Source organism: Pelodiscus sinensis, chromosome 6 (genome assembly GCF_049634645.1).
Source record: "Pelodiscus sinensis isolate JC-2024 chromosome 6, ASM4963464v1, whole genome shotgun sequence".
Lineage (NCBI taxonomy): Eukaryota > Metazoa > Chordata > Testudines > Trionychidae > Pelodiscus > Pelodiscus sinensis.
In genome coordinates, this window is record NC_134716.1 from 88825287 (window position 1) to 89726649 (window position 901363).

The 901363-nt window shown below is 42.7% G+C and overlaps 4 protein-coding genes and 3 long non-coding RNA genes across 27 annotated transcripts; 4 read left to right on the forward strand and 3 right to left on the reverse strand.

Annotated features, from left to right (window-relative positions):
• Positions 1-48558: 48558 nt before the first annotated feature.
• Positions 48559-51560, forward strand: LOC142829762 (uncharacterized). The gene is made up of 3 exons (XR_012904508.1): positions 48559-48684; positions 50757-50917; positions 51321-51560. It is a non-coding gene; the product is annotated as an uncharacterized LOC142829762 (long non-coding RNA).
• Positions 51561-145523: 93963 nt separating this feature from the next.
• CD180 (CD180 molecule) lies at positions 145524-169112 on the forward strand. Its single transcript, XM_025182648.2, has 3 exons — positions 145524-145798; positions 154645-154811; positions 155597-169112. Exons 1-3 carry the CDS (start codon positions 145709-145711, stop codon positions 157323-157325), a joined length of 1986 nt encoding a protein of 661 aa, XP_025038433.2. The 5' UTR covers positions 145524-145708; the 3' UTR covers positions 157326-169112.
• A 629-nt stretch (positions 169113-169741) lies between these two features.
• On the reverse strand, positions 169742-613476 carry MAST4 (microtubule associated serine/threonine kinase family member 4). 8 transcript variants are annotated; one of them, XM_075932353.1, is made up of 31 exons: positions 612636-613476; positions 534384-534537; positions 506640-506761; positions 435344-435418; positions 415638-415669; positions 369085-369165; positions 291207-291295; positions 278354-278423; positions 272453-272531; positions 261331-261488; positions 259800-259875; positions 258913-259122; positions 254009-254110; positions 249639-249771; positions 236820-236881; positions 233210-233295; positions 217175-217383; positions 215367-215505; positions 213750-213882; positions 212818-212983; positions 207680-207781; positions 202546-202668; positions 202188-202300; positions 200348-200475; positions 199974-200206; positions 193883-194083; positions 187827-188056; positions 184951-185073; positions 179076-179212; positions 176607-176788; positions 169742-175087 (listed from the first exon to the last, which is right to left on the reverse strand). In XM_075932353.1, exons 1-31 carry the CDS (start codon positions 612894-612896, stop codon positions 171210-171212), a joined length of 7887 nt encoding a protein of 2628 aa, XP_075788468.1. In that variant the 5' UTR covers positions 612897-613476; the 3' UTR covers positions 169742-171209. The 8 variants fall into 8 exon arrangements, with proteins under 8 accessions (XP_075788468.1, XP_075788469.1, XP_075788470.1 ...); XM_075932354.1 differs by lacking the exon at positions 435344-435418 and having other exon boundaries at positions 612636-613475; XM_075932355.1 differs by lacking the exon at positions 369085-369165 and having other exon boundaries at positions 612636-613475.
• Positions 209588-226151, forward strand: LOC142829936 (uncharacterized). Its single transcript, XR_012904878.1, has 3 exons — positions 209588-209766; positions 212050-212148; positions 226028-226151. It is a non-coding gene; the product is annotated as an uncharacterized LOC142829936 (long non-coding RNA).
• Positions 613477-729175: 115699 nt separating the features above from the next.
• Positions 729176-733000, reverse strand: LOC142829937 (uncharacterized). The gene is made up of 3 exons (XR_012904879.1): positions 732628-733000; positions 731985-732121; positions 729176-731887 (listed from the first exon to the last, which is right to left on the reverse strand). It is a non-coding gene; the product is annotated as an uncharacterized LOC142829937 (long non-coding RNA).
• A 1746-nt stretch (positions 733001-734746) lies between these two features.
• LOC102450321 (interleukin-6 receptor subunit beta-like) lies at positions 734747-809942 on the forward strand. Of its 6 annotated transcripts, XR_012904880.1 has the most exons (20): positions 734750-735121; positions 736641-736797; positions 737854-737976; positions 740498-740535; positions 744304-744352; positions 744576-744626; positions 753971-754082; positions 760681-760847; positions 763641-763771; positions 766117-766258; positions 766410-766492; positions 770464-770674; positions 773965-774123; positions 775195-775317; positions 775918-776070; positions 780791-780934; positions 781838-781934; positions 786353-786434; positions 790387-791811; positions 809623-809942. XR_012904880.1 is itself a non-coding variant. In XM_006119165.3 (19 exons), exons 5-19 carry the CDS (start codon positions 744310-744312, stop codon positions 790867-790869), a joined length of 2181 nt encoding a protein of 726 aa, XP_006119227.2. In that variant the 5' UTR covers positions 734750-735121; positions 736641-736797; positions 737854-737976; positions 740498-740535; positions 744304-744309; the 3' UTR covers positions 790870-792264. The 6 variants fall into 6 exon arrangements, 5 of the variants coding, with proteins under 5 accessions (XP_075788486.1, XP_006119227.2, XP_075788483.1 ...); XM_006119165.3 differs by lacking the exon at positions 809623-809942 and having other exon boundaries at positions 790387-792264; XM_075932368.1 differs by lacking the exon at positions 809623-809942 and having other exon boundaries at positions 736727-736797; positions 790387-792264.
• An 8684-nt stretch (positions 809943-818626) lies between these two features.
• On the reverse strand, positions 818627-888389 carry SREK1 (splicing regulatory glutamic acid and lysine rich protein 1). 9 transcript variants are annotated; one of them, XM_075932378.1, is made up of 14 exons: positions 887656-887751; positions 868174-868201; positions 868068-868096; positions 856999-861454; positions 856591-856706; positions 849938-850102; positions 847886-848064; positions 846786-846916; positions 845575-845689; positions 836614-836733; positions 832686-833246; positions 826975-827070; positions 823298-823442; positions 818627-820955 (listed from the first exon to the last, which is right to left on the reverse strand). In XM_075932378.1, exons 5-14 carry the CDS (start codon positions 856651-856653, stop codon positions 820803-820805), a joined length of 1728 nt encoding a protein of 575 aa, XP_075788493.1. In that variant the 5' UTR covers positions 856654-856706; positions 856999-861454; positions 868068-868096; positions 868174-868201; positions 887656-887751; the 3' UTR covers positions 818627-820802. The 9 variants fall into 9 exon arrangements, 8 of the variants coding, with proteins under 8 accessions (XP_075788493.1, XP_014427036.1, XP_075788488.1 ...); XM_014571550.3 differs by lacking the exon at positions 887656-887751 and having other exon boundaries at positions 856999-857122; positions 858091-861454; positions 868068-868201; XM_075932373.1 differs by lacking the exon at positions 856999-861454 and having other exon boundaries at positions 868068-868201; positions 887656-888378.
• Between the last annotated feature and the right edge of the window lie 12974 nt (positions 888390-901363).

Sequence of the window (901363 nt, forward strand, 5' to 3'; positions counted from 1 at the left end):
GCATTCATCTAACAACCTTCTCCCCCAGATTCTGAGGAAGTTCATATTCTTATCCAAATCTGCATTTCAAACTGTTCCCTGCTCTAGTTCTGTTGTCGTGCTTTGAATCATAAAGTAGCTTGATATATTTCTTAATAGAGATGATGTATTTTATTCTGGAAGAAGACTATGGAGAAAACATTCTGGAAAAAATATAATTTTTGTAATAGAACCAAAGAAATATAAACAAGTAATAGTTATGCAATTTGTAATGCTGTTAATTTTGTGGTGCTTAGTTGTGTCTTACTGTCTACAGGTAGACACGCTGTGTACCACACTAGCCTTTTTTCTACTGGACTGGAGCTGAGAGCTGATTAAGATATGGGACTTGATATTATTTAACATCCATTAGCAGAAAGCTGTTGTTGTATTTATCACTAAATCTAAATAAAACTATGCACGCCTTGAAACACTGTAATACACCTGCACTGCTTTTGGGAACTGTTTCAGGGAAATCAGATGTAACCTCTAAACATAATTCTGCAATGTGTTACTGGACCAAAAACTCAATTTAAACAGCACGTGTTAGAATTTGGTTTGTTGATGTAATGTGGGCTGTTACAATGAGTACTAATCTGACAGGGTCTTTTTTTTCCCATGGTGAATGCAGCCTTGTGTCTCTGTGGGCTGGTTATTAGGAGTAAGGATGTTAAGAGGCAGGTAACAGGGTAATCATGTAGTCGATACAAATTGTATCAACTACATGATTACTCAATAAGGGAAGGCACAGAAACCCCAGGAGCTACCGCTGCTGCAGCTCTTACTACATTTAAACTACAGAGCTGCAGCAGCGGTAGCTCCTGGGCTTGGTGTGAACCAGGACTAAGCTGGGTTGCTCAGTCCTGGTTTGCACCAGTTAGAGCAGCCCCTGTCCAGGGGGTCCCAACTCCCCACTGGGAGCAGCCTCCCATGATCCCTCCCCCACACACTGCTGCCTCTATCAGTGTGTGTGGGGGGGGGGGAAGGGGAGACAGGTGGCACCATGGAGACAGTGCTGGGGGAACTGGCTTTTAATCCAGCTCTTCCCAGCACTGGTTCCTGCTCCTCTCCCTCCGCTGCCTCTGATATAGAGGCAGCAAGGGGGAGTGGAAACGAAAGTAGTCTACTCCGCTACCTGATAAGCCTAGGCCTATTGGATAGTTGACTAATCGACTACTCTTTTACATCCCTAATTAAGAGATGACCTATCCACATAGGCATTTGTGTAATGGAGTTATGCAGGCTACTTCTGTATGTAATATAGTAATGTGATGGGATTGAATTGGGTATTTATACAGGCTGCTACTGTATGCAGTGATGTGCGAGAAGAAGGGCCAACAGGCTTACCAGGCCCCAGTGAAATGTGGGCAGGGCCTGGCTCCACATTCCCAGAAAGGGCAGGGCCTCAGGCAGAGGAGATGGGACTGGGGGCAGCCAGCCCCCAGCACCCTTCAAAGTCAGCTGGAGTCATTCCCGACACAGCCCCTAATGCTTTCTGGAGCATGCTGCGTGGCACTCCGGTAGTGATTTAAAGGGCCCAAACCTCTAACGGTAGCAGTGGCAGCAGCCTGGAGCTCTGGGCCCTTCTGAAGTGCCAGACCCCGGGACAAGTACCCTACCCCCACCCCAGTAAGTGGGCCTGTATGAGAGTGTCATGTGATGCTGTTATGTAGGCAGTCACTGTAGGTAGCAATGTGATAACACTGGGGTGCTGTGGGATAATGCAGGCGGCATCGTATTGAGACAGTGTTGTGTTATGCAGGCTGTCACTGTATAAATTCCTAAAACCTGGGATTGGATAAGACAATAAGTTTACTTACTTTAAGAGGGAACTCCACTGACAGCACTGAACCTGATCTGTACTACTGCTACTGACATCTGGCAGAAGAGTTACATGAGTACTTATTTTCATTTGCTTTGTTTCTGGCCAAATTTTAAACAACCTTAGTTGTGTCTGTGCACATAAGTCTCTTCTGCATTGATAAATATGGAATTGTGCACACAAATTGGATGGTAGGCTCAAGATTACATAATCCCAGTCAGAATATTTGCGCACACACAAAATGAGGGTTTTTTTGGAGTCTGGCATTCAAGTTCAGACTTAAGATTTGGCCACATTTGTATGTCTAATTTGCATTTGCAACTACCAAAATTGTGAAGACAAATTAGGCCTTTGGATCTACTTGGGTGCATAAATACACAACTGTACAGCTAACCGGATGCAAATAATATAGGCCCTATGCCTCAGCATTCTGAAAAACAGGCATTCAGTGTCAAAATGAAAGAAAAAAGGGGGAAAACATGTTCCTGTAACAGTATAACAATTTCCCAATGCATCATGTGAGATCTTCTCGGCACCAAGGACTTATTTGCATTGACTACAGTGAAAAGAGCTGCACTGGAACTGAAATTATTATTACAGAATTCTATTTGATCATTCCTTACATAAGCAGGAGAGATTTTGGAGATTGTGGGCCATTGCACAGATGCAAAAGGAATGGATGCGTAAAAGTGCAAATGGACTGTCAGACCTTTCACACTCCATTAGCAGCACTAGTCACACCAAAAGGGGCAGGAAGCAAATAGAGTAGATGGAGCTATTAACTTATTCCCTACCATACTAACCAGCAAAACTTACTGACCAAAGAAGGAAGTGCCCACTATTCCTTAAAAGGGAACACCAGCAGATGTGATCCTCACGTGCTTTGGAGAATTCTGCTCCACCAGAAAGCTTGGACCTGTGCCTACAGGGCACAATGAGCCCATAAAACTCAATTAATTAGTCCTTCACATCTCATACAGAATCCCGAACCTCCTACACACAAAGAGTTGGCACACAAGTTCTTGCTGAAAATAGAGTATCCCTTAAAAACTCCTGAGAATACCCTTAGCCTGTAATGCCAAATATTTTCTGGAGTTAAAGCAGGGCAAGCAACTGTAGAGATTTATGCAGAATTTACCACAGTGTGCACAGAGAAAGAGAGAAAGAAATCAGAAACTGTCTGAAACAGACCAGAAATAATCACCCATTTACAGTGCTAAAGAGAAAGGGTGAAAGGGAACAGATCTAGTTAGCAAAGCTGCCAAGATACCAAACAAAAGGCTTAACATACTTGTCTACTCAGTGGGAAAATTCTCTCCATGCATTGCATGAACAGTACATTATGTACAATCCAGCTCTTTGCACAGTGGCACATACTCTTTGCAAAGCCTACTAAATAGTTACACATTTACAGTTTTAAACAGGACGATGAACTTGATGATAAAGACGTAACTGCTTCATTTGTAAAGCTACATCTTCAACCAATGTTTAGAACATATGTTATTCGTGTGGACGTGTCTTTCTTTAAAAGATTTCTGTTTCCAATAAAAGCCTCACAGTGTATTTTAGAGTATTTCTATTCTTAACTATTTTAGAGTACATCTATTATTTTATATATTAACATGCTCTTTAAAAATGACTAGCCCTCACATTATTAAAATATTAACATTAATAACATACAAGTATTGTATCACTTAGAAGTGTCAGGTTTGAGACTCCATCAGGTGGAAGGTTGTTAAGCAGCACAAAGCAGTCCCAAGTATGCTACAGAATCAGGGCCACATTACACCAATATAAATAAATGGCACAAGATGCAAGAGTGGAGAATCAGGCCCACAGACTTAGCATGGACGCTGATCCAAAAGCTGTTTTGAATCCTAAATCTGTTCAGATCAAATTAAATCATTGACAAGTAGTGATCCCTTTGGACTATGGGAAAGTCTGCAGCTGCCATTGCCAGCTGCTCTCTTCCTGGTGCAGCAGAGAGTATTGTTGCAGTATTGCTGAGTATATGAGAATTCACAGCCCTGTTAAGCAGCATCCTTTTAAAAGGGATATATCTTGTGCTAGTCTACAGTAGGCATTCCAAACAAGCTAATTGGGATGCAAGTTACCTCAGTGAAGGATGGACATGACTGAAGAAATAGAGCAATGGTGCTGGAACACTTTGTATAGTGGGGATGCTGAAAGCCAGCAGAACTATAAAGCAGTGATTCCCAAACTTTTTACCTTGTACTCCCCTCGTACATGGTCCATAACCACTACACCCCCTAGAGCTGAGGCCAGGAGTAAAACCATGACCCTGGGAGGGGGTGACATGGACAGGTGTAAGGAGGCCAAGGCAGGGCTACAGCTGGGGACCAAGAGCGTAAATCCACATAAAATCCACATAAAACCTAGTAGTGTTGCAGAACCCCCATATCCCCAGTTCCCACATCTGTGCTCCTGAATTCAGTACGTCTTAATTTTTAAAATCTTTTCATTAGCCTACATAATGCTGCTACTCTGGGGAACAAAGACACTCTCATAGCTTTAAATAATGCAGTGAGGTGAGCTTAACAGAGAAAGCAAGTGTGTGTAATGAAAAGTAATTTGGTGTAAAGGCAACTATCCTACCCTGAAATTCTCTTCATGGAAGGGAGTAAGATCTTTGTGTTTGAGATCCTATTTCAGCACCCAGATGCTGCCCCCAGACATAGTACATGCATGCACTTTCTGGATGTCAGCATTACTCTAAAGCAGTGTTTCTCAACCAGTGGTATGAGTACTCTTAGGGGTACTTGAGAGAAGTCTGGGGAAGGGTACATCAACACAACCAAAATTTGGAGAAAACTGAATTTTTCGTCTTACGTTTTACAGCGTTTTATTATTTTTGTACTTTTTACACCCAAAAATTTCATCTCCCACCCAGTTACGATTAAGTTATTTAAACAAATGTGTTGCAATGGTTGAAAAAAATTTGGTGTGTCTGAAAACTGCAGGTACTGGGGTAGTTATAATTTTTTTTTTAAAGGGGGTACTTAATAAAAATAGGTTGAGAAATACTGCTCTAAGGCAGGCTTTCTACAGGCTTTCTAAGTATACGAGTATTCAGGCAACAAGCCAAGAACTTGTTTCCCAAATATGAATATGGGATTAAGAAATGACAAGGGAATGCTTTTCCAGGATGAATCATAGCACTTTTGCACTGAAGATAGACTTGTGTGCAAGAGAGCTCAGAAAAAAAATGAGGGGGCTGGTGGAAAATGAAATAAGATGTTAAGGAGAGTGACATTAAACATATCCAAATGCTGTCGCAAGAAGAGAACACACAAACTCTCTCTGGAGAGGTCTTCTTAACATGCAGCAAACTTTATTACAACCAAGGTGTATGCAAAGAAAAAGACATAGTTGCAACAGACTCAAAGCTTTTGAAATGTTAGAGGATTTGAGAGAAAACTGGAAAAATAACTATAGTTCAGAGCAGAATGTGTTCTCACTATACATCTGGCTATTGTACTAGAAACTGGGGCATAAAGTGGCTCAGTCCCCAAGGTGGCACATCTGTTCAAATATCATCATCAAAAAGTCAAGATGCATTGCCAGTAATATAGTAATAAAGGTTCACATCACAGTAGTGGGGAGAGGGGTTCAAATGATCTGTCCACAGAGCAAAGGTGTACAGAGTTCTTTACTGTTAATACCATGGGAAATGGAGTTCTGAGACATGTCAAGGGAAAAGGGGTAAGACTGACAGCCTGGAGAAACTGACAGATTCTGAATGAATAGATGAGCCACATTTTGTAACATCAGTGGTTGGTCCTCCCGTAGCAAAGCTAAGGAGCCTTAGCCTTAGATATGTTTTGCTACTGTTTGACCTTAAGTTATTTGATCCAAAAACTTCTGACCTTTGGTGAGAGGTGGTAGGAGGCAAAAAGCCACCTGATTTGGACTGTCTGGTCAAACGTATGAGGGAAAGGCTATTTCCTAACACACTAGACATGTCTATCCTTTGAACTGGGGAGATCTGTTTTCCAGCTTGAAGAGACATAAATGTACCAGCTCTGATCAAAATAGAGTGTAGCCATGGTGACACAAGTAATAACAGGATCTAGTCTCCCATTTGAAACCCTAAGAACTTACTAAGGGTGGCCAGCCCCTCACTTACACTGCCACACTCTATTCCTAACATATTCACATGATCAGAGTTTCCAGGGGCTCCTTACACTGAGAATTACACCTGCAGTTCCAGGAGCAGACATGCCCATTGTCTGTCATTGGTAAGGCACACTGGCAAGTGTGATAATTGCAAAGAATGAAACAGATGAAGTAAGGGACCCATGCTTACAACTCATTAAGAAAGGTTCCCAATGAGCTACAGACCAAAACTCATATACTATTCAAAAACTTCTTTATTCCAGTTCCTTCCTTCTTAATCTCACCTCTAACTAATTTTAACTGGCATCACTGTGAAGAATGAGATGAGGGGAGCTTGTACCCTCTCTGAACATCCCAGGAATTCATTTAATTAAATTTCCTATAAGGGTTATACCCAGAGACAATGAGTCCAAGAGAGTCTCCAGGAAGTGTTGGCAGAGATCTAGGAGACCCAATGAAAAGACAGTGCGAGTTTTTTAATTAAAAAGCAGGACTTCCGTGCTGCAGTCTTTGTGTTATCTGAGCAAGAACTGGAAGAGATGAGTTAAGCCAGGAACAAGGCATTTAATTTCCAATGGTATCCATGCCTAGGGAAGGACCAAATCTTGGAACAACAGAAATGTAAGTAGCACAGGGAACATTTAGTCGGATATGATCCAGTTATTTATTTTTTCAGTTTGTTTAACTCCTCTGCACTGAGCCCATGTTCACTTTCCCCCTGTAACATTAAAATTTCCCACTGTGACTTTTAAACTGAATCCCAGGAAAGCAATTCTCTATGTTTTTAACCTGCTTTTTTCAATTGCTCTGTAACCCCTAGCAACCAAATATGCTTTACCAAGCGTGTCTTCTTTGTTTTGTTAATAAAATCACCTTTTAAGACCATGATCCTATTCCTATGTCCTAGAAGGCAGAAGGGTCTGTGTGGATGTGCCTGAGATTGAAAGGTCAGCTATTAAGAAATTACAATTTGTTTTCAAGGTCTCTCTAGATGGGAAGTTAAAGAGCTTGAGGGTACCCCACAGGGAGACATTCCCATGTGAATCTTCCTGGGTTCTTAAAAGGGTTTTTGCGTTTGGATGGTGTCAGTATACCACTCAGGGTCAGGGAATCTGTGACCTTGGGAAGTTTTTAAGCAGAAGCCTTTAGTGGCAGGATATTCTAGTCTCTTGCAGACCTCCATCTTCTGCACTTGAAGTGCCAGAGTGGGAAATAGTCTTGACAATCACTAACTTAACTCCCCCTACTGGGCCAAAATCACAAACAATATTTTTTTTTAAAAGATGTATTTTTTTATTTTTAAAGTACCATGAATACTTTTGCAGGTATATGAATAATAATAATAAAACAAACACTATAATGATTAACAACAATGCAAAAATTGCACTTGCCAACAGTTCAAATGATCACAAAATAATTGCAAAATATCGAACACGGTGACAAATTTGATGTTATTTTACCATTTTAATTGCTGTGGATATTCTAATGGAAAATGTACAGGATAAGATTCTCTGCTTATGTAATGAACTGCAGCCAGTGGATCTGCACTAGTGAGAAAAATCATGAATAGAAACAAAATTTGTGCAGAATAAGAGCAAATAGTGTTCAGGCAAGTCAGCATCAATTTTAAGCGAGGGATACATTTTTTAAAAATCCCTCTATAAAAATCCATCAGGAAACCCACTTGCAATTGTATATTCACAAATATTCTACATCAGGCACTTCTCTCTAGAGGAGAATAGCGGAAGGGGGAGTTCAACATATGTTGGAATTACTTTGTGACTGCAACCCAAGACTAAATAACAGGTAATGTTTCTCATTTAGACATGCTAATCCTCCTTACAAAAGCCAGACAAGTATGCTGTGCATTCATACCAAGTCCTTCAGCTTAGTCCACAGCAATCTTCTTATGTTGCATAGCTGAGACAACCCAGCTGTGACATGGCCTATAAGGATTCCGGATAATAAACGAAAAGTAATCCTTTTAAAATCATACAGTGAGATTATATGTATGCTTCCCAAGTTCATTTCTAGCAGGAAAAAATGGCAGAAATTACAAAACATAATAGACATTATTTTACTAAGACCAAATGAAATCTGCAGTTTGAGCAAGCTTAGCCTTTGGTAAAAAGGTAAAAACTACTTTGTAAAATCAACCTGGATAATGTCTTTTTAGCTGACTTCAGTAATGATCATATCTCCCAGGTGACAAAGCCCAAAGTGAACTGCACCCTATGCAAGTTTGCAGATATCAGCTGGGCAGGATGAAGTGCAATTCACTCTGAAACTGGGTCATACAAACCAAAGACACAGCAGGACAGTGAGCTACAGAGCCTCTCTGCCTGTCACAGAAATGTTGTAGCCTACAATACCCCTTCTAGACTGGATTGTAAGTCATTAACTCTACTACCCCCATCTTCTGACACAAAGGGCCAGACCCCCAGTGTGACTAAGATCTGTCAGTGCAGGTATGGAGTAAAAAAGCCATGATAGCCTTTCTTGAGACTTGCTGCCCCTTCAAACCTAGCTGAAGTTCAGGGCAGCCCCTCACACAAGTAACTTGTACTGCTGGAACTGTCCTCTGGAATTGGCCATTTCACCAGCCCTATGTCACCTAAGCAGAGTATATTCTGGTCACGTGGCCTCCAAAGCTTGGCGTATACCCCGAATGCCCCACCTCTGCAGGGGTGAGGACAGTGAATCTTCTTGCAAGAGGCAGTGACCAGACTGCCCTCTCCTTTAGCATTGTGGATCACCTATTCATAGGGAGGCTGAGCGTTTCCTAATTCCATTCTATTTCAAGGCTAGTCCACAACTAATCTAGACTAATCCTTTGGCATAGTGGGACTCAGGAAACCCACTGCCTCCTCCTTACACTAACATTTATTGGCACTGGGGGCTTATGCCAAAGAATGCACTTCACAGTTTTGCATCATCTCCCCTTTGGAAAAGGGTACATCCAGTACACCAAATTGTCTCCACTTCTCCCATGTGCTCTCTCCTCTGCCTCATCCTTCAGATGTTCCTGTCATGCTTTTAAAGACCATCTCATTCTAACATGAGCTCTTGTGTGCCTATCTTGCTGACATTTTGCTTCACTACACAATCAAGCTTGCCTCGAGAGTCTGAAAGGCTTTCATTAAGAGCTTTTATACCATTGGATAACTCACCAAAGTAAAATTCTCCCTTTTAAAGACATTTTGCCTGCTTGAGGATCACAGAAACAATAATCAGCATAAAAAACTGTCCTTTAAAAGACAAAGTGCAGGAAAGGATTTAAATTAAAGAAATACATTTGAAAACAGGAGGCTTGTCACTAAACAATTCAAATAAAATGAAGTTTTGAAAAAGTCATCGAACCATAATGAAATTTGTATTCTGATAAGAACAATTTTAAAAAATAAGCTTTCCCAAATCATTCTATTATGACACTTGGAACCATTTAAAAACCTTTCAATCCCATTTTACTATCATACAGATTGGTTTCCACTGGTTTCCTACAACACTGTTATATTATATAACAGGAAAATATCTAGTACCATTGTGTTATCATGTAAAGAAATGTACAGCTACCACAGAGCAATTAGCCTTTTGTATTCCCTTTATTTATGAATAAGCAGTTATTAAATGCTATAATCAACAAAATACCACACAATTAGAGAGACAATTAGAGAAACAAAGAAAATAATGATATATATGTTATTGTAAAAACTCCACAGGCCACATGAATAAACATAAGTTGAACTATAACAGTTTACACTAAATAAGGATCTGCTCCCCACGTGTTTACTATCACTGTTAAATGGTGGAAGGAACTAATTAAAAACAGCATTTTAAAAGGGGGCCTTTAGAGGATATCTTGCACGCCTTGAAAGTGAATTGCGTGTACATATAGTTGAAAGGAATGGAAAATACCTGAAGTAATGAAGTAAGAAATACAGAGCACACAGAGTCCTGATTGAGAGAACTTCAGTGTCACGTGGAACATAAAATCCTTGAGATCTAGGTCTGCATATGCAAAGCGACTACCACTGCCAACACGAAAGCACCAGTTCTTCTGGAATATAAACAAACCTCCATTAGAATTTCAGTGTGTCATTGTTTGCCTTTGTTTCTTTCTTTTTTTTTATGTGACTATTTTTGAAAATAAAAAGCTTGTTGCTGTTTACATCTTGCTAATTTTGCCAAATCTTTTAAGCTTCTGCCAAACAAATAGGATACATTGCTTAGCAAGAACAATGACTGAACATTTTGGAGTCAGCTCACAGGGAAGAAATGAGGTTCTAACAAATAAGAGAAAATAAGACGTGTACTCGTTAGAATCTTACAATAATATTTGCATTTCATTAGTGTCTTGCAGCCAAGGAGGTTTTATAAAACCCCTATGAGCTTGGTGGGATTATCTTTATTTTACTAGTGGGAAAACTCAGACAGAGAGATTATTTGGTTTCCCGGAAGGTCATACAAGCATGTGTCCCAGGCAACAGGTCCGACCTCCCAGTCCTGAGCTTTAACCACAGGACCAAATTTCCTTGTTAAATGTTTAATTATAGTAGCTACAACCACAGTACCACCAAGGGAGAAATTCAGGCCTGCTATGATAAAAGGGAACAAAGCAATTCATGGTTACTGTCATATTTATTATCCGCTCACGGAAAAACAAACTGCTGAGGGGCAAATGGTAGCTGCATTATGTTACCTTATTGTATAGCACCAGGTCCACTGACAGGGAGGTTGAAGGGGGCCACTGCCCTTGGGCCCAGAGATTCAAAAGAGCCCAGAGCTTTGACTGCCACCGCCACCACCTTTAAATCACTGCTGGAGCCCCTTACAGTGTGCTTTTGGTAGCACTGAAGGGCTGGCAAGGAGGAAGCTAGCCCCAGCCCCACGCCTTCTGCCTGAGGCCCCACCCCTTTCTAAGAGTATGGAGCTGCCACCCCACAGACACACCTGGCCAAGGGCAATTTTATAGTCCCCCTCCCCTCCGTATGCTACTTCCTTTGAAATAATAATAGTTATAACTAATACCGCCTTACTATAGCCCATACTGTTGCAGTTCCAAAGTAGTTGCAGTTTGTGAGTGGGGCTGAAGCATAACTGGACTAGTCTAGGAAGCCAGTAACATCTTAAATGACTATCTTTGAAAATAATAAAATAAGCATTTAAGTTAATGTATTTGAGGTCTGTGAGTGTGAGATCAGGTTCAAACTGGGAAGGGAACTTGTGTTACTTTTCCAAGGTCTGCCCACAAGCCAAGCTCCCACAACTTGAGATGAGACACTACTCAGAGCAGATTATGCAAACATTTCAAATCAGATCACACACCTGTGCTGGGCTGCTCAGACATGGATCTCTTTCAGTGCGGCTTGAGTGCCCACTTGGACGGGCCCAGATAAAGACAGGCCTATCCTGAAGGCCACCACAACCCGAGTTGTGGGCTGATATCAAAATCTAAGCTTTCATTTCGAAGGGTCCCTCCTGCTGGGTGCCCTTGCCTAAATAAAAGTGGTAAATGCAGAAACAGCACCCCTATGTGCACAGGATAAACAGAGGCAGTAATGCAGAACCCCATCAAGGAGATGGAATAAGACTGCTGAGCTATGCGGGAGGTGGGCTATGAATCTCATGAAGAGTAAACACAGCCTCAGGACACAGCCTGTCTTTATCAATTCAGGCTTGACTAATAGTGTGAAAAGTGACAGGGGGAAATGGAGAGATATAGAAGGGGTAATGGCAGAGAGCAGGGCAAAAACAGGCATCAGTCTGGTCTTGAATTATCAACCAGCAATTTCACAGCCCACTTCGGATGTGCATTGTCTTCTCTCTCTCGTTTAAAAGGTGATTAGCCTGAGTGAAATATAATGTAGATTATTATTATCATCAACAGAAATGTGCTTTCTGTTACTTCTGTAACTGCAACCCAAACTCCTTGGCCTTTGGCCTCAGAATTCATTGCCAGTGGATAGGGTGACCGTATTTATCACGGGGACTGGCCTGAGCTGCCTGGTGTTGCCACTTGCCAGAGGGCTCCCCCAGCTGCCCAAAGGGTTGCCCTAAGCCACCCGGCATCACCATTTGCCTGCATTCTGTCAGCCGACGGTCAGGGCAGTGTGTGTGTGTGTATGTTTCCGAGAAAAGGTTTAACGTCCGTGTCTTTACTGCTAGGACCAGGGTCCCGTCGCAGAGGGTGGCCAGCAGGCCAACAGACGCCTCGTTATATAGGAAGAGCTTATTACACCTTAGATTTTAGCTGCTAGAACACAGGGGTTCCTTCGCAGCGGGCAGCCTAGGAAAGGCTGAAAAGGTGCCCCAATGGATCTTGTCACCTAGGAGTGACACAAATCCAAACGCCCAAGTTCTCCCTATGTCTGTCCCTTTATGACCGGCTGAAGTTCTTTTAAATTGTGCTTGGTTCTATTACAGCAACTGAAGGAGTCAGGTTAAAGCTTAAGCAGTTACAGGTTTATTAAAAAGACTTATAAATCTTTTTAATGGTTACAATGGCTATTGCTCTCTTTCTTAACTGTTAGCAAATACAGATTTAAAAAAAAATGGTTACAAAGAAAATAAAGATAGAAAATAGAAATAATGGTACCAAGTGACAGCTTAATCTTTAAAGAGCTCTAACACTATGTATATATATACTTAAACAAAGGACCACATCCAGGTACAATTTTTATCCCTTTCTGTGCCTCTTGACTCCAGCGTGTCAGGCCAGGGCCGGTCTCTCAATTCCTAGGAAAGACGAATACGAGGTGGGTGTCCCCTCGGGAGATCAAACACCTAACCCGACCAGCAGATAGATGGTAGATTGACACTCAGAGAAAATGTGCTGCTGGACCCATCTATATACCTCTAGGGGCCCGTATCCTTTTTCTTATCTAAGATGCCGAATTGTACTGGTCCATTTTGTGGCGCCAGTTCTTACAAGCAAGTTTCAAGTTAATTTACACTTGCAAGAGAAATAACTAAATTGTGAGTACTGGACATTTTTTTTACTGGGTGAGAGATTCCTCCCCCCGCGGACGGCTGTGTGTTCGTATCAATATGGGTTATGTCAAGGACACTCTTTGGCAGCCTCTTGGTCAGCAATTGGCGTATCTCTGTTTACAGCCATTCACGGTCACAGCAGCCTGGGCCTTCTGTTCTGTGTGCCCTGCATGCTCCAGGCAAGCAAAAATGGATGTTACAAGGGGGGTTCCTGTCTGGCTACACACCCCTTGCTGCCCACTACTGGGGTTAACCACCCAAGCCATATGCTGTCCCATGCTGACTGCCCAAGAGCCATGCCACCCAGAACTGGGGTTGGAGCTGACCACCTGAGTTCCATGTCGCCCAGGGCTGAAAAGCCAAATCTTGCCATTCTGAGACTCATGTTGTCACTCACTGCTCCTCACTCCCAAAGTTCCTCTGGGGACTCCCATGAGGGCTCACCTTACCTTTTTGGCCAAAATGGGCATTGGCTCCATTTGCTTTTGCCAACTGATGATCAACTGTCAAGAGCAAACAGGACAAATACCCAGTTTTACTAAAAGAGTCAGGACATCTGGGACGGGGCCTAAAACGGAGACTGTCCTGGCCAAACAGGAGGTATGGTCACCCTACCAATGGACTTCTTAGCACCTGAGTAAATTCAGCCCAGCTGAATTTGTCAATGAGTCCATATAGACATTGTGACATTCTACCCTGGGGGAGGTGGGAGGGAGAGAACGGGTCTTATGGTCACCCTATCAATGGACTCCTCAGCACCCGAGTAAATTCAGCCTAGCATATAGACATTGTGACATTCTATACTGGGGGGGAGCCCTCTATTGCCCCCCATTTTCCCCTTCTGTATTTAATTGTGATATTAGATATGGAGCCATGGTGGGCAATCTATGGCCCATGGGCTGCATGCAGCCCATCAGGGTTCTACAATGCAGCCTTTGCACCTCTCCCTGTCCCCTCCTCCTGTGCTGGGGGCACCACACTTACCTACTCCTGCCCCTCCCTCTCAGCACTTCTGGAACACTATGAATTGACTGATTCATACTCTGTCCCTGCTGATTCATGACAACATTCAGCCTCTGGGAGGAAGTGGGATGAGCACTTGGCTACAAAGCCATACCTGTGTGCCATCGATTTGTCTCTAGCCCATTGTTCCACTGTGGATAAATTCTTACATATTCCTTGGGCTAGAGCAGGCCCTTTTGTCCCTGCTGGCAGAGAGGGGGGCATTGAGCTGGGGTCTCCCATACCCCAGGTGAATGCTCTAGCTAGTGACTGACAGTTTTAAGATGGACACTTGCTGTTGCTGCTGGATTTTGAGTGTGGTGCAGTCCAGTACGTGTACCCCCTTAGTGTGGTTCACTGTCTCATGTAGAGGCACTTAGACCATGTACAGCAAGAGATAAGAACACGGGAGCTCTACAGCCTAACCTGAGTGCCAGCTGGCTTTATAGCTCAAGCTGTAGAGGCTCCTACACTAAACTCTAGATGTCTGAGATTCAAATCCAGCTAGTGGTGGTTACATAAATGCATGCTTCCTGGATTAGGCCTAACACATGAGTTAGTAGGTAGCAGAATGCTCTGGAGCTTATTATTACAAAAATAACCCTGTGATAGCAAGTCTCTCAACCTGGGTCAACTCTCTCAAGCTCATGCAACAGGGCTAAAAATAGCCATGAAGAGGAAGCTCAGGATCTGTAAGCCCAGGTTCCAGAGCAGAAAGAACATTCACACTACTAACTGTAGTCCAAGCTCCACAAGCCAGAGTTAGTTGACCGGGGCTCTGAGACTTGCTCTCTTACAAACACATCCTTAGGTGCCTACAGGATTAGGCAAGAGTTCTGTGGATCACAATAGAGTCAAATCTGGGATTTAGGTACTTAAAACAGAAATGTAGGTGCCCAAGTACTTGGGCAAATCCCCTCCCTTAGTATCTCCATGAAAGCATGCATTTAACTTTTTAGTAAAATTTTTGAAGTTTTTTCATCTGGGAAAAAATAGAAAGAAAAACATTTAGCACAGTGACTTCTGTGACCACATTATTGTTAAAAGCTATATCCGCTACTTTGGATACTTTTGCTTCACCAAAGGTCATGGGTTTCCCCTGGAAAAAAAAAGGAACTTAATTGCTATTGCTCAGTGTAACTCTCCAAGAAATCTAGAAATTCCTTTTCCTTTGGGGTTCTTTGGTCATATGTTTTGCTAATTCTCTATTTTAAGTCTAGTCTATCAGTGCATTACAAGGTCTAACTAAAGTAATGAGAAAGACCATCACTACTTCAACAGCTTTTGGATTTAATCCATAAAGAACTTTACATGAGCTACATGCACTATGCACCATCCTTGGTAATAACTTACAAATAATTTATTTAAACTTTACATCACAAAATCATTATATCATAGCAAAAAGTAATGTAAAGCTATTCACTGATGGTTTTGATTGCACATTTTATTTTGGGTAAATTAATATTTTCAGTGGGTTATGACCCGGCCTTTGCTTGTTCTTGGCTCAAACTTGAAAAAATGTTTTTGGATTTTTGTTTTGCTTTGAGTTACCTAAACATAAGTTTTTTTAACCATTTCAGAGATTTAATTAATTTAGCTAGGTTAAAAGGTAGAATATGCAACTAGCAACTTGGTAAATAAATACCTCTTAGGCCTGGTCTACATTAAAGGGGAAAGTCAACTTAAGACACACAACTCCAGCTACATTAATTACGTAGCTGGAGTTGATGTATCTTAAAATTGTGTTTTCAGGTTGGCCACACAGTGGGAGGTTGACAGGAACACTCAAGTCAACTTCCCTAAGGGTATGACTACATTAGAGCATTATTTCGAAATAGCTTATTTAGAAATAATGCATCTGGACACAAAATGCATTTTGAAATAGCATTTTGCTATTTCAAAATAGTGCGTCCACACTAATTGGATGTTGAATCACATTTTAGGCCGGCTAGAACTGGTTCTGGCAGGGCATCAGGTCAGGAGTTATCTTGTGTGGCTGCTGCCTGAGGCTATCTGAGGCCTGTGTTTAAAGGGACCCCATGGACAGCCAGTTCTCAGATTTCCCTGCTTGCTTTCCTACCTCGCTGAGGGACAGCAAAGCATTTTTTTCCTCTCATTGCCCTCACTCAGGACACCACAGCACTCTGCAGCATGGAGCTGGAGCCATCCCTGGGCACTCTGGTGCTTCTCCTGGATGTGTTGCTGTGAGTCTGGCAGTATGTTCTGCAGGCAGTAACAGTCTCCCTGGTGTGTCCCACTGGGGGCTTGTGCCTCATTTCTCCCTCACATCCTTCCACTTACCCCTCCCTAACCCTTATTCCTGCTGTTCAATAAAAGACACATGTTCATTACAACAAAGCCTCTTTATTGAACAAAACTGGGAGGGGGTGAATGAAACTGAGGCGAGATTGGGGAAAGAAGGTGGGAGTAGGAAGGGTGGGAGAGGGGAGGGGGAAACCTGGGAGGAGGGAGCTGGCAGGGGGAGGCAAGGGGAGGAAGGGGGAGGAGAAGCTCAAGGTTCGGGGGTCTCGCCGGCCCAACTGACTCCCAGTCCCGTGGGTGTGGGGGCCTTAGCATCCCGGGGATGTGTGGAGGGTGTGGAGGAAGAAGCAGGAGGGGGAGAAGAAGCGGGAGGAGGAGCAGTAGCTGGGGAGGCAGCAGGGGCTGGAGTGGCAGGAGGCAGCAAACTCTGCACCAGGGTCTACAGGTGCTCGCAGATGGCACAGCCCTGGGCAAGCTCCTCCCGCCAGAGCTGCAGGTCTTCCTGCACCCAGTGGTCGAGGGTGCAGTGCAGGGCTCACAGTGTCCCTGGGTGCTCCTGCTGTTACCCCTCCACTGCATGGGTGGGCTTGCAGAGTCCTCGGGTATGGGAGGATGTCCCAGGTGGTGTGGTGCACCCTGCACTCGCAGCTGGTGTGGCTGAGGAGAAACAAAAGAAGTGGTCAGTTCTCCCTGGGGACACAGTGGGTGAAGCCTAGCTCCCCTCTGCAAGGCAAGGACGACAGTTCTCCGCACCATCAGAGCCGATGTGCTTGCACAGAGGTCATGTTCGGGATGTCCTGCTATCCCCGGGACTGCACTCAGGCTCCTGTGCTGTATATAGTGCGGGTGTGTGTGGAGGGTGGATGTCCCCTGCCACTGTGTAGAGGGGGCTTGTGGAGGTGTCCTGCTGTGTCCCACCCCACGGTCAGGAGCATGTCATGTCTCTCTTCACACACATGTGGCTAACAGGCCAAAGCCCCTGTGTGGCAGCCAGCTGGGGCCACATGCCCAGGGATGGCATGGCACATGCTCACACGTGCACAGGTTGCTGCGTGATCCGTAGTCAGCAAGGCCCATGCGCGCGGTCCCTGGTCTTCCTCCCCACCCCCCGCATAAGGAGACAGTGATGGCACTCACATGTTGTTGCCTCCCCAGATGACACCAGTGACAGGTCCGCTGAGACGGCTCGGGTGTCCTGGCTGCGTGGCAAGCTCCCTCTGGACTCCTGTGGCTCCTGACACTCCTCCTCCTCTGTGCCTGCCCCAGGGTCGATGACCACCTGGGGGGTACAGACTGTCCTGCTCCCCAAGATGCAGTCCAGGGTGTCAAAATTGGGGCAGCTCTCTGGGTCTGCCCCTGTTTGGGAGCTGCCCCCTGTGGCCCTGGCATAAGCCTGCTGCAGCTCCTTAATTTTCATCCAAACCTGCTCCCGGGTTTGGAGGTGGCCTTTGTTGGCCAGGCTGGCAGCCATCCTGCCATAGACAGACACATTCCTCCATCTAGTGTGGAGATCATGAACGTTGGAGGCATCCCCCCCCCAAACCTGAATGAGGTCCATGATCACCACACTGGACCAGGAAGGCGCCCGCCTTCTCTGGCCCCTGGCAGGCTCCTGGGAGCTGGGGGACTGGTCCTGGGGAGCGGTGGAGGGCTGGCTGGCACTGGCTGCCTGGCTTATGCAGGGGCCACTGGGTCAGGGGCAGCAACTGCTGGCTCTGGGCTGGCAGTCCTGGAGCTGACACAGGCACTGTGGCCAGACTCTACCCCTTTAAGGGCTCCAGGGAAGAAGGGAGGAGAGGAGTTTTCCTGGTTGGGGCCAGAGTGGCCAGCAGGGCACCCTGGGAAGGGCTGGAGGCCCCCTATTTCAAAATAAGCGTCTATACAGCACTTATTTCGAAATAGCTATTTCGAAATACGTGCTATTCCTTGTGGAACGAGGTTTACCAATTTCAAAATAAGCCCTCTGCTATTTCGAATTAATTTCAAAATAGTGGTTGTCTTGTGTAGATGCTAGTACAGTTATCTCGAAATAACGGCTGTTATTTGGAAATAACTTTGCTGTTTAGACATACCCTTACTCTTCATGAGGAGCAGGACTACAGTCACCAATGGGAGCGTCCTCAGTCTGAATTAGCGGGTCTTCATTAAACCCACTAATTTGAACTCAAGAAGATTGACTGTAGCAGCATCAATCTTCCTCATAGTGTAGACACAGCTTCTGGGACCGCCCAGTTAGGGCAAGATTCTTGGCTGGTATAACTTGGCATAGCTTCACTGTGCTATACTGATTTACACCAGATAAGAATCTGACACTTAATGGTTGCATAATTTTTATGAGCCTAGTAAAGCAAAAATATACACAGCTCAGTTATTACTCAGTGAAAATATGTGATATTCCAGAAAATGTCAACCTTATCCAAATGCATGGCGTAAATTAGATTTTAAAACAGTTGTTGATCCTACCAAATTGTATTTCTATGTCTTTTTAAAGTCCTGATCCTTCACTCCATACTGAGCAAAACTGCCAAAAGAACTCAGCACTTATAGTTTTGCATCTTTTTTTCTGTACTTCAAAGAGACTAATTGACATCAGAGACATAAATTGCTGTAAAAATGTGCTTGTGATTAAGGACTCAATTCAGGAAAGTTTTCTTCTTCAGGAAGGTCACTTAAACTTGTGCATTATTTTAAGCATGTATTAAAGTCCAATAGAAGTTAAAGTACTGTACTTTCCTGAATAGTGATAGAAATAAGATCAGGTTTTTAGGAGAAGATAATATTTTCAATTAATTAAATAGTCCTAATTGCCAAAGAAAAGCCTCTTGATTTGATCACAATCCAGTTCTCTCAAAAAGCTAGAGTTCTCTATGACTACTGAACAGCTGTGTTCCAGCTGTCAAAATTTAGTTAAAGTGAATAGCTACCACCTGATAAAATACACTCATTTCCCAGCATGGAAAAATTATCTAGTTTGCACAATACTGTGCTTGATGTAAATATAAAGAGTACTTTATTCCAAAACCACCTATTAATTTGCTTTAAATTGGTCTAATAAATTATAATAAACTATTATAGCAATGAAATAGCTTCTGGGGTTTGGGGTTTGTTGGATTTTTTGTTTTTTTTTCAAAACTCATGTTTGCCTCAGGTGATATTTAGATAGGTTTGGCAGCATTTTTATTTTTATAATTTCAATGAGTAGTATACATGTTAAGTTTTTTCCCCATTTTTATCCATTTAAATTGTCACTATTGTGGAGATTTTGGTGGGTCAGATAACTGCGGATCCAGATAAAGTTATTTAATAAGAACAGACATTGAGATTCAAAAATTAAATTGTCAGTAGTACACGTTAAAATATACAAAGTAAACATCCTTAAAATCATTCTTTATTACTTTCTCAAGCACCATTTTCTTACTTTACCTATATATAAGTTTCTACTATCAATTATAATGGAAATTTTTTTTCGTCGATTTGTGTGTGTGGTAAAATTGACAATTACTGATAAAAACTTAACCCTTCAAAACCTATATTTATGCCACTGTATTTTTTTCAGTAAGATCATTACCAATTAATTATGAACAGCAGCTATTTTAAAAATATTTTACCCACATAATCATGTTTTGATTGATAATTTTTTGTATCACAAGGCTCTCCTGCAGTTACCATGATATATTCTGGTTTACTATCCAGGATATAGTTACTATCTTGTCTTTCTCAAACCAGATAAAACTGGAGCTTGGTTGTCAGACTAGAAAGCATTTATTTTAGTGTTCTTATTACAGCAAATTACTATAAATCATAGGACTATATTTTAGTTCCACGGTTACAAAATGTCATGCCTGCTCACCCCTCTCACCCGTCTCATACCGTTGTAATTCAAAATTTATTCCACAGTTACCATAGCATGTATAAAATCAGAAGCAGGTTGCCCCATGTCTTACAAATATTGGTGATTTTTTTTCCAGTGCAAGATCAAAAAATGAACAAATTTAAAAAAGAAAGTGACATTTTCCAGGCAGATAACCTGTACAAAACTGATGAACCTTTCTGAAAACTTGAGGGGAGAAAAGACATTTTCATCCACATTCATAATTTTTAAATGTGAAAATTGCATATTATATATATATAATTTCATAATTTTAATATTCTAGCAAAGAAGAACATGAGACCTTAATGCTTAATGAAGTTTAATCACTTCCTATTTAGAACAATAAAATATTTTCCTGATATTAGCCTCTATGAAAGAAAATGGGAAACAAAACAGAAGCAATGGGGGTTGGCATAAATTATGTAATTTGCAAATCTCATATGAAAAACTGTTCATTCACGTGATATGTACAGTCACACAAATTAGACACAGGTCCCTTCACATATTTGCCATAAAGTTAGAAAGAAGTGCCATCTCTCCAGCTATTTGCATTTATTATATAGTACAATTCATGTTCCCTATAAAAGCGGTTCCACGACTGTGTTTGTGAACTAGTACTACGCCAGAGATGTACTTGTTCTTGGTCTACAGTAGTGGTAACCAACTTTTTTAACCACCAGATCATGTTTTCAATTTAAGTGCAATGTAATATCTACCTCAAAAGCAAATACCCTTGCCCCACTTCCTTCCCACCCCTTCTTTGAGGCCCTGCCCCTGCTCCACGTCTTCTCCGAGACCTCACCCTGCTCTCTCCACCCCCCTATCCTCACTCACTTTTACCAGGCTTGGGTAGGAGGTTGGGGTGCAGGCTCTGGTCTTGTGTCAAGGGGTTTGGAGTGTGGGAGGGACTCCGGACTTAGACCAGGCTGGGGCATTGGGATCCGGGAGGAGTTTCAGAGTGCAGGGGGGCTCATATCTGGGGCAAGGCATTGGATGTAGAAGGAAGGTGTGTGCTGGGACAGAGGTTCAGGAAGCAGGCTCTTCATGGGCACTGTTTAACTGAGATGGCTTCCAGGTGGTGGAGCAATGGGGGTAAGGCAGGCTTACTCCTGCTCTGGCCCTGCACCACTCCTGAAAACATGTACAGCAGTGGCTCCATGATGCTATTTGCTGCCACTCATCAACAGGCACTGAGGCCACAGCTTCCCATTATTCATCAATGGGAGCTGCAGTAGTGGTGTCTGCAGGCAAGGACAGCATATAGAGACTCCCTGCCCTGCCTCTCAGGGGCTGCAGGGACATGCCAGCCACTTCTAGAAGCAGCAATTATCACAGGAATAATTACTCTGGCCACAACAGGTCAGGCATTTTAGAACTCACTACTCAAAGAATTAAATGTAAGGGTAAAAGAGAAATGAAAAGTATGAAATGCACAGATCAGTCTAAACCCCACAATAAAACACTTTGCAAGGAGTAAAAGAAGTAACAACCACCCCCACATATGTGTTGGGCTGGGAGATGACTGAAGGACCGTTTATGTTTGTAAGATTGACAGAGACACACACAGTGTGTGAGAGTGACAGAGATTTGCATTGCCAAGCTCCCTCCATCCCCTTCTCTCTGTGTGTGGAGATAGGGGACAGAAGTGGGGAGAGGAGGGACACCCTGACATCAGCGATTTCTCCCCCTCCTCCATTCTTCTACCTCCCACATCCTACACAGCAAGCAGCAGGCTCCCAGGGGGCAGCTCCCAGGCGGAGGGCAGGAGCAGCATGACAGCGGGTAGAGGAGCAACTGAAGTGCCAGTGTGCTTGAGAGCTTCCTGGCCAAACTAGTCAGGATCACCTGTAAGAGCCTCCATGGTCTACCCGTAGATCCCAATCTACTGATCGGTGATCACTGGTCTACCGAGAGCTAGTTGGTTACATTGTTTTGAGAGAAGAGACAAAATAAAGATCAAAAATAGGGTGACAAAGATTTTCCATCAAGTGAAAAGTATTTATTGAAAGGAGGACAGCTAACAATACGTAAATAATTGCTTAACATTAATTGTCCATGTAAGCAATTGTTATAGTTGGAATTTTATAAGAGGTCAAGGTGATCTGTTCAATTGTGACTGTGAGATAATTCCTAAAACAAACTGTTAAAGTATGGGCTAGATTATGAAAAGTTTAACACCAACTAAATGACTTAATGGGGAGGGAGGTGTTTCTTCAGAGGGTTGTAAGTGGGTTGTGCCCACAAAAACTCATGATACCATCTACATGTTTTGTTAGTCTTTAAGGTGCTGCAAGACTACTGGTTGTTTTTTAAGTTTGTCCAGTTACAGACTAACTCAGATACCCCTCTGATCATTATTTGTTTAATTGTCCTCCCCTTTACATTATTTGAGCAGTATTATTTGGAGTTTTGATTTGCTTTAATCAAGGTTGGCTGGAATGCTCTGTTTTATGCAAAAATAATTAATTAAAACTACCTTTTAATATGAATTAAAGCAAAACTTCCTTCAGAAAAAAGGCAATGACCAACTCAATCTGTTGTACCTATGCATTGCACCATAGCCTTTCTCCTCAAAATAGTGTATGTATAGACTACACTGATCTATCAGAAAAAGGTATGCAAATTCAGAGCCCTTCTTCCTAGTGGAAGGGCTTCCGAAAGAACAAGTCTGCTCTTCCGCAAAAAAAAAATGGAAAAGCAGACACATTCCCTGGACATGGCAAAGTTTTTCTGGGATACCGTATGTCTTAGTGTGGACATAGTCTAAATGCCATAAAGTGAGCAAGATATTTTTGAATGAGAGCTCTTCCCAGATGCAGCATCTGGTTTTCAACTTTTCAACAAGATTACAGCTTGGTTTATTGCAGCACAAGGAGGTCAAGTGACTTGCCATTGGTCTCACAGTAAGTGGTTGATAGTACTTAATTTGAACCCACATTCCACCTGGCTCCAAAACCTTCACTTTATTGTTTTAGATAGTAAAATCTATTTATGCCAAAACAACAAATATAATCAGATTACATTTTAGGTTCTTAAAATTCATTTCCTCCTTCTTCACCAAAGAAAAAAATCACGATGTACAAAAGCATGTAGTGAACCCTTAGAGCAATCTAATAACAAAAGACAGGACTATGTAGCACTTTAAGACTAACAAGATGGTTTATTAGATGATGAGCTTTCATGGGCCAGACCCACTTCCTCAGATCAAATAGTCTACATAGTCCTGTATTTTGTTTCAGCTACACCAGACTAACACGGCTACATTTCTATCACTATTCTAATAACAAAGTGAGGGCTATAGTGAGGAGCTCAAGTAATTTGGAATTACTGCTGCTTCTCCCAGTGCTCCAAGGGACACTTATTATGCCTGTGCCTTGCTACTGAAAGCATAATGCCTCAGGCACAGCTGCTCAGAAACTCCTCTCCTCCTGTTAAGGCTGTGGCCCTTTGAGCTATAACTGAGCCCATCAGGGGTCTGATTCCACTCCCTTTGGAGTCCACAGCAAAACTGCTTTTGAATTCAGTGGTAGCAGACTGAGGATTAGCACACTGCACTTCACTAGGCACAGACAGAAAGGTAAAATACCCTGTGATTCTATGAGTCTGTTCCCTTGCAGTACAGTCCAGGGCATATGTTGTTAATATGGTTTGCTTGAGATTCTTGCTCAGCTCAGCCAAGCAAGTGTTTCTCTGTGAAACTGAGAAAAGGTTTGCAGCATTGCCCATAGAATAAGATCCTGAACTGCATATCAGAAAACCAAGTGTTTGATCCAAGTTCTACAATTCACCTGGTGATTGAGCCTGGGCAAGTCACATCACCTCTCTGGGCCTCCATTTTACTTTTCTGTAAAATGAGGATATTGGGACCTTTGCCCTTTAGGAAATATGGGGTTTGCTGGTTAAAAAGCACAATATAAGAACTAAGCCCCCTAATCCATTGTGAAAGTTGATAGACCGAGAAACATTTCTTCACAGAACACATTGAGTTCCCAGGTTCTTTATTTTTTTCATTTCATTAAGGCCTGGCCCAGCAAGGAGAAAAAAGTGGCTCTCTTTCAACTCAAATGTGAGCCTGGGCTACTCATGGGCACAGGAAAGGTACAATCGTCTGCACCGAACAGAAAGAAGTCTGGATGGCCTTGAGTTTGTGCGCATGAGAATTAGGTAAGGAAAGGATTTGGCCCAAGGATGGGCATGTCTTCCCACTTCACCAGTGCATACAGTCTGAATTGCATCAGTGGAGTAAAGATTCAGCCAAAGACAGATAGCCTGTGTAAAGGACATTGGTGAAATGAGCATGCACTTCAGACTAGGCAGAAATTCCCAGAGAGGAGCTACATGCCACTCAGTAGATGTGTGTAATGCCAACAGGTGGAATACAACCTGGGACTGCTGGAGCTTTGTGCATGAGCCTCTACTGCTTGAGCTAAAAGCCAGCTGCTTCTCAGCTAAGGCCATAAAGGAAACTCGTTCTTTCTCTCCCTTTTCTCTCTCTCTCTCTCTCAGTGGTCTAAGTACCACTTCATTGGACAGTGAACCATATGCAGTAGGTGTGTGGGTTACACTTGGTTAGAAAGAAATTTTCCTTTTTGTTTTGCCAAAAAAAGTTTCAATTTGAATGTGTGGGTTCATTCTGGTTTCAAATGAACTTAAAAACAAACTCAGTGGAAAGTGCAGTCTTTCACCTAGTTTCTCATCGCAATCAAAAATGGGCCTTGACTTACAAATCTCAGCTATCTTGGAGCTGGTCATGAAAACAGGTGCGGGTTTCCTACTGAAAAGTCAGAGGAGTTCTAGTTAAAAGCCTGGTAGTATCAGAGCAACATCTTGCCCAGGATGCTGAGAAAGATGAAAATCAGCTATTTTGCATTTTCCACATTCTTGCCTAGTATTAGTCTTAAACAGATAGACCTGGAGCAGACTGTTTCAGACAGGCTCATATCATGAACAAACTGTTCTAGATATAAATAAACATGCCAGGCTAACCTGTCCCTGCCTGGAGATATCTGTATCAGAGAAAGCCCCGCTTAGACAACACTATTTCAGAAAAGACCTTCTATGGGATTGTTAATGTTAAGCGTTATTTTTCTAAGTGCAAACAAATTAAACAACCCATTTTATTAACCACATTTATTTTAATTGGAAGAAAATAAATGATAAAAAAAGGACTCAAACTGGTCCATTCTCACTTACCAGCTATTTCTAGCTTCAACTGCTGCCAAATGACAGGTTTTATCAACTTTGGAATGAGCAATGTTCCAGGCCTTAAAGGAGCAGTAAATTCTAGGGTATGTCTCCAGTACAAATACTACAAAAGCGCAGCTGCAGTGTTGCAGCTATATCACTGTAGTGCTGCAGTCTAGATGCTACAGTGAAAAAAATGGTTTTTTTTCTCCTCAAGGAGCAATGTTGAAAAATTCTTCTATCAATCTATTTGGGTCTAAGGTGATTGGACAGCGAGTGTGAAAAATTGGGACAGAGAGTGGGAGGTAATAGGGATGGATATAAGAAAAAAAACTGAATATCAGGACTGGCCCTATCAAATCAAAACATCTAGTCACCTTAGCTGTGTCTACATTGGGAGTCTGCTCAACAACTATGTTACACAGGATGTGAAATTTTTTACAGCCCTGAAAAGCATAGCTAAGTCAATCTACTTTTTAAGTGTATACTATTATTGAGGGGCATGGGCCATCGTATGGAACATTCTTGCTTAGGTGCTTGGCTGGCTGACTCACATGCTCTGGGTCTAGCTGATTGCCATGTATGATGTCAAGAAAGAAATTTCCCCTAGTAACTTTGGAGGGAGGGGAGCTGCTTTCCTCTGCAATGTGTGAGTGTGTCTGTGCTGGGGTGGGATTATCTGGGCGTATCACCTTTATTCATTCCCCAGTTCTTTGGAGGCCACAAGCAGTGGTATACTTCAATCTCCCCTGTTCTCCTGTGGACTGTAATAATTTGGTCTCATTTTGGTTACTGGGTTTAACATGTGGGTGCTGGGTGGGTTTGATGCATATTTTTATACTCGATGGTCTAGTGGTGCCCTCTGGCCCTTACGGCAGGTCTACACTATACATTTACATTGGCGTAGCAGGACCGGTGCAGCTATACCTTTGTAGCACAACTGGTGAAGGTATTCTAAGCCTACAAGAGAGAGGTCTCCTCTTGGTTTAATAACTCCACCTCCACAGGAGTAATAGCTGTGTCAGCAGGAGAAGCTCTCCTGTCAACATAGCACTGTTGACATAAGGTCAGTATAACTGTGTTGCTCAGGAGTGTGAATTTTTCACAATCCAGAGTTACATAGTTATACCGGAGTAAGTATGTAGTGTAGAGCAAGGTTCAACCTCCCTAGCACACTCCGTTAAGATCTTATTAGTGTCTTGCTATCATATGGGAACCAGCCTCATTCTGGTCATGCTCCTTGCAGATCTGCCTGAGTTATGGTGCAAAAGCCAATGTCAGGGAATTTCCTGCCCTTACAGTGTGCTCCACACAATTTAATCAGTACAAAGGGATGTGGGCTCTGGGGTCACATCAGAGAAACTTGATGGTTTTATGGCAATTGAGAGAGAATGTAGGGTGCTAGGACCCTGAAGAGTAAGGCAGTGATGGCCCGCTGATTCATGTGCCCTCCGGCTGATAGCTAAGCCAGATGGGTCTCATTAGTTTCAATGCAGAGTGAAAAACGTTTTGGTTTTTTTTTTTGTTCTCTCCACCCTTCTGGCAAAGGTGGGATTAATGGGTAAAATGAGATGTTTTGTAGGGCAAATCCTTGGGCACAGCCAGTTTGTGAGGAAGCGCAGACTATTGTTTGTATTTGGTTAGTCTCAAATAATGAGTAAATATAACCCCAGAAAGAGAGAGGACAGTTGGACTGTTAAATGTATGTATGTTATGTAAGGATGGACTCTGCCAATTGACAGCAACCTCAAACAGGCTTCTACAGTGCAAAAAGTATGGATACGTTTCTACTGAATCAAGCCCTTGACTTATGAATATAGTTATGAGATGAGACAGAGATTCATTCTTTTTTAAAATAAACTATATTTTTTCTGGAGGAAGTGAACACTAGCCAAAAAAGCAAAAATATAATCCACAAATTCCTGTATTTTCTGTCTCCCATCCTGAATTAATAAACAAAAGTTAATCAAATACTTACTAGCTGAGTAAATATTTTCTCTCCTATATATAAACCAACCTAGGTCAGATTCTAATGTTTTGGCTCTGTATTAAGAACTGTATTTTTGAAAAGCTACTCAAGGTTGAGAGATTCAAAATTAATTTAACTTTGTATCTTAACTCTGTATGTTTCATCCAGGAGATGAAACTTATAGCTTTATATACATACACACAGTCTGCAAGACTTTTCTTTTCTGGTAAAAGTAAAATCAGTCAATCAATTCATGCCAGTGCCCATAGCCAATCTTATAACAACAAATCAAAATGCACATGACAGTAGTCAACAGATTTCAGCAAGGTAATATATTGCAGCTTGCTACACGCTATTCTAAACACCAGATGGGGCAACAGGAGGAGCTCTTTTGTGCACATTAGGAATGTGAAAAAAATACAATATTGTTGGGGCGAGGAGGAGTTTAAAAATTATTGAAGGAGGGAGTTTTAGTTAAGAAGCAAGAGCAATCATAGAACACTGGTATCATCAAATGAAGATGTGACATCCCAGTGAGTGATAGAGCAAGAGTTTAATAAGCCTTCTCCTGTGGTGAATATTGGTGTGAATCTGACAGCACCTGAATGGAGCTGGAAGTGTTGGGATTAGACAAAAGGAAGAGACAATAGCATGGGGTGGCAAACGCTACATCAGAGCAATTTCCATGATCATGAAATTGGGATTGGGGTGCAGGAGGGAGTGAGGGCTTCAGATGGGGGTGTGGGCTCTGGAGTGGGGCCAGAAATGAGGAATTCAGGGTGCAGAAGAGGGTTCTGTGCTGGGGCAGGTGAGGGCACCAGCAGAGGTGCTAGTTCTGGAGTGAGGTGCGGCTGAGGGGTTTAGGAACCAGGAGGGTGCTCTAGGCTGGTGGTTAGGGGACTGAGCACTGGCCTAGCAGCAAGCAGTTATTTCTAATGTGTCATTGACTCAGCATCAAATCATAAACAAGGCACATGAAACCACTCTGTAGCTCATGTTCCTCAACCATAAAATGATTACAGGTGATCCCCGACTTACAGCCACCTGACTTACAACCCCCCGCATTTACAACCATTCTATTCGAGCAAGATAGCTCCCCCTCCCTCCCCATTTACATCCTCAGCTCGCATTTACAATGGCATATGATGCAGTGTCCACACATCATCCCAAAACAGGAAACATACAAAGTCAGTCAGACTCACCAGTCTGCAGCTGCTGCTTGAACTGCACGTGTCTCCACCACATCGGTCTTCACTTTTTAGTTATTTTTGTGCATTATTTGAACTATTTAGTTTAGTTTTCCTTCATTTCCATAGTCAATTTTGGTATTTTTAGGGTATGAAATGGATTTCCAGGAATGGAACCGCCATTTATAACATTGCACCTATGGGAAATAAGGGTTCGACTTACGACGGCTCGACTTACAATGGTTCTCCAGGAACCAATTAGATCGTAAGTGCGGGGGTCGCCTGTATATTTTCCTACTTCTTAGTGCCTATTTACCTTACTATGTCGAATCGTGGAAGTAAATGCATGCAAGTACAGTAGTGTTGGTGAGGGGGCTGCCTTTCTTATTGTAATATTACATATGGACAATGCAACAGGAAAGGAATGAGTGTGGCTGAGAAACAATATAAAAGCTGTAAGGGATGCAAAAATTCAAGTGCCTTTAAATGAAAAAGGAAAAAAGTTTGCAGATCTACCGCCGATTATAATGTACCAAAGACCTAGACAGACCAGGTCATTTCTGCCTTTGATACTGAATTACAGACATTGCATAGGTGTGAGGTAGCAGCTCACTAAAGGAGGATTTGTTATTTGGGGTAAAATATAAACCAAACCTTTCTGGGAGACTTAGACTAATTCTGTTATCTTTATTTCTTTGCCTGCACCTCTCTCTTTGTTTCGGATCTGACCAGATATTAAAAGCGGTGCTTTCCCATAGTATTGTCAAGCAAGTTAAAACCAAGAGGCATCAGAAAGTCACATGCAAGCTTCATTTTGTGAGATATCCAGTTTAATTTTGGGTGCTTATTCAAATCAAACCTAGAAACTCTTCGAGATTCTCCTCTTCCACGTGCTCATAAACTGAGATCTCTTAGGAGTTCCTGGCCATATTCATGAAATCACAGTGAACTGGGATTGCCAACTTTCTAATGACACAAAACTGAACACCTTTGTCCTATCCCCCCGTCCCACCTCTTGCCTGGACCCCCACCCCACTCCTCCTCCTCCCTGAGGCCCCTCTCCTCTCACTTTCACCAGGCTCAGCACAGGGGTCAGGATGCGGGAGCGGGTAAGGACTTTGGCTAGAAGTAAATTCTCCAGGGGTGGGCTAGGGATGAGGAGCTTGACATGCTGGAGAGTCTGGGCTGGGGAAGGGGGCACAGATGCAGAAGGAAGTGGGAAGGCTCCAGCTAGGGGTGTGAGCTGTGGTGTGGGGCTGGGGATGAGGGGTTTAGAGTGCAGTAAGGGGCTCAGGGCTGGAGCAGAGGGTTGACATATGGGGGAGGATACAGGCCCTGGCTTGTGGCTGAGGATGAGGAGATTGGGGTACAGGAGGTCTCAGGGTTCAAGATGCAGGAAGGAGCTCAGGACTGGGACAGAGGGGTTGGAACACAGAAGGAGTGGGGGCTCCAGGCAGCACTTACACAAGGTGGCACCCTAAAAATGGCTGGCTGGTCCCTGTGGCTCCTAGGTAGCGCCTATGAAAGTTAATTCGAACTAATGGCTGTTAGTTCGAATTAACTTTGTAGTGTAGACATAACCAAGCAGATTTAGATGGTATAGTGATGTGCATTGTAAATGTGTCTGTAAATAAATTCAAATATCATGATGCATTGACTTGGTTCTCGTTGAGTTGGTTTCAAAAATGTTAAAGAACAGAGAGTTTTAAAAATTAGCTCAGCTGAAGGTCCTGCCCCGATAAAATAAATATATTGGCGAGAAAAATGAGAAAAACGTATGTGACCATTTTGAATTTGATCATGATGTTCCATTCTCACAGAGTACAAAAAATTGCATGTTACATTATCCCTGAAGGATAAACCCTTGGAGTGGGAACTATAAATAGTGTGCCAGTTTCAAACGCTGAATGAGAAAGGCAAACCATATTGCGTGACTCAGACATACACTGTTTCCTATGAAGAATATATCAGCATTGTTATTTTAAAAACAAGTCCAGACTTCTTAAAAAAAATATAATGTAGAGCTATAACTTGTCCACGCTTCACATTAAGTTCACATTAGAGGTGGCCAGAACGAAAACCTTGGGGCAGAATTCTACCACACCTGTGGAAAGTTCCGCTTCAGATCCAAACCTGGCAGCATGCTCTTCTCTCTCCAGGACTGAGCCAAAACCTCAGATCCTAACACCCTTTGATCAGGGCTTAGTTTGGGGTTCAAACTTTGTAACTTGTGCCCATCTCCAGTTACAGGCCAAAGCTGGTGACATGAAGTAGAATTAAAAATGCAAAAAAAAATGGATGCTATGATACAAAGTAGAAAGGATGTGGCAACAAAATGGAAGATTATGGTATGACAGAAGCAGGGTCAAAGAAATTGCATGTATAAGTCCTGTGCAGACCCTCTGAGTCTGAGAATTCAGCCTATTAAGAGGCCCTTCTGTTCCTCAGTTATGCAGCAGAACCATCTGTGTGAGGAAGTTTGGTTCTGCACTCCATCCCTGCTGCGTGTGTACTCTCAGCTCAGAGATTTGATCAGGGCTGAAGGCAGCACAGACTAAAGCACTAGACTGAGCACAGATCTCTCACACTGCCAGAAAAATTTACATCGCCAAAAGAGGAACAAGAAGTGTGAGACTAAACTGGCTGCTTCTGCTCCACAAAACTATATTCCAGAACTTTCCCATAGCATGACCTTGGGATCCATGAATCATTGTGCAATGTCAAAACATCTTCCCCTATGTCCCTGGCAGCACATATTTGGCAACGTTAATCAGGGGTACCACCATATATATGTAACACTACTAGTGTAAAATTACAAGTAATGGTACATCACCATTGTTATAAATAAATAAAAGGGAAAATGAAAACTTATACCTAACTTAACAAGCATGGGTGGTTGAAGCAGCTGGGGCTAAAGAAGGCAAGCTCCCCATTTCACCTACAGCTCCGCCCCCTCTGCTGAAGCCCTGCCCCCACAGGGAGGAGGTGGAGCAGCTGACTGAGTGTGCATACACCCCCATGGGGCAGAGAAGACATGGAAGGGGTCAAGCACATGCATGCCCCCCAGCCTTCCCAGAGCACCGGGGGAGGGAGGAGGGCACGTGGCATGTGTCCCACCTCTCCTGAGCACCAGGGGGTGGAGGAGAGCGCACGGTGTGGCTCCAGCACCAGGTAGGGAGGAGGCCGCGTGGCTCCAGCCTCCCTGGCCAGGGGCACTGGGAGATCAGGTGCTGGAAGTGGCATACTCTGCCCCCACAACGCCAACAGCAAGCATTCTGGGGGCAGAGTGTGGGCGGAGCCATGCCAGGCAGTTTGGGAAGGCAGAGCCTTCCCCCACTTAGGCTACCAGATGCCTATGTTAACAAGCAGAGTGAATTCAAATTGTGTCTCTCATCACATGATTCTGTGGTCTTTAATCAAGACCCCTCAACACAGCCCTGCCTTTCCTCATACTTCAAGCAATGTGGATTGTCATGGGCAGAGAGAAAAGGGGGGTGAGACCTAAGGAGTTTTCTCCCCCTTTCTTAGAGCAGTTCTCTTCTTTGAGGTTCCTCTTCTGTTGTGGTTCGGGCAACAGTCTGTGTACATAGTCTGAGCTGTTCCATTGCCAAGATACACATTTCGTGCTCGCACATTTCTTCCTGAAAAGAATCACCTGAATTAACCAGGTGATAATTCATGTGATTATGTTGAGGCTTGGCTGAGGTATTGGCTAGTCTTCTGCCTTTGGGGAACTGATATGCAGCTGTTCCCCCAGACTTGGAACACATATGCTACAATAAAATATTATAGCTTTACATTCAATTTTGCTACATATATTTTACCAAGACAGCAGATTATGAGTTTTTAAATAATGTCTCACAAGGCATACCTTGTACAACATTTATCTTAGGCTTGTAAAAAGGCTGAAAATAAAGGTACAGACTGGCACAACATAATCTCTGGCAATGCATTGGTGGTGTGCTGCATTGTGGCTAATACCATGCTAAATATATAAATATGGGAAGCATGCACAATTTAGGCAGGTACAGTAGGCAGTAAGCAGTAGAGCCTGTGAAATTGGATAGACTGAGGAAATAGTCTCTATATTTTTTGTCTCACTTCTTCCTGTAGCAGGGAGAGAAACAGGTTTCAGGAAGGAAGAGTTTAGAGGAGGCACGCAGATACCAGTCTCTGTGCACATGACTAGAAACCTAACTGCGGCTTGCAGCATCTCTGTAAATAGAAGAGCCAGTATTGGACACTTGGAATCCTATTTGTGTTACTCTCCAGTAAGCTGCACATGAAACACTTCATCTCTAGCAGCCCATATGCCAGTCCAATTTTGGTGGGGGATATTAATAAAATACAATATTAGTAAAATAGTAAGCTAGGAAGCCTTTTGCATCTGAATAATGGAGCATCAAGAGAACTCTTCTATGGATTCCCATCAACTGACAGAATCTAAACAGGATAGAGCTAACTACAGAGCATTGCAGGGTGATGTGAGGCTTAATTAACTAATGCTTGTAAAATTGTGAGTTCTTAACGAAAAGGGACTATCTTAGTGCCCTATCATATATATAGTAGCCCAGTGACTGAGAGTCTGTAACGCTGAAATTCTGGCTGTTCCTCTTGGGGGGCTCTGTTGCCTGAAATGCTGGCTGTTCCCTCTGGGCGGCCCGTGCTGCATGGGGATTGCGGGGCCCAAACGTCTGCTTGTGCCGCTTGCTCCCCCGCAGCAGCCCAGCTGAGCGGCCCGACTGAGCAGCCGTTTGGGCTCCCCCGTGGCAGCCCAGCTGAGTGGTGCAGAAGTCAGCCGAGCACCATGGTGGGAGGCGAACGGGGGCGTAGCGGTAACGTACATGGCCAGGCCCTGCCCCCTGGCCATGTATGTTACCGCTCCGTCCCCCTCCACAGTGGGAGACGAAGGGGGGGGGGGGGAGTGGTGATGCGCGGTGTGACAGCAACTCCAGGCTCCGCCCCCTGGCTGTGAACATCACCACCCTGCCCCCCTTTGCCTTCTACTGTGGCGCTCGGCTGACTTCTGCGTCGCTCAGCCAGGCTGCCGTGTGGGAGCAAGTGGCACAAGCGACCATTTGGGCTCCATGCTCCCCATGCAGCACAGGGAGTGCAGAGCCCAAATGGCCGTTTGAGCTCCACGGTCCCTCAAGTGAGAGGCAGGAAGGGGAGGAGAAGAGAAAGAGAGAGAGGCAGGAGGCGGAGGAGAGCTGAGAGAGAGTGAGGGGGAGGCAGTAGGAGGAGGAGAGAGAGAGAGAGAGAGAGAGAGACATGGAGCGAGAGACCAGAGGCTCAGGAGAGAAGACCGACGTGGAGGAGAGACCTGAAAATCCCGTCTTATGACAGGCTAATTGGCTAGTTATAAGAATGTTATGCATCCTAGTTAGCCCTAGTCTCCTGGCATCTCCAGTTCAGTGAATATTGGTAACAACAGATATCAGCTGTCAGCAATAGTATTTAACATGTTTGCCATGTGAGTTGCAGCCTGAAAGAAAGTGTGTACTTTGAAGGATTCTTTCACAGCTAAAGAAACATTTCTCTGATTTCTAAATAAAAATATCCATATTACAATTGAAATAAACTACAGAAGCCAAATTGGCTCAAGTCAAACAATGGTTTTAGTGAGACATTTTATTCAGTTACTTTTTAAACCTTGGAAAAAGTGAATTGTCAGAAGACGTCACAGAAAGGAGACACTACCGCAGTATAAGTGAAAAATATTATGCTTACTATTAACAGAACAATATATGCCGTATTGACAATAATGCTTAAAGGGCACATTAAATTAGTAAATGCTTGTTTAAATTTAAAAAAAAACATTCAATCAGCTGTACTTGATAAACCTCATGTACTTTGTGGGCCACCCAGCATTAAAGAAGCAGTTTTATTGGATTCATTTGGCATTGCCAGTCAACCATCTGAAACTAACTAAGCTCCCAGTGAACTTTCCCACTAGGTACTGATTCTCAAGAAATGCTCCAGATGGGTTCTTTAAGTGGCTGATCTGGAAAATGGAGAGGTTAATTCCAGGACTATGTAAGCACCACAACTTTGATCAACTTTATTTTGATAGATTGGGAAACATTGCTCAGTAATTGTCAAAACTGAAGGATGGTTTCCTCTTTCATTTCATACAGCTATGCCTGGATATTAGTGTCATCTACAAATGATGAAAATAATGCAACTCAGTTGGTTCCTGACACAGAAATAGAAATAGGACTGGCTGGAAAACAACCATTTGTTTTTCAGGGTTTGAAATTAAAAAAAATAAAAACAAAAAACAAGAGAATGAGACACACCTTGAAATACTCAATAGTCTGATGGTTGTGTCACTCATCTAGTTAACCTACTGTCTGCTCTGAACCTTGGTGTCCCACTGCCTAAGTGAGTGCCCTAAGGCAGAGGTCCCCAGCGTGGTGCCCGCGGGGCATTTATGTGCAACCACCTAGCGCCACCCCCAGGAGCGCAGCGCATGCACGGCCCCCGCCCCAGGCGCACGGTGCAAGCATCGCCTGCCCCAGGTGCACAATGCGTGCACGGCCCTGCCTCCGGGCACCTGGTGCATGCACAGCCCCACCCCTGAGCGGCCCGGCAGCCCCGCCACCCAAAGAGGTTGGGGACCACTGCCTAAGGCATCCTCTACCTGACAAACCATCTGGAGCAATCCTTGATGCTGTGATGGGGCACACCAGCCTTACACTGAAGCTACCGGAATGGCCTTGGCCCAGCTGGCTGAGAAGGCTGCGCCCCCACAGCTCTGCTGGGCACGTGCCCACTGGAGACAGACTATAAAAGCCTCTGGAGCAGAGCAGACAGCTATAAGGGAAGGAGACACTGAGAGAGCTCCAGAGATGGAGGAGGGAGCAAAGCCAAACCACCCAGTGGCCACCAGACCAAGAGGAGCTACCCAAAGAGCCCCAGAACCAGAATGAGACCACGGAAAATGTAGTTACCAGGGGACAGTAGGAAGCAGTCCAGGGTGGGGAATTGTTATCCAGGCACTCAGCATGTTGCTGCAGGATTCCCCACTGAGCAGGCACTGGATTGCACCACTGCCAACAGGGCCCTGGTCTGGGACCCGGTGGTGTTGGAGGGCCTGGGTTCCCCTAACTCCTCTGTAGCTAACCCATGGGGGTGAAGTTTTTTTGACAGACCTCCGGACTAAGCCTCTAGGCCTTATTACCCCTAGTAACGGAGATCCATGTAGATACTCTGACTGCTATGCCATATTACCCTTAGTATGAAGGATTAATCTGTAGACTCCAGCTGGTAGGCCATATTACCCCCAGTAGAAAGAAGTTGTGAATGGACGAGGCTGTTGGGCCATATTGCCCCTAGTGACAGGACTTGTGGATAGACTGTTGATGAAATTAATTAATTCTTGATGAAAGTGCTAGATCAGAGAGTTTAATCACAGATCTATGTTTGCTTCATTATAGCCAGTGCTGTACAAACACATGCTAGCTAGTACAGAGGCTTGTGGTTTGCAGAAAGTACACCACAAATGACAGGAAGCCTCAGAAAAAATAATCTGGGCTAAGAGAATAAGCAGTGGTTCTTCTCAGTTTGCTAATCTTCAGAATATTTCCATTTTTAGAGTGCTTCTGACATGTCTTTTAAAATGTAATCTGAAAATCTTCATATAATTACAGCACTCAGTAACACCACTCCACTATATTTAAGATTGGGTCAATGTTTCCATAATATACTCAGTTTCTTTGGGAATTGTTATGATTAAACTCATACCATTTTCCTGTGTGCTAAAAGCTAGCAAGGATTCAGTCTGACGTAAATATATTTTAACTTAATATCTTTGAAAATGAGCTTGGTCCCTTAAGTTGATATGGATGTGACCAAGTGATGGTTTCTTGTGTACAGAACATTGTAGGGTTCTTTGGCTCTCAGGGCCAGGGATCCCCTTTGACCGCAATAGGGAACTGGTGCTTGTGCAGGAGGGTTGATCAGACTTCCTGGTTCACAGTCAAGCAGGTAGTTCAGGCCTTGTGGATGGGGGCTAAGCAGGTAAGCAGTCAGGCCTTTGAGGCAATGGCTGAGCAACCAAACAGTCAGTGGCTCAGGTCTCCTGACTGAAGAGTTGGTGCTCATCTAGTCCAAAGGTAGGAGGACATGGGTCCACCCTGTTCCATCAGGTCCCAGCCAAAGACCCTAGAAACATTCTTGCTGACACAGGGGGGGCAAAGGGGCAACTGCCCCGGGGCCCAGTGATTCAAAGGGGTTTGGAGCTCCTGGCTGCCACTACTACTGCAGCAGCACTCATACCCCTGGGCCCTTTAATCGCTGCTGAAGCCCTATGTGACATGCTCCAGGGTGGCTCTGAGGGCTGTGGGCTGTGTGGGGAGGAGAGACAGTGCAGTCCAGCTCCCCCCTTTCTGGGAGCAGGGAGCTTCTGCCCCCCACACCCTCCTTGCTCTGTGGCTCTGCAGTTCTGTTGGCCCCATTGCCTAGAAGTGATGGATGAACCCACTACAAACTTGACAGGGAATCATTGGCAGCATAGCTGAGTCAATGCCTTGCTTTCCTGAGCTACTTCTTCCTGGCATTCTCTGGGGCCTGGATCCACATCTCTGTGCTGAGCAGCTCGGTCTCTGCTTCCTCCTGCATCTGACAGCAGCTGACTTTCCAAGCCAGCTCAGGGGAGCTGTCACCCACCACAACCAATCGTGGGCACCACTGGGGGGTTGGTTCCTTGGGAAAGAGCCCTGGCTCCTCCTTTGGCCTGACTCCAACTGAGCTGCAGGCCCCTGCTCTGGCAAAAGGGGCAGCTCAACAAGCTCTCTTAACCCCATCGGTTCCAGAATGAGGCCACTCTACCTCATTTGCTTCTTTAAGTGCCCTCTCTCAATGAGACATTAATAATCTCTATCAAAAATACCCTGGGGGGTTCTGTAGACCTTCACCAGCCAGCAGGGAACTGGATCTTGAGCACAAGCTGATGGCCAAGGTGCTCCTTAACACACCCAATGTCCCAGAGAGCCCACGCTAGCCAAAACTCAAGCATGGAAGAGTTGGCATTTGTCCTCCCCCCCTCCCCATCACATTTTTATTCCCTTGGAAACAGACCGTTCTGACAGAATCCAAGCAATTTTATCTGAAAAGTGCCCACTAACTGCCTCACAACAGGGGATTCTTGGTTCAGCCCTAGAGCAGAGATGGTTTGGATTTCCCCAGCTGCCCACAATTCAAAACAAGTCCACTGATCAAGATTTTGCAGATGCTAAGGCAAAGAGCCATTTCTTTGCTTCCCTCACAGCCTCACCATACAATTAACAAAAATTATAGCCCTGTCCAAAATCAAATGTCCACCACCAACACCCAGCCATCCGCCCTTACGTCTTTATTGCTACCGGTCATCTATAACTTGTTGTGGCCCATGAAGCCACAACCAGTAAAGAGGATACTTAGCTGTGACTTTATGCATGGTGTGGGAGAAAAGAATGTCCTGGTATTCCAACAAATCATCAATAGAATGCTCAACACAAAAAGCAAAATGAATCCGGTTCACAATTTCCATTTGATCTGTGTGACACAACACTCTGCTTTCTGCACTCGTGTAACTGAGATGAATGCTCCAGAAAGTGTGCCACTGACTTAACTTTTAGAGGATGTTCTGCTCTTTAGCAGCACTAATAACAATTGGTCTTATAAATCCTCTTCATCAGGTTAAAATCTTTCCTGGGGCTGCCATGAGACCACTTCTTTCAGTGAGAATATGTCATACAACCTTCAACTTTCTTGCAATGCCAATCTTCAAAAGCTAGTGTTGTTTCAGTTGCTTGGTAGTCGATAACTAGAAACTGGTTTTACTTTTTCTGATTTGAGTTATGAGCAAAAGCACAAATGGTACAAGAAATCTGAACATGGTGGCCAGCATGTTAAATATTAGTACACTGTTGTCATGGAAATTCCAGGCATTCCATTTAGAGCCTTATCCTATCCTTAGTCAGAGAATGTTCGCTATCCTGTCCCTTCTATGGGAATTTTGGCCAAATGAAGATTGCAGGTTTAAGGCCGTTTGATTTATATATAAATGTAACTTTATGTACATGAGTAGTTACATTGATTTTTCACTTTTCCCATATGTAATGGCAAGCAAGCACGTCAATCCCTGCGGGATCAGAAGTACAATGCATGGATTTCCCAGACTGCAGCTGGCCATTGTGCACTGTGCCCACAGAGGACCTCAGAAGGTATGTCTACACAATAATTAAAAACCTATGGCCGGCCTGTCACCTGACTCAGGCTCACAGGGCTCAGGCCCAAGGGCTGTTTCATTGGGCTGGACCATGGCCTCTGGGAACTTGTGAGGGGGGGAGGATCCCAGAGCTTAGGCTCTAAGCCAAGCCCAAACATCAACATGGCTGAGTCCCCTAAGCCCTAAGCCCCTTGGCTGAGTCCCCTAAGCCCAAGTCAGCTGACACAGGCCAGCTGTGGGTTTTTAACTGCAGTGTAGACATACTCTGAGTCACAATTCAATCCCTGCTTCCCTCTTTCTCTACTGGGAAAATAAACTGCTCTAGCCATTACCCTGGTGGAGGTCACTTCTGCCCCATTGCCAGCACAGCTGTGTTGGCTGAGGCACCAGGGAGGGGAACAGAGCCAGGACTTCACCACCTGGACAGAAAGGGAAGTCGTGGCCCAATGGCTGCTTCCCCTGACTCTCCAATGGTGACTTGTGATGCATGCAGTTCAGAGAGAGGCAGAAAGGAGCAAATGGACATTGTATGAAGGAAGGGGAAAGCAACTTTGTTTTTTCCTGACTGTGAACCAGGGAACTTTTATACTTTAGATAAACGTGATAACCACTATGCCACAGAAACCAGCACTTGATGCACTCCTACTCCCCCACATGGGCACGTAGACCACTTCATAATCAAGCCTCAAAGAAATGCTATGCAATTGTCATAAGATAGTATGTTACTGCAGCCTCTTTGGAAATTATATAGAATAAAGCTATAGCTAATCAATTGCCTTTTCCTAACCTGCCACCATTTATTTATTTTATGGTTAAATCAAAATGATTTGATATAATTAGTGATAGTGAATCATTGGCAAAATAATGCAACATGGGCTTATGGCTTTAAAAGTGTATTTTAATGCATGTGCAACACAATCAAAGTAATTTTGACAGGATTTCACCTAAACCTGAAGGTTGCATGTGCAAAATTAACTGCAGCATTGCTGATTGCTAAGTATGCAGCTGGGTAACCTTAAAGTTCTCACAGCAGTTTTTTTTTTCCCTCTGACATTATAAATAGAATCAAAGACTATTAAACCACAAAAACAACAAGGAAGTAGGTTTGACTAACCCGTATGCTGTTTCTCATTCTTGCTGGAACCTCTTAAATTACTACAGGCATGGAGTTTTTTGTTCAGTTGGTTTAATGACGGTCATGACAGCACTTGGGAAAAGAACTAATTAACCTCATGTCAAGAAATCTAGTATTTTATATTGTGTCTGATATTAATAGCTGTGTGGATGTGAGAGGAACTTTGTTTTCAAGTTAATATGCAATTTTATTATTATTGCTCAAGACATGTCAAAAGATATTTGGCCTGCCTACACAGCACAATAAAATATACATTTCTGTAGACTTTTCCATACACCGTATCATCACACACTGTAACAAAGAACATTTTAAATGATACAGCATCTTGTGCATAAACACAGAAGGAAAAAACAGGCAAAGATAAACTAGAGGAAAGTAAAACAAAAGCTGGAACTTACTAACAACACGATACATCCCAGTCCTGGGTGATTACAACTATATACCCCCTCAGTGGTCCAGCTTGGGTACCCACTCTTGGCTCACAGATGTTGCTGCTCTTGAGTCAAGATGCACATCTGTCCCTCTCCCTTCTGACCAGGGTATTTCCAGGCTTCATGGTCCCCTTGCTACATTGTGTTATTCCCAGAAAAAGATTGGCTGCCTAAGCAAAATTTCATCGCTTCTCTCCTTAAAGATGGTACACAGTGTAACTGCCGCAGTTAAGTTATCACACTGCTTTTTCTTTTTTTTTACATTATTTGTAGGGCTGTCAATTGATGTGCATTAATGCCTGCAATTAACACAAGGCAGGATTAATGCATTCATTTTTTTAAACGTGTTAATCGCAAGCATTAATGCTGCACTGCCACTCCCAGCTGTTCCCGGACTCCATGCAGCGCTGCCTCTTTGAAGCGCCAGAGCGACGCTTCAAAGGGGCAATGCAAGGCAAAGCCAGGGATCAGCTGAAGTGCCCAGCTGATCCCCTGCTCCACTTTGCACTGCCCCTTTGAAGTGCTGCAGCAGTGTTTCAAAGGGGTAGCGCTGCATGGGGACTACAGCTGACCCTAGGCTCATGCGGTGCTGCCCCTTGGAAATTCCAGGGCAGCCTTTCCAAGGGGCAGTTCTGTACTGAGCCAGAGTCAGCTGGGGACTCCAGCTGATCCTGGGCTCTGTGCAAAACTGCCCCTTGGAAATGCCATCACTGGCTATATCTAGACTGGCATGATTTTCCGCAAATGCTTTTAATGGAAAAGTTTTCCGTTAAAAGCATTTGCAGAAAAGAGCATCTAGATTGGCATGGACGCTTTTCCGCAAAAGCACTTTTTGCGGAAAAGCGTCCGTGCCAATCTAGATGCGCTTTTCCACAAAAAAGCCCCGATCGCCATTTTCGCAATCGGGGCATTTTTGTGCAAAACAAATCTGAGCTGTCTACACTGGCTCTTGTGCGCAAAAGGGACTTTTGCCTGAACAGGAGTAGCATAGTATTTCCGCAAGAAGCATTGATTTCAGACAGTAGGAAGTCAGTGTTCTTGCGGAAATTCAAGCGGCCAGTGTAGACAGCTGGCAAGTTTTTCTGCAAAAACAGCTGATTTTGTGGAAAAACTTGCCAGTCTAGACACAGCCACTGTGTTTCGAAGGGGCAGCGCTAGCAGAGCCCAGGATCAGTTAGGGACTCCAACTGATCCCAAGCTCCTGCAGTGCTGCCTCTTTGAAATGCCACTGTTGCATTTCAAAGGGGCAGCTGGACTGAGTCTGGGGTCAGCTGAGTACTCCAGCTTATCCTGGGCTTCTACAGTGCTGCCCCTTTGACATGCCACCACAGTTTTTCAAAGGGGCAGTGCACCTGATTAATTGCAATTAAATTTTTTAATCATGCAATTAATTGTGATTAGTTTTTTTAATCACTTGACAGCTCTAATTATTTGTAATTTTTTTTCAAATACATCAAAACACCAGGTTCATCATAGTACAGAAAATAAACAAAGAGGGTTAGGATAAAGGGATTAGAACAGTGTTGAGCACTTGGGCGTCCACCCAGAAGAGATTCAATTGTCATACAACTGATTAGCAGAGTGCCCACAGTCAGCACCATGTGTCTCTATTGGTGATGCACACCCACACATGCCTTGGTGTACATAACAAAATTTATTCTGTACATGGATGGAAAAAAGTGAAGGGGCCCTGGAGAGGAAGTAAAATATTAGAATGGTCAGACCAATGTCCATCTAGTCCAGTATCCTATCCCTCAATAGTGGTCAATGCCAAGTGCCCCAAAAAGGAATGAGCAGAACAAGTAATTATCAAATGATCCATTCCTGTCACTCATTCCCTGCTTCTAGCTGGACACCATCACTGCACATCCTGGCTCATTGCCCTTGATGGACCTATCCTCTAGGGATGTAAAATCCTGTTTAACCAGTTAAACTATATGCTTAACTGGCCAGCTCCAGCCAGGCCAGGCACCAGTTAACTGGTTACCAGATAATCGGTAATCAGTTACGCCTTTATACCCCTACTATGAATTTATCTAGTTATTATTTGAACCCAGTTATAGTCTTGGACTTCACAACATTCTCTGCCAAGGAATTCCACAGGCTCACTGTTGTGCATTGTGTAAAGAAGTACTTCCCTTTTGTTTTAAACCTACTGCCTGTTAATTTCCTGTGGTGACCCCTGTCAGGGCTGTTCCCCACTCTGGCACTCCAAGTGTAGAATATGGGGGCCTGAAAAGAGCTCAAAAGAAAGAAAAAAAAAACCTTTGCCTCTACAGACACTGGTTACAAAAACTTCCCCCCAGAATCACAACACACAGATTTTGGGGAATCGCTGCCACCATCAAGTGAGTTTTGTCCCTAAAAAAACAGGGTGAACACTTGAACCCACCCCTAGGCTCTTTTCCCCCTAGAAGAGCTTGAAAAAACAAAAGAAGAAAACAAGCTGCAGTCTCTAGTAGCTGACCTCTCAGTCTGAGGCATGCAGATACTGACAGACCTTCCAGGACACCTTCCAGGACACAAGAATCAAATCATGACCTTAAAAAAGTGATTTTTATTACAAAACAAAAGATAAACTTGATAAAGCATACTTGGTTGCTAGATGTTACAGAGCAACTAAGGAAAACAAATTAAAACACAGAGAAAAGTCTCTGGGCACCGTGCTAGATGGTAAATGGGGAGGGGAGGTGTAGATTCACACAGAGCCATACAAACCAAACCACAAAATAAGGAAAAAATACCCTGAACACAGCTAGATTCACTTTTTTCCCCTTTACTTACTTCCAATCTTCTCTTGATTCAGTCCACTTCTATGCCCTGAATTCTCTGGAGACATAGTAGTCCTGCCTGGGTTTAAATCATTCTGTGTGTCTCAACTCCTGGTTTTTCTCTCCCACGCAAAGAAAGCAGGCAAGGAATCTATATCCAATTCAAATTTCAACACTCTATCTTGATTGGTTCTCCTGGCCCCCTGGCCAACACCTTTGCTAGCTACCTCAGTTTAACCCATTAGTCACCTGGTGCTGGTCAGCACTCCTCCTGTCCATTACAACCCCAAATTCTTGAATTATGAGGAGTAAATAGCACTTCCTTATTTACTTTCTCCATATCATTCATGATTTTTTAGATCTCAATCATATCCCCATTTAGTTGTCTGTTTTCCAAAGTTTTCAAGAAAAGGGAAACCCATCAGGACATACAAAATTCTGGGAAAGACATTCATTTTCAGTGTATTAATTTTTACCCCACAAACTGATTATTAATAAACTCCATCTCCCCAAATCAGTAGCCATTTGGGTAATAAAAAAAAACATAATAGAGACTCAAATATCTTCCCCTCCCCCAATAAAAATAATAGGATAAAAAATGCCACCATGACTAACTAAGGGTATGTCTACACTACCCTCCTAGTTTGAACTAGGAGGGTAATGTAGGCATACTGCACTTGCAAATGAAGCCCGGGATTTGAATTTCCCGGGCTTCATTTGCATAAGCGGGGAGCCGCCATTTTTAAAACCCCGCTGGTTCGAACCCCGTGCAGCGCGGCTACACGGGGCTCAAACTAGGTAGTTCGGACTAGGCTTCCTATTCCGAACTACCGGTACACCTCGTTCCACTACCTAGTTCGAGCCCCGTGTAGCCGCGCTGCACGGGGTTCGAACCAGCGGGGTTTTAAAAATGGTGGCTCCCCGCTTATGCAAATGAAGCCCGGGAAATTCAAATCCCGGGCTTCATTTGCAAGTGTGGTATGCCTACATTACCCTGCTAGTTCAAACTAGCGGGGTAGTGTAGACATACCCTAAGAGAAAATCAGACAGTTGGAGGCAAAAAGGCATCTTTTAAGAATTAAAACTCACATCCTATGGAGAAAAATAGCAAGAAACATGTACTCTGACAAGTCAAGTGTAAAAGTATAATTAGGCATGCCAAAAAACAATGTGAAGAATAACTAGCAAAAAAACAAAATGAACAACAAAATGTAATGTAAGCAGGGGCTGAACTGCTGCTTGCTTTCAGCCAGCTAAAAGGAGAGAGCTACTCTAGAGTGGGTGTGCCCACTACAATTGTTTAGCTCTGCAAGATAATTAACTGTTAACTGTTGATATGTAAATACAGCTCATGCCAGGATGGGGAGAGAATATGAGATATGGCTATGTAAATCCAATTCAGCCAGGGCTGATGGAGAATCAGTGTTGGAATGGAATGTGATGTATTGTAAATAATTTGGGGCTGTTGGGGGGGGGGGGGTTACAAATCATGCTACCCGTAAATGTGGGAACTGTAAAAAATGCCACCAGTGCTTGCAGGAGAGACTCCACCATCATTATAAGAGGTCTCTAAGGATCAAGCCTCCCCCCTTCCAGAGTTGAGTGAGCTGAGCTGGGGGGAAGGGTTAAAGGGCTTGAGTCATTCTGGGTCCCACCTGCCAGGTGTGAACTGTAAGACTGGCCCAACCTGCCCCTTTCCCCTTTGAAGTCATGAGGGCTGTGTCTACATTGACATGCTGCCTGTCTACACTGGCGGGGAGTTCTAGAACACTGACGTTCTAATGTGTGAAATCAGTGCTTCTTGCGCAAGAACTATGATGCTCCCGCTCAGGAAAAAGCCCTCTTGCACAACTGTTCTTGCGCAAGAGGCCAGTGTGGACAGGCAACATGAATTTCTTGCGCAAGAAAGCCCGATGGCTAAAATGGCCATCGAAGCTTTCTTGCGCAAGAGAGCATCTACACTGGCACAGATGCTTTTGCGCATGCCAATGTAGACACTCTCTTGTACAAATACTTTAACGCAAAAACTCTTGCGTTAAAAATATTTGTGCAAAATCTTGCCAATGTAGACGTAGCCTAAGAGCTGAAATCACTGGTTTGGCTGGGAGCCAAACCCATTGTAGCCAGCGAAGCGGTGGTGGCCAGCAGAGTGGCTGGTGGGAATCACTGGCCAGTAGGAGCGGCAGCAGGTGAGGAGTGGCAGCAGACGAGGAGCAGCAACCAGCGGCATGGAGCGGCGGCAGGCGAGGAGTGGCAACCAGCAGTGTGGAGCAGTGACAGGCGAGGAGCAGTGACCAGCAGTGTGGTGCGGCTGGTAGGAGCAGCGGCAGGTGAGGAGCGGCAGCCAGCGGCGTGGAGTGGTGGCAGGCGAGGAGCAGTGACCAATGGCGTGGCGCGGCGTGGCTGGTAGGAGCAGCGGCAGGCAAGAAGCGGTGCAGCACGGCTGGTAGAAGCAGCGGTAGGTGACCAGCAGAGTGTCCGGTGGCATGGAACGAGACAGCTGGTGGAGCGTGGCGTATTGGCTCATAAGGTGCCCTCTATCTATTCCCCTATCCCATTTCTACCCAGCTTGGGAGGTGAAACCCTGCGGGTGAACCTTTGGACTCTGGATGGCACTGACCAGGGACAGAGACTTTTGGGGTGTCGGACTTTGGGACTTTGGGTGATTCTTGGCTGGGGGGGGCTTAGTTCATGTTTGGGTTATGAACTCTGTATGTGGTATTTTCCCAAGTTAATGCTGTATGACTTCTGTTTCATTAAATGTTTCTTTCCTACATTCAGACTCTGCTTGCAAGTGGGGAAAGCATTGCCTCTCAGAGGCACCCAGGGGTGTGTGAATTTCCCAGGTTACTGGGTGGGGGCTCGAGCCGGTTCTGTGTGAGATGGGCCCCAAGATATTGAACCTGGTCCTGGTTGCTGCCAGGCCTACCCGGCAGAAGGATTACAGTTTTTAACTAGAAGATTTACCCAGCATTGTTCAAATCCTTCAAGGCAAGGGATCTGTGGGGGTGGAGGGGTAGGAGTCAGGGCAAGCATGAGAGGTGTGGGGGAATCAGGGCAGGAGGTTGGGTACAGGAGTCACGATAGGGAGCTGGGAGGTGTGGGGTTGCAGAAGTCAGGGCAGAGTATAAGGGCAGCCAGGAGCTGCTCCCCAGACCTGGCCCGGAGTGGCAGGGATCATGCTGCATGCCAGAGGTTGCTCCCCAGGGCTGGTCCAGGGAAGCAGGGGCTGTGATGCCTGTCCAGTGGTTGCTGCTTTGAGCCAGCCTGAGGTGACAGGGGCCAGGCTGCCCAGCTAGCAGCTGCTCTGGGACTGTCGTGGTGGCTGGGACAAACTTGCTGTCCCCCAGTGATCATTCTGGAATGTTACTGTCTCCCATGCCTGGTGCAACCCTGTGGTCATTCTGCAGTATAACTATCCCTGCTATCACAGACTTCCCTTTCCATTTGAGGAGAAAGAATTGCATTCCACACACATCCTATTGTCCTGGTGCAAACAACCCCTAACTGTTCTAAGTCAGGGGTGGGGAACCATTTTTGGGTCAGGATCCATTAACCCATAGAAAAATCAGAGCAACTGTTTTTTCCTTGTGAAGATGTCTGATTTGTGGGCATTAATTCTTTGGCAAAGTGTATGAGAAGTCTGTCCAATATACATATCAGAAGGACACTGTTGGCACATGATGGCACGAATTAGATTTCTGGTTGAACAGGAATATGTGTTCTTGATCATAGAACTGACATGGTTAGGTCCAGTGATGGTGTCAGCATAGTAAATATGTGGACAAAGTTGTCAACGGGGTTTGTTGCAAGGGAAAGTTCCAGGGTTGGTATTAATACAGAACACACACATTCCTCCCAATGGGAGTGGTATGTGTATAGGGAAAGAACAATAAACTCCTTGGATAACAGTTATTAACTTATTGTACAATAAGCAATGTCCCTGCACAACTGTACCACATTATTAACATTTAATAACTAATCAAATAATGTGATCCATACAAAAGAATCCTCATGGATTCAGAAGGGCAAAATGTCTTAGACAAACAATTGGTTACTAAGGTCCCTGAATAGTCCCTAATCACATCAAATGTTTAGTCCTTGTGTCATAATTTCCAACATACTAATGTACACAAAAGACTAAGTATCCTTGAATGCCAGAACAGTATACAGTGCCACAATTCTGACAAAGGAAGTCCTTTGCAACCTAGATATATTTTCTTATAATCCATCATATTAATCAGGTGTTAATCACTACCAACTATCATTACACTGCCTAATGCACTTAACTGCTAAGCTAGCTACAGCAGTCTCCTTATCCTGAGCATTATAGCTCTAAAATTAAAACAGAGTGGGACTGCTGACTGCTAGTTGCGTCAGAAACCCAGAAGGCTCTGAGTTCCTTCCTGATGAAAAGTCTATAACACTATTAGAGACTAATCCTATTATTTTATATTTAATTAAGGAACCTTGCAAGTGAGGTGCCCATCTAATTGAGATGTGCATTGACTGAACTTAATTGTTGAAAAACAACTTTCAAATGGTGGCAAAAAAAAAAAAAAAAAACCTAGAAGGCCCATTCTGGCACAGCCTTCCTCACATGAGCAGCTGACTTTTTAAGGACTATTAGTTGGAGCATCCATGTTGAAAACGCAACAGCCCCTCCAAACTCTTCTCCTTCCCCCAGCACCATCAGCTGTTCCACAGTGTGCAAAAAGTGCTGGTGAGGAGTAAGGACAGGGCACCTTGGGGGAAGTGGACAGAATAATGCAAGAAAAGGTGGAGCGGGGGCAGGACTTTGGGTGAGGGTAGGACCTTGGGAGAAAGGGTGGAGCAGGAGTGGGGTCTGGGGAAAAGTAGAAAGTGGGCACCTTGGGAGAGCATCTGGGGCCAGTCCAGCAGGTGGTGGTGGGGAGCTCGAGCTAGCAGCTGGGGCCAACCCCATAGGTGGTTATGGTAAGTTCAGACAAGTGTCTGAGGACATCCCTGCATAGTGGTGGTGAACACAGGTGAGGAGCTGGGGACTCAAAAGTGGCAGTGGTGAGCTCGGACAAGCAGGTGAAGCCAGCCCCGCAGGTGGTGGTGGGAAGCTTGGGCAGGTAAGTAGGGCCATCCCCATGAAGTGTCCCATTTTTCCTTTGTGAAATATCATCACCCTACCCCTGAGGGCAGTGATTTAGCACAGTTGCAAGTTGGCTGAGCCTTTCTGCCAAACTGGACTCAGGTCTTGCCCATAACTTGGACCAGGTCTACACTCAAAAGTGAAGTTGACCCACCTAAATTACTTGAGGGTGTGAAAGAACCACACCTTGAGCCAATCTAAATCCTGGGGTAGACAATGGTAAGTCAATGGGAGAATTCTTCTTTTGCCTTAGCTGCCACCTCCTCCTGGGGAGAAAGATTAACTAACAGCAATGAGAGAATCACTCATGTTGCTGTAGCGAGTGCCTTAGCTGCAGTACCACCACTGTGTCATAATCAGGAGTGCTGACCAGCACCTGGTAACTAAGGGGTTAACCCTATAGCTAGCCAGATATTGGGTGGTCAGCCAATTACTATGCAGGTAGGAATTTCAAACTGGAAAAGAAAAGTTTTTCTCTCTGTTTCTTTGTTTGAGATTCAGAATGGTTTCTTCCAAGACTGAGGGAGATGAGAGACACTTCTCTCTCCAAGGACGGACTTATTACAATGTGTAAGTAGGGAAAAGTTTAGATAGTCCATCGGGATTTGTTGTTTTCCTGGTTTGGGGATTTGGAAATAATGTCTAAGTTGTTAATAGTGTTTTTTCTCTTTGTAAGTTTTTAGCCCAGGGGCTTCCCTTGAGTATCTAGATCAATTGGTGGCTCTTCCCATCCAGCCACTTTACTATGCTTGCAACTGTAGTTTGGTTCTCATAATAAATGATTATTTCTTTTTATAATTAACTGGTATTGGTTGATTTTTGTGTCCTGGAAGGTCTGTCTGTGTGTGTATCTGCATGCCTCTGACTGAGGGGTCAACTTACAGAGATTACAGCTCATTTTTTCTCCTTTCTTTTTCAAGATCTTTTGGGGAAAAAGAGCTTGGGGTACCCCTGGGGTTGGTTTCAAGTGTCCACCCTGTTTGTGGATTCAAAAGCACTTGATGGTGGCAGCAGATCCCCCAAAATCTGGGCATTAGGATTTGGGGGAGGGGAGCGTTTTGCACTAGAGCTGTAGAGGCAAGGGTTTGGAGTGCTCGTGCAGGCCCCCACTTCTGCATTCATCATGCCAGAGTGGGGAACAGCCTTGACAGTGCTGCTGTAGTGTTTCAAGGGCAGACAAGCCCTTAGCAGCTATCCCTCAGCCTGACTGGCATAACTAATAAAATATTAAGTGAAATCTGTACAGTAGGGAATAGGCCTGCAATTTCAAAGAGCTGGATTAGTGGACCTGATTGGTCTTTTCCTTTTGTAATCTTTTTAATTACTACAACACCTAACTTACAGCATTCTTTAAAGAAAATGAAATATTGGACTAACCTGAACTCTCACCATTAATATTGAAAGTGAGCTTGCATCATCTCAATGCCACTTCTAATAATCCAAACCTCATGGATAAATTTGAGCAATGCCAGAACATGGCCCTTTAAACTAGAGACACTGGACAAATTAAAAAGGGAGAGCAGTTAAAAAAATAGGGATGCTGGTTCAGTGAAAGGAGAGCAGAGAAGCCGAGTAAATGAGCCTCCCAAAGAGTAACAAATCACAATGTACTCAGGCAGTAGGGAGAACATTTCATTCCCCTTTTTAATATTCTGATCTGTCAGGCAGGCATAAAAATGACCTTTCTTGCATGCATATTTTCATCAACCTGTTTCAAACTAACGCTTATTTTATTTGACTGGAATTCTATTGGTCCATGGAATAGCTGATAGCAGATGTTGTCTATTTTAGGATTGTGTGCCTGAGAGTTAAGGTCAGGGCATCACAGCAGATGTCTAGGTGTACATGTGTTATCTTGTGTGCCCATAGTATTGTTATATGTTTCATGGCTTTGATAAAGGATACCAGAGAGTAGTTTGGTTGTGTTCTGTTTTAATTATGTGAATGGCTGTTATGAAGAGTATAATAAAACATTGCATCTCATCTAGGATGACCTCATGTTCCTGAAAACTGGAATTGGGCCAGTTTTCAAGGTTTGTTTGTCCTGTGGGCTTTCCAAAAACTAGTGTTTTGTCCCATTTAAATGCTGTAGACTGGCAAAGTGAAGGAGCCATCTGTCAGCCGATTTGGAAAGAGACAGCAGCCTGCCTGAGTGCATGTGCACTACAAGAACACAGAATTAATAACAGAGGACTCTTCTAGAAAGTATAACAAGAGTAAATTCAGGGTAAAAATAAGAAGCATTTTTAACAGTAGAGCAATTAACCATTGGGACAACTTACCAAAGGTTGTGGTAGATTTGCCATCAATGGAAATTTTAAAAATAAGATAGGGGGACTTTTTAGAAAACAGGCTGTAGTTCAAACATGAATTAGTTCAGAAAGTCCTGTGGCATGTGTTATGCAGGAGTTCAGACTAGATGATCACAGTGGTCTCTTCTGACTTTGGAATCTGCGTGTACTTGCAGAAAGGTTGCTCAACAGAGCAAGGAGGAGTATGAATCCTTTCCTCCACACCCATAAAAACCTTCTTCTGGGCACCTTCCTCATCATCCTATCACTGGTGCCTGTAATAGAAACTGGTATGACAATGTTGTGAAAGGGAGAAAAACATCACTATTTGCTTGTTGCTATTTATCTTAGCCAGCAGGTGATACTAGACTGGAGGCTTTTATGTCACAAAGGGAAGGGAAGAAACATCAAGAAATAGACTCAGCCTGATCTGTAACATGGTCTTGGTTCTAATCTTACCCAGGCAGCTGTAAGGAAGAGAAAAATTTTTTTTATTACAACATCTGCTCAAAGTAAGTAAAAAAGCCAGAGTGGGGGGTTTTTTTGGTTGTTGTTTTTTAGTTGGGGGGAGGGGGTTGTTGTTTTCTAACCTGTTTGCCTCCAAACATCATTTTAACAGAGGGAACTTCCTATCTTCCCAGCTCACCTTTTTTGGAAAGAGATAGCACATTGTTTGGGAAGTTGTTTTTTCTAGTATTGCTGGAATTGCGGTAGAGAAATGCAAAAGACCACAAAGTGGGGCGAGGTGTCATTTTTTTTTAAATAGGGCTAATGAATTGGTCAAAGGAGAAAGAGAAAATAAACCTCCTAAAGTTTGTCTGTAATCCAGACTTGTGACAAAAGGGTGTAGTCAAACCATGACTTAATTTATTCTTGTAATGACTACTACTTACTGTAACTTTCTGTAAAACCCAGGTGACAAAAGGCTGAAGTGAAAGAGAAGCTGCAGTGACCTTCTGATAAAGGAGTGAAATATGACCACAGTGGGACAGCTGCTATTCCTAATCCATTTAACAATCAGGATTTTGACTCTAAGCTTTCCTGGTCTGCCCCAGACAGAGGAAAGTGAAAAAGAATTAAAAATATTTGCTTAATTGCTTCTGTGTGAATTTTAATGGCACTGAGACCTTTCAAAAGTAATGTTCTCAGGCTGCTCCTGGAACAGAGGCCATGTTTCAAGGTAACAGGATAGTTGCTTTTAAGTTTACTTCCATTTATTAGACATCAGGTTGCATGACAAGATCATTTTGGTTAATTAATAATATTTAAGTGTTTTCCCCTCATGACCTGCATCAACCTAACATGACGACTCATAACTTTCATTTTTTGTCAATATCTGCAACTTCTGCTACCTTATGGCTATCCATGCTCAGAGGCCCACAAGCCCTTTTCTCTTATATGCCTCGATAATCTTACGACTATCTATTGGTTCTTGCATCTCTAGGCTTCAAGGACAGATTGTGGCCAGCACTAGGCATTCTAAAAAGCCAGGTCTTCTCTTGCTAGGGAAGTTGGGCCAACACAGAGAGGAATGTGGGCTTCAGTGACTACTCCAGAAACATTCTAGATACATTCATGGAGGATAGGTCTATCAGTGCTTATTAGCCAGGGTGGATAGGAAGGTGTCCCTACCCTCTGTCAGAGGCTGGAAATGGATGACAGGATGTTCTCTCCCTCTGGAGTACCTGGCATTGGCCACTGTTGGAAGACAGGATACTGGGCTAGATGAACCTTTGGTCTAACCCAGTGTGGCTGTTCTTATGCTCTTATTCCGATTTGGTCCACAATGTTTGGGGCAGCTGCCTCTTCCTCCTGCAAAATGGGCTCTGGTCAAATTAAAGCCTTCTAATACCTGTTTGTGTTTCCAGTACAGGCAGTCCCCGGGTTACACGGATCCGACTTGACCGCGGCGCGTCTGGGCGGTCCCCCCGCTTGGGTCCTTTGCGGCTTGCTCTGCGTCCCCCTGGTCTGCTGGGGGGGGGCCCCAAGCAGACCAGGGAGACGCGGAGCAAAGCCGCGGAGGACCCAGGCGGGGGGACCGCCCAGACGCGCCGCGGTCCCGCGGGGTCCTCCGCGGCTCCCTGGTCTGCTGGGGGGGGGGGCAGCAGACCAGGGAGATGCGGAGGACCCGGGCGGCAGGACCAGGGTGCGTCTCGGTCCCACCGCCCGCGTCTCCCTGGTCTGCTGGGGGGGGCGCACTAGCTGTGCCCCCCCCCCAGCAGACCAGGCTTTTCTCGGGACGCCTGTGGTAGAGCAGCTGGGGCGCTGCTGGTTCCCGCAGCACCGCTCTCAGCACTACTGGACCAACCCGGCAGCACCCCAGCTGCTCTGCCCCAGCTGTCCTGATTCAGCCGCTGCTGGTCAGTTTCAGCAGCGGCTGAATCAGGGCGCCTGGGGCAGAGCAGCTTGGGTGCTGCTGGGTTGGTCGAGTAGTGCCAAGAGCGGCGCTGCGGGACCAACTGGCAGCGCCCCAGCTGCTCTGCCCCAGGCGTCCCCAAGTCAGCCGCTGCTTAAACTGACCAGCAGCTGACTACAGGAAGCCCGAGGCAGAGTTGCTCTGCCCCGGGCTTCCTGGAATCAGCCGCTGATCAGTTTCAGAAGCACCTGACTTGGGGACACCTGGGGTAGAGCAGCTGGGGCGCTGCCGGTTGGTCCCGCAGCGTCGCTCTCGGCGCTACTGGACCAACCCAGCAGTACCCAAGCTGCTCTGCTCCAGGCGCCCTGATTCAGCCGCTGTTTAAACTGATCAGCGGCTGATTCCAGGAAGCCCGGGGCAGAGCAACTCTGCCTCGGGCTTCCTGTAGTCAGCCACTGGTCAGTTTCAGCAGCGGCTAAATCTGGACGCCAGTTCCGACTTACATACAGATTCAACTTAAGAACAGCCTACAGTCCCTATCTTGTACGTAACCCAGGGACTGCCTGTACTAGAGGGAATCTGTTGTCAAGGACTGGACTGCTTGAACGTTCTGGGCATTTTCTTCTATCAGATGGGGGTGGGAGGGGCACAGATAAAAGACAGTACAAAGGTTTAATTGAATTTAATATAATGTTCTGTTCAAAGGGACCTGCTGATAGCTATAGGTATGTAGACAAAACTGAGCATGTCAAGGACTCAGAGCCAGTTCACAGCAGTGGGGAAGAAAGAGAAAACTATAGGAGGGTATGTTTACACAGCAGAGGTTTTTTGGGAAAACCTTCAGTTATGTCCACACTGCAATCGCGTTCTTTCGAAAAAAAAACAAAAGAACTGAGGGTATGTCTACACTACAACGTTAATTCGAACTAAGCTAATTTGAACTAACAGATCCAGACTAAAAAACTAGTTCGAATTAGCGTTTTGCTAATTCGAACTAGCATGTCCACATTAAGTGGACCCTGAACCGGGCTTAAGGATGGCCGGAAGCAGTGCCGGCAGGGCATCAGAGGAGGACTTAGAGCGTGGAGCTGCTGTCTCAGGCTAGCCGAGGGCTGTGCTTAAAGGGTCCCAACCCCCACCCCGGACAGACAGTTCTCAGGGGTGCCCCGCTTGCAAAGCAGTCCTGGCTTGGATTGCCCGGACTACCCACACTGGGCACATCACACCACTCGGCCATCAGCCCGGCTGCACTTGCCGCAGGCTGCCATCTGGGGAGAGGGGACAATTGGGGGGCTGCAGGAGAGCTTCCACCCCCAGAAGCCTGCAGAGCCAGCCCAGTCCTCCCCATCGGGGACTCGTACCCCATTCCTCCCTCACCTCCTTCCACTTACCCTTCCCTAGCCCCTCTTCTTGATGTACAAAATAAAGATAACGTGTCTTCCAAAATGGAATCTGTCTTTATTGAACAAAACTGGGGGAGACTGGGAAAAGGAGGTGGGAGAGGGGAAGAGAGAGGGTGGGAGAGGGGAGGGCAACTAAAATGATCAGGGGTTGGGAACAGGTCCCATATGAAGAGAGGCTAAAGAGACTGGGACTTTTCAGCTTAGAAAAGAGGAGACGGAGGGAGGACAGGATAGAGGTCTCTAAAATCAGGAGTGGGGTGGAGAGGGTGCATACAGAAAAGTTCTTCATTAGTTCCCATAAAGAAGGATTAGAGGACACCAAAGGAAAGGAATGGGTAGCAGGCTTCAAAGTAGTAACAGAAAGTTGTTCTTCACAAAGCAAAGAGTCAACTTGTGGAACTCCTTGCTGCAGGAGGCTGTGAAGGCTAGAACTAGAACAGAGTTTAAAGGGAAGTGAGATCAAGTCATGGAGGTTGGGTCCATGGAGTGCTATTAGCCAGGGGGTAGGAGTGGTGTCCCTGCCCACGGATTGTGGAAGGCTGGAGAGGGATGGCACGAGACAAATGGCTTGGTCACTGTCTTCGGTCCATCCCCTCCAGGGTCCCTAGGGTCGGCCGCTTTCAGCAGACAGGCTACTGGGCTAGATGGACCTTTGGTCTGACCCAGGACGGCCATTGTAAGCTCAGGGCTCAGGGTCAGGAGTCTCAGTGGACCCCCTTGATTCTCTTGCACACCTGCTCCTGTGTGGCCAGGCTGGCAGCTATCCTGCCCTAGCCGGCCACTTTCCTGTGCCTAGTGCGGAGATCGTGGACAAGGTCCACGATGTCCGCACTAGCCCAGGTGGGTGCCCGCCTCTTGCGGTCCTGGGCAAGCTCCCGGGAGCCGCCAGCCTGGTCCCGGGAAGAGGGGGAGGGCTGGGGGGCATCGGGTGGGTGGCTCGATCCGTGCCAGGTGCAGGGTCTGTTGGCTGGGTGCTGGCAGGCTTGCACCTGGCACGGGCTCCGTAGCCAGCCCGTGGCCCTTTAAGGGGTCCGGGACCGGGAAGGGGGCATACGAGTTTCCCTGGTGTTGGCCAGAGTGGCCACCAGGGAAACCTGGGGAGGGCTAGCCTCCCACTAGTTCGAATTAAGGGGCTACACACCCCTTAATTCGAACTACCTAGTTCAAACTAGGCTTAATCCTCATGGAATGAGGTTTTCCTAGTTCGAACTAAGTGCTCCGTTAGTTCGAATTAAATTCGAACTAGCGGAGCGCTAGTGTAGCGCCTATGAAAGTTAGTTCGAACTAACGTCCGTTAGTTTGAACTAACTTTGTAGTGTAGACATAGCCTGAGGGGTTTTTCCAACAGCGGTAAACCTGTTTCTATGAGGTAGAACGTCTTTTCTGAAAGAGCTCTTTTAGAAAAAGGCATATGTGGACGGGGAAGAGGGTTTTTTTTTTTTCAAAAGAAGAGGCCTCCAGGAAATAACACGGGTGCCTTGGTGGCCACTCTGTCCAAAGTAACCACAACTCTATAGTTCCTGTTTCCTGGCCCCTCTTAAAGCTGCAAGCACCCTGGACAACCTTGTGGCAGGAAGCCAGCCCTGGAGCAGCACCCTGACCGCGTAGCTCTCCCTGCCACAGGCCTGCTGACCCATGGCACAGCCACAAGCCCCTGAGACTCTTCAGGCCCTCGCCGGGAGCATGACCAAGGCTCCCAGGACCCACCGAGGGGTACCAAGTGGCAGGCACCCTCGTGGTCTGGAGTGGAGATCCTGTCCCTCCTCGAGCTGTAGGGGGAGGAGAAGACCCTATAGGATCTCTGCTCCAAACGCCACAATGTGGACATTTATTGCCAGATGGCCAAGACACTGCAGAGCGGGGACACCCACCCCAAACCTTAGGACAGGTCCAGAGTAAGATGAAGGCGCTCTGCCACAGGTATGTGAGGGCCAGAGAGCAAAGCTCACACTGCGGGGCCGGACCCCACACTTGCCCCTATTACGCAGAAGTGCATCAGATCCTGGGGCATGGAGAAGCCCTTTCCCTACCCGTTGTCATCAACTCCAGGCTAGAGACGCCCGTTGTCACCCGACTGGAGGTCACGGAGGAGGAGGACGATAACAGACAGCAGTGGCAGGAGGAGGATGACGACGACATGGCCACAACTGTGATGCTGTCCCTGGATCTGGTTGCTGTGAGCCTGGACGAGTCACTGGCATCGTCTGACACCATGGAGTCATCTCAGTTTGTCACACGCACAGGGCGGGGGAGGCAGGCTCAGAAGGGATGGGGTGCAAGCGTCACTCAGTCTGCTCGGGCTGGACATTGTGCTGCAGTCCATGCATATGGAACCATGTGCAGCATTATTGTGTGCCACATGGTCTCAGCAGGCAGCTCCTGAGCACCCCCAGACTCCTGTTCCCAAGCTCAGGAGAGGCCACACACACACATCTGGCCCCAGCGGGGGGGAGGGATGGCCTCCCACCACATGCCATGGCTGGAGGTAGGCTATCCACAAGGGCACAGGCATGACCCCCGACACACCGAGAAGTACTGCTTACAACACAAGGGCATGCTTGCACATGCAAAGCCCCACCTGCTCCAGCAGACAGCGCTGCGAGGCACAGGTGTGTGTGTGAGAGCAAGGGAGGGCCAGGCTGCTCTAGGCTCCTCTGCCACCCATGGGATCCCACTGTGGCCGGACACTTCCCTTACCTGCTTGTCCATGGATGGAGGGTAGCAGGCAGCATGGTTCCCTGGACACCTGGGGCCCCTGTGAGGCCTTGCTCCCGAGACATCCTCGTTCTCTGGCCTGAGAACTGTTGCTTGCTGCTCACAGCCTCAGCAACAGTGTCTGCATGGATGACTGACCGCCTCTCCCTCTTTGTATTCTCCACGGCTGGACCAGCCGGGACTGAGGGGTGAGCCACGATACCAGAGCCAGCCGCCCGACCTCAGGGGACCTGAAAGCATTCCAGACCTCCCAAGGCAGCATGAGGGCGTCCTGCATGACATGCAGCAGACCTTGGCATAGATGGTTCAGGAGGACACAGAGTGGTGGATCCGCATATGGGACTAGCTCATGTGGCAGGGTGATAACATGTGTGCCATCGTGCGGGAAATGATGGCGCATTCAGCTGCTGTTGCTGCTCCTGCCTACCATCCTCTGCCTCTGCCCCCCCCCAAGCAATGCCTCTGCTCCCTCCCCAAGTGATGCCCATGCCCCCTACTCAAGTGATGCCCATGCCTCCTCCCCCACATTAAGGCAGGTCAGGAGACATATGAACCATGCCTTCAGGCAGCCAAAGGTGCACTCCACCTGAATCCTTGCCCAGCAGAGGTGGGAGTAACATTGGTCCTGCTGGGATCCAGGTGGCCATTATAGGGTTTCATTAACCACAGCATCAGGGGGTAGGCCACATCCCCCACAATGCACAGTGACATCTACACATCCCCAACTGCAAAGTCATGACAGGGGAAGAATGTGCCCGCCTCAAGCTTGCCATTGAGGCTTGAGTTTCAAAAGACGCAGGCATCGTGTGACCTGCCCAACCACCCAACAAAAATGTCAGTAAAATGTCCATAGTGGTCAACCAGGGCCTGCAGCACCATTGAAAAATAGTCCTTGCGGTTGATATACTGGGCCGCTCAATGTAGAGGTGCACGGATTGGGATGTGGGTCCTATCTATGGCTCCACCACAGTTCAGGAACCCAAGGGCAGTAAATCCGGCCACAGTCGGGTCCAGGTCTCCCAGGCAGATGACCCTGCTCAACAGAGTGGAGTTGATGGCCCTCACAACCTGCAGAAGGGACCAAAAACCACACAAAACAGAGAATGAGAGGGAGTGCCTAAGCCCTTGGGAGGTGCCCGCCCTCCTCTCCTCTCCTCCCCCCAAACACCCCATGAGCTACCCCCATGAGGCTCCCCCCCCCCCCCGCAGAAGCAGGGCTGTGTGAGGGCGGGATGGCATAACCCCCGGGGATGGGGCTTCCCCCCCCACCCTCAGCCCCTTCCAACCCCTCCGCTTCCTGAGGGTCCCCCTTTTCCAGGCAGCAGAAGCCTCCTCCTCCCTCCCATGGCAGGGACTGCAGCTCGAGAGTGCCTTACCTCCAAGAGGAGGGCCCCGACAGTGGACTTCCCCAGGCCGAACTAGTTGTTCACTGACTGGTATCTGTTAGGGGTGGCAAGCTTCCAGACGGCAATTGTGACCCACTTCTCCAGGAGGATGGCGGGCCACAGGTGGGTGTCACGTCATAGGAGGGCAGGAGCGAGCCAGGCACACAGCTCCAAAAAGGTGGCCTCCTGCATGAGGACGTTTTGGAGCCACTGCTGGTCGTTCCTCAGCTCCCACTGGTGTCTAGCCTCCAAAAACCTCTCTCGATTGTGGTATGCGGTTGCATGGGTCTTGCTCCCACACACGGAGAGAGTCTCAAGAATGAGTTCCATGTCCAGCTTATGCAGGGCCAGGAAGGCAGCGTGCACAAACTGCTGCAGAACTGCTGCATGGCCGTGTGGGTCCATCACATGCCCAGGGACAACTCCAGCTCCATGGCACAAAGAAAAATGCTGTGGCATCCAAAAAAGCTGAGCAACCAGAGCACGCACTGCAAGAGCTTTTCTGTCCCTTGAAGAGGTAGGCAAGCAGGCAGCAGAAGCAGAGAAACGGCTGTCCAAGGGGGTCCCTTTAAGCATGTGTCTCAGGTTGGCTTCAGCAACAGCACGCGGAAGCAACTGGTGACCTAAAGCACTGGCTGAACTGGTTCTGGGTGGCCTTATATGCAAGATAGCGTCCAATCAGTCTGGACACTTTCTTTCAAAAAAGTAGATCGCTTTTTCATGGTGCTTTTTCTGTGTGGATGTTCTCTTTCGGAAAAAGTTTTCCAGAAGATCTCTTCCGGAAAAGCTTCTTCTGAAAGAAGCCTGCAGTCTAGACGAAACCTCAGACACATAACAGATAGGCAAAGCCAACCACCAAAATCCTCCACTGTTAGCTGTAGAAGCCCCCTGTAAAATCTAGCTAGTTTTAAACAAGATCTTTTTCATCTTATAAGTGGGGATTCAGATGCACCCTGAAAAATGGACCATTGGAGAGTCATCATTCCCTGTCCAGTTCTGGATAAAATGATTATTAAAGGGCTATAACTTCTGAGCTAAAAGAAAATAATTCATTTTACAGTCTGGTGGAGGGTTAATATCAATATTACCTGTCATCAGATCTAGTTTAAATGCAGTGAAAAAAATCTTTCCGGCATATAGAGAACAAAAAATGTGCAACAATGCTAACTAATATTCAGCACTCAGTGACCTGATATCAAATCCTGATATATATTACTTTAATAATCCGTCTGAAAAACTATTCTAAAAATCATAGCTGATAAAAATGAAAGCAAAGAAGCTAATTTATAATCTTAATAACTGCTAAGAAAATAATCCAAATGCTGTTTTCAAAAAATTTCTGTGAAATTACTAGATTTGCAACATACTGCTGGAATTACCAATTCCAGAAAGGAACCAGACACCACACCATTACCTACATTAAAATAACTGGGGCTATTGCATAATAGTTGACCTGGTATATAGAAAGATGCTATTACAACTTGATCTGCTGTCACTGTTTCCCATTTGTTAAAGGTGTTTTTTCTCCCATAATGTTTTCCTCATACATTTCTGAGTAAGCATGTATATAAAAGGTACCCGATTGACAGTCCTGGATACAGTAATCCTCTCTCTACAGAGATAGCACAATATGGGCTCATTTCTTCATGCCCTCGCTCAATTATAGGGATGATGCAGGAACCACTTGGTTAAATTTTATGGTCTGTGTTATATCGAAGGTTAGGCTATGATGACCATAGGAATGTAGAGATGAAGGGTAGTTCCATAAATTATCTAATCCATCCAGCATGCATAGAAAGGATACACACTTACAATCACTATAATTCTTTCTGGCCACAAGAGCTATGATTCTATAAGTGGGCGAATGTAATTCAGCTTTCTTGACTTATCTAAACTTGTTGTTTTTGTGACGCATACCAACTAGCACCAGTTTGTTATATGCACATTCAGCTGCTAAAAACTAGGCTAAGAGAACCCACTTTCTTCACACAAGCTACAAAAGAGCATTCTTTGTTCATGATTTTTATCCACCATCAACATGGTCCAGATTTCAACGAGTTATGAGCTAAAGATGAAACGGCCTGCAACATATTTTCAGTTCAAGTTCCCCATAACTTTATTTATTGACTTTTAATTAATACTTGATGAATGAAGATGCTGCACTACCTACAGGAGGGGTGTGACTGTCTTATCTTTTATGAATTGCAGTTAGTGTCTCATGCAGCTAAGGTCCGCAGACTAAATTTCATTAAGAAGTTTTATACCAGAAGTCTGATCAGTTAATAGAATCAGGAAATTACTTAAAGCACATTATGAACCATAACAAAAAAAGTCAGATTTTTAAGAGCTCTTTTAAACAATGTTATAAATTATTTTTAAGGATTTAAAAGAGAATTAAACCTCAAAACCTGTATGCCATGGAACTGGTCAGTTTTAGTTTTAAAAAACCTAATTTACTAAATCCATGAATGCGTCTTGAAAGGCTCTGAAAGTGGAGCAGTAATCTCTGGTAATCCCTAGGTATTTAAGATTATCATGGTATAATACTAGAAATAGCTTAGCAAAAGATTTAAGAATACTTCAGACTGTATGTGCAGATAAAGGACCCTAGATAAAACTTTCTTAATATGGTTTGAAGTGTATAAAACAGTAACAGCCCTATTCTGGGGCCCTTCTAATCCCATTTTACATAATTTGGATGGAAAAGTAGCAGCATGCTGCCCTCCAGGTTAGGTTATATGTAATCAGTATCTTGCTATTAGAATATTTGCATGGAACAGAGAGGCTGTGTCTACATTGGTGCGATCTTGCACAAAAGCAGCCGCTTTTGCGCCAAAACTTGCTGCCTGTCTACACTGGCCATGAGTTCTTGCGCAAGAACACTGACGTTCTAATGTATGAAATCAGGGCTTCTTGCGCAAGAACTATGATGCTCCCGCTCAGGAATAAGCCCTCTTGCGCAACTGTTCTTGCGCGAGAGGCCAGTGTAGATAGACAACAGGAATTACTTGCGCAAGAAAGCCCTATGGTTAAAATGGCCATCAGAGCTTTCTTGCACAAGAGAGCGTCTAAACTGGCAAGAATGCTCTTGCGCAAAAGCACATCTGTTGCGCAAAGGCACATGCCAGTGTAGACGCTCTCTTCTGGAACAGTTTTTGCACAAGAACTCTTCCACAAAAGAGTTCTTGCGCAAAATCATGCCAGCGTAGACGTAGCCTAAGATACACAGGAAGTGTGTGAAAAAAGGGTCAAGAAGAAAAGCACAAGTTTGTACAGAACAAAGGAGCAAAAGCCATTCTGAATAATTTGCACCCATTTGCCAAATGAAGAAAATAGACATTCTATAAAAAGTCAATATGCATAAATTCTTCTACCTCTTCTTGATAGCCATTTTTTTGAAATGTTTTCTTTTGACCAGTGTCCCACTATTAAGCCCTACCTCAATGCTTGGTCTTCTAAGACATCTCACCATTCAGGCACAATCCATTGGAAACCAAGTTGGAAACAAAGACAAGAGAACCATTCCTTTTACAAAGGGAGAGCGTGGCTAAGAACTGAACAGGCACTCAATCAGGAATCAAAGTCCAAATCTGCCAAAGACTTGTGAGGTGACCATGGATAAATCAATCTGTACCTCAGTCACCTATCTGTTGAAATGGAGATAATAATGTCCCCTTTGTCTCTCTCATGGAATGAGAGCTGTCTCTGGTTATTTGTACAATGTCAGACACAAGGGGCCACTAATCTAGGCTGGTGCTTCTCAATGCTACCATAGAAGTTCAAACTGAAGGTACATCTACACTACAGAGAAGATTGACACTGCCGCTGTTGATCTTCCAGGGTTCGAATTAGCGGGTCTAGTTAAGACAGCTAATTTGAACTGAGAGGGGCACTCTGGTCGATGCTGGTAGCCCTGCTTTCATTGAAGGTCGAGTGTTCCACCTTTGACTTCTTGCAGTATAGACAGCGCTAAAAGCCAAGTTAAGGTACTTTGATTTCAGCTACACAATTAACGTATCTGAAGTTGCATATTTTAATTTGACTTTGTCCCATAGTGTAGACCAGTGGTCCCCAATGCGGTGTCCATGGGAACCATAGCGCCCACTGGGGCATTTATGTGCGCCCGCTGAACAATCTGGGCCGGCCCCGCCCCTGAGCGCCCCCTGCCCCGGGCGAGTGGCACATGGCAGTGCCGGGCCCGGGCACGAGGCGCATGGGTGGCCCCTGCCCCGGGCACGTGGCACATGCCGGTGCCAGCCCCGGGCACAAGGTGCATGGGCAGCCCCGCCCCCGGGCACACGGCGTGTCAGCGGGCCCACCCCCAGGTGCCCGGCAGCCCCAAAAGGTTGGAGACCACTGGTGTAGATGTGCCCTAACAGATTTATTAGGACATAAGCTTTCATGGGTAAAACCCACTTCATCAGATGAATTGGAGTGGAAATTATAGGAGCTGACATGTATATATAAGGGAGAAGTTGCTTTTGTTAATTAAGCTAATCAAGTCAGGGTTGACGTGGGTCATTCACAGCCTTTGGTGAATATCCAGAAAGGGAAAATTTCCTTTGTAATGTATTAACCAGTTGAGATCCTCATTCAATCTTAAGTTGTTAGTGTTGAATTTGCCACTCCAATTCATCTGATGGAGTGAATTTTAACCACAAAAGCTTATGTCCTAATAAAACTGTAAGTCTCTAAGGTGTCACAGAACTCCTAATTGTTTTTGCAGATACAGACTAACATGGCTCCCTTCTGCTGAATTAGTGGTCACCATGAATCAACAACATGTGCAAGGTCACTGATGAGACTGCATTGCTTTTTCCTTTAGATGGTAGCCACTACTACAGCTGAGTAAACACAGCAGAAAACAAAGTGTACACAAACTTTCAGCTTCAAGAAGATTACTCAATTCTACCATGTTCATGTCTCTTTTCCTTTGCTATTAGAGGAATGTTCTTCACTGGCCATGTTGCAATTGCCATCCTATGTCCTCTTAGTAGCCCAGCAAGGAAACCACTCTCAGGCTTCCAGCTTCCCTGGCTGTCATCGCTCATGAATGGAAACATCTCTCTCATTTCCTTCTGACAAGTGATATTTTCAAGCTGCAGAATCCTCAAATCCCTGCCTTCACAAAGGGTTCCCAGCAGTGACAGACTGTCCAAGAAGGCCTGCTTCTGTAACTCCCACATGTATTGGGCATGGTTTACTGTCTTATGTAGTGGCACACAGACCATTTATAGAGAGAAATAATCAGCTTGCGCTATAGCCTTAGCTGAGAATCAGGTGGCTTTTAGCTCAAGTGGTAGAGGCTCATGCACTAAGCCCCAAAGGTTGCAGGTTCAGTTCTGCCTGTTGGTGTTATAAGTCAGGTCTCATCTGAATCTTGGATGCACTTCCTCAGAAAAGAAAATTTCGCCCCAAGGGCAGACTGACAGATAGCATGAGGTTGGGAGGTTGAGACTAAACTTCACTGAGTGGTGGATTTCTTTGCACCTTGAAGTCTTTAAAACACTCTTTGAGAACTTCAGTAGCTCAACCGGAGGTTTTGGATCTTTTACAGGAGTGGCTGAGTGAAGTTCTGTGGCCTGCAATGTGCTGGAGGTTAAACTAGATAATCACAATGGTATCTTCTTTAAAGTCCATGAGAACCCTATGCCTATCCTCCCAGAAGAGTTTAACATCCTGGATTACTTCTCTCCCAGGCAAGAATCAGCATCATGGGAAGGGGAAATGGGAGGCAAGCATAGGGGATTGCACAGAGCACCAGGAATATGGGGACAAAGGAGCCAACAGCACCACTAGCATCAGGGGAAGGAAGTAAAGAGGGGAATGAGGGACTCTGGAATGTGGGAGAGGGTGCCACAGAAACCCTGACATTGTGCGGAATGGAGGGCAGTCAGGGCCCCTGTCATGGGGTAACAAGGGTTCTCACAGACTCACTGCCACAGGGGGGAAATGGGACACAAAAAATGCCTGCCACAAAAAGGACAATATAGGGGACCTGGTCAGAGTGGCCAAGAATCTGGCTGAACCAGAACACCCAGTCAAAAAGGAATCCTGGCATCTCCAGTCAGCATCGCACCAGAGCTAAGGCAGGCTCTCTACCTGCCCTGGCACCACATGGCTTCCAGGAAACAGATAGCAGGTCCCTGCAGTTCCTACATGTATAGGGGGCCATGGAGGTGCTGTGCGCTGCCCCACCCCCTCCCCCCACGAGCACCAGCGCTGCAGCTCCCATTGGTTGGGAACCTGCAGGAGAGGCATGGAGTGCATTTAGCCATAGGGACCAGCCAGACATTTCCTAGGAGCCACTTGGACCCCACACCTCATCCCATACCCCAATCCACTGTTCCAACCCCTATGTTTCAGCCTCAAGCCCTTCCCATACCCTAAACCCATTGTTCACAGTAAGGACCCACTTCATGCATTCCAAACCCTCATCCCCAGTCCCAACTCAGAGTCCACACCCCCCATAGAGCCCTAATCCCCTCTACACATGATAACCCCTTGCCCCAGTCCAGCAAAAGTGAGGAAAGTGGAAGGAGACTGGAGTGAGGCTATGGGATCTTGGGGAAGAGACAGGCCAGGGCTAGGACAAAAGTGTTCAGTTTTGTGCCATTAGAAAGCTGGCAACCTTAGACCTGGTAGAGGAGGAGGGCTGGGGGCAAACAGAACACAGGATGGGGAGGTGAAATGGGTTGGGGAGTTGCAGTTAGCAGTTAATCCACGCAATAGCGTGAGGTGCAAAAATGTCTCACAGGGAACTTAGAAGGCAGGGACTGGAGGGATACAAGGAGCCCATAGCATGTGCAATAAGCCTGGTCTAAAGAAGTTTAGAATTGTGCAACCCCCTTAGTGCAAATATCTGTGTTAGCATGCAAACAAGGTATTCACTACCTGTTAGCAGTTATTTGCTATTCATCGTTCATTTATTCTGCTGTTTGTGAAGTTTAATAATCCAATCAGCGACCAAAAGAATCACTATGTGTTTTAGGTGGCCACTCACACGCACCACACAAATAACAAATAGTCAACCTGAAACACTTGCAAACAACTCAGACAAACATTTATTTGAACAAGAAAATAACAGGTAATGCATGGACCAGAAAATCTATTTGAGAACAGAAAAATAGGCTACATTAAAAGGCTGTTTTGTACACAGCAAATAATTTGGCTAGTTTTGGCCACTAGAACAAACCCATTATCTAGGTGATCAAGATTCAGAAAGTAACTATAGTTATATCACATACACAAGGTCTCTCTACAATTATATCACCAGTTTTACTGCTCAATAGTTGAATTAGGGAACAGAAGTCCAGGAGAAGAGGTATAGCCATAGATTTATGCAAAGAATTCTATAATGAAACTAACACTCAAGACTTGCCTATTTTCAAGTCTGCTTATTTTCCAGTGGAGCTGCCATGAACATATGGAGTTGTTCAGAAAAATATAACAAAGTAATATGGATTTATTATAAAGAAAATAATTCATTATAATAAAAATAATGTTTTGAGAAATTACATGTAAATTATATTTCACCAGGAAGCAAAAACTGACAATCAAATAAAAATGCTCTGAAAGGTCATTATGGCAACACAGATGTGCTTCTGTCACATTTCACTTCAACTCGTCCTACTCAAGTTGCTCTAAAATAGATAATCAAATCAGAACATTTAGCAGCAGGATATTGGCCTTCTAACCGGCCTGGTCCACAAAACATTTGTTATTAAAAAATATTTCTTGGAAACTGAAAGAGCTGAACACAGTTTCAAAGAAATTTGTTTGCTCGGATTGAAGCCAAGTGAAACTATTTATGTGCATTTTCTGGTGGGAGTTGATCAACTACCCTACTGCCAACAAATCAGGTTTTTTTCTTTTTGACAAGCCCTCTGTATTGGTTGCCATTCGCATTTCATGGAATTCGACTGGAGTTCAAAGTCAGGGCAGAATGTGCAGTTCTCAGAATATAAAATAATTTGTCTACGGGGAGAGATCAAGTGCTCCAACCCAACCTATTGCTTTAAAAACTGTGTGGAAAGTGCTTCTGTAAAGGCAAACTTTTGATTTATTTCAATGAATGTGTATGCAGTAATGACTTCTGTGCATGTTAGACACAACGAATTATTTCCAAAGGATCTGAGGGAGTAGGCACCCAGCTCCTTTTGAATGCCAATGTGAATTTGGTGCCCAAACTTACTCAAGGCCCTTTGCAAATACTAGCCTAAAATTCTGGATCTCTGGAGGCATTGCCATTATAACCTTATTTTGGAGTAGCTTTATCAGAGTTCACCCATAAAAATTGCTTCAGCCTGAAATAAAAAATAAACTACATTTATTTTAAATTGATTTACAGGTTTCAGAAGCTTTTTGTCAATTGCAAAATGGTTTTTGCCCTGCTACTGTACAACATTTTGCAAGATGTGTTAGGGTGTTATGCTCTAGTGCTGGAGAGTAGTACATGTTACCAGAGTAAAGGCACCTATGCCTCTCCACAGCTCATATGGATAGATTCTAGCTGAACTGCAGACAGGCTTGACTGGGGTCTTGTGAGCATGACTCATGGCCACCGTGAATGAAATACTTAGCTATGCTAATACCTAGCTTAGCTAAATATTCTTTAACCTATTTTGTTTCCTTTTTGACTTGCAGTTCTGCTCTTCCTGTTAATATTGTTGATGGTTGCAATTAACTTTTCCAGTGGAAACTGAATCAAAATAGTTATTAAATACCTGAACCTTTTTTATGTTGTCAGTTATTAGCTCCCCCTCCCTGTTAAATTAGACAACCTATGTTTTCCTTCATCTTTTTCTTGCTCCTCCTCTTATTGACTTTTTTATCCTTTGCTAGGTATAATTCATTTTGTGTTTTAGCCTTTCAAGTTTTTTCCCTTTGTGCTTGTGCTATTCTTTCGTACTCTTCCTTAGCAATTTGTCCATGTTTTCACTTCTTTGTCATATTCCCTTTTTATGTTCAGGTTATTAACGAACTCCTGCAGGAGTCATATCAGTAACTGGTTAAAAGATAGGAATCAAAGGGTAGGAATAAATGGTCAGTTTTCAGAATGGAGAGAGGTAAGCTGTGGTGTGCGTAGGCATCTGAAGTGGGACCAGTGCTGCTTGACATATTCAGAAAAAGGGATGAGGAGGTAAAATTTGCAAATGATACAGAATTACTCAAGAGAGCTAAGACCAAAGCAGACTGCAGAGTTACAAAGGGATCTCCCAAAACTGGGTGATTGGCAGGGCCAGCTCACGACATTTTGGCAGCTGAGGCGGGGAGCTCAAATGGTGCCCTCATGCCCCCTCGCCTGCCTGTTATGTCTCTTGTGCCCTCCTTCCTCCAGCACAGCACTCCACCATCTCTGTGCATCTAGAGCAGAGAGAATACATATGCACCAGCAGCAGACACTATTTTCTACACTCTGGGTCCTACTGACACCCCCGCTCCTCCCCCAGTCTAGCACCTGAGGCAGCCACTTCAGTTCACCTCATGGTAAGGCCAGCCCTGGTGATTGGGCAACAAAATGGCAAATGAAATTCAATGCTGCTAAGCGCAAAGTAATGCACATTGGAAAACAAGACATATGAAATGATGGGATTTAAATTAGCTGATATCACTTAAGAAAAAGGTGGAAAGGTAGCTGGATACTGTACAATGAGTGAGGTTTATTGTAGATAGCTCTCTGAAAGCCTCACTCAATGTATAGTAGCAGTCAAAACCGCTAATAGAATGTTACTAACCATTAGGACAGGAATGCCTAATTAGACAGAAAATATCATAATGCCACTATATAAATCCATGGTATGCCCACACCTTGAATACTGTGTGCAGTTCTGGTTGTCCCATTACAAGAAAAGATATATTAGAATTGGAGAAGGGACAGAAAAGGGAAACAAAAATTATCAAGAGTATGGAACAGCTTCTGTATGAGGCAAGATTTAAAATATAGGAGCTACTGTCGACAAAGATACTGTCGAAAAAGAGCATCTAGATTATCATCAGTATTGTCAACAAAGCAAGCCGCTTTTTCGAAAGAGAGTCTATACACTTTCTTTCAAAAAAGCACAGTTTGCATGCAATAGCGCCTTTTTTCGAAAGAGTACTTTCGAAAAAAGGTGTTATTTCTTGTAAAGTGAGGTTTACCGCTGTCGACAAAACTGCCACGTTGTGTCGACTTACTGTCGACAGAACACGGCGGTAGTGTAAACACAGGTATAGTTTTGTCAACAAAAGCCAACTTCTGTTGACAAGACCCTGTAGTCTAGACATACCCAGGGACTTTTCAGTGTGGAAAAGAGAGGAATAAGGGGAAAGATTATAAAGGTCTATAGAGTCATACATGATATGGAGAAAATTAATAGGGAAGTTTATTTACTCCTTTACATAACACGAGAACCAGGAGTTACCCAGTTGAATTAATAGGCAGCAGGTTGAAAATGAACATAAGTACCTCTTCACACAACACAGTCAACTTGTGGAACTCTTTGCCAATGGATGTTGTGAAGGCCAGAAATATAATTAAATTTTAAAAAGAGGTAGATGAGTTCATGAAAGATATGCCCATCAATGGCTATTAGCCAAGATGGTCAGGGATGCAACCCAATGAATTGGGTGTCCCTAGTCTCTGCTTGCCAGAGCTGGGAATGGGCTACAGGGGATAGATCACTTGATGATTACCTATTCTGTTCATTCCCTTTGAAATACCTGTCATTGGCCACTGGACTAGATAGATCATTGGTCTGACCAATATCATCATTCTTACATTCTTAAAAGGATGAAAAAAGTAGAACTACATCACCAATTGTTTTATGGAGAAAGGATTACATACTATCACATTTCCCTGCTTCACCCCTCATTCCCAAACACATTCTATGAACACTGTTAGGATTTAAATCCACATCTATCTAAAAAAAGGAGTTTTGAGCATTGTCCCATCATACCTGGTAGTTTGATATTGTATTTTGCAAAGTTTCACTAGTAGTTGCTCAACAGGATTTCATTGGCCCACTAATGAACACTTCCTAACCTAGTGTTACATACGAGTATAGACACTAGCGGCCTAGGTTGTTAACAACCTAGAATCTGCTATCTTGAATACCAACCCAGAGCTTATACTGCAGTGTGACAAGTGATCTATCCCCTGCAGCCCATCTCAATCTGCACACAATAACATCAAAGATGACTTTTTTGTTCATAGGTCACAATTGAAATTCCTTCACTCATTTACATTCTGCACCTTTTAAGAGAATTCTAGAGGACTAGACATGCAACGTGTAAGAGATTTATCTAAGATCTATCCATGCCAAAATCCAATATTATATATGCAGCCTGGTTTTTCCTCCTCATTGAATACATTAGTTTTCTGTTCAATTTTCACCATTTTTCTTTTTTTCATTGTAAAAGGATTCATGTGCAGATACTCAAAGCAGGTTTATGTGATGAGAATAAATTGGAGTCCTAATCAAAAAGTATCTCTACTTCTATTAACATAACTGAAGGGTTTTTTTCTGACATATCATTTAAAGGCACATATTATAAAATACCTGGCTGAAGGAGGATTTCTTTAATTTCTTCCTGGGGTTTTATGCTTATTAATTTACAATATTTTGCTTTATTATGCAAACACAGTTAATCAATATTGCTTCCTTTTCTAACAGACTTTTTTGATAACCCTGCAAGTCACTGGAACACACAACTCACAGGCATTCCTGCTTCCCAGATCACCAACCATGAGTACAAATGAAATTAGAGATTTCTACTTTCTTAAAAGTAGGGTGGTGCCATCTACTGATGGAGGCATTATCTGCATTTGTCATTACAATGTGTATATCCAGTTTCCACAAAGGCTCTCTTTGAAAGTAACTCTTTCTTCCTAGTGGAAGTACTTGGTTTAGATGAGACAAATATTAATTACATACATTTGTATGAAAACTGTTATTTATTGTTCATAACCAAGTTGCTTACACAGTTATTAGTCTGCCCGTAAACAGATCTCTTCATAATTTCGTCTCAGAGTGGATTATTGAGCAGATTGACAAATTGAGGAAGGAGCAGCAAATGTAAGTTACTGTGAGTTGTTATACTGGCACAGAAAATATGCATCTTTAAAAGCTGTAAAAAACCAGGAACCCTTCACTTGATGCATTACACAAATAGTAATCATGGCCATGCCTAGGTTGTCACACATACCCACACTCTTCACTTGTAATCTGAATTTAAATCCTGTACCTCCTACCCTCAAGCAGCTTAATTTACAATGTGTTCATGTGTCAGACTCCTGAAATCAGAATGATACACCCAGATTGCATATTTCCCCTATTTTATAGACCCATCAAAAAAGAGACGTATGTAATTCTTAGGAACAAAGTATTTATTTTTTCTTAAAATAAATAAAAAGAAAACCCCTCATTCACCTCCCACTGATAAGCAACTATGTCTGTGAATTTTATCTAACATTGACATCATATCTAATAAGATGAGAGCAACACTGTTAAGGTCATATATTAAAAGGCTGAAATTAACATCACTGATTGTGAGTTTAAAAAACAACAAATAGTTTAGTAGCACATTAAAGACTAACAAAACATGTAGATGGTATCATGAGCTTTCGTGGGCACAGCCCACTTCTTGAGATGACTGGAGTGTTGGAAGTCCAGAACCAAGAATAAATAAGGGAAGAGGGGGAGGAGGGGAGTAAAAAATTGGAGTGGTGGTGGGGAAACAGTGGGTAGATAAGTTTCAAAGCAATAGCCAAGCCAGTGTGTAACAGGAAAAACTTAAAACCTATAGACTATTCTTGGTTCTGGACTTGCAACACTCTATTCATCTGAAGAAGTGGGCTGTGCCCAGGAAAGCTTATGATACCATCTACATGTTTTAGTGATAGAAATGTAGCCGTGTTAGTCTGGGGTAGCTGAAGCAAAATGCAGGACAATAAGTGCTACATTGTCCTGCATTTTGCTTCTACATGTTTTGTTAGTCTTTAAGGTGCTACTACTCTATTTATTGTTTTTTAAGTTTTTCCTGTTACAGTCTAACTTGGCAACCCCTCTGAAACTTTTGATTGTGAGTTGATAGTTATGTCTATATATGTTTGTTTTGCCTGAATTTTTCAAACACACACAGACATACACACACACACACACACCCCCCTAAACACCTAAAAATCTAAACTACATCAGGAATTAAACCTTAACTCATATATATGTAATCAGCATTCTCAGACTACCTTACAAATGATGACAGGAGACAGACTGAAAACTGTGAGGTCTCTACATGATCAAAAAGCACTCTAAGAGTGTGAATATCTGATCGGTAGAACTGATAAGTGACCACTGTGCTATTTTAATACATTTTGTTTCCCACCTCTCTTGATACCACAGTTCTCTAGCATTGTTTCTGTTCAAGAAACACAGATAACTGTGGCCCTTACCAAACTGTTCTTGAATATAATAAGCAATACTCCTATCTAATATTCAATTAAAGGGGACCAGAGCAGACCAAATTAATCTCTAGTATAAATCCAATCAAGTTAGTGGTATTACCAGTAATAAATTTGATTCAGAATGTTTGGAGCTTTGTTTTCTGTCTCCTTTTCTTCCTCCCACTGTGACTTGCCCTTATCATCACAGTCACATACGTGTAAATTTGCCTTCCTATTGTGACGCTGAATGTAATTCCCCAACTGGGATTCAGCAGCAGAGAACAGTGAGACCGTGCATTTTCTTCTCTACCTTTCCTATTGTGAGCCCCCAGCCTGTTTCAGGATAGATCCAAAAAAATGAAGTTTACAGGATCTTTTGAAAAAGCACCCCGTTTTCAAAAGGACCGCATCTAGACCGCGGTTTTACTTTCGAAATGGCGCTTTTTCGAAAGAATGCCATTATGTGATTATGCAAATGAATGAAGGACGGGATATTTAAATCCCTGCTTCATTTGCACTTTTGAAGTGCTTCATTTACTTTCCTCTGCCGACAGAGGGATATAGTCTAGACATAGCCCTAATGATCAATGACAGTCCAGAAATTTAAGTACTAAAATGCATATAAACAGAAGACCATTATATTGACTACTTTTTTGTTTTGGCTCCCACCTGTGGGCTGTGTATTGAGCCCTGAGTAAACCCAAACCGCACTGCAGGCCACAAACAAACGGGTCGTGAGCCACAAGTTGAGTAACCCTGCTCTAATCACTAGTGTTTACATTCTTTTTAATTCTGATCTGTTTACACAGAGCTTCTAATTATTAAATTATCACAGTTGGAAAGACTCCTGATACTCTGAGCTCATCTCAAATGTGTGGAACTACTTGCATGGTAAGGAGTATGCCTAAAGTATGTCTGTTGGCCCCTACAGAGTAAACATCTCTAGGAACAGATTTCCCAGAAATCTGCATTCCTTGGTAGCCACCAAAATAAATGGGCAGATCTTCCAAAAATCTTGGTACATTGGATATGAAGCTCTTTAGAAATCTGGATAGAACTTCTGGAAAATTGGCCCATTTTAGGCCCTTAGCAGGAAGCAAAGGGCCTTGCAAAACCAGGCCCCAACTCTGGGTGCTGGGAATTTGCTAATCTGGCCCCGAGTTGTTTTGAAATGTGGTGTATAAAGAAATTGACACCAAACTTGAAATATAACAGCACCTCTGGGGTAGAAGATGACAGCCGTACAACTGCAACAGTAACATTACACCACAGTTTCAGGACACCAAGTAAAGAATACTATACCCAGCTAAAATACAAGGGAATTTAATTAGGTAGAGTGCAATTAGGAGGCACGCCTGCTCTTATGAAAGTTATCATGGGATCTTTATTTCAAAATTTGCGTTTGGAACCAAGCTTTGCACCTAGTAATCCAGGTTTTTTTTAGTTTCTGTTTGTTCTTGTAGTAAAGCCAAAAGTATTATTATTGCCTTCATTTATTGTCATGGAAATGATTGACATCAGCAACTCAGCACTGTTTTACGGCAAGATCAAGTAAGATGAGATGACTTGATTAAGTAAGGAAAAAACATTTAAGTTAGATACACATTCCTTACTAGTAGCAAACTGGTACAATAAGTGTTAAAAATGTGTGCTTGGTGAATAGATTGAAGGGACAGGTGAAATACTGTATATGTTTTCCAAAAGGTGAGTGCACCTCTTTGGGTGCTGTCTATGCAACCTGCGGCAGTAAGCTTTCCAGCCCTAGTCAACAGATTCACACTTGAGGGGCTCGCTCTAGCTTTCTAAATGTAGTAATGTAGAATGCCCTTTGAAGTTGTGGCTTAGCCTGCAGCTCTGAAGCCAAGGGAGGGAGTGGGCTTCATAGCCTGAGCTGCAGCTTCAAAGCGGTATTTACAAAACGATTTTTAGAGCACTGGCACAAGACTGAATCTGCCAACACTGGTTGGGAGACTGGCTACCATGAGCTGGGTAGACATAATACTGCTGCAGACCTGACAAATGGGTGTAACAGCTAAAGTGTCTGTCCCTACATGCCCTACTTTAACACAGGTTCTTGGATCACTTTGTGTTTGCAGTTAAATTTCAGATCGTTCCACCATTGTAAAAGTTCCAGCCAGGAACTCTGCCCTCATACTCTGCCGCTGAATTAAATATTTGAGATAATATTGTTCCACTAACTCTAACTTCAAGCAATAAGTGCAACATTTGGTATGGATAAGATAGCTCTCACACATGACTTACGTTTGTTTATTAGGTCCCAAATAAAGTTATGACAGGATGCAAATTGTAAGGGGGAGAAAAGTGATTACTCTTCTGGTCAGACACCCACCATTAATTCAAAGAGTGATAATAAATAAGATAGATGTGTGTTAATTAGAGATAGCCACTCTTCAGAGTTTGTATTCATACCCAGCGGTATGCAGGGGAAAGAGGACTTTCACTCATGTTAATAGGCTAGGAGCTATAAATCCCAGTTATAAACCTTTGGATCCTGGCTTTTGATTTGGGTCCAAGCTAGTATCAGTGTTTCTTGATTTAGACGTTTTCCTTAATACGCTCATCAAAAACCCAGCTAGAACACCAGGTAGAGAATTTCAAGTCCTGAACACAGAGGTAATCTCTCTGTCTGCTTTACAATACATATACACTAGAAACTCTTTAAATATTTTCTAGCTTTTCAGAGCACAGCAACACAGATAGATCTGCTAATATGGCCTGTAACAACACCAGCAAACGGAGGTGATGTAAATGCTTGAGTGTCCGGGAAATGGAGAAGGTGAATAGCACAGTCTACTGATTCATAACCATGCTAGGGGACCTTACTAAACTTTTTTAAATTACATGTTAGTTTAGGCTAATCTCAGCCTGTCTCTGGGCCAAAATGTTCTCTAAGGATGACAGGACTACATAGACTATTTACTACTGTTTTGTTCTCAGTGACTTGTTCAGAGTCAGTCTCATGTGCTAACTAATAATGTGTTTATCTGAAACCATAAATTTCTGGGGATAGCAAAGAAATAAACACAAAGTACTCACAATTCTGTATCATCTTCCAGCAAGCGATCTCAATGCACTTTTAGAACTAATGAATTGAACTTCAGATTGCCCCTGTAAGACTGATAAAAACTGCTGTCGATGCTCACCATTCACACATAACTACAATGCCCTCATAAAAATCAATATTTCTCACCTATACTCTAGCATGACAGGCCTCATAATTAATTTAAACTGATTCACAACAAGATCATTTTTAGCACTTGCCAGTCTTTAGCATGTCTCCCCTACATTGCCTTGATTTTTTTCATATATATTGTTAGAGTAGTAATATATTTTTTTCATATATATTACTACCCTAGCACTAGGCTAGGGTTTCTATCACAGGAGAGGTTTTAACTTACTCATCACACAACCCCTGAAGCCACTGTGTGTGGCATAATCTGACATGAACCAGTGCACATACCATAATCCTTTAGTAATTACAATTAAAATGGCCTCTTTCTTCAAAGAAGAATTCCAGCTCTGCTATCCATGGGTCAGTGCACATCTTAAACTTCTTGATACCTGAACTGTGAGTGCTCTTGTTCAGCAACAAATCTCTGTTGGGAGTTGTTCTCCCTCCAGGAGACAGCTGAGGGAGATTTAAATCACTCCCACCAACATGATCAGTATTCCATATGACATTTTGTGAAGGAACTAGAGAAAAGCAATTTCCCACAGACCTCCCCATTTCTGTGCTTTTTTTATGAGTCAGTGACAGCAAGTGTCTGCATTCTTAATGAGCTCTTTCAGCACATAATACCTCAAACACCACACACAGTTCTCTTGGGATGGAGAAAACAAACTTACAAGTTCCAACTCTCTGACTCCATGAAGAGAAGTTGAAGACTTCTGGAGAGGAGTAGGAAACTCAGTTGCACTACACATAATACATACATGTAATAAAAGGTTATTACAAAGAGGAGGGAGAAAAATATTCTCCATAACCTCGGAAGATGGGTCAAGAAGCAATGAGCTTTAATTGCAGCAAGGGAGGTTTAGGTTGGACATTAGGAAAAACTTTGTAACTCTCAGAGTGGTTAAGCACTGGAATAAATTGCTTGGGGAGATTGTGAATCTCCATCATTGGAGATATTTTAGGCAACCACTCGACAGGGACAGTTTTGATGGTGCTTGGACCTGCCATGCGTGCAGGGGACTGAACTTGATGACCTCTCTCTCGAGGTTCCTTCCAGTTCTATGATTCTTTGTTTTAACTGGATTCTTTAATACTTTTTGGTAAGTCTTCAAGCCTAACTGTATTCAGAAAAAATAACTCTGATTTTGTAGGAATCAAGAAAAATGAGCCATGAGACCTTTTCATAAGTATGGGTTGCAGAATCTGTCTCAAAAAAAGAAGTGCTTGGTCCTTTAAAAACTCTCTGTGACACACACAGTGCTTTACCGTGTGCTCTTGTTTCTCAAGGAGATAGTGGCAGGTCATTGAGCAAATTCATTTCATCTGAAGATTGGAGAGGCTGGACTGATCAAACACATGCTCTTCCACAGTCTAGTTACAAGAAGTCTGATATTGGCTGCGAGTGTTGTTATGTAAATTAGCAATGTCCTGAACTGAACCATCCATGCTTTCAGAAGCATGAGACGAGGTCCTCAGATTAAGTTTACCACTAAACAGAACTCAGCACAAGTCTGTTAGGGCTTATTCACCATACTGTTACATCAGTTTTTCAGCAGGGTTACATACCCTGGTGTAACAGTGATGAATCAGGTCCTGTTCAATCAAATTATATGAAGTAGTGCTAAGGGCACATGGCCTCCAATCAGTGTTTTGTGTTCATGTTATTGACTGTGGGAATTGCTTCTCTTAAACCACAAAGTGAACAAATATTTGCACTGATCCCTTCCTGCATTGAGGGAACTGCTGTACTCCAAACCACAGAGTGTCCCAGGAAGAATGGCACCTAGCAATCAACAATAGTTTTATGCTTTAGATAGTGGAAGAGAAATGTTTAAGAACATACCCTTGATTGCTGATGCATGAGCAAGTTTTACTATAACATTCTGACCACCCCATTAATTGGTTAGAGGATGCAGTCATTAAAATAAATGATCTCTGCTTTTGCAGTGCTTGCAGTTCAGCAACTCGAGCAACCCTATTATTTTATAGTAAATAACAGACTGTAATAATACAGACATCTAATTAAACCAACTAAACATTACAAAGAAAAAAGTCCAAGGATTCCCTTCTTTGTTTCTCTCCTTCTCCCCCCAAGCTCAGTTATCTATCAGACATTCCATGTACTCCCAGTCAGCCCTCCAGACTAAGTCGGCTGAAAAAAAAGGATCTTTCAAACCTTGTAATTAGTTAGATTAAAGGTTTTAATGTCCTTTTTCATGAAACAACTAAATTAAATGCCAGTCGGAGGGAAAGTAGCTATTTAGGTATATGGGCTTTGCAGTGTGTTAATCATTTGAAGGCTGTTGTTTGTTGTAAAGGAAGGTGGGTTAGATGCTTATGATATAATATGTGAGTATTAGGGCCAAGACATAGGGGGCATTTTTCATCTAGCTTTATAATAAATCCTAATGTGTGAATGTACAAATTCAACAGGACTCAAATTCCACTCTTGCATGGAAAATTGGCCAAGACGTTGCATTGTACACGGAGTTAAGGCTCAATTCTTATGATTCTTCTCTTTTTCAAGAAGAAATCAAATAAAATGTGTGTTTCTCAGTTTGTTGAAGAAGTTGTGTAACTTATACTATGCACTTCTCTGTTTGGTAAGGCCGCAGATCTCTCACACATCTGCACGTATATGGCTGCTTGCACAGGATTTCCATATCTGTGCTTCTTGTGCAGAGGTTCAGTCTTCAGATCTTCATTTACAGGTTGATAATTTGCAAGGCTGGCAGTATCAACAGGTGAGCATGACTCTCTATGATGGGATACACCACATCTCACTGACAGTAAATCTAACTAGCATCCCTGCACTTGGGCAGTGCCAGGCAGGTGTAATTTTCTTGGGGAAATTTTGCACAAGAAGAAAAGTTGCTAAAGACTTCTAGGAAGCCCAGTACAAGGCTGTGACTATCCTTGTCTCTCTCCCTCCCCCTCCCCCACCCTCATTCTTGTTTAGGGCAGAGAGATGCTGCAGACCTGAAAGAGGCCATGGTCATCTACCAGTGGCCTGTAGCTGGACCTAAGAAGTAGTGCCAGGAACTATTGATAATTTGAGTCAGAAAAGACCCTGGGAGTGAGCCAAATTCCTGTAGAGAAGAGGACAGGAGTTCTGGAGCAAATCTAGGGGCAAGAGACAGAGAGACAACAACCGAACATATGCTGAGAGTTACCTGACCAAGCCCACACAATAGCATCCCCAAGGACAAGCTGCATCTCGTCACGTAAGGGTATACCTGAAAATATCATGCCCAGTAATTTTGCACTTGCCTTCAAGAGACAGGAAGAACATGATCCCAACACACATTGTTCAGCCTAGTGTACCTCCAGCAGTGAGGGACACCAGATGGAACTCAGTAAAAGACCAGTGAGCATTCATTCCCTTGAGCCTTCCACCACAGAGTCTGACAGCTATGGCTGAATCACAACAATGTTTTGGGCAAAGTAACATGATCACAGTGAAAGAAAACCTAGCCAAGCAAAGGCAACCCAGTTTAAAGAAGTGCTGTCAACCTGCAACAGTTCAGATGTTCAGAATTTTGTTGGTACTGTGATGCAGTGAGAACAAGATTCGGACCCTTCTGGGTAATCATGGTTCATTAATTCTGAACTTATTTATGCTGCAGTTCATCAGACTCAGGAATACCCTAATCACCTTCTCCCCCGCCCCCTTTTACTTGGTCCATCACAAAAAATTTGTAAAACCATTCATTAATTAGCTTTCATTAATCTCGGCGGAAACAGCATTTTAAAAGCTCCAATGGGAAAAAGTGTCCTGTGGGTTGTACCCATGAAAGCTCATGATCCTAGCTACATGTTTTGTTAGTCTCTAAGGTGCTGCAAGACTATTCATTGTTTTTTAAGTTTTACCAAAGCCAGGTAATCATCAGCCCATGGCAAGGATCTGACTTCCATTTCCCAAACTCTAATCCCTGTCTTAATTTAGATCCAGATTGCATCCAACAATTTCACTTGAGCCAAAACCCAACAGTGGAAGTCATAGCAATGAATGACATTTAGAGCTAATCTCAAAGAATTTACTTATGCAGGGAAAACATTCCCTGTCGCCCCTTGGGAAGGAATATAGGTTGTTATAGCTCCACGGCTACCTCTGCGTGATCATGCTTAGTCTCAGAGTAGTGTAGCATACGGGCCAAAGTCGATATGGCTGCCCTCTCCTCTCTATGGGATGTGTTGCTCAATGGCCAGAGCCAATAAGGCTGCCCTCCTCAACTCCCCACCTCAGGAACTCCACCAGATAGCTGGATGAACTCCATCTGATAGCTGGATGCTCAACCCTGTTATCATAACCCAAACCTGGTCTCTCACACATATACTCAATCAAATCTAGTTTTAGGGAGATAACCTCCTGCATTTAAGGTCCTGTGTAGTTTCATCACTTCCCCAGCTTTCAGTCAGCTCTGTCTCCTCATGCCAGCTTGAAGGCAACTTGATCAACGCGGATCCTGCAGCATCATCCAGTCAAATCTAGATTATACTTTGAAAAGCAGAGACTTCATCCTTAATCGAGTAATATAGATGAGTATAACTTTATTAGCTGCAGAAATTGTATTAAACAGCAAGGATACTGATCAGTTTATTCTAGAGTCCACTTCTGTTCCACCTGCGTCTTACACATCTCAAAAATCCCACTAATTTAATTGAGTAAGATTGTCAGATTGCAAGGTTGGAAAGCACCACTATGATCATCTAGTCCAGAGGTTCTCAAACTTTTTGGGCTCTGGAGCCCTTTACATGTGTAAAAATTTATACAGAGCCCCAGCGGTCCACTGATTGTATGTGTTGTACCTATCGATGTTTCCAGTTTGTCAACCTCGCAGAGCCCCTGGAGATGTTTCGCGGAGCCCTGGGGCTCCACGGAGCACAATTTGAAAAACACTGATCTAGTCTGACCATCTGTATAACAGGCCCCACAGTGTTCCTAGAGTGTATCTTTTAGAAAATCATCCAAACTTAATTTAAAAATCGTCAGTGACACAGACTCTGCTACCACGCTTGGTAAAGTGGTCCAATGGTATTCTCACCATCAAGACATAATTTTTATTTCCAGTTTGAATTTGTCTAGCTTCAGCCTCCAACCATTGGGTTTTTCCTCTGCTCGGCCACATTCACTAAATCTCAATTTAGATGCAGACCACCAGAAAATGTCTCATATTTGTAGGAGTAAGGTAAGGACAGCTCAAAGTAATTCCATGGTTTCCGATTCCCCATAAAATCTGAGAAACACTGATGGAGAAGGTAACATTAGCAGGACAAGGAGTCAAGAGTGCCCACAGGAATTTAAAGAAAGAGCAGCCATTTGATTTGCTACAGAAACAGGCAGGTTGGTTTGCAGGAAGCCCTTCAGAGGGACTGATTTTAGAATCTGTTTAAAATGTTACTGCATACGTGGGTTTAACCTTTTTGCACCATGATACCTGACGCCGGCCAAGGTCTCATAATCCAGAATAAATTTTGTATTTGTTTATTTTTTTTATGAGGCATTACACAGATCTGTGAGACAGATGTTATCTGTGAAATAAAAATATCTTTGGATAGCACTTCATGCACCATGTGTGTAACAAGAAAATTAGGCAGGTTTATAAAGTGTGTGTCTATGTGTAGTATTTCTTACTCCAGTCTCACATCCTATTCCCATCCTATTGCATCTTATTTTTACAAGAAAAAAAGTCATATATACCAGTGATAGTGTTTATACTGCATTACTTTTCAATATCTCTTCCATTCTGTACAAGGAATATCCATTCTGTGTTCTGACACATATAATATTCCAAAGCAGTTAAAAAGCAAGAAGTGTATTTTAAATTATATTAGTACTAACCTGTACTGAAATCTTCCTCAATCTCTTAATAAACACAGTCTATACATAGACTATCTACCACAAATGAAAAAAAGCCTATTCATAGTAATTGATGAATGTTGTATACTTGTTGATTTATGGATATAAAGACCTCTAGAGAGTCTCACAAATATACAATACAGGTTGAACCACTCTACTCCAGCACCCTCTCAATCTGACAGTGCAGAGCCAGAGAATTTGCCAAACCACGGGAGGTCAATGTTGTCTAGCAGCATTATCAACACTTCCACTGCTTACTGGACTCTTAGAAGACATTTAGAGGTAAATTAGAGCTAAATAACAGCACAGACCACTGAGAGCCAGGACTGGTGGCTGTAAACAAATGTTATGGGAAACTTGGCCACACCCATGATAAATGGACATCCAGCTAACTAAAATCATGTTGGACCATGAATGTTGCCAGACCAAAGTGCTATACTAGAGAGGTTCAACTTGTACCTCACTTTTGCTGAAAGTTTCTTTAAAACTACATAGAGATATATGGCTTAGTAAAAGGCATTTGAAGAGGTCTGTGTGATTCTTTTGTTCCAGAAAAAATAAAAAATCAATTAAGCCAAAAGAGTTGTTTCTGATCTGCTCATTTTATAGCATAAGAATAGTTTGCATGAAGAGCTCAAACTTTCCACTTTTGGTCAAAGCAACCCCATTTTCAGATTTTTAATCACGGACAAATTAGACAAGCCGCTCCCTCCTAATATGCCTTCTGGAAAGGCAGCAATATCCTGGAGGCTGTCCAAGGTTTTATGCAATGTGTGATGATCAACTCTTCAAACGCAGAGAGTATGCCAATTTTGAAAACCTCATGCTAAAAGGTATTAATGGCTGCCAGCAGGGTTGTCTTGGAACTAAAGCCAACTACAGACCTCGTTAAAGAAATGGGTATGCTAAGCACTCAGGCCTGAAAGGAGGAGCAAACAAGTCCTTTTATGTACTAAAGAATCAGCGAACTAGAAAGCTACCACCCATGGCCTAAGATGAATGACAGGTCACAGGTAAGCTATGTGGACTGAGGGGTTTCCATCTTTGGTTGACACAGAAGCTAGGAGATCAGTTTTGCAATCTGTGCACGGGAAGCAGAATGCCAGTGGAAAGAGATGTGAGTGTGACCTGGGAGGAATGGAACTTCTTGTGCACGGAATTCATTGGAGTGACAGAACTGGGGATTTTTTGCTTGTTTGTTAATACAGCTTTCAAAGAAGCAGGACATTTGTATACATTTTTGTAAATAAACAAGACTACACTGGGAAGGTACATGACTCAAATCATTGTCTTTTCATCCCTGAGGGGACCCCAAATTTGTCTATGCACTCAGTCTAATGGACCAATAATAAAATGTTTGTGTATAACAATTAAGTCCTTCAGCTGTAATTAAAAGAGACTATTTGAAGAATAATGTAAGAGTATCTGGTATTCTTTTCCTTGGTAATTCATTTGTCTCAGCATCTTCCTATATCTGTCATATTTGATTTAAATATTATTCAGGGTTATATATGCTTTTTCCCTTCATGATTTTTTGAAAATGTCCATCTGGATATTTTTGCAATTGGAGATGTCATATAGTGAAACAAAATGAATTCAAAATCTGTAACTGCACCAATAATCATTTTAGGGATTTATTTTTGTAACAATTGTAAATATTTATTTAAACACTTGGGTTTGTCTCCATTGCCTATCATAGATGTATCTAAACTGTCTAATCCTAGATACTGTTATTACGATGGACCCCACAAACAAGTACTTTTAAAAATACTTTTGAGTAATTTATATTTCAGATAGCTAAGTCTGATAAACACCTCATTTATTTTAAGTTTTCTATTTGCTTCACTTCCTCCATTAGGAAGGCTAGGTCTGTCTCTGTGCTAGTACTTCAGTGCTAAGGACATGGTTTTGGTCAAATACGTGTCTTAAATTTGGAGAATTTTTAATATTCCTATACGCACTTCCCAGAGTACTTCTTTGGCTCTATTCTGCACTGATTAGGCCTTAGTTGGAATACTGTGTCCAGTTCTGGGCACCACATTCCAAGAAAGATGTGGAAAAATTGGAGAAGGTCCAGAGAAGAGCAACAAAAACACAGAAAGGTCTAGAAAACATGACCTATGAGGGAAGACTAAAAGAATTGGGCTTGTTTAGTTTAGAAAAGAGAAGATTGAAAGGGGACAAGACGGCAGTTTTAAGGGTATTACAAGAAGGAGGGAGAAAAATTGTTCTCCTTGGCCTCTGATGATAGGACAAGAAGCAATGGGCTTAAACTGAGCAAGAGAGGTTTAGGTTCAACATTAGGGAAAGCCTCCTAACTGTCAAGGTGCTTAAACACTGGAATAAATCTCCATCACACACACACACACACACACACACACACACACACAGAAAAGACTGTCTAGGAAGGAGCAGGGGCATTGGAATGGGGGTGGCCATAATAAGGCCATGGCCCACATCACTTTCTACCTGCAGCAAGAGTGAGCAATGGAGGAGAGCAAGCAGAGAAAAGTAAGTTGGGGCAGAGTCTTGAGGAGAAGAGGTGGCACAGGAATGGGGTACTGAGAGAAGAGGCAATGGGGGGGGGGAGGGGGCGGACAGGGCTGCAGGAGGAAGGATGGTGTGAGGGCAGAGATTCCCGTGGAAGAGGTGGCACTGGAGTGAAACCCTTAGGGTGGGTGGTATGATGGTGGGATGGGCCACAGGATTCAGGCAACAATGGCTTCACACATACTTGTAGAGAGCTTCTGCCACTCCTGGGAAGAAGCACTGCAGAAAGAGACATGGGTGTCATAGAGGATCACATTGTGTAACACTGTTTCAAAAAACTATAGTAAACATCATTCTGGGATGTATTGACAGGAGTGTTACAAGTAAGACACAAGGAATAATTCTTCCACTTAACTCCATACTGATATGTCCTTAACTGGAATAGTGTGTTCACTTCTGGAGAAAGGTAGCACATTTCAGGAAAGATGTGGACAAGCTGGAGTAGGCCATAAAAGAGCAACAAAAATAATTAAAGGTCTAGGTAGAAAATATGACCTATGAGGGAAGATTGAAAGTACTGTATTTGTTTAGTCTGGAGAAGAGAAAACTGAGGGGGGACATAACTGATTTCAAGTTACAAAGAGGAGGGAGAAAAAATGCTCTCCTTAACCTCTCAGGATAGGACAAGCAGCACTGGGCTTTTATTGCAGCAAGGAACCTTTAGGTTGTGCATTAGAAAAACACTGCCTAGGGCAGCTGTCCCCACCCAGTTGATTGCAATCAACTGGTCCATCAGGGAGGCCCATCTCAGTCCCATATCTCCCCCTCCTCCTTTGTTGTCCAGTAGCAGACTGCCCTTGAACAAAGCAGCTGAACTCACAGTACAGTAGCCCCAGACTGATTTGCAGGATGCCTTCTCACTGGGGGTTGTTTTATTTTCTTTGAAAGGTGTTTTAAGGGAGGTGTTGACAGAGGGGTGGGCTGGACTCACTTCTTTGAATTGTTGGTAAGGTCCCTCCTCTGATCCTGAAGAAGCGTGAGCAGAAAACTGATCTGGGCAGGAGCTGTGTTTGCCTCACAGAACAAGTTCCAGAAGTGCCCAATGGCTCAGGGTGCATCCTTTCCACAGCCAGTCAGAAGAGACTACAGTGGAGGTGGGGGAGGAGAGAAAAATCCTATACAGCCTCCTAGTCCATGCAGGATCCACAGCTGCAGCAGCAGATGGGGGTGGGAAAGAGCTGCCAGGGACAAGGCTGCACTAACTTCAGACAGAGGAGGGAAAGTGTCTGTGTCTTCCCAAAGAAAATCCAGTCACTTCCTGGAGTGCTCAGGAAGGAGAGCAGGGGACTGAGATGGTTATTCTGTGGACAGTCATGTGCATGTTTGTACCATAGTGAACTGTCTATGGGACCATCACAACCAGCATGTTTATCAGCATATCTCAGCAGAATAAGCTATATTGTCAAACCGCACATTCCCCTCCCTTCCACTCCCAGCCCCACTCCTATCCCTCTGTTCCACATGATCCCTGCTTTCCTTCCACTCCCAGCATTCACCTCACCTGCTCTTCATCATCTCCTTCCTCTCCCCTAGGAGCCTGGCTCCCCATCTTCCACTCCCTGCAGTGAACCTTCCCTTCACTGACTCTACACTCCATCTAATTCTCCCTCCCCCACCCTCATAACCTAGCCCACACTTCCGTTCTAAACTTCAGAAGAGCCATTTTCCCTGTAGAACTGGTTTGGGTTTCTTTACAATGTGGCACATGCAGAAGTTTCTTTTTCCTGCAGTGTGATTGGTAGGCGGTAGGCACGATATACTCTGAACCTCCCCCCACATAAACCAGGAACCTCTCCTTCCTCCTTTCATGGAGCCCCAAGAGAGACTCTGCACTGGGACTCGAGTGATCAGGAAGCGATGTCAGAGCTGTTCACATTTCTCCAGCAGGGAGAAGGGCCATGGCAATGACCAGGCTGAGCGAGTGAGGGCCTGGACAGCCAGGTCTCAGCTGAGCTCCTTTGGGCACTAGATGACACACTGATCTCATAGACACTTGCTGGAAGTATCATCTTTGTCATTTGCTAGAATTGCTTTCTTCTCCTGCCCCATTACCTTCCGGTTATGGTTGTCCGTTCCCCATGCTCTTGGCTCCTGTTTCCTGCTACCTCTCACCCACTTATTCCTCTATTTTTGCTACTCTTCTCCTCCCTGCTTCTATTGAGACCCCTCTAATTTTCATCCTTCCTGCTATTGCTGCCTCCAACGTGCAAGTGACGTTTTTTCAGCCAGGTCTTTTCAATGTTGACATACTATCTTAAATTTAAATCATGTCTGGAGATGAAATGGTAGGACAGATCCAGTCTTTTCATCCTCCATTTCACCTTTTCACCCCGGGACAGTTATCTTCAAGAAAAAAAATCCATCACCATTATTCTAGTTCCCCAAATCCCTTTCACCGGTGCTTTCTCCCCCTCTTTGCTGTCCCTACCATCAACTCACTTCTTCCTATTGCAACTACCCCCAGACACCTTCCTATTGCCTCCTCCCCTGCTGCTTGGGGGGACAGGACAGGGAGAGGGGAGGCACAAAATTGGGATCTGATAAGAGTTGGTCCAGCTGCTGTGGCAAGTGGTGGATCTAGCCAGTAAGAAGGTATTCCTCTGAGTACAGTGCCCACAGCCTCAGGTGGAGAGGCAAGGCTGCTTGCATGGACTCCCCCTGTGCATTCAGCAGGGAGTTCTGCAGGAGTGGGATTATAAAAAATTGGCTAACCAGCTTCCAAGGGGAGTTGGTGCTGGTGGCTGTGAGCATCGAGGAGAAGGCACTGCCATGGCTAGGAATGCAGATGGAATTCGGCAAAAGCCCAGACCACACCAGTACAGGGCTAGTGATTAAGCAAACTCTACCAATCCCTCTAGTATGCCTACCCACATGGGCTTTTCCCATGGAACTTCAGCCTGGAAGGCAGCCATCCTGCATGTGAGGGGTGTTGAGGGGGGAAGTTCAAAGCCCTGTTTCCTACAAGCATTCAAGGGCTTTCTCCTTGGCCTGGGAGAAACTCACACCCCTACCTGCACCCCACCACTCTGCCCAGCCTGGAGCCCCTTTCCAGAGCCAGCATCCTGAACCAACTCCTACACCCCAACACAGAGTCTCTTACACCTCTCATTTCTTCCTGCACCCAAATCCCTCAGTCCCAGCCCAGAGCACACACCCCTTTCCCAGCCCAGTGAAAGTGAGTGAGAACAAGTGATGGAGAGAGGAGGAAATGGAATCGGCAGGCCTCAGGGAAGGGGCAGGCTAGATCCTGGGTTGCCCTAACATTTTAAAAGTGATTTTGGGCGTAAAAGGGTTGGAGACTTAGGGAGATTTTGGAAATTGTAACTAGAAATTTTTAAGAGCAGACTGGACAAACACCCACCTTGGAGATGGTCTACATAGTCCTGCCATGAATGCAGGTGACTGGACTAGATGACCTCCTCTCTACCCACTTATTCCATGTTCCCTGTTCTATTAGGCTTGAGAGATGCAGTGCCATTTTGGCTGTTTTCAGATAGCCCATTAGCTCATTCTGACTTTTGTAAAGTATTTTTAATGTAGGTGGAGTATGAAGTAAAGTATCCATTTGACATTTTCATATGCATTACAAATCTTCCATCTTCCCCTTTTTTATTTCCCAAACAAATCATTTATTCTTCTTACGATTCCATTTCTAAATTGGTGCCCGGCAGTTCTGTAATCACCAATCCGTGTTTTGTAATCCTCCGAGTTTTTTTTTTTAAGTTTGAAATGCAGCTGGGTTTGTGTATGTGTTCAGGTTTGAGTTTGTGTGTGTGTGCAGCACACACACACACACATGGAATGCAGCCATTTTTTTGTTCTGAGTATTTATGTTGCCTGCCTCAGGGGCATTCTCTCTCTCATTTGTTGAAATAAAATGAACATGACATCAGTGTTCCCCTCAGATACCCTTAAGGGTATATTACATCACCAGCATATTGCAGGTGATGTAACAGACAGCAGGACTAATTAATTTCTGTTAGTTCCAAACCATTGTTAAAGAAGTTGATTGCCAAAGATCCAGAATCCTTCTGTTTTCTCGAACTGGTATTTCTGCTTTCTTTATGTTCTACTGATGTAAAAGTGAACTGAGCAATATAGGCTAATGTTCTGTTTTTGGAGTTTGTCTATTGTAGTTCTGGATGCTATGAGCAAGAAAGCTACAATGAGAGTACACTTATTTTATTAGCATATAATTCCATCCAGGTGCTTTATAGCAATTAAATGGAACCATCTATGTACCTTTAATGAGACTCTCCTACCCAACAATAACTCTAGCAAAATCCTTGTGTGAATGCTTCCTTTCACATAGCAGTGAAGTTCAGTTCTTTTAGATATTGCGTATTAATTTGGCAGATGATAAAGGGGTGTAAGTAGAACTAATTTTGCTAACCCAGGACCTAAAAATACAGCAAGTCTTGAACCCATATAAGATGTGCAATGCACGGGTTGCTTCTGTTATGCTTGTCATCAATACATTGCTTACATGCCACTTTGACAGAACATTGTCTCTCTCTCCATAATTCATGCACATCTCAGAAAATCTCTAGGACCTGCTCTCCCTTAAAAAAAAAAAAAAAAAAAAAAAAAAAAGCATTTAAGTCCCCTGCCAGATCAGTTCTGGAAATTGCACCTTTGCCAAGAAAATGCAGTGGTGAGATGAAATGACTCCACATGTTTAGACTATGGAGTAATTATGAGTTCTAATGGGGGGTACCATTTTTAAAATGCCAAAATGTACTCCTTCTTGGTCATTATGGGGCTATGGTAGCTCCTATTTGAGGTCTAAAAAAGACCAGTTATACGAGTTACTTAGAAAGAAGCATTAATGTTGAGTTTTAATGGTGCCCATTCTAAAGCAGAGGGTCTGTGACCACAGTGAAATTAATAAAGATCCTCTCTGTGATTAAGAGAACACATGCAGTGCTCTGCACTAGAGTTGGCTAAATGCTGGGGGGGGAGAGGCAAATAATACCACGAATAAGTATCAAGTCTGATCCACTGTGATTAAGGAAATGATATTCTTTGCTCATATTTGAGTGGTCACAAAAATCTTCCCAAATCCTAAAAGTTATGCACTTTTCAACACAAGGAATTATCTCTCTGCAAATCTACAAAAGCAGTATGCTACCAGATAGTCCTGATTCTATCTGTACTGATTTTGTTAGCAGATGAGGCAATAGCTACTGTTTTAGATGTCCAGTCACACACTCTGGATAGCTGAATAGAAACATTTACTGACATTTCACAAGAAGCAAGTTACCCAGTGAGCATTAAAAAAGAAAATCAGGATCACCTCATAGGTGACATGAACAGGTAGCAAGAGGTAATAACAAGGCAGAAAGTGCCCAACAGCTTAGAAGCAGTTCTGCTCCTTCTTTCTTCCAGTCCTGTAAAAATGTCAGCGAAGCCTGCTCCATCCTCGCCCTTTTCTGATCCAAAACCCACTGTTGGCTCTTGGGTAGTAGAGGTCTCAGAGCCATCCAAAGCTTCTATTTTTTAACCCCACCACCTTCTCAGTCTCCCACACACCCTGAGAATGCAATGCAGTGGGAGAGGGTAGCATCACGTGCTACACTACAGTACATACTGTACAATCCAGAACACTTGAGAGTTCTGAATTTAAAACAGGTTATACAGTCTATACAAACATGCCTTGTTATGCTTTTATTTCACTGGCCTCATGATTTAGACTTACAGCATGTAACAAACTGTGCAGTATAAGAGTCTCAGTAGAAATCACCTGGCAGGCTAATCTAGTTATCAAAAGTGAATGACAAAGGAAGAAGACTGCTGTAGCATCAATGGGAATGTCAGAGAGACCTAGAGCAGCTCAAAAATCAAGATCAGAGCTGCCAGGGAGCAATCACATAAATCTGAGAAACTGGGAGACAGAGGTAGCTCAGCGTATATGTGGCAGAATAGATCAAAGGGAGGCTGTGTGGATGAAAAAGATCAGATCTAAAACTAAATTCGCAAAGCACAAATAAAAGAGCTGAAACAAAAACCTGAGCACACTATTTACTAAGACACTAAGCCAGTGGCTCTCAGTCTTTCCAGACTACTGTATCTTTCAGGAGTCTGATTTGTCTTGCGCAACCCCAAGCTTTAGCTCATTTTAAAATAACGTGCTTGCAGAATGAGACATAAAAATACAAAAATGTCACAGCACACGGTTACTGAAATATTGCTAATCTTCTCATTTCTGCCATACAATTATAAAATCAATCAATTGGAATATAAATATGTTACTTACATTTTAGTGTATATAGAGCAGAGTAAATACAGGCAGTCCCCGGGTTACGTACAAGATAGGGACTATAGGTTTGTTCTTAAGTTGAATTTGTATGCAAGTCGGAACCGGCTCCAGATTCAGCTGCTGCCACTGAAACTGACCAGGGGCTGACTACAGGAAGCGGGAGGCAGAGTTGCTCTGCCCCCAGCTTCCTGGAATCAGCCTGATCAGTTTCAACAGCTGCTGAATCTGGAGCCTGGGACAGAACAGCTAGGGCGCTGCCCGGTAGGTTCCCACAGGACCAACCCAGCAGCACCCCAGCTGCTCTACCCGAGGTGACCCGCAACAAAAGCCTGGTCTGCTGGGGGGGGCGCACTAGCTGCGCCCCCTCCCCCCCCCAGCAGACCAGGGAGACCCGAGCAAAGCCACACAGGCGGAGGGACCCCGCCGCCCATGTGGCTTTGCTCCTTTGCCCCTGAGCAAAGCCGCACAGGCGGCAGGATGCCGCCTGTGCGGCTTTGCTCCTGTCTCCCTGGTCTGCTAGGGGGGGTCCAGCAAAGCCGCCGGACCCCCCAGCAGACCAGGGGGACAGGAGCAAAGCCGCCCAGGCGGCGGGGGTCCCGCTGCCTGGGCGGCTTTGCTCCCGGGCAAACGAGCAAAGCCGCCCAGGCGGCGGCTTTGCTCGGGTGTCCCTGGTCTGCTGGGGGGGTCCAGCGGCTTTGCTGGACCCCCTCCCAGCAGACCAGGGAGACTGGGAGAAGCTTTTCTCGCCCCGGAGGACACGGGTGGCTACCCGCCGCTCGTGAGCTCCGGGGCGAGAAAAGCCCCGTTCATAAGTGCGGATCCGACGTAAGTCGGATCTGCGTAAGTTGGGGACTGCCTGTAAGTCATTGGCTGTATGAAAGTTTAGTTTGCACTAACTTCGCTAGTGCTTTTTATGTAGTCTGTTGTAAAACTAAGCAAATAGCCAGATAAATTGATGTACCCCCTGGAAGACCTCTGAATAACCCTAGGAGTACATGTTCCTCTGGTTGAGAACTACTGCACTAAGCAAACTTTTTTGACACTACCCAATTTGTCTCCCAACATAGGCTCTGCTTTTCACTCTTACACTAGTATCATTAATGCCTTTCTCTGTCTTTGCAAAGAGAGTTATGGAGGAGACTTAGGAGTTATAAATACATAGCATTATAAGCTAGATCAGGGCTACTCAACTTTGGAAGCACCGGGAGCCACAGTGATACTCACAGCACATGCTGAGGGCCACAACTTAAGCATGGTTGCATATTCATGCAAATATATATGCAAATATATGCAAATAGCTCTTTCACATTGACGGACACAAATACAAAGATTAAGGCAAGATTACACAACATGAAGGCCCCAGTTAAGTCAGATCTGCAGATATTTGCACTTTTAATGAGCAATGACAGTCCAGAAATTTAACTACTAAAATGCATATCAACAGAAGACCATTATATTGACTTGCCATTGTGGAAAGTGTTCCCAGTGGAGGCCATGATCAAAAGATCCCACCCTTGGGCTGTGTGTTGAGCCCTGTGTCAACCCAAACTGCACCACAGGCCCTGAGTAGCTCTGAGCTAGATTGTGATCTGGAGGTAGTTTGTTAGACTGAACAGTCGAATATACAATTAAAACTGTTCCACTTTAATTTATACTTCCATGTTTTACCTCCTTTCCTTATTCAAGCAGGTCTCTAATAAGGATTCTAGGAGTCAGCAGGACATTTGAAGTTGAAGTATGTGTGTTCTGTGGCTCTCAGGTTGAAAGGATCCCACTGTGTGCTTTCAAAGGAAGATGTCCCATGGAAGGGCAAGCTGGAAAATGTCCCAGGACAATTCCAGAAACTTGAAAACATAAAATTGTCTATAAGACTGACACCACTGAGAAGTGGTCTGTGTGCAAGTGACGTTCTTTCAGCCAGGTCTTTTCAATGTTGACACACTATCTGAAATTTAAATCATGTCTGGAGATGAAATGGTAGGCCAGATCCAGTCTCTTCATCCTCCATTTCATCTTTTCACCCCAGGACAGTTATCTTCAAGAAAAAAAAAATCCATCACCATTATTCTAGTTCCCCAAATCATCTTTCTTAGTGACAGATGATCTTGCTTAAAGGTACATGCTCTAGCACTCTATTGTCCACCATCCTACAAGTGATACTTAGATCTAGGCTTTTTAATTTAACTCGTAGAAAAAAATATTTTAAACTTGTGGAACAAGGAGTTTAGAAAACAGTGATAAACTGGTGACATTGGACTGAAATAGTTGAAAAACCCCTACATTAGGCAATACTTTGGCCAGGATAAGTGTGCCCTTGTAGAATGCCTTGTCCGTGCACAAGGAGCACTAAGCTGTGGCTCCCACCAGCAAGAACAGTTTTCAGAAAGAAAATAGGTCCCCCAACTACCAGAACATCTTAGAGTGTGAGAAGCTGACAAATGAGGAGAGTCCTGACGGAACAGCTCTAAGACCTGATGTACCAAGGTACTTAAATGCTTGCCTAATTTAAATGGACTGGAATGGGATACTCAATGGCAGCTCACTAGAGTCTGAGGTAACAATGCCTCTTTGCCAGATGTTCAGTTAATAATCATTTCCAGTATTAAATGACTTACAGGGCAATATATTTTTGCTCCTTCAAGGGCAGTGGGGAGGAGAACTGTAGATAATACTTTCAAAGAGGGATTTAGCAGCAGGGGTTCACTTTGATGTATTCTAAACCCTGATCAGCTTTGCTGTTCAATACTGTTCTAACTCCCCTCACACCCAGGTGAGCAGACAAATGCTGCAACAGGCAGAAAAGCTGAGTTTTCTTCAGAATTCCCTTTATAGTGAATCAATATTGCTGCCCCCCATAAGGTGGTGTGAAAGAAGATTAAGGAGTGTCAATGGGTAATTAGAAAGCTAGGCAATTTTTTTCCCCATTAATTAAAAAATAAGAGGACTCTCAAATACAGCCAAAGGAGCAGAAAGGCATACAGGGAGACACTGGGAAAAAGCAGCAGATGTTGTAAAAGATCTACTTTCATGTTCCCTGTGCATCAGAAATGTGCGGACGTATGCTGGCAGAGCTACAGTCGCAATCCACAGTGAGGCTATATCTTACACATCTGGAAGCTATTTGACAGAGGGTAGAGTTCAAATGCTTTCTATTTCAGCTGGATTCAGACATACCTTTTCAGTGCAGCGGCTGAGCTCAGGGCGTCCAATGCACAGACTCATTAATTGGGAGTCGCTATAGCTTTAGCATAGCAGGTGCCAGCTCTTTTCGCAGGTATGTATGGGGGGGGGGACAGGGAGTTCTACTAAATCGTGTCAGTAACACCAAGAAATGGGATGCTGATGATAAAGAACAAGGAGGAGAGCAGAGGAAGGGAGGGGAGAGAGGGAGAAGGAACGGCACTGCAACTGAGTGCAGCCTGGCCCTATATCAAGAAACAAAATGTTCTTGGACAAAATCCAGTGCATGAGTTAACTTAAGTGCAAAGCAAACCATTCAGGAAATAAACGACTGTGCTGCACAGTAACATGGAGGGGTCACACTCCTAAACTGTTTATTCTCCACAGAAATCCACCACATTCTGCCTCTCTTTTAAAAATGAGAATGCAGAGGCTTACTTTACCCTGGGAGCCTTGGCCATTTTACATCAGCTGTATGAACTGTATCATTCTGCAGAAAGGATGGCTGGGATCAGGCTGAAAACCATTATGCAGCTTTGATATGCAAGCTATGGGCCTCCCCAGATGTGCAGCTCTTGTAGGAGGCAAACTCATCTTTGAAAATGAATGTCTCCCTGCAGAGTAGTGCTTCTGAGACTGCCCCTAGTTTTCATCTTACAAGCCTAAAGATATAAATTGGATTTAAATAGTGTCCTACAGAAATCAACAGCAATATGTCTGGATAGAACCCAAAATAAATTACAAGTACCCAGCTTCCCTCATTTGCGTATAGGACCTATGGATCTCATTATGGCTGAGCAGTTCCGGGGTGCATTGCTATGTCATGGTTCAACATTGCCAGCTAGTTGTGCATGTGATGAATTCTCTTTTATATCTATTAGTATTCCTATGATAGCGGTGGCAATACCTAGCCATTAAATTAATAAACTCAGGCAATGTAAGGTTTTTCCCCATGTTTTAATATCAACCCCACCCCTCCACACACACACTCACAGCACTATGCTGACAGGCTAAATTTGCAGATGGATGAGTTTGATCATTAAATATGTACAACTGTACAAGAGGCGATAGAAAAACTCCCACTCAGACTGATATTAAATGGACTGATATTAAATGGAACCTAATCATCTTGAGTTAACTGCTTTTGATATAGTATAAAATCACCAATCTGATGTTTTCCCCACAGATTAATTATATTTTCTCTGTTTTACCTGGGATGAGTCCCAAACATTCAGGTCTTTGACACATTGAACCCTTGAGTGGCATAATAAACTGCTATAGCTTTCCAAATTCTTATGCCTGTCTAGTTGAGTTATCCTACTGTATTCCACCAGTTCCACTTCCCAGACCTCTAGCTAGAAGAACCCCTTGTTTAAAATGGAGTGGATAAATGATCTATAGGAATTCCTAGCACTTGAAGTTGCATACTATGCTATCAACTTCACTACATGCAGACTCATTAGCAGGCCAGGTTTTGCAGCAGGAAGGGTGATACATCTTTGTTGGTGGTTTGCTGGAGAATAAGTCTACCCTGCATTCATCCAACAGTGATTGGCTCCCCACTCTGGGTACTGCAGCCTGCACGTGGGATTCTTATTTGTACTCTGCATGCCTATTAAAAACCTTTTGTCCTCAGCATATGAGAGTTTATGTGCTGAGCTCCAGTTCCCACTTGCCATCTTGTTTTATTATTTTTTCAACCTACTTTTATGGGTGCAGGTTTCGCTGGCCAATTCGTCCGCCAAATATCTGGGCCTTCCCTGTAATACTTCAGAATGAAAGAAAAGCTGTGAAGAGCAAAGGAACCAAGGTGAGCAGAGAGCCTTCTGCTCCGTCCACTGTTTACCTAGCCAGTGCTCATAACCTGTAAAAGCACCTGCCTAATACACATACATGCCTGACTCCTTTTCGGAAAACAGTCATGGTAGTTTCTGCTAATTCTCTACTTCCAGTGTGGGAGGAGATTGTAGAGGTGCTGTGTGCTGAACATTATGTGGGGCCATAAGGAGGCATCACAGGGCTTTTATTGGATAAGTCAAGTCTCCTATATTGAATGTTTTCCAAAACCTAAAAATATTTTGAGTTCAGGCACATTCTAACCAATCCATCCATCTCTATCCATTAGCCTCTAAACACTTTTTGTGGTAGCCACACTTCACTCCCATCAGCTTTCTCTGTTTCCACAAATACAGGAGTAATTTTACTAATCTCACCTCATAACCTTTGATATCTATTGTTCTCTTCATAGCTCCCCCCCGCTCTGTTCTTCCAACAATCTTACTGTAACATGGTGCCTACAAATCATGCACAATATTTTGGGTGTGGTCTCCCCAGCAGACCTTTGAACAGTCCTATCAATTATTTCCTTGTATTTATGATCTGTTTCATGAGTGACACAGCCCAGTATTGTGTTTACTTTTCTAATTGCTGCCAGACATTGGCTGATGGTTTTAAATTTGTATCGCTATGATTGCCAGATCATTTTCCTTTTAGCAACATGCAGCCTGTTTCCATTTAATCCATAATTCCTTTTGCCATTGTTTAACCCAGTTCTCAGCTCTCCACATTTTTCCACATTAAACAACAACATAACATCCTTCTGGATAAAATCTTGCTATTTTGCCCCAGGTTCTGCTCACTCTTCCAGCTCCAGAAGACTGGATGTGATTTGCTTTGGAGATGGCTAACCCTGCCAAAGAAGCCAGAGAAATTGGTATAGAATTACCTGGGGCATTCTCTTGCTCATCGCTCATTCCCTGTGCTGCTCCCACCCCCACCCTCCTCACCTCCCTCAATAATCCCACATTCCAGCTAAGGAGCCAGAAGAAGGGCAATGAGCACTGATTATCACCGGCAGGGCTCTCCTGAGCAAAGCTATCACTTAAGGCCCCAAGATGGCCTAGAAAATAATCTGTATCTATTTATAGTTTATCTACAATGAATATCCAATTGCTATGTAAACAAATTTCACCCCTAGGGACAGAGGGTAAAGGTCACCCTGGAGGAGGCTAGCTCCCCAGCCTGTGTCCCCACCTATATTCCACCCCTGTTTTGCCCCCAGACCATGCTTCCCACTCTGGCCAGGTCCCACCCCCTTCCCACTGTCTCACTCCTGCTCCCTGCTCACCACTTTCCAGGCAAATCCCTGAACCAAATGAAGCAAATGACGTTCGGGGAAAAAACGACTGCTACAATTTTTTTTTTTTTTTAAGAAAATGAAGCATGTTTTCCACTGCATGCCAGCTGGTGAAGAATGGATATGTGGAAGGTACCTAATTAAAAGCACTAAACTTGGGAATAAAAATTACCAGTCACAGGCTTTAGTTTATCTAACATGAAGCCTGTCAGAGATTTTATTTGCAAAAACTCTGTAGTAAGGGCAAGTCCGCTGTCCTCTAAGTAGAACATTATGGAATACATGAGGTCGCTCCTCACTGCTTTCCATTTTCTTAGTATTTCTAAGATTATGTTATATTTTAAATGTCCTCGTAAGCCTTCATAAAGTAAGAATTCCAGGTTATTACATATTTAACTCACTGAAACAAAGACATTATTTTAAATTAATCAGTCATATTGTTCATTGCTTTTAGGAAAAGGGGACACCCTTTTATTTTGTGCGTTCTTCATAATCTAATTTGAAACAAGACACCGCAAATGAGGCTTCCGAGTTCCTGTGAAGAACCACAAGCGAAACAAAACTAAGGTTGAGAGCCAAATATTTCAGACCAGTTTGAATATTTAATACCTTGCTTCAGCCTGTGTATGCACTGGAATGAAATCCTAAGACAAATAGCTCAGAAAAATAATGAGCAGTCCTGTGGCACTTTCAAGACTAACAAATATAATACATCATGGGTTTTTGTGGGTAAAATCCACTTATTCCTGAAAGAAATAGCTACTTCAGTAAGAGTATAAACAAAGAAGCCTTTCGTGATCAAAAACCAGCAACCACTGTGTGCACACACCCAGCAAATTGGGTACCACACTACGATAGCCAAGCTGGACTTATAAAACTCATCATCTCCTCCTTGTTCTTTACAGGGTTAGATCTTGCTAATGTATCTTTTTACTGAGAAAAACCACCAAAGCCAAATTCTTCCTAGCGTCGTTGTCTGCCTCCTCTCCCAGCAGCATCATGTCATGTTATATTTTATCAGAAAATAGACTCACAGAGGACTAATTGCCAAACCAAGAAGTAGCACACATCAGGTTACCAAGAAGTACTGATAGCTACCTTTATTGGGCCATTCTGCACACCACACAACCTGATACTGCATCCTTCAACAGCTACCCTAAATATAGCACATAATTAAACAACAAACAACAGCCAAGTTCAAAAGTGGATGGTAAAAGCCTCTAAGGTTGTAAGATTCCAATCCCTGATCTTACTCTGGCCCTGTGTGGCTGGCTGCAGCAGCATTACCTCAGTCTGTTACACTAGCTTCACTTTTCATTGCCATTGTGTAGCCAGAGGCCCAGAGAAGGACCTGTGAGAACAGTTGTTCTAAGAAGGCTATGGGTGTCATGGGCCAGCTGAGAGTTTTAGCCTTGGTAAATCCCAGTTCAGGGACTGTGGCTGAATTTGTTTTACTTACGATAAATGATCTCAAGGAATCCTGTGAAAGATTTGCTTCTGCTGGGCAATCCTGCTGATTCCTGAGAGTTCATTTCTGCTGAGTTGGTGATTTTGATTTTCATTGCTCTGTGGAGTGGGAGAGCTAAAACGAAAAGATAATACTGAGGCAGAAATGGAACAGAGATTGGCTCCAAACTCTCCGAGTTCACCTTGCACAATTGGACAGCTGCTGAGTATCATGCCCAAGAACCTATCAACCTGAATCTAGTAAGAAGCCAAAAAACTCACATTAAATATCAATTACTATTTCAAAGGTTTTAGCTGGCTGAGCAGGGGCATTTCACAATAATTCATTTTCTGATGCTCTTAGGAAGTAACGTGCTAAGGCACCAGCAAAGATCTTTGCAGAGCAAGTTTCAGATACAGAAATCAATTAGGAGGAAGGTAAACTGAGAGGACTGGGACTATGGTTATCCTCCTAACACAAGTCCAGAGATTAGCATATGTAGTCTTCACGACAACAACCATTTCAAAGATAAGGTGCGTAGAGACTTATCTTTTATTGGACCAACTTCTGCTGGTGAGAGAATCGAGCTTTCAAGTGACAAAGAGCTCTTCTTCAGAATTCAGAAAGATATTCAGGGCATGACTATAAAATGAAGTCAACTTAAATTAATTTGACTTACAGCCACCACAGTAATTAAATCGGTACTTCCTGTCCACACTAGGCCCCTTCTATCAGTGGTGTGCATCCTTACCAAAAGTTCTCACAGAGACTACATGGGGCATTGTGGAGCACTGACAGCTGGCACTATATCAGGCTGACACCTGCCCCCCGCCCCCCCTCCCCACCACCATGGGCTGACAGCTCTCAAGCCATGCAGGCTCTGATGGTCAGCCATCAGCCGGGGGGGGAGGGGAGAGGAGAGTTCAGGGCTCTGGCTGTCAGCCCAGGGTGATGGGAGTCTAGCAGTGAGCATGGCAGGACTCCAGCTGACAGTTCTGGACAGTAACAGACAATGTAAGCACTGTATCAACATAACTGCATGGACTTGGACACTATGCCAATGTGACAGACTCCAATCACCTAAGAAGATGTTCTGTTGAGGACAAGAGAACTAACATGAGCTATTGGTTGCCTGCTTCTTCCTATTCAGGGCATTGATTCCCCAGATGATCTGTGGAACTACACTGATAGCACCTTTTGGGCTCCTCTGCTCTTGTGGGAGATTTGGGATGCGAGTTAGAGGAATGGTTTTGGGGAGGTGAGTGCCCAACCGCCCTGCTGCCCTTCCTCTTGCTAGGGATAAAATAGAATCCCCCCTCTCCACCAAGTTTAAACCCCTGTTTCTGTAGTTTGCTTTGAATAAATAGATACCATCTCATCCACAGACTTTATATCTTTGTTCCATAGATCTGCTTTACATCTGCCTGAAAATGCTCTTGAGCAACAAGATCAAACATTCCCTCAAAGCTTGTAACACCTTTTCCCCTCTTCTATTTTCCTATCATATCTTTCATTTCATTCACATATTCCCCATTACTCATATCAATATCCCTCTTAAAATTCCTAAATTTAACTCTATGTTTTTTCAGGGATAATATGAAACCTTTGCAAAACAGCATATTTCAATTTACAATAGTCTAAAGCATCCTCATTTTGCATTTCATCGAATACATTCAGAGCTTCAGAGCTTTATCTGTTAATTCTGCAATCAGGGTAGGAACTGTCTTGGCATCAAGGAGCTCATGCACTGCACGCAGCCTTTCAAAGGTGGACAAATATTCAGCAATATCATCTGCTTCACTGTAGGCATAAATGGTCCCAGTTATAGATTTTTGACATGAAAGGAATTGCTGGAGTCGGGGGACTCTGATTCTCATAGCTCCGCTCTGTTTTCACTCACTCACTCTTTCCTCCTGCTCTCTCTTATTCTCTCTTTTTCCTTTAGCTCCAGTTCTTTCCATTCCAATAGGCTCTGGTGTGCTCTCTCCTTTTCTGCAATTTTCAGTATAAAATGTTCTAACTTCACAATAGCTTCACCACTTTCACTCATTTTCCTGATTTGCTGTCCCTACTTCCCTTTCCTGAAATAAGAAAAAAGAAAACAACAAACTGGCAGTGAGCTCCTGACTGTCCTTAGCCACCATACTTAATGCCTCACTTAAAATCCCTACACCAATGTAAGAAAAACTGAAGACAAAAAGCATGTAGGTCAAACTAAACATTTCAAAATGACATTTCAAAATTAAATAGTGTCAACAGAGCTTGTCATAGAACATTTCAGGACAACCAGACACATCGCTCAGGGTAGGGGATTTGGGGGAAAGTGTTGGAGCCATTCCCATACTTACCAGCAGTCGGAAGTGGAGCAATACAGCTGAGAGCTGGAGGAGTGGAGCAGGCTTGCGGTGTCACTCCACTTTCCACAGCAGCCATTGAGTGGAAGTGTGGCCTCCACCCCTGCTGCCAGTGCAAGGCCACCAGTAGTCCCCCAGACCACTCTGCTCAGGGGAGAGGTTTTGGGGAAAAGGGGTGGAATGGAGGCCGGGCAGGGTGGAGCGGAGGCAGGGCAGGGTTGAGGCTTGGGGGCAGGGGTTGAGTAGGCGTGGGGTAGAAGGGCCTAGTGAGGGGTGGGGGATTGTCCCTGGCCTCACAGCCCCTAGAGATGTCCCAGAGTGTCAAAACATATCAAAATGTTTTTTCTGAAAATGTAGGAAAAAATATTTTGCTCTCTTCCCAAAAAAATCTTGTTTTTCATTCAGCCAAACTCATATGCCAAGTTCAACCTGAATCCGAAATAGTTTGTCACCTTCAAACTCCATTTTTCATGAATTTACTGTTTGACCAAAAATTTTCTCCAGCTGTACTGAAGTAAAAAAGCTTGAATTTGATGTTTTGGCAAAGAGATGCCATGGACCAGTTCCAAGCAGATTGATATGGTCAGTGTGACTGGCTATAATAATTAATGATAATTGGAGTAAATGACATAAAAAATGAAATGTTACAAAGGAATGAGGTTAGAGAAGCTGTAAATTGATCAGATTTCATGACACACTATTCAAGAAAATTAAAGATTTAGCCTTTTTCATGGTTCCCTGTAGCTAATCCACTAAAGTCTAATTGAGAGATTCAAATATCTCAAGTCAGCTTTTCTGAAGAGCTCACTGAACCATTAGTGTTGATTTTCAAATAAGCCTTGAAAAAATGGGGATGTCCCATATCACAGGGAAAAAAGATAATATTGTACCAATATTCAAAAAAAAAAAAAAGAAAATGGAATGACCCAGATAATTATAGACCTGTCAGTCTGACAGCATTCCTGGACAAAATAATACAGTGGAGTCCTGTAGAGATAGGCTTAACCCTACGCTGTTTAAACATTTTTTATTAATTACCTGGAAGAAAACAAAATCACCACAAACACTGAGGAGTGATAAATAATGAAGAGGCCAGGTCACTGATACAGAGCAATCTGGATTACTTACTAAAGTGAATATAAGCAAACTATTTGCCTTTTAATACAGCTAACTTTAAATGTCTGCATCTAAGAACAAAGCATGCAGGCCACACTTACAGGATGAGGGACTGTATCCTGGGAAGCAGTGACTCTGAAAAAGATTTATGTCATCGTTGATAACCATCCTTGAGGTTCATAAATAGGGGAAGATTTGTATTCAGCACTGGCTGCTGGTCTACTGCACCCAGTTCGTGTGTCCACAGTTCAAGGAGGGTTTAGAGACAAGCCATGAGAATGGCTAAAGGATTAGAAAATATGCCTGACAGTGACAGACTCAGGGAGCTTCATCTATTTAGTTTAACAAAGAGGAGATTAAGAGGTGACTTGATCACAGTCCATAAGTACCTGGAAAGAGAACAAATACTTAATAAAGGGCTCTTATATCAGGCAAAGATAGGTGTATGGCATGATCCAATGGCTAGAAGCCAAAACTAGACAAATGTAGCCTAGAAATAAGGTGAAAATTATTAACAATGATGACAATTAATCACTGCAACAGGTTACCAAGGGCTGCAGTACATTCTCCATTGCTGGCAATTTTTTAATCAAGAGGGGATTTTTTTTTTTTTTTTTTAAAGAAGACCTGCTTTTCGGGAACCTCTACAGCCTGTGTTAGACGAAATAATCACAATGCTGTCTTCTGGCCTCGGAGTCAATGATAAACTAGGTCTTATTTTTGTTTCTGCTATGAAATCATTGTTCCAAACCTTTGGCTCTATTACTATTTGAGACGGATGGCTGTTGTTATGGTGCATTTTATACACACATACATACACCTTTTTTTTCTGATCTTCATCTTCTAGATTTTCTCCCATTATTTCCATCAGCCATAAACATGCTAGGAACTCTACCATGTGATTTATTCTGTTCAATTTGATTATTCTCAAAAAGTATTTTACATTCACTTGAGGGGAAAAAATGGAGTGCTTGCATTTACACACCATTTGGTGAGACTCTGTTCCTGATGGTTTGACACCAGTTTTATTGTTATTTATATGGCAATACATGTTTATAGCAGTGTAAGAAGCAAGGTTATCAATATTGCTGTAGTTTAAACATAACTAACTATGTCATTATGCTTCCTTGTCATGGTGGCATACCATCAGTAGTACTGGCATTTATCTGTACAGATGAAATAAATCCCATCGTCCCAAAACCTTCGTACCAATGTACAATAAGTGTTTGTAATACAATCTGGACCTACAATTGCCCTCCAAACCTAGGAGTTCTCAATCCACATATGCTCCTGGAGGATGCTAGGGTGCTATTTCAATATCCATGTGATTTTGTTCCTCACTTTAAGTATGAGGATATTACTCTGACAGGATGCTGTCCAATTAGATGCTGTCCAATTAGTGTTGAAGTCAAAAACTTCTTCTTGTGAAGGTGATGGAACTCAGCCCAAAACAGCTGAGCTATGTTTTAAAGGCCATGAGTGAGGGTCCATAATTGTGCCTCATACATCTATACGTTTGAAAAAGATACTCTTGAAAAAGCCTCTTTTGAAAAAGAGCTTCTAGATTGCATTAAGCGGATCAAAAAAGCGATCCGCTTTTTCGAAAAAGTGTCCCCAAACTGCCTGGATGCTCTGTTGAAAAAAGGGCACCTGGAAGCACTTCTGCCAGGACATGGGGGCAGCCTTTACTTCCGGGTCCTGCAGCCTGCTCTTTGCAGAGACAGGTGCTTTAAGAGACCTCCCTGAACAGCCGTTCCTCTGCTCCTGCAGCTGGCTTGCCTACCTCCTAGAGGGACAGCAAAGCTTCTTCAGTGTTTTCTTTGAGTGCCCTGCTTTCTGGGACACCACAGCATTTTTTTTCCTGGTTGGTTTTTGTGCTTTGAATTGTTTTTTTGCCATGGAGCCGGAGCTGCTCCTGGGCAGGCGATGGCCCCTCTCTATAGTGCTTCAATTTCTGCTGTAACTTCATGAGACCTTCATGGTGTTCATGCCCGGTCTGGATTCTGAACCCAGCCTTCAGCCCCTCATTCGGGCTGCAGCAACACTGTTCTTGCCACCAAACTTCTTCCACGAGAGGCAATTTTGGTGGCTGGAGATAAGTTCAGATTGGTGGGACTGGCTTGTCATAGAGCAGTGGGATGACCAGGCTTGGCTCTGAAACTTCAGGATGCGTAAGGCCACCTTTCAGGAGCTGTGCACCTGGCTCGCCCCCACCCTGCAACGAAGGATACCCACACCTGTGCCCTGCCATCCCCCTGAAGAAGAGGGTGGCTATTTGCCCTCTGGAAGCTGGCCACCCCCAACAGCTACCGTTTGGTAGGACACCAGCTTGGCGTGGGGAGATCTACTGTTGGCACCATGTTGATGGAGGTAAGTCTCTCTGGGGGGAAAGTCCATGTGGGGTAGGGGGAGTGTAACAGAAAAAGGCAGGGAGGCAATGGAGTGGGAGTGGGGGAGGGTTCCTGGGGTCTTTGGGGGGCGAGTGAGAGGGGACAGCTCCAAAGGACTCGGGCAACCCCTCTAACTTCCTATTCTGTGTGTTTCTATGTGTCTATTTCTGCAAGTGGTGAGGGCCATCAACTCGGAGCTGCTGAACAGGATTGTCCGCCTCAGAGACCTGGACACCATCATGGCTGGTTTTGCTGGGCTGGGATTCCCAAACTGCGGAGGAGCGCTCGATGGAACTCACATCCCGATCCATGCACCGCCCCATCAAGCAGCCCGGTATATCAACAGAAAAGGCTACTTCTCCATGGTGCGGCAGGCCCTGGTTGAGCACCGTAAACAATTCACTGACATTTGTGTGGGGTGGTCGGGCAGGGCACATGATGCTCGGATTTTCAGAAATTCATACCGTTACCGCAGGCTGGAACATTCTTCTGACAGCGAACTTTGCTATTGGGGACGAGGAGATGCCAATCTGCATCGTGGCCGAAGCGGTGTACCCCTCATCCCCTGGCTCATCTTCAGCTGTACAGGCAGTCCCCGAGTTACGCGGATCCGACTTATGTCGGATCCGCAGTTACGAACGGGGCCCTCTCCCTGGTCTCCAGCAGACCAGGGAGAGGAAGCAAAGCGGCGGAGCACGCGGACAGCGGACAGCCCAGACGCGTCTGGGCTGTCCGCTGCCCGCGTGTTCCGCCGCTTTGCTCCCCGTCCCCCTGGTCTGCAGACCAGGGGGACGGGGAGCAAAGCAGAGCAAAGCCGCAGAGCCCGAGGGCAGCAGGACAGCCACGGCGCGTCTGGGCTGTCCCGCTGCCCCCGTGCTCCGCGGCTTTGCTCCAGACGCCTGTGGTACAGCAGCTGGTCAGTTTCAGCAGTGGCTGAATCAGAACGCCTGGGGCAGAGCAGCTTGGGTGCTGCTGGGTTGGTCCAGTAGCGCCGAGGAGCGGCGGCGCTACTAGACCAACCCAGCAGCACCCCAGCTGCTCTGCCCCAGGCATCCCCAAGTCAGCCGCTGCTGAAACTGACCAGTGGCTGACTACAGGAAGCCCCTGCCCCGGGGCTTCCTGGAATCAGCCGCTGATCAGTTTCAGCAGCAGCTGACTTGGGGATGCCTGGGGTTTTTAAGTTGAATCTGTATGTAAGTCAGAACTGGCGTCCAGATTCAGCCGCTGTTGAAACTGATCAGTTTCAGCAGCGGCTGAATCTGGACGCCAGTTCCGACTTACATACAGATTCAACTTAAGAACAAACCTACAGTCCCAATCTTGTACGTAACCCGGGGACTGCCTGTACATTGAACATGAGCAGGGAACAATTTAACGTGCACCTGACACTGGCATGCTTACAGGTGGAATGTGCCTTTGGCTGGCTGAAGGGAAGGTTTAGGTGCCTGCTCACTCGCCTTGACATGGGGGAACACAATATCCATGAAGTGGTGGCTGCGTGTTGCATGCTCCACGCTCCACAACCTGGTGGAGAGCAAAGGGGAGGCCTTCCTCCCAAGGTGGAGGACACAGGATGTGGAAGGAAGGTGGTTCGAGCAGCCCCGGACAGCTGCCATCCACCAAGCCCATCAGGTGGCGGTCCGCATCCAGGAGGCTCTGCATGAGAGATTCTCAGCAGGAGCTCAATGACTCTCCACAGGGTCTTCCCGATGGGACCTGTTGGCCTGGGCCCCCCTCCCCAAGACCTTTCCTCCCACAAGCCATCCCTGCACCAGTCACCAGAGAGTTAACACACACACACACACACCAGGTTTTATATAAAAAATGTTATGTTTATTAACAAACAATGTGCAAAGAAATAACTTTTTGTAACAAAATAAAAATGTGTGCAAAATGTTTTCAAAAATAAACTTTCTTGTTAAACTAGCAAAGTCTTTTTAAAACTAGGGAGGAAGGGGGATGTAAACCTGGAGGAGGGAGGGAAGGCCGGCGGTTTAGGTCTGAGGGTGTCACCTGGCCCACAAAAATCTGCTGCCTCAGGTCCATGGCCCTAAACGTCCTGGGGGTCGAGTGGGGCCTGGGACAGTGTGTGTGTGGGGGGGGGGAGAGAGGCTGCAGCTGGGTCTGCACTAGCAAGGTCTGGGGGGGCAGGGAGTGACAGGGAGAAAGTGGGGGCGGGGCTGAGAGGGAGCAAGAGGTTGCAGAGGGGGCTGGAGCACATTGAGCAGGAGGAGTGACAATGGGGACAGAACCTGGGACACCCAGGGCCTCCCAGATACTCCCACACATTGTCGTCCACTGCGGGAGGAAATCCTCTAGCAAGCGGTTGTGCCCTGAGCCTCTTCCCATGCCCTTTCAGCCATGGTCCCCTCCATCCTTTTGAGGGCCTCTACATGCTTCCGCATGAGGTCACTGTAGACCCACCACTACCTGAGGCTTCTGTGGGACCGGGTGGGTGGTGGCATGGGTGTCGCACGGCGCTCTGATCCGGCAGGTCTGGCTGTGGAAGAGAAGAGGGAGAAGTGATCAGTTTTATGAATGCACACACTGTCCCTGCTTGCGATCAGCAAGTAAGTCCTTAGAACAAGGGATGGGAAAGTTCTCACTGCAAGCCCATGTCTGGCCTGGCCAGCAGCACCAGCATCACAGGGGCCCCAAGGTGGCTAGGGCAACATCCCTCCCCCCTTCCCGTCCAACACACACACCCCCACCATGGACATACAGCCCAGGGAAGTGTCCAGCCACAGTGGGTCACAAGATGTAGGACAGGTGCCTGGTGCAGCTTGGGTCTCCCAGGGCCCCCACCCATACACCCACCACCTGCCCATGGCAGCACTGTCTGCGGGAGAGATTGTTGTGTCACTTGTGCATACATGCCCAAGTGCTAGGTATGACACTTGCGGTGGTCTATGTGCTGTTGTGCGTGTGCCCTTGTGACCAGCCTGCTTCCCACAGTTCCTGGCGGGGGGGAGGACAGCCCTCCCTGGGGTCAGACATACGTGGGACCATCCCCGAGCTGTGAGCAGCTGCCCACGTGTGCCCTGGGAATGAACATGCTTGCACATGCACAGAAAGGTGCAAGCTTTCCAGGAACAGCATGACATGTGCAGATGCGCATCCCCTGTGCTCTCACCTCCACCGTTGTGTGTGTGACCCTGACCGCACTCACCGGATGTTCCCACACCAGTGTCAGAGGATGCCTGCGAGGCCTCCTGGGTCTGAGGGACCAGCTCCAGGGTCCAGACTCTGGTTGGGGTCCTCCTCCTCTTCCTCCTCTTCATCCTGCAGCTGTTCCTCAAGGTTGTCCTCAGCTCCCTCCTGGCACTGCTGCACCAGTATCTGCAACCTGGACTGGACAAGAACTGGGGCAGAGAGGGATTCCCCACCACCCAAGATTCTGTCCAGCTCCTGGAAATATGGGCAGTGGTGAGGTGCTTCCCTCAAGGTGGAGCTGCATTCACAGGCCCTGGCATAGCCATGCCTCAATTCCTTTACCTTGGCCTGCACCTGGTCCAAGGTTCTGGGATGGTGTCCTTTTTTGGCCAGCCCCTCAGCCATGCGGCCATAATTGTCTGCATTGTGGTGTCAGGAATGCAGAGCCCGGAGCAATTCCTCCTCTCCCCAAAGTTCTAACAGTGTCAGGACCTCTGGCCCTGACCAGGCTGGAACTCACCTCTTGGTGCCCCTAGAAGCCTCATGGGATGACTCCCTGGAAGGTCCTTGGGGGCCTCGGGTGTCTTGGGCTTGTGCCATGCTTCTTTGGCAGACAGGCAGGGAGAGCCATGTGGTCAGAGGCTTCCTCTGGCTGCCTTCCTGCCACAATGGCGGCCCAGGGTGCCTGTGCCTTTAAGACATGGCTACAGACAGGAACACTGGAGGTTTTTCCTGCAGATGGAGTGTCCACTAGGGCTTTTCCCTGGAGGTCTGTTTTTTCGGGGGGGGGGGGGGGGGGGGGGGGGGGGGAAACCCCGCATCCATAAATGCCTTTTTTTTTTTTTTGGTATATACGGTTGTGACTACTTTCTTCCACTATTTGATCTGAGGAAGTGGGTCTGGCCCACGAAAGCTCATCATCTAATAAACCATCTTGTTAGTCTTTAAAGTGCTACATTGTCCTGCATTTTGCTTCAAAAAAAAGTGTTATTTCTCATAAAATGAGGTTTACCGCTGTCGACAAAACTGCAGCGTTCTTTCGATTTACTGTCAAAAGAATGCGGTGATAGTGTAGATGCGGTGAAGTTTTTTCAAAAAAAAGGCAACTTTTTTTGAAAAAACTGTGTAGTCTAGGTACACCCTTACGACAGAACTCGGAGTCTTGGTTGGGGAGAGTAAGGCCACAGTGGTTTTAACACTTCCTGAATGATCCTTGCATGTTACAGAGAATACTCCTAGGGAAGTTAGACAGTCCCTCTGGCTAGTTACCTTGCTTCCAGGAGTTGCCCTATGCAATGTTGCCTTCCGTCTTTGAATTCTGTATGCTGAGGCCTCACCTTAATCTACCCCTCTTGCCCAGAGCCCACACCTACAGCACACCACATGTCTAAGTTTCTGAGAGGGAATGAGAAAGCAGACATTCAGCTGTTTTCTATGGTGACAATACAATGCTTTCAGATCCTATTTGCACTACTCCAGTCATTTCACATGATGTACAGGGTTGCAGTAGAGGTGAGGATCACATACATACATACACAGATCTTTAACATATTTAAGTAAATAACTGTCTCTGGAGATATCTAAATTGTGCTAGACTGGGCTGAAAATGCAGTCCTAAGATATCTCATCACCAGTCCATCTATAATATCTTGTGATTTTGTACATAAAACTAGAATTTATAGGTCCTTTTCTGAATGGAAGAGGAGAGCTAACTGATGGCACCCCCCAAAGGGGAGGGGTTTAATGCCCAATTTGATTCAGTCTTCCCTAAAAATGTTAGTGGTAATCAGATACACTACATAAATAACATTAACAGGAGGGAAGGAAAATAAGTCAAAACTGGGAAAACAGCTTACAGCACATTTAGATAGATTTGATGTATTCATATCAACGGGCCTGATTAAGTTCACCCTAGGGTACTTAAAAGCAACCTAAAACAATCTCAGAACTGTTCGCAATTACCTTTAGAATTATCAAGGATTGTAAGGTTCCAGGAGAAAGGCAAACATAGTACTGATCATTAAAAGGGAGCAGAGGGAGAGGATCTAGGGAGTTATAGATAAATCAATCTAACTTCAATACCTGGGCAGATACTTAAACTAATTATTAAACAATCAATTTGTAAGCACCTAGAAGACAAAAGGGTGATAAGGAATAGCAACATGGATTGTCATGAACCAATCATGCCAACCCAACTTAATTCCTTTCTTTGACAGGTTTTCTGGCCTACAGGATAGGCAGAACCCTATAGACATGATACATATTTTGATTTTACTAAGGCTGTTGACAAAGTCCCTGTGACGGAGTGACTCCGCCCCGCTCCAGCGGTGCAAGATTGCCCCGTACCGAAGCCACGCCGATCCCCATGCTGTCCGGTTAGGCGGCTATAAAAACCCTCAGCTGCGCCGCTTGCTCTTGTGCCACGGCACAGTTGAGCCGCAGCAGCGTCAGGAGCACAGGAGGATGTCTGGCCCCCACAACGTGGAGCAGGAGGGACGGAGACACGGTGGACGCAAGGGATGGGACTAAAGGGTGACGTGAGGTCAGAGGGAGAGGGGCGAGAGGGAGAATTCAAAAGGGAGAGGAGGGACGCCCGGGGGGGGGGAGGGGGTTTGGGAAGGGAAGGAGAGGACGGCTAACGGACTCCCCTGCGACCATAAACCAGACTCGAGGGGGGTGGGTAGGAAGTAGCCCAGGGTAGGGCTTCCTGCATAATGCCCATTGGCTGGTAAGTTTCGGCAGGTGCCCCACCGACCAGACCAGACCGTGGCATGATGGTCCTTAGGGCCCTGGGCTGGGACCCATGAGAGAGGGTGGGCCCCAGTCCCTCTCCCCCTCCTCCACATGAGAGAGTGGTCCTGAAAGGGGGCGCAACTGTGAGAGAGAAAGGGTGCAGCTAAGAACCCTCTTACAGTCCCACATAAGTAAACTAAGGAAAGAGAGTCTAGGTGAAATTTCTATTCTATTGATGCAAAACTAATTGAAAGATTGTCCTCAGATAGTAGCTATCAATTCCCTGTCAAACTGGGGAGGGACATACCTAGTGGGGTTCAGTAGTAGTCTGTCCTAGGGCCAATACTATTCAGAATTTTAATTAATGACTGGGATAATAGAGCAGGAAATATGCTTACCAAATTTGTAGATGATGCCAAGCTATGAGGGTTTGCAAGCACTTTGGATTAGAATTCAAAACAACCTTGACAAATTGGTCTGACATTAACAAGATGAAATTCAGTAACAACAAATGCAACCTGGAACAGTTAGGAAAGAAAACTCAAATGTACAACTACAAAACAGGGAACTACTATCTAGGCAGTGGCACAGCTGAAGAGGATCTGATGGTTATGGTATATCAGAAGCTGAGTGAGCCACCAAAGTGATGTGTTTGCAAAAAAAGGGCTAATATTCCTGGGTGTATTAACAGAAGGGTCATATGTAAGACATGGGAGTTACATACTGTCCCCACTCTACTCAGCACCTCATTTGTAGTACTGCACTGAGCATCTCACTATAATAGAAGTTGATAAGTTAGGAGATAAAAAAAATATAAAAAGTTTCAAAAGTCGTTAATCTATAAAAGGAATGTTCAAAGACCTGGGAATGTTTAGTCTTGAAAAAAAAGACTGGGGAATGATGAAGGGGAGAGATGACACCAGAGAACAGTCACCAAATAAGATAAGGGCTCTGATAAAGAGCCTAGTGATTAATTGTTCTCCCTGTCCCCTGAAGGTAGGACAGCAGAAATCTGCTTAATCTTCAGCAAGAGAGATATAGATTGATGTTAGTTATAAAATAGTTACGTTCCAGAATGGGCTTCCAAGGGATGTTGTGGAATCCCCATTACTGCAGGTTTTGAAAACAGGTTACACAAACACCTTTCAGGGATGGTTTAAGTTTACTTGGTCTAGTAGTGCAGATGTTGGCTTACACGACCTTTGGTAGTCCCTTCCAGCTCTACATTTCCATGATCTCAGCAAAACAAGCTGCTATTATAATGAGTACAAAAGCCCTATGGGGGCTGTTCTCATCTCACACACAAACACTCTTTAGTGCCAGGTAAATAGGTAGCTGTGATTAGCTACAAATGTATTTAGACAACAAGAGGAAGATTTTTAAAGATATAAAAGGTCCTGGTCTCATTGACTTTCAATGGGAGTTAGGCACTTAGGTGCCATTTATGCCTTTGAGAATCCCTCTCAAACGGTGTATTGCTGACTCAGCTAATGCTATATAACAATATATGCAATATATGCATTCCAGCTCATTTCATACTATACCCATCATTGCGTCCATAGCACAGGTTAAGCAGGGTTTTCTGTTTAATGTGACCTAAGCTGCATATTTTTAGATTACAAGCTCTTTGGGGTAGATATTATGTCTCTGTAATTATTAAATGGCAGTACAGACCCAAGAAAACAGATGATTTTATAAAAACACTAAATACAGCTTTTACCCAGTTATTATGCAGGGACAAGCTAAAATGAATGGAGCATCTGGTTCTGAAACACCATCATTCGTTAAACTCAAAAAAATTAAAGTCTGGCAGCTCAGACAGTCAAGTAACAATTGACATTCTCTAGTCTAGGCAAAGCTTTTCAAACTAAAGGGGGTGACCCACTTGAGAGCATAGAAAAATTTCAGGAAGTGAACAGCAATGCCTGTAGGAGCTTCAGCCAGGGGCAGCAGTGGCACCTCTATGCCCTGAATCACCTCTACCACCTGGATTCACCTCAGCGGGCTACCCAGCCTGAGATGGGTTAGTATCAATGTCAGCTACAGCTGTGCTGATTTCCATCCCAGCAGCCTCCCTGCCCACTGCTGACTCTACGCCCAAGAGGCCATCACAAGTGCCTTCCCTTCCCCTGAAAACCCAAGTGGGGGAGGGGCAGATACTGTGTCTATTATTATCTGGATTGGGAAGGGGACATGCAACCCAAAATTGTAACTCAATGTGGGGGAGGCTCAGCTCAAAAAGGTTGAAAACTGCTGCTCTAGACACTGCAAACCAGGCAACATTGCCCTGATTTGAACTCAAAACACCATTAAAAGCAGTGGGGTGTTCCATAGATTATATCCACCATGTCAATCTCAGACATCCCAACAATACACTAATGACATACCACTATCTGTTCTGGTAGGCAGGAACTGAGAAACCTCTATGCCAATCTTCATATTCTTATCCTTCAGAAATTTCCTCAACCACCTTCTTTTCCAGCTTTACTGCACTCCACTCAGATTCTCTCTGTAGTGTATGAGAATCAAGTACCTAACAATGAGAAGAAGGGGTGTTTTATAGATTCACTACACTGGTTACTGCCGAAAAGAAAGAGGTCACACAGGCTTCAAACAACACCTCTCTGATTCAGGCAAGGTTCCCTACCAAATTCAATGGGGCCTAAGCAGGAGATTAACATTATGTGCTTTCTTGAATAGAGATGGACTTAAATAAGCCTTTATTTGCTTTTCTGAATCAGAGCCAGAGTCTCCAATTCCTTGATAGAAATCCAACATGTGCAAAATTCAACTAATCCTTAACTATGGAGCTGTGGCTGGCATTTCAATGGGAATACAAAACTTTAATATACATAGGACCACACTGACCTCAGAAATTGATGCCATGGAGACTAAAGAGGGCGCTTATGTACTACAGAGCAAAATGAAGGTAACACAAACTGTTACAAAATACAGCAAGTATTTGCCCATTTTAAAGTGTAACTTTCTCTAAAAACCACCCTACCAGGAGCATTTGTTTAAAAGAATTCATGCAAATTAGCTTTAAAAAAATGCTATATGTCTGAAATACTTTCCGCATTCTACAAAGTAAGTGGTGATTTTATACATTCTGAACATATGAAACTCCATTTTTCTATGAAATATGTGCAATTGTCACATTCCATAGCAAGTGTCACATTCTATAGACTAAATTTAAATACTGCCATAATAGTAACATTTTTAAAAGCAGATACTTCTGCAAAGCCATATGAACATGCACAATTTTTAGATGAGTCTAGAGAAATATTTATGTATTGATCAAATGGCACCAATATTTTCTCTTCATAGGCTCTTCCAGCACAATTTTATGATTTTCTTTTTAAAAACCCTATGATTACATCATAAGGGGTATGTCTACACAGTAGCATTTTTCCAGAAAAAACTATACTTAGTCCACACTGCTATTGAGTTCTTTTAAAAGAAAGTCGAAAGAATGGAAGGGTTTTTCTAACAGAGGTAAACCTCTTTCTATGAGGAAGAAGCCTTTTTCTGAAAAAAGAGACATGTGGATGAGGAAGAGGGTTTTTGGGGGTTTTTTTTCCCCGAAAGAAGAGACCTCCAGGAAATAACACAGGTGCCCTGGTGGCCACTCCATCCAAAGTAATCAGAACTCTATAGTTCCTGTCTCCTGCCAGCGCTTAAAGCTGCAGGCACCCTGGACAAGCCTTGTGGCAGGAAGCTGGGCCTGGGAGCTACACCTCACCACTGGCTCTGACTGCCACACAAGTTTGGAGTGACGGCCACCCTCAAGCCCCCCAAGACTATCCTGGCCCTCACAGGGAGCAACACCAGGACTGCCAGGACCCAGCCAGGGGCAGCAAATGCCGTGTGCCCTCCTGGTGCAGAGTGGAGATCCTCGAGCTGTGGGGGGAAGAGGAGACCCTGCAGGATCGCCGTTTCTGGCAAAGAAACACCGACATCTATGGCCGGATGGCCAAGACCCTGGCAGAGAGGGGACACTCCCACCCCCGACTCTGGAGCAAGTGAGGAGTAAGGTGAAGGGGCTATGCCAGGGCCAGAGAACACAGCTCTTTCTCCGGGGCAGAACCCCACTCCTGCCCCTATTTCCAGGAGCTCCACCAGATCCTGGGGGGCGGGAAAGCCCTTTCCCCACTCATGGTGATGAACTCAAGGCGCCTATTGTTGCCTGCCTAAGCTCCCTGCAGAGGAGGACGACGAGGAACAGCAGGTGCAGGAGGAGGAAGCGACGGCCAGCACCATGACTCTGACCCTCAAGCTGGTACTCCAGGGCCTGGCTATGTATCAGGCATCCTCTCACAACAGGAAGGGATCATCAGGTGAGTGCTCTCAGTTTTCCACACATACAGGGTGGGGAAGACGGGCACAGAGGGGATGTGGTGTAGTCATCGCTCAGCCTTCTTGTCCTGGACATTATGTTGCAGTTGGTGCATGTGGAAGAACATGCAGTGCCAGTCTGCACAATGTGGCCTCAGGAGGCAGCCCCAGAGCACCCCCAGGCTCCTGCTCACAGGCCCACACACGTCTGACCCCTGTGGGGGATGTCCTCCCACCACCAGACACCACTGGAAGCAGGCTGGGCACAGGGGTGTATGCACAACAGTGCCTCATGCAGTATATGGACACGCCTGCATGTGCAAGGCAACACCTGCTCCCGTGGATGTGTGTATGTGGGCCCCATGGAAGGCCAGGCTGCTCAAGGCCCCTCTCCAAGCCATGGGATCCCACTGTAGCTGGACACTTCCCTTGCCTGATCGTCTGTGGGAGGGGAGGAAGCAGGAAGCATGGTCCCCTGGGCACCTCGGGGCCCCTGTGAGGCAAGACCTGCTGTGTAGGTCACACATGGCCTTGCTCCTGAGATATCCCCGTTCTCTGTCCCGAGGTCTGTGGGTCACTGCTCACAGAGAAGGGCACAGCCTCATAGACAACGTCTTCATGGATGACTGACTGCCTCTTCCTCTTCATTCTCCACAGCCAGACCAGCCATCACTGAGGGGTGATTCACTCCATCAGCAGCAGCCGCCTGACCCCAGAGGAGCTGCAAGTGCACAAGGGTCCAGGAAGACCTCCAGAGGCAGTATGTGAGCATCCTGCGTGACATGCAGCAAATCTGGCCCGGGAGGATGCCGAGTGGCAGAACCACATGTGGGACCAGCTTGTGGCAGGGTGACAACATGTGTTCATTCATGTGGGAAATGATTGCTCACCCGGCTGCTGTCCCTGCTCTTGCCCATTCCCCCTTTCCCTGCCCCCCCAAGCAATGCCTCTGTCCCCTTCTCCTGCCCCCCTGCCATCCCTGACCCTGCTCCACCCCCCTGCCCTATCCACCCTCCTGTTGTCCTAGGCCCCACCCAAACCCAAGTTCGCTGAGGTCCCCAGACTCAATGTTGTGGAAGACACAATATGAGGAGATCACCTCAAGGATGTTGTGCTCCCACACAATGAGGTGGGTCAAGAGGCACCTGAACCTCACCTTCAGGCGCCAGAAGGCGCATACCACCTGCATGCGGGCCCAGCTGAGGTGGGCACTTCCAGCCACCCCACATGCCACTCCCAGACCTGAGCCCCCCTTCTCCCTCCCATATCCAGGTTTTCAGCCTTCCTCTTCCCTCCCACATCCAGGTTCTCAGCCCCCCTCCTCCTCCCCAGTTTATTTTATTATAAAAATAATACAAAGTTTGTTTTGTTCAAATCAAAACAGATGTGTTTATTGAGATTTCAAGGAAGGGGGGAAGGAAGGAGTTGTGATGGGAAAAAGATAGTGGAGCAAGGCACCGGCTCCTAGTGGGGAGGCCCTGGGGAGAGTTACTGGGGTCCTTGAGAGAAACTCTCCCTCAGGGCCTCCCAGATGCACACCCCCAACTGACAGGCCTGGCAGATGGCAGCTGTGTGAAGCTGCTTGAAGGCTCTCCCTTTTGTGGCCTGCCTCTGCCCCACACCCCGGTAGAAAGGCTCCCCCTTTTTCTCCACAATGTTGTGGAAGACACAATATGAGGAGATCACCTCAAGGATGTTGTGCTCCCACACAATGAGGTGGGTCAAGAGGCACCTGAACCTCACCTTCAGGTGCCAGAAGGCGCATACCACCTGCATGCGGGCCCAGCTGAGGTGGGCATTGAATTGGCTCCTGCTGGGGTCCAGATGGCCGGTGTACAGCTTCATGAAGGGGTAGGCCACATCCCACAGGGTGCATAGTGGTATCTGCAATTTCTCAACCCCCAAAGTCATGCTGGGGGAAGAACGTGCCTACCTCTAGCTTCTGATAGAGACTGGAGTTTCTAAATACACAGACATTGTATACCCTGATAGATCACCTAACAAAAATGTCTATAAACTATACACAATGGTTGACCAGGGCCTGCAGCACCATCGAGAAATAGCTCTTCCTGTTGATATACTGGGTGGAGTTGATGGCCCTCACAATCTGCAGAAGGAGACAAACACACACACAAAACAGAAAATGAGAGGGAGTGCCTGATCCCGTGGGAGGTACTTGGCCCCCTTCCTTTCCATTCCCCTTCCTTCCTATGCCCTATGAGGCCCCCCGCCCCAGCAGCAGGGCTGTGTGAGGGCAGGACAGCACAGTCTCCAGTGGACAGGGCTTCTTCCCACCCCCAGCCCACCACCGCACCCCTCACCTCTCTTTCCTGAGGGTTCACCTTTCCAGGACTCCCCTGCCCCCTGCAGGGACTGCAGCCCGAGAGTGCCTTACCTCCATGAGGAGAGTCAAAACGGTGGACTTTCCCACACTGAACTGGTTGCCCACCGACAGGTAGCTATCTGGGGTGATGAGCTTCCAGACAGCAATGGTGACCTGCTTCTCCAGGGGGATAGTGGGCCACACGTGGGTGTCGCACCATGGGAGGGCAAGGGTGAGCTAGGCACACAGCTCCATAAAGGTGGCCTTCCTTGTGCGGAAGTCTTGGAGCCACTGCTGGTCATCCCACCACTCTATCACCAGCCGATCCCACCAGTCGGAACTAGTGTTCAGCCTCCAAAATCATCTCTCCACTGTGGGTTGCAGTTGCAAGGGCCTTGCTTCCATGAACAGGGGGAGGGTGTCAATGATGAACTCCGTGTCAAGCTTATGCAGGGCCAGGGAGGCAGCCTGCAGAAACTGCAGCATGGTAGTGTGGGGCCATCACATGCCCAGAGACCGCTCCAGCTCCATGGCTAGGAGTATGCTGTGGTGTCCAAAATCTGAGCATGCACTGCAAGAGCTTTGCTGTTCCTCAGAAAGGTAGCAGTAGAAGCAGAGAAATGGCGGTCCGGGGGCAGGTCCTTTTAAGCACGTTTCAGGTAGCCTTAGGCAACAGCACTCGGAAGAAACTGCTGACCTAATGTCCTACCTGAACTGGTTCCATGTGGCCTTATATATGAGATAGCATCCAAAGAATGTGGACCCCTATCTTTTGAAAAAGCAGATCGCTTTTCGTTGCGCTTCGGCCATGTAGACGCTCTCTTTCAAAAAAAGTTTTTCCTGGAAGATCTCTTCCGGAAAAGCTTCTTCTGAAAGAAGCTTGCAGTCTAGACGTAGCCAAGGGGTAGTCCTCTGGCACCTTAGAGACTAACAAAAATAAGTGGGTAAGAACCACTTCAGCAGATGAGTTTGAGTGGAAACAACAGAATCCAAGATATACATAAAAGCAAACGAAGTACCTGTCAATTGTAGGACCCATGTTAATGAAGCTAATAAAGTCCCACAGCTTGTGATATGAAAATGTGGATGTCAAAGGCAGAGGAAATTGGTTTTATAATGCATTAACCAGTTACCCTGGGCTTGAATAAAGATGCTAACAGTGTCAAATTTGTAGATGAATTCCAATTCTGCAATCTCCCTCTGTAATTGTGGCAGCAGCCATGGTTAGACCCCTGGGCCCTTTAAGTCTTCACAGCAGTACTACGCCATATGCTCTGTCAGCTCTGGGGGAGGGAGAGGGGCATAATTGTGCAGAGCACTAGCTGCTCCCAGCCCCACCCCTTCCACCACCTTGCACTCTGAGTCCTGGTGTACACTAAACTAGGAAGGTCAGCTTAAAGTTTGCATCTTCAGCTAGGAAGGATGCATAGCTGGAGTTGTCTTACCTTAAGCTGAGCCTTGGCAGTATCCGCAGGAGGCTGAAGGGAGTAAATGTTCCCACCTGCTTCCCTTACTCCTCACAAAAGGAGAAATAACGGATGCTGGTGGGAGCTGCCCTCAGCATTCCATTTAGAGGTCTACACTAGACCTACTAAATCGAATGCCAGAAGATCGACCTTCAGAACACCAATCTTCTGGTAAGTATAGACATGCCCTGGGAGCAGAGAGCCCACACACACACACACACACACACACCCATCTTGCCTAGGGACCTCTGGAGGCTGCTGGGGTATGTCTACACTACCCCGCTAGTTCGAACTAGCAGGGTAATGTAGGCATACCGCACTTGCAAATGAAGCCCGGGATTTGATTTCCCCGGGCTTCATTTGCATAAGCGGGGAGCCGCCATTTTTAAAACCCCGCTGGTTCGAACCCCGTGCAGCGCGGCTACACGGGGCACGAACTAGGTAGTTCGAACTAGGCTTCGTGAAATGAGGAGTAACGGTAGTTCGAACCAGGAAGCCTAGTTCGAACTACCTAGTTCGTGCCCCATGTAGCCGCGCTGCACGGGGTTCGAACCAGTGGGGTTTTAAAAATGGCGGCTCCCCGCTTATGCAAATGAAGCCCAGGAAATTCAAATCCCGGGCTTCATTTGCAAGTGTGGTATGCCTACATTACCCTCCTAGTTCGAACTAGGAGGGTAGTGTAGACATACCCCTGGTGGGTACAACCAAGGAAGACATTGAGCCTGTCACAACACATGAAACACCTGCTTCACAAATGAAGGTAATCCTCTTGGACCCTGAAAATCAATCCTATCCCCCTCCCTTGCATATGCATGAACTTAAGACTCATACCCTATCATGTAATCATTGGAAATCCAAGCAGTCTCCAGCACAGATCTTTCAAACCATTACATCATTTGTATTGTAATTTACAGATTTTTTTTCTTATCTTCTGATATAACATCTTTTTCTTATCTTCGTGTCTCAGCTTCTCAATAATGACTTATGTGAAAGAGCTGCATATTGTTAGGGTATTACAAGGAGTGGGGGGGAAATTGCCCCCCTTGGCCTCTGATAAGATAAGAAGCAATGGGCTTAAATTGCAGCAAGGAAGGTTTAGGTTCTATGTTAGGAAAAACTTCCTGTCAGGGTGGTTAAACTCTGGAATAAATTGCCTAGGGAGATTGTGGAATCTCCATCACTGGATATGTTTCAGAACAGGTTAGACAGACATCTATCAGGGACCATCTAGATTGTCTTGGTCCTGCCATGAGGGCAGGGGACTGGACTTGATGACCTCCCATGGTCCCTTCCAGTTCTAGTATTCTATGATTGTCCCTTATACTCTGCGGCAACGAACAAGGCTGCAAGTCTTTCATGGATACCACTGAAGTCATGGATTCCATGACTTCCCAGGACTTCTGTGACTTTTGCAGCATCCAGTGTGGCTATCTGAGCAGCTGGGTTGATCCCTGGGCCAGCCAAACCAGCCACTGCTTTGGCTGGACCAGGCAGCTGGCCTCAAAGACTATTTGAAAAGCAGCAATTCTAGGCATTGTCCTGGAGCAGCAATGGGTCCCCTAAACCACCACCCTTCCACTCCCACCAGAGCAGCAGTTGCAGGATTCCAAGCTTGCTCTCCACCCCAGAGCTGCATCAGTGGGTCCTTGGGCAGCCCCCACTCTCTGCCAGAGCAGTGGCAGCAGGTTCTCAGAGTGGCAGAGCACCCGCCCACAGAGCACCTGCAGCACCCAGAGCATTTAAGATTTAGTCTGGAGTGTTTAAAGTACAAGTAATGGTCAGGTAACCGCCCATGAATTTTTGTTTATTGCCCATAACTTGATTTTACTAAAATATCTGTGACTAAATTGGAGTCTTAGCCATTAACAATCTCCCTTTACCATTCTTTTTGTGGTTGTCTCTCTCAGGAGCCTATTTAAGAGCTGCTACCTACCTTGCTGGTTTTGCTTTGGTCACCTGCATGGAGGCAGGTATCTGTGTTGAAAGAAAAGTATCAGTTTTTTACCCAACCCTTCAAACTTTAGCAAGCATTCTCTGTATCTCACTCCCACACAAAGTAATCAGTTTGTTCCCTCTTGCCATCTGGGTTGCTCTCCCAGAGGCAGATTAGGCAGGTGCCTTTGGCTCTGGGCTAGAGAGCCAGAGGGAATTTGTGCCATAGAAAATCAAGGAAACGCTAAGGGCCCTTTTCCCACAATCACACTCATATCTACAAAATGTATGCGCAATCTTGAATCTAATTTTCATATGCAATTGCACATGCAAATGTGTGTGCAGACAGGAAGCTTGCCATTATGCATCTACACAGTCATTTGTATTTGTATTATGCCTGATCCATATGTACACTTGTGCTAGTACTATATATTAGATTCAATTCATATACAAGTATGCACATTGGTGCACACATGTTTCTAAGAAAATCAGGCTCTTCGTAGGGAAGCTAAATAGAAGAATTTGAAAGAGTCTGTTGGCAAGTGAGGTGGCATAGGTGGGAAAATTCCGTCCAGGGGAGGAGCTCAGAGAAAAAGTCCATTTAAAGGCTTGACAAAGGGAGATCAAGGAGTTCAGGTGAGTGAGACAGCTGGGGGAAACAGGTTGGAGTGGTTGTGACATTGTAGTACTCAGTTTGAGCTCCATTTAGCCTGTAGGGACTCTGCAACATTCTTCAGGTACTACAGGTGGCATGCATTAAACCTCTAGCCAGCCTACCATTTTCCCACTAAGAAGCAGGAGCCAAAGGTAGCTGCTGAGCATAGATCTATGTGGCTAAAACAAGATGCACCTCCCCCCCCCCTTTTAGAAAAGGCAAGAATAAATGAGGTCATTTATTGTGTCTTGGAGCTGTATCTCACCAGAGAATTACATTTCCACAATAGTCTTCTATCATCTGCCACTAGTTTTTTATTTTTTTATGGAAAAACACAACAATTATGGGCTGGGCATTTAAGACAACTTGAAAAAAATGTTTATGGACAAATTAAAGCTCTTGCAAGCTAAGATTTAAAATGAAAACTCTGGCAGATGTTGCTATGATTACACACTGTCCTAAATACCAGCCCCATTTATCCCCAGTGATATCTTACATACAACTTTCTGCAGCAAAATGGCATGAGTAGCTGTGACCAACTTTACTGCTGCTAGCAGAGAAGGTGAGGCAAGGAGCCAATAACCTTCCACCCTCTTGGCCTTTCCTCTAGCAGGAAACCTTCTGTCCCACCTCTCAATCCACTTACTGTATTATCACCACAGGAGCACAGCCAAAGGCAGTTACGCATTTGCAGTATCAGCAGTTTACCCTGATAAGTGTTTATCCTCTGGCAAATGTAGCTGCTGTTTTCGGACGATATTAGCTCCTTGTGACAGTGTCAGCACCACACCAAACAGAGCACAATACAAACCATGAGTAACACATTTCTAGTGAAGCCCTTTTACAGCATCATTGATATTAAATATTTCCATTACAATAGTGCCCAATAGCCTATTAAGCTGGGCCTTGGGGAAATCCCCAAGGGACAGTTTCTACCCCAACAAACTTGCAGGCTAATTCAATACAAGAAACACCCAGTACTAACCAATAGACATGGAGCAGAAGAGGAACAGCTACAAGAAGCTGTGGTTACACACATGACTTGATGGTTCCAGATGATTCAAAAGGGTTCTTAAAATATGTATAAAGGAAATGTCATTTTAAATGTTTTGCTGTTGTTGTAACTATTAATAATGAAGCTGAGAATGGGTATGGGGAGAGAAAATGGATAGAGGAGGGGCTGGGAGATGGGGAGGGTGGTCGAAAACAAAAGATAGGGAAAAGGATGACTTGTCAAATAAGTACAGAAGGGAGGTGCTATCTGAGAAATGTATCCGTGACATGAGCAGCGCAGGTTTAGGAAGGCAAAGGTCCCGGAATGGTAAGGACTGTGGTCACTAACCAGTGGATCAGCAGATACTATTATATCTTGATGTCTCTGACACACGACCTGATAGCTGAGAGGCTATCAAGTGCAGGCATTTCAGCTTCTCCTGCCCTCTGCCTTACAGCTGCCCCCTGGAATTTCCTACTTGCTGTGCAGGGTGGAAGAGGCTAAGGACGGGGGAGTTGATGACAGAGTATTTCCTTCCCCCCAACTCCTGAACCCCTGGGTGGTGGGGTAATGTATGCAAGGAAGGCATAGCCTTCCCAAAACTGCCCACATGGCTGGCCACCAAAGGTTGCAGCTGCGGTGCAGCAGCCCGGCTTCCCCAGACACCAACAAGGCTGGGGCTGCTGCATAGCAGCCCGGCCACCAGGGTGGGATGGGCCTCAGTGCAGCATCCTGGCTCCCCAGCCACCAGGGAGAGATGAGGTCATGGTGTGGCAGCCTGGCTCGCCAGTCACAGGGCAGGGCTCTGGCAATGGCCTGGCAGCCCTGCTCCCTGGCCACCAGGGAGGTGCAGCACAGCAACCCCAGCCCTCCAGGTTGCCAGGAAGGATCAGGCTGGGATGGGAGGGGCTTGGCTCCAGGGGCAGGGCCTCAGGCAGAATGGGCGGAGCTGGAGCCTGCCTTTCCCCGCTGGGCCTTCCACTTTACCGCCCATGCCTGAACCTCCACAGAGAGGGGGCACATGATGGGGCTCAGGACAGAGGGAGCTTGCTAGCAGCTGCTCCTACGTCTGAATGTGCTCAGCATACTTAAAGGGACAATGTGAATCTCTGTCACACTCACACTGTGTGTCTGTCACTCATAGAAACACATTCTGTCTTTCACACTCACCTCCTGACCCAACTCCTATTTGTGGGGTTATTTCTTTTACTTTATTCAAAGTGTGGTTTTGACTGGTCTGTGCATTTCATAATTTTTATTTCTCTCTTATTCTTACATTTAATTCTTTGAGTAGTGAGTTCTAAAATGCCTGACCTGTCCTGGCTGGAGTAATTATCTGTATGGTAATTTTTAAAAAAATATTATATTATATCTCGGTTTTTGGTTTCTACTAGTGGTGCACATCTGCACAGTATCGCGATAACGGTGCACATAACACAATTCGTTCCCAATCATTTTTTTCCACCTATGTGTGTGTGTGTGATGGGGGGGACTCGCTCCCGCACTCCCGGCCTCGGGAGCTGAGGCCCTGCGCCCCACGCGGAGGGTCAGCTGGTGCCGGGCTGCGGAGCCGGAGGAAACCGGCGCGGGCTGCACGCAGGTGGCCCGGGTGCTAGCTGGCGGGCGCTAGGACCCAGGAGTCTGGGGGCGGCCCAAGGAGGGGTGGGTACTGGCCAGACGCCGAACGGGGAATTCAATAGGGCGGAGGGAGGAGTAGGCCAGGGGAGATCAGGGGAGATTCTGCTCTCAGCCTCCTCCGCAGGACCCAAGAGGCACCCCGCCGGAGGCAGTGCTGCGCCAAGAGCTGGAGGAGAGGCAACCGACATGGGCAGCCAACCCGCAGAGGCAGGGGACGGAGCGGCGAGACCCAGTGGTGGTGGCGGTCAGCAGACGGACAGTGGGGAACGGCGGCCCGGAGATCCGGGCTCCAACCGAAGCGGCCAACGGGGCCGGTGACCTCGTTGGGAGTCGACCGCAGAGAGTGGACCGTGGGAACGGAGAGGTAGAGGCCGGGACCAGGGGCCCACAAATTGGGGGCGCCCCGTGACCCCTGATGGACAACCCGGCTACAGTGTGGAACAAGGGCCAGGAGAGTCCTGGAATCAGGCTCGATCTCCTGAAGGCTCCTGCAGCCAAAGCAAGAGATCGGCCACCAACAGTTCAGCAGCGCAGTGGGGCTAAGGAAGACTTCCCCTTTCCTGCCCCTGTGCCACTCCTGCAAGTGGCTGGCATGTCCCTGCAGCCCCTGAGAAAGGCAGAGCAGGGGGTCTCCACATGCTGCCCTTGCTTGCGGGCACTGCTCCTGCAGTTCCATTGGATGGGAATGGGGAACTACATCCAATGGGAGGTTTGGGGGCAGTGCTGCCATAGCTCTTCTGCTTCACTGCCTGGGAGTCACCTGTGATAAGTGGTGCCCAGCCAAAGCCTGCCTCCCAAACCCCTGCCTCAGCCCAGAAACCCCTGCTGCACCCCAACCCCTCCCAGTCCTAGCCTCTCCTGCACCCAATTCCCTCCCAGAGCCTGCACCCTGAACCCCTTCCTGCAGCCCAATCCTTTGCCCCAGGCTCAGCCCAGAGCCCTTCCCACACACTGATTTCCTCAGCCCAAGACCAGAGCCTGCATCTCCCTGAACTCCATCCCCCTGACCCCAGCCTGGTGAAAGTGAATGAGATGGAAGAGGGAGGGAGGATGGAGTGAGCAGGGCCAGCCCTCAGAGAAAGGGTGGGGCAGGCAGAGAAGGAGATGGGCAAGGGTAGCTCCTGGATTTCAGTTACCTTCAAAAGTCATCTAATCTGCTTACAAAGGTTAGAGACCAATGGGCTAGAGGAGAGGCACACTGCTAGAGCCTGCAACATTGCCTCTAGGTGGCTCTACTCTGGGCAGGCAAAGCAAACACACAGTCTGTCAGGGGAGCACAGGTTCTAGCTGTGGCAGGGTGGAATGTAAGCAACCCACATTCCCCCTCCCCACTTCTATAACTATTAGTAGTGGTGCTACAGTGAAACTCAAACATCTCAATCACCCTCAGGGCCCCATTGTGCTAGAATCTGTGACTACAGCAACAGCTGGACACCAGCTTCCCCACAGACATGGGCCATTCAGTCACATTTCTTGTAGGACCAAGATCCAAAACTCCAGTCCCTGTCAAGTTTTCTCCTATGCACAACTAGGGCCTTAAGCATTTTTGAGCAAAACTAGGTGTTTCTCTTTTGAACTGAGTCTCAAAGTGGATTGCATGTGACAGACTTTACCAATCACTCTGAGGTCAGGAAGAGAGTACTGCTCAGCTGCTCCCAAGAGATCTGGCTGGCATTCGGACTGCTAGTGGTTTCAGAAATGGATGGTTGATTTCATTCATTAGGAAACCTCTTTACAATGCTTCCTTTAAAAAGAAAGCTTGCCTAATGCTATATTGTTGTTCTGGATAATTATTTTTGGTGGAAGCAGGCCCACTGAAATATCACTTTAGAAACAGAATATATAATAGTGTCAACACTAGTTTTCATCACTCTTTGATCTTGTTTAGGGAAAACAGACATCTAATGTTAGAATAGCACCACCTTGTGGAAATAAATTGCAGAAGTCGGGGTCATCAACTAGAATTATGTCTGCACAAAAACTTGGCAATTTTGCTTGTAATGCAATTGTGCTGATATCTGATCTGGTTTCTGTCCCTGGGAGTTTGAACAGCCCCTTTCTTCCCAGAGTTTCACTCTGAGTTACATGTTTGAATTAAGTCAAAAGAAGCTCAAGGCAGCGTCCCACTAAACAGCAAATGTTCTGCAGTTTCAACATGTAACCCTGAAATTGAGCATGTTCACTCTGTGAACTTGCCTAGAGTTTTGGACAAAGATTTAAGAGTGGGCATATTTCAGGTTCAAGACAGAATATTCTACACAACTCTCCCTGGCAAAACCCAACCACCACCACAGCGCCTAGCTGCCTTCTCAGTTAATTTAACAGCTGCATCCTGTACCCCATTTGGCCGACTTCCCGTGTTTGCAGTTTGCTGAGCTTGATGGATAAGTGTTAAAAAGGAGTTCTTAATCACAGACACAAGCCTCTGAGCCTCTCCCCCCTCCTTCTTCCCCCACAGGCATCGCCCATAAGGCCACATTACATAATGTAAATGACTGAAAGGAATTCCTCACACAGCCTTAGGACATGCATAACACTTTAACACAATAATTTAGCCCCAACTTTGTAACAAATAGCTTCATTGCCAACCGAAGACTCTGTTCTTCCATCTATCCCTAGCTTCTTCCCTTACTTCTGAGAGCAGCTGGTAACATGGTGATTCACACAAGACCTATTTCATCCATGTTCTGTTGGACAGGGGAGAGGAGCAAGATCCAGGGAGAAGGAACTCGCCCTTCTTCTCTCCTTCAGCCAAGGGGTTATTAGATCAAACACCTCTATTGATCAGAGCTCTGCAGAATCCCCTATTTTGGGATTTTTAAGCCAAAACTCAACCCTGTAAATTGTTCCAGGCAATCAACTGGCAGTCATGGTAAGTCAGTGGTGGGTAACCTGCAGTCCAAGGGCTGCATGCAGCCCATCAGGGTTCTATGTGTGGCCTGCTAGACATTTTGTTTACTATTGACCATGTTCAGGGTTGCCAGATTCTGCAGGTTTCCAGCTGTGTAGTTTTGTCATGCCAGTATTACTAAAGTGACACACATGGAAAGCAAGGGCACATGAAGCGAGGTGTGTATTAATTACACACAACACTGACTGTGAGCGCCAAGCATTCCCTCTGCATCCAATCAAAGCACTGCTATGGTTCTATCGGCACACCCTGCAAATTCTACACTATCACGGGAGACTGTCTTGGTAACAACAATGTTGCGGCCCACCAAGAGGAAGGAGAGCCACTCATGTGGCCCACTCCCTAGCCTAGGTTGCCCATTGTTGGTGTGGGCCACTCAGCAGAGATGTAACAAGCACCGTGTGTGAAATTTCTTTCAGTCTCTGAGTCAGCAAGACACTTAAGCACCTGCATAGCTATGCACCTGAATTGCTCCCCAGACTTCAATGGAACTACTCATGGGCTTGAAGCTGCCAGTCACTCGCTGGGAATACCTTCATGAATCTGAGCCTCAATGAGGGGACAGCAGCATTTTGCATGACCTTTCATTTCTGAATGGTCTTGAGGTGTAACCCCCCAAGGCAGCAAAGCCATAAAGCCTTGAGGTACCAATGACACGGCTGACTGGGATGAGCTCCATATTCTCATATACTAAGAAATTATAATGTCTCCTTGCCCAGTGCAAATAGCCATGCTGCTATTTGCATATCCAGCAGCAGCTAAGGATCCAACCAGACTCCCATGTGGTGAGTCCCTTAGCACCTACCAAACCTATTCCTACAACAATAGGCAATACTACTTGCCTGTCTTACCCATGGTCAGCTTTAGCAAGTGAGCCCTCCTCCAGACCGCGCTTGTGGCTAGATGCTGTAAAAGTCACCCAGATACTCTATGCAATTCAGAATTCGGGCCACCTACCAGAGAACATGTTGCCATTCGTACTACTCCCACAGCTGAAAACAAAAGAGCAGTTAGTGAAAATAAACAACAGGCTGGAAGGGTAATGTATGTGCAGCGTGTGGGAAAGCTCATCTGCAACACAGGCATTTCTTTTTGTACTTTATTTTTCAAACTGCTATTAATCACTTTAACTTCCACCTGTGTGGAAAAGCTTCCCCCTGTGGGGCTATTGTCCCTTTCTTCATTTAGTCATGGCAAGCAAACCCTGAGCGGCAAACGCTTACCGCTCACAAACAATGGCATATTAAAAGGCATTGATATTCCATTCACATCAGCACCAGACAGCACATAGGTGCTCAAGGAATTGTTTGCTTGTTTATTAAATGAGATGTCCATCCCCCTAGCTCCTCATGTATTACCTAAAGAGCCACTTTTCATGCGATGTAGTTCTGGTGCCAACATGGATTCAAATGGAGCTCTGCAGATTGACAGTCACTTGTGTATATTTGACTCAGCTCCCCAGTTCTGGCTTCTCTCCAGCTCTTCTGAGAATCAAGATAAGGCTTGTATTTGGTGAGCACTCATGCCTGACAATGTGTGCGCCCAGCTAATCAGCGTGACAATGGAGCAAAATACAATTAATGCACCTGCTGGAGGACACTGTTATAAGCATCATTTTTCTTCTGTGAGTTGGAACAGATAAAAAAAACCTGAATATGTAAAATCTTGAAAAATACAGCTGATGGGGAAAGGGCCATGGTAATGACAGTACAAATACTTTACAGGATGTAACTCAGAGGAAAAGGTCAACTGGTCTCACTAGTCAAGGATGACAGAACAAAAAAAAATAACAGAATTAAACTGGAAGCAAAGAAAATTTAGTTTAACCAAATAGGAAAAAAATTTTAGTTGACTGCAAGTGTGATTAGGCGATGGAACACACAGCCAAAGGAAATGCTGACATCAACAGACACCATTCAGGCTAGACTTCATAATGATTTTGTTATAGGCTATTGGAGGCCTGCCACAGCACAGCCAGATGAACTACATGACCCATTAATAACCCCTTCCCCTTTTTGACTGTGGAGATTATCCACATAAGGAGGGTTGCCAGGACTTCCCTGCAATTCTGTATAATGTTCCAAATAGCACATCCATTGTATAACTACTATACATTCTGTAAAAGGAGAGATCTTGTGCAAAATTTCTTGGGCATTCATGGGAGATGGTTTCAGTTATTCTGCAAGTTGCTTCAAAATCATTACACAAAACCAAAAGGAAGAAAACAAAGTTGCTTGCTTGGTGCTGTAATTCAAAATGGACATTAAATAAATTTTTCATCCTATTTTTGATAGTCCATTTGATTATCACTGGTTAAGTAATATTCATAAATGAATAAAATCTTATTGAAAACCAAAGGTTTTTTTTTTTCAGAACACTTTGGGTACATCTAGAATGCGGCATTATTTCAGTATCTCAAAACAACTATTTCGTGTCTTTTGAACAAGTCCATTATTTTGAAATATAACAAGTTCACTATTCCAACATCCCTGTAAACCTTGTTCCATGAGGACTAAGAGACGTTTTGGAATAGCGGTTTGTTTTGAAATTTCACACAGTATAGGCAGCACCAAATTACAAAATAAGCTATTTCGAAAATAACTCGAAATAAGCTACGCAATTTGCTTATAGCTTATTTTGAGCTAAGCGTGCAGTGTAGATACCCCTTTAATGGCTATGGTTTCTTAGTCATGGAATTTCCTGTTTAGATGCACCTTTGTCATCTCAAGGGATCTGTGCCAAGCATATTTTAAATTGTTGTAATTTTCTGTTGAGTTTCCATGCATTATTGTCAACCAATGGCACAACAAAGGAAAACAGGATGCTCCTCTTTCACAAACATACCTTTCCTCAAGCTGCACCTACCAAGTGGGAAATTTTGTGACTACTCCTTTTTTTTCTTGTGGCAGATGCTCACGTATCAGCAGACAGAGAGATGAGACTACCAAGCTTTCTTCTTGTCCTGCCCAAATTACACTGTGCAAGACTGGAGAAATCCTGCTGTTAGAACCTGTGTATCCAGTTCCACCGGCCCTGATTAGTAATAATAAAAATCCCCATTTTATTACCGTTTTGCCATGTCAGAACATTGTGTGTAATTCAGCTACTGCTGCCTCTTACTTTGGAACAAGGGAGAGTCCCTCACACAATCCATAGCAGAATCCCATTCCAAAGACTGTGATAATCCAAACATTTTAAATGTGATTTTTTGAAAAGCAACCCAGATTCCCCTTGTTGTCTCTCCTGAGCAACCCAGCAGCTATCATTAATAATAATTAAGAAGAAATAGTATTTGCAGAAAGAATAAAATAAGGAATGTATGAGTTTCTAGATGAAATTTGGATGTTTAAGGTGCCAGTAATGGTGTGGCCATTAATTCCTATCAGCAGTTCCCTCCCAACACACCAGTTTTATCCTGGCTAGTCTCAGTTCCCTTTTTACAATTCACATGTCAGTTCCTGTTGTTTGTTATTAGGTCTTTCACTTCCCCGACCATGGTGCGCTCTGACTTCCTGACGACACACAGTACAGGATATGTGCTTGGCTGCCTTTGGATATAACATCTCCAGAGCTTCTGGCAAACTGCAAGTGCTATCTGTAATTTCTATTTTTTTTTTCGCTTTGGCTAGCTAATTGTATCAATTCCTCCACCTTCCCCGCGCCTCATTTATAGCTGTCATTTATATTTTGACAACTATAAATCCACATCAAAGCTGTCACTAAGTGAAGCTGAGCAATCCTGCAAGGTCAAAAAAGAGCTTGTGTTTATTATTTTGGAATTATTATATGCCATATTACTCCCTGTGGTGTTAATCCCACACAGGGAAGAAGAAACTCTTGTGGGTTTGGACCATTATTCCAAGGTGGGTGAGAACCATTCCCTCTCCAACACCCCCCATCACTCCATCGGGCAGACAGGAGTTAGCCTGCAGAAACTGCAGATCCATGCAGAAGAACTGAGAATATGCCCTACATTAATCATCCCTCAATGTCACTGTGGTGCCAAAGAAATCCCACATCCATCAGTTTCTGCCCCAGAACATCTACTCAAGCAAGGAGACGAAAAAGAAGGAATCCTTGGGTATAGGAAAGGATGATCCAAAGAGCCTTCCAGGCCTGTCCCTCCCATCCTGCAGATTCCAACCACTAGAGTGTTTGTGAAGGGGCCTCCACAGGAGTCAAGTGGATATGTACTGATTTCAGCCCTGATAGCTACAGATAAAGGATCAAAAAGCAAAAGGGAAAAGAGACAAATCTGTTATTTTAATATAATCTCATTATTTCAAAACCAATCTCATGATTTTTGAACATTTGAAGTTGGCATCCATTGTTGGGTTCAAACTAAAATTGCATCTCTCTTGCTGTTAATACTCTCCCTTTCTTTGAACTTAAAACAAGCCAAAGGCTGCAGTTTAAAGCATTTGGGTTACACTGACTTAAATTTCAAGTAAGTATCTCTCTGTTTCTTAAAAAGTGCAGGTCACAGAATGACTTTAGTATATTTTGCTTTCCCTAGTCTGGTTTACATCAGCAGTGCCTCAGATTGTATTTTAAATGTTTGCATAGCAGTATCGTAATGTGTCACTTTCTATAGCATAGCACATATGTTGTTTCTTTATATTTGTTGTTTGTTTACTTTATGACAAGATGATAGATGTTCCCAACACAGTACAGGGAAAGACTAGTTGATCACATAAACGCAACATGACTGTAATTTTCCTGCCTTCTGCTATTTTAACTCGACACCGGAGGGCAGTATTGTATGAACGTTAGCGTCCATAAATTGTCACCTCTGTATTTAAAGAAATGCATTGGTACATGAAATCAAAAGCAAGTTTTTAGCTTGATAATCCTGTTTCCTGGGGTGCTGGCTAATTCACCAAAGAAAACAGTCACAAATTATTTCAGTTTCTGGATGCTGCAGTTGTACACAGCATTGCTGTAGTCCTGTTGGTCCCAATGTATTAAAGAGTCAAGGTGGCTGAGGTTATATCTTGCAAAACAACCTTTCAAGCTTACGCAGAGCTCTGCTTTAGGTCTGGGAAAGGTAATCAGAGTGTCACAGCTAAATACAAGGTGGAACAAACTGTTCAGGATATTTCCAAAGATAGATGAAGCGGCCTCTGTTATCAGCCCTCCTGTGGGGGCCAGAGATGGAGGAAGTGATTATTACATCGATTGCTTCAGGACTGGGAAATTCCTAACATCACATCAATCACAATATCTCCATAGTGGAGAGGACAAATACACCATTAATGAAATTCAGCCACTAGGAAGTGATCATTAGAAGGAGTGGCATTGTAATCCTCAACTGTAATTACTACTTTAATGAGAGCAACCAACAGCTCTCCAACACTACCTATTGTAAAGTATTCAAAGAAGACACCCCTCCAAACCACAATATACCTAGAAATGTAAAGATATCATCAAATCTTTCCTCAAACAATTCTAAAAGAAACTCTACACGTTGAAACTCTCTAGTCTAGCACCCTGGGGACTTGACAAGTGCCGAACCAGAGAATTTGCCAAACAGTGGAAGGTCAATATTGTCTAACAGTTTTATCAATACTTCCACTAAGCCAACACTGGGCTCTTCGAAGATATTTAGAGGTAAATTAGAGATAAAGAACAGCACAGAGCACTGAGAGCCAAGACTGGTGGCTATAAACAAACTTTACAGGACTGCAGGAAGCTTTGCTTCATCCATGATAAGTGGACATCCCACTAACTAAAATCATACTGGACCACCCATATTGTCAGATGAGAGAATGTTTGACTAGAGAGATTCAACCTGTAATTCTTCCACTCTACTTTGCATTCATTAGGCCTCAACTGGAGTCCATTTCTGGGCATCATACTTCAGGAAATATGTGGACAAATTGGAGAAGGTCCAGAGAAAAGCACCAAAAATAATTAATAAAACCATAAGAAGTGGAGTGTTTTGAAGTGGGTGAGCTGTCACCATGTCACACTGTGCTGGCACCTGAAACGATGTCAGACTTCCTCCTAAGAATCCAAAGGCAGTTTGGTCCCACCACTGGCAGATTTGGACAAATACCCCTTCTGCCTGGGTAGAATTAGGGAAGGATGCAGAAAAAAGGTTGATGCTCCTTTTCCTCCACAACAGGTTCCAGCTCCTCGGAGTGGTGGGAATTCCCCAATATTCCCAGGCCAGCTGGGAAATCTTCTCTCTCCAGAAAGTGGTGGGTCATCAGCCTCCAGGCCACCGCCAAGTGGGACTCGCCCAGTAGAGTTCCAAAGGAAGCCTCCGAGGAGGAATCATTATCAGATGTCAAAACCATTTCATCTGGCTCCTCACTGAGAAGTAGTGGCTCTAGTCTGAGGCTCTTCCATATAGCCAAGCTATTTTTATCTAGTTATGTTACTATAACCCTTCCGCCAGGTAGCGCAGGCAGCAGTCAGGGCCGGCTCCAATATCTAGGGGTTCCTTTCCATCCATCCAACACAGAACTGGCTCAAGCCCTCACCCAGTAACCTGGGAAATTCACACATAACCCTGGGTGTTTCTGAGAGGCAATGCTTCCCACTCGCAAGCACAGAGTCTGAGCATAGAAAAAAAAACTTGAATCAAAAGAGGGAGAGAAGTAACATGGGATTAACTTGGGAAAACACCACGAACAGAGTTCATAACCAAACCACAAGTAAACATCTTAGCTCAAGTAGGTTGGGCAATGTCCTTTGTGTCTCAGGCTCACAAGTCCAGCAATGTAAGTGTCCTATTGATATGTCCAACCCTTCTCTGTACCTCACTCACACCTGCCCTTGGTCAGGGCAGGCCAAAGTTCATAGGCGATTGGCAGAATTCACCTCTCATAATGAGGCTGGGGGGAGGAGAGGGTGAGAGGGAAGGAGGCATCTCACGCACTCCACTGGTCACTCACCATCCACCTGCTCGCTGCTCTCTGGTGCCGCTTGGGCCCTCCTGCAGCTGCTTCCACCAGCAGCTTGCCACTGCTCCCTCCAGATGCCTGCTAGATGCTCTTGCCTGCCGGCTGCTTGCTCCTGAAAACCAATCTGCAGCCACTTGCCGCTGCTCCCACCAGCCACCTGCCAGTGGCCTTCTGTGGCTCCCACTGGCTGCTTGTGATGGATTTGGCTTTAGGCCAAACCTTGTGATTTCAGCTGTCTGATGTCAGTTTCTCAGTGATTTCAGCTCTTGGCCCACAACACTGTCCAGCCAAAGGATTCCAGCATCCACTGCCCTATCCCCTAAACCGCTCCAGAACCAACCCCACCATCCTATCTCCAGTGGGTCCCTTATCCCGCTTTCCAGAAGCCAGTGCCATCCCTGGGAAGCCTGTATTGGCTGTTCAGCTGCTTCTCAAGTGGGCAGGACTCAAACCCACCACTCTGTGCTCCCTGGAATAACATTTTAAAATAATAAAGAGACTCCTTATGGAGTGAGTTTTATTTCTATCATTAGAAGGGGGGTGGAGAGAGATACAGGTTGAACCAGTCTTACAGCTCACACCTGAAGGGCATGTAGCCTGCTGGTTCAGAGCTCTGTCCTTCCCCACAATTGATGTCACAGAGTTTGGAAGAGAAAGCCTTGTCCATCTGAGATTCTTTACAAAGACAGTGTCTCTCCTTTGAACTGAGCTAAACAGTCTGCTTTTCTGCATTCCCAATAACTGCAAGCATTGGTGGTCATATTTTACAATTCCCACATTTAGGGTTAACATGGTTTGTGACTCCACAACAGCCAAATTGGTTACAATGGGCAAAAAAACATTCTAACAATTGAATATCTGTCAGAACTAAGCAACGGGGTGAACCAGTGTTTCTTAAACTTTTTAAGATCGAGAAACACCAAACAATTTTTTTGATGGGGGAACACCAAGGATTTGCCCCCATGGAAAAGTTGTGAAGCGCGCGCACACACAAAAAAAGGAGGCTTGCCCCTTGAAGGGTGGCCATTCCCTAGGGAAAAGTTGTTGACACCCCCCCCCCCCAAAAAAAAAAGAAAAAGAAAAAAAAAGCTCCCAAATAAAAGTTGTTGAGCAAAAACAAAAACAAAAAAAAAACAAAAAAGGAGGCTTGTCCCTTTAAATTCTGTTCTTTCTGCAGCACACCGGTGTGCCATGGAACACACTTTAAGAAATACTGAGGTGAACTGTATTTACATAACCACACCCAGGATTTCTTTCCCATTCCAGCTGGCTGCAATGGAAGCATTGATTCAGACCCTGTTTACATTACAAAATGTTGAAGCTAATCAAAGATATTTCAGAAAGTTTCTACTTCTATCTCCTGTGAACAAAAAAATCTAAGACAGACAGACGCTGTCAAACATTTCTGTTTTAAGTAGAAGCCTAATTGTAAAAAGGGAGCATAGGGGTGTTACCAGAGCCAAATATCTAGACAAAATGGGCTCTACCATCCACTTGCAAAATACCTGCCTGTGTTCTTAAAAGCTATGTAAAAATCTTAAACATTTATTTCTTAAATATTGACTTGACAAATACCTTTGTGAAATGCAAACTTGCAAATATGTTAGCTAAATGAAAAGGTCCTAACGTCTTTGATGTGTAATGGTAAAATGCTTTATGTGGCTACATGAAATATAATGACTTTGCTAAACTAATGTAAGAAGCCAATTAAGTATAAAATATTTATATTAATGGACAATTAATTAAGTGCTAGCCATGCACAAGCAAACCCTCAACTTACTCTAGAAGACAAGAATCATCTCTACAGTGTAAACTACTTTTAATTACTGAAGCTAAAGACATGTAAGACTTACTTTTAAAAAACTATTTTGAGAACTAAATCCTTTTTGCATAAAGAACAGGAGTGTTTGGAGATTTTGAAAACAGAATTTCATTTCCTGTCAAATCCTAAAAAAATTAAATCGCACAGAAACTATACTGAATAAAAAGAAAATGCGACAGCTAACTTTAAAAGTTATTTTGGACCATTCCTGACACAAAGAACAAAGGCAATTTTTAAATGTTGCATGTTCATTAATCTGATTGCATAATCAAGAACTGAGCATGTCGCTTAAGCCAGCATTGAGAGGGAACAACACAATTTTGAATATAAACAAGCCTGAACAATGCATATTTTCCTGTAATTTCATAACCATAGGAAGAAGGGCATTAAAATTCTGAAACGAGCCCCCTCACATTCAGTTTCTGATATATTCCACAAGCATGCTGTCACAGATAGATAAGAGATGCAGCAAACATTCAAGAAGAAACCTACCAATGGAAAGAAAACCTTACCAACTCAGAGAGAGGATTTGGGGAAATGAAGTCAACTAAAACACTGGCAGGGGATAGGATTTAAAACTCTTATATGATTTTGCTGAAATATTGAAATGCTATTGTAATTTAACAGTCTAAAAATTTCTTCTGTTAATCAGCAAGTGGTTAAACCATATATTCTTGGAAAGGAGACAGGGGCTAAACGTTGGTAGACAGGGAACTAGTGTGATAACTGGATTTAAAATTTTTAATATTTGTGATTGGCCTGTCTTAGGACAGTTCCTTAAATGCCTCTAAGAGTTTGTCTCCACTACTGCAGGGATCAATGCTGTGGAGATTGATCCTTCAGGGGTCAATTTAGCAGGTCTAATGAAGACCCACTAAGTGGACTGCTGATCACTCAGACATTGACTCTGGTATTCCACTGTAATGAGATGAGTAAGGGGAGTCAACAGGAGACTTTCTCCCATTGACCCAGAATGGTGCAGACTTACAGTAAGTAGATCTAAGCTACCTTGACTCAAATTGTGTATCTTAGATAGACTTGAACCTGTCTTCCTCTATTTCACAGGGTTTAGTTAAGATTGCTTTCTTTGCCCATCTATAAATGTTTATAATATTATTAATAACTAGAGAGGCTTCATTGCCTTTAAATACATTATTTTGCTGATATATAAACAGTTTCAAGTATCTAACAAGACACTAAAACTGAATTTACAACAGTCTTGGAAAATATTGTATTTTGGCCTTAACTTCCGATAAGAAAATGGCCCTCAGAGCTCACTCTCAAAGATGTAATCTCTATTAAGAACTCTCCACTGAGACAGAAGAAGAGGTTGACATTTATCATTTTGTTTGGTCATTTGTGTTGTTTTATTTAATATTTTCTCTTCCTTTCATTAATAATAAAAGAGTGCAACTAATAATTGTGATTATTTGGCTGGATCATTGTGTTTTCCTAATGCAGGTAAAAGAATCCCTCTGATTAAATAGTGGTAGCTACACCGTTGTTTTGACAGTATGAACACCACCAATTAGTAAGAGCTGACCTACCCTTTTTCATATCTCTAAACTAAACATTTTAGGGTTTTTTGTTTTGTTTTGTTTTTAAATAAAACTAGCTGTGTCCAACAATTTAAAACTAACTCGCTCCAGCCCTCATATGGCACCAACAGCAAATAGCAACCAGGCTTGAAACAAGCTATCATCTAAAATTTGATCACACACAAACTGTTCAAACAGTGAACAACTCATACAAATCACGACTGGCCCATGGATAATTTGTGAAAACAAAATTAATCAGAGAAATATATGTAGTGAATAATTCAAAGACCTCTAATTATGGCATAGTTTTACTAAACTCAGCTTTTACTCGTGCTTATCTATAGATCAGTCTTGTGAATGTAATAGATCTTCAATTATCCAACAGCCGTTCATATTGTAATTTACATTAGCCAAAACTAGGCAGTCCCTGGAATGCATAATTTGCATTGTAAAGTTCCCCTTTTCCTCAAAAATCCATTTGGCTAGATAAATTCCATTAGCTCTCTCCTTGGATTAATAGGATTCTATTATATTGTCTGTAATAAATCCAATGTTGGAATGTAACAGCCTATTTGGGATATATAAATGGGTAGAATGGCCTCAGTCTCACATTGCTCACTCATTTAAAAGCCACTATTTACAAAAACAAACTTGTTTTCCACTCAGAGATCCAAGTTTTCAAATTGGCATGGCCCCAGAGCAGGAAGGAAGGCACGCAGCCCCAGCCTCCCAGACTCCAGAGTACAGCGAGGGCAGGCACAGAGAACAGTTCAGGCTCCTGGACTCCAGAGCACAGTTCAGGGCATCTGCTTCTATATCCTCCCTCTGTGGTCCCTACAGGACTTCCAGGGCCTCACCTGTCATTTTCTCTTCAGTAGACTCCCATATCTCTCTCCTTCCTGACTTTGTTTTTTTCCAGCTGCATGGCTCCGGTGACATCCCCACAAGCCAGCCTGCCTAAACAGAGCAGCGTCTGCACTTCACTTTCTCTCTGAAGGCTCTGATCAGTTTCATTGCTCACACCAGTTATAAATAATCAAACAGCTTTGTCTGGCAAGCTCATTTATTATCGTGAAAGCAGTACAGAGAAAACACACTAAAAACAGAAAAAGGACCTACACACGTGCTAAAACGCTTACCAGATGTCACCCCAACTCCAACCACAGGCTCTGGAAGATCTTGGTCCTGCCAAGCCCACAATTAAAGTTTTCTCTGTGATTACAAGTTCAAAACAGTCTCAGATTCAAAACCAGAACAACTTTGAATAATTCAGTCATTTCTTCATAGACCTTGGCTCTTTGATCTTGAGACTGTGGGAAGAGGCAATCAGTACATAAGCCTATCCCCAGGGTATACCTTCACAAGGATAGGTTGTTATATAACCAGAGATAGGAATTTGCATTCACCTTCCCCAGAGATTTCTCCAGGCAAACCAACTGACACCGTTCTGCCCCAAAAGTCCATTCTTGCCTGGCATATTGTTCTGTGGAGGCCTTGGCAGGCTTCACACCACCCCCTCAGAGGTAACAGACAAAGCCAGCCCACAATAATATATAAGCTTTGCATTTAATACAGCAGCCTCAAGAGATACTCAAACTGAATTGAGTAAGATTCCCAACATTATAGCAATTTCCTGCCATATCTGTCACAGATGCCTCTTCAATCTAAAAAAGACCCAACAAAAATCAGTGAGTAAATCCTGAAGCTGAAACAATTTACCAAGGGATGCAGAGGAATCTTCATCACCTGAAGTTTTAAAAATCAAGACTGGGTAGCTCAAACTGAAGTTATGGGTTAGCTGCAACAATTGCTGGGTGAGAATCCATGGCCTTTATTGTACAGGAGGCCAGACCAGATGATCACAGTAGATCCTATTCTAACTTAAAATGTATTAATAAGGTCCCTGTGGAGAACAGGCAAATGAGACAGGTGAGACAGACAATGGAGTGAGAGATAAAAATTGAGATGGAAAGACAGAAATTGAATAGTGGGGAAAAGTTTACAGAAAAAAAATGAGGTGAAAGGAATAGAGAGAAAAATTTCCCTTGGCAGAAGCAGCAAACATTATCAGGGAACATAATTATTTTTGCCTAAGACTGTCTCTACACAACACTCCTTACAACAGCAGCCATCCCACGGTAAGGTGCGCAATACAGCTGCTCTTAGTCAGTGGGAGACAACTTTCCAGTGTCAAAATAAAAATCACCACAAGTGAGAGGTGGTAGCTTCGTGGCCCAGAGCGTATCTCACACCAATGAAAGGCTGTCCACACGGGCACTTTTCGTCATTAAAACTTCTGTCATTTGGGGGAGGAAGGTAAAGAGCAGGGTAGACACAGGCTGAGTTTACAGAATGATTGGGTGTTATTGTAAATAAGACCCTTTACAGTCCTTTCATGTGATGTAAATATACAAAGACATACACCTGAAAATGTAAGGACTCGTATAACGATGATCTATATCTTCCCAGGAAACAGCTGAATAAAGGTTGTAAATCCGACCAATCATTCCTTTCCAGCTAAATCTTTTTGAGAGAGAATGTTAGTTTCTTGCTTTTTATGTACATAAGGATAAAAAACAAACCAACCAAGTCAGAAAAGCACAAATCCATCCCAGTAACAAAAATAATAGAGCCGCAAGTCTAAGGTTTCCTGCTCCCAGGCTACTTTTCAATATGTTTGGAACTCCCAAGATCCTGCAAGTGTTTTAGGCTGTGTTGGGTTTTAAATCTTAGCTGTGGCACATTAACCACTCTTCCTTCCCCCATTAATTTTTGTGTACTACGGCTTGTGCTGCAGGCAGCCGTCCAATTGACTTGTCCAGCTCCAGTTAATGGAGCAGTGAAATGATGTAATCCAGAGACGGAGAATATAAAAGGGACTAGCAGCAACACACTGTAGGGCCATTAATCAAGAAGAGAGATGTTCAGTCTACTAGCTGCTTTGTCATCATTTGGGGTTACCCTCCTCCTTACTGAATCTAAAACCTAAGAAGCTGATTGTGATGAAGGGAAACCAAACTGAGCAGACTTTTCCCCAGTATGTGAAATGTAACGCCTCAAGCCTTTAGCAACAGAGTTCAGCACCATATATTCTGTCTAATTAAGATAACCATATCTGTGTGTGGCTGGCTGCAGCCTCTAGGCCCAGGATCTAAGTATGCATGCCCTTGGCATTTAGAAAGTCCAGATGTCTTTATCTTCTTGGGCATCGAGTTAGAGTTTGTCCAGATGGCATCTTGATTGCTGGAAGCTCAACCGATTGAATTTCTGGGGCCGTTATTTGCATAGCACTTTAGATACCTACTGCTCTCACCATCATGTTAAAATGAGTTTGCCAAGTGCCAGGAGGGAGGCCAGCTCACTATCTAACAAGTCAGTGGCATTTCTTAGCATGTGCAGTTAACATCCCAGCCCAGGTCCATATTCATATTGCTTCCACTGAACCAGAACGTAGGCTCTGGGTTAGTCTTTATTGGAATTCCCCCTCCCTCAGGAGCAAACCTTAGAGACTGGCCAGCTGACTCAGGCTCCCACCACAGCAATGCAGCTGTTCCTACTTGCCTAGAGCTTAGACTCTGAAGCCCAGCAAGTCGGGGTGTATCTGAGAGTCTGGGCCCAGCCCCATTGGGGATCTCTACACTGCTGTATTTAGTTCCATGGAAGTCTGAGTCAGCTGAGCCAGGTTCTGAGACTTGCCAATGCTTTGGGTTGTCTTTGAGCAGTGTAGATGTCACCAGTGTCTGCTCTGGATTTCAGCTGCACTTAGCTAAGCCCCGTGTGTGGAACATCTAGTAGTATTATCCCCATGGCCACTGAATGGGATCCCTCAGTGTTAACAAAGAAACAGCTTGGTCTATTACTGAGCACAGCTAACAGGTCAAAGTAGGCAGCATGGCGGCATTTTTAAAAGGGTGCAGCATTGGCCTAACCTTGCTTCCATTGAAATAATTTCTTAATTAAGCCAAACTGTCCATCTTGGGTTTGTTTTTACAGTACCCTGCTCCCAGTCTCTTGAGTATGGCTGGAATTCTCTTCCCAGGTACAGCATCCACCCTCTCTACATTCACATCCCTCTTCAAAGCTCAAATACACCAACATCATGTCAGCAAAACTACTGCCACCTGTTAACAAAGAAAGGCCCTTCTTGTTTAGATCTCCGTGTTCTGTGCTGTCCATTTATTTAGAAGCAGCAAGCTCATCCTCCATGTTTTGTGAATCACCAACTGCACTGTTGTTACCCTGCGGAACTCTTTGCCAGAGGTCAAAACTATAACAGAGCTCCAAGAAGAACTAGATAAATCAAGCCAGGATGTTGTCCCTAGACCATGGGTGGGCTGCAAATGGAAGGGGTGAGGCCAGGATGCTTTCAGGCATCCCCACCCCCAGACCATGATTGGTCTGGGGGTGGGGGAGCCCCTTTGCCCCCCCCCAGGTTATCCCTAGGCACCCATGTCCCTGGCAGTGGGAGGAGACTTCCCACACTCCCCCACCCCAGGTCAATCAGGGCTGGTGGGAGAGGGAGCATGCAAAGTCTCCGCCCACCGTGCCAGGAACTTGTGGTGCTTCTAAGTGCCATGCACTCCTCACAGGGCGGGGGCAGGGCGGAGGAAACCTTCCATGCTCTCCGTGCCTCCAGGCCAATTAGGGCTTGGGGGGAGAGAGTGCACAAAGTGTCCTCCTGCCCTGTCAGGAGTCCGTGATGCTTCAAAGCCCCGCGTTCTCCTGGCAGGGCAGAGGAAACTTCATGTGCTTTCCTCTGCCCCCGGGCCCTAATTGGCCTGGGAGCGGAGGAGCAGCAGGGCCTCCACAGATTGGATCAACCTGCTTGGCGGGCTGGATCTGGCCCACGGAGGCTCTTTTGCCCACTCCTGCCCTAGACTCTTTTTGCCCGAAGCTGGGAATGGGATACAGGTTGGGAACACCTGGCATTGGCCACTCTGTTGGAAACCAGGATACTGAGCTAGATGGACCAGTGGTTTGGCACAGTATGACTGTTCCTACATTCTCAACACAGACATAAGCATTTCAGAAGGAGGAAAGATTCCCTTTTAGGAGGCTGTCTTATACACAGCCTGCTCATTTTTGTCACGCAGCTCCTCTGATACTGTAGCTTTCCCCGATCAGAGGCCCTTCACCTCTTCATCCTTCCCATTGTAACAGGTTTTGATCACATCTTTCTTGGGCTGACTGCTAATGGAACATGGCCCACAGTTCTCTTGAATGCCTGCTCAGTTTCTTCTTTAAGAACAATGGGGAACATATTCTAGTTCTAATTGAGCATAACCACAATCGGGTAAAATGGCAAAATAGCAATTCAAAGCATCTCAATTCCTTTTGCTAAAATAGGGAACTTGTCACAAACATTCTGTTCGTGTTTAACCTGAACAGGACAATTTGGATATAAAGATTAGAGCCAAGGGATCTAAGGGGAAGGGCAGATTCAGCAACAGTTAACTGGACTGAATCCTGCCCTCACACACAATGTAACCTCAGTGAAAGACATGTGTCCAAGTCAGCTATGGAGTAAGTAAGCAGAATTCCATTAAAGACAGAGGAATTGACTACACTTGTGTGAACAAAGTCAATTTGACCCAATGGGGTTTCACAGAGTGTAAAGCCAGAAGATCAGGCAATGTAGCAGTGACTAATGCCAGTTAGTGTGGGGTATTTTTCCTATTTTCATTCTTGCATTTTTATATGCAAGCCCTGCCCCTTTGTTTCCATCTGTGACTGTGCAGTGAGAAACATGATTGAAAGGGCAAATACTTTTGCTTTTCAGCGCATCAGCAAGCAACAGACGAGGACAGCTTTGGGTCTGTCTGCTGGTTCAGCAACAGTAAAATGTGAAAAATCTAAGTTTCGAGATATAGGCTCTGAAGTTGTTAAGTTCTTCTTCCTTTTTCTTGGTGCGGTGCAGTTTCAATTTCAACAGCAAAATTCAATACTGGCCAGTGTTGTTTGAAGCTGTACTTTGAATTTTCAATTTAATTGCAGCCACACTTGCCCTTCTGCCAATGAATTTCAGCCCCACTTTCCTCCTTCACCCATCTTTATCTCTTCTTCCAAAATGCCCCAGACCCCTGGAGCTCTCTTTCAGTACCACTGAGCCAGCCACTTGTAGTGCCCCTCAGAGAGAGGAGATTAGATTAGGCCTGGTTGTACTAAATGCAAAGTGGATTGTTAACTGTAGACGCTGCTCTATGGCACTCTCTGGCCTGCCTAGTAGTAACAGGCAGCATCTGCCTACTGTGTGTAGTCATGGAAGAAATTGCTGACGACAGTACAGAAGTCACTCTTGTTTGGCAATGCTTCCTCAAATTCATTTCTGCAATACCCAACGCTATTGCACAACCAGCCGCTCTTTATAAGACAGTTACAAAACTGTTCTCAGATAAAGCCTTCTGCTGGCTCTCTCAGTGCATTCAGGCCTGATGCATGTTATCTGGCTGGTTAGACTGTAAATGCCTTGGTAGCAACCTGTCTCCTTCTCTACCTTGTACAGGGTGTCTTGTACAGGGATGAATATTGTTCTCTAAACAAAGAGCAGCGGTCTGTCATTCAATCTACCAGCTCAGTCCTGTGCCACTCAGATTGAAGATCATTCTTTCCAGAGTCACAGGTTTTGAGCCTCTAAAATCTAAGGGGCTTTGGATGCTCAATTTCTTTCCAAATTTACTGTGAATTGGGTCTTCAAATCCTGTGTGCCCCTTTCAGTAATTTCAGCCATATTCTACAAAGAGGCTGAACGTACAATAAATATATCCACTACCTAATGCAATAGTCCTCTGGTCTGTTGTCCCTGTTTGCAGATCAGGGATAATCTGCTTACATGAAGTGATGATGGGTAACTACAGCATCAGGAGCGAAGATGAAAATTCCTATAAAAGACAATGGTGGGGCAGGAATAAGGAATTTGGAATAGAATTACAAGGCAAAATTACAGTATGCAAAAGCTCTCTTAGTTGTCCAGTGCGTGGCTGAGTACAACCATATTGCTTTGGCTGGTGAATTCTGCATGGCTAGATGTCACATGGCTAAAGTATCATAGTTTTTTGGAAGATACACATCATGGCTAATTTATCCTCCCATGTAGCACAACTGCCACAGCACCCCATTGTCAATCACAGCTCTGCTTTCATTTCCTCAGATGTATGACCACTTCACTCTGCCCTTATTTTAGGAGGCAGTCGGATAGTCTTATCTCAGAGCACCCTCCATAACAAGAGTCAGCATTGTAGCTACACTGCCACACACTCCTTCTTGGGATATCCATGTCGTGCTGTGGTGTGTTGGCCCATTCCTTCTAGGGTGTCCAAAGTCAGAATTAAGCACAAAGGAATGTAATGTCTTTTTGAGCTCAGCCTGTGACAGACTCTTCGTCTCCTCCTGTGTTCTGCACTGCTTTTATCCCCTAAGACTTTCTCCCTAGATGTCTGGCTCCTGCCATGCCACCGACCTTCAGGTCTTCTCCCCTGCAGCCCTTCCTAGAGTGATTCTCCTCAGTCTGGGTCTGATGAGGCTGTCTGCTGTCCATTTGGTCTTCCCCCAGGCCTGCTTCGAGAGCATCCTTTGTCCCTGCTACCTTCCCACCTCTGGGTCAGTTCCAAGATCTAAGCCACCTCCCCCCAGCTCCTCCATGGTGTATTTCCAAGGGAGGAAGCAGAGATTCCAAAACTACCTCTCTCCTGGGTTGGCTCCTCATTTGCCCTAGCCTCTCTCTGGAAAGATCCTGATGCCCCTTCTTCTTCTTAAACCCTTGCACTCCAAGTGGAGCATAGGTCATCTAGAAGTCTCCTCCACTTCAGTCTGTCTTGAGACAAAACTTCTAGATGACTCCAGGAGTACCCCAGTTGTTGTTTTTCAATCTCAGTAGATCTTCTCCATGTTGTCCAAGGTCTTCCTCTTTTGTGTATTCCTTGTGGGTTCCATGTGACAGCTTGATGGTCTATGCTAGATGATGGTGTTCCTAAAGTGTGGACTAGCCACCCTCACTTTCTTCTCTTGAGTTGAACGTCAAGTGGTTCTTGTCCTGCTCTGTTCCAAAGCTCCTCATTTGTGACAAAGTCTTGCCATTTGATGTGAAGAACGTACCTCAGGTATCTGTTTAGGAATGTTGGTAGCTTGTGATTTGAAGACTTTTTAGTATGCCAGGTCTCATATCCATACAAGAACACACTCTTCACATTTGTGTTGAAGAGTCGCAGTTTCATCTTCATAGATATTTTTTGTGAACTCCATATTGGATGAAGAGTCTTGAATGCAGCTGTTGCTTTCCCTATCTTAGCATTGATATCCTTGTCTGTTCCTCCATCTCTGCCCATAATACTCCCCAAGTAGATAAATTGTCCACATCTTCCAGGTCATCCCCTTCCAGTATGATGGTGTTGTTGTTGGACTGGTTGATTCTCATTGTCTTGGTCTTTCCTTTGTTAATGCTCAGTCCAATCACTGAGGCAGATTTTTCTGGTGTTACAATCTTTTCTTCCATGCTTTCATGTTGGTGTGAAAGGAGGGTGACATCATCAGCAAAATCAATGTCCTCTAGCTGTTTGAAAAGTGTCCACTGAATGCCCCGTTGATGGCCATCTCTTGTCCTGCTCATAATCCAGTCCATTGTGATCAAGAACAGGAAAGGTGACAATAGGTACCCTTGTCGCACTCCTGAGAGCATGCTGAAGGATTCTGTCAAGACATGCTTTTCATTAAAAGCTTTTCAACTGCTAACACCTCCGAAAGGCATTTAAACAACAATTATGTGAATGTCGAAGATGCTGTGCACCTGCAGCTGTCCAGTGATTTCAGCGCTGAGTGTGTTGCACAGTAGAACTGACTGGAAAATTTGGGGGAGGTAGGGTTTATGCAGAAAGTGTGTGTATGGGAAAAGGGGAGGTGGAGTTAAATTTAAATACCAAACACTTTCATCCCTTCATAGACTTCTGTGCCCTACATAAGTGGTACAGCACCCTTTATCTGACATGGAAAAGACATAAGGTCTCAGAAAAGCTCAAATAAAAAAACCTCACTCAGATTATTTATTGGTGAAAAACATACTCCTAAGCCACCTGATTCATTTTTCTAGGAGACTATTTCTGCTCTGACTCCCACTTCTCATTAGTGTAACACTTCTGACTTCAGTGTAACTATGCCTGATTTACTGTATGGGCTTGTGGACAGCACACTGGTCTGGGAATTGGAACATCTGGGTTCTAACTGCCACTGGCCTGGTGTGCAACCATGGGCAGTCACTCCCCTGTGCCTCAGTTTCCTCCTCTATAAAAGCAATATCTGTAAAGTGTTCCATGCTCTGCTGATGCAAAGTACTCTATAAAAGCTAGTTATTATTTATACCAGGGCTACTCAACTTTGGAAGCCTTGGGGACCACAATGATACTCATAGCACATGCTAAGGGCAACAACTTAAGTGTGGTTGCATATACATGCAAATATATATGTGCAAATAGCTTCCTTTACACTGACGGGCATGAATACAAAGATTAAGGCAAGACTACACAACACGCAGGCCCCATTTAAGTCAGTTCTGCTGATATCAATAAAATGCAATATTTACCTGATTTCTACCCATGAGAGCACTTTTAATGAGCAATGACAGTCCAGGAATTTAACTACTAAAATGCATATCAACAGAAGCCCATTATATTGACTACTGTTTTGTTTTGGCTCTCATTCATGAGCAGCGTGTTGAGCCCCATGTAAACCCAAACTACACCGTGGGCCACAAACAAACGTGCTGTGGGCCGCATGTGGCCCACGGGCCGCATGGTGAGTAGCCCTGATTTACACCAATATAAACAAGATCAGTATCAGTCATTGGCATGCCCTGAATAGATCCCTCCATTTTCATTTTCTAGATCAGCTCTGAGTCCACTAGACATCACTTCTATACTAGCCATTTGAAGGACTGTATTTAAAAGTGGGAACTTCCCCTTTTGAACTGTGACTAGGATTTCACTACACTAAGCCTGAGAGGTTTATCGCACTTTCTTTTTCTGCCTTCACCGTTTAATTCATTTCTAGCAGACTGTTTCAGCTTATCTTGGTTTTGCTGTTCTGTTTTGCTTTCATGAAGAGTAGATACCACAAGATCGTCTGAGTTGAGGAGCCTTAATGGCTTACCATAGATATTGGTTGATTTTGATGGGGCTTTTCTGTGTTAGCTGTGAAGTGTCTGAGCCCGTAGCTACGAGGTGCACTGAGGTGAGTGATAGTTATTTCTTTCTCTTGAGGCAAGCGGGTTGTATAAGTAGAAAATCAATAATGAATCTTAGGTGATTATTTGCATGTTAACATCTGAGTGCTTTGAAGTGCAGAGATGGGGTTTTTTTGTTTGTTTTTGCTCGGGGGTGTCCATAAGCCTTTAACTAGGAACGTAAGGCAGGTCTTTCAAAACACTCTCGATGACACCGCTCAGGCACAAATATATAGGACCCTTCAATATGGGAGTCTTCTGAAGTGAGAATATAAATCTGAGATTTCATATTGTTTTGAGGACAATGAAATCTCATATGCATGTCTACAACAAGACATCGGAGCTGAAAAGAGAACAGGTTTATACAGGGTTTGTTTCCTACTATTTGGGTCTAAGAATATGCACACTTCAGTACCAATGGGCGGGATGAGATTCTCCACATGTAGTGTGCATGTGTAGTTTAGCAGATATACAATTCCTCACCAGAGCAATAAAAAAAAGAAATACCAGGCCCTCCTTAGCTCTTTTTGTCTGGTCTGTACTGGTTCCTTTTTAATTAAAAGGGCAGGGAAAGCGGGTGGAGAGGAAGATTTATGGCAAGATGCTTCTCTGTTTTGATTTTTTTTTGTTTCAGAGAGTTTTGAGGGGAGACTCAGGAATTACCCTCATATTGTATGTGCCACAGAGCCCTATCATAGATCCTTTGCTTTACTGAAGTACAACTCCCATAATCCTCCTAATTGTGCAAAACTGTAATATACAGGGAATTTCTTCCTCTGCTATATCTGGAGACTGGTTTTGGCCCTAAAGCATAAGGGTTGATCGCTCTGGTAATTTTATTTGAGATGGCATAATGCAGGTACTCTTCTCACTCACATCAGCAGCCAAACCTCTCTTGTCTTCATCTTCCTAAGCTATTTGCTTCAATAACAATCAATGACAGCAAGTGCCACAAGTTCATTATAAATTGTACAAAAGCAGTGTTTTTCACTCACCAGTCTGGTATGGGATGGTTTTTCTTAGGTCAATATTTGACATTTCATTTAAGTGATCTTCACTGTAGTATCTACAAGCTTCTAAATTAGAACTGTCATCTTTGTTATTTAAGTTGGGGATAGAATACATGGGAGCTACTGATTTGCTGGCACTCTGCAGTTATTTTGTATATATTTTTTCTATCTCCTATTTTTCATAGCCCCTGTTTGTGGTTCTAGCGTCTGTATTTACATTACTTGCAAAATACCTACTCAGTAATAAACATTTAAACTCAGTAATGAACATGGAACCCTCTACTTGTAAAGAAACTTGTTACAAGCCAGTTTGCATCCAATAGCTTTTGGTCACACATCCCAGGGAGTACACCCTGTCGGCGACTCACTGGGACTACTGAGAGAGGAGTATAAGTCTTTGTTAAGCTTTTAGTGCCCAGGAAATGTGGTAGAGGCCAACGGAGGAACCAGTGCAATAGCCTACCAAGGCTTCTCAGAATTGGGTCTCCTCATCCCACCTAGTCTAGAGGCCCCCATGACCAGCATTGACCCCCTAGATAGCCCTATTACTCAATCACACTCCTCTCCCAGAACTCTACCCCAAAGGTGCAACTCTTCTATTCTACTGCTTACCACTCCCAGGGGCACGTAGTAGACACACTTTGCTCAGAATCTGTCACCTCTATTCCCTGTTACAATCAGGTAAAGCACAAGAGAAAACAGATAATATCAAAACAAGCACTGAATAAGTGTCCCTGCCCAGTGGTGTCAGAACTGGCAGTTCTAGGGGTGCAGCAACCCCCCCAGCTTGAAGTAGTAATATACACTTCCATCCCCAGGACCCCCACTATATAAAAATTGTTTCAGCATCCCAGTCCTGGCTACTTCCATTTCCTCATCATGCCAGAACATTCTTTATGTCAGGTCCAAATCCCTTCAGTTGTCCCGAGTCCCTTGACCCATATGGGCTCAGAAAAGCAGGCAGAATCTCCCAGTCCCATAAGACTGCTATATTGCTGGCTGACCTCTTCTTCCTAAATCACTCACCCTGTTTCTGTAACCAGGCTCTTTCCTGCCTCACGTTTCCTTTTCCTGTCTGCTCTCCTTCTCTGTGAGGGTATGTCTACACTGCATTCCTCTTTCGAGAGAGGAATGCAAATGCAGACGAATGAAATTGCAAATGAAGTGTGGATTTGAATTTCCCATGCTTCATTTGCATAATCGCATCCAGGCACTATTTCGAAATACCCTATTTTGAAAAAAAGAAACGCTGTCTAGACGTGGTTATTTCGAAAGAAAACTCTTCTTTCAAAATAACCCTTACTCCTTATAAAATGAAGTTTAAAGGTTATTTCAAAAGAAGAGTTTTCTTTCGAAATAACCACGTCTAGACAGTGTTTCTTTTTTTGAAATAGGGTATTTCAAAATAGCACCCAGACGTGATTATGCAAATGAAGGACGAGAAATTCAAATCCATGCTTCATTTTCAATTTTGTTAATCTGCATTTACAGTCCTCTCTCGAAAGAGGAATGCAAAGCAGACATACCCTGAGATTCTTCATCTAAACTGCTGCGGGTCATCTGGACTCTACTACACCTACCATCTCCCGTGCCTTCAGAGGAAACAGCTAAACAGTTAAGGAGTCAGCTGCTTTATTAGCATAAGCTTGGTGAGGTCTAAGTCTCATTGATATCCACAAGTTTTTCCCATTGTCTCTGCCGAGGATGTATCTGCTGTGGGCCAGTCAGTACTACCGGATGGTCAGACAGACACATTGGATACAGCAGTTTTTCTTAGTATAACTTCATATCAATCAGAATTTATACATGGAACAGACAAGCTACATTCATCACGCCTTCCCAATTTCTGCTGTAAGCCTCTGTTTGAGATAAGAGCTGGTCTCCACTAGGGACTTACATTTGTATAGCTACATCTCTCAGGGGTGTGAAAAATCCACAGCCCTGACAGACATAGCTATAGGCACCAATTCCGTGGGTGTTCCAAGGCTGGAGCACCCACAGAAAAAAATTAGCAGGGGTTTAGCACCCGCAGGCAGCCAGCTCCCATCTCTTCCAAGCAGCTCCCACCACTGATCAACTCTTCCCCCTCCCTCTCCCTCCCAGTGCCTCCACCTGCCACAAAGAGCCATTTCACAGTGCACAGGCAGTTCTGTGAGGGAGGGGAAGCAGTGGAAATGGGGCAAGCTTAGGGCAGGAGGCGGAAAAGGGAGGAAGAGGCAGGACAGGGTGTAGAAAGAGATGGGATGGAGACTTGAGAGAAGTAGTGAAATGGGGGCAGGGCTAGGGCAGAGCAGAGACAGAATGAGATGTGGGCTTCAGGGAGGAATCAGGTTGGGACAGGGCAAGGGGCTGAACATCCCTGGCCCAGACAAAGCCAGCGCCTATGCCTGCCTAACTCGTGATGTAGACAAAACTAGGATGATAGTGGAATTTTTCCATCAGCCTAGCTACTGTTTCTTGGGGAGGTGGCTTACCTGCACCGATGGGAAGGACCTTACTAAAAAATGCATATGAGACTGTGAAATCTGGTCTTTCCTTATGATGTTTGTCCTCTCTCCCCCCCCATAATATCTGGTGTTTACTATCCAGATTTTAGGGGGGGAGAAGAGGGGGAAATCAGTATTTCTCAAATTGGAGGGTCTGACCCAAACAGGAGTCACTAGTGGGTCAAAAGGATATTTTCGAGGAGTTGTGCTGGTCATCTGGAGAGTGGCTGCTGCAGGCCAGGAGCCCAGCTCTGAAGGCAAAGTCGTCACCAGCAGCGGTGAAGAAGTGTGGATGGCATCCTGTGGTATTTCCACACTTACTTCTGCGCTGCTGCCTGCAGAGCTGGGCAGCTGGACAGTGGCAGCTGCTGACTGAAGACCCAACTCTTGGGCAGAAGCATAGAAGTAAGGGCTAGAGATACCATACAATGCCATCCTTACTTTGGGCAGCTTTGCCTTCGGAGCGGGACTCCTGGCCAGCAGCTGCTACTCTCCAGCTGCCCAGCTCTGAAGGTAGGGCTGCCACCAGCAGCAGCACAGAAGTATGGGTAGCAATATTGCAACCCTTCTAAAATAACTTGCAATTTCCCCCTCCACACCCACACAAAAAGCTCATTTTTGGATTGGTGCCCTTACTATTGCAACACTGCGATATTTCAGATTCAAATAGCTGAAATAATGAAATTAACCATTTTTAAAATTGTGTGACTGTGAAACTGACCAAAATGGACTGTAAATGTGGTAGGGCCCATGAGCATCCGGTATGCCAGGCAGGGGAAGGCTTTGCCTTCCCAAACTGCCAAGGTGTAGCCCCACCCACACTATGCTCCCAGAATGCCTGCTATAGGCACTCTGGAGGCAGCATGTTGCTGTCCCCAGCACCTGCCCTCATGCTACTCTGGGGCTGGGCCATGACGTGCAGCATGCCCACCTCATTCCCTGGTGCTCTGGAGCTAGAGAGTCTGGGCCGGGCCACATGGCGTACCGTGCCTTCCCCAGTACTCCGGCGCTGGATAGGTTGGGCTGTACTGGACCAGGCCACATCATACGCCCTCCTCTGGAGCTGGGAAGGCTGGGGCCATGCCATGCGCCCTCCACCCTCCTTCCTCCCTGGAGCTGGGGAGGCTGAGATGAATGTGCGCCTGCCTGCTTGCTCCCCTCTCCATGGTTGGGAGAGGAAGCATGTGCAACGCACACTGCCCCACCTCCTTGTGGGGTGCAGGGAAGGGGTGGGGGCCTCAGCAGAAGGGGCAAGGCTGGAGGTGGGGCTGAGGGTTTGCCTCCCCCAGCCCTGCCTTCAACAACTGCTCAAGGTAGGGCCTTACCAATAGGAGAAGACTTCCTGTTGGTGTAGACAGTGCCTACACCAGTCCTGGGCAAAATACGGCTCACGGACCAGATCAAGTCTGCAATGCCACTGGATCAAGTCTGTGGATGCCGTGGGGAGCCCCAGGCAGGCTCCCCTGCTTGCCCCACAGTCCCACGCTCTGCTCAGTAAAGCGGCTGTGGGGTCGTTTCTCTTTAGAAACTGCAAGCCCAGAGGGGAGGGAGGAAGGCTTCAGGCATAACTCCCACCCCCAGCACAATTCCATTGGCTGGGTTCTGTCCAGAAACTGGCCAATGGGAGCTGCCTTCTTGATTAACAGACAGCACACAAAGTAACCCCCCGCCCCCCCCCCCCCGGCTCAGTTATTCCCACAAGTACAAGACTGTGCAGCCTGTGCAGGTGCAGGGCAGGCAGGCTGGCTGAGAAATGTTTTAAGCTCTGCAGGCATGCAGGCTGGTTGGGCTGCTGGCTGGTAAGTCTCCTGGCCAGAGCCTGCATCTGGCACCCCAGCCCTTCTCTTCCTCAACCCTCTGCCCCCCACCCCCCAAAATACCCATACCTTCCCAGAGCTGGCACCCATACCCCTGCCCCAGATCACAATCCTCTCCTACCCTAGGTTACAACCCAAACTCTTACACCACAGTCTCCTCCCCTAGGTCACATTCCAAAACCTTGCACCCCTGTCTCCTGCCCTAGGTAACAACTGCTTCCTTCACCCAAACTCCCTCCTAGATCCCACTCTCCCTTCTGCATCCCAACCCCTTACCCTAAATTCCATCCCAGACCCCGCACCTCCTGCATTAATATCATGGAAGAATGTAGCCCTCGACCACTTTCCAAAATCTTGGAGTAGCCCCACCCATCAAAAATTATTGCCCACCCCATGCCCCTACACTGAAGTGCAGTGACACAGCTGTGCCACTGTAGCATTTTAAATGTAGATGTGCCCTGAGGTAATCAAGTCATCATTTTGGTTGTACATTGAGGCTCTGCTCTTTTCGACACAAAGGACTGAAGTAATGTTCCTCCTAGTTAGTAAGCCAGTAACATTAGGAAATTCTGTGGCCAGTCTGGCACATTTTGGAACCACTGCTAGTAGGTTAAGTAAATAAATATAATTCCATCTCAGAGCCTCCTGCCAGGACCTCCCAGGGGCTGCTAGCTAGTCAAAACACAGGACAAACTTTTCACCCCTGCTCCGCTTCCTTCAAAAAGAGGCAAAGTGGCATAAAGGGGCTCTCAAATTCCAGGATCTGGCTGGGGCACCATTCTCCCATTTCAGGAACTGTGAAAGAGAGGCTTTCACAAACTCCGGTTTTGAGGGCAGAAAGGAGCATAGCTGCAGTAGGTGAAAGTCAGGGCTGCAGCAAGGAAGGCCCTTGAGTGTAGAGGAGTAGTCGACTAGTCAACTACCCGATAAGCAGGAGCTTATCTGGGAGCACTATCAACTACTCACTCATTGCCCCCCCCCCCTCACATTTTTAAAGGGAAGCCGGCAAGAGAGGACTCTGGTTGAATCCCTGGTCCCGGGTCTCATCACAAACACATACTCCCACTCACTGCCGCTCTGCATTTTTAAACGGAAGCTGGCACAAGTGCTGAAACTCAGGACGAGGGACTCAGACAGTGTCCTCTCCTGCCGGCTTCCTTTTAAAAATGCAGCGGCAGGAGGAGCGGTGAGGTGTTATGCTGAGACCCTGAAACAGGAATTCAGCCAGCATCCTCTCCTGCTGGCGTTCATTTAAAAATGCAGAGAGGCAGCAGGAGGTTGTGCTGAATGAGCACTGATGCTTCTCTTCCTTATCCACTAATCGAGTAGTTGATGGAAATTTCACCGACTTCTCAATTAGCCAATTAACCACTACAGTACTTAATATCCCTACTCGGGACTATATAAATTAGGCTAGGCTCCCAGAACAGCCAGGACCAAGGGAGCACCTTAGTTCCCCCTCATTTGTGCATTCTGTGCTACACCTCTCAGAGACCTGCTCACTTGGACTGGCCGTAAATGTTTTGTCACCCATCGCAGAAAATATTTTTGGCATATCCCATGCAGCTACATAAAATATTGAAGCAAAACACACACATTCCCCTCTAAAAAACCCTCAACCACCAGAAAGTGGGGATTTGGCACACAATGTTGGCACCCTGAGCACCCATTCACCCTGCTCCACCTAGTTTTGTAATCAAATTTAATAAAAAAAGTGTTAGTTTAGTTCTCCATTTGGCAAAGTTGTGAAATTCTCAGCTACCATGCCTAGCAACACAACAGTCTCTGGTTTACTAGAGGATACCGTAACAATTATTCACATCCCGATAGCAAATGTTAGGTGAAACCCAAATACTGCTAGCATCACCCATCCTTGGTATGCCTGAAAAACAGTAATGGTTTATAAATGGAATCGTGTAGATGGAACTACTAATAGACTGATATCTGCTCTTAAGTCTAGTTGCCTTCTTTTGAAGTCTGGTTGTTACATTAATGACAGTTTCCAATTAACTTATTACTGTCCAATAAAGACATGTCACTTACTCTATTGAAGAGAACAGGGTTGGTCCAAATATTTTTATATCCAAAATTTCAACAAAAAACTGTGAAAAAATTCCTTCAAAGCTTAGCTGTGTTTTAGATAGCAAGTTGCAAGTTATTTAAGCCTTTAGACAATGCCAGTTATTTGAGAATCTGTACAATAGGAGAATCTTCGAAGGATTTCTTCTCTCCTTGGAGCTCATTTCAACAATAAGTAAGAGTCTTTGAGGTTACAACGTAGTGCTTTTCTGAAGTATCCTTTAAGAAACAAGGCCTAGTCTTTCTTAAAAGAAGGCTTGAACTCCTCTAGTGCATGGCTGCCCCTTCTCTGTGGGCGCTCTAATTCCATTGTTTCTGATTGGCAGCCATTCCTTGGGCATTGATTCCACTGAACTTGTGAACGTCAGCCTGTTTGCTTTGGTAGCAATCTTGGGTTTGAAGCCTGAACTGAAGTTGGACTTTTCATACATCTCTTTTTCACAGTCACACAGATCAGCTTACTCAGGGCTGTGCTATAGAGTGCATAACATTCTTGTGTTTAGATTGACAACATAGTTTCCCATAGACTCAGAGGCAGGTCTGGTAAGCTAATAAACCCCAGTTTTAACATCAGAGAGGTGACTATATTTGCATAAGACACAGATTCTACTTCCACTAAGATTAAAAAGGCTTTAAAAAAATTTAAAAATCTCAAGTTTCTCAGATAATTTTTGTTCTGTTTCAGCTAAATGTGCTGAGCAGTCCCTTGCTGTGACTCTCACAAACTCAACTCCACTCCTTTTTATTTGAGCAGACATTTTCAGTTCTAAAAATACATTTTAGCACTCTGAGCCAAGCTCTTTTTGTAAGAACTTTGTAACTCCCTAAGATTTATTTTAGGGTGAGCATTGTTACAAGACCCACAAATTATTTATTGGGGATGAATTATTCATGCTGCCCTACTTATTTTAACTAATTTATGAAATACAGAATGAGGTGCGCTTAATATTAGCACAAAAGATCCAAGCCTATGGTTTAAAGACTGCATTCCACGAAATCCCATGATTGCATATTTCAAGTCTGTATTAAGATTTCAAAAAATACTTTCGGATGCTGCCAATAGGCTCCCAATCTGCTTTCCTGCTGTCCTGCCCCCACCCTCCATTTTTACAAAATTCAGCATTTTAAAAAAAATTTAAACTCAATTTCCTCACCATTAGGCATCTGCATCTCTATTGATTAATGGCTCTTCCCCACTCACTTCATTGCAATGCAGGCATTTAATTTTGGAGTGCCGGGAGACTGTTTGCTTTTAAATACAGTATTACCTTAGGTTTTTGCATTGTTCCTGTTTAAGGTTTAGGAATACAGTGAGATGTGTCAGGTATTGCAAGTGCTCTATGGTTATGTTCTGAATTGATTTTTAAGGCAGTTGTTCTGTAGAATGTGCATCTCAGATCTCCATGTTTACATACACAGTATGCCTGTATCTGTGTCATCATTAACATATATAATTTCACAGGTTACAGCCAACAAAAACTACAGATGTGAAAATTTAGGACTGAGAGAGATTCCTGAGAGCCTTCCAGACACAACAGAAATCCTTGACTTTGGATTTAACTTGCTTTCTTCTCTTCACAATTCAACCTTCAGCAAGCTAAAGAATCTGGTCTATTTAGACTTAACAAGGTACTGGAAATCTTTGTCACTTCCACTGGTCACACAACAAGTCAGAACATATTTTGAATCTGCCATTACTTAGATGCCCTTGTTTCAACCTTTTGCAATTCTAATAAACTAAAAGTCCCACCCCCCCCACAGTTATGAATTGCACAAAGTGGTTACAAAATAAAACCATGGCAACCATCCTCATAGCAGAACCTTCAGAGGCCCTTGCAGACAACTGATGGATGCATTGTCTTGCCAATCAAGAAAGCCGAGCTGTTTGGAAATAGCTTGTTTCTGGGCTCTCTCCTTTTGAAGCCTAGAGTCACTGAAACCCTACACTAGCACTTTGCTGTAGGAAACATCTCACCTGCTTTTTCTATTAATGTCATTTGTGACGTGGGGAGGAGGCAATTCTAGGTTTGTAAGTAGTATTTTTATTATAGGGACAAGATATTTGTGTTCATCAGGGAAGGCAACGGGAAAACCCCCTTATTTAGCATGCCTCTGTGGGACTTTCATGAACAACGTCACAGTTGGGACCTCCGCATCCAATCATCTCTAGATAGTTTTTGCTTCCCATTATGTCCTCTTCTTACCTGAGTTTGAAAAACAGGGGCTTCTGAATATCAGCTATGTACTTCCAGCAAAGAAAATAATAGCTTGTAACTCAAAGAACATAGTTTATCAGGTTTTTATTTGTACTTGAGATTGCATTTAGAATATTGTTTTTAAATGATCATGTAATCACAGGAAATTTTTATCCCGTTGATTTATTACTAATGTCAGGTTATTTTGTTTTTTTCAAGATGTCAAATCAATTGGGTGTATGAGGGTGCCTTTCAAAGCAATATTCATCTGAACACGATCATTTTGACTGGAAATCTGTTCATGTTTTTGGCTGACACGGCATTTCTTGGTCCGCAGTCTCTGAAGCATCTTGTCTTAACTCAGACAGGTATAACCAGCTTGACATTTATTCCAATGCAGAACCTGGATAATTTAGAGACTTTTGACTTGGGCAGCAATCACATCTCTTCACTGCAGCTCCCTCCCAACTTCCCAACCAGAAACCTCAAATATCTTAATTTGCAAATGAACAACATACAAAGAATAGCAGCAAAAGACATCGATATTCTTCAGCAGAAAAAGAATTTAACGCTGATCTTGAAGGGTAATGATATTACACACATTGAAGCTGGGGCATTCCAGTCCAACTTCTTTTACAGCTTGGACTTTGGAGGTTGCATTGATATTTCTGTAGTCTTAGCTGGGATCCAGGGTACCAAAACCTATTCTCTTTGGCTGGAGACATTTGAGGATGCAGCAGATGGGCTTCCTATAAACTCTACTATGCTACAGAATCTGTGCAATATTTCTGTGGTGGAGCTCAGTTTGCAACTGCGGCATTTCCTTCTCCTGACTGCTGCCACGTTTCAGTGTTTGAGCAAACTCCAAAGGCTGGATCTGACTCACACCCACATCAGCATGTTACCTCCTGACATCAGCGGAATGAACACACTGGAAGAATTAATTCTCAACAGGAATGCCTTCAAGCACATTTGTAACATTAGCTCTGCTGCTTTCCCCTCCCTCACCCATCTCCATATCAGAGAAAATGGTGAGAAACTGGACTTAGGCAATGGCTGTTTAGAAACGCTGTCAAAGCTTCAACACCTGGACTTAAGCCAGAGTCTCATAGAAAATGTAGACTGCTGCAGCAAGCAGCTGAAAGGCCTGAGCGGATTACAGCACCTGAATCTGAGCCACAACATGAAGCTTCAGCTCCAAGATGTGGCCTTTAAGGAATGTGCTAACCTGGAGCTCCTTGATTTAGCTTTTACGAGTCTTTACCTTAATACTTCCCAGGGTCCTTTCTGCAATCTGCACCGTTTGCATGTCCTGAATATGTCTTACTCCAGTGTCAATACCAGCAGCCAGAACCTCTTACAGGGGCTGCAAAGCCTTTTCCTGTTGAACCTGAGGGGGAATATCTTCCAGGCAGGGATCATTCAGAATGACAATCTCTTTCACCAGGTACCAAGTTTAGAGGAGTTAATTTTATCATTCTGTGATCTGACTGCTATCCAAAACCAGGCATTTCACACCCTCAAGAAGCTAAAGCGTGTTGATTTGAGCCACAACAAGCTTATTGCATTCAGCACAAGTGCATTTTCCAATCTCAAAGGCATCTATCTCAATTTTGCCAATAACAGGATCCATATTATATCACGTGACATGTTAACTAACTTATCTGGCCAGAGTGTAATCAATTTAAGTTACAATCCACTGGAATGCACCTGCTCTAATATTGGTTTATTAACCTGGTACAAGCAGAATCTGGATAAAATTGAAGACCCTAAAGAGACACTGTGTTCTGAGCCCAAGTCTCTAGCAGGTGCTAAGCTGTCCACTGTAACACTATCCTGTCAGATCAGTGTTGCTGAAATTGTTTGCATTATGCTGGCTTTGATATTGCTTGTTATTATCTTGGTTTATATGACACGCTTTTTGAAGAGAAATTACCAACAAATCTAAATGAATGAGGGCCCTAAAGGAAGAAATCAGTTTCTAGACAGATTCTGAAGGTAAGTATTCCTACTTGTTGTTTTGCTCCTGGGCAGTATTCCTTTTAACATTACCCTGATGGACTGGACCCCCCCCCTTCTAGGGTTGTCACCTAATGTGCTGGGGTCCCTCTGAGACCACCTGTTCCATCCACCTGGGTGACTTTCTTCACTGTTTCCTGCTGCACACGGGTGCACACAGACACAAATGTAGGAATGCACCCAGCTATAAAAATCACACCAATTCTGCCATCGGCTGCATGTGGGAAGCCTCTGCTTGGAGTCCAGCACTCGGGTGCACACATCCTCTGGAATGTATGCCCAAAATTATATTGTCTTGCACTATCTAAAGATCTATACAGCATAAACTCATGGAATTTTCCCCCTTCCCTCCTGAGGAGAAAACTATGCACAGCTTTCACTCCCCCACCCTCAGTTATGAATTGCACAAAGTGCTTACAAAATAAAATATTTTATTAACTAAAGGTTGTACTTTTACAAACCGGAACTCTCTGATCTGGCAATATCCATGGTCTGGCAGGACCACAAATATTCCAGGATCAGAGTGTCTTGGCGTGCTGAGAGAGGTGGGGAGGCCAGGAGCCTGGCGCAATGTGAGGGGAGGGTGTGGCTCAGCTGGGCTGTGGGGGTCTGGGAGCCGGGAAGGCCAGCACAGAGCTCAGGGCAGTGGAAACTTAGCTGGGATGCTGGGAGTTGGGGGGAGGCCAGGAAACCTGGTTGGGGGATAGGGAGGGAGTGGAGCCAGCAGCAGGGGGACCAGAAATGACCTCCTTTGGTCTGGCAAAATCGTTCATCCAGTCCTGAGAATGCTGGACCAGGAAGGTCCAATCTGTACAAAAGAGTAACTGAGTAATTATAAATATCATACAGATGAAAGATCACTGAGCAAATAACACACACAAACTAGGCTTAACATGTTAAAGAAATTATCTACAAATAGTATTTTCTCACCTTAAATGTTACTTTATGCAGGTTGCAGAGTTTCTTGAAAGTAAATTGCACAGCTCGAAGATTAAGTCTCCAAGAATATCCTTCAGAGGCTGATCTTTTCCCACTGGGCTCAGCCCCTGCTCCTCTCCAACCTATCTTAGTTCCTTCCTTTCTTCAGGTTCTCTCAACAGTGTTCCTTCTTGGGCAGGAAGGCAGTGGAGAAGAGCCAAGATTAATCCACACCCTCCCTGCAGCCATAAATAAGATTTGTATATAATGGGAATCCTGTGTTTCCTAGTCTGACCCCAACCCTTTTCAATGGAAAAATACCAGCAGAACAAGATGGTATTCAGTACCAGGTAACAGGATCCGCCTGACTTTGCGGTGTCAAAGCAGAAACCGAGGATGCTTCACTAGAAGAAGGGAGATTAGCATTTTCAAAGTCCTATTGTCCTTGAAGTCACACAGGGTGAACTGCAAAGAATGGGGAAGCCACTTCCCAAAGCTGGTGGCTATTCCAATTCTTAGATTTACCAAGACATGAGAAAACAGTTCTATAATACCTTACTGGTTTCCCAGAAACCAACACCACAGTTCTCTTAAAGTTATGCAGCCTGAGGCCTCCACGATCACTGAAGATCTTATTCGTCATATAAAAACAGTTCTACCAATCTCTAAGGACTGGTCATTTTACCTCCCAGGTTAATGAATATTTCAGATCTTACCCCAAAGAGACACTACAGCCAACGCTTATTAATTAAACTAAAATTAAGGAGACCATATTGTTTAAAAGAGATCAGCACACATAGACATGAGTGAAGTTCTGAGATCACATTCATGGTAGAGATGTTAAGATTTGTAGCTGCAGAGAGCTCTTACAGAATTAGTCTGCAGGTTATAGTCCAATGTCCATATTCAGGGAGAATCCAAACAGGCTTGCAGATCTCAGGTCTTGCAACTTAAACTTCCTTTGATGGAGCTTAAGAAGATCTGAGATTACAAAAGAGTCTTCACAGTTCAGAGTCTTTAGGCAAACAATAGACAGTCACTGAGACTTCCAAACTGACCTACCTCCCCAGCATTGCCTGTAATTAGTTATATGGATTAACATAAGGAAATCGTTTCTGCCATTCACAGATGCTATACACTTCAAAGAGAAATAAATATAGTATAGACAGGAACCATCTGATTACATTGATCATACATTGTTAGAGGTTGACACAAACACAAAACTACAAACATTATCTACCAGTATGTCCCTAAAGATTGAATTTGGGTAATTTATTTCTGCAAGATGCTTAGCCCATGCATCACGCCTTCCTAATGATCCATCCAGGATGAGTGCATGCTGTCTGGTGGGCATTCTCCAAGTGTAAACCACAGTTGTGATTGTTGCAGTGTCAATATTTCTAACTTCAGACACATAAATGATACACGCATATAAAAAGGGTAATTCTATTCAGTGATCCCAGTAAGCTGTGTGTGTGCACAACCATTCAGGAGAAATTCAAATGCTACTTGACTAATTTGCAAAGCACCCATAGCTAGGTTTTGTGGCGTTTGCACATGCCTCAGTGCATGCACATGGATGGAAAGGTTAGAGGGAATGTTGATCATATTCATAAATCATAATATTTCCAATGATATCTCACATGATCCATCTTGCATAAAAATTCTTAGTTGTGCCATATTCATATAGCAAGACTCCTATGAAAAATATGGGGTGTAGTGTCACCATTACTATTACATGTTCCATTCTCATTCTAATTTTAGCAATTCATTTAAGAACAATTACTATGAAAAAAAGAGACCAGACTCTATGAATATTTTAGCCATGCAAATAATACAGTGAGGTCCTGATCTATGACAAGGCCTCCTCAGCAAAATGGTAATACAGATAATAATTCATCCCCCTGAAGTCTGCCAATCATCTTCAACAAACTAGCACTGGGGCCTCAGGAAATGGAGTGGGGTGAGGAATGTCACCTAGGAGGAAAGGGGTGAAAAGTGAAGTGGAAATATGGGTTGCCTGAAATGTATGCACTGTTCTGAGATCAGAATTTATGAAATGGTGCTATCTGAATAGATGATGCTCACATCCTTCAAACATGGGTGCTCTAAAAGAAAATTAGATTGGCCTCTTACTCAATCATTCTTTATTGAACCACTGGGCATAGGTGGGGAGATGCAGGCAGTGTTCCTTGTAAGGTGTGCGCTTGGGCAGCCACTCATGAGAAATTCAAATGCTGCCCAGCTGATTAACACAGTGCCCACAGCTATACACAGCAGGGGTTTCTACTGGTGCGCACACAACATTTATTTTGCACATGGAGGGGGAAAAAACAGAGGGAACATTGGATGCAAGGCCTTATTTCTTGCCCTCAGAGTAGGGTTGCAAGGGTTTGTGGGGAATCAGGGGAAGCTTGTGAGGGAATTAAGGGAACTAGGGCAGTCTGAGGAACTTTGCAGTCAGGATCAGAAAGGAATATCTTATCAGGGAGTATCCAGATCAAGTAGTAGTAATCTTCTCTGCTGGCCTATCATCCCAGTCTGTTCCATATCAACCCTTCTTTCCCCTGAACTCCTGTTTACTTTCTTTCCTACAAGTAGCTCTTCACCTTTTTCCTCAATAGCTCCTGTTATCTTCTCTTCACCCTACCATTTCCTCCTCCCTCTCCCCGCCTATAGTTCCTGGTATCCACATTGGTGCCTCAAGCCTGCTGCTGGGGCACTGACCATGCTCCAGCCAGCTCCTCCTTTCTGCTGGGCCTGGAGAAGCAGGAGGAATAGAGAGCAGGCAGAGAGGCTGCAGGAACATGTACGTGCCAGCATGTGTGGGTGTGTCTCCCAGGAGCTGTATGCATTTTGTAGTGTTGAATATGCTGTGATGATTTAAGGAGTAAATATGGTTGATTTTCTTTCATGTGGAGTGTTTGTAACAGCGGATGTGACAATGACAACTCCTCTTTACGGCTGGTTTTGTTTGGGGGGAAATAGCTGAGTGAACAATGCAGCTGTCACTTGTGAAATGTAGTAACGATGGCAGCCCAGGCCAGGCATTTCCTGATATTTACAGCCAGCTGTTTTCAATTCCTCCAACTTTCAAGAAGTGCCCAGGAAGTGCTCGAGGTTATCACCTTTCAAAGAAGACACTCTCCTGAGAGCAGAGAAGTCCTGTGGATCCTTGTCTATAATGCCCTGTATTGAGGGGTAGGGAGGACTCAGTCTCTCACATGTTAATTACTAGCCCAGCAGGAGACCCATCCCCCTTCCTGGCTCCTGTTTCTTCTCCCCAGGCAAGTGGCAACCCTCCCTTTTATGGGGAGTAGGGAGAGCTAAGCACGTTCACCTGGGGCTCAAACCTTCCCTAAATTTCCCTGCTGCTGGCAGGTTGCAGGTTATCCTAATTCAACATGCCTCCTGTCTGATGGCTCATAGACTGATGGAGGAGTCAGGAATATGCAGCAAAGGGAGGGCCAGATCAAGAGGTCAGGACTAGTGAAGAGGGAGGGAGATTGCTGTGTGCCGACCCTCTCCACCCAAACTTCACCGTGCCAGTCAAGCTGCCAGAAATTCTTCCTATTTCCCAGAACAACCCTTCAGCTGAATGGTCATGGATATCACAGTTTGAGGTTGCACTTGCACAGCACAGGAACTTGGAGCTCTTTGCAAAGGTGGGTTAGAATCACCACCCGTTGGCAGAAGCAGGAACAGAGATAGAGATTAAACAACTGGCCTCGGGTCATATCACACGTCAGTGGTGGCGGTAGGGAAAGCACCCAGATATCATTATTCTCAGTTTTGGTTCAATGCTCTGCAGCTGCAGCAGCATGGGCAGTGGGATGACTGATTGCTCAAGTACTTGGGCTCCAGACCAGAATTGCCCTCGGGGCACCATCGGAACGTGCACTGCAGTGGTGATTTCAAGGGCCTGGGGCTCTGGCCGCTGCCTCTCCCATGGAATTCATGGTGAGGGCTGGGAGCCTTTTGAGGGGAATAGCCAGCTCCGTTGGTGGGCCTGATTTTCCCACCTTCAGCTTTGAATGTTTCACATCTTTGGCCAGATGGTTGGCAGTCTGTGTGCTAGCTGTGCTGGTAAATGTCAATATCCCTTTGTGGAACTGCAGAGAAAGAAAGAAAAGGTTGCAAGCAAACTGAGATGCCTGGTAGGTTCATGTGCATTCAAATACCCTGAATGCCCATGGAGCTGATAGCTATTTCATAGTGGGGCTAGGGTCTGCTTCTGGACCAAAGTTTTTGGTAGATGCCCTTGTCTAGCAAGCTCTGCAATGTTCAGAAAAGACATAGCATTACTTGTGTTGACCTAGAGAGTTTCTGCTTTACTTTAATCAGGCTACTAAATCCAAACAGTAATAATCTAGAGTTAATAGTTATACTCAGCCCAAACCTGACAAGTATTTGGTGTGTCTATTAGCCTGTCTTTTCTGGACAGAACGCAAGTTTTTGCACCAGTGTTTCCATAACAATTCAACACTGAGGTAAGGAGCTAATTCCCTCTAAGGCTGCACATCATTATCTTCCCACAGAACTGTATATACACTGTACGGAGTAAAAGCTGTCAACTTTGATGAATGGAATGTTGCATTTACATAAGGATGCAAGTTCTCTTTCCATTCTACTTCAGCTATCATACCACAGGCTTTTCCTTGAAAGTTCCCCCTATAAAATCTAAGCTAGTTAATTTATATAAGATCACCACTGAGTTAAGTTTTCACTTTGTAAGACTTGAGAGAAATATTTATCAATATTTTCTCTTATTTTTCTCCTTTGTAGCAGATGCCAAGTTTGGCTAGTGTCAGTCTACAAAATGGAGGCTCTTGTAAAGCTTTAAAATGTTTGCATTTCACAAACAATTTGACTCACAAGTCAATTGGAGACAAAAATCAATATTATAATAGTGAATGAGAGATAAGATAGGGTGGCTATATAGACTATGAAGGCCTTGAAATTGAAGATAAATAGCTTATGTTTGATGTTCTAATAAATGCACCATCTGAAGATACAACTTAACATTGGAGAAAAAGGAAAATTGTACCTAAAAGAATCTGTCCAGTGGTGTAACACTGTAAAACACCCAAAATCTTGTATGGCTTTCTTTTCTAGTGTCTTAAGTTTCTATTTGTGTAGCATGGATTTGTCTCCAGTGTTTCCATCCGGGCTTGACATGTTCTCTACAACCGTATGCTAGGAAAGTGATAGACAGCTAGTGGAGTCAAAAGTCAGAGCACTATTATAGCATGTGAAAGCACTGTGCCAAACTTCTCTAAACATCTCTGCCAACATACATCAGTTGTCTTCTGCAGCTACTAACTACTCATACTTTCCTGGGACCCAAAAATTGTAGCATCAGCACTCTTATTCCAGCATGTCTCACCATGCCTTCTGCAACACCTCAGAAGAGGCACTTGAGGCTCAAACCTTGCACTCAGACAAAATCTCCAACATGAACTGATTTGTAGCTACAGAAACCTGACCTAGTCCCCTAGGGCCAGGTACAGATGTAAATTTCAACCCTTTACAAGTCAACTAAAAAAAGTCAACAAAGAAGGTAATAAGCTGAAAATGAGCAAAAATAATGTAACAAGAATTGCGCATACAAAGTGCTTAGAGAGCCTGGTGCCTAGTGGATGGTGCACGTGACTTCCAGCCCCTTGTTTTCGTGGATCAAGGCGCCTCACGCTTTCAGGCAATATGGGTAGAAGGACCTGGGATTTCTCACTCTACCCAGGCCAGGGCCTTGTGTGATACAAGAGGGCCTGAACCTGATGCACTCCAAGCAAAGAGGCAATGCAGTACTCTGGGCTGTTTCTGACCCGCGTATCTTCAGTTTGGGGTATGGCCCCTATAATTCAATTCAGTGGAGTGGCTCATGGATCCTGGGTAGCAACCTGGTTTGTTCCCAAGCTCCTTCAGGCAGGATAGCTATAAGTTTGGTACAGCCAAACCCCACGTCTCTGGGCTGCAGTCACATAGTTACCTAAGTTGCCAGAGGCTGCTAGTTCTTCATAGTCTCCCTTGACTGGGAGACAGACCTTGCTCCCCGGGGGCTGCTTTGACTGACAGGCAGACTAGTGCTTCTTCCTTTCAGACAGTTAGCTCCTGCCTCTTCCCTAGTCAACCCTAAACTAGCCCAGGCTGTCACCTGTTCTCTCCCCTCCAGGCCTGGCACTGGCTGCAACTATAATGAGATGGGAGTTAACTGGGCCCAAACCTGTTCTCATTAACCTGTTCTGAGCTGTCAAGCAGTTTCTCCACTTTATCACGAGTAAATAAAATTTGCTCTCTCCGGCAGATCTGTGCTTCTCCGAGTACAATACAATGGTTGCACTGTCTCCTACAATTCTCCGCTATTTTACCATCGCAGTTTTTATTTTTATCCCACCTTGGCCTGTGGTCATTATTGTCTTCTCCTTTATTTAGTTTAGAATGTGAACTCTTTCTGAGCAGGCCCTTTTTTTATTTGACTGCCAAGAACTACTGACACCTAAAAGTTACACAAATAATAACACAAATCCTGAATGTAGAGCCTAGACTCCCCCTTCTGAAGGAATACTTAAAAATGAATGCAGGGCATCACCGTGCACAGATTATATACCTGCGAAATTCAAAGTCTAAAGATTTAGTTTTTTGGGGAGTACTTAGTGAAGATATAAGCCAACAGAAAGTGACTTTGTATTTATTTTTCCTTATACGATTTATTTATCCAGTCGAGCACTGATCTGATGCACCACTTGGTTTATAGTCAGGTTTTGCTTTTCTCTCTTATTTTGAATTGCCTGAGGTGAATGATGGCTGATGGATTTTAACTAAGGATCACCCTGGCTCCTAGCCCACTCATGTAAAACAAAATTACAACACAGTACAAATGTCACTGATGTTTAAAAACCTCCACAGTATTTAAGCAGAGAAGGAACCCAACCTGATTGTAAATTATGTTTGAGGAGATTAGGGAGTAAATTGTTAGATTTGAAGTAGCACTTACCTTTACTCCACACTGAAAACCAGAAGTGCTCAAAGCACAGTTCTTTCTTCCTCATCTTTGGCTAGGAAAAGACTGATGCTCTAACCAGACTGCAGACTTTCATGGCGAGATGCAGGCCAATTTCTAATTGGTTAACTTAAATTCCTTTTGCAAAAGGATCTTGATGTTTGTGTTCACCCCTTTTCTTCCATCCCAAAATCTGCCCAGGCCTGGGATTGAAACCCACCTTGACCAGTCACGCTCCTGATTCTGTGCCAGCCATTCACACCACAGTATTTCCCAGTCTGAATCCTTCCACTAGTTTCCTCAACTCTTTTGTATCAAGTACAAACTTCAAGCCCACATATTACCATTCCTACCTGCATCTCTGCTTGTTTCTTCCTACTCCTCCCTAATCCTGCCGGAGCCTCCCATCTTGTCCCTGTAAACGCCTCCAGTCATCTTGTGCTTTTCACCTTCACATCTTTTTTCACTTGACTTCTACATTCTGGTGTCATCTCTAAACTTCCTTTTATTCAAATACCTGAGCTTATCAGTGAAAACCTGTCCACAGCCTGGAAGAAATGCCGTTACGCGCCCATTAAAATGTGCCCTCCTCCTGGTTATCAGGGGCAGGTTATCTGCTCATTTACTCACTGCCAAATTCTCTGCAGCTCCAATTATCACACCTGTACAAATCATTTTATTTGCTAACTTATTACCCACCATTTGCATATGGGGCTAAGTTGCTGTTTTGAAAACACTGTGTGTATTTGAGTCTGGTGAACAGTGTTGACTAGAGGCTAATATCCCTTTCACACTTTTCCAGAGCTCCCCTGAGCACTGGAGGTGTAGGGAAGAAGGAGAGTCCTTAGCTTAGCTCCTCTCTACTGGACCATGAGCCTACCCCATCCTTGCATTTTTTTTTATTTTTTTATTTTTTTTGGTGAGCAGAAACCTATGATTCCCATTCTCCTCCCTTCAGCTGCTCACCTGACATTGCATGGTTACCTCCTCCTCTCTACTGGCTTGGAGCACTGGAGACAATACAGGGGGAGGCAGAGAACAGCCTGCTTGAAAGGTGCAACCACGACCTGAGGTGGCAACAGGTTTGAACGGTAGCCTATACCCTTCTGCTTGCCTAGAGCTGGCATGGCATTCAGTGTGGGCCAGGAAAAGCAGGAGGGGTGACTAGGCTGACCAGATGTCCCAACATTAGGGTCGGAGTCTTATATAGGACTCTAACACCCCACTCCCCTTTTTTCATGCTTGCTATCTGATCACTCTATGAGTGGCCTGCACAAGTGTTTCATCCAAGATGCTAGATACTTGGCAATTCTGTCATTTAGTCAAAGAGCTGTAGATCAGCACCTGTCTTCCTAGATATTTTGTTCAGTGCTGGTTTAACCAGAAAGTGCTGTTGTAAAAACAATGGCAACACTTCTCCGTAGCTGGTTTAATAGGGGGAAATAACTGTGGAATCAATGAAGTTTTAACTTGTGAACAGCGGCAATAATGAGGGTCAGGCATTTCCTGACAATGGATGATCCGCTGGGTTCAACCTATCCCACAGCTAGTTAGTATCCAAACCTGGAGATTATCATTGTCCCAATGAATCACTTAAGTGTGCCACTGCCTGGAATGCCCTTTACTGAGGGGCTACAAAGGATTGGATCACTCCGGCTATGTCTACACTCGTGGCTTCTTGCGCGAGTAATATGCAAATGAGGCTAAGAGTGGAATATCGCCGAGCCTCATTTGCATACCTAATGAGCCACCATTTTTTTCAGAAGAGGCTCTTGCACAAGGCTGTTCTTCCTGAAAAGTAACAGGTGTAATGGTGTTGCGCAAGAGGATTTTTGACGTAGCGCTCTTACATGCAAATGAGGCTCGGCGATATTCCACGATTAGCCTCATTTGCATATTACTCATGCAAGAAGCCGTGAGCGTAGACATAGCCTCCCAGTTCAAGGAGTCAGGCTAAGGGCAGCCTCACCTGCTTTCATTGGGTCTGGCTCCAGTACAGTAACTCAATTTTATGTTCCAAAAGGTTATTCCAATTTGACCAGCCTCCTACCTGCCGGTTCATGAATTGTGGGGAAGGAAGAGGTTGGGAACATGTAGCAACAAGAGCTTAGTCATATCAAAACGTTGGGAAAAATGAGGCAGGTGGGAGACACCTATGTAGAGAATCCTCCCAAACCTGACCTTGCCTTTCAACACCTATGTCCATACAACAGCTTATGTTGGCATAACTTGTGTCGTTCATGGGTGTGAATAAATCACCCCCAAGTGACAGAAGCTACACTGATCTAAGTATTGGTTAGTACAGTGCTATGTTGCGAGAGAGCCTCTCCAGATGATACAGCTTCTACCACTCACAGAGACTGAAGCAGATAAGCCGATGGGAGAGCTCTTTCCCTTCAGCTTAGAGCAGGTACGTCAGAGAGCTTACAGCTTATTCCTCCTTCCTCAGCTGAGTCCTTATAGGTATTTCCAACACCCTTGGCACTTACATAGCACCTTTCATCTGAGAAACTCAAAGAACTTTGAAAAGGTGGGTTAATATCAGTGTTGCCAAACCTTGTCATTGGAAAATCATCAGTCCAGCTCCCAAAAATAATGAGACTGGCTTAAAAATCATGAGGTTTTTTTAATGAAACGTGTGCTATTTCCCGTCTGGTTTTCAGCCTTTCAGGAGCTCTCAGGTCACAATTTTCAACATTTCATCTACAACCAGGCAGGCCAGCTAGAAACTTACTTTTCTAGTACAGCTGGAAGTCCCCCCTCCACCTTGCCTAGTGCAGGCTGGCTGACAGCGGGAACTCCTGCCAACCAGGCTGTTGAACAATGGGAGTCTCTCCTTGCAGTGGCTGGGACTCTTACTGCCAGCCTGTCCTGTGAGGAGAGGCATCTGCTATCACCTCTGGGTGGCTGTGGCTCCCACTGTCAGCTCTGGTGCTGACTAATAGTGGAAGTCTGGCTGCCAGGGGCACTGACAGCGGAAGCTCAAGCAGGCTGGGGCTGCTGAGAACCAGAGGAGAAAAAAAATCCTGACATTTGAGATCATGAGTCAGACTTAATTTTACTAGAAACCGAATCTCTTGTGTTTAATTCACAAGAGTTGGCATGTCTGATATCAGATCCACACTGAGGCAAGGTGGTTACCTAATGAACCATGGGTCACACAGCGTATCAGTGGCACAGTTAGGGAGAGCACCCAGAGAAATGGAATCCTAAGCCCATTCTCTGACCACTAGACCATGCTGCCCCCACGTAAAATACTTGGTTAGTTTGGTCCTAAATGTTACTCAACTGACTTGACAATAAGAAAAACCAAACAACAGAAACACATTTTGATCATAACAGAGGTTAAAAAACTAGAGCATGATCCATCAAACCACATGCAAATGCATTACAGAATGATATTTAGTAACAGGAGAAAAAAGGATAAGAGAAACCTAATGACTATCTTTTCATGCTCAATTTTTATTTCAGTTTTATGCAACTGCATAAGTATAAATATTTTGTTCAATATACAACAATTATGACATCCATTGGGAGTTTCTCAAAGAAAGTAAGTCTGCAAACACTGTATTGCACAGACCCTAACTGGTTTTGTAAGCAGATAAATCTACAGCAGGAAGTCTACAAAGGAGCACGTCAAAACCTACAATCTCACAAAGATAGACCATCTAGTACACAGGTAAGAGGATCTCTAACAGCTCATTGGTAAGGCAAACACCAACAAACAGGTACTACATGAACACGAGCTTAAGCACTGTTACGCTTCCAAAATGCAAAAAAACAAACAAAAAACAAAAACAAACCAAAACAAAACCCAACAAAAACAAAAACACAAAACAAAACAAAACCCAACAACCCATATTTGGCAGAAGTGAGAATGCACTATACAAAATATACATAAAAGATACATTTGTAAACAAATAGTTAGATGTGTTTTAAAGGAAACAAGAGGACAGTTTAAAAATGTAAAAGACTGTAAACTAGGAAATACCTCCCACCAGAAATGTCATGATACATAAGTGCATTAGTGTTTGGTTATAACAACTGCCAAAGCACAGATATACTGTAAATGCTGAGACAATTTTCTCTTCAAAGCTTTTCAAAAATATTTTCTCCAATTGTCATATTGTGTGAGCGCACAAAAGGAAAAATTAATGTAAGAGCGCTACGTCAAAAACTGGAAGACTTGCTAGCAATTTTATCTTTTAATCACAGATTCATTGGAATAAATCCAAACCCAACTAATCAGTGGGGGGAAAATTTGCATAGTACGTGCCTTACAAATCTCCAAGCCACAATTACATTGTGCTTTGAGGAAAAATTGTATACCTCTAGAAACAGAAAGGAACGGCAGAGGAAAATGATAAGTAGATTGGATCTTATATGGATATTTATAACACAAATAAGCAAAAATACCATTTTATTGATACCAATAATTTAAAAGTACTCATCGGTGTGGATATTTCTGTAGTGCTTCTGTACATGTTTCAAACTTTACCTTTTGTCCTTCAAAACAAACCAAATACTCCACACTAAAACGATCAGACAAATTCAACATGTTCCACAGTATACAAAATTTAAATAAGGCTTAGCAAAAGTAATAAGGACAGTCACATTCTAGCACCAAATAGCTCCAACTGGTCCCTTTGTTACAAAAATGCTGCTTTTTTAAAATTACAGTATTTACTTTTTAATATTTTTTTGCATACAAATAAAGATATCATGTTATGAAATGCCCGGAGCTACTTAATGCATTTAGAAATGAATGTGAAACCCAGGGATTACTTGCTAAAAACAGCAAGTTTAATCTACAACATAAGGCCCCAGCTATGTATTAAAATGTATCAGAGTCCTGATCTTTTCTGAAGATATGATAATGAAATAACTTTTTTCCTTTTTACTGTATTTGTCATAAAAAGAGAAAAAAGCTAAACTGCGTGAAGCTAGTTACTCAACCCTATATACCATGATAATTGATATTCTTTAAATTCATTAAAAAACAGGGATGGGAATAGTACTGCAAGTCATTTGCTTCTACTTATGCACCTCACCTCTATAAAGGCCTAAATTTAAAAGCGCTAAAAGGGAACCAGGACAGGATTGCAGCAGAAACTAAGCACATATGCTTCGAGTTTCAGCCTTGTCTGAAGTGAAGGTCCCAGGTAGCCTCCTTAAAGACAAGATGATCTGTTTCATCAGATAATGCTACTTAACTGGATGTAGTGATAATGGAGGCTTCTCCCTTCACGGTAATTATGCCTATTCTAAATGAGAGGTGGACTGTACACTAGGCAGATCCGATTAGATCTTACATTCGATTTAGTGAAGCAGCTAGCCAGATACAGTACTATCAAAATCTATGGTTATTAAAAATATACATAAAAACTCATCCTATTTTTTCTATTGTTTTTAACACTATCTAGAATTTTTAAGAAGTAAAAATGTGGCTTATTTGCTTTCCCTTTACATTAGATCATATTTGCATGTGTTTATCCTACATCTGAGTTTCAGTAATTCTGCTTCCTATTTGATTATGGCATATAAGTGGCAAAGCAACTATCTTAAAAAAAAAAAAGGTAATAGTAAACAATGCAATCAGCAGCAATGTATATACGCTACATTCAAAACCAAACACGGCATGAGATATTTACAGAGAACATCTTTTTCTCAACAGCTCTCAACTGTAAAGGTACTTTTGTACAAATACTCTATGGAAACAGTTTTACCGGTTACATTTGGGAAGGCATTTTGAAAAAGGTCCTCTCTTTATACAACCTGCCACCTGCTGGAGCGGCATGAAAGCTGTGCTGCCTGAAGATACCACACAGTGCTGGTTTCAGAAGGTAGTCAAGACACATCAACAATTGTCCTTAAGTCATACCTGCCAAGTTACTGCTATTGAGAGGACTTTTTGTGAGGACTGCTCCGAGAAGCATCCTTTCCTCGCCTCTGGCGCACTGAGTCTTTATCAGATAAAAGTGCATTAGGACGGTCAGAGGTGGTTACTGACCTGGATAAATCTTTACCTACGTTCTGTTTTTTTATAGAAGGAGGCTGAGCTTGATTGGGATCTTTTCCCTTTACATCCACAGTGCTGCTAGCAGAAAGGGGCTTTTCTTGATTTCCAGATTTACTCCCAAGGTTTGAAGCAGGAAGAAGGGCTTCTACTGGAATAGCAGAGCTATGCAATGTCAACAGTGAAACACTCTTTGTGATTTCTCTTTTACAATCCCCTGCAGAAGAGGTGGCTTGCTTTTTTAGTTCCTTGCAGCTGGTGACAGGAAGCTCTGGTGAGTCTGCTTTAATCTTTGTTGAAGACAGATCATTGTTTGTTGAAGACAATCCAGAGGCTTCTTGCCTACATTCAGGGAAGCTGGGTGGACAATTCAGGTGTTTTGATGGAGTTACAGCTGAACGACATGAACTCTGCACAGTGGCAGCTGATAAAAGCTTTGCTGTAATCTGCTTGTTTGCATCTGTTAACTGTTTTTGATTAGCTTGCCCCTTCCCTTTTGAATCTGGTGAGCCTTTGCTAACTATTGCTGCCTTTTCTGCTACTTTCCCCCTAGCATCACAGTTTGTAAAGGAAAGGCAGGGTTCCAATTTCCCACTGTCCTTCTGAACATAAAGTGCTTCAGTGCATTTTTGTCCTTCTGGTTTTTTGTCTGCAGTGATGGCCTGATTACTTGGGCCCTTGTCTGCTTGTTTGTTCAACAAGAGAGACTCTTTCACAGTGGAAAACTTTGGAGGCATGTTTTGCTTCTCACTTTTATAGAGTTGCTTTTGATCAGCAGCCTCACTGAAGCCTGCTGTTTCCTGCCCTAGAAAAAGCTTGGAGTTTTCTGGGCCTGCTGGTGCATGGCCATTACAAGAGGATTTAGGTTTGGTTTCAAGAGTGTTGCTATTGATTTGGATTGAAGGTGCTGACCCATCTTCCAGATCCACTGGCTTTTCTACCTGAATGTGTTCATTGTTTAGTTTTCTCTGAGAAACTGGAACAAAAGAAAGAGAATCCTGCACATTTTTATTGGCATATTTCCCATCTTTCCGAGAGCCAGTGGAGAGTTGAATAACATTTTCTTTTTCTTTTATGTATGCAGGGGACTGTTTCTGTGCAAATGTGAATTTGTCAGAATGCTTAGATTTAGAGGAACACGTTTCAGTTACTTGCCTGGATCTATTATTACTGTTTTCCATGTAAACTGAAGTAGCTTTGACTGGCTCTTGTATACTTAAATGCACATGAGCATCTATTACAGAGTTCCTGTTTACAATCTCTCTTCCACAAGGAGAACTTGAAGAGCTAGACTGCTGCCTAGTAATCAAGTTCGGTAGCTCTCGCTCCATAGTTTGAAACTGTGTTGCGCTAGACTGTTTCTGATCCTTCTTTCTCAGATCTTTGGAGTTGTCCTTCTGCACGGAGGAACTCATCAGTGATTTCTCATTTTTAGTGTTAGACTCAACTGGTGGTTGTACAGGCCTTTTTGGCAAAGACATTTCACTCTTTGAGTCCATCACTTTCTGCTTGCTCATTTCCCTTTCTACAGAAGTATTAGCAGGGATAATGTCATCTTTAGCAACTTGTTTTGGAAGATCTCGGTCATCTTTAGACTCTACCTTAGAGCCAGCTGCCTGCATTCTCGTTGCTCCATGTGTCTGAAGGGGAATGGCAAAGTCAGCAGCGTTTCTCTGAACAATTTTGGAGTCACTTGTTTTAAAAGCATCTGGGATACATTTTTTCATAGATGAATCTCTGATCCCTTCAGCTTTCACAGGGAAAGATTCATAATTTCTTTGTGACACTGGGTACCTGACAGGCAACTCCATTTGGATTTGCCTCTCTTTCCCTGCAGTTTTTTCAGGGGTGCTTTGGGCTGTGGAAGGTGTGGCAGATGCTAGGGCAGTGTGGACACATTGATTTTGGACAATATGTAATTTTGCCTCAGTCGGATGGTCCTTCTGTTTTGAATGAGAATCCTCTCTCTTTTGATCAACTTCCTTGACAGAAACATTGCATGTAGCACTTAGGCTGGAAATCTTTTTTTCTGTTTCTAGTTCTGTGGTCATAGGGGTTGCTAGTGCACTTTGAAAAATCTTGTTTGATTGTGAAAACTGGGGCTGTAGTAGATGAGATTTACTCGACTTTGAACAGGGTAACAACACTTCTTTCTGATAGGATGCCTCCCTCTTTACACCTTTGCTTTGAGATAACAGAGGCATGGAAAAGCCCACCTCATTGCTGGTGTTTTGACTTTCTGGTAGCATGCATGAATGCAGTTCTGTCTTTGAAGCCTGAGGCCCAGACAGTAAGGCAATGTCTAAAGTGCCTTCAATTGGTTTCAAACAAGAAACCGATCTCCCTTCTAGCTTATACTCTGATGGACTCTTTCTGACAGGAGACTCAGTAGAAATCAGGGCTGATTTTTCCATGCCAGTTTCTACTCGGCCATTCAGAGCTTTGAGAGGAACAAAAGAAACTGAGCTAATCTGAGCAGTGTGCGCATTACTGATAAATGCTCTGCTATCAGCAACTGTAGAGGAATCCTGTTGTATATTGATGGGTCTTGCTGTATTAAGTTGAAGGCATTCATGAACATTTGATGTCATTTTGGGCTTTAGCACTGGGCAGAGGCTATCATCTTTTTCTTCAAAGGACATTTTCTTTCTTAGATAATCAATATTTGCAAGCTTACCGTCTATTCTTTCAAATTTGACAAATTCTTTTGTTGGTGCATTTTTATCTGGGTTTTCTCCCTTTCCATTTAGCAGCCTGTCAGATGAGTGAGGTAGCACATCTTGCAATGTACTTGGAGGGGAAATTCTTTTGAAGTCATAAGAGATATGACTGAATTCATTAAGTGGAGGCCCATGACACAGCATGTGCGTATCTAAAGGAGTGCAGTCACCTGGTCTCATGTTTGCAGTCTTGTGAAAGGTGTCTTTGAGTATGCTGCTTACTAACGGAGTCTCCAGAGCTGGAATTTTAGTTTCAAAATGATGTGATCTTTCCAAAGCTTTCTGAAATGTTTTTTTGTCTCTGTCTTCTACTCTTACGGTAGTTGGATTTTCTGACTCACAACTAGGCTCATGTATAGTGCTTGCTTTCTCAACAAGATCTTGCTTTTTCATAACTATCTTGGCCTTCAATTTCTCTCGATCCAGCTCATCGATGGACTCTTGCCTACCCAACTTTCTGCAAACAGGGCGTTTCAGGCAGCCTTGCTCTGCAGGCCTGACTCGAGTGAGTGATGGCACATCACACACATTCTCCTCCAGGCTCTGAAGCATTACTTCTCTTTGGGACAATTCCCTATTCACCTCTTCTTGAGTCACTTCCAGGCTGTGTTTGCGTGAACATAAGTGTTTCTTGTCACAGCCATAAGAAGGAGCAAGTTTCTCTTCAGACTGGACCCTCTTTAGCAGTGGAGACCTGGGTGGCTCTGCACTCTTTGGCCTCACTATATGTCTTACGATAGTTGGAGGGGAGTGCATCTTGCTAGGGAATGCCTGAGCTATTTTTGAATTTCCAATTGAATGTCCCAGTAAAGGTGATGGAGATCTTTGAGGGGATGTTGGCTGGGGTGTTGGAGAAGGTGTTCGTGCCAAAGGGGAGAGAGGAATGCTGCCAGCTGACTTGCGCCTTCCTGACCGGTATCTTTGTCCACCAAGCTTTGGACCCAAGCCATGAAGAGTGCTGGGTCTTATGTGACCTGAGCCAGCTGGAGAATTGGGTGCGCTTGAGCTAGGGGAGCTACTCTGGGAGGAATTGGTACCTAAAAAAGAAAAAAAAATATAGAGCTAGCAAAGTTCTTCAGCTCTGGTCTCTAATAACTAAAGTAGAAGCAGCAACACAAAACACATACTGATAACCAGGGCTCGACAATTAGGGCAATCTACTCGCCCCTGGTGAGTAGATTTTAGCCTGGAGTGGCCGCATAGCGCGGTCAGCACATGCGCAGCATACCAAACCGCATGGCTGGCGAGCGGGGCTTGCCACTGCTTGTCAAGCCCTGCTGATAAGCATTTGCGTTATCTGCCAAAGCATTCCATGGCTTGGTAGGCTGCACATTATTGGATGCTAAAATAACATCATCCTTATTATATATTAAAGAAGACTTTTCCTGTGGGACAACTGAGTGACGTCATGTGTCACTCTGTGTCCTGAAGCCCTTCTCTCCGTCCTGCCCTGAGTGTGGGGGAGCAGCGAGCCATGCGGCTTGCAGCCTACTCCCTGCCCCTCCCCTCTGCTTGGAGGCTGGGGTGGGCAGAGCCAGGCCGCACGCAGCTTCAGCTTGGCCCAACTGCCCAGCAGCTCTTGGGGATGGGGATAGAGTGGAAGGGCTGGGCTGATGGTCAGCACAGAGGGGTTTCGGTTCAGGAGGGAGAAGGGGTCCAGGACTGGCAAGGTGGGGAAAGGAAAGGGGGCTTGGGCTGGCAGGGGGAGGAGGGAGAAGGGGGGCCCGGGCTGGTGCAGTGGGAGAGGGGAAAGTGCCCGGGCTGGTGTGGCCCCAGCCTGGCTCTTCCCAGTTGTTGCGGGGAGCCAGGGTTGACAGTCCCCCACAAGAGTGAGGCTGGTGAGCACAGGGCGCAGCCCCCAGTTCTTATAAACATACTTTCACTGTACATTTAAATTAGCAATTATTTTTTAACAGGATTTAGAAGCTAATATTTTCTGCCATTTGAAAGAAAGGTTCCAAGTTTTATATGGTTTATATCTTCAGCAAGGAATAGTAAGCAACAACATTAATTTTTATAGCTAGTAAAATCATGAGAATTAAAATGTGGCTGGGGCAGGTGAAGCAATCTAGAAATCAGAATGATGTGACATTTAAAGTCTACTGTAGTTGTACCCTCACCCAGCTTTCGACTGGCAATCCATATTTATTAAACCTCAGACTGGTCCCGAGCTAGAAATGCTTTTTCCAAGGTAATTTTCTTTCCTTTACTCTTTATATTCTCTCAACTAGTTCTAATTTTTCCCTAGGTAATAGCTATACTTGATTTATTCATTCGTGACGTTTTATTTTCTATTAATTTTAGATTTAAAACCCCCCTGAATACTACAATTTTGGAGACAAAGCAAACAGACAGTTTCCCTTTAAGTGCTTCTGTGCCAGCCCCAAAACCTTTGACTTAGTACCATGTTTTTTTCTTAATCCAAATGAAATCAAACTATTCCAATTAACTTGGATTTCACATAGGCGACCATTCCAAGTGGAATTTAGTATAGCCTAAGCTTCATGAAGGCAACACGGATTTTGATCTCCCTTAATTTTCTCCCTAACAACTCACCAGATGGGAAATCAGGAGTAGAGCGGTAGCTTGGGGTAGGAGATCTGGGAGACAAGCTGTGAGTCGGGGAGCCAGGCAAGCTCTCTCCTGATGAAAGGGACCGGTTCAAGCAGGAGAAACTTCGGCTGGTATGAAGAAGGGGAGAGGGCTGCTTGGCAAGCTTTTTGAAGAGAGACCTCCTCCTAACATGAGAACAAGAGGGAATTCATCAGGAGAGACACTACACAAATACATCATCCCAGAAAGAGCTCTTAATGCTGGCTTTTAATAACATCCCCATAACCTCCTCAAAAGTGAATAGTGGGCGAATTGCAGACAGATGGGATAGAAAATGTGCCCACAGTCTATCATCTCCAAAAATTATGCACTACACTTCCAGAGAAAGTTTGAGTGATATATAAATGAATCTCAGAGGGGTAGCCATGTTAGTCTAACTTTAAAAACAATGAGAAGTTCAGTGGCACGTTAGGAGACTAAAAAATATATTGTATCATGAGAATTCGAGGGGGGATTTTACTCACAAATGTTCCTGATACAATGAATTTGTTAATCTCTAAAGTGCCGCAAGATTGCTCATTGTATATAAATAAGTGTAAAATTTGGTACCTTATTCCTTTGTTTAAGACCATAACAAAATTTATAGAATAGTTTAGTACCAGTGCAGGAGGTAAAAGTTCCCTCCAGCCCCTCTTTAGATCCTTACACCGTCCTTCCTTGTCTCCTACAACTTGACCAATGCCTAAAGAGGGTTCTTGGAACAAACAAACAAAAAGTCCTTTTCCTTCTTTCCTCCCTTATGAGAGAAGGCAGTGCACTGGAAAATAAAGTGAGGTAAGGGTGACTTGGAACTCAGGCAGGATGGTGCAATTTTCAGTACTATTCTCTCAACTACTACACCACTGTCTGGGGTCTCACACCCACGGGATAGCTCTCAGTTCTAAATTGTCGACAGTGGGTCTCCTTGGAGATACTCAAGTGGTATAAAATAAAGGTCTTTAGCTGTTTGTTATCTATTGCCCTTTCCAAGTCCAATTACAATGGGCTGCCAGGGCCAGGCCCAGCAAGCATGGGGCCAGGATCAGAGGCCATCGTCGGGGGGGAAAGGGGGATGGGGGAGGTGTCACTGAGCTGCTAGCACCATCCTCTAAGATAAATAGGAAGGATTCAGGGTCATCGTCCAGCCCCAGCTTGGTTAGCTTTCCTGGTTCTGAAAAGGGAATACCTTTGCATGATCTAGTGGGACTTCCTGAGGGGATAGCGCTGGCACTATATGGTGCATCGTCTCCTTTTGATAATGCTGGTGCTGGGCCAACAGTTTCCTCAGTAGGTGTTACTGTTGTTGTATGGTCTGAATTTGCTACTGGGGTCCCACTATTGCAGAAACTGCTGTTGGAATTGATGTTGCTAAGCAGCTTGCTGCTGCTGCTGCATTCTACTAACTACTCATGCCACTGCTCCAGTTCCATCTTTCATGGCTTTTTTATAACCCCTTGTATCAGGTGTGGTTATGCCCACATTCTCCACCATTTGTGCAGGGCAGGAGTCCCAGCCCACTCTTCAGGTCCTTACATTGTCTTCCTCTCTCTCCTATCCCCATCCCTCCTGGCAGATTCCCAAGCAGGTTCTTGAAACAAACAAACAAAAGAAAAGAAAAGAAAAGTCCTCTCCTCTCTTTCCTCTCTTATGGGAGAGAGGAGTCCATGGGAAAATAAATGGAATTCAGGATGACAAGGCACACAGGCAGTCTTTCAGGGTCTTCTTTGGACTTGCTCCAAATGGAGTCTCCTTCCAGCCCCTCCTCATGTGTGCATCGCTCTGCAGCTGGATCTTGCAGTTTTGGAAGAGGTAAGGCATGTTGTTGTCTGCCTCTTAGCAAGCCTGTCAGTGCTGTCTGGGGTGGGACAGCCTGCTTCCTGATGAACACCTCTTCCTGTAGCAGGCTTTCCCTTTGAAGCTTTACATCCTCCCCTTCCCTCATAGGCAGGACAGGCCTTCCAGGTAAACCTCACTGGTACTGAATAGGCCCAGAGGAGTTTGTTAGTCTTCTCTCAGCTACTATGAAAGCATGTCCCTTCACAGCCAGCAATACGTTTAAAGCTTTGAGACACACACATCAGGACAACCCTAGTCTCAAAGAGGTTATTTAAAACAAAGATGCACTGGAAAACCTATAAGAAAAGGCAGCTACAGTTACTCACACTTACATTTCTGTTTCTGTTTGTGTGCCTTGCAGCAACAGCTCATCTTCAGGAGTGATTTAAATAAGGATAAATTGGGGGGCATTCTGGCATAATAGGATGAGTAGTAGATTTCATGAGTATGGGATAACATGGATGAAGGTAAAATATGGGTGTGGAACAGAAAGTAATGGTATAACAGTGTTTTTCAGATGTGATTGCACATATATAAACACATGACTACACACATGCAAAAGCAATATATCTGCCTTAAAACAAAACTATCACTCACCTTTCTAGACTCTCTTTCTTTTTGGTTTTCTTACTGCGTCTAACCATTCGGCTCCTGTAGCTATTCCTCCTGGCTGGACCTGTTTTGATTGAAGTGTTCTCAAAGGGAGTTGTGGTAATGGACACTTTGTTTCCACTCTGGCAAAATTATTAGAATGTTTCAGAGTGAGTAAGACAGAATCACTTTCCTATAAACTGGAAGTTCCATTACATTTCAAATGCAGCAAAACACAAATTCAGCTTGGGAGTAGGAATTGACAACATACGCAAGCACTCTATATGCCTATGAATCAATTATGTTGTAGGGAGCAATCACCAGGAACCAAAATAAACACAAATCGTCAGGTTACCATATTCACCCACTTACACATTCAAATCATATGTCTGCTATTAAACATGAGCACAGACAAACTGTCAGTCAAACTTTAGCAAAAGTAGTCACATTGTGAGGTAGTCGAACCTTATAAATTTCCTTCATGCCCAGACTGATAATTTTCTGGCCTAGTGTAGCTTTTTAATTATTTTAATTAGTTAGAAGGATACTATGGGTTGGCCAAAATTGCAAACTATAAAAGAATGTAATTACATTTTTTTAAACACCCCCACCCCTTTTTCCCACATCAAAAATATAATTGTCATTTTATCTTGAATAAACACGCAAACACACTCTCTCAAGAAACTAACCTCTGCAACTGTGAAACTGAGCTGGAGAATCCACCTCCATGCCAGTTCCAAACAAGAAGTAGCAAAGATATTTGTTGCTTACACAAGCAATGCCTATTTATTTTAAGCTAAAAGCTTCTCAGAAATGTGTACCTGAACTGCCATGGGCTGCTCTATAATTCCATTTGAATATAAGATTGACTGGAAATAAGTAAGAATCTATAGTTCTATGTTAATACCAAAACCACTTGCTAAGAATAGTATAGCATCAGGATAAAGTTTTCCTTTGTAACAAGTCTATCTTTTTGTATGAATGTATATCATAACATGCTCAATTTACTCTCATGAATATTATAAATACCATCAGATAATTATTTTTCTTTAATCTTTGTAATTTCTTATTAGCTTTAAAAATCCTATTTTGCTAATAAAGCTCAAATTTAAGTTAATTCTTTAGACAAGAAACACATCCATAGAATAGTGAACTGGCTGCCTAAAATTATTTAACCAGTGAGTGTTTTATAATAGATCTTTCTCACATAATATATTAATTTGAGTGTTCCTATTGCTTCAGAAGAGAAAAAAAATCTCAGCAAAACATATATTTTGACCTTTTTATTATCTTTATACTATATTTTAGAAATATTTTTCTTCCAAATCCACTTTTGTGACTGATTATTCATTTCGACAGGCAAAGTTATTCATACACCACCATGAAATTATTAATAATGTAAGAAGCAAATGTACAGCTGTCAAAAATAATGCCGACCTACAAATATTATAGAAGAACGGCAACATAATGAGGTACAGTGAAGCAATGTGTGCTGCAAATATTATAGAAGAACGGCAACATAATGAGGTACAGTGAAGCAATGTGTAAGAGAATATTGAACACTGAAAAAAAATAAACCATGTTTTAAAATCTATACAAGAAAAACAAATATAAAATTATCTAGTAAGACAAGCCCCTGGTCTGCCCTTGCAGAACCCCAATGGAGCTGTGTACTGGTCAGCTGGATTTGTGATGACTGGAAGAACTGTATGGCGATTTGGCTGCCTGAGAAGGAGCCGGTGGTCGTAGTACACGTACATACCTAAGACATAAGGAAGGGTAGAAGAGAGGTTATGGAGGCCAAATTTAGGTTGCTAGGAAAGAGATTGAAATCCAGGACCTCTATGGTACTGTTCTCTGAAATGCTTCCAGTTCTACACGCAGTGCTGGGTAAGCAGGCAGAGCTTCAGAGGCTCAATGGATGGATGAGATGATGGTGTAGAGAGGAGGGGTTTAGATTTATCAGGAACTGGGGAAACTTATGGGAAATGGGGAGCCTATATAGGAAGGACTGGCTCGAACTAACCCACAATGGAACCAGATTGCTGGCACTTAACATTAGAAAGGTCATAGAGCAGTTTTTAAACTATGGGCTGGGGGAAAGCCGACAGGTGCATAGGAGCACATGGATCAGACAGAGACATCTCTTAGGGGAGAGTCTATTAATAGAGACTGTGTATGTTCTAGTAAAGAGGAGATGCTGGAAGATGATGAAATATGGGTAAGATCAGATGAGAAAATCAAGTGGAAAAGGGTCTAACATCAGGAAATGACAGATAAATAGTGACAAATTTTTCAAGTGCTTATACACAAATGCTAGTAGTATAAATAATAAGATGGGTGAACTAGAGTGATTCATATTAAAGGAGGATTATTGCTATAATAGGCATCACAGAAACTTGGTGGAATGAAGATAATCAATGAGACACAGTCATACCAGCGTACAAAATATATCGGAAGTACAGAACAGGTTGTGGGGGAGTGGAACTACACATGAAAGAAAATGTAGAATCAAATGAACTAAAAATCTTAAATGAATAAGAATATAGCAGCAGGGATATATTATCAACCACCTGACCAGGATATGATAGTGACTATGAAATGCTAAGGAGATTAGAAAGGCTATCAAAATAAAAAACTCAATAATAGTAGGGGATTTCAATGATCCCCATAGTGACTGGGTACATGTGACCTCAGGACGGGATGCAGAGATAAAATTTCTTGATACTTTAAATGACTGCTTCTTGGAGCAGCTGGTTCTGGAACCCACAAGGGGAGAGGCAATTCTTGATTTAGTCCTAAGTGGAACACAGGAGCTAATCCAAGGGTTAAATATAACTGGATCGCTTGAAATAATGACCATAATGTAATAAAATTTAACATTCCCTGTGTTGGGAAAAACACCTCAGCAGCCCAACACTGTGGCATTTAGTTTCAGAAAGGGAAACTACAAAAAATGGGGAGGTTAGTGAAACAGAAATCAAAGGATACAATGAGAAAAAGTAAAATCCCTGCAAGCTACATGGAAACTTCTCAAAGATACCATAATAGGGGCCAAACTTACATGTATACCCAAATTAAAACCACATAAGAGAACCAAAAAAGTGCCACCATGGCTTAACAACCAAGTAAAAGAAGCAGTGAAAGATAAAAAGGCATCTTTTAAAAAGTGGAAGTTAAATCCTAGCGAGAAAAATAAAAAGGACCATAAACTTTGTCCAATTAAGTGTAAAAATATAAGAAAAGCCAAAAAGGAGTTTGAAGAACAGCTAGCCAAAAAATCACAAAGTAATAGCAAAATGTTTTTTAAGCACATCAGAAGCAGGAAAACCTTCTAAACAACCAGTGGGACCCCAGATGATCGAGATGCCAAAGGAGCACTTAAAGAAAAGGATAAGGTCATTGCAGAGAACTAAATCAATTCTTTGCTTCAGTCTTCATGGCTGAGGATGTTAGGGAGATTCCCAAAACTCAAGACATTATTTTTAAAGTGACAAATCTGAGGAATTGTCCCAGATTGAAATGTCATTAGAGGGGGTTTTGGAACAAAATGATAAATTTAACAGTAACAAGTCACCGGGACGAGATGGCATTCACCCAAGAATTCTGAAAGAACTCAAATGTGAAATTATAGAACTATTAACTATGGTTTGTAACCTATCCTTTAAATCGGCTTCTGTACCTAATGACTAGAAGATAGCTAATGTGATGCTAACATTTTAAAAAGCCTCTAGAGATGATCCTGGCAATTACAGACTGGTAAATCTAATGTCAATACCGGGCAAATTAGTTGAAACTATAGTAAAGAATAAAATTGTCAGACACATAGATGAACATAATTTGTTGGGAAAAAGTCAACATGGTTTCTGTAAAGGGAAATCAAGCCTCACTAATCTAATAAAGTTCTTTGAAGGAGGGAGGGTCAACAAACATGTGGACAAGGGGAGCCAGTAGATATAGTGTACTTAGATTTCCAGAAAGCCTTTGACAAGGTCCCTCACCAAAGGCTCTTAAGTAAGCTGTCATGGGATAAAAGGGATGGTCCTCTCATGGTCTGATACTGGTTAAAAGACAGGAAACAAAGGGTAGGAATAAGTAATAAGTCACTTATAACTGGTCCCTTTTCAGAATGGAGAGAAGTAACTACTGGTGTCCCCCAAGTGTCCGTACTGGGACCAATCCTATTCAATCTATTTATAAATGATCTGGAGAAAAGGATAAACAGTGAGGTGGCAAAATTTGCAGATAATATTAAACTGCTTAAGATAGTTAAGATCAAAGCAGACTGTGAATTACTTCAAAAAGATCTCACCAAACTAAGTGATTGGGCAACAAAATGGCAAATTACATTTAATATAGGTAAATGTAAAGTAATGCATATTTGAAAAATTAATCCCAACTATACATACAATATGAAGGGGACTAATTTAACTATAACTACTCAAGAGAGAGATCTTGGAGTCATTGTGGATAGCTCTCTGAAAGGATCTACTCAAAAAAAGCAGTCAAAAAAGCAAACAATGTCAGGAATCATTAAAAAAGGGATGGAGAGTATGACAGAGAATATCTTATTGCCTCTATATAAAACCATGGTACACCCACATCTGGAATACTGAGTACAGATGTGATCGACTCATCTCAAAAAAGATATAATGGCATTAGAAAAGATTCACAAAAGGGCAACAAAAATGATTAGGGGTTTGGAATAGGTTCCGTATGACGAGAGATTTAAAAAACTGGGACTTTTCATTTTAGAAAAGAGGAGACTGGGGGGGGGGGGGGGGGGGAATATGATAGAGGTCTATAAAATCATGACTGGTGTGGAAAAAGTGAATAAGGAAAAAGTTATTTACTTGTTCCCATAACATAAGAACAAGGGGTCACCAAAGAAAGTTAATAGGTAGCAAGTTCGAAACAAACAAAAGGAAGTTTTTTTTCACTCCGCACATGGTCGGTCTGTGGAACTCCTCACCAGAGGAGGTTGTGAAGACTAGGACTAACAGGGTTCAAGAAAGAACTAGACAAATTAATGGAGGTTAATCAACGGCTATTAGTCAGGATAGGTAGGAATGGTTTCCCTAGCCTCTCTCAGAAGCTTGGAATGGGTAATGGGAGAGGGATTGCTTGAAGATTTCCTGTTGTTGATCGCTGGGGTATTTGGTATTGGTCACTGTCAGCAGACAGTATACAGGGCTAGATGGACCTTCAGTCTGACCCAGTATGGCCGTTCCTATGTTCCACATGGATCCAACTGCAGGATCAGGGCCTTAGAAGCTCAGTTGACTTGCATGGTATATCAGGATATAAGAGCAAATCTACTTTTTGAGATTTCTGAAATTTGAGATTTAACGGTCCCCACTTTCCTTTATCTTAAAGAACAGGAGAAGATTTTTATTTAATTCTTTTGGAGGTCTCTACAGATTCCATTTTAAAACTGGCACATTCTAAACAAAGTTATCACCGATAGACTGAAATACACACATACACACACAGAGAGAGAGGAGAGAGAGAGAGAGAGAACCCTGCTATGAATAGAAAGAAATTGTAATTAACGGCATTAGAGGAGCTACACTTTCCAGTTTCCCCAATAAATTCTACCTTCACTTTCTGAAGGAGAATGGGATACTTTCTGTCAGTATCCTGAATGTACTTGTAGTAGCATTGTCAAGCACTAGCACAGAAATGAAAGGCTTGGTTGTACTTATGGATTCGGTGGCTTTTTTTCCAGATCTGCCGAAATATCATTTTAGGATCTGTACAGGCACTAAATATATTTTTTTGATAACCACTAAACTTTGAAGGAAAGCTATACATAAACCAGACAGGTAGAGTGTAAAATATGAACTAAGAGACAATGCTGATCTAAAAAGTAACATTTTACCTTCAACAACAGCTCTATCACTTCTGTATGAACAAGACCATGAACTGGCTCTCCATTGATCTGTGTGATCAGATCCCCAGCCTTTAAGCCTGCTTGAAAAGCTGGGCTTCCTTCTTCAACATTCTGGAGTTAAGGGAAGAAGAGAAGACGTCTTTGAAGAAAACAGGCTTGTGGTAATCCTCAGCATTCCAAACAATGCTCTGTTTTAATAAACTAATTATCTGAAAACAAGCTTTAGACTTTCAAATAGTAGATCACATTGAAATAGCCTCATGGCTTAATGCAATATCAGAAAAAGAAATTCAGACTGTCAATTCCATTCCATCTTCAAGTATTCATTTATGTCCATGTTTTACAACTCACACTGGTGCATAATCTACTAAAATCTACCCTCTGATTTTAGTGGGTTTTGGATCAGGCACGTTATTCCTGGCATAAGTTTGGGTTTTTTAAGTGTTTTTTTTAATTTGCTCACTAACGCTGAGAAATCAGAACCAGATTTTCAATATCCCAAAGTTTAGAGAAGCTCAAGTCTAAGATAGATGGTTGAAACCATAATAATGATAGTGATTATTTGCATATTCAGATCCAGTCTTGAGTTTCATGCCTCCTTCTTCCATCGCAAAAAGAAAAAGTTCAGGAAGGTTCATATCTGGCATTTTGGTACAGACAGTGCAACATCAAATCACTGAATCCAAATGGTGAGCTATAAACTTAGTGTTTTTAAAAAAAAGATGCTGCTGTATCAACATTGTGGCTATTTTCAGAGTTAAAACACTGCAATAATTTAAAATAAAGTATTGGACTAAAAATGCCATTTCAATTAAAAACTGCTGAAAAATGTCATAAAAACTTGTAGTTAATTCATTTTTTTACAATGAAAAGAAATCAATTTCCAAGAAAGTAAATGAATGTCAACGAATAAAGAAAAACTTAAAAAAACTACAGTCTGGTAGCACCTCGAAGACTAACAAAACATGTAGATGGTATCATGAGCTTTTGATGACCACAGTGTTGGCTGTCCAGGACCAAAATAAACAGGGGAGACAGGAGGGTGGAAGAAGGAAAAAATGGGATGGGGGAAGAACAAGAAGAGGCAGTGGGTAAAAAATATCAAGGGGAAAGCTGAGCTGGAATATAATAGGAAAAACAAATAGTTTCTAAGTACCTAAAGGCTGGATAGTCAAAAGAGGCAGATAAGAACTATTAATTAGCAACCAATATCCCATTCCTTGACTGAGTTCAGCAGTGACCAGAACACATAAACCAACAAATAATTATGTATTAAATTAGTTTAATCTTTTTTCCTATTCCATGAACAGTAAGTATTATACACAGACTAATTCATTTTCCAAATTATTTGCAAACTTCTCCAACATTCTTCTTTAAATTATTCTAATTGTGGCTATTACAATCAACTATACAATTTGTGCCTTGACATGCACTTAATACAGCTATGTAACTTATACAACTAATACATCTTAAGCAACTAACATACACACATAAATTTCCCATACATCGTGAATTTTGATTTGTATATGGAATTTTCATAAGCATAATTCACTTAGTCATTCACACCATGTTAATTCAATATAGAGCTCATCTAATCAGAAAACAAAAAAAATATCACGTGGCTTACGAAACTAACCGACACAGTACAAATAGCAAAATCTATAACTGACTATATAGTTTGTTCACATTATTTTCAGTCAAACATTCTGATTAAATATTTACTTTTCTTGCGTATTCATGTTAGTAAAGCTCAAGGCCTCCACCAGTCATGGAGACCAAAAATAGAATTGTGAACAGTGAAACTGAAATTCACTTATGAATGTGAATAAATACTTGTCAGGAAAAAAATAATCCACCGCTCACTGAGTAACTTGCTACCAGAGCTAACTACTTGCTGTGTTTGGAATTCAATGGGAAGTTGGTTATCTCAAAGATTCAGAAATTCTACTGCCAAAAGACACCGTTGTGATTATCTAGTGTAGGGTGATCCCTTATGTAGCACAGACCACAGAACTTCCCCAGAATAATTTCTAGGGCAGGTCATTTAGAAGACCATCCAATCCTGGAGAATCCACTATGAGCATTTATAACTGGTGATAATGATTAATTACTCTCAAATTAATTACAAATGTACACCTTATTTCCACTTTGAATTTATCTAGCTTCAACTTCTAGCCACTGGATTGCCTTATAATTTTGTCTGGTAAACTGAAGAATCCTGATGGATGGGCTTGTACATTAATAAAACTTCTATTACTATGCATAGGAAAGGTGAAGGAAGGAACGGTTGTACAGGTTTAGCCAAGCCTCCATTGCTTGGTAGTTCATAGGTAGTGTGATAGTATGTCATATTTCTATTCTCTGAATATTCAAATGACCTTTCATGAGTGTTAAGTCTAGTAAGGGTGAAATTCACCATGTAGAAGATAAGGCTCAACCACCATTTAAGAACTATTTAAATAACAAGTGACCTCATATGTGAGTCAGGCAGTATCTAGGTTTCGTGGTAGCCCTTCACACAAGGATGAATGCAGAGGTGAAAGTAACTTAAAATTCTTACAGGGACTATCCTATTACAAACCAGGTCTCTACCAGTTCTTTAAATAGCTCACCGTTGGCTTTTGCTGCAGCTCAGGCAGCTCTTGCCAAAGCTATGCACCAGGGTGCACCTGCATACTTTCACCTCTGGATGAATTTCATCCTAAGAAAATAATTTGCCAGACATTCTTTAAATAGTTACAACATGCAAGTGGACACACTGTCTATGAGATAGCATCTGATTCAGCTTGGAAAAGACCTTAAATGCAAATATATCAACTTCAAACTTCTGCTGTGAGAACCACTGAGGAAAATTTTATTCTTACCCAAACAATGTGGTGCACTGTATAGATATCACTGTCACCCACGTAGACCCTGATTGCTCGGATGGTGAAGCCATACTTTTTTCCTGAACTGTGAATTAATATAGGTTGATGAGGAGTTGCAGAAGCAATTGAGGAATCGCGGCTAGGAGAAGAATCTCTGGAGGATGAAAGATCTGAAGAAAGGGAATGTGGAGACATAGGACTTCCCAAAGGAGAAACACCAAATACATCTGAAACAGATAAAATTTCCTGTTAGAGCACATTCTGACTATACATAAACACACCAGATCAAAGCAATGCCAATTTTAACTTTAGGAAACTAGATAAAGATTTATAGCATAAAGAGGAACTTATTTAACAATGCCTGAATTGGTAAGAACACAAAACTTCACTTTCATGACCACCATTAAAATGACACACACAAGATTTATAAATTCCACTTTGTATTTAGTCTTTATAATTTCTCATCAGAAGCTTGAAATGACAATCTACTATTGGAACAGATACTTCCATAAAATGCAGTGTTCTGTTATTCATTGGCTCTTAACGCTCAAGGTGTAAACTATTCTTTTTTTATATGGAAAAAGTTAATCAAAGACTTTGTTAAGAAAAACAAGTCTCCAGTCTATTTCCAAACACAGACACAGAAGGTATGCTGTGAACTTTGCTAATACAAGTTGAAACTCTTTAGTCCAGCACCCTCAGGACCTGACTGGTGCTGAACCAGAGAATTTGCAAGACCATATGAGGTAAATATTGTCTAGCACTTCCAATGCTTACTGGGCTCTTAGAAGACATTCAAGGGTAAATTAGAGCTAAATAACAACACAGAACACAAAGAGCCAAGACTGATGGCTGTAAACAAACATTATGGGACTCCGGGAAAATTGGCCACACCCATGGTAAGTGGACGTCTGGCTCACTAAAAACATGCCAGACTGCAGATGGCGCCAGACTGGAGAAGTTCAATCTGTAAATATGTCACCCAGACACACTAACTTGCCGGCCCCAAATAATGAAACTGTCCACTAGGAAATATAAAATAAAATAAAATAAAATAAAATAAAATAAAATAAAATAAAAAACCCAAACATTTTCATGGAGCTGGATTTTAGGCAACTTTTCTGGTCATCCCAAGTTTAATTTTGTAACAAATATTGTAATTAAATCCATTAATTTTAGTTCCGACTTAAAATAATAACTCGACATTGTCCTAGTAAACCACTATTACTTTTGCCATTATTTTAATTAAGGTCACATACTTAGGCTTGTCAGTCTAGCAATGCTGTTTGGGGTGAAACTTTTTGGCACAAGTTTTATGCTGACAAAAGCTCTAGTGTGGACTCAGAGGGTATGTCTACACTACAAAGTTAATTCGAACTAACAGATGTTAGCTCGAATTAACTTTGATAGGCGCTACACATACAAACCGCTAGTTTGAACTTAATTCGAACTAGCGGAGCGCTTAATTCGAACTAGGTAAACCTCATTCTACGAGGACTAACGCCTAGTTCGAATTAAGTAGTTCGAATTAAGGGTGTGTAGCCACTTAATTCGAACTAGTGGGAGGCTAGCCCTCCCCAGCTTTCCCTGGTGGCCACTCTGGGCACCACCAGGGAAACTCTTCTGCCCCCCTTCCGGCCCCGGAGCCCTTAGAGGGGCACGGTCTGGCTATGGTGCCCGTGCCAGGTGCAAGCCTGCCAGCACCCAGCCAGCAGACCTTGCACCTGGCATGGCTTGAGCCAGCCACCCGCTGCCACCCAGCCCTCCACCTCTTCCCGGGACCAGGCTGGAGGCTCCCGGGAGCCTACCCAGGTCCGCAAGAGGCGGGCGCCCACCTGGTCTAGTTCGGACATCGTGGACCTCATCCACGACCTCCACACTAGGCACAGGAAAGTGGCCATCTAGGGCAGGATAGCTGCCAGCCTGGCCACCTAGGAACAGGTCTGCATGAAAATCAGGGTGGTCCAGTGAGACCCCCGACCCTGAGCTTAGAATGGCCGTACTGGGTCAGACCAAAGGTCCATCTAGCCTAGTAGCCTGTCTGCCGACAGCGGCCAACACTAGGGACCCTGGAGGGGATGGACCGAAGACAGTGACCAAGCCATTTGTCTCGTGCCATCCATCTCCAGCCTTCCACAAACAGAGGCCAGGGACACCATTTCTACCCCCTGGCTAATACCACTCCATGGACCCAGCCTCCATGAATTTATCTAAATTTTCTTTAAACTCTGTTCTAGTTCTAGCCTTCACAGCCTCCTGCAGCAAGGAGTTCCACAGGTTGACTATTTGCTTTGTGAAGAAGAACTTTCTTTTATTAGTTGAAGCCTGCTACCCATTCATTTCATTTGGTGTCCTCTAGTCCTTCTATTATGGGAACTAATGAAGAACTTTTCTTTATTCACCCTCTCCACACCACTTGTGCTTTTATAGACCCCTATTATATCCCCCCTCAGTCTCCTCTCTTCTAAACTGAAAACTCCCAGTCTCTTTAGCCTCTCTTCATATGGGACCTGTTCCAAACCCCTGATCAATTTTGTTGCCCTCCCCTCTCCCACCCTCTCTCTTCCCCTCTCCCACTTCCTTTTGCCAGTCTCCCCGAGTTTTGTTCAATAAAAAGAGTTTCTATTTTTGAACACACGTGTCCCTTATTTTGTACATCAGGAAGGGGGGGCTAGGAAGGGGTAAGTGGAAGGAGGTGAGGGAGGAATGGGGTACGAGCCCCCAATGGGGAGGACTGGGGTGGCTCTGCGGGCTCTTCGGGGTGGAAGCTCTCCTGCAGCCCCCGACTGACCCCCCCCTCGAATGGCAGCCTGCGGCAAGTGCAGCCGGGCTGATGACCAAGTGCTGTGATGTGCTGAGTGTGGGCACTCAGGGCACTCCAAGCCAGGACTGCTTTGCAAGCGGGAAACCCCTGAGAACTGTCTGTCCGGGGTGGGGGTCGGGTCCCTTTAAGCACAGCCCTCGGCTAGCCTGAGGCAGCAGCTCCATGCTCCAAGTCCTAATCTGATGCCCTGCCGGCACTGCTTCTGGTCATCCTTAACCTCGGTTCAGGGTCCACTCAATGTGGACATGCTAGTTCGAATTAGCAAAATGCTAATTCGAACTAGTTTTTAGGTCTAGATGCACTAGTTCGAATTAGCTTAGTTCGAATTAACTAATTCGAATTAAGTGAGTTCGAATTAGTGCTGTAGTGTAGACATACCCAGATATATTGAGATTGTTGGCACAGATATATTGCTTTTGCTGGCACAGATTATTTCATTCATGAATTTGTACAGTCTTGAAGAAGCACTTTTATGCCAGTAAAACCTGCACCCAACGAGGATTTTGTATATAGTTAAATTGACAAAATTTTTAAAGTACATTATGCCTAAACTCTGAATACAATGTGATATCATTCCCATTTAAAATGAAAGAAAATTGGGCTAATGCTTTTGAGTAGTAACAAATCAACCGGCGCCATCTTGGAACATTAAAACTCTTTTGTGATCTGAGTTACAAAATGCCCAATATAAAACTACTGTGCAACTGGATTTGCAGCACAAATAATGAAGATTACAGCCACTCCTCAAAAACAAAATCTGAAACACAGTACAAACTCTAGGTTTACTGGTAAAGAATTCCCCCTGGTACACATGTAGAACATATTACATAAAGACCTTATCTGGAAGAGGCAGCATATGCACAGGATCAGCAAGGAATTATGTATCAGGACACTCCTGATTTTTAATCCTAATTCTGACACAGACTTGGGTTTATCATACTGTCTCTGTTGCTCCAACTGCAAAATAAGGATAATGTCCCTTTCCTCACAAATAAGGATTAATTATTGTTAATATTTACGCAGCACGACAAATGCTAAATTTTCATTCTATTCCCAATTGGTTGGCCTGCAGGCATTAAAGAACAGGCAATCATTCTTCAGACTTTCCCTCTGATTTCCCTCTCATTTGACACTACTCATGACCAGTGGGTGATGCATGAGACAGGAAAGTTGCCAGACTGTGAGGGCTCCTTTAGTTGTCTAGGGCGGTGGTTCTCAAACTTTTTGGCCTGTGGCCTACCCGGCTCAACGCAAACCTTTTCATGGACCACCAGCTGCTAATGGAAACTCGATGTTAATTATATAATTACACCTAAGCCATTTGGCTAGTGCTGTTACTAGGGAGAATGGTTTGATTTATCAGTAAGAAAGGAAATATTCAGATTAAGCACTTTAACTTTCTCATGTTTATTTAAAATGAAGTTTGGTAAATGAAGTAAAATATTAATTTATGTCCAACACAAGAGGTTCCCTTTTTTATTTATGGCAGGTGGGGAGGGGGGACCACTGACACACAGAAAAGTCAGTCAGGGACCACACAAATGAAAAGCAAAAACCAAACAAAAAACTCCCAACCCTTACCGATGTGCCCCCAACTCACTCCCCTGGTGCCCCATGGGTGGGGGAGGACAGGGAAGACTGAGTTTCAGGGCTACCCAGAGGCCAGATTAACTTTTCTGGGGTTCAGGGTTTAGTGGATTTTGTGGACCCTCTGGGCTCTGAGGTGGGGCCAAAAAGAGGGGTTCAGTGTGTGGGACAGGGCTGCCAGTGAATGGATTGAGGGTGCAGGATCTGGGAAGGAGGTGGGATGCAGGAGGAAGTGAGAGTGCAAGGTCTGGGTGGGAGACAGGGTACAGGAGCAGGCTGGGTGTAAGGTGTCTGGACAGAGGGGAAAGTGTAGTAGTGGGCTGGGGGTAGAATGTGTGGCCAAAGGAGAGAGAAAGCAGGCACAAGGTGGGGATAGGGCATCTGGCCAGGGAGGAGAGTGCAGGAGCTGACGATGCAGGGTCTTGGTGGGGGGGGGGGGAATGCATGAGGGGCTTGGGGTGTGGGTTCTAGCCATAAGGTGAAGGGGGCAGACTTATCTGCCTTCATGCCCCCCGCTGCTCCCAGCCATCATGTAACACGGTCTCCTGCTGCTCCTATTGGCTGGATTCTGGCCAATGAGAGCAGCAGGGAAATCCTCCAGGCAGTGCATCCATGCATTGCTGTTTCCTCCAGCTAGGAGAGGGGAGCAGCAGTGTATGGAGCTGCTTCTTCCCCACAAGATGGATTGCACAATGAGGTTCGGGGCTCCTCCCCCCCCAGCAGGAAGCCGGCACTGGCACTCCAACCTTGAGGGAGGGGAGGGTGCAAGGCTGGAGCACCAGCATGGGCTCCCTGCTGCGGGGGCAGGAAGGGGGGGTGGGGTTCAGCTCGAGCTGCAGACCCCTGCATGGACTTTGCTTTGAGAACCACTGGTCCAGGGAGTAAGTAGAGAAGAAAATGAAGTGATGCATGGGAACCCTTTGCAGTGGGTGTGGGTGGGTTTGGTCTTCCTTCATTTGTATGCAAGCACTGTGGTATCATAGGTTATTTTTACCACCTTTTTACCAGTCTTTTATTTACAGCCCTTACTGGACAAGGAGGGCATTTTTCCCCCCTTAGAAGACCAACCATAACATTTTACCAATGTACAATGCTCTCTACTAGCTTGATGACTAGGGTCCCTGATGAAGCTACTATCAAATCCATCTCTTCATGTTCACAGTACACGCATTCAAATATCATGCTTGTTATACTGGTTAAACAGACAGGTGTTCAGGCTAAAAAAAAGTTGAGAACCAGTCCTACATGGAAAAAATCTGTCCCTCAAAGTAGAGGGTTGCTTTGAGGTTGAATTTGGCCTATTACACAGAGAGGGACTAACTAAGCAATTTTTATCTGGATTCTGTACTTGTCAAAAGTCTGGGGAGCTTCAATTCAGCTTTTATTTTTACTCTAGTATAAAAACAGAATATCGACATTTATAAAATACACGTTATTTCTTCTTTCTTCCTGGAGAATAAAGGAAAATAAAAAAGACAAACATATGACACACAGTGACCTTTGAGAATAACCATTGGATTGTATGTAAAGAAGAGAAACAAAAGGAAGTCCAGTTTGGACTCAAGAAATCTTGTATTTAGATCATGTTCTACATAGATTATGCACAAATCACAAAATTTCATACTAATAGATTTATCTCTACCTCCTGGAATCATGAGGGACAGAGCGCTGGCAGAGAGGGACTTTGTGACTTTTCCAGATATTTTCTTTTTCTCTGTGCTTTCTAATCGCTGACGAGCCATATGAGAAGCAGGTTCACTGGATGGCTTTGAGGAATTATCTGTACTGTCCATACTCTCGCTTCTTCCATTTATCTGATCTAAATGCTCTGAAAAACTGCCAACTGTATAAAGAAGAAGGGATAAACACATTGAGGGAAACTGGGGGTCAGGAAAGGAAAACAATACAACTGCAAGGTGGAAATATGTATTTCTGCTCACAAGTTCACACAATAGTAAAGGTAAAATAAAAAGGACAACAAAGTAGTACAGGTTTTACAAAGGTTAACAGGTAAGGTTAACAGGGTAAGGTGAAATAAGAGTAGCTGACATGGTTTTACATCAGTGACATAATTAAATTTAAATAAACTCTGAACTTGTTGGTAGCATAGACAGGCAACACACACCTTCTAGGACTTAATTGTACGCTCGTTCTGCATGTAAAACTCCCACTAGGGTCAATAGGAGATTTGAGTGTGGGTCTACCTCAGCATCCGACTCTCCCAACAATAAAAGAAAACACCCCCTGTGAAAGCATTGAGCACCAAGAAGAATTCCATTTCTAAGTTTGGGGTATTTTTTCTGGAGAAGGGAGGGAGTTTCAAGCCCAATACCACAAACATAAGAGAGGCCAATTTAAGACTCCAAAGCATAATGATGTATTTCGTTATTTGAGACAAAACGAGACTCTTGGACACTATGGATTGCGGAGAAAGACCACCACTTAAAATACTAAAAATGGAGAAAAACCTTATACCAGCTGATCCACCTGCAAAGGATCTGTTCAGATGTACAGTGATGGATACAGGAGAATTCAGCAACCTTACGGGATGAACGCCTAGAAAAGCTCAGCCATTTTATTTACGCAGATGACAATAAGAACCAAGCAATCTCACAAAGAACATCCCTTCTCTGGCACGCTGTAGAGCAAATAATAATATATTCTCTAATTTAACTAACATTTGCATATCTTAATGCAGTGGTTCCCAACCATCGGTCCGCAGACCAATGCTGGACTGCAAACTTCTAGGTGCCAGGCTGCGGCAGCTCTGGGGGCTAGGATACACCACTCAGCACCTCTCTTTCTGTTGCAGCTGTTGAGAGATGCATGTCCTGCCCTGCCTCTCAGCCAACCAGTGCTGGGCAGGGGTGGGATCTCCCCCTGGCTGCGGAAGAGCGGTTCACTGTGCAGTGGGCGGGCCACGTGGAGCCCAGCACGGCAGCCTTAGAGCAGCCCTGACCTGGATGGCAGTGCTCAACCGGAGGCTGGGATGCAGAACAGGGCTAGGTGAAGGGGGCGGAATAGGCACCAGGAACTTCGGGGGCAGGGCTAATGCTGGGGGGCTCTGAGGGTGGGGAGCACTGGGGCATCCAGGGCGGGGAGCTGGCACTGGGGAGGCTCTGGCAGTGCAGCTAGTAGTCAGGGGTCTATGGGGAGAGGGTTGGCACTGGGAATGGGGCTAATATTGGGGACTGGGGGCTGGCACTGAGGGGGCTCTGGGAGGTAGGGTGTAGTGGGGCTCTGCAAACAGGAGGTGGGTACTAGGGGGGGTCTGGTGGTGGGAGGGCTGGAAGCTGGCACTGGGGGAGTTGGGTGCAGGGACTCTGGGGTCAGTTCCTGGTGTTGGGAGATAGTGGAGGGGTGGGGAGTTCCATGGGTTAGGATAGGCACTGAGGGGCCCTGTACATTTTATTTGTACACTTGAATATTCATTATCTGCACGATGAAAATGCAAATAAAATGTTACCTGTCCGTCAAAAATTTGTGAATGGGTTTGCCGGTCCATGGTATAAAAAAAGATTGGGAATCACTGTTTTAAAATCACCAGGGTTGGATGAAATGTATCCTAAGATACTTAAGGAGTTGATTGAGGAGATACATGAGTCCTTAGATATTATCTTTGAAAAGCTATGGAAGACAGGAAAGATTCCAGAAGACTGGAAAAGGGTAAATATAGCACCCATCTATAAAAAGGGAAATAAGGACAACCTAGAAAATTACAGGCTAGTCAGCTTAACTTCTGTGCCAGGAAAGATAATGAAGCAAATAATTAAGGAACCAATTTGCAAACATCTGGAAGATAATAAGGTGATAAGTAACAATCAGCATGGATTCGTAAAGAACCAATCATGTCAAACCAAACTGATAGCTTTCTTTGATAGGATAACAAACTTTATGGATAAGCGAAAGCAGTAGGTAGGGTATACCTGGACTTTAGTAAAGCATCTGATAGAGTCTCACATGGTCTTCTTATAAACAAACTGTGGAAATACAACCTTGGTGGGGGCTACTATAAGGTGGATGCACAATTGTTTGGATATCCATTCCCAGAGAGTAGTTATTGATGTTTCAGTCATGATGGAATGGCATAAAAGTGGGGTTCCTCAGGGATTCGTTTTGGGACTGGCTCTATTAAATATCTTCATCAACGATTTAGATCAAGGGTGGAAAATAATTTTTGATGGGGGCCACGCCAAGATTTTGCTAAGTGGTCAAGGGCCGCAATTTTCTATGGAGAGACTGCGGGAGTCTGGGATGGAGGTTGGGTACAGAAGGGAGCTCAGGATTGGGGTGCAGCTGTGGGGTCTTAGAGGGAGTTTGGGTGAAGGAGGAGGTTGTGACCTCAGACAGGGGACTGAGGTGCATGGTCTGGAGGGAGGAGGAGTACAGGAGGAAATTCTGACTGGAGAAGGGATGTAGTAGGGGATGCAAGGTGTAGCCAGACAGACCAACCCCCCATATCATCCATCTTATTTGCCTCTCTGAAGCATATAGGGCAGAGAAGGAGCAGTAAAATCAGTATAGTCTATGCTGGCTCATCTGATCCTGAGAAGCTGAAAAAACAGATATGTGAAGAGAGAGCGATTAAGTCAATAAGCTGGCCTCGAAGCTGCGAGAACTGCCCCGGCTGGCACCCATGTTGATTCGAACACACACACAGTCCCTGGGAGAGGAATTTCCCACTGAGAAAAGAATCCCCAGTAATTCCAATTTAGTTATCTCTCTTACAAGTATAAATTAAGTTCACAACTCCCTTGTAAGAACTGGTCTCACAAAAGACAGACTAGCCCCATTTGGCATGACAGACAAGAAAGAGAAATACGTGACCCCATGAGTATAAAGGTGGTACACAAGCACACTCTCTTTTGAGTGTCATTCTACCCTCTACCTGCTGGTCGGGTTAGGTGTTTGACCTCCCGAGGTTCTATGGGGACGCCCACCTCGTATTTTCCTAGGAATTGAGGGACCGGCCCTGGCCTGACATGCTGGAGTCGAGAGGCACAGAAGGGGGTAAAAATTGTACCTGGATGTGGTCCTCTGTCTTAAGTGTACACATAGAAAGAGTAAGCTGTTACTTGGTACTATTATTTCTATTTTTCTATCTTTATCTTCTTTGTAACCATTTTTAAGATCTATATTTTGCTAGTAGTTAAGAAATAGAGCAATAGCCATTGTAACCATATGATTTATAAGCTTCTTTAATAAACCTGTAACTGTTTAAGCTTTAACCTGACTCCTTCAGTTGTTGTAACAGAACCAAGCACAATTTAAAAGAACTTCAGCCGGTCTTAGGGACAGATATAGGGAGAGCTTGGGCGTTTGGATTTGTGTCACACCCAGGTGGCAGAATCCACTGGAGCACCTTTCAGTCTTTCCCCAAGGCTGCCCGCTGTGAAGGAATTACGAATTCTAGCAGCTGAAATCTAAGGTGTAATAAGCTCTTCCTATAAACTCGGGGCGTCTGAGAGCCTGTTGGCCGCCCTCTGTGACGGGACCCCGGTCCTAGCAGTAAAGTCACAGATGTTAAACTATTTTTCAGGGCGCCCTCCAGCCTCCTAGGCTGCCCACTGCAACGAGACTTTGTGTCTCAGCAGTTGAAGACTTGGGTGTAACACACACGCACACACTGCCCTGACCATCGGCTGACACAAGGTCTGGGATGGAGTTCTGACATAGGATGGAATGCGGGGTGCAGAATAGTTAGGTGGTGACTTGAGACAGGAAGTTGGGGGGAGTGGGTGGGATGTAGGTAGGCTGTGCCTGTAAGTCACTTACCTCGGTGGCTCCCAGCCAGCAACCCAGCGGGACCATCAGGCAGGTTCCCTATCTGTGCCACATGTCTCTCTGTGAAGGTGGGGAGGGGTCTTCACGTGCCAGAATCAGCCAATGAGAGCTGAGAGATTATGCTGAGGGATGGGGCAGCCAATGAGAATTGGCCAATGAAAGGTTTTGCTGGGGGTGGGGGTAGCATGCAAAGCTTCTCCCTTTCCCCCAATATAGAGAGGCAGATGGAGCAGCCAGCTGTTCTGAGCCCTGGGACTGCTCCCTGGTGAGGGTTCGGTGGGGCAGCTGTGGGACGCACTGAAAGGCTTGGCAGGCTGGATGCAGCCTGTGGGCCGGATCTTACCCACTCCCAAATTAGATAATGGCATAGAGAGTATGTTTATAAAGTTTGTGGATGATACCATGGTGGGAGGGATTACAAGTGCTTTGGGGATAGGATTATAATTCAAAATAACCTGGACAAACTGGAAATGGTCTGAGGTAAATAGGATGAAATTCAATTAGGACAAATCCAAAGCACACCATTTAGGGAGGAACAATCAGTTTCATACATCCAAAAATGGGAAATGACTGTCTAGGAAGGAGTAAAGCAGAAAGGAAATTAGGGGTGTTAATGGACCAAAAGCTACATATGAGTCCACAATGTGACACCGTTGAGAAAAAAAGCAAACATAATTCTGGGATACATTAGACAGAATGTTGTAAGTGAGATACGAGAAGTACAGGTTGAACTTCTCTAGTCCAGTGCCCTTGGTTCCTGACCGGTGCCAAACCAGAGAATTTGCTGAATGACAGGAGGTCAATATTGTCTAGTGGTATTACCAACACTTCCACTGCTTACTGGACTCTTAGAAGCCATTTAGAGATAAATTAGAGCTAAATATCAGCACAGAACATTGAGAGCCAGGATTGGTAGCTGTAAACAAACTTTAGTGGACCACAGGCAATTTGGCCACATGCATGATAAATGGACATCTAGCTCACTAAAATCATTCTGGACCACAGACGTTGCCAGACCAGAGATTGCTGGACTAGACAGGTTTGACCTGTAATTCTTCCGCTCAGGCCTCAAGTGGAGCAGTATGTCCAGTTCTGGGCACTGCATTTCAGGAAAGATGTGGGCAAATTGGAGAAGGTCCAGAAAAGAGCACCAAAAATTATTAAGTCACAGCTTTCAAGTATCTAAAAGGTAATGAGGAGGAGGAAGAAAAAAAAATTATCCTTAATCTTGGATGATGGGACAAGAAGCAATAAGGTTAAATTGCAGAATGATAGGTTTAGGCTAAAAATTATGAAAAACTTCCTATCAGAGTAGATAAGTACTGGAATGAATGGCCTATGGATAGAGACTCCACAACATCACTGGAGATTTTAAAGAGCAGGTTAGATAACTGTCAGGGATAGTCTTGATTGTGCTTGGTCCTGCCGTCAGTGCAGGGGACTGGACTTGATGACCTTTTGAGTTACAGTATTCTATGATCCTTTGAAAAAAGCCCCAAGCAAACAATTTAAAAATGCCTAGTATTGGTCTGTATACTGCCACCAACCGTGCACATGCAACTTGATTTTAACCTCTGTGATCTAGAACTCCTGAACCTGCATTACAAGGAAAAGGAGGTGGTAAAGGCAATTTCATAACCAAGTAAGAAAACCTGAGAAGATCTGAGCTGAAGCAGCTCAAGAGAAATATATGGAGGAAAAACTGATGTTCAGCATCTAACAGTAGTAATATGCGAATTTAATGTGTCTAGTTTAACTGCATGCAGGACGACACCTTACTGGAGAGACCTGAGGGTAAGCTGGAGAAGTCCTGGCACACTACACTTAAGAATTTTAGTAACAAATGGAAGGAGGGAGATAAAATCATAGCTAGAGAGGTAGATGGGTGTGTGGAGAGGAGTCTTATCAGTCTTCCCTGCCCCTTCAGTATAGTAAATTAAGATCCTTACCTGAGAGTGTTGAGCTGCTGATGGTACTTGCTGGAGTGGTGACCTCAGGCTCATCTTGAACAACTTCCTCATTTAAAGAAACAGCCTTTTCTTGCTCCTCCCGGGATCCTCCTGAGCAGGTGGTTTCATCTTGATCGCCCTCAGATGATATGGCCAGTTTTGGAAGCAAACCTGAACTATGCCGCTGCCTGGTACTTTCAGTATCAGATGAGTTGGAGGTAGATAGCTGTTGCCTGCATTTAAAACAGCATTTACACACATCATGTTTAATGATACTTTTTAAGGGAAGGCCAATTGTAGTGGGCTTGACTGGCTACAAAACAATCACTAATGGCTGTTAACTTGAGCTCCCTTTAATCATTATTTCTACTCACATTTCAGAATATTCTGAACTCCAGCTCAAAGATTCCACAGATGGCAACGTCACATTTTTTGTTTTGTCTCCTGTATCTTCCTTTTCTTCACCTAGATTTCGAGTTATTCGATCTATGCTACTAAAAACCTGTTAGAGAAAAGAAAATGGTATCATTAACACACATTTGATATAAAGAGATCTTCAGGAAAACACATCTAGATACTGCATAAGCATTTAGAGTGTCTTGGAGCTTAAAAAGACTGAGATGGTTTACATTTAAATTCTAGGGGTTTGTGTTCTTGAAGTGCTTTTCAATTTTATTCTCTTAGTTCCTCTGCTACAGGGTCATGAATAACATCTTTTAGTTATGAATCCATCAGTTTTCTCTCACCATTTCACTATGTGAACTCCAAGTTAGCAAACAAAATCCATAGATGCTCCTGGGCTTTTAGGTCAAAGGATCAATGCACATTCTTAGATTACTTCTTAACCATAAAGTCAATCAAAAGAACAACCCCCCCAAGCTACTGATTCAATGGCTCCCAATCTGGAGTGGGAAGTAGAAAAATGAGTTGGAATTGACTGTGAAGATGAGAATAAATTACTTGGCTAAAAGATTTAGAAAAAATAAATTCTGGTCATAAAAAGCTAGTTGTTCAGCTGACAAACTGCCTATAGAGAGTGTCAGCTGTGTTTCTTACAGCCTGTAAGCCACAGCTACAGATACAAACAATGACATACTGGCAGGTTTTAAGATATACAGCTACTCTTGTAGGTTCACTCCTTACAAAAGGATAAAAAATACCTCTAAAGAGGAGATTAAGAACTCTGAATCATTCCTGTCTCTTTGAATTGGGCTCCTGTTGCTAAGTCAGGTCAGAGTTCACATACTAGGATAGTGAGACTTTGAGATGACTACTGCCCTCACTCCTCCAGTCTCACATGGTGTCTACAGCATAGTGGAGTGATATAACTAAGTGTACATTAACATCACCCCCCCCCCCCCGCCCCCTGATGAATTGAACATCCTTTCCTTCTCTTGCTTTGGCTTTTAATTAAATTTTTTTGGGGTAAAACAGCAGTATCTGAAGAAGGTGCACAGTAAATACCTATTAATGAAAGCTTTTGAGACTCAGTGCTAACTGCCAGTTACGATAAAAATCCCACTATATAAGAATTTCAAAAGTCTGTTTATTCTTGCAAAACATCTCCAAAGTCTGCTCCGTTTCCAATTTTCAATCTTTGTACAGGTCCTAATAATTGTTCCTTTGATTATTGCAATCTCCTCTTTTATTTCCCAAGTCTGTCTTGTTCAGGCCATCCGAAATGTACCACAAAAATCCATATAATACAGAAAACAAAAATTGTGAAACAAGATGTGCTAACCAGTCTCAGTCAATCACTATGCTTTTTTTATTGTATCTGCTACCTCGTAGCTCATCTCTGTATTACTGTTTCAATCACATGATCAACTAGGAAGGCTCCTTCTCTATATAATTTTGCCTGTCAGACACTTAAACTGCTAGCACAAAATACAGTAAAAATTAACACTTATGAAAAAGTCTTTTAAAAGTAAACTTTTAAAAATAGGTCTTTTGAACCATCCTGTTAGTTCTTTAGGATAGTTCAAAAATTATAAAACTATACCATTTTCTATGACATTTTCTAGTGTTTTAGTGCTTTCACAAATGCCACATTAAATTTTGATTTGAACCGTCTTGGTTTCATACCTATTAAATTCCACAGGATTGATCCACGGGGGAATAAAATACCACATACACACACTATTGGCCCTTTCCAAGCCCCACAGAAGTAACTGAGTGTGTACACACACACAAACATACAAATACTTTACTTACTTTTGAAAACCTATGTGAACATGAGGAAAACTGCCTTATCTCCAGATTAAAGTCTTCATCATTTGTGTCATCTTCTTCTTCAGTTTCCATATGATGGTATTTCTCAGAACGAGCTACAAAGAAGGGGGGAAAATGAGTTAAACTATAATGAAGTTTCAGAGTCCAAGTCTTAATGTTAATTAATAGGGTAATTTTATTTTCAAAAACTGGTTTTCCTGAAGTGGCAGACTGGCAGTCAGAAGCTCCAGTTTTCATTAGTTTTAATAAGCAGGATTTTCAACCCATGCTGAGAAAAGGTAAATTATTTTACCTTAAGTAATGTCCCCCCAAATTCAATCATATTTTATACAATACATACTGTCAAAATAACTTGTGTCATCCTCAGATTCCAGCTGTGGAATGAATTCGGCTTTCTGTCTCAGCAGACTGTTCCAATCTAAAGTACGAAAAAACTGGTGTTGTTTTACTTCATATGCACCACCTGGGGGAGCCAGAGAAAAAAAAAGTGGGTGATTTTTAACAAAAAAATTTCAGTTAATTCAAAACAAACTCCTGATAAAAGAAAATGCTAATTAGCATGGAGAGGTACAATCACCATTTCAGGCTGACATGTTGAAGCCTAGCCAACTAGCTGTATAATTGTGGGTAAACATATTTCTTCAGCATTCTTTTGTTCAGAGAGACATTTATGCTCTTGTGGCACTCCTATTGTTATGTGAGCTTTTCCATCAAAAACTTGGTTTTTAGGAGTTTAATTACTACATATGAAAAATGCATATTAAACTGAAACTTGAAACTCAGTGTTGTTAGCCAAGATATAAATCTCTTCAAATACAAAAGTTTATTCGGCAGCACTTTGGAACAAGTAGGGGACTGTTTTGATTTTATTATCCATTTATTGAAATAAGATACCTCGTTAAGAATTGTTTGGCATTTATGGGATGGTAACAGGGAGTTCCTCTGGAATATCTTTATAATTTAGCTTACTATGGGTTAATGTCCATTTATTATAAAGTGATTTGAATATTTAAATACATTCATCTATTTTTTATCATCTATGTATGGATGATTTGCAGCTTGTGCCTTTTCTCAAGGAAACTTGCTGACTGCCATAACAAAAATGATTTCAAAAACAAAATAGAACAGTGACAACAAGGCTCTTGCCCTCTGTTGTACAGTATATTGTGTAACTATTAGAAGTGCTGCAATTAGTTAGTGCTTCAAAAGAATGAATCGCTTCAGCAATTTTGAAACAAATATAGCACATTAAAAAAACAACAACAAACATCTGTGAAACAGACAAATGAAAAATAACCTGCAGGAATTTATGAACAACTTTTTTTTTTCCAGTTCTTCAATCATTGTAATCTGTTATAGTCTCTTTTTTTTGTTTTGTTTTGTTTGTTTATGATTTTGTTGAGAATTTTAGCAGTACAATGTGGAAATAATGAAAAACAAAATAACGGAAGTATTATTTTACAGGCTCACCAGCATTAATGCATGCACTGCTGTCAAAGCCAAGTAATATCCTGACAGATCTGTTGGGTTCATAGCATTATGCTATATACTATACAACACAATATCCTCATATTTCTGAACTGGGCTGGTAAAGTTACAGCAAAGTGTAATAATCTTGCAACCTAGAATGCCTTCCTAAAGAAAACATCAGACACTATTCTTTTTACAGTAATTGACATAGCAGTACTAATACTGGGAAATATTGTTACAATGCGTGCAATTAAGTAACCCTGTATGTAACCACTGAAAATTTCAGCAGTTACACACAGGGCAGCGTCAGCTCCTTGGGAGCTGGCATGCGTGGGGAGCTGGTTTTTAAGCCAACTCCTCACATGTACTAGCTCCCGCACAGACAGCAGAGCGATGTGGGAGGCAGCTCCCCAGGAGCCGGTGTGCTGGAGAGAGCAGGCTTTTAAGCTGGCTCCCTGCATATACCAGCTTCCACCAGCAGCGTGAGGTAGCAAACAGCTCCCTTGGAGCCAGTGCATGCTGAGAGTCAGCTTTTAAGTCAGCACCCCATGAATACCGAAAGCTTGCACGTAACCGTGAATGTTAACCAATTATGTTTTCACATCTCTTGTTATATCTGTAGAAATTGGACAACAAAGATTTTTATACTATGTTGGCTACCTTTGTCTCATCTAAAATGGTCTATCATCCCAAGAAAGTTTATAAAAGCTAACAAGTATAGCACATTCACGGGCATGCTTTCCTAGGTTCAGAATGCCTTCAACGGGCATTTTAACCAAATTATGGCATATTCACACTGGTGGAAAAATTATTAGGAGAAACAGTTTTTAAAACAACTTAAACAATGAATGATCCTGTAGCACCTAGGGTACATCTTCACAGCAACATTATTAAAAAAAACCGAGCATTATTTCAAAATAACTTAGTCCACCTCTACACTGCAGGCAGTTATTTTGAAATAACGTCAAAACACTGTCAAGCTAAAGGACGACTTATTCTGACTCCTGTAACCTTCACTGTATGAGGAGTAAGGGAAGTCGGAAGGAGAGTGCTCTATTTCGAAATAAGTGCTGTGTAGACACTCCCAATTTCAAAATAAGCTATTTCGAAATAAGTTATGCAATTGACGAAGCTCAATTTGTGCAGCTTATTTCAAGTTAAGCTCTGCTGTGTAGAAGCACCCTTAGAGACTAACACAAAAATTTAGATGATATGAGCTTTCATGGGCACAATCCACCTCTTCAGATGAACAGAGCAAGGGGTAAAGGAGTACAAATATATAGCAGAAAGACAGGGGAAAAATCTGTCAATTAAAGTGTCCATGCTAAAAGAGGCTAATAGAGTGGGTTGTAAGTGCCTGGTATTTATCTTCTGATGTCATTTGGGTAAAACCAGATTTTTTAAAATCATTGTCTTTGAACTTGTTGGCTTTTTTCCAATATACCTGGGTCTTCAAAAGATTCCCCTTCTTTCAGTATTTCTGGCATGAGATAAGGCTCCTAAACAGAATCTAGTAAGATGACTTGGGGTAGGGTAGGGAAGATGGCCTGCAGAAATTTTAAACAGTGTTTGCTTGTTTGAGTCTGGGATGGGAAAGAGACCAAAGAAACAACCCAACTCCAACTTGTTGTTAGTTAAGCAAGGGTGTATTTTTAAAAAATGTGGTGATTTGGGTTCTCTCGGATTTCTAAAGAGGGTGTTTAAATCAAAGCACTGTTTTATGGAAAGTTAAAAAAATCTAAAATAAAACAATAAAACCAAAACAGGACTAATGTCAAGAAACTAGTCCAGATAGTCCAGAGAGGGAGAACTGCAACAATAGAATCCATCTGTTTTTTTTTTAAACTGCAATGGGCAAGAGTACAATGATTTAATTCCAACACTGATCTTGAAGCTATATGATTATGTTGTGCCATGTTTTAGAATTAATAAAATGTTCTTATATTTCTGTTATTTTTATTTTCTTTATGGAAGTAGTTTAAAAAAATCTATTCATTTCATTACAATCTGACCAAGCCACTCCAATCTCTTGAGTAAATATGTAATTATATATTTTCATGGAACATTGTTCAGCCAGTTAAATATGTATTATATACACAAGGCTGTTGTATGAAACGTGTGGCAGAACAGTATTTTCCAGTGCCCCTATGGGACCCATCACATTGTAGCCGCTATTTTTGTGAGCTGATTTTGACACTTTAAAAGCTTTGCTTTAGTTTTTAAATACCCCTCTGAGCTTCAAAGTGGCTGCAGGATTCCCCTTCTCAGATTGCCATCTCTTAAGACACCAAGAACAGTTGAAGAAATAAACTAGTAAATAAATATAGCAGATGTTACATTTGGAACATGGACCATTGGAACTTGAGAAAGCATGCATGTATGTGTTGGGGGAAGGGACACAGACTCTACCAGTGACTCAGTCTCCCTCTGATAGAATAGCAACATAGGCAGGAAATGACATTTATTATGAAGGATCAGGCAATAAAGTGACGGAGTCTACAATTAACATGTTTAAATCTTCCACCAAGTCCAGAGCCAACTCTAGCTCTTCAGACATGTACTTATGGTAATGCCTTATGCTTGGGGTGGAGCAAAGCTGTGCTGCCTCAGAACACAGTAGCGACTACTACCTTGGTCTTTGGGACCATGACATGGGGGGGGGGGGGGAGAGGGAGTCATTTGACAGAGCTGTCTACAGGGTGTGGCATACTGCACTCTAACAAGTGACCTGGAGGTGGGGAAGGGGTCCATGGAAAGTTGGAACCAAAGCTCTTCCTACTCCCTGCCCAGCTATTTGGGGTCACTGGCATGCAGCCACTTTCCTGCTCCCCTTTCACCTCTTTCCATACCAGCTTTCAAGGCCTGGGGAACTTAATGTGGCCACAAAGGCACCGCAGATCGGTCACATTCGTATACCTCTGCCTGACTATGACTGAATAGTTGTCCTTACTATTCAATTGTCTGTATTTTCAAATTATCTTTGTAAAAATGCACATCACTGAAAATTTAAAAACTCACGGACAACGGACGTAACCTCTGCAATAGTTTTGTGACTCCTGCTCCTCTCCCAAACTTACAATTCCCAAAATAAGCTGATCTGTATGTGAGCTCAACACATTCAGATCTTAATATGTACTGATACATTATGGGGACTAAGCAGGTCTTATCTGCAGCTGACTTCACATTAGGCTCTCTACCTAGATTGTCTTGGGAGCAGCACCGATTAGGGCCTGAATCCCCACAGCACAGTAAGCAGCAGCTTATTGACGTAGATTCTAAGAGAAGATGGGATCATTATGCCCATCTAGTCCAACCTCCTGTACAACCATATCACTTTCCCCCAAATTATCCCTAGAGCATCCCATCTTGCTTTTACAAAGATCAGTGATGGAGAATTCACTACTGCTCTCCATTTACTTCCTTAGCTTCCCACGCTTTTGATTTTATTCTATTTTGTACAAAGGCAAGTAGCACTGAATAAGTAATAAGAAAGTTCGTGATCCAACCTCAGGCAGTCATTTTAAAGTAATTAGTTCAAGTAGCAATCATGTGTCCTGAGGCCAATGGGCGCTCATTGGCCAGGTCAGGTTTGTAGCCCATGAAGTGGCTCTTGTATGTTGATTCTCTGCTATTTCTGCAACTAAGCTATTTAGCAGTCTTCATTTTCTTGAGGTTAACAATTCCATGCAGACTGCCTTCAAGAGAAGTTTATCTTTTATTTATTGAAACAAGATAAGAGGAAATGAGAACAACTGTATAAGATAAGAACTGTATAAGATGACAACTGCACTGATATTTGTCCCCCTACAGTGTTACTGCTCTGAATCAGCAAAAGAAAAACCCAATCAGCAAAACACACTCGTGCACATATGAGCTGGCATCATGTTGTACACATACACAGATGTTTTCTGGCCACAACAAAAAAGAAAATAAAAGCCTCAGCATGTTCAACATATATACTATTTCTAGCACATTTGCAAAATTTAAAATAACGTCCCCCTAACCTGTTCCCAGTCTCTCCAGAGGGTTTTGCCTGAGCAGTAGTGTAATCAGATCCTGGGCATCTGGAGGTGGGGCTTCATCCTTTTCAGGCCAGTTGATCTCATCTAGTATGAAAGAAAGTTGCTTGTGAATTTATTTTAGTCCCATTTCAGTACCATAAAGGATGCTGGGTAACTGCTGGTCAGCTTAGTCAAAATGAAACAGACTTTTCTACATAGCATATTAATCACATTGTTTTTATAAGATGTTAATTGCTTTTAAATACAACACAATCTGCGCCTATTCTTCAAAATTCATTCATTCATTCATATATTTTGCAACGAAGTGTTATTTAAACAGCTCTTAATAACAACATGGAGAAGTGCTTAACTGTGTTTACAAAATATTTGTGCTTAGCACTGTTGGCCATTCTTCCCTTCAAAGATTGTTGTGGTTTAAATACTAGTTCTGTTCGTGGCATCTACTGACATCTACCCTGTTCCTACAACCATTGCTCACATCTGCAATCCTTACGGATGCTAGTCATTTCACTGAAGTCATTATTCACAGGAGTTATTTTTTCCCTAGGTGCTCCAGAGTTAGAGTAATATAAGTCAAGATGGTATTCTTTTCCCCCTTGGTCTCTTCTACTTAAGAGAAAAAAAGCCCCATGTATTTCAGTTAACCCTATTACAAAGATCTTTTGTACTTTGTGAGAAGATTGACTTAATTTCTGTGGCAAGGCTCCTGGAGTCTGCTGCACCTTGGTCATGGCAGACAGGAAATTCTGCTCAACTCTCCTTTACCTTAAATAACAGGAATCTGTAATTTGGTGATATGAAACTGACCACCAAAACCATGAGTAAGGATGGTCCAGCGATTTCAGAATTAGCCTACTACTGAGTTCAGGGCCTGCTCTGTCATAGTCTTCCTGTGTGACCTTGGGCACATCACTTAGCATCTCTGTAAAATAAAAAAACCCCGTAGCTTCCTAACCCACAGGGACTCTGTAAAGATAAATACGTGAAAGATTCTGAGGTGCTCAGATAGGAGGGTTCCACTTTCACATTAAATTAATACGTTTCTGATTTTCCATATATTTTCAATAGGTCAGATTTGTTTTCCTCTACACATAGGAGGAACCTCACCGTACAAGCTGTCAGAGAGAAAGATTATGTTGGCAGCTTGATTAGAACATTAGGCACCTGGGGAGACCTGGGTGGCAGATTGGGAGTTTGCATTAAGCATAAAAGAGAAGTGGATTTTTCTATTAAAACAATCGAAGATGCAAAATAATTAGCAAAAATTATATTGATTAGATTTCGGGAGAATATAAGACATTGAGAGGATGGAGGGGGAGGGTCAGGAGTGTCATGCCTATTGTTTCAGGCCTTCTGAAGTCTAATGCAGAAAATATTACACAGGTTAACATTTGTTTCATGTTCTCAAGGGCTTTACCCACAACCCTAACGGCTAAAAGACCTCTTTCTTTTACAATGAATACTTAGCTAGATATTTTGCTTCTAATGTCATTGAGAGTCAGTTAATGCCAATTTCCTGGAGCTAGCTTTGGTAACCTGACACGCCAAAACATTTCTTTCAGACAGCGCCAAGGGGACACTAGAAATGAACATGGAGCATCTAGCTCACCAGATACACAAATCTTAACTCTTTCAAGTTAACAAGTAATCAATTAGCACAACTACAACAGGAGCAAAAACTAGTCAAGATATACTCAGAGAGAATTCTGAACTATGAGGCATGCCCTGAGGTCATAAGCGGAGCCTGAGAACCTGTTGGGCCATGCTGAAGGGGCAGGATCAGGAGGGGCTGTCTCTGGCAGGAGCAGCAGACAGTGCTCTTCACGGAACGTCTTGACTGCAAGGACCAGGCTTCTTGCCCATCTCAATTCCCATTCCTGCAGTTGTGCTCCTCTGCTGGGCGTGCTGGCATGGATTCTGCCAGAGAGGAGCAGAAGTCTGCACCTCAGAAGTACTTATTTGCTAGAGGGAGGCCCTATCTGACTCCACCCTTTCACTGCAGTCCTAGTGCACTGAGTCACATTCAATTCGCCTGATGGACAGAGCCAGAGCCGTGCTGAATGGCTGGGGTAAAGACAGAGTTGAATCTGGCAGCTTGATGTGGGGGAGATATACATGGGGAGAATGGGGAGGGTAAGGAGTGTCATACCTATTGTTTCAGGCCTTCTGCAGACTGGGGTTGCCAGGTGTCTGGTAAAAAAAATTCAGAAAATACCGGACACCTAAAATGTCTGGTACTTTCTGATTTTTCCCCAGCCAGGAGGCGAAAATCCCGGGCTGTCCGGCTCAATACGGAGGCAGTCTGGCAACCCTAGTGCTTACCGGGGAGCTGTCTGGTCTGGCGCAGGAAGGCAAGATGGCAGGTGGCCGCTGCAGCCTATTAGGGCCAAAAAGCCTCATCACACATTTTTTAAAGGGGCCATGCATTTTTTGGGGGGGGGGGGGCTTAACAATTCTCAGGGTCCTTTTTTATTCGGTATTTTTTCAGAAATCATCTGGCAACCCTACCTCATGCAGAAAATACTGGTAGGGTTAATATTTTATTAATGAGGTGCAGCCTTCCGCTCCCCTTCTGACCTCCCCTCCATTTGCTTGCTGCACGGGAGGCAGATAAGACTGCCCACCTGGAAAGTGGAAGGCTTCCTGAACTTCCATATAATGAATACCCCCACCTCATCCATGCGTACTGGCTATCCCTCCCCCCCGCATGGCAAAAGGGAGGAGGGCATGAAGTGTTCCCCTACAGGTTTTTGTATGTTGCCATTCCTAATATCTGATTTGTGTCCATTGATTCTTTTACGTAGGGACTGTCCAGTTTGGCCGATGTATATAGCAGTGGGGCATTGTTGCCACATGATGGCATATATTACGTTAGTAGATGTGCCATGCAACAAACCTCGGTGCCAACTCTGCCCACATATATACACCAGCAACACCTGGTTAGGTCCTGTGATGGTGTTGCTGGTGTATATATGTGGGCAGAGTTGGAACCAAGGTTTGTTGCATGGCACATCTACTAACGTAATATAGTAGATATACTATACTGCCAACAATGCCCCACTGCTATATACATCGGCCAAACTGGACAGTCCCTACGTAAAAGAATCAATGGACACAAATCAGATATTAGGAATGGCAACATACAAAAACCTGTAGGGGAACACTTCAACCTTCCTGGACACACGATTGCAGATCTAAAACTAGCCATCCTACAGCAAAAAAACTTCAGGACCAGACTTTAAAGAGAAACTGCTGAGCTACAGTTCATCTTCAAGTTTGACACAATCCACTCTGGATTAAACAAAGACTGCGAATGGCTCGCTAATTACAAAAGCAGCTTCTCCTCTCTTGGAATTTACACCTCCAGATCAGCTACTAGAAGTGGGCCTCATCCTTCTTGATTGGATCCACCTCATCATCTCCAGCCTGATCCTGGCCTGCATATTTATACCTGCCTCTGGAAATTTCCACTACCTGCATCTGACGAAGTGGGTCTTTGCCCACGAAAGCTTATGCTCCTACACTTCAGTTAGTCTATAAGGTGCCACAGGACTCCTCGCCGCTTTTGCAGATTCAGACTAACACGACTACCCCTCTGATACTTCAATAAAATAATTACTATCAAAGGAAACATATGACATAGGTAAAAAAAACCCCAAAATCTGAATCGATCGATGGATAGAATAATGAATCTATCAATACTTCTAGGAATCACCCACGTAAGGTCAATGGGAGTGACCACACACAGAAAGTTATTCACAGGCTTGTATATCTACTGGATGAGTGCCTCAGATTTAAAAGGGGGAAGTTAAATGGACAAAAAAGAAAACATGGACTATGAAATTCCAAAATACATATTTTTAAATTGATATAAAATTAAAATCTCTCTTCTTCCCCCTCACAATTGAAGAGAGCAGCCTAAACGGGGGGGGGGGGGGGGGGGGGGTGTGGGGGGGGGGGTGTGTGTGTAATAAAAATCATGAGTTATCTCCATGTTCTCCTGCCTGCAGCTTCTACCGCAGTTTAAATCGGATTTGGATAAAATAAAACATGAATATACATTTCAGCCGTAAGGCATTGAGAACAAAGCCAGCATTTGCTGCTTGTGTTAATTAAACAGTTGATTCCCCTTGCCACTCAGGCCTTGGTGTATCACATCAGAAAACAGCATGGTTATAAATCTATAAACAGCTAGGATATTGTATAAAGAGGTCATATACTGCAGGCAATTCACAAATCCACTTCATAAAAGTTTACAAACATGCCTGGCTTGCAAAGGTAGAGATGGAGAATTGTGATGATAACAGAACATCTCCCTACTTACCAAATTGGATTTTTTCTCTCTTTTTTAGCTAGTACATTCAGTAAAAGAGATGTCATTCCGATAAACTTTTGGCATAAAACAGAGGCCATCTACATCGATACATTTGGGAAATGCATGGAAACAGCAGGTAGGACAGTGAGAGATTCTGTTTAATTATCATTTAGTTTCGCCACAAGCTGCATGACAATACTTAGGGTCAGCTTGCAGGTTAGGATCTAAAAGGTTATTGAATTTTAAATGAAAGAAGAACAGCTGTTACAGAAATAACATTACAATATAACAACCACCAATGAAATCATTAACAATCTGTGAATTGAATTAATTTCCCTCTCTTTTTCATTTCATTATTTATTATTTGGGAGACATTTGTTTTAGGGGTTTATTACATTTTTGTTAATTTCTTCATTGTGCCATTAGGCAATTTTCCATTTCTGCAAATACAGTCCGCATTAACCTTTTATTATCTGTAACAAATCCTGAAAATACTGTGACGGTGACAAATTATTTGACTGTCCAACCATAAACAGTTTAAACAATGCACTTTTAAAACATTGTACTTATAAACACTACCAACAATTTTACTGCATTTCTAAACTAATTTCTGATGTATAATACAAGTTCCATTTTTTAGATCAAATTTCATCCTTTGTTTTGATGGCTGTTGTTATGGTAACATGAGTGATTTTTTTTCCTTTCAGGAACAGCTAGTTGAAAAAAGCTAATTTTAGTAAAAATTCTTAAATATATCTTTTTGATTATGTGGGTTAAAATTTCAGTTTTTCATGGTGATATTTACCACTGATAACTTGTCCAAATAGCTCTTCTGGTGTATCTCCAAAGAATGGCACACATCCAACAAGAAATTCATATAGGATAATTCCCATGGCCCACCAATCCACTGGCTTGCCATAACCCTGCCTCAATATCACTTCAGGTGCTATATATTCAGGTGTGCCACAGACCTGAAGAAGAAAAAGAAAATGTTTAGACAAGTGAAGAAAGAAAATAAGAAAAAGGAAATGTTTAAACAAGTGAAGTTTAACAACATTAGTTACTGTGCTTAAATTTTCCCAGTAATTCTCATGCTGTAGCAAAATCTTACAAAAATTGATAATTTTAAACTTCCTTTTCTGCAGGATTTATATTGTTGAGCTCACAATACATTTAATATTTTACATGAATTCACTGTCATGTATGTGAAAAACGCATTTTATGAAAAATACAGTATTAAAATAATTAGGTTTTATACACAAGAGTCAATTAAAGACAATTGTTTTATTTATCTAAAAGATATTTTTATTTTGACATGAAAGTTGTGATGGTTTTATCTTAAGTAACTTTTAGAGTGAACAGATTGTGGGCAAATGGTAATGAGGCATGCTTAAAAGGGAAATGGGCCATAACTAGGATTTTAGCACCCTTGATTGTACAATGCATCATGAGTTCTGCAAATACTCTGCTGAGACTCCTGAATTCCTTATAAAACCAGATTTCCATTTGTCTCTCTCGCCATCTCACTTCCATACAATTAGATCGTCCATCTTACTAATAGACCATAATGTAGGGGCGGGAAAAAGCATGGAACACTCTGCAGTGAACCAGTAATACATCTGAAATACCAATGCAGAAACAATAATAGCAGCTTATATAATATTATGGCATTATCTCATTGGTAAATATGGCTTTTTGTAATCTTCCAGTGTAGAAATGAAAAAAAGCATCTCTTACCTGTTTGTCAAGGAACTCTCTAGCATCCTTCTCAATGTGACCCTCATAAAGATTGGTAGTCATGCTCATTAGCCCCACCTTAGAAAGTCCAAAATCTGTAAGTTTTATATGTCCCATGGATGTTACCAATAAACTGCAAATCAGAACAACACTCTATTACAATATAAACCTAAATTGTAGTCACAGGATTATGCATTAACAGTACTGTGTAACTGTTTCAAAAACAATGTAGGAAGCTACTAGGCTAGACACAGAGGCACTGTAGAAGTCATCAAATGCATCATCATTTATATCTGCTTAAACACCTAATAGCCAAAGGATCTTAAAAGGCTCCATCATAATGGCCACCAAAAAAAAAAAAAAAAAAACCCTAGCTTAGTCAGCACAAGGAAAAATGGCAATAATTCCAGCAGACACATGAACAGACTCTAACTTAAAAAGAAAAAGGAGGAATTAGTTTTTTCTACCTTTAACTGACTGTATCACCTCATTTCAATAGGGGAGAATGGGGTGGGGGAGGGGAGAAACAGATATCAAATTGGCAGGCAGCGGATACACAGTACAGGTGGGCATTTTGACTTATTTGGGATTCAAACAGTTTTGAAACAGGAGACAATGAAATTTATTAAGAGTTGTGTCAGATTCAGTCTTAATTTTAGCAACCTACCGTAACACAGTTTAGACTTATAAAAGACAGGAAGTACAGTAAAACTCCAGTTGTTCAGCATCCAGTGGTCCGCCACTCCTGATGGTCCGGCACCAACTGGATCCCGGAAGTGCTCTGGCCAGCCGAACAATTGGAGCTGCTCTGCCTCCAGTTTCCCCAAGTCCGGCACTGCTGAAACTGACGAGCGGCAGACTTGGGGAAGCCAAGGGAAGAGCAGCTGGGGTGCTGCCGAGTTGGTCCCGCAGCACCGCCCCTCACCTGAGCAGCGCTGCGGGACCAACCCGGCAACACTCCAGATGCTCTGATCCCCAGCTTCCCCAAGTCTGCTGCTGCTGAAACTAACGAGCAGAGGACTTGGGGAAGCCGTGGGGCAGAGCACCTGGAGTGCTGCCCACTCTGCGCAGTTCCCCGCCGAATCCCCCCACCCCCTCAGACCCTTCATAGCCCCTCTTCCGGTACTCCGGCATATCCAATAATCTGGCACCCCCTAATCTAATAAAGTGCCAGATTGTTAGAAGTTTACTGTAGTATAATTCCAAATAGTGTAGATATGTGACAAAGGGGCAAAATCTTTCATTTAACACTGACCATAAAGGAGTTTGCAGGTGCTATCTTTTCATACTCAGCATTAAATAAGGTACAAAACATATGTAGAGAGAGCGTGTTCTTATTAGCCAGACTTTATTATCCTTCATTTCAGCCACATGGATAAATGTATTTCTCTTGTGCTAATCTTACAGCTTCCCGTAGCCTAAAAGGATTGTAAAAATCAACACATCCTCTATAATTATGGCTAAATCACCCTACTCATATTATAAATCTATTATGTGAAATTCTAAATGTATGGGAAAATATTCATAACAAAACATCCATTTTCTGCAGAGCAAAATTACATCTTTCATATCTGAATAATTCTGAGACTTTTTTGTGTTTATATTCTATACACTTACTTGTCTGGCTTCAAATCCCTGTGTACAATTCCATAATTATGCAGATATTCCAAGGCTAGAACAGTCTCAGCAAAATACATCCTTGCCATATCTACAGGTAAAGGACCCATATTCTTCATTAAAGTAGCACAATCTCCACCTGCAAATACAGAAAAAAAAGTTCTAGGGGGTATCATATTTTGGGTGCACAGACTAAGGCATGTTGCACATGCAGGCATAAGTTGACCTCCATATATTTACCAATTGCACAAGGATTCTGAATGTTCACCATTTGAATATTGCCTTTTAGGTTTATTCTGAAAAATACTTTCATATAAGCAATTTTGACTGAGAGGAAAAGGAAATAGAAACTGATGCCAAAGCAGCAGAAAGATATCTTAAATACCTGATTGCGGTATTTAAAAAAAGTTTTTTCCTTAATTCTGATTCACTACCACAAATGCCATGATTAAGTCTTAGGGTTGGCCTATGCTACGTGACAGTTACACCGCTACATCGGTGTAACTATGCTGTTCAAAACTGTTGAAAATTCACACCCTCTCTGCAAATCAGTTATACTGACCTAATGCCCAGCGTAGACAGCAGTAGCTCAATGGAAGGGCTTTTTCCAGCAACATAGCTATCCTCTCAGGAAGATGAAGTACCTACATAGACAGGAGAAGCTCTCCCATTGGCACAGGTAGCATCTTCACCAAGAGCTGCTCTTTGGGTGTGTCTAGACTACATGCCTCCGTCGACGGAGGCATGTAGATTAGCCAGATCGGGAGAGGGAAATGAAGCCGCGATTAAAATAATCGCGGCTTCATTTAAATTTAAATGGCTGCCCAGCTCTGCCGATCAGCTGTTTGTCGGCAGATCGGGGCAGTCTGGACGCGCCGCGCAGACAAAGAAGCCTTTCTTGATCAGCACAGGTAAACCTGGTTTCACGAGGCTTACCTGTGCTGATCAAGAAAGGCTTCTTTGTCAGCGCGTCGCGTCCAGACTGCCCCGATCTGCCGACAAACAGCTGATCGGCAGAGCGGGGCAGCCATTTAAATTTAAATGAAGCCGCGATTATTTTAATCGCGGCTTCATTTCCCTCTGCCGATCTGGCTAATCTACATGCCTCCGTCGACGGAGGCATGTAGTTTAGACATACCCTTTAAGTCTAGGCAAGCCCTTAATCTATTTACTCACATAAGATATTTATATGGCCCCATCAACATACAATCTGCATCTCTCTTACTCTTTATTGTATTTATTTATAATATCACTGTGCGGTAGAGAAGTATTGTGATGCCCATTTTACAGAGGGTGAAATGACATCTAGAAAGGCTAATCAAGATTACACAGTATATATCTTTTCTTTCACAGCTCAGAATAACAGCTTAACCATTGGATTTTCTTTTCTCTCGAGGTCAGGGTCCCCTAGAAAGTTTCTCTTTGAGGTTTCAAGCTTATTACTGTATGCTTTCAGATTCTATTATCATTTTCATGACGGTGAAAATTTCAAAAGCAGAGGAAAACATCTTAACTTCATTTCCTTATGAATTTCCAATGTTACAGGACACTATGATCATAAATTATAACATACTCATTCAAAGGGCATTATTTCACTTTAGAACTTCAACACAAGTATTTTACAGGTAATCACCAAAAGATAATGATTGAGAGTGAAGCAAACTCATTGCTGGATTTAGGTGTACATGCCTAGTGTACAGAGAACAAACAAGGGAGCTTCTGTAATCTAAATATGGTATGGGTTGATTTTCCTTTTCTAATGCTTCAAGACACAGTTTTTCCCACTGAAAAGAGCATAAATACTTTACCTTCCACATACTCCATGACCATACATAAATGGCGTCTAGTTTCAAAGGAGCAGTACATGCTGACGACAAATGGATTTTCTGCAAATGTCAGGATATCGCGCTCAACAAAGGCCTGCTGGATCTGGTTTCGGAGGATGAGATTCTGTTTGTTAATTTTCTTCATGGCAAATCTCTGTCTGGTTTCTTTATGTCGCACAAAATAAACAGCACTGAAACAGCCCAAACAACAGAAGGATAAAAGGATCAGTGACTAGATACATTTATGTGTCTCTCTCTCTCCATACTACCAAACAAACATGCTAGTGAGTAGTCTTTCACATGAGCTCCCAAATGCAGTATTGTTTCATGATCAAGATGCATCATCAATTGATACATCAATTACACCCAATTAAAAAACCTAAACAAAGCATGCAAATGCTCAGCTCAGATGGATTCTGGCCACTTCCACCTGCAAAGGATTTATATAGAAAACACAACTATGGCCAATATTATAAATCATTCTGACAAGTGCCTATTCTGCAAGAGTGTGTCATAATTATGATTCAGCCTCCATTTCGGGGGATTTTCAAGTTAAGTCATAGACTTCTCCTGAGATTTCACATATGAAATGCCTGGAAGGGCAAAAGCTGCTCAGTGGGGTGGCTCCCTTTTTGCCAGCTGCAAAGTGCCTCATCTGTTATACTCACCCTGTTTCTGACATCAGCATTTACCACTACCAAGGGCAGATCAGCAGCGGCTGATTCCATCAAAATGCATCACTGTGTCAGCTTCCCTATTAATTTGGGATTTAGCGTTGACCCAGAGGTGTAGAAATTCCACTGGGGATAGCACTGAGTGGACTTCCCCAGTGATTTGAAGGTGAGGAGGGGAGGGGAGAAGCGGAGTGAAAGCAAAACAGGATCTGAGCACCAGGATTTGGTAAAATGACCTCTGCACTGGAGTACAGACACAGGATGTAAATTACCACATTTCCTACAAACCCTGAAAATGTTTATATTACGTGAGATTACCTCAATTTTGTAATATTTATTGCTTAGGGCATTTTAGTATGTAATTATCATAGTAGTTCCGGTATATGGTAAAGAAAATATAAATAGGAGATGGAGAAAGCAGAGAATAAAGAAGTTGATTATGTAGTTTCTAATTCAATTTGTGGCCCCCGGAGGCCCAAATAGCCACATAATTATTGAAATAAAAAAGGCAGCTCAGCATTTACTTCCTCATAATCACTAATCTTGATAAAAGTATTCTAAGCCCACAGTAGACTAATTTGTAAACCTTTCCAAACAGCTAAAGCCTGATTTTCCTGGTGTTTTCTCTGATTGAAAGGGGTGTCATTAATTCTTTCCATTGTCTCTGTAAGTACAGTCCCCAATCAAGGGTGGGGCAGCTGAAATACATGATCTCATAATGACTAGGTAGAAAACACCTTGGGCATAAAGTGAGTCAAACCCCACCCTTTGTAGAAGACACACTCCTATTTCATGCTCCTACCCACCCAGATGGAATTTAAAAAAAAAAAAAGGGAGTTACTCAACTTCACAGATCAGTTCAGTACTCCTCCCTGTTGGCTGCTTACCTCCTTTTCCCACCCCTCCCTGATATTGGTTTTCCAATTTGCTCCCACATTCCATTTCATTTGGTTTCTAATCCTCCTCTTTTCCCCTTTGCCCTTTCTTTCCCCCTCCTCTTTGCTCCCATTTCTTTTCATCCTCTCCTCTCTTTTCCTACTTCAGCACTCTTATTTTTGTTACCTTCCTGACTTGTTCATATGGAAAAGTGACCCCTTTACATGCCTGAATCCTTAATCCTTCAAGGAACTCTTATGCCAATAAACAGTTCCACTGAACTCTGCAAGACTGTGGGCAGAAACTCCCTTTTCAGGAGGAGACCTCTGAAGCACTGCTGAAGGACTCCAAAAGCTGACCTTCAGCCAGGTATAGCAAGAAGAGCCCTTAACAATGTAGTAACAGACATTAATTGCGTCTATTAACATTGAATCTTAATAAATATGATTCCTATTATGCAATCATAGTACTGCACAGTTAGTATTACCAAATTAAAGACAACATCACAGGAACTAGTAAGATCAAACTTATCTGACCTGACAAATAAATTATCACCATGATTAATATTAAATATTTCACTTTGTCAAGCCACAACCTCGGCCTTTAATGACACAGGCAGGCACCCACATAAGCTTCCAGGTAAACAGGGATCGGCCATACACATTTTTCCAGAAATATCTGTCAATTTCAAGCAGTATCAAACTAAACAGCAAGCAGAACACAGTAAGTGTATATAAACACATGCCCACATTGATTATATTGTATAATGTTTTACATTTCCCATGTGCCTAACAAAAGAAAAGAAACTCATCCCACAGAACTGAATAGTGAATGGTGTGATCTCAGATTGTCACGTTCACTCAGGCAACCAGAAACTGAGTTTTTTGAGTTTCCTGTTAGTTGGTGCCAAAGGAGCACAATTCAACTTTGCAGCAGATGAATACTTTATTTCTGACCCCTTGTCCTTTTGTTTGTATCTGAAGTTATGCCCTGTGTCAACATGGCTTGACACACTGGTAAACAAAGGTTGTTTTTAATCGTAAAGCACCTTGTATCTATAACATATTTGTGTTTGCAGAAATGAAGAAAGTGACTCCAGATACATTTGTGTTGTAGATACCCTTTCTTCCTCTGAGATTACACTGAATTCATGGTAGTTATGCCACTTTTCTAACCCCTCCCCCCCCCAACCTGCCAATATCCTGAGCTTACCTGAAACAACTCTATACCACAAAATATTGAGATTAAAGGGCCAAATCCTGAGAGAGTTTTAAATTCCCATTGAATTAAATATTGGTAGTTATATGTACTAACTGGTCACGGAAGTGGTTGTTGAAAAGCTACACTTCCCAGAGGAAAAAAGTAAATAAAAAGGTACAAAAATTGTTGCGGTTTCAAAAAATGGGGAAAAAATTAAATGTGAATTGCTATCTATATACATCATCAGGTACACAGGTGCTTATCTTTTAGACTAACTGCTTTGCAAGTCTTTGTATATATTGCACTTTAAATGGAAGGGTGGACTGGGAAGAATATACAGTCATAAACACTTGATGGAGGAGCTGAAAGTATCACAACTTCATTGCTATAAGATTGAAAAAAAAAATAGAGAAACTTCTCGTTGCTGCATCTTACCATTCTTAGGCAGACCTGTTTTCTGTACCATGCCGTTTTGGACTATGACTGCCCCAAATCATTGAACTTCCAGAACTGTACAATAGCTTACCAAATAAAGGGTGCAAAAATATGGTCTCATTATTTCATGACATCTGTGGAGATGTTACTGCTACAGATAGGAAAAGATGGAGCATACTACAGATTATCCTTCATCTTCAGTGAGACCCATTTCAAACTCACAATTTCTACTTTCCTTGAATGCTTGCTAGTAGCATATTTCTGTCTTGGATAGGTGTTTCTGATCTGCAGGCTAGTACCTGAAATGTACAGCCCTGCAGCTGAAATAATATTGTCCCCAGCATACTGGGTGAAGCGCCACTGTGCAAAATTAACAACTGATTGAACGTGGGATATGGCATCACAACGGATGGGATTGGTGAAGATAGAGTGGAGAACAAAGTTGGCCTTCAGCCTCTTAGTGGATATCTGCCCAGTTGACTTTGATAAGATAATTGACCTTCTCTTCCAGCTCTTTCCTCATTTTTTTTAAAGAAGGTCACAAAGATTTAGTAACATGAGAACAGTCCCTTATAAGCCCATGGTAGCATCGCAGGAAATCCCTTCACTTTTGTAATTAACTGAACAATTTATTTTCCTTTTGCTTCCATTTTGCATGCTGGCCAATATTTTAAAAGGTCAGACCAAAGAACTTCACTTGATATTAATCTTCTCAGGTGTCAGATTTCTTTTAGAGAGACTACATTTATAGGTTTTAATTTTACTCCACAGATACATAATCATTTTTCCATATGTTGTTCAAAATCCTTGCTGCAGACCATGATAACACATAGAACGGGGGCATATTTATAGAAACCTGCAAATCTGCAGATATTTGCTTTATATCTGTGGGTATTTGTATTCACAGATGTGAATGTGGCTATCTATGGCTCATTTTTGCAGATACAGATGCGGATACCAATTTTGTATCTACAACCCTGAAAATTTGTGGATAGCTGCTCAATATCCAAGGTTATCTACATCCACAGATGTGGATGCACATATCTGCAGATTATTTTTGCAGATCCACATTTTGTATCCGTGCAGGGCTCTATATATTTAATCCCAAAGGTCCCTCAAAACAGTCCTCGGGAAAACATGGAAAAGCTGCCAGTGTAATAGTCAATCTGAAGGGAATACAAAGTCACTAAGAATCCACATGATTTTACAAATATGATCAGATTCTGGGAACCCTCCACCCTCTCAAATCCCTGGTGATAAGATTTGCAACCAAGTCAGCAAGGCATTCACTTCTTCCATAAGTAAACTATTTTTCTAGGATTCTGGAAGTTCTTGAATTGTACCTGGTCCCATTAATGTAAGTATGTAATTAAGTAATGCACATTGGAAAAAATAATCCCAACTACACATACAATATGATGGAGACTAATTTAGCTACAACTACTCAAGAGAGATCTTGGAGTCATTGTGGATAGTTCTCTGAAAACATCCACTCAGGGTACAGCAGCAGCCAAAAAAGCAAATAGAATGTTAGGAATCATTAAAAAGGGGATACAGAATAAGACAGGGTATGTCTACACTACAGAGTTAGTTCGAACTAACTTAGTTCGAATTAGTTAATTCGAACTAAGCTAATTTGAACTAACGCGTCTAGAACTAAAAACTAGTTCAAATTAGCGTTTTGCTAACTCGAACTAGCATGTCCACATTAAGTGGACCCTGAACAGGGCTTAAGGATGGCCGGAAGCAGTGCCGGCAGGGCATCAGAGGAGGACCTAGAGCGTGGAGATGCTGTCTCAGGCTAGCCGAGGGCTGCGCTTAAAGGGACCCGACCCCCACCCCGGACAGACAGTTCTCAGGGGTTCCCCGCTTGAAAACCAGTCCTTGCTTGGAGTGCCCGGAGTGCCCACACTGGGCACATCACACCACTCGGCCATCAGCCCAGCTGCACTTGCCGCAGGCTGCCATCTGGGGAGAGGGGGCAATTGGGGGGCTGCAGGAGAGCTTCCACCCCCAGAAGCCTGCAGAGCCAGCCCAGTCCTCCCCATCAGGGGCTCGTACCCCATTCCTTCCTCACCTCCTTCCACTTACCCTTCCCTAGCCCCTTTTCTTGATGTACAAAATAAAGGACAATTGTGTTCAAAAATGGAATCTGTCTTTATTGAACAAAACTGGGGGAGACTGGGAAAAGGAGGTGGGAAAGGGGAAGAGAGAGGCTGGGAGAGAGGAGGGCAACTACAATGATATGGGGTTGGGAACAGGTCCCATATGAAGAGAGGCTAAAGAGACTGGGACTTCTCAGCTTAGAAAAGAGGAGACGGAGGGGGGGACAGGATAGAGGTCTCTAAAAGCAGGAGTTGGGTGTAGAGGGTGCATACAGAAAAGTTCTTCATTAGTTCCCATAAAGAAGGACTAGAGGACACCAAAGGAAAGGAATGGGTAGCAGGCTTCAAACTAGTAACAGAAAGTTCTTCTTCACAAAGCAAAAAGTCAACCTGTGGAACTCCTTGCTGCAGGAGGCTGTGAAGGATAGAACTAGAACAGATTTTAAAGGGAAGTGAGATCAAGTCATGGAGGTTGGGTCCATAGAGTGGTATTAGCCAGGGGGTAGGAGTGGTGTCCCTGCCCAAGGTTTGTGGAAGGCTGGAGAGGGATGGCACGAGATAAATGGCTTGGTCACTGTCTTCGGTCCATCCCCTCCAGGGTCCCTAGGGTTGGCCGCTGTTGGCAGACAGACTACTGGGCTAGATGGACCTTTGGTCTGACCCAGGACGGCCATTGTAAGCTCAGGGCTCAGGGTCAGGGGTCTCACTGGACCCCCTTGATTTTCATGCACACCTGCTCCTGGGTGGCCAGGCTGGCAGCTCTCCTGCCCAAGCTGGCCACTTTCCTGTGCCTAGTGCGGAGGTCGTGGACGAGATCCACGATGTCCGCACTAGCCCAGGCGGGTGCCCGCCTCTTGCGGTCCCGGGCAAGCTCCCGGGAGCCGCCAGCCTGGTCCTGGGAAGAGGGGGAGGGCTGGGGGGCATTGGGTGGCTGGCTCGATCCGTGCCAGGTGCAGGGTCTGCTGGCTGGGTGCTGGCAGGCTTGCACCTGGAACGGGCACCGTAGCCAGCCCGTGCCCCTTTAAGGGGTCCGGGGCAGGGAGGGGGGCATAGAGTTTCCCTGGTGTTGGCCAGAGTGGCCACCAGGGAAACCTGGGGAGGGCTAGCCTCCCACTAGTTCGAATTAAGGGTCTACACAGCCCTTAATTCGAACTAGCTAGTTCGAACTAGGCTTAATCCTCGTAAAATGAGGTTTACCTAGTTCGAACTAAGCGCTCCGCTAGTTCGAATTAAGTTCGAACTAGCGGAGTGCTAGTGTAGCGCCTATCAAAGTTAGTTCGAACTAACCTCCGTTAGTTCGAACTAACTCTGTAGTGTAGACATACCCACAGAAAATATCTTATTGCCTCTATATAAAACCATGGGACGCCCACATCTTGAATACTGCATACAGATGTGGTCACCTCATCTCAAAAGAGATATGTTGGCTTTGGAAAAGGATCAGAAAAGGGAAACAAAAATGATTAGGGGGGGTTGGAATGGGTCCCATATGAAGTGAGATTAAAAAGACTGGGACTTTTGGGCTTAGAAAAGAGGAGACTAAGGGGGGGATATGACAGAGGTCTATAAAATCATGAGTGATATGGAAAAAGTGAATAAGGAAAAGTTATTTACTTATTCCCCCAATATAAGAACTAGGGGTCACTAAATGAAATTAATAGGCAGCAGGTTTAAAACAAACAAAATGAAGTTTTTCTTCACTCAGCGCACAGTCAACCTGTGAAAATTCTTGCCAGGGGATGTTGTGAAGACTATGACTTTAACAGGGTTCAAAAAAGAGCTACATAGATTCATGGAGGTTAGGTCCATCAATGGCTATTAGCCAGAATGGGCAGGAATGGTGTCCGTAGCCTCTGTTTATCTGGAAATGGATGACAGGAGAGGGATCATGTGATGATTGCCTGTTGTGTTCCTCCCTCTGGGGCATCTGGTATTGGCCACTGTCGGTAGACAAGATACTGGGCTATATGGATCTTTGATCTGACCCAGCCATTCATATGTTCCATTCACTAAATATTCCTCAGTGATCAGAAACTCAGTAAGTGGGCACAATTGCAGAGACAGTAAATACTTTTTCACCCAAACTACATATAGGAGACTCTTTGAGGCATCTGTTTCTCACACTGCACTTGTTTTTGTATCCTCCAAGTAGCATTCAACTAGGATTTTGTCTCAATTAGCTGGACAACCCACAGTTCCTGGTTCCAAAGTGGGTTTTCCTTTGTAGACTTTAAATGTGAGTGAGAATATATTTCTCATAAAAACAGAACATTAATGGAGATCGTCATTGATCCCACTGTTGAGGCAGTTTTGATGGTGAATCACTCTAAGTCCCATGCTAATGGTCACTCATTTCTCAGCTCATGATTTTCAGTACCTTGTTCCAGACCTTTTAAGATAACTCTGTGACACCAACATATACTATCAACAATTGCAGTGGTGTCCAGGATAATTTTGAGTGCAAAAACAACAACGCTACGTCTTTGCCAGGTTCTGCAAGGTTTTTCTGTCATCCCCTTTGTGCCAGATCATGCTTGGTCATCTTTACCAGTGATGCCATCTAAGGCCAGGTCTACGCTGGCAGAGAAAATTGATGTAAGATACGCAGCTCCAGAGAGAGAGAGAGAGAGAGAGAGAGAGAGAGGAAATTCTCCCATTGACTTCCCTTACTCATCATAATTCCAAGGGGAATCAGTTCATAGGGGTGCCCCTTAGTGTTCAATTACTAAAGGTCCTTACTAGATTTGTTAAATTGAACCCTGGAACATTGATTTCTGGAGCGTCAATCCTCTAGTAAGTATAGAGAAGGTCTAAGTGCTCATCTTCTGAATTATACTATTTTAATCCTCTAGTTTCTGAAACTGTAGGTTTGGGGTATTTTACCTTTCTTTCTTGGCACAGAAGCTGGAATTTGCTTGAGGGATCTGTCTCATTTTGCTGAATAGCATTTATAGTTAGGAAAAAGCTTCACATGAGTGCCCTGTATTTTTCTGTTGTCATATTTAATCATAATGAGCAAAGTTTATCCCTCCAAAATAGTCTCATTACTGATGTAGGGATCTGTCAAATATTGCCTCATTTCAGCTCTAATATGAATTATTTCTGTCATTATTGCATGAAACATTGGAGCTGATTTGGCTGGGTTGGATACAGAGGATAATATAGTCCCACAGATCAAGGAGATTTAAAAACAAAATCTCAAAGGTCAAATGCAGATGTTAATTGTGGATTTTTTTTCCCCTATACAAAGAAACCTCAAAATCTGCCACAGGAGGAATGGCATGTGGTTTTCCTTAAATAATACAATCCTTGATTTAAAGTTATTTTTACAACTTCCACAATCTCGGTTACATTAGAGCCATTTAATAAACTGGTCTAGATTTGGTGCTTGAGGCTAGAGAAGCTGAATTAATCTCTTTGACCTAGTTCTCTAATTTATCAAAAACCTTGAACTCCTTATGGGGAAAGGTGCACCTTGCTATATTTGAAGTTTGAAAGCTACAGTATTTATTTTTTTTAATGCTAGCTGCTTTGTTTTCAAGTAGAGTTTCATGAGACAAGATTTGTGAATTCTGCGTCACTCCAGAATTGAAGCTTTGTCATCTATGACGAAGAGAATCCATCCAAGCAACTGTGACCGATAGTTTGTCAATGTGATAAATGTACAGGTAATAATTTAAGATCAGGACTATCTTCAGTTAGCTGATGCCCAAACACTGAGGGTGTGTCTAGACTACAGGAATTTTTTGAAAAAAGTGGACTTTTTTTTTAAAAATCTTTACCTGCGTCAAGACTGCTGCTGTGTTCTTTCGAAGGTAAATCGAAAGAACGTGGCAGTTTTTTCGACCGTGGAAAACCTTGTTTTACGAGGAAGAACACCTTTTTTCAAAAGTGCTCTTTCAAAAAAAGGCTCTAGTAATGCAAACTGTGCTTTTACGAAAGAGAGCATCCAGACTGCCTGTGTGATCTCTACCGAAAAAGCAGCTTGCTTTTTCGAAAGTACTGATTGTAGTCTAGACACGCTTTTTCGAAAGTATCTTTGGAAAAAGGCACGTAGTCTAGACATAGCCTTAGTGATCAACTACCCAGATGATAAACCATAATAATTTTGTTTTCTTCCTGCTGCTACTCAAAGTTTTTGTCTCTTTCATGTAGATTTTGATATTTAAGCTGAAAAAAGCATCTCTCAACCTTTTAGGATAGGCTTACACTACTGCTTAAATTTACCTAACTTATGTCACTCAGAAGTGTGAAAAAGACACCCTCATGAGCTTACAGTGACCCAAGTGCTGTCCACACTGGCGCTATGTCAGTGGGAGATGCTCTCCTGCCAATATAGCTTCTGCTTCTCACAGAGGTGGCAGCTAATTATGCCCATGAGGGAGAGTGTTCGCCTGTCATCATAGAGCATCTTCACCAGATGTGCTACAGTGACACCCTTGCATCAGTGCAGTTGGGCTGATATAGCACTTTTACTAGAGAACTCCATAAGAATAAGTAACTCCTCCCACTTTTAATACTGCTTGTAAACGTCAGTGTAAAACAATGAAGTTTCTTATTAAATGAATCAACTCAGTAATTTGATGCTCAATTTGTAGCATTCCAAATATAAGGGAGAGCTGTGAATAATTGTAAGACCCCTAGAGTCAGCAGTAATTGAAAATGGCACCTTGAGCACCAAAAATATCTGCCTCTACAAGTTGGAATAACTCCATTAGCTGTTACCATTAAAAGGATCTTATTCCTTTATGTACTAGCTACTGGAAAGAAGCAAGACACTTAACTAATGTTACTCCCTTTATTAGGGGATGTTCATCCTGAGCATTGGAAGGGCACAAGCATTCTCAAGCATTCAAATCGTCAGATGGTCCACTGTTTCGTTACAACTCCACCATGCACAGGCCCTCAGTAGGAACTGAACCCAAGATCTTGAACACCAAAAAAAAAAAAAAAAATCTAGCATTTACCATTTGATTGAAAGAAATTACTGGATCAGCTAGTTGAAATATTAGCCTTGTTACTTTACATGGACCAAACACGAATGAGAGATGAGAGATGCTTAGCCAGTATGTTTCAAGTACACAACCAAAATATTCAATTCACCACCATTTTCCAACTGAAAACATTCTAGACAGCTTTGTAATTGGCACCACATAATTGCATAAAGCAGGCACTATTATGTAAAACTATATCAACTGCCTAACAAATTTAAATGGGAATTTCACACCCACAATAAAACTATTAGATATAATTGATTGAACTTGTCTAGGCAGGCATGCTGACAACAGCTGCAAAGTGGACCAATGAGTTCCTGTATGTCACCGTTTGAAATTTCAAAGAACAGGCAGAAAATCTGCTTGAACCATAATGAAAATTAAAAATTTGGGGAGCATTAAAGGAAAACCTTTTGGCGGGGTGAGAGAGTTTAGGAGACAGCTTGCAAAACCATTAATGATTTGGCCTGCGTCCTACATGTTTACTGATTCACAGCTTGTTTAACTTCTTGTATATTCCCAACCATTCCCAAAAGCCTGATATACTTCATCTACTATACAGTCATTTAATTACACTACAAATGAGTTTACTCAATTGGTTACAAAGAGGAATACTGCTAAAATATCTACTCAAACTTTCAGAAACACAATGGTTCAAATTTAAACTAATGAAGTTTAACGTATCTGACAAATCTTTGCTACAATATGCTAAATCCAAGAATTACACTGTCAAACCATCAAAGTTAATGAAGGCACAAACTTTCATAGCAAAACCAAAAACAAACAAAAACACTGCATTGGATAACATTTTCTTCTCATTTGTTTCAGGAGGAATCCATTCATTATATCCCTGAAAGAAATAAAATATTACAACAACATAATCAAGTATTAACAAGCCCCATCACAAAATTTGACTAGTGACAGGTTACTGAGAATAAATCAGTGAAGCACAGACAGAATGCATATTTATTTAGATTACTTCACAAAGTTAATGAAGTGGAAAAATACTGGAAGAGAAAAAAATCCAAGTAGCATAAAAACAATAATGTTAATTTCAGATGCTTATACTTGTAATAAACAGTAATAAATGCCTAGGAAGAAGTTTATTGCTTTGTATTCACAGATGCAACAGACACTATTGCTCAATTATATTCCATTTCTTAGATAGAAAAAAGGAATTCAAGTACTAATGCTATGTTACCCTTTAAACATGCTGATCATAAATGTACAGTAAATCAACCAATCACATGCTGCCAAATCAATTAACCAAATGCCTGAAAAATGTCAAAGCAAATTAATCTACCTCCTACCTTGAAAAAGTGGAATGGAATCTAACCACATAGAGTATCATTTTCATAAGCACCTAAGTAAGTTAGGCATCCAAGGCTAATTTTCAAAAGTGACCTGTTGAAAGCTGAGAAGACTTCAAGCTCTTTTAAGTGTTGACCTTACTTTTGAAAATAAGCATTAGGCATTTTTGAAAATTTTACCCACAGCCCTATTTACCAAAACGGCATCCATTTCTCCTCCGTTAAACTTAGGTGTTTGGGCTTTTTATTCTTTAAAAATAGCACTTATTTGTAATAAAATATTTCTATAATATTATGTAGTTAAACACATACAGAAAAATAGGACTTTGAGAAGCTTTCAAAATGTAATAATTTCCTCTTAACATTTCACAATGTAAAGCCCACTTTATATTTAATACTGAGGCAGAAGTTGATTACATGGAGTTCAGATCCAGTTCAATAACTATCCCCCCGTCCTGCCAAGAAATCAAATTCCTCCTTGCCCACAAACTTGTTAGCGCTTCCTACATGATTCTTTATTTCCCCACTTTGTTTAACTTTAATTTGTATTTAGTATACAGCCATTTATGTCACATCAATTTTTTCCCTGCAAACACACTATATATAGTGTACACAAGAAGCAAATGATGACATTCATCCTTCCTCCACTTCCTGCCCAAGGCCTGAAGGGGCCATTTCTCCTCTTCTATATTCTTTCCATGAGCCCTGAAAGCCAACCTTTCTTGTGCATGATCTCCCACTTCTGAGTCCTAGGGACATTGTTTCTGCTCTAAGCTCTGTGATTTCCTTCCTCTCTGACCCTCCCTTTCCAGTCCTTACTCTTTTGGTAATGCCATTGTCTGTTATCGCTACCCATTCAAGTGTAACCAGAAATGCCTCTGGGTCATCTTCTGGTCCCACCTTTGTAAGTTTCACAGGCATTAGAGGAGCTGGGAGCTCTTGTGTGTGTATCATCTGTTACGGTCCCCAATGATTGCACTAGCATCAACATCTGTCCAGCCAGGTCCTCTTGTTGCTCCTGTGGATGCGCAGCCAGTTCTCTTACAAGCTGTTGAGCTTGTATTTGCTAACATGTTTTTCACCATAGCAAATGGAGGGGGGGAAGGGGAAGAGGGCCTGTTTCTGCTGCTGCATAGCCTGCTGCTGCTGACTGCCCATCACCTCATTTAACAGCTTCTCCACCTGTATTTTTTCAATAGCCTATCTAGTGCTGACTGACCAGATGAAATTCAACTAGAAGGGTGGCTGACCTCCCTGGCCTTTTATCATCATCCTCTTTTAGCAGGGCTGGGATGAGATGCCTACCTTCTCTACCAGTGGTTAAGAAGATTGCTCACTGAAGGTGCTTTCTTGTGGTTGGGCTCAGGTCTAGCAGTCACTTCTCTAGAGCTTCCCCTGGTAACAACTACTCCAGTCTTGCAATGGTATGCCCCTTCTCATGCCTCGCCCCTCCAGCTAGGTGGTGCCCTTCTGTGTACCCCTTAGGGTTGCCAGAGGAACCCAGGCCTGCCCGCTCTACTGGGTTCTGTTGCAGGGTCCAATGGTAGGCAGCTAAGCCCTGTGCCTGAAAGTGAGGATGTCAAAATGCAATTTGTATCGACTATATGATTAGTCGATAAACGCCTTTGCAGAGCTGCAGTGGGAGTTCTTCCAGAGGAGCCGACTCGAGCCAGAACTGAGCAGTCTTGGCTCATGACGGCTCCAGAGCCACCTGTGCTCTAACTAAGAGCCACTGGGCTCTTACTACATTTAAAATGAAGAGGCGCAGCGATCAACGTAAGCTTGGACTGCTGGGTCCCAGTTTGCGCTGAGTCCAGCGGCCCCTATTTGCTGCAGACAGGGTCTGGTGCTGGAGCAGCCCTTGTTCATGGCGGCCGGGGCTGGCCGAGGCCAGGGGCTGCTCAGGCAGTACCCACTGTCCACAGCCAGCCTTGGCCGCTATGTACAGGGGCTGGTGCTGAGGCTTTACCAGTTCCCCCTAGCTCCGGTTCCTGCTCTCCTGCCCTTGCTGTCTCTGCCCAACAGAGGCAGCAAGAGAAGGGGAAGCAACTAGTCTTGTATCCGATAAGCTTTTCCTACCCAAAAGTGTTATTTACTGCTGCCCCTCTGGCTTACTTCCTTACCAGTCCCCTCTTTCCCATCAGGTAAAGCAATAAACATGAAATAACTGAAACCCAAAGTAAAGTCTCAGACGTTCCGAGTATTATAAGTCCTCCCCCTCCTCAGTGAGCCATCGTCGTCTCTATATCCAAAGCCTCAGGAAGCAGGGCTTTTTGCAGTGCTCTTTCCAGAAGTCCAGAGTCCATCTGCCCTCATTCTGAGCTTACTGAATTCCTCTTACAAGCCATGAATGCTTTACAGATATGGCAGAGTGAGTCCACCGGGGCCCAGTGTAGCTATTTGATGCCTCCCTTACCAGAGAGTCATTGGTGTATTTCATCACCAATACTCTATTTTATACTGGTTCTTACACCTGCACATACTACAGAACTCAATACTCATTTCTCCTCACTTGCTATGCAAGTTTGTGTGGGATCCCAATTATTTACAGGGTGAGAACATTTCAAAACACCTGTGGATCCCAAAGGTTTCACATATTTCAGCCTGAGTTTGTTTGAAATCACAGGTTATTGGGCTTGCTTCAAACTACTGAGTGAAATTCAGTTCATGTTATGCAGAAGGCCAGACAGATTGATCATAAATATCCCTTCTGGCTTTACAAATTCATGATACTTTGTCTCCTCTGGTGTAGAGGTGGCTCTCTGCACTATGTTGTTCTATAACTGTCTAAGCCTCTAATGTAAGAAGCTGAGGCAGACAGACTTGTCTAACCTTTGTCTGGAGTTTAAGGGCTCCTGGCTCCATCTCTCCCTGCCCCTCCCCTCGCTCCTCTCCCCATCAGGAATCCCTCCAAAGTTGGGTGGGTTCAGTGGCTACAATTCTCTTTTGTCCTTCACTGGCTGCCAACTTGGTGCCCTCCCTATTCACTCTTTCCTCCAATGAGAAAGTTGGGGACAAGATGAAAGGAAGTAGCAGCTGTCGGGAGAAGAAGGAAGAGACACATGCCCCACTAAAGCAGCAGCAGCTGCTACCTACTGACAAGAGGACCTTTTTGAAGTACTGGGGCAACAGAGAGAATGAAATACGTGGTGATGAAGTGCCTAGGGGAAAATCTCTGCGGGGATGATTTGTGTGAAGTTGTATAATGAAAGCTGTGTTTGCATTTGCTACTTTTTCTTCAGGCTTTTTCTTTTTCTTCAGCCATGCAAGCAAGTCTGGACACAGGCAATTGCCCCTGCATGCACTGTAGTAACTGACTGTCACAGGTATGCAGGGTAGAGTAGCTGCAGCCTTCTCCTTTGGTCATGGATCACAACAAAGAAATAACTAACTGTGACCAGAGAGCGCATTAACTATGTGGCCATTAAAAGCGAGCATGAGGTTCCACTGGATCGGGCAGGAAGGTGGACTGTCGCTATTTTCTCTTTTACATTCAGGGACTCTGCAGCAAGCACTCAGCCCTATAATGCAGCTGTCACATTCTGGCTGAGAGCAGAAAGGCTAGAATCAGCAGGACAAAGTCAGGTCAAGGAAGCAGCTCTTCATCCCATAGCACAGCCAACCTTTCTTGGGTAGCTGACTCCTCAACCACTGGGCATAGCATGCAATGTCTGATCTTGATTTGTGCAGCACAGTATTGCCAAGATAGAGCACTGCATGCTGGGACATTTCCAAATGAAAAATGAGTGGTCTCATTTTTATCTCGGTATGCGTGGCCCTAAAGCTCACCACCTGTCAATGAAGCACTCAGTATGACATCATTCAGACATCTTTGGTTTAAACAGACTGTCATCAATGTATTTTCAATGTGGAAAAAATATTGTATATAACTGATTTAAAACAGCATCTATGTTTTCTTCAACTTACGCTTTTCTTCAACTTCTTAGGGCAGGACAACTAATTTTTAACAGTGTACTCTACAAATTCAATTATACTCCATTTCAAAATTTGAAAAAAATCTGCTAAAGCTTTTTACATATTCTTCAAAACTCCATTTTATCATTTCAGCTTTAGCTTCCTTCAGTATCTTGTTCCACAGTGTTTCAATTGCCTGTTTTTCAATGCGTCTATACATTATTTTAATTCACAAAACTGCAGCATGCTGGCAATCCTGGATTTTGTTACGGACTAGGACCAGTTTGCAGAAAGCTCAATTGTTTCTTGTATATCACCACTGTCAGTAATAATATGGGAATGCATTTGGTATAGAAATCAGAATTTGAAAAACACACAGCCCACACGTATGTGCATGCACATATGCACGCACATTCACACACCTATCTCTGCTGTTTACAGTAAGAAATTATGGGAAATTATGCAGAAACAAAATGCAGAAGAGCTGTTACACTCATGGATTACTCACCCATAAGCTCCATTACTAATCAATTTAATTGTTTCAAAATCACTTTCACGAGGTTTTCTCCGGAGCTTCACTGATTTATTAGAGTTCTTTTAAGTACAAAAGGGAGAGAGAACAAAGTTAACACTCTACAGACATATAGAAAACAGAAAATATTCTTTACTGCCCTCAGGCTTGCAACATGTTCATCAAAACCATGGTAGAGTATTTTTATGTCTCTGGTCAATCAGCCACAGCTCAACTGGTCAGGGGTCAGAGAAGTCTCTGAAACAAGCTGTCATTCCATCAGAAACGTATATACTATTCTGTCTCTGTTCATCTACTCACCTCTGTGGTGAGGTGCTGGCAGGTGGGGCCAGATTTAAAAAAAATATTCAGCCATCTCAGGATGCAGATAGGCACCAAGTCTGCTTAAGCATTTTTGTAAGTACTGCTGAACACCCAGCTGCCTCTCTAGGTGACTGAACACTTTTGTAAAGTTCTAACAAGGATGGATGAACTTGTTGTCTAATATGGAGGAGAGAGGGCAGAGAGAGTCAGAGCTGGGGGGAACAATGTGAAGAGGTATTGAAGCAGCACACAGGGGTAGTGGGGTGAAAAGGAGAAGGCCAGAGCTATGCAGTGAAGCATAATATGAACCTTCCATTCTGTCCCCCAAAATTCCTAATATCAATGCTGCCCGGTGGTACATAGAGAGCTGAGAATTAAGTGCTTGAAATCTTAATACTGTAGAGAGTTAAGGTTGCCCAATGGTGCATCGTGTCCTTCTAGAATGTCAAATCTGAAAATCAGGAAATATAAAGTCTTGCCACTCCCACAACACAATCTTAACTTCCCCACTTTGGAACTAGCAACAGCCAGTAAGCATGGTTCAGTACATGGGGGTGGGCAGGATTTACTACAGTAGACAGAAGGAAGGACTAAGATAACGTGTCATTTGTGCTGCACTCCACAGATTTGAATTCTAGCATTTACTAACGTACACTCCCAACAGTGTCAGTCTAGTTGTACTGCATAGTGGAGGGACTGAATGTTTGGAGCATATTAGCACATCTATTACAAGACATGCACAAGGATTTCAAAGAGATCAAATGTGCCTTATTTCAGCACCAAGTTCTGCAGGATATGCCAGCAATGATGCACAGAACTGTAGTTGTCATGGGAATTATCATCAATGTGGTGGTATACATAAGAATGATTTCTGGGGGACAGTATGGGATCAGTGAAGGTACTTTCTTGGAAGAAAGTAGGCAAAGAAGAGTTGCATTTTACAAGTCTGCAGTGGTTTGCATGGAGAAAACACAATGCTTGAGTGTAGATAGCTCCCTTTCTCTATGCTTGACCTAAACCCAGTTCTGCCTTAGCAAAGGGAAGTGGTTAAGCCTGTGTCATGCACTCTATCCCCAGAGTGTTTTGTAGAAAATAAATGGACTAGTATGCACAGATGAGAAGTTAAGGTTACAGCGTAGGGGAGATTTACAGCTCAACTCTTTGTACCTTGGTTGCCAAAGTTTGGAGTTTAGCTGACTGTAACATTCTGGAAAGGTACGATGCACCTGTGGGAAACCTTCACTCTTAATTAGGTGTGAGGATACTTAATGACATAACACTTTCCTGTACATATGGCAAAGAAATCCTCTTCCTACTTTGTCACGTATGTGCTCAGCACCCTTTTCATTTCCTGCAGAACCAGTTTAAATAAATATTGAACTCTGGTGAAGCCACTCAATTGGGCCCCAAGACTTACTCAAGAACTTTCTTTCCTACATCCAGCCTCAAAATAGATCTGGTCTGCCACATAGAAAGGAGATTTTAGTTCCAGAGAATATGTCTGAATTGATGTATATATTCCATCACAGAGGGTTCAGGATATTTTCAGAGAGCTCTCAAGCAGCACATACCGTCCACAGCTAGTAGCACTGGGGGATGGAGTGGTAAACTTCTAATTATTTTAATCTATTCCTAGCAGGAAGACCCAGTGTGGCAGCATTAATTAGCCTTACTTTCCTGTTCTGCCAACTTGCAACTTTAAGGTGTTCAGAACTTCTGAGGATATCCCTATACAAAAAGGAAGGGACCAACACTGGTGTCAGGCTGGGCATTTGGAAAAGGACAGGAGGCAGTTGGGGAAAAAATTATTCTGCAGCCAACCATTTTGCACAAATGGGGTATATTTATATAACAATACAGTACATGAAAGCAAGTGCTAGTAGAATGATATCATCTGGAGCTGGAAGTGAAGCTCATTAAGTCATTTAGTTCACTTGCTTGCCACTACAAGACTGTTCCTAATTACACATTTATGAGTGTTTTGGACAGTCTAGTTTTACACTTGCTAAGCAACGTGGTTTCCAGAGACTAACACAATACATTATCATGAAGTGTTTCCTGATATGTAGCCTGATATCTAGACTTATGACCCCCTAGTCATTGCTTATCCAAGCCATACATATTTAACTGTCAGTTTCTCTGCATAATTCAATAACTTCAGCTCCCTAATCTTTTTTGTTGTTCCCCTCTAATCTCTGACCAGTTTGTCAGTATATTTCTGACAATTAAGTGCCAATATTTTAGAGACAGACGGATCAAAGCTGCATAAAAGGTACAATTACCTCCCTCTCATAGCACCTGAACCCTTTGCAGACAGCATCCTGCCACCAAATCAGGAGCGATCATAAGATGATAAAACCGCAGACACATTCTGAGGTCTTTTCCCAGAATACTAGAAGTATTTTCATCAGATACCTATGTATTCTATTTTATATGGTAGCAATTCTTGTAAAGCTTGTCATAACAATTAACTATTGCTGAACTGAATTATATATGCAGCCCAAAGGCATTTTTGTTGTTGCAAAGCTGCACTGAAATCCTACCTCTATTTGTTTAGAAGAAAAATTGATAGGTTTGTTTTTTATTATAATGGGCCAAATTCTGGCCTTAAGCACACCAGTAATTCCAGTTACCTCCCTGGACCTTATTCTACCTTAAGCAATTTAAACAAATGACTCCAAGGGATTACTGTATATTACTCATTACTACAGCCCTAATATAATATCTTCACAATATGTATCTTCAAGGTGCAGTAAAACAGCTTTTAAATGCAATGCACAATCTTCCTACTTACAAAGTTTAATTTCCAAGTCTAGAATTACTACTTAAATCTGTTGATTCTTATCTATTCAGTGCATTGCACTCTCTTAAATTTTGGATCATTATGTACATGGAGCACTTAAATGTCCGTGCAAACATTTTTAGTTTTAATTTTGGGGGGATTTTTAAACCCTTTTCAGAAAGAGAAAATAATACTGTGTTTAAGTTGTATTAAATGTAATAGAAAGAAAATAAGTGAGTCTCTGGTAATAGCTAACTCTATACACACAAGTAAATATTTATGAAAATTACAAGTTCCTGAAACAGAAGGCATAGCTGGGCTATTGCTTATTGCTATCTTTAATCAGTGTTGCACATTAGCATTAGTCTGAAAGTCAGCCTATATTCTGTTTGGCCTGCCATGTACAAAATCTTCTAGAGAACGTAATGAAACAATGTGTTTTAAAGCTGATGTACGAAAAACATTAGCCACCACCACTGAAATAGGCAGATTTACACTTACCGCTTCATCAGTTTCTGGAGTTTCTGCTGTGCCACTGTCATAGCTAGCTAGCTGAGCTATTTCTAAAAACAAAGGATAGAAACTTCATTTTAGATATAGCAAACAGAAGTGCCAAACTAAAACATGAAAAAGTCACTTCTCAGGCACAAAGAGTTAACAATAGTACTGTATTATATGAGTGGTTGAATGACCTTTAAAATTCAATTAATTCCTCCAGTTTTGGAGGATAATCTCCTTTGAGAAATCCTGACCTGTTGTCCAATGCCTTCTGTAACAGAAATGGAGTTGTTATGAACACTGAGATGTAACAATTTCATGAACCTTGTATATGCTGAGAACTGTGAGGAAAAGTTACTGTACACTGGGGTTATAAGACTTCCCTGTATGAATGTATTGATCTAGCAGCAGAGGGCTGTGGGAACACAATACAAGGAAGCAACACAATGCCTACGTAAATACAATCATTTCTGTAGCTACTGGAAAGACAATGAGACAAACTGTTGGCTTAAAAGATCCTATATCCTGTCTCTAGTTCCAGTATGCTGTAAACTTTGTTTTGCCAGAGATGGGAGTTACCAGTTCTAAGGGATAAAACAATTAAAAAGTGACTCCTGTGAAGGGAGGTGAGTCACCAGGGACTGTCAAGAAACAGTGAGCTCTGACAGAGAGACCCACTGGGAAAAGTCTATAGGAAGGAACACCCTGTGTTGATAATGTTAACAAAGGATTGAGGGACACAAATGACAAAGGATTAAGGGACACAAATCAGATATTTGAAAGGGCAATGCACAGAAATCTGTTAGGGAACATTAACTTGCCCAGGTACTTATTAATAGATCTAAAAGTGACTGTCTTCTTCCAAAGCAACTTCAAAAAACAGCTAGAGAGAGAAACTGTAGAACTTGCCTTCATATGCAAATTTGACACATTTAAGGTTTGAATAAAGACTTGAACTGGATCGGCTGTTATATTCAACACCCATATGACCTACAGCCCACTCTATTAGCCTCAGTTAGCACAGACACTGTAATTGACAAAATTGCCCCCCCTTCCTTGTTCTTTATTTGTTCTTCTGAACCCATTGCTCAAAGCATCTGAAGAAGTGGGTTGTACCCATGAAAGCTCATGATACCATCTACATTTTTTGCTAGTCTCTAAGGTGCTGCTGGACCATTTGTTGTTTTTTAAGTTTTTACAAACTAGACATTCACATAGTGTGTTTTATTGTTATTAAGATATGTTTGCTCTGTAATAGTTGTGCTCTACATAAATGATACTTTGCTTTAACAATGCTGACTGGTCATTGATCATCACTGTCACTTCCCCCAAAGTAATAGTTCTGCAGGGCTGAGCCTAAATCAGACCAACTGAGGCAATCACAGTTAATCCAAAACTGAAGAAAAGCTCTGTGCAAGCTTGAAAACTTCTCTCACCAGTGGTTTGTTCAATAAAAAATATTACCTTCCCTGCTTTGTGTCTCTAGTATCCAACTGTTTCCACCATGATTGACAATGGAGAAAAATATACTGAATCAATTCACTTGTCTTAGCTTTCACTACTCTGCAGAAATTGAGGTTACTTATCTGTAACAGGAGGTTCTTCAAGATGTGCGCCTCCCCTCCCACCTGTCCATACTCCACACACTGGTACGTATGTACACCACACTCCTGAGTCTGAATATTTCTAGCAAGCAGTCCACTAGTCTGTGCCATTGCTCTGAAAAGCACTTCCTTCTCTTACTGCAATCTGTTAAGATCTGAAGTAGGAAGGAAGGAGTTGAATTCTGATAGGGAACTCAAAGAGCTTCCAGTTATTGATTAGTAGCATCCATTTCTTCCACATGAAACTGATTGGCGAGCAGTAGTCATGCAGGAATGGGGGCGGTGCAAGAATGTAGTTAATATAGATGTCAAAATACTGATGTTCCAACACTGCATCTACAGAAGAGGCCTAGATTGAGGCATAACGTTTCATGAAGGTATCACTGGAGCTCCAGGTAGCTGCCCTACAAACATCTAGCATAGGCGCTTCTCAGAAAGATGCTGATGAGGTTGCATGTGCTCTAATAGAATGGAACCATCGGGAGGAAGACATGCCAACTGATAAAGAATCAGGGAGCCAGAGATCGATTTAGAGAGTTTAAGCAAATGACGCTGACCTTGAGATAGCTCTGCTCAGTGACACAAAAACTTGGCAGTTTTCTAATTGGTTTTGTTCTTTGCAAGTAGAAAGCCAAAGCCTAACTGATATAGAGAGTGTAAAGTCTCCTCTTTCCACTGGAAGTCTGAGCTTTCAAAAAAGAATTACAGTAAGTGAATACGTTGATTCATGTGAAAGTCAGAAATTACCTTGAGGATGAATTTCAGGTGAAGTGGATATCTGGCTCTGTTGCATCCAAGTAAAGAAATACCTTCACATGGTTAGAAAGCATTTTCTAAAGTACTCTTTTCTACTTTGTCTGGGGACAGACTGAATGGCCTTTGAACATGAATGCCCTATGTCTGATATTCATGCAAACACCAGAACATAAAGGCTGTGTCTAGACTGGCAAGTTTTTCCGCAAAATCAAAACTTGCCAGCTGTCTACACTGGCCGTTTGAATTTCCGCAAGAACACTGACGTTCTCATGTAAGATCGTCAGTGTTCTTGCGGAAATACTGTGCTGCTCCCGTTCGGGCAAAAGCCCTCTTGCGCAACTCATTTGCGAAAATGGCGATCAGGGCTTTTTTGCGGAAAACCGCGTCTAGATTGGCCACGGACGCTTTTCCGCAAAAAGTGCTTTTGTGGAAAAGCATCCTGCCAATCTAGACATGCTTTTCCGAAAATGCTTTTAATGGAAAACTTTTCCGTTAAAAGCATTTTCGGAAAATCGTGCCAGTGTAGACTTAGCCAAAGTGAAGAGGGTGCAGGTTGGGATGTTTGAGCTTGACATTCTCGAGTTAACAGATCTGGGAACGGACGGATGTTTACAGGACAGGTTGACATTCATAAGACGACTAGAAACCAGAATTATCTGAGTTAGTTGGTTGTGACGAAAATTCAAGCTTTGTCATGATGAATCTTTAACAGAACCTGTGATAGCCGTAGGACAGGAGGAAAGGTGTACCTCAGCTCCTCTGTTCAGGACAATAGGAAGGCAAAGCCCTGAATTCCTGGCTTACTGCTGTTCTAGAGCAGTAACAGATGGAATTCTTTGTTCATCTGGATCCCAGGATGGCATTCACAACCAAGAGGGTACATAGTTTAGGACAGAATTGCATATCTCCTATTCATAGTCCATAGCAAATGCCTGTTGAGAGTGTCTGTTAAAGTTCTGTGTACCTGGAAGGTATGTGGTTCCTGATGCTCCTCTTATAAAAGTGAATACCTCTATACAGAGAGGAAGAGATTTTGCTCTGCCTTGTTTATGTAGAAGACTGTCATCATGTTGTCCAATGTTACCTGAATGCGATCATAGAGTACTAGAACTGGAAGAGACCTCAAGAGGTCATCAAGTCCAGTCCCCCACCTTCATGGCAGGACCAAGCACTTTCTAGACCATCCCTGATACATGTATGTCTAACCTGCTTTTAAATATCTCCAATGATGGAGATTCCACAACCTCTCAATTTACTCCAGTGCTTAACCACCCTGACAGGAAGTTTTCCCTAATTTCCAACCAAAGCCTCCCTTGCTGCAATTTAAGCCCGCTGCTTCTTGTCCTATCATCAAAGGCTCCTCCTTGTGACACTCTTTTAGGTACTTAAAAGTTGCTATCATGTCCCCTCTTACGTCTTCTCTTTTCCAAAGTAAACAAACCCAATTGTTTCATTCTTCCCTCATAGGTCACATTTTCTAGATCTTTAATCATTTTTGTAGCACTTCCTTGGGCCCTCTCTGGTTTATCCACATCTTTTCTGAAATGTGGTACCCACAACTGGACACAAAACTCCAACTGAGGCCTAATCAGAGCAGATTAGAGCTGCAGAATTACTTCTTGTGTCTCTCTCACAATGCTCCTGTTAATGTGTCCCAGAATGATGTTTGCTTTTTTTTTTGCGCAACAGTTTCACACAGTTGACTCATATTTAGCTGGTGATCTACTATGACTCCTAGATCGCTTTTTGCAGTACTCCTTCCTAGATAGTCATTGCCCATTCTGTATATGTGAACTGATTGTTCCTTCCTGAGTACTTCGCATTTCTCTTGGTTAAACTTCATCCTATTTATCTCAGATCATTTCTCCAGTTTGTCCAGATAATTTTGAATGATGACCCTATCCTCCAAGAAACTTGCAACCCCTCCCAGTTTGGTATAATCTGCAAACTTTGTAAGTGTACTCTCTATGCCACTGTCTAAAATGTTGATGAAGATATTGAACAGAACTGATCCCAAAACTGATCCCTGTGGAAACCCCACTTGTTAGGCCCTTTCAGCATGATTCTGAACCATTAATAACTACTCTCTGAGAATGGTTATCTAGCCAGTTCTGAAGACAGTTTATAGTAATCCCATCTAGGTGTTATTTCCCTAATTTACTGATAAGAAGAATGATAGACCATGTTCGTGAAAAAAATGTACTGAAACCTAAACAGACTGCCCTTAGCTCCAGTAGATTGATATGAATCCTGCCCTTTCTCCACTGAGGAAACCATGCATCTTGTACAGTGTGGGCTCCCTATCCTAGAAAGAATGTGTCCATGATTATGGTCATATTGGGTGTGGGTGGAAAGACAGACATACTTGCATTCAGTTGTTCCAGGTTTGTCTAACATGGCAGATCAGTTGTGACCTTAGTATAGATTGTTATCTTGGTATTCATATTGTTTCTGTCTGGTAAGTCAAACAGAGACAGGCCTTCTGGCAACAGAAGTCTGGTGAACAGGGTTATGTAGATATGTAATAGGTCACATGGCCTAATAGAGAAAGACAGCCCTTGACTGCAGGAGGTCTTAGAGAAACTGGGCACATCAGCTGTTCGTGGTCTAGAATATGTCCATAGGAAGATAGGCCTCCACTGAGATTAAGTCGAGGGTTGCACCTAAACAGATGAAGTTTTTGTGGGAACTGAAGCAGACTTTTCCTTGTTTATGCAGAACCCCAAGGATGGCAGAAGATGGAGTAAGAATATGGTCAGTAACTGGACTCAACTGATTTTGCCTGTCAGTAGCTAATTGTTTTGGCAGAGGAAGATGATGTAGCTGTTTACTCTCATCAGGGCCATCACTTCTGAGAAGAACTTTGCAACGATTGTATGGGACAGGAGTATTCTGACCTGAAAGTACTTAGAAATCTGAGGAATCTTCTGTGTGATGGAGAAATGTTCATATGAAAATAAGCATTTTTCATGTCAAGAGCCAAGAACAATATGCCCTCCTCCAGAAAGGGCATTATTAATGTCAGTGTGACCACAATTTTTTTTTTTTTACTTTCAAATAAAAATATTTAGCTGGCATAAAACCAGAATTGATCCTCATTCCATTTTTCTTGGGAACTATTAAATATGGGGAGTAAAATCCTTTCCCTTAATTTGAGTGGGCATTTGCTATAAAGTCCCTCACTGCTGAAGAGTACGTTTCCTTATGGCATGACAATGGTCCCTAAAGAGGAACCTGGAAAGGGGACTGTGCGGGTGGGGGATGGGAGAAAAACTAAATTATATAGTTGGAGTTGATGATCTGTAGTACCCACTTGTTCTTTATTTCCCTCCAGTTGTTGGACAAAAGGGTGAGGAGACCACCAAAGTTTGGGGGAAGGAGCAGCAGGAAACAACATCAATAAGGGGATGTATTTCTCAAGCATCTTGTCAAAAGAAAACCCTGGTTGGAGGGCTGGCTTGAGCAGCAGTGGCTGAAGTGGAGAAAGCTGCATACCTCATCTTTATAATGGTGCCGTTAGTAAAACAGCTCAGGGAGCAGTTTGAGCTCCTTTACCTGCCTCTGAAGTTTTCTCTTTGGGGCCAGAGTGTAAATGCCCAGGGAGCAGAGGGCTATCCTGGAATGCATTGGCAAGTACAATGTCTCACCAGGTCTTTCACTCAAGAGACTGGACTCAAAGGGCAAGTCCTTGATTATATTCTCAAAAGAATATTTTGAGCACCAAAGAATGAAGCCATGACTATGGCTGTAGCTAGAGCTCTATGGATCTTGGCTATGTTCACTGATGTCCGGAACCAGGTTTTAGTCACCAGCTTACACTCCTCTATGAGAGCTTGTGACTGAGCTCTGGGAAACTCTGTCCCTGAACTTCAGGTATTTAGACTAATTAGCAAAATTATATTATGCTAACAAGGCCTGGTTGTTAGCAATTCTGAAACCAAGGGTAGGTGATGAAAACACCTTCCCTCCCAAGAATCTGAGGGTCTTGCTGTAGGGTGCTGCAGCCCGGATCTCTGTGGCTGCCTGTATCACTAGGGAGTTGGGTACTGGGTGAGTAAACAGAAACCGTGCCCCTTTAGCTGCTACAAAATATCCCAATTCAGGCATTTTTAGGGTGGGGGCACCAGATGCAAGGATATGCTATACCGTCCTGGATGATTCCATAAATGGCTGCCTTGATTGGGCGGGACAAGCAACAAGAACCAGAGTGTTGTTAGATGTCCAGAAGCCATTGCTGTGTGTCTTGGATCTCCTGTTACAGAAGCTGCATCTTGGGCACCACCTTCTTTATCAGCTCCTGGCATTGTCTGTGATTATTAGTAAGGCTAAGATTTTGACAAGTATTTTTATCAAAAATCCAAGGTAGGACACAGGCAACAAACAATAAAACCATCAAAATGCACTCAGAGGATAAGGGCTAGCAAGCCCAAACCCTGCTGCCCAGGGCCGAATTAGTGGGATTTTGTGGAAGTTGCGGAGGTCTCATAAAAATCACAGTATCTGTGATCTCCATGACTGACTTGTAGCCTTAACTATCAGTTGGGTATGGCAATGATGGAGAAATTGCCTTATCAAACAAGGAGGATGTCTGTTAGAACCACACGTATTTCTGGATCCAGTTTAAGTTTTTACATTGCACACTGAAACGGAGCTGGGTGGTGCTGGCTAGGATGAGAGGAGCAGTGTGAATCATGCACAGACCCAAAGAGGCTAGCATAAGGATCCCATGTCGAGGGCCTCAGTGTGACTGGTATTGTTTGTACAGTTGGGGAGAGCCCAATGGTACTGAGTGCCAACAGTCATAGCTGGGAGCATGGGGGCTGGAAGATCTTATGGAGTTTCCATCAGAGGCAATGTGTTGTCTAGAGGTGCGGTTCAGGTTCTATTGGCACTGCCATGGATATCTGTGAATACCAATTCTGACTTGTAGAAAGGATAAAGGACAATCCCTTTCTCCGGGAGGTAGTTTCTTCATCCAGAGTTGAGATATTCCTGAGGAGGAGCAGAGATTGAGAGTAGGGAAAGGCAAAAGTATTCCTTAGAAAGGTAGGTGTCAGAACTTTGTGATCCAGACTATGAGAAGTTCCAGACATGGCAAACAATGGATCAAGTGCATCCAAGGGCGTGGTGATTTGTAGCTCCTTCTTGGAGCATGGCAGTATCATTGTAGGGGAGTCCAAAGTGAAGCTTCCAGTTGCTGCTGGCAGATGGCAATCCTTTGGCTTATAAACTGGAGCAGGTGTTGGCCCTTTCCTCTTCACACCTTACCCTCTTGGTCAGGATTATACATAGCTAAGTATTTAGGACCCATGCATGAGGACTCTGATGACCTAGAGAGAGTCAGGGAGCAATCCTTTCTCTTCAGTGCAAATCTGAAAGGGGATCATTCCCTATGCCCCTTACTCTTATGAGAGACCCGAGGGAGTGATTTCCTTTTCCTACGGTTAATAATTCTGGCCAGTGCTCTCGTGGTGCACTACTTGCAGCCATTATATAAGGGGGAGGAGGAATCTCTGTATTCTGGATCCAACTAGGGTCTCATGGCCCTCTCCATGAGATGTTTCCTTAAATAGAGCTGACCTTGAGACAGTAAAGACGTGCTGGTATTTGTCACTGACACAGAAGACAAAGCAGCAGGGGAGACATTTCTTAAACCCTGGAACTTGAGGGGAGAGTACAGTAGAGTAGGGTCCTTGGGCCAGGGAAGAAATGATTATTTAGTGACTAACTACTAGAAAATCCCTGCCTTCCTAGACTGAGGTACTCTCCACGAGAGTGAAAAATTGAGGGAAGCAACCAAGCTGCTAAAAATCCTGTGGAGCTTTGGACTTCCTTGGGACACCACTGGTAAGAGCAGTCACTTTTCTCATTGGACTCCTTAACGTCTCATAGTAGTAGACTAACTGACTAACAGGCTTCTAGTTTATCCAGATAAGGGCTTCAATGCTTTAAATGTCCTGCCAACAAAAGAAGTGCCTACAAGATCAGTTAAGAGCCATTTTCTTTCCAGAATTTTAAGGAATGTAATAGCGTCTTTGCCTACCCCGTATCTACTACCCTGGGGAAGATTCCCAGGGTATCCAGGTTACTTGGTTGTTCCTCATAGCTTCAAACAGGAGCCCCAGATTATGCTCTGTGGATCCAGACACAGGCATTCCTTAAGGTATGTAGTAGCAAATGGGAACAGTGGTAACTGAAAGACCTTGGGAAACTTAGTCCTACTTCATTCATATACATAGTTAATTAGATAATGAATACAACTGAAGATATACATTTTACTTCACAAATATATGTTGAAAGAGTTGAGCATATGTGCTATGGATCAGAAATGTGTATGGTTAAATTTTAAAAGTTAAAACTGTCAACTGTATATAAATTCTAAAGATAATGGAATATTCATATAAATTAACTTAACTGGACATTTTCATGATTTTAATATTTAGGGGATTTCATAACTGTAATATTATTATTCTGATGTTTGTACAGGGCTTGTTTTATTCATCAGAACAAATGTAAGTACACAGGTTTTAGTGAGGGACTTACTACAGGTTTTTAAAAGTTACTCCCGCGTGTGACTGATGTGTTTTAAATGTTGATAAGTCTGTTGTTTAAGAATTAAAAACAAAACCCAAAAGGCACAAGTTAATAAAATAAATGAACTAGAGGCCTGTAAAATGTCATGTTAAAAAAACCAAAGGTTTTTTAGCCTTACCGAAGTACAAGAAAATCATTCAAGGAAAAAAAGTCAATAACTATACATTTTTCATTAAGGATTCCAATTATTTTAAAAAATTAAGCAGAAAAAAATTATCCTGGGTTAAGACTTCTTATACCAACAACATTCAAGCTGCAGAGAATTCTACCACCAAGTTATAAAGCTGTGAATCGGGTGGAGTGGCAGGGGGTTATAATGGAAGTGTTGATGCAGCCTTTATTGGATGGGTGAGAACCAAGCCAGTATAATGTACTTTGACAGCCTTCTCAGCCCAAATTGCTTTCATAAATGGCAAATTAAAAATGGTTCTGTTTTAAACAGAACGTTTGCAAAATAACCATTATCTGAGAAATACATATTATTTGCAAACAGTAGGTAGTAATGGAATGGAACCAAGAGTCAGCTTCTGAAGCAGGGAACTAAGGAACCATTTTGCAATGCCTGAAGAGATTTTTAAAACTCATCTAAATACCATTAAACATCTGCCCTTTTTATTTCATTGATTTAAACCATTTCTGAAGATTCATGATTCAAAAAGGTAAAGATGGTAATTTAAAAGCCACAGGGAAAAATCTCTCCCCAGGGAACTTTTCAGAAATGCAGCAACCAGTCTCTGATAAGTGATGAATCTGTTGTGGTATTGCTTTCAGTATAGTAGACGTTTATCTGGCATTATCTCCAAGTAATGCTCAAACCATTTCACTTACAGAAAAGAAAGTATGGTCATAGCAGCAAACAAAGGTGGAAAAAGTAGAGAATGGTTTACATTGGCAGTTTCCCTTGCAAGGAAAAGGGAATCCTTTCTTGTGACCATTTACCAACGTTGTATACACATTTCAATGAACTGTTTGGAAATCCAATCAGGGTGATATTTCTGATGGATAACAACTATTATTGCTTTTTAGATCTTTTCTCCATGCACATTTTAAAGAGTTTTCATAGGATTATCTCAGTATAATGCTCTGACAGAGAGACAGACTGGTGTTTCCAAGCATCCCTATATTGAAATGCATAAGTCTACAAATGTCTATTTTCTAGCCTCTTCTTCTGAACTAAAATGCTGGGTGAAAATTATTTATTTTTAAAAATAATTATTTATTCAGAGACAAAAATAGATTTTTGCCAACACAATAAGCAGCTCATGGTATTTATAGCTGTTACTTTTCTGTGGGGAGCAGAAAGAGTATTAGTATGAATGAGATGATCTGAATTATTTGATAATAAATTTACAGAGCGCACTAACCTTTAAAAGATACACAGTTATGTTCTTATTTTCATGGAGGTTAGGTCCATAAAAGGCTATTAGCCAGGGGATAGAAATGGTGTCCCTAGCCTCTGTTTATCAGAGGCTGGAGAAGGAGACAAATCGCTTGATCATTGTCTTCGGTCCACCCTCTCTGGGGTACCTGGTGCTGGCCACTGTCGGCAGACAGGCTACTGGGCTAGATGGACCTTTGGTCTGACCCAGTACGGCCATTCTTATGTATATTCTATGTAACCCATTTCTCTGAATCTCCCATTTGACCAAAGGTCAGTATTCTCCCTTCTCCAACAACTCACGCTATATATATTACAGCCAATTTACTCAATACTGTATTTTGACAGATTTGGATAACTCTGAGACCCCAACTGAAGTTGTCTTTTATATTATTTAATATATAAAAATGATCTATTGCAATTAATCCTTCTGTTTGACAAAAAATAATTTTAATTTATTTTGTTTATTTATCAATGATGTTCTCCTTTTCTCAGAATTACCAGATGTTTACAGAGAGACAAATCCCTCACTCATATTGAGTACCACACTTCGAGTGATTTCTTGAGTGAAAATTAGCAAGGCTGGCAGAATTGGGCTCATAACATTCACAAGATACAGACTCTCAGCATCTCACAGAAAATCATACCCTACTAATTCAACCCACCCATTTGTAGAGAAGGAACATAAGCATAGCCATACCGGGTCAAACCAAAGGCTCATCTGTCCCAAACATCTCTGAGCTACAGTAAGCTAAGCAAACTCTATTATTCTTTCACAGTGAGTTCTGGGCACAAGGGGGAGAATGACAGGACTGTCAACACTTGAGTTACTTAACCTCTGCCCCCACTGCAAAGTAGGCAGGTTATCACCCAAGTGAAAGCAGCACCCAACTTCTAACCCATGCCACCAGCTGGGCCAACAAGCCCATCTTTAAAACAGCACTAAACTTAGATGAAAAGATTGCGTATATGGACAGAAAGGAAGCTGGGGCAAAATCTGCATAAGAGGTTGATTTAATCTGCATAAGAAGCTGCCCACACATAGCTTCTTCCTAACTTCCATTCCTTAGAAACTGGAATACTATACTGCCTTTCAAAACTTGAGGGTTTTTTTAATCCCATCAGTAGTCTTATATAAAGTTTTATCAATATATATGTCCAGCCCTTTTATGAATCCTGCTAAGCGTTTGATCCCAGTAACATTTTGTAAACTACGTATGTTCTATGTGAAAAAAATATTTTCTTGTGTTCGTTTTAAATTCACTCCCAATTCATGTTCTCTTGTTCTTTGATTATAAGAAACGGTGAAGAAAAGCAGTCATCCATTTTTGCTATATTATTCATTTTTATATATGCCCTCTTATATTGCTCCTTTTCTTTGGTATTCTCATAATGAGTCTCTAACCATTGCCATGACCAGTCTCTGAACCCCTTTGGTCCTGGATCATTACTGTAAAAGGCTGACAGACCAGCAGGTGGGTAAAACTGTATATTATACTCTGCTTTTATTATGAACGTCTTCTTCCCTACTCCCAGCCAGAAGTGCTTATGCATGGACCCTCAGCCAACTTCTTCAGAGCACTGTGATACCTAAACACTTCCATTAATCCCCAACGATGAATAAAGCAAGTCAACCAATGGTAGACTGGCTTCAAAATGGAGGAGGAAACTGCCTCATTAAGAAACAGGTGCAATTCTAATTTGCTCTGGCATGGTCTGTAAAGCAAGATGCGAGAGGATGAGATTTTTATACTGAACTAGCAACGAATGGGATCTTGAGTCCACCTAGTTAAGTCATCTTCATGGACACAGAAACCACCCAGGACATTGTAATTTGAATGCCAGCAGAAGAAAGTCAATGAATACCATTGGAGAATCGGAGATGTACCAGGGCTTCTCACACATCACAGAGTTCTAATCCTATCATGTGACTCTCTAACAAACCAGATACACATAAATACAGGTTGAGAACAGGAAACCTCCTGTATGTAAGGACAGACAACCTCCTCGATTTTCTTTTCACTCATAGTGAACAGAGCATTCCCTTGGGGGACAGCAGATCTAATAGAAAAACTCTGCTTTCTCCAGCCAAGTCTCAGTTACACATGCAGACCCTGAAGACTTATCTATGATCAAATTGTGGACAGTTAGCATCTTATTAGCCACAGAGGGCACATGCAGATTTGAATTGCTAGCTTAGAGAGATGGAGAGTTATAGATTGTTTGGCTGAATTTCTACTAACAACTCAGGGCAATCTTCAGGAATAAAACCAGGAAACTGTGATGGAAGCCCATTCCAGAAAGTTAAAGGATGCTAATAATGTTCAGAACTAGTTTCCAAGCAGATTAATATTTGTATTTACCCCACTGAGCACTCCAGCCTTGGATTTATTATTGGATACACATAAAGACCAGAGAACATACTGAAATAATTGAATTGCTTATCATCTTGATTTGGTAATTGCTGGTTAGACCATGATATGTGCTTACCTTCCAGGGGATCCTTATTCAGGCCCAGCTGGCTTATAATATACCTAGGGATGTCAGTTTTAATCCCTTGGCCCTCTTTAGCATGTCCTTCTGCAGCTTCCAAGAGGTAGTAAAATTCTTCAGGATCAAATTCCTGGAAGAGAAGAAAAAATAACTATCAAAATGGAGGAAGAAACTGCCTCATTAAGAAATAGGCACTACTCTAATTTTCTCTGGTGTTGTATGTAAAACAAGATGCCAAGGCATGAGATTTCTGTATTGAACCAGCAACTGATGGGATCTTGAGTCAACCTAGTTAAGTCATCTTTACCAAGCAAAATAAGGTTTTATAATTTGAATGCCACTGTAAGAAAATCAATAAACCCCTTGCAAGAAACCGTGCTCCTGAACTCTCACACCAGAGCTTCCTTTACTTCTCCAAGCCTCTTATTATTTACCTAATTAAAAGCAATACTACATCATTCTATTACTAGCGATCCAAGACACTGTAGCAACATTCTGTAAACAGCAATGTCTTAGACTATTACTACCATAGGCTATGGAGGCCAAGGGACAGCCCGGAGCATAGCCTGACCATTTTTAAGCGTGTAGGGTTGCCATGTGTCTGGTTTCTGACCAACCTGGCTGGTTTTTCTACTGCCTCTCCTGTTAACAGTTGCAATGTGCCGGGCAATTTTTTAATTTTACAAATGAAAAGCAAAATCAAAATACCCTGGCATATTGCAACCAGCTACTGTAAACTGTGCAGAGTCACAGCAGTGGCTGTGCTGCCATCTTCTAACTACAGTATGCAGGTTATGTGATTGGGATTGCTACTAGCACAAGCACCCAGGTCCTCCTCTGCGTGCCAGGCTCTCATTGTGCCAAAACTCTAGCAGCTGAGACTCCCGTTCCTCTTCGTGTCAGGGACTGGGAAGTGAGATAGTTGGATCAGAGGCTCACTAGCAGAGAGAACTGGGATGGGGAAGGCAAAAGGTCCTGGGAAGGGATGATAGAGGGGCTCCCTTGATGGGATGAGTCATGGGTTTAGGGGCTCGTGGAGTGAAAGGCAGGGAGCTCTTGTGTCTGTAACCGTGGGTCTTGTATCCTCCTCCCCTGAGGGCTAATGGAGGCTCTTAGAATGAGATGAGTATAAGTCCTCAAGGGAAGGTAGTAGGCAAAAAGGACTTAATCTGCCTCCAGTCTCCACTTGCACTGCTGCTTGTCTGAAGGAGAAAAGGATAGAATCACCTCCTAAAGCCTTGTCTACACTAAAAGGAAGATTGCTGCTGCTGCAATTGATCTTCCGGAGTTAGATTTATCAGAGGGCACCTCCGCTGGCGCCTGGTGGTACTCCTTTTGTGAAGAGTAAGGGAAGATAATGGGAGCATTTGTTCCCATTGGCCTGTTGCTGAGGGGACGCTGTCAAGCGTCGCTTAAGATAAGCTAACTCCGGCGATGTATTTTATATAGCTGGAGTTGTGTACCTTAAGCCGAGCTGCTGGGTCTAGTGTACACCTAGCCTAAGAGAGAAAGGGGAAGGTTGAGAAGGCATACTGTTTAAATCTTTGGCTTCTCTATCCTTTAAATGGCACTACACAGCTAAAGTTGATACACAACTCTTTAGTAAGTCATAAAAGGCAGGGAGTAATTTTGTCAGCATTTCACACTTCTACCGGTTGAATACTCTATGATCATTAACACGTCATATATAGTGTTTAGAATTCACATGTGGAAGATGTTCTATACTCTCATTCTTACATAGGCATGTAGTAAAAGAACTTGCTATTCATATAAACAGGTACATATCTCCCAGAGACCTGATTTTCTGTGATTTTAAGGTACTTCTAATAAATCAATATGTATTGCATTTTAAGAAAATTATATTAAAAAACTATCATCTACTCTAGATCTAAACCACAAGGGCAAGAATATTACTGGAATATTACTTTGCAAGAGACTTCACATTTGAAAATTAAAACCATCTCACAAAACCGACAATATTACTATTATTATTATTATTATTAATAATGTCTGAAAGAGCTGCAGAGAATCCAAAAGAAACCCCCCCTCCCTACCCCTAGATCCTTAAACGTAAGCTCTGTATCTTACAATTTAAATAGACCTTTCATACGAGGAAGCACAGGAATGAATAAGGCAAGTTATCAGTCGCAGCTTTCTTATTTTCTTTTGTGTTAAAAAATACAGTTGTATTAATCTCATGCTCTCCCAAACAGCAATTTTCCCAATGTTAGGTCATGTCTGGCATGAGCTATTTTACATATCTCTTACATTCTTCATCTGTCTCCCTACCCACCATTAACTTAGATGAGAGCAACTGCATGAGAACTAGGGATGGTTGAAAACATTATGACAAAACACTTTCCACCTTACATCCCAGTTATAAACTGTTAATTCAGCAGAACTGAATCATTCTGCACAAATGCATCAAAGCTTTTGATGGAAACCTGACAAGTCCAGCTCCCCAGTACTCCTACAGTCCATTTGGTGAAGCGGCTGTGAGCTGTCTTCCCCCACTGACTGGGAGCTGGGCAACCTGAGACTGCAGGAGGCACACTTCATTTCAAAACATCAAAATGCTGGGCAGCAGGAACATTTTAGTATTTCCTAAATGAATTTGGAATTTTCATTCCTGTGAAAAAATTCTGAGGTTTTTACTTTTCATCCCAACTGAAGATGATTTTTTGGGAGGGAGAAGGAGTTAAGTACAGTAAAACTCCAATAGTCCGGCACTCCTGATAGTCCGGCATCAAAACGGCAAGAGCCTACTGTGTGAGCTTCGGAAAAAAATGAGTCACAAGGTAACAGTGGCAGCAGCTAAACTGAGTGAAAAGGGTAAAAAAGGGTTAAAAAACTAAAACATTACAGTATACTGTATACAGTATGTACAATAAAAAGGGTTAAGAACACTTTATATACAATATATACTGTATACAGTATATACATAACCAGCTTATAGTACCTCCTGATACTCCGGCATATCTGATAATCCGGCACCACCTAGGTCCCATAGGTTCCGGATTATCGGAAGTCTACTGTACGTAGTTTCCTTTTTCCTGCATTTTCTTGTCAGAACACTAGCTAGGCAGAAAAAAAAATCCCCAACAATTCAAAAAACTCCAAACTAGTCTAAAATTTCAGAAGTAGACGACTCTCTTGACAAAAGGTCCACATACACCTGAAGGAAGCCAGGAGCAAGCTCAGAATGTCCATTTTCTGAGACAGAGAACATAACAACCATGAGGTGAGATAAGCAACCTATATGTTTGGGTGAAGCTGAAGACAATACTATCATATGAATATATATTTTAAGTTAGAAAAAACATTCATTGAAGTTTCTACACATTTAATATTTTAAAAATAAACATAATTTACTGATCAACAATGTGGAGTCCTGTGGCACCTTACAGACTAACAGATTTATTAGGGCATAAGCTTTCATGGGTAAAACCCACTTCATCAGATGAATTGGAGTGGAAGTTACAAAAAGCAGGAGTGTATATAAGGAACAAGTTGCTTGTGTTAATGATGCTAATCAAGTTGGGGGGGAAGGGGGAGTGGACTATTCTTCCCACAGTGGTCTAGAGTTGTGAATATTCAGAGAGGTGAAATTGCCTTTGCAATGCATTAACCAATTGAGATTCTTAGTCAATCCTAAATTGATAGTACTAAATTTGCAAATGAATTCCAGTTCTGATATCTCTCTAGGTAACCGGTTTCTGAATTTTTTTGGTAGAAGGATGGCTACTTTCAAATCCATTACTGAACATCTAGGGAGGTTAAAGTGTTCCCCTACAGGTTTGTGTGTGTTACCATTCTTGATGTCTGAATGGTGTTCATTTATCCTTTGGCATAGAGACTGTCCGCATTAACCAATATAGATAGCAGAGGGGCACAGCTGGTACACATGACATTAGTGGATGTGCAGGTGGATGAGCTAATCATGCCAAGTACTCTTAAAAAAGCAAGTCCTAACTGTCTCAAATTGGGCATCTAAAATTAAGGAATAATTTTACCCTAAACTCCCCGTGCCTCAGTTTTTCCATCTGTATCAAAATGGTAAGATTAATGTTGCCTAGTATTTCCTATCTGGATTGTTGGACTTAATCTTTGATAAAGTTATTGCAATATGATATATAGAGCATTCAGATAAAAAGGAATTCAGAATGGTAAGCACTAATAAAAGTTAACCGCATTCTAATGGATAGTTCTCATACTAAAAACAATTTTGGAATTGCCAAAGAATACATAACATTTTCACAAACTATGAAGTCTACTTTTATACTGTTATGCCTTTATTAACAGCCCAAGTAGTCAAGCTTTCCACCAGTAACAATTTAGAATCCTATTTACAATAATCATCAGCTTACCAGGCATTCCAATAAGCGAGCAGGACGAGCAATGACTATAAGAATCTTTCGGACAAGTTGTTTAATAAATGCTAGTTCTCCACTTTCTGACCGCTCTTGAGCCTAAGAAAGTGAAAGGAAAAGGATGATTAAAAACCAGCCTAAAAGACGGATGATTGATGATTAAAAACCAGCCTAAAAGATTGTTAATAGGATGACCAGAAATACAGTCAGCGGTATTAAATATAGTTTGTAACTACAGTGTTTAACCTCCATTTGAAATCCTTGCAACATAGCTCAGACAGTCAAAATTTCTACAACATGGAATAGGATGTCTTCAATTTCTACAACATGGACTATAGAGGCCACCCCAAATGATTTGAACAAGTTAAGACATTTTATCATTGCACAGTGGCTAAAGCCTAACCTGAATATATTTTACAATGATCTAATGAAGTCTAGCCCCTAACTCCAGTATCATTAAGAATGACATTTTATATCTTAACTTTATAATGTGGGTTATGCATTTGAAATAGCCAACTGATCTTATCTTAAAAAATACTTATAAAAATGAACAGTGATTCACTTTCAGAAAACCTGCTGTAAGAGCAAAGATTCTATGTTCGTTTTAGTAACACTTAGCATCTTTACTCTAACCTCAAAACAAAATTAGTGCAAATCTTCCCTTATAATATGACATTATCAAAATAAAAGGTGATTGCATTTTTGGATGGATAGGATATGAGTTTTTTCCAATGTATTCTTGTGCACTCTTATAGTTCCTGTATTACTAGAGGCTCCTGCATTTTGCCATGAGATATGTCTATTTCTACAGTTTTTTCTATATCAGGTTTTTTTGTGGGGGGAGGGGTGGATATTTTAGGATCCTTTACAATAAAAGATACAACATGTATTAATAAGCATAACTAGCATTCATGTGGTATGGAAAATGATTTCCTATGATTAAATGAAGGCCATACAATTGTAAAATGACAACACCGAGCTGTACAAATATAATGAAACTATGGTAATTCACATAATAGAAATTGAGCACAGGTATGTACAGTAAAGGAAGCAAATGGGAAATTGAGTTCTCCAAAGAATAAGATGATGAAAGGAAAATAATGATGTTTAAAGAATCTGCACAAAAGAAAGTATTCTTCCGGAGAGCTTAAAAGAGAATTTTCACAAGGTTCTGAATTGCATTTCAAATTTCTCTCAAACTTTATCTCGCAACAAAGAATAGACTTTATGATACCTAATGAAGCCATCTGTTCTTTCTTCTGGATGAAAGATATTGATGGTCTTTCAGGCATATCAAAAAGGCATTTCTTTGCTTCAAATAATAGAAGCTGCAGGATAAATCTGAAATCTCATCTATGGCATATTCTGCGCTATGTGCCATATATTCAAGCATACAACAAAAACTCAAACTAAAACCTTACACGAAGTACTTTTCAATTAAAATCATATTTGCCATTAAAAAAAAATCAATGAAAAAATAACAGTCTTATGCTTAATACCATAATTAAAAAGTAATGGAAGAAAACGTAATGTAATTGTGAAGTTTCAAAGGAAATCGAACAAACTTCACTATAGCACTCCTATCATTAGTTTTGAGAAAATGCTAATGAGAGGCAAACATTTGTATTCTATATGCTGTCTGCTCATCCATGAGGAAAATATTAATGGGCTGAGCATACTTCTCTTTTAATCATTGGCCAAAATAAATGTAATACTACACAATTCTGCATCCAGCTAGGTAGGAATAGGTACAGAAGATCCCATGCAAGTGAAAGAAAGGAGAGAGGAAAATATTCAACTCAAGTTGACCTTACCACTAAAAGAAAGTTAGTTAAATCAAGCTGCTCAAACCTTAAGGGACTCTTTCTCTGGTTATGCAAAGCAACCGCAAGGTGACAAATAGCAGTAGAAGCCACAGCTTCCCAATGAATATCACAGCTGGGAGCTGACAACAAATGCATCCTTAGAAACTGTAAGTATGTTCCCACAGTTCAGTTCAACATGAGGTAAATTTTCCTACAATTATTTTATGCTTTTGGCTTTTGATGAATATTGTTAAATTTGCTCAGACAATAGCTATAGTTCTTTGAAAAGAAATAGGTTGAAAAGTTTATAAATGAAGTAACACACTGTTAGGAAATAATACACAAGCTTATGTTCTTTGAACAATTGCCATTATACAGGCAGTCCCCGAGTTACGCGGATCCGACTTACATCGGATCCGCAGTTACGAACAGGGCCCTTCCTCTCCCTGGTCTCCAGCAGACCAGGGAGAGGAAGCAAAGCGGCGGAACACGCGGGCAGCGGACAGGGTTGTCCGCTGCCCACGTGCTCCGCGGCTTGGCTCTGCTTTGCTCTGTTTTGCTCCCCCCCCCCCGTTCCCCTGGTCTGCAGACCAGGGGGACGGGAGGGGGGGGCAAAGCAGAGCCAAGCAGCGGAGCACGCGGGCAGCGGACAGCTCAGACACGTCTGGGCTGTCCGCTGCCCACGTGTTCCGCCGCTTTGCTCCCCGTTCCCCTGGTCTGCAGACCAGGGGGACAGGGAGCAAAGCAGAGCAAAGCCACGGAGCCCAAGGGCAGCAGGACAGCCACGGCGTGTCTGGTCTGTCCCGCTGCCCCCGTGCTCCGTGGCTTTGCTCCGGACACCTGTGGTACAGCAGCTGGGGCGCTGCCAGTTGGTCCCGTAGCGCCGCTCTGGGTGCTACTGGACCAACCGGGCAGCACCCCAGCTGCTCTGCCACAGGCGTCCTGATTCAGCCACTGCTGGTCAGTTTCAGCAGCGGCTGAATCAGGACGCCTGGGGCAGAGCAGCTTGGGTGCTGCTGGGTTGGTCCAGTAGCGCTGAGGAGCGGCAGCGCTACTGGACCAACCCAGCAGCACCCCAGCTGCTCTGCCCCAGGCGTCCCCAAGTCAGCCGCTGCTGAAACTGACCAGTGGCTGACTACAGGAAGCCCCTGCCCCGGGCTTCCTGGAATCAGCCGCTGATCAGTTTCAGCAGCAGCTGACTTCGGGATGCCTGGGGTTCTTAAGTAGAATCTGTATGTAAGTCAGAACTGGCGTCCAGATTCAGCCGCTGTTGAAACTGATCAGTTTCAGCAGCGGCTGAATCTGGACGCCAGTTCCGACTTACATACAGATTCAACTTAAGAACAAACCTACAGTCCCTATCTTGTACGTAACCTGGGGACTGCCTGAATAGTAAACCACATGGCTTAGAAAAGAGCAGAGAGCTATGAACAGGGACAATTTATATCACAGCCAAAGAAGGCAATATTAAAACTGTCAATGAATACAATCAAGTAAGCCTTAACTCAAAAGACATTTCTTCATACTGTACTAATATCCTCGTGCTGTAGTACAAAGTCAAGCAGGTATCTGTAACCAATTATTAAACAATTTACCTGCACATTGGCATCATAAAACCATACAATAATGTTTAAATGTACATTAGGTTTTCATGAATCTTCCCTGTTTGTTTTCAATGATAAGGACAGAACAACAATACAGTAATATAGAAATGATACACTGTTGTCCAGTTTTTGCATTGTTTTAAGAGGGAAGGGGAAAGCCCCACAAGGAAATTTAGTGACAGCAGAAAGTAGTGTAAGAGAAATGTTTTTTGACATAACTTAACCAGGTTTTGCCCCATAACCAGTATCATCTGAAAATAGGCAAACTATTAAGATACAAACTTGCATTTTTGTGTATCTAAAACAAAAGCAAAACAAAACAATAAAATCTTAACAAAATCTATGTTGCTGTATTTCCCTGTGTTGAATCCATGTATCTACCAGATTAACTCTGAGGCACATTGACCCATCAGGCCAAATGCATGATTTCCAGACAAGGACATAGTATGTTCCTTTGTTTTTAAAAAGATACATTTATATATTTGATGAGTTTCAAGTCAGAGCATAGGTCCTACCTATTTGTTAATTAGGGCTTCAGATTTCTCTTATCAACTGATTATTTTTAAGAAGTTTCTTATTAATGTTTATGTGTTGAAATTAATTGTTTTGAATTACTAATGGTTGGTCTTAAAGTTATAAGGAGATATTACACATCTCTAAATAAATAACATGCTGATTATGAAAGACTGAGGCTGTGTCTACACTGGTGTGATCTTGCGCAAAAGCAGTCACTCTTGTGCAAAAACTTGCTGACTGTCTACACTGGCCGCGTGTTCTTGCGCAAGTAAACTGACGTTCTAATGGATGAAATCAGGACTTCTTGTGCCAGAACTCTGATGCTCCCGCTCAGGAATAAGCCCTTTTGCGCAACTGTTCTGGCGCAAGGGGCCAGTATAGACAGGCAACGTGAATTTCTTGTGCAAGAAAACCCTATGGTTAAAATGGCCATCAGAGCTTTCTTGCGCAAGAAAGCGTCTACACTGGCATGGATGCTCTTGCGCAAAAGCACATGCCAGTGTAGACACTCTCTTCTGGAAGAGTTTTTGCGTGAGAACGCGCCAGTGTAGACATAGCCTAAGGGTTGTTGTTTGCTGCCCCAACTCCTGCTAAGAATTAGTAGGTTACATCACCTGAAAGGAGTATTTATCCACAACAGATGAAAGTAGCGGGTTGCCTCATTTTGGAGTGCATATACACATCGACATAGGCAATTTATAACTTGCAGCGTATTACAAAATGTTCCCAAGTCTCAATATCTTTATAATCCATTTATCCCTGGGTCATATTCCATAAGGCCCAATGGGTCCCATACAGGTCATTTAATTGAATAAGCCCACTACGAATTTACAGTATTTCAGCCAGCCAGAAAAATTTATACTACTTCAAATCAGCAGAGGTGCCATAATTATTTCACAGCAACTAATGTTAAGCAAACATATTTGAACAATTTTTAACAAAAGATAATTATCTTTGCATAGTGTATGGTTCATACCTCCTGTAGTAATTTGTCTAATTTGTGCTGTAATTCAAAGAAGTATCGTGATGTGATGAGGCCCTCGTGGGATTTATCCAAGCAATCTCGAGCCAGCTCAATGATCTGATGGTGGGTAAAACTGAGCACTCCATCTGCCAGGGGAAGAACGTTATCAGGAGACTGGCTGGTGATAATCTCCTGAAGCCGTTCTTCCATTTGAGCTGTGGCCTAAAAAAACAGACAAATTAAAATCAGTATTTCCTGAAACTTTTTAAATACATTTCTGAATAGTTTAAAATGTCTTTTAACACTGAATGAAAATGAGTGATCATGAAAGGGAACAACCAAAAAACACTGATCAAAGCTAAATAAAGAATGGGCAAACACAAAACATTTTCCCCACATTATTTTAGTAACTTCCCTCCTGTTATTTTACTCGATGCCTCTAACTGGGACTGCCAAGTCATGCTGATTTTCATAATGAAAAAAATATATAATGAATATTAGGAAACAAGAGAAATATCTGAAAGGGATTGAAACGTGTTTCTGGTTGCTATACAACATTCTGAGTGCAGGACACTCTGTTTGGTAAGTTGCAACTGACTGCATACTAGTTACAGCAACTGTACAACTACAAACTACTGTAACCTTTCCAGACAATCATCTATGTATATTATCAGCAAGATTCATTTCAAAATCAGTTCAGCAGCTTTGTTTAGCGTATGTCCAGTTCTCAGCAGGGATTTTTTTTATTGTGATTTTATCTTTCTAATAAGCGTTTGGTGATGCTTTATGAAAGCCATTACTGGCTTAGATCGTTAGCTCCCATAACAAAAACATAATTTATTTAAAACCTATGCTGCTTATTAGTTTAGAAACTGAGTATCTTAAATATAATCCATTACCTTTGGGAACCTTTCTTTGTAGACATGGTTCATCATAATTATTTCATGGTCACAGCAGGCGGGAGAACGTCCAGGGCTGTAAGTAAAGCAAATCATCCCTTTAAACTTGTCTCAGCATGAACTGAAAGCAGTTTTTATATTTCTATACAATTTTCTTGCATCAAAAGACACTGCAGCCTTCATTAAATAGGTATATTTACTAACTAACTATAAAATCATACTACATACCAGCAGGGTCTAAAAGTTGCCTTCAAAAAGTGTTGGGCCTTTTACCGCCAACACCACAACTTCTTTAGCTTGTAACTATATTTTAGAGTGCAGACGGTTTGCTATGTTTATGATGCTACCACTTTCTTAGACATGGCATGTGAGTATATTTTAAATCTTACATAATCAAAGCTACTTATTCGTAGAGTCAAAGTCAAAAATAGCCCTTCTGATAATCTAGGCACAAGCCATAGAACTTCCTTTGCATAATTCCCAGAACATAGTTTCAGAAAAAACATTTGATCACAATTTAAACATTTCTCCAGTGATGGAGAATCCTTCACAGCCATTGGGAAATTGTTCCAACAATTAATCACCCTTATTATTAAAAGTGTATGCCTTATTTCTGGTATGAATTAATTTTGCTTCAACTTCCCACCACTGGATTATGTTACACCTTGCTCCACTAGAGTGAAGCCTCCATTATTACATGTGTTTTCTTTATGTAGGTACTTATACACTAATCAAGTCACCTTTAACCACTTTGTTAAACTAAACAGACTGAGCTCCTTGAGTCTATCACTCAAGGAAGGCATATCTTCTAATCCTTTAATGATTCTCCTGGTTCTTCTTGGAACCCTGTCCAATTTACCAACATCCAGCAGCAGTTGCACCACTGACACTCAAAAGTAAAATAACCTTTACACTCCTACTTGAGATTTCCCTATTTATGCATTCTAAGATTCTAGGTGTTGCACTAGGACCTCATGCTCAGGTGATTATCCCTCAAGACTGCTGGTTAACCTTTCACCTCCCTTGCTTGCATTCAGTTTACCAATCAATCCAGATTGCCTTAAAGCAGTTAAAAACTGATCTACTAATCAAGTTTATCTTCTTTAATATTTCAATACTTCTCTGTTTAGTTTATACATAAGACACCTAAAATATTAAAAGTATTTGCAATTAATCTTGCAAAAATAGGCTGAATCCTATGAATACTTGTGCACAGAAGTAGAATAAAAGCCAGAGCTAATTTTGCAATAATTAGCTCATCATCAGCTAAGGGGGCCATAATTTACTACTTTAGTTCCCTTAAAACTTAAATTCCACATTTAAGTCAATGAAAGAATTAACCAATGACGATCTAAGAAACAATTTATTATTATCAGGGAGTTAGGTTCAACCTAAGACACAATCAACATTAACTTTTATTACATTTCAAGAATTATTGAAGTATTGCAAATTGGTTAATGTCCCACATTTTTAAAACTCTGGCAGTGTACAGATTCAGATTTAGCTACTATTTTCAGACAGCTGAACTCACCTGAGACTTCTGGATCGAGGACGCATTGGTGTGGTCCTGCATCTGTTATCACTGGCAATGCTTTCAGTGGTACAGAAATGTTTAGACAAAAAATGTAGTTCATCAGGTGTTGGCTGGTATGGTAACTGGTGTAACTTCTCTTGGGAGGAACAGGATGACTGCAATGAGCAAGCAGGAGATTAGTTATTATCATAGGAAAAAAAGGCATTTCCAAGATTATATTCATTGCCTATACTTGATTGAACCACTTCAATTAAGAATTACAGGCAGTCCCCGACTTACGCGGATCCGACTTATGTCGGATCCACACTTACGAACGGGGCTTTTCCTCGCCCCGGAGCGCAGCGGTCCCTCCACTGCATCCTCCGGGGCGAGAAAAGCTGCTCTGGGTCTCTCTGGTGTGCTGGGGGGGAGACTCCCCAGCACAACAGGGAGACCCAAGCAAAGCCGCACAGGCGGCAGACCCCGCTGCCCGTGCGGCTTTGCTCCTGTCTCCCTGCTGTGCTGGGGGGGGACTCCTCTGTAAGAAAACGCCTACATTCTTGAAGTAGAAGCTATGAAGTAGACGCTCCCAGCACAGCAGGGAGACAGGAGCAAAGCCACAGAGGCGCGGGACTCTGCCGCCTCTGCGGCTTTGCTCCGGGTCTCCCTTGCCGGCGGGGGGGGGGGGGGGGGGGCAGCTAGTGCGCTCCCCCCGCCCAGCAGACCAGGCTTTTGTTGTGGACGCCTGGGGTAGAGCAGCTGGGGTGCTGCCGGGTTGGTCCTGGGGGGACCTACTCGGCAGCGCCCCAGCTGTTCTGTCCCAGTCTCCAGATTCAGCCGCTGTTGAAACTGATCAGTGGCTGATTCCTTTATTCACCTACCAATTTTTGGAGCACTTTGGAGCAAATATTTGACTTTATGAGCTAGATACACAATAAATATAATAAAATTGGTAATATTAAAATTGAAAATGCATCCACAGACACAGTGACTGCACTTAAATTTTCTTCTAGTTTGAAAGATTCCTGTTCCTTGAGAGCACTTCCCTACACTTAATATGGGAGTGCTAGAAAGAACAACATCCATCAAAAGAGAAGAAACATTTAAAATGGAGTCTGCTAAATATTCATTATTTCAAGCAGTATTAGACACATACCACTGGTAGGGATAATCTATGATTTACTGCCACAAAAGAAAACCCATAATTTTACATGCTGCAGTCACCAAAGTGCCTGAGTACCCTACATTTTTGGTGCCCATTACTTGTTTAAAAACACACTATTTTGGTACCAGAAAGTCATTATCAACATTTCTAATACTGTTTATCAATTATGACCTGAATTCTCATTCAACACCTTGTACATACCATTTTTTACAAAATTTGTACATCTAAACTGGAATGTAAGATCTTCATACAATAATGAGTTCCAAAGACTATAAACACTCAAGAGACATCATCAAACCATCCTCTTAATGATTCAAAACTGTTAGGATCTAGATATTTAGCCCTGCATTTTATAGCTTCTACTTCAAGAATGTAGGCGCTTTCTTACAGAGGTAAGAAAACAAAGAATCAAAATCCCAGTCTATCTGTATATGATGGTCTGAGGTTTGTTCTTGAACTAAGGCTTTTGGTGATGCAGCAAGGGCAGCCATAAGCTGGGAAACCAGTCTGGGCACATTCCAAAACCAATCATATTGAAAAGATGAAGGAAAGAGCCTAGAAACTTAGGTTGATAACTTTTTGCCTGGCAAGGACCCTCTTATCAATAGCTGGTGTTGTAAAACCTGCATTCCTTTATTGCTTTGTCATTATCAATGGCAAGTGGGGGGAGGGGCAGATGCCCCCGGGGCACCATGCTGGGGGGGGGGGTGGCAATTTAGTCCCCCTCCATTCCCCGTCATTCCTCAGCTTGCCTGCTCCTCCTCCACCAGCAGATGCCAGCTGGAGCTTCCCCTCTCCCAGCCCAACCCTCCCCATCTCTGCCAGTAGGTTAGTGCATGCAGGGGCCCAGCCCCAAACTGGAAGGAGCAGGAAAAGACACGGTACAAGCTTCCCCCCAGGGTCGGACTCAGCTGTGCACCAGGTTTGGGGCACTGACACGCGGCTCTGGTGGCGGGGCGCAAATTTTTCCTTTTCCCCGCGGCACATAACACTCTTGCTACGCCTTTGGTCATTATGCTCCCCCATCTCTCTATTGTTTATCTGTACGGCTCTGTCTGGTTCTTTGATTGTTTCTGTCTCCTGTATAATTAATTTTGCTGGCTGTAAACAAATTAAGGTGGTGGAATTATAATTGGCCAGATAATCATGTTAAAATGTTAAAATTGGTTAGTTGAATTTCAGTAAAATGACTGGTTAAAGAATATCTGAAAATAATACTATGTATATTAGGAATAAACAGGAAGTAAATGGGGGAAAAACAAGGGGAAAGGGAAAGAAAACTAGATTCATGCTTGCTGGAAGCTAACCCTAATGAACATCAAATTGTGTTTGCATCTCCGGACTTCAGCTACTGCTGTTCACGTGATAAAGACCAAGAAAGTAGGAGGGTGAACGGATAAGTCTAACAAAAGCTCTTCCAAGATATGAAGTTCTTCACTTATCATTATTTATACTGTACACATTTTGCTTGCACTTAAACAAGCACAAATACAAATGATAGCAATGCCACACACACACATATTCTACATTGTGCTGCATCTAGGCTTGTGCAAAATGTTTGCATTGAATCTTGATTCTGCTCCACTGAGACTGAATCTGAGATTCCTTATGCCTTGCCAGTATGGGAGGAAGAAGTCTATAGCATGGCAAACTCCATGAACACTACTGGGATATACTGCTTCTATACTGCTGAAATCCTTCCTTACAGTCTCCCCATAGCTTCAAAATATGAGATCATTCCTTACTGTTTTTCCACTACCTCGCACGAGTCTTCAAGGGCTATCTGCCAACCCCCTCCTCCCCACCACCACCACCCCTGCATCTTCTATTTTTTGGAGGACAAGAGACAGAGCTTCTGTACCCTCACAATCCCAAGTATTTTCTGAAGTGAGAGAGTCTCCGTCACTGCAGAGGCTCTGCACTAAGTACCATGTACAGGTAGCACTCCATGATGCTAAGCATAGTAAGCAGCTAGCCAACTTTCAGGATTTCCTGGCAGCTAAAAGCTAGAAGTGAAGATCCCCAGTTCCTAGTATATAGTTCTAGGGAACTCAAAAAGGGTGATTACACTTATTTGGCCTAGATCTTCCCAGGCATCTTCAAGCAGAACTTCTTGGGAAGGATTAACTTTCTCAGAGCATGCCTACATTGGAAAATTACATTACATTATACCATATTAAGTAGCATGGCATAATCCTAGTGTAGACCCTTCTACATTGAAAAAGTGCCTGACACTGTGTTGGTCAAAAGGTGTTCTAGTATGACAAATTTCAAATGCCAACTCATGTATGCTTGCATATTTACCACTACTTTCTACCTTCCTGACATCAGAAGAGACCTTGAAACTGGTGAGGGCAGTTATCCTATATGGTGCTTCTCTTAAAAACAACATTTTGGAAAGAACAACTTGCAAATTCAGAAGATTCAGCGATGGAGCCATGTAATCCAGACAAAACAAGAGAAGGGACAAGTCTACTGCCCCCTCCCCTAAGTAGCACATGAGGGTTTGCATGTTCTGGTGAAAGGGTGTAGGCCATTAAATGAGATATTGTAAAGGACCTTTCCAGGAAAGTTAGAATTCAATCATATGTATCCATTCTCTCAGAAAAAAAAAAATCTCTTAATGAATTGAAACTTATAGGCGCTCTTTAAATTAAGTAGCTTCAAAATTACTTCAGAATTTACAGGTCATATTTACATGTATTATATAAGGTATACTGCAACCACCTAAATGCTATTTACCAGTGATTGGGAGGCAGATCTTCAGCTAGTGCCACATGGTATACTACCAAGAAGATCAAGTCCCCACTCCATAAAACTTTCAATCTAAGAAGACAAGCAACCAGCAAAGGGTGGGAGCCCTGCATTCCTTTGCTTTACTTTCCATGTTCTCAGTTATTTTTAACAAATAGTGATGATAGTTTTTCATTTATGTTAATTGGCCCAGCAACATCTGTCTTCCCAATGATATGGCACACCAAGGACTTTGTGCCCTGAAAGCTACTTTTGCAGAAGCCCTCATCTCAAACTTTTCAAGCCAAGCAGTTGCCTAGTTTCACCTTTTCCACAGGACCAAAATATATGTCACTATAATACTCTCTTAAACTGCCACTAAACTAGTCACTTTATTCTCTTCAGTTTCAGCTTAAGAAGGTTAAGAAAATGTAGTGAGATAACAATAACAAGGTGAAATTCATTTATTTGGATATCAATGGGATGTACTACAGATTTTACCTACCTTTTCCTCTAGTTGATCTTAAAAGATCACAAGTACAGTAATTCCTCATTTAACACGCGCCCGCTTAACACGTTTTCACGATAGCACGATTTTTTTTAGGGAACGTTTTTTGAACTACATGACCGTTCCCGGAATAACACGATTTCCCCAGCTGGCCCGTTACTGGTGGCTGCGTGGGGCTTCCCCCACCTTCCTGCAAAGCGGCGGAGGATTCGTCACTCGCTGCACAATTCCCCGCTGACTCCCCCTCGCTGGATGCAGTGCAGGTCTGGCACACCAATTACATGGGCATACTCCCAACCCAATCCTCCTCCCCTCTCCTCGCCTTCCCTTCCCCAGAGCCAAACACCTTCCCTCCCTGCTGTAACCCAGTCCCCTTTCTCCCTCAACATTATGTCCCACTCCTAATAGACACCACCGCTTGAAACGCAACCCCCACCTTTTCCATTATTTTCAATGAGAAAATTGACCCCACATAGCATGTTTTCATTTAACACGATCATTTTCTGAAACATATCTATAGTGTTAAATAAGGAATTAATTTATCTTCAAAGTTTTATACTAGCTATTATGATACCATATCCCCAAACTGTAGAAGCATTCAAGGCAGAGGAGGAGATTCACAGTAACTCAGAGATGTATTTATACTTGGGTGGAAGTAAGGAGTATCACAGAAAGAATAAGCTACTGCATGTGAACCAGTCTCTCCAAGGTTCCATGAATTTCTAAAAATTTCCCAAGGAATGAGTGTGTCTAATACATGCTGTTTCAGAGCTTGACAAAACGGCTGTGTCTACATTGGCACCCCTTTCCAGAAAAGGGATGCTAAGGTAGACTTTGGAATAGGCAAATCCGCGGGGGATTTAAATATCCCCCGCGGCATTTGCATTAACATGGCTGCCGCTTTTTTCCGGCTTGGGGAAAAGCCGGAGAAAAGCGCCAGTCTAGACATTATTCTCCGGAAAATAAAGCCTTTTCCGGAGGATTTCTCCCCGGAAAGTAGGAATAAGAAATCCTCCGGAAAAGGCTTTATTTTCCGGAGAATAACGTCTAGACTGGCGCTTTTCTCCGGCTTTTCCCCAAGCCGGAAAAAAGAGGCAGCCATGTTAATGCAAATGCCGCAGGGAATATTTAAATCCCCCGTGGATTTGCCTATTCCAACGTGCTACATTAGCATCCCTTTTCCAGAAGGGATGCCAGTGTAGACGTAGCCAACATGTAAAACAAGTCAGAACAGCAGCAGTTAAAGTTTTCACTCCTTGATTCAAATATTATGTTCACTGTCTTCAGCTTGAGTGACTAATGCTAATGGAACATGTCACGTCTCAAAAGCTACGAAAGAACACCTCTATTTCTTAAAAATCAGCAGTTTTTGGTTCTTGTGCAAGCTGCATCAACAGTAGGGAATCAATAGAAAAAATCAGCCAGACAGAAGAATGTATAAAAATTCAGGGAACAATTTTTATACTGGTAGTTTACTCAAGAAAATTTGCACTTAATTATTTAAATGGCAGACTTCTTTCCACCAACTGGAAACTATTAATTCAATGTCATGTATGTGTTTAGAAGGACATCTGTTTTAATAATTATAAATAAGATATGACCTATTCATGAATTACCAAGGAACCGCTCACCATACAATCCATTATACAGTTTTAGATAGCTTAGACAATGACGACAGTGCTAGATAAGTTTCCAGAAGCTGGGAACATGCAAGATTTCACCCATTCTTGTCAGCATACAACATTGTACAACGGCAAGTGAGAAGAAGAATATAAGAAACTAAACTAGAATTACAGTAAACTTCCGATAATCCGGCACCTTTAGGACCCAAGGGGGGCTGGACTATCAGAAGGGGGGGCTATGAGGGGTCTGGAGTGGGGTGGGAGGGGATGCCACCCCAGACCCCTCATAGCCCCCCCTTACGATAGTCCGGCTCTGCCCCAGGCATCCCTGATTCAGCTGCTGCTGGTCAGTTTCAGCAGCAGCTGAATTGGGGATGCCTGCAATAGAGCAGCTGGGGTGCTGCCGGGTTGGTCCCGCAGCGCCGAGGGGTGGCGCTACAGCACCAAGCCAGCAGCACTCCAGCTGCTCTTGGGGACGCCTGGGACAGAGCAGCTGGGGTACTGCCCGGTTGGTCTCGTAGCGCTGCCCCTCGGGGCTGCGGGACCAACCCGGCAGCACCGCAGCTGCTCTGCCCCAGGGGTCCCTGATTCAGCCGCTGCTGAAACAGATCAGCGGCTGATTCCAGGAAGCCCGGGGCAGAGCTGCTCTGCCCGGGGCTTCCTGGAATCAGCCGCTGATCTGTTTCAGCAGCGGCTGACTTGGGGACCCCTAGGGGAGAGCAGCTGGGGTGCTGCCGGGTTGGTCCCGCAGCGCCGAGGGGCGGCACTATGGGACTAACCCGGCAGCACCCCAGCTGCTTTGCCCCAGGCATCGGGATTCAGCCGCTCTGCCCCGGGCTTCCAGGAATCAGCCGCTGATCTGTTTCAGCAGCGGCTGAATCGGGGACCTCTGGGGCACAGCAGCTGGGGTCCTGCCAGGTTGGTCCCGCAGCGCGGTCCCTTGGCGCTGCGGGACCAACCCGGAAGCACTCCAGCTGCTCTGCCCCAGGCATCCCCAAGAGCAGCTGGGGTGCTGCCGGGTTGGTCCCGCAGCCCCGAGGGGCAGCGCTACGAGACCAACCCGGCAGCACCCCAGCTGCTCTGCTCCCGGCTTCCCCGATTCAGCTGCTGGTCAATTTCAGCAGCAGCTGACTGGGGGAAGCCTGTCCGGCTGCCCCAGCACTTCCGGGTTCCTGATGGTGCCGGACCATCAGGAGTCCCGGAGCATTGGATAGAATCATAGAATAATAGGACTGGAAGGGACCTCAAGAGGTCATCGAGTCCAGCCCCCCGCCCTCAAGGCAGGACCAAGCTCCGTCTACACTATCCCTGACAGATGTCTATCTAACCTGTTCTTAAATATCTCCAGAGAGGGAGATTCCACCACCTCCCTTGGCAATTTATTCCAATATTTGACCACCCTGACAGTTAGGAATTTTTTCCTTATGTCCAATCTAAACCTCCCCTGCTACACTTTAAGCCCATTACTCCTTGTCCTGTCCTCAGAAACCAAGAGGAACAAATTTTCGCCTTCCTCCTTGTGACACCCTTTTAGATATTTGAAAACCGCTAGCATGTCCCCCCCTTAATCTTCTTTTTTCCAAACTAAACAAGCCCAGTTCATGAAGCCTGGCTTCATAGGTCATGTTCTCTAAACCTTTAATCATTCTTGTCGCTCTTCTCTGTACCCTTTCCAATTTCTCCACATCTTTCTTGAAATGTGGCGCCCAGAACTGGACACAGTACTCCAGCTGAGGCCTAACTAGTGCAGAGTAGAGCGGCAGAATGACTTCACGAGTTTTGCTTACAACACACCTGTTGACACAACCTAGAATCATATTTGCTTTTTTTGCAACAGCATCACACTGTTGACTCATATTCAACTTGTGGTCCACTATGACCCCTAGATCCCTTTCCGCCATGCTCCTTCCTAGACAGTCGCTTCCCATCTTGTATGTATGGAACTGATTGTTCCTTCCTAAGTGGAGCACTTTGCATTTCTCTTTATTAAACCTCATCCTGTTTACCTCTGACTATTTCTCTAACTTGCTAAGGTCATTTTGAATTATGTCCCTATCCTCCAAAGAAGTTGCAACCCCACCCAGTTTGGTATCATCTGCAAACTTAATAAGCGTACTCTCTATCCCAATATCTACATCATTGATGAAGATATTGAACAGTACGGGTCCCAAAACAGACCCTTGAGGAACTCCACTTGTTATCCCTTTCCAGCAGGATTTAGAACCGTTAACAACAACTCTCTGACTACGGTTATCCAGCCAATTATGCACCCACCTTATCGTGGCCCTATCTAAGTTATATTTGCCTAGTTTATCAATAAGAATATCATGCAAGACCGTATCAAATGCCTTACTAAAGTCTAGGTGTATGACATCCACCGCTTCTCCCTTATCCACAAGGCTCGTTATCCTATCAAAGAAAGCTATCAGATTAGTTTGGCATGACTTGTTCTTCACAAACCCATGCTGGCTATTCCCTATCACTTGATTACCTTCCAAGTGTTTGCATAGGATTTCCTTAATTACCTGCTCCATTATCTTCCCTGGGACAGACGTTAAACTGACCCGTCTGTAGTTTCCTGGGTTGTCCTTATTCCCCTTTTTATAGATGGGCACAATATTTGCCCTTTTCCAGTCTTCTGGACTCTCCCGTCTGCCATGATTTTTCAAAAATCATAGCTAAAGGCTCAGATACCTCCTCTATCAGCTCCTTGAGTATCCTGGGATGCATTTCATCAGGACCTGGTGACTTGCTGACATCTAACTTTCCTAAGTGATTTTTAACTTGTTCTTTGTGTATCCTATCTTCTAAACTTACCCTCTCTCTGCTTGTATTCACTACGTTAGGCACACCTCCAGACTTCTCGGTGAAGACCGAAAGAAAGAAGTCATTGAGCATCTCTGCCATTTCCAAGTTTCCTGTTACTGCTTCTCCCTCCTCACTGAGCAGTGGGCCTACCCTGTCCTTGGTCTTCCTCTTGCTTTTAATGTATTTATAAAAGGTCTTCTTGTTTCCCTTTATGCCTGTAGCTAGTTTGAGCTCATTTTGTGCCTTTGCCTTTCTAATCTTGCCCCTGCATTCCCGTGTTGCTTGATATATTCATCCTTTATTATTTGTCCTAGTTTCCATTTTTTATGAGACCCCTTTTTTATTTTGAGATCATGCAAGATCTCCTTGTTAAGCCAAGCTGGTCTTTTGCCATATTTTCTATCTTTCCTACACAGCGGAATTGTTTGCTTTTGGGCCCTTAACAACGTCCCTTTGAAATACTTCCAACTCTCCTCAGTTGTTTTTCCCTTCAATCTTGCTTCCCATGGGACCTTACCTACAAGTTCTCTGAGCTTATCAAAATCTGCCTTCCTGAAATCCATTACCTCAATTGTGCTGGTCTCCCTTCTACCTTTCCTTAAGATCATGAACTCTATTATTTCATGATCACTGTCCCCTATACTGTCTTCCACTTTCAAGTTCTCAACTACTTCCTCCCTATTTGTTAAAACCAAATCCAGAACAGCTTCTCCTCTGGTAGCTTTTTTAACCTTCTGAAACAGAAAGTTGTCTCCAATGCAGTCCAGAAACTTATTGGATAGCCTGTGCCCCGCTGTGTAAGTTTCCCAACATATGTCTGGATAGTTGAAGTCCCCCATCACCACCAAATCTTGGGCTTTGGATAGTTTTGTTAGTTGTTTAAAAAAGGCCTCATCCACCTCTTCCATCTGGCTAGGTGGCCTGTAGTAGACTCCTAGCATGATATCACCCTCGTTTTTTACCCCTTTTAGCTTAACCCAGAGACTCTCTACACAGCTATCTCCTACGTTCATCTCCACTTCAGTCCAAGTGTGTACATTTTTAATATACAAGGCAACCCCTCCTCCCTTTTTTCCCGGTCTGTCCTTCCTGAGCAAGCCGTACCCGTCCATACCAACATTCCAATCATGCGTCCCATCCCACCAGGTTTCTGTAATACCAATGATATCATAGTTGTATTTATTGGTTAGCAATTCCAGTTCTTCCTGCTTATTACCCATACTTCTTGCATTTGTATATAGGCATCTAAGATACTGATTTGATCTTGCCTCCCTGTTGTGCCCTGACCCTCCTTTCTCCTTGCCATTATAGGCCGCAGTCCCCCGCAACTAATGGATGCCGGACTAATGGAGTTTTACTGTAGTTTTAAAATTGTGTATATTCAAGGAAGAAAACCTTCCTATAACTAGGAATTAAAATTCTGTTTTGATAACACATTCCTGCTGTTTTTCTACATTCCAATTTTTAGGTATGTGTGTTTCTTATAATGGTGAGTGACAGAGTTGCTATAGCAATTACTTACTGGCTGACAAACTCTTTTCTGTCAAGTGCATTTTCATGGAGCACAGCAAATCACTGTTCATCTGAATTCCGAGGGAAGCGCCCATGTGCACGATGGAAAGTGGTTAAGGGAATTAATCCTAAACATGACAAGTTATTTGGTAAAAGCAAGATGTATGAGTGCAGGCGTGTGTCTAGAGGGGTGCAGTGTAGAGCAAAATCAGTGTTGTTGAGGAGTTATTTTTCAGCTATTACATTTCCTCAAACTGTTTTGAAGTCAACAAGAATAAGCTTAACCTTCATAAACCCTTTGTTCGGGGGGGGGGGGGGGGGGAGGAGGACAGACTAAGAGATGCTTATTAATGGGCACCTGTCAAAATTAGGCAGAATGTATATTGAGAAGGAAGGGCAAGGACAAGATTAGCCTAAAAAATAAACAGTCTATAGTTAAAAACAAGTGTGGGGCATAACAAGTACACAGATAACAATGCCAACTGTTGTATGTAGTATACATAATAAAGTTAGCACTATGTAAAGGGGCATATGCCATAATACGTACGGGAGTCTCAATAAATCAAACACAGTGCACATTCTACCACTACTGGGTGATTGTATAGTTTTGCATCACAAATGAAATCCCAGTTCCGAAAATGTGCATATCTTGCTTGTCCACACATCATTTAATGCATAGCTTATCTATGCTGTCAAAAGACATATGTTATATTTTATTTCTCACATGGTGGCCTGTTTGAGAAAACACTGTATGTAGCTGAAATCTATCTAGAAAATAAAGCTGACACTTACTGAAACTGTTGAGCTGGGTGTATTTGTACCATAGCCAGAAGATGGGAGAGAAGCCAAGGACCAGCGGCGTCCATCAGTCCTGTTGTGAAATTGAGGTTAATCCAACAGAACGCTGCAGAATTGTTACTCAGATATACCTGGGAAACTATTATTCTATAGCACTGCATTCTAGAAGGATGATACAATCAGGTTACTCAACAGAGAGTAAACTTTCTCAAGGGGCCATGATGAACAAATATTATGTAAGGTTGAATTTTCTAACAGAATCAATTAGATGAAATAACACGAAAGTGAATGGCCTCATCCCTAATACTGATCTTTCACTAATACAGGTTGAACCTCTCTTGTCCAAGACTCCCTGGTCCGACAACATCCCTGGTCTGGCAGGACCACAGATATTGATAGATCAGAGAGCCCATCTGCAGAGGTTGAGAGTGGCTGGGAACAGAGCCAGTTTGTTCAGTGGCAGCCTGCAGGGGCAGTGACCTGAGGGGTAGAGAACCCTGGGAGCAGCCGCTGCATGTGGGGCCAGGAAACCTCAGGAGCAACTGCCCTGCCATGCACAGGGTTGGGACTGGGGAACCTTGGGAGTAGCTGCTGCCAGGAACGGGGCTGGGGAACCTTGGAGGCAGGTGCCGCCACCACCACGTGCAGAGCCGGAGTTGGGGAACCTCAGGAGCAGCTGCTGCCCCACGCAGGGCTGGGGACAGGAAGCAGAGTGGGCTGGGGGCAGTAGACCCAGACAGAGGTGCCAGTGAGAGAGGTCAGGTCTCTGGGATCTCCCAGGGCAGCTGACAGGAGGGGAGCCCTGGGAGAGCCGAGATGCCTGACTTCCCGTGGTCCAGCAAATTCCCTTGCTTGAGACCACTCCAGTGCGGAGAGTGCCGGGACAAGCAAGGTTCAATTTGTACTCGCTGACAAAATGAATACAGGAAATAATAATAGCTGACAGATTCAGAAAATGCGAATTAATGAGGAACAAAATAAAAACATGCAACCAATACACAAACCATGATACTACGAAATGTAGTGTAACCAACAAAAACAACTTAAAAGCAAAATATAATGGGAATGGTTATTTCCATAATAGAAATGCAATCAATACAAATTACCAGTAGGTTATTATCATTAAGAGGAAAGAACAATTAGACTAGAAATTAAATTCCTAAGAGTTATGAATACATGTGGAAAAACTCACATTTTAGCTAAAATTATATCTTTGGCAGAAATCACATTTATAAGATAATAATATTCCTAACCTTTGCGCTTCATGTGACCTACATACAGACAATATGGAGCTTACACATTCAAACAGACAAGTCACAGAACAACTGTTATGGATTTTGGTTACATTTACCTGTCATTTCGGTGCCCATGACTGGAGTACAATTGTATCAAGTATGTTAAAACACAAACAAAATAACAAAATGTATAAACAGAACAAAAGAGGGTTTGTTTTTTAATACAAATCAGGTATTTTGGAAAAAATATTTTTTAAGAAAACAGTGAATTTGATATCAGGTACAAACACCCAATAGAAGTGTTATTTATAGAGCTTCAGATCTGGAAATCTCAACATTTTGATGCCACCTTCCAATCCTCTAAAAGTCTGTCTATGAACTCCACCACTACTCAAATTCCAAACTTGTCTTTCTCCTCCAATCATCAGGATGGATGTTCACTCAGTATATTGTGAATAAGGAGCTCATGACATAGCCCCACAAAACTGTAATACATATGATTATGTGTATGCTCAGGGTCACAAGTCTGTGGCAGTGTCACTGACAGTTACAATAAAATCAGGACCAGAATCCCAGGCTGTCAGTCGCCCATGCTAACTCATCTCTACACCAAGTTCTCTCATGTAAAAAAGGAATGTTGTAAGCCTGGGTTAGTGTTACAGGAGTGATTGACACTGGCCTATGCTATCCATTTACCACTGACATTTTTCCCCTTTTACATAATCCTAATCTCATATACTGTATGAGTTCTATCAGGATTAAATAACAAATGAATTAAAATAACACTGTAGAACTAGTGTTGCTCAGCACTACAGAACACCTGTCAGAACAAAGCGTATGATTTGTGGAGATTTTTTCGGTTCATTTATTAACAATGAACAAACACAGAACACACTGAAAAAATTTTGAACATCTGTCCGCCTTTGTACTTTTCTCTCAAGTATTAATGAGCATCCTTCCAATAAATGAACAATTCCAAAAGGAAGCTTGTTTCTTTTAGCTCATATATATATGAATTATATTTGTTTAGTATAGAAAAAACTGAAAGATTTAAACAAGGATTTACATCCTGTATAGTACGCATCTATGTTATGCAACTGTGAGGCAAAAATAAGTTGTTTTAGCAGGTTATTTGGGTTGAACACATTTCCTCCACTAATACACACAGACCAATCCATTTTTTTGCTGTATGGTACATGAATATAACCTTGAGATACACAGCGCCTTTCCTTAATAAAATAGCATACAAGTACCATATGGATCAGAAATTCTTAGGCTGATGTTTCATATATATAATGCTATCAATCAAATTTGCCACAGAAATTAAATAAGCTGCTCTTGAAGTTCTGAAGTTATATCCTTTATTTTGATCTGCAGAATGTGCTGGAAATTATGTTTCCTAATTAACTTCTTCTCCCGATCCCTATGAATTTGTGTTAAATCAAAAAAACAGTTTGAAAGAAGCGAGTGCAAGATGTAAAGTACGGCATCCAGAATTTACTATATGGTATTTGTAAAATGTGCTGCACCATTGCTGCTGAAGCACAGTAAAACTCCTAAGGTCCAGCACCATCAGGAACCCGGAAGTGGTCCGGGCAGCCGGACCATTGGAGCTGCTCTGCCGCTAGCTTCCCCGATTCAGCCGCTGCTAAAACTGACCAGCGGCTGAATCGGAGAAGCCGGGGGCAGAGCAGCTGGAGTGCTGCCAGGTAGGTCCTGTAGCGCTGCTCCTCGGGGCTGCGGGACCAACCCAGCAGCACCCCAGGTGTCCCCGACTCAGCCGCTACTGAAACTGACAAGCGGCTGACTCCAGGAAGCCCAAGGCAGAGAACTCTGCCCCGCCTTCCTGGAATCAGCCCCTGATCAGTTTCAGCAGCGGCTGATTTGGAGATACCTGGGACAGAGCAGCTGGGGTGCTGCCGGGTTGGTCCAGTAGCGCCACTCCTTGGCGCTGTGGGACCAACCCGGCAGCCCCCCAGCTGCTCTGCCCCAGGCGTCCTGATTCAGATGCTGCTGAAACTGACCAGCGGCTGACTCCAGGAAGCCTGGGGCAGAGCAGCTGGGGGGCTGCCGGGTTGGTCCCGTAGCACCGAGGAGCGGCGCTGCGGGACCAACCCAGTAGCACCCCAGATGCTCTTTCTCCAGGCGTCCCCAAGAACAGCTGGGATGCTGCCGGGTTGGTCTCGCCGTGCCAAGGGTCAGAACTACCTGACCATCAGGCAGCACTCCAGCTGCTCTGCCGCAGGCGTTCCCGATTCAGCCGCTGCTGAAACTGACCAGCAGCTGCTGAATCAGGGACGCCTGGGGCAGAGCCGGACTATCGGAAGGGGGGCTATGAGGGGTCTGGGGTGGCATCCCCCCCACCCCACCTCAGACCCCTCAAAGCCCCCCCTTCCGATAGTCTGGCATATTTGATAATCCGGCACCCCCTGGGTCCTAAAGGTGCCGGATTATCGGAAGATTACTGTAATACAAGATTTTACATCCTAATAAAAATGACGTACAAAGTTCCAGGTAAACTCCTCAAGGTATCCGGTATTGTGAACACTTCCATTATAGAAATAAAATGTACTTTCCCTTGTATTTCAATGATAAACCATTTAATGACAGGAATTATTTCAGATACTTTTTAAATGGTGCCAAATGCTATCACAACACCCTCATCCTAACTAACGATCAATTTCTCTAAGGAGCTATTTTAGGGGATTTATAAATGTATTATAAATGTTTTATCCTTCACAGAAAGATGCTTATTTATGTGCTATTTTACAATGAAAAATGGTTCAGCTAGTTTTAAACATAGTAGATTAAACATGAATGATATTAGACTAGAAATGTAAGCCAATTAATCTACTAGTCCTTCGACTAGTCGCTTTCGCCCCCCAGGTTGCTGCCTCTAGCCGAGGCAGTAAGGACGGGGGAGCAGGAGCGGGTGCTAGGGGGAGCCAACTTAAAAGCCGATTCCCTCCAGCAATGTCTCCATGGGAGGCAGCAGAGGCAGAGAGGTAGCAGGGACCGGACTTAAGCCAAGAATCAGCTGATTCCCGGCTTGCGCCCAGTCACAGACGCTGAGCTTCTGCTTTGTAAATGTATTAAGAACTAACCTCACTGCGGCTTAGGTATGTTAAATATCGAATAATTGAAGAGTCGTGTAATCTCATGAATTCTTATTGGATAGTAGACTATTCTAAAGTCCCCGGGGATGTGGCTGGCAGCCAGTGAGCTATGGCCTCATTCCCAAGGAGCCCTCTGCCACTCTGCGCTGCCGCCTCTGTATCAGACGCAGCAGCGCGGGGTGCCAGGCAGGAGCTGATCTGCAAGGGGAGCCAATTTAAAAATCAGGTCCCCTTGTGGACTGGCTGCCTGTCGCCCTGTGCTGCTGCCTCTCATAAAGAGGAAGGAGTGCAGGGTGGCAGTAGTCGCAGTCTAGGGAGAGTCTGAGTTCCAAGACCCAACGTGAACTGGAACTGAGCCGGGCTGCCTGCCTGCCCAACAACCTCCTAATACACTTTAAATGCAGAGCTGCAGCGGGAGTAGGTCCCGGATGCAGCATGAACCAGGACTGAGCCACGTTGCTGGCCAGCCTGCTAAAAAATTTACTTGAGGGAGATGGGGAAGGAAATGCGTCTATAGCATTAACCTGTAAGCTAGAGTATCGGTTAATTGACTAGACTATTACATCCCTACTGTGCCTCTGCAGTTTCTCTCGCTTTTCAACTGGTCAATAGAAATTCCATCGACTAGTCGCTTAGTTGATTAATCTAAATTTTACATCCCTATATCAGACACTAGTTATATTCCTCTATGAATTTCAAAACAGATTCCTATGAAACACCAGAAGTGAGAGTTGACCCACAAAACATATGTACAAATTAAGCTCTCTCCCCTGGCTTGAGCAAAGAGCCAAAGCCATTTTCATACATTAAGTGTGAGACTTATCCTTCCCTGACAATCTGTTTATCTGAAAATTCTGAAATAAAACAAAGTTGCACCAAAGAATGTTCTCTCTCTGATGAATGAAGCAGTTAATACTTAATGCATCATTTAAACAGCCATCCAATGTCATTTATTTTGCAGACACTCTTGGGTCAAGATATAAACCCTTCCAACCCTTCTAGCCTTAATGTTAATGAACATATTATCTGAAGTAAGCACAGGAGATTTTTGGAACTATGCTGGCATGAATAGGCAGTGTCCTGTGACGAGTTATTTACTCAGTTTATGGTTAATTAATTAATAATTTACTTCAAAACTATATCAACATGAATTAGTTAATTCTCAACACACCTGTAAGTCAGGTAATTATCTTAATTATAAGCAGTTTCCTTGTCTGCATGTTTGTGACTGAAGCTTTACTACTAAATGTCTCCGTTTTTACAGGATATGAATCTAACCAACTGTATGAGTCCTATTGGAATTAAATACACAATGATAATAATTCAACTGAAGATACATATTAGCAAAACTTAAATTTTAAAACTTATTTTTAAAAGGCACATTTGCATTTTATCAATCACTCAGTGTAGTTTTGTACTGTTAAAGAAGTAAAATAGTTAAATCAAGTACTTCTGAATTATCAAGATTTCCACGTGTTTTGTCCCTCTGTGCATAGCAACATTTCATCCATACAAAATGTGATTTATGCATAGCAAACTCCTACCTTCGTGCAAAAGAAAAATGAGCTGAGGCACTGGGAGAGAAATTTCGAGGGCTATCTTGAGGACTGCTTCCTGTTGTGGGGACAAAAATAAAGGAGAAAAAGAAGTCAAAAACAAAGTCAATAACTTACATTTCTAGACAGCCTAAAATGAATCCTTAGTCTGTATGGTTTCTGAAAGAATTGGACTCCTAAAATAAACTTTTATTAAAAATACATTTCAATCAAAGACTCATTAGTAATGAATAGGGATGTTAACTAATGTGTATTTGTGTAAATGTATAACCACTGGAATTTTTAGTGGTTACACCTTTACATGCAGGGAGCACATTTACACACAGAGGCAGAAGTGGGGGGAGGAGGGAGAGGAGAGGAGGGGAGAGGCAGATCCACAGGAGCTAGTTTCCCTCCTCCTCCTTCCCTGTCCTGCCTCTGATACAGAGGCAGCAAGGGAGGGGTCCATGTAGGATAAACCAATAAGCTCAGGTTTATTTGGTTAATTGTGTAAATGACTACACACTAACATCCCTAGTAATGAAGATTGAATTTAATGTCTGATAAATCCAATTCACTCCATTTTCAGAGGCAGAAATCAATACATACAACTTACAGGAATAATATTTAGTTTGCAAGAAATACAGCTTGAAAATTGGAAACAGGCTATTTGGAAGGTAATAAATTGATAGAGAATAGCCAGCATGGGTTTGTGAAGAACAAGTCATGCCAAACTAATCTGATAGCTTTCTTTGATAAGATAACGAGCCTTGTGGATAAGGGAGAAGCGGTGGATGTCATATACCTAGACTTTAGTAAGGCATTTGATACGGTCTTGCATGATATTCTTATTGATAAACTAGGCAAATATAACTTAGATAGGGCCACGATAAGGTGGGTGCATAATTGGCTGGATAACCGTAGTCAGAGAGTTGTTGTTAACGGTTCTAAATCCTGCTGGAAAGGGATAACAAGTGGAGTTCCTCAAGGGTCTGTTTTGGGACCCGTACTGTTCAATATCTTCATCAATGATGTAGATATTGGGATAGAGAGTACGCTTATTAAGTTTGCAGATGATACCAAACTGGGTGGGGTTGCAACTTCTTTGGAGGATAGGGACATAATTCAAAATGACCTTAGCAAGTTAGAGAAATAGTCAGAGGTAAACAGGATGAGGTTTAATAAAGAGAAATGCAAAGTGCTCCACTTAGGAAGGAACAATCAGTTCCATACATACAAGATGGGAAGCGACTGTCTAGGAAGGAGCATGGCGGAAAGGGATCTAGGGGTCATAGTGGACCACAAGTTGAAAATGAGTCAACAGTGTGATGCTGTTGCAAAAAAAGCAAATATGATTCTAGGTTGTGTCAACAGGTGTGTTGTAAGCAAAACTCGTGAAGTCATTCTGCCGCTCTACTCTGCACTAGTTAGGCCTCAGCTGGAGTACTGTGTCCAGTTCTGGGCGCCACATTTCAAGAAAGATGTGGAGAAATTGGAAAGGGTACAGAGAAGAGCGACAAGAATGATTAAAGGTTTAGAGAACATGACCTATGAAGCCAGGCTTCATGAACTGGGCTTGTTTAGTTTGGAAAAAAGAAGATTAAGGGGGGACATGATAGCGGTTTTCAAATATCTAAAAGGGTGTCACAAGGAGGAAGGAGAAAATTTGTTCCTCTTGGTTTCTGAGGACAGGACAAGGAGTGGCTGAGGACAAGGCTTAAAGTGCAGCAGGGGAGGTTTAGATTGGACATTAGGAAAAAATTCCTAACTGTCAGGGTGGTCAAATATTGGAATAAATTGCCAAGGGAGGTGGTGGAATCTCCCTCTCTGGAGATATTTAAGAACAGGTTAGATAGACATCTGTCAGGGATGATGTAGACGGAGCTTGATCCTGCCTTGAGGGCGGGGGGCTGGACTCGATGACCTCTCGAGGTCCCTTCCAGTCCTATTATTCTATGATTCTATTATTCTATTTTTAAAGTCACTATTAACACTTGAAAACCCAGAAAATGACTGGCATAAGAGTTGGTCCTTACACATATTTTCTCTATAGTTTTTTTTTCTTGCCAACTGTACTGTGAATTCCTATATCTCTCTAAAAACCAGTAACTACACAAAACAAATGGGATGGAAAAATTTCCCCTGGTCTGGATAGACCAAAGGCCTGCTTACAGAGAAAAACTCCTTAAGTGACGTGCAGAAGTGATTGCACATTGTGAATAGGACATCTCCTTTGGGGACTTGCTACTTTCTCATATTAGACCATGCAACCTGCTGCTGATCAGAGAGAAAACTGAATGGCAGCTGTTAAGGGGAAGTTCACCAGGGCTCTAGTTTGCCTTGGCCACTCAGCATGTGTAATTAGACCATGTGGCTTGTCAAAAGGAGAAATGTAAAGGTGACACGTGCAAAAAATGTTTTTAAAGCAGTATTGTTCTATGAGATAAATGTATATCCCATATATAAACCGATCCCGCACATTTAAAGAACAAGTGGAAAAGCAACTACTGTGTTTACTGTATTGTTGGACACCGAATGAAATCTTCAACTTTACTTAGGAGGAAGGAGAGAAAGACTTCTATGTATATATTCAAAGCAAATGTTTAAAGAGGAAGAATTACTATCCATGTTCAAAAGAAAAACTTAATCCAACAGAGAAGCTCTCAATGGCTTCCAGTGTGCTAGATTTCTACTGAAATTTTTCAATCAACCTAACATTGCACCTTTTATAGTGATGTCTTCAACAAATGCCTTTAGTTTTTATGGAAGAGTATAATAAGACATTCAGATAGTAAACGCTGTGAAACCCATTCTATTTCGGAAGTAGAATCAGGACGCATTTTCAGCTGCACTGAAATCACATCTTTGCATCTGTTCTCCCCTGGGCCCCAGAAGACAGGAATTACGCTTTAGCTGGCCAGAACCCCTGATTCTTTTTGTCCATTTATCTATCACAACTGAATTAAGTTTTCAGCTTTCTCCCCTCCCCCAGTACAACAGCTTCTTCATTACTCTTCATATACCTCTGGGGGTCTTGATAATTTCAAGGTGGCAGGGATTTTTGTTCCCTGAGGGAAAAAAAACATCTAAAACCAGACATTGTGGCACAGATTTTGATCTTTGTTTGGGGACTAGCACAATTTATTCTTGTCCTGCATGAACTGCAAACACCAAATTACTGGGAGCAACAGTTCATTTAATTTAACAGCTCCTAACTGGATTCCTCTTGCTACTAGCATAGCTTATTAAATAAAGATAAGCTTTAAAAAAAAAACATGTGCAGATAAAATGTGGCCACACATTCCAGATATCACACAAAAAAGGGAGGGGAGCTGTGTCTGAGAAAACAGTGGGCTAGATGAATGAGAAGACAAAGAATCTGTCTCAGCATTTTACAGAGAACAGAAATAGGTCATTTAAAAAATAAAGATTATAGATGATAAACACGTTCTGATAGCAAAGGGTTTGAAATATCAGCACATAAGATTGTTATATAAATCTAGACTGCTGTTTCCATAACTATTTAAGTACCTCATACTTATATTTGTTTACATTACACCTCAGCAGCACGTTTAACTGTCCATCAGTCATTTATTCAAAGCATATTCTTATTTTTTCATGAAAATAGTGTATTTTTCCACCATAGCTTGTTTTTCAAAATATTACTATTGCAGAACCTCTACCTACCTCTTTAGCATCACCTGGAGTAGCAGAGAACTACCAACTTATTACAGGTAAGATTCAATGATTCCTCTTCATACAAGAGAAGGATCAAACTTAACTAAATCATGGGGGTTATCTAGAGATGTCTGAGTAACAAAAAATTCAAACAGACAAGATTGCAAATAGGGAAGAACACCCTCTCCTGTTAGTGACTGGGGTGACTGGTACTGCTGCTGTGTTTTGAAGGTGTGGTATTTCCAGAAAAGCAAGACAGATTAGAACCAGAGTCCTATACGTGACCTTCATCCCTCACAACATTCATCCACCCATCTGCAAGTAAATACCTGAGAGGCTTTCAAATGAAAGCCAGTGCCAGTGAATTCTCTGCCCATATGTGCAGTGCTAGCTTATTATTCAAATCCTGCTGTTCCCAGGGATTTGTTGGCTGTTGTACGTTTTAGTCTTAGGTTATTTTATATACTTCTGAGATTACTGCTGCTGTTTCGGACCTGACAAAATAAGCCTGACTGGTGGCCAGGCATTAGGTAGGTAATTAACACTATCATCTCCAGGGACAAGTAACAGAGTGACAGAGTGAATAGGTAATCAACATACCAAAACAATACTTTATTTAATGGCAATACACTTAGGGTGCCTCATTCTCTCAACATTTATGGTTAAGAAAGCTATATCCAGATTAATAAAACTGTTTGATTTATTTGTAATTAACTTCAAGAAATCCTGTGTCTTCACCACAGAGGGAAGAATTGCAAATCTTTCGGAAAGACATATGTTGCACTCACTATAGATTATTAATGCATTTTTAATAGCTGCCTACTTACGAAATAAAGAGTTTCTGATGCAATGACTTTCTATTAGCACTGAGGGAATTGGAGATTAATGATAATTGCGATTATAAACTTCTGGTGGATCAGAACATTAGCCCCACTAAGAAGCCTTGTCGTCATGTGATGATCTTAAATGACTCTCAGCATTTTAACACCACAGCACCATAACATAACAACAGGTCTAATATGTATTTATATTGAGTTTACAGTCTAGCTATACAGTCATGAAATCCTGGCATAAAGCAGACAAGATCCAAGAAGCCACGGAAGGTTGCAGGTCTGTATTTTGTAATGTACCCAACAAGGCTAGTCCGTGAAACACACAGCTGGGCAAGCAGAATCATTTTCAGACAGTTATCCAGGTGCTTTCCATTGAGATTTGTGCAGCGGAAGAAGAGCTCGAGTTTTTTAAATAACTGAATTAGCCATGGTACCCGCAGATGACTGTTCCCAGTTAAAATCCAGATAGGGGAAATACTATATATTTTGCTAAATGTGTTTATGGTTGGCAGTAATTTTGCTTCTTGGATATTCCTTGTTTGTAGTCTAGATGCCAATGCAATCTCTTCACAGGTTTAGCAGTTTGCTTGATGCCATTAGAGATTAACAATGGACAGATATGCCTCTACAGAAGTAAGTGAAGAGTTAGGAGCACACGGAAAAAATTCTGTATCTATAAAGCACATTTGTTATTATTTTCTCCAAATTGGAATTAGATGTAATGATTACTGACACAGAGAGACAGGTGAGTCCTCCACTAACAGGAAATTCAGTGATGATACCATTCAACGTACAACTAGCATTGGAGACAGCAGTGGTTTCATAAAAAGAAAGTAAATATAGTTAAGCATCGGATGCTATCTCTTGCAAAACACAAAGCACGGGCATACTAGAGGCATACTCTGCAAAAGGTGACCAACTTAACTAACTCCTTTTAAAAAAAAGAAGTGGTTACAATTTTTAACTTATTTAGATCATAATGTTGGGTCACTTGAATCAGCAATTTATCATTTAAAACATTTCCCCCCTACTCCCCATATACATTATCCCTAAGGCATTACAAGGTCCACTCCTTCATAAAGTAAAATGAGTAAAAAAAATCTTTCTGGCTACAGTTAGGAACTGCCATTACTGTGGCAATAGTTAAAATTATCAAACAAAATAAATGTGTATTGTTTTCTTTCTGTAGATATCATTCTTTTAAAATACATTGGGTTTAGCTCCCTGACTTTTCTGCCACATCTTCGTATGTTACTGAAAATTAACTCATTGCTCTTTTCATTAATTCACAAATCTGATCATTTTACAACTCAATTTTAAACACAGATATAAGCCTTTTTTTTTGCAAAAATTACATGCTTAGTGTGCTTCACCATAATTAAGAAAACTAAGCTACATTTGTTAAAAAATAAAACACCACAGCCCACAATTTATAAAATTGGATGCCTGAAGTTAGGCATCTAAGTCCGGTATTTAGGCAACAAAATTGAAGTGACTTGATTTTTAGGGGGACTGGAATACTCACAGCAAGGAATATGGGGACTTCTGAAAATCAAGCCATTTTAAATTGGAATGCCTACCTTCACACCTACCTACATTGGGAAATTAAGTCAGAAGTACATTTTGAGACAATATCCTTGATTTTAAATGCCTTAGTTTGATCACAAAATCGCAGAATTCAGCTAGGCCCCCAGTTTGAATTAACAAAGTTTTACTGTTTCATCTCATTTTCTGTTTAGAAATGTGAAACATTAGCTTCTTGAAAGAGTTTTGAAATGACAAGACCCTGTGTGAGGATCTAGGGATGCATCTGCACAATTTCTGAATTGTGCCTAGCGATGTGAGGTATTACTCTGAGAACTGCTGTATCATGAATGCTTCTCATCACCACCGTATCTAGCTGCCTGAAATCATGTCCTCCTGAGACTGAGGACAATGGGAAAGTACTTAACTTTAAACAACAGGGCTTTGACCACAGTTCTTATGCAAAAGCAGGAGGAGAGCAATGGAAAATTATTAAAGCACAGAACAAAGAAAGCCAGGTATTGGATGGGAGGCACAAAGTAGGGAGAGGAACAGGAAAATTGGGGCATAAGAGAGGATTCAGGAGAGAAAAGGAAAGACTCCACGAAGGAGCAGCCCAGTGCAAAGTGCCTACCGGTGGCCCTGAACCATGATAGTCCTTCCAAGGTCCATCAAAAGAGGGGAAAGATCATTAGATGCAGTTAGGATATTTATCATTTTCTGTATCATCTTTACTCTCTTGTGCTTTATAAGATCAAGAGCTATAATGTGTTCAAAACTCTGTGCAAAGTGTCTCTGTATTATATGCTTCAGAATTACCAAGTGCCTCCTGAGACTCTTAAACAGTAAACCAGAAGAGTCTCTCACCGAGTTCTGGGAGGGGAAAAGATGTGTTTCAGTAGGAGTAAAAGGGCGGGGTGGGTCGGAGCACAGAACCAGGAGCAAGATAGCATAACAGTGGGTTCCAGCTCTCAGGGAGTCAGGCATGGAATCTGCACCCTGAGAGTGTGCCTAGGGACCACAAAACTGAGGCAACCTCTGCTCAGGCCCCAGAGACTTGCAATATCCAGGGACCCAATGGCTGGATCCTTCACAGAAGTCCCACTAGGGGGCCTTCACTAGGATCTGACACACCCTGATACTAGCACTGAGTGCTGGTGCCAAGAAAGGGTAATACTTCAAGATCATCAATCAGCACTAGTGACATGCTACTTGCATAGTGTTAGAGAAAATTAAAATGAAAAGCTATTGGAATCTCTCTGTGTTGCTGGCTAGATAAAATACCATAAGCAAAGGGAGAAGTACAAAGTAGAAATCAACTTCCTTCATTATTCCTGACATTCACCAATCTTTACTCAACATCATGCTGATATGAGACATTTAGCGAAAGTAATAAGAAAGGGTCAATGAAAAGCTAAAACATTCTCAAGAATCCATTTACGAGACATCTCAGAAGAGTGTGTGTCAATGCTGTAGCATTCTGCAAAATTGTACCCAAACTCCAATCTGACTACATCCTTAACTGCCTCACAAATACTAAAAAAGTGACCTGGTTATAGTTTGTCCCCCCTCAAATTCCATGTGTGTGTGTGTGTGATCTAACCTACTGCCTGGTTGACCATTTCCTTGAAAGCCTTAGGCGTCAAGTTGACTTCTGTGTAAGAGCACTGCATTTTTCAAAAATATGTATCTAAAAATTTGTCAATGGTTAGAATGGATGGAAAACAGTTACAATGTCCTACAAAAAATTCAATTTAAAAAGCTAATTACCATTTTGTTTCAGGACAAACCTGAGATGTTTTGAGATACTTTGGGGGGGAGAGAGGGAGCAAAGGGGAAAGAGACGAGCCATTAACTCCGTGGTTAGAACACTCAGGTCTCCCACATCACGAGTACCCTAACCCGAGGTCTGACTTATTACCCAGATCAGTGATCTCTGCACAGCTGCCCATGTATCTTCACAGAAGGCAACAAATTGGTGGACATGCAACAGAAGTTCTGTATCTGCTGTGCACTTAGGCTACGGCTACACTGTAGCCTTCTTCCAGAAAAGCTTATGCAAATGAAGCGTGGTGTGGAATATCACCATGCTTCATTTGCATAATTACTTAGCAGCCATTTTTGCCCAAGAGGCTTTTACACAAAAAGGAGTTGTGTAGATGGGCTCTATTTTGAGCAAAAAACCATTCTTGCGCAAAAACTAATGAATTATGCAAATGAAGCATGCCGATATTCCATGCCGTGCTTCATTTGCATAAGGTTTCCAGAAGAAGGCTACAGTGTAGGTGTAGCATTAGACTTTGCTCTTTGTTTCCTTCAGTCCCACACACACCCACTCCAGCCTCCTCTCCGACTCAAATTTAAGGCTATTGAGAGACCCGATGGGCAGAATCCCCTGGGATCCTAACATGAAGGGGAAAGGAGTCCAGGACAGCTGGCAGTATTTTAAAGAAGCCTTACTGGAGGCACAGAAAGAAACCATCCCGATGCATAGCAAGAAAGGCAAATGTGGTAGGAGACCGGACTGGCTTACAGTGGAAATCCTTGGTGAACTTAAGCACAAAAAGGAAGCTTACAAAAAGTGGAAACTTGGACAAATGTATAGCTTGAGAATGCTGGGGGGTTATCAGGAAGGCGAAAGTGCAATTGGAATTGTGACTGGCAAAGGATGTGAAGGATAACAAGAAAGGTTTCTACAGGCATGTTAACAAAAAGAAGGTGATCAGAGAGGGTGTGGGACCCCTACTGGATGAAGGAGGTAACCTAGTGACAGATGTTGTGGAGAAAGCTGAAGTACTCAATGCTTTCTTTGCCTCTGTATTCACGGACAAGGTCAGCTCCCGGACTAATGCGCTAAGTGACGCAAGATGGGATGAAGATGGACAGCCCTTGGTGGGTAAAGAACAGGTTAGGAACTATTTAGAAAAACTAAACGTACACAAATCCATGGGTCTGGACTTAATGCATCCGAGGGTACTGAGGGAGTTGGTAAATGTCACTAAGGAGCCTTTGGCCATTAATCTTTGAAAAGTCGTGGAGATCGGGAGAGAACCCGGATGACTGGAAAAAGTCAAATGTAGCGCCCATCTTCAAAAAAGGGAAGAAGGACGATCCAGGGAACTATAGGCCGGTCAGTCTTACCTCGGTTCCTGGAAAAATCATGGAAGGGATCCTCAAGGAATCCATTTTGAGGCACTTGGAAGAGAGGAAAGTGATCAGGAATAGTCAGCATGGATTCACCAAGGGCAAGTCATGCCTGACCAATCTGATTAGCTTCTATGATGAGGTAACTGGCTCTGTGGATATGGGAAACTCAGTGGATGTGATGTACCTCAACTTTAGCAGGTTTTTGATACAGTCTCCCACAATATTCTTGCCAGCAAGTTTAGGGAATGTGGATTGGATAAATGGACGGTAAGATGGATAGAAAGATGTCTACAAGTCCGGGCCCAGCGGGCTGTGATCAACGACTCGATGTCAGGATGGTGGTCAGTTTCTAGTGGAGTGCCCCAAGGTTCGTTTCTAGGACCGGTTTTGTTCAGTATCTTTATTCATGACCTGGATATGGGGATGGATTGCATCGTCAGCAAGTTTGCAGATGACACTAAGCTAGGGGGAAAGGTAGATAAGCTTGAGGGAAGAGATAGGGTCCAGAGTGACTTAGACAAATTGGAGGATTCGGCCACAAGAAACCTGATGAGGTTCAACAAGGACAAGGGCAGAGTCCTGCACTTGGGACGGAAGAATCCCAAGCATTGTTACAGGCTGAGGACCAACCAGCTAAGTAGTAGTTCTGCAGAAAAAGACCTGGGGCTTACAATGGATGAGAAGCTGGAAATGAGTCAACAGTGTGGCCTTGTAGCAAAGAAGGCTAATGGCATATTTGGGTGCATTAGGAGGAGCATTGCCAGCAGATCCAGAGATGTGATGATTCCCCTTTATTCGGCTCTGGTGAAGCCACATCTGGAGTAGTGTGTCCAGTTCTGGGCCCCCCACTACAAAAAGGATGTGGACGCATTGGAGAGGGTCCAGTGGAGGGCAACCAAAATGATTAGGGGGCTGGAGCATATGACCTATGAGGAGAGGCTGAGAAAGTTGGGTCTGTTTAGTCTGCAGAAGCGAAGAGTGAGGGGGGATTTGATAGCAACCTTCAACTTCCTGAAGGGAGGTTCCAAAGAGGATAGAGAAAGGCTGTTCTCAGTAGTGACAGATGGCAGAACAAGGAGCAATGGTCTCAAGTTGCGGTGGGAGAGGTCTAGGTTGGATATTAGGAAAAACTATTTCACTAGGAGAGTGGTGAAGCACCGGAATGGGTTACCTAGAGAAGTAGTGGAGTCTCCATCCCTAGAGGTGTTTAAGTCTCGGCTTGACAAAGCCCTGGCTGGGTTGATTTAGTTGGGATTGGTCCTGCCTAGAGCAGGGAGCTTGTCTTGTTAACCTTCTGAGGTCTCTTCCAGCTTTATGGTTCTATGATTCTAATGCTATGATAAGATATTACTGCAGTACCCAAGGTTGCTCCTGTCTCCCATTAGTTATCAATACATCTGGCTAATCTTTGGCTATTGTCACTCATCCAGTAATATCCATGTGCCCTGCAATGCTACTGCTTCATTAAGCTGTTTGTTCCTTCTTCACTCACTTCTCTTTCTCTCTACTTTTTATTCCTGGAAGAAATCTGCACCAAAATATGAAAAATTCTGCATATTTTATATGCCAAAATGAAACAATATAATTATGCCAAATTTGATTATTTTGGGAATTTATTTCAAAATATGCAGCAGCAAGTAATGTCTCTACAGATATAAACACCAAAAAAGATTCCCTAGGAATCGAGAGTTAAACTGTGATAACCCAGTTCTATTTCTGCTTGAAAGAAAAACCCAAATACAACAAAAAGGCTCTGCAATAATACTCAGAAGCAGCTTAAACCTTCCTCCTTTTGTTTCATCTGCATCACAGAAAGATGTACTTCCAAGCAATCATGAATTAGGGACGAAAACAATAAATATAGAGCATCTCATCTTCAAGTAATTTTAGAAGGTGTTTATTCAGTACAGCAGATTTTAAAGCCACCATTCACATCAGGGACAATTCAGATAAGCCATAAATCCCAGTATACCAAGGACTTTTCTATACTGAAATTTCCCCCTGAATCCAGCCATCAGAGATCAGCTACTTGTGTAGCTTCACTGCACCAGTGTCAACTTCCGGTATAGACAAGCAAAACCAGGATTCGCACTGGTGCAGCCTATTTCTATCTAAAACTAGGGCAAATCACAGCTTTCATGATCTACAATAGAAGCCTGAACAGGGGCAACTATATCAATATCTGGAATTATGGCAAATCTGTAATACAAACAAGGCCCCAAACTGCAAAAACAGGCAGCAAATATGTTAACTCTGGGGGTGAAATATATGAGAACATTAATAGATTCCAACAGATCATGGGGAACTAGAATAGATATTGTGACAAGTAGCCATAAGCTCCTGAAGGAGTTGCATATATTATTTAATGCGGGGGATGCCAAGTGGTTTAAAGCTCACGTTTGATCTACTTAATAATAATCAATACTAATATTTTTAATTTTAAAAGCAACTTCTCAACAGCCATATGACATCAATATTATTGTACCTATTTTAGAGATTGAGTAGCTGCAAAAGAGAGAGTAAATTATTTGGCAAAAGCCACAGATGGTTATCAGTCACAAATGTCTGATGTTTACTCATGACTTTCAGATTTTGCTCAAGCCAGTTGACTGTGCCCACTTTTTAAATGACTGCAGAGCAGTATGAAATGAGTCAGAGTCTAAGCACTGATTTATTTGTTTTTTAAAAAATGAACCAATGCTGAGTTTGAAGTTTCACCAGTCCCTGCCCTCATGAACCATTACAAAAACTCAAGCTCTTTTTACTGGTTCTGAAATGGCATTACATAAACATTTTTGTTCCTATAGCTACATTGGGCTGCCCACAATTGTGAGGACAGGCATATTTCTCACAGCATTGCTGGTCAGAGGCATGAGACAGCCTACTAATGTCTTACTGACTGAACCTACCAATGTCCTTTTAAAAATGAAGATGAAACCCATCTTTCAGCTCTCTCCTTCAACTTATAAGTTCTCAAATAGCTCTCCATAGCCACACTTTAACTATCTTTGACAGCCTGCCTGCCTATGACTAATGCCAGTTGCCACACACTCACCTTTTTATTGTAGCACTCCCAGGGATTTAATTGTGACTCAGCTGTACACACAATGTAATACAAAATACTTTTTTGTACTGCATTCTACTGTACAGGCAAGATTCTGACACAAAACAAATAATAAACAACAATAATGTTTCTTATTTACAGATTTTCATCCATAGGTCTCAAAGTGCTTTCCAAACAATGGACACCAATTTACAGATAGGGAAATGGTGGTTAAGAAACTTGAAGTGACCCCGCACATTCTCAAGCAACACGTATGAAAAGAACTGAGAACAGAACTCAAGATATCATGATGCGCTATCAAACATCTGATCCACTGGCAACATTGCCACCTTGCGCTGAACTGAAGTTGGAGAATGGGGAAAATCTACATCTGTCAATATGTAATTGGGCAAAAATAAGGTTAACCTCACATGATGATATGTTATGTGCCTACTGCCATAGTTTAGTGGTTCGGAACAGAGTAACTAGGGTTCTCATCATGATTATTTTCAAATTGTAGTTATTACAAACAATGGGGAGAAAGTTACCCTGCAGGAATATAGTGGGCTAGATAATGTTTTTTCTAAAGAATTAAAGGCATTCATACAAATGACATAAGTAACATTAAGTGGTTTACCTGCATGAGCTGAAAGCGGTGAATGAGGCCGAGGAAGAGCTGGAGATTGGCCATTGCCTATCAAGCTCTTTCGGTTACTTGTCCGACAACTGTAGGGACAAAAAAAAAAACCCTTAAAATTAGAAAATAGCATAACCTCTAAACAAGCATTAGTTACTACTCCTGCACTCACTCAGCAGCACAATCTCCCATTAAAATCATATGATTCAACAAGAGTTTGGAGTGTGCAAGAAATCTAAATCAGTTACATCATAGTAAGAAGTGTCACTTCCCATATAATTACACAAGATAATACATTACGGATAATTATCCAGCTTGCAAGACATTTACCATTCAGTTAGCTCAAAGACCTATGCACCAATTCACAGTACTTTAGTAAGTCAATGTTCTGTGTCACTAGTGTGGCTTAGGATCAAATTACAGCTTGTTTCCTAGATACAATATCTTGTAACATACTGCCTTTTATTATACACACAACATGAAAAAACGCATCAAAACAAATCTGGATTTGGAATGGTCAGGCAATGATTAAATATATTTGCATTTACATGAACTTTCTTACTCCAAATCAAATTCAATGAAGAGCAATGATTTGTCAATCTTATGATGATACACTAATTAAAAAGCTAATTATTTGGATAAATTTAACATCTGTGCCTTTTGTCAATAGAACAGATGAGACCAACAAAGAAAAACATTCCTTCACTCACACATTTCAACTCAAGTACTGCAAATCCACTGTTTCTCCCATCATAGATCATACGATATAAATAATAAATTCATACCTCTATTAAAGTAAGGAAAAAGTTGGGATCTTTTCCTTAACTGCATCTTATTATTCATTACATTTCATCGTTTACTACCTTGCAACAGTATTCAAACACAGACACTATTTAACTTAATACATGTAAGCAGCTCCATGAAGCCAATAGGGCTACTTGTGCATAACATTAAGGAGGTAGGTGTCTGCAGGAGTGAGAAAGGGGTCATAAATTTTCCCTGCAAATCTTTTAAAGAGACAATAAGATCAATTCAGGCCAAAAATGTACCCTAACTTGATTAGAAAGATTTCTAATATTATATAGAAAATTCCAATAAAAGTAGGGTTTTAATTAAACATTTTCCTGCATTATTTTGAGTCTAAACCTTACATTTTGTTTTGTATGACTGCCAGAAAAGGAAATTGACTAGTTCCCTCTTTACACAAGCTAAATATAGAAAATATAAAAAGGTGAGCAAATAGCATAAATGGTTAGCACTAAATAAGATTTTTTTTTAAATCCAAGGTATTATTAACAAGGTTGTCAATGTTTTAAAAACATTGCTTTTTAACAGCACAATATGTGCTGACTTACTCAATTCTGATTAACTGTTTGCAATGGAGCAGCAGAAAAGCCCACCAAAATGACCATTTGGTTCCAGCTGACTATAAGAACAAAGTGAGACCAACACTCAGTTGACTGGTAATGGAGAAATATCAGACTAATATTAATATAAATTTAACTGTAAATGCATAGGAAAATTTTTATTTATGATCTTTTTTAAGTTTGTGGAACATGGGCAAAAATACATCATACTAAATGACATCATCCCCTAAATTAAAAATGAAATAAAATCTCCTTAAATCCTACCTATTATCTGGATGTCGGGGAAAATTTTAATACATTTTTGTGGTATATTTTTGAGTTGTAAAGACTGACAGTTTGGGTTTCGTCAAGTGCTATTTCTTCTCCAATGAAACCAGTCACTTGCTTCATAGGATCAGGGCCCATTGAACTTATTCAATAAGACAATGTGTGAGCGATTAGAAAAACAACATCTAGCTCCTAACATCTAGCTCTACCCATTCCTCAAAGATGACATCAGCAGGGGGAGAGGGAAGGGCGTATTGCTAGAGGACATTTTGTGAAGAGAGAAACTTTGTGGGGATACAGGTCTGTAGAGCCTGCATAAACTTGGGTAACTGAAATAAGCAATCACGTTTCCCTCACAATTACTTTTATGTATTTCTACTGCTGAAGCTGTTTTATTAAATACTTCTCTATGTTGTTTCTGCGAAGTTCTGGCTATGTAACTAAGCTATTCAATAAACTTTGCTCTTGTGAAGGTGCTTTCTACTACCAATTACTTTAGTAAATAGTTGTTATATGGTAATAGCAAGGTACAAGTAAGTTTTTTTAAATTATTACCCTTGTAGTCTTAAATGTAGGGAAATTATTATATAAAGGGGGAAGAAGATTAACTGAAATAAACAGACAAAACTCTGAAAATGCATAATATTTATATATGAACTATTTTAAATAATTTCTCAAGGATACTTAATCCTTAGTATATGTGTTTTTATGTAGTCAATATCTTATTCGAAATGGTCCACATAAAATGCTTCATATTTCTACAGACCTCAAATCCAAAGTCATCTTGCCACATTCCAACTCTAAGTTTCATACAGCTGTTGTATACTGTGGCAAACCACAGCTTATCGTCTGCTGCTGCTTTTTAATGTTTTAACCACTGTTCATTTATTAATCTTCCATCCTGCAACTGTGAAGAGTGCAAGTTCTCCACATGCTTCAGCTGCACATGAAGAATAGTGAGAAGTGGTTCAGAATGCGAAGCAGATTTTCAGGACCATCCATTGCTGACACAGCTATCTTTGTGCTACAGTGGTGTACAGCTTTTGGCATTTACCCTGAAGCCCTTCTCTTTGATGAGGCACTATCGTGTCATCAAATATTACTTTCGTGTCAATATTACTGTTTTCCATACACCACTAACATGCTTCCCATATTCTTTACAGTGAAGATAGAACCATTATGCAAAGTAAAGTATCCCAAACCTCACTTTGCTCCTCCATTGTCATGTACATCTAAAACAGACTCTCCCTCTCACAGAATGTGTTTCTAAATACCTAAATGTTGATCTCAAAATTTGCCAAGCATGAAATGTGGCATGAAAGTGGCTTCTTTTCACTTTAATAACTTTTTTTTTTATTGAACACACACAATGCTTCAATATTTTATTGGTATAAAATTACTTAAAAAATGCCCTCTCTCCAACTTTGGCTTTAATTATGTCCAAGTACAGAATTCTATGATTCAATTTACAGTAAACTTCCGAAAATCCGGCACCTTTAGGACCCAGGGGATGCCGGATTATCAAATATGCCAGACCATCAGAAGAGAGAGCTATGAGGGGTCTGGGGTGGAGTGGGGGGGATGCACCCCTCAGTGCTGCGGGACCAACCCAGCAGCACCCCAGCTGCTCTGCTCCAGACTTCCCAGAGTCAGCCCTGCTGAAACTGACCAGCGGCTGACTCCGGGAAGCCCAGGGCAGAGCAGCTGGGGTGCTGCCAGGTTGGTCCCAAGTCAGCCGCTGGTCAGTTTCAGCAGCGGCTGTATCGGGGAAGCGGGGGGCAGAGCAGCTCCAATTGTCCGGCTGCCCGGAGCACTTCCGGGTTCCAGATGGTGCCGGACCATCAGGAGTGCCGGACCACTGGAGTTTTACTGTATTTAGAACTATGTAAGTAGCATCACCGAAATTTTTAGTTTAATAAGCAGTGTTGCTAAAAATTCAAATATAAACAAATGAGCACAATATTCAGTACTCAAGTATAGTCTCCAGATAAAAAGTTACCAGGGTAACATCTTTTCCACACATACAGACAGAGATCATTGACAAAAACATTTCATTCAAATGCCGTCCTCCTCCTCCCCTCCCCCCATCCCAGCTCCTTTAGGAGTTCTCATTTTTACATTTGTACAGCTAATGATGGACACTAGGGTGGCATTATTGTCATTTGGTAAAATGTATGCAATAATTTTATAAGATTTAAGCACAATTTATTTATTACCATGCTTATTTAAATGTTCTATTAACGAATAATAAGATGAAGAGAGATTGACATCTCCTTGCATTAGCTATCTTGGTAATAAGGTAAGAATCACTGCATGAAAGAGAAACTCCTACTTAGACTGTCACCATCCCTATTTTTCATTCTGTTTCATAAAGACTTTAAACCAGTGCAACCCTGAGAAGTGACACACTACTACCTTGCTAAGGCCTGCATTAAGGAGGTCCTCCGTGGGTAGAAAACATGCAGGGAATCATTAAAAGTGATTAGGGCTGTTAGAGCAAACAAATTTGAGAATTCATGGATGGAGGCAGCAAAGGATTGCCAACTATCGCAGGAATTTTCCTGTATTTGGTCGTGTAATGCCATGTCTGTTGTGTGTGCACACACGTGTATCCAAGGGATAGTTCAGATGGACAAAATAATGTATCCATTTTCTTCAATCTTCCTGTGCACGCTTTTATTATATTTCCTTTCATACCAGTTATTTCCCACAACCAAATCTGAAAGGATCAACATTAGCTGGCTAGAGGCAGCAGTGACAGCAGAAAGATTTGTCTTTCAGCAGAAAGAAGTCAGACCAGTCTACAGAGATGGCAAGTTGGGGTAGCAGAAACCTTGGTGAGAGACAGGGAACAGTGCCCACAACTGATTTTATATCCTTAGAAGGATACCTATCACAAAGAAGAGACCTGCCTATGGTGAATAAGCAGCGTGACAGCAAATGTTACTTATGATTTAGAAACTACCCATGGGGAAAAAAGCATAGAAGAAAATGAAATATACAAGCTTAACATTTCCTGTCGGTCTCTTCTTTTTCCTAGGCGCCTTCTCTTTGGGCTGTTCCTTGCCTACTGGTATGAAGCCAACTGTGCAAACCGTGTACATAAGGAGTAGTTATGAACATGGAAAGGGAATAATTATGGAATCTGATAAAAACACCACCCCCATCCAAAAGTATCGGTATAATTTTATGTTACATCATCAACATCTTGGTTCATCATCTATTCCCTACCTATCTTTGATTCCAATTCAGAATTACCTATTTGGTTTTCAAATTGATCATCAACTGGTTCCACTTTTCCTTCCTGTTCTCATATCTTCCTACTCCCTTGCCCACTCACTCTCCTCCTCTTTATCTTGTTCTCTTTTCTCAACTTCACACGGTTGGGGAACTGCTTGTTCATTTGTGCTATACACTAATAGGAACAATGACCTAACCTCCCCTCCCTCTGAGTCATTTCCTATTCTTAAAACCGAGTTTCAACCTTAGCATAGGATTCACTCTCTCAGTGAAGGGTTTTGTGATATAATGGATGATACATAAAAATAATTTGTATTGGATCACATAATTAATCTCATGGCACAATTGGACTATAACTACTGACTTATGGGATTCAGTTAAATTAATCCTAACCCTCTTGCTGCTCAAACAAAATCAGACAAAACCCATTTAGGCAGTTTGTTAAAACAGGGTCAATGAAGCAGATGACAAAACTGCTAATGTGGTTATTAAAAGAGAATAGTAGAGAGAAGTCACCATCCATAACTGCTTGGAACACAAGGGTGGGAAAAAAAGTTGGGGCATAAGCAGAGAGCTCAAGGGAAGGTAGACACCACAGAACAGACAAATATCTAATTATTGGGGTATAATGTTTCAGGGATCTTTTTGAAGATAACTGAAGAACATTCATGCAAACACCTAAAATTATAATCCCATAATTAACAACTGGCAGTTTACTATTTTCTATCATACCTGTGTTAACAAAATATTGTTTTACTTCCAAAGGGCTCTGACACAGATACTGCTTAAGTGAGGGCTCTGAATGACTTTTAAAGTAGAAAATATAATCAAGGCTACAAGAGTGGTTAAATGCTGATGGACTCCAAACCTAATCAGTGCAAGAATCTGAAAGGCAAACATGGTACAGACCTAAATAGCATAGGTGAAAATACAAATTTCTTCATTTTTTGTAATAAGGCTTATAATTAAATCATCACATCTCTATTACAATATTCAGAATAGCTTATCACAATTATACAAAAATACAGTTTCTAACAAATACTATATGTACCCTTAAATGCAGCATGTCCCATTACATCCAAAAGAAGAACCTCTGACTGCTTTTTAACTACAAAAAGTATTTTCATTCCTATACATTTGATTATTTTTATGTCCTAGATCTCCTATCAATGTTTTCCAAGCAGTATTAATCATTTGCGAGAGCTTCCAAGTTTGCTGCTCTGGAAATTGCAATTCTCTGCTTATCCATAAGACAGGGACAACATGGGACTGCAGTGAAAGCTATCTTGACCCTTGGCCTCTTGGTAAAAGACGTGCAATAAGGATACCAGCTGTGATGTTGAGAGAAGTGGACAAACGATTAACTCCCTGTATGTACCTATGAAACCACCATCATACGGAAAGGAAATTTATTCTTAACAAATCAAGGCTGTTTAAACAACCACTAAAGAAAGACAGCATTTCAGAGCTGAAATATTAAATGCTTGTTTCCTGATGAGGCAATCAAGAGAATAGCTAATGAATGACACAGCCATGTGCGATCATGGAAGTCTCTTCTGTTGTACAAGCATGCCAGCACCAATACAAGAGTAATTACTGTGAATAAAGGTTAATTGCTAAAAATAAAATGTAGGAAGCAAAGGAGGTATTGATACACTACAATCTGCCGTGCTTTCCACAGGAAATTTGGCATCTGTTTTAATCATTTATAATTATATCATTTCAACATTCTAAATTATTAATAATTCACACTTATAATGAAGATGGATAGGGGCTATAAACTCCTCTGGCACCACCTTTAGCAGTGTATTGATAACAGCACTGTGCTGCAACATAGCCCTTCATTTGTGTGTCAGTGTAACATACTGATTTAGATGCAGGTAAAGATTAAAAGGGGATCCTGTATATATGAAGAACTATTGCAAGCATAATCTTGTATTTGCTAATACAAACCTAGAGAGACTAAGCTATCATGGCAGCCAGAATACAAAGGCTGGCTATGTAGACACAAGACAGACCACTAATGTAAGAGCTGCTCTGGGGAAAGAAAAGGCAGGTGCAATTTCTGTAACATTAAAAATGTATAGCCGACAAGCACCTCAGGAGAAACAAACTGTCTCTAGTAAGATGTGGGAGGTGCCCACTTAGTTTACACTGGAAAAGTTCAATTTAAGTTATATTTAACTTGTTACAAAGAGTGCTAGTCTATGACTCCACAGTTATTTATTGTCTTTATGAACAAAGACTCCAGAGTGCACAATGCAGTGGTTTAGAGAGCAAAGTTTTTCTAGTATTTTAACTGCTATTCACAAAAGATAAGAATAAGAACTGAGCAAATTCTCTGCATTAAAGAAATAGCAATGTTTTATAAATAAAATTACTGTAAGGCATGCATTGATTTTTCTTATCCCTTTATGAAAAAGTAGTTCTTCTGTATTACTTTGGGACCCCTAAAGACTTTTGCAATACTATAAGAAGCTATCTACCCCCACACTGAGAAGCTGAAAGCCAGCCACAGCGAGAGAATGATGAGTACTCCCTATTGATGAAGCAAAGCAGTAGTCCTATACGGCACTTCTCCCCACCAAGAGCAGACAAAAGAGGGCATCCTCTGTAGACGCAAGGGGTGATGTCAGACTGTATCATTAAATGGAGTTCTCTGTTGCTTTTAAGGGGATGCAGTTTTACTGGCGGGATGTTCCACTGGGAACTCCTACAGGCTCTGGGTTGAACTAGAACCTACAGATTTCATTCAATCCTAATTATTTTCACATCACTTTAGATTAAGGCTTTAGGCTCACAGGCTTAAAAAAGTTGAGTAAGGCTGCCATCCTTCAGAATTTGGGGAAACACTTTCTCTATTTCCACTTAAAAGCTTAAGTAGGTTCAATTAGCTATAGCGATCATGATAGTCAAGCTAAAATCCAGCCACATGCCCCACTCATTCTAAGTAAACAACCCACTGCAAACTCTCATGAGCTAAAGGATTTTTTTTTAAATTTGACTGTTATAATGCAAGCATCTAAGGCTTATTTTTTAGGTCAGTTCATTTGAAAAGAGGCTGGCTGCCAATAGTCCTAGTTTGTCAGAGTGCATCCTAGATTTTTGGAAAATGATCGAGGGGGGCGGGGGTGTCAGATGCTTAGCCAGTGCTGGGGGGAATGACATGAGCAGTAAGGGATAGCTACAATCCTGTTGCAGAGAGGTGCTTCTTTAGCTTCTAATGTAGTATGATCAGCTTTCCTCTGCTGCCCTAATAGCACCTTGGTAACAACCAACCTATGGCTCCATCTCTGGCACATTAGCTAGCTAGGGCTCACATTTCAACTTAGAATAAGCAGACAACTCCTCACACCAAAATAAAAAATATGTACTGGTCTGGCAAGGTACATTCCTTGCACGTTAAGAGAAGACCAAACATGGGGGGAGTTAATAGAAAATAGGTGGGGACCTGGGGGAGGGAAGGGAAGATAATGTCTCCAGTATCCCCCCACTTGTCTAAGAGTTGCACCCCATTAATCCCTTCTCTTGCAGTCACATATAAATTTTGGTGGAGTTCAGATTCTCTATTTTTCCTCTTTCCAAAGATAAAATGACACACAAAGTAAGGTAATATATTTTATTGGGGATCAGTTTCGGTTGGTGAGAATGTGAAGCTTTCAAACTTATGCAGAGCTCTTATTCAGGGCTGGGAAAGTAGCTTATAAGAAAAACTGTAGCTTAAAATGCAAGAGAATGCACATAAGATGACCCTCTGCATAGGTCATCTGTGAATCTTTAACCTAGGAAGTTTGGTATCAAAGCACAAATTTCTCTTAATTGAGCTAGAACAGTAATTCCATTAGCAGGTAGCAGTACAGGCAGTCCCCAGGTTACGTACAAGATAGGGACTGTAGGTTTGTTCTTAAGTTGAATCTGTATGTAAGTCGGAACTGGCATCCAGATTCAGCCGCTGAATCTGGACACCAGTTCTGACTTACATACAGATTCAACTTAAGAACCCCAGGCGTCCCCAAGTCAGCTGCTGCTGAAACTGATCAGCAGCTGATTCCAGGAAGCCCGAGGCAGAGCAAATCTGCCTCGGGCTTCCTGTAGTCAGCCGCTGGTCAGTTTCAGCAGCGGCTAACTTGGGGACGCCTGGGGCAGAGCAGCTCGGGTGCTGCTGGGTTGGTCCAGTAGCGCGGCCGCTCCTCGGCGCTACTGGACCAACCCAGCAGCACCCCAGCTGCTCTGCCCCAGGCGTCCTGATTCAGCCACTGCTGAAACTGATCAGCAGCGGCTGAATCAGGACTCCTGGGGCAGAGTAGCTGGGGTGCTGCCGGGTTGGTCCAGTAGCGCCAAGGAGCGGTGCTGTGGGACCAACCAGCAGCGCCCCACCTGCACTACCACAGGCCCCGGGCTTTGCTCCACGTCTCCCTGGTCTGCTGAGGGGGGCACTAGCTGCATCCCCCCCAGCAGACCAGAGAGACGCGGAGCAAAGCGGCGGAGGACCCGGGCCGGACCCGCTGCGCTTCCAGATCAGCTGGAAGTGCCGGGGGTCCGGCCTCAGGTCCTGCGCGACTTTGTTCAGCGTCTCCCTGGTCTGCAGACCAGAGAGACGCTGAGCAAAGCGGCGCAGGACCCGGGGCCGGACCCGCGGCGCTTCCAGCTGATCTGGAAGCGGCCGCGGGTCCGGCCCCGGGTCCTGCGCCGCTTTGGTCTCCGTCTCCCTGGTCTGCTGTCTCCCGCAGCAGACCAGGGAGACGGGGAGCAGCTTTTCTCGCCCCTGGTCCCGCCGCTCCAGTCCTCCGGAGCGAGAAAATCCCCGTTCGTATCTGCGGATCCGACATAAGTCGGATCCGCGTAACTCGGGGACTGCCTGTACACCATTATCCTTCAATGGACACAACAGTTGGTGAGGCAAATGGATGTAAACAAAGGCCTCCAGTGAACAAAGGCCTTTCACATCTCCATGACACTGGCTTATTTGATAAAAGATCTCTTGAATAATAATAAAAACTCTGAAAAGAACTTAAAGCTGCGTCTAAAATATAGAACTTTTGTGATATCATTTTATTGTTCACTGTAACTAACCACAAATTATTTTTCTTTCGCATACAGCAGAGAACCCAACAAAAGAAAGGAAGCCAGGTTAGGGGAATATTTTAATAGAACTGTATCTTTCCTAAATGACTATGAGGGCAGTCTGGTCTGCTCTGCTCCATGTTATCGCTACACACATTGATTCTGAATTTAATTCTTTACAAATATTTAATTAAGTAACATAACATTTAGCTAAATAGTCTATTTTAACTCCGTAGTTGGACAATATTCATAAAATAGCTGCTTTAAAAGATAAAAATCTGTAATACATGTAAAGTGTGCAGGCAGTGGAGAGCAGACAAAATTTATATTATCTGGGCCATGCAATCGTCAATTTCATAATTCCAGTTCATTATCCAGAGAATGCAATATTCACAACTTCACATTGTACAACTGACTGAATAGATACTAGGGTGTACATTTAACCCTATTGTAGGGCTCTTTTATACCTTATTTCTCCTCTAATGTGACGAAAATGAATAGCATGCTCACTACCATAACTGAACTATTACTTTCAGCTAACTTAATTTCACAATACACAAATATTTTGCTTTCAATATTAAGATAAAAAAACTATGTCACCAGCAGAGAAATATTTGAGAAATGTAAAATGTAATAAGACTACTATTAAATCTTTATAAATCCTATAGTCAAAGCATTCCTTAGGTTCATCCTATCCCTAGCCTCTAATTATGTCTATGTTATTCTATGTTCAATTGTTTCAGGACTTAAATAAAAGGAAAACCAGCCCATTAACAAAAGAAAGCAATCCAGTCATATGCTGATAACATTTTAATAAATGTCCTCCTCAACTATTTGCTGCTATGTAAAGTCTGAAGGTTCAGAGGTTTGGAAATATTAATCAAATGACATAGTATTCTAAAGCGCATATTTTGTGAGCATGCATAAATGACTGTAAACACCCAGAATTTAGATCTATCAAGATTATAGCCAGGAATGAGCTTTAGAACTCATGAATCACTCTGCTCCTTGCTACAAACGACATCTCCTCAGGTGGATGTTCAGTAGGAATGTAAAATTCCGTTAAATCAGTTAACTGGTTAAAGATAATATTTAACATGTTCTTAAATGGGGATGTGCGGGGGCTGTACCAGCCTGGCCATGATGGCTGCACGGCAGGTGGGGAGCTGCTCCAGGCTGGCTGGTCTGGAGCACCCCCCAACCCACAGCAGGCCTGGCTTGGTCACCGGTTAACTAAAACAGGTGAGTATCACCCTTACCAGTTAACTATTTGTATCCTTAGTGTCTAGGTGATTCTGGAAAATTCTTGAGTCTCTACCTTTAGGTCACTAGCCCTTAATCCTGGCTGCTGCTCACCCTGGATAGGAGGCAAATGTGGCCCTTCCACTTCATTATATCAGCTGTGTCTGCTATTCTCTGGCTGGTACAAAGCTCCAAACATTCCTGCTCCTTGATCCCTGATGGGAGTTTGGAAGAATGGAGTATGTTTAAAACAGTTTTTTCCTGCTGCTTCCTGGTTACTGCTTGCAGGTCCATGAGGCTCAAAAAAGCTGACTAGAGCCTGCCCAGAGCTGAACTAGCCATAGACTTATGTTTTCACATCTACCTTCAAAGAAAGGGGTAAAGACTGACTAAAGAGGGCCAGCAGCCTTCAAAAGTGAACTCTGTTAACAAAAGGCACCCATTGGCTGCTTCCAGCTCAACAGCGAATCCACCTTAGCTAAAAATCAGTAACACAAGGTCAGAGACCACCCCATGCCCAATTAACTTAAACTTATTCTAAATGGTATCCACAGCTGTTTCTTTCATTAGTCTATTTCTCACCTTCTGGGAATGAGATTGGCCAAAGCAGGTCAAATTAAAAAATTAATGGCCAGGAAAAGTGGGAGCTGAAATGGAAAGATTCATGGTTGCAGATTCAACCTGTGCAATTTTCTGAATAGTTTTAATGACTAAACTAATTAATACTTACCCTACCTTTCTTAGGCAAACAAACATTGCAACACTTTGCTGATCTGGGCTGCTTTTTTCTTTCCTTATATCCTTCCCAGAGTATCCACTGATTTTGGCATCTCTCTCCCTTTCCATAATCCTCACTTGTCAGTTTCTGCTCTTTTTAATGATTGCACTGTTAAGTGTTCTTGCAAATTCACACCCTTGCCAGTTGTTCCTCCATTTACACTTCATTCTGGCAGCTCTCTTGTCCCTCAACAGTCTTTACAGACTTAATCCTCCTGCATCACGCAGTTGATATGTTGCATGAGACACAACATTGAACTAATCTACACAAATTCACCATAGCATTATATTCAGAAAACATTTGTACCTCCCCAGGTGTTCATGATAATACGAGTGTACCATAAATTTAAATATTTCCATCCTCAAAACTTCAGCAAGCATTATCACGGTGAGAACTACTTCAGGCCCATATGTAGGGGAGGGCATGTGCAAAGGGTGCGAAAGCACTCCCCCTCCACCTCTCATGGCTCCCCAAGTAAGCATGCTCTGGCCAGCCAGGGGAAGGCAGGAACAACATGCTTCTTGAGCACTCATGTTGCATGAGGCTCAGATGGTCAGATCAACTGACGGCTAATCGCCATACTCTAAATAGGGCTGAAAGATGTTGAAATAAACAAATAATGTACAGGCAGTCCCCGGGTTACGTACAAGATAGGGACTGTAGGTTTGTTCTTAAGTTGAATCTGTATGTAAGTCGGAACTGGCGTCCAGATTCAGCCACTGCTGAAACTGATCAGTTTCAACAGTGGCTGAATCTGGACGCCAGTTCTGACTTACATACAGATTCAACTTAAGAACCCCACGCATCCCCAAGTCAGCTGCTGCTGAAACTGATCAGCGGCTGATTCCAGGAAGCCCGGGGCAGGGGCTTCCTGTAGTCAGCCACTGGTCATTTTCAGCAGCTGCTGACTAGGGGACACCTGGGGCAGAGCAGCTGGGGTGCTGCTGGGTTGGTCCAGTGGCACCCAGAGCGGCGCTACGGGACCAACTGGCAGCGCCCCAGCTGCTGTACCATAGGCGTCCGGAGCAAAGCCGTGGAGCACGGGGGCAGCGGGACAGCCCAGACGCGCCGTGGCTATCCTGCTGCCCTCGGGCTCCGTGGCTTTGCTCTGCTTTGCTCCCCGTCCCCCAGGTCTGCAGACCAGGGGGACGGGGAGCAAAGCGGCGGAACACGCGGGCAGCGGGACAGCCCAGACGCACCGTGGCTATCCTGCTGCCCTCGGGCTCCGCGGCTTTGCTCTGCTCTGCTCCCCGTCCCCCAGGTCTGCAGACCAGGGGGAGGGGGAGCGGAGCGGAGCGGAGCAGAGCAGAGCGGAGCGGCAGAACGCGTGGCCAGCTGACAGCCCAGACGCGTCTGGGCTGTCAGCTGGCCACGCGTTCTGCCGCTCCGCTCTGCTCCGCTCTGCTCTGCTCTGCTCCCCCTCCCCCTGGTCTGCAGACGGGGGGGGGGGGAGCAGAGCGGAGCGCGCGGCCAGCTGACAGCCCAGACGCGTCTGGGCTGTCAGCTGGCCGCGCGTTCCGCCGCCGCTTTGCTTCCTCTCCCTGGTCTGCTCGAGACCAGGGAGAGGAAGTGCCCCGTTCGTAACTGCGGATCCAACGTAAGTCAGATCCGCGTAACTCGGGGACTGCCTGTACTATTCCTACATTGCTGATCACCAATAAAATGAATGCATTCAGTCCCAGCTTCTGCTAGAGGATACAAGTAAATGATTAACCAGGTGCGCGCACACACTTTCTGGGATTGCCCACTTAGCCACGCAGTCTTGTCCTACAAGCATGGAAGCTCACATGGAACTTTTGCTAATTTGAACTATTAATAGACACTAAGAAGTGTATTCCCTGATTACTTCTCATGAAAGAGAATCCCAAAATTGTGATTTGTTGCTTCAGACAATAAAAGAAACAAATTTCTAATCAAATCCCAGAGTCCTAAGACTAGACTGAAGAGAGGCTAAAGCAACTGGGACTTTTCAGTCTAGAAAAGAGGAGACTGAGGGGGGATATGACAGAGATATATAAAATCATGAGTGGTGTGGAGAGGGTGAATAAAGAAAAGTTATTCGTTAGTTCCCATAATATAAGTACTAGAGGACACCAAATGAAATTAATGGGTAGCAGGTTTGAAACTAATAAGCGAAAGTTCTTCTTCACACAGCGCATAGTCAACCTGTGGAACTCCTTGCCAGAGGATGCTGTAAAGGCTAGAATTATAACAGAGTTTAAAGAGATGCTAGATACATTCATGGAGGTTAGGTCCATAAAAGGCTATTAGCCAGGGGGTAGGAATGGTGTCCCTGGCCTCTGTTTGTCAGAGGCTGGAGATGGATGGCACGAGACAAATCACTTGATCATTGTCTTCGGTCCACCCCCTCTGAGGCACTTGGCACTGGCCATTGTCAGCAGACAGGCTACTGGGCTAAATGGACCTTTGGTCTGACCCAGTATGGCCATTCTTATGTTCTTATTCTTAGCACTGAAATATTCAGATTTTTGTCCCTCGTATTAAGAATAAATAAAGGTAGTAAGCTGGCTGGAATGATTTAAAAGTTTCAGAGGGGTAGCCAAGTTAGTCTGTACAGGATAAACTTAAAAAACAACAAATAATCTGGTAGTAGTTTAAAGACTAACGAAACATGTAGATGGTATCATGAGCTTTCATGGGCACAGCCTACTTCTTCAGATGACGGGATGTCCAGACATCCAACACTCCGGTCATCTGAAGAAGTGGGCTGTGCCCACGAAAGCTAATGATACCATTTACATGTTTTTTTAGTCTTTAAAGTGCTACCAGACTAGTTATTGTTTTTTAAGTTTGGAATGATTTAGTCAGGCTTGCTTTGAACAGAGGGTTAGACTAGATGACCACCTAAAATCTCTTCCAATTCTAATCTTCTATTATTGTATGCACAACTACCACCTCACAATAACATATCCATCTGGAAGAAAAATCACACACCACAGCCAATCTGACTGGAGACACAAGTACAAGGTTTTCACTGCTTGCACTTGCACGAAAAGAACACTAAACAGACTAGATTAAAGAAGGGTATAAGGCATCCCACAGGAACATTTTTCATGTTACAAAACATTGGTCTATTCTCTGTATTGGTGCAAAGTAAATCCCTGACCAAAGTACTTTTTAAAACAATCACTGTAAAATTTAATTTCCTTTTAAGAAAAATCAAAAACAGATCTATAGGATGCTAAAAAGAAAACTTATAGAAGAGCATTTAGAAAATAATCACAAAAGTGACTATCACTAGTTTATATGTAGCATTACAGTTTAATCCTTATGCATAATTACTAGAGCACTAGTGATGAATCTTTCTATTGTAGAACTGTGAGACTAGTACCTCCCCAAAGTCATGCATCTTCCGACACACATAAAATTAACCTTAATTATTTCACACCATAAAGGCCAGGATCCCAGCACATATGTAAATGAGCACTGCCAATGAGCCACCCCTTCAATTCACATGTTATCTTTCAACCAGAGTAGGCTCACCTGAGGGACACAAGAAAAATGAGTATAGGGAGATTTAAATGATAGAATTAATTATAAAAAGATTTTATAAACACCTGATTCCATAATTCAGCATTAGTGATGCATACAGTTGATAATATACAGCACAAATCACTTTTAGATAGAAAAGAGGTAAATTTCAGTTTCAAAAGAAGGAAAGGTTGAAAAAAATTTCGTAGCATGTCCACATCCCCGACCCTGAGGGCGCGGTTGGGGGAAAAAAGCGCTGGCAGAGCTTCTGGAAGAGGCTAGAGTTTCGGAAGACAGCCAACCACCCAACGTAGATGTCAGTGAACGGGACACGGTGGTCCATGAGGACCTGCAGGACCACTGAAAAGTGCCCCTGTGCTTGGGGGACTGGAAGGGGATGTGAGTGTCGTCAATAGCCCTCCCTCTCCCGCCGTCAGGGAAGCCCATGGCGGCAAAACTGGCAACAACGGGGTCCATGTCGCCCAGGTTGATGCGCAGCAAGATGGTGTTGATGGCCCGCACCACCTGCAGAAGGAGGCACACAGAGAATCACAGGGTTGCTAGAGCTCTTGGGAGGTACCCAAGCCTAACTCCCCTCCTCCATGCCACACACAGAAGCAACCCTAACTTGCCTTTTCCCCTTCCCCTTCCCCACAAGGCTTTGTGAAGATGGGACTAAAAAACTTCCCAGGGAGGAGGCTTCCACCATTACTACCTCCTCTCCGCCCCCGGGAATCCTATTCCAGCAATTCACCACCTCCTGGGAGAATAGCATGAGAGCTCCATACCTCCATTACCATGGCCCCGACAGTCAATCTCCTTGTGCTGAACTGGATCCCGACAGATCAGTAGCTGTTCGGTGTGGCAAACTTCCAGTTGGCAATGGCTACCTGCTTCTGGAGGGGGATGGCAGGTCTCATATGGGTGTTCCATTGCCTGAGGGTGGGGGACAGCCACTCTCATAGCTCCATGAAGGTGTCCTTCTGCATGCAGAAATTCTGAAGCCACTGTGGTCATCCCACCATTACATGATGACCCGGTCCCACCAGTCAGAACTGGTGTCCAGTCATCAGAAGCAGTAGTACATGGTGTGCAGGGGAGGCTGAGTGGGGTCAGACTGCATGAGCAGTGCCTAGAGAGAGGTGAGGAGGTGCCCCACAATGAGCTGTGGGTCCTGTTCCTGCTAGGGTTACCAGATGATTTCAAAAAAATACAGGACACACTTGATCTCGGGCGAGGGTGGGGTGGGGGTGGGAGACCGGCCGGGAGGGAGCAGGGCTGGCCGGGAGAGATGGGGGGAGGGGGGAAGAACAGCCGGCGGGAAGCAGGGCTGGCCAGGAGAGGATTGGGGGGAGCAGGGCTGGCTGGGGAGGAAGGGGTGGAATCGGCCGGGGGGGAGGGGGTGGCCGGGGGAAATCAGGGGAAGGAACCAGCTGGCGGGAAGCAAGGCTGGCCGGGAGGAGGTCGTGGGGAGCGGGGCTGGCCGGGGGAAGGAACCAGCCGGTGGGAAGCAAGGCTGGCCAAGAGGGGACTGGCAGGAAGCGGGGCTGGCCCGGGTACACGCAGATCCCAGGTTGCTTCCTGTCCTGCACATTGTCCCGGCGAGGCGCATGGGCGAGTTTGGCCCCGGAAATTCCATCCCGCCCCGGCTTCAGCCCCACCCCCTTCTCTCCACGAGGTATGAGTATGTCTACCAGCCAGGCAGTACGCAACTATGTACTGATACTCATGATCAGGGTTCACCAAGCGGCGGCGAGCCCTGCTTGCCAGCTGCGCAAAAGTGCACGCTGCGCATGTGCAGACCGCGCTGTGTGGCCACACCGGGCTAAAATCTGCCTGATTTGTCGAGCTCTGCTCATGATAATAATACAACTTACTTAATTAGAAAATACCAGACAGTGATATATACGGTGTTTTCTCAATTTGTTTCCTGGACAGAAAGCTCAAATACTGGACTGCCCGGTTCAAAACCAGAGACCTGGTAACCCTAGTTCCTGCAGAGCCACGAGAGTAGGCTGCAGAAACTACAGCAGGAGATGTAGCATGCAATATAAGAGCCATTGACTGCTCAGAGGCAGGTCTGTCTCCATGGCAGGAGGGCTGTGGTATCCGCAAGGGCAAAGCAGACAGAAAAAACTTTGCTGTCCTTCAAGGATGTAGGCAAAGGAGAAGAGCCTGAGACTGTATGGGGGGGTCCTTTTAAGCACAAGCCACAGAAGGCATCAGGCAACAGCTACAGGAAGTGAGTGTTGTCTGATGCCCTGCCTGAAATGCTTCCCAGTGGCCTTAAATGTGATTCAGTGTCCAATGTGTGTGGAGGCTCTATTTCAAAAGAGCTCATCACTATTTCAATGGGCATTTGCTGTGTGCACGCTCTATTTCGAAATAAGCTATTTTGGAGTATTTCTTCCGAAATAGCTTATTCTGAAATAAGTGTGCAGTGTAGACATGCCCTAATAGTAGAGACAATGTAATTCTCTTTTACAAGACTGATTAGAACCATACAGCAAAAGAGATGCTATTTGATTTTTTTACTGAATTTTTCAATATAAATCAGAATTGATTTTGCATGTTGAAACTATGCCCTTAGTCTATCTCCAAAAGTTTATGACTTATATTGATAATACTTTGCATTTAATATGCTTTACTGCTTTTCATTTGAATACAAGGACTGGATACGGCTTGTGGCTAAGGTTTAAGCTAATAGTTGACAAGTAAGAATTAAACAGAATGAGAAGGAAATATGCCTTTCATCACTATTTGTTTAGGTCTAAATGTTAGACGACCCCCTAAGGCTTCTGAAAACCATGTCCTCCTTTATTTAAGCAGTCTAAATGTGGATTTAGGAATATAGCTTTTGATTTCAGAATTGTGGCTGCTTTACTACAGACATCATTGAGAAAGCCACCATTGTACTATTTGAGTGCACTCATAACTGTCCACAATTCAAAGCTGAAATTAAGAAATCTCTTAATTGTCAACAATATTTTCCCTCATTGGAATTGTGAGATGCGAAGAAAAATTATTATAATTCATTCACATTTCAGAGTCTACGAGCACTATAGTCCTCTGTTTTTACAAAAAGGAACAGGGCTAATTCATTAACCATGCCTAGTCAGTTTGTTGGTCCCTGTTGATACTGTCTCTAAGTGAACCTAGTGTTACTGGCAATCAATCAATCAATCAATCAATATGAAACATTACCAGTCCTTTCCAGGCCACTTATTACATTTGTGTCCTGTTGTCCATTAAATCATCCTTGTGCAAAAAATTCCCTTACAATGATTATGTCTAACAAACTCTTTTCTTTTCTCACCTGCCTTTGCTAGAATGATATGTACAGTCACTCCTTTTCCCAGATAGGATGAAGTAAGTGTGGGCTACGTCATTTCCAAGAATATTGCACATGAATGTGAATTTTTAAATACAGTACCAGTTTGAGAGAAAAAGTTCGTCATTTCTAAGGCCAGAAGAGACCATCATCTAGACTGACCTCGTGTATAGGCACAGAACCTCCCCAACAGAAAATCTGAACTCTGTTAGAAAAAACATCCAATCCTGATTTGAAAATTGTCACTGATGGACATCATGACCCTTAATAAATCAGTCTCAATTACTCTCACTGTTAAAAACTACAACTCGTGTTCAGACTGAAAAAGAGAGTGTAAATTTAAAGTATGTCTCTAATGGTTTAACCACTTATTTCATTGTATCTACAGACTACAGTAAACCAAAAATTATTTTACTGACCTCCACACAATTAACAAATGCATAAGTTCATTGAACATGTGCTTGTCTCTTTGTTTGCATAGAAAAAAATGTGAACTGCTTTAACTAGACTAGTATGAAAAGCAACATAGTCCCCTAGTATGAATGAAGTTTGGCCAGTTAAAGGTTTTTAAAAAATGGTATAGTTACCAATACTGGGCAAATAAGGGATTTTTTTTTTTTGAAGTTTTGTTTCAGGTCTAACGAAAACTGTGGTGAATAAAAAAGTCAGTTTTTTTTCCCCCTGTGTTTCAACCCAACACAAAATTTCTCATTTCCATATGGTCTCCCACACTACAAGGGAATATTCTAGTCACTAGACAATGGGATACATTGGTTTGGGGTGCTTTCAGTCTCTCCTTTTGAATCGGATGTCCTAGTTGAGTGCCCTAATGACCAGGTTACAGAATCAGTCTCCCTCTTTCTGCCTGTCCCAGTGACTATAGGAATTACAATGAACAATCATTAGGCAGGGAGAGTGTGAAAATGGTTCTATAACCTTGTCAGTAGGGCATTCACCTAGGATGGGAGAGATCCAATCTCTTCTCTGTGTCAGGGGAATTGAACCAGACCAACTCTCCCACATCCCATAGGAGTATCTTGAGCAAAAAGTTTTATAATGGAGACCATCCTCTCCAAACAACCTCCCTGCAACCAGTGTTTTGTGAATCAGTCCTCATATGAAACCACAACAAAAACTGAGTCTGGTTAAAATTAAATGTTTGTTTCAACATTACCAAAGCAGTTTAGTCCAAACTATAGGTTGTACCTTCCTGAACCAGGACTCTCTGGTCCAACAAGACCATGGATGTTGCTGGACCACAGAGCTCAGGGGAATAGGGAGGTCTGGCAGAGAGGTTAAGAGTATGGCAGGGGGACGGGTGACTCAGCATGAGCCCTGGGGTGGGATGGAGTGAGGCCAGAGGATGCAGTGGGGAGCTCTTGACACACAGATCCCTGGCCAGACAAATCCCCTTGTTTGGGACCAGTCTAGTCCTAAAGGTGCTGGACCAGGGAGGTCCAACCTGTATTCTGCCAACTTCACACAAATTCGTCAATCGTTTTGGATCAACCAAACCCACGTTTAGCAAATAAATTATTTACCAAAGAAATTTCATGCAACTCTAATAGCTATTCCCAAATGGGAAAGAGAAAAAGCTTCACCAGTATAAAGGCACCTTTATACTGCATCCACATTAGGGGATGTGTCAATATAACTATATTAGTAAAAAACAAACAACAAAAAACCCAAACAAACAAACAAACAAACAAACCCCACACTACACTCAGGACAGAAATGAACTGATGCTAAAACTGATGAAGCTTTTCATTTCCATATTGAAGTACATCTACTTCAAGCAGGCAATTATACATGCAGAAGACACTGCTTTACTGCACCATCATTGTGAGGAAATTGGAAAGGTCTGAATAATCTCCAGTGAAGCAATTCAAACATCTACAGGCAGGCACAGTCAGCAGTGAGATTACAATACAAGGCTTCAGGCTTCTCAGAGGAGATTTTTTTCCCATTATGCTTAATCACCGAGTACCACACAGCAAGAAAAAAAATCAGTGAGTTTTAAGTACCCTGCAGCATGCTTGGCACTAAACATGTTCACGTATTAATGATGCTGTGGTGTGGTTAAAAAAATAACCTCACTCGAGTGAGTTTGGGATGGCTGCACTACTCAAATTGTATCAGTCATTCCAAACAAGTACTGTACCACTATATCACACCACTACATGCTCTGTTTAACTTTAAAAAAAAAAAAAAAAAAGCAGAAAAACTATTTTGGAAATTTCTGCATTAAAATGTTATGACACTGTTTTCTCTCTCCACATGGAAAGTAATCCCACTATAAAGCTTTCCGAGGCAGAAGAAAATTATAAAATACAATTTTAGAAACCTGCAAATACAGCTTTTGTGTAGACAAATGTCAATGTTATGAGACAGCATCTTCTGGGATTTAAAGCAGGTACTGTGTAATAAACTAGGAAGCTAAAATTCTCTCCTACCCCTAATATCTATTTCATAAGATTCCCAAATGTAGCTATCAGGTCATGAGACAGTGTGTCAGATTTTAAACCTGTCAGTGGTGCCAAAATACAAATGGGCCATCCTGAGATTCTTGCTAGTCAACGTTTTGACAAATTAGGGAGTGTTTTTGTTTGATTTTTTTGTTTTACGGTTTTTGGGAGGGAAAGATAGAAAATACTCCTCTGGCTGGCTTTTTCTTTCTAAACAAGGGTTGTTTGAAGTTGTTCAGAGACTTAAGAGTGTCTGAAATAGTCCAAGTGGAGACAGATTAATGGGCAGCACACAGGTGAAGTAGCCAAAGGTGCCTGATGAAAGCAATTTATCACATGGATATCACCAGCACACATATTGTGTTTATCAACACATCCTGTAATCCTCCTCCTGTCCCACAATGTTTCAAACAAAGGACTGCTAGGCCTCAAATTTAAAATCCATTAATGCAATCCAGTATCTGTCATGTCCCTTCAGTCCCTTCTTACTCTATTCCCTTCCTACCTTTCATCTACACTTTCATTCACTCTTTCCCTCTCTCATCCTTTGCCTGCATTCCCTCTCCTCAGCTAGCAGATCCATTGTCAAGCAAGACTTTGAGTCCATTCCTGAAACCTTACTAGCATCAAGGGTTGCCAGCTGCCTAGGTTTTCCCAGGTCACTCCAGGATAGGTGTCCCAGACCTGTTAGGGTGCATTACACACAGCCAGATGTCCAATGTTATGGACTCAGGATAATCCTGGATGTCATGATTTGTTGTGCCTCAGAGGAAGCAACCCTAGTAGCAGCACTGGGAGCATTCAGGGAGGTGAGAACCATGTAAAATTGCAGAGCTAAGTGCTATATTGCATTTATCATGAAGTGACAATGACCAAAACGAACAAGATAGCTATCCTGTCAGATCTCAAACTGAGCAGGTCTGGGCCTCAATAACTTTCCTCCCAGATGTATACATACATAAACACAAGAATAGGTCTAGAATAGGGTTTGATTAACTCAGATGGCACAACCCCTCAAGTTGTGGGCCGTTTGCAAATCCACCTGGAGCAGCAGTACAGTGATACAGGGTGTGTGAAAACCCTCCTCTACTGAACTCCCTTGAGGCATGTTTAGAATGCAAAAGTTGCCTGTGAAAGGAGAGGCACAGCAGAGCTCATATGGAACCCTGGCCAGAATATAAAGTTGCCTTCCTCCCCAGAGGTGAATTTCCTCTCTGAAACACATGCCTTGGCAGGCACTGGAGAATGCAAGCCTGCCTTGCCTCCCCCCGCCCCCATTAAACCTGCAGGCACTACTCACAGAAGAAGCCTAGATGATACTCTTAGAGAGTTCAGAAATTTCTAGAACTTTCACTTCTGAACAGATTCACAATCCTCTCAATCCCTTAATGGGTTAACAGTTTTATATTTTCTCATGAACATTCAAAGCACAAATTTTAAAAAAATAGGTAGGATGTTACCTTATAACATTATTAAAGTATTTCACTGGCAAGGGGGATTGATTGATTATATTAAAGTATTATTTAAAATCTATACAGCAATGATAATATAACCCATAAAATTCAAAGTTATACAAATGTCATCTTGAACACATCCTGCTGTACAACAAAGTTGTGAGATGAAGTTTGGCATATACATGTTTTCTTTCTGTAACATCTGAATCAGGATAGCTGTATGTAATTTACTAATAAAGTAATGCCTTAATTGCCTGTGAAACAGAAAAAGTAGGTCATGACTGAACAATAATCCATGACTCATAAGGTGTGTAAGAAGGGAAAAAACTCCCAAGAAATGCAATTACCTTTAGAAAAAAATATCTGGAAAAAACCCACCTCTATGAAGAGACTGCTTGAACTCGTTTTTGTTGACAGGGAATGAAAAATATTTGAAAAATATCTGAAAGGTCAAATCCATCCATTAGATGCTGTCTTTAAATAAAAATATGTAAAAGGCCCAATAAAGAAGGAAAAGATGTGAACGGTCAACTGCTTACCAGGAAACGGTTAACTGTTACCTGGAAGCAGCCCCACGCAAGGCGGCCGGCTTACATCCTGTGCTGGCTGGAAACTGGCAGCACAGTGTAGGGCTGGAGCAGGCCCTGCCCGTGGCACAGGGACTGCTCCAGCCTGGCCATGGTGCTGCTCCTATTTAACTGGTTAACCGATTAAACGGGATTTTACCTCCTTACTAGCAGTATGCTTGCAATAATAAAAAGAACCTCAGTTGTGACAAGAAACATTGCCCCCAAGTAGTAAATTACAATACATTGCAAAGGCTGTTCAAGAGTAGCAAAGCTGGAAACAAAACAAAGAGATAGAATCTCAGTGGCCAGCTTGCCAATTCTTGCAAATTAATCACAACTCAGCGTATTTGTTCCTCCTCTTAAAAGCCCTAACTCTTGGAGCAATATGATTACTCCAAATGAAAGTAAATCTCAGTTTCCATTTAAAAAAGTATTAAGCTCTCATGATTGCAGAGGAAACTTGAAAACATGAATTCTACAGACTCAAAAGCAAAACACAAATAAAATAAACTCAATGTTTTGTTTTTAAAATTTCATGGTTCTTTGGGATCTGAGTAATTAGTTTTGAGTGCTTGGGTTTGTCATTTTCAGAGAAAGAAGATATGTTAGAGCGGTAACATACAGTCCCGTAGCCACACAAATGGGAAAGGAGACACAATAGGGCATGGCACTTATCTCCAGGATCAGCAAAACTGGAGCAATGGAAAGTTGGGAGCCGAAAAGAGTTAGGGAATTTCAACTAGTTCTGAGTAGTTTTAAACTATTCACTAACCTACACAAGAGTCCAGTCTGTGACTTAAAAGGGAATAATACACCCGACTGAAACTATAAAGATAATTATATTGCAGATTTTTTAAAATTCCTCCAATTAAAATGTTCTAAGCAGGTTTCCTGCTCAAGACTGCTTCTGGAATGAGAGCTCAGAAGCCCTCCATTTGTCCTAAAAACAGTATAGCAGGATCAACAAATAGGCACATTTCCCCATTGTCTCAACTGTGGTGTAGAAGAACCACCACCTTTTCAGATTCAAGTCAAAATCAACAATTCATAATAATTATGAATTTTGGAAATGAAGCTGTTGCCTCGCTTCACATAGATCCCCATCACCAAACAGCTATTACTCAATCACTGGATCTAGGTTAGATTCACACTAGCGATATAACTGTGAATGACTTCATCCTGCATTACCAGTCATCCAAAATACCTTTAATGGGAAAGATGACATTTGATCCTAAGTCTTCAGAAGAATTTTAGTGCATTTGAATTAACTGTCTGTTCAGTAACATTTAAATTTAGGCTTCATACAATTTCAGCATACCAGCCTTTTGTTGTAATGGAGATATATTCAAGCACACTGGCTACACATAATATTCTATATTATTCTAAGCCCTCAATGGTAAATTAGAACATCCTATTAAGGCCAAGGTTTGCACATTAATCCGAAACTTCCTCTTTTTGTGCGTGTCAGACATATCCGTTAAATGTTATCAGTTTGGTAATTTAGTCAGTCAAATGTTGATGTGCCTATTGAAAAATACAACATATCCTATAATTCAGCCTTCTAAACAAAATAACTGATACTACAAATCAACTGTGTTATTACATTTTTAGAATAAGAGCACAGAAGTGGCTACTTGACCTCTTCAATTCTTGCATGGAGAGAGCAAAGTGGTTCTACTACTTGCACTATATAAGGACTCCAACTTGTGCAAAGAAATACTACTCAATTATCCTCACTCTCCTCAGCCTACAAGTTAAATGACTAGATAAAAAACTAAGAGAATAGACCCAATCGTGAATGGACAGCTGAAGGATGACCAAGCCAGATTCTGCACAGAACATTAATTGTGGGGCCAATTTGCAAACCCAACGTAACCTGCAAAATCACAAGGGCTGTTTTTAATCCATCTGCTGGTTGCTGAAGATGCTGCAAGCCAACATTTACTTCTACAGAGACTGTCAAGAATATTGAAACATAGTAACATGGTCCAGGTCAACTCCCTGCTTCAGAATGGGGCCAAGAAGGCCATTTGACTTGGCTCTCAGGAGACAAAGGGGCTTCAAATTTTGACATTTTTCTACTGAGTCATTTCCAGTTATAACAGAGAAAACAAAAGAAGTTATACATACCTGCAAAAAACTGATTTAAATCATTATCGAACCTCAGGTCTTCACCAATTTTTCGGTCACATCTGAGTGCTTATTTGTGTGACTGGAGACTGAAGTAGCTTTTGTGATTAGTGATTCTAATTCGGTTACTGTAAACTGATTTTGCTTTGTCTGAAAGTGAGTTTAACCTTTACATTAGATGTCTATCACTGCATAGGTGATTTTCGTATTCCTGTTTTCCCTTAGGCGTCTTCAAATACAATAAACATTTCAGGCTCAGCTGTGAGCTACCTCTTTGTCCAGTTTTAGATTAACCTCTAAAGGCTTTTTTGTGATAAACTTTTAATTCTAGTTGTTTAATAAACTTTATATCTAATCTGACAATTGGCCCATGTTCATATTCATAACACATGGAGTTAGAGGAATTTAAAAGAAGGCTATAAGGGCCATAGTAAATAGCACCCCAAACCATTAATATATAATATTAGTTGCGAAGTACTTAAAATTCAAATTTTGAAACAGCACCTGCCTATTTCCCTTCAAACATGTCGACAATGAGATGGTCAGCATGAATTGATGGTGTTAAACCAGTTGCACATTGTCACGTTGCTGGATCTTGAGGAGAGCAGCCGGATCACTGATGCACCCATAGGTGGCGGTGTTAGCCCCAAAAATGCTATAGAAGGGGGCCATGTGAGGTACTGAATAGAAGCTTATTATCTGATAATCCTATGTATGCTGTTCATGTGTTTGTATAATGTCAGTGGGTGCAATTATTAGCATGTACTTGTATGGACACTGAAGATTTCCCTGCATGTGGTTAAGCACTGGGCAGGGCCGAGCCTGTGGACATGCTAATTACCGAGGCCCTGTGGAACAATGGCTCTCAATGGGTCAAAGACACACCCAAAGAATGGGGGCTGTCACCTGAGAGCAGCCAGCAGGGAACACAGAGATTGGCCTCTGACCAGGTGACCTGCTACATACTAGAAGAGGCCAGGAAGGAGGTATAAAGAGGCCATGTGGTCGATGCCATTTTGTTCTCAGCTCAGCACTTCATCCCAGAGGCAGCATTGCAGGGATCGAAGAGCCCGGAAGACCTGCGAACCCATCCTGATGCTCGGATGTGCAATAAGAACTTTTAAACCAGCAGCTGTAACATCTCTGCTAGAGCCTGCACCGAAGACTGGGAGATTCGGTGCATGTAACGTATTATTCTTTAACAACCTGACTCTCAGGCTTTTCTTTCTTGTGATAATAAACCTTTAGTTTTAGATTCTAAAGGATTGGCCCAGCGTGATTTGTGGGTAAGATCCAGAGGGTAAATTGACCAGGGATCTGTGGCTGGTTTCTTGGAACCGGACAGAACTTTTTCGGGGTAGGTGGGATTGGGTGCTAGGACCCCCCACCTGTTTATGAGGCCCGGGGCCATCTGGGGCACGGATATTGCTGGGGTGTCGGAGGGGTTTTGCTCTTGAGGCTTCAGGCAGGTTGCTGAAGCACTCGGTGGGACTGGTTTGTGGCCTGCTTGGAGAGGTCACCAGTCTGGGGGCTGTAAGGAGCCCCGAAGTTGAGCAATTCGCCCTGAGCGGACGCCCTCAGCTGTGCCCAGACACGGCCCGGTCCGTCACACACATCATTTTAACTCTGTAAGAAAGGCTTTAAGTGAGCTTGAATCTCTTACTCTCACAGCACATGCTCACACTGAGCTTAAGTCAATTCAGAAGTATACATCCAAATTCGAATGCATTTTAATGTCATTCATGTGGATGAAGTTGTTAAAAATGATCCATGAAACTAATTTTGTAGTTAAAGCATGCAATGTTACCTTAGATGGTGAGAGGGATAACACTGAATGAGTTTTTAAAAGATATTCAAAATATTCATGATGAATGGGAAGCAATCCTTTGAGTCCAAATCAGTAGCACGGGTATCGACATTTCATCTGAGTTTTCCACCAATCGCAGCCTAACATCTCAATCTGATGCAGAAAGGCATTATCTAGTGGGTTGGGGGTTTTTTTTTGGTATTACTGACTCCATCAAATCTGGTCTTACTTGTTGATTTGAGTCACTGTGACAAATTTTGTACCTTTTTTGGATTCCTTTGTGAGCTCAGAGAACTAAATAGTGAAGATCTATATTAAGGGGATGAACAGTTTCAAGGAAGGTACAACAAAATATCAAGAGATCTGTGACAAGATCATCTTCCTGAAACGTATACATTCCACCAACTTTAAATCAGAGTGCTAGCCAAAAGAATATTTCTTTCTGCTTCAAGAAATATTCAATTTCCTAGTATCACAATCGCATTACATATTTCTGTCAAGTCTCCAGGCATCAGCGGCTTCAGGTAACTGCATAATTAGCATGTTAAAACAAGTAAAGAACTATCATCATTCTACTATGGGAAAAGAGCGTTTAAATGAGCTCACAATGCTCAACATTAAAAATGATGTTGCACGTAAATTAGATTTTTTTCTTCAATTATAAATGAGTTTGCACATAAAGCCAGAAAAGCATTCCTAAAATGAAGAGTTTTGCTTTGCAGTGGAAACTCACAATTGAAGTTACATTTTTAATATACACTCTATTGGTATAAGGACTAAATTGTTAATAAATAAAAGTCTTAGGTGTTCATTTTCATATATTCTTTTGGTTTTAGTATGACCCTGGTGGTGAAAAGTTAGGTATGTTAGGGGCCTGGGGCTGGGGCCTCGGCCTCTAAACTCAAAGTGGCCCGGGCCTTTGTCATTCTCTGAGAGGGCCTGCTTGAGAATGAACATTTCTTTGTCAAGATGCGAGGTCAGAAGTGTCAATGGCAAAAATCAGAATGGGTTGCCCCATGACTCAGTGTTAGCCCCACTGACCGACCAGAATTCCCCAAGATATGAAGATTCATTTTTACAGATGACCTTTGCACCACCATCCAATCAGGAAGATTCAGGATATCAACTGCTTGGCTTCTTGAGCACATCTGTAGACTACTGTCATGCATGGTCCTGGAAAACCAAGATGCAAGTGGGAACCTTCCATTTAAAACATCAGGTCAAACTAAAATTCAAGATCTTGTGAGGCAGTACAGACCTTAAACTCTATGATCATTTGCTCTCCCATTGAGTTGCACTAGAGCACCTCAAGAAGCTGAAAAAGAAGGTGAAGGTCAGGAACTGTGTGCTTCAGAAACTGACCAATTCAAAATGGGATAAGCTGACCCCAAAACACGGAGCAACTAATCTCACATTGTATTACTCAGTTGGAAAGTTCTGTGGCCCAGTACAGTCACTCTTGAACCATGCATACTATATTGATACTGAACTCAATCAATTCTGTAGGATTGTCACAAGAATTCTAACTCCCACATCGTTTTTATACTACTTTGTGCAGACTGCATCATCAGGAGGTGGGGATGCCTTCAGTAGTAAGGAAAGACAGAACAGGTGCAGTCCACCATCCAAGAGCTTAATTCCAGCAAAACTTTGCCTTTGAAAATTCCACTCCAAAACACCGGTGTGGAAGGTCACAAAGTAACAAAAGGGAAAAACATTCAAATGACCCTGAAGAATCTGGTCCTTCAGAACAACTCCACCAAGCACTGACCACAAGTGGAAATCCTGGTGTACTTTCAATAGAGTAAGAGACTGGAAACGGTATGACCACATGGAAGCAAGTAATGATTCCAAATGTAAACACATGAGCCTAGATAAAACACCTGAACCCTGCTACCTGTCGACATCCTATATCTTCTCCCCCAAAGGAACTGGTTGTTACTTTAAAAATCAGGCGTTGGCTGCAGTTTTGGAGTAACAAGCTATGATTGACTGCATTCAGTTGACAGTACACATTTGGACATAAGTCTGAGATGGAAGAATGATTATCTGGACTTTATGATAAAGGAAAGTGTGGTCATATTTGCTGGAATTATCTACTCATCATCTATGATGACTATAGAAATTATCATTACTCATAAAAACAGTCTTGCCCACCGAAGATGAAAATTATCAATATTATTAAGCAAACATGGAAATTGTATTTTATTATAACTGTAGTCTCACTGATCATCTCTACCACAGAAATCCATAGCTTGCCTGCCTTCTATCCTTCCTCCCTTTGTCATGACAAATGTGTGTAATGATAGGAATTGAGTTCAGAATACAAGGACACTTTCACATTAAACTATAGGTCAGAGGTGTGACTCATTTGAAAGTGAACGATAGGTATTTCAATCTCATTTGAAAAAATTACAGTGATCTGACTAAAACTAGGGAGGGAAATGTGCCTAAAAACCTTTGATTTACAATTATTTTGCTTCACTATTACCAGCATAAGCTCTTCCGATACATGAAAATTACACAGAGAAAATAAAAGTTGATTGATTAAAAAACAAAGAAGACATTCAACAACATTATACTAGTATTCAACACATCAGATGACCTTTTGCAATTTGGTGGAGTAAGAGCAACATAATTCAAGAATAGTCGCATGTTTACAAGATGTTCTAGCTGATTTCACAGAAGTTAACTGCTTAATACTGGCATGAACAGACTGAGGTTTAGTACTGAAAACTGCTTTATTTCTGTATATTGTTCCCATGATTTCAGAAAAAAACTTGAGACTAACTAATGAGATATGTATTAGGTTAATTTTTCCTTAATTTTCCTTGATTCTTTCTTAAACTCACTAGAGGTTGAACCTTTCTAGTCCAGGACCCGAGCAGTGTTGAACCAGAGAATTTGCCAGATGCTGGGAGTCAATACTGTGTAGCAACATTGCCAACACTTCCACTGCTTACTGGGCTTTTAAAAGACATTTAGAGGTATATTAGAGCTAAATATACTGAGAGTCACTGGTGGCTGTAAACAAACTTTATGGAAACGTGGGAAACTTGGCCACACCCAATATAAGTGGATATCTGGGTAACTAAAATCATGCAGGTCTATGGATGTTGCCAGACTACAGAGTGCCGGACTAGAGAGGTTAATGAGCAGCATAGTTCAAGTGTAATAATGTAAGACAAATGTTTATACTTTCTTAATTATATCAGTAGCAGTTATGTCAAGACCACATATTTCAGTTAGCTCTGCTTCTTAAGTGGCTGACATAACTGTAGTGAGGCAAGTTCAGCAGCTAGTACAAAAGCAGCAAAGCAGCAGGAGAGAACAGAAATGATAGTTTGGAAAATGCATGTATCTTGTATGAAGTGCAGCCACCATCTGTCATATATAATGAAAGGGTCATTTTGCAGTACCCTGGTGAGCCATTCCAGTATTTAACAGCTCACTGTGAAAAGAGTGATCCATCTGGTTCGGTATTTAGGCTGAGGAGACAGTTCTTGAAATGTTTCCATGTTTTCCATTCCAGATCTCTAAAACCAAGTCACCATAATCACTTCTGGAATATATTGTTTTTTCATAACCTCTTTAAATCCAAGTTCCTGTCTTTTTAAAGAAATTGAGTTAATGATGAGTCATTCCTTCACAAGGACATAAGAATGACCATACTGGGTCAGATCAAAGGTCTATCTAGTCCAGTGATTTTCAACTTTTTTTTCCTCATGACTCAGTTGAAGAAAATTGTTGATGCCCAGGAACCACCATAATTTGACTAGTGTGTGGGCTCAGGTGTAGGGCTGAGGATAAGAGCTTTGGAGTGTAGGAAGGGGCTCCAGGTTTGGGGGGCGTAGGGCAGGGGCAGGAGAGCCTTAACTTGAGCAGCTCCCAGTCAGCTGTGCCCCAGAAATAGCCAACAGCAGGTTCCCAATGGGAGTGTGAAGGTAGTGCTTGGGGTAGGGGCAGTGCACAGAGTCCTGTGAGCACTCTCCCTTCCCCCACCTCAGTGCCAGGACAGGTAGGCAGCCTGCCTTAGCACCCCACTAGTCACCCTGCAGTAACGAGACCCACTGCCTGACATTTTACGACCCATACTGAAAACCACTGATATCTGTCCTCCAACAGTATCCAATGCCAGGTGCCTAAGAGGGAACAAATAATAGGTAATCAAGTGATCCCTTTACTTTCATCCATTCCATTCTGAAAAACAGAGGCTATGGACAACATTCCAACCCATCCTGGCTAACAAGCATTCATGTACCTATCATAAATTTATCTAGTCCTTTTTTTTGAACTTTGTTAAGGTCCTTGCCTTCATAACATCCTCTGGCAAGGAGTTCTACAGATTGACCGTGTGTTGTATGAAGAAATACTTTCTTTTGTCTGCTTTTAACTTGCTACCTATTAATTTAATTTGTGATCCACCAGTTCTTACGTTGTGGGAACAAGTAAATAACTTTTCCTTATTCATTTTCTCCACACAAGTCATTATTTTGTAGAACTGTGTCACATACCCCCTTAATCTCCTCTTTGCTAAACTCAGAAGTCCCAGTCTTTTTAAGCTTTCTTCATACGGTTGCCATTCCAAACCCCTCGTCATTTTTGTTGCCTTTTTCTGAACTTTTTCCAATGCCTAGATATCTTTTTTGCCATGAAGCAACCACACCTGTATTAGGGATGTTAGAAATCGGTCATTTTAATAATTGTGTAACTGCTAAATTCTTAGTGGTTACAGAGTTATTTGGTGTCCCTTCCCGGGGGGGGTGCGGGAGGGGGGGGCAAGGCCAGCATGCTCCTGGCTCCAATCCCAGGGAGTCCTCTGCTGCTGCCTCTGTATCTGCTCCCCATGGACACAGGCTGCTCCAGCATCCTAGTGTTAGGTTAGCTGTAAGTCAGGGGTGGGCAATAATTTTTGGTAGGGCACCGCTTGAAGATTTTGGAAAGCGGTCAAGAGCCACACTTTTCTGTGGAGGTACAGAGTCTAGGATAGTGCAGAAGGGTACACAGGGTGCAGGAAAGGGTGTGAGGTTTGAGAGGGCGTTTGGGTGAAGGAGGGAGTGGTGACCTGCGGCAAGGAATTCGGGTGCAGAGTCCAGGAGGGGGTCTGGGTGCAGGAAAGGATTCTGGCCTGAGGGAGGGCCATAGGAGGAGGTACAGGGTCCGGGAGGGAGTAGTGACCTGGGGCAGGAGGTGCAAAGGGTTTGGATGGTGACCTGGGGGAGGGAGTTCACACAAAATCTTCCCCTCCCTCCAGAGTAGAGTCACATGGAGCTGCCCAGCGCTTAAATCAGTGGCTGCTGCATGCCTGCAGTCCTGGCAGGGTGTCTGTGGGCCAGATCTGGTGGCTTGGCGGGCCACAAGAGGTATCTTGCCCTCCTCCCTTAGGTGATTCCTTCTGAGTCAGTACTAAACTAACATCCCATTTTCCCATTGTGGTGTTACATTTCAAATGGATTACTATTACTATGTGAGGCAACTAAAGAGCTCATAGCTTTTTTGTAAGAGTAAAGGCAGTTAAAGGTGAACTCTCAAAAACTTGAGAAATTTCAATGTCCATAACTTTAAAACAACTGAACTTATTTTCTTCAGACAGAGGTTGATTTTGTAGGGTTCATTGATCTTTAAAAGCAAAGCATTTTCAAGAAAAAATAAGGCTTAGTGCATCGCCAGCCATTGTGTGAAGATACAGTACACAGAGTTGTTGTATGGATCCTGTGAAAAATTCACTTTATGTGCAGCTTTGTGGATTTATACATCAATTGCCACTATCATATAGATATGCTCTGAATTCAGTAGTTATAAAGAAGGTATAAATATCTGAAGTCAGCAAACTTTAGGATTATCTTAACTTGTTCTATACCAGGGTTTAAATTACTAGAAACATTTCTTCTTATGCCAATAATGCTATTGAATTCGAAATACCCAGACCAATAAAATATTTACAGTAAAACTCCATTGGTCCGGCATCCAATGCTTCGGCACTCCTGATGGTCTGGCACTATCGGGAACCTGGAAGTGCTCCGGGCAGCCGGACAGTTGGAGCTGCTCTGCACCCGGCTTCCCCGATTCAGCTGCTGCTGAAACTGACCAGCATCTGAATCGGAGAAGCTGGGGGCAGAGCAGCTGGGGTGCTGCCAGGTTGGTCCCCTAGCACTGCCCCTCGGGGCTGCGGGACCAACCCGGCAGCACCCCAGCTGCTCTGTCGCAGGTGTCCCTGATTCAGCCGCTGCTGAAACTGACCAGCAGTGACTTAATCGGGGACGCCTGGGGCAGACCCGGACTATCGGAAGGGGGGGCTATGAGGGGTCTTGGGTGGCATCCCCTCCCACCCCATCCCAGACCCCTCATAGCCCCCCCCTTCCGACAGTCCGGCATACCTGATAATCCGGAACCCCCTGGGTCCTAAAGGTGCTGTATTGTCAGAAGTTTACTGTATATTAATAATAAATATTAACCTTATAGTTCTAAACTAATCATTGGTTAATAAATTACAATTAGGCTGTTCTGAGATTGAGATCTAATAATGTATATGGTTGCAAAGTATTACTTCAGTTTTTGGTAGATAACCTTAGAGCTGTTCGAAAATTTTAATTATTACTGACAGCCCCTTCTCCCTTTGTACATGTGGGTAAACCAAAGCAGAAAAATTCAAAGATTTGTGAAAACCTGTGGTATCTGTCAGAGCCAGAGCTAGATCTCAAGAATTAATTCTCATTCCTGCTCTGAAACACTGCTTCATAACTCTTTCACATTACAAATTTATTTTGTAAGAATGGGAGAGAAAAAAAAGAAACACACACAACTTAAGCACAGCTATTGGTACTCAAAGTCACAGCAAGGGACTTCAATCTTATTTCACACACAAATTAGATCAACTGAAACTAAAAATGCATTACACATTTTATACAGCTGGTTCCAAGCTTTCAATGCTGCTAACCCACTATATGTATTATCACCGATGTACATTTTGTATTCTATATTAAAAAACAGAAGAGTGTGGAGAAGGAAATATTATACACTTCCATTTTCCTTTCCTAGGAACCTTAAAAAAGGATAGAAAATATACAGTAAACTGGAAAGTTAATGAATTCATAAGGTATGAAGTATTCCTCTCTAATATATGAAAAAGCCTAATATATGAAGTTTCAATTACTGTACATAGTTTTAGAAGCTCTTTAATGTTAATACATCAGTATTAATTCTAAGCACTCTGATCATGCTACACATTTTACCTGAAATTTTAAGTGGTTATTAGATTTCTTTGGTCATGTTCATTTCAAGCTGAAGCCATACTGCCTTATATAGTAATATCTTCAAAATGCAGAAACTTTGCAAAATTGAATCAGGACAAATTTTGTTTTGAGACCCTTCCTCCTCTTCCCCCCCCCAAGGGTCTCAAAACAAATACTCTTCATATTTAGTATTTATGGTCAGGGTCTTTTTGCAGTAGCCACTGTATAAAGTTATTGTAAATGACACACTACCACCCAAAGCTTTCAATCTAAAACACAAAGCAAAATGGGTGGATAAAACATGTTGGATGTGGAGGATGAGATATCAACAAAATATATATAGGGTATATGCCTAACACTTAGCTATCCAGGAGCACTAACCAATTTTACATAATTGTTGTTAGTCTCTAAGGTGCTGCAGAACTATTTGTGGTTTTTAAAAAAAAAATTCAGTTACAGACTAACATGGCTACCCCTCTGAGACAATTTTACATAGACACTCCCAAGACTCAGGGCATTTTTTGTTTTTTTGTTTTTAATATAGGCACCCCTCATCCCAATTTTGTACACTTGCTATCTGGTCGCCCTAAGGCAGTGGTCCCCAACCTTTCCAGGTTGTCGGGCGCCAGCGGGCGTGGCCGTTCGCCCGCCGGGCGCCAGGGGGCGGGGACACTTGCGCCTCGGCGCCGCGCGCCGGCGCTCCCCCCCGCCCAGCACCCGGTGCCAGGCCAGCCCCGAGCACCTGGCGGGCGCATGGAAATGCCCCCGCGGGCGCCATGGCGCCCGCGGGCACCGTGTTGGGGACCACGGCCCTAAGATAACTACAATTCATCACTCATCTTTGCCAATGATCAAATTGAATTTTTCCATATTTATCATGGCAGAAGGGAGTTAGGGAGTTTTCAGAAATTATTTAAAAATTCATTATTAAGAATAAAGAATATTCTTATTAAGAATAAAGTAGTGGCGTTACAGATTTTGACTGGGAGTTTCCCTTCACCTGCATTTGGAAAATATTTAAAACTAAGGGCATTACCCAAAGTACATTAGATAGGGCACTAGGCTGAGGCTTAAGACCCAGGTTCAATTTCCCACTCGAACACAGACTTCCAAATCATCCAAATTACCTTGTGTCTCAGTTTGCCATCTCTACATGGAAATGGTACTTCCCTATTTCACATGGGAGCTGTGGAGATAAATGGATTAATAAATGTGGAAATCAGTAATCTACTATATATTTTAGAGTTTGTTGGTCTGTTTGATCAAGAACTTCTAAACGCTAAGAGCTAGGAGCACCAAATTCAGAATATAGCTTCTTCTTATCATAACTTAAAGCAACGTTAGGGTTTGGTTGTACCAGGAAAATGGAATGTGCCTGAAATTGAATTGCTTCTCGTAACACCAAACAGAAATGAGAAAGAATCACCAAAGCAAGTACAACTGAGATAACTGAATGAATGTTGAAAGAGACCGAACTAAGATGAGCAAGAAAAATAGGATGAAGCTGGAATAGGATTGCTTCTCAATAAACCTTGCAGAAAAGAGACAATATGGAGAAATCTGAAGTAGTGCCCTCTTGGCACAGCTAAATCAATGCTTAAGGTTTGAAAATAAGATGATGATATTATTGGAAACCAAATTGACTATAGCCTCTTTTTGTTAAAACATAGTATCTCATAAGAGTTTATAGGAATGAAGAAACAAAATACACTTCATGGAATTCCCAAATTATAGACCCAAGCAATGCCTGGACAATCTGCTAGTTACTGATAAATGTGAGGTGCTCTGGTACTGTATTGATGAAGACCTTAAAATAAACAAAATATTAACCTACCTATGGTACCTTTCATAAACAGAGTAATTAATTCTAGGGTCTAGGGAAAGCTTCCTGCTATAAAACTGACATATCTGTGGCTTTAAACAAATTCCTTAACCTCTCATGGCAGTTTTTACTTGTAAAATAAAGATACTCCTTATCTACTACATATCTGAGAAAAACTGTACATCTGTTTGGCCATCTGCCTGAGTCCATTTGTTCAAGAATTCCTCCAAAACTAAGAGCTAGGGCCACTAAATATGGGATGCAGCTTCCTCTTATCATAAATTAAAGCAAGGTAAGAGTTTGGTTGTTTCATGACTATGCGTTGTTCCTAGAATTCAGCTGGTTTTCATACAATGGAGAAAGAGGTGTCTGGTAGGAGGAGCAGTTTTACTGCAGAATGACCACAGGGGAGGCAGCAAGGGGCCAGAGATGGGGACCAGGACAGTTATAACCACACTGGGTTAGCAATGGACAACAATTACTCATATAGTAATTTGCATATTTAGTTTGTAATTTAATATATTACATGTATTTCTTAACAATTTTGAACAGTATTAACAAGCATTTTATGTATCAAGGTCTTGAGCTGGATGCATCTGAAGGGAAGAAAATGGGAAAATATATTCTTCCACAAATCAATTCCTATCACTTTTTAATTTTATTTGCTACCATGTTTATGTTTGGTGAGATACTATAGAACAGTGTTTCTCAACCTTTTTTTTTTTTAATATAAAGTACCCCTTTAAAAAAATTATAAGTATCCCCAGTACCTAAAGTTTTCAGAGACAAAATTGCAACACATTTGTTTAAACAACTTAATCGTAGCCAGACATGCAATGAAATTTTTAGGTGTAAGAAGTACAAAAATAATGAAGTGCTGTAAAACTAAAACACAATTTTCTGTTTTCTCCAAATTTCAGTTGTGTTGATGTAACCCTCAGACTTCTCTTGAATATCCCTGAGGGTACTCATACCACTAGTTGAGAAACACTGGTATAGAAGATATCCAAGACAACAGGACAGTAAGAGGGAAAAAAAAACCAAGAAGAGGTATATTCTTTAAAATAATCTGGGCTTCTTGTTAGTCACATGTCAGAGATGGGGAGCAGATGCCTCCAGATAAAGGAGTTCAGTAATCAGAAAGTGGCAGGCACATCAGAGTAGAAGCAAAAAAACCTCGCCTAAGGTTTTCTTAAAAAAAATTAGCATGATTGCTTATTTTCAAAACTTCTCTTTCACTTTCTACAAGCCAGACTTTTCAGTGACAGGGAGTGGGGGAGGGAAGAAGAGGAGTGAAAGAAGGAAGGTAGAAAACACACAGTACTGCTTTGAATCCTTATAGTTACCTTTTCTGCATGTGTTTGCATATTTAGGCATGAGTCTTACAAATCATAACCAAAACCAAACACAACCTGTTTGACTACCTTTACATCTACTGCTGGTAATGCAAGTGTTTAAGCAACAGTTATTCATGGAAAGACCCTGGAAATAGACACATACCATGCTAGGTATGTCTGGTAACCCTACAGTGGTGCGAACTCTCTAAATGCATGAAACAGAACACCCTGTCCCCACGCCTATCCCAAGGCCCACGCCTATCCCTCTGAGGCTCCACCCCACTGATTCCAACCCTGCTCCCTCCTTAGATCATTCTTTCCCACTCTCCTTCCCATTTTATTTGGCTGAAACAGAGAGTTGGGATGCAGGAGGGGATGAAAGCTCCAGAATGGTGCCTGAAATGAGGGGGTCAGAGTGCAGGAGGGGGTTCTAGTCTGGGGCAGAGAGTGGAGAGGACATGAGGACTCTGGCTGGGGATGCAGGCTCTGGGATAGGAAAAGGGGAGTGGAGTGCAGGAGGCGGTTTGGGGTGCAGGCTCCAGCAAGGGGTTTCAATCTGGGACACAGGGTTCAAGCTTTCGGTTCCAGCTGGGCATCACTTACCTCAAGCACCTTCCCGTCAGCAGTGCAGCAGGACTAAGGCATGCTCCCTGCCTGCCCTGGCTACACGCTGCTCTCAGAAGTGGCCAGCATGTCCACCTCCGGCCTCTAAGTGGAGGCATGGCCAGGCAGTTTTGAGTGACTGTACTGCCGGTGCCCACAGGCAACTCCCGCCATCTCCATTGATCATGGTTCCCAGCCAATGGGAGCAGCGGAGGTAGCACTGAGGGTAGGTAGCACATACAGCTTCCCTGGCTGCCCCTCTTCCTAGAGGGGAAAGTGAAATGCCAGCCACTTCCAAGAGCTGATTAGAGCCGGGGCAGGCATGGAACCTGACTTTGCTGTGCTACACCACTAACCAGACTTTTTAATGGCTTGGTCAGCAAGTCACCAGGGCCCCTTTTTGACTCAGTGTTCAGTCAAAAAACAAACATCTGGCAATTCTCACCACTAAAAAGGAATTTCTGACAAATGAATAAACTAACTACAGTACATTGTTATTCAGCAGTGAAACAGGTTCAGTATATCAATTTATTAACATTTCTCAATTAGCAACATTGTCAAAGTGCATCCTTACAGCAAACCTCTGTCAGTTCAGGTTTGCTATAAGGATGTAAAAGACTAGTCGACTATCCGATAAGCATTTGCTTATCAGATAGTATGTTGACTAGTCAACATTCCCCCCTCCCTTTGCTGCCTCTATGCCCCAAGGGGCTTTTCAAAGGGGAAGCCGTGGAGCCCATGGTCAGATGGAGAGTCCCAGCTGATCTCGGGGTCCAGGCGGCAGCATTTCCCCAGAACCCAGGATCAGCTGGCACCGGGTTCCGCATGGCACTTCCCCCCGGAACCCGGGGTCAGCTGGGGACTCCCTAGCTGATCCTGGGTTCTAGGGAAATGCTGAAGAGAGCCCAGGGTCAGCTGGGGAGTCCCCAGCTCCATGACTGCCCCTTGAAAATGCCGCCTGTGTGCTGCGTTCCTCCTTTGACATGTATAAGAGCCCCAATAGGGGCTCTTGTGCATTTCAAAGGAGGAATCTGGAAGTGCGCATCAACTAGTCACTTAACTGCATTTTAACATCCTTATAGTTTTCTGCTTTTAGAACAAATAATCCCTGCATTACTTTACATTGTGAGGACTATCCTGGCAAAAAGTTCTGATAAACTGATAAAAATTCTGGTAAAACCCACATCCCTGAATTAAGATTATCCATGTGCAACAGTGTTATTATTAGCAATAATAGTGATAAAGGGATTTCAATCTAGTCTCAGATAAAAATGCCATTAAGAGAAGTACGATTAAATTATTTCTGTTTTACCAGGGATTTTTTATTAACAACAACAATGTATATTCTAAGTTATCAGAAACAGCTAAGGAAAATTAATATAATTTGTGTAACAAACCCACTGTGAAATCGTCAAGTCATTTACAACTAGGAAGAAAACTGAAAAACCTATGCAAAGCTTTTATTACTGTATTTCTTTAAAAGCTGGACAGGTTTCTCAGTAAAAGAGTCAGTCAATTAAGGCAAAATTCTGGGCCCACACCAACAGTTTTTACTGAAATGAAAAGAAGTTGTTCATGCCTGAAAGGCCAAGTTTGGCTTTAAGAATTCTCATTGTTAAGGCACTGCTTTTGTTTTTTAAAGGTGCAGTGGTATACATTTCTTTTGTGCAAAGCTGAAACCAGTTAAACCCTGATTTTCTAAGCATATTTATTTTCACAAAGGTGCAAGGGAAGAAAGATCTGATTAGCTCCACACCCTTTCTAAATGAAGTTAACTGTGTGGATGAAAAACAGGCACATCTGTGGGCACTGGCTTAAAAAAAAAAAAAGAATCTCAAGCAATCACAGGTGCAGGTGAGCTTGGACATTTTTGTTGAATTCATTATAGAAACTGATCTGTTAAGGAACAGACTAAATCCAAACAGATAAAGTAACAGACTTATTCAATACTCTGCTTATACTAATGTATAAATAAAACAAATCAAGTTGGTTTTTTTTTAACAAAGTTCTTTCTGTCCTTTCTTATGGTGTAGTATCTCTCCACAAAAACTCAGCATACTCACTCAGGACAAGAAATCACAATTATGAGCAAATACCACCAAGATGGAACATCAGGATGAAATCCAAGCATATTTTTTAAAATGTTACCTACTCCCAAGTCTTCATTGTAATTTTTTTAGCTTTAATTAGAGCTGGTAAAATACTACTTTTGTTTTTAAACAAAAAATTGTTAAATTTCTTACCAGCTCTAATTTTAATATCACAAATCCCTTGTTTTTTCAACAAATCCCCCATCTCCTGGATCGCTTTGTAAAAGATCCATACGTACAACAGAGGAAGCAAACTGAGATTCTAACCTACAACCTGTTCCACATGGGCAAACCCTTTGTGCCCCTGTGGAGCCAGTTGACTGTACCAGCTCTTGCACATGTAGTTGTGTCAAGTAAATGAGAGGGTTGTAGCCCAGATTATTAGAGGGGAATGTGATTATACACAAAAAACTGCCAAAAGCACTAAGTAGAAAAATGGGGAGAAACAGAGAAAAAAAATGCATCCCCTCTCTATCATTTTAGCAATAGAAATCATGAGTATTACTTTTAACAAGCACAGAGAAAAAACAAACAAACCACAAGTTATCTTTATTTTGCACCCCTTTAAGACAGTCACTAAATAAAATTAAGATTCACAGAGACCTTACTGCAGTTAAAAAATGTTTAATGTAACTCTGCTCTTCCCCTACTTTTCCAAGAAGAAAGACCAATTTACATAGGCCCTCACAATGAAAAAGTCCCAATTTGAGGTTAGCCAAGCACACGAGAGAAATCTACCAATTTTGGGCTCAAATATTAGAAAGTGTCCAAACTGTTAAGGAACAAATGTCCTTCTTCCAGTAGTGTTCAGGAGAACTACTACAATTTGGGACAGAATATAAAACCCATTTTCTCTCTTCTTCTCTCTGCTTTCTAGGAGTCAGACAAGCTATTCCTAAGGAAAAAAAACTGAAAGAAGCAGGAATTTGGGAATTTTGTGAAGGCGAGAAGCAGAAGGAACATCCCAGTATGGATCAGAAAAAAATACCTTCTCCAAAAGGTTTGAGGTACTTCACTATACATATCCATTTGTAGCTGGATGTATCTTTGAAAGCAGCTGGTGTTATTTGAATTATTTTCTTCTGATTATTTAGCTGAGAATCTATCAAACTCATCTCATTCAGCTTCTCAGTGAAATTTTTGGGTTACTCAACTATTTTTATGTATGCATTCAAAACAATGCGTGGATTTCAGTAATGAAGAACATGGGTTCCACCCAATCCCTTGCCAACAAAGTTTATATTTCTCTCAACTCTTTGAAAACAAAATGTAAAAATGCACAAATAGATTCAATTACAAATATTGTTTTAAAATTCAGACAGGCAGATGTGGTTTTTATTCACACAAACGAAAGGAAGAAATTAATGATTTGTTTTACTGCTAACCTAAACGGAGGTAGGTCAGAGTTATATAAAATACAGTCTTTAATATGCAGCACTTCATTTTATTAAGTATTTGCTTCAGCAGTTAGGAACCTCATTTCTACATTAATTTCATTCATATAAATCTATACTAAGCCTACCTTGAAATCTGTAGACCATTAAGACAGAAACAATAAGATTTTTAATTGCTAAAGCAAATGATTATAAATTAAAGAAACACTGCTTATTTATAAATAACTTTATGTATCCCTGAGCTCTCTACAGCCTCATGGCCTCACCAGATGCGATAACATTTCTACTAGTCCCATTAAATAAGAACATATTTAGGTCATATAATAATTAGCTGCTTTCCTCCCTATAAATACAGCGGGTCCCCAACTTATAAACACCTCGACTTATGACCATCCGCACTTATGACCAACCTCTTAGTAGCACATGGTATTTGCGTGTCTGCAGTTGGGCAGCGTGTTTACATTTCATTCTCTCATATACATATCTTGCTCTTACAGTATTTTCGGTGTTTGCTTGTGGCCATCATGGCAAGTAACAGGAAAAGGGCTAGTGATAAGGATGGTGATAAAAGAAAGAAAAGCTATTTATTTGGAACAGAAAATAGCAATACGAAGGGGGTAAAATAGTGTCGTTCCTGTCGTGTAATTTAGGGATACAAAATCCACCATAAGCACGATTATAAAGGATAGTGATCGCATTCATGAAGCAGTGAGAGGGTCTGCACCTATGAAATAAAAAATTCTAACAAAGAAAAGAGCAAGGCCCATCCTGGAAATGGAAAAACTCTTAGTGCTTTGGATGGAACACCAAATTGAAAAACGCACGCCGTTAAGCCTCATGACGATACAAGCTAAGGCTCATAGTCTTTTTGAAGACTTAAAGAAAAAGGAGGGGTATGACTGCGACCAAACTTTCACTGCCAGTCACGGTTGGTTCAACCATTTCAAGATTCGTGCAAAATTTCACAACGTGAAATTAAGAGGGGAGGCAGCCAGTGCTGATTCTAAAGCAGCAGAAACTTCCATAGAAAAATTGGATAAGCTGATAAAAGAGACAAAATACAGGACTATGTAGCACTTTAAAGATTAACAAGATGGTTTATTAGATGATGAGCTTTCGTGGGCCAGACCCACTTCCTCAGATCATTTGATCTGAGGAAGTGGGTCTGGCCCACGAAAGCTCATCATCTAATAAACCATCTTGTTAGTCTTTAAAGTGCTACATAGTCCTGTATTTTGTTTCAGCTACACCAGACTAACACGGCTACATTTCTGTCACTGATAAGAGAGAGAAATTATTTTCCAGAATAGACCTTTAATGTCGATGAGACAGGTCTCTTTTAGAGGAAAATGCCCGAACGTATCTACATACATAAGGAAGCAAAAACTATGCCTGGTTCTAAGGCTTTCAAAGACTAACAGTCTTGTTAGAAGGCAATGTTTCTGGATATAAATTGAAACCCCTATTGATTTATCACACTGAAAACCCTAGAGCCTTCAAGAATATCAGCAAGGGTACTTTACCAGTCCATTATTGCGCTAATAAGTAAGCATGGATGACGCTTGCATTTTTGAAGATTAGTTCATGAGCTGTTTCATCCCTGAAGTCAAGGCATATTTTCCTGGAGAAAGGAATTCCTTTCCAAATTTTGCTTATTGTGGCTAATGCTCCAGGTCACCCTCAATACCTAAATGACTTACAGTCCAACATGAAAGTGGTGTTTCTGCCTCCCAACACCACATCTATTTTTAAACCCATGGACCAGGGGGCCATAGAACCTTTCAAAGCCTATTATCTTCGCAACACATTTGCAAAGGCAGTAGCTGCCACAGAATGCGAAAATGGCAAAACATTACGTGAATTTTGGAAGGACTGCAACATTCTGCATTGCATAAGGAACATTGCTGCCAGGTGGGAAGAAGTCACTCCACAATGTATGAATGGCACATGGAAGAAAAACCTAAAAAGATTTGTGAACAGTTTCAAAGACTCTGAAAAAGAAAAAGGCACTAGAAGACATTTCCAATAACATTGTACAGCTGGCAAAAGAAATGGATCTGGAAATGGATAATGAAGACATACACCAACTGGTTGAGGATGTTGGGGAGAAGCTGAGCAATGAAGATTTAATGCAGCTGGAGGCGGAGAGGGTAGCAAAGGAAGGGAGACAAAAAGCCCAAGAAGCAGCAGCAGCAGCTACCCCCAAAAAATGTGTGATGAAAGAAATGGCTGCAGCCTTCAGCAAAATAAATGAAGGAATGCAAATGTTTGAAAAAATGGACCCTTATGTTGCGAGATTCTCAAAAGTGGATCATTTAATTCAGGATGCCCTGGGTTGCTATAGGGAAATTTATAATGAGAAGAAAAAACAAACTGTCCAGTCCAAAACGGATATTTTTTGGAAGAAAGCCCCAAGCACTGCTGACTCCCACATTGAACCGTTCTACAAGCAAAGGCACTGCTGACGTAGAAGATGAATCTGTTGATGTTGCTACTGTAGTATTGCCGCCTACCTCCTCCGATTCCTCATCCAATTAATTCAATTCACATTACTATATTTAAATTACTGTACTGTGTTTTGTATTTCATGTTCATGTTTGTCAAATACAGTTTGCTGTCGCTGTAGTAGTATTGTTTTTTCGTGTTTTTCTATTTTTCGTTGTTGACTGCTGTTTGGTTGGTGCTTGGTTATATTCGGAGTGATTCGTATAAGAGTATTTCCAACTTACAAACAAATCAAGTTACGACCAGCTATTCGGAACGTAACCCATTCATAAGTCGGGGACTGGCTGTAGTCTTTAAAATGCTACCAGACTGTTTTTTAAGTTTACCATTTATTCTGTATTTGTACAGCACCTAGCTCCAAAGGGATCAAAGTTCACGACTGGAGCCCCTCTGTACTATGGTAAGAAATAGCATTCTTAAAAAATTAATACAAATAAGAAAGAAGGAAGGAGACCTGTTTAACTTGGGCTTGAATAAAGACTGGTTAACACATTACAAAGCCAATTTCTCCTGTCGCCTTTAACATCCACATTTTCACATCAAAAGCTCTGAATGGGATATATCCAGCCCATTTAATTAGCCTCATTAACATGGATCTCAGCAAGATTTAAGGGCCAAATCCTGAGATCTTGACTCAGTTCTCACCTGACAATGGAGTTCACCTGAGTCAGTACCAAGTAAAAACTGGATTTTGGCCACATGAACCAATGATAGTTTATCATGGAAGAACTGGATGTTTTCAACATTTAGATTACCTGGGAACCTGAAAATAAACTAATTGCTTGAGCAAAAAGCAAAAAAATAAGTGAGCCCAAACAGGACCTCTCACTTTGATTGTGAACACTGTTGTTGTAAGAAATTTTCCCTTAAAACAGTCCACTGTACTGAGAATGGAAGGAAACACATTTAGCCTGCTATGTTAGCACACAGTTCTTAAGTATACCTAGCAATGGGACCATTAGTTTAACAAATGATTGTTTAAAAAAAAAAAAAAAACACACACACCAAACCACACCACATATTCCATATCAGTGTGCTCGTGTAAGCTTAAATAGCATGCACTGGTCTATTTTCACTCCCTTAGTTCTAGCATAATTATCTTCTGTCTATGCATGTCCAGTAGCTATTAGTATAATAAACACACACAAGTCTCTTGCTCTGTATGCGTAAAGTTTAATGTGAATATCTAAAAAGCTTTAGACTTAAGGGAAAACTAATTACTATGAATACACCCCCCAGTAAACAGTAATTTTTTAGCTATTTTTACCCAACACAGTGCTATATAATGACTAAAAATAACTAAAATTGGGGTAATGGTAGATCCAGCCAGTACATATTCTATTATGGAGCACTTTTGGCTGTTTGTGACGTTAATCTCAGCCCTTTAATTATGCTCGCTTTTCTTATACAGCCCACAGACCATTTTTAAGGTTCTTGTTCCACTAAAGAATTAATTTTTTAGAGTGATTATTTAATTAATTTCACTTGATACTATATACTATTATATTACATGATTCTACATAGAGAGGTAAGACCTATAGGAAGAGTTTAGTATTTTACTGTTGACTACATGGATTTAGATAGCATGTGTCATATCAATTAGTTCAAACACTGCTTATCCATTTTTAAAAATGAATTTGGAATGGAATTTACTCTAGATTTTAGATACTGTACCTATTTCGAGATATTTTCTCCTTAAGAATCCACTCTTTCAGCCCAAAAGATCTCTTAGGGTAGGTCTAAACTACATCCCCCTGTTGAAAGAGGGATGTAAATTAGGCAAATTGAAAGTGCAAATGAAGCGGGGATTTAAATATTCCACACTTCATTTGCATAATTGTATCACAGCGCTTTTTTGAAAAGGGGTATTTCAAAAGTGAAAGCGCCGTCTAGATGCAGTTCTTTCAGGAAAAAAAACCTTTTTCAAAAGATCCCATATTTCCGTACTCCTCATTTTGATGACTAATGGTGTTCTGAAACAAAATACAGGACTATGTAGCACTTTAAAGACTAACAAGATGGTTTATTAGATTATGAGCTTTCGTGGGCCAGACGCACTTCCTCAGATCAAATAGTGGAAGAAAATAGTCACAACCATATATACCAAAGGATACAATTAAAAAAATGAACATATATGAAAAGGACAAATCATATTTCAGAACAGAAGGGGGATGCGGGGAGGGGGAGAAGGTAAATGTCTGTGAGCTAATGGTATTAGAGGTCAGGAAAGGTAAATAAATGTCTGTGAGCTAATGGTATTAGAGGTGATAATTGGGGAAGCTATCTTTGTAATGGGTAAGATAGTTAGCGCCTTTGTTGAGACCAACGCGTAGAGTGTCGAATTTTAGCATGAATGACAGTTCAGAGGATTCCCTTTCAAGTCCAGATTTAAAAGGCTTCTAATGGTGTTCTGTTATTTCACTTGTTGGGCTTATCTTGAAGAAGCAGATTCCTAGGTACTCATCGGGCTCTGTCAATCTGTTTCCTTATTTCCCCAGTGGTAATTAAGTTTTAACTCAGTGACCTGAACCCAATTCTTTCCAGCAGCCACACAAAATACACTTCAGACACTCTCACCCAGGAACCTATCCCTGCAGTAAACCCATTGCCACCTCTGTTCACACATTTATACAAGTGACTATCTCAGAAGCTAACCACAAGCCACAACATCAGGGGCTCATACAGTTGCATATCCCCTAATGTGGTATATACCACAAAGTGCCAGCAATGCCACTCTGCTATGTATGTTGGCCAAATCAAACAGTCTCTGTGACAAAGGATAAATGGACACAAGTCAGATATCAGAAATGGTAACACACATACACCTGCAGGGGAACATTTTAACCTGCCTGGGCACTCATTAATACATTTAAAAGTAGCCATTCTTCTACAAAGGAATTTAACAAGAGAGAAAGTGTGGAATTGACCTTCATATGTAAATTTGACACTATTTCCCTGGATTTAAATAAAGACATTAACTAATTATTGCATTGTAAAGCTAGCCTTCCCTGCATTTAACACCTCATTTATATAAAAAACTAAGTATGGGACACTTCCAGCCTACTCAATTAGCCTCATTAGCACCAGTACTAAAATTGACAGGTACCTTCCCCCCCCCCCCCCCCCCTTCCTTTTTCTGTTATAAATTCTGGGTTCCTGTTATTTCCAGTCCAGCTTTCAATACATCTGAAGAAGTGGGTCTTGCCCACAAAAGCTCATGATACTATATATATATATATTATTGTTAGTCTTTAAGGTGTCACAGAATTACTTGATGATGATTAGGTGATTGTTTATAATCTGTGTTTTAGAATAAAAGTGTACTGACACACTAGAAGAGATTTTGCAATAAACTGTTGTACAATTAAGTGGTCTGGGAAAAAAAAACTACTGGCTTTAAAACGTTTTATAACCTTTTAAATAAATGTGAGCCAGCAATAGACAAACATGTTCTTTAATTCACTCCTCTCTTGACAAACATCTTAAATGTACAGAATATCAGCAATATTTGCACTTAAATAAAGAATGAAATATTTTGGAAAACAAATTAAATTGCAGTAATCAGTGTGATCTCATCATACTATCTAGACTAGAAGCCATTCCAGGCAGGACCTCTGTATTTGTCCATTCTGTAAAGAGCCAAGCACATACACAGTGCTAAATACAAATATTAAAATGGTGACACATTAAGTCTGATTGTTAACTCTGTAAAAGTGATGCTGTGTGATCCATGTTTAGTAACGCTCAATTGCCTGTACATCGTATCTGTCCAGTTTACAAGTACAGGCAGTCCCCGGGTTACGTACAAGATATGGACTGTAGGTTTGTTCTTAAGTTGAATTTGTATGTAAGTTGGAACTGGCGTCCAGATTCAGCCGCTGCTGAAACTGACCAGAGGCTGACTACAGGAAGCCCGAGGCAGAGTTGCTCTGCCCCGGGCTTCCTGGAATCAGCCGCTGATCAGTTTCAACAGCAGCTGAATTTGGACGCCTGGGACAGAGCAGCTGGGGTGCTGCCGGGTTGGTCCAGTAGCGCCGAGGAGCGGCGCTGCAGGACCAACCCGGCAGCGCCCCAGCTGCTCTACCCCAGGCGTCATCGGTGAGAAAAGCAGACCAGGGAGACGTGGAGCAGCTTTTCTCGCCCTGGAGAATGCGGGCGGCGGGACCGCGGCGCATCTGGGCGCCCCGCCGCCCCCGTCTTCCGGGGCGAGAAAAGCCCCGTTCGTAACTGTGGATCCGACATAAGTCGGATCCGCGTAACTCGGGGACTGCCTGGAGAGGGTTTTGTAATTGGCCAACCCTGAAAACTCACTATGAGACTTGAAAGACTTACTAGTATATTTTTTGCCCATGCTTCCTTACTGGCAATAAAGCTGTTACAACTGGAAATCAGTTAACAAGACTGCTGATGATGCATGAGTCATAATAAAATCCAGCATATTCTCCCTTACGTGTATTTTGAAGGGATAAAAGGAGTAAACAACAGTAAAAACTTATTTTAGTAACTCAAGTTAGCAGAAACACAGATCATCCTCTAGAGAAGAAATTTTTAACTCAGTTCGCATCTGTACTTCGACAAGCTATGCTGAATATTGCGATCTCCCATGCTCCTGGACTACCCAGGGCTCTTTGTTTCTCTGACGCTCAGGAAAGGGAAAGATATTCCTAGGCTAAATGTTTTCTTAGGGTGCACTGGAGAAAAATCCCCAGGAAGTCTGAGAACCAGGAGAAGAAGAATGGATCCTGGAACCTTTTCTTAGGTCCATCCACACAGAAGATGTCCATTCTACCTCTCCCACACAGCCTCAAACTATTCAGACAGTATTAAGTGGAGGTGACAGAAGAAACAAGAAAATACAAGGTAATCCCAACTAACACCAAAACTGTTATCCCCAAATGTTAAAGTTTCCACAAATGACCAATATTTGCCTGTACTTAAGTTATAAGGTTTTCATTCACAACTCTAACATCTAAATTAATCAGTTCAGCTTCATTTGCCATGGGTAGAACTTACTGTTATTAGTTCCTATACTTTCAAGTTAACTATGGCCAGCCGGTTTATTTCACAAGCCCTTCAAGTTTGCTCATATTCTTGGGTTTCTCCAAATCTTCCATCATTCATTGCAAAACTGGAAAGTTATTTCTCCAGTCCTTCAACCAAGACCATAGGCAGGACCAAAGGCCCAATTTTACCCAGAAACTGTCTTCTAGGAGATGGTGCAGCCCCGGCCTTCACCCCATTGCCCTCCCCTCTCTTCAGATACTACAGGCAGTCCCCGACTTACGCGGATCCGACGTATGTCGGATCCGCACTTACGAACGGGGCTTTCTCGCCCTGGAGGTCGAGGTGGCGGATTGCTATCTGCGAGCTCCGGGGCGAGAAAGCCCCGTTCGTAAGCTGCTCCGGTGCCCCTGGTCTGCTGGAGACCGTCTCCAGCAGACCAGGGGCACCGGGCGGGTTCCCGCGCTTCTGAGGCTTTGCCAGAGCAAAGCCTCAGAAGCGTGGGGAACAGCCGCTGCTGCCGCTTCAGTCCGGGTGCTTGTAGTCTGCTGGGGACCGTCCCCAGCAGACCACAAGCACCGGGACTGAAGCCGCAGCCGCGGGGGGGGGGGGGTCCCCGTGTCCCTGGTCTGCTGGGAGGGGGGGCGCAGCTAGTGTGCCCCCCCCAGCAGACCAGGCTTTTGTTTTGGACCCTGGGGCAGAGCACTAAGAATAAGAGCCTCCAGAAAAGGGCACTTTTTCCGGAGGATCAGGGCCAGTCTAGACGCTCTTTTCCGGCTTTTTTAAAAGCCGGAAAAAAGCGGCGGACATTTTTATTTAAATGCCGCGGGGGATATTTAAATCCCCCGCGGATTTCCCTACGACGACTGCTGAAATTTACATGCCCCTTCCGGAAGAGGGGCCAGTGTAGACGTAGCCTTAAAGTGTGGGAATATTCTTCAAGTAATTGCTTTCAAAGTTCATTCAAAATGTATATACTTTGATCTAGGATTATGTAAATTTAGTGACAAAACAAAGAGTACAGTAAGAATTTAGAATTAAAGGGTGGCTCCCAAATATATTTTGATTGTGCTCTTATGTGGCAGAAAGTCTAACAGGTTCCTCCAAGACCTGCTGCCCAGCAGAACCCTTTATAAAAGGTATTTTTAGGTCTTCAGGAAAGAGCAAGACCTACTTGAGTTAGCAGAGTGCTTAAGAGCTGAACAACCTCTGAGGCTTTGGTGGGGAAAAGCATATTTCTATCAGGAAAGTACAAATGGGATACCTGTGTATTCAGTTGATTATGTTTATTAGTTAAAACTAATTTTCAAAGAGGAACAAGAACATTTTATAACATGAAATCTAGCATTTAAAACTGTACTGGGCCTGGCAGAGAGAGTGAGGGTATTCTATAAGGAACAATTGTGCATTGACAAGGAAATAGGACAGATGATTTAATACTTTTTTCTATCTCAAATACAAACATTTATTTTTTATAAGTGTGTGAATACTTAAAGCTTATGAACTTCCAGATCTGGTAAGCCTCTATTATCCTGATTTCTTTATTTTACTCAGATAGCAAGACAGAGGCAGTAACATTGAAAGATTTAAACACAAACACACAAAATAGTTAAAATACGTCAAGAAAATATTTTAAAAATATTTCACTGATAAAAAAATAAACCACATTTAAAACAACAGCAGTGATGTGACTCAAAATAACAAGACTGGTAGTTTAACAGAGATAGTCATAAACCTTTATATACCATTCTTACTCAGTGTGACAGAGAGACACCAGACTTACAGCAGGAATAGATACCCATCTAACACATCTCAAAAGTCTCAACATAGTTTCAGATTTCCTGCTTTTGTTGAAATATGGCATAATCTTTAACTTTACTTAAATGTTGCATTTTTACTGTTAACTTCTACTCTTCTGTCAAAAACGAAGAGATCATTACTGTCAGCTAACCAGTAAAGTAAAAAAGGCACAATTACACAAATCTGTCTCTAAGAGTACAGTATGAAATAGGCTATCTTGGATTATCCATATAGAGTAAAAGCACTCCAGATAAAGGTTAAATATTGTACAGACAGCTCAAACAGTATACAAAGAAACAAAAGTAAAAAAAAAAAAAGTATGATGGGGATGGAAAGTAATAAATAGCATTCAACAAAAGACTAAAAACAATACAGACACAAAGATACAGAAGCTTTCATCCTTTTTAAGAGAAGTAAATCCTCGCAGCTGCGTGCACCAAATAACCTACGGTTTTGTGAAAGTGAACAATGAAACCAGGAAGTATTGACTAGAGAGCATTTTAAACTAGAGAGATTTACCTAGTAAGTTCAACAACTGTGTTAGGTAAACATACTATTTAAGTCCTTTACAACATGGAGAAATAAATAGACAAAGCCCTTAGGACAACACCACAGGAGAACTCAGAGAGGATTTTTTACCTTTGTGTTCGACGGAGCCTGTTTCCACTCCTCAGATGAGGCAAAGTATAGTTTGAGAGGACAGTCCAATAATTTGGATCAGACATATCCATTCCCTTCTTTTCAGTTCACTAAAAATTCAAAGCCACAGTACAAAAAGAAAAAGAAGAAATCCCCAATTATCTGATCACACTCTGCAAAAATTGGTAAACATTAACTCTGATCTCAAGGGAAACTTTTTAGTGTAGCTGAAAACCCCCTTAGGTCATCTAATTAGTATACAACTGCTTCTCCAAAGGTTTAATAAACTTTTCTTTTTGGTCTAACCTCTCTAACATGGGCATTTCCCAGCTATGAAAAATAAATACAATAGTTTAGCCCTATGGTCTGCTGAAAATGCTGTCTCTGTTTATGTGTGATTCACCCCTAGGTACTTTGTCATCTGTTTGGAAGATACCATTCAGATCTACCCAGAGGGAGGAGTAGGACATTTTATACTTTCAAAAGCTTCCTTTATTTATATTGTTTTGAAAAAAAACACTTGTCTAGTTTATAAATGTTAATACAAATAATATGATAACTTTGTATTTTTCCTTTATAATAAAAATATTTTTGAAAAATAAAAATTCCATTTACTCACTCCCATTCCCACAAGTAGTTTTAGAAATAAGCTAATCTTTGAGAGTCTTTTCCAAGACTCAAACCCGTCACCTTTCATCTCATCTTGCTGCTTACCAAGGGGATAAGAATGAAGTTGAGAGCTCCTACACTACACAAAAAAAAGACTGCATGATTTCATCTTTCCACCCAGGTTAAACGCGTCATACACCACTTTAGGCACTGATGATATAAGGCAACATGCAAACACACACATACCCCACTTAGTGGGTGTCACTGAAGTTTAGAGTATTAGAGTAAAAGTACTTACTTAAGCGAGCAAGTTTCAAGTAGGAGGTACAGAAGGTGGAATTCATAACCCCCTAATGTAGTGAGTTACTACACACTTGCTGAATGTAAAGATCCATAAATTTGGCATAGGTAAGTGACACATTGTCTATTCTACCAAAATACAAGCCATGTATATTGTACGTTCAATCAACAACCACACTGATGCATATAGATTTAAGTCTGTCCTAACAAGTCTGATATTAGATACCTATAATTATTTTCAGCTTGGCTGCCTGCAACTACATAAAAAACTGGTGTAACACAAAAAGCTATCACACCTGTAATGGGGGTGGATGTGGAGCTTCAGGATAGGAAATGGTACTGGCGTCAATCCACATTATCTACCATCTCCTCTTTTGACATGAAAAACAGACATATTGCAGTAGGAAGAAGAAAAAAAGGATTTAATGGCCAGTTCCCTCTCAGTGTTTTCATATGGTTCACAGCCCTTTTGATACAACTACATCCTGCTTTACGTCTTCCTCTCCTGGCCCTATTACCTACCCTCCATTTGGGATTTTACAAATTTCCTGATTTTTCTGAACTGTTTATTGCTGTTCATTTTCAGTCCGTCTGTGTTGGTTTTCCTACTTCCCATTCATTAATTCTTTAATTCTGATACCACCCCAAATCTCTGTTATCCTCCAGCGCAGGGGTGGGTAATAATTTTAGATGAGGGGGCCACTTCACTAATTTTTTAAGTGACTCCAGGGTGCTCTGGAAGGGGCGGGGCTTCTGGTGGAAAAGGTGGTGCCAGGAAACTTCTGTGATCCCCTTCCCACAGACCCCGATTGGCCTGAGCCTGGGAAAACACATGAAGTCTTTGCCCCCATTCCCTGCCTAGACAGAACCACCAGCTGTTCAGAACAGCTGGCGGTCCCTTCGTGGCACCCGCCCCCCCTTGCACGGCAGGAGGAAACTTCGCAAGCTCCTCCCACCCTCAGGCCAATCAGGGCCTGGAAGTGGAAGGAGTGCGCAAAGTCTCTTGCTCCCTGCCCCCACCCTGCAATGGGCACACAGCACTTAGAGTGAAATCGCTGTGCACCCCTTGCACAGCAGGAGGAGACTTCACGCACTACCTTGCTCCCAGGCCAAACAGAGCCAGGGGGTGGGAGCAGTGTGCGAAGTCTCTCGCTCACTGCCCCCACCCTGCAAGGGGCATGAGGCACTTGCAGGGCAGAGGCAGGGAGCGAGAGACTGTGTGCCCCTCCCACCCCCAGGTCCTTATTGACCTGATAGCAGGGGAGTGGTAGAGCATCTGTGGGCTGGATCCACCCACTTGGCAGGCCAGATCTGGTCCTCAGAGTCCCTTTTGTCCAGCTCTGCTCCAGGGCCCTGTCTACACTAACAATTTTCTTTACATTTCTCATTTCTGTACTGGCAACCGTACACATGTTAACTGTCTGCCATCATCAGTTCATTTTTATACAACAGTGATGTTTCAATCTGCTCACCATTGCCAATCCCAAGTGATTAAAAATCTTGAATGAAGACAAACAAAAATCATGAGGTGTAAAAAAATTATACAATTGGAATTATTCAGTCACACACAGGTCACATGAGCAGACTTTGCTTTGCAACTCTTAGGGCTAGACATTTACTTTTTTAATAATATTCAAGGGAAATCTGAGGTTCTCATGTAACCATAAGAATCCAGAAGCTGTAAGATTTAAGAAAAAACACTAACTATTGCAAGAAATGGTAACATTGCCTGCTTTGAGAGGAATTAGGAGACTACTGATAAAAGTCAGGGGAGGGAGTCTGTCTATACCAGTTTTCCCATTATTGCTCCCCAGTGGCAGTGCAATGCTGGGAAGTTTAAAGAACAACAGACAATATCTATCACTGATGTGAAAGAGTTCTTTTGGCCTGGCTTGCCACAGAGATGAGGTGGAGAGCTCACATGGCAGGTTTATTATAACGTGGAACGTGGCAGCTGCTGGCTGGTAGCCCAGCTCTGAAATCAGAGACACCACAAGCAGCAGCTCAGAAGTAAAGATGGAAAAATATGATATTGTCACCCTTATTTCTACATTGCTGCTGGCAAGGAAGTCTCTTCAGAGCTGGGTGCCCAACCAACAGTCATTGCTCTCCAGCTACCCAGCTCAGAAGTCAACTGTAGCCTGCCAAATTCGATCTTTAAAAAAATATATTGGTAGCTAATAATGCAAAAGGCCTACAGGGTTATTTTCCTCTCTCTGATTCAGCTTTAGCAAATTTTTATGTATATGGTGACAAGTTAAGATTTATTTTTCTGTTATTTTCCAAGAGATGAGTTATGCAAGAGGTTTTGCGTGACAGATTATTTCTTAATTTTGATCAGAACCAATAGAAAAATCTGCCAACTAGCATTAACTAGTTCCATATAAAATCATATGCCAGATTTCCTGGACAAAACCGCAAGTTCCCGCTTTTTCTTGGCTGTTCTGAGATGTAACCTAAGAAAATGTCTGCTGACCCTCACAAGGGGGAATCTTATGGTTCCACCTCATTGTAATCTGGAACAGAGAGGACGAACTTTGCACTTCTGATCAGATTGGCGAGCCTCACCCACCTAAGTTTCACTAGAGATCTTGCCCAGGCTACACGTCCCAGCTCAGAAGGTGAGTGGGAGGCAGCTCTGTGGAAGATGGCACTCACAGAGGGCTGGCTTAAAATCTGGCTCCCTGTGCATATCGACTTCTGCCTCCCCACCCTTGCTGCCTCTGATACAGAGGCAGCGGAGGGGGGTCAGGGCTTTCCTCCACTCTGGCATTCTAAGTGCAGAAGATGGTGGCTCTCAAAGAGCTTAACTCTCTCTCCCGCAAAAAAACACCACCTTTGCCTCTACAGACACTGGTTACAAAAACTTCCCCCCAGAATCATAATACACAGATTTTGGGGAATTGCTGCCATCATCAAGTGATTTTTATCCCTCAAAAAAACCAGGGGTAAACACTTGAATCCACCCCCAGGAGTACCCCAAGCTCTTTTGCCCTAACAGAGCTTGACAAAAGAAAAGAGGAAAACAAGTTGCAGTCTCTAGTAGCTGGCCTCTCAGTCTGAGGTATGCAGATACACACAGACAGACCGACCTTCCAGGACACAAGAATCAAATCATCACCTTAAAATAAAGTTATTTTTATTACAAAACAAAATATATACTTGATAAATAATACTTGGTTGCTAGATGTTACAGAACAACTAAGGAAAACAATTTAAAGCATAAAGAAAAGTCTCTGGGCACAATGCTAGATGGTAAATGGGGAGAGGAGGAATAGAGTCACACAGAGCAGTTCAAACCAAACCACAAAATAACCTATCCTGAATGTGAGTACAGCTGCTCCCCCGAGTTGCGAACGGTCAACTTACGACCAAAGCTCCCATGGAGCGGTTGTAAAGGCAGTCCCTGAGTTACAAACGTGACCCGCACTTACGAACAGCACGGTCGCGTGTAACTCAATGGGGTCCGAGTTACGAACAGCTCAAGTTACGGCCAAGTGTTTTGTCCGTAACTTGTTCATAACTCGGAGAGAGGCTGTATATTCACTTTTCCCTTTACTTACTCCCAATCTTCTCTTTATTCAGTCCATTTCCATGCCCCAAATTCCTTGGAGGCATGGTAGTCCTGCCTGGATTTAAATCATTCTGTTTCTCTCAACTCCTGGTTTCTCTCTCCCACACGAAGAACGCAGGAAAGGAATCTTATACAATTCAAATTTCATAATTTCAGCCTTCTATCTTGATTGGTTCTCCTAGCTGCCTGGCCAACAACTTTGCTAGCTACCTGAGTTTAACCCCTTAGTCACTGGATGCTGACCAGCTCTCCTCCTGTCCATTACAAGGGGGCAATGCGTGGGGTTGATAGAATTAACCGATAAGCCCAGGCTTACTGCTTAATCATGTAGTCAACTACAGTTTGACATCCTTAGTATCCACAGACAACATTCACTCCATTTGTTGCTGTATGTGACATGGTAGAACTTAGTACAGAACTGACACAGTTATCAGGAACAAACACCTGAGATGGTACTGAATGCATATTTATCAATATATTACAACATACATTCTCTCATAATAGAGTTCATCAGCTTGGAATTAAGTTGGAAAGAATCTATACACTTGGGGGGAAATAGCCTTTAGAAAACTTGAAATTTTTTTGATTGAAAGCCTGAAAATTTCAGGTCATGTTTCCACATTAAAAAAAACAACCAAAATATTTGCAAACAAGAAAATACACATTTAAGATCAATCAACCAATATTGTCTCATCCCCTGGAAAATCATACTGAAAACCACCAGAAACTAGAGCTACTTTGTTACTTATAAAATGCTTTATTAAGATGACAGATTATAAAAAGATGACATTTTCTATTTAAGCAAAAAAGTACAAAACATAGCAGGAAAAAAAGATTATTCTATTTCATTCCATATATGTAGATGAGGCACTAAAATGTCACCCTGAAGACAGTGAAGATTCCAAGGCAAGTAACCAATTGTTCCTTTGAAGAAAACTAAGTAACCAAAAATAAGCATACAAAGATAAGCTTTAGCTGAGAAATATTTCCTTACAATGAAGCGTGCAAAAGCTCCAACTAGTTTCCAGTGTTGATTTAGATATTGAAAACTAAATGGCTAAATCCAGACAAGCAGGCATTAAAAATGCATTGTAATAAGTCTGTGGCTAGTAGGGTTAAAGAAAATAAGAAAGAATTATTGAAATTCATCAGAAATCAATTAAATCCTGAGAGAAGTATAGGCCTAATATTAGATAAGGATGGTACAATTCTCTATCATCATACAGAAAAAGTAGGAGGATTCAATACATATTTCTGTTCTATTAGGAAAGATGAAGGATGATATATTTATATCTTAAAGTGACAAAGAAATATTTCCTATTCCATCAGCAAACAGGGTATATAATTGAAATTAATATAGATTTTCAACAAACCTTGGAAAATTTAAGAAGTTCCAGGGGATGTCATGGCAATATTTAAAGCAGGATAAACAGAATGAGTCAGAAAACTGTAGGCTAATTAACAGTGAGCCCAAGCAAATTGAAAGGCACACAATCAGTAAAATATTCACGTTTTATGAAAAACTGGTCTTGTCAGACGTATCTGGTATGTTTTTTTTCATGAAATTACAAGTTTGCATGATAAAGAAACTACTTAGCCTTCTGTAAAGCATTTTACCTTTCCACATGGCATTAGGGCAGGGGTGGGCAAAAAGGCCTCCATGGGTTGGATCCAGCCTGCCAAGCAGGTGGATCCAGCCCACGTAGGCCCTGCTGCTCACCTGCTCCCAAGCCAATTAAGGCCTGGGGGTGGGGAAGCACCGGAAGCCTTCTCCGCTCTGCCCCTACCCTGTGAGCAGCACATGGCGTCACATGCTGCTTGCAGGGCGGGAGCAGAATGGAGAAGGTTTCAGGTGCTCCCCGCCCCCCAGGCCTTAAGTGGCTGGGGGCGGGGGAGCGCACAAAGCTTCCTTCATTCTGGCCCAACGCTGCAAGTAGCCCGCCGCACTTCAGAGTGCCACGTGCTTCTTGCAGGGAGGAAGGAGGCTTTGGGCGCTTCCCCGCCCCCAGGCCTTGATTGACCTGGGGGTGAGGGAGCATGCCAAGCCTCTTCCAGGGCATGGGTGCCTAGTGGGAAGGGGGGACAAAGGGGCTCCCCCACCCCCAGACCAATCATGGCCTGGGGGTAGCCCTGCCCCTTCCTGTTTAGACTCTACCCTTTTCAGGGTGGCCTGGGTCTACTTCAAAAATTTTTGAAGTGGCTCCCAGGCAAAAATGATTGCCCACCCCTGCATTAAGATGATCCCAGTGTAAATGAATTAAAAATCATTTAATTGGTAAATCTCAATGTAACTGTAAACAAAATATATCTAGAGGGTACCAAAGACAAGACTAGAAAGATGATTATTTTTAAAACAACGTTAATGACCCAGTAGAACAACTTGCCAAGGCATGTTGTAGATTCTCTAGCATCTGGAGTCTTAAATCGAAGTTGGATATCTTTCTAAAAGATATGCTACAGTTCAAATAGAAGTTATTGGCTAATGTTCTTTGACCTATATTATGCACGAGACTTGATTATCCTAATGGTATTAAAACCATTAGTGATAAGATCCCTTTCATCAATATTTTCTGGTTTAAAAACCCATGAATCAAGGACATTTCATTTTGCCCTATTGCAATGTTTGACCTTTTCCTCCCTCTAGTGGTTGATACTGTTGATGTACCACTCACTCATTACTCGTCTTTAATGAATTAAAACATGAAATTGTGAGAGAAACAATGTATCCTAACAAACTTTTAAAACAAAATGGAAGTGGTGTTTGTGTAGAATATATGTCTGCTAAATTTCTAACAATATCCATTGATATTTATAATCGTGTCAATATTATTACTCTAAATAGATGTAATATACCATTCAAAATTCAAATTACCCTACTTTTTTTTATTGTATTATATCTTAATCAAGCTAAACGTATTTGACAAAAGGGACTATCATTTTGTATAAAGTCACTGAATCGGTATTCATTCATAAGCGATTATGATTTATGAAAAGTCTCTCAAACATTAACTAAAACCTAAATATGTATTGAGCAGACAATATGCATATGAATCAGGCAAGGCCATTTTACTTTCTTCCTCTATATAGTTCAGTCAACCATGTATCTAAGCTAGTATAAATTTGTTCTGACCTGGAGATGGGATTCAATTATTATTAGGTGCATACATAACTGGTTGGATTACCATGCCTAGAGAGTAGTTATTATTGGTTCATGGTCATCCTGGAAGGGCATAACAAATGGAGTTCTGCAGGGATCTATTCTAAGGATTAGTTCTGATCATTATCTTCATCAATGAATTAGATATTGGCATAGAGAGTGTGCTTAAAAAGTCTATGGATGATACCAAGTCAGGAGAGGTTGCAAATGCTTTGGAGGATAGGATTGGAATTCAAAGTCAGCTGGAGAAATAGTCTGAAATCAATAGGATGAATTCAATAAGGACAAATGAAAAGTTCCTTCCACTTAGGAAGGAACAATCAGTTGCACAAAGGCAAAATGGGAAATGGTAGCCTAGCAGAGGTAAAGAGCTCTAGGGGTCACAGTGAACCACAAGCTAAATATGAGTCCACAGTGTAACACCGTTGCAAAAAAAGCAAGCATTGTTCTGGGATGCCTTAGCAGGAGTGTTGTAAGCAAGACATGAGAAATAATTCTTCCTCTCACCTCTGCACTGATTAGGCCTCACTGGACTAGTGTGTCCAGTTCAAGGTGCCACATTTCAGAAAAGATGTGGATAAACTCGAGAAAGTCCAGAGAAGAACACCAAAAATGATTAAAAGTCTAGAAAATGTGACCTAGGTGGGAAGACTGAAAGAACTGGGTTTGTTTAGTTTGGGAAATAGAAGACAAAGGGGACATGACAACAGTTTTCAAGTACATAAAAGGTTGTTCTAAGGAGGAAAAATGCCTCAGCTATACAGTTATATTCTAAAGTGCCGAACAGAAAAAAATTTCTAATTTACATACACCTTGGTACCCATCCCACATGACAGCTAACCTATGCTGTAATTAAGACTTCACATCTACCACAGACATCTGCTGGAGCACGGGAATTGGCAGGGACTGATTGTGTTCGGTCTGGATTGTTGGAAAAACATGATTTCTTAAAAAAAAATCTGATTTTACTGCAAAAAGCACAAAAAGGTTATTAACTACCCAGGAACCAAGGGTGCTATGTATGAAGTTACTAGAACAGCAGTATTTCCCTGATTCTCCCCTGCCCTAGTTTGGGTTCGTGTTCCGGCTAACTTCAGTGATTGATTCAGTTGATTCTGCTGTCAACAGAATAGCATGATGGAGTATCCTGTGCAGTAGGAGCTGGCAAATTGGAACTTTGAGACAGAGGAAAACAATGCTTAAGAAATATTATGGGAAATGTCTGTCTCCACCACACTTTGAATTTCGAGCACTGAGCACTTTGCTTTATAGTCAATACAGTCTTAAATGTGTACAAGTCACCTTTAAACGACTCTCCTACTCAAAAACGTACAAAAATCCTGTCTAAAACTCATGTCCTGTAATCTGAATTTTCAAATAACCCCAAATATATTTAGGGCCAATAAGAAGAAAGCTGGAGTTACTGAATCTTCCTGATTCAGAGGATGGATATTTAAAGTAACAGTTATAGGGGATAACTGAGCACATCACTGTATGAGGTCCAATTTTTTCCTTAAAAAAAAAAAGGACTAATAATTAGCTCACATCTCAACTGATGCCAAAATGTGCCACTGTCTCCAGTCGCATGTACCAAATATAACAGGTTCATCTGATGCATCAGTGAAACAGCATCACAGGAGATAAAAAGAATTTATAGAACAGTTTATTTGTCCAAAAACATTGAAATGAGAACGAACAATCTTCAGATACAATCATAGAATCATGGGATTAACAGAGACTTCAGGAGGTCATTCAGTCCATCCCGCCAATACCAATTAAATCATCCCCAGCAGGGCTCTCTCAAACTGGGACTTAAAAACCTGAATGGATACAAGGAAAACACGGTTGGAGTAAGTGAATATAAAACATGATGTAGGAGAAAGCCTTAGAAAGGAAGATTAAGTTGCACTTCATTCAAGATTAACTTGTGGTTAAAGGACCACAGGTTCTGTTCCTGATTCTGCCACAGATTCTGTGTGTGATCATGTCATTTAATTCCCCTGTGCCCATCTGTGAAATGGGGCTAATAATACTTCTATGTCTCACAGAACACTGGGAATAATATCATACATTTGTATACAGTACTCAGAAACTAATGTAGTGCCCTTCCCCCCACCCCCCATAAGAAAAAAGAAATAGAGCTAGACAAAAGCAGGGGAGATCCTCATGCTGGCTTCTACAATGGTTTCTATAATTCTTCTCTCAAAGTTATGAGGAAAGGTGTGTGGGGAAGACATGCATTAACAAGACAAAAGTTATTATCTCTTCATCCCACTGTGGACAAAAAAAAGCTATACCTATACGTAGTCCAGTGGTTCCCAAACTTTTCGGCATCAGACCCCCTTTTTGATTTTTGAGAAACCCTCATGCACTGACCCCCCCCCCTCCCCCCCCCCGGCCCCAAAAAAAACAAAAACAAAAACAAAAATAGCAGCAAAGCTTGTGGAGGAAAAAAAAAAAAAAGGAACTGACCGGGGCCAATAAACAGTCGCAACCCCTTTAATTCCCGGGACCAGTGTAAAAAAAAGGTGCCGGTACTCCAGGGGAAAAGTTGTTGACCCTTTTAAGAGCAGAGCAGAGGCATTGCCCTTTTAAGGCAGCCATTTTGAAGTCTGCCCAGGATGCTCCATCCTTCCCCCACCCCACCTAGCCCGAGCTGCACGTGTTCCGGTAAATGCCCAAACCAGGAAAAACAGAAAATATGGGACATTTCACACGTTATTTTCTGAATTTTATCATCGGACAGACCGGGCTCTTTCTTGGGGGGAGAGATGGGGAGAGGATGATTAATGGGGGAAGCTGGGTCACTTCACGTCCCCCAGTTTGGGAACCTATGACCTAGTCAGAGGTAGGGAGAAGTGGCAGTTTTCTCTTCCTCCATATAGAAACAAGAGGAGAGGGACGTGCACAGAGTGATAAATATTTCTTTCCTTCTCTATAGAGTTAACAGGCAAGTATGCCTGGTCTGTAGTCAGCATCTCAAACATCATTCATTTACCAATATGAACAAAGCTAAGAGTGCAGGATCAGCACTGACTGTTCTAATCCCTGGCATTGATTGACTTAAGACATTTCTATAAGCAATAGCTAACATGTGCAAACTAATATTCCAACATTCAATCATAAGCCAAAATTACTCAGCTGAACTCAAATGAGCTAACAGTCTCAATTTTAAAAGTTTCAGAGGGATAGTTGTGTTAGTCTAAATGAAAAAAATGTTAAAAATAATGAATAGTCTTGCAGTACCTAATACCATCTACATTTTTGGTAGTCTCTAAGGTGCTGCAAAATGATTAGTTATTTTTAAGTCTCAATTTTAGTCATATGAGGCAAACTGACTATATGATTTACCCATTCTTAATGGGTGATCATTGAGAAAAATGATTGTTCTACCAATTTACACATATCCTGACACAAGACTGTTTATTATCTAGTCCGGGCCTGGGCAAAATACAGCCTGAAGGCCACATTTGGCCCACCAACCTACCGGATCTGGCTCGCGGACGCAGCAGAGAGCACCAGGCAGGCTCCCCTGTTTGCCCCGCAGACTGCTCAGAAAAGCAGCTGCAGGGCCACTTCAAAACTGTGATCCCAGAGGGGAGTAGGTGAAGGCTTCAGGCACTACCCCTGCCCTAAGAACAATCCCATTGGCGAGAAACCAGCTCAGTTATTCATACAAGCACATGGCCCTGCAGCCTGTGCAGGTGCGAGGCAGACAGGCTGTCTGGCTGTCTGAGAAACTTAAGTTCTGCAAACATTTAGCTCTGCAGGTAGGCAGGCTGGTTGGGCTGCTGTCTGGTGAGTCTCCTGGCTAGAGCCTGCCTCTGGCACCCGAGTCCCTACTTTCCCCAACCCTCTACCCCTCCACTTGACATACCCAAACCCTCTGCCTCCCTGCTGCACCCATATCATCTCCTAGATCTGGCATCCCAATCCCCTGCCCCAGATCACAATCCCCTCCTACTCTAAGTCACAACCCCAAACTCCTGCACCCCAGTCTCCTGCCGTAGGTCACAACTGCCTCCATCCAAAATCCCTCCCAGACTCCACTCTCCCTCCTGCACCCCAATCGTTTACCCCAAGCTCTCTTCTGCACCCAACCTCCAGCCCAGACCCCTCATCTCCTCCATTATCATGAAAGAGTGTGGCCCATGACTACTTTCCAAAATCTTGAAGTGGCCTCCCATCAAAAATTATTGCCCACCCTTGATCTAGTCAGTTTACACACATGGACCGAATCCCCACGTTATTCTGCCTATTTTGATCTGAAAATAACTATTAACCTTTCAAATAAATCTCTCATTTGAAAGCTCAATTGCTAGACATAGATTTTAAGGAATCTATATGCTTGCAGTGAAAAATGATCAGGCTATTTTAACATCTTCATTTCTTGTATAAGAGTCTTAAAAAGATAACAATCCAGGTTCTAAACATCTAGTTACTCAGAAAAGATTACCATTTTTCATAATGCGGAATTTTAAAGGAGTAAATGACCGAAGGATTCTACAATAGTTATTATTAAATAGTGTGGTTTTATAAACGAACATTATTCTCAGGGTCACTCTAAGGATGCTGATATATAAGTAAGGCTATTTTGGCATGATGAGGGGTTACAGACAGGCCTATACTTGAAACCTTCCCCATCAGAGCTAGGTTGGTGAGGAGTGTGATCTCTGACTGACATGCCTATGCTGATGAATGGCCCTAATGCAAATGTAATTATACCAGCAAAACTGCGCTTTTACTGGTATAGCTTATTTTTTCAGGATGGGGCTGGAATAACTACTCTCATCCGAGTGCAGTTTTAGCAATACAGTGCTTCGTGTCCACAAGGAGCACTTTGAGGCATAGAATTCCAACGTAGCTGTACTGGCACAGACCTCCTAATATACATCTACTAAACAAGATACAGTTGTATAAAAACACCCCGATTTATTTTAGTTTCATTCCTAATATGATATCATAGGAAGTTTACACAGGCATTGTCTTCACTGCCTGCCAACCCTGTGCAGAAGCCCCTTACCACTGTTTTTGTCATTCACACATCTACATGCTGTTCTCAGGGCCGCTAGCAGTGGCTGCCACTGCATTCTAAGTTATAGGGCAGACCGTGAGGTAGCTGTTGACCTCTGTTACTGCTACAAAATTAATGCAGAGAAAATGTTTCACCATAATAAACAAGCTATCCTGGTCTGCTAATCTTCTCTCATAAACCCACTGGACATATACTCTTGCCATCACCTATGCTCTGACACCGGCCTAGAAGTGGTGTACCTTCATATCTCTACTGCTCAGTATCCATGGTCCATACTGCTTGCAATTTCTTAAACTTCACTCCTCTCTGGTGCTAGAATCATCATCACAGCGGCCTTCAAGAAGCCCATATATCGGCAGGAGACCACCTGTCTGCATAAACACACTGGAATCTTGGTGTTGGGCTGAAATGAACAAAACTCACAACTTTTAACACTACAAAGAGGAACACTGAACTGTGTGATGGCAATTCATCAACTGCTGGATGATCACAGGATCAAGTGGACTAGACAACAGCACCAGGAGAAAATAAAGAGGTTGAGCTACCAGAAGATTAGGCATAAAAGGAAGAAATCTGGTACTGTCCTGGCGATATGCCCATTTTACAATGAAATGGAATGTGTTCTGAGCAGCCACACAAACACAATGACCCACTTCGGATATGACTCATTTAGGGTGCTGGGATGTTTGTGGGTTCAGAACTTGGATGTCTGAAGGCTTGACCCAAGCCCGCCCCAGAAGCCAATAAAGAGAGAGATGGGGAGGCGGGGAGGAGGCTAGGTTCCAGCTGACAAGATCTTTTACCTTGTTCCAGAACAGCATAGTGTAATAGAGTTCTTCTACACCAGAGTTTCTCAAACTGTGCTCCACAGAGCCCCCGGGCTCCACGAGACATCTCCAGGGGCTCCGTGAGGTTGACAAACTGGAAACATCGATAGGTACAACACATACAATCAGTGGACTGCTGGGGCTCCGCATACATTTTTATGCTTGTAAAGGGCTCCAGAGCCCAACAAGTTTGAAAACCACTGTTCTACACCAAGGAAGCAAGGAGGATGCAGCATCTCAGGCTGGTAAAATGGAGACAGACATTTTCCTTATTATAACCCTCGTTGCCATGTCAGCTATGGGTTGTTGGCCTATGGCCCATGACAAAAGCAAGACTGCTTTTGTAAAAACAGCTGAAATGAACAGAGAAGGGCATACAACATGAGTATTCACGCTTAGCAACAGGCTGAGAAGTAAGCGAAGCCCAGAACAAAGCTCAGCAGAAAGCTTAGTAAAAATGCTTTGATTAAGGTAATAAGATTCTGCACTATGTCGCCTGTGATAAAGTACAACACAGAGGCTTAAAACACTGGATTTCTAGAAAATTTGGAGGCACATATAATCATAAAGAAACTGTATTTACATATTGGGAAACATGATGCAAATAGTTTATGCTAGCAATCAGAAACCTTAATTATGGTCCCCCAAAATAGCAAACATAGGCCACAGGTGAGACCTAAATCACTTATGATTTCAGATGCAAGAAAATAGGCCATGAAAAGATGCAGCCAAACCCTAGTTGAAACCTCAGGGATGAGGGACAACCAAATGGTAGAAGCTTGAGTATGAACAAGAGCTCTTAGGGTGATCTGCACTTACCTGTGTAAACTTTGTTTTTACCAATCTGCATAAGACTAAGACAGAAGAAAAGATCTCAGCATCGGGGGTTGCTTTATCTTTTACTATCCTAAGACTATAAGTATGCATGATCTGGAGGGTATTTTGTTATAGGCATGTTTTTGCATAATTATGCTTATGCTTGGATTTATTTGGATTTTAAGTAAAGCCTTAAAGAATATGTATGTGCTCCATTAATTTTGAAACTCAAAATTTCTCATGTAGTTGCAAATTAAAAGAATCTGTTATTTGTAACTGGTGCATTCTGCTTCCTAGATTTTATGGATGCAGTGCCATCAATGCTCCCTCCTTCAGCCCCCACCCCAACTACTATTATCCTACCCTCCCTTTTTCCTGATCATTCTGCTCAAAATGGCTGACAAAGCAGAGGAAAAACACACAAACACACACTTTATAACAGATGAATGCAGTACTTTTTCACACAGAAAAAGCATTTGTGTTGAAGTTAAAAGGTTAGTTGCCATATAACAGTTACAATGTAAACTGCCATAGAACTATGCTGAAAGGTGCTCACTATCATCTCACACACCAAAAAGCACCTTGCTGTTAGTGCAGAAGCTGGTTTATTGTTGATCTGATTTGGATCTTTCCTGGGGATTAGCAAAATAGAATTTTTCACAGAGTAAAAATTCCAAGCAATCTCAGATTCCTTCGTAAGGCAATCCTCCCCCGCCACAGTTATAACTTGCGATCCCCATCATCAGGTCATCTGTTACGAGATATGAAAGATTTCCTTAACATAAATGGAACTCAACTTTGAAGCAGCATATCATGTAATGTTGCAGAAGTCTGAGAATAGTTTAAGATCATTACCATTGCTGTGGTCTTCCAGTACCTAACACCCCCACGACTTCACCATGATGATATGTGGGAGGGAGAGATATTTGAGGGACTATTCCCCAGGGCATGAGCCACAGGTGAACATCCAGGAATGCTCTATGGAATCATTTGGACATCACCATGCACTACAAATATGTAAAATCATATCTGGGGTAGCCAGTTAGTGAGCCGTAGTCCACCACACCATCAAAAGTGCTAGCTTAACTCTGCATCTGATCCAATGCACCAGAAAGAACAGTATATATAATGTCCTTAGAATGACAGGGTTTTACCTTGTGTTTGCAGACATTTTTACCACATTAGGCCACTTTTTTTTTTTTTTTTTTTTTTAAGAGTCCATGAAATTCTACAAAGTTGAACAGAATGTGTGTATATATATATATATATATATATATATATATATATATATATATATATATATATATATATATATATATATATATAATAAAATACAATACATGCATAAATACTAGAATACAAAGCAAAAGCTCTAATACATTATGCAATCCCATTAAATTCCCCCGACAGCTCTAAAATTCAAGAGGAAAACACTCTTTTATAGCCTTTGCTATAAAGCAAAGTAACAGACCGTGCAGCAATAATAGGTTAATTTGTTGGTTGTTTGCAAGCAGATGCCCAATCATAACTGTCGGCAACACAGTCAACCCCATAGCAGTGCCCATCACAATTATGGTGTTAAAGATACTACAGTCCAAATGGGTTAATAAGTGATGGTGTCTTGCTTGTAATTGGCCAAAAGCACATTTTATAACCATCCTGTACCTGCTCAAACATGTAGTTAAACTACTTTGTCGTGTTAGTGCACATCAGGGTAAGGACAGCAGAGGGTACGCCATGTCATCTAAAAATCAAATTTGCCATAAACACCTCACCACTCTCCTCTGTTACTGAGGGGGAACAATGTTGAAACAAGCTCGAGTTCCAGAATGCCCTGGTAATGAATAACCCTGCAAGTACATGTTTTATTACACACACATAGAAGTTTGACAAACACTCTTGCTGGAAGTTTTCTTAGAATTCAGACTCTGAAACCACACACAAAGCTGCTCCCTAAAACAGAAAAACACAATTCACACTACACACCCAACCTTGCAAGCAGCACCAGGAACCTCTGAGCATTTAATCTGGTAGCTTTACAATTTTAATAGTTTTCCATACACCAGAGTTTCTGGTGGAGTTGTCTATGTAAATAGTACAGTATCCCACAAGAATAGCATAAGTATCTTTTCCTGTTAATACACGTTTGAGATCAGATGGGTCTGGGTCTTCCATTACATCTGCATGACTTGGGAAACCCATGTGCCCAAATTCTGCAATGTCAGGAGTATTTCCAGCTGTGACAAGCCTAGAGCACCTCATCCACTGCCTTGCAAACCTCCATAAGCATGCACTACTAGTAGATTTCCCAATGCCAAACTGATTGCCAACAGATTTTTAGCAATCTGGGATTCCCAGTTTCCACAGGGTGATAGCAACTAGATTGTTACTGGCTCTTTCGCCTTGGTGCTCTACCACTCACATGCCAGGGCTAGTTTCTCACAAAATTCCAGGAACATATCTTTCCTCTTGCAAAAGTTCAGGGCTTGAAGATAGCCATCCCATATTTGCAGTGCAGTATGATCTCACCAGTGTTCTTGTTGTTCTGGTTCAGAAGCACTGGTCTATGTAAGGGTTATCTGCCATTAAAAATAGCAATAGCTCAGTCCATGCCCACATAAGCCCATTCAATACTGTCATTGGGCTTCTCCTAACTCCAAGCTGCTCGCTCAGTCTTCTCTGGCCCAACAGCTGTCTCTGAAATCCTGCCAACATTTCCTGGCAGCTGCTTCTGCAGAGGCATGGAAAAGGAACACTGCCCTCCAAAATGCAGCGATTGTCAATCCTACGAATTAGGGAGACAAGGATCCATACCTTCAGCACCCTGGAAGATGGATTACCACTAGGAAGTAAATTTCTCAGGTCTAAACCAGTTCCTCCCAATCATAAGACTGGACAAACTGCCCCACACATTGCAAATGTACACAAAGAGCAACATAGTAAGTTGTGGTGTTATGAACCTCTGTAAGTTCAGATAGCTCTCTGGTATTGACCTGGGGAGAGCGCCAGTACAGAAATTGGGCATGGCAGCAATGTGCTAATATCAACCATGTGGTCACTGGCTACCTTGTAGTGATAAGCATGCAGATACTTAACCTTAGGGACACCATGACATGAAGACAAGAATGCAATCCACTCTGGGGTCAGAGCTGTGAGCTACTGTGCTACCTCTCTGCCTCTCAGGAAGTAGGAGCTTTGCCGGAGGTTAGACTGCACACCAGCTCCCTGCCATACCAATCTGTCTTACTCACCAGCAAACTCCTCAATGCTCTACCAGTCTGTATTTTGCCTCTCAGAGATGTCCCTGAGCAATGCGCTCCCACTACCTCTTAACATTCACAGAAGATATTAAAATTATCCATGTAGGTGACATTAAGTGTAAGGAATAAAGATAGAAAGGTTATAAACACATACATGAAGGTAAAAATGTTCTTCCTAATGTCTCAGGCTTAGTGTAAGGGGACTGTTACCCCTTACTAAAACTCTGTGGGAGTTTTTTGGTTTACCAGCTTCAGAAGGGGAATGGTTCATGAGACTGACAGACCCCAGAGACAATGGAAAGCAGTCAACACTCCAGCTCAGCCTGACTGACAGGTTGTAAGTGGAGATTGTTCTGGCTCTGTCTCTGAACAAACAAGCTGTGTGCAGAAGAGGTCCTGAAAAGACAGAGAGCTGAAAGAGGAGTACAAGAAGAAGTCCTGCAGCGACAGAACCAGACACAGACAGGCCAAGCAGTGCAGATCCTGTGTTGAGCAGCAGACTGGCAGTGCTCAGAAAGCCAAAAGGAACAGAGAAACAACACAAGGAGCTGGAACTGGCCAAGCAGCACAGCCTGCAGCTGGATGTGGTGAGCTACTGGGACCTGCAAAGTGTGCGGAAAGGCTCTGGACTGGGAGAGGGGTCTGGCCACTTAGAGACTGAGGCTGTGTGGTCACTGCCAGTGCAAGCGTGTCCAGCCTGCAGCCCCTTGCAGCACATCCAGGGCTTCTAAGGAAGAGACTGTGAACTGTCCTTACACTCTGCAGGCTGCTGTGTTGATGTCCCTGTGCTACAGAGCAGGGCTGTGTGTTCTCATTTAACCATTTTCATTGTTTCTTATTCTATTCTCTTTAATCAGTTGATGTTTAATAAATTGTATTTGCTTTGAACCTTATGAAGTGATCACTGGGCCAAGAAGGCCTGCAGTGTAAAGAGAGCACCTCGGAGTGGGGACACCCTAACTCCTGCCCCTAGTGACTACAAGGTCAGGGATTAAGCCCCAGGAAACCTGGGCCCAGCCTTGTTGGGGTTTCAAGGGCTCTGCTACTCAGGAGAGTGGAGGGGGAGCCCTCAGGATCAGGGAGCCGTGGGGTAAAGGAAGTGGGAGCGGGGACTCAGATCCTTTCGCTGGTTCATTTCACCGGGGTGTATAGAAGCCAGGAAAGTTCCCCACAAGAGCGGGATCATTCCCCCGCTTACATTAGCAAGCTGCAGTCTTTGTTCAAGGGAGTTTCCTCAAAATCTTCCTTTTCCAGTTATGGCATAGGGCTCCTACAGGGAAGCTAAGCAACACTGAGCATGTGCTCAATGCAGTTTCCTGTGATATGCAGGATTTAGTGGATGTGCCCATCCTCTTTCTTCCATTCCCCTGCTGTGTTTCCTCAGCCCTCCGCCCTATGACATGCTCTAAAATGTGTAAAGTTAACCAACACTGCAAAACTCCATTGGAATTATTGTTTCACTGACAGTTCAAGAAAGATTATTTTTTCTTCTGATATCTTTGTTCTATACAGTTTGTTCACTGTGCTCTTACCAATCACACAAAAGTCAAGAAATAAGCTTTAAAAGGTTTCTTTTTTTTTCTGTAATATCATTTGCAATAGTTGGAAGAAAACACTGGGTTCATCCTAAGGGAAGCCAAACATAGCCATCCTATGTGGTTGCACATATTAAACTACTTAATGTCATGTAGATAAAATGGCCACTGCACATACAAAATGCCATAAAACTGTGCCAGGTTTTGCTGTCAAGGAGTTTCATATTTTGTGCTCAGATAAACTGATCTTTTCTCTTTAAAATTTGTAAAGCAGAACTGTTTATGGATTAGCAGATAAGCACTTTTACAAAAATAAGCCAGCAAGTCATATGTAAAGTAATCGGAGCAGTATCTCAAGTTATCTTAAAAAGCAAAATTCTGAGAGTAAATCTCAGAAAGGGATGCTGCCAGAAGATTTTCACTCTCTATTTTGCTTTAGAAAACACTTAAGTAGTTCAGGAGATCTTAATTCAGGTCATTTTATAACTGCATACAGATTTTTGTACAGATTTTAGAACAACAGTAACATTTTTTACTACCATCAACATCACAAACCTAATATTACCAAATGTTCAACCATTTTGCAGTGCTGGCTACACTATGGAAGCTAATCAAACTCAACTAATTCTTTATCCATCTCCAAACAGTTGCCTAATCTAAGTCACTAACTTGCAGCAGTGTAAGAAATCTCACAATAAACAAATTTATATAAAATGCAACCCAGACAATCATAAGCTTCTATAATAAAACTAACAGACAGTTACTTTGGGGGAAATCTTTATGTGAGCTAAGGGAAAGGGGATCAACAGAATAGCATTTAAAATGTCTCAGACAAGTTATCTCTTACAAAAGAAAAAGCTAAAGCAGTTTTCAGACTGCCACAAGGAAATAATTGCCTCTAGAGCACTGGATGAGCACCTGAAGATATATTCTTTAAAAAGTTAAAAAATAAATATCACTCTAAAGCACCATTTCCAAGATGTGAAAGCTGGCAATTTTTCAAGATTGCTTTCTCTCCCATTAATCATTTCCCCATTTAGAATACACAGTTTTTATTAAATCTGCCTCCTCAACTGTATGAAGAAAAAAAATCAGATTAAAACATTGTATAAGACTATCAAATTTGTTTGTATTCAGCTATAAGCTATTTACATAGCTTCAGGTTGTCCATAAAAATGATTTTAAGGCATTCAGGGCCCAAGCCATTGAGGGTATGTCTTCACTGCACAGTTTACCTGACTTTTAGACCAACCCCCACTATCATCCACAAAGACAAACATCTTACCCAGTACTGTGATGCTTTAAGCTCTGACTATTTTACCCATTTGGGGATATGGATTAGAACCCAGGATCCTCTTTCATTTGGGCTGGAATTTACCACTTTTTGCAGTGAGAACATAGGCTAAATTCCTTGACTGCTGATAATCCTTCAGTGCCTTTTCAATATCACCACCTCCCCCAAGGACAAGATACGCTTTCAAAAATTGACTGGAAAAGAATCCTAGTGTGTCTCAGCACAACCCTCTCCCCCCCTCCCCAGGAATATGCCCTGAGACATACACTGGTAAGTGCCAGAACACTGAGGATACAGTAATTCAGGTATGGCTTTGCTGTGGAGATGCTCAGATGGGGGCTAAACCAACCCAGATGCTCGGATCCCTATACCTTCTCCTATGAAGCGAAGACATAGTCTGAGGGATTTAAGGTGAAGTGCAACTACTTGAAGTTTAATTTTGCTCTGAAAATTACTTAAAACAGCATTGTAGGATTCCCAGTCTATCATCTCTGTTTTCTTACCAATATACTCTGTTTAATAGTTAAACAATTTTCTTACCTATGAGTTCCACAAACACAACACAGACTCTGAAAGTCAAATTGTTGTAATTCCCTTTTGAATAGCAGACCAGTAAAAAGATTCTGGAGATTAAATTGGTGTTTCTTATGTTAACTTCAAATTATAACCCCATTTACACTTGTATAATCCCATTATTTAATGAGTTTGCTCATGTTCAAATGACTGGCTCTCAATAAACAATTCCATTGATGATACACACGATAGAATATTAAAACACACTCTCCCTCAGCTAGTTGGCTCAGCAGGGCCAACAGGCATAAAAAGGCCTCAAAAGCTTAGAAATGGTCTACAGTACTGAAAAGTTGCATCGGCATAGCCACATCCATATCCCCATGAAATGCAGTTAGGATGGCTTAGCCCAATGTAAACTATGTTAAAATGATAAAAGGGTTCAATCTGTTGGAGTAACTACTGCCACTCAGGGAGATGGATTACCTACCATGTTACTATAGTGTGTACACTCAAGTGATTCAGTAGCATAGCTGTGGCTGCAGTAGGGATGTAAGCAACTTGTTTACAATCCAATAAGCATAAGCAGACTAGTCAGAGACACAGACTGCAGGGAGGCACAGCAGTTGGTGCTGGGGGGAGCCAGCTTAAAAGCCAGTTCCCCCACCAGCATCATCTCCACAGGAGAGATGGGGAGGCAGAGGTGTACTGTGGGACCGCACACAAGCCTGGCAGCTCTTAATATATTTTAAAAGCACAAGAACAGCAGAGGGGACTGGGCACAAGCCAGGAATCAGCTGTCCCAGCCTCTGCCTGGTCCTCCCCCCCGCTGCACTTTAGCCTGGCGGCTCGTAATACGTTTGAAAGGCAGAGCTGCAGGGGGGTCCCGCTGCAGCTCTGCAGTTCCCCCCCTTATCAACCAATCAACTCGCCAATATAAATTCCATCGACTAGTAGATTAGCTGATTAAACACCATTTAAAGTGCTATGGCAGTGCAGTTTAGACATGTTAAGCAGAGACATTATTTTAAGGACAGAATTGGTTTTGGAGAGATAGACTAACATGGCTACCCCTCAGATTATTTTAAAGGGCACGCACACACACCCAGACAGCCTCCCTGACTTCCCAAACCAGCTTCAAAACCCAACAAGCTCCTAGACACATCACATTCTGAAATTCAAGACTTTGCCTTTTCTACCTTATCATTCACCCTCAAGTCCTCCCTTCAACCACATCCTATCTTATTTTAATCCTCTACTATGCAGCATGCTTTTTGCCCTCTTCTTTCAAGACCTTTATCTCCTTCCCCTCACTGCTAATTTTGGTCTTGCTATATAAATAGATTTGTACAGCAGCCATCCACCATTCCCATTCCCCATTTCTATTCCAAAGAACCCACCCACCCAAAGGCCAAAATAATTCCATGCCTATTAGATTACTCTTTTGAATCAATAATTCAAAATTCTGCACATCACCTTCTAAGCAACTTCTTAGTCTTTTTTGCAACCCTTCTATTGTCCTCTGAACACCCCTATTGTTTTTCATATTCATTTGTTTGTGGTTTCATAGAAGCTTTTGGGGGAAGGAATCATTTCTTCTGTATGTTCTATAAAGCACTTTTTCCAGTGCTGAGGGAACGCTGCATTTTTACTATAATTCCAAATACAATAATCACAGAATTCCCTCAGGACTGATTTGCAGCTTTATATAAAAAGATCCATCTATATGAAAAACAACAAATAGTCTGGTAGCACTTTAAAGACTAACAAAACATGTAAATGGTATCATGAGCTTTTGTGGGCACAACCCACTTCTTCAGATGACCGGACTGTTGATCACCTGTAGAAGTGGACTGTGCCCACAAAAGTTCATGATACCATCTACATGTTTTGTTAGACTATAAAATGCTACCAGACTATTTGTTGTTTTTTAAGTTTTTCCTGTTACAGGCTAACTCAGTAACCCCTCTGAACCATCTATATGAGTTAGAGATTTCCAAAAGGTACAAATGGCAGATATGTGCCTGTTTCCCCACTGACTCCCATCTGTTTACACCTATCATCCCCAAACAGTTCTTTTCATACAGTATCCTTTAAGAAGAGTAATACTAATCACTTTGAAATGACCAATGTCAATTGTGTGATGTCAACTACTGTCAATGAAACTTACAGTAGATAGCTTGCTATGGTCCAACTATGTGAATGGGTAGTAAGACAGAATCACAACCAAGAGCTCTAGTCTAGCCCACAAAAATTCTACCCATTCACAATTTTCTAAGACCCGAATGCTGCAAACACTTATATACCTGATTAACTTTAAGCAAGAATAGTCTTACTCACTGCCTCGTACACATACACACTTTTTCCGTATTCCTAGAACCATAGAATACTAGAATGGAAGGGACCTCAAGAGGTCAGAATTCTAATCCCTTGCACTCACAGCAAGATCAAAATCATTTTGAGGATGCCTGACAGGTGTTTGTCTAATCTGCTCTTTAAAATCTTCAAAGATGGAGATTCCACAACTTCCTTAAGGTTTTTAAGCACTAGAATAAATTGCCCGATAGGAAGTTTTTCCTAATATCCAACCTAAAACTCTATTGCTTCAATTTAAGCCCATTGCTTCTTGTCCAATCATCAGAAGTTAAGGAGAATAATTTTTCTTCCTCTTCCTTGTAACAGCTTTCAGGTACCTAAAAAGGTGTTATGTGCCCTCTCAGTCTTCTCTTTTCCAAACTAAACAATCCCAATTCTTTCAGTCTTCCCTCACAGGTCATGTTTTCTAGATATTTAATCATTTTTGTTGCTCTTCTCTGTACCTTCTCCATTTTTTATGCATCTTTCCTGAAATATGATGACCAGAACTGGACACAATACTCCAGATGAGGCATAATCACAACAGAATAGAGGGGCAGAATTACTTCTCATGGCTTGCTTACAACACCTCTGTTACTGCATCCCAGAATGATTTTTGCCTGTTTTTTTTTTTTTTTTTGGCAACAGTCTCACACTGTTGACTCATTTAGCTTGTATGTGTATTCACCTATACCAACCACTGATTGATATATTTGCTGTTTTGTGTTTTTCGAACTCCCTGAATTTACAGAAATATACAAAACAAAAAAGAGAAAGTCACAATCCAGAATGAATCAGAGTGATATGCTCTCGCTTGGCAGCATAAGAGCCTTTTGAAAACAGTTGTTTTTGAAAAATGACTCACTAAATTTTCCTGCTATCAAGACAAACACTCTAGCTCACCACCAGCTAATTAATATCAGAGAGCTTTCAAATATATCCAATGACTTCTTAAATTATTTTTAAAAATAGAAGATTTGTTTTTCTTTATTTAAAATCATTGTTCTGGGGTGGGGTTGGGGATGAAGGGTTCAGTATGCAGGCTTCCCCAGGGAGAGAGGACTACCCAAGCCCTCTCTTACTGCAGCAGCTTGAGGCCAGGTGAGAAGTGCCTGTCCATGGCAACTGCCTCAAGCACAGCTGGAGGAGAGGTGCATGCCCCCTGTTTGGGAACAGACAGACACACAAACTTTCTCAAATATATAGTAGAAAGCTGTCCCTTCCTCCACCACTCCTTGCCAAATTGGGTTATAGCTGTCCCAGTCCCAATCTCTGGCCCCTTGCTGCCCCCTGTGTTCATTCTGCAGTACAACTCTCTCCTACTAGACCTGTCCCTTCCCATTTTATGAGAAAAAATTCAATTCCACACATATCCCATTAGACTGGCACAGCCAAATCCTGACTTTGCTTTAAGCTATAAGAAGAGGAAGCTGAATACCAAATTTGGTGGCCTTAGCTCTTACCATTTAGGATTTCTTGAACAAACAGACTCTCTCAGACAGACAAATACTATATATTTTAGAAAAATATGCCTAAGATACCAAAAAAAAATAAATCTTTTTTCACCCCATCTCTCTGAACCAAACAGTAAGCATTAGAAAAATAAACTTAAAATTTTGAGGGAAAAATCACCCACCCTCACAAAGAAAATACCACATATCCCAATGTCATCTCAATCACAGAAGGAAGGATGATGGTGATCTACTTGTGTTTACCAAAGAAAACCATATGTTAAACTAGAATAATACATTAATGTAATGTCTTCCATGCCACGTTGAACAAAAGATTTTTAAACATACTTAACATGCTTAATGCACACAGTACACGCATTACTGCATATTTTTTTTAAATTACATTTTCAAAGTTTCTTCACCCTGAGAGCATCTGGTGAAACTCTTAACAAAATTACATAGCTATTTATCTATGATATGTATAACAATGTACTAATATTAATTTTAGGAACTTACTCCATTGAGCAGAATTTTGTAAACTCACATCAATGACAAGACACAAGATAATTTAATTTTGCTCATTAGCAAGGCATTGATCAGAGGAAGAAAGCTGTATCACCAAATAAATTTTGTTTCTTTCACAAATGTACTTCAGTTTCATTATGTACGATTATATTTCATTGTCTAATAGTAAATGTTCTTTCATACAATTTTGAACAAAAATTGATGTCTTAGACATAAAATCTCACAGTGCAGATTTGTTCAGTAACACTGTATTACAATCACAACTTCTATTGCCATGACATTTTCACTGCTGGAAGGGGAAACAGTCCAAGAGGCCTATACTAAATCACTATGCGCATTCCTAGGTCAGTGTAGGTCCTGGACACAAAAATTCCTATTCTGAAATCTGTTTGACCTTGTAAAAGTACATCATTGTCTACCTTCTACACAAAAATAGCAATTTTGAAAGTGAATCATCTTCACCCTCTGACCTGTCGTCTGACTTTTCATATGATGGGAAACAGTGCAGAATAAACCTAATTAAAAACTGATTGAATAACATCCAACTCAAACACTTAAATAAAAAAAAGCCAATGCATCTACTTGCATGTTTGTATCTCCCATCACAATCATTATAAGGAGGTGAGCTCAGTGACAAAATGTACACACATACTGTCATCCCCTGAACAGACAGTGCACCAAAATAAATGAAAAACTGGAAGACCCATAAGAACCTGTAACAATTGTTGCAATTTAGCTACAGGAAAAAAAATCCTTTTCAATGACTCCCAACTCTCTATGCATTAACATCTTCAGTCTCTTTAATCCCCCTCACAATGTTTTGCCATATTTTAAAACTACTTTAATGTTGAAACAAAGTCTTGTTTTAAGTAGACCTGCTTTCCTGATTGAACAGACATATTTGATTCAGTAATCTGCCGTACTCTACCCCCAACCATAATGTGTCTTCTTAAAAAAAACACAAAAAAAAACACTGCAATGATGGAAGTTTACTTGCTTACCTCCAAAAATGAAAAGCGAACAGAGGACTGCATGGACTGCAAGGGCTTGTTGGGGTTGGGCTCAGGCTTCTTGGGGTGAGACTGAAAGTTAAAATAATGTCATCTCTAGTAAACAAAAGGTTCAGTAAAAGTGGCATGATTTACTTTCGGGGTTATGGTCCTTAAAACAGAAATTTTAGAATGCAATCTTGAATGAAGTGGTACATAATCATTCACTAATTATCACTTCTATTAGGCTCATCAGTCTTGGTCCACCCCACGTACGAAATTGATAACATTTAAAAAAAAAAATATGGGAAGCCTGGCAAAGCCTACACATTTGACTTTTTAGTTTAATCTTAGTCAGTTTAATGCTTTTTTCTCATGTGTATGATTATATATATCACACACACAGTCTTTACACAAGATGACAGATTCTAAAACTAAATATTTTGAGTATTTGAAATTTCACATCAACTTTATAAAAATATACTTAGGTGACTACAAGAGAACTTTGGTGCAAATTTTCAAATTTGGGAGAGTCCATGGTCTCGTTTTCGAATGTGCTGAACTCCTGTAAAAGTGGGAAATGCAGATGCTTAATATCTCTGAAAACCAAGCCAAATATTTAAGTGATTCAGAATGGATATAAGCATTTAACAAACCACATCGGACTATTAAACCTTAGATACTCTCTTTAAAAATACTTAGGAGTATTTATATATAGTTCTGCTTTGAATGGTTCAACTATAAAACTAGCATTGTAGGGCCATTGATGGATGCCAGATTATACTCAGTGACATGCACTTTTCCCATAAATGATTGCTGGAAACCAACTAGTTAGCTTTGCTTGCACTTCTGTATACTACTGAGTAGTATCTCAAATTCTCTCACCATTCCTCTAGCTTTAGTGTTCGCTGTAGAGCAACAGAAGGAGCACACAGATAGACCAGTCACCAGTTTTTCCTCCCAGAATCAGGTTGTCTACCTGAATCCTGTGGTCAGCATATGCTAGCAATTTAATACTCCCAATGATATACCACAGGCTGAGCTGCACCTGTACTAGCAAAACCATGGGGATAAAATGTGATTGATATAGAAATCCTCTTTGCAAAGTTTATGCATTCTTGAGCCAACGATCAAGGGTCTTGAAAAGGGATAAAAACTAAACCATTGTACCCAGGGGGATGGAATTCTGGGGAGGGTGTGCTTATGCTACTAGGTGGTCTTACATGTGAGCAGCAGTGCTGGGTGCATATAATAGATAGCCCTTTCAGGGAATGGGATCGTTGCAGGCTAAGAGATAGATTGTGTGCCCAAGATACTAGAGCAAAAGGCTGCAGATGAAGCTGCTGAGGTCCATGGGTGCTCAGAAGCACAATGGATCCAGGACCAGATCTAAGCACTGTCCCCTGGTGAGAATCCTAAAGGGGAAAATCAGCCAAGTTTGTGACACTATTATAAAATCTTGTTTTCAGTTGTTTATCACTTTGATAAATTTCTAACTGTTCAGACTGAACTTTTCCATGCTGGGTGTCTGTTTCAGACTGAGCTGGGTCTTTTGTTTTGTTTCAAGGAGGGGGAGGAAGGGAGGAGTTCAAGACAAAATGGCCTAGCCATTGCCATGAGAGGAGGGAAAATGTTCTTTTGACATGTTAAAAATAATTCCTACAACCTTTTCATTGGGAATCTCCAAGCTTGGGAGCAGGAACCTGAAATTTGGCAGGAAGTTGCCAGTGTCAGGGATATGCCTTTTGCATTCATGTGGGAAAATGCCTTTAAATAATCCTCATACATGCTCAGTAGAGACTTGTTAGAATCTGGCCACAAAATTCAGACTCCATCTGTACTGGTTGTGTTCCCTTCTGTGACAGCAAGGACTGAGCAAGACATTCCCTGCTGCTGATCCTGGGTACTATGGACAGAGAAGGAAATGCGTTTCTCCTGTACTCTCAACATTCCCTCTGCTGAGGCTCAGGGTGAAGTAGATTAGTGACTGGGAAGGACCCTGTAGTGAAGCCAAGTATAAATTTCCCAAATCCTTGTACAAACAAGTAAAATATAAAAAAGTAGAGACAATTTAAAGGTAAAGAGCTCACTTTAAAATTTTTGTTCAACTCTAATAAAACAAACTTAATAAAATGGGTAAGGTAATACAAATAGATACATAATTCTTATGATGACAATATTTTAACTACAAAAAGCAAACTAGTATTACAGCAATAAACATTTAAACAGAATATATATAATTCAAAACCTGAGTAACGTGGCAGCATAAGCCTACTCGTGGGAAGGTGCACAGCGAGAAGGAAAATATATATATTGTTTGGTACAAGTACTTACCTTACTTTACAAAAACAAAAAATATTTGTTGAACAGTGTTGTAAATGATTTTCCAACTTCTATAGCTGGACACATTATTTGCAGAATACATATATGTATGTTTGGTGATATTTAGTTTTAGAATATTTAAATGGCCATTTTTTCAGAAAAAGAGACTTCGACTATAAATTATTAATGGAAAATATTTCTGAGAGAAATTAATAATGTTATTTCTTAGAATACACTTTTGAAATCTTAAAATGTACCTACAGGTCACAAACTCTTCCAAAGTAAAAGGAGCAGGAGTACTGAGTCTTCATTCAAATGGGAAAAGCATAAATGAGAGAACTCCAAAGTTCTAACTACGAAGTTGTTTTCTATAATAAGGATCCTGGCACTTTTAATCAATATTAAAATGGATTATTTCCTTCGTGTGTGTGTGTGTGTGTGTGTGTGTGTGTGTGTGTGTGTGTGTATCCACACACTATTATTTTCCCCATGTGTACGTGAGTATACATATGCACACACTATATATTTGCATATATGTCTTCCTTTAAAACTTCCCAAATCTCTTAGGTAGTATCTTTCATAACTAAAGAACTTTTCCTTCATATTTTCACTTGTCGGATATTTCCTACATCAAGAATGGAGAATTCCGAGGGAATACTACAGAATCTGAAATAAACATATCTAACTAGATAAAACAGCAATTTCCTGGGGTGCCTATTTTATGTATAAATACATCCATAGCATATGGAAACTGAGAGAGTACGAATGTACAGATATAAATATATTTTATCTTTGGCTGGCTTATTTAAAACAAATATGTGCGGACACTTTGTAAATAGAGGCTTTGTCCAATATATTCACTATATAGCTAATTTGTATATTTTCATGTAGCTACTCTCTATATAAGAGCTGAAAGTGGGCAAACGAGTTAATCAGCTTTAAAACAATACAAGTAAACATACTGCTAAAATAGGTAAACACATTTACTGCAGAGACTGGATGCTAAGCAGGAATCATTCAGAATGCAATACAGTTCATTAATATTCGGTTACAAATGTAAAATACGTATCATACCTAATGAATGCTCACAAATAAGCATTTATATTATGCTCTAATCTCTTGTAGTGCTCTCTGTTATTCAGCAGAGACAGAGGCCTTTCTGAAAGGCAACACAGAGATAAACAAACAGTAACAGAGAGGGGGAGAGAAAGACAGACACTATGGCCTACAGACACATTCTTTCACTGTGAGCTATTAGTAGGTTTCATGCTCTGAGCTTCAGCAACTTCAAATATGCAGAAATATTTTCTTCTAAATATACCGCAATGTCCTGACTCTAGCTCACACATTTGCTGAAATCAACTGCAATGCATTAAAAACATGTTCCTTCAACCTAAGGCTGCAGTGTTCCGAGACTATCAGTACAAACATATATTTAATAGCTCTTGGTTGCACAAAAGCTAATGTCATGCAGAAATCATTAAAATATTAAAGACAGACAATACTTACTCCAAGGTCAACCCTGGAATCTGTAGCCTTTCCCGCTGGGCTTTCATTGCTGTTATATGTTACCACACTCTATTGTAACCATGACACACATTCACTGGCAGCATCCTGGTGATGACAGAGCCAAAATGAACCACTATAAAGGAATGGACTAACAATCTCTGGGGGGAGGGATGGTGTACTGCAAGTTTGGGTCCTTCCACCTCTAGCTGTCATGAAGAGATGTCAGCTGTCTTTTTAAGGTTAACAGCAATGCACACAGCACTGATTTTGCAAAGAGAATGAAGCCTTCAGCTCTGCACGTCAAAAAAAGCAGTTTCTAATCGCCTAAAAAAGCAGTTGCCTCACTGACACGCACACTTTTCATTGCAACAGAATGAGAAGTCTCCCTCGCCACACAGACTGACAGCTCAAAAACATAACAGCAGCAATGTATACTTAAAACAGTTTCCCCTCAGCAAATGTCAAACATTCACCACCTCTTATGATCCTATCAAATAGAATTTTAGCTGTCTTGTTTAAGTCACATTACCCCTTCTCTTAGTAAACAGAATTTATTCAGCGTCTGCAACAATAAAACAGTAAGTCACTGAATGACAACCTAAGCTCCTTTACTTGATATAGAAAATTATTTTAGGAGACTTAGAAGCAAATACACTAACAATGAGTGCAACAAAAATTAATGTAAGACAAAGAGTTAGTGTTGTTTTGGGGTGGCTGCATTTGAATATTAAAAGGGGAAGTGTTATAAATACTTTATTAAGGATGAGAGCCAGACCACAAATTGAAGAAAGAAATTTTAGATTAAAATATAAAAATTGAGAACAAAGGCAATTTCATTTCAATAACAGCAATGCTTTACAGAGACTCTCAAAGTACAGTATATCTGATGTCTCTTGTTTGATTTAATCCTACCCATTCCTTTGATTTAATCCTACTCATACCTCTATCCCCTTCTTTGGTATATGATTTTTGTTTTTTTAATTATAAACTACTTGAAAAGGATGGTCTTCCCCCCGCCCCCAAGAAACACCATCAAATGTTAAAACTTTATGCAAGTGTTTATTATGAATACTGTAAGAATCTGAATATTTTATCCCATTCATGTCACTGTTTTCTATGGAGACTGCTTTATACAGAACCTAATGTAATGTGAAAAGAATTTGTGAATCATTGATGTTATTTTTATGATTCTTCTACTTGCAAATCATTAGATTTTTAGTTATAAAAAAGTCTGCATACACAAATATCTCCTTTTCCTTATGATAGCCTCTCTCTCTCTCTCTGTGTATAAAAATCTCTATCAATATTCTTGCCCCTCCCCTCAAAAAAACCAGCCTATGTAAAAAGAACATCATTAAGGGTGCAATGGAAAGTTTTCAAAAGTTAAAATACCAGAATTGAAGTTGCCTGAGCAATTTTTGTTCACCTCTATTATGCACAGGCATTATGATACAGTTTTAACTATGCAACATTTTTTCCACGGGACTGTTGCCTCTTTCAATGCACAGGATGGATTTTCTCTGAGGATCATTCAGAACTGTTTTGTAAAGGAGGAGGTTATCTCTAGGACACTACTTTGTTTGTAGTAGAGTTTAGAAGGTATGTCATGAATGAGACAGGAGACTGCAGGAAGAGAAATGGATAGCTTCTTGGTTAAGGAAGTTAAATAACCCCTCCCCCCACCCCAACCTCTAGAGATAGCAACTGGATTCTGAAGAATTTAGCTAACAAGCTCTAACAACTCAGTACTGAGCATGTGCAAACTAAATTTTTCCCTTCTCTCATTCTCAGAAATGATTGAAAAAATGTTGCTGGAAAACAAACAAAAACAACAAACAAACAAAATATCCTCCACACTGCCTGAGGTGGACATCATGCACAGAAAGTTTCAGTATGAGGAGTTCAAGTACAGCAGAAATACAAGGAACTGAGAACAGGGTCTTATGCTGGGAAATGTCAGGAAACCTTAACCATGCATAGGCAGTGGTGCCAATCTCTCTCATAATATTACACACCATCTTCCAGTTTTTTATAATGAGAAGCTAATGTAGGGCCCTTTAGTTTACAACCTGATGTACCAACATCACTTATGATGTCAGCACAAATGAATACAACTATTGAGGCAGTGTTTAACAGCAGTTCCTAAGACTGTGTAAGCCATTGGTGCTCATTTCAGCATGACTCTTAGATTGCACCTTCAGTCTTTAAAAATATAAATAAATACTTGTGATGAGGTGAAAGCATTTTATTAAATAATGTTATATGTAAGATTTTCCTAACCAATCTGTAAGAAAGATCAAATTTGGGTCTAAGGGACTGTCAATGTACTTTTGAAAAAGATACTGAAATCTAGATATTAAATAATTGTTTGCAGCTTACTTGTAATTAGTAGCACCAACAATATGTGAGGTACTATACAAACAAAGAAGGCAGCTTATCTCCCTGGCTCCAAAGAACTTATATCATTATGAGGGATGTGTTAGTGTATCCATTTACACGGTTAACAGATGAACCTGGGCTCATTGGTTAACACATACAGTTACATGCAGACTCTCTCCCCTCTCCCTGCTCATGTAACCACTGAAATTTTCAGTGGTTACATGATTACATAATTGAATGCATTTTAATACACCTAATGATTACACACAAGACAATAAATAAGTTACGTTTTTATTTCCATTACACATTTGTATTAGCTAATATTTCTAATATAATTTAATTTCACCATTGACCTTAGTTTGCATTCTACTGGAAATAAAGAAAATAGAAAGTGGGGTATTTGAATTCCTAAAAGTCCAATTTAAAAAAAAACCAAAACTATCAAACTCAAGTAGGACCCACCAGAGAGGACTAGACCACACCTATCCTTCAAATAGGTACTGGGTCCTGTCGTGAGGGCAGGGGACTGGACTGGACGACCTCTCGAGGTCCCTTCCAGTTCTAATGTACTATGATTCTATAAAATAATCTTACTTGCCAAATTCTAAACTCTCCCCCATTATCTGACAGGAAAGCTAATTCATCCAAGCTAGGATGTATTCATGGAAATATATTCAAGTTATTAACTTGAGATAGGGTGTGTGTGTCAACTGTTAAAAGCACAAAGGAGGAAGCTAGGCACAAAACTTCTAGTGGTGCCTTTGAAAAATCTATCCTCACCCCAATTTGTAAGTAAAACACAAGCCACTCTTATAACTATTCCATAACATACAAATGCCTCTAACTTGTACGCAGGCCATTTGCTACAAGTCATCCTTTAAAACTCTTACACCACCAGGAGAGGCAGTCAATTTCTTGGGGGCAGGGACAATTCTGTTCTCAAAGGGCCTAGCATAATGAGGTCCAAGACAATGATTAGGACTCTTAAGTGCTACAAATAATTAATAATAATAATAGTAGTAGTACGTTATAACAATTGAACTCCAGTTTAGAGAGGTGATGCAACTATGGGACAATACAAAGGAAAGCTGCACTGCCTGTGTACAGATTTATACTTCTGTAGATTTTGAGACTGGGTGTTTGTCTACTGCTATTATATTCACTTAAATTTTCTTCAGGTAATATTACCGCTATACACAGCATCTGCTTCTATGATAGTTGAGAAAAGGTCATCTTGATGAGCAATATCCACTAAAGAATAGGAAATCTGTACAACTACTAGGCAAGATGTGTGGCTTCTATTGTATAAATCTTCATAACCTTTCATGGTACATTTAAAGGGAAAAGATAGTACTGACTTACCAAGGTAACAGCTAAATAGCTCCAAAATTTTTATTAGATTAAGGCAGTACCACAACCTTTTCCATATAAAAAACAACTAAAAGGAGTAAATTTCAGAAGCACTGGACACCTTGCTTCAAAAGGCAATACAAGTTTCAGAAATTTACCTTTCACACCAAATTTGACATGAAGGTGAATTAAGAAGACATGCCTGTAAGGGTACATCTACACAGCAGCCTCTATTTCAAAATGTCAAGCTGGACAACTTCTAACTCATGGTAACCCTCTTTTCATGAGGACTAAGGGAAGTCAAAGGAAGAGTGTTCTTCCTTCAACTTCCTGCTGTATAGACAGTACCAAAAGCCAAATGAAGCTATTTTGACTTAAGCTACGCAATTGATGTAGCTGAAGCTATGTAGCTTAGACTTTTTCCTTGCTGTGTAGACGTGCCCTAACAAAGTTGTTAATTCACCAACTCTGTATAGTGACTAAAGTCAGCAGTATGTAAAGGAACAAGTTAACCATGCTGCATGACAAGCTATAAAATAATTATTTTAGTATAAAATTGTATAAACAGACAATACATACTTCTGGCCTGGAGGATAGCACTGCTGGTGTACATGTGGGTATATGAGAAAGAACTGGACTAGCAGCTGACTATAGCAATTTAACCAGATGTATGAAGGGTACTTTGAGACCCAAAAAGACACAAAATCCAATTTCATGTTCAATTAGAAGTATATTCTTAAATGTTCATATTAATGTTTAGTTGACTCATGATGGTAGTTCAAGTCAGCAGGTGGGTCTGGGTAATCATCTTTTGTACATGCTGCAGTTCTGAAAGACTTAGGAAGATGATTTACTGAAGAACACAATAGTGAATTCTGCTCTCAGTTGTATTTACACAGCAAAATTTAGGCCTTAGTTTAATTAGATGAAACATAGCTACTAAGAATTGACTCCCCATTTAGTTAAAACAAATCTGAAATTAAACTCAATCAATTATCTGCTAGAAGTTATACCTACCAGCTTCTGATTGGGAAAACAAGTGGTAATTAAAATTAGGCTTATCTTTTATTTCTGAAATAAACAAAATTAAATTTACTTTCAAGATGTATTGATTGGGTCAATGCTTCATATAGTCAAAGATCATTTAAACTTCATTATCTCTACAGTAGTGTCAGCCTTGAAACAGGTAACATTGGTGTTTTATTGACGTTTTATAACGTTTACGTTAGCACCCTATATTACTATTTAGTATGATAAAGATTACCCACTGAGATGGGTGTTGAAAAGTTACATTTCCTGTTAATTTGCTGTAAGTGGAAGGTGATTAAGTGCTTGCACTGACCTCTTGCTGTTTAGCTCAATGCTTTATTGTACTGAAGTTCTGACCTCCCCTCTATCATTGAGTAATTTAGTTGCACAAAGATGTTTTTACTAACAATTTTCAGAATCATCAGCTTTGGATAATAAAATTAAAATCAGTTATTAACATGTGGGGATAAGGCAGCTTTCTCAGGTTTGTACATCAAGTGCTTGTATGCCAGTGGGATGTCCAAGCAAAACAGAGGATGCTTTCCTTTGCATATACAAAGCAAAAGGAAAATAGTGGTAACTAAATGCCAGGAGAAAGTCCATTCTCAAAAACAAGGAACTATTACCAGCAATCCAATTTCCTGAAAGCCAATAACCACAAAACATCACATCTGCTGTCAACCAATTTGCTTCTCAGGCAAAATCAGTCTGACCAACTGCAGAAATATCTCCTCGTTTAGTTTCTGCTCTGTATAATGTCAAACACTCAGCAAGCCTACAATTAAAAAGTATTGTTTCCTGCCAGTTAGACTGACCGGAGTATTGACAGATACTGCCTATGTTGACAGAAGCTCCCACTAAGGTACTGTCTCTTATCTTGAGAGACTATCCTTGAACTAAAACATGAAGATTAGAGCTAAGGGGAGATTTCCAAACAGGTGTTAGAACCTAGAGTGGCTAAAGATGAAAGCCAAAATTTTCAAAAATGGGTACGTCACCTAAATCCCCATTTCAGATGTCTGTGGATTTATGAGTTTAACCTGAAAACATTCACTTTTTCAAATCTTGGCAGAAGAATTTAAGATGTGTATTTAATCCCCCAAATCCACTCAAATGCAAAAACCTAAATATTGATCTCCCTTACCGCCATATGGAATATCTATCACCACATTCCACATTTTCAGGTCCTTGTCTTGTCCCTCATTTCTGTCAACTCACTACAGTTGTTTGGTGTCTTCCTTCTATATTCCTACTATAATTCATGCCCACTATAACTCCAGTGCAAGTCTGAAATAGCCACAATGATTAAAAAAATCTAAACAGGCCAGATAATAAGTTATTTCATCTGTCTTTCCCAGACTGTAGTCAACAGGAGTTTATATTCTTAAATAATGATAACATGGTGTAATTCAGCTAGTAAAGTGCTAGTGAATCTGTTTTTATTAGTAGTAACTTGACTAGAAGATTTACCCAGCGTTGCTCAGTTCCTTATCTCAAATTGCTTTGTGGTAATTTTACAATACAACTGTTCCTCCTGCCAGACCCCTCCCTTTCTATGTTAGGAGAAACAATTGATCAGTTAATGTTCACACTGTACTTTGAAGATATAAAGTAGCACACAACATTTATTAAAATAATAGATTAACTTTTTTTATTTTTGAATAAACAAATGTAGACTGACAACCTGTCTGTATTAACTTAGCTTGTCAAATCATGTCAAAGCTATAGGACCATGGCTAATATGGTTCACAGAAAAAAGGAAATATATTGTGACTATTCTACCGGCACTCTGGATCAACAAGCTTGGCTCCTGATCCTTTCATTCATCTTTGAACAAACCAGACTACACCCTAAATTAAAATGGATGCTTTAAAAAAAGCTGCTTTCTGTAGAATCTCATAATTCCACAAGTCTCTTAAAATAATCTGCCATCAATGAGAAAAACATGTGAGCAAATCACTGCGATGGAATAAGACTTTGTTTAATGTATTCCCAGCTCTGGAATTAAAATCCTCCAAATACTGTTCTCCTTTTCTAAAAGGAAGGCTAAAGCCTCTATTTGCCAGTTTGCTGAAGGGTACAGTATTACACTCCTTCCCCAGAGTGATGTGACTTTCCTGCTAATTCTTGCAGGGCAGGGCAGGGCAGGGCAGGGCAGGGCAGGGCAGCAGAGAAACAGAGCCTATAAAATAATAATTTAACTTGAATTGCAGTCTTGAGAAGAGGACATAGTACCTATAAAATGGTCTTTAACTAAATACCACTCAGTAATGTATGTCTTTGTGCTTTCAAACTAATACAAATCTATGGAAGTCAGCTACATACACAGAACAGCAGCATATTCAGGTTAAGTAATAAATTAAACTACAGATCTATAATTAAATAGTGTAAGACATAGTTTGCTCTCAAGTAATGCAACATGGATTTAACTTTCAACACCAACCCTGGAGTTTGTACCCAGTGCTGACAAAGTATCAAAGTAGTAAAGATGCCACATTGGTAGCAGTGATGTGATAGGCAAGAGATAACTTTGTGTCCCCCTCTTTCAACTAGGAAATTAAAGATTAGATAGTACATCTTGGGGAGCAGGGAAAATATCCCTTCCACCAGCAGCTTCCAACTTCCACAGATCTGCTCAGGTGCTTGCTGAGTTCACCTATGCTGTCGCGTCTATTACCAATGTTTAGCTTTGTGAAGTGGTCTGAAGTTTACAGCATGAATTGATATTGTAGCATAAAATTCAATATTCTAATAATACTCTTTAATTTCAAAACCAAACAATGCACTAGTGCCTAGCAAAGCTTGATGGCACTCAAGCTTTGCAGTGGTTGCTTTACTACTCAGAATAGGAAAACAGACTGAGTTCTCAAAAACAAGACAAAAAAGTTTGAGAGTCACTCTCTTTACTTCAAAGAAAAAAAAATTAATGTTTCACTGTGCACAATTTATTCCGGGAAGTTTTGCATTAACAACTACTGAATTTACATTGCTTTGATGCATTTTGATTATATCAGTCTGAATCTGGTGCAGCTCATCAGATGTAGTTTTGACAGAAGTTCAAACACAGTCCCTATTCTTATATTGTTCCCATTATTATGGTACCAGAGTGCCTTACACATTACACACAACAGAACCATCATTGTTTATCTTCCTTTCCCACTCAAAGCTGACCTATTTCAAATTTAGAGTTTTATTTTGTAGAAACAATGTTTGAGAAGTGAGCTTTGCATTTAGTTCTAAATCAGAGAGGTTTAACAGCCATTCTTGACGTTAAATTCCACAAACTTGGTCCAGCTCCTCAGAAAAATTTTCTCCTACCTCAATTATTTGCTAGGTAGTCAATGGAATAAGCCTATTGATGACAGCTGTAGTCACAAACAGAGAGGAAGGTGGTCTCCAGTACCTTGGACTAGCCCAACAAGGGTGTTAAATGCTATGTTGAAGAACTACCACTGCTCTCTGTATTTAATGAAGAGCCATTACAAAGAATGGTGCACCAGGAGATTTGCTTTTGGCCAGGTATGTCTGACCAAACAGCCTGCTGCATTATGCACTAGATAAATAACATCAAGGGGAGATGCCAAATGAGCTACAATAATCAAGGCTGGAGGGCAATAAAGTATGGATCTGTGTGACCAGTCAACAACTCCAGAGTTGTGGACACCATTTTCGGTCTCCTGCAGATGGAAGACAGGACATATTTTGCTGTTGTGACTCTGAGCCGTTGTAGCAGTGAGGAGTCCAGAGAGACCTAATGATACAGAAAGACTTCACCAGACAATCACTGCTATTAGTGATCTCAAAGGGTCAAGACTTTCACTGGACTGGAAAAGGAAGGCTCAGCATTACTGATGGCAGCTTTGACTGCAGCCATTTTTATAAAACTACTACTACAACTACAACTACAACAACAACAACAAATCAGGTCTAAATTAGCTATCATGACACAAGAAGTCATTGTGGATAGCTCTCTGAAAACATCCACTCAGCATGCAGCAGCCATCAAAAAAGTAAACGGAACACTGAGAATCAATAGGAAAGGGATAAATTATAAAACAGAAAATATCACATTGCCTCTATATAAATCCATGGTACGCCCACTCTTTGAATGTTGGGAGCCAATGTAGTTGACCCAAATCAAAAAAATATATTGGAATTGGAAAAGGTACAGAAAAGGGCAACAGTATGTGTATGGAACAGCTGCCATATGAGGAGAGATTAATAAAACTGGGACTTTTCAGCCTGGAGATGACATGACGAGGAGACTATGATAAAGGAGTATAAAATCATGACTAGTGTGGTGAAAGTACATAAGGAGGTGTTATTTATTCTCTACACAGTGCACAGACAACATGTAGATCTTTTTGCCAGAGGAAGTTACAAAGGCCAAGACTAAAACTGGGTTCAAAATAGAACTAGATAAGTTGAGGAAGGATAGTTGAGAATGGGTGACAGGATCACTTGATGAATACCTGCTCTGTTCATTCCCTCTGGAAAATCCAGAATTGGCCACTGTCAGAAGACAGAATACTGAGCTAGATGGACCTTTGGTCTGACCCAACGTAGCCATTCTTATGTACCTGTGCAAACAGATTAATTACTTACCAGGAGGGAACTGTACTAAATTACCTTGCATTTGGTTTTGTCACTAGCTCCTCATCACTGTTTTTTATAAGAGCAGGTGCTGGATTATAGGGTTAAGTGAAAGTTTAACGAAGTTATTTCATCTCCATGAAAGTTCTATGGAATGGGACTTTTCCATCTCTGTGGCAAAAGTAGCACCAATTTTTTGCATCCTGCAAAGCAATGACTTAGATTGGAATCTTCTGAGCAAGAGTCTAATCTGAACTAGCTATTGTTTTCCACTATCAAAATCAAATCTCCTTTACTACTTTCTGTTGCAGGTCCTCTGAGAATCTTGGATATATGTGGAGGTTTTCATGTGGGCTGGCCACTTATAAACATACCCTCTACTCCTTAACACAGAGGCCACGCAGCACATCAGAAATAGTAAGAGGTACTATGTCATAGTGCTAGTCACCACTACAAGACACAGAATTAGGGCATCATAAAAATGGAAAAGAAACAACAGACTATTCCTAGGAGGCTTTCCTACAGATTGTATTTTACAAGGATCTCCATAAATATGCCACAAATGAGCAAGTTGCTGTAGTGCATTTTATTAATGCTTTAATACAGCACAATAAGGTAAAATTGGGTGGTCCGAGAGAATGTTTCATTGGAGTCTACTTGGGGTGGAAGGTGTTCCTACTATTCTACAGAAGATTTTTTTCAATTGTGGCTTTAAATAATATATTCAAATTTTAGAAGTTTTTTTAAAAAGTACTTTGAAACATGAACTATGCACTGTACTGATAGCTCTACTTCATTTTTATGTTGCCGTGCAAAGGCCATAGAACAAAAAGTGTATTCATTGGAATTGTTAATTAACTTTTTGAACCATGAAACAAATCTGGAAAATAGACCTTTGGGAAGTTAAGTAGGCAAGAAGCATTTCAAAACACAACAGGATCATTTCCCATATAAAATACTACCGGTAGATATGAGACTGCAACCTTATGCTTGCAAGAAATCAAACATACAAAATCAGCAAGTTTGAGAAGTTAAGGTTTCTAAGGGAATACCTACTTAGTCATGTTGCACACTCTGTATGTTTTTAAACATATACGTTTAATGTCATACGCCAGTACTGGATTATCGGATGATATACATGTAACAAAAGAGCGGAAATGGCCACAATCATGTAACTCGTGTTAAAGACCATATGATTATCTTTATCTTGAAATTGCATTACACACCTATCTACCTATATATGAAGGTGAGTGTTGTTCTTGGCTGGGATAATTTAACAAGAAATCTCATTTTGCCAGTGTACATATCTCAGAAGTGGGCCTTAATAGCAGTTTCCTTAACAATGGCATCTTAATCTTCCCTGCTAGTGTCCTAACACCTTTTTGGCTAAGAGTACCACAAAAAGCTAACAATCATTTTTCCATTCAAGTTATAATATGTTAATTTTATATCTAAATCAATATTCTTCAAATGAAATTCTGAAATTTTTCTTCTTTTCACCAATTTGCAAGCAATACAAGAGCAAACATTTCCAAGCAGAAAATATAGGGAAAATTTATTTTTCCCATCTCTCACAACTCCAAAATAGTTAGAGTGATTTTGCTCATTTTTTTAGAATAAAATAAATCCTGGAAGTTATTAACCCAAGTAAGATGCTTAAAAGCAACTCAACGAATCATGGAGGTTCTCACAGCTTTCAAGTTCCTAGCTGAGGACTGGAGAGCTGAGCTCCCAGGACTGTATCTAGGTCCTGGTCCATTGCAGGAAACCAGAGAGCACTTGTGTAACTGGGTGCTTCAGAACTTCAAAACTTGACTCCTCAGGAGCCTACCAGACTGGTTTCCATTAGAACCTTACCTATAAAAAGAATAAAAAAAACAATGAATGGTCCTGCAGCATTGCCTATGATTCAACAAACCCTGGCTACGATTCAACATTTGTGGAACCTGAACTTCAACCAGCTCTCTCTCTCTCTCTCACCACATATTCCATGCATTCTTTTTAAATCCCTTTACATTCCCACTGACATATTACTAAGACGGTACTTTTATAAAACAGAGTATCTAATGAAAGTGTAACACTGTCTGAAATAGAGTGCCATCCAGAATATTTATATATGGTTAGTCATTGGAAACATGAAACAGTATCTCCATCACATAGAGGCACCCAACCAGTTACTCTTTCATTCTAACAGGCTGAAAGTGGCATTCTCCCTGGGAAAGGCAAATTCTAGCTGATTGAAGGGTGCGCCTACATGTAACAACAATCAACAAAAAATATGTAGCCATTTAAATGTGAGAATGGTGATTGAAAAGCATTCACATCCTCTATAACTGAAATGTCAAATAGCCTAGTTACAATTTACTAATTCATATGAAAAGGCAGAAAAGATAGGAAGTACGGAAGATGGAGAAATGCACCTCTTTTCCCATATTAAAGAAAAAATCCACCAAAAGCTTAGCACTTTTTCACTTGCCAGTGAGTTAAAGCTGTGGGTTCCAAACTTATTCCAGGCTGACAAACAGCCTCTTTGCAGCAATGGAGACTAAAGAGTTCAATATGAAATGGTCCGCACTGAATGGCTGTGGAATATGGTCTTTTCAGGGGCTTATGCTGCACTGAGGCAAGGCAAATCAAAATACCAGGGCCAGCATTTTTCATTTCCTCTGTAAACAGCATTTGGATCAGTACTAATAATTTGTGTCCAAATGAATAGTATTTCTCTTGAAACTGTGCAAAGGAATAACCCATTACTTGAAATATTCAGTACAGTAATATGATTTTAAAATACTTGATCATACAAACTAGTATAGCCCGTTTGTAATTTCATAAGTATTTAAATACTTAGTGGAAATAGCTGAGACAGTGCCAAAATAGTTAAAAACTCCAAACTACTCACATTCTTGAAGTTAGTGATAGAAATGTAGCCGTGTTAGTCTGGTGTTGCTGAAACAAAATACAGGACTATGTAGCACTTGAAAGACTAACAAGATGGTTTATTAGATGATGAGCTTTCATGGGCCAGACCCACTTCCTCAGATCAAAAAGTGGAGGAAAATAGTCACAGCCATATATACCAAAGGATACAATTTTTTAAAAAATGAACACATATGAAAAGGACAAATCACATTACAGAACAGAAGGGGGATGCGGGGGGGGGAGGAAGGAAGGTGAATGCCAGTGAGTTAATGATATTAGAGGTGGGGAAGGGTAGATGTCTGTGAGTTAATAGTATTAGAGGTGATAATTGGGGAAGCTATCTTTGTAATGGGTAAGATAGCTGGAGTCTTTGTTAAGTCCCCTGCGGAGAGTGTCGAATTTTAGCATGAATGCCAGTTCAGAGGATTCCCTTTCAAGTGCAGATTTGAATGCTTTCTGAAGTAGGATGCAGGTTAGCAGGTCATTGAGACAGTGTCCTTTCTGGTTGAAATGACAAGCAACTGTTTTTTCTTTGTGATCCTGTCTAATGTCTGTTTTGTGGGCATTGATTCTTTGGCGAAGTGTCTGAGACGTTTGTCTAATGTACATAGCAGACGGACACTTTCGGCACATGATAGCATAGATTATATTTCTGGAGGCGCAGGAATATGTCTTCTTGATCTTATAACTCACTTGGTTAGGCCCAATAATGGTGTCAGCAGAGTGAATATGTGGACAAAGCTGGCAGCGGGGTTTGTTGCAAGGGAAAGTACCAGGGTTGGTATTAGTGTGGTATGTCCTGTGGTTGTTGGTAAGAATCATCTTGAGGTTAGGCGGTTGTCTATAGGAGACTATGGGTCTGTCTCCCAGAGCTTCTTGGAGTTTAGTGTCCTGTTCCAGTATAGGTTATAATCTATTGATAATGTGTTGGACAGGTTTAAGTTGGGAGCTGTAGGTGATGACAAGTGGTGTTCTATTGTTGGTTTTCTTGGGTCTGTCTTGTAGTAGATGGTTTCTAGGTATTCGTTTGGCTCTTTCGATTTGCTTGAAGTTAGTGATGCCATTGCCACATTAATAATTATCTAGGTTATTTCGCTAAGAATGGCATGGTCAAGGAAGTCTGACAACAAAAGAGCTCTAAAAATGACTTCTGCTCTAATATATACAGTCAGTGCTGGTACATTCTACCTGTCCAAGCAACTCTTAAAATGTAACAGCTGTTAAAATTTCAAGGTAAAAATCTCTTTTCCTTCAGTTTGATAGATCAGCTGCCGGAGCATCTATTTAAAAGAACACAGCGGCTATCAAGTGCAATCATGCATAAGACATCAATTTAGTTTTCCCTACAGACCTTCCTCCAATTACCCATTTTCTTTCCATCCTTTATAGAATACACTAATTCAAACTTCCCTACAGAAGGGACAACCAAAGCAATGTTGCATATGATGATACAAGCAGCATCAGTTCCACTGTACTAATTCAGTCTCAAACTCCCTTCTTGAATTTTTTTTCCTAGAGAGTAGGTACAGCAGATGTAGGCAGCTTCCCACCATATTGCACAAATGATACTGTAAGAAAAACAATTCACACCACTAAACATTAGTTTTAGATGGTCAACAAAAATAGCTGTATGATTCATACAAACTCTTGTAAACAAATACCAAAATCTGGAAGAATTTGGGCAAGCCAGCCTTTAATAGTGATGGAATCAGTTTGTCTGGCTTCTAAATCTGAAAAAAGTCTAAACTAAAAAAAGACTAAAATAGAGATAATCAGAAACATGGTGCTACATCTTGGAACACACTGAATCAATTAGCACTAAAATAACTATTGTTTGTTGCTTAAATTCAAAGGACTTGTCACCAAGTGATAGCTTGATTAAATCAAGGTTGATCATTTGCATTTGTTTATTTGTTCTCTGTTGATGTTGCATTTCAGTTTTTACTAGAAGATATCACACACAGGGCAGCTGGTACAAGAAAAAGAAAAAAGAATGTTTGAACAAATTATTTTCTGTTTAGGTTTTTACAAAAATTATCTTGGGATCCAAAACCAACTACGAAAATACAGAACATAAAAAAAAAATCCCTCTTTTTTTCTAGATCACTTGCCACAAAAGTTAAATGTTTTAAGGGTTTTCATAGATTTCAAGGCCAAGAATAATCACTGTGATCCTCTAGTTTGACCTCTGGTATAAGACAGGCCATAGACCAGGTCACTCCAAGAATTTGATAAGTGGTCATGAGCAGCTATGATATTAATGAAGGAAATGTAGCATCTGGGATAGAGGTTGGGTGCAGAAAGGATCTTGGGGCAAGAGACTGGGGTGAAGGAAGGTGTATGAGATCTGGGAGGGAGTTTGGGTGTAGGAAGGGGTTGTGACCGAGGGCAGGAAACTGAGGTGTAGGAGAAAGTGCAGGGTCTATGAAGGGGGTATGGATTCTGACCTGGAAGAGGATACAGGAGGGGATGCAGAATCTGAGAGGAGGTTGTGACCTGGAACAGGAATGCAGGATGGGGTGCAGGGATTTGGGTTATGACTGGGGATAGGGGATTGGAGAAGTGCAAGGTCTGGGAGGGACTTGTGACCTGGAGAAGGGGTATAGGAGAGAGTATAAGGAATACAGGACAGAGTACAAGGTCTGAGAGGGGGTATGGGTGTGTGTAGGGGGAAAGATGGTGCAAAGGGCTGCTCTGAATGCTCCAAAACCGGAAGAGGGGAGAGGGGTATTTTGCATGCTGCCTGTCTTGCAAATAGGCAGCTCCCACTGGCCAGAAACAAGGCACTGAGAGATTGCGCTGAGGATTCAGGGAATACGCATAGCCTCTCTTTTACCTCCCACCATGCTTGCAGCATTCAGAAAGATGCTCTGAGCAATGTGCAGGGGTGGGGCAAAAAGAGAACCAGGCTGAGGCTCCCGCTGTGCCTGTGGGCCAGATCCAGCAGCTTGGTGGGACATATTTTGCCCACCCCAAAATAGACCTTCCTCCAATAATTCCTAGAAGCATATATTTCAGAAAAATACCAAATCCTGATTTTAAAATTGCCACTAATGGAGAACCTACCACAACACTTGATATATTGTTCCAATGGTTAATTACTTTCAGCATAAAAAATGTATGACCTTATTTCCTGTCTGAACTTATCTAGCTTCAGGTGTGGATCATGTTAGACATTCTCTGCTAGATGATGAGTCTACTATGGAATTTGCTCCCCATGTCCATATATTTTAAAATTCAATACCACAGACACACTTATTTTTAATACCATGCCACATTTCAGAAAAGACCTTAAAAGTCTCTTCACTTGCAAATCCACAACTGTAAATGATTACATAATTGTGCAACACTCCCCAAAATGACACCTAAAGGAGGCTGCCAGACAACTCTCCAATACCAAATTCTACAGGCCACTTTCCTCAGATCCCACTAAGGAATATACTAAGAAACTGCACCATCTGCTCAGGACACTCCCCAAACAAACACAGGAACAAATCGACACACCTTTAGAGCCCCGACCAGGGTTGTTCTATCTTTTACCCAAGATCCACAAACCTGGAAATCCCGGACGCCCCATCATCTCGGGCATTGGCACTCTTACTGAAGGACTGTCTGGCTATGTGGACTCTCTGCTCAGACCCTACGCCACCAGCACTCCCAGTTACCTTCGTGACACTACGGATTTCCTGAGAAAACTACAATGCATAGGTGATCTTCCAGAAAACACCATCCTAGCCACCATGGATGTAGAGGCTCTCTACACTAACATCCCACATGCAGATGGAGTACAAGCTGTCAGGAACAGTATTCCTGATGATGCCACAGCACAACTGGTGGCTGAACTCTGTGAATTTATCCTCACACACAACTATTTCAGATTTGGTGACAACATATACCTCCAGACCAGTGGCACTGCTATGGGCACCCGCATGGCCCCACAATACGCCAACATTTTTATGTCTGACCTGGAACAACGCTTCCTCAGCTCTCGTCCACTTACACCCCTTCTCTACCTACGCTACATCGATGACATCTTCATCATCTGGACCCATGGGAAGGAGACTCTGGAAGAATTTCACCATGATTTCAACAGCTTCCACCCCACCATCAACCTCAGCATGGACCAATCTACACGGGAGGTCCATTTCCTGGACACCACGATACAAATAAGTGACGGTCATATCAATACCACCCTATACAGAAAACCTACCGACCGCTATACTTACCTGCATGCCTCCAGTTTCCATCCCGGACACACCACACGATCCATTGTTTACAGCCAAGCACTGAGGTACAACCGCATATGCTCCAACCCCTCAGACAGAGACCTACACCTACAAGACCTTCAACAAGCATTCTGTAAACTGCGATACCCACACGAGGAAGTGAGGAGACAGATTGACAGAGCCAGACGTGTACCCAGAAGCCTCCTGCTACGGGACAAGCCCAAGAAAGAAACCAACAGAACACCACTGGCCATCACCTATAGTCCCCAGCTAAAACCTCTCCAACGCATCATTAGCGATCTTCAGCCCATCCTGGACAATGATCCCTCGCTCTCACAGGCCTTGGGAGGTAGGCCGGTCCTTGCCCACAGACAACCCGCCAACCTGAAGCATATTCTCACCAGCAACTACACACCGCACCATAATAACTCGAACTCAGGAACCAATCCTTGCAACAAACCTCGGTGCCAACTCTGCCCACATATATACACCAGCAACACCATCACAGGACCTAACCAGATCAGCCATACTGTCACTGGTACATTCTCCTGCACATCCACCAACGTAATATATGCCATCATGTGCCAACAATGCCCCACTGCTATATACATCGGCCAAACAGGACAGTCCCTACGTAAAAGAATCAATGGACACAAATCTGATATTAGGAATGGCAACATACAAAAACCTGTAGGGGAACACTTCAATCTTCCTGGACACACAATTGCAGATCTAAAAGTAGCCATCCTGCAGCAAAAAAACTTCAGGACCAGACTTCAGAGAGAAACTGCTGAGCTACAGTTCATCTTTAAGTTTGACACAATCAACTCTGGATTAAACAAAGACTGTGAATGGCTTGCTAACTACAAAAGCAGCTTCTATTCTCTTGGAATTCACACCTCCAGATCAGCTGCTAGAAGTGGGCCTCATCCTCCTTGATTGGATCACCTCATCATCTCCAGCCTGATCCTGGCCTGCATATTTATTCCTGCCTCTGGAAATTTCCACTACATGCATCTGACGAAGTGGGTCTTTGCCCACGAAAGCTTATGCTCCTACACTTCAGTTAGTCTATAAGGTGCCACAGGACTCCTCGTCGCTTTTGCAGATTCAGACTAACACGGCTACCCCTCTGATACTTGACACCATGCAAGGCACTGCATTTAGCCGTATGGAGTGGAAATCTATCAACCTCATGAAGAAACTTGCACAAGTACAAACAGATATCATCTTTCTCTCCAAATGCAAACGGATGGACATTATACCAAATGGACTGAAGGTGAAAAATCCATTGCTATCTACATACTGCACAGACTACAGTGAGAGATTATGCCATATACTATCCAAAAAACTGAGGAACCACCTGATCAGCATCCTGTACAGCAAACAGGAAAACATCAAAAAAGAGCTCTCCAATCTGGAGTCTCTCATAAAACACCAACCTTCTGCACAAATGGACTTTACTAAAACAAGACAGGAGATCTACATTACACACTTCACTTCTCTACAGAGGAAAAAGGACTGTAAGCTGTCTAAAATCCTACCTGCCACATGGGGCCACAACAATGGTACCCCTAACTCACCCAGCAATATCGTCAATCTCTCCAACTACACACTCAGCTCGGCAGAAGAATCCGTTCTCTCTCGGGGACTCTCTTTTTGCCCCGCCACCCCCACTAACATGATACAGTTCTGCGGTGATCTGGAAGCCTACTTTCGCCGTCTCCGTCTTAAGGAATACTTCCAACACGACACTGAACAGTGCACTGACACACAGATACCTTCCCACCAACAGCACAAGAAGAAGAACTCCACATGGACTCCTCCTGAGGGCCGAAATGGCAGTCTGGACCTCTACATAGAATGCTTCCGCCGACGTGCACAGGCAGAAATTGTGGAAAAACAGCATCGCTTGCCTGGTAACCTCAGTCGTGCAGAACGCAATGCCATCCACAGCCTCCGGAACAACTCTGACATTATAATCAAAGAGGCTGACAAAGGAGGTGCTGTTGTCATCATGAACAGGCCTGACTACCTAAAGGAGGCTGCCAGACAACTCTCCAATACCAAATTCTACAGGCCACTTTCCTCAGATCCCACTAAGGAATATACTAAGAAACTGCACCATCTGCTCAGGACACTCCCCAAACAAACACAGGAACAAATCGACACACCTTTAGAGCCCCGACCAGGGTTGTTCTATCTTTTACCCAAGATCCACAAACCTGGAAATCCCGGACGCCCCATCATCTCGGGCATTGGCACTCTTACTGAAGGACTGTCTGGCTATGTGGACTCTCTGCTCAGACCCTACGCCACCAGCACTCCCAGTTACCTTCGTGACACTACGGATTTCCTGAGAAAACTACAATGCATAGGTGATCTTCCAGAAAACACCATCCTAGCCACCATGGATGTAGAGGCTCTCTACACTAACATCCCACATGCAGATGGAGTACAAGCTGTCAGGAACAGTATTCCTGATGATGCCACAGCACAACTGGTGGCTGAACTCTGTGAATTTATCCTCACACACAACTATTTCAGATTTGGTGACAACATATACCTCCAGACCAGTGGCACTGCTATGGGCACCCGCATGGCCCCACAATACGCCAACATTTTTATGTCTGACCTGGAACAACGCTTCCTCAGCTCTCGTCCACTTACACCCCTTCTCTACCTACGCTACATCGATGACATCTTCATCATCTGGACCCATGGGAAGGAGACTCTGGAAGAATTTCACCATGATTTCAACAGCTTCCACCCCACCATCAACCTCAGCATGGACCAATCTACACGGGAGGTCCATTTCCTGGACACCACGATACAAATAAGTGACGGTCATATCAATACCACCCTATACAGAAAACCTACCGACCGCTATACTTACCTGCATGCCTCCAGTTTCCATCCCGGACACACCACACGATCCATTGTTTACAGCCAAGCACTGAGGTACAACCGCATATGCTCCAACCCCTCAGACAGAGACCTACACCTACAAGACCTTCAACAAGCATTCTGTAAACTGCGATACCCACACGAGGAAGTGAGGAGACAGATTGACAGAGCCAGACGTGTACCCAGAAGCCTCCTGCTACGGGACAAGCCCAAGAAAGAAACCAACAGAACACCACTGGCCATCACCTATAGTCCCCAGCTAAAACCTCTCCAACGCATCATTAGCGATCTTCAGCCCATCCTGGACAATGATCCCTCGCTCTCACAGGCCTTGGGAGGTAGGCCGGTCCTTGCCCACAGACAACCCGCCAACCTGAAGCATATTCTCACCAGCAACTACACACCGCACCATAATAACTCGAACTCAGGAACCAATCCTTGCAACAAACCTCGGTGCCAACTCTGCCCACATATATACACCAGCAACACCATCACAGGACCTAACCAGATCAGCCATACTGTCACTGGTACATTCTCCTGCACATCCACCAACGTAATATATGCCATCATGTGCCAACAATGCCCCACTGCTATATACATCGGCCAAACAGGACAGTCCCTACGTAAAAGAATCAATGGACACAAATCTGATATTAGGAATGGCAACATACAAAAACCTGTAGGGGAACACTTCAATCTTCCTGGACACACAATTGCAGATCTAAAAGTAGCCATCCTGCAGCAAAAAAACTTCAGGACCAGACTTCAGAGAGAAACTGCTGAGCTACAGTTCATCTTTAAGTTTGACACAATCAACTCTGGATTAAACAAAGACTGTGAATGGCTTGCTAACTACAAAAGCAGCTTCTATTCTCTTGGAATTCACACCTCCAGATCAGCTGCTAGAAGTGGGCCTCATCCTCCTTGATTGGATCACCTCATCATCTCCAGCCTGATCCTGGCCTGCATATTTATTCCTGCCTCTGGAAATTTCCACTACATGCATCTGACGAAGTGGGTCTTTGCCCACGAAAGCTTATGCTCCTACACTTCAGTTAGTCTATAAGGTGCCACAGGACTCCTCGTCGCTTTTGCAGATTCAGACTAACACGGCTACCCCTCTGATACTTGACAAAATGACACTGACTAAGCTTCATACACTTCCTGTGCTCTCTTCCTGCCTAATGTTTCTAGCCACATATTGCAAATCAGAATGTCCTTAAAAGTGACTCTTAAAAGTAACAAATATAATAATTAAAAGGAACATGAGCTGACATGAAGTATTGTCCTTAAAAAAATCAGTTATGAAGAGCAATATTTCATCCTGATTAAAAAACTTTTCAGTACCCACGACAGACATATTAAAACATTTTACAACCACTGTATGAAAATGAAAATATTTTAAAATGTTCTTAGCAGAACTTAGAAGTGGAGCAACTTCATGGCATAACAATATTCCATAGTAACAGGTTTTTTAGCAGGACTGCAAAGCTTCCATGGTTTGGGTAACTAACAGGGGATATAAACCTTTCATTGCATTACCAGCATGAATCCAGCTCAAGCCAACTATCAGCAAATTTGTTTTTGCAACAGAAAACCATTGATGAGCCAAGATGAAATGAGTTGATGATCTCAATCTTGGTAGTGGATAAGCACACATTTCAAATTCCCCACCGAAGTTGGTACATAAAACACCAGAATAGGCAAAAATGAAATGGATAGGACAAGCTCTCCCATTGCTAGCAACAGCAGTCCCCTCAAGGTCACTATGAGGTCATATTGAAAAGACATTAAGATTCAGACCTTTGTAAGATACACACACACAAAATCACTAAAACAAAGAAGTCTAAAAAATAAAAAAACCAACAAAACTGTATTTTTTTCATATACTGGAGGCATTTTTACAGAGTATATGTATAAATACTTCAAATTTAATATAGCCTGACGTTTTGTGCATTAATCACTTAAATATGTGAGGAGAAAAAATAACCAATTTTCAAGTGTGTTCTTTTCTCTTTCCTGCTTTATTAGCTATAAAGAAACTTACAGATTTAACAGAAACAAAAGGAAAAGCTATGTAGCACTTTAAAGACTAACAAGATGGTTTAACAGGTGATGAGCTTTCGTGGGCCAGATCCAATTCCTCAGATCATATTCTGAAAAAGAATTGCCATGACCATATAAGCCAAAGGAATACAATTAAAAAAGTGAACACATTATTAAACTGACAAATTAGATTTAGTACAGAAGTGGGGCGAGGGAGGAAGGGAATAGCTATTTATGAGTCAATGAATGGCTAATCAGGGGTGATAAGTGGGGAAGCTATCTTTGTAATGAGTTAGTAAATTAGCATCTTTGTTAAGGCCCATTCAAAATTAAGCATGAAAGTAAGTTCTGAAGTTTCCTTCTGTAATCTAGTGTTAAAGTCTCTTTGAAGTAAGATGCATGTAAGTAAGGTCATTAAGATTATGTCCAGGTAGGTTGAAATGAAAAGCAACTGGTTTTTCCTTGTGAAGATGTCTGATGTCTGATTTGTGGGCATTAATTCTTTGGTGAAATGTCTGAAGTCTGTCCAAGATATATACATAGATTTAACAGAAGTTATTTATAGATCTATTAATGATAGTGACCTAAGACCTGGACTCAGGCAAGTAGGAAGTATCTAAAGATATATATATATATATATCTCCTATACATATTTGGTTGATTCACAGATTCAAAACATGCTGAACTGAAATCAAAGTCAAAAGTTGGTTAAACAGTGCCAAGGGCTATTTCTTTTCAAAAGGTCAACCTCCACTACACCTTTCAGCAGTACTACATTGTATGGACAGATTCAAAGATTTTCTTTGATGCTCTTATGCACTATTCAATAAATCCAACAAAGGTACCATACTAAGCCAACTTGGATTAGCTCTCCATAATAGAGCTCTAAGAAAACTTGTTCCCACGGTCAGCATTTTCTTCTAATGGCAACTTTTCAATCTTCTAAAGCAAGTAAATAGGTTCCACAATAGCGGCTAAAAACAAGTCTCTCTTCCCTAAATTTGAAATGGGAACAAAGCATTTAAAAATGCATAAGTATACTTAACTGATTTTCTTTCCATGTTTTATTGAGGAAAAATATAATTAAACTGAGTTCTATAATTCAATATTCATAAGTACTTGCATACCACTGGCTCCTGACCATGAACACATTCATTTGGAGTTTTAAAGAATGTAGCAATAGAATAAAAACTACAATTTAATTTAAAGACACTTAACTATTTCAGTGACTCAAATATGATTATTTATAATTGTGTAACAGACAGTCTGCTAGGCAGTTTGTAGCCTAAGAAGCCCAAAAGAGTAGGAATTTTAAATTCTGCACAGATATAAGGGAAGAAAGAGAAAAAAAATGGCAGCATCAGCTTGAACAGGGTCAGATTAAGGCAGAGGCACTAGAGTAGTATGATTACATACAAAATGCAGCATTCACTAAAAATAATAAAGTTTTTAACTTTCATGGTTGTGCCCTCTTCCTTCCTGTCACCATCCCCTCCTTCTTTCTATGCAGCCATATGGCCTCTCCCATCTCCTTTCATTCCCATGGTACTGCACCTTCTTAGCAACACTGCTTCCTCTATCTTAGCTCATTCTCCCATCACTATGGTACCGCCTCCACCCCCATTGCCTAAAAAAAGTGCCAGGTAAAATCTGTAAATAACTCAGCCACCAGTTATGTACACTGTTAGCCTAAGTAACCAAGTATCATTATATCCTCAGCCTCTCTGCTCTCCATGTGTGTCTTCCTAGTTCCCCACTCAGTTGGAATGACTTACATACAACTAGAGAATATCTTGGCATGAAAAGGAAAATACAAAGTGAGATTAGACTTTTAGTCTTTCTTGCCTGGAAATCCCTCTCATGATTCTGTTTCATTGCTATTGTTCAGGGCACTGTCCCTCTCCCCTATACTTCTCTTGGTTCCTTCTATCAGGTCCCAGGTCTCTGCTTCCTAAGCCAGTATTTCCAACCTATAGGGCTGGATGTGCATTAGTCATAGTGAATTCATTGCATGGCCCATCAGGGGATTCAAGGGAACAGAAAACTTGTTTGTGCTAGTTGCGTGATAGCCAAACAAGCTCAGTAATTGATACAGGAAAAGAGGCATAGAATGACATTAAGTCATGAAGAAACAAGGAGGTTTTACATCAAACCATAGTAAATAAGCAGAAAGTAGCTCAAATTTCTCTTCTGATTACCTGGAAGCCTATTCATGGGCTTCCATCTTCTCACTGGAAATATGATGCTTCCAAAGCTTCCCAAACAAGATTTAAGTCAGCTACACGTCAAGCATTTAGCAACCTGGAACACATCAGTGTTACTAATGACCAGTGCATCTTCCTGAGGTCACCTAGAACAACTCCTCCTCTGTCCCTGCCCCCAAAAATTAACATCTCTCTTGTTTTATTTCCTCTGTCAGGAGTTAAAACAAGCTCAATAGTTGTGCAGATTTGGATTAAATTGGCTGCCTCTGTAGCGGCAGAACTTTCAAGAGGCTACAAAAGTGAATATTTTCTGTGCTTGGTCTCAGTGAGAGTCTGCGGGCACTGGAGACTATTAGAATAAAACCTGAGATTGGATTGATATTCTTAACAGATGAAATTTAGTTGAGGGAGGGAGGAAAGTTGGATCAGTTACTGGAGACTGTCAAAAACTTTGCGTGGAAGGACAAGCTACAAACATCTCGAATGAGCAGACAAGGCCTAACTTCAGGAAACAATCTGATTCTAACAATCATACCACTTATTTTCCTCCCAAAAAGGGCAAATAGTATGAGAACTGTGACAAGGAAGCTCTGGAGTCTTCACAATTCCTAAAACAATTTTCAGGTTGTTTTAGGTCTCTGTTACAGAAACAGTATTGGGTCTCACTGATTGATGGATTGTCTTTGAAACAGCAAAGATCCAATAAAGTTGTTGATTATTTTTTCTACTCATCTGCTTGAACAGTTGTACCATTTACCTTAAAAGACCCAGAGGAGAAAACAATGACCTTTCTTCTCTGTGTTTCCTCATTACTACTTCTTTCCTATTTCACACCTTGCTCTAATTTTCTCATCTTCCCTTTGCCCAATTTCAGCCAGTCTTCCACTCCTCAGTTCCCCCTCCCCTGTTCTTTCTCCACCCATCAAACTCTCTGCCTTTTCCCCAAATCACACTGCCAATTTCCAAAACTGTCTTCAGCTTTTTCTTCTCTGTTTCCACCACAGCCTTGTCCCTGGAGAGATATACCTGTGCATCAGGGATAGTCTAGATAACACTTAGTCCTGCCTCTATACAGGAGATTGGACTACATCAGTGGTTCTAAATAAGACATTCATGTGCCTCTGAGGCTATGCAGACATCTTCAAGGGGGTACATCAACTCATCTTGATATTTGCCAAGTTCTACAAAAAGGCTACATAAAAAACACTAACACAGTCTCTACAAACTAAAATTTCATACAATGCCTTTGTGACGGCGCGTTGGGGGTCCCCCGTCTCCTGCACCCCGAAATGGCACAAACAGACTGCACCAGCCGGTGGAATAGAGGAAGTTTATTGCCTCTCCAGGTTACAGCACAACACAGATGTAGTCTGGTCACAAAGCTGGGCTAGGTTGCCTCAGGCCCCCTTGAGATGGGGGAGACTGGGCCCCTAAACTCCAGCCCCTTTCCCTAGGCTGTCTCCTCCATGCTCCCAGCCAGCAACTAACTCACTCTCTTCCAGCCCTGCCCCCCAGCCAGGGCAGCATTCCACCTTCCTTTGTTCCTCTCCATGGGGGGTGTCTGGCCATACTGGTTTGCATAGTGACTCATCCTGTTTTGCTGGGTCGTGGTACCCACAGCAGCCAGTGGGGGTTACCCCAGAGCCAGCAGCATAGAAACCAGCCAGGTACCCCCACTACGTCACAGCCTTGTTTATACTGTCCCATATACTGCATACTGACATGCATGTACAATATTTATAGTCCAATTGATATATTTTACAATTCTATGGCAAAAATGAGGAAAAAAAGGCATTTTTCAGCAATAGTGTGCCCAGTCATGTTTGGATTGTGATGTCGGATTATATAAACAGGCAGTTTTTAAATGGGGTGAAACTGGGGCATGCAAGACAAATCAGATTCCTAAAAAGGATACAGTATTCTGGAAAGGTTGAGAGCCATTGGATTAAATGTTCCATCAATGTCCTTTCCAGTTCTACATTTGTGACAGACAGCCACTGTGTGTTTTTAAGTAGGGAATGGAGGGGAGAGAAAAACTCATATATAGCTCTTGTATCCAGGGCTGGTAATGAAGAGGCAGCCACCGTATTTTTTCACCTCCAATAGAGTACCCATCTATGATTTTTATAGGGTGTCCCTCAATCCCCTCTCTCCTATCAGGCATCTATGGCACTATTACCACCTCTGGCAAAAAAATAATGGCTACCATGTCACAGTGGTCAATGAATTGTGTGTGCAACAGTTACATAGACATGTAAATAATTAATCCAGAACCAGTGTCAGCAATCAGCTCCATAAAACCCTTAAAACAGCTTACATATAAATTACTAATCTAAGAGAAACCCTCTAATTAAATAGCTTTTAGTGTGAATCAAAGGTTTTTGGCTCCTCAAACTCAGGGTGGATTTACTTTTATATTCCCCAAAATGCAAATTCAAAGAAATGTGTGTACCTTGAAATGGCACTAACGGGAAACTAAGAGAAATATCATCTAAACTGGTGCTATCACTGGCTATCTTGGAGGATACAAGGTTCCTGCATAAGTCATTCTTAATCCTACTATGTCCTTTCAAAGATTAGAATGATTTTTTTTAACTTGAAGACAACTTCTAAGGTAGAGGAATATTAAAGAAATCAACGAGGGCTAATATTTTCAAAAATGGGTGACTGAAGGCCGATTCCTAAATCTGTATTTAGGTTTCGAAAAAAATAGTGTCATTTTCAAAAGTACATAGAAACCAGCTTTTACTTTAGCAGAAATCTGTGGATAATTCAGTACTTTGGGCCATTTATTTTGGGTACATAAATATGGAGTTAGTCTTTTTGCTTCTTTGTCATGTGTGAAAATGACAAGAAAAACAAGGCAAAGTATTTCTGGTTGTCTTGTTTTTCACAATAGAAGCATAACATATCACTGCTTCAGTAGAGAACTGTAAATCCTCCCACTCCCCATCTCCAGCAAAATCACAATACGATGAATACACATATTAGTAAAAAGCAAACAGGAAAAAAAAAGTAAAAAAAAAAACACATCAGGCTTACTCTGTATGTTTACTATATATTTGAGAGTTTGTTCTTCTCTGACCAAAAACTTCTCCTAAAAGTTAAGAGCTAGGCCTATCAGATCCGGTATACAGCTCCCAGTTATCACAATTTAAAGCAAGGTAAAGGTTTGGTTGTGCCAGGAAAATGGGATGTGCCTGGAATAGGATTGCTTCTCATAATGGCATAGCTGCCTTCCAAACATTCAAACTGGGTTCAATTCCCAGCCAACACAGGCTCTGGCTCAGCTCTTCCCCTTCTTTCCTGCCACTGAATTAAACCATACAAAAAAGAAACGATCCCCAGACAGATGAAAGGAGATGGCTGGGGGGGAAACCACCTCCCCCAATCTGGGATTTCCCCAGGGCTAAGCCTCCCATCCCTCAAATACTCTTTAGTGAGAAGGCTGAAGATTCCTCCTCCCAGATTCCTATGGGGATATTGCTGGCTGTTCCCCTTCGTCAGGGAATGAGAGGGAAGTGCAGTTTGCTGCACTCCTCCCTCTGGTTGGGAAATGTAGGGAACAGACAAAACGATGCACTTTGCTCTCACTCCCTGACAGGTACACAAAGAGGAAGAGCAAGCAGCCCTGGTACGAATCTGAGTTAAGGACCCAAGCAACACCAGCTAAAATGTGCTAGTAATAAACGAAGAGACCATAGGCAACTGTTTCCTTTGCAGTCAGCTTTAACATGTTACCTTAATCTCTTAAAGCTTCCAGTAACTCTTTTATCAAAAGTCTCCAATTTACCAGCACACACATCACTGCCAGCTGTTAAAATGAACAGCCAGATATACATGAATGCATAGAAATCATTTTATATTATGAAATGTGTGTCCAAAACTGAAAAGCCATGCCACACCCCTGCTGTCCTTCACTCAGTCCTTATGATCAACAATAACACTGCCTCCATGTACTGACAATAATAAAAAATATATATTCATTCCCAGCTAAGCAAGCGGAGGGGAGTGGAAAAAAAATGGACTGCTTGGACTTTTTTTTTTTTTTTTGCAGATCTCAAGATCACAAAGAACCAGTCCATCTCTTAAGTGACATAAGACTACAAAACTGACAATTGTAAGCAAAAAGTATATATAACATAATAAGATGTAAGGAAGGCAGCACCCTGCTGTTTGTTTCACAATTGTCTTCTTTGCCTCAGAGTAATTATTTAGAATGTAATTTCTTCAAAAAGAAAACATACCCTGTGCAGAAAACCATGAGCACCTGCTTTCCTAACAAAGTTGTCAGTTTCGTCATATTTACACCTCATCTGTAATCCCCAGGAGAATACAGTGAATAATCCATATCAAGAAGATTGCTTAGAATGGTTTCATCTAGACAACTACCTTACTATGGTCCCAGTCCTATAGTTTATGCATCTTGCTTTAGACACAGAACTTCAATGGGACTACTTGCAAGGGAAGGTATGTGTGTATCTAAGTCTATAATTATCCACTACAGCACTGAATAGACTTGAATTAACAATTCATAAAGCAAAAATCCATTTGCTAAACATTTCCCTTTTACAATTTGCAGAAAATGCATATACAGATTGTGATTCTTCCCAACGTGTTTGTGATTTAAAGCTAACAGCTTTTGTTATTTGTGTGTTATCTATTATTCCACATTCTTTAAGGTTTGCTATTTGAATCTCAAGTTGTGTTGATGCATTATCATTACTCAGATTGCATTCTCCTGTCTGCTTCCTGACTGGAGGAATACTTTTATCATGTAGTCAGTAAAAATGTTTGATGACTAGAAAATCTGTTTTTTGTGGGTATTTTAAGAAAGTTAATTTGCTTTTGTATTTGTGACAGTAAAACTTGATCCCAAAAGGGGACACAATCAGCCAAAATTAATTAAAACCAAATATTTGCGGGAAATATTTTACTTTATTCACCTGTTCTAGCTGAAAAGCAGCCTGTCATGTTTGCTGTAAAAGATCAGGAGCCTAAAGTTACTGAATCACTATGCCCAGGAATCCATATAATCCCAAATCCATGTGTGCCTGCCAAGAGACAGTTCTGTGGGTCCCTCAACTAACCTTCCTAGCCACACATTTTTTTCCTCCCATTAGCAAATATTCCTGATGCTCTTGCTGATGCCTTCTATCAGTTCTCTGTTCTTCGGGGAAACACAAGCGATTGCAAAATTGCTGGCTCAACAGGTCATGACAAGCGACAGAAGCAGAAGCAGCTAAGAAGGAGCAGTGCACTCAAGAGGAACCTACGGGGAAAGGAGCATCACGTGGGATGAACAAGACTGGCAGGAGGGCCAATTTGTTGCTCTTCACTTCCTCCCACTTGCTGTTTTCTACCTAATTTTGTCAAGTTCACGTGTTGGGTCCTGTTAGCAAATCATGTGGACCTTTGTCCTGTGGTTTCTGGGTTTTTTTAATTATTATTATTATTATTGCAGCATGCCACCCTGAAAACATGGTATGTCAAAAAGGGAGACATACTGGCTGAGTAACACTGAAGATATATGTGCTAGTTTCCCACTCTGTGTTTCTTTAGTAACTAAGGGTATGTCTACACTACAAAGTTAGTTCGAACTAACTTTCATAGGTGCTACACTAGCGCTCCGTTAGTTCGAATAAATTCGAACTAACGGAGCGCTTAGTTCGAACTAGGTAACCCTCATTCCACGAGGATTAAGCCTAGTTCAAACTTACTAGTTGGAATTAAGGGCTGTGTAGACCCTTAATTTGAACTAGTGGGAGGCTAGCCCTCCCCAGGTTTCCCTGGTGGCCACTCTGGCCAACACCAGGGAAACTCTACTGCCCCCCTCCCGGCCCCGGACCCCTTAAAGGGGCACGGGCTGGCTACGGTGCCCGTGCCAGGTGCAAGCCTGCCAGCACCCAGCCAGCAGACCCTGCACCTGGCACGGCTCGAGCCACCCACCCGATGCCCCCTAGCCCTCCCCCTCTTCCCGGGACCAGGCTGGCGGCTCCCGGGAGCTTGCCCGGGACCGCAAGAGGCGGGCACCTTCCTGGGCTAGTGCGGACATCGTGGACCTCGTCCACGACCTCCGCACTAGGCACAGGAAAGTGGCCAGCTAGGGCAGAAGAGCTGCCAGCCTGGCCACCCAGGAGCAGGTGTGCATGAAAATCAAGGTGGTCCACTGAGACCCCCGACCCTGAGCCCTGAGCTTACAATGGCCGTCCTGGGTCAGACCAAAGGTCCATCTAGCCCAGTAGCCTGTCTGCCGACAGCGGCCAACCCTAGGGACCCTGGAGGGGATGGACCGAAGACAGTGACCAAGCCATTTGTCTCGTGCCATCCTTCTCCAGCCTTCCACAAACCTTGGGCAGGGACACCACTCCTACCCCCTGGCTAATACCACTCCATGGACCCAACCTCCATGACTTGATCTCACTTCCCTTTAAACTCTGTTCTAGTTCTAGCCTTCACAGCCTCCTGCAGCAAGGAGTTCCACAGGTTAACTCTTTGCTTTGTCAAGAACAACTTTCTCTTACTAGTTTGAAGCCTGCTACCCATTCCTTTCCTTTGGTGTCCTCTAGTCCTTCTTTATGGGAACTAATGAAGAACTTTTCTGTATGCACCCTCTACACCCAACCCCTGCCTTTAGAGACCTCTATCCTGTCCCCCCTCCATCTCCTCTTTTCTAAGCTGAAAAGTCCCAGTCTCTTTAGCCTCTCTTCATATGGGACCTGTTCCAAACCCCTCATCATTTTAGTTGCCCTCCCCTCTCCCAGCCTCTCTCTTCCCCTCTCCCACCTCCTTTTCCCAGTCTCCCCCAGTTTTGTTCAATAAAGACAGATTCCATTTTTTAACACAATTGTCCTTTATTTTGTACATTAAGAAGAGGGGCTAGGGAAGGGTAAGAGGAAGGAGGTGAGGGAGGAATGGGGTACGAGCCCCCAATGGGGAGGACTGGGCTGGCTCTGCAGGCTTTTGGGGTGGAAGCTCTCCTGCAGCCCCCCAATTGCTCCCTCTCCCTAGATGGCAGCCTGCAGCAAGTGCAGCCGGTCTGATGGCCGAGTGCTGTGATGTGCCCAGTGTGGGTACTCCGGGCAATCCAAGCCAGGACTGCTTTGCAAGCGGGGCACCCCTGAGAACTGTCTGTCCGGGGTGGGGGTTGGGACCCTTTAAGCACAGCCCTCGGCTAGCCTGAGACAGCATCTCCATGCTCTAAGTCCTCCTCTGATGCCCTGCCGGCACTGCTTCCGGCCATCCTTAAGCCTGGTTCAGGGTCCACTTAATGTGGACACGCTAGTTCGAATTAGCAAAACGCTAATTTGAACTAGTTTTTAGTTCTAGATGCATTAGTTCTAATTAGCTTTGTTCAAATTAACTAATTCGAACTAAGTTAGTTAGAATTAACGTTGTAGTGTAGATGTACCCTCAGATGCTAAAACCTGCTTTTTAAGAGTTAACGGATTATCATCAATTTGATTTCTCCGAATCTGTCTCTGCCAACCAGAGACTCAGGTATAAGTCATCTTATTATCAGATGAAGACAAAAAACAAATACCACTCTTTCCCTATTTTGGGGGCTGACTGATTGGCCCTGCTCAATTAGAAACTTGGTGAGCAATACAGATTCTGTTAATTCAAGTCACTACTGAATTCAAGGATAAAAAGTTAGAAAGAACAGTATCAATTCATACAGCTGGTTATGGTGAAGTATTACATGGCGAGTTAATAATGTGGATGCATTTCCTTTTTGCAAATTATAATGGCAGTTGTTCCCAAAGGAAATAGTACAGGGGTGGAATCCTGGCCCAAACAGATGCAACTGACTGCAAGGAAACCATGATTTCATTCAAGGTGTATAGCTTTTTAAAAACACACATTTATTTCTAGGTTGGGTTTCATGCATAAAATATAACAACTTTGTACTGTACTTCAAATGAAAAACAAAAACATCTATGGCCAGAGCATCCTTTCATTTTGTTACTTTCAGTTGAGTGTAAGCATATACTTTAAGATTTAGTTGTATAGGTCATCCTATTGCAAAGCAGTGCCATGTTTTGGACAAACCAGGGGTTGGACATGCCCCCGCCCACCTCAATTTTCTCTGTTCCCACCGAGAAAGGTCTGATTCTCTACCCTGCTTATATTTCAACCACCTATACTGCTTCCATTTGGGTCATTATGTGATCTTAAAGATTAACCCCCTCTGCTACCTTCCCTATGGTCTGAAACACATAGTTTCTCTACCTGGTAACTATGAGAAAGGTCTTCAAAATATTTTGATTTCCTCATGTTATGCTACCTCTGCTGATATTGGCCTATTAATCTAGTAGAAATGCACTTGCCAGGGCACTAACAGCATGTACACGTCGAGAAGACTAACAGGAAGTATGTTGGGTGATTTTGGATGGGCTCAGTATTCTTTTTTCTGTTGGCAACAAGAATCCCTGTTGAGAGTTTATTATCATCAATTACATTCATGCCCAAAGAATTTCTTTTATTTCCTTCCGTTTTTGGTAATCCAAGCAGACAAAATAGAAAAGGAACACCACAGGGTAACCCTAAGGAAATGGTCAACCACATATTAGTCCTGGACCTTCAAAACTTGAATATCTAATGAACACCTACTATATATTTTAGAGAGTTTGTCTGTGAGTATGTCTGTCTTTTGATCAATAATTCCTCCTAAACAGTGATAGAAATGTAGCCGTGTTAGTCTGGTGTAGCTGAAACAAAATACAGGACTATGTAGCACTTTAAAGACTAACAAGATGGTTTATTAGATGATGAGCTTTCGTGGGCCAGACCCACTTCCTCAGATCAAATAGTGGAAGAAAATAGTCACAGCCATATATACCAAAGGATACAATTTTAAAAAAATGAACACATATTAAAAGGACAAATCACATTTCAGAACAGAAGGGGGATGCAGGGTGGGGGGGAAAGGAAGGTGAATGCCAGTGAGTTAATGATATTAGAGGTGGGGAAGGGTAGATGTTAATGGTATTAGAGGTGATAATTGGGGAAGCTATCTTTGTAATGGGTAAGATAGCTGGAGTCTTTGTTAAGTCCCCTGCGGAGAGTGTCGAATTTTAGCATGAATGCCAGTTCAGAGGATTCCATTTCAAGTGCAGACTTGAATGTCTTCTGAAGTAGGATGCAGGATAGCAGGTCATTGAGACAGTGTCCTTTCTGGTTGAAATGACAAGTTTCATCCTAACCTGCATCCTACTTCAGAAGACATTCAGAAGACAGTCATATGGCTGTGACTATTTTCTTCCACTATTTGATCTGAGGAAGTGGGTCTGGCCCACGAAAGCTCATCATCTAATAAACCATCTTGTTAGTCTTTAAAGTGCTACATAGTCCTGTATTTTGTTCCTCCTAAACAGTAAGAACTAGGACCACCAACTTTGGTATACCAACTTCTTCTTATCATAACTTAAAGCAAGGCAAGGGTTTGGTTGTGCCAGGACAATGGGATGTGCCTGGAATGGGATTGCTTCTTAGAAAGCCATATGAAAAGAGATAGAGTCACCAGGGGAAAGGGGATGGGGTGGCCCTGCCCATCTGAGACCGTCCCCACTCAAAGCCACACACACACACACACACACACACACACACACACACACACACACTGCACCTTTAAGGGGGGGCAGCTAAAGCTTCCCTCCCAACAATCCGTATGGGGAAGTATAAAGTAGCGCTGTCAATTCACATGTGTTAACGCTTGCGATTAATGCAGGGCAAGATTAATGCGTCAATTTTTTTAATGCCTTAATCACAGGCATTAATGCTGCACTGCCCCTTTGAAGTGCCGCTCCAGCACTTTGAAGAGGCAGCACAACACGGAGCCTGGGATCAGCTGTGAGGTGGCTGCCCCTTTAAAACGCCATCTCTGGCATTTCAAAGGGGCAGCTGCCATGAAGCCCAGGATCAGCTCTGGACTGCCCAGCTGACCCCGGGCTCCCCAAGGTATTACCCCAGAACCTGGCAAGTTCATCAGGCAGGTGAAAGGGGCTGTCTGTGGGCTTCTCCCCTACCTGGGACTGCCCCAGCCCAGAGCCTCCCACCTTCCAGGCCCCATTTAGTATGGGGAGTGAGGGACTGAAGCTCTCCCTCCCCTGGATTTGTACAAAAACATTACAGGCTGTTCCCCTTTGTCAGGGAGTAAAGGAAAAAGTGCACAGTTTGCTGCATTCCTCATTCTGGCTGAGGAGACATGGGGTCAGATGAACCTGCCCCATCCAGGGGACACGGACCCCTCCCTTAGCTGTGCCTGCTGGAGCCTCAGTGGCCAGGGAGAGATGCTTCTCACCTGGCCCCAATCTGTTGTGGTGAGAGGGGGCTGGGGTAGTTCCCTCCCCCTCTCTCTCTCCTGCATATTGAATTCCTCATCCCCAGTGCTACAACAGAGCAATGATTTAAATGAAGAAAAACAAACATTGAAGACCCAAGCAATACTGAGTCAGTCTTCTAGTTCTCTATAAATAATCCAGCCTTCCCCATCAATCAGTAGCACTGTTGCTCTTTACAGAGCATGGTGTATGCCAAACATACCAAAAGACTTAACAGCTTTCATATCAGATGCTTGCATATAATTATTTGAATAAGATGTCAAGACAGGGTGGCAAAGAGAAAGTGTTAGATCATTCTGGTATGTTATTTGGGGAACACTGATTAATAAGAAAAGACTAGGTTGGCTTAAACATGTCCAGCAAATGCTGGATCTAAGGCTCCCAAATAATATGTTGTACCCTCAAATTCTAAGGGTCTAGAAAAAGAGGCAGACTGCTGTGCAAATATGGGGAGGCTTGTAAAGATGGCTTGGTATCCTTTGGAATTTCTGAGGATAATTGGGGAAAGAGTGCAGATGTTCGCTCTGGTTGGTGAAAATATCTTGTAGATGGAGCGAGATGTTGCAAGGCAGACTGGTTTAAGCTTTGTGAATTCTGGTGTCAGAGGAGAAAAGAATCAGATTCAAAGCACTGCTAGAGCATGGGTGTGCCCTTTCTCTGGACAGGTCTCTCTCTCACTCATTGGATTGAGTAGCCATCAAACTTAGTGAGGCATGCACCATGCTCTGTAATGAGGAATTGTGCCACTGATTTATGGAGAAAGCAGGACTTGTGTTATCTATACTTGAACTGTTTTGGGGTCAGTAAGTTCATGTTTCCATTGCAGTCAACCTGATAATTTCCTCAGCACTAAAGTCCCTTCAAAACGAAAACAAAGGTCAATGGGAAGAAATTGTGGGAGAGAGTCACTTGTTGACAAGGACAGACAGTGGTGATAACACTGATTAAATTGTTAGAAAATAAAAAAAATGCATTGTTGGCTTAGTAAAAGCATCGTAACTACTAGGAATAGGGATTATATTACCCTTTTGGTAGGCTGATATAGTGATTCACTCTGCATGAAGCACAATTAAATAAATGTCATCTTATTTCACTTCACTGCTCAGCGCCTATAAACATAAATGTCCAGTTAGGGCAGCACATAACTGGGTGGGGAGGTGAAGCCATCCCAATCCTCTAGAATGCCATTTGGAATTGCTTACTCTGATTTAAGCTTCATGATTTCCACAAACAGTTGTGTTGCAGACACCTAAAAATATTTAACATTTCTATGTTGATGAGACTAGCATTTGAAGACCTTTTACACTAACAAAAAGGAGATATAAAGGGGAATTAGTGGTGTTTTAATAGAATGAACTTTAACTGATCACTAAGAACATGATAACAGGCTATTTTTTAGCTATGAAACACTTTCACAATTTAAAGTGCACCGAGACAGCACAGACACACAGGTAATGCCACTGACAAAAAAAACCATCTTAAAATATTGTGATATTCTGGAGCTCAATCCAGACTACTAAGGGACTGTGTCACCACCTGATTTATAACCCCAGTGCCTCTGTGCTATGCAGTTTTGAGCTGTAACTACATCAGCATGCTTATAGCACAATGACCTCGCCCTAGCTTCCCCCATCCTCATTACTCCTTGCAGGGTCATACAACAATCCTTCCAGCTCCAAGTTCTGCACCCCCCAATGATGTTTTTTATGCAAAAGGTGGCAAGTAACATGCCAGCACTGTGCAAGATGAATGAAGCTGGACAGGCTAATTCAGACTCTGCTACATCCCAGGAAATGCCCTCAGGCATTGGGTGCTCTTTGGGCCACAGATATTTCCAGATAACATCTTCACCTTCTGTGTATGCATGTGTGCACCACGATGTGGGAGGACCCCATGCCTATCTACAACACTGGCGCCTCCCATTATGTTAGCTGAATTCTGGGAGCTTTCTGCTTTTAGGAAGGTCTGAGGCCCCTCACTACCTATCACATGAGCAAGGAACTAGAGAAGCTCTGTCCCCTCAGGTGGACAGTTGAGAATAGGCATACTCCATGCATATCACAGGCTTTCAAGAACTGAAAGGGAATGGGAACACCCACAGAGATGAACACAGAAGTTCAGACACTCAGAGCTATTATTTTATTCATCTCTGCAGTGCGTTTTTAGTCAGCTGACAACATCTCATTGAAATGGACAGGGAACCTCAAACCTTTCAGAACCTTCCATGTTGAAAACAGATATGTAGAGGAGCCCTTTTCCTCCACCCTCCTTCTCTCCTCCAACGCATCTCAGTGGTCTAAAATCCACTGAGGGCAGAGTAGGGTTAGTAACCTAAATCTGGGATCACCTGAGCTAAGGTGTCTGATAAGCCCCCAAAACTAATGCCATTTTTGAAAAAAAATGTTTAAGTGGTTTTTGTGTTTGTTTTTGCACAGAGCTGAAAATCAAATCATCACTTGGACACTGATCGCATGTGGAGGGCATGTGAGTGACTCACTGGCATCCGTGCATGTATGCTTGTGTGTTCTTTAATAGTATTAGATGGAATCCAGATGCTGAAAGTGTTTGGCTTGTAAAAAGAGGAAAAGAACATTTCAGCAACTATGAGGTTGATGAAATAAAGGTATGTGTGTATTTTTGGGATATTGCTGAAAGAGCACAGAGGTAAAATTGCATAAGCTCAGTAGTTTGAGCATTGGCCTGCTAAACTCAGAGTTGTGAGTTCAGCCCTTGAGGGGGCCATTTAGGGATCTGGAGCAAATCTGTCAGGGATGGTACTTGGTCTTGCCATGAGGGCAGGGGACTGGATTCAATGACCTCTCAAGGTCCCTTCCAGTTCTAAGATAGGTATATCTCCATATATTTAAGCAACGTTAATCATGCATTTCCTGGTTTTCAGACATTTGAATTTTGCTCAATTCTGAGTTCTGTAACAGGACAACATATAGTACCATAAAGCAACCTTAACACTGGGTTAATTCAGTTTTTTTACCACTGAATTTACTTTTAATTTAAGATTCTTAATATTCATTATTTGCTTGTATCAAGACTGCGCCTTGATTTTGTTCTTTTAAGTAACTGGTATTAACATATCCTTTGGTTTCATAACACTTATAAATAGTTATCCATGATAAACCAAAAAGGGTTCATCCAACAAAATTCTTCTCCTTATATATCTGTTTTGGTTGTCTGTGATATAAATGCAGCTGGATGCACTACTCACTTTGGAAATAATTTACTTAGTTTTAGTCTGCCTAGAGAGGAGGGCCCCCAACAAAGTATACCCATTTTCAAAGGTGCCCTCTCTGTTGCAAGTTCTCTACAGAACGACATAGAGAAGAAATTTTACTGAAGTAAACATGTTTTATTGCTTCCGTTCAGCTCTCTCTCCTTTTTTTACTTTCTTTTAATAGCACAAAAATCAGTTAATCATTATGATTGTTCTGCATGTTTTTAATTGTGGTGTGTCCTATAACTTGGAAAGAACACCGACTAACTACAGCAGTAAGTGACATCCCTGAACTGGCATTAAGGGTGTGTCTAGACTAGAGGGTTTTTTTTTAAAAAAAACTGCCCTTTTTCGAAAAAACTTCCCCTGCATATATCCTGCTGACGCGTTCTTTCGAAAGTAAATCAAAAGAACGCGGCAGTTTTTTCGACTGTGGAAAACCTCGTTTTATGAAGAAAAATGCCTTTTTTCGAACGTGCTCTTTCGAAAAAAGGTGCTGCGTAATGCAAACTGTGCTTTTTTGAAAGAGAGCATCCAGATTGCATGGGTGCTCTCTTTCGAAAAAGCGCCTTGCCTTTTTTAAAGTACTGGTTGTAGTCTAGATGCTCTTTTTCGAAAAAGACTTGCAGTCCAGACGTAGCCCATGAGAGAGACAAGTGAGGTTTGGCGTACCATTTCTTTGTTTCTCTAAATCATATATTTTAGTAATTATTGGAAAAAAATTACTTGGGACCCAATTTAAAACATGGTAACACCTCCCTTCTACTTCACATTACCCACATGTAAAATGCTGCAGTCAAGTCTCATTCTTTTGTCAAGCTCCAGTAATATTGACTCCACTGCCCATGTACTGTACTGATGTGTTGGTTGCAGTACGCTTCTGCCTGCTTCTTCCCTGAGGTTATCCTATAATCCATACTTACCGGCATCGATAAAGAGCCCAATTATGAACAGTTATCAACTTTTTGAAACCTTGTTAGAATAAGCCCTTAAGCAAAGATCAGCTTTAACTTGTGCTTCTTTCTATTAAATTGTAGATAGTTAGTCTCTTCTGCTTTGCAACTTATCTGATGATTTGAGCTACTTTTCTTATAACATATAATGAGATTTGTGAGCACTACGTGACAAACCTGCAGGGGCTGAATTTTCCGGGGGGGCAGGAGGAGGGAGAGCAGATTAAATTTCTGCAGCAACTGAACAAAGGATATTCCACATTAAATGTTCAGTTGATTTTTCTGTACATCTCAATAGAATGGATTCAGCAAGAAATAAATAAGCAAATTTTGCCAAAGTAAGTCTTTCTAATAGGTTAAGAACAAATGAGAAAGATAAAAATTGGAAATCATACTATAATTTCCAGTTACAAAGGCACCTAACAAATACAAAACCCAAGAAATCTCTAATAGAACATTCACTGTATTGTTGCTTACCTACAGAAACAAGGAAAAATTCTCAGTTTTAATTAGTGTTGCAGGAGGAGGGGGAAGAGCAGGACACATTATTCTATGAATATAAAAATGTAATTGGTGGCTTTCTAAAGTCTGAAATCTTTAAAAGAATTTTTTGCTGTACGGATAATAGATCCCTTAGCTCTTCCTTTACACAACATGCCACTTTAAATGCTAATTCAGATACAATATAAAAACATTGGGTTTTAGAGTTATTTTCTTGGCATCTAAATGCAATAGGTGATCATAGAAGCCAAAAATCAGTTTAACATCAGTAATACTTTTTCAGAAGGTACTAACTTTCCTACTTTTTCATATTTTGTTCTAATCACTTTTGTTCTTATACACTAATATTTATATACATTTCAGAACAAGACTTAACAGGGCTTTTTTTTTTTCTAACTTTCTGGTACTCTGATCTGTACTCAAAGTAAGAGACTATATTTAGAAATTTGTGGAGTATTGCAACAGATATTTTGCCACAAAACCCTAACCATTGTAATATATGATACTTTAAGGGGGGGAAATGAATGCCCAAAGAAAAGTGAAGAAAAAGCATTGCATTCAAGTATGCACATCTATCCCTCACTGCCTCTCAGTTTAAACTCAAATTTACCTCCACCTCCAACAAACCTGCTGTCAACTTCCTTTTACTGAGGATTTTTTTTCTTACCAGGAACGCTCATTCATAAAAACCGAGGAAAGATCATATTCATGATAAATACATTTCTCATGTTATTTCAAAGTGCCTGCATTACTTTCCTATCAATCTCTAATTTCGTGCACAATAGTTTCCACTTTGTGCATGAGAAAGATTAAGGAATATATGAACACATCTCTTTTTAACAATAACTTTAGTAATACAACAATACTAACACTAGGGCGGTAAAGAGATGAAAAATTCATCAAATTAATCGTGCGAGTAAACACGCTGTTAAGCAACAGAATACCATTTATTTAAATATTTTGGATGGTTGCTTCAAAAATAAATATCAAGTGAACACTGCATACATCACATTCTAAGTTATAATTAAAATAAAACATTTGAAAAGGTAGGTAGTAGTCACCCCACTGTAGTGCCCTAACCACTGAGTTGCAGTTTCTCTTTCATATCCCATGGTTATTCAAATATATTATATATTGTAGAACAGCTTCAACAGGAAATACTGAAGCACCTCCCTCTCCCGCACAGACATTCCACAATGCCCAACAATTTAGTGCAGGGGTGGGGAACTTCGGTCCCAGGGGCCGGATGCAGACCCCAGCTTGCCTGGGCCCCACCCCTGAGGCTCAGGGCTTTTCCTCCCCTCAGTATTGGGTAGCCTGTGATGGTACTCCAGCTCCTCTGGGGCAGGAACACACAATTTACCAGCCTGGGTTCCCCTGGGCTCTGGTATGCTAGGGGAATGTGCGGAGTGTCTTTTTCTCTTCAGTTGGGGGCCATGTCAATGAGGATTTGTTTAGGGTTGGGGGGGGGGTTGCACTTCTCACTTGTGTGTGGTCCCTGACTGATTTTTCTGTGGGTCATTAGCCCCTGACCCAAAAAAAGTTCCCCACTCCTGATTTAGTGGGTTAGGCACTCCCTTGTGCAAGAGGGCACCAGGTTCCAGTCGGTTTCCTTTAGCATTTTTTACAGAGAACCGGTATTTAATCCCATATTAAGCATCTGATATTACATTAGCTTTGCAAGAAAGGAGAAACACAACCTTTTAGCCTTGTATTTCACAATGGTGTTTACACTAGCAGCTGGGAACCCAGAGTTCCTACCTAACTGAGCTTTAAATGAATGTGATATCTTTAGCTGTCATTCCCCTGCATATGCCCTTTTGAGCTACAGATTTATGAAAACAAACTTGGAAGTGTCTTTTTCTTCTCTTGAATCAACTAAAAACACTGCCACCGCAATTCTCTGAACAGACAATTGTTATTTTAACATAGGCTACTATACAACACTGCATTCCTCTGCATCTCCCCAGCAATTTGAGCTTCACCCTCACTATGCTCAACCAATCACCAATTATAACAGGAGTAATATAGGTGCGTCCAGTATAAATATGGAAAGCAGTAATAATTTGCATTTTGTAGAAATAATTTCACAAAGTGCTGTCATTTTAACATGAGTTTTTAAAAAGGATAATTCTCACAGGGTAGCTAAATAGCCAGAAAATGTCTTAGCAGCCTATCTTTTTTAAATACCATTTTGAATCACTGGTTCTAACCTTTGATTCAGTCCATCTCTGGAGGTAAACAAATGTGTTCAGAAAAACATCTCTGCTCTGCATCACCTTCATAACAATCTATTTGTTCTTGGCCAATATTTCCCCTACCTACATTATTAAGTTGCATGTTATAGATCAGTGCAACCACTCATATTCCAAAAGCAGCAACATTTTGATGATGCTATATGGTTATGTAAAACTTGGGCATCTCCAGGATAAAGATTCTATATATTAATATTCTTCTTGGCTAAGATCTCTCCTCTGTTAGATGTAAATATATTTCAAGATTGCCTCTATGGCTGTGTCCAGACTCAGGGGTTTTTTTTTTTCGAAAAAAGTAGCCTTTTTTCGAAAAAACTTCACCTGCGTCTAGACTGCAGCCGCGTTCTTTCGAAATTAAATCGAAAGAACGCAGCTTTTCTTTCGACGGTGGTATACCTAATCCCACGAGGAAGAATGCCTTTTTTCGAAAGTGCTCTTTCGAAAAAAGGCGTTCTTGAAAGCAAACAGAGCTTTTTAGAAAGAGAGCATCCAGACTCACTTGCTGCTTTCTTTCGAAAAAGCGGCTTGCTTTTTCGAAAGTTCCGTGTGCAGTCTAGACGCTCTCTTTCGAAAGAGGCTTTTTCGAAAGTATCTTTCGAAAAAGCCTCTTTCGAAAGAGGCTTGCAATCTAGACATAGCCTAGGTGAGACAGCTATTAGTAAAGCGGTCAATTACCATTAAATTATAATAGACCAGTTGTGCCTTGCTAAATATACAATTCTGCACAGGTATTAGAGAAAGAAAGAGGTACAAAAAAAAAATAGATGCAAACAAAACCACAAGTTTTAAAATACAGTAGTTCAAAATGTATGACACACAAAGTCAAGATACATAAACCTGCAAAGGGCAAATAGCCAGGTTCTTATCAGCCTCTTGTAACTATTTAATCTTTAAGGTGCTACTAGACTATTTGTTGTTTTTTTAAGTTTTTCCTGTTACAGATTTACTCAGCTACCACTCTGAAGCTTATATGCTCACTGTCTCTTTTTTTCTTATTCCCCTCCATTTTTTTCCCTTCTCTTCCCCTCCCTCCTTCCCTTATTTATTCTTGGATCTGGATTTCCAACACGCCTGTCATCTGAAGAAGTGGGCTGTGCCCACGAAAGCTCATGATACATCTACATGTTTTGTTAGTCTTTAAAGTGTTACTAGACTATTTGCTGTTTTTTTAAGTTTTCCCTGTTAAAGACTCTCACAGCAACCCCTGTGAAACTTTTGACCATATTTTAAAACCTTCTTCAATGTACTAGCCCAATAATAATACATTCTAGGATGTACGCAATCTGTATTTCCTCTGCTTAAAACACTAGATCACACAATTGCAAATATTGTAAAAAAATTTAACAATTTTGTTTACATCAGAAATATTGGATATGATCTCAATTCACAGAACAAACACAATGTAACTTTAAAATCAATTTATGTTGTGCTGTTCATGAGAAAACCAAATATTTGTCTGGTTACAACAAAAGTCTGAATTAAAAAATGTATCATAACATAAGGACCACTTTTTTTTTTTACACTAATAACCCAATCATAAACCTTCAAAGACTTTCACAATAGCCTCTTTCATAAAAGGTGACTAAACCACACTAGTATAAATCTTCACAACACAGCATATCGACCCATGGGTATTCATTTACAATCTCTATTTTCTGTGTGTGTGTGTATCATAAGACCAATCAACTGCCACATTTAACCTTCATTCCATCTCCCACTGAAAAAAGAATATACATATCGAAGAACTGTCAAACCACATACTGTGCAGTAAGCATAATGGAAGAAACTTTAGCTACTTACAAACTTCCTCTTCTTGGAAGACTCAACTCCTTCTGTAACATAACAAAAAAAGAGATGTTACATTTCAAATCAAAGGAATGCAGTGGAAATATCCATTTTTAGATTAAGTACCACAGTCGTCCTATGTCAACAATAGTATACACAGACAGCATCAATGTGTTTTGAATATAGTAAAGGATTATACAGATTTGTATAAATCTACTTCTATGTTCTGCTTCATACTTTTATTTCAAACACTAGTTTTCTTTAGGTTCATCTTTGGGAATGTTCAATAAAATCTGTGACAAAAATGTTCTCAGATCATATTTCAAACAACACAATAACCTAACAGCCAGATACACTTGGGATTAATAAAGGAAGTCAAATTAGCACAGGCCGGCCCAGTTCTGCAATATGCTGATCTACGGTAACACCCACTGTGTGCAAAAAAGTTGAGGATATTCAGCATCTGACAGGGTCAGGCTCCCAGGAATCAGTCACAAATATCAAGGATTTTACATCACAAAACAGACAATGTTCATCTGTTCTGACAAGCACAGTTTGATCAGCTGTACTACTACATAATATGCTCATACAGTGTTCTAGAGCACATAATTTTAATTAAGTCTAAATACAAGGCACCATAATGAACTTTCATTCTACTTCTCAGCAAAAGTTTGGGGTTTTTTTTAAAACTGCCATTTGGTAAGAATTATTGAGATTGTGAATTAGCTAAATGAGAATCAGAGGTAAGTTATTATAGCTAATGCAGTTTCTATTCATATTTTTAGATAGAACAGAGCTACAAGAGCCACCATGTTCTGTCCATCTAAAGATGCACAATATATGCCTAGAAGAGGGCTAGCTAATATCAGATAAATTATGAAATTTCCGTTTTCTGATTTCCATCCTCCATGCTCATACCTTGTTACACCTCAGTACCCCTCATTCAACTGCTCCATTTCTGCCATTCCAGTTATTTTCTCAAAACCACATTTATAAAGTCATCTTTGTACTCTTGTTTAGATGGGAATACAACTTCATTTAAATAAAGAATCATATATCTAAGCTATGCGATACACAGTACAATATGTTCTCCAGGCAGATACGTTGATTTCAAAAACAACACAAAAGATGTGGCTGTGAGTGAGTTGTGAACCAGCACAATTATACAGGTATTTCATCACACTTGGGATACTGTTTTTACACATCTAATAGAACAGATCCATCCCTGACCAGCCCTGGGGAGAAGCCAGCAGCAAGCCCCACCTCTTGCCCTGAGCTCCACCCCCACTCCTTCCTCTGTGCTCCTCTTTCTACCAATCTGCTGCCTGGACTCCTGCACCCCAACCCTTACCCTGAGCCTCTCCTCACCATCTGCTCTGACTCCTGCACCTCCCACCTCCTGACCTGAGGCCCCACATCCCCAAACGCCTGCCCTGACTTTTGCACCCTCCCATACCACCAGCTCCCTGCCCTGAAGAACCCGAACAATGCTGGGTAACTCTTCTAGTTGCTTTATATAAACTGAGTAAGTGGGGTTTGTCCACAAAAACTCATGATTTTATTTTATTTTATTTATTTATTTATATACATCCACTCACACTCACACAATTTTTTAAAAGTATGTTAAGCTTGGAACCCATATTCGTAATTGTACAAATTATTCAAATTTACAAATGCATTGTGTTCTATATCCAGGGATGTAAAATTTAGATTAATTAACTAATCAAATAGTCGATGGGATTTTCATCAACCATTCGATTAGTCTACAAGAAAGGTGGCCAACCCGAGACTTACAAAGAAAAAAATTGCAGCTCCTGACAGAACAGGACGGGTCCCAGAACCGCTCTGGTCAGCCGCTCTCACAGCCGGGCCGCTGTGAGACGCATGCATGCTCACGGACCACGCTGTTCCACTCACAGCCCCCAGCGCACTGCGTTATATTCTGTATGTGCAGGCCGGGTCTCTCACAACGTCCCAACCTGCACGTTCTAGCAGACGGCCGCTGAGTGCAGGCAGCAGCTTCGGCAGTGGCTCCAGGACCCGGGCATAAGTTTGCCGGGGGTAGGGGGGATTCCCTGGCTATGGAGGGAAGGGGGATGGGGGGGCAGGGGGAGAGGTGCTCATGGCATCCCAGATGTGGCGCAGTACCTCTGGGACCCGAGCATAAAGGGGGGGGGGGAGGAGGGATTGGGTTACAGCAGGGAGGGAAGGTGTCTGGCTCTGGGGAAGGGAAGGGGGATTAGGTTGCACATGGCATCCTGGCCAGCTCATGCTCAAAGTTGGCAGGTCAGCACATGTACCCCAGCACCTGGAGGGAGATGCGTGGCTGTAGCAGCAGCTGCGGGACCCAAGAATTAGGTTAGAGTGGGGGAAGGAGGACTGGGTTGGGGTGTGTGTGCATGGATTTGGGGAAGTGGAGGGGGACTGGGTTAAAGCAGCTGCTCGACTGATCCTTAAATAGCTGCAACAGTTCCTGAAATGCTGGGTCTGTCACACCACCAGGGACTTTTCCCCCTGCTGCCTGCCTGCGCGGGGGAGAAGGGGAAGGGATTAGGAATCCTGGGACTGCATGCCAGCTCCAACTTCTCAGTAAGCATGCAGCTGTCATGAGGAGCAGAGGAAGAGCACGCGCTTCCTGAGAAGTTGGAGATGGCATGCAGTCCTACACACACATACACCCTGCGCAAGCAAGCAGTAGGGGGGAAGGAAGTCCCTGGCAGAGCAAGAGACAGGGCATTTCAGGAAGCGCACCAGCTGTTTAGGGGAGGGGAAGAGCAGCCTGTATGCTTCCTGAGACCTGGGATCCCCAGGTACTGGCCTCAGCTGTCTCTGTCCCTCCCCCCCACAAGTACCCTGCCCCTGCACCCACCAGCACAGTTGGGGCCACATTAGTGAGGCTTGGGGGATTTTGGAGGATTTTTTTTTTTTTTTTTTTGGCATCTCACGTGTGTGGCCCCGACGGACTTTTCTGTGGGTCAGTGACTCCTGACTCAAAACAGGTTCCCCGCCCCTCTCATAAATAAAGACAACGCTGAAACTTTTTGTATTTGACATAATATTTCATTTAAAAATGAAGCCTGGCCAACAAGCCCCCAATTGGGGCCAAGCCCCTATCTGGCCACAGCATCATAACACTCCTGCACCCCCCAAACCTGAGCCGATCATACACTGGAACCCCCTGTCCTATGCCTCCCACATGCCTATATTCCTGCATCCCCACATTCCCAGTCTTCTGCCACAACACTCCTGCATTATCCACACACTGCAAATCTGTGTCCTGAGCCCATCAGACTCCCTGCCCTAAGCCCCTCATACTCTCCAGCCCACACTCCTGCACCCTCACAGCCACAAGACTGCGGCTTGCTCAGCTCCCCAACCCTCCCCCTGACCCCAACACTCTCCACAGCCTGGAGCTCCCTCCCTGAGCCAGAATCCTCTTCTCTACTTCTGCACCCAAATTCCCTCCCAGAGCTTGCACCTCTCACCCCTTCCCAGTGCTTTTTTTGTGAGCCACAATAGCAGTGGGGACAGCGTGACGAGCCAAGGCAAAATTGTTGAGGGAAAAAAAAAAAAAAAAAAAAAAAGAGGCAGGGCTGCAAAGACCCAAGGAAAAGTTGTTAACAACAACAACAACAAAAGCAGCCATGGGACGGTGTACCAGCACCTATTTTTCCCCAGCGCGGTATTTTCCTTTGGGTGGGTTTTTTTTTCGTGCTCAACAATTTTGCCCCGGCTCTTCACGCTGTCTCCACTGCTATTGTGGCTCTTCGTCTGGAACAGGTTTGGCCACTCCTGGTCTATAAGGATGCCTCCGCTTTTGAACTGTAGCAAGAGCAGTCCAAAAGCGAAAGCCCCGCAGCGAGCGTGGTACCAGACTGCTGGCCCATACTTCCTGCGACGCCTGAGCCTTTGAATCCTGCTCCCCCCAGCATCGGCTTCTGCTCCTCCTCCTTACTGCCTCTCTCTGAAAGAGGCAGCAAGGGGGAGGGAAGCGACTAGTTGTATCACTAGTCGACTATCCAATAACCCTTCTGCTTATCAGATAGTTGACTAGTCTCTTACATCCCTATCAATATGAATTTAAAATGTATCACAAGGACAGTTTTCCTTGTTGATCTACAGCTGGTGAACTATGAACAGTTAGTCTGTAATCAACAGTGACTAATGCTATGCTGTTCAAATTTTGTGAGCTAAGGTAGCATATGTATCTTGTCAAGTGTCCAGAAAGTGCTTCTACTTTAACATACTCTTAACAAGTATACAAAATCAATCCCTTATACTTGTATCTTCCTTGGAAATTGAACAGATTTTTCTTCCCCCCGAGTTTGTCGTTATCAGTCATAAAATTGTAGATGATCAAAGCTGTGCTGAGTATGCAGGTACAGTCGCATTTGGCCCTTAGGCCATGATTTGGGCACCCCTGCTGTACAACCTTGTAATTACTGAAGAAACTCCGCATCAGATAAATCACTAGAGATAACTAGCAGAGGGTAAAGATGTACTAAAAGATGTTGGCAGGTTTTACAAAGTAAATTTCACACCCAAGTTATTTTTACACAGACAGATCTCATTTGAAGCAAAGCAGCGCAAATATCACTTTTTAAGCATGATTTTAAAATGAAAAGCATGGCAATACCAATAAGCAACTAACCAAAAATAAATGAATAAATAAAACAAACTTCCTTTTTAAACAATATCTGTATCTTCACATTTTCCCTATACACCAGAGCATTGACATCAAAATTCCAGGTCAGTTCTCACATTTATCACAGGCTCGAATACCTCCAATTTACATTTTCCACTCCTCCTATCACTGAACTACACAAAAGGCTTACAATTTGTAACTCTTAGTCATATATGACATTGCTTGTGGCTTGTGTAGATTTAGGATTTTGCATCAGGGCACAAAATTACTCAATTTTTTAGTAAATAGTAATGTTTACTCCAGGTAAGTTTCCGCAGTTTAGTCCTTGCTCTACCCTGAAGCAGTGCATCAAAAGTCAGGCTTACACTGCTGTAGATATACACAAGTGAAAGTATCCCTAATGTAAACATACCTTCTTCTAAGACCCAGGAAAAGGGAAAATTTGTTCCTATGCATCTGAAAAACAGTGTTATTTCACAAACTGAAGAAACAGTTTGACCAAATTATACAGGTTTTAAACTGAGCTGGGGAAAAGAAACTGAACAAGGCAGACTGCTGACATGCTATAACTTTCCTTAACTTTGGAACTGTTCATTCAAATCTCAGTTGCATTAAAAATGCCATAAAATTAACGTATCATTCTGAAGCACTAACAGTTTAAGAAAGGATCTTGATATGTTTAAAATCAAGGGCCATGTTTTTGTGGGCTAGGTTCTAATTCAGATGACCTGTGCCCACTGTAGGACTCAGGGATGCAGGTGGCATGAAGTGGTGCATGGGGAGATTTTGGCAAATCCAGTAAAGTGCCTGAACCACTATTGCTTACTGCTTAAACTTTAGCAACTGAGCTAACGGGCCCAAAAAAATAGGCAGCAGCTTCAGCATGACCAAAGTCAGGGAGGGGGAAGAAAGGAGGTTTGAGTGCCACAGAGAGAACAGCTTTACCCCGCATCCTTCCTGAGGCCAAGATCTCTAGGCAAATCATTTAGAAAAACAGGAAGCTTGTCTAAATGCCCTAAGACATATATCTGTCAAGGATCCCGGGTATGGAGACTCTGAAAAAGAAAAAACACACATCTGGCTAAAGTGATGATCAGAAGAAAACCTCTTGCCTAACCTTTAAGAAGTGCTTGTCTAACAGGTTTTTGAGTGACATGTTATTGTTATACTAATGGACAAATAGGGAAGGAAAGTTTGAGTTATCTGGACAATCTAGGGGGACATTGGAGGGACACCAACGACTCCTTGAGGACTCTTCACATCTGGATGCATTTTCATCCCCACCGGCACAGGCCATCGGAAGCCTACCCGGTGTCACTCGAGAGCCATTTTAATTATAATTATCAAGGGTGGGGGTGTTTTACTAACCTGTTGCAGACATGTGTAAAAGTTTAGCTTTAAGTAAAAGCACTCGTGTTGTCCTGTTTGTACCATCCATCTATCGGTCGGACGACTGTGTCTCCCCTGAATTATTTCTCGACACTACCTCACAGAAAGTAAAAGTTACTGAGTCGTTTGGGTGGAAAGAACCCCAGGTAACAGAGGCTTCAAACCTGAGTTCATATACCTACTGGACAGGTCTCCAATAAACAAGCTCTACTTCATGATGGATGTCTATGGCCCCAAAAGTCATTCCAGCAGTCAAAGGTCACCAGAAAGTAGAAACAGAAATATAGGGATCTTGAGAGGTCATCTAGCTTATCCCTCTGTGCTGAGGTAGAATTAAATATACTAAAAGCACCCCTAACCGGTCTCAGGGAGTCTAGGTATAGACATGGCTGACCTCTCTATAGAATTTATTTTCCCTTGTCCCAGTTAAGCTGGCATTACAGTTACTTTATACCACTTCACAAACAAGAGACTCTTGTCCCAAAGATGTAATGTCCTTTCTGCCCGGAGACTGTTGTCTGAAAACCTAAAAATATATTAAAGTTGGATCTTGCTAATTTACAGTGAAGATATACTGTGCTTTCATGATTTAATTAAGCTAACCATTAATCAATAAACTGGCACAAAACAGTGAGAATTTTAGTTTTAGTAACTGGTCTTCAAAACCACAGAAGCTTTTGGGGTTTATAACTCACAAAATATTCAGAAATTCAGTACATGCTGCAGTCTTTCATATCTATGAAATTTAGGACAGCGGCACAATTTTAATTCATACAGCAGACTGTAGGTGTCCAGCCTTATAAAGCCCATTGATAAATAGGGCGTATCATCTCTACTACTAACTATGTTTCCATTTAGTAAGGGAAAGACTTTGACCTACAACTGAGTTTAAATAAAAAGGATATACACCACAGCTGTGACCCACAAGATACTGCAATTCTTTCAGTTCTTCTACCTATTACCAGTAAATTACAGTAAATTCAAATATTGATCGACCTGCCCTGTATGGAGGGGGAAAGGTGCCATTGACTTTTATTGCTTGTTGCTAAGTCCCATTCCCAAGAATCAATAAAAGCTACAATGTTCATAAGCTGCTAAAGAGAGAGCTAATGTTGTGGATACTGGGTACCTTTTAGAACCACAGTAAATCAGTTTTATCTTTCAACAACATGCAAGGTTTTCCAATAGTCAGAGGCCTGATCCAGAGATTTTTCAATTGTCCATAAAGAGCTCCAGAAAAGAAATATTTCAAGTAAATGTCAATAATGCACTTTTTTTAAAAAATGAAGAAATAATGTGAGAAAGAACAATACTGCTATTTACTGTCTATAGCCTTAGATCGGAAGGTATCCAGCTTCTTTTACTAGTGGTGACTTCATTAAATGTATGTGTAAACACAGATTATACCAAGTCTCCTGGTTACAAGCATTTTCATTACACAATTATTCTGCCACTTAAGTACCAACTGTTTCTGTGGAATACATATAAAAATTTACATTCACAATTTCTCCTTTTCACCTGTAGATGACGCCAACAATTTTCCATGTTTACTCCAACCTTTTCCAAGAGCAGCGGTATTTAAATATCTAAACTGGACCCCTAAATTTACACAAGTTATTATGTTATGCTTCAACTTTCTCTTCTCACCCAATGCTAAGAAATTAATGCAACCGGTGAATCATCTTCAATATATATCAGGAGGTCTCTATTATAGATTTCAGTAAGATGCATACAAATTGAAGGAAAGACAGACAAAGTCCAATTTAACTGGAAGAGGACACTTGGGCTATCAGGTCTGATGCCAGGCACTTAATACAATTAATTTTTGTTTTTAAACTGTTCCCCTTTACTCAGTTAAATTGCTATAGTGCTTCCCAACATCCTCTTTCAGGGCAGAAATTTATTTGTCAATCAGCTTCAGAGTTATTGAAATGTGCTATGAAGAGAATACCCAGAAGTCTGATTAACCCTAGATATTATCAATATATAAAAACACAAAATAGAATGAAAAAAAAATCAATGTGTCTGCCACATGGAATATGGAACAAACCTAAATACTGTGGAAATATTAAATTATAATAGACTAATAAAGAGTTAGCAGCCCAATTTGTTTTACTTTGCCTACCATATGTTTACAAAGTTTGAAAATACTAATTCCTATGGAGCAAAAGAATACTGTATTTTGGAGTAATGATTTGTGCCAACAGAAAAGGTCTGGTCTAGCAGAACATCCTCTATATGTTGTCTCATGCATCTCCAGAGGCAAAGTGTGTAGTAAGATTCAGCAACAGGAGGAGAACTACATTTACCTACTAGGAAATATATTGCTTAAAAGATGTCCCTAAAAATGTTTTCATTGTTAAAGTCCTGGCAATAAATGCACAAAAATTGGAGAGAACAACAAGTTCGGTAACCAGACTAAATAGTTCTTTAGATTGAAATCTAACATTCGCTAAAGAGTGCCACAAGCTTAATTTTAAAATGTTCTGGTCATAGATATGCTCGACCCTTTAAAAGTAGTATAGGACTGGAATCAGCATAAACAAGAAGTCCTGTGGCACCTTTATAGAACAACAGATTTATTGGAGCATAAGCTTCCGTGGGCAAAGACCCACCTCGTAAGATTCATGCAGTAGAAATTCCAGAGGCAGGTATAAATATACAGACACATGAAAAGAAGGGAGTACCAATCAAGAGGAAGGCCAGAGATAATGAGGTCAATTCAGTCAGGGAAGGTGTGGCCCACTTCTAGCAGCTGATGTGGAGATGTGACCAAGAAAGAAGAAACTGTTTTTGTAGTTGGCTAGCCATTCACAATCTTTGTTCAATCCTAAATTGATAGTGTCAAATTTGCAAATGAATTGTAACTCTGCAGTTTCTCTTTGAAGTCTGTTTTTGAAGTTTTTTTTTGTTGCATGGATGGCTACTTCTAAATTTGCTACTGTGTGTCCAGGGAGATTGAAGAGTTCTCCTACAGGTTTTTGTATTTTACCATTCCTGAGCTCTGATTTGTTTTCATTTATTCTTTTACAGAGGAACTGTCCAGTTTGGCCGATGTACATGGCAGAGGGGCATTGCTGGCACATGATGGAATATATTAAATTGGTACATGTGCAGGTGAATAAGTGTATGATGGTGTTGCTGGTGTAGATATGTGGATAGAGTCAGCACCGAGGTTTGTTGCAGGGATTGGTTCCTGAGTTAGAGTTACTGTGGTATGGTATATGGTGAGAATTTGCTTCAGGTTGGCAGGCTGTCCGTAGACAAGAATTGGCCTGCCTCCCAAGATCTGTGAGAGTGAAGGATCATTGACCAGGATGGGTTGGAGATCACTGATGATGCATTAGAGAGGTTTAAGCTGGAGTCTGTAGGTGATGGCCAGTGGTGTTCTGTTATTTTCTTTGTTGGGCCTGTCTTGTAGCAGGAGGATTCTGGGTATACATCTGGCTCTGTCAATCTGTTTCATCACTTCCTTGGGAGGATAGTGTATTTTAAGAATGCTCAGTGAAGATCTTGTAGGTTTTAGTCTCTGTCTGAGGGGTTGGAGCAAATGTGGTTGTACCTTAGTGCTTGGCTGTAAACAATAGATCATGTGGTATGTCCAGGATGGAAGCTGGAGGCAAAGCAGTCAGTAGGTTTTCCGTATAGGGTGGTGTTTATGTGACCATCACTTATTCTCACTGTAGTGTCCAGAAAGTGGATCTCTTGTGTAGACTGGTCCAGGCTGAGATTGATGGGGGATGGTGGGGTGGAAACTGTTGAATTCATGGTGGAATTCCTCCAGAGACTCTTTCCCATACGTCCAGATGATGAAGATGTCATCAATGTAGCGTAATTAGAGAAGGGGTGCTAGTGGATGAGAGCAGAGGAAACGCTGTTCCAGGTCAGCCATAAAAATATTGGCATATTGTGGGGCCATGAGGGTGCCCATAGCAGTGCCACTGGTTTGAAGGTATAAATTGTCCCCAAATCTGAAATAGTTGCAGGTGAAGATAAAAAGTCACAGAGCTCAGCTACAAGTTGTGCTGTGGCATCATCAGATACACTGTTCCTGACAGCTTGTATTCCATCCACGTGTGGGATGTTGGTGTAGAAAACCTATAGATCCATGGTAGTTAGGGTGGTGTTTTCTGGAAGATCACCAATGCATTGTAGTTTTCTCAGGCAGTCAGTGGAGTCTCGAAGATAGCTGGGAGTGCTGGTAGCGTAGGGTCTGAGTAGAGAGTCCACATATCAGACAATCCTGCAGTGAGAGTGCCAATGCCAATGATGAAGGGGCATCCAGGATTTCCAGGTTTACGGATCTTGGTTAGTAGACAGAATAACCCTGATTGTGGATCTGTGATGTGTGTGTGTAAATTTGCTTTTGTGATTTTAAGGAGATGGTATAGTTTCTCTGTGTACTCCTCAGTGGCATCAGAGGACAATAGCGTGTAGAATGTGGTATTGGAGAGTTGTCTGGCAGCCTCCTTTTGGTATTCTGACCTATTCATGATGACAACAGCACCTCCTTTATCAGCCTCTTTGATTATCATGTCAGCATTTTTTCTGAGGCTGTGGATGGCATTGTGTTCTGCACGACTGAGGTTCTAGGGTAAGTGATGCTACTTTTCCACAATCTCTTCCTGTGCATGTTGGCAGAAGCATTCCATGTATAGGTCCAGTCTGTCATTTCGACCGTCAGGAGGAGTCCTGATTTATGGAATTAGCAGTCTCTCATAAATGGGAGAAACATTTTAAGTACAATCACTGTCTCTACCTTGGAAGGATAAAAGGTGACCCTGAAAGGATTCAAATCTGTGGTCGCAGTGAGTCCTGATGTGCGGTATGTGGCATTAGGAAGCCAAAACACCCAATTCCAAAACTCAGAGCAACATTTACTTACTACAAGTGTGCTTTTTCTCTAAATAAAATTAATTCCACGTTAAAGATACATGGGGTACTTTAAACCTGCACACTTTAGAGGGTATGCATCTAATTCATACCCATGGAATAAATTAATTCTGAAATATTTAATGAAACAAAGTTATTAATAATTTCTCAATATTTTAATCTATAAACCACTTTTCAATTAACCAGTATTTATGTTACTTATTAACTTCAGAGTACATCCCCAAGTCCACAGTTGAGAGCAGCCAATGTTATTCAAACTCTACTACGTCAAGTACAATGAAGAACTAGTTACATGAATAGTGGCTGCCAATATTAACAAAATATGAAAGCCTCTTCTACTCTAAAGCATAATCCCTCAAAAACAAGCATTTTTATACCAAACATGAATACAATACTGTTGTGTGCTCCAGACACTTTATAGCCATTTTGTCTTTTAAAAGACCTCTCCGTAAACTGCAGAAGAAACTAATTACTATGACCAGGAATAATATTAGTTATATTTGTTGCCTACTATGATGCATTCTCTATTTTCTCAGTCTGACTTATCAATACATAACCATGTTTTTTTAACTAAAAAGTGTGGAAAATTCTGATTGAATTTTCCACTTCAAAGTGCACAAAATCATTTCATCTCACACGCTGTGTTAGAAAATCCATGCTCCATTCTGACCTCCTGTTGCACAGTCTATTTCACCCATTGGCAATGTACCATATCACTGCATGACTGGAAGAGCAGAGTAAACACATTGACTAAGAAATGTTTGAAAACACCATCACCACAAGTTCCAGCTACTACCAAACAAACAAACAAACAAACAAAACATTCTCATCCTTACAATTTAAGAGCAGTATAGTACATTCAGAAAAAATCATGCAAGACACAAAATCCCAGCTGTTTGTACAACTGTGCAGCAGAACAAACAAGAACACTAGTACTGTTGCTCAGTGCTTCAGGTTTGGAGAAAAAATCCTTCCATCAACTTTTAGATAAATACCTCATCTGACAAAGTTCTGGCTATGCCCCGTGTGTCTCGTGTTACTAGCAGATGATATTAGCCTCAGAGACTCGCTATACCTATACCAACTCCTTTCTCTTTACAGGAGCAGGGTCCACAGCTTAGTGAGCAACACTCAATCAATCACACACTAAGCCATAGTTTTTGGAGTGAAAACTCCTTGACAGTCCTGGTCTCCCTTCTTGGGACAGGCTCTGTGTTTGCATGGGGGAAGGTTTGGGGGGAAACCCAGGCTCGCCCACTACTCCGAGATCCAGTCCAGGGACCCTAAAGTAGTAGCAGCAGTCAAGGTTATTTTTCCTTCCAACTTGACAGCTTTTTCCCTGGGCCACTTTCCCAAATAACTCCTCCAACATGTTTCCCTCTGGGACACGATAACCAGCTCTCAGCTCACGCAGAGCTTCTTCTTGTTTCTCCCTTTCTCCTTCCAGTCCATCACTCTTTGTCTTCCCCCTCTCTTTACCTGGGGAAGCCTTTTAAAGCAACCCCACTAGCTGTAATTGGCTGCAGATCTTGAGTGACTTGCCTGAAGGCGCAATCTAGTTAATTAGCCCCAAATGTTTTCCTGCTTTCATTTTATTGCAGCAGGTTCTAGTAGTTTATTCTGGAAAGAGAAAACCACTTACCTGCCTTAGATCAGAGTAGCAGGCTGCTGGCTTCGGTCCATCACACTGGTTTTATTGGGCTTTTTGCATTGGGGAGAGAGTGATGGAGGAGTGCAAGTTCCAGGAGACAGTTTTCCCCACTCTCCATTGACAATGATGTGGAAACACGACAGCTCAGGTCTTCTCTCACACAAATCTATTCTTTTTTTCACCCTACCACCTGCTCATTTGCCACACTTGCGGAGGGATGAAAACAAGACACCACGCCACTATCTAAACCAGTGTTTCTTAAACTGTGTTCTGCAGCATACCAGTGTGCCACAGAGAACAACAGAGCTCAAAATGGCTGCCCTTTAAGGGGCAGGCAACCTTTTTTTTTGGAATAATAACTTCCCTCCTGACCCTTTTTTTTGGGGGGGGAGGGAGGGAGGGCAGGGGCTCAACAAAAAATCTTTGGTGTTCCTCGGTCTTAAAAAGTTTAAGAAACACTGACCTAAACACACACCTGGATGACCAAATGGCCTCTACTTCATTTGCTGCACATACAGCTGAGCTGCTCCCAGGGCAGGACACAGGAGCTTCAGTTAGACTGACAGCCACCTTCTTCTGCCTCCTAGCAACAATGGGTGCTTTCTGTAGTGGTAAAAACTTAGCAAATTCCCACTCCTGTTGCTCCTAATATTCTTTCTGCTGCATTAACTCACCTGGTTAAATGTAACCTTAGCTCTGAATATCTTAGCTCTTATTTAAAACATTTTTTAAGTACACAGTTTCGCTTAAAGGATTCTTCCCATTAAGAAACAAAACTGCATATAAAATAATAGTCCTTTGCCCTTTTATAAGATGTCAAAGTGCATATTGTCATCTCTCTGAATCACTGAATGGGGTCTGGGACTCTGGCATAAGCTGCAGGTTCAAGTTGACCCATGAATTTTTGGATGGTAAGACTTTCCTTTGGTTTTTTTTTTTTAAAATTAAATTCTCAGACAATGTTGTAAATCATTTGTTCAAAGATGGAAAGTAGGTACATATATATATATATATTTGTCAGTTATTAATACGATGTGGAATCTGTGCAAGCATAGCTTCCTAACGGTAAAGATGGTTTTTTCTAACATCTAACCTAAATCTCCCTTCCGACAATTTAAGCCCTTTGCTTTTTGTCCTGTTCTCGGTAGATAAAAAGAACAATTTGTCACCCTTCTCTTTTTCACAACCTTTTACATAGTTCATGACAATATCAGGTGTCCACCTCAGTCTCCTCCAGACTAAACAAACTAGGAATGTTAAAAGTCATTTAATAAGGTAACCATGTAACAACTAAAAATCTTAGCAGTTATATGCGCTGAAGGCTTGGCAGTATAAAACTTAAATAAGCTTCATACTGTATAGCCCCCAGCCAAGTCACCTCCCCGGGAGCCAGGCCAGCAGAGGCTGCCAGCTTCACCTCTGCCGCCTCCCTGGAAGCTGGACTGGCAAGGGCTGCCATTTCTGCTCCAGAGGAGGAGACTTCCCTGCCACAGAGAAGCTACCCCAGGGAGCAAGGCAGAGTTCAACTAATAACATTAACCAATAAGCATGAGCAGGGCTTGACCCGGAAGAGCCAGGTTCGGGCGATCTGCGCATGCAGATCGCCAGACAGTGCGGCTGGAGAGCAGGGCTCGCTGCAGTTCAGCGAGCCCTGAGCATCAGCTTATTGGTTCACCAGTTAATTGGTTAAACTAACATCCCTAAAACAAACCCAGATTTTTCCAGTCTTTCCTTGTAGGTTATGTTTTCTATTCCTTTAATTTTTTTGTTGCTCTCCTCTAGTTTTTCTCCAATTTGTCTATATCTTCCCCGAAAATGATGCCCAGACCTGAGCACAATACTCCAGCTGAGACCTTAGCAATGATGAGTGAAAGAATTACTTCTAATGGCCTGCTTACAACACAATTGCTAACACATCCCAGAATGATGTTCATTTTCTGCAATAGTATTTACATTACTGACTGTTATTTCATTTGTGATTCACTATAGCCAACAGACTCTCCTCTGCTGTGTAAGCGAGCAAAAGTGCTAGACAAAAGTGACAATCAATGGCACTTCTTTCTTTACATTCCATCCTATAAACAATGTCTAGGACAGCTATGACCATATTACTTTCTGACTTATGTCCAGTATATATAAACAACATCTAGAAACAGGTAAACAATTCAAGTTTAAGAATATGGGCGTGTCTAGGAGTTTTTTTCGACAAAATGAGCCTTTTTTCGAAAAAACTTCACCTGCATTTAGACTGCAGCCACGTTCTTTCGAAAGTAAATTGAAAGACAGTGGCAGTTTTTCCGATCGCAGTAAACCTCATTTTATAAGGAATAATGCCTTTTTTTGAAACTACTCTTTCAAAAAAAGTCACTATTGAATGCAAACTGTGATTTTTTGAAAGAGAATGTTTAGACTTTCAAAAAAGCATCTCGCTTTTTCGAAAAATCTGCTTGTAGTCTAGACACTCTCTTTCGAAGAGGCTTTTTCAAAAGATTCTTTCAAAAAAGCATCTTTCAAAAGAGGCTTGTAGTCTAGACATAGCCTATATGTCTAATGTATGAAAGACGTGTCTACCATAGTGCTCTCTTACCAACCAATCTAGCCTCATTTTTATAGTCTGATCACATTAATATCTTTATCATTTTTCCATCACCTTAGACCTTATTAAATAATATATGTCTAAGACCTCTAAGTTACCAGCATTTATTCTTGAGATATCTAGTCATGAAAACACAATCCTAAAAGATTTTTACTGATTTTAAAAGAAAAACATCTGCTTAGTATAGCTCCAGGGCTGATTTCATCAGCAGGAGAGTTTATTTCCTAAGGTCCATCTTTTTTAGCTTCCATCATAAAAACCTGAAAATTATAAAAGGGTTTTCATGGATATTACTGCATAAGGAATTAGGATTTTTAAAAAGTCAATAACTTTGGTGCAGTATTCTCTCCCTACATTCAGTTTGGAAATTGTGTTATTTGACACACTGTTCTATCATTTTCTCCATGCTAACAAAATTTCAGAGAAATCCTCAAGAACCTTACCTACAAATGCTCTCAATTTATATTGACAGCTCATCTGGAATAAACCTTTATTACCATTATGTATTGAAACACCACAAGACTTTGAAACTAATCTTCTGAATACTTTCTCTTGTTTCTCTCCCCTACTTACTTCCTCATCCTATACGCTCCCATATCAAATTGATTTTTATTTGATGGTTACATTTGCCAGTTTCACATAGAACGATTTCATTGTGCCCTTTAGATTATTATTCCAATAGCATATTCTTCACCATGGCTTACCTGTGTTCACTTGTTCATTTTTTCTATCTACAAAGAAATTTCAGTGAACAAATTCTCTGAGTACCTGTCAAGTCAGCTTTGCTTCTAATATGGGGTACTGTGCAGTTATGCTATAAGCAAGTTTGGTGAAAACTGATCAATGTTATTTTAATTTTTTAAAATTAAAGTAACTTTTTTTAAATAAAATGTTTCTCTCGATATTTTTTGCATCTATTACACCAAAAGTATCTTTTTTCTGTGTGTACATGAAACCCTGACTCTTGGAATCCTTTGTGCAGCTATATGCAAAATGTTCTAAAAATGCTACAATATCTAACACACAGATTTTTATTAATACCATACATACATAAGAAACTTGAGCAACTCAGTTCAACACATTTAAGAATATTTATAGTTTATGAATCAATGGTTTGAATCACCAATCACAGAAGTCTAAATGATACATGAATGACAAGCACGGTAACATTTGTACATAATGTCTTTGCTCAAGGGGAAATATTAGAGTACTGAGCTAACATATGACAACAAGAAGCCTTTAGTGAAAAAATATATATTTTTTTTAAGGAAAATACCTGCGATGAAAATAATGGACTGTAACAAATAATTTTGAACCGAAATAAAGCAAGAAATATGACAACTTCAATCTGTAGGTACATGGCAAAGGTAACAAAGGAGCTACCCAATGGTGAAAACTACTGCTGTCAGGGCTGCTATGGATCAGTTAGGCTCTAGGAAGAAGGGATAATATGCACAGATTAGGGGGACCAGATTAAGAAATGGAAGAAAAACAAAGATGATTGCAGACTAACACTTAGCTATAGCACAAAGGGTTCTTCTGTCTAATCTACATTATTTGAAATAAAGTCTCCAGCATAAAACTTTGATATTTCCTTTTATTTGCCCTATTTTGCGACACTGAATTAAAAAATATTTTATCTGAGATAAGCTTATTGAGATTCCTACAAACCAGTCTAAGACGACTCAATCCTTTGGTCCTGCACCTCCCTTTCTTCTTTCTTTTGTCTCCAAGCACCATCATGATATCCACTCCCGTTGCCCCCTCTTCCTCACTAGAGGCTGAATCTCTCTAATCCAGAACACTCATCCAGAAACACCCATTGTTCAGAATTATTTTAGCTAGCCAGATGTCCACTTTTCATGAGTGTGGCCAAGTTTCCCGCAGTCCCAAAAAGTAGTTTACAACCACCAGTCTTAGCTCTCAGTGTTCTGTGCTGTTATTTACCTCTAATTTACCCCCTCAATGTTTTCTAAGAGCCCAATAAGCTGTGGAAGTGTTGGAAATGTTGCTAGACAATATTGACCTCCCATGGTACAGAAAATGATCTCATCTAGAGCCAGTCAAGTCCTGAGGGTTCCGGACTAGAGAGGTTCAACCTGTACTATCAGTGGCTTGGTTGCCTTACTATATGGCTTCAACCCCTCCACTACAAGGAAACTGACTCAGTCTCCAGTTGTTTTTCCTAAGTCTTCAGTGTGTCTTCCTTTCCAGCCATTCCACTTCTCTTTAATGTAATGTATTCTTAAAAATCAACTCCACCTATTGCTTTCTTCTCCCTCTACAAACTGCCCATTGATAGTCTAACTTACTCATGCTGCTTTGACTCTGATTCACAAATCCCCAAAACTCTCCCTTTCTTCAAATGCTCTTCTGTCTGATCTCCCTTCTTGAATCGACCGACCAACTCAAAACAAATATGGCTAAACACTGTTTTATTCTTAAAGCCTCTCCTCTTAGTTACCACTGGTTTCTCTGCTATGCTGAGGAGATAGGATTCCTGGCCTAGTAGACAGGAAAAGCAGTAGACACAATTAAGGCTACATTTTAGTCACAGAAAATTTAGATTATATATTAGGATACATTTTCTAACTATAAGGGTAGCTACAGGTATAGGTTTCCAAGGAAGACATGGAATCCCTGTCACTGGACATCTTAAAGAACAGTTTAGACAGACGCCCTTTGTGGATGGTTTAGGTGCACTTGCCTCATTGTGCGGGCTGGATTTGATTACTTCGTGAGGTCCCTCTCCAATTCACAGCCATGGAATAATTGTTAATTCTCTCCCCTCACGGAAAGTTCTTTGTCAGTTTAACGCTTCTTTGTCTAACACTCCAAAGACCACTGATTAACTTTTGTCTACATTACCAAAATTCTAGTCCAGGGATGGGGAACCTATAGCCCACCCAGGCCCCTCCTGCACCCTGCTCCCTACTCAGGCCCCCGCCCCTACCTCCAGCCCACTCTTCTCAGGGCACATCCCTTGACTATCATATTAGTTCACCTTTAATTTATGTACAGTGAATCACCTATGTGGCTGGGTTTCTTGTAACTTTAGCAGTACTGAAAAGACTCAGACCTTGTTCTCACTGTCAACATACTGCTCTGTTTGCATCAATTATTGTTGTTCCCTAACAAGGCCCATGTTTCATGAGTAACTCCCCCTTTGGGTTCATCTCCAAGCCTCCTCCCACATACTGCTCTGCAGCACAATGTGCCTCTACTCTCCCCTCCTTCCAGAAAGCACAAGGATGCCTATGAACCTTATTTCCTGCACCTCCATCCTGTCTTCTCCCAGGTAACAAGAATTCACATAATAGCTTTGTAGGTAACGTGATAGGAACCTACTCTTCACATATACCATTGTGTTACTTTTCATTGTTTCCCTCACGCTCTTCCCTTCTTTGTATGATCTATTCAGCTTTTCACATAGGGATTTACCTTTCTCTTGGTGACAATTCAACATGCTTGTCTTTAAAAAAAAAAACACACACCCCTAGGTAGGAAAATTAAAAAATGTTTGGGTCCTAGCTAACAAGTGACTCACTCAATACCATCTTGTAACTGTTGAGGTCAGACGTAGTACCCAAGATAATAGTACCTAAATTTAGGCTCCTGAGACTAGCTGACCAGTTCTCAGTGGATGGCCCATGACTCAATTTTGGCCCTTCCACTGGTCCACCTGAATCTGAAACAGTTGGCTTTAGAGTAAAGGGCAAGTCCGATGCCTTTTCTCAAATGTTTAGCGTTCTTGTAGGAAAAGAAGAAAACTAAGAGTGGGTTGGAGAGAGATTCCACTGTGACTTTATTATTGTTATTCTTGCCAAAAAGTCAGAAAATATTATTGTAATGTTGTGCACATAATCTGAAATACGCAATGTGGTACATTTCATCAATCTAAAAAATAAAACTAATATCCACAATAGCTATTGCTGATTAGATTTATTGAACCATGCCTAATTTTTATATACTTCTAAATTAAATGATCTTCAAAGAAAGGCAGAATAAGCTTGTCAATATATCTGACATTGCTATTAAATCTGCCAGCATAAAGACTGACACCCCAATGTTATCTTCAATTCTATACATTTTTAGCAAGGCTTGCTCAAGAGACTAATCAATGCTATCCCAGGATATCTTTCCCAAATTGATTGTGGCAATATTATAAGAAATCTTCAATTTAAGATATTGTGAAACAGAAGTGTGTGTGTCATATTTGGGAATACATTTCAAAAATGGGAAAAATACAGCCATATTGAACAGAACACATAACAAAAGCAGCAAATAAAACAGCATAACAATTTTATACACATACACTGTACATCTAAGAACCTCACCCACAACTTCTAAAAAATGGGCAGCAATTATACTTGCATAATGCATATCTTCAATATGCAAATTCATTTTTATGAAACAACGCTGACCATATTAGTCAAAAATGGATAATAAATGATCCTATCAAATGCACATCAGATCTTTACGACAGCTGTCATGTTCCACTGGCACAAAATTCCATTTTTAAAACTGTCCTTCATAAGTCCACTCACTTTTGAAGCTGCTGGTTCCACTAGCCTCTGACGGTGCCGTGCTGAGCTGAAATGACTCTTCTGAGGCGGCCCTTCCTGACAGTGAATGGAAGATGGGAAAGGAAAAAAAGAGAGAAAGGGGAAGAGGATGGATCATGGAGGGGGCGGAATGAAAGATGGCCAGAGAAGGGAGAGGGAGAGTATTTAACTGAACAGCATTTTCACCGTCTTTTTCGAAGAGCTTTATGAAATATATTCCATATTTCACCATATGTGTATCAGAGAAAAATGAAGTTATTTTGCTTCTCATGAACAGTGTTCCCTCTAGCATTTTCTATCCTTAGGCAGGCTGAATTTTCATTTGGGCAGTTTGAAATTTCTTATGTGCAACACCACTATTGAGGTAGTGTGTGGAAATTATATACATTATTGTATGCACACACACACAATTTTTTAAGCAGTCCATATGTGTGGAAGAAAATATATTAAAATGAGGGATAGTTAACAGGGAGCAATGCTTACAATATTTAACATGAGATCAAATAAAGAAAATTAATACTACACTTGGAGTACATGTATCATCATCCTTTCTAAGAATTCAAGCTAGTAAATACACCAAAATGCACATTATCCATACATAGCTCAGCTATAAGATGCTAAACAAATGAGTCAACTAGAAATAGTATTTGCAAGGAGAGCATGAAGAATGCAACATTTATGACACTGGAAAGGAGAATAAAAGACATTCACTAATGTTTATATACTTTCTTTGGGGAAAGTTTAGGATTCATGCTGTTAAAACAGCTAAAAGTTCTCCTGGTTTGAAACTGTCATTTTATATGTATCACCAGCTCAAAAATTCAAAGGGTTTAATCTATAACTGAAAGAACAACGAATGGTCCTGCATAGGGATATAAGCGACTACTTGACTACCCAATATGCATAGCTTTATCAGGTAGTTGAGGCCCTAGCCACAATTCTGCCACATCTTCAGGTGCATGCCGCCAATCCAGCCAACTATTGTGGGGCGTCTGATAGCCAGCATTGCTAGCTGATGTCATCAACAGGTGTCTCCTTCCCCCTACAGCCTGCCTCAAGCTGCCAGGAGCCGGATCTGCCAATAGGGGCAGAGCAATAAGCTTTGTTATCTGTCACATTCAATTAACCAGCAACCCCTATTCACCATGAGTGCAGGATAACAAAGTTTTCACTATATTATGCAAATGATTTTTAATGCTGAACAAACTTAAGAGCTAACTTCTGGGCAATATGTTTGTACAAGCTTCCTCCTCTAATAATATCAGCTAAATTCATTTCTAGATTACAACAGATTCCCATGTTTCAGGAAGAGGGAAGGTTAGGAAAGCAGTTATTAGTGTTTGGCATCTTGTCAATAATGCAATCCTTTCATAAAATGTACTATGAATATTTATTTGAACAAAAAAAAGCTAGAACAAAATTAAATTGAGATGAGAACTGCTTTATTATCCAAGATGTGCAATTGTAATAGTTGCCTTCCAGTTCTAGCTTTCCCCTGCAAAGCACCACTTCTCTCTAGCCCCCCCTTTTCCTCCCAGTTGTATAGCTGCCCACTGCTCTGCTGGAGCTCTCCAGCATACTCTCCTATTGCTCACCGCCTCCTGCTCTTCCAGCCTGCTCGCCTGAGATGAACTTTGTTCATATGTAGGAACCTTCATAAGTCGAACACTCACAAGTCGGAGAGTGTCTGTATTTGGCCACAAGCCAAAAGGTCTCCACTGAGTACAAGTATAAAGCATTTAAATTGGAAATGGTTATAAGAGAAATAAAGAAACAGTTTCTAATAACTAGACAAACTAGAATGGTTCAAGGTGAATGTTCTAATCAAACATTCCCTGCAACAGGACTGACCAAATTCTCAGTTCAGAATGTCTTCCAAAATCCAAAGACTAGTTCCTTTATCTTCTCAGATATCAGAGAGAGTGCGACTATATATGATATGTTTTTCCCAGAGGACTACCCCTAGATAAGTTCCTTCCAGCTTTAAGGATGGAGACTTGGCATCTTGACCAGTGATTGCCAATTAATTTTGAGATATCATCTTGTTCTTTGTCTTTGAAAAACTGGTATGCCCATTCCCCAGACTAGTCTGGTAAACACATTTCAGTAATTACTTCAGCTTATGTTCATAACTTTACATATAATGTTGCTACATACATTCCAGTATCATACTATTGATCAGCAAGATTTTAGTACAGCAATGTGTAGGATGTGAATATAGAGGTGTATTTTGTCAGAACTAGGTATTAAGGGAAGTGGTGCTAATTCAGAAGGTGGTATTTTTTTTAGCTAAATCATCTGAACCACAGCCCCAGATTAGAGCCAGGGGTCACTTCTACTGGAGAGGAAGTCATCTGGACAAGATCTAAAAACATGAACAATGGAGCATTACAAACCTTACAGAGCTCTTCAGAAAAGTAGGAGTGAGAACCTGTAGTCCGGCCAAATTCTAACCTAGGCAAGTATATTCTGGAATACCCAATTTCTCCTAAATTTCATTCGCATATGGCATTTTTCTTCACCCCTCCTAAAAAAGGAGAATAATATTACTCAGAACTAAGATGGCTTCTGCATTCAATCTCAGGAGTGGCTATATTTTGTAGTGGACAAAATGACTTCTTACTTATCTCACACAAGTACAGAATTACTTAGCTAAACATATGTAAAGTTCTTTGAGAACTTACATAAAAGCTTTAGCAGATATGAAAATCACAAAACAGTAACTGACTTCTGCATGGAGATCACAGTATTTAAAACACACTTACACAGAAATATAAATTCATTGAATCCTAGGTTTATTTACTTATTCCCACAATGCAAGAACTAGGGGTCACCAAATGAAATTAATAGGCAGCAGGCCAGAAGATGTGGTGAAAGCTAGGACTTTACCAGGGTTCAAAAAAGAGCTAGATAGATTCATGGAGGTTAGGTTCATCAATGGCTATTAGCCAGGATGGGTAGGAATGGTGTCCCTAGCCTCTGCCTCTCTGGAGGTGGGTGACAGGGGAGGGATTACGTGAGGATTATCTGTTGTGTTCCCTCCCTCCAGGGCATATGGTATTGGCCACTGTCGGCAAACAGGATACTGAGCTGGATGGACTGTTGGTCTGACCCAGAATGGCCGTTCTTATGTAGGGTAGTGTAATTTGGTTTTGGTCCTCTAACATGAAAGTAAATTTTGTTTTCATTATTACCTAATTACCTTATGGTCAGGGAGGTGTGGAACTGATTGTTGCTATTAATTCTAAGATAGTGCATCAAATTCAGAATATGGAAGGTCATCATCCCCTCTGAAATAATTAAGGTAAATAAAAGTCTTTGCTTTCCTTTCTTATTGGATCACCTGTGTTTGAATTATTTGAAATAAATCCTTAACATACGAAAAACACAAGATTAACCAACAGATTTTTTTTTGTTTGGAACGGCAGTTGTTTTGTCTTTCAGTTACAAACACACACAAAACCTTCAGGGAACCCTGACTTAGTACTTCTATGAATTTCATGAACAGCTGTAATGAAGAAACTATTTTTACACAAAAAGGTAAGTTTGAAAAAAATTCAATATCCAATCTAATCCTAGGTCACCAGCTGAGTTTGACACCCTTTAATTATTAGTCATGAAAATCCTGACATCCAAAACTCAATAAATATAGCTTCCATGTTCTGTATAATTTTGACCTACTACAATGTATTTGTTTGGTGCTCACTTTTCTTGTAGGTGCCAGTAGCAGGCAAAGATTGTTCATTATGTCTCTAAAATTCAGGTTTCTGGGTAAACTATAGGCTTCAGCTATCTATGAATACTATGAATAACAACAACTCGGAAACAGATTCTGCAGCAGTTCTGCCACTGTATTTGGCATAATACTAGACTCTGGTTTTGGCATATTTTATATTCCCATTGCTCTCCAATGCACTGGATCTTTATTTTCCTGTTTCGAAAGAATAACTCCTGCATGCATAGTGCCAGAGTATAATTCCTCATTCATATACATATATAAAATCAGTAGACGGAATAAAGTTCCAGATTCCAAAGAAGGGCCTATACAAAGGCTTTAGGGTCATTATATATAATGCATATTCTGGGCAACAAATAGGGAATAATGCATCTAAATAGTTCAAATAGTTTTGCAAACATTACATTTTATTTTACATTGTGAGATCAATCAAAATTATTAGCACCAATTTACAAATAGGAAACATAAGCACAATGTCCTGTCCAAGGTTACAGAAAATATTTGTGGAGAAACTGGGAACAGCACCCAGGTCACCTAGTGATGGTTCATATAAGTAATAATAACACTGCACCCTAGGATATCTAGCAGATATAGTAAATGGCTTCAAGGTACACTAAAGCATGCTGAAAATTTCCAAGCAACTTCTCTGAGAGCCTTCCAATCTCACAAGTGAAGGCAAAATATATTGGAAGTGAACTGCTAGCAGGGTAAGTGGTGGAGGGTTTTGGTTTTGTGGAAAATTGGTCCACCTTCTATGGTGATAGAGCTGTATAGTTCAGATGGTCTCCGCCTCAGCTAGAGTGGGACCAATCTCGTTGGGGACAGGTTGGCTACAGCAGTCAGGGATTAAATAGCAAAAATGGGAGAGGGAAATCAGCTCAAAAGAAATTGGGATATTGAGAACAAAACTAAGAAATTAAACATGGAGAAGACATTCTTGAATTTCCCAATGTTAAGAGCCTAGGAAACAAACAAGAGAAAGTAGAATTGCTCATTTATGAGCATAAGTTCATTCTAGTTGGTACTGAAACCCGATGGGATGAGTCCCACGACTGGAATGTTAAAAATCAATGGTTAAAAACTTACTTAGGAAGGACTGAGTGGAGAAAAGGGGAAACAGATGGCCCTCTGTCAAACTACCTTTTTCCAAGTCACAGATAACTTAGAAGAAAATTATTTGAATGCTTGTGGATCAATATCTTAACAGATAATGCACAAGATGAGATATTAGTAGGTGTCTACAACAGAATACCAAAACGCACTAGCAAACAGAATGGCCTTCCACGTATCCAGCTATCTGTAAAGAGTATGGAAAAAGCCTACGTGATCATGAAGAGCTACAATTAGATTGACATGTGTTGGGTGTCTCATGGTACCAGTACAAAAACATCCTTGGAATTTCTAAATGTTATAACTGGCAAATTTTCTAACTTGAGAAGCATGCAACCAACATGGAAGAATTCTTAATAAACCTTGTCCTAACAGATAAAGAGAAGTTACTCACTCTGTGCAATAACAATTGTTCTTCAAGATTTGTGTCCCTATGAGTGCTCCATTGTTGGTGTTGTGCTCATCCTGGCACCACGGATCGGAGACTTTTAGGGCAGTGTTCAGGCAGGCTGTGCATGAGCGAGCAGTGAGCAGCATTCCCACCTTTGAAGTTAGCAAGCGCAGCCTGCTTCTCCTCTGTTTATTCTTTGATGCCCTCGTGGGATATTATTAATCCCCAATGAAGTGGGGAGGAGGGCGGGTAGTGGAGCACCCAGGAGACACACATCTCGAAGAACAATCATTACTGCACAGAGTGTGTAACTTCTCTTTCTTCTTCAAGTGATGTCCCTGTGGGCGCTTACTATTGGTCACCGTGTAGCAGTGCCCATTAACTAATTGTTACAGACTGCGGAGAGGACCGCAGTGGCTACTGCAGTATCTGTCGAGCATGGTGGAATCTCACAATGCTTTATGAAGGTGTGACTGGATGACCATGTCACTGCTCTGCATATTTCCTGAAGTGAGACTCCCTTGAGGAAGGGAGTTGACATAGTCATCGCTCTGGTGGAATGGGCTTTGGAAGTCATCGGTAATGCCCTATTCTAGAGTGAGTAGAAGGTGGTAATGCAGAATGCTATGAGTTTTGATATGTGCTGGAAAGAAAGTAGTTTTCTCTTGGACCTTTCAGCTAGGGATACCAGCAATCTCTGGGACAGTCAAAAGGGCATAGTCCTATCCAGATAGAAGGCAATGGCCCTTCTGACATCTAAAGTGTGTAATATAGCTTCTTCCCAGAAGTGGTGTGGTATTGGATAGAAGGTAGGAAGGACTATCGGTTAACTGATATAAAATTCGGAACCAACTATGGAGGAGGAGGAGGGATGGGGCCATAGAACAACTCTGTGCCTGTGAAAGGTCATGTATGGAGGCGAGGCCATGAGAGTTGCAAATTCACTAACCCTCCTTGCAGATATGATTGCCAGAAGGCACAACATTTTCATAGTGAGAAAGGTAAGTGATGAAGTTGCCATTGGTTCGAAGGGTGGTTTTGTGAGTGAGTGGAGGACCAATTCTAAGTCCCATGTGGGGGTATGGGTGTACATGGTGGGTGAAGGTTCTGTAGGGCCTTCCAAAATCTCTTAGAAATGGGGTATGCAAATATAGAGAACCCATCAACGGGGGGGTGGAAGGCTGTAACGGCAGCCATATGAACCCAGAGTGATGAAAGGAATAAATTGTGTTGTTTCAGGTGCATAATGTATTCCAGTATCAGAGGGAGTGGAGCCATAGATGGGTGGATTCCCCTCTGTGTGCACCACTGTGTAAACCGTTGCCATTTGTACAGGTAAGTCTTGCATGTTGTTTGTCTCCTGCTATGCAGCAGGTCATCTCTCACTTGTTGGGAGCACTGTTGCTCTGCTTCCGAGAACCAGATAGGTACCATACTGTCAGGTGTAGTGTTTGTGGCTGGGGAAGAAGTATTGTGCCCTTGTTCTGGGAGGGAAGGTCTGGGTGGGTCAAAAGCATAAAGAGCTGTTATAGAGACAACTGAAGATGACATGGGAACCATGTCTGTCGAGGCCATGCTGGGGCTATTAGAATTACATGGGCCCTGTCTGTCTGTATCTTCCAGAGAACTCTGGGGATGAGAGGGACAGCAGGGAAGGCATATATTAGGTGAGCCCCCCTTGGGAGGAGCATTGTATCCCCCAGGGAGCCATGTCCTATGCCCACTCTCAAACAGTATTGGGGGCATTTGGAGTTTTGTCTGGTTGTGAAAAGGTCTATTTGCGGTTGACCCCAGCATTGGGACAGCTCGGGGGAATTTGCCCATGCAGTTCCCATTCATGTTCTGAGAGTAAGTTGTGGCTGAGGGTATCGGATATAATATTCTTACCTATGCTGCCATGATGGTTATGTTATGGTGGATACACCAGTTCCAAAGCCGGATCACCTCTGCACACAGCGAATGGGATTTTACAGTGCCTTGGCGGTTGATGTAAAACATAGAAGTCATATTGTCAATGAGGAAATGCACTGAGGAGTCTCGAATATGTGGAAGGAAGTGCTTGAATGCATTGTGGTCTGCTCTAAGCTTGAGCAGATCTATGTGGAATATGGACTTGTCTTTGGACCACTTTCCTTGTGCAAATTGTTGCTGGAAATGTGCAACCCAACCTAGAAATAAGGTGTTCGGACAGTTGAGGAAATCCAGTGTTGGAAACTTCGAAAGCACATTCTGGCACATTGGACAACATATGTGATGGCTGCCATATGTCCCATGAGTTTGAGGCAACTTAGGATAGGGACGGTTGGGCTGTTGGTTATGATTGTGAGCAGGCTTCTTATATTGTCAAAATGGTGATTTGGGAAATAGGCGCGCACTGTTATAGAATCTATGCAAGCCCCTATGAACTCTAGGGATTGTGTGGGGCATAGTGTGGACTTCTAGTCATTGATAATGAAGCCTAGAGATTGAAGGAAGGCCATTGTGAACCTGATCATGACCCTCATGGTCTGTTGAGAGGGACCTCGGATGAGGAAATTGTCCAGATAAGGGAAGATTGTGATACCATTTTGTCTGATGTCCTGCTGCAACTGCCAGGGTCTTGGAGAAAATTCTGGGGACATAGGAGAGTCCAAATGGAAGGACTCTAGCCTCAGACCATTTTCAGTACACTATAAAGTGTAGGAAACGTCTGTGTGTGGGATGTATCATGACGTGGAAATACGCGTCTTGAAGATCAAGGACTGCAAACCAGCCTCCCTGTCCAGTGCCAGAATTATCATGGCAAGAGTGACTATTTTGAAGCATTGGTTGCAATGGCATTTGTTTAATTGATGGTGATCTAAGATAGACCTCCAACCCCCATTCTCTTTTCAGTGAGAAAGTAGTTTGAGTAAAAACCTCGACCTTCGTATTGTTCAGGGACTCATTCTATGGCTCCTATACTGAGAAGTTGTAGCCATAGAATGAGTTGGATTTTGCGGAAGGCTGAAGGTTCTTTAAAAGCCTGTTTTTCCTGCACCTCTGATAAGATGACATCCTGACCGATAGCCACTCTTTTGAATAAGTCCTGGAATTGTTTGAAGTCGCCAATAGGTGTTGGATAATTTGGATAACTGCTTTATCAGGCGCAGAGAAGTAGTAATTGTTTGGTCGCATGTCTGATTGTTGGATCATCCTCAGTTTGCCCTTCCTCCAGATCCATGCCCTCAGATGGGGAATGTGATGTATCTGAGTGTATAGAGAGCAGTGACCTCTGTGCATATATAAGAGGGGCAGTGGCAGTGTGTTGCGGTGCCCAGGAGCAATGGGGGGGGGAGCGCTGGCTATTAAGCTGGGAATAGTACTGCCAATCAGGGCGCTATGGAGAGTATGGATAATGCCGTAGCCTGTATGTCCCATATGACGCATGCGCTCTGTCTGGGGAGGAATGTTGTAAGGAAAAAACACTTCTTGTATCCACATGGTAGGCACTGAGTTGTGATAAAACAAGTAAGCGTGGAGAGGGCGGCAAGCCCCTTATTAATAATGGGCAGCAAGAGCGGCGGTGTGCCAAAGACTAGGTGAAGATGTGGCTCTAGTTCTCCTGCCATTTATTGGTGGAGTCTGTGTTTTGTGCATTGGGGAGCGGCAGTGGGAAGTTGAGTTGTGTCCTGTTGCCGGGTTTACCAGCATCTGTGGTGGAAGCATGGGTGCAGTAGATACCCAGGGAAATATGGAGTTAGTGTGAGGTACAGAATGGTAGTGAGAACTAGCCCTATCATTTCTCAGCACCCAAGGTGAAGGTTGCACCGAGGGCTTGCTTCACACCAGAGATATTGAGTCTGCCGATGTCATCACGGGTGTTATTAGTGCCAGTGGTGCCTCTGTGGCATCAGAGCCCTTAGTAGGTGTCCTTTTTGATGGCTGGGTAGCTGGTTTCACTGCCTGTTTAGAGCATACTTTTGAGCCAGTTAGTGAGGAGGCACGAGATTCTCCCAGGCCCAAGGTGCAAGGTTCATCTCCCTTACTCATTTTTGACAGGAGAGAGCGGGCAGGTGAGGGTTTGGTTTTTGAGTACACTTTTTGAGGTGAAGGGCTTGAGGGGTTCCCCTAAAGTGACGTTACGCCTGAGCCCTTATTGCCCCCTTTATAGCTACGAGTGTCTAAGGCTTTGTCAATGGACAGCGTATGTATTGTGAACTCTTACCTTGCGAGCTCTTGCTATCAAACAGACACAACGGACACATTTTTGTGATACATGCGTGTCCCCCAAACAGTGGTACTATATTTGAAAGAAAGCATGAAATCAAATTTGGTAAAAGTCTTAAATGAACCAAACTTTACTATAGAATCTCTATGGATAGTAACTCCCTTCTCTAATAATAAGACTATAGCAGTAGGAATATATTACCAAGCACCTGGAAAGTATGGTGATAGAGACTAAAATGCAGTGTGATTAAAGAGGCTACACATTTTTTTTTAAATTAATATTAATTGGGATTTTCAAATATCCTCCATCGACGAAGTACACGTCACCTCAGGACAAGATGCAGAAACACATTTTCTTGACACCTTAAATAACTATTTCTTGGAGCAGCTGGTCTTGGAACCCACAACTCTTGATTTAGTCTCAAGTGAAACACAAGTTCTGGTCCAAGAGGTGTATATAGCTGCACCACGTAATAATAGTAACCATAATTAAATTTAACATCCTTGTGGTGGGAAAAACACCACAGCAGCCCAACACCGTGGCATTTAATTTCAGAAAGGAGAACTACACAAAAATGAGGAGGTTAAACATTAATTAAAGAGGTAGTGCCAAAAGGAAAATTTCTGCAAGCTACACAGAAACTATTTATATACATCATAATGGAGTCTCAACTTAAATGTATGCCCAAATTTAAAGTGAGACACAGAGAGGGAGAAAGAAATCCAAAACAGTGCCACCATGGCTAAAAACAACAAAGTAAGGGTACGTCTACACGAGCCCCCTAGATCGATCTAGGGAGGCTAAGGGTGACCGGAATTGCAAATCAAGCCCGGGATTTAAATATCCCGTGCTTGATTTGCATGTTCCCGGACGGCCGCCATTTTAGAAATTGATTAGCCCGAAGTAACTGCCCACGTCTACACACAGCAGTGAAACAGGATTCTGGAATAAAGCCCTAAATTGAATTAGGTGGTATTCCTCGTTGAATGAGGTTTCCTGCTGCCTAACAGGACCTCCTGAACCCGCTGGGAGCACTGGAGCTCCTGAGCCATTACTCACGGAGCTTCCACGCTGTCAGGTGGAGGGACCGAAGGTCCGGGTGCTGCAGCCTGCCCGAGTCCTGCGGAATGAGGTCCGGGACTAATGGGAGGGCTACGGGCCTCTTGCACGAGAGGCTGAGGACCATCGAGTACCAATGCTGTCGCGGCCACACTGGGGCGACTAGGATTAGTAAGGACCTGAATTCCCTTACCTTCAGCAAAACCCTATTGACTAGAGGAAACGGTGGGAAGACGTATAGTAGGGCCCGCAGCCAATGAAGGAGAGCACCCCTTAGGAAACCCTGTCCCTTTCCCAGGAGGGAGCAATAGCAGGGAAAGTTGGTGTTCTGGGCTGTGGCAAACAGGGGAAACCTCCATGAGTGGAAAATGGATTGAGCTATGTTCCAACGCAGGGACCACTCGTGACTCGCGAACAACTTGCTCAACCTGTCCGCCAAGACGTTCTGGGAGCCGGGGAGGTACGAGGCCGTTGGGTGGATATCCGCCCCGACGCAGAGCTCCCAGAGGTGGAGTGCCTCAGAGCACAGGTGGGGGGAGCAGGTCCCACCCTGTTTGTTTATATAGGCTACAGCTGTCATGTTGTCCGAAAGAATAAGGACCAACTTTCCCCTCAAGTGAGGAAGGAAAACTGCACAGGTGAGCCAGACTGCCCTGAGCTCCCTGACATTGATATGTAGGGAGGCTTCATGCGGAGACCACATACCTTGAGTGTGCAGGTCCCCAAGGTGAGCTCCCCATTCCGTATCCGAAGCGTCCGTTACGAGCCAGAGTGATGGGGCAGGTCTGGAGAACGGGACACCTGAACAGACCTCCTCTTGGCGAGTCCAGCACTGCAGCGCGAGGAGGACACTCAGAGGGATGGTCAGAACCCCCTGGCAACGATCTTATTTATAGGCAGTGCCACTATAGAGGGGGTATCTGCTTGTACAATGTCGATGGTAGGGTCGGAGTCCTCGACCACCTTATCCGCTTGAACCCCTATGTTTTGGGCCAGTCAGCAGAGGAGGTCCTGATGGGCCCTGGCATCCATAGAGGGCGTGGGGCGCCGCGTCAACCAGCACTTTGTCCAGAGAAGAGGACAACGACCCCTTTGCAATGTCCACCATGGGGGCGTCCCCTTGCCCTGGACCCTCAGAGGTGGTCACAGAGGAAGGAGAGGGACCCGGTTGGCTTTCCTGGCTAGTACTCCCTGCCAGGCCCAGGGATGATTGACCTGGGGGCAGGGAACGTGTCAAGGTCGGGGACCGGACCAAAGGGGTAGCTGACGGGAGGATCGGAGTCCCTGATACGGAGGAGGCTGGTCAGGGCGGCATGGAGCCCTGGCACTGGTGGTAGGCTCAGGGAGTCCAGAAAGGCCATTGCCCAGATGGTTGGGGAGGCCAGGTTTGTTGCAGCAGCAGCACTGACATTGGCTGTCCCCATAGTTGCTGCTGTGAAGGAGACCGATGCCGGGAGTGGTACCGCGACCGGGCACAGTGCCGTGATCGGGCACAGTGCCGTGATCGGGCACAGTGCTGGGAGCATGACTTGGAGGCCCTAGACGGCAACACAAATGCCACATCGGAGTCGGAAGAGTAATCTGACATGGACCACAGAGGTGCCAACATTGATTGTGGTGGGGTATGACAGGACATAGCCTCAGGTTGGCCGCAATGCTGGGTCGGGGGGAGGAGGCGGCATGACCAGTGCTGGTTCCTCGGGCGGGGCAGGCGCCGCGTGTGTGGGGCTCGTCGGTGGTGGTGCCGGTGTCGTCTCTGAGCTCAGTGCCGACTGTGGCCTGAGGCTGTTGCTCTTGGGGCGCCCGCGGCGAGTGGTGCCATCTAGGCGGTGTCGCGGTGGGGGGAGGCAAGGAGGACGACTCGATGAGCACCCTAGCCACCTCCAGGGCAGATGGGTCAGGCTGGTCCTCTGGGGAGCTATCAACCCTTCGCCGGGATAGATAAGCACCCAGCCTTGAAGGCCTGGGACATGGGCTATCAGGCGCCACGTGCCCCACCGAGGGGCACTCAGAGGGTATGTGCCTGAGTGGGGACCGACCCCTGGGTTTAAAGGCCTTGCAGATTTTGCACACTGATGTTATGTGCGATTCTCCCAAGCACTTCAAATAAGAAGAGTGGGGATTGCTGCAGGGAATGGGCTTGCCACACTTCTGAAGTTTTGCCACAGGGTTTGGAGCCCTGATGGCCGGACATGCCCAGCTGCAGGCACGCGGAGCACCGCGGCGGGGTGGAGAGGACAAACACAAAGAGTCTTTAAAGTAAGTTCACAGGTACTTAACTGAAGCACAGTAATCAAAGAATTAGCAAGTGAAAACACAACTCTAAGGGAGCTGAGGTTGTTCCAAAGACCGTCACGGCGGTAAGAAGGAACTGGAGTGGGGAGGGGACCAGTAGGGTATATATGCATTGATATACTAGTGTCACTGTAGGGGGCTCCCTGCTGGCCCTAAGGGTACTGCTGAGGGAAAAATCTTCCGACGACGCGTGCACGCTGTGCGCACACACCTATATTGGAATGCACATGAGCAATCACTTGAAGAAGAATCTAATCTTTGAGAGGGTCAACAAGCATGTGGACAAGAGGAATCCAATGGATATAGTGTAATTAGATTTCCAGAAAGCCTTTCCCAAGGTCACTCATCAAAATCTCCTAAGTAAAATAAGCTGACATTAGTTAGGAGGGAAGGTCCTCTCATGGATTGATAACTGGTTAAAAGAAGAAACAAAGGGTAAAAATATATTGTAAGTTTTCAGACTGGAGAGAGGTAAATAGTGGTGTCCCCCACAGACCAGTCCTATTCAATATATTCATAAATGATCTGGAAAAGGGGATCAACAATGTTTCATCTGCAATAATTTGCAGATGAAACAAAACTACTCAGGATACTTAAGTCACAAGCAGACTGTAAAGAGCTACAAAAGGAGCTCTCAAAACTGGGTAAACAGGCAGATGAAATTAAATATTAAAAAATACAAACTAATGCACATTGTAAAACATAATCCCAATTATACATACAACATTTTGGGGACAAATCTAGCTGTTACCATTGAACAAAAAGCTTAGGAGTCATTATGTGTAGTTCTCTGGAAACATCCAATCAATGTGCAATTGTTATAAAAAAAGAACACTAGGAATCATTAAGAAAAATATAGAAAATAAGACAGCAAATATCATATTGCCTCTACATAAATCCATGATACACCCACGTCTTGAATACCGCATGCAGATGTGGTCATTCCATCTCAGAAAAGACATACTGGAACTAGAAAAGGTTCAGAAAAGGGCAACAAAAATTATTAAAGGCACGGAATAGCTGCCATATGAGAAGAGATCAATAAGACTGGAACTTTTCAGCCTGGAAAAGAGATGACTAAGTGGAGGGATATGACTGAGCTCAATAAAATCATGACTGGTGTGGAGAAAGTAGATAAAGAAGTGCTATTTACTTCTTCTCATAAAACAAGAATTAGAGGGCCACCAAATGACATTAATAGGCAGCAAGTTTAAAACAAATAGTCTTCTGTTCTTCACACAGTGCATAATAAACCTGACAGGCAGCAAGTGCCCAGGTCAGTCCTGCTCCCCGCCAGCCAATTTGCTCACCACCCACTTCCCGGCTGGCCAGTTCTCCCCCACTTCCCCTGGTCTCCCCAGCCAACACTGCTGCAGCCCCCCCCCCACCACTGCACCGCCCTCCACCAGCTGTGCTTCCCGCCCCCCCTTCCTCCCGGCCACCCTCGTGGCCCCCGATCTCCACCAGCTGTGCTTCCTGTCCCTCCTTACTCCCAGCCGGTCCCCTCTCCCCCGATATCCGGCGGATAGCCCCGTTCTGCCTGACCCCCCCCCCACCCCGACTAGCCCTGCTTCCCATTGACCCCTCATCTCGCCTGTCCAGCCCCGTTGCCCCCCCCATTAGCTGTTCCCAGCCCCCCCCCCCCGCCTTTCTGGCCTGTCTCCTCCCCCCGCCTCCCCATATGAAGCGTGTCCGGTTTTTGTTTTTTTAATGACTAGCTGGTAACCTCTAGCCATGATCCAGGTTCTGGGGTCTTCCCCCCCCCCTTTTTTTTTCCCCCGTTCAACAAAATTTTTTCCCGATGTTTTGTTTTCGGGGGGGGGGGGGGGGGGTCGGTATTTTTGTTTCAGCCATCTGGCAACCCTAGGGCCACTTCAAAAATTTTTGAAGTAACCCAGGCAACCCCGGAAGGGGCATGGCCTAAACAGGAGAGGGCAGGGCTACTCCACTCCCCAGACCATGATTGCTCTGGGGGTGGGGAAGCCCCTTTGTCCCCACTTCCCACTAGGCACCCATGACCTGCAAGAGAATTGGCATGTTCCCCCACCCCAAGGCCAATCAGGGCCTGGGAGCAGAGGAGCGCACGAAGCCTCCTCCCGCCCTGCAAGTTGCATGTTGCACCTGAAGTGCCGCATGCCGCTCACGGAGCAGGAGGGGAGAGCGGAGGTGGCTTTGCTCGCTCCCCTGCTCCCAGACCAATGAGGGCCTGGGGGCAGTGGAGCTGCGTGAAGCTTCCTTCGCTCTCCCCCCCACTCCCGCTTACAGGGCGGGGGAAGAGCAGAGAAGGCTTTGGGTGCTCCCCCACCCCCAGGCTCTCACTGGCCTGGGGGCGGGGGAGCAGCAGGACCTCTGCAGGCTGGATCCACCCGCTTGGCATGCCAAATACCGTCCGCGGAGGCCCTTTTGCCCACCCCTGAGCTACCCCAATAACTTGGCTTCAAACAGTAGCCATCCCAAAAGCTTCAGAAAGTATTAACAGAACAAGGGAATGATCTCATCGTGATCCATTCTCTGTCCTCCAATCCCAGCTGCTAGCAGTCAGTGGTTTAGGAACATGGAGTTGCATCCATGATCATCTTGCCTACTAAACACGGATGACCCTGTCCTACATGAACTTAGCTAATTCTTTTTTGAACCCAGATATAACTTTGGCTTCCATAACATCCCCTGCCAGTGAGTTCCACAAGTTCGGTGTATATCATTTGGAATATATTGCTTTTTCAACTTCTCAGTTTGTTCCAAACCACCTCTATCTGGGACCAGATTTCTCACCTCAAAAGAATGTGTCATGTGCGATTTCTCTTGATAACATCTGCAATGAAGACCAATGTGAAAAGTTTATTTATCTACTCTACTAAGGCCTCATCTTCCTTGAGTGCTCCGTTAGCACCTTTATCATGCAGAACCTCCCAACATTTATCAGGCTTCCTTCTTCTGAAGTACTTAAAATGTGGCCTGCTTAATTATCATTTTACACTTGACTTACCAGAGTTTATGCTTCTTTCTCTGTTTCTGCAGTAAGAATAATAGAATAATAGAATAATAAAAGATTAGGATTAGAAGAGACTTCAGAAAATCATGTAGTCCATACCATTGGTCAAAGCAGAATGAGCGCCAATGAAACTAAGTAAGATTTTACTTCCAATTTTTTTAAATGATGCCCTTTTGTCTGTGACTTAAGACTGCTAGTTTTGGTTGTCTTACATATAAAATGTTAAATTTTACTTAATAACTAATGGATTGGCTCCAATTCCTTGACTATTTAAGCTATTAGTCTGCAAAATGTTCTATTAAAGTTGCTAGTTATGCCAGTGCCCTTCAGTAGTTACTCCTTTCTCCCAATGCAGCCCATTAGACAGAGATAATTGTTACATGTGTTAGTTATATAAAAGACACTGCAGTGCTGTGAGGGGAGCAGGGATGAACAGATATTCAGACAGGTTCTCATCAATTACTATATTGCTTTCATGGTGCATTAATAGGAAAAAAGAGGGATCTTATATTTAAAGTTTCTGGAGTGACACACATTGTGGAAATGCAACAGTTTTAGAAGTGCCAGGATTCCCCCCTCCCCGAGAATTTATTAGAGCCTAAAGACAAGAACACACTGCTTTATTCATCTATAAGCTCACAACCAGCTTTACTGGGTTTGGCACCAAAGGAGCATGTATTGATCTGCACTGTGTAGGTTCACTGCCAAATAGAAATGATATCAAAACAACAGAAGGGTTTTTGAGGTTAAAAAAAATGCCAGCTAAAACTACATGCTGTCAGTATATAACTAGTTTGGCCTTAGGTCAATTCTAAAATTCTGATTTCAACATCACTTTCAAGTGCTTAGTGCTCCAAGCACACTGAAGCAGACAGATATAGTCCCATAACTGAATAGCTTAAAATTATGGATGTTAGATACTATTTAATTTAATAATCGTATAACTGCACAAAATCTTAGCAGTTACACACTTATCACAGCCTCACTACAAGGTTCACAGAGAGAAAGGTTGGGAACCGCTGATCTAGACTGTCCCTTCATTTCTATGTTTACTAAACTTGCAAAAACAGAAGCCATTTGAAACTAAAACATTGTTCAGAAAAATCCTTAAATTCTACAAGCAACTTTTCAGGTACAGATTAAATTTTCTATAGAAATGGGCCTGAGTGGCGCGCTCACAAAAAAACAAAAATGTACTGTGATCCTCCTGGGATAATGATTGGATGCTTACTGGCTCCAGTTAATCAATAACCAGTGGAGGCTGAAATATTTCTTAACCTGCCATGGACAGGGGGCTGCTCCAGTCCCATGGGGTGAATAGGGGCTTCTCTGGGGCGGGGGGGAGAAAGGGGCTGGCAGCAGGGAACTGGTGAGAGCTGGGAGCCAGCAGAGCCAGCCCCAGTGAGGGGTTGAGGACAGGAGCCCCAGGGGCTGGAGACTGCTCCAGCTGGTCTAGAGTCCCCAGCCCACATCCCACTTAGCCATTCAATTGATTTTTCATTAGGTCATCCTAACGTTTAACCAGTTAACTGATTAACTGGGATTTGACATCCCTCCCTTGGAGCAGGGACTTGAATTTTAGCAGAGGTGTCACTGTCGTGTCAAGAATGCTGGGTTTTTTGCCCTCCTTGTGAAAATGTCCGAATTTGGATAAGAAACAAAGTCTCCCACAAAAAATCTAATTTCTCAAATGTTCAAAATAGACACTGAAGACTGCTGGATCGAGCAGGCCCCATTCAAAGGGTGTAAGAGCATATCAGGACTCAATCTCTGTACTTTCAATGTGCCCTCTACTAGTGTCCAAGAAAAAGTATAAGAAAAGGGTTGGGAGACCATGAGAACACAAGGCAGGGTATGTGTGGTTTGAGATGGACAGAGTAGGAGGGATGAAGGACCTGGCAGCAGATATAAATTAGAACCAGTGAGAAATGTTTCTTCTGAATAACCTTCTGATCAAAACACTATTCACAAAACTAAAGTTTTACGGGGGGGGGGGGGGGGGGGGAGGACCTTAAGTTTTGCTGCAAGTTTCCACTGTCAAGAAAATCTTAATGACAGTTCCCAAGCTGACTGCTAGGAAGGGTCTTGTTAATTTCACCTTCTGTCTGGCTCCTGGCAGAAACTGAAATTGACAAAAGCTTTCCAGGAGGGCTGCCAAAGCTAAGCATCCTGACTCTGAACCTCCCCCACAGCTCCAGGGCCAGGCAGGCTGAGCAATCCAGCTCTCACTGACCTCGCTGCCAGAGCTGGAGGGTGGCTGAATACTAAGGTGCTCGCTCTCACTCTCTGAACTCAGCTGGAATTCTCTTGTCAATTTCATTTTTTCCTCAGAAAAAAATAAATAACAAAAAACAAACAAATTGAACTGCTTGGTACATTGATTTCTCTCAAAGTGAAATTGACAAGAATTTTCTGGTAAGGCAGCTGGGAAGCCTAAAACTTCCATTTTGGTTTTCCAAAAACAAGATTGTTTTCTTGAAATCCCTTCCAGTGCAAAATTTTATTGTTTTGACATTTCATGCCAGTGCAGAATGAAATGTTTTTCAAAATAGCCCTGATGACCTCCATCCTGTATGCTGAATGAGGCAGCAGTCCTGTGTAAAAAAATATATTGTGAGATCACTTGATCAAAAGCTACCAAAACACACAGACACAAGGAGCCCAAATGAAGGTTGCATGGGCATCTTTGATTCTGTCATTTCCTAATTTTGCAACCTTAACCTAATTTAATTTTAATACATAGGTAGATAACACTATTATACTCAAAAAGGCTAAGATTTCAATGTAATGGAAAATTATATAGGAATGTTAATATTTTTGAGAGTGAGAAAAATGCATAATTGGAAGAAATAATACTTATAACATTTTAAAGCATAAGCAGTATCAGAAAGTAAAAATAAATTTGAAAAATTATTAGACCAAATATATCAGAAAAAAGTGGAAGGGAAATATTAAATAACTCAAAGGAAGTTTCTCACAATGGAGAGGAAAGTCAAATACAATGGATGTTACTATTTCCATGTGATTTAACAGGAAATAAGTTAATTACTAGTTACCATTGCACTGAGTCTATACAAACCAAACTGTTTGTCATACCATACTATGTAGGTACATCTATGACCAACAAAATTCCCAGTAGTTACAATTCGTAAGACTAACCTAGCAATGATAGTGGTACTATTTAGCAGCATACGCAAACTATTTGAAATAGTAAAAAGTAAAATGTAAAATAGTCATTGTTTTCTAGGACAAGCTAAAGTTATTTGGGAATTGGTGCCAGCTACTGAACACTGAATTGGAAAAATAGTTTGTGTACAGCTCCACGAACATGACAGAAGTTGAGTCTAACCATCGCAAGATTCCTGTGTTGAGACATATTGCTCACCAAAGGATTTGACATAAAGGAACATTAAGTTTATGTCTCTCCTCCCAACATAATACCAAACAGTCAGTTCTGTGACATATTGTAGGCATTATCAAAAAATGTTAGTGCAATTATCAAAAGGAATTAGCGAAAAGTAGGATATGGACTACAGACACTGAGTTTGGCCTAATGCCAAATGCACTCACTAAAAATACAGCAGTTCTCTTTACTTGGTATGAGGTAACCACATCACAGAGAGGAGTGACCCCCTGAGAGCAATGTTAACCCCTTCAGGAAAAGTGCATTTTATAGCAGGAATAATAGCAAAAGAAATGTCAGACAAAAGAAAGTGCCTTTTAGAGACCTTAACAAACATGTAACAATGGATGAATGCCTTGAAAATACAGGTGAATTAACTATTAGGCACACAGCCATTACAGCTAATGAGGAAAGGGAAAGTGTTTTTTGCACCAGTGTCTCATCTCACAGAAGCATTGTCTAAGACAGCTGTCACTGTGGTATTTAAGCATTATAAAAGCACCACACAGGGTTCCTATTTTTTCTATATCAGGATAGAATAAAGATGTTCTGGCTTCCAACATGGTGCCCACAGAAACTATTAAAAAGAATCTAGATAAAGCTATATCAACAAACACTGGATATGTTCAACCAAGAGTGTATGAAACTACATTAGTAACTAAGGATGTGTCTAGACTACAGAGTTTTGTCAACAAAAGCGGACTTTTGCCGACAAAACTATACCTGCGTCTACGCTACCACTGAGTTCTGTCGACATAACGTCGACAGAACTCAGCAGTTTTGTCAACGCTGGTAAACCTCATTTTACGAGGCATGTCGACAGAAGGTGTTATTGCATGTAGGGTTGTGTCTAGACTACAGGGTTTTGTCAACAAAGCAGCTTGCTTCGTCGACAGAATTGAATGTGTCTAGACACTCTTTGTCAACAGAAGTTTTGTCGACAGATACTGTCAACAAAACTTCTGTCGACAAAACTATGTAGTCTAGATGTACCCTGTGGCTGGATAATCTTGCTCTCACTAATAAGTTTTTCAATTTCCAATCCAGGGACATATTAAAACATCAATTTTTGGTGATTATTTTCAGAAGGAAATTCATACAGAGAGTGCATTTAAACTGAAATGTACAAGCAAAGATTCCAGATCCTCTTTCTGCTCTTGCACTGGGTTTCCCCTTGCAGTCCAAGTTCTTTTTTTTTCTTTCCTACTAACAGGCAAAAGCACACATCTCAGGCCCCATTCATGATTGTTCCACTCTCCTACATACATAGATTTCAATTCAGTGAAATTATACTTTTATAAAATGATGAATCATGCCCCTCGTGTCCTAAAAGAGGGAGAATGTATTGTATGCCACTCCTGACTCAGTAGGGAATGCTAAGAACCTCTGGCTCCTTATCTAGAAAACTGACTTCTTTTATATCCTTCCTATCAGCCTGCGATCCAAGTTAGGGTCTAATAAATATTTTTCAGGTTTCATCATGAGTTCTCCAACAGGCTACCAACTAAACACATTCCCATTCCTAAATTAAGTTAACCAAAAACTCAGACAGTTTTAATGTCACTGCCATTTCTATGCTGATTTATTTCCTTGCATTCACAGCAGTTCTTCCTAACCCTTTCCCCTATGAACAAAGTGAATAAGCCACTTTTATGTCAATTTTCAATATTTTGAGAAGAATTATTTCTCTTTAGGTAACAGATAGCCGACTTAAGGAAGTCCTGAACCCGTAATCTCCAAAGTCAGGTATACTTTGTCTCATGTGTTAGCATTAGAGAAGTAAAACCCCATTTAATTAGTCAACCGGCTAAACATTAACTGATTAATTAATTAACTGGTTAACTGACTAAATGGGCAGGCAGGAGAGGGTCACCACAGTCTGTTGGCCTTGTTACCCCAGAGTCTCAGTAACAAGCATAATCTTTTGAATTAATTTAGAATTTAGGATAAGAGATCTGATTGATATTAAATGCTCTGCTTACCGGAAGGGAGGCCCCTGGCACCGTATCTAATCACTCGTGATTTCTCCCCCCAAAAAACCCACACTTGGAGTCCAGATTAGAGTTCACTAATATATTGTAAGAATTTAAACTGACAAGTGCATGAACAAGAACAAAACAACCACCAACAAATCCAACCTCCATCCCGAAACAGAAGAGAATCAAGACAGAAAGATCCCCAATACAGGTAAGGTATTTGTGTTACAACAGTCTCTGTGTTGCCAATGGTGGTACTGCTGCTTGCGACCTTCTACCTTTGGGCTCAGGTTAGCCCTTAGGGAGGGAACCGCAAGTGATCCCTCGCAGTTCTGGGATGATTCTCGTTGGGCCTTCACCACAACGGAGTGTTTCACGGAGAGGGGGTGATCAGTGTTCTGGGCTGTGTCTGTGAGGAAAAGGCAGAGGGATCATTCACAACTGCGGTGGGTTCCCACATGCTGTGGTGAAGGCTCAACACTGGTGATCTGGGATACACCAAGCAGAGGTGTTTGATCTCTACCTGCCTCGGACCATCACATCGTCACCATCCCTGAAACACTCCGTTGTGGTGAAGGCCTTGAGCAGCACCACCCACCCACCCACCATGACTGGTCTGGAGTGACCCCTGCGCTACAGGCAAGAGCTACTGGTTCCCAGCCCACATGGGCTAGGAGTCGTCACCCTCATTCAGGGAGTGGGGGTATGGCAGAAGCAGTAGTGGGGGTAAGGAGTTTATTGGCTAGCAGACTGGGAGCTGGCAACCCTCTCCTCCTGCTATTGTCGCTTCTGCCCTCTCCATCCCCCCACGTGATGCTGCCAATTGATGGAAGCCAGCAGTCCTGTGGGGCCGGAGCAGCCCTCTGTCTGTGATGGGCCACAGGTGGAGGGCCGCTCCCAGGCAGCACTTAACCGTTACCCAGTAAACATTATCCATTAAGAGTGATGCTTACCATGTAACTGGTTACCCATTCACATCCCTAATTAGCACAGCATCAATTCATACATTGCAGCAGAAGAATTTCTCTGTACGCTCTACCCAAGGGTATACAAGAAGAGGTTTATTATTGCCAGCAACAAAGCCAGAAAGACAAGATGAGTAAGAGAATATCTTTTATTATACCAACTTCTGTTGGTAAGAGAGATAAGATTTCAAGCCTCACAGAACGGATATTGAACCAGCTGTAGGGGGTATGTAAGCATAAAGCAATGGAAGGCCTAGTAAAACTTTTCTAAACAGGATGTATGTCCCTTAGGCTATGTCTAGACTACATCCCTTTTTCGAAAAAGGGATGTAAATTAGACATATCGAAATTGTTAATGAAGCCAGGATTTAAATCTCCCACGCTTCATTAACATAAAAATGGCTGCCGCTTTTTTTCGGCATGGAGCTTTGCCGAAGAAAAGCAGCAGTCTAGACGCGGATCTTTCGAAAAATAAAGCCTTTTTCAAAAGATCCTGTAACCCTCATTTTACGAAGGATAAGGGATCTTTCGAAAAAGGCTTTATTTTTCGAAAGATCCGCGTCTAGACTGCTGCTTTTCTTCAGCAAAGCTCTGTGCCGAAAAAAGCGGCAGCCATTTTTATGTTAATGAAGTGCGGGAGATTTAAATCCCAGCTTCATTAACAATTTCGATATGTCTAATTTCCATCCCTTTTTCGAAAAAGGGATGTAGTCTAGACATAGCCACAATGAAAAAGCACCCTTTTACTGAGGAAAAAAGCTGGTGTCATCAGAATGACTTTCTACTTTCCCATGCCCTCTCCCTCCCTATGAAGGGAAAGAGCATCATTTCACCCATTACTTACCTCAAAAACTACTTTACATGAGCCTTAAAAAATACATAAGTAAACACAAACCATATTAGACTAGTACTGGGGATGTGAGACCCATCAACAACAAGGAAATTCTGAGCTATGGATCCTAATCTCAGCAATGTGATGTCTAAGCATTTTAGCACATGGCACTAAATATATCTCAGCTGCCCCTCTCTGCTTTCTGAAACAGAATTCCAGAACAAGTCAAAGAAGGAATAAGGAATGAAATCAGAATCAGTGTGACAAAACATAGGATTGGGGGGCGGGGAGGGAGGACCCTCTAAATACAGAAGTTGTTTCCGTTGTTGGTTACTTTTAATGATCATCATCTTCAAATGGTATCTCTTCTCATACCCACTACAGTATACTTGACATTTCAGAATCAGAATGAAATGTCAGTGTTTAATGACATCACTAGAAAGCAGCAAGAAAAAGGGATTTTTTTGGTTGAAGCCCCAAAATCACTTTGTAGAGAACCCATTCAATGACAAGTTACAAAAGCTATTCATATTCAGCTTTTACTACTTTTTATGGTTGTAACCAATATTAGCAGTAACAGGAAATTATTCAAACTATTGGTAAATTATTACCATATTCAAATAGTCAGGGGGCAATGTAGGAATGGGCCAGTTTTTGTGTGAAAAAATGAGTGTTTCAGCAAAATCAAAATTCCAGAGATTTACTTAAGTCTAATTTTGTTATGGTTTTAATATAATTTTGAAATGCAATCCAAGAAGCCGCCTGCTTCTTCCAGAGTATGGTGGGGGTTGGGCAGCAGGCATTCACATATCAGGACCTCACCCCTCTCTCTCTCTCAAAAAAGAGAGATGTTCTGACAAAAGCTGAAGTGAATACTGTACAAAGAGTATGAAAATATGGAGTTATAAAAAAAATCCTTATCCTTTACAAATCAGGTTCAAAGTTAAACATGTAAATTTTATCATCACGTGATCATTCATAAGAAATCAAACTTGCAATAAGATTACTCTTTGACGGTTAAGTGAACATTCATTCAAGCAAGGGTTCACATTCTACTCAGATGCACATGTTTATAATGCTTCCCCATGGTTATATTTCTACGGCTACTGTTTCTAATGCTGTAACCCCACAAAATTTTGATTGCTTGAAGATGGACAAACTGAAATTTGTTTGCTTTTCACTGAAGATCAAAAACCTCTGGCAAAAAAATCACTAATTTATCATTTACAAAGAGGCACCTTTATATACATTGTAACAAGTATTTAAATGAAAGAATCTGTAATGTTTAAAACAGAAGAAAAATGGACAAAGAAAGTATCGCAAGTCCAGCATAATATTGGATAAACATTAATCTTATAATATGTGGTAGGAATTTAACAGTGTAGTCGATTAACCGATAAGCAAAAGCTTATAGGTTAATGCTATACACTGCACACATTCCCCCACTCCCTCCAATACATTTTTTAGCAGACTGGCCAGCATCCTGTCTCAGTCCTGGCTTGCAATGGGTCCGAGACCTATCCCCTGCTGCAGCTCTCCATTTAAACTGTTATTGGAATGTAGGGGGGCTGGCACCCTGGTTCAGTTCCAGTTCACGCTGGGTCCAGGAGCTCAGACCCTCCTCCCTCGAACAGGGGCTGCTGCCACCCCTGTATCAGAGGCAGCAGCATGGCTTGATAAGCAGCCAGTCCCTGAGGGGAGCTGCTTTTTAAACTGGCTCTCCTCATGGACCACATCCCGCCTGGAACCCTGCGTTGCTGCTTCTGATACAGGGCAGAAGCGTGGAGTGGCAGGGGACTTCTCAGGAGTGGGGCCAGAACGCTCTGGGTGCCAGCCCTACCCCCGGGGAATATAGAATAGTTGTGTAAGCTATAAGAATTTATGAGGCTCCTTTACTATTCAGTTAACCAACGTTTAACATCCCTAATGTGGGGTCCTTCAAAATTTACTTTTTGATTAAATACTCAGATTACTTATTTTCCCTTACTAGTTCTACTTAAGGCACCCTTTATCCCACTGTGTTGTATTACACACATAAAAAATAGAGTCTCTGCCCTGGAGAGTTTACAGTCTACTCTAAGGACTTAAACTGTCATCACTTGCAAATGGGCAGAGACTTTTGTGGAACTCTCTCTAAAATAAGGATTTGTAGGATATGGTCCTTAGACCGTGAACTTTAGGATCAGATCCTAATCATAGGTTTGTGGTGTGCACCACACCCCTCTTTTAAAACAATCCAGTACTGCATGTATGCACTGCTGCTTTTGATATCAAGAATATATTTAGTGCATGATTCTCAAAATTCTTTAAAAATGCTTAGCTAAGTATAATGGAAAAATGTAAATATGTAATTAGATGCATCTGAATATTTATACAAAAAGATTCAATTGAGTTACAACAGATTACATAAACAAATTACAGAATGTTTTGTTGTCTTGAAAATATTTATGCTACAGAACATTGCAACAGATATATGCAGTACAGTTTTACCTATCCTCAATCCATACAGAATGCTGTAGAATTCATGTCCAAAGGCAGATATCCCAGTTTACATAACTCAGTGGACTATAGCCGGTTTAGTAGAAGGAAATCTGTTTTTACTGTGACGATCTACCCCTTGAAACTGTTAAATCCTCCTTTTAAATGATGTCACTGGCAGCCCCAATATACAGTAGTTGAGGAGATATCCCCCACACATACATCCCAACACACACACACACACACACACACACACACACACACACACAATCAGTTAATATAAAAGGAAGGATTTAGATTATATGGCTATGTCTAAACTACATTTCTCTTCTGAAAGAGGAATGTAAATGAGCCCAATCGAAAATGCAAATGAAGCGGAGATTTACAAATCTCGTGCTTCGTTTGCATAAGCGCGCTTTTTTGAAAAACGGATTTTCGAAAAAGAAACTGCAGTCTAGATGGGGTTCTTTAGAGGAAAAAAAAAACCTTTTTTCAAAAGAACCCGTACACCTCATTTTTCAGGAATATGGGTTCTTTCGAAAAAGGGCGTTTTTCTTTTAAAGAAAAAGTGTATACTGTGGTTTCTTTTTCGAAAACCCCTTTTTTTCCGAAAAAGTGCTCTCATGTGACTATGCAAATGAAACGCAAGATTTGTAAATCTGCATTTCATTTGCATTTTCTATCGGGCTCATTTACATTCCTCTTTCGGAAGAGGAATGTAGTTTAGACGTGCCCTCAGAGACGAAGCAAAAGCTCAAAGGCAGGAGTGAGTTTGTTTTAATTTAAAAAGTTAACCTAATCCTTATGGTCAAATAAAGTAATACACAGTTAAAGAAAAACAAATGAGAATCTGAACAGATATTTTAGCACGGTGACTTAAAAGGTTTAAGTTATACAATAACAATAATCACTTTAGACATACTGAGTTATCTGGAAGTACTTCTCATTAACAACAACCAGGCTTCTGTGCCGTTTACAACTTTTGGAAGTTCAGTGAATTGCATCACTTTTTTGTAGTTTTACATTGCTTAAAGCAGTAGTGATCTCACATACGGCATGGGCTTTCCCCCTCTCTCTATTGATATATTGTGAAAAGGAAAACAAAAGAAAGGAAGTACATTCATCACTAAGAGTGACTTGAGCAAAAGGGTTTTTTTAAACAAACAATAGGATACAATAATGAAGTTTAAAGGTGGTGCTCCATTTTGCATCAGTGAATTTTCTTACATATATTTTATATTAAGAAACTGATTTTCAGACCCTATTTTATATTAACTACTTTCAAAAAAGACTAAATTGGTCTAATATGCATTTAGCATACAGAAGCATGCATTTTAAACTAAAGTAATAACCATTTGAGACAAATGAAAAATTCCCAATTGTTCACAGCACTTGTGAAATGAAATATTTGCCTGATTTTTTCGCATACTGTCGAATAATGGCTTGCAAAATGTGATTTAGATGATAAATACACTCTGAATTTTTATCATTCTTAAAATACTGCTCAAATAGCTATTGAAGTTTAACACATACTTGCCCCCTCTCAAACAATAGCCTTATCTTACCCAGTTTTGCTTCAAATAAATCTTTACTGTAAAGTTATTTTGTTTATAAATGTAACAAATTCAACCATGGCATCACATATCCATTACTTTAAAAATACACAGTATCTCTTCTAATTTCCAACCTACAGAAAATGATAAACTTGAAACAGTATCCCACATTAATTATTGCTTAGAGGAACTCCAATCAACAGCTGCACACATCTGTTATGAATGCCCACTGATGCTAAGCTTAGATTTCCTTTGACATACTACTGTGTGAAACATATCCATATACTTCACTATAGTTGTAGTTAACCAACCATAACATTGCGCTTTTAAATCATTAGTGTCAGGATATTAAAAACCAAACTTATTTGCTTAAGAAAATGTTATTCTAAATATACTTGAAAGATATTACCTGTCTCTCACAAACACACAGACAAATCAGTTCCTCGAAAGAACTGATGAGCATTCATTCTTACATGTTGTACCTGTAGCATGATACCCAACACATCACACTGCAAAGTATGTAGTTCCAAAATTGTGACATTTGCAAGCAGTCAAAGAATGAAACAGGACTTGGAAACGATCAGAGATTCATGGAGAAAACATTGATGAATGTATAGTTTCTTACCTGAAGCCCTCGTCTCCTCAGAATGCTGGACTCATCCATTGCACTATTTAGCTTTTCTTATTCCTCCCACAACAGTATAGCCATGCTGTACTACCTCAGACTTCAGCACCCTTATTCAGATCCTAGCAGCTGCTAAACACTTACATCACATTTTATCTGATTGGAGAGTGAAAGTCAGCTGACTCTGGTTTAGTTATTCACTCCAGCAACTTCAGAGATCATGAATGCTTGCAGTACTGTGTTACAACGCAGCAAGTGGGCTCCAGACACCTAACACATTCATCCAGGCAGGAATAGCTATTAGACAGAGGAAATCCTTTGAGCATTGTTATATTCAAAACAATAACACTGGCATCCTGTGCAAACGGCAAACTGCTTTGGGCACTGGCTTCTAGGTCAAGCACTTTCCGAGGCAACTGTAAGGTCAAAGTGTCTGAGTAAATCAGCAGTGACACCTCAGTAAAGGCAGCAGCTGATTCTAATGGTGAAAAACTGGGGCACAGCTGGTCAGTCAAGCAGCACAACCAAGTCTGGCTCTCATCGTTTTGATGGCATCAAAGAAAACAAAATGTAGCATAAACATGCACGCTGCCTTTTAACAACACAGAGGCAGTTTTCCAGTCACCAGTGGCATTTTATCTAACAGCTTGAAAGCCAATTTATTTACATAAATACTTTGGAAGCCTATTCTGAGACCACAAATATAGAAACATTTTACAGTTTAATGTCAATGATAGAAGTATCAACACCAGATCAAAATATGACAAAGTAAAAATAAAATTAATTCATTAGGTGAAATATTAACCCAGCTACAGTAATATAAAAAAAAATCAAAACACAGGATTCCCTGCCTGGCTCAGTGATATAGCTGACCTCACAGCTATCAGATAACTGGCACCGTGCAGGAAGGGAATCCTTGGAAAAATCAAAGAATTTGGGCTAACTTTTTAGAGGTTTATGCTTATCAAAGATCCCAAAGATAAAATTGGCCTTGTCCCCTCCCTTTCTTTTATTCTAACCCTCTTTATTTACTTGGTGTACTATAATGACTCTGGTATTTTGGTACATGCTGCATTTGGAAAATTTAATAAAGAATTATAAATAAACAATAGGATTCCCAACATGTGTAGTTTCAAAGCCTATTTTAGGTTGTACCTTGTTCATTCTTGTTTAATTTCAATTCAAGATATCTAAGGGTGTGTCTAGACTACAGAGTTTTGTCCACAAAAGTGGACTTTTGTCAAAAAAACTATACCTGCATCTACACTACCGCTGAGTTCTGTCGACATAACGTCGACAGAACTCAGCAGTTTTGTTGACGCTGGTAAACCTCATTTTACGAGGCATAACGCCTTCTGTTGACAGAGTTCTGTCGACAGAAGGTGTTATTGCATGTAGGGTTGTGTCTAGACTACAGGGTTTTGTCGACAAAGCAGCTTGCTTTGTTGACAGAACTGAATGTAGTCTAGACGCTCTTTGTCGACAGAAGCTTTGTCGACAGTATCAGTCAACAAAACTTCTGTCGACAAAACCCTGTAGTCTGGACGTACCCTAAGAGATGAGTATTAAGTTTTCATTATCTGCACAGTATATTAGTAACACTGCATTGTAATGGCACTTTATAAGAAATTATCCCCTTTGCTTTCAAATTGCAGACATTTAAACGGAAGAAACTGAGTGGGGTTTAGTGGTTAAAGAAAAACAACTGGAAACAGTCACTAATTTACCTAGTGACACAGGGCAAGTAACTTGAGCTCCTAGGCCACAAATCAACCGAGCAGGACAAAAGGAATGGCAAAAGACAAACAATGAAGACAACTCTGTGATAAAAACCAGATGCTGTAACTAAGATGATCATTCCTGGATACACAAATGCCAAGAGGAAAAAGTAAAGTATTTGATTTATATCATTACAGCTGCTACTAAACTAAACATTGATTTTTGAAGCTGTCAGACTATTAGCCTTGATATCAATTGATACTGTGTCATTAAAAAAATCTTAGAGGTTTAAGAATCAGCCACTGAGTTAAATTGATTACATTTTATGTTAAAAATGATCTCTGCATACATCACTAGATATACCCAGTAAAAGTCATGTCAGGAAATACTATACACAATACCAAGAGAGATCCCCGCAAGCACACCCATAGGTTTTCAGTTTGGGATTGAGGAGTTGATACAACATAAATTAGAAAACATCCAGGCTTTTTAATTTCATACGCTAAAGAAAAAATAATTATAGCATTTCCAAAACCAGGAAGCACAATCAAACTCTGAAATGTCATATTGCCACAAGACCTCTTAGAAAGACAAAATAAATTAGAGACATTCTGAAAACAGATGTGATTGACAGCTATATTTAAAGTGGTTACCAGCCTTTTTTTCCCCCTTCAATATTCTCTTCAGAGCTACAAAATTCACGAAAGGGAATTTTAATCCTCTGTCCACATCCCACATAAGTTAACTGCCCTAATTGGCTAATGTTGGGGAAGTTTTTATGTCAGATGTGTCATCACACGAATGACACAACAGCCCATAGCAATGACGTCTAGCTGCAGGAATACATGTATCAATATAGAAGTAGCAGGTACTTCTACAGCTGCCTGACTCTAGTACGTTTCAATGGAAGATATGATATACCTAAAAGAACTTTTCTGGAGAGAATGGGCTGGGATGGAGGTGAAAGATACATTTCTTAGCAAAGGATATAAAAACTGAGATATAAAAAAACAAGGTTAGTATTCAGCCATTAACAAAGTCTAAGATGAGGATTATGACAATCACACCATCAAATCTAGTATAAAAAAGTATTGATTTCCTGTCAAAATGCATCACTTTGAGAAGTGGACCACATACATTTTAAAGAAATAAAACCTGCTAGAGGCAAAAACATTGGGACAAAAATAAAAGGTTGCTGAAAGAATAACATTGAACAATAATAGCATAGCTGAGGGAATAGGAAAAGTTGTTCCATTTGCCCAAGGTCTACATACCTTACATGATCAAAAATGAATGAGAAATGAATTTAAAAGTTATACAGTAACAGTGCACAAAGTACAAAAGATTCTGGCACTCACTTTGATTATAAATACCAATTTTCTGAGGCTTACAATTATGCTGTGAAAGACTCAACTTTGCCAAAACTTCCTATATGAACTTACACGAGGAGTAATATTTAAAGAGTCAATGTTTAAAAATAAGATATGTTCAAGTGTCAGATGTCTAAGTTACATACATACTAACTCAAAAACAGTCTTTTTATTCTACGGATGCTTCATCTCATGTGTATGTAACAAGCCAGATCACCTGTGTCAGAATTCCAGTTAAAGCCATCTTGGCATTCTCCCAGATCCCAGGAATAGTAGCAGCCAATTCAGGACCTAGCATGCAACCAAAAAAAAGCAGCACTAACAACTACTGGTTAACTTAAGTTTAACCACAGGTCTGCCTAAATAGTCAGCAATATTAATATGACAACCACTAAAAGTAGGTAGGCACCTGATTCCTTTCCCTCGCTTTAAAGAGAAATAAGCAATATAATATTAAAATAATAACTTAAACCTGTGGATTTTTTTTTAAAATGTATTTCCTATTTCTTTTATATGTCTTCTTCCAATTAATTCTGGTACCATTTTCTCATTTCCATTATTTATCTCCTCTTGTTTCAGCTTTTTTATATTCAAATCTGTCACATGTTCACTCCATGTGCCCTCATTCATCTTTCTATTGATTGCTTCCTCCAGCTCCAAAAAGAGTACGTGGGGAGAGAGTAAAAATAATGAAACTTTCTGTAGTTTCAAGGGATTCTCAAAATGTATCTGAAATGATAGTTAGAGTTTGTGGGATTCCTTGGCACAGTGAAAAAAACTGCAGTTTGTCCCATGGAGTCGACCACATTACAGTTAAGCACTGTTAGCTATATCATAATAGAAAATGTACATTTTAAGACCAACACAGGAAGCTGTGTGGTTCCTCAATGTGAAGCTTTATATGGTAGTATACTTCTGTTTAGCTCCGAAGCCTGTGAAGTGTTAAAAATTCTACATACCCAAGACTTAGATCACTTCACAAGGTTAAAACTGTGCTAATAAGTAACTTACTGCTTAACAGACTAGCTACCAAATACCCACAACCTGACAAGAAATCAGAAATACCATTCAATTCCATTTCAAATACTACAGGGAACAGACAATTGAAAAGAAGCAGAAATGATCTATACAAAATTTCCTGAATGAAATTACAATTTCAATTAAGACAAAATATTGCCTTTCTGTTGCTCAAGAGGTAACATTTACATACAAGTTATCTGAAAGGCGACTAAAGGTTATTCATGTAATAACCTAAATAGGTTGGAAGGCAGGTCAAGGAAACAAAGACGACTGCCTTCCAGTGGACGATTGAATTTATCACAGAGAGAAAAGCGCAATCACCTTTCTACCAACAATATATATTGTATCAATTCTGCAAATGGCATTTTAATATGCTTATGTCGCATTTTAGCATGAATTACAGAGTGGCAAGCAGCACGTATTTGCATCCATGTTATCCTACCATTTGAGCAATTGTTTCCATTCAATCCTTTTTTAGATGCTTCATGATGAATGCACTTGGTGTTTGATGCAGCATAGTTCATGTAAATTGCATCACAGCTTTTCACAAGATGTTATACTGCTGTCTAGAGGTGCACATCACCTTTTCATCTAATTATTTCTGCCATATTAACCATCAAAAGTGTAACAGGCAAAATGACAGGAATCATACTACTGAACAAAATGACATTCCAAAAGAAAATGATAAAATATAAATTATATAAATAATATCCTTTGGAACACTAACCATGACAACCTCATATACATATGAAATATAGCAGACTATCACCATAAATACCCTTACATCAATCACAGGGGGAAAAACACTGGTTTAGTTGCATGACCACCACAAAATACAGCATGTCTCATAAAAATGAGAAGAACCTTTTTTCCCCCCTGTCAGGAAGAGCAAAAGCATTTTAAGAAAAGCCAGCCAAACTATTTCAGAAAAGTTTTTTCCTCTTCTCTGTATGGAGAAAATGTGACCTGATTACATATGATGAAGTTTTCGATATTTAGCACATGAACGTCTTCACAATGTTATCTATTTTTACTTTAAATTGAAAAGAGGTGATGGGAAATAACATCACTATAGTAGATTATGGCAATTCTGAAATGTTAGGCAATTTATAGTCTCATTAATATTGCTATTCACTGCATCCACCATATGTTATTCAATTACATCATCTAAGCTTCAGTGTTTTGAGAGAAAAGTCAGAAATCACTAAGCCATCACTTAAATGGGAAAAAATGAGTTTGACATAGACATACAAGTTTCTGTAATTAAGAATTTAGACTGCCAGCTATTTGACATGACATTACATTCACACAAACACACTCGATATAGAGTAGTCACATGATACCCTATTTTAATCTATGACAAATAAGTCAACTGATAGAGATTGACTTTTTTCTTCTTCTTTTCTCCCCAAATGTGGGAATTTAAGGTTCTGGGAAAAGATCAGTTTAAAGTCTGATAACGTGCAACCCAGGAAAGATACAAACTGGTATTTTACTCTACTGGAAAGGGGAGAGCCCCATCTAGCTTCTAATGCTGGAAAGCCCAAGGCATTAAAAAATAATGATTTTCTTATGCACAGACACAGGTGATTTAGGCAATTCTAGGGATATTTAATGTTTGTTATATTTTTCTTCTTGTCTTAAGTGCAGATAGCTGGACTCACCATAAATAAGGCATTTGGTTTTACAACTAGATGGATGCTAAAAGGTAAATGTTTATAAACTAACCATTTCCAATACATCTTTTCTGTAATGAGGATTAGAAAGAAGAATGAGAAAAAGAGACCAGGTGATGTGATATGTTTGATTGGAACTCACAGAATTGCCATTTAGGAGTACTTAAAGCTTGTGTTGATAAAGCCAGTACACTGCCATACACACCACCATTTACTCTTTACATGTGGAAAAGGCCTCCCAAAGTAGACTCGACTCCCCAACAATGTACATAGACATGTTGTATGCAGCACACCAGACCCAAACTATGCAGCTGGGACACTGATCCATTTGTTGCCCACTTTCCTTACTTCAGTCCCATCAGAACAATGTTGGGAGGATGGTGTCAATATTAAACACCTCAAAAAGTAAATATTTGTTGTAATCTTAATCTCCAAATGCTGTCTTGCAGAAGTCATCAAGGGAACAAGGGTAGTTTGAGCTGCTGAATAAGGGAACACTGGGGTGGGGGGGTTGGTAGTCAAGGTAATGTGGAAGACGGCGTTAATATTTTGGTACCAAAGAAGTCTGTCAAAGATGTAGGTGTCACCTCTTACCTGCTTCCTTTTCGAGCAGGGGCAGAAGATACTTTAATTTGGGGGAGGGCGGAGTGGATGTAATGAATTTACATGTTCCGCTTTTCAGCAATTCTTGACAGCAGCTACCCCCCTATACCCAATACAAATATAAGCCACAGCTGCCAACAAGGATAAGGATGTTTCCACAACATCATTGGTCAAACAGTTAACAGTTCACAGCTATTGTTTCAGATGGTGTGCAGATACTAGGGAGGTTGTGGAATCTCCATCATTGGAGGTTTATAAGAATAAGTTCCATTAGACATACACCTTTCAGGAATGGTCTAGTTATTAAATAGTCATGGTTTGACAGCAGGCAATGGAACTAGATGGCAATTCTATGTCCATCTTTTTTATTTTTACTTCGTATTTTGAAGGTTCTGTTTGCTATCATAAGGGTTAGAAACAGGTGTGTGGGGGGGGGGGTCTTTTTTTAAATGACAGCTTAGATTCTGGAGAACAAATATACAGAATTTTAAAAAATAAACCCCAGCTATAAGGCAATTTTCTGACTCTGTAATTTTATTTTATTTCAAGGCCCACCTCCTTCAAGTGGTTTTCATTCACCACTGCCTCAAGTTTAATTCTATTATGTAGGTCTGAATATTTTTTTTTAAAATCAGGTGTTTGTAATGAAAGTTTAGCTGTAATACTATCTATACAAGGTAAAATGAAACACTGATGAATAGCACTGGAATAAGGCAAAATCACTTTGTATTTTAAATCTGAAATCCCAAGACTGAGTGAAGTTTAAGTCTACCTAAAGGATTCAAAGTCAATGAATTTTGTCTTTTTAGCCAAAGGTCTTTATTCAGATCTTACCGAGTGAACAAAGACATCCTAGTATTTGCAGGAGAGCCTCCGCAGTTTATAAAGTGCATAATAATGATGAGACCCAACAAAGATACAGAGTTTCAGTTTAACGAAGACTGGAAATGTATATAGTTGAACTTTCAACTATCCAAAAGCTCTACTATCCCAGTGGTTCTCCCTGCACTCTCCCTGGGACTTCTTCCACACAATTAGTTTACAAATGCTCAAGCTAGCTGACTGTCAATCACAGTTAATGCATATGAGTAATTCAGAAAAATTAACTACATTTTTAAAATTCATGATTAATTGCAGTTTCTACTGCATTGTTAAACTATTACACATTTTCAAATATATTGGTTTCAATTACCACACAGAATACAGAGTGTACAGTGCTCATTTTATATTATTTTTATTACTAATATTGCTCTTTTAAAAACACAAATATTTTTCAATTCATCCCCTACAAATCTATTCAGTCCTATTCCTTATTCATCCAAACACTGAGACAAGCAATTTTTTTTTCATTTATGGGAGATAATGTTGCCTGCTTTTTTACAATGTTGCCTGAAAGTGAGAACAGGCATTCAGATGACATTGTGTAGCTAGCATTGCAAGGTATTTATATGACCGATATGCTAAAGTTTAAACATTCATATGCCTTTTCATACTGCAAATCATAAGCTCTAAATCTTTACACAGTTTTGTTTTTTGAATACAGTTACGTAACAAATTCTACATTGCTAAGTTACTTTCGCAATAAATTGCACAATGGTACTTATCTGATGTGAACTAAAATACTATTTATTTTATCTTTTTTACAGTGCAAATATTTGTAATAAAAAGAAACATGAGCACTATACACTTTATATTTTGTGTTGTAACTGAAATAAATATATTTGAAAATGTAGAAAAACACCCAAAATATTTATAATAAATTTTATGTGGTATTTTTTTGTTTTACAATGAAATTAACCATGACAATTTTTTAATCTCACAGTTTATTAATCTCACAGTTTATTGCAATTGTTATTTTAATAATTTGAGAAACATAATAAATATTCATTCATTTCAATATTTAACAGTGGCATTTAGGGCTGGTATTAGAGGATTAGTGATTCAGGGTATAACTAAGGCACCTTCTAGATGAACAAGAAGGAAGAACTTCAGTCTTAAGCAATGGTGAAAATAACTTAAAATTACTTACTGGTACTGTCCTATTGCAACTCGGGTCTTGCCAGCTCTTTAATAGCTCTCTGCTGGCTTTTGCCCCAGCTCAGCCTACTCTTGCCAGAGTGCGCACCAGGGTGCACCCGCTTATTTTCACCTCTAGTCTTAAGAATCTCACAACGTAATGATGGGAAGGCAAGGAGACAATGGGGAAGAATAGGAAAGATTTTTTTTTATTTAAAGGAAAAGTAAGTATTACAATAGGGCTCACATTGTTCTTATTATGACTGGGAACATATCATCTGGCCTGAGATTCCTGCGTCTGGTGGAGTTTGATGTCTTTTAGGAAGAGTATTGTACATTGGGGTCTCACCCCTCAGATCATCTTTCAGCCTCTACAATTGTCTTTTTTGCATCTACCAGATCCTTAGAGATCACATGGGAGCTGCTCTATAAATCATCAGCAACAGATATACATATAGGACTGCCGTTAGATAAAAGTTGAACTGTTGCCATAGGTAAGCGTTTCCCAAACTATGGGCCGCAGCCTGCTACCAGGCCGCCGGAAAAAAATACCGGGCCTCACTGTGGCTGCCAAGGTGTTCCAGGCTCCTGGACTGCCCGTGCAGCGCTGGGTCCTCCAAGCCTTCAGCCGGGCTGGGCGGATGCAGTCATATGTTTCAGGCTCCCGGCAGAGGCATAGTGAGGGTTACTAGGTGAGCTCTTATTGCTGGCTGTGGAGGAGGGAAGGGGAGTTGGATATGGGCCACAGGGAAGCAGGGCCAGGGCAGTGGAGCTGCCCGGGGGAAGATAGGGAGGGGAACCAGCTGGCAGAAGCAGGGCTGGCCGGGGGGGCAGGAGCAGTGGGGCTGGCCAGGGGAGATCATGGGTGGGGGTGAAACTAGCTGGCAGAAGTAGGGCTGGCCGGGGGGGCGGGAGCAGCGGGGCTGGCCAGGGGAGATTGTGGGGGGTAGAGGGGAACCGGCTGGTAGAACCAGGGCTGGCTGGGGGGGAGGGAACAGTGGGGCTGGCCAGGGGAGATCACGGGAGGGGGAGGGGGAGCGAGAGAACCAGCTGGCGGGGGCAGTGAGGATGGCTGGGGGAGATCGCGGGGCTGGCTGGGGAACCGGACGGCAGAAGCAGGGCTGGCGAGGGCAGCAGGGCTTGCCAGGAGAGATCGGGAGAGAATCGGCTGGCAGGGACAGCGGGACTGGCCCAGGGTTGAGGGGGGGGAATATGAAGGGGGGAGGAGGGGAGAGAATCAGCCCGCGGGGAGCGGGACAGTTCAGGGCGCACGCAAATCCCAAATAAAAATGTAAAAGCAGTGCCTTTTAAATATCCCCGCTGCTGACAGTGAGGTTTAAAGGCTCTATAATGTGTCCGAATGGAGAGAACCTGGTGCATTCACCATCCGGAATGAGAATAAGGATAAAAAATTCCAAAGATGGTGTCATCTTTCTGAAAATAAATGAGCCCTTTTTCAATACACGATGTGGTGGTGCAGGGTTTTATTGGATTACAGTCCATTTTTCCAATCCATATGCCCTTAACTTGCTGGTAAGAATGTTGTGGGTTGCCGTATCAAAAGCTTTAATAAAGCTGGCCCTGGGGGCTTTGGGAGGACCAAATCCAACATATTTGCATATTCGTCATTTGCTTAATGAATATGCAAATATGCAAATGAATGTTACAGGTCCTCCAAAAGCTCGTGAATGGATTTACTGGTCCCTGTGTGAAAAAGTTTTGGAACCCCTGCCATAGGTTAACAGCATCATACAAGAACAATGAACTGCTATTTAATGGCTAGGTGGCTTTCTTATGCAACAGCACTCAGCAGATAAAGTGTATTAGAAACAACAGATAGCCCTATGGCACATTAGACTATGTCTACACTACAGAGTTTATTCAGAAAAACGGCTGTTTTTCCGAAAAAAGTCTTCATTTATGTATACACTGCAATCGCGTTCTTTCGAAAAAAAATTGAAAGAACAGAGGGCTTTTTCCGACGTCGGTAAACCTCTTTCTACAAGGAAGAAGCCTTTTTCCAAAAGAGCTCTTTTGGAAAAAGGTGTGTGGACGGGGAAGAAGAAGAAAGAGGAAAAAGCACAGATGCCCTGGTGGCCACTCCATCCATAGTAATCACAGCTTAAATGAGAGATCGTGTCCATTCAGTGTGGATGCTATCTGTCGAAAAAGCTTTCGCAGTGTGGACGCTCTCTTTTGGAAGAAGTTGTTGCGGAAGATTTCTTCCAGAAAAGCTTCTTCTGAAAGAAACCTGCAGTCTAGATGTAGCCTTAGCGATTAACAAATATTTAGGATCATGAGCTTTCGGGGGTAAAACCGCAAAGTGATCCTATATAATTTGTTGTCTCTAACCCAAGTACCACAGGATTACTCATTGTTTTTAAAGTTACTAGTACAGGATAGTGAATCTGAACTGCATTTGCCTGGAAACAGAGTATACTGTATCTCTCTACAAGGAATTTTGATCTAGATTTGCATTCTTGTAAACCAAGTCTTGCCTGCCTAATTCTTCAGACAGACTGAAACACTAGCTCTTAGAGATATGAGCTTCTCTTGTTTCTCTAGTGTTAAATTTAAAAGCCTAATAATACTTTTTAAAATTGAGTATGATCCAAACACCCAAGAAAGAAGGATATCATAAAAGTCTGCACTCTGTGTATGAGCAGATCTCATTTTGTCATCTTTACTTGATGTTTTAATGTGGGTGGAGATTATTTTACCAAACTCCAATTCAGTCCCTATTCCTCAGTTATACAAGTTCTCTCACTGACATCACACAGGATAAAGCGCCACAGGATGTGAGGACCTAAGCATATTTAATTTATGCTGTATAGTAAGAAATAAAGCAAGTATTGTAGATGTGGAATATAATCCCACTGAGATTTTAGTTTTCTTTATATGGAATCCTGCGTTCATTTGCTGATTGCCGTTCATCAAGCAAACAACTGGATGCTAGTCCACAAGCAATGAACAAATTAGTCCATGTAAACATTCCAACTCATTCCATGGTGAGGACAGCACAGATGCCATAGATCAAAATTAAGATGCATGATCAGTACATTCATATTAACTTCATCTGCCTGTTACAACATTCCAAAATTTCAGTGATTTCAGTTCCAAAGGAAGATTTGCTGAGTTTCATATGTGAAAAAGGAACCCAATAAGAAAAAATACTGACTTTTGCCCCTTTCATGTTACAGTTGTGCACAACTGCGGACTCTTTTGAAACTAGAAACCAAAGATACAAATCTCATCCCAGAATCCTTGTGAAAGGAAGGGATCACTAGAAACTCTCACCAGATGTTGAACCTAGGTCAAATACACAACCAGGTACATTTAACCTAATTTATTTGGGAGGCATGGGTAGGGTGGTAAGATATTAATGAAAATTTCACACAGCGACTGCCTGTGATATTTTTGGCTCCAGCCTATTAAATTCTTATTTTCAAGAGAAAAGGCATCATACTTATGGGCAAAATATAGATTACTGTATAGCAGGCTAGTGCTTATTATAAAGCACTCACTTGCTAGGACCCAATTAAAGTTGTTGATGAAAACAGGGTCACATAAGAGAAAATATTTATAAAAAGGTAGAACAATTTGCAACAGCTCGCACTTTGCTGAATACATATACAATTTTTTTAATGCTGTTGTTTATCTGAGATCTGTAGAAACTAAAAAGCAGTGAGACAATTAAATCCTAAAACTAATGCTATGGCAAAGCCATATCCTCCATTCAAGTGTGTATCTGTGGAGAGTGTCAAAGTTACTGCTGCCAATTTTCCTCCTTCTCCGCAAAAATAATCACTCTTGCTTTTTCTGTTCCAGGAAAAACTTAACATCAGTGAGCATAACCAACTAATTACTAGCCAGTTATTCCTTCATCCCTATTCCAGCTCCATAGCAGCCAACATGCAAAGGGCAAGGGATTGGGGTACAGGCAGTCCCCGGGTTACGTACAAGATAGGGACTGTAGGTTTGTTCTTAAGTTGAATCTGTATGTAAGTCGGAACTGGCATCCAGATTCAGCTGCTGCTGAAACTGACCGCCAGTTCTGACTTACATACAGAATCAACTTAAGAACCCCAAGCGTCCCCAAGTCAGCTGCTGCAGAAACTGATCAGCAGCTGATTCCAGGAAGCCCGGGGCAGAGCAACTCTGCCTCAGGCTTCCTGTAGTCAGCGCTGGTCAGTTTCAGCAGCGGCTAAATCAGGACGCCTGGGGCAGAGCAGCTGGGGTGCTGCTGGGTTGCTCCAGTAGCGCTGCTGCTCGGCGCTACTGGACCAACCCAGCAGCACCCCATCTGCTCTGCTCCAGGCGTCCTGATTCAGCCGCTGCTGAAACTGACCAGCAGCAGCTGAATCAGGACCAGAGCAGCTGGGGTGCTGCTAGGTTGGTCCAGTAGCGCCCAGAGCAGCGCTGCAGGACCAACCGGCAGCACCCCAGCTGCTCTGCCACAGGCGTCCGGAGAAAAGCCTAGCCTGCTGGGGGGGGCGTACTAGCTGCGCCCCTCCCACCCCAGCAGACCAGGAAGACGCGGGCGGCGGACCGAGATGCACCGCGGTCCCGCCGCCTGGGTCCTCCGCGGCTTTGCTCCCCGTCTCCCTGGACCAGCAGACCAGGGAGACGGGGAGCAAAGCCTCTGAGGACACCGGCAGCGGGACAGCCACGGGGCGTCTGGGCTGTCCCGCTGCCGGCTTCCCCTGTGGCTTTGCAAAGCCTCGGGGAAGCCAGCAGCGGGGCAGCCCAGGCGCGCCTGGGCTGCCTCGCTGCCCGAGCCCCTCCGCGGCTTTGCAAAGCCACGGGGAAGCCGGCAGCAGAGCAGCCCGGGCACGCCTGGGTTGCCCCGCTGCCCAAGCCCCCCCACGGCTTTGCAAAGCCTCGGGGAAGCCGGCAGCGGAGCAGCCCGGGCGTGCCTGGACTGCCTCGCTGCCCGAGCCCCCCCGGGCTACCTTGCTGCCCGAGCCCCCCCCGCGGCTTTGCAAAGCCACAGGGGGGCTCGGGCAGTGGGGCAACCCAGGCGCGCCCGGGCTGCTCCGCTGCCGGCTTCCCCGAGGCTTTGCAAAGCCGCGGGGGGGCTCGGGCTGCTCCGCTGCCGGCTTCCCCGAAGCTTTGCAAAGCCGCGGGGGGGGGGGGGGGGAACGGCTCGGGCAGCGAGGCAGCCCAGGCGTGCCTGGGCTGCCCCGCTTCCTGAACCCCTCCGCGGCTTTGCTCCGCGGCTTCCTGGTCTGCAGACCAGGGAGACGCAGAGCAGCAGCTTTTCTCACCCGGAGTACACGGGCGGCGGGACCACGAGGTCCCGCAGTCCGTGTACTCCGGGGCAGTCCCGTTCGTAACTGCGGATCCGACATAAGTCGGATCCGCGTTAGTCGGGGACTGCCTGTATTTCATTATGTCAGCTGTCCCAGGTGTAAACAGAATATATTAACATTCACATACAGATAAGACACAAAACAGAAAACCCTTATTGCAATGCCATCTACTGACAAATTCCCAAAAGACTTTCTCCAAATAAACCCTTCTAAGCTGTTAGATTACCTGATAAAGCTTTTTAACTAAAGAAGTCAGTCAATGTGGGATTTTGGACCAATTTTATCACATACCATGTGAGAAATTAGAAGTATTACCAGCTTTATCTCTTTTCATGATGTATATTTACTCTTGACTACATTTTGTACATACTGTACTTGCATAAGACCATGATAAGTGACTTCTACATTATCTTCAGAGGACAAGCAAATAAATCCTGAGATTCTAAAGTGTTGTCAAGTCAGTATTGTCCTATTTGAAATTCTTAGCTCATCCATTTATATTAATTAATCTTAATGGTATCATTAACGTACAATGTATTTTGCAGCAACTAATTGTATTTTGTTAGACTTGAGCACTAACAATTATGGATTCTATTACCACTTAATAAGGCATAGTAAACAAATCTCCACACAATTCCAGTTATTGTAATGAATACACATTTTAACATCTAAAATGTGAAAGATAAAATAAACGAGTGGATATCATTAACTGGTAAGAGAGTCTTAGGATATAAATATTTTCCCAAACATAATTTAATAAACTTGAAATGTAGAATTTTCTCTTCTTGCTCCTTTGACTTCAGATTTTAGAGTGCAATGTAGAGAACACTCCTGATTGTTATATCATATAGTGATATTCACCTCTTTAAAGTGATGTGACTTGCACTCATCTTAACAATTAGGAAAACATATTGATGCATTTGTTGTGTGTTCAAAAAAATTTCCTAAGCCGTCTGATTACCTCCCACTCAACACATCTTAGCTCTTAAGGTTTAATTCACAAGAGACTATTATATACAAAAGACCCTCTCACTGCTAACTCAAAATTTCTCTCAAACATCAAATCCGACCAAGAAGGAAATCGTGATATATTTCCAAAATCTTCTGTACAAAATTCATAAAGAGTTTTTTTATATGTACACAAAATAGCAATGCCACATACAGTAAACTTCCGATAACCCGGCACCTTTGGGACCCAGGGGGTGCCGGATTATCAGATATGCCGGACTATCGGAAGGGGGGGCTGTGAGGGGTCTGAGGTGGGGGTGGGGATGCCTGGGGCAGAGCAGATGGAGTGCTGCCGGGTTAGTCTGATAGCGCCGACCCTTGGAGCGGCAGGACCAACCCCAACCCGGCAGCCCCCCAGCTGCTCTGCCCCAGGTGTCCCCAAGTCAGACGCTGCTGATACTGATCAGCGGCTGACTCCAGGAAGCCCGAGGAAAGCTGCTCTGCCCCGGCCTTCCTGGAGTCAACTGCTGGTCAATTTCAGCAGCGGCTGAATGAGGACGCCTGGGGTAGAGCAGCTGGGGAGCTGCCGGGTTGGTCCCACAGTGCCGAGGTGCGGTGCTACTGGACCAATCTGGCAGCACCCCAGCTGCTCTTGGGGACGCCTGGGGTAGAGCAGCTGGGAGGCTGCTAGGTTGGTCCCACAGCGCCAAGGTGCGGCGCTACTAGACCAACCCGGCAGCACCCCAGCTGCTCTGCCCCAGGCATCCCCGATTCAGCCGCTGCTGAAACTGACCAGCGGCTGACTCCAGGAAGCCCGAGGCAGAGCTGCTTTGCCTCTGGCTTCCTGGAGTCAGCCGTTGATCAGTATCAGCAGCATCTGACTTGGGGACACCTGGGGCAGAGCATCTGGGGTGCTGCCGGGTTGGTCCCGCTGTGCCAAGGGTCGGTGCTACCGGACCAACCCGGCAGCACTCCAGCTGCTCTGCCCCAGGCGTCTCCGATTCAGCCGCTGCTGGTCAGTGTCAACAGCGGCTGAATCTGGACGCCTGGGACAGAGCAGCTGGGGCGCTGCCAGGTTGGTCCCCACAGCGCCGCACCTCGGCGCTGTGGGTACCAATCTGGCAGCACCCCAGCTGCTCTACCCCAGGTGTCCCCAAGTCAGCTGCTGCTGAAACTGATCAGGGGCTGATTCCAGGAAGCCCGGGGCAGAGCTGCTCTGCCTCAGGCTTCCTGTAGTCAGCCACTGGTCAGTTTCAGCAGCAGCTGAATCAGGGACAGCTGGGGTGCTGACCGGTTGGTCCTGCAGCCCCGCAGGGCAGCGCTAGGGGACCTACCCGGCAGTGCCCCAGCTGCTCTGCCTCCGGCTTCCCGGATTCAGCCACTGGTCAGTTTTAGCAGCAGCTGAATAGGGGAAGCTGGGGCAGAGCAGCTCCAATGGGTCCGGCTGCCCAGAGCACTTTCGGGTTCCTGATGGTGCCGGACCATCAGGAGTGCCGGACCATCAGGAGTTTTACTGTAATTTCTTCAAATTAAGTCTCATACATCTAGACAGTCTTCACATTGGTATGTACTTTCCTTTCTCTTTTTTACATTATACATATAATTTGCATGCTAGGAAAAAAAACAAATTTTAAAATTGAAGCAGCCAATTAGAAACACTATTTGCCTTAACCTTAGAAAATTCCATATATGTCTGCAGTACATTGTGATACAAACCTCCCTCTCCTCTCTAGTATCCCCACTTCTCTGTTCCGTTTCCCTATATCAGCGTTTCCCAAACTATGGACCGTGGCCTGGTACCGGGCCGCGGGAAAAAAATACCGGGTCTCAGTGTGGCTGCCAGGGTGTTCCGGGCTTCCGGACTGCCCGTGCAGCGCCAGGTTCCCCAAGCCCTCAGCCAGGCTGGGCGGATGCAGCCGTATGTTTCAGGCTCCTGGCAGAGGCATAGTGAGGGTTACCAGGTGAGCTCTTATTGCTGTCTGTGGAGGGGGAGGAGGGGTTGGATATGGGCCACAGGGAAGCAGAGTCAGGGCAGTGGAGGTGCACGGGGGGAGACAGGGAGAGGAGCCTGCCGGCAGATGCAGGGCTGGCCAGGGGAGATCACGGGGGTGGGAACCAGCTGGCGGGGGCAGTGAAGCTGGCTGGGGGAGATCACGGGGCAGGGCTGGCCGGGGGGTGGTGGTAGTGGGGGCAGGGGAGATCGCGGGGGGCTGGAGGGGGACTGGCTGGCAGAAGTAGGGCTGGCCGGGGGGGTGGGAGCGGTGGGGCTGGCCAGGGGAGATCACGGGGTGGGAACGGGCTCGCGGGGGCAGTAAGGCTGGCTGGGGGAGACTGCGGGGCTGGCTGGGGAACTGGCCGGCGGAAGCAGGGCTGGCGGGGGAGTGGGGGGGAGAAGAGAGAGAATCGCCCAGCAGCGAGCAGGACAGTTCAGGGCGCACGCAGTTCCTAAATAAAAATGTAAAAGCAGTGCCTTTTAAATATCCCCACTGCTGACAGTGAGGTTTAAAGGCACTACAATGTGTCAGAATGGAGAGAACTTGGTGCATTCACCATCCGGAATGAGAATATGGATAAAAAATTCGAAAGATGGTGCCAGCTTTCTGAAAATAAATGAGCCCCTTTTCAATACACAGTGTGGTGGTGCAGGGTTTTATTGGATTAGAGTCCATTCTTCCAATCCATATTCCCTTAACTTGCTGGTAAGAATATTGTGGGTGGCCGTATCAAAAGCTTTGCTAAAGCTGGCCCTGGGGGCTGTGGGAGGACCAAAACCACGGTATTTGCTTAATGAATATGCAAATATGCAAGTCAATGTTACCGGTCCTCCGAAAGCTCGTGAATGGATTTACTGGTCCCTGTGTCAAAAAGTTTGGGAACCCCTGCCCTATATCCCTGCTTATGCTCAACACACACAACTTCCTGAAGTTATTTCTGTACCTCTCAAGACTCTGATTCTTTCCCACCTTTCCTCCACACTCAAATAAACCTACACAGCCTCTCCTCTGTCCCCCTCTCCCCCGCACCCTACCAAGACTCAAAGCCCTGCAAAAGCAAATGTCCTTCTGAAAGAGACAAAAAGACAGTCAAATAAGTTTGTTCTTCACCAGCTAGCAGCACTTCTAGACAACAGGAGGCACCGCTCCACGTGGAGTAGATATCAGCTTACTTCTGACACGGTTTGTCCAGGAACAGCAGAATAGACAATGCAATCTTCAGGCATACAGAGAATCCCTTTCAGTATTAAAAATGTAACCAAAGCCAACCAATTATATCACACAGATTTTGAATGTTCAAACATTTTTTACTATTTACATATTTTTAAACTATGTTGAGAGTTGGGGGCAACCAGGTTTTTAGATGAGAAACATTAGATTGGCAAGTGCTGCTTAATATGCATTCCTTTTTACCATAAGTGAGTGTCATTAGTGTCATTATTACATGCTCTTCAAAGAGTAGCTCATTTCGTCAGGACATTTAGTTGTATATTTAAGAGAGGTTACTAACAAGTAATTTCCTCAGCATGATGCAATAGATTGTACTACTATTTCGAGCAACCAAATATTCAATTCAGAATATATAGCACCAGACCTGAAAGATATTCAAGTTTAATATTTCCTTTAGAAACACACAGATATTTTCTCTCTTTTAGAATTTATAAATCTTCACAGATTTTCTTTAGAAAGTGGTAGATTCTTCAAATAAAATTGTACAACACTTGTAATCTCCTGATATATAGATTACTGTGAGACAGCAACACCAATCTACTACATATAACAAAGACCAGAGGGACAGCAATTGTTTTTTCCAAAAAGGGGGCTTTTCTAACTACTTAAATGATTTTCCTGTAAGCTATCTTAACAGCATTGAAAATTATTTTTTATCCTATATAGAGGCATGTATTTACAAAGTGGGATTTGGTCATAATTTAATGAGTATAACAAAAGCAAACAGTTAACAAGGGTCCAGAGATCAAACATATATTTACTTTGAGACACACTCTTGTGCCACCTTCTGGGCAAAAATAGTCCTTGTAGCAGCGAGAGCGAGAGTGAGAGCAAACTCTATTTATGAAGTTTTAACAAGTTTACAAATTATTAATATGTAAATTTATTTATATGTAAATACCAGAAAGAAAATGATAAAACCCAAGCTTATTATTGTAATTACTGTTTGGAGAAACACTATGCAGTAAATCAACCTTCAAATTTCTAACATTGCATTCCATATCACAAGGTATAGTAAGAGATAGATAATTACAACATGCAGATTACCATGAACACTTAAGCTATTGAATATTTCTCTTTCCATCAAATGTAGTGCTGTTTACTGTGGCAAAATTACACTATGATTCAGAGTCAGTAAGACTTTTCAAGTATCAGAACCCAGCAATTAACCCCCACTATTCCCAGTATATCTTAAACAGTAGCATTGGAGGGGAAAGTCCTTCCAAACCTTCCCAGGTGTTACTTCTTCACTAAAGCATCACATATGATTTTTCAACCCTCTATTTCAACATGAACTGTAAATTGTTATTTATGCTCAAAGTAATCTTTTACAAAATTCTGCTAACCTACCAGCCTCAGTACTATCTTGTCACAACAATTTCCAAGGATGAAAAATAGACAATGTAAAAATAGTTTTAACTTAAAATTTATAACTTTTCAGTTTCATCTAGGAATAGATGAAACTGAGAAAGGATAATAAGCAGCACCTAAGGTTTATTATATTGACATTTTCTAAACATTTCAATTAAATACATTTTCAGTTTCCTCCTTTCTGAGATAAATTACCCAAATCTTTATAAATTCTCATGGTGTGCATGATTATCTGTACTATAACAACTATCATTATTCCTTCTCTACATCAGTAAAAAGTGGTCACTATTACGTGAATTCGACAAAACAGAATAGAATTACAAGAACCACCATTGACAAAGGTTAGGTTCCCCCCCAACACAATGACATAATTGTCTCTACTACTTCCTAATATTTTTAAATGCAGCCAAATCCCCAGTTTTGCTTTTTTAAGAGACTTACTGAAAATGTGTTTGATTTGTAATTAACTACTCATGAGGACTTATTTTCTCAACACAATGAAGCTAATAATGTACCTGCATATAACAAATCCAGTCCCTACTGTGCTCTTCTACTGCAAAATTCAAACACGTACCAGTGCTTGGTCCTTCCTCTTCATGGCATACACAAAGTGAAATTTTCTTCCACCAGAGCCAAGTTTGAGAGTTTTAAATATTCTGATTTATTTGGTGATTAATTCTCCTTGCCTGTTTCTGGTTGTAGAGTTACTAATAGATTTATATCACAGAGGTGTAACACTACAGTAAAAAATGAAAGTAGTAGGCCCCTTCTTTTTCTGTTTGTCATTTATTTCAAATTTTCCAGAATTTGGTACAATTCAATTGCTCTTTTGAGAGGAAGATAGTTTTCCATGAGGAGCATACCCAAAAGGCAGTATTTACTTTTGGAAATTCTGTGTGTGAGAAAAAGTAGTTGCAGGCTTGAAATGTTTCCTGTTAAACTATTCTCTGGCAGGCTTGCCCTGAAAGAGTGAGCTCATGTCCAACAGAACTTTTTTGTTTTTTTAAAGAAATCTTGCAGCAACGCAGAATGAAGCAAATTACCTTCTTTCAAACAGCAACAGGATGGTTTGGAATCTTATGATTCAATTTGGTTTCTTATGGGGATCTTGTAGGATGAAAATTTCTGAGGCAGGCTATGATATTCTGTTAAGAACCCCTATTGTAAATTTGGAGTCTAGGACTGGCACACAAACACAGTACAGATGAATAGTGATAGAGATGCAGCCATGTTAGTCTGGTGTAGCTGAAACAAAAAACAGGACTACGTAGCACCTTAAAGACTAACAAGATGGTTTATTAGGTGATGAGCTTTCCTGGGCCAGACCTACTTCCTCAGATCAATATGTATGGGTTTAACACACTTTATGTATGGGTTTAAACAAAGAATCTAATTATCTCACCCATTACAAAGATAGCTTCCCCAATTATTACCCCAATGTCATTACCTCACAGAAACTTCCCCTATCATCACCCCTATGTCACTACCTCACAGAAACTTATCTTCCCCCCCCCCCCACCCACACTCTGTTCTAAAATTTGATTTGTCAATTTCACATGCGTTCATTTTTTTTTAAATTGTATCACTTTGGTATATATGGTACATATTGATCTCAGGAAGTCGGTCTAGCCCAAGAAGCTCATCACCTAATAAACCATCTTGTTAGTCTTTAAAGTGCTACATACTTCTGTCTTTTGTTTCAGCTACACCACACTAACATGGCTGCATCTCTATCACTCTTCTTGAAGCTGACAGACATATCACCACTTAACACATAGTTGATAACTGATGTCTGCTTTGTTTAAATATTTGTTTTACTGAAAACACTATGTAACTATATTACACTGGTCTACAATTTTTTTAGAAGTTGTCTGCTTCAGAGATAAAATGTGCTATTTATTATGTATTTTAATGTGCTGAATTCAAATATGACAATTAAAACAACTGGTTGGCTACTGTTTCCAAGATATTTAAGTTTTTACATTTTACGTCTATATATATTGTGTAGATAGTAGAGTTTTAATCATAAATTGTAAACCTAGGTCTTTTCGTGTGTTTATGGTTGCTTTACATGATATTTCACGTGTTCTGTTTATGTAACACTTTAAAAATCAGCAAAAGGGTTATATAAATAAAATTTATTATGAAACCAAAGGCAAAAAACTATTATGTACATAGTTTAGTCCTATTCAGTGTCTACTCGGCGCTTCTTGGCTTGTCTCTTGTATTCATTAAATGGAGCATCTCTTGTCACTGTCCAGCAATAGTCTGCAAGCATTGATGGGCTCCATTTGCCCTGATAGCGTTTCTCCATTGTTGCAATGTCCTGGTGAAATCGCTCACCATGCTCGTCGCTCACTGCTCCGCAGTTTGGTGGGAAAAAAAATCTAGATGAGAGTGCAAAAAAATTATCTTTAGTGACATGTTGCAACCAAGGCTTTTGTATGCCTTGAGGAGGTTTTCCACCAACAACCTGTAGTTGTCTGCCTTGTTGTTTCTGAGAAAATTTATTGCCACTAACTGGAAGGCTTTCCATGCCGTCTTTTCCTTGCCACGCAGTGCATGGTCAAATGCATCATCTCGAAGAAGTTCACGAATCTGAGGACCAACAAAGACACCTTCCTTTATTTTAGCTTCACTTAACCTTGGAAATTTTCCACAGAGGTACTTGAAAGCTGCTTGTGTTTTGTCCATGGCCTTGACAAACTTCTTCATCAGACCCAGCTTGATGTGTAAGGGTGGTAAAATCTTCCTTGATTCAACAAGTGGTGGATGCTGAACACTTTTCCTCCCAGGCTCCAATGACTGTCGGAGTGGCCAATCTATCTTGATGTAGTGGGAATCTCTTGCACGACTATCCCATTCGCAGAGAAAACAGCAGTACTTTGTGTATCCAGTCTGCAGACCAAGCAAGAGAGCAACAACCTTCAAATCGCCACAAAGCTGCCACTGATGTTGGTCATAGTTTATGCACCTCAAAAGTTGTTTCATGTTGTCATAGGTTTCCTTCATATGGACTGCATGACCAACTGGAATGGATGGCAAAACATTGCCATTATGCAGCAAAACATCCATGACTTCTAGGAATAACATGATACAATTCATATAATGTATGACGCAATAACAGCTTCAGATTGCATCATTCATTGTTTTGCCTAAAAAGCAAGTACTGTCCAAACCCAGTCATAGATTTATTCATAGATCCAGTCAAAGATGTATTTTAGTCATTTCTGGTTTAAATTGAGATCTCTTCCCTTTATAACTCACTTATCCTCCACCATTCGCAAGTCAAGGGTCATATATACTGACCCAATAGCATATCTTGAAAACTAGAGCGAATCAACAATTTTAAGCATCATTTTCATTCTCAGTGACCCAGAATTAGTAAAGTTTGACTACATTTATTTCAGAAGCATTTTGGCTGTAGAGCAGTGTTATTACTCTTATTTTGCTTCACAATTAGCACCTATCCAGGGGTCCAGGATCTTCCCCCTCCCCCGCCCCCAATCACTTTGATCTGCCCATTGAGCATCCTATATAATTAGTTGTAACCTATTGTTTGGCAGTGTTCACTGAGTTCTAACAAGTGATGTAACAATCCGACAGCGTTGTGCGTGTAGTAAACTCTCCTGCTTGCTTCACATACGGTATCTAGATTCTGATCCTTCAGACCACTATCAGAAACTTTGGATAGACCCTAGCATCTAAAACTATGTATTCCTGTACAGTCAAGTGTAGATGATTCCCAAACTGTAGTATCCATTATGAAGACTTCAAAGATGGTTTGAAGTTTAATTGACTGTGTACTGCCCACACCATGTAATTGCTAAAATGAAGTGGCACCAAAAGGTTAAGTCTATTAATGAGAGAACTGAAGTTATCTAATTTACCACTGATTACTGTATCTTTTACTCAAGTGGGACCAGGTCAATAAGACCACTACTATATGTTTGTTTTCTCTTCCTTCATCTCCAATTGTTTCATAATAGATTAAGAGAATTGTTAAGAATGGATTCTTTGGTCTTCAAAGAAATGTTGCAGAACAGCCTAGGATGAATTGAAAATAAGGTTTAATCAAATGGGAATGGGAATTCTACCTATATTATACATCAGGATGAGGGTGTAGTGTTTGTGGACAGGTGAAAACTGTCTAAGGCAGAATAGAAACACAGTTATTCTAAGACCATCAAGCAATTATAAAAGTACAAAGACCTGATGAGCAACATAGCACTGTGGTTGACCCATGAAGTCCAAAAGCAGTTTATCAATATTCAGAAAAAAAAAACCTTGGAAAAAAAAACCATGGAACAATACATGATTTTTGGCCCATATTCTCTCTCTTCAGAAGGGAAAGAAATGCTGGATGTTCCTGTCACAGGTCCCTCCCATGCTTTATAAAACTGGCTTATGAATATGAATATGCATAACTTGATGGTTTAGACAAAATGCATCAAGTGACATTTTTAAAGTTGTAGTCTACTGAATGTGTATATTCTATTTCTGTGGAAATACAAAATATAAACCTGTTTTATTGAACTAAGTCTTCTAGTAAACGCCATTAGGTGCTTAAGGAAACTTAATGGCCTGGTGCCCAAGACAATGATCTGTAAATGAGTCGGTTTTCCTCTATGTTCATCTTGTGGCCGGTCCTAAAAAGACATGTGACTATGCCACCTGGTGCTGGAATCCATCTTGAATCTGGTATTTTCCCATGGGAGGCTGGTGTGTTTTGTTTATTTTGTGTTAGTAACTTGTTTTGATCTGTCTGCTTTCACTTGCAATCACTTAAATCCTACTTTTTATACTTAATACACTTACAGTTTAAATACTTAAAACACTTAAAACTAATCACTATTCATGAAGGAGAGTAGTGTAGTGATAACTGGAGCCTATTAGGATCACAAGCGGAGTAGGCCTAAAGAAATTGGATATGAGTTAATAAAATGTCATAACCTATAACACGGTGATAAGAAAAGATGCAAAAGAAGACAGAGAAATTCAATTCATCTACACAAAATACTGATAGACTGTGTTAAGATTATGCCTGATAAACAAGAGAAGGGTAGGGCTGCAATTAAGGGACCATAACTGCTGTATTAGAAGGTCTAACCTGGTAAACAATATAACAAGGGGATGGGTTATTACACCTGTCTCTCTTTTAGGGTTCTCAAAAACAAGAATTTTGGGAGCAAATTAGCACGAGAAAAGAAAAAAAAAAAAAAGACAGCAACTAGTATTTGTGGGGGGATTGACAGTTAGCAATGAGAGGCAACACCAGCAACAAAGTCGCATCTTCTTTGCTTTTCTCTCTATCGATCTTGTTTCATGTTTCAGGAAATTGGATTTGGCTTCAATCCAATAGGTATTTAGCCTATTTCAATTAACATTTTTCCCAAAACGGATTAGTTATCTTTAATGCCATCTAAAAGACTGTCAAATGATAAGCTGAAGGTGCTTGTAAGATTTCCAGATAAAAGAGAAAGGGAATGGTGGATACTAAAATTAAAGTCTTTCTTAATAGTTCATGCTAACACCTTTTAGAGTTTGGACCTTATATGCAAAACAAACGGAAACATTAGTGCCACTGTGTGATGCAAGCAGTTTTAGCTACTCTCTTACATATAGTATTAATTCACATGTATTTTGAAGCACCAGCAATGTGTTCAGCATAATACAGAAAGCAGATAATCTTCTCAAGCAACCTACAGTCAAAACAAAACAGAATGCATCAGTAAGATGTTTTCTTTTTTGTAAATCAGCATTAGAACTGTTTTTCAATTTTGATTAAGGTCACAGATTGGAAAATTTTTGTATTAGCCAATTATAGCAGAAGATGTGAGCATGAAATACGAGTTCCGGTGCTTTCCAAGTATGCAATGCATTTCTGATGTCTAGCATTGTAATGCAACTTTCTCTTTTTAATTTTCTCGTGTAACAATTAATTTCTTGGTGATAATCTGTAACTTCATTATTAAAATTCAGATTGATCCAGCAATACTTTTTCTCTCAGGCAATTCAACATTTGCTTTTCTTCTCTTTCATTACCTGGGTATAAGAAGCAGACATTCAGCATTCAATCCTCTGTTCATATTGAATCTCTGCTTGTCCTCAGAAGGGGGGGAGGGGGAAAGAGTATATGAATGCAAGCTCTGTATGTGTGGTTAAAAAATTATTGATAACCAGCTTCTTGTTTTGGAGATTAAACATACGTATTTGGGTAGAATTTTCAAAAGCACTACTTTAAATGGAACTTGTGCTCTCATACTTAGTTGAGCTAGATAGTATCAACTAAGAGACATATGGACAGTGAACAGGTTTATTTGGAGATGCCCTTTTACTATCCACTTGAATAGCTTACTGAGAAATTATTCAAAAGCTTCAGAGGAGTAGCAGAATTAGTCTAACTGGAAAGACTTAAAGAATAATCTTGCAGCACAATAGAGACTAACAAAACATGTAGATGGTATCATGAGCTTTCATGGACACAATCCACTTCTTCAGATGAATGGAATTTAAAGTCCAGTTTCTAAATAAATAGGGGATGGGAAGGAGAAGAAAAAAGAAGAAAAAAAGGGGAAAGAAAAAAAGTCAGTGTGTCTATGCTACATGAAGCTGATAGAGAAGGTACTAATTGTTCTTAAGTACCCACTGTTTGGTTTTTTTATGTCATCAGGATTTGGAATGTAGCTGGCCATCCAGCCAATGTCTTTATTTATACATCTGTGATAAGAATAAAAATTTGTAAATGAAATTAAGTTTTAAGGCTTCCCTGTGGAGTTGGCTTGTGGAATTGGCCTGAAACAATACAGTGACTTTGAGATCCATGATTGAGTGCCCTGGCAATGTTACCCAACAGGTTTCTATGTGGTGTCTTTTCAGATCTCTGATTTGTGTCTGTTAATTCTCTCTCGTAGAGACTGTCCAGTTTGGCTAATATACATGGTAGAGGGGCATTGCTGGCATTTGATAGCACAGATGACGTTAGTGGATGTGCAGTTAAATGAGCCGCTGACGTGGTGGCTGATGTTGTTAGGTCCTGTGATCATGTCGCTTGTCTAGATGTGTGGACAAAGTTGGCACCGGGGCTGACTGCAGGGGTGGATTCCTGGATGAATATAATGCAGGTGTGCTCGTGGTTACTGGAAAGAGGTTAGAAGGCTGTCTGTAGTTTAGGATTGACCTGATAAATTATTGTTGGCTTTTAATACTTAAAGGCATCACATCTTGGACTTTTTGATGTTATGCAGAAAAACCCAAATGGGAATATAAAATTGAAATGAATTTTTTTTAATATTCTGGCACTTCAGAAGAGTACACTAATTTAGATTCTGCCCCAAGTTTATGTTAGAATAAATCAGATAAAATGAGGAAAATTTTTGCATGTTTGAATATTCAAATATTTTAGTACAAAATATATTGAATATATTAAGCCCTTGAAAGACGTTTATTGTGATATGGTCATTGCCTTATGTTATTCTGAAAGCTACACATCGTAAGTAGGTTTCCTGTACCACCAAAATTCCAGCGTTGTAAGAGGCATGGTTTTCTGACATCATCTGTACTTAACAAAACAAACAAACAAAAAAAAAACCTTTTCTTCCTTCAATAAAAACATTACTATTCAGTTAAATATCCCATTAAAATCTTCTGGAAAGAAACATAGCTTGAGGAGAAGCTATGAGTATACAAAAAAGACCATTGTCATTAATGACTAGTAACACAAGTTTAAAACAGGGCTAGATGAAGTGCCAAAATATAGAAGTACAGCTATTTGGAATTTTGAACATCTCAGAGCAAAAAAGCTTTCAGACTTAAGTTTGTCTTGGCCTGACTATTCAAAACCAACTCATGGATATAATCTTAAGGATGCAAGGGAACATCAAAAGATAATCTAGTCCAGTCCCCTGAATTTGTGTCATGACTAAGTAGTATCTAAACCACCAATGACAGGTGTTTGTCTAACCTGCTCTTAAAACATTCAAAAATGGAGATTCCACAACCTCCCTAGGCAATTTATTCCTGTGTTTAATGGCGGTGACAGGAAATGTTTCATAATGTCCAACCTAATTGTCCTTGCTGCAGTTTAAGCCGATTGCTTCTTATTCTATCATCAGAGGTTAATGAGAACCTTTCTCTTTCCTTTTTCTAACAACCTTTCATGTACTTAAACTGTTGTGAACCATCTCAGTCTTCTCTTCTCCAAACTAAATAAATCCATTTTTTTCCCTAGTCTTTCCCCACAGGTCACTTCCTAGAACTAAACACAGTACTCCAGTAGATGTGAAGTCCATGCAGAGTAGAGCACTTGTCTTAATTAAAACACTGCTGCCAATATATTGCACAATGGTATTTGCTTTTTTTCTGCAACAGTATTACACTATTGACTGCTATTTAGCTTTGGATCCATTATAACCCCAGATCCCTTTCTGCAGTATTCCTTCCTAGGCAGTCTTTTCCCATTTTGTGTGTGCATAACAAGTGCTGAATTTAAGAGTGATATAGTATATTTCAGGTATTTTGTATGTGGATTCATATTTCATTAAACTCCAAGAATGTTCTGGATCGTTGTAGAATCCTATGGAACCTTACAAATTTTGAGACCTACATTTACCACTTATCTGCTAGAATGTTGTCAGCCATGCCTTCACTGATATATAAGGTGCAAAGCATCACCAGACAGGCTGAAATTTAAAAACAAAAACAAAAAAACACAAAACAATTTACATGAACCTTGCATTATTGTGTAAATTGTTAAAGTGTATTTGGTGTGGCAAGGGCCCCTCTTTCCCTTCCCACCTCTGCACTTCTCCCTTTGGCAGGAAGGACCTTGGGTAAAACACCCCCCCCCCCCCCCATCTAAGCAGCTAGACTTCCACTTGGTTGGGGGTTGGTCTTGTAGGAAGCCCAGGCTATTCTTCTGGAGCACCTCACCCTCCTTCTGTCTCTTAGCTCAGCAGCTGTTCATGTTGTTACATACCAGTCTCTCCTCCCTCCACCCAACAGAGGAGGCTTTAAAATGACTCAGGCAGGCCTGAAGTGGAATCAGCTGATCCTAATCTGTCTGAGACAACCCCCTTGTAAGATGCTCCTGCCTTACCTGCAGTAACCCATTTCTAATTAATAGGGGAGTTGGCTTTTTTTTTTAACACCCTTTTAGGGCTGCCTTTTCCTACTCTATCACAGCCCTCTGGTTTGACTGTGTCATATTGGATTTTAAGATATGAAGAGGGTAAATAGCAACTAATAAAAGACATGTTTAATGAGATGCCAGCATTATCTACCCAACCCCTACCTAGGCAACAATATAGAAGAAATATTACTTTTTTGCCATGTTTAAAACAATGTTTAATGACTTTCTAAGACTGTGGAATATAGACTTTTGCTCCCTCTATTACTGTTTTCCCCAATAATTTTTTTTTTTTTAATATCCTCAAAGAAGCCTTCAGGAGCTCAGTGTAAGAAGCAAAAAGCTCAACAGCACTCTAGTTTGCATTAAAGGTCAAATTTGATGGGAAAAATATCAGAAACAGAACAAAAAGCTGGGCTTTAGGCAGTTATGATTATCTGAGCGTAGAAGAAATTGAGGAGTAAAGTGTAAATAATGGAAGCCCTACTACTAAGGAATTAGCAGATTTACCTGAAAGTAAGTTATTACTATGATGAGAAGCTGCCTTGAATTCTCTGTTGCCTACAGAGAACTGATTTGAAGATGCCATCACTCTTGCTAAAGAAATGGGTGGAAAACTTAAGGAGTTGAGCCCATCATCAATTAAATCAGTGATCACCAACCCATAGGTCGGGATCTATTGGTAGATCTTGGAGCCTCTGACAGGTGATCCTGAATGCTTTGGCCAGGAAGCTATCAAGCGCTAGCACTTCAGTTGCCCCTCCACCCACTGTCATGCTGCTTGTGCCCTTTGCCTTGGAGCTAATCTCCTGGCAGTCTCCTGCTTGCTGTGTAGGGTGTGGGAGGGAGAACAGGTGGATGCTGATGTCAGGGTGTCTCTCCTCCCCCCATTTCTGTACCCTATCTCCACACAGAAAGAAGGGAATGGAGAGACCATGGCAAAGCAAATCTCTGTCATTCTCACAAACATACACTGTTCTTTACCCATCTCCCAACCCAACACATACATGGGTTGTTGTTTTTACTTATTTTACTGCTTGCAAAGTGTGTTGTTCTCGGTTTTTGACTGGTTTGTGCATTTAATAATTTTCATGTCTCTCTTACATTTACATTTAATTCTTTGAGCAATGAGTTCTCAAATGCCTAACCTGTCACACCCAGAGTAATTATCCCTGTGGTAATTGCTTCTCCTGGAAGTGGCTGGCATATCCCTGCAGCCCTTCAGAAAGACAAAGCAGGTGGTCTCCACATATTGTCCTTGTCTGCAGACCCCGCTCCTGCAGCTCCCATTGATCTATAATAAGCAACTGTGGCCAGTATAAGCGGTAGGCTCAGTGCCTGTAGATGAGGGGCAGCACATAGCACCATGGAGCCATAGCTGTACATGCCAGCTACTTTCAGGAGTGGTGCAGGGCCAAGGCAGGAGTAAGCCTGCCTCACCCCCATTGCTCCACCACCTGGAAGCCATCTCAGTTAAACAGTGCCCAGCCAGAGCCTGCTTCCTGAACCCTGTCCCAAGCCTGAACCTCTCCTGTCCCAGACATGAGTGCCCCCCTCCACCCAAACTACTTTCTAGAGCTTGCACCATGAAACGCCTCCTGGACCCCAATCCCCCACCCTGGGCTAATCCTCTCCCACACTCCAAATCCCTTGGCCCAAGACCATGCCCTGCACCACAACCCCCTACCCCAGCCTGGTGAAACTGAATGAGGATGGGAAGGAAGGGGGATGAAATGATCAGGGTGAGGCCTCAGAGAAGGGGTTGAGCAGGAGTGGGGCCTCAAAGGGGAGGGAAGGAAGTGGAGCAAGGCTATTTGGGTTTGAGGTAGATCTTACATTGCACTTAAATTGAAAAAGTGATCTTGTGGTTAAAAAGGTTGGCGATCACTGAATTAAACTCATTCATCGGAAGAAGAGTTAATTTGATTACAAGGACAGAAAAGAGGTGATGGAACAGTCAGAAGAAAATTCAAGAGTTTTATTTAGTTAATTTTTTTTGCTCATTGACATTGGTCCATCAAAGAACAATTCCAACAAATGAAGCATCATGAAAAGTCCTGTGGGGAGGGGACTTAGTAAGTTGTTGACAGACATGAAAACACTCTTGAATAACTGTACACCTTCATCGGACACTGACACATTGGGAATATGCAGTGTCAATGATAAAGACCAATATGTCAAATTGAACATTCATCACATTTTGCAACAGGAAAAACACATTCCACTCCAAGTTCTCAGATTCATTGAAAATGCAGGGCTGCAGGACATCTCGATGCTTCCTAATATATTATTAGAATTCTGCTTATACGGTCTGATCATAACTATGAATGGTGAGCACAGATTTTTGAAGTTCAGGCTCATTAAAACATATATTTTACTGACTACTAGAAAATTTACCTGGTGCTGCTTGGGTCCTTAACCCAAATAAATCTTGTTTTTCTTCATTTAAATCATTGTTCTGGGGTGGGTCTGGGGGATGAGAGGTTCAGTTTGCAGCCTGCCCTGTAGACACAGGACACTACCAGCCTTCTTTCACTGGAATACTTTGAGGCTAGGTAAAAAATGCCTGTCCATGGCCGCTGTAGCAGGCACCGCTGGAGGAGGGGGTGCATGTTCCCCCACTGAACACCACACACACACACACACACACACACACAGAAACTCCCTGAAATGTATGGTAGATAGCTATCCCTTTCTCCACCCCTGCAGGCCCATCTCTGTCCCCTTGCTGCCTCCCTGTGGTCATTCTGCAGTGTAAAAAGAAAGATACACCACAACAACCACTTCCCCCACATCCACAAGGCTTGTTACCCTGTCAAAGAAAGCAGTCAAATTGGTTGGCACAATGTGCTCTTGACAAACCTATGCTATTACTGAATACCTTTTTAGCTACTAGATGTTTGTTAATTTATTGCTTAATTATTTCCTCCATTATCTCTCCAGACATGAGACAAAGGAACAGGTATGCAGATTCAAACTACAGTAGGACTCCAAATCAACCCCATGGTTCAAATTAAATAGCACTGAAATCTAGCTAACTGTTCTCGGGAGATTGTGACCCAAATGGCAAAAATCTGAGACTGGCTATTCAGAAGATTTCTACCGTATCTTACCCAGTCTCTCAAAAAAGTTCTTTATGGACTGTTTCTTCTGTACTTAAGAGTGGAAAAGAGATCACTATTTGCTATAGATCCACCTAGGCCACAAAAGCAAGTTCACACCCTAAACAAACACTAGATTTAAAGTCATCTTGATTCAGGATTAATGATGTTAAGTAATGGTTAATTTCGTAGTTAAGTAGTAGTCGATGGAATTTCCATCAACTAGTCGATAGGCATTTCTGCATTCCTCTTTTGAAATGTACAAGAGCTCCTGGCTCAGGCTCTTGCACATTTCAAAGGAGGAATGCAGAACTCTGCATACAGCCTGGGGGCTAGTGGGAGGTCCTGCTGACTCCAGGCTGCATGCAGTATGCCAGCTTTGAAATGTACACAAGTCCCCAGCAGTGGCTCTTGTACATTTCAAAGTGGCAGTGCAGCACGGAGCCCAGAGTCAGCAGAGGACTCAGAGTCCCCCACTGACCCCAGGCTCCATGCTGTGCTGCCGCTTTCAAATGCCACGTGGAGTTGGGGTCAGCTGGCAACTACTCAGCGGAACCCAGGATCAGCTGGGGAGTCGCCAGCTAATCCTGGCTTCCACGGAAATGCACACTGGAGCCTGGAATCAGCTGGAAGTCCCCAGCTTACCCCAGGCTCCACGTGCAGCAGTACTGCACAACTGATCCCGGGCTCAGCTGTGTGGCGCTGTCACTTTGACATACCCCCTCTTCCCACCCTCCCTTTGATGCCTCTATATGAGAGAGGCCGGGGGGGGAGGGGGAAGGAAGAGGGGAAAGCTGACTAGTCAACTAGTCCTTAACATCTCTATCTAGTATACTGATATTCATTCATTTTTTTTCATTTTAATGTTTGCACTCTTTTTTAATAGAAAGAGAATGGAGAATATTTTATTGCAAGCTACATTTTTAATTTGAAATTAGTACCACAATGAGTTTGTCTACTGAATCTCCAAGAATCATTATTTAATACTTACAATATACTATGGTGAAAACATTTGTATTAGCGTCTGTTCTAAAACCATACAGCTTAAAAATCTATTTGAATGAAAATCTTCAAAATGGATGATTTTACAGGCGTTCCTTTTGAATTACTTGGTTTACACGTCCGCATTTGATACTGTTATTCACATATCTATCCAATTAGTATTTTCAATGAAATGCCTGTAGTTGTTTGTAATTGTGTGCCTCTAAACCATAATTTCACCACTTCTCAGGGAACAAATGGATGACTTACATCTGGGAATAAAATGCACAAAGGGGCGTTGGTATGCTGTTTCAAAACATGCAATTACTGGTAGTTACATTCTAATCAGCATAATTAGTTTTGAAACAGCTCTCGCAATAACTGTCAACGTTTATGTCAATTTAGCAGCAGTTGATGGCACATTTAACAAAGACTTGCTTATTCATTTTCATTATTCTATGCAAAAGAACAAGTAGTAAAGCCTCTTCACTAGTATATAGCATTTCTCACTTAGCCTAGCAGTAGGGATTTCCTTTCCTTTCAGCAATCGGTCTTTCAGAAGCCACTGGTGTAAAGAGTTATCACCTTCTAGCTTTAGTCAGTACATTCTTACAGATTAATTTGCAGTGGTTATGAGAAATTGCAAGAAGAGGAAGGTAAATTACAGTGTAGATATTAGTAGATTTAATATCTACCAGTTTGGGAGATTTTGAAAAGTAACCCTGGTCCATTTAAAAAAAGTGAAGGAGGTAGGAGGGAGACTAATTCTCCTGTGCTCCCCAGTGAAACAAACCTGTTCATATCATGACTCAACACTACTGCCAGCTCTCTTATGGGAATAAGTACTTGCTATTGATAATGGACTATTTTAGCTGTTTTAAGCTTAATAAAGCTAAAGAAGGCACTATTCACAATTGCTCATAAGGCTTCAAAAATGTTCTCAGTAAAAACACCAAATGTCATTTATGCGCTACACCAATGCAAAAAGTTCATGGCCAGATAAATTACTTATTCTTTATACATCCTTGGAAAAGTAGGAAAAACAAATCAATATTCTTCCCTGGCTTTAATTACAGTGCTCATTTTACATGGTCTTGTAAACAGTCCAAAAAGACTCAGGGAAAACAAATGTAAGTTCTGCACTGCTCACAAAACAGAAGCCTTTCTGGAATTTGAGAAAATCAACTTACATAAAAACAGATGATTCCTAACTGGAATGTTTATTCTAAAATGGTTTATTATGTTGAAAGGAGTAAACTTCTTGAAGGATACTGCATAAGAGTACCAAATAAGATCCATGGTCCAAAGAAGCTTTAAGGATCTAGGCCAATGAACACAACTCATGTCATGGTAGATAGCAGTAATATTGGTACATCAAGGGTTGGAAGAATACTGAACTCCTCCTACGTAAGGAGAGCCTAGATCCAAGGTTATCTAAAGACAAAATGATTCAATTTAGCAGCAGTTGATGGCACATTTAACAAAGACTTGCTTATTCATTTTCATTATTCTATACAAAAGAACAAGTATGATTTAAAGACAAAACGATTTAAAGACAAAATGTGTTCTATCTTGCTTTTTGGGGGAAGGACGGGTGGGAGAAGAATTTGAGGTGAAAGATAAAGGGAACTCATGAAGAGACTGGGGGATTCAAACACACATTTACACTGATATTCATGAAAGGGTAGGAAACAAGATCCTTGCTACTTTAAGGAGGAAAAAATTATAAGCCGGTTCCTATTCTTCCCACACTTGAGCTGAGACCATGCCAATAAAAGAAGTTCATGCACAAGAATATTTAAAATATTTGATTTCTGAGTTAAGTAAGTAGGTTTCAGTTTATGTTTTCCTGAGAAAGACAAGGCTAGTAAGGTTTTTGTATTAGTAACGTTAATGTACTATGAACAAGTTCAATACATTGAAGTTAGCATATAAATGTGTGATGTAGGATAAATCTTGTCACATATATATTTCAGGAATTAGGAGCTTAAATCAAAAGGTGACTGTTTATTTGGACAATTTGAAGCAAACAGCTATTGCTTATATAACACTTCCCTGGGTCACCTGTGTGCCTGGGAGCCTGATGATTTTGATATTAAGGGAGATCGTAAGTATCCCACAGGTGGGAATCTTCTATCCATCCTTCTTCTGTGGTCCCTTTACTTCTAAAGGAATTTAAAATTGTAAGTGCCTCCACCTGGCTGGCCCCTGTACCCACTCAATGGCCTGCATTGGGAACCTTCAGGAATAAACCTATTCTAATCCGAATAGTCTGCAACATATAGGTCTAACTCAAACTTAGTAATGTACATGCAATATACCTAGAGCTAACACGCTTTACGTAAGGAAACAGAGTATAAAAAGACTAAGATTAAATGTAACTACTAATTTAAATCCATAAAGGGCAGATGAATAAAGTAAATATAGTATTCAGTAAAAAATGAAACTTATCTAACTGCACTTACACAGCTACAATATACCCCACTCAGAAATGTATACTCCTCTGGATTTCAGCATTCTAGACACCTGTTTGCATGGGTTCAATTGAAGATCTGCAGCTGTGGACAGTACACACAGTCCTGTGCTTTGGTCTAGCCAAGGCGAAAGCTCCTCTGAAGACTGAGTTGGCCTCACCAAACGCCCACTGGTCTAGGTCCTGGTTCGATGGGAAGATTACTCTGCCTTCTCGGACTCAGTCTGCTGTACCCCATCCCTTGCAAGTGCTTTCCAAAACAAGGGTACTGGTTTCTCACACTTCCTTCACTGTGGGCCCATCTCCATCAGATCTAGCCACAGCAAAGTCTCTCTTCTGGCTCCAGAGAGGGCACCTTTGAAGCTCCCTGTTCAATCAAAGCCCCAACAGGCTCTTAGCAGCAGTTCCTGTTATGGACAGAGCTCCACACTAGCAATCTCACTCCTTGCCCATAATGAAGCCCACCACCTGGTGTCTCTGAACTCCCTGAAAGGGAGCAGTGTCTCTCTCTCTCGCTCTCTCTCTCTCTCCAAGTCATCAAGGGAGTTGTAGTTTCTAAAGCTAGATAACAGCACACACAATCTTCCCAACTGGAACATCCCCAGTAATGTTCAGAGGCTGCTCAGTAAAGGGAGTCTATACTTAAAATTCTGCATCTTAATGTGTAAAAAGAGTTAAGAGAAACCAGCAAGTTCTCAAAATAAGCCAATGAGGATGGGGGGTGGGGGGGGAGAGAGAAATGGGAGAGACAAAACAAACAGCTGTGCTATTTGTGGGTGCTGTGCACTAGAATTCCTTAGATAGACCTCAGTCTCAGTTTTCCTTTTCTAAATACTTAATATTTCTAGATCCAAAGTCAGGGTGCTTCCAGACTATCACTTTTCCCTTCACACTTCAAAAGTGCCCTCCTAAGCACCAAAGAGCCTGCCACTCCTGGCTGCCCTCCTACTCTCCTCTCAGGAGACAGCTGAGAAACAACAGAGTCACCCTGAGATTCATCACACTGCTGCCTGCGGAGCTACTGCTGCTCAACAAGTTCCATACACTACCTATGTCCTATGAAAAGGAAGCCTCCTTTTATTCATGCCAGGTGTATGGCTGTATGGACATCATTTTTATTATACAGGCAGTCCCCGACTTACGCGGATCCGACTTATGTCGGATCCGCACTTACGAACAGGGCTTTTCTCGCCCCGGAGCTCACGTGTCCTCCGGGGCGAGAAAAGCTTCTCCCGGTCTCCATGGTCTGCTGGGGGGGTCCAGCAAAGCTGCTGGACCCCCCCAGCAAACCAGGGACACCCGAGCAAAGCCGCCGGCTGGGCGGCTTTGCTCCCAGGCAAACGAGCAAAGCCGCCCAGGCGGCGGCTTTGCTCTGGTGTCCCTGGTCTGCTGGGGGGGGTCCAGAGGCTTTACTGGACCCCCGCAGCAGACCAGGGGGACAGGAGCAAAGCCGCGGAGCACGCCCGCAGGGGGACAACCCAAGCGCGCCCGGGCTGTCCCGCTGCAGGCGTGCTCCAAGGCTTTGCTCCCCATCTCCCTGGTTTGGCCAGCAGACCAGGGAGATGGGGAGCAAAGCCTCGGAGCACGCCAGCAGTGGGACAGCCGCGGCGCGCCTGGACTGTCCCGCTGCCCGCGTGCTCTGTGGCTTTGCTCCGCATCTCCCAGGTCAGCAGACCAGGGAAACGGAGCAAAGCCGTGGAGGACTTGGGCGGTCCTGCCACCCCCGTCTCCCTGGTCTGCTGGGGGGGGGGGTGCAGCTAGTGCCCCCGCCCAGCAGACCAGGCTTTTCTTGCCTACCCCTGGGGTAGAGTAGCTGGGGGCTGCCGGGTTGGTCCCGCAGTGCCGCTGGACCAACCCGGCAGCACCCCAGCTGCTCTGCCCCAGGCGTCCCCAAGTCAGCCGCTGCTGAAACTGACCAGCAGCTGACTACAGGAAGCCCGAAGCAGAGTTGCTCTGCCCCAGGCTTTCTGGAATCAGCCGCTGATCATGGGGACGCATGTGTTTCTTAAGTTGAATCTGTATGTAAGTCAGAACTGGCATCCAGATTCAGCCGCAGTTGAAACTGATCAGTTTCAGCAGCGGCTGACACCAGTTCCGACTTGCATACAGATTCAACTTAAGAACAAACATACAGTCCCTATCTTGTACGTAACTCGGGGACTGCCTGTATTGTCAAAATGTTCAAGGTAATGTTCAGGGTAAACTGTGGCTATTTCAAGACACATCTCAGGTGATAAGCTGTTTTCTCAAATCAGAGTCTGACTAGCAGCATCTTCAAACTCATTATATTAACTGTTCTTATAAAATTCACTTGATTCTCCAAGAGCTACATCTGCCCAACAAAGGCTTTTTGTGTGCTTCTTATAGTCATAAAATTATATTCACACTGAAGCTTCATATTACTTCAGGCAGGATAATTTGCCCTTGCAAAGAGATGGTAATATTTTCATGCTAATTACAAAACGGTAATCAACTTGATTTCAAACATAAAAGCATGTCACTGCCACCTTCTTTCAGGAGTCTTAGGGCAAGCTCTCTCTGTTGGACTCATCAGGCAGCTTTGTTGATATCAGTCTGCTTATAGTTCTCTTTGGTAGGGTCCTGCCACAGTTTCTGGCTGTAGCCCCTTTAGCATAGCTCTTGAATGCAGACACATTGTGTGGTACCCCTTCTAGAAGTGGCGCAAATGCCCTTGGCTCCAAAACAAATACTGACCCCCAACAATCCAGTGACTAACATCAAGGGTGTGTCTAGACTACCTAGTTTTGTCGACAAAAGTGGACTTTTGTCGATAAAACTATACCAGCATCTACACTACCGCTGAGTTCTGTCGACATAACGTCGACAGAACTCAGCAGTTTTGTCGACGCTGGTAAACCTCATTTTACGAGGCATAACACCTTCTGTCGACAGAAGGTGTTATTGCCTGTAACATTGCGTCCAGACTACGGAGTTCTGTCGACAAAGCAGCTTGCTTTGTCGACAGAACTCAATGTGTCTGGACGCAAATTGTCGACGGAAGTTTTGTCGACAGTATCTGTCGACAAAACTTCCGTCGACAAAACGCGGTAGTCTAGACGTACCCGTAGTCTCCACCCTTGTAGGTATTCTGGTTTATAGTTTAACCTGTCACCGACACAGGATAGTTGAAGTAACTGGACAATGTTTTTGCAAAAGGGATTTCTGAAAATAATTACTCTTTAGACCAGTGGTTACCAACCAGTAGATCGGGATCTACCAGTAGAACTTGAAGCCTCTGACAGGTGATCCTGACTGGTTTGGCTTATCAGCTGCCTCCCCGCCCAGAGCCTCAGAGCTGCCCCCTGGGAGCCTCCTGCTTGTTGTACAGAGTGGGGTACATATGCAAGGGGGCCTTGATGTCACTTTGTCCCCCTCTCCTGTATCTCATCTTCACAGAGTGAGAAAGGTGGGGCCTCAGCGAAGGGGTGGGGCAGGGTATTTGAGTTTGAGGTAGATCCTGGACTGACTTAAATTCAACAAGCGATCTTGTGCTTAAAAAGGTTGGAGACCACTGCTTTAGACTATATGAGATATGCAAAGAAAAAAAATATATCTTCACGTAATTCCCTGCTTCACTACTCTTGATCATTCTCGCTCCAGAGCTGGGGGAAAGCAGGGAGACAGTCATGGCACTCAGCCTCAGAATCCTACCAGGAAGGCTCTTGTCAGTTTCATTTTGCATCTACAGGAATACCAATGTTTTTCAGCAACATGGCATTTTCCTGCAGTATTTGAGAAACTACTCAAATTATTCCAATGAAAGATTCCTCTAAACTCTATTATTAAAATCAAATAGAATTCTTAGGTTGTACATTAGGTCCCCCCCCCCCGCAAATTGTCACACTGGTCTTTGTGATCACTGACAAAGCTGGTTTAGAGAAGTTCTGAGTCTGCAGCCACATTACATTAGCCTTGCTATATAGCAGTTCTTAATACCTAGTAAATAAATACATTAGGAAACTATGTCTAAATTTAAAATAATCCCTGCCCTCAGTGCAATCTGTTTGGATATGCAATACATAAGACATCCTGTTTATGCAGAAGAAGGAGAGATGGTAACCAAGGTTATCGTCAGGCACAAATTTAAAAAATGGGGGTGGCAGACAGGAAGGAAGAAAGTCTGTGGCTATAAGAAAAACAAAGTTCAGTAAAAGCTAACTGGTGATAAAGTCAATGGCTATACAGATTCCAAAGGAAGTGTGACTGAACTTCCCGTGAAGTTGTATTTCTTTAGAATTCTGCTTCCTGATCATTTAAAACACAGCAATGTGTTAACAGAAATTACTTCCATCCTGTGACTGCACTGGTTCAAATACTGGATTAAAAGCAAAACTCTGCTAACACAATCATAAGTCAAACTGACATTTGAAAGAGTGAAAAAAAATGCAAAAATAGAACTTCAAACAATGTTTTATTCATATGCACAAGCATAACAGTTAACATTGCTTTTGGATCCATAATTTCTGCATATTACTTAATTATATTATATATTATTTTAACAGTTCAGCTTTAAATACCACATTAAAACACTCTCACTCAATTCCTGGGTGTTTAAGAATAAGAAATAAGAAAAAAATCTGAAAGTAGCTTAAAAGCTGCTCATCTGCACCAAATTTGGTTGCAGAGCTTAGAATATCTGATAGATGCTGCATACAAGAACATCACTATTTCCCAGTATACATCCTTGAACTGAAGAGCATGCACTAATTAGCCGTGCACACTGACTGAACATTTTCCACCATGGGGAATTGCTATGCAGCTTATAAATGTACTCTGCATACTGGATTTTTCTTTCCCTTATGTCAGAAACTGTTAGAGACCTTTACTCATGAATGAAAATGTGGTCAAAGAAAACTGATTTGCATTTTTAACTAGCCTGGACATTAAGCAGTATCTACTATATAATACTCTAAGTAATACATTATATGGGGCAGCTAGTTGTGAAAGTAAGCCATGGATTCATTATCTTCACCCACTTAAGGAAGAGAGGGTCACTGCACAGTTCCTGCCCAAAGACATTAACCATATGCCTGTTTTTAGAGACACAGAACAAGTGCTCTATGATTCTAGTTTCGTACACTTGAGTGTCATCATGTAACACCGACAGGTGGAACCAAACCTGAAACCTCTGGAGCTTAGTACAGGAATCTCAACAGCTTTAGCTAAAAGCCAGCTGGCTGTCAACTAAGGCTGTAGAGCCAAATCATTCTTCCTCTCTGTAAGTAGTCCAAGTACCACTATATGCGACAGTGAAATACACCAAGTAGGTACGTGGGTTACAAGTGGAATGAATGTGTCTTTTTAGCAATGTGACAGGGAGAGGCAAATTTCTTTAAAATGAAGTTCAATTGCTTAAGGAATAAACACTGCTCAACAAACGCTCATGTGCAGGGTTGCCAAATTCCACTGGTTTCCATCCATGTTATTTTTTTCATACTGCTATTACTAAAGTGACAAGAACGTAAAAGGGTATGAGAAGTGAAGTGTGTGTTGGCTGCACACAACACTGACTCTGAGAGCCATGCACTCCCTCTGCATTCAAAGCACTGCTGCGATACCATTGGAACATCCTGCAAATTCTAGGTATGCAAGTGCAGTTAGAAAAACTACTCTAACCCAGGAGACAATCTTGCCGCCCACTGAGATGAAGGAGGATCACACTCACTACGCTAAATTGGCCATCACTGCTCTACTTTGCTAAAGTAATAATTTACAAAATGAGTAATTTAAAATCATAACAAAGTTCCAGTTTAAAGCCTTCACTCCATATTATACAGAGTTCTTTCTTCACCTTCATCTACTCCAAACTCTAGCTTCCTCTCAGATGGTTACTTCAACTTTTTATATTAAAAGATAAAGTCTAATAAGTCACATGTGCTTCAAAGACTATGGGGTAATTAATCTGCAGCTCTCTGAGGTTTCCAATGCTTTAAAAAAATATATGGGGGGCAGTAAGATTATCCTGCCACTTGAATACAAGGGCTCCCTATGATCTATTGCCTTTTTACCAGGCAACTACCATCAGCCCTATATCACTCCTCAACAGAATTGAGCAAATAATGGATTTTTCTCACTTTGGGAGTTCAACCAAAAAAAAAATCATGAAAGAAATCAGTTTAATTTGAACCAAAACAAAAAACAATTTTCAAAATTTTCCATGACACCAAAAAAGAAAAACCCTCAAAAATTAACTGACGTTGATTAAATGATTCAAGTTAACTTTAAACAAAGTTTATGGTTTTCAGTGTTTTTTGAATAACTGAAACAGAATTTTTCTGAATTTTTTTGAGCTTTCCATATCGATTCAGCCAAATGAATTTATGTTTAATTGGCCAAATGTAAAACTGAAATTAATGATTCCAACTCTAAAAATATTCAAAAAAAACTAACTGTAAAAACAACAAGGAATCCTGTGTTACCTTCAAGGACTAACAGATTTATTTGGGCATAAGGTTTTGTGGGTCCCATGAAAGCTTATGCCCAAATAAATCTGTTAGGCTTTAAGGTGCCTTAGGAGTCCTCATTTTTGTAGGTACACACTCGCATGGCTAGTCATGTAAAACTAACTGTCCAATTCAACAGTTTGGTCCCAAAACTGCCCTTTTGTTTGGAAAAAAAAAATGTTGTACCACTCTAATACAGCAAAAAAATATTAACTCCATCAAGCAGTACTACCAGGTCATTGAGTAGTCATCTATAAGCTCCAGTTTTATTAGTCTTTTTACAGCTGTCTGTAATCAACACAGTTCCTGTCCACAACATGAAAAATCATCCTACTGGATTACTTGGTGCTGAAGCAGCAAGCTGATGAGATTTTTTGTGAGCCAGATTTAAGAAAGGTTTTAAGGAGACTGTTTCTTCACTTTTTTCATCTTCTGCAATCACTCTATAGAGGAGTTCTCACTAAGAGATATGGTCTAGCAATATGAGAAATTGCAATCCCCTCTTCTTTCCAATAAGAAATACGGGTTACTGGTTCTGAGACACATGGGTATTAAAATAACATCCAACAAGGCAGTAGAAATTTTCTAATTCACAATCTGAGGTTTGACTGAGAAGCAACACAACAGTAAAATAACTGTAGAACAATGGGAGAGAAGGGGAAAATATCATTAAAAGCCTGCCACTATACCCATCTCACCAATGGTGCTTGAAGAGAATATTATTTATTCTTTTAGAAGGCATGACTCTAGACATCCCTACAGAAATGGGGGTTCCACCATGCTAGACATTGTGAAAACACAGCAGTGAGTTTATACATATGGTACCATTTTGGCTTCCTTTCGTATAACGATCCTTGTTAATGTCCTAATCTGAATCTGGTAGGTTAATATAAAGAAATAGCAACAGTTTTACAAATATCAAGATAGCGTAGTTATTGATATATGCTAACTTTTCAACACAGACTACATTAACATCTTTGGTTCCTTAATTACTGCATACCGTTTTTAATAATATTTTGCTTTTGATTTTTAAAATTCTGGGAAAGCAGTTCTGTCTGGTAGTTAGAACACAGAAGAAACTCAGAAAATTTTTGTTCTAAGCTCAATTTTGCCAATGACTTTCTGGGTGGCTTTATGCAAGAGTAAGACAGAGAGTGCATTTCCTGCTCTGTAATCTGAAGGTAGTATTTCCCCACTTCATAAGGGTGAGGTTTAATTCCCTACCATTGGTAAAGAGTCTGGAGATCTATGTATGAAAGATGCCAAGTAACAACATCTTTGTACTTTTATTGCCACTTTTAGTATCACTACGGTTATGCTAGAGAACGAGCTTTGGTTTCTGATGTGTATTTTCTTTTGTTGATTTTCTGCACAAGGAAGAATTTTTAGTGGAATATACGGATGGGCTGATAACATTATTTTGTTAGATTTAACTGAGTCTCAGAACTACCATTTAAGAAAATTCCTAGATGTTTATCTACCATTTTGAATCATCTTGAGCGCTCTCTCTTGCAAAACTATACACTTCTCATGGAATTAGCTCTAAACAGGATAAATTCTGCTGACATTTTTGATGGAACCTGGTTCATAATTAAGTGTTTGAAAATCATATCTTGTGCATGGGAAGGATGCAATTTTATTTTAATTTTCCATTTTTGAACACTTCCGAAAATGCAATCTATACCAGCATAAAGCAGCATAATGCGAAATGATGCCCAGTGCAAACAAGCAAGGATGAAGCAGTCGGGAAAAGCCAGATTTAATATTGAGTGCTTCAGACCTTCCATTCAGTCCCCCGAATTTACTTAAAATCATGATCAATGAATTGCATGTTCAGTTCATATTTCATATACTGCAGAAGAGAGTGTCCTGAGTACAGAATCCTGTGGAAAGCATAAACTGTAACACTGATAGCACATGGTGGCATCAGAAAGGCAAGGCAATCCTAGCGACTTCTTTGAAGATTGACCATTTAAACACAAATAGCTATATTAATGCACCCCTTTAGCTGAGACTGTGAGAACATTCAAAGGCCATTCAAAATTACATTTCCCGTCAAAAACATGAGTCAGCCACCCTGCACATATGGTGTAGAATTATGTATAGTAACACACAATTACTATTGTGCACTAATTCACAGTTATGTGAAATGCATGAGTTATTGGAGACAAACTGGCTTGTTGACATTTATGCACATAAAATCTCAACCATTATATTTCATACATCTTTGTCATACAAAATACACTTCTATTTTGAAAATGTGACTCACCAAACTAGCAGTAAGGGAAGGAGCAGATTGTCCAAGCGCTTGGCTACGCATGCGAACAAGATTTGAGGTTTCTGCAGGTTGCCATGACTGCTGTGTAATGGTATTGGGAAGCAGATACCTGCCTGTCAAAGTAAAAAAGATATGTTAAAGTACTAGATGTGACAGCAGAAGAAACCTAACTGACATAGTTTACTATAAAAGGTAAAGCTCTTACCTAGAGCTTTTGGTTTCTCGGTCATTCAAAATGTTAGGTTCTTTCACTGATGAGGCAGGATTCCATCTAAGTGGAGATCTTTTACCACTTACTGATATTCATCTGAGAAACTCACTCTTTTTCCTTATTGTATATTCTCTGCACTAAATGCATTCTCTACAAATGCAATAACTGATACAAATATTCAGAATAGTGGGAATGAGCACCAAAAAAATAAAAATAAAAAAAACCAAGAACCACCCGCTAATTTGAAGTCAAAGCTAATTGCTCTATTTGTACAAATGGTGTATTCCAAACTGTGCACTCCTCACTTTTATAATTCTTTACCAAGAGTGACTGCTGATCATGTCCAAAACCTGGAGATGACATCAACCAAAACAATTTAAATCAAGTTGCCAAAACTTCACTCACTGTAAACTCTCTTGAACTGCTTAAATATCTCAGGGCTGCCATCGCCCCTTGAAAAAAAAACTACAACAGAAGATTAAGTCCTGGTGTACAGTAAGGGACAAAGTCGAACTAAGATACACAACTCCAGACACATGAATAGAAACTCTGTTGACTTCCCTTACTCCTCACGACCTGGAAGAGTACTGGAGTTGACGGGTACAAGATCAGCAGTTGATTTAGCGGGTCCTTACTAGATCTGCTAAATTGATGTTCGGGGGATTGGTTTCCAGAGTGTAAATCTCCTGATAAGTTGAGACAAGCCTGGAGAAAAGATAAGTGACTGCCTAGTGCATAAAGTCTATTCCTTTTACTATTTTTTTAAACTGATGAAGAGTTTTGACTGATCAATGGAGAACAGACAGGATAATCAACATCTTGGGTGGAGTAGCCACACTGCAAGTACAAACAATTCATTTTTTCATTAGAGTTTTCTGCATGATTAACCTCCCAAATTATTAAAAATAATGTTTGAAAGCCTGTGGTGTAGCTAATGAAACTGTCAGCATGATTAAATCCACTGACACAAGTGTAGACGTGATGCTGAAGTGAAAAATTTTCCTTTTTTCCAGCCAAAAGCCTTGAGGGCACAAAACATTTCACAACCTATTGACAATAAGGCAAGTGTATTACTTGTATAAAACCCAAGTTAAATCTTTTAAAGGAAGCCATGAATATATTACAGCATGCAACATTTTGAGCTTACTCAAACACATGCACCCAATTAAAAAAAAAAAAACACGTAATCTGTGCAGAAAAGCGCTAACATGTATATTGTCCACTTCTGGAAAAGCACTAACTGTTGTATGTGAAGGTAAGCTACATGTGCTGCACTTCTTCAGAGCAGACATTTTAGATGAAATTCCCCAAATATTGGGCTCAGTGCTCTGGAATTTCAGCTGTAACTGGAAAACAGCTTGTTTTCAATCTCTTTTGCAAAGATGGCTGTTAATACAAGATGAGTGATAGAAATGTAGCCGTGTTAGTCTGGGGTAGTTGAAGCAAAATGCAGGACAATGTAGCACTTTAAAGACTAACAAGATGGTTTATTAGATGATGAGCTTTCGTGGGCCAGACCCACTTCCTCAGATCAAATAGTGGAAGAAAGTAGTCACAACCATATATACCAAAGGATACAATTTAAAAAAAATGAACAAATATGAAAAGGACAAATCACATTGCAGAACAGAAGGGGGATGCGGGGGGGTGGGAAGGGGGAGGAAGGAAGGTAAGTGTCTGTGAATTGCTGATATTAAAGGTAGGGAGAGTGGGATGTTTGTGAGTTAATGGTATTACAGGTGATAATTGGGGAAACTGTCTTGGTAATGGGTGAGAAAGTTCAAAGACTTGTTAAGTCCTTGTTGGTAAGTGTCGAATTTTAACATGAATGACAGTTCAGAGGATTCCCTTTCAAGTGCAGATGTAAAAGGTCTTTGTAGCAGAATGCAGGTGGCTAAGTCATTTAGAGAGTGTCCTTTCTGGTTAAAGTGGCAAGAAACTGTTTTCTCTTTGTGATCTTGTCTGATATCTGTTTTGTGGGCATTAATCCTTTGGCGAAGTGTCTGAGATGTTTGTCCAATGTACATAGCAGACGGACACTTTCGGCACATGATAGCGTAGATTATATTTCTGGATGCGCAGGAATATGTGTTCTTGATCTTATAACTCACTTGGTTAGGTCCAATAATGGTATCAGCAGAATGAATATGTGGACAAAGCTGGCAACGGGGTTTGTTGCAAGGGAAGGTACCAGGGTTGGTATTAGTGTGGTATGTCCTGTGGTGGTTGGTAAGAATCATCTTGAGGTTAGGTGGTTGTCTATAGGAGACTATGGGTCTGTCTCCCAGAGCCTCTTTGAGTATGGTATCCTGTTCCAATATAGGCTGTAGTTTATTGATAATGTGTTGGACAGGATACCAGATGACACATTCTTGTCGTTTTGGTCTGCAAACATTGAAGACTTCTTCCATTTATCAAGTGCAATGTTAACACTGAAGCCTCATTATGATATCTGAAAACAGCCTCTGCAGAACATAACCAGACACATGTACTGCCCAATATGCAGTACCGGCACCTCCAGATGCAGTACCAGCACCTCCAGTCAGAGTTCAACAACCTTTCCCCTGGAGTACCGGTACTCTTTTTTTTTTTTTTTTTTTTTAATTAAACTAAAAAGGACTGGTATTCGAACACAAGGGAGAATTTTGTTGAATAAAATTAATTGGAATTTGAAATCTATTCAGACCTGGATCCAGTGAGATTCTTGCTATTCCACCACATAGCCAAGATAGATTTATAGAATGAAAATGAGCTGTTAGAAAATTCCAGACATACTGGAGATGTGGGTGGTCATGAGGAATGCATCTCCAGGAGTTACTAGAGTTTATGCCTTCTCTATCTTGACTTGTCCTTTAATATAGATGATGCCCCCATTATACAGTGGAACTTTTTTAAATTTTAGAACTGGAATTTATTTTCTGATTTCTTTTGACTGTGTTTAATCACTTTATATGGTTGTACACTGGTTACCGAAGAAAAATTCTGAAAAACTATAATTTGATGTGTTTTGTTGTGCTTCCACAATGATCATTCATGTGGGAAAATGTTTAATTAAAAAATTCTGCAATTTGTAATCCAATTTTACCTACTTTTCCTAACTCAAGCATTACATTTTCATATTTACACTTACAATGCACTGTATATTACCATTTTAGATGAGTGACATTTATTTGAAAACCATTAATAAAAGCTTACATAAGCAGTGCTTGCCGAGTGGCGGCGAGCCTTGCTCACCAGCCACGCAGTTCTGCTATCTGCGAGTAGATTACACTATTTGTTGAGCCCTGTACATAAGTATATAAGAATGGCTATACTGCATCAGACCAAAGGTACATCTAGTCCAGTATTCTGTTTTCCAAAAGTGACCAAAGCCAGATGCCCACAGGGAGTGAACAGAACAGGTAATCATCAAGTGATCCCTCTCCTGTCATCTATTTCCAGCCTCTGAGCTTAATTTAATGCCAATAAATCCTTCATGCACATGTTTTTAGTAATCATTTAAAGTTATATGCCTAAAATGTTAAGGTTTTATATAGAAGGTATTCATAGGACATAGGAGGAAAAAAAGTAAATGCTGACACATTAGATTAAGCTTGCTTTAATGGTAAGGGGGAAAAACCTACTTAATAGAGATCATAGATTACACCGTTGAAACAATTGCTAGGAAACCAATCAAATAATTGTCTATTTGTTTTGAATGAACCATCTAATTTTGAAGTGACTGACTGGAGAGACTGGGGAAAAATGGATAATGGTCACTATTAAGAGAAAATGATACAACTATTTCCCCCCCCCCCCTTCCATCAACATTAGGTACACACATTTTTTATTAAAACTTTAAGCTTTTGACCTTGGGCTAAGACATGGACATAGTCAAAACAAAAAGAAATTTTGGAATTACTGAAAGTTAGGATATAATAAGTACGTTTCCTTATAGTAGTCATGGAAAAGTAAACATCCTTCAGACTAATCATCCTTTGCCTTTTTTCTAACTGGAAATGTCTGAAGTCTTTCACAGAGTATGGTATTTTGATCCAATAATTAGATATTCAAGAACAAAAAACTGCAGATGAACAGAAGTGAAAAACCTGGCTTCTCAGGCCCAAACCAGTGTGGAGAAAAGTAAAACCTTCCAAGACTATCTTTGTAGGTTTTATTGGCGGAAGAGAAGGAAGGGGAGGGTGCAGAATAGAAAAGGAGGGGATGAATCTCTTCTATTTTACAATCCTGCAATCAGGCTAGCCCTCTAGGCCTCATATTTTATTGCCTCAATTTGATAATTTTTCCAGAGCCAGCTGTAGGAAGTTATGTGGAGACTATAAATTTTAGGGTCTGTTCTCTCATCAGTGCCTGGGGAATTAATGCACACAATTCCCATCAGCATTAATAAGAGAATAAAAGGATTATGGATGGATTTAAAGCTATCATTATGAAACTCTTCAACACTGTGCCTTAGTTCATTGTGTTTACATCAACAAACTTTATTTAATTCCAATTTGGGTTGGCTACCAGCAGACATTAAAGAAAGTATGTTGCTTTATTCATGCATCATTTGCTGCTTGCAACTTAAAAAAATTAGCATCTGTTAACTGTATTATTTAGTTGCACATGGTTAAAGTTAATAGACAATGCCCATTTCCCAGCCTGATTGTAAGAGAGGTGAACATTTTTCACCAATCTGTCTGCTAAGCCTAATATTATTCAATCAAGCCTAGAATTACAACTGATTCAATTATCATTTATTCTATTAACACTAGAAACATTTGTAAGAAACCCAATTAAAGGCCCATCTTCTTCAAAATGCACACAGCACATTACAGCATACAGGCAGTCCCCGACTTACGCGGATCCGACTTATGTCGGATCCGCACTTACAAACGGGACTTTTCTTGCCCCGGAGCTCACGGGCAGCGGGTCGCCACCCGTGTCCTCCGGGTGGAGAAAAGCTTCTCCCGGTCTCCTTGGTCTGCTGGTGGGGTCCAGCAAAGCCGCTGGACCCCCCCAGCATACCAGGGGGACAGGAGCAAAGCCTCCTAGGCGGCGGCTTTGCTTGGGTCTCCCTGGTCTGCTCGGGGGGAGGGGGCGCAGCTAGTGCTCCCTCCCCCCCAGCAGACCAGGCTTTTGTTGCGGGACGCCTCGGGTAGAACAGCTGGGGTGCTGCTGGGTTAGTCCTGTGGGAACCTACCGGGCAGCGCCCCAGCTGTTCTGTCCCAGGCTCCAAATTCAGCAGCTGTTGAAACTGATCAGGCTGATTCCAGGAAGCTGGGGGCAGAGCAACTCTGCCTCTGGCTTCCTGTAGTCAGCCCCTGGTCAGTTTCAGTGGCGGCAGCTGAATCTGGAGCCAGTTCCGACTTACATACAAATTCAACTTAAGAACAAACCTATAATCCCTATCTTGTACGTAACCCGGGGACTGCCTGTACTAGGAACAAGCACATTTCCCCTTTACCATTTAACCAACCTGGATGTAGCTAAAAAACTTTTCCATAGCTCTACAAATGACTATTTTATTATCAGCTTTGTTTAATTCTTTACTTTTTGGATGTTCGATTTTTCTTTGTGTCTACAATTATATATGTTGAAAAAACAAATGTAGAAAATCAATACCACAATCTAGTCAATGACAAAATACAAGTGCACAAAAAACTTGTCAGAAAATGGTTAGCACGTTGGCTTGCACCAACCTCAAGCATTTCTTGCTCAAGGTAGCCCCGTCTACCTCCCTGAACAGCTGTGACAAATGGAAGTAATGCATGGGTAAAACATTCAGAACGTGGAGAGTCTTTCCACTTGCATTTCTTTATTTCCCTTCTAGGTATGTAAAATCCCGGTTAATTGGTTAGCGGGTTAAACGCAATGTTTCACCAGTTAACCAATTAAAGGGCGGGTGAACTGGAGCAGCGCCCCAGCTGTAGGCAGAGGCTGCTGTAGCTCAGCCAGAGCAGCCACTGCCTGCCATGCACCCAGACCCACTGCCAAGCTGGAGTGCTTCTGTCCATGGCTGAGCTGTGTTTTCCCTTCTAAAGCTCATGATGCTGGAGCAATCCACTGCCAGCAGCAGGCGGGGAACTTCTCAGCCCCCACCAACGATAATATCCTGGGATGACCTGCCACTCACCCACTTCATGGATCCTTTTAGTATAGTTATGAACAAAAGATCTTCCTTAAGACAAGAAAAAAAAATGTTCTGGTCATCCTTATCCCTAGTCCCAGCCACCAACTACTGATGGGACAAATGGGAACTAAGGCCCAGATTTTTAAAGGTATAGGTATTGCTGCACTCAGCATTGCAATGTATAAAATCATATAGGAGCATACATCTCATTTTCAACAAGGATTTAGGCACATAGAAGACTAAATCCCATCAATTGTCAATTGCATTTACATTTCTAAGTGCCCAGATCCCTTTTGAAAATGAGATGCAATCTCCTAAATCCACTGAGTATTGCAAATCTGAACACAGAGATGCCTAAATACCTTTACAAATCTAGGCCTAAAGCAATTTTATAATATTTATTGATCTTTAAATGCCATAAGCAGAACAGGTTAAAAAAATCTTTGAAATGTTACAACTAAGCTACTGCAAGTTGAGAATACATGGGATTTTGTAGTTAAAACCATTATTCCGCATGATTTTAAATACAATGGAGTTTATCCCAAATGAGTGTTTTATAGCCTTTCAACACAGTGCATATTTTATATATGCCATGTTTTAAATAATAGCCTTTATGTAAAAATTCTTCTCCCTCCCAGCTTAGAACCCTGAGACAAAATGCCCAACATATTCAAGGAAAGAAAAATTATGATAATTAAGGTGTCTAAAACTTTTTAGTATATCTAAAATAGCTAAATTGTCTAAAATGGTTTTATATTCACACACTCTCACACTATATTTCACAATATACTGGGACTGGAAACAAATGCTATGTTTCCACTAATAAATTTGGAATCAACTCTTTTCAGTGTAAGAAAGCTCCAGTTTCTAGGTAAGATTTAGGTCTGACAGTGCATTACCAGGCATGTCAGGCATGTCACTGATTCATCCACATCCACAGCTCATTTTTGCAGCTATGAATGCAGATAAGGATACAAATTTTGTATCTAGAGCCCTGGAAATTTGCAGATACCTACTTTATATCCACAAGTATCCACATTCATGGAAGCATTTGTAGCTCATTTTTACAAATATGATTACAAATTTTGTATGTGTGCAGGGCTTTAATGACCAGGGCTTGACAAACCGTGGCGAAATCTACTCGCCAGCCCCGCACTGCACACGCGCCAGATCAGCATTGCGCATGCGTGTGCCGCTGGTGAACGAGGCGACCGGCTGAAATCTATTTGCCACAGGCGAGTAGATACACTGATTTGTCGAGCCCTGCTAATGACAGACACAGTAAGGTGCAATTTGGACAGGAAACCCAGTATTTAAAGGAAGAGATTTTGTGGAAAGTTAGTTTTTTATTAAATGTATTTAAATGGGCTTTCTTTGATTATGCTGAAAGGTTTTGAATGTAGTAGCAGCCCACCCAAAGGAAGCAGATTAGATTTTTAAAATATCACCGACAAATCGACATCACCAACAGAAAAATCTCTACAAGCTGCTGAATGGATCATTGTCTTTACTTTTTAAGATGGGCTGAAGCAGTGATGTTGAAATATAAAACAAGTTCAAGCTGGCTTAAAGGCCAGATTCAGAGGCAACTAAAATCTTGCAAGCGGTTTGTAATGCAAATATTATACAAAGTTAGACGTATTTCCAAACTGATTCTAGAAATAGGCCATGTCATGTTTTGGATTAGACCAAGACAAATAAGTACAGGCAGGTTTGGATCTGTAAATGTGTATCCAATCCATGTCCCTCCCAACTGAAGATGTTCACAGCCAAGGCCCCAGTGTTCTCATAGACTCATAGACTTTAAGGTCAGAAGGGACCATTATGATCATCTAGTCTGACCCCCTGCACAGTGCAGGCCACAGAATCTCGCCCACCCCTCTTAGAATAATCCTCTCACCTATGTCTCAGATATTGAAGCCTTCCAATACTTTGAAGGCCCCAACATGCAGAGAGTCCTTCAGCTGTGATCTGTGCCCAATGCTACAGAGGAAGGCGAAAAACCTCCAGGGCCTCTGCCAATCTACCCTGGAGGAAAATTCCTTCCTGACCCCAAATATGGCGATCAGCTAAACCCTGAGCATGTGGGCAAGACTCACCAGCCAGACACCCAGAAAGTTCCCTATAGCAACTCCTATCATCCCTCCATTGACCTATTTCCAACTGGAAATGAATGGTCAATTAGTTACCAAGATCATGTTATTTCATCCAACCATCCCCTTATCATAGAATCAGAACTGGAAGAGACCTCAGAAGGTCGTCAAGTCCAGCCCTCCGCTCTAGGCAGGACCAATCCCATCTAAATCAACCCGGCCAGGGCTTTGTCAAGCCGAGACTTAAACACCTCTAGGGATGGAGACTCCACTACTTCCCTAGGTAACCCATTCCAATGCTTCACTACCCTCCTAGTAAAATAGTTTTTCCTAATATCCAATCTGGACCTCTCCCACCACAACTTGAGACCATTGCTCCTTGTTCTGCCATCTGTCACTACTGAGAACAGCCTCTCTCCATCCTCTTTGGAACCTCCCTTCAGGAAGTTGAAGGCTGCTATCAAGTCCCCCCTCACTCTTCGCTTCTGCAGACTAAACAGACCCAAGTCCCTCAGCCTCTCCTCGTAGGTCATATGCTCCAGACCCCTAATCATTTTGGTTGCCCTCCGCTGGACCCTCTCCAATGCGTCCGCATCCTTTTTGTAGTGGGGGGCCCAGAACTGGACACAGTACTCCAGATGTGGCCTCACCAAAGCCGAATAAAGGGGGTGTTAGCATATCACTATTTGCCATCCAAGAATTTACACAATCAGGATCATTCTCTTATAAGGACTGAATTGTGTTTTGCTCAGATTCATGTAAATTCTCCTCATTCCTGATATCAGGTTCATATGATCCTATCAGTTCTGGGCTTGCAACAAAAATGATTAAAAGTCTAGAAAACATGACCTATGCGAGATTGAAAGAATTGGGTTTGTTTAGTCTGGAAAAAAGAATGCTAAGGGGACAAGCCAAGAGTTGTCAAGTACTTAAAAGGTTGTTACAAGGAGGAAAGAAAAATTATTCTTTTTAACCTACAATGTTAGGACAAGAAGCAATGGGCTTAAACTGCAGCAAGGGAAATCCAGACTGATATCAGGAAAAACTTGCTAACTGTCAGGATGGTTAAACACTGGAATAAATTGCCTAAAGAGGTTGAGAAAACTCCATCAATGGAAATGTTAAGAGCAAGTTAGACAAACACCTGTCAGGAAAGGTATTGATGTTGTTTGGTCCTGCCATGAATGCAGTGGACTGGACTTCATAATCTCTCAGAGGTTCTCACCAGTCCTACGATTCTATGGTTTTGTGTTATGGTGATTTAACCATCCAGCTATGTCATGCCAAAGTTCTGTTCCTTCTGGGATATCCAACTCCAAAACAAATGCAACTCAATCACATAGGAGAGTTGTCCTCTCCCAGTTTGGAGCTAGAGCAGGCTCTTCTTGTCTTGTCTAATTAACACTTGTCTGGGCTTCCAGATTGTGGACTACTTCCTGCTTCCTACCCTCCCGCCACCTGCCCAGGAAGCCCTGACAGGCTGCAGTCCAACTTACATTCCTGTCTCCAGCCAGGCTTCTTTCACTGAATGAGCACTGGAGATTTACTCCTCTTCTTGGTCAGTCACCAGCTGAGCTGTATTCTCCCTTCTAAAGCTCCATACTCCAGAGGGAACATCTACAGAAGATGTGATAAGGTGGGGCTCACTGACCACACTAGCTATTAACCTCTTCTTAGGCAGTGTAGGGTTTGCTCACCCCATAGTTGCTTTTGAAATAGCATCTTCTGTATTGAAAGCATCTCCAGCAATATCATTATTACCCTGCCATATGCTGCAGCAATGTCTAAATGATATAGAAGCACAGCTGAAAGCTATCATTTATAACTCTGCTGCCCTCCATCCTAACTGTACTGAAATACAATTCAACACAATAAATGGTTAGTGATGTCTAAGTGACAGATAAGGATGAATACTGCTGGCAAGAAATATGGAAAGAAACAACAAACAGATCTTGTTTTCCAAGCAACTTTACAGCTTTGATGCCACAGCTAAAATTGCATTATGTTTGTCCATTCTACTACAAATCTCTACTACATAGATACCCATCTGCCTATCCTCCTTCCACAAATAAAATGTCCTTGCTCACAGAGCAAGTGTTTCTTAAACTTGTTAAGACTGAGGAACAGTATTTTTTTTTAAAATGAGAAACACCAAGGATTTTCTGTTGAGCCAAAAAAAAAAAATTGTTGTGGGGGGAGGGGGAGAAAGTTATTGGGCCAAAAAGAAAGGGGGGGGGGGGAGTTATTGAGGGAAAAAAAGCCATTTTGAATTCTGTTCTCCACGGCACACCTCCGACTGCTTCATGGCACACCAGTGAGCGCGCCCCAGAACACAGTTTAAGAAACACTTCTCTAGAGGAATATTAAGGCTGTCGTTCTGATAGAACAACAACAGATATGCGGGTGACAGACTCAATGGGTCCCTCAGCAAGGTGTGTGGGGAGAGGGATTCCACACTCCCTGAAGGCGCAGGGCCTTGGACAGAAGAGGCAGGTCTGGAACAACCAGTCGTCAGTGCTGCCTGGACTACCACACCCCCATCGTGCCATCTACAGCAAGCCACCTGGGGCTCTGGCAGTAATTTAAAAGGCCCAGGTTTCCTGCCAGCAACAGCGGCAGCCAGAGCACCAGCACCAGCACCAGGCCCTTTGAATCTCTGGACCCCTGGGACAGGTGTCCCCCTTCATTCCCCCCCATCCTTGGCAGGCCTGTGGGTATGACAGAAATACTTAGATATGGGGATAAAAGCAAGAGTGGAAAGAAATACGTTGGGCAGAACATTACAATATCCCCTGCCAATATTTATACACTAGGGATGTAAAATCCTGTTTAATCAGTTACACAATTAAATGTTAAGTTTAACGGATCAAGTGGGATCCTGTGGGGGCAGTGGGCTGCTCTAGCCTGTCTGGAGCACCCCCCAGCTCTGCCAGCCCCATAGGGCTCCCAGCCCTGTGGCCCCTCCAAACCCCAACAGGCTGCCATCTCCACCAATCTCAGACTGCAGCATGGTGGGCCCAGCAGGGCTGGTGCAGCCTTCCACTTGCCACGGGCAGGGAGCTGCTCCCAAGCACTATCGGTAACTATCATCTGGTAAGTATTACCCATTCACATCCCTACTGCACATAAACAAGAACACTGTTAAAGATAAGGACAAAGATAGTTCCACGTATTTTGAATAAACAAACTAAGATTAGTACAGATTAAAATTTTGTGGAACCTTCTTTGGAATTTCTACACCCAAAAGATAGCTCTTTCATGCAACATTGTGAACATGCAACAGGCTGTATCAGACTGTGCAATAAGTTGTGCCTACTGTGTATTTTTTTCTATTTTATAGTCCTAGCAACTTTTAGTCCATAAACAAATGTCAATAAACAAATCCTTGAAATTCTGCAGTCGGTTTTCTTGAATCACAAATCTTCACTAATCCCCTGTTGTTCTGTCACTGACCGCATGGGAGTTACAAAAGGAAATGGGATTGTACGTTCTCCCATAGGACTAGCAAATCAAATATAGCATCTGCTGTTTGAGGACATTTATGAATCACAAGAGCAGCATTTAGAGCTCTTTAGTACTGTACCACTCCTTCTGTGATCTGCAGCTACAAACTACAAAATACTGTGGTGAATAGCTACATATGAAGGAAACAATACCATCCTATTGAAATAGCCTCTCTCTTTTGCATTTGCTGAAGGACACCAACATCATTTATGGATTATTAGTCACTAATAAATGACTAACAAAAATCTCTTCCCCAAAATGTTTCTCAGAGGTGTTATATAGATATTAACAAGAAGAGGCTACTCACCCTGTGTGATAACTTTGTTTCTTTAAAAATGTATGTCCCTACAGGTGCTCCACTATAGGTGACTACCAAGCAGAACCCTCTAAAGGGGGAGGTTGCTTCAAGGTCACATCAAGAATTAAAGCTGGCACCCCATAGCCAAACTTGGTATCAGAATTTGAATCATGGGTTACCTTTTCTGAACATAATGCAGTATGTACAGGACATCCAAGTCATGGCTCTACACACAAAAATAATCAGAAAAGTCTTCAAAAATGCTATACAATCTCACTGAATGGGTTCATGCTCTCAAAAGAAACCCTAAGACTGAGAACAATTAATGCAGTCCCATATGCTTCCTGAGAGCCTTTGCTTGGAAACTGTCTATCCTTTAGATTGTCTATTGCAAACCAACCTGGGAGACTTTCTAAATAGTTAATTCTGTCAAGATAAGAGTTAAAGCTCTTCTTACACTGAATGTGTACAACACTGCATCCTCTTTACTAAATATGGTTTAAAGAAGAAAACTGGGAGATGAAGAGGCTGATTTCTGTGGAACCCAGAGGATACTTCTGATAAACATTTGGGATATGGCCATAATAAGACACTGTCCTTGAAGAACTAGTGAAAGTTCTCAAACCTGCTGCAAGCAGTGGAAGCAGTGGCCAAAGCAAGGAAAGCACAAGAATCTTTGTAGCCAACTTGGAAGAGGATGGCAACTCAGAACCTTGACCACTCCCACCAAAACTGGTGTTTAGAAAATAAAGATTGCAATTTCAACCTCTATGAGGAAGATAGTGTTCTCCACTGGAACCTGTGCCACTTAAGTTGAGCTTCACATGGTCTCTGGGGACCAGAGAATCAAGTGGGGTGAGATCTCTGCCCTTTTTCAGACTTACTAGAATTCCTCTTGTGCCTGTGTGTACATTCGCAGAGAATGCAGCATTGTCCCAGAAAACTTCAGTGTGTGCAGAGATTCACCTGTATTTCTCACAAACAGTTTGGACTTCTCAAAGGGAATCCTCAGGGTATGTCTACACTACCCCGCTAGTTCGAACTAGGAGGGTAATGTAGGCATACCGCACTTGCAAATGAAGCCCGGGATTTGAATTTCCCCGGCTTCATTTGCATAAGCGGGGAGCCGCCATTTTTAAAACCCCGCTGGTTCGAACCCCGTGCAGCGCGGCTACACGGGGCACGAACTAGGTAGTTCGAACTAGGCTTCCTAGTGATGAGGAGTAACGGTAGTTCGAACTAGGAAGCCTAGTTCGAACTACCTAGTTCGTGCCCCGTGTAGCCGCGCTGCACGGGGTTCGAACCAGCGGGGTTTTAAAAATGGCGGCTCCCCGCTTATGCAAATGAAGCCGGGGAAATTCAAATCCCGGGCTTCATTTGCAAGTGCGGTATGCCTACATTACCCTCCTAGTTCGAACTAGGAGGGTAGTGTAGACATACCCTCAGTGTGTTCTAGATCTCCCTCGGGCATACTGAGTGCTGAAGCCAAGAGGCTCTCCCCATAATGATCACCATAGAGATAGAACAAGTAGCAGTGCCAGCAGCATCCGTTCTTGTTCTGGTAAAAAGCTGGCCTGCAATGATCGCTTGAAGTTGCCTGTGCTCTGTCAAGAGATGCTTGAGAAAGAAATTCAACTCTCAATGGTCCATGTGATTGTATTTTGTCATCAATTTGCAATAGCAGAGACTGAAGAATATGACATTCAACCACACAGAGGTGCTTCTGGTCTTTATCACAGGGTGCTAATTTAGCAAGGAATCATATTTATTAACCACTTCCACAACTACAGAGTTGGGAGACGAGTGAGAAAAGAAAAAGTTTGAGTCCTTAGAAAGAACATAATATTGTTTATCTGCTCTATTACACATGGGCACTACTGTAGCCAAGGTATACCAGATTATTTCCCCTAGATCTAGTACAGCCTTGCTAACAGGTAACCCAATCCAGGCAGAGGACTCTACAAATTGAGCCTCTCTGGTCCAGCAGGGCCATGGATGTTGTTAGACCAGAGAACCCCAGTAGCTTGGAGCAAGGGTTGGCTGCCAATTCGGTGGCAGGGAACCTGGAGCCTAGCCAGGAGTGGAACCAGTCTGGGGGACCGGTGGTGAAGCCATCCAGGGGGACAGTGGCAGGGATCTCAGCTAGGGACAGCAATGGAGCCCAGTGGGTAGGGCTAGCAATGGGGTTAATGACTGAGGGGAACCTGGCTAGGCAGCTGGCATCCAGCAGCAGCAGAGCGGCTGGAATTGACCTCCACTGGTCGATCAAGTTCTCTCATTCAGGACTGATCAGGTTCCAAGGGTGCCAGAGTCAGACCAGGGAGGTCTAACCTATAGATACAGAATTTCAAGCTGTTTATACTGTGGCTCCTTTATCTCCTCCAGTGGAATCCATACGGTGTTTTCAAGCAGTTCCAGGACCTTGTTAAGAGGACTTCAGTCTTCAGCCAGGGATGGTGGAGATGGCATAGCTACATCTGGCGTCAAAAGAAAAGATGCTGGTTGATGGAGTGATCTCTTTGTCCGCCCTCATTTCCCATTCCCTGAAGGTCTCTTCCAGTGTCATGGCTCCTTCCCCACTCTGGCATGATAAATGCAGAAGTGGGGGCCAGCAAGTGTAACCCAAAGCCTTATCTACCAGACTTTAGTATAAAACTTCCCCCAAAATCTTAAAAACCTAGATTTTGGGAATAAAACTTCTGCTGCCACCACCCAAATATTAATAACGAGATTAGGGGAAATATCATTTGGGAAATCTCACCCCTATTATAAAAATCAGGACACACAGTAACCAATGCCAGGTTAATAAAAAGAAAGGAGAAAACTTTTATTACTACAACAACATTCCTGTTGCATGCATAAGGATCAGATGGAAAAGGTAACAAAATATACTCATGGAGGAATTACACCATGGGCTAGAACTTAGTTAAAAAGAGAAGCCAAACATCTCTTAAGCAGTGCCAGGTATCAGATCCCATACCCAACCCGTAAAACAATAAAGCCTAACGAAACTACCTAAACTTTACCCTACTTACAGAAAATGAAGAATGGTGTCTTGGGGGGGGGTGGGGAGAGAGAGAGAGAGAGAGACATGCTTGTCCCTCTCTGTAGCTGCAGACACACAAAAAGAGAAAGGAAAAAACCCAAATTCCTTTGTCCCAGTTTGAAAGTCCCACCTACATTCCTACTGGTCACTCCACCTGGCTAGGTGTAGTTAACCCTTTAATCCCCAGGATGCTGGCTAACCCTCATAATCATGACAGTAGTTGTAGCCTTCTCAAGAGGGAAGATGATGACGATGACTACCTATCCTTCTGGTGGGAGATATCCGAGAATTGCTAATGAGCCACCCACAGGTCCCAGTAAGGCCAATGAGAGGGTACACATGATTGAGGTAGGGGCACTGGAAGGTGTTCATACTATCGATATGAGATTGGCATGTGTCTCTGATGAACACACTTGTTTTCCCCAAAGTATCTCAAAAATAGTCTTAACAATGAAGAGGACATTCCTGACCTGAGATTTGAGGGACTGATGCAAGAGTCCTCAAATCTCCACCTCCTCTACATTTCTCTGGAGCAGGGGAGCAAAAAAGAAACTAAAAGCAAGTCATCAGCACTGGATAGATGTCTGGAGACCTCTCTCCATACTGAGAACAGCTTGTTATCAAATGGTGAGTCATGCATTTTAGACACCACACGGTTCCAAGGAAATTGAAACCCTATGGAGGAGAGAGGGTTGTCAGTACCATGGGCACTGGGCAGACATGATCATGGCTAAGGAAGCTGATAGTGCTGTAGACTTACTGGACATTCCTGGAAGCATGTAAGTGTCAAACAGGTCTTCTTTGGTTCTGACTGAGAAGAGGCCACTTCTTGCCACTTTGAAACCCAACATCACCAAAGATCTGCTGGAACCCAAAACCCTAGAGTCTTTGGGCTTAGTGACTCTCTCAGTACCTGAGGAAACTGCAACCTCTTGGGTATCAGGTTAATGACCAGTGGATGCCAAAATAAGTAATTCATTTAGTGACCATACTTTCTTCAGGTAAATTCTTCCTTCCTTGAGCGCTTGAGAGCCATATTTCAGATTTTTTATGGGATCTCTCTGAGGGAGAGTGTAACACTGAAGTGGCTGAGGGGCTGACTTTTTAAGGAGACCAGCATACAAGGAGGGTGCCCTAACCAGCATCAGAAGCCAGGCAGAGAGAGCTCTCCCTTGTGAGGAGACTTAGTTTCATCTCCCAGGTCATTCTGAGCCTAGATATTAACACCAGACAAAAGCTGCACTTCTGGGAAATGTATGATAAGCAGGAGTGCCAGTCACTCACCAGGTTAGCCTCTAAGCACAATAAAGCATATAAAAACATGGAGAACTTGGCATGCCCTCCAAACAGTATAAAGCCCTGAGCATGGCAGAAACGCCTATGGGACAATGGTCCCTAAAACAAGAAAAAAAAAACTATGTAAATTTGAAGATTCTTTTAAAGCTAAAACCACTACAACCACTATTCTAACAGTGAGCATAACCAGAAAAAATGAATTGCTTAGTATTCTGAGAGGGATCACGTATGATGTAAGCTCACCTGAGACACTTAAGGTTCCATGTCAGCACGAGATGGTTGAGAAGGAACCGATTGTGGTTTGTCCACCCAACACTATATCTGCATTGCAAGGAGCACAAAGCTGAGTATGACAAATGTGTGCACTGAACAGGTATGGCCATCTAAAAATCTCTGAACAAGAGTGCATCTGCACCTGGACTGCAAGGACACTACCTGAAGAAGCAGAAGCAGAATTCTGGACACTCTCAAGTAGTCAGATGTCATTTGCATAGTTTTTTAATACAAAAATAGAGCACGGAAAGGAGGAGGTTTTAAGATTACTTTCAGGTCATCTTTATGTATCATAAAACAGCTAAAAGTGGTTTAAACCCAATTCGTCCCTACCTTTTATAAATTATGATAAGAACCCTTCATTATTGGATGATAATCAGACATTCTGCTGGTCCTGCTTTAGTATGGTTTGATCTCTCTAGTAAACTTCAAGTCTTTTGTTGACACAAGCACAATTAAGCAGCAATGGAGGAGTTAAAAACAAAATAATGAGACAGGCGTACAGTTTCTTCTGCTCTAATTTTTGATCATCTGATGCATGATCGAGACACACTAAATAACAGGGTGATTATCTTGCTGGGGGCACGCAAGAAAATGAATTTATCCCTGACTGTAAGGGCTGATTAAAGACCTGAACGACAACTGAAAGTGACAATGACAAATGCAAGCTAACATCACCTGAGTCATTAGCGCATCAAACACTTCCTAAAAATATAAATATTTATACTTCCCAGAAGAATGTATTTTACTTTGTTTGCATAGGACTTTTAAAATACCGAATACATAAAATCAGTTCTATTTTCAGTTTGTCACTACACAACATGTAAAATTCCTTTTACTGGAAACAGTTCAACACAAACTAACAGAGCACTTTAGCAAGTGCCTGACAGTTCTTGGAATGGGTTTCTGGGCTGTGGTTTGCCTTGCTACTGAATCCTCCCTCCCTTTACAACGGAGTTCCTGTACCCTCTGAAAGCTGGTCTGTCATCTCTCAGCAGCTGGATAAATGATACCCCTGCAGCTACTGTCAGAGATTGCTGATTGAAAATGTGAAAAAGGACACAGACGAACCTGAACAAACATCTAAGTTTACACTCATTCCGTGCCTCAGTAAGGTGAAAGTCATTTGGGATATGCCCTTGCTCAAGTGCATATGGAACAGAAAAAACCCTACATCGATCCCTAGAAAACCAAAACATAAGATAAAAGTTTCCAGTAAATTCAAGTCTTGTTTAGATTGCAAATAGATTAGTGTGCCGCTCATGCAACATACCCAGTAATTAAGATTCTGCAAGCTTACTTCTGGCTCCAGAACCTGTACCATCACATTGTCTTCAAACTATATCCCCAGTGACATCTATACAACTTCACTGCCTTCAGTGAGTTGTACAAGAATAATTAATTGGTCCCATAGTTGGAAGGTAGTAAACAATTCTGATGATGCACAAGAGGGAATAGTATCCACTTCTCCTTTCTTTTTTACACTGACTGGGAAGCACTAACCAGAACAACCTAGTAAAAATGCTGTCACTGAAGAAATATACACAAGGAGCATGTCTATGGAATAAGAAGGTGCCATTTTTAAAAATGAGCTTTCTAAATACAACTGCACTAATTTATTTATTTCTATTTTCAATTGCTACCATTTGAAATTATGTAAATTATTTAATGAGCTAATTTGCAATGTCAGCAATATACACAATTTGTTTAAAAAAACACCATCACCACTACCATGTGGTTTAGTGTTGGCAAAAAGCTCTTGATCAACAGTCCCAGTAAATACTACTTAAGATGGTAGCAGCCGGGCATTTTAGCCCACACATACAGACCTACCAGCATGCTTCAAGGCAGCGAGGATAAACAGGGCAGCTTATTCTGCATGGCCCATGTCGTTCTTGGTATCTCTGTAGAATCTGCTATTAGTGCAAAGTATCATGATGAATTTGTGATTGGGAAACTAGAACTGGGACCCTCCAAACTTATAAGGGGCCAAATATCCATTGTATGGGAACAACTCAATCATTACTGAACTATACTGAAACTAGCAACTGCCAGGCGGAGAATGATGCAGCCATATACAGTTTTATAGATGACATTAAAAAAGTATTAAGCCTAGCAAAACATCACCATGAGAAAACACCAGATTAAAGGTTATAATACTAGGACTACATACTATTTTCTTCCCTCAGTCCACAGTACTTTGAACCTTCAAATCCATAACACAGACATCTTCCACTTAAAGTGAGTAAACTGAAGCTGAAGTATGGGCCTTTCTGTAGACCTGCCCACAGAAGGTGACACCTCATACGCACTACTGGGAATAGGCTGCAGAACTGTTTCTGAGATAATGGTGAGATGTTGGAAATGAGAAGTACTGGGGCTCTATTATAGATTCTGGCAGAGCTTGGTCTACTGGTTAGAAAAATAGTTCAGAACGCTATAGCCAGCACAAATAGCCACACTGTCTTTCAGAATGAATGTCCCAATATGACTGTCCTAACATGACTAAGCCAGAGGTCATGTTAGAGAACCAAGTTCTCAGACGTCACTTCACATGACCTCTCAGTTATCTATTTGTAAAGTAGATCTATGATAGTTGTCTACTTACTTGCTAATATACACAACACCTTGGCCAACAGCAGAAAGCTGTCAACTGCACAGATATCTTAAATGCCTGCCAATAAAACTACCATCAGAAATCAATCTTCTAGCTCCCAGTTCCATGCACCTTCACACAAGCCAAAGACTGTTAGGCGAGTGCTTCTAAGATTATATTTTACCTAAGCAAGCATGAGAAGGCTTGCAAAACACACAAATGTCACACAAAATAAGCTATACTTGGCAAATTTAATTTATCCATCTCTAAAATGCATGTTTTTCATCACACTGAATAATGGTTAAGCTTAGTTATCGTAGAGTACACTTTGATATTCTTGGAAGAAACATGCTATATGTCCAAAATATTCTTAGTATGTAAAGAAATGCCAGCATTACTCCTCAATAATTAAGTTACAGCTGATGCTTACCTACAGTGAAGGTCATCATCATCTAAACAGAAAACTTGGCTGGATGGAAAGGATGGAATTATAATGGGGTTCCTGAAATACTAAAAGCAAGGAGCTTTAAAGATGCTAACCGAGAAGGATAAAATGTTCTTCTGCTGCTAATAATTAGATTGCTTAACATGATATCTACTCTATATTAGGACCCATACATAAAATAATAAGCTTACAAATAAAGCATGTAAGAAAGGCAGTTGCAGAAGACAATATTGAAAGGAAAATTAAAAAGTTTACTCTCAAAACACTAAAAATCTTCTCTTAGGATCAGTGGGGAAGAATAGCACCCATGTATATAGTGCTGTACATCATTCTTTTTTGGTCCTTGAGACGAAACTGTGCTGTAGATGCGAAGGAGCTCTCTAATAGGACAGCATAGGAAGATCATGGAATTACTGACAATACAACACAGAATGTAATCCTCTGATCGCAGCACGTAATTCAATCTTAAAAGTAAAGTAGAAAGGTACGGTCTCATTAAAACTACTGGACAAAAAAAAATCTGATAAATAATTTTATAATTCCCTTTCCACTAGGCCACTCCAGGTTTGTTAGACTGATGAACAACAGAGCTAGGAAATGAAAGATGTCTTAGTTTACAGGTCAGGACCAGTTAGCCATATTAACCTCCAACATACTGACAGTGCATGGAATAAAAATAATAATAAATAAATAAAAAGATAAATCTGCTATTTTCTGCTATGAATTCTATTTAACTGTCTCTGAACACAGCAGACTAAAGCCTATAGAAGCTCTGTTGATATTAACAATCCCCAAACCCTCTGATGGTAGACAATCCTTTGAAGTTATTGCAGCTCAAGAAAACCAGCCGCTACAGAAAAGCAGCTTCTCAATTAACCACCTTTTCTCCTGATCAGCAACAAGTTTTAAAGCTCCAATAGCTGCACTACTGGAATTTTTTTTTCCAAAGGCAATTTAAAAAATCATGGTTTACCTATGTAAACATCTAGGTTCTTACTAGAAAAGGACAAAATCTATCATTTGGACCACAATTTAAGACAGATTTGTGTTTAACTCTTAGTTGGGAACACTTGATTTCACACAAAAAAATAAGCAGCCTCCTATGCAAAGCCTTAGTGTCATATTCTCCAATGGGAGTTTGGTTAGGTTTGAGGTGTTCAAGCACACAGTCCCTAAATGTAGAGTGGACTTGAACTAGTAGCAAGGTATACTTGGCAGGTGGGGAATCTTTCAATTCCCTCCCTCTTCATAATATATTAGTCCTCTAAGCACTCTTTTTGACTGAGGATAGTACAGCAAAGTTGGAAGGTTATCTGTGTGCGGATTTATGATTTGAAGGAACAAACTTTTCAGCTCTTAAAATAGAGAAAGTTCTATTTACTTGAATGTGTCTATTAAATATCTACATATGCCCCAAGGTTTAGGCATATGTAGACATATGAAGGTTTATTTTATATGTAACTATGTCACTTTGGTGTAACCCTGCTTTATATCAGGGCAGCACATTTATATTGACATACTTGTACTCTCTCTAACTACACAAGTGGCTAAAGATATGTCTAAAGTGCAGCTGGGACACATACAGACAGGCAGGTGTACCCAAGTCAGCACTGATCTACATATACCAAAGCTAGCTCAAACAGCAGCAGCACTGCGGGTTGCCACCCGTGGTACTGCGGGTAGCATCATGGGCAAGGCCAGAGGTCTGCAGCCTACAGTTCTAGAGCCAGATATGGCTCAGTACAGAATCAAATATGGATCTTTTGTCATTCCCAAAACTTCTTACATTAAAATGAAAAGTTAATTCAAAATTTTAAAAATACATAATTACATATGTCAAGATGGTCTTTTTTGTCTATTTCACCTTTATTTGTTCATTTTAACAACCATCCATCCCCTCCACTCGAGGGTTGTGCATATTCTCTTTTTGATTGATCAAGAAATCTTTCCAGTATCATACACGATGGTGAACTCTGTCGCCCCAACAGTAAAAATGGCAAAGAGAAAGAGAAATGATAAGCACTGAAATTTTCAAAAGGGGCGGACAAACTTGTATGCATTTGTAGGTAGGTCTGGATCTCCACACTGTCTCATTTGTAGCATGAGAATGTCCTCAAACAAAAACACACACACAAAAATCGAATTTAGAATGGCATTTCATGACACAATATGCAGCATTTGCTACAAAATACCCCTAGGGTGGCGCACAAAAAAAGCTTGAGAGAAGATGCAGTGAAAAATGAACACTGATCAAAATAGCCTGCTAGCATGGTTAAAAAAAGATGGGAGCTTAAACTCCACAAGTTTTGCAATCTCGTACAGCATTATTCAAGAGAGGAAGCCTTTCACTGACGGGCGTTATGTGAAGAGATGCGTGCTAAAAATTGGTCATGAACTATTTGATGGGTTTCACAACCGGGACAAAAATATATATCTCTTACAGAAAATTCAAGACATGCCATTATCAGCAAAAACAGTTCATGACAGAACTGTGAAAATAGTCCCTGAAGCCAACATATGTGATGTTAATCAGTTGTGTATTCTGAGACGATATATTTGTGAAAGTGCCGTGCACAAAGAAATGATTGAGATATTACCAATGGAAAAAAAAAATCAAACAAGGGGCAAAGACATTCTTAAAACGGATAAACTTTCGTAAATGAGAAAGAAATGCAGTTGGATAGCCTGTGCTTGTGCATACGGATGGTGCACCTAGAGTGGTCGGCAAATATAAGGGATTACTTACTCTTTTGTTAGGACAGCTGAACTGCCCACTTTTAAACTTTCATTACATTATGCATAAGGGGGCACTTTGTGTACAATCTTGTGGTACCAAACTCAAACGTAATGGGACTGGTCATTCACACTGTCAATTGGATTCTTGCAGAAGCCCTTAATCACCGTCAAATTCAGTTACTGCTTGTGGGGAAGTAGATTCCAAATACCCTGATCTGCTAATGCACAGAAATGTTTGCTGGTTCTCTCTTGGCAGACTTTTGTCTCTTTTTGCCACCTTTTGAATATGAAAGGTGTCAAACACCCTGAGCTTTCAGACTGACTGGTTGCTCAAGTTTTACTATCTTGTCTACATTACTGGTCATTTGAATAAGTTGAACCTTAAGCTACAAGGGTAAGGAATATAGACTTAACCCTGCAGCAGGCAGTATATGGATCTGAGTCAAAACTGACTGTGTTCATCAAAAATACTGACACAGGCAGATTGGCACGTTTTAAAAGATTACGAATGTTTTGTAATTTGTACCAGAGAGAGAATCCAAATAACAGCCTTGATTTGCAGCAGCTTGCTAGGTTTTGATGGCATTCAAGTCTTGTTTTGTTGACTTTTGCAAACAGTACTCTGTTTAAGTTTATGATTCATCCACATAAAGCATCCGTTGAAGAACAGGATTTGACAGTGATTCCAGACATCTGAGTCAGCAGTTTGGAAATGGAAACAGCAAATTTCAAGGGGTCAAATATCTGTGTGGAAAAATTCATCAAGCTGATTTCTGATTTAGAATGCCTTGCTAGACAACATGCAGAATTGGCAAAACTGTACAAATGGGCTGACGAAGAAATTAGAGCACAATGATAGTCAGATTCTACAAACTTGGAAAGAACTTCCTGTCACAATACTATGCAGAATGTCAGCTTGGCCTTACTTTTAATGTTTGGCTCCACATGTGTGTGTAAGCAGGCTTTCTTTCATTTGAATCACATCAAAGGTAATCTGCACTCAAGACTTACAGAAGACAGCCTAAATTAATGCAGGAAGCTGAATTTGACCAGTTATGATGTAAACTTCAAAGAAATGTGCAAAAAGATGCAGCAGCAGAACTCCCATTAAAGAAAGTCTATGAGTACAATGTTTCATTTATGCTATTATTAATCACCATGTCAATTATCCATAATATTAACTTGTATATTTTTAGTCATGCAAATGAGTATTCTTATACTGGCTCTTTATTGACCACTTATTCTGAATTTTTATATAGTTTGGCTCTTTGGTTTGAACAGGCTGCCGACCCCTGGGCTAGGCATTGCAGTCCCTTCCGAGGTTATGCAATGCAAGGCTGTGCGCGTTTCAGAATGGTTAGTAGGTACCCTACATCTAAGGAGGCATTATTTGTCAATAAGACAGACCAGGAACTGTTTAATATTTCCAACAGCCACAGTAGACACAATTCACACTCGTGTGGTGGATCAGATTACTTTTCATGCCTTGAAAACTTTCCCTCTTTGTTGTAGGAAGTATATGACAGACAACGTGCACCACAAGTAAATGCTGTTCAGTTACAGGTCCCTTGAAGTGGAGAATGGAGGGTGGGAGAAGAATTTGAGACAGTTATGTATCTAGTGGAGATGTACACATATAGTCCTATTCTTCTCTCCCCCATTAAATTCCCTTCATGGAAGAGTCTCAATTGGTTTTTCACCATTACAAAATAACATCTTCCCAATTAATAATTTAAACACTTTAAGTTTGTATGACCTTTATTAGATAAAAATCTACACAGCATTTTTATTTCCAGGTATATCTAAAATAAATGGTATAACCAACAAACAGCATTTCTGCCCACCAATACGTCAACTAAGATCTATTCCTGAAAGAGTAGAGATGTTTATTTACCGCTATTATAGTGTTTTAATAAATTTAACTCCTGTGAGAAAAAAATCTGATAGCATACAGACGAGTGTAATTTTAAATTTTTTTTTGTTTTTATTAGTGATAATACTCACTAACGATTCAAAATGTTGTGGTTTTACCAAAGAATGATCCCCAAAGTAGTCTGCAGTATATTACTATTAATACTATAGTACTTTCTATTTTCCACTCTGAACTAAAATGCCATTACACTAATAATAAATGACTAATAGATGTTTTTACTATTCATCATAGCTAGAAATGCTTGCCTTATATACACTGAAAAGAATCTGGTCAGATATGAAACTATTACTTACTGCAACTGTGGTCCTTGGAGATGTGATACAGATGAGTATATTACTTATGTGTGTGCATGTCCAGCGCATAAGAGCCAGAAAATGTTGACTACTTATAAGCAGCAGCCAACTGCTTCCCAGGATAGAGTTCTACTAATCTGTAAACATTATTTTGTTCCCAGATGTATATTTACATTTAACTTTATTTAAAAAGCACATTGTTTGTTTGTCCCAGGTTACTAAGCAATACAGATTATTATGAATCACTGACCTGTCCATGTCATTATTTACCACTCTCCCAATTTTTGTGTCATCAGCAAAATTTATCGCTGACCATTTTATTTTCTTCCAGATCATTGATAAAAAATGTTCAATAGTACTGGGCCAAGAACCAATCCCTTCTGGATGCCTCAGGAAATTCACCCCCTTGATAAGGATTCCTTGTTTAAAATTACATTTTAAGCCTTATCAGTTAGCCAGTTTTCAACGCATTTATTATGTGCCATGATCATTTTATATCGTTCTCGTTTTTAATCAAATGTGAAACCAAACACATTACAGATGTCTAAAAAAACCTTTTCCTGTGGGATGACAGAGTGACATCATCACGTCATTCTGCATCCACAGGCACCACCCCCACCAACTAACATTGTCCCTGCCGCACCAGGGAAAGTTTGAAAGAGTTTGGCGGGACAGAGGCAGAAACCTTCAGCAGGGTGGTGAGTGTGTGGGCTAGAGGTAGTCAGTGAGTGGGATGAGGCCACACTGGTGCTTCAGCCTGCCTCCCACAAGCCGAAAGCCCCGATCAGAGCCCTGTTGAGCAGCAGGAAAAGCCTCCTTGGAGTGTGTTCCTGTGCTGCTGTTTCCCCAGCTGGGGGAGGGGTAAGGGAAGTGGCAGCGCATGGGCAGCCTTGGGACTCTCTCCCCTTCCCCTCCCTCCCCCCGCAAGAAGCTGGCACTGGTGCCTGCCATTTGGACTCTGCCCTGCCTCTTCAGGCAACCAGCCACCCCTTGTTCCGTGCCCCCCAAGCCTCAGGCCCATCTACACAGACATGTGAGAAGGTCGCACAGCCAAAGGGGCGTGGTGGGACTGCAGGCAAGGGAGGAAATCTACGGCCCCACTGCCCTGACCTTGGCAGTAGGTGGATTTCCTGGGATGGGCTTTGTTCCTCCTCTTCGGGGGGGGGGGGGGGGGGGGGGTAGGGTGGTATTTTTATGTTGGTTTTGGTTTTCTTTGCACGTGTCAAGTCCCTGACATCTCTAGGCCCCGCAGGAGCAGCAGCCACTCTGCATTCCTGGGCTGTGACTCCGCACTCGGCGGCAGCTGCAGCCCCATACTGCACACAAGGACTCCCGGATGCTCTGGCTTTGCAACCACTGTCTCTCTCGGGACAATAATCCCCTCCCTTGTTGACTCACTGAGACCCTGCACCTCTAGACCGCTCACTCGCCACCCTGTCCAAACCTTCCACCACCTGCCACCTCACACACCTCCTCCACCAAGAGCCTACACCACCAGCTCCCTCACACACTTCTTCCTCCAAGACCCTGCTAGGGTTGCCAGTGTACAGTTTTCTACCGGACAGTCCGGTATTTGCACCACCTGGCCAGTAGAAAAAACATGTGCAATGTCCAGTATTTTCTGAATTTCCAGCTGGGTGCCGGACAGAAGCCAGGCGGGGGAGTGACCGGGAGGCAGGGCCACTATTGGTGCTAGGAGCCAGTGGTCACATGCAAAAGCTGGGGTGGGGGACGGACAGGGAGAACGGGGACTGTGACTCCCAGCCACTCCCCCAGCCCTACTTCTGCATGCGACCAGATGCTCCCAGCGCCAATCGCAGCCCCGCCTCTTAGTTAGGAGCCTCTGTCTGCCTGCAGAAGCCGGGCTGGGGTAGTGGCTTCCAGCCGCTCTCCCTGCCTGGGCTTCTACTAGCAGCTAGAGGAAGTGCCTACCAGGGGCGCATTCCTTTGGACTCCAGCTACAGCCAGTGGCTGCACCCTTCCCCCCGCCGCCCTTGCCCCCCCCCCTCAGTCCAGCCCCACCGTCCCCGACCCTCCCCAGATCTGCTTCCCGGCCCCCCTTCTCAGCCCCCCGCCCCCTCCCCCGTTCCTCCCGGCCAGCCCTGTGGCCCCCGGACTCTTCCCCCCCCCCCCCCATCAGCTCTACTTCCCACAGCACCCCCCTCCTGGCCGGTCCCCCCCCGCTCCCCGCCCCCAACCCCCATGATCAAGTGTGTCCATTTTTTTGACAGAGTCTACCTGGCAACCCTACACCTGCACCCCAGTCCACTCCTACACCCTCCCTCTTGGGCAAACTCCTCCCTCAGCTTGCTCCTGCACTATCCCCTGCTCTTCCACTTGCTCCCCTGGCCAGACACCCTGCCCCGAGCCTGCTCCTGCATCCTCCCTGCCAGGCAGACACCTACCTCTAGAGAGAGGGGGGTTGGCAAACGTAGCTCTCGCACTGTGGCCACAAAAGCCTCCAGAGGGGGCGAATGTAGCGAGCAGGGAGGCAGAGCCCCCTAGTCACTTTTTCAAATTCATTTTAGGCAGTGTAAAACCTGAATTTAAGAGCTCTAGAATCAAGACTGACCATTTAGGCCCTTAAATGATAAGGCTAAATTTCAGAAGTGTTCACTGAGAACAATTAAGAGCTATTTGGGGGTTCAGCACTTTTGAAAACTCTGGCTTTGGCATTGAGATTGTTGTTTTAGATCACAGAAAGTAACGCCGTTAATAGCTAGTCCCAGGCTTTACACACTAAAAAAAATTCTTTCGGAGCTTTGGTGGGAAGAAAAACACATTTGATAAATGAGGTCACATATGCATATACAATGCTTCATGTCACTAAGACCTCCAAGAAAATCTGGGCCAAATAGATCACCGTGCCTTTAGTTTTCAGGCCTGCTATGCTCACCAGTAAGAGCTCCTCCAAGGCTTCCCCTTCTAAAGGGTCTTCCATCTTCACTCAGCTGTCTTTTAAATTTAAATGATTTTCCAGGTCCAGAGGAGACTTCAGGATTGCTGGATTTCCGAAACAGCATAGATGGAGGGGATAATATATGATCAAGCTGCAAAAAACAAACAAACAAATGCATTGTTGTTAAGGACAGAGTCCCACAATAGAAAGACACAGTCAACATAAATACACATTTGTCTGCAGATTCTGAACCCACTGTTAGCTTAAAAATAATAAAATAATTAAAAAAAATTATATGTGGTTAAATGGAGTATTAAACAGTTAGGAAATACCAGTATAGTGACTTGTGTAACTTTAAGTCCACCTTTTACATTAAGATATAATCTTTCATTAGGTAGGTGCATTCAGGGTGGACATATGGAGCTAGAATTCAAGTGTCACAAGCTTCATAAAACCAACATTTCAGAACTTTTGAGTGACTTGTCTAACATTCCTTTAAACAGTTGTCATGTATTTCTACTACTTTACAAAAAGAGCCACCAGATGGCAGTACGTCATAAACAACATGTAAAACACACCACACGTTCTAGTATACCTATTTAAACCAGCCATTAAAAACTTACATTTCTACTTACACCACGAGGGAAAACGTTCCATTTAAATATTACAGTCAAATCACTTACTTCCATTGTCCTTATTTCAAGGGAAATATGGGTATGGATGTTTGTTGTTTAGAAAATTTTTGCTCCTCCTACTTATTCCAACTCAAAATTATAGTCCTCAGCTTGTAATAACAATATAATTAATGTGGAGATTGTTCTATATGTCACAAATATGGGATGGAGTACCAGAGAACAAGAGAGGGTGAACTCTTAAAAAGATGTCATCCTCTAGTAATACAAATGTGAGGATGAGGTTAACGAGGTGTAGAAGAAAAATTTTCCGAGCAACTTTTTTCTATAACGTACATGATTAAGTCAACATCATTTGTGCGTCCTGTTATAATATCTTTAATGTCTACTCTAATTTCTTTGTTTTTCATTTAAATTTCTTGAACATTTGACAACTTTGGAAACAAAACCCAAAGCCTGGATAGTATTTAGAGCTAGAAGAAAATACCACATCTTTTCAATAAGACATTTGATCAGAATCCAGGTCGATGTTCCCTCTACTTTTTTTTTTCTAATCCGCAAAGTGTTATGTGCACCAAAGGTGGTGTACATTTGCACATGCACTAGAAACACATGCTGCCATCTGTGGGCACTCTGATGCTCATCTGAGCAGCTCCTGAATCTCTCCTGGGCAGCCACCTACGCACTTAGCTTATAGGGAACACTGATCAAAACCCCACTCCTGTGCCTCAAGAGCACAGAGGGAAAAAATGCTATTTTTCTATCAGGACATTTTTTTTTCTTTTAAGTTCTGTGCAGAGCTTAGACACTATAAGGTGAAATCCTGGCTTCACTGAGTCAGCCCTTTTAACCTCAGAAGGGCCAGAATTTCAGTCCCTATTTCATGGAACTAGGTCCTATGTAAAACCTCTAGTAGTAATCTTACACACAACACAGATGTACCAGAACAAATTAGGGATCAAAATTATGCTTATAATGTTAATGCTTCTATTTCTGAACATACATGCACACACACTGCTTCCCTTCAAGCTTATGAACAGTGCTTCGGCTAGCCATGAAAAACCACTTCATCAGTCGGAGCTGTCTTATCCATAGAATAGCTTGGAGCTGCTACCCCAGGTCCTGCACTTTGGCAGAGTGGAAGGGGGTCCATGGCAAGTGCCTCAACCATCCTATCGACCACTGGTCTCCAATCTTTAACCACAAGATCATTTTTTCAGTTTAAGTGCAATGTAAGATCTACCTCAAACTCAAACGCCTTTGCTCCACTTCCTTCCCAACTCTTCTCTGAGGCCCTGCCTTTGCTCCCCCTTTCTCAGAGGCCTCACCCTGCTCGCTCCATCCCCCTTCCTCTCCCATCCTCACTCACTCTCACCAGGCTGGGGTTCGAGGTTGGGGTGCAGGCTCTGGTCTTGGACAAAGGGGTTTGGAGTGTGGGAGGGGCTCTGGGCTTAGCCCAGGGTGGGGCACTGCGGTCCACAAGGCATTTCAGGGTGCAAGCTTTGGGAAGGACTTTGGGTGCAGGGGGACTCATGTCTGGGGCAGGACGTTGGGTGCAGGAAGAGGTTCAGGGCTGGGATGGGTTCAGGAAGCAGGATCTGACTGTGAAGCTGCTTCCATGGTAATTGCTGCTCCTGGAAGCAGCTGGCAAATACAGCAATAGCTCCCTGGCACCATGTGCTGCCCCTCATCTACAGGCACTGAACCCACAGCTTCTACTGGCCACAGTTCTCTGTTATTGATCAATGGGAGCTGCAGGAGTGGTATCTGCAGGCAAGGACAGCATGTAGAGACCCCCTGCTCCGCCTCTCTCAGGGGCTGCAAGGACATGCCAGCCACTTCCAGGAGCAGCAATTACCATGGGGATGACGACTCCAACCATGGCAGGTTAGGCATTTTCAAACAAACTATTCAAAAGAATTAAATTGAAGTATAAGAGAGAAAAGAAAATTATGAAATGCAGAGACCAGTCCAAAACCAAAAATAACCCACGTTGCAAGCAGCAGAAGTAGTAACAACCACCTCTGACATATGTATTGGGTTGGGAGACGAGAGGACAGAACTGTGTGTATTTATGAGAATGACAGAGACACAGACAGAGAAAGGCCAGTGTTCAATAGCTTCCTGGCCAAACTAGTCAGGATCACCTGCCAGGGGCTCCAAGATCTACTGGTAGATCCCGATCTACTGGTTTGTGACCACTGCTATAGACAGTAGGTCTCTCGTGTTAGCTGGGCCTAAGGTGGCCTGGGTGATTACCAGGGGAGTAGAGGTATCCGGCATAGGGCGGCAGCAGGGGTTGGGTCCGTCCCTCCCCCCCACGCACACACACTCACCGCAGCAGTGGTGGTAGCCGCAGGAAGCAGAGCGACCCAGCCACTGCTCCACTCCACTGCCTATCTCCCAGCTAGGGTGCTCTGCTTTACTGCAGCAGCTTTGTCTACACTGGCAATTAAGCAACAAAGCTTCGGTTGTTCACAGGTGTTTAGCTCCTGCTTCCTCACAGCTGTGCTTTGGCAAGTGCTAGGGTAAACTAGGGACATGAAGGTTTACCCAGTTAACGGGCAAGCCTCAACTGCAGAGGCAGGGGATGCTCTGACCAGGACACTGGAGAAGCCCTGGCTCATCACAGGCAGGGGCTGTTCTGGAGAAGCCTCTGCCTGCAACAGGGAAAGGGCGGGCCCGAAGTCTGGCCCAGCGGCAGGCAGGAAGTCCTGCTCCAGATGGGCTGGAGCATTTCCCACCCTGCTCTCCCCCTTTAATCAATCAGTTAACTGATTAAACATATTTAACCAGTTAGCCAATTAAATGAGATTTTACATTCCTAGCATAAACATCACTTTGCTGGCAGGAATGCCAATGAAGCAAACACTGCTCGAAAGGACTGGAAGTTTCTTGTTGGCAAAAGTGCTGATAAAAAGCGTTTACCTGCCCGACATTTAGCAACATAGTTTTATTACTAAAAGCTGTGTAGTGTAGACAAAAGGCTTAGAGAGCCTGATGAGGGGAATTCTTTGAATAGACACCTGAAACATCCCCCACCCACCACTACCCCAGGAAAAGGGGTTAGAAGCTCAAAAAACCATGTAAAGGAGGAGATGCATTGATAAGTATTAGCGGAGGCACTGAAAAACTGCATATGAAGTACACAAGGGTATTTACAACAAGAAGCTGTCAGACACACTGTTCACACACAAAAGACATAAGAATGGTAACTATGCCCATGTCACAAGAAGTCAGAAAGAATTGAATAAGCAGGAGATAATAGGATTCCTCAAAAACTAATCTAACAACTAACAGAATGTATTAGAGAAAGATGTCCTTAAAGAGAAGAAAATTAAAAAATTCTCTACTACATAATGAATTACATTTCTGGCCATAAAAATCTTCTGGTTGGTTAAAAATTCTATAAAAATATGGACAGAATTTCAGCAGCATCCTCACTTCTGTTCTACAGGAATTTTCCCTACAGAGTAAGAAACCATTGCTTTGTTCTCAACACACATTTTATTAATATTGTGAGGTACAAGTTCTATTTATATCTATAATCAGCTGTTTTCTGAAAAGGAATTCACCTTGCCTTGTCCTGATGTTAGTACCATCCAAGGTCCTTAAAAGAACACCTGCTCTGCAGGAAAGATGGATTTTTCTTTTTAAAAAACCCAGAATGTTAATTACTGGAATTAGGAAAGGTGGATAATTTCAGACTCCAGAACTACAATGCATCTGTATGCCAAGACATAACTATTAGCCATGTCAAAACAATACATCAAGTACGTCAACTGGCTTAAGGAGGAGGGGAGAACTGGCCACCAGAAGCAGGGCTGGCCGCAGGTGCAGCAGGGCTGGCCGGGGGAAGATTGGGAGGAGAAGTGGGGGAGAACCAACTGGCCGGCCAGGAGGGGGCAGGAGGAGGGAGAAGTGTATTAGCCGGTGGGGAGTGGGACTGACCCAGGTAGTGCAGATCCCAGGGCGCCCCGGCACAGTCCAGGCGAAACGCAAGTCAGTCCAGCTGCAGCTCCACCATGCACTTGACCAGCGTGCAGGAGCATGGATCGGGCTGCCCCTCTTCCTCACACTCAACCAGGGCACCCAGCGCTGATCATGCCCCGCCTCCCAGCCACTCCCCCCACCAGGCTTCTGGGCACCCAGTCGGAAAACCAGAAAATACCGGCTTTTGTATATGTCCAGTATTTTCTGGATTTTTTTTTAACCGGACAGAGCCCAAAAAACTGGACTGTCTGGTATAAAACCGGACACCTGGCAACCCTATGGTAAACTATACTCGTATTATTTTTTTTCTTCACACTTCATAATCAGATAAAATGTTTCTGATAAGTTCATCTGCAACAACAGCTTGCTTTCCACCTGATCTCATAACCGAAGGTCTAGCAGTAGCATCAGACACAAGATTATAGATTTCAGGGGAATAAAATGCACAGTAGATGAGTTAATAAATTAAGATCATGCAGTCCTGCACCTAGTAATAGGTTAAGAGGTGAACTAGGCTGTAGCTCCGTCAGGAACTCTTTAATTACCTGAAACTCAAAAAAAGGAATCCTACAAAAAGTAGAAATTGCTATGGAGGAGAACAAAAGAATAGCCTATAAATGTAAGGACAAAATCAGAAAGGCTTTGGAAGAAAAAGAGTTATACCTAGCAAGAACTTTAAGAGGCAATAAGAAAAGGTTTTGTCAATACATTTAAAGCAAGAGAAGGATGAAGGAAAACGTAGGAGCTCTACTGAGTGGAAGAGAAGAGCTAATAATTGATGACATCACAAAGGCTTGGAAAAGAACAGGTTAAAATATGATTTCATTCAGTTGGGTATAAGACAACTATGCAGGGCCTGATGAGATTCAACCCAGAATATTTAAGGAACTAGCTGACCAATCTTATAACTTAGCAATTATTTTCAAGAACCTGTAATGGATGAGTGAAATCTGAGAGGACTGGAGTAGAGCAATCATCATGCTGATTTTAAAAAAAGAATAAAGATGGTCAAGGGAATTAAACAATTCAGCCTAACTTTGTTTAATCATTTCCTTCAGTATCTTTCCACATATCAATCAATTTGCAAGCACTAAGAAGCTAACAGGGTGAAAATGGATAGCCAGCATGAATTTTTGAGACAGTCATGCCACACCAACCCAATTTCCTGCTTTGAAAAAGTGACTTGCTCAGGTAATGGGGGGTGAGGAGAGGTCGACAGAATACATCTTGATTTTAGTAAGGGTTTTCACAGTAATACATGACATTCTGTTAAGCACGCTCAAGAAATGTCTGATGAAATTACTGTAAGGTAGATGCAAAACTGATTTAAAGACCATACTCAAAGAACAGTTATCAAGGATGGGACTTAGTGGGATCCTGCAGGGGTCTGTTCTGGGTCTGGTATTTGTCAATATTTTCATTAATGACTTGGAAGATGGAGTGGTGGAGAGTATAGTTACAGAGCAGTAAAAGATTTTTAGGAGTTCTTGAACAAACAGATACTCACAGGCAAACTCTCAAACATATTGTAGATTTACAGACGACCCCAAGCTAAGGGGTGTTGTTAGCACATTGGAGGGCAGGGTAAGAATTCAGAATAACCTTGACAAATCAAAAAACTGGTCTGAAATCAACAACATGTAATGCAATAAAAAAATACCTACACTTATGATGGAAAAAAATCAAATGAGCAACTACAAAATTGGGAATATGAGGCTAGGTGGTAGTACTGGTGAAAATGATCTGGGGCTTACAGTGCATCACAAACTGAATATGATTCAACAACATGAAGCAGTTGATGAAAAGGCTTACATTCTGGGTGTATTAATAGAAGTGCCATATTTCAGACAGGAAATAATTGTTACCCTTTTCAGCACTGGTTTAAAATATTTTCACAGACTAGGCAGAAGTCCAGAGGAGAGCAACAAAAATAAATTTAGAAAACATGACTTATGAGAAAAGTTAAAGACATTGGGCATGTTTAGTTTTGAGAAAACAGGACCCACTCAGACACTTTAGCAGTCTCAAAATATGCTGAGGCCTGTTATAAAGAGGACTGTGATTAACTGTGCCCCCATGCCTACTGAAAGTAGGACAAGAAGAAAGTGTCTTAATCTGCAGCAAGGGAGGTTTAAATAAATACTAAGAAAAAACTTTCTAACTGTGGGTATGTCTACACTGCAGTGAGAAGTGAACTTCCCAAGCCAGGTACACACGTGCACCTAGCAATGTTTGAGCTAGCAAGCCAAAAATAACAAAGCAGACACTGTGCCATGGATCGAGGTCTGGGCTAGTCATCTACCAGCTCATCATCTACCAGTAGTGTTCCCTGTAAGATGAGCAACTGAGGAAAGATTCAAATACCACTCAGCTGATCAGCAAAGCGCCCACATACCCACAGCATGTTTCTATTGGTGATGAACATCTGTACATGCCTTAGTGCACATAGCAAAATTTATTCTGCACATGAATGGAAAAAAAATAGAAGGAACATTGCCTATCAGCTCTTTGTTCTTAGGGAGCCAGGTTATACCATCCTGTCGGTCTGACTCCCCCACACCACCATAATTCTCTCTAAGATGCGTACCCGTGCATCCACGCACAAAAATTCTAGGCTTGCCCACCTCATTTGCAGAGCTGTGCAGCAGCACTCACCACTCACTTCCCTGCTGGACTTTCTGGAAGCTGAGTGGTGGGATCCAGCTCAGCGGAAGTGACAAGTGGTCCAGCTGGCAGGGCCAGAGGGTAGGTGGCTGCCCCCATGTGCCCCGGCTGGAGCTGGGACTGAAGTGAGGTTGTCGCTGCAGGGGCAGCCTCACTATGGCCCTGTTTCTGGCTCCCTGGCAGCCACACGTCCAAGCCAGCAGGACTGTGTAGCGGGTGGCTGCCACATGCCAGCAGGACTGTGTAGCGGGTGGCTGCCACATGCCAGCAGGACTGTGTAGCGGTTGCTGCCACTGGAGCTGGGCAGTGGTGAGGATGTCCCTACTGCGGCAGCCTTACCACGGCCCCGGTTCCTGCTCCATGGCAGCCACGTGGCCTGGCCAAAGGGGCTCATGGCAGGCGGCTGCTCCAGTGGCTAGGCTGCTCCAGGGGGGTAGGAGGGACCATGTGGCAGAGCAGGGCTATTCTGGGTCTGGGTCTGCTCTGGCGGAGGAGGTTTGGAGTGAGATTGTGATTTTATCAGAGACAGGTATTTCTTTGGCTTTTAGTATATTTTATACTTCACCCCTCTTGACTGGTTACTTGACATTATCTCAGAAGAGGAGTTGAGGTAGGTCTGTCCTTCATGTACACCCTCATATACAGTAAAACTCCAATAGTCCAGCATCCAATTGTACAGCACTCCCAATAGCATCAAAATGGCAAGAGCCTAGTGAGTGAGCTTCGGCAAAAAACAAGTCAAGCGGCAGCAGCTGAACCAAACAAAACCGGACGGGCCCGAGTCAGTCTGCCACTGGCATTGTGACACGCTGGACAGTGCTTGTGATCCAATAAAAAGGGTTAAAAATACTTTATATACAGTGTATGTATATATAGATATAGATATATAAAACCATTTTATAGTACCTCCTGAAAGTCCAGCACATCCGATAATCTGGCACCACCTACGTCCCAAAGGCTCCGGATTATCCGAAGTCTACTGTATATAGTAAACTCCCACTCACCAGCAACACATTAGTTTTATCTTACTTCTTTTCATGCAATTTGCTTGTTGGCAGATGTAATAGGCAATGTCTTTCTACTTTGTTCACACATACTAGTAAGGAGATAAAAGTTTCAAAAACCAAACCCAAATCCTCTCTCAGGCTAACAAACCCATTTGCTAATGGTTACTTGAAACCTTCTGACGAGGGTGTGTTTTTAATCTAACTTCTCAGTATATGCCAGGAACATAACATCCAGCCATGCAGCACAGATGCTGTTGGTCAGGGCAGAGGAACAAGAACATAGTTCGGGGGAGAGGGATAGCAAGAACAGTGAGCAAAGGGTCTAATTCTAAGATGGTTACAATGAGTCATCTGCCTCCTGAGAAGATTGGGCAGTGACTCGCTAAAACCAACCTAGAGTAAAAGGCCATTCCCCACCCTCGCGCCCTTTGTTTTAACCCCTCTCCATTCAATTCCTCCCTTTCTTTCTCTCCTAGGTTTTACTCCTTTCCTAGGCACTCCCTTTTCCCTCCAAGTTTCACTTTCCTCTTTCCCTTCATGCAGGGATGCTCACTTCTGTACCCTGATGTCCCCAGGAGCAGATGGCATTCACCCAAGAGATCTGAAAGAACTCAAATGTGAAATTGCGGAACTATTAACTGTGGTTTGTAACCTAGGCTTTAAATCAGCTTCTGTACCCAGTGACTGGAAGATAGCTAATGTAACGCCAATATTTAAAAAGGGCTCTAGAGGAGATCCCAGCAATTACAGACCAGTAAGTCTAACGTCAGTACCGGGCAAATTAGTTGAAACAATAGTAAAATGGTCCGACACATAGAAGAACATAATTTGTTGGGCAAAAGTCAACATGGTTTCTGTAAAGGAAAATCATGTCTTACTAATCTATGAGAGTTCTTTGAAGGGGTCAACAAACATGTGGACAAGGGGGATCCAGTAGATATAGTGTACTTAGATTTCCAGAAAGCCTTTGACAAGGTCCATCACCAAAGGCTCTTACGTAAATTAAGTTGTCATGGGGTAAGAGGGAAGATCCTTTCATGGACTGAGAACTGGTTAAAAGACAGGAAACAAAGAGCAGGAATAAATGGTAAATTTTCAGAATGGAGAGGGGTAACTAGTGGTGTTCCCTAAGGGTCAGTCCTAGGACAAATGCTATTCAACTTATTTCGTAAATCATCTGGAGAAAGGGGTAAAAATAGCGAGGTGGCAAAGTTTGCAGACGATACTAAACAGTTCAAGGTAGTTAAGACCAAAGCAGACTGTGAAGAACTTCAAAAAGATCTCACAAAATTAAGTGATTGGGCAACAAAATGGCAAATTAAATTTAATGTGGATAAATGTAAAGTAATGAACATTAGAAAAAATAACCCCAACTATATGATGGGGGCTAATTTAGCTACAACTGATCAGGAAAGAGATCTTGGAATCATCGTGGATAGAAGTCCACGCAGTGTGCAGCGGCAGTCAAAAAAAAACAAACAGGATGTTAGGAATCATTAAAGAAGGGTTAGAGAATAAGACAGAGAATATCTTATTGCCCTTATATAAATCCATGGTACGCCCACATTTTGAATACTGTGTTCAGATGTGGTCTCCTCATCTCAAAAAAGATATACTGGCATTAGAAAAGGTTCAGAGAAGCGCAACTAAAATGATTAGGGGTTTGGAACGGGTCCCATATGAGGAAAGATTAAAGAGACTAAGACTTTTCAGCTTGGAAAAGAGGAGACCAAAGGGGGATATGATAGAGGTATATAAAATCATGAGTGGTGTGGAGAAAGTGAATAAGGAAAAGTTATTTACTTGTTCCCATAATACAAGAACTAGGGACCACCACATGAAACTAATGGGCAGCAGGTTTAAAACAAATAAAAGGAAGTTCTTTTTCCACATAGCACATAGTCAATCTGTGGAACTCCTTGCCTAAGGAGGTTGTGAAGGCTACAACTTATAACAGGGTTTAAAAGAGAACTCGATAAATTCATGGAAGTTACGTCCATTAATAGCTATTAGCCAGTATGGGTAAGGAATGGTGTCCCCAGCTTCTGTTTGTCAGAGGGTGGAAATGGATGGCAGGGGAGAGATTGTTTGATCAGTACTTGTTCAATTCACTCCCTCTGGGACACTTGGCATTGGCCACTGTTGGCAGACAGTGTACTGGGGTGGATGGACCTTTGGTCTGACCCAGTATGGCCATTCTTATGTTCTCTTCTGCAGTCTCATCCTGAGGTGCTTGTCATCAGATGTGGCAGCCACTCTGCTATCGTGCCATGAGTTTGTCCACTTCTGGCATGGCTGCAGCCATAATTCTCCAGTCCTGATTCTCCAATGCCATCTTCACTAGTACAAAGTGAGATTAAAGTGGTTTCAGTCTGATTTGGTAGCATTTTGCACTCTCTTTTCAGAGGCATCCAGACTCCACAAGGCACTGGGCAATGGAGAATTAGGCTCTCTGTGTTTAAAACACCTACAGAATTTGTACTTAACCTAACAGTGCCAAACAGTGTGAATTCATAACTAAGGCTTGTAACATAATAGGAGCATCTCCAATTCTAATATTAATATTTCTTTCTTTCTACCTGAACGTTAATATGTGAGAGGCTAAACGAAATTTGGAAATTTTGTGATGACTATTTGAATACTTCCATGCAACAAATATGTTGTTTTTAAAAGGGTGGGCTTTCTAAAGGGAGGACCTATGTCCTACTCCAAATTCTGGCCCTTTAAAGACAAGCATTATGATATATATATAGTCTCTAGAATAGCGGTTCCCAACCTTTTCCAGAAGGGAACCCATTTTGACAATTCAAGAACACTTGGTGACGCAAGGCAATTCAAAAACGAGAGGAGGAGAGGGGACAGAGCCACCTGGGGAGATGCTTGGTGACCCTTTTGAAATGTAATGGCGACCTATATTTGGGTCCCGACCCATAGTTTGGGAAACCCTGCTCTAGAAGGACGAAAAGACTGTGGGCAGCTGGGAGCAAGGCCAGCTGTGAAGAGGGAAGCAGTAGAAGAGGTAGGTCCTGGTTCTCTATAAAAGAAGAGAGTGACTTAGATGTGTTTTGACCTTGGATGCCGGAGAAGTGGACGTTTATGGGTTTGGCAGGAGGACCAAATTGTCAGGACAGCAAAGCAGCCAACCAACAGTAGAAAGAGGAGAAACTTGCAGAACCTGATGAGTGAAAAGTAAACTTCCCAGTAACGTAAGCTGTCATTCAGGAAGGTGGTGAACCTCAAAATGTAGGATATAGTTGAGTGGGCTTGAGACTTGTTACAAATGTTTCCCACTGCTCTAGTGTTTGTCATATTATATATGCATAGATTGAGCTTGAAATGAGACATTAAGGACATGGCATAATGACAATTAATGCAATCATAGGAAAGCTTTTCTCTAGGCCAGATCTAATTAGCAAATGCTTGACTTGAATCTACAATGCTTGGATAGAAGCAGCGAGAGTATTCAAATACTATGTTTGAAGAGTCTTTCAGCACTAATGTCATCACCAAGCTTGTGTCCTCATTTGTGTCCTACACATGCTCAGAAATTTTAGCCTGAAAGCCAATTAACATAGCTCCCTGAAAGAAGAGCCAGATTTAATTGAGGAGGAAGCACAGCTGAGGGAGGGCCTGGGAGAGGGCTATTAATAAAGGAAATTGGCTACTGAAAACTTTGCAGTATTAATTTCCTTTTTATTTGACTTCATATTAAATAAACATTTAAAGTCATGCACCTTTGTTAATACTAAAACAAGTGATAATTCCTTCTTCCGTAACATTTTAAATACAAGATGTGTATTAATATCTTAGCTGCCACAGTGGCACACATCCAAACAAGCTTACATGAACTCAATACTGATGTACAAGACGGAACTCACTCCACTCATGGATGGAAAAATCTTAGAGGGAACACTGCACCCCACATCCACCCTCTGCTTGAGCCAAAACTGAAGAAAGACTTACAAAAAGTAATGAAGAAGCAAGGAAAGACAGACCTAAACCCCACTGGAAACTCCCCTAGACTCATTTGCATCAAAGATGGGACACAGGCATCTCTCCAATGGAAAACAAAGTCCAGGGCAGGAATCATACTGAACTCAGACACAAAAAGCAGGAAAGCATCTCCTGATAGGAAATCTCTATTCCAAAAGCTAATGAACCTATGCCTGCACACACCCACTTCACCAGATATCAGACCAATTCTACTAATAAATCTTCTCTTGGTATCCAAAATCCTGAAGCTGCCTCATTGCAGGGGCAGTGTGAGAATTTCCCAGGTTACTGGGTGGGGGCTTGAACCAGTTCTGTTTTGGATGGATGGAAAGGAACCCCTATATATTGAACCTGGCTCTGGCTGCTGGTTCCACGTGGCTGAAGCATTATGCTTTTTAACACATTTTTTAAATACAGTGTTTGCTTTCATTCATGCCAAAAAAAATCTCTGTAGCCATCGGACACTAAAAGTAAAAAAAGGAACATATAATTACCTCAAAACATGTACAGATTATGGGTTGAAAATAAAAGGTTACTGCTGTGCATTTAGTGCCATTCTCTTTATTTTAGAACAGAAGCCCTAAAATAAACAATTCCTACCGTTAAGTATTGAAGCAGCAGGGTGTCCACTGTATATATTTATCGCAATAACTAAAGGGAACAGCATAGCTGAATGAAAAGTATCTTGCTCAGATTCTATGCAGGTAAAGACTGACATATTCTTAAAAGAAAAGAGAAGCATTTTGAGTATCCAGGAGAAATTCTGATCTTACTTTATAAGAGAACGCCTGTCCTTTGTTATCAACCTCAGGATCCTATTGATCTATACCACGGCTACTGAACTTTGGAAGCCCTGTGGGCCACAATGATACTCACAGCACATGTTGAGGGCCGCACCTGAAGTGTAGTTACATATACATGCAAATATATGTGCAAATAGCTTCTTTCACACTGACGGCATGAATACAAAGATTAAGGCAAGACTACACAACACCCAGGCCCACTTAAGTCAGTTCTGCTGATGTTAATAAAATGCAACATTTACCAGATTTCCATCCATTTTGCACTTTTAATGAGCAATAACAAACAGTCCAGGAATTTAACTACTAAAACGCATATCAACAGAAGACCATTATATTGACTACTTTTTTGTTTTGGCTCCCACCTGCAGGCCCGTGTGTTGAGCCCGGTGTAAACCCAAACCGCACTGCGGGCCACAAACGAACAGGCCACTGGCCACATGTTATGTAGCCCTGATCTATACTGATATTTTCTGTATTCCCACATAGCAGCTGTGCCAGAAAGCGTCATCGAGACTATAGTAATCAAGAAGTTAAAATTAAGTTCCATAAGCAACTGCTCACTTGCAGGTGAGGAAGTCAATAAGGTCCTTGTGTAGTTCTGTTTCCATTTTGGATTATTTTATCCTGATCTCTGAACCCTTCTAAGTGTGAGGGTCAAACTCCGAGGCTCAGTAATGGAATGGTCATAGCTAAATGCTCAAACCATTCAAGTTGGTTTGAACCTGAGGAGAGATGAGTTCTTATTCTTTGAAGGGATCAATCTTTCCAAATTGAATTAAATAGATCTCAAATACTTTGGTAACAGCAGCCTTCAAAGTGTGTCTGTCTATTTCATAAGATGATGAGCTGCTTCACTTGCAGTGATCTAAGCAGACTAGTGAAGAGGCTGTAGCATAATGAATACAGTACCAGAAAAGAAGATCAAAAGCAAGTCTTCTTCTAAAAAGAGTATCACATGCCTAACTATGTGCAAGTGTTCTTAGGCAATAAAAAAACCATAGTATTTCTATACCACAAGCTACCCACACCAAATCCAATAGAAGCAAACTGGAGTTAAGAATAAGCATTTTTAAAAAGGATGAAAACAGCACACTGTGGATAACAGAAAGGGGCAGTCTCACATGTGCAAGAAAACCTAAGTAGTGCCCCCTGACAATCAAAGAACAATTAAAGCAGATTAAAGCACAACCTCCTGCCCTCGGAGTGAGGAAGTCTTGACGGTGCCTAACAGTGGTCAGCTCCACAAGCTGTGGGAAATACATGTGCTCAGCCTGCACAGGTTCCACTCTCCCTTAACAGGTTAGCAATAAATACACTCCAACCCCCAAGCATCTCTGTGAACTGCCCAGCCCCTGGTCCACTGGACACTCTCAGAGTTCACAGATTATGCAGTACACACCCAAAAAAAAGCAGGAGTCAACGGTTTTCCACTTTCCATTCACAGGACCCTTCTATGAACACACAGCACATAAAAAGATATTGTTAGTGAAAACAAGAAAACATTTATTTAACAAAGTATAGAGATTGTAGAAGTAGCAAGTGAAAGTATTGGAAATAAATAGTTAAATGGTGTAATAAAATAGTAACACATACTTTAGAGCCTAGACTTAATTAACAAGATGTTATCTCGTCTAAAGGAGTTAACTCACCCCTGCTAATGTTTTGCTGTATTTTCCAGCCTCCTTCACTGTGCTCTGACCCACATTTCAAAAGACCAAATGCACTGACTGTTCAGTGAAGGATCCCAGGTATACCTCAGTACCACCAGTTACATCCCTAAAATCTACTGTCTTTACTCAAACCGGTTATGTCCCCCTGCTGTTCCTCCTCCCCCTGCAGATTCTCTCTCATGTGAATTCACAATTTCTTCATTAGTATCAGGCTCAGTAAATCAAACAAATTTGCATTCTAATACACATGACATACAGTGACCAGCCAGAAAAAGTAGTGTCTACTACCCCCGGCCTAAAGAGAACCCATTTAACCCTTTATAGGGATCTATCTTAATTCCCATATCTTAAGAACATAGTTCTCAGTATAGCAACATAAATCCTCAAATATCATCCATGCATACATCTTGAAATTATTGATGACCAGTGCATTACTGACTGTTGGTAGTGACCTCACATGACACGCTTTGGCACATGCTAGGTACACACCAGACCCAGGAGTTCCCTCTAAGTCCCCATGAACTAACTTTCTGGCCTCTGCCAGTTGGTACCAAATGCCCCCTGGATCATGATGGAATTATACTAAATGTAAAAAGGTCATTGTGACCACTGATTCAAGCCCAAATCATTGAATAGAAGCTTATATTTACACACAGGAAGGATGTGCATGCACACATTTGCTCACTCTCCAGGATATATCTGCAAACTTTGTGAAAGAATAGAATCGTGAGTGAAATAGGGTTTTATTTCCAGTTCTACTTAAATTAATTGGCATTAAAAACAGACAAACTGAATACAGAAGAGGCCAATCAGAAGTGTTACGCAAGCTAAATAATTTTCAGCGAAATTTACATGGCTGAAAATGCCCTATACCATGAATACTGACTCAGATTTGGGGTTTGAAGCATACCGCTCAAAAGGAAGGACATTCCCTACCCTCCCTATCCTGTCACCTTCTCCTTTTTCCATCTTGGCAGAGGGAGAAAAACAAAGATCTAAGGTATTGAAATCTGACTACAAATCTGTTTTATGCAGAAGCTGAATGAGTAGATGGGGAGTTTTGAGAGTAAGCCCTCAGACAAGTGTACCAAATCCTCACATTAGAAGCTTAAGAGTAAGAACACAACCCATTAATCCCATTAGGTGAAACCTGAGGGGACAAGAAAATAAATTTGTTATTGTGCATACAGTGTTACTGGGAAAATGCAAATATTCAGGAAGTTACATTGTCCCACAGAAGCCCCCACAATCTGCCTGCAGCTCTAAGTTCCATGTGACTAATTGGACAAACTCAGCTTTCTGGGCAGCAAGTCAATCTCCACACTAATCAAGCCTGAGATGTAAACAGTGCTGAACTCAGCTAGAAAAAAAATTAGCAGGAATAGGGTGAGGATGATATTGCTTGGTTATTATACAAAACATGCCAGCTAAAGAAAGCTACTTGGAAGAAAATGTACGTTTTCAAATTTAAACCGTCTCTACAGAAAAACTAACACACTAATTGTCTGCCTGGTTCTTGCAATCTGGCATGCCAGCTATATACAGCAGTGCTTATTGCCCAAAAGAGTACTGCTAGAAAGCTACCACCAATATTTTACATGAAATCTAGAAAGTGTATTTGACACAAGAAAGTTATATATAGAATTGGATCCTTATAGGACAAAATACCAAAGATATTGTTCTACTGATTTACTTGTCACGGGGGACCCACTAATTTTTCCTCTTTTGTTACTGAAAAGGAAGATTTTAAATGTTTATTCTCTATCTATTGTTAAATTGTTATTGCATCCCATCCCACACACCTCCTTTTCTTTTTTTCATGTTGATGCAATTTTGTTCCTTCATTCAGCAGTCATAACCTAGGGACGTAAAAACGGTAAAAAATTACTAACCATGTAACTGATTACAATTCAATCGGTTACACAGTTAAATGCTACCAGTGCCAGAGGCTCCCAGCACTGTTGGCCCAGAAGTTTAACTGTTGAGTGGAACCAATAAGCTGACGCTTATCAGTTAACCAGTTAAACTCTTACATCCCTATCATAAGCATTAACATTAGAAGCATCTTGGAAATTGTGATTTATAAGAGAGCACAAACAAACACACAGTAAAGCACTAGCGGAAGTGACTATTTTTTAATATCTTCACTAAAAAATTAAGTGGGGAAAAAGACAATAGATGTTAAAAACCACCATTGACAAAACTGCATCCTCAAGTACTTTAATGACTTCACAATGGCATAAGAAAGCCAGTTACAAATCTTACTATACATTTTAGAAACGTGTGTCTGTCCAGCTGTCTGACACACCTTTTTTCCCCAAGAACTCCTCCTAAACAGTAAGAGCTAAAACCATCAAATCTGGTATGCAGCGTCCTGTTACCATAACAAAGCATGGCCAGGGCTTGGTTGTACCCGGAACAGGGCGTACCCAGAATTCAATTGTTTCCCATAAAATGGAAAGAAAGGGGTGTGGTAAGAAGGAGTCATACTACTGAATGACTACAGGGGTGCAGCAAGGGGCCAGAGATAGGGACCACAGCAACTATAACCAAAGGGCCAGGGACAAGGACCACAGCCACTATAACCTCATTAAGCTGGTAAGGTGGAGAAAGGGACAGCTATCTACAAACTTTCAGAGAGAGTTTGTCTATTTGTGAGTCTGTCTGTCCCCCAGCCATGAACAAGTAGGGCTGTGGTTGTCCTCTGTCCCAACCGCAGCCTGCATATTGAATCCCTTATTCCCAGGCCCACTCCAGAACAAGAATTTAAATGAAGAAAAACAATTCTTATTTGAGTTAAGAACCTGAGCATCACTGGGTAAATCTTCTAGTACAATATATTCATTAAATATTTGTATATAATAATTTAACATTACTTTAATGGTGTGGTTTATACATACCGACTGTAGGGAGGAAGAGGATAAATATAATTGGCAGAAGCAAAGCTAAAAAGGATCAAACTATAGTAAATTTTCCTTCAAAGTCACCTTCAATTCTTGGGAAAACACTGAGGTACATTAAGAAGTAGGCCTATTCATCTTTATCAGTTGTTGACACCATCATCATTTGGTTAGTGAAAAAATGCTTTAATTTGCTGAGGGGAACGTATATCTTCAGGAAGGAAATTTTTCTATTTACCATGAATACTAATGAAGTGAGAGCAGTTTAGTTCATTTGTAAAATCCATTTCTAGTCAGTCACTACTGAGCTTCTAACTTTACCTGAAACTGTTTCATTTGCTCAGCTGCCTCAGACAGCTAGTTGTTTATTCAAGTCTATGCACTGTATCCATGCTCAATTAAGTCTCACTTTCCCCTCAGTTACATCAAAATTAAAAATAAAAATGCAAGGTAAAACGTTGTTAATCCCACTGACCAGCTTGTTTTTGCAATCCACATTTAGAAAAATTGCAATTCCAAACAGCATAGGCCTCTACCAAAATACTGCTTTTAGTGAAATACAACTAGTAACAAAATTTCATTCATTAACCTACTCCCTCATCAAGTGTAGCACATTCTATTGCCCCCAGCACCTTGTAATAAATAGCTCTGAACATTACTCCTGAATTCTGTATTTATCAATTTAAAAATAAGATATAATACCCATTACTTGCCTTAAACAGAGACAATAGTTTTTTTAGGTCAATCAATTATATTTTATGTACACCATTAAAAATACTACATAATCCTTTTGGCCCTATGAAGCTTCCAATCTACAATTATTTCCAAGGAAAGTAACATATATCAAAGGATTTACTGAACATTATGCAAGTCAGGTACAAAGCAAAGCAAAGCAAAAGAAAACCATGGTAAAACAGGCTTAGAGGAGGGGGTTCTCAGTATGTAATAAATCTGAAGTTGATCTGCAAATCAATGCATGATGACTGAAAAGCTACGTGAAAGACTTGCATAGCTAATTTACACTTTGATATTGCAAAAAAAAAAAAAAAAAGACATGATTTACTGGATGTATTAGCATAAATGCCATGCGAACATATTTCAGTGCAAGATGCATAACTGCCAATTGGCAACATTCCTTTTTGTGTTTTACCCAAATATAGTGTATCTAGCACCAGAAATTTTAATTTAACTCTACAGTCATTAAGCTTAATATTTAACATAGTTCTTAAACTTTTAAATAATGTAATAGTGCCACAAGAGACTATGCAGACAACGTTTTTTTAATCTTTTCCATATCATGACTGAGAAAGTTACAACAAACTTGAACATTTGGAAATTTGCTCAAAGAGAATTGAAATAAAGCACTGAGTGGCTTGGTAATTTTTCAGTAGACCTTTAACATCAATACCTGAATCTCCTTTAATTGTAGTTAAAATAAAAGGAGTTCTCCAAAAATAAAATTAGTGAGAGATTCTAGAGACCTAATGACAGTATAAGTGAGAAGAAGAACACTGCCCAGATCACTTGTACCTAATCAGTCTTTAAGGGCAGTAGTGAAAAATTGCACTCAATTTTGAAAAGCCTCCATCCATTTCACATCTTCTGGCAGCTGTCATTTGTCAAACTCAAAATACTTAAAAATGAGCACATCTAGGTCTTGTTAACAGAAGCTGCTGTTACTGCAGAGACTTAGCAACATTATCTGGCTCAAGTAACCCATTAACTTCAATGACATAAAGGAGAAAAAAAAAGGTTACATGCAGCAAGGCGAATCTGGGAAAAGAGAGAGAATGCAGTCAGAAGGGAATCTGTACAGCTGCTGTCCTAATCAAATTTTCCAATTCATCTTGCCTAGATCTACTTAAAGCATAGCATCTCAATCCCACCTGTTTCGATCACTGTGGTATCTAGGATCAGTGCATAATATAAAAAGCACTTCATATTTGCTCTCGCCCACATGCTGCTGGCTGAGTCTAAAATGTGACATACAACGCCCAACCATTAAAACAATGCCAGTGGTTGAAATTTAAAAAAAAAAAAAAAAATCCTTATCTTACGGATCCTGAAGTCTAAAACTAGACCAAGAACTATACAATTTATTAGGATAGCAGCACATTGTCAATCTTACCAGAAAAAAAATGGGATAGGAGATCGAATTCCAGCTATTTTTTCCTATAGTCTTGACGCTACAAAAGTGATTGCATTTCCAAACTCATTTTAGATGCTTGTATATTAAGTTCTTTGGTAGTTTGGAGATCATATTTAGCTGCCTCAGAAACAATGGATTAACATGAGTAGAATATGTGGTATTGTTCCACCTTGCATTGCATATGTGTGCGTCAGTTAGCTCTTCGTGTAGAGATCTGAGGTGAGGGCAGTCTTCTTGGCTGAGGGATCTATTGCTCTCGAGTCCATCAAACTTACCTCTTACAAATGTCTTTGGAGATCTAGCTTCTTGCATAAATTGACACGGAATAATCAAGCATGTTGCCTTGTTTGCTGTTAACTGCTCTTGGCAGGACAGAAGTTAGCATCCGTCTTAGGAGAGGGGGTTATGCTGTAACAGAGATATACTGTGTGTTTTGTGTCAGTATGTGCCGCAATTAGCAGCATTTTAGTTCCATGGTGTCTGCATAGATGGAATAACAGAGTTAAAACTAAGTTCTTTTCAGTAGTATTTTGTCAGAATAGCCTAGTCAGAATAGCCTAGTTTAATCAAAAAGTTTTAATATATGATTCTACCTTGTAGAACTTTTAAGTCACTCATTTTAGGGCACAGAACAAATGGCTAGATGCACTGTCTCTCAACTAGAGACAGGAAGTGACGCTGTATGGAATATGAGTGACCATTTGTGACATTAATACCAATGTTACACAGTTGCAATGAACCTCACGAGACATGCCAGGTAAGTGGTCAGTGAAAAATGTATGATTTGCCAAATAGGCTAATTATGTTTATATGTTTGTATCACCATTGGATTCTAAATTAAAGAAATGTATGGTGTATCTATGTTTCAAAATTTGTGCTGTCTTTCTGGGTGACACTCCCATATAGGCTGGCCTCAGTACTGTGTACTTCCCTCTTTGATGGCTCATTTAAGCTCTTAAATTGTGCAATGAACTCACTGAAGGGAACTAGAGGACACACCTTATGCATCAGCAAGGCATGTGGTATGCTCATTAATCATCAGCAATGGGCAACCAAGACTAAGTGAGTGGGCCGTATGATTGCCTGTAGTGGGAAACCTGTGGTCCACTGCAGTTCTGTTTGTGGTCCATGCAACTCCTCTCTTCCTCCTTCCCCATCATGCCCTACTGCTGGGCTTCCGGTTTTGCTGCCATAGGGGGCAACCCCACTACTACTGGGCTTTAGCCCCTCTGCAGGGCTCCAAGTGACCAGACCTCCACCAGGACTCTCTGGACCCAGACATCCATGGTCCTGCTGGACCAGGGATGTTGCCAAACCAGAGTGTCCTGGTTAAGAGAGGTTCAACATGTACAAAAAAAAAATTCATAATAATCATTCCATCATCTCTGCTTATTCCAGCTCAGGCCACGCAAACAAACTGGAAGACTGTGAAAATGCAAAAGCATATAAAGAGGTTTATCTTCATTCTCAAGTTGGACGCAGATGTGTGTTCCTGGTCTTCTGTTCTAGCCCTCCCCATTTTCTCCTTGTTTGCCATAACTGCCAAAACAACAGCTGTCCTTTCAATAGAGGCAAAATTCTGGTTACGTGAAATTTCAGGCTGCAAGTGGATTGTGCATACTGACCTACAAGAAATTAGTACTCAATGTCATCAGAAATTACTTTTCAGGGTCTGAGATATGTAAAAATGAATGGGGAAAGTTACATGCAAAAATGTCGAGGGGAATATTTTTCCCCATTTTATTAGCTTTAATCTTGGCACGTCTTCATGACGAAGCTAATTTATGCATGAACATGAAATAGGAAGTCAAAAGTGGAGGGCTTTCACATACAATATTCAAAGTCTATGTACAAATTAACAGCATAATTGTGGTAACACCTCTTTATGCTTACATGCTGATTATGTTTAAGAGAAGTACAAAGCATTCATCAACTATGAACAGGCTTTGAAGGATTGGATTTTTAACAGTAAATGTCAATAAACATTGATTTCACTGCACATTCAAACCAACAAGTAGTATTTCCCTCATGAATTTACACACAGACAATAAAAGTGCTGCTTAAGAACTCAGTGTAAGGATATTCACTTTGTTTATTTTGAAATATGTTGATAATTTGACATTTTAAATGTTAAAACAAACTTTACATTAACCTTTATTGTCATTAAATAATTTCTGATTTCACATAAAACTGAACATTTTTTTAAAAATTAAAATTTTTGAAATGCTTAAAATAATTATCCATAAACATTTTTTAATAAAATTAATTCCATCATTCCTAATTATGAAGGCTAGGGATGTAAGCGAGTAGTGGAGTACCCGATAAGCCTAAACTTACCAGGTAGTCGACTACTCACTTCACACACAGCCTCTGTATCAGAAGCAGCAGGTGGGGGAAAGGAAGGAAAACAGGATCTGGTGCTGGGGGTAGCCGGCTTAAAAGCCAGTTCCACCCAGCACCTATCAGGTGCGAGAGGGGAGGGAGGCTGCTCCAGCAGGCCAGCTCAGTCCCAGCTCCTGCCAGTCCAGGACCTATCCCCGCTGCAACTCTGCGGTTTAAATGTAATAGGAGCCGGACTGCCTGCACACCCAGCTCCTAGTACATTTAAACTACAGAGTTGCAGCAGGAGTAGCTCCTTCTGAGCACCTTCCCTTATCGACTAATCGTGTAGTTGATACAAATTGTATCAGTTACACGATTAGTCAGTTACCTACCTTTTAACCTCCTTAAAGAAGGCACCCAGATTAATGGAAAATCTAGTGCTACCAACAGAAGCTAATTAATAAAAAAAAACAATGAAAACAGAGTTTCTCAAAAGACATTAATTGCCACATTACAGAGACTGATCAACATTGTAAAACTATGTATTATATGTAGTGTATATCTGTTTAATTAATCTATTGGTAACATGTGTGATAACATGGGGTGGAAGTGATCAGAATCTGCATATAAGAAATTAAGAATGACCATACTGGGTCAGACCAAAGGTCTATCTAGCCCAGCATCCTGTCTTCTGGCAGTGGCCAATTCCAGATGCCTCAGAGCAGGGGTCACCAACCAGTAGATCTACTGGTAGATCTTGGAGCTGCTGACAGGTGATCCTGACTGACTAGACTAAGAGGCTATCAAGTGCAGCACTTCAGCTGCCCCTCCCCGCACTGCTGTATATCTCCTGCCCCTCCCCTTGGAGCTGCCCCTCCCCGTGAGCCTCCTGCTTGTGGTACAGAGCAGGGAAGGGAGAGGAGGGGGTGCTTATGTCAGGGTGTCCCCTCTCCCACCCTGTATCCTATCTTCATGGAATGGAGGAGGAGGTACAACAGGGTTTGGGATGGAGAAAGTTTGCTGGCTGCTTTTCAGAGTGGTGCAGGGCCAGGGAAGGGGTGAGCCTGCCTTAGCCCCACTGCACCACCACCCAGGAGCCACCTGAGGTAAGCAGTGTCCAGCTGCAGCCAGCTTCGAACTCCTGCCCCAGTCATGAACCCCCTCCTACATCCCAAACCCCTGCCCTGAGCCTCTTGGACCCAAACTCCTTATAGAGCCTGCACCCTGAACCCCCTCCTGCACCCCAAATCCCCTCTTGCACCCCAAACCCCTGGCCCAGGCTCAGCTCAGAGCCCTCCTCACACTCCAAATCCCTTAGCCCAAGACCGGAGCCTGTGTCCCAACCCTCTGACCCTGCCTGGTGAAAGAGTGATAATGGGAGAGGGAGTGAGGACAGAGAGAGCAGAGGCATGAAGGAGGCAAGGCAAGGATATTTGAGTTTGAGGTAGATACTAGATTGCACTTAAATTCAAAAAATGATCTTGTGCTTAAAAAGGTTGGAGACCACTGCCTCAGAGGGAGTGAATAGAACAGGTAATCATCAAGTGATCCCTCTCCTGTCTCCCATTTCCAGCCTCTCACATACAAGAGACTAGGGACACCATTCCTACCCATCCGGGTTAATAAGTATTGATGGATCTACACTCCATGAATTTATGTAGTTCTTTTTTGAACCCTATTGAAGTCCTGGTCTTCACAACAATCTCTGGCAAGGTGTTCCATAGGTTGATTGTATGCTACATGAAGAAAAACTTCCTTGTGTTTGTTTTAAACCTGCTATCTATTAATTTTATTTGATGAAAATAACTTTTCTTTATTCACTTTCTCCATACCTGTCATGATTTTATAAACCTCTATCATATCCCCCCCTTAGTCCCAGTCTTTTTAATCTCTCTTCATATGGCACCCGTTCCAAACCCCTAATCATTTTTGTTGCCCTTTTCTGACCCTTTTCTAATGCCAATATGATCTGATAGAATTCAAGATCCTAAGGAAAAGACATGAGAACACAACTTCAGAAAGGCAGATTTCAATCAAGAAAAATATTAGACCAGGCTGCACTAAAAGACCAATTATGAAGAAGAGATGTCAAAAGGGGCTGGCAGTTACTAAAAGATTCAATAGTAAAGGCTAAGCATCAAACTAGTCCCATGCAAAGGAAAGATGGTAAGAGCCAGAGGAAGCCATTGTGGCTGCACAGGGAGCTTTATAGCCATCTAAAAACCAAAAGATATATACAGAGAATGGAAAGGTTGCATGTCACCAAGGAAGAGTGAATCGGATTAGTGAAAGCATGTAGAAACAAAAAAAAACTGGAAAGCCATGACAATCAGTTACAGTTACAAGAATCAGTTACAAGAAATATTAGAAAAAACAATAATGGATTCTTCAAATATGTCAACCCCCCCCCCCCCACCCAAATTGTAAGGGCCCACTGCTCAAACAGAAGTGGTGAGCTGATAATGGAAAAGGACGGGAAGGCAAAGCCACTCAATGGCACTTTGCTTCGGTCTTCTCATTTAAAAAAACATATAACCAGATGACTATGAAAGTTACCATAAAGGGGAAGTAATACAGACTGGATTAGTAAAGAACATGTAGTATCTTCTGCCCAATTTCAACAAACCCAGATCAGTGGGACCAAATGCTATTTATGGCCAATTCTGAAGGCATTATATGAAGAAATCTCAGAGCCACTGTCAATATTTCAAACCTGTGGATGATAGGAGAGGTCCCAGAAGATCAGAGAAGGACTAACATAGTGCCTATCTTCTAAAAGGAGGGAAAGGAAGAGTTGAGGAACTACAGACCAATCAGCACTAACTTTGATACCTGAGAAATAGTAGAGCAATGAATTAAAAACACTGCATTTGTGAATACCTGGAGACTGGAGTACTGTAGTAATCTCTAGTAGCCAGCATGAACAAATCATGCCAAACCCACCTAGATTTCCTTTTTGACAAACAAATAACTGATTAGATGGACGGGAGTGAAGGTGGTCAACATACTATACCTGGACTTCAGCACAGCTTTGAACACAGTCCCTCATGACATGCTGATAAGTCAACTAGAGAAATACGAGCTCAGCAGAAATGCCATTAAGTGGACACAGAATGTCATATTTCAGCAAGGTCTGAAGTGGTTTTTCCCCGGTTTGATGTTGTTTCAAATAATTAATAATGATGTGAACATAAGAATGGAGAACATACTGATCAAATGCGCAGATGATACAAAGCAGGGGGTTGCCCCCACTTTGGAAGACAGAACTAAAATTCAAAGGGATCTTGACAAATTGGAGAATGAGCTATAAAAACAAAATTAAATTCAACAAACATCAATGTAAGGTGCTACACATTGAGAAGAAAAACCAAATACATACAGAATGGGGGGAAACTAGTTTGGACAGCAACACTGCTGAGAAACATCTGGGAGTTGTGGTGGATCACAACCTCAACATAAAACAGCAATAAGCATATGCAGTTTTAGATTGCTTTAACAGAGGCACAGCATGCTAATGATTGTAGGATATAGTAGTGACCCCCTCACTCCAGCCAGAAGCAGTAGAGGAAAGATAAATTGCGAGCCTGTCGCCTGCGGATCCAGCCCACGATAGTGTAATTGACTAATAACTTCTTGAAGCAGCTGCCAGAGCACTTCCAGGTTCCAGTTGGTGCCGGACTACATACATTAAAATACAGTAAACGTGAAATCAACATGCAAGTTAACCATAGCCACAATTCAGAAGGAAGAGCTTTAAAGATTTTTATTCAGATGTGCAGTAATGTGTCTGATTTGCTCAAGAAAATCTTTGAGTAGGTTTAGTTTAAATCATATAGTAAGTTTTATTGGTTAAGAAAGAGTAGAAGCAACCATCATGCTCTCTTGATCCCAACCATACGTAGCAATTTTGTAGAATTACTTGTCTTTTAAACACGAGGCAAACATGCTACTATTTCAGATATTAATGTTAAAATGTGGAAGTGGTTAAAAAACACAAGACTAACTGGGACACACAATATGGTTTCTTAGCGACCTCATTATTTCCATAGCAGCAACTTCTGAAAATTATTGGTAACAGTCAGCCTAATGAATAACAAATGGACAGAAGTGCTCACATCTTTGGATCTCAAAACCACAACACAATTTTATTTTACTTTATGAAATCATTAACTAACTTCCTCTGGCTAATGTTTACATAATGTTTTTCTTAATTAAGTGCTACTTAGTTGTTTCAAAGATCACGATAACGTCCATCCAAGTTAAAAATAAGACCATATTTGGCATCACATATACCAGTGTTTCACTATATATTTCCAGCAGTTGAAGACTGAGCAGATTAGTTTTAATATATAGGTTTTCAGTTTATAGTTTGAAGTCATTTAAGTATGTCAGTAATGTAATCCACAGAAATAATGAGAATTAGACAAAAAGATTCTAATATACGCATCCCCTTTCCCTCTCCCACCAGCCTCTCCCACTCTTGTATTTACCATGCAAACTAGAAAGCCACATTTTGCAGTAACCCCGCCCGCAAGCTATGGATGCTAAACTCTGTTCCCTTGGGACCCACTATCTCCACATCCTTTGAAGCTGCTTCTGCCAGCCCAAGCAGCAAAGAATCCAAAATTCTTTCCTATAAAAAAAGGGTACACACCAAGCCAGCCAAAGACAGCAAGATTTAAAGCCCCAACTGATAATTACATACACTTCTTTGCCCTCTTTTTGAAGGAAATACAGCTTGCATGGATAATAAATTTTTGCAAATGTTCATATAGAGTGAATATTAAATTTCAAAAGTTACCACTACAAATCAATTACCCACAGACAAAAACAATGAGAAGTTTTGTGGTGTCTGATGGAGTGGGATTTTGCCCACAAAAGCTTATGCCCAAGTAAATCTATTAGTCTTTAAGATGTCACAAAACTCCTCACTGTTTTTGCAGATACAGATTAACAAAGCTACTCTTCTGATACACACACGCAGGCAGGTAGGCAGAGACTCCAGGTGGAGAACGGTCCTTGCTTCACCCCACCTCTTTCAACAGCCAAGGCAGTCCAGGGACTAGTGAAGCCCTAGGACTAGTGAAGGGATGACACCCACAGCAGGTATTCACATCCCCCTACCCCGCATTCACCGGTAGCCAGAGGGGTGGGGAAGTACTGCAGCAAGGCAGCACCAGCTTATGTTGCTCCCCAGCCACACGGCCCTGCTCCACAGAATGCTGGGACAGTACTGCCCCCTCCTCCAGAACAGCACAAGCTGAGGCCACCTTGCTGTGCTCCCCCACTCCTGATGAATGCAGGAAGGGGAGACATGGACCCCTGCTGTCAGCACTCATCCTCTAGCTTTGCTAATCCCACACCAGTTGCTGGCTGGCACCCCTGCCTTGCGAGTGCATGCGAGCCCTTATTCCTCTGGTGTCAGCCTCTATGCTGTACCAGATTGCTCTTTCTACATGTCAATGCTACACATTAAGAATGTTAAGTATCGGGTATTTCACTAATTGAATAGTCAATTAATTTTTTCATCGACTACTTGATTAGTCGATAGGGTGACACTATCCCTTTGAACCGCCTCCATGACACAGCTGATCCCAGGCTTAGCGTCACATGGAGCCTAGGCTCCCTGCTGCACTGCTGCTTTGAAATACCCCATCTTCCCCCCCCCCCACTCCTCCCGCCCCCCGCTGCCTTTTTCTGATAGAGACAACAAGGGGGGGGGGGGGAAGAGTGACTAGTCAACTAGCCTGTCAACTATCTGATAAGCAAATGCTTATCAGATAGTCAACTAGTCCTTAACATCCCTACTACACATAATCTAGTGTCCCCTCCAACAGCTTCCTCAGCCATAAAATCTCCTGTCCACAGAAATGTCATGTGAGGATGTGAAAAGAGTACATGTCTAGAGAACCACCGCGTTACTGAATGTGAATAAAAAGACCAAAATATTCTATGAGGCCATTTGCCAACACAATCAGAATACCGCAGCTGCTATTTGATCACTGGTAAAAAAGAATCCATTTCTTAAACTAAATATTTTATATACAGAGACATAAATAACAAACCCTTGAGCATATGAGAGTCCAATAAACAGAAAACATTTAAATAGCAGTTTGGGGATTGGTCTGGTTTTTTTTTAATATTTCCTACATTGAATAATATTTCTCAAACTGCTTTTCTATAAGTGGGTATTTGTTTTCACAACCATAATGCTAAAACACACTTATTGGCAGTAGTCAAAATAAGAAAAATGCAGTAACTTACAGTCTTTCCTATGTCAGTAATGCAACAATGAGGAAAAACAGACCATGGTAAAGACAAAAAAATCATATATAATCTTTTGTCATCACTTCAGGACAACTGAACCTGTGTTTCCCCCAGTGGTTCAACATATACTCTTGTCTTCCAGCTTCTCAGCTATTGCCTTTCTGGGACACCCAGAGCATGGAACTGCATCCCTGACCATCTTGGCTAATAACCATTGATGAACATAGATGCAGGAACTAGGAGTGCAGCAGTAGCCCCAGGTTTCATGTGGGGCTGCGGGCCCCATGCATGTGGGGGTCCTAGGTGTGCCCAGCCTCAGCCATCTTACCTCTATCATGACCCCCAGACCGAAAGCCCGATTCCTGGCCCTAGCTCTAGGGGGTTGTGAAGACAGGGACAGGACTAAGGGGGCAGCACAGCATCCCATCCCAAAAAATGTTCCAGCACCACTATTGGACCCATCCTATTCTTTTTTGAACCCAGACATATTTTAAGCCTCCACAGCATCCCCTGGCAACACGTTCCACAAGTTGCCTCTGTGCCATGTGACTTACTCCCTTATGTTTGTTTTAAATCGGCTGCCTATTAATTTGGGGGGGAGGGGGTGTTTCTTGTGTTATATTAAGGGGTAAATAATGCTTCCTTATTCACGTTTTCCACACCAGTCATGCACTCACATGATCAAGCACCACTCTCAAGAGAGTTCTATAAATTAGGGACCTGTCAGCATCCTACTTAGGGAGGCACATCCTCCTGAGGCTCAGGAAAAGATTGTGTCAGAACCAGTGCCAGGGGATCATCCGCTGATCTTACAGATCCTGTTCATCCCCCTGTCAAAGAAAGCAAATAGTGTGTGGTGAATCCCAGGCAGGACACAGGCATTTAGAGCAATAAAGGTAACATTCACTGAGAAACTGAAGGAGGATCCTGCGGTGTTGGGAAAAGCTAAAAAAGACAATGTTTCTTGTGGAAGGAGGATAAAGGATACTCTCAACGATGCACATATATTTTATGAGGCATCCCTAAAGAAAGAACAGCTTTGAGCCTGGGGCCAGACTCAGATGGTTCATGCACACTAAAAGGAACAGGAAAGTCTCAAAATACCTCCAATTCAAACAAGCAGGAGAAAACCCAACAGAACCTATTGAAAGAAGAACAGCCTTTTCAAGAGCAATTTGCAAGGCTGCCTGCCCATTAGTGTGTGATTGCACCTTTGCCCTTCAGGATAGGTTGACAGGTACACTTTGCAGAAGGGTGTTACAGTCAAATGATAATTCAGCCACAGTTTGCTGACTTCATGCAAACATTTTTCTTCTAGTTTGGTCTCCATTTGTACTCATCCATCACTTGCAGATTGAAAAAAAAAACAAAAAGCAAAATCTTAAATACCCCACTAAAGACAGATAAACGTTATGTACTTCTCCACAGAGAAGTACAGTATTTCATGTTTCCATGTTGCCCTGGTCCATGTCTCAGCAACAGTACAGCAGGGCTAAGGCAAGCTCTCTGCCAATGCCCTGATGACCCCTCCCTGGCCTCCAAACTCTCTGATCCTAGCCATGAATACCCTGTAGCACTCTAAATCCCTTATCCCCAGCCCTACACCAGATCCCACACACACCCCAACCCCCTACCCCAGCCTAGAGCCCCCTTCTGCACCATGAACCCCTCATTTCTGGTCCCGCCCTGGAGCTTGCACTGCCAGCAACACCCCAAATCCCTGTCCCAACTGGCTGAAAATAAGCAAGTGAGTGAAAGTAGAGAAAGCAGGTCAGCAGAGGCAGGGCAAGGATGTCTGGTTCTGTGAAAACCAAAATTTGGCTACCCTTGTTTAATTGCTTTCCAGTTGCTCTCTTTTTCAGATTTAAGTATACAGCATTGTTAAAAATTGACTTTTGTCAAGCATGTGGAAAAAACAAAGACCCAAGTTGCCTTCTGATTTAGAAGGAAAAAGCAGCTCCATTATAACGTCCTTCACCTTATTCCATTTCTTGAAGCCAACAAATATAGCTATTAAACATTAAAAGGTTGCTACAAAACTGCAAACAAATTATAATTTATGGGTTTTACTTTTCCCTGATCAAATGTTTACAAAACCTCAGCAGGAGAAATTGTTCTGAAACGTTTTTCTGCTTCTCCTTTTCCTCTTACACTTATCAAGGGCTTTAGATTATCATTATTAAATATCTGCCACCTTCAGATGACTTTAACTTCAAAAGCAAGTAATCAAAAAAAGCTAAGGCTTTATCCACAGAGTAAGTTTGGGCAGAGGATCACATGATTAACATGATTTTCAATCACACCTAACAATTACAAGTTCTGAAATGATACCCTATGGCAGTGGTCTCCAACCTTTTTACACCCAAGATCACTTTTTAAATGACAGACCAAGCCAAGATCTACCGCCCTGCCCCTTCCTTGAAGCCCCACCCTCTCTATTCTCCTCCTCTCCGTCACTTGCTATCCCCAATCCTTATACTGCTGTTTTAAAAAAAAAAAATCTGTAGGAAGAGGTTTTTCCAACATTTGGCCTGTCTAGACTGGACCAAATGTCAGAAAAAAAAAACCCTTCTTTTGGAAGCCACCTTATTCCTTATGGAAAGAGGAATATAGGGGTGACCAAAAGAGCCTGTTTGCTCTTCCACTAAAAAAGCGGAAGAACAAACGCAACCCTGGATGCAGAAGAGTTTTTCTGAGATATCTCCAGAATCCTGAAAGCCTCCTGCAGTCTAGCTGGACCCTTGCTGTGTTGAGACAGGATGTGTAGTCTCTGGAATGGGAATGAGGGATTTGGGTGTGGGAAGGGGTGAGAGGTGCAAGCTCTGGGAGGAAATCTGGATGCAGGAGGAGGTGGAAAAGAGGACACTGGCTCGGGGAGGGGGCTCCAGGCTGGACAGTGTTGGGATACTAACACTAACAGCAAACTTCCTGGGCTGAGAGCAGGGCAGCCGGGCGGGAGCGAAGAGAAGCGGCTTCCTGGCCAGCTGGCCATGGTGCTCACCCAGGGTGCACCAAGGTCCAAGATGGGATGGTGCAGAGGAGAAGCTGGCTGGCCAGCTGGCTGTGGCCTTCAGCCCGGAGGAGGCCCTGAGATCTACCGGTAGCTCACGATCTACTGGTTGGTGACCACGGCCCTATGCTAATTAGGAGTGGTATAGATGCCCATGCAAGCACACACCTGCATTTGAGAATGCATGGAATATTTAAATAAAAACAAAAACACTCTCAAGTAACGGACAGGGAAGCGTCAATTTTAAAAAGTTGTTACCAGCATGATTAAGCCAAGATGTAGCTGGAAGATAAATATTGCATTGTATATGCCATTCTGTAATATCTCAAAATCAAAAAGAAGCCTTAGAATGAAAGCTCAGCTTCAAAGTACTGCACTTCTCCAGCAGTTTATTACTTAGTGCCATAGCTTAGCTAGCCTAAATGAAATGTTACCACTTTAAAATATTTTACTTTTCATTGATTAAGTGGAAAAGTGGTACTTTATTATAAGCTATATTCAGAAGGTAGCACTTATTTTCACTTTGCACCTCATGCTTATTGCACAATTGGAGAAAAGGGGAAGCTGCTGCTGAATTTAATTTTCATGTTTACAGTTTATTGTCAATATGGAGACTGCAGGGAAAGGAATTAATTAAAAATCAAGAGAAATATGTCTGACATTTTGCTTTAAAGTAAATACTGATGTTTTTAAACATTTTGAACGCAGAAAAAACAAAGGAAATCAAGTTATATATAGCACAATAACTTTGGCTCATAATGTTTATTCAGCTGATAAGTGTACCCCTTTATACTACTGAAAGAACGAACGAAAGAACGAACGAACGAAAGAAGTTAGTTTGACCTTTCCCAAACAAGTTCAGACTAGCTAATGGAGAGGATATGCAGACCAGATTGCTCCTTTTGAATTAAAAATTAGCAGCTTGATGGTGCCTCCATTTACCATCCTTAAAAATGACAAGTAAAAATAAAGAGGTAGCATCTACACTAGCTTGTTTTAAATGGTTAATTTCGAAAGCAAATCTAGTTTTTTGAAGACCCTGTGCAACGTGCCTGAGTGGGACAGCCTTCCATTTTCATGTAAAGTTTGTCATCTCAAATTAAATATTATAACCTTAAAAACTAATGAGCTAGATTCCAGAGCATTTAGGAAATTCAAAGATTCTTAAACATCAGGACTACACTTGAGTCGGGAGTAGACAACCAAGGCAAAAGTTAACTTTGCGCATACGCAGATGAATAGGTTAAGTTGTTTTTCACAGTTTCCATTTTGGAATAGCTTGGAGGCTAGAAGAGCTAGAAAAGGGCAAGATGTGCAAATCAATCACACTGTAAATTGTTCTCAGATTATTTATACTTGCACACATCTAAAAGTACCAGGAACTGTCCGAGTCATGTAGTGGGTAATTTGGTTATGTACATGCAGTAAAAACAACAGGATGACTACAGTCTTTCAAATGTTATGTCGTTTTGGATACTCAGCTGAGAAAATTCACAAATAAAAAAAAGCTGATCATGGGTTCATTACTCAGGGCAGGAAATTGATGGCATCAGTGATCACATCCTCTTTTTTAAAACATGTACAAATTGACTAAATTACAACTATTAAGGGAAATATGGCCAACTACTTGTAAGGATTTGTAGAGGAGTAAACGAATTATTTGTATATGAGAGTTGAAAGACAAAAAGTCTTTTTGCCTACCCATATCTCATTTCAATGATTCTGTTGTCACAGGCATCTGCCCCAAGAGAGTCCCACAAGCCAAACAGTGTAACTGGGAAGAGTGCCAAAGAAGTTATTTTTATGGTAGTTACCTCTGGGAAGTTTGACAATACATACCAGCACTTACTTTATACAGGCAGTCCCCGGGTTACATGGATCTGACTTACATCGGATCCCTACTTACAAACGGGGTGAGGCAACCCCGCACTAGCTGCTTCCCCCCAGTAGACCAGGGAGATGCGAAGCTAGTGCCCGCCCCCCCCCCCCCCCCCCAGCAGACCAGGGAAATGCGGAGCGGCTTTTCTCAGCAGACACCTCAGCTTGAGAATAAAGGACTGAGGGAAGTGAGGTGTGGGAGAATAAAACTGAGCTCTGGGGAAATGTTTGGCTAGAGTTTCCCCTACAATATGTACCAGTTCCGACTTACATACAAATTCAATTTAAGAACAAACCTACAGTCCCTATTTTGTACGTAACCTGGGGACTGCCTGTATTCACTTTTTGATCAAATTTAGAACATGGATACATCTCTTCCCTAACCTCCTACAACACTAAGAAATCTGTGAGGTAACAGCCATCAGCAGGGCTTGGCAAATTATACAGTCTACTCGCCCCTGGCAAGTAGATTGTAACCCGGAAGAGCTGGGTTCGGGCGATCTGCGCATCACGCCTAAACCTGTAGATCTGAGCTCTTAGTCACATTCAATACCAAAAAGAACAGGTGTACCATGTAATAAAACAAAAATTTGCGCTTTCTTTTCTTATAACTGGAACACTAGAAATGTTGTCACTGTTTTTGCTATTTCAATAACCAAACCCCTAAAACAAGTGTCCAGACTTCAAAAGTATATTCACTCTTATAACCAAAATTAGAAGATTTACCCAGCATTGCTCGGGTCCTTAACTCCATTTTTATTTTTCTTCATTTAAAATCATTATTCTCAGTTGGGTTTAGGGATGGATTCAATATACAAGCTTCCCCAGAAAGAAAGAACTACCCCAGCACACTCTTACTGCAGCAGCTTGGGGGCCAGGCAAAAAGTGCCTCTTCATGGCCACTGTAGCTCTAGTGAGTGCAGCTGGGGAGGGGCATGTGTCCCCCAGCTGGGGAACAGAGACAGACATACAGACCTGTCAAATATAGACAGCTGTCCCTTTCTCCACCCCTATGGCCACTACTGCTCCAATGGCCCCTTGTTGTCTGTCCCTGGTAGGAATGGGTCCCTGCTTTCTATCCCATATCCCTTGTTGCCCCCTTGTGGTTATTATATAGTAGAGCCCTCCATTCTCATTTTATGAGAATGGAATCCCATTCTTGTCACATCCTGTTTGCCTGGTAGAACCAACCCTTACCTTGCTTTAAGTTTGTCAAATATGGGTTCTCTTGGCCAGGCCTTGCAGGCGCATAGAGGAGATCTATCTCAGCAACCTCATCACTCACATGGATAGCACCAAGGCTTATCTGCCAATAAAATGGAGCTTGCCAGAGTCCAGCACTCAATACCATATACGGGCATCACACAGCACCCTGACCACACCCATGCCACTCCCAGAGCACAAACAATACCAAATATGGTAATAGGCAATAACATTAAAAACCCCTGAGCCCTAAGCTGGGGAGGACTCCCCAATACTGGAAGACAGAATCTGAGTCTGGCTTAGGACTGATCACCCAAAGGCAGCTGTAGGAATGTACAAATCTGGAGCATGCTCTGATTCCTTGTATATCTTTATATTGTTGTTGCTGATTACCCTCACTGTTTGTTAAGTGGTTTAAAAGAGACAGGTTGGAAAATATATTGCTCAGTTATAACTTTTACCTTTGCTATTGTCAGTCTGTTTAAAGAAACAGTTTTTGAAATGTGTATATATTTGATTTAGATTTAACTTAGAGTTTTAAAAATTGTTGTGGTTCAATTGTTTTGTGGCAAATATTGGGTAATTGCTCATTTTAAGTTGTTCAGTTTAATAAATCATTCCTTCTTTGTTAAAACTTGTCTTGCCATCATTCAGTGTTTTCACTAGGTATTTGGCCTTAAGCCTCTGGGACTCCGGCCATTTTACCCAATCAAGAACCAACAAAGTTATGGGAAGAAGCAGCCATATACCAAAGTAGCTGACCCTGGCTTTTACTATTCAAGAAGAGTTCCTGAATAGACAAACACAAACTCTTTCAAATATATAGTAGATTAGATAAATCCTTCTCTTCCTATTTGTCCCAAATTTTCAGGTTCAGATGGTCAGTGTAATTGTACTGTCACTTTATAACCGCATATTCATTTTTATGATCACAATCTTTAACATATTTTGTTGCCTTTTTGTAGATTAAACCTGCGCTCCATCCAGTCTAGACATGCATTTCATCATCAGTCATCTTTACTGATTAAGAAAACCCTTAAAATACACAAATTTAGAAAGTTAAAAAATAAATTATTCAGTAATGGTAAGTAGCAATTGGTTCTCTCTTTTTTTATTCTTTCAAAGTAAAGAAGAAATGACCATGTTTTAAAATAATTAAACCCCTTCCTAGGCAACTGAAAAAGTAACTGATTCTCAAATATATTTAATGGAACCTACTGCTGCTTCAAATTCAATTTCTCTTTAATTGGTAACTACAGTGTGTTTAAATTATCAACTAGTAGTCCACAAGAACAGGCTATAAAATAGAAGAGAAAAGGCTTCCAACATAGCTACAAGGTAAGAAGCTAGTATTTTTCAAGATCTGCAAAATTCCTCCCCTGCGTCCATTTTATATTTTTATCTACCTATGAGTTCTACTAGAAGGTTTCTTCTAAGGCACTACAGAAACCAGCTTGGGAATAGCAATATTGCTATTCTAATTTGCTCTGCACCATTACACAAAAAAATTTAGAGGGATTCTTCGCAACAGTTTCTGCTGCCGCATTCACAGGGGAAAAACAGATACAGAACTATTGAGCAAGGAGATTCCTTGTATAATTAGTCTAGACTTTAAAGAGACTGCCACATTGGCAGTGAAAATGGCAAGAATCAACTGGAGATACGCTGAGAATATATAAAATAGGAATAGTCATACACAGGACTGTGAGTGATAATAGTATGACTGAAATTGTATGCACATTTCAAAGGAGGAATGCAGAAGTGTCTATACTTGCAGTAGTCCCCAATGCGGTGCCCACGGGCACCATGGCACCCACCGAGTGACCGAGGCTGGCCCCGCCCCTGGGCGCACAGCACAGGGGTGGCACCAGCCCCGGGCGCGCAACACAAGGGCAGCCCCGTCCCCGGGTATGCGGTGCATGGGCTGTGCCGGCCCTGGGAGCACTGCCAGCTCCTGGGCGTGCGACACAGGAGCGGCGCCGGCCACGGGCATACAGCACATGGGCCATTCCGGCCCTGGGTGTGTGGTGTACGGGCAGCCCCGCCCCTAGGCGCACAGCACAGGAGCGGCACATGGCGTATGGGCAGCTCCACCCCTGGGCGTGTGGCACAGGAGTGGCGCTGGCGCCGGGCACGCAGCGTATAGGTGGCCCCGCCCCTGGGCGCATGTGCAGCCTTGCCCCGGGTGCTCAGTGTGAGTGGGCCCCCCCCGGGGGCCAGGCCACCCCAAAAGGTTGGGGACCACTGGCCTATAGACTAGTCGATGGAAATTCCATTGACTAGTCCAGAGTTTCTCAAACTTTTTGGGCTCCGGAGCCCTTTACACGCATAAAAATTTATGCGGAGCCCCAGTGGTCCACTGACTGTATATGTTGTACCTATCGATGTTTCCAATTTGTCAACCTCGCGGAGCCCCTGGAGATGTCTCGCGGAGCCCTAGGGCTCCGTGGAGCAGTTTGAGAAACACTGGACTAGTCAATTAACCGCATTTTAACATCCTTATCTCTGGCAGCCCTGCTCATCCTGCACCCCAACTCCCTCCCACAGGTCACCATCCAAACCCTCTGCACTCCCTCCCCCAGGTCACAACTCCCTCCCAGACTCTGTACCTCCTCCTACACCCTTCCCACAGGACAGAATCCTCTCCTGCACCCAAACACCTTCCCAGACTCTGCACTCCATTCCCCTGCCCCAGGTCACCACCCAAACCTTCTGCAGCCTTCACCCCCTTTTTTCCTTCTCCCAGGTCACAATTCCCTCCCAGAGTTTGCATTCCCTCCTAGCGCCCCTCCCTCAAGCCAGAATCCTCTCCTGCACCATACTCCCTCCCTGACCCTACACCTCAATCCCCTACCCAAATCACAACCCCCTCCTTCACCCAAACTTCCTCTCAGACCTCACACCATCTCCTGTACCCCAGTCCCTTACCCTGTGCACCCTTCTGCACCCAACCTCCATCCTAGACCCCACATCTCCTCCACAGAAAAATGCAGCCCTTGACCACTTTCCAAAATTGTGGTGTGTCCACCCACCAAAAATTATTGCCCACTCCTGGGCTAGATGATCACCATGGCTTTATAATCCACACAATTCTTTGCTCAGAACCACCCAATAATCTGTATGGCATTTTTATTTAGAGAAATCAAACACCTGGCTCTAATTGCTTCAAACAGGAAAGCAGGAAACTCCCTTCTGGAACTAAAGACATAATAGTCCTGTGGTATACTCTTGAATGCTTTGAAAAGTATATTTTAAAAAACTCAAATAATAAAATTTACTACTTCTCTTGAGATCCTCTCAGTCCAGTACACCATTCCCAAAAGTGTCAGAGAGATGCTGGGATGGGATGACACACGATGGATTATCCAATATTTGCACTGTTCTGTTCATTCTCTCAAGCATGTGACACTGGACACTGTCAAAAGGCAGGACACTGAGGCAGCTGAACCCTTGGTCTGACCCAGCCTGTTCTCATATTCAGTGCTTCCCCCGCTCAGTTTCATCCCATTGCTCTTACTCCCTCAAAATCACCCTACAAAGCACATGGCATTCAGAGTTTACAGTCTATGAAATTGCACAGGGCTGGCAATCCCACAGATCCTCCTGCAAAACATTATAGTTTTAGCATCTTTTCCATTAGGATAACAATCCCATGCGGAGCCATGCAAATTTTGACTGCATTCTGAATTTTCTTTTAAGAACATAGAGACTAATTTTTCCCATGTTAGTTTACCCCCACAAATAATGTGCTTGGTCTCAATGCTTATATAAAGCTTCTCAACAAGTCAACGGAGTTTTCAATAGCAAAAAAATGTTTCTGGGATCATATGCCGCATCCCACAAAAGAAAGGTGAACAATACCAGACAGCACTTCTTAACATGAAAAGCAAACTTTGTGTGGACAACTAAAAGCCAGGAGAGACAGAAAACCTGGTTGGAAATTTTCTATGCAAATTATTTTCCCAGAGATAATTGTATTTTTGACTAACGAGAAAATGCTCTTTCCTCAGTAAAAATTTCTAGACAAGTTAATTTGACAAAAAATTATTTTTTTTACACTGAAATTTGACAATTTCCCCCAATCAAAGTTTTCCATAAGAAAGATATTTTCAGACCAGCTTAAGTGCAGTCACTTTTTAAAAATTCTGTAAACTTAATTAGTTTATACCTAAGGGTATAAGTAATACCTCAAAGATATTAGAGACAAAATAAATTGTATTTGATATTCAAGTTTGATCTTATAGAGGGAAGAGTGAAACTGCTAGGCTTTGGCAGCATTTTATGTATCAAATAAGCAAATGTTTGTATTTGTATGGGTCTTTTACACAAGAATAGCAGAGGGAAAGCCTTTTCACATAGGATACATGCAAGAATTGGTAGAGGGGACTAGAGGCATATACAGTATCTGGAACTCATTTTTGGAAGAAAAATGACAATTACAAACTTCAGAACTATCCTTACCGCCACTGAATTCTAATGGCAAAATTCTCATTGATGTCAACTAGAGAAGAATCAGGGCCTTAATCAGAAACTAGACAAACCTTGTTAAACAAGAGTCTTTGGATAAAAAAAATGTGAGGGGGGGGAAAAAGGGGAAGAGATCAGAAATTAAGCCTCTGAAACATGCTTCCAACACCATTTCTTTCACTAGAAACACATTTGATTGTGTCAACTTCAAACACTCCTTCTGTCTTTCCTTCCTATGACCCACAGGACTTTTGGAGGACTGAGTGGAAAGGTGTGTCCCTTAAGGATAACAAAATATAACCAAATACTTTAAACTCCTGTTACTCCGCATTTTAAAAGGGTCTATATTCAGCAATAAATTTACAACAAATTTTACTGAGAGTGAACTGCTTTCAGTCTAAGAGCTTATAAGGGCTGTGTGTTCAGTAGGAATTTGGGTGGGAAAATATAGTTCTCTTGGATTCTCATGTGTTGTATTAGAAATTCTAAAAAAGATCCTTTCCCTGCAGCTGCAAAATGTCGCCCTTCACAGAACTTACAAAAATATCCTTTTTAAGCCTAAAACTGACACCTACATGGATGAATCAATATATAATTTTCTAGCATGAATCACTTTTTCATAAAATTACACATTAAAAAAAATCTACATGCAAACAAAACATTGCCCTATTCCCTGTATCTTAAAAATCTTATGATCATCCATGACAAATACATTGTCAATCAAGTATCTCTATCGCTCTTGACATTTTCAGAATTAAGACAAAACAGAGAACACCTTTTATATATTAATGACAAGATCTCTCAAAACCAGTAATTTAACTAGCACTATGGCCTCCTTGGCATTAATTATAAAGAAAAAAACTCACTCTCATGGAGTGAAATACCAATCCCTTTGTGATTTCATCTTCCCAAATAAAATAATTTGTATTCTTCATTATGTGCATTCTGCAAACTCTTAAGAATGGATTAATATTTTTGCATTTAAGATATCTGATCACACCTAAAACCTGAGAAGATTTGCAAAACATACACTGAAAAAAGCAATCTATTGAGATTGGCATATAAATATGTGCACTTCCATTATGGACCCTCAGTACAGAATTATAAAAAAGAGTCACGCGCACTGGAAATAAACATAGTAGCAAACCCAGGACTCCTACTGTTATGACTGACTGGGTCCATGGATCACAATATTAATCCCAGGCTTGCATCCTGTACTATGTTGTTTTTAGGCCTTTCATGTCTAGACGTAGACTGAGCCATACTGCAGTTTTAGAACAGTAGCAACCAAACCTAAGAAAGGAATCAGAGAGGCTCACCAGAAAAAAAAGAATCCTCAGTGAATAAATAGGGAAAAATTCTAGAGGGGGCCATCAGATCAATCCATATATTGACTTATTTGGTTGAGTCGACTTGTGTTGGCTTGACATGGTTATGGCTGAAATCAGATGCTTTGGAATGAACACGCGCACACACACACACACACACACACACACACACACACTTTTAGAGCTTCTCTTCAGTAGTACTGCATGTCCACTGTCCATCAGACAATTCCCGGTATTTTCTTAATTATGAAAAATAAAATCTCAGATAATTTTAAATCTTTGCTCCTATACAGAATCAACTGTCTCTGTCAAGTTCTTGTCCTGAACCTAATAAATCAATCTTCTAGCCACAGTCCCTCATAAGTCTCCTTAGTGCCAGACACTCACCAGGTTTGTGAGTTCAGGCCCTACCTACCATTCTGGATCTATGTGCTTGAAGCTTCCCTGGGTCCCAACAGGCTCCAAACTCTGGCATACTTTCTTGGTACAAACTCTCTGCTCCTGGAATTGGGACCTTGATGAACAGCTTCCTTAATGTTGACCTCCTCCATCTCCAAAGCATTTTAACACCATGCTCTCCTAAAGCTCCAAGGTTATGAGCACCTGGTGTACCATACAGCCTCTTCCCAACTTACAAACCGGTTACGGACCAAACAATTGGTCGTAACTCTGTTCGTTCGTAAGTCGGACCCCATAGAGTTACACGCGACCGCGCTGTTCATAAGCGCGGATCGCATTCATAACTCGGAGTCCGCCATTTACGACAGCTTTGGTTGTAACTGCGAACGGTCGTAAGTCGACCGTTGGCAACTCGGGGACCGGCTGTATACCATATATAGTAGAAGCACACAAGTCTGGCAAGGAAGGAGAAAATGAGGAGCCCAAACTCCAGAAGCTGCTACTTGTGCTATTCAGCTGCCCATGCCTATAGTAGGGTTGCCAGATGATTGACACAAAAATACCAAACAGCACTCCCCCACCCCTGCCAAAAAAAAAAAAAAAAAAAAAAAACACACACAAGGAAACAATTGTTGAAGGAGGAGCAAAAAAAAATTAAAACAAAACAGCATTAAAACAGCATGTCCCCTTTAAGAGTGAGTGCAGGGATAGAAACAGAGGAGCGGTTGAGCACTAAGACCCAGGGGAAGCATTGCTTCCCCTAGGGCTTTTGGCCAGCAGCCATTTTGTGCCTGCAGCCTTGGAGAACCAGGTAAGCATGGGGGCTGAGGTCAGGGGGTGTTGGGGACCGGGGAGAGCCTCGGGGAGGGGGAGGGGAGGAGGCCGGGCCCTGAGTGTTTGTAGGGTTGCCAGGTGCCAGGCATTTTCGCCTCCTGGCCGGGGAAAAATTCAGAGAATACTGGATGTCTTAGGTGTCTGGTATTCTCTGAATTTTTTACTGGACAGGAGGCAAAAATACCGGACTGTCCAGGTGAATACCGGACACCTGGCAACCGTAGCCTATAGCCTGAAGTCATGTCAGCAGATGAGTTTACTGTGTTAACTGAAACATGATTAGCAGAACCCTATGCAAAATAATCCACTTCAAAACAGACCTAGGACTTGTGTCATCTTCTTACAGTAAAAAGAATCCCTGGCTGCATGTGTTTGATCCTGCCTAACACTTTGATCCGGCCTGTGGACTGCATCTGGCTGCTTTCTATTTATATCCTTCTGCTCATGCCACCGAATTTCCAGGCAGTGGCTCAGGAAGCAGAATCCTACTTAAATGGTTCCTGGCTCCCAGTTGCAACACTACCTCAGTAGAGGCCGGGGCCGCAAGACCTTTAAATAGTCACAGCAACCCTGGGTGACTGCCAGGCAATGCAGTAGCAACAGGGCCGAAGGCCACAATCCATTTGTTATGCTTGTACAACTCTGGGGGCAGGCTAGTCCCCAGCCCTGCTCCTTCTGCCTCAGCTTCCACCCCTTCCGCACAACCATGTACCAAAATTAATAAAGTGGTCCCCCTGCAAAAATTATTGCTGACCCCGGTTTGATGGATCTTAAGGGAAAGAAAAAGATATTTCCCAACAAACTTTCAGCCATAAAACATTATAAAGTGACAGCTATATTTTCAAGGCTTTCTTCACAAAGATTTAAGCCTCTTTTCAATATGAAAGATGAGATTATCCTTAACATTTGCACATTCACAAACATCTGGTGCCTTGCATGAACTTAAGATAGTTCTGCTGACATATTCTGTGTACTGCTTGCCATGCTATCAGGACTGCACAGATTGTAAGAAAAAAAGCTATAATGGTCCAACAGCATTCAGTTTAGCAGTGTATTTACTACACAGCATTGTCCTATATTACCTAGCTCAGACATCCCACCCAAAAAGGGAAAAAAAAAAAAATCAGACTGACAATATATGCCACTTCCAATGGCATTATAAGTCTTTCATATATTAAAACAGCCAAAGTTTAAGTTGTTGTTTTGTTAATATCAATTTCAACTCAATGACTATTATTTTTAATACAAGAAATTATGATAACATACAGGCAGTCCCCGATTTACGCGGATCCGACTTATGTCGGATCCGCAGTTACGAACGGGGCTGCCCCGGAGTACACGGACTGCGGGACCTCGTGGTCCCGCCGCCCGTGTACTCCGGGCGAGAAAAGCTGCTCCGTGTCTTCCTCGTCTGCAGACCAGGAAGACGTGGAGTAAAGCCGCTGCCCGAGCCCCCCCCCGCTGCCGGCTTCCCCAAGGCTTTGCAAAGCCGCAGGGGGGGCTCAGGCAGCGGGGCAACCCAGGCGCGCCTGGGCTGCTCCGCTGCCGGCTTCCCCAGACTTTGCAAAGCCGCGGGGGGGCTCGGGCAGTGAGGCAGCCCAGTCTGCCTGGGCTGCTCCACTGCCGGCTTCCCCGAGGCTTTGCAAAGCCACGGGGAAAGCCGGCAGTGGGACAGCCCAGACACCCCACGGCTGTCCCGCTGCCAGCGTCCTCAGAGGCTTTGCTCCCCGTCTCCCTGGTCTGCTGGTCTCCAGCAGACCAGGGAGACGGGGAGCAAAGCCACGGAGGACCCAGGCGGCGGGACCGCGGTGCGTCTCGGTCCGCCGCCCGCATCTTCCTGGTCTGCTGGGGTGGAGGGGGCTCAGATAGTACGCCCGCCCGCCCCCCCCCCCCCCCCCCAGCAGACTAGGCTTTTCTCTGGACGCCTGTGGCAGAGCAGCTCGGGCGCTGCTGGTTGGTCCTGCAGCGCCGCTCTGGGCGCTACTGGACCAACCCAGCAGCACCCCAGCTGCTCTGATCCTGATTCAGCCGCTGCTGGTCAGTTTCAGCAGCGGCTGAATCAGGACGCCTGGGGCGGGGCAGAGCAGATGGGGTACTGCTGGGTTGGTCCAGTAGCGCCGAGGAGCGGCGCTACTGGAGCAACCCAGCAGCACCCCAGCTGCTCTGCCCCAGGCGTCCTGATTTAGCTGCTGCTGAAACTGACCAGCGCTGACTACAGGAAGCCCGAGGCAGAGTTGCTCTGCCTCCGGCTTCCTGGAATCAGCTGCTGATCAGTTTCAGCAGCAGCTGACTTGGGGACGCTTGGGGTTCTTAAGTTGATTCTGTATGTAAGTCAGAACTGGCGGTCAGTTTCAGCAGCGGCTGAATCTGGACGTCAGTTCCGACTTACATACAGATTCAACTTAAGAACAAACCTACAGTCCCTATCTTGTACATAACCCGGGGACTGCCTGTATTAGGTTTCCCAACTTAAAAATAGAGGAAAACATTTACGCCAGCTTTACATATCATAAAGCAAAAGACACAAAGCCAAATACATATAACAAGAGTCACATCAGCTACACATTTCATATCCCAAATGGTCCAGTCTGTTGTTCAGGGACACCTTGCAACGTAACACCGCAAGAAATGAAGGGGACACCGTAACTACCATCAAAATGAATGCATTTTATACTGTTGTGGCATCTTTTTCTTCCTTCATTGATCCAAATGGTTATTTACTTGTAACTACAATATCTTGAGTGGGAGACAAGGAAATCATCATGCACGATCTGAACAACTAATCTATGGCTAACAGATGTTAAAGATAAACCAGATATGATTTTATGATAATCAAGTTTAGCTTCCAGCAAAGTCTTTTATTCCTTTGGGAAGGGAGGGGTTATTTGCTTGTTTAAGATTCTTCTGTTAAAATACTCATGTTAGATTCTAGAGCTCCATGTGTGGTATCTTAGTAATAGTAATGAGAAGGTCGACAATTGTCCTCTGCCACAAAGAGAAAAAAATGTACATATATCCAGTTAAACTGTTTATTTTTGCTTGACCATGGCATGCTAAATTAGTATTATGCTTAGAGATGTTAAATTGTGTTTAATCAGCTAATCGAGAAGTTTCAATTGAGTTTAATCAGCTCACCCCACTGTGGCCCTGCCTTTTAAATTTAGGCAGACACCAGGCTCTTAATACATTTAAAAGGCAGACATGCAGCAAAGGAAACGGGGCGGAAGCTGGGAATCAGCCGTCCCAGCTCTCACCCAGTCCCTCTGCCTCCCCTGTCCCCCCCGCAAAGATGGTGCACGGGGGCAGCTTAAAAGTAGCATTGACTCCTGCTCCCCTCCCCCTTGCTGACTCTCTCTGATAGAGGCACTGGGGGAGGGGGGAGGAAGAGGGAGGTGGGAACTGGTCGAGTAGTTACTCGACTATCCGATAAGCATATGCTTATCAGGTAGTTGACTAGTCCTTTCATCCCTAATTACGCTTGCAAATATTACTTCTTGCAAACATATCTAGGAGGCAATGGTGTATCAATGACTACTGACATGAAGCATTATAAAAACTAGATGAAAGCATGTTTTTAATCACATGAGCACTGCCACCTTAAAACACCACCACCAGTAGGAAAACATTAGGTATGCACAACATAACACACAAATACACAAGCAGGAAAAAGTAGATAGGGATGACAATAGGTTGTATATTTTAATTCTTGATAAGTAATTGCTTCTCTGATGGCCCATAAATTTTGCTCTCAAGAATGACTAATATTTCCAGAATTGAAAGGGGAGAACCATTTCATTTAATCAGTCCATAACCTCAGGTATATTCAACAGTTAAACACTTCTGAGTTTCTAGTCTGAAGTTTCCCCTCCTTTAAGCTATCTTGAATACTATATTGGGGAGAGGAGGTGAAAGATTATAGCTTATAAAAGTTTAGTAAGAAGTGTACCTTAAACAGGATGAGGGGGCAATGACATGACAACTTATGTCACTGAGTGGGAGCCAGATGTAGGGACCATATAGAAAGAAGGCAGAAAGATATGAGGACAACACTAAAGATATGTCTTTACTTACTTGTGATCAGCACCGCAGCAATAGATCCACTGGGGGGGAGGGGTGTTAATTTAGCCAATCTAGATAAGACCCACTATCAACTGCAGATTGTTCTCCAGTTGACTCTAGTACCCAGTAGGAACTAGAAGCGTAAGTCAACCGAAGAGTTTCTCCCATTTATCCAGCACAGTATAGACCCTGTCATGATAATGAGGGTTAACCAGCAGCCTGGGGATTAAGGGGTTAACTACACCTAGCCAGGTGGAGTGGCCAATAGGAATGTAGGTAGGACTTTCAAACTGGGACAAAGGAATTTGGGTTTTTTTCCCCTTTCCCAGAGAGACAAAAGGAGAGAGTCCTCTGCAGCTACAGGGAGGGACAAGCATGTCTCTCTCTCTCTCTCCAAGACACCATTCTTCACTTTCTGTAAGTAGGGTAAAGTTTAGGTAGTTTCGTTAGGCTTTATTGTTTTAAGGGTTGGGTATGGGATCTGATATCTGGCACTGCTTAAGAGATGTTTGGCTTTTCTTTTTAACTAAGTTCTAGCCCATGGTGTAATTCCTCCATGAGTATATTTTGTTACCTTTCCATCTGATCCTTATGCTTGCAACAGGAATGTTGTTGTAATAATAAAAGTTTTCTCCTTTCTTTTTATTACCCTGGCATTGGTTACTGTGTGTCCTGATTTTTATAATAGGGGTGAGATTTCCCAAATGATCTTTCCCCTAATCTCGTTATTAATACTTGGGTGGTGGCAGCGGAAGTTTTATTCCCAAAATCTAGGTTTTTAAGATTTTGGGGGAAGTTTTATACCAAAGCCTGGCAGATAAGGCTTTGGGGTACACTTGCTGGCCCCCACTTCTGCATTTATCATGCCAGAGTGGGGAAGGAGCCATGACAGCCTCCCCCCCCACCACCCACCACCACCATAAAACAAGCTAAGCTATGTCAACTCCAGCTACATAATTCACAAAGCTGGAGAAGTGTAATTTAGGTTAACTTAGTCCCACAGTGTAAACTAGACCTACGAAAGGGGGACTGGAAAATATATTGCTTTGCTCACTATCACTTTCTGCCATTGTATGTTGTAATATCACTTGAGACAGTTTGTAGGAAAGATGCTTGGTTTTTGAAGAATATATACTAACTTGCCCTAGCCACTTGAAAACATACCACTAACATATTACTTTACTGAGATTTAAGTTTCAATCATTTACATTTGAAGGTTTACTAAAATTTCTCATTATTCCACTAAGTAACGAAAATGTAATACCTACAAAGCAGCACCAACATATTATTTTAAACTCAAGAAAACCTTTGCATAAATTTGACTTTTGGAAAAAAATGGTAAGCCTGCAATTGACACACACAAAAAAACTGTACCTGACAAACAATGAGTCAAGCACATTAAAAGCTTTTCACCATCTGACAATTCAAATCTTGGAAAATGGAGGCAAAAAACAAAATATTTGATAAGACATTCATTAGTGCAGGAGTCACCAACCAGTAGATCTTGGAGCTGCTGACAGGTGATCCTGACTGATTAGACTAAGAGGCTATCAAGTGCAGCACTTCAGCTGCCCCTCCCAGCACTGCTGTATATCTCCTGCCCCTCCCCATGAGCCTCCTGCCTGTGGTACAGAGCAGGGAAGGGAGAGGAGGGGGTGCTTATGTCAGGGTGTCCCCTCTCCCACCCTGTATCCTATCTTCACGGAATGGAGGAGGGGGTATAACAGGGTTTGGGATGGAGGAAGTTTGCTGGCTGCTTTTCAGAGTGGTGCAGGGCCAGGGAAGGGGTGAGCCTGCCTTAGCCCCACTGCACCACAACTCAGGAACCACCTGAGGTAAGCAGTGTCCAGCTGCAGCCAGCTTCGAACTCCTGCCCCAGTCATGAACCCCCTCCTACATCCCAAACCCCTGCCCTGAGCCTCTTGGACCCAAACTCCTTATAGAGCCTGCACCCCGAATCCCCTCTTGCACCCCAAACCCCTGGCCCAGACTCAGCTCAGAGCCCTCCTCACACTCCAAATCCCTTAGCCCAAGACCAGAGCCTGTGTCCCAACCCTCTGACCCTGCCTGGTGAAAGAGCTATAATGGGGGAGGGAGTGAGGACAGAGAGAGCAGAGGCATGAAAGAGGCAAGGCAAGGATATTTTGGTTTGAGATAGATCCTAGATTGCACTTAAATTCAAAAAGTGATCTTGTGCTTAAAAACGTTGGAGACCACTGCATTAGTGTTTCAAAATGCAGTGCAATTGTATGCCAATTTTTTTTTTTAACATTAATGGCACATAAACACAGCTCACCTATAATTGTACATACCGTATTTTCCGGCGTATAGGGCGACTGGGCGTATAAGACGACCCCCTATCTTTTTAATTAAAAGATAGGGTTTCATCTTATACCCCAGCGCCCCTCCGCCTCCTTTGCTCCCGGTGTCCCTGGTCTGCTGGAGATGGTCCCCAGCAGACCAGAGGCACCGGGAGCAAAGCCGCCGGGAGCAAAGCCGCCAGGAGCGCCTGGGCTTCCCCCCCGCCGGAGCCCCTCCGCGGCTTTGAAAGCCTCGGGGGAAGCCGGCGGCGGGGCATCCCAGGCGCGCATGGGCTGCCCCCCCCCTCCGGAGCCCCTCCGCGGTGGCGCGGAGGGGCTCCGGTGGGGGGGCAGCCCATGGGCGCCTGGGATGCCCCCCCCCGCCGGCTTCCCCCGAGGCTTTCAAAGCCGCGGAGGGGCTCCGGCGGGGGGGCAGCCCATGCGCGCCTGGGATGCCCCCCCCCGCCGGCTTCCCCCGAGGCTTTCAAAGCCGCGGAGGGGCTCCGGCAGGGGGGCAGCCCATGCGCGCCTGGGATGCCCCGCCGCCGGCTTCCCCCGAGGCTTTCAAAGCCGCGGAGGGGCTCCGGCGGCGGGGCATCCGGCGTACAACACGACCCCCGATTTTTGGGGGATGTTTTTTAACTTCAGAGGTCGTCTTGTACGCCGGAATATACGGTAGTACAGGCAGTCCCCGAATTACGCGGATCCGACTTATGTCGGATCCGCAGTTACGAACGGGGTTCCTCTCCCTGGTCTCCAGCAGACCAGGGAGAGGAAGCAAAGCAGCGGAACACATGGGCAGCAGACAGGGCTGTCAGCTGATCGCGCGCTCCGCGGCTTGGCTCTGCTTTGCCCCCCCACCCGTCCCCCTGGTCTGCAGACCAGGAGGACGAGGGGGGGGGGCAAAGCAGAGCAAAGCCGCGGAGCACGCGGGCAGCGGACAGCCACGGTGCGTCTGGGCTGTCCCGCTGCCCCCGTGCTCCGTGGCTTTGCTCCAGACACCTGTGGTACAGCAGCTGGGGCGCTGCCAGTTGGTCCCGTAGCGCCGCTCTGGGCGCTACTTGACCAACCGGGCAGCACCCCAGCTGTTCTGCCCCAGGCGTCCCCAAGTCAGCCGCTGCTGAAACTGACCAGTGGCTGACTACAGGAAGCTCCTGCCCCGGGCTTCCTGGAATCAGCCGCTGATCAGTTTCAGCAGCAGCTGACTTGGGGATGCCTGGGGTTCTTAAGTTGAATCTGTATGTAAGTCAGAACTGGCGTCCAGATTCAGCCGCTGTTGAAACTGATCAGTTTCAGCAGCGGCTGAATCTGGACGCCAGTTCCGACTTACATACAGATTCAACTTAAGAACAAACCTACAGTCCCTATCTTGTACGTAACCCGGGGACTGCCTGTATTACAGGCATTTGCTGCTATAAACTCATTTATGCAAAGGTAAGACCATATTGGGCTCCATCTACATTTTTAAAAGCCAAAACATTGTAATAGGCTTATTTTTGCCATTTACACACATAGCTCCATGCTGAGGATGGCGTGGAACCAAAAATCACGTGAACAGTTCATAGAAAAAAAAAAAAGTAATATTGCTGTTACACTGCTTTACAGATTCTCCTTCAAAGCTGTGTCTCATTACCTTAACCATAAGAGATCAAGGGGCAGCTCCACTTGCATGCATTCATACACACCCAGCACTTATTTAAACACTATGCACAATCAAGCCATATATGTAACAGATTTGTTGGCTTACAGCCACAGGGAGGAAGGAAAATACAATTGCACATACTGGGATTCATATTACATATTGCCCAGACAATTTGTGTCTCCCTCTATTGAAATCCCGGACTTCCAGATTTAGTTGTGGATTTAAGGAGTTTTCTAAACTGACCTCAACTAGCACTGTAATGTAGTGAGCAGCGAAGAGGATTTTCTCTATTTTTGTATGGTGACCATATTTACTGTTAGGCCAATGGATCAGAATCATATAATTTCAAACAAACAATTAGTCTTTCAGTTACGGCTAGATCAGAAACCAGGGAAGAGTTCTCTGCTAAAACAGGAGGCATCACTTGCCTCAACCCGGGAATTTTCTAAATTTAAACAGCTTTATGCTTATTACGGTGGAGCTCTGTCAACTTTAAAATTACTTGTTCAAGCCTCAGCCTTGTATACTTTAAGAATGGTTCTCTTACAAGAGCATTTCTCATCATTTTTGTTGACTGTGTCTTCTGTGTAAAGATGTCCTGAGGAAGATGTTAGTGAAGCTTGAATTCTTGTCTCTTCCACCAACTGAATCTGGTCCAAATTTAAAAAAAAAAAAAAAAAAACCCACCACAAAACAAAAAAATGACTGCCTCACCTGCCTTGTGTCTCATAGAACAATAACATTCCCCCAGTTGTACAAAGGAGGTCTGCAATTCCATCAATAGATTACAGTGACATTGACATCAAAGCACTTGGTATTTTGTCATTTTCATCATGGGTTGATTTAGTTGGGATTGGTTCTGCCTTGGACAGGGGGCTGGACTTGATGACTTCCCTGAGGTCTCTTCCAGCTCTATGATTCTATCAGAACCCCTTGGATGCATTACAGCCTTATTCCCTTGAATCTATGCAAAGATCTAGAGGACTCAAATCTGCAGGAGATACTAAATGCTGTATAGCTGCTACTAGCTGAATGAAGCACGTAGACGTCTGTTTGGAACCACTACTGGTTGAGGAAAGAAAACACAATTTAAGTTGCTTAAAGCCATGCAATTTTAAAATTTCATTACCTTACAGGAACGTGTGTTTGATGTTGTCTGTTTTGTTACATCCAGAATGTAAAGTCTAATTTTCCTGGATGTGGGTGAAGGGGAGCCTGAGATCTTATTCAGTGTTAATGATGTAATGGCAATTATTTTGTATTTATAGTGGATGTTTCTCTAAGAATCCTCAAAACTAAGAGACATTTCTGATAGGGATGTGAACGAGTAGTCAGCTAGCTCATTAACCGATAAGCCTAGGCTTATCCGTTCATCTAGTTGACTACTTACATCCCCCCACTGCCTCTGAATCAGAGGGAGTGAGGGGGGGGGGGGTAAAGAAACAGGAGCAGGTGCTGGGGGGAGCCAACTTAAAAGCTGCCCTCCCCCCCACCAAGCACTGGCTCCGCAATGCCACCTGTCCTCCCCATGCTGCTGCCTTATTAGAAGCAGCAGCGAGGGGTGGGGGCAGAGGCTGCTTCATGGCAGCAGTCCCTGTCTATGTGGGGTCCCAGCCACACACAGACGAATGCTGCTGCTGGACCAGCCTCTGTTCACTACCAGCCCCAGAGAGAGGCAGTAGCACGGGATGGCAGGGGGCTCCCTGGTGTGAGGTTGGATTGCACTAGCTGCCAGCCCCACCCCTCAAGGACTATAGAATAGTCGAATAATAGTCAAAAATTCATAAAGTTAGTTGACTATTCAATTAAACCATAGCTAACATCCCTAATTTCTGAAAATATATTACAGCGAGCAGCTAATTATTTTAAATATAAAAAGTACTACCCTATTCACAGATACATTGGTACACCCTTTTAGTAGTTGGAGGAGAAATGCATTACTGTAGCTCTGTTGGTGTGGATAATCACTTTTTTTATTTTGTTTTCTTTTTGGTTTTTTGGGGGGTTTTTTTTTGCAAAACACAACGAAAATGAGATTAGTATCAAATCTTTTGAATAAGTGTGACATCTATATTCAATGGAATCTTGTATCATTTCAGTTCATAATCAAGATAGAACTATAAAAGCCTGTTAAAATACAAAACTATAAACTCATTATATAAAGAAAATATGGCTAATTTCTCTAACATTAATCTTAAAAAATGGAACTCATTTCAGTAGTTATGCCATTCTCAGGTTCTAACAAGTGAAGATAAATGTTTTAACAGAATGGTGATGGCATTTGAGAGCTCAGATACCGCTACTGTGAGAGCAATGAAGTGTGAACTTCAACTGTTGGGTCAGTAAAGGAGAAACTGATTTTCAAATTGTTATGATGTGCAAATTTGAAGTCATTAAACATAATATGTAATTACTTGTTGCTGAGGTTAGCCCCAGACCCACAGCCTTTAATCATGCAAGTAATCTTTTGGGCAAGCAATCCCACTAATTTCCATGCAATTCCACAAAGTGTTCCCTGTCACACCAACAATAAATGTTACCTTTAAAAGCAACCTATCATTTTCACCAAGTTCTTCTATTACTTTAAAGTAAGCATAATATGAATATTTTTACACTATTCAACTCTGCATTGTCAAAAATGCTGAAGTGTTTCTTACATTTGAAGAAATTCAAGGTTTAAGCAGATAATTAAAATAGTAATAGACTGGAGGCTTGCTGATGCCTGCTGTTAGGATTTTAAAAGCTATATTTCAATGCTGTCAGGCTATGTTTGTGAAGCCTACCCTAGAAACATTGCTGCTTCAAAATTATTTACTTCAAAGTGTGTGGAAATATATTCTCATCCAGTGATTTATGATCAAATAAGTTCCTTATAACCAGAGCTGATTTGACGGCAGGTAAAAGAGCTTAGAATATTCAATAGCCAACAGTTTACAACTGTATCTAAAACACCAAAAATAGCCATTTACAAACTATCTTCTGTAGTATTATAGTTAGGCAGAGCAAGTGTTAGCAAATTAATTTTTTCAGCATTTGCCAAAAATCTACATTACAAATATTTCATTACCACTTATTTTTCCTCTGCTTTTTTTTTAAAAAAAAGATATATAATATAATCAAATGAGGGAAGGAGAAAATGGGATCAAGGCTAGAGACCAAAAGAAGAGGACACAGAGGCGACAAGAAAAAATACAGAGTATTCGCAAAACAAGAAATTAATCAGGATACTACTAAGTCCACAAAACATTTTAATCCTCTCCTAATGCCAAATGCATACATTAGGACATATTCTAACTCTGTTCCTGCCAAGTAGTTTTGATAAAATGATGAACCATTCTCAAAAGTACCACTTTTACTTTGGCCTTGACAAATGCAATCCTGCCTTGCTCTTGTCCATTCAGAACACTGCTGTAAAGATCACCTTCATAGCCTACAGCTTCAACCACAGCATCCTTCTCTGTCGCCCTCTATGAGACAAAATGACAATAGAATTACAGGCCACTGAAGAAAATAATATGATATGAAGACCCTGTACATCTTTAGAGAGTTGTTAAAAGAAAAACAAAATACAGTCAGACCAGGGGTATCCACCAGAATTTGAATTTGACCACTTTTGAAGGGGCAAACACATTAGAGCTACCTGCTGGGGCTGAGTTGAAGGCCAGAGCCATAACCAGGGGTCAAATGCCAGGGCTGGAGAGGCAGCTGTGGCCAGATCAGAAATACTTTTTTTTTTTTTTAAGTTTAATTTCATAAAATATTGTCAAATCTTTCCTTCAAGAAACAGGGACACAAAATAAAAATAGAAAGTTTGTGATAAAGCTCAGATTCTTTGGGAGCTCAGAACCATATGTATATTACTCTGTCTTGCCGCAGGTCATCTGTCCATGACCTAAATATTTTTTTAGTGACTATTCTATTTTGACATAAATGTTGTTTTACAAAACACAATAGCTCTACCAAGTCCTTTCATAGTAGAACCTGTCTGTTTAAAACAAGAAACACTGACCAGTAGGGAGCAAGAATTATCACCTTTTATATGGGGCAGTGAAAGTGGAGACCAAATGAAACAGGAAAACCAAAGCTGGATCAATGGGAAAAAAAAATTCATCAAGGACTGAACTTAAACATGGAAAACAACAGTAAAATACAGCTAATCATCTGACAAACTGATCAACCAGAAGAATTTAAGGTTTAAAATGTACTTGCTTAATGCAGAGTGTTTATTTCTCAGACTAGTCTCTCCATCTAGGGGAAAGGGTGAGGATTGTCAGATGGTTTAACCAAAAATACCAAACACCGCACCACACCCCTCCCCCCCCGAATCCCTTCACACCCACCCACCCACACACACACGGGAAAAAATTCTGTTGAGGAAAAAAAAAGGGGGGGGGGGGGGGAAAAGAGAGAGACTAAAGTTGTTGAGAAAAAAAAATAAAAAGCCTTTGAGGTTTTTTTGGCCCTAACAGGCTGCTGGCCAGACATTTTACGTACTCTGATTTTTTTTTTTTTAAATCAGACAGGAACCGAAAATACCAAACTATACAGGTCAATACCGAACATGTGGCAACCCTACTCCCCTCCCCCTTTTTTTTTAAAAGAATTACAGAATATATAAGGAGTAGCACGTGTTCAGCTGAGTTTTCAGAATTATCCAGAGTGATATGCAGAGTAATTCAACCAAGTTCAACTTATAATGAATGATAAAATAGTATTAAAAATAATCAAGATGTAGAAAATGAAATATCAAGTCCAAAGTGAATGGGACAATGGTGTTAGTTAAAATGTATGTGAAGCAGTGCATTTCAGTTCTGTGTGCTGCTGAGCAAGCGGAAGGCAGTGGAGGGTGACAAAGTGCACAGAGGAACAGAAGCAGCATTATATGTGCAGTTAACAGGTTCTTCGAATGTTCAAAGCACACCACAAAAAAAAAAAAAAAAAAAAAAACTTACACCACAGAGCTGCAGCTAGGCAAAAAACAAAGTGCTTTGATTCAGGTGGTAGACACTATACATTGTTTGACTAGAGAATCTCTCATTTAGAGAAGTGTAATGTTAGGTTCAAATAGCATCTTTTTTATTGTATTTCAATAGATGACTAGTACACCAGTATTTATGCCAATCGCAGCCCTAGGAAATGAGCATTGGGAATCAAAGTACATAAGAAAGCACCAAAACATTTTCCCTCCCTACACACAGGCACTCATATACTGTGTTTCTGCAGCTTGCCTGGAAAAAACATGCACTCTGTTTTAGAACATTTAAAATTACTCAAATATTAAAATACTCAAAATTTCTTCTACTTCTACTCAAAATATTACATAGAAACTGATGTTTCAGAGAGACTTTTAACACTAACAGCTAGATCACCTATACTTTTCTTCCCTCTCTTCCTACTAGTAGGAATCTGAAAATTTCTTACTTAAGAATTGAGCAGCTGTTACTACTTATACAGTATCTTTCAATCCAAATATCAAAATGTTTTTAACATTAAGCTTCACAGCACACCTATCAAGGAGATAGCACTCTGTTATATCTGTTTTACAGATAGAAAAACCTTTTAACTTCCGGTTTACCTAATATGGAGATTAGAAGTTCAATCTGGATAAGAAATGAAGTGATGCTGATTTGGGGAAGCAAACCAAAAATATGGATGAGATGAGATGACTTCCTTTTTGAGGGTATTTGCCATTTGTTACCAGAGTTTGCAATTTGGAGATACTGTTGGCTCTCCAGCTGCTTTATAGAGATTGTACAGAATCAGTGTCAAGGAATATTTTTCACCTCAGTTCCCGTTTTCACCTCGAGTGTGTGGCAACTTTTCAGACGATATTGCTACCGCAATTTAGGCCTCCATCGGTCAAGACTAAATAATTGCAATGTGCTGTACAAGAGAAGATGACCTAAGCCAAACTAGAAACAAGCCAGTACAGAACACAACAGTCCACTTATTAAGCAACATAACTTGGCACAAGCATGACACATGTGCCACAGAATCTGCACTAGCTGTTTGCTGCTTACCAAGTGGAAACTAAGCTGCTAGTTTTGACTTATACAACTAAATGGCTGAGGCCTGTTAAAAAAAAAAAAAAAAAGTTTTTTTTTTTTTTTTATCTTCAATACATGCCACACTGCCCGGGGGAGGAAGGGGTGGGAAAGGGGAGACTGGCAGCAGGCTTTTCTTTCACATCTCCACATCTTTCCCAGATGTCCGAAAGGGCAGTTTCTACAGTTATCAGGACACACTGCAAGCAGTGTTCCCTCAGATGCAGGGCAGCACAGCTTCACTTGTGATTAATCAGCCCAGTCCATTCAGAGGCTCTGGGCTCCTGCATAAGAACATAAGAACAGCCATACTGGGTCAGACCAAAGGTCCATCCAGCCCAGTATCCTGTCTTCCGACAGTGGCCAATACCAGATGCCCCAGAAGGAGGGGACACAACAGGTAATCCTCATGTGATCCCTCCCCTGACACCCACCTCTGTAGAAACAGAGGCTTGGGACACCATTCTTACCCCTCCTGGCTAATAGCCATTGATGAACCTAACCTCCATGACTATCTAGCTCTTTTTTGAACCCCGTTAAAGTCCTAGCCTTCACTACATCCTCTGGCAAGGAGTTCCACAGATTGACTGTGCGCTGAGCATGGAGCAGACTGGCTGGGCGAGGTTAATCAATCACCTGTAAAGCTGTGCTGCCACCATATTAGAGGGAACACTGACTGTAATTTTTATTTTTTCTGGCTCTTGGTTTTATTACATCTCTTGTGATATTTGACATTTTTCTCAATCACTAGTTCTGAGGTCCTGTAATTACACGAGAGTCAAGATTTTGTTTATTATTTGTATTTTTCAAGCGAGTTCCTAGCCTCCATGCCTGCAGATAAATGTGGAAAAAATGTGAACCCAAGGGACGCAAAAAAAATAGGCAAATATAAACCATCAATATTTGTTAACGTCTTAGGATTTTTAAACCACTCATTTTTAATCAGCAGGGTTGGCAACAATAGAGCAAGACTTCATGGGATTGATGTCTGTGGAATCAGGGAATTTAGAAGTTTGTTATTTTGCTTTATCAAGTTTAAAGGATATTTTATGGATTATTTTAAAATAGGTATAAAAATACACAAGCCCAAATAACTTATTTTTGATTCCCTACTTTTGAGAAGGCACTTAAATGTACATGTTGCATTGACAGGCATTAGAGTTTGTTATTACAGCACTGCTCAGCAAAATGGCAATATGCAATAAAAATATTGATCCATTTTCAGAAGTTATGTCAAGTGACACCTATTACTTTAGCCTTGCCTTCTCAGTGTAAGAGAAATTATATTGCTATCAAAATGATGAATAAATGGACACTGATGAAGGAACTGTATAGATACCTGATGAAATGAATAACATTAGATTAAGGGAGGGGGAATAGAAGTACTAAATTTTTTCCTGAATTAAGCCTTCAAAGTTTATCAGCACTAGTATTTTATTCTCTTTGTATCTATGGTGAATGAAATCAATATTCTTACCTCTTCTTTCAGCAAACCCACTTTGGGACATCATATATATGCAACACAAGACCTCTTTTCTCTATCTAACAGGCATCAATACTGTAATGTACATCTCAACAAGTTATCGGGGGAAAACATTTTTTTCTAAACTGATAAGACAAAATGTGACAACTCAAAGTAACTGAAATACGTGTACATTTTGATGCTTGTTTTCCAAGTGCTGGTTGCAAGAGCTCCACAACGGAGTCTGATTATGGTTTGACTCTGCAGAGTGAAGCAACAACAGCGCTATACAGCTCTCTGTACACAAATACAATTCAGAAAATTCTACTGAACACATACAGATTGCATGGGAAACATTTTCCAAGACTTGACATTGGAAAAATTAAGAAACAATTGTTGATCAAAAAACTAAAGCATCATTCAACTCTAAAAAGCGACTGTGTCAGATTCCATGCTTGGGAGGTGTAAAATTCTATGTACAAACTCAGAATATGCCTACACTTTAAATGCTACAGCGACCCAGTTGCAGTTGTGCTGCCCTACTTCAGTATAGACATTACCTATACCAACGGGAGGGGTTCTCCCGCTGGAATAGGTAATTCAGCTCTGCAAGAGGCAGTAGCCAGGTCAATAGAATTCTTTCATCTACCTTGCACTGCCTACAACCAGGGCGTAAGGTCGTATATCTGCTTCTCTCAGGATATATTTTCTTCATACCTGTAGCCAGACACAAAACCCCATCTTGTTTTTCCACGAGCCCCATCTTGTTTCCCCCCCCCCCCCCAGAGAGCAAGAGAAAGGCAGTCAGCCTTTGATGCCCTGGGAACACAGGTTTGCTGCCTGTCCCTGACTCTACCATAAACAGAAACCAGACAGTAAATGGGCTAGCTGACGACCCGGGGCCTCCCGTCGCCCTGATGGCTAGTACCAGTAATTGACACGCCTGCACTGTCCCAGGAGAGGAATCTTTGCCCATCACATACCAGAGGTGCCCATTGTCTGCATTTTCCCAGGTGTAAATTATGCTTTGCACCCTTCGTGGGAAACTTGGCATTCAAAGCCATTTTTCCTAATTGGCCACTTGAAACCAGGAAGAAGCCTTCATGACCCAAGGGGTATATAAAGAGGTTCAGCAGCCCACCCCATTTGAGCTCCAATCATCTATATCTGCTGGCAGGTATTGATTGTCTCCCGAGGTCTGTGGGACGCCCAACCTCGCCCTACTTCTTCCCGAGGGATTGAGAGAAAGACGCTGGCCACGCCAAGTCTGGAATGCAGGGGTGAGAATATATACCTGCTATGTGTATTTTGCATGCATTTAATAAGAGCTCAGAGAACCAAAGGGTTTCATGGTACCTGTAAGTGACTTATTAGTGTAATTTCTGTCCTGTCCTTTGTAGTGTCTGTGTTATCTGTAACACAGTAGTAGCATTTAACAACTAAGTTTACCCTGTAACAATAAAATAGTAACTGTTTAAGCTTTAACCTGACTCCTTCAGTTGCTGTAACAGAACCAAGCACAATTTAAAAAGAACTTCAGCCGGTCATAAGGGACTCACTGCCCTGACCGTCGGCTGACAATACCCCTGAGAGATATAGTGTAAATTTGTGATGTAGACCAACAGTGACCCTGGGTTCTGACAATCTGAGCTTGTTCAGTCATATGCACTACCATCATTACCAATGAGAACAGCTCAGCAGGCTAAGCTCTACCATCTCTTACGACTGTTCAACACTACTGTTTTCATAATAGCTTTACTGAGGGCTAAATTTGAATTGACGTGTGTATCAGATGAGAGCACAGATGTAATGGGATTGCACAGATGTAGCTGAAAGTTCAAATTATGCAAACTCTGACATGGTTGATAATACTGGAGATGTTGAAAATCCACTTGATATTCAAAACTCAGCATGATTTTGCATGGCTAATTGTTAGATAAAAATCATTTATAATTACATGTAAACAAAAAGAGAGCAAATTTTGTAAGGAAACCAGTGACATAATGAAAATGGATCTACACAACACCTTTATATACCTTCACATGGCTACTTGGGGGGAGGGTTAGAATGCCATTTCAATATTTTTGTTCTGCAGTATACTTTTAATTATACTCTCCTCAATGTAAAAGATCCCACTAAGGATAACTGGATAGACGTATGGAACTGCAGTTAGAGGTGATGATAGAACTTGACCCACAGAATCTTCATATTAGTGAAGACACAAGGAAGAGATTGCCCCCCAAAGAATTATCAAGGCTAAGAGAGAGTCTACAAAAGAAGAGTTTTTGTCTGAGCAAATCTTACCTGGAACTCTACAAGTGGCTTCACACACTCCCACATGCAAATACCTTCATATTCAACTACCATTTACACATGAGAAGCCTCATTAGAGTCAATGGGAGTGCTTATGTGCATACCTCTAAACTGGGATCTAGATTTGTAACAATGGACATATATTTACTTCAGATAAAAAGCGATAATTTAAATAACTTTGTTGGCTTTAGTTGTTTAGGTTAGCATCTAAATTCAGGTAGATGAATATTACAATTACCTAACTTCCAACCAACTGCAAAAACCTAATAGCAACACTGTAAGAGATAAATTAAAAAACAATACAATTCCCCAACAGCACATTTGTTCACAATGTTTCATTCAGGTACCATATTTCACCTCGGAAACCAACTAAAACTCTGAGATGTGTTCAGGCTGCTATTCCCACTTCCGCTCTTGGCTTTTATACTGACACATGCATTAATGTATAAACCTACATTGTGACTCACAATCTTTTAATTTGCCTTTACCTTATTTAAATTACTATGCAAAATAGTCACACTAGAGAGGCCAGCTGTAACTTGCTTGTACTCACTTGTAAATTACCAGAGTGCACATAGTTGTAGATATATTTTTCCTCATTATCTAGGAGATAAGTTGTCACACTTCCTTTGCAGAACTACCTCCGTGGTATCACCCAAGTGAACTAAATGGAAGGGTTTAATACATAAATACATTCAACAGTGGTAGAAGCCTTGCCCTTACTTTACCCATTCACAGAAAGCAAGCCTTGCACCCACAGTAGGATGTGGGGTTAGTGTAACAAGTTTTAAATAGGTAAAAACAGTATGTCTTACATTTGTGCAACTCATCTTCTTTTGTTCATTGTGTTTCTAATGGTTTCTCAGAAAAAGCCCACTGCACTAGCAGAGTGTCCCACAGACAGACATGGAAACAGACAAGCTATTGAACATTATGGGGTTGATCCTAAGGTGGTGTAAGAAGTACTAGCACCTGACAAAGTTGCAAAACTAGCTACATCTTTATCTCAGAGGGAACTCACTTCAAGGCTCACTTATGTGCTTACCTGCTTTGGAGTGGGGTTCTACAATTCACCCATTCCAAGACCAGACTGAGCTACAGTAAACTGTATATCCAATTATGCTTCCCTAACAGGACCAACAGTCCTGGGCCTTTTCTTCAGGAATCTCTGATCAGTGGTGATTATAGCAACCTTCTGTGGCTCTGCCACTGTCTTACAACAGCTCTAAATTGTTTGCTGAAGGGTGGCTTCCATCTAAGTTACCTACCTAATCTTTCAGGCCACAGACCCTCACCTACTTACTCCTGTAACAGACCCATAACTTCATGTCTGGCACGAAAGCGTTATAACCAAGACATTTTTCTGTAAGGTAAAAATGTATGAAAAATAAAGGCTTATTCTGAAGTGTCTTTTCAACCCTAATTATAGCATACCTATACAGCTGCTCCCCGAGTTGCGAACGGTCAAGTTACAACCGTTCGCACTTACGACCAAAGCTCTCATGGAGTGGTTGTAAAGGCAGTCCCCAAGTTACGAACATGACCTGCGCTTACGAACAGCGCAGTCATGTGCAACTCAATAGGGTCCAAGTTACGAACAGATAGAGTTATGGCCAAGTGTTTGGTCAGTAATTCGTTCGTAACTCGGAAAGAGGCTGTATTCTAATAAAAGTTGCCTAAGGCTGTGAAGATAACTAGCAATCTAACGTGTTGGGGTGGAAGGTTAATACACTGGTAGATCCATGCACTCACCAACAGCACACTATCTCCTAAGATAGAAGTGCTATTAGCCAGAGTAAGATCACTCAAAGAGCAGGTACAGCTAATTATACTTCTAGCAAAGCATCGGAAAAGGCTCCATGAAAAAAGAATTTGTCAATCAGTATATATTAAATAAATGCTGCCCTCAAGAAATAAAAATTACCGGTAAGTCACTGTGTGTTTCTATTGAGACCCATATAGAGTTCTCCCTAAGTTGTCTGAATGAATATGATGCAAAGTAATGTTTCTGTGGGCCAACGGGGAATACATCATCCCTGCAGTGGATTGTGTAAATTAACCCCACAATCAGCTACTTCCACCTATAGTTAGTCACTTAAATATATCATTTACAAGTTTGGGACCCATCACAAAGGTATGAATAAAGACATTACCTGGCTAACACACTACCTTCTACATCCTAATGACTTAACCAATCAAATGAGTACTTCAGAACAATTTGCACCTTCTCTTATCAGCTTCATGTAAAATTAACACTAATTTACTATTTTTCCCCTTCCTTCCTCCTCTCCTCCCCTCCCCCGCCCCAATCCCCAATTTATTTTGGAACTTGACTGTTAATACTCCATTCATCTGAAGAAGTGGGTTGTATCCACAAAAGCTCATGATACCATCTACATGTTTTGTTAGTCTTTAAGAGACTGCTAGACTATTAGTTGTTTAAGTTTTCCACTTAAATATGGTGTGTTACTTTTTCTCAGCAAAGTAACATGTTAATTAAAATTTTCTGTGTGGCACTATTCAAGATTTAATCCTGTCTATGTTCAGGGTCTTCAACCATACTTGCTCTGCAAATAACTGTGCTAAGTGGTTCCTGGTTAAGACCATTTACCATTTAAAATATGAATGGACAGTAATAGTATTACCAGGTCATAACAGACTTACGCCTCTTGAAGACATGGGCTATATCTATACTGCAGGCTTCTTTCAGAAGAAGCTTTTCTGGAAGAGATCTTCCAAAAAAGAATGTCCACACTGCCAAAGCGCATTGAAAAAGCGATCTACTTTTTCTAAAGATAGCATCCAATCGGTGTGAACGCTATCTCGCATATAAGGCCACCCGGAACCACTTCAGGTAGGGCTTTAGGTCATCAGTTGCTTCTGAGAGCTGGTGCCAAAGCCTAGCTAGACACACGCTTAAAGGAACCCCCCCGGGCAGCCGTTTCTCTGCTTCTGCTATGTGCTTGCTACCTCTTCAAGGGACAGCAAAGCTTTAGCAGTACCTGCTTTGGCTGCCCTGTTTCTTTGGACTCCACATCATTTTTCTTTGTGCCATGGAGCCAGAGCTGCCCCTGGTGTGATAACCCCACATGGCCATGCTTCAGTTTCTGAGAGCAGAAGCCTAGGCGGGCTCAGAGGCTGACTGATGAGTCTGTGTGGTGCACAATAACGTTGCATGTGGTTCCACGTGTACGGACTGCAGCATGATATACAGCCCGAGCAGGCTAAGCGACACTCACACCCCACCCCCTCTATGCCCACTTCCCAAGCCCTATATGTGTGACAAACAGAGCATTCATCTGAAGATCCCTCTCTGGCATCAGATGATGTCTGGGACACATCCTGGCTCACGGCAATTGAGCTCCAGAGACAGCGTCACTGTGGCCACGTCGTCCTCCTCCTTCTACCCCTGCTGTCTCCCTTCTTCCTCCTCCGTCGTGACCTCTAGCCGGGCAACAACAGGCGTCTAGCACACAGTCGATAACGACAGGTGGGGAAAAGGGCTTCCCCACTCCCCAGGATCTGGCGCAGTTCTGCGTAATAGGGGCAGGTGTGGAGCTCCTTCACCTTACTCCGGACCTGTTCTAGGTCCTGAGTGGGTGTCCCCACGCCACCAGGGACTTAGCCATCCAGCCATAAATATCTGCGTCGTTTGGAGTGGAGATCCTGTATTGTCCCCTCCTCTCCCCACAGCTCGAGGAGGGACAGGATCTCCACTCCAGACCACGACGGTGCCCGCTGCTTGGTAGCCCTCGGTGGGTCCTGAGAGCCCTGGCGCCGCTTCCTGTGAGGGCCAGGGGAGTCGTGGGGGGCTTGTGGCTGTGCCATGGGTCAGCAGGCCTGTGGCAGGGAAAGCTACGCGATCAGGGTGCTGCTCCAAGGCTGGCTTCCTGACACAAGGCTTGTCCAGTGTGCCTAGAGCTTTAAGAAGAGCCAGGAGACAGGAACTATAGAGCTGTGATTACTTTGCACAGAGTGGCCATCAGGGCACCTGTATTATTTTCTGGAGGCCTCTTCTTTCAAAAGAAAATCCTTTTCCCCCATCCACAAATGCCTTTTTTTGAAAGACCTCTTTCAGAAAAGGCATTCTTCCTCATAGAGCTATACTGCTGTCAGAAAAAAAACCCTCTGGTTTTTTTTTTTTTTTAAAAGAACATGATTGCAGAGTAGTGGTAACAAGTTTTTTTTGGAAAAACAGCCATTATATTTAAAAAAAACCCATACATGCAACTCTGCAGTGTAAACATACCCATGAATAGGCTTTATATAAATGGCACAGAAATTGTAAACCGGTCAATGGTTTGTTGGTTAGATGGGAGCCTTATTTTCATTTACATCTCTGAGTAAAATATCATATTACATTATTTCAAAAGATGAAGTGCAGAGCGAATGTTTTATGGGAGAATTTCTTTCAGCTAGATATTTAACTGTGATTGTTAGTGGGAATGAGTAGATAAAACAAATAAAACAAAAATGAATGGCTTAATTTTAAGCCCACTTCTCCCCATCTTCTCATTGTTGACCCATCACTCCCACATGCACTCAGCTATCAACTGTTCTGACTGCATCACAAACACTAAAACTCCTGTGGCATTTATAAAGCCTCAGCTCCCAAAGTCATGAAAATCTCCATTTATTAATTAACAAGCAAATGGTGTAGCCTTTGTGGCTGTGAAGAAGAATTGGAAAATATGACCCTTACATATTCAATGCACCACAAAAATAACACAATTTTATTTTTAAAGTTCATTTTGAGGCCTGACTCATGATCTTTGAATAGATCCTAAAAGCAGAAAAGACAACTATAATCATCTAGACCAACTTCCTGCATAATACTGACCACAAAACTTCCCAGAATTAATTCCTGTTTGAACTAGAGCATATGTTTTAAACAAAATACAATCTTAATTTTAAAATTGCCAGCCATGGAGAATCCAGCACAACTCATGGTAAGTTGTTCCAATGATTAACTAACCTGCTAAAAACTTGCGCTTTATTTCTAGACTGAACTTGTCTATTCTACTTCCAGCCACTGGACCCTGTTATACCTTTCTGATAGACAAAAGAAACCGTTATGAAATATTTATTCCCCACATCGGTACTTACAGAGAGTGATCAAGTCATCCCTTAATCCCATACCTGAGGAACACAACCAAATAAAAAGACAACTTCAGAATATAAAATAACTGTAAAAAAGTCACACTGCTTTCAAAATTTTTGAATGAAGCAGTTTTTAGGTGTTGAGGCAAATTATCACTATTGAAAGTGGAAAGATTTATTTCCAGATGGACAATCCCTAAAAACAGATATAACAGATTTTTTTAAAAATGCGTGCCATATGAATTTACGCAGATTGTTTGTTGAAAATGTAAGCCCTTTCAGATAAGGAAGGAACCAGAAAACTATATGTATTAGTAAATGTTATAAGCAGGCTTGATGTTTCAGGAGTAAAGGTTGTATCTAGAACATATTAATCTCATGACTATCTTTGTTTAAAAGACAAACCACAAAAGACCAACCCGGCAGGACCCCACCTGCTCTGCCCCGGGCTTCCTAGAATCCGCCGCTGATCTGTTTCAGCAGCGGCTGACTTGGGGACCCCAGGGGCAGAGCAGCTGGAGTGCTGCCGGGTTGGTCCCACAGCCCCGAGGGGCAGCGCTACGGGACCAACTGGGCAGTACCCGAGCTGCTCTGTCCCAGGCGTCCCCAAGAGCAGCTGGAGTACTGCTGGGTTGGTGCTATAGCGCCGCCCCTCAGCGCTGCGGGACCAACCCGGCAGCACCTCAGCTGCTCTATTGCAGGCATCCCCGATTCAGCTGCTGCTGAAACTGACCAGCAGCAGCTGAATCAGGGACGCCTGGGGCAGAGCCGGACTATCGTAAGGGGGGGGGACTATGAGGGGTCTGGGGTGGCATCCCCTCCCACCCCACTCCAGACCCCTCATAGCCCCCCCTTCTGATAATCCAGCACCCCCTGGGTCCTAAAGGTGCTGGATTATCGGAAGTTTACTGTAATAGCAAAAGAATGAAATGAGATAATGTAAATGAAAAACACTGGAGGAAATATTAACCAAGTAGTTCAGCACTTTTTAGTTTACAGAATGCACATTTCTCCATCTCTGTATAATAAAACACATAATATTGTCCCGGCTAGTTTATGAAATGCAAGACAAACAGGATCTCTTTCATATATGGGATATGGAACTACTGATTGGTGAAAAGGCTTGGGAAAGAATCCTGAAAGTAACTTAAAAAAAAAAAACAATATTAGAAAGAAGTCCCGTTAATGTTCTAAACAAGTATATTACCAGTTAACCTTTTAGAAAGAGTCAAACCAGGAACAAGGAAGCCACTCGGGCTCTTTATAGTCAAAAAAAGGGGAGTCCACTATTTTGTGGACCCAGGCAACTATTCCTGTTGCAGATCACTGGAAGAAATTAACAAAATATCTTATAATGGAAGATCTAACTAATTTTGTGAAGACAGTCCTAATTATTTTTAAAGGGGCTAAATAGCATATCCTGCATGTAAAACCAATACAATAGAAATAATGAAACCACTGAGATATTTTGATTCATAGACACATTAATCTTACACTTATAGGATAGTCACGACAGAGAGACACAAAGTATAATAATTGAATTACATCCCATCCAGCCCCCTTAGCTTTCCTTTCTTTTTGTTCTGAGGCATATTTTCAATTCCTTTAATTATTATTGTGGCTCTTCTTTGAATTCTCCAGTTTATCAACATCGTTCTTCAACTGGGCAGACCAGAACTAGACAGAGTGCAGCCATTCTCACCCAGTGACCTATGAGCTTGTGACTCAGTCATAGGCCCATACAAGTAATATTGGAGATAGCCAACAATGGAAAACAGGTTACAGATCACTGAGACAGAGTATTCCAGCAGCAGTTGGCAATACTGCACTTGAGTCCCTTTGTTATTTGTATTACCATTGCATATTGGAGCCCCTTTTATGGGCCAGGATCCCATTCTGCTAGGTGCTGAACAATCACAAAACAAAACATTTGTTACACCTCTCCCCATTTTCCTCACTAGTAAGCACTAGAGATTTTTGCCCTCATAGCAGGATCTTCCAAGTTAGTTTATTTGCAGACAAAGGTTTATAGCTGAGTAGGAAGAGAGGTGAAGCTCCCATTGTCAGAAAGCCAATTCCCTATTCCATGCTACTATGCTTTTGCAGAAGACAGAAGGCAGGACCTATCCAAGCCCTGCTGCAATGTAACTAGAAGCTCCCCAAATAGTCTAGAATTTATACAGTGCCCATCACGATGTTATCAGAGCATCACCATTTTAGAGAGCTCTAATCCTTAAGAGTACTGCTTAATATTTAGATCCTGTTTACATTCCTGGTTCTTGTAGATTGTCACAAGAGCCCTTCACTGTGGAACTGTAGTTTTCCAGAAACAGTTTTTCCATTTCTCATTCTGCGATGGAGGTTCATATTAGGGATGTAAAATCCTGGTTAATTACCTAATCAGTTCAACACTAAATTGAACTGATTAAGCACACCTTCTCTGGTTGCAGGGGGTTGCCACTGCTAGGCCCCCCACTCGGTGTGCCCTGGAGCAGGCTGTCAGCTCCCAATGCCTATGCAGGGCTGGCGCAGCCTCTGTCCATGACAGGCCATATGCTGTTCCAGTATCACTCAGTAAGAGTGATGCTTACCTGGTAACCAGTTATCCATTCACATCCCTACTTCATGTAGTTAGCAAGACTGCTGGATGGTGTAGCCCATTCTATTATGTATTAATTATAATGATTACTTCAGAATTCCCAATTATCACTCAGATTTTACAGGTTCTTTGTCCCATGCTCAGGCCAGTATTATTAGAATTATTGTTCTGTTGATTTACTTGCATTAATACCAAAAAAATGCTAAAGTCAGCTCTAAGGGCTATAATGGTAATCTCAGCACAATTTCCTCTCACTTACCAACTTAAACAGTACATTCATGGCCCTTTAGTTGCTTCTTTATGATGCACACAGATCTCAGTCTTGTTTTTAAGATTAGAAATAATCAGGTCCTCATTTCCTTATTTTAAGAAGGACCTTAAAACTGTTCTGGCACGTGAAAGTATAAACTGAATGGCAGCTTAAGCATAAGAATCAGCCTCTTCAACATTCACTCACACCACTGTGGGCACAGAAGCTCATCTTACAGCTCTGTGTGGCATCACCAAGGATACTCCAAAAGATTTTGATGAGTCTCTCTGGCAAAGAAAAATAAGCACAAAATACTTCTACTGTAAAAGCAAAACGGGGGGGGGGGGGGGGGGGGGAGGAAAGGTGGTTTACATGAATGCTGAGACAGTCTTGTATACTTAAAAATGAAAATATCTGCCTTTGTGATTACCTTCTCCTAAACCCGCACAGCAAATATTCAAGAATTCAGTAGTAGAACTAGCTGGGAAATGGTTCTCTCATCCTGCAAGAACGTCCACAATTTTGAAAAGTTACCTATTTCACTCTGGGACAAAACTGAGATACTTCAAAGCTGCCGCTGTAAAAAACAGACACAGCCAACCACGCCCAGCCAACAAACCAATGGCTGTGGCACTCACCAGAGATGAAGGAGATACGGGAGAACTAGGTTTATGTCCCTGATCTCCCGTTTTCAGATCAGGGACTTGTATCTATGCCATCCACATTCTACATGAATCACCTAACAACCAAGTTACAGACTTAATCACTTTTTAGCCCAATTTATAGAAATGCAAAGAATTCCAAACAGGAGACCCCTCCTCTCCCTTCCCCACTCTGAGGTAGCCAAAAGCCTCATGGTTAGGATGAGACACAGGTTCACAAGGATTCTGAACAAGGCTAAGCAGGCACTTGAACTTGGCTTGCCCCTGTCTTCTGCACATTGGAGGAGTGCCATAACCACTAGGCTACTGGCTATGATGGGGGACATCTCTCTGGTTTTGAGTAGAAATTACTGTATACCCTGAACCTGAGATACTTTCCCAATGAAGGCTTCATTGAAAATAGCCCTTTTCCAGGAAAGTGTTCAGGTTGATGAATTGGCATTTTCTGACACAAAACTATCTTGTTGATAAACTCCAACTCCATGTAGTAATGAGCATGTATTTCATCACTGCCTCGATCTATGACTCTTAACTCACTTTCCAATAATTATGCAGTTCGTCTTTGAGCAAAAGATGTGTTCAGGAGGAGCTACAAAGGTGCTTGCTCCATCACTGCCAAACACTAAGAACTTGTTATTAAAACAATGCTGGGATTCTCACTCATACACTCATATAACTGGGATCTCACTCATACACTGAAACTGTTCATTTCAGATGGTGTTTTTATTTTCAAGTACCGATAGGGAAAGAAAAAGAGGAAGGAAAAAATGGAACAGCAAAAACACCACCACTCCATTTGATTAAGGAAGAGTGAGTGGCATGGGCTGATGTCAATCATGTAGCTTCAGAGTAGGTCATTTATGTCATATTCCAGAACAAAACATGTACAGTATTAATATTTAAGGACACCAGGTTGTACAGGCAGTCCCCGAGTTACGCGGATCTGACTTACGTCGGATCCGCAGTTATGAACGGGGCTTTTCTCGCCCCAGAGGACGGGAGCGGCGGGACGCCCAGATGCGCCGCGGTCCGCCGCCCCCGTCCTCCGGGGCGAGAAAAGCTGCTCCCCGTCTCCCTGGTCTGCAGAGAGATGGGGAGCAAAGCCTCGGAGCACGCCAGCAGTGGGACAGCCGCGGCACGCCTGGACTGTCCCGCTGCCCGCATGCTCTGCGGCTTTGCTCCGTGTCTCCCAGGTCAGCAGACCAGGGAGACGGAGCAAAGCCGTGGAGGACTTGTGCGGTCCCGCCACCCCCGTCTCACTGGTCTTCTGGGGGGAGGGTGCAGCTAGTGCCCCCCCCCCCCAGCAGACCAGGCTTTTCTTGCCTACCCCTGGGGTAGAGCAGCTGGGGGCTGCCGGGTTGGTCCAGCAGCACCGCTCCGGACCAACCCGGCAGCACCCCAGCTGCTCTGCCCCAGGCGTCTCCAAGTCAGCCGCTGCTGAAACTGACCAGCGGCTTACTACAGCAGTGGCTGACTTGGGGACGCCTGGGTTTCTGAAGTTGAATCTGTATGTAAGTCAGAACTGGCGTCCAAATTCAGCCGCGGTTGAAACTGATCAGTTTCAGCAGCGGCTGACGCCAGTTCCGATTTACATACAGATTCAACTTAAGAACAAACCTACAGTCCCTATCTTGTACGTAACCCGGGGACTGCCTGTATAAGAGTAACGTAAGCTACAGCCAACAGTGCTGCATTAAGGTATGGCAATCTACAATCACAGGTATGTACCTATTGGGTGCTATGCATTCCAGATGACAAATCTACAAAAAAAAAAAAAAAAAATATTTACAAACAATTCTATTTTCTGTAATTTTTTGCTCCATAATATTGAGGGCTTCATGACAGAATCTTGTTTTTTCAGAAACCTATCTAGTCCTGCTCACATTTCCCATATAAAGTCACAATTTTCTAAACAACTGATTTTGATATTGGAACAGTGCAAAGGATGTTCAGGCAATATTCTGTATAAATCTTGTTCACTCCCGGCTCCCAATTTCTTGCTCCTCATCTTAACCCTTTGTTAAAGTGCAAGCCACAGCTCTGTTCTGCAGTGCTTTCTAAAAAGGTTACATAAATGTTCAACCTCAGAGCTGCTGAATGTAAAACACTGATAAAGATGTTCATAGTTCCTAGTAAATTTCAAAGTGAGCGCACCATATGGTTCTTAGCATAAACATTTAAATGCATAAAAATACATGGTAAATAGCATAAAATGTTGCCAATAACATTTGGAATATCAAGAATAACTTTTAAACAAAACCTATTTGATGAATCAATTCATGTACCTTATAGGGATGTGAACGACTAAGTCAACTATCCGATAAGCAAATGCTAATCAACTAGTCACTTCCCCGTCTTACTGCCTCTATCAGAAAGAAGCAGCAAGGTGGGAAGGGAGGAGGGGGATACTTCAAAGTGACAGCACCACTTGAAGCCTGGGGCCAGACCCTGGTCTCCATATGGTGCTGATGCTTTGAAATGCCGCATGCAGCCCATAGTCAGTTGGGGGGGGTCCCCAGACTGCATGTGGCGTTTCAAAGAAGTAGCATCACATGGAGCCCCAGGATCAGCTGGGGACTCCCCCACTGTCCTCAGGCTCCATGAAGCGCTGCCGCTTTGAAATGCCACAGGGAGCCCGGCAGCCAACTCCTTGCAGAGTTTCAAAGCGGCAGCACCACATGGAGCCCAGGGTCAGCTGGGGACTCCCCCGCTGACCCTGGGCTTTGAGCAGCACTGCAGCTTTGAAACGCCACAAGGAGCCCGGCATCAGGCTACATGCAGTGTTTCAAAGTGGCAGCACCATGTGGAGCTCAGGATCAGCTGGAGTCCCCAACTGATCAAAGGCAAAAGCGCCATGTGGAGCTCGGGAAGTGTAGCAACAGCCCTAGAGCTGTTGCTACACTTCAAAGGTGAAAGTGCCCCATCGACTAATTGAATAGTCGATGCAAAATGCATCAACTATTCGATTAGTCAATTAGTCGCTATTTAACATTCTTAGTACCTTACACAGTGCTTCTCCTTTTTGTTTCTCTTATGTACTGTACATATATTTGCTAATACAAGGTTACAACACTCACATGAAAACACATTTCTCTCTGATCCTCTCTCAGCGTTGATTTTTGAGACTTTAGAGCAGAGTTTCTTAAAGTGTATTACGCAGCACACTGGTATGCCATGGAAAGAACAGAATTCAAAATAGCCACCCTTAAAGAGACAAGCCTTTCCCTCCCACCCCCCAACAACTTTTCCCCGGGGGCTTCCCCCACAACAAAAAAATCCTTGGTGTTCCTCAGTCTTAAAAAGTTTAAGAAACATTTCTTTAGAGTGTGTCAATTGGATTTTTGGGGCAGAGAAATGACAGCCTTAAAAATACTTCAGAACCCTGTCCACAAACAAACATTCTGGGGAGCTCCACAAATATACACCTATTCAGCCTTGGAATTAATAGCTCACTGTTCTTCTCAGTTGCTGGTGAAATAGAAGCCTATAGCCTCTATCTACAGTGTTACACAGGCTAGAATCACCAAATAAAATACCCTTCTCTTGTATTTGTATAGACTGTCATGTTGCAGGGCACCATTTCTCCTCATAAGCCTGGCTAAGTCAAGCAAGAATTCACAAAACTTCATTAAGCGCTACCCCAATCTCTCTAACAAACAGAATCCCAATTTAGAGCAGAATGCTAATAACTATGACAAATTCTTCAGGCAGGTTCATAAAACACTCCGTGGACTCTAGTGGAGGGTGTCTCTGGTAAATAAAGCTAAAATAGCATTCATTTGTATCCAAAGTGGTACAGGGATTGAGACCCAGCCCTCAAAGCAAACACAATGCTTGGTCCCATTTCAATCAAATTCCTCTTTAAAACCTTTCTCCACTACCCTGACTCTCTGATTGGCTCAGGTCTCAGAGAGTAACTAAGATATGACCTGCCAGGTGGTCTGCCCACAATGAAAATTGACTATACAGCCCCAAAACAAGTAATGCACATATCTACTAACTAACTACCAGATCTTGTTTTGGAAGTTTCTGGGTCTTTCTAACTGAGATGCCCTACTTTTCGCACCTGTGCAGAGTATTCAACTATGATCCATGACCCCTCCCAACACCTTGTGTGTCTTTTTTTTTTTTTTTTTTTTTTTTTTAAAAGGATGGAAAAAGCTATGTCTACACATCAGCCACTACAGCAGCATAGCTGCAGTGCTTCAGTGGAGAGTCACTACAATGACAAGAGGGATTCACCCATAGTTGTAATTTATTCATCTCCCAACCAGCTGGTAGCTAGGTCAAGGTAAGAATTCTTCCATCATCCTAGCACTGTACACACAAGGGCTTAGGACAGTTTCACTACACTGCTCAGGGGTGTGGCTCTGAACAACATAGCTGAGTCCACCTGGCTTTTTAATGTAGGCATGGCCCAATAGGAGAGCTGAGCGGTGAGTCTTCAAGTGATGAATAAGCAGCAACAGGTGAATGGCCATACTGGGTCAGACCAAAGGTCCATCTATTCTAGTAACTGTCTGCCAAGAGTGGTCAATGCCAGATGCCCCAAGGAGTGAACGCAACAGGTAATCCTCACGTGACTCCTCTCCTGTCATCCTGTACTTTCTTGGTACAGTAGTTTTTCTTCTATATCCTTAATTTTACTGTACAAGGGCTTTGAGATACAGGAATCATGAGGAAAAGCTGTTTCCAAAGAATATATTTAACTGAATATCAGCAACTCTAAAAAGTCAGTTTAAATTTTCAGTCATTTGGGGGTTTTAATAATCTTGAAGACAGAACTCAAACCATGCTGTCATATGAATACCAAGTTTCAGTTACAAAGAACACTTTTATAAAAAAACTTTACAAAGGTAAATTTACCAATTTTCTCCTGTAAAAGTTCAATTTAACATGGTAACAAGGACTGGGGAGTTTTATGTGGGAAAAGGTGGCTTTTAGCTTCAATGATGATCTCACACTGTATGTAAATTCAATCTCCAGCAGTTCAGTCAAAGTCTGAGAATTGATTGACCTATAAACTACATGGCTTCTTTCTCACTGAAAGAAAAGTATTTAGTAACAAAATGATGGATGCAGCATTGATGTTTGGTACTATTTGTTTTTGTAAGTTTAACAAAAACTATAAACAACTGTGACCCCGGCTCCCAGCCACTTTCCGGCAGAGAGAAGTTTCTATCCACATGAGATAAGAAGCATGGTAAAACGAAAATGGGACAAGCATTGCCCCTCTGGTATTTGTCCTTTTTCCTTCAACCCCACAGACGCTCCAGGGTCTGGAATTGGTCTCCCACTCTCTGGCCCATGACTTTTCAAGAATTTTATACAATGTGGAAAAGCTTCAAGAGGACAGCCTAAGACACACCCATCCTAGGCTACTGAGCAGTCAGGTGGTATGGTGTGGCCAGACAGCCTGCCTCCATATTATCCATCTTATTTGCCTCTCTGAAGCATACAGGACAGAGAAGGAGCAATAATATCAGCATAGTCTATGCTGGCTCATCTGATCCTGAGAAGCTGAAACACAGATATGTGGATAGAGAGCAGCTAAGTCAATAAGCTGGCCTCGAGGCTGCGGCTGGCACCTATGTTGATTCGAACACACACAGTCCCAGGAAGAGGAATTTCCCACTGAGAAAACAATGTCCTGTACTTCAAAATTTAATCATCTCAATTCTCTCTTACAAGTGTAAATTAAGTTCACAACTCCCTTGTAAGAACTGGTCTCACAGCAGACAGACCAGCATCAATTGGCATGACAGATAAGAAAGAGAAATACGTGACCTCATGATTATAAAAGTTGGGCCCAGCACACACTCACTTTGAGTGTCATTCTACCCTCTACCTGCTGGTCGGGTTAGGTGTTTGACCTCCCGAGGTTCTATGGGGACGCCCACCTCGTATTTTCGTCTTTCCTAGGAATTGAGGGACCGGCCCTGGCCTGACATGCTGGAGTCGAGAGGCACAGAAGGGGGTAAAAATGGTACCTGGATGTGGTCCTCTGTCTTAAGTGTACACATAGAAAGAGTAAGCTGTTACTTGGTACCATTATTTCTATTTTTCTATCTTTATCTTCTTTGTAACCATTTTTAAGACCTATATTTTGCTAATAGTTAAGAAATAGAACAATAGCCATTGCAACCATATGATTTATAAGCTTCTTTAATAAACCTGTAACTGTTTAAGCTTTAACCTGACTCCTTCAGTTGCTGTAACAGAACCAAGCACAATTTAAAAGAACTTCAGCCGGTCTAAAGGGACAGTTATAGGAAGAGCTTGGGCGTTTGGATCTGTGTCACTCCCAGGTGACAGGACCCACTGGGGCATCTTTCAGTCTTTCCTCAAGGCTGCCCGCTGCGAAGGAATTATGAAATTCTAGCAGTTGAAATCTAAGATGTAATAAGCTCTTCCTATATAACGGGGCGTCTGTTGGCCTGCTGGCCACCCTCTGCGATGGGACCCCGGTCCTAGCAGTAAAGGCACGGACGTTAAACCTTTTCTCGGAAACATACACACACACACACTGCCCTGACCGTCGGCTGACATATGGGCACTCACCCAAGAAGGCAGAAACTCAAGTTCAAGTCCCTGCTCCAATTGCTACTGCCTTATCTATATACTGTGGAACAGTTTCAAGAGGAGAGACTGCAAATCCATTATTCGCTCAGTTCTAGTCAAAAACAGCAGGGAACCTATGTAACTAATTATATAATAATTTAAATGTTTTTTAGTTAAAAGGGTTCAAGTTATGGTTGTAAAGATAACTATAAAAGTATGAACAGAGGCAGCACTATCTTCTTGGATCTGCTGACAGCTATCCTACCTTTCCTACGGCTCACAGGTTCTCTTAGCAATGGTGTGCATTTAACAAGATCACTCTTAAGTACTCAGCTTCATCAGAAGGAAGATTGAGGAGAAGGGAACAGAAAGGGGGAGGGAGGGAGGGAGAGAGAGAGGGAAGAAATCTAAACTTCCTACCCAGGCACTTTCTCCCCTTAACCCAAGGGAAGTCCAGGAAGCTTTTCAAGCTATGACTTTATTTAAAAGCAACAAAAATAAAACTAATGGGACAAGACCAATCAGCATGATTTCCCCAACTATGCAAACTGTAATCAACATTCAGCTTTTTGAAAAGTTTCAAGAGATCATTCAAGTTTGTTTCAAAAATCCTCTGTATTCTTCACGTGTGGTTCCCTGCATAGAAAATGAAGTCTTAACCTGCTGCTTTAAGTATTTCTTCATTTCTTCACTTTGAAATTCAACCATGAGCAATTCTGCTGACTACAGCAAAACTGGTGGGCTAGCAAATGCAAAGAGAGCAGAACCAAACAGCAAAGTGACCTGCTAGCAGCCAGGGCAGATAAAATCTTAACACATGCAAAAAAGAAGACAGCTTGTGGATAAACTAGCTTTAATGCAGGAGTGGGTGCTTGAACACATTCTGTGGCTGTTGCTCCAATTAGTGCGTTTTGATCTGCCCTGGTATTTTTTAGGGAAGACTAGAGTTTCCAGAAGTGCACTTAATTTTAGCGGAAGTTTTGTGCCTAATTCTCTGAGGGCTTGCTAACATTGTGTTAATAATGCTAACAGCATTAACTCAAGGTTTTGCCTAGAGCATTGCCCTTAACTAATTCTTTAAATAATAGCTCCCTAGCTCATTTGGAGTTATAAATTCATGCTCAAATATTGCTGACCCATGTTCCAACTGTTTCCATCAATTTTGTTATTTGCACCAAGGTATGTGCAAATTGCACCACCAGTAGAGAAACATGCTGCCAGCTGAGTGTGCTATGCTAATCAGCTGGCCAGTATTTGAATCTCTCCAGGGTATCCACCCAAGCACTCAGTTTACTGGGCACACTGCTGAAAACGTGTCAGCTAGTAACACAGCAAGGATTCAGCCACCCTGTGCAGCTAAAATGTTAGAGTAGGAACTTTCCAGAAGATGCTACGAAAGCCAAAAGTGTAACGGGGTCCAAAAAAAGAACTTGGTATGTTCATAGAAGTTAAAAAAAACGCAAGCAAATGGTCTGGTAGCACTTTATAGACTAATAAAACATGTAGATGGTATCATGAGCTTTTGTGAGCACAGCCCACTTCTTCAGATGACCGGAGTTATGACTAGGGGATAAGAAAACTCAAAATAAATGGGGGGGAGGGCAGAAAGATGCTCTATCACCCCACCCCCCTACCTCTATACATAAAATATCAGGAGAAAGGGTGCTAAACCTGAGCAGATAAAGAGCAAAGTCAGTAGATAGATTGCTAAGGCAGGAAGGATACTATTCAGAAAACTGTTAGCACCTTCAATTATAAAAGGTCCACCACTGCCAAATCTTGATTAAGTCCATCAGTAATAGAATTGAATTTGCATATGTATTTTAATTCCAAGCTTTCCCTGTGAATTTGACTTGAGGAGCTGGCCTGTGACAAGACACTGAAGGTGCTAACAGCTTTCTGAATGGTATCCTTCCTGCCTTAGCAATCTATCTACTGACTTTGATCTTTATCTGCTCAGGTTTAGTACCCTTTCTCCTGATATTTTATGTATAGAGGTAGGGAGGTGGGCAACAGAGCATCTTTCTCTTCCCCCCACACACACACTTCCCTTCTCCTATTTCAAGTTTTCTTATCCCCTAGTCATAACTCCAGTCATCTGAAGAAGTGGGCTGTGCCCATGAAAGCTCATGATACTATCTACATGTTTTGTTAAAGTGCTACCAGACCATTTCCTTGCTGTTTTTTTCTGTAACAGACTAACTCGGCTATCCCCTGATGCAATAGAAGTTAAGTACACCAAGGGCTATTGGACAGGATGGTCAGGGAGGCAATGCCTACGTATAAACTATGTCTGTACTGCAGTTACACATGTGGCTGGCCTATCCAGCTGGCTTGGGATCACAAGACTAGGTCTAAGGATCTAGTTAATTGCACCATAGAGGTTCAGGAGGACTCAGGCTGTAGCCCAGGCTCTGGGACCTTCCTAACTCACAGGGTCCAAGAGCCCAGATTTGAACCACGGCCTAAACATCTACTCCACAATTCGAAAGCCTGTTAGCCCAAGTAGCCTGCACAGGCCACCTGTGGGTGCTTAATTACAGAGCAGGCATATCCTTCTAGCTGTGTCCCTAAACCTACCTCTGCCAGAAGCTGGACCTAGATAACAGGGAATGGATCACTTGATAATTGTTCTGTCCATTTCCTCTTGTGCATCTGCCACCAGTTAAGTTACCTGGACAGGAGTTAGCTTGAGTTAACTATGCTCAGGTTAACATTGCAGTGAAAATAAATCCTTGGGCTCTTTGGTCAGTCTCTGCCAAAGACAAAGGGAAATGTAGGATGAAGTCCAAGAGAGAAGGTAGCCTGTATGAGGATGTTGTCAACAACTTACAAAAAAAAAAAAAAGTTTGAGAGCCACCAGGCAAAGTAACAGAGAGATTGCCCAGTGAAAATATGAGTCCAAAGTAGGTTTTATGAAGTTTCATGGAACCAGAGTATGCCAACAGATTTAAACCAATATAATACATACAACTATAGTACCTAGCCTAAAAACAGCCTAAATACCTTTGAAACAGTAAGGCTAAAATCAGTTTTTAAAACCATACGTATACATACATCAACCAACAGATCTGTCCTCACAAAGCCACACCACAATCCACAAAGATATGGCATTAGCTCTCTTGCAGACATTTAAGGGCTAACCCATAATTTCCATATGACATTGAGAAATTCATTTTATAGCAGCGTTATTTGTAAGGTCCTGTTGGACTTTTCGGGGAAGGAGGGTGCAGCGCTGGAGATCAGGAAGTTTTCCCCCTTTTAAAAAAACATTTAGCCCAAGGAACAAACACGACCCCGCTGTCTGCCTGAGGAAGCGGGGTGGGGCCCCTGCGAACAGCGTGCAGGGAAGCCCTGTTCTGTCTCAACCCCAGCTCTCCCGTCAGAGGCGGGGAAGACAGGGCAGAGCATAGAGGGAGAAGCAAGTTCAACGCCCAGCAAAGCTCGCTGCCGCCACACCCCCTGCTTGAGGTGGGCTCCATGACACACAGGGTTACGTGTGGCTCAATGGCGCTCGGCACCCCCCTCAGACAAATTTTTCCAGCGCCCTGCAGCCAGCCCCCATCCCCAGGGACGCAGGATGCAGCCGGGCAATCGCTGCGGGTGCCCACAGGGCCGAGCGCCTCTAACCTCAGGGCGCCACCCCGCCCTCCCGCGGCACCACGCCCGGCTGGGAGCCAGCCACGGCGCCCGCCGCCCCCGCACCTGGCCGGGCCCTTTCCCCGGGACGAACCGCACCTCTTCCTCCTGCTCCTCCAGCGAGGCGTCACTCTCCGGCCGCGGCTGCTGCTGCCCCCCACCTGGGCTCGCCGCCTCCTCGCTCTGCTGCCGCCGCCGCCGCCCGCCTTCTTCCTCCTGAGTCCCGCGGGGAGCCGCCGCCTGCCGCCCCGCGTCCCCCTCCTCCGAGAGAGTTTCGGAGCCCGAGGAGCTGGAGCTGGACAAGACGATGCGGCCGCCGCCCCGCAGCCGCTCCGGGCCGGCCGAAACTTTCTCCCCCATCGCCACCAAGTGCCGCGGGGAGGCAGGAGCCGCCGCGGTGGGTACCAGCTCAGCCCCCCGCCGCCGGCGCCCGCATGCTCCGCCAGGAAGCCGCCCCCGGGGCCTCGCGCGCCGTCCGGACAGCAGCGGCTACATGGTGCCCGGCCCCGGCTACTGGGGAGCCGCCGCGGCGCGTGGGACCGAGGCTCCGAGCTGCCGCTGCCAGTGCTAGCTCCTCTCCCAGGCAGCCGGAGACGCGCCGAGCCTGCCGCAGCTCCCGCGAACCTGCCTCCGGGACAGGGGAAGGGGGAGACGGGCAGCCCGCGGAGCCAATGGTAAAGGCGGTGGTGGGTGGGCCCTGGAAGGATGATTCCTGGGCCAAGAGCCCAACGTGAGCGGCAGGTAATGGGGGGAGAGGGGAGCAAGGAGCGAGGCGGGGAAGAGAAGGGAATCAAACAGCTAAAAAGGAGGGACAAGGGAAGAGGGAAGGAAGAGCCAGAAGCTCTGCCTCCTTGCACTTCCCAGCCGGGTTCTGAAGACAGCAAGTTTTTTCAAATCAGCCGGCGGCTTCTGGGGCTCACTTGCAAACTCGGGCTGGGAGCTTGTCAAAGGGTTACTGTCAGCTTCACTGTTTATACACGGCTTCACTGTAGTCAACTTTCGGACAGAAAAATGTATGAAACAACGAATAGGCTAGTAGCACCTTAAAGACTAACAACATGTAGATGGTATCATGAGCTTTCCTGGGCACAACCCACTTCTTCAGGTGACGGGAGTATTAAAAGTCCAGAACAAAGAATAAATAAGGGGGGGGAGAGAGAAAGGGAGGGGAAAGGAGAAAAAAGACTGAATAAGTTAACTTAAAAAAACAACAAATAGTCTATTAGCACCTTAAAGATTAACTAAAAATGTAGATGGTATCAAGGTATGAGTGAATAGATTGTTTAAGTTACAAGAGGCTGACAAAGTTAGTGTTCTGATTTTGTAAAACAATCTTTTCCAAATCCTTCTCTGTTGAAAGGTCTTCTTGGCGAGTCCAAAACAGGCTCAGGCCCATCTCTCTGCAGATCTCCTAGCACTGTTATTTTACTAATTATTTGTGCTGTGGTAACAGGTCTGAGTCCCAATGAGTCCCTGCACCATTTGTAACAATCTCTGAGCACACTACTACTTATTGCCTCTTCTTTCCGCTTTGTTGGTCCTCTGGCCATCTGCAGCCTCACGTGCCCATAAAACTCCTGTGCACCATTGTCCTGCTGAAATGGGGCCTGACACTTTTTCTGCAAGATTCTGCAAGACTTTCAACTACAGCTGAGAAATGCTTTATATACAAAGGCTACATCTAGACTGGCATGATTTTCGCAAATGCTTTTAACGGAAAAGTTTTCCGTTTAAAAGCATTTGTGGAAAAGAGCCATCTAGATTGGCACGGACACTTTTCCGCAAAACCACTTTTTGCGGAAAAGCATCCGTGCCAATCTAGACGCGCTTTTGCGCAAAAAAGCCCCAATCGCTATTTTCGTGATCGGGGCTTTTTTGCGCAAAACATATCTGAGCTGTCTACACTGGCCCTTTTGCACAAAAGGACTTTTGCCCGAACGGGAGCAGCATAGTATTTCCGCAAGAAGCACTGATTTCAGACAGTAGGAAGTCAGTGTTCTTGCAGAAATTCAAGCAGCCAGTGTAGACAGCTGGCAAGTTTTTCCGCAAAAGCAACTGCCAGTCTAGACGCAGCCAAAGAGAATAGACAAGATAATAGAGAAAATATCTAATTTCAAAGCAGTATTAAATATGACTTGTACCAATAACAGTTAAAAATAATTGCAATGGAAATATAACTGTTCAAGTGGATTGTTGCCCTTTAAAACAACCAAATTAGCATCCAAAAATTTGTGGTGGTTAGAATATCAATTCAATACCACTTAGGAAGTTGTTGGTAGCAATCTTATGGCAGACAAAGTGCACTACAATGCTCATCGTGCTTATAACATTCACTAACATTAAGTAATTTTGGGCTAGATTTGTAAAGGTCTGATACCTAAAACTGTTGACATAGGTGCTTATTGAAATTTTCCAAATCATTTGGCTGTTTAACTCCCAGGATTTAGGCATCTAGCACTTCTGAAAATCCCACTAGATCCCTATATGCATCTTTAGGTGCCTAAGTACCAGACCCTTTGCCATTTCTGAAAATATATTTTCTGTTTATAAAATATGAGCTTCTATAGGGAACCATCTATAATTACAAGATGGGCCCAATATGTTGATCTATGATCAGACCAATACAGGTGGACTCCTGTGCCCATAGAGAGCTGCATTTATTTCAACACTGATTTGCAGAAGCTCAGATACCCAGCCACATAGGCCCAGTTGCAAGATCAGAGTCACAGTGCTCAATTTGTGGTAGGGCTCATCCTGGCACCTCTAGGCTTTGCCATGCAGCAGCTTCTAGGGGTTACAAATGTTTAAAAAAAAAAACTGAGTCCCAGCACATATTTTCTTGAGCCCTGGCTAGGGTAGCCATATTTCTCTATGCTGAATACAAGACACATGGGCTACGTCTACACTGGCCCCTTTTTCGAAAGGGGCATGCTAATTTTAAACTTCGGAATAGGGAAATCCACGGGGGATTTAAATATCCCCTGCGGGATTTAAATAAAGATGTCTGCCGCTTTTTTCCAGCTTGGGGAAAAGCCGGAAAAAAGCGTCTAGACTGGCCCAATCCTCCGGAATAAAGCCCTATTCCGGAGGATCTCTTATTCCTACTCTTATTCCTACTCTTATTCCTACGTATTCCCTATTCCGGAATAGGGCTTTATTCCGGGAGGATCGGGCCAGTCTAGACGCTTTTTTCCGGCTTTCCCCCAAGCCGGAAAAAAGCGGCGGACATCTTTATTTAAATCTCGCGGGGGATATTTAAATCCCCCGCAGATTTCCCTATTCCGAAATTTAAAATTAGCATGCCCCTTTCGAAAAAGGGGCCAGTGTAGATGTAGCCATGGTAAATTGTTTGAATTCATGTGATTTCAAGGGCAATCAATCAGAACTATGCCATATGCTATAAAAATACCAGGGCCTATTGGAGGAAGGTAGTTTTTGTGGTCTGGGCTAAGAGGAACTTCAGGCATAGGCATAGTATGACTTCTATTTGCGATGTGGGGGCCAGCAGGGTTCGGGCCAGCAGGGCTCAGGCCAGCTCCATATAGCCGGTGTGGGTAGGGAATGGGATTCTTCCCCCCCAGTTCACCTCAGTAGGCCATCCAGCCTGTCTTTGTTGTGGCAGAGGGGGAGGCCCAGTCAAAAATTATAACTGAAAAGGGGGGGGTTCAGTTCAGGGTGCAGGGAGGGGATAGCTCAAGGTATGAAAAGAGGCGTAAGTAGGGGCTGTGTTCAAGCAGGCGGCTAGCTCAGGGTGCAAGGTGGGTGTAAGGTGCAAGTCTGTGTGCAGTTGAGGGGTAGCTTTAGGTGCAGGGAGGGAGTAGAAGGAGGCTGTGTGTAGGCAGGGAGGGAGTAGCTAACAGTTGTGTGCCAGCTAGGCTTTGCCATTTATGGAGCTGGATCCCCTACCCCTGCAGCTCTTACTGGCAATGTGAGAAAAGGGGGCTGAGAACTGAGCAGTAACTTGAACCCCTGCAGGAGCAGGAGAGGAAGGAACATCATGGCTTGCCTGTGCCATGGCACCAGCCAGAGCAGCAGCTTCCTTGCAGTGCCCGGCTCTGGTTTCTACCCCTCCCCTCCAAACTGTCCAGGGGGGCAGGGAAAGAAGGGGTGTGCAGCTGTCACCTGGACTGTCCTGCACTTGCAATTTCGGGTGGCAATATCTCCAGTGCTTCTGCAGCATGGGAATCTGGGATTCCTGCCCTTCTGCTCACAGATTCAGTGAAGGGAAAGGGAGAGAATGCCAGGGATTGGAGCTTCATCCTATAGGGGGACAGGCTCCAGAGATCAGGACTCTAACCACAAGGCTCCTGCCTTCGGCCTCATGGTGATTTCCAGAGCTCAGGTCAGTCAGCCCTGCAGCTCCCAGCTTCAGTGAGTGCCAGGGATCAGAACTTCAGCCTCATGGGGGGCATTGGGGCTCAGGCTCTGGGTATCAGCACTGGCACCCAGTGCCCCTCTGAAAGGGCTTGCAGGCTCCTGTTGAGAACCTCTGCTTTACAGGGGCACGGTAACACACACCTCTTTCCACCCCCCACTCAGCTGCCTCTTCTCCTGCCTGATGTTGCCACTTGCCTTGTCCCACCTCTTTACCAAGCCTGAGGCCACCATATGCTCTCACTGACTGGCTACAGCCTGCCCATGCTCACCCACCAGCCACAAACAAGACAGGGCTGAAACTGCACTTACTGCTGACTTTTGACCAATGGGACAGTGGAAATTATGTGGAAAATTGCCTTTTTTTTTTTTTTTTTTTAAGGCAGGACATCTACAAGAGGGCTTAAATACAGGCCTGTCCTGTTAAAAATGGTATGCCAGGCCCTAGCCCTGGCACCTCTTATTACAAACTAAGCACATGAACCATACTTAGCATTCCTGTACCATCTACCATTGGAGGCACTCAACAAGCTTATATATTGAGCAGAAGTTTATTACAGCAGGAAACCTATGCAGAGCCAAAGTCACATAGTCTAGGTCTACACTGCCACTTATTTTGGGAAAAAGCTACACAAAATGCACTCTGCATTTTGCATAGCTTTTTCTGATTCTTTTGTCGGAAGAGGCTTTTCCGACATTTGGCCCATATAGATTGGGCCAAATGTAGGGGAAAAAGCTTCTTCAGAAGCCCCTTCACCTCCCCCCAAGGGCCCTCCGAAAAAGCACGTTTGCTCTTCCGCAAAAAAAGTGGAAGAGCAAACGCGTTCCCTGGATGCGGAAGCGAGGTATGCTGGAAAAACTGTGTAGTCTAGACATAGCCCCAGTCAGTAGGTGATGAAGTTAGGAATTCCTGATTCCCAATCCTGTACTTTTCCATTAGACCCATACTTTCCCTCAGATAGTACTGCTGGGCATGATGCAAGGTGCCATTGATTTCAGTGTCATTCTGGAGTTCATGCATTGTAAGATTAGCTAATCAACAAAGAAAAAGTCTTGATCCTAAGCTCCTGTTACTCTCCTTCTTCCAGTCCGTCCAAAGCTTAAACCAATCTCCATCTCCTTGTTTTTGAATTCAACCAAAACCCCAGATGTTTAACAAATGGAGTTTGCAGAACAGGCCTTAACAAAATCCATCAAAAATGACAGAGATAATCACTATATCTCAATGACTTTAACAGAAATACAGCTCCAACTGGAATCCCAGTTAAACACACACTAGAATTGCAGTGTCGCCTCATGATGATGTTCACTGTATTGGTGGGAGTGAGCATTTCTAGAATGTAGAGCTGGGAATGGATTGAACTATTAGAGTTCAGTTGCACTCTTATCACTCTACCTTTAAAAGCTGTATTATGCCTTCAGCTAAGCAAGTCATTTCTGAAGAGAGAAGTCAGTAAACATCACATCTTTTGGTTTGCATAAAGACCCAAACTTCAGTTGTGATTTGCATTTGTAGCCAGACACAAACCCCATCTTGTTTTTCCACGAACCCCATCTTGTCCCCCCCCCCCCCCGAGAGCAAGAGAAAGGCAGTCAGCCTTTGATGCCCTGGGAACGCAGGTGTGGTGCCTTTCCCTGACTCTACCATAAACAGAAACCAGACAGTAAATGGGCTAGCTGACGACTGGGAGGCCTCCCGTCGCCATGATGGCTAGTATCAGTAATTGACACGCCTGCACTGTCTCAGGAGAGGAATCTTTGCCCATCACATACCAGAGGTGCCCATTGTCTGCATCTTCCCAGGTGTGAATTATGCTTTGCACCCTTCGTGGGAAACTTGGCATTCAAAGCCATTTTTCCTAATTGGCCACTTGAGACCAGGAAGAAGCCCATGTGACCCAAGGGGTATAAAGAGGGTTGAGTTGCCCACCCAATTTGAGCTCCAATCACCTACACCTGCTGGCAGGTATTGATTGTCTCCCGAGGTCCGTGGGACACCCATCCTCGCCCTACTTCTTCCCGAGGGATTGAGAGAAAGACACTGGCCACGCCAAGTCTGGAACGCAGGGGTGAGAATTGTACCTGCAATGTGTTTTCTTTATGTGTACACTCTAATTGTCTCTCTGTTGTAAGTTTAGTTACTTTATTATAGTTTTCTTAAGTCAAACTGCTTCATTTCTATTGTAAACTGCCTTTGGTAAGGTGATTTAGCTATAAACTTTGGGAATAAGTGGGGTGCCCTCATTCACTTATAAAATATATATATACACTGAACCAAGTTTCTTTATTTCTTTTCTCTTTCTTTCTCCTATAAATAAGCCAGTGCGTGTCAAGCTTCTGACTTGAACCTGTGCTGCTGTACCCGAACCGAACACAAACAAAATAACTTCAGCCGGTCAAAAGGGACAGGTATAGGAAGAGCTTGGGCGTTTTGGATCGTGTCGCTTCCAGGGGACAGATCCATTGGGGCACCTCTCAGCTTCCCCAGGCTGCCCGCTGCGAAGGGATTTCTGTATCCTAACAGCTAAAATCTGAGGTGTTAAGCTCTCTCTATAAACTTATTGGGGCGCCCGTCAACCTCCTCCAGGTTGCCCGCTGCAAGGGACCCCGGTCTCAGCAGTTGAAGTCTCGGGTGTATAGCGCGCACACACACCGGGGCGTCTGAGAGCCTGCTGGCTGCCCTCTGCAACAGGACCCCGGTCCTAGCAGTAAAGTCACAGACATTAAACTATTTTTCGGGGCGCCCTCCAGCCTCCTAGGCTGCCCACTGCAACGAGACTTTGTATCTCAGCAGTTGAAGACTTGGATGTAACACACACGCACACACTGCCCTGACCATTTCGGCTGACAGCATTCCATTAAGATACTTGTATGTTGACTCCTCTACAGCCCTTGGCTTCTAGGACCTGCCAAAAACTGGTATGGTCCTTACCATAAATTAGAGCTGCCCCAAGAGAGTTCTATTATAGACCTAGCTGTTCACTGTCTCAAGGGGTAATTCTGACAGCATATAGGTGCTTCCGCTATGTCTACTATTTCCTAGCCATGTCTCTCATCACAGGGATGAAAAAGGATGGTGACATACAGCTGGATTGCAGTGCAGAATATTCACCATCAAGGTATTTTCTTAAGGCATGTAGATTAGGCTACCAGACATAGTAAAATGAAGTGGCAACCTAAATAATCGCCGCTTCATTTAAATTTACATGGCTGAGCCGACAAACAGGTGATCAGCTGTTTGTCGGCTCAGCGCGATAGTCTGGACGCGCGGGTGTCGACATCAAAGGTATTTGTCGACCACCCAGGTAAACCTCATCCCAGGAGGTTTACCTGGGTGGTCGACAAATACCTTTGATGTCGACACCCGCGCGTCCAGACTATCGCGCTGAGCCGACAAACAGCTGATCACCTGTTTGTCGGCTCAGCGCGGCAGCCATGTAAATTCAAATGAAGCGGCGATTATTTAAATCGCTGCTTCATTTTACTATGTCTGGTAGCCTAATCTACATGCCTCTGGCGACAGAGGCATGTAGTCTAGACGTACCCTATTACACCAGGGGGATTCTCAGATACACAGTTCAGCTAGGTTTCCAGCTACTAGAATGACACAAAGCATCCAAGTTGGGAGATGGTCTCAACTTCTCTAACAAATGGACCCTTAGGTATTCAAATATTTTAAGACCACATGTAAAGAAGTGACTAGATAGTGTATTAACCAGTTAAGATCCTATTCATTATTATCAACTTAGCATTGATTAGAGATCTTAATATGTTAATGCACTATAAAGACAATTTCCTCTCTCTTGACATTTCCACATCAACTGCTGCCCCAGTGTCTGGAATAGCTCCCATCCCTTCCCTCACACACACAATGGTGTGAACCCTGGCAGAAATCTGGGGGAGCATGTGACCATGGATGTCTCCTCCCCACGTGTTGCATTGGGAAGATGCAGTACCAGGTACCATTAAGGTGGGCCCATCCTTGGGAGCCCAGCCAAGCACAGAGAAAGGAGAGTGCTGGGCAGGGAGGGTCAGCTGGTCGTTCATCCCCTGTGTGTCACCTCTCCCCAGCTGAGTGTGTGTTTGTGAGGGTAGGGGTGAGTATGTCACCCTCTCCGTGTGAACTCTACAGCCTTAAAGGTAAAGTAAATAAAAAGAATCTAACTACTCACTATTTCTTTTTAATAGGGGTTAGTCATGTCAACTTAATGGTAATCTGAAATAGTTCTGATTGCTGTTGAACTCTCTTGAACACAAGTAATTTCAAAAGGTGTCTTGTATTCTGCATGGAGAAATATGGTCACTCTAGGAGTTACAGAAAAGTTTAGTGTGTGTACACCAGGCATGAGAGACCACTGAGATGAGCATGGCTGCATTTGGGAGTAGAAAAACAGGCAATGGATGTTGGTACCATAGGTGGAACAAAAGGGGTGGAAGAAACAACATAAGGAGATACACAAGCAGATGAGCAGAAATAGGTGAGTTGTGATGAGCTTTTCCAATAAGGATCAGAAGGTTTTATTCATTGTGTTGAAGATAATGGCAGCTCAGTGAAGAGACTCAAAGAAGGGGGTGAGGTGGTAAAAATGACAGACCACAAAAATTAACTTTTTGAAAGGACCACAGTGGAACTAGGTGGGTGTTAAAAAGGCCAGGGAGAAAAAGCTTACAAAAGTCAAGAGGGAAAATGAGAGGGGTATATGGATAAGTTTCAGTGGTGTGGCAGGCTGCTGATCTAAGCTCTTGTTCTTATAGACAAACTCCAAAGGCGTGTTCTCTAAAACACATTGGAGGACATCTATTGCACTGTATATTTTTAAAGTGCTGCGGATAGGTAATATTTTGTCAAATTTTTCTTCTATAGCTTAGAATTGGTTTCTTACACTTTAATAGTGCATACATATGCAAAGGCCACTTTTTGCAAAAAAGCAAGTTTTAAAATTTGTTTTTAAAATAGACTGGTACCTAAGAAAGGTGCTGGTCTGACAGCTGTGGCAAATGAAACCATCTGTGCATAAAACAATTATAGTACTGCCCATTGCAAACATTCCCTTGCTGTATTGTCAATGTGCATCAATCCTGACCTGGAAGAATCGTTTTCATGGATGAATGAGTCTCTGTGCCTTTTCAGTCCTTGCCCTCCCTTTTAAGACTGCCAGCACTATTGCCAGTTAATGCCAATCCTGAAAGTAAATTGTAATCTGAATAGACCCTTCAATTTTTAATTCTGGAAATGTTGCACTAGTGCTGTATAAATGTTTCATTACTGAGCCTCTTTCAGGAAGAGAGGGTTCACGCAAGCCACTTCAATTTCTGCTTTACCTCTGGAAGAAATCTGTCTACTTGAAGATAAATGGAAAGTGCTAGCAATAAGTAGGGCAATGGAAATGTGCACATTCTGTATATCTTTTACAAATATTACTGTATGCTTGCAATCTAACTTTAATTTTAAAATTATATTATATAGCCCTTCTGGTTTCAAATATTGCTTTCTCTTATAAATCTTTCACGGATGCCTTTTGTTGGATGTGTTTCCACCAGAAATTAAGCAATGGTCGACATTCAGTTCCTCCTAGCCTTTTCTCAACCACAAGTAAAAATAGTTTGGTCAATGATGTGGGCAGAAAAGTTCAACATCCAGTGCAGAAGAACGGGACATTTCCTCGTCTAGCAATAACCAAGTTGTGTTTGTGGAATCTGGCTTCATTAAGAAACAAACAAGAATAAGGTAACAAAGACCAGGTCAAATATTCTCCCCACAATCAGCTGCCCTAAGGTTAATCTATCTGGATTACTCAGTGCACATTCTGGTTCCATTTTCCCTCAAAGAGCTCCTTTTTTATAACAAGATGGGGTAATGAGTTTCCTGCCTCAGTGAATCAGCATAACCAATTTAAGCCTGTCCCAAGAGATTCAACATCTCCTAAAAGGGTGTGTTTTCCACAAATGTTGCCAACCTGTTGCACAGGGGCCTCTGAAGAAAACTGTTTTTGACTGGATAGGAAGCACACTTCATTTTTAGTAGATAGGGCTTTATAAATGGCTGACATATAGACTGAAACATGGGCCATCTGATGTGTTAATTTCAAAGAATCATAGAACATTAGAACTGGAAGGGACCTCGAGAGGTCCTCGAGTCCTGTCACCTGCCCTCACAGCAGGACCCAGTACCATCTAGATCAGTCATGTCAAACACATGGCCCGCAGGCTTCATGCATCCTGATCAAATTTTTATGCAGCTCATGACCACATTTTTATAAAGGATCTAAGTGCGGCCCGCCAGCCGCTCTGCGCACCGCCTCCCAGTGCCTGGAGGGAGAAGCACATGGCGGCGGTGGCTCCAAGACCCAGGCATTAGGGTAGAGCGGGAGGGGGGGGAGGAGAGGGGAAAGAGTTGGGTGTTTGTGCGCGCGTATGTCCTTAAGAAACTATAGTGGACAGTTATCCTTAGATAGGGAATGTTTCTTCTTCACTCCCATCAGTTTGTGGCTGGCTTATGACCTGAAACATGAGTGGGTTTTAATCTGTTTTTTATCCTACCTATGGTATTTTAAATGTTTTCATTATCAATAAGCCCTCATCCTTTTAAAAATCTTACAAACTTTTGACCTCACTATTTAATGGCAGTGAGTTCCACAAATGAATGGGGTAAAAAAAGTTTCCTTTTATCAGTTTTAAATGTGTTGTCATTTACGTAAATGTAAAAAGATATTCAATGAAGTCAGCTAAGGGCGCATCATTGATCTTTGTAATGGCATTACAATTCTTACAGTGTTATTTCCTGTACCTTTCCTTATGGATTTCACCCTCCCTCTTCCCCTTTTAATATCTATTACACATTGAGCAAATGTTCTCTTTTTTGTGTGAAGCTGTTCAAAAGGACATGAAAATTGGGTCTGTCTTCCTTTACAGCAGCAATGCCAATTACTCCCTAACATTAAATGTATATTTAAATTAAAAATTATTATATATGAACAAATAACAATTTTACACGTCCAATTATTGTATTATATTCTAACAAGACCTGAAAAAAATAAGAGATTATTTTTAGATATATTTTATAATAAATAATTACAACTTTCCGATAGAAGTACATTTTCTTTGGTGGCCCTGAAAGCTATCCATTTTCGTTTGTGTGGTCTTTAGTAGGATTCAAGGTTTGTATGCCTGATCAGAACAACTCTGATAGATGTCTATCTAACCTGCTCCTAAATCTCTCCAGAGATGAAGATTCCACAACCTCCCTAGGCAATTTATTCCAGTGTTTAACCACCCTGCCAGTTAGGAAGGTTTTCCTAATGTCCAACCTAAACCTTCCTTGCTGCAGTTTATGCTCATTGCGTCTTGTCCTAACCTTACAGGATTTATTTCAGTCATCTTAATGAAGAGTTATAACCAGGGGCAGCCCGTGGCTATAGGAGGACTCGGCCGCCGCCTATGGCACTGCCACCCGGAGCACCCAATGATGACGTCATGGGGGCGCCCCCCCGATGATGTCAGTCCATTGACAGCCCTGCAGGCGGGGGCGCTAATCGCATGTTCCACCTGGGGCGCCAGCTGCAGCAGCCGGCCTCAAGCTACTCCTAGTTATAACAGTGCTAGCATGTGGAGACTATTATACAAATAGCCTAAATATAAACACTGGAAACTATGGTAATAAAAATTGTAAAGCTATAAACACTAATAAATTGATTGAAATTTAAGATGCTCACACCTATATACAGGAAGGATTAAAAAGCCAAAGCCTCCTCGCCCATACTCCCTAAAGTGTTCCTGTGGGGGTGGACAGACTCTCAGATATACAGTAGATAAAGGTCTAAACAGAGTCTGCATTCCCAATAGCAAAGAAAGGGGTAGATGGAAATCTTGGTTTGTTTGTCTGTCTGTTCAAGAACCCCTCCTAAATGGGAAGAACTAGGACCATGCAATTTAGTATACAGCTTCCTCTTGTGTCAGGAAAATGGGATGTGCCTGGCATGAGATTGCTTCTCATAAAACCATACAGAAAAGAGACAGAATCACCAGGCAGGGGAAAGAGGTTGGCTGGGGCATGCCCCCTCCATCCACCATCCAGGGCTGCCCTTGCCCCAAGCCTCCCACCCCCAGGTGACCTTTCGGGAACATGGAGGACAGGAGGGCTGAAGCTCTCCTGCATTCATACAGGAACACTACTGGCTATTGCTTTTTGTCAGGGAGTGAGGAAAAAGTGCACAGTTTGCTGCATTTCTTACACCAAGGGATGCAGAGGCAGACGACCCTGTACCTGCCTCATCCAGAGGACATGCATCCCCCCTCTGTCTGTGCCAACTGGAGCTGCAGCAGCTCTGGAGAGACACTTCTCATGTGGCTTCAAGTTGCTTTGGTGAGAGAGGGCTGGGGTAGTCCTGTCTCCCTGGGGCAGCCTGCATATTAAACCCCTCATGCCAAGCCCCATCCCAGAGCAATGATTTTAATGAAGCAGGTACATTTTCATTTTATTTTCACATTTCTCCACCACCACTTTGCTGGTTGTCACCATCTGCTGGCCATCTACCTCCTGGGTGTGACTTAGTCTCAAGTGATTTCAGCTCCCAGTTATTTTAAGTCTTAGGCCATGTATACACTGGAAAGATTTGGCGACATTCATACGATGCCAGGAAAATTGCCAAATCATATTTATGCTTCCTGTCAACATATCATGGCCACATTGTTAGCGCCCGCACTGACAGAAAGAGCAAAGCAGTGTGGGTAAGCATCCCACAGTGCTTAGCAACTACAGGTGATACTAGGCACTGTGGGAACATACAATGTAGCACAAGGCATTTTGGGAATGTGAAAGACATCCCAACAGCCACCTGTTTGCTTCACAGCCCTCCTGGGCCTTCTGGCTTACTTTCATGCCCTTTGAAACTGACAGTCCTTGCTGCGCAGTCCAGCATCTGCTGTGAGAAATCATGGCTCCCAGACTTCTCCCCTATGCTAGCCTGAAGGTGCAATAGGACATCACACATAGCAGCAGAGCTACTTATGAACTTCATTTCAGATGAAGAAGCCTTGGATGCAGATGACAATGTGAGTGAGAGGGACAGCAACAAAGTGGGCTGTCAGAGCAGCTGTGTACAATATAGTGTCACTTTTGGGCTAGGGAAACCAACACTGAGTGGTAGAATCACCTTGTCATTCAGGTGTGGGATGAAGAGCAGAGGCAATGGTGTGAGGGGGCAGGCAAGAGCCAACTGCTGCTCTACATGTAACCACTGAAATTTTCAGCAGTTACGCAGTTACTTAATTACACACATTTTAACATTCCTAATTGGTAACCGTATTTGAGTTATCCCTGCATTTAGTACAAACATAGCTGCTGTTGAGTCCCAAATTAAGAAGATTGCAATGAGCAAAATACTACTTAATCTGCTGAATAGCTACTATTTCTAAGCAAAGTGTAGTTACATAGACACACCCAGGCTACGTCTAGACTGGCATGATTTTGCGGAAATACTTTTAACGGAAAAGTTTTTCCGTTAAAAGTATTTCCACAAAAGCGCGTCTAGATTGGCAAGGATGCTTTTGCGCAAAAAGTGCTTTTGCGCAAAAGCATCCGTGGCCAGTCTAGATGCGATTTTGTGCAAGAAAGCCCCGATAGCTATTTTAGCCATCAGGGCTATTTTGCACAAAACAATTCTTCCCTGTCTACACTGGCCCTCTTGAGCAAGTATTTTTGAGCAAGAGGGCTTTTTCCCGAGTGGGAGCGTGAAAGTATTTGTGCAAGAAGCACTGATTTTGTACATTACAAAGTCAGTGCTCTTGCGCAAATTCAAGTGACTAGTGTAGACAGCTGGCAAGTTTTTGCGCAAAAGCAGTAGCTTTTGCGCAAAATCTTGCCAGTCTAGACGCACCCCAAGATTCTCTCCCCCCTTCCACCTAGCGGTAAGGAAAGCAGTCCTTCTGATCCTGGTTACATTGGTGACAAGGCCCAAATGTTATACTTAAAAAAGGAAAACTAACTATTCAACCCTGTGCCCTTGCCCCAAGCCCTGCCGTTCCCCAGCCCTGTTCTGCTCTTGCCCCACCTCTTTCCCTGCCCTTGCCCCACCTTTTCCCCCAATTAAGGTGGTTCAGGGAATGTAGCAGGGCCAGGGGCCTGACACTGGTAGCAGGGGTCCATCCACTCCCCAGCAATGACTGGGGAAGCAGAGCAAGTCAGCCGCACATCGCTTTGTTCCCTCAGCTTCCTGCCGGGGAATGTGGCGGTGGTCCTGTTTCCTCCCCCAGAGTGTTATGCTGCGAAAGCAAAGCAATCTGGGGCCACCTTACTATACTTCCTCTGCCATTGCTGGTGAATGTGGGGGAGCAGATTCCTGCTACGGGCTCCAGGCTATCCCACTACTAGCTGGTGTCTGTCCCTTCCCACCCACAGCATTTGGAGCTGTGATCCTCATTACATACTATAGTTAGTAGTTTTATAATTTCATGTTATTGTAAAGTGATGAACTGCTTGTGCAGAAACTTTCCAAAACAATTCAGTGTGGGGTAAGTGTGGAAGATGTCGGCCTCAACAGAAAATATTTGGCAAAGTTATAAGCAGTTTAAAATAGGGTCTTACAATGGAAAGTGTCAAGGAACCTTACTTATTATAGGCATGAGTGCCAACTCTGCCTTTAATAATAAATAACAGATTTTGTGCAATCCTGGTTGCTATGTTTGGGACAATGAGCTCAGTTTAGTCACAGATCAACCAGTGCAATCTACAGCTGTTTCTTCCCAGAGCTGACAGAAAGCTACAAGCTGAGCAGCTGTACGCACACAATAACAATTACAGACAGAGACAACAATCATTAATAACTTTGCTTGATTACAGCCAGTGTTCTTTTACAAGAGCTTATGCATGAATTTCTAAGGAGATATAACTAGGGCGAAAATGTGAATGGCTCACGATAAACCATATTTGAGCCAGAGGGACAAAAAAATTAAACATAAATCAAAATTTTAAACCTGATAAATTAGAGTCACCTGTAACTGGCAAAGCCTTTGATTTTTTTTTCAAACTTTACATAAATATTCTTATTCTTCAGAGGAAGCACAGTAATTTCCAGACCAAAGCTACTCGGTTATCTAAAATTATAAGGGAGGAGGAAAGTTAACAATAGGCTTTATAATGCAATCTGATTCTGATCTTAACTGTGCAAAAAGTGTCATCATTCCATAATACACATACATGTGACTGCAATTTTCACACTCTCTTGGGAGAGCCTCTGGTGTTGGTTTGGGGAGTGGGGAAGAAATCATTTAAGAGCTAAATTTTCAAAAGCACTTAGGCAAAATCCTTTAAGGTATCTAAATCCTGTTCATTTCAATGGGAGTTAAGAGCCTAAAGACTATTGAGGATCCTGGAATAAAGTGGGGCAAGGGTCCTAAAAAGGGCTCTAGCTGAGGACAGTCTCTCAGTGCAAGAGAGACCAGCATCCAGGCAGAGTGCTGCAAGACACATAAAGAGAAAACAAGCTAGGAAAGACTCCAGTCCATGATACAAGGCACAACATTCCATCCATAGTTCATCTCTTTTTAAAAAACAGAGAGTAACAGAAGCTGTTGGATGCTGAGCCCTATAGCAAATGTCAGACTAAGCAGCTAGTGCATTTTTCTCACCCTCTGTAGGTAGGACTAGCAACAGACTTTGCCAGGTCATGGGCAATGAGGGGGAGGCTCTGTTCTGGGTCCCTGAGAAGAGGCAAGGCTTTGGGCAGAAGGAGCATAGTTAGGGGCAGCCAGCCCTCAGCACCACCAGGACTATGCCATACCTCCCCCAACCAACCCTCAGGGACATCCAGATCAGACCACATGGAGCTCTAGAAACAATTTAAAGGGCTCAGGACTCCAGCCACCACTGCTATTGCAGTGGTGGAAGTGGCAGCCCAGATCACCAGGCCCTTTTAAATCACCAGGCCCCAGGGCAGCTGTGCCCTTTGCCTCCACCCTTCCACATTGGTGGGCCTGCCTGTATGTAAAGTGATGGTGGAGGTAGTCTTAGCGTATGCACATGGCTCAGGTGTTATGTGACCAGGATTCGTCACCTAATTTGGTCCATTGGTTGGATTATTAGCTTGCCTGGGATGAGTACTGACAGGGAGTACAATGTGAATGCTAATCCATGCCTGCCATGTTGGATGTAAGCATCAATGGGGATGGAGCAGCATCTGAAAGTGGAGGAGGAAGTGTCTTGTCCAGCTGTAAAACATAGAAGAAAACAGACTCCAAAACCTGAAAGATTGGTAAGAAATCACTGTTACCACCTATATCTGTGTGACAGGGACTTTCAAAAGTGCTCATCATTTTAATGTTCATGTACTTAGCACTTACAGGGTGCTTTCAGTTTTAAACTTCTTTATATATATGTATATATATATATATTTTAAAAATCCTGTGTGAGGTAGGTAACATGCCACTAGGATAGCCAGGGAATCTGTAGAGAGCCTCTTACAGATGTTGATATATTCTGAGAACAGACCTGATGGAAGAACTTAAGTAAAATAGACTAGAATGTCCAATTCAAATCTTGTGACTGTTTCCCTGTTTCTTCTTCAGGGCAACAAGTGTAATAAACGTAAAGTGCTTAAATGAGCCTCTCTCCATTTATTAATTAAGTGTATAATGTTACTGCCACTTAGAATAAGTTTCTCCACTTGTAATCTTTCTTTGGTAGGCAGACATAAGAAACTAATAATTTATAGTGTGAGCATCTGGGTTTCAAGGGAAGAAAGTGGCAAAAATATTTAGATCTGAAAACAAGATTGCTACATACATATTACTGAACAGAATATTAGTGTGAATCCCTGTGGCCCAGTACATATCTTCCCTTACACAAATCCAGAAATCTGAAACACTTCCACCACTGCCATTCTCACAATTTTTAGAAATTTGGAAAAAATCACAGATTCATTATAAATGGAGCTGTTAGAGATACCAATAATTAAGGTTATCTAATACTGTCCATTATGATAAGAACCATTCAAGCTGAAATTTTCCATTTTACTGAGGTTGGTGGTGAAGTGGTTTTGGGAGTATTTGCTTGTTTGGTTAGGGGGAATGTTCTGTGAAAGTTTCAGCCAAAACAATTCAGCCACATCCAAGAATGTAGCTACAGAAAAATACACTGCTAAAAATTCTTACAATTCTTGTTTCAGTGAAAAGCCACAGTACCTCCATACTCTGGAACCAGGTCTTGAAATTTGGCAGGGAGGTGGCTTGACATGAGGGATGTACCTTTTGCCATATATGTTGTATTCTAATCAAATCCAGCCTGGTTTTAAGACTCTTAAACTTAGTTACACATGCTCAGTAGAGGCTTGCTAGAGTTTGGCAGCAAAATTCTTCAAAGCTTCTATCTGTACAGAGCATACTCCATTTTCTCACTTCTATGAGCTGACCCAACTGTGCCTGGTTAATACAGCTGAATGGCACCTGGAAGAACTGGATTCTCTCTCTGCCTGCACCACAGTTCCTACCTTATGCTTCGCAAGTCACAAACAAAAATGTTCACAAGAGCCACTAATTATTTCTCATTGTGTCCAATTATGTTCCTCATTTTCTGGGTCCCAACAAGTGGAGTCTACTTGCAGAAGTGCTGACCACTCACAATGCAAATAAGGTTAGTGGCAGCTGTATTCAGAACATACAAAGAAAGTGCTATATAATGCTAATTACTACAGCTGGGGCAGGAACAGCATTTTCCATTTTTCCAGGAAATTCTGAAAGGTTAATTTTGTTATATTCTGAAATAAGATTTAAAAAGCATTTTCAAAATTCCCTATGAAACAAAATTCTGAAAAAATAATTTATTGTTGATTGTGTGTGTGTGTGTGTGATTTTATACATATATAAAATTAACTTTATATTTAGAAATTAGTACAAATGAAATTTTGAAACAAAGTTTCTAAACAAAATGAAACCATTCTATTCCAGTAATGGAAAAACAAAAGTGTGACCTTATCAAAATACATTTTTTCCCTCCAGTTTCCCATCTCTACAAAGTTGACCAGCCAGCAAGTGTGAAAAATCTGGACAGGGTGGAGGGTAACTGGTGTTTTTCTAAGATAAAGTACCAGATATTGTAACTGTCCCTATAAAAATCAAGACATCTGGTCACCCAACCCCTCTCCCCTAACACACACACAATTTGTCAAAACTAACATTTCTGGAAAATATTTCACTTCTGATATATTAGCATTTTCCAATGGAAAAATATTCCCCCCTTCCCCAGGGCCACCCTCATTCTGCCTCTTCCCACCCCCACTCCATCCCTTCCCTAAGACATCCACCTACATGCTGCTCTCCACCCGCATCCAAACCTTCCCTGAGCTGCCAAACATGTGTTTGGTAGCATCCCAACCCATCAGCTGATGAGCAGGGGTGGAGAAAAGCTGTAGCTGGTGGGTGCTGAGCACCCACTACTTTTTTTCCATGGGTACTCCTGGCTTGGAATGCCCTTGGAGTCAGTGCCAATACCTACCACAGATTTACGCACTGCTCCTCTCATAAATGATGTGTTCAAAGGCATCTGTAGCCATATTGATAAGTCACATCTTTCTGTCATCGTAGAACATTTAATGTGATAATTAGAATGGATAGCAAATAGAGAAAGTTTGTAGGGTCATTAAGTCATTCTAACACAGCTCTAGATCCTGATGAATGTAGTAATGACTTCTACAATGAAATCCTAGACTAATTCAGCAATTAAATGTTTGATCCAGTAGAAAAAGACTGATGTCTTCAGTGACATGAAATACTGAGGAAGTCATGCAAGGGCTGTGTGTGTGTGTGCCTGTATCTTCAGCTATATATAGACTGTCTTGTTAAGCTGTTCAGTGACAAGCTTAGCTAATCCACATAAGACATTTCTAAAGTTCAACTGGTCTGGGCAATGCAGAGTTCCAGGATGTCACAGCCCCACTTCCCACTTTATGAAAATTGGTTTAAGAAATGAATATGCATAACTCAGAGACACTTTAAAATTGATATGTTATATGAGGCATTTTGCATAAAGTTACAATCTGCTGAATCTATATATCCTATTTTGGGCATATATCATTCTTGTATGTGAAGTAGAAATATGAAGTGTGAATCTGGTTTTAATTTTAAATGTGCTAATGAGGGCCATTAGGAATACTTTAGGATCTTAATGACTCAGTCTTCACACCTGCGAATGGTTTTGTTTGTCCTGTAAGCCCAACCTGTTGTTTGTCCTTGAACAACATATGACTATGCCACTTGGTACTGGAATCCATCTTGAACCTGGTATTTTTCCATGGGGATGGGAAGTCCTGAACAAAAGGTTCCTACCCCTGTGGGGAAGTCTATTTAAGCAACAGGAAGCAATCAGTTCTTGGTCTCCAGCTGGCCTTTGAAACGGCCTCACCCATTATAAGAGGATAGGCATGAAAAGACCTGGCAACAAAGAACTTTAAGAACTCGGAAAAAAGCTATAGACCCAGGCCAGAGTAAAGATCAACTTTGAGTTGAAGCATATTGACAGAGCTAAGATCCAGCAGTGTAGGGTTTGAATGTGTATGTAACAAATTTCAGTGTAACTCAGAATTAGCAGGCAGTTTTGTTTATTTTAACTTAGTAACTTACTTTGGAAGTGAAAACAGTCAGATCAACTACTTAAATCCTACTAATTTAAACAAAAATGTTTCTATTAAGTATATCAAGCCCAGTGTAAATAACTGTTACGGTGGGGAGCAACCTCTGTGCATATCTCTCTTTCATTGATAAAGGGGGTGGACATCTTTTAAAACTTTTATGCAGAATAAGATGGATTTATTTGGGGCTTTGGTCCTCTTTGGGGACAGTGCTCCTAGGTGTTGAAGCTTTATAGCTGAGTCCTCCCAGAACTGAGCTGGTTTAGTGTTTGTGTTGCTCTGCAGGTAGACAGCAACCCCAACTCTGTGCCTTGGCTGGGAGGGAGGGGACCAGAGCTTCTGGACTAGCAGGATAGGATGGTAGGGAACCCTAGAAGGCAGGAAGGTGGGCATCAGTGGCTTGATCATCACACTGGGGACAATCCCAAGGTAGATAAAGTTCACAGTAATGAGCTCCCTTAGGCTACTCTGCAGAGCAGCAGTGAAAAGCAAGCTGCATCCACAGGGGGATGCGAAGCTACACATTAGAGAAAGGTAGAAAGACCACCCATCTTTGTTTGGGTGGTTTGTCCAGCTGATGAGAAAAACTTGTCGTGGTTTTGTTGAATATGGGATCGGGGGTGCCATTTTGAAGAGCACACCACTCTGTCTCCACCAGCAAGACTTGGCCAACATTGCATATGTGAGGTCATGCCAGCAAGGATGGGGAGGCACGCACCTCAAAATGGCATCCACCATGCAGCATGACCTCACATGCAGTCACACCAGCCAGGGTGGGGTCGCCCCACTAGGGGCAGACCTATGCTGTTCCCAGCAGTACCAGATAGCCCTCCTTCCCCTTCTGAATAATGGACAGAGTGGCCATCTTAGACAAGGAAGAGGCATTCAGGTTTACACTCAGCACTCTTCATAGCTTCAAAGAAATAAATGCACTGTTCTGTCTACAGAGGTTGAATATACAGGGCTACATCTACACTGGCGGCTTCTTGCGCAAGAACAGGTGTTCTTGTTCAAAAACTTGCCGGGTGTCTACACTGCACGCGCGTTCTTGCGCAAGTAAATTTACAGTACAACATTGGAAAACAGGGCTTCTTCCGAAAGAGTTATTTCTCTCCCCACGAGGAATAAGAGCTCTTGCACAAGAGGGCAGTGTAGACAGGCAACATGAATTTCTTGCGCAAGAAACCCCTGTGGCTAAAATGGCCATCAGAGCTTTCTTGCACAAGAGAGCATCCACAATGCCATAGACACTCTTGTGCAAAAGCACATGCCAGTGTAGAAGTAGCCTAGGTGTCAATAGTAAATCATGGAAACTTTGGGCCAAATTCAGAAGCGATACATAAGGTGATTTAATTTAGACCTCTTGAACCCAGACTTTTGCACCCTGCTTTGCTCACATATAAAGGAATGTAATTTGGTATACCTCACATATTTAGAAGACAGAAAGTGTAAATTAAAGTAGGATGCATACTAAATAAATGTGAGGTATACATACAAGTATAAAACACTTTTATGCATCTTCCAGATGGTATGCTTCAGAAATCCATATTTAATCATTTTTACTCTGGGAGAAGTACACTCATACTGTAACACAGGAGATGAAGTATGGGAGAGAGTGGGCATCATAGGAAGAAAAGGAAAGAGAAAAAACAAAGGAGAGAATTTTCTAGTTGGACCAAGATTCCCACATTTAGAATCCTTTGCTTGTGCGCTCTTGATCATTAACCCGCCAACTAGAAATTATGTGTCTTTTCTTCACACCATCGAGAACTCAATTAACTGCATGACTCATTCGCATACATGAAGATTATAAGTCCAGTTGTTTTTTAGTGGGTTGGGAGGTCAACGTAGCAGCACCGTTTTCCAGTCGCTCACATACTTTATTTCCAGGCAATGTGTTTGTTTCCTAATATATATAAAAGGCTGAACAAACTCATCACAGCCTCACTCAAAGCAACTTTTTTGTATTTTCATAAAACAGTCCAAATATACACCTTCATCCTGGTATCGTTCAACCATGGCATGGAAAGGCATAGAACTAAGACTAGGGAACTACAGCCAAACAAGATGTAATTTGGCATAAACAGCTATCCTGGAACTAATGTCAACAAGATAGCTCAAAAACACTGGAAACTCCTGCCAGCCCTTCAAAAATTTCAAGGCACCCTAGAGGGAAAATAGCTAGAAATAAACTTCTTCAAATGATAACATATGAGTAAAATAACAGTTTAAACACCAAAGGAAATCTTGGCTAAAAACTAGGGTGTTACTACAATACAATATGATAATGTTTAAAATATTACTTTCATCTTTAGTAGCAGTCTACCTATAAAAGAAAATAAAGCTCACAGTTTTCATCTTATGTCATATTGAAAATTGCATAGCAACATCTCAATTTTAAACTGTGAAATTATCTTTTAATACAAATCTTACCACCTGGCATTGATTCCAAACTCCTTCTCAAAGTGAGAAATAATAGAACACAATACAATTTAAGAAAGTTCCTGTGTTGCATTCCACAGAACCCAGAGGCAACTGCACCAAGGTATGGTCATTTAGGATATGTCTAGACTACATGCTCCGTTGATGGAGCCATGTAGATGAGTTTACTAGACATAGGAAAATGAAGCGGCAATTTAAAGAATCGCCACTTCATTTACATCAAAATGGCCACCGAGCTGTGTCGATCAGCTGTTTGGCGGCACAGCGGGGCAGTCTGGATGCGCCGCGGTCGACAAGGTAAGCCTGTGTCAACCGCTCCGGTATGCCTCGTGAAATGAGGTTTACCGGAGCAGTCGACAAAGGCTTCGCTTGTTGACCGCGGCGCGTCCAGACTGCCCCACTGTGCTGCCAAACAGCTGATTGACACAGCTCAGCAGCCATTTTGATGTAAATGAAGTGGCGATTTAAATTGCCGCTTCATTTTCCTATGTCTAGTAAACTCATTTACATGGCTCCGTCGATGGAGCCATGTAGTGTAGACATACCCTTAGTGTCTATGGAGTCTGTCCTGATACATTAACTTTTTATCAACTTTCAGTTGTCTTAACAAGTAAAGTTTCTCTGTCCTAGGAAGCCCAACAACTATGCTAGGGAATACAGCATAGCTAACTAGTGCCAGTACTCTCCTTCTGGTATGTATGCAACAGCCATGATCTAGGAAGAAAATAAAATCTTCACATTGACAAGAATGTTCCCAGAAATCTCTGGAACTCATTCTTTGTCTAATTCAACAGAAGCACTTTAATGATCTCCAAGTCTGCATGTACACAAATCCATCAATCGTCAGTGAAAGAATATGCCACTTTGTTTCCTCCTTTTTAGTAACAGTATTTTTTAATTCCTAGGCTTCTGAGACAGGTTTATTTAAATTTAGACACTCCTTTGATTTTCCAGTTTATAATAATGATTAGGAACTGACCCTGTTCTCACTCAAGTCAATGAGAGTTTTCAGAATTAGAGCAGAATGGGACCGCTAAATTGTATTGTCTCAACTTTCAGAGTTTGAAGATATTAGTCATGTTTGATCAGGACTGACTTGCAAGCTGCATGGCAAAACTCTGTCCAAAACTGAAATCAAACCAGATGGCACTGAATTGCATCCTGATACAGATTTGGGAAAAAAAGTGTTATATTCATGACATGCAAACAGATGTTAGATAAAAACAAATATCCTCTTGTTGGAAGATTGCAAAGTAACATCATGATTTCTCAGAATTCAGAAAAAACACAATCACCCAAAACAGACACACAAAACAGTTTGTTCCCTAAAAGAGAGAGGCATAACTCACTCCATCTTTCTATAGACTGGCTCTTTCAGGAACATTTTCCTCTACAGAGCTCCTTACACTGCAAACAGGATGCACCAAAAACTTGCCCCCCAACCCCATATAACCAAAGCAATAGATTGCAATTCTAACAGACCTCAATCCACCATGTGAAAATGTAGACTATCTGCAGTGTTTGTGACACTGTCTGGGCGGGGTTATGGGAAGGCAGAGTCCACAGTCATGGGATGGGAATCAAGATTCAGCCAATTCTGGATACTGGGAGATCAGAAGCAGGAGACAAATTAGTGACCAGATCCATGAGTCAGGTGCCAGAAACCAAGCAGGAGCAGAGTACATGCATCAGTTTATGTTCCTGTGCTGGGTTTATATAGATGCTATGAACCAATTAGGATCCACAGCAGTCTGCCAATCAGAATCTAAGACCGGAGTTCTCTCTTGGAGTCCATCTTCTTCCCCGGCAAATTTGAGCAGGTCACTGAGTGATGGGTTGGCGCTTACTAGCTCCTAAGAGTCCTGTGGACCAAGGTTCATGATCTTCCGTTCTTGACATACACAAAGGCTATGTCTACACTCATGGCTTCTTGCCCGAGTAATATGCAAACGAGGCTAAGCGTGGAATATTGCCGAGCCTCATTTGCATACCTAATGAGCCACCATTTTTTTCAGGCTCTTGCGCAAGAAGGAGCATCTACACTGCCCCTTCTTGCACAGGAAAAACCCTCTTGCGCAATGCCGTTCTTCTTGAAAAGTAATAGGTGTAACAGTATTGCGCAAGAGCCTCTTCTGAAAAAAGTGGTGGCTCATTAGGTATGCAAATGAGGCTCGGTGATATTCTACACTTAGTCTCATTCAATTAACTTGAAATAAGCCATGCAAATATTGTAGCTCAAATAGTGTACCTTATTTCAAACTAAGGGTGCAGTGTAGACACACCCAAAACTCCTTGTCAAAAGGTCCCCTGTTCTTTTAAAAACAACTTATCAGAGTTGACCAGTTCACTACATAAAATACATTGCTTTCACGGAATTTATGCATAAAGGGTAATGTAAGGTATTTAGTGAAAGGCTGCCATTTATCAACATTCATAATTATGGCAGGATGTTTGTATGGGTAATATTTAAGAAATAGTGACGTTTATGCTCTTATGGTTTTAAAGTTAAAAGGAGTCATCAGGTTACTCTGCAACAGTCTATTCATGCTGGCAGGAGTTGCTACCTCTCCCTGGTTAGCTGGTGATGTAACGCAAGCCTTAATTTTCTTCCATTGCACTATCACAGAACAATCAACAGAAAATCATCAAAGATAACAGCAAACACTTTGAGATTAAAATTGACCGTTATAATAGACAAGATATAAAGACAAGAGACAGTTTCGGTGTAACAGAGTGAGGAGAGCCACTCTGAATCCATTCACTGAGGATGCATCTTCTTACGTAAGGATGTTCATGAAAGATTGGGCCCTGCTTTCTGTGAAGCCAGCCAGCTCTGCAATTGACTGAACTTCCGGGTGAAAACCTGTGTGTTAGATAGGAAAGGTAACTGTGAATAAGTGTAGGGCCTTGTTAATGTTTTACGGATTTATTTTGTATTGTACCATTTGTTTCCATCACACTGTCTTGTTTCTAGTGGAAATTAATTCTGTCTTATAATGAAACAAAAAGAAGTTTCATTTAAGTGTTTACGGTAAACTGCGATATACTGCTTCAGTGTCAGGGGTTGCATATCAAAAGGAAACAGTTCCAGGAGACTTGGGATAAGGATGCATCTCTTGTTAACCTGCAAGGCAAAGGCTAGGATAGCCCCAAGGAGTGGCTTGAGTGGCTGAGAAGCTGGTGCTGTTAGGGAGCTAACAGTGAGTTACCATAAGCAAGACTCATTCATGCTCGATGCAGGTGGTAACCAGGTGACTCACATTCCTGGGTATCCCCAGATCTGTCATAGGGAACAGCCTCTAACTACCTCCTTACTCCTTAAGGGAACATCTACAATACGGCGTTATTTTGAAATAACTAATGTTATTTCAAAATAGCAAGGTGAGCGTCCACACAGCAAGCCCATTATTTCAAAATTATTTTGAAATAAGTCTTGTAATTTCAAAAATAATAAACCCTTATTCTATGAGGAATAATAACTATTTCAAAATAGCTATTTCAACATAGAGTGAGTGTGGACAGTGCAGCTTATTTTGAAATAATTGGCCTCCAGAGCTTCTCACGGCTGCCACACCCATCAAAACTCTTATAGTTTCCCTTCCACTGCAGCTTTTACATTGGAGGTAATGTTAATGACGTGCAACTGTAAAACACTCCATAACTGCTAAGTATTATGATTTTTAAAGAAAACCTAACTCTTTTCCATGTTCGTGTATTCACTAGGGGTATGTCTAGACTACAGGCTTTTGTCGACAGAAGTTTTGTCAACAGATACTGTCGACAAAGCTTCTGTCGACAAAGAGCATCTAGACTATATCCAGTTCTGTCAGCAAAGCAAGCCGCTTTGTCGACATGACAGTGTAGACGCAAAGGACAGTGTAGATCAATAATGCCTTCTATTGACAACTGTGTTGACAAAAAGCGTTATTCCTCGTAGAATGAGGTTTACAGCCGATGACAAAACTGCTGAGTTCTGTCGACATTATGGGTATTGATAGAGTAAAAACAGCTTAGATTTTAAAAATTGGTTGCCTTACACTTTGAGAGAGAGGTTTTGTTTTTTAAAAGCTGACAATGCCTTTATACAATGTCTTCAATTCTCATTGCATTTATGTTTACACAGTCCCAGTGGCAGAAGCTTTAATTTCAGGTCACTGCTCCAAGGGCAGCAGAAGAAAGTAGATTGATCAGCTGAGTGCTAAGGACCTTCCAAGTTTAATTTAACTAACTTTTTAAAAGAGAGAATGAGCACTGTATCTGCACAGGACTACCCAAGGGGATATGTTGTGCAGTGAAAATACTTGGTCTTCATGTGTTCCTAGAGACTTTAGATCTGAGACATATGAAAGAGGTAACTTTCACTCTGAGCTTGAAACTGTAGCCATCAGAGGAGAGTCATAATGATAGAATAAAAAATTCCTTAAAATAGTAAATAAAATAACTTCATTTTAAATAAAATCAAAGGCAACAGGACCCTCCATGTGCCCTAGGCAGCGTGTCCAGGAGGCAGGGACACAGGCTGGACACTTTTCTCAGGTAGCCCAACCCCATGCCCAGACTTACTCCTGAGCTGCTAATGGTGGCATTGATGATGCCTCCAGAGCTGGGTGATCAGCCAGCAGCTGCTGCTTTCTCTGCTTTGCCTTCAGAGCTGGACAGCCAGGGTGTGTCTAGACTACATGTAGATGAGTGTATTCAGCAAAAGGAAATGAAGAGGCGATTTAAATAATCGCCGTTTCATTTACATAAAAATGGCCACCACACTGTGCCGATCAGCTGATTGTCGGCACAGTGCGGTAGTCTAGATGGGGATCAGCCAACCCTAGGGCCCTTTGTCGTCAGATCCTTTATGCCTCGTGAAACCTTTGGATCAGGTTCTTGTTGCATAAATCTTGTTAATTCTCTTTTTATTTGTGCATGTGGCTTTTAGATTGAGCAGTATTTTTATTTTCCATACTGGTACTTTAAAGTAGTAAAGGAAATGTCAGGGCAGTTGGAGATCTTTCACAAGTTCTTTCAGTCTTTGCTATAAAATACCTACATATTGACTTCTCATCATTTATCCTTCCATGTCATACCATAGAGTCTGCTGGGATTAACAGATCATAATGCAAGGGGGTAAAAAAACATCACAGCTCAGTGTGTTCAGAACCTCAAATCCAAAACAACCACTAGAAGACTGAGAAATGAAGATTTCTAGTTTAGAATATAGAGAATACAGAGTTTAATTTGTTCACAGAAGTCTCAGTAGAAACACAATATTTGGTGTACATACTGTGGGGGAGTGAATTCTTCAATAAGTAGCACTTAAGCAGTCAAAACTAGAAGCTAATATCAAATTGTTACTGTTATACAATCCCTGCAACAGAGGAACATAAAAGGATGAATTTGCAGTGACCAGAATGCTGGATAACTTTTTTGACATATATAGCTAGTGGTTCATGTTTAATTCCAAGGTGCTGCAAATACTGTGGCTCTTTTGGCCTCCTATAGAGTTCAACACTTGACTTTGGACTGAATTGATACTACACACTGAACTCAGCACAGTGGTGCTGAAGAGCTACAGAAGTGGGCTAACACAGGCTCTATGAGGCTGCCATTTGATTAAGTGGCAGATTTTTATGTAGCAAGTTTGACTGAAATATGTATTCCTGAATATGTATTGTTATTGCTCTTTTGGACAAGGTAAATGTGATCCTTCCGGGTTTACAATATAGTTGAAAAGTAATGTCATGCTTGGAAAAGGTGCTGGAATGGCCTTCTAATCAGAGGAGAGCTACACGCATGTGTACAGCAGGAGAGCAAACAGCCCAGTCTATGGTATTTAACTATGATCCTGAAAGTCTAGTCTCCATTTAGCCCTGGTATTACTGCCGCAACTACAGACAAGGGTGCCAATAAACACTGGACTAAGATCGGAGGATGTTAAGGATTAGTCGACTAGTTGATTCCCACCCTGCCTTGCTGCCTCTATCAGCTAGAGACAGCAAAAGGCAGGGGAAGAAGTGGTACTTCAAAGAGGCAGCACCGCATAGCTGAGCTGGGGATCAGCTGTGTGGTGCTGCCCCTTTGAAATCCCTGTATTTGGAAGGGGCAGCTGCTGTACAGCTGATCCCCGGCTCAGCTGTGCAGTGCTGCCCCTTTAAAACACTGCCTCGGCATTTCAAAGGGGCAGCACCCTACAGCTGAGCCTGGGATCAGCTGTGTGGCGCTGCCCTTTTGAAACGCAGAAGCAGCGTTCAAAGGAGCAGCATCGTGGAGCCCTGGGTCAGCTGGGGACTACCCAGCTGACCCTGGGTTCTGTGTGGCATTTCTCCAGAACCCGGGTTCTGTGTGGCATTTCCCCAGAAGCTGGGTTCTGCTGAAATGCCGCGCGAAGCCTGGGAGCTCCATGCGGCATTTCCGCGGAACCCGGGATCAGCTGGGGACTCCACAGTTGACCCTAGGCTCCATGTGGCATGCAGCGCAGCATGGAACCCGGGGTTAGTGGGGAACTTGGAGTCCCCCGCTGACCCTGGGCTCCATGAGGGCACTGTGGCTTTGAAATGCACAAGAGCCCCCACTGTGGACTCTTGTACATTTCAAAGCAGGCACACTGCATGCAGCCCGGGGCCAGTGGGACTTCCCACTGGCCCCGGGCTGCATGCAGCGTGCCTGCTTTGAAATGCACAAGAGCCCTCGTGGGGGCTCTTGCACATTTCAAAGGAGGAATGCAGAAGTGCTTATTGACTAGTCGAGTAGTCAATGGAAATTCTATCGACTACTTGACTAGTCAATTAAATGCAATTAAACATCCTTACTAAGATCACAAACTTGTTTCACAGAAATATTAAAATTCACCTCCCGCACTCTTAGAAATGAAGCTGTGTCCACTGCTTATCACACTATTCATAATCATCTTGCTGTTAGCAGGTGCTTCCCTTGTCTGTATAAATCTGTTTGTCATCTCCCATCATACACTTGGATTGCAAATTCTTTGGGCTCATCATAGTCTTTTTTACTCCGTGTCCACCTATGCAATGTTTAACTTCATGGGGTGGGGACCTGTAGGCACTACTGGATTAGAAGTAATTAATGCGAGACCACCAGAGAGCTATCTGCTGAAAACAATTAAATCACCATTGTCTGAGACAGCATGCAGGCTAGTGACATGGAGGAGGAAGATTCTATCTCTTTCCTGAGTGGTCCAAAGAATGGTTTAGGTTGTCTTGTGAGCCAGGAGAAAGAAAATGTTTTTCAGCTTTAGTCGAGCATCTAATTTTCTATGAGGCCCTTCTATTTTGAACTGGTATGTGCAAGATTTTGTTCCGTTATTTGCATTTAAATCTCATCTAGAAGATAAATTACTTAAGGAATTATAACTGGAATCCCAATAGTGCACACTTTCACTGTAGAAATGTAATTAAGTTCTACTACTCAAACAGATCAATTATATTGGAAAGTCATTATCTCTAAAAGAACCTTTAGACATAACCTGACAAAAGTTGCCAGACATCAACCAGTAATTAGATAGAGAGGAATATATGAGAGATGTTTTGAAGTGGCACTGCCAAGGGTCAGGAGCAAAGCCTTGATGAGATTCCCTGCTCCTTGATGAGATTCTCGTGCTTCTGAGGAAAACAGTGCATCAACAGTGCTACCATGATATTGTGCCTGGACTCTGAATCTTTGCTATCAGCTTCTGGTTAGTAGGTGTCTGATAAAACTGAGTTCTCAACCACCCAACCGTCTCCCACCGTCATATAGTTTGGGTTTGCCAAATCTATATGAAGGCAACAGGTGCTTTGTCTCACCTTTGCCCCTTGTCCAAGCATGAAATTGACTGTTTTGTGAGATTGACAGGATTCAGCACACTAACTTGAAACTAATTAGAGTTTGGTCTGCTTTGGTCTGTGGCCTTTGCTTTGGAAAGCTGAAAAGAGCTGTAGATGTGAGTCTGCAGGCTCAGGAAGACTGAAAGATTTGGTGCTGATCTGCAATAACTGAAAAATATTGTATATTCTATCTGTTAGGGTGATGATTGTAAGTAGGGGCTGTGGCGCACCATTTAAAGAATGTGGGGTTGTGGCAATGTAGGTACCACCGCCCCAGCAGCCTGGCAACTGTGACCCTGGAATCTCTATACCTATCCTGTACAAATATGACTGAGTGGCACTACAACCTCATGCAGCACAATTGTTTGGAACTGCAGGAGGGAACGAGGACAATAGTTCCAAGAACAGCCTCTCAGCAAATACTCAAGATTAGTCACTTGACTGTTACCGTCTATCCCAGTCCTGCCTCACCTGTCTGCCTTCAAGCTAGCCACTACCTCAACTTACCCTTCAGTTCCAGGACCAATCGCCTGCTCCCATTCTCCAAACTTTCTGGAAAAGGACTCATCCAGAGTCTTTCAGGTCCTTCATCCAAAGCACCAACTAAAACTTGCAAGGTCATACCAAACTCACAACTAGAGCAGGCTACTTGCCCTTTCACTCTTCCCCAGGGATAGTCCAAGGAGGGAGCCCCGTGTCAGCTGGGATCTCTCAACTCATTATAGGGATCACCCAACCCTTTCCTTTCTGAGTTCAGGGGGGCCGACAGAATTGTTGCGCCCCTGGGCAAAAAGAGGCTGGCTCTGTACTCCTGGAAGGGACAGAGCCTTGGGCAGAAGGGGCAGGGCTGGGGCAGCCAGCCTTCAGCACCAACAGGTCCTCACTGCACAACAGCCCCTTCCCCAATCTTTCAGTGCCCCCCAGAGCACGCCGCATAGGGCTCTGGTGACAATGTAAAGAGTCCAGCCCTCCAGCCACCATCCCATCAGTGGGCCTGGCTGAGTTTGATAATTGAACATGGCTGACTGCCTCAGGCCTTTATGGGTCAGTTTACCTGGTTATGTTATCCCATTCTGCTGTGCTGCCCATACTGATTAAACCAGTCTCAGAAATCACAGAAGAACAAAGACATTGGCTGAATTCAAAGGGACAGTTCCTCAAGGACAGAGATACAAAGACTGTTGGAAAAACAGACTGGATTAGAGGTCTGGAGTAAAATAAGGCTACAGATCAACTACATGGGCATTTTTAAAAAAACAACCTTTTTTCTGTTCTCCTTTGTGACAATTAAACAATATTTTTAAAAAGGTGTTTTGCATCTTGAATCACAAGACCCCTGCAGGGAAGAACCACAGGTACCCAAGCCCAGCTGGACCTATTGGGGTAAGCAAGGTTGATCCACAGGGTGCTGTAATCTGGGATTTGGTATGAAAGCGAGAGAATTGGATGATTCTGCCCTGTGATGGAGTGACTACCCCACCTAGACATAGAAAGGGTTAATCATGACATGGCCTGGAAGGAGCTATGGAGGTAAACAGCCCAGAGCAGCTGCATGAAGCAAGCCAATCAGGAAAGAGTTGCAGGGAGCATCCAATCCAGGCCCTGCAGGCTCAGATAAAAGGAAGCTGCAGGATCAGTTTCTGCTGGGAATGAGATCTATGTCCATGGAAGGCTGATAGAATGGTAAGCACTTTGCACAAAGCAGCTGCTGTCAGGGACCAGGACTGGGGGACCAGGAGAGACCAGGCAAGCTACCAGGACTGAGCACTTGAGGGCAAAGAGTACCAGCGCTATGGGAAAACATATAACGGGAAAAATATAACAGGATTGAAAGAAAAAGAGGTGCTATTTACAGGGTTCCTAGGTTGGGACCTGGAGTAGTGGGCAGGCCTTGGTGAAATGGCTGGACTGTTGGGCAGAGTCGACCATAACCAGAACGTTAGATTATGAAGAGGATGCTGTTGTAACGGAAGTCGAAAGAGTGGCTGTAAGCCAGTGGTCCCCAACCTTTTGGCACTGTCGTGTGTCTAGGGTGGGGCCACACATGCGCCGCGCGTCCGGGACGGGGCCGCACATGCATTGCACACCCGGGGGGCAGGGCTGTGCATGCGCCGCGCACAAGGCCCAATTAAGGGGGGGGACTAGCTGGGCAGCTGCCCGGGGCACCAATCTATGGGGAGGTGCCTGATGGCAGCTGTAAGGTGAGCAGCGCACTGGGAAGTGGGGCTGCGCATGCACCGTTCATCCGGAGGCGAAGCCACGCATGCGTCACGCACCCACTGCCCGGAGCGCAGGAATGGCTTGAGCCGGCACTGGCCTGGGGCTTGGGGCACAAGAATGGCTTGGGCCGGCCCTGGTCACTCAGCAGGCGTACATAAATGCCCCGGCAGGCGCCATGGCACCCGCAAGCACCGTGTTGGGGACCACTGCAAGTGTAAACTGAAGCTGAGACAAAGTCCAGAGTGGGGAGGGGGGTGAGGGCCTCAACCTAATACCCAGAGTGACCAGCAGGTGGTGCTACTCCAGCAGTGAGACGTGCAGCCCATGACACATGGCAAGGAGGTAAAGGCCCTCAGGAGACCAGAGAAGGGACCCTAGTTACAACTAGCTCTGGAACACTGCCAAAGACAACCCCACTTCAGCTCATTGTTCATTATCTTTTCAACCATGAGGAATGACTCCTGTGCAACTGGGTATGAACCCCCTACTCTGGAGTTGAAACAAAATACAGGACTATGTAGCACTTTAAAGACTAACAAGATGGTTTATTAGATGATGAGCTTTCGTGGGCCAGACCCACTTCCTCAGATCAAATAGTGGAAGAAAATAGTCATATGGTATATATGGTTGTGACTATTTTCTTCCACTATTTGATCTGAGGAAGTGGGTCTGGCCCACGAAAGCTCATCACCTAATAAACCATCTTGTTAGTCTTTAAAGTGCTACATAGTCCTGTATTTTGTTTCAGCTACCCCAGACTAACACGGCTACATTTCTATCACTACTCTGGAGAGTCAGACTTGTGCTAGCTGGCCCTGCCATACCACATTAAAAATAGCTGGAAGGTTGGATGTGCTTGAAAGCCCAAAATGCACCAACTACATAGCTATTTTTAGTACTCTACCATAGGTACCACTATCATGAGCCTGTTGAAGCAGGGTGGTTGACTTAGCACATAAGGATAGACATTTTCTTCATGAAAATTTAAATTGTATAGCATTAAAAAAAAAAGATGGCTTAGGGAACCCTACTTATCCCTAGTTTACTAGTAGAAGTTTCCTACTCATCATTAGCCAGTTTATTTTCTTAATCCCTAGCTTTTGAATCTCACAGTACATGTCATCCTGTGACTACACTGACCAAATGAGACTTTTTAAAAGCAGCTCTACAACTACAGTAGTACATTTCAAATTCTTACTTACAGTTTAACCAGACCTCTTCTTTTAATCTTCCCTAGTGCTGTGTGTGCAGACAGTTTTTGCTTCAATAGTTATCTAAGAAACATGTCTGTATTAATCGTTATCACTATAACAGATTTTCTCGTGGAAAACAATGTAGAATGGCATAATTTAAATAGCAGTCACTTTTCGGTGTTTCTCTTGATTTGATTTGTATTATTTAGGGATCCTGTATTTGCATGAACTCTGCTCCTTTCATTTATTCCTTATTTGAAATCATACACTTCCACCACATTTAGTTGCTGTGGATAGGTTTGATGTCCCAAACAGAATATTTCATGACTTCAAGTTAATGCTAAGTAGCGGGCCTGAGCAAAATCTTAATCAGCTCTCCTGTTTTCATGCAAATATTTGTAATAAAAACGAGGGAAGAAAAATACAGGAAATATTTTTAGAGTATGAAAGTGGTTGTGTCAAAATATCCTGGGACCAAGGTTCCTTCTAAGCTGTGTGGAGAAGGAGCAACTACCCATAGTTGCTTAATGAGCCTGGTCCAGGGGCTCAGGACTTCCATGCACGGAGCTGCCTCGCTGGGGGAGGGGCACTTCTTGGGTGGGGGAGACTTGCTGCTCTGTCCTCAGCAGGGAGCTGCCGCTGTAGCTAAGGGAGAAGTGCCCCTTCCCCAGCTATCAGAGGCAGCAAGGTGGAGGGAGCATGAGCTGGTGCTGAGGGGAGCCAGCTTAAAAGCTGGTTCCCACAGCACCGACTGTGGGAAGCAGGTGGGTAGGGGGACTGGGCACAAGCCAGAAAGCAGCTGATTATTGGCTCACAGCTAGTCCCAGACGCTGCACTTCAGCCTTTTAAATGTATTAAGAGTTGGCAGGCTCTTAATATGCTTAAAAGGCTAAAGTGCAATAGTGGGGACCCAGCGCCAGCTGGGAATCAGCTGTCCTGGCTCATGCCGGGTCCCCACTCCCACTGCGCACCGGCTCTTAATACATTTAAAAGGCTGGTGCACAGCGGTGGGGGAGGGGACCCCTGCTGCACTTCACCCTTTTAAATGTTTTAAGAGCCTACTGGCTCTTCAGAGCCTACCAGGGCCGGGAGCTAACCCCGCTGCAGCTCCCCCGCTTATTGGCTGGTCAATGGAAAATCCTAACAGCAGGACCTAGCAGCCAGAATCAATAATAATACTCCCTTCCCTAAGGGCAGTGAGGCCTAGCAGCCACAGTCAGTAACAACAATCCCTGCCTTCAGGGCAGTGCGGCCTAGCAGCCAGAGTCACAGTCAACAGGTGTAGCACACAGCCCCTTTGGGGTTATTGGGGATGGGGTAGTGGAACCCAGACCCACCGTCTCCACCAGGTTCCAGCCCAGGGCCCTGTGAGCAGTGGAGTGGACTCAGCAGTGAATCCACCCCAAACACGCTGAGTTCTCAGGGAATGTAACTTTCCACCCTGGGCTACTTCCTACCAGACTCACTGTTGCTGTCTTCTCCGCCACATTCGTCCAGACTGGGGGCTTCTCTGTCCATTCCTTGCTGACTAGTCTCTGCAGTTTCTTTGGTCCACAGTTCTTCCTCCAGCGCTCTGGCAGCACTTCTTTCCCTAGTGGCATTCAGTCCTGACTGAGCTGTTCCATCAGCTTTATAGCGAGTCTCCAGCTGGAGCATGCCCAGCAGCATTGTGGGGCGGGGCTCTCTCAGCCAGGTAACCATGGTTAACCCTTGCCAGTCCAGTGCAGAGTTGATACACCTCATCACACACTCTCCTGGGGAGATGCCTCTTCCTCATCTGTGCTGACACAGGAAAAAAAAATCATTGGTGGTGTGGGCTTTTCCCAGCTGATGTGACACATGGAAAGACTAGGGAGATTACCAGGAGATGAGTGAATAAAGACTCACTAAATCGACCACTGATCATACTCTTGTTGACTCTGGTACTCCACTGCAATGAGAAGTATAAGGGGAGTCAACAGGAGTTTTTTTCCTGTTGACCTCACTGCAATGGAGACCTCGTGGCAACTCCTAAAAGGTACGCTGACTCCATCTACACTATTCACATAGCTGGAGTTGCGTACCTTAAGTCGACATTGCCCTCAGAAACGCTGATCTTTTACGCAAAAGATTTTTGGTAATCATAGTGGAGCAAAGTGTCTCATTTTTCTCAGACATATGATGCAGTTACCCTGTAATCTATATATGTGATAGAGTTTGTCTTCTGTCAGATTGTTCAAGAACTGCTCCTAAATGGTAAGAGCGAGGACCACCAAATTCAGTATACAGCTTCCTCTTATTATAACTTAAAGCTAGTCAGGGTTTGGTCATGCTAGGAAAATGGGATGTGCCTGGAATAGGATTGCTTTTCAGAAAACCATACAGAAAAGAGACAGAATCACCAAGCACGTGAAAGAGGATGGCTGAGGGCACCCACCTCTCTAGGACTGACCCAGCTCTGAGCCTACAACCCCCCGGTGTCCTTTAGGGAAGGCAAGGGGGGTGAAGCTCCCCTTCCCCCCAGTTCATACGGGAACATTGCAGGCTGTTCCCCTTCATCTAGGAGTAAGGAGAAAGTGCCCAGTTTGCTGCATTCCTCACTCTGGCTGAGAAGCACAGGGGATGGGGGCAGATAAACTTGGACCTGCCCACAAGTGGAGGACATGCACTCCTCCCCTGTCTGTGCCCACTGGAGCTGCAATGGCCATGGAGAGGTATTTCCACCTGGCCCCAAGCTGCTGCAGTGAGAGAGGGCTGGAGTAGTCCATGCATTCTGAACCCCACATTCTCAGACCCACCCCAAAGCAATGGTTCAAATGAAGCATGTACATTTTCCTTTTATTTTTCAGTAACCAAAAATTAATTGAGGTAAGGAACCAAGCTATGCTAGGTAAATCTTCTAGTAGATAATATTCTAGTACATTTCCTCCTAGAATTCTCTCTCACTGTACTGCAGCTTGCCTTTGATGTACAGGCACAATTGATCTTGAGTTTCTATTGGCTCAGTGACGTCTTGCTTTAAGATTCTTCTCACATGGCTCACTTTAATTATTTACCTTTACATTTTGTCTTTGAATCAGCTTGTATAAAATTTTTCTTAGCTCATCTTAAGCTGCTTTATTTGATCTTCAGATAGATTTTCAAGAGTAAATTTACAAGGTTTGCAATCAAAAATAGTAAATAGTGTCTCTTTGTGTTCTATTTATTTTGAACATTTATCGTTTGGTATTTCATATTCACATGGATTCTTTGTGGCCTTCATGCTGTACTTAATCATTTTTACTCAGTTTTGTGTGTTCCTATGTAGCTTTCCTTTTAGGTGTTTTCTTGAATCTTCTTAGATTTTTCTATCCCTGCTCTTCCTGGAAGTGCATCAACAAGCAGTTTAATAAAACAAAGCACAATTTTAAGAGATAGCATGTTCCTGTAGAGAGGCTACTTCACTATCGTATGCAGTGTTGTTGTAGCTGTGTTTGTCCCAGAAACAAGATGGGTGAAATAATATCTTTTATTGGAGCCATTTCTGTTGGTGAGAAAGACCAGCTTTGGAGTCTACACGGAGCTTTTTTAAAAAACAAAGAAACTGATCTAATAAAAGGTAAGCTCAACCCCTACCACTTTCTAGCATACTTCACTGGCAATCAAGTTCTTGTCCAGGTTCTACCATTGATCCACTGTATGACATGGGGTAAGCGATGTCTCTGCTCTGTGGCTGTTTCTCCTCTTGCCTTTTCTTTGTCTCTTCTGTTTATTCCAGTAATGAGCAACCTAGGCTAGTGAATGGGCTGCATGAATGGTCCCTTTTAGCTAACAGAAATCAAGTCTTTCACTGTTGTTTCAGAAATAAAGTGGTGGACTATTAGTAGTGGCTGGGAAAACACTGTGAACTTGAAGCACTAGCAAGACAGGCAACATGGAACATGGAAAATGTCAGCTACAGAAACAGTTGAGCTGATTTTTTTCTGCCCCGTACTTACACCAATGATGCAGGACTTAGTAGAAAGTTTGCAAGCATGGTGCATAGAGATTTACATATATACTTCCATTAATATTAGTGGACATTATACAGCTAAATCTTTACCTGTCATGATGGAAATTTTATCCCTTCAAAGCAGAGTTATGGCATTCCTTCATCCATACAGCACAAAAAAAAGAGCAGCTCAAAGTAGCCCATCACAACTTTTTAAAAGCAGAATATAAGGGTTCAAGCACTCACCATGTGGCACCTCCTGCTGGTCTATCTGGGAATTCACTCTTCCAGCCCTAGAGCATCCCCCATTGGCTGGTGTCTCACCATTAGTTACCTATCTTCTTCTGCACTATTTCAGGTCCCATGTCCCTCCTGGCCTACTGTACTTCCTTTATGGTACTGTCCTGCAGCACTGCCCCAACACTCTGGGGTCCTCCTCTCCTAGGGAACCCCAATCCTCTAGACCCACATTGCCTCAGTGACTCCCTGACCAGTTGTTAACTAATCCCCGCTTCAGGGGAAAACTGCAGTTTGAAATGGCCATTCATCATAGGCAAGGGGTTATGGCTCTGCTGCTTTCTCAGGCCCTGGCTGCCTCAGCAGCCTTAGAACCCCTCGGGCCTCCAGATCAGGACTGCAGTCTAGGGCTATGTCTACACTATGAGGAACGTATCTGCTCTTCCGCGTTTTTTTGCGGAACAGCAGATGCGCTCTTTTGGAAGCCCTATCTTCCTCCTTCCACGAGGAAGAAGGGCTCTTTCAAAAGAGGAGGTTTTTCCAAAATTTGGCCCTGTGTAAACAGGCCAAATTTCAGAAAAGCCTCTTCCGAAAAAACAATCAGAAAAAGGTATGCAAATTGTGGAGCGCAATTTGCATACCTTTTTCCAATAGATCAGTGTAGTCTAGACATAGCCTGGGAGTTGGGTCAGGGCAGAGCTCCCCCGCTCTGCCTGCCCTTCCCCAGCACTTCTCTGCTTCAAGTACTCTCTGAGGCATACCCAATCAGCCAAGTCTCTCTTGCTCCACAGCTGCATCAAGATTGTATGGTCCTCCTCTACAGAACCCTTCTTACAAGGCTTAGTGAGGCCTTGATTGGGGCTGTCTCTAGCCCTCTCTAAAGGTTGGGCTTAATTCTTATTACCCCAGAGTGGGGTGACCGCCTACTACACAGATCAGAGTTAGACATGATGACAACTGTGATGGAGTTACACCCATAAACAATAAAAACAGATAGATATGCTAGAAGTGGCACCTCACTTAGGTCTACAAAAAAAGGCCATAACTTCTGAAAGCAGCAGGTAGGAAAACAGAGCCAGGTATGGTGGTGGGGGAGGATGGGGGAAGAGGAAGAGCCCTATAAAGGTGCCATGAAAAATCACCTGTCTACTAAAATTACAGCAAAACAGCATGTGGCTGAATTTAAGGACGATTTTTATGCAGATGGTGATTTACTACTACTGCACCTGCTGTCAGTAAGCATTAGACCATAAACTTCAGCAAACATTGATTAAGCATATTGCCGGAGTGAAACATCAGGTAAAGAAAGGAAGGAGCTCAGCGACTCCAGAGCACCGAAGACAAATTACTTCTCCTGCAGCAATTAAAGGCAGGAGGAAATCATAGCCTCTTATGAAAAAACCAGGCAGAGCACAATTTTGCTGAAAGTTTTTGCAAAGGCTACTATTTCTTTAGGGGAAAAAACCTGTTTTTTCATTAACACAAAACAAAACCTCTCAAAAGTACAACAATCTCTGACCTCAACAGAGCCATTAAGATCAAATTATAGGTTGGCTGCACAACACTGAGTTCCATATTGTGGCTTCAATAAACACAGATGTTTTAGGAGATAAGGACACAGGAAGTGTGCAAAGATGTCTGTGAAAGGTTGGGGGTAACCTTTCACTCTGCAGGGGCCACACTCGGGCCCTCGACTTTCCTCGGCTGGTGGGTTTCCCAGTCTATTCTGCCCCTCCAGCAGTTCGTGTAACCCCTAGGTTGTCCAATAGTCTTTCTACTTGTACCCACTTTTGGCAGGCGGGTTTAGGGGACCTGGACCCACCCTCTCTCACAGATCCCAGCCCAGGGTCCTGAAGACAGGTTCAAACATGCTCCTGTCTGGCTGACGGGGACTCCTCGCAGGGAAACCCTGTCCTGGGCTACTTCCTATCCTGGTTCCACCTGGAGAACTCCGAGCGTCCTCACAGTAGTCTCTTCGGTGTGTGTGGGCTGTACGCGGAGGCCACCAAGCCTCTCCCAGATGGAGGGAAAATCTAACCCCTGCTTGTTCGCTCGCCTTCCCTCTCTCCTGCTCTCGTGCCCCTTTTGTATCTCCCGCCCTGCTCCCACTGCCTGCCCCTCCCTCCGTGACGCCCCGCCAATGTACTCCTAAGCTCTGCTCCCTTTCCCTTACATCACTGGCGGCGGGTCCGCACCACGGCTGCAGCGCCCCACCCCAGGGCTGCAGCGCACGCCGCTCAACTGAGCCACAGCCCGCGAACAGGCAGCACAAGTGGCGGGCCATGTCCCGCGCTCCCCATATAGGACAGGTGCCAGGGCATTCTGAGTGCGGGGCGACGGTGCCCCATAGCAGTGACTGAAGGCATTCTAGCTGTGAAGGAGAGAGGCCCACACATAGTTCAATGGACACGGAGTTGAGTATGCTGAGAAGCTGCTCCTCCTTATCCTTTCTAGTGGTGCAGAATTTATAACTGTCCCATCCCTTAGGGGTATCTAGTGGAATCTAACTTTGCCCCCTCTCTCTCCCATTGCACAAGCAGCCAGAATCTGTTCTTAAATGTTTAAAGCAGCTTGATATAATGAAAACTGTGTAATCTAAGAAAAACAAAGTGGGATCTCAAATCCATTGCTCTGCTTGATGGTGGCATATCTGTACCAGAAATCAGACCTGTTGTACTGAGTGCTGATTTTCTCCAGATAGTCAATACCATTAATGTTTCACAAGCCACTGCAAAATGCATTTCTCATTCTAGGAAAAATTGTACCTACTTCTTGTTGTTTTAACAGAGGTGCTGAATGTAAAGGTTACCTACAACATGATGCAGGCTGGCTTCTGAATCCCCCGCTGACAGCATGCTTCTAGAGCTACTACTACTGCTCAGACATGCTCAGTTGTACAAAATATGTATAAAGAATATAGAAACTATCATTACATAACTGCTAAATGAAATACATGTGTAAGTGGGGCCAAATTCAGCTCTCACTTCATGTATAGCAGTGTGACTCGGGAGGAATTTAAAACCAATTGAGTCTCTTCAGTTTTACTGAGGTCAGAATTTGGCCTGCCTGTATCTTGAAGATGAATACTGATATGGATGTGAAAAAGTCTCTACTACAAGATATTTCTATCAAGGTGCCTGTATAATCTGTGTATTAGGGTGAAACAGGTTCATTACATGTAGAATTTCCTTGCAAATGGGGACAGGCTCCTGAACTATTACGGCTACAGTTCTTCATGATTACACATTGCGATTGTGATCAGTCTGGACAGGTGACTCTCCTACCAAGGTGACATGCTTGGAAAAGCTATTCAACCTGAGCTTAGGAATTATCCTTAACTTCTCCACCTTCAGGCTAAATCTATTGAAGATCTTTGTAAGTAATTGCAAATTTGTCTTCTTACTCCTGCATGTATGTGATGTAGTGATAACACTGGAACTATAGAAATGCTTTAGCTTACTACTGCAATAGATCAGGTAGTTTCAGACTGGAGGACGGGCCCCTTGAAGGGGCATGAAATGTATTCTGGGGAGGCATGAGAGACTTTGGGGGGAAAAAACTTGTTGCAGGCATTTTACCGTCTGGAGGAATTAGCTGTGCTATTCATTGCTGACATATAAGGTCCTCAGATAGCGCTGTGCTTTACAACTGATTTCTGTTCAACTTGCATAGCATTATACAAAATCATTGCCATATATGTCAATTCATTTGCTACAACATAATGTGTACATTTAATTATAAGCATCAACCACAATCAGTTTTGCCTTTGCTCTTATAACAATGGATTGTTAGCTCTGTTAGAAACAGTAAGGCATTTCTTCAAATATTTAGTGAGGGTTGCATAGGGGTTTTTATCACTACAGGTTACACCTCTGAAAACCGGTACTCTCTGGTCTGGTGAACCATGGATGCTCCTGGACCAGAAAGCCCCAGGGCCTAATGGCAGGAAAGCCAGCAGCCTGGCTGGGGCTGAGGACAGTGCGCTGGAGGAGCCCCACAGCAGTGGTGGGCCAACAACTGGAGAGCCCATGGCAGTGCAAGGTTGGGGCCCAGAGAAGCCCAGCTGCTTGTGGCAGCCTATAGCAGCGAGGAACTGGAGAGCCCCAACAGCCAGCAGCAATGCTGAGTCAGAGGCCGCAGAAGCTTGGCCACCTACAACAGCGCAGGACTGGGAAATCTGGCTGCACATGGCAGTGTGGGCCAGGGCTGGAGAACCCTGGCTGCCAAAGGCAGCCTGAGACTAGGACCGGCAGCAGCAGAGCTGGGGGAGAGGATAGGGGAGCCAGAGGCAGGGAGTCAGCTAGGTCGGGGCAGAGGACACCTACCTTGGTCCAGCAAATTCTGTCATTCGGGACCAGTCAGGTCCTGATGCTGGACCAGGGAAGGTGCAACCTGTAGTGTATATATACTTTTGTGATGGGGGAGGTGCAAACTACTACAGACACAAAGAAGGGGGTTTGATCAAATACGTTTGAGAACTGCTGCAATAGACTAATTGATGAGAGTTGGAGGCTGTGGAAGCTTCAATAGGAAAACCCTGGGAAAAAAACTCTAACACAGCAGTGGAATCAAAATGAAATGGAAGAATAAAGAAGAAATCCCAGAAGAAGGTAAGTGTTGTTGGAGGATTTGAATTTCAAATACTCAAAAGGTCTCAAACTGGGAGGGGAGGGGAATATATTCTGTGGAGGCAAGAGAAGCCTGCGGGAAGCAGGGAGAACTATTGCACAAATTCAGAGCTGAGCTGCCAGAGAGCAGTGGCTGCAGGCGAGGTGCGCAGCTGTGAAGACAGCATCACCAGCAGCAGCACAGATGTAAGGGTAGCATAATATGATACTGCTACCCTTACTTCTCCATTTCTGCTAGCAGCAACGCTGCCTTCAAAGCTAGACACACAGCCAGCAGCTGCCACTCTCCATTCTGCCTTCAGACCTGGTAGCCACTCTTCGCTCCTTCTTGAGACACAAACCAGGGGGGGTGGAATCAGTTAAGTTTCAGAACAATGATAGTGCACTATGTAATTTTGAAATCAAAAGATTCACCATACATTGCTGAAGTTCACATCCATAACTAACATAGCAGAGATTTTCATGGAAATATAGAGAACATTTTACACAAGTATTTTGATTCACAAATCATTCTTTAATGTTCTTTCAAATCTTGTATGGTCATAGCTGAAATCGCAGAGACAAACAAGCCCTGAAATTTGGATCCAGATCTGGTAACAAAAACTTCCTGCTTTGCAGCTTGTAATGTGGGAGGGTATATGCTGGAGCTTATGAACAAACACCTTTCCATAATTAAAGTTTCGAAACAGGTGCTTCAAAGTTAACAGGATCTTTGATCCAAATCCTTCCATTTCAGATGTGAAAGAGGAACACATTAAAGGTCTTCCTACTTTAAAAGCTGCCATTCAGCTTCAGGGACAAAAATAGGCTGCATCATTGTTGTATAGAAAATGCTTTTGTTAGTGGCATATGCAGAAACTATCTCTTCTGTTGCGCTCAGGATGACCTAGGATGACTTTGCATTGTATTTTCTCCAAGTATTTGGCTCATTTCTGCAAAACTGAGGTTTCACTGTTCTAGGGTTAAACAAGACATGTGGGTTCTTGATTAGGTTCCTATCCCCTCAGGTAGAGAGCTATGTAAATTACCGTATATACTCAATCATAAGCCTGTTCATTCATAAGCCAACCCCCACACATTAAAACAAATTGTAAAAATTGCAATGACCCATTCATAAGTCAAATCTATATTGGCAATTTGCAAACTTCCAGTCCCAGCTCGTCAGCATAAGCTGCTGGCATGTCGAGACATTTTGTTTACCTGGAGTGTCTGCAGGTACGGAGGCTCTCAGCTACCATTGGCTGCTCTTTACTGTTCCCAGCCAATGGGAGCTGTGGGAAGCAGTGCAGGCTAAGGAATGTGCTGAGCACCACTCCCATTGATACAGAACAGTGAACAGCAGCCACTGGGAACTGAGGGGCTCTGTGCCTGCAGACACTCCAGGTACATAAAACATTCCTGTGCCAGTAGTTTGCCCTGCTGGCCTGGGAACTGAAGTTTGCTGGTCTCCCCCAAGTTGCACAAAAATTGGTAAAAGGCAGTGACTCATTCATAAGCCAACCCCCACTTTTTAATGTGTCATTTTCTACCCAAAAAATAGACTTATGATTGAGTCTATATGGTATTTATTTTAGAAGGATGAGATCCTCCCCTTCCCCGCACAAGAAGTGAGACCACAATGCTAACATCCAGGGAGATGGAGGGATGCAAAAGCCCCTTCTGTTCAATATGAGTGTTCAAATGGAAATGCACACGTCATTAGGAAGAAGAAAAATCTGCCTCTAAAAAGACTTGCAGCCCAGTTCTTAGGATCATGCCCATACTGCTTTCATGAGATTCATCAGCCCAGCCCCCTGAGCATCCCAGAAATTGTGCTCCTGAAGCCTACATACCACTATACTACAGAAGGAGTTGTTTACATCAATCTACATAATGGGTTTGTTCATGCTTGCTATATTTGTTTATGTTCAGAAACAAAACATTGAAAAATCCAAACTTGTAAAATAAACAAGTTTGAACACAACATTGTAATGCCAGTGCTTATTACTGACACACAAATTGCTTCTTATGCGTGAATTTCTGTTCTCCCCACTTAGTCAAGACTTGATGACTACACACCTGCTTATCAGCATTTAATATTTTTAAATTATCTTGTTTAAGAAGCACATGTGTGCATTCAAAAGCATTGTGTGGTGATGAATATAGAGCTTGATTCAATCTGCTGGATAGGATGATTCAGATTGTTACCTTTATGTCATATGGGAGAGACAGACTACCATCTGGCTCACTGTTTTCAATAGGAAGAGCTTGCAGTTTTTCTCCATTGGTGCTCCTTTGGGGGAGGCTGTCTACAGAGATACATAGATTCAGTGCTATCCTTGGGCTATGTGCAGGCTTTGATAGCTGATTGTGGAGGCCCAGGCCAAATGAGGGCTACCGAAGCTTTGAACTTCCTTAAGCCTTGTCCCACCTTTCAGACAGACTGGCAATGGGGAGTCATCTGCAAGAGTCTGTTACAATGAATAAATCAAATCCATAGTCACTGATGAAGGTGAAGCAAAGTTAACTCCTTTTCAGAAAACCCAGCAAATCATTTCTGTTAGCAAAATCAAATTTACTTTTAATTTTGATGATAGCAGCTATATATACTGTAAAATATTTTCTTAAACTGCAGTGGATCGTAAGTAACTTTTGTTTTTATTACAGGAAATCCACTGGGCAGTTCAAGAATATATTACACTAAAAAGGAACTGGGTGGATAAGATAGGGTTCCTTCCATTATGTGAGAGATGCCAGTGACTGCTCACAGATTACTACTTCTTCATGCCATTATGTGTACAAGAGGGAAAAAAGTGTGCAAAGGTGCCCCATAGCCTTAGATATAACAGGTTGTACACTCCCATATGTTTTAGTCTTTTCTTCCCCATAATCAAACACATTTTACAAATAGAACTGAATTGCTATTTTGGCTATGCTTTTGGAAAGTAAGAAGAGTTATTTTCAATATAGTGTTTATTAATTATCAAGTAAAAATACCACTGAAAATAGGATCTCAAAGTTTCCCTGTAATTCGGCTACTAGAGGATATCATGACTTAGCAGCAGATCTTACAAGCCTTATGCAAGCAAAACTCACATTTAGGTAATGATTAAATATCAAACAGGTTATAGACTGATGCAGTCAAACAGATTTAAATTTACATAAATGATAGTTGATAAGCTTGTCTTAAACAATGAAAACCTAAGTAGGCAATGTTTTCGGATTCCCTGTGACTTAATAATCTTAATGAAAACTCATTGCTTCTCTGACTACACAGGCCTATTAATTTACTGCGTGTTCCAATAATACCTGGCCTGGAATTTTAACATATTGAATATCAAATTCATTTAATACAAAATAAATGGTATGGTATGGGGCAGTATTTACAGTGCATCGTGCCTTTAATTCCAAAGCAGGGATAAAAGGAAAATTCAAGTAACTATTGGGGAATTTAATTCAGGAACAATGGGGTATTTTCTGGCCAACAATGACTCTTACAATATGTATTTTTAAGAATATGGCTATGACATTTTTGAGGAGCATATTGATCTCCTCCTTAAAAGTCAGAAGGATGTTTTGATGCATGGGAAATGGCAAGTAACCCAATTAAAAAGCTGCCATACTTGAAGAGCGCTACAAAACCTCTAGTGAGCCCAGGGGTAAGACTGGCTTTGGCAGTCGGCAGAGCCTCATCAGGACTCATCACTATTGGAGCTATTATTTTTGTAACAGAAGAATGTCTTCATAATGGTGAATATGGAGGCTGATTGCTGATTACATTGTGCTACAGATGATAAACATCTTGGGACAGGGTATCTTCAATGTTCTGCAAAGTGCTGAATACATTATCAGTGCTCGCCAGATGAAGAATAATAAAGTGAGTCCTCAACTCCAGCTGCACTGCTAGCGGGTGCTTTTAACAGAGGCATAATTCTTACATTTTGCAGTTAATACAGACTAGTCTATTCCTTGGTCTCTTCAGGAGAGGGATCTAGTCTTCATACTTGGTCTGTAAAGCCCATAGCACCCTGTTGGTGCTATATAGATGATGAGATATGTTGGTGAAGTTATTTTTCATGATGTGGAAGATGCAAGAAAAGGCAGAAAAAAAGATTCAGAGGCAACATTAAATGCAATTTTAATGGACTTAGAGACCCTGTCACCATACAGAAAATCACCATTTCATGGTCTTAATTCCTTCATTGTATGATATCTCCATCACAGCAGCTGTTCGAATGTATCTTAGTCAGAAATGTAAAAACCTACATCCAAAGACCACTGAAGTCAAGAAAGGCTTCCTTTGGCAACAATGGACTTAGGAATATCCTTACATTGGGGTCTGCTCCAAACACACGTGATTTCCACCCCCCAAGAGAAATTGCATCAGAAATTATATACTGTGTAACTGAAAAAGTTAAAGCAAAGAAAGCTGAATGTATTCTGGAGTTTAGACTTGATTTTTTGAAATATAATTTCCATATTAAGGACTTATCCACCAGCATTTAGATGCAAGAGGAAAGGCTTCTACTGATTTTAGTGGAAGTCAGATTTATGTGCAAGATCTTTAAATAATGGGCAGATGTAATATTTGAAAAAAATTTCACAGGATCTTTTTCAGGGGGAGAAGGCAAAACACCACATTTATCGACAACGTAACATTCTGTTATATGCATATACACAAATACACCATCTTTCTGTTGCTTAAAGTTACCAGTTCGTTGCTTATGTTATATCACTGGCCAGGTAAGTTAAATGCGAGGGGGAGGAGTGGAGGACAAGACACCCCTTCCTTTATAGGACTTTTCTCCCTTTCAGGTCTATACATTTTATCTTGTCAGCTCTTAATCACTATCAATTCTGCTTTAACATCTGTTTATCTGGGAGTTGTTCTTTAGTCATCTGACATCAGTATATTAGTGCCTCCTTCCCAGTGTTTTTCTGTAAAGGGATACTTGCTCCTAACTCCAAGACCATCTATATGTCCTATACTGGTCTGTCTTGTATTGGGCCCAATTGATGGTACTGTGGCACCCCTGAGACTTCTGGCTTCTTTGACCATTTGGACTCTGAAACTGCTGAGCCTATAAGTTGTTGTCTTTCCAAGCACTCACATTCCACACTCACTCACTCCCTCTCCCCTGGAACTACATAGTTGTTTCACACAGGAAAAGTGGTACAGTTGCCTTAGTAAGGAATCACTCTTATTTCCAATATAAAGCTTCTGGTAGTACACGTTTGTAATCATACATCATATTATCTTTATAACACAATCTGTATTCTAAGTACTCCTAAGAGCAACAGTGTGACCATGCTGAATCACAAGGATCCTTCTTCCACTATTTGATCTGAGGAAGTGGGTCTGGCCCACGAAAGCTCATCATCTAATAAACCATCTTGTTAGTCTTTAAAGTGCTACATTGTCCTGCATTTTGCTTCAAGGATCCTTCTGATCTCTTTCTGCTTTGACATCAGAAACAGATACATCAGTCTGCTTGATGCATCTTTATTAAGGGCCTAGAAGACTGTTCTTCCCTGCTAACCAGAGAAGGGAAGCCGGCAGAGTTATAGTTGTTTAACATTTATTCTCATACTATCCATTAAGCACATTACACAAGACATTATAAAAACTGTTGTCTACACAGATGCTTCCTTCTCAGACATCATTTTCATCTCATAAGTATTTAAAAACATCCAGGTGCCTGTTCATCTAGTGGGCAAGACTCATTCATTTATATGCATTTTAATCAGGTTTATCAACCTCTGCCATACTCTAAACAGAGTTTAGAGACCAAATTTATTCCATGGAAAATTGACAATATCCATCAAGCATGGAGTGGAACACAGAAGTTGGCCTATGAAGCATGGGTAAGTTTCTTTGAAGGATATTTCTCCTCTGTGCCTTTCTCCAAAACAGAGACCACTGTCTTCCCACTGCAAAACATCTGTCTCGTCCAGAGGCCACACAGAAATGCCTGTGACCTGAGGTTAGGAGCTGCACCAACCTATTATCCTGCTGCTCTCTTTTCCTGTTCTGCGCACTCCACAAAGTGGTGAAAAGAAAAGTACTGTGACCAATCTGCAAGATACATATGAGGAAAGTTAATTTCTGTTGTGTTGAATCTTGAAATTCACCTGTGCAGGTGTGAGTCCAAGAGCACATAAGGAGACTCCTTATTCCCTCGTGTGGCCTACCCATATTGCCAGACCCCAAGATGAGAAGGTGCTGGGAGGGAGGAGCAGTCACTACCTTGATGCTAGTCCTTCTCCTGTCCACATGAACACAATTTAATATAAAATCGGTCAAGAAAAACTGAAGAGGAGATTTAACATGGTCTCTTTCACTCCCTCCTATTACTGCTGGGAGAGGGGAAGCTGCAGTGTCTGCCTTTTGTAAGGAGTCACTGAATAATTGAAACTTCAAGTTTTTAATAACATGGTCAGTGTCTCTACACAATGGCTAATGAACACTCACATTAAACTGATTTACTCCATTGTCTGAGAAGCCTCAGGCTTATGTACTTTTACTGCACTGCCGTGCTGGAGCTACTTTCAGCATTATGCCAGCAAACGTGAGCATTTAATACTCATGGACTCTTCCTCATGGACTCCCTTGTTCCTTTGGGGGCACTCTAACAAACATGAGGGACTTATGTTTCTGAAAGAAGATGAGGGGGAACTCTGATTTAGCAGACTAAACAGTTATATGTAAATAAAGATCCCTGTCAACTGCAGAGGCAGTGCCCATTCAGCTGAACTACAGTAAGTTAAAGGTGAGGAAGAATGGGCTTAAGATGCAAACTGGGGATTGAGCTGAGCCAATTCTGATTCCCTGCTCCATCACAGATTTCCCATGTGACCTTAGGCACATCACACGCATGCAATCTAGTGCAGTGTTTCTCCATCTTTTTGATACCCGGAGCAGGCTTACTGCCTTCCTAAGCTATGTCATGGAGATTTCAGGAACTGGCACTAGTGCATGGCCTGGTTGTAGAGAAAGAAACACTGATCTTGTGCTCCCTTCTGCACAGTTTAATTTGTTCTGGGGCTTGCTGAAGTTCAGCTCCAGGACCTCTTTTCAAGCCGGTGTGAAGCCCTGGCACCACCTGTTAGAAAAGTTAAAAAATCTCAAACTATTTTTTTCCTTGTATGTGGTCTAAGAATTCAGCATTTTCAGTCAGGCATATTATAATAAGTCCAATTGACTTAAAATTCTCAACATAGTTTATCAATTCTGCAAATTCTTGTGTATGCTCAAGTGCCAGTTTGCTGCTAGGCATGTTTATTTGTGTTACTAGGCAGCCAAAATGGAAGCACAGTGTTGCTCTACTGCTGTGTGTCAGTGTTTCCACCAGTAGCCAGGAGTTCTCTATTGTTTTGCTGATGTGACATGTATGATCAACTATCACAACGTCCCAAAGTCAGAAGAAAATATGGTCCTACTTTTCTAAATCAGGTATTAATGCATATGAGCCTGTAAGTAAGCAGGAGAAGGAGGATACAAAGGCTAATGAAAACCACAAAAAAGAAACAGAAGATTCACCATATACATCTGTTGCATGCATCAGCATCAGCATAACACAAGAAAAACAAGCTCACAAGACTGAAAGGCACGGAAAGCACTTCTATTAGTGATTTTGAAACACAGCACTGGTAGCAAAGACGATGAATTAGCTCAACATGTCGCAGCTCACAACAAAGACTTCCTTCCAGCAGGATGGAAACCTGAACAAAGCAAATTAATATTTCCAAAACAAGAACCCATGGTGAGTTATCAAGAATTCAAAATTCTCTTGCAGGATATATCAGCAGGTCAGTAAGGGTATGTCTACACTACAGCGCTAATTCAAACTAACTTAATTCAAACTAGTGCATCTAGACCTAAAAACTAGTTCAAATTAGCATTTTGCTAATTCGAACTAGCATGTCCACATTAAGTGGACCCTGAACCGGGGTTAAGGATGGCCGGAAGCAGTGCCGGCAGGGCATCAGATTAGGACTTAGAGCGTGGAGCTGCTGCCTCAGGCTAGCCGAGGTCTGTGCTTAAAGGGACCTGACCCCCACCCCGGACAGACAGTTCTCAGGGGCTCCCCGCTTGCAAAGCAGTCCTGTCTTGGAGTGCCCTGAATGCCCACACTGGGCACATCACAGCACTTGGCCATCAGACCGGCTGCACTTGCCGCAAGCTGCCATCTGGGGAGAAGGGGCAATTGGGGGGCTGCAGGAGAGCTTCCACCCCCAGAAGTCCGCAGGGCCAGTCCTCCCCATCGGGAACTCGTACCCCATTCCTCCCTCACCTCCTTCCACTTACCCTTCCCTAGCCACACTTCCTGATGTACAAAATAAAGAAAACGTGTGGTCAAAAATAGAATCTCTCTTTATTGAACAAAACTCGGGGAGACTGGGAAAAGGAGGTGGGAGAGGGGAAGAGAGAGGCTGGGAGAGAGGAGGGCAACTACAATGATGAGGGGTTTGGAACAGGTCCCATATGAAGAGAGGCTAAAGAGACTGGGACTTTTCAGCTTAGAAAAGAGGAGATGGAGGGGGGATATGATAGAAGTCTATAAAAGCACGAGTGGGGTAGAGAGGGTGCATACAGAAAAGTTCTTTATTAGTTCCCATAATAGAAGGACTAGAGGACACCAAAGGAAAGGAATGGGTAGCAGGCTTCAAACTAATAATAGAAAGTTCTTCTTCACAAAGCAAATAGTCAACCTGTTGAACTCCTTGCTGCAGGAGGCTGTGAAGGATAGAACTAGAACAGAGATTAAAGAGAAGTGAGATCAATTCATGGAGGTTGGGTCCATGGAGTGGTATTAGCCAGGGGGTAGGAGTGGTGTCCCTGCCCAAAGTTTGTGGCAGGCTGGAGATGGATGGCACGAGACAAATGGCTTGGTCACTGTCTTTGGTCCATCCCCTCCAGGGTCCCTAGTGTTGGCCGCTGTCAGCAGACAGGCTACTGGGCTAGATGGACCTTTGGTCTGACCCAATACGGCCATTCTAAGCTCAGGGCTCAGTGTCGGGGGTCTCAGAGGACCACCTTGATTTTCATGCAAACCTGCTCCTGGGTGGCCAGGCTGGCAGCTCTCCTGCCCTAGACGGCCGCTTTCCTGTGCCTAGTGCGGAGGTTGTGGACCACCTTGATTTTGTTAATGAAGCGCTATGAGGATGAATACATTCAAGATGTTCTTCAGGTCTGGGAAAGGAACAACTCTGGCTCAAAACCTTCCCACACCAACCGAAGTTGATCCAATAAACATATTGCCTCATCCACTATGTGTCTCTAATATACTTGGGCCGTTATAGCTTCAACTACACTGTGTACATTCAAGATTGTGAAGCACTCAGCTACTACAGTAACAGAGATGAACATATGTTAGATAGACAGGAAACATACACTGTGCTCTCTCCTAGGCTACAAGACTCTTTCGAAAGAGCGTCTAGACTGCAACCACTTCTTTCAAAAAAGCGAGCCACTTTTTTGAAAGAGAGCACCCAGGCAGTCTGGAGGCTCTCTTTCGAAAAAGCCCTGTTTGCATTCAAGAACTCCTTTTTTTTGAAAGTGCTCTTTCAAAAAAAGGCGTTCTTCCTCGTAAAATGAGGTTTACCACAGTCAAAAAAAATCCGCATTCTTTTGATTTAATTTTGAAAGAACGCAGCAGCAGTCTAGAAGCAGGGGAAATTTTTTCGAAAAAAGGCCACTTTTTTTTTTTTTCAAAAAAACCCTGTAGTCTAGATACACCCCAAGACTTTACTTTTGTTCTTTCCTTTAATCTTCAGTATGTCATTCATACTGAAATGTGTGAATGAAAAAAATAATATTCATCATTTTGTGGTGGATGGAGATAAACTGTGGATCCACATCTACTACTCTTCCAAAAAAATTAATATAAGGTTGCTGACCACAAAGGGTTCATAAGACCCCCTTTCCACCACAACAGTGTTTGCACTAGTACTGGAACTTCCATCTGCCAGCCTGATAGACACTCGGGGCTTCATTCACTTGTACCGGTGCAAAGTAGGTACAAAATAATTCCAGTGCCTCAGAATGAGAGCATTTTATATCCACTTTGCACTGGGTTAATCTGATCTTCAGTATTTCTTACAGTTAAATTGCATAGGCATGAACACAAATCAGCTCCATATGTTGATGAGTTTTTGTTACTTTGTTCAGAGCCAGCTGCTTCTGTTCCCTACATTATATGGTAAAATGATTTATTATCTATTTTTCTGGATACAAAAATCATCTATAATAAATAAGAAACGGATTGGTTTTTTTTAAATGGCTATGGGAGAGTTCTGACAACCAACTTACTTCACTCTTGTCTTCTAGAGACACTCTCAAAGGGGTTCATTATCCTGGAACTACTAAAACTTTGTCAGGTAGTTAGAATGAAAAAATACAAGGCCATTTGTAAAGCTGCCTTCCCTTTTTCACAGAGATGTCCATCCTCTCTTTGGGGTGGGGAAAGATTTAACTTAAACAGGATCTTTAGGGCAGGCAACCTGAATATACACAATTGTTCAGCTTCATTTTTAAAAAATTGATGTGATGGAAGTAAATTCTGCAGCCTGCAACCAAACCACCTTAGTGCAGGTCACTTTTTATGCTAGTAGGTGCCTCTACACTGGGGGCTGCACATTGCCAAGAACCTCACTATAGACCAGAACTGAGCAGATTTAGGTCCTGCAGGAGAAAAGATGTAAGTGTACCGGGAAGAAAAATGAATGGGATGTAAGACAAAATAGGTTCTCTTTCTAGTGTTAAACTGCTGTATCACCCGAGATCTCAGATGCCAAATTCTGTCTTGACATACAAAATGCAAATTTTACCTGCACATGTCAGGGGGTGAACTTGGTCTTCATAAAATACTGAACAGATATAAATTACACTCTATTTGCAAATGTGCTAAATCCCGAACTGTTTCAAGGGCATGTTGAACTAGTTTTCTGACCAACTTACAGTACATTTTAAATGACAGTATATATTTCAGGCCAAATTTGTCAATATGGTCAATACCCCAAAGACCTTGCAAAAAGTTGATGAAACACCTAGGATTCAAACCCATCTCCCATTTCTGTGTTCATGCACTGTTGTTGTAGGAGTGCTGGTCCCATGATATGAGAAAGACAAGGTGGGTAAGGTAATATCTCCTATTGAACCAGTTGATGTTGGTCAGAGGCATAGATGCCGAATCCATAGGTGCTCTGGGGCAGAAGCACCAATGGAGAAAAATTAGCAGGTGCTCAGCAACATCAGCAGCTTCTGCCTCCCTCCACCAAGTGCCTCCCACTCGTGGCCCTGCTGATCTACTCTTCCCTTTCCCTCCCAGCACCAAACTGGATGGTCTCGATGACAAAGAATTAATGGCCACAAAAACAGATATTAGAAATGGTAAAACAGAAACTTGTAGGGGAACAGTTTAACCTGCCTGGACGCTCAATGAATTTAAAAGTAGCCATGCTTCTCAAAGGAATTTCACAAGCCAACTAAAAGAGAGAGAGAGAGAGAGTGGAATTGACCTTCATATGCAAATTTGATACTGTTTCCCTTGGCCTAAAGAAAGACTTTAACTGGACGGCCCATTATAAAAACATTCAACACCCCACTGACATGAAAAGTTAAGTATGGAACACTTCCAACCCACTCAGTTAGCCTCATTAGCACCAGCACTACAATTGACAGGCACTTTTTTCTTTCTCCTCTCCGTTCTCTTTCTGTTACATATTCTGAGGGTCCCCCTTTTCTCCACTCAACCTCATCTGAAGAAGTGGGTTTTGTCCACGAAAGCTCATGATACTATTTATATTTGTCCTAGTCTCTAAGGGTATGTCTACACTATAGTGTTATTCCGAAATAAGCTATTTCGAAATAGTTATTTCAAAATAGCTTCTTTCGAAATAACGCGTCTACACACAAAATACATTTCGAAATAGCGTTTTGCTTGCCACGCGCCCCACCAGGACCGTGCTTGGGACGGGCAGCACCCCAGGATCTCCTGCGTCCAGGCCAGCCTCCACATGTTCTTTCCCCCAATCTCCTCTCTGGCCAGCCCCACTCCTCCTGACCCTGCTCCCTGCCAGCCGGTTCCCCCTTGGCCAGCCCCATTCCTCACAATGCTCTCACGGCCTGCCCTGCTTCCTGCTGGCTTCCCCCCCCCCCACACCCCGATCTCCCCTGGCCAGCCCCTCTTCCCTACCAGTTGGTCCCCTCTCCCCCTCCCATCTGAGATCAAGTGTGTCCGGTATTTTTTTTTTTAAATCATCTGGTAACCCTACTATCTCATGAATTCTGAGCTCCCTTTCCGCATTTCTAATCGCTCTCTCTATATGAAACAGTTATTCCTGCTGGGCAACATAATGATGTCACCATGCTCTCCGGCCACAAAAACAGCCGTGGCAGGACCAACGTGGCAAGTGTAGCGAACATGGGGTGCAGCCCGCTAGTAATAATTTCACAATGTAAATTTATGTTTCAATGGTAGTGTTCCTAAGCTTTGCTAGATAAAATACAGCTAGGATTGTATTACCTATTAGAAAAGGACTCATTTAACAGTATTGGTGCTTCCCTTTTGTTCCAAATAAGGTTACAGAACAGGATAAAAATCTTTACTTCTGCAGGATTTGTTTTTACCTTGCTGCCCTCAGGACTCTGTCTCTACTAATTACATTTGCCATAATTAAATTCCCAGAACTCAGGTTCTGAACTCAAACCCATCTCTTAGGAAAAACTTAGGCCATAATATTAAGGGCTGTAACCTGAAAACACATGATGTGCCCAATTCAGTGAGGAGATGAATATGCTCTCAATGAACTTAATATAGATTGTGGGCTTTCAGGATTGAGCCCAAAACAGGATACTCCAACATTTAGATATACAAACATAGATATCATCTGACTTCCAAACCCTAGTGAGTTAGATCCTTCCTCTTTTCTGACAATCTAGGAAGTATTTCTCCTTCTGGACATCTCTCAGCTCACATTTCATTTTTTATTCTTTTAAAACTTCTTCCTCTGGTGCTTTGAAGTGTAACAGTCATAGATATTGTTTGTTCCAATTATTCCCTGGGGATTTTTCTCTCAGTGATTAGGCTCATAGGAGATATTCTATTTTTTCCCCTCAGATTTAATTAACCAATTATATCTTTGTCACTAAAATGGAATAGTACATAAATAATGAGCAACAACAGATAGTAGGTTTGTACATAAAGAAATATAGCACTTTAGACCGTAAGTAATGACTTGTGCAGATATCCATTAAACTGAAAAAATGGATAATAGATTTCCCTAGAGAAAATGTGCATTTATCACTAGAACTATTAGTTATTTAATTGTGAGTTTTAAAGAATAGGAATGACAATTATTAAAATGCCTTTTTGTTGTTGTTGAAAGTAGCCTGTAGTCCCAATTTTTCCATAGGGAGATAAAAGAATATGGCCTGGCCTTCTTCTTGTCTAATTTGGAATACACCACATGATTCTCATAACCTTACAGCAAGCGGTAATATTCATTGAGTTAGGGGATTAAGATCTGGTCCACAACAATTGACAGTAATATTTTTACAATTTGCTGATTTTATCTCCATTTGTTTTTATTCATAAATTTGAATATTTCCAGAGCTCGTCACAGATCTAGTTGAGCTGTCCTCTCACAGCTCCCAGTTACCAGCCCCTCCCTTTTTCTGGGCCCTCACCAGCTTGAGGTGGTGGAACTGAAAGCTGGATTCTATGTGCTTTAAGCTGGAGAAGTCTGGACAAAGCCCAGGCACAGTCTCGGTCCTGGGAATTCATAGGCACACTCTCACGGTGCACATGCCCTATCTAACAATCTCTCCTAGCTATCTCCTCAGAATCTGCTGTAGCTTAATACAGAACTCTAACTTTGTGACCACTCCGTCACAGATTATCTTTCGAAGGATCGATGATGGATATCACGCAACTCAGACTTGCACAGGATTCTAAGCCATTTTTGATAATCACTTAACCAAATAAGAAATAAGACCCATAGGAATTAATAAACCTTCCCTGCCTCAGTTTCCTCAGTACTTCAGAGCATGCTTTGGATAAGGGTAAGATCCCTCCGGGGGCATCCAGGATCCTTTTCCTACAGTGAAGGGCTTGTCATGCTAATCATGGAGTCTTCTCTCTTGCTTTCTCTTCCACCTCCCTTTCACCCCTCCCCCCAAGTCAACTCATGTTGAGTTGGTCAGTCTCATGGCTAAACCATCCCCTTCCTACTACAAAAAATATGCCAGACTCTTCCCTCTCTCTTGCCAAAAGATTTTTGTATGGCCCTCTGAGGGTACATCTACACTACAGAGTTTTGTCAGAAAAACAGCTGTTTTTCCGACAAAACTTGCAGAGCGCCCACTGCAATCATATTCTTTTGAAAGTAAATCAAAAGAACAGAGGGGTTTTTCCAATGTTGGTAATCCTCTTTCTACAAGGAAGAATGCCTTTTACAAAAGCTCTTTCAGAAAAAGGAGCGTGTGGACAGGGAGGAGTTTTTTTTTTTTTTCCAAACAAAGAGGCCTTCAGGAAATATCATAGGTGCCCTGATGTCCACCTGGTCCCTCTTAAAGCTGAAGACACCCTAGATAAGCATTATGGCAGGAAGCTGGCCATGGAGCAGCAACTCACCGTGGAGCTTGCCCTGCCACAGGCCTTGCCACCCATAGCGGAGCCACAAGCCCCCCACAACCCACCTGGTCCTTGCAGGGAGCAGTTCCGGGGTCCCAGGACCCACCCAGGGGGACCAAGAGATGGGCACCCTCCTGGTCCGGTCTGGAGATCCTGTTCCTCGAGCTGTGGGGTGAGGAGAAGACCTTGCAAGATCTCTGGGCCAAGTGCTGAAATGCGGACATTTATGGCCGGATGGCTGAGTCCCTGGTGGAGCGCGGACACCCACCCCTGACCTTGGAACAGGTCCAGAGTAAGATGAAGGAGCTCTACCCGGGATATGTCCGGGCCACAAAGAGCAGCTCGAGCTCAGGGGGAGGACCCCACACCTGCCCCTACTTTGAAGAGCTGCATCAGATCCTGGGGGTGGGGAAACATCTTTCCCACCCATCCTTGTGGACTCCGGTCTGGAGACACCCATCATCGCTCAGCCAGAGGTCTCGGCAGAGGAGGCGGCAACAGACACCTGTGAGGCATGGCCCGCTGTGCAGGCCGCACATGGCCTTCCTCCTGGGACATCCCCCTCCTCTGCCCTGAGGACTGTTGGTCGCTGCTCACTGAGGAGGGCACGGCCTCAGAGACAATGTCTGCCTGGATGACTGACCGTCTCTCTCTCTATGTGTTCTCCACAGCTGGACCAGCCAGGATTGAGGGCCCAGCCACACCACCAGAGCCAGTCGCCAGAGTTTGGGGTACCCAAAGGCACGCCAGGGTCCAAGAAGACCTCATGTGCCACCACATCAGCATCCTGCGTGACATGCAGCAGACCATGGCTCACAAGGTCCGTGAGGACTTGAGTGGTAGAACCACACATGGCACCAGGTGATGCAGTGGTATGACAATGTGTGCCGTCATATCGCACATGATGGCACAACCGCCTGAAGTCGCTGCTCCTGTCTTCCACCCTCTTGCCTCCCCATGTGCTGCCCCTCCCCCCTCCCCATGCAATGCCTCTGCCAACCCTGACCCTGCTCCAGCCCCGCCGTCCACCCATCTGTGCTCCCAGACCCACCCAACCCCAACTCCAATGAGGCCCCCACACCCAAGGTGGCACATCGAGCCATGCTCCTCACAGCCCTCCCCCTAGCAAAACATTTTTTATAAAAGACTGAAGCACTCATATGCTTCATCACTCTGTTCACATGCTACATCCTTCCTCCTATTCTTGGTCTAGGTTGACCTTTTAGATTGTGAACTCAGTGAGGCAGGGGCTACTACTCTCTAAAATGCCCAGCTGCCTGATCCTAGGTGCTACTGTAATACAATAATTAACAATATTTTTGCAGGACTGAAGCATGTTGAGAATTATAGCTTTTTTTCATCTTAAGCCCCAATTTACAAAACATTTAAACACAGCCAAAGATGTTTAAATAGTGTGGTATCCAAAGCAATTTGAGTAGTGTAAACCTGACTATCCATGGCTAATTACCAAGATGAGATTTAAAGTGTGCAGCTGTAAACTGAGTGCACAAAAAGCATCTGGGGTTCATTGGCTTGGGTAAATGCAGCGTTAAAAAAAAAATCAAATAAATCCCAAAGCGCTATAGAAGCAAAGCACTATGACTAACGTGGCAGAGAAATGAGCTAAATAACTGTTCCTAGTATTTTTGCTTGACATTTTTATTAGACCTGAATTTAAAACTGTTTACAGAGATTTTCTTGAGATTGTACACTTAATCTACTGGAAGACTTGCTTGTTTCCTATCATTGTTTGGAAGTGCAAGAAAGAATGCTTTCATATTGTTAAGTTTATTTGACTGGCTGTTAATTGCAATTGTTCTAAAATGTTATTTAAACAATCTAAGAGCATGTATACAAAATGCAGGTTATAGATAGGTCTGGTTGGAAAACAAGTATTCTGTTTTGCAAAAAAAACCCTGAAATTTTTTCAATGTTTTTGTTCCATATCAGAATGAAAATGCAGCTGTTCACGTGGATGAGAGAGTCCTCCCTCCTCCCAGAACACCATAAGCTAGTGGTTAGGTAAGTCACCAAGAATGTGGGAACCCAGGTTAAAGTCCCTGCTTTACCAGATTCTACATTCCAGGTGAGTGCCCTCAGGCTACTGAGTCAGAATTCTCTATAGGAGAAACCCCCAGGTGGGTACACCTTATCCCCCTGCCAGATAGTATTGACCAGAATGCTACTACATCCCAGCAACACTCAGCAGTGGAAACAGCTCTTTAGGATCACGTGTAGTTGTGAGAAAGAGCTGTGTACAGCTAGCCCTAGGATTGGGGAGCCGCAAAGGCAGGATTCACATTCAGCTGGAGCCTCCAGGGGAGATCTGGCAAATATTTTCAAATCCATGGGAGCCTTGTCAGCTCCCTGCATCGCAGAAGCTCCAAGCCCTGGCACTCTGGGAAATACTCAGGGCAGGGGCAGCAAAACCTTCCCAAAAGTGGGGAACCAAGGGCCCCTTCATCATCTGTGGCCTCTCCCCTGCCCCACCTCTTCTGACGGAGGCCCCACCCTTGTCCCTCCTCTCCCACCTGAGGCCCCAGCCTGGTCAAGTCAGAAGCCAAAGCAGGCTAGGAGCCATGGACTCTCCACCTGCCTATGTCTCTGCCCTCCATGTCCCCCACTCAGAGAAAGAACTCCCTGGCTCTTCCCTGGAATGGCTCCAGCTTGGGGGCTACAGCCTGGCCATGGCAAGAACCATCAGGGCTATAGGAAGCTGTGGATCCTTCACCTGCCCTAGATGGGAACAAAGACCGGGAGTTGCTCTTAGCTCCCCAACCCTTGATGAGTGGAGGGTCTGTGGTGCCCCAAAGCTGCCCAGGTTCTCCAGCTGAGCTCCAGCTGCTGGCCTGGCCAGGGGTGTGGGGCTTAGGGAACAGAGGAAGGATGGGGGCAAGGCCATTGACAAAAAGTGGACAGAATAGGCCCATCCACTTTTTAAAAAGCAATCTATTATAATTCCTGGTATGTGCCATTTTTCCAGTGGCTGGCAGTAGAACCTGAGCCTTGCCTTTTATTCTGGGTTTCAGCCCAGGGACCCTATAATCAGCAACCCAGGTATACAGGCCTCAAACCTTCCTGTTCTTTCCCTGGGCTTCTATCTACTCTGTCTTCCACAGGCTTTCTTCCCTACTACTATAGCTAAACCCCTTCTGTCAGGGACAGAATCCCAGGGCTTTTTCTTCCCATTGAGTTTCTTCCTACTCACATATCTGGATACATCTACACTAAAGCCCAAATCAACACTCTAAGATCAATCCATCGGCAATCAATGTAGCAGGTTTAGTGAAGACCTGCCAAATCGACAGCAGATTGCTCTCCCATCGACCCTGTTACTCTACCCCAGTCAAGAAAAGTAAGGGACGTTGATGGAAGAGTTTCTCCACTGTGGAAACCCTGCAGTAACTCAACTTAAGGTACGTCGACTCCAGCTACATTATTCAGGTAGCTGGAGTTGTGTACCTTACGTCAACTCTCTGCTGTAATATAGATGTAGACTCTATACCCAGTCTCTGCAGACTCTCTCCTGTGCAGCCCTCTCTCCCCCCCAAGCAAAAAACTGTATCCTGACACCCAGACTTGTATCCTTACAAAAGCTAAGTTATGCTTTATTTATGCTTCCTGACTTTCCTGATACTCACCAATACTTTCAGATTATATTCTTTTCCCTTGGGAAATGCCCATCAATTTGGCCACGAGAATAGCCACAAAATTGGATACTTCTATACTGGCCCGGCCTTTGGGCAAGGTGAGGAAGGCAGTTATGTTGGGCCCCGCGTATTCAGGGCCCCATAATGGCCACCTCCCACCATCCTGGCCACCTCGCTCCCTGCGCTGACTGGGAGCTGCCCAGCCCTGTGGCTCAGCCAGCCACAGCATGCTGCCTTGGGCCTTGCAAATTCTTTGGCTGGGCCTGGCTCTTTAGCTCTCAATTACAAATTCAGGGATAGAAAAGGCCACTTACACTGTAACTGTGTTGTCACCTTTAGAACCGTCAGTATAGATTTGGCAACTCTGATCCCCTTTGCCACGTATAAACTCATAAATCTTCATCATATTTGACCATCATGCTCTCTCCTTTGTTTATCATATAATTCCGAATCCACCATTGGAGGGGCAACTGGTCTAGCTATAGTTTGATTTCACATGACTGAAGATTTTAATTTCTTCCAGTGCTTCCTTTTCACTCAAGTCCCTTACTCACCTTTTAACCTATTAGCAGGTGGGAGTTTATGGAATTCAGTTGCTACTTGTTTATTTCATTCCTATTTATTACTCTTATTTTACCATTTCCATTAACCTTAGCTAAATCTAACAGTTTCATCCTTAAATTTATATGAGTTTCTTCTGTTGCTACCTGCAGCACACAATGGCCTCATAATACTCACACAGCATGAGATTTGCAGAGTTTTTAGCCCCCTTCTCTTCTTAGTTTCCTGGCTTGAGACAAACCCAGCCTGCTCCTGTCCAGCTGGGCTTTACCTTCAGTTAGTGTTTTTCAATCAAGACTGACTTTTCTTCAAGTATGGTCTTTGAGGTTACTTGCCCCCTTTCTGAGCCATCTGAGTTATCAATCTGCTAGGATTGTACTGGAGTCCCTAGGAATTAAAGATTGTCATGTGATGAAACCTCCAGGAATATGCCAGCCAAAATTGGTAACCCCAACTCACCCCCATCAGGGCTGCTGTGTGGTGGAACACCTCCTTAAAGTCCATCACAATATCTTCTTGTACACCTTAAATGAAGTCTTAGGCAAAAAATTTTTAACACAGATGTCTCAAAAGAGACCCCTAAATCCATACCTATCCATTTAAATACATCGCCTGATTTTCAAAGGTGATGAACATGTCCAGCTCCCATTGCCAGCTGGTCAAATGTACAGCAATGGGCTTAATAAAATTTTCCATTGCATTTGCTTAGTATGCAATTTTCAGTCATACATTTGTTAAATCAGAATCACTGCATTTTCAAACCCAGTAAGCCATATACTCCTTTAAGGATTTTAATGCTTGTACATGGCAAAAACTGGATTCTGAAAACATTTATATGTGTAATTTATGGGAATGTCCCTGGACTCCAATAAGACTCTGCACATGAATAAACTTACTCACGTGTATAAGTGTTTATAGGATCAGTTCCTATGTTTTAAACTCAATTCTTTTTTGATGTAGCACTGTGCACAAAATCTGGGTAGATTTATTTTCTACAACAGCTTCAAATGTATTTCCTCCCACTCCCTGTCTCATGACTTAAAAAATAACTGCAATGCTTTTGATCAACAGAAAATTCACTTTTGGGGAAACTTTCACCGCCACTGTAGAGGGGAGTAAAATGAAGCTACAGTTCATCTAATTCCATGAACTTTCCACTGCTAATACAGTGACCCCTTCCTTCATCAAGCACAAGTAAAGCATGATGGCCTACGTGGTGCGGAGGGATGTGTGGGGCAGTCTGTCAGTGCACAGAGCACTGTCATAGTCTACTACAATGTTAACAGAGGGGCTCAGTGGCCAAAATTCTGGAACACAGGAAGATGTCATCGGCTCCTAGAGTGCGACCATTGCAAAGATCCTTTGGCCCTACAACAGGGGCGGAGAACCTTTTTTTAGGTCAGGGAAAACTGACCCACAGAAGAATCAGTCAGGGGTCACACACAAACGAGAAGCAGAGAAACAAAACAAACCCTCACTGATGTGACGACTGACTGAGAAGGACACTCTCCACATTCCCACTCTCCCCCACCTGAGCCTATGGGGGCCCAGACTGGTAGATTTTGTGTGCTTCAGCCCTGAGGTGGGGCAGTAGAGGGCTGGAGTGCCAGCACAGCCTCCCGCCCTCCACCCCCAATGCTGGAGGAGAGAGCCTCGATCACCAGATCCAGGCAAGCCAGGGGGCCACATCCAGCCCCTGGACCTGAGGTTCTTCACCCCTGCTCTACAAGATAAGAGGAAACCCAAACAAGGGCCTAGAATAAGCGATAACCATGATAAAGATCATGGATGGTCGGTGAGTCTAGAGCTGGGATTGGCAAGTTACCAAACGCATCCCTGCTGCCCGAGGTCCCCTCATGGGAGCTAAGTTCCCCCACTGTAGGTGTAGATTCCCAGCCCTCTCACCCCTGAGTGGGTGGCACGTGGCCCCAGCCTTTCCAGCCCTAAGGCCCAGGCAGGGTGGGCAGTCCCAGACAGCCTGGGTCTGGAGCATGGGGCAGGAGAGCAGCATGTGGCCTCAGCCCCAGTGCAGCTGAAGCTCGAGCAACCCCAGGAGCCTGGAGGGAGCTGTGCTGAAGCAAAGGGACCCTCGGGATGGAGTATGAGTGGGACAGGCATTGCTTTTCCCTGCCTCCGATATCTGCCACCCAGGATAGAGATGTTACTTTATTGCTCTAATATCCATTCCTATTTGAAGATCAGCTCCTAAGTGTGTTCACTGATACACATCAAGCAAAAACTGCCTAACAAAGTGTTGTTTATCATGGAAGCAACAGGTCTTCATGTCCATGATAACTTGGTATGTTTGCTTGGACAACAAAGTTATCCAGAACACATGGGGTATGTCTAAACCCATACACCTAGGATACCCATACATGTAGTGTATATAAATTAGTTTAGACATTGAAATTACAAATGAAGTCGGGATTTGAATTTCCCACACTTCATGTGCATAACCGTGTCACGGTGTTTTCAAAAAAAACTATTTCAAAAGTAAAACTGCTTTAGACACGGTTCTTTCGAAAAGAAAAGCCTGTTTCAAAAGATCTTGTATTCCTCAGAAGTAAAAAATGAGGAGTACAGGATCTGCCAAAAAAGCTCCCCGCTGTTGGCAGAGCTGCGGCTAGACTTTACTTTCAAAAGGGCACATGATCGGTACAGCGCCCGAACGTGAGTATGCAAATTAAGCCAGGGATATTTAAATCCTGGGCTCATTTGCACTTTCAACGTGCCTAATCTATATCCCTCTGTCAGCAGAGGGTGTCGTTTAGACACACCCTCAATGATGACTTTTTCCTTTACTCTCTGGGCCAGGAAAGAAAACATGTTAACTTCTCCTCAGCTGAAAACATGCATTCTTGATTTGATAGTGTCTGAAGAAGCAGAAATATTCCCACAAAGGGTCTTTAATGCTTCATGTTAATCTACTCTAAAATTATGCAATCTGCAGGATGTTTGGGCACTTAACAAAAAAACCCAAACACTTTAATTTTTAAGGCTTGCTTCAGTTTGGAAAGGGAAACTGTCTTTCCTATGTATCAGAAAAATCATGTGCATTATAAACAACCCCCCAGCCCTGTCTCCAGAGAAACAGGCTTCTTTCATCTGTCCCAGTGCCAGGACTTTAATAAAACCTGTCCTCAAGCTTCCGTTGATTCTTAATTATCGATACTTTACCCAGTAAAGTTGACTGACATTTTTAGTTTGTGATTGGAGAAGCTTTCTTCACAGCCAGTCCCATCACTTGCCAGCTGTTTTATTATTGCCATTTATTCCAGTAAACATTGAAGTGTTACGCAGGCTTATAGTGACATTCTGAAGTCTTCATCCAGTTTTAACTCAGGGAACACCCCTCCCAGAGTGGATGTTTACCAAGGAAAACACCTCAAGATTTGGTCCTAACCAGTGTTCCTTCTAATTTTTTCATCCATGTGCAGAATACATTTTGTTACATGCACTGAAGCACGTGCTGATGTGTATCACTAGGAGGACCACATGATGTTGTATGTGAGCACTCTGCTCATCAGCATTTTACTCTCTCCTGGGTGGGTGCCTAAGCACTCAGCTTACAGAGAACACTCATCCTGAGTATTTTAACCCTTCATAAGCACATGCTCTGGCTTCCCTTTTTTTTTAAATCCTCATCTGACAGCTAGGACATATAAGTTAACTCATCTTCAGCATTAGCTTCTGACAGAAAAAAAAAAGGATATCCTATGATACAATTGGTATATCTTTCAGTAGTGCAGATTGTGGGGCATTAGGGCTTGGTGGTTTTTTATTAGTCTGTGAAGTATTTTTCTCTGAACAAACATACATATGATATATTTTAACGGTTAGTTGCTTTGCTCAGAGAAAATATATCATTTATTTTGTTGTGATTCAGAGAACATTGTTTGATGTGAGAATTTCAAAAGCTGTTAAAAATATAACAGCTGGGCAGTAATTATAGCCAACTCTTTTATATATATCTCGTATCGGAGAGTTCAGGTGCTTCTTTAGTAGATTAATTTTATTGTTCCATTTTACAAATAGGTAAACTGAGTCTTAGACAGGCTAATTCACTTCCTCAAGATCACACAGCAAGTCCATGGCAGTGTCAAATACTGCAGTAATCAGAGATTAGTAAGATGATCCTCTATTTCTGGTGCAGTCATTTTTGCCACTGAGTATCAGAGTGGCAGCATTTTCCACTCTTTTTCTGCACGTAAATGAATGTATCTAAATACTTACATGGCCCTCATCTGCACATTATCTGAGCACCTACAATGGCTATACATGGTTGACTACTCAAGGTGCAAGGAACTGGAAGATCAGCTCCATTATGTAATTGTGGAATGTAAAGAAGGGTTAGCTCAAGTCTTGCCAAATAGTTTTGAAGTATTCACAAGTTGTTAATCCTTTCCTGGAGGTAAACCTGGAGGTAACCTGCCAATTCTTGCTTTCTCATCTGGAAGGAAAGCTGAAAACTGTAGTGCTTCAAAATTTCTTGAGATTGTAGTGCTACTTATTGCTGCCTGGGTGCTTCAAGGTACTTGTCACACTTTGGTCTTTGGTGCTGTTCAGCAAGTGAGATGTGAGGGTCTAACACTGATTACACATCGAGATCTAAAGCACCTGTTTCAAACAGTTCCAATTTGTCCTGTTGACATGACTGTAACCGTGCTTCCCTGATCAAGCTAAGACCTTGGATGAGGCTGGCTGGAGAACATTGTTAAATCCAAGAATGAATAAGTCAGGAGGGACAAAATTATTCAGGGTCTCGATGGCTAAGAAATTTTAAAAATAAGTGGAGTGCTATCAAAATCCAGTTTTAATGGGTAAAAATATCACATTACAGCAGATTTGAAAAATTCTGGATTTTACTGTAACAAGCTTTTGTTTTGTTTTGTTTTAAACAGTAAAATTTGAATCTTTGCCCAGTAAAATCAGATGGTAGGTATTACTGTGTTTTCATACACTAGCTTTAAATTGTGAACAAGGCTCTAACTCAATACAAGAGAAAAAATTGGAATGTCTCACACCTTTTCTAGTGAATCATGGTCCATAATTAACAACCTGTTGCAATGTCCATAGATGAGGAGAGGTCCTGAACAGGAATAGTGGGGAAATTAGACCATCAATGCTATGCATTGGTAAAGTATATCGGGACATGTCTTTTAGGCTCACCAGACCATCATCCCTCTCACACTTTAATAGACACTGTAATTCACCAAATTTACACAAAATTATAAATATGCTTCATATTGTGTAAAGACTTTGGCAATTGGCTGCATTAAGTTGCGTGACGTTAAACCATTGGTCCTTGTGATAAAGTGCAGGACAATGGCAGCATTATCAGCACTCTGACCACAGGATCACCGCCTGAATTGCCTGTAAGGGGCAAAGCTGTGCCTAACTGATAGATTGTGGATGAGCGGGAACCATAGAGCTCATTAATCCAGAAATTGGAAAGGCATAGAAAGAGTGATTGGGAAGAAAGAGAAACTGGCAAGCTCTGGAGAATCAAAGCCTGGAGAGATCGCTCAGGGGGAAGTCAACTTCTGTCTCACATCTTGACTGAGTGAGCTAAACAGTGTTTTCTGCTGCACAGAGTTGCACAAATGGAAGAAGATTGTACATAAATTGTCCCTTCCTGGTGTTTAACCTGAAGAAGGTCTCTCTGAGGAGTTTGTGACTAGAGAAGAAGCAGGAGCAGAATGCTTCTGTGTCACAATCCTAAATTTTCAGCAGCAGTTGGATGCGGAATCCAATTGAATGTGGCTCCTTAACAAGGCCTGATATTTCTGAGGACTGCTGCTGAGCACGTTCTGAAATTCAGTTGCACTAGAGATGTCTCAAGTTGGGCACTTAAAAAAAAAAAAAAAAAAAAGATATATCCAAAACAGATCGTCCTTTGGGAGTTCAAGGACACTCAACTCAGATGAACCCATGATGGGACTAGAGACAGAAAGCTAAACTAAAGGCTTTTCCCAATTACTTAAAAACATAGCTAGCATTATCGGAGGCTGCCTTGGGGTCAATGAAATCCAGCGGCTTTACAGATTTGCAGGTGCTGATATGTTATAGGCATATTTACCTTTCCCCAAAAGGTTTCACTTACTGATCAAAGAGGCCAAGCCCTTTTAACCCCACTCTTTTAACCCCACAAATCAGGATCCTAGACATCAAGCTTCTTCTGTTTGAGACAGTGATATTTGTAGGGTTGCCAGGCATCCAGTATTGGCCTGGACAGTCAGATATTTGCAGCCTTGGTCCGGTAAAATGTAAAATGTCCGGTATTTTCTGTGTTTCACAGATGGAAGACCACTTGGGACATTCTTTCCCTGCCATGTCTGGCAGGGGTGCGGAGAGTGGGGTGATTTAAAGGCACAGTGACTTTTTCTTGTGCAGGGTTTTTTTTCTTTTCAAAACACTTTGGTCCCCCATTTGTTTCTTTTTTTAAGTTTTTGCTCAACCAATTTTTTCCCCCGCCATGTTCGGTATTTTTTGTGAAAGCATCTGGCAACCCTAGATATTTTCTGTATCTCTACCAATGCAACCAGGAAACAATATTTCATGAGGCATAAGGGAGCGGTCGATAAAGGCTTCCCTTGTCGACCGATCCGCGTCTTGACTCGCGCACTGTGCTGACAATCAGCTGAGCTGGCACAGCGTAGTGCCCATTTTTATTTTAATGAAGCCGGGGATATTTAAATCCCTGCTTCATTGAGTATGTCAGGTAGCCTATTTTACATGCCTCTGCTGACAGAGGCATGTAGTCTAAACATACCCTATATGAGGAATTAGCAATCTAGTTTTGCTTGTGATTACTCCACTCACGAGCAAGCTGTGAAGGTAGGGCTCAGGGAGGCAAGCCCCTTTCCCACCCCTTCTGCTAAGGTCTACCACACAGGACCCAAGCTGCCTCCTGCCCCCCACCACAGGGGGAGGGCAATGTACATGTGCCCGGAAACTTCCCAGCCCCAGAGCATGGAAAGGGAGGAGGGCGCACAACTCCAGTCTCTCTGGTCCTGGAGCACTGGAGCATGGCCCCAACCTCTCCAGTCCCAGAGCATGGGGAGGAAGGAAGGTGCACAGCCCCAGACTTTCCAGCCCTGGAGCACAGGGAAGGTGAGAGACACATGGCTCCTGTGTCCTAGGCTTGGTGCATGGGGAGGGAGGGAGAGAGGCAGGCAGCTCCAGCCTCCTTGGCCCCAGAGCATGGGGAAGGAGGGTTGCATGCAGCCTCAGCCAGCCCAGAGCACAGGAAGGGTGGGTGTGGGGGCAGCAACACTCTGCCCCCAGAACTCCTACAGCAGGCATTCTGGGCAGGGCCAGCCTGAGCCATTTTGGTGCCCTGGGCCTGGGTGCATGGTACCACCCCCGGGGCGCACGACGCATGCGCTGCCCAGCCTGGCCTGGCCACCGCTGCTGTCGCATGCGCTGGGCCATGGAGGGCCCCACGGCCATCGGGTGAAGGGCGCTGCTGGCCAGCACCATGGGGCCAGCACTGCGGGAGCCAGGCTCGCGGCGCCTGATGGCAGCTATAAGGTACGCCATGAGCCCCTTACAGCTGCCATCAGGCGCCCGCCATCGGTTGGCACCCTGGGCAGCTGCCCGGCTTGCCCACCCCTCAGTCCAGCCCTGATTCTGGGGGTAGAGTGTGGTCAAGGCCAGCTTGGTGGCTGCCTAGTATACCAGCTGCCCATGACTCCACACACACTCCCATCTCAGTATTTTATACGCTATTTAACAGAATTATACTTTTGACACCTAAAGGGTATCACAAGATAAAAGATTTTGGTCAAACTGGCTCTTGTATTACTGTTTCAGAACAGAGCTTCAGACTCCTGCATTACTAGCCATAGCAAAAATCTCCAGCACCTGCATAAAAAAAAAAAAACTTGCAAGGAACGCAGTTTTAAATCAACATCTATGCATTTTTCAACTTTCTATACAAGATCAACTCCAATTAATTACGTAGCACTTACATCAGTAACAATTCTGGCTACAGCTACCATTTCAAGTCTCATTGTCCTCGCAGTCACAAGTGAAGGGCATAACACTTTGTTTCACTTGTAAATGCCAAGAGATGTAGCACTATCACCCATGTTACCAATGGCATTAATAACATTGCAGGCCAAACCACTTTATCTTCATCAAGGGCTATGCATCAGTTGAGATGCACTGCTGATGATAACCTGAGTCAGCTCTCAGTAAGAAGAGCTCTTTGTTAGGTAGGTCACTACCAGGGTTCACCACGTCAGCAAACACCTGCAAATCACATTTGTCCAGAAAAAAATCTTATGAGAAAATAAATTTAAATTGAGGACAGGGAAAAACTTAAATGTCAGAAGAGCTACACAACTTTATAACATACAAAAAACCTCTAAATATAGAAACTGAAACATTTGTATAAAATGCATTCTGGTTTCTTTTCCATTGTTTTCTCAGCTTTTATCCACAACATGCCATCACTTCACTTGTTGAGAGGCCATATAAGAAAGACAGCAGAAAGGGTATGTCTAGACAACAGGGTTTTTTCGAAAAAACTTCCCCTGCGTCTAGACTGCTGCCATGTTCTTTGGAAAGAACACGGCAGTTTTTTCGATCACGGAAAAACCTCATTTTACAAGGAACAATGACTTTTTTCAAAAGTGCTCTTTCGAAAAAAGGCTCCATGTAATGCAAACTGTGCTTTTTCGAAAGAGAGCATCCAGATGGTTTGGGCACTCTTTCAAAAAAGCGTCTTACTTTTTCGAAAGTTCTGGTTGTAGTCTAGACACTTTTTCGAAAGAGGCTTGCAGTCTAGATGTTGCCAAAGAAATCACTGAGGTGCCCAAACACACTGATTTTTAAGTAAGCAACATCAATATCAAGCTCTTGCACTAAAATCTAAGTGTAGATTTATTGTAAATTTCCTGTACATTAGCAGAGGGGAACATACTAGAAACCCATATGCAGTCTCACCTCTGACTGGGAGACTAGATGGTGCAAATGAAAAAGTGCACTTGAATGGAAAGGTTAATTAGGAATAAAAATTACTGCTCAACTTCTGAATGGTTCCAGGAAGCTAGCTTCTCCAGCCTTTACTTTCTAAGGCTTTCTTCCTGAGTTTACTGTACCAGCTAGCAGGTCGGATCTATAACACAATTCCATCCCAAATACCCGGAGTGTCACAGGGCAGACACGACGATGGCACCTCCTGCCGGTAGCATTGGCAGTTAGCTCATCCACCAGTGCTTCACTCTGGCTGGTGTCTTCCCATGTCCACACTCCTTGTTTCAGTTCCAGAGCCGTACCACTCCCAGACCACGATGTCCTATTCAGGACACTGCCATCCAACAGTGTCCACTCCAGTGTCCCTCAGTCCCCTTCCAGAGAGTTTGTCAGTCTCTATACTTTGGGGTCCTCCCCTCCCAGGGAATCCTCACTTCCTCTACACTCACCTTGCCTCAGTGACCCACTGCTGGTCTTCATCTATCCCCTTAACTCAGGGGCAAACTGCAGTCTGAAATGGCCACTCCTTATTGGCCATGAACCTGCCTCCCTGCTCCCTGGCTGCCTCCCTGCGACCCCAGTACCATGAGCCCTTGCTTCAGGCCCTGCAGCGTGGGAGTGAGGCCAGGCCAGAGCTTCCCCAGCCCTGTCTGCCTCTCCCCAGCCTGCTCTGTCCCAGGAAGCCCCCAGCTTCCCCGGCAGCCAAGTCCCTCCTGCTCTCCAGCTAGAGCAAGAGTCTTACCCACCCAGAGCCCTTTTTTATGTAGGTGCAGTTGTACCCTAATTGACTATTATCTGCCACAGTTGTGGGTTTTGCTCTCAGCCTTCTCCCAGTGCTGGGTTTTACCCTTAAAGGGCCAGTGCAGGGCACATGCCCCATCACATTGGGGAAAAGAAGAGTCTTAAAATAGTGGGAAGCACTGAAAATTGATTAGTGGACCTTGAAAATCTCACCCACCACTAGTATGTGTAAATAACACATCTCACCACTGTTCTTTAAACATTATTCTTGCAAGCAAAACTAACGAATCAGCCAACTTTAGAGCTGATATTGGTCCCTCTTCCATCCATAGAATCAGTATTCAAGGCTGTAGAATGAATACATTGTGAGCACTTAAATGTCCAAATGCTGTCTTGTGACCTTTACTAAATGGAGTCTGCACGTTTGGGAAATCTGCTGTAATGTCATATTCCTTTTGCAGAAAAATATGCTAAGTTTGCATGCACCATCTATGCAAATGACAATTAAATCCCTAGCTGGAGAGAGGGTAGCGGCTGTTTGTTTCTTGCTTTTTTTTTTTGCCTACATTCTGCACAGCTGAACAATATTAAAAAGATAAAACAGGACTGGGGTACCCAGCTGTAGCCACAATCCCCAGCTCCACCCACAATCCCCAGCTATTGTAAGTGACTTCTTCATATAAAACTAGTCTACAAGCAGCAAAATTGCTAACAAAATTTGACATTCAGATTGTCATAATTAAGCATGTGTCAAACAGGCTTTCAGCGCATTCACTAAAATTCTTGGCTCCTAAAAATTAAACCAAAGATGCATAAAAAATACATCACAGCAGAAAATATTCTATGCAGAAAGCCATCCCCTAGCCCCTGACACAAGGGTCTACCCCTGTGTTTAGTAATCTGTAGCAATAGATCAAGCCATAAGAATGTAGTCTGAATCACAACTTGATATTTATTCCCACAAACACAATTACTATTATTATTTATTATGGCCCCAAAAGAGATCAGGGCCCATTGTGCTAGGCACTGTGCAAATACACAGAAAAAGACACCCCTTATCCAAAAGGCCTGACAAATGAATAATGCAGCTGGAGATGCTTAAGTGGACATATACACTAATTTTGATTGAGCTTGTGCACTGCAAAAGAGCAGTATAGCTACTGTGGCAAAGGCTAGCTGCCTGAGTACTATCTCATCCCAAACCCTAGGTTTAGTAACTCAATTACCTACTCCGTATATCAAAGCACACGTACATCTAACTAAAAATCACACCTCCAATCTGCAGTGTAGACCTACCCTTAGGTTAGGTTGATACCACAGTTGGGAGGGGAAGTTTGCAACCTGAGTAGCCATAGCCGAGTAGCTTTGATCAAGCTGTGATGAAAGCTACCTAGGGTACACAGACACATGCTACAATCACACCTACAAACTACATTATAGGCACATCCTAAACAGAGAAGACAAATGAAAGGTAGGGTGTGGGGGGATGCAGAGTGATGTGACCAAGCTCATATAGGGGATTGTATGGCAGCAGGCCCTCTCAAAGGATGACAGAGGCCTGGGCCATTTTGAGTTGAGAGGCCCCAGACTAGCCCAAGACTCAGGTCCCCTATGTATCTAACTTCTCATCCATAGGGTCATACTAAAAGAATAAACTAACAGGAGACATTTATTTATTAACAATTAAGTAATTATACCAATAGCATATATATTAAAAATGTAATATATGCTAGCAAAACTCTTCATTTTAGGAACGCTTTTCTGGCTTTGTTGTGTGCAAACTTGTTTATAATTGAAGAAAAATATAATTTATGTGCAACATCACTGTTAATGTGAAGCATTACGAGCTCATTCAAATGATCTTGTCCCTTTGTAGAACAATGGTAGCTCTTTGTTTTAACACGTTGACTGTGCGTTCAGGTGAAGTCACTGATGTGGGGAGACCGACAAAAATACGTAATAAAATTGTGATATTAGGAAATAAAGTCGACAGGCCGAGAGTAAATATTTCTTGAAGCAGTTCTTTTGGCTTGCAGTCAGATTTAAAGTTAGTGGAATGTACACGTTTCAGGGAGATGATCTCGTCACAGAGATCTCTTGAAATTTTGCTGGTGTACCTTTGTTGAAACTGTTAAGCCATTGACTATAGATCTTCATCACTTAGTTCTCTGAACTCCCAAAGGAATCCAAAAAGTGTACAAATTTGTAGCCGTGACTCAAATCGACTTGTAAGACCAGATTTGATGGACTCAATAATAACAAAATAAACATTGACTCGATAGTGTCTTTCTGCATCAGACTGAGATGTTTGGCTGCAATTGTTGGAAAATTCAGATGAAAAGTCAATACCCTGTGCTACTGATTTGGACTCAGAAAGGATTTGTGTCCCATTGATCATGAATCTTTTGAATATCTTTAAGAAGTCATTCAGTGTTATCCTTCTCAGCATCTAATGTAGCATTGTGTGCTTCAATTACAAGATTAGTTTCATGGATAATTTTTAGCAGCTTCATCCATATGGATGAAATTAAAATACATTTAAATGTGGATGTATACTTCTGAATTGACTTAAGTTCAGTGCAAGCCTGTGCTGCGAGAGTAAGAGATTCAAACTCACGTAAAGCCTCTCTCACAGAGTCCAAATGCTGTGCAACTGGTTTAATGCCATCAGTTTTGCTGACCATCTTGTTGTCAACATGTCGTGAAGGGAAGGCAGATGTTGCTTCAGAATTTCCCACTTTCGAGGACTGCTACTGAAGAGGTTGTGCAATTGCTGAATTGTTCCAAAGTATGTGATTGCTTCCTTGCATGATTCAGCACAATCAATGCTGACAAGATTTAGCGTATGGTTTGCCACAACTGGAGAAAATACAGCTGTGATTTTGCTCAAGAAGGACTGCTTCTACTCCAGGGGTGGGCAATAATTTTTTGCTGGGGGCCACTTCAAAAATTCTGGGCACCAGAAGGGCCTCAAATGGAAGGGGCAGGGCTAGGATACTTCTGGGCTTCGCCACCCCCAGACCATAATTGGTCTGGGGGTGAGGGAGGCCTTTGCCCTCCCTCCCGAGGTTCTCCCTAGGCACCCATGCTCCTGGTGGTGGGAGGAGACTTTCCGTGCTTCCCCACCCTGCTCCTTGCCAGGAGGGGGCAGAGCGGAGGAAACTTTGTGCGCTCCCTTCACCCCCAGGTCCCACAATGATTTAAATCCATTTTTTGCAGGTATATATAGCTTCTTTTGTGGTTTGTGTTATAACAGCAAAGTGTATAATAAATGGAAATGACTCGGTAGAAAAATGTCAAAATTTGAGGTTCTTTTGTCTCCTGAGACCCGGACTAAATGGCTCTCCTGCCCACCCCCTTCTGATAGGGCCTATGTGACAGAGCCAAGACTTGAAATCAGGTCTCACACAACACACCCATGTCTAGTGCTCTGTACGCTGGACTATATTGCTAAATAAACAGAAAAAAAATGAGCAGATGTCTCTTTAGAAGAAATGCAGTGAATCCTCACCAAGTATTTTATTTGCCTTGTATTTGCCTAATCCTGCAGGAGAGTTGTTCATGTTTGCACTTTGAATTTTGTGTGACAGACTCAGATCTTTGAACATTTTCTTAGCTGTCCTTATATAAAACCATTGCACATGAGCTTTTGACACTTTTTTTCAGATCATGCCTACTGAATTTTTATATAAGATTTTATTAATGATGGTGGCATTTTACAATAAAAAATTCAGCTAAATTCTGCATCAAATCAGAATGGTTTATCTATGATCAATCTATGATTGATCTGGCTGTACAGCTGAAACATTTGCATATCTCCTCAAACACTGAGATGAGACCATGCTGCATGGTGAAGCATCCCTAAACAGCCAGTGAGTCAGAAAAGGGTCAAGGTGAGCATCAGTACTAGAGCAGCAGTGAAGTCTTCCTTTTGAATTTATTCTCAGCTGAGGGATAGTCACATTTACTCTAAGAAAGAAAGAAAGAAAGAAAGAAAGAAAGAAAGAAATGGGACATGGGAAGATGTATAAAGGGCAGGAGACAAAATTAAGGGAAAGAAGCAGGAGGGAAGAAGAGGGGATATTTCCTGGCATAATAATGCGAATCACCCCCACTGCTGCTGTGCAAGATACAAAAATGCCTTCCTCAGTTGTAGTTCTCCCAACAGAGAGGTCTCAGACCTCACAGAACTCTTATGACCTTGCTGAGCCCTAGAAATACAACACTCTCCTTTCTACTGTACCTTATGTAACTGTGCTTTTGTGGGTCACAACTGAAAATACCAAAATTAGGACAAACTGCTTAGAAATAAGGCAAGTACATCCCCAAATTCTTCCATAAGGTATAACAAACCAGCCACAAAAGTAAACTTCTGTCTCCACACTAGCTAACAAAAGAAGTCAGAAAAGCATTCCAGTCTTTTTATCACCCCTAAAAATGGATTCAGACATAAGTGGTTCTTGAAAACCAGCCTCCTCAAATAACAGTTTCTTTTGATCCGAAAGGAGCAGCCACACACCCAGATCTTACCCCAAAATCACGCTGTTGCCAATCTTTAAGAATCTAAAATTTGCAGATTTTTTTTTTATAAAAGAAAGGTCAGAGTTATAATTTGTTAAAGAAATCAAACATACAAAAACTGCAAAGTTCTTGGTTCTGGCTTGTATCAATGGAATAAAATGCTGGCTTCAGTCAAGTCTCTGGCTGCTTCCAAATCATTGGAAGGACTTCACTCCCTTTGTTAGAATGCGCCCATAGTCCAGAGGTTTGAGCAAAAAAGGGTAAAAAAAAAAAGAGGTATTTCCAGACCCTATTATAGGCTCTGCCATGTGGAAGGAATCCCATTATTCTTACTGTGGAAATTAGAGGTAAATGATGGAGTATGAAGTCACATAGGCAAGTCACATATCTATGCATAGTTTTGCTTAGTCACAGAAGTGACTTCTTCAGTTTGAACATTCACAGGAAAGTCCATTAGGTGGAGATGGGCATCTTCCATGGTCCATTGAGAGTTAAGTGTTTCTTGATGAGCCATTCATCTTGAATAATCTCTTCAAAGTGAGCAGTCTAAATACTTCCCAGGTTTTGTCACAAGGGCCAGTCATTTGAAATATAGATACATAACGAATATTCATAACTTCAAATATGAAAATGATCCATGCATACAAATAGCACAATCATATTCAGCAAAACATAGCCTTTCCATAGACACCCTACATGCTACTTTTTGTACACAATTTCTTGCAAATATATATCAGTGGTTGCAACAATGATGAATATGGTCATATTAATCATATTAATGTCACACCTTAAAACTGAAACAAAGATTCAAATGGGTACGGGTATCAAGGCATCTTTGCTTACCTCTCTGAAAAATTCAAAACAGTTCCAGTAATACACTATGATGCAGCGTCCACACCCCAGTCCTATGGCTGGCAGAGAGAGTGTTAGACCATTTGCTTTGAGCAGCAAGAATGGCCATAGCTGAGAGTACTGTGTGCAGAGATTGTCAAGGAACACAGACATGAGGGAACTGTGGCTGTGCTCACTCGGAATGAGTAAATACCACAGGGGCTCTCAGAGACATTTTCTCTTGGGTACTGCATACACTGGCATGGGCTGTTTTCAGAGCCAGCCCCTCCCTGTGAAATAGGGGAATTGTTGGGTTAAAGGAGCATTTCTGGATTGTTTAAAATTTGACTCCCCAAAGGTTTTCCCATGAACGAACAAACACACACACACACACACACACACACACACACACACACACACACTTCTTTCCATTTAAAGAAATCCAGCAGGGATGACAGCCACCACAGGCACCAGGCAAGGTGTGTATGTGTGTGTGTGTTCTCCAAACCCCAAAAAGGGGCCAGTGCCTTAGTTAGAAGGGGCAGGGCCAAGGGCAAATATCCCTTAGCTCTACACAGACTATAATGAACCCCTTCCGGCCCTCAGAGCCACACGGAGCAGTGCTCCAGTCCTCTGGTGACAACTCAAAGGAACCCAGGGCTCCAGCCACCACCGCTGCCGCAGTGGCAGAGGCTAAGAGCTCTGGGCCCCTTTGAATCTCTGGGCCCCAGAGAACTGCCCCCTTTGCCTCCCATGTTGGAGGGCCTGAAGAAACCTTAAGTAGGCAGCAGCAATAAGGAAATGTATAGAGCAGCCATATACCTTCTGCTTCTCCCAGGGCAGTCCCTAGGGTGCACAGAGCCTGGGACAGCTGTTTCCCAGTGTTCCAGGTACAGGGCTAAAGCAATACCACCCCTCACCATGGCCCCACCCCTGTTCTGCCTCTCCCACATCCTTTCCCAGCCTTGCTCCTCTCCCTATCCCCCTCTCCCAAGCAACAAGAGCTAGGTGATTACTTGGGGGCCCGGTGCAGGGTGACAGCAGCTGTTGGCCACCCTGCTGTCACCACAGCAGCAAAGCTGGAGTGGCCCACAGCCAGCTCTGCACTGCTGCGCTGCCCTCTCCCAACCCACTGCTTCAGCATCGCCATGGCAGCAGGAAGCAGAGAGTTTGGGCCCTGAGGTGAGCCATAGTGAGGGAGGGAGGCCAACCCTGGCTGCTGCCACGTGCCAGGCCCCCAGGTAATCCCCTAAGTCAACATGGGCACCATCAGTATTTGATTTAGTGGGTCCTTACTATCCACGAGGGTCTTCGGAGTGATGATGGGGTCGTCCCCAAGTATGTCATCTTTCTCTTTGTAGAACTGGCAGGTGGTAGGTGCAGCACCAGAGCAGTGGTTTACTTCCCACATCTTGTGGTAGGCATTTTGCAGTTCCTTCATTCTGACCCTGCTCTGCAGTATGCCCCAGTCACAGCCCCTTTCGGTAATGCATCTCGAGATCTGCCCATAGGTATCATAATTCCTATAGCTGGGGGTATAGATGGGGCTGAACAGTCTCCTCTCCCCAAATTCTGGTGAGGTCCAGCAACTTGGCATGGATCCAAGTAGCAGATCACCTGGTGTGTGGAGCAGGCATGATGGCCTGGAAAGATGCACTGAGCATCCACCACATCTCCCCAGGCAAACAGGAAGAGGACTTTCAAAATTCCCAAGGAATGTAAAGGGCTGGCCTGGGGTTGGTCCCCTGGGGAAAGGGCAATAGAGTTCAAACTGATTATCAGAGAGGCGAGAACAGGCATTGTGGGACAGTGGCCTAGAGGCCTGTCATAATGCTGTAGTACACCATGGTGACCACACTGGCACTCCAGCGCTGTAATCACTGTACAGAAAGCTCTATGCCTCTCATTACCTAGTGTGCACTAAAACTCTGTAGTTGCTGCACCCTAAGTACCTTGCCAGTGTGGACACCTTGGGTGTTACGACACTGGGTGTGGATTACTGTGCTGTAACTTACCAGTGTAGACAAGGCTTGGTAGGAGTCTTACTGTGTGGAAAGAACCCTGAAGATAAAATAAGTTGATCTATAGATTCTATATGCTCCCATATGACTTCTTTTTCCTCATTTTTGGCAAGTTTCATATGAGATAATATTATTAGGTTTAGGGCCAAAAACTCAGTCTGATTCTGACATGATTGATACAGCTGGGGGGGGGGAGATAAAGAGTAGGTGTAAAAGAATGTTTTGTAGCTCCCAATGTTGGGGCAGTTTGGTGCCATCCCAACCACTGGCACAAATCTTAAGATTGCTCTAAATGACACCAGTCTGTCTTCAGCTTCCCTCCTTTTTCCTTGGGCTAAGAAACAGAGCTGCAATTCTCCCTATGTGGGAGGATTTCATAGAGGGCTTCCTCAGATTTCCAACCACTCTGCACCAATAAAAGAGCACAAAGCATCTGGAACAGGACCAAATATCTGGTTCTCAGATTACTACAAAATTAAGCCATCTATGGATTGAATAAAACAAACAAACAAACAAAAAAGGGTAAAATCTTTAACTACTATTTAATACCTTGTAATTCAAGAGTCCCTAAAGCCTAAACCTGTCTGTACACCAGAGGTCTTCCTAGCAAATGGGCATTAGCTGGCTGGGAATAAAAAGAAAAGGAAAGGATAAGTGGGCTGCTGCTACACAGATCATTCCGGATGCTTTGGCTTCCACTCATGATAGAACAATCTCTTCTCCTCCCATCCACCATCCCTCCAGTCAGTCAGCCAACAGAGCACACTAAATCTAAGAGACAAGGAATGTGTGAAGTTTGCAAATAATTGTACATGCACATACTCCAATAAAAGCCAAGCCACTGGCAACAAAATAAACGAGTATATTGCAAAGGCTAGGGCGCATAAACTCACAGCCGATCAAATAGTCAGTTTAGAAGCTCCAGCAGGAAGGTTTAATTTGTCACGTCTGAAAACAAATAAGCAAAAGCTTTTAAAATGAAAATGCTAGGCTTACAAGGAGCATTTCTCTTTACATTTAGTATTTTCAAGATGCAGAAAACTTAGTTACATAATTATTTTTACTTCTGAACCTTGGGCACTGGTTCTTCACATAGAGGAGGATTGTATGCCTTGTTTGTTTCTTATCCAATATCATAATTTCTTATGAGTTTGAGGGTTCTCTATTTCTGAATTTTTTTTAAAATGCATCTTGTACTGGAATTGATATTTCTATTTTTTAAAAAAACCCAAACCATTCATTACCGATATTTTCATTAAAATCTATGTTTACCTGCCCTTTCCAAGAATCTCTGCAGGTATGGAGTCTCTATTAAGCTCACATATTGCAAGAAGGTAACTCTTATCTTATTAAGAGAAGACAAAACAGAAGCAACTAGGCAATGGCACATGTCTGCAGAGCTCTTTGTATGAATATTTTTTCAGTGTGATGAGTAATCACTTAAATCCTGTCCCCTTATTAGAAAAGCTGATTAAATATCCTTCAAAGCTGAAATAAAATATGACCATAGTCTGTATGCATACTATTACCGTCTCTTTTCATGTGTTCTATAAAGGAAAAATATAAACAGTATTTGAATGCAATAGTGACCCTGTGTTTGATCTAACAGATTCATTATGTTCTTTGAAGTAGGTTTTAGCTGGAAATCTTTTACTTGAATACTGTTTTTATTCAATTTTCTGCAGGCCTTTTTGTTTGGCTCATTTATCTCTCCTTATCCCATGAAACCATCTATAGTAATTCTATTCACTACAGTGAGACCTTCTGATAGAGCCAGAACTGATCTGCTGCAGGCTCCACTGCTTCCAAACCCAACTAACAAGCATCTCATGATTCTAGCAGAATTTCCTGGATATTAGGTTCCTGGGGACTTTCTGAACAGCATTTCTACCCCCTCTGTCCTGACTGAAAACTCCTTTCCACTGACATTCAATTTGCACAGTATTACAAAGGCAAACCACACAATGATTTAAAGAAATAAAACATTCCCTGAGTTTTAAATATCCTTGTTTCTGTTACCAGGTAATCTTTGTTTCAACATTCCTACCAGAAAAAGTTACTTATTCTGCAATCATTTAGCTGCATTGATTCCAACATGAGATACAAGGGTGAATAAGATAATATCTTCCACCTTGTTGTTTCACTTCTTCTGAAACGTTTCAGTAAATAACACTGTACTTACAAAATCATTTTTAAAATGGAGCACGCCCTCATGTTAACATGAAGAACACCCATTTTCTTATAACTATGTTAAACAAGCAACTCTTAAAAACTGCACTGCAGTTTACAGCAAGTGTGTTAGACACATCAAGAAACAACAGTGTTCTCATTTGTATTACAATGAATATAATGGTCATGAAAGTTTGTTGAGGGACAAATAGGAAATAAAAGTCCACTGATGACTACAAGGATAGTGGCAGTGAAATAGTCTGTCTCATCTTAATCTCCATTTGTTCCTGACCTCCCTAAACTCCTGTGCATTGTGCAACAACCCATACCCCATTTCCAGTAAAGCCACTACTTTCCCTTCCTAGAGCTAGAGGGCATAGAACCCTAGGAGAGAGTGGAGAACTTTGTTTTTCAATTGGGGATCCCCACAAACAAAACAGTAAACAATCAGCAAATACCTTAAGTATCTTTTCTCTTTTAAGGAAACTACAAATTAAAGCTTATGTTAAATTTAACAGAGGTTATAATTTCAAATGTTCAACTTGGAAAATAAACACTCTCATAGTAATGTTAACTCACCCACACCACACCTATGGTATGGAATATTTTGCATTATCAGCCATGCTAGTTATGGTACCTAGTGGGCCTGCACCTGCCTTCAGTTATACACTCACAATTCCAACTGACTTCATTAGGATTTGCATAAATACAGCAGCCAAAACTAGTCTTATAACTGAAACATGGAATGAGTTCAAATAACTGAAAATGTTAACTTATATAAGTTCCTTTACCTTTGCACATTTAACATTGTAACCTCAGTGTTGCATTAAAACACATTTTTGAAATTTTAATAAAAATAAGAGATTACATAGTCTTGCTGTAATGAATCGTGGAGCTAGGGAAACAAATTATATTCCAGTCCACACCCCACAGTGAAATGGATGTCATTTACTAGGAGCCCTCAAAAAGAGATTTCCTAATTGGAAAAACATCCTTTTCAATCACAAGTGGTTGAGGTAAAGTGTGTCCTCAGAATATCAATGTGAACTGAAGCTATTAAAATGTCATTGTTAACCTTTTTTAAAAAAAATACCCTAATATAATTAGAAAATAATGATTAGAACATTCTTACCATTAGGAAATGCCCATTTCCAATGTACTTCTTGTTTCAAAGGGCATCACCTTGAAGCCACTATTAGAAAAGGTTTACCATGTGGACAATGAGATTGCAATTGCAAATACTGTGATTAACATTTAGTTGTTGGTATTAGAGTTAAATACTGCAGCATGCTTAAGGGCAGGGACAATTTACTTGCCTGATCACACCTAATATGATGGCTCCGCACATACCAGCAGCTCCTAGGTATAATGAAAAAAAATCATCAGGCCAATCAATATCCTTATACACCATGCAGTGTCCTTGGCTGTTTTATTTGTTTGTTTTTCAGAACAAAAGACAGCACAGCAGAGACTTTGGTTGAGTGAAGGCAGCACAGCTGATTGGGCACAGTAATCTTGGGCAAAAGGGGCAGTTGTTCTGTATTTAAAACTTAGAACAATGGTTTGATTTTGAGCTGCCTTACACCTTTACATGTTAGTCAGGGGAGTGCACCGAAGATTTGGTAACATTTTAAATTTTTCATTCATTTTGCCCAGCTGTAAAGGAATACACAAGGCCATGGAGAAATCTGCTTTTAACATCCTTGAGAGAGCCTTACCTCTTTCCAGATCCTGGAATAACTGAAGTAAAGATGGCCACCAAAGTATCTATCCAAAATTTTATACAATATTTGGTGCATATGGGGACAGGACTCATTGAGAGTTTAATTTGTTTTAAGATAGATGACTGATGTGTATAAATCTGCTTGTACTTTGCTTTAAAACATTCTGACTATGTCTAGACTGCCACCGCGTGTGCAAAAAAAATGCATATGAGGCGAAGCATGGAATATCACCACATCTCATTTTCATAATTAATTAGTCTTAATTTTTGCACAAAAAGGAGCCATCCCCTCTTGTGCAAGAGCCGTTCTTCCACATTTTTTTCAGGAAGAACAGCTCTTGCGCAAAAGCCTCTTGCACAAAAACAGAGCCTAATTAATTATGCAAATGAGGCATGGCGATATTCCATACTTTGTTTCATTTTCATTTTTTTTTGCACAAGAGGGGGCAGTCTAGACATAGCCTCTTAGTTTAGTGACTGAGCTGCCATTTATGAAAGGCAAAATGTGAGTTTTACTATCTGTGCCTCTATCTTACTCAATATGGTATGCATCTAGAATTGTCACTTCTGAGGTACAAAAACCCAGGACACCTGGGATGTGCCTGGCCCACAAAACTGGACAACTGCCAGTGCATACTGAGCATCCTTATATATATCCTAGGGTGGATACCTCAAAAAAGGATGATCCCAGAAAAACGTGGACAGGATGCCTATAATCAGCATTAATTCTTTCCAGCACTGCAAAAAAACAGTTGAATTGGTCCTTGGGGGAAGTAACATGGCATTGCTGTAAAGGCATTCATAGAGATACAAGTTTTTGGAAAAGTTCTTTGGAGCCATCTTTTATAGATTTGTGTCTCCTTGCCTCTCTAACACAGACATCCAAAGGCTACCTCTACACTTGCGGCTTCTTGCACAGAAATATGCAAATGAGGCTAAGTGTGGAATATCCCGAGCCTCATTTGCATACCTAATGAGCTGCCATTTTTGCAGAAGAGGCTCTCGCGCCAGAAGGAGCTGTCTACACTGCCCCTTCTTACGCAACAAAACCCTCTTGCGCAATGCCGTTACACCGATTACTTTTCAGGAAGAATGGCATTGTGCAAGAGGGTTTTTGTTGCGCAAGAAGGGGCAATGTAGACAGCTCCTTCTGGCGCAAGAGCCTCTTCTGCAAAAATGGCAGCTCATTAGGTATGCAAATGAGGCTCGGGGATATTCCACACTTAGCCTCATTTGCATATTTCTGGCGCAAGAAGCTGCGAGTGTAGACATAGCCAAAATGTGCAATGCTAGAAATGACTGTTACCCTGACAGTAGCAACAGCTTTTCATTGTAGAGGTTTATCATTCTCTGGCCCCTATGGAGTTAAATACTTAAGCAGGAACATAACTTTCAGCAGGTGAATGGTCTAGAGTGGTCATTTGCACATTAAAAATAGTCATACTAGGTGAGACCAAAGGTCCATCTAGCCCAGTATCCTGACAGTGGCCAATGCCAAGTGCCCCAGAGGGAAATGAACAGAACAGGTAATCATCAAATGATCCCTTCCCAGCGTCTATTCCCAGCTTCTGACAGACCAAGGCTAGAGACACCATTCCTTCCCATCTTGGCTAATAGTCAGGAATTTATCCTCCATTAATTTATCTAGCTCTTTTTTGAACCCTGTTAAAGTCCTGGTCTTTACAACATCCTCTGACAAGGAGTTCCACAGGTTGACTTGCATTGTGTGAAGAAGTACTTCCTTTTGTTTGTTTTAATCAATTTCATTTGGTGACCCCTAGTTCTTATGTTATGGGAACAAGTAAATAACTTTCCCTTATTTAATTTCTCTACACTAGTCATGCTTTTATAGATCTCTGTCTTATCTCCCCATTCATGTCTGTTATTCCATTCCTGGAACATCAAGCATTCCTGTATTTCCTGGTGGTGTGGGCCTGCCCCCAAAAGTGTGACCTCATATGCAAAGTCATGTCACACAGGGGGCACCATTTTTAAGAGTGTCCTGCCCTGGCAGTGTGACTCTGCACTCCTGGTGCATGTAAGGTCATATTGGAGTGTTGCATTCATAAAAATGGCAATCCTGTCTGATACCAGACAAAATCACATCCAGTTTCATCTCAGTGTCAGACAGGGGACAAACCACCCAAAAAGAGTACAGTGTAGTTCAGGGGTAGGCAAAATACAGCCTGCAAGCTGGATCTGGCTCACCAAGCTTCTGGATCCAGTCCATGGCCCAGCAAAAGCCTCAGCCAGGCTCCTTGCCTTCCCCAGCCCTGCACAGTCTTGGAGTGGCCCCCCATCAAAAATTATTGTCCATCCCTGGTCTAGTTCTTACTACATTCCCATACAAGTCTGCAGGAGTACTAGTATTTAAAGTGGTGTATGCACTTAAATTCCTTGCTGAGTTGGGGCCTGTGTGTTGCTCTTTCTTGAACCCTTATCATATTCTCCAGTTCTTTCGATGCTACACTTTCACCTTTCTGCATTCAAATGGGTCATTATCCTGAGTCACTCTGGAGCTGCAGACTTCATGTAACCTATAAGCATGTTCCACAAATACCTGTTGGTAAAGGATAATAACGGAATATTGCCCAGGGGTAAAAATAGTATCTGAGACTATGGTATATTGCCTGAAGCCAAAGGTCGATGGCAGATGCACCTTCAAAGGAACTATTTTTGCCTGAGGATAATTCCTTTTATTGCGCTGGCTGTGGACACAATCACTAGTTCTGGTTGTTTTTTTTTATAAGGCTCTGACATGTTAGGGGCATAAGAACTTGAGTGCATTAGGGCTGCTCTGCACTAATTATTATGCTCTGAAGTCCTTATGCACATACAGGCTGCCTCACATAACTACATTAATTCATAGAAGTGGCAGCTTTGAACAGGCAAAACTGCAGCTGGCTGCTAGCTCTTCTTGCAGTCAGAAAAGGATCAGAGTCCAGCTGCCATTTTGAACAGTGTCTTTGAGAGCGTACAGAACACATGTAGGCTGTGGCCCTTTCTTGAGCACAGGAAGGCACAAACTGAAGCTAACTTTAGCAACAACAAGGAACTCAGACCAGTTTCAAAGGAAGAGGGAAAAATAAACTGAATATATTAGAATAAACAACACAGTTCTAACTCTAGCATATGGCTTTGTGTCCACATGATAGCCCTGGTGCTACCCTCACTTAATTGTTTTACTATTAATGCTAATTATTTGTACTGTGAAAGGACCTAGTGCCGGCACCACAGTGTGCTATGCACTATTCAAACATAGCAGTCCCTGCCCGAAACTGCTTAAATCTAAATAGAACATAGGTTATTGAAATCAAAAGGAAATAACAAAAAAAGTATAGAGTATTCCAGTAATATTTACAATACAGGATTTTTTTCAACTAAAATGCCTATTGCCTTCTATTAAAAACAAAACAAAACTCTGGTGAAACAATCTCTGAAAAAAAAATATACCTCCTTGTTACAGAGGGGTTTTTATTTGGTTGGTTAGCTTTTTGTTTTTTGAGGCTGTGTTTCATATACAAGCTATTGTTTCTCCTTGGTATGTGTTTCATATTTCATTCTATTTTCTCAATTAATGAGCAACATAAGCTCTAAGATAAAATGGTAGAATATAAGATTCTTCTTTCACAGAGAAAAACCCTAAAACCCTTCAGAATCTGCACGAGCTCACACAGCAGGACCCCCCCAGAGACCAGGATCTTCCACACAGAAACTCAAGCATGCTGCAGTGTTCTCCGCATCTCATCACTTAAATTGTGATTTCAAATGGGAAATCCCCTGCGGCCCCCTGAAAGCATATATAATAAATTCAACACATTATTTATGTAAAAATCTGTCCTGTTGAATATCCTGCTCTGAGAAAAGCCTGCTTTCAAAATGAGATTTGCCAACAAAATCTTTCCCTGACTGAGACTCAACAGAATATCCCAATCATTACTCTCAATTTATTCATGACAACAGCATAGAAAGAGAAGTCAACTAAGCCACATTCTCCACTCCAAAAGAACATTTAACTAATCCCATTCAAGGGAGAAAACAAAAGGGGAATAATGTGGTGTACACAAATTAGAGAGAAGGCAAATTCAACTTGCCCTTCGGGATTTGCTGAACAGAATGATCATTGTTTTAAAGTTAGAGATGTCCTCCTAACGAAATAGGAGACATGCTTAGGGTACCGCTATATATTGCCAAATTATCTCAGGGTATCCGTTCACTTGTGACTTGCCTACTATCCAAAAAATGACTTCCTATGGTAGGACCAAGCAATGCCATATCAGCACCCAGAGACTGTCTACTACAAGGGTGACTCTGCTCTCCTCTCAAAATAGAATGGCAGATTGTTGAGATTAATTTGAGTACTGCTATGTGCTAATATGGACAGTGCAATCCAACTTCCATTTTGAGTTCTCAGTTCTGTTTTACGATCTATTAACTATTGGGACTGTTTGAGGCCAAGGAACTGGTATGGACTGGATTTTCCCGCCAGAAGAACTGTTTCACACAGTACTAAAAGGTGCACACGTCACTCACCATCATTTTCCCACAGCACTAAACCTCTGCACTCAGCACTGTTTGCACTCTGCACCATCTAATGTGCACACTGCACAAATCTCCTTTTCCCACTGAGGAATTTTTAAAAGGAGATCTTGCCCTAAGGCTCGGGTTGCTTCTTCCTCGGTTTCTGAGTTCCCGTGTTCTTCGGTTGCTGCTTCGTTGGACGCAAGGGTGGTGAGATTCTCAGGCCTCTGTGACATCTTTCAGCGTAGACTGTAGCAAAAGCTCAGCTACTGCATGTAGGAGTGTCAACTAGAAACTGAGGGTCCTCACCATCATAGCTGGATAACACCTCAGCTGTCCGGGTTCTCGAGTTGTGGTGAATGCCCAAGCATCAGTGAAACTAAAAACGAGAGCAGCTATTTGTGGACATTTCGAACTGCTGTGGTGAAGGCCCAGGCCTTTCCAGAATTGCTCCATTCTAATACCATCTACAATCCTCGAGGGACCACTCGGTGTTCCTCCCCAATGGCTATAAGTAGCCCTAGGTCTGAAGGTCCCAAACAACTTACCCGAATCCTGTCTGGTTCCTCCATTGTACCACCTACCAATTGTAAAGTTGTTTACCTTTTCAGGTTTTCTTTACTATGCTCCATTTCTTCGTGGGTGTGGGTTGGCTTTGTGACACAAAGTGTCCGGGGTTGTTGTTTTATCTCATTAACTGCTGTGTTTATTCAAATTTACAATGTAATTAAGTTTAAATTTATTCTGGACTCTGGCTGTGTCAATCTTACCAGTAATTAGATACAGGAGTGCCAGGCCAAACCTCACTTCTGTGCAGAGACACTCAAAATCATAATCAGCCCACGGTATCAAGTTGCTTACCTGTGTCTCTGGGGTAACAACACGGAGCAAATATTATGGATCATATTGTCATCTTTATCCTTTCAGAGAGATGCCCGGAGCAGATGCAGCTTGGGAAACTTTGCAGATTTATTTAGCAAAATGTGAGCAGGAGTGTTTGTGAAGGACGTGGACTTGCTCAACATACATGGATAAAGACTGTGCATGCTATATGCTCAGGGATGTGAGGGAAGTTGTCCGTCTGACTACATGGAATTAAGTCAAAGGAGGCTGCTAGGAAAAACAAGCAGGAAGCAAAACAATACTAGAGTCAAGGCACGTCGAGGTAAATCACTTTGAGGTTGTTAAGAGAACTATGATGGTGTTGTTCAATGGGATGAACCTGCCTTGGGTGCACTACAAGAGACCCAGAGGAGACAGCGGTGCAGTTTCCCTTGTATTTACGTCACTGCCCATTGATAGCTGCTAGACACCCATCTGAATACACCAGTATAGTCACTCATTTTTGTATAGTCACCTAAGTATACAAATTTGGCCCTTAAAATGGGGTATGAGACTTTCCCTAAGTCTTCACTAAATTCAAGAGATTCAGTGATAGCAGCATAAGGTAAAAGTGGTGGCAGAAGAGATGGATTTATGTGTGAAAAGCATTTTTCACTGGTAATATAGATGCTCTTTATGCTTCAGGGTCCAACCTCAGTGTCTCAGCTGAGCATTGGGGACATCTGCAGTGAACCAGCAGTGCAGCCATTCCATGGAAGCTATTCCAGGACTTTGGCTGGAGTAGTCTCTATGGCCCCAGCACGCTGGCACAAACACACATCCCTTTATAGATAAAACAGAGCAAAGAATCTAGCTCTACCTCAACCTCGAGTAGTTTCTGACCTCTGCTAAGCAGACCGTAGCACCCTTGTTTGCAGAAAACCTACCCCGTACCTGCTATCCCCTACAGCAGAAACCCACTGACGATGTTGTCAGAAAGCCCCATCCCCGTGGAGCAGGGACTCCTGCTTTAAGCAAGAACCCTGAAACCTTAACTACAAACATCTAAATCTAAATTAACTGTTGATGCAAAGGAATTTTTTAAACACAGCCAAAAGGGCCTTGTAGAAAGGGCTGGCTGTTCTCATGCATTTATGTTTTCCAGTATGTCATTAAGGCAGCCCCGCCAATGGGAGAAGGCAAAGAGGGTAACTGCTCCAGGGCCAGGCGATTCTAAAAGAACCCTGGGTTCCTCAACACTGCTACTGCAGCAGCCCTGGGCCCCTTTAAATTGCCACTGGAGCCCCTGTGCAACATGATCTGAGCAGTGCTGAGAGCTGCTTGGGGTAGACGTGGCTCGCACTGGGCAGTGATGAGAGCTGCCTGGGGTAGACGTGGCTCGCGCTGGGCAGTGCTGAGAGCTGCCTGGGATAGACGTGGCTCGCGCTGGGCAGTGCTGAGAGCTGCTTGGGGTAGACGTGGCTCGCACTGGGCAGTGCTGAGAGCTACCTGGGGTAGACGTGGCTCGTGCTGGGCAGTGCTGAGAGCTGCCTGGGGTAGACGTGGCTCGTGCTCGGCAGTGCTGAGAGCTGCTTGGGGTAGACGTGGCTCGCACTGGGCAGTGCTGAGAGCTGCCTGGGGTAGACGTGGCTCGTGCTCGGCAGTGCTGAGAGCTGCTTGGGGTAGACGTGGCTCGTGCTGGGCAGTGCTGAGAGCTGCCTGGGGTAGACGTGGCTCGTGCTGGGCAGTGCTGAGAGCTGCCTGGGGTAGACGTGGCTCGTGCTGGGCAGTGCTGAGAGCTGCGTGGGGTAGGCGTGGCTCATGCTGGGCAGTGCTGAGAGCTGCCTGGGGTAGGCGTGGCTCGTGCTGGGCAGTGCTTAGAGCTACCTGGGGTAGACGTGGCTCGTGCTGGGCAGTGCTGAGAGCTGCCTGGGGTAGACGTGGCTCGTGCTGGGCAGTGCTGAGAGCTGCTTGGGGTAGACGTGGCTCGCACTGGGCAGTGCTGAGAGCTGCCTGGGGTAAACGTGGCTCGCACTGGGCAGTGCTGAGAGCTGCTTGGGGTAGACGTGGCTCGCACTGGGCAGTGCTGAGAGCTACCTGGGGTAGACGTGGCTCGTGCTGGGCAGTGCTGAGAGCTGCCTGGGGTAGACGTGGCTCGTGCTGGGCAGTGCTGAGAGCTGCCTGGGGTAGACGTGGCTCGTGCTGGGCAGTGCTGAGAGCTACCTGGGGTAGGCGTGGCTCATGCTGGGCAGTGCTGAGAGCTGCCTGGGGTAGGCGTGGCTCGTGCTGGGCAGCGCTGAGAGCTGCCTGGGGTAGACGTGGCTTGCACTGGGCAGTGCTGAGGGCTGTCTGAGGTAGGCGTGGCTCGCACTGGGCAGTACTGAGGGCTGTCTGGGGTAGACATGGCTCGCACTGGGCAGTACTGAGGGCTGTCTGGGGTAGGCATGGCTCGCACTGGGCAATGCTGAGAGCTGCCTGGGGTAGGCGTGGCTTGCACTGGGCAGTGCTGAGGGCTGTCTGGCATCCGGCCACAAGGGAGACCGCAGCCAGGACGTTTATCCGAATAAACAAGAATATCCAGTTACAATAATTGATGCGGAGTTTTGGAAAGGATAAAAACTTCATGCTTCATTTGTTTAAAGCAATATCCACTTTGGGATTATACCACAACTACCTACTGTAGAATTCTTGCCTCCCTCTGCAATGTTTTTGATAGAGTGAATTATATCCTGGGTGTGGCCTACTACCTGTGCATGCAGAGAAACATCTTGGCATTCTTGTTTATTGTCAGTCTAAAGTCTCTTGAATACAGTAATGAGAAGCACTGAGTGCTGGTCTAGAGCACTGTGGATGATATGTGGGAGCAGATAGTTTAGTTATTGAAGATGGAAGAAATAAGAAGATTGGATAAGCCAAAAGGCTAATTCACTGGCAGAATCAAGATTAGATGTCAATTTGGGACAATATCTCTGCTCATTTGTATGCACATTCCCCCAATAAATGTCAATTGAGGAGGCTTAGGCCTTTTCTATGCTGGCAAGTTTTGTCACAGAAAAACCCTTTTTGGCGACAAAACACTGAGAGTGTTCACAGTGCGATGTGACAAAAGTCGTGAAAAATGCCCAGTTTCGGCAACAAAAAACTTCCACCTCCTCAAAGAACTTTTCTCTCTCTCCCTCCCTTTACTGTCGACAATCATATAGTGTGTACTACAGTAGGCTTTTTGTTGTGTTTCTTGAACTCCAGCATGTTTCCGACAATGCCCAATTAGACACTCTAGCCAGTGCTTTGATCTCCATTACTCTGCAGCCTCATAAACAGGCAGGCAGAAATGCCCCTCCTGCTTGCAAACCCCTGGAACTTTAAAATCAATTTCTGGTGTCTGGCTCATTGTATAGGTCATGGCCCTCTTCTCCGGGGAAAAAGGGGTGACTATCACTCAGAACACTCTCCTGTTTAGAGCACTTCAGAGCTTTTGGATGTTATTAACGTGTGGGGTGAAGAACTGGCACAATGACAGTTGCAAGTGACCTGCAAGAACTGGGACATGTGCAGTCACAGTTCTTGAGCCCTGTGTGAGGAGGGATCGGAGCGAGACTCCCTGCAATGCAGAGTAAAGATAAAGGGACTCTAGCAGGCCTACCAGAAGGCAGAGGAGGCAAACAGCCAGTCTAGAGCTGCACTCAAAACATGCCATTTTTATAAACAGGGCTTGACAAACCGTGGCGAAATCTACTCGTCAGCCCCGCACTGCGCATGCGCAAGACCCACTTTGCGTATGTGTGCGCCGCCAGTGAACAGGGCGACCGGCTGAAATCTACTCGCCACGGGTGAGTAGATTCACTGATTTGTCGAGCCCTGTTTATAAAGAACTGGAGGGAATCTTGGGTGGGGACCCCACATCCACATTCAACAATCATGTGGCATTGGCTTAGCCTGCTGTTGAACTGCTCCTTACTGCTGTCCAGATGCCCCGTGTAAGGCTTAATGTGCCAGTGCTTTAACGGGTAAGTTGTGTCATCGAGGATCACTATGGACATTTCCACAACCACCACTATAATTTTCTGGTCTGGAAAGAAAGTGCCAGCCTGCAGCTTTCTGTAGAGGCCACTGTTCCTGAAGATGGGTACATCATGTAACTTCCCGGACCATCCCACATATATGTCTGCGAAACACCCACGGTGATCCATAAGTGCCTGAAGCACAATGGAGAAGCACCTTTTCCAGTTGATATACTCTAGGACAAAGTGGGGTGGCCTGATAATGGGAATGTGTGTGCCCACTGATTGCCCCACCACAGTTTGGAAAGCCCAGCAAAGCCAGCCACTATGGCAGCCACATTTCCCAGAGTCACAATGCTCCACAGCAAAATGTGATTTACTGCCCTGCACACTTACATAAATGCTACTCTAACGGTAGACTTCCCCACTCCAAACTGCTTTGCAACTGAACAGTAGCAATTGGGAGTCACCAGCTTTCACAAAGCAATGGCAACATGCTTCTCTACGGAGAAAGCAGCTCACATTTGGGCGTCCTTGTGCCACAGTTCAGGGGCCAGTGCAGCACACGGCTGTAGGAAGGTTGCTTTATGCATCTGAAAGTTCTATAGCCATGGGTCTTCCTCCGACACCTGCACTCAGTGCTGGCTTCCCAGGCCCCAAAGTGATGCTCTACTGTGCACAGCTGCTCTGTGACAGCCCAATACAATGCCACCGCATTGCTGTCCCTGTCACTCACTGTCATCTGCATCCGAGTCTTTGTCCTCTGCTATTAAGTGCATAAGTAGCCCTGCTACAATGTGTGATGTCCTAAGCACATTGAACACAACATGGAAGAGAAGTCTGGGATCCATGAATTCTCAGAGAAGATGCTGAAGCTCACAGCAAGGACTGTCATTCAAGTGGTGTGAAAATAAGCCGGATGGGAAGCGGAGATGGCTGACGGGATGTTTTTCATATTCCCAGGAGGTCTAGTGCAATGTTGTGCATTCCCACAGTGCTTAGCAACTGAAGGTAACACCAAGCACTGTGGGATGCTTACCCACATTGCTTTGCTCTTTCTGTCAACAGGGAAGATAACAATGTGGCCACGATAAAGAGTGGCAAAAAAACAGGTCTGGCGAGTTTTCTGTTTTGGCAACGTTTTCATGTTGACAGCACTTTTGTCACCAAACCTTTCCAGTGTAGACCTAGTCTTAGAGACACATGGTGGGTAAGGAAATATCTTTTATTAGACCAACTTCTATTGGTAAAAGAGGCAAGCTTTTTTGCTACACAGAAAACCACCTTGTCATTACTATCCTGGAACTGACATGGCTATAACGACACTGCACTTAACAATGGAAGAGGATTGTCAAGCAGCCTTTTCATCAGATTCAGTGTTGCTTCTATTAATCATTCCTTAATGGAAGGTGACACTTCACTGAAAGCCATATAAATGGAATGAAAACTAGGTTTTTATACAAACAAAATGTTTAAAGAACAAAATTGAACTTTCTTTTGAAAAACCATGTTCCCAATTTCCTTTTGAAAAATCCTGCTGGAAAACTAAGCTGTCCCTCAATAAAGCAAAAGGTGACATGTTCAGACTCTAGGCCCAGAGTCTGCTCACTCATCTTGTCAGCCTAGGCAGGTGGCTGTCTTGAATAGACTAAAAAGGGGGAAAAGTACTAGAGAGCTGGCCCCTCTCAAAGATTTCTAGCCCGCTGCCTGCAGTGGAGCTCTCACTCAAACCGGCTAAGTCTACACTACAGATCACTTTCACAAAAGTTTCTTGCGTCAGAAGCCTGCAGCGTAGACATAGCCACTGTGTTTGATGGTTGTTTTGATTGTGCTTGAAGATGAAAGGAAAGCCCCAGCTGAGGGAGTTTTATTGGAGTGATCCCCATACATGCACATACGTGGTTACAAAAACAACAGAGCTTTCACTTCACTGTTGAAAAATAACACTGTCAGGCAATGGCCCTTTTGCAATGAAACAAACAAAAACAGATTTATATATGGTTTGGGGCAAGGAAAGCAAGTCCCTTTCTGTCTTTTTTTCATACAGCCTGTCAATTTTCATGAAGACAGTTAATGATCATTGCAGTGTCCAAACTCTGGAAGAAGCAGTGGCTCTGACAACACCCAGCTCTTATCCTAGGCCCAGTCTAGGACAGCATTTATGTATGTATGCATTTATGTACGCTAGTGTGTGAGATGTCCCTTTAAAGACAATGGGAGTACTTCCACCATGGGTTATGGGGTGACATGTTTAACTGTTTTGCTGAATTGGGTCTCTACAGGATTGCTGAATTGTCCCCCTCAGCCTTCTCAGCTCTCTAAAGTCCTTTTTAGTCCTCTCTAAAGCTGACTGCCTCTCTGCTGAAATGGGACATATTACCCCACTGAAGCATGCACTACACTGACTCCCCATTAATTACAAGAGCATGTTCAAAGGCCTGGCTTCACTCTCTTAAGCTGCTAAATTAGAATTGGACACAACAAACATACTATTCAGGCATAAAGGAATTGTTGATAACTACAGCAACATTCATGGCAGCACAGAATAAACTAGAGCCTTGTTCTTATACTGTCCCTCAGCTATAGATCTCTACACCACAAGAACTTAGAGTAAATTTAAAAGTCATCCCTCTTCAGGGAGCAAAAGTTGGAGGAGGGGTGTGGTGTGTTTGAGGTTATTTTGATATGGGGCTGGTAGCTGATCATGTGGCTGAACTCAGTGGATTAACACTGGTATTTGGAGATGGTTTGGGTGTAACAGGATGCTTGGAAATGGGGGCTGGCAATTGGGGGAAGGGATATGTTGCTGTTGGGACTGTGTAAGTGGAACAGTGATGGAGTCTCACCAGAGGATTTAGTTATGTTCACTAATAATGATCCTGGTGGAGGCTCCATCACTGACCATTTTTACATCAAGATCTAAAAGATCTGCCATGGGAATTATTGAGGGAGAATGGTCCCTTCTGGCCTTGGAATCTAAGAATAAGAATGCAATGTTCCCTAAAGAGCTTCAACTGGTGCATGTGTAACATATCAAGAGGAATATGAGTCTTGGGGTATTACTGTGAGACTTTTCATACACCCACAATTGTAGGTTTACAAAGCCTATCAGTGCACAGAAGGTAAATTTAATTCCAGTTAATGTTGGAACTCTCCCTCTCCCATATATTAGTTCTCTGTTTGTTTTAGCCAGACTTTGTCAGATTTTTCTTCTGGGAAATTGGTTGGGAAATTGGCTGGAACATAACGTCTCAATGAATTTCGCTCAGGGAGATTAAATGACTTACCTAAGGACATCCAATGAATCAGTGCCACAGACACAGACAGAACCCAGTGTGCTGCTCTAACCTTTAGTCAACATGATACTAAGTGGTCTGTAAATGTAGGCATAAAGGGCCTTTTTAAAGGAACCTCCATTTGGCCTCCTTTTCAGATGTTGCATAAGCAAATGATTGTGTGTGCAGAATTGTGTGCCACAAACGTAGAGTGTTGGGATTCTTTTAGCTGTAGGGTCTAGGAATAGGTCAAACAGCTAGATTGCCCTTCAGTGCATTTATTATGACTTGGAAGCTCATATTTATTTCTGGGAAGTGTTGGAGGTCCTGGGAGTACAGCAGTAGGAGCTCTGTGTTCAATTCTCTGCCCTGGACTTCCTGCCTCCCACAGCCAGAATGTGCAGTGGGAGTAGTGTAAGACTGCCTGTGATGGCACAATGCACTACCCATTACAGGGGAATTCTCTGACTGCTAGAGGGCTGGTTTTGGTTCAGGGGATGGGGGACAGACTGCCACCTTGGGTATATCAATCTCTCTGAGCCAGAATTTCCTGTCTGTAAAATGTTCCTCTGTTTATCTTGCCTGTTTAGTTGGTAGTATCTCTAGGGCAGGGAACTGTCCCCATGATTATGCACAGCACCCTGCACAATAGCACCCAGACCTCAGTTGGGGCCCATAGGTGCTACTGTAATGCAAATGCATAAAATAATAACAGTTGCAATGGTTCTCTACTGAGTCCTGAGTTACAGTGTTTGCATGCTCAGGTATCTTTGGATACATTCCAAGGTTTTTACCAATTGTCTGGAAATACCCAATAAAAGAGATCTCGGCTGGTTACTAGCACATCAGGTTACCCTTGACCTAAGGAAGGAAGGGGAGAAGGAATTCTTCAGTAACAAGCCATGCACTGCAGGTTCCAGACACAAAGCTTTCAGGTAGTGACACAGCTACAGAACTGCAGTTTATTCTGCCTCTGTGATATCGTTGGACTGTGACATGAACATACAAATCATTGCTGCATCCACTGTTATATGTTTGCACCAAAGCTTGTACAAAATGTCCCATGATAGAAGCTTATGGAAAATGTATGTCACTGACCCTGTTTATACTATTCATTTGCATGCATCATGTTGTATTTGAAGTTATGAGTATTGCCTAAGTACTTATATTTCAAATGTTTACTTCTGGGAGACATCAACAGGCTTCGCCAACCTATTGTGAAAGTGTTGCTAGTCAAGTGAATGGTAGTGCCAATCTGCATCTGATGAGCTTTGCTGTGAATGTTCAGACCAGCATGTAAGCAAGGGTTGCTACCTAAAAAGAACTGAGTCATGCATGGACAGATGACTTGCTCATGCGACAGACTCCATCTCAGGACAGGATTTCACACAGTGAGAACAATGGAATATCCCCCACATTGGCAATTCCTCCATTTCTCTTCAATCCTGTCTGCATTCCAGCTCATCACCTCTCTCTGCTTTGAACTGAGCTCGAAAGGACGGATGACCTATCCTAACAAAAGATGTAATCCAGAGACTTGATTTAAAATGGCGGATTATTGCATTTTTTCTACGAGCCTGCCCCAATAACTGTGCAATTGGTATATGTAATTTGATTCCTTTAAAAACTTTAAATCTCATCCTTCCTTTCCTTTTATTAATAAAACCTTTAGATTTTAGATTCTAAACGATCGACACAGCATGCTCTTTTGGGTAAGATCTGAGGAATAAATTGATCTGGGAACGTGCTTGGTCCTTTGGGATCAGAAGAACCTGCTTCTGATTTGATGAGACTGGTTTTTATAACCTTTCATTTATATAAGGAGTGGTGCTAGTTAAGGCACTGGAAAGCTGGAATGAAAAAGGGGGCTGCATATATAACTTCTTGTTAGCCAGCATGGTGAACAGAAGTGCTCTTTGTGACTGGTTTGGTGCCTTGCAGTGGAGGACCCCCAATCTTGGGATATAAGCAGCCCTGTTTCTAAGCAGATTGCCCTGATTTAACTCTCTCGGTCTTGTCCCCAGAAACCTACTGCATTACGTCCTAATTCTCCCAAAGGCCGATGGAAATAAACTCTTTTGGTGATATGAGAAAGGGAGTGGGTAATGTCTGAGAAACATATAAAATCTGAAGCATGTGGATGGGAAAGGAAGCTGGATGGAATCCACAGGGAAGAACTGGAAGTTAGGAATTCTGAGGTTGGTAAATGTGTATTGAAGAAAACGATCCGCAGAAACACAGACAGTAGAAGACTAGAAAGAAGTGAAGTTTCCACTGGGCCCAGCTGTAGCAGATACTGCACCCATCCTTTCTACAGGTCCACTGACTGTTCCGCTCTGTGGCCCCAAATTGTTGTCAATGAGCCTGCACATTGGTTCTTACACCACACTTTTCACTGTAATATCTAAGCACTTTGCAATTCAACTTATTGATCAATATTAACCAGATTAGTCCTGTGAGTTCTCTCGTCCTCTCCCCAAGAAGAAAGAGTATGTGGTGGAGTGGATTTATAGCTACATATGCATGTTGCTTTATGTTTGTCAAAAAGTAAAATTGAAAAGATTGCCTAGTACTTGGAAGGGAAGGTGGCATGAGGTTGTAATAGTCCTTAGTACCTATGGGAGTTCATTACACTGTCTCACCAGCCCATGAGAAAATGCTATCTAAGGGTATGTCTACATTGCATTCCTCCTTCGAGAGGGGAATGCACATGCAGACAAATGAAATTGCAAATGAAGCACAGATTTGAATTTCCCACACTTCATTTGCATAATCACGGCTGGCCGCTTTTCTGAAATAGTGTATTTTGAGGGAAGAAAACCCCCAGGTTTATTTCAAAAAGAAATCCTTCCTTCGAAATAACCCTTACTCCTTAAAAACATAAGGTTGAAGGGTTACTTCGAAGGAAGGGTTTCTTTTCAAAATATCCCATGTGGACCATGTTTTTTTCTCAAAATACAGTATTTCAGAAAAGTGGCCAGCCGTGATTATGCGAATGAAGCACGGGAAATTTGCAATTTTGTTTGTCTGTATTTGCATTCCTCTCTCGAAGGAGGAATGCAATGTAGACATACCCTCAGAGACGCTTTCTCCTTATTGAAAAAAGTTCCATTGAGCCAGAGCAGCTGTTGACTACAGTCTTCATCTCAGAGTTGTTTATCTCATCCATAAGATCAGATAAATGTGTTTCCAAAATTTGTCTAAATTGATATTGAGTCTATTTGCATACCTTCAAAATAATCAACCAACCTCCTTTCTCTTATCTTTTTAAAAAGAAATATATTACTACTTGAAGAATCCTTCTTTTCATTAATTCATCTTGTTGTGCCTAGATGCTGTAGGATGTGTCATACATTTTGATACGTAGGCACAACAGGATGAGTTAATGACTACGAGAGACAATTTCTTCCCTTCACTGGTGTAGAATCAAACCCTCTATGTCACCTAATTATCTTGCAAGTTCTGGGTGGCTTAATATTCCACAGGTGCAGATCTATGAATTATTATTACAAAGCACAAGTCCCAAGCATGTAATATTATCAATCTAGAAATTTCACTTTAGTTTCTTTGGGTCATTTCCTCTGTTACATATAAAATTATTATACTATTTATTTAGATTATTAAGGTGTGAATGAACATATAATTCTGAAATACAATACGCATTTACCAACATCCTGATGACCTGGTAAAGAAATATTTAAAAATAAATGATTTATCTTCCAGCGGAAAGTAGCAGTTTCAGTGGGGCTGATTTCTTCATAATTTCTCTTCCTCCCTCTCTCCCCACACACACCTCCACCCCTTTTTTATTTCTTAAAATAACAGCCTTCTTTTGCAATGACTATGTTATCATTACCTCTGTAATCTCACCTTGAGATTGCAGGCCATTCATTTTCACACCGACTTCAATTTGCCTTTTGATATTTTTCTCTTCCTCTGTTCAAACAGTCTTCTGATTGCCCTGGCTCACTGCTGTGGAGGCTCAGATTGAAGATGAAATCAACTGACATCCCACAATGTCATTCAGCAGACCCCATGCTCGTCTTTAGCAACAACCATTGTAGAGAAGGTTAGGAAATGGTAAAAACGTCTCACTCTTAAATTTTTTAAATCATTATCCCCACACTTTTTAAAAATCTTTACATTGTGTCAAAATGAAGCCATTTCAACATCAAGAATAAAGCTGTAAATCTTCCACCATAGAATCTGTGTGTTTAAGTATTGTCTGGAAATTGAATGGAATACCAGCTTCTGACTTCCTTGTTTGTAGCTGCTTGCTAGTGCTTCTGTAGTGCAAAATTTTACTTCTGAGAGGGGATTCACTTTTAGTATTTTAACATCTTGTTATATACCTCAGTTGTGGCTTTGATGCCATGTTGAGAGAGATTTGACTTGAAGGCAATATTGTGACTTCATAATGGCCCTGCTATTCAAAGATCTGTCTCCTTTTCTTATCCCAATCCACCTTCATAAACCTCATTCATAGCAATGTATGTTCAAGAGCTCCAGCTCTGCTTTTAAGGATATTTTGTCTGCTTTATGAAACCACTACACAATAGTACTTGATACTGTTGCAGTTCAATGCTTAAAGCCATATTAGGAGGAAAGTGACAAAGTGGGAGACAGAGCAGATGAGTATTACAGATTTGGTTGTACTGTAGCATTTAATGCAGATAAATATTTGTTCCAATTAGAATTCAGTCTTTGCATAAGTATTACATTAATAAAAGAAAGAAGTGTTACATGGCTGTCACACAACAATCTGTAGGATAGATGAGCTGATCTTTCTTTTTGCCATTTCCTGTTACTCTATACATCCTTTCATGACTTTTCTGTTTTAAGGTCTCTTAGGTACAGATTTTCACCAATGTCTCAAAAATCACTACTGTAAAAATGAACAACACATTTGTGTCCATATCTACACTTCATAGCTTTCCTCACTGGCTATACCATATTCACTCAGATCATAAAAACAGCTTGGCTTTGACTTGCATCCTTCTGCTCCAGAACAACATGAACTAGAGGAGTATCAGGTTTATGACACACAGTGGAAGTTTTGATGTTATGCAGTAGAGAAAAGAAGTACAGGCACACAGTAACAAATTTGCTGCAATAGTAAGTTTTCAACTTTTGGCTGAAAACATTATGGGAATATAACTGTGGTTAGATGAAAGTAGAAAGGCTATGTTTTGCTCCGGGGTACTTACACCCACATTCACTGACTAGAAACTGTGTGGGTCTTCAATCAGAGAGAAGAATGTGTCACATAGTACGTTAGTGGTAGACTTGACTTGATGCGAGTCACAGATTTAAAGCTAGTTTATATCTTTGTATTACTCATGAGATGTTTAAAACCATTGTTTTCCTCATAGACTGTTTGCTTGCACATCAGACACTCTTAAACCCACTGAAGTGACATGATCAGTGGGAGTAGTCTTTACTCACGCAAGTAGTCCCATTTACCTATGTGTACGTACATATATGCATGCATATGCACATGCACATACACACACGCATATACACACACCCCTAACCACACAGTGGGAGTCCACTGCACCCCACAGAAAGATGATGGTGCCTCTATGCAGCCAGGAACTTCAAAAGACATTTGCATCCTGGTGCTTCCATTGAAGCACGAGATTCTGCATTGCTCATCATAATGCTGTGCTGTGCTTTGTGGATACAAGTGAGCTCTGAATGACAAGCAAAGGCAAAAGAACATGTGTTAAAAACAAAGAGAGCAAAATAGGCTGGACAAAAAGACAGACATACAATACGGGAGAAAATAAGTACAAGGAAAGGTGTTTTGAGTCCCCTTATTTCTGTCTCTTTTTGAACTGAGTTGTCATCACTTTAGGGCCCGGTTCTGTCACCCCCACTCACACTTAGTACTTTAAAACAAGGAGGCCACGCATGAATGAAATTACGTCAAAATTAGGTCATTAGCCTGAAAGCTATTTGGAGCCATGCCCTGTATTTTTATCTGCCTGCACAATACCAGTACCTGGATGGGCATCATATAAATATCAATAAATCAGCTACACATTGCACAGCTGCTTAGTAAATGTATATGTAAATAAGCACCTGGAAGGTAAAAAAATGCATGCAAATGGGTTTATGCTCTCTGGCCCATAATTCCCAACCCTTATTACCTTCAAAACATTTGTTTGCATCTATGCAGCACTGGGAGTTACTTCATGTTCTTTCTCAGTCATGGGAAGAGGAACAGACAGACTCTGAGGTCCATATTGAAATGATCCACATTAAAAATCAAAAGAACGAAAATACCACAACTGTCAATTTTAAAAAAAAATGGTTTCTATATTTACTTACTCTTCGGACTATTTTTGCTCCCATACATATGTTTGTATGGATGTCTAGGATCAGCTAGGATTTGCCATTTATCTAAGATATTTTAAGATTGTATGGAATGTTTTTTTGTTTTTGTTTTTGTTTTTGTTCAGGGTACCAGAAAGCATTACTTACAGCATTTTTCCTCTTCAAAGTGCTTTATGAACAGAAACTTATTAAACCTCACAATACCATCATTAGGTAGATAAAGTCTCAACTCCATTTTACAGATGGGGAAAATTGAGGCAGAGAGGCTATTTCTATTATTTTTTATATTATAGGAGCATACAAAGGTTGTAAGTGGGGTCCCGCTGGTGCTCATGTCACGTTCATGGCACACACACCGAAGTTAGATAACATCATAAATCCTCTGGCCAGAGAGCTCCAGGGTAACACTACTTCTTTTTTAGAATTCAGTAAAATAACACTAAAGAAACCAAAAACAGAGACACACAAAGCAGGTTTCTCCCTAAAACCGATCAGCAGACTCCTTCTTACTCTAGGCTGGCTGCAAATTCTCTCTGATCACACGGTTCCCTACAGAGCAATTAGGACTAGCAAAATCCTGAAAATTTAAAGTGATATATCACAATTTAAACAGATTTTTCAATATACCACAGTAAGACCCTATACAAACACATGGGAAGATACGAACCCTTCGCCAAAGAGTATTCAGTCCAGATAGAGATAGCCAAATAGTGGGGAAGAGAGAAAAACAAGAAGTAAAATGATCAGAATGACTATAGTCACGTTTCTTGTTAGTTCTGTCATCTGTATCATGTATGAAAGTTTATATATTATATATACACAATTCAGATCAATGAGCATATTATGATGAAGATTATGTTAAAATAACATTAAGAAAGGTACCAAAGACAAACACTCAAAAGTTAGAAGCTTCGGGGGGTAGCTGAGTTAGTCTGTACAGGATAAACCTAAAAAACAAAAACTTGTCTGGTAGTACTTTATAGACTAACAAAACATATAAATGGTATCATGAGCTTTTGTGGACACAGCCCACTTTTTCAGATGACTGGAGTTTTGAGGTTAGGATGTGCAGACCCAAAATAAATAGGGGAGAAGGGGGAAGGGAAAGAAAGGAAGGTGGCGGGGGGCAGGAAACAAGGAGCAGAGGTTATGACAAAATCAAAGGGAAAACAGGAAGGCAGAATAGACCATCAGTAAGTACCTGAAGATTGGATAGTTAAAACAAAGCAGGTAAGGATCAAAGTCAATAGATAGGGGGGATACTAACACAAGAATCTACATAAAGATCTATTTGCACCTTCATTGAATGTTAGGTTGGTAACTCAAAAGTTAGGAGATACCAGAAGAAAGCCTGCCTATGCAATCCTAGTTCTGTCCTCTTGTACATATTCATTAGGATTCAGTCTTTAATAACAAGATCAAATAGTATGTCCCTCTTACATAGATGTACTCTTTATCCTCCTCATCCTAAAGGTGGCCCCGGCCTTATTTAACGTACACCATCCAACCCAAACTCACAAATAATTTCCCCATTGGTGTTTCTATAGCATTTTCATCACAGTATCTGTTTTAAAAAATAAAATGAACCCCCCCCCACCACACACACACACAGTTCTATCATATGGAACCATAATTTTCTCCAGCTTAGGTCATCAGCAGGGTTCACACCTTTATATCCACACCTCAGATCTCTAGCACTTGATAAAACTGAACAACCTGCTCTTCCACATTCATGAGCTGCAACAGAAGACGCTTTGGCTACGTCTACATTGGCCCCTTCTCCGAAAGAGGCATGTTAATTTCCAACTTCAGAATAGGGAAATTCGCGGGGGATTTAAATATCCCCCGCGGGAATTAAATAAACATGGCCGCCGCTTTTTTTACGGCTTGGGGAGAAGCCGGAAAAAAGCGTCTAGACTGGCGCGATCCTCCGGAATAAAGCCCTTTTCCGGAGGATCTCTTATTCCTACTTCGAAGTAGGAATAAGAGATCCTCCGGAAAAGGGCTTTATTCCGGAGGATCGCGCCAGTCTAGACGCTTTTTTCCGGCTTCTCCCCAAGCCGTAAAAAAAGCGGCGGCCATATTTATTTAATTCCCGTGGGGGATATTTAAATATCCCCCGCGGATTTCCCTATTCTGAAGTTGGAAATTAACATGCCTCTTCCGGAGAAGGGGCCAATGTAGATGTAGCCTTTGGCAGTGGGTATCACAGCCCAGGCAGCCAAGAGGAAAAATTGCAGGGAAAGTCCTCAGTTTCTGCAGCCTTAGGTTGGGATGATCAATTACTGTAGAAATGGTGCATGTACAGCCTGGTCTGACTTACAAGGACGGTGCGTGCTCAGAGCATATTATGCTGCGGTAGCGGGTTCCAAACTCCCACCAGGGCCACTTCTAGGAGTGGGAAAGCAGAACAGTCACTCCGGGCACCAGTTTCCAGAGGGCACCATACCATGGGATCTTTTGGAGGTGAAGGGGTTGGAGATGGAGATGGGCTCTGCTGTTAAGGAGAAGATGACAAAAGAAGCAGGGCCATTGTTTACCCCTAATCTGCGAGTCACAGATTGAGTCATCTTTTCCCTTTGGTATTCTGATTGATCCTCATGTGCTCTTACAAAGGTCCCATGCAGGGTGGGATTTCCTGCCATCCAACCAGGAGGGTGAATATGCCACTTCTGTTTGCCTACCCCACCGGCCAGGACCTCAGGGGCAGGCTGTGACAGCATGTGATGAGGTGAGAGTTCAGCCTTTCTTGGCTGGCCTCAGGTCCATTGGAAATAAGATCTTCTCTCCTAACCTTCTAGTTCGACTCTAGCTCTCCTCAATTCCCAATATCGTATTTCTCCTGGGCCTCGCAACAGAACCCTCTGGAGATCAGCTCTTCTCTCACTCATGGAGTATAGAAGTACCTGCCTAGGGCCCCTGCTTGTTCCACCCATAAGTCTCACCTTAAGCCATAAGGGCCTCTGATCCTGGTCCTTGGACAGCTTAATGAGAGTCTACTGGTAAAGTAGCCAGGCCCATCAACCAGCAATTCAAAGGGGCAGTGCTGGTAGCAGGAGGAATGGCACGATCTAGGCAGTTCTGAAGGCTGCCTGCTCCCACCCTTGCCCCTTTTGCCCAAGGCCCCACCCCTTTCAGGAGCACAGAGTGCCCTTCCCCCCCACTAGATGCAGGTAGCTACTCTGTCCCTTAGTGGTTGAGGCAGGCTCTTACTCCACATGAAGATTTAGCTGCCAATCTCTAACAAATCTCTATTTACTATATGTCAACTGAGATTTTCAGAGACTCATAACTTAGATAAATGTAAACAAGTTTTCATACAGATAGCAAAAAAATGAAACTCCCAAACAAACAAAAACGAAACAGCACATCTCTTAGGGCCTTCCCCTGACAACCTGCTCCAAAGCATGCAGGTGCTAGAGCTGCTTAATGAAACAATCGTAAGACTTTCTTTTTAAAAACACACACAAAACATTTTTCTTAATTTCATTTTCAGAACATCTTACATTTTAGCGGGGGGCGGCGGGGGAGGGTGGAGGGGAAAGAGAGCTGCTTAAGCAATCTGACTTTGAAACTTTCAGTCCAAACTGTTAAACTTCAGCAAAGTTATAAACAGAAAACAGCTGACTTATTGGGCAACCTTTAGTTCAACTGTAGCATGTTCCACTCTTTATGTCATATATGTGAGTCCTTTGGTAAACTAGAAACACGTACTGCAGGCAAACTGGTGACACATCTTGGCCTGATTTTAAGCCCTACTAGAACAAAACAGTCCTCCAGCATAAGCATGTATAAATAGATATATTTTGACATCTGCAGTTATTATCCTCTTGTTTAGGCCTAAAATAGTCCTTTGACTAAAAATTAGTATGAAAGCTCATTACGTATATATCCAACATAAAATATATTTCCCCTACGAGTATTACTCACAAATGAGAGAGAGAAAGAGAGAGAGAGAGAGAGAGAATATATGTGGCACGGTGGGCTTTTAGTCCTCCTATGGCATAGGACCTATGCTAACAATATTCAAGTACTCCTGAGACTTAGCGACATCTAGTGGTATTTCCTTTAGTGGGAAATGAAAATGAAATGTTAGACTTAAAAGGAACTAGCTGAAACAAAAAACAGGACTATGTAGCACTCTAATGACTAACAAGATGGTTTATTAGGTGATGAGCTTTTGTGGGCCAGACCCACTTCCTCAGAGCAAATTGTGGAAGAAAATTGGCATGACCATATATACCAAAGGGATACAATCAAAAAAAGTGAACACATATGAAAAGGACAAATCAAATTTCAGAACAGAGGGAGGATAGGGGGGGAGGTAAATGTCTGTGAGATAATGATATTAGAGGTGATAATTGGGGGAAGCTATCTTTGTAATGGGTAAGATTATTAGCATCTTTTTTGAGACCTCGGCGTAAAGTTTCAAATTTAAGCACACCGAGGTCTCAACAAAGAGGCCAGTCAGCAGGGAAGCTTTACTGTGAGATGACATCACTCTGTCATCCCACAGGAAATTTTTTTTATAGAGAGAGAGATAAGGCATTATTTCCTCTTCCACCTGACTTTCTGCCCCTCCTTCCCTGGTCTCACATATGCTTATATTAGTGGGATATTTTAATTGATAAAAGCTACTAAGCACTACGAGGAAATACCTTAGAAACTTAGAAAGCATGATTTCCTTAAAACAATTTTTTTTAGAAAAAAAGTAGCCCAACGTGAGGCTCAAACTTCCTAGCTCTCTGAAACTCAAGTTCAACACACTACAGAAGAACAGTGCAGAAATTCTTGCTTAAACTCTCTTAAGGATTTGAGTCAATCTTCAGTGGTCGAGAGACTTCTTAAATTCTGTCACTAAAAAAGGTGATATATGTAAAACAACATTTTGCTCTTTTTGCTGTATAGGTCCCTCTCCCTACAACAATTTGTTTTATTTTCTTCTGACATTTCTAATAAATGTTAGTTTTTTGTATTATCACTCCAAATCACTTTCCGTACTAGTGTGTGTCTTACTGAATTTGGTTTTTAATTGAATTATGCTGAAAAATGCATGTTGTCTAGGCAAGGATATTTTCCAATAGGTGTCACTATAATATAATGGATTCAAAATGAAACTGAGTTATCCTAATATATAAGGAGTTCTGAAAAGAAAAAAAAAGATTCATAATATTGATCCTTTCCGCCTTTATACACATAGTGAAGTGTGTGTGCGTGTGTGTGTGTCAGTCCACTTCACAAGAATGTCTTTCATCCCCAGGGATTTGTTATGTGGGGAGCAGGAATATACTTAAACAAAAATATGTAGGGTTATGTTGTTGCAACTGTGAAGCTATTGGCTGTTTGAATACAAGAATTGTTAATACTCAAAGAAGCTGAAGTACAGCTGCTTTACAGTACAATATATGGCACCTAGGAGGAGCTGAACTCACAAGAATGAAAAAAGAGAAAGGGCTATACACCCCTACAAGCACCAGGGAGATGGTGCAACATTTGTCACTGTTTCACCACTTAATACACAGGACCAGCCTTTGGAAAAACACTGAAATATTACTTGTTCACTGCTAATGATAATACTGCAGATGAAGATAAAAAGAAAGCTATCTTTATTTAGCAGCATAGGGGCCAAGGAGTACAGTTTAAACAAAGACCTGCTAAAAAGCCTGGAGATAAAACTTTTGACAAAGCTAATAAATCTGGTAAAAAACTGTTGCAACCAAACACCCAGTGAAGCAGAAGGAGGACTGAAATTTAGCTCTTGGTCTAAGAAATCTATAAAAGAATTTGTGGTATAACTGAGGAAGTTCTCTTAAGAGTGTAATTATGATTTAACTCTTGACACACATGCTAAGAGCTAGAATAGTTTGCAGCATCATTGAGTGATAACAAAATACAAATTAAATTGCTATCTGAAAAACAGTTAACATTTGAAACAGCTCTGAAATTGGCCAAGGCTATGGAATCTGCAAATAAAAATATATAGGATTGTGAAGGGCAGCACTCAATGATTAGGGTAGTAATAGGTCTCGGGGGATATGTCTACACTCATGGCTTCTTGCGTCAGAAATATGCCAATGAGGCTAAGCTGTCTACACTGCCCCTTCTTGCGCAAGAAAACCCCACTTGAGCAATGCCGTTATTCCTGAAAATAATTGGCGTAACGGCATTGTGCAAAAGGGGTTTTCTTGCACAAGAAAGGGCAGTGTAGACAGCTCCTTCTAGCGCAAGAACCTCTTCTACAAAAATGGCAGCTCATTAGGTATACAAATGAGGCTCGGCAATATTCCATGCTTAGCTTCTTTTGCATACTTCTGACTCAAGAATCCGTGAGTGTAGACATAGCCTACTTGCCCAACTAAGGGGCAGGGCAGAGAAGAACAATAAGCTTTGTTATCTGGCACATTCAATTAACCTGCAACCCCCATTCCCCATGAGTGCAGGATAACAAAGCTTTCATTGTACCTAAAAGTCAAGTCAGAGTTTCATTCTCAGAATGATTTGCCCAGCTGTAGTACAAATGGAGGCACCAAATGTCATTCTCAATGCCTGGGCTTTGATATAGTCTAGTTTTCCCAGATTTATGATCAATGCTGATCCAATGGCCTGACATCCTTATGCAATAATTAGTCTTGATATAACATTGCCACCATTTTCTTATCCATTCCTTAGGGTATTCCAAACGGACTTTTAAGTGAGTTAATTCTACCTTTGCACTTACCTTTAATATGACCCCTCCAAGTGAGCTTGTCTTTACAGATTCTCAAGTGTGATGTTTAATTGTTCGCTATATTTATCTGTAGGTTACAGGGGTGGAAGTAAGTACTGGGATTTACCAGTACAGCCTAAGCCAGCCTCATTCCTGGGCAAGGTTGGGGGATGCTTGGGCAGAAAGAGCGGGGCTGGAGACCAGACTTCCCCACCCCAACCCTTCATGGTCACTGCTGCAGCGGCAGCCAGGAGCTGTGGGGCTGTGGCAGCAGCAGCTGGGAGCCCTGGGGCTCCGGTTGCCATTGCAATGGCTGGAAGCCTTGGTTCCTTTTAAATCGCTGGGCTTTGAGGGAGCTGCCCCTTTTTCTTCCCCCTTTTCTTTTCCCCTACCTCACCGTCGGCAGCCCAGGAAGTAGGCACTGACATCCCTATCGACTCATTTATACACTACACTTCATTTTCACATATTTCCCCCTTTTTTTCTAACGCATTTCCAATGTACTGGTTTTAGATTCTAAGGGGGTTATTATTCTTGTCTGGTATTTTCTTTTCCAGAGGTTGGGAAGTGGAGTGATCCCTCCACTCTGTAAATTTCCCAGCTGTACTTACTTGCTATGGTTCTAGAAGCTATTCCTAGATCTGTGCATGCGAAGTTTCCTTTGCCTATATTCAACCTGCTAGGTAATTATTAAATTATTCTCTTAAATAATGTATCTAATGACTTTCCATTTTCATCATGTCAAATATCCCCACAATTTGCCGGCCCTTTTTAGCAGACTGGCTCTCTTAAGTTCCACCTCCTGCTGGCACATGCTCACAGGTGAGGGTGGGGGAACAGGACAATTTGGGCTCAGATTTGCTCCTTAACCCCTTCAGTTCTGGAATAGAGTTTATATATCCCATCATAAGGATTTTCAAACATGGACCACAGCAGCCCGGGGAAGATGGAAATAGCAAACAGCAAACTGATGGTATTGTGCACAAAATTGCAAGACAACCTAGAAAACAGACTCAACCAGCTAGAGAATAGTGTCATTGTAGAGGCAAACACACCTCAATGGTCTGCATATTTAAAAATGATGATTGTGAAATTCACTAAAAAAAACTAAGAAAGTAGGCGTGCAAAACCATGAAAATAAAATGCCTCATTGTCATGGCACCTTTCATGTACCAGAGGAGGAGAGTAGTGATAAAGAAGAGAAAGAAATAGCTTATATCATCTATAATATAACAAACAAATATTTCTAAAAGTAGGTACCATTCAAAATGGACTGACTAAACAAAAAATGTACAATTTGAGCTCCATATGGGATGTTGTATAAATGAGTACTGTGTGCAGCCCTAACTGTAAAGTATGAGAGATGCAAAAAAGAAAAGTGATTTTTAATAGGAAGCTGTAGGACTTATTTTTCATTCTCTATACAAGGAATGCAGGCCTTGGCCTATATTTTCTGCCAGTTCTAAAGGCTTCACTTCTAGTATGTGGAAAGCTTGAAGGACAGTACATCCTTAATCCTAATGTGCAGTTTCCTTTACCTTTGTAGCGGCAGAGCTGCTGCTTTTGAATCTGAAATCTCTGGTTCAAGTCCAGCCTTTTGAAATTTGGGTTTTTAAAGGGGTTCTTTAGCAATTAAATTCACATTTTGACACCTAAGTAAGTGGACTGATTTCAGAGGTGCTAAATACATTGACTACAAATGATAAATCATTTGGCATTGTAAGTGCTCCTCATACATGTCTAATTGTGGATATAAATGCCTGATTTTAAGCAGCCATATTTGAAAAATTTGGCATAGATAAAGCCCAACTTTGTTATGTCAGCTAAGCTGATGTGGAGTTCTGACCCTTGTATAAGTTTTTTAAAACTGCTGTAGTGGTTTTATGTTTTTGCTCTTGTAACATTTTGAGGTCTATATGTCTGAGAATTTAGATAATATAATGATTATGGTTTACATGACTGATGAAGCAATATATGTTCCTGTGATATAATCAAAGAACACACACTATAGTTCAGTACATTGCTAAAATTAAAAGTAATTTAAAACTGATACAATACATGTTCCTAGAGCCTCCTGTGGTTTTATGAAAATAGTACAGTATTTCTTCTTCTTCCTCTTCTCCTTTTCCTCTCAATAATCAACTGAATTTGGGTTGCTCTGCAAGAATCCATCATTTTTGTCTAGCTGAGGCCACACTAAGGTCCACTTGCTTACCGTCTTTAAATGCAATCCATCCATCACTTTCTCGACTTCCTTCAGAGTCCCTTTCCTACCACCTTTTCTGCCATGTCATCATCACAGGGTCCCCTTCATTTGTCCTCTGCATGTATGTGAACCAGCAGAGTTGTGCTTCCTGGATTTTGTCAGCCACATCTCAGACTTCAATTTCTATCTTAATACTTTCACTTTGAAATCTCTCTTGATATAATTTTGCTTATGGTGCAAAGACATCTCATTCAAACTCCTATAGACAATGAACCTGCCATCTCTTTATTGCCCATGTTTTTGCACATATAGCATTGCAAGGAATACCATTACTCTATACACTTTGTCTTGTCATCTTAATGACACACACTCGTCATGCAACCCCTGAGACATTATTCCTGTCAGCATCAAGGCCCTCAGCTACACCTGTTCAGCACTTTCTGACACTCTAACAAACCAGTGACTGTCTAATGGACCACCCAACCTAATCAGCTAAGGAAGCATGCAAGCCTGTCATTAAATCTCACAGTAGCACCAATCTTCTGCAGTCTTCTTATCTCACCTCATGGTTTTAAGAACTCCACTCATCCATTTTATGTCAGCCGAGATATTCATGAAGTTGCTCTTAATTCCTGGACTGCATTTCTACTTCCTCTTCTGTTTATTCCAGGTTCAGGCACTTCATTGGCATCTCATTTTGACAAATCCAGCTTAAGGGGGTTTATCTTAAAGTACTGTTTCTGCCTCTCCTTTCATTATTCTGATATTCCTAGCAGTTTCTCCTGATCATCATTTACAAGCAATGTTACAGTTCTTCCCTTTGTGTCTCATTTTTCCAGTGGTACATATTGTTTTGCCAGTCTGCTGTGAGTCATTCACATGCTCAAGATGCAAATCTTTTAGGGTACACTTTGGGCTTCTTCACTGCCTACATGGCAACTTGTCTTGCTTCTGTTTAGTCATTTTCAAAAAATAAATTAATTCTTTTTTTAACATAGGATTTTCATGTTTCTTTCACTCCTTTTATTTCATTGATACACAACTCATCCTCTCTTTTCCTTGACTTTCCTCATCTGCATCATCCACAACCTCTTCCACTGCTGTAATCTGTTTTTCTTTGAGGGCGTTCCACTCTTCTGCTGATGCCAAATCTGTTTTTAGATACTTATCCTGCACTGTTTCCACAAGCTTCTCTGCCACACTTCTCCATAAATTCCCGTACTTACATTTTTTAGCTCAGTTCTCCCCTTGTCCAACACAGTTCCATAATCTTTACCACAAGAGGTTTGTGCTGCACCATTAGCATCTGGGTACTAATTGCAGTCCATAACTCCACTGAGTCCATTGAGATTCCCTCATGAATATCATATCACTCTGGCTTTTGTTTCCATTGTTGATGTGTGTATGACCAAATGAGTCACCCTGTCTTGAAACCATGTATTGGCTATCATCCATTGTTTCACAATACACATGACTAGGAGTGCTTTCCCTTCCTCATTCATGGTTTCCTGAGCTGTATTTTCCTAATACACATTTCATACCTCTATTTTCTTGCCTGTTTATGCACTCTGGTCACCCACCACCACCAGCAGCTCCTCAGTGGCTGCAAGTCTTGGTGAACACTGTCCTCTTCTTCATCATGTCCTTACTGAGGTATGTATTCTGACATCACAGACATGATGCACTCTTTAACTTGGACTCATTTAGCCACTACTCGCTCACTCACGTTAACAGCTTCATACACCATCTTCCTCAGCTTTCATTTCACTACCACCGCAACTCTATTATGCCCTCTTTTGTCACTTGCATGGAAGAGTTTGCAATCTAAACCATACACCTTTCTTCCATACCCAGTTCACTGTGTTTTCTGAAGACACAGAATATCAATTATTTCTGTTCCATAATTTCAGCTACTTCCATACCTTTGCCCATCATACTGGACCCATTTCAGTGTTGTTACCTTGATGACATGGGGCTTCTTTAGTTGTGCACATCACTGCTTTTCATTTGACTGTTTGCTCTGACTGCTAGTTCCCTGATCTTTTACAGGATAGTTCAGAGACTAGATGCCAGAAATCATATAGGAAAGGAGCTGTCAGACTTGAGGTACACCAACTTGAAGAGTGAGTGTGTGGGTACAATGTCCGTCCATTATTAGCAACTGGTATCTACTACCTGTACTGCCCTTTAGTAACTTGCCACAAAACGAAGAAAAATGTCTGAGCCACAAGGTGAGAGAGATAACCTTTTTTTGGAACAACTGGGACGGGTTGCATCTTGCCTCTCTAATATCCTTGGTCTGACGAGCAGCTAGAACTACATTGCACTGATGTAGTCACCTTGAGCTAATAAAAAAATTGAAGCGTATTGGTTAGTGCCCTGATACTTTATTCTATTTATTCTGTCATTTTACAAATGTTTCAATGGTCATACAATCACAAATTAAAGAAGGAAAGGAATTATTACATCTACATTATAATAATTAACATTATTCTTGGGTGCTTTTTCTAATCTACCTAATATGTCAAGTGCAATAAGGAGTCTAAAAGCACTGCTGCAGTGGATGTAGAAAGAAAACTTCTGCAGATAAAAGTTAATGTCTTACCAGGGAGGAGCATTAAGAAAACAACTTGAATGTTTGAAGGATCATTAATTCTTGCTGGGCCCATCTATGGCTGCTACTTTGAAATGTGGGGGAACATAGCCAACAGCAGCATGGCTCCTCTATTTGCAGCAACAGTTTACTTTTTAATGCAAATCTTTTAATGCATTGTATGGATACTGTAAAAGAATGGAATCAAGCATCCAAAACCTACAATCTCTATTTCTATAATTTAATAAAGACTTTTATTTTTATTGCTAGGAATACAAAAAAAAATGCAATATAACTAAAGCCAAATATCAAGCTAGTGTGAAATATTAGCTTCTAATCCCAGTAAAATATTTTTATAGCAGCAGTTCTAACAACCCCTTCATTATTACCCTGCTAGGAAACATTGCCATGTTAGCATGAAATCTTCTTTTAGCATTAAGGCTTGCCTTTTTTAAAAAACCAAATGGATGGTAGGTGATGTGAGATAGCATAATACTGAGTCTGGTTTTTTGTCTTTTGATCTCTGAAGATAGGTTTCCTTGAGGGGAGCAGAAGATTAACTGGTACAGGATGTACATTTAAAAAAAAATGTTGAGTGTACATTTTATTTTCACTTATTAAATTACTTTATGAAAACATCATGTTTCCTAATAATGAGAGAATGAGATTTAAGATACTAACTTAAAGAAATATGACCTTTCTTGAATCTTTCCCTTCACAATCTGCTTCTCTTTCCATGTATAATATGTGCTATAATGTGACTGAGAACTTGACCATAGAAGTACATACAAAACCTACACAGCAATACCTAGAAGCCTATCAGACTTTTAGATCTGTGACATGGGCGTCAGAAATTTTTCTTGTAGTTGTCTTCATGGTTTAGTTGCTCAGTTAAGCAAAAAGACATGACAGGATGTGTGTCATGCTGGGACACTGCCATGCACATAGTGAGTGCCATTCATGAGGGGAGTTCTGTGACCTTGAAAGAATGCAATCTGCCACCCTCAACCAATGGTCCAATAAGAGCAGCTACAGCTACCTAGTAACATTTTGTGGGGTTTTAGACTGCTGGAGTCTTTTAAGTATAGATCCAGGGGTCTCCCCCAGGACCTACAGCCAACAATAATACCCCCATTCACAGAGCTTTCTGTGCAACCAGCCTTCTGCTCATGCCCAAATGGAAAGGAGAAGGTGGACTAGTGGCTGGAGAACCTTATAGAATCATAGAATACTAGGACTGGAAGGGACCTCGAGAGGTCATCGAGTCCAGTCCCCTGCCCCCATGGCAGGACCAAATACTGTCTAGACCATCCCTGATAGAAGTTTATCTAACCTACTCTTAAATATCTTCACAGATGGAGATTCCACAACCTCCCTGGGCAATTTATTTCAGTGTTTGACTACCCTGACAGTTAGGAACATTTTCCTAATGTCCAACCTAAAGCTCTCTTGCTGCAGTTTAAACCCATTGCTTCTTGTTCTATCCTCAGAGGCCAAGATAAACAAGTTTTCTCCCTTCTCCTTATGACACCCTTTTAGATACATGAAAACTGCTATCATGTCCCCCCTCAGTCTTCTCTTTTCTAAACTAAAGAAACCCAATTCTTTCAGCCTTCCCTCATAGGTCATGTTCTCTAGACCTTTAATCATTCTCATTGCTCTTCTCTGGACCCTCTCCAATTTCTCCACATCTTTCTTGAAATGCAGTGCCCAAAACTGAACTAATTCGAACTAGCATGTCCACATTAAGTGGACCCTGAACCGGGCTTAAGGATGGCCGGAAGTAGTGCCGGCAGGGCATCAGACGAGGACTTAGAGCGTGGAGATGCTGTCTCAGGCTAGCCGAGGGCTGTGCTTAAAGGGTCCCGACCCCCACCCCGGACAGACAGTTCTCAGGGGTGCCCCGCTTGCAAAGCAGTCCTGGCTTGGATTGCCCGGACTACCCACACTGGGCACATCACAGCACTCGGCCATCAGCCTGGCTGCCCTTGCCGCAGGCTGCCATCTGGGGAGAGGGGACAATTGGGGGGCTACAGGAGAGCTTCCACCCCCAGAAGCCCACAGAGCCAGCCCAGTCCTCCCCATCGGGGGCTCGAGCCCCATTCCTCCCTCACCTCCTTCCACTTACCCTTCCCTAGCCCCCCTTCCTGATGTACAAAATAAAGATAACGTGTCTTCCAAAATGGAATCTGTCTTTATTGAACAAAACTGGGGGAGACTGGGAAAAGGAGGTGAGAGAGGGGAAGAGAGAGGCTGGGAGAGGGGAGGGCAACTAAAATGATCAGGGGTTGGGAACAGGTCCCATATGAAGAGAGGCTAAAGAGACTGGGACTTTTCAGCTTAGAAAAGAGGAGACAGGATAGAGGTCTCTAAAAGCAGGGGTTGGGTGGAGAGGGTGCATACAGAAAAGTTCTTCATTAGTTCCCATAAAGAAGGACTAGAGGACACCAAAGGAAAGGAATGGGTAGCAGGCTTCAAACTAGTAACAGAAAGTTGTTCTTCACAAAGCAAAGAGTCAACCTGTGGAACTCCTTGCTGCAGGAGGATGTGAAGGATAGAACTAGAACAGAGTTTAAAGGGAAGTGAGATCAAGTCATGGAGGCTGGGTCCATGGAGTGGTATTAGCCAGGGGGTAGGAGTGGTGTCCATGCCCAAGGTTTGTGGAAGGCTGGAGAGGGATGGCACGAAACAAATGGCTTGGTCACTGTCTTCGGTCCATCCCCTCCAGGGTCCCTAGGGTTGGTCACTGTCGGCAGACAGGCTACTGGGCTAGATGGACCTTTGGTCTGACCCAGGACGGCCATTGTAAGCTCAGGGCTCAGGGTCGGGAGTCTCAGTGGACCCCCTTGATTCTCTTGCACACCTGCTCCTGGGTGGCCAGGCTGGCAGCTCTCCTGCCCTAGACGGCCACTTTCCTGTGCCTAGTGCGGAGATCGTGGACGAGGTCCACGATGTCTGCACTAGCCCAGGCGGGTGCCCGCCTCTTGCGGTCCTGGGCAAGCTCCCGGGAGCTGCCAGCCTGGTCATGGAAAGAGCGGGGGGGGGGGGGGCTGGGAGGGCATCAGGTGGGTGGCTCGATCCGTGCCAGGTGCAGGGTCTGCTGGCTGGGTGCTGGCAGGCTTGCACCTGGCACGGGCACCGTAGCCAGCCCGTGCCCCTTTAAGGGGTCCGGGGCTGGGAGGGGGGCAGAAGAGTTTCCCTGGTGTTGGCCAGAGTGGCCACCAGGGAAACCTGGGGAGGGCTAGCCTCCCACTAGTTCGAATTAAGTGGCTATACACCCCTTAATTCGAACTAGCTAGTTCGAACTAGGCTTAATCCTCGTAAAATGAGGTTTTCCTAGTTCGAACTAAGTGCTCTGTTAGTTCGAATTAAATTCGAACTAATGGAGCACTAGTGTAACGCCTATGAAAGTTAGTTCGAACTAACGGATGTTAGTTCGAACTAACTTTGTAGTGTAGACATACCCTGAGTATGGTTATCCAGCCAGTTATACACCCACCTTATAGTAGCCCCATCTAAGTTGTATTTACCTAGTTTATTGATAAGACTATGATGTGAGACCGTATCAAATGCCTTACTAAAGTCTAGGTATACCACATCCACCGCTTCTCTCTTATCCACAAGACTCGTTATCCTATTAAGGAAAGGTATCAGATTGATTTGACATTATTTGTTCTTTACAAATCCATGCTGGCTGTTCCCTATCACCTTGCCACTTTTCAAGTGTTTACAGATGTTTTCCTTGTGCAGACCTTCAGCAGAATTGCTGAAATGAGTACTATGGTCTGTGTGTGTTTGCATAAGTATTCCAGAATTGGGTCCAGAAGAGGGGGGGGGGGAAATGTGGATGAGGAGGAGAGCAGAGCAAACATGACTGATGGCAATTTAAAAACACAGAAGAATGAATTGGGGCACAGCAACCATAGACCAGAGAAACAAGGGAACCTAAAACAATAGTTACTAACAACAGAAGACAGGCAAAGGAGGAAGAAAAGCTTTTCCATCAAGATGTGTGATTAAAAGACATTCTGTGGCATTGGAAAGTCCTACAGTGTAAATGTCCAAAAGCACTGCAGCAAGACAAAGTAGTTCCAAATGGTGGCATTAAGAAAAATATTATTGTGGTTACTAAAGAATCTGATGGAAAGAATTACAAGGTTTCACAATTGTTCTATAAGAAGGGAGGATGTCGAGATGAGATATTGCTGTGCATCAGGTGTGCTATTAAGAGGCACCAGCCAAATATTGCAACTACTCCAAAGCTGACATCCCAGCAAAACAGCATTGCATTGGGATTAAAGCCCCATGTAAGGAAGAAAAAAGAAAATGGATTGTTTGATTTTATTTTCAAATAAAGAAGTTTCTAAAAATAAATTCCAAAATGATCAGTTAAATGAACAGAAGAGTCCTTTGACTTCTGCTATTGTTTTCTAATGAACTGCTTTTTTGTTTTGGTTTGGTTTTTGTTTTCCCCTCTCTAAAAAAGTTTGACAGCTTCAAACCTAGGAAGCTGAATCTGCAGCTGAACAAAAACTTTGCTTTTCACTGCTATTGAAGTCGTGCTGCAAACTATTTAGATCTGATGTGCCAGGCCACCATTTCTTTCTTTTGGAACCCACTTTGTTTGCTTTTGAGAATCAAGCCCCATTCCATCCACTTAAGAGGTGTTTGTTCTCCTTTTTGTGTCCACAGCTTTCTATAATCACATACCCAAAGCAAATCTCTAAGTATCTTTCCTCTCCTTACAATAAATAACTTGGGCCTGATTCTCCATTGCTCTAAACCTCTGTCTAATTACACCAATGCAAAATGAAGCTATAAATTGTCCATCATTGCTATTTGATAGAATTTTACACCCACTTTGAGTTTGTACAAATGACTATACAAGATGCAATGCAGAGCAGAATTAGGCCCCACTCTTGAAGTGTTTCTATAGAGATAGCCCATACTTTTCTCTGTGACACTCCCGCAAGCTTTGTCTTAGGGAAGTCTATATGGGTGTGTCTAGACTACATGGCTCTGTCGACGGAGCCATGTAGATGAGATTATTAGACATAGCAAAATGAAGCAGCGATTTAAATAATCGCGCTTCATTTACATCAAAATGGCCACTGTGCTATGCCGACGATCAGCTGATCCAGCACAGTGGGGCAGTCTAGACATGCCGTGGTTGACAAGGGAAGCCTTTTTCGACTGCTCCGGTATGCCTCGTGAAACGGAGCCATGTAGTCTAGACATACCCTATGTGCAGCACTGCAGCACGTCTGGGGAAGAAGTCTGTGTTGTTGGCACAGAAGAACACTACTGTGAGCAGCAGAAGCTATGTCAGTGGGAGAACTCTCACGTGGAGATAATGCTTTGCACAGAAGTGTTCATGTCACTTTAAATTATGTCGCTCAGGGAGCAACATAAATTATGCCAACATAGACTATAAACATGGTTGTAACTTCATTTTGGTTTATATTTTCTGCTAGTTTCCTTGAGCTTTCAGTATGAACAGGCGAACCTAGAAAGAGTGGATTCATGTGGGGCAGTCAAGCTTGTCTCTTGTGCAAGGAACGACTGAAGATGCTTTACCAAAGTTACTGCGACCCAATACAATAATTAGAGTGAACTGCAGAGGGTCTGTATATCCTCTCTGCCTTCGCTTTCATCCCATAACAGAGGGACAGAAGGATCTTTGCAATAGTTCTTGATAGGGTCCTGCCCACAGCTCTACTCCTAGATATATATGTAGCTAGGGTAGTGGGATTTAGATTCTAAACAATACCATTTTACTGCAGGGAGGCCCTCTGAAGCCATGGTGAAGGGGCCTGGCTTTACTTTCATTGTTTAAAGAAGAAGCAGGGCCTCATTAATCGTTTCATTTACATAATTAAACACGTCTAAAAGCTCAGATCCAATCTCTCACAAGTTTAGGGCTCTTAATAATCACAGGTTTAGTTTAAGTTCATCTTTAATGATTAACTTCAGCTTTTGCATGCCCCTGACTCTAATACATTTTTGCCATGTCATGACACTCCTTAGGTTCCCCCTCCCCCTTTATATAAAGACACTATGGGGTGTCACAGACTGGGCCAGGTCTGGACACCCCCCAAGGGCATCTGCTCAGAGCAAATTGCTCAAAACCTGGGCTCTTTACAGCTCCTGACCGGAGACCTTCCTAAACAGGTCACAAAGCAGTCAGACCGAGCAAAACCCCTCAGACCCTCCAGCTCTCCCTGTGCTACAATCAGACCTGGGCCTAACACACAGGTGAGGGATTATAGAACCCAATCTCACCTACCCCGAACGGGTCTTTCCGGTGCCAAAGAATCAGCCACAAATCCCTGGTCAATTTACACTTTGGATCTTACCCACATGATGACGCTGAGCCAATCCTTTAGAATAAAAAATCTAAAGGTTTATTAATAAAAGAAAGAAAAGCATAAGAGTAAGGTTGTTAAGGAAAATACATTACAGGCATTGAATCACCAAGTTCTCGATGCAGGCTCTTAAAAGAGATGTTATAAACTGCTATCTTAAAAGTCTCTGGTGTACATCCTATGTCAGGATGGGTCCACAATTCTTCCCAGCTCTCTGTCCCTTGCAAGGCTGCATCTGGGATCAGGAACAGAATTGCAGATAAAATGGACTTTGCCCCATGGCATTTTATATCCCTACTGGCTACAGCAGGTCACATGGTCGAGTAACCTACCTCTGTTTCACATGCTTGCATCCATTATGCCCTGGTAGGTTTGCAGGTATCCAGATTTCCAGATGCATTCCTCAGGTGTGTACTGGGCTCTCTGCGCACCTTGTCCCTGGAGCCTTGCTAATTAGCGTAGTCACTGACTGAACATTAACACAGAGTCCATATTTATAACTCTACATACAGATATCACACAAGTACATTAATAGCATACATAAAATCAGTGGAACACAAGCTTTCATTTGACATCTCACATGGCCCCCTTTGGACAGACTTTTGGGGCAAACACCCCCTCCCCCGGGTGCAGCAATGATCTTTAAAATCCAATAACATGACATAGGGGCTTGCAGTAATCACCCCAAATACTCCAGAATAACTAATGAAACATACAATGTTCTGGGGTTTATTGCTGTAGAGTACAGTAATACGTTTCTTTTTTTCCTTTTTTTTTTTTAAGGAGCTTTTACTCCCAGGGTTTGCTCAAGTCTAGTGTTAAAAAATTTTTTTAAAAAAATCAGCCTTAATGCATCACAATTCCTGTACCCCATCTCATGGCTTTACTTAGTTCTGATTGAAAACAATGGGGTTAACCAACATTTAACACGTGATCGTCTCATCTCAGACAAGAGAACATCAGAAAAGAAAATACCATGAGTTGTTTTGAACTAGGGCACTTCAGCATGCTGTAATTGATAGAGATCAATGGGCTTCAAAAGCTTCATGAAAGCAAAGAGTACAGATATCAGTGGAGTGGTTTACTCTAACTATACTTGTGTTGTAGGATAAAGCAGTGCTGGTTAATTTGGAAATCACTGTAATTTTATTTTTATCTGCTCTCCATAGTCATTTCGGCCATTAGCTGTATATCTGAGGCAGGGGTGAAAGGAACTTACATTTCTTACAAGTGCTGTCCTATTGCAACCCAGGTACCTGCCAGCTCTTTAAATAGCTCCCTGCTGGCTTCTGCTGCAGTTCAGCCAGTTCTTGCTGGAGCTGCATACCAGAGTGCACCAGCTTACTTTCACCTCTGATCTGAGGCTAAACAGATTTTAGGCAGATGTCTGACAGGAGACAAGGAGTCAGTACAAAACTCTAAGATACAATATTGACAGATGGAGACTGGATGGAGGAACCAAAATAACCACACAAGAGCAGGAAACTTGAGATAAGGGGCTAACTTTAAAATGAGTAAATAACATAGCAGAATCTGGCCATGAGGGAACAGAGTTTGTGTTCGCAGTTTGCATAGCTCTATGCAATAGTGATCCAACTCTTTGGGATATCCAGGCTGGATGAGTGCAACTCACTATTGCAAAGGCAGTAATTTAAAACCATATATTGTACAAAGTAGGCAGAGTATGACTTCTCAAAATGGATGCTTTACCCAGCTGGAAGCATTGATGGAACTGGACTGACCTGCTATAACTCAACTTTTTCCAAATGACATTTAAACTTCTAGGCATCTTTTAGAGCTCAGATTAGTCAGTGTGACTTTTGCCTACATAAGGAGTTAGCTTGAGGCTCCTGACAAAATAAAATGAATAGTCTGTTTCACATTCTTAAGCTTCCTCACACCATGGTACCTGAAGCACCATACAACAATGAAAAATAGTATGGAGCATGCCCTAACTAGCAATATTCTTGGAGCCTATCTTGATCCTGTAGGCCTGCGTGGCTGTATTTTGGGGATTTTTTAAAAACTTTTTCCTCCCTTCTTGATTTTTAATTAGTCCCATATCCCCAGTTATGGTACGGGACTATGAAGTACCCATTACTGGCTTACTATCAAAGAGCTAGGTCTTGGAGACTTGTGAATAAAGAGGCAACTTCTGAACTCACATGGACTCATCAGGAGCCTTGTAAACCCTGTGATCATAAATTCCAGTTAACTACCAGGATGTTCTTATGTGAACTTCCTCTTATTTGTGATGATCGAATTAGTCTCCAACCAGAACAAAACTCTAGTAGTGACAAAGATGATAGTGACTGCAGATTATTTTTGTCTACTGTCAGAATCTTGACAGTGCTTAAAGCCAACTTTTAATCTTCTATTCTAATATTGTACAATAGGATCTGTGATCCAGGAAGTCAAGCATTTGACTGTTTCTGTAGTCACTGAGGGCCTGATCCAAAGCTTGCTGAAGTCAGAGTATTTAGTGAGCTCTGATCAGATTCTTACACTAAAGTGAGGAATAATTCTGCTGAAATCACTGTTTCAGGCTACGTCTAGATTGCAGGCTTCTTGTGCAAGAAGCTTTTCCACAGAAGTGATCTTCCAAAAAACCTCTTGCACAAGAGTGCATCCACTCTGCAAAAGCGCATCGAAAAAGCGATGCACTTTTGCAAAAGAGAGCATCCAGACTGCGTAGACACTCCCTCGAAAGGAAACTGATTACTATTTACAGAATGGCCATCAGGACACCTGTGCTTTTTTTGATTGCCTCTTTTTGTGCAAAACACCTCTGTTCCCCGTCCACACATACCTTTTTGCTCAAGAGCTCTTGCACAAAAAGGAGTTATTCCTTGTAGAAAGAGGAATACTTATTGCGCAAAAACCCCTCTGCTCTTTTGATTTTTTTTGCACAAAAATGCACTTGAGGTGTGGACGTTCCGCGAGTTTTTTCAGAAAAATGGCCATTTTTCCACAAAAACTATAGTGTAGACACAGCCTCAATGTAAAACTGGTATTAGAGACAGCAGAATTTTGAGTTCTATTTTCCCACTCTGCCAGTGACTTATTGTGTGACCTCATACAAATCACTTACATTTTCTATGCCTTACTTTGTCCAGCTGGAGGTGGAGGTTTAAAGGGTTTTGTTGAGCACTGAACAGAGCCTAGAGTCTATATTTTATTTTGTTCCTGCTTTTTCAAAATTCCCAGTTTCAGATCACTAGCTGTGACTTCTTGTATCCTGTATCACAAACAAATGGCAAAACCAAATGGAGGACAATTTTCCAAGTGACACAGCCTGAAAGACAGACGAGATAAGCCCTATTAGCTCCAACTCAGGCTTATAAAGGATTTCAGCATCTCTCATGTGGAACATGGATACAGAAAAGGAAGACAGATCTTGCCAAGGAAAACCCGAGGAAGAACCCAAACTGATATAAAAGTGGGATTGATTGCAGCAGCAGCTTCTTAGGTTAGTTAAACTTATAGCAATTAGTGGTTAATTAGCAACAAAAGCAGACTTAGGCCAGAGGCTAAGTGTGATGCTGGCATACCAGGCACCAGCTCAACCCAACGTTCCTAGGTCTCAACTAAATATATAGTAGGAACCAGCCTGGATCATGAATTTAAATTGAAATGCTTGTCAGTTGCTGCATATATTAATCTCACTTACAATATCCGTATCCCATGTTATAAGATAATATTTAAGGGCTTGTCTGCATAGCTGTATCCATAGGCACTGACTTCTGCTCTAGCTGCGGGGTGCTTGATTCCTCTCCCTCTACTGCAGGACCTGCCTGCACTGCACCCTTTCCCCCCCACTCCAACTCTACCCCATCTCTTCCCACACCTTCTCCACTCTGCTCTGCCCCCACTCCACCCCTTCCCCCAAGCCTCCTCCCTGTCTCTTTCTGCCACTCCCCCAAGCCCGCTGTGCTCTCTCCCCTTCTCCTAGAGGCACTGAACACCACGACACACCTGTTTTGTGGAGATGGGAGAAAGGGGAAATTGGAGATCTTGGCTGCTGGTGTGTACAGAGGACCCACTAATTTTTCCCTGTGGCTATGTCTAGACTACACGCCTCTTTCAAAAAACAGCATCTAGATTGCATTATGCGAAATCTATCGATCTGCTTTTTCGAAAAAAATTGACCTGCATTTTCGAAAAAGAGCGTCCAGATGGGTGGATGCTCTTTCAAAAAAAAAAAGACACCCGGAATCGCTTCTGGCAGGGCCTGGCGGCAGCATTTACTTCCTGGTGCTGCTGCCTGCCCTTTGCAGACACGCGTGCTTAAAGGAACCCCCCCCCGGACAGCTGTTTCTCTGCTGCTGCTGCTGCTGGCTTACCTACCTCTCAGAGGGACAGCAAAGCTGCTGCTGTGCTTGCATTGGTTGCCCTGCTTTCTGGGACACCACGGCAGTTTGGTTTTTTTGGAGGATTTTCTGAAGGGACCCTGTCCTAGCAGTTGAAGACTCGGGTGTATAACACACACACATCACGCACTGCCCTGACCATCGGCTGAAACCTACAGGGAGCTGAAGGCAGGATCCAGGTGTAAGAGCCTGCCTTCATAATTCTCCGCAGAAACCCAGCTTGGAAGCAAGACAACCCTCAGCTGCATGAGGGGCCCCTGTGTCACACAAAAAAGGGTAATACAAAGATTGCCTCAGGAGTAGGTGTCCTCTCATAAATTAAGCCACAAAGTTCCCTAATTTGGGACCTTACCATAAGTTAGGCCATCCAGTTACCCAAGCTGCTGCCAGTAAAATAAGGATTCAAAATGCACCATATAAGGAATCAATGGGTAGGGTCTGGGGAAAGGTAGCCTCTCCATATTAGGAAGCAAAGAGGTCGAGTCCGGGAAGGGGTGATCCTCACCATATTAGGAAACAAAAGGATGATTTGGAAAGAAAGGGATAGGGCGGGTACTAAGAGAAGGGTAGGAATAAAAAGATGCTGTAACCATAACTCAGGGCTCACTTTGTTGGTAGTGAGGTAGAGGGGAACGAGCGGTGTGGATGCTGTAACTGAATAAATCGCCTCTTAACCACTCCATCCAACTTCGTCCATCATTCAGCCCTTCAACATTTTGGTGCAGCGAGCAGCATTGCCGGGAGTTCAGGACTGATCACCCCAACATGGATATAGGTAAGAGCAGCGGTTCTTTCACTTCAACATCTACAGTGCGGTCTTGGTTAGACCGCAGGGTGGGAAAGGACTGGGGGCCATTTCTCCCCCCTGGGGATGCCCTATCAGAGTCATGGGTCTCATACTTAAAATGGATCGAAAATACCTTGGAGGATAAGAAAGCCTCCAAAAGAGAAGAAGAAAGCTGTTTGCCTACAGAGCATGATGGCAGGGATTACCCTGATTTGGAAGGAATCTCTTGCAGCAGCTGCACAAATTTCAGCTCTGCAGGATATAATTGACCAGCAACGGGTGTTAACCCACCAGTCGGTAATGGCAACACAACTGACAGGGGATCAGGCATCCTCTGCACAAGAATGGAAGGATAATGGTTCAGGAAAGGTTAACCCTCCCCCCCTTGCTACCCAGCCCTCTCATCCCTAACCCCTACCGCTCCCCCTATCCTCTAACGGAGCAGCCCCCTGTGTGCCCAATTACAGGTGCACAACCTATACGGCTTGAGACGTAGCTGTATCCCATGATTTAATTCGCTGGTCGGGTGCACCCTCTCCTGTGAATGCACAGAACCAGCCGGTGACTTCAACCTATTTGTCCCAATTTAACCAATTAGACCTCCTAGCAGTATGTGTGGGACAAGGACTTAATTACTGGTGGGACCACTTCATAGGCTCAGAAGGGTGGCATGGTGATTGGACTCTGGCCACCTCAGAGTGGCCACAGGAGGGGGAGATAACCAGGTACCTATGGGAGGATTGGGCTGTAAGCAAAAAAATGCCAGATGATCCCAAACTAACGGGGGGCGGGAGGTTGCTCCGTGTTGGAACTGCCCAACACAGGGGATGGCTGTACGTTCAGGCTAACCAGTCCTGGCGAATCCCCAGCATAACATTAACAGGAGGGCGGAGATTTACTCAACTCACTCTGGCACCCTTTGCCACTAGAAATGCATCTGTTGTCCTGGTAGGTGATGGACCCTGGGTAATCGACTGCTCCCAGTGTGAGCCAGGAAGGATAGGGGGTCGGGAGCAGGTAACCATATTTCGTTCAACCCTACAGGATTGGAATGTGGGACGAGTGGTGCCAGACTGTGCAGTGTGGGAATCCCGCTATGAGGAAGGCCTCAAAACGTTCATAGCTGGAACTCCCTTCAGGAAAAAGAAGTCATCTTCCAGAAACTGGGTATCGCACCAATTCTGCTCAAAATTTTGGAATCTTCGCTATATCATCTGCGCCCCCCCCCCCCCCCCGGCACTGCCAACCCACCGGTGTGTGTTCTGAAAATGGCTCCTGGCACCACGTGGTGCACCGCCACGTGTCACACGCTACCACTGCACGTTTGCACTTGCATGGCCAGCTGCACGATGTCCAGGCTGAGCATTACACATTTCCCTTGTGCATCAGCTACTGTGTACCCACCTCCCCCACCCTGTGTGTGGCACAAACTCACAGCACTCACCTGCTGGTTCTTCCCTGATGTCCAAAGACACCTGGGAGGCCTCTGGGGTCTGGGTGACCAGCTCCAGGGTGAGGGTCACAGTGTCATCATCATCCTTCTCCTCCAGCAGCAGGTCTCGCTCTCCAGATTCCCTGGACTGCTTGTGCTCCTGCTCTGGTTCCTCCATGCCAGGATCTGATAACCCAGACTGCACCAGATGCAGTGGAGTCCGGGCTTCCCCACCACCGAGAATGTGCACCAGGTCCTCATAGTACGGACAGTAGTGTGGGGCTGCTCCAGAGCGGGAGCTCTCATCTCAGGCCTTCGCATACCCATGGCGCAATTCTTTAACTTTGGCCTGCACTTGGTCCTGGGTGCGGGAGTGGTGCCCTCTTCTGGCGAATCCCTGGGCCATGTGGCCATAAATTTCCACATTTCTGCAGCTTGAGAGGAGGGCTTGCAAAGATTCCTCCTTGGACCAGAACTCAAGGAGACTCTTGATCTCAGGTTCTGTCCATGCCCGCTGTTTGGAGCCCCTGGGTGGGTCCTCAGAAGTTTCCCTGGAAGGGCCAGGGGTGTCTTGAGGCTTTGACATAGCTGGCTGCTGTAGGACAGGAAAAGCTGTGTGCTCTGGCTGGTTTCCTGCCACAAATGGCTGGCCAGGTGCCTGTCCCTTTAAAACATGGCTGCAGACAGGAACAATAGAGGTGCAAGGCATGCAGCTGGACTGTCCACCAGGGCTTTTCCTGGAGGACTTTTTTCCAAAAACCTGGCTCCTTGCTTCCACACAGGCCTTTTTTCGACAGATCTCTGTCGAAAAAGGCATTCTTCCTTGTAAAGCCAGGTTTACCGCCATCAAAAAAACTGCCACATTCTTTCAATTGAATTTCAAAAGAATGAGGAGGTAGTCTAAATGCAGGTAAAGTTTTTTCAAAAAAAGGCTACTTTTTTTGTGTAGTCTAGACACACCCCGTGGGAGCTCCAGCCCAGCTGTGCCATTGCAGTGCTTCAGCATAGACAATACCTGTGCAACAAGAGAGACACTAGCTAAGCCAATCTTTAATTAAACTTTATATTGATCAATCCTTTGTTAGTGATTATATGAAGCTGAGCCTTCTCTAGGTAAAGAAGGAGTGGTGGTTGTTGAAGAACATAGTCCCCAATTCCAGGAGTTGAGTGTACATAAATGTAAAAGGCTGAATGAGGAATGGGTTTTTAAACTCAGGATTCAAGCTCTGCTTGAAATGGCACACTACATATTTCACTACTGATGGCAGTTTGGCCTAACTGTCTAAGTACAAGCCTGCTTGCAATGCCATCTGCCCATGCCAGCCCCGTCACATTATTTTTAGCGGACTGGAAAGCATGTTCCCATCTGTAGGCACATCTTAATTGTGAAGCTGTTGTAAAAATGTTTTTCTTAAAAACATTCGAGTTGATGTACAGCATCAATCTCTGCACTTACTGAAACCAGCATAAATCTAGGATCACTGCTCTGTCAGTGGAGTGATGGCTGATTAACTTCTGTTCCACACTGGTGCAGAAACCTAAGGCTTTCTTAATAAAATGAAGAAAAATTTTAGTTTCTAGTCTGTTCTTCAAAAGAAGCTTTCCCCAGAGATTGTGAATTGTTTGCTCTTCTGTATTTGCTATCTAGTGTGTATATATATATAGATATAGATTTATATAGATTTGTGGTTTGTACAAGCTTCTGGGGGGATTTTTTTCAACCTCTTGTGTGCATCTCAACCTTTTGACGGTCTTAGAGAACACAGGGTGTACATCCTGATTCTCTTTGAGATAATATGTAAATATTTTAGCACTAAGCTACTTTATGTTCTTACTTGCAATTGACAAGGAGGAAAGTGGGTGGGGTAGAGACTTTCCCTGTGGTTCCAAATTTCCCACAGGGGGCGTGGCTAAGAGCAGCGTGGGATTTGTTCTGTACAATCTGTCAGAGTTAGTCTCTGAAGTCAGATACACAATGTGTTTCTTGAGCAACTATACTCCACAAGAACCTCTTACACCTATTACTACCTTGGAGTCCTAGATGTGAACCTACAGGAAATGGTGTTGGGTACAGTATCCTATAGTCTGTAAATTGTTTTTTTTTTTTTTTTTTTTTTTTTTTTGATAGCAGGGATATAAATCGTACTTCTGCTGCCTTTACTGCTAAAATACCAAAAACATTAATTTATTAAAATGTCCCTGGTCCACAGAAACAATACTTATTTAAAATAATTTATTATGTAATTTTATCAAAAGGGCAATGAAGATTTCTCAACTACTATTCTTCAAACCAGGTAGGACTTTAATTAAAAATGCTATGTTGTTTACCATATAACTGAATGTGCCTATTGTTCTCTGGGTTGATTTTAAGGTGTTAGTTTGACTTATGAAGCTCTAAATTGCTTGAGACCTATCTATCCAAGACCCGGTTGAAACAAACTTATTCACATGGGGAGACTAACTGATTTCAGTGGGGCTCAATGTGAATGCAAGAGTCTATCCATAGTAGTGCACTTACAGGAACAGAGTCTGACCAGCACAGCTAATGGTATGTGGAGATGCATGAGCTGAAGGTCCATTGATAGAAAGCTGGAAAACTCTAGCAGGGTTCTTCATTAAGGACCCATGCTTAGAAACACTTTCCCTTTGGAATATAAAAGGAGATGGTTGATGGGGGAGAATTGAAGGGGGCAACAGATTCTGTTGGGGGGAATATATTAAATGTGTTATTGCTACATTATTGTTATTTAGGGTAATTGATGGACAGATGAAAATGGTTTATTTTAAGATTGTGTTTTGAAGAGCTATGCATGTCCAGAACCTACAGTGGTTTTCTTACTGCAGGCTAATATATATTTAAACAAACAGATAAAGAAATGAGAGCACTCAAACAACAAATAGTTCTGCAGCATCTTAGAGACAAACAAAAAATGTAGATGGTATAAAAAAATGTAGCTGGTATGATACCAGCTACATTTTTTTGTTAGTCTCTAAGGTGCTGCAGAATTATTGGTTGTTTCTTGAGTTTTTTTCAGTCACAGACTAACTGAAATCCAATAGCACATTGAGAATATACAACACCCCTTTTTTTGTCCCAAATGAAATGAGATTGGTGGGCTATTCTGGTCAATACTGAACATTTGCCAACATTTCAGAGAATGACATAATTCAATCTGGTTTGCAGAGACCATAAACACTTTTTTCACTTCTGATATAAAGGCCAGAATTGCAAGAGTGGATGAGATTGAAAGTTTGCAGAAAGTGGCTATTTTTAAAGTATATTGTACATAGAACAATTCATGCTTCATTATACATTAAAAAGTTGCTATAGGAACCTGGCAGCTGTGCTACAATTAAAGACCAGTTATTATTCATTCCTATTATAAAATCCAGTTTTCAGCATTTTACCATCTTGGCTATTTTGATTCACAAGGTTCTATTATATCTATTATATTTGGCCAAGATTCTTTATTTTCAAATGGCAATAAATCCATGTTGAGTTTTAGAATGCCAATAAATACCTTTTGGACTTAGTTTGTAATGTTCTCTCTCCCCAAGCTTCAAATTCACTTATCAAATTTAATATTTTTACCGCTAGACTGTCTTGTTCACGATGCAGACTCTTGTTATTGGAAACAGGCTGCCTTAAATGTGATTATTCATCTTGTTTCCAATAATCACCTTGCATTTCAGAAAGTAGACTCCATTGTTTCTTCATGAGTCAGAATACAGCATTAAATATAATGTATGCATCTCTTCTGTTATATATTTTCTTAGTACTTGTAAGCTGATTTTATATTTTAAATATACTCTAAAGCCTTCATAGAGTAGTGATTCCAGATTATAACATTTAAATTCACTGAAACAAAGACATTCTTTTAAATTAAGTAGAGGTTTAGTGTGTTCATAACCAAGTTTTCTAATAACAATGGGTATGTCTACACTACCCCGCTAATTCGAACTAGCGGGGTAATGTATGCATACCGAACTTGCTAATGAAGCCCGGGATTTGAATTTCCCGGGCTTCATTAGCATAAAGCCGGCGCCGCCATTTTTAAAAGCCGGCTAGTGCGAACCCCGTGCCGCGCGGCTACACGCGGCACGGGCTAGATAGTTCAGAATGGCTACGTAGTTCGAACTATCTGTACTCCTCCTACAGATAGTGTGGAATGGCTACGTAGTTCGAACTATCTAGCCCGTGCCGCGTGTAGCCGCGCGGCACGGGGTTCGCACTAGCCGGCTTTTAAAAATGGCGGCGCCAGCTTTATGCTAATGAAGCCCGGGAAATTCAAATCCCGGGCTTCATTAGCAAGTTCGGTATGCATACATTACCCCGCTAGTTCGAACTAGCGGGGTAGCGTAGACATACAAAATAAATTAGTGTTTCCTTTCTGTGGGTGTGATTTTCATAACAAGATGCGTTTATGAAATTTTACCATATTTATTAAAATGTTTCCAAAGATTTTAGGCATTACTAAGATCTAAAATCCTATGTTAAGTACTGATATTGGTAAAGGATTCTCTTAAAACTAGTTCATCAAATAATCAGACGCAAACAGGAAACTCATTTGTCCAGCTATCTGGAAGAAAAGGAATATTGTCCCTTTAAAGGCTCTCTTCAGCAAGGGGATGAAAGGAGAGCAGGGATGGACAGAAAGGACAGGGAGACTTTGGAAGCAAGTCTTTATACTATGGTAATTAAAATGTAAACTTTAGATAAAAGTGGTCTTTTGAAGAATGTAGTTTAAAAAAAAGTCTGAAGATCCAGGCATTTAAGGCTAAGGCTTACTCAGATTGTACATCTAAATATATCAATGCAAGGATATTTTAAGAGATGTGATTTTATCATCTTCAGCAACAAACTAATGAAAATTTATAGCAAATCTTAAACTAAGGTCCTGTAGATGTAGTAATGCAAAATTGTTTTTGTCAGTAAATTCAGGAATGGTCAGAACTGGGATAAGAAGAGGGGAGAAGTTGAGCACTAAGAGCCAGGGAAGACATTGCCACCTCTAGACACTCCACCCATGATCCTTCCCCACCCTTATCCCTTCCCTTTACAGCAACCTAAAAGATCTTACAACCAAGGACTTCTCTGAGGAATAGTTTAAAATAGATTGATTAGACATGCATTATTTAACTCTCGGCATGCAAGTCACACTAATACGGTACACGGGACAGCTGTTCCTCTTTCAAGCTTTAATACTGTATACACATACAGCAGCTTGCTGAGTACTAACCATATGGCATTCTCATTGAGCATCCCATAGCTATTTGCCCTGCTGCTGAGCAGTGTGCATTCTGAGATGTTTCTCAGTCTGCATTGTGGGATGCACAACAGAAGCCAGGCAGGTTTAAACTTAATCCCCTGTTTCCATTGGCTCCACTCAGTGCTTTCTTTCTGAGTGGGTTACCTCCATTTTTGGATTGCTGTCAGCCAGCATGGTCCCCACTCACAATGCTCAGCGATGCCACACAGGAGGCCCAGAATAGGCAAAGATGGAAGAATTCAGAAATCTGGAGTTGGAAAATGGTGTTTGGGAGTAAGGGTACGTCTACATTGAGGGGGTTTTCAGAGATACTGGAGGTATCCCGGAAAAACTCCACCGCATCCAAGGAATGCGTTTGCTCTTCCACTTTTTTATGCAAGGCCATATGCTGTGGTATCAGTGCAGTATTAAGCATCCATCTCTGATGAAATATTTGATCTTAAGTTTGCCTAAAAATTTGGGATAATATTTTGAAGAGCTAGATGCCCAATTCCTATTTAAATTCAATTGAATTTGAACATCTAATTCCCTTAGGTCTTTTGGACAATCGCAGTCTTATTTCTTCCATGTACCAAGGAGGAATGCCTCTGCTTTTGATAAAACAAGGTTTCACGGATATACATGATTTTGAACTTGGGTATCTCTTACGATCCAGTGTATTGCCAATGAGCAACATTAGAGAGTCAAAATGTTTGCTGGATTCTAGCGTTAGTAGTGGAGTGAATGAACAGTTTAGAGTTACAGTTAAAAATGGAGTGATGTCCATCATAACGATTATGCTTCTTTTTAAAGGAGAAGATGAAAGTCTTATTGCTTATGTCTATGGCCTTGCTCACAACAGGTGAGTTTTCATTCATTGTATAATATTTGTAAAGAGTTTTAAAAAAAAGATAAATTTAAACCTGGTCATCCCCTGTCCTAAGAATTATCTGTATTATCTCATGGCAGGAGAGATTATGCAAAAAAGCTTCTTTTTTTTTTTTTAAAGAGAGCACTTCAACCCATTTATTCTTCCTGTGGTTGTTTTACATTCTTACTATAAATTTTATCCTGTTACCTTCCAGATTCTTCTGATTGCTTGAATTCCAATCTTCTATTTTGCAAGCAACTTCCAGGTAAACAACTCTTTTTATGCAGCACCCAGTTAAATGCAAAGATGAGCCCCACCACTGAAGGAAATCTCACAGTTGAAATGACTGGATAGTCAATTTGGGTTTGAAGTATTCATTAGTGTAAAGATTTTGGCTGCAATTCAGATCTGCATTGAACAAGGATTTCTGAAAAGTAGCATCCGATGTTCAGAATATGAACCTTTATTCATTGGTAGCCCATGGAATTTGTTCATTGATTGCAAGAGTTAGGAGCAAACTTTATGTAGAAAGCTTAACTTTTTATGCTTGCAGACCTAGAGAAAAACCAATTCACTCATGTCATTGACATACACGATGTAAGACAACTGAGAATTGCCACTGTATGGATACAAGCTATCAAAGCAAACTATCCAAGCAAAACTATCAAAGCTATCCAAGCAAAAGATGAAGATGACAGCCTGCTTATGGGCTTGCTTGACCACAGTGATTGAGAAAGAGGTAGCAGAGAGGATTGGCAGGGGGGAAGAGAGAGAATTGAGAGCTCTCTGGAGCCATGTTTGTTGCACTTCCTCAGGTGTGCTGAGGAACAAACCTGGGCAAAGGGTGTGCTGAAGCAGTATTGCTTTTAGGGTTATCATAGAATCATAGAATACTAGGACTGGAAGGGACCTCGAGAGGTCATTGAGTCCAGTCCCCTGCCCTCATGGCAAGACCAAGTACTGTCTAGACCATCCCTGATAGACATTTATCTAACCTACTCTTAAATATCTCCACAGATGGAGATTCCACAACCTCCCTGGGCAATTTATTCCAGTGTTTAACCACCCTGACAGTTAGGAACTTTTTCCTAACATCAAACCATTAAGCCCATTGCTTCTTATTCTATCCTCAGAGGCCAAGATGAGCAAGTTTTCTCCCTCCTCCTTATGACACCCTTTTAGATATCTGAAAACTGCTATAATGTCCCCCCTCAATCTTCTCTTTTCCAAACTAAACAAACCCAATTCTTTCAGCCTTCCTTCATAGGTCATGTTCTCTAGACCTTTAATCATTCTTGTTGCTCTTCTCTGGACCTTCTCCAATTTCTCCACATCTTTCTTGAAATGCGGTGGCCAGAACTGGACACAATACTCCAACCAGGCCTAACCAGCACAGAGTAGAGCCGAAGAATGACTTCTCATGTCTTGCTCACATCACACCTGTTAATGCATCCCAGAATCATGTTTGCTTTTTTCCCCAACAGCATCACACTGACTCATATTTAGCTGTTGACTCATGTTTAGGGTTGTTTATCGGTACAGATACTTTAGAGTAAAGTGATACTCGCACACATATATCATATTCATGCTGGCAGTTTGGAGGCAGACTGCAAGTGCAGTGTACATTACTTTTAATTTCACTGGTGGCTGGAGTGCTGGCCATGTGTCAACTTCCTGGAGACTGGACCATGATGTTCCTTGGGAGACCCCTTCGGAACTGCAGGAGGCTTTACCACTCCCAGGCTGGTCCCAGGTTTCTGCTGTGATGTTACATCTTGTCCAAGAGGGAAAGAGCTCAAATGTTCAAACCACTGAGCTATCCCTCCATCCAGCACCTTTGTCTGTATTGCCCCGTGACTGGAAGACACTGCATGCTCCTTTAAACTACCTTAAGGACTAGCTAATATTGCTGCATTCTTTGCACATAGATTCCATTACTGAACTCTGCTTGCTGAGTTGGAAATGCAGAACATGTACTGCAATGTTAACTCCCTGTGTTGGGAGGGATGAACAGCCAACTGTCCTCCGTTCATAGCTCAGATCAAGGTGCGAGAAGTAGGCCATCTTTGGCTTTTTCAATCGCCTAAAGTTTTGGATGTTATCTTTTTATTTTACGTAAGATATGGACTGCCACTCTCACATCAACACACTTCCTTTGCATTAGAAAACCACTTACAGATATCAGAGTGAGGTAACATGACTACATGAAGGTTTTGATTGCCTATAGTCTGCTTAATGCAATCACGAACTTTAAGGATATAAACAATATAAATCCAGACAATCTGAGGAATCAACAATTGTTCTGAGTCCCAATCCAGAATTTCAATTATTATATTTTATTTTATTGTCATTTAAAATAACTTCTAAAACAATCAAGTGAATATTTCCAGAATACTTTTATTCAACTCTTATTTTTAAAACATCTTTCTTCCGATGATCTCAAAGCACTTTCCAAATGTTTAATGAAATTATTCGCAAACAGCACTGTGAGGTAGCTAAGCATTGTTTATCACCATTGTATAACTTGAAAGGAAAAACTGGAAAACTTAAGACCAAAGTTTTTCAAAATGGACATTGATTTGGGATGCTTCCATGACTTGTTTATCCAACTGATACCTAGGTATCTGAACATGCAAGATTAATGGACACTTCTGAAAATATAGGCCAAAATGACTTGTATATTAGAGTATGTCCACACTACCACCCTAGTTCGAACTAGGGTGGTTAATGTAGTCATTCGAAGTTGCAAATGAAGCCTGGGATTTAAATATCCCGGGCTTCATTTGCATCTTGCCGGGCGCCGCCATTTTTAAATCCCCGTTAGTGCGGACTCCGTGCCCGCGGCTACAGGCGGCACGGAGTAGGTAGTTCGAGTTAGGCTTTCTAATTCAAACTACCATTACACCTCATTCCACGAGGAGTAACGGTAGTTCGAATTAGAAAGCCTAATTCGAACTACCTACTCCGTGCCGGCTGTAGCCGCGGGCACGGAGTCCGCACTAACGGGGATTTAAAAATGGCGCGCCCAGCAAGATGCAAATGAAGCCCGGGATATTTAAATCCCGGGCTTCATTTGCAACTTCGAATGACTACATTAACCACCCTAGTTCGAACTAGGGTGGTAGTGTATACATACCCTATGGTAGCCTATGAAATGAGGAGCTGTGATGTGTAGGAGTTCTGATTTTTAGTGACTTGATAGAACCATTGGCAACTACCCCTCTTGTCTTCATGTTAATAGTTCTCTCATTATTAAACCTTGAAGATAATGCCAATCAGCTAAAGAAAACATGGGGATTTTGATAACTGACACAGCAATGGCCCAATCCCTGCATTCCTTGTGTGCCCCAAACTTCTATTCTACAAGGAATACTAGATCATACCTTCAAATGGTAGGAGTTTATTGTAATACATCATGTTACTGTGTAATATTAGGCAAGAGACCAAATTTGGAAGACATTACTGAATCAAATACTTTTGAAGTTATTTTTCAATTATGATGATTTATTGTTCAGGGTAATAGGTTAACTAGGACTACAGTACATAAGTAAAAAGTAGACATTTCATCCAGTATACTGACCAGTTAATAAATAATACTACCATAGGCTTGGCGAACAAAATGATTTTTTCTCCAAAAAAACATATTTAGTGTTTTTATACTGTGTGATGTGAATTCTCAAATATCGACAATATTTAAAAAAAAACTTTTTTAGTCAGTAGTGGACCCTGCATTTACAGCAATATTTCAGAAATCTTAAGTATTAGAAATTCTAGTCATTTTTTTCTTTTCAGTGTATGAACTGTGAAGTCATAAAAAATTAGCAAATTATGTTCTTCAGTACCATTCCCTAGTTTATAAACAGACACAGAAATAAAATGTAAATGTGCTATATCTAGAGAAGAAGATAAGGATCTTGAAATGTAGAATATTTATAAAATGCTGTAACTTCAGTTCTGTTTTCCTGGTAAGTATCGTCAAATCCCCCTTATACAAATATAACTTACTCATTTGTACAGATTTTTTAAAAAATACCCTGCCTGAGAGATTTTATTACTTGGAAGTTAGGCACAGAAGGTAAGTAGAATCTGTCTGTAGAACAAAAGGACTGTCTTCAATTTCAGGATCATCCCCTCATTTTGAGAAACTTGTGGGAAGAAACAGGGAGCTAGAATACTCCATGAATTTGACTTTGTAATGTTCCCTGCCACCTGTTCCTTCAGTTAGGCATTTTAGGGCCACTTAGTGGCGTGGGAATACAGCCTTTAATTCCTGTGGCCCTGAAGAAAGGGAAAGGAAACTTCAATTCTCCAGCCAGTCTCTCCATGCTGTTTGGTGGATGGACAAATGCCAGCAATGGTCAAGCACGCTGCAGGTGAATAAATCTCTTCCCCCCACTCCACTCCTGCATCCCTACGCAAGAGAAGGGCTTCTATAGAGTTTGAATTAACGCTGCATTAATTTAAATGCAGCTATCTATTACCATTGCAGGGCAGAGAGTAGTTCTTTCTCCTTATCCCACGAGACAAAATTCCCTGGTTGCATATGGGGCCTGTGTGGCATCAGGAAAGGGCCTGTGTGGCATCAGGAAAGGGCCTGTGTGGCATATGGGGCCTGTGTGGCATCCATAGTGTTCAAGGTGAAGGAGCACTTCTAGAAGTGGAGATCTTACTCTTAGTACTTGTGGCTTCCATTTTCTGGTGATTAAACTTCAATGAGCAACTTGGAATCATAGGTATTAGAAATGGGAAAAGGCCTGTTGGCTCAGCTAATCTCTTTCCCCACTAATGCAGGTCTGTTTGTACATTACATACTCTGGTGTGAAGTTCTGCATTTTCATAGTTGAGCTCCTTGACAACTCTTGAGTGAATACCATCTTGTCCTGGTGAATTATACTGCTTAATTTGTTCAAATGATTACTGACACATCCATCTAGGACAGTTCCTCAGATCTGAAATATGAGAGGTACGAGTATTTCCCCCTATCCTCTTCAGTGAGGACCAATGCAAAGAATTCATTTAGCTTCTCCGCAAAGATATTGTCTTCATTCAGTGCTCATTTAACAGCATGACTGTTCAGTTGCCCCACTAATTATTTGGTAGGCTTTCTGCTTTTGATATACTTGAGCTTTTTGCAGTTAGAAGAACTAGCTAAATACGCAAAAAGCTTTCTTACCTATCTATAAGAATTTTTAAAAAAAGTTTCCTGAGGGACAGAGTGATGTCATCACCTCACTCTGCATCCCATAGCCCCTCCTCCCTCAGCTGCCATGCCTCCTAGGGATTGGCAACCCAGGGCTCCGGAGCAGCAGCAGCACGGAAGGCAGCCTCAGAGGTGTGCATTGGAGCTACGGAGCCTCAGGTGGGAGGGTGTGTGTGTGGAAGCCTTGGGGGGCTCACGGGAGCTGTGGGGGCTTGGAAAGGGGTGCACTGGAGCTGCCAGAGCTCAGAAGGGGAGAAGTGGCACATGGGAGCTACACAGCCTCGCCCCGCGCAGCAGGAAGGAGAGGGCTGGGCAATGCACTCCCTTACCCCTCCCTGCCAGAGGGAGAGGGCCAGGCCAACTTGCCCCCTGGTGACCAGAGAGAGAGAGAGCTGGGACAGCCCCAGCCTGGGTCTGGACCAACCTTCCCCACCCCCACCAGCTGGAGATAGGGAGAGCCAGGGCAGGTCAGAGCTGCCATGCCTCGGCCTGGTCCTTGTGGGCGGCCCAGGGGAGAGCTGGGGCTGCCTATCCCCGCAGAGGGGGGTTGGTAAGCATACAGAGCAGGGGACACTTCCCCCTACTCCTCCTTTATTATACTTTTACGTTTGGCAGAGCTTGTGCTCCTTTGTCTCTTCCTCAGTGGGACTGATTTGCTTTTGGAAAGATGCTTTTTTGCCTCTAACTACCTCTTCTATTCTGCCATAGAGTCAGGGTGGCATTTTTTGTTCCTCTTGCTCCTTTTTCTGTTTGGGGTATACACTGAGTTTGAGCCTCTTATGGTGTTTTTAAATAGTCTCCATGCACTTTATAAGCATTTCTCCCTCATAACTGGTTCTTTTAATTTATATTTGACTAGCTCTCTCATTTTTGTATAGTTCCCTTTTTGAAGTTCAGTGTTACTATGGTGGGTATCTTTGGCATTTTTCCCCCTACAAGGATGTTTATATTTAATTACATTATGGTTGCTATTACCAAACAATTCAGCTAGATTCACTTCTTGCTTATGACAAAATCAAAAATTGTCTCTCCCCAGGGGTGTTCCAGGACTAGTTGCTCCAAAAAGCAAGCCTTTAGTGGGTCTGGAAAGTTTTTCTCTGCATCCTGATCACTGAAGATGATTGAAATTCTTTTATTATTGCACTTTCTGCCTTTGTAGTAGGGCAGTCAAATGATGAGTCACAATCAGTATTAATCACACTGTTAAACAATAATGGAATTCCAATTTAAATTCATTATAATTATTTTGGATGTTTTCAAATATAGTTTCAGTTACAATATAGAACAAACTATATAGTGCTGTAGGTCCTACCTGTACTTTACCTACTTCTCTCCTATTCTCTTTACTAGGATATAGAGTTCCCTTTTAATACAAATTCATCCCTCTGCCTAAACCAGATTATCCTTCAGACTTTTGGCATTCCCCCATCCCTTAATTTATTTAAAAAATGTCTATAGTCTTTTTAATTTTATGCCGGCAATCTGGTTCTGTTTTGGTTTAGGGAGAGTTCATCCTTTCTGTAGGCTCCTCTTTTCCTAGAAGCCACACCAGTTCCTAATAAACCTAAATCCCTTTTCCTATGCCATCATCTCCTGCAGTTCTGCTTGTTTTCCTGGCCCTATGCATGGAACTAGAAGCATTTCAGAGAATGCTACTCTAGGAATTCTAGACTTTATTCTTACCTAACAGCCTATAGTTCAGCCACTCCAGGCTCAAGAGTCCCTATACAGTCTCTCAGGGCCATAAGTTGCTTGCACTGAAAACAACATATACCATCTGCCCACAAGGCAGATAATTGTATATGTTGCATCCTATGCAATAAACTAAGTACAGTAAAACTCCAATAGTCCGGCATCCAATAGTCCGGCACTCCTGATAGTCCGGCATCAAAATGGCAAGAGCCTAGTGAGTGAGCTTCGGCAAAAAATGAGTCACAAGGTAACAGCAGCAGCAGCTGAACTGAGCAAAAAGGGTAAAAAAGGCTTAAAAAAACTAAAACATTACAGTATACTGTATATAGTATGTATAATAAAAAGGGCTAGGAACACTTTATATACAATATATAATGTATACAGTATATATATAACCATCTTATAGTACCTCCTGATAGTCCGGAATATCTGATAATCCGGCACCACCTACGTCCCATAGGTTCCAGATTATCGGAAGTCTACTGTAGTTCCCTCTGCTGCTGGACTGCTGCCTATATTATTTTCACTCCTGCAGAGTTTGTTTATGACCTGCATTTAGAGAATGTTTGTAAGATGTAGAAGATGGTTTGATTTTTCTTTTCCTTTCTGTGTTTTTTCTAGAAGCTTTCTAGCATGCTTCCAAATCGCTCAGGCTCCTCTTCCTGCCACTAAGCTCACTCTGTCCCATGTGGGGCATCCATCTCAGAGATGTAGCACTCCATGAACTCTTTGCCAAGTTAGCTATTGAGCATTCTGAATCTCTCTTGTTAAAGATGCCGGAACGTGGACAATGGTACTGTTTGAAACACCAGTATTTTGCAGATTCCTGATCCTCGATACAGATGCCTGATCAATCCCAGGGCACTTTCTGCATGAGAGGTAGACTTAGAAGGAATTGCTTTCGGACAGCAAGAGCAATCTAGACTTGTGAGTGGGCCCCAGGAGTGGCCCTCCCTCTCAGCAGGCCTCAAGATTGCTGTAACCAAAGTGGTCTCTCAGGCTAGAATAGTTTTGTTAACTGCAGTGGTGTGCCTAGAATATGTGGGGTTTGCTGATTGCACTGCTGCAGCAGGGGTGGCCCATGAGCCTAGGCGAACTAAGCAGTTGTCTAGAGCGCCGCTGGCCCGGGTGCCCGATGAGGACATCACGGCCATTGACGGCTGTGCAGGCAGCGCGCCAATTGCACCGCCTGCCTGGGGCGCCTGCTGCCGCAGCCGGCCTCAAGCTGCTCCTGTGCAGCAACACTTAAAGTGGATGCAGAGGGAGCACACAGCTCTCACGGTCAATATTGCGTGCAATTAGCATACAGCTCACTTCGCATGCTGTTGCTTTACATGTGTGTCACTTTAGTAATATTGGTAGGAAACAAACACTGCTGATTTATGTCTGTGTAATTGGGCAATCCTGCTCTTGAGAAACAGTAAAGAAAATGTCTTGTGGGCCACACATAGGATCCCAATGGGCTGCATGGGGCCTGCAGGCCACCGGTGCTCCAGGAACTTCCTCACATAACTCCCCAGTTTGCTACTGGTGGTCACTTACGAGTGGCTTTTTAAACCCCTGCTCCCAAGGAGACAGCTCCACAGCCTTGTTAAGGGATTTGGGCATCAGAATAGCATGCTAGAGACTCATTAGAAAGCTCTCAGCCTACCTGTCCACTTGTCTCAGCATACAGCCCCCTACAACATCTCTAAAATGTACCCAGTGCGTGATGTAGTTCATTTCAAGCCCATCTATATAAATACGAACTAGGTACATTTCAAATACAACTTTTGCACCTTAGGCTGTGTCCAGACTCAGGGTTTTTTTCGAAAAAAGTAGCCTTTTTTCGAAAAAACTTCACCTGTGTCTAGACTGCAGCCGCGTTCTTTCGAAATTAAATCGAAAGAACGCGGCTTTTCTTTCGACTGCGGTAAACCTCATTTCACGAGGAAGAACGCCTTTTTTTGAAAGTGCTCTTTCGAAAAAAGGCGTTCTTGAATGCCAACAGGGCTTTTTAGAAAGAGAGCATCCAGACTCACTCGCTGCTTTCTTTCAAAAAAGCGGCTTGCTTTTTCGAAAGTACTGCTTGCAGTCTAGACGCTCTTTTTCGAAAGAGGCTTTTTCGAAAGATACTTTCGAAAAAGCCTCTTTCGAAAGAGGCTTGCAGTCTAGACATAGCCTTAGAGACCAACAAAAATATATAAATAGTATCATGGGCTTTCATGGGCACAAGCCATTTCAAGAAGTGGGTTGTGCTCATAAAAGCTCATGATACTATTTATATATTTTTGTTAGTTTCTACAGGACCATTGTTGTTAAAGTTTTTTTAATTACAGACTAACACGGTTATCCTCTGAGACTTAGGCCCATTTCAGAATATACTAGCCGGAGCAGTTAGAGTACAACACAGAAGTGTATTTACAAATATACTGGCACCTTTCTGATGCTGCTTGTTGTATAGACAAGCCCTAAACTAAAGTGGTTGAGTTTTCAGTAATTTCTGATTATAGTCATAATTGCACAGTGTTTGGTCAAAGTGGATATATCTATCTTTTTTACAGGATGTCTCACTGGTTAATTAAGAGGGCATATCCAATTTTAAACTTGTTGCCTTTTTAATTTTGAGGATTTCCTTGCTCTTGTTAATGAGGTAATATTAATAGATGTTAAAAATACGCCTTCACTATACAGCGTGATTGAGATTGCTTTCATTTAGTTTGCTTTCATTTTTACAGATTGGGATGATGAATTGACTTGCTACGCAGAGAGAAAAATAAGTCTATTTTGCTCCTGGTTGCCTGTCCCCCGTGCTCTCCAAACTACTAATTATACAATCATTTTAAAGTGGTAAGTTTGAAAGATGAAGACTTTCATTGTTGCTTGGTGGGTTTCTTTGTGTTCTGACTTTTAATGGGAGAAGCAAAGAAGCAATCAGATTCTAGACAGTTAAACACTGAAGGTCAAAGTCTTCCCTCAGATTTTGTATTCATATGCAGTACCCATGGACTTCAGCAGGAACTGCATTTTAGAAACAGATGGGAGAAACTGATGTGGAGGATGAAAGAGATTCAAGGCAGCTGATTTAGCAGACAGTGCAGAAGCACATAGGCTATCTGCATAGCTGGCTCTGGACTCCACTGATTTATGTATCTCTTTCAGCATTTCCTATTGACTCCACCATATTAGTATTTAATTTAGCTTTACTAGTTCCCCAGGGGAAGGTGGATGACAAACCCTTCCTTGTTGGGGACAAATCAATGAGTTTCCTGCCCCTTGCAAAGGTTCTGCCTCCTTTCTGGACAACTTGTCCATGTTACAAAAATAGCAGGTATACAAGCTGGTAGCTGTATCTGGGAAGAGGGGAAATTAGCTCTCTCAAATGTGATGTGGTATTAGAACATCACAGTAAAGGTTATAGAGAGGTTCCTAGTAACTGCAGGAACTGCTAAGCAGAGCAATGTAGGTAGCAATGGTTTCTTCTTTCTGTCCTATTCTAGAGAAATTGTGTGCACTTCTAGTCCTTCACTAGATCTGCTTGAAGTTTTAGACATACTGTCAAGCATATCACTTTAACACCTGTATAGAGGTGTGACATGTTAAGTACTTTAAACTGTAAAACAGCAAGTAAACATATTAAGCAGTGCTCCTTTAAATCTTACCACATGTACAAACAGATGCTTAGGAAGAGTAGAAGCTGAAGTAATTATTTTGTCAGTTTGGTAATTGACCTTAGCAGTTAGAATGAAGCTGTAGTCACATTCAACTTGTTCATTCGCTTGGAAAATAAAACCAGTGAACCTGAGGCAGAGGCAATCAAGTCTATCTGCATGAAACGTTTGATCATAGATGCAATGAGGATAATCATGAATTGGATTCCTCTCTTGCTAATATAATGTATTGTGAAAGGGTTTTCCTCTCATGCGCGTAGGATCTGCTGTGATTTTTAAGTTGTATTTGAGTAGGCTCAGGAGGATAGAATAAGGCATTAAAATGCAAGATCCTTTGAAAAGCCATAACCTCAGATGTGGGCTAACACATATAACATTTGCTGTTTCCATCAACAAGAGCTGTGGTTAGGAGCATATCATAATGCTGAGTAAGTGGTTGTGCGCTGGGAAATTCCCCTGGTCCCTCTGGGGCCAGAAAGCAAGAGAATAATCTCTCACAGGCCAGAATGGCAATGGAAGTGCACAGCAGCTGCAGTGCTCCCCACTGACTCCTGCTTTCGCCTACGCTGTGGAGAATGGCTGGTGGAACCACCACCATGGAGGATGCCCTAATTCCACTCCAACTTTACTGTGCAGGGCAGACAGGTCTTGCCAGTCAATTGCCTCACTCCATGCTGAATTGGTGTGGCTCTCTATACAGCATATGTGAGTGTTCCAATGGCTCCTCAGGCATGTCTACATTAGGTAATTATTATTTCAAAATGAGTTATGTAGTTATTTGAAAATAACTATTTCAAAATAGCATGTCCACACTACAGGGAAGCCTCAAAATTTGTCTGAGGCAGGCTCCCTTAATGTGGATGCACTACCTTGATGTAGAGCCCCAGGAAGCACTGACAAGTAATTACTTTGATCCTGAGGAGTAGTTATTTAGAAATAGCAGCAGTGGAGCATCCAAGGCGTTATTCCTTGTGGAAAGCAGGTTATTGTTTCAAAATAACGGGTGTGGTAGTATGGACACTCCACATGTTATTTCAAAAATAAGGGGAATTATTTCAAAATAGCTCCCTAGTGTAGATGAGGGTCTAGAGACCCCAGCCTGATTGTCATTAAAGCCCCATTATGCACTTAAACATAGCAAGAGACAGATCCTACCCCAAGGAGCTTACATTCTGAACAGAGAAGGCAGAAAAAGGGCAGAAGGAAGACATATAGTATACAAACAGCAGACCGAGAACAAGGTACTGAAAGACTGTAGCAGAGATAGAATTTGATCCAAAGTCTCCCAAATTCTAGTCCAGTACTCTTAACAAGAACACATTTTCTTCTTTTTACTGGGGTTTAAAAAAGGGAATTTGCTTAAGCCAAGATGAGGAGTTGATTACTTTCTGTAATAAAAAAAAGTTAGCAAGAATATTGTATGTGTCATTAATCTCTTCCTTCATGATAGCTAAAAGAAAAACCTTACCCAGATGCTCTAGCTATACACTCCAAAAATCATGCTTTGAAACATTAACTGCTGATCTGCAGCTAAGCAGACTTAGAAGATAGGGGAGAAAACCTTTAAATGTTATTCAAGTATTAAATGTTGTATTTTGGCTACAGATTGAGTTCTAAAAATCTGGTGGATAAGTAATGTCACTAGCAGCAAAGTAAATATTCAATTTTAAAAACAGGGTTGAGACTGCATACTTTAGCTCCATGGTATCTAATCAGTACTGCTATAGCAAGCTAGCCACATTATTCTGAAAATGTAAATAGTTTTGTGAGACAACTAGCCACACTCAACTGGCCAAATAGCCACATGTGGCTAGTGTTTTGGACACCATGGCCTTAGCTACACAAAGTTTCCTGCCTTCAGGAAAGGATGCATAACTTTTTAGCAGGGTATGAGAAAGGAAGTTCCCACAGTGCTTATCTTTTTATCTCCAATTTTGTTTAAACACCAGGAAATTCTAGTAAGAGCTAATGTTTAAGTAACTTAAGGCTTGAGCACAAAGGGGTGTCATAAGCATGAGGGATGACCAGCAGGCTGGGGACTAAGGGGTTAACTATGTCCCTATACCTAGCCAGGTATCTGCTCAGCCAATAGAAATACAGGTAGGGATTTCAAACTGAGACAAAGGAATTTGGGGGTTTTCCCTCCTTTGTCTTTGAGCGAGTTTGCTCTAGATAATGAGGGAGACAGAAGACATGTCTCTCTCCAAGAAAAAGACTCTTCATAATGTGTAAGTAGGGTAAAGTCTAGATAAATCCATCAGGTTTTATTGTTTTCTGTTTTGGGAATTTGGATCTGATGTCTGTGCTGTTAGAAATGGGTTTTCCTCTCTTTTACAACTAAGTCCTGAGCCTATGGGGGTTACCCATAAGTATATTAACTGGTGACTTTTTCCATCTAGTCATTATGCTTGCAACGGTAGTATTGTTTTAATAATTAAAGTTTTTTTTTTACTTAACCTGGTATTGGTTCATTTCTGTGTCCTGGAAAACCTGTCTGTGGGATCTGCATGCCTCTGACAAGGGGACAGCAATCACAGATTGTAACTTGTATTCTCTCTTTTCTTTTCAATCTCTTTAGAGACGAGAGCTTGGGGTGCCCTGGGGTTGGTTTCAACTGTCCACCCGTTTGTGGGTTCAAAAGCACTTGATGGTGGTGGCAGGTTCCCCAAAATCCATGTGTTTGGATTTTGGGGAGAGCTTTTGTACCAAAGCCTGTAGAGATCAGGTTTTGGGGTTACTTTTGCAGGCCCCCACTTCTGCATTCATCGTGCCAGAGTGGGGAATTAGCCTTGACGGGGGCAAAAATCACTCAGAGGCTATGAAATGCCAAAGTAAAAGTTTAAGCATAAGGTTAAGTCTGCCTCAGTGTGCATATACATTATAATGCAATTTTTAGCTTTTCCAAACAATGTACTATAATCTCATTTTCTACAGCCATGGAGACATGTCATATTTGCACAATTTCTCCTACACTGTGATTATCAGATAAAAGGGCCAATTCCTCAGCTGTTCTGCAGCTACTGCACTTGCTTTGATTTTCCCAGCATAGGACAATTATTGGGTTGTTCAGAGATACTACAGTGGCTCTTGTACCAGCATCTCTCCCTCCTCCCACCTCTGGAGTTATGGCTACAGTAAAAGGGATTTGGTGGACACAATCCCTGAGCATCTTCGTGGCTCCTAAGAGCTATTGACAGCCAACACAGTTTAGGGCAGTCTTCAGACTGTTCTAATTATGCCAGGGGACCAGGGATGTCCTTAGGATTTATAGGACCCTTCTCAGTACTGTTACTCTGGTACTTCTAAGCTGAACAGCAGCCCAGGGGGAGGGGAGAAGGATTTTTTAGAGATGTGATTTTATTATCTTCAACAACACACTAAATAAACTATTTTTAAAGAACATTTTAAACTAAGGTTCTCTAGCCTTAGTTTAAAGGCTATACCTGGGGTTGGCAAATGCCTGTTAAATGGTTTAATTACCCCTGAATGAAACTGTGGAAGAGCCAACATCTGCTAAAAGGTCTGGTGGTCTGGCAGGTTTCACTTTTTAAGTTAACTAGATCCACCCCAGAGAAAGCAGAGCCACAGAACAGGGACAAGAAGAGGTGAACATTAAGACCCATTGGTGCCCTATGCAGCCTTGTATTCTGCATATGGGTAAGGATGGTTTTGCAGGGGACTAACCTGGCACTGAGCTGGCTGCGGTAAGTATGGCATGGCTTGCCTTTCCATCCCTCCTCCTGAGAAGCATAGAGAACTTATGAAAATCATTCCTATACCAGATATGTAAAAGAGGGTTTGAATCTGAGGACAGTGGCTGTTGAAAGGCCTCTGGATCTTGCAGGTTTGATCAGTACATTAGTAAAGGTCCCTGTGGAGCCCTGCATTAGTCACTATGCATCTGACAATATTCACCTTTACAAGGTTGTGGGGAAAATGGTTTCTCTGAGAAACCATGTGATTTAGATAACATGTGAGGCAGTGTTCCCTGTAGCTGTGTGTTTATGCATCTGCTCAGGAGAGATTCCAGTGCCACCCAACTGATTAACAGAGCATCCACAGCTAGGTTGTTTCTATTGGTGGTGCACATTTTTGATGCACATACAAATGTATTCCACACATGGATGGAAAAGATTAGAGAGAACATTGATATGGGGATACTTTGATGTAAAGCCTCAAGTAAGCATAAAGTACTTTGAGATTCCCTATGAAAGGAGTTCCCTGTGAAAGGCTAGCAATGTTGTATTTACATTCATATTCTACAAAAGTTACATGTCAAATGTGTAAAGACACGTAAACTTGGATATAAACAGAATTGCTTGTTAATCAGTGTTCCATTCACTGGTCTGGTTCAAATGGATTGGACTGCAGTAATAACTGGGGTCTCCAGAGCCTAACTGAGGGAAAGTGGATAAAGGTTTATACAGTATCACAATAAATTAACAATAGAAGTTGATGAGGAAAAGGTACAAGTGGTAGACAGATTAGAGTAATCTCGACAAAAAAGACCTACCGATATAATTCAAGGATTGTGTTAAATTCACATTTGGTATTCATGGAAAAAAAGAGTGTGGGACCAGAAATTAATGAAACAAAAGCTGCTGTGTTGAAAATGAGGCCCAACAGAAAAATGAGGGATGAGCTATTCTGCCCTCTACTACTTTTGGGGCCTTCAAAAAGACCATTTTGGAGGAGATAAGCTAGAAATGCTGGCTGATTGAAAGATGAAAAAAACAGCCCAGGAAGGAGTAAGCTTTTCCATCATGTTTGAGCACCCACTGTTTCCTGGTACCCTACGATCTCGTGACATGACTAACCCTTTTTCATCCAACTCTTGAGAGATGTCCTGACCAGAGAGCCACATGCAGTTGATACTGCCACCAGTTCTGGCTAGATTCCAAACTGCATTTGGGCCATGAAACTTTGTCACAGCCTCCTGGGAGTCCCTTTTCCTTCTCTACCATATTATTGACTCTTTCTTATTAGACAGAAGGCAAAAGGAGTAGGATAGGAGTCTTGTTTAGCCAGCCAACACTGCAACTAGACCAAAGAGAAAAGTAAAAGCAATGTCCTACACGGCCCAGCTGTTACAAGTTTGCCAGGTCTCTCGGTGCCTGAGTGTGTGCCATGCCTGTATTTTTTCAGCAGTGAGACTGCAAGGGAAAGTCAGCGCTGAAGACAGAAGTTGCATTCTCTGTCTTTGCAGTTTTCTTCTGTCTCCCTTTCCGATGCAGTTATTTTTTTGTTTTGTTTCATTTTCTAGGAAATGAGATTGGATGTTAACAGAGGCTGGAGCAAGAGTTGTCAATCTGCACTAAAGTTCTCTTTCCCAAAAAAGGACAATTGACACCATCTTTAATTCCATCTTAAAGATTTCCAAACATGTGGCTTTTCCTTTATGAAGTTCCAGGGCAAGGGAACAAATTAAAATATTTTATTTTAATGTACAAGCCTTATTTAATTCTTTGTTGGAAATTCAAACGCTTTAACTTTTTTTGTATCCTGGAAAGCAGGTTTAAGAGATTTGTAAAGATCTGTTTTTCAGGCTAAGGTGACAATTCCAAGCTTGAAATTTATTTAAAATTATTTAATTTTGGACAGCAACAGAGTCATATTAACACCACTAGCGGTTTGGGGCCAGACATTCCACCAAAATTAACATAAGGTTAAACCTTTGAGATTGTGTTCTAACTACCCCCAAAATTCACCAGTTGTCATATTGCTGCGTTAATAAGTTATAGTTCAGTAACATTTATGTTAATGCTTTTTGCCTCCAGGGATAAAATCCAGAAACATTTTTCAAGAACTATATCATCAACATTTATTACAATAGGACAAAAAGACCTTTTTAGAAATCGTACTGTAACTATTTGGGTATCATCAAATTATTCCAGTGAGAGCTGTGTGAAAACAAAGAACATCTCCATTGTAATCAGCAATGCAGGTACAGTGCCTCTAATATGACTTCGTATTTGTATTACTATAGCAATAATTGAGCTAAATTTACAGCATAATGTTATTAAAGTTTGGATTAATTTGCTAAATTGTAACACTCAATATACATTTCTTACCATCAAATCATAATTTGGATCTCTGGGGTGAAATCTCCATTCTAATGATGTAAATGGGGGAAGGATGTCACTCCTTGACTGTTTGCAATATCTGGAAAAATATCAATACACACAAAAATTTAGCTCTTGTATTCTTTGCTGGCTTACTGAAAAGGAGGCTGGTTCAGCAGCCTGTGTTTAAGGACATCTATTAAGTTAAAATCTCTGCATGTTGTGAGTTCTTTCCCAGGTTTCAGTCTTTTTCTTTGGACACTGAAGGTATGTCTACATAGCAGTGTTATTTTGAAATAATGGATGTATTGCGCATCTACACAGCAAGCTCATTAAATCAAAATAATGGGCTTTTTACTCCAACTTCTGTAAACCTAATTTCATGAGGAGTAAGAGAAGTTGGAGGAAGAGTGCTCTATTTTGAAATAAGTGCTATTTAGATGGGCCCAAATTTGAAATAAGCTATTTCGACTTAAGCTACGTAATTAGAGTAGGTCAAGTTGTATAGCTTATTTCGAATTCAGCCCTGTTGTGTAGACATGCCCTAAGGGTATAGCTACACTAAAGGCATACCATCGCAGTGGGTCTGAGGTCAGAGCCACTGACTCCAGCTCACAGTGCTCACACGACAGTGCTTAAAAATAACAGCATATACATTCTCTCTCAGGCTGGGAGACATACAACCCTTGCAGGAGGGTTTCAGACTCCCAGTGGGAACATTTATATTGCTATTTGTAATGTTGTAGTCCCTATCCAAGTCTGTAGACACAGGTGCTAAGTCTCACTATCATGGCTTATGTGTGGGTGGGGTGTGCAGTATAGACTTAACCACTGGGGTAAGCCCAAGTCTGGCTCAGGTTTGAGCTTTTAGTCCCCCTTCCATCAACATACAAATCAGTCGGACTTGGATCAGCAAACACTTAGGACCTGCTCTAGAGCCCGGTCAAAGCCCAAATCCCAATGTGACTGTGGTCCAAGCACTGCCATTTTGCCTAAGACAGAGAGTCTGTGCAGTGCAGTAGGGACACAGTAGCCCAGCTCAGACCTGGACCCGGTATGTATGCTTGGACACAAACTTGGAAACCAAGCCTGAATCCCACAAACCTGGGTTTACAATATAGTGGACACTTACTCAAATTACACAATTTTATATTAATAAAAAAGATGCAGTCAGCTTACAAATGAGGGGTCTAGTCCCATGCCTCTGATTTAGATATTCATAGCACAATCCACCATGAAATCCAAGTATTGAACTTCTCCTCAAGCGCTTCCCAAGTGCTCTCAAGACTGAGAGTGACTTTGGTCATAGGCTCTTCTAGAAGACATGTGACTGGAGGTGGGAAGGAGAAAAGAGTGCTCACTACCAGACCCATTACACAGCTGATACTCTAGCCTCTGAATGCCCACATTCAGGTCCACCAAGGGGGAGGGCAAAGGGAGCAATTGCCCTGCGGGTTGAAAGAGTTCTGGATCTCCCTGCTGCCCCAGTAGCAGCAGCAGTTGGGGCCCCAGACCCCTTTGAATTGCTGCTGGAGCACTATTCTACCACTCCACGCACCTCTGAGGGCTAGAGAGGAGGGCACACCACAGTCTGAGCAGTGCTAAGGGCTGACTGTCTGGCTAAGTCTAGACTGAAAGGTTTTTGCGGGGAAAGCTCCGTAAAATGCGAAGCACATTTTGTGTAGCTTGTTCAGCTTCTTTTTCAGAAGACACTTTTCTGTCATTTGGCCCCGTCTAGACGGGGCGGGCCAAATGATGAAAAGCCTCCTCTTTCGGCAGAGCCCTTATGTCTTGTGAAACAAGGAATACAGGGCTCCCTGAAAGAGCGCATTTGCTCTTACATGAAAAAAAGCGGACAAGCAAATGCGTTCCTTGGATGTGGCGGGGAAAACCCTATAATCTAGATGCAGCCTCTGAGGCCCTGCCCCTTCTGCCTGAGACCCCACCCTTTCTGGGGGCACAGAGCTGGTCCTTTCACACCATGTTCCCTACTGACCACCATATATGCGTTAGATTAAGTTGGGAATGCAATGTTCAGCTCAGGCAGATAGCTTGATGAGAGCTAGCATGCGTATAAAAATAGATTGTGGCCCTGACAATGAGAGTAGTGGGAGGTGCTGAGTTCATGCCCGTTAGAGCTGCTAGCTATGTAGTATGGGCAGCTAGTCCTTCTCACCACTTGCACTACTGTGACTACATTCTATTTTTAGTGTCCTATCTCAGGTACCTCCCCTAGAGTGGGAATCACATCCCCAGCTCAAAGTGTAACCATTTCTTAGAGAAAAAGAAATTGTACTTGAAATTACAGGTCTGACATACCCATAAAATACAGAAGCAATTAGAGTTCAGGACAGTCTTTTTAATGGCATTATTGCTATTGCTTCAGACATTCTGATCTGAGGATTCTGCTGCTCAGGCTCACTATGAATAGGATCAGATACCACATGTTCGCACTGAAATAAATGTGACTTACTGCAGAGAAAGATGTTGCCCTCACTGAGTAAATATGGCAAGATTGGGTCTTTGTCTCATGTTGCAAAATTTCACTAATGAATTCTTTCTGGATTTTGAAAATTGAGGTATTTTATTTGGTACTAAACAAATAGAAGGGAGAGAAGTTGTATTTATCATTGCTTTCCTGCTGTCTGTGTCTGTGTCTGCATTGTTCATTTTAGAGAAATGTGTTATAAACTCCGTAAGTGCTCACCAGTTATCAGACAGATTAATTATTACGTGGGATGCACCAAAAAAGCCTATGCAACTGCGATATAAAGAAGCACCTCCAGCATCCTCACAGTGGATATTGGTGAGTAAATGAAGATTGATATCAAACTTCAGTTGAATATTACTGATTTTGCGAAACATAGTGCTGTTCCAACAGACAAAATGCTCCCTGTTAGCCACCATTAAGTTCTGTGAAGATGTCCCAGACTGTGGGACAGAGTTTGAGCTGGTGTCAGAGTAGCTCATGCTTAAACCCCACCTTTTAGAAATATTAAAAGTTTTAAGCAGGTGCTCAAGAAGTCAGAAATACAAGGCATTCTAATTGATTTACAAGTTGTGAATGCTCAAGTCTTAGTTACACATGTGGCTTGAGAGCTTTGAATGTCTTACCTGACCTCTTCAAAGTGCCTCAACTTCAACCCCTAAGTGGAAAGTCTCCAAATCTTTCCATGATTCTGTATTTTTTCCCAAATCAGTTGTATTAATAGAAATGTTACAAGACAAAATATTGTCTCCTAAAATGCATCTGCTTACTGTCTTAGCACGAGAAAAAGAGCTAACCATCTAATACCTTTGGGCATGTCTACACTAGCTCGTTAATTCGAGCTAGGTAGGCAAATCAGGGAACCGGGGTTGCAAATGAAGCCCGAGCTTTAAATATCCCGGGCTTTATTTGCATGTTCCCATCCGGCCGCCATTTTTAAATCCCACTTAGTCCGAACGAAGTTTACACGCAGAAATTTAAAGTTAATCCGAGCTACGTCATAACTATCACAAATATTTTCAAAAGCTTCAGGGGGTAGCCAAGTTAGTTTGTAACAGGAAAAACTTACAAAACAATAAATAGTCTAGTAGCACCTTAAAGACTAACAAAACACGTAGATAGTATCATGAACTTTTGTGGGCACAATCCACTTCTTCAGATGACTAAAATGTTGGAAGTCCAGATACAAGAATAAGTAAGGGAATAAATAAGGGAGGGAAAAAATGGAGGGGAGGAAGAAAAAAGAAACAGTGAGTAGATAAGCTTCAGAGGGGTAGCCTAGTTAGTCTGTAACAGGAAAGATTTAAAAAACAACAAATACAGGCAGTCCCCGGGTTACATACAAGATAGGGACTGTAGGTTTGTTCTTAAGTTGAATTTGTATGTAAGTTGGAACTGGCGTCCAGATTCAGCCGCTGTTGAAACTGACCAGCGGCTGACTACAGGAAGCCCGAGGCAGAGCTGCTATTAAGTAGATGTCAGTGTCTCTGATTCTGAGTATGCACAATGCTACCTCGCTCTAAGTGCCTGAATGCCTGTCTTCTGCCTATGCCTCAGATAGAGCCACAAACAGAAAAGTTAGGGGCTCCTCCACCTAAAATCACAAGCAGGGCTCAATACCATAGGCATGCTCAGAGGCCACCTACTGCATTAGGTATTTGGCATCCTGCTGGAGCTAGGAAACTGGACCTGGGAACTCCCAAGTAGATGACTTCACCACTGAGCTATACAGTCGGTCATTCTCTCTTCCCCTTCTCCCAGTGATTGTGCCATTGTGGATAAATATTTAAGTAGTCAGTGGGTCAGAAAGAGAGAGAGAGAATAAATGTTTCTATTATCTAGAACCTAGTCTCACTGCTACAGTCACTAGTTAGTTATGCACTATAAAACACTCTAGAACAGTTTCACCAGAAGAAAGGTGGTCACATTTAGACCACCTAGGAGGTTGGAGAATCCTCTTCAAATCCTCTCTCACCCTGCCAGGCTATAGGAAGAATTGAACCTAAAATGCCCAGGGGAGTGATCCAATCATTGGACACCGCCTCCTCCAGCTATTTTGTGAAGAGTAAGTCAGGGGTTACTAGCAACATGGGCAGTAGGTAATGTAGGCAAGGCAAGGCATAGCCTTCCCAAAACTGCCTACACGCCTAACCACCGAAAGCTGGGCTGCTGCCGGGGCAGACCAGGGCCGCGGTGCAGCAGCCCAGCAGCTTTCACCCGAAGCCCTGACTAGCAGAGACGGGGTCTCCCTGTAGCCTCAGAGAGAGAGACAGTATTTAGGACACTGCCTTTTGATGGCATCTTAGGCAGCTCCTCAACTTGCACACTGACTTTTGAGGATTGCTTTCTATGGCACCCGTCTTCCCCATTTTTTTTACAAGGAGCCCAGGTGCCTAACTCAGGATTTTGTGAACCACAATGGTGTTTCTGTGGTTTTCTAGGAGCCTAAAGTTTGGTGCTACAATGTTTAGCATTGCAATGCCTACATCCCTTTGTGGATCTTGGTGTTAGTAACTCCTGTGTATTGGTGAGCATCCTTAACTTAAAAATCAAAGGACTGGGCCCTTAGAAAGAGGATCAATGATTACAGAGTATAAAACCATGGAAAAGGAACTTTAGCTTAATGATGCCAAATATGTTTTTAAAAAGTTGTTTGTTTGCAGGTGTCCATAGCAAATGATGCTACCAATGTGACCATTTCCAAGTTAAATAGTACATCTTCATATGTTATTCAGCTCCGATGCATATCCAGTGAGGATCATCACTGTGTTTGTGTTTGGAGTGGAGAGATTTTAGTTCCTCATAGTAAGTGGCATTTCATTTTGTTGTTCTGGTGCTGGTGTGAACGAAGAAATATTTTCTGTTGTTGTATAAAGTTATGCAGCATCTATAGATTATTGGAAAAATATTAAAATTAAATTATGAGACTACGTTTCCCCATCCTTCTCTTCTCTAGAGCTGACTGACAAGCTAATAATTTCAGCTAATGAAGCCACAGAAATCTCTCCAGGAAGAATAAGTGTTTTTCTTCAATGGCAGGTAATGTGTTATTATGGGATATAGCAAAAAAAATCATTTTGGGTAGACAGGGAATTTTGTCCATCATATTGAAGTATCAGCAAATATTCTTATACCAGCAAAACTGTATTTGAATATTGTGTTGTGCACCTTTGCAGCAGCAATTCCTAGCAGGATACAGGCAGTCCCCGGGTTACGTACAAGATAGGGACTGTAGGTTTGTTCTTAAGTTGAATCTGTATGTAAGTCGGAACTGGCGTCAGCCGCTGCTGAAACTGATCAGTTTCAACCGCGGCTGAATCTGGACACCAGTTCTGACTTACATACAGATTCAACTTAAGAAACCCAGGCGTCCCCCAGTCAGCCGCTGCTGAAACTGATCAGCGGCTGATTCCAGGAAGCCTGGGGCAGAGCAACTCTTCCTCGGGCTTCCTGTAGTCAGCCGCTGGTCAGTTTCAGCAGTGGCTGACTTGGGGACACCTGGGGCAGAGCAGCTGGGGTGCTGCTGGGTTGCTCCAGTAGCACGGCTCCTCGGCGCTACTGGAGCAACCCAGCAGCACCCCAGCTGCTCTGCCCCAGGCGTCCTGATTCAGCCGCTGCTGAAACTGACCAGCAGCGGCTGAATCAGGATGCCTGGGGCAGAACAGCTGGGGTGCTGCCGGGTTGGTCCGGAGCGGCGCTGCAGGACCAACCCAGGAGCCCCCAGCTGCTCTACCCCAGGGGTAGGCAAGAAAAGCCTGGTTTGCTGGGGGGGGGCACTAGCTGCACCCCCCCCCCAGCAGACCAGGGAGACGGGGAGCAAAGCCTTGGAGCGTGCCCGGGCTGTCCCGCTGCGGGCGTGCTCCAAGGCTTTGCTCCCCGTCTCCCTGCAGACCAGGGAGACGGGGAGCAGCTTTTCTCGCCCCGGAGGACGGGGGCGGCGGACTATGGCGCATCTGGGTGTCCTGCTGCTCCCGTCCTCCAGGGTGAGAAAAACCCTGTTCGTAACTGCGGATCCGACATAAGTCGGATCCGCGTAACTCGGGGACTGCCTGTATATAAATGTGTATAGTCATGTGTTAGGGTGTGTCTACACAGCATCCTTCGCTCAAAATAAGTTACACAATTTGCATAGCACAAATTGCGTAGCTTATTTTGAGTGTATTTCGAAATAGCTTATTTCATAATTTGATGCTGAATACACAGTACCAAATTTCAAAATATCTCATTATTTTGAAATGCCCCTTATCCCTCATGGAACACAGGTTACCGGGACATCAGAAGAAGCCTCCAGTTATTTTGAAATCTATTTTGAAATAACGGGCTGCTTCGATAGATGTGGAATAGCTATTTTGGGATACTGGAAGTATCCCAAAATAGAGTATGTCTACACTGCGGAGCTATGGTTTTGCTTACACTGCAGGCTTTTGCCAGCAGAGAGTATGCTAATGAAGTGCTCAGTAGCATTTGTCACACTGTCATTTGCATAGTCTCTGCTGATGCTTTTTGTGCAAGAGGTTTTTGTGCAAAACCAAGCAGTATAGACCGGTCCGTTTTGCGCAAAAAAAACCCTTTTGCGCAAGATCCCATATACCTCCTTTTTTGAGGTATAAGGATCTTGCACAAAAGGGGTTTTTTTTTCCGCAAAATGGACCCATCTACACTGCTTGTTTTTGCGCAAAAACCTTGAGCTAAAAGCATCAGCAGAGAATATGCAAATACAGTGTGACAAATGCTACTGAGCACTTCATTAGCATACTCTCTGCCAGCAAAAGCCTGCAGCGTAGACATAGCCATAGAGAAGAGAGTGATTAAACCCCTTTGTAATGGTACAAAAAGATGGATGTAGCAATATCTAAACCTGTCTAGACATTGGCCTAGGAGTTGGATTCTCAAGTGCTCCCTCACAATCACCTACACACTTAATCTTGAAAGTTTTCCTTAGGCAGACACACCATGGACCTTAAGATTAAAGAATCTTTGTTTCACACACTCATAAGAAGTTTTATTCTTAAGTGGGACTGAAACTTTTGCAAAAGCCCCGATCTAGAAATTCTGAAAGCAACTTCCAAGTTTCTGTTCAAACTTCTAGATACAAAATAGGTTACAAGGCTCTTGCTTACAACAAGAGTCCGCTGTTCACCATGCAAAATACTGCATATTCACCCTAATGCTACTAATAGGGTCACCAGGTGTCTGGTATTGACCCAGACAGTCCAGTATTTTTGCCTCCTGTCCAGTAAAAAAAATTCAGAAAATACCGACACCTAAAATGTCCAGTATTTTCTGTTTTTTTCCCTGCTAGGAGGTGAAAATACTGGACACCTGGCAACCCTACAACACACTCGGCAACTGGGCCCAGCCCCCGCTTACCTGGTTCTGCAGCGAAGCTCCCTTGTGGCTCGACCAAGGAAACAAGATGGCCACCAGCAAAAAACCTAAAGACCTGAGCAATGGGAAGCAATGCCTTCCCTGCGTCTTAGTGCTCAACCGCTTCTCTTCCTATCCCTATCCTGACTCTGCACTCAATTAAAGGAGCTATGCTGTTTTAATGCTGTTCTATTTTATTTAATTTATTTATTTATTTGCTTAACTCTTGGGGTCCTTTTTTTTTTTTTTTTTTTGCTCAACAACTTTGGTCTCTTCCCCTCTTCCCCCTTCCCCCTCACCCCCTGAATTTTTTCCCCAGTGTTTCAGAAGGGGATTGTCACAAGGGAAACTAAGAGTTCAACTAAAAGTCAACAAATCTGTATATGCAGTAATTTATCAGGGGGAGACATTTTTTGAAATAATCTACTTAACTGCCTAAGAATGTTTATCCCTCTTACCAACAGGTAATGAATCTAAATTAGAAATAACCATAACATTTTATGTAAATTGTACATACCAATTCCCATATCAAACTGAAGGAAGAAATCATGTTTAGACTGAGAGGTTGTTATGTTATTGCTTCATCTAACTCCATCTTCTATAAAAAGTGAAGGCCTTTTATGTATTTTAGTACCATTCAAATTTATAGGGATGCATTTAAGCATGCACTTAACTGCTTTTCTGACTTGGAGTCTAATAACTTTAAATATACACAAGAGGGTACGAGTGGAATGCACTTCTGAGTCTTATAATCATGAAATGCTAAGTGTATTGAAAAAACTTCTTTAAATTTTTTTTAAAAAAAGGTAGATTCTCCTGTCACAGCAATTTACAGCAGAGCCCCATTTGTGACACGAGACTATAGTGTCAAGTACTGCTATTAAGATACGCAAGATGTATTTGCTTTGGTCAGTTCTTACCTTGTTTGTCTGTGGATTACTCTGCTTAGTATTACCATACTAGACAAACTTCATATCAGTAGGTAATGACACCTTTCTGCTGTAGCAGTACATGCCCTATAAAATCTAGGAGATTAAGATTTTCAGAGGCATTAAGCCTAACTCTAATGGGCTCTCAGGCTTCTAATAATTAGAGGCACATTCTGAGTGCAGTATTTTAGCTGCTTTATCCTCATTAGTGTTCACTGGATTTGCACAGGTAAGACCCAAATTAAGGAAAGCATTTAACCACATGATTAGAGGCTATATAATTTTAAAGCAAAGGCTTAAGAGCTTTGTTGAATTATTTCCTAAATCCCACCCGTATAAAAGCACTAAATGTATCTCCTTTTGACAGTCATTGTGCCAAGACACGCAAGATTTGTTTATACATAATTGCATGTGTTTAGTGGCTTGCAATTTAAAAAAAAAATTAATGGAGATTGGCTATCTCCTAGAACTGGAAAGGACCTTGAAAGGTCATCAAGTCCAGTCCCCTGCCTTCACAGCAGGACCAAGTACTATCCCTGACAAATTTGTGCCCCAAATCCCTAAATGGCCTCTGCAAGGATTGAACTCACAACCATGGGTTTAGCAGGCCAATGCTCAAACCACTGAGCTATCCCTCCCCCATGTTTTGTGAACATGCTAATTTTATTAAAGGGATTGATAACTGATTGTTCACTGATCATCTTTTTTTATTAGATAAATCAAAGCAGGAATATCATCGGATACTATGTTAATATTGAAAGAATACCCAACAGTTGCTATGCTCGACTAAAACGCATCAACGTAACTGAGAGAAAAGTGCACCTGAACCTCTCTATGGCTTATTATATGTTGAATATTTCTGCCTATAATGAAGCAGGAGAATCTCCACAGATCACTTATGTTGTTCCAGATTTCACTGCAAAAGGTACATTATTTATTCCAAAAGTATGAAGTTTCTGCACCTTTTCTCTTCTGCGGGCAGTGTTTCCTTGTAATAGCATCAGTTTAGGGATCAAAAGGATTTTATTGTTCCTCTTTATCGTTTTCGCTAAACCTGTGCAGATTAATCTAGTACAATACATAGCAGAACATAAGAACAGCCGTACTGGGTCAGACCAAAGGTCCATCTAGCCCCGTATCCTGTCTGCCAACAGTGGCCAGCACCAGGTGCCCCAGAGAGGGTGGAACTCAAGTTGTTGACTCGAGTCCCACGACTTGAACTTGAGTCCAACTTAAGTCGCCTAGGTGACTCAACTTAGACTCGATTCGGGTTCATTGTTTGTGACTTGAGACTTGCTAATTTTATTAAATCGACTTGGTGAAAAAATTGTCCAAAAATGCCAATATTGATGGCTTGTACAAAAGTGACTTGACATTTTTTTAACTTAAGACTTGAGTCTCGACTTGGGACTTGACTCAGAAGTGACTTTAGGGACTTGAGACTTGAACTGTAGTGACTTGAGACTCAACTTGGACCTGACAATGACGACTTGAAGACAACACTGATACATAGTACCATGTGATGCGAGTTCTGAAACACGAGTCTGTAAAGTTATTCATATTAAATTAGTGGCTTGTACAAGGTTTTCAGACTGAATTCTGTATGAGCTGATCCAAATCAAGAAATGTGAAAATAACCTGGAAACCTGAGAGAATAGCTACATTGGGTTAACTAACTAGTACAGACTAATTTTATTGTCATTACAAACATTTGTTGTAGAATGAGGTGATTAGAGCTGTAGTGACATGCTTGATACATATTTACAACTAGCAGATTTACTCAGTGTTGCTCAAGTATGTAACTTTCAAGTTTCTTTAAAGGAAAATGTACATGCTTTATTTAAATTACTTTTTTTTCAAAAATACAGTGTTATTTTTAAGTTTATTTTGGATTTCTTTTTTAAAAAAGGATTATTTCCATTAACTTGTTAGTACTTTTTTAAAAATGGGAATTCTATCAAGTGTATTTTTTTCTTTCATGCATATAAATGCTTATCATTTGCTATGTTTTAACAGAAGGGCTATAGTAAATTTGGTTTCCAATAGCATTTTCTTCTAGTTTTCAAGCCATAAGCATTGATTTAGTGTACCAGAGCACTATTCCAAATTTTCTCCATTTTATCTCTCTTTTAAGGTTTATTAAGAAGCAATCCTATTCCATGTTCATCCTATTTTTCTGGCTTATCTGATTCATTCTCTTTTAACTTTTGCTCAACTTATGAGGACTGTACTTGCTTTGGTGATTGTCTCTCCAGTTTGGTTTTATGAGAAATAATCCCATTCCAGGCACATCCTGTTTTCCTGTCACAACCAAACACTTCTATTGCTTTAAGTCAGCGGTTTCCAACCTTTTGCAGATGAGGACCCATTTTGACAATTCAGGAAGACTGCGTGATCCAAGGCAATTCAAAAATGGGAGAGAAGAGGGGAGGCAGAGCCACCTGGGGAGACACTCCTTTTGAAATGTAATGGCAACCCATATTTGGGTCTTGACCCATAGGTTGGGAAACCCTGCTTAGGTTATGATTAGAGGAAACTGTGTACCAAATTTGGTGGTCCCAGCTCTTAACATTGAAGAGTTCATAATCAGACAGACAAAAGTTCTAAAATATATAGTAGATTAAAGGTCATCATGCTCTACTGCTACTCCATGAATTCTATCTTATGTCTTTTTCTGGCAAGTTGCATGTGGGCGTAATTTCCAACATGAGACTAATAGGATGATAAGAACAAAAGTAAGAGTATTGGGGGGGGGGCTTCCAAAATTTAGAAACCGTCTAAGAAATCCAGGTAATACAACTGCCATTGTACAGTTTTCACGCTTTGCTAGACATCTGCTTGTATATCTCCATTCATAATTAAAATAATTGTTTCCCCCCATGAATCAGCTTCTATATCACAAGGGTATTGTAAAGATAAGTGTTTCTAAAGTGCTTTATAAATTATATACTATCTCGTATCATGATGATTGTGAACTCTTTCAATCTGGCCTCTTGGCACCCATATTGAAATTGTCCAATCCATTGAAGAGTCTCTTCCTGTCCAGGTACTGACCATAACATCCTGTCTCATTGTCCAGGCAGATCACGGTCTGTATTTTATTGGAAATACTTCTCTGATATATTACTTTAAGAAATTAACATAGCTAGCGATGTGCTTACAAAACGACAAATCCCATAGGGTTTCTTTTCTCAATCCCCACAAATCAGGAAGGACTATCTTCCCTTAAAGACTTATGCAAACCAATGCCTGCAGCCTCCTGGCCAGAAGCCCTGAGAAATGGAGGGGATGCCTCCTGGGCTCTGCTGCAGCAGCAAATCACTGCTTCCCAAGTAGCCGCTCCCCGAGTGCCTTCAGCGCATGCTCCATGGGGCAACATGAATGGACTTCCTAGCGGCAGCTGGACCGATTGCATTGATCAGACAAAACGAAAGATGTTCAGACCAGGTGCAATGAATGATAGCTAGATGATCAGCACATGCAGCACCTGAACGTACCTGTTCTAATGAGACTAGGCTGTTCCGAGTGTACCATGTCCTCCTTAGGCTCCACGGTGCTCAAAACCTTGTCCTCTTACCCACCTCCTCATTGTACTGTGAGCTGAATCCTGCAAAGTGCATAATGCCCGTGGCACTTGCTGATAATGCACACCTCTCTGCCAGGAGAACGCACACAGCCCAAAGAAGGGCAAGTGATGGGATGGCTCATTTGGGTGTAGGGGGAGGAAAGCAACTGTAATTTCAAGAAAGGGTTCAGCTGGAGCCTGGCTGTGTGAAGATGTTGAGAAGCTGTGATAGCTGGAGGCTTTTCCCAGCCACAATTAGCAAGGCTAGACCCTAGCCAGCATGAGTCACATTTGGGTCTGTCCCGGAGACCTGCTGGTGCCCTAGTATAGGGGAGGCTGCTGATTCTCTGCCCCACTGCAGCCTCTCCCCCATGAGCTTTCCCTTGATGGTGCTGCAGGTTCCCACATGCTTTATCCTCTAGGATCTCATAGTTGCAGTTTGTGACACGCTTAACAGAAGAGTCCAGGAAATGCCTATGATCAGGCACTACTAAAAGTTAATTATCAGTGGGCCCAATTGAGGTGATTTAAGTTAGGAAATCAATAGTGTCCATGCAAAATTTGGTGTTTCTAGCTCTTACCGTTTCAGATATCTTTCTGGACAAAAACTTTCAGAAATATTAATAAGACATAATATTTTGTTTTTCCAGTTTTGCCTGGACAAGTCAGAGTCATATCACAGGGAAACAGAAGTGTTGTCACTTGGACTCCAGAATATAATCCAAAGTGTTTTGTGGTGGACTGGGGCACTGGCAAAGAAGATATGCACATGAAAATAATAACTAAGCCCATCAGAAATTTCACATTAGGTAACAAAATCAACTTTTTCCATTGATAGTTCAATTATTTTATGGGAAACATTCCTCTTTCACTTACAGTTTTAAAAACCATGACACAGCCAAATATCCTTCCTCACACCTCTACTCTTCTTTGTTCTGTGTAAATAGGATGGGGGAACATGTTAAGCATTCAAAATCCCAATTGAAGTACACAGGAATTTCAGTCCTCCCGTCCCTGGGAAACCCTCTGGTCACTCTCAGTGAAGAAATGCAGCTATACCAAATCAGGATAGCAGCTTACAGGCTGCAGGCTAACAGAAAGATAAGAGGGTGAAATGTCACCCTTAGGTAAACTTCACTTACATGACAGACTGCTATATCAGCTGCTAGGAAGCCTTTGACTGTTCACCCCTTTCCCCTCAATTTGTAAAGACCCAATAACAAACCAAAGCTTTTGCACAAAATATCTCAGTTATGTGCAAAGGGCTTCTATTCAGGAGCATTTTATATGACTTCAATTATCTTAATCAATATGCAGCATGCAAGTGACTCTAGAAGAGATCACTCAGGTTTAGCCTCATTGTACACTGGAGGACATTTGATCCAAGGGTCACAATTGAAATGTTATCAGTAATTCATCCCCTATTTTAGTGGATCCTCTAATGACATGTGCTTCATTTGTTGCATCTAGTTTAAGTTCCTGGAAGAAGAAAGGGGGGCGGGGGGAGAAGGGGAGAATAGAGGAGGAGAGGGTGAGTTCATGCTTCAGCCAAGAGGCCTCAAGCTATTTTACATTCCTGCTTTCCACACCATAGCTCCATCTGTGTATCAAAGGTAGACTGGAAGCCAGTTTGGCATACTTTTACAAACAAAGTGGTATCACAATATTCGTTATTTTAATTATGAAAAAAATTAATATACAGATTGTATGAGGGAAGCCAACTGGAGAACATGTTAAGAGTCCAAATGTACACAAAGGCTTGGAATTTGTTAGAGTACACTTGGGAGTGGGATTATACAGAAAAATCAGAACGTTCCTCCACCACCCCTTCTACTTGCAGCCAGGCAGCAAACACTGATTCCAACTTGATTGTTTTCCAGACCATTTACAACCATATAAATTGTACAGAATAATGGTGCATACGTCTAACATATGTGAATGTGAAAGTTTCGTGGAACATGAGAGGACGTTTGGAGTGACCCACTTCTACTCAGTTCAAGGAGGTATTTCCTACAAAAATCTTCATTCCACGTCTCACCTCATTTATTCCCTTCCACTTCTTCTCCTATTTCTCCAAAATCAGTAGTAAGGGAGCCCATCATAAACATCCGTACTGGGATATATCAAAACACTAATATCCACGCAGTCATGCCTCTAGTCCAAGCTGTGATGTGCTAGCTGACACAGTGTGAACAGGATGTTGCTTGCTAATGACAGGTCTACAGACATGACATAGATGTGAGGACAATTGAGCAGGGATTTTGTTCTTTATTGCAGCATGTGTGGTTTGTGGCCAGATTCTGATACTCTTCCTCATGCTAACTAGCATTTTCCTAGCTAAGTAACCTTTCATGCCAATGTGACTATAGAGTGAGTAAGGGTATCCTTAGAAATTGTATCAGTAGCAGGTAGGATGTTATGTCTCTACCTTCTTTGATATAGCAGTCTGTGTGTGTGTGTGTGTGTGTGCGTGTGTGTGCGCGCGCGCGCGCCAGTCTGCAAGTTGATCAATTTCTATGTAAGGATTAGCATGCTACACCTTGCATTACAGGAAACAGTTATCTATATGGATTTACTTATTTTTAAATGACCTGATGCTTAAGTTCCTAGGACAGGTCCAGCTACTGTGACAATTTCAAATGTCATGAAGCATTCCGCTATTGTGAAATGGACTCATATACCTCAACGCGACCATTTGGGTTTCCTCCAGGAATACAGAATCAGCTACATAGACATAATGAAGAATCACTCTCTGGGTAGGTCACTGTCACATTACCATAAGACAAAAGCAACGTTGCTACGGTTCTGTGTGGAAAATCACTGTGGACAAATTACAAATATTGAGCCACTTAAAGGTGGCTAACATTATATGTAAGGATTAAAGACATTGATTTCAGTGGGAATTGAGTCTGTCTGAAGATCAATTGCTAGAGAATCATATATATCAGTGGTCCCCAACCATTTGAGGGGGCGTGGCCATTCGCCTGCTGGGTGCCAGAGGGCGGGGACACTTGCGCGCCCGGGGGCGGGCCCCCCCATAGCCGCAGGGGCCCCCCCAAGTGCCACACACCTGGGGCTGGTGCCCCTCCAAGCGCCATGCGCCCGGGGCCGGCGCTCCCCCCATGCGCCGCGCGCCGACAGTGCGAGCAGCCATTTCACAGCGCTCCTGGGGCCGGCGCCCCCCCAAGCGCCACACGCACGGGGCCAGCACCCCCCCCAAAGCGCCGCATGCCCAGAGCCAGCACCCCACCCCCACGCGCCACGCACCCAGAGTGCAGGCGGCCAATTCGTGGTGCTCCCGGGGCCAGCGCTCACCGTGCACCATGCACCTGGGGCCGGCTCCGGCACCATGCATGCGCCACATGCCCGGGGCCAGGCCAGCCCTGAGCACTTGGCGGGTGCACACAAATGCCCCCGTGGGCGCCATAGCCGACTTCTGCACCACTCAGCCAGGCCGCAGCATGGGAGCAAGCAGCACAAGCAGCCATTTGGGCCACATGCAGCACCCCTGTGCTGCATGGGGAGCATAGACCCCAAGCAGCCACTTACTCCTGCGCAGTGGCCCAGCTGAGCAGCACAGAAGTCAGCCGAGCGCCACGACGGGAGACAACAATGCTGCCCAGAGGTAACAGCCATGGGGTGGAGCCTGGACAAGCATGCATCTCTGACATCAGGAAAGGGTGCTGGATACAAAAGGAGGAAAGCAGAGCAGACACAGAAGACACGGAGGAGACAGAGAGGAGAATGGAGGAGGCAGAGGACAGTGAGAGAGACAGCAGGAGAAGGAGAAGAGAAACACAGAGTGAGAGGCGGGAGGGGGAGACGAGAAAGAGAGAAAAGGAAAGAGAGGCAGGAGGCGGACAAGAGCTGAGAGAGAGAGGGCAAGGCAATAGGAGGAGAAGAGAGAGAGGCCATTTGCGCCGCTTGCTCCCACATGGCTCCCACAGAAGTCAGCCGAGCGCCACCGTGGAAGGCAAAGGAGAGCGGGGTGGTGACATACATGCCCAGGGGGCGGGGCCTGGACGAGCGTGCATCCCTGACGGAGACAGAGGAGAGCAGAAAGAGTGAGAGGCAGGAGGGGGAGACAGAGCGCAGAGACAGTGGAGGGGGAGAAGAGAAAGAGAGATGGAGAAAGAGGCAGAAGGCAGAGGAGAGCTTAGAGAGAGAAGGGGAGGACGTAGGAGGAGGAGGAGGAGAGAGAGAGAGAGAGAGAGAGAGAGAGAGAGAGACCGGAGGCTCAGGAGAGAAGACTGATGTGGAAGAGAGATCTGAAAATCCTGTCTTATGATGGGCTAATTGGCTACTATTTTAATGTTCTTGCTGGCTTAGGCTATCCAGAGAATTCAACTGATTACAGGGTAAGCTCTCAGTTTATTATGGAATCATCTTTTAAGATCAAGCGTCAGCATCGCCACAGGAGGCCAAAATTCAGATAGATTTTGGCCATGAAAGAAATACTCAACAAGTCTTCAACTGAGAAAAGCATTCAAGAAAGTACACAGAATTACCCTCAATTAAATACAATTTAATTTTACAAGTGACCACATTTCTGTTGAAGTTTCAGTCACTTGCATAACACTAACCTTTCCCCCATCTTTCAGCTTAATAAAATCTTCAAAGTTGCCTAAGACTCCAGCTGCTATAAATATAGTAGCAATTTCTATTAAACACTGAAAGATATGCTATCAGCATGTTCAACACTAAGGCTATGTCTACACTACAAGTTTGTTGCAGAGTCATTAGCATAAGTCATGATCTCATTTGCTTATTTTCTGCCAATGCATTTTTTCTCTAGGAGTTTTTGCGCAAAAACAAACAGTGTGGATGTTTCCTTTGTGTGCAAAAACTCCTTGTGCAAACACAGCTCAAATAGATTATGCAAAAGAAGCATGACAAAATGCTATTCAGCGCTTCATTTGCATTGCCTCTTCCAGTAAAAGCCATAGCGTAGACATAGGCTCAGGTTAAGGTATTGTGACAATTCACACTATTTCTGTGTTGCATTATGACTCAGCCAAGCTTGTTTCTGAACATCTCTGCTGTGAGGTCAAAAATAACACTTGATTCTTATTAGATTAAAAATCATAGAATCATAGAATAATAGGACTGGAAGGGACCTCAAGAGGTCATCGAGTCCAGCCCCCCGCCCTCAAGGCAGGACCAAGCTCCGTCTACATCATCCCTGACAGATGTCTAATCTAACCTGTTCTTAAATATCTCCAGAGAGGGAGATTCCACCACCTCCCTTGGCAATTTATTCCAATATTTGACCACCCTGACAGTTAGGAATTTTTTCCTAATGTCCAATCTAAACCTCCCCTGCTGCACTTTAAGTCCATTACTCCTTGTCCTGTCCTCAGAAACCAAGAGGAACAAATTTTCTCCTTCCTCCTTGTGACACTCTTTTAGATATTTGAAAACCGCTATCATGTCCCCCCTTAATCTTCTTTTTTCCAAACTAAACAAGCCCAGTTCATGAAGCCTGGCTTCATAGGTCAGGTTCTCTAAACCTTTAATCATTCTTGTCGCTCTTCTCTGTACCCTTTCCAATTTCTCCACATCTTTCTTGAAATGTGGCGCCCAGAACTGGACACAGTACTCCAGCTGAGGCCTAACTAGTGCAGAGTAGAGCGGCAGAATGACTTCACGAGTTTTGCTTACAACACACCTGTTGATACAACCTAGAATCATATTTGCTTTTTTTGCAACAGCATCACACTGTTGACTCATATTCAACTTGTGGTCCACTATGACCCCTAGATCCCTTTCCGCCATGCTCCTTCCTAGACAGTCGCTTCCCATCTTGTATGTACGGAACTGATTGTTCCTTCCTAAGTGGAGCACTTTGCATTTCTCTTTATTAAACCTCATCCTGTTTACCTCTGACCATTTCTCTAACTTGCTAAGGTCATTTTGAATTATGTCCGTATCCTCCAAAGAAGTTGCAGCCCCACCCAGTTTGGTATCATCTGCAAACTTAATAAGCGTACTCTCTATCCCAATATCTACATCATTAATGAAGATATTGAACAGTACGGGTCCCAAAACAGACCCTTGCGGAACTCCACTTGTTATCCCTTTCCAGCAGGATTTAGCACCGTTAACAACAACTCTCTGACTACGGTTATCCAGCCAATTATGCACCCACCTTATCGTGGCCCTATTTAAGTTATATTTGCCTAGTTTATCAATAAGAATATCATGCGAGACCGTATCAAATGCCTTATTAAAGTCTAGGTATATGACATCCACCGCTTCTCCCTTATCCACAAGGCTCGTTATCCTATCAAAGAAAGCTATCAGATTAGTTTGGCATGACTTGTTCTTCACAAACCCATGCTGGCTATTCCTTATCACTTTATTACCTATATTACCATGAAATATAATATCAATGATTTCCTGCTCGTATTGAAAGATTAGATAAGTGAACTGTTATTTTCCACTCCAAAAGAATAAAGTTGTAAGTTGGTTCCTAAAGTCACTATATTAATTACAAAGAAAGATTAATTGAATTGCTAGAAGCTAATGAACGATGGGCTGATTTCATATTACATGAGCTCATATCAGAAAATTTACAACAGATTCTCTAATGATATATATCTTGCTCTTGGCTTGAGAAGGAAAGATTCCATGCTGCAAGTTACAACATGTTGAGGTTTAGATCTTTAACTTTCATAGCTAGTGCAGTCTGTGTATTGAAAGAAGACAAATTTTCTGAAAAAGAGCAAAAAGAGCAATTCATTTCCAAGATTCGAAGAAAAAAAAAATCCCAGAGTTGCTTGACCTTTGCATGCAGAAAGAGTTGGAAAAACTACTGAAGTGTAGTGACCACTGAAGTTGCTGCAATTCAAGTTAGCCTGACAGATGGATACTGAGTTTTCCAAAAGGAAGGATGATAAGCTTAATTTCTCATACTTTTTGCCTCACTCTGCAATATGGTAGTTTCTTTCGCTTTCATAAAATTGGCTACTTCTTCAACATTAAAACTTCCATATCAAGCATGTCTGGATGCTTGGCAGCATTCTACAACACAAGAGTACTGTTGTTCACTTTCAATGTGTTTCACACTCCCTCCTATGTTAGAGAGTATACAGGGCTGCTAAAACTGTCCTCCAAGGATTGCTCAAGTGGTAGAGGCGCATGCCTTTAGCTATGGAGGTTTTGAGTTAAATACCCAGGCAATTACCAATAAAGGAAGTTTATGGCACACCACCCTCAAATGGCTAAACACTGAGATCCCTTGTTCCAGGACCCTGACTAATTTCAAGAAGAGAGGATGCATAGTGAGTTGGCCCCAATCCCAGCACTCACCATAAAACACTTTCTCCTTTGGCACCAATAGAACATCTGCGGAGTATGGTTTCCTGCTGGTTTGGGTTGAGGGCTTGGAAAAGGTGGGCATCTACTCCTATGGTACAGCTTGAATTTGGCTCTACTGTTGTACTTTTGCTATCCCCTCACCCTCTTGTGTTGCAGCTGTTGCTGTCAATTCTTCTACCACCAGCTACCTCTTAAAAGGACTTAAAGAAAAAACTGCCTATAGAGTGCAGATATCAGGAGTGACCAGTGCCGGAGAAGGAGCCCGGAGTCATTCACAGATTTTCACTACTCTGAAATATGGTACTGTGAAGTTTTTTGTGTCTGTGCTGTGCTGAACTGACCCATACCATAAAAATGGGCTGTAGTGTTGCATTTCAACACTGCAGTCCACAACAATATTAGCCATGAGTAGAACCACCTATGAAGCTGAGGTGGAAAGGATGATATCATCCTGGTTTTTTGCCTTGGACCTGAAGGAAGGGTAAATATGATATGATATACTCTTTCCTCCCTTTCCCACCTACCCCCGACATGAACTCTCTTCAGCAGAAAGGCTGCTGCCTCCCTCATTGCTTATTTCATTCTAGTTAGAAATGGGAAAGGAACTAACATTCCCCTGCAAACAAAATGGTTTTGTTGGCATGAATGTTTTAGAATGAACTTAAACAAAGGCTTCTAAACCATTCAAAAAAAAAATGATGGTCCAGAACTGCCTCTCAACAGCCTAATTTTAAGAATGAACTAGATAGATTTGAGTGGGATTTAATGACTGGATTTCTTGGGGAAGTGGAGAAGTTAGGCTCAGTGGGTCAAGAGTTTCCCTCTTGGTTAGTGTTTTATGTTTCTAAGTCTAATGCTACAGGACTTTAGCTGGTCAGGTATAGGTGTCTGGAAGGACTTACATGGTTGTGTTGTAAATAAAAATGCCTTTTTATTGTAACCAGGTCAAATTAGCAGGCCATCAGCTGATTACAGAAACAAGGTTAAAGTTACAGGGAAAAACTGATGGATTTTTAGATTTGTCATCCAGTCATGTGTGAAACTTGAAATTAGTTTTATATTGATTTGATTGTGGTTAAGTTCAAAGGGATTCCATGCTAAAACTGTGAGCTTTATGCTTTCTGCAAACAGAACTCCATCTCTTTCCAATCTCTCAAACCCTGGTCCCATAAATGATATTTATCTCTATTTATCTCCCATCAGATAAAGGGGTATTTGAAGGTATTGTTGCTGCCCTTTGTCTTGGCATTTCAGCTACCATGTTGTTTCTACCCATCATTTGTTCTTTGTTGATTAGAAGGTAAGAGGATAATGTCGATTGGGCTGCTGCACAACATAAGAACACTTTACTGACTTTCCATTCTCTAGTGTTGAGTCCTGACGTATTTTTTCACAACTCATCTTTCTAATTTGAAATTAGAAATGAAAATTCGTTAGGAGACATGATGCAAAAAAGCAGGTTACAAGGATAATTTGCACAATCCTTGTGGTTTTGGAACAGCAGTAACAAACCAAGAATATGTGTGTCTGCCAGGAACCCAAAAAGTTTTAGTCTTTTGATGCAGCTGCCAGTCTAGTTACAATCTCAGCCATTGATGGGATAAGTTTGCAATGCTTCCTATTATCCCAAAAACAGGTAACACTTCTTAAGGAATAATTTTCCAATTCATTATTGTGATCCTTTTCCTATTACAGTTGGACTACAGATTAATTGTTCAATGCCACATACTGATTGATATAATCTAGAAAGCCCAGCTAGCCCATTGGTGCACATGATTTCATACTACAGTACTCTCAATGCTTATTATGTTAAATGAGTGCAAAGGAAACAGAGAAGGGAAGAAGTTAGGGATAACAAGACACCTGGGCTGTGTCTAGACTGCATCCCTTTTCCGTAAAAGGGATGCAAATTAGACATATTGCAATTGCAAATGAAGCAGGGATTTAAATCCCCCCTGCTTCATTAGCATAAAAATGGCTGCCGCTTTTTTCCGGCTCAGAGCTTTGCCGGAAAAAAGCGCCAGTCTAGACACAGATCTTTCGGAAAATAAAGCCTTTTCCGAAAGATCCCTTATTCCTCTTAAAATAGGAAGAGTTTCCCCAGAGAACTGCCTTTTTACATTTTTATTTTTATAAAATGTAAACTTAAGGAGCTTGTCGTGGGGCTCTTCCCCCCCTCGGCTGCGCCACCAAGTCAAGGCCCCTCTACCGGGGTAAATACTGCTCTAGCAGCCTAATCCCCACCCAGAGAAGCCTCTCCTGGACCAGGGGTTGATTGTCCAGGGTAGGGAAAATGGGTGGTAGGGGGACCTGGGCCCTCCCTCTCCACCAGGTCCCAGCCCAGGGCCCTTTAGGTAGGGACTATGGCTCCTGCCCACTCGGCGGGGAATCCGGCTGATACACACCGAGCCGCACTTTTAGTCCTTTGCCCTGGGCTGCTTCCTACCATGCCCTGATTCCCCTGTGGTCTATTTGCCTCTCAGTCAGTACTTGCTAGGGCTGCCGTCGGGATTGTGGGTGCACTCCTGCCTCCCTGGGGTTGGCGGCTGCTGGCTCTGCTTCAGGGTTGGGCACAGGCAGCGACTCCAGTCTCAGCTGCTGCAGAAACACCAGCGCGGCCTGGACTACTCCTTCCCCCTGCCACCTCCCTCGCTGCAGGGCTCTCTCTGCTTTTATATCCTGGCTCTGCTGGGAGCATGCCCAGCAGGGCTGGAGGGGTGGGACCTTCTCAGCCAGCTGGGTCTGGGTTACTCCCTGCCCTTCAGTGCAGGGGCTGTTGGCCCCGTCACAAAGCTATACTTCAATAACCATAAACCGTGACAGGTTGCATGTTAGTAAACTGTTGACTTGCACCGGAAAATGCACCAATAATCTACTAATGCAAAATCTGTCATAGATTACTATAATGGTATCCTGCCCCATCTCTGTTTTTCCTGCTTTAACTACTTCTCTTGCCATGATCTAACTTGATTGGTGCTGAGTGACGAGAGCCGACAAGATGTCAAAACTATGGCTGGAGGTCAAATATGGTCCATGGCACTATTTATTCTGGTCTATTGCTCTACCACAACCATCCTCCTTGCAGCAATGCCTCATCTTTTCTGGCCTCTCCATGGTTCACTGCTACTTTCAGAATGAATTTGAAGGTCATGAATAACTGCTTGGTAGTGAGAAGTGACAGTTTGACTTCCTGTAGGCAAGCGTCAGGGCACTGGGAAATAGTGTGCAAAGCAGCTCAACCTTGCCCATTGCATGAGCAAAGATAAAACATTTTCTAGAGCCCTGAAGCCTACATATCTGACAGGATTTTTTTTTTTTTTTTTTTTTTTTGTGGGAAGGGGGTGGAGAGAGAGAAACACAGGAAGGAGGGCTAAGAAAATGAATTAACTTAGTCACATGAGGTAGACTGATCTCCTAAAAAAGCATCTAATGGACAGCAGATAGATCACTTGAATTCATTCAGGGATTTCAGCCCCCAAGTTCATGAGAGCAGAGTCAGACAATGGTGCTACAATCAATCCTTGACTTCACTGCACTGATAATATTAAAATGAGTCATTAGAGAAACCACAGCATGCTATTCTACTGATTTCATATACAGAGAGAACTGAGACTGTGGCATTCTCAACAGTGCCCGGGTCAAGTTAATGCTACTTACACTGACTTCAGTAGGAACCGAGTTAGGTCAACATTAACAATGTTTAAAATTCCTTGTTTCCATATTTTACTGCTATTTCCAGTGGGAAATAATTTCCAGGCACTCCATTATAATTATGGCACTGCAAACTAATCAGGATGGAGCCTCCTCTTGCTTAGAACTGTGCAAGAGGTAGTCTCGGTCACTGTACCCACAAGTCTAGGATGCCCCATATGAAAGTTGGGATTAGAAGGGTAATTACACTCAGGGATGTCTTTTTTTATATACATGTTGTAATAGGGACTTACCTAATCTGGCTCTGGGCTTGTCTCTTGCCTCAGTTTCCCCTTGCCTTGAGATGGTTCTTTCAGCCTTGGCCTTTTGGTCCAGTCAAAATCCACGCCTTCAGGAGTATAAGCCAAGTCCAAACACACACATGTTCCATCTTTCAAGGGTTCATCTTCTCCTGCATACCAAACTCTCAGTGTTAGTCTTTGTCTGGGCTCAGCTGTGGCCTTCCTGGGCTATAGTCTGTCCTTTCATCCTCCCTTCTTTCAGGGAGTTCACTGCACCACCTCATCACATGGCAACTTGACAAAAAAAAGTCACTCCTGTTTTCCCTTAACAGCAGGAGCCTTTGTAACCCCTCACTGGGTGGCAGCATAGGCAGAGTCCAGATCAAACTTCCGCTATGGATGCCCAGCCTTTAGAATCCAGAACACCAGGGCTGTTCCAGGCTAACCTGCATTCTTCCCAGGACCCTTCCCACATCCATCCAGTCCTAGCTAGCTGCCTTCCCACTTTTTATAGTGCACAGACCTGCTTCCATGGAATCTTCCTCTTCACTTTTCACAGAGCATCCACTTCTAGGCACTTCCTAGTAGAGTCTCCTCATCCACTCTTGCTAGGCTGATCTTTTCTCCCCACAGCAAGCCTACTATAATCACCTCACTTCAGCACTCATTTCCACCATGTGGGGGAAGTAAGCCAAGAGTGGCACAGGTGCATTTGAGCCTTAATCCTCGTAAGGGTCCAGCTCAGCCTGTGGGCAGCATGTATATTTATTTCCATTTTATACTAATTTTGTGTTTATATAAAACAGTCTCAGCTTTCCCCACCTGCCCCTCAGTTTAACCATCAAATACAGTTTGATTTCTTGTAGGCCTGAAGGCCTAGTCTCAACACATATATTGTAGAGTTAGCCAGAGTTAGAGCTGGATAGCTTAGAAGGGCTTTTAAAGGTTTATTTCTGAGGCCCCAAGTTCAAGAAGAGATTATAAACCACTTTGAGGTGAAGGCCCACAGCTAAAACTAACTTGAATGAAGCTCATGAATTTGGCTTTACCTTAGAAAGACACCACAATTTCTCTTCCACACTAACCCTCATAGGATTTAAGCACAGAGCATAAACAGTACCTGAGCCCTGAAAATGCAAATATAAAATCCAAATTCTATCAGATCTGTGTGAGGATGTATCTATTACTCTACTGCTAATTCACTAAATACCATGTGTGAGCCTTCAGTCAAGAGAGGCAGATCTTCCATTGTGTCTGAGTCCTAAGAAAGGGCTGATGTGGGCTAATATGCCAAGATATACTGCAGCCTCCCTTCTGACCCGTAGGCCCTCCACAGGTTTGTAGCATAATGGGACAGAAGCAGGCGCTTGCTCATAGGGGTCAGGCAGATTTCAAAATAGAAAACTATAATACTTTACTACTGATAAGACAAACTAAACCTCTAAGGAAAGAAAGGGGCGTGGAGAAGCTAGGAAATAGTTTTGGATTAGGGAAAAGCGGATAAGCAGTAGAGATGGGAAGAGAATCAGTGCTGATAGCTTTCATAGCTCTTGTTTATGATACTAAATAATGGTGCATCAGAAACTCAGTAACTTACTGTGACAGTATGGACTATAGTTTTGGATTGCCAATTTTTGTGTGTGTTTTAATAGCTGCTATTAGACCTCCAGATCTGATGCACATGAAAATATTGATAAACTATGTACATGACTTGTGATGAAAACAAAAGTAAATGAAGGCTCAATAATTTATTTGGATCCTCAGGTTAAAAAGCATGTCTTTCCAGGTCAAGAAAATTGTGCTGGTCAACAGTACCAAATCCAAGAAACAGCAGCGCGCTGCAAGATGTGACAAGAATCATTTCACTGGTACGAAAAGTGCTTATGAATGAGCCCTTTCACTGATCACAGCAGCACAGACTACTAGCTTCGCTTTTTAATTGTGCCTGGTAAATGTACATAATTAAAGATCTCGCAGAAGCTCTGGTAATATTAGTAATTCAATGTCAGGTTTTTAGAGGGGATTTTCCTACTCCTTTTTAAAAAGGTTTGGTTTTTAAAGTATTCTTGGTCAAGTTGCTGGAAAAGAGGCCTGTGGCCAGAAGAAGCCATTTTAGGACAAGCTGATGAGAGACAAGAGCTGGGTCAATAACTTAATTTTTCAGTTCACTGGCAAGTCTGAAAAAAAATTGTTTTGGGTCCACGTAATGTGCATGCAAGGTCATACAGGCCACATGTGTAGCTCCAATGGACACAGCTATCTGAAAGAAACAGGTCATGTGTGCAAGGCTCATGTATGCCTACAGTGGGATCTAGGTTGACAAAAACTCAATTATAAGATTTTCCCATTTCTATGAAGCCCAAAGTGTCCAGCACACAGGAAAGAAATCTTGTGATTGCATATTGTAAATGGAAGACTTGTACAGAGACATTCTATAAGCTAGAACGCCACTCCAAAATCGGTATTTGGAGGGAAAAAATACATAGTTGGTATGGGGCCATGATGTTACTATACACACAGCAGAGAGGGAAGCGGTGGAAAGAAATGAAGTCGGTTATACAGATACTTTAAGAAATATGACTGTGCTGATAACATGGCAGAAGTAGAAATAATGATTAACAGATGAAGCATAAAGGCTTTTGGGGGGAAAACGAGGCTCAGAGTGAGTAGGCAGCACAACAAGGCAGCTACTTTTGGAGGCTTTACCCAGTGGTAATTTGACATTAGCAAAGGCTCATGAAATGTGATAGCTGTACCCACATACACCAGTGAGCATTGTGAAGTTGTTCAACAGAACCTGAGTCCCTCAGGGAACTTCACTATAATCAAAATGCTCACAAAATTGCTTCAATTCAAGAATGAACACTGTCAAGTAAATCAGTAGTACATTCCTAAAAAAAATAAAGGAGATCAAGCATAGGATTAAAAGTATCTGCTACAAATTTCCACTGTAAAACTTGATAGAATGCCAAGATTTCACAATCTAAGAAAAATTCTAGGATTTATTGTATTAAAGCACTGTACTTTCTAATATCTGTAGCAGTAGTAAATACCTCATGGACCTAGACCATGCAAAAATTAGGAATACATGAACTTCTATAACTGATCAAACCAGTAATCCATGCAATCCAATAGTGCCTAGACCAGATTCTTCAGAGCAAGGTGCCAGAATCACTTTCATGGACAATTATAGGGCAACTTAAATATAGGAAAGTTCTTGTTCCCAATCTCAGACTGCTTTAAAAAAAAAGATGGCTTATACCCAATTTAATACCCCTTATTTTGTAAGGTTACAAAAATGATGTTAGATGGGGATCCATAGAATATCTAATCCTTTTAAAAATCTTGGTAAACTCAAACTCAATGGTATTTTGTAGCAAGGAGTTCCATAGATTAACTATGCATGGTGGGTTGTTTTTTTTTTTTTTAAAAGAACATTTCCTTGTATCACTCCAGAGTCCTTATCTACACTTGCTGGGAGAGATCAGCACTGTGGAGATTGATCTCCCAAGGGTCTATTTAGCCGGTCTAGTAAGGATAAATAGGCCTTACTCAGTCATTCAGCATCATAATCAATCTTTCTACAATGTGCTTATTGGGAAGAAGTTGTTCAGTCATCTGATATCAGTGTGCTAATGAACCGTCGGGGGTGGAGGCGTGGGGGGAGGTGTTCTTGTCTTTCTGGAGAAAGTTGTGATTGGTTTCCTATCAAGGGGCACTTGCCTCTAGCTTCAGGGTTCATCAATCTACCCGGATAATCTGCATCTTCTGAGTTCTTTCACTTAGTTGATAATTATTTGGAGCTTCTGAGTCCTCAGCTCCTCCTCTGACCATTTGAGCATGCAGTGGCCTTCACACTTACCTCTCCTAAAACATCCTCTCTCTCATTCACACAAACAAAACATTTCCAGAATTGCAGCACGGAACACAGGGGTACTTCTAAGTCACTTTAACAAAGCTACAAAGTCTTTCAACATTAAACTTCTTTCTTTCTACTACTAGGCCTTGTCTAACACTAACATCACTATGTATTACAATAGTCCAGCCCTTCACTTTAACATGCTAACATCAAACAGAGCTGGAGCTAAGTTAAAGCTGCCTGGCCCTCTGTGAGGCCTACATCTTGTATTTAAGTTTAATACAATCCTTTTGCTATAACATACATGTATTACAATTGACTTATTAGTTACAAAATTCCATTACAGTGCTATACTTCTGCTTCATATGCTAATGCATCTTCCTGTTAGGAATCTGGGAAAATTTACTCATTAGGTATAGTATTACATCTGTTTATCCCATTGTCAGTCAGACTATTCTGCAAACCATGAAGTGTCATCAGTGCCTGGATACACAATCTCAGTTTTCAGAGATGCAGAAATCTTGTTGCTTTGGTGGGTCCTATGTACACAGTGTTCAGGTCATTATTCAAAACAGGGCCAATTCTGAATGTGCTGAGGGGCCTGCTGAACCCACTACCACTGGTAAGGGCTGATGAGCATTCATGTCTTGGCTGGGTGATTGGTACAAAGTAGCGATCATTCTTCAGCTCAAGAACTGGAATCAGAAAGAATGAATGAAATACAATAAAGTCTTGATAATTTCTTAGGTTTTCAATGCTCTAATGCTCTTACTAAACTTAAAATAAGTGAAGACAGAAGCAGTTACTGGTGCGTCAGAGAACATGACAGCAAGTCTGTAATTTAAGATAGCTAATTTAAAAAACCAAAGCAGTATAACCAGAGAGAGATGATACTATTTATGGACCATAAAAAGCCATTCCATTCTGTGTGTATTTTGTGATAGCTTGTATGGCTCTAACAGGAAATGCCCATTTCTAAGCAAGTAGTACCTGACTTGACATCATACACTGCTCTGCAGTTTAGCCAGTCAAAATATACAAAAGATTTCTAGACAATCTTTACCTAGACCAAAGTGAGACTGAAGTGAATAGAACTCACTTCAAAGGCATCTTGCTAATAAAAAGGCAGTTAGGCAAAATAACACTGTTCAATTCACCCTTTTTAATGTTGCTATCACCATGTGAATCACGCATATCAGTAGTGACAGAGCTCTGCACAGAACATCCTGCAGTCTACACTGTATCACTTTAACAATGAAGGGATGGAGACTATGGTCTTCTTTTCCAGAAATCTTTATTTCCTTAATAAAGTTAGTACATTGTAAATGGAATTTAAAGGGTAGAAGAAATAGCTTGGCCAGGTAGATTAAACAAGAAATTAATAGCTGCAGCCTGTCTGCCCAGTTCCTGACTTTTTCTGTTGGTTAGTATGAGTGATTTATTTATTTCCATATCATAAGTTAACACTGTGGCTGTGTCTACATTGGCACCCTTTTCCGGAAAAGGGATGCTAATGAGACCAGTAGGAAATGCAAATGCCCCGGGGATTTAAATTTTCCCCGCAGCATTTGCATGAACATGGCTGCCGCTTTTTTCCGGCTCGGGGCTTTGCCGGAGAAAAGCGCCAGTCTAGACAGGTATCTTTCGGAAAATAAAGCCTTTTCCGGAAGATCCCTTATTCCTACTTTCAAGTAGGAATAAGGGATCTTCCGGAAAAGGCTTTATTTTCCACAAGATCCCGTCTAGACTGGCGCTTTTCTCCGGCAAAACCCCGAGCCGGAAAAAAGCGGCAGCCATGTTCATGCAAATGCCGCGGGGAAAATTTAAATCCTTGGGGTATTTGCAATTCCTACTGGTCTCATTAGCATCCCTTTTCCGGAAAAGGGTGCCAATGTAGACACAGCCTATGTGTAGAAACAAGCAATGATTTTTTTTTCTTTCCATTTTATCTGGTTTTGTAGGATATCCAGGGATTCATTTCAAGGCCATTGCTTCAACTGCAAATAGACAATGATACTACCAGCCTTCATGTGATAGAGCAGGATTCCAACACTTCTTTGGAGCTTCAACCCTTCACTGAGGAGAGAGAAGACAACACGGAGTGTGGTGCAGGCCAGTCTGAAAGGGTTGGTGGCAACCCGGACACCTGTCCCAGTTGTTTGAAAATCTCTGAAAAAGCAACTGAAAAAGAAAAAGTCAGTTCTAGCATGAGGGCACCTCTCCTGAGTGATTACACCAGCATGGAATTCAGTCAGAAAGCTATGCGGAGTCTGGCACCAAATCTACCTCTGAGGACTACACCTCCTCACGAAGAAGGAAAACTGAACAGGCCAGGGAAAGTGGAGCAACAGGCACTGCTTATTTCTCAAGACTACGTGAAACAGAGCCAGGTGGTATTTACACCAACTGGACCAACACTGATGGAAGAAAACAGTTTGAACTGAGGTCTCTTGATGCCTTCCTGTGGCAAGGATCATTCCCCAAAACCTTTGATGCTTGATCAGAGTGGTTACAATATTACAGAGCAGAAACTCTGTGAATATTGATGCTTCTCTGCTTTAAAAAATTCTAAAGATAAAGTAGTTTGTGTATATAGTTACATTAGCTATTTCAGTCCCTTGCTCTAAGAATTATCCTCAACTAACTCTTGCAGTCATGTCATGGACAAATCTAGTTCCACAAAGGATCCTTTTTTCAGGCCACAATAGTGGGGCTTCATGAACTCTGCTCCTTTGCCAGACTTGGTTAACAAACTCCTTCCGTCTGCTGGAGAGGAATCCAACCAACCTGTCTGTCATTTGCACTTTGGGTACTGTGGCAACTTTCTCAGGAACATTCCCTGTTCATTCCTCCCAAAAGATGTTCCTGCTCAGCTTGTGTCTTTGGTACTTTAGGGAAGCCTGGTGGTGGAAGCAGATTCATGTTTTATTTAAAGTAAATACAATGTAAGCTCCTTAGAGCCATGCAGATTTGATTTTACATTGATCATTGCAAAGCATAGTGGAAATCCTCAACAAGGGGGAAAGCAAGTTTTCAGCTATATCACAAAAAGCTTAGCTAGTCTTCGCTCCAAGAAACCAGGCATGAAATTTGCTCAGTACATGGACGGGACAGCTTCAATGAAAACCTAAGTGTTTACTGTAAGTTATGTTAGTGAGTCAGACTCTTTTGAGTCAACGATACATCAACCAGATGTTTCACTGGTAGAGGTGGCACTTTTTGAGTAAAAAGAAAAACAAGCCCTCACCATTCATGGCTGTTGAAGATTGCATGGCACTTTCTACAAGCGTGGGAGTATCTGTTCGATATCTTTGCCGAACTTAGAGGAGGAAGAAGTTATTCCCCAGAGTTCAGGACTTCACAGTGAAGTAGTGATGCTATTCTGGGTACGTTCCCACTTTTGACCCAAGCAGCTAATCAAAATTCAAGTCTCTGTGGTTTGTTCCCACTAGGAAGAGAAACTGGTAATGGAGAAGCAGGTATTTCTTTGCTGCTATCCTGTTTCTATATATAGAATATACAGAGTCCTGTTTCCTGGACAAAGGAGGAAACGACAATGGAACACAGTGGCCTCTCCTACAGAAACAAGCTTTTCTTTGGCCACGAGCCCCAACCCAAAACCTTTCTTTGGCTTTTTCCATGGCTATACCATGTTTCCAGGCTATGTCTGTCTCCATCCTGCATTTGCTTAATTAATTATACACATGCCTGCCTCACAAGACTGACCACTGTCCCTTCACCTAAACTGTAAGTTCCTGAGCTGACCTGCTTTGTTTTGAGCTGTGGCACATGTTTAATTTTCTTTTGAGCAGCAGTTAAACTCATAACAGTTGCTAAGATTTCCAGTTTTACACGTCTTTATTTCCTACTCAGGAGTTTAAAAAAAACAGATATGAAGATGCCTCTGGTGTGCTTCTCCATCTAGGGAAGGAGTTACTGGGGATGCAAGGGAGGAAAGTATGGTGTTGGAGAATCAAGAACAATTTAATTAAAGAGAACTTCAGGCATTTATGAACACTCATACATAGAGCTGGTCTCCCTGCTAGCAGTTTGCCATGAAACCACTGGACCTTCCTCATTGTGCAGCGGGATAGCTCAGCGGTTTGAACATTGGCCTGCTAAACCCAGGAGTGTGAGTTCAATCCTTGCAGAGGCCATTTGGGGCAAAAATTTATCAGGGATGGTACTTGGTCCTGCTATGGAGGCAGCGGATGGGACTCAATGACCTTTCAAGGTCTCATCCAGCTCTAGGAGATAGGAAATCTCCATCCATCCTGACCTGGAAAGATGTCCTTATGAGCAGAGACATGGTGGGGGCAATTCCCCCCAGGCACCATGCTAGGGGGGGTGCCAGGCCAGGAGAGTGAGTGCATGTTGCACGGGCTCACCTGATGCTAGATCAGTGAGTGGGCAGCTGGGCCACATGCTGCTGCCCAGAATGCACTGAGCCAAGGTAGCCGGCAGGAGCAGCCTCTTTTAAAAGTAAAATTAATTTGCCAGACCCATTCCAGTTCCTATGGCTCTGTTGGCTCTGTGGGAGGGGGAGGGGGATTTGGTTGTGGGAGGTGCTGGGGGTGCCTGACTTTGGCATCAGCTGGTAGAAAACCTGCCAGTCTCCAGCGGCAGGCCAGGGTCAGGGGACACTGAGGCACAGACAGGGGGTGGGGGGCTGATAAGGGGCCAGAGGCATGTAATGGCAGGGGGAGAGTACAAGTGGGGGTGGATCTTGGGAGTAAGAGGTAGCTCAGGAGCATTTTGGGGGTGGGTGGGTGGGACAGCGTGCGGTTGGGGGCGGGCCTTGGGGCAAGAACAGCAGGGTGGGGGATCACGGTCTGGGTGCTTGTGCCCCTCAACTCCTTGTTTTGGGCACTTCTGTGATTCTGGGCTAGGAGAGCTGGGTCTGCCCCGGAGCAGTGCCCAGCCAAGGCAAGGTACAGCATGTGTTAAAGACCTGGAATAAAGTGATGGCTTAGCTGGTGGGGAAAAGAGCTTTGTCATTTGTGAACTCTGCCCCCACGTGCTGGGAGCGGAGGCATGGGGAGCCCCCTTCCCTGTGTGCTGAATTTGCCAGTGACCTGCCGCCTGACACCCAGTTCCCTACCCACTGACTTTCAGCCACTCACCCGTCTGTCATTGGACTTCCTCACTTGATTTCATCCAGACACAAAGCGCTATCAAGCAACTGATGGCACCATCCGCCCACTGGAATGGTACCAAGTCCGCATGACCAAGGCAAGACTTGTCCTTGCCAGCCCTTGCTCTGCCCATTGGTAACACTCAGAGGGCTTTCCCAAGGAGGCCAACATTGTTCCCATTTTACATCTGGGGAAACTGAGGCACAGTGGGGGCTGTGACGTGCCTGAGGTCACACACCAGGCTGGACTAGAAGCTCAGTTTCCAGTGGTTCAGGGACTGTCTACACAGGTAGCAAAGATGTGACTGCAGCACAGACCAACATAACCTGGCTCGCTGCACTCTGATTAATGTAGAGAACAACCGCAGAGTGCAGGGGCTTCAGCAATCATGCCCTGTCTAGCTTGTGCTGCCATCAAGCCACCTCTGCTCAAAGGAGACAAGCCTGGGAGCTGCCCGCCGGCCCATGGTGCAGCCCAACTAACGGCAGTGAAGGACAGAGACTGATACCCGGCAGCCACTCCCTGCCCCCACCTCTCCCGTCCACTCAGCCCCGCCCCCAGGCTTGCGGAGGCCTGTGGGGAGAATGCTTTGGACCTAGCCAATTCACTCCCCTCCCGCCGCAACACAGGCCTCGAGGTACCACAGGGCCTGGCCCATGGGATCCCACAGTGTGGGAGAAAACAGGGCCTGACCTGACCCCCCGTTCAAGGGATCCACTTGAGAGAGGGCCCTAGCACCAAAATCTCACTGGTGCTCAGGAGGCTACAGGGCCTCTCTAGGGGGCACTGGCTCCAGTTCAGTACCAGGGCAGAGGGCACAGGCTGGCTCATGGAGGTATGGATGGGCTCTGGGGATCCGTCCCTTCTAGGGGGCACTAGCCCCCATCTAACCCTGTGGGCAATATAGAATCACGGAACACTAGAGCTGCACGGGACCTCAAGAGGTAAGTCCAGTCCCCTGCCATCACAGCAGGACCAAGCACCCAGGGCTACTCAACACATGGCCTGTGGGCTGCATGCTGCCCACAGCCAGTTTGTTTGCGCCCCGCGGTGCAGTTTGGGTTTATGTGGGGATCAACACGTGGCCGGCGAGTGGGAGCTGAAACAAAAAAGTAGCCAGCGTAATGATCTTCTGTTGATATGTGTTTTAGTAGGTAAATTCCTGGACTGTCATTGCTCATGAAAAGTGCTGCACATGGGTAGAAATTGGGTAAATGTTGCATTTTATTAATATCAGCAGAGCTGACTTAAATGGGGCCTGTATATTGTGGAGTCTTGCCTTAATCTTTGTATTCATGCCTATCAGCGTGAGAGAAGCCATTTGTATATATTTGCTTGCATATGCAACCACACTTAAGTTGAGGCCCTCAGCATGTTCTGTAAGTATCAATGTGGCCGCCGGGGGCTTCTAAAGTTGAGTTGCCCTAGCTCATCCCTGACAGGTGTTTGTCTAACCTGGTCTTAAATATCTCCAACTATGGAGATTCCACAGTCTCACTAGGCAATTTATTCCAGTGTTTAACCACCCTGACAGGCAGGAAGTTTTTCCGAATGTCCAACCTAAACCTCCCTTGCTGCAATTTAAGCCCATTGCTTCTCATCCTAACCTCAGAGGCCAAGGAGAACAATTTTTCTTCCTCCTCCTTATGATACTCTTTTAGATACTTGAAAGCTACTAACATGTCCCTTTTCGGTTTTCTCTTTTCCAAGGTACACAAGGCCAATTCCTTCAGCCTTGCCTCATCGCTCATGTTCTCTAGACCTTTCATCATTTGTATTGATCTTTTCTGGACTTTCTCCAGTTTCTCCACATTTCCTGAAATGTGGCACCCAGAACTGGACATGATACTCCAGGTGGGGCCTAATGTAGATGGCTAATTCCCTGCCTAGAGGACATGAGACTGGGCGGGTTAATTTCCAATCCTCCTGTTTATTCTTTTCCTAAGCCAAGAGGGCACAGTAGTTCTGATGGGGGTTGGAGAGGGGATGGAAGCCAGATCCAAGATCAATGAGCCCTGGGAAGTGGGCCCATTGAAAGGAGACTGGACCTGTGGATGCCTTGGGGGTCAGCAGCAAGGGCCTGCTTTGGGAAGCCCCCTCTTTGGAGCTGAATGTGGCAGCATTGAGACACCACTCAGAAGCAGGCACCACAGACACTAACTGCAGATTCATGGGATGGTTCTTACAGATCTTGCACATGCATAAGATGATAGATCTGCACGAGCTGTAAAACACTTTAAACAGGGCAGAAGCAACTCAGTTAGAACCAGGAACTATTTCCCCCTCTCCTCCCGACGTCTGTCACGAAGCAGTAACAGAATGTACTGTGTCCCCACTGCCTTGATATACCAATGACTGTTCTTTTAGCCAATTTAGAGTCTAAATGGTCCCCCAAGACCAGTCTTCTTGTCCCAAACAGGATACCTTGCACCCTTTCACCTGGGTACTAGTACTTGGGAGAGGGATGCAAGTGTGAATCTCACTCTCTGCAGTATTATGGACAAAGTTATTGCCACGACATTGTGATGTATTTAACTTTTGGCTCCCTTTCAGAGAATTTCAACTTCAACTGTTTAATCCAGTTTTTAGTTAGAACTTATTCTTCTATAAGGTTCCAAAGTAACAACTATTCCTATGAAGCTTCCACACTTGTCAGACTTGTAAATGTCCTCTTAATTCAATCACCACAAAACATATAGAAGATGTTAAATACGCCTGTGGAGGCTTTACTGCCTTAATTTATACTAACTTGATAATTGTTTCATTTCTTTGAACCTATCGTGCGTTTATATTTGCATAGCTATAATGGTGAGACAGTAGCACTTTTTTTTTGTTGAAAATGGCAAATTCAAAACTAATTTTGAAAGCTATTTTGTTGTGTACAAAACCAGAGTCAGCAAATCCAGATTCTAGTCTGACCTCCTTCTTTAGTTGTTAAAGATCATGTGACAACTGTAGGTAGCAACCCCTTATGTTGAAAACCCTGGGAAAGATCACTTCTCAAGATTAGTGTCAACTTGGTGCTAGTACTTTGCACTAACTGTAATACCTCATATAGTGTTTTTCATATATGAATTTTCAATAAAGAATTATAAATCTCTTCTTCATGCTAGGTAAGAAAGAGTAAAACTGATATTGAGGTAGGGTTTTTGGGTGCTCAGCATGGAAAAGAAAATGCCATAGTTCAAAATACGTATGAAATTCTACATGCTAGAGATGAGACTTAGACTAGACAATCTGCTCCATTCTGGCAGTTGCTATGTTACTAAATGTGCGTACTGGTCTCTTTTACCAGGTTATGCATCCTCAATACAGCTAATTAAAGCTATGTTAAAGGTGACATCAATGAACAAAAAAATCATTCTGCCAGGGGGCAGGCCAGGGAATAAAAGTAAATAATTTAAATACCAAGGACTTGAACTCAGCCCCCAGCACTGCTGAACACATTTTGCTATGTAAGATGGCTCTTCAAAGCCCGAGGGTGGTTTTCATTTAGTGTTTCACTTCTATGAGTGCAAAATAGCAGGACTAAGGAGTGGATTTCATATTGCTGGTGTAAGGCAAGAAGGGTTGCCAACCCTCCCAGTTCCACCAGGAGCCTTCCAAAATCACGCCCTATCTCCTGGAGGCTACTTCAGCTACACCAGGAGATTTTGGGCATTAACAGTGCAGCAGCGCAGTAGACTTAAGGCAGGCTCCCTTACCTGCCTTGGCTCCACACCACTCCTGGAAGCAGTTGGCACTGTCCCTGTGGCCCCTGGAGGAGACCTGGGGTCTCTGTGCACTGCCCTCATTCTTAATGCCAACTCCACAGCTCCCAGTGGCCAGGAACTGTAACCAATGGGAGCTGTGGGGGCAGTGCTTGCAGGCACCAGTGCATGGAGATCTCCTGGCCCCACCCCCCAGCCTAGAAGCTGCTGCTAGAGGGATGTGCTGGTCACTTCTGGGCGCCACATGAAGTAAGTGTCATCCCTCTCCTACATGCTAACCCCCTGCCCCAGCCAAGAGCCCACACCCAAACTCCCTCCCAGAGTCTACTGGCCTTGGGGAAGGAGTTAGACAGGGGGTAGGACAAGGGTCTTTGGATTCATGCAATTAGTTGGCAACACTAGATGTGAGGAAGTTAGCGCAGCGTTAGTGGTTCTACTCTTCTTGTTCTGAGTAAAGGACTGTGGTTTCCACAGCTTCATTCCTGTGAATTTCACACACATCCCACGTATGTGAAAATGAGTATATTTCAGCTATACGTTATTCTCCTGATTCTTTCCACCAAACCCAGATTATTTGCATTAGGACATTGTAGTGTGTTCATTTAAATCCAGCCCTCGACTTCACATCCCCTCCTAACAGGCCAAAAAATAACCCTCTCTACATAACCACTTATCCCATCCCTCTCCCTTTCTCCCCCCCCCCCCCCTTCTGTTTTGGCTACTTTTCTATCTTGAGCCAGTTACTAAAATACCCACATATACACAACACAGAGCCACACTCACCTCAAAATAGAGCCTGACATCAGGGCTACGTCTACATTGGCATCCCTTTCCGGAAAAGGGATGCTAATGAGACGAGTCGGAATTGCAAATCCGCAGGGGATTTAAATATCCCCCGCGGTATTTGCATTTACATGGCTGCCGCTTTTTTCCGGCTTGGGGATAAGCCGGAGAAAAGCGGCAGTCTAATTCTCTGGAAAATAAGCCCTTTTCCGGAGGATTTCTTATTCCTACTTGAAAGCAGGAATAAGAAATCCTCCGGAAAAGGGCTTATTTTCCGGAGAATCGCGTCTAGACTGGTGCTTTTCTCCGGCTTATCCCCAAGCCGGAAAAAAGCGGCAGCCATGTAAATGCAAATGCCGCGGGGGATATTTAAATCCCCCGCGGATTTGCAATTCCGAAGTGTCTAATCTGCATCCCTTTTCCGGAAAAGGGGTGCAGTGTAGAGACAGCCCAATTGTAAATACCACACCATCTAAAACAGAACCTGGTCAGGAATGAAAATATGACTGATGCGCATGTTCTTAACTAGAAACCTTGTCTTGCTCTGCTGAGAAACTGGAGCAGCAAAGTGGTAAAGAAGTTGTTCAGACACAGGTAGGAAATCTTAGCATTTGCTCTGGGCTCTTTTTTAAGCCTGACTTATTGGAGTTCAGGCTGTTCTGTGGTCATGGATGAACACAGAACAATCTATACTCTACTTGGGGATTCAAGACAATTACATACATTATAATAGAGCAGCCAGGTTTTTCTTTTTGGTTCAGGAAACCATCTGTCTAATCACACTCTCCCTGCATGAAAACTTGGTTCCAAGTTCATGCAATTAAACAGGGCAGGCTGAAGAGAAGCATTACAGGGATTTTTATTGTTATTAAATAGATATTTTACTATGACATACAGAATTTGATATGCAAAATGAAAAGACTAACAGATCAACCTGCCAGCATCGGGTAGCACTGAAAAAAATGCAAACAATCAAACCTAGTATTCCAAGATCCTAAATTTACCATTTTCTATAACTGTATACTGTAGAAACATTAAAATGACATAATAATAATAAAAATAAAGAATGGAGCTATACCCATCTCATAGAGCTGGAAGGGACCTTGACAGGTCGAGTCCAACCCCCTGCACTCATGGCAGGACCAAGTACCATCCCTGACAGATTTGCCCCAGATCCCTAAATGGCCCCTTCAAGGACTGAACTCACAATACTGGGTTTAGCAAGCCAAACCACTGAGCTGTCCCTCCTCCCATCATATGGCATCAGATAATTCAAGGTGCCCCTTACTACATTTTGCATGCTGTGAAAATCACAGCAACAGGCCACCAAGACTGCAATAGACCTGTAAATAAAAGTATGCTATTATGTTGGATCTGATGTGAAATCTAATGACTGTATTAGGTGATAATTAGCAAGATTTAGCAACAGTCCATTGTTTCCAGAAAAATAAGTATTTCCCCCAATCATGTATAAACTGTTGAGATGCTGAGAACAAAGGGTGAAATAGCTCAAAATTGGAGTTGGCTATTTGTGCTTCTATCAGTCTGGGTTTTTTTATTAAAATGTTTATAGCCATATGAGCCAAGTACCTTTTGGTCATTTTACTTTTGGTTGCGCCCTCACCCTTGCCATATTCTCTTTTATGTCTCCATAAAGGGATTGTTGGGATTTTCACTCTGACCACAACACTCTCTAGACCAACAGAAGGTTTACAAGTCACTACCGGTTTTTATTTTGTACGTAGCAGAATGTGTGACACATTGGGTGCATCTACACTGCAACACTATTTCAGAATACCAGAGTATCCCGAAATAGCTATCCCACAGCAAGCCCATTATTTTGGGCTCGCTATTCTGACATCCCTATAAATCTCATTCTAGGAGGAGTAAGGGACATTTTGGAATAGCACTTTATTTCTAAATTTGGTGCTGAGTAGACAGCGCTTATTGTGAGCTTCAGTGACTAGTTTAACCAAAATATGAACTGATCCTGGTATGTAGGGATGGGGGTGAGTGGGGAAAAAAATAACCATATGCAAAAGGCAGGTCATGATGCTTTTGGTAGGATAGCATTTATTTGTATAGAAAGTGAATTGCATAGGCATCAGATTATGACCGTTAATAAGGTTTTTTTTATATTGATAGATATCACTGAAAGATTTCAGAGAACAAGTGTGCCTGAAGGCACCATTTGAAAGACGACTGCCAAACCTGGGAAAACCAGATTCAGGGAAAGGTTTGGTATATTGTCTTCCAGCATCTCCTCAAAACTGCTTTTTAGTCCCTTGCTTGGCGTGGGCTGAGCCTCTCTGAGCTAAGGGACGGATTGGGTGGCTTAACCACTGCTTTTAGCTCCTGGGCTACTTCTGCCACAGATCCTTCGGAGGCTGAATCCTAAACAGGCTTCAGATTAAACTGCTTATGCTCTGGACCTGGAACATACAAGAACCCAAGGATTTAAGGATGATTTGGGAGTCTTTTAACCCAAATAATTTGGTATCCATCTGCTTCATAAACAAGGCCCGAATGTTGAAGGGGAGGTCCTGAATTGACTGTTGAGTCTCTGTGGAGTCCAGAGAGGACCAGCCAAGTTGTTTGCTGCATGGCAACGGCAGATACCACAGAGCAAGCAGTGGAGTCTGCAGTGCCATGCCACCTAGCCAGCTCTTGCGGCAGCTATGCCCTCATCCAGCACTGCACAGAACTCCTTACAAGAGCCCTCCTGGAGGGCACTCTCACATTTGGCAGTGGTCTGCCACATAGTAAAGTCATGCCACTCCTGGAAAGTCTGGGGACTGGTCTCCCTTAGCTATAGACTGGACAATGAATAGATCTTATGTCTGAGTAAGTCCAGCCTCTTGGAGTCTATTTTTGGGAGTAGTGCCAGGTTACCCACTCAGGTTGACCACCTTGACCACCAAGGAATTTGGGGCAGGATGGGAATAAAGGTATTTGTGACCCTTTGTCCCATCTAAGTACTTCCACTCTGCCCATTTGGAAGAAGGGGGTTTGCCCCAAGGCACTGGTGATCTATGACATGATGATGGGAAGAGCAACCCTAGCAGGAGCTGTGAAGGACAGGACAACAAAGAGTCCATTTGCTCCTCCAACACCTCTGCTTGCAGGCTGAAGTTGGAAGTGACCCTCTCCAAAACTTCCTGGTGCACCTTGGCATCATCCTGAGAAAGAGGATGAGAGTTCCCCATGATAGCTTCATCCAGTAATGATGAAGAGGAGACCAATACTGTGGGGTCCACAATGCCCATTGGCAATTTGGTGGTTTGACCCCCTTCATCCACATGAGCTTGAGGGATCTTCTCCCCCAAAGCTTCAGGCACAGGAAGGGGGAGAGCCACGGGGGCCTATCTGAAATTTTCAACACTGATTGGAGAGGTTGGAATGGTTGAGTGAACCCCTATGGGGTTCAGGAATACCACAGGATTGGCCACTGCCTGGGATCACTGGTCAATCTTCAGTGCTGATGACCGAGCTGATACCGAGGGCCTGGGAGGCTGAGCTGCTAAGATCAAGCCTTGTTCCATAGCAGGCCTGTATCTGGAAACCTGGTGACCAGGGTCTACTGAAGTGGTGACTTTACCTGCAGTTGTGCCCTCAGTCTTATCTGGAGGAGGAGCACTTGGAAGGGGATGAAAGCCTAACTCAGGGACCTTGACTGAGTGCTCAGCAAATCTGTGGCAGGAATCCAGCAATCCATGCCTCTTGCTCCGAGGCCATGATGGGGGATAAGGATTTAAATCAGGAGGTACCATGGGCTGGCCTTTGGGGGGAAAATCGCTTGGCACGTGGTGACGCTTGTCTCGTAAACTGATGACAGGGCTTCTGGTTCTTGTCCTCTGACTGATCCTGGGAACTGTAATGCTGACTGAGTGAAAAATGAGGCACGGAGTATATAAGTGTCACGTCTGTGAGAAATGAAAGTACACCCTAGTGCAGGGCTACTCAACGCTGGAAGCCACAGGGGCCACACTGATACTCACAGCACATGCTGAGGGCTGCAGCTTAAGCATGGTTGCATATACATGCAAATATATATGCAAATAGATTCTTTCACACTGAGGGATATGAATATAAAGATTAAGGCAAGACCACACAACATGCAGGCCCCATTTAAGTCAGTTCTGCTGATATTAATAAAATGCAATATTTACCCAAGTTACACCAGTTTTGCACTTGACAATCCAGGAATTTAAACTACTAAAATGCATATCAACAAAAGACCATTATATTGACTTGCCTTTGTGGAGCGTGTTCCCAGTGGAGGCCATGATCAAATGATCCCACCCGTGGGCCATGTGTTGAGCTCTGTGTTGAGTCCTGTGTCAATCTAAACCACGCCATGGGCCACAAACAAACGTGCTGCAGACCACAAACGAACGGGCTGCATGTTGAGTAGCCCTGCCCTTGTGTCCTGCAAACCAGGCTTATAGCTTCAGTACATAGCTATCCTTCCACCCCGTTGAGACTCAGCCTGATTAAGTTATTGTCTTAAGCAGCCATATGACCACAGCCTAACTTCAGAAGAGGGGTCACTTTTTGATCATAAGGACTTCAAGGCTGAGGTGAAACTGTTAGTACAGTGGATTAACTGACACCCGGTAATCCAACACTCCACTTTATCTGACTTTGTCCCCGGGAGCTGCAGGGTCAGATACAGCGCAGGTCGGGAGAACAGCCCCGCTTGCTGCCTCTTCGCTCTCTAGGAGCAGCTGCTGCCACTCCTGCTTGGGACAAAGCGGGCCCGGCAGGAGTGGCTGCAGCTTCTCCTAGAGAGCAACGGAACAGCTGATGCTGCTCTGTCGGGGACGCTTCGGCCCGGCAGGAGCAGCATCAGCTATTCCATTGCTCTCTACAGTAGAGTCCGTATCATTCGACATATTCGGTAATCCGACCATGTGTCGGTCCTGTTTAGGTCGGATGATAGGGACTCTACTGTAGATTCATACATATCAAGCCCATAGGATTTTAGTTAATCAAAAAGTGTAGTTAATCAAAAAGAAGTGATCAGCCATCTTTCTTGTCACCCTAATAGACCAGTTAAAAAGAAAACCTACCCAAGACAAACTTAATGGGATCCAGTGAACTTTAAAAAATTAGCAACAAAAGTGTCTGTGGTTCACATTTGTTTCTGCTCGGACAAAGCACACCTTAATACTTATCAACATTATTCTTTATGTTGAGTTCTAGTGATATACACAACAGCTAATTTAATCTCAGATCTCCCAGTTGAGCTGGATGTATTTAACAGCATGTTTTCATAGAATCATAGAATACTAGTACTGGAAGGGACCTTGAGAGGTCATCGAGTCCAGTCCCCTGCCCTCATGGCAGGACCCAGTACTGTCTAGACAAGGGTTTCCCAACTTATGGGTCAGAACCCAAATATGGGTCGCCAATACATTTCAAAAGGGTCGCCAAGTGTCTCCCCAGGTGGATCTGCCCCCTCTCCTTGAATTGCCTTGGGTCTCCAAGTTTTCCTGAATTGTCAAAATGGGTCCCCAACCTTTTTGTGTGGCAGGCGCCGCACTGGTGGGTGGCGTCATCCCACTGCGTCACCCAGCCAGCTGGCCCAATGCCAAGTGCGCCTGCGCTGGTGACAGACCCCCCCATCGTAGCCATTTTGCCACTCTGGACTGGCCGCCCTGCTCCCGTGGCTTCCCCACCGCACTCCTTGGCAGATTCTCCCGCCGCCGGTGCTTCCCCACACCCCGTCATGGCGCGAGTTCAGCCCCGCAGTGCATGCGGCCCATTTTCCCCTGGCCATCCTGCGTCGCGGGCACTGCGTTGGGAAGCACTGGTCTACACCATCCGTGATAGACATTTATCTAACCTGCTCTTAAATATCTCCAGAGATGGAGGTTCCACAACCACCTTGACAGTTAGGAATTTTTTTCTAATGTCCAACCAAAACTTCCTTGCTGCAGTTTGAGCCCATTGCTTCTTGTTCTATCATCAGAGGCTAAGGAGAACAATTTTTCTCCCTCCTCCTTGTGACACCCTTTTACATACCTGAAAACCGCTATCATGTCCCCTCTCAATCTTCTCTTTTCCAAACTAAAGAAGCCCAATTCTTTCAGTCTTCCTTCATAGGTCATGTTCTCTAGACCTTTAATCATTTTTGTTGCTCTTCTCTGGACTGTCTCCAATTTCTCCACATCTTTCTTGAAATGTGGTGCCCAGAACTGGACACAATACTCCGAGGCCTAATCAGCGCAGAGTAGAGAGGAAGAATGACTTCTCGTGTCTTGCTCACAACACATCTATGAATGCATCCTAGCATCATGTTTGCTTTTTTTGCAACAGTGTCACACTGTTGACTCATATTTAGTTTGTGGCCCACTATAACTCCTAGATCCCTTTCTGCAGTACTCCTTTCCAGACAGTGGCTTCCTATTCTGTGTGTGTGAAACTGATTCAGAGATACCGGTACTTATTTTATGGAGATGCTTATTGCTGAGCTGTCTTCACAGAGGTAGTATAATGCTCCATAGCTAGACACAAAGAGGAAAAAATGTTAACAGCAGAAGGGCAAATTTCCTGGATTTTATAGGAACAAAAAATTTTTCAAAGAATTCTGGTAAAATAATTATTATGAATTTAAGAAAAATTGCCAGTCTAGACAGCTAGCACAGCAAAATAGAAGTGTAATGAAAGTCTAAGATGAAACACTTTAGTGGCAAGTTCTACATGAATACTACATTTGCTGAACTTCTGACCGTCACACTGCTATAAACATAAGGGAAGTGCAAGTATTAGGTGGTATTAACCCTTTAAAATATTGATACAATTTGATTTAAACCTAAAATCTTTTCTTCCAGATTCTCTCAAAAAATGAGATACTTCTACCACCATTTATACCAGATATACAATAAACAAAAAGTCAAATTCAAAAGGCATTTCTGAATTTTAAGAAACACCCTTGTCCACTTGCCATTCCCATACTTTAATATAATAGAAAGTTACTCACCCTATGCAATAACTGTAGTTCTTTGAGATGGCTGTCCCATGGGTGCTTCGCCTTTAGGTGCACCAGCGCCGCTGCGCTCACCAGTTGGAGATGGTTAGTAGCAGTGCTCCTCTTTCCCCCACTTCCCCCCAGGCTGGTGCAAGTGCAAGGCTCTGGCATGAGACACCTGTTGTAATGCGCATTCGTGGCCAGCCGGGCTCCTCAGTTCTTCTCTGATCCAGATCCAAACAGAATCTGAAGTAGAGGGGAGGAGGGTGGGTGGTGGAGTACCCCCGGGGACAACCATCTCAAAGAATTCCAGTTACTGCACAGGGTCAGTAACCTTCCCTTCTTCGAAGAGTGTCCCTGTGGCTGCTCCACTTTTAGGTGACTACAGAGCAGTATCAGTGCTTGAAGGTGGGTGTGACGTAGTGGGGGTACCTGGCTGGTTTCTATGCTGCTGGCTCTGGGGTAACCCCCACTGGCTGCCGTGGGTACCACGACCCAGCAAAACAGGATGAGTCACTATGCAAAGGGACCTCTCAACCGGTATGGCCAGACACCCCCCATGGAGAGGAACAAAGGAAGGTGGAATGCTGCCCTGGCTGGGGGGGCAGGACTGGAAGAGTATTAGTTAGTTGCTGTCTGGGAGCATGGAGGAGACAGCCTAGGGAAAGGGGCTGGAGTTTAGGGGCCCAGTCTCCCCCATCCCAAGGGGGCCTGAGGCATCCTAGCCCAGCTCTGTGACCAGATTACATCTGTGCTGTATCCTGGAGAGGCAATAAAAACTTCCTCTATTTCACCGGCTGGTGCAGTCTGTTTGTGCCATTTCGGGGTGCAGGAGATGGGGGAACCCCAACGCGCCGTCACAGTGGGACCTTACGAAGGCCTGTTTTGGCTACTGAAAGTACGGAGTGGCTGAATCGAGTGTGAGTGTCTGCATATGACTGGATGGCACAGTGATGCACGAAAGTGAGTGTGAAAGCCCATGTGGCTGCTCTGCAGATCTCGTCCATGGGGATACCACGGAGGAAAGCTGTGGAAGTGGCCATTGCCTTTGTGGAATGGGCACATACAGCCGAAGGAGGCTATTTGTTGAATATGACATAAACCAGTCTTTATATAGTCTGAAATCCACTTGGACAGTCTGTTTAGAGATCGGTAGTCCCTGAGATCTCTCTGTGGAGGAGGTAAACAAGTGAGGCGTTTTGCTGAACAAGCATGTTCGTTGCAAGTAAAAGGCCACCGCCCTGTAGATTTCGAGTGTATGGAGAGCCCTTTCCCTGTTGTCACTATGAGGTTTGTAGAAGAAGACAGATAAGTAAACTGGTTCACTACAATGGAGCACGGTAAATACTTTGGGAATGAAATTAGGATGGGTCTGGAGGACCACCTTGTCCTTGTGGAAAACCGTATATGGCAGGTTGGTCATAAGCGAGCCCAACTCTCCCACCCTTTGTGCAGAGGTAATAGCCATGAGAAAGGCCATCTTCATAGACAGGTGTAGAAGGGAGCATGTAGCTAGTGGTTTAAACGGTTTGCCCATAGCACGAGGTTAAGGTCCCATGCAGGGACTGGTTCTTTAATTGTAGGACTGTATTGTACAGACCTCGCAGAAATCTCGATTGATGGATGAGTGAAAACTAAATGATTCTGTATGGGCAGGTGGAATGCAGATATGGCTGCGAGGTAGACTCGGATGGAGCTGAGGGATAGACCTGCGTTGTGGAGGTGTAGTACGTAGGTAAGTATGAATGGGCCTCCAATCTGAGTAGAGGTGTAGTGTCAAATGAAGTACCAACTAGTAAAACGCTGCCACTTTTGAGTATAAGATTTCCTCGTTGCAAGTCTGTGACTGGTGGTGAGAATAGTTTGAACTTCGAAGAGGACACTGGATCACTGTTGTGGTTAGCCAGCAAGGAGCCACACATGCAGGTGAAGATACTCGATGACAGGGTGGCGAATCTTCTCGTTCTATTGGGTGAGCAGTGATGGAACCGGAGGGAAGTGATGTGGGGGAAGCATGGCCATTTGTAGAAGAGCTGGATATCAAATCTGTTTGGGCCATCATGGCGCTAGCAGTATCACTGTGGCTCTGTCCTGTTTTGAGTATCACTCTCTAGATAAGAGGAATTGGTGGGAATGCATATGCTAGAGGCGCGTCCCATCTGATGTTGAATGCATCCCCCAGAGAGCCGGGGCCCAATCCCGCTCTGGAGCAATAGAGAGGGCACTGAGTTTGTGTGTGTGGCAAAGAGGTCCATCGCAGGAAACTCCCATCTGTGGAACAGATGATTGATGGCCGACCTGTTGATCTCCCACTAGTGATTGAGGGAGAAGTTTCTGCTGAGATCATCCGCTTATGTATTGTCTGCCTGGGATACATGTGGTTATGAGGTGAATGTGCCGAGGGATGTACCATTCCCATAAATGTACTGCCTCCCAACAGAGCTGGCGAGAACGGACACCACCCTACTTGTTGATGTAGTGCATTATTGTCAAGTTGTCCATCAGTATGTGTTGCCGGCAAGAGTGAGTCTCAGGTCCGACACTGGGTTCTCAAAGTACAAAAAAAAAAACAAAAAAAACACTACACAGGTATTTGTCAAACACAAGCAATTTATTTCCTGACAGCTATTAGCTGTGCCCCTTAACTAAAAGAACGTGATAGGAAAAGCGGCATTTCTTACATCCCTTCTGATAGCTGGGGAACCCGTTTCGGCTGCGGATGAAGTGATAGACTGTCTCAGCTTCTGAGGGGTTGGTACCCAAAGCCCATTGGTGAGGTCCAAATTGCTGTGCTCTGGTGCAGCTTTAAATATAATTTATCTGCCTTATTCTGCAGCTTGGAAATTTCTAGGGGTTACTCATTGCTTGTTACAGTATGGCTCAGCTGTATTGCTTGTCCTTTGACTTTGTTTACATGATTGGTACATTTAGGTAAACGAGATTGTTATGTTCCCGCCCTTATCTACAATTTGTTTATGCTACAATGGTGTATGTTCATAGAAGCTTGCTTCTGGCACATCAGTAGGGAAGGGGGGGGGAGATGGGAAAGGGGAGGAATGCAGGCCTCACCACCCCTATACTTCACACGTACAGAGTTCTTCCTCAATTGACCCCTACAGTATGTGGACCATATTATTGCGTATTATCTGGGAGAAGTGCATGCATGCATACTGGACTGCTCTGAGCTCGAGCAAGTTGATGTGTTCACATTGCTTATCTGGTGTCCACCTGGCTTGGACTACCTAGTCCTGCAAATGAGCCCCCCAACTTATTAGTGAGGCGTCTGTGCTAATTGTAAGCATTAGGGGGTTTCTGCTGAAACGGAGATCCTGTGTATATATTGTTGGGCTGTGTCCATCAGGTAAGGGATACTTTTATGCCACATGGCATATTGAGAGACTTGTTCAACGGGTGTACATGTGGCCTGTACACTACCCTGAGCCAAGTCTACATTGGTCTCATATACAAGCGTGCATAAGGCACTACCAAGGTGGCAGCTGCCATGTGACCAAGGTGGTGCAGGCACTGCCTGGCAGTTACACAGGGGCTGAACTGTGCCAGATGCACCAAGTCTTGAACTACTGTGAAGTGGAAGCGAGGCTACTGCTGTTTAACAGTCCAGGTGTGCCCCTATGAAGTCTAGTGTCTGCACTGGGAGCAAGACACACTTTCCAGGTTTATGCATAGATCGAGTCTGTCGAATAATGCCCTGGTAAATGTCACTACCTACTGAGTATGGTAAGGTGACTGGCTCTTTATGAGGCAATCGTCAAGGTAGGGAAAATGTGGTAATTCCCCTTGTTCTGAGGTAAGCGGCAACCACTGTTACCACTTCTGAGAATACCCTTGGGGCAGTCGATAGGCCAAAAGGTAGGACTCTATATTGGAAATATTGGTTTGCCATTGTGAATCTGAGGAAGCATCTGTGTGATGGGATGTATTGCGATGTGGAAGTAAGCATCCTGAAGGTCGAGGGTGGACAGCCAATCTCCTTTCTCGAGAGTATGACTGTGATGAGAGTCACCATTTTGAAGCGTTGATAATGCACGTAGTGATTGAGTCCTCTGAGATCTAGTATAGCTTTCCAACCCCCTGATTTCTTGGTTGTGAGGAAGTAGTGAGAATAAATACCTCTTCCCCTGCACTTGAAAAGCACCGCTTCCGTGGCTCCCAATTGCAGGAGACATTTTGCCTTTTGTACAAGCACAGCCTTGTGAGAAGGGTACCTGAAAAGGGACGGGGATGGTGGTTGTGGGTGGGGGGTGGAGGTAAAGGGGATGACGTAACCTGTGTTGATGATCACGAGAACTCACTTGTCAGTCGTAATGCACTGTGAGGCAGGATAGAATCTGCTAGTCTGGAGCCAAATGTGGTATAAGGCTTGGATTGCCACCCTGGATGTATGGGAGCTGTCCAACCCTTGACCAAGACTTCAAAATGACTGAAGTGCTGGAGCTTGTTGGGCAAGGGGTTGTTCCGATGATTGTGTACATCTGGGTTGTCTTGAACATCATCAGTTGTCGTACTGTCTAGTGTGGTTGAAAGGCATTCATTTGTATCTATATGTAAATTATCTATTTTGCTTTCTTCTGTTAGGAGGAGGTTGGATGCCAAGTGTGCGCAGAGTGACTCGTGACTCTTTCAGGGAGTGAATAGTCATATTCGTGGTGTCTGCAGAGAGCCGGAATGTCTTGAAAGGGAGGTCCTCGACTGTGCTCTGAACTTCCTTTGGAAAAATCTGACAGTTGAAGCCAGGACGTACGCCTCATCACCACTGCAGATGCCGGAGATTTAGAAGCTGTATCCATGGAATTGAGGGAAGACTAGTATGGTTCTAGAGATCATAGAATCTTCCTTCATCAAAGCTTTGTATCGTTCTCTTCTGTTGTCTGGTATATTTTCAATAAAAGTCTACAGTTAGTATAAAAAAAAGTGTGTGTATATTTGGAAAGAAGTGCCATGTAGTTGGCAATGTGGAGCTGGAGGCAGGTGGAGGAGTATGAGCTCTTGCCCATGCCATCAAGCCTCTTCCATTCCTTGTCATATACAGTTGATAGCATAGTCTGCGGTTTACCTCTCTGGTTTGCCACCCCTACCACTAGAGTTTGGAGAGGGGTGAATGAAGAGCAATTCCACGCCCTTTGGGGCAACGTAGTATTTTTGATCTAGTCTCTTCGATGTAGGTGGGATTGTCGCCAGGATCTTCCAGAGGAGCTTAGCTGGATCCAGTCCTCATTCATGGGTATTGAAACCCTAGTATGCGCAGAGGCGTGAAGAATATTAGTTAGCTTGTGGTGTGTGTCAGGAGGAATGGGTAGAGATATTTCTAGTTTGTTGGTTACCCTCTTAAAAAAAGTTATGGAAGGACTTGAAATAGTCCTCCGAACTCATGAGCAATGGGGGCATAATTGTGTCTGCTGACGAGGATGGAGAAGAGTGTGTAGGTGGGTGGGGGAGTGGGAGAGTTGCTCTGCCCTTAACATCCACATCCTCTTTGCCTTTGGAAAATTCAGACCTGTCTAGCAAAAATAGGCTGGGAAAGCAAGGCCTGGCAGATGAGTGGTATTGGCATCCTGGCTGGGGAGAGAGCTGATGTCTGAATGAAGCCCATGGGCCCCAATATGGCAAACTTGGAGGCATGAGTGGCGGTACCCACTGCTGTTGCCACTGTAGGAGCTGCACCGGTTTAGGTGAGGAGGTCTTAGACACTCAAGCTTGAGGTAAAGCTTCCTCCTCAGAGTCACTAAACTTTGCTGACAGAGGCAGGAGTACCCAAAAAAGAAAAATTTTGAGCTGGTTGGGAAGCCATCAGCACTGAAAAGCAGGGTTCCCGGCACCGAAGGTACTCACAACTCTGCTGTTGTACTGAACTGCGGAAGGAAAGGAGGAGGAGCCATCAGCACCACATTTCTTTGACCAGCCAGTGCCGGTAGCGCGTAGGGCACCAAGAACATGCTTAGCACTTTTGAGCATTTTGCCGGTGCTGGGTGTTCAGCGATGGTGCGTGTGCAGCAGATGGTGCCAGCATGGAACGTGATGTTGCCAACAACCACTTTTTTGCTGCCGGCATTTCAGCCAGTACCAGAGCCGTGGTTTGATTAATTCGCCTCGCCGTCCGGCTCTCTGAAGAGGGCCAAGCCCTCTGTTTGTGCTCTCAGCTTTTATGGAATCCAGCATTAGAGTTGTTAACTGTCCCCCTTGATAGAGGCGGTAGTATTAGCTTTTGCACTTGTCAGTTTACTTGTTGAGTATGTAGACCCGGAGGAAATCTGAGACCTCTTCCTCGCTGAGGGAGATTTTCTGTTGGGTTTTGGGCTTGCAGCTGAAAGAGCCCTTTTGCCAGCCTCTGCCCTTGATGGACTATGCCTGAGGGGCAAGTTAGGGAGAGAGTCCTAGGGAGATTTCAAGGCTTTCTCCATTTGTAAAATGCAGCGTTGAAGCTGTCCAGCTCTCCTTCTGCACTTAGTCAATTTCCTGCAATGCTGGCAGTGCTCTGTATCATGATCTTGACTCAGGCAGTGGACACACTAAGAGTGGCTGTCTGCTATGGATATGGATAGACCGCATGAATAATAACAAAAATAGCTGAAAAGAACTAAACAAAATAAGCTAAGTAAAGAGAGCTAAGTGTGTAAAAAACAACTGCTCTGCTGCAACTGAAGCCAGCGACGGTCAGAGAAGAACTGAGAAGTCGGCTGGCCGCACATGTGCATTACACACTCCAAGCGTCTTGCGCCTGAGACTCACGCGTGTGGCCAGTTTGGGGGGTGGGGTGGGGAGCGGAGAGACACTGCTACTAAGAATCTCCGACTGGTGGGAGCACCCATGGGGACACTCCTCAAAGAAATATTTATCTGTCTTTGATTAAAAATATCTTTTCTTAAATTAACTTATTAATGAAGCAAGACATGATCTGGGTCCCATGGTGAGCCATCAATTTATGTCAAACAGTATTTCTCCCCTTCATCCTTCAGAGGCGAGCAACACAGTTTCCTCACAATGAATCACAAATACCCAGGTAACAGAAATGGTAGTCAGCTGGAGTGGGAAGAGCTCGAGTCAAACCAGCCAGAAAATGTACCACAAACAGGACAACTTTAAAAACAATATGGCAAGATACTTATTGACATAGGTCACGATTTTCATAAGTGTGTGACATAGATAAACAGGATTTGTGCTCTCAAACCCCTCAGAGCAATTTCCAATGGTAGATTTCCAATGGTATTTAGGCACTGGAAGATGCAGATTCTTTTGAAAATCACATTCTCAGTGAATGGATGTTATTTAGTGTTAGCAATAATAAAGACCTCTCGTGAAATTCTGATCCTATTTAAGCAAATGGGAGTTTTGCCATTGATTTTAATAGAGACAGATTTTCATCTCTTTTGTTTAAAGGGAAAAGAAACTTTGGTGGAACTGTTAGAGACAAGTAACTGGCTTCTTGTGATTCCTTAGCACTCTGAGGCCTTGTCTACACTAGAGAATATTGATGTGCTAAACGCTTTTTGTGGTCCCTTCCCCATTCCATTAATACATTCTAGTTCTATTCCACAACTTTAGTTACCAGCCATTCAATTCTCTAGTGTAGATGCAGTCCGAAAGCACAAAGAGGAGTGCTTTAGGAAACTGAGCAATCTGCTATATTGGCTAATCTGCAAGAATAACATATTTTTTCCCATTAAAATCAGACAGATTAGGTGAGAGAGTTTCCAAAACACAAATAAAAAAACCATACAACATACTTATTTACAAAATAGCAACACAATACTAGTAGCATTTGACATTTCTTTACTTTTACTATTTAATAATTGCTTTAACAGATATACATAATCCACACAGAATAAATTGTGGAAAAATGTTTAATAAAATCTATTTATCAGAAACTTCTAGTATTAGAAAGGAAATTATTAAATAATAATTTTTATTACAGTAGTGCCGAATCCCCAGTCAGATCAGGGAACTTTTTGTGCCAGATGTGCAAAAAATAAATCTTAGAGATCTAGAGAAGAGGCAAAGGATCTGGTAATGATTAATGAAATTAATTGTGCGTCACCACCAAATTGTTTTGTTTAAATAACAGTGGGAGTTTTGAATCTATAAACTGGCAATTTTTCAGCAGTTTGAGTTGTTCATCACAGACACAGAATTAGCACAAATCTAGGTGGCTGCAGCAGGTACTTAGTCCAGCCTCAGCATGGGGCTAAACTAGACGACCTCTTTAAGTCCCTTCCAGCCCTACATTTTCTATGATTCTGTGATACCATTACAAGCAATTGATATTAAAAGCCTAGATAAAGAAATTACAGTGAAATCTCTGTTATCCAGCACTCATAAGGGGCTGCCAGTTAATTGAATGCACTGGATAACAAAGCTCATTGCTTTGGCCCTGCCTTCTGCCAGCAGATCCAGCTCCTGACAGCTTGAGGAAGGCTGAGGGAGAAGGAGGCACCTGCTGATGACATCAGCTGGCAGTGCCAGCTGTCAGAAACCCTGCAATGGCTAGCTGGACAGGCAGGAGTCAGGCGCATGCATCTGAAGACGTGGCGATATTGTGGCTGGACAGTGCCGGTTAAAGTTTTCCATTTAACAGAGTGCCAGATAAAGCTTTCACTGTAGATAGATGATTTTCTTGTGGATTTCAAGTAGTGTTGAAACATACCTTTATAGCAAGAACAAAATCATTTTTTGATAATCAGTATGGTGAATAAAGAATCAAAAGCAATCTGTTCTTCCATCCGTGGGAGGAGGGGGAGGTTATTAACAATTGTTAAACAAAAAACAAAACACCACAGGCATACAAGTATTATTGACAACATTTGGCATTCAGTTTGCAAGGGAAATAGGGCAAACACTGGAAAAAAAAAACCAAGAAAATGGTAAAAGTGTTTCAAATCAACATGGGCCTGATTAAACAAAAATAAAATTGTCTGGGTCACAGAAGTGATATAGAGATGCATGAACCTTTTACTTTAATTCCACAGTTCAAAGTCAAATTCCTTAGTCACTGATTACAAAAGCCGTTACATCTGAGTTATAAATTATTTGTCCCAAATCTAGTTTGTAGTGGACAGTTCTCCATATCCTGAAAAATCACTGTCAAATGGCAACCTTGAGCTAGCAGTCTCATAAGTGACTCCAAGGCCAGGTCCACGCTTACCCCAAGATTGACACTCTGAAGATTCTGCAAAAGCAACGAGGAGTCCTGTGGCACCTTATAGACTAACTGAAGTGTAGGAGCATAAGCTTTTCGTGTCATGCATCTGACGAAGTGGGTCTTTGCCCACGAAAGCTTATGCTCCTACACTTCAGTTAGTCTATAAGGTGCCACAGGACTCCTCGTTGCTTTTGCAGATTCAGACTAACACGGCTACCCCTCTGATACTCTGAATATTGGTCATCTGGGGTTCTATTTAGCAAGTTTAGTAAGGACCCACTAAAATGGACTGCTGATGGTACTATCAACCCGAGTACTCGATGGGAACACAAGGAGTGAAGAAAGTGGACGGGATGCTAGTCTTATAGTTGGAGTTGTGTATCTTAAGTTCACTTCCTCATGTAGTATAGACCTGACTTAAGAGTTGAATGGCTGGTAAGACTATGCCCTTACTGCTGCTAACGGCAGTGCTTTCGGGTCTGGTGTGAGGCTCATCAACTAATCCACATGAGAAAGACTGTATTACTACCACCAGGATGATAAACATTTCATGAGCAAAAGACTTCAGTTTCCATAATTGCCAAAATGTGGCAATAAACGGACTCTTTAAAACAATATGCAATTAAAATAGGCCAAGCGTTCTCAGAAATAATTGTAGGATACAGATTTCTAAAGCAGACAACAAGCACAGTCCTTTTTTACAAGGCATAACAGGCACAAAATAGTCAAACTTTTTTGGGACAAAGCTCTTTTTCAACTTCTTAGATTGTAGAATTGATAGTTTCAGAACAGACAGAGAAATACTGTTAATAACACTTCTGAATTGTAGAATACCATAACCAATACAACTAATAAAGTATAAAGGGTAAAACTGTTTCTCTCTAAGACCAGACCAATGTCTTACTGGATCTTGTTTTATACTGAATGCAAAAGATGCACGCTGTGGGGAAAGGTAGTGGACATATATCAAGATCAGCTTTAATAGTTGAATACAAAATGGAGCAAAGGGGAAAAAAATACTTTGATGTGCTCAGATACGGGAGAATGACAGCCATCTCAGTATGACAGACGCCTAGGGCAGCATGACCTATGCAGAAAGCCTGACAAGCTTCCTTGTTGTTGGATATGGAATAGGATATAAATACTGTATGCAAAGGAGCTCTGGATAAGTTTGAAATAAAACACTTGTGAGGGAGGGGATGCCTGTCTCACTCAAAACTACATTTAATAATGCTTTACTTTTATATTTCAGTATACAATAAACATATGTAGGCTGATGCAGCTCTTTCATGATTACATAATCAAATATTTGCCATCAGAAGGTAAGTTGAGTACAGACTTTTATACTAGCTATTAAGTTGGCATAACTAAATTGGTCAGGGGTGTGAAAAAACACACTGCTGAGTGATATAGTTGAGCCAACCTAAGTCACTCTCTCAAAGAACTAAGTTTACAGAAGAATTCTTCCATCAACCTAGTTACTGCCTCTCAGGAAGGTGGATTACCTATGCCAATCGGAGAATTCTTCCCCTCACTGTAAACAGTTCTTATGCTGAAACATTACAGCAACACTTCTTACATGGTGCAGCTGTGCTGCTGACGAGTTCAGTACAGCCGCTCCCTGAGTTGTGAATGGTCGAGGTATGACCTTTGAGGTCACTGCTTTGAGCATGATTGGTCAAAACACATTGCTGTTGCCTAGGATATGAGTAATCATGATGCCTTTAGTAAGGGACATAATGTTTATGTTAGTATGGAGACATGTACATACCAAGAAATCCGGAGGATGGTTCATGAATCTTTGCCGGAGTGGACCTCGCCTGTCTTGTTGGCAAAGAATTTTTGTTTTTCAAAAGGGAGGTCCTCTACCTTGTTCTGTAGTTCTCTCAAAACTCTAGCAGATAACTATGAAGACCGCCTCATCACAGTTGCTGTAGCCATGGAACGAGCAACTATGTCTGCAATATCGAGAGCAATCTGAAGACCTGTCCTGGCAGAGGCATAACCTTCCTAGATGATAGATTTTAGAATCAGTCTTTTCAAGTCCGGGAAATGTTCTGTCAGTGTTGTAAGCTTTGTGTAGTTGTCGAAGTCGTGATTCAACAGAAGGGCAACATAGCTGGCAATACGAAGCAATAGTATGGCCGAGGAGTACACCTTCCTGCTGAATAGATCCAACCTTTTGCTATCTTTCTCAGTTACTGCATTCCTGCACTGAGGGCCTTAGACCTGTGTTGTGCGGCATCCACAACGAGGGAATTTAGCTGAAGGTGGTTGAACAAAAAATTCATCCCCTTTGATGGAACAAAGTATTTCTTTATCCACCCTTTTTTTTTGTTGGAGGGACCAAGGCGAGAGTCTGCCAAATCTCTTCCGCAGCCTCCATAATCACCTCGTCAATCGGGAGTGCTATTTTGGCCCAATGAGGAGACCGGAGATTTTTAAGGAAGCGGTATTGCTTCTCCTGCACTTCCGCCAATTGAACCTCTTGGCTCTCTGCAACACTTGTAAACAAGTCTTGGAACTGCTTAAAGTCGTCAGGGAGCGATATGTCGCCTGGGGTCACTGCCTCCTCAGGAGAGGATGATGATTGGTCAGTAGGTGAAGTGTCAAGTTGCTGTTCTTCAGCCTCTGATAATCACCCCTTCTCTGGCTCCGAATGATGTGCTTGAGGTGGCAGACTTTGTGGTGGGGGTGTTGTAGGATGCCGCTCACGCGGTGTTGTGGAGGTAGACAGAACGACCCGTAATAGCATGGAGACCATCTCTTTGAATAAGACCGATAGCAACGGTGATGATAGTAAGGCGCTTGGTCATGGTGATAACCGTGGTAGTGTTCTGATCGTGCAGGAGAGCAGCATCTAAAAGAAAAAACACTCCTGTGCTGTCTATAATACGCCTTGTGTGGGGACAGTGCCGGTGAACGAGGGAAGTTTGTAGAAATTCTGCCTGTCATAGTATTGAGCATCTCTCTGCAGTTCTGCAATGTATGGGGATGAAGATCTAGGATGCAGAGAGTATGAAAGCTCATCATGTTCCCTATGGGGAATGCACGGCACTGGCGATCTCGGTGCCAGGGAAAATGTTGGGGAAGCAGAAGGACTAGGACTCTGATGTGTCTTAGCAGAGGCTTTCCTCAGTGCTGAGGCATTGTTGGGTCTTTCCGATGCCGTGGACTGCAGCACAGGATCTGTAATAGCAGGTGTCAGCAACTCCGCTAGAGTCGGTGTTGATCCTTTGGTTGATGAGGTCCATGGTGCTGATGCTGGGTCTTGGTGCCATCTGTGCCCGCACAACTGGCTCTGGAGTTGGTGCCTTTTTGTGTTTTATGCCTGAAATCACCTTTGTAGTCGAAGAGGCAGTGCTGGACGTCCCCGGCTTGTCACCTGTGCTCACCCTGCTCACCGGGGCGGACGGCAGGGAACGTGTTGGGGAAGCCTGTGTCTTTTTCTTGGGGCTGCCCCTGGAGAGGGTGGTCTGTGTTTTTGTGGCACAGCAGGGTCTGGCATAGCTGCAGGCGAGGCGTGTGATGGCTGGAGCGCCTTGCCACATAGAATCATTTGCAGGCACATTTCTCTGTCTCACCAGGTCCTTACTGTGAGCTTCGAGCAGTGGGCGCATTTCTGAAGCACATGAGCCTCGCCTAAACAGTGGATACAAGATGCATGGCCATCTGGGCTGGAATGGGTTTGTAACAGACGTCACATTTTTTAAAACCCGGAGACCCCGGCATTATTTGTTCATTTTCTTTCCCACCCCCAGCAGTCTGAAGGCTGGTGAAACAGAGAAGAAAAAAGGTGTTCTGTTTTTGTTTGTTTGTTTTTTTAAACAGTAACTGAAAACTAGAACTCTTACGTAGAGTTGATAGTTGTTGTTAATGTTATTACTAACAAACTAACTAATTATATCTATCTATCTGACTAGATGAAGTTGAAGAGAGAGGGAGAGCTCCGTCTATGACCGAGGGTGGTTGAGAGAAGGCAAAGGGCACGAGACACTGACTGTGCATGAGCAGTCCAGCTAATTATGGCTATTGAAAGTCTCCTATCTGTGGCGCCGGGACAGCCCGACAACTATAGTGGAGCACCAATGGGAACACTACTCAAAAAACTACCGTACTTTCTAGGAAAAATCCTGCAGTACAAGAGAATATGCTAAATTATGGAACAATATATGATCCAACTAGCTAGTAAAACTGCTAGTCTGCTGTTGCAATTTTCAACTTTTTGAAAGTATTGTTCTTAGACAACCATAGCTAATATTATATGAATTTCTACCATATCAATGAGCTGTGCAATTTTTAGAATACTACCCCCCCCCAAAAAAAACCAAACAAAACAAACCTCAACCAATAGGAATCAAAATAATTGTTGCTACTTGAAACATAAAGCCATGTGTGAAAACCATTTTGATGTTTTTCAAAGGGAAGATGATAGCCTATGAAAGCTAATTTTTATATATTTATATTTATATATTTAATTATTGGCATGCACTTTCCAAATCAAAACAATTCCCTGAGAACAAGTACATAAGTAATCAACTAAGAATGATCTTTTCAAAATGTATATTAAGCAAAAACTTCCCTCTAAAATACTTAATTTTATTAGTGAAATGGTACCAAAGATAACAAGTATACAAACAATCTTTGCTCTATGCTACTTACACATAAATAAGACAGCTGCAAGACATGATCCTTCACAGTCTTTCTATAAGCATACAGATTTGTCATTCTTTTATTGGAATAAGCTGTTCACCAGCCAACTGCATGTGGCTAAACATCACAAAAATGACTATCTATACTTTACATGGTAAAGCATTTTCTATAGTTTTAATGGTACACATTGGCAAGAAACTTCAAATCCTAACAAAAATAAAGAGCGATTAAGCAGCTGCACAATCAAACTGGGTTTCATTACCTTATTAAGTGGGCAACTTTTCATTCCCCATAAAAGACTTAGGCTTCTGTATGTATTAACTTTATAAAGGAAAATCAAATTGAAAGCAACTAATAACTACTCAGCTTTTTTAACTGATAGAAATAACTCTTCCCATGAGGTAAGGCAATTAAGTATTTTGATTGTATTAAGTTGTATTAAAAATAAGTCTACTTGATTTTAGTATTCAACAAGTTTTAAAGGTACGACTTTTACGAAATCTTATGAGATTATTTCAGAGAGCACAAGTCACATTTTTACTTGAAAAAATGCTTGCAGTGTATCATTCTCTCAAATTACATGCTTTCTCCTCCAAAGAATGGATCCAAGAATGACATGGAATCTCTACCATATAACTCTACTGTAAATTCAACTACTATTCTTTTCAAACAAACTTTGCATACAGTTTTTTTTCACATCACACAACCAACATTAGAGTAGATTATTGAGAGGTAATGATTAAGGCCATCCAATGTACAGAAAAAGTTGGAAAAGAGCTCCCTTTGATTTTTCTGAAATTAGAACCTGCTCTCTCTGTATTCATCTACCATACTTCAAAGTATAATGGTCCCCAAACTTCACTTTTGCATTAATTTATAAATCTCTTCTTCAAAATTGAGCTTCAATCTTGTACCAAGAGAACCAAGTGCAGCTTTTCTAACAAACTACTCATTCTTTTCTACTGGTGTGCTCTTGGGTAGAACAGCCATTGAAATTATGTAAAATGTAATTGAAAATTAATAGCACACACAAAGTTCCAGAAAATATACTACATTTTAAGAAGGCACTAAAGCTAAAGCTTGTGCTCCCATATACTATTTTGAAAACAGGGGTATTTTCGTAATGGCACCTGTACCATATGCAGCTAATGGTAACTAATACCTCTGCAATATGGCTCAAAACAAAGTCCTGCTACACTATACACATGTGCTCACTTTTAAGGACTGGAGAGAGGGAAGAAACCCAGTAAGCTAAACTATTATCTACAGTATGGTGGTTGTTCCTTCTATAAATAGAACTGTAGCATGCATTATTCAATTACTATTAAAAGAAATATTCATTTTAGGGACATTAATAAGAAAATGACCTTAAATGAGAAAAAATGAATCCAAGCAGTGAACAAATGAAAACATACTAGTCAGCGGGCATTTAACGCAATAATGGCAAAACTGAGTGGTAAAGTAAACCCCTTATTTCCCATAGCTGTCATTTACAAGGGAAAGTTAATATTTCTGCACCATTTCCAAGCACGTTATCAAAACAGTACACATTGAAATTAAAAAAGAAAAACACAAGGAAAAACAATACAAAATTCATTAACTAGTAATATTTTAACAACTTCCAATGCATACCTTCAGCTTATACAGGTCTACAGCTTTCAATATCCACTTATTTGGAACAGTTCTTGGCAAAAGTTAACATAAATCATGTTACAAGTAAGTACTGCCATCATGGAAATGCATGGATTCTCACAGATGAATAGTTCTGATGGCATCTGCCTTTATAACGGGATATATTACTAGTCTGTGTTCTTTCTTGCTTTCCAACAAGAAGACAACAAAGCTATCACAAGAATTGGAAGTACATATCAACATGTTCAGTAGATTGCTTTGATGTTTTCTTCCTCTTTCAGGGAAATAAAAAGCTTTGGATTCACTCCACAGTTGAGTCAGAGGTCCATTCACTACTTTATACTTCTTCCATTTTAACTGAGAGGTTTTCTTCGTTTGGTTGACAGTTCCCATTCTGTTGTAGTTTGACTTCATCTGTCCTTAGTGTATCTTTGTTGTCTGCTGCCTTAATAATTTCAGAATTTGGATCCTCTTTAGTGTGATCTTTGTCCTACCAAGAACGTTGAAAGGTTATTATAAAATATAACTTATTAGGCCAATATTTCCAAGAGTAATTGGTGATTTTGGGTGTTTCCATTTCTGGATGCTTAATGTAATATAGCTTAAAGATGCCCAATTTAAGAGGGTGGGTGTTTAACAGCCCTGAAAATCTGGACCATTTAAGGAATCTGAAATTGGCACCCAGAAAAATACCTGTAATTCTGAAAATCTTTGCCTTAAAGCAGGGGTTCCTAAACTTTTTGACGTGGTGACCAGTAAATCCAGTCACGAGCTTTTGGAGGACCGGTAACATTTATTTTCATATCTGCATATTCATTAAGCAAATGATGAATATTCGAATAAGTTGTTTCTGGTCCTCCCAAAGCCCCTAGTGCCAGCTTTAGCAAAGCTTTTGATACAGTCACCCACAATATTCTTGCCGCAAGTTAAGGGAATAGGGATTTGATAAATGGACTATGAAGATGGGTAGAAAGCTGGCTAGACCAGGGTTTCCCAAACATTTTACTTTAGTTGGAACCCGTTTTTTTCAGTACTTTTTTTGCAGCCCAAAAATATAAACGCATATTAAAAAAAAAAAAGAATTAAAAATGAATAAGTTTTCAGTGTTTCACCCAGCTGCATCCTCTGCCTAGCCTGGGCCAGGGCTTCAGAGACTCAGTGCCGCACGGGCACTCCAAAGGGCGGGAGCAGGAGAAGATTGGGGGTAGGGTATCTGGCAAGGAGGGGTAGAGTTGGCAGGTGTCCGGTTTTGTACTGGACCGTCCGGTATTTTCTAATTAGGTGTATCAGTCCGTAGCTGCGAACTGCCTGGCTGGTAGATGTGCTCAAGTTGCATGAGGGTACCAGCCAGGCAGTTCGCAACTACTTAAGGGAGGGTATTGGGGGGAGGGCAGTAGGAGGGGGCAAAATGGAATCCCTGGGGCCTGACTCAATCATGTGCTCAGGTCTGCATTTGCCCAGGTCAGTCCCGCTTCCCGCCGGTTGATTTGCTACTCCCACTTCTCCTCCTGATCTCCCCCATCCAGCCCCGCTTCCGGTGGCTGGTTCCGGCATCATCCACGCCCCCCCCCCCACTTCTGCCAGCCGGCCCCCCCCCCACAGCCGGCCGATTCTCCCCTGCTTCTCCTCTCAATCTCCCCTGGCCAGCCCTGCTGCCCCCATCCAGCCCTGCTTCCAGAGGCTGGTTCTACTGTCTTCCTCCTCCCGATCTCACCCAGCCAGCCCTGCTCTGACGGTCAGCCGCCTGGCCCCTCTGCCCTATCTCCGCCGGACAGCCCCGCTGTCTCCAACCCTGCTTCCTGGCGGCCGGTTCCCCCCCCCCAACCCACACACTTCCTCCCAGCCCCCCCGCCCTGCACCCCCTTCCAGCAGCCATGCTGAGGCCCAGTATTTTTTTCCCCGCGGCCCAGTAGCGGGCCACGACCCATAGTTTGGGAAATGCTACCTTAAAGAACTATATTTTGGTATACATAATTATTTAAAAGCAAACTAAAACAAAACAACAATGCTAGGAAGATATCACTAACAACTCCCTAGTTAAGACTTTGCAGAGTTTGCCACTTGTACCAGGATTCAAATCTCTCTAGCTCTAATAGTAAAATATTTTACCAAAATCTCTGTTCAGATGTCCACTACATTTTTATGATAGTTCTACAGACTTCAATAATTGTTTTATCCAAGAACAATTAAAAGTCAGTTTTTAAACTGGACACTGGCTGTCTTACTTTTTCACTTCTACAGTTAAATAGACACAATTACAACTCTCTCAAGGACAGGCTACCTTTTGAAATGTTAAAATTAGAATATCACAAGGTAATCTTAGAATGAAGACTTGATTTTCGCTAATAATGTCCATAAACACTGTTCTGTGACTTAAATACTGAGTCTGCTCCTCCAGCTTTGTTTCTTGTAGAGTTCTCTAGCCAGACTTTGACCCGGAGAACTAGGGAGGCAGCATTATGGAAAGGAAGTACAAGGTAGATATATAGTTCAGCAACTGAACTGCCTTTTTTCGTTGGCTACACAATGTGCCTGATGGCTGCTCACAGAGACAGACAGCTTACCTATCAGCCACCCTACATTTCTTTAATCTGTCCCACTCATTTCTTCCTGACTTACCCACTTGAAGACCTGGGAAGGTTCAACCAGTGAGATCTAGTCTAATGGACCTGCCCAAGTAATTTGTAATTGGAGCATTTATCTCTTGCTGGAAGGAAGTCTACTTAGTGTTCAAAAAGGCAAAGAATGAATACAGAAAGGACAGATTTTTACCAAGAATCAAACCCTCATGCTCAGTCACTTTCCTGTTCATCAATGTTCATAGGAGCTTACCTTCAGTGTAGTAGTGGTTTTGTCAGACTTCTCCTTTCCATCTTTTTCTTTGCTACTCTTTTTCTTAGATGTGGATTGCTCGCTGTCTCTCTTTTCATTATTTGCATCCCTTTCTTTCTCTCTCTTTTTGTCCTTCTTATTTCTGCTTAAGAAAGTTTTAGACATTCAGTAATTGAGTAAATCAATTGAATACTAAAGAGTTACCTTTAGAAAACTAACTCTTAGGACCCTTCATTTTTCAGTACTGAATTGTAATACTGATGTGTTTCAGCGGGTAGCTCTTATGTAAGAGACTGTGTAATTCAACAGCTTCTTGCTTTAAAAAGGTATATCTTTTGAATCGTTCAGGTAGAAGGCATCTAAAAGACTGTAGAGCTGGCAGAGTTTATTAAAAGAAAAATCTCTTAGGCTGTGTCCAGACTCCATGCCTCCGTCGACGGAGGCATGTAGATTAGCTAGATCGGAAGAGGGAAATGAAGCCGCGATTAAAATAATCGCGGCTTCATTTAAATTTAAATGGCTGCCCCGATCTGCCGATCAGCTGTTTGTCGGCAGATCGGGAGAGTCTGGACGCGATGCCCCGACAAAGAAGCCTTTCTTCATCGACACAGGTAAGCCTCGTGAAACCAGGTTTACCTGTGTCGATGAAGAAAGGCTTCTTTGTCGGGGCATCGCGTCCAGACTCTCCCGATCTGCCGACAAACAGCTGATCGGCAGATCGGGGCAGCCATTTAAATTTAAATGAAGCCGCGATTATTTTAATCGCGGCTTCATTTCCCTCTTCCGATCTGGCTAATCTACATGCCTCCGTCGACGGAGGCATGGAGTCTGGACACAGCCCCACTGTCAAGTAATAGTGACTAGAAGTATATATGACTTGCAAATTATGCTAAAAAGAATCTGAAGTCCACATATACCATATATGCAAACATGCAAAAATGATTAAGTACAGTATTGCATACTGTATCCATGTTTAAAAAGAGTAATTTATCTCTACTTCCAAAGTCACTCTCATTGATCTGGAAATAATTAGTTACTAAGGGTATGTTTACACTACAGTGCTATTTCGAATTAACTTAATTCGAAATAGTTAATTCGAATTCAGCTAATTCGAAATAATGCATCTATACACAAAAACTATTTCAAAATAGCGTTTTGCTATTTTGAAATAGCATGTCCACACTGAGTGGACCCTGAACCAAAGTTAAGGCTGGCCAGAACCAGTGCCACCAGGGCATCAGGTTAGGACTTAGTGTGTGGAGCTGCTGCCTGAAGCTAACAGAGCTCCCTGCTTAAAGGGACCCTACTCCCACCCTGGACTGACAGTTCTCAAGGTTTCCCCACTTGCTTGTCTACCTCGATGAGGGACAGCAAAGCAGTCCTGTCTTGCAGTGCCCGAGTGCCCACACTCGGGACACTATAGCACTCGGCCACATGGAGCCAGAGCTGCCCCTGGGCACACCGGTGCATCTCGTGGGGTCGCTGCCACCAGCCTGGCTGCACTTGCTGCAGGCTGCCATCCGGGAGGTCCACCAGGGGGCTGTCAGGATCCAGGGGGCCCTGCGGGAGAGCGTCCACCCTGAGGAGTCCTCAGAGCCTCCCCACTGGGGGCTCATGCCCCAGTCCTCCCTCACGTCCTTCCACTTACCCCTCCCTAGCCCCCCTTCCTGATGTCAAATAAAAGACACGTATTTTCAAAAATAGAAACTGGGTTTATTGAACAAAACTGGGGAAAAGGTGGGAATGAACCTCTGGGGAGTCTGGGAAAAGGAGGTAGGAGAGGGGAATAGAGAGGGTGGGAGAGGAGAGAGGGAAACCTGGGAGAAGGGAGCTGGAAGGGGAAAGCAAGGGGAAGAAGGGGGAGGGGAAGCTCAGGGCTCAGGATTGGGGGTCTCGCCAGACCAACTTGACTTTCATGCAAACCTGCTCCTGGGTTCGCATGTGGCCTTTGGTGGCCAGGCTGGCAGCTATCCTGCCATAGACGGCCGCATTCCTCTGTCTAGTGCGGAGATCATGGATGTCGGGGGCATCCCCCCCAAACTTGAATAAGGTCCATAACTCCACCCTGGACCAGGAAGGCGACCGCCTTCTCCAGCCCATCAGGCTCCTTGGAGCTGGCAGATTGATCCTGGGGAGCGGTGGAGGGCTGGCTGCCAGTGGCTTGCTGGCTCATGTTTTGGGACCACTGGGTCAGGGGCCCCGGTGGCCACTGCTGGCTCTGGGCTGGCAGGCTTGGAGCTGGCACAGGCACTGTGACATGGGTCTACCCCTTTAATGGCTCCGGGGCTGGCGGAGAGGAGAGTAAATTTTCCTGGTAAGGGCTCCCTGGGAAGGGCTGGAGGCCCCCTATTTCGAATTAAGTGTCTACACAACACTTAATTCGAAATAGCTATTTCAAATTTGGTGTTACTCCTCGTAGAATGAGGTTTACCAAATTCTAAATAAGGGCTCCACTATTTTGAATTTATTTCGAAATAGCTGTTTGCCTGTGTAGACGCTATTAAAGTTAATTCGAAATAACTGCTGTTATTTCTAATTAACTTTGTAGTGTAGACATACCCTTATACATTTCAGACTTTTCATCATTTGCTCTTTGTTTAATATCTATCAGAATTTATGAACAACTGACTGAAGCAGTTCAATGGTTTGCAGATCAGTAACTGCAATTTGATTCCCTTAGGCTACGTCTACACTGGCCCCTTTTCCGAAAGGGGCATGTTAATTTCAGAGATCGTAATAGGGAAATCCGCGGGGGATTTAAATATCCCCCGCGGCATTTAAATAAAAATGTCCGCCGCTTTTTTCCGGCTTTTAGAAAAGTAGGAATAAGATCCTCCGGAAAAGGGCGCTTTTTCCGGAGGATCGGGGCCAGTGTAGACGCTCTTTTCCGGCTTTTCTAAAAGCCGGAAAAAAGCGGCGGACATTTTTATTTAAATGCCGCGGGGGATATTTAAATCCCCCGCGGATTTCCCTATTACGATCTCTGAAATTAACATGCCCCTTTCGGAAAAGGGGCCAGTGTAGACGAGCCCGTTATGTCCAATTAGATCTACAATTACTATCAAAACATTACGCTGCACACAATATTCCTGTGGGACTGTCTAAAAGAATGGGCAAAAAGAGAGAAGAAATTAAATTTTGTAAAAATGCAAAACACTGTCAATTTTCTTACTCAAAAGAGCTGAAGAATTTAATTTTCAAAAATCTACAATTAAGGACAATTGTACAGAGCAGTATCTTAGATTGGATTTTTTTTTTGCACACTCATCTACCAAGCCTAAATCATAAATCTATGCAAGATTTAACTGATACTTGAATCCCTGACCAAATGAAATTATCTGAAGAGAGAGAAATGAAATAAAAGAGAGTCAGGCATGGGTGATAACCTAACGAGAACAGTGTTTTCAAACTAGTTATTTCCATGTTATCTATTTAGGATTCTGTTTTGGAGAAAGAGGGCTGATCCTGTCATTTATATACAATGCACAAAGAAAGCTTTTTACATACACTGGAAAGAAAAAACTGCCCAGAAGGAGTCTAAATCTCCTCAACAAATTTTTTGCATGACATTGACATTGATACTGGGAAGCAGATAAAATTTCAGTACAGGAAAAAGATCATAAAAGACTGTCCTTTTCAGCTCCACATTTTAGTTCTAATATGTAAATAAATCCCACCTCCTCGGTGACGGAGACCGAGAGGACTTTCTCTTTGATGTTTTGGATGTTTTTGGAGATTTAGAAGGACTTCTACTCTTCCTCCTACGCCTTTCTCTATAAGACCAAAAAGTTCAAAATTAGGCAATGAAGCTACACAATATATCAGACAATGGTGTAAGAAAACAGATGGTACTTAATGTTGTTCTCTGGCATGACAGCTGGTTGGCACTGTTGATGTCCTGCAATGTACTGGCAACTACTAAGTATATGCTTCATTGACTACACATGAATTACCCAAGTCAAGAAATATAAGGCTTTTTTTTACGTGAGAATTTTGTGGGACCCAGTCATGGCGAAGGGAAGTAGCAGGAGATTATGCTTTTTCAGATTTCTGCTAGAACACATTTCTGGAAGGGAATAAATTTAGAGTGTTTGGGCCAAGAATGTAGTTATATTGGGTGATAATGGGAATCTGATAAAATTACACTTACTATTAGCTACTGTCAGTCATTACAGTAAAGCCCAGGATGACACCCTCATGGTACTAGAACAGTAGTTCTCAAAAACAATAGCAACCAAAGTACCCCATTTTGATTTAAAAGTTTTTGGGGACCCCTTGCCCTGCCCCTTTATCAAGGCCCCTCCTCCCGCTCACTCCATCTCCCCTCCCTCTGTCATTTGCTCCCTCACACCCTCAGTTTCTTTCACTGGGCTCCAGCAAGGGGTAGGGTGGGAGAGGGAAGTGACAGCTCCAGCTGGGGTTATGGGCTCTAGATAGGGCCAGAAATGAGGGGTTTGGGATGTACGGGATGTAGGCTCCAGGAAGAAGTTTGAATGTGGGAGGGGACTCTGGGCTGGGGCAGAGGGTTATGGTGAGGGGTGTGTGAAGGCTCCAGCTATGGGTGTGGGATCTGGGATGGAGCTGGGAATGAGAGCTTTGCAGTGCAGGAGGTGGCTCTGGGCTGAGCCAAGGATGTGGGGCTGAAGGATCCAGCTGGGGGTGTAGACTCCGGAATGAGGTGTTCAGGGTCCAAGAGGGGGCTGGGTGTTCAAGGCTGGAGGGTGCAGGCTTGGGTGTGGGGATGGGGATGAGGGGCTTGGAATACAGGATGGAGTTTGGGACACCAGTGACGCTTATCTCCAGAGAAGTGGCTGCCAGGTTCACGTGGCCCCAAGTGCATGAGCAGCCAGTTAGGTGTCACGTGCTGCCCTCCTGCCTGCAAGCTCTGTCCCTACAACTCCCTTTGATCACAGTTCCTGGACAATGGGAACTGCAGAGCTGCAACCCAAATGGAACCAAGGCAGGTAAGCCTGCCATAGGCCTGGGCCATGGGTCCCAAGAGGCACTGAAAGGGAGGAAGCGAGGGAATTAATTGGAAGAGCCCACCCACAGATCCCAGTTTGAGAAATGCCGTACTAGAAGCTATTAATCTCAGTAGGGCCAGGATCACCGGATCCCTCCTTGGAAGAGTTTACAATATAAGAGATGTTCCTCCTTGAACACAAGAGCCAAGAATTATTATTACTATTTAACATAAATCTTTACATTATCAGTTGACTTGAGGAGTAAGGAAAGAAACTATTTATTACACTACCTTAGAATTACAAATGCATACATTTTGAAAGGATGGGTGGGAGGGAAAGCTTTTCAATGGTCTTGTCTTGAGCTTGGAGACCTAAATTTCCTCTACAGGAGCTAATGACACCACATTTATGTTGCAAGGAGGTGCATCCCTCACAGTGATCTGGAAAATAGGCTGGTCCTCTGGCCTGGATTAAAGAAAGCACGTAGGTTTATGCTCACATTTTAAGCGTGTGAGTAGTCTGGCTTCAGTAGGACTAATACTGTATATTTAAACTTGATCATGAGCTGAAGTGCTTTGCTGGAGGAGAGCCATGTCCTCACAGCATCAGTCCCAGAAGTGTTTCTTGTAAATCATGACAGGAAACATTTTAATATGGATTAAAACATTTCTATTACTATTACAACTCAAAGGATGGCATGCAATCATTAACAAACAATGTTGTGTTAATAAAATAAATAAAATAAAATAATATGGAAGTTGTATGGGAAGGTTGAAGCCCAACAAAATCCAAACATACACAGGAAATTCTTTTATAATTTTTAATATTTTATTAAATAGGAATTTGATTGGGTATTTTGCTAGTCATTGAGGTTGTTGTTCTAGGATTTGATCAGGTGCATCAATGAATACTCATAACTCTCACTGGCTAGAAATACAGTGATCTAGTCATTAAGATAAAGCAAGAATTATGCAGATTTTAAAATAGTATGTATACCCTAAGTTTAACATAAAACCATCAAAATGGAAGCCCCCTTTCTGTCTTTCAGAACAGGAAACTGCATCATGGTTTATTTCAGAAATTTGACCAAGGACAAAAGGAGTTCAGGACAGCTGGGTGTTTCTCAAAGAGACAACAGTAAAGGCACAACAGAAAACTATCCTGATATAATTATTTTGATCTTTCCTTTGTAAGAGGCCAATATGGCTCCAGCAGGTGATCTTTAAATTACCTGAAAATCAATAAGTAAGCCTACAACAGAGAATACAGGACAAAGTGCTAAGAAAGAGTACAAAAGAATATCATAAGAATGTAGGAGAAATACCAGTAAAGCTAAAACACAAAATACATTATAATAGCAAGGGGCATAAGAGATCCTATAAATAGACTAAGAGAGACAAAAGAAAGTGTAGGTCTACTACTTAAGGATGGAGAGCCAAAAATGGATGATGTCCACAAGGCAATATGTTTAATGCATAGTTTGCTTTAGTCTTCACTAAAAAGGTTAATCGTGACAAGATTCTTAAACACAATTAATATGAACAAGGGAGAAAGAACCCAAGCAGAAGTTATATATTAAATAATGTTTAGATAAATTAGATGTATTCAATTGGGCAGGATATGATGAAATTTGCTCTATTGTATTCTAATGAACTAGCAGTCTCATAACCTGAGACTAATGGAGGTAAGGTCCCAGAGGGCTGGAAAAGGGCAAACATAGCATCTATGTTTAAAAAGAGAAACAAACAGGACCTGTGGAATTATAGTCCAGTCAGGCTTCTATATCTGGAAAGATGCTGGAATAAACCATTAAACAATTTGTAAGTAATTAGGGGATAATACAGTGATAAGGAGTAGCCAACATTAATTTGTCAAGAACAAATCACACCAAATTAATGCAATTAATTTAATCCAGAGGGATACTGATCTGTTGGATAGAGGGGAAGCTGTATATGTGATAAATCTTTATTTTAGTAATTTTTTGACATAGTCCTGCATAACAGTCTCACAGGCCAACTATGGTAATGCAGTCTAGATCCGTGGTTCCGAACTTTTTTGATACCGGGAACTGGCAAACCCATTCACAAACTTTTGGCAGACTGGTAACATTTTATTTGCATGTTCACTGTGCAAATGATGAATATACCAATATGCAAATAAAATGTTACCGATCTGCCAAAAGCCCAGCCTCCAGAGCCAGCCCTAACCCCCTAGAACCACGCACCGCTGACCCCAGAGTACCCTACACCCAAGCCCCCCCCCCCCCGTACCAGCCTCTTGTTTCCAGAGCCCCACTGCACCCAATGCCTCCAAAGCCACTCCCAGTGTCAGCCCCCACTATTGTCCGTTCCAAGAGCCCTAGTGTCAGTCCTGTCTCCCATAACCCCTCTACTGGTAATTCAGCCTCCGGAGCCCACCCAGCACTAGCCCCACCCCTGTAGCTCCCAGTGACTGCCCTGCCTCCCTCACGTAGCCCTGCTGCCCGGGTCGCGGCAGCTCTCGGGGCTGAGGCTGGGATAGACCGCCCAGCACTGCCCCTTCTTCCCAGGGCTGTTGGGAGAGGCGCGTCCTGCTCCACCTCCCAGTCAACCTGCACCAGGCGGGGGTGGGGTCTCCTCCGGCCATAGAAGAGTGCTTCCCTGTGCTGGGCAAGGGCTGTGCAGTATGGTGTTTCCTCCTGGTCGCAGAAGAGCTTTTCCCTCTGTGGCAGGAGGGCCATGTGGGGCACTCCTGCCATGCAGGAAAGCACTCTTCTGTGGCTGAAAGGAGACCCCACCTCTGCCCAGTGCTGGTTGACTGAGAGGTGGGGCAGGACATGCCTCTTCCAACAGCCGCAGCAAGAGTGGTGTACCCCAGATCTGGATTCCAGAGCTGCCACTGCCTGGTGGCTGGGAACCACTGGTCTAGATGAAATTACTATAAGGTAAATTCATAATTGGTATGAAAGACCATATGCAGGAAAGTTATATGCTGTTAAACTAGATGGTCTATCCTAGATCTAGTACTACTCAATATTTTCATTAGTGACTTAGATAATGGAATGGACAGTATACATATAAAATATGTGGATGACATTAAGCAGGGAAGGGTTGCAAGCATTCTGGAGAACAGGAGTGATGATTTTAGATCAGTTTTCCAATTTAGCAAGATGAAGCTAAAAAAAGACAAGTGCAAAGTACAACACTTAAGGAGGAAAAAATCAAGTGCACAAATAGAAACGGGAATAACTGGCTAGGCAGTGGTACTACAGAAAAGAATCTGGAGGTTAATGTGCATTACAAATTGAATGAGCCATAAAAAGATTAATATTCTGGGGAGTATTGACAGGAATGTTATACATAGCACACAAGATAAGACTGTTACCAGCTCCGGCACCCTTTGGAGGGGTGCATATAGACACTGATATAAGAAGTGCTGCCAGCTCCACACTCCCTCAGTTCCTTCTTGCCAGAACTCAGACAGAGAGGAAGGAGGATAGTTCATGAGCAACATCTCAAAGAACAACAGTTACAAAACAATTCTTCAAGTGCTTGCTCGTGTCCATTCCATTGTAGGTGACTTCCCTATCCCAAGGCTGAGACCCATGTGGGACTAAGCATTTCTAACTGAATGCTAAGAGAACCATACAATAAATTCACTACTAAAAACAGTACAGATAAGAAAGCTTGCCAAAGCAGAGACATTCCAGCACAGCAGGAATTGCAAGGGGGGGGGGGGGGAGAGAGAGAGAAGATGGCAGCATCCTTTATAGCAGTGGTCTCCAACCTTTTTATACCCAAGATCACTTAGAGATGGTGTTGGGAGGAACCAGCTTTTAAGCTGGCTGCCCCCCAGCACCAACTGACAGAGAGGACACTAGAGGGGGAGTGACTAGTCAATTAGTCACTTATATCCCTACTTATAGCCAAAGTTTTCTGAATAAGTCCACTGTACAATATAAGTGCATCCCAAGAGTGTGGCTTGAAGCAGGCAACACCTCAAAAAAGAGCTCTTGTTCTGAGAGAGGATACTGCATAATTATCTGAAGAACCAGAGTTAGAGACTATAACTGATATGAACTTTTGTCAATCCTTTCTATGTTAATTTCGCATAGAACAGAAAAAAAAACCAGTCTTCCTGCTCAGTATTCAAATCATAAAGCTAAATACAATAAATGCTGCTTGCCCTGGAATTTCAATAAAATATGTAATAATTTCTGAATAGAAACAAGAGTAGGACAGCTTCAATCTTCAAGGTTTCCTCCCCAGAATAAATTGAGAGAGAAGAGTGTCACAAAAAATTCAAGTGTCAAAAATTAAATTCTATCTTAATAATAAATGACATTGCAATACTGATCATGGTATTAAGGATTTAGCAGGTTATGTGTTATCTTTCACTGTACTGACAGGTTAAGATAGCATAGCAAAATTATTGACCAGTCTAACCTGCTGGAACTTCGAGATCTTCTGAGAGAACTGTAACTTCTGGGAGGTGTTCTGGATCTCTTCTCTTTTTTCTTTTTATCATCACTCTCTTTGGACCTCTCTTTTTCTCTTTCCCGTTCCTTGTCTTTGTCTCCTTCCTTGTCTTTGTCCTTCTCCTTGTCACTCTCCTTCTTTTCTCTGTCTTTCTCCCTGTCCTTCTCCTTAACCTTCTCCTTGTCCCCGTCTTTCTCCCGATCCTTTTCCTTGTCCCTTTCTCCCTCCAACTCTGTATCCTTCTTGTCACGGACTACCTCCTTCTCTTTGTCCTTTTCCCGATCCTTGACTCTCTCCCGGTCCTTGTTCCTCTCCTTTTCTTTGTCTCGGTCCTTGTCCCGGTCTTTTTCTTTGTCTCTGTCCCTATCCTTGTCTCTGTTTCTCTCTTTGTCTTTGTCCCTCTCCCTCTCCTTTTCTTTGTCTTTATTTCTCTCCTTTTCCTTCTCCCTGTCCCTATCCCTGTCCTTCTCTTTGACCTTTTCTTTTTCCTTGGTCTTTTCTTTGTTTTCTTTGTCTTTTTTCTTGTCCCTAAAAAAAGAAACATTTAACTGTCAATGAAATGACCATAACAAAAAGCTGAATTCACTTCTTTACCCTTCTAATAAATGCTCAATAAAACTTGTAACTCTCCTTCACAAATCACCACAACTATGCAAAATGTAAATTTCCCACACACCTCATTCCTAACAATCTAGCTCTTTTTGCCCCTGCAGCAGCTGAAGGAAGAGGTGAAAGAAAGAAAGAAAATCAATTAATCTTCAAATAGATGACATTATACCATAGGAACAGACTATGGATAAGTGCAGTCTATAACCTATGGACATTTAAAGGAACCCAACTGTGGGCAATTAGATTTTTTTAAACTTGGCTTTTAAATATATGTTTTCTTGTAACAGGGAATCCATCATCATAAAATGAACATTATCTTATTTTCAGAGAGGCAATTCATCAGTCTGGTTTAAGCTATAAGGAGTTTGCAAGCTACCCAAAACGGGAGAAAGAAAACAGAAACATACGGATCATGGAAGGATGGCACACTGTAGAGCCTCATGACTAAATGCTATCTCCTGAGGAAGATGGAATATCCACATGGCAATATTTTGTGAGAGTGGACAGATGCCCAAAGTGCTACTTTGCACATTTCTTCATAATAAACTATTTCAGTGTACATGAGGAGTAGATATAGATGTTGTAGAATGACCTCTTATAAAAGATTGAAGGATTTTACCCCTTTTGTGTAAGATATTTATTACTTGTAGCCACCACCAGATGGTTACTTTGGAGTTATAAGGCCATTTTTGCCAGAATGGTCTTTTTCCAGAATGAGTTTACTCTGTCCAATTAATATTTAATGGTTTGATAGACTTTAGGTGATGTCATTTAGCTTCCCTAGAATGAAAAGAATTGGGACAGATCCAAGACAGAAAAGAAACTGAGGAAGCACTCACTGGTTCCAAGGCCTGCTCTTTTAGGTCAATTAAAAAAAATTCAGCTTCCCCCAGCCACACAAGCTTTGATTGGAGAATGACATTTTGCTACTCCCTTGGTGAACCTGAAAATATGAACATCTGAATACAAGCTCTCTTTTCAGAGCTGAGAAGGAGATGACTCATAATGCAGTCATATGAACATGTAAGAGGCTGAGGTTTAGACCTTTACTTAATCTATCACTTTTAACAGTTAATGAATTAGGGATGTAAGCAACTAATCAACTAGTCGACTATCCAATAAGCAAAAGCTTTATAGTTGACACACTAGTCGACTAGTCACTTGCACTCCCATGCTGCCTCTATCAGAAAGAGGCAGCAAGTGGGGGAGGGAGAGGTGCTGGGGGGAGCCAGCTAAAAAGCCAGTTCCCTCCAGCTCCGTGCGGATGGGCAGGGATGCAGTAGCGGCATTCCAACTTTTAAATGTACACGAGTCCCTCCTGGAACTCTTTGTACATTTTAAAGGCAGAACGCCACACTAGTCCTTACTGACTAATCAAGTAGTCGATGAGAATCCCATCAACTATTCACTTAGTTAATTAATCAAAATTTAACATCCCTATACTGAATATGAGCCAACGCTATGTTCAACACATCAATTTTTGAAGACAAATCAGGCCAGGTCTACTCTAAGGGATAAGTCTGAATTAAGATACGCTACTCCAGCTACAATAATTGTGTGGCTTTGTACCTTGATTTGAACTTTTGTGCTGTCCCCACCGAGTGGAGGTCAACAGGAGAAATTTTCCCGTCAACTTCCCTTCTCTTCCTCATGAGGAAGAGGAGTATCGGTGTAGATGCAGATGCTGCAGATGCTGTCAGCATACGATTTAACTGAGTTAGTGGGTCCTTACTAGACTTGCTAAATTGAAATCCAGAAGATCGACCTCCAGAACATCGATCCGTGGGTAAGTATAGAGGGACCTAAGTCATAGTACTAGGCCTGATGCATAAAATTCCTCCTGGACTGGAGGAATACGCCCAGTATTTGCTTGGAGTAACAAGTTCCCACAGATTCATCCTCTCAAGTTCTACAATAGCAGTTAAAACTTGTCCAGGTTGACTACAAAATGGTTTCTAAAACAGGCTACCAAGAGGGGACTTACTCTAAACGGCTCACAGGTGTGGGTAGGGCTCCCTTCAGACAAACTCCAGCCATATGCCCCATAATGCCTACCTTTCTCCATCAGAACCAGTGTTTGGTCAAAGCTTTTTCCACACAAGCCTTCAGATGATCAAGACCCAGTAACCAAACAGTCTAGTGGGAACATCATTTAAGGGGAGCCTGTGAAGACTGCTCCCACCAATGAGACATACGATCTAGAGGGGCTGAACCGATAAGGAGCATGTCACAACAAAACTTGTGGCCAGAAGGAGCTAGTCATCAATAGATCAGGCCCAACCTGATCTAGTAAGGTGACATGCTAGAGGAGTCTGTGTCATGGGGAGAGAAGAAGAGGTCAAATTACATACAAATCAGAAGCTCCCCTAAATGCACAAGGTAGAGTATACAGGAGAGCTTCTTCCAGATGGAGGCAGAACACAAAAGACAATTTTGGCGCCAAAACTTCTTCCAGTAAGCTGCCTTCATGAGCACCTGTGGATATGGATATTCCATAGCACAACCAAGAGTGATGGATTGCCTGTGTATGAGAAATATTCTATTATTCAAAAGATGAAGAATTAGCCTGATGGAATCTTATAGTTGGCCAAACCAGACAGTCAAGAGGAATAAAAATTAACAAGTGGATTTGGATTAGGCCGGCAGCAAGTTAACACTTTGCAGTACAAAGATGTATAGTTTGCTTATAGGAGGGAAAGCAACCAACCTGAAATAACTAGAAAAGACAGCGCTAAACACGCCCCCTCCTTACACAGGATGTCATGTTATGAATATATGCTGATTTGCATCCAAATATAATCCTAATTTAAGATGGTACAACAGTAATAGTTTGCATCTACTTACACATTGGCTGAATTTGTCATGTAGAGTAAAATTTTCAAACATGGTTGACTAAAGTTTGGCATTTAACTAAAAATTTCCTTACTTCAATGATGCTCAATTGTAGTGACCATTGACTTCAGTAGAAGTTGAGGTAGCTCAGTATCTAAGTTTTAGGGACCTCAGTTTGAAAATTTTAAACATAGTATCTATTTTGTGTTGTTTTCTTCTTGAGGAAATAAACATTTCAAAGACCATACAAGCATCACATATCTACAGCCCTGAAATTGATAGTCAGAAAATTATTAAATAGAAATACCAAAAAATAAATTCAAGACAGAATAGTTTAGAGATTAGCTTAGCAAATTCATTTTTCACTTGCAGTCTACATTTTATAAAGCTTTCCCAAAAGCTATGAACTAGATAATAAAAAGTGTAACATCAACTGTTAGCAAAGAAAGCTCACCGGGAACGAGAACGACTTTTTGACTTTCGCCTTTCCTTTGACTTGGAACGTTTTCTGGGAGGACTTTTGGATCTACGCCTATCCTTCTGACTAGAGAGTGATCTATTGTGTGATCTACTCCTGCAGCAACAATATCAGAGAATAAATACATTTAACTTTGAGACTTTAGGAAAGAAACTGAAAAATACATAAATCATGGAAATTAAATACACAATATTTTATCTAATTATTATACTAGTCCACAGTAAACATTTTCACAGTTCTCCACATTTAAAATTTGATCAGACTCTCCCACCTCTTTCAAAATATACCATTAAAAAAAATCTTCCTGCAAAGTCATATCAAAGAATAACATATAGAGTCATCAGTAAAACAGTTATGAATCAAACAACTTAGCCTCTTTGAACATACTGCGAAATACGAAACCATGAAGTTATTATACCAATGAGGTGTGAACGAATACAAAATTAAATCTGCACTAATCAGTTCATGTTATTGGCATGCAATACAGAACTATGGTTGCTCAGTTAATGTATTTATTTACTCCTGTGGTAAAAATGCGATTGTGCTATTTGAATTTTATTGTAAGTATCCTTTTATAATAATCTAATTTTACCATATATTACTGTTAATTCTATACTTTTTTATTTACACAATCTGGCTCAGTTGCAATGTTATAGGAGCCAAGATTTTGGATCATCCTCATCCTGTGTTTTAATTATTAAATGTAACATTGTATTAATGTTTTCTCTTGCATTTCTTTTCTCTCTCTTTTTTAAGGATGGTGCTAGTTGATTGAAAGATCAGAGACTATAATTGTATATCGAAATGAACATAGCTTTAAATGTGCTATTTGAGGTTCATATACGCATAGTTCTACCTGTGTTTATTTACCTTATCTACCTTATCAGAAAGGCAAAAGCGCAATTGGAATTGCGACTGGCAAAGGATGTGAAGGATAACAAGAAAGATTTCTACAGGCATGTTAGCAAGAAGAAGGTGATCAGAGAGGGTGTGGGACCCCTACTGGATGAAGGAGGTAACCTAGTGACAGATGTTGTGGGGAAAGCTGAAGTACTCAATGCTTTCTTTGCCTCTATATTCACCGACAAGGTCAGCTCCCAGACTAATGCGCTAAGTGACGCAAGATGGGATGAAGATGGACAGCCCTTGGTGGGTAAAGAACAGGTTAGGAATGATTTAGAAAAGCTAAGCGTACATAAATCCATGGGTCTGGACTTAATGCATCCGAGGGTACTGAGGGAGTTGGCAAATATCATTGAGGAGGCTTTGCCCATTACCTTTGAAAAGCCATGGAGATTGGGAGAGATCCCGGATGACTGGAAAAAGGCAAATGTAGTGCCCATCTTTAAGAAAGGGAAGAAGGATGATCCAGGGAACTATAGGCCAGTCAATCTTACCTCAGCAGTCCCTGGAAAAATCAAGGAAGGGATCCTTAAGGAATCCATTTTGAGGCACTTAGAAGAGGGGAAAGTGATCAGGAATAGTCAGCATGGATTCACAAAGGGCAAGTCGTGCCTGACCAATCTGATTAGCTTCTATGATGAGGTAACTGGCTCTGTAGACACTGGAAAGGTCAGTGGAAGTGATATACCTCAACTTTAGCAAGGCTTTTGATACGGTCTCCCACAATATTCTTGCCAGCAAGTTAAGGGAATGTGGATTGGATAAATGGACAGTAAGATGGATAGAAAGCTGTCTAGAAGGCCAGGCCCAGCAGGTAGTGATCAACGGCTCGATGTCAGGATGGCAGTCTTTTTCTAGCAGAGTGCCCCAAGGTTCGATTCTAAGACCAGTTTTGTTCAACATCTTTATTCATGACGTGGATGAGGGGATGGATTGCACCTCAGCAAGTTTGCTGATGACACTAAGCTCGGGGCGAAGGTAGATACACTTGAAGGCAGAAAGTCCAGATTGACTTAGACAAATTGGAGGATCGGGCCACAAGAAATGAGATGAGGTTCAACAAGGACAAGTGCAGAGTCCTGCACTTGGGACGGAAGAATCCCAAGCATTGTTACAGGCTGGGGACCGACTGGCTAAGTAGTAGTTTTGCAGAAAAGGACCTGGGGGTTACAGTGGATGAGAAGCTGGATATGAGTCAACAGTGTGCCCTTGTAGCCAAGAAGGCTAATGGCATATTAGGCTGCATTAAGAGGAGCATTGCCAGCAGATCCAGATATGTGATTATTCCCCTTTATTCGGCTGTGGTGAGGCCACATCTGGAGTATTGTGTCCGGTTCTGAGCCCCCCCACTACAAAAAGGATGTGGACGCACTGGAGGGCAACCAAAACGATTAGGGGGCTGGAGCATATGGCCTACAAGGAGAGACTGAGGGCGTTGGGTCTGTTTAGTCTGTAGAAGAGAAAAGAGTGAAGGGGGATTTGACAGCAGCCTTCAACTTCCTGAAGGGAGGTTCCAAAGAGGCTGGAGAAAGGCTGTTCTAAGTAGTGACAGATGGCAGAACAAGGAACAATGGTCTCAAGTTGTAGCAGGAGAGGTCCAGATTGGATATTAGGAAAAACTATTTCACTAGGAGGGTGGTAAAGCACTGGAATGTGTTACCTAGGAAAGTAGTGGAGCCTCTATCCCTAGAGATTTTTAAGTCTCGGCTTGACAAAGCCCTGGCTGGGTTGATTTAGTTGGGATTGGTCTTGCCTGGGACAGGGGGCTGGACTTAACGACCTTCTAAGGTCTCTTCCAGCTCTATGGTTCTATTTCAATGTACGTAGAGGGCACTAGATATATATATATACACACATTGCACATACAGAGAATTCATAGAAGTTTATCAAAGATATTGGAATGAATGCACTACTCAGGAGTGGCAAAGTCACAAGAAATTTATGCTGTTCAACACATAAAGCCAACAGTAATTGTATACTGTACTATACAATACCACTATCTATTCTGTATATGGCATATATATTACAGGGAACTATTTTTCAATGTTTTGGAGAATTCTGAAAAATTAATTTAGGCTTTCTTCTTTAAACCGCCTTTTCTCCATGGTCATTGTCATTCCTACTATATACAATACATATCATGTTATCCTTTCTAAGCATTCAACTAAGCCACTTATTTAAAGACAGTCACTGAAATTATGAAACGTCAAAAATGAGATTGTGCATACACATTATGATGTAGTTTTAATGGTAAGATTAGTATGATTTGTTTTGGGGTTTTTTTGGAAAGTCTTAGTGCAGGGAAAAGACTGAACAGTGAATAACTCAACTGTTCAACATTTCTTTTTGCCATCGTCAAACAACGTGTGGACAGGCAATCTTAATTATTGCATTTTTTATACCCAGAAAAAACTGGTCACTCACCATGAAACAGGGCAAAATCATACAACTTGATAGATTTCACAGGAGAGACCAGCATTTCTCAAATTGGGAACTGCAGGTGGGTTGCAAGGTTATTTTAGGGAGATTGTGGTATTGTCACCCTTACTTCAGCCTGGGCAACTTGAGAGCAGCGGCTGCTGATTTGAGGGCCCAGCTCTGCAGGCAGCATTGTAGAAATAAGGGTGGAAATACCATACTTGTACTATGCAGGTTGTAATTCTACCTTCAAAAGTTGGGATCCCTCTCCAGCTCTGAAGGCAGTGCTGCCTCCAGCAGCAGTGCAGCAATAAGGGCTCATCTAGACTACCCAGAAGTTTCGAAAGAGGATATGCAAATTCTCACATCTTCTTCCGATCTTGCTTTCCAAACTGAAAGTAGTTTTCTGCAACTCCTCCCCTTTTTCGAAAAGCTGCTCTTCCTCAAAAAATGAGGTTTACACTTCTTTTCGAAAAATGGGGAAGGCTGCCGAAAAACCCACGTCCCAATTACTTTCACTTTTGAAAGCGCTGCTTTTGAAAGTAAGATCAGAAAAAGATATGCAAAAATTCCGTGGAATTTGCATATCCTCTTTCGAAACTTCAGTGTAGTCTAGACATAGCCTAAGGGTAACAATACCACAAACCCCCTACAAATACCTTTGCAAGCTCTTTCCCACAACCTCCTTTTCAGTTAGGACCCCTACAATTACACCATCATGAAATTTCAGATTTAAATAGCTGAAATCATGAAATTTATTATGCTTAAAATCCTATGACCAAAATGGACCAGGAATTTGGTAGGACCCTAACTAGATTCTTAAGCAATTCCAATTAAAAGGTACCATGATCAATCACCACTTAACCTTCTCTTAAATAATCGATTTAGATTGATCATTTTAAGTCTCCTAGTGCAATGCAGGTTTTCCAAACCTCAAACCATTTTTCTTTTCCAAAGCCTTTCCAATTTTTTTCATATTTTTTTTTAAAAGAAACATCAGAACTGGATGTAGTCCCTTCTGTATAACTAGAACTACAGGAAAAAAAGGGGTGCAAAAATATAACACAAAGAATGTTATTCAATATAAAGATCAGGAGAGAAGAGATAGCAAGGTAGAATTGATTCAAGGTGAATTTCTATCCCCATTCATTTAAGATTCCCATCCCTTTCAACACAACTGTATCATTTTGCGTGAACAGTATATATTAGGTATTTTTTTCTCCCTTGCATTTGTTCTTTCCTTTTTTTAACTTTCTTAACTTCATTTTCCCCTTTATAGCACTGTGAGTCTTATATTTTGTCTTTTTCAATATAACTTTTCTATGTTGGGTAAATATTTAACTTCTTTTTTCTCTCAATTCAATTCCTCTCTCTCTTATTTTGTCTTCTTCCTTCGCTCCTCTATCATTCCTTTCTTCTCTTGTGTTTGACATTTCCAACTACTATACTTTCTCCACCTTCACCTTGGATTACTGAACACTTCTAATCACTGACTGGGGTGTGCATGCATGTTTTAAATCTGCCCATTTTCATATTGGGGTAACATCTTCATCATATGGACCCAGAAAACCCTGGAAGAATTCCACAGGGATTTCAACAACTTCCACCCCACAATCAACCTTAGCCTAGACCAGTCCACACAAGAGATCCACTTCCTTGACACTACAGTACAATTAAACGACAACCATATTTCCACCACCTTATAGTGGAAACATGCCGATCGTTACACGTACCCACATGCCTCTAGCTTCCATCCAAGACACATTTCCCAATCAACTGTTTACAAACAGGCCCTAAGATACAACTGGATTTGCTCCAATCCCACAGACAGAGACAAACACCAACAGGATATCTATCAGGCATTCTTAAAACTTAAACACCCACCTGGGGAAGTGAAAAAACAGATTGCCAGAGCCAGATGAGTACCCAGGCATCAGATTCTTCAAGATAGGCCCAACAAACAAAACAACAGAACACTACTAGCCATCACCTACAGCCCTCAACTTAAACCTCTCCAGTGCATCATTAACAATCTACAGCCTATCCTGGAAAGTGATCCCTCACTCTCACAGGCTTTGGGGGACAGGCCAATCCTCGCCTACAGAGAACCCCCTAACCTGAAACGAATTCTTTCCATCAGCCATGCAGCACATCTCCATCATACTCACCCTGGAACCCATATCTGTAATCAACTCCGGTGCCAACTCTGTCCACACATACAAGCAACGTCATCACAGGACCTAACCACATGAGCCATCACACCAGAGGCTCATACAACTGCACAACCACCAATGTGATCTATGCCATCAAGTGCCAGCAATGCCCCTCTGCCATGTATACTGACCAAACTGGACAGTCTCTACGACAAAGGATTAAAGGACAAAACTCAGATATTTGAAATGGTAACACAAAGAAACCTGCTGGAGAACACTTTAACTTGCCCAGGCACCCACTAATAGATCTAAAAGTGCCTATATTATTACAAAGCAATTTCACAAACCAGCTGGAGAGAGAAACTGCCGAACTTGGTTTTATTTACAGTACAAGTTTGACACCTGTAATCAAGGTTTGAACAAAGACCTGACCTGGATGGGGGCTTCTACATTCTACACCCATATGATATAAAAAGCTAAACAACTGGTACTTAGAGCCCACTCTATTAGCTTCATTTAGCATGAACACGCTAATTGACAATATTTTTTTACTATTTTTTCCCTTTTCTTTCCCTCCCTATCCCTTCTACTTCTCTATTTATTTACACCCTACACCCCTGATTCCATTCATCTGAAGAAGTGAGTTGTGCTCACGAAAGCTCATACCACCATCAACATTTTTTGTCTCTAAGGAGCTACAGTACTATTTGTTGTTTTTTTAAGTTTTTGGAGGGAAAGGAAATACAAGGTAGGCATTATTCACTCTTCGACCAATAACACATTCAAGGTCCTACATATGGCACCATTAGGGCTAGAAAAAAAAAGGCACTTAATTTTTACAATCTTCTAAAAATTAATTGCATTTTTCTTTCTCTCCAAGTCCTGTTCAATTGATTCATGGTAATTAAAGTAATTTGGCTCTACAGATTGAATCTAGTTTGGCTTTCCAGCCTTCGCACTAACATACTTTTAAGAAACCTTTCTCTATAAAACATGGTAGATCCGAAACATATGATGGTGTGATATAAAAAGTTTGAATAGTCTTCATTTTGGATTACATGCTCAACCTATCTGGAACTTAGTACTTGGGTTTAATGTGACTATCACAAATCCATGTTGATAAATTCTTTATGCCATATCATCATTTACAAATATTTTCTCAGTACGTATGTGTTACATTCCAATATAGCATATGCATTTACTGAATGTCAAATCACAGAAATAAATACAGATTTATTTCAACATGCAGACACTCAAGTCTGCACACGTGACTTATTTCTGCATAAATATCCTCAATATGTACTTATGGTGAAGAAAATGACATGCAGGGATACATTTTTGTCAATACATTACAATTTACCGTTTGAACCTTTTTTCTTCTAACTCTGGGGAAAAAAAACCACATCCCTTACAGAAATCTTTCTTATAGAGGTAGGCAGGAAATGTTTTTGTCCCACAGGAATTTTCAAGATTTTGAAATTTTCTGTCCAAAATCAGGATGAAACCACCAGCCATTTTGAACAGATGACAGCTCCTTCTAGGCGCTGTGTACCCCTGGTGAGGGGAGGAGATTCACATGCTCCTCTACCCGAGCCAATCGGAACCTCAGGGCAGGGGACTGCAATTTGCTGATCACAACAGTTGGAACAGCGAATGACCTGATGCCATCTCCCCGTCCCTAGGTCTCAAACGAGGAGGGGGCTGGGCCGCGGGAGAGCAGGCCACAGGCCAGATCAAATGTCTTGGTTGTCTTGATTTGTCCTGTGGGCTGTATCGTGCCCGCCACTGCTCTAAACCCTGAGGAACAAAAAAGTGCATAAAATCCCAGCAACACCGTTGTTCTACAACACAGGATGCATCCACAAAAGAAAGTATCCAAGGCAAAGGGTTGTTTTGCCTAGACCAGTGCTTCACAAGTTAACATGGAATAATCTGTCAACTACATGCGAAACTAAATCCAGCTCAATTAGAATAAGGCCTCTGTGACTGATGAATTTGAGATGAAAATAAGGGGATGATTAAGACACTAAAAAGCTGGGAATGGCTGAGGGAGGTTTATTCTGAAAATGCTGTTGATTCTCTGGCAGTATTAGAATGATCTTTAATTCAGTAAGTGTCCAGAACGGACTGGAAAATAAATTAATCATACTATTAAGCGAAGCACTGGATTCAGTGCTTTATCTGTATCTGGTATTAAAGTAGGCAAATGACAATTTGGTGTTAAAACTTTATTAGTACTGAATTATCCAGAGACAAAAGAATCTGAAAATTGAGCTGAGACATACATAAAGCTTTCCTAAAGAGAAAAAGTTGTCTAGTTATGTGCTGACTGTCCCAAATAGGTAAGGAACAAGGAAGCATTCAGAAAATAACTGACAGTTAAAAAAATTAACAGCACCGAAAACATTTTCTGGTCACAACTACTGGAAGAAGCTGCAAAACTAAAAGCCAATCCTTTAGCAGTTGAGCAAATCACTTCTCTTTGGTAGTAGATGGATGTGATGACTCTCTATGGGTCACCTACACTGTCCACCATGGAGTTCTGATAGTTGCCATATCACAGGAAAAGGCATTCAGGGACATGGCACAACTGCTGATACAATATTAAGGAAACTTGGACTTAAAAACTTATTTTGCATTCCTTTCTATGCTAAATTTCTCTCACTCTTGTTATCTGAGATAGTGGATACTATCCAAATGGTTATGGAGACAGAAAATTCTAAGTTTCAGAGAACAGGAATTCTGATTCCAGGAGACATTTACAAAATTGAGATGACAGTAGTTTACCCTTATCTCATTTATGGGCTTAAAAAAAGGCTGCAACTCACTTTTTAAGAGTATGCAGACAACTTTTCTTCCATGTTAACATAAAATCTAGAATACAGAACTTCATCAAATTTTAAACAGTAAAAATCAAAATAAATTCTCAGACCAAAATTGGAGTTGGGCTAAGTAAGAAAAAAATAGGTACAATAGGTGCGCTTTTTTGTTTCACGTGCATTTTCACATTGAGTCTGTTAAATAACATTTATAATTTTGGGATGCTAGAAGTATCATATTGGCTAAAGTTATCAAACAATCCATAACAACAACAACATGAAAAAAAATCTGACAACACTGTCCATTAGCAAAGCACATTCTGAAATCTAGAGCTATCAAAATTTAACAAAATCAAGCTATTGAAATGTGAGCATCTTATCTTTGTCTGTGCTATCTGAAATTAGTCCCATATTTTTTCAATACAACTTCAAAATAGCTTTTCTATTATGGTAATCTGGTTTTGGGGAATGAAAACCTGTTGAAACACAGAAAGTTCTTATTTTGGTCCAGTCATAGTACCAGACAGTTCAAGATATCTCTCCCTGAGATTCTTAGTTCAGAACTCAAAGACAATCTCATAAACTCTTACCATCAAGAAATAATGCAGTGTGAACTCTTAGTGCAGAATGGAAAGCATTCTTACCTGCGTTTTGAGTGTGATCTTTTCCTTCTAGACCGGGATTTTGAACTAGATCTGGACTCTGATCGAGAATGGGAACGAGATCGACCGCCTTTTCTTTCACTGGTCTTTCCAGACTCTGAGAGGAAAAAACCACTTTGCAGTGTAAGCTCAGAACATTTAAAGATCCCAGTTAACAATATGGCACAAGTGGAATGTACCACATATAGTGCAATGGGCCTACTCTCTGCACATCTTCCTTCTTTGCAAAAATCCTTCAGAAACATCCAAGAAAGTCATTGCATATACTCGTTGAGTGCAGCCATCCTGCAGCAGTACACATAAACCAGATAATTATAAACAGCTAGCTGAGTAAGGAATGGGATTTATGTTGCTGCCACAATGCACAAGATTATAACATGTTCTCTTCTTGGCTTATTCAATTAAATTACTAAAAAAAAACCAACTTCTGAGAATAGACAAAATTCACAGAGTAGCAATTTTGAAAACCTGCATAAAAATTCAAATAATACTCAGCCCTTAAAGCATTTTATATTTTCAAAGCACTGTATAAATATTAACTACTTAATCTTCACAACACTCTGGAGAAAGTAAAGGTATGATCCAAAACCATAGCATAAATGTTTCCCACTGACTTCGATGGGCAGTGAATCTTAGGTTCTAAATGAGTAAAATTAAAGTGTTAAAGAAATAACTAGGAAATTTAGAGTGTCTTTTTCTTCCAGCTTTGTTCAGGGCAGATAATTATGCACTGTCTAGGTTTGTTAAGGATAAAGAAACATTTCAAAGATCTATGAACAATCTTAATTGAACTATTTTTTCTTTTTTAGAATTTAGGAATTTATTTAATGATACGTAGAAGACAAAAAATTGATAGTGAAAGATTTAATGTCCATAAAGAACTTAAAACATAAATAAGTACTAGTGTTAACCATTATTGGATATTGTAATAGTATTAACTTCACAATTTTAAAGCTATTGATGCCATTCTTTGAGCAAACCTTTGAAAATAAAATACTTTAAAACAAATATAAAAAGTAACCTGGATTCCACTTGGTTTGTCTCATAAGAAAATAATTTTGATTACCAAAACACATTGCTCATCTTAGAGGAGGCCTTTCTCTGTCTGAAAATGTTCTATAAATGCATGTCAACAAGATACACATGTTGAGATACACTTTTTTCATCCTAACTAGCAAACATAATTGACTTACCAGGCTCAATAGCTGCAGATATGAAAGACTGGGCTTCCCTTACTCTCTTCATCACTTCTTCCAGTTCTTTAGCAGCAGCTTGTGGTGTCATTTCAGGAGGTTTCACTATTGCATTATTGGAGTGATTTATTCTAAAGTAAAGAACAAACATAGCTTTAAATTTATGCTCATGAACACTTTTTTTACTTGTTTTCTTTTAAATCAAGATATACATTACACTATATCAAAAATTAGTATGTTTAAGTTTTTTCCTTATAACAACCAATAATCAGTATGCATTTATATAGCATACCAAGTTTTTATTGCCCAAAATACTTTTTACCATGAACAAATGCATTACAACATTAGGGATGTTACAATGCAGGCATTGTGTAAACATGTAACCACTGAAACATGTAGGAGCCCTAAATGTGGCTACCTGATTATATGCACCCACAGCCAGCTCCCCGAGAGCCAGGATGTACCACTCCTGGAGAGCCAGCTGCTACCCCCACGCTACAGACACAATAGCATGGGGCAGCAGGTGACTTCCTGAGAGATGGTACACACTGAGAACCAGCTTTTAAGCCAGCTCCCCATGCGCACTCCCTTCTGCCGTCCTACACTGCTGCCTCTGGAGGGATGGCAGCCAGTTCCCCAGGAGCCTAGGCTTATCAGTTAACGGTTTACACATTTATACGCTCACATCTCTCGCAGTAATGCACATGGTGGTGTTCATATTTGTGTGGCATGCAAGTATATTTTCAAATACAAAGACATTTAACTTTTTTTAAATTAAAGGTGAAATTTATAGCCTGAAACTTTTTTTTACCACATAAGGACCACATTTAGGGCTCCTACATGGTAATGGATTTAATCCTCAGAGACGAAATATTAATATTGGCTGCTCTGTTCTACACTATATCCTTATCTGAAGTCACTTGCACGCCTGAAAATGTAAAGTGACAAGGTGTCAAAGGCTACAGAAAGCAGCATGCTGCTAATACAGGCATTGCAAACTGCTTTGTATACCAGACCTGCATAGATGAGAAATATTTATAAAGATCCTGAAAAATCTTACGTTCACAATTAATTTGGATATTTTATGTTTAGTTTCTTACTTGAGTGGCCTGTCTCCAAACATAACTCCATTAAAGGCAAGAGCACGAGGTACAGAATTTTGGTCTGCAAATTCCACAAAAGCAAACCGTGTTGGTTGTGTCTCATCACCTGCCATTCGCACAAACTTCACTTCTCCAACTTGTTTAAAAAATTCAAGCAGTTGGTCTGCTGTTGTAGTCTAGAAAGAGTAAAAAACCTTAGCTGAAGTAAAATATGCAATAAAAAACACTTATCCAACATAGTAGATAACCTAAGAACTTCAGAGATTATTAAAAAACAAAAAACAAAAAAAAACCCACCTGTATTAAGCAAAGGCAATGTGAAGCAAAACTTTTACATGTTTCTTTCCTTTCCACAATGAGTTATTTGGAAATCAACCATTTTAGAAAGAGAGTATCTATCACATTTTTTTTCCTCCACTAATCTAAAAAGTCTACTTCTATTTAAAACAACATTAATACAGTCATATTTTGAGAAGGTAAAAAATAGAAAGATGTTTCTGGATGAATCGTTTTAACACAGGTATGTTAATCAAACAAATTAAAATAATCAAGAAAAGGAGAGATGAAAATGCTTATCCCCCCCCTCTCCTCTCTACCTACATGTAGAAATGAAGAAAAACATCACTGTAAGCCCGAACTCATCATATCTGTGAATTATAAATGTATTTCCATATGAATCTGCATTTTTCAGGGTAGTTAATTTGAAATCCTCAGTTAAAAAAGGATTTTTTTATATTTCAAATAGAATAATTTCATGTGTGTTACATATACTGATTGAAAATGCATCAAAATAATGAATTTTAAAATTATGTTTCTATATATTCACCCATTCGGGGTTTTAGACTGGTATTCATCACAGTAACAGCTTTCTATTTAGGTGTAGTTCGTTAAATAAAACAAAAGCCACATTATTTAATCTTGACTATTTAAATAACCTTCTAAGATAAGTAACTCACCATTTAAGGAAGAGGACATTGTTTCCTTTGCTATGGATACAGAGGAATGATTCTCTATACTAGATAATACAACTAGTTTACCAAGACCAGCCTCTTGTGCTGGCCAATTATTCATTCCTGAGAAAAAAGTAAATTCCTTCTCCACAAGGCACTTATTCCTGAACAAACTCAGGTTTCCTCCTAAACAATATGAGCTAGGGCCACCAAATTTGGTACGTAGCTGCCTCTTCTCTTAACCTAAAGCAAGGTCAGGGGTTGGTTGTGCCAAGACAACCGGAAGCTCTGAGAAAAGGATAGTTTTTCATAACATGCAAAGAGATGGGCTGCTATTCCAAGGGACACTATATGAGAATGGCCACAGGGGCAGCGAGCTCGCAGGAGAGCTATCCTGCAGAGTATCCACTGGAGGTAGCCATACCACCAAGGGAGTGCTAGCAGGGCTGGGGCTCTGTCATCTTGCCTGACAGTAAACCAATAAGTAGCCCCCTGGCCCCAAACTTCTCCCCCCACCCCATCTCTTGGCAGCAGGCAAGAATAGGCCCTAGTGGGTGGCCTGAAGGGAAAAGTGTGTGTGTGCGCGCGCGCCGAGCGGGGGGGAGGAGGGGAAAAAGGGTGTGTGGAAAAGAACAGGCCCACGTTGGACTGAGAGGTGGCCTGGGAGGAGAAGAGGCCCCTGGCACCTCAGCCTCCTGCTCACCTCCCTCACATCCCCAAGGCCCTGCACTGACCGACCTGGGCAACACAGGGTAGAGCTGCTAGTTCCTTCATGATCCTTGATGTGATCAGTTTATTATACTCTGATGCAGAACATTATTATTTAAGCGCAGTGATAAAACAAAATCTGTAGTATTTGTTTCTTTGCAGTAGTGAACTCTATAGACGGATATATGTGAAATAATATTTCCTCCCCATCCTTTTCCCAAAAGCATTCACACCACAAAAAAAATCTTTTTTTATTTGTTCTTTTTTTACAATGAAGGATTCAATCATTATACACATGTGGGTCTTTTCAAAACTGTTTAAGATTATAAATCACAATGACATGGGCCTACATCTTCCTTTAACATTTCAAAAGTGACAAAAAGGTTGGTACCTGAGAATTCAGATTTCCAACATAAACTGTTCTTCTAATTTCATCAATTTTGGAAGGATCCACATTTCCCATAATTGGTGGCTGTGGTATGTCTCCAAGTGCTGTAATATTAGGGTCCAATGCTGCCGCTGGTATAGCTCCCAATGTGCCAAGTGAAACACTAAGCTAAAAAAAAAGAACACGATTTATAAACAAACAGAGAGCGATTGCATCTCCCAGCTATACTTTTATCCAAGAACAAAACACAAAATTCAGTATAAGCAGAGACAAAAACAAAAACAAAACAAAAAACCAAAAAAACCCACCATACACACCACCAAAAACGAAAACCACACAAACCCTAAATCTAGTCTCTCAGCCCTGGTCTACACTAGGGAGTTATTTTGAAATAACTCCATTTTTAAATAACGGACTGGTTATAACTCCTGCTTTCCATGAGGAATAACACTTATTTTGAAATTGTTTTGAAATAGCATTGAGTATGGACACTCAGCTGCTGCTATTTTGAAATAATTGGCCTCCAGAGGCCTCTCAGCTGAACTTGTGGCCACTCTGGCCACATATGATATCTCCTACAATCCCTTTCTCCACAAAGCTTAAAGCAACAGACTGAAGGAGGGATATAAACGACTAGTCAACTATCCCCGCTTAGTAGACACACTAGTCGCTTCCCCTCCTCTTGCTGCCTCTATCAAAAAGAGGCTGGAGAGAGGGAAAGAAAGGGGTGCTTCAAAGCAGCAGCACCACATGGAACCTGGGACAAGACTCTGGAATCTCCAGCTGACCCGGGGTTGCATGCAGCATTTCAAAGCAAAAGCACCGGGTGAAGCCCAGGGTCAGCTGGGGGCTCCCTCACTGATCCCGGGCTCTACGTGGCGCTGCCACTTTGAAACACCATGTGGAGCGTTGCATGGAGCCCAGGGTCAGCTGGGGACTCTGATGCCTTTGAAGTGTAGCAACCCTGGGGCTGTTCTACACTTCAAAGGCGAAGGTGCCCTTATCGAATAATCGATGTAAATTGCATTGACTATTTGATTAGCCAATTAATCTAAATGTAACATCCTCAAGATGAAGGAAAAGGGCACATGAAACTTGTGAACCTTTCACAGCCCATGCCACATAGCACCCATCTGAGCAGCCATGTTGGACCCCAGTGCTCCCTCTGAGCCCTCCATGGCTGCTCAGGATCTCTGTACCAAGCCAGTGCCCTCAGCTGTCTCTAGCCATGGGTGAAAGAGGGACTGGCCTGATGCAGAGATCCTGGACCTCATTGAGATCTGGGGGGGGGGGGGGGGGGAGCCTCCAACCTCCAAGATCTCTGCGCCAGAAGGAGGATTGCTGATGTCTACGGCCAAACAGCAACAGCCTGGCCAAAAAAGGACACGTGTGAAACCTCAACCCGGTCTGCATAAAAATAAAAGCACTCCAGAGGGCCTACAGCAAGGCCACGGAGCAACATGGATGCTCTGGGGTGGCTCCTTACACTTGCCGCTGTTATGAGTGGTTAGGTGTCATGGGGGGGGGGGGGGGAGAGGGGAGGAAGAGAATGTCACCTCCCCACCATTGTCATCGAGTCTGACCAGGACACACCCAGCGCCAGCCTTCACAAGGGTGGGGTTCTGGAGAATGAGGAGGAGCAGGCCAGCCCTTGTGAAGGCTGGCACTGAGTGTGTGTCCACCAGCCATCATTCCCACCAGCCAGGAACTGCTCCTCACCCTGAAGCCAGTCCCCACCTCCCACAATGTCTCCTAGGTGTTGAACCATCCCAGAGAAAGCACTTCAGGTGAGTTCTATAACTTTCCCTATACACATTCTGGAGCAGGCAGCAGACTACGAGAGGCTGCATGCTCTTTGCTCAGGCTACTTGGCTGGGGGGGAGGGAAGGGTGTCACACAACAGAGTGGCAGTTGGAGCACTCAGTCCCATGACGCTCTCACACATGAACCCCATGGTCCTTCTCACAAAGTTCCTAGAGAGGCCTGCCTTACTATGCCCTCGATGGTGGAACAACTTCTTCCCACGACAAGCCATCACTAAGGAGGCTAGAGTCATGGAACCACACAGAGGTGTGCAAATGGCACAGGGTCATGCCTGCTCTTGGGCAGCATCCTCTCCAGCATCACTGTGCTTGACAGGAGGGGACCAATCTCACACATCCATGATCTTTTAGGTGAAGCGAACTCGGGAAGACCTGCTGCAGGACCAGATGGCCTGCCACCAGTCCCTCATCCGGGGGCTCAATGAGGAGCACTGGGAGCGGGCCACCAAACAGGAGGAGCACTGGGCTGGCTGGGAGCAGTGGAAGGCCATGTGGGACCAGCTGGCGTGCCAGCACAAAGCCATGTGCACCTCCTGCACCTCTGTGATAGAGCCACCAGTCACCTCCGCTCCCCACCCCCCACCACTACCCCCTCTCGGCTTTCCCTTCTAAACCCCCAAGGAGCCATTGGGGCCCCAGAGCATGTGGTGATGGGACCTCTTGGGCAAAGCCATTTGAGCTACTTAAGGCAGGTGCTAGTCCCAGGCCCCACTCTCGCCTCCTCCCCCAGGTTTCCCCCCCCCAGTCCCTCCCCTGTTATATATCCCTCAAATAAACAGACTTATTTGTTTAAAAAGGAAAAAAAAATGCTTCCTTTGCTCTGCAGGAGGAGGGATGGGGTGGCTGGGAAGGGAGGAAAGGGAAAGGGAGGGCTGGAGGAAGAAAGGCACACAGGGCAATGCAGGGACCCCTTGTGGAGAGGCACAGGGAAGAGTCTCACAGGTGGCCTTGGCTGAAACTCTCCCTTGAGGCCTCTGGGATGATCACAGCTTCCTGATAGGCTCTCCGTATGGCACTGGTGTCCGGCTGCTCATAAATCCTGGCCAGTCATTCAGCCTCAGCCCCCAAGTCTACCCCTTGTTCTCAGATAGGTTATGGAGCACACAGCAGGATGCCACCATATAGGGGATGTTGTGTGTTGCGCTCACTCATGTCCAGATGGATGAAGAGACTCCTGAAACTTCCCTTGAGATGGTTGAAGCCACACACTACCACAATGGTGGCACCTGTTTAGCTGGCGTTGGGAGTTCTCCTTGGTGGGGTCCCGGTTGCCCATTTAGGGTTTCATAAGCCAGGGGAGCAAGGGATAGGCTGCATTGACCAGGATGCAGATGGGCATGTCCACGTCCTTCACCCTGATGGTGCCGTCAGGAAAAATTGTGCCAGTGTGCATCTTCTGGAACAGGTATGAGTTCTGGAAGATGCAGGCATCATGCGCCCTCCCCGAATAGCCAACACTAACTTCTGTGAACCATCTCTTGTGGTCCACCAGGGCCTGCAGCACCATAGAAAAGTACCCCCTTCTGTTTATATAGTCCCAGGGCTCAATGGTCCGGGGCCAGGATGAGGATATGAGTGCCATCTATGTCCCCGTCCTCGGTTGGGGAAGCTGCAAAGCCATCTACGATGGTGTTGACATTCCCCAGAGTGATGACCCTCCACAGCAATATGTTATTGATGGCCTTGACTACCTGCAGGAACTCGGGCTCTGACTGTGGATTTTCCCATGCCGAACTGGTTCCCAAGGGAGCAGTAGCTGACAAGCTTCCAGAGGGCAATGTTGCCACTTTCTGCAGAGGGTAGTGGGTCGTATGTGGGTGTCCTGTCACCTGAGGGCAGGGGAGAGCCACTCACAGAGTTTCGAGAAGGTAGCCTTCCACATGCAGAAGTTCTGGAGCCACTGTTGGTTGTCCCACCGCTGCATGACGATGAGGTCCCACCAGTTTGAACTGGTCTCCCTTTGCCCGAAGCAGCATTTGATAGGGTGCAGGAGACTGAGGATCATTTGCTGCTGCAGGAGCACCAGGGCCTGAGTGACGGGATCCGCCTGTTTGGGCTGGTCATCGTCATGCTGAAGCAGCACATGGGCAGTTTGGATGAACTGTGCCATGAGGCACAGCATGAGCCTGGCACCGCTTTGCAGCAGCTCCGATTCCATGATGTGAGTGCTGTGGCGTCCGCAAGGGCAACCAGAACACACTGCGTGAGTTTGGTGTCTTCTGAGGAGGTAGGCAGTGGAGGAGTAGTGTGACACTGGGGCGGTGTCTAGACTACATGCCTCTGTCGTCAGAGGCATGTAGATTAGACACATAGGCAAAGTCAAATGAAGCCGCGATTTAAATGATCGCGGCTTCATTTACATTTACATGGCTGCCACGCTGAGCCGACAAACAGCTGATCAGCTGTTTGTCCGCTCAGCGCGCTAGTCTGGACACTCCCCAGCTGACATCAAAGCCCTTTGTCGGCAGCCCCGTTATTCCTCATGGGATGAGGTTTACCGGGGCTGCCAACAAAGGGCTTTGATGTCGGCAGGGGAGCGTCCAGACTAGCGCGCTGAGCAGACAAACAGCCAATCAGCTGTCGGCTCAGCGCGGCAGCCATGTAAATTTAAATGAAGCCGCGATCATTTAAATCGCGGCTTCATTTGACTTTGCCAAAACAACAAATCTACATGGCTCCGTCGACGGAGCCATGTAGTTTAGACGTACCCTGGCTGTAGAAAGGAGCCCCTTTAAGCATGTGTCTCAGCTAGACTTAGCAAGCAGCTACAGGAAGTGTGCGCCCTCCTGATGCCCTCTCCAAAGTGCTGCTGGAAACTTTAAATCTGATGCACGCTCCAATCAATATGGACATGTTATTTCAAAATAATTTTGAGTGATTTCAATTCTGCCTTGTAGTGTCAACGGGTTATTTAAAAAATTATTAGTTTGGGAGTTATTTTGAAATAATTTCCCCCTGTAGATGTTCACATATATTAAATGTTCCAAATGTAGCCAGTCACTATCTTATTTGTGCTATCTGACCAGTGATGCAGTATCATAATCAAAATGAAAGCCAGTGACAGAATTTCCTTGCAGAATATAAAACATGAATATTTATGCCCAGGTTATTAATAAACGTAGAATTAGCATCTAGGGAAAGGCAACTATATTCTAAAGGCACCAATGTTAATTTTCTTCTGTGAAACAAGTGCTTAAATTTGAGTCTTTCCCCAGATTAATATAATAATTGACAAATGGGGGGAGGAAAGTCTAATTTTGCTCAATAAAGGAGTTTCTTGTGATTAATGCTTTGGCTGCACCATGGAGAGCCTAATGGAAATAATTGGACATTCAGTTCTCCTTAATTTTAAAAGGAAAGTGGGCATCCAAATCCTCTACATTGCTCTGAAATCTCAATCTAAAGATGTGTCCAACCAGTTCTGAAGCCACTATAGTAGCTACTGCTATAGTGAACTAGACACACTTAACTGGCCAAAAAGCCACATGTGGCTAGTGGCTTGCATGTTGGACACAATGGGTCTAACGCTTTTCTAGCTTGGACCCTCTGCTCATGCGATAGCTCAGAGGGGGATCTAAACTGGCTCAAGTGTAAGTATTTCTTATTTAGTCTACAGAAGTAGCATTAGCTGTAGGAGCCAGTAAAAGATCTTGTGCAACAACAGAGACATAAATGAACACAGTACCACTGGAAAACAGAATGTCATAGCTAATACATCGCAGTTATTTGTATCCCTGGTAGACTGATATATAAAAAGTTTTTAAAAAATCCAATAATTCAAATGACTATCAGACTTTCCCTTATGTACACACAGACAAATGAATTCCAAAGTGATTTAATCAGTATCTTGACACTTGCTGGATTTCCATAGTCCTTATGCTGGTGGAAAATCTGGAATTCTAGCATTCAAACATAATGCAGCAATTCTGTGGACTGTAGATCACTAGCTGGTAGGCTACAGTGAGATGGTAAGTAATATGGTACCATTTCCTCATCGTTTCCAATTGCTTCTACATGAGTCCACGTGTGTAAAAACAAAGAGGTGCAGGGGCTACTGCAACCAGTGGGGCCAACCGAATTGCTGGGAAACGGGAAGGGGCAGATTCTCGGACACAAGGGGAGGGCTGGGCAGCCAGTCCTCAGCACTGCTAGGACTGCACTGTGCTGCCCCCCTCCAGCCAGCCCTTAGAGCCTTCCAGAGCGGGCCACACCATGATCCGGAGGCGATTTAAAGAGCTCAGGGTAGGAAGCCGAAAGTTCTAAGCTCTTCTGTATCACTGGGCCTGGCACAGTCACCCCATTATCAAGAAGCTGAAAATGCTAGTAATGATGCCAGTAAGAGTTTGCTGAGTAGTCACTCAAGAGCACATTGTCATTGCCCGCACTTATAGTAGTTCTGTTAAATGCAGAAATCTAAATTGGTGCCAACAATAGTATGGTGAATGCAGAGCAGCCACCAGGTCAGTAGATCATGGCCCCATTTCCACAAATAATTTGGGGCCAATGACAGGTGAACAGAGGGAAGACCCATTAAGCCAAATATTGTTGGAGGAAGGTCTGCATATTCTGCCATCCTGCAGTACTTTGTAGATAGGAATTTGAAATAAAAAACGGAGCAAACACACTAGCCATACTCTAGTCTGACCTCTTGAGAAAAAGCAAAACAGAGGAATTTAATTTCTTCACTGACTTAGGTAGGATATGATGTCATAGGGTCAAACTATTCCTTTTCTCTCAGTTCAGAAGGGGAGAATTATTTGTTGAGCTGAAGGAGGGAGCTAGAAGATATAACAGTTTATTAACTCCAAGTCTGGGAGATTAAATTTTACTTACTGTGGTCAGAGGAGTTGGTGTGGGTATAGGAAGCAATCCTGCACCAGGCATCAGGCTTGTCATAGTGGGAGCAGGAGCCAATAAAGAGAGGGCTTTGGCTTCATCTGGGATTTTACCTGGAGAAGCAAATGGAAGTGTTAGAGAGAGTTTGAACACCAAAACAATGTTATTCTTTCTATGATTTTACAATTTACCCTTGCACTTAAAAATAAAAGAAAGAAAAATGAATCTATCTACCAGAGCCTTACAAAAAACAAATAAGAACTAAAGTTTTTTCCTTTTAACCCTGCTCTACTAGGAAAAACAAAAGTGAGTAAAACTTCAAAGACTAGCAATCTCATTAATGGATTATTATTTTAAAAACTGAATAATGTAGACAATTATTTAACACTTTGAGCTATGGGTCACCTGTACTGGAAACTTAATGTTCATGAACCAAACGATATCAAGCATGGACGCTTTCCCAGGGCGGTGTTTTCACGGTGATCGAAAGTTGTGTTACACATGACAACCGTTCGTGTAGGCTGCATCACTAATAGCACACAGAACATCAGATACAGAAAAGAAGAACATTTTTTAAAGTTTAATCCCCAGAAATGGCAAATAACCAAATTAGTTAAAAAAAAAAAAAAGTATGTGCTAATTGAAATCTGTCCCTTTTCTTCTGGAGCTGCTACCTGTTTTGGGTAATACATAAATAAAATACAAAAACTATCAGAATCTGCACTGCAGCTAGGAATCCACTGGGGGGGGGGGAAGACTTGCATCGTTTCTCCTTATGGGTTGTCTCAGTGTAAGTGGGACTACAAAAGACTTACATCTCCGATCATCTAATTGTAAATGTACAGAGATAGCTCAATTGTTTTCCCTCTAAATGCACTACACTTTCATAAAAAATATATACTGCAACTGTGACTAACGATTCCCCTGTTGTCATCCCAATAGTTTATTAAAATAATTTTCATCTGAATAAAATGTATGATGGTTATATGTATAATTATAACAAATACTAGACTAAGAAATATGAGTATTAAATTCTGTAATATTTAAACAATTTACTAAATGCACATAATGAAAAAATCATCACAAAATCTAAAACTGAAAAACTACCAGAAAATTCCTAATCACACTAAATAATTAAAGACTTCCTAATCTGCTCCAAACTGCGAAAGTAGCCATAAAAAAGTCCTCATACATTACCTTGTGCAGTTTAGAGGTGTTAATGGCTTTCTACAATAATGAACTTTAAATAAATATTTGTTTTAAAAAAAAGTGTAAGTACTCTGGTACTACTTCAATTTGCACATACATTTTCATTATGTTTATAATGAAATACATAGAAACTTCAGGAGTTTATAATGAATACATAGAAAAGGACTCCTGATTTAAAAATAACATATGGGGTAAATTTTCAAAGCACTAAGCAAATTTTTGGCAGTGCAATTCCCATTAAAGTCCATGGAAGTTATCTGTCTAAAAGAATATTTTGAAAATATGCACCATAATTTGCAGCTCTAGAGTGGATCTGAGTTGCCTCTGTCCAAAAGATAATAAATTGAAATAAAATCCATTTTAATGTGAATAGATATGGAATGAAAAAAAAATAAACACCACAATTTCTTCTACATATGTTGCACTCTTGTTAATAAAACAGATCTATTTTACTTTAAAATTCGTTCTGTGAAACTTTGGCCCATAATGTACAACAGACCAAGGCATTTTGCTTTCTAAAAGAGAAAAATAAAATCAAATTATTAGTGTTTGAAAATTAACTGCACAGAAACTTCTTCCATAACTTTAAAAACATGCCTGATCTAAAGCCAAAATCATATATAGCATGAATACAGTGCTTTTACAGGCCTCATTTTAAAGTTACACGTGCAATAGCATGTGAAGTTATAATGCCTGATTTGTGGGGCTGCTCATGAAAAGCAGGTATTTGCTTGCACATATTATCAGTTATGCAGCTAAACAGATATTTAAATACATAACCACAGTAACTGTGCATGCAAATTAAGCATACATTTACACAGCTGGCTTTTGGGAAATTGTAAGTTATGTTTTTAAAGTGTTGTTGAAACATGAGCTAATCATGAAGATCTATATTACAGATCAATAAGGTCCTAATCTTGTAGAGATACACTTCTGTGTTTACACTTGGCACTTCTATAATCCCACTAAATCCATGGGACTTTACATGGATGAACACCTACAGGAATGGTATAGAATTTATGACAGTAATGCTGAATTCTAATTTACAGCCCAGAATGCACACACCTAATTTAAGCATGCACTTAAATCTACCTGTATTCTGTACATAATTAAGCATATGCTTAAATTGAATGTAGAACATACATAAATATTTAGTTGGATAAGGGTAATCAGTTTAGAAAGATACTTAAGATGTGCCTAGACTTTAAATGCAAGAACAATGCCACTGAATTCACTTAGACTATTCATACATTTAAAGTTGTGTATATGCTAAAGTAACTTGCCACCTAAAGATTGCAGAAGGTAAACTGCCAGGTGGATAATAACCATTTTAAAATTGATTTTTTTTTTACATTTCCCTAATGTTTTTCATCTCACCTAACCTATGTTAAAAAAAATTATGTAGAGCCGGTTAAAGTTTTTCCACACAAAGTTTTACTTAAAAATACTGACTTATTCTTAAAGATCTTTTTAATGAAATAGGAGTTCTGCAGATGTTTCCTCAATATTTTATTGATTTCTTTAAAAAAAATCAAACAAACTAAAAAATATTCAAAAATTTTGCACACTAATATGCTGTGTGCACTTTCCCCAAAAATGAATCAATTTAGAAAATGGAAATAGTTTAGAAATTTCCCACCAAAAAACTTTGCCATTTCTTTCAAACAAAACTAGCAAAAAAGCTGATAAATTAAATGTAATGCTAAATAATCTGAAGTGCTCCTACGGAATCTGTTTTGTTACCTTCCTTAATCATTCTTTTGTAAAAAAGGAATACAAACCTAGACAAAATATAAACAAAACATTTTGGCTATTACGAGATAAGACATCGGTTAACACTTCAATTTTAAGGCTTGCTTTTTAAAAAAAATCGTATTATTGTTGGATGAGTGAACTTAACCCTTAAAAGTTTATTTGAAATTCTTTCATAGAAAATATGTATTTATTTAAAGAGGATAGGTTGTCAATTTTATGGACCAATTTTTTATTTTCAATTTGTGCCAGTGCCTTAAAAAGATTGTAATTATCTTTTGGGTGCTCTTTGTTCAGTCATAAATGACAGATCTGATTTTCATTTCATTTCACAAAGGGATCTTTTTAAGTGGACTGTAAATCACTGTTACATCCATTTTAGGACACTTCACACAGAGGCTTGATCTACACTTTGAATTTATATTGGCATAACTATGCTGGTCAGAAGTGTGAAAAATCCATATTCCTTAGCAACACAGCCATGCCATCAAAAGCTCTAATGTAGATACAGCTATGCTGATAGAAAAATGCTGTGTTACTACAATGTTGCTCTGGGGAAGTGGTGGGCTTACACCAGAAGAAAAACTCCTTCTATCAGTGTGCATTGCAAGTTCACTAAATAGCTATGATAGTACAGGCTCTGTAGTTTAGAAATGGCTTGCCAGAGCAATGTAAAGTAGCCTTACTGTAAACGACAATTAGGCCTGTCATCAGTAAAATTTAGTGTATTAGTCACAAAATTACAAGTGTTCAGAAGAGATCAGTTTCCTTGTGTTTTGGAGGATATAAAAAAGAATACAAGGGTTTCAGCGATGTTTCAATTAAGGAGACACTTTATACTCATATCTAATCTGGAGATTAGAAAATAATATATTATTTTCTTAGTATTTTTTTTTAAATCACTGGGAAATATAAACTTATGTATGGAACCATTTCTTATAAAATCCCTTTCTGTTGCATCTAAATGAAAACGCCATTCTAGTGCGTTAAGGTTAAAAAAAATTGTTTCCATCTTCCCACAGATAACATTGTTAAAAGACAACATAACTGACAAAACATTCAAAGGCTCAGAGTCCATTTACACTAATGTGTGTTAAAGATTTTTCTTAAAATTAATACAAATACGATGAAATCCTGACCCTAGTGAAGTTAATGGGGAAAAAAACCCCAACCTCCATTACTACCAATGGAGTTAGAATTTCACATACAGTGAGAATAAAGAGTCTAGAATGTTCAGAACTTTTTCAAAAGCAAATCCAAAACAGATATCTAAACTTCTTCACATTAAAAATTAATTAAAAAGCCATGTGCCTTGTGCTTTTGTTTGGTAAAAGTTAGATTCTCAAGAAAGATGCAATAAGAAAGACTCAGCTGGCTTTTTCAGAGACATGTACTTTTGAAAATGTAGTCCACACGCATATTTTAATCTTCATATATCATATTCTGATCTACCTGACAGAATTAAATTAAGATTCCTAAACATATCTATAAGGCACTGTTCATCCCTAGTTTACAGCAAAGAATTTAGATGATCTAATTCAACATTTGGTGTATATACCATTCACCACCCTCAAATAGCTTTAGAAAGGCAACTGTAAAATGAAACATTATGAACCCTTTACAAAACACCATTTTTACAGAACTGAAGAACCAGTTCACAAGTAGAAGTGAAAGAGATTCAGCAAAAACAAAAACAAAACAAAAAAGGGACAAAATAAAAAAAAAGGAAAGGAAAGCAAAATAAAATAATAAAAACAGAGACAGGGCGTCCATCTTCAGCGGGCCAGACTTCGATCTCATTTTCCCCATGAAGGTTTCACTTGACGGCAGGTTTAGTGGCATGGCAAACAATGCCTAACTCAGGCAAGTGTAACAGGTCTGCCTTGGCCAGTCTAGTCATCTAATAATGCACAAATATCACACAGAGAAAACATACAAAACCAAATTAATAGTCAAAATCCATCTACCAGAAAATGTGGACATAAAGTTCAGAATGATGGTTAGGTCAACATCATTGTTATGTTTCAACCTTTGCTATCTAAAGGTATAACATTAAAAAAGAAACCAAACAAACCAAAAACCTGTGATGCACAAACAAAGGAAAGGATAACATTTTGACAGTGCAATGAAATTTTACTTAATTTCAAGTAACATTTTTTTTTAATAAAGTAGCTACTGGTAAAGTACACGTGAATGTTATAAAATGAACATTATTTTCAATGCTTTGGGGTTACCTCTTCACACTCTGCTGAGGTCGCACTGATGAAAGGCATTCTAATTTTTTTTTAAACCAACCTTTATGTATCCCTTTTTCTTACACTAATCCTTTCAGTAACAGCACTGCTGGCCAATGGCAGAATGTAAAGTTAGCAGCAGAACACAGAAATTACGGCTTTCGTAGCCCATAGTATACCTTACCAATCACATTTACAGCTATATCAACAAATATTGTACTGTGTTCTCCAGAGCCATATATATTAAACACACATCCCTTAGAAAGTTAAAACTATCGTCAGTTCAGGTAGTATTTATAAACTAACACAAAAGGTTCAGTAATAAAGTTGCATAGAAACAGCTCATTTAATGGTGTGAAATTTTTAAGCAGGTTTGTGTCTCAACCCATTTTTATGTACAGTTACTTGTAAACAAGGTCTATTTTTCTGTACAGTCCACAATGACTTGTAAACAAACTGCAATAGAATAATGTGGCTTCAGAATGCCTCTGTCAGCTATGAAATGGGTGGAACATGATTGGGGAATAAAAAAAAAAAAATCTCAAAAATTTTATTGTATTTTTCCTCTATTATCATCTATTTCCAAGAGAAAACTGTGATCCTATCAGAAGGAAAACCCCAAAAGTGGTACTGATTCATTAGGAAGCAATCTTCCCTTTCTAGCAGTACTGATCCAGAATTTGTGTCTTTTCAATGAGACATAACACTAAAAATTATTCTTGATCATCCTCATGAATGAACTTTGGAACCTTTTCCAGAGTAACAGCTCTCATCAGACATTCTGCCTACCTAAATTCTTTCTGCAGTTTCAGTTGGATACAGTATTATTATTTTCTCCCTGAATTTAAAGGTAAACATAAAAAAAAAATCCCCAAAACCTATAGTCCATGCATTTCAGAAATACGTGCAATATGCCTCAATTAAGATTTATGAAGGTAGTAAGCAAATAAATAAGATTTAAATAACCTTTAAAAGAAATACTTTCAAGGATCCATGAAAGTCTGCTTGCTCTCCTGAGTTTACTACGAACATCCCAGTATGGATCATTCTGTAAGCACAGAACTGATTCAACAATTCTTGATAGCCTTATTTTGGCACAACAAACCTTTCTGGGACACTGTTAACAATCCCAAAGGAAACAAAAATAGACCTTGTGGACCCGCAACAGTATTTTTTTAAAGGATCAATGAAGACTTATTAAGTAAATGACTATTTGGCTAGTGGTGGCATTTGACAAATACATGAGCTATGTAGATTACCATTAACTCACATGGATTTGCTGTACATAGCATGACAGCTAGTAAGTACACTCTAAAGACGGCTGGCTGCATTCCACTGGTTTATAAATTCTTTTCTATGGATTTATGGTCCATATCCAAATCTGATATATGTGAGCACAGCATATGTAAACTTAGGGCTTGTCTACACTACAGTCGCTAAAGCAGAATAGCTATAGCACTGTACCTATGCTAATCTAGAGCCATACTATAGATACTTCTTACAGCAATGGAATGGGTTTTACTGTCACTATAGGTCAGTGTTTCCCAATTGGTGCTCCACAGAACCCTGGGGTTCTGCGAAGCAAAAGTAGGGGTTCCGCGAGGAGCCGGCACTCCCCCGCCCCCTCTGAAAGGAGAGCGCCGGTGTGACGGGAGGGACCCAGGGACCCATCCCAGGGCGGGAGGACTCACCAACCCCTGCACTTTATGGGGTGCTCAAGGGGCAGATGCCTGTCTGTGTCACCTGTTCTTGTGCGGCAGCACAGCGGGGCTGTACTGCCACCAAGGGAATGCTGAACTGTGAGATGTCAGCTGTCCACCGGGCCGTGTGTCCAGAGTGGGAGGGGGCAGGATGGGTGACGTCAAGGGGAGGGGTTAGCATGGGGGAGCCAGAGCAGGGAATTCAAAATGACTGCAGCTTCAAGAGACAGGGCAGGAAAGGGAGCAAGGGGGACAGGGGAATGGGAACAGAATTGGAGCGGGGGAGGAAACACCAGCATTATTCCAATGCCTGGAGTTAAGGCACGGAGGTGGTGAGTTTCGGAACTAGGGGAGCACAGGGGGCTGAAGTCGAAGGTCCCCGGAGGTAGGAAGAAGCCAAAGGCAGGGATTGCCTACAGGTGACCTGCGGGCTGGTGCTTTGCAGCAGGAGCCCCACCAGCCAGACAGGTCTTTACCTGAACCTGTCTTTAGAGCCCTGGGCTGGCATCCGTCTCCCTACCCCCACACGCCAGCAGCGGGGAAGAACTGTTGGAGATGCTTGTGGTATCGGACTACAAAACGGACTGCCATTGAGGCAGAAACAATTATAAACTGGTTAACAAAAGGACGGCCAGGCGGCCATTTAAGCCAGAGTAAACTGACACAAAAGGGGGAGAGGACTGCAATCCCTTTACAGCCGGCTAGCCAGCAGAGGCGGAGGCTGGGGCAGAGGGAACAGTTGCTCCCGGCTGGCACACCAGGGGGAATGCCGGACAGAAGTGACCCCATGTGACCCACAGCGGGGAGGGAAGCACTTCACCTCCCCAAAGGAGCCAGCATGTGCTGCCTGAATAGCTGGGTCTGTGGCACCCAGCAACTTAGTTCCGGGGCTTTTCTGTGCGATGTGGGGGGAAGGGAGGAAGTTCAGGAGACCCAGGCAGTGCAGCTCAAACTATGAAGGCAACACGCTCTGCCCTGGGACTCCCCACGCCCTCCCCCTCCCTGCCCGCAGGACGGCATCGCGAAAGTAAGTTGCTGGGGTGCAACAGCCCCTGCTGCTCAGGCAGCGCACACACCAGCTGTTTGGGGAGGGGGAGTGCAGTCGCACACTTCCCGGAACCCAGAGGTGCTGCAGGATTGCCAGGTACTGGTCCCAGCTGCCCCTGTCCAGTCCCCGCCCTGTCCCCACCAGCACTGTCCCCAGCACCCAGCAGTACCCTGTCCCTGGCCCCAGAACCCTGCCACCCACCCCAGGACCCAGCATCACCCTGGCCCCCAGCACCCTGCCATCCACCCTAGCACCACCCTGTCCCTGGACCCAGAACCCTGCCTCCCACCCCAGGACCCAGCACCACCCTGTCCCTGGCCCCAGCACCCTGCCACACACCCCAAGACCCAGCACCACCCTGTTCCTTATCCCAGCACCCTGCTAGCCACCCCAGTGCCCAGCAGGACCATGTCCCTGACCCCAGCACCCTGCCACCTGTCCCAGGATCCTGCCCCAGTACCCCGCCACCTGAGTCAGCATCCTGCCACCCAGCAGCACCCTCTCCCCAGCCCCAGCACCCACTAGCATGCTCTTCCCTGCCCCCACCAGCACAGTTGGGACCACATTATTTATGAGAGGGGTGAGGAATCAGAAAAGTCAGTTCCAAAAACCTCCAAGCCTCACTAAAGACAATGCTAAAACCTTTTGAGTTTAACATAATATTTTATTTAAAAATGAAGCCTGGCCAACAAGCCCCCAATTGGGGCCAAACCCCCATCTCACTGCAGCATCATAACATTCCTGCACCACCTGACCCCAAATCTGAGCCTATCATACAAGGAACCCCCTGTCCTGAGCCTCTTACATCCCCAAACTCCCGAACCCCCACATCTTCAGTCTTCTGCCACAACACTCCTGCACCATCCATACATCACAAATCTGTGTCCTGAGCCCATCATACTCACAGCCTTCTTGCCCTGAGCCCCTCACATATCCAGCCCAAACTCCTGCACACTCGCATCCACAAGCCCATGGCTTGCTCAGCACCACAACTTTCCACCGGAGCCCAACACTCCCCAGCCTGGAGCCCCCTCCCCGAGCCAACATCCCCTTCTCTTGCATCCAAATTCCTTCCCAGAGCTTGTAATTCTCACCCCTTCCCACACCCAAATCTCTCATTCCCACCCCAGAGCCTGCACCTCCTGTCTCAACCTAGTGAGAGTATATAACGGCTGGGGATAGCAAGTGATGAAGAGGAGGGGACCAGAGAGAATGAGGCCTCAAGGAAGTGGTGGGGGAAGGAATGTGATTTTCATGGATCATCCCCTCCTTTTTTTTTTTTTTGCTTGACAAACTTAGGGGTTCCGTGAAATTCTGAAAAGGGTTCCTTGGCCAAATAAAATTGGGAAACACTGCTATAGGTTATCCCCCTCCCTGAGTGGCAGTAACTAGGTTGATGGAAGAATGCTTTGATCGACCTAACCACATCTTCACTGTAGGTTAGATGAGCATAGCGATGGTGCTTAAAAGTGCGGATTTTTCAAACCTCTGAGCAACATATGTTGATCTAAATTTTAAGTACAGACCAGGTCCAAATGCCACATGGCGTTTCAGTGAAGTCAGTGGGGCTCAGTATATGTGCTGGGATTTGTCTATGTGCATCAGACTGCAGTATTAAGACCACAATTTGCAATGTACAAAACTAGTAACTCACATTATATTTAAGTAGTAAATGGAACCATAAACACAGAAATACAGTAAAGCTTGGTTATGCAACACTGATGGGAACGGCAGTCTCCAGGTAACTGAATGTGCTGGATAACAAAGCAGCCCTTACTGGCTTTGCTCCAGGGCAGGAGGAAACCTCCTCCCTCAGCAGCAGGACTGGCAGTCCATCTGGCACTCTGTTAATTTCAAACTTGGTTAACTGGCTGGGGAAATGCTGGTTAACAGAGTACCAGATAAAGTTTTTACTGTATTTTCAATCTGAGAAACTAAAACTGACAAAATAATTTCTTAGTCTTGTCTGCATTTAACTTTAGAACTAGAATTCCTGATGACAATGCAGTTCTGAAATTTTATTTGAAGATCTGATTAAATAATTTATCTTAAAATTAACTTAAGATTCAGCTTCTTAAATGCACATAGGCTCTGCTGCACTCAGCACTGCAATGACTAAGTGATTTAGAAGTCCCAGACTCATTTTCTAAAGAGATATAGGAACTCAGGCACAGTCCACGGGATTTAAGCTCTTTCGTGTCTAAAGCAGGGGTGGGCAATAATTTTTGAATGAAGGCCACTTCAAGCATTTTTGAAGTGGCCACAGGCCACCCCGGAAGGGACAGGGCCTTGGGCAGAAGGGGCAGAGCCTTTAAATAGCAGTTGAAAAGAGCTCACACCTCCCCTTCAGCTCCCAGGCATCACTTTAACAGGGGATGGGAGCTGCAAGCCCTTTCAATTCCTGCTATTTATAGGGCTTGCTGCTTCCAGCCTCATTGCTAGTGCGTTGCCTGGGAACTGGGACTTGCACCTGTCGGGCAATGTGTTGCCTGGCAGATGTGGGGAAGGCACGATCCCTTTAAATAGAAGCAGTTGAAAGGGCTTGCATGTTCTGGCTCCCTGGCAATGCGCTGGTGGCACCAGAGCTGCGAGCCCTTTTTAAATAAAAGCAGTTAAAAAGGCTCGCAGCGTCCAGCCCCACGGATCTGGGGGGGATGTGCAAGTCTTTTCCTGGGAGCTGGGACGTGTAAGCCTTTTCAACTGTTTCTATTTAAAGGGCTCGCATTTTCCCTGAGACTGCCAGGAAACACGGTGCCCAACAGGTGTGGGGAAGGTGCAAACCCTTTAAATAGAAGCAATTAAAAGGGCTTGCGCAGCCCCAGCTCCCAGGCAATGTGCAAGAGGGCAGGGCCTGGAACTGCCACGTGGGACAGATCAGAGCCCTAGGCGGGCCAGATCCAGTCCGCTGAGAGGCTTTTGCCCAACCTTCGCCTAATGTCACTCAAACTAGTGACATTTCTAAACTAGTGAGATATTGCAATACTGCGCCCAAAACTCCTACATACCTTCAAAAATCTGGGCCCAAGTGAAGTTGCATGTTAATTGATGTTATAATGTAAGAGACAACAAATCAAAGCACAAATGCCCTGAACTGCAATCTGATCTATGCAGGGAAATTCCCTCTCCTTTGCAGGGTCACATTGACATCAATGAAGACTCTGGATAGGCATGAGGGTCAGCCCATGAAAATGAGAAGGAAAGCAGTTTTATTTTATAAAGTTTTTTCAAGTATTTCCATATATAAGAATGGAATACAAGATAAAACTACTAATTTGAATTAATTTATTAATTTTGCTCATACATAGTTACAAGTAAATGAATATAAACGATGCTTAAAAGCGTAGCCAACATATTTTACTTTATTTTTTTAATAGCTTATTCTTTCTATCTTTCAAATCTAAGATTTTGCTTACAAAAATATGATGGGGAAAAAAGAAGAGTATCAGTTACTTGCCAGTTTCTGGGAAAGCTAAAGGCAATGAACATACAGGACAAAGACCAACATTACAGAAAAACATCTGAAATACCAACCTTCTGCACAGGGTACGACTATCAGAGCTCTGTCAATAAAAACCGTGTTAGTTAGATGCTGGGCCACACCAACACTTGATGCTTCACGAAACTTAATATAACATACTTTGGAGGAAAAAGCAAGAGGAGCGTTGCTGCAAAATAAAAGGAAAAAACAATTAGTGCCATGAAAACATACAGATTTCAGTTTTCTTCAAAAGTCTTTTTTTAGTTTACATATGTACATTCACAAGGAGACATCAGTAGCAGAAATTAACCAACTGGGACTCAGTACTATTTTTTGTTTGTGGATGAGAAATATCTTCCTCTTCCTAGAAAGCATTTGGTACTTGCAGAGTATAGCTATGAGATCTTATATAAATAAGATATTAGTGTTTTTAGAAAATCTTCTATGGAACGTTTGTTAAAATAAAAAAAAATCATAAATAATGTAAACTGAATTATAACAAACCTATTAAATAAAGGGAGATTTTTTTTCCCCTTCATAATCTCTGTTCACTTACTCTAAAGCAAAATATTCAGTAATTCATAGTGGGTCCTCCAGAAATCAGCTCATATTAATTGACATTTTTCTTTACGCCCTTAAGTAGACCAATCCCCTATTCATTCTTGTTAATAAATAAATAATAATCATAAATGTTCTCCAGTAGCAGGAAACTTGGTCTTAGAGCCCTTCTTTTCACCAGAGAGCTATCTGCTACCTTTATATAGTGCATTCACTTTGCAATAACTTTGTCATGAAAACACTCAAAGATCATATTACGGACAAAAAACAAAATACCGTAAGTATTTTCCAGACACCACACTAATCAAGGTTTAAATGCCAGTCAGGTTCATATCTATGTCCCATGTACTATGCATAGTTTTGGCAGAAATTAATGTTTTTTAGAAAAATAATGTTGATGGTCAATATCAGTTATTTTTAAAACTTTTTTATTTCAATCTATTTACATTTTCCCAGTGTGTGTGTGGAAAAGTATAGGATGAGTGGACAATAATTATTTAATTTAAATAGATGCTAATATTAAAAGATAAAACTTTATAACCATAAAAAAACAAATTGTATATTTTAATTAGATATGAAGAAATAGTCTTAATTCAAACTCTAGTAAGTTCTCAAGCAGCATTTTTATTACTTCATTTATAAATTTAGTTATTGATGTAAATATCTGCATGCATAGTGTGAAATCCATGTTTACTAACAGTTGATAAAAATATAATACTTTATGCTTAACTATGACTATGAAAATCAGTCAAAATAATTTTAAAATAAATCTTCTTTAAGAAGTGCTTTCTAAACAGGGTTTTATTTACTTTATATTCATGTCAAAATTAGATGCGTGTTATGTCAGAGGTCTTTAAGGACTAAGAGCAAACATGAAGTGGGATATTATTGGAATTTGTGACTTGCATCCAGCAAGACTTATAAGATGTTCACATGACAGTCTTTTAATAAAGCAGCCAACAATGGAAGATTTGCTATCTGATTATTTCATTTCTGAGCCTGGTTTCTACCTCTGTGAGAGATATTTAAGCAGTGACTCTTCCAGCAAATACTGGAAACAATTCAGACCTTCCATGAGGCATTTGGGTTTGCTTCCGCCCCTTCAGCCCCTAACCCCAGTTGAGTACTTCCAGAACTGTGAGCAATTACTTAAACATGAATTAGCAAAATATAAATTTCTCAACACAAATGTCTTATTTCACATTATTAACTACGTTGAACCTCAAAAATTGTTGCATAACACAAGAGTCCTTAAATTGCAGCCTGTGACCAGATTGGAGCAGTGTGGGTCATTTCTAGAAAGATCATCATTATGTAAGAAGTTTGCCATTCTGGATCTGACCTCTCCTCCTAGACAGAGGTATTTGGGACACAGTGAGAAAGAAGGAAAAACAAATAGGTGAGAGAGATTAGGAGAACAGGAAAAAAAATCCTCTTGTTCCCTAAAACTCTTAATACTACACTATTTTGGAACCACTTTGTGGATTCACCTTCCCCCAAAAGCATGCTCCTGGGGAGCAATAGGCCTAAGCTACACTATACTAAAAATTTAGGTCAGCATATTGGTGTGAAAAATGCAGATCCTCTGACCAGCACAGTTGCCCTAAGTCCCCGCATAGAGTTCTTCCAAAGAATACTGAAATACTACAGGAAAGTAGCTGTGTTGCTATGGCATTTAAGTGTAGACAAGCCCTTACAAAGATGCTGGAGGATGACCAGATGTAAGTTGGAGAATGACCAGGAATTATGCATATTTATTTATTTGAACTGTAACAGCTCATGTCCTTTTGCTCAGAACACTATATACAGTGAAAAATGTGACACGGGCTCTGAGCTCTCCTGGAACTGATTTATCTGCACTTCCATATCTAGCTGGCTATGGAAGATTTGTGTGGTTACTGGCTAGGCATTTAAAAAGGAAGGAAATTGATAAGAATAAGTCAATTTATTCTTGCTGCACATTTAAAAGGCTAACTTTTGAACCTTAAGAACTAGAGATTTGAAGGCTTCAATATCTGAGATATACATGAGAGGATTATTCTTGGAGGGGATGGGTGAGATTCTGTGGCCTGCACTGTGCAGGGGGCCAGACTAGATGATCATAATGGTCCCTTCTGACCTTAAAGAATGAGTCTAAAGCATTTGGGGGGACAGTAAATCTCATAGATTCAGTAGACTCTAAATATGCAATGTGGCTATATAAAAACATTAAACAGGTCAGATGTGGCCTCTAGGCCAGATGTTCGATATCTTTTCTATGAAAAATCCAGATGCTCTTGAACTCCCTCGGATTGATCTTTCTATCTTGACAACAGTCCATGAAATCTGTTGCATAGCTCGTAGAAACCCTGCATGAGGTCCTACAATAACTCTCCAATTGTCCAGCATCCAGTGGTCCGGCACTCCTGATAGCCTAGCACAAACTGGAACCTGGAAGTGCTCCAGCCAGCCGGACAATTGGAGCTGCTGTGAGCCCCATGGGCGCTCGCGGCTGGGAAAGGGAAGGGGCGAAGAGGGGAAGGGGATTATACCCCTGAGATGGGTCTGCCGGGATCCGCACTGCGACTGGCTGGGGAGGGGAGGGGCAAGTGGGCAGGGAATGGCACGGCGAGGGGCGAACCCTCCGCCCTTTTGCAGGAAGCTGAAACTGATGAGCGGCGGACTTGGGGAAGCTGCAGAGCAGAGCAGTTGGGGTGCTGCCGGGTTGGTCCCGCAGTGCCGCCCCTCACCCCCCTGCTAGGCGATAACTACTGCAGTCCCCTCCCAGAAACTCTCGGCAGCAGCACAGGGCTTCCCCAGCCTTCCTGCAAAATGGTGGAGGGTTTGCCCCTTGCCGCGCTGTTCCCCACCCACCCTCCGGACCCAGTGCAGGTCCCGGCAGACCCGTCACAGCCCCCGCTGGAGTACCTCCCGATACTCCAGCATATCTGATAATCTGTCACCACCTAGGTCCTAAAGGTGCCAGATTATCGGAAGTCTACTGTACTTTGTTTACGGTTTGCTGCTAACACAGGGTACAAACCTAAAATTAAATGAAGTTCACTTTCTTCCTCGGTATTCTCCCCCCTCATTAGAAATTACATAAACTGAGTTATAATAATAAGCCAGAAATAAGTTTGTTAACTACAAGTAATTATGAAAAGGCCAGAACAAACAGAACAAATCAAATGACAAAGAAAACAAAATATAGCATGCAAGATTTACCAAGATTCACCAAGAACAAGTTACAAATAATAATTTCTTCCCATTATTTTTTCAGAAAGTACTGCACAGGTCAGGCGTCTCTTCACCTGAGTCCAGCAGGTGGACCCCCTGCACCGTTCTTTCAGTTACAATCCTTTTTTCCCCTCAGCTGTTTTCAAGTATCTCTTTGGGTGGGGAAGACAGGGGAAAATGAAGCTGAAGACAATCATTGTTTTCTTTCCCTGTGTTATAGAAATTCTGTATGTTTGATTCTCTATTTCTCCATGGAAAAGTACAAAATTAAAGATGGGTTCCAGTATCACGTGACATGTCTCTGTAGGGCTCTGAAACCATTTTTCACAGGCAGGCACACCTAATTCACAGGAAGACTAAACTCTTTTACACTCCACTGTAAAACTTAATCAGTTGTTCAGCTCTGACTGACTTCTCCATTATAGTACCTGAAGTGTCAGCAATGGGAGTGACAGAAAGTGACAAATATGCCATCCACATCAACATTCCTAACTTCACCTACAAAAATGATACAGACATAGGAATGGGATAAACATATTCAGTAAATCATAACCTTCCAGTGGTCTTATATGAGCCATCTTGCATAAATAGTATCTCAGTTATGACATTCATATCATAAGCATATTTCCATAAAGCATATGTAATATTTATATCACACACTGGTAGACTAATTGATCCATGACTACTGTAACCTTTTTATCTTGTGAATCACTCTTTAGATACTTTAAAACAAGCACATCTGGAGAACTTATACCCAAAAGGTTTAAAAATGCAGACACAGAAACTTTTTGAGGAGTGTTCAATAAACCTTGGAACAGTTTAAAAGTTTCAGAAGACCAGAAGAAAGGTAAGATTATGCTGTTTTTAAAAAAGGATAGAAAGAAAATTCAGATAATTACAGTTGTCATCTGAATAGCAATCCTGAACAAGATAATGGATCAGTAAACTTGGAACTTGATTAACAAAGAACAAAAGGAAGATAATTAATGCAAATCAACGTGATTTGATGGAAAACAGAGCCTGTCAAGCTGCATTTTTTTTTAAATGAGATTACAGATTTGATTGATAAATATAATAGCATTGACATATTATACTTAGCCTTGTCTAATGCATTTGACTTGGTACTGCATGATATTCTGATTAAAAATTGGAATGATATACTATGAGCATGGCACACATTAAATAGATTAAAAACTGGCTAACTGATATTGCTAAAATTGAAAACATAGTTGTGAACATGGAATCAACATCAAACAGGCCTGTTTCCAATGGTGTCCTATGCAGGGATCAGTTCTTGGCCCTGCATTCTTCAGCTGTTATCAATGAGTTGGGAGAAAACAAAATTATCACTGAAAGTTTGCAGGACTGAAAAATTAAGGCAGTAGTAAATAGTAAAGAGAACAGGTCACTGATTCTGAGCTATTTAGAGTGCTCGGTAAACTGGGCACAAACAATGTGTTTTAATATGGTTAAATTTAAACGTATACATCTGAGAACAAGGAATAATCTTTACTTTCAGGATGGACTCTATTCCGAGTCACTGCTTCCCAGAAAAGATCGAAGGATGATGGTGGATAACCAGCTGAACACGTGTTCCCAGTGTGATGATGTGGCCAAAAGAGCTACTACAGTACTGAGATGCATAAACAGAATCTCAAGTTGGAGAAAAGAGATTATTTTACCATTGTATTTGGCACTGTCAGCAACTGGTGCCTGCAATTCAAGGAGGATATTGATAAATTGGAAAGTGATCAGAGAAGATCCCAAAGAAAGATTAAAATTATTAGATAACTTCATTAGCTTTTAAAGCCTCGCTGTCAACCAATCACGCGCAAGAGCCAAAAGACATCTTAAACAGTTTCAATTCCCAGAAATACGATACATTCAAATAATAGAGTCATAGACTCTAAGGCAAGAAAGTATTAGTCTGACCAACTAGTCTGACTTCCTGTATAACACAGGCCATAGAACTTCCCAAAGTAATTCCTAGAGCATATTGGACAGACTCAAGGATCCCATTCTGTGTAACCAAGAAAAAGAAAGTTAAGGAGTGACTTGCTTATAGTCTTCAAGTACGTATGTGGGAAACAAATATTTACTAATGGGTTCTTCAATCTCTAGGAATACGTCTACACATCAAAGTTATTTCGGGATACCAGAGGTATCCCAAAATAGCTACCCTGTGTCTTCTGAATGTGTCCACTATTCCGAAATAAGTGGACACTATTTCGGCATCCCGGTAACCCTTATTCCATGAGGGTTAAGGAATGTCTCAAAATAGCACTTTATTTCTAAATAAACTCAAAATAATCTACACAATTTGCGTAGTGCAAATTACATAGCTTATTTTGAGCTTGCAGTGCACTGTAGACATAGAATCATAGGGCTGGAAGGGACCTTGAGAGGTCATCGAGTCCAGTTCCCTGCCCTCATGGCAGGACCAAATACTGTCTAGACCATCTCTAACAGAATGGTATAAACATGATCCAGTGGCCGGAAGTTGAAATTAGAATACAGGCAGTCCCCAGGTTACACGGATCCGACTTATGTCGGATCCGTACTTACGAATGGGGCTTTTCTCGCCCCGGAGGACGCGGGCAGCGGGACTGCCCAGACACGCCGCGGTCCGGCGCCCGCGTCCTCCAGGCCGAGAAAAGCTGCTCCGCAGAGGACCCGGGCGGCGGGACCGCGGCGCGTCTGGGCGGTCCCCCCCGCCCGGATCCTCCGTGGCTTTGCACCTTGTCTCCCTGGTCTGCTGGGTGGGGGTGGGGGAGGCTCAGCTAGTGCGCCCCCTCCCCCCCAGCAGACCAGGCTTTTCTCGGGACGCCTGTGGTAGAGCAGCTGGGGCGCTGCCGGTTGGTCCCGCAGCACTGCTCTCGGCGCTACTGGACCAACCCGGCACCACCCCAGCTGCTTTGCCCCATGCATCCCCAAGTCAGCCGTTGCTGAAACTGACCAGAGGCTGACTACAGGAAGCCCGAGGCAGAGTTGCTCTGCCCCGGGATTCCTGGAATCAGCCGCTGATCAGTTTCAGCAGCAGCTGACTTGGGGACGCCTGGGGTAGAGCAGCTTGGGTGCTGCCGGATGGTCCCCGCAGCGCCCCAGCTGCTCTGTCCCAGGCGTCCAGATTCAGCCGCTGTTGAAACTGATCAGCGGCTGATTCCAGGAAGCCCGGGGCAGAGCAACTCTGCCTCGGGCTTCCTGTAGTCAGCCACTGGTCAGTTTCAGCAGTGGCTGAATCCGGACACCAGTTCCAACTTACATACAAATTCAACTTAAGAACAAACCTACAGTCCCTATCTTGTACGTAACCCGGGGACTGCCTGTAATTCAGACAGGAAATAAGGCATAAATTTTTCATCGTGAGAGTAGAATCTTGGTAAACTACATCAGACAATTTTAAAACAAAACTGGGTGTTTTTATTCTGATCATCAATACCTTCTGGTCTTAGAATCTAACAACTGTATTGATCATGCTTATGTGGATTCAAACTGTTTAAGATGTCTTGTGGCTCTCACACATGGCTGGATAACAGTAAGGCTTAAGAGCTAATGAAGTTTCAAAGTTTTTTCTAAAGATTTCTTCTATCATCCAGTGCACTGAACAAGCGTTAGGAACAAATTCCCCTTAGCTGGAGTTACCATAATCTTTTCCAGGAATGTCACTACATTAACTGAAAAGAAGATGAAGATGTTCTATTGCCTTGCAGAATATCAAAGCTTTTGGACTGGGGCTTCTCCTTTGTCAGAAGTTTCCCAAACTCCCCACATGACTTCATAAAAGGAAGACAGGAGGAGGAATTCTGATTTAATTTTATGTATTTGCTTTAGCCTGCATATACACATTTACTCTCTACCCAAATCTCAACAGAGCTGCTGCCTTCTTCCCTATGGCCACAAACAGCTGAGATGGAGAGACTCTCCTGCTTCTCTGGATCAGAATTACTGAGATCTAAAGCCAAATCTTCAGGAGAAGAACAAGAATTCAGGAAAAAGATGAAGATCTAGAAAGCATTTCCCACCAACACCATGACATTTTTGGCTTTTAGGGTCTACTTTTGTCTTTTGTGGGGGTGAGATCACACTCTTAAGGCAGATGTTGTATTGCCTTAAAGGACTTGGTGTGAGAGAGGTCTTCAGACCAGCAGGCTAGTCATTATCTGAAATGTAGTTGGAGGGAAAGAACAAAGAAACATTCCTAAGAGCCCCAATCTTTCTCTGAGGGCAAACTGAATTCTTTGCCAAGTGACAGTTAAGATGTTAGGATGGGACCAGGTGCCCTTCAGAGATGGACTGAAGCAAGTGATCAGTAGTATTCAGATTTACTTCAAAAAAATCTTCATTGGTGTGAGTAGTCTTTTTTGGTGAAACTCAAGAGCTAAAGAGGACTGAATGGACTAAGAATGTTAAGTATGGGGTAACTGACTAATCAAATAGTCGGTGCATTTTGTATTGACTATTCAATTAGTCAGTAGGGCACCTCCACCTTTGAAGTGTAGCAACAGCCCTATGGCTGCACAGACAGAGACAGTTTATTAGCACAAGAAGTCCTGGCATGGAGAATATACTTAGAAAAAAAATAGTTGCCTCCAGACAACGTTAAAAGGAAAATTATATATATTTACTCTCACAGGCTCAGTGATGCTCCCTGGGGAACAGAGACTCCCAGCTCACATGAATGGGAGAGAGGGGTTTAGACTTCCTCAGATCATATTCTGGAAGACAATTGGCATGACCATATATACCAAAAGAATACAATGAAAAAAAGTGAACACATTATTAAACTGACAAAGTACAGACACTTTCTACAGTGATGGAAGTATTATTTTTTCTGTTTTTGTAGTCAATACACAGCTTTGAAAGGTGGTAGCTAGATTAACTACATCTGTAGTGGGCTTAGAACACCTAAGATGCATCTCATAGCCCTGAGATATAGGGCTAGGTTGACCTAAGGCCTGATGCTGGCAGATTTGGTCATCCACAAAAAACCACTGCTTAAAGTTTCAAACCAGCAGTATAACCATCTAGTTAGTTCATAAGAGGAATTATCCTCTGTCCACACATGCACAATATAATCCATTAGGTGCATAAACAGGCTTGTAATCCTTCATGTGATTAATGGGAGAAATAACATTTCTTTCAAATAATGTTTTAATTTGATTTCTCCCAAAGGCAGGGTTGGCTAACCTGTTAGAGACGAAGAGCCAAAATAGCAGAGGATAGAGTGTGAAGAGCCACATACCCAGAGTGGAGGGAGGAGAGGGGGAGAGTTGTTGGGCAGGGGGGAGAAAAGCCATGCAGAGGGAAAATAGGTGCTGGTACACCGTCCTGGGGCATACCATCACAAAAAAAAAGCACTGGGAAGGGGTGAGAGGTGCAAGCTCTGGTGCAGGAGGAAGTAGAGAAGAGGATGCTGGCTCAGGGAGGGGACTCTAGGCTGGAGAGTGTTGGGGTCAGGGGAAGGGTTGGGAAACTGAAGAAGCCGCAGGCTTGTGGTTGTGAGGATGCAGGAGTTTGGGCTGGGGTGCACGCGGGACTCAGGGCAAGGAGGGTGGGAGTATTATGGGCTCAGGACACAGATTTGCAGTGTGTGGATGGTGCAGGAGTGTTGTGGCAGAAGACTGGGAATATCAGGATGAGAGAAAAATGCAGGACAATGTAGCACTTTAAAGACTAACAAGATGGTTTATTAGATGATGAGCTTTCGTGGGCCAGACCCACTTCCTCAGATCAAATAGTGGAAGAAAGTAGTCACAACCATATATACCAAAGGATACAATTAAAAAAAATGAACAAATATGAAAAGGACAAATCACATTGCAGAACAGGAGGAGGATGCGGGGGGGGGGGGGGGAAGAAGGAAGGTAAGTGTCTGTGAATTGATGATATTAGAGGTAGGGAGAGTGGGATGTTTGTGAGTTAATGGTATTAGAGGTGATAATTGGGGAAACTATCTTGATAATGGGTGAGATAGTTCAAATGTTTGTTGAGTCCTTTTTGGAAAGTGTCGAATTTTAACATGAATGACAGTTCAGAGGATTCCCTTTCAAGTGCAGATGTAAAAGGTCTTTGTAGCAGAATGCAGGTGGTTAAGTCATTGAGAGAGTGTCCTTTCTGGTTAAAATGGCAAGAAACTGTTTTCTCTTTGTGATCTTGTCTGATATCTGTTTTGTGGGCATTGATCCTTTGGCGAAGTGTCTGAGAGGTTTGTCCAATGTACATAGCAGACGGACACTTTCGGCACATGATAGCATAAATTATATTTCTGGATGCGCAGGAATATGTGTTCTTGATCTTATAACTCACTTGGTTAGGTCCAATAATGGTATCAGCAGAATGAATATGTGGACAAAGCTGGCAACGGGGTTTGTTGCAAGGGAAGGTACCAGTGTTGGTATTAGTGTGGTATGTCCTGTGGTGGTTGGTAAGAATCATCTTGAGGTTAGGTGGTTGTCTATAGGAGACTATGGGTCTGTCTCCCAGAGCCTCTTGGAGTATGGTATCCTGTTCCAGTATAGGCTGTAGCTTATTGATAATGTGTTGGACAGGTTTAAGTTGGGGGTTGTAGGTGATGACAAGTGGTGTTCTATTGTTGGTTTTCTTGGGTCTGTCTTGAAGTAGATGGTTTCTAGGTATTAGAGGCTCAGAACAGTGGGTTCCAGTGTATGATAGGCTCAAGTTTGAGGTCTGGGGGGTGCAAGAGTGTTATGATGCTGCGGCCAGATGGGGGCTTGGCCCCAAATGGGGACTTGTTTCGAAATAAAATATTATGTCAAACATCAAGAATGACATTTCAAACTTAGAGAGTCTCATCTCAAGACAAACATCCACACCGACTAACACCTTGCAAGACTTTTGTTCCACCAGACAAGAAATCTACTATACACACTTCTATTCCCTACAACAAAGAAAGGACAATAAACTTTCTAAACTGATCCACACCACAGGCTACAACAGCAACTACCTCAACCCACCGAATAATACTGTTAACCTCTCCACCTACAAACTCAATCCAGCAGAAGAGTCTGTCTTATCCCGGGGTCTCTCTTTCTGCCCTTCGTCCCCCACAAACTGGATACAATATTGTGGTGACCTTGAGGCTTTTTTTTCGCTGCCTCCGAGAATATTTCCAAACCACTAATTAACATCATTCTGACCTACCAGATCACCCCTATCAACACCAAAGGAAAAATAATTCTATATGGACTCCCCCTGACTGTCGGAATTTCAATCTGGATTTCTATATACAAAGCTTCCGAAACAACGCACAGACTGACATTATTCGCAAACGACAACAAGCGACACACAATCTCAGCCACGCTGAACACCATGCCATCCAGAGTCTCAAAAACAACCTGGACATTATAATCAAGCCAGCTGACAAAGGGGGTGCTGTGGTCATTAAGAATAAGGCCGACTATAACAAGGAGGCAACCAGACAACTCTCCAACACCACATTTTACAAACCTCTCTCCTCTGATCCCACCTCGGAATACCAAAAGAAACTACACTGTCTCCTTAAAAGCCTCCCTACAGCTACTCGGGAACAAATCCACATAGAAACACCTTCTGACCCCCGACCAGGATTGTTCTATCTGCTTCCCAAAATCCATAAACCTGGACACCCCAGACGTCCCATCATCTCTGATATCGGCACACTCACTACTGGTTTATCCAGCTATGTAGACTCTCTTCTCAAACCCTATGCAACCAACACCCCCAGCTATCTCCGAGAGACTACTGACTTCCTAAAGAAACTACAAAACATCGATAACCTCCCCAATAACACCATCCTTGCCACCATGGATGTAGAAGCACTATATACCAACATCCCACATGAAGACGGATTACAAGCAATTAGAAACACTATCCTAGAGGACACCACTGCCAATCTGATAGCACACCTATGTAACTTCGATCTCACCCACAATTATTTCCAGTGTGAGAACAACTTATACCTCCAGATCAGCGGCACAGACATGGGTACACGCATGGCCCACAGTATGCTAATATCTTTATGGCTGACCTAGAACGTTTCCTCAACTCTCGTCCTCTTTTACCCCTTCTCTACTTACGCTACATCAATGACATCTTTATGATCTGGACACGTGGCCAAGAAACACTGGAGACATTCCACAGAGATTTTAACAACCTACACCCCATCAACCTCAGCCTGGACTATTCTACACGAGAGATCTATTTCCTGGACACCACAGTACAAATCAGCAATGGAAAATTAGACACCACTCTCTACAGAAAACCCACTGACTCATACAGTTACTTACATGCCTCCAGCTCCCATCCAGAACACACCACACGATCCATCATCTATAGCCAAGCCCTTCGATACAACCGCATCTGCTCTAATCCCACTGACAGAGACCAGAAACTTCAGGATCTCTACCAAGCATTTATAAACCTCAACTACCCACCCAGAGAAATAAAAATGCAAAGTGAAAGAGCCAGACGAATACCTAGAAACCAACTACTTCAAGACAGACCCAAGAAAACCAACAATAGAACAACACTTGTCATCACCTACAGCCCCCAACTTAAACCTGTCCAACACATTATCAATAAACTACAGCCTATACTGGAACAGGATACTAAACTCCGAGAGGCTCTGGGAGACAGACCCATAGTCTCTTAGGGTATGTCTACACTACCACTCTAGTTCGAACTAGGGTGGTTAATGTAGTCAATCAAAGTTGCAAATGAAGCCCGGGATTTAAATATCCCGGGCTTCATTTGCATCTTGCCGGGCGCTGCCATTTTTAACGTGGAACGAGGTGTAATGGTAGTTCAAATTAGAAAGCCTAATTCGAACTACCTACTCCGTGCCGCGTGTAGCCGCGGGCACGGAGTCCGAACTACCGGGGATTTAAAAATGGCGGCGCCCGGCAAGATGCAAATGAAGCCCGGGATATTTAAATCCCGGGCTTCATTTACAACTTCGATTGACTACATTAACCACCCTAGTTTGAACTAGGGTGGTAGTGTAGACATACCTCTATAGACAACCACCTAACCTCAAGGTGATTCTTACCAACAACCACAGGACATACCACACTAATACCAACCCCTGGTACCTTCCCTTGCAACAAACCCCGTTGCCAGCTTTGTCCACATATTCAATCTGCTGCTACTATTATTGGACCTAACCAAGTGAGTTATAAAATCAAGAACACATATTCCTGCGCATCCAGAAATATAATTTATGCTATCATGTGCTGAAAGTGTCCATCCGCTACGTACATTGAACAAACGTCTCAGACACTCGCCAAAGGATCAATGCCCACAAAACAGATATCAGACAGGATCACAAAGAAAAAACAGTTTCTTGCCACTTCAACCAGAAAGGACATTGTCTCAACGACTTGATTATCTGCATCCTGCTTCAAAGACCTTTTAAGACTTCACTTCAAAGAGAATCCTCTGAACTGTCATTCATGGTTAAATTAGACACTTTACACTCAAATTTGAATGAAGATGCTAATTATCTTACCCATTACAAAGACAGCTTCCCCAATTATCACCTCTAATATCATTAGCTCACAGACATTTACCTCCCTCCCCCCCCATCCCCCTTTGGTTCTGAAATTTGATTTGTCCTTTTCATGTGTGTTCATTTTTTTAATTGTATCCTTTGGTATACAGGCAGTCCCCGGGTTACGTACAAGATAGGGACTGTAGGTTTGTTCTTAAGTTGAATCTGTATGTAAGTCGGAACTGGCGTCCAGATTCCGCCGCTGCTGAAACTGATCAGTTTCAACTGCGGCTGAATCTGGATGCCAGTTCTGACTTACATACAGATTCAACTTAAGAAACCCAGGCGTCCCCAAGTCAGCTGCTGCTGAAACTGATCAGCAACTGATTCCAGGAAGCCCGGGGCAGAGCAACTCTGCCCCGGGCTTCCTGTAGTCAGCCGCTGGTCAGTTTCAGCAGCTGCTAACTTGGGGACACCTGGGGCAGAGCAGCTCGGGTGCTGCTGGGTTGGTCCAGTAGCGCGGCCGCTCCTCGGCGCTACCTGACCAACCCAGCAGCACCCCAGCTGCTCTGCCCCAGGCGTCCTGATTCAGCCACTGCTGAAACTGATCAGCAGCGGCTGAATCAGGACTCCTGGGGCAGAGCAGCTGGGGTGCTGCCGGGTTGGTCCAGTAGCGCCAAGGAGCGGTGCTGCGGGACCAACCGGCAGCGCCCCACCTGCTCTACCCCAGGCTTTGCTCCACGTCTCCCTGGTCTGCTGGGGGAGGGGGCACTAGCTGCATCCCCCCCCAGCAGACCAGGGAGACGCTGAGCAAAGCGGCGGAGGACCTGGGGCCAGACCCGCGGCCGCTTCCAGATCAGCTGGAAGCGCCGCGGGTCCAGCCGGGCCCTCCGCGGCTTTGCTCAGCATCTCCCTGGTCTGCTGGCTCCCCCAGCAGACCAGGGAGATGGGGAGCAGCTTTTCTCGCCCTGGAGGAGGCGGGCGGCGGGACCTGGCGTCCCGCCACTCCAGTCCTCCGGGGCGAGAAAATCCCTGTTCGGAACTGCGGATCCGACATAAGTCGGATCCGCGTAACTCAGGGACTGCCTGTATATGATTGTGACAATTTTCTTCCACTATTTGATCTGAGGAAGTGGGTCTGGCCCACGAAAGCTCATCACCTATTAAACCATCTTGTTAAGTCTTTAAAGTGCTACAGTTTTTTTTTCTTTGTTTCAGCTGCACCAGACTAACATGGCTACATTTCTACCACTACAAAACATTTCAGCGTTGTCTTTATTTATGAGAGGAGAGGAGAATCTGTTTTGAGTCAGGGGTCATTGACACACAGAAAAGTCAGTCAGGACCACACAAGTGAGATGCAAAAAAACAACCCCTCTAAAAGCCCACAAGCCGCACTAACGTGGCCCCAACTGTACTTGTGGGGGCAAGATGCTAGTGGGTGCTGGGCCAGGGTACTTGGGGTGGGAATCTGGCCAGGGGGAGGGGACAGAGGCAGCTGGGACCAGTTCTTGGGGATCCCAGGTCTCAGGAAGCACGCTAGCTACTCTTCCCCTCCCCTGCCACAGGCATCCTCTCCACTCTAACCCAATCCCCCTCTCCTTCCCCAGAGCCAGACACATACTCCCCAACCCAATCCTCCTCCCCAGAACCAAGCACCCCTCCCAACCCAATCCCCCTCTCCCCGTTCTAACTTAATTCTCAGGTCCTGGCAGCAGAGCCGCCACCACCATAGCCACATGAGTCTCCCTCCAGGGGAGGCGCTGAGGTGTGCGCGCTGAGTGGCCGGCCTTGAGACGTGCTGGCTGGGATGCTGTGCATACCGCCCACCCCAACCCAATCCCTCTTTCCTCCCTTTCTCCAGACTAGAGCCAGGCACCCCCTCCCCCACTCTAACCCAATCCCCCTCCCCCTGGCTCTAACCTAATTCTCAGGTCCCAGAGCCACTGCTGCCACTACAGCCACACATCTCCCTCCAGGTGCTGGGGTGCGTGAGCTGAGCAGCCAGCTTTGAGCATGAGCTGGCCGGGACGCCATGCCCACCTCCCTAACCCAATCCCCCTTCTCTCCCCTTTCCCAGAGCCAGACACCTTCTTTCCCTCACCCTCATGCTCGGGTCCTGGAGGCAGAGCTGCTGCCGCTGGGACACTGTGCGCACCCCCCTGACACCTGATTCTCCTCCTCTCCTCTCCGCTTCTCCAGAGCCAGGCATCTCCCCCACACTCTAACCCAACTCCTCTCCCCCACTAACCTCATGCCCAGGTCCCAGAGCCAGAGCCGTCACAGGAGCTGCTGCTGCACCCGGAGCCCTTGCCACTGCCTGCACTCAGCAGCCGGCTGCCAGCACGTGCAGGCTGGGATGCTGAGTGCGACCCGGCCTACACGTACAGGATATGACGCAGTGCACTGGAGGCTGTGAGCATGCATGTGGTTCACAGTAGCCCAGCCATGAGAGCGGCTGACCTGAGTGGTTCCGTGTTCCATTCAGGTTCCGTCAGGAGCCGCAATTTTTTTATGCGGCCCACGAGCCGGCCCACGAGCCGTGATTTGGCCACTGCTGCCCTAAGAGCTTGTTGGTACCACACACTCTGATGAAGAAATCCTCAAACATTTGAGGCCTTGTACAATGATCTAAGCCTTGGTTAGATTTGTACCTATGAGCAAAAATAGGTTGCCATAATCTGTCTACTTTAAGAAAAGCCTCCTCCAGTCCCAAAGACCATATCTCAGGCTTCTGCTGATCAAATGGCTCCAACTTCAGGTCCTTATTCATACCCCAAACTGCACACCAAATTTTCAACTAACCTGTAGATTTAAGGGATGTTAACACATTTTTATTTCTGTAAACATGTAACAGCTGAATTTTTCAGCCATTACACGTTTACACATGGGGGGCAGGCAGGAGCCGGTGCTTGTGGGGAGCCAGTTTTTAAGCTGCTCCCTGAGAGCATTGGCTCCCGCCTCCTCCCCCACCTCTGATCGAAGGCCAGCAGCATGGAGCGTGGGGGGAACATGTAAATGACTACAAGCTAACATCCCTAGCCAGAATGCTCTAATATTCCAGCCAGGCTCTTGTCCTAACTATACAGAGAAGTTAGAGATAGGGTGACCCATAGCCAGTTATGCTGAATTCTATGCCACAACAGAGAAATACTCCTTGTGCCATCAGAACTTAATAGTTATAGACCTACTTTCTCATTTTTCTTTTCTACCTCACTCCATATTTTTCTGTTAGTTTAAAAAACAATCAAAACACAAACAAATTTGGTATTGTATGTAAATAGCATTGTAACTGAAAAATTTATATATATTTATATGTAACACTTTAAGGTTTGGACTAAAGATATGATGGATTGGAGTGTGCAATTAGAAAATATAAGGACAACCCAAAACGGTAAGAATGTGCATGTGTGTGGGGGGCATTACTTTATAATTTTATTTAAACATTTACTCATCTGGAATTAGGGATGTGAAAATTGGTTTTTATTCTGAGTAGCGAATAAAAATTGTAATAGTTGCACAAGTATATGCTGGCTCCCTGGGAGTTGGGCTGGCAGCCAATGCACTCTTGGCTGCAGGCCTCACTCCCCGGGAGCCGGTGCATGCTGGGAGCCAACTTTTAAGAGGGCTCCCTTCACATACCAGCTCTCACCTGCCACCCCACATTGCTGCCTCTCATGCAGAGGCAGCAGCCAGCTCCCAGGGAGCAGAGCAGTAGTTGGCTCCCATCTACCATCCTGATCCCAGGGAACTGGCTGCCGCCTCTGTATCAAAAGCAGCAGCACAGGGCAGCAGCTGGTTCACAACCATTTGGGTAACCAATAAGCATGAGCTTATTGGTTTTACCTATTTAAATGATCATACTCTTACATCCCTATCTGGAACAAGTCATAATATTTTGATTCCTGGTTAGAAAACTAGGGGGTTAATATACTTAATATTATTTATAACATGATGGATATCATGAAAACAGTTTATTTTATACTTTTTTGTTCTATTGATCTGCTTCTGATTCATGTTAGGAGTCATAGCTATTTACTTTGGGTTCATGTAATTTGTTCTATGAAAACAAACCCTTGCATGCTCCGTCCAGATAGGAAAACTGCCATCCCCTCCCCCCGCACACACACAACACACCCAATAACAACCTTGCATAATTGAGGTATTAGAGATTACAACCTCAATCACATAGGAGGGCCTTTATGTGTGCATGGATACAACAAGAGGATTGGGGTTTAAAATTAACTTATATTGGATTTTACTAATACTAGCACCATAACGCTACCACAGCACACAGAGGGAGGGATTACAGCAATTCTTGTGCATCACCAGCAGAACTGAAACAGAAGTTCTGAATTATGCCATTCATTGTTAAATTGATAGAGAGAGAAGTCTTGACTTCTTTCCTTAGGGTTATCAAATCTGGGCTTTGACATATGTCAAATAGAGTTTACTCCAAAAGTGAGGCCCTTAACTGAGACTGCCCTATAACCAGTGTTGGATGTAACATAATTACAGGAACTACAAATAAAAGGGATCCTGAAGATATGATTACCATAAGGTAACTGAAATTGTAAACTCCAACTGAAAGTATGGAAGTATAAACGGACACCGTCAAGTTAAAACAAACTTTAATAAAAAGAGTAATTTCTTTATATATGTGCCAATAGCTTAGATAAATGAACCCAGATAAATAAAATCAAAGAAACAACAGATAAATTTATATTTTAACATTTTAAGCTTAGAAATGGAAGGGAAAATGGTCAGATTCACTTTTTTGAGTCAATTTTGTTTTCTACATCTCAGGTGTAGTCTCATGCTGCCACACCACTGCTGAAATTGCTACTGGAAAATTTTAAAATCCAAATAAAAACAGGCATTACTTGAATTAAAAAAAAAAACACCTAATATTTTGTACCCAAACTGCTTAACAGAGATCCTTTATTATTTACGAGAGCTGTCAATTTATCTGCATTAATGCCTGCGATTAACACAGAGCAGGATTAACACGTTCAAAAATTAACACTTTAATTGAAGGAGTTAATGCTGCACTGCCCCTTTGAAGTGCCACTCTGAGACTTCAAAGGAGCAGCACATTAGAAGCCTGGGATCAGCTGGAGCCCCCAGCTGACCCTGGGCTCCGTGCAGTGCTGCCCAGAGCAGCACTTCAAAGGGGCAGTGGAACGCGGAGCTGGGGATCAGCTGGGCTCCCACAGTGCTGCCCCTTGGAAATGCCGGGGTGGCCTTTCCAAAAGGCAGCTGCACTGAGCCTGGGGTCAGCTGAGGACTCCGCAGCACTGCCCCTTTGAAACACCGCTGCAGCATTTCAAAGGGGCAGCATGTGCCATCATTTACAATTAATTTTTAATCGCTTGACAGACCTATTATTTACCATGTTCAGTTTATTTTTTAATATTTTAAAGCACTTATTAAATAAAATATATTTTACCGCTACACTAAGTCTTCCCCTTTGGATATAGAAGACTATTGTACCTATGTCAATAACATCTTAAATCTAATTTTGGACAATTTTAAAACATTCAAACTGTCAGCAAGTATAGCTTGGTAACAGGTAAAAGTAATTTTACTAACCAGTTTCTGTAGATAATCCGTTTTAAAACAAAAAATCTCTTTAATAGGTTTTTGTTTTAAAACCGACTATCTACTTTCAGCGCTTCAGAAATGTGTCCCTTCAGAAACGTCCTAATCCAATATATTTTGATGAAAGTATACTCATTTTCCCCTCTTAGCCAGCCCTCCCTCCCCCCATATCCGTATTTATAATTTCAAAATGTTCAGATGCCTATATACTTTGTTTCAAAGGACAAATCTGTCACCTGGAAAAAGTGCATCTTCCCCTTTCCTATTTGCTGCTGTGAGCCCAGAACGGGGGCGGGTTCAGGGCCAGGGTGTAACAGTACTGGGGGGGAGGAAGAGTCTGAGGTGCTCCCCACACGAGCGAGGGAAGAGGTTCGCCTCACTGGGGACGGGCGTTGGGGGGCCCAGCGCAGCCGCAGGCCAGGTGTACCCCGGGCAGCAGGCGGGAGAAGGCTCATTTCACTGTTCTACACTCGCCGAGCCGGCTTCGGTCACTAGGCCGCTGGGGCCGCGGTGTTTGCACGAGCCGCTCGGCTCCGAACGACAACGGCCCCGACTCTCTCCCTGGGGCAAGTTCCAGGCCGGGGCCGGCCATCTTAGCTTCGGGCAACCTGTCCTTCCCGCAGCGCAGCAGCGCCGCACATAAGTGGAGTCACGTGACCCATCGCGGTGCGGGGGCTCTGCTTGCCCATGATAAACATGGCTTCTACGGCGTCCCATAGAGCCTCTCTAGGCTTCTCTCTTCCTCCACCACTCTATGGCCCGGGCAAGGCCTCACTTACTCCGGGGGGTAAAGGCGCAGCTCCTCGATTTCTCCCAGGAAGCCGAAGAGCGTCCGCATCTGCTCGCTGGTTACCGCCGAGGACAGGTTGGTGACCTGGATGACGGAGGTAGGGCCCAAGGGGAAGCCAAGCGGCACCCCGATTCCACCGCTGTTCATCATGGCGGCACCTACACTACCGCTTCGCGCTGTGCCACTGGCCGCTAAGGAGGCGGGCTTAACGATAGAGAGGAGCGTGCGCTGCTTGCTAGCGTGCCCCAGCGTGGGGACGCTCTAGCCGCCACATCGACTGCTCAGGAGGCGTTGGCGGTTTTTCTCTGCCCTCCCTCTTCTAGGCCGCCCAACGGAGGCGAAGGTCGAACCCCAGGGCGGCCGGGAGAGGGGCCGCGTTGCGCCCGTGGTGCGAGTTTCGCTGCCGGCCCGGGGAAGGCGCCTGCCCAGGGCGCTGGGCCTCGCCCGGTGGCTTTTGGCGTGACAGGGCCCCCCCAGCCGCGCTCACGTGGCTAATGCGGAGCTGGGCCCGCGGTGACTTTGCCTGGGGGGCACGCGGAAAGGGGGCGGCGTTGGGAAGATGGGCCCGTTTCCCTGCGCAGGGCTCGGAGCGCCGGCCAAGGCAGGGGGGTGTTCCGGTAGGGGGCGCTCGCCCTTCGCATTAGAAGCGTCATTGGAGCAGGCTGGGATTTGACGAGGATTGTTAAAAGGCGAGTAACTGCCCCGCTGTGTAACGGATACAACTGTACCGCTACGCAACTAGTGAGGAAAGGCGCCGTGGCCCGGCTCGCGCCGATCCAGGAGCTACCCCTGCTGCAGTTGACATGTAGTAGGAGCTGCGTGCACAGGCAGCCTGGCTCTTACTGCATTTAAAACTCCGAGGTGGAGCGGTCCCGCACCAGCACAGGCAAGAACTGCTCTGACCCAGGTCCAACAGCCCATCTGCGGTGACCCACCCTGACAGCAGGCAGAGGCTGCTGCTCACAGATAGGAGCTGTTGCCAGAGGCAGCCTTCCCTCCCCTTTAATAGAGGCAACAGTGTGGGAGTGGGCAGGCAGCACTGGGGAGACAGTGTGGGGGGGAGGGGAACCAGCTTTTTAAGTCAGTTCTCCCCCCGCCCCTCAGTACCTCTCATACAGAATATAATCTATGCTATCATGTGCAGAAAGTGTCCATCTGCTATGTACATTGGACAAACGTCTCAGACACTTCGCCAAAGGATTAATGCCCACAAAACAGATATCAGACAAGATCACAAAGAGAAAACAGTTTCTTGCCACTTTAACCAGAAAGGACACTCTCTAAATGACTTAGCCACCTGCATTCTGCTACAAAGACCTTTTACATCTGCACTTGAAAGGGAATCCTCTGAACTGTCATTCATGTTAAAATTCGACACTTGCCAACAAGGACTTAACAAGACTTTGAACTTTCTCACCCATTACCAAGACAGTTTCCCCAATTATCACCTGTAATACCATTAACTCACAAACATCCCACTCTCCCTACCTTTAATATCAGCAATTCACAGACACTTACCTTCCTTCCTCCCCCTTCCCACCCCCCCGCATCCCCCTTCTGTTCTGCAATGTGATTTGTCCTTTTCATATTTGTTCATTTTTTTTAATTGTATCCTTTGGTATATATGGTTGTGACTACTTTCTTCCACTATTTGATCTGAGGAAGTGGGTCTGGCCCACGAAAGCTCATCATCTAATAAACCATCTTGTTAGTCTTTAAAGTGCTACATTGTCCTGCATTTTGCTTCAACTACCCCAGACTAACACGGCTACATTTCTATCTCATACAGAGGTAGCAAATGGGAGTGAAGCGAGTAGGAGCGAACTCGACTCGACTACCCAATAAGCTTAGGCAAGTCCTATCCAGCTTAGACCACTCACTACATCCCCACTGCTCACTTGACAGAAGAATTCTTTTTCCATTCACTTATCGAGAGGGTAGATAGCAAAGGAAAATCCAGTCCATTGCTGTAGCAAGTGTCTATACTACAGCAGTGTAGCTGCAGTACTGGGCACTCGTAGCATAGACGGGAAATCTAGCTGGATCATTCTCATGTGCTTGCCTTGGGGAAGTTACTATTCGCGCTCTCATTAGGCCAAGGAAAACACATGCAAGCTTGCTGGTTTGGGCAATCCTCTAGAACAGTGTTTCTCACCCAGTGGTACAAGTACCCTCAAGAGAAGTCTGGGCGTAGGTCAACACAACTGAAATGTGGAGAAAATTGAAATTGTTTTAAGTTTTGACATTTTATTATTTTTGTACTTTTTATACCCCCCAAAAAATTTCATTGCCTGCCCGGCTACGATTAAGTTGTTAAAACAAATGTGTTGGAATGGTAGAAAAAAATGTGTGTGTCTGAAAACTGTAGGTACCGGGGGTACTTAATTTTTTTTAAAGGGGGTACTTTATTAAAAAGGGGTTGAGAAATACTGAGCTAGAATATGGGAGAATTGGCACTGTGTGAAAGGAATGGAAAGTATGATTCAGCAATACAAAATCTTTCACAGGTAAGTTTCAGATGAGTAAGTGACACCTACTGATGGTCTCTTTTGCTCAAGCACTCGTGGTCCTGATGCAGCTTGGTGTGGAAAGACCAGAGTTTGGGATTTCTTTGGCAGATTTACATGGGTTTTTTTGTGACACACACTAGATTGCCTTAAGAGAGCTTGGCTGGTGAGTGAATATCAGAGCAGGCAACAAGAAGCAGGCAGATAATTATTTAAATAGTAAGCTTCATGGAAAAAACATTAGAGGAGATGGCTGATATTTTTGAACTTGCTGAAAAAATAAAATTTTATCCCCAAAGGAGTGGTGAGAATCAAAATTGTCGCCACACTGGACAAACTCATATTAAAATGCCAGAAGAAAGAAACATTGGGTCTTGCTTTGGCCAAACTCTTCAAAGTGATTATAGAACACAAAAGAAAAAATTGTATTGTCAAAATGAAAATAAGTTTGAATCTAATATGGGAAAACAAAATCAACTCCAGGGGAGACATCAGAAACAAGAAGAAAAAAAATTCAAATTTGAGAACATGAGTTAAACAACGATTTATCACTAGTAACTGTTACTATTATTACATGAATTTCTACAGCATCAATACTTAAACCAAGGAGAATTCTTAGCAAATAGTCATTTGGCTGTAACAATTTCAGCATATCAACTCTACAACAAATGTGAGAGTAGACAGAAGATCTGAGTCTTTTACACTTTGGAGACTTCTTGCTTTGGCTTTGAGTTGTCTCATTCTTGGGCAAGATAGAAAAAATGGACATCACATCATAATTCTTCCTAATTTTTTTCTAAATTTTAGTACCAAAATAAAAGATAAACCTTTGAAGTGAAAAGTTACATGTAAAAAACAAACAAAAAACCACCCATAGGCTATCCTCTTCTCTGTTAACCTATTCAATTTTCAGTCTAATAAAAGTGCATCTTTAACACCACGGGAAAGCTGGAACATCATAGAAATTGCTGCTGCATATTTATTAGGGATGTAAAATTTTGATTAATCAGCTAATCAAGTAGTCACTTCAGTTCCTGCTTGCACAGGTTTCCCAGCTGCATCTCTGCCTCCCCTGTCCATCCTCCCCACCCCCATGGAGATGGTGCTGGGGGGAAATGGCTTTTAAGCTGGCTCCTCTCCCCTTGCTGCATCTGATATAGAGGCAGCAGAGTGAAGGGGGAAATGCAAATAGTCAACTCAACTACCCAATAAGCCTAGGCTTATTGGGTAGTTAACTATTCAACTACTCTTTTACATCCCTAATGTTTACTAATAGATGACTTAAACTTTCAATGAGTCTCTTCAAATTGGTTGTAATCTCATTGGCATTGGCAAACCTATAGTATAAGCTTTTATTCCCATTAAGGTCTTAATATATAACTATGTATATAGTGGTTGATAGTACAGAAGTTAAAAAAGAACTACCGGACATTTTAAGATGCCATCTGAAGGCAGATGTTTTGTCACCCAAAAAGGGAATACATGTGCATTCAGAAGTTCTATAACTTCTGCCTTCATATGGAACCTTAAAATATCTGATAGTTCTTAACTTTTGTACTATCAATCCAGCTGGCCCAGGCTACACACGGTGTTTCAAAGCGGCAGTGCTGTGTGGAGGCCAGAGTCTACCACTTTGAAATGCCCAGCTGGACCTGGGCTGCACTTGGCATTTCGAAGTGGCAGCACCGCGTGGAGCCTGAGGTCTGGCACCGGATCCACACGGCGCTACTACTTTGGAGAACTCCCGCCTCTCCCCCTGCCCCTGGCTTCCTTTTTCTGATAGAGGCGGAAGGGTGGGGGAAGGAAGGGACTAGTTACTAGTCATTCACATTGTTAACATGATAGTGTTAAATCAAAATGGAGTCAGGATGTGTGTGAGAATGCCAAAATGGAACCCGTGTGATTGACAGGGTCAGTTGCTGCCAAAAGACTATGCACTCAGCACTAAAGCTTTGAGCATGTCACTAATCCTGTGAACCAGGTACAAACTTTTGCACACGTCACCCTGCATGTTGCTCATGGGACTCTAATAAGTTTCCTGCCTTTGAACTTATAAATAACTGAGAGGATTGGGTCAGCAGTTTTCCAGTCCAACCAGGAAGAGAGGTACACTGGACCAGAATACCGTGCCGAAGGCCGGGATCATCTCAGCTTTTCCAGACCTGTTCTTCTCATACTGCCACCAGGGTTCTCTGATCCACGGTTGTGGCACATGCCCAACATTGTGAATCAGCAGCTACCTGTCCGGCTACATCAGGCCTGAATGCTGCCAGTCCCGTTTGGCTTCATAAGCTGTTGCAAAGGCGCACGCTTCTCCAAAAGACTGAACTGTTCAGTCATCTCATTTACCACCTGGGATGCCTGTGTTCCTCCCTCTTGGCTACCGAAGCCACGAGGAAGTAGGTCCTGAGCTCCAGTTCCAGACCATCGGACATCTGAGCCAGTATAGTATTCAGCCGTTAATTCATGGTTTAATCCAGTGGTTCCCAAATTTTTTGGAATCACGCCCCACTTTTTGACTTTTGAAAAACCCTCACATTCCCCCCCCCCCCAAATAGAAGCAAAACTTGTTGAGGAAAAAAAAAAAGGAACTGAGCAGAGCAGCAAAACTTGATGGGGGGAGGAAGAGGGAAGGCTGGGTTGCCTTGTGTCCCCCCTCTAGAATTTCTTCATGCCCCCCCGGGGGTCACGCCCCCCAGATTGGGAACCCATGGTTTAATCTGTACTGTCTTCTTCATATATCAGTGGGAGCAGGGTTGGGATTGATTATTGTTGGATCATTTGTATTCTATCTGTTATGCTTTATAATATATCGATTAAATTTACCCGTGTCTGTGCTTATTGAGAGTTTAAAAGAAAAATCTGCGGGTGACAGATACGGAAGAGTCTGGGGAGAACCCACTTCTGAACCAAAGGCATGTTCCATCTAATCAAATCAGGCCCTAAATTAACTCAGTGTGCCTTTGGCTAACAACATCCCTATTACGAACATAGGAGCTACGTCTACACTGGCATGATTTTCCGGAAATGCTTTTAATGGAAAAGTTTTCCGTTAAAAGCATTTTCGGAAAAGCGTGTCTAGATTGGCAGGACGCTTTTCTGGAAAAGCACTTTTTCCGGAAAAGCGTCTGTGGCCAATCTAGAAGCGCTTTTCCACAAAAAAGCCCCAATCATCTTTTTTGCGGAAAACACTACTGTGCTGTCTACACTGGCCCTTTTCCGGAACAGTTTTCCGGAAAAAGACTTTTGCCCAAATGGGAGCAGCATAGTTTTTCCGGAAAAGCACTGATGATTTTACATTAGATCGTCAGTGCTTTTCTGGAAATTCAAGTGGACAGTGTAGTCTGGCAAGCTTTTCCGGAAAAGCGGCTGATTTTTCCGGAATAACTTGCCAGTGTAGACACAGCCTTAGTGTTTTAATACTATAAAAAAAACTTGTCACAGGTACACCCTTACTGACCTTCTGCGCTTCATTCTGTCTCCTTAGACATGCATGCACAGCTTCCAGTGATTTATCGCAGAGGTATTCGTGTCTAGCAGTGGCTGGCTTTGGGCCCTTTGAATTTAGTCAGTCTCTTGAGTTGCTGAACCTACGTGCACTAGATTGCGACCTTTCCTGATTTAGAAGAGTTTAAACTCTGAGGCTTGGTTGGTTGTTTGTGGACCTTATTTATATATGCTACCCTTCAGACATAGAGGATGACTAGGATTTCATCTGAATCATACAAAGACTTGTAAACATTACACTATGATGAAAGTATAGTATTCATTTCCAATACAATGGTGTAAAGGAAAATATGGATAGACAATCTTTTGTCCATAAGCAATTATGTGAGATTCCGTGTACTATAATACTAAAAACTAAGGCAGGGACATACAGAAGTTAGAGAAACCACTTACATCCTTTAAATATATGAGCGTAGGCATCCGGTAGCCTAGGTCGGGCAAGGCATAGCCTTCCGAAACAGCCAGGCATGGCTCCACCCTCAGATACAATCCTGGTATTCTATATCATCATCTATCTTCCTCAAAGAGAAAGATTCAAAGAGACTTTTATGACTATGACGGCCAGAACTGCCCACTGTAGAAAAACAGCTCTGCTTTGTTTGATTGAAATGATATTGTACAGCATTTGAAAGAATGTAGCTGTTAGGTGAAACTACTGTTGTTAATATTTCAGCTGCTATTGTAAAACAAACTAAAAACTTTTGACTGCCACTGAGATGAGTAAAAACAGATAGTGTTTCTAGGATTGTAAGGCAGACTGTCTGTCTGCCAATTGTCTGGCTAATGTAGCATATAATACTAATAATACTTCAGTAAAACATGGAAAATTCCACACTATTTGCCAGTAACAAGATGGTACGTCACACATTTTGCTTCAGGCCAAGTACAACTGTGCCATAGGACTGAGTGCATAAAGAGCACTGTTTTAGATCAGGACTCAGAGGCTATATCTAGACTACAGAGTTTTTGCGCAAAAACTCACGGAGTGTCCACACCTCAATCACGTTTTTGCACAAGCAAAACGAAAGAATAGAGGGCTTTTTTTCCGATGTAGGTATTCCTCTTTCTAAGAGCTCTTGCGCAAAAAAGTGTGTGGACGGGGAAGAGCAGGCTTTTGCGTAAAAAGAGGCAATCGAAAAAAGCCCAGGAGCCTTGGTGGCCATTCTGTAAATAGCAATCAGAGTTTCCTTTCGAGAACGCATCCATGCACTCTGGACACTCTTTCGCAAAAGCACATCACTTTTTCGATGGGCTTTTGAAGTGTGAATGCACTCTTGCGCAAGAAGTTTTTGCAGAAGATCTCTTCCACAAAAAGTTTCTTGCGCAAGAATCCTGTAGTGTAGACAGAGCCAAAGCGAGTTTGATAAATTGGAGAACTGTTCTGAAATCAATAAGAAGAAATTCTATTAAAGCAAGTACAAAGCACTGTACTTAAGAAGGGAAAAATCAAGTAAAATACAAAATGGGAAATAACTGGCTAGGCTACGGTACAGCAGAAAAGGATCTGGGGATTATAATGACTTATAAATTGAATGAGTCAACCGTGTGAGGTTGCTGCAAAAAAATAGATGATATTTTGGAATTTATTAATAGGACTGTTATATGTAAGACACAAAGTAATTGTTCCACTCTCTGCCTTACCAATGCCGAGTCACCTGGCGTATTGTATTCAGTTTTGGGCACGTCACATGGGTGCCAGGTGAAGGCCCAGCTGGGGAAGGAAAGCCCAAGCCATGCCACTTCAACAACCTCCCCCCACCAGCCAAGCCCCACCCAACTCCAGCTGCAGCCCCCAGTCTCTCCCAGGCAGTGTGGGCACTTTCAGGAAGGCAGTGCCTTCCCTTGCCTATATTACCCACCAAACACAGCACCCCACTTTAAGAAGGATGTGAACAAACCGGATGTATGGTAACCCTACGTTTGAAGTGCCCGCTCCCGCTCCCGCTCCCGCTGCCTGGCCCTGCCTTGGCAGTTTGTCTGCAGGAAGCAAGTGGCCCGTCAGCATCAGGCTCACCGTATGGGGATGCACTCCCACCCTAGCCAGGTGCCCTCCCTTGCTATTCCACTGATGCAAAGGGGTCCTTTGGAGCAAAGCGTATTGTGCCACTTCACTGCCTTTTAGCTCCTCTCCGCAGCACAATGGGGAAGGGGTGATGGGGATGCGTTGTACTGAGCTGCTGGCAAGGGTAGAGGTAATGCACATATCCAGGTTCAGCTGCCCTCCCCACTGGAGCACTCCAGGGAGGCTGCCGGAGAGGAAACTAACCAGGAGAGGCGGTTGTGGAAGTGATTTTTTTTTTCTCCCTGCCCAAACCTGCACCCCAACTTGGAACTGCCCTGAGTCTCACTGGAGCCGCTAAAGCCACATGCTTTTCCCATCACCACTAGGGTGCGTGCTGTTAACATCCGGGCGTGCAGCTTTGAATGTTCAAATTGACAGGCACGTGCCACCTCCCCCCCCTTCCCAATACCCTTTGCAGGGCAAAATCCCGGACATTTTTTGGCAAATTTCACTTGTGGTGTTGTACCCCCCAGACTTCTCTTGTAGAACCCTAAGGGTACATATACCACTGGTTGAGAAACACTGGAGTAGATGATTTCTTGAGGTCCTTCCCAGCCTTACATTTTAGTGTTGCTGTGAGAGCCATCTTCCCATCCTTTAAAAAGATGGACAGAGTATAACTGGTGGTGTGATAGCTGCCTGAATCTGCAGCCAGGTGGAAACCCCATGTCTAAGAGGCATTAACTGCCCCTTTCATAAGAGCCCCTACATTGTAGGTATAGACTCTGGGATTTTTCCTGGTGCCACAGAACTCCGCAGTTTTGAAATGACAGTTAACTTTAGTCAGCAATTCAGAGCGTACTGTCTTTTTTTTTTTTTCCCCCAGATGTGATGTTCAGGGCAATACTCAAACTCTAAACAAGGACATTTCCACAAAGAATGCCCCCTGGATTTAAACTGGGAAAAAAGTAGTGAAACCGTCTCAAATTCTGCACAAAATTCAACCTCCACTTGCACGAAACTCAAAAAATTCTACTCATTGTCAATTACTCAAATGTTGAAAATATGATTATAAATGCTCTTTTGGGCTACTCGGGGTGGCTTAGATACCAAAAAAAAAAGGTCAAGTCTTAAGGCCTACACATGCCTAGGATTCTGACTTCCTATCATGTAATGGCATCAGACTCTAAGATTTCATTGGCTAAAAGGGATTAAAAACAAGGGTGATGTCATGCTAGGAGTCTACTACAGGCTACCTACCCTGGTGGAAGAAGTGGATGAGGCTTTTTTTAAACAATTAACAATATTATCCAAAGACCAAGATTCGGTGGTGATAGGGGACTTCAGCTATCCAGAGATATGTTGAGAAAATAACACAGCGGGCCACAGACTATCCAATAAGTTCTTGGACTGCATTGGAGACAACTTTTTATTTCAGAAGGTTGAAAAAGCTACCGGGGGGGGAAGCTGTTCTAGATTTGATCCTAACAAATAGGGAGGAATTGGTTGAGAATTTGAAAGTGGAAGGGAGCTTGGGTGAAAGTGATCATGAAATCATAGAGTTCACAATTCTAAGGAAGGGTAGAAGGGAGAACAGCAAAATAGAGACAATGGATTTCAGGAAGGCGGATTTTAGTAAGCTCAGAGAGCTGATAGGTAAGGTCCCATGGGAGTCAAGACTGAGGGGAAAAACAGCTGAGGAGAGTTGGCAGTTTTTCAAAGGGACGTTATTAAGGGCCCAAAAGCAAGCTATTCCCCTGTGTCGGAAAGATAGAAAATATGGCAAAAGACCGCCTTGGCTTAACCACGAGATCATGCATGATCTAAAAATAAAAAGGAGTCATGGAAAGTGGGACAAATTACAAAGGATGAATATAGGCAAACAACACAGGAATGCAGGGGCAAGATTAGAAAGGCAAAGGCACAAAATGAGCTCACACTAGCTACGGGAATAAAGGGAAAAAAGAAGAGTTATAAATACATCAGAAACAAGAGGAAGACCAAGGACAGGGTAGGCCCACTAGTCAGTGAGGAGGGAGAAACAGTAACAGGAAACTTGGAAATGGCAGAAATGCTCAATGACTTCTTTGTTTCGGTCTTCACAGAGAAGTCTGAAGAAATGCCTAACATAGTGAATGCTAGTGGGAAGGTGGTAGGTTTAGAAGATACAATAAAAAAAAGAACAAGTTAAAAATCACCTAGAAAAGTTAGATGCCTGCAAATCACCAGGGCCTGATGAAATGCATCCTAGAATACTTAAGGAGCTGATAGAGGAGGTATCTGAGCCTCTAGTTATCTTTGGAAAATCATGGGAGACAGGAGAGATTCCAGAAGACTGGAAAAGGGCAAATATAGTGCCCATTTATAAAAAGGGAAATAAGAACAACCCAGGAAACTACAGACCAGTTAGTTAAACTTCTGTGCCAGGCAAGGTAATGGAGCAAGTAATTAAGGAAATCATCTGTATACACTGGAAAGGTGGCAAGATGATAGGGAAAAGCCAGCATGGATTTGTAAAGAACAAATCATGTCAAACCAATCTGATAGCTTTCTTTGATAGGATAACGAGTCTTGTGGATAAGGGAGAAGCGGTGGATGTGGTATACCTAGACTTTAGTAAGGCGTTTGATACGGTCTCGCATGATATTCTTATCAATAAACTAGGCAAATACAACTTAGATGGGCCTACTATAAGGTGGGTGCATAACTGGCTGGATAACCGTACTCAGAGAGTAGTTATTAATGGTTCACAATCCTGCTGGAAAGGTATAACAAGTGGGGTTCCGCAGGGGTCTGTTTTGGGACCGGCTCTGTTCAATATCTTCATCAACGATTTAGATATTGGCATAGAAAGTACACTTATTAAGTTTGCAGATGATACCAAGCTGGGAGGGGTTGTGACTGCTCTGGAGAATAGGGTCATAATTCAAAATGATCTGGACAAATTGGAGAAATGGTCTGAGGTAAACAGGATGAAGTTTAATAAAGACAAATGCAAAGTGCTCCACTTAGGAAGGAACAATCAGTTTCACACATACAGAATCGGAAGCGACTGTCTAGGAAGGAGTATGGCAGAAAGGGATCTAAGGGTTATAGTGGACCACAAGCTGAATATGAGTCAGCAGTGTGATGCTGTGGCAAAAAAAGCAAACATGATTCTGGGATGCATTGATAGGTGTGTTGTGAGCAAGACACGAGAAGTCATTCTGCTCTACTCTGCACTAGTTAGGCCTCCGTTGGAGTGTCCAGTTCTGGGCACTGCATTTCAAGAAAGATATGGAGAAATTGGAGAGGGTCCAGAGAAGAGCAATGAGAATGATTAAAGGTCTAGAGAACATGACCTATGAGGGAAGGCTGAAAGAATTGGGTTTGTTTAGTTTAGAAAAGAGAAGATTGAGGGGGGACATGATAGCAGTTTTCAGGTATCTAAAAGGGTGTCATAAGGAGGAGGGAGAAAACTTGTTCACCTTGGCCTCTGAGGATAGAACAAGAAGCAATGGGCTTAAACTGCAGCAAGGGAGGTTTAGGTTGGACATTAGGAAAAAGTTCCTAACTGTCAGGGTGGTCAAACACTGGAATAAATTGCCCAGGGAGGTTGTGGAATCCCCATCTCTGGAGATATTTAAGAGTAGGTTAGATAAATGTCTATCAGGGACGGTCTAGACAGTATTTGGTCCTGCTATGAGGGCGGGGAACTGGACTTGATGACCTCTCAAGGTCCCATCCAGTCCTAGTATTCTATGATTGAAAACAAAATTGTTTGTAGGCCTCAGTGTTGCCTGAAAGTGCTCAGCTTGAAAACGTGGACTGAATGTGCCTGAGTGCTCCCTAAAGGGGGGTGGAAGGGCAGAAGGAGGATTTTGTGGAAGAAGTAGTTCAGTATTCGCTGATCTGTTGTTAAGATCCTTCAGTTGAGAGTGGAAATTGTATGGAGGGCCAGGAATGCTCATGAAACTGGGTTTGGGGTGCAAGAGGAATGAGGGCTCAACTGGGAGTGGGACCAGAAATGAGGTCAGGGTGCCGGAGGGGGCTCCAGGCTAGGGCAAGGGTTGGATTGCTGAGGTGGGTTCAGGAAGGGGTTCTTGGCTGGGGATAGATGTGTGGAGTGGGATGAAGGAGGAGTGGTTTGGGGGTGTAGGAGGATGCTCTGGGCCTGGACTAAGGGGTTTGGAGGGCAGAAGGAGGATCAGGGCTTCGGCAAGAAATTGTAGCAAGGGGGACAGGTTCAGCAGCACAGGCTCCCGACTGCGCTTACCTCAAGCACCTTCCAGTAGCAGCAGCATGGCCATGTTCAGGTCAACTCCTATGCAGCAGCACAGCCAGACAGCTCTGAGTGCTGCCCTGTCTCCAAGGGCCATCTCTATGGTTTCCATGGGTCATTTTTCCAGCCAATGGGAGATGTGGGGGGCGGTTATTGGGGCAGAGGCAGCACGCTGAATCCTCTGGCTGCCCTTACATGTAGGAGCTGACTAGAAGAGTGACATGCAGCTGCATCTAGCAGCCACATGGAGCCATGGCATACACAGAGCAGGGCAAGCCACAGACCCCGCTCCCCAGAGGGAGTTCAAGAGCCAGATTAAAACTGCTGTCAGACCCCGTGAAACCCATGGTCCGTAGTTTGCCCCCATCTGGTCTAGACACTTACTCTCTTTGTCTGCAGGAGTAGGTCAGGGGAGGAGGGGTTTTGACTGGCCCTTTCAGAAGCCACTTGGACCACCAAAGATTTGGGGGAGGAGTGAGAAAACAAAAGTTCAGCCACTTTAACTAGCACTTAATACCATTTTTCTATTCTCCTGGGAGTGACAGTGCAGGTGGCAGGGGTGTGCCAAACCACCTCGGTTGGCTCCATTATAGCTTTAATGGGGGAGTGCTTTTTTGTTGGATTCAGACAGGTGGAGGATGTCAAGGAGTTTGTGCCGGGATTCCTGGACCTCTTCAAGAGGAATCTGTAGTTCACCAGCAGCTCTACAAAAATGCTCCTGGGACTGCCTGATTTCATCTAGGGATAGGGAGGAGAAATAGGAGTTACTGCTGATGCCAAAGACATCAGTCTTCTTGGTTTTAGCAGACCTGCTGAATGAATCTGGTGTGTATTGCTCTTCCTTCTAGAGGAATCAGGGATGGGGCAGATTTGAGTGTTTTCTTCGAGGGGAAGGAAGGAGTGACTCCCTAGCAGACCTGTCTTTGCAGGATGATACTGGTTCCTGGGATCCCAATGTTTCTAGTAAGTAGGGTTAAAAGGGGAATGTGGAGGCCCCCGTGGGGGGATAAGGTGCCAGAGGCTTTGAGCTAACTGCAAAAGTTGGTCCCAAGCTGGTGTAAGTCTTAAGACAATGGAGGCTACATGGAGTAAGAATGAAGGTTCCTCAGGTAGGTGAGTCTCCAGATGAGTAGAAAGCTAATTCTTGTTCCAGATATGATACTGTGCTACTGGGAGTAATTGTATCTTGAGACGGAATAGGCAATAAACTTCTACAAGTGATGGACTCCTCAAAATGTTACTATATTGGTGGAAAGGAATGGACCCTATGGAAGGAATTCTGGTGCAAAAAGTCCTGTGCAGTGGCATGGGACCCAGTTCTGCCTGGTGTAAGAGGGGTTGTCTCTCCCAGACCTTGGGAGTCAGAGTGTGTACTTTGAAAACAGTGCCACAAGTAGGCAATGAATGATCTTCCTTGGTG

Bases quoted from the DNA above. Each gene is read 5' to 3' on its own strand.
- CD180 (XM_025182648.2), top strand. From the start codon at position 145,709: ATGGCTTACCATAGATATTGGTTGATTTTGATGGGGCTTTTCTGTGTT. The intron at 145,799-154,644 runs GTGAGTGATAGT...ATAATTTCACAG, and splicing joins TAGCTACGAGGTGCACTGAG to GTTACAGCCAACAAAAACTA. The intron at 154,812-155,596 runs GTACTGGAAATC...GTTTTTTTCAAG, and splicing joins GTCTATTTAGACTTAACAAG to ATGTCAAATCAATTGGGTGT.
- MAST4 (XM_075932353.1), bottom strand. From the start codon at position 612,896: ATGGGGGAGAAAGTTTCGGCCGGCCCGGAGCGGCTGCGGGGCGGCGGC. The intron at 200,207-200,347 runs GTGAGTAGAAAT...TTTTAAATGCAG, and splicing joins AGTTCAGAATATTCTGAAAT to GCAACAGCTATCTACCTCCA. The intron at 176,789-179,075 runs GTGAGTGATAGT...TTCTCATGTTAG, and splicing joins AAGAAAGAGAGTCTAGAAAG to GAGGAGGTCTCTCTTCAAAA.
- LOC102450321 (XM_006119165.3), top strand. From the start codon at position 744,310: ATGAAAGTCTTATTGCTTATGTCTATGGCCTTGCTCACAACAG. The intron at 744,353-744,575 runs GTGAGTTTTCAT...GTTACCTTCCAG, and splicing joins TATGGCCTTGCTCACAACAG to ATTCTTCTGATTGCTTGAAT. The intron at 754,083-760,680 runs GTAAGTTTGAAA...TTTTGCCTCCAG, and splicing joins TATACAATCATTTTAAAGTG to GGATAAAATCCAGAAACATT.
- SREK1 (XM_075932373.1), bottom strand. From the start codon at position 887,816: ATGATGAACAGCGGTGGAATCGGGGTGCCGCTTGGCTTCCCCTTGGGC. The intron at 856,707-868,067 runs GTTGGTATTTCA...TTGCTTCTCCAG, and splicing joins AGTCGTACCCTGTGCAGAAG to GTAAAATCCCAGATGAAGCC. The intron at 823,443-826,974 runs GTGGGATTTATT...AACTTTCTTAAG, and splicing joins CGGTCTCCGTCACCGAGGAG to CAGAAATAAGAAGGACAAAA.